This window comes from Bos mutus, chromosome 23 (assembly GCF_027580195.1).
Source record: "Bos mutus isolate GX-2022 chromosome 23, NWIPB_WYAK_1.1, whole genome shotgun sequence".
In the NCBI taxonomy this organism is placed as follows: domain Eukaryota; kingdom Metazoa; phylum Chordata; class Mammalia; order Artiodactyla; family Bovidae; genus Bos; species Bos mutus.
Genome location: NC_091639.1, coordinates 48,611,772 through 49,723,822, shown reverse-complemented (window position 1 = coordinate 49,723,822; position 1,112,051 = coordinate 48,611,772). Strand labels below are relative to the sequence as shown.

Sequence of the window (1,112,051 nt, the reverse complement as noted above, 5' to 3'; positions counted from 1 at the left end):
AAACTGTGGCTGTGTCATCCCAGGTGCTCAGACTGATGTGGTAGTGTCACTCTGAAGTCTGTGGACTGTATCCACAGGTACGGGTCTTGGGGGGGTGTCACCCTGGAGACTGGAAATGTGACCAGAGGTTCAAAGTCTGGGAGTGGTGGTCACCCTGGAGACTGTGTACATGTGACCAGAGGTAAAAGCTCTGATGAGGTGGGGTCACCATGGAGAATGTGGACATGTGACCCCAGGTGTAGGGTCTGGGAGAGGCAGTTACCCTGGAAACAGGAAATGTAACCCCAGGTACAGGGTCTGGGCGAGGTGTCACCAAGGAGACTGTGGACATTTGACCCCAGGTGCTTGTATTTCAAAGGGATCACCCTTTAGCCTGTGGATGTGTGACCCCAGGTGAAAGGTCTGGGAGTAGGGCTCACTCTGGACTGTGGTTGTCTAACACCATGTGCAGGGTCTGGAGAGAGGGCTCTCTGGAGAATGTGGACATGTGACCCCAGGTGCAGGTTCTGTGAGGTGTTTTCTCCCTGGAGAAAGTGGACGGGTGACCCAAAATGCAGTGTCTGGGGTAGAGGCTGACCCTGGAGCCTGTGATATGTAAAGCCAGGTGAAGTTTCTGGGAGGTGGGGGTCACTGTGGAGACTGTGGACGTGTGAACCCAGGTGCAGGGTCTGGAAGAGTGTTCACCCTGGGGACTACGGACATGTGACCCTATGAATAGGGTCTATGAAGGGGTTCATCAGGGAAACTGTGGCCATGTGACACCAGGTAAAGGATCTGATGTGGGGTGTGAACGTGGAGACTATGGTCATATAACCCCCGATGCATGGGGGAAGGGAATCACCCTGGAAACTGTGGGTGTGTGATCCCAGGCACATGGTCTGGGAGGGGTTCATCATGGAGACTATGGATGTGAAATTCCAGGTATAGGATCTGGGAGGTGGGGTTACCATGCAGATTGTGTGCAGGTGTTTCTGGTTACTGGGTCTGGGTGGTGGGGTCACCCTGAGGACTATGGATGTGTGACCCAAAGTGCAGGGTCTGGGGAGGGGGCTCTCCCTGCGTACTGTGGATGTGTGATCCCAGATGCAGGATCTGGGGTGTGGGGTCACTCTTGGGATTGTGGACATGTTACATCAGGTGAATGGTCTGGGAGGTGGTTACCCTGGAGACTCTGGACATGTTACCCTAAGTGCAGGGACTGGGAGGTGGTGTCACAGGACACTGTGGTCATGAGACCTCAGGTACAGAGTCTGGATGTTGGCTCATACTAGAGACTGTAGACATGTGATCCCATGTATGTGGTCTGGGAGGGAGTCACCCTGCACACTACAGAAATTTGACCCCAGGTACAGGGTCAAGAGGGGGTTACCCTGGAGACTGTTTATGTGTGACCCCACATGCAGTTTCTGGGAGGTGGAGTCACACTTTAGACTTTAGACATGTGACCCTGGTCCAGGGTGTGGGAGGGGGGTCACCCTGAATCTTGTGGACATGGGACCTTAGGTGCAGGGTCTGGGAAGTGGTGTCACTCTGGGGATTGTGGACATGTTACTCCAGGTGTTTGATCTGGGAGGGTTTTACCCTCGAGACTGTGGATGGGCAACCTTAGGTGCAGGGACTGGGAGGAGATGCCACACTGGGCACTGTGGTCATGTGACCCCAGGTACATAGTCTGGAGGTGGTTTCACCCTAGAGACTGTTTATGTGTGACCCCAGGTGCAGGCTTTGGGAGGGTGTCACCCAGATGAATGTGGACTTGTGAACCTGGTAAGATGTAGTCACCCTGGAGACTGTGGACCTGTGAACCCAAGTGTGGGGTGTGAGCAGTGTCAACAAGAATTTTGACATGTGACCCCAGATGCTGGTACTTCAAAGCAGTCAACATGGAGCCTGTGGATGTGTGAACCCAGGGCAAGGGTCTGGGAGGTGGGGTCACTCTTGAGACTGGATGTGTGACCCCAGGTGCAGGGTCTTGAGGTGGGTTCACCTTGGAAACTGTGGATATGTGACCCCAGGTTCAGGGTCTTGGAGGACATTCACCCTGCAGAATGTGGACATTTGATCCCTTGTACAGGGTCTGCAAAGGGAGACTGTGGCCCTGTGACACCTGGTATAGTGTCTGATAAGGGGTATCAGCATGGAGACTGTGGACATGTACACCAGGTGCTTGAATGTGGGCTGTGGTCACCATGGAGACTGTGCATGTGTGACCCAGTTTCAGTGTCTTATATGTTTGTCACCCTGGAGATGGTGCACCTTTGACTTCAGGTACAGGTTCTGGGGGGTGCTATCACCAGGGGGACTGTGGACATATGACAGCAGGTATAGTGTCTAGGAGGTGGGGTACCTTAGAGACTTTGCACATGTGACTCCAGTTACAGGGTTTGTGAGGTGGGGTCTCCCAGGAGACTGTGTACATATGTTCCCAGTACAGGTTCTGGGAGGTGGGTTCATTTCTGGGACTGAATGTGTGACCTAAAGTTCAGTGTCTGGGGAAGAGGATGACCCTGGAGACTGTGGACTTGTGACAACATATATATGGCCTGGGGGGCTGGGTAACCCTGGAGACTATGTACATGTGGCCACAGCTGTAGGGTCTGGATGGAGGGTTCACCTTGAGACTGAATGTGAAAACCCACATGCTGGGTCTGAGACCTGGGGTAACCCTGGAGACTGTGGACATGAGGCCTCAGGTACAGGGTCTCTGTGGTAGGGTCACCCTGGGGACTGTGGACATGTGACCCAAAGTGCAGTGTCTGGGGAAGAGGTTGACTCGGGAGATTGTGGATGTGTGACCAATATATATGGTCTGGGAGGGGTTCATCGTGGATACTGCAGACATTTGACATCAGGTATAGGATCTGGGAGGGGGGTTACAATGGAAACTGTGGCCATGTGACCCAAGTACAGGGTCTGGGCAGGGTTGTCATCTGGTGACTGTGAACATGTGACCCCAGATGCAGCATTTGGAGGGGGGTCACCCTGAAGACTATGGACATGTGACACTAGATGCAGGGTCTGGGAGGGGATCACCCTGTAGACTGAGGACATGTGAACTCAGTACTGGGTCTTGGAGGCAGGGTAACCCTGGAGATTATGTATCCGACCACAGGCTCAAGTCTGGGAGGTGGGGTCACCCAGGAGACTGTGGATGTGTGACTGAAAGTGCTGCATTTGGGGAGGGGGCTCTCCCTGGAGACTATGCACATGTGATCCAAGGTGAGTGATCTGAGAGGGGATCATCAAGGAGATGTGGACTTGCAACTCCAGGTATTGGGTCTAGGAGTTGGGGTTACTCTGGAGAGGGTGGACATGTGATCCCAGGTGCAGGGTCTGGTAGGTGGGGTCACCCTGGAGACTGTGGATGTGTGGTCCCAGGTACAGGGTCTGGGAGGTGGGATCACTTGGGGCCAGTGGACATGTGACCCCCAAGTGCAGGGTCAGGGAGGTGGGGTCACCCTGGAGACTATGGACATGTTATCTCAGGTACAGGGTCTGGGAGGGGTTTATCCTGGGCCATGGATATGAGAACCCAGGAACAGGGTCTGGGTGAGTGTCACTCGGGAGACTGCAGATATTTGACCCCAGGTACAGGGTCTGGGAAGGGAGTCACCCCAGAGAATGTGGACATGTGACCCAGGTACAGGGTCTGGGAATGGACATCATGATGGAAACTGTGGATGTGTGACCCCAGGTACAATGTCTGGGAGGATGTCACAGTAGAGACTGTGGATGTGTGACCCCAAATACAGTGCCTGGGCTTGGGCACTGAAGACATGTGATCTCGGGTACAGGGTCTGGGAGGGTGTCATCCTGGAAATGGTGGTCATGTGACCCCATGTGTAGTGACTGAGTGGTAGGTTAACCTGGAGGCTGTGGACATGTGATCCCAGGTGCTCAGATCAGTGTTGTGGGGTCACCCTGAAATCTGTGGACACGTAACCACAAGTTCAGCATCTTTGGTGCTGTCATCCTGGAGACTATGGATGTGTGACCACAGGTAAAAGTTCTGATGAGGTGGGGTCACCCTAGAGACTGTGGATATGTGACCCAATGTACAAGTTCTGGTGAAGTGCAGTCACACTGGAGACTGTGGAGGTGTGACCCCAGGTGCAGGGTTTGGGGGTTTTCACCCTGGAGACATGGACATGTGACCCCATGTGCAGGGTCTGGAAGTGAATTTACCCTTGAAACTGAAAATGTGACCCCAGATACAGTTTTAGAGAGGAGTCACCAAGGAGACTCTGGACATGTGACCCAGGTGCAGGTATTCCAAAGGGGTCACCCTACAGCCTGTGGACGTGTGATGCCAGGTGCAGGGTCTTGGGAGAGGGCTCTCCCTGGAGGCTGTGGATGTGTGACACCAGTTACAGGGTCTGGGGAGAGGGGATCACCCTGGAGACTGTTAACATGTGACCCCAAGTGCAGGGTTTGGTGTGTGGGATCATCGTAGAAACTGTGGAGTTTTGAAACCTGGTACAGGTTTTGGGAGGTGGGTTCATGCTGGAGATGGGACATGAGACCCTATGTTCATGGTTTTGGAAGGGGGTCACCCTGGATATGGTGGACATGTGACCTCAGGTGCATGGTCTGTGAGGGGGTTCACCCTGGAGACTGTGACCATGTGACTCCAGGTACAGGGTCTGAGCTGGGGTGTCAGCCTGGAAACTCTGGACATGTTACCCCAGGTGCAGGATCTGGAAGGAAGTCAACCTGGAGATTCTGGACATGTGATTCCAGGAACAGTGTCTAGGGATGTGTGTCACCCTATAGACAGTGGAAATGTTACCCCAGGTGCAGGTTTGGGAGGGGGGTCACCCTGAAGACTGTGAACATGTGACACAAGGTGCATGGTCTGCAAGGTGTGGTCTCCCTGGAGAGAGTGGACATGTGACCCCAGGTAAAGGGTCTTGGAAGTGGGGTCACCCTGGAGAATGTGGACATGTTACCTTGGGTGCAGGGTCTGGGAGGGATTTACCCTGGTGACCGTGGATGTTAGAATACAGGTGCAGGGTCTGGGAGTTTTGATCACCCTAGAGACAGTGGTTGTGATACCCCAGTACAGGGTCAGGGAGGTTGGGTCACCTGGAAAATGTGGATGTGTCACTCCAGACAGGATGTGAGGAGGATTGTCACCCTGGATACTGTGGACATGTATCCCCACATTCAGGGTCTGGGACGATGGTCCCAGTAGAGACTGCAAATTTGACCCCAGGTGTAGTGTCTGTGAGGGAAGGTTACCCTGGAGACTGTGGATGTATGATCCCAGGTGCGCAAACTGTAGTTGTGGGGTCACATTGAAGTCTGTGGACATGTGACCACAGGTTCAGTGTCCTGGACGGTGTCACCCTGGAGGCTGTGGACGTGTGACCCCAGGTACAGGGTCTGGGAGGATGGTCACAGTAGAGACTGTGGAAATGTAACCCCAGGTGTAGTGTCTGTGAGGGAAGGTTACCCTGGAGACTGTGGATCTGTGACCCAGGCGCTTGGACCATAGTTGTGGGGTCACCCTGAAGTCTGTGGATGTGTGACCACAGGTTCAGTGTCCTGGGAAGTGTCACCCTGGAGACTATGGACGAGTGAACAGATGTTCACCGTCTGGTAGTGGTGGTCACCCTGGAGACTGGAGGTGTGACCACAGGTAATAGTTCTGATGAGGTGGGGTCACCCTAGAGACTGTGGACATGTGACCCAAGGTACAAGTACTGGTAAGGTGCAGTCACCATGCAGGTTGTGGTGGTGTGACCCCAGATGCAGGGTCTGGGAGGGAAGGTTACTCTGGAAACTAGAAATGTGACCCCAAGTCATAGTGGGGTGTCACCAAGGAGACTCTGGACATGTGACCCAGGTGCAGGTATTTCAAAGGGGTCATCCTGGAACCTGTGGACTTGTGACCCTAGGTGAAAGGTCTAGGAGGTGGGGTCACCCTGGAGACTGTGGACGTGTAACCCTAGGTGCAGGGTCTGGCAAGAGGGTTCTCCCTGGAGACTGACATGTGACCCCAGGTGCAGGGTTTGCTGGTGTGGGACACCCTGCTACTGTGGACCTGTGACCCCAGGTGCAGGGCCAGAGAGGGGGGGTAACCCTGGAAATTTCGGATGTGTGACCCCAGGTATAGTGTCTGGGAGGTGGGAATATACTGGAACTGTGGAGGTGGCTCAGACGAAAAGCGTCTGCCTGTAATGCAGGAGACCCATGTTCAATCCCTGGGTTGGGAAGATCCCCTGGAGAAGGAAATGACAACCCACTCCAGTACTCTTGCCTAGAAAATTCCATGGATGGAGGAGCCTGGTGGGCTACAGTCCATGGGGTCGCAAAGAGTCAGACACGACTGAGCGACTTCACTTTTACTTTCACTTTTCATACGGTCTGCGAGGTGGAGTCAGACTGGAGACTGGATATTAGACCCCATTTACGTGGTCTGGGAAGGGGGTCACCCTTGGACATGGTGGAGATGTGACCTCAGGTACAGGGTCTGTGTGGCGGTTCACCATGGTGACTGTGGCCATGTGACCCCAGGTACAGGGTCTAGGGTAGGGTGTCAGCCTGAAGACTCTGAATATGTTACCCCAGGTGCAGGTTCTGGAAGGGGGTCACCCTGGAGATTCTGGATGTTTTATTCCAGGTACAGCCTCTGGGTACATGTATCACCCTATAGACAGTAGAAATGTGACCCCAGGTGCAGGTTCAGGAAGGGGTCACCCTGGATACTGTGAATGTGTGATCCCAGGTGCATGGTCTGAGAGGTGTTGTCTCCCTGGAGACAGTGGGCATGTGACTCCAGGCACAGGATCTGGGAGGTGGGGTCACTTGGGGACTGTGGACATGTGACTCCAAGTACAGGGTCTGGAAGGATGGTCAATGTAGAGACTGTGGACATGTGACCCCAATTACAGTGCTTGGGAGGGGTCACCCAGGGGGCTGAAGACATGTGACTTCAGGTACAGGGTCTGGGAGTGTGTCCTGGGAAACTGTGGACATGTGAGCCCAAATGCAGGATTTGGTGGGGGGTCACATAGGAGATTTTGGATATGGGAACCCAGGTGTTGTGTTTGGGAGTCGTCACCCTGGACTGTGGATGTGTGACCCCAGGTTCAGGGTCTTGGAGGGGTGTCACCCTGGAAACAGTGTACATTTGGCCCCAGGTGCCGTGTGTTTGGAGGTGGGTCACCTTGGAGACTGTTGACGTGTGACTGCAGGTGCAGGGTCTGTTAAGGGGTGCCACACCAGAGACTACAGATATTTGACCCCAGGTACAGGGAGGCCTGGCGTGCTGCAATTCATGGGGTCGCAGAGTCGGACATGACTGAGAGACTGAACTGACTGACAGACTAACAGAGTCTGGGTCGGGGGGTCACACTAGACACTGTGAAAGTGTGATCCCAGGTGCAGGGTCTGGGAGGGAGGTAATGCTGGAAACTGTGGATATGTGACACCAGGTGCAGGATTGGGCAGGGGTGTCACCATGGATATTATGGAAGTGTGATCCCAGGTACAGAGTCTGGGAAAAGGCATCAGACTGGAGACTGTGGATGTGTGACCCAGGCACAGGTTCTGAAAAGGGTGTCAGCCTGGAGACAGGATGTGTGAACCAGGCACAGGGTCTGGGAAAGGGCGTCAAGCTGGAGATTGGACATGTGAACCTAATTACAGTGTCTGGGAGGATAGTCACAGTAGAGACTTGGATATGTGACCTCAAGTACAGTGCCTAGGAGAGGACACCCTGGGATCTGAAAATGTGTGATCTCAGAAAAAGGGTCTGGGAGGGTGTCAACCTGGAAACTGGACATGTGACCCCAGGTGTAGGTCTGTTAGGGGTAGTTACCTTGGAGATTGTAGACATGTGATCCCAGGTGCTCAGATTGGTGTGGTGGGGTCACCCTGAAGTCTGTGGATGTGTGACTACAGGTACAGGGTCTGGGGGGGCAGGGTGTCACCCTGGAGACTGTGGATGTGTGACCACAGCTAAAAGTTCTGATGAGGTGGGTTCACCCTGAAGCTTTGGACATGTGATCCCAGGTAAAGGGTCTAGAAGTTGGGGTCACCCTGTAGACTGTGGATGTGTGACCTCATGTACTGGGACAGGATAGGGATCACATAGGAGACTTTGAGATATGTGAACTCAGGTGCAGTGATTGGGAGTCCTCACCCTAAAGACAGTAAACATGTGACTGCAGGTACAGTGCCTGGGCAGTGATGCCACCATAGAGACAGTGGAAGTATGACCCATGTGCAGGTTTGGGAGGACATTGCCCTGGAGACTTTGGAAGTGTGACCCCAGGTACAGAGTCTGGGGAAGTGGGGTCACCCTGGAGACTGGACATGTGATCCCAGGTACAGGGTCTGGGAGGCGAGGTCTCTCGGGGACTGTGGACATGTGATCCCATATGCAGAGTCTGGGGAAGGGGCTCATCCGAGAGACTGTGGACATATGTCCCCAGGGACCTGGTCTGGGAGGTGGGGTCACCCTGGAGACTGTGAACATGTTACCTCAGGTGCAGGGTCTGGGAGTGGTTTACCGTGGAGACCGTGGACCTGTGACCCAGGTGCCAGGTCTGTGAGGTTTGGTTACTGCGGTCGTGATACCACAGTACAGGGTCAGGGAGGTTAGGTCACCTGGAGAATGTGGATGTGTGACCCTATGTACAAATCTGGTGAGGAGTGTCCATCGTGGACTGTGGACATGTGACCCCAGATGCAGGTTTGGAGACTGTGGATGTATGACCCCAGGTGCAGGGTCTGGGAGCGGCTGTCACCATGGGGACTGTGGACCTGTAACCCCAGGTATAGGGTCTGGGAGGGGTTCACCCTGGAGACCATGGATGTGTGAGCCGGGAAATGGGATCACTCTTGGGATTGCTGAAAGGTTACCCCAGGTGCATGGTGTGGGAAAGAGTCACCTTGTAGACCATGGATGTGCAATACTAGGTGCAGGGTCAGGGAGGTGCTGTCACCCTGAAAACTGTGGTCATGTGACCCCAGGTACAGGGTCTGGAGGTGGGCTTATCCAGGCAACTGTTGATGTGTGACCCCAGGTAAAGTGTCTGGGGTGGTTTGTCACCCTGTAGACTCTGGACATGTTACCAACGTGCAGGGTCTGGGAAGGGGTAACCATGGAGACTGTGGACATGTAACCCCAGGTACAGGTTCTGGGAGAGGTAAACCCTGGGACTGTGGGCATGTGACTCCAGGTGTAGGGACTCAGAGGTGGGCTCACCTTGAGACTGTGGACATGTGATCCCAGGAACATGGCCTGGGAGGAGGTCACCATGGAGACTGTGGATGACTCCAGGTATATGGCCTGGGAGGTGGGGTTACCCTGGACTGTGGACATGTGATCCAAGTTACTCAGTGTGAAAGGTGGGGTCACACTGGAGACTGTGGATGTGTGAGCCCAGATACAATGTTTGTGGAGGGATATCACACTAGACACTGGAAATGTGACCCCAGGTCCAGGATCTAGAGGGTATCACACTGAAGACTGTAGACATGTGACTCCAGGTGCAGGGTCTGGGAAGTGGGGTCACCCTGGAGACTGTGAACATGGGACCCCAGGTACTGGGTGTTGGAGGTGGGGTCACACAGTAGACTGTGGACATGTGACTCTAGGTACAGGGTCTGCGAGGTGGGGTCACCCTGGAGACTGTGGACGTGTGACTAAAATTGAAGGATTTGGTGAGGCAGCTCTCCCCAGAGACTCTGATGTGTGATCCAAGGTGAATGGTCTGGGAGGGGATCACCATGGAGACTGTGGACTTGTGACTCCAGGTATAAGGTCTAGGAGTTGGGGTTACCCTAAGACTGTGAACATGTGACCCTGGTATAGGGTCTGAAGGTGGGCTCATCCTGGAAAGTGGAGGTGTGACACCATGTTTATGGTCTGAGGGGTGGAGTTTACCTGAGATACTGCAGATATTTGACCCCAGGTATGGGTCTGCAAGGGGGGGTCACCATGGAGACTATGCACATGTGACCACAGGTACAGGACCTGGGAGAGGTATCACCCAGGGGACTGTAGAAATGTGACCCCAACTGCAGGATCAGGAGCAATCACCCTGGAGACTGTATAAGTGTGACTGCAGGTACAGGGTTGGGAGGTGGGGTCACCCTTCAAACTGTAGACATGAGACCCCAGTCCAGGGTCTGAAAGGGTGTCACCCTGGAGCCTGTGGACATGCAACCCAGATGCAGCGTTGGGAGGGTTTCACCGTGAAGACTGTGGGCATGTGACTGCAGGTGCAGGGTCTGGGAGGTGGGTCACCCTGGAGATATCGGACGCGTGACCCCAGGTGTAGGGTGTGTGGAGGGGGGTCACCTTGGAGACTGGAAGTTTGATCCCAGGTACAGGGTCTGGGAAAGGGAGTTACCCAGGAGACTGTGGATGTTTTTCAGGGTAGGTTCTGGGAGGGGTTCATCACAGAGACTGTGGACATGTGACCCCAGGTGTAGATTCTGGGAGATGGAGTCACTCTGTGGAGTGTGGACATGTTCAGGGACTTGAGAGTGGATGTGTGACCCCAGGTATTGGGTATTGGAGGTGGGGTCACGTAGTAGTATCCAGGGACATGTGACGCCAGGAACAGAGTCTATGAGGTGAGGTCATTGTGGACATGTGACTAAAAGTGCAAAATTTGGTGAGGGGGCTCTCCCTGGAGAATCTGATCTGTGATTCAAGGTGCATAGTCTGGGAGGGGGTCACCATGGAGACTGTGATTCCAGGTAGAGGGCCTAGGAGTTGAAGTTACCCTGCAGACTGTGGACATGTGACCCCTGATGGAGGGTCTGGAGGTGGACTCATCCTGGAAACTGTGGAGGTGTGACCCCATGTTTATGATCTGGGGGGAGTTACACTGGATACTGCAGATATTTGACCCCAGGGACAGGGTCTGGGAGGGGTGTCATCCAGGGGACTGTAGATATGTGACCCCAGGTGCAGGATCAGGAGTGGTCACCCTGGAAACTGCTAAAGTGTGAGCCAGGTGCAGGGCCTGGAAGGTGGGGTCACCCTTCAGACTGTAGACATGTGACCCCAGTCCAGGGTCTGGGAGGATGTTACCCTGGAGCTTGTGGATGTGTGACCCAGGTGCAGGGTTGGGAAGGGTTTCATGGTGGAGACTGTGGACATGTGACCCCAGGTGTAAGGTCTGGGAAGTGGGTTTACTCTGGAAACTGGAAATGTAATGCCAGGTACATGGTCTGGGAGGTGGGTTCACCCTGGAGACTGTGGACGAGTGACATCAAGGTCAGGGTCTTGGAGGTGGGACCACCCTGGAGACTGTGGACGTTTGAACCCAGGTATAGGGTCTGGGAGGTGGAGTCACTCTGAGGAGTGTGGAAGTGTAACCCCAGGTGCAGGGACTAGAGAAGTTATTCACCCTGGAGTCAGTGACATCTGACCCCAGGTACATCATGTGGGAGGTGAGGTTACCTGGTGATGGTGTACATGTTACCCTAGGGGCAGGGTCTGAGGTAGGTCACACTGGAGACTGTGGATGTGTGACACCAGGTACAGTATCTGGGCAGGGAATCACCCTGGATTTTGTGGAAGTATGACAATAGGTATAGGGTCTGGGAGGGTTGTCACCCTGGAGACTGGACGTGTGACCCAGGTACAGTGTCTTGGAAAGGGCATCACCCTGGAGACTGTGGACATGTGACCCTGGGCACAGCATATGAGAGGAAGGTCACAGAAGAGACTGTGGATCTGTGAACCCAAAGACAGTGCTTAGGAGGGGTCACCTTGGGGACTGAAGACATGTGACCTCAGGTACAGGGTCTGAGAAGTTGTCACCCTGGAAGCTGTGGACATGTGACATCAGGTGTAGGGTTTGTGAGGGGCAGTTACCCTGAAGACTGTGGACAGATGATCCTAGGTGCTCAATCAGGTGTGGTGTGTCACCCTGAAGTCTGTGGACATGTGACCACAGGTACAGGGTCTGGGGTTGGGGTGTCACCCTGGAGACTGTGGACATGTGACCAGAGTTAAAAGTTCTGATGAGGCAGAGTCACTCTAGAGACTGTAGACATATGACCCAAAGTAAAAATTCTAGTGAGGTGGGGACACTCTGGAAACTGTACGTGTGACCCAACATGTAGGTTCTGGGAGGGGATGTTACTCTGGAAACTGGAAATGTGATCCCAGGTACAGAGTCTTGGAGGGATGTCATCAAGGAGACTGTGGACATGTGACCCCAGGTGCAGGTACTTCTGAAGGTTCAACCTGGAGTCTGTGGACATGTGACCCCAGGTGAAGGGTCTGGGAAGGGTTTACCCTGGAGACTGTGAATGTGAGAAGCCAGTTGCAGGGTCTGGGAGGATGGTCATCCTGAAAACTGTGGTTGTGATACCCCGTGCAGAGTCAGGGAGGTTGGGTCACCCTGGAGAATGTGGATGTGTGACCCCATGTACATAATCTGGGGGGTATTGTCACCCTGGAGACTGTGGTTAGGTGACCACAGGTGCAGGATCTGGTACATGGGTGTCACAATGGAGACTGTGGACATATAATCCCAGGAACAAGGTCTGGGAGGGTTGTCCCCCTAGAGAGTGTACATGTTTGACCCCAGGTGCTGGGTGTATGGAGATGGGTCACCTTGGAGACTGTCGACATGTGACCCTAGGTGCAGGTTCTGGGGAGGGAGCTCACCTGGGAGACTGTAGACATATGGCCCTAGGTACATGGTCTGGGATGTGGGGTCATCTTGGAGATAATGAACATATGACCCCAGGTGTAACATCTAGGAGGGGAGGTTCCCTGTAGACTGTGGTTGTAAGACTCCAGTACAGGGACAGGAAGGTTGGGTCACCCTGGAGAATGTGTATGTGACACCATGTACAAAATATGGGGAGTATTGTCACCCTGAAAACTGTGGACATGTAACCCCAGGTACAGGGTCTGGGATGGAGGTCATGCTAGAGACTCAGAACATGTGACACCAGGTTCAGGATCTGGGCAAGGCTGTCACATAGGATATTGTAGGAGTGTGACCCCAGGTACAGGGTCTGGGAGGGCATCACTCAGGAGACTGAAGATATTTCTTTCAAGGTACAGTGTCTGGGAGGGTGACCTGCCCTAGAGACTGTGGACATGTGTCCCAGGCACGGGTCTGGGAGGTGGGTTTACACTGGACACTGTGGACATGTGACCCCAGGTGCAGGTTCTGTGAGGTGGTGTCCTCCTGGAGACTGTACATGTGACCCTAGGTACAGGATCTGGGAAGTGTGGTCTCCCTGAGGACTGTGGATGTGTGATTCAAAGTGCATGGTTTGGGAATGAGCTCTCCACAGACACTGTAGACATGAGATCCAAGTTACATGCTATGGGAGGGGATCACCATAGGGACTGTGGACATGCGACTCCAGGTATAGGGTCTAGGAAGTAGAGTTACACTGCAGACTGTGGACATGTGACCCCAGGTGCAGGGTCTGGGAGAGGTGTCACCAAGGAGACTCTGAACATGTGACCTCAGGTGCAGGGTCTGGGGAGGTGTTCACCCTGAAGACTGTGGACATGTGTCCCAATGTACATGGTCTGTGAGGGGCTTCACCAGGGAGATTGTCCATGTGACACCAGGTAAAGTGTCTGAAGAGTGGTGTCAGTGTGGAGACTATGTATTTGTAACCCCTGGGCAGGGTCTGGAAGGGGCTCACCCTGGAGACAGTGGATGTGTGATTGCAGGTTCATGGTCTGGGTGGGGCTCACCATGCAGACTGTGGATGTGTGAATCCAGGTCCAGGGTTGGGAGGGATCAACCTGGAGACTCTGGAAGTCTGACCCCAGGTGCAGGGTCTGAGAGGTGGGGTCAGCCTGGGGATTGTGGACATGTGACCACAGGTCCAAGGTCGGGGAAGGGAGCTTGGAGCTTGTAAATGTGCCAACTCAGGTGCAGGATCTGGGAAGTGGTGTCTCTCTTGATACTGTTGAAGTGTGTCCCACATACAGGTTCTGGGAGGTGTCGTCACCCTTGAGACTGGAGGTGTTACCCCAGATACAGAGTCTGGGAGGGTGTCTCCCTGGAGAATGTGGACTGTGAACCCAGATGCTGGGTCTGGTTGGGAGTCACATAGGAAACTGGAAATGTGAATCCAGGTACAAGTTCTGATGAGTTGGGGTCACCCTGGAAACTGTCAACGTCTGAACCCAGGTTCATGGTCTAGGATGGTGTCACCAAAGAGAATCGACATATGACCCCAGGTGCAGGTACTTCAAAGGGGTCACCCTGGAGCTTGTGGACATGTGACCCCAGGTACAGGGCCTGGGAAGGGGTCACTGGAGGGGAGTACCCTGGGGACTATAGACCTGTGACCCAAGGCACAGGGTCTAGGGATTGGGCATCACCCTGGATACTTTGTGTGTGTGACCCCAGGTACAGTGCCTGGGAGGGGTCACCCTGGGGACTCTAAACATGTAACTTCAGGTACAGGGTCTGGGAACATGTCACCATGCAGACTGTGGACTTGTGACTCCAGTTGCAGGGTCTGGTGTGTGGGGTCACCGAGAAGATTATGGACATGTGACCCCATTTATAGTGTCTGGGTTGTGTCACCCTGGAAACTGTGGATCTGTGGTTCAGTGCTTAGAAGCAGTGGGCACCCTGGAGACTTGGACATGTGACCACAGTCAAAAGGTCTGGTGAAATGGGGTAACCTAGAGACTGTGGATATGTGCCTCCAGGTACAAGTTCTTGTAAGGTGGGGTCACCCTGGACACGGTGGACCTGAGAGACCAGGTGCAGTGTTTGGGAAGGTTGTCACCCTTGCGACTGTGGACGTGTGACCCAAGGAGCAGGTTCTGTGAGGGCTCACCATGGATACTGTGGACGTGTGATGCCAGTTTCAGTTTCTGGTGAGGGGGGGATCCCTGAAGACTTGGATGTGTGACCCCATTTACAGCGTCTGGTGGGTATCACCCTGGAGACTTTGGACATGTGGCCCCAGGTCCAAGCTCTGGGAGGGGTTCATGCTAGAGCCTGTGGACCTGAGACACCAGGTGTAGGGTCAGGGAGGCAGGATCACCCTGGAGACTGAACATGTGACCCCAAGTTCAGTTTCGGGAGGGCTTCACCATGGAGACTCTGGACATGTGATGACAGGGGCAGCAACTGGAGACAGTGTATGTGTGTCCCCCGGTACAGGTTCTAGGAGGTGGTATTACCTGGAGACTGTGGATGTCTGACACCAAGTTCAGTGTCTGGGAGGAGGGGTCACCTTGGAGTCTATGGATGTTTGACCCCAGGTACAGAGGGTGTCACTCTGGAGAATTTAGATATTTGACCCCAAGAAGGATCAGGGAGATGATCACCCTAGGGACTGTGGACATGTGATCCCAGGTGCAGGGTCTGGGAGGTGGGGTCACCCTGGAGACAGTGGACATGTGACTGACTCTGGTCCTCGAAAGGCCCTGACTGTGGTTCTCACTGTTCCCTGATTCTGGTCTTCTCTATAGCCTAAATGTGGTCCTATTGGTCCCTGAATCTGGTCCTGAATTGGCACTCACACTGGACCTCACTCTGCCCTGACTCTGGTCTTCACTAGGTCCTGACGCTCATCCTCACTATAGCCTATTTTGGTCCTTTCTATGGCCTGAATTTTGCCTAAGAGCTTCCTGATTCTTTGCCTCACTACAGCCTTACTCTTATCATCACTGGGGCCTGAATCTTTGTCTCACTGGGCCCTGACACCTGTCCTCACTACTGATTGACCCTGATCCTCACTGGACCCTAAATGTGGTTCTCTCTCTGGCTTGACTCTGGTCCTTTCCACGGCATGCCTGTCTATGGCCTGAATCTCGTCCTCAGTATGGTCTGATTCTTCTCCTCTCTCCAGCCTATTTATTTCCCTCACTTGGACTGATGCTTTCCTCACTGGGCCCTGCTATTGGTCCTCACTGGGCCCTGAGTCTCGTCCTCTAGACAGTTTGACTCCGGTCTCACTATGGCCTGACCCTGTTCTTCACTACAACAAGATTCTGTTGCTTACTAAAGCCTGACTCTGGTCCTCTCTAACAGTTGACTCTTTGTCTCACTCTGTCTTGAAGATTTGATCACTGGCCATAACTTGGGTCCTGTCTGGTCCTCACTGGGCACTGAATCTGTTCCTCTGTACATCCTGACTTGGGTCCTCACTACAGCCTGACTCTCATCCTCAATATGGCCTGACTTTTGTCCTCCCTACAACCAGACTCTTTGCTTCACAACAGCCTCACTTTTTACTTCACTGTGACCTGACTCTATGACCTTAGCTCACTAGGCCCCAGATCTGTTCCTCATTGGGCTCGGACGTGAGTCCACACTACGGACTGACTGGTTTTTCACTTCTGCCTGACACTGGTCCTCAATAGGGCCCGATTCTCATCCTCACTTGTGCCTGAATCTCACACTCTCTATGTCCTCTCCTGACTTGTGCTCACAAGGACACACTTGTCCTCATTAGATATTGACTCTTGTTTTCACTGCACCATGAGTCTGGTCTTCACTGGACTCTGACTTTGGTCCTCACTCTGGCTTGACTCTGGTTGTACTAGGGGCTGACTCTTCCACCTCATTTTGGCCCAACTCTCTTCCTTACCACAGCCTGACTCTTATCCTCACTGGGGCCTGACTCTGTAGACTATGGCCTGACACTGCCTCACTACGGCATGACTCTCATTCTCATTAGGGCCTGACTCTAGCTTCAGTTCCCCCAGACTCTGACCCTCACTAGGCACTGATTCTGTCCTCACTGGGCTCTGAACCTTGTCCTCTCTGTGCCATGACTGGTCCTCTCTACAACCTGGCTTTTTGCCTAACTATGGCCTGATGCTTTGCCTCACTGACCCTGACTCTGGTCTTCACCACAGCTTGACTCTCATCATAACTATGGCGTGAGTCACATGCTCACTAGGGCCTTACTTTTGTCTCTGTATGGCTTCACTCTGGTCCTCACAGTACCCTCACTCTGGTCCTCACTATGTCCTCATTCTGGTCCTCACTATGAACTAACTCTGGTCCCTCTTCTTCCTCACTCTTTCCTCTCTATTACCTGACATGCTTCTCATTCTGCACTGCCTCTTCTCCTCAATTGTACTGACCCTGGTTTCTCACTCTGCTTTGAGTGTGGTCCTCTCTATGGCTTGACTCTGAACCTCTCTATGGACTGAATCTGGTCCTGCCAACAGCCTGAATCAGTCCTCACTATGGCCGAACTGTGGTCCTCAGTACAGCCTGACTCTGTTCCTGTCTACAGACTGGATCTTTGACTCACTATGGTCTGATTCTTTGCCTCAGTGGGCCCTGACTTGGGTCCTCATTAGGCCCTTACTCTGGTCCTTTCTTGAGCCTGGCTCTGGTCCTCAATATGGCCTGACTCTGGTCCTCTCTACAACTTTACTCATTCCTCTCAGGGCCAGACCAAGTTTCACACTATTGCATGAGCCTGGTCTTCACTACAGCATGTCTCTGGTCCTCACTCATCCTCATTCTTTTCCTCCCAAGTACCTCAGTCTGATTCTATCTATGCCCTGACACTGTTTTTCACAATACCCTGACTTTTGTCCTCACTACGGGCTGACCCTGGTTCTCACTATAGCCTGACTCTGGTCCTCTCTACATCCTGACTCTTAGCCTCACAACAGCTATTCTTTGCCTCACTGTGACCTGACTCTGATGCTCTCTATGTCTTGACACCCGTCCTCACTATACACTGTCTATGGTCCTCACTGTGCCCTGATTCTAGTCCTGACTACCACTTAACTCTTTTCCTTACCATGATCTGACTATTGTCCTCTCTGGCCTGACTCTTATCCTCACTAGTGCCTGAAGCTCCCCTCCTCTCTACATCCTGACACTCATCCTCACTATACGCTGTTTATGGTCCTCACTGCACCCTGATTCTTGTCCTGACTACTGCTTGACTCTGTTCCTCACCTGGGCCTGACTACTGTCTTTCTTTGGCCTGGCTTTCATCCTTACTAGGGCTTGTCTCTCTTCCTGATTTTAGTGATTCTCACCACTGCCAGACTCTTATCCTCACAAAGGTCTGACTCTGTCCTATATGGTCTGACATTTTGCCTCACTATGACCTCACTCTTGGCTCACTAGGACCTGACTCTTGTCCTCACTATGCCCTGAATGGTTGTCACTCAGCCCTGAATCAGTTCCCCACTGAGCCCTGACACTGGTCCTCTATACAGCTTAACTCTGGTTCTCACTATGGACTGACTCCTTTCCTCCTTATGGGCTTTTTTCTTTGACTTGTTTCACACTTTGACTCACTGGGCCTGACTCTGGTCCTCACATAGCCCTGATTCTCATCCTCACTCTGTCCTGATTCTTGTTCTGGCTATGGTCTTAATCTTTACCTCACTACAGCCTGACTGTTTTCCACACAGGGACCTGACTGTGGTGCTTACTAGGCTCTGATTCTGTTCCTCACAGGGCTCTGATCCTGGACCACTCTACAGCTTGACTGGTCCTTTCTACAGCCTGCATCTGGTCCTCTCTATGGCCTGACTGTTTGCCTCACTACAGCCTGACCTTTTCCTCACTGGGGCCTGACTCTTTTCCTCTATGGAGACTGAAACAGTTCCTCACTGGGCCCTGTTTCTGGTCCTCACTGTGGCCTGACTCTGGTCCTAGTACAACATGACTCTCATCTTCACTAGGGTCTTACTCTTGTGTTTACCAGAGCCTGACAATCATCCTTTGTATGTCCTGAATCTGGTCCTCACAAGGCCCAGGGTTTGTTCCTCACTAGTCTCTGACACTGGTACTAACTAGGCCCTATTTCTGGTCACTACAGACTGACTCTGTCCTCACTAAAGCAAGATTCTCATCATCACTAGGGCCTGAAATTATTGTGTACTAGGACCTGATTTTCTTCCTCATATGCCCTCACACATGTCCTCACTATGTCCTCACTGTTCCTCACTAAGTCCTCACTCTGGTCATTTCTATGGCCTCACTCTGGTATTCACTAAAGCCTGACTCTGGTCCTCACTGTGGCCTGATTCTGGTCCTCACGGCCTCAAATTTGTCCTCTCTACAGCCTGACTCTTTACCTCACAATGGCCTGATGTTTGCCTAACTGGAACCTAACTGGTTCTCACTGGGCCCTGCATCTCTTCCTCACTGGGCTATGATGCTAGTCTTCACTACAGTTTGACTCTTGTCCTCACTATTGCCTGACTCTGGTCCTCACTAGGGTCTAGCTCTTTTCTTCACTAGGTCCTGACTCTTGTCCTCTCTATATTCTGACGTTCATCCTAATTAGACGCTGACTCAGGTTTTCACTGCACTCTGAGTCTGGCCCTAACTGGACCTGACTCTGGTCCTCACTACAGAATGACTATGGTCATCACTAGGGCCTGACTCTCATCTTCAGTAGAGCCAGAATCTCATCCTCACTTTGGCCTGACTATCATCCTCACTGTGGCCTGACTCCCTTCCTCTCCACGGCCTGACTCTGTACTCTATGCCCTGACACTTAGCATCACTACTGCTTGACTTTTTGCCTCACTGGGTCTTGAATCTTGTCCTCACTTGAAACTGACATTGTTCCTCACTGGGCTCTGATTTTGGTCCTCACTACAGCCTGACCCTTGTCCTAATTATGGCATGACTCTGCTCATTTTCAATAGGGCCTGGCTGTCATGCTCATTAGGCCCTGACTCTCAGCTCAGTACTCCTTGACTCTGGTCCTTACTAGGCACTGATTCTGTTCTACCTTGGGCTCTGTTCATGGTCTCTCTATGGCTTGACTCTGCTTCTTTCTACATTTTGAACATAGTCCTCTCTACAACCTGACTCTATTCCTCTATTTAGCCTGACTCTTTGCCTTATTGTGGTCTGATATTTTGCTTCAATGGGTGAAGGAGGACTCTGGTCCTCACTGCATCCTTTCTCTTCGGCTCACTATGGCTAACTCTTTACCTCACTGGGACTGACACTGGTCCTCAGTGGACCCTGATGCTGAACATCACTATGGCCTGGATATGGTCCTCACTATGTACTCATTCTTGTCCTCACTAGTGTCTGAATATCATCCTCACTAGGACCTGACTCTCATTTTCTCTAAGTCTTGACACTCGGCCTCACTAGAGGCTAACTCTGGACCTCAGTGTACCCTCAATCTCCCTGATTCTTGTCCTCAATACATCTTGACTCTGATCATCACTAGGGCTTGACTCTCATTCTCACTTGGGCCTGACACTCATCCTCACTAGGGCTAGAGTTTCTTCCTCACTTTGTATGATAATGTCCTCTATGACCTGAACCTTTGCCTCACTATGGACTGACTCTGTCTCAGTGGGGCCTGACTCTTATCCTCACTGGAACTGACAGTATTTCTCATTGATCCTTGATTCTGATCCTCCCTATGGCCTGTTTCTAGTCCTCACAATGGCATTACTCTCATCCTCACTAGAGCCCGCAATCGTGCTCACTACAACCTGATATTTTTTTGTTGTTGTTGTTGTTGCATTAAACCCTGACTTGACTTTGGTCCTCACTGTGCCCTGAATCTCTTCCTCACTTCACCTTGATGCTTGTGTCTGTACAGCTTGACTCTTGTCCTCACAACAGCCTGACTCTGGTCCTCTCTGGTCATCTTACTGCTTGATTCTTTGGCTCACTATGGCTTGACACTTTGACACACTGTGGCTGGTGGTTCTCAGTGGGCCCTGACTCTGGTCCTCTCTATACCCTGACTTTTTGGCTCACTATGGTCTGACTCTTTGCCTCACTCAGATCTGACACTGGTCCTCAGTGGGCCCTGATGCTGGACATACTTGCAACCTGATTCTGGTCCTCACTACAGTCTGAGTCTCATTCTCACTAGGACCTGACTCTTGTCTTTTCTATCTCCTGACACTCATCCTTGCTAACTTCTGAATCTGGACCTCACACCATCCAGAGTCTGCTCCTCACTCAGGCCTGATTCTGGTCCTCACTACATCTAGACTCTGATCCTCACTAGGGCCTGACTCTCATCCTCACTTTGCTTGAAACTCTCATCTTGACCTGAGACTTTGCCTTACTACAGTCTGACTCATTGCCTCACTAGGACCTGACTCTTATCCTCATTGTGGCTGATAGTGTTCCTCACTGTTCCATGATTCAGGTCTTCCATACAGACTGATTCTAGTCCTGAATATATCATGACTCTAGTCCTCACTATAGCCTGCATGCGTGTTCACTACAGCCTGACATTCATCCTCAGTAAGCCCTGACTTTGGTCCTCATAGTGCCCTGAGTCTGTTCCTCACTGGACCCTGAAACTGGTCTCTTTAAGGCTTGACCCTGGTCCTCACAACATCCTGACTCTGGTCCTCTCTATGGCCTGAGCTGTTCCTCTCAACTGCTTGACTCTCTGGCTCATAATGGCCTGGAACTTTAACACACAGGACTGCCTCTTGTCCTCAATAGGCCCTGACTCTCGTCTTCTCTACGGTTTGACTCTTTGCCTCATAGTGACCTGAGTATGGTACTCACAGTTGTCTGACTCTGGTCCTCTCTATGGCCTGACTCTGGTCCTCTCTAAGGCCTAACTCTTTGTCTAAGTACTCCCTGCAGCTTTGCCTCATTGGACCCTGAATTTGGTCCACACTATCCCCTGAGTTTGATCCTCAATAAGGCCTGAATCTTGTCCACACTATGGCATGACTCTTGTCCTTGGTAGGGAATGAATCTCATGTTCATTTAGGACCTGACTTTCATCCTTGCTATGCCCTGACTGGTCTTCAATGGACCCTGATTCTATTTCTTGCTGGGTTCTGCCTCTCATCCTCACTAGTAGGGCCTGGCTGTCATCCTCACTACAGATGACTCTGTCCTTTATGGCCTGGCAGTTTGACTCATTAAGACCTGACTCTCTGCCTCAGTGGGGCATGAATCTTGTGCTTACTGGAACCTGAAACTTCTTCACTGGCCCCTGGTTCTGCTCTTCACTATGGCCTGACTCTGCTCCTCCCTACGGCGTGAAATTCGTCCTCTCCACTGTCTTACTATCATTTTCACTATGCCCTGACTCTGGTCCTCACTGTGCTCTAGTCTGTTCCTACTGGGTCCTGAGTGTGGTCCTCACTACAGCCTGACTCTTGTCCTCATTAGGCCCTGATTCCATTCCTCACTACAGACCGACTCTGTCTGCACTACAGCATGATTCTCATCATCACTGGGGCCTGAAGCTCAAGTCTACTAGGGCCTGACTCTCGTCCTCACTAGAATATGACTTTCCTCCTCATTATGGTTTACACATTTCCTCACTACATGCTCACTCTAGTCCTCATTCTGGCCTCACTCTGTTCCTTACTATGGCATCACTGTGGTCCTAATTCCTCACTCTGGTCTTCTCTGTGGCCTCACTCTCATCGTTAATACTAACTGACTTTGGTTTTCACCAAAGCCTGACTTTGGGCCTCATTATGGCCTCAGTGTAGTCCTCTCTACAGCCTGACTTTTTGCCTCACTGGGACCTGACTCTGGTGCTCACTGTGTCCTGAGTCTTTTCCACACAGGACTCTGATGATTGTCTTCACTTCAGTCTGACTCTATTGCCTAACTTTGGTGCTTACTAGGGCCTGGCTCTCATCTTCATTAGGTTCTGACTTTTGTCCTCTCTACATTCTGACACTCATCCCCATTAGATGCTGACCTAGGTTTTCACTGTGCCCTGAGTCTGGTCCTCACTGTGCCCTGAGTCTGGTCCTCACTATATTTTGACTCATCCTCACTAAGTACTGACTCTCATCCTCACTTTGGCTGACACTGTCCTCTATGACCTGACACTTTGTCTCCTTACAGCTTGACTCATTGCCTCACCGGGACATGACTCTTGTCCTCATTAGTGCTGACAATGTTCCTCATGGATCGCTGACTCTGTTTCTCTCAATGGCTTGAATTTAGCCTCATGACAACTTAAGTCTGCTTCTCAAAATTGGCTGACTCTGGTTTGCTCTAAGGCCTGACTCTTTGCCTCATTACCACCTGATACTTTGCCTCACTGGGCCCTGAACCCAGTCCACACTATGGCCTGACTATAATCCTCAATACAGGCTAACTCTGGTCCTCACTGCAGGCTGACACTGTTTATCACTGGGCCATGATTATGGTCCTAACTATGACCTGAATCTGCTCCGCACTATGTCATGACTCATCCTCAATGGAGCTGGACCTTCATGCTCATTTAGGCCTGACTCTCATCCTCACTTCAGTCTCACTAGCATCCTCATTACATTCCCAGTCTTGTCCATTCTCTGGCCTCACTCTTGTCATCAGTATAGACTCTGGTCCTCATTATGCCTCACTGTGATCTTCACTATAGCCTCACTTTTGTGCTCACTACATTGTTATTCTTTTTTTCTTTCAATTACCTGACATTGCTTCTCAATATGTCCTGACACCACTTCTCGCTGTGACCTGACTGTGCTCTTCACTATGCACGGACGCTTGTCCTCACTATGAACTGAGTTTGGTCCTCACTAGGCCCTGAATCTGGTCTTTTTAGGGCTTTAATCTGGTCCTCATAATGGACTGACTCTGAACCTCACGGAGTCTGATCCTCTCAACTGCTTGACTCTTTGCCTCACTACGGCCTGACAGTTTGCCACACTGGGCCTGACTCTGTTCCTCAATGGGTGCTGAATCTAGTCCTCTCTATGGCTTGACTTTTGCCTCACAATGACCTGACTCTGATTCTCACAATGGCCTGACTCTGGTCCTTTCTATGGCTTGACTCTGGTGCTCTTTACACCCTGAATCTTTGTCTCACTACCAACTGATGCTTTGCCTCACGGGGCCTGATTCTGTTCCCCAATGGGCTCTGAGTCAGTTCTTCACTGGGCCCTAAGTATGGTCCACAATATTGCCTGACTCTGATCCTCAATACAGCCTGAATCTGGTCCTCACTATGGCATAACTCTCATCATCACTAGGACCTGACTGTCATGTTCACTAGGACCTGACTCTTGTCCCTACTACATCATGACTCTGGTCCTCAATGGGCCCTGATTCTGTTCCTCACTGGGTCCTGACACTTGTCCTCACTAGGGCCTCGTTTTTGTAATCACTATCACTGACTGTCCTCTATTGTCTGGACACTTTGTCTCATTATGACCTAACTCTTTGCCTCAATTGGGGCATGAATCTTGTGCTCACTGGAGCCTGAAACTGTTTTTAACTGGCCCTTTATTCCGGTTCTCACTATGCTGTGACTCTGATCCTCACTGTGCCCTAGTCTTTTCTTCACCGGGTCCTGACAGTGGTCCTCACTATGGCTTGACTCTGGTCATCACTGAGGCCTCACTCTGGTTCACTCCTAGGGCCTCACCATGGTCCTCCGTATGCCCTGACACACTGTTTCACTGGGTCTGTCTCTGGTCCTCATTAGGCCATGATTTTGCTCCTCATTCATACTAACTATCCTCACTACAGCAAGATTCTCATCATAATTAGGGCCTGAAGCTTGGGTCTACTAGGGTCTGGCTCTGGTCCTCACTAGGGTCTGACTTTCTTCCTCACTATGATGAAACAGAAGCAGAAGATATTAAGAAGAGTTGGCAAGAATACACAGAAGAACTGTACAAAAAAGATCTTCATGACCCAGATAATCACAATGGTGTAATCACTCACCTACAGCCAGACATTCTGGAATATGAAGTCAAGTGGGCCTTAGGAAGCATCACTGCGAACAAAGCTACTGGAGGTGATGGAATTCCAGTTGACCTATTTCAAATCCTGAAAAATGATGCTGTTAAAGTGCTACACTCAATATGCCATTAAATTTGGAAAACTCAGCAGTGACCACAGGACTGGAAAAGGTCAGTTTTCATTCCAATCCCACAGAAAGGCAATGTCAAAGAATGCTCAAACTACTGCACAATTGCACGGTAGTTTTTCATCATCACAGTTAATTCATCTCACACACTAGTAAAGTAATGCTCAAAATTCTCCAAGCCACGCTTCAGCAATACATGAACTGTGAACTTCCAGATGTTCAGGCTGGTTTTAGAAAAGGCAGAGGAACCAGAAATCAAATTGCCAACATCCGCTGGATCATCAAAAAAGCAAGAAAGTTCCAGAAAAACATCTATTTCTGCTTTATTGACTATGCCAAAGCCTTTGACTGTGTGAAAAACAATAAAATGTGGAAAATTCTGAAAGAGATGGGAATACCAGACCACCTGACCTGCCTCTTGAGAAACCTATATGCAGGTCAGGAAGCAACGGTTGGAACTGGACATGGAACAACAGACTGGTTCCAAATAGGAAAAGGAGTATGTCAAGGCTGTATATTGTCACCCTGCTTACTTAACTTCTATGCAGAGTACTTCATGAGAAACACTGGGCTGGAAGAAGCACAAGCTGGAATCAAGATTGCCGGGAGAAATATCAACAACCTCAGATATGCAGATGACATCACCCTTATGGCAGAAAGTGAAGAGGAACTAAAGAGCCTCTTGAGGAAAGTGAAAGAGGAGAGTGAAAAAGTTGGCTTAAAGCTCAACATTCAGAAAACTAAGATCATGGCATCTGGTCCCAGCACTTCAAGGGAAATAGATGGGGAAACAGTGTCAGGCTTTATTTTGGGGTGCTCCAAAATCACTGCAGACCATGATTGTAGCCATGAAATTAAAAGACGTTTACTCCTTAGAAGGAAAGTTATGACCAACCTTGACAGCATATTAAAAAGCGGAGACATTACTTTGCCAACAAAGGTCCATCTAGTCAAGGCTTGGTTTTTCCAGTAGTCATGTATGGATGTGAGAGTTATACTGTGAAGGAAGCTGAGCCCTGAAGAATTGATGCTTTTGAACTGTGGTGTTGGAGAAGACTCTTGAGACTCCCTTGGACTGCAAGGAGATCCAACCAGTCCATTCTAAAGGAGATCAGTCCTGCGTGTTCATTGGAAGGACTGATGCTAAAGCTGAAACTCCAATACTTTGGCCACCTCATGCGAAGAGTTGATTCATTGGAAAAGATCCTGATGCTGGAAGGGATTGGGGGCAGGAGGAGAAGGGGACGACAGAGGATGAGATGGCTGGATGGCATCACCCACTCGATGGACATGAGTTTGAGTAAGCTCCTGGAGTTGGTGATGGACAGTGAGGCCTGGCATACTGTGATTTATGGGGTTGCAAAGATTCGCACATGACTGAGCAACTGAACTGAACTGAACTGATAGTCTCACACATGTCCTCACTGCATCCTCACTTGAGTCCTCAGTCTGGCATCACTGAGGTGTTTACGATGGCATCACTCTGGTCCTCATTAAGTCCTCACTCTCTTCCTCTCTATGGCCTCACTCTGGTCTTCAGTACTACCTGACTTTAGTCCTCACCAAGGCCTGGCTCAGGTCCTCAGTATGGCCTCAATCTAATCATCTCTACATTCTGACTATTTGCCTCAAAATGAACTGATACTTTGCCTCTCTGGGACCTGACTGTGGTCCTCATTGTGCTCCTAATCTGTTCCTCACTGGGCTCTGATGCTTGTCTTCACTATGGCCTGACTCTGGTCCTCACTATTGCCTGCCCTCAGTTGTAACTAGGGCCTGACTCTCATCTTCATTAGGTCCTGACACACATCCTCTGTACATTCTGACACTCATCCTCATTAGACGATGACTCAGGTTTTCACTGTGACTTGAATCTGGTCCTAACTGGTCCCTGACTCTGTTCCTCACTAGGGACTGACACTTTTCCTCACTTTGGCCTCACTCCCATCCTCACCACGGCCTGACTCTCCTCTATGGCCTGTCATGTTGCCTCCCTATGGTCTGATTTTTGCCTCACTGGGCCGTGAATCTTATCCTCTGTGGAGCCCGACATTGTTCCTCACTGGGCTCTGATTTTTTTCCTTATTACAGCATGACTCTCATTCTCAATAGGGCCTGAGTTTCATGCTTGCTAGGACCTGAATCTCATCCTCAGTACACCAATTCTGGTCCTCACTAGGCACTGATTCTCTTCCTCAATGTGCTCTGATCCTGGTCATCTCTATGGCTTGAATCTGGTCCTTTTTACATTCTGAATCTGGTCCTCACTATGGCCTACTCCTGTCCTGTCTATGGCCTGATTTCTTGCCTTGCTACAGCTTGACATTTCACTTCACTGGGCCTGACTCTTGTCCTCACTGAGCCCTAATCTTTGGCTCATTATGGCCTGACTTTTTGCTTCACTGGGACCTGACACTGATCCTCAGTGGGCCCTGACACTGGACATTCTGTGGCCTTAATATGGTCCTCACTATGTCCTGATTCTGGTCCTCACTAGGGTCTAAGTCTTGTTTTCGCTAGGGCATGACTCTCGTCTTCTCTACCTCCTGACACTCGTCCTCATTAGCCTCTGACCCTGGACCTCAATGTGTCCCAAGTCTGGTCCTCACTGGGCCCTGATTCTGGTTCTCAGTACACCTTGACTCTGATCTTCACAGGGGCCAACTCTCCTTGAGGAGCTGACAATGTTCCTCACTTGTCCCAGATTATGGTCCTACCGATGGACTAATTCTAGTCCTCATTTTGTCATGACTCTCATCCTCAATAGAGCCTTCACTCGTGCTCACTAGGACCTATCTTTCATCCTCTGTAAGCCCTCACTGTGATCCTCACTGTGCCCTGAGTCTGTTCCTCACTGGGCTTGAATGTGGTCCTCACAATGGCCTGATCTGGTCCTCTCTATGGCCTGAGTCTGGTCCTTTCAACTGCTTGACTCTTTGCCTCACTAAGGCCTGGCACGTTGCCACACTGGGCCTGACTATTCCTCAGTGGGCCCTGTCTCTTGTTCTCTCTATGGTTTGACTCTTTGCCTCACAATGACTGGACTCTGATTCTCACAATGGCCTGATTTTATTCCTCTCTATGGCCTATTTTTTTTTTTTTTTTTTAATTTTATTTTATTTTTTAACTTTACAATATTGTATTGGTTTTGCCATATATCAAAATGAATCCACCACAGGTATACATGTGTTATCCATCCTGAACCCTCCTTCCTCCCCATACCATCCCTCTGGGTCGTCCCAGTGCACCAGCCCCAAGCATCCAGTATCATGCATCGAACCTGGTCTATGGCCTATTTCATTCACTCGTAGAATGAATGCTTTCCTCACTGGGCCCTGAATTGGACCGTCACTGGGCCCTGTGTCCTGTACTCACTAGGCCCTGAGTCTGGTCTTTTCTACTGTCTGACTCTGGTCTCACTATGGCCTGATTCTGCTCCTTTCTATGGCCTGACTCTGCTACTTTTTACCATCTCACTCTTTGCCTCACTCTGGCTTGACGATTTGCCTCACTAGGCCATAACTTGGGTCCTGTCTTGTCCCCAATGAGCCCTGACTCTTGTCCTCTATACATCTTGACTCGGGTCCTCACTACAACCTGACTTTCATACTCAATACAGTATAACTCTGGTCCTCTCTACAAACTGACACTTTGCCTCACAACGGCCTCATTTTTTGCCTCACTATGACCTGACTCTGTTCCTCAAAGGGTCCTGAGTCTGTTCCTCACTGGGCTGTGATGTGAGTCCTCACTATGGCCTGACTCTGGTCCTCACAAGTGCTTGAATCATGTCCTCACTAGGGCCTGACTCTTGTCCACACTAGCAGTTGAATTTCATCCTATGTTCTCCAATTGTCCTCATTAGACGCTGGCTCTGGATCTAATTGCACCCTGAGTCTGGTCTTCACTGGACTCTCAATATTGTCTTCACTGTGGCTTGGCTCTTTTTCTTACTAGGGCCTGAATTTCCACCTCACTTGGCCTGACTCTTGTCCTCACCACAGCCTAACTCTTGTGCTCACCAAGGCCTGACTCTGTCCTCTGTGGACTGATACTTTGTGTCACTGTGGCCTGAGTCTTTGCTTCACTGGGGCATGAATCTTGTCCTCACTGGAGTCTGACACTGTTCCTCACTGGCCCTGATTTTGTCCTGATTTCAGCCTGACTCTCAGCCTCACTAGAATCTGACTCTCGTGCTCCCTATGATGACCCTGACTCTGGTCCTTACTGGGCCTGATACTGGTCCTTTCTATGTCCTGACTCTGGTCCTCTCTATGGTTTTACTCTAGCTTCTCTATGGCCTGACTCTGGCTCTTACTATGGCCTGACCATGTCCCTCACTTCAGCCAGACCCTGATCCTCACTAAGGCCTCACTCTAGTCCTCACTACATTCTCACTCTTTTTCTCTCTATTATATGACCTTGAAACTCACTATGCTCTGACACTGTTTTTCATTATGACTTTGGTCCTCATTATGGACTGACACCTGTCCTCACTTGGCACTGAGTCTGGTCTTCACTGAGCCCTGCCTTGATTATCTCTATGGCTTGACTCTTTTCCTCTATACAGACTGTTTCTGGCCTTCATTATGGCCTCACTCTTGTTTTCAGTATGTCTTGACCCTGATCATCTCTATATCCTGACTCTAGTCCTCTCTATGAACTAATGCTTTGACTCACTGTGCCTGACTCTGGTCCTCACTGGGCCCTGAGTTGGGTCCTCATTGGGTTCTTACTTGGGTGCTCACTGGGACCTGAGTCTGGTCCTCACCATGGCCCTACTCTGATCCTCACGAAAGTCTATAATCATCTCACTAGAGCCTGACTCTGGTCCTCTCTATGGTCTGTCTTTTTGCCTCCAAATTGACTGTAGCTTTGCTTACTATGGCCTGAGTTTTTTCTTCACCTGACACTTTGTCTCAATGGGTCCTGACCCTTTCATCACAAAGCCTTAAAAATTCCTCACTAAGCACTGATTCTGGACCTTGCTAGAGGCCTAATATGGTCCACACTACCTGCTGAGTCTGGTTCTCACTGGGACCTGAGTCTGGTACTCACAAGGGCTTAACTCTGGTGTTCACCAGGACCTGATTTTCATCCTCTCTTTAGCCTGTTTCTCATCCTCACTTCGGCCTGACTCTTGTCCTCACTATGGCCTATGTCCAATATGTCTTGACCCTTTGCCTCATGACGGCCTGACACTTTGCCTCACTGGGGCCTGACTCTTTTCCTCTCTGGAGACGGACACAGTTCCTCACTGTGTCCTGATTCTGGTCCTCACTACAGCCTGATTCTGGTCTTAGTACAGCATGAATCTGGTCCTGACTAGGGTCTGACTCTCGTGATTACTAGAGCCTGACTCTCGTCCTTAGTATGTCCTGAATCTGGTCCTCACTTGGCCCAGACTTTGTTCCTCAGGTGACTCTGATACTGGTCTACTCTACAGCTTGCATCTGGTCCACTCTCTGGCCTGACTCTGGGTCTGTCTGCAACTGAATCTGGTCCTGTCTACAGCCTGAATAGGTCCTCCCTATGGCCAAACTCTGGTCCTCGCTATGGCCTGACTGTTCCTCTCTACAACCTGAATCTTTGACACAGTACTTACTGATGCTTTCCTCAATGGGCCCTGACTTGGGTCCTCAATGGTCCCTTAGACTTTTCCTTTGTAGATCCTGCCTCTGGTCCTGAATATAGCCTGAGCCTGGTCCTTTCTCTCTATAGCTTTACTCTTTCCCCTCCATGGCCTAAATTAGTTCTTCACTATGGCATGAACCTATTCTTCATGACTGCATGATTCTGGTTCTCATTACATCCTCACTCTTTTCCTCACAAGTACCTGAATCTGATTCTCTATATGGCCTGATATTGTTTCTCATGATACTCTGACTCTTCCCCTCACTAGGGACTGACCCTTGTTCTCGCTACACCCTGAATCTGGCCCTCTTGACTGCCTGACTCTTTGCCTCACAACAGCTTGATTCTTAGCCTCACTGGGACCTGACTCTCGTCCTCCCTGGGCTCTGAGCCAGGTCCTCAATGGGCACTTCCCTTGGTCCTCACAACAGCTAGACTCTGGTCCTCTCTAGGGCCTGACTCTGTTTCTCACTAGGGCTTGACTCTCATCCTCTCTATGTCCTGACACTCATCCTCACCATAGACCATCTATGGTCCTCACAGCAACCTGATTTTTTTCCTGACTATAACTTAACTCTGGTTCTCACTTGAGCCTGCTTATCTTCCTCACTTTGGCCTGACTCTTATACTCATGAGGGCTTGTCTCTCTTCCTCATTCTAAGCCTAACTCTTGTCTACGTGATGATTAGATTCTTGTCCTCACCATAGCCAGACTCTGTCCACTATGGTGTGACACTTTGTCTCAGTATGGCCAACTCTTTGCCTCTCTAGGACCTGACTCTCGTCCTCACTGGAGACTTATACCATTCTTCACCAGTCCCTGATTCTGGTCCTAACTAGGACCTGACTCTTGTCCTCACTATGGCATGACTCTCCTCCTCACTAGGGCCTGACACTCGTCCTCATTTGTACTGAATCTGATTGTCACTTGGCCCTGATTCTGTTCCACACTGGACTCTGATGCTGGTCCTCTCTACAGCCTGACTCTGGTCTTTGTTATGACCTAGCTCTGGTTCTCTGTATGGTCTGACCCTTTGCCTCCCTGGGCCTGACTCTGGTCCTCACATAGCCCTGATTATCATCCTGATTCTTGTCCCTAAGGCCTAAATCTTTCCCTCACTACTGACTGACTGTTTTCCACACAGGGACCTGATTCTGGCCCTCATTGGCCCAGATTCTTGTCCTGACTATATTCCTCACTACGACCTGACCCTGGTCTTCACTAGACCTGCCTCTGGTCCTATTATGAAATGACTAGGTCCTCACTAAGGACTAAATATTGTCCTCACTAGGTCCTCACTCTCGTCCCCACTCCATTCTGACACTCGTCCTCATCAGACAGTGATTCTGATCTCACTGGGTCCTGACTCTCTTCCTAACTAATACTTGACTCTTGTACTCACCAGGGCCTGACTTGCGTCCTCACAATGACCTGACATTTTCCTATGTGGTCTGACTCTTTGCCTCACTATGACTGATATTTTGCTTCACTACAGCCTGCTTGTCCTCACTGGGGCCTGACCTTGTTCCTACTTGGCCCTGAATCTGGCCCTCACTATGACCTGTCTCTCATCCTGACTCTGGTAATAATCTTTTGTTTATTAGGTCCTGACTCTCATGCTAACTAGGGCCTGATTCTCGTACTCACTACACCCTAACTCTGGTCCTCACTGTGACCTCACTCTGTTCCTAACTGTGGCATGTCTCTCATCATTAACGTGGCCTGCCTCTAGTCTTCTCTATGCTCTGACTCTTGTCCTCACTATGACCTGACACTTTGCCTCACTGGGCCTGACTCTGGTCCTCACTGGGTCCTGAATCAGGTTCTCACTGGACCCTGAGTCTGGTCTTCACTGGCCCTGACTATAGTCCTCTCTACAGCCTGTTGTGTCCTCACTATGGATTGACTCTGATGGCTTAACTCTTTCGTATCTACTGCCTGACACTTTTCTTCACTACACACTGATTCTTGTCTTAATGGTGCCTAACTCTGGCCATCAGTAGGCCATAAGTATTGTCCTTAGTGGCCCTGACTCAGATCCTCACTTTGACCTGACTTTGATCCATCCTCTCATCCTCCCCAGGACCTGACTATCATTTTCACTTCGTCCTGACTCTGGTCCTCACTGTGCCCTAGTCTATACTTCACTGGGCCAAGACTGTGGTCCTCACTATGGCTTGACTCTGCTCCTCACTTTGACCTGACTCTGGTCCCCTCTACAGCCTGACTCTGGTCCTCTAATGGCCCGATACATTGCCTCACAGGTCCTGACTCTGGTCCTCTAATGGCCCTGATCTTGTCCTCACTACAGACTGACTCTGTCCTCACTAAAGCATGATCTTCATCATCACTAGGGCCTGAAATTCGTGTCTACAATGGCCTGACTTTTGTCTTCACTATGGCTTCAGACATGTCCTCAGTACATCCTCACTCTAGTCCTCACTCTGGCCTCACTCTGATCTCACTAAATCATCTCTTTGATCTGCTCTATGGTCTCACTCTGGTCCTCACTATGGCCTGACTCTCATCCTCACTTGGGCCTGACTCTCGTCTTCAGTAGGGCCAAACTCTTGTCCTCACTGTGGCCTGACTGTTTATCCTCATCATGGCCTGACTCTGTTCTCTATGACCTGACACTTTGCATCACTATGATTTGACTCTTTGACTCACTAGTTTATGAAGCCTGTCCTCACTGGAGATTGATACTGTTCTTCCCTGGGCCCTGACTATGGTCCTCACTATGGCTTGACTATGGTCCTGTCTTTGGCCTGACTGTGTACCTGTCTGAGACCTGATACATTGCCTCACTGGGCCTCACTCTGGTCCTTATTAGGCCCTGATTCTGGTCCTCACTACAGACTGACCCTTCCTCATATACAGCAACATTCTCATCATCATTAGGGCCAGAAAATCATATCTACTAGCCTGACTCTTATCCTCACTAGGGACCGATTTCATCCTCACTGTGGCCTCACACATGTCCTCACTATGTCCTCATGCTAGTCTTCAACCTGGCCTCACTCGGGTTCTCTCTGGCATCACTCTGATCTTCACTAAGTCCTCACATTTCTCCTCCCTGCAGCCTCACTCTGTTCTTCACTACTACCTGACTTTGGTCCTCACTGTGGCCTGATTCTTGTCCTCATTATGGTCTCAATCTAGTCCTGTCTATAGCCTGACACTTTGCCTCACTGGGACATGACCCTTTTCCTCACTGTGCCCTGATCCTTTTTCTCACTGGGCTCTGACACTAGTCTTCACAACAGCCTGGCTCTGGTCCTCACTATTGCCTGACCTTAGTCCTCACTAGGGCATGACTCTTGTCTTCATTTGGTTCTGACTCTCATCCTCTCTGCCTCCTGAATCTTGTCTTCATTAGTCTCTGACACAGATTTTCACTGCACTGTGAGTCTGGTCCTAACTGAGCCCTGATTATAGTCCTCACTAGGGCCTGACACTTTTCCTCACTTTGTCCTGACTCTCGTCCTCAACAGGGCCTGGCTCTGTCCTTTATGGCCTGACACTTTGCATCACTACTTCCTGACTCATTGCTTCACTGGGCCATGAAACTTATCCTCCCTGGAGACTGACATTCCTCACTGGGCTCTGATTTGGGTCCTTACTACAGCCTAACTCTGGTCCTGACCACATCAAGACTCCTGTTTCAAAAGGGCCTGATTGTCATGCTCACAAGGACCTGATTCTTGTCCTCTACACCCTAACTCTCTTCCTCTCTAGGCACTGATTCTGTTCCTCACTGGATCCGATCCTGGTCCACTCTATGGGCTTGAATCTGGTCCTTTCTACATCCTGAATCTGGTCTTCTATACAGTCTGACTCAGGTCTGACAGTGCAACTCTTTGCCTGACCATTGCCTGAAATTTTGTTTTAGTGGGTCTGACTTTGGTCCTCACAGCACCCTGACTCTTTGGCTCACTGGGAATTGACACTAGTCCTCAGTGGGCCCTAATGCTGGAGATTACAAAAGCCTTAATATGACCCTCACTATGTCTTGATTCAGGTCCTCATTACAGTCTGAGTCTCATCCTATTAGGGCCTGACTGTTTTCTTGCCCACGTCTTGCCACTTGTCTTGACTACATCTGACCCTGGACCTCAATGTGCCCTGAGTCTCATCCTCATTGGGCCATGATTTTTATCCCCACTACCTCTTGACTCTGATCCTCACTAGGGCTTGACTCCTGTCATCAGTTTGCCCTGACTTTCATTTTTACCACGGCCTGACTCTCATCCTCACCATGGCCTGACTTTGTCCTCTATGGTTGAGGCTTTGCATCACTACAACCTGACTCTTTGCCTCACTCTGTCATAAATCTTGTCCTCACAGGACACTGACACTGCTGCTCACTCAGCTCTGAATCTCGTCCTTACTATGGCCTGACCCTGGTACTAAGTGGTACCTCACACTAGTCTTCACTATGGCATGACTTGGTCATCTCTAAGGCCTGGCACATTGCCTCACTTTGACTCTGGTCCTCATTAGGCCCTGATTCTGGTCCTCACACTGAATGATTCTGTCCTCACTACAACATGATCCTCACCATCACTAGGGCTTGAACCTTGTGTCTAATAGAGCCTGACTCTCATCCTTACTTTTGCCTGACTCATCCTCACCATGGCTTGAATCTGTACTCTATGGCCTGATACTTTGCATCACTACCTCCTGACTCTTTGCCTTACTGGCTCATGAATCTTGTCCTCACTGGAGACTGACACTGCTCCTCACTGGGCTCTGATTTTGGTCCTCATTACAGTCTGACTCTTGTCCTCACTATGGCACGAAACTTGTTCTCGATAGGGCCTGACTTGTGCTCACTAGGACATGAGTCTTACCTCAGTATGCACTGAGTTTGGTTCTCACTAGGCAGTGATTCTCTTCTCACTGGGCTCTGCTCTTGGTCAACTGAATGGCTTGACTCTGGTCCTTTCTACATCCTGACTCTGGTCCTCTCTATGGCCTGACACTTTGACTCACCTCTGCCTGACATTTGTTTCACTGGGCTTGGTCCTCCCTGTCCCCTGACTCTTTGGCTCACTACAGTCTGACTCTTTGCTTCACTGGGATCTGACACTGGTCCTCCATGGGCACTGATGCTGGACATCACTTAGCCTGAATATGGTCCCCACTATGTCCTGATTCTGGTCCTCACTAGGGTCTGAGTCTCATCCTCACTATGGCCTAAGTGAGCACGAAGGTCAGGCCCTAGTGAGGATGAGAGTCATCCATATTGTGGAACAGAATCAGATCATAGTTAAGACCATATTACAGCCCAGTAAGGAACAGTGTCAACATGCAGTGAGGACCAGAGTCAGGCCATATTGAGGATCAGAGTGAGGTATAGTGTGGACCAGACACAAGTCCCAATGAGGAATTAACACAGGGTCCTGTGAGAAGCAGAGTCCTGAGCAATGAGGCAAAACACTCTGCATCCTGACACTTGTCCTCACTGGAGGCTGACTCTGGACCTCGGTGTGCCCTGAGCCTCATCCTCACTGGGTACTGATTCTGGTACTCACTACATATTGCCTGTGGTCCTCACTAGGGCTTGACTCTTGTCCTCACTTTGGCCTGACTCTCATCCTCACTAGTGCCTGACTCTCTTCCTCACTCTGGATGAAAATTTCCAAGTAATTGGTTACTCTCAGGAAAAAGAATGCTGGGAAACATATGTTCCTTGGTTGAATTAATGGCAATAAATAGAGTGTTTTTCAGGCATCTAGCTTTCAGCAAATGTCTAGATTCTAAGATGTGAGAGCACCACATTTCCACAGAGGCCCTAATTTTCAGAGTCACAGCCAGGATGTTTCCCTTCACTTTCTGAGCCTTGGGAACACAGTACTACATCATAATGGGACTACCCATGAGGAAACAGGCTGCAGGAGTGTATCCAACCGAGATGAGTGCCATACTGCTTTTACCTAGTTTAGTTGATGTTCCAGTGGAAATGAGCTTGCCACAAGGAGTTGCAAGCCACCTGCTTGCTTTAGAAAGCCCAGTGTTTTGATCAAAGTGATTGCTGTCATAAATGGGAAAACAGCAATTAGACTGATTTTCAAGCAGGTACTAAGTTGGAGCCTACTATGGCCAAAAGAGAGAAAATGCTAATTTTGCCAATAAGATCTAGTATTCAGGTTCACACTCAGTATGTGTCCCTGAAGTATCCAAGAATTTTCCAGACAGACCTAGGATCACTGGATCCTTCCTACAGAGAAAAATTGATGAAACTTGGGTTTCTTTTGTGTGTGTGTGTGTGTGTGTGTGTGTGTGTTCATTTTTCCATGTAATTATCTATCCTTCCCTTCTGTGTCACCTGTGAGGGGAAATTGTTACTTAAAGTTGATCTCCAAGCAGTGATTTCCAAGTAGTGGGTTACTCACAGCAAACAGAAGGCTGGGAAATGTACATTGCTTTGATGAATGAAAGGCAAGAAAAAAGAGTGCTCTTCAGGCATCTATCTATCAGCAACTGTCTAGATTCTAAGATGTGGGAACTCCAGGTTCGAACTCAGTATCCAGGTTCACACTCAGTGTGAGTCCCTGTAGTATCCAAGAATTTTCCAGATAGAACTAGGATCATTGGATCTCTCCGACATAGAAAACTAGATGGAACAGATGTTTGGATGTTTGTTTGTTTTTCCTTGTGAGTGTGGGGCCCTTCCCTATGGTAACATAGTCAGGGGAAATTGTTACTGAAAAATGACTTCCAAGCAAACATTTTCAAGCAGTGTGTTACTCTCAGGAAACAGAATGCTGGGAAAGCTATGTTCCTTCAATGAATGAAAGGCATAAAAAGAGAGTGTTTTTCAGGCATCTGCAGGGATTTCAGGCATCTTTAAGTCTGCAAGGATTCCGGTTTCATTAGGTGAAAATGCTGCTTTCTCTTCAGGTCCCGAGTTCTGTGTTCAGAAAAACGTTTCCCCACAGGGTCAGGGTTGTGCCAAGACACTACTAGAACACACTGTACCATTCCCTTAGAAAAGAGTTTAGGCGAGAGTGTTCTGTGAGTGCTTCTGCCATATCAGTTGTTACCCTGAGTGGGTGAAATTACACTGTCAGATGACTTTATAGCATTAATAAGCAGGAGCCAGTGCTTTCAGAAAACACAAATACTTAAGCCAAGCTGTGGTCAGAAAGAGGAGAAAACTGAGCCCGCGTGCACTTCTTTCAGGCTTATGACTGCAGCCACTCTGCAGCCACACAAAGAAATGCTGCTTCTGTCATTAGGCTCCAAATCCCATGTTAAGAAAAACAAACGTCCCTGTAGTTGAAAGTTATATAAGGGAGCCCAAGGACAGATTGCACTATTCCAAGAGTAAAGAGTTCAGTGGGGAGTGTTCTGTGAGTGCTGACTTCCACACCTGTTATCAGCCTAATTTGGTGAAATGGGACTGGGTGATGACTTGCCAGTAAGAAATGGCAAGGAGCGCTGCAACAATCCAGCTTTCACAGGAAGAATACTGTGATTTTCCCTTATTGCCTGGATTTCCAGCTTGAAGATTATACATTTCCCTCCATATTTGCTGTTTCTGTTAAGTTGCTTCAGTCGTGTCTGACTCTGTGCGACCCCATAGACAGCAGCCCACTAGGCTCCTCTGTCCCTAGGATTCTCTGGGCAAGAATACTGGAGTGGGTTGCCATTTCCTTCTCCAGTACATGAAAGTGAAAAGTGAAAGTGAAGTCGCTCAGTCGTGCCCGACTCTTAGCGATCCCATGGACTGGAGCCTACCAGGCTCCTCCATCCATGGGATTTTCCAGGCAAGAGTACTGGAGTGGGGTGCCATTGCCTTCTCCATCCCTCCACATTTAGAGCTCTGTAAAGACACTCATAGCATACAGACAGTGTGCCATTTCTGAACAAAGATATCAGTGGAGAGTGCTCTGGGAACTTGGATGGCCAAGCCTGTTTTTACTCTGATTAGGTGAAATGTACTGTCAGATGACCTCCCAGCAAGAAGTGGCAAGCAGAATGATTCATGAGAAGTGAAGTTACTTTGCCGTGTGTGGCTCCTTCAGATCTCATGATTTGTAGCCTACCAGGATGGTCTGTCCATGGAATTTTCCAGGCAAGAATATTGGAATGGGTTGTCATTTCCTTCTCCAGAGGATCTTCCAGACCCAGGGGTGAACCCAGGTCTCCCACATGACAAGCAGACACTTTACCCTCTAAGCCACAAGGGAAGCCCCCTGGATTCATTAAAAACTCAGCTACTTAACCAAAGCTGTTCTAGGATTGAAGAGTAGAAGGAGCCTGTGTCTTTTTCTGGCAGGTTGGATGATGCAAACGATACAGTTTTCACAGAGGAACTGACTGCTTTTTGACATCATCCCCCTGTTCAATGTTCACAAAAGCACATCTCTCTGAATTCCCAAAGCTGTGTCAATTTATTCCTAGGACAAAATTTATAGTCCCTGAATGTTAACTTTTATATCTGTTTTTACCATGATCAGCTAAAACTATACTGTCAGAGGACTTCCCATCAAGAAATGGCAAGCAGTGTGTTTTATCAAACACAAACATGTGATGAAACTTTCTGTCATAAAAAAGGGAAAAATGCACCAATGTCTTTTTTCATCATATTTGAGACCACAAGGATTCCATTTTGTTAAGGCAAAATGCTGCTTTCTCTTCAGGCCCCAATTTCTGAATTCAGAAAAACCTTTCCCCACTGGGTCAGAGCTATGCCAAGACACTAGTAAAATATGCTGTACCATTCCCTTAGACAAGGATTCGGGAAAGAGTGTTCTGTGGGTGCTTCTGCCATATCAGTTGCTACCCCAAGTGGGTGAAATTACACTGTCAGATGACTATGTAGCATTAATAAGTAGGCGCCAGTGCTTCCAGAAAACAGATCCTTAAGCAAAGCTGCAGTCATAAGAAAGAGAAAAATGAACCCAGGTGCGTTTCTTTCAGACTGAAGACTTCAACCACCCTGCAGTCACAGGAAGAAAGGCTGCTTCTGACATGAGGCTCCAAATTCCATGTTAACAAAAACAAATGTCCCTGTAGTTAGAGAGCTGTGTAAGACAGCCCAAGGACAGATTGTACCATTCCAAGAGCAAAGAGTTCAGTGGGGACTGTTCTGAGACTTCAGTGGGTAGGATTTTCTGAGTGTTGACTGCTGTACTTGTTGTCAGCCTAATTTGGTGAAACGGCCTGGGAGATGATTTCCCAGTAAGAAGTGGCAAGCAGCATGATCCTCTCAGCAAACTCAAATAATTGACCAAAGCTGTTGTCATAATGAACAGAGACATGCCCCCAGTGAGTTTTGAGTTATCCTGGCTGGTTGGAGGCTACAACTATCCTGCTTTCACAGGAGAAATATACTGATTTTGCCATATCAGCTGGATTTCCAACTTCAAGATAACACAATTTCCTGCACATTTAGAGCTGTGTAGACACTCCTAGTGTAAAGACACTGTACCGTGTGCTGAACAAAGATATCATTGAAGCGTGCTCTGTGAATGTGGATGTCCAAGCCTATTTTATTTTGATTAGGTGAAACTTAAATGTACTGTGAGATGACCTCCAGCAAGAAGTAGCAAGCAGCCTGATTCATGAGGTGTGAAGCTGCCCAGCCATGTGAGACTCTTTGCCATCCCTTGGACTATAGCTTGCAGGTAAGAATACTGGAGAGAGTTGCCATTTCCTTTTTCAGGGGATTTTCCTGACCCAGGGATCGAGCCCGGTCTCCCACATTGCAGTTCGATGCTTTACCCGCTGAGCCACCAGGAAAGCTGGCCTGATTCACTGAAAACTCAACTACTTAAAGAAAGCTGTTCTAGGATTGAAGAGTAGAATGAGCCTGTGTGTTTTTCTGACAGGTTGGGTGCTGCAACTATACAGGTTTCACAGGGGAAATGACTGCTTTCTAGGCAAGAGTACTGGAGTCAGTTGTCATTTCCTTCTCCAGGAGATCTTCCCAACCCGGGGATCAAACCCATGTCTCCCTCTCACATTTCAGGCAGACCAGGGAAGCCCGCTTGATTCCTTGAACCCTCAACTACTTCACCAAAACTATTCTAGGGTTGAAGAGTACAATATGCCTGTGTGTTTCTCTGGCAGGTCGGATGCTGAAGCTATCCAGGTTATATGCAAGACAAATGACTGCTTTTTGACATCATACTCCAATTCCAGGTGCAGAAAAACACATCTCCCTCAGCTTCCCAGCTGAGTAAATTATTCCTAAGACACAATGTACTTATCTGTGAATGTTGACTTCTGTATCTGTTTTTACCCTGATGAGGGTAAAACTGTACTGTCATGGGACATCCCAACAAGAAAGAGCAAGCCGCGTGTTTCCCTCAGAAGACAGAAATACTTGGTGAAACTGGCTGTCATAAAGAAGGGGGAAATGTACCAACGTGTTTTTCCATCAGGTTGAAGACTGCAAGTATTCCAGATTCAGTTTGCGAAAATGCTGCTTTCTCTTCAAGCACCGAGTTCTAGGTTCAGAAAAATGTTTCCCTACAGTTGTGGAAATATGCAAAAGCACTCCAAGATCACACCAGACCTTTCATTCCCTTAGAAAAGTGTTCAGGGAAGAGTTTCTGTGAGTGCTTCTGCCCTACCTGTTGTTACCCTGAGTGGGTGAAATTACACTGTCAGGTGACTTTGTAGCATTGATAAGCCAGTGCTTGGGCTTTGAGAAGATGCAGATACTTCAGCAATGCTGTGGCCATAAGGAAGAGGAGAATGAATCTGTGTGCATTTCTTTTAGGCTTAAGATGACCACCATCCTGCAGTCGCATAAAGACATGCTGCCTCTGCAATTAGGCTGCAAATCCCATGCGAACAAAAAGCAAATGTCCCTGTTGTTAGAAAGCTGTCTAAGAGAGCCCAAGGACAGATGACACCATTCCATGCAGTAAAACGTTCAGAGGGAAGTGTTCTGAGAGTCCAGCGGAGAGTGTTCTGTGAGCGTTGACTACCATACCTGTTGTAAACCTAATTCAGTGAAACTGGACTGGGTGATGACTTTCCAGTAAGAAGTGTCCAGCAACGTGTTTCTTTCAGAAAAATCAAATAAGAAACCAAAGGTGTTGTCATAATGCACAGAAAAATGACCCAGTGTGTTTTTGTGGCTGGTTTGAGGCTGCAAGTATCCTGCTTTCACAGGAGTAATATACTGATTTTGCCATATTTCCTGGAATCCCAGCTTCAAGGTAACCCATTTCCTTGCACATTTAGAGCTGTGTAAAGGCTCTTGTAGTGGACAGACACTGTACCATTTAAGAAGCAAAGATTTCAGTGGAGAATGCTCTGTGAATGTGTATTGCCAAGTCTGTTTTTACCCTGATTAGGTGAAATGTAGTCAGGTGACCTTGCAGCAAGAAGCAGCAAGCAGACTGATTCATGAGAAGTGAAGTTGCTCAGTTGTGTACAACTCTCTGAGATCCCATTGATTGTAGCCTGCCAGACTCCTCATCCATAAAATTTTGCAGGCAAGAGTACTGGATTGGATTGCTATTTACTTCTCCAGGGGATCTTCTCGACCAGGGATCGAACTCAGGTCTCCTGCCCACATTACAGACAGATGTTTTACCCTCTGAGCCACCAGGAAAGCCTGCCTGATTCCTTGAACCCTCAACTACTTCACCAAAGCTTTTCTAGAGTTAAGAGTAGAATGAGCCTATGTTTTGCTGGCAGGTTGGATGCTGCAGCTATCCAAGTTTCACAGGGCAAATGACTGCTTTTTGATGTCTTACTCCAATTCCAGGTGCACAAAAATGCATCTATCTCAGTTTCCAAGATGTGTAAATTCATTTCTAGGATACAAAGTATTTATCCGTGAATGTTGACTCCTGTATTTGTTTTTACCTTGATGAGGGTAAAACTGTATTGTCAGAGGACTTCCCAGCAAGAAAGGGTAAGCTGCGTGTTTCTCTCAGAAAACAGAAATACTTGATGAAAGTGGCTGTCATAAAGAAGGGGAAAATGCACCAGTGTGTTTTTTCCATCAAGTTGGAGACTGCAAGTATTCCTGATTCTTCATTTGGTGAAAATGCTGCTTTCTCTTCAGGCACCGAGTTCTAGGTTCAGAAAAACATTTCCCCACAGGTGTGGAAATGTGCAAAGACACTCCTAGATTATACTGGACCATTCATTCCCTTAGAAAGCACTCAGGGAGGAGTATTTTGTGAGTTCTTCTGCCCTACCTGTTGTTACCCTGAGTGGGTGAAATTACACTGTCAGATGACTTTGTAGCATTAATAAGTCAGTGCCTGGGCTTTGAGAAGACACATATACTTCAGCAAAACTGTGATCCTAAGGAAGAGAAAAATGAACCCTTTTGCATTTCTTTCAGGCTTAAGATGGCAACCATCCTGCAATCACACAAAGACATGCTGCCTCTGCCATTAGGCTGCAAATCCCAAGCAAACAGAAACAAATGTCCCTGTAGTTAGAAAGTTGTCTGAGAGAGCCCAAGGACAGATGACCTCATTCCATGAGTAAAGCATTAAGTGGGGAGTGTTCTGAGAGTCCAGCAGGGAGTGTTCTGTGAGTGTTGACTCCTAATTCAGTGAAACTGAATTAGGTTCAGTTTCTTACTGACTTCCCAGTAAGAAGTGGCCAGCAATATGTTAATTTCAGAAAACTCAAATAATGGACAAAAGCTGTTGTCATAACTAACAGAAATATCAGCCAGTATGTTTCTGTGGCTGGTTTGAGGCTGCAACTATCCAGCTTTCACAGGAGGAGTATACCGATTTTGCCATAATGCCTTTATTTCCACCCTCAGGATAACACATTTCCCTGCACATTTAGAGCTGTGTGAAGACACTCCTCATGTACAACACTGTACTGTTTGCTGAGCAAAGATATCAGTGGAGAGTGCTTTGTCAATGTGGATGACCATGTCTATTTTTAACCCTAATTACGTCAAGCATACTGTCAGATGACCTCGCAGCAAGAAGTGACAAGCAGCCTGATTCATAAGTAGTGAAGTGCTTAGTCATGTGTGACTCTTTGGGATCTGATGGACTGTGGCCTACAAGTCCTCCATCTATGGAATTTTCCAGGCAAGAATACTGGAGTGGGTTGCCATCTCCTTCTCCAGGGGATCTTCCTGATCCAGGGACCAAACCCAGGTCTCCCACATTGCAGGCAGATGCTTTACCCTCTGAGCTACCAGGGAAGCCCACCTGGTTCATTGAAAACTCAACTACTTAACCATGACAAATATTTGGGGAAACTATGTAAACAGTGACAGACTTTATTTTCTTACACGTGTCTTACAAATCACTCATGGGTTAGACTAAGGTAGTTGCTGAGTTGAGTAAAGAAAAAGAAAAAGAAACCAAAGTTCTCTCCATCTCACTTGCATTCTATACCCACCTAGCTTTCCATGGCAGACGTATAGCTTTAGTGATGTGCTCGGATTCAGAGTTACACACAGCATATTTCTGAATGTTGTGGAGAGTTGAACAGGACACACTGGATCCTTCTTTGTGAACACTGGTTTGAACAGAATTCCGGGACTACTTAGTACTATACTTCTGTTACCCTGGATAGGTGGCAATGGAATCTGAGATGAACTCCTAACAAGGAGTTAAAAGGAGGCTGTTTCTTAGAAAAAACTCAAGTGTCAGACTAAGAAAGCCATTGAACTGAATAAATCTAAAGAAATGAGATGCCAGTCCAGGTTCGATGCACGATACTGGATGCTTGGGGCTAGTGCACTGGGACGACCCAGAGGGATGGTATGGGGAGGGAGGAGGGAAGAGGGTTCAGGATGGGGAACACATGTATACCTGTGGTTGATTCATTTTGATATTTGGCAAAACTAATACAATATTGTAAAGTTTAAAAATAAAATAAAATTTAAAAAAATGAAGAAACCAAAGTGTTTTTTGCCTGTCAGTCTGCAACTAACTAGCTTTCAGAGGTAGATGGTACAACTTGAGTGATGAGGCTCGGATTCCAAGATTCACTCACAGCATGACTCTGAACAGTGCAGAAACTTAAACAGCACACGACAGATCTTTCCTTGGGAACACTGGTTAGAGCAGAATTATGAGACTAGTTCATGCTATATCTTTAAGTAATCTGGTTAGGTGAAAGTGTACTCTGAGATGTTCTCTTAACAAGGAGTTCCAAATGGCATGTTTCTTTCAGAAAACTCAAAGATTAGATGAAAGAATTTGTTGAACTGAATACAATAAAAGCAACCAATAAGTTTTACAACATTCATACATAAAATGTTTCTGATGAATGTTAAGACATAAACAGAGCACACTGGTTCCTTCATTGTGAATATAGGTTCGAGCACAAAGTTCTGTAAGTAGCTAGTATTATATATACTGAGAACTAATCTGGTTAGGGGAAATATACAGTCAGAGATGACCTCCTTGGATGATTATTTCCAAGCCAAGCAGCCCTTTCCTTTTGGAACACTCAAGGGTTAGCCTAAGGAAGCTGTGGAACTGAATAAAAGAAAAGCAATCAAACTGGTTTTCAACAAACTTTTAGTCTATTACTAACAGGCTTTCTGAGGCAGAAAATACAGCTTTAGGCAAAAAGGAACATCATTCAAGGCTCACTCACAGAAAGCTCCTGATGAATGAAAGATACAGACAAAGCACACTGCTTCCTTCAGGGAGAATGCTGGTTTGACCGGAGGGTTCTGTGACTAGTGAGTAACCCAGGTAGGTGAAAGGTCACTCTAAAGGTAGGTAACCCAGGTAGGTGAAAGGTCACTCTCAAGTGACCTCCTAACAAGGAGTTCCAGGCAGGGTGATTCTGACCTACAACTCAAGTGTTAGACTGAGGAAGCTGTTGACCTAATAAAACTAAAGAAACCAAAGTATTCATTGCCTGTCAGTCTGCACCTAACTAGCTTTCAGAGGTAGATGGTACTACTTTTTGATGAGGCTCTGATTTCAAAATTCACTCTGAACAGCATAGAAACTGAAACAGGAAACAATGGATCCTTCCTTGGGAACACTGGTTTGAGCAGAGTTTGGGACTGGTTCATGCTAGAAGTAACAAAATTACGGGTTAGGCGAAATTGTACTCTGATATGTCCTCCTAACAAAGAGTTCCATGCAGTGTGTTTCCTACATAAAATTCAAGGGTTAGATGAAGGAATTTGTTGAAATGAATACGATGAAAGCAACCAACAAATTTTACAACATTCACACGGTGTTCCTGATGAATGCAAAGACACAAACACAACACACGTTCCTTCATTGTGAATACAGGTTTGAGAACATAGTTCTGTGAGTAGCTAGTATTATATTCATAACTAACCTGGTGAGGGTAAAAATGAAATTAGAGAGAACCTCCTAACAAATTTTTCCAAGCAGCATGTTTCTTTAGGAAAACACAATGGTTGATCTAAGAAAATTGTTGAATGTAATACAACAAAAGCAACCAAAATGTTTTCCAACTAACTTTAATTCTATGATTATCAAGCTTTCAGAGGCAAACAAACAAACAAACAAAACCGCAGCTTTATCCTAGAGCCTCTGATTTCATTGTTCACACACAGAATGTTCCTAATGAATAAATGCAAAGACAGAAATAAGACTTCTGGTTCTTTCAGTGAGAGTACTGATTTGACCAGAGAGTTGTGTGGCTAGTTAGTAGTATACTTTTAACTAACCTGGCTCAGTGAAAATATACTCTGAGAGGACATCCTAACAATTATTTCCAAGCCCATTCCTTTCATTATAGTCAAGAGTTAGACTAAGGAAGTGGTTGAACTGAATAGAACAAAAACAACCTGTATTTTTCAACTAATCAGTCTACAACTAACTAGCTTTCAGAAGCAGAGAATACAGCTTTAACCAACAGTTTCCAATTTTGAGATTCACACACAGCATGTTTCCAAACTGTAGAGACTTAAACAGGACACACTGGATCCTTCTTTGTGAACACTGTTTTGATCAGAGAGTTGTGTGAATAGTCAGTATTCTAACTATAACTAACCTGGTTTGGTGAAAATGTACTTTGAGATGACCACCTAACAAAGTTCCAAGAAAACTGTTTCTTTCAAAAACTCAAGAGTTAGACTAAGGAAGTTGTGGAACTGAATTAAACAACAATAACCAAAGCATTTTTCAAGGAACTTTCAGTCTACAACTAACTAGCTTTCAGAGGCACTAAATACAGCTTTGCCAAGAGTCTCAGATTTCAAGATTCTCACTCAGCATGTTTCTGAGCAGTGTAGAGACTCAAACAGGACACACCGGGTCCTTCTTTGTGAACAGTGCTTCGAGCAGAGCTTCTGTGACTAGTCAGTACTCTAGCTATAATTAACTTGGTTAGGTAAAATGGACTCTGAGTTGATCTCCTAACAAGGAGTTCCAGCAGTCTGTTTCATTCAGAAAAATCACTTGTTAGGTTAAAGAAAGTGTTGCACTGAATAGTAGAAAAGCAATCAAAGAGTTTTCAAGTCACTTCTGGTGTGAAACTAACTAGCTTTCAGAGATAGAGCTTTTACCAACAGACTCTGATTTCCAGGTTCACACACAGTTTGAGCAATGTAGAAACGAACACAGATCACGGTAGTAGTGAGCGCTGTGAGCAGTGATAGCCATTGAGAACAGAAGCCCTAGCTTGCACCTTGTTCTGGCTGTAACCCTTCCATGTCCAGCCATGCCTTCCACCAATGCAGTGAGTGAGTGAGTGAGTGAAAATCCCTCAGTTGTGCCTGACTCTTTGCAACCTCATGGACTATGCAATCCATGGAATTCTCCAGGCCAGAATACTGAAGTGGGTAGCCTTTCCCTTCTCCAGGGAATCAAACCCAGTTCTCCTGCATTACAGGCAGATTCTTTACCAGCTGAGCCACAAGAGAAGCCCCCACCAAGGCAGTGGCTACCAGCATACCCAGGGAAAGATGCACTGTGTACACTTCAGTCCCATATCATAGCAAAGCTACAGAGACATAAAATGACATAAGGATGCTCCCACACAAGCACAGGCCTTCATGGCTGGGAGAGGTAATTTTTTACCTAATTTCATAAAGTTAAGTAAAAAAACAGAAGAATTTTCTTCAAATAAAAGAACAAAAAAGAAGAAGAATAGCAAACAAACAAAACCTTGAAAAACCAACAAATGAAACAAAAAGTCCAAAACAGTATTAAGAATGCTAACTGAATTAGGGGAAGCGTAGACAAATACAGGGAGATTTTAATAAGAAATTAGAGAACAAAAAAAGAACCAGTAACAACTGAAGAATATAGTACCTGAAATTGAAAATACAGTAGACAGGGACTTCCCTGACAGTCCAATATTTGAGACTCTGCCCCTCCACTGCAAGGGGTATGGGTTCAATCTTTGACCTGGGAACTAAGTTTCTGCATGCTGCACAGTGTGGCCAAGAAAAGAAGAAGAAAGAAATTTTTTTTTTTTAATACAATAAGGAAAGTGAACAAGACGGTGGAGGAGTAGAAGAATGTGGAATACATCTCTCTCCTTGGATGCACCAAGAATACCTTTTCAGAGGCAGAAGTTGTTACAGAGCACCAGCTGAGTATTGGCAAGTCTCCCTGACCACTGGAAAGGAATATATAGATCCATGCACAACTTGATAGGAAGAAGGGAGAAGGAAGAGCAGAGTGAGTGGAATTGGACCTGTACCTGGGGGTGGTACAGGTACCACCTGGAAGCTGAAGCAGAGGAGAGATCCTCACATCAGGACCAATTGGATGGGAGAGAAGGGAAGCATTTGAGGCTGTCAGAGAGTGACGCAACTGATTTGTGACAGTCTGAATGGTGTGAGAACCACATGGATGATCCATGCTGTGGCCCTACTTACAACAGACAGGGACCAGAGTCAACTGGTGGGCATGGTGACTGGGAGCTGGAGCATATGGACTGGAAAGAAATCTCGGGGTGAGGACTGCTGTTGATGTGGGCAGAGGGCACGAGGGGATGGTAGGGTGGAAATTTGCAGTGGGGAATGCATTTTGAGGAAACCCAGGTGGCCATGGAGGTAGAGTGCTACTGCTGAGTCACAATGGGGAATGAAACCACCATTATAGCCTCTCCCTCCCCACATGCCAGTTATGGGCAGCTGATCAATGGAGGAAGACCCCAGTGAGGGTAGACTTTTTAGTGCCTGATGTGTCAAGAAATAGAGAAAGACCAGCCTTAGAGACCCTTGAGTGCCAGCTGCAGATGCTAGAAAAGACTCCTTATAGAGCCATATTTCCTGCACCCATAGCCATTGACTTCCCTGTGTACCTGGCACTGCTGAAGTCCCCATGATCCAAAGAGCCACACCACTTCCATGAATGGACCTCACTGGGGGCAGACCCAACCCTCCAGGACAGCCTTGGGTGCGAATTCCTATAGATGACCCACATAAACCCCCATGCCCCCATAAATTCCTATAGATGACCCGCATAAACAACAAATGAGCTCCAGGGGTGGAACAACTAAGGAAGGGATCCACCAGTTGTACAAGATGCAGATTAAATCCACATGATCAACTAGGTAGACTCTGTGTCTATGGAATATATAAAAGGACAATGAGTGTTCCCACAAAAGATAACACTCTAGCTCTGGCAGCTGCGGATGTTGGAAGCAAGTACACACAAATGTAGGACAAGAGTAGAGTCTGAGCTGTCCTCACAGTAGGTTCACAGACCAATCTTCCTCAGTACCAGAGGGACTCCTAGGTAGATGGAAGTAGGCTATGGCTCACAGTGGGGGAAAGGACACTGAGACCTGAGAAAAACATATATAATTTTTTATGTTTTGATTTGTTTTGCAGTTGATTCTGTTTTTTTTATTTTTCTATTCTTTTTTTCTTTGTTGTTGTGGTTGCTGTTTACATTATTATCTCTAGGCTTTTGGGAATTATTTTTAATCACACATTTTGTTTCTTTTATATATTTCTACTTCTAGTTTGGCTTTCTGTGGTTTTCTGTTTTTTGCTTTTTGTCTTTCTTTTTTTTTTTTTTATTTATTTTCTTCTTGCAGTTTTCCCTTTTATTATGTATAAATCTTTTTATACATGTCTATTTATCTTTGTTTTTCTATTTTTTTCTTTTTTTTCACCATGTTTGTTTCTTTTATTTTCTTTGCTTTATCCCTCAATTGACACTTTAGTCTCTTGTTTTCTGTTTTGTGTTTTACTTAGCTTTGTTTTTAATTGATGATAGCATTTTTGGTTTCATTTGCTAGCTGAGTCACTCTCTTGTACTTTATTTTCTTTGGATGCTTTTGGTTTCATATGCATGTTGTGTATTACTTTATTTTCATTTCTATTTGTCTGATTTTGTTTTTATCTTTTGTGGGTTTCATTTTGCTTCTTGCTTTTGCTTGTTTGTTTTAATCCCCTTTTATTACCATAATAAACTGCTTGTGGGACCTTGCTTCCCTGATCAGAAGTTGGGCCTGAGCCCAACTTGTTGAATCCTGGGGTTGTTGAGTCCAGGGCTCTAGACCATCAGATAATTCCTGACCCCTGGGAGTATTAATCAGTCAGAACTCCCACAGAGGTCTCCACTCAAATCCAGCATCCAGTACCACTCAAGTGCCTGCAGCATCCAGTGCTGGATGCTTCACCCAAACAACAAACAAGACAGGAATATAAACCAAGTTATCACAGACAGGCTGCAAGACACCCCAAAACACACCACATCACATGATCTTTCCCATCAGAGGGAAAAAGCTCACCTCCTCCCACCAGAATATGGGCACAGGTCCCTTCCAACACAAAGTTGACAGAAGCCACTGGACCAACCTTACCCACTGGGGTCAGAGACCAAAAGCAAGAAGAACTGTGACCCTATACCCTGAGGAATGGAGACCACAAACACAGTAAGTTAAACAAAATGAACAGACAGAGAAATATTGTGCAGATGAAGGAACAAGGTAAAAACCCACAAGACCAAATGAACAAAGAGGAAACAGGCAAACTACTCTGAAAAATAATTTAAAGTAATGATAGTAAAAATCATCCAAAATCTCAAAAATAGAATGGGAAAAATGCAAGAATCATTTAGCACATTTAACAAGGATCTAGAAGAAATAAAGAGCAAGCAATCAGTGATGAACAACAAAATAACTGAAATTAAAATTTTTTCTATAAAAGATCAAAAGCAGAATAAATGAGATAGAAGAATGGATAAGTGTGCTGGAAGACAGAATTGTGGAAATAACTACTGAAGAGCAGAATATAGAATGGAGAATGTAAAGAATTAAAGATAGTCTCAGAGAGCTCTGGGATGATATTAAACACACCAACATTCGAATTACAGAGGTCCCAGAGAAAGAAAAGAAAAAGAAAGGAAAAATCCTACAAGATTACTCTACTCAGCAAGGACTTCATTCAAAATAAATAGAGAAATAAAAAGCTTTACAGACAAGCAAAAATTAGAATTCAGTACCACCAAACCAGCTTTTCAACAAATACTGAAGGGATTTCTCTCTGCATGAAACACAAAGGAAGAAAAAAGCCTACAAAAACAAAATAAAAACAATTAAGAAAATGACAATAAGTACATGCACTGTGTGCTCAGTCCTGTCTGACTCTTTATGATCCCATGGACTATAACCCTCCAGATTCATCTATCCATTAAATTTTCCAGGCAATAATCCTGGAGTGGATTGCCATTTTCTTCCTCAGGGGGTCTTTCTTGACCCAGGGATTGAATCCACTTCTCTTGCATCTCCTGCACAGGCAAATGGATTCTTTACCACTAGGGCCTTCTGGGGAGCCCACTAATAGATACATATATATCAATAATAGCTTCAAACATAAATGGATTAAACACCCCCGTAAAAAATGACACAGACAGACTGAATGGATACAAAAATAAGGGCAATTGGATTCTGGGGCATTAGGTCTACATTTGTTTTAAAGAGGCTTGTACGTTCTGAGACTGACCGATAAATGACAATGCTGCAAAACTTTGTTGTTATAAAGCTGAATTTTAAAATACAGCACAAAAAAATCTATGAATAAAGATATGTATAAAAAGCAAGATAAAAGGAAGAGTGAAAATTAACTTCACTGAAAAGCATTACCTAAGTTATTTAATAAATTACCAAATTTCATATAAAATTCCATATTATTTTTTGCTGTTGTTGTTCAGTCACTAAGTCATGTCTGACTCTGTGACCCATGGACTGCAGCATACCAGTCTTCCCTGTCCTTCACTATCTCTCATAGTTTGCTCAAATTCATGTCCATCGAGTTGATGATGCTTTCTAACAATCTCATCTACTGCTGCCCCCTTCTCCTGTTACCTTCAATTATTCCCAACATCAGAATCTTTTCCAGTGAGTCAACTCTTTGCATCAGGTGGCCAAAGTATTGGAGCTTCAGTTTCAGTATCACTCCTTGTAGTGAATATTCAAGGATGATTTCCCTTAGGATTGACTAGTTTGACCTCCTCACAGTTCAAAGGACTCTCAAGAGTCTTCTCCAGCACTACAACTGAAAAGCATCAATTGTTTGGTGCTCAGCCTTCTTTGGAGAAGGCAATGGCACCCCATTCCAGTACTCTTGCCTAAAAAATCCCATGGATGGAGGAGGCTGGTAGGCTTCAGTCCATGGGGTCGCTAAGTCGAACACGACTGAGCGACTTCACTTTCACTTTTCGCTTTCATGCATTGGAGAAGGAAATGGCAACCCACTCCAGTGTTCTTGCCTAGAGAATCCCAGGGATGGGGGAGCCTGGTGGGCTGCCATCTGTGGGGTCACACAGAGTCGGACACGACTGAAGTGACTTAGCAATAGCAATAGCAGCCTTCTTTATGGTCTAATTCTCACATCCATACATGACTACTGGAAAAACCATAGCTTTGATTTGGATATATATATGGACAAATATATGGATATTTGTCAGTAAAGGGACATTTCTTCTTTTTAACACACTGTCTGGGATTGTCATAGCTTTCCTTCCAAAGAGCAAATGTCTTTTCATTTCATGGCTGCAGTCACCATCTGCAGTGATTTTGGAGTCCAAGAATATAAATTTTGTCACTGCTTCCACTTTTTCCCCATCTATTTGCCATGAAGTGATGTTACTATTTGCTGTGATCTTAGTTTTTTGAATGTCCATTTTTAAGCCAGCCTTTTCACTCTTATCTTTCACCCTCATCAAGAATTCCTCTTCACTTTCTGAATTGGAGTGGTATCATCTGCTTATCTGGGTTGTTGATATTTCTCCTGGCAACTTTGATTCAAGCTTGTGATTCATCCAGCCAGGCATTTCACATGAGGTGCTTGGCATAGAAATTAAATAAGCATGGTGACAATATACAGCCTTGTCATACTCCATTCCCAATACTGAACCAGACTGTTGTTCCATGTTCAGTTCTAACTGTTGCTTCCTGACCTGTATACAGGTTTCTTGGGAGACAGGTAAGGTGGTCTGGTTCTCCCATCTCTTCAAGAATTTTCCACAGTATGTTGTGATTGAAATAGTCCAGTGTTCTACATAGTCAATGAAGCAGAAATAGATGTTTATCTGGAATTCCCTTACTTTTTCTATGATCTAACGAATGTTGGCAATTTGATCTCTTGTTCCTCTGCCTTTTCTAAACTCAGTTCTGTGCATCTGGTAGTTTTTGGTTCATGTACTGCCTAATTTGAAGGATTTTGAGCATTACCTTGGTAGCATTAAAATAGTTTGAACATTCTTTGGCATTGCACTTCTTTGGGATTGGAATGAAAACTGATCTTTTCCAGTCCTGTGGCCACTGCTAAGTTTTCCAAACTTGCTGACAGTAGTTAGTGCAGCACTTTAACAGTGTCATCTTTTAGGATTTGAAATATCTCAGCTGGAATTCCATCATTTCCACTAGCTTTGTTCACAGTAATTCTTCTTAAGGTCCACTTGACTTCACATTTCAGGATGTCTGACTCTAGGTGAATGACTACATCATCATGGTTATCCAGGTCATTAACTTTTCTGTATAGTTCTTCTGTGTATTCTTATACCTCTGATTAATGCCTCCTGCTTCTGTGAGGACCATACTATTTCTGTCCTTTATTGTGCCCATTTTCCCATGTTATGTTCCCTTGGTATCTCCAATTCCTTAAAGAGATCTCCAGTCTTTCCCATTCTATTGTTTTCCTCTATTTTTTTTTTTTTTTGTATTGTTCACTTAAGAAGGCCTTCTCATCACTTTTTTATATTCTCTGGAACTCCTCTCTTCTTTAATCAGCTATTTGTAAAGCCTCCTTGTGGAAGTGGAAGTCACTCCGTTGTGTCAGACTCTTTGTGACCCCATGGACTATACAGTCCATGGAATTCTCTAGGCCAGAATACTAGAGTGGGTATCCTTTTCCTTCTTGAGGGGATCTTCCCAACCCAGGGATTGAACCCAGGTGTCCCTCATTGCAGACAGATTCTTTACCAGCTGAGACACAAGAGAAGCCTCCTGAGACAACCTTTTTGCCTTTACAAGAAGCATTTCTTTTTCTTGGGGACAGCTTTGGTCACCACTTCCTGTGGTGTTACCAACAATGTTATGACCCTTTGTTCAGTTCTTCATGCACTCTGTTTACCAGATCTAATCCCTTGAATCTATTGATCACCTCCACTGTATAATCTTAAGGGATTTGATTTAGGTCATACCTGAGTGGTCTAGTGGCTTTCACTTTCTTCAATTGAAGCCTGAATTTTGCAATAAGGAGCTCATTATCTGAACCACAGTCAGCTCCAGGTCTTGTTTTTGCTGACTGTATAGAGCTTCTCCATCTTTGGCTGCAAAGAATACAATCAATCTAACTTCAGTATTGTCCATCTGGTGATATCCATGTATGGAGTTCTCTCTTGTATTGTTGGAAGAGAGCGTTTGTTATGACCAGCATGCTTCTTGATGAAACTCTGTTAACCTTTGCCCTGTTTTGTTTTGTACTACAAGGACAAACTTACCTGTTACTCCAGGTGTCTCTTGACTTCCTACTTTTGCATCCAATCCCTATGATCTTTTTTTGGTGTTAGTTCAAGAAGGTATTGTAGATCTTAGAACCATTCAACTTCAACTTCTTCAGCATCGGTAGTTGGGGCATAGACTTACTGGGATGTTGAATGGCTTATCTTGTATATGAACTGAGATCATTCTGTCATTTTTGAGACCACACACAAATGATGCATTTCAGACTCTTTTGTTGACTATGAAAGCTATTCCACTTCTAAAGGATTCTTGCCCACAGTAGTAGATATAATGGTCCTCTGAATTAAATTCACCCATTTCCATCCATTTTAGTTCACTGATTCCTAAGATGTTGATGTGCACTCTTGTCATGTTCTACTTAACAATGTCCAATATACCTTGACTTAACATTTAATATTCCTAGGCAAAGATGTTCTTTATAGCATCAGACTTTCACCACCAGATACATCCACAACACAGCATTGCTTCCACTTTGGCAAAGTCTCTTAATTCTTTATGGAGCTATTAGTAATTGCCCTCTGCTCTTCCCCAGTAACATATAGGACTCCTTTTGGCCCCGGGGGGGGCTCATCTTCTGGTGTAATATCTTTTGCCTTTTACACTGTTCATGGGGGCTTTGTGGAGAGAATACTGAAGTGGGTTGCCATTCCTTCCTCTAGTGAACCGGGTTTCCCTGGTGGTGCTAGTGGTAAAAATTCGCTTGCCAATGTAGAAAATGTAAGACATGCAAAATTGATTCCTGAGTTGGGATGATACCCCTGGAGGAGGGCACAGCAACCCACTTTAGTTCTTTCCTGGAGAAACCCTTGGACAGAGGAGCCTGGTGGGCAACAGTCCTTAGGGTCACAAAGAGTTAGACATGACTGAAGCGACTTAGCAAAGCATTTCTAGTGGATTATGTTTTGTCAGAACTCTCCACTATGACCCACCAGTCTTGGGTGATCTTGCATTGCATGGCTCATAACTTCATTGAGTTATGCAAATCCATTTGCCCTGACAAGGCTGTGATCCACAAAGGGGATATTTTTAACCACAGTCAATAGAAATATATTTTTACAGATCTTGCTTTGTCAAATACAGTCTTGTAGTGGTTCCATATTGCTAAAGCTTATGATTTTTCTCAAGTAGTATTTTCACCTACAGCTTTGTGTGTCAATATTCATTAAAAAACACTCAGCAGGATTTTAAAAGTAACTTACATCAATTCAGAGGGATAGCAAAACTTTTTAGTGATATAATGGTCTGTAAAATGAGATGGCAACTGAAAAATTCAGCCATTTCTACTTTCTTAATCTTGCTTCTTAAATTAGTTGTTAAGCATTCTATTGAGCTGGTAAGAAATCAGATTAGTAGAAAGAAATGTACACATGTGTATATTTTAAACACATTTAGTTTCAAATTCTACAGTATATACTGTATGGTAAATATAGATCATCCTTGAACCAAAGTAAATTTAAGCAGTAAAGTTTAGCACAGTCACTCAGTCATGTCTGACTGTTTGGGACCCCATGGATTGCAGCACACCAGGCTTCCCTGTCCATCACCATCTCCTCAAGCTCAATCAAACTCATGTCCATCAGGTCGGTGATGCCATCCAACCATCTCATCCTCTGTTGTCCCCTTATCCTCCCGCCTTCAATCTTTCCCAGCATCAGGGTCTTTTCCAATGAGTCAGTTCTTTACATCAGGTGGCCAAAGTATTGGAGTTTCAGCTTCAGCATCATTTGTTCCAATGAATGTTCAGGGCTGATTTCCTTTAGGATTGACTGGTTGGATCTCCTTGAAGTCCAAGGTAATCTCAAGAGTCTTCTCCAACAACACAGTTCAAAAGCAGTAAAAGGAAGAGCCAAAACAGAGGTGAATGACTGCTTTCTGGTGAAGGTCCCCAACTCCAACTAATGGAGGGTCCAATCTTTTCCATGGTGAACATGATTGCCTTTTGAGGAAATTACCTGGAACCAAATAAGAAGTATGTGTTTAAGAAAGGCTTTGGGGGAAATTTGTCACATGAAATAATGTGTTGAATTATGGCAACAGTGCTGCATATTCCTGTGAGTGACAGTAAATTTAAAATGACGCCTAAAATGAGGAAATGCAGAATAGATTCCAACTGAGTATGTTTTCTATCTTAGGGTGTCCTCAGGCATTGGTTTTGAGAACAAATTTGCCAGAAGACTGTGGTAAGTGTGGGGAGCAGGAAAAGAGATTTCATTATATCACCAAGAGGGAATAGCTGAAGCTCTATACACAGAAAATAAAACTGTCCCAAAGAATGACATCTTGGAGTTTGGTGCATGTTTCTAGGGTTGAACTGAGTGATGAAGTCTTATGTCAGGATTCTGCATATACTTCATATTTGTCTCATTTGATTCTTTGGCCTTTGAGACTCTTTAAGGAGAGACAATATTGCTTTAGAAACAAATTATTTTGATTCATGTTAGGAGCCCCAAGTCATGTCTCTTGCTTTTTCTGATGAGCATCTGAAATTACACTAGAAGTGGGAAGAAATATAAAAAGAAGGAGAGAAAGGAAGAATTTTACCTAGAAGTGAGGCATCAGTACATTTTTGGCACCAGAAACACAATGCATAATACTATAAATGTCATTTATTCAACAGTCATTTTTCAGCATTTCTGACATGGCAACAATTTAGTAGACATTTGAGCACTGGTATGACCCAGAGGGATGGTATGGGGAGGGAGGTGGGAGGGGGGTTCAGAATGGTGAACACTTGTACACCCATGGAGGACTCATGTTGATATATGGCAAAACAAATATAAAGTTGTAAAGTAATTGGCCACCAATTAAAATAAATAAATTAAAAAAAATGAATTGAAGGTGTTTCTGCCCAAAGCAGACATATGCTAATGGGGGATATGGACAGATAAGCAAAATGTGACAACAAAGTATCCTTTCTCTGATAAATTTGCTGGGGACATCTGGAAGGGGAGGGGGTACCTAACCCACATCAGGGACAAGGGGGAAGGATCAAAAATATTTTTTTAAAGGGGGAGGGTGAGCCAAGTTTCATTTTCAGATAAATGTACTTGGAATTTCTTCCACTGAGTTGTAACAAGTAATTATATCAATGCTATTTAAAGATGGGTTAGTATTAAGCCTTGAAAGTCAAACTAGGGGATTTAATTTGATAAAAAATGGGAGGTCATTTAAGTTTTTAAACTGGGAGTGAAAATATGATCAGTTCAGTCAGGTCAGTTACTGAGTCATGTCCAACTCTGTGACCCTGTGGACTGCAGCATGCCAGGCTGCCCTGTCAATCACCAATTCCCAGAGTTTACTCAAACTCATGCCCATCAAGTTGGTGATGCCATCCGACGATCTCACCCTCTCTCTCTTGTGCCATTCTCCTCCTGCCTTCAATATTTCCGAGCATCAGGGCCTTTTCTAATGAGTCAGTTCTTCACATCAGGTGGCCAAAGTATGAGAGTTTCAGCTTTAGCATCAGTCCTTCCAATGAATATTCAGGGTTGATTTCCTTTAGGATTGACTGGTTTGATCTCCTTGCAGTCCAAGGGACTCTCAAGAGACTTCTCCAACAACACAGTTCAAAAGCATCAATTCTTTGGCACTCAGATTTCTTTATAGTCCAACTTTCACATCCGTAAATGACTACTGGAAAAACCATAGCTTTGACTAGATGGACCTTTTTCAGCAAATTAATGTCTCTGCTTTATAATATGCTGTCATGGTTGGTCATAGATTCCTTCCAAGGAGCAAGCTTCTTTTAATTTCATGGCTGCAGCCACCATCTGCAGTGATTTTGGTGCCCCAAGATATAAAGTCTGTCACTGTTTCCATTGTTTCCCCGTCTATTTGCCACGAAGTGATGGGGCCTGATCATGATCTTAGTTTCTTGAGTGTTGAGTTTTAAGCCAACATTAACATTCTCCTCTTTCACTTTCATCAAGAGGCTCTTTAGCTTTTCTTTGCTTTCTGCCATAAGGGTAGTGACAACTGCGTATCTGCGGTTATTGATATTTTTCCTGGCAATATTGATTCCAGCTTGTGTTTCATCATGATATACTCTGTATATAAGTTAAATAAGCTGGGTGACAATATACAGCCTTGACGTACTCCTTTCCCAATTTAGAAGCAGTCTGTTGTTCCATGTCCAGTTCTAACTGTTTCTTCTTCACTTGCATACAGATTTCCACCTCATCTCATTCGGATCACCTCTAACTCCCTCCTTCCTCTTCTCTTCTCCATGTAATGCTTTGAACCTTTCTGGGTGACCCTCATGGTGGAGAAACTTTTCATCTTTAACCCAGATGTTTTATCAATGGTGCTGTATAGAAGGAGAAGTTTTGAGACTACTGTAAAAATAAGACCGATAACAGGAAGCAGGAGGCTCAAATCCAAACCCTGACTCCAGGGAATTCCTGACACCAGGGAACATTAATTGACAGGAGCTCATCAAATGCCTCCATACCTATACTGAAACCAAGCACCACACAAGGGCCAACAAGTTCCAGGGCAAGACATACCAAGCAAATTCTCCAGCAACAAAGGAACACAGCCCTGAGCTACAATATACAGGCTGCCCAAAGTCACCCCAAAACCATAGACATCTCATAATTCATTACTGGACACTTCATTGCACTCCAGAGAGAAGAAATCCAGCTCCACCCACCAGAACACCGACACAAGCTTCCCTAACTAAGAAACCTTGACAAGCCACCTGTACAAACCCACACACAGCAAGGAAACACCACAAAAAAGAGAGCTCCACGAACTGCCAGAATACAGAAAGGACACCCCAAACTCAGCAATTTAAACGAGAGGAAGAGACAGAGAAATACACAGCAGGTAAAAGAACAGGATAAATGCCCACCAAACCAAACAAAAGAGGAAGAGATAGGGAATCTACCTGATAAAGAATTCCGAATAATGATACTGAAATTGATCCAAAATCTTGAAATCAAAATGGAATCACAGATAAATAGCTTGGAGACAAGGATTGAGAAGATCCAAGAAAGGTTTAATAAGGACCTAGAAGAAATAAAAAAGAGTCAATATATAGCGAATAATGCAATAAATGAGATCAAAAACACTCTAGAGGCAACAAATAGTAGAATAACAGAGGCAGAAGATAGGATTAGTGAATTAGAAGATAGAATGGTAGAAATAAATGAATCAGAGAGGATAAAAGAAAAACGAATTAAAAGAAATGAGGACAATCTCAGAGACCTCCAGGACAATATTAAACACTACAAAATTCGAATCATAGGGGTCCCAGAAGAAGAAGACTGAAAGAAAGACCATGAGAAAATACATGAGGAGATAATAGTTGAAAAATTCCCTAAAATGGGGGAGGAAATAATCACTCAAGGCCAAGAAACCCAGAGAGTCCCAAACAGGATAAACCCAAGGCAAAACACCCCAAGACACATATTATTCAAATTAACAAAGATCAAACATAAAGAACAAATAATAAAAGCAGCAAGGGAAAAACAACAAATAACACACAAGGGAATTCCCATAAGGATAACAGCTGATCTTTCAATAGAAACTCTTCAAGCCAGGAGGGAATGGCAAGACATACTTAAAGTGATGAAAGAAAACCTACAGCCCAGATTATTGTACCCAGCAAGGATCTCATTCAAATATGAAGGAGAAATCAAAAGCTTTACAGACAAGCAAAAGCTGAGAGAATTCTGCACCACCAAACCAGCTCTCCAACAAATATTAAAGGATATTCTCTAGACAGGAAACACAAAAACGGTGTATAAATTCGAACCCAAAACAATAAAGTAAATGGCAATGGGATCATACTTATCAATAATTACCTTAAACCTAAATGGGTTGAATGCCCCAACCAAAAGACAAAGACTGGCTGAATGGATACAAAAACAAGACCCCTACATATGTTGTCTACAAGAGACCCACCTCAAAACAGGGGACACATACAGACTGAAAGTGAAGGGCTGGAAAAAGATTTTCCATGCAAATAGGGACCAAAAGAAAGCAGGAGTAGCAATACTCATATCAGATAAAATAGACTTTAAAACAAAGGCTGTGAAAAGAGACAAAGAAGGTCACTACATAATGATCAAAGGATCAATCCAAGAAGATATAACAATTATAAATATATATGCACCCAACATAGGAGCACCGCAATATGTAAGACAAAGTATATATATGCTAACAAGTATGAAATGAGAAATTAACAATAACACAATAATTGTGGGAGACTTTAATACCTCACTCACACCTATAGATAGATCAACTAAACAGAAAATTAACAAGGAAACACAAACTTTAAACAATACAATAGACTGGTTAGATCTAATTGATATCTATAGGACATTTCATCCCAAAACAATGAATTTCACCTTTTTCTCAAGTGCCCATGGAACCTTCTCCAGGATAGATCACATCCTGGTCCATAAATCTAGCCTTGGTAAATCCAAAAATATTGAAATCATTCCAAGCATCTTTTCTGACCACAATGCAGTAAGATTAGATCTCAATTACAGGAGAAAAGCTATTAAAAATTCCAACATATGGAGGATGAACAACACCCTGCTGAATAACCAACAAATCACAGAAGAAATCAAAAAAGAAATCAAAATTTGCATAGAAATGAATGAAAATCAAAACATAACAACCCAAAACCTGTGGGACACAGTAAAAGCAGTCCTAAGGGGAAAGTTCATAGCAATACAGGCATACCCCAAGAAACAAGAAAAAAGTCAAATAAATAACCGAACTCTACACCTAAAACAACTAGAAAAGGAAGAAATGAAGAACCCCAGGTTTAGTAGAAGGAAAGAAATCTTAAAAATTAGGACAGAAAGAAGTGAAAAAGAAACAAAAGAGACCATAGCAAAAATCAACAAAGCCAAAAGCTAGTTCTTTGAAAGGATAAATAAAATTGACAAACCATTAGCCAGACTCATCAAGAGACCAAGAGAGAAAAACCAAATCAAGAAAATTAGAAATGAAAATGGAGAGATCACAACAGATAACACAGAAATACAAAGGATCATAAGAGACTACTATCAGCATTTATATGCCAATAAAATGGACAACGGAGAAGAAATGGACAAATTCTTAGAAAAGTACAACTTTCCAAAACTGGACCAGGAAGAAATAGAAAATCTTAGCAGACCCATCACAAGCACGGAAATTGAAACTATAATCAGAAATCTTCCAGCAAACAAAAGCCCAGGTCCAGACGGCTTCACAGCTGAATTCTACCAAAAATTTAGAGAAGAGCTAATACCTATCCTACTCAAACTCTTCCAGAAAATTGCAGAGGAAGGTAAACTTCCAAACTCATTCTATGAGGCCACCACCCTAATACCAAAACCTGACAAAGATGCCACAAAAAAAGAAAACTACAGGCCAATATCACTGATGAACATTGATGCAAAAATCCTTAACAAAATTCTAGTAATCAGAATCCAACAACACATTAAAAAGATCATACACCATGACCAAGTGGGCTTGATCCCAGGGTTGCAAGGATTCTTCAATATCCAAAAATCAATCAATGTAATACACCACATTAACAAATTAAAAAATAAAAACCATATGATTATCTCAATAGATGCAGAAAAAGCCTTTGACAAAACTCAACATCCATTTATGATAAAAACTCTCCAGAAAGCAGGAATAGAAGGAACATACCTCAACAAAATAAAAGCTATATATGACAAACCCACAGCAAACATTATCCTCAATGGTGAAAAATTGAAAGCATTTCCTCTAAAGTCAGGAACAAGACAAGGGTGCCCACTTTCACCATTACTATTCAACATAGTTTTGGAAGTTTTGGCCACAGCAATCAGAGCAGAAAAAGAAATAAAAGGAATCCAAATTGGAAAAGAAGAAGTAAAACTCTCACTGTTTGCAGATAACATGATCCTCTACATAGAAAACCCTGAAGACTCCACCAGAAAATTACTAGAACTAATCAATGAATATAGTGAAGTTGAAGGATATAAAATGAACACACAAAAATGCCTTGCATTCCTATGCACTAATAACGAGAAAATAGAAAGAGAAATTAAGGAAACAATTCCATTCACCATTGCAATGAAAAGAATAAAATACTTAGGAATATATCTACCTAAAGAAACTGGAAACCTATATATAGAAAACTATAAAACATTGGTGAAAGAAATCAAAGAGGACACTAATAGATGGAGAAATATACCATGTTCATGGATTGGAAGAATCAATATGGTGGAGATGAGTATACTACCTAAAGCAATTTATAGATTCAATTCAATCCCTATCAAGCTACAAACAGTATTCTTCACAGAGCTAGAACAAATAATTTCACAATTTGTATGGAAATACAAAAAACCTCGAATAGCCAAAGCGATCCTGAGAAAGAAGAATGGAACTGGAGGAATCAACCTGCCTGACTTCAGGCTCTACTACAAAGCCACAGTTATCAAGACAGTATGGTACTGGCACAAAGACAGAAATATAGATCAATGGAACAAAATAGAAAGCCCAGAGATAAATCCACGCACATATGGACACCTTATCTTTGACAAAGGAGGCAAGAATATACAATGCATTAAAGACAATCTCTTTAACAAGTCGTGCTGGGAAAACTGGTCAGCCACTTGTAAAAGAATGAAACTAAAGCACTTTCTAACACCGTACACAAAAATAAACTCAACATGGATTAAAGATCTAAACGTAAGACCAGAAACTATAAAACTCCTAGAGGAGAACATAGGCAAAACACTCTCTGACATACATTACAGCAGGATCCTCTATGACCCATCTCCCAGAATATTGGAAATAAAAGCAAAAATAAACAAATGGGACCTAATTAAACTTAAAAGCTTTTGCACAACAAAGGAAACTATAAGCAAGGTGAAAAGACAGCCTTCAGAATGGGAGAAAATAATACAAATGAAGCAAATGACAAGCAACTAATCTCAAAAATATACAAGCAACTCCTACAGCTCAATTCCAGAAAAATAAATGACCCAATCAAAAAATGGGCCAAAGAAATAAATAGACATTTCTCCAAAGAAGATATACAGATGTCTAACAAACACCTGAAAAGATGCTTAACATTACTCATTATCAGAGAAATGCAAATCAAAACCACTATGAGGTACCATTTCATGCCAGTCAGAATGGCTGCAATCCAAAAATTTACAAGCAATAAATGCTGGAGAGGGTGTGGAGAAAAGGGAACCCTCTTACACTGTTGGTGGGAATGCAAACTAGTATAGCCACTATGGAGAACAGTGTGGTGATTCCTTAAAAAACTGGAAATAGAACTGCCTTATGATCCAGCAATCCCACTGCTGGGCATACACACTGAGGAAACCAGAAGGGAAAGAGACACGTGTACCCCAATGTTCATCGCAGCACTGTTTATAATAGCCAGGACATGGAAGCAACCTAGATGTCCATCAGCAGATTAATGGATAAAAAAGCTTTGATACATGTACACAATAGTGTATTACTCAGCCATTAAAAAGAATACATTTGAATCAGCTCTAATTAAGTGGATGAAACTGGAGCCTATTATACAGAGTGAAGTAAGCCAGAAAGAAAAACACCAATACAGTATACTAACGCATATATATGGAATTTAGAAAGATGGTAACAATAACCCTGTATATGAGACAGCAAAAGAGACACTGATGTATAGAACAGTCTTATGGACTCTGGGAGGGGGAGAGGGTGGGGTGATTTGGGAGAATGGCATTGAAATATGTATAATATCATATATGAAACGAGTCACCAGTCCAGGTTCGATGCACAATACTGGATACTTGGCGCTCGTGCACTGGGGCGACCCAGAGAGATGGTATGGGTAGGGAGGAGAGTTCAGGATGGGGAACACATGTATACCTGTGACAGATTCATTTTGCTATATGGCAAAACCAATACAATATTGTAAAGTTAAGTAAAATACAATTTAAAAAAAATAGAGAGACATTACTTTGCCAACAAAGGTCCATATAGTCAAGGCTATGGTTTTTCCAGTAGTTGTGCATGGATGTGAGAGTTGGACTATAAAGAAAGCTGAGTGCCGAAGAATTGATAGTTTTGAACTGTGGTGTTGGAGAAGACTCTTGAGAGTCCCTTGGACTGCAATGAAATCCAACTAGTCCATCCTAAAGAAGATCAGTCCTGAGTGTTCATTGAAAGGACTGATGTTGAGGCTGAAACTCTAATACTTTGGCCACCTGATGTGAAGAGCTGACTCATTTGAAAAGACCCTCATGGTGGGAAAGATTGAAGGTGGGAGAAGGGGATGACAGAGGATGAGATGGTTGGATCACATCACCAAGTCAATGGATATGAGTTTGGGTAAACTCCGGGTGTTGGTGATGAACAGGGAGGCCTGGCGTGCTACTGTGTATGGAGTCTAAAGAATCTGACACGACTAAGTGTCTGAACTAAACCGAAGCACCAAGAAAGTAACAGAGCATCTACAAAGATGAAACATAGTTCTTTCATTAGAGAACTTTGAAATCTAATTTGAGATAGAAACAAATATATTTCACACAAATTATTTGGGGGCATGAACAGGGGTCAAGTGTGTAGGAAAATTCAGAGCATACTCCTGGAAAGATGGTTATTTGATTGAGAATTCATAACACAACAAAAGAAAATAGAAGGAAAAAGAATATCATTTCATTTAGGGGGAGCAAAACATGCATTGCGTTAGGATGGAGTGTAGGGGGAAATGCAAAAAAACATTTATAAAATGATATTTTTAGAAACTCAGCATTAATGAATATTTCAATGTTCGGAGTCCAAAATAAGTTTAATAAATACATGAACATATAATGCTAGCTTGATACCTCTGGTGTAAGAGAATAATTATAGAGCTAATTTAAACTCCCTAAAATCAATTTAAGATATGGAGTTGTTAAGTGGCCCAAAGTTACTTTCTTGAAAAGAAAGAAGGGATATAGTTTTAGAGTGGTAACATCTCACAGATGCATATTCTAGTCGGATACATGAAAATATTCATTTTCGGATACATTAAAATTATCTATAGGCTCTATCATCCTTTGTGATTCTCTAGAAAGGGTAATAATGTCTGAGAAAACCACTACCTGTAAGTGAATTTCAGGGACATAACCTGAAGAAGGAGGCAGGCTGGGCTAACAAGTGTAATGGCTGAGGTTCTTCTTTTTTTTCTTTTTAATTTAAATTTATTTATTTTAATTGGAGGCTAATTAATTTAAAATATTGTATTGGTTTAGAACAGTCTTATGGCTGAGGTTCTTGTGACTCTGATGTTAGCAGAAATAAAGAAAATTACTTTTTCTCTGACTCCATCTCAGATACATGGTGCAGAGCAGTCTCGAGGTAGAGCTGTCATTTAACTAAAGGAAAAGTGCTGTGAAGGGGAGAGTGACCTCAGAAGCTCATGCTACAGAAAGGCCTATGAGACCTTTGTGATGGATACAGAGGAGTTGTGCTTTCAACAGTGTCATGTGCCTGAGAATTCAGTTAACTAGGAGGCCTGTGTTAGATCTTGGGCCAATCAGGTTCCAGTCAAGGAAAACTGTATTCACCTATAATACTTCAATGTTGGCTTCTAACACAGGGAACTGATTAAAGCATAAAACAGATGATGGAAGGGATAGATGAAGCCAACCAGAGAAAAATGAGGCAACCCAGAAATTAGCAACAGGGGTAAGCCATACCAACCTTGGGCAGGAGGGTCACAAGGATCAGGAGTTGCTGCTATAAAATAGGAGTCTTGGATTACCTGATGAGAGCTGCAATCATGCAGGCAACAGTGGTGGGAAGTGGAGCATCGAAGAGACATAGCTCCTGATTAAGAAGGTGCAGGAGGCAAGTTGGCTGTTGGAAGAAACAGCTTGGTTCCTCTCTACCCCCTAACCCTCAGTCTTGTACCCCAACCCTCAGCCCGTATCAGCAGAGCCAGGTTTCCAGAACAGGAAGCCTCAGGGGTCAGATCTCGCTCCCCATCACTGACCCAGGGGATCCAAGCACAAAATCACCTGAGACTCAATTTAGAGAGATAACAGGACTATGTGGTTGAAAAAAAAAAAAAAAAAAAGGAAGCCTGCAAAGACTAGGTTCTTATAAGTTCTGAGTGTAAGAAAATACATGTAAAACACATTCCCTCTCTTATTCAACAGTGCTTGACTAGAAGCAGTACTTGACTAGAAGGTCAACATAAAATGGGAACATCTGTATGCACACCCCCAAATTAGTTTTAATTTGGCTAGAAACACTCATCAAAAAAGACAATTGTTTTTTTTTTCCTCTAAAGAAAATTACATTTTAATATCCTATTTTGCAAAATAGCCTGCATGTAAGATTTTCTCTTTGTTGTGCTAGTGCATTCTACAAATTAGAAGATCCTTGAATAATCAAAGGCTTACTTACCAAATTACAAAGCTGGCCTGACCCTGAGATGCAAAGTTTGATTTGAGTCTCTGTGCTTTTAGTGACCTGTAGTATTTTGATAAATGCCATTGCCTAAAACTACTCAGTAGAAGGTTTGGGCACCATTTATGTTTGTTTCTCTAGAAGCAGTAATATCTCCTAAAGGAAAATATGGTGCTTATTTCAAAGATGCAGTATAAATAAAATTCAAGATGATGCCTTTTACATAATTATTCAATCTTTCATTACATAGTGCTTTATGCATTTCAAAGTGATTTGATGTGTTTTCATTTAACTGATCATCACAAAATTTATGGAAGTTGGGTAAGGGCTTCTAAAATATACAAAAGCTCAACAAAGAAAATAACACAATTGAGGCAGGTTTTTACACCAGGTCTGTAAATAATCATACAGTCTTATTTATTGTTAATACTAGTAGAAAATACTTGCTGAGCACTTTATATGTGCCAGGCACTTTAAAAAGAGCACCACATAGGAGGTGGGAGGGGGGTTCAGGATTGGGAACACATGTACACCTGTGGCAGATTCATGTTGATGTATGGCAAAACCAATACAATATTGTAAAGTAATTAGCCTATAATTAAAATAAATAAATTTTAATTAAAAAAAAAAAGCACCACATATATTAATTCTTTGAGTCATCAGAACCATTCTATGAAGTAGTTATTATAATGTTTTTGTTTTAAGGATAGAAAAACTAAGACAAAAGGAGGTTAAATGATGGCTAATAACAAAGTGAGCTTTGGTAGTCTAATGAAATGCCTTCTCTTTAAAATAGTGTCTTTAAATATTTACTCAGCAAGCAATATTCTTAAGTACAAAACCATACATTTGTATTAGGACTCTTCTTCTAAAATGTGTATGTAATTCAGTGGTGTGCTGTCAAACTATTTCAGTGGCTCTCTGCAAAATAGAAAGCCCTGATTTGTTGAATGCTATGGTGGCTCAGTGGGTAAAGAATCTGCTTTCAAGGCAGGAGATGCAGGTTTGATCTCTGGGTTGGGAAGGTCCCTTGGAGAAGGAAATGACAATCCATTTCATATTCTTGCCTGGAGAATCCCATGAACAGAGGAGACTGGAGGGTTACAGTCCATAGCGTTGCAAAGAGTAGGACATGATTGAAGCGACTCAGCACTCATGCATAGTCTGAATGCTTGTGTTCACCATCCCCCCAAGTTCATGTATTGGAATTCGAATGCTCAATTTGATGATGTTAGAAGATGGAGCCTGTGGGAGGTAATTAGATCCTCTTGAAAGGGATTAGAGATCCCATTGAGCTCCTTATCTCCTTCCACCATGAAGAAAAGTGAAAGTGAAATCGCTCAGTCCCGTCCAACTCTTTGCAACCCCATGGACTATAGCCCATCAGGCTCTTCTGTCCATGGGATTCTCCAGGCAAGAATACTGGAGTGGGTTGCCATTTCCTTCCACCATATAAGGATACAAAGAGAACTTTGCAATCTGGAAGAAGACTTACACTTGACCACACAGGCACCTGATCTGAGATATCAGCCTCCAGAACTGTGAGAAATAAATTTCAGTTTTTGATAAGCCACCTAGTCTGTGTCAGTTTTGTTGTAACAGCCCAAAGGGATTAAGAATCCTGTTTGCCAATTTCTGTGGTATAAAAATCCTATCTGGATCTACATAAAGCTACCAAAGTGAGGAGAGAAGCACACATTTGGAATGCATAGACCTGTGGCTCTAGCACACCCTTGTCTGATTAAAATTACTACTGTACCCAAGATGACATGTAAGGCCTTAAATGTGATAAGCCACCCTTGAAAATATTAAAATACAAATTCATTTTATTTTCTGCTATTCTGTGCAACCTAATGTGAATTAAACTATTTAAGATATGTTCATGTTCAGTCACTGCTTATGAAGAATTATGTTTATTTTTGATTTTTTTTTTTTTTTTACTGATTACAATCAGGCTTGTCTGGGATGAGGCAATCATGTAGCAGCGGAGGGGCCAAAAATTTGCCACAGTACGATGATCAGTAGATGTAATCCTTGAGTCAGGTGCCAGATACTTTCAAAATCATAGTTTCTGAGGTTATTTTGCAGCCAGAACAGTTACCAAGAGTCCAAATAGTACCTTGGAAGTCTTGAGTTTGGGTCTATGAATTACACGTTTGCCAAAGAATGTAGTTTCCCCAAGAGTTCCTTCAGTAGTTCTTTAGGGGAAAATGGCCATTTATTTAGGTCCTTATAGCCTACAGCCATGTCAGCTGAACTAAAAGCAGCCAGTGGGACAGCCTGGACTTCTCCTGAATGGCACCAAGGTTGATCTCACAGGCATCTTGTTCTGTGACACCTCCTTCTGACCAAGCTCCCTCTTCTCTAATACCAGTATTGTCTATCCTTATTATTAAAGCTGCTGCACAATAAAAATATTTTATAAATACATGTCTGGAACTAAACACTGTCTAATATTTTGCATTTTCTCCCTCTTTGTTCTCCAAAATACATATGTGAAAAATAAAATCAAAGTCTTCTGTCATCAGCTCACCATACTCTTCCCATCTGTGTTTTGTTTTCTGTTCATTCTTCTTATTCTGCCCCTGCCATGAAACTGTTCCAGAAGTATCATAAAACTCTCCTGAGGAAATGTGAATATCTTCTGACATTTTTTTCTGTAACAACAGTGCTGAAAGGATGTAATACAGCAAGATAAAAGTTCTTAGTGATCTTTTTTGCTGTCATGCCTTTACAATTCTATTAACATTTCAAATCTAAACAATGACAAAATCACCTTATTCTATGAAACTGTATGGCCAAGCTTGAGCAAGCTGGGAGGCCCTGCTGCTTTCTGCTAACATGTGGGTGACTCAGCTTACCGCATCCTCTGGAGAGACTGGTCTGAAGAGAAAGCTTTACCAGCTGGTGTATGTGTCCACATGGATGGAAAACTCCCCTGGTATTAGGATGCTTGGAACTCTTTTGCCTTTTCCATTGTTATTATTTTCCTTCAGTCTTTCATTGGGAAAGAAAAAGCCTAAAAGTTAATGATTGTTAAAAGTCTTTGCCAGCTCATTGGTTCTGGATTAATAAAGAAAAAACAAACCAAAACCATTATAAAATTCTTATATCAAAGAATTTGATCAAGATTAAAATTCTTGATCTTTCAAATGGAGACTATTGAAATCTGCCCCACAACCAAGGTGGGATGAATTAACCAAGTAAACCCAAATATTTCATTCATTCAACAAACAAATGTATGTTATTCAGCTTCCAGATACCAATCCTATATTAAAGATCTAAGAATCCAAATTTGGATAAAACATCAATTGGCAATTTTTCATCCAAAATGCATTTACTAGCTTTGATAAAATTTTCAAATTAATATATTAATGCTAATCTGTAGCAATTAGTGAATTTTCAAGCAAAATATTAAATCGGAGTTTCATGTAGCCACATCATGGATTTATGAGAAGCTAAACATTTCCTGGAATTTATTATTATAAGTTTTATTATCTATTCTAGATCAACCCAATTAGGAATCTGAAACACAGATAAAATTCTTAAAGGAAAGATTTTATTTTGAGGTAAAAAGTAAAAGAAAGCAGCCTGTTTCACCTACCTTCTGTCCATCTCATCTTTCATTCAAATCTCATCTCTTCTATGAAGCCATCTTTTAAAATTTCAGCCTAAATTAACCTCTTCTTTTTTAATCTGTGTATATAGTATATTAATGTTAAACCAATGATTGTTATTCCTAGTACACTTTATTTTTTATTTTTTTTTTTTAATTTTTCAGCACTTTATTATTTTTTTTATTTGATAAATTTAACGCCTTTTATTGCCATACCTCATTTTACTGTGCTTTGCTTTAGTGAGCTTTATAGATACATGTTTTTTTTTTTTTTCCTTGTTAATTTTCTGTTTAGTTGATCTATCCATAAGTGTGAGTGGGGTATTAAAGTCTCCCACTATTATTGTGTTATTGTTAATTTCTCCTTTCATACTTGTTAGGATTTGTCTTATATACTGCGGTGCTCCCATGTTGGGTGGATATATATTTATAATTGTTATATCTTCTTCTTGGATTGATCCTTTAATCATTATGTAGTGACCTTCTTCGTCTCTTTTCACAGCCTTTGTTTTAAAGTCTAATTTATCTGATATCTCACAGTATTGTGACTCCTGCTTTCTTTTGGTCCCAATTTGCATGGAAAATCTTTTTCCAGCCCTTCACTTTCAGTCTGTATGTGTCCCCTGTTTTGAGGTGGGTCTCTTGTAGACAACATATGTAGGGTCTTGTTTTTGTATCCATTCAGCCAGTCTTTGTCTTTTTGTTTGGGCATTCAACCCATTTAGGTTTAAGGTAATTACTAATAAGTATGATCCGTTGCCATTTACTTTATTGTTTTGGGTTGGAGTTTATACACCATTTTTGTGTTTCCTGTCTAGAGAATATCCTTTAGTATTTGTTGGAGAGCTGGTTTGGTGGTGCAGAATTCTCTCAGCTTTTGCTTGTCTGAAAAGCTTTTGATTTCTCCTTCATACTTGAATGAGATCCTTGCTGGGTACAATAATCTGGGCTGTAGGTTATTTTCTTTCATCATTTTAAGTATGTCTTGCCATTCCCTCCTGGCTTGAAGAGTTTCTATTGAAAGATCAGCTGTTATCCTTATGGGAATTCCCTTGTGTGTTATTTGTTGTTTTTCCCTTGCTGCTTTTAATATTTGTTCTTTGTGTTTGATCTTTGTTAATTTGAATAATATGTGTCTTGGGGTGTTTCTCCTTGGGTTTATCCTGTTTGGGACTCTCTGGGTTTCTTGGACTTGGGTGATTATTTCCTTCCCCATTTTAGGGAATTTTTCAACTATTATCTCCTCAAGTATTTTCTCATGGTCTTTCTTTTTGTCTTCTTCTTCTGGAACCCCTATGATTCGAATGTTGTAGCGTTTAATATTGTCCTGGAGGTCTCTGAGATTGTCCTCATTTCTTTTAATTCGTTTTTCTTTTATCCTCTCTGATTCATTTATTTCTACCATCTATCTTCTAATTCACTAATCCTATCTTCTGCCTCTGTTATTCTACTATTTGTTGGCTCCAGAGTGTTTTTAATTTCATTTATTGCATTATTCATTATATATTGACTCTTTTTTTTCTTCTAGGTCCTTGTTAAACCTTTCTTGCATCTTCTCAATCCTTGTCTCCAGGCTATTTATCTGTGATTCCATTTTAATTTCAAGATTTTGGATCAATTTCACTATCATTATTTGGAATTCTTTATCAGGTAGATTCCCTATCTCTTCCTCTTTTGTTTGGTTTTGTGGGCATTTATCCTGTTCCTTTATCTGCTGGGTATTCCTCTGTCTCTTCATCTTGTTTAAATTGCTGAGTTTGGGAGTCCTTTCTGTATTCTGGCAGTTTGTGGAGTTCTCTTTATTGTGGCGTTTCCTCGCTGTGTGTGGGTATGTAGAGGTGGCTTGTCAAGGTTTCCTGGTTAGGGAAGCTTGTGTCGGTGTTCTGGTGGGTGGAGCTGTATTTCTTCTCTTTGTTCAGTCGTGCTGGGGGAGGAGGGAGGGATGCTGCAAACAAATGACACTGGCGTGCGCGCCGCAGTGCCTCAGCCACACTGGGTCTGCCCCGCCACGGGCGCGTGTAGCCTCCTGCCCACACTGCTCAGGCTCTAGGTTGTTCCGCCAGGAACAATCCGAGGCTGGCCCTGGGTTGTATGCACCTCCCAGGTCCAAGCCGCTCAGGTTCAGGCACTCAGGTAGTCCTCAGAGGCGCAGACTCAGTTGGGGCTGCGTTTTGTGCTCTTCCCAGGTCCGAGCAGCTCAGGTGATGAGGTGTTTGGCGGCGCCAATGTTGCGACTTATCGCCTCCCGCCACTTGGTTATCTGGGTGTAAAACCGGCGCACCTTCTCAGGCAGATGTTGACCGTCCAGACCCCCAATAAGTTTTAGTTAGCAAAGAAGCCAGTTTTATAGATAATGTCTCTCTGGGGCTGCGATTGCCCCCTTCCGGCTCTGGCTGCCTGTCACGGGGGAAGGTCTGCAGCCGGCTATCTCTGTTCAGTCCTTTGTTCCGTGCGCGGGCTGGCGGTGTCTTAGGTTAGGGCTGGCTTTTCGCGTGGTAGATATCCCACAGTCTGGTTTGCTAGCCCAAATTATTTCGCTCAGATAGTGCTCAGGGTATTCAGGCCAGATTCTTACTCTCAGCGATGCAGCCCGCGCCGCGCCTCCCTGCCCAGCCCCCGCTTGCTAATGGCGGATGCAGGCGTCTGCGCTGCTTCTCCGCTGGAGGAGTTACCGTAGGGCTCGCAATCTGCGAGTTTTAATTGTTTATTTATTTTTCTCCCTGTTATGTTGTCCTCTGTGCTTCCAAAGCTCGCACGGATTCGCAGTGAGAAGGTTTCCTGGTGTTTGGAAACTTCTCTCTTTTTAAGATTCCCTTCCTGGGACGGAACTCCGTCCCTCCCACTTTTGTCTCTTTTATTGTCTTTAATATTTTTTCCTACCTCCTTTCGAGGAGTTGGGTTGCTTTTCTGGGTGCCTGGTGTCCTCTGCCGGTATTCAGAAGTTGTTTTGTGGAATTTACTCGACGTTTAAATGCTCTTTTGATGAATTTGTGGGGGAGAAAGTGTTTTCCCCGTCCTACTCCTCCGCCATCTTGGCGCCTTCCCTACACTTTATTTTTTAAATTTTATTTTATTTTTAAACTTTACCTAATTGTATTAGTTTTGCCAAATATCAAAATGAATCTGCCACAGGTATACATGTGTTCCCCATCCTGAACCCTCTTCCCTCCTCCCTCCCCATACCATCCCTCTGGGTCGTCCCAGTGCACTAGCCCCAAGCATCCAGTATTATGCATCGAACCTGGACTGGCAACTCATTTCATACATGATATTATACATGTTTCAATGCCATTCTCCCAAATCTTCCCACCCTCTCCCTTCTCCCACAGAGTCCATAAGACTGTTCTATACATCAGTGTCTCTTTTGCTGTCTCATACACAGGGTTATTGTTACCATCTTTCTAAATTCCATATATATGCGTTAGTATACTGTATTGGTGTTTTTCTTTCTGGCTTACTTCACTCTGTATAATAGGCTCCAGTTTCATCCACCTCATTAGAACTGATTCAAATGTATTCTTTTTAATGGCTGAGTAATACTCCATTGTGTATATGTACCAAAGCTTTCTTATCCATTCATCTGCTGATGGACATCTAGGTTGCTTCCATGTCCTGGCTATTATAAACAGTGCTGCGATGAACATTGGGGTACACGTGTCTCTTTCCCTTCTGGTTTCCTCAGAGTGTATGCCCAGGAGTGGGATTGCTGGATCATAAGGCAGTTCTATTTCCAGTTTTTTAAGGAATCTCCACACTGTTCTCCATAGTGGCTGTACTAGTTTGCATTCCCACCAACAGTTTAAGAGGGTTCCCTTTTCTCCACACCCTCTCCAGCATTTATTATTTGTAGACTTTTGGATCGCAGCCATTCTGACTGGTGTGAAATGGTACCTCATAGTGGTTTTGATTTGCATTTCTCTGATAATGAGTGATGTTGAGCATCTTTTCATGTGTTTGTTAGCCATCTGTATGTCTTCTTTGGAAAAATGTCCATTTAGTTCTTAATCAACACACAGAAATCCCTAGTACACTTTAGAATCACCTGTCGAGTTTAAAATTACATGCACATTTCCAAGCTACAACCTTAGAAACTTACTTGGTAAACACATGTATGGTCCTGGCATTTGCATTTTTATTTTATTTTTTTTTATTTTACAGAAAAAGTCTTTTATTTTACATTTGCATTTTTAAAACATACCACATATAACATATTCTTAGCTAAAAAGCACTATTCAAGTTACACTCTACAATTTGGTACTTTATAATAATACCTAATCTATATTTGTATTCTTGTATCCCAACTGAACTGTGACTATTGTTTGGGTACAAGCACAGACTCATATGTACTTTGTTCTTTGCAACACATGAAAACTTACTCTGAACGTGTAAGTATTTCCACACTACTTGTTTGAAAAAGTGGCAAGGAATTTCCTTTCAATACCTCTATATGATACACTTGTTTTTCTATTCATATTATGTATACAGTGGTGAATCATGTGTAAATGTTATTTATTCATTTACATTTAATATTGATTTTCAGAAAGTTTCCTAAATTAGAGAAGATACTAGAGAGTCAGAGAGGGATACTCTCTCTAGTATAGTGGAGTTAAACTTATATTGGATCAAATCCAAAATTTGGCCTTTTTTATTTTTATTTTTTATTGAAGGATAATTGCTTTACATAATTTGGTGTTTTCTGTCAAATCTCAACATGAATCAGCCATAGATATACATATACCCCTCCCTTTTGAACCCCCTCCCATCTCCCTCCACATCCCACCCCTCTAGCGTAATACAGAGTCCCTGTTCAAGTTTCCTCAGCCATACAGCAAATTCCCATTGGCTATGTAATTTGCATATGGTAATATAAGTTTCCATATTACTCTTTCCATACATCTCACCTTCTCCTCCTCTCGCTTCATGTACATAAGTCTATTCTCTATGTCTGTTTCTCCATTTCTACCCTGTAAATAAATTCCTCAGTATCATTTTTCTAGATTCGGTATATATGCATTGCTGTTTTTGCTGCTGCTGCTGCTGCTGCTGCTGCTGCTGCTGCTAAGTCACTTCAGTCGTGTCCGACTCTGTGCGACCCTAGAGACAGCAGCCCATCAGGCTCCCCCGTCCCTGGGATTCTCCAGGCAAGCTCTGGAGTGGGTTGCTATTTCCTTCTCCAATGCATGAAAGTCAAAAGTGAAAGTGAAGTCGCTCAGTCGTGTCCAACTCCTAGCAACCTCATGGACTGCAGCCTACCAGGCTCCTCAGTCCATTTTCCAGGCAAGAGTACTGGAGTGGGTTGCCATTGCCTTCTCCAATATATGCATTAGAATATGGTATTTATATTTCTCTTTCTGACTTACTTCACTCTGTATAATAGGTTCTAGGTTCATCCACCTCATCAGAACCGACTCAAATGTGTTCCTTTTTATGGCTGAGTAGTATTCCAATGTGTACATGTACCACAACTTCTTTATGCATTCATCTGTCAATGGGCAAGTAGTTAGCTTCCATGTCCTAGCTATTGTAAATACTGCTGCAATGAACAAAGGGATACATGTGTCTTTTAAAAAAAGTATTTATTTTAATTGGAGGCTAATTATTTTAAAATATTGTGGTGGTTTTTGGCATACATTGATATGAATCAGCCATGGGGTACATGTGTTCCCCATCCTGAACTCCCCTCCCATCCCCTTCTCCATCCCATCCCTCAGGGTCGTCCCAGTGCACTGACTTTGATTGCCCTGTTTCATGCATCAAACCTGGACTGGTGATCTATTTCACATATGGTAATATACATGTTTCAGTGCTATTCTGTCAAATCATTCCACCCTCAACTTCTCCCACAGAGTCCAAAAGTCTGCTCTTTATATCTGTGTCTCTTTTGCTGTCTTACATATAGGGTCATTGTTACCATCTTTCTAAACTCCATATGTATGTGTTAATATACTCTACTGATGTTTTTCTTTCTGACTTACTTCACTCTGTATAATAGGCTCCAGTATCATCCACCTCATGAGAAATGATTCAAATGTGTTCTTTTTAATAGCTGAGTAATATTCCATTGTGTATATGTACCACAGTGTTCTTATCCATTCGTCTGCTAAAAGACATCTAGGTTGCTTCCATGTCCTAGCTATTGTAAACAGTGCTGCGATGAACATTGGGGTGTACGTCTTTCTTTCAATTCTGGTTTCCTCAGTGTATATGCCCAGTAGTGGGATGTTGGGTTGTATGGCAGTTCTATTTCCAGTTTTTTAAGGAATTTCTACACTGTTCTCTATAGTGGCAGTACTAGTTTGCATTCCCACCAACAGCGTAAGAGGGTTTCCTTTTCTTGGCACACTCTACAACATTTATTGTTTGTAGATTTTTTGATAACAGCCATTTTGACCAGTGTGAGATGGTTCTTCATAGTGGTTTTGATTTGCATTTTTCTGATAATGAGTGATGTTGAGCATTTTTTCATGTTTCTTAACCATCTGTGTGTCTTCTTTGGAGAAATGTCTGTTTAGTTCTTTGGCCCATTTTTTGATTGGATCGTTTATTTTTCTGGAATTGAGCTGCAGGAGTTGCTTGTATATTTTTGAGTTCAATTCTTTGTCAGTCGCTTCATTTGTTGTTATTTTCTCCCATTCTGAACGCTGTCTTTTCACCTTGCTTATAGTTTCCTTTCCTTTACAAAAGCTTTTAAGTTTAATCAGGTCTGACCTGTTTACTTTTGTTTCTATTTCCATTACTCTAGGAGGTGAGTCATAGAGGATCTTGCTTTGATTTATGTCATTGAGTGTTCTGCTTATGTTTTCATCTAAGTGTTTTATAGTTTCTGGTCTTACATTCAGGTCTTTAATCCATTTTTAGTTTATCTTTGTCTATGGTGTTAAGAAGTATTCTAACTTCATTATTTTACATCTTGCTGTTGTGTCTTCGCAGGACTACTTTTTGAAGAAGTCTTTTCCCCCATTGTATATTCTTGCCTCCTTTGTCAAAAATAAGGTACCCATAGGTGCATGGGCTTATTTCTGGGTTTTCTATCTTATTCCATTCATCTACATTTCTGTTTTTGTGCTAGTACCATACATGCTTATTTAACTTATGTACAGAGTACATCATGAGAAACTCTGGGCTGGAAGAAGCACAGACTGGAATCAAGATTGCTGACAGAAATACCAATAACCTCAGATATGCAGATGACACCACCCTTATGGCAGAAAGTGAAGAGGAACTAAAAGCCTCTTCATGAAAGTGAAAAAGGAGACTAAAATATTTGGCTTAAAGATCAACATTCAGAAAACTAAGATCATGGCAAATGGTCCCATTACTTCATGGAAAATAGATGGGGAAACAGTGGAAACAGTGTCAGACTTTATTTTGGGGTGCTCCAAAATCACTGCAGATGGTGGCTGCAACCATGAAATTAAAAGACACTTACTCCTTGGAAGGAAAGTCATGACCAACCTAGATAGCATATTCAAAAGCAGAGATATTACTTTGTCAACAAAGGTCTGTCTAGTCAAGGCTATGGTTTTTCCTGTGGTCATGTATGGATGTGAGAGTTGGACTGTGAAGAAAGCTGAGCACTGAAGAATTGATGCTTTTGAACTGTGGTGTTGGAGAAGACTCTTGAGATTCCCTTGGACTGCAAGGAAGTCCAACCAGTCCATCCTACAGGAGACCAGTCATGGGTGTTCATTGGAAGGACTGATGCTGAAGCTGAAACTCCAATACTTTGGCCACCTCATGCGAAGAGTTGACTCATTGGAAAAGACCCTGATGATGGGAGGGACTGCGGGCAGGAGGAGAAGGGGACAACAGAGGATGAGATGGCTGGATGGCATCACTGATTCGATGGACATGAGTTTGAGTAGACTCCAGGAGTTGGTGACGGACAGGGAGGCCTGCATGCTGCAATGCATGGGGTTGCAAAAAGTTGGACATGACTGAGCGACTGAACTGAACTGAACTGAACCATACTGTCTTGATTACTGTAGCTTTGCAGTATAATCTGAAGACAGGAAGGTTGATTCCTCCAGCCCCATTCTTCTTTCTCAAGACTGCTTTGGCTATTCGGGTTTTTTGTGTTTCCATATGAATTGTGAAATATTTTGTTCTAGTTCTGTGGAAAATGCCATTGGTAATTTGATAAGGATCACATTGAATCTATAGGTTGTATTTGGTAGTTCAGTTATTTTCACAAAATTGATTCTTCCTACCCAGAAACATAGTATATCTCTCCATCTGCTTATGTCACCTTTGGTTCTTTCATCAGTTCAGTTCAGTCACTCAGTCATGTCCGACTCTTTGTGACCCCATGAACCACAGCACGTCAGGCCTCCCTATCCATCACCAACTCCCAGAGTCCACCCAAACCCATGTCCATTGAGTCAGTGATGCCATCCAACAATCTCATCCTTTGTCTTCCCCTTCTCTCCCTGCCTTCAGTCTTTTCCAGCATCAAGGTCTTTTCCAGTGAGTCAGTTCTTCACATCAGGTGGCCATAGTATTGGAGTTTCAGCTTCAGCATCAGCCCTTCCAGTGAACACCCAGAACTGATTTCCTTTAGGATTGACTGGTTAGATCTCCTTGCAGTCCAAGGGAATCTCAAGAGTCTTCTGCAACACCACAGTTCAAAAGCATCAATTCTTCGGCGCTCAGCTTTCTTTATAGTCTAACTCTCACATCCATATATGACTATGGAAAAACCTTAGCTTTGACTGGAGGGACCTTTATTGACTAAGTAATGTCTCTGCTTTTTAATATGCTGTCTAGGTTGGTCATAACTTTCCTTCCAAGGAGTAAGCATCTTTTAATTTCATGGCTGCAATCACCATCTCAGTGATTTTGGACTCCCCCCCCCAAAATAAAGTTAGCCACTGTTTCCACTGTTTTTCTATTTATTTTCCATGAAGTGCTGGGACCAGATGCCATGATCTTAGTTTTCTGAATGTTGATCTTTAAGTCAACTTTTTTACTCTCCTCTTTCACTTTCATCAGGAGGATCTTTAGCTGTTCTTCACTTTCTTTCATCATTGTCTTATAATTTTCAGTGTACAGTTCTTTTCTCTCCTTAGGTAAGTTTCTTCCTAGATATTATTTCTTTTTGTTGCAATGGTGAATGGGATTGATTACTTAATTTCTCTGATTTTTCATTGTTAGTATATAGAAATGCAAATTATTTCTGTGTGTTGTTTTTTTATCTCACAACTTTGCTAAATTCACTAATTAGCTCTAGTAATTTTCTGATGCTATCTTTAGGGTTTTCTGTGTGCAGTATCATGTCATTTGCACACAGTGAGAGCTTTACTTTTTCTTTTCTGATCTGAACTCCTTTTCCTTCTTTTTCTTTTCTGATTGCTGTAGCCAGGACTTCCAAAACTATGTTAAATAATAGTGGTTAAAGTGGGCACCCTTGTTTTCTTCCTGATCTTAGGGGAAATGCTTTCAATTTTTCACCATTGAGAATAACGTTTGCTATAGGGTTATCATATATGGTCCTTACTATGTTGAGGTAGGTTCCTTCTATGCCAATTTTTTAAAAAGTTTTAATCATAAATGGGTGCTGAATTTTGTCAAATGCTTTTTCTGCATCTGATGAGATTATCATATGATTTTTACCTTTCAATTTGTTAATATGGTGTATCATATTGATTGATTTGTGTATATTGAAGAATCCTTGCATTCCTGGAATAAACCCAAGTTGATCATGGTGTATGAGCTTTTTGATATGTTGCTGAATTCTGTTTGCTAAAAGTTTGTTGAGGATATTTACATCTATGTTCATCAGTGATATTGGCCTGTAGCTTTCTTTTTTGTGTTGTCTTTGTATGATTTTGGTATCAGGAAGATGGTGGCCTCAAAGAATGTGTTTGGAAGTTTTCCTTCCTCTGCAATTTATTGATAGAGTTGTAGAAGGATAGGCATTAGCTCTTCTCTAAATGTTTGATTGAATTCTCCTGTGAAGCCCCATCTAGTCCTGGACTTCTGATTTTGGGGAGATTTTTGATCACATCTTCAATTTCAGTGCTTTTAATTGGGTTGTTCATAATTTCTATTTCTTCCTAGTTCAGTTTTGGAAGATCAAACTTTTCTAAGAATATGCCCCATTTCTTCCAGGTTAACCATTTTATTGACATATAGTTTTTCATAATAGTCTTATAATCCTTTGCATGTCATTTTCTGTTGTAACCTTTCCTTTTTCATTTCTAATTTTCTTGACTTGATTCTTCTCTCATTTTTCTTGATGAGTCTGGCTAAAGTCTTGTCAGTTTTGTTTATCTTCTCAAAACCAGCTTTTAGTTTTATTAATCTTTACTATTGCTTCTTTCATTTCTTTTTCATTTATTTCTGCTTGGATCTTTATGATTTTTTTCCTTCTAATAATTTTGAGTTTTTTTTTCCCAGTTGTTTCGGGTGTAAAGTTAGGTTGTCTACTCAATGTTTTTCTTGTTCCCTAAGGTAGGATTGTATTGCTATAAACTGCATCCCATAGGTGTTGAGTTGTCGTGTTTTCATTGTTATTTGTTTCCAGAAAATTTTTTATTTCCCTTTTGATTTCTTCAGTAACCTGTTGGCTAGTTAGAAAAATGTTGTTTAACCTTCATGTGTTTGTGTTTCTTACAGTTTTTTTTCTTATAATGGATATCTAGTCTCATAGTGTTGTGGCCTAAGAAGATGTCTGATATGGTTTCAATTTTCTTAAATTTACTGAGGTTTGATTTGTGACACAAGATGTGGCCTATCCTGGAGAATGTTCCATGTGAACTTGAGAAGAAGGTGTATTCTTCTGCATTTGGATGGAATGTCCTGAAGATATCAATGAGATCAATCTCATCTAATGTATCATTTAAGACTTGTGTTTCCTTATTAATTTTCTGTTTTGATGTGCTGCAATTCATGGGTTCACAAAGAGTCGGACACGACTGAGTGAACTGAACTTGATGATCTGTCCATTGGTAAGAGTAGAGGTTAAAGTCTCTTACTATTATTGTGTAACTGTCAATTTCCCCTTTTATGTCTGTTCAGTTCAGTTTAGTTGCTCAGTTATGTCCGACTCTTTGCGATCCCATGAACCACAGCATGCCAGGCCTCCCTGTCCATCATGAACTCCTGGAGTACACCCAAACCCATGTCCATTGAGTTGGTGATGCCATCCAACCATTTCATCCTCTGTTGTCCCCTTCTCCTCCTGCCCTCAGTCTTTCCCAGCATCAGGGTCTTTTCCAATGAGTCAGCTCTTCATATCAGGTGGCCAAAGTATTGGATTTCAGCTTCAACATCAGTCCTTCCAATAAATACCCAGGACTGATCTCCTTTAGGATGGACTGGTTGGATCTCCTTGCAGTCCAAGGGACTCTCAAGAGTCTTCTCCAACACCACGGTTCAAAAGCATCAATTCTTCAGCATTCAGCTTTCTTTATAGTCCAACTCTCACATCCATACACGAACACTGGAAAAACCATAGCCTTGACTAGACGGACCTTTGTTGACAAAGTAACGTCTCTGCTTTTTAATATGCTGTCTAGGTTGGTCATAACTTTCCTTCCAAGGAGCAAATGTCTTTTAATTTAATGGCTGCAATCACCATCTGCAGTGATTTTGGAGCCCAGAAAAACAAAGTCAGCTACTGTTTCCCCATCTATTTGCCATGAAGTGATGGGATCGGATGCCATGATCTTAGTTTTCTGAATATTGAGCTTTACACCAACTTTTTTACTCTCCACTTTCACTTTCATCAAGAGGCTCTTTAGTTCTTCTTCACTTTCTTCCATAAAGGTGGTGTCATATGCATATCTGAGGTTATTGATATTTCTCCCAGCAATCTTGATTGCAGCTTGTGCTTCCTCCAGCCCAGCGTTTCTCATGATGTACTCTGCATATAAGTTAAATAAGCACGGTGACAATAGTGTTTGTGTTATATATTGAGGTACTCTTATCTTGGGTATATAGACATTTACAATTGTTAAGTTCCTCTTGGATTTATCCCTTCATCATTATGTAATGTCCTTCCTTATCTCTTGTAATCTTCTTTAAGATCTATTTGGTCTGATATGAGGATTGCTACTTGAGCTTTCTTTTGCTTCCCATTTGCATGAATATATTTTTCCATACTCTCACTTTTAGTCTATATGTGTCTTTAGGTCTGAAGTAGGTTTCTTGTAGACAGCATATATATGGGTCTTGTTTTTGTACCCATTCAGCTAGTCTGTGTCTTTTAGTTTGGAGCATTTAATCCAGTTACATTTAAAGTAATTATATATATATATATATATATATATATATATATATATATATATATGTTCTGGTTGCCATTTTCTTAACTGTTTGGGGTTGATTTTACAGATCTCTTTTCTTCTCTTGTATTCCTTGACTATATACATCTCTTTAACATTTATTGTAAAGCTGGTTTGGTGGTCCTGAATTCTCTTAATGTTTGCCTGTCTAAAAAGTTTTTTAATTCTCCATCAATTTTGAATGAGATCCTTGTTGGGTATGGTAATCTTGGTTGTAGATTTTTCCCTTTTGGTACTTTAAATATATCCTGATATTCCCTTCTGGCCTGCAGAGTTTCTGCTGAAAGATCATTTGTTAAGCGTATGGATATTCCCTTGTATGTTACTTGTTTTTTCTCCTTGCTGCTTTTACTATTCTCTCTTTGTGTTCAGCCTTTGTTAGTTTGATTAGTATGTGGCTTGGCATGATTCTCCTTGGGTTTATCCTTTATGGGACTCTTGCACCTCTTGGGTGATTGACTATTTCCTTTTCCATGTTGGGGACATTTTCAACTATAATCTCTTCAAAAATTTTTTCATACCATTTTTTATATTGTCCTAGAGGTTTCTGAGACTATCCTCAGTTATTTTCATTCTTTTTACTTTATTCTGCTCTTCAGAAGTGATTACCACTGTTTTATCTTCCAGCTCACTGATTCGTTCTTCTGCTTCAGATGTTCTGCTATTGATTCCTTCTACAGTATTTTTAATTTCAGTCATTGTGCTGTTTGTCTCTGTTTGCTTATTCTTTAATTCTTGTATGTCTTTGATTCTTTCATTTTCTCTATTTTGTTTTCAAGGTTTTTGATGATCTTAACTATTATTATTCTGAATTCTTTTTCAGGTACTGTACCTATTTCCTCTTCATTTATTTGGACTTCTGTGTTTCCAGTTTTTTCCTTCATTTGTGTAGTATTTCTCTGCCCCTCCCCCCCTTTTTTTTGTTTCTTTTGTGTTTGAGGTGTCATTTTCCCAGGCTTCAAGGTTGAATCCTTTCTTCCTTTTAGTTTCTGCCATCCTAAGATTGGTCCAGTGATTTGTGCAAGTTTTGTATAGAGTGGGATTTGTGCTGAGTTTTTCTTTGCTTGTTTGTTTTTCCTCTGCTGGGCAAGACTGAGTGAGGTGGTAGTCCTGTCTGCTAATGATTGGTTTTGTATTTTTGTTTTATTTGTTGTTTAGATGAGGCATCCTGCACAGGGTGCAACTGTTGGTTGGGTGATGCTGGGTCTTTTATTCAAGTGGTTTCTTTTGTGTGGATTGTCACTATTTGATACTCCCTAGGTGACTATGCCAAAGCCTTTGACTGTGTGGATCACAATAAACTGTGAAAAATTCTGAAAGAGATGAGAATACCAGATCACCTGACCTGCCTCTTGAGAAACCTATATGCAGGTCAGGAAGGAACAGTTAGAACTGGACGTGGAACAACAGACTGGTTCCAAATAGGAAAAGGAGTACGTCAAGGCTGTATATTGTCACCCTGCTTATTTAACTTATATGCAGAGTACATCATGAGAAACACTGGGCTGGAAGAAGCACAAGCTGGAATCAAGATTGCCGTGAGAAATATCAATAACCTCAGATATGCATATGACACCACCCTTATGACAGAAAGTGAAGAGGAACTAAAAAGCCTATTGATGAAAGTGAAAGAGGAGAGTGAAAAAGTTGGCTTAAAGCTCAACATTCAGAAAACGAAAACCATGGCATCTGGTCCCATCACTTCATGGGAAATAGATGGGGAAACAGTGGAAACAGTGTCAGACTTTATTTTTGTTTTAATTTTTATTTATTTAAAGTATATATATATCTATATCTATCTATCTATCTATTTTCTATATATATATATATATATATATATATATATATATATATATTTACTTTACAATATTGTATTGGTTTTGCCATACATCAACATGCATCTGCCACGGGTGACTTTATTTTTGGGGGCTCCAAAATCACTGCAGATGGTGATTGCAGCCATGAAATTAAAAGACGCTTACTTCTTGGAAGGTAAGTTATGACCAATATAGATAGCATTCAAAAGCAGAGACATTACTTTGTCAACAAAGGTCCGTCTAGTCAAGGCTATGGTTTTTCCAATGGTCATGTATGGATGTGAGAGTTGGACTGTGAAGAAAGCTGAGCACCCAAGAATTGATGCTTTTGAACTGTAGTGTTGGAGAAGACTCTTGAGAGTCCCTTGGATTGCAAGGACATCCAACCAATCCATTCTAAAGGAGATCTGTCCTGGGTGTTCTTTGGAAGTAATGATGCTAAAGCTGAAACTTCACTACTTTGGCCACCTCATGCGAAGAGTTGACTCATTGGATAAGATTCTGATGCTGGGAGGGATTGGGGGCAGGAGGAGAAGGGGACGACAGAGGATGAGATGGCTGGATGGCATCAATGACTCGATGGACATGAGTTTGAGTGAATTCCGGGAGTTGGTGATGGACAGGGAGGCCTGGCGTACTGCAAATCACAGGGTTGCAAAGAGTCAGACACGACTGAGCGACCAAACTGAACTGAACTGAGGGTTAGTTCTCTGGTGGTCTAGGGTCTTGGAGTCAGTCCTCCCACTCCAAAGGCTCAGGGCTTGATCGCTGGTCAGGAACAAAGATTGCACAAGTGGTTTGTTATGGCATTAAGTAAGATTAAACAAAATCCAAAACTGAGAAACCAAAGATGAACCCCAGACAAATGGCAGTTATAAAATCAGGCAAATAATAATAAAATAATGGAATATACATATACAACTATGAGCAAAGTCAAAACAGTCCAACAAAAATAAAGTACAATTGATTGACCCAGCGAACAAAGGAAATCAAAAATTATATATAATTTACCACTTAAGAACAAAACTAACTAAATAAAAAAATGGAAAACAAAACTAAAGCAAGGTGCCAAGTGAGGAATAAATCAGTGCAAACAAAATTAACAAATATGTTGAAAGGAAAGGAAGGAGAGAAAAGAAAGAATGAATAGATATGCAAAGTTAAAAAGAGGTAGATGAAAATTTATATATGTTAAAGATTAACTGCAAGGGGAAAATAACAATAGGAAAGGCAAACAAAGGAATAAATGTAGGAATAGCATAATACATTTTAAAAAATTAAAATTTAAAATTATAAATATGAGAAAGAAAAAAAAAATGGAAGAAGAAAGAAAAAAAAAGAAAAAATAAAAGGAAAACTCTACAGAACTGCAAAGGCCCAATGTAGATGCAGAGGGTTATAACAAAAATAAAAAGTGTGACTGAATATACACATATACATATATAGCCATAAGCAAAATCAAAACAGTCCAACAAAAACAAAGTACAATAAATTGATCCAGTGAACAAAGGAAACAAAAAATCATGTATATCAGAACAAAACTAACTAAAGCACAAACTGGAAAACAAAACTAAAGGAAGGTGCCAATTGGTGAATAAAGCAATGAAAATAAAACTAATAAATATGTTGAGAGGAGAGGAAAGAAAGAAAGAATAGATATACAAATTTAAATAGAAGTAGATAAAGAAGATTTATATACATTAAAGTTTAACTGCAAGGGAAAAAGAACAGTAGGGAAAGCAAACAAAGGAATAAATGTAGAAAAACAATAATAGGTTAAAAAATTAACAATTATAATTAAAAAAAGAGAAAAGAAAGTTTAAAAAAAAAAGAAATAAGAAGACTCCCCAGAACTGCAAAAGCCTGTTGTAGAGGCAGAGGTTTATAACAACAATAAAAAATGTGTCTGAGAAAAAAAAGAAAAAAATTTCAAAAGCTTAATTAGATTTCATAGTGCCAATGAAATCGACAACTACAACAGAGGGGGGAAAAGGGCAAAAAAAAAAAAAAAAAAAAAAAAAAAAAAGAAAAAAAAGAATCTACAGAACAAATCAAAACATAATAAATGTTTTTCTTGAATCAGTGCTGTCAGAGTCCTTTCATTTGCTGGGAGTCACAATCCACCTCACCAGCTTAGGATGCTCTCCAACACCGTACTGATCTCTGGACCTGTTGTGGGGGCAGCTCACGTTCTAATCCAGTCCTACTTCTATGCCTCCAATGTCCACAGCTATCAGAACTAGTGCATTTTCATTTGTGGGAGCTCTCAATGTCCTTCTATATGTTCTTTAGACACAGAACCTGCCTAACTGATCATGTGGATTTAATCTGCAGCTTGTACTGCTGGTGGGAAACTTTTGTGTCTTCTTCCTTAGTCACACTGCCTCTGGGTTTGAATTGTGGTTTTATTTGCACTTCTGCATGTGGGTCGTCCACTAGGGTTTGCTCCTGAGGCTGCCCTGGAGGACTTGGGTTTGCCCCTGAGAGGGCCGGGTGTGGAGGTGGTGCAGCTGCTTGGGTCACAGGGGTTCTGGCAGTACCAGGTATTCAGGAGGGCTGGCGGCTAGGGCAGCAGGAATATAGTGCTCTACATGCTTATGGCAATCAGTATTGGCCAATATGTTTCAGTATTCTTGCCTGGAGAATCCCTTCTCCGACAGAGAAGCCTGGCAGGCCACAGGCCACAGGCCACATTCCACAGGGTCACAAAGAGTCAGACACGAAGATGCAAGATTTTCCCCCGCCCCTGTGGCAGCTCTGCCCCAATGAGGGTTGAGCCTGAAGGTGGCTCAGCTGCTTGGCCCGGGGACCCTGGTGATGCCAAGTGTGCAGGGACACAGACTGCCTCCGTGGCAGGAGTTATGGCCCTATCAGAGTCTTTTTTTGAGCCTCTTATAGCTGGAGATCAGGCCTCTTTGGCCAGTCTTTCTCTGTAGCTCTGCTATTCAGACACTCAGAGGCCCCCCTTACCTGAGGTCCTTCTCTATTGTTTGGCTTGTCAGGCATATAGAAGGGCCCCCCTGGCTGGGGTCCTATTCTGTAGATCGGGGCATCAGTCACTTAAAAGTTTCCCACCCCCCACCCCACCTGCCTCCGCACCTTGGAGTACTACTCTAGTTAGGCTCATCAGGTGCTTGATGGCTTGATGGGCCAGCCTCTCTATTGGTCAGCTACCAATGTTGACATGCGGGGAGAGAGAGGCTATGGTGATGGCTTCACCACCTACGTGTGACTCAGCAGTATCCATGGCTGTCTGGCTTTCCTCCACAGGAATTTTCCACCACAGTCTCCTTCCTCACTTCCCCTCAATCCATCTCTCCAGTCAACAGCAGCCCTCACCCTGGGATTGCTCCACAATCCACAAACTCCAGCTCCCAGCTGCTGCACCTTGAAGGGGATCTATGTCTCTGTCTGGCTATGGCAAGGACTGTCTGATTCTCATTTCATTTAGGCTGCCACAGATCAGCTGTCTCACTCTCAACCTTAAATGTTTCTCCTCTGACCCAGACAATTGCCACAATGTGGGGATCGGATGCCTGTTCCAGTTTCCCCACCTGCTGGGTGCAGATCCAGTCCTACCAACACTCCCATTTCCCCCCTAGTTCCTTCATCCTACTCAGTTTTGCATGGGTCTATACATCTCCTCCACTGGTCAGATACTCCTGTCTGCTCTCAGCTGGTGTTCTGCATGCACTTCTGTGTCTGAAGGTGTATTCCTGATGCATCCATGGAGAGAGATGCACTCCACTTCCACCTATTCCTCTGCCAACTTGTTCTCCCCCCAATTTTCTTCTTATTTGGCTTATGGTGAGGAGAAAAAAAAAAGATAAAAGTTAGTAAGATTCATACCCCTTCCGAGTAAATGCTCAATATATATGATAGCTAATATAAATGTAAGGTATTAGGGAAGTCGCTGCCCCCATGAATTTTCCTCAGCATTTAAATTCTATGCCTTACATACTGATATCAGAGATTGAGAGGCCTGCTGAAATTCTTTAATCCCCCAATCTTCGTTTTATATCTCTGAACCAATTCCAGGCTAAAGCAATTCAAACACATTTGTGGGGTGCAAATGCTCTGATTCACAGATCTGTTATACGGGTCAATGAGAAAACACAGGGAAAATCCCATGTACAGTGCCTGGCATAAACTAGTTATTTAACAAGCCGTCATTATTATCACTAAGTTGATGATAGTGGTATCCTGAACTACAAACCAGCTGACTTTTAGTTCAGTTCAATACTCTTTTTCTACCTCAAAATGAACTATATAAAATATGATTATAACAAGCTAAGAAGTATAACAAATTAGAACTATTGGGAACCTTTGGACTTTGTAAAGTAAAAGCAAGTTTATTATGTCAATCAGCAAATAGGAAGATAGTATATCACCTTCTGGCATCTATTGTTATAGAATCAGACTTTCATCAAGTTTCCTGACTTTGAGAAAAACCTTGCTGTTTAACTCTATCCATGTTCTATCTCATTGTTTCCTCAATTGTGAAAAACCTTTCTCATTGAGTTATTTCAAAGAATTCATTACATATGAAAGTATTTCAGTGTCTGACACATTGCAAGCTTCCAATAAAGGTTGTCTTATTAGAATTTTATTATTATTTATTGATAAGTTAACTGTAATTCATCCTCTTAATTAGGACACCCCTGAGACTGAAAGGTGATGTTCTTAATAATTACACTGGGACAGGATGCATGGTCACCTTATCAACAACATATTTTATAACTCAAAACAAATTTATAAAAGAGTGTTATATTATGCAGGATAATTTACATCTTGTGTAAGTTAGAAAGATGTTATGTGTGGGTCAGATTCAAGGTGAGCATGAAATTATGGTGCTACTTCCTTCCAAACTCCTCTGAGACAAAATGGAAGGAGGTGGGCTGTTTCTATAGTATTTATAACTGTCTTTCCTTTTTCTAATTTAATCTCACCCAAGTCATTTGTGAAGATCAGGTCCTGGGACATACACTTTCATTTTTAAAATTTTATGTACTTTCAAGTGAAAATTTCTGAGTGGTTTAGTTGCTAAGTTGTATCCAACTCTTGTGACCTCATAAACTGTAGCCCACCAGTCTCCTGTGTCCCTGGGATTTCCCAGGCAAGAATATTGGAGTGGGTTGCCATTTCCTTCTCCAGGGAATCTTTCCTACTCAGGAATTGAACCCAGGTCTCCTGCATTGCTGGCAGATTCTTTACCTACTGAGCTACAAGGGAATTTCTGTACTATATATACCAATAACTAATCTGATTAGGGAAATATGCAGTCAGAGAGAACCACCTAACAATTATTTCCAAGCAGCCTGTTCCTTTCTTCTATAAAATTTCCTGTCTCATTAAACAAAGCTACTTTAATTTATATTTTAAGTTCTTTTTTATAAAAAATATGTATAAAGAAGGAATCAGGATCTTCTTTAGTTTTTCAACCATCTGTACCACTGACCACTCATCCAGTCATATATTTATTTTTCCTTATTAATTTTTAGAACAAATCAGACATTTAGGAGAGAACAAATAAGCATGGTCCTAGTCTATCATGTTCTGCTCCACTTTGCTCCATTTCAACCGATTTACTTCTTCAGACATATATTGGAAGCACACTATGTATTGACCTTCTGTCTAATAAAACTAAACTTTCCCTCTAATACAAAAATAGCATATTGGGAAGGATGACTATAATAACTCTTTAGACAAAGACTCCATGAAAATCCATCAGGTATGGTGGATGACATTTCCTCTCTTCAGGAACTTTTTGTCTCCTACCCACTTATTACCAGAAATAGTGTGAATATTTACCACATTCTCTAAAAAACATGAATATTTCCTTATTAATTGATTTTTTGGTAAAATACAGAAATTCTCAACCTCAAATTCTGTTGATTAAGACATACGAAAATCATGTGCATAAAAGAACTGATATATTATGCTATGCTGCTACAATTAAGAATAAAACTAAAAGCTCCACACTTGTTTGACTTTAATTTAATGTCCCATTTAGCTTCTATCATATGCAAAGAGATGTCTCATCCATTTAAGACTTTCCTTTTGGGTCTATAATGAAGTGTTCCATATTTGTCTTGTAAACAGAGTGCATTCATGAAATCATAAAGGGACATGGGGACTCACTTTCATTGCCAAAAACATTGAACCTCCAAACAGCTATTGTCAGATTTATTCTAGTTTTTGTTTTTTTTTTTTTTTTTAACCATTTTATTTATTTATTTTATTTTTTAAAATTTTATTTTACTTTTAAACATTACAATATTGTATTGGTTTTGCCAAATATCAAAATGAATCGACCACCGGTATACATGTGTTCCCCACCCTGAACCCTCCTCCCTCCTCTCTCCCCATACCATCCCTCTGGGTCTTCCCAGTGCACCAGCCCCAAGCATCCAGTATCGTGCATCAAACCTGGACTGGCGACTCATTTCATATATGATATTATACGTATTTCAATGCCATTCTCCCATATCATCTCACCCTCTCCCTCTCCCACAGAGTCCAAAAGACTGTTCTATACATCAGTATCTCTTTTTCTGTCTCCTATACAGGGTTATTGTTACCATCTTTCTAAATTCCATATATATGCGTTAGTATACTGTATTGGTGTTTTTCTTTCTGGCTTACTTTACTCTGTATAACAGGCTCCAGTTTCATCCACCTCATTAGAACTGATTCAAATGTATTCTTTTTAATGGCTGAGTAATACTCCATTGTGTATATGTACCAAAGCTTTCTTATCCATTCATCTGCTGATGGACATCTAGGTTGCTTCCATGTCCTGGCTATTATAAACAGTGCTGTGATGAACATTGGGGTACACGTGTCTCTTTCCCTTCTGGTTTCCTCAGTGTGTATGCCCAGCAGTGGGATTGCTGGATCATAAGGCAGTTCTATTTCCAGGTTTTTAAGGAATCTCTACACTGTTCTCCATAGTGGCTGTATTAGTTTGCATTCACATCAACAGTGTAAGAGACTCTTCCCTTTTCTCCACACCCTCTCCAGCATTTATTGCTTGTAGACTTTTGGATCGCAGCCATTCTGACTGGTGTGAAATGGTACCTCATAGTGGTTTTGATTTGCATTTCTCTGATAATGAGTGATGTTGAGCATCTTTTCATGTGTTTGTTAGCCATCTGCATATCTTCTTTGGAGAAGTGTCTAGTTCTTTGGCCCATTTTTTGATTGGGTCATTTATTTTTCTGGAATTGAGCTGTAGGAGTTGCTTGTATATTTTTGAGATTAGTTGTTTGTCAGTTGCTTCATTTGCTATTATTTTCTCCCATTCTGAAGGCTGTCTTTTCACCTTGCTTATAGTTTCCTTTGTTTTGCAGAAGCTTTTAAGTTTAATTAGGTCCCATCTGTTTATTTTTGCTTTTGTTTACAATATTCTGGGAGGTTGGTCATAGAGGATCCTGCTGTGATGTATGTTGGAGAGTGTTTTGCCTATGTTCTCCTCTAGGAGTTTTATAGTTTCTGGGCTTACGTTTAGATCTTTAATCCATTTTGATTTTATTTTTGCGTATGGTGTTAGAAAGTGTTCTACTAGTTCTAAAGTGTTCTAAAGTGTTTTACAAGCGATTGACCAATTTTCCCAGATCCACTTGTTAAAGAGATTGTCTTTAATCCATTGTATATTCTTGCCTCCTTTGTCAAAGATAAGGTGTCCATATGTGCGTGGATTTATCTCTGGGCTTTCTATTTTTTTTCCCATTGATCTATATTTCTGTCTTTGTGCCAATACCATACTGTCTTGATGACTGTGGCTTTGTAGTAGAACCTGAAGTCAGACAGGTTGATTCCTCCAGTTCCATTCTTCTTTCTCAAGATTGCTTTGCTATTCGAGGTTTTTTGTATTTCCATACAAATTGTGAAATTATTTGTTCTAGCTCTGTGAAGAATACCGTTGGTAGCTTGATAGGGATTGCATTGAATCTATAAATTGCTTTGGGTAGTATACTCATTTTCACTATATTGATTCTTCCAATCCATGAACATGGTATATTTCTCCATCTATTAGTGTCCTCTTTGATTTCTTTCACCAGTGTTTTATAATTAGAGCTAATACCTATCCTACCCAAACTCTTCCAGAAAATTGCAGAGGAAGGTAAAATTCCAAACTCATTCTTTGAGGCCACCTTCACCCTAATACCAAAACCTGATAAAGATGCCACAAATAAAGAAAACTACAGGCCAATATCATTGATGAACATAGATGCAAAAATCCTTAACAAAATTCTAGCAATCAGTATCCAACAACACATTAAAAAGATCATACACCATGACCAAGTGGGCTTTATCCCAGGGATGCAAGCATTCTTTAATATTAGCTTTTGTTTTTCTATCAAACATCTTTACCTATATTCCCCGATGAGCTGAACAACTTTAAAGCATTATGCAATCACACATGCAGGCTCTATAAGGCATTCCCATATGTGTGTTAGTCACTCTGTGTCTGACCCTTTGTGACCCCGAAGATTGTAGCCCACTAGGCTCCTCTGTCCATGGGAATCTCCAGGTAAGAATACTGGAGTAGATAGCCATTCCCTTCTTCAGGGGATCTCCCTGACCCAGGAATCTAACCCAAGTTCCCTGGATTACAGGTGGATTCTTTACAATGTGAGCCACCAGGGAAGCCCATGGCATTCACATATGGAATATCAGTTAGGTTCATGGCAAATTTAACAATGGTATCAGTTGTCAAACATATTCAAAGTAAATTATTCAATTCACCTCTTGTACTGTGTTTAATATTCCATTTTAAAAAACCGGTTTAACTTTTCGTATTCTAGCTATGATTTGTCTCTCCTGAGGAAGTATTTTATGAGATTTAGTGAGGACAATGACAACTGTTAGTCACTGCCATTAGCATAAGGCATGAGACACACTACAGCTAAGCCATGACAGTCAAAATATGACTTCCTCTATACCCCAGGCAAGCTTCTGAGCACAGCTGACATTTTATAAAGTGTGCCTCTAGGCTCAGTGTGGTAGGAGCACAGCTGATGGAACCTCAACTATTATTAAAAATTTCAAGGTTTCTATAGTAGCTCAAAGTATCAATTAAAGAATACAGAACATACATTGATATTCAAAAATCTTCTATTCTTCTACAAGGACAGAAAAGTCAAATGTCTGGAAGGAAATGACCTGTGTAGCTTGAACCTTGCTGCCTTCAAGTTGAAGATCAAAATAGAGTTAGAATAGAAATGACCTAGTCAAATCAAGTCAAAAATGAAAATTTTGTTTGTTAACAAACACTAATATAAACATTATATAATTTAATTACTTTCTTAACTTTTAACTTCACACCTATCATATAAGACTTAGCAGAAAGCACTAGTTGATTGACTGTATTAACTAAACACCCTCTGATAGAAGCTTTGTAAAATAACTGAAAATGCATTTTCACTGAAGAACTGTCATTTTCGCATTTGTGAAAAAAAAAATGACTTCTGACTTTTGTAGTTATATGGATGTAGCAGTACTCTATTCCTTCACCACTTTTCATTCTATTATAAGAACCATAATCTCACCAACACTAGGGAAATTAATTAATATTATCCCTTATTGTAGGGTCTCCCTGGTGACTCAGTGGTAAAGAATTCACCTGCAATGCAGCAGACACCAGAAGCCTCGGTTCAATCCCTGGATCAGGAATATCCTCTGGAGCAGGACATGACAATGTGCTCAGTATTCTCATCTAGAGAATCCCATGGACAGCAGAGCCTGGTGGACTACAGTTCATGAAGTCACAAAGACATGCAGGACAGAAGCGGCTGAGCACACATGAACACACACATTCCTTATTGTCCCAAATTAGCTGGGTACTATTAGATGCAAGAAAAAGAAAGAAAGGTAAAAAAGAAAACTGAAGACATAAGATATTGCACATTTCTTTATAGAAATTCGGGGTCCTTTAATACTATGAATAATAATATTTACAAATGCTGTGGTATAAATTTTATTAGGGCTGTGGCTGTCCTCTTATTTCTGTCTTACAGTTTAACATAATATCAACATGAGGCTCATTAACAGGGAAAAATGAGATAATAAGTTTAAAAAATATCAACTGTTCTTGACAACTTCCCACCAAGAAAATTGAGACATGACAGACTTGCCACTAGGTTGCTTGAAGTTTAAAGCTCACTGCTTTTGATTGTAAGGTGATAAAGCTTTCATTTTTCAGTCTGTGATTCTTAAACATTGTTTCAATGAAATGTATGTAACTGAATTGGTTTGAAGTTATAATTGGTAACACATAAAATTGGCTCTATTGTTTAAAGTACATTAAGAAACATTTTAGCAGAACAATTGATTTGCTTTCATTATCAGTTTAAAATATATAATTACTTGATATTTAAATGTATGCATTTAATGTGTAATTTCAACTTAGGTCATTTCAGTCACTAAGTCATGTACAACTGTGACCCCTTGGACTGCAGCATCTCTGTCCTTCACCATCTCCTGGAGATTTCTCCAAGTCATGCCAATTGAGTTGGTGATGCCATCCAGCCACCTCATCTTGTATGGTCCCTTTCTCCTCCTGCCTTCAATCTTTCCAAGCATTAGGGCCTTTTCTAATGACTTGGCTCTTTGCATCAGGTGGCCAAAGTATTGGAACTTCACCATCAGTCCTCCCAATGAATAGTCCAGGTTGATTTCCTTTAGGATTGACTAGTTTGATCTACTTGCTGTCCAAGGGGCTCTCAAGAGTCTCCTTCAGCACCACAGTTTAAAAGCATCAATTTTCAGGCACTCAGCCTTCTTTATGGTTCAACTCTCACATCCATACATGTTATTACTTGATAATTAAATTCATTGCAACTTAACTGGATATACTTTTCTAATTCTACATACTTTAGGTACTAATACTCATCTGGTCTAATTTTGAAGATACAGATCATGTGACAGAAATAACATGTGACAAAAATTTGAATGTGTTGGGTGAGCATTAGGAGGATAAACTGATTAGGAATGAAATAAAATATCCTAAATATTATTTGCAATTAAAAATACACATATTGTGTTTCTTCAGTTATTTTATATCTGATTTTCACAAGTCAAAAATTAGAGTAGAAGAAAATAGTTTTGGAAATGAAACAACAGGGATGTCTTGGGATTTATTATAAGACATGAATTATGAATTATAAGACATGAATTATAGTGTTAGGTGCAGATAGAACTATTACATGATACTGAAGTGTTTTATGTTATACATATTTTCTATTAACTTCACTATAAGGGTATATTTTGAGATGTGAAAGTAATTATATCACTTAGAAGTAATGCTTACATTCTCCACAAATGCAAAGTGAAGAAGAAAGTTCACAACTTGATAGGTTATTTTGCAAGTGTCCTATTTTGAATTGCTTATAAGATCAACAGATAATACTTATTTCTCAACTTCATTGTTTTAAAACAGAAAAGAAAATATTATAAACTTTCAGAAATGCTTAATCAATAAATTTGGAGGCAGGGTATGTACCCAATATGGAAAATAGAAGATATATACAAATTCAATTAAAATCTGAAATAAAATTCTTATCATTTACTCAAGTTCTGGTAAGGTTCTGAATATCTTTTGAAGGAACAATTATACCCAGAGTTAAAGATTTTGTGAAATTGCTATTTTATACAATATAAGCAAGACTTTATTTTGTTATTTTTAAAAACCTTGAAGATGATTAATAGCTTATTTTGTACTCGTTATTTGATTTTGAAATGTCATTTAATCATAATACATAGTTATTGACAAATTAACAAATTGTACTCTTCCTGAAATTCTGTTCTTAAACTCTATTTTCTTCTCTATTTGTAAAGCCAAATTTAGCTTCTGTACTGGCATCTGGCCCCATTACTTCTTGGGAAATAGATGGGAAAACAGTGGAAGGAGTGTCAGACTTTATTTTTGGGGCTCCAAAATCACTGCAGATGGTGATTGCAGCCATGAAATTAAAAGATGCTTACTCTTTAGAAGGAAAGTTATGACCAACCTAGATAGCATATTGAAAAGCAGAGATATTACTTTGCCAACAAAGGTCCATCTAGTCAAGCCTATGGTTTTTCTTGTGGTCATGTATGGACGTCAGAGTTGGACTATAAAGAAAGCTGAGCACCCGAGAATTGATGCTTTTGAACTGTGGTGGAGAAGACTCTTGAGAGTCCCTTGGACTGCAAGGAGATCTAACCAGTCCATCCTAAAGGAAATCAGTCCTGGGTGTTCATTGGAAGGACTGATGCTGAAGCTTAAACTCCAATACTTTGGCCACCTGATGCAAAGAGTTGACTCATTGGAAAAGACTCTGATGCTGGGAGGGATTGGAGGCAGGAGGAGAAGGGGACGACAGAGGATGAGATGGTTGGATGGCATCACCGACTAGATGGACATGAGTTTGAGTGAACTCTGGGAGTTGGTGATGGACAGGGAGGCCTGGCATGCTGTGATTCATGGGGTCGCAAAGATTTGGACACGACTGAGTGACTGAACTGACTGACTGAACTGACCGTGACACCAAACTAAATCTCAGAGATGGAGTTTTGGATGAAGAAAAGAATAGCTTTAATTCTTTATCAAGAAAAGGGGGCCACTATGGATTAACATCCTCAAAACTGTGTGCCCTGAGCCAGGGGAGTTTGTGAGGGGTTTTATAGTTGGGGTTGGGGCTGCTACTAAGAATTGCAGTGCTATGCAGGGTCCACATTTCTTCAAACCATAAATCATGTGGTGTCAGGTAATGATGGGCAAACTGTGACCTCTGGAATGACAAATGCTTTATCAAATAGTTAACATCTTCCATTTTGTGGGGATTTCAGTTCTGCAGTAGAGTTTAAGGTTGTTGTTATGTGCATCCCTTGAGGCCCCTTCATGGATCACTGTCTTGTTGTTGTGCAGGGGGTTGCATAACTCAATGAAATTATGAGTCATGCCATGTAGGGGCACCCAAGATGGACAGGTCATACTGAAGAGTTCTGACAAGACATGATCCACTGAAACAGGGAAAGGAAATCAATTCCAGTACACTAGCTGTGAGAACCCCATGAGCTATATAAAAGGGCCCAAAAATATGACAACAAAAGATGAGCCCCCAGGTCAGAAGATGGCCAATATTCTACTGGAGAAAAGTGGAGGACAACTACTAAGCTCCAGGAAGAATGAAGCAGCTGAGCCAAACTGGAAATGATGCTCAGTTTGGATATGTTCAGTGATGAAAATAAAATCCAATGCTGTAAAGAACAGTATTGCATAGGAATCTGGAATGTTAGGTCCATGAATCAAGGTAAATTGAACATGGTCAAGCAGGAGATGGCAAGAGTAAACACTGACATCTTGGGAATCAGTGAAGTAAAATGGATGGGAATGGGTGAATTTAAGTCCAATGACTATTATATCTACTACTGTTGGCAAGAATCACATAAAGTAAATAGAGTGGCCTTCATAATCAACAAGAAATGTGGTACTTGGTCAGTCAGTTCAGTTGCTCAGTCGTGTCCAACTTTTTGTGACCCCATGGACTGCAACACACCAGGTTTCCCTGTCCATCACCATCTTCCAGAGCTTACTCAAACTCATTTCTGTCAATTCAGTAATGCCATCCAACCATCTCATCCTCTGTCATCCCCTTCTCCTCCTGCCTTCAATTTCCCCCAGCATCAGGGTCTTTGCCAATAAGCCAGTTCCTTGCATCAGGTGGCCAAAGTATTGGAGTTTCAGCTTCAGCATCAGTCCTTCCAATGAATATTCAGGACTCATTTCCTTTAGGATGGGTTGGTTGGATCTCTTTGCCATCCAAGAGACTCTCAAGAGTCTTCTCCAACACTATATTTCAAAAGCATCAATTCTTTGGCACTCAGCTTTCTGTATAGTCCAACTCTCACATCCATACATGACTATTGGAAAAACCATAGCTTTGACTAGACAAACCTTCGTTGGAAAAGTAATGTCTCTGCTTTCTAATATGCTGTCTAGGTTGGTCATAACTTTTCTTCTAAGGAGTAAGCGTTTTTTAATTTCATGGCTGCAGTCACTGTCTGCAGTGATTTTGGGGCCCAAGAAAATAAAGTCTGTCACTGTTTCCATTGTTTCCCCATTTATTGGCATGATGTGATGGGACCAGTTTCCATGATATTAGTTTTCTGAATGTTGAGTTTTAAGCCAACTGTTTCACTCTTCTCTTTCACTTTCATCAACAGGCTCTTTAGGTCATCACTTTCTGCTATAAGGGTGGTGTCATCTGCATATCTGAGGTTATTGATATTTCTCCCATCAATCTTGATTCCAGCTTGTGCTTCATCCAGTCTGGCATTTTTCATAATGTACTACTCTGCATATAAGTTAAATAATCAGGGTGACAATATGCATAGTTGACATGCTCCTGATTTGAAACCAGTCTGTTGTTCCATGTCCAGTTCTAACTGTTTCTTCTTGACCTGCATATAGATTTCTCAAAATGTAGGTAAGGTGGACTGGAAATCCCAAATCTTCAAGAATTTTCCACAGGTTGTTGTAATCCACACAGTCAAAGGCTTTGGCATATTTCAATAAAGCAGAAGTAGAGGTTTTTTCTGGAACTCTTGTTCTTTCAATGATCCAACCAATGTTGACAATTTCATTTCTGGTTCCTCTGCCTTTTCTAAATCCAGCTTGAACATCTGGAAGTTAACAGTTCATGTACTGTTGAAGCCTGGCTTGGCGAATTTGGGGCATTATTTTGCTAGCGTGTGAGATGATTGCAATTGTATTCTGGTTTGAATATTCTTTGCCATTGCCTTTCTTTGGGACTGGGATGAAAATGATCTTTTCCAGTCCTGTGGCCATTGCTGAGTTTTCAAACTTTGCTGGCATATTGAGTGCAGCACTTTCACAGCATCATCTCTTAGGATTGAAATACCTCAACTAGAATTCCATCACCTCCACGAGCTTTGTTCATAGTGATGCTTCCTAAGGACCGCTTGACTTTGCATTCCAAGATGTTTGACTCTAGGTGAGTAATCATATCATCGTGGTTATCTGGGTCATGAAGTTTTTTTGTATAGTTATCCTATGTATTCTTATCACCTCTTATTAACATCTTCTGCTTCTGTTAGGACAATACCATTTTTGTCCTTTATGGTTGTACCTGGATGAAACCTTAAAAATGACAGAATGATCTCAGTTCACTTCCAAGGCAAACCATTCAACATCACAGTAATCCAAGTCTATGCTCCAAAACTGACACCAAAGACGCTGAAGTCAATCAGTTCTATGAAGACCTAGAAGACTTCCTGGAACCAACATCAAAAAAAGATATCCTATTTATCATAGGGGATTGGAATGAAAAGTAGGAAATCAAGAAATACCTGAAGTAACAGACAAGTAAGTACTTAGAGTAAAAAATTAAGCAGGGCAAAAGCGAACAGAATTCTGCCAAGATAATGCACTGGTCATGGCAAACACCCCTTTTCAACAATACAAGAGACAACTTTATAGATGAACATCACCAAATGGTCAATATCAAAATCAGATTGACTACATTCTTTGTAGCTGAAGATGGAGAAACTGTATACAGTCAGCAAAAATAAGACCTGCAGCTGACTCTGGCTCAGATAATCAGCTACTCATAGCAAAATTCATGCTGAAACTAAAGAAAGTGGGGAAAACCACTAGGTCTGTCAGGTATGATTTAAATCAAATTCCCTATGAAAATACAATGGAGGTGACAAATAGATTCAATAGATTAGATCTAGTAAAAAGTGCCTGAAGGACTATGGACAGTAGTTAATAATCCTTTACAGGAGGCAGTGAACAAAATCATCTCAAAGGAAAAAAAAATGCAAGAAGGCAAAGTTGTTATCTCAGGTGGCTTTACAAGCAGCTGAGGAAAGAAGAGAAGTGAAAAGCAAGGGAGAAAGGGAATGGTACACCTACCTAAATGCAGAGTTCCAGAGAATGCCAAGAAGAGATAAGAAGGTCTTCATCAATGAACAATGCAAAGAAATAGAGGATGACAACAGAAAAGGTAAAGCTAGAGATCTCTTCAAGAACATTGGAAATATCAAGGGAACATTTCATCCAAAGATGGGCAAATAAAGGACAGAAATGGTAGAGACCTCATAGAAGCAGATGAGATGGAAAGAATAAACAGAAAAACTGTACAAAAAAGATCTTAATGACCCAGATAAGAATGATCTTGTAGTCTCTCCAGACATTCTGGTGTGTGAAGTCAAGAAGGCCTTAAGAAGCACTGCTGCCAATAAAGCTAGTGGAGGTGACGGAATTCCAGCAGAGCTATTTAAAATCCTAAAAGATGATGCTATTAAAGGGTGGCACTCAATATGTCAACAAATATGGAAAACCCAGTAGTAGCCACAGGACTGGAAAAGGTCAATACTCATCCCAATTTCCAAGAAGGGCAGTTTTTTGACAATTGCACTGGATAATTTCATTCATCTCCCATGCTAGTAAGAGAATGCTCAAAATCCTCCAAGCGAGGCTCAGCATTACATGAACCGAGAACTTCTAGATGAGCAAGCTGGGTTTAGAAATGGAAGAGAAACCAGAAATCAACTTGTCAACATTCACTGGATCATAGAGAAAGTAAGAGAATTCCAGGAAACATCTACTTCTGTTTCATTGTTTACACTAAATCCTTTCTGTGGATCATAACAAACTGTGGAAAACACTTAAAGAGGTGAGAATACCAGATCATCTTACCTGTCTCCTGAGAAACCTGTATGTGGGTCAAGAAGCAAGAATTAGAACCCTGTATGGAAAAACTGACTGGTTCAGGATTTAGAAAGGAGTAGAACAAGGCTGTGTTGTTGTCACTTAATTTAACTTATACACAGAGCACATCAAGAGAAATGCTGGGCTGGATGAGTTACAAGCTGGAATCAAGTTTGCCAGGAGAAATAACACCAACTTCAGATATGCAAATGATACCACTCTAATGGCATAAAGTGAAGAGGAACTAAAGAGACTGTTGATGAGCATGAAGGAGGAGAGTGAAAAAATTGGCTTAAAACTCAATATTAAAAAAAAAAAAACAAAAAAAAACCTAAGATCATCTTGTCCCATCCCTTCTTGGCAAATAAAAGGGGGGAAAGTGGAAGCAGTGACAGATTTCCTCTTCTTGGTCTCTAAAATCACTGTGGATGGTGACTTCAGCCATGAAATTTGGAGACAATTGCTTCTCGGAAAGAAAGCTATGACAAACATAGACATTGCATTAAAAAGCAAAGACATCACTTTGCCAACAAAGGTCCATTTAGTTAAGGTTACGGTCTTTCCAATAGTCATGTATGGATGTGAGAGCCGGAAAATAAAGAAGGCAGAACACTGAAGACTGATGCTTTCAAACTGTGGTGCTGGGGAAGACTCTTGAGAGTACCTTGGAAAGCAAGATCAAATTAATCAATCCTAAAGGATGTTGCCGGGGTCCAGCCCCAGTGGATCCAGGGAAATTCAAAGGAGAGACGGCATAGGCGAATACACTGGCTTTAATTAGATATTAATTAGAGACATAAAGAGTAATAGAATGAGAATAGCTCAGCAGGAAAATTCAGTGGAGAAAAGAGGCTGAGTAGCTTGGTTTACGCGGGAAACCAAAAAAACTTCAAGACAAGAAGCTTGCACCACTTACGTAGGCCGCAGGTGTCCTTCCGTTCTCCTGAAGGAGAGGAGACACTGAGACCTCCCCGGTCGGATCTTAGAAGCCCAGGCAAAATTAGTAAGCTTGGCGGGCTCCACGCTCCAGATGGAAACTCAGCCAGAGTTTGAGAGAGAGTGACATGGGGAGACCAGTATTTCGAGGAACTGATCCCAATTCTTTATTTTCCAGAGTCTGTTTTTATACACTGAGGTGTTATACAAAAGTCACATGGGGTCAGCAGTCCTGACTTTTATTAAAGTCAGGTGCTTCATACAGATGTATACAGAGGTCTTAGGGGTGTTACATCATCTTCTGGCCAGGGGGCCTGCTGACAATTTATGACCCTCTCCTTGTGACAGTGGTCAGTCAACCAGAACACTTATTTCTCCAGGGGTGATTATTCTTAAAACAGATGCCACCTTCCGAAGGTACCAGATAAAGTTACATTCCTATAGGGTGAGGGTGTAGTGGGTTTTAATTAAGGAAAGAATTGGCTTAGCCTAAGGTCTAACGTGATTAATATCAAAGGTTAATACTTATTTCTTCTATATATTCATTAATGTGTATAAGGGCAGGGGATGTGGAGACTTAGCAGTAAACATTGGCTCAACAAATGATAAACCCTTCACCAACACAATTTCTAATCGGCCCACTATACTTATGATAATAGTTTTCTAACTTCTCTAAAGAACCTGTTTTTATAAGGTTTAAAGCATCTCGTGCCTCTCATGGTTGGGAGGCTGTGAGCAATCACATGTGGCCGGACAAGCCTGTCAGGCAGGCTAGAGAACCTTCAGAGGAGTTTGTAGGTTGAAACACTCCTATCACACCCAGGAATTATTATTAACTGGAGCTCTAAGTTAACTCCTTCTCTGAAAGAGGTGGTGGGGGACAGCCCTCCGTAAAGTCAGAGGTGTAGGTGGGAGCACAAAGTAGTAAAGTAGGCAGACTCTGGTTTGGGGGATAGATGCTCGAGAATTTCCAGGGGGACTCCTGAGGCTCAATCCTGCCTTTGCATATGTCGAGCCTCCTTCCTCATGACCTTTGCCACGGGTGGAGGTCCTTACGCCAGCTCCTGGCAGGATGTCAACCCTGAATACTCTTTGGGAGGACTGATGCTGAAAGTCCACTACTTTGGCCACCTGATGTAAATAACTGACTCATTGGCAAAGACCCTAATGCTGGGCAAGACTGAAGGCAGAAGGAGAAGACGGCAACAGAGGATGAGATGGTTGGATGGCATCACCAATTCAATGGTCATGAACTTGGGCAAATGGCAGGAGATGGTGAGGGAAAGGGAAGCCTGGCATGCTGCACTCCATGTGGTCATGAAGTCTCGAACATTACTTGGTGACTGAACAACAGCAATCCCTTGAAGGGGAACCAGGACCTTGCCCCAAGGCTGCACTATTATTTTCCGGCTGCTCCTCCTTTGTCTCTGAATTCTTTCCTTTCCCTGGTTAGCACCTGCCCATTGGAACTCAGTGAAGGACATGGAGGCTAAATCTTATTTTGTGCACACAAGAAAACAGGGGGGCACATAAAGGCTTTTGTGCCAGTGAGCCCCAGAATGTCTTGTTTGTCTTCAATCCTCACTTTTCTTTGATATCTTTCAATCCTAAAGAGAACAAGTACTGGACAAGAAAGGGGATAATTACTTTAGATAGAGACATTAATCACAAACTCAGCAGAGGAACTTGGTTTTAGTAGACTTGCTGTCAATTGCCCCTTTTAACCTTTTCCCAATCTTTCAGCGAATGGGACAACAATCACTCTGATTATTTCCTGTTGAATTAGGGCATGTGCTGTGTTGTACTCAGTTGTGTCCAACTCTTTAAAACCCTATGGACTGTAGCCTGCCAAGCTTCTCTGTTCATGGAATTTTCCAGGCAAGAATGTGGGAGGGGTTGCCATTTCCTACTCCAGGGGATCTTCCTGACCCATGGATAGAACCTATATCTCCTGCATCTCCTGCATTTGTAGGTGGATTCTTTATCAGTGTGCTATCTGGGGAGCTTGAAATGGGGATTAGTCCTGACTAAAATTGGGGAGTAAGGGAATGGATATCAAATTAGATATATCTGAGTACCAAGTCCTGGATCTGAGTCTTGAATGATTAATATCTCAATCCCTTGGTCCACAAATTTTGTGCAGCAGATCAAATTAGTAGTTGTTGGAGGAATGACAACTGGGATTTTAATAAGCAAAATAGATTTCATTCTCTTTGGAATCAGGGAGAATTAGCCTGAAACCCAGTTAGGACCTGGCACATCAAGGGAGACTTGTGCCAGTTGTCTAACTATTCCCAAGTAGGTTTTAACTTCTGATATGGTATTAATATATACATAACAGAATTTATCAGTCACTACCCATCTCCTTTCTTGTTAATACCTGATCTAAAGCAATTTTATCGTCTAAAATTTTTATAGTTGTTAGGAGACCTTGAAAGAGTAAGGTTACAACTGCCATCTGTAAGCAAGTGCTGCTTTGACAACGTCTGGTGCCATCCCCTATTCTGACACAGTTCAGAAAATTAAAGTCCTCAGCAATACAAGAATGTGCCTGAAAATTCACAGTAGCCACCTAGTTTTACCTTGACTGTTTGAACCATCATTAACTTCATTTTTTGACTTTTAATTGCATTTTTCTCCTTAATGTCCAAAGCATATGTCACTGTTAAGGTTTCAGTGTTTTTCTGGGTATGATAAGATATAAAAATTGGGCTCATAAAATCTTCTGAAATTTCTCACCATCTCAAGGCCTGTTCTGCCAGTTATTCCCAGAGTATGAGTGTCTCTTTCTTGACCTCCACCCTGAACTCCATTCAGGGGGTCTTGAAGGTCAGTGGCTGCAGTGGCCATTGACTTAATCCTTGCAGAGGTGGATGGCAAGTGCTATTTTTCAGTTGGCAGGGCCCCTTCAGGGTTATAAATTCAACCAGGACTTGGGAGGCATTCATGACTATTTCATACTGTGGTGCTAGGAATGCTCACTCCCAGATCTGACAAAGATTTGTTGATAGGCCACTCAGTGGCCTATTACTGAACTAAGCTTTATTAAGGTCCAGGTAGCCAAAGGTCTCCAGGCCACCTGTCTCTTACGATCTAGGATAATATTTTCTCTTCTTGCTTCTTTCCATATCTACAGTTACACTATTACAATTATTAATCTCATATGGAACTATACACCCTCAGTCACACATTTGGTAACACAAGAGACAACAATTTTGTAAAACAATATAAAAATAATATAGCTAGCAGTATTAGTAAGCTCATAATTAAGAATTTAAATCAAATTTAAATTTAAATCAAGAACTTACATTAGGTGCAGTCTAGCATATTCCACGGAGAAGGCAATGGCACCCCACTCCAGCACTCTTGCCTGGCAAATCCCATGGATGGAGGAACCTGGTAGGCTGCAGTCCATGGGGTCGCTGGGAGTCAGACACGACTGAGTGACTTCATTTTAACTTTTCACTTTCATGCATTGGAGAAGGAAATGGCAACCCACTCCAGTGTTCTTGCCTGGAGAATTCCAGGGATGGGAAAGCCCGGTGGGCTGCCATCTCTGGGGTCGCACAGAGTCAGACACGACTGAAGCAACTTAGCAGCAGCAGCAGCATATTCCAGGCCATTTGACTTAGTCTGATCTATACCAATCCTTTAAGATAAATTGTATATTGTCATTTTCCATAAGGCACCCAGCCCAATTTCTTAGTGTCACTAGGCCGGTTATCCGTAGTGTGGTTTAATTGTCCTCAATATTAGTGAACCTTTAAATTTAAATTACCTAGTATTAATCTTTTGGCTACAGATCATGGACCATCTGACCTTCATTCACAGGTAGAATCCTGAGATAAGTTTCAGATACAAATTTAGAGTATCTTTTTAATAACTCAAACGTTTCAAAAATATAGCAACAAGGAACTATCTGGGAAGTAAATTTTAGTGAATTCAGTTCAGTTCAGTTCAGTTCAGTCGCTCAGTTGTGTCCAACTCTTTGTGACCCCATGAACTGCAGCATGCCAGGCCTCCCTGTCCATCACCAACTCCCGGAGTTCACTCAGACTCACGTCCATCGAGTCAGTGATGCCATCCAGCCATCTCATCCTCTGTCGTCCCCTTCTCCTCCTGCCCCCAATCCCTCCCAGCATCAGAGTCTTTTCCAATGAGTCAACACTTCACACGAGGTGGCCAAAATACTGGAGTTTCAGCTTTAGCATCATTCCTTCCAAAGAAATCCCAGGGCTGATCTCCTTCAAAATGGACTGGTTGGATCTCCTTGCAGTCCAAGACACTCTCAAGAGTCTTCTCCAACACCACAGTTCAAAGGTGTCGATTCTTCAGCACTCAGCCTTCTTCACAGTCCAACTCTCACATCCATACATGACCACAGGAAAACCAAAGCCTTGACTAGAGGGACCTTTGTTGGCAAAGTAATGTCTCTGCTTTTGAATATGCTATCTAGGTTGGTCATAACTTTCCTCCCAAGGAGTAAGCGTCTTTTAGTTTCATGGCTGCAGTCACCATCTGCCGTGATTTTGGAGCCCCCAAAAATAAAGTCTGACACTGTTTCCACTGTTTCCCCATCTATTTCCCAGGAAGTGATGGGACCAGATGCCATAATACAGACCTCAATAAAGAGAATTAGAATTTCACACTTGCCGGGAGCCGGCGAGAAACATTCCACTTGTGACAAAGGTCATGAGGAAGGGGGCTCGGCATACTCAAAGGCGGGATTGAGCCTCGGGAGTCTCCCCAGATATTCTCGAGCATCTTCCCCCCAAAAAACAGAGTCTGCCTACTTTATTGCTTTGTGCTCTCACCTCTGACTTTACTGGGGGCTGTCCCCCACCACCATCTCGCTCTCTCTGTCAAAGAGTTAACTTACAGCTCCAATTAATAAAGTTCCTGGGCAATTAGGAGTGTTTAAATCCAAACCCCTCAGATGGCTCTCTAACTCGCCTGACAAGTTTACTCGGACTCCTACAGCTAGGCATACGATTGTTTACAGTCTCCCAGCCTCGAGAGGCACGGGAAACTTAAGATATTCAAATAGTTTAGAGCCTCTCAGAGAGTTAGAAACTGTCAGAATAAACTAGTAAAGGATTTCATTTATGAGCCAATGCTTGTTGCCAAGTTTTCACATCCCCTGAATTGTATCCTTGAATATGTGTTAATTAATAGTTGGTATGTAGAAAAAATAAGTAGTGGCCTCGGTGTTAGTAACTTTAGACCCTTAAGGTAATAAATTCTTTTCTTTGTTGTAAACCCATTACACATCTGCCCTATAGGAATGCAATTTTATCTTAGGAAGATGGTGCCAAACCTTAAAATAATTACTCTTAGAGAAAATAAGTCTTTGTTAATAAGTCCTTGTCAAGAGTCATAAAATGTTAGTAGGCCTTCTGGCCAGAAGGTGATGTAAATCACCTAAACCATTTGTATACGATAAATTTGCAGGAAAGAAACCCTGGTTTTTGATAAGACTGCTGACTTTGCATCCCCTATTATCCTCTATGTGTAACTTAGGGTATATAAGCCCCTGTTAAAAATAAAGCTACGGGCCTTGCTCACCAATGCTTGGTCTCCCCATGTCATTCTTCCCCTTAACTTCCGGTTGAAGTCTCCATCTGGAGCGTGGATATCCTCTGCAACCACTTATTTGCCTGGGCTTCTAAGACCCACTCAAGAAGGTGTCTAAGGTGGGGCACCTTCCGCTATTCGAGAGGGCGCCTGCGGCCTCCGTGGTCAGAGCTAACCTGGTGTCATGGGTTATATTGATTTTCCGCGTAAACCAAGCTACTCAGCCTCTTTTCTCCACTGAATTTTCCTACTGAGCTATCCTCATTCTATTACTCTTTATATCTCTAATTACCATTTGAATAGGTCACCGATGCCGTCTCCCCTTTGAATACCCTGGATCAGCCGGGGCTGGTCCCTGGCACACACCCACTGAAACATGTTATTTTCTCTGAAATTGCTCTCATTTCAACCAAACACAGCTAATCAGAACTCATCTGCTTGCAAAATAAGTCTGGTCAATTGACCATAAAGTCTCTTCCACACTGGCTGTGGTGGAACTCTAGGAGTCTCAGACTGAATTCCCAATAGGCCTCTCAAAGCCAAGAAAGCCAAGCCAAAAACCTGACATCAGGCTCCACCTCAGCGGAGTTTTCTTTTCTAGAGGTCCCCAAAATATTGAGAATCCTAAACATGAACAGGAGAGAGACAGTCTTTCCCATGCAGCTGATTAGGCTTCTCAGAATCCAAAAGTCTCCAATTTCTGGAGGGACCAGGTGGAGAAAAAGAAAAAAAAAAATCCTTAATTTTACCCACAAATGTAGTTTTAAAAATTGCTATAAATCATAACCAACATGAGGGTAAGGTCTTCCCTATACCTAAAAAACAAAACAAAATAACAACAACAACAACAACAAAAAAGATCAAAACCAGTAACATTTCAGATAAAACCTATAAACATTAAAACTGTATTCACCAATTCACTCAACCAATCCTCTAGTTAACTTGTAATGAAGCCATCAAATTTTCCCTTAGAAGTCTTTAATTTCTTACCCAGTTCTCCAGTATAATCTGAGATTTATCAGAGCATAACAATAATTGTATATAAATCACAAAAAGACTTAAAAGGTCATGATTAAACATTGGTCTCAATGTAATTGACAAAAGAATCTTTTTTTTTTTTTTCATTTTCTGAATGTTAAGCTTTTTTTTTTAATTTTATTTTATTTTTAAACTTTACATAATTGTATCAGTTTTGCCAAATATCAAAATGAATCTGCCACAGGTATACATGTGTTCCCCATCCTGAACCCTCCTCCCTCCTCCCTCCCCATACCATCCCTCTGGGTCGTCCCAGTGCACTAGCCCCAAGCATCCAGTATTGTGCATCGAACCTGGACTGGCAACTCATTTCATACATGATATTTTACATGTTTCAATGCCATTCTCCCAAATCTTCCCACCCTCTCCCTCTCCCACAGAGTCCATAAGACTGTTCTATACATCAGTGTCTCTTTTGCTCTCTCGTACACAGGGTTATTGTTACCGTCTTTCTAAATTCCATATATATGCGTTAGTATACTGTATTGGTGTTTTTCCTTCTGGCTTACTTCACTCTGTATAATAGGCTCCAGTTTCATCCATCTCATTAGAACTGATTCAAATGTACTCTTTTTAATGGCTGAGTAATACTCCATTGTGTATATGTACCACAGCTTTCTTATCCATTCATCTGCTGATGGACATCTAGGTTGCTTCCATGTCCTGGCTATTATAAACAGTGTTGTGATGAACACTGGGGTACACGTGTCTCTTTCCCTTCTGGTTTCCTCAGTGTGTATGCCAAGCAGTGGGATTGCTGGATCATAAGGCAGTTCTATTTCCAGTTTTTTAAGGAATCTCCACACTGTTCTCCATAGTGGCTGTACTAGTTTGCATTCCCACCAACAGTGTAAGAGGGTTCCCTTTTCTCCACACCCTCTCCAGCATTTATTATTTGTAGACTTTTGGATCGCAGCCATTCTGACTGGTATGAAATGGTACCTCATAGTGGTTTTGATTTGCATTTCTCTGATAATAGAAGAGCTAACACCTATCCTGGTCAAACTCTTCCAGAAAATTACAGAGGAAGGTAAACTTCCAAACTCATTCTATGAGGCCACCATCACCCTAATACCAAAACCTGACAAAGATGCCACAAAAAAAGAAAACTACAGGCAAATATCACTGATGAACATAGATGCAAAAATCCTTAACAAAATTCTAGCAATCAGAATCCAACAACACATTAAAAAGATCATACACCATGACCAAGTGCGCTTTATCCCAGGGATGCAAGGATTCTTCAGTATCCGCAAATCAATCAATGTAATACACCACAGTAACAAATTGAAAAATAAAAACCACATGATTATCTCAATAGATGCAGAGAAAGTCTTTGACAAAATTCAACATCCATTTATGATAAAAACTCTCCAGAAAGCAGGAATAGAAGGAACATACCTCAACATAATAAAAGCTATATATGACAAACCCACAGCAAACATTATCCTCAATGGTGAAAAATTGAAAGCATTTCCTCTAAAGTCAGGAACAAGACAAGGGTGCCCACTTTCACCATTACTATTCAACATAGTTTTGGAAGTTTTGGCCACAGCAATCAGAGCAGAAAAGAAATAAAAGGAATCCAAATTGGAAAAGAAGAAGTAAAACTCTCACTGTTTGCAGATGACATGATCCTCTACATAGAAAACCCTAAAGACTCCACCAGAAAATTACTAGAACTAATCAATGACTATAGTAAAGTTGCAGGATATAAAGTCAACACACAGAAATCCCTTGCATTCCTATACACTAATAATGAGAATACAGAAAGAGAAATTAAGGAAACAATTCCATTCACCATTGCAACGGAAAGAATAAAATACTTAGGAATATATCTACCTAAAGAAACTAAAGACCTATATATAGAAAACCATAAAACACTGATGAAAGAAATCAAAGAGGACATTAATAGATGGAGAAATATACCATGTTCATGGATTGGAAGAATCAATATAGTGAAAATGAGTATACTACCCAAAGCAATTTATAGATTCAATGCAATCCCTATCAAGCTACCAACAGTATTCTTCACAGAGCTAGAACAAATAATTTCACAATTTGTATGGAAATACAAAAAAACCTCGAATAGCCAAAGCGATCTTGAGAAAGAAGAATGGAACTGGAGGAATCAACCTGCCTGACTTCAGGCTCTACTACAAAGCCACAGTCATCAAGACAGTATGGTACTGGCACAAAGACAGAAATATAGATCAATGGAACAAAATAGAAAGCCCAGAGATAAATCCACGCACATATGGACACCTTATCTTTGACAAAGGAGGCAAGAATATACAATGGATTAAAGACAATCTCTTTAACAAGTGGTGCTGGGAAATCTGGTCAACCACTTGTAAAAGAATGAAACTAGAACACTTTCTAACACCATACACAAAAATAAACTCAAAATGGACTAAAGATCTAAACATAAGACCAGAAACTATAAAACTCCTAGAGGAGAACATAGGCAAAACACTCTCTGACATACATCATAGCAGGATCCTCTATGACCCATCTCCCAGAATATTGGAAATAAAAACAAAAATAAACAAATGGGACCTAATTAAACTTAAAAGCTTCTGCACATCAAAGGAAACTATTAGCAAGGTGAAAAGACAGCCTTCAGAATGGGAGAAAATAATAGCAACTGACAATCAACTAATCTCAAAAATATACAAGCAACTCCTATAGCTCAACTCCAGAAAAATAAATGACCCAATCAAAAAATGGGCCAAAGAACTAAATAGACATTTCTCCAAAGATAACATACAGATGGCTAACAAACACATGAAAAAATGCTCAACATCACTCATTATCAGAGACAAAAGAATCTTAGTAATTGCTGTGATAATTTTTTTTAATAACTAGAATTATGACAGATAACATTTTATCAGGACATACTAGACTTCTAAGAATTCTATGTAATTTAAAACAGCAATTAAATAATTTTGTTTGAGGTGACTTGGGAACCACAAATTTAGCATCTCAAAATTAGCTGGAGGTCAAAACTATTAGAATCCATGAACAGATTTCAAAAGCAAATACATATTACTTAAAGGCAGAGAAACTTAAGATCTTATCAGAAGTAGCTTAACATTTTAAGAAAACTTTTCTTCTTAACAGATAAAAGCCAAATTCAAGTTGTGCATGAGCTTATTTTAAAAATTTGTTTACTCAATTAAGTTTATTCTAAACTTGGCCAGTCTCAACCATACATGAAACTCTTTTCAAGATCCACTTTCCACAAAACCTCTATCACTTTCTGCATCCATACTAGCCTTTTCATTGTTCATCCAAAACCAAACGACTCCAAGACAGACTCACTTTCTTTTTCCTAAATGCAATGGGATTTCATTCCTCATACCTTCTTTTACTGAAAAAAACACATCCTACTTTCTATAAGCAAGCATGAATTGTCTTCTATATCAGCACTCTGTAGACTGAACATAAATATCAATACTTTCTCATAGAGAAATGCTTTCTCATAGAGAACATCTCAGGGTGGTACCAAACATATTATTCATCAATAGTCCTAAATACCTTTAGTTTCTCTGTAAAAGGAAGCCCATATTCAGCAGTTAAATGTTTCAGTTAAATGTTTCATCTTATTTTATTTGGAAATGACTTACCTTTTAAATAAACTTCCATCATTTAACTTAATTTAGCACAACTTTGAATTTTAAACTACCAAATATCTGGGGAGATTATTCTTAAGTAGACATTACTAAAATAGTTATTCCTTAAGAGCTCACCCCGAAGTCCTTATTTTATTTTCATTTAATCTATATCAAACCAACTTATTTCTTTTTTTCTGCTACCAAATATTGCAGCAGAAGTAACATAAACTTATTGAACTTCAGTAAACCTAGTTATAATATATATTGATAAAATAAACTAATAATCCACATTTAATAGCAGATATGGATTCAATACTAAATATTTCCTACATTATGTGGGCCTGAAACTCCTCTTGGCAAGTTTTCTAAATAATTAGACTTAATTTGTAAGCACTTACTTTTAAGCCAATTAAATAGAGCTCATTTACAAATTAACTTCATTATTATGCAAAGACAAAGGCACATGCTACGAGACAAATGGAGATCTCATTGTTTCATCTCAATGAAGTTTTTCTGGATTCTGAAGAATATTGTTGTCACATAGTGTTCCATATTTATAGGTTCATAGCTATAGGTAGAACAGTCTGTCATAATCTTCCTTAGGGAGCTATCAGATATAACTGAAGAAGTACTTCACATATGTGATCAAAAACACTCACATGCAAACTGAGAAAAACCAAAACTCTCACCAGCAGACAGAACACTTACAGTAGAAAAAGACAGCACAAAGCTCAGAGTGGCCACGTCCAAGTCCAAATAAACCCATGACCTTAGTACAAGCAGCACCTTGTATGTGTGTATGAGTGCACTTAGTTGTGTCCTACTCTTTGCAACCCCCTGGCCTTTAGCCCACCAGGCTCCTCTGTTAAGAATATTTGAGTACATTGGAATTTTCCAGCCAAGAATATTGCAATTGGTTGCTATTTCCTAGCAGCACCTTACAGATGGGATTTCCAAAACAGAAAATCCCCAGATGGGAACTGAATGTTCCCAGTATGAAAACAAAAGTTCCTCAGAGGTACAAGCTCAAAGGGCCTTGGAATACATACCAGGGGACTTACCCAGATTCTGGCAGAGGTGTCATGACATAGACACCATCCTTCCTCTTCCCCAAAATAATTCCTCGAGTAGAAATTTTAGGCTGAGTAAGGCAGGAGGAAGAGTGAGTGTCCTCAAGGCAAAGGTATGACTGGGACTTGGCCTTTACAGGCAAGGTCCCGAGTGATCTAGCCTCTAAAGGAATTCTCCTACCCCTGACTCTCTTGAAAGAGGCTGGGATGGAGAAAACATTTGAGCATCTGATCAAACCAGGGGACCTTTCTTGGGCCATCTCCAAGTCAGCCCCATGTTGGTACCAAAATTTGAAGCTGAACTGACCTCTGTACCATGACACCAAATTAAAACTCAGAGACAAAGTTCTGGGTGAAGTAGAAAAGAATAGCTTTATTTCTTTGCCAAGCAAAGGGGGCCAATATGGGGTAATGCCTTCAAAACTGTGTGTCCAACATAGGGGGTTTGCTAGGAGCTTTATAGTCAAGGGGCAAAGTTGATGATGATGGTCAGGGTGCTGTGGAGGGCCTGCATTCCTTCAGTCTAGGGACCATCTGGTGTCAGGTGACGATGAGGAAACCGTGACCTCTACAATGAAGAATGCTTCATCAAATAGTTAACAACTTCCATTCAGTGAGGGCTTTTGTTCTACCAAAAAGAGCTCAAAGATACTGCTATGTGTATCCCCTGAGGGAGGACCAGGGACTTGCCCCAAGGCTGCACTATTGTTTATATTTTTAAACTTTATCTAATTGTATTAGTTTTGCCAAATATCAAAATAAATCCGCCACCGGTATACATGTGTTCCCCATCCTGAACCCTCCTCCCTCCTCCCTCCCCATACCATCCCTCTGGGTCGTCCCAGTGCACTAGCCCCAAGCATCCAGTATCGTGCATCAAACCTGGACTGGCATCTCATTTCATACATGATATTTTACATGTTTCAATGCCATTCTCCCAAATCTTCCCACCCTCTCCCTCTCCCATAGAGTCCATAAGACCGTTCTATACGTCAGTGTTTCTTTTGCTGTCTCATACACAGGGTTATTGTTACCATCTTTCTAAATTCCATATATATGCGTTAGTATACTGTATTGGTGTTTTTCCTTCTGGCTTACTTCACTCTGTATAATAGGCTCCAGTTTCATCCACCTCATTAGGACTGATTCAAATGTATTCTTTTTAATGGCTGAGTAATACTCCATTGTGTATATGTACCACTACTTTCTTAACCATTCATCTGCTGATGGACATCTAGGTTGCTTCCATGTCCTGGCTATTATAAACAGTGCTGCAATGAACATTGGGGTACACGTGTCTCTTTCCCTTCTGGTTTCCTCAGTGTGTATGCCAAGCAGTGGGATTGCTGGATCATAAGGCAGTTCTATTTCCAGTTTTTTAAGAAATCTCCACACTGTTCTCCAAAGTGGCTGGACTAGTTTGTATTCCCACCAACAGTGTAAGAGGGTTCCCTTTTCTCCACACCCTCTCCAGCATTTATTACTTGTAGACTTTTGGATCGCAGCCATTCTGACTGGCGTGAAATGGTACCTCATAGGGGTTTTGATTTGCATTTCTCTGATAATGAGTGATGTTGAGCATCCTTTCATGTGTTTGTTAGCCATCTGTATGTCTTCTTTGGAGAAATGTCTATTTAGTTCTTTGGCCCATTTTTTGATTGGGTCATTTATTTTCCTGGAATTGAGCTGTAGGAGTTGCTTGTATATTTTTGAGATTAGTTGATTGTCAGTTGCTTCATTTGCTATTATTTTCTCCCTTTCTGAAGGCTGTCTTTTCACCTTGCTTATAGTTTCCTTTGTTGTGCAGAAGCTTTTAAGTTTAATTAGGTCCCATTTGTTTATTTTTGCTTTTATTTCCAATATTCTGGGAGATGGGTCATAGAGGATCCTGCTGTGATGTATGTCAGAGAGTGTTTTGCCTATGTTCTCCTCTAGGAGTTTTATAGTTTCTAGTCTTATGTTTAGATCTTTAATCCATTTTGAGTTTATTTTTGTGTATGGTGTTAGAAAGTGTTCTAGTTTCATTCTTTTACAAGTGGTTGACCAGATTTCCCAGCACCACTTGTTAAAGAGATTATCTTTAATCCATTGTATATTCTTGCCTCCTTTGTCAAAGATAAGGTGTCCATATGTGCGTGGATTTATCTCTGGGCTTTCTATTTTGTTCCATTGATCTATATTTCTGTCTTTGTGCCAGTACCATACTGTCTTGATGACTGTGGCTTTGTAGTAGAGCCTGAAGTCAGGCAGGTTGATTCCTCCAGTTCCATTCTTCTTTCTCAAGATCGCTTTGGCTATTCGAGGTTTTTTTGTATTTCCATACAAATTGTGAAATTATTTGTTCTAGCTCTGTGAAGAATACTGTTGGTAGCTTGATAGGGATTGCATTGAATCTATAAACTGCTTTGGGTAGTATACTCATTTTCACTATATTGATTCTTCCAATCCATGAACATGGTATATTTCTCCATCTATTAATGTCCTCTTTGATTTCTTTCATCAGTGTTTTATGGTTTTCTATATATAGGTCTTTAGTTTCTTTAGGTAGATATATTCCTAAGTATTTTATTCTTTCCGTTGCAATGGTGAATGGAATTGTTTCCTTAATTTCTCTTTCTGTATTCTCATTATTAGTGTATAGGAATGCAAGGGATTTCTGTGTGTTGACTTTATATCCTGCAACTTTACTATAGTCATTGATTAGTTCTAGTAATTTTCTGGTGGAATCTTTAGGGTTTTCTATGTAGAGGATCATGTCATCTGCAAACAGTGAGAGTTTTACTTCTTCTTTTCCAATTTGGATTCCTTTTATTTCTTTTTCTGCTCTGATTGTTGTGGCCAAAACTTCCAAAACTATGTTGAATAGTAATGGTGAAAGTGGGCACCCTTGTCTTGTTCCTGACTTTAGAGGAAATGCTTTCAATTTTTCACCATTGAGGATAATGTTTGCTGTGGGTTTGTCATATATAGCTTTTATTATGTTGAGGTATGTTCCTTCTATTTCTGCTTTCTGGAGAGTTTTTATCATAAATGGATGTTGAATTTTGTCAAAGACTTTCTCTGCATCTATTGAGATAATCATATGGTTTTTATTTTTCAATTTGTTACTGTGGTGTATTACATTGATTGATTTGCGGATACTGAAGAATCCTTGCATCCCTGGGATAAAGCGCACTTGGTCATGGTGTATGATCTTTTTAATGTGTTGTTGGATTCTGATTGCTAGAATTTTGTTAAGGATTTTTGCATCTATGTTCATCAGTGATATTTGCCTGTAGTTTTCTTTTTTTTTGTGGGATCTTTGTCAGGTTTTGGTATTAGGGTGATGGTGGCCTCATAGAATGAGTTTGGAAGTTTACCTTCCTCTGTAATTTTCTGGAAGAGTTTGAGCAGGATAGGTGTTAGCTCTTCTCTAAATTTTTGGTAGAATTCAGCTGTGAAGCCATCTGGACCTGGGCTTTTGTTTGCTGGAAGATTTTTGATTACAGTTTCAATTTCCATGCTTGTGATGGGTCTGTTAAAATTTTCTATTTCTTCCTGGTCGGGTTTTGGAAAGTTGTACTTTTCTAAAAATTTGTCCATTTCTTCCACATTGTCCATTTTATTGACATATAATTGTTGATAATAGTCTCTTATGATCCTTTGTATTTCTGTGTTGTCTGTTGTGATCTCTCCGTTTTCATTTCTAATTTTATTGATTTGATTTTTCTCCCTTTGTTTCTTGATGAGTCTGGCTAATGGTTTGTCAGTTTTATTTATCCTTTCAAAGAACCAGCTTTTGGCTTTGTTGATTTTTGTTATGGTCTCTTTTGTTTCTTTTGCATTTATTTCTGCCCTAATTTTTAAGATTTCTTTCCTTCTACTAACCCTGGGGTTCTTCATTTATTCCTTTTCTAGTTACTTTAGGTGTAGAGTTAGGTTATTTATTTGACTTTTTTCTTTTTTCTTGAGGTGTGCCTGTATTGCTATGAACTCTTGCCTTAGGACTGCTTTTACTGTGTCCCACAGGTTTTGGGTTGTTGTGTTTTCATTTTCATTTGTTTCTATGCAAATTTTGATTTCTTTCTTGATGTCTTCTGTGATTTGTTGGTTATTCAGCAATGTGTTTTTCAGCCTCCATATGTTGGACTTTTTAATAGTTTTTCTCCTGTAATTGAGATCTAATCTTACTGCATTGTGGTCAGAAAAGATGCTTGCAATGATTTCTATTTTTTTGAATTTACCAAGGCTAGTTTTATGGCTCAGGATGTGATCTGTCCTGGAGAATGTTCCATGTGCACTTGAGAAACAGGTGAAATTCATTGTTTTGGGATGAAATGTCTTATCGATATCAATTAGGTCTAACTGGTCTATTGTATCGTTTAACGTTTGTGTTTCCTTGTTAATTTTCTGTTTAGTTGATCTATCCATAGGTGTGAGTGGGGTATTAAAGTCTCCCACTATTATTGTGTTATTGTTAATTTCTCCTTTCATACTTGTTAGCATTTGTCTTACATACTGCGGTGCTCCCGTGTTGGGTGCATATATATTTATAATTGTTATATCTTCTTCTTGGATTGATCCTTTGATCATTATGTAGTGACCTTCTTTGTCTCTTTTCACAGCCTTTGTTTTAAAGTCTATTTTATCTGATATGAGTATTGCTACTCCTGCTTTCTTTTGGTCCCTATTTGCATGGAAAATCTTTTTCCAGCCCTTCACTTTCAGTCTGTATGTGTCCCCTGTTTTGAGGTGGGTCTCCTGTAGACAACATATGTAGGGGTCTTGTTTTTGTATCCATTCAGCCAGTCTTTGTCTTTTGGTTGGGGCATTCAACCCATTTACATTTAAGGTAATTACTGATAAGTATGATCCCATTGCCATTTACTTTATTGTTTTGGGTTCGAGTTTATACACCGTTTTTGTGTTTCCTGTCTAGAGAATGTCCTTTAGTATTTGTTGGAGAGCTGGTTTGGTGGTGCAGAATTCTCTCAGCTTTTGCTTGTCTGAGAAGCTTTTGATTTCTCCTTCATACTTGAATGAAATCCTTGCTGAGTACAATAATCTGGGCTGTAGGTTATTTTCTTTCATCACTTTAAGTATGTCTTGCCATTCCCTCCTGGCTTGAAGAGTTTCTATTGAAAGATCAGCTGTTATCCTTATGGGAATTCCCTTGTGTGTTATTTGTTGTTTTTCCCTTGCTGCTTTTAATATTTGTTCTTTGTGTTTGATCTTTGTTAATTTGATTAATATGTGTCTTGTGGTTTTTGCCTTGGGTTTATCCTGTTTGGGACTCTCTGGGTTTCTTGGACTTGGGTGATTATTTCCTTCCCCATTTTAGGGAATTTTTCAACTATTATCTCCTCAAGAATTTTCTCATGGTCTTTCTTTTTGTCTTCTTCTTCTGGGACCCCTATGATTCGAATGCTGTAGCATTTAATATTGTCCTGGAGGTCTCTGAGATCATCCTCATTTCTTTTAATTTGTTTTTCTTTTATCCTCTCTGATTCATTTATTTCTACCATTCTATCTTCTAATTCACTAATCCTATCTTCTGCCTCTGTTATTCTACTATTTGTTGCCTCCAGAGTGTTTTTAATTTCATTTATTGCATTATTCATTGTTTTTCAGCATTTCCTTCCATTTTTAGCATCTGTTTAAACCAGCCTTTGAAACTCAGGGAAGGTCACGGAGGCTCAATGAAGCCTGTTTCCTATAATCCAGAAAAGAGGACACAGGAGGGTTTTTGTGCCCAGGAGTTCCATAGGGTGCTTCTGAGTTTCATTTGTACATTGAAGACAATTAAAAATAAACAAAACAAGTACTATATTTGGGAACAGTTATATTTTGTGTTGTCTGTCATCTTATTAACAATATAAATATTAGTTATAAATAAAAATCATTTGAGAATTGAGGTAGGTATCATTTCTATAAAATTTCTATAATATAGACTGAACACAGCAATGTATTAATGCTAAAAATCATGGTTACTTTGAGAGGTAAGGTACATTTCTACTATAGTAATAATGAAGTTTAATTAGAAAACAAATAAAACATTTATATTTTAACATGCTAAAAGCACGTTTAGCCAAAATAGGGAAGGAAATAATGCCCAACGGATATTTACCAAAATGGGGGCTCCCCTGGTGGCTCAGACGGTAAAGTGTCTGCCTGCAGAGCAGAACGGGGTTTGATCCCTGGGTTGGGAAGATCCCCTGGAGAAGGAAATGGCAACCCACTCCAGTACTCTTGCCAGAAAATTCCATGGACTGAGGAGCCTGGTAGGCTACAGTCCATGGGGTCGCAAAGAGTCAGACATGACTGAGTGACTTCAGTTTAATGTCAAATAATCTATCTTTAAAAATAAATACATGTTCTAGAAAAGTGACAGCATATTGAAATTTTACTACTTTTGTGTGAACATCACAGACATAAAGTCATCTCTCATTTATTCTGCATTTCTAGGCATTTCTTTCCTTTAAATTTGGGGAGGGAGGCAGCAAGGATCATTTCATCACAAACACATGTATTTGTTTCACTATTTACAACTTTTGTGCCATATCTTATTTACATAATTTGCCCTAATATTTTAATAGCTATTTACACTTAATAAAAAGTACATTTCCTGATCTCAGTAGTGCATCAGAAATATACAAGGTTCTGAGCACACCACAACCTGAAGTGTATAACAGACTCCAGCTATCTGACCACAGAAGCAAGAATTCAGGAATTCATATCAAATTCAGAAATGAGGTTTGACCTGAAACTGAGTAAATCTAAGACCCTCAGTAATGTTAGTAAGAGGGTAACAGGCAGGAAGGCCAGGGGTATCCAAATGGAGGAAACAGGTGGCAAATGTCAGACATTTTTTCTCTCTCCTTTAAGCGGCAGGAGGAAACAAACTACAAGTGTCAGATTTTTTTCTCTAAAAATTCTGTGTTGCCATGATGACACCTGGTTCCACCTGAACTTAACTTTTCTCAAACCTGGAAATGCTTTTCTTAAACTATGTTAATGAAACTATGTATTTACTTTGGAATTTGCCTTTCTTCAAAATGGTTCCACCTAGGACTAACTTTTGGCTGATACTAGCTCAACAAACCAGTATTTATATCAATTGTTTTATGGCTGGGGGATGACACACCTCGTATCATCCTATCTCAAACGTGTGTGTTGTGGGAGAGGAAACAGGTGAAACTTCGTCACCATGAGGTGTCTCTCTTATCCAATTAATAGCTTTATTAACAGACATAAAAGAGCTTGCTAAACTAGCAAAGGGGGGCACTCTCCATCCCCTTTTGATATCCATGTCAGAAGCTTTCTCTGTCCCTTTTTCACTTTAATAAAACTCTGCTACACAAAAGCTCTTGAGTGATCAAGCCTGGTCACTGGTCCCACAGCTAAATCTTCTTCAGAGATCACAAATCCAACACTTCACTATAAGCTATCATTAGCATATAGGAAAAGGAGCTAGTATATTTCAACAATGCACCTGTGACAAATAGATATTTCTTGATCCTTTCTATACACTTTTACAATAAAGTGGATGGAGATAAATTGGACCAAATAGCAGAATCTTTCTAGATGTCTAAACTCTTAGGAAGAAACCCAACTCTTTGCACAGTTAAATGAAATTGCTTAAAATTAAATCAAGATCAATTTAACTGATCAAATGTTTAATTTAGACTCAAATGTTCTGGGATCTTTCCCTCAAAACAGTTTCTTGTTTTCAAATTAGGAATTTGCTGTGACTTTTTTTGGTCTTTGTAGACCAAGCCAAAATTAGATTTTTCAACTCACAGGCATTTAAAAATCTCAGTTATCCAATGCTCATAAATTCCAGTAAAAATAAGAGAGAATAATGTAAGACAATGATGGCCACAGTTATGCTAATACTTATCTAGTGGTACAATAATTACACATTTTTTTTCTATTGACCTTCTTATAATCACAGATGGTAAAGAAATGGAGTCAAAATCTTGATCTATTATAAATAAAAATGAGAAGGTTTCCATTGATTTTTCTTAATTTCAATTCCATCTTCTTCCAGTTAAAATCAGAAAAATTATTAGTTAATTTCAATATTACAGATTCACTATACATCTTCATATTCATTAGGCTCTTGAACAATGTCATTGTATCAGAAACCAAAGGCTGTTTTTTAAAGTATTCAGTACTATGGCATATTTTAAGGAGAAGTCATATAAATGTTAATTATTAAAGTTCTGAGTAAATATTTATATATATAAATGTTGTAGTTGTCTAGTCGCTAAGTTGTGTCCAACTCTCTTGTGACCCCATGGACTGTAGCCCTCTAGGCTCCTCTGTCCATGGGATTTCTCAGGCAAGAATACTGGAGTTGGTTACCATTTCCTTCCCCAGGGGATCTTCCCAGACCAGGGATAAAAACCCACATCTCCAGCACTGAAAGGTGGATTGATTACCACTGAGCCACCTGGGAAGCCCAATACTTCTATCTCAAGACATTTGATTAAGTGTGCTTAGTTGCTCAGTCCTGTCCGACTCTTTGTGACCCCATGGACTGCAGCCCTCCAGGCTCCTCTGTCCATGGGGATTCTCCAGGCAAGAATACTGAAATGGGTTGCCATGCTCTCCTCTTTGGTTAAGTAGGAATTTATTAAGATATGTTAATAATTACTTCACATGAGTAGTGTTCTCTCATACAACTTGATCTCTTCCATCACTGGACACTGCTGCTGCTAAGTTGCTTCAGTTGTGTCCGACTCTGTACGACCCCATAGACTGCAGCCCACCAGGCTCACCTGTCCCTGGGATTCTCAAGGCAAGAACACTGGAGTGGGTACTGTCACTTAGCAAAAAAAAAAAAAAATTGTTATTTATTTTGGAGAGGTAAATGTTGCAGATCAAATCATATGATTTTGCACAGACCTTTTAACCCTTTGAAGTATTATCTCCTCATTTTTAAAATGAGGATAGGAAAATTTGCCATTTTCATCATAGAGCTGTTGTGATAATATTACCTTAAACATTTTTAAAGTATAACTGCATATAAATAGTTATGTATGTACACATAATGTCATATATGGTATTAATATTTTATAAATAAATCAACTTAATTTCCATATATTCTAAATAGTACATAAGAAATATGATTAGAAAAAGATAGAGTCAAATTGATATTTATTAATTTAGTTGTATTTGATAAATGCCTTTCATCAATTTGTTTTTTATTTAATTTTATTACTATTATTATTATTATTTTTTTTTACTTTACAATATTGTATTGGTTTTGCCATACATCAACATGCATCCACCACGGGTGTACACGTGTTCCCCATCCTGAACCCCCCTCCCACCTCCCTCCCCATACCATCCCTCTGGGTCATCCCTGTGCACCAGCCCCAAGCTTCCATCAATTTGAATGAATATAGTAGATTGAGCCAAAGATTAAAATGTTAAGCCTTTTCTTTGGAGGGCTCTGATTTTGTTGTTGTTGTTGTTTTTATTAGAAAAGTAAAGCCTGACTTTTCTTTCCCAAAATATTTCTTTTTTTTTTTTTTTTGCACACCCAGCTGTATTTATTGTGAGCAACCATGTGTCTGACTAAAAATTAAGAATCCTAATACAATGTGAGAATGGTGATAACAGATAACGGGCACAAGTAGCATATATCCATCAACATTTTTCCTATTACTTAACAAAGTATTTCCATCAGCCAACAAATGATATTTATACAGGCATCACTCTGACCTCTCTAAAGAATCATGCCAATGGTGTGAGTCACAAGAAAATCCAACTGTTATATTGGGTAAAACACAGTGAATTGTAAAACTATTTTTCTTTCAAAGTTCTTTTCAGGGATACTCCTAGAGAATAATTTACAATGGTGGTTTTGCCTAAGGGCTCTTAAATCTCCTAAATGTTGCTCTCTAGACATTGGGTTGGCTAAAAATTTTGTTTGGATTTTTCCATAAGATGTTATGGAAAAAGCTGAATGAACATATTGGTCAACCCAGTATTTATATTCTTCATTCCTTCATGTATTGTCAGAAAATATAGAGCTAACAAAAAATATTTTCTCTATGTAAGAGGCTGGAGACATCACTATGACATTAGGAACTGCAAGGAACACCATCATGTTCCTGATCTATAATTTTCCTTTCACATACAATCCATTCTTGGATACCCACAGTAGTGGATTTTTAAAATTTTATTTAACAATATGGTCAACCCCAATCAAAGCATTTAAAACTGCCTCCTTTTGTGCATTAGTCAAACTAAAACAAATTAGGGAAACATATATCCAGAAATACATTACAAAACCAAAGAGAAATTAGTTTAAAGTATTAAATGGCTTACTGCAAAGCATATATTATTGTTTCCTTACATCATTGTGAAAAATGAGGGTATTGTAATTCCAAGACAATCTGCTTTTGATTGGTCCCAGTGGTTATTAGATGGCTATTATCAAATAATTCAGGCTACAGAGGTCAAGGCTTATAGATATGATTTGACATATTGCTACCCAGTTCATTTTCACATAAAGTCCTCCATTTTCACCCAGATACTTAGTCATCAGTTAGCATGACATAAATAAAACACAGTGAATCTTACAAAATTTCACCATAAAAAGACTCAGTCTGAGTTCACATAATCTTTTCATGATGTCATGTACTGCACTGTGCTTTTTTTTTTTTTTCAAGTAAGGAATGTAAAATTCAAAGGCAAGGATTATAAGTGTTCTGTAAAGTATTTCAATGCCACACTCTCAGTGCTCAGTAAATTTTAAATAGCAAAAAGTAAAGTTACAAGTTCTAAAGTCTTATTCTGACATCCTAGAGTATGATAGTATTAATATTTAAGATTTTGATCCTGTCGCCTATAAACAAATGCTGTAAGAGTGAACATCTTCAAACCAGGATGCTGCACTTGATGACATTTTTCTTTGCAATGTACTTAGCCCAGTGGACTATTGGGCACTCACTAAATATGCGCCCCCCCCCCCCAACACTGCCATTGGATGGACTGATGCTGAAGCTCTAAAACTTTTGCCACCTGATGCAAAGAGCCTGCTGTTGGAAACAATTGAAGGCAAAAGGAGAAAAGGATTGGCAGAAGATGAGATGGTTAGATAGCATTACTGACTGAATTTGACCAAACTCTGGGAGACAGTGAAGGACAGGTAAGCCTGTTGTGCTGCTGTCCATGGGGTCACAAAGAGTCAGACGTGCCATAGTGACTGAAGAAGAACAACAGTAAAATACGTTTTAGTTGCAAACTGTCATAAGGCCACTTTCTTTAGAACCTTTTTTAATTTAGTAACAGGCTCTTATTTCTATTATTATTTTCAGGTAAAAGTGTTTCCTTGAATAACATAATTAACTGCTATATTTAGAGACAGAAAACTATGTGGATTTGGTAAGTCATTTGAATTTTACTAAAAATACAAAAATACCTTGGACTTAAATCCTGAGAGAATTAATTAATGGTCTTCTCTTACTTCTGAACAATCAAACTCATGATCAAGTTTTACTTATTAGTGAATTAACCTTTATGATGCCCTATTTAGATATCCCCATAATAATCTTACTAGAGGAAACAATTCTTATTGAGAAAACATACAGTTAATGCTTCCAATAAGGTCTATTATTTTTATTTACTCATAGTAGCTACATAGTACAAAACTATATGTTTCTTAAAATATAGGTTGAAGGACAGTAACTCTCAAACCTCAAAGTACTTGTAAACCAATGTGATAAAATTATTTTGGTGTATACTTGATTTGTACATTTAGTACTCCTAATTTTTAAAATATATCTGAACAGTTCTGAAGTTCTATGTATCTAGTAATTTGTAATTTTCTAAAAGATCAAATTGGTACAAATTTTTGTTCTTGATAATCAACATTGGACACATAGAAATTTTCTTGAGGTTATTTAAAAAATAAAACAAAAAAAACAACTCTACTGGTGGAAGTGAAGGGTAAATGCAGTGGATCATGAGGGTGACTGTTCTGAGAAAGACAACAGACTCATGCAACAGTGACATGTTCTGTATTTGCTCTAGAGGAGAGGCACGTTTTTAATTTCTAAAGTCACTGCTTTTTGTGATAAACTGCCTGGTTGTGACTTAATGAGAATTTTCAGATGTTAGGGCACTCCAGTGTTTTAAGGTTGTAAGGGGTGGGTTATTTTACATTTTTTGTGTTACTACCTGTTTTAGCACTTCTAATAGGCCTTTCTCAACCTTTCAGCCATGTTACCTTCTAAACTGATTTTTTCCTTATTCTCATGTTCATTTTGGCATCCTTTCAAATATTTATAAAGTATAAATACATTATACATTTAAATGGCATGCTAAGTCGCTTCAGTTGTGTCCGACTTAGTGTGACACCACAGATGGCAGCCCACCAGGCTCTGCCATCCCCGGGATCCTCCAGGCAAGAACACTGGAGTGGGTTGCCATTAAATGGTATATATCATCTATATAGGATAAGAGACAATAAAGGAAAACATTTTTTAAATAATAATCACACAGATTTAGAGAAATCAATAGAGCATGCTGTTACAAGTAAGTGACCATGACTATTTTTCTAGACATATATTTATCCAGTTTATTTTTATTTTTCATTGATGGTTTATGTCAAGCTCCATGAAGTCTACATTCTATACTTAGACAGAGATAACTTCCACTTAATCCATGGTAAGATGTGAAAATAAATATAGTCGGGCACAACCTACATCAAGTTAAGGTTACTAAGCAAGACTTACTTTCTAGATAATTCAGGAAAAAGAGATATTCTGAATACTTCGGCTTATGCAGATAGAGGCATTTAGAAAATTATCATTAGACTTCAAAGTTAGTACTGACTTTGCCACTACTCATGGTAAAAGAATTTATCTTAATTCTTTTACTAGCTTGAAGAATGAATTACATATCTGCATTTTGTTTTCGTCTAAAATTTAGTTTACTACAGAATCTGTGATCAAAGTAATAGAGCACAGTAAAGCATATGAACTAAAGATTAAGCCTCTGGGTTTAGTCCAACCCACTGGCCAGTTATGACCTTGGTGGGATTAATTCTCCTCTCAGGCTTAGTGCCCTCATTTAGAAAATGAGAATGCCCCAGAACTTATATCATGGGGCTGTTGAGAAAATATATGAAATAATTCCTAAAAATACCCAATACAATGTTTATGTGTTCACTCCATTATTGTAAATATCTGTTTATTCACATTATTATTACTACTGCTGAAATAGTTATACAAACTTATTGCTAGTTTTATCTTTGTTTTTAACCCTATTTCATTGTGAGCAAAATATATGCAACAGTATTATAAGATTCTTCTGTATAAACATATAATACATGTTATATATGTTATGCCCATATAATATACCCATTATACCCAATATATGCTTTCTTAATGCTATAATGATAATCATTTTTGCAACTGTGTTTTTTTTTTTTTTTCTAATTTTATTTTATTTTTAAACTTTACATAATTGTATTAGTTTTGCCAAATATCAAAATGAATCCGCCACAGGTATACATGTGTTCCCCATCCCGAACCCTTCTCCCTCCTCCCTCCCCATACCATCCCTCTGGGCTGTCCCAGTGCACCAGCCCCAAGCATCCAGCATCGTGCATCAAACCTGGACTGGCATCTCGTTTCCTACATGATATTTTACATGTTTCATTGCCATTCTCCCAAATCTTCCCACCCTCTCCCTCTCCCACAGAGTCCATAAGACTGTTCTATACATCAGTGTCTCTTTTGCTGTCTCGTACAAAGGGTTATTGTTACCATCTTTCTAAATTCCATATATATGCGTTAGTATACTGTATTTGTTTTTCCTTCTGGCTTACTTCACTCTGTATAATAGGCTCCAGTTTCATCCACCTCATTAGAACTGATTCAAATGTATTCTTTTTAATGGCTGAGTAATACTCCATTGTGTATATGTACCACAGCTTTCTTATCCATTCATCTGCTGATGGACATCTAGGTTGCTTCCATGTCTTGTGTACCCCAGTGTTCATCGCAGCACTGTTTATAATAGCCAAGACATGCAACTGTGTTCTAAAGCCTACATTACTTGATTTCAGTAAAGAATATTTTAAAAATGTTTAGGCTATAAATTGATTTGGGTAATAAGAATATTTTTATGGATTAAACTAGCTTCTATTCATGCATTTGATAAAAACCATGAAGACATTTTACAATTAAAGTCTTTAGTCAAGGAAAAATAACTTGGGAAAGAATAACTAAATTTGGGAGAGGGATATATGTATGATTTTACTTTATATATGTCACAGTTATATGAGTATATACTATTAATTTTTTACCCAATTTTACCTATAAAAACTGAAACTCAAAAAGTGAAAGCAAGTTTGTTTACACTCTAGAGCATGTACTTTGGGTTAAAGTTCATAGTGTCACAATACAACTTTAATCCTCCACACAAACAAACATTAAGGGAATAGATCCCTTTTTCACAAAATAACAAAATTCATCTCACTTCTGAAAGTTAAAATTGCACTTATGGATAAAGTAGAATTTCACTGCCAATGAATAAGTAACAAGCAATTGAGGAATGGAGGAAGGAGGGAAGTGAAACAAGATGAAGAAAATCAGAAGGCATATAAAGCAATCTATTAACAGAGTTGTCTCTAAGGGATAGGATTATAGACTTTTGATTTTTACATTACACATTTTACATTATACAATATAATTTTTAACCCTGACTGTGGATTAATTTGTAATAAAAAAGGAGACAGTATTAAAAAAGACACCCCCTCCCCCCAAATTACTAATTCACTGACAATTCTGACATTTTGTAAGACAATCATTACATGTTCCTGAATAATTTACTCACAAGAAATGAAGAAAGGTCTTTAAGAAGTTAAACCAATTTGTACTTTGAGGTTAACAATAATTAAACAGTTCCAAAGTATATCTGATGGATTACTTATTTTAAAATATATTGCCTTATAAGAAGGCAGCACATCTAATGTTAGCTCTAAATAAGTATGTATTGGTCAATAAATACATTTACATTCAAAGTTTCCAATAATAAAATTGAAAGAAACAGTTTAAAAAATGCAGCATTAATTTTATCATGAAGATTATCTTTATGTAACATTTAAATATAATCCTCCCTGGTTAAATACATATAAAACTGGCTCCCTTCCAGTCACAGACACTATGCACTGATCTTTTTGAATTCCATTAGGAGGTTTATTTATTTGTAAGTTTAAGGTTTCTATTTTGAAATTGAGAACTTAGACTAATTGGACACATTTTCTTACCTATTGCATCACCTTCTACATTACAGGTAAGAAACCAAGATTTTGTGACCAGTAGGACTCCCTGGTAGCTCAGTTAGTAAAAAATCCACCTGCAATACAGGAGACCCCAGTTCAGTTCCTGGGTAGGGAAGATCCCCTGGAGAAAGGATAGGCTACCCACTCCAGTATTTTGGGCTTCTCTGGTGGCTCAGCTGATCCACCTGCAACGTGGGAGATCTAGGTTCAATCCCTGGGTTGGGAAGTTCCCCTGGAGAAGGGAACCCTCTCCAGTATTCTGGCCTGGAGAATTCCATGGATTGTATAGTTCATGGGGTCGCAAAGAGTTGGACACTACTGAGCGACTTTCACTTATGACTCCCTAGGTGGTGCTAGTGATAAAGAATCCACCTGCCAATGCAAGAGAAACAAAAGAGGTAGTTTCCACCCTTGGGCTGAGAAGATCCCTTGGGGTAGGAAATGGCAACCCGCTCCAGTATTCTTGCCTGGAAAATTCTGCCGACAGAAGAGCCTGACGGGCTACAGAACAAGCCAGAAAGAGCTGGACGTAATGGGGGAACTGAGCACACACACAGGTTATAAATAAATGTGAACAGTTGTTCTTTTTCTGTTTTAAGTAAATACTTTTCATAGTTTTTAGCTTACAATGGGTATGTATTGGTTTCATAATTAATACAACGAACATTTCTTAATGTGGGGAAGGCCCTATTGTATAGATTGGGCACCACTCCCTTCCCTAGAGACATCGACTAATTGCCTTTTTCTTTTTCCTCTCATATCCCATGTGCCGTTGGGAAAACGACAGCGACAGCGACCTTGAGAAACGAGGGGTGAGATGGCATCAGAAAGGTTGAAAAATGTCCTGATCTAAAAAAAGGCAGGCTGTGAGGTCAGAATGCGGCAAATGCAGTGCACTTTTGTGGGGGCAGACAGAGACAGACAGGAGGGAGGGGACATTTTCCTGTTGGTGGAAGTCGTCCTGAGATGCATTAAGGGGACAGGAAACCTGTGTCCAGTGGTGACATTTCCTTCCAGTGAGGTTCTAGGACGAGGCTCCAAGAGTCTCCAAATTTCTCTTGGAAATAGATAATTGTCTATATCCCACTGTGACATATAAAACATGATGAAACAGAAGCTTGAACAAAATAAGCATTCAGTAGTTTGTTACCAATTTTTCAGATGGCTCATTCTGTACTTGTTTTTGGTAAAGGCAGCATACAGAATATTGAAGACTGATACTGCCAATCAATAAGAAAAGTGTCTTACTTTCAACTCAGATATTTTAATAGGAAATTAGAATGTCCAGGCACATGCTACACATTATATTGGCAACAGAAAATGTTTTGTTTAAAATATTTTAAATTGAGTAATAACTTCACTTTGTTTCTTAACACATGATTGCATGGTTTACACAAAGTATTTCTAATTTGAATGGACTCTCATACTTTAAAACAGAGTTCTGACTTATAGATTGAAGAATAAAAGCCTGAAATTTCTTTCATGCTTATTTATGTGAGGATTTTTGATATTAAAACGGACCTTAAAAGTATAAATGAATCCATTTGTTCTACAAAGCACGGTAGCATTTGCCTCCATTTTCTATGGTGGAACTGTTGACAGAATGACAAAATTGAGGAAAGATCAAAGTAGATGCAAGTCAAGCTAAAATATTTTATCATAGCCTTTTAATTTTTTTTTTCAATTTTCTGTTTTCTTTTTTTTTGACTTTTTCTTCATTTTATTTTTTAACTTTACAATATTGTATTGGTTTTGCCATACATCAAAATAAATCCACCACAGGTATATACCATGTTCATGGATTGGAAGAATCAATATAGTGAAAGTGAGTATACTACCCAAAGCAATTTATAGATTCAATGCAATCCCTATCAAGCTACCAACAGTATTCTTCATAGAGCTAGAACAAATAATTTCACAATTTGTATGGAAATACAAAAAACCTCGAATAGCCAAAGCAATCTTGAGAAAGAAGAATGGAACTGGAGGAATCAACCTACCTGACTTCAGGCTCTACTACAAAGCCACAGTTATCAAGACAGTATGGTACTGGCACAAAGACAGAAATATAGATCAATGGAACAAAATAAAAAGCCCAGAGATAAATCCACACACATATGGGCACCTTATCTTTGACAAAGGAGGCAAGAATATACAATGGATTAAAGACAATCTCTTTAACAAGTGGTGCTGGGAAAACTGGTCAACCACTTGTAAAAGGATGAAACTAGAACACTTTCTAACACCATACACAAAAATAAAATCAAAATGGATTAAAGATCTAAACGTAAGCCCAGAAACTATAAAACTCCTAGAGGAGAACATAGGCAAAACACTCTCCAACATACATCACAGCAGGATCCTCTATGACCCACCTCCTAGAATATTAGAAATAAAATCAAAAATAAACAAATGGGACCTAATTAAACTTAAAAGCTTCTGCACAACAAAGGAAACTATAAGAAAAGTGAAAAGACAGCCTTCAGAATGGGAGAAAATAATAGCAAATGAAGCAACTGACAAACAACTAATCTCAAAAATATACAAGCAACTCCTACAGCTCAACTCCAGAAAAATAAATGACCCAATCAAAAAATGGGCCAAAGAACTAAATAGACATTTCTCCAAAGAAGACATACAGATGGCTAACAAACACATGACAAGATGCTCAACATCACTCATTGTCAGAGAAATGCAAATCAAAACAACTATGAGGTACCATTTCACGCCAGTCAGAATGACTGTGATCCAAAAGTCTACAAGCAATAAATGCTAGAGAGGGTGTGGAGAAAAGGGAACCCTTTTACACTGTTGGTGGGAATGCAAACTAGTACAGCCACTTTGGAGAACAGTGTGGAGATTCCTTAAAAAACTGGAAATATAATAGCTTTTTTAGTAAGCTGCCACAAATAAAAATTATTCTATGGTTATCTGAGATTTTAGATTCACTTTGAATCAAATTCATTAAAAGTTGGGACTCATGACAGCATTTTGGGAAATGTATGTGCTATAAAATTTTGTTTTAAATACTGGTTTTCTTATATGTTAGTACTGTGACATTAGCTAAGTCACTGAACTTTGACTTTCTCTTCTATAAAATGGGATTACCTGTTCTTCCTAGTACCTTGCCTGGTATGTACACTCAGAAAACTGATGGCCTCATTATTATTGTTGCTGTTATTCCCTGGCCTCATACATAATGTAAATAATGTGATCAGTTTTGTTAATTACTGTTCAATTGACTATTTGCAGTCATTCACTCCATAATTTTTCTGCAACAAAAATTAAGCTTTTCAATGGAACCTGAAGTTAACAATTTCTTTATACTAAAACTGATACTTGATATTCAATCAACTTGGGAGATTACCAATCACTGCTTTCTATTCCCTTTAAAGCCTCCCAAAGTAGACAAATTTCTGTAATTATTTTAACCAAGAGACACAGAGATTGAGATAAGGAAGAAAATGCTACATAATTAAAGGGTGACATTTTTAAGGGACATTTATGATTTCAAAATACAAACCTGTATATTTTTAAGTGGAAAACAAAAGGAACAAGAGTAATATTTTAATAATATAGTTTGAAAAGCAATTTCCTTGAAAGGAATTCATGAAAATCTTTAGCATGTCTTTCTGTGCCAAATGTATTTAAAAACTGTTAGTGTTTCAGTTGTTATTAAGCTAAATGGCCTTCAGTTCAGTTCAGTCACTCAGTTGTGGCCTGAGTTCCTTTGATCTACTGAAAGTGAAAATTATCTAAATATTACAAATAAGTCCTAAAAGTATTATCTGGTCTTATAATTGACATCAAAATGATTCTGATTTAATCCTACTGAAATGCCCTAAAACTTTTTGTTGGACATACATGAGTAGGTATAAAGACTTTCTTACTTATTAGTGTTTAGTGCCCAAACTAGCTACCTTTGGTGCTTTGTTGAGCTCCCTGATGTCACAGGATCATTAGTGTACCAAGAGCTATAGCATTATCTGAAAGACTGTGTGGAGGATGGACATGAATAATGTCAACTGTAATTTAGAGAGCTTGATATGTCATGTAACTTACACAGACAAATGTCAGACATGAGAATATCTATACAGACACTGGCTCCTGAACTGGCATAGTACCTGTTTCTGCCATCTTTGGAAGACAACACTTTGAAATGAGTGAGAGGGGACATGATTCCATGAAAGGATCCAATGGGACCAGTATCACTGACAAAAGAAAGCTCCCTCCAATTGGGCAGATGTCCACTAGTCAGGGCCACAATGAACAGTTTTCATTCTATCGAAAGTTTCTGCTGAGAGACCACTGACGTAGGGAAATTCTCATTCTGTTGTTGTGTTCATTTCTGCTTATTTTGAGTTGGGAAAGTTATGTGATAAGTGACTGCAATGTTAATACATCATTATATTTATACATCCTGGTCAGTGCTGGTCAAAGCTAATGCTGCAACTTCCTTCCCTGCCTTCCAGCAGAGGTGTCTGTGAGTGGCTCTCTGCCACATAAGCTCCAAGCCTGCCAGCATGTAGAAACATTCTATACAAATGTTTTCTTAGATGATTGCACCTAAAATACACTGAGATGGGGAAATTCAGTGAAGCTGAACTCAGTGAATCCTCTCCAGGCTCCACTCTAGACAAATATTTCTTTTGTGTTCTAAGCCTATCTGAGCGTAAGGCTTTTATTGAATAATTGATTTAGTGTATAGACTCAGATTCAAGACCACACTGATGTCTTTATACTAGTATCTTAGATATTGCTATCTCTTGAGCTTTCTTCTCAGTCTGAACAATATTTGTCTTATAGATATATGGAGGTGGATAGGAGTCTTTATTAATTCATTAATTAATTTGTTCTTTATTTTTGGATAGGAGTCTTTAAAATATACTCTTTTATGTCTTATTCTGAACCTACTCAAAACACAGGTTTTGAAACTAAAATTCTCCTTTCTTACAAATCATTGTTTTTGAACTTTAAAAACTCTTACTTTTAACTTAAATAGCCAAGAATATTTTCTCTTGTTCAACATTGGCATTTCTGCTGTGATAGTCCTGCTCTGAGTTAATGCATTAGAAGATCAAGTCTGAATGATTAGAGAATCATGGCATATACAATGACAATAACAGCAACATAAAATAATTACAGTGGAGACAAAAACATATTATTAATATATCCAAATAGTAACAAATTGCAACTGATTTCTCTATCTGGCTTTACAAAATAAAGCCTACTGTTTAAAAAGGATCAGAGAAGAAGAATATGCAGGATACTGGATTAAAGATTCCTCTCCCCTTGGTTTATAAAAAGAGTAATTTTTTAAACCTTTTTTAAAGTTAATTTTATTGAAGCATAGCTGCTTTGGGGTTCCCTCATGGCTCAGATTCTAAAGAACCTGCCTGCAATGTAGGAGATCTGAGTTTGATCCTTGCGTCAGGAAGATTCCCTGGAGAAGGGAATGGCTACCCACTCCTGTATTCCTGTCTGGAGAATTCCATGAACAGAGGAGCCTGAAGAGTCAGATATGACTGAGAGACTAGTACTTATTATAGTTGCTTTACAATGTTGTGTTAGTTTCTAAGGTATAGCAAAATGAATCAGTTATATGTATACATATATCTTCTCTTTTCTTGGATTTCTTTCCCATTTAGGTCACCATAGAGTACTGAGTAGGGTTCCCTAAGCTATACAGTAGGTTCTCATTATTTATTTATCTTATGTGCTTAGTCACTCGGTCATGTCTGACTGCAACTCCATGGACTGTAGCCTACCAGGCTGCTCTGTCCATGGGGATTCTCCAGGCAAGAATACTGGAGTGGGTTGCCATGCCCCTTCTCCAGGAGATCTTCCCAACCCAGGGATCAAGCCAGGTCTCCTGCATTGCAGGCAGATTCTTTATCATCTAAGCCACCAGAGAAGCCCATGAATACTGGAGTGGGTAGCCTATCACTTCTCCAGGGGATCTTCCCAACCTAGGAATCAAACTGGGGTCTCCTGCATTACAGGTGGATTCTTTACTGCTGAGCCACCAGGAAATATAAGGTATTAAACAGTTATTTTAACAGTTTGGGTCTTAGAAAAGCTCGCTCAGATGTAAAGGCAGTTCTTAACTATAAGACTTAATGTAAGTTTTGCCTTATTTTCTTGGGAATATTTCTTCTGATTCAAACCTACAGTGGCTTCCTTTTATTTTTCCCATAAAATCTAAACAATTTAGTACAGTACTCAGGGACGACTCTGACTTGACTCAACCCCATCTCTCCAGGCTTTGCTTTTGCTCGGTGCCTTCATGAATTGGACCCTCATGGCCCATTGACCTGCTCCTCTAGGCACATCCTGAGCTGTTTGGACTCCAAGATCTGCTTCAGCCCATTCCCTCCCCAGGCAGCCCTCCCTTCCTCCTCCCTGCATACTGCTAAGTTGCTTCAGTCGTGTCCAATTCTGTGCAACCCCATAGACAGCAGCCCACCAGGTTCCTCTATCCCTGGGATTCTCTAGGCAAGAACACCTGAGTGGGTTGCCATTTCCTTCTCCAATGCATGAAAGTGAAAAGGGAAAGTGAAGTCGTTCAGTCATGTCCGACTCTTCGTGACCTCATGGACTGTAGTCCACCAGGCTCCACCGTCCATGGGATTTTCCAGGCAAGAGTACTGGAGTGGGGTGCCATGCCTTCTCCTCCTCCCTGCATAAGCTGCCCCTATTAGTCCCTGAGTCTCTCAGCCTCTTTGCTCCGTCCAGTCATGAGAAATCTTCTGGCTCTCTCATCCCTTGCCTATGGCATTAGTTTAAGGCTACAATATATTAGGAATGCTTGTGTGGTGATAAGAGGACCAGACCCAGCAGGAGAAAACTTGGGTTTTATCTTGGTTTCAAGCATCCTGGCAAGATCATGTCAATTCTCAGGTCTGTCTGTGGATCCCAAAACTGGCAGTGCATTGTTTTCAGTCTGAGGTTTATTGACTAGAGATTTCTGCTCTTTGTGTATAGAACAATATTTTAAAGTAATTAACCTCCAATTAAAATAAATAAATTTATATTAAAAAAAAAAAAAGAAATTAAGTTTCAGTTCCCAATAGTGCTTTGTACTTAGAAATATTTGCTGAATCAAATACAACAACAGATAAGAAACAAGGAGTTTACTGATAAATGTAATGGGATAATGAGGAAAATGATGGTAAGTTTATTTATTTGACTAAATATCAATGTTAATAAATAGTATCTTATTGACAGAGAGTAGGCAAGGAGTTGGTTATGGGGCTTCCTTTCCCATCCCCTCTATCTCAGTCAACAATTGTGATTTCCTTTTCTTATACCTGCAGAATAAAATTTTTAACACTTTTTCTTTGTACAGTGAAGAAGAGGTAATATATAGAAGCTCATAGCAAAAGGGCTGTAGATTAACTACAAATTCATGTTTCATTTGACAAGCGTCTGACTAAGCTCAGAAAACTTTGCCAGTAAATACAAAATTAGATCACTTTATTCAAAAGAAGATACAAATATCTCAATTCCTAGACAACAAAGTAAACCTTTAGTATTTCAACAAGTGACATTTGGTGTTTTAGCTTGCTGCACAGCTTCATGTTGGTGAAGATTATCTATCTTTCTCTGGATAAAAATAATCTTACCTCTGTGCTTCTTAGCTCATCACACCTGTTATTCAACTATGTGCTCTTTGCTTGTGGTTACCTGAAATATTGAAAAAAAAAAAATAGAGTACAAATTAAATACAACTCAATAGCACTTTGTGAAACATAAATGTTAGACATTTAATTGATGACAGACACATACTTCATAAAACTATCAGCATGCAACTCCAGCTGCAAAAACTGAACAGCAATATGCCTAAGCTGGTTAGCAGCAAAAAAGTAAACCAATTACATTGACAAAAGCCACCATAAACAAAAAAAAAAATCATTTTTAAGAGATTAACAGTTTTGGCATTCATCCCTACCATCGAGTCTTTCATTTTCTTTGTTCCATCAAAATTTAGCTTACATTTGATGTTAACAAGAGTTGCATTACTATTATTGTTAATTTTAGTTCTGTTTATTACCTTGAGGGTTATATATTGTAAAATAATTTTGGTGCCTCTAGTTAACGTTAATTAGTTGTTTTAATAACCTATATACCTATTTGTTATGTTTTTGTAGGTTTACTTTTTTAACTATCAGGAACTTAATAACTGAGAATATTTAACATTACTGTTGCATAGCAAAATTACAGAGTTACTATTAGTGTTACCTGTTTTAACGTTTAGTCATCCTTTGAGTCCTGCGACATATTTCGTTAACAATCATCAGCCATCAAGTCTGATAGTCTCAAAAGAAATATCAGCCCTCTAAACTGCCTTCAAGGGAGGTGATATTTAGCACTGAAAATTACAAATAGAGTTTTTGAGGTTGAATAGCAACAAGTGGCCAGTGACACTGATGATTTGTTTGTCAAAACAAATTGTTGTAAACTACGCAAATGAAGACCACATATTCCTTTGAGTGAAAACAATAAAGTGAATCTACGCAATGCTTACATGTTGGATGGGATATTTAATGTGCGGGAAACTCAAAGGTTGAAGAACTAGGCATTTAGACAGTGGTAAGTAGTAATCTTACCTCTTTACACTCCATTACTCTTTCTCACGAGAGACAAGCTAATGCAAACAAGTCAACCAGAATTTGTGTTTAGCAAGATAAAGCTTAGAGGATAGTTTAAAATCCATTTATTATTCTAAATCCATTTTTTTCCATTAACATGTTATACATTAGTGTCTACTAACCATGATTCATGTAACAGTTTAGTTTTCTAACTTTTAAATTATTTAACAACCATAAGTTATTAGTACACTTTTAAAGTATTACACAAATATCTTAAAACAGGCTTGGGTTCATTTTTGTAATTTTTAAATAGAAAACATTTTAGGCATATCTTGAAGAAGAAATAAAGCAGGCATTTAAAGCTAGAAAACAAGTAATTCCAAATTTAGTTTTTACAAAAGCTTTCAGCTTTATTGACAAATTATGGCAAACATATTTGACAAATTGTGGTTTCCTATTTAGAGAAACTTACACATGGAACTTTATGTGTGTGTGTGTGTGTGTGTGTGTGTGTTTCCTTTTTAAACAAATACAGGTTAAAACACTAAACAAATTCAGTTAGCTACATACATACAGTAGCTTCTTGTTTGCAACCCCATTAAAACAGCATTTAAAATTAAATTTACAAACTTAATATCAAACAGCTTCATCTCTAACAGATATTAAAAGACAGGTTAAAACATCTTATCTACAACTTTTATTATAGCTAGTTCAAATGTTGTGTTACAGTCTTTTAGTAAACTTAAACAAAGTTTTTCTGATGGAGACTCAAAGTCTGTTAAGAGATTCATGCTCTTTGTTAAATTTGAAAAAAAAAAAAAAAAAAAGAGAGAGAGAGAGAAAAAGATTACACACAACAATGAAAACAACCCAGAGCATATCATCCTACTGAATGATGGTTTATAGACGATGCTTGCCAACATCTTTTTTAGTCTGTCTTGTAAAATAATAATAGTGTCATTGTCATGCCAACTGTATAGGGGAAATACAAGAAATATATGGGAGCAATCATGGGCAGTTATCCCTAGAATAGGAACAAAAAAAAGGACTATTACTTGTCATGTTGTTGTTTATGTGGAGACCACAGGCTATGAACTGTCTTTGAGGTGAGGTCACAGGTGAGGAGAACCCTCAGTATCTACCATAGGGGTGCTCCCTGTATCCCCCTCGGGCTGACCTTGACGGAGGTGCTTTCAGGCTGGAGTGAGTCGTGGCCCATTCTTCTGGTGCTATGAACAAGAGATAGATAGTAAAATTCATTTTGCTTCACAGTTATTGAAAGCAGTTACTTACAATGCAATAGTAGAAAAGAGAGTAAAGCATCTTAACACTGAAGGTCTAGCTTTACTACATGTTTCACATGGTGAGATCATCCAAAAAAGCATATATTTTGAAATGCAACCACTTAGAAATAAGCCAGCATGGCATTTTTCAAAGCACAGAAAGTTAAGAACGTTTAAACAGAAAGTCCATATTAAAAAAAAAAGAGGAGCATCAAGGTAAATCACCCCTTCCTTATTCTTTACACAGACTCCTAAAAGAAACTGGATAGGGGAAAACAGCAGTTTTTAGCCACTGATTAACATTAGAATAATCTAGAAATCTTGAAACGAAACCAGAACCAAAATGCCTAATGTCTGTTTTCTATCTCCAAAATCAAATGATTAGAAACTCTAAAGGTTGAGACCCAGGGTTTGGCATTTTTTACATGGTTCCCTAGATCAAGGGTCCCCAGCCTCTGGGCCATGGATTGGTACCTCCTGTCAGATCAGCAGCAGCATTAAGTTAGAAATAAAGTGCACTTGAATCATCCCCAAACCTTTCCCACACCCCTGGTCTATGGAAACATTGTCTTCCATGAAACCAGTCCCTGATGCCATAAAGGTTGTGGCCACCGATCAGGGTCAAAGTTTGAGGTTCATTGTGCTAAACTATCCAAGTTAGTGAAAGTAAGTTTCAGTAGCCAAATAAATGAAAAATCTTCTATCAGTTTTTCCAATAAACAAGTTGGAAAATAAAGAGGTATTAGTACACTAGGACAATTCATCGTTTATGTTTATTCTGACTTCCAGTAACCTCAATGTTCTGGGACCTGGCCAACAGACAAGAAAAGCAACCAAGCTTTTGGGTATTGTGAAAAATAGTTTCTGTAAAGTCTGTGTACCCATAAGGGAAACATAGTGCTTTTCCAAAGGGCCAAGGGGTCTGTGGTGATTTATACAGTCCCAGAAGCTAGGTTATTTAGGCCTTTCAATCAGAATTCAGTTCTTTATTAGAAAGCAGACTGGATTTTGGTGGGAGGAAATATGGGACTAAGAAGAGGAATTACTAGAAAGACACACACTGACATCGATAGCTGATATAAAAGGTGGTGGTAATGGAAATAACTGGAAAATCACTGCAGACTGAGGGCATATACCTCTGGAAAGTTCAAGTGCCTCTAAAAAATGTCTTCAGCAAACATAATAAGAAAAAATTTAAATTGTACTTACTATAAGGCAAGGAATAATGACCTACAATATAGAAAAATGAACAAAAGTTGGATCAATGTAGGGGAAAATAGCATTAAAGGGGTGAACATTAGGTGTCTAAGGATATCCTTCATTAGAATACCTTCATTACAAATGATATATGATGATAAATGAAGGGTTTCATCTCTTTCACTATTTATTCTTTATCGTCTGAGCCACAAGGGAAATGCTTTAAGGTACATGCTTATGTTTATTGCAATATATGTTGGGGCATAAAAGTGAGACCCTAGATAAATATGAGAAATGTTACTTTGGGTCAGAATATAGATATACCTGGATCAGGGGTTGGAAAACTAAGACCTTTGAGCCAGATTTGGCCAGCTGTCTGTTTTAATAAATGCAGTTTTTTTAGAATACAAGTATGCTTATTTATTAAAACATTGTATGTGGTTGCCTTTTCTCTACAAAGGAAGACTTGCTTGATTACTTTCGTGATTGTGACCATACTGGCGCAAAGCCTAAAGTATTTACACTCTGGACTTTTACAGGAAACACTTACAGGCCACAGTCCAGATCATGTTTTTTTGATGGGGGATTGTAGGTATTGGTCTTTTTCACAGTATCTCTTGAAGACAGGAACTTAAGTCTGAGCTGCTGGACTTTCTCAACATAGACATTTTGGAGAATAATGTTATCTGTGTACTTCATTGGAATTAAAGAAAAGTTTCTTTGATGTACTGGAAGGGAAAATAAATCTTGCTTCGAAGCTTGAAAGTGCCTTGTCAGCCTCATATAATGTGAATTTTATATTTTGTCTATGAATTATCAAGAATATGTCAATTTCTTCACCCTCTGGTGGTAGAAGATAAAATCTACCCTATTCTATTACTGTATTTAACAAAGGGAATGTACCACCTTTTGCTTCATTTGGTCTAAGGTGTTGAAGATCCCTGAGTTGCAATTTATGTGTTTTAGGAGCTGCAAATAATATAGGCTTCAAGTTTCCCAGGGGGTGGAAGTCCTGGATTATTTCTTAGATGCTGAATGTTCCTGCAGAAGAGCGAAACAACACAGTCGTAACTGCCACATCTACTCCCAGATTTGTCACATCTTTTAAACTGGCATAATCTTGGGGACGTGTCACAGAGCACAAAATAAAAACTCACTGACTTAGTTTTATTTGACTTTATCTAAAGCTCCAGGAGGCTTCCTTGGTGGCTCAGTGATAGTCTGCCTGCAAATGTAGAATTCACCAGTTCAGTCCCTGGGTCAAGAAGTTATCCTGGAGAAGGAAATGACAATCCACTCCGGTATTCTTGCCTGAGAAATTCCATGAATGGAGGAACCTGGCGAGCTACATTCCATAGGGTCACAAAAGAGTCAGATATGACTTAGCAACTACATAACAACAACTCTGCTGTCGCTGCTGCTGCTAAGTCGCCTCAGTCGTGTCTGGCTCTGTGCGACCCCATAGACAGCAGCCCACCAGGCTCTGCCATCCCTGGGATTCTCCAGGCAAGAACACTGGAGTGCGTTGCCATTTCCTTCTCCAATGCAGGAAAGTGAAAAGTGGAAGTGAAGTCGCTCAGTCGTGTCTGACTCTTAGCGACCCCATGGACTGCAGCCTACCAGGCTCCTCAGTCCACGGGATTTTCCAGACAAGAGTACTGGAGTGGGTTGCCATTGCCTTCTCCAACAACAGCTCTCCCGAACAGCAAACTGATGGTGGAGGTGTGGTGGCTGGGCGCCACCACTAGGGGCCCCTGGGCCGTTCAAAATGATCCGGATTCAAGTAGGCCCCCGGGACCCGCCAAGGGATCTCACCGTCAGAGGCCTCCAGCACAGGGCCGGTCCGGGCACCCGCCCTGGGTCGGGGGGGGTGCCCCTCTCGGGGGTGGGGGGGGGTGCCCCTCTCGGGGCTGGCAACCTCCAGCGCCAGTACCCGGAGCCGGGAGAACACTCCGGTACTGCTGTCCTACGCCCCCACGCGCAGCCTTGCGTGCCCAGCTGCCCCCAGGCACACGAAGGGCACTCCGCCCGGCGGGCCGCCGGCCAAGAGGCAGGGAGACTGCACCCCCGCGAGACGAGGCCAGTTCGGCGCCAGACTGGGGACGTGGGCGAGGTTGGCCCCTTGCGGGCCTGGGCAGTGCCGGCCGCGACTGGGGGCGGTGCGCCAGCACGGCGAGGGGCGCAGGCGCTCCGGGGGCCGGAAGACCGAGACGCGGCGGTCTGGCGGGAACACAGGCCACGCAGACACGGGGGTGGCCCGGGGGCGCCGGCCGGCCCAGCCACCCCGGAGCCTTCCGCGTCCCTGGCCCGCGGTCGGGGCCGGCGGGCGGCGGCCTCACCGCATGTAGCGGAGGCGCCCAGCCCGCCCTTCTCGCCTGTCTGTCCTCCGCAGAGCCGTCTTTTTCTAGCCCGACCCCAAGGCTCTCATCCTGGGGACACGCTCTCGAGCGAGGCGACCCAGCCGGGTCCGCACACAGGCTGCGGCTGGAGGCTCCTCAAGGCTGCGGGACTGCGGAGCCCGACCTCTCTTCCCCGCCCTGGGCTCACCACTGGGCCTGCCGGGCAAACGAGTGGCCCCACTTGCCGGGTGCCTGGCGGGCCCAGCAGGACCCTCCCCCGACTGACGGAAGAGGCATGGGCCCAAGTCTGTTCTTTTCTGCTTCACCCCAAATTCAGTCTCTGAGATTTAATTTGGTGTCAGGCTACAAAGGCCATATTCCACTTCAATGTTAACAAAAAAGGCAAACTGAAGTCCTCGCAGTCTAAGCGTCCTTACCATTAGCAGAAGAAATCAATTTCACTTAATTCAGATCTTGGGCCCGTTGTTTACATCTTTTCAATAATAAAAGGTCAGGGGAATACTATATCTATCTGTGCGTATTTCTTTGATCTATATTTTTCTTAATATCAGAATGGCTACATATAGTGAGTCACGTCTACACCACAATATAATAGAAGCCAGCTTCTCTCACTCAAGTTTTGGTCTTTGGGTCTGGACTGGAAAGCACTGACTCAATAAACAGTCTCCTTGGTCATGAATCATCTAGTGTGTCAGTGAGCCTTGTGTCGCCAGCCAATACCCTCACTGCTCACCAGAAGCTCTTGAATTAATTCAGAGAAATAAGTAATTTTTAGAAATTCAGAGTGATTTCAACTTAAGTCCACCATAGAACCTTGCACATAGGGATAGACAAATTATTATAAAGTGGTAATGATGGGAATTCTCTAAAATGTGAACTTACAAAGATCCAGGTGCACTTTGAATTTGTCTGTCTTCTTGCGATTCTTCTATTTAGAAGATAGAGTAGATTTAAAATATTTTAGGACTCCATACAAATTTCGGAGTCCTGGTCAAATGTTTCAATTCCTATGAAGGATGCTATTAAAAAATCATTGCAGACAATAAAATTTAGAGATCTTTCTTTTTACTTTTGGAAAATGATAAAGTAAAATTCTCTCAATATCAAGATCATTGTTTCCTGAGAAGCACTAGCTACTCTATGCATATGAATAGAGCAAATAAATACATTTTTCCTTAGAAAAGGTAACACACTCACTGCCAAGTTGGAAATTACTGGAATGGTTTACTGAATTGTGACTCAGGAAAAAGCAAATAAAGATATGAGAAGTAGAGTTCAACTGATTTGATCAAATCCCTACCATTTCTGGTTGGGTTTCCCAATCCAGATTTTAATGTACCTTACAGTATATAATGAAAGCTGAGCTCCAAAGAACTTATGCTTTTGAACTGTAGTGTTGGAGGAGACTCTTGAGAGTCCCTTGGACTGCAAGGAGATCCACTCAGTGTATCCTAAAGGAAATTAGTCCTGAATATTTGTTGGAAGGACTTACACTGAAGCTGAAACTCCAATACTTTGGCCACCTGATGCAAACTGACTCATTTGAAAAGACCATGATGCTGGGAAAGATTGAAGGTGGGAGGCGAAGGGGATGACAGAGGATGAGATGGTTGGATGGCATCACCAACTCAATGGACACGAATTTGGGTAAACTCTGAGAGTTGGTGATGGACAGGGAGCCTGGCATGCTGCAGTCCATGGAGTCACAAAGAGTCAGACAGGACTGAGTGACTGAACTGACTGACAGTATATGATAGGAAGGAAAGTAGGCAAATAAAGCATTCATTAAATAAAATTTTCTTGTTTTTCCTTCAGATCTCATATGTGCCAGTCCTTATACTAAGCCCTGCATATGAAGATGGTTTAAAGAGCCTTGAGGAGACCACAGGACAACACTAACATGTCATAAATTACGACAGTTGTAATAGACATTTGAGGAAAACACTGAGGAAAGCCTGCAGAAGGGAGTTACTAACTTCCATCATTCAATTGACTTGGATTGAACTCTAACACTGAATCAAATAGCTTATTTTCTGAGTAAATATATGGCACGACTAAGAATTCAGGCCCTGTTTAACCCAGAGAACTCATATTCTTTAAAATGTTGCCTGTATTAATTATTTTGTACCGAAATGGAGCAGGACTCTATGATCCTTGCCCACATCCCCAGCCCCAACCATGCCTTCTGCCTGCCTTTTGCTTGTGGAAAACTTTAGTCAAAGAATAAATTTAATCAGAGAAGTGAGAAATGCTGAAGCAAAGGAAAACAGTCTAAGGAGACAAATAATAATAACGTAGTCATTAAACATAGTCAAGGACGTTTAGTTGTTTCTCAAAGGCTATAGATAATATTCTGAGCCATATCCTGTGAGCTGTCTTATAGATACCAAAACACCAGGTGGAGAAGTTAACTACATGATGACCAGACTGTACCCAGGACTTGCAAGATGATGTTCTCTGATTGCTGTAGAGATACTATGAACATTGAGGTTGTTAGAGGGGAAATGAAGCTCAGGAACAAGGTGCCAATTTATGAAAAGTCTGTATTATTTACCTGGAAAATAAAATTTTAATGTTTATGCTCCCAGTAGTAGGTTTAACATGCTATCTTCAGAGTAAATTGACATTAGAGAGCAGTTCAGAAAGAACATAGTGCGTCATAAAGATTATCTAGGGCATAGCTCTTATGCTCACATTTTGCTAGATAACTAGTTGCTTATATTTCTGAGATATGAAAAAGAATATCAAAATTTTTTAATCACACTGCAACAAAAAAGACAGCTCTTGTCACTTATTTTTCACATACTGCAAACCAATTTGCAAAAAGTGCAGATTAATGTGAGAAACCTAAATTGATCTCTATTATTACAAATCACAAGTGTCTGTAGTTTCCCATCATATAATCATAAAAGAGCATTATAACAGATTGATTAAAGTTCACATTGGCTCTGAGCCACTCAGTTTGTTGGACTCAGATTTCTCATTTCTTAAAGGAATATCATTCTATTTAAAAGCATCTTTCAAATATTTAAGAACATGTTGCTTTATGGCTATTTATTCCCAAAGAGAATATGTTAAGTTAGATGCTTTTTAGTTATTGTAAGACTCTATAATAATAATGCAAATTTTCATTATTTAATTATAAAATACCTATCCTGCTAAAAAGATGAAGATACACCTACTAGGGGTCATGTATAGTGCTAGGCATTTTATGTATTTTATTAGCAAATACAATTTTCTTGCAAGATAGTTGCTAGTGTTATCTTCCTTTAAGATGAGAAAGCAATAACTCAGAAAGTTTAGTAGCTTTCCTAACATATATATGGAATTCCTTGCTAAAATTTGGGACTTCATCTTAAATGTGCTACAAGAGTATAGAACATATATATTTGTAATTGTCTCACCATCTTTCCACCCAGTGAGCAGACGGTAAAGCGTCTACCTGCAATGTGGGAGACCCGGGTTCGATCCCTGGATAAGGAAGATCCCTGTAGAAGGAAATGGAAACCCACTCCAGTACTCTTGCCTAGAAAATTCCATGGATGGAGGAGCCTGGTGGGCTACAGTCCATGGGGTCACAAAGAGTCGAACATGACTGAGCAACTTCACTTTCTTTCATTTTCTTTTATCTGAAGGAAGCCCCTGGATTCCATTCTCTTTTTACTTTGCTTGGTTAGCAAATAAGACAATTTATTTTACTCCTCTCTGATGGTATAATAATTGGTGAGTCCAACAACAAATAATTGATGAGCTAAATGTGTGAGAATGTAGCTTTAATTTTGTTAACCAAAATGTGGGCTGCTTGAAGTGAATTTGCTGAGGGGAAAATCTAGGTGTATATTTATCCAAAGTGAAAGTCATTTTTAGCCTATCTGCTCTGAACTTTTTATAATATTAATGAAATATTGGAACCTAAAGGTTCAACCATTTCTTTCACACAATTTGTATTGTCATTATATGTAATTGCAGAGTTTATTGTTTTAAGACATAAAGGGTAAAATCAAAGAGTAATGAGGGGGAAATATGACTGACCGATATCTCTTTTCAGAGATGAACATAATGAGTTACGTTTTAAGAAGTGACAACTACAAATTGACAGTCGCCATCTACCACTAGAAGGACTAAACCATGTACTGCTGCAGCTGTTGATTTTCAACACCCCCTGAAAGAAGTGCATGATGGAGAGCAGAAATGAGGCATTCTTTGAGCAAAAACTAGAAGAACGGGTCTTCAGGTATCTAGGTATTTTCAGGAACCAATTTTATAAGCCTGATCTGCCTTTTCATGCCTAGCAAAGTACCAACATTCTTAATAGTGATGACTACTTCTTGTGACTGGCACAGAAAGTGAACGTGAAGTTGCTCAGTCATATCTGATTATTTGTGACCCCATGGACTGTAGCCTATCAGGTTCCTCAGTCCATGGGATTTTCCAGGCAAGAATATTGGAGTGGGTTGCCATTTCCTTCTCCAGGGGATCTTCCTGACCCAGGGATCAAACCCAGATCTCCCACATTGCAGGCAGACGCTTTACGGTCTGAGCCACCAGGGAAGTGACTGGCACAAGCCCTCAGAATAAGATATGTGCTTGACTGCATGTACTCCCGTCTTCATCAAAATTACGTATATACTGATCTTCCCACCTAACCTCTTTGGAATTAGAAACAAGTAACACTTGGGATAATCCACTTAGAGAATAATTAAGCTATTCCAATCCAAACTCTATGGCTTAGAGGGTAAAGCGTCTGCCTGCAATGCAGGAGACCTGGGTTTGATCCCTGGGTAAGGAAGATCCCCTGAAGAAGGAAATGGCAACCCACTTCAGTACTCTTGCCTGGAAAATCCCATGGACAGAGAAGCCTGGTAGACTACAGTCCATGGGATCACAAAGAGTCAGACACGACTGAGCAGCTTCACATGATAGGTACTTGGTAATTGTTTATTGAATAAACTATTATATTTAAATATTTTGCATGTTCATTTTGTACCCAAAAAGAAGCCACAGGCCTCCCTCAGATGTATCCTTCAGCTTGAATGAAAGTCCTGTTAGTCCTAACCCATGGACAGAGGATCCTGGCAGATTCCTCTGTCCATGGGGGTCACAACAGTTGGATATGACTTAGCAACTAAGCAACAACAACAACAACCTGTTAGTCCTATAGCCAGTCCTGTGTTTGGGTTCTAGTTCTGCCTCTTTCTTGTGGAAAAGCATCTTTGACAAGTCAGCAAGTCTTTTCATCTACATATTGATGGTGTATTTTAATTGTCACAAACCATTGTGAGCTTCTGACATGCATATCTAAATGCCTGCGGAATATCTCCTCGAGTGTCTCAAAGTCATTTTTTTAAAAAATTAAACTCTTTCTCCATGCTACTTAATGCTCTAAATTGCATATTTTAGTGACTAGCACTATTACCAACAACTTACCTAGTTGCATATCAAAAACCCTCAGCATCCTCTGAAGTTTGCTCAGTATATCTAAGCAATCATCAGGCTTTATCTTTTCTCAACCATTTAATTCACCCATTTCTTTCTATTCCTACTAATCCTATCCATGCCAAGCCATTATCATCTTTGCCCAGAGTATATATACAATTACCTTGTTATTGTTTTGTTTTCCCATTATTTTAAGCATCTATACATGTATATGTAAGTATATATGTATATGCCATAATTATATATGTTTTATTATACATATGCACACACATTATACACATACATATATATATTATATATATATATATATATATACACACATATACAGTAGAGTGTATATATATATATATTCTCTACTGTTGTGTGTGTGTATACATTATTCTTCTCCATCTTCTTGAGAGAAGGACTTGTCCAAGTACAATTAGTTATTCTTATTCAGTTGCTCATGCAGCACACTTAAGATAAAGTCCCAAATTTTTAGTAAGGATTTCCATGCAGGGCCAAACATGGTCTGACTCTTGACTCTATTTTATAAAATTAGAGTTGATGATTTGGTGATCATGTGAAGAATATAAGTATTCTATATTGCTTATTGAAAAAAAATTCTATGGTTTCAAAATACAAGTAATGTTATTGATAAAGGTAAGACTTTAAAATCTTTTAAAAATGGAAAGTCATTTTATTATTGCATGGAAATGGACAAATTAGGGAAAAGAATGAGTAGAATACATTAATTTAATATTTCAAGTACAAAAGACCCAAATTGAGATACCTATTAAATATTGGCAAATGAAAAATTTCACTTTGCTTAATTTATTGAGAAAAACATTGCATTTTCCCTAACAATGAGCAAATATTATAGATTATATTTTTTGATCACTTACTATTTTGGTTCATCTTAAGAATGATTATTTCTGGTAAACCTCCCACAAGTTGGAGACGGGTTGGGTCTTTGGGAATTTTGAAGTGCTTCTCTTGGCTATTGAGATTGTTGTTATTTGGTCACTAAGTTGTGTTCAACTCTTTGTGACCTCATGAACTGCAGCATGACAGGCTTCTTTGTCCATCACTATTTCCCTGAATTTGCTCAAGCTCATGTCCATTGAGTCAATAATGACAGGAACTTCTTCTGAATACTGATATTTTCCTGAAACACTGAGACCCATTTAAGTCTTTGAAGAAGTTCTTAGGTGAAGTCCCTAATGATTGGCATAACATCCCTCTCCTTTGTGCTTGTGCTATTTATTTTTATTTTTAATTTATTGATTAAAAATAATTTATATTATAGTTGATTTATGATGTTGTTAGTTTCAGGTGTACAGCAAAGTGATTCATGTATCTATTCTTTTCAAATTATTTTATCATTTATATTGTTACATAATACTGAGTGGAATTTCCTATGTTATACATTAGGTTCTTGCTGGTTATCCATTTTAAACAGAGCAGTGTGTACATGTCAACCCCAAACTCCCTAACTATCCTTGCCCCCCCAACCATTCCACTTGGTAACCATAAGTTTGTTCTCAAAGTCAGTGAGTCTGTTTCTGTTCTGTATCATTTTTTAAAAGATTCTGCATATAAGTGATCTCATACAATATTTCTCTTTCTTTGTCTGACTTATTTCACTCCATGACAAATCTTTAGGTTCATCCATGTTGCTGCAAATGGTATTATTTCATTGTTTTTAATGGCTGAGTAATATTCCATTGTGTATATGTATATATATTCACATCTTTATCCATTTTTATTTCGATGGACATTTAAATTGCTTCCATACCTTGCCTATTGTAAACAGTGTGCTGTAATAAGCATTGGGGTGTATGTATCTTTTCAGACTATACTTTTCTCCAGATACATGCCAAGGAGTGGATTTGCAGGGTCATATGATAGCTCTGGGGAGAAGGCAAGGGCACCCCACTCCAGTACTGTTGCCTGGAAAATCCCATGGATGGAGGAACCTGGTAGGCTGCAGTCCATGGGGTCGCTAAGAGTCGGACATGACTGAGCGACTTCACTTTCACTTTCCACTTTCATGCATTGGAGAAGGAAATGGCTACCCACTCCAGAGTTCTTTCCTGGAGAATCCCATGGATGGAGCAGCCTGGTAGGCTGCAGTCCATGGGGTCGCACAGAGTCAGACACGACTGAAGTGACTTAGCAGCAGCATGATAGCTCTGGGTCTTCCCTGGTAGCTCAGCTGGTAAAGAATCCACCTGCAATGCAGGAGATCACAATTTGATTTCTGGGTCAGGAAGACCCCCTGGAGAAGGGTTAGGTTACTCACTCCAGTATTCTTGGGCTTCCCTGGTGGCTCAGATGGTAAAGAATCTGCAAGCAATGTGGGAGACCCGGATTCGACCCCTGGGTTGGGAAGATCCCCTGGAGGAGAGCATGGCAACCCTCTCCAGTATCTTGCCTGGAGAAACCTGTGGACAGAAGAGCCTGGAGGGCTACAGTCCATGGGGTCACAAAGAGTTGAACACAACTGAGCGACTAAGCACAGTGCAGCACATGGTAGCTCTATTTTTAGTTTCTTAAGGAGCCTCCACACTGTTTTCCATAGTGGCCAACCCAATTCATATTCCTATGAACAGTGTAGGAGGGTTTCCATCTCTCCACACCTTGTCCAGCATTTATTGTTTGTGGATCTTTTGATGACAGCCATTCTGACAGGTGTGAGGTGATATCTCTTAGTTTGATTTGCATTTCTCTAATAATTAGCAGTGTTGAACATCTTTTCATGTGCCTCTTGGCTATCTATATGTCTTCTTTGGAGAAATGTCTGTTTAAATCTTCAGCCCATTCTTTGATTAGGTTGTTTGTTTTGATGATGGTAAGTCTCATGAGCTGCTTGTGCATGTTAGAAACTAATTCCTTGTTGGTCACAATGTTTGCAAATATTTTCTCCCATTCTGTGGGTTGTCTTTTTGCTTTGTTTATGGTTTCCTTTTCTGTATTAAAGCTTGTGTGTTTAATTAAGTCCTATTTGCTTTGCTTTTATTTCTATTACTCTGAGAGATGAATCTTTATCTTGATCCTGTGACTCATGTCAGAGACTGTTCTAACTATATTTTCATCTAAGAGTTTTATTATGTCCGGTTTCATATTAGATTTTTAATCCATTTTGAGTTTATTTTTGTGTATGGTGTTAAAGAATAATATAATTTCAATTTTTTTTCTGCATAGTTGTCCAGTTTTATCAGCACCATTTATTGAAGAGAATGTCCTTTTCCCATTATATAGTCTTGGCTTCATCATCATAGATTCTTTGACCATAGGTGCATGGGATTATTTCTGAGCTTCTCCTGTTCTATTCATCTATATTTCCATTTTTGTGCCAACAACATACTGTTTTGATGACTATAGCATTGTAGTATAGTCTGAAGTCAGAGAGTCTGATTCCTCCAGCTCTATTTTCCTTTCTCAAGATTTCTTTGGGTATTTGGGGTTTCTTTTCTCTCCATACACATTAAATTTTGTCTCTAGTTCTATGAAAAATGGCACTGGCAATTTGATTGGGATTGCATTGCATCTGTAGATGGCTTTGGGTAGTATAGTCATTTTGACAGTACTAATCAAGAAGACTCTTGATAGTCCCTTGGACTGCAAGGAGATCCAGCCAGTCCATTCTAAAGGAGATCAGTCTTTTAGGTAGATATATTCCTAAGTATTTTATTCTTTTCATTGCAATGGTGAATGGAATTTTTTCCTTAATTTCTCTATTTTCTCATTATTAGTGTATAGGAATGCAAGGGATTTCTGTGTGTTGATTATATATCCTGCAACTCTACTATATTCATTGATTAGTTCTAGTAATTTTCTGGTGGAGTCTTTAGGATTTTCTATATAGAGGATCATGTCATCTGCAAACAGTGAGTTTTACTTCTTCTTTTCCAACTTGGATTCCTTTTATTTCTTTTTCTGCTCTGATTGCTGTGGCCAAGACTTCCAAAACTATGTTGAATAGTAATGGTGAAAGTGGGCACTCTTGTCTTCTTCCTGACTTTAGAGGAAATGCTTTCAATTTTTCACCATTGAGGACAATGTTTGCTGTGGGTTTGTCATATATAGCTTTTATTATGTTGAGGTATGTTCCTTCTATTCCTGCTTTCTGGAGAGTTTTTATCATAAATGGATGTTGAATTTTGTCAAGGGCTTTCTCTGCATCTATTGAGATAATCATATGGTTTTTATTTTTCAATTTGTTAATGTGGTGTATTACATTGATTGATTTGCGGATATTGAAGAATCCTTGTATCCCTGGGATCAAGCCCACTTGGTCATGGTGTATGAACTTTTTAATGTGTTGTTGGATTCTGATTGCTAGAATTTTGTTAAGGATTTTTGCATCTATGTTCATCAGTGATATTGGCCTGTAGTTTTCTTTTTTTGTGGGATCTTTGTCAGGTTTTGGTATTAGGGTGATGGTGGCCTCATAGAATGAGTTTGGAAGTTTACCTTCCTCTGCAATTTTCTGGAAGAGTTTGAGCAGGATAGGTGTTAGCTCTTCCCTAAATTTTTGGTAGAATTCAGCTGTGAAGCCGTCTGGACCTAGGCTTTTGTCTGCTGGAAGATTTCTGGTTACAGTTTCAATTTCCATGCTTGTGATGGGTCTGCTAAGATTTTCTATTTCTTCCTGGCCCAGTTTTGGAAAGTTGTACTTTTCTAAGAATTTGTCCATTTCTTCCCTGTTGTCCATTTTATTGGCATATAAATGCTGATAGTAGTCTCTTATGATCCTTTGTATTTGTGTGTTATCTGTTGTGATCTCTCCATTTTCATTCTAATTTTATTGATTTGGTTTTTCTCCCTTTGTTTCTTGATGAGTCTGGCTAATGGTTTGTCAATTTTATTTATCCTTTCAAAGAACCAGCTTTTGGCTTTGTTGATTTTTTGCTATGGTCTCTTTTGTTTATTTTGCATTTATTTCTGCCCTAATTTTTAAGATTTCTTTCCTTCTACTAACCCTGGGGTTCTTCATTTCTTCCTTTTCTAGTTGCTTTAGGTGTAGAGTTTGGTTATTTATTTGACTTGACACTATTAGATGGAGAAATATGCCATGTTCATGGATTGGAAGAATCAATATAGTGAAAATGAGTATACTACCCAAAGCAATTTATAGATTCAATGCAATCCCTATCAAGCTACCAAAGGTATTCTTCACAGAGCTAGAACAAATAATTTCACAATTGGTATGGAAATACAAAAAACCGCAAAAAGCCAAAGCAATCTTGAGAAAGAAGAATGGAACTGGAGGAATCAACTTGCCTGACTTCAGGCTCTACTACAAAGCTACAGTCATCAAGACAGTATGGTATTGGCACAAAGACAGAAATATAGATCAATGGAAAAAAATAGAAAGCCCAGAGATAAATCCACACACAAATGGACACCTTAGGCAAGAATATACAATGGATTAAAGACAATCTCTTTAACAAGTGGTGCTAGGAAAACTGATCAACCACTTGTAAAAGAATGAAGCCAGAACACTTTCTAACACCATACACCAAAATAAACTCAAAATGGATTAAAGATCTAAACATAAGATCAAAATGGATTAAAGACCAGAAACTATAAAACTTCTAGAGGAGAACATAGGCAAAACACTCTCTGACATACATCACAGCAGGATCCTCTATGACCCACCTCCTAGAATATTGGAAATACAAGCAAAAATAAACAAATGGGACCTAATTAAACTTAAAAGCTTCTGCACAACAAAGGAAACTATAAGCAAGGTGAAAAGACAGCCTTCAGAATGGGAGAAAATAATAGCAAATGAAGCAACTGACAAACAACTAATCTCAAAAATACACAAGCAACTCCTACAGCTCAATTCCAGAAAAATAAATGACCCAACAAAAAATGGGCCAAAGAACTAAATAGACACTTCTCCAAAGAAGACATACAGATGGTTAACAAACACATGACAAGATACTCAACATCACTCATCAGAGAAATGCAAATCAAAACCACTACGAGGTACTCTTTAATGCCAGTCAGAATGGCAGCGATCCAAAAGTCTACAAGCAATAAATGCTGGAGAGGGTGTGGAGAAAAGGGAACCCTCTTACACTGTTGGTGGGGATGCAAACTAGTACAGCCACTATGGAGAACAGTGTGGAGATTCCTTAAAAAACTGGAAATAGAACTGCCTTATGATCCAGCAATCCCACTGCTGGGCATACACCCTGAGGAAACCAGAAGGGAAAGAGACACGTGTACCCCAATGTTCATTGCAGCACTGTTTATAATAGCCAGGACATGGAAGCAACCTAGATGTCCATCAGCAGATGAATGGATGAGAAAGTAGTGGTACATATACACAATGGAGTTTTACTCAGCCATTAAAAAGAATACATTTGAATCAGTTCTAATGAGGTGGATGAAACTGGAGCCTATTATACAGAGTGAAGTATGCCAGAAAGAAAAACACCAATACAGTATACTAATGCATATATATGGGATTTAGAAAGATGGTAACAATAACGCTGTGTACGAGACAGCAAAAGAGACACTGATGTATAGAACAGTCTTTTGGACTCTGTGGGAGAGGGAGAGGGTGGGATGATTTGGGAGAATGGCATTGAAATATGTATAATATCATATATGAAACGAGTCGCCAGTCTAGGTTCGATGCACGATACTGGATGCTTGGGGCTGGTGCACCGGGACGACCCAGAGGGATGGTATGGGGAGGGAGGAGGGAGGAGGGTTCAGGATGGGGGACACATGTATACCTGTGGCAGATTCATTTCTATATATAGCAATACCAATACAATATTGTAAAGTTAAAAAATAAAATTAAAAAAAAATAAAGGAGATCAGTCCTGGGTGTTCTTTAGAAGGAATGATGGTAAAGCTGAAACTCCAGTACTTTGGCCACCTCGTGTGAAGAGTTGTATCACTGGAAAAGACTCTGATGTTGGGAGGGATTGGGGGCATGAGGAGAAGGGGACAACAGAGGATGAGATGGCTAGATGGCATCACCGACTCGATGGATGTGAGTTTGAGTGAACTCCAGGAGTTGGTGATGGACAGGGAGGCCTGGCGTGCTGCAATTCATGGGGTCGCAAAGAGTCAGACATGATTGAGTGACTGAACTGAACTGAACTGAACTGAATCCTTTCAATTGGAGAACATGGTATATCTTTTCATTTGTTTGTGTAATATTTAATTTCTTTCATCAACATATTATTGTTTCAGAGTACAATAAAATTGTTTCAGAGTACAATAAAATTGTCTCTTTAGGCATGCTTATTCCTAAATATGCATTTATTTAGAAATGGCAGATTTAGAAAAGGCAGAGGAAATAGAGATCAAACTGCCAATATCTGGTGAATCATAGAAAAGCAAGAGAGTCCCAGAAAAACATCTACTTCTGCTTTATTGAATATGCCAAAGCCTTTGTGTATACAACAAACTCTGGAAAATTCTTAAAGAAATGGGAATACCAGACCACCTTACCTGCCTCCTAAGAAATCTGTATGCAGGTCTAGAGCAACAGTTAGAACTGGACATGGAACAACAGACTGGTTCCAAATTGGAAAAGGAGTACATCAAGGTGGTATATTGTCACCCTGATTATTTAACTTATACGCAGAGCACATCATGTGAAATGCTGGGCCGGATAAAGCACAAGCTGGAATCAAGATTGCTGGGGAAAATATCAATAACCTCAGATATGCAGATGACACCACCCTGATGGCAGAAAGTGAAAAGGAACTGAAGAGCTTCTTGATGAAAGTGAAAGAGAAAAGTGAAAAAGCTGGCTTAATACTCAACATTCAAAAAAAGATCATGGGGAGCACATGTATACGTGTGATGGATTCATTTTGATATTTGGCAAAACTAATACAATTATGTAAAGTTTAAAAATAAATAAAAAAAAAAAAAAAAGATCATGGCATCCAGTCCCATAACTTCATGGAAAATAAGTGGGGAAACAGAAACAGTGACAGACTTTATTTTCTTGGGCTCCAATATCACTGCAGATGGTGACTGCGGCCATGAGATTAAAAGATGCTTGTTCCTTGGAAGAAAAGCTATGACCAACCTAGACAGCATATTAAAAGCAGCGACATTACTTTGCAAACAGAGGTCTGTCTAGTCAAAGCTATGATTTTCCCAGTAGTCATGTATGGATGCGCTGCTGCTGCTGCTAAGTTGCTTCAGTCGTGTCCGACTCTGTGTGACCCCAAAGATGGCAGCCCACCAGGCTCCCCCATCCCTGGGATTCTCCAGGCAAGAACACTGGAATGGGTTGCCATTTCCTTCTCCAATGAGTGAAAGTGAAGTAGCTCAGTCGTGTCCGACTCTTAGCAACCCCATGGACTGCAGTGTGTGCATGTGAGAGTTGGACAATAAAGGAAGCTGAACACCAAAGAATTGATGCTTTTGAATTGTGGTGTTGGGGAAGACTCTTGAGAGTCCCTTGGACTGCAAGGACATCAAACCAGTCAGTCCTAAAGGAAATCAGTCCTGAATTTTCACTGGAAGGACTGATGCTGAAGCTGAAGCTACAATACTTTGACCATCTGATGTGAAGAACTGACTCTGGAAAAGATTGAAGGAGGGAGAGAAGGGGACAACAGAGGATGAGATCATTGGGTGGCATCACTGATTCAATGGACATGAGTTTGAGCAAGCTTCAGGAGTTGGTGATGGACAGGAAAGCCTGGAGTGCTGCATGAAGTCCATGGGGTTGCAAAGAGCTTTACATGACTAAGTGATTGAATTGAACTGATTCCTAGGTATTTATTTTATTTTTTGGTAAAAAGGTAAATGGGATTGTTTCTTGAATTTCTTTCTTATCTTTTTATCTTTATCTTTTATCTTAACTATCATATTGTTAGTATGTTAGAAATGCAACAGTTTTGGGTATTAAATTTGTACCCTGCAAAGTTACCAAATACATTGATGAGGTCTAGTAGTTACTGATAGCCCCTTTAGGATTTTTTATGTATAGTATCATGTCATCTGCAAACAGCGACATATAATTTCTTCTTTTTATATTTGGATTCTTTTTATTTATTTTTTCCTCTCTGATTTCCATGGCTAGGGCTTCCAAAACTATGTTGAATAAAAGTGATAAGAGTAAGCATCCTGGTCTTCTTTCTGACCTTAGAGGAAATGCTTTTTGCTTTTCACCATTGAGAGTAATGTCTTCTGTAGCTTTGTCTCTATGACCTTTATTATTTTAATGTAGGTTCCTTCTATGCCTACTTTCTGGAGAGTTATTATCATACATGGGTGTTGAAATTTGTCCAAAGATTTATATGCATCTCTTGACATAATCCTATGATTTCTATTCTTTAAATTGTTGATGTTGTGTATCACATGGATTGATTTTTGAGAATGTTGAAAAATTCTTCACCCCAGACCTCATCATGGTGTATGATCCTTTTAATATATTGTGGGATTCAGATTACTAGTATTTTGTTGAGGGTTGTCCTATCTAGTTCATCAATGATATTAGTCTATAATTTTCTTTTGTTGTGTATCTTTTTCTGATTTTGGTATCAGTGTAATGGTGGTCTCTTAGAATGAGTATAAATGTTTTCCTTCCTCTGAGGTTTTTTTTGTTTTTGTTTTTTTAAATAGTTTCAGAAGGATAGATGTTAGCTCTTCCCAAAATGTTTGATTGAATTTGGCTGTGAAGATTCTTGAACTTTTTTTTTTTTTTTTTGAGAATTTTTAAATTAAAATTTATATTTCAGTACTTGTGGTTAGTCTTTTTATATTTTCTATTTCTATCCATTTCAATCTTGGGTGATTGTACCTTTCTAAGAGTTTGCTCATTTCTCCAAAGTTGTTCATTTTATTTACATACAGTTTCTTGAAGTATTCTCTTGTACTCATCTGTATTTGTGTGGAGTCTGTTGTAATTTTTCCTTTCTAATTTTATTGAATTGAGTTCTTTCCCTTTTTTATGAGTCTAGCTAAAAGTTTAATAATATATTTTTTTATCTTTTCAAAGAACCAGATTTTCATTTCATTGATCTTTGCTATTGTTTTCTTCATATTTATTTCGTTTAATTTTACTTTGATTTTTCTGATTTTTTTCCCTTTTACTAGCTTTAGGTTTTATTGTTCTTTCTATAGTTGTTTCAGGTGTAAGGTTAGATTTTGTTTATTTGTTTCCTGAGGTAAGATTGTACTGCTATTATAATAGCTTCCCTCTTAGAACTGCTGAGTTTTGCATCCCATAGGTTTTGGATCATTGTGTTTTTTGTTTTCATTTGTCTCTAGGCATTTTTTTTTTAATTTTCCTTGACTTCTTCAGCGATCCATTGGTTGTTTAGTAGCATATTATTTAACCTCCACTTTTTGTGTGTTTTATGCAATTTTTTTTCCTTGTAGTTTATTTGTGGTGGTTGGAATTATTGTGGTTGGAAAAGCATTGTGGTGTTTGATAGGATTTCAGTTTTCTTAAATTTACTGAGGCTCATTTTGTGGCCCAGCATGTGATCACTACTGGAGAATATTCCATGTACACAGGAGAAAATATATATTCTGCTGCTTTTGAATGGAATGCTATATAAATATCAATTAAGTCCATCTGTTGTAATGTTGTCATTTAACCCTATGTTTCCTTATTAATTTTCTATCTGGATGTTCTGTCCATTGATGTAAGTGAGGTGTCAATGTCTCCCATTGGGCAAACTCTGGAAGATAATGAGGAGTGCTGCAGTCCCTGGGGTCACAAAGAGTCAACAAATGTCTCCTACTATTACTGTGTTACTGTCAATTTCTCCTTATATGGCTTTTAGTATTTGCCTTATGTATTGAGGTTCTATGTTGGGTGCATATATATTTGCAATTGATAAATCTTCTTTTAGTATCCCTTGATCATTATGTAATGTCCCTCTGTTTATCTTATAGCAGTCTTCATTTTAAAGTCTATTTTATCTGTTTTGGGTATTGTCACTCCAACTTTCTTTAGATTTCTATTTACATGGAATATCTTTTATCATCCTCTTTACTTTCTGTCTGTATGTATCCCTATGTCTGAAGTGCATCTTGTGTATACAGCATATATACAGGTCTTGTTTTAGTATCCATTCAGCAAGTCTTTGTCTTTTGGTTGGAGATTTTAATCCATTTAATTAAAAATAATTATCAATATAGATGTCCTATATGCATTTTCTTAATTGTTTTGGGTTTGTTTCTGTAGGTCATTTTTTTTCTTCTTCCTTATTCTCTTCTCTTGTGATGTGATGACCATCTTCAATGTTGTATTTAGGTTGCTTTTTCTTTATTATTTTTGTTTGTTTGCTTGTATCCACTGTAGTTTTGGGGTTTGCTGTTCTCATGAGATTTGATATAGCAGTCTCTATATGTACAAAGTCATTTTAATTTGCTGTCCTCTTTCCTGCCTAGAGAATCTCCTTTAGCATTTATTGAAAAGCTGGTCTAGTGGTGCTGAATTCTCTTACCTTATGCTTATCTGTGAAGCTTTTGATTTCTTTGTCAATTCTAAATGAGAGCCTTGCTGGGTAGAATATTCTTGATTATATTTTTTTCCCTTTATCATATTGACCATATCTGTCACTCCCTCTGATCTGCAGAATTCCTGCTGTGAAATTAGCTGATAATCTCATGGGAGTTTCTTTGTATATTACTTGTTGCTTTTATATTGGTGCTTTTAATACTTTTAATTTGAATTTTATTTTTGTCAATTTGATTACTTTTGTCTTGACATGTTCCTTCTTGAGTTTATCCTGCCTGGTTTTCCCTATGCTTCCTGGGTGTAGGAGACAGTTTCCTTTTCCATGTTAGGGAAGTTTTCAGCGATTATCTCTTCAAATATTTTCTTGGGTCCTTTCTCTCTTCTCCTTCTAGGATCCCTATAATCTGAATGTTGGTATGTTTAATGTTGTCCCAGAGGTTTCTTAGACTGCCTTCATTCCTTTTAAATGTTTTTCCTTTATTCTGTTTTGCAGCAGTGATTTCTACCATTCTGTCTTCAAAATCACTTATCTGTTCTTCTTCCTCTGTTATTCTTCTTTCATTACTTCTATTGTATTTTTCAATTCAGTTATTATATTGTTCATCTTTATTTGCTTTTTAGTTCTTCTATGTGTTTGTTAAACATTTATTACATCTTCTCAATGCTTGCCTGCATTTTTTCCCCAAGATTCTGTATCATCTTCATTATTATTATACAATTTTTGGAGGGTTGCCTATCTCAACTTCGTTTACTTGTTTTACTGGGGTTTCATCGTGTTTCTTCATCTTAGACATATTCCTCTACCATTCCATTTTATCTACTTTCTGTGATTGTGGTATCAGTTCTAAAGGCTGAAGGATTGGTGGATGAGGCTATAAAAGAGGCTTGTGTAAGTTTCCTGATGGTTGTTGTGGTTCAGTCACTCAGTCGTATCCAACTCTTTGTGAACCCATGGACTGCACCATGCCAGGCTTCCTCTCCTGCCTTCACCATCCCCCAGAGTTTGCTCAAACTCTTGTCCATTGATTCAGTGATGCCATCCAACCATCTCATCCTTGATCATCCCCTTCTCCTCCTGCCTTCAATCTTTCCCAACACCAGGGTCTTTTCCAATGAGTCAATTCTTTGCATCAGGTGGCCAAAATATTGGAGTTTCAGCATCAGTCCTTCCAATGAATATTCAGGATTGATTTCCTTTCTAATTGATTGGTTTGATCTTCTTGCAGTCCAAGGGACTCTCAATAATCTTCTCCAACACCATAGTTCAAAAGCATCAATTGTTCAGCGCTCAGCTTTCTCTATGGTCCAACTCTCACATCCATACATGACTACTGGAAAAACCTTGACTAGCCTTGACTGCCTTTTAATATGCTGCAGATGGTAAAGCATTTCCCTACAATGAGGGAGATCTGGGTTCGATCCCTGGGTTGGGAAGATTCCCTGGAGAAGGAAATGACAACTCACTCAAGTGTTCTTGCCTGGAAAATCCCATGGAGTGACGAGCCTGGTAGGCTACAGTCCATGGGGTTGCAAAAGAGTCAGACACCACTGAGCAACTTCACTTCACTTCACTTCACTAGGTTTGTCATAGCTATTCTTCCAAGGAACAAGCATCTTTCAAATTCATGACTGCAGTCAATATCTGCAGTGATTTTGGAGTCCAAGAAAATGAAGTCTGTCACTGTTTCCATTGTTTCCCCATCTATTTGCCATGAAGTGATGGGACCAAACGCCATGATCTTTATGTTATGAATGTTGAGTGGTAAGCCAGCTTTTTCACTCTCCTCTTACACTTTCATCAAGAGGCTCTTCAGTTCCTCTTTGCTTTCTGCCATGAGGGTGATATCATCTGCATATCTGAGGTTATTGATATTTTCCACAGAAATCTTGATTCCAGTTTGTACTTCATCCATCCTGGCATTTCACATGATGTGCTCTGCATATATGTTAAATAAGCAGGGTGACAATATACAGCCTTGATTTACTCCTTTCCCAGTTTGGAACCAGTGTGTTGTTACATGTCTGGTTCTAACTGTTGCTTCTTGACCTGCATACAGGTTTCTCAGGAGGCAGTTGAGGCAATCTGGTATTCCCATCTCTCTAAGAATTTTCCACAGTTATTGTGATATACACAGTCCAAGAAGCTAGCATAGTCAGTAAAGCAGAATTAGATGTTTTTATAGAATTCTCTTGCTTTTTCTTTGATCCAGTGCATCTTGGGAACTTGGCCTGAGTTCCTGTGCCTTTTCTAAATCCAGCTTGAACATCTTGAGGTTCTCAGTTCATGTTCTGTTGAAGCCTCGCTTGGAGAATTTTGAGCATTACTTTGCTATAGGTGGACTTTTGACTGAGTGAATTTTAGACAAAATTAACTTTTAATTTAACTGTTTAAACATACTTCTTCAAAAAGGGACTAAATTTCCTCAAAAAGGGACTAAATTTGATTTTTCATTATTAAAATAAATTTTAAAATGCCCAGTTCCATAACACAATGTTCACTTATAAAATACTCAGTGTTCTAAAAGTAGCCTGTATAAAAATTGTATTACCTTCAAGAATGTATATGGCTGACACAGTTTTGACCCTTCATATTAAGACTGTGAGTCACATCAGAATGCTCCCATATATCCACCTAAAACTTATTATCAACCTTAACATCCAGGAAGACCACCCAGCAAACTTAACCAAGGACCATTTCTCAACTTAAAATATTTTGATAAAGCTCTACTGGGATGGTAACTGGACACTGGTATTTTTTTCAAACTTCACCAGCTGGTTTTAAAATGTAAAATTAAGGTTAAGAATCTCTGATCTAAAATACTGAAACACATGTTCCAGTGTTTCTAAAACTGTTGAATTCAGGAGTTCAGGATTCAAAACAAAATTGAAACCATTGTAAGCATATCTACCTTAAAATGAGTAATGCAAGCAGTGAAGTAGTGATGCCATGCTCATTTTGGCTGTTTCTTCCTAGGCAACATAGTCTGCATTTATTACTAGGATAGTTGGTTTAGATATCCATTTCATTGCAACCTCTGAAATAGTAAGGGACAGAAAACTAGCTTCTCCTTAAATTCTCTGATGGCTCAGATGGTAAAGGATCCACCTATAATGCAGGAGACCTGGGTTTGATCTCTGGGTTGGGAAGATCCCCCTGGAGAAGGGAAGGGCTTCTCACTCTGTTATTCTTGCCTAGAGAATTCTGTGGACAGAGGAGCCTGGTGGGCTACAGCCCAAGGTCTTGAAAAGGTCAAACACAACTGGGCAACTAATACTTAAGTTAATTTTACAACTGGATTTTAAAAATACTTTAGAAGCACAATTTCTTTAGTTCTTCTTTAGTTGAAAATAAAGTTTAAAAAAATTAAAAAAAAGAAAATAAAGTTTAATAATCTATATTAAAAGTAAAATTCGATATATCACAGTGACATTTTCTCAATATTTCTCAATAACATCAATATTAATAAATCCTACAATATTTTGTATACATTACTTTTAAAAATTACTGATACATTCTTGCTTATATTAAGAAAACTCATCTTTATTTGTAGAATCAATTTCCTCAAATTTCTATTTTTATTTAATATTGCAAATGAACAGTGATTGCTCATGAATCACATGGCAGTATGTTTGCCAAGTAGCTTCATTTTCCTTTGCTGTTTTCACAGCTTAATTGAAACAGGGTTCATTCAGCTCCTTGACACAAAATGAATGCATTTGTGTTCTGCAATCAGCTTGAAGTGAGGCACTCAAATGTCCTAGAATAGGGCACACAAATTTTTGCTTTCATTCATTTCAAGACAGTGTGTTAGTATTACCCTCCATGTTTCCATACAGCCATCATCTAAAGTTCCACTATGAAATAGATCCATAATTAATTGTTCAGTTTGTACATTAGATACATTTTAACAAACAGCTCTCTTCTCTGAGAAGAGAATGTTACTGCCATTCTTAGCTAACAATCTCAGTTTAGAGGGTATTGATTACATAACATACTCGTAAGACAAGCTGATACATTGTCTCTATTCAAAATGCGTCCTTATTGAATTATGAGCTATTTAGACTTATCCAAAGTAATTATAATGGACTCTAATAAACTAGGAAATATTTTAAAACTGTAAAAACTGTTTTGTGATTTCTGTAATTCAAATAGTCATGTGCCAAAAATAAGTTCAAGTTATTATAAATTTACCATTTAAATATTAATTTGACAATAATTTAGCATCAATGAAATGTTTAATAATAATTAATTCATTGATGGTTATTAAATATTATATTTCTATATTAAATAGAATTGTATATTTAATATTAATATTTATTTAAAATATTAAATATTTACATCATTGTAAGAAAATAGTTTAATATCCAAATTAAATTTTAGAAAAATATCTTGAATAATTTAATTGCAGTGAAGCCTAAAAGGATACATGATATTCACAAAAGTCAGCATATTTGTCACTTCAACATGAAATATGAGCCCAAAAGAGACAAATACAATTTCAATCTGGTGATATATGAAATATGATATGTAAAGATTCAGAGTGAAGTGTCATACTCAGTGACTAGATTTCTGCTTCCACTGGTTAATCTTGAAATATTTTGGAAGGAATCCTGAATAAGAGATTCCATCCATGAATCTTTTAATGCAGGATCCAATCATCCTGGGTAGCATTCCCTGTTCCTCTCTTGCAACTCAATCCTGAGATGAAGAGGAGGGTCTGGGGCAGCTGGTTGTGAGTCTCCTCACACCATTGTTCAAGTCTAGGTGTTATCAGAAAACTGAGAATTGGGAGTTCTTTATTTTATAAAAATAGAGATCTGTATCCATGATACAACCAAAATGTAACAGAGAGGAATTAGTAATTCAAAATATAAGTGGATAAACAGAGATGCAAAGTTTACACTTCGAAGTAGATGTTATTAATTTAAAAGACTGCACATAGTTCATTACACATAAGCTATAAGTGGATACTTGGTAACATGTGAGGTATAGAAAATTAATGAAATGCATCAATCTATAATTTATATGAATGGGTCCTCAAATCACTTGTCCACATGCATATTTAAATGTTATCATCTGTCCATTTGGACATGGCAAGATGAGCAACCTATGGAACAAGAAGCAGAACTGAAAGCTCACTTTTCATAATAATCTAATACTAAAATCAGTGAGTCTAATGCATATTAATTTAATTAGCCTCCAAATTTATGATGCTCAACACTTACTATTTCTCATCATTTGACTATCCTTTTTCAATTGTCTGTATAGGGTATGGGAACATGAACACTCCCCAAATATAAATCTCATGACTATATACATTGACATGCAAACAGTTTCTTTAAAAAGAACAATTCTATGAAGACCTACAAAACCTTCTAGAACTAACACCCAAAAAAGATGTCCTTTTCATTATAGGGGACTGGAATGCAAAAGTAGGAAGTCAAGAAACACCTGGAGTAACAGGCAAATTTGGCCTTGGAATATGGAATGAAGCAGGGCAAGGGCTAATAGAGTTTTGCCAAGAAAATGCGCTGGTCATAGCAAACACCCTGTTTCAACAACAAAAGAGAAGACTCTACACATGGACATCACCAGATGGTTGACACTGAAATCAGATTGATTACATTCTTTGCAGCCAAAGATGGAGAAGCTCTATATAGTCAGCAAAAACAAGACCAGGAGAGGTGACTGTAGCTCGGATCATCAGTGCCTTACCAAATTCAGACTGAAATTGAAGAAGTGGACAAAACCACTATACCATTCAGGTATGACCTAAATCAAATCCCTTATGACTATACAGCGGAAGTGAGAAATAGATTTAAGGGACTAGATGTGATAGACAGAGTGCCTGATGAACTATGGATGGAAGTTTGTGATATTGTACAGGAGGCAGGAATCAAGACCATTTGCAAAAAAAGAACTGCAAAAAAGCAAAATGGCTGTCTGGGGAAGGCTTACAAATAGCTGCGAAAAGAAGAGAAGCAAAAAGCAAAGGAGAAAAGGAAAGATATACCCATTTGAATGCAGAGTTCAAAAGAAGAGCAAGGAAAGATAAGACAGCCTTCCTCAGTGATCAATACAAAGAAACAGAGGAAAACAATAGAATGGGAAAGACTAGAGATCTCATTAAGGATATTAGAGATACCAAGGGAACATTTCATGCAAAGATGGGCTCACTAAGGACAGAAATGGTAGGGACCTAACAGAAGCAGAAGATATTAAGAAGACGTGGCAAGAATCCACAGAAGAACTGTACAAAAAAGATCTTAAGACCCAGATAATCACAATGGTGTGATCACTCTCCTAGAGCCAGACATCCTGGAATGTGAAGTCAAGTGGGCCGTAGGAACCATCACTACAAACAAAGCTAGTGGAAGTGATGGAATTCCAGTTGAGCTACTTCAAATCCTGAAAGACAATGCTGTGAAAGTGCTGCACTCAATATGCCAGCAAATTTGGAAAACTCAGCAGTGGCCACAGGACTGGAAAAGTCAGTTTCATTCCAATCCCAAAGAAAGGCAATGCCAAAGAATGCTCAAACTACCACACAATTGCACTCATTTCACATGCTAGTAAAGTAATGCTTAAAATTCTCCAAGCCAGGCTTCAGCAATACATGAACCATGAACTTCCACATGTTCAGGTTGGTTTTAGAAAAGGCAGAGGAACCAGAGATCAAATTGCCAACATTCGCTGGATCATGGAAAAAGCAAGAGAGTTCCAGAAAAACATCTATTTCTGCTTTACTGAGTATGCCAGAGCCTTTGACTGTGTGGATCACAATAAACTGTGGAAAATTCTGAGAGATGGGAATACCAGACCCCCTGACCTGCCTCTTGAGAAACCTGTATGCAGGTCAGGAAACAACAGTTAGAACTGGACATGGAACAACAGACTGGTGCCAAATAGGAAAATGAGTATGTCAAGGCTGTATATTGCCACCCTGCTTATTTAACTTATATGCAGAGTACATCATGAGAAATCCTGGGCTGGAGGAAGCACAAGCTGGAATCAAGATTCCTGGGAGGAATATCAATAACCTAAGATATGCAGATGTCACCACTCTTATGGCAGAAAGTAAAGAAGAACAAAAAAGTGAAAGTGAAAGAGGAGAGTGAAAAAGTTGGCTTAAAGCTCAACATTCAGAAAAATAAGATCATTGCATCTGGTCCCATCACTTCATGGGAAATAGATGGGGAAACAATGGAAACAGTGGCTGACTTTATTTTTCTGGGCTCCAAAATCACTCTGGATGGTGACTGCAGCCATGAAATTAAAAGATGCTTACTCCTTGGAAGGAAAGTTATAACCAACCTAGACAGCATATTAAAAAGCAGAGACATTACTTTGCCAACAAAGGTCCATCTAGTAAAGGCTATCGTTTTTCCAGTGGTCATATATGGATGTGAGAGTTGGATTATAAAGAAAGCTGAGCACGGAAGTATTGATGGTTTTGAACTGTGGTGTTGGAGAAGACTCTTGAGTGTCCCTTGGACTGCAAGGAAATCCAACCAGTGCATCCTAAAGGAGATCAGTCCTGGGTGTCCATTGGAAGGACTTATGCTGAAGCTGAAACTCCAATACTTTGGCCACCTGATGCGAAGAGCTGACTCATTTGAAAAGACCCTGATGCTGGGAAAGATTGAGGGCAGGAGGAGAAGGGGACAAGAGAGGATGAGATGGTTGGATGGCATCACTGACTCGATGAATGTGGGTTTGGGTGGACTCTGGGAGTTGGTGATGGACAGGGAGGCCTGGTGTGCTGGGAGGTTCAAGGACAGGGAGGTTCATGGCGTCGCAATGAGTTGGACACGACTGAGCAACTGAATTGAACTGAACTGAACTTAATCACTCATGTCTGACTCTTTGTGACCCCATGAACTGTAGCCCGCTGGGCTCCTCTATCCATGGAATTCTCCAGACAAATATACTTGAGTGGGTTGCCAGGGGATCTTCCCACCCAGTCATCAAACCCGGGTGTCCTGCATTGCAGGCAGATTCTTTACCAACCAACTCATATGGGAAGCAGTTTCTTTATTTCCTGGTTATACAAAAGGAGCATCCTGTTTCAAATCTATATGTTCACAGATAATTATAACAGTACATATGAATATATATTAAATTTTACATTTTGTCAAATGCAGAACTAAAAGAAACTTTTATGATAGGAAAATCTTATAAGAAGCTTTAGAAAGCAGTCTATATTTTGTTTTCTTTTTAAATAAGATATGTATCATGATGGACTTAAAAATCAGTGAAACATATAACAAACAGTAAAGAATGAATAAATAAATGAGTATAATTTAAGTTTCCTTTTTTAACCTAAATTTTCTATAGTGTATACATATTATTTTTAGAGTAATAAAAATAACTTATTTTTAGGTTAGTCATACCTATGTATCTACTTACACTTCTTAACATCTGTGGCAAAATTTTTCTAATAATATGTAATTAATTTCACATGTGCAATGTGTAAAACACAGGCACTTTTGTTCATAGTTCCAAACTGCATTCTGTGGCCCAGTGCAGCAGAGATGGGTTATAGTGAGTGGATAATGGGATGGTGGAAGGGGCACTGAGATGCTGGAATCCTGATTTGTGAGTAGCCTCCTTTCTGTACTTCATTGTTTTCTATGAACTAAATCATGGAAAAGCATTGCAGTGCATTGGTTACTGTCTCTGGAATGTTATCTCCAGACTCCAACAAAAGAAACAAATTCTGTCAGAATAATTACCCTTCTGACATGAAAATCAAGAAACACTTCCTAAGTCAGCATGCATAAAGGGTTGATACATCAACATTTACAAACAGCGAGTCAAATTATCTTGAATGTGAAGTGTATTTTTGAACTAACATTTGCTCAACAATGTCAGAAAATGGCAAAAGAAGTTGGTGGCCAAAGAAAAAGTCAAGATCCTAAAGAGAAGTCTTCTTTTGGCCATAAATGTGTTTAATCTTTCAACATTAAGAATATGGCCAATTTGGCTGAAATATTAGGTAATAAAAGTTATTATATACAAATTCCTGACTCAAATCTTTCTTAGTGTGTCCAGATAAGCCAAACAATTTTCTACATTTTCCTCATCACTTAAGAAGTATTTTATTATTATTATTATTATCAATTGCTTTCTGTATGCAGAGAATCGCTTGTTGGTTAATTCTAATTTATTCAGAATGAAATCTAGTGTTTATGAGCAGGGTGGCTTATAAAATGATAGAGTCTATCTCTAGAATTGGCTGCAGCAGAAGAGCTAAACAAACATGAAAGAACAGAATAGGTTTCAGAAGTGAGTCCAGATCTCCTGACGATGGCTCCTGCAGCTCCATCAGAAGGTCTGAGAAGTAATTATTTATATTCACACATTTTCCCTATTGCCTTATTTACATGTATTAACATTTTAAATGTAAATAACTGAGAAATAGAAATAGATAGCCTGCATGGGCAAAGAATCTTTAAAAAAAAAAGTGGATATATGTGTATGTGTAACTGATCCACTTTGCTCTACACCTGAAATTAATAAAACATTGTAGATCAACTATACTGCAATAAAAAATAAAATGAGAATAAAGAAATATGAGAATAAAATGCAATGCTTACAGAAAGAAAATATTGATAGAAAAAGTGATACAATCTAAATAAACTCCCATCCTGTTACCAAATATGCAGTCACATATCATCAATTTCATCCTTGCCATTTTCTTCAGAGCATATAATTTTGTAAACTAAATCTCACAGGTGATGATTCTTCCTCAAATTTATGTGCCACATGTGAAAAGCAATTACTGTATTTTATAAATAAAAATTCCATTTGAAAAAGTGATCCATAAATAATAATGTATCTTCTACTTAGAATGTAAGCTTTAAAAGATTGTTCACTGAAGTATCTCCAGGATTGAGGTCAATGGCATGCATGTGTTAGCCATTAATTAAGTATTTGTTGCATGAGTAATGATTTCTGGTCTTCTACTTCATCCCATGATTTATAGTCTGGCACAATTTTTAAATGTAGGAATATGTTTCTCAAAAGTAGACAGTAAGAACCAGGGAGGGACAATGTCTATTGTGTACACCATCATATTCCTAAAGCCTGACAATATCTTTGTGCTCAAAGGACAAACTCAATTTTTGGATAGAAATCATTATGATGGTGGCTCCTGTTTCTGAATTGACCTTATGATAGTCACCAGAGAAGTGAGTTGATTTGATGCCTCTGTTCTGAGGAGGGTGCACTTTCTCCCAATGTCTGAACACTTCCTTCCCTGTCCCAATGGAGTACTACACCTTCATTACATGGAGCCCCAAACACAGGCCACATTCATCATTTCTTTTACTGCTTCTCATAAAGAGGAACAGATTGGCCTTCATATTATTTTAATAAAAATCTAGGACTGGGAGTATTTAAATGAATGCTATTTTTTCAAGGCAGTCAACTGGTGATACTGCATATATATTTTCAGGAACCATAAACTATACTTCTAAAGTAATGAACTGTATTGATATATATAGGCACTCAATAATATTACTGAGTTGAATTACAATTAACTTCAAATGGGTTTTAAATTAAATTATGTAGTTTTGAAATTAATTTATAGACTGATATGCTTACTATTAATTCTTATTAATCAATCATTATTTGGCACTTTCAGGAACTACATGCAATAAAAATAACTTGAAAGTTATAATTTCTGTCCTTAAAAGTTTATAAATCTTTTAACCATGTATTATTCTAATGAACTTTATGGTAACAGAAAGACAAAACATTGTTGTCATATCAATGAGTCAGACAATGGAAACAGTGAAACATTTAAGAAAGACACTATCCAGAATGTTCATTGTTGCTGTTGAAAATTATCTATGATTGTGGTTAATTGCTTTTGGAATTTTGATAAAAATTAATCTGTCCAATTTTCTGGCTCTTTAGGTAAAATCTCATCCTGTAATTACATAAATTAGTGTGACCTGGACTTCTAAAAAAACTGGGGTTAGAAAGATAGAAGTAATTTCTGAGTTGTCAGTGACTGATGAATGTTTTGATTTCAGTTTTAGTAAAGAAAAGGTCTTACCGTAGCTGTCATAGGCATCCTCACTTACTCCATGACCATAGTCATAGTATTCAGGAACACTGCAATAGATTTAGACAGTAATCAATGTTACTGTATTTGGGAGGAATCAACCCTAAAACTTATATGGAATTTGAAATCAAAATGTGTACTAAGGTAATATCCCAAGAGTCTCTAGACATAAAACACATATTTGAACATAAATAATAATAGAATAATATTCACTGAATAATACAATTCTAACAAGAATATTCAGTAACCTGTGGCAGATTCATTTTGATATTTGGCAAAACTAATACAATTATGTAAAGTTTAAAAATAAAATAAAATTTTTAAAAAATAAAAAATTAAAAAAAAAAGAATATTCAGTAAGAACAATACAGGTTATTGACAATGAGTGCTATAATTTTCTCATCCCACATTAGTACTTTATAAAAAATCTCTATCCTCCACTTATATAAATCAAATGTCCTCTAAAACACAAGTATGGACTTCAAGAGAAGAATTATGAAAGGTCTATTTCCAAGAAAAAGTGCTACAGAAGATGACAATCTGGTCAGTTGTGTATAACCTTTAATGCAATTAGCTTAAGAAATATACATAAATTTCATCTTCACTTTCATACACTGAAATTATACTCCTCTCCAACTTTTTCACAGCATAGGTCCATAGGTTTCTCACATATATAAGCTATTTCCTCTCATTTAATATTTTGCTAGATGCTTAGCATAATGTAACCAAGTTATAATTTTTAAAAATACTATACAAAAAGTGGAAAATATTTAAACTAACTTAATATTTGGATAATTAATGTGTATTATACTTAAAAATCCACAATATTTTTGGTACACTATATTTTTTCACCCCAGCTCCTTCATCTAAAGATTTCTGCCTGAATAAATTTATGCTTATGTACATAAAATTTATATGTATATTCACATATATAATTTTATGTATAAATTTATAAATTCTATCACAATTATGAATTCTTACCAAGTATATAAAAGGGTAACAATAAAAGGGCTTAATATCAAATACCAAATTGTATAAGGGTGGAAGGTGTGTGATAAATTGCCAAAGGGTTAGGTTGGAAGGAAGACAGGAAGACCTAAAATTATTTGGTTGTCTTTATCCCTCAAGACAATCCCATAGGCCTAATTTTATAAAATACTTGAGACTTCATCAATAGTAAGGAATGAGAAGGGAAAAAGAAATGTCTATATATTAGAGGTGAAAAGAAAGATAGATGGAAGTTCTGTCAATTTTATATTTCTGGGAAGCAATTGATATGGAATAATTCATTTTAGTGTAATGTAGCTGGAAAAGAGAAAGATAACTTCATCTTCATTGCCAGGATAATTATATACAGACTCTCTAAAAAAAAAAAAACTTACAGTAATAAGTTTTCTCTGCATACTTCTAAGACTTGAGATTGTAGAAATCTAAGGCTGGTGGCTGGATGTTTATCTTCTTAGAAATGATGCAACCCAATTGAGAACCCACATATATGTGTAGCAAAGTCCTGAGAGTTTACACTGATTTCCAGGATTATCAAGAAGTGGCAGTCATGACTATCTAGCGGTGGTAATTTGTTTTTGAATGGATTTCAGTTTAATTTTAATTGACCAAGCTAAGAATGGAAAAGGAACATGACTAAGAGAGACCATGACAAGAAGCTGAGTTATTGTCTAACATAAATGACATATTTACACAAAGAGGGAATTTTAACTTTCAAAACTCAGACCTTTGTTCCATCCCTCTGTCCATGGGATTCACCTTGCAAGAATAGTGGAAAGGGTTACCATGCCTTATTCCAGGGGATCTTCCAAACCCAGGGATCAAACCTATGTCTCTTATGTCTCCTATTGGCAGATGGGTTCTTTACCATTAGCACCAGCTGGGAAGTTGAAAATAATGGATAATGCAAAATAATGGGAGAATAATAGATAACAATCATAATGGACTCTTACAGAGTTCATGCTTTTACTTATCCAAATATTACTTCTCATTGCTTCCATAAGAAAATATTTTACATGAACAAATGGCCACACAGTGAATGAAATACACTCTCAACCAATCTAGAAGCAAGAAATGCCCTTGTGACTGTGTCAGGAAACATGGGATATGCACGAAAATAAGGGTGTTAACTTTGAGGTCATTTCCAAATGAAGAGCAAGCGCCTCATCTTGTTACTGTGCAGTCACCTCCTCAGATGGTAGAATGCACTAAAAAATATGATCTAGCATTTACCATGGAAATAAAGTTAATACCTAGGAAGTCTTTCACTGCAGCATATAAGGAACTTGTCTCTAAATTATTACATAGAAGCAGACTTACTCTAAATCACTGCCTACCTCAGGGATTGTTATGACAAAAAAAAAAAAATCTCAAAATAGACTATTAGTTCACTGGAAGAGCAGAATGTGTAAAAAAAAGTACTGTTTGATAGAAAGCTGATGGCTCATTTTATACTATCACCAGTAAAACCTAAATGGCAGGCTATAAGCATATGTATTATAGCATTATGAGGAAAAACCAGAAAAAGCCCAATTATTGGTAATCCTTGCTGCTTTAAAAAAATGTTTAAAGAAGTTATGAACTCAAATAAGAATGTGCCATTTTTCCAGAAAAAACAAAAGTGAATAGAGATTTGTTAAGAGCGGTGGCAGCACAGGCACAGGAGGGCCGAGAGGAGCTACTCCACGTTCAAGGTCAGGAGGGGTGGCCGTAAGGGGATACCCCTTGTCCAAGGTAAGGAGCAGCCATGAAGCGATACCCCACGTCCAAGGTAAGAGAAACCCAAGTAAGATGGTAGGTGTTGGGAGAGGGCATCAGAGGGCAGACACAATGAAACCTTAATCACAGAAAACTAGTCAAGCATATCACACGGACCACAGCCTTGTTTAACTCATTGAAACCAAGCCATGTTGTGTGGGGCCACCCAAGATGGGTGGGCAATGGTGGAGAGGTCTGACGGGATGTGGTCCACTGGAGAAGGGAATGACAAACCACTTCAGTATTCTTGCCTTGAGAACCCCATGAACAGTATGAAAAGGCAAAATGATAGGATACTGAAAGAGGAAATCCCCCTGGTCGGAAGGTGCCCAATATGCTACTGGAGATCAGTGGAGAAATATCTCCAGAAAGAATGAAGGGATGGAGCCAGGCAAAAATAATACCCAGCTGTGGATGTGACTGGTGATAGAAGCAAGGTCTGATGCTGTAAAGAGCAATATTGCATAGGAACCTGGAATGTCAGGTCCATGAATTAAGGCAAATTGGAAGAAGTCAAACAGGAGATGGCAAGAGTGAACATCAACATTCTAGGAATCAGCAAACTAAAATGGACTGGAATGGGTGAATTTAACTCAGATGACCATTATATCTACTACTGTGGGCAGGAATCCCTTAGAGGAAATGGAGTGGCCATCATGGTCAACTAAAGAGTCCAAAATGCAGTACTTAGATGCAATCTCAGAAATGACAGAATGATCTTTGTTCATTTCCAAGGCAAACCATTCAATATCATGGTAATCCAAGCCTATTCCCCAACCAGAAAGGCTGAAGAAGCTGAAGTTGAACGGTTCTATGAAGACCTACAAGACCTTTTAGAACTAACACTCAAAAAAGATGTCCTTTTCATTATAGGGGACTGGAATGCAAAAGCATGAAGTCAAGAAACACCTGGAGTAAGAGGCAAATTTGGCCTTGGAGTACAGAATGAAGCAGGGCAAAGGCTAATAGAGTTTTTCTAAGGGAACACCCTGGTCATAGCAAGCAACCACTTCCAAGAACACAAGAGAAGACTCTACACATGGACATCACCAGATGGTCAACACCGAAATCAGATCGATTATATTCTCTGCAGCCAAAGATGGAGAAGCTCTATACAGTCAGCAAAAACAAGACCAGGAGCTGACTGTGTCTCATATCATGAACTCCTTATGCCAAATTCAGACTTAAATTGAAGAAAGTAGTGAAAACTACTAGACCATTCAGGTATGACCTAAATCAAATCCCTTATGATTATACAGTGGAAATGAGAAATAGATTTAAGGGACTAGATCTGATAGACAGAGTGCCTGATGAACTATGGATGGAGGTTCGTGACATTGTACAGGAGACAGGGGTTAAAACCATTCCCATAGAAAAGAAATGCAAAAAAGCAAAATGGCTGTCTGGGGAAGGCTTACAAATAGCTGTGAAAAGAAGAAATTTATTTGTTCAAATCTCAATCCCTATTGTGGTGGTATTAGGAGGTGAGACTTTGGGGTATTAAATTAGATTATGAGGGTGGAGCCCTATTAATGAGATTAGTGCCTTTAAAAAGGTGAAGCCCCAGAGAGCTCTCTTGCTCTCTTTCCTCCATATGAGGATACAAAGATACAGCAGTCTGCAACCCAGAAGGCTTCATCAGAACCCAACCATGCTGATATTCTGATCTAGGACTTACTGCCTCCAGAACTGAAAAAAAAAAAAATCTATTGTTTATAAAACCCCCAATCTATGGTATCATGTAGAGCAGCCTGAATTAAGACAGGTGGCATTCCACTTGCCTGGAACCCTGAATGGTGTCATGAAGCAAAGCCCACCTACTTGCCATGCTTTAGTGTGTGTGAGGGAGATAAGTGTTTCTCTTGTATGGGCAACTGAATTGTGGATCTTCTTATAACAGAAGCTTAGCCCATATCCCAAATAATAGAATTGGCAATTAAAGAAATTCATTGAAGATAAACAGGTATTCAGAAAATATTTGTTGATGAATAAATGATTAAATAAAAGAATTCAAAATAATAAAACATTTGGCAAAAAAATCTTTAGAAAACTTTGCATATGCTTTAGAAATGCTGTCTACTTATATCAGTAGCAATGGAAACAGCAAAGAAGAAAAAGAACAAAAGAACCGATAGTTACAATAGACAGGACATGGAAGCAACCTGCTGCTGCTGCTGCTGCTGCTGCTAAGTCACTTCAGTCGTGTCCGACTCTATGTGACCCCATAGATGGCAGCCCACCAGGCTCCCCCGTTCCTGGAATTCTCCAGGCGAGAACACTGGAGTGGGTTGCCATTTCCTTCTCCAATGCATCAAAGTGAAAAGTGAAAGTGAAGTCGCTCAAGTCGTGCCGGACACTCAGGGACCCCATGGACTGCAGCCTACCAGGCTCCTCCATCCACAGGATTTCCAGGCAGGAGTACTGGAGTGGGGTGTCATTGCCTTCTCCAATGGAAGCAACCTAAATGTCCATAAACAGATGAGTGGATAAAAAAGATGTGGTACATGTACACAATGCAATAATACTCAGTCACAATAAAGAATAAAATTTGCAGCAACACAGATGCCACTAGAGATTATCATACTAAGTCAGTCAAAAGTGAAGGACAAATACTGTAGGTCTTCATTTATATGTTGACTCTAAAAAAAAGGCAAACATAGCAATAAATGAATGGACTCACAGATACAAAGGACAAACTAGTGGTTACCAGCAGGCAGAAGAGTAGAGGCTTGTGCAAAATCAATGAAGGGGATTAAAAAGTGCAAACAGGTGTAAAATAAATATATAACATGTCAGTTACAGGATGTAGTGCTCAGCACAGGGAATACAGTCAATATTTTATAGCAACTTTATTTTTTTATTTTTATTTTTTATTAAATTTTATTTCATTTTTAAACTTTACAAATTGTATTAGTTTTGCCAAATATCAAAATGAATTTGCCACAGGTATACATAATCTATAGAGATATTGAATGACTATACTACACATAAACTGAAACTAATAAAACATTTAAGACAAATATAATTCATTAATAAAAAGAAAAATCAGTTCAGTTCAGTTCAGTCACTCAGTCATGTCCGACTCTTTGTGACCCCATGAATCACAGCAGGCCTGATTAAAATTCAAATTAAAAGTTTAAAAATATTGTAACTGATGCATTTGTAATTTCTACAATGTTATGCTTTTTTTCAATCATTTTTAAATACATATATGATTTGGTTAGAGACAGTAAGCTATGTTATTGGCTCTATTTCTTCCTTTTCATTATTTCAGAAAGTTATATTGCATTATATTTATTTTAATTTATCATGTTGTTTAAATATGTTACATACAAGTTAAAAGTGGACAAATGAATTCAAGCACAATATGATCATTTACTTTGAATGGACATTATTATTCCACCTTATATTTTAGAAAATGTAGCAATCAAAGCTTGCAAACACAGTTACAACTAGAGAAGTGTTAATTAAAATTAGGATAATTATTGGTGATTTGAAACTTGAAACTTTATTACTCCAGTGGTTAGAGCAGATATAATTTTCCTAGTAGCTGGTATATATGTAAAATCATGATAGAACACGTTACCTGCATTAATGCATTAATCCTTGTCTAGTTATTCATTAAAAAAAATTATATACAACATTTTGGCTTTTTGACATCATGACTTAGACACTAATACATATATAGAAAAAGTACATAAAATTTCTGACAGGAAAAATACCAGAATGCTCAAACTACTGGACAATTGCACTAATCTCACACACTAGTAAAGTAATGCTCAAAATTCTGCAAGCCAGGCTTCAGCAATATGTGAACCGTGAACTTCCTGGCGTTCAAGCTGGTTTTAGAAAAGGCAGAGGTATTTGGCAAAACTAATACAATTATGTAAAGTTTAAAATTTAATAAAATAAAAAAAAAAATAGAAAAGGCAGAGGAACCAGAGATCAAATTGCCAACATCCACTGGATCATGGAAAAAACAAGAGAGTTCCAGAAAAACATCTATTTCTGTTTTACTGAGTATGCCAGAGCCTTTGACTGTGTGGATCACAATAAACTGTGGAAAATTCTGAAAGAGAGGGTAATACCAGACCACCTGACCTGCCTCTTGAGAAATCTGTATGCAGGTCAGGAAGCAACAATTAGAACTGGATATGGAACAACAGACTGGTTCAAAATAGGAAAAGGAGTACGTCAAGGCTGTATATTATCACCCTGCTTATTTAACTTATATGCAGAGTACATCATGAGAAACGCTGGACTGGAAGAAACACAAGCTGGAATCAAGATTGCTGGGAGAAATATGAATAACGTCAGATATGCAGATGACACCACCCTTATGGCAGAACGTGAAGAGGAACTAAAAAGCCTCTTGATGAAAGTGAAAGTGGAGAGTGAAAAAGTTGGCTTAAAGTTCAACATTCAGAAAACGAAGATCATGGCATCTGGTCCCATCACTTCATGGGAAATGGATGGGGAAACAGTGGAAAGAGTGTCAGACTTTATTTTGGGGGGCTCCAAAATCACCTCAGATGGCGACTGCAGCCATGAAATTAAAAGACGCTTACTCCTTGGAAGGAAAGTTATGACCAACCTAGATAGCATATTCAAAAGTAGAGACATTACTTTGCCAACAAAGGTCCATCTAATCAAGGCTATGGTTTCTCCTGTGGTCATGTATGGATGTGAGAGTTGGACTGTGAAGAAGGCTGAGCGCTGAAGAGTTGATGCTTTTGAACTGTGGTGTTGGAGAAGAATCTTGAGAGTCTCTTGGACTGCAAGGAGATCCAACCAGTCCATTCTGAAGGAGATCAGCCCTGGGATTTCTTTGGAAGGAATGATGCTAAAGCTGAAACTCCAGTACTTTGGCCACCTCATGTGAAGAGTTGACTCATTGGAAAAGACTCTGATGCTGGGAGGGATTGGGGGCAGGAGGAGAAGGGGATGACAGAGGATGAGATGGCTGGATGGCATCACTGACTCGATGGACGTGAGTCTGAGTGAACTCCAGGAGTTGGTGATGGACAGGGAGGCCTGGCGTGCTGCAATTCATGGGGTCTCAGAGAGTCGGACATGACTGAGCGACTGAACAGAACTGAACTGAAGACAACTAATTAAATGGAAATTAAAACAATAGAAAAAAAGTAAGATAAAATTTAGTTTCTGGGGAAAGCTTCATTATAATCAAGCTAATTTTTGAAGAAAGTTCTTAGTGAGCCCACCAGTGTCATGATGAAACTGCCATTCCCATAGTGCTTCTCATCCAGCACTCGGTGCTCATGTTCCTGTGGCCAGAGAAACTGCACTGATGCTAGGATAAACCTGTTCACAGGTCAGTGAGACTAACCAAGCTTATAAACAAGTTTTTAGACATTCAATTATTGTGAATAGAGACATTGGCAGTAACAAAAATGAGATCTGTTCTATAGGTTTGTGTTCATATAATCAAACCAATTAGACCTGTAAATTTGGGAGGAATAGAGAATGAAATTTGTTAAAGAGCAACATTTACTTAACTTTTCAAACTATGTACTTTGGTAGGATATTAAAAAATATATCAGAGATGATTAAACACTCTACAGATACACCAGAGATTATTGTGGCCTCATAAGATTAAAGCTTTCACATTCACAGTGTTCAATTCATTTGGTTTATACCCTGTGTGTATTCCAATGTTTTTAAGCTGTAGATTTTTGGGTATAAAAGTAGAAAACACAGATGACTATGAATTTCAACTAAAGCTTTACTGACTATTTTTGAATTGAAGAGAAGTAAAACTTATAAAATAATATTTCAGATGAAAGGATAAAGGGATTTAATGTATTAATATGAATGATTCATAACTATCTTACTATTCTTAGTGCTTAAGTGGGTTCTCTTAATATTTGTTTCTTCAGCATTTACCCTGAAACTTTGTTATATTGTGCATTTACACTGTATTTTCAGAGATAACTGTTAAGTAAAGACACATTTTCAGCCCAATCCCCACCTTCAAATCAAAAATTGTTAGTTCCCTTATTTTTAATCCATTGACATGATCATCAAGCCCATCTGTTAAATTCAATAAAGCTTCATACAAGTGCTATTTATAAAGCTCTTGAATCTAGTGTGTAGATTAATGGGTAAAACACACAGGTTTATGAATCAGTTCTTGCCACCAACCACAACCTTTCTCAGTGTCATCCAGGGCATTAACCAAACACTGGTGGGACAGAGACATTACAGACCCTTCATCAAATAGCTCAAGACTTCACAGCTTCCTTCAACATCATGTTACTGTAATGTTACCTGATAATTCTCATAGCTCTTCCCAGGTCTTCCTTTGGCAGTCATCTCCTATTATTTCCAACACTGAAGGTTAAGACTGCCAATAGGATCAACTTTATGCTTACATTAGAGAATGTGACCTATTTGCAAATAGATTCTTATAAATAATTTCCATTTTGACATCTTTTCTAGAACAAAATTTACTTTCCCATGGAAATTAGCTGCATTTTTTCCCTTCTCTCAGCACTCAATATATTCTTTGTTGTTCAATCACCCAGTCATTTCCAACTCTTTGCAATTCTGTGGACTACAGCACACCAGCTTTCCCATCTCCTGAACCTTTCTCAGACTCACGTCCATTGAGTCGGTGATGTCATCCAACCATGTTGTCCTCTGCCTTCTCCTCCTGCCTTCAATCTTTCCCAGAGTCAGGGTCTTATCCAATGAGTCAGTTCTTCACATCAGGTGGCAAAAGTATTGGAGTTTCCGCCTCAGCATCAGTCCTTCCAATGAATATTCAGGATTGATTTCTTTTAAAATTGATTGGTTTGATCTCCTTGCAATCCAAGGGACTCACGAGAATCTTCTCCAACACCACACTTCAAAAGCATCAATTCTTTGGTGTTCAGCCTTCTTTATGGTCCAACTCTCACATCCATACATGACTACTGGAAAAACCATAGTTTTGACTATAGGAACCTTTGTTGGCAAAATAATTTTTCTGCTTTTTAAATGCTGTCTAGGTTGGTCATAGCTTTTCTTCCAAGGAGCAAGCATCTTTTAATTTCATGGATGCAGTCACCATCTGCAGTGATTTTGGAGTCCAAGAAAATAAAGTCTGTCACTGCTTCCATTGTTTCCCCATCTATTTGCCATTAAATGATGGAATTTAATGCTATGATCTTACTTTCTTGAATGTTGACTTTTAAGTAAGCCCTTTCACTTTTCTCTTTAACTTTCATCAGGAGACTATTTAGTTCCTCTTCACTTTCTGCCATAAAGGTGGTGTCATCTGCATATATGAGGTTATTGATATTTCTCCTGGCAATCTTAATTCCAGCTTGTGCTTCATCCAGCCCAACATTTCACATGATGTACTCTGCATATAAGTTAAATAAACATGGTGACATACTTGACGTACTCCTTTCCCAATTTTGAACCAGTCCATTGTACCATGTCTGGTTCTAACTGTTGCTTCTTGACCTGCATACAGGTTTCTCAGGGGGCAGGTAAGGTGATTTGGTATTCTTTAATTTTCATTATCTCTGCCTATACATGTAACAATACAATAACCATTATAAAACATAGCAGTTCCATATAGATACATTCAGTCTATTTTGTAAAACACTAAAAATGAAACAAATGGCCCTGGAAAAGCCGTTATGAAAATTACAGTCTCACAGAAAAGCCACTAAGCAAGTGATAAGGAGTGACTTATTGGTTTTTCATTCATCAAATGACAAAACTGAAAAGAAGAAGAAATTAAGTGCTTAAATGAAAATGGAGTAAAGAAGGCTTAAGGGCAAGTCACTGGCACAAGTTCAGAGGTGATTAAAAGCATGGCATGGGCAGCTACTCCTCCAGAGCAGGTGCAGGCGGGTGTGAGCTAGACAGGGTGAAAAAGGAGGCAGGGGCCACGACTTGAAGGACCTTTATTAATCATGGTAAAGAGTTTGGAATGATTTAAAAAGGGGACAAACATAAGCATTTCTTGTCTTAAGCAAATCCCTCTGTTGGTGGTGTCTCATTCTTGTTGTTGTATCATCATTAACAGCCAGAGTATCAATCATATAGTAGGTACTCAAATATTTATTGGAAAAATGAATACCTGTACAATGAATATTTCTCTTCACAACTGCTTTCTCCCTTGTGTTTTTCCATCTCTATTTTCTTTATATCTATGATCTTAGACTTTTTTTTGTTAAAACACGTGAGAAAATTCAAATATTAGGATAAATTATTTGAAGATAACTCACAACTATTTCATTTCATTAGATGTCACATTCAATAACTGCAGTTTGAATTGCTACACATCTAGGTTTTTTTTTTTTTTTCCCTTACAACTTTACAGGTATTAAAAGGCAAGAAAAGAGGTTAATTCCAGGTTAACCTCACTCAGCAGTTTAAAAAGTATTTTGGAAGATTTGGTGGATCTTGAGAGTGATACATATATTAAGCCAGATGTTTTGGAGGCCCAAACTCAAATGCATGGGTTATAAACTACCATGATTTGTTTAATTCTCTTTTGCTAATATTTTTAATAACACTTGCAGTGAAAGACAGAACCTATATCACGTTATTTCCTTATTGATTTAAATCTTCTTTTCTATTTCCTAACCATTTTCATCACCTGATTTTTAGAACTGAGAAATTTAAAATGGAAAGGGGCCTTAAACAAGAAATTAGATTATTTGTCCTTTTGAAATTCTCCCACTCTTCCTTCCCAGAGGCCATAATAACTGTAATAACCATAAAAACAAACATTTAATACTTTTCTCATATTTAATACATCCCAAACTTTGCTAAGTTAAAACTGTCATATTTAATCATAACAACAATTTTTGAGTTAGTTGTATTGAGCAAAATACAGAATAGATAATCTGGGTTTATCTGATTAAGTTATTTGTCCTAAGCTAACCAGGTCTTTGGTGGTAAAACTGGAATTGAACTTTGGTGTATCTGATGACAGAATTCAGTGGACAACCTATACTTCATGTAGTCCATTATATCTATTCAAACAATCATTATCAACTTATCTACACAGTACTAGACAAAAAGATGGGAAATAATTTACCTAATGACATTTTGATCTTGACTTAACTGTGATTAGGAAGACCAGATGTGAGAGTTGTGAGAATCCCTCTGCATTTACCTGTCTTCCTCCTCAAAAAAAATCCCAACATGATCAAGAACAAGGCCTGACCCAAGCACACAAAATTTTCAAAACCCTCTTAATTTCCTGCTCAACTATTTCCTCCTCTAGGAAACCTTCTCAGATTCCAAATAACCTTATGATGTGTTCCAACAACTCTGTTTACCTCTCACATATATCATTGTCATTTTTGAATTTCACTTTTATGTGTGCTAGTAATTATTTATGTCTTTCCAAATAAAGCTTTATTTATAATATTCAGGGCTATTTGGACCATCATATATTTACAGGGAGTAACCCAGTGCCTGATATATGGTAAATGCTCAAGAAATGTTGGCCAACTGAGTAAATTGATGTCTTGGAACTGATGAGTTTTATGCCAATTTCAGTTTAAACAGCTAACTTCTAATGTAGTTATCATCCAACAATCTATTGCATTGGTTACATCCCTCACTACCTGTGTATTCATCCCTTAACTCCCCTTTCTATTTGGAGAATCTAATGCTATTTTATTCCACTGAGGTCTTAGCATTCAGTTCTATTTAGAACAGGTCTCCATTTTTTTTTTTTAACCAATTTATTTGATCCTTACTTAACATAACTTCAATTAGAGTTATCTATTTATCTATCTTTCTCAGGCTATGTTAGTGGTAAAAAATCTGCCTGCCAATGCAGAAGTTAGAGACTCAGGTTCTATCCCTGGATGGGGAAGATCCCATGGAGGAGGAAATGGCAACCCACTCCAGTATTCTTGCAGGGAGAATTAAATTAACAGAGCAGCCTGGTGGGCTACAGTCCAAGGGACTGCAGTCAGTCATGACTGAGCATTTGAGCCACATCTATATATCCATCTATCTATCTACCTAAAGGTTTCAAGAGGTTTTATCAGGAAAAGTAGATTTGGTGCTTACTTAGAAAACTTCTATGTAGCAGAATAAAAGATTTTATTCACCTACAAAAGAATAGCACACAGGTTAAGGAACTTAGATAAGATGCCTTTAAGCCATTGCAGGCAGTTTGAACCTGGGGTTTTAAAGTACAGAGATTTTGAGTTTATTATTCTCCTTTTCAATTTCTTATGGGATTGAGGGTCAAAACTTTGCTTTCAGTGCACTGTAGACTGTCAGACTCCTCTGTCCATGGGATTTTCCAAGCAAGAATACTAGAGTGGGTTGCCATGCTCTCCTCCAGGGGTCTTTCTGACCCAGGGATCAAACCCACATCTTGTGCATCTCCTACCCTGGCAGGCAGATTCTTTACCACCGAGAAGCTACCTAGAAAATTGTGACTACATGAAATCATTCAATAAATATTTACTGAACAGCAGTATCATCCTGAGAATACAAATAGGAGTTATATTAACATATTACTTAGATATGTTGGAATAATAAATGTAAGTACTACAAGGAAGTATGGGCTTTCCAGATGGCACTCAGTTCAGTTCAGTCACTCAGTCATGTCCAACTCTTTGCAACCCCATGAACTGCAGCACGCCAGGCCTCCCTGTCCATCACCAACTCCCGGAGTTCACCCAAACCCATGTCCATCGAGTCAGTAATGACATACAACCGTCTCATCCTCTGTCATTCCCTTCTCCTCCTGCCCTCAATCTTTCCCAGCATCAGAGTCTTTTCAAATGAGTCAGCTCTTTGCCTCAGGTGGCCAAAGTATTGGAGTTTCAGCTTCAACATCAGTCCTTCCAATGAACACCCAGGACTGATCTCCTTTAAGATGGACTGGCTGGATCTCCAGATGGCACTAACAGTAAAGAATTAACCTGTAGATGCAGTAGATTTAAGCGATGTGTGTTCAATCCCTGGGTCAGGAAGATCCCCTGGAGGAAGAAATAGAAATCCACGCCAGTATTCTTGCCTGGAGAATCCCATTGGCAGAGGGCTACTGTCCATAGAGTTGAAAAGAGTCAGACAGAACTGAAGTGACTTAGCACACATGTACAAGGAAGTATAAATAGATGAATATTGTGGATATTTCCAACCTACTTTCTCTTCATTTATCTGACAAAATTTATTGAGAACCTATTATGTACCAGGCACCATTCTAAGTGCTAAGGACTACAGCAGTGAACAAAATAGACAAAGATGCCTGCCCTCACAGAGTTGAGAAGTAAAAAAGTTTAATAGTCATAAGTGCCAAAGAGAAAAGACTAAAGCTGGAAGAAGGACATCAAGTATTAAAATAGGGGTAAAATCATAGTTAAAGTGGTCAAAGGAGTGGCCAGATGAGGTTGGCATGCTGCCAATCACTGAGTAAGACACAGCTTAGCATGTGAACAACAAAAGCGGTCAAAAAGTGCTTTTCTGTTAAATCAATATTAAACTGTTGGCTCTTTACCATCAGGTCAGATGGTAAAGAAGCTGCCTGCAAAGCAGGAGACTCATGTTCAATCCTTGGGCCAGGAATATCCCCTGGAGGAGGCAATGACAACCCACTCCAGTATTCTTGCCTCAAAAATTCCATGGACAGAGGAGCCTGGTAGGCTACAGTTCATGGGGTCACAAAGAGTTGAACATGACTGAGCAACTAACACGGCAATATTATACAAACACCTGTAGGAGATAAAGGAGCAAGTCTTAGAAATTTAGAGGAAGAGTATTCCAGAAAAAGACTATGAAGTAGGTGTGTGCTTAGCACATTTGAGTAATGGCAAGACAGCTAGTGTGGCAGGGCAGAGGTGGGTTTCAGGAGATGAAGTTGGAAGAATGGTCAAGGCGACAGATGCTTTTCCACATCCACCCATACATGTGGTCCTTCCCAAGGCTGTCTCCTGAGTTCAATTCCTCAACATCTAATTCTTCACTTTTACTTCAGATCCATTCCCAAGACTCCACTGATCACAAACTAGGCAATGTCTATATAGAAGTTCTTAACATAAAAACAATGCTTGTTAGATTCTCCACATTAACATCAAGTAGTACAATTGGTTCAAAGTATTAATTATCATGTTGTAAAAGTTAAAATGTACTTTATCATCCAAATATTAAAAGCTAATTATTTAATTTAAATGTAAAGCAACATAGTGGTTTATAGAAGGCATTATTTGAAAGCAACCAAATGTGCTTGAATTTTGATAACAGACATTATAAATGAGTGGTGGTCTTTAAACTCACTGTCATGATTAATACTAATAGTAAATAGAATAAAGACTCAAAATATTTATTAGGTCATTAGCAAATATTTTCAAGAGTTTATAAATTAAACTCTCTTAATTATAAATCTGAATGCAGAGTTCCAAAGAATAGCAGGAGAGATAAGAAAGCCTTCCTCAGTGATCAATGCAAATAAATGGAGGAAAACAACAGAATGAGAAAGATTAGAGACCTATTCAAGAAAATTAGAGATACCAAGGGAATATTTCATGAAAATATGGGTACAAAAAAGGACAGAAATGGTATGGAATTAACAGAAGCAGAAGATATTAAGAAGAAGTGGCAAGAATAGACAGAAGAACTATACAAAAAGGATCTTAATGACCTAGATAAACACGATGGTGTGATCACTCACTTAGAGCCAGCCATCTTGGAGTGTGAAGTCAAGTGGGCCTTAGGAACCATCACTATGATCAAATCTAGTGGAGGTTATTGAATTCCAGTTGAGCTATTTCAAATTCTAAAAGATGATGCTGTTAAAGTGCTGCACTCAATATGCCAGCAAATTTGTAAAACCCAGCAGTGGCCACAGGACTAGAAAAGGTCAGTTTTCTTTCCAATCACAAAGAAAGGCAGTGTGAAAAAATGTTCAAACTACCACACAATTGCACTCATTTCATGTGCTAGGATAGCAAAGTAATGCTCAAAATTTTCATATTCTAGCATAGCAAAGTAATGCTCAAAATTCTCCAAATTAGGCTTCAATAGTACATGAACTTAGAACTTTCAGATGCTCAAGCTGAACTTAGAAAAGGCTGAGGAACCAGAGATCAAATTGCCAACATCTGTTGGATCACAGAAAAAGCAAGAGAATTCCAGAAAAACAACTGCTTCTGCCTCATTGACTATGCTAAATCCTTTGACTGTGTGGATCACAACAAATTATGGAAAATTCTTTAGGAGATGCTAATGCCAGACCACCTTATCTTCCTCCTGAGAAATCTGTATGCAGGTCAAGAAGTAGTAGTTAGAACTGGACATGGGATGATGGACCAGTTCCAAATTGGGAAAGGAATATGTCAAGGCTGTATTTTGTCATCCTGCTTATTTAACTTATATGCAGAAGACATCATATGAAATGCCAGACTGGGTGAAGCACACACTGGAATCAAGATTGCAGGGGGTAATAACCTCAGATATGCAGATGATTCCACCCTTACAACAGAAAGTGAAGAGGAACTGAAGAGCCTCTTGATGAAGGTGAAAGAGGAGAGTGAAAAAGCTGGCTTAAAACTCAACATCAAAAAACAAAGATCATGGCATCTGGTTTCATCACTTCATGATCAATAGATGAGGAAACAATGGAAACAGTCAGAGACTTTATTTTCTTGGGCTCCAAAAGCACTGAAGACGGTGACTGCATCCATAAAATTAAAAGATGCTTGCTCCTTGGAAGAAAAGTTATGACAAACCTAAATAGCATATTAAAAAACAGATATATTATTTGCCCACAAATGTCCATATAGTCAAAGCCATTGTTTTTCCAGTAGTCATGTATGTATGTGAGAGTTGGACCATAAAGACCGAGCACCAACGAATCAATGCTTTTGAACTGTGGTGTTGGAGAACACTCTTGAGAGCCCCTTGGACTGAGAAGAAACCAAACAAGTCAATCCTAAATGAATTTAATCCTGAATAGTCATCGGAAGGATGCTGAAGCTGAAGCTTCGATACTTTGGCCACCTGACGTGAAGAGCTGACTCATCAGAAAAGACCCTGATGCTCGGAAAGATCGAATGCAGGAGAGAAGGGGACGACAGTGGATGAAATTTTTGGATGACATCATCTACCCAATGGACCTAAGTTTGAGCAAACTCCAGGAGGTAGTGAAGGACAGGGGAGCCTGGCATGGTGCTGTCCATTGGGTCACAAAGAGTCAGACATGACTGAGTGACTGACCAACAAGTATGAAACACTATTTGATATATCCAGCCATAAAGCAAAAGAGAACATAGGAAAGAAAACATATACTACATGCAGTTGCCAATTATTAGTGAATTCATATATATAATTCAAAGCTCATAATCTCATATTTTTAGAATTAAAATCATAGGGACTAATATCATTGGAATTAATAAGTGATTTAAATATTAAAAATTTATAGCTTAAATTACTTAGCCACAATTGTGTACATATTTTATAACTTCATTTTCTGTTTAAGAATTTCTATGCTTAGAAACTTGCCTTTATTCTGAGGACAAAAGGAGGATTAAAATAAACAAATTAACCTTCCTTCACTAGAAATTAGTGTTTAAGCATAGCTGTTTTCTTTGTTGAGTATTCACTCTCAAAACTTGGTATTAAATATAAACCATATCAAAACTTTAAACTCTTCTGCATAACTTTTATTTCATACATTTCTAGTACAAAAATAATTAAAATGGATTTGAAAATGAAACTCAAAAGTAATTTTATTCAAAAATTGAAGGATGTTGATAATTTTATGTATGCGTTAAAAAATGTTAATTGAAATATGTTCCTTTTTGTGTGTATGTGTTAGCTAAAACATAAATACCTGTTTCCATACTCTACTGTCAGTGGTTTTCAGAGATATCTATCATGGGGAAAGAGAAATGATTTATATTCTATATTTCTAAAATACTCCTTCAAAATCCATCAAGATTCCATGAATAGTTTCAAAGTATCTTTGAAATTTACATTGTATCTTTTTTTTTTTAATTCATTGCATTCAACCATTCATATCACAGAAAAAGTACTGTGGTATAGAACAATCATGTTTGTGGATAAATAGAACATAAATATTGTCTCCTGAAATTAATTCAGTAAACTAAATACATTAAACATAGATATACAGATAGATAGATAACACAACAAAGCTCTGTGGTTATTTTTCTGACCAGTTTGTTTTGAGAAAGTCAAAGCTATGAGTATTCCACTCAAAAGTAGCTCATTAAAAAGTCCACCATTTCAAGATATCCTTTGTCTGATCCATGCAGAGGAAAATCAGCATGTCTTGTAAAAAATGATACAGAATACAGAAAAAAAAAAAGATATTTGAACTGCAATTTGAGATCTGTTATCTTTCATTTTTATTGAACTGTTATTTGGACAAATCTCTTTGAACTCCATTTTTTCACCTTTATGGCAATGGTTATATTTCTCTCAAGTATTAATAAGAATCTGTGACAGCCCATGATAAGTGCTTAGTATATAGCAGACACTCAATAAATACTGATATTGGATAACTGTCCATCATTGAAGCCATAGATATAAAGATCCTATTTTCTATATTCATAAATGTTGCAGTATTGATAGAGAGATTCCCATCTTTCTTCTTGAAATATGCTGAAATGTAAAATAACCACAAATACCCTCTTAAGTTTCAACTGATGGTATTTGATATTCAGAAGATGAAATATAGGATGATTATTCATGAGGGAAGTGACATATTTGTTCTTCTCATAGACTAAGGATTAATATAAATGATACATATAAGGCATGTCATATAGAATTATGATCAGCTTTGCAGTGAATCCCTTTATAGAAAATAGATCTATTGAGAGTATAGCCTCATGCCTTAAATGAGAGAGAAAAACATTTAAATATGCTTTTTTTCCCATGATTCAGCACTGTGCATAAATTTATGAAAATAGTCTTTTATAAACACTTTAATCATTTTTTCTAATTCAAGTTATATTTTTTGCTTACTGTGATGCTTTATTACATAAGTGAGGAGTGAGCAATTTTTTAATAAAACATTAATTTTCTGTTTCATTGTGTGTAATAATCATTACTTAGTAGCAATTATTTTCTATAAATAAGACCTTCAACTGACTGATTCATTAAGCTCAAGAATACATGACATTAATAAATGCACTGTTGCTTACTTTTGGTACAAATACCTGGGTTCAAAGCTATTGAACCCTAGCTTGAAATGGACATAATTTTGACTGTGTACGCACATTTCTTTGGTTGAGTCATAATTCATGAGTATCAATAAGATTTTAGTGCTGTAAAAATCAGTATAATTTCTAATTATTTTAATACTTAATCTAGTTGCCTTTGAGACTAAATTCATTGGTACAAGCTGCACTATGTCTATTTAATAATAGTGATTTATATTATTTTCCATTTAAATCACAAATGAAATCTCACCTGTTTTGTGTAATGTCCCAAGATGACTTGCTACTTATTAAAGAGTTATTTTCATGCTCTAGACTTTGAAATTTCAAATAAGTAAGTTATTTAGTGTGTTAATCACACAGTTGAGTCTGACTCTTTGGAATCCCGTGTACTGTAGCCCTCCAGGCTCCTCTGTTTATGGGTTTTCCATGCAAGAATACTGAAGTGGGTTGCCATGCCTTTCTCCAAAGGATCTTCCTGACCCAGGGATCAGGAAGATCTCTGATGTTCCTCTAGGTCTACCATGTTGCAGGTAGATTCTTTACTTCCTAAACCACCAGGGAAGCCCCAAAATTTGATAAGAGGGATTCTACTTCTTTAAGTCTTTTCTTTATGTGAGGAAACAAGGCTACATTTATTCAGAGACTCTAAGCATATAATGTGAGTCAGGTGCTATCTCCATGCGCCACCAGAGTAGCATCATGCTTTGAACTGAATTATAATTATGTATTTTCATGTCTTCCTTTTCTCCAATTCTGAGACTGAGTGATATTTCCTTAGTACAGCATACTAGTCCCTTTTCTATCTATGTTCTAATTATGCAGCCTCTTCCCTATTACTCCCCTATTTATATACCCTACACCCTGAAATGGTGGAGTCTGTCTCAAAGTTACAAATCTTTTCACAGCCGCATGCCCCTGACCATGGTTATCCTTCTATCTAGATGAAAATTCCTCTACTTCTTCACATAGGAAGGTATTCGTACTCTTCCCAAGATCCAACTCCACAGTCAGCATCTTATCAAAACTTTATTCAGGGACTGGAACCAAGATAACAGAGGGGAAAGACATGGAGTCCATGTTACCCCTACATCTAGGATACTCACCAGACTTTGGTGAGGGACTTCCAACAATCAGGCAGATAGAAAGAAACCCCCAGGCAACCAGGTACCATGTAGGGTGAGGGGGCAAGGAGGAGAGGGGAAGTCGAAGCCAGAGGGGACCAGTGTGGCTGAGGGGTGGCTAGGGAGGGGAGAAATTCAGGTATCAGGAGAGGAACACTTGCTTCCAGGAGACTGACAAGGAAGGAGGAGAGCCTCAGGGGTTGGAGGATCAATTGCAGGAAGTGCCTTGAATTCCCCCTACACTTAACCACAAGGAGCCTCTCGAGGCCCTGGCCCTGGTCCTCTGCCCTCCAGGGACCCCTCTATTTTTCAGGGTCCCTCTACCAGGGGTAGGTCCTGTGAGTGTGAGAGGAAGAGGGAAGGAGAAAAAGCCAGGATGCCTGGGAGAGGCTCCTTCAGGGTTTGAGGAGTGGGGAGCCACCTGGTGTTCTCCCTTCCACTTGGCCCTGAGGAGCATCCTGAGTCCTCAGGCCAAAGCCCTTTGCCCTCCAGGACCCCTCTGCCTTTTGGGAGCCATCTGCCTTCTGAGCCCCCTTTCTTCCTCTGGGGACCCCCTCTACCTTCCTGTCACTCATCCTCCTTCTGCCCACTGTGGCCCCCTCTGTAGTCCAGGGTTCCCTCAAAGGGCACCCTCTGTCCATGTATGTCTGGCAGGTGCAAGAGGAAGAGGAGAGGATAAACAGCCACCTGACCAGGAGAGAGTGCCTATAGGTGTGGAGGAACAGGAACCCATCAGGGGTCACCCCACCACTCAGCCCTGGGGTGCCCCCTGGTGCCCTGGGCCTGACACTCTGGAGGACCTCATGGCTGGTTTCAGCCTAGCCCCCACTTCCCCAGGCCCACATAAGACCTTTTCCTGAGGTGTGGGTCATGAGCAGGAGCCCACCCCTGCCTAGACTCTGCCTCCACGTAAACCTGACCACTGCCTAGGCCCTTCCCCATTTAAGCCCCAACAACAAAAACCAGAGATTTTTCTGCCTTCCTTTTTTTCTTTTAACTCTTTGCCAGTGGAGTTCAATTTTACCTTCCAGTGCTTGTTTCACATTTATTTTTATTTTTTTCTATTTCTGTTAGTTTTCTAAATTTATTTTATTTTATATATTTGTTATTATTCTCCTCCTTCTAGTCTTTATCTATTAATATAATATATATAATATATATAATATTAATATAATTATCAGATATATATATATAATATATAATAATATATATTTCCCCTCTCTTTGCTATTGGAGTCTGGTTTCATCCTCAAGGGGTTGTTTCATTTAGACTTTTATATTTTCTAATAGATCTGTTAGTTTTCTAAATTCACTTTATTTTTATTCTTTGATATTGTTATGCTCCCTTTTATTTTTTATTATTTTTTTTCTTTACTTTTGGAGCTCAGTTTTACTCTCTAGTGCCTATTTTACAGGTTCATATTTTCTCTAACATGTCTGTTAAATTCTAAATTTTTATATATATATATATTTTTTGTCTGCTTCTGTTTTGTATTTTTCTTTTTTTGCAGTGCCCTACAGCTTATAGGATTCTGGTTCATGGGCCAGAGACCAGACCTAAGCTCCTGTGGCAGGAGTGCTGAGAGCCTGATCTGCTGCACTAACAGAGAACATCAGGCCCCAGGGGATATAAATCAGAGCATGGCATCCCTGAATTCTACATCTCAACACCAAGACCTGACCCTACCCAACATCCTGCAAGCTCCACTGCTGGAAACCTTAAGCCAAACAAATAGTAAGATAGGAACAGTCCCATTCATCAAAAATAAAGAAAATTACAAAAAAAAAAAAATGCTACAGATGAAGGAGCAAGATAAAAACATATAAGACCAAATAAATGAAAAGGAAGTAGGTAACTTAACTGAAAAAGAATTTAGAGTAATGGCAGTAAAGAAGTTCCAAAATTTTGAAAATAGAATGGAGAAAATGTAAGAAACATTTAACATATTTAACAGGAATTTAGAAGAAATGAAAAACAAACAAACAGCAATGAACAAAACAGTTACTGAAACTAAAAATGCCCTAGAAGGAATCAATAGCTAATTACTGAGAAGAGTGGATAAGTGAGCTGAAAGGTAGAATGACAGAATAACTGCTGAAGAAAAAAAAATTAAGAAAAAGGAATGAAAAGAACTGAAGACAGTCTCAGAAATCTCTGGAACAATATTAAATAAAAAAACACTAGAATTATAGGGGTCCCAGAAGAAGAAAAGAGTTTGAGAAAATATTTGAAGAGATTATAGTTGAAAACATCCCTATCATGGGAAAGGAAATAACCACCCAAGTTCAGGAAGTGCAGAGAGTTCCATATAGGATAAACTGTAGAAGAAACACATCAAAATACATGCTAATCAAACTAACAAAAACTAAATACAAAGAAAAGAATATTAAAAGTAGCACAAGGAAAGGAAAAAATCAAAACAACAACAACAATAAAAACACATACAAAGGAATTCACATAGGGTATCACCTGATTTTTCAGCAGACACTCTGCAGGCCAGAAGGGAGTGATAGAATATATTTAAAGTGATGAAAGGGGAAGAAACCTACAACCAAGAATACTCTGCCCAACAAAGAACTCATGTAGGTTTGGCAGAAAAATTAAAAGCTTTGCAGACAAGCAAAAGTTAAGAGAATTCAGCACCACCAAACTAGCTGTACGACAAGTGCTAAAGCAGCATTTCTAGGCAGGAAACACAAGGCAAGAAAAAGAACCATGAAAACAAACCCAAAACAAGAAAATAGCACCAGGAACACACATATAAATAATTATCTTAAGGGTAAATGGAAAAAAAAAATGCCCCAACCAAAAGATACAGACTGCTTGAATGAATACAGAAAAAAGATCCATGTATATGTTGTCTACAAGAGACTCATTTCAGACCTAGGGACACATATAGCCTGAAAGTGAGAGGATGGAAAAAGATATTCTATACAAATGGAAATCAAAAGAAAGCTGGAGTAGCAATATTCATTCAATATTCATTCAAACAAAATAGACTTTAAAATAAACAGTTACAAGAGAGAAAGAAGGACACAAAATAATTACCAAGGGATGAATCCAAGAAGAAGAAATAACAGTTATACATATTTATGCACCCAACATGGTAACACTTCAACATATAAGACAAACGCTAACAACCACATCACATCAGATGGATCTAATTGATATCTACAGGATATTTCATACAAAAGCAGCAGAATACACTTTTTTTTTTCCTCAAGTACATATGAAACATTCTGCAGGATAGATCACATATTGGGTCACAAGCCAAGCCTTGGTAAAATTAACAAAACTGGAATTGTATAAGTATCTGTTCTGACCAGAACACTAGCATATTAAATATCAATTACAGGAAAAATTCTGTAAAAAAAAAAAAGTGGAAGCTAAAAAATATTATTCTAAATAACCAAGAAATCAAAGAGGAAATTTAAGAGAAATAGCTAGAATTACTTAACAGTGAAAACATGATGAGCCATGAAATTGAAAGACGCTTATTCCTTGGAAGGAAAGTTATGACCAACCTAGATAGCATATTCAAAAGCAGAGACATTACTTTGCCAACAAAGGCTTGTCTAGTCAAGGCTATGGTTTTTCCTGTGGTCATGTATGGATGTGAGAGTTGGACTGTGAAGAAGGCTGAGCACCGAAGAATTGATGCTTTTGAACTGTGGTGTTGGAGAAGAATCTTGAGAGTGTCTTGGACTGCAAGGAGATCCAACCAGTCCATCTGAAGGAGATCAGCCCTGGGATTTCTTTGGAAGGAATGATGCTAAAGCTGAAACTCCAATACTTTGGCCACCTCATGCGAAGAGATGACTCATTGGAAAAGACTCTGATGCTGGGAGGGATTGGGGGCAAGAGGAGAAGGGGACGACAGAGGATGAGATGGCTGGATGGCATCACTGACTCGATGGACATGAGTCTGAGTGAACTCCTGGAGTTGGTGATGGACAGGGAGGCCTGGTGTGCTGCAATTCATGGGGTCGCAAAGAGTCGGACACGACTGAGCGACTGATCTGATCTGAAAACATGATGACCCAAAACCTGTAGGATGCAGCAAAAACAGTTCTAAGAGGAAAGTTTAGAGCAATAGAACCTATCTCAAGAAATGAGAAAAAATCAAGTAGACAATCTAACCTTACACCTAAAACAACTAGAAAAAGAAAAAAAGGGGAAAAAATCAGTTAGTAGAAGAAAAGAAGTCATAAAGATCAGAGCAGAAATTAATGAATATGTAATGAAAAAGCAAAAGTCAAAGATCAATACAATTAAAAACTGTTTCTTTGAGAGGATAAAAGAAAGAGAATGGGAAAATACACAAAACAATAAAATTAGAAATGAAATTCAAGAACTTAAAACAGAGAACACAGAAATATAATGAATCAAAAGAGACTACTACAAGCAACTATATGCCAATATAATGGACGAGTTGTAAAAATGGACAAATTCATATAAAAGTATAAGCATTTATGTTTGAAACAGGAAGAAACAGAAAATATGAACAGACCAATCACAAGCATGGAAATCGAAACTGTAATCAAACATCTTTCAACAAACAAAGCCCAGGACCAGTTGGCTTCACAGATGAATTCTACCAAAAATTTAGAAAAGACCTAGCACCTATCCTGCTCAAACTCTTCCAGAAAATTTCATAGGAAGGAAAACCCCCAAACTCTACAAGCCCACCATCACCCCGATACCAAGACAAAACAAAGATATCACTGAAAAAGAAAATTACATGCCAATATCACTGATGAACATAGATGCAAAACTCCTCAAGAAAATTCTAGCAAACAGAATCCAACAACATATTAAAATGATCATACATCATGACCAAGTGGACTTTATCTCAGGAATGCAAGCATTCTCCAATAGTCACAAATCAATCAATGTGATACACCACATTAACAAATTGAAAAATAAAAGCCATATGATTATCTCAATATATGCAGAGAAAGCCTTTGACAAAATTCAACATCCATTTGTGATAAAAACCCTCTGGAAAGCAGGCACAGAAAGAACATACTTCAACATAATAAAAGCCATATATGATAAGCCCATGGCAAATATTATCCTTAATGGTGCAAAATTGAAAGCATTTCCCCTAAAGTCAGGAACAAAATAAGGGTGCCCATTCTCACCACTACTATTCAACATAGTTTTGGAAGTTTTAACCACAGCAGTCAGAGAAGAAAAATAAATAAAAGGAATCCTGATTGGAAAAGAAGAAGTAAAACTCTCACTGATGCAGATGACAAGTGTTGATGCTTTTGAACTGTGGTGTTGGAGAAGACTCTTGAGAGTCCCTTGGACTGTAAGGAGATCCAACCAGTCCATCCTAAAGGTAATCAGTCCTGGGTGTTCATTGGAAGGACTGATGCTAAAGCTGAAACTCCAATACTTTGGCCACCTCATGCAAAGAGTTGACTCATTGGAAAAGATCCTGATGCTGGGACTGAATGGGGGCAGGAGGAGAAGGGGACGACAGAGGATGAGATGGCTGGATGGCATCACCAACTTGATGGACATGAATTTGGGTAAACTCTGGGAGTTGGTGATGGACAGGGAGGCATGGCGTGCTGCAATTCGTGGGGCTGCAAAGAGTCGGACACGACTGAGCGACTGATTTTGTTTGTTTCAGTTCAGTTCAGTTCAGTTGCTCAGTCTCCTTGTAGTCCAAGGGACTCTCAAGAGTCTTCTCCAACACCACAGTTCAAAAGCATCAATTCTTCGGTGCTCAGCTTTCTTCACAGCCCAACTCTCACATCCATACATGACCACTGGAAAAACCATAGTCTTGACTAGATGGAACTTTATTGGCAAAGTAATGTCTCTGTTTTTTAACATGCTATCTAGGTTGGTCATAACTTTCCTTCCAAGGAGTAAGCATCTTTTAATTTCATAGAAAACTACAAAACACTGATGAAAGAAATCAAAGGTGACACAAATAGATGAAGAAATTTACCACATTTATTGATTGGAAGAATCAATGCAGTGAAAATGAGTATACTCCAAAGACAGAAACATAAGTCAATGGAACAAAAAGAGAAAGCCCAGATACATATCCCACTCACGGACACCTTATCTTTGACAAAGCAGACGAGGATGTACAATGCAGAAAAGACAATCTCTTCAGCAAGGGGCGCTGGGAAAACTGGGCAACCACGCATAAAAGAATGAAACTACAACACTTGCTAACACCGCACACAAAATATAAACTCAAAATGGATCGAAGATCTAAACATGAGACCGCAAACAATTACACTGCTGGAGGAAAGTATAGGCAAAACACTCTCTGGTGTAAAGCACAGTAGGATCCTCTCTGGCGAACCTCCCAGAATAATGGGAATAAAAGCAAAACTAAAACAAATGGGACCTACTTAAACTTAAAAGCTTATGCTCAACGAAGGAAACTACAAGCAAAGTGGAAAGACAGCATTCAGAATGGGGGCAAATAATAGCAAATGAAGCAACTCGTAAAGAATTAATCTAAAAAATATACAAGCAACTCCTGCACTCAATTCCAGAAAAGTAGGCGACCCAGGCCAAAAAAAAAAAAAAAAATAATAATCATGGGCCAAAGAAGTAAACAGACATTTCTCCAAAAAAGAAATACAGATGGCTATCAAACACATGAAAAGATGCGCAACATCCCTTCCTATCAGAGAAACGCAAATCGAAACCACAACGAGGTACCATCTCAGGCCGGTCAGAATGGCTGCTTTCCAAAATCTACAGACAATGAATGTTTGAGAGGGGGCAGAGAAAAAAAGAAACCCTCTCACACTGTCTGTGTGAATTTCAAACTAGCACAGCCACTATGGGAACAACGTACAGACTGCTCAAAAACCTGGAATTAGAACTGCCATACAACCCAGCAATCCCTCTGCTGGGCATACACACCGAAGAAACCAGAATTAAAAGACACCCGTGCCCCAGTGTTCGTCGCGGCTCTCTTTACAACAGATAGGACGTGGAAGCAGCCTAGATGTCCATGGGCAGACGAACTGGAGATGAAAGCTGGGGTAGATATAGACAGGGACTCTGTGGGGAGAAGGCGAGGGTGGGATGATTTGAGAGAATAGCATTGAAACATGTATATTACTATATGTAAAACAGATCACCAGTCCAGGTTCGATGCATAAGACATGGTGCTCAGGGCCGGTGCACTGGGATGACTCTGATGGATGGGATGGGTAGGGAGGTGGGAGGGGGTACAGGATGGGGAACACATGCACACCCATGGCTAATTCATGTCAGTGTATGGCAAAAACCACTACAATATTGTAAAGTAATTAGCATCCAATTAAAATAAATTAATTAATTTCAAAAAAACCCAAGAACCTGGAAACAAAGAGGAAGAGTTGGTGACATTCCACCATTCATGTGGTTAAAAGCAAGAGTAGGATGTCTTTCTACTGTTGCTGAGAGGTCATGTAAACATGATGCAGTAGAAATAAACCAGCCTATACCTTTTTATTTGTGAGTGGGTTCTTCTAATGAGACCTGTCAGATGCTTGTTACTACAAAATAAACTCCTTTTGTCTGCTTTAAAAAAAAGAAAAGAAAAAGAAAATTGTATATTAACACATATATTTTGAATCTAGAAAAATGGTATTGATGAACCTATTTGCATGGAAGGTATGGAGACACAGATATAGAGATGGCTTGTGGACACAGCAGAGGAGGTAGAAAGGAAGACTAATGGATTAAGTAATGTGGGGAGCGAGCTCCGCCCGTGGCAAAGGTCATGAGGAAGGAGGCTTGACATACGCAAAGGCGGGATCAAGCCTCAGGAGTCTCCCTGGAAATTCTCGAGCAATCTACCCCCAAAACCAGAGTCTGCCTACTTTCTGCTTTGTGCTTTCACCTACACCTCTGACTTTACGGGGGGCTGTCCCCACTACCTCTCTGAAAAAAGAGTTAGCTTACAGCTCCAGTTAATAATTCCTGGGTGTGACAGTGTTTAACCTACAAACTCCTTTGGAAATCCTCTAGCCTGCCTGAATAGGTTTTTCCGGCCACATGTGATTGTTCAGAGCCTCCCAACTGTGAGAGGCAGGAGATGTTCTAAACTGTGTAAACACAGATTCTTTTGAATAGTTAAAAGATTGATTAGAAATTGTATTGGTGAAGGATTTTTTTCACTTGTTGGGCCAATGTTTGCTGCTAAGTTTCCATATCCCTTACCTGCTGTGTCCCTGGCAGTGTATTGATTAATATAATTGGTGTAAATAGTAGCTTTAATGTTTGTAACCTGGGACCCTTAATTCTTTTTCTTGTTATAGCCCACCACACCTTTTGCTCTGTAGGAATGCAACTTTATCTAATGTTTTTTTGGAGGGTGGCTCCTGACCAATCACCTTTAGAGAAAAATAAGTTTTCTGAAGAAAAGGTCTTAAAATGTTAACAGGCCTCCGGCCAGAAGATGATGCAAATCACCTAAGCTTTTGCATATGATAAGTTTGCAGGAAGAAAGCCTGGCTTGCTGCCTGACTCTACCCCTTCCCCCATTATCCTCTATGCATAACTTAAGGTATAAAAACTACTTTGGAAAATAAAGTGTGGGGCCTTGTTCACCGAAACTTGGTCTCACCATGTCGTTCTTTCTCTTACCTTCTGGCTGAATTATTCAGCCTCTTTTCTCCACTGAATTTCCTCACTGAGCTATCCTTATTTCAGCCTCTTTTCTTCACTGAATTTTACTGAGCTATCCTCATTCTATTACTCTTTATATCCTTAATTAACATTTAATTAGGCAATTGTTTCCTGATCTTCGCCTACGCCGTCTCTCCTTCGAATACCCTGGATCAGCTGGGGCTGGTCCCCGGCAAAGTAACATCAACATGTATACACTATCATGTTTAAAATGGATAGCTGGTGAGTGGTGGCTGTTTAACACAGGGAGCCCAGTCTCATGCTCTTTGATGAAACATGGTCTGTGATGACAGGGGTGGGATGGAAGAGGTGAGGGAAGCTCAAGAGGGAGGGGGTTTATGTATAATTATGTCTGATTTGTGTTATACAGCAGAAACTAACACAACATTGTAAAGTTGAAAAAACAGAAAAACAAAAAATAAAAAGTATCCTGAAAAAAAAATATCCAAAAAGGTAGCTCAAAATCAACCACAGAAGGCTAAAAGCAAGGTGAATCTTCACAGTGATCAATGTACATTTATGTGTTTATTAAAAAAAAAATTCTAAAGACACTGGATGGTTTTGGAACTGGTTCAACAGCAGTTCATATAGAAAGAGCCAAGATTTTCAGTTGAAAAGAAATTCAATAAAATCCAGTAACATGACATAGTCATTATGGAAAACTGCATGGTCAGATGATGTTGAGGGGCTTTAAAGCAAGAAGCAGAGGATGTAATGTATTTTGTTTGTGCCAGTCAACTCTCATCTAATAAAATATACCTCATGATCACTGCCATATTTTGAGATGAACAACAGGAATGCTTCTAGAAGAGAACAACTATGGTATTTGGTGAAGTAAGAATCATGATACACAAAGAACAATTGAGGAAACAATGCCTGTCTGGTGGGCATTCACTCTGGATACTGTTTTGCTATGGGTACAATAATGTTGCTTAATGAACAATCATAAAATATTAGCTTCATACAAAAATAAACAGTTATTTAGCTCATGTATTTTGGCTTGGCTGGGAGTTTGCTGACAGAGGCTGGGCTTGCTGGGGGCTCTGTCCCAGGCTGTGTGTGGTGCTGTGCTTGGCCTTGCTCAAGTTTGGGCTTTGTTCAATCTGTTCACTGTATTCACTCTGGAGCTCTGATTAAGGGCACAGCAATTACCTGGGGAAGCTCTTCTATGACAATGACAAAAGAGCAAGTGGGAAACACAGTCCTCTTAACAAACAGTCTAGGCTTAGAAAAGTCATTATTCTATTAGTCAAAGCAAGGTACACAATGATGAGGAATCAGGAAAACATACTCTTGCACTCTTGTTTTGAAAAGGCCTGAAAAAAATCACACAGCAAAGGGTGTGAACACAGAAGGGATGAAGAATTGTAGTCAAGAGTGTACTGCAGTACACTCTGGATTGGATATCATTAGAGGAACATTATCTTCATAAAGAAAGGGTGAAAGTGGAAGAAAAACTTGTTTTGTGTAGCTTCACAAAGACAATTAGTGATCAATGTAAATAAATAGAAATTACAGAATAGGATATGTTACTTCTCTTTAAGTTTCCTAATAAGCTGATGTTTTTAAAAGTATGGTTAAAATTAAAAGGAAACAATATGGCAATAATACACGGGGCCAATCTTTGAAATTGGATAGGAATTACTTTAAAGCTTTGATATTTTGCCTATTAAGCTATAAAGTCCTGGGAAAGGTAACATTCAAGGTCTTCAGTTAAGTTCAGTTGCTCAGTTGTGTCCAACTCTTTGCAACCCCATGAATCACAGCATGTCAGGCCTCCCTGTCCATCACCAACTCCCGGAGTTCACTCAAACTCATGTCCATCAAGCCGGTGATGCCACCCAGCCATCTCATCCTCTGTCGTCCTCTTCTCTTCCTTCCCCCAATCCCTCCCAGCATCAGGGTCTTTTCCAATGAGTCAACTCCTCGCATGAGGTGGCCAAAGTACTGGAGTTTCAGCTTTAGCATCAGTCCTTCCAAGGATCACCCAGGACTGATCTCCTTTAGGATGGACTGGTTGGATCTCCTTGCAGTCCATGGGACTCTCAAGAGTTTTCTCCAACACCACAGTTCAAAAGCATCAACTCTTTGGTGCTCAGCTTTCTTCACAGTCCAACTCTCACATCCACACACGACCACTGGAAAAACCATAGCCTTGACTAGACAGACCTTTGTGGGCAAAGTAATATCTCTGCTTTTCAATATACTATCTAGGTTGGTCATGACTTTCCTTCCAAGGAGTAAACGTCTTTTAATTTCATGGCTGCAGTCACCATCTGCAGTGATTTTGGAGCCCCAAAACATAAACTCTGACACTGTTTCCACTGTTTCCCCATCTGTTTCCCATGAAGTGATGGGACCGGATGCCGTGATCTTTGTTTTCTGAATGTTGAGCTTTAAGCCAGCTTTTTCACTCTCCTCTTTCACCTTCATCAAGAGGCTCTTTAGTTCCTCTTCACATTCTGCCATAAGGGTGGTGTCATCTGCATATCTGGGGTTATTGATATTCCTCCTGGAAATCTTGATTCCAGCTTGTGCTTCTTCCAGCCCAGCATTTCTCATGATGTACTCTGCATAGAAGTTAAATAAGCAGGGTGACAATATACAGCCTTGATGTACTCCTTTTCCTATTTGGAACCAGTCTGTTGTTCCATGTCCAGTTCTAATTGTTGCTTCCTGACCTGCATATAGGTTTCTCAAGAGGCAGGTCAGGTGGTCTGGCTTTCCCATCTCTTTCAGAATTTTCCACAGTTTATTGTGATCCATACATTCAAAGGTTTTGGCATAGTTAATATAGCAGAAATAGATGTTTTTCTGGAACTCTCTTGCTTTTTTCATGATCCAGCAGATGATGGCAATTTGATCTCTGGTTCCTCTGCCTTTTCTAAGTTCATGGTTCACATCCTGCTGAAGCTTGGCTTGGAGATTCTTTATTTATGACATGAAGATAAAAGTGTCTCCCTCATTCAGTAACTACCTAATATAGGTATTTGCACATAGCAACTGCTCTGTATTGTGGCCATTATTATTATTATTAGAGTCTAACTGTCTTTAAGAATGGTTGAGTGTTCCTTGACTGTGTGTGCTTAGTAGTTCTCTCGTGTCTGACTCTGTGGGACCCTATGGACTACAGCTTGTCAAGCTCCTCTGTTCATTTGGATTCTCCAGGCAAGAATACTGGAGTGGGTTGCTATGCCCTTCTCCAGGGGATCTTCCCAAGCCAGGGATTGAACCCAGCTTTCCCACAATGCAGGTGGATTCTTTATCATCTGAGCCACAGGGAAGCCCTTGACTTTCTGTTTGAATTCCTCTCTTGCCTCTCACCTATAATTCAGAATTGAATGGCTACCCACTCTGGCATTCTTGGCTGGAGACTTCAATCCATGGAGTTGCAAAAAGTTGGACATGACTGAGCAACTAACACACACACACACACACACATGCTAAATATTATCAATATAAGAATACAAGTTCAGAATCACACTTGAATTCTAAATCCAAGAACTTGGACATCAAAATTTGTTCTTTAATTGAGTGCATAAAATCATTAGGTAACCTAAATTCTGATCCAAAATAAGAAACTATTATAGACATTTATTGGAGAAGGCAATGGCACCCCACTCCAGTACTCTTGCCTGAAGAATCCCGTGGATGGAGGAGCCTGATAGGCTGCAATCCATGGGGTCGCTAAGAGTCGGACACAACTGAGCGACTTCACCTTCACTTTTCACTTTCCTGCATTGGAGAAGGAAATGGCAACCCACTCCAGTGTTCTTGCCTGAAGAATCCCAGGGACGGGGGAGCCTGGTGAGCTGCCTTCTATGGGGTCACACCATCGGACACGACTGAAGTGACTTAGCAGCAGCATAGACATTTATAACCTGCTTAACTGTGAAGAAAGCTGAGCACCGAAGAATTGATGCTTTTGAACTGTGGTGTTGGAGAAGACTCTTGAGAGTCCCTTGGACTGCGAGGAGATCCAACCAGTCCACTCTAAAGGAGATCAGTCCTGGGATTTCTTTGGAAGGAATGATGCTAAAGGTGAAACTCCAGTACTTGGCCACCTCATGCGAAGAGTTGACTCATTGGAAAAGACTCTGATGCTGGGAGGGATTGGGGGCAGGAGGAAAAGGGGACGACAGAGGATGAGATGGCTGGATGGCATCACCAACTCGATGGACGTGAGTTTGAGTGAACTCCGGAAGATGGTGATGGATAGGGAGGCCTGGCATGTTGCGATTCATGGGGTCGCAAACAGTCGGACACGACTGAGCGACTGAACTAAACTGAACTGAACTGAATTTATTTATTCATATTTCAATACAATAGTATTGACATGTTGTGGCCTAGATGCCACTGGGAGTGATATGTAGTACCTGTGTTGTATTGCCATTCTAAAATACAAACATATCTGAATATGAAACATCTGGTCTGCATTATTGCAACTATAAGATTGTGAACCTCTACTGAAGTGCACCAAATTATTTATTTTTCTACTTCCATCACATAGAAAACAGTGCACCTTTAATAAACACTAATTTAATGAAACTGTAAAATAAGATATTGCAAATACTGTAGTAATCATGGAAAACAAATAATATCTGCATCTTCTTATAATTCTATTTCATGTGCATCCAAGATAAATTCTATTTCCTTTTCTGAAGTCATCAAAAGTGTCTTGTTTTTGGTATTCTAACCTTGAAACTTAATAGATCACAGATTACATTTTCCATCTTGATCACAGTATTATAAGAAAAAATATCTCCCCTCTTTCATTATCAGTGTGCAAGTGCAAAAAAGCAAGACCTGGAGGGTATTTTTTTTTTTTTTTTTAGTGTAAATTGACTAAGAAATGAAGGAAAACAAAGAAAGGAAAAAAAAGTTTTTCAGGAAAGGGGCAAAGTAGCAACTAAGAACTTAGTGCAAATGACCAAATCTGCCTGATATGGAAAAAGGATAATCATAATTTTCCCCAGTGATGATTAATTTCTGGACTTGAAGACAACCTCAGATCAGATCAGATCAGATCAGTCACTCAGTTGTGTCCAACTCTTTGCGACCCCATGAATTGCAGCATGCCAGGCTTCCCTGTCCATCACCAACTCCCGGAGTTCACTCAGACTCACATCCATCGAGTCAGTGATGCAATCCTGCCATCTCATCCTCTGTTGTCCCCTTCTCCTCTTGCCCCCAATCCCTCCCAGCATCAGAGTCTTTTCCAGTGAGTCATCTCTTTGCATGAGGTGGTCAAAATACTGGAGTTTCAGCTTTAGCATCATTCCTTCCAAAGAAATCCCAGGGCTGATCTCCTTCAGAATGGACTGGTTGGATCTCCTTGCAGTCCAAGGGATTCTCAAGAGTCTTCTCCAACACCGCAGTTCAAAAGCATCAATTCTTCGGCACTCAGCCTTCTTCACAGTCCAACTCTCACATCCATACATGACCACAGGAAAAACCATAGCCTTGACTAGACGAATCTTTGTTGGCAAAGTAATGTCTCTGCTTTTTAACATGCTATATAGGTTGGTCATAACTTTCCTTCCAAGGAGTAAGCGTCTTTTAATTTCATGGCTGCAATCACCATCTGCTCAGATTGTATCCAAATAGCATTCTTTTCTTACTTCTATATACAAGCTTTCTTGCTCCCTTTCTATTACATAGCTAAACGCCCTGCCACTGTTATAATCTGATTCACCTGAAGGACATGTGATTCTTTACTAATATATTTTCATTTCTTTCTCTTTGCACATGAGGATACACTTGCCTGGCTAAATTTTATTTCCCTGGTTAAATGGTAGCTTGGCATCAGTTCTTCTGAGGAGATTTTTGGTACTTTCTCTTAACCTTATATTTAGATGGCCTCCTATATACCCTCAAACCCTCTGGCACATCCTAGGATAGTACTCATCACAGGCTTATGCACTTGTTTGCATGTCTGCCTTCTTAATTGTCTGCAAATAAACCACCCTTGGACTTCAGAACATTCTTCAACAGACCATATAGTGCCCTCAGAGAGCTGTTCTGAAGGACTCCTTTTTTTTACAATGCCCTTGGAAGCATTTTCTGAATATGTCTTCTTCTCTATTTTTATTTATTTATTTTTTGTTTTTGTAAGGCAGAATTTGGGAAACACTGTTATGTGTATGGCTACCTAACACTAGTCTCTAAAGTATTTAATTTAAAAAGGAATTTCATCATATAAAATTCAGAATATTGCACTGAAAAACTGATGTGTCAAGTTATATTTTCCAAAAAGGCCCATGATATAATTTTTCATCCTTGAACCATGCCAGTCCCCATTGTATGGTGATGTCTAATAAACCATCTCTTGAATCTGGCTGGACTTGTGACTTGCTTGTAACTAACAGAATGAGGCAAAGTCACAAAAGATGATATAACTTTTATTTTGTTCCTGGGGTATTCATATCTGGCAGCTCTGAGCTGCCAAATGATGAGGAAGCCTAAGTGACATGGAGAGCACTAAACATGAGTATTTCAAACAGCAGCCACAATTAAGATACCAACAGACATATAGCATCAACTGCTAAAGGAACCTCCAGATGATTCTAGCTTCCAGCTTTACCTTATTAGACTTCCCAGCTAAGGTCCCAGACACAGGAAAGTAGAAGCAACTCACATCTCCTGTGCCTTGTTAATATTCCTGATGTGAAAAATCCTCAAGATAATAAAGATGGTAAACTTGTACCACTTGGTTTTGAAGAGGTTTGTTATGTAGGAATAGTAACCAGAAAAGCTAGACTTCCAGATTTTCTTTGGAGGAAATAATGAACACTACTGAGTCCTTTACCATACATGGACCACGTGGCCACAATATCCTAAAGTTGAACAGGAGATGGTTGGTTTAGACAGAGTACATACTTTCCAGTTTGCAACAGGTTTATTGTTACACCTTGACAATTACACACATTCATGAACATTCACGACCCCTTAAGTATGTTGATTAACTATTTGTTCAATGTATTTCTTTTTTTTTTTTTTCTGTGAAACCAAACTTCTTTGTCTACCATTTAAGCCAGAATTTCACCTTGGATTCTTTAACTTGCTTTTTGAAACACATAAGGTTCTTCAAGAGTCTAAGCTGATCTCATATTACACATTTCTGAAGCTCTGATTGCACGCGGTATGCCTAATACATTCCTGATTCATGTTGCTGCTTGCTGCTGCTGCTGCTAATTCACTTCAGTTGTGTCCGACTCTGTGCCACCCCATATACGGCAGCCCACCAGGCTCCCCCGTCCCTGGGATTCTCCAGGCAAGAACACTAGAGTGGGTTGCCATTTCCTTCTCCAGTGAATGAAAGTGAAAAGTGAAAGTGAAGTCGCTCAGTCATGTCTGACTCTTAGCGACCCCATAGACGGCAGCCTACCAGGCTCCTCTGCCCATGGGATTTTTCCAGGCAAGAGTACTGGAGTGGGTTGCCATTGCCTTCTCCGGATTCATGTTGAGGGCTGTCTATAAATCTAAATGAATTTTCTGACATGTGCTGATTTCAGCAACTGATTGAGCAGGTCTCAGGTACTAACTGTATGCTTTCTTAAGTCCTCTTAGGAAACTTGTTATTCAAATAATCAAGGAAAATTATTTTTATAACTCTTATTAGAGTCTTATGAAATGCACCTTAATGTATATTTTATATACAAACTGACTATTTAGACAAATAGTTACAATATCATTAAAATTAAATTAACAAAAATACAATGAATACATAATTAATAATTTTAAGAAACTCATTGCTTCTTTCCTAAAACTATCAGTTATCTTAGATACTTAAAATAAATATGTCAGATAATAATAATAGAAGAGTAGTGTGTATCAAGATATGGGTTCCCCCTCTGGTGAGATATTTTCAAACAGCACCAGATCCACTGTCTGTGTAGAGGTCTGTAGATGTGTGAGAAAGCCATGAATGGGGAAATATCTAAAATCAAAAAACCATCTGTAAGTTCAAACTCATTGCTGACTGTAGTTTAAGACATAAGAGAACTGAATTACAAATAAGGATGAGTCTTTCATTCTCATCAGGAGACTCTTAGTTCCTCTTCACTTTCTGCTATTAGAGTTGTATTATCTGCATAACTGAGGTTGTTGATATTTCTCCCAGAAATCTTGATTCCAGCTTGTGATTCACCCAGCCCAGTATTTTACACGATGTACTCTGCATGTGATCTAAATAAACAAGGTTACAATATACAGCCTTGTCACACTACTTTCCCAATTTTGAACTAGTCTGTTGTTCCACGTCTGATTTTGTTGCTTCTTGACTTGCTTACAGGTTTCTCAGGAGACAGTTAAGTTGGTCTGGTATTCCCACCTCTTTAAGAATTTTCCACAGGATTTTGTGATCCACACAGTCAAAGGCTTTAGAGTAGTCAATGAAGCAGAAGTAGATGTTTTTCTGGAATTCTTTTGCTTTTTCCATGATCCAGTGAATGTTGGCAATTTGATCTCTGGTTCCTCTGCCTTCTCTAAGCCCAGCTTGTATATCTGGCAGTTTTTGGTTCACGGACTGATGAAGTCCAGATTGAAGAATTTTGAGCATGACCTTTCTAGCATGTAAAATGAGTGAAATTGTACTGTAGTTTCAACATTCTTTGACATTACCCTTCCTTGGATTTGGAATTAAAACTGACCTTTCCTAGTCCTGAGTGCAGCACTTTAACAGCCTCACTTTTAGGATTTAAATAGCTCAGATGGAATTCCATTATCCCCACTAGCTTTGTTCCCAGTAGTTCTGCCCAAGGCCCACTTGACTTCACACTCCTGGCTTCTAGGTGGAATAACATACTATTGTGGTTGTAGGGGACATTATTATTATTACAGTTCTTCTGTGTATTCATGTCACCTGTTCTTAATGTCTTCTATTTCTATTAAGTCCTTACCATTTCTGTTCTTTATTGTACCCATCCTTACATGAAATATTCCCTTGATATCTCCAATTTTCTTGAAGAGATCTCTAGTCTTTCCCATTCTATTATTTTCCTCTATTTTTTGCATCATTTACTTAAAAAGGCCTTCTTATTTCTCCTTGCTGTTCTTTGGAACTCTGCATTCAGTTGCGTATACCTTTCCAATTCTCCCTTTCTGTTCACTTTCTACTTTCCTCAGCTGTTTGTAAAGCTTCTTCAGACAACTACTTTGTCTCCTGTGTTTCTTTTTCTTTGATGTGGTTTTGGTCACTTCCTCCTGTACAATGTTACTAAGTTTCATGCATAGTTCTTCAGGCTCTCTCCCTACCAGTCCCTTGAATCTCTTCATTACCTCCACTGTATAATCATAGGAATTTGATTTTTGTCATACCTGAATGGTCCAGTGATTTTTCCCTACTTTCTTTGATTTATGCCTGAAGTAGCAATGAGGAGCACATGATCTGAGCTACAGTCAGCTCCAGGTCTTGTTTTGCTGACTATATAAAGCTTCTCCATCTTCAACAGCAAAAAATATAATCAATTTGATTTCAGTATTGAACATCTGATGCTGCCCATGTGTAGAGTCATCTTTTGTGTAAAGAAAGAGTGTTTGCTATGACCAGTGTGTTCTCTTGACAAAACTGTTAGTCTTTTCCCTGCTTTATTTTATACCCCAAGGCCAAACTTGCCTGTTATTCTGGGTATATTGTGATTTCCTACTTGTACATTTCAATCCCCTATGATGCAAAGGACGTGTGTGTGTGTGTGTGTGTGTGTGTGTGTGTTAATTCTAGAAGATGTTACAGATCTTCACAGCACTAGTCAACTTCTGCTTCTTCAGCATCAGTGCTTGGGGGATAGACTTGGATTACTGTGATGCTGAATTATTTGCCTTGGAAATGAACCAAGGTCATTCTGCTGTTTTTGAGGTTGCACTCAAGTACTGCATTTTGGACTCTTGTTGACTATGAGGCTACTTTAAGGGCTAATATTTCTTTTAAGGGATTCTTTCCCATAATATTGAATATAATGTAAATATGAATTAAATTTGTTTATTACAGTCCATTTTAGTTCAGTGATTCCTAAGATGTCGATGTTCAATCTTGCCATCTCCCACATGACCACATCCAATTCATAGACCTAACACTCCAGATTCCTATGAAATATCAAATACCATGGCTCACATTAAACTTATAACCTAAAAAAAAATTTAAGCAATTTTATTTTTTCCTGCTTATTAGTATCCTTTCGGAGAAGGCAATGGCACCCCACTCCAGTATTCTTGCCTGGAAAATTCCATGGACAGAGGAGCCTGGTAGGCTGCAGTCCATGGGGTCGCTAAGAGTCGGACACAACTGAGCGACTTCACCTTCACTTTTCACTTTCATGCATTGGAGAAGGAAATGGCAACCCACTCCAGGGTTCTTGCCTGGAGAAACCCAGGGATGGGGGAGCCTGGTGGGCTGCCATCTATGGGGTCGCATAGAGTTGGACACGACTGAAGTGACTTAGCAGCAGCAGCAGCAGCAGTATCCTTTGGTCAGAGCCCTTTGAAAAACATGCAAATAGCTCACTATATTGTTATTATATTAAAGCATATTCTATCTGGATTATTTGGGTATATAACAAGTCTGCTGAATCAATAAATCAATTTAGATTTTTCAGACAGTATTTATTAGTCTTTATGTCTCAAACATCTGGAGTTAGCAGATATGATTTTGAAGCCAACATTCACTACTTTATGAACAAGGGAAAGTCATTTAACATTTTTAAGCTTCATTTTTTTCTGCCTCATGGTATTGCAAGGATTAAATGAGATAAAGATCCTAAACAATTAGCATAGAAACTAGCACAAAACTAATGCTAGTTATCATGAATCATGAGGTCCAAGCAGCCTCTGAACAACACAACAGTGGTCCCCACCCTGGATGCCCTGACCCTCAAGGAGCTAACCTGTGCCAGGAGATTCAAGAAGATATTAGCTCATGAATGTATAGTTTTATGTTCATGTATATTGTGACTTTTCAAGTAAAAATTCTTTGTCATTAATAAAATACAAATTTAAAAGCACTGCTGTTTCCATAGCAAATGCATGTCATTATATCGTCAAGCAACTGACACTAATATATACAATGAACTGTCATCAAATTTTGATAATCATTCTGGATGTTGTGTTGGGTCTCTTCCATTTGCCTCCCCTGCTTCCACCCTTCCCTCCACCCTGCTCTATACCCAGATGACTGCTGGCAACTTCATCTACTCAGTTTCTTGTCCTTTGCCTCCTAATGGGTTCAGCCAATGGGAACAAAGTGAGGTCAGGATATGAACACCTGAGCTTCTTCTATGTTGGTTGGCCATGGTTGCCACACTGATTCAAAGGAGAGGAGCCTTTTTCTATTAGGACAGCTCTCTGACAGTTTGCCATCTTCCTTCCATTCCTGGATTTTGGTGGTAAACACCTTGCCCCGGGATATACTCTGAAGAGAGTTCCCTCATTAAGATCTCTTTAAACTTTCATAATTTGTCTCATTTACACCTGACAGTTGTAAATATTCCAAGATGGTCTCCATTCTATAAAACTTTGGAAACTATTGTCTAATATATGTGAGATGGACCTTTATCTTTCCTCCTGTAGCACATTCCTCCATTAATCTAAAGAGGATTATTTTCCTAGTTTGTGTGAATTAAACACCTGATCATACAAGGAAAGCAAAGTCTTTCATTTTTATATTTGCCTATTACAATTCTGCACTTAGAAATTTATATTGAAAAACTACAAAATCTTAAAACTTCACAAAAATTACAAAATCTTAAAATCTTATAAGAATCAGGGCTGTGTTCCTTTGTTGCTGGAGAATTTGCTTGGTATGTCTTGCCCTGGAACTTGTTGGCCCTTGTGTGGTGCTTGGTTTCAGTGTCAGTATGGAGGTGTTTGATGAGCTCCTGTCTATTAATGTTCCTTGGAGTCAGGAGTTCCCTGGAGTCAGGGTTTGGACTTAAGCCTCCTGCTTCCAGTTATTGGTCTTATTTTTACAGTAGTTTCAAAACTTCTCCTTCGATACAGCACCATTGATAAAACATCTACATTAAAGATGAAAAGTTTCTCTACTGTGAGGGTCACTCAGAGAGGTTCACAGCGTTACATGGAGAAGAGAAGAGGGAGGAGGGAGTTAGAGGTGACCCAAATGAGATGAGGTGAAATCAATTGTGGAGAGAGTGGGGTAGCCAGTAGTCACTTCCTTATGTGCACTCCACAACTGGACCACTCAGAGATGTTTACGGAGTTATACAGAGAAGAGAAGAAGGAGGAAGGAGACAGAGGTGGCCAGAAGGATAAAAGGGGGGAATGAAAAGGAGGGAGACAGATCCAGCCAGTAATCAGTTCCCTAAGTGTTCTCCACCATCTGGAACACACAGAAACTCACAGAGTTGGGTAGAGTAGAGAGGGGTTAAGGAGGAGACACAGGCCACCTGGTGGAGAAAAAGGAGAGTCCAAAGGGAGGGAGAGCAGTCAAGTCAGTAATCTCGCTCTCTAGTGAAAAATGGGTCCTGAGGATTGGGTTCTTAAAGGTACAAAATTGGTAACAAATACATAAAAGCAAAAATTAAAAATCTAGAGTAGAGTTTGGAATTTCAAAAATACAATGTTAAAGAAAAGGAGAAGGAAAAGAAAGAGAGAAAAAACGAACAAAGAAAAACAAACAAGGTTGTGAAAATTATAAAGAAAATACAGGTACAAAATTGATAACTAATACCAAAAAGCAAAAATTAAAAATCTAGAGTAGAGTTTGGAATTTCAAAAATACAATGTTAAAAAAAAGGAAGAAGAGACATAAAGAGAGAAAACAAACAAAAACAAACAATGTCACAAAAATTATAAAGAAAATACAGGTACAAAATTAATATAAAATACCAAAAAGCATAAATTAAAAATCTAGAGTAGAGTTTGGAATTTCAGATATACAATGTTATATAAAGAAGAAGAAGAGAAAGAAACAGGAAAAAAAAAAAAGTCACAGAAATTATAAAAAAAGCTATAGGTACAAAATTGATAACATATACCAAAACGCTAAAATTAAAAAATTAGAGTAGAGTTTGGAATTTCAAAAAATACAATGTTAAAGAAAAAAAAAAAATATAACAAGGTCAAGAAATTATAATATATAAATATATATATATATATATATATATATATATATATATATGGAGTTTGCTGAAGAGAAAAAAAAAATAGGGTCTTTTTTTTTTTGCAAAGTAATAGGTTATAAAAGTGAAAATTAAAGGAACAATAGAGGACTTAAAAAAATTTTTTTCTAAAAATTAAAAAAAGAAAGAAAGAAAGAAAGAATGATCATAAAAATAGTAAAAATATATCTAGGACTTTTTCTGGTTTTATTGTGAGTATTGTGGGTTCAGTTCATTTTTGGCTAGTTCCTTGGTCCGACTTATATTTCTCAAGATCTATAGGCCCCTTCCTATGTAGTCCATAGTAACCACGGGGTTTTAATCTATTGCCTGTAGCTTCCAAGGCGTTTCCCTCTGTTATAAATTCTTCTATTTACTGGTCTCTTCAGCGTCTGGTTACCGCCCTGACACAAAGGGGACGGTGGGGGAAACTTTTTTTTTTAGGCTCACTTGTTCAGTCGCGCTGTGGGGAGGGAGGGAGGGATGCTGCAAACAAATAACACTGGCATGCGCTCGCAGTGCCTCAGCCACACTGGGTCTGCCCCCGCTCATGGCACATGTAGCCTCCCTGCCCATACTGCTCGGGCTCTAGGTTGTTCTGCCGGGAACAATCCGAGGCCAGCCCTGGGCTGCATGCACCTCCTAGGTCCAAGCCGCTCAGGTTCAGGCACTCGGGTAGTCCTCAGAGGTGCAGACTCAGTTGGGCCTGCGTTTTGCGCTCTTCCCAGGTCCGAGCATCTCAGGTGATGAGGTGTATGGCGAGCGCCAATGCTGCGACTTATCGCCTCCCCGCCACTCCGTTATCTGGGTGTAAAACTGGCGCACCTTCTCGGGCAAATGTTGACTGTCCAGACCCCCAAGAAGTTTTAGTTAGCAAGATACAAGCTGCCCAAAATCACCCCAAAACCATAGACATCTCATAACTCATTGCTGGACATTTCATTGCCCTCCAGAGAGAAGAAATCCAGCTCCACCCACCAGAACACCGACACAAGCTTCCCTAACCAGGAAACCTTGACAAGCCACCTGTACAAACCCACACACAGCGAGGAAAAGCCACAATAAAGAGAACTCCACAAACTGCCAGAATACAGAAAGGACACCCCAAACTCAGCAATTTAAACAAGATGAAGAGACAGAGGAATACCCAGCAGCTAAAGGAACAGGATAAATGCCCACCAAACCAAACAAAAGAGGAAGAGATAGGGAATCTACCTGATAAAGAATTCCGAATAATGATAGTGAAATTGATCCAAAATCTTGAAATCAAAATGGAATCACAGATAAATAGCCTGGAGACAAGGATTGAGAAGATGCAAGAAAGGTTTAACAAGGACCTAGAAGACATAAAAGAGAGTCAATATATAATGAATAATGCAATAAATGAAATTAAAAACATTCTGGAGGCAACAAATAGTAGAAAAACAGAGGCAGAAGACAGGATTAGTGAATTAGAAGATAGAATGGTAGAAATAAATGAATCAGAGAGGATAAAAGAAAAACGAATTAAAAGAAATGAGGACAATCTCAGAGACCTCCAGGACAATATTAAATGCTACAACATTCGAATCATAGGGGTCCCAGAAGAAGAAGACAAAAAGAAAGACCATGAGAAAATACTTGAGGAGATAATAGCTGAAAACTTCCCTAAAATGGGGAAGGAAATAATCACCCAAGTCCAAGAAACCCAGAGAGTCCCAAACAGGATAAACCCAAGGCAAAACACCTCAAGACACATATTAATCAAATTAACAAAGATCAAACACAAAGAACAAATATTAAAAGCAGCAAGGGAAAAACAACAAATAACACACAAGGGAATTCCCATAAGGATAACAGCTGATCTTTCAATAGAAACTCTTCAAGCCAGGAGGGAATGGCAAGACATACTTAAAATGATGGAAGAAAATAACCTACAGCCCAGATTATTGTACCCAGCAAGGATCTCATTCAAATATGAAGGAGAAATCAAAAGCTTCTCAGACAAGCAAAAGCTGAGAGAATTCTGCACCACCAAACCAGCTCTCCAACAAATACTAAAGGACATTCTCTAGACAGGAAACACAAAAACAGTGTATAAATTCGAACCCAAAACAATAAAGTAAATGGCAATGGGATCATACTTATCAGTAATTACCTTAAACGTAAATGGGTTGAATGCCCCAACCAAAAGACAAAGACTGGCTGAATGGATACAAAAACAAGACCCCTACATATGTTGTCTACAAGAGACCCACCTCAAAACAGGGGACACATACAGACTGAAAGTGAAGGGCTGGAAAAAGATTTTCCATGCAAATAGGGACCAAAAGAAAGCAGGAGTAGCAATACCCATATCAGATAAAATAGACTGTAAAACAAAGGCTGTGAAAAGAGACAAAGAAGGTCACTACATAATGATCAAAGGATCAATCCAAGAAGATATAACAATTATAAATATATATGCACCCAACACGGGAGTACCACAGTATGTAAGACAAATGCTAACAAGTATGAAAGGAGAAATTAACAATAACACAATAATAGTGGGAGACTTTAATACCCCACTCACATCTATAGATAGATCAACTAAACAGAAAATTAACAAGGAAACACAAACTTTAAATGATACAATAGACCAGTTAGACCTAATTGATATCTATAGGACATTTCATCCCAAAACAATGAATTTCAGCTTTTTCTCAAGTGCACACGGAACCTTCTCCAGGATAGATCACATCCTGGGCCATAAAGCTAGCCTTGGTAAATTCAAAGAAATAGAAATCATTGCAAGCATCTTTTCTGACCACAATGCAGTAAGATTAGATCTCAATTACAGGAGAAAAACTATTAAAAATTCCAACATATGGAGGCTGAACAACACGCTGCTGAATAACCAACAAATCACAGAAGAAATCAAAAAAGAAATCAAAATTTGCATATAAACAAATGAAAATGAAAACACAACAACCCAAAACCTGTGGGACACGGTAAAAGCAGTGCTAAGGGGAAAGTTCATACCAATACAGGCACACCTCAAGAAACAAGAAAAAAGTCAAATAAATAACCTAACTCTACACCTAAAGCAACTATAAAAGGAAGAAATGAAGAACCCCAGGGTTAGTAGAAGGAAAGAAATCTTAAAAATTAGAGCAGAAATAAATGCAAAAGAAACAAAAGAGACCATAGCAAAAATCAACAAAGCCAAAAGCTGGTTCTTTGAAAGGATAAATAAAATTGACAAACCATTAGCCAGACTCATCAAGAAACAAAGGGAGAAAAATCAAATCAATAAAATTAGAAATGAAAAGGGAGAGATCACAACAGACAACACAGAAATACAAAGGATCATAAGAGACTACTATCAACAATTATATGCCAATAAAATGGACAACGTGGAAGAAATGGACAAATTCTTAGAAAAATACAACTTTCCAAAACTGGACCAGGAAAAAATAGAAAATCTCAACAGACCCATCACAAGCACGGAAATTGAAACTGTAATCAAAAATCTTCCAGCAAACAAAAGCCCAGGTCCAGACGGCTTCACAGCTGAATTCTACCAAAAATTTAGAGAAGAGCTAACACCTATCCTGCTCAAACTCTTCCAGAAAATTGCAGAGGAAGGTAAACTTCCAAACTCATTCTATGAGGCCACCATCACCCTAATACCAAAACCTGACAAAGATCCCACAAAAAAAGAAAACTACAGGCCAATATCACTGATGAACATAGATGCAAAAATCCTTAACAAAATTCTAGTAATCAAAATGCAAAAACACATTAAAAAGATCATACACCATGACCAAGTGGGCTTGATCCCAGGGATGCAAGGATTCTTCAATATCTGCAAACCAATCAATGTAATACACCACATTGACAAATTGAAAAATAAAAACCATATTATTATCTCAATAGATGCAGAGAAAGCCTTTGACAAAATTCAACACCCATTTATGATAAAAACTCTTCAGAAAGCAGGAATAGAAGGAACATACCTCAACATAATAAAAGCTATATATGACAAACCCACAGCAAACATTATCCTCAATGGTGAAAAATTGAAAGCATTTCCTCTAAAGTCAGGAACAAGACAAGGGTGCCCACTTTCACCTTTACTATTCAACATAGTTTTGGAAGTTTTGGCCACAGCAATCAGAGCAGAAAAAGAAATAAAAGGAATCCAAATCGGAAAAGAAGAAGTAAAACTCTATTTGCAGATGACATGATCCTCTACATAGAAAACCCTAAAGACTCCACCAGAAAATTACTAGAACTAATCAATGACTATAGTAAAGTTGCAGGATATAAAGTCAACACACAGAAATCCCTTGCATTCCTATACACTAATAATCAGAAAACAGAAAGAGAAATTAAGGAAACAATTCCATTCACCGTTGCAACGAAGGAATAAAATACTTGGGAATATATCCACCTAAAGAAACTAAAGACTTATATATAGAAAACTATAAAACACTGGTGAAAGAAATCAAAGAGGACACTAATAGATGGAGAAATATACCATGTTCATGGATTGGAAGAATCAATATAGTGAAAATGAGTATACTACCCAAAGCAATTTATAGATTCAATGCAATCCCTATCAAGCTACCAACAGTATTCTTCACAGAGCTAGAACAAATAATTTCACAATTTGCATGGAAATACAAAAAACCTCGAATAGACAAAGCGATCTTGAGAAAGAAGAATGGAACTGGAGGAATCAACCTACCTGACTTCAGGCTCTACTACAAAGCCACAGTTATCAAGACAGTATGGTACTGGCACAAAGACAGAAATATAGATCAATGGAACAAAATAGAAAGCCCAGAGATAAATCCACGCACATATGGACACCTTATCTTTGACAAAGGAGGCAAGAATATATAATGGATTAAAGACAATCTCTATAACAAGTGGTGCTGGGAAATCTGGTCAACCACTTGTAGAAGAATGAAACTAGAACACTTTCTAACAACATACACAAAAATAAACTCAAAATGGATTAAAGATCTAAACGTAAGACCAGAAACTATAAAACTCCTAGAGGTGAACATAGGCAAAACCCTCTCTGACATACATCACAGCAGGATCCTCTATGACCCACCTCCCAGAATATTGGAAATAAAAGCAAAAATAAACAAATGGGACGTAATTAACCTTAAAAGCTTCTGCACATCAAAGGAAACTATTAACAAGGTGAAAAGGCAGCCTTCAGAATGGGAGAAAATAATAGCAAATGAAGCAACTGACAAACAACTAATCTCAAAAATATACAAGCAACTCCTATAGCTCAACTCCAGAAAAATAAATGACCCAATCAAAAAATGGGCCAAAGAAAACTAAATAGACATTTCTCCAAAGAAGACATACAGATGGCTAACAAACACATGAAAAGATGGTCAACATCACTCATTATCAGAGAAATGCAAATCAAAACCACTATGAGATACCATTTCACACCAGTCAGAATGGCTGCGATCCAAAATTCTACAAATAATAAATGCTGGAGAGGGTGTGGAAAAGGGAACCCTCTTACACTGTTGGTGGGAATGCAAACTAGTACAGCCACTATGGAGAACAGTGTGGAGATTCCTTAAAAAACTGGAAATAGAACTGCCTTATGATCCAGCAATCCCACTGCTAGGCATATGCACTGAGGAAACCAGAAGGGAAAGAGACACGTGTACCCCAATGTTCATTGCAGCACTGTTTATAATAGCCAGGACATGGAAGCAACCTAGATGCCCATCAGCAGATGAATGGATAAGAAAGCTGTGGTACATATACACAATGGAGTATTACTCAGCCATTAAAAAGAATACATTTGAATCAGTTCTAATGAGGTGGATGAAACTGGAGCCTATTATACAGAGTGAAGTAAGCCAGAAGGAAAAACACCAATACAGTATACTAACGCATATATATGGAATTTAGAAATGTGGTAACAATAACCCTGTGAACAAGACAGTAAAAGAGACAGTGATGTATAGAACAGTCTTATGGACTCTGTGGGAGAGGGAGAGGTGGGAATATTTGGGAGAATGGCATTGAAACATGTAAAATATCATGTATGAAACGAGATGCCAGTCCAGGTTCGATGCGCAATTCTGGACGCTTGGGGCTAGTGCACTGGGACGACCTAGAGGGATGGTATGGGGAGGGAGGAGGGAGGAGGGTTCAGCATGGGGAACACATGTATACCTGTGGCGGATTCATTTTTATATTTGGCATAAAAATTAAATAAAATTTAAAAAAATCTTATAAGAATCAAAGATCAGAATTGATCTTTCGACTTTCATTTGCAAAATTACTATTTGCCTCTAAGTACATGAAAGTTACTTTTCTTCTGTATCTATTTGATTTGGTGTAGAGTTTTGTGTTGGGGAAAAAAACAATTTGTTTGTAAAGACTTGTGAATTTACGTGATTACAGAGGACTGATTTCTGAGAATGTTAATGACTTTGAGGAGTAACAAAAAATAAGATATCAGAACATATACAGAATTTAATATTTGATCTAATTACAGGTGTTGATCACAGATGTTGATTCTATAGCTTGTCTCAAGCCATAGAATTCAAGTAATTGAGCTCCCCTGGAAACTGCATTACTAGCCCTGCAATTTGAAACTTGTATAGTAATCTTATTAATCTATTTCTTTACTTTTCCTTCTCATAGATGCAGGACAAGAGAAAAAGATGACTGGAAACCCTCCATATCATTTTCATCTTCATCAGACCTTAACGTATTATTTAGTTGAGCTGCCTCCTAAGGAATTTTTAGTAAAGCCCCTTTTATGATCCTTTTGAAATTTTCCACAACTAACTAACAACATCTTATAAGACAGTTGGGGGCTAATTGATGTCTTATAGTTTCTGAACTCCAGGTGAACATTTGTAGGGCTGTTACCTTGTGAACTTCTGTTAGATTCTCTACTAAAAATGAAATAATTATTCCATTTAGGCAACTGCCAGATCTGATTTTATAATCTCCACAAATTCTGTATTCACTTGTGCTGAGTAACTAGTCAATTAAGACCCATTTTATCTAAATAATTTTTTCCTTTTATCTCAGTTCTGCTAAGTCACACAAAACCTATAGTTTTACCTTCAAAGTTCTAAATCAGTGTTTCTTCTGATTTTACCACTACATTGTCAAAATAATACTCATATTATTTTTAAATAATAGATATGCTTTATGATCACATATTTCTCTAAAAGCTTTCTCCATTTGTCCTCATAAATCTAAACAATACTTTAAAAAGTCCAATTAAAGAACCACCAGCTGAAAACAGAACCAATTTCAAACTGATTTTTCTAGAAAGTAAACTTTTATTTCTAATTCTTAATAATTGTTTACTCTATAATAGCTATTTCACATATATTAATTTAAGTATATATGCAGCTTGCACATGACTCCTTCTCCAACACATTCTTAGGAGAAAATGTTAAAATACATTTACAAACTGAAAAATATTTATTGTCACTGTATGGTGAGTATATTCTCTGGCACAAGTAATCATTTAACAAGTGCTTAATTATTATTACATACAGAGTACTAATATCACTGTAGTTAATTTCATGACCTCTTTCTTTCTGCTTTAGCACTGATATTCAGAAATATATAAATATTTTGTTGTTAAAAATGATACATGTAATTCCAAATATTGGATTCTCTTTGAGGGATAAGGCTCTTATTTTTTATCCCCATCTTGTAGATACCTCTCAGGTCTCACATCCATGATTTCTATGATCATCTGTTCAGCACACACATCATGAAATGCTCAAAGATAGATTTTGTGAAAGACAAGAGGATGTATCAGACTAGGATTATAGGCAAGTAGTTAGAGTGAAAAGGGACAGGTACATAAATATTCCCAGCACAAGGCAGAGAGAGAAAATGTAAAGAAATAAAGATAGGATGCTGTTGAAATTCAGCATAGAAACAGATTATTCACAAATATAGATTTAACAAAAGACTTCAGAAGTATTGGTTTTTGAACTTGGTCTAGGAATGTGGGAAGTATTTATCCATAAAAAATTGAATGGATAAGAAATGGAAAAGAGAAGGTAGTAGAATGCATAGAAAATATATTTTACATATAAATTATATTTCATAAATACAAAGTGATTTTCAGGTTATTCTACATAGCCATTAAATTTTATACATGTGTGTGTGTGTTCAGTTACTTCAGTCAGACCCTTTGCAATCTTATGGACTGTAGGCCACCAGGCTCCTCTGTCCAGGGGATTCTACAGACAAGAATACTGGAATGGGTTGCCATGCCCTCCTCCAGGGGATCTTCCTGACTCAGAGATTGAACCCGCATCTCATGCATTTTCTGCATTGCAGGCAGTTTCTTTACTGCTGAGCCACTGGGGAAGCCAAATTTTATTCATAATTATATCCAATTATTCTAGTATTCACTTTTCAAACATTCAAGGTAAGTTATTATAATCTCCAATTTTTTCTTCTTCCTTGTTTATTAGAGTAAACCATATCCAATTAAATCTAACCAGAATAAAGGTGCAGAAAGTCATTCCAAAATTTCTACAAGTTGAATGTAACTGTAGAGCTACATAAAAAAAATCATTTTACTCTATTTTAGCAGTGTTCATAGTATGTGGTAATTATATTTTCTGTCAACACTTTCTGAAACATGGTACAGAACTTTATTATCACTGTTTTTATGCACTAATATACAGTGATGAAATATAAATTTGATTGAAAATATTAGCAAGTATTTTAAATAGCCAATTTGCATACAGTAGTCTATTTAAGGTTTGGGATGTGGTACAAAGCTTCTCCCCCACCCTAAGTAACTGCTGTGTTCCAATGTGTAATTGGAACAATTAAGTTATTACCTGAAGCAGTAGCTTTTGGTTCATGATGCCTTTTTTATTTACTCTGATACAAAGTAATCAAGAACTCAAAGCTGAAAATGGTCATTTCCTTAGTGATATCTTAAGTTACATTGAGTTTTACAGGCGTATGTTCACATGAGTTTTTTTTTTTTTTTTCTAATTGTCTAAAGTGATTTCCCAAAATAGAATTCTCTGTCATACCTTTCACTATGCTGTCTCTCAGGCCATAAAACATTCACTATGTAATACAACACATAGATGTCCTCCACCACTTAATGAACTTAAAGTGGTTTCTTTATTTGCCATTTCCCTCCTCCAAATATTACTTAATGCATTCAAATCTTTTTGGGTGTGAATAAACTGATCAGTAAATGATCAATGTTATCATGATTTTGTGACCTTTAGTCCTATTGTGTTTCTGTGAATCATATATGGGAAGAATCATTTAGCTAATAATCACATGGATTCCTACTTGCCCATGAAATTTGTAATTTATTTTCAGAAAAAAAAATACATGATTAACTTTTCTAAAGATGTATTTGTTTTATACCAACTTTATTCATAATTGCAAAATATAGAAATAACTCAAATGTCCTTAAACTGGTGAATGAGGACACTGTGGTACAGTGAAATGCCACACCATAGTAAAAAGGGAAAGAACACTAATACACACAACAACATGAATAGATATGGAGTGAATAAGAAGGCAGATTAAGAATTCTATACTTTTTATTGGTTCTTCTTATACAACTCTTGAAGATGGCAAACAATGGGCTGAAACAAAGGATTAGAATTGGGAGCTTGATGTTTAAGATTTACAAAACTTAATGAATTTGGAGGAAGTTCAAGTGAACTCTCAGGTGATGTTTTATAAGTTTGTAGCATTTATACTTCTACAAGTATCAGAGCTTCAAATTGCACAAAGACTTCAGGAGGATATTTTGTATCTTTATAGACTTGGCCACCTCTTTTTAAAATAGTGCTTTGTCTAGGTGGGCTGTTTATCTGCTTGAGCACCAAAGTTTCTTTTTTCTAGATTTAGTAAAGGAATTATGAACAACAGCATTAATTCTCCTGTAATAAATTGAAAGGAATTGGGCCCTAATAGTAGTCTTGCCTGGAAAATCCCATGGATGGAGGAGCCTCGTAGGCTGCAGTACATGGGATTGCTAGGAGTCGGACACAACTGACCGACTTCACTTTCACTTTTCACTTTCATGCATTGGAGAAAGAAATGGCAACCCACTCCAGTGTTCTTGCCTGGAGAATCCCAGGGACAGGGAGCCTGGTGGGCTGCCGTCTCTGGGGTTACACAGAATCGGACATGACTGAAGTGACTTAGCAGCATACGACATTCTAGAAAACTATAGTGACAAGGTGAATCATGGTTCCCAGGGCCTCGGGTGTGGAAAATGTTGACCCTAAAGACCAGTATGGAAATACTTGGGGTTGATTAAAAAGCCCTATATCATAATGTTGGCATAATAATGGATTGTATTGGTCAAACTTGTACAACTGTAGCCTAGATGGGCAAATTTTACCATATGTAAATATAATACTTCAATAAATCCAACTTTCAAAAAGTAGAAATTCATTTTATCACAGATTGTGAGTATATATAGAGATATTTATAAGATATTCACTAAGAAAGGAAAGAATTCTTTCTTTGCTTGCTTTTTTTTAATTGTAATTCACTTTTATTGTTGATGACCCCTCCAGTTCCTTCAGACTAAATTTTATGAAAATATGTTGTCTCTATGTAAGAATTGCAGGTATTTGAACACAAAAATGAGGGAAAAGGCTTGAAAAAAATACAATTTCTAAAGACTGAATATTTGTGTCCTAAAATTCATATATTGAGCCTATATTTCACTTTCTTAAAAGCATATTATATTAGAGTTGATTAACAACATTGCATTATTTTCAGGTGTAGAGAAAAGTGATTCAGTTATACATATGTATGCATCTATTCTTTTTCAAATTCTTTTCCCATTTAGGTTACTGTATAATATTGAACAGAGTTTCCTGTGCTAGACAGTAGGTTCATGTTCATTTAGTTCAATTCAGCCACTCCATCATGTCCGACTCTTTGCAATTCCATGGACTGTAGCACACCAGGCTTCCTTGTCCATCACCAACTCCCAGAGCTTGCTCAAACTCATGACCATTGAGTCGGTGATGCCATCCAACCATCTCATCTTCTCTTGTCCCCTTCTGCTCTTGCCTTCAATCCTTCCCAGCATCAGGGTCTTTTCTAATGAGTCAGCTCTTAGCATCAGGTGGCCAAATTATTGGAGCTTCATCTTCAACATCAGTCCTTCCAATGAATATTCAGGGTTGGTTTCCTTTAGGATTGACTGGTTTGATCTCCTTGCAATCTAAGGGACTCTCAAGAGTCTTCATGTTGGTTATCCATTTTAAATACAGCAGTGTGTACATGTCAATCCCAAATTTCCAAACTCTCCCTTCCTCAACTCTTCACCCCTGGTAACCATAAATTCATTCTCTAAGTCTGTGATTCTGTTTATGTTTTGTAAATACATTCATTTGTATAATTTATTTTAGATTTTGTGTATAATCAGTCCCATATGATGTTTGTTTTGTCTGGCTTACTTTACTTAGTATGATAATTTCCAAATCTATTCATGTTGATGCAAATTAGATCATTTGATTATTTTTAAGCTGAGTAATATTCTATTGTATATATGTACCAATTTTTCTTTATCTACTTATCTATTTTTCTGTCAATGGGCATTCATGTTGCTTCCATGTCTTGGCTATTGCAATAAGCATTGGAATACATGCATCTATTCAAATCATGTTTTTCTCTGGATACAAGCTCAGGAGTTGGATTATTAATAATATGGTAGCTCTTTTAGTTTCTTTTTTTAATATAAATTTATTTATTTTAATTGGAGGTTAATTACTTTACAATATTGTATTGGAGCCATTAAAAAGAATACATTTGAATCAGTTCTAATGAGGTGGATGAAACTGGAGCCTATTATACAGAGTGAAGTAAGCTCTTTTAGTTTCTTAAGGGACTTTCTTATTATACTCAATAGTGGTTTCACCAATTTACATCCCCACCAATTGTGTAAGAGGACTCCCTTTTCTCCACACCCTCTCCAGCATTTATTGTTGATAGGTGTTTTTTTGATAATAGCCATTCTGACTGATGTGAGGTGATACATCCTTGTAGTTTTGATTAGCATTTCTCTAATCATTAGTGATATTGAACACCTTTTCATTCACCTGTTAGCCATCTGTTGTCTTCTTCAAAGATATGTCTCTTTAAGAGCATCTTCTGCCCATTTTGGATTGCTACTTTTATGATATTAAGCTGTGTGACCTGTTTGTAGATTTTGGAGATTAATCCCTTGCTGGTCACATAATTTGCAAATATTTTCACCCATTTTGTGGGTTGTCTTTTCCTTTGCTTAGGTTTCTTTTTCTGTGCAAAAGATTTTGAGTTTGATTAGGTCCCATTTGTTTATTTTCATTTTTATGTCCCTTACTCTAAGAGACAGAGGGGAAAGTATATTGTTATGATTTATATAAAATAGTATTCTACCTATATTTTCCTCTAATAATTTTATAATATCGGGTCTTACATTTAGATCTTTGATCCGTTTTGAGTTTATTTTTGTGTATGGCATTAAAAAAGGTTATAATTTCCTTCTTTTGCACATAGCTGTTCAGTTTTCTCAGCACCACTTATTGAAGAGACTGTCTTTTCTTCATTATATATTCTTGCCTCCCTTATCATAGATTGATTGACCATAGGTGTGCGAGTTTATTTCTGGGCTTTCCACCCTGTTCTATTGATCTTTATTTCTGTTTTTGTGCCAGTATCACACTCTTTTGATGACTGTAGCTTTGTAGTATAGTCTGAAGTCAGGCAGCCTGATTTTTCCAGCTCCATTTTTGTTTGAAGATTTCTTTAACTATTTGAGGTCTTCTGTGTCTCCACAGAAGTTTTAAGATTTAAAAAAATTCTAGTTCTGTGAAAAATGGCATTGGTCATTTGAGAGCAATTGCATTGAATCTGTAGATTTCCATGGGTAGTATATTCATTTTGACAATATTGATTCTTCAAATCCAAGAACTTGATATATCTTTACTCCATCCATTTGTGTAATCATTTCTTTCTTTCCTCCTTTCATTCTTTCTTTCTTATCATTTTCTTATAGTCTCTTGTAGTTTTCAGAGTAAAAGTATTTTGGCTCCCTAGATAGGTTTATACCAGGATATTTTATTTATTTATTTTTTTGCAGCAATTGGATGGTTTCCTTGGTTTCCCTTTCTTATCTTTGTTAGTGTGTAGAAATGCAACAGACTTCTGTGTGTTAATTTTGCACCCCAAAACACCAATTAGCCAAATTCATTGATTAGCAGATGGCACCACCCTTCTGGTAGAAAACAAAGAACCAAAGAACCTCTTGATAAAAGTGGAAGGAAGAGTGAAAAAGTTGGCTTAAAACTCAACATTCAGAAAACTAAGATCATGGCATCTGGTCCCATCACTTCATGGAAAATAGATGGGGAAACAATGGAAACAGTGACAAACTTTATTTGGGGGGCGCTCCAAAATCACTGCAGATAGTGACTGCAGCCATAAAATTAAAAGATGCTTGCTCCCTGGAAGAAAAGCTATGACCAACCTAGACAGTATATTAAAAAGCAGAGACATTACTTTACCCACAAAGGTCCCTGTCTAGTCAAAGCTATGGTTTTTCCATTAGTCATGTATGGATGTGACAGTTGGACTATAAAGAAAGCTGAGCACAGAAGAATTGATGCTTCTGAACTGTGGTGTTGGAGAAGACTCTTGAGAGTCCCTTGGATTGCATGGAGAACTAACCTGTTAATCCTAAAGGAAATAAGTCCTGAATATTCATTGGAAAGACTGATGTTGAAGCTGAAACTCCAATACTTTGGCCATCTGGTGCAAAGAACTGACTCATTTGAAAAGACCCTGATGCTGGGAAAAATTAAAGGGGGGGAAATAAGGGGACAGCAGAGATGTTTGGATGGCATCACTGACTCAATGGACATGAGTTTGAGTAAGTTCCAGGGGTTGGTTATGGACAGGAAAGCCTGGTGTGCTGAAGTCTGTGGAGTTGAAAAATGTCAGACACAACTGAGTGACTGAACTGAACTGAACTGAGCCATCTGGTGGCATCTTTAGGATTTTCTACGTATAGTATCATATTGTATACAAACGATGACAGTTTCACTCCCCCGCCCCCAATTTGTGTTCCCTTTATTTCTTTTATTTTTTCTCTGATTTCCAAATCTAAGACTTCCAAACCTATGTTAAATAAAAGTGCAAGAGTGGAAATCCTTGTCTTGTTACCGATCTTAGAGAAAATGCTTTCAGTTTTTCACCATTGAGTATGAAGTTAGCTGTAGGTTAGTCATATATGGCCTCTATTATGTTGAGGTATGCTCCTTCTATGCCCACTTTCTGGAGAGTTATTGTCATAACTGAGTGTTGAATTTTGTAAAAAGCTTTTTATGTATCCATTGAAATGATAGTATGGTTAATATTCTCCAACTTGTTGATGTGGTGTATCACACATTGATTTGTTGATATTGAAAAGTCCTTGCATCCCTGGAATAAATACCACATGATCATGGTGTATGATGATTTAATGGAACGTGCTAGTATTTTGTACGATTGTTTTCATCTATTTTCATCAGTGATGTTGGCCATTAATTTTCTTTTCTTTTCTTTTTGCAGTATCTTTGTTTGGTATTGGTATCAGGGTGCTAGTGGCCTCCTAGAATGAGTTTTGGAGTTTTCCTTTCTCTGAGACTTTTGGAATGATTTCAGAAGGACAGGTGTTAGTTCTTTGCTAAATGTTTTTTAGAGTTTGTTTGTGAAGCTGTCTGGTTTTATACTTTTGTTTGTTGGAAATTTTAAATCAGTTAAAAGAAATAAATTCTTGATTCCATAAGATGTTTTAAGATTTTTTCTCTTTTCACAGCACCAATATTTTCCTATCTTTTGTCTTAAAAATAAAAATTAAATTTCTGGCAATATAGTCCCAATGAACAAGAGATTTGTTTTTATTATTGTCTTAATTATGAATTCACTAAAAATAAACTCTAATACTAACAGTATTTTTTAAAATATAAACTCACATAATGAGTTGATTAGTTATGATAATCACCTAGTTTTAAAACTGCATACTACTATTTCATTATTACCAATTGTAAGATCATTATCTTTTACTTCTCATAGTCTAGTAAGTAATTTGATAATTCAGAAGGACAATAAATTAAATCCACTGCTGGAAACTTTCACAAAATGTAACTAATATTCAGATACAAGAAACAAAATAGCATGATAAAAAATCATCCCAAGAAGGATGCTTTAGACAAAGTATACCTTACCTTTGTGCTTGGATGGGATAGCTATTGTCATAAGTCTCATAGATTTCATCATCATATTCACCCCCATAGCCATCATAACCCTGAGGCAAAAATGGTAAAAAGATATATTAGCAAACAGCTTGAGTAACTGATTAATCTGTTTTTCATTAATGAGATCTTAACTTAGTTTTTATGTTTGTTTAATCACTTTACATCATATTTTACTAGGTAAACAATTTGTATGCAATGTCGAGCAATATTTCATGGTCCAAATTTTAATATATAATAATCAAACTCAACATATCATTGAAGCAGCAATGCCTATTCAAGGATTTATTTAGAATTTTGTTCAAGACAAATTTTAAAAATCATAATATTTTGTTAAATACTATGAGAGAGTCCCTTGGACTGCAAGGAGATCCAACCAGTCCATTCTGAAGATCAGCCCTGGGATTTCTTTGGAAGGAATGATGCTAAAGCTGAAACTCCAGTACTTTGGCCACCTCATGCGAAGAGATGACTCATTGGAAAAGACTCTGATGCTGGGAGGGATTGGGGGCAAGAGGAAAAGGGGACAACAGAGGATGAGATGGCTGGATGGCATCACTGACTCAATGGACATGAGTCTGAGTGAACTCTGGGAATTGGTGATGGACAGGGAGGCCTGGCGTGCTGCGATTCATGGGGTCGCAAAGAGTTGGACACAACTGAGCGGCTGATCTGATCTGATCTGATGAGAGAATATGAATAGTTATGATAACCTAATGGTGACAAAAATCTATTTGTTACAATGCTACTGGAATTTGTTTCTTCCCATAATAATAATAATTAGACTGAATCTGAAATCTGGATTCTTAAACTTTTAGTAAAAAAGGTATAGTAATTATTGTTAAAAAAAATGAAAGGAGAAAGGAAAGAATGTATAATGTATACAAAGTATATATTCCAGTTGTACGTTGTTCTTTTAGTGATTTAGTTTTGTTTTCTTTTGTGGTCATTGACTTTATTTTAAACTCTTGCTATCCATCTCGATTACTCTGAACTTGTAAGAAAACCTTTATTTTTTCTGCTCTGTATCTTTGTTGGTGCAATACTTTCTTTAGAATGTACATCCATCCCACCCTATCAATTTTATAACTCCATTTCAGTCTGGAGGCTTGCAAATCTCTCCTTATTGTGTTCATAAATTTAAACCAAAATATGTGTATTTTTCCACATTAATTTTGACTAAGATTTCTGAGTTAATTTAATCTGAAAACAAGTTTAATCAAGACCTAGCTTCCCCTTTAGCCAGTCTATCCCATCAGGAAGCTTCCATAAGCTTCTTATCCTTCTCCATCAGAGGGCAGTAGATTGAAAATCACAATCACAGAAAGTTAACCAATCTGATCACATGGACCACAGCCTTGTCTAACTCACTGAAACTATGAGCCATGATGTGTAGGGCCACCCAAGATGGACAGGTCATGGTGGAGAGGTCTGGCAAAACGTGGTCCACTGGAGAAGGGAATGGCAAACTACTTCAGTATTCTTGCCTTGAGAACCCCATGAATAGGAAGAAAAGACAAAATGATAGGACACTGAAAGATGAACTCTCCAGGTCGGTAGGTGCCCAATATGCTACTGGAGATCAGTTGAGACCTAGCTCAAGGAAGAATGAAGAGACAGAGCCAAAGCAAAACCAACACCAAGTTGTGGACATGACTGGTGATGGAAGTAGAGTCCGATGGTGTAAAGAGCAATATTGCATAGGAACCTGGAATGTTAGGTCCATGAATCAAGTCAAATTGGAAGTGGTCAAACAAGAGATGGCAAGAGTGAACATAGACATTTTAGGGATCAGTGAACTAAAATTGACTGGAATGGGTGAATTTAACTCAGATGACCATTATATCTACTACTGTGGGCAAGAATCCCTTAAAAGAAATGGAGTAGCCATCATAGTCAATAAGAGTCTGAAATGCAGTACTTGGGTGCAACCTCAAAAATGACAGAATGATCTTTGTTCGTTTCCAAGGCAAACCATTCAATATAATGATAATCCAAGCCTATGCCCCAACCAGCAATGCTGAAGAAGCTGAAGTTAAACAATTCTATGAAGACTTACAGGATCTTCTAGAACTAACACCAAAAAAAGATGTCTTCTACTTGATAGGGGACTGGAATACAAAATAAGAAAGTAAAAAAAATAACTGGAGTAACAGGCAAATTTGGCAATCAAGTACAGAAAAGGCAGGGCAAAGGCTAATAGAGTTTTGCCAAGGGAACACTGGTCATAGCAAACACCCTGTTCCAAAAACACAAGAGAAGATTCTACACATGGATCACCAGATGGCCAAAACCAAATCAGATTGATTATATTCTTTGCAGCCAAAGATGGAGAAACTCTATACAGTCAGCAAAAACAAAACTGGGAGCTGACTGTGGCTCAGATCATGAACTTATTATTGCCAAATTCAGACTTAAATTGAAGAAAGTAGGGAAAACCACTAGACCATGTATGACCTAAATCAAATCCCTTATGATTATACAGTGGAAGTGACAAATAGATTCAAGGGATTAGATCTGATAGACAGGGTACCTGAATAACTATGGATGGAGGTTTGTGACATTGTACAGGAGATCATCCCCAAGAAAAAGAAGTGAAAAAAGGCAAAATGGTTGTCTGAGGAGGCCTTACAGATAACTATGAAAGGAAGAGAAGCAAATGGCAAAGGAGAAAAGAAAAGATATACCCATTTGAATGCAGAGTTCCAAAGAATAGCAAGGAGAAATAAGAAAGCATTCCTCAGTGATCAATGAAAAGAAATAGAGGAAAACAACAGAATGGTAAAGACTAGAGATCTATTCAAGAAATTAGAGATAGCAAGGGAACATTTCATACAAAGATGGGCTTGATAAAGGACAGAAATGGTAGGGACCTAACAGAAGCAGAAGATATTAAGAAGAAGTGGCAAGAATACACAGAAGAACTGTACAAAAAAGATCTTAAGACCCAGATAATCACAATGGTGTGATCACTCTCCTAGAGCTAGACATCCTGGAGTGTGAAGTCAAGTGGGGCTTAGGAAGCATCACTACAAACAAAGCTGGTGGAGGTGATGGAATTCCAGTTGAGCTATTTCAAATCCTAAAAGACGACGCTGTGAAAGTGCTACACTCAATATGCCAGCAAATTTGGAAAACTCAGCAGTGGCCACAGGACAGGAAAAGGTCAGTTTTCATTCCAATCGCAAAGAAATGCAATGCCAAAGAATGCTCAAATTACTGCACAATTGCACTCATCTCACATGCTAGTAAAGGAATGCTTAAAATTCTAAGCCAGGATTCAGCAATGCGTGAGCCATGAACTTCCAGATGTTCAAGCTTGTTTTAGAATATATGCCAATAAAATGCACAACTTGGAATAAATGGACAAATTCTTAGAAAAGTACAACTTTCCAAAACTGAACCTGGAAGAGATAGAAAATCTTAACAGACCCATCATAAGCACAGAAATTGAAACTGTAATCAGAGATCTTCCAGCAAAAAAAAAAAAAAAAAAAAAGCCCAGGTCCAGACAGCTTCACAGCTGAATTCTACCAAAAATTTAGAGAAGAGCTAACACCTATCCTACTCAAACTCTTCTAGAAAATTACAGAGGAAGGTAAACTTTCAAACTTATTCTATGAGGCCACCATCACCCTAACACCAAAACCTGACAAAGATCCCACAAAAAAAGAAAACTACAGGCCTATATCACTGATGAACATAGATGCAAAAATCCTTAACAAAATTCTAGTAATAGAATCCAACAACACATTAAAAAGATCATACACCATGACCAAGGGGGCTTTATTCCAGAGATGCAAGGATTCTTCAATATCCACAAATCAATCAATGTAATATAACACATTAACAAATTTAAAAATAAAAGCCATATGTCTATCTCAATAGATGCAGAGAAAGCCTTTGACAAAATTCAACATCCATTTATGATAAAAGCTCTCCAGAAAGCAGGAATAGAAGGTACATACCCCAACATAGTAAAAGCTATATGTGATAAACCAACAGCAAGCATTATCTTCAATGGTGAAAAATTGAAAGCATTTCCCATAAAGTCAGAAACAAGACAAGGGTGCCCACTCTCACCACTAGTATTCAATATAGTTTTGGAAGTTTTGGCCCCAGCAATCAGAGCAGAAAAAGAAATAAAGGGAATCCAAGTTGAAAAAGAAGTAAAACTCTCACTGTTTGCAGATAAGATGATCCTCTACATAGAAAACCCTAAAGACTCCACCGGAAAATTACTAGAGCTAATCAATGAATATAGAAAAGTTGCAGGATATAAAATCAACACACAGAAAACCCTTGCATTCCTATACTCTAATAATGAGAAAATAGAAAGATAAATTAAGGAAACAATTCCATTCACCAATTACAATGAAAAGAATAAAATATTTAGGAATCTATCTACCTAAGGAAACTAAAGACCTATATATATAGAAAACTATAAAACACTGCTGAAAGAAATCAAAAAGGACACTAATAGATGGAGAAATATACCATGTTCATGGATCAGAAGAATCTATATATTGAAAATGAGTATACTACTCAAAGCAATCTATAGATACAATGCAATCCCTATTAAGCTACCAACAGTATTTTTCACAGAGCTAGACAAATAATTTCACAATCTGTATTAAAACAAACAAACAAACAAACAAACAAACAAAAAAAAAACCTCGAATAGCCAAAGCTATCTTGAGAAAGAAGAATGGAACTGGAGGAATCAACCTGCCTGAATTCAGGCTGTACTACAAAGCCACAGTCATCAAGACAGTATGGTACGGGCACAAAGACAGAAGTATAGATCAATGGAAGAAAATAGAAAGCCCAGAGATAAATCCACACATTTATGGACACCTTATCTTTGACAAAGGAGGCAAGAATATACAATGGAGAAAAGACAATCTCTTTAACAAGTGGTGCTGGGAAACCTGGTCAGCCACTTGTAAAAGAATAAACTAGAACACTTTCTAACACCATACAAAAAGATAAACTCAAAATGGATTAAAGATCTAAATGTAAGACCAGAAACTATAAAACTCCTAGAGGAGAACATAGGCAAAACACTATCTGACATAAATCACAGCAGGATCCTCTATGACTCACCTCCCAGAACACTGGAAATAAAATAAAAAATAAATAAATTGGACCTAATTAAAACTAAAAGCTTCTGCACAACAAAGAAAACTCTAAGCAAGGTGAAAAGACAGCCTTCAGAATGGGAGAAAATAATAGCAAATGAAGCAACTGACAAACAACTAATCTCAAAAATATACAAGCAACTTCTGCAGCTCAATTCCAGAAAAATAAAGGACCCAATCAAAAAATGGGCCAAAGAACTAAACAGACATTTATCCAAAGAAGACATACAGATAGCGAACAAACACATGAAAAGATGCTCAACATCACTCATTATCAGAGAAATGCAAATCAAAAACACGATGAGGTACCATTTCATGCCAGTCAGAATGGCTGCGATCCAAAAGTCTACAAGCAGTAAATGCTGGAGAGGGTGTGGAGAAAAGGGAACCCTCTTGCACTGTTGGTGGGAATGCAAACTAGTTCAGCCACTATGGAGAACAGTGTGGAGAGTCCTTAAAAAACTGGAAATAGAACCCTCTTACGACCCAGCAATCCCACTACTGAGCATACACACCGAGGAAACCAGAATTGAAAGAGACACAGGTTGTTTCCATGTCTTGGCTATTATAAACAGTGCTGCGATGAACATTGGGGTACACGTGTCTCTTTCCCTTCTGGTTTCCTCAGTGTGTATGCCCAGCAGTGGGATTGCTGGATCATAAGGCAGTTCTATTTCCAGTTTTTTTAGGAATCTCCACACTGTTCTCCATAGTGGCTGTACTAGTTTGCATCCCCACCAACAGTGTAAGAGGGTTCCCTTTTCTCCACACCCTCTCCGAACACATGTATACCTGTGGCAGATTCATTTTGATATTTGGCAAAACTAATACGATTATGTAAAGTTTAAAAATAAAATAAAATTAGAAAAAAAAAAAGAAAGAGACACAGGTACCCCAATGTTCATTGTAGCACCATTTATAATAGCCAGGACATGGAAGCAACCTAGATGTCCATCAACAGATGAATGGATAAGAAAGCTGTGGTACATATACACAATGGAATATTACGCAGCCATTAAAAAGAATACATTTGAATCAGTTCTAATGAGGTGGATGAAACTGGAACTGATTATACAGAGTGAAGTAAGCCAGAAAGAAAAACACCAATACAGTATACTAATGCATATATATGGAATTTAGAAAGATGGTAACAATAATGCTGCATGCGAGACAGCAAAGAGACACAGATGTATAGAACAGTCTTTTGGACTCTGTGGGAGAGGGAGAGGGTGGGATGATTTGGAAGAATGGCATTGAAACATGCATAATATCAGATAAGAAATGAATCGCCAGTCCAGGTTTGATGCAGGATACAGGATGCTTGGGGCTGGTGCACTGGGATGACCCAGAGGGATGGTACGGGGAGGGAGGTGGGAGGGGGTTCAGGATGAGGAATATGTGTATACCCATGGTGGATTCATATTAATGTATGGCAAAACCAATACAATATTGTAAAGTAATTAGCCTCCAATTAAAATAAATAAATTTACATTAAAAAAAAAGAAAAGTCAGAGGAACCAGAGATCAAATTGCCAACATCCGCTGGATCATCTAAAAAGCAAGAGAGTTCCAGAAAAACATCTATTTCTGCTTTATTGACTATGCCAAAGCCTTTGACTATGTGGGTCATAACAGACTGTGGACTCTTCAAGAGATGGGAATACCAAACCACCTCACCTGCCTCCTGAGGAATCTACACGCAGGTCAGGAAGAAATGGTTAGAACTTGACGTGGGACAAAAGACTGGTTCCAAATAGGAAAGGAGTATGTCAAAGCTGTATACTGTCACCCTGTTTATTTAACTGATATGCAGAGTACATCATGAAAAAAGGTGGAGTCAAGATTTCCCAAAGAAATATCAATAACCTCAGATATGCAGATGACACTACACTTGTGGTAGAAAGTGAAGAAGAACTAAAGAGCCTCTTGATGAAAGTGAAAGAGGATGTGAAAAAGTTGGCTTAAAGCTCAACATTCAGAAAACGAAGATCATGGCATCTGGTCCCATCACTTTATGGCAAAAAGGTGGGGAAACAGTGGAAGCAGTGATAGACTTTATTTATTTGGGCTCCAAAATCACTGCAGATGGTAACTGCATCCATGAAATTAAAAGACACTTGCTCCTTGGAAGAAAAGTTATGACAACCTAGACACCATATTAAAAAGCAGAGGCATTACTTTGCCAACAAAGGTCCATCTAGTCAAAGCTATAGTTTTCCCAGTAGTCATATATGGATGTAAAAGTTGGACTATAAAGAAAGCTGAGCACCAAAGAATTGATGTTTTTGAACTGTGATGTTTGATAAGACTCTTGAGAGTCCCTTGGACTGCAAGGGGATCCAACCAGTCCATCCTAAAGGAAATCAGTCCTGAATATTCATTGGAAAGACTGATGCTGAAGCTGAATCTCTAATACTTTGGCCACCTAATGTGAAGAACTGACTTACTTGAAAAAAACTTAAAGCTGGGAAAGACTGAAGGCGGAAGGAGAAGGCGATGACAGAGGATGAGATGGTTGGATGGCATCATCGACTCAATGGACATGAGTTTTATTAAACTCCGAGAGTTGGTGATGGACAGGGAGGCCTGGCGTGCTGCGGTTCATGGGGTTGCAAAGAGTCGGACACAATTGAGCAACCGACCTGAACTGAATCTGAGAGCTACTATTTTTCATCAACAAAGAATATCTTAAAAACATTACTTCTTTATTACTCCCCCATTTGATTTACTCATATATAATGATAGTTTGGGTTTTTTCTGAGTCTGATCTCAATTATTTCTATTTTCTTGTACTTTTCTTGTATTTTTCTGTTAATGGTTTTGATTTCATCTTATTTATGCTCTGAAGTATGGACCAGTTCCTCAGTTTGATCTTTCAAGTTCCTAATTGTTTCTATTGAATTAAAAAAAAAAAATAGTGTCTGTATATAATATTGCATACAGATTGTTTTAAAATAGGGCCAAAGGATTTTCTTTTCCCCAAAACGCAACAGCTACTTTTCTTCTCCTTCTCCAACTTCCAGTTCTCATATAGCTTTTTCACCTATTGTTTTAGTAGTATTTTAGTATTTCAGTTCAGTTCAGTTTGGTAGCTCACTTGTGTCCAACTTTTTTCGACCCCATGAATCACAGCACGCCACACCTCCCTGTGCATCACCAACTCCCATAGTTCACTCAAACTCATGTGCATCGAATTGGTGATGCCATCCAGACAACTCATCCTCTGTCGATCCCTTCTCCTCCTGTCCCCAGCCCCTCCCAGCATCAGGGTCTTTTCCAATGAGTCAACTCTTCGCATGAGGTGGCCAAAGTATTGGAGTTTCAGCCTCAGCATCAGTCCTTCCAATAAACACCCAGGACTGGTCTCTTTTAGGATGGACTGGCTGGATCTCCTTGCAGTCCAAGGGACTCACAAGGGCCAAAGGATTTTTTTCTCCAGCCCCACAGTTCAAAAGCATCAATTCTTTGGCATTCAGTTTTCCTTATAGTCCAATTCTCACATCCATAAATGTGATTTTATTTATTTTTGTGTTAAATAATATGTTTAAATTTATGCTGCTTGATTTACGAATGTTAGTCATCTTTCTCTTGACTGGCCATTCATTCTTTACAATAGTTCTTTAGAACTTTATTATAGACTCCACCAAACATGTCTTCCTAATATAGTTGCATCATAACTTTTCATTAAATTTTGCTTGTTACTGAGTAATAACTAATTATTATTCTCAAATGAGACAAAGAGTTTATAATATTTCTACCTTATTTTCATATCTTCTTGTTTCTTCTAAAGTTAATCATTGCTCATTAACTTTATTGTTTTCTTATTTTTCTATATGTTTAGAATTGTTTTACTTCAATTGTTCCAATAGTTACACTAATATAGCAATACTATTTCCACATATTCCCAAGTATCAGATAATCTCTCATATCCTTTTGTTCTCCATGGAGATCACCTCCTTCAGGACCAGATTATTGCACTGGTCTAGACTGTTGAACTCCTAGGCCTGAAGGCAGAGTATTTTTCCCAAACCTCCCCCACCCCTGCAGTTCATGTGGAGTTCCATTTTACCACATTCCATCTTCTGCTTGTTCTCATTTCTTCCTGAAACATGGCTTTCAGTAAACTTTGATAAGAGGTATATAGGAGAGAAATATCTATATTTTATCTCTCTTTCTCTCCTTTTTAGTTTTATATTCCCTCCATACCTAGCTTTTTTATTTTACTTTTCTTGGCATGAAAACTTTAATTATACAGAAAAGTTAAATAATAGTACAATGAACTCATCTACTCTTCATCTAGATACGTCAATTTTGTCCCATCTGTATTATCTCAATATATATATGCTAAACCATTCACAAGTCTACTCCAAGAATATGACATTTCATCATTAAACATCTCAGCTTCCAGCTCCTGAGTATATTACCCTACATAGATATAGTACTATTGCTCCCTCAAAATTGCTCACAATAATTTAATAATACCATTTACTGTGATACCATTTACTGTGTGTAGTTAAAATTCTGTTATTGTCAAAAACAGGGCTTTCTTTTACAGGTTTTTTTTTTTTTTGGAAGGATAATTGCTTTACATAATTTTGGTGCTTTCTGTCAACCCTCAACATGAATCAGCCATAGATATACATATATCTCCTCCCTTTTGAAACTTCCTCCCATCTCCCTCCACAACACACCCCTCTAGGTTGATACAGAGTCCTTGTTTGAGTTTTCTGAGCCATACAGCAAATTCTCCTTGGTTATCTATTTTACATATGGTAATATGTTACTCTTTTCATACATCTCATCCTCTCCTCCCCTCTCCCCATGTCCATAAGTCTATTCTCTATATCGGTTTCTCCATTGTTGCCCTGTAAATAGATTCTTCAGTACCATTTTTCTAAATTCCATATATGTGCATTAAAATACAATATTTATCTGTCTTTATGACTCACCTCACTCTGTATAATAGGTTCTAGGTTCATCCACCTCATCAGAACTGACTCAAATGTGTTCCTTTATATGGCTGAGTAGTATTCTATTGTGTATATGTACCACACCTTCTTTATCCATTCACCTGTCGATGGACATCTAGGCTGCTTCCATGTTCTAGATATTGTAAATAATCCCACTCCTAGGCATATACCCTGAGGAAACCAAAATTGAAAGACACAGGTATCCCATTGCTCACTGCAGCACTATTTACAATAGCTAGAACATGGAAGCAACCTTTTACAAGTATTTTTTAAAGATCAAAATCCAATGAAAATTCATGAATAGTATTTAGTCACCAAATCTGTTTAGTTTTTTTGGAACTATCATAGTCTCCAGCCATTTATTATTTTCTGTAGCATTAATTTTTGAGTAGTCCGGATAAGTTGTTTTTCAGACTGTCCAATATTCTTAATTTGCCTGATTAGTCTCATAATTATATTCCAACTGGATATTTTTGAAAGAATACTACATATGTGATATTGTGTTGAACATTTACAAAATTTAAAATTCTAGATTTACATTTGACTGATTGGCTGAGTATTAAACTTATACTGGGAGTTTTGGCTGAGAGTAAATCTTACACTGGGAGAAGGCTGGGACTTTCCTGGAGGTCCAGTGGCTAAGACTTCGTGCTCCTAATGCATGGAATATGGGTTGAATTTCTGGTTGGGGAATATCCTGCATGCCATGTCTCATGATTTTAAAAAAAATCGTTTAAGCTGAAAATTATTTTCATTCAAAATTTCCCATTCTTTGATTCAATGTATTCTATCATTATATACATATGATGTTGGGAATTCTTGCTCTTGTATGTTACCTAGTTTCGTTTTGTCTCATTTCATTTTTCCCCCCTTTCTAGATGCTTTTTACAACTTTTCTCTAATGTTCTGAAATTTTCCAATTCTGTGTTCATATGTTCACTTCCTTTCACTCCTTGTGCAGGGTACTTAATAAGCTCTTTCCATCTGGAAGCTTATGCTCTCCAGTTCTGGGAAGTGCTTCGTTTTTGTTTTCAATTTCTTGAGCTCCTACTAGTGAAATGCTGGATCTTCTGGATTGGTGCATTAATTTTTATCTTTGTATCCTATGTGAAACCTCTTACTCTTTTTGTTTTACTAAAGTGAGACTTCTATAAGTTCATCTTCCAACCATTCTATAAAATATACACATGAACACTCATAACTATTAGGGTGTGGAGAGAAGATTTCCTTGTATTAACATCTTATCCTCATCTCTCCTCTGGTAGATTAAGAGTTAACATCACAGTTAGAATTTCTCAGTGCAGCAATGGGCAGTGCCTGGTCCCAGCTTTTTATCCTGGTATCCACCTGGGGCTGTACCTGGGAGATGAATGATATTTGCCACAGGTGTCTTTTTTTCCAGCACCTGAGCTATTGTTCCTCTGCCAAGCTTGTAAAAATTTAGCTTCAGTCATCTTTATGTCCTGCTCATGACTCAAGAGCTCAAGCATCCCACCGGAGGCAAGCAAGTTTTGTTTCATCTTGTTTCTTTGTATGTATGTGCGTGTCCTACAGCAAATGGCTAGAATAGCTATGGAGGGGCAGATGCATGTCTTTGGGGCCTCCAGTCTCCTGAATTCCCTTCCCTTGTCGTATTCCCATCTATTAAAATGCTACTGACTTCAAAAGGCCATTGAAATTACATAATTTCAAGAGATTTTCCTACTCTTACCAAGCATATGGTAACCCTCCATGCATGCTAAGTCTCTTCAGTTATATAAGATTCTTTGTGATGCTATGGACTGTAGCCTGTCAGTCTTCTCTCTCCATAGGATTCTCCAGGCTAGAATATGAGGGTTAGAATAAGAGGGTTTTTGTGCCCCCCTCCAATGATCTTCCCCACCCAAGGATCAAACCCACATCTCCTATATCTTCTTCAGTGCAAGCAGATTCCTTATCACTGAGCATTAGTAACTCTCTACCCTCTGAATTTTCATAGCCCATTGTTTTCTTCTCACTGCTACTGTGGATATCTAAACATATACCATATTTATTTTTCTATAATTTTCTCTTTTCAGAATTTAAGTTCCTGAAAAGCAAGTTAATCACTTTTTTGTTGCCTTGTGGTGTTTATCATAGTGTCTTCCACAGAGTATTTGCAGGGAGAGAGCAAATTAACCAAAATGGTGTGTCCAGGCTCTCTTGTCCCACATTGGCAAATAATGACTATGTAACAGCTGAGATCATTTATAGCACTGCACATGCTCATCAGGAGGTACTCACTTGGTCACGAACTACTTTGGGCTGTAGGGATATATCAGCTCACCTAGAAAGTGGTGGCATTTACTGCTGCATCACAGTTGGGTCATCCATGAGAGTAGAGAATATAGCGTGTCTAGTGCTACAGCTACTGCATCAACCAGGAGTGAATAATGTTATGGCCACTGTGCCAGCCAGGAGAGAATAAATGTGCTTGTAGTTCCTATGGCTTCGCTAGTCTCCTCCCAGCCCTCAAGCCTTGCCTACCCTGGGTTAAACGAACAGTGTGGACACTGTGAAGAGTGAGACAATTGTTGCTGTGAACAGGATCAGCAATACAGTATTTATTAAATAAATATGCACTGAGTTGTTAAATTAACACAAAGAAGACTATTTTCACCCAGTGTAGATACATGTTGACTCATATCAATCACTACTAATAGGCAAATATTACAAATGATGAGTAGAAAGTAGCTTTATCTCTATTTATGAAGAATAGCTTTATCATTTGGCCTTTGGATGACTATTACATTTTTTCCCTTATTTACATTTACACTCTTTAAAAGTCTTAACACAAAAAATCCACAGAATAGATAGAGATCTTTCCTGGCAGCCCACAATTTCCTAAAGCACATAGAGCAGTCATCTATAATTACTTGTATGTTTGCACAAGAAAGATACTTATACTTAATATGTTTTTGTTTTGTAACAACTGATGTAAATGTTTCTGTGATTTTCTTAGGACAGGAAAAATATTGATCATGCTGGTGGTGTTCTAAGGTAAATCACTAATATAGATATGCTTTCAAAAGGGCCACTCAATATCTGCAAGACATTCAAATTAAATAAAAGCAAGAGAGTTTCAGAAAAACATCTGCTTCTTCTTTATTGTCTATGCCATAGCCTTTGACTGTGTTCAGTTCAGTTCAGTCGCCCAGTGCTGTCCAACTCTTTGTGACCTCATGGACTGCAGCATGTCAGGCCTCCCTGTCGATCACCAACTCCCAGAGTTTACTCAAACTCATGTCCATTGAGTCGGTGATGCCATCCAACCATCTCATCCTCTGTCGTCCCTGTCTCCTCCCACCTTCAGTCTTTCCTGTCTCCTCCCACCTTCAGTCTTTCCCAGCATCAGGATCTTTTCAAATGAGTCAGCTCTTCGCATCATGTGGCCAAGGTATTGGAGTTTCAGCTTCAACATCAGTCCTTCCAACGAATATTCAGGACTCAATTCCTTTAGGATGAACTGGTTGGATTTCCTTGCAATAGAAGGGACTCTCAAGAGTCCTTTGACTATGTGGAGTGTGTGGATCAGAACAAACTGTGGAAAATTCTCAAAGAGATGGGAATACCAGGCCACCTGAACTGCCTCCTGAGAAATCTGTATGCAGGTCAGGATGTAACAGTCAGAAATGGACATGGGACAACAGACTGGTTCCAAATCGGGAAAGGAGCACATCAAGGCTGTATATTGTCACGCTGCTTATTTAACTTATATTCAGAGTACATCATGAGAAATGCTGGACTGGATGGAGCACAAGCTGGAATCAAGATTGTCAGGAGAAATATAAATAACCTCAGATATGCAGATAACACCACCCTTATGGCAGAAACTGAAGAAGAACTAAAGAGGCTCTTGATGAAAGTAAAAGAGGAGAGAAAAAAAGTTGGCTTAAAACTCCATATTCAGATAACTAAGACTATGGCATCTTGTCCCATCACTTCATGGCAAATAGATGGGGAAACAATGGAAACAGTGACAGACTTTATTTTTGGGGGCTCCAAAACTGCAGATGGTGACTGCAGCCATAAAATTAAAAGATGCTTGCTCCTTGGAAGAAAAGTTATGATCAACCTAGACAGCATATTAAAAGGCAGAGACATTACTTTGCTAACAAAGATCCATCTAGTCAAAGCTATAGTTTTTCCAGTAGTCATGTATGGATGTGAGAGTTGGACTAAAAAGAAAGCTGAGCCCGGAAGAATTGATGCTTTTGAACTGTGGTGTTGAAGAAGACTCTTGAGAGTCCCTTGGACAGCAAGGAGATCCAACCAGTCCATCCTAAAGGAAATCAGTCCTGAATATTCATTGGAAGGATTGATGCTGAAGCTGAAACCCCAGTACTTTGGCCACCCGATGTCAAGAAATGACTCATTTGAAAAGACCCTGATGCTGGGAAAGATTGAAGGCAGGAGGAGAAGGGGATGACCGAGGATGAGATGGTTGGATGGCATCACCAACTCAATGGACATGAGTTTGAGTAAGCTCCGGGACAGGGAAGCCTGGTGTGCTGCAGTCCATGCAGTCATAAAGACTCTGACATGACTGAGTGACTGAACTGAACTGAATGGACAGCTGAAGTATGTATGAGATACAAAATTTTAAATATATTTGTGTAAGATAAAATATTAATATATATTAATATAAATATAAATTTATTACATCTAAATTATTAATGACATCATTCAAGATGCTCCTATTCTATTTTTCTGCAGTTTATAAAATATTCTCAAGAATACTAAATGTTAATATGTCTCACTATGATTTTGTATCTTTTTCTTTTCCCTTGTATTTCATCTGATTTTTGCTTTATGTATCTTTGTTTCTTTTTTAGGTGTCTAGCACCTATTATACAGAGTGAAGTAAGTCAGAAAGAGAAAGAAAAGTATTGTATATTGATGCATATATGTATGAAATCCAAATACTGATGCATTTATTTTTAGGACAGCAATAGAGAAACAGACATAGAGAACAGATATATGGACACAGGGGGATGGGAGGAGGGAGAGGGTGAGATGTATTGGTACAGTAACATTGATATTTACAATAGCATATATAAAATAGCCAATGGGAATTGATGTATGACTCAGGGAACTAAAACAGCAGAGGCTCTGTGGCAGTCTAGAAGGATGGGAAGGAGAGGGAAATGGGAGGCAGGTTCAGGAGGAGGGGACATGGGTGTACCTATTGCTGATTCTTATTGATATCTGACAGAAAATGACAAATTCTGCAAAGCAATTATCTTTCAGTTAAAAATTAAGTTTAAAAAAGTCTTTATCATGATTAAGGTCATGAAATATAACACATTATTTGCTCAATAAACATTTTTATGACAAAACAACACAAATTTTATTGGAGGAATTTGTAAAATATTTTCAAAATTAAAGTAATTCATAATACTGACACTGCTAGAGAAAAGCAAAATCAAAGAATATGCTAAATCAAGCAAAGCTAACTTTATTGGCAGAGAAAAGGCAGGAGTTTATAAAGACAAAAAAATAAAACTGCAACGTTGCAAAATTTCTTTTCAAAAGATTATGGTTGGTGCTGCAAACTAAAGCTGTGCTTATCTGTATATGGTTAGCTGCTAAAAGCTATCACTAGAGGGAGGTAGAAGTCCAGTACTGAGACAAGTTGCAGGTGTTCTTGAGTGTCCTTGGCACTGTTTTCCTTCCAGTGTTATTGAGATGTAATCAACATACAGTTCTGTTTAAGGTGTGCAGCATGATAATTTGACATATACATCATTAAATAAAAAAAGTCTAGTGATCATCATCAATTATGGATACAAGATTAAATAAATATAAAAAAGTCTTTCCTTGTAAGGAGAACTCTTTGTATTTAGTCTCTTAGTAACTCTCATATATAACATGTAACAGTGTAAATTATGTGTATTAAATTGTATGTTACATATTAAGTATTTATCTTATAACTGGAAGCTTATACTTTGTGACTACTTTCCTCCAATTCACCCTCAGCCACCTGTTGCTTCTGGTAGTCACAAATCTGATCACTTCTATGAGTTTGTTTATTTGTTTTGGAAATATAATTAACCTAGAACACAATGTTATTTCCTGATATGTCACATAGACAATATTTCTCTACATTTCAAAATGTTCATCACAGTAAGTCAAGTTATGATATGTCACCATACAAAGTTACTACGAAGTTATTAACTCTGTATTCCATGCCCAGGAGTCACTTGTTTTGCAACTGGAAGTTGGTATCTCTGAAATCTCCTTCACCTATTGTTTTTTCATTCTCCCATCCCACACCTGTTGCTTCTCTGTGTCTATAACTCTGTTTCACTTATGTTTGTTCATTTGTTTTGTTTTTTAGATTCCACGTGTAAGTGAAATTAGGCAGTATTTGTTTTTCTCTGATTTATAACAGTCTGGATAATATCCTCTAGGTCCATCCATGTATTTGCAAGTGGCAAAATTTCATTCCGTTTTCACGACTAATATTATATTATATATCTATACATATTATTTATCTATTTATCTACTGATGGGCACTTAGATGGCTTCCCAGGTGGCATTGGTGGTAAAGAACCTGCCTACCAATGCAGGGGATGTAAGAGACACGGGTTTGATCCCTAGGTCAGAAAGATCCCCTAGAGGAGGACATCGTGACCCACTCCAGAATTCTTGCCTGGAGAATCCCATGGATAGAGGAGCCTATTGGGCTACAGTCTATAGAGTTGCCAAAAGTTTAACACAACTGAAGTGACTTAGCATGCATGGGCAATTAGATTGCTTCTGTATCTTGATAATTACAAATAAGGCTACACTGAACATACAAGTCTATTTTTTTGTTTGTTTTTTTGTTTTTGAAAATTAGTTTTCTTTTCTTTAGATAAACACACAAGAGTGGAATTGTTGGATAAAATGGTAGATTAAAAAATATATATATTTTGAGTAATCTTTACATTGTTTTCCATAGTGGCTGCACTGATGTACATTCCCACCAACAGATTATGAGGATTCAATTTTTCTCCATATCCTCACTAACACTTGTAATTTTATATATTTTTGATAATTGCCATTCTGACAGGTGTGAGATATCTCACTTTTCTTTTGATTTGAATTTTTCTGATGATTAAAGATGGCAAGGGTCTTTTCATGTGCGATTGGCCATCTGTATATCTTCTTTGAGGAAAAAAGTATTTTCAGAACTTCTGCCTATATTTTAATCAGGTCATTTATTATATTTTCTTTTTAAATTTATATCAGTTCTTTGCATATTTTGAATATTAACCCCTTATCAGATATATCAATTTAAAATATACTCTGCCATTCAGTACGTGACCTTTTCATTTTCCTGAAAGTTTCCTTAATTTTGCAAAAGCTTTTTAGTTTGATGTGGTCTCACTTGTTTACTTTTGCTTTTACTTCCATTGTATGAGGATACACTCAAAATAAATATACTAAAACTAAAGAGTTTACTGCTTTTGTTTACTACTGGAGGTTTTATGGTTTCAAGTCTTACTTTTAAGTCTTTAATACATTTTTAATGTATTTTTGTGAATGGTGTGAGAGAGTAGTCTAGTTTCATTATTTTGTATGTAGTTGTCTAGTTTTCCCAACACCATTTATTGAAGAGGTGCTCTTTTACTGACAGTATATTATTGCCTCCTTTGTTTTAGGTTAATTGCCCAAATAAGTGTGGATACATTTCTGGGTGCCCAGTTCTGTTCCATTAATCTAATTGCCTCTTTGTTCCAGTTTCATCCTTCGTGGATTACTTTAGCTTGTAGTATAGACTAAAGTCTAGGACTATGGTAAGTCCAGCTTTGTTCTTCTTTCTCAAGATTGCTTTGACTATTCAGTCTTTTGTGTGTCTGTACAAATTTTAATATTTTATGTTCTAGATAAACAAGCCATTGTAACTTGATGGGGATTGCACTGAATCTATCAGAGAAGGCAATGGAAACCCATTCAAGGACTCTTGCCTGGAAAATCCCATGGATGGAGGAGCCTGGTAGACTGCAGTCCATGGGGTCGCTAAGAGTCAGACAGGACTGAGCGACTTCTCTTTCACTTTTCACTTTCATGCATTGGATAAGGAAATGGCAACAGACTCTAGTGTTCTTGCCTTGAGAATCCCAGGGACGGGGGAGCCTGGTGGGCTGCTGTCTATGGGGTCACACAGAGTCGGACACGACTGAAGTGACTTAGCAGCAGTAGCAGCAGCCTTGTATCTACAGATTGCCTTCGGGAGTGTGATCATTTTAACAATATTAATTCTTGCAATCCATGAACATAGATTATCTTTCCAACTGTTTGTGTCATCGTCAGTTTCTTTCATCAATATCTTATAATCTTATTTTTAGGTATCTTGTTCTTTTTGATTTTATTGTAAGTGGGATTGTTTACTTAATTTCTCTTTCTGTTTTCTCAGTTTTGATGTATAGAAATCCAACAGATTTCTGTATTTTAGTTTTGTATTCTATAAGTATACTGAAGTTTTTAATGAGTTCTAATAGATTTTTGATTTTTTACACACCAAAATCATACAGTATTTGTCTTTCTCCATTTGACTTATTTCAGTTAGTGTAATATCCTCTATGTCCATCCATGTTTTTGCAAATGACAAAATTTCATTCCTTTTTATGGTTGAGTAATATTTCATTATATAGCTATACGTTTTCTTTATTTATCTACTGATTTTTTATGTATATTATCCTATCAACTGCAAAGTGAGAGTTTTAATACTTTCTATATAATTTAGATACATTTTATTCCCTTTTCTAATTATTGTGTCTAGTATTTCTAACGCTATGTTGAATAAACCTTTGAGATTGGACTTGTCTTGCTCTTAATCTTAGAGGTTAGGGTCAGGGACAGGGGCCAGAGGAGCTACCCTATGCCCCTAAGCCTGAGGCCAAGGGTGGCAGCAAGGAGGAGCAACTGCACGACCAAGGCCAGGGGCGGTGGCCGGGAGGACCAACCCCACGTCCAAGGAGCCATGGCTGTGCGGGCGCAGGAGGGCCTAGAGGAGCTACCCCACATTGAAGGTCAGGAAGGGCGGCAGTGAGGAGATACCCCTTGTCCAAGGTAAGGAGCAATGGCTGCACTTTGCTGGAGCAGCCGTGAAGAGATACCCCATGCCCAAGGTAAGAGAAACCCATGTAAGATGGTAGGTGTTGCAAGAGAGCATCAGGGCAAACACACTGAAACCATACTCACAGAAAACTAGTCAATCTAATCACACTAGGACAATGAAACTAAGCCATGCCCGTGGGGCAACCCAAGATGGGTGGGTCATGGTGGAAAGATTTGACAGGATGTGGTCCACTGGAGAAGGGAATGGCAAACCACTTTAGTATTCTTGCCTTGAGAACCCCATGAACAGTATGAAAAGGCAAAATGATAGGATACTGAAAGAGAAACTCCCCAGGTCAGTAGGTGCCCAATATGCTACTGGAGATCAGTGGAGAAATAACTCCAGAAAGAATGAAGGGATGGAGGCAAAGCAAAAACAATACCCAGCTGTGGACGGGACTGGTGATAGAAGCAAGGTCCGATGCTGTAAAGAGCAATATTGCATAGGAACCTGGAATGTCAGGTCCATGAATCAAGGCAAATAGGAAGTGGTCAAACAAGATATGGCAAGAGTGAATGTCGACATTCTAGGAATCAGTGAACTGAAATGGACTGGAATGGGTGAATTTAACTCAGATGACCATTACATCTATTACTGTGGGCAGGAATCCCTCAGAAGAAATGGAGTGGCCATCATGGTCAACAAAACAGTCCAAAATGTAGTACTTGCATGCAATCTCAAAAACGACAGAATGATCTCTGTTCGTTTCCAAGGCAAACCATTCAATATCACAATAATCCAAGTCTATGCCCCAACCAGTAATGCTGAAGAAGCTGAAGTTGAACGGTTCTATGAAGACCTACAAGACCTTTTAGAACTAACACCCCAAAAAGATGTCCTTTTCATTATAGGGGACTGGAATGCAAAAGTAGGAAGTCAAGAAACACCTGGATGTATACCTGTGATGGATTCATTTTGATATTTGGCAAAACTAATACAATTATGTAAAGTTTAAAAATAAAATAAAATTAGAAAAAAAATAAATAAATGTTAACCCCTTTAAAAAAAAAAAAAAAAAAAAAAGAGAAAGAAACACCTGGAGTAACAGGCAAATTTGGCCTTGGAAAATGGAATGAAGCAGGGCAAAGACTAATAGAGTTTTGCCAAGAAAATGCACTGGTCATAGCAAACACCCTCTTCCAACAACACAAGAGAAGACTACACATGGACATCACCAGATGGTCAACACTGAAATAAGATTGATTATATTCTTTGCAGCCAAAGATGGGGAAGCTCTATACAGTCAGCAAAAACAAGAAGAGGAGCTGACTGTGGCTCAGATCATGAACTCCTTATTGCCAAATTCAGACTTAAATTGAAGAAAGTAGGGAAAACCAGTAGACCATTCAGGTATGACCTATTCAAATCCCTTATGATTATACAGTGGAAGTGAGAAATAGATTTAAGGGCCTGGATCTGATAGATAGAGTGCCTGATGAACTATGGAATGAGGTTCGTGACAATGTACAGGAGACAGGGATCAAAACCATTCCCATAGAAAAGAAATGCAAAAAAGCAAAATGGCTGTCTGGGGAGGCCTTACAAATAGCTGTGAAAAGAAGAGAAGCGAAAAGCAAAGGAGAAAAGGAAAGATAAAAACATCTGAATGCAGAATTCCAAAGAATAGCAAGAAGAGATAAGAAAGCCTTCTTCAGTGATCAATGCAAAGAAATAGAGGAAAACAACAGAATGGGAAAAACTAGGGATTTCTTCAAGAAAATCAGAGATACCAAAGGAACATTTCATGCAAAGATGAGCTCGATAAAGGACAGAAATGGTAGGGATCTAACAGAAGCAGAAGATATTGAGATGGCAAGAATACACAGAAGAACTGTACAAAAAAGATCTTCATGACCCAGATAATCACAATGGTGTGATCACTGACCTAGAGCCAGACATCCTGGAATGTGAAGTCAAGTGGGCCTTAGAAAGCATCACTATGAACAAAGCTAGTGGAGGTGATGGAATTCCAATTGAACTATTCCAAATCCTGAAAGATAATGCTGTGAAAGTGCTGCACTCAATATGCCAGCAAATTTGGAAAACTCAGCAGTGGTCACAGGACTGGAGAAGGTCAGTTTTCATTCCAATCCCAAAGAAAGGCAATGCCAAAGAATACTCAAACTACTGCACAATTGCACTCATCTCACATGCTAGTAAAGTAATGCTCAAAATTCTCCAAGCCAGGCTTCAGCAATATATGAACCATGAACTTCCTGATGTTCAAGCTGGTTTTAGAAAAGGCAGAGGAACCAGAAATCAAATTGCCAACATCCGTTGGATCATAGGAAAAGCAAGAGAGTTCCAGAAAAACATCTGTTTCTGCTTTATTGACTATGCAGAGAATATATGAGGTTATAATTTGTACCAGTGAAACTTCTTTAGTTATGTGACATTATTAGAAAAGAATGATTAATTATGGTTAGTTTGCTCAGAGAACTCGATAGGTAGTTAAATATCTACTGTGAGGCTTGATATTCTTTCAAGGCTTTGCAGCATCAATTATAAATTGTGGTGCAGTAATTTTTACACTGTAGTATTTTGTTTCCAAAGTACCTTTTCCAAGGCATTATTATAATATAAATATATATGACTAAATTATTAAATAAATGATCAGAGATATGAGGAGGCACAATAAAAGCTATAGAAGTGTTCTTTTTTTTTCTTTCTTTTTATCATTTTGAGCATCTTGATGGCTTTTCCTTGCAGATTCTTACTGCTCTAATCTTAGAAAAAAAAAAAGTTCCTGATTTCTAAGCTTACTAAGACTTTTTCAGTTTGTGATTTTGTTCACAATTTATACATTAAATAAAATAACCAAGAGGGATTACTATCATTACGACACCTTAGTGAAACAAAGTAATGACTTATAATTTCTAAAATGAAATCAAACATTTTTTAAAGCACATAATCACAAAACCATTTTTGATTGATTATCTTTCCATTAGTCCCCTCCTGGACATGGAACAATGGACTGGTTCCAAATTGGGTAAAGAGTATGTCATGGCTGTATATTGTTACCCTGCTTATTTCACTTATATGCAGAGTACATCAGTGGAATGCTGTACTGGATGAAGCACAAGCTGGAATCAAGATTGCCGGGAGAAATATCAATAACTTCAGATACACAGATGATACTACATTAAGGCTCAAAATGAAGAGGAGCTAAACAGCCTCTTGAGGATAGTGAAAGAGGAAAGTGAAAAAGCTGGCTTAAAACCCAACATTCAAAAGACGAAGATGATGGCATCCTTGGAAGAAAAGCTATGACCAACCTTGACAACATATTAAAAGGCAGAGACATTAATTTTCCAGGAAACGTTCATATATTCAAAGCTATGGTTTTCCCAGTAGTCATGTATGGATGTGAGAATTGGACTATAAAGAAAGCTGAACAGCGAAGAATTGATGCTTTTTAAGTGTGGTGTTGGAGAAGACTCTTGAGAGTCCCTTGGATTGCAAGGAGATCAAACCAGTCAGTCCTAAGGGAAATTGTCCTGAATATTAATTGGAAGAACTAATGCTGCAGCTGGATCTCCAATACTTTGGCCACCTGATGTGAAGAGCTGACTCACTGGAAAAGACCCTAATGCTGGGAGAGATTGAAGGCAGGAGAAGAAGGGGACGACAGGCATTAGATGGTTGGATGGCATCACCGACTCGATGGACATGAGTTTGAGCAAGCTCCGGGAGTTGGTGATGCACAGGGCAGCCTGGCGTGCTACAGTCCATGGGGTCTCAAAGAGTTGGACACAACTGAGTGACTGAACTGAACTGAGTTAGCTTCTCAAATAAATCTCTTGACATATGAATTCAAAATATTCATCAATAATAGTATGCCTCTATTTCTCCATTCATGCATGGAATGTACTAATATAAAGTGTAGAAGGAAAAAATAGCTGGATGGGCAGTAAAGATGGTTTTAGTATGTAATCTTAATTTAATTCATCCCTCTATTCCATCTCATACTTTCAACACTTTATGACTCCATTGTGGCTCAATAGTTTCATGAAATATTATTTATGAGTATTGATTATTGCACATGGAAGTTATAAAGTAGTAAGCTATGTGTATTAATCAAAACATATGTGTAGCTAAGTTACATGTATGCCTGTAAATAACACATTTCTAATAAGATTTCCTTTATAATATACCTACACGAATCACTGCAAAATGGCATTTTAGCATCTTTAGCTCAAGTTTGCATTTCTACTTATGCTGGTTGGACTTGTCCTAGTGTCTCTAAGTTTTTTATCCTTTGAGGTAGGAGACAGTTCTTGATCCCTGACTAATCTTAGCATAAATTGTTTACAAGAGAATGATTATGAAATTAAGTTCATATTTTTGTGATTCAAGTCCTATTCAGATGAACAGCACACCGCTTTGGACAGCACTCCTAATTCTAAACATCTGTGACTATGGCTCTGCTTTCTGATGCACACTGTTTTCAAGGATATTTAAATATCAAGAGCTCCAAGATTCTGTGTTTCCATAGGACGTCCAGCTGCCTGTGAGGACGTCCTGGGTGCATGTGCTGATTTCATTTGTGTTGAGTATTTGTCTACAGGAATGTATCTATTTAATAATTTAATAATTTCACATCTTATTTGTTATGCCAGGACATTTCTTGAGGATGATCAGTTCAGTTCAGTCACTCAGTCGTGTCTGACTCTTTGAGACCCCATGAATTGCAGCACGCCAGGCCTCCCTGTCCATCACCAACTCTCAGAGTTCACTCAAACTCATGTCCATTGAGTCAGTGATGCCATCCAGCCATTTCATCCTCTGTTGTCCCCTTCTCCTCCTGCCCTCAATCCCTCCCAGCATCAGAGCCTTTTCCAATGAGTCAACTCTTCGCATGAGGTGGCCAAAGTACTGGAGTTTCAGCTTTAGCATCAGTCCTTCCAAAGAACACCCAGGACTGATCTCCTTTAGAATGGACTGGTTGACTCTCCTTGCAGTCCAAGGGACTCTCAAGAGTCTTCTCCAACACCACAGTTCAAAAGCATCAATTCTTTGGCACTCAGCTTTCTTCACAGTCCAACTCTCACATCCATACATGACCACTGGAAAAACCATAGCCTTGACTAGATGGACCTTTGTTGGCAAAGTAATGTCTCTGCTTTTGAATATGCTATCTAGGTTGGTCATAATAGGCATTATTTTTTATCCATAAAGAATCTAAATGCTACTTGAAGAATAAAATATAAAAGTAGATGGCCCCAAAAGAGTACAAATATTCTTTAATTAAGCTGGGATAGAAAAAAGAAGGAAATGTCAGTAGAACTTTCTAGAGAAGGTGATGGCATTTATGTTGACTATTCATGATTATTATTTGAAGCAATGTCCAGTGGAATTATAATCTGCCTTCATATTTCTTAACTTAAAGTGATAATTCAGAGACATTATATCTGATAAAGAAAGAACATCAATGAGCAGCTGTTTGGCCTCATTCACTTTAGCTGCATTTCAGCCAAAATTTGATGTAGGGTGTCACTGCTCCCCCTCCTGTGTTGGTGATGACTGTGATGACATCAGTGGTGTTGATGATGAGTGCTCTTATATTCCAAGAAGTTTGCTAAATGGCTTTATAGCCTTGCATACCAGATTCCATTTGGTTCTTGTAGTGGGTAGAATTTTAAGCTGGTCTCTGATTTCTGGCAACTGGTGTACATACAGCTTCTCCCAATATTCAAATACTAATCTAGGTATTTCCATGAAGGGGTTTAACAGCTATAATAAAGGCTTCAAGTCAGCTGACCTTAAGAGTATTATTTGGGTGAGCCTGAACTAATCATATGAGCCCTTTAAATCTGATCACAGAGAGAGAAATTTGGAGAGATCCAAAGTACAAGAAAGATTCACTGTGCCATTGCTGGCTTTGTGGAGCCTCATGGCAAGGAAGTGGGTGGCCTTCAGGATCTGAGAGTGACTCCTATATGACAAGAAGCAAGGATTCAAGAGTCTCAGACTTTACTCAACTGAGAAACTGAATTCTTCCATGACACATGAGCTTGAAAGAGGACTCTGAGCTCCAAATGATATCAGAGACTGATTGACACCATTGTTTTAGACTTATGATACTTGGAACAAAAGACAGTTGAGCACACCCAGGCTTCTGACTTACAGAAATGAGATAAGAAATAGATATTGGTTTGAGCTACTAGGTTTGTCATGAAAAAATAGAAAATAGACAATCATCCTAACCAATAAATTAGTAGCAGCATTTTACTCATTCTAAGATGAGAAAATTGAAAACTAAAGACTTTACCTATTTTGCTCATATTTATCATGTATCAGTATAGCTGGTAAGGCAAAACACAGAACTTCAATATTGCAAAGATAATACTTTCAAATTACACTAGTTTTATTTTCATGCTATGACTAAGAGTTGTTGCCTGTTCAATATATTCATTAGAAGTTATATTTTTTTCATCACAAGTCTAGTTCCAAATATCGACAAATATGGACAAAGAATTGCAAAAACACTATTTAGAAAATGCTTCTAATTTTGTGGAGATGGGAATGGCAACCCACTCCAGTATTCTTGCCTGGAGAATCCCATGGACAGAGGAGCCTGGAGGGCTACAGTCCATGGAGTCACAAAGAGTCACATGCGACTGAATGACTAACACTGTCATTTTTCTAATTTTGTTTAAGGTGTCTTTTCTCCAGTACTTAATCTATAATTTTATACTTTTCCCTTGTGGCTCAGCTGGTAAAGAATCTACCTGCAATGTGGGACACCTGGGTTTGATCCTTGGGTTGGGAAGATACCCTGGAAAAGGGAAAGGCTACCCACTCCAGTATTCTGGCCTGGAGAATTCCATGAACTATATAGTTCATGGGGTCACAAAGAGTTGGACACGACAGAGTGACTTTCACTTCTTTTCACTTTATACATTTCCCTAGGTACAGTTTTTAGCTATGAGCTTCAGAAACTCCTTTTTCTCATTTATTCATTGGAAGATCTTTCTCATCAACTGAGGCTTGGATGGGTCATGGAAGAGGTAAGGAGAGTTAAATTCATGTCTTTATGCTCCCCTATCTTGAAATGATGGAAGAATGAGGAACAGATGGTAAGATGAAGTGTGTGTGTGTGTGTGTGTGTGTGTGAGAGAGAGAGAGAGAGAGAGAAAAGGCAGAGACAGAAAATTATGGCTTTCCACATTCTGACAAAGAGCAGACATAAAGATTTAAGGCAATTATCTAAAAAAATATATAAGGGTAAAAGAAGGGAAATTAGGTTTCTTTCCTTGAGCTTTTTTGACTACAACACTGCTGATTTACATCTTGACTTGTTTTTCACAGATTTTAAATATATTTTTATGGATTATGGACTGAATCGTGCTTCCCCACTTCCTACTCCTTCTTCTCATTCTTTAGTTGTTCTGTACAATGGGAACTGAGAACAAAACAATTTGTCAATTGTTTGCAGACATAAAGATACAATTCTTTTACAGGCATCCTTGTTGTCTATGGAAACAATATTTATTAAGAAACATGAGAATTGAGGTCATTCCCAACACCCCCTTCCAGAGAGGGACTGAACACCTAAAAGCATCCTTGCAAGGAATAATATTAAAAGCCTACAAACTCTGGAGTTATAGTGGTGATTTAGACATACTATCTGATGTCAAAAATTCCACAGACTCATATGTTTATACTCTCAAACTTACTTGAACAAATAAAGCTAAATAATTATAACTGTAGACACTTACCTGTGCTTCTCAGGTGGCTCAGATGGTAAAATGTTTGCCTGCAATGCAGGAGATCTGGGTTTGATCCCTGGGTCGGGAAGATCCCCTGGAGAAGGAAATGACAACCCACTCCAGTACTCTTGCATGGAAAATTCCACGGACAGAGGAGCCTAGTAGGTTACAGTCCATGGTGTCACAAAGAGTCAAACACAACTGAGTGACTTCACTTTTACTTTCTTTTCACCTGTTCTTACTATATGCCAGACACCGGCTTATGGTAATTTTACACATATCATCTCATTTAATCTTGATAATATTTTTGGCTAGATGTAACTACATTCCCTTCTTAGAGATTGAGGCAGAGTGGTTCAATTTGTGCATGGTCCAGCTAGTGCTGGGACACAAACCCAAGAAGTCAGGCTTCAGAAACTCCTCTAACCATTGATGCTGGCAGAATTTATTTTCTAAAGATGTTTGCCACAATATTACATATCCAACTTGCTTTTCTTATAAAGTACTATTGACATACTTAACTTTAGCATATACTATTTTTTCTTAAATTGGAGCAGGGTTTGAGGCTAAGTTAGAAATGAGACTATGTAATATTTAAGATCAGATGATAAAACTTTCATCTGATTCTCTGTTGAGCTATATACTTTTGCAGCCCTGAGCTGCCATGTAAAACAGTGTAATATCCCTGACATCCCATGATGTGAGGAAGCCCAATTTCATCAAAAAGAGAGATCACAGAGAGGCCTTGAACCTTCATGAAGATGGAGAGATGCTCAGGAAGCCCCTGGTGGCTTTAGCATCCCCAATACCTCAGCCACCATCCGAATCCAGCCACATGTGAGGCCTAAGTAACAGCTCCTGGCCCAAACATCCCCAAATTTCTGACACAAAAGACCAAGAGACAATAAAACAGCTGTTGTTTTAAGCCATAACATTTGAGATGACTTGTTATATAGCAATGAATGATTGGAACATCCTTTTTATGGAAGATAAGTGAATTCAGTTAAAAATGAATTATAATTACTATTATACTACTTAAAATGACTTTTAATTGTAAGTTTATATTTGGTATATTTACTTGTTTCCTAGACAGAAATATTCCTACTATGGTATCATTTTTAAAGTTAATAATAATTTAAGAATTTGTATTTTCTATTAGAGTACAGTTGGCTAATGGGCTTCCCAGGTGGTGCTAGTGGTAGAGAACCCATCTGCCAATGCAGGAGACATAAGAGATGCAGGTTCAATCCCTGGGTTGGGAAGAACCCTTGGTGGAGAGCTTAGCAACCCAGTCCAGAATTCTTGCCTGGAGAATCTCATTGACATAGGAGGCTGGTAGACAAAAGTTCATGATTTTCAAAGAGTCAGACACAACTGAAGTGACTTAGCACATATGCATAGTTGATTAACAATGTTTTGTTAGTTTTAGGTGTACAGCAAGTTATACACATATATGTATCTATTCTTTTCCAAATTTACTTGCCATTTAGGTTGTTACTGAATATTAAGCAAAGTTTTATGTGCTATACAGTAGGTCCTTATTGGCTATCTACTTTAAGTATAGTAGTGTGTAACATTGTATGGGGACATAAAAGACCCAAAATAGCCAAAGTAATCTTGAGAAAGAACAATGGAGCTAGAGGAATCAGTTTTTCAAACTTTAGACTATATTACAAAGTATTACAAAAAACAGTATAGTAGTGGCACAAAAAAACTGAAATATAGATCAACGGAACTGGGTGGAAAGCCTGGAATTAAACCCATGCACCTAGGGTTAATTAATCCATGACCAGGAGGGGAAACAAAAATGCAATGAAGAAGGGAAAATCTCTTTAATAAATGGTTCTGGGAAAAGTGGAAAGCTACATGTAAAAAATAAAATTAGAACATTCTTTAACAGCACATTCAAATATAAACTCAAAAATGGTTAAAGACCTAAAGGTAAGACCTGATACTATAAATCTCTTAAAGGAAACATTGGCAGAACACACTTTGATGTAAACTGCAACAATATCTTTTTCAATCAGTCATCTACAGCAAAGGGAATAAAAACAAAAACAAACAAATGGGACTCAAATAAACTCAAAAGCTTTTGCACAGCAAGGGAAACCATTAACAAAGCAAAAGACAACCACATAAGTAAATGATGTGACCAACAAGCATTACCCTCTGAAAGTTACAAACAGCTCACTGCAGCTTAATATCAAAAAAGTAAACACCTAATCAGAAAATGGGCAGAAGACTTAAACAGACATTTCTCCAAAGGACACACACAACTGGCCAATGGGCACATGAAATGAGGCTCAATGTCAGTAATTATTAGAGAAATAATAATAATAAGAAAACTATAATGAGATATCACTTCACAAGGGTCAGGATGGAAATCATTAAAAGTCTACAAATAATAACGGCTGGAGAAGTTGTGGAGAAATGGAACCCTCCTGCACTGTTGGTGGGAATGCAACATTAAGAAACTATGGAATTTTACTATATTCATTGATTAGTTCTAATAATTTTCTAGTGGAGTCTTTAGGGTTTTCTATGTAGAGGATCATGTCATCTACAAACAGTGAGGGTTTTACTTCTTCTTTTCCAATTTAGATTCCTTTTATTTCTTTTTCTGCTCCGATTGCTGTGGCCAAAACTTCCAAAACTATGTTGAATAGTAATGGTGAAAGTGGGCACCCTTGTCTTGTTACTGACTTTAGGGAAAATACTTTCAATTTTTCATCATTAAGGATAATGTTTGCTGTGGGTTTGTCATATATAGCTTTTATTATGTTGAGGTATGTTCCTTCTATTCCTGCTTTCTGGAGAGTTTTTATCACAACTGGATGTTGAATTTTATCAAAGGCTTTCTCTGCATCTATTGAGATAATCTTATGGTTTTTATTTTTCAATTTGTTACTGTGGTGTATTACATTGATTGGTTTGCAGATATTGAAGAATCCTTGCATCCCTGGGATCAAGCCCACTTGGTCATAGTGTATGATCTTTTTAATGTGTTGTTGGATTGTCATTGCTAGAATTTTGTTAAAGATTTTTGCATCTGTGTTCATCAGTGATATTGCCCTATAGTTTTCTTTTTTTGTGTGGCATCTTTGTCAGGTTTTGGTATTAGGGTGATGATGGCCTCATAGAATGAGTTTGGAAGTTTACCTTCCTCTGCACTTTTCTGGAAGAGTTTGAGCAGGATAGGTGTTAGCTATTCTCTAAATTTTTGATAGAATTCAGCTGTGATGCCGTCTGGACCTGGACTTTTGTTTGCTGGAAGATTTCTGATTACAGTTTCAATTTCCGTGCTTGTGATGGGTCTGTTAAGATTTTCTATTTCTTCTGGTCCAGTTTTGGAAAGTTGTACTTTTCTAAGAATTTGTCCATTTCTTCCATGTTGTCCATTTTATTGGCATATAATTGCTGATAGTAGTCTCTCATGATTCTCTGTATTTGTGTATTGTCTGTTGTGATCTCTCCATTTTCATTTCTAATTTTATTGATTTGATTTTTCTCCCTTTGTTTCTTGATGAGTCTGGCTAATGATTTATCAATTCTATTTATCCTTTCAAAGAACCAGCTTTTGGTTTTGTTGATTTTTTGCTATGGTTCCTTTTGTTTCTTTTGCATTTCTTTCTGCCCTAATTTTTAAGATTTCTTTCCTTCTACTAACCCTGGGGTTCTTCATTTCTTCCTTTTCTAGTTGTTTTAGGTGTAGAGTTCGGTTATTTATTTGACTTTTTTCTTGTTTCTTGAGGTATGCCTGTATTGCTATAAGCTTTCCCCTTAGGACTGCTTTTACAGTGTCCCACAGGTTTTGGGTTGTTGTGTTTTCATTTTCATTCATTTCTATGCAAATTTTGATTTCTTTCTTGATTTCTTCTGTGATTTGTTGGTTATTTAGCAGCATGTTGTTTACGTGTACCCTAATGTTCATTGCAGCACTGTTTCAGCAGATGAATGGATAAGAAAGCTGTGATACATATACACAATGGAGTATTACTCAGCCATTAAAAAGAATACATTTGAATCAGTTCTAATGAGGTGGATGAAACTGGAGCCTATTATACAGAGTGAAGTAAGCCAGAAAGGAAAACACCAATACAGTATACTAATGCATATATATGGAATTTAGAAAGATGGTAACAATAACTCTGTATACAAGACAGCAAAAGAGACACTGAAGTATAGAACAGTCTTATGGACTCTGTGGGAGAAGGAGAGGGTGGGATGATTTGGGAGAATGGCATTGAAACATGTATAATATCATATATGAAATGAGTCGCCAGTCCAGGTTCAATGCACGATACTGGATGCCTGGGGCTGGTGCACTGGGACAACCCAGAGGGATGGTATGGGGAGGGAGGAGGGTTCAGGATGGGGAACACGTGTATACCTGTGGTGGATTCATATTGATATATGGCAAAACCAACACAATATTGTAAAGTTAAAAAATATTTTTTTTAAAGGAAAAAAAAAAAGAAACTATGGAAGAGGAACAAGATGGTGGAGGAGCAGGTGGATGTGGAGTACATCTCTCTCCATGGATACATCAGGTATACACCTTCAGACACTAAAGTGCTTTCAGAACACCAGCTGAGAGTGGGAAGGAGTACCTGTATACTGGAAAAGAATACACAGCACCAAGCAAAACTTGGTAGGACTCAGGAACTAAGGGAAGAAACAGGAGAGTTAGTAGGACTGGACCTGCCCTTGGTGGGTGGGGGAACTGAAGCAGGGGTCCAATTTCCACTCTGGGGCAATTGTTTGGGTCACAGGAGAAACATTTGAGGCTGAGAGTGAAGCAGCTGACCTGTGGCAGCCTAAATGAAATAAGAATCACACAGACAACACTTGCTGCAGACATACATACCCCGGACAGGGATGTGGGTCCCCTAGAAGGCACAGCAGCTGGGAGCTGGAAAGCAGGGGTTGTGGAGCAATCCCAGGGTGAGGTCCTCTACTGACTGTGGGGAGACCGCCTGAGGGGCATGAGGGAGGAGACTGTGGTGGGAAATGCCTGTGAAGGAAAGCTAGGCAGCCAAGGCAGCAAGGTGATACTACTGAGTCATGCGTATGGGGTGGAGCCATCACCTTAGCCTCTCTCCCCCCACAGACCACTAACGGCAGCTAAACAATAGAGAGGCTGGCCCTTTCAGTGCCTGATGCATAGAACAGCAGAGTAGGACCCCAGGGTGCCCTTTAAGTGCCTGACACACCAAACAGCAGAGAAGGACCCTAGTCAGGGGAGCCCTTTAGGTGCCTGATGAACTGAACATCAGAATAGGATCCCAGCCAGAGGGACGGCTTTATGTGCCTGACATGTCAAACAACAGAAAGGACCCAAGGCAAGGGAACCCTTTAAGTGTCTGAAAAGGTGGAGCAACAGATAAGGACTATCCAAAGAGGCCCTCTGATCACCAGCTTCCAGAAGCTAGAAAATTATTCTCATAGGGCCACAACTTCTACAGCTGAGGCAGTCTGTATACCTGCACACTTGGTACGGCCAGGGTTTCCATGACACAAGCAGATGTGCCTCCTTCATGCTCGATCCACAGTGGGACAAAGCTGCTACAGGCTAGAAAAAGTACTGCCTGTGTATATGCAGGGTCATTTCAGTTGTGTCCAACTCTTTGCCACCCTGTGGCCTGACAGGCTTCTCTGTCCAAGAGATTCTCCAGGTAAGAATAAAAGTGTGGGTTGCCACATGCTTCTAGAAAACCATATTTCTTGCTTCCTTATCCACCAGCATTCCTGAGTATGTGTTGCTTCCAGGGCCCCTGCGACGTAAGCAGCTGCAACACCTCCACACCTGGCACTCACTGGGGAAGACCCAAGCCCTCTAGGGCAGCCTCAAGAGCAAACCGCTGTGGATGACCCACATGCAGAGGTGGAGATAAAACCACAATTGAAACCCAGGGGCAGTGTGGCTAAGGAAGAGAATCCAAAACCTTTCCACCAGCTGTACAAGCTGAAGATTAAACCCACACTATCAACTAGGCTTCCCTGGTGGCTCAGATGGTAAAGAATCTGCCTGAAATGGAGACTTGGGTTTGATCCCTGAGTTGGAAGATCCTCTGGAGGAGGGCTTGGCAACCCCCTCCACTATTCTTGCCTGAAAAGTCCGCATGGACAGAGGAGCTTCGTGGGCAACTTGGGATCATGAAGAGTCAGACAAGACTGAATGACTAAGCACCCACATATCAACTAGGCAAATTTTGTGTCTATGGAATATATAAAAGGACATTGAGAGTTCTCACAAAAGAAAATGCACTAGTTCTGACAGCAGTGGACATTGGAGGCAAGAACATTCAGGAGTAGGACCAGATTAGAGTGTGAGCTGCTTCTACAGCAGGTCCAGAAACCAGCACAGTTGTTGGAGGGCATCTGAGACTCCCAGAGAGGGAAAGGACACTGACAGCAGAGACTCAAGAAAAACATTTATTATTTATGCTTTGACTTGTTCTGTACTTTCTTCTGAATTTCCCCCTTTTTTCCCTCTGTAGTTGTAGGATTTATTAGTATTAAATTATTTAAGATTTTGATAAAAATATTTTTAATCACACTTTATTTCTGTTATAAACTTCTGCCTCTATTGACAGAAGTTCTGCCTCTGTTGACCTTTTGTGGTTCTGTGTAGTTTTCCTTCCCCCCCCCCCCCTCTCTTTTTAATTTTAATTACTTTTTGAAATTTATTATTATTTTTTCTACATTTATTCTTTTGTTTGCTTTCCTACTGTTCTTTCACCCTTGTGGTTAATCTTTAATATACATAAACCTTTATCTACCTCTATTTAACTTTTAATTTTATTCTTTCTTTCCTTTCTTTGTCTCACCATATTTGTTAGTTTGTTTGGCTTTCATTGCTTTATTCCCCAGTTGGGTCTTGCTTTAATTTTGTTTTCCACTTTGTGCTTTAGTTAGTTTTGTTCTTAACTGGTGGATAATATTTTTGGTTTCCTTTGTTTACCAGGCCTATTGTACTATATTTTTCTTGAACTGTTGTGATTTTGCTTATTCGTGCATATGTGTGCAAGTATATTCCATTACTTTAGTGATTATTTGCCTGACTTTGTACTTGTCATTTGTCTGGGGTGCATCTTTTGCTTCTTGTTTTGAGGTATTTTTTTAAACCCTGCTTAATGCCATAACCAACCACCTGTGGAATCTCTGTTCCCAGCCAGAGATCAAGACCTGAGCCTTTGCAATGGGAGTGCTGATTCTGAGATCCTAGATTACCAGAGAACTAATAACCCCAGGGAGTAGCAAATAATGAAAACTCCCACAAAGGCAACCACTTGTATACAAGACCCCATATCACCCAATGGCCAGTAGCACCCTGTGCAGGACACCTCATTCAAACAACAAACAAGAGAAAAATACAAACCCAGTCATCAGCAGAGAGGATTACCACCTCACTCAGCCTTTCCCACTGAGTTAGATTTGCATTCACTTGAAGGAAAAAAAAGCTTACCTACTCCCACCAGAATGCAAGCAAAAGTCACAACATACCCAAAGATTACACAAACTACTGGGCCAACCTCAAAAGGGCAGAAACCAAAAGGAAGAAAGAATTCAAACTTGGAGCCTAGGAAAAGGAGATCTCAAACACAATAAGCATCCAATGCTGAGGAGGAGTCTGGCTCCAGCAGTGCCTCTGAGGAAGAAGACACAAAACTGAAGCCCACCAAGCAGAAACGGAAAGGGTCCTCTGCAGCGGGGTCTGACAGTGACTGAGGCCCTGTTCCCTGTCCACCTACAGTTGGGCTGCCCTCCCCTCCTTGGTGAATCAGAGGTTAACAGAGGCTGGAGAGATCGCAGTGGAAGCAGCCTGTCCCCATCCCAGAGCTCACCCGGGGAGAAGGATGGGCTGCCTCCTGGAGCCTAGCCCTCACGAGAAGCTGCCATGCAGCCCCAACCCCACCCCCTCCTCTCTGGGGCCTGCAGCCCTGGCACTGCTGCTCCCACTGAAGCCAGAGGCTGTGCGAAGCCTGGACTGTGGAGGAAGTCCTCGCCCCCTCCCCCAGCCTCCCCAAAAGCTATTTCAATAGAGGAGAGAAATGGCCGAGGGGTGGCCACAGAGGCTAGGATGAAAGTAAAAACTGTGCATGCCCCTCCCTGCTCCCCTTTTGGGTCTTGATCTGCTCTGAATAGGCATCTTATAGTTGCCCTCTGTACATTGGTGTGAAATGAGAATTTAATCTGTGATGTGCTCACTTCACCTTTTCCTCTCCGAGGGCCAGATGCCACAGGTGTTCAGGAAGGAATCCGAGAGGGAGGCCATAGGGGTGTCCTGGAGGCTTGTGCTGACCCGAAGTTGCACCTCACGCCAGGCCAGAGCCCTGGGAGTCCCAGAGATATGTTCCACAGAACTGTCAAATGGTCCCATTTCCTTGGATCTGTCCGTCTTTTCTTTTTCTTTTTTGGTGGAGATAATCACATTTTAAAAGGTGTTTTTAAATGAGACTAGAACAAGCCAGAACCACACAAAAAAAGAAAAAGAAAAAGGAGGGAAATACTGCACAAATAAAGGAACAACCTAGAAACACACAAATCCAAATAAATGAAGAGGAAATAGGCAAACTACCTGAAAAATAATTCAGAATAATGATAGTAAAGATGATCTAAAACCTTGAAAATGGAATGCAGAAAAAGCAAGAATCAAAGCAAGAATAATTTAATGAGGATACAGAAGAATTAAATAATAAATATACAGAGACAAAAAACACAATTACAGAAATTAAAAATATCCTAGAAGGAATCAATAGCAGAATATCTGAAGCAGAAGAATGGATCAGAGAGCTGGAAGATAGAATGGGGGAAATAACTGCTGAAGAGCATAATAAAATAAAAACAATGAAAAGAAATAAGGATAGTCTCAGAGACCTCAGGGACAATATTAAATGCACCACCATTCGGTTTATAGGAGTCCCAGAAGAAGAAGAGAAAAAGAAAGGATGTGAGAAAATTTTTGAAGAGATTATAGCTGAAATTTTCCCCAATACGGGAAAGGAAATAGTCAATCAAATTCAAGAAACACAAAGTATCCCATACAAGATACACCCAATGAGAAACACACCAAGACACATACTAATCAAACTGACAAAGATTAAACACAAAGAAAGAATATTAAAAGCAGCAAGGGAAAAGCAAACAGTAACATACAAAGGAAACACTATATGTTTAATGGCTGATCTTTCAGCAGAAACTCTGCAGGGCAGAAGAGAATGGCAGGATATATTTAAAGTAGTGAAAGGGAAAAACCTACAGCCATGATTACTCTACCCAGCACAGATCTCATTCAAAACCTATGGAGAAATCAAAAGGTTTACAGACAAGGAAATGTTAAGAGAATTTAGCACCACCAAACCATCTTTACAACAAATATTAGAGGGAATTATATAGTCAGGAAACGCAAGAGAAGAAAAGAGATCTACAAAAACAAACCTCCAAAAATGAAGAAAATGTCAATAGGAACATATATATCAATAATTGCTTTAAGTGTAAATGAATTTAATGCTCCAAACAAAAGACACAAACTGGCTGAATGGATATATACATATCCATTATATATGTCTGTAAGAAACTCATTTAAGACCCAAAGCACATATATTCTGAGAGTGAGAGAATGGAAAAACATATTCCATGAAAATGGAAATAAAAAGAAAGCTGGAGCAGCAATCCTCATTTCAGACAAAATAGACTTTAAGGTAAAGAATATTACAAGAGATAAAGATAGACACTACATAATTATCAAGGGATCAATCCAAAAGGAAACATAACAGTAGTAATTATCTATGTACCCAACATAGGAGCATCTCAATGCATAAGACAAACAATAACAGACATGAAGGAGAAATTGACAGCAATAATAGTAGGATATGATAATTGACAGTAATAATAGTAGGAGACTTTAACACCCTACTTACACCAATGGACAGAAAATCAACAAGGAAACACTAGTCTTAAATGACACATTAGACCAGATGGATCACATTGATATCTTCAGGACATTCCATCCAAATGCAGAAAATCACACCTTCTTCTCAAGTGCACATGGAACATTCTACAGGATAGACCATCTCTTGGGTCACAAATCATGTCTCAGTAAATTTAAGAAAGTTGATATCATATCAAGCATGTTTTCTGACTACAACATTATAAAACTAGATATCAATTACAAGGAAAAAAAACACAAAAAACACGGAGATCAAACAATATATTACTAAACAACAAAGAGGTTACTAAGGAAAAAAAAAATCCTAGAAACTAATGACAGTGAAAACATAATGACTCAAACCTAAGGGATGCACCAAAAGCAGTTCTAAGAGGGAAGTTTAACAGCAATACATTCCTACCTGAAGAAACAAGAATAACATCGAATAGATAACCTAATTTTACAACTAAAACAAGAGGAAAAAGAAGAAGAAGAACAACAACAACAACAAAAAACCCCTTATTTAGAAGAAGGAAAGAAATCATAAAGATCAGAGCAGAAATGAATAAAAAAGAAAAGAAAGGAAGATTAATAAAACTAAAAGCTGGTTCTTTGAGAAGATAAACAAAATTGACAAACCTTTAGTCAGACTAATCAAGAAAAAAGAGAATAATAAAATCAACAAAGTTATAAATGAAAAAGGAGAGGTTACAACAGACAATGTAGAAATAGAATCTGGAAATAGAACTTCCATATGACCCAGCAATCCCACTGCTGGGCATACACACTGAGGAAACAAGAATCGAAAGAGACACGTGTACCCCAACGTTCATCACAGCACTGTTTATAATAGCCAGGACATGGAAGCAACCTAGATGTCCATCAGCAGATGAATGGATGAGAAAGCTTTGGTACATATACACAATGGAGTATTACTCAGCCATTAAAAAGAATACATTTGAATCAGTTCTAATGAGGTGGATGAAACTGGAGCCGATTATACAGAGTGAAGTAAGCCAGAAAGAAAAACACCAATATAGTATACTAATGCATATATATGGAATTTAGAAAGGTGGTAACAATAACCCTGTATGTGAGACAGCAAAAGAGACACTGATGTATAGAACAGTCTTTTGGACTCTGTGGGAGAAGGAGAAGGTGGGATGATTTGGGAGAATGGCATTGAAATATGTATAATATCATATATGAAACGAGTCGCCAGTCCAGGTTCGATGTATGATACTGAATGCTTGGGGATGGTGCACTGGGACGACCCAGAGGGATGACATGGGGAGGGAGGAGGGAGGAAGGTTCCGGATGGGGAACACAAGTATACCTGTGGCAGATTCATTTTGATATATGGCAAAACCAATATAATACTGTAAAGTTAAATAAAATTAAATTAAAAAAAGAAAATAAATTTACTAGCATCTCATTTAACTTAGTATGAACTTTGAAAAACAAAAGAATGTTCAGATATGAATGCTTCCTAAAATCAAAGTTCATTGCAGCAGGATAGGTACTGTCACCCAGAGACTTCAGTCAAATCCAGGCCCTGACACTTAGTAACTCTCCATCTGTGAGTAACCTCAGAGCTTCAACCTCCAAACAGTTAGGATGGAGATATAAACCTGCATTTCAATTGTCAACTCTCAGGCATAGAGCTTCTGTCAGTTGAATTCAGGCAGCTGCTGAGGGCAAGCTGAGGCAACGCTCCTTCAGAGACAGAGGGGGCTCTGATGTGCTGGGGCTAAGAAGATCCAGAATAGCAGGGGTGCTTTAGAACATCACCCCTCCCCCAGATCACTGTTGTTATAACCAAAGGTTTTATTGTTTCCTCCAGACTCGTTCTTGTTGGAGAGGTTGTAAATAACTTGTCAAAGAATCTGAAAATGCCACTTGAACGGTCATCTTATGTTGTCAACTGGTTACAACATTGCTGAGAACCTCAAGGTTTCCATCCTAGATTCTTCTAAGAGTCTTCTGGCTGATCACCCATCTCCATTTTTTCTCTCAACCTTCAATAATGTTGTTAGCATCAACTATCCCACAAACAAATACTATTTTAACTTACTTGTCTAAAAACCTCTTCAAGAAAACTGAACAAAAAATATCCTCTACTTGTCTCACAATGTAAATTCTGTCTTTCAGCATTTGGATATTATAAGCTGAACTGTGTTTCTAAAAATCCATGTTGAAGTCCTAACCTGACCCAAGACCTCAGAATGTGATTGGTTTTGAAGAGGGGCCTGTAAAGAGGTATCTAAGGTGATAAAAGGCCATTTGTCTGCCTCTAATCCCATATTACTGGTGATCTTATTAGAAAATATTAGGACACAAACAACATACAGACTGAGGGGTAACCTGTGAGGACATGGAGAGGATTTGACCATCTGCAAGCCTATGTCTCAAGAGACAGGTCAGGTGGTCTGGTATTCTCATCTCTTTCAGAATTTTCCACAGTTTACTGTGATCCACACAGTCAAAGGATTTAGTTTCTTGAGAAACCTATATGCAGGTCAGGAAGCACCAGTAAGAACTGGACATGGAACAACAGACTGGTTCCAAGTAGGAAAAGGAGTACGCCAAGGCTGTATATTGTCGCCCTGCTTATTTAACTTATACGCAGAATATATCATGAGAAACGCTGGGCTGGAAGAAACACAAGCTGGAATCAAGATTGCTGGGAGAAATATCAATAACCTCAGATATGCAGATGACACCACCCTTATGGCAGAAAGTGAAGAGGAACTCAAAAGCCTCTTGATGAAAGTGAAAGAGGAGACTGAAAAAGTTGGCTTAAAGCTCAACATTCAGAAAACTAAGATCATGGCATCTGGTCCCATCACTTCCTGGCAAATAGATATGTCAGACTTTATTTTTCTGGGCTCCAAAATCACTGCAGATGGTGATTGCAGCCATGAAATTAAAAGACGCTTACTCCTTGGAAGGAAGGTTATGACCAACCTAGATAGCATATTCAAGAGCAGAGACATTCCTTTACCAACAAAGGTCTGTCTAGTCAAGGCTATGTTTTTTTCAGTAGTCATGTATGGATATGAGAGTTGGACTGTGAAGAAAGCTGAGCACCAAAGAACTGATGCTTTTGAACTGTGGTGTTGGAGAAGACTCTTGAGAGTCCCTTGGACTGCAAGGAGATCCAACCAGTCCATTCCAAAGGAGATCAGTCCTGGGTGTTCTTTGGAAGGAATGATGCTAAAGCTGAAACTCCAATACTTTGGCCACCTCATGCGTAGAGTTGACTCATTGGAAAAGACTCTGATGCTGGGAGGGATTGAGAGCAGGAGGAGAAGGGGACAACAGAGAATGAGATGGCTGGATGGCATCACTGACTCAATGGACGTGAGTTTGAGTGAACTCCGGGAGTTGGTGATGGACAGGGAGGCCTGGCATGCTGCAATTCATGGGGTCACAAATAGTCGGACACAACTGAGCAACTGAACTGAACTGAACTGAACTGAAGCCTATGTCTGTTGGATCATAGAAAAAGCAAGAGAATTCCAAAAAACATCTCCTTCTACTTCACTGACTACACTAAAGCCTTTGTGTGGATCACAAGAAACTGTGGAAAATTCTTAAAGAGATGGGAATACCAGACTACCTTACCTGCCTCCTGAGAAATGAAGGAAAAGAAACAGCAGTTAGAACCAGACATCAAAGAACAGACTCGTTTAAAATTGGGAAAGTAGTACATCAACACTCTATATTGGCCCCTGCATGTTTAACTTATATGCAGAGTACATCATGTGAAGTTCTGGGCTAGATGAAGCATAAACTGGAATCAAGATTGCTGGGAGAAATATCAATAACCTCAGATATGCAGATGACACCACCCTTATGGCAGAAAGCAAAAGGAACTAAAAAGCTTCTTGATGAAGGTGAATGAGGAGAGTGAAAAAGCTGGCTTAAAACTTAACATTCAAATAACTAAGAGCATAGCATCTGGTCCCATCACTTCATGGCAAATACATGGGGAAACAACAGAAACAGTAACAGATTTTATTTTCTTGGGCTCCAAAATCATTACAGATGGTGACTGAAGCCATGAAATTAAAAGACACTTGCTCCTTGGAAGAAAAACTATGACATATTAAAAAGCAGAGACATTACTTTGACAACAAAAGTCCATATAGTCAAAGCTATGGTTTTTCCAGTAGTCACATATGGATGTGAGAGTCGAACCATAAAGAAGGCTGAGCACTGTGATGTTGGACAAGACTCTTGAGAGTCCCTTGGACTGCAAGGAGATCAAACCAATCTATCTTAAAGGAAATCAATCCTGAATATTCATTGGAAGGACTGATGGTGAAGCTGAAACTTCAATATTTTGGCCACCCAATGTGAAGATCTGACTCCTTGGAAAAGACCCTGATGCTGGGAAAGATTGAAGGCAGGAGAAGAAGGTGATGGCATGGACGAGATGGTTGGATGGCATCACTGACTCAATGGATATGAGTTTGAGCAAGCTCTGGGAGATGGTAGAGGACAGGGAAGCCTGGCATGCTGCAGACCAGGGGACTGAAAAGAATCGGGCATGACTGAAGTTATTTAGCAGCAGCAGCAGGAAGGCTAGGAGTAGGCCTCAGAAGAAGTTAAACCTGCTGACACCTCATCCTAGAATCCTAGCCTCCATGACAGTGAGAAAATAAAATTTAAGGCCCTAGTCTGTGATATTTCCTTAGGACAACCCTAAGCAAACTGATACATACATCTTAAAGAAATAGTCACTAAGTTTTGTCCCTTATGTTGTTGTTTTTCATTCACTAAGTCATGTTGACTCTTTGCAACCCCATGAACTGCACTGCAGTACTACTGCACAAATGAAGCGTGCATTTGACAGATAAGCCAAGAATATTAATATACAATTAAAAACTAAAATTAGTACATAATGGTAAGAAAATATGCACTTTCTGTATTGATTAAACCAATGTAAACCAGAATAACATTGACTTAGTCACCTATCAAAGAATTTTTTTCCTTTTAATATTTCTGATAATATCAGTATGATTAAAGAAGAAGGTCAAATCTACCACTGATAGAAGTCTTATTTGCTAGAAGCTTTACAGAAACCAACTGAGAAAATTTTATAAAGAATTAAAAAAACACACACACAAAAAGTGAAATATTGCCTAGCAATTCCATTTCTTCTAAATAATTCATGAAAGTAATCTAAAAAATTGAATGTGTGTTTGTGGAGGTGAGTGGGCTATGTTTTCTTTACTGAAATATTTATAAAGAAAAATTAAAAACCTCTTACAAATGTAACTGAGGATCACTTTCATCTTAACTCTGCCTGCCACATCTAACTGGTTAAGCAAAAACCTACTAAATGCCAAGACCCTGTTCCCTCCATCCTTGTACCCATGCACACAAGCATCCTCCCCACCCCAACATGCATATACAATTTTAAGATACTCTTGTGTTAGGATCCTGCCCTTGAGGTGGGAATCCCTCCTTGGTCAGTCCAGAGCTGGTCATGTTTGATGGTTTTCATTTCTTTGGCCTCCGTGGGCCCTGCCCTCCTCGTGATTCCCCACCCCTCCACCTTTGTGTCCTCTGCTCCTCTGGCTGTATGTTGTTCTAATGAGTTCTCTTTGCAGCCATAAACTGTCTAGAATTTATCCCCAAATCTAGTCAATGAGTCTCTTGCCTAACTAAACTATTCTTACACGTTCATACTTTATACCCATTACATTTACTTCCCATAGTTAAGTAAGTAAGTAAGTGTTCATCACTCAGTCATATCAGACTCTTTGTGACCTCATGGACTGTGGCCTGCCAGCCTCCTCTGTCCATGGAACTCTCTAAGCAAGAATAGTGGAGTGGGTAGCCAATCACTTATCCAGGGGATCTTCCTGATCCAGGGATGAAACCTGGGTCTCCTGCACTGCAGATGGATTATTTACTGTCTGAGCCACCAGGGAAGCCCTTACTTCCCATATGCTTTAAAAACCTATTGCCATTAAAACGTATGTGTTGTTTTCTATGTGCTAAGGGCTACCCTTGTGGTTCAGATGGTAAAGAATCCACCTGCAATGTGAGAGACCTGGGTTTGATCCCTGGGTTGAGAAGATCCCCTGGAAAAGGGAATGGTTACCCTCTCCAGTGTTCTGGCCTAGAGAATTCCATGGGCTATACACACCGTGGGGTCGCAAAGAGTCAGACACAACTGAGCAACTTTCACTTTCATTGGTATGTGCTAAGTCGCTTCAGTCATGTCTAACTCTTTGAGACCCTATGGGCTGTAGCTCACCAGGCTCCTCTGTCCATGGATTCTCCAGGCAAGAATACTGGAGAGTGTTGCCATGTCCAACTCGAGGGGATCCTCCTGACCCAGGGACCGAACCCATGTTTCTTAAGTCTCATGCATCAGCAGGCGGGTTCTTTACCACTAGTGCCACCTGGTATTAAAAGTTATGTCTTAAGTCTATGTAAATACCACAGAAAAATAATTTAAAGGCTGCATAAATATAATAACAATTATGTGACCAAAAATCTAGTCATTGGGAAAAAGAAGACTAGAAGGAAATAAACTAAAATATTAATAATGAGTTTCGTTTCCTACCTTCTTTCATCCTGCTGACAGTTGGGAATGTAAAAATATCTTGAAAAGTAATGGTTACCCAGGCAAGTTCATATACATATGCATACATATATATGTATACATATATATATATATATATATATATATATATATAATCATATATCTCAAATGTACATCAATATATACACTGACCTATATATCAACTATACATCAAAATATGTGTGTGTGTGTGTGTGTATATATATATATATATATATATGTGTGTGTGTGTGTGTGTGTGTGTTAATTGATATGTCTGCAGCAACAGTGGCAATATTCTTATTTGCTTAATTTTGTCTCTATATCCAATAGGATTAGGTTCAAGGGCAGGAAACATAAAGCCCCAGATAGAGATAATTTAAAAATCATTCTGCCTAAAAGTCAAGGTGAATGCTTAAGTTTGCTGTGGTTTCCTAAACATCAGGTCCTTCTGTTGTTGCTTCCCTGTCCTGAAATACTTTGACCTCAAGGTCCACTAGGGATAGCATCTGCTTTACTGAGAGTTGGCTGGATGAAATGGAGAATAAGAGAAAACAAAGATCTCTTACACTATCTTGAAAAACAATTTTAGAAACTCCTATTAGAATATTCTATCCTGGCCAGAACCTAGTCACAGGTCTCCCCTACCTGCAAGTATACCAGTGGCCCCAGCTATGAAACTTAGAGAATTATTGAAAACTCATCATTTCTGGCACAGTCTCAACAATTTTGCAAATTTTGAAATATGATTGTGAAATTAAAGCTATGGGACTTTATACTTTTTCCATAGCAGTTTCACAATATACTCTAATTTTTCTTCTGCCTCTTTATTAATATCATCTTTGGCTTATATCATCTCGATTCGAATTTCTTAATTATTTTAGAATTAATTTATTCTTTAATGTATGGCTTTTATGACATAAATATTTGCTCAGAACCAGACCTATAAACCTGGGTGTTGGTTGTTGCTATTTTCTCTTGAAGCTTGGAGAAAGCACTCAGTCCATACAGGCACTTGGGACTCCAGGAAAGCATCTCATGCACTGTCCCAATGTCCCTTTCCTTTGGTGTATGTTCCTGAGGTGTCTTCCACATGGCTCTGGAGAGGACACCAGTGAGAATGAGCCACATCAGTAACCAGTTACACAATGCACCTTTTAGGGCTTTGTGTCCCTTCCCTTTCAGTCAGTTCAGTTGCTCAATTGTGGCCAACTCTTTGAGACCCCATGGACTGCAGCACACCAGGCTTCCGTGCCCATCACCAACTCCCGAAGCCTACTCAAACTCATTGTGTCAGGGATACCATCCAACCACCTCATCCTCTGTCATCCCTTTCTCCTCATGCCTTCAATCTTTCCCAGCATCAGGGTCTTTTCCAATGAGTTAGCTCTTTGCATCAGGTGCCAAAGTACTGGAGTTTCAGCTTTAGCATCAGTCCTTCCAATGAATATTCAGGACTGATCTCCTTTAGGATGGACTGGTTGGATCTCCTTGCAGTCCAAGGGACTCTCAAGAGTCTTCTCCAACACCACAGTTCAAAAGCATCAGTTCTTTGGTGTTCAGATTTCTTTATAGTTCAACACTCACATCCATACATAGCTATTGGAAAAACCTTTACTAGATGGACCTTTGTTGGCAAAGTAATGTCTTTGCTTTTTTTTTTTTTTATTACTTTACAATAGTGTATTGGTTTTGCCATGCATCAACATGAATCTGCCATGGGTGTACACGTGTTCCCAATCCTTAACCTCCCACCCCCACCTCCCTCCCCATACCATCCTTCTAGGTCATCCCAGTGCACCAGCTCTGAGCATCCTGTATCATGTATGGAACCTGGACTGGCGATTGGGAACCCTGTTACACTGTTGGTGGGAATGTAAACTAGTACAGCCACTATGGAGAACAGTGTGTAGATTCCTTAAAAAATGGAAATAGAACTGCCTTATGACCCAGCAATCCCACTGCTGGACATATACACCGAGGAAACCAGAATTGAAAGAGACATGTGTACCCCAATGTTCATCACAGCAGTGTTTATAATAGCCAGGACATGGAAGCAACCTAGATGTTCACCAGCAGATGAATGGGTAAGAAAGCTGTGGTGCATATACACAATGGAGTATTACTCAGCCATTAAAAAGAATACATTTGAATCAGTTCTAATGAGGTAGATGAAACTGAAGCCTATTATGCACAGTGAAGTAAGCCAGAATGTCTCTGCTTTTTAATATGCTGTCTAGGTTTGTCATAGCTTTTCTTCCAAGGAGCAAGTGTCTTTTAATTTCATGGCTGCAGTCACCATCTGCAGTGATTTCAATCATACTACTCCTTAAATTTTGGCTATTGGATAAGCTACCTCACTTATATCCTTTTAAATAAACCATCTCTACCAAACTCCTTGTCTCCAGCTCTGATTTTTATCAGAACAAAAACTAAGAGCAACTTTACCATTCTCATGTTCAGTCTGAGCTATACCTGCCACCACCTTCTAATTCCAGTCTCACTTCCTTTTCCCTTTACTTGTGTATCAGTTCAGTTCAGTTCAGTCACTCAGTAGTGTCTGACTCTTTGCAACCCCATGAATTGCAGCATGCCAGGCCTCCCTTTCCATCTCCATCTCCCGGAGTTTAATCAAACTCACATCCATCGAGTCGGTGATGCCATCCAGCCATCTCATCCTCTGTCGTTCCCTTCTCCTGCTGCCCCCAATCCCTCCCAGCATCAGAGTCTTTTCCAATGAGTCAACTCTTCACATGAGGTGATGTGTATAGTGAGTTTTTATCCAGTTGATTTTTCCCACCTCTCTCATGTCTGACGTTAAATTTTCACTTTGTACTTTCATTCTCTATTTTGTATTTTAATTTCTCTGTGCCTCTCCTTCCCTGACCCTTTATTACATTCATGGTCCACAGTGGGATCCCTGACACACGTGTTCATGCTTTAATGTCTGAGCTTCACCGCTGGTGTGGTTGAGAGTAGATAATGCTGATTCAGCCCCAACCTGGTGACTAGTCTGTTGCCCTGCTAATAACAGAAACAAAACCACCTCGATTTTTGCTTCTATATCACATACCTATTTTTACCCAGGACAGATGACTAAATTTGAAGGAAGTCCCCCAATCTTTATAAATATGCTTAAAGTCTCATGGTTTTATCTGAAAATAGAAGAATATTGTGGGGTATAATGAAAAGCCCATGAAGCCCATGTTACAGTCACTTTATTTTGAAAGATAATTTTGTGCTATTTTTTAGTTTAGATGTAAGTTTTATTTTAAAGCTTTCCTTTTGCCTCTTCAGTTAGAAGATAGATTTAGGAGATTCTTTCCCAGGTTACTGAGTTATTGTGCTGTTTTGTAAAACCATTGTGTTTTTCCCTTATGCTTCCCCCTAGGAGTATGGGTGTATTTTCTGCTGAGACCTCAACAGCAGTGCTTTTTAAGGCTTGCAGGTGCTTGAAAAGGTCCAGGCACATTCCTGGAATTTCTGAGCAAGGCCAGCAATACAATACAGTGGCTGTTCATCCTGTGTTTTTGCATAGTTTTTCTGTCCAGAATATGAGAACAATCATGAGCGGCAAGTCCCTTCAAATATTGTGTTGATGAGTATAGCTCTAAACTTGCTTTGGACACATTTAATAATATGACATAGTAATTTCAGGCTTCCTTGGTGGCTCAGATGGTAAAGAATCTACCTGCAATACAGGAGTACTGGGTTTGATCCCTGAGTCGGGAAGATCCCCTGGAGAAAAGAATAGCAAACCACTCTAGTATTCTTGCTTGGATAACTCCATAGACAGAGGAGCTTGGTGGGCTACAACCCATGGTGCCTCAAAGAGCTGGACACCACTGAGCAACTTTCACTCACTCACTCATAGTAATTTCAGTAATGATAATAGTATAAATTAGACTTTAATTAAGTAACTGGCCTTCCTGGATTTGCCTCACCCACCTTATTTTTAAGGTGGACTTAAAAATGGACTTAATGGACTCCAGACTTTATTTTTGGGGGGTCCAAAATCACTGCACATGGTGATTGCAGCCATGAAATTAAAAGATGCTTACTCCTTGGAAGGAAAGTTTTGACCAACCTAGATAACACATTAAAAAGCAGAGACATTACTTTGCCAACAAAGGTCCATCTAGTCAAGGCTATGGTTTTTCCTGTGGTCATGTATGGATGTGGGAGTTGGACTGTGAAGAAAGCTGAGTGCTGAAGAACTGATGCTTTTGAACTGTGGTGTTGGAGAAGACTCTTGAGAGTCCCTTGGACTGCAAGGAGATCCAATCAGTCCATTATAAAGGAGATCAGTCCTGGGATTTCTTTGGAAGGACTGATACTAAGGCTGAAACTCCAATACTTGGCCACCTCATGCGAAGAGTTGACTCATTGGAAAAGACCCTGATGCTGGGATGGATTGGGGACAGGAGGAGAAGGGGACGACAGGGGATGAGATGGCTGGATGGCATCACCGACTCGATGGACATGAGTTTGGGTAAACTCTGGGAGTTGGTGGTGGATAGGGAGGCCTGGCGTGCTGTGATTCATGGGGTCGCAAAGAGTTGGACACAACTGCGTGACTGAACTGAACTGAACTGAATGGACTCCAGTAATATTATAACTATGTATTTCACAAATATATGGAAAATATATGCCAGATTAGTCTTGGATATAATAGCATATTCATTTCATTTTATGAAGTGAAATGACTACATAAATTAAGATGAATTGGAAAATATAACTTTCAGTATATAGGTTAAAAGAATGATTAAAATTTTCTCTAAAATCCCATGACATTTTCATGGTATCCCTTTTTGTATGTTATCATTTAACTGTAATTAAAGCTTTACAATTTTCACAAATTATCAACTAGCATTCAAAATAAGGAACGGGTATGCATAGCAAAGAAAGAAAAGAAAATCAAGACTGGTGTAAGAGTATGATTTTCTCTGGAGCCTCATAGAATCTATAATCAATCTTTCCATGGATAAAGGAAAATACAACTGTTTATTACATAAAAAAAGACAATTGAAATTGCCACACCCCCTTTAAATAAAAAACATGTTAGTAACATACTGCAGGTTAGTTTACCCAACCCCAAAGTGAACCCCCAGGCTACTTACATACATGTCGTTTACCTTCATAGCTTTTAGAATTGATTAAACAGTATGATGTATAGAACAGTCTTATGGACTCTGTGGGAGAGGGAGAGGGTGGGAAGATTTGGGAGAATGGCATTGAAACATGTGAAACGTCATGTATGAAACGAGATGCCAGTCCAGGTTCAATGCACGATGCTGGATGCTTGGGGCTGGTGCACTGGGACGACCCAGAGGGATGGTGTGGGGAGGGAGGAGGGAGGAGGGTTCAGGATGGGGAACACATGTATACTAATTAAATAATTTTCTATTAAAAAAAATAAAAACCAAAACTAAACAGTATGATCTCATAAATCTCAAGCAGGGTAATGTTGATGTGATCATAAATCATTTGTAGCAACTCTTGCTCCCTGTAATGCTTTGAAATTCTTGGTATATTGAAATTCTTGGTATACAACATGACATGGACTTTTCACTGTCAGATTGTCAAACAACCAGACTTATTTGGTTGATTTTTTTTTTTCTTTTAATCTCTGAAACAACTGAATGAACACTTCAGAAGCATTTATTCCTACTTGATATTCTACATTACATTAACAGCTGTTTGTATTTGAGAGACTTAATGTTTCACTTCCAAAAATCTTCCTTTCCATTAAAAAAAAGCAAAAATTGTGTGTTTTTGATGTAATGGTATATAAAGTTTTTGTTTCTTTATAATGTATAAGGACTAAATTTACTCATAAGGGAATATAAGAGTTAATATTGAATCTTCTTATTTCATTTTTGACTTTTATCATTTTTTTTAATTACTAACTTTGTAATATAATATACAACAGCCAGTTTTTACATAAGAGCTGTATGGTCACCAGATTCTCCAAGAACCTATGCAAATGATATAGTATATTTGCTCAGTATTCAACTCATAATATATATTGTAATGTATACATTTAAAGCCTAGATCTGATAGATAGAGTGCCTGATGAACTATGGAATGAGGTTCATGACATTGTACAGGAGACAGGGATCAAGACCATTCCCATGGAAAAGAAATGCAAAAAAGCAAAATGGCTGTCTGGGGAAGCCTTTCAACTAGCTGTGAAAAGAAGACAAGTGAAAAGCAAAGGAGAGAAGGAAAGCTATAAACATCTGAATGCAGAGTTCCAAAGAATAGCAAGAAGAGATAAGAAAGCCTTTTTCAGCGATCAGTGCAAAGAAATAGAGGAAAACAACAGAATGGGAAAGATTAGGGATCACTTCAAGAAAATCAGAGATACCAAAGGAACATTTCATGTAAAGATGAGCTCAATAAAGGACAGAAATGGTATGGACCTAACAGAAGCAGAAGATATTAAGAAGAGATGGCAAGAATACACAGAAGAACTGTACAAAAAAGATCTTCATGACCCAGATAATCACGATGGTGTGATCACTGACCTAGAGCCAGACATCCTGGAATGTGAAGTCAAGTGGGCCTTAGAAAGCATCACTATGAACAAAGCTAGTGGAGGTGATGGAATTCCAGTTCACCTATTCCAAATCCTGAAAGATGGTGCTGTGAAAGTGCTGCACTCAATATGCCAGCAAATTTGGAAAACTCAGCAGTGGCCACAGGACTGGAAAAGGTCAGTTTTCATTCCAATCTCAAAGAAACGCAATGCCAAAGAATACTCAAACTACTGCACAATTGCACTCATCTCACATGCTAGTAAAGTAATGCTCAAAATTCTCCAAGCCAGGCTTCAGCAATATATGAACTGTGAACTTCCTGATGTTCAAGCTGGTTTTAGAAAAGGCAGAGGAACCAGAAATCAAATTGCCAACATCCGTTGGATCATAGGAAAAGCAAGAGAGTTCCAGAAAAGCATCTATTTCTGCTTTATTGACTATGCCAAAGCCTTTGACTGTGTGGATAACAATAAACTGGAAAATTCTGAAAGAGATGGGAGTACCAGACCACCTCATCTGCCTCTTGAGAAATTTGTATGATGGTCAGGAAGCAACAGTTAGAACTGGACATGGAACAACAGGCTGGTTTCAAATAGGAAAAGGAGTTCGTCAAGGCTGTATATTGTCACTCTGTTTATTTAACTTCTATGCAGAGTACATCATGAGAAACGCTGGACTGGAAGAAACACAAGCTGGAATCAAGATTTCCGGGATAAATATTAATAACCTCAGATATGCAGATAACACCACACTTACAGCAGAAAGTGAAGAGGAACTCAAAAGCCTTTTGATGAAAGTGAGAGTGGAGAGTGAAAAAGTTGGCTTAAAGCCCAACATTCAGAAAACGAAGATCATGGCATCTGGACCCATCACTTCATGGGAAATAGATGGGGAAACAGTGGAAACAGTGTCAGACTTTATTATTTTCGGCTCCAAAATCATGACAGATGGTGACTGCAACGATGAAATTAAAAGACTCTTACACCTTGGAAGGAAAGTTATGACCAACCTAGATAGCATATTCAAAAGCAGAGACAATACTTTGCCAACAAAGGTCCATCTAGTCAAGGCTATGGTTTTTCCTATGGTCATGTATGGATGTGAGAGTTGGACTGTGAAGAAGGCTGAGCGCTGAAGAATTGATGCTTTTGAACTGTGGTGTTGGAGAAGACTCTTGGGAGTCCCTTGGACTGCAAGGAGATCCAACTAGTCCATTCTGAAGGAGATCAGCCCTGAGATTTCTTTGGAAAGAATGATGCTGAAGCTGAAACTGCAGTACTTTGGCCACCTCATGGGAAGAGTTGACTCATTGGAAAAGACTGATGCTGGGAGGGGTTGGGGGCAAGAGGAGAAGGGGACGACAGAGGATGAGATGGCTGGATGGCATCACTGACCCAATGGACGTGAGTCTGAGTGAACTCTGGGAGTTGGTGATGGACAGGGAGGCCTGGCGTGCTGCAATTCATGGGGTCGCAAAGAGTCGGACACGACTGAGTGACTGATCTGATCTGATCTGATACATTTAAAATTATGTATAAATGTGGATAAAGGCTTCAAAAAATTTTTAGAAAGCTTTTCTCTTTTGGATGCTGGGTACTATGGATGAGAAATTCAGAAAAGCTTTTTAGACCTAAATATGAGGGACAAAATATATTTTAAAATGTGCATATGTGTGTGTGTTTAGTTGCTAAGTAGTGCTCAACTCTGTGTGATTCCATGGAATATAACCTACAAGGTTCCTTTGTCCATGGGATTTCCCAGGCAAGAATACTGAAGTGGGTTGGCATTTCCTCCTCCAGGGGATCTTCCTGACCCAAGGATCACACCTGAGTCTTCTACACTGCAGGCCATTGCCTTACCACTGAGTCTCGTGGAAAGCCCCTATTTTAAAATCTGTATTTTTAAATTATATAGGTGAGCATATGTAAAAATAAAGAAGCCCCAGATAGTTAGAAAATGGGATTTCAGAAAAGTGAGAAAGTTCTGTGCCCACAGGTATGGAAGCAACCTAAGCGCCCATCAACAGATGAATAGATAAAGAAGATGTAGTGCATATATACTATGGAATATTACTCAGTACAAAAAGAACAAAATAATGCCATTTCCAGCAACATAGATGGACTTGGAGGGCATTATGTTGAGTGAAATAAGTCAGACAGAGAAAGATCAATAGTGTATGATGTCACTTGTATGTAGAATCTAAACAAATACAACAAATTCATGAATAAGGGGGGTGGGGAGTAGACTCACAAATATAGACAGCAAACCTAGTAGTTACCATTGGGGGTGGGAAGGGGAGAGGGGAAAAGTAGGGGTAGGGGGAAATAGTTTTATTATGGAATTATATGAAATTGTGTGTGTGAAACTTTTGAAAATTTTAAAGCACTACAGAATTTAAAGAACCTGTCATTCATTAAAAAAACAAAACAAAACCTCAGAACGCTATGGCCAAACTTTTCCCCTGGATTATGTACTTATACATGCTGCCTAATGCTTGATTTTTAATAGTCTGCATACATGCATCAATAGGAAATACAGTAACTTTTAGGACTGTTGCTGCTGCTGCTGCTAAGTTGCTTCAGGCATGTCTGACTATGTGCGACCCCATAGACGGAAGCCCACCAGGCTCCCCCATCCCTGGGATTCTCCAGGCAAGAACACTGGAGTGGGTTGCCATTTCCTTCTCCAATGCATGAAAGTGAAAAGTGAAAGTGAAGTTGCTCAGTCGTGTCTGACTCTTAGCAACCTCATGGTTTGCAGCCTACCAGACTCCTCCATCCATGGGATTTTCCAGACAAGAGTACTGGAGTGGTAGAAAGGTCAAAATCAGGTTAAAAAATTTTTTTATAACTCACAAAATTTTGGAATCCTTTTAAAGATGACACTTTATTGGGTAATAAGGAAAAATCACCTAACAGAGAAAACCAATGCAAATACCTTCCAGAAAAGATCTTTGAGTAAAACTGACAAAAACAAACAAACAAACAAACAAAAAATCCTTCCATTCATATGGGATTTGGGACTATATTTATAATATCAACTGACTCAAAGCCTTTTAAGTTCCAGATTTGGTTAAATGGTTCTCTTTGGCAGTGCTCCCACAAGCCTGGGAAGCACTTCTGGCCTCAGTGTAGTTCCAGTGGTTCTGAGCTCACACTTCATCATGAAACAAGCCATCTCAAGTATGAACCAACACAGAAATCAAAGCTCAGAATGATGTTCAGAAAAACTTCAGGTATCAGAACTGCAGAAAGGATGGAGATGTGTTCAATGCTGCTGCTGCTGCTAAGTCGCTTCAGTCATGTCCGACTCTGTGCGACCCCATAGACAGGAGCCCACCAGGCTCCCCCTCCCTGAGAGTCTCCAGGCAAGAACAATGGAGTGGGTTGCCATTTCCTTCTCCAGTGCATGAAAGTGAAAAGTGAAAGTGAAGTTGCTCCATTGTGTCCAACTCTTCATGACCCCATGGACTGCAGCCTACCAAGCTCCTCTGCCCATGGGATTTTCCAGGCAAGAGTACTGGAGTGGAGTGCCATTCCCTTCTCCAGGTGTGTTCAATACATTTACATAAATAGAAATGGGTAACTGAGAAGAAGTAGGAGGCAGTAGAATGTGATTGGATTGAAACACAAAATATAAGTTAAAGATATAACTATTAAAGTAACCAAATATCAGATTAAATAAAGTAACATGGAAGAAAGATCTGAGAAATGAGATGAGATCTCATTCATGCAGATGAGAGGAATAGGAAAAAAATGAAAAAAATTCTGGTATAATCAATGTTTGAAAATGACATAACAAATGGAATAAAAAAGGGCAGTTTTGAAATTATAAGAGCTTCTAGAATTGTTGAAAAAACTAGCCCGCAAATTTAGTAAGTCTAAAAAACCTAAAGAAGAATACATAAAAATAAATCCATACTTAGGCATTTCAGGGTAAAAACAGTAGTATATCAAAGATGAAGAGAAAGTCTTAAAAGAAACCAGAGATAAATGGGTTCTCTATCAGTCAAGGCCGATTTCTGAATAACAACCATGAAAGCAAGGTGAATATCTTCAACGTAATGAGAGAAAATATTTGGTAACTCAGACTTCTATGTCCAGTGAAACTATCTTTCAGTGAACAAGGGTAAAAATGAAAACATATCAGACAGATTAAAAACTTAGAGAATTACTATTAAGAACTGACAAAATTAGCTTATAAGGAATGCATTTTAGACCGGAAATTTATCTTAAATTTTGAGAGTAAGGAAGCATGAATAATTCAGAAATAAAGTGAAAAATTACTGGAAAGTAGTCTAGGATTTGAGAAGTTCATAGGAATTAGTTAATTCTGTGTTATCACTTCATGGGAAATAGATGGGGAAACAGTGGAAACAGTGTCAGACTTTATTTTGGGGGGCTCCAAAATCACTGCAGATGGTGACTGCAGCCATGAAATTAAAAGACTCTTTACTCCTTGTAAGGAAAGTTATGACCAACCTAGATAGCATATTCAAAAGCAGAGACATTACTTTGCCAACAAAGGTCCATCTAGTCGAGGCTATGGTTTTTCCTGTGGTCATGTATGGATGTGAGAGTTGACTGTGAAGAAAGCTGAGCGCCAAAGAATTGATGCTTTTGAACTGTGGTGTTGGAGAAGACTCTTGAGAGTCTCTTGGACTGCAAGGAGATACAAGCAGTCCATTCTGAAGGAGATCAGCCCTGGGATTTCTTTGGAAGGAATGATGCTAAAGCTGAAACTCCAGTACTTTGGCCACCTCATGCGAAGAGTTGACTCATTGGAGAAGACTCTGATGCTGGGAGGGATTGCGGGCAGGAGGAGAAGGGGATGACAGAGGATGAGATGGCTGGATGGCATCAATGACTCGATGTATGTGAGTCTGAGTGAACTCTGGGAGTTGGTGACGGACAGGGAGGCCTGGCATGCTGCGATTCATGGGGTCGCAAAGAGTCGGACACGACTGAGCAACTGAACTGAACTGAACTGAAGTGTGTTGTAAGGGAGCTGTTTTAAAATATTTATAGACTTTTTTTTTAAAGTATAATGCACACAGGTCCAAATTTCTGGGCTCAAAGAATCTTCAGACGCATTATTAGAATTAGCAAAAAGCTTTGTAATATTATAGGAGATTATATTCATATACAAGATTTAATTAAACTGCTTTATGGTAAAAACAAATCTTAGAATAATATGTTTTACAAGTTTACCATGTAATATGGAAGCCTAAAAGAGATATATATATATATATTTTTTATATATATTTTGGGGGGACATTTTATTTTATTTATTTATTTTATTGTATTTTTAACTTTACAATAGACTGTTTACAAAAACATAAAACTTTTTGAATGAAATTGGAAACTCAATCTCATAAAGATATTAATTCCTTCCCAAATAATATATCAATGCTTTTTGTATGAAGGAAAACAGGCTCAGAGTAGTGTAGGATGTTCCTGAAGAGGGAACAAGAGGACTTGGGTGACTAGATACCAGGATTCAATAAAAAAAAAGTTATGAAAATTAGTCACTGTTGTATAGACTTGCAGAAAGAAAACTAAGGACCAGAGAACTTGGAAACAGATCTGCATGTTTGTATACATACACTTGTATATATGAGAACAGACTGCTCAATATATTGCGCTGATTTAATTGGTAATCATGGAAGGAAAAAAAAATGAAACGCTGTTCACATACCACACAAAACATCTGTTTCTGGTCATTCAATAGAGAAAGAAAAACAATATCACTTTCAAAAGACATCTAATGGAAAGATTTTTACTAGTTTAAAATAGGAGAGGATTTCTTATATAGGACACAAAAATCACATTCTGTAAAAGAAAAACTAACAAATGCTACCACATTCAAAGAATAACCTATATTCATCAAACATCATAAAAAAGAGTTAAAACCACAAATCAGGGGATGATTTAAAAAATAAATATAAATGACAAAAGGTTACTAACACATATATGCATATGTATACATAGAAAGAATTCTTAAAAATAAAGGCAAAAGACAACCCAAAAGAGGCAAACATCATGCAAACACATCCCCAAAGAGAAAATTGCATAAATATATGAAAATATAACAAATCATAAAAATGCAAGATAAAACCACAATAAAATTTGATTTATTCGATTAATTGAAAAGAATGTGGAGTAATGAGGACTCTAATAATACATTGGGTAACATATCTCAAGAAACTAAACATTCTCTTTTCCTATGGCACAGCCCCAGGAAACAAGCACAAGAATGTTCATAAAAGTAAAAAATGAGAAACTTTCCGAATGAATTTTAAAAACTATGGTATATTCCCCACTGAAAATGAACAAGCTATAGCTACGTGTACCAGTATAAATAAACTTTAAAATTAAGAACAAGCATAGTCGGTATATAAAGTTTAAAAAGAAACAAAACTAAACAGCACATTATTTTGATATATAAGTGACAAAAGAGAAGCAAGGTGATGATTACTATTCAGTTCAGCCTATTACATGTGAAAGGGCTGTGATTAGATAGGGATGTATGGGGAGCTTCAGACTTGTAATGGTTAATTTTTTTGTCTCTGTGTTGTCCACGTATTTATTTTATGAATAATGTTATTCTTAATAAAAAATTAAAAATAAATAAAAATAAAAAAAAATAAAAACTAAAAAAAAAAAAATAAAAGCAATCAAGAGCTCTGGAAAAAAAAAAAAAACTTCACATTAATGATATAAACTCTTATATGTATGAAAATCTCTACAGGGGAAAAAAAGAATAATGAAAGCAATTTAGGATAAGGGATGATTGCAGTTTTAATTTTTGAAAATTGCCTTTGATTTTATAATGCTGCTTTTATATTAAATACCAGAGGAATTGATTCATTTGTATGATTTTTTTTTTCAGATAAGAAATAGCAGCTAAAAGACTGTTCTATACATCTGTGTCTCTTTTGCTGTCTCCCATACAGGGTTATCTTTACCATCTTTCTAAATTACATATATATGCATTAGTATACTGTATTGGTGTTTTTCTTTCTGGATTACTTCACTCTGTATAATCGGCTCCAGTTTCATCCACCCATTGAAACATGTATAATATCATATAAGAAACAAATTGCCAGCCCAGGTTCGATGCAGGATACAGGAAGCTTGGGGCTGGTGCACTGGGATGACCCAGAGGGATGGCATGGGGAGGGAGGTGGGAGGGGGGTTCAGGATTGGGAACACGTGTACATCCATGGAAGATTTATGTTGATGTATGTCAAAACCAATACAATATTGTAAAGTCATTAGTCTCTAATTAAAACAAATAAATTTAATTTTAAAAAATTTAAAAATTAAAAAAAAAAAGAAATAGCAGCTAACATTCATTACACATATGCACAAAACATAAGTTTAAATGTCCTCAAAAATAAATCCTGATAAATAATTTTCTTTTAAGAAACCTAGTAATTAACAGCCATTTCCACAAAGTGCTTCATTTAAAACTTTTGTCAGCATCATGTAAGAATTCATATTGTTTAAACAGAATAGCTGGCAAAGACACTCAGTCATGTCTGACTTTTTGTGACCCCCATGGACTACACAGTCCATGGAATTCTCCAGGCTAGAATACTGGAATGGGTAGCCTCTCCCTCCTGCAGGGGTCTTCCCAACCCAGGAATCAAACCCAGGTCTCCTGCATTGCAGGGAGATTCTTTACCAGCTGAGCCACAAGGGAAGCCCAAGAACACTGGAGTGGGTAGCCTATCCCTTCTCCAGCGGATCTTCCTGACCCAGGAATCAAACCAGTGTCTCCAGCATTGCAGGTGGATTCTTTATCAACTGAGCTATCAGGGAAGCCTGGCAAAATGAACACAAAGTAGTCTCTAGTTTACATCAGGAATCAATTGATGTGATTTAGCTCCCTTCTATCTAAATGGTATACTTTTTTTTTTTCTCCTTTATCCAAATCATTAATTACTACTAAGAAAATACTTTATTTAATCAGTATTTAACCTAAATATTTGCTTAATTGCTTCTTTATTATTTGTGCCTGTATCACAAGGTTGATGCTGGTAAAGAAAGTGATGCCTTATGAGAATACATAGCTCAACCCCAATGGGCACCTCATGTAGATGAATCCGAAGGTCTAAAGGAATGAGTAAAACACCTCTGGATAATGGAGGCAACTTGATGGACAGTAGCCTATACACAGATGGCTAGCCTTGCCCACCACACTCATCCCCAGTCAGTACTGGAGTCTAGTCAGAACTCCTGATGCCACAGTTTAAAAGCCTCTTGGGACTTTCACATCATTCTATCCCCTCACTGGGTTTCACATCTTTTTTCAAGTGACTGACTAGATTGATTATGGTTATTCATTTAATTGATTCTTCTTATTGGCTGCTTGTTTGTAAATAACATAGAAAATAAATGAGAATAAGCCATATGGTGTCCTCAGTGGGACTTACAATCTAGCAGAAGAAATAGTCAAGTGTGTAATTAATTATATTAAAGGCAGACCACACCCAGGATCACTTTTTAAGGTGTCACAGTTAAAGTAATGCTTGTGTAAATTCTGAGTTGGGAACCTGAAGGTTGAGTAGAACTTATGTGTAAATCTTTGTGTGTATATGTTTGAAAAGTAGAAAGAAACAGAACAAATGCAGGAGGTGTGAAAATGCACATAGTGTTGTGGGTTAGTAAATAGAAGCTAGGGTTTATAGAAGTAAGATGCAGGAGGAAATGAAGCAGAATGTCAAGCCAGCATTGAAATACCAGTTCCAGGGTAAACAAAAAACAACTCATCATACACCCATGTAACAGGTGCCAATGAGTAAAGTCCATTCAGTCTGTTTTACTCAGATCCCACTCTTGCCTGAAGGTGATGCTCTTCAGAAATTTACAATCTACACTGTTCAGGACTGATTCAGGTTCTCTGAGAAATTTGTTGCAATTATCTTTCTAAAACTGCCTGTCCTTCACAGACCATGGGGAGCCATGAACAAAGAACTTTCCACATGTCCATGAAATATTACATCTATGCTTCTATTGAATTCTGTCATGACTATAACATGTGCCACTAACATCAAGCTTCTAAAAGGTGTCACATACAAATATGACTTTTTCACCCTCTCTTATCAACTTGATAATTATTTAAATCTCCATGCCCATAATAGTTGATTCCATATTATTTTATTTCTAAAGCCAAACTAGCCTATTTGGTTATAACTCTCCAAATGTAAATTCAATTATAGTCATCTTATTGTACTTATTAATTGTTACATTCTTTTAAAAATCATTTGCTGTTTTTCTGCTGTCCTCTGTCCTCTGTGAAGATGGAATAATCTTAAAATCTTCAGATCTATCCTCCTTAGATTAAAAAAAAAGTGCCGAGAAGGAAGACATTATTTATTTATTAGTTTGTACATGTGGGGAACCCTAGAGCAGCAGTAGGTGACAAATAAATGACCAACTTGAGAGATTAGGTTGGTAACCTGTTCCAATTTCTCAATTTATGCCTTTAGAACTATTACCTTGGAAGTCAGTTGTTGCCTCTCTGGCTTACTGATTGCCGAAGTCCCTAAGTGGCCTTAATGTCAAATCTAAGGTGCTAAATTTTACAACAAGATCAATTCCCACAAGATTTTTACTGCCAGATACATTTTTAAAAGGTTGCATTAAATTTGAGTCTGTCTGAGGCATGGTGGTGAATGAGTTCTTTCAGGAGAAAACAAGTAGTGCACTTTTGTGAATATTTATCTGACAGCAGGTTATAATACTAGATTAATACAAATGGCAGGGCTATAGCACTCCCAGTGAGGTGACAAAGAGGAGAATTTATCATCAGAAGTAGGTGGCATTATACAATATTAGTATTACCGTATCTACATTATTCTAAAAACCATGATGATCGAAGTTCACTTATCATTTAACAAGACACTCATCTGCATTATGCCTCCATTCCCCAGCCTTCAGAAACTCTGCTTAAAATGAGATATTTTTCTTCAGTGGTATTCAGCTGTTGTGGTGAGGTGTTTGTCAGTGTGCTTCATGACATAAGCATCTTTAAAAGGGCAGGAAGGGCTTGAAATGAAATTAATTTTATGTAAACAGCCATCTCTGAGAACTGATGGAGTAAATTTCATATGGTTTGTTGTAATATCTTACCCTTCTCTTTGGTAGGCAGCTCCTATGAGATCAGGGGCTGCCTCAGGTAATTTACTTGAGATAAAACTCCAGGGTCTTCTTTTTCCCACCATTGCAGTAATATGTTACTTGTAAATCTGATTCTGGTATGTGTTTTGGGATAAATGCAAAATGCAATGGCTGCTATACATTAAGCCAGTGGGCCAAATCAGCCCTGCCATATATTTTTTTGTTATTTTTTATTGGACACAGAAGTCACTTTCATTCATTTTTATGCTGTGCATGGCTGCTTTTGTGCTACAAAAGCAAATCTAAGTAGTTCTGACAATTACTATGTTTCTCAAAAGCCAAAAATGGTGACTTTCTGGCCCTTTATAGTCAGAGCTTGCTGACCCCTGTGTTGGAATAGCTCCATTGTGTACTGTCCAGATGTTCTGGTGGTTCTGGCTGAAGAGCCTGAAAGAACAGAAAGGTAAGAGGCAAAGGAATGCAAATGCCTACAAAATACACTGGGGTAAAAACAATTCCACAATTCCTAAACATTGTAAATGTTTTCCTAAAAGTAGAAAGAAAATGTAATAGGTGATAAGCAAAAGGAAGGTGGTCTATTACTCATCCCGGCTTCTCTTCCTCAAACTCCCCTCCTCACCCACATCACTTCCCCACTCAGGCTCAGCACTGCTCCTCCTCTCAGAGGTCATTGCTCCTTGGACCACACCATCCCCCAGAGGAACTGCAGAAGCCCTGCAAACAGAAAAATGACCTCTGACACATAATGAAGATTAAACGGATGAACAGAACAAAACAAGAAACTTGTTCCCCACTATTATGTAACCAGAGCAAGGTCTAAAATTGCCTTTGACAGATGGGTGCCTCTAAAAAAAATAGTGTAAAAACCATGTTGTTATAGTGATGATATATCACTTGAAATATCACTTTAGAAAGTGGGTCAAGCATTTGGCTGAAGTGAAATCAGTAATCACTATAGGAGTACATTATATTATTTTACTTAAAGAAAAAAATGAATACAATTTTTCTTTTCTAAATCTCTTTTTTAAAATCTCATTTAAAGTTGTGATTTTCATAAACAATTGTCTAAAATGTGTCTTAAATTAAGCTTTTATTATGATGTAGATATATTGGAAAACAAGACTTACAGTAAAAGAGAGTGAAAAAAAAAGTAATATTGAGAGTAGAGAAATGGGACGATGTTGGTCAAAGGAAATAAACTCCCACTTAAAAGATAAATAAGATTTATGGTCACAATAACAATAATGTGTTATATACTTGAAGGTTGTTAAGACAATAGATACTAAATGTTATCACCACACACAGAGAAATATTGTAATTATGTGAGAGGATGGAAGTGTTAACTAATCTAATTGTGATAATCAATTTGCAATATATAATCTATCTAATTATTGCATCATACATGTTATAATTGCATATGTTTTATGTCAGTAGTATCTCAACAGGGCTGGAAAAGAAACTGATTGCCACATATATAAATTTTTAAAAGACATTTTCTATGATAAGCTGTTTTCAACCTGAAAATAGGGAAACAGAAATAGTAATGAATAGCATTTTATTTTTACATTACCTGAAGTGGTTTGCTGAACTGAAATTTTGAAATTAGTTCCAGAGTTCATAATTCACCATCTCTTTCATTCTCCCCTTTTGTCTATTCCCTCTTGTTGAGATCATGACACAGAGTTTTCCATGGTGTTTCCTGCCTCTGGTGTCTGCCTGCCTCAGTCCTTGCCTATTTGCACAGCCACATTAATCCCCGGGTGTCTTAGAAATGTTTAATCAGTCCCTACTAACGATCAACTTAAATCCTATATCTCCTTCCAGGCATTTCCCCACAATTCATTTTATTATTTGGCTCCAACACATGATCAAGCCTTCCCTCCTCATTCCATCCCTGACAGGTTCTTGATTGTATTTGTTCATTCTAGAACAGGTGGATTTACCAGGTGGTTTTCTGAAGTGTTTCACTCATTTCTTTTTCATTGGTATCATTTGCAAATAATTTTTCAAATGACTTTTTTTTTTTGCTAGTTCCCTAGTTCCCTTAGAGACAGCAGAGCAAGGTGATGTGGATTGGAACCAGAAGGTTTGAAATCCCAGTTCTGCTGTTGGTTACCTGGGTGATGTTGGCTGAGCTACTCAATCTCAATCTATCCTATATGTAAGCTTTTGTTTCTAAGAAAGTAATAGTACCTAATGCATAGAGATGACAAGAGGGTCACTTGAATCTATGCACATAGAGTACTTAGGCAAGCACCTGCTGTGTACTATGGACCATGTTATAGCTTGAGAGCATGAGAACCATCCTTGGGTTCTTAAGAACACTTTGCTTTGTTGCTTACTGGCCATGTAACTTTGAGTGAACGATTTACCCTCTTTAAATCTCAGTTTCTTCAACTGTTAAATGGGAATAATGCCAACATAGTAAGACTGTTGTAAAAATTCAATGCTGAAGCTGAAGAATAGTGTGTAGTATCTGGCTGGTAATAAGTACTTTTATTATTAATAATTGTTTCTATTATCAATATTATCATTATTTATTATTGTCTTTGGACTTTTTGCTACTTTTTATTTTATGCTTCTGGAGAACTTGAGGATGTGCCCAACTGCCCCAGTTTTTTCTATTGACTACTATAAAGTTGAAGATTATTAGTTGCTTTCCTTCTAAATTTCTTTATTTGCAGGATATCAAATAGACAGCATTAGAACTAATAAGTTCATCAAACTTTCTGAGTGGAAGAAAAGCAAATTAAAAAATTACAAATATGTTTAGTTAGTGGGATTTCCAGCAAGTGTCATAACTACTTTACACCCAGTTTATTAAATAAATCAGAAAAATATCAGCATATTTCATACAATGAAGTCTTAATCCACTCTCAAAAATTCTACTCTGCCCTGAACTTGTGGAGTTTTGTCCAGGTGTTTTTTATCTGTTGTCCTTTTAAGCCAGGAGATTTGAATTTTGCATATTTATATCCAAATATATATTACTTATGAAGACAGAGCTATCTGGTTCTGCTGTCAGATGGGTGACTGATAGAATTGTTTAATCCTCTGACCCCACAATTTCCTAATAGAAAAGCAAAGATTCTACCTCCTACCCTTTATGCTTGTTGTGAGATTATGTATGTAAATGTCTTAAAATACAACAGCCAACTATTAAAAGATACCACAGATTTTTTTTTTAATCCCGCATTGCCTCTTCCTGTGGAAATTCACATAATATAGACTGAGCATTCAATAAGTGATAAGTTGAATTGAATCAACTAGCACAATACATTCTAATATGCTAAGCATTATGAAGTTGCTGATAACTGGATTGGCTATATAAATTTAGAACTTTTATCTCTTGTTTATTCATTTCTGTATTCATGTTCAAAATCTCATTTGAAAAGGAAACAAGGTTAATAGCAAGTAAGCACATAAAATTAGAGTGCTTCTCCTTCTAATAAAATTAAGAAGATGGACTTTTATTCTTTAGGCACCAGGGAGAGATTGTTGTTTTTTAACAAAGTAGTAACATTATGAATTCAGTATTTTAGTAAAACAAACCTGAATTTAGCAGTTAAAACAAAATAAAGAAACAAAATTGAGTGCAAATTGTGTGTGTGTGTGTACTCAGTCACTAAATTGTGTCCAACTCTTTGTGACCCCATGGACTGTAGCCTGCCAGGTTCCTCTGTCCATGAGATTTTTCAGACAAGAATATTGAGTAGGTTTCCATTTCCTTCTCCAGGGAATATTCTTGATGCAGGGATCAAGCGTGCATCTTCTGAGTCTCCTGCATTGGCAGGTGTATTCTTTACCATTGAGCCACTTGGAAATATTTTGAGGTTCAAATAAATAGAAGAAGACAAATCAGTAGAAACACTAAAATGGGAGACACTGATGGATAGTTTAGATGAGCATGCATAGGAAGAGAAAGGTGTTTGAGTGGAAAGCTCCACAAAGATTTGGAACCTCTAAAGACAAGTAGGTCCACAAGGAGAGTCAAAATTTAAGATAGTTTTGGAGATGGAAACTGAAAATGTTATGTTATGATAACCCAATAGAAAAAGTGGAATACAGCTAGATTAAACTCGGTTGTTTAGGAAGAAATTTTAATGGAAATGTTTAATGGAGGAAGGGGATTTGGTAGATTTATTTTAGAATGTTTATTTGCTGCCTAAATTACATATGAAAACTATCATACAGTATGGTTTCATTTAGAGGGAAAGTAAGATTTCCTATCTTCACTAATTAAGAGAAATTGCTTTAATTCAAATAATGAGCTTATTAAAAGTTATTGCAAAGAACATATAGTTTCACCAGTAAAAGGCTTTAGTTCATAAAACATCATGGAAAATCATCACAAAAATCTGTAACTGATGGAAACAATTAGCAGCCACTATTTTCCACTGAATGAAGACACCAAAATGGAAGACAGCCAAAATATGGACAAGGACTTAATGCTATGTAACCATTTCAATTTTGAAAAACCATTGATAATCAAACTACCCATGCAAGTTGTATTTAATTAAGCTTTCTTTTACTGAAAGTTATAAAAGTGGTGTTGGCAAAACACACAGAATAATGCTTTTCAACCAGCAAAACAAAACAAAACAAACAAAAAAACTTTGGGATTCTTAAGTATGCTTAGGTATTTGTCACCTTTTACTGTGTCTTAATTTTTCATTGGACATATAATCATCAAAATCATAAACAATTCAGAAAAAATTATATAAAAACTATTAGCTTGTACCCAAAGAGCCTTTCAAGAACATACCTATAGCAATAAATTAAGGCTCACCTCACTTTCATTATTAAACCTTAGGCCATGTTTAAAAACTAAAGATAACTAAAGATAAAAAAACTAACCTAATATATACTAATAATGGCGAAAAAACAAGGGAAAAACAACAGAATGGTAGACTTTCTCAACGTTGAAGTGGCAGTTTTGCTCTTCTCCCCACATAAGACACTATGAAAAGATCATAGCTGCAGAGTTTAGAAGAAGCTTTAAAATACTATTAATACATAAGATGTATTTTCTATCAGCTAAAATTTATCTTAAAAAGATGCAGAAAGAAAAATCTATTTTCATCCTTGCAAATGTTACAAAAGAAATTAATTATCATGGCAATTATAAGGTATAAGTTTGGGGGTGGGTCCCAGGATGGTGGAGGAATAGGATAGGGAGACCACTTTCTCCCCTACAAATTCTTCAAAAGATCATTTGAATATGGAACAACTTCCACAAAACCACTGAATGCTGGTGGAGGACTCCAGACACCAAGAAAGGCAGCCCAGTCTCTTTGAAAGGAGGTAGGACAAAATATAAAAGATGAAAACAGAGACAAAGGATTTAGGGATGGAGCCCAATCCTGAGGAGGGAGTAATGGGCGATAGGTTTCCAGACAACAGGAAACCCTCTCACAGGTGTGTCAGTGGGGAGCTTTGAAACCTCAGAGGGCAAAATAATTGGAATGTAAACACCCACAGAGTATGGGCCTAACTGCAGTTACCAGCGGAAGAGGGGCTCAGATGCTCATGTCCACCAGCAGCGAGTGTAGGCTGGTCAGGGAGGCGTAGGTTGCATCATCGGTCCTTAGGGTAAGGACTGGGCTTGAATGTCCTGAGAACAATGTGAGAGGGCTAATGTGACATAGCAACCCAAACTGTGGGATGGCCAGAGAGACATTAAAACAACAACAACAACAACAACAACCTTTCCCATGAAAGGCTCTAATGCTGCACAGTGACACTTGGTGTGCTCACAGAACAAAGGACTGTGCCCTAGTGAATAACAAAAGAGAAGAAGCTGGCTTCCATTTAGGGCTCTCCCTCCCTGGAGGCAGAAAGGCAGGTGCAACAGCCAGAGCCAGAAGGCTAGGGGCCATGGCAATCTCAGTCCCAGAGACCTCATGTTCTACCAAACTGTGAGCAGGCTGCCAGTTGTAAAGCACATCTTCCTGGGATCCTTGATGGTTCACATCCACCAGGAGTGTCACAGCTGGAGATCAGCTCCCCAGAGGAGACACATGGCATACTTGGGACTGTGCCCTCATGGTTCCCCCAAGAAACCAAGCAGCCAGGAACAGGGAGGTACATAAGATGCATAACCCACCTGGTACAGTGTGCTCACCAAGCACCTGATCACCTGAGAAGCTTGGACCTGGGAAGAGCACAAGATGCATAGCCCATCTCCGTCTGTGCCCTTGCAGAGCAGCTGAGAACCTGAGCACCTTAGACTTGGGAATGCACGAAACACAGGGTCCAGTTGGGACAGTGCCCGCATGGAACACCCTGGGAGCCGGAGCAGCGTGCACCCGGGAAATACACGCTGCCTTGGGCTATGGCTAACCCAGTGTGGTCCATCCACCGCGAGCACTCCCCACATACACCAGCAGTATTTGTTGCAGCGTTCCTCTCTCCACAGCACAACTGAACAAGTGAACTTAAAGAGTGGCCACTTTCACCCCATCATGTCAGGGCAGAAATTACACTGAAGAGACTTGTTAACAGAGGACGCCAAAATGAACAAAGAAGAAGGAACTGCTCTGGAAGTCACAGGTGCAACAGATTAAAACCCTCCGACATACATCACAGCAGGATCCTCTATGACCCACCTCCCAGAATATTGGAAATAAAAGCAAAAATAAACAAATGGGATCTAAATAAAATTAAAAGCTTCTGCACAACAACAGAAACTATAAGCAAGGTGAAAAGACAGCCTTCAGAATGGGAGAAAATAATAGCAAATGAAGCAACTGACAAACAACTAATCTCAAAAATATACAAGCAACTCCTGCAGCTCAATTCCAGAAAAATAAACGACCCAATCAAAAAGTGGGCCAAAGAACTAAATAGACATTTCTCCAAAGAAGACATACAGATGGCTAACAAACACATGAAAAAATGCTCAACATCACTCATTATCAGAGAAATGCAAATCAAAACCACAATGAGGTACCATTTCATGCCAGTCAGAATGGCTGCGACCCAAAAGTCTACAAGCAATAAGTGCTGGAGAGGGTGTGGAGAAAAGGGAACCCTCTTACACTGTTGATGGGAATGCAAACTAGTACAGCCACTATGGAGAACAGTGTGGAGAGTCCTTAAAAAAAATGGAAATAGAACTGCCATACGACCCAGCAATCCCACTGCTGGGCATACACACTGAGGAAACCAGAACGGAAAGAGACACGTGTACCCCAATGTTCATCGCAGCACTGTTTATAATAGCCAGGACATGGAAGCAACCTAGATGTCCATCAGCAGATGAATGGATAAGAAAGCTTTGGTACATATACACAATGGAGTATTACTCAGCCATTAAAAAGAATACATTTGAATCATTTCTAATGAGGTGGATGAAACTGGAGCCTATTATACAGAGTGAAAGAATTTAGAAAGATGGTAACAACAACCCTGTATATGAGACAGCAAAAGAGACACAGATGTATAGAACAGTCTTTTGGGCTCTGTGGGAGAGGGAATGGGGGATGATTTGGGACAATGGCATTAAAACATGTATACTATCATATAAGAAATGAATCGCCAGTCCAGGTTCGATGCAGGATACAGGAAGCCTGGGGCTGGTGCACTGGGATGACCCAGAGGGATGGTATGGGGAAGGAGGTGGGAGGGGGGTTCAGGACGGGGAACACATGTACACCCGTGGCAGATGCATGTTGATGTATGGCAAAAACAATACAATATTGTAAAGTAAAAATAATAAGGAAAAAAAAAAAAAACACCCTACAGTTAATGCTGAGACTGCATTTGAGCAGCAACTATATACTTTGAGAACAAGTACAAGTAGGAACAAGGGATAATCTTACACTGAACTGACCCCACATCGCCCACAACAGCTCCAGAGAAATTTCTAGATATATTTTTACTATTATCATTTTTTATTATTTTTTAAAATTTTAGTTATTACTTTTAACTTTCACTTTTATAGCCTACTAGCCTATTATAATCTTTCTTTAAAAAAAAACTATTAAAAAACATATTCCACATTTTTTTAATTTTTGTAGTCAATTCTGTTTTGTATTTTTTATATTGTATTTTCTAGAGTCTAACCTCTATTCTAGGTTTTTAATCTTTGCTTTTTGATATTTGTTATCAATTTTATACATTTAAGAATCTAACCTACATTATCTGTTATCACTTATGGATCTGATTACTGGCTTGATACATCTCTCCCACTTTGACTCTCCCTTATCTCCTCCTGGTCATCTCTATCTCCCCCTCCTCCCTCTTCTCTTATTTAAATAATTCTGTGAATCTCTCTGGATGTTCTTGGCTGTGGAGAGCACTTACGGAGTTGATTACTGGCTTGATTATTCTTTCCTCTTTTGACTCTCCCTTTTCTCCTGGTCACCTCTATATCCCTCCTCCCACTTCTTCTTTCTATATAACTCTGTGAATCCTCTCTGGGTGTTCCTAGCTGTGGAGAGTTGTATCACAATTAATCTAGGGTTTTATGTTCTGTGCCGTATGGATGGAAAAGTATTGATCTACTGTAAGATGGGGACCAAAAGTCAGAGGCAGGAGGCTAAACTACAGAACTTTAGAATATCAGAGAATGTCTGACTCCAGGGAACATTAATAGATAAGAGCCCACACAAAAGTCTCCATACAAACACTGAAACCAAGCTCCACCCAAAAGGAAGCAAGTTCCACGGCAAGACAAACCATGCTAATTCTCCAGAAAATAGGAACACAACCTTGACCACTAAAAGATGGGCTGCCCAAAGCCATACCAAATTCACAGACACCCCAAAACACATTACTGGACATGTCATTACACTTCAGAGAGAGGAGATCGAGCTCCACACACCATAAGACAGAAACAAGTTCCAGCAACCAGGAAACATTCACAAGCCACTAGTCCAACCCCACCAACATGGAGCAGATTCAAAATTAAAAAGAACCAAGACTGTGAGCTGACAGTGGCTCAGATCATGAACTTCTTATTGCCAAATTCATACTGAAATTGAAGAAAGTGGAGAAAACCACTAGACCATTCAGGTATGACCTAAATAAAATCCCTTATGATTATACAGTGGAAGGGAGAAATAGATTTAAGGGACTAGATCTGATAGACAGAGTGCCTGATGAACTATGGATGGAGATTCATGACATTGTAGAGGAGACAGGAATCAAGACCATCTCCAAGAAAAAGAAATGCAAAAAAGCAAAATGGCTGTCTGAGGAGGCCTTACTAGCTGTGAAAAGAAGAGAAGTGAAAAGCAAAGGAGAAAAGGAAAGATATAAGCATCTGAATGAAGAGTTCCAAAGAATAGCCAGGAGAGATAAGAAAGCCTTCCTTAGTGATCAGTGCAAAGAAATAGAGGAAAATAATAGAATACGAAAGACTAGAAATCTCTTCAAGAAAATTAGAGATATTAAGGGAACATTTCATGCAAAGCTGGGCTCAATAAAGGACAGAAACTGTGTGGACCTAACAGAAGCAGAAGCTATTAAGAAGAGGTGGCAAGAATATACAAAAGGCTTGTACAAAAAAGATCTTTATGACCCAGATAATCATGATGGTGTTATCACTCACACTCACCTAGAGCCAGACATCCTGGAATGTGAAGTCAAGTGGGCCTTAGAAAGCATCACTATGAACAAAGCTAGTGGAGGTGATGGGATTTCAATTGAGCTATTTCAAATACTAAAAGATGATGCTGTGAAAGTGTTGCACTCAATATGTCAGCAAATTTGGAAACTCAGCAGTGTCCACAGGAATGGAAAAGTTCAGTTTTCATTCCAATCCCACAGAAGGGCAATGCCAAAGAATGCTCAAAGTACTGCACAATTGCACTCATCTCACACACTAGTCAAGTAATGCTCAAAATTCTCCAAGCTAGGCTTCAGCAATATGTGAACCATGAACTTCCAGATGTTCAAGATGGTTTTAGAAAAGGCAGAGGAAGCAGAGATCAAATTGCCAACGTCAGCTGGATCATCAAAAAAGCAAGACAGTTCCAGAAAAACATCTATTCCTGCTTTATTGACTATGCCAAAGCCTTTGACTGTGTTAATTACAATAAACTGTGGATAATTCTAAAAGAAATGGGAACACCAGACCACCTAACCTGCCTCTTGAGAAACATGTATGCAGGTCAGGAAGCAACAGTTAGAACTGGACATGGAACAACAGACTGGTTCCAAATAGGAAAAGGAGTATGTCAAGGCTGTATATTGTCAGACTGTTTATTTAACTAACATGCAGATTATATCATGAGAAACGCTGGACTGGAGGAAGCACAAGCTAGAATCTAGATTGCCAGGAGAAATATTAATAACCTCCGCTATGCAGATGACACCACCCTTATGACAAAAGTGAAGAACTAAAGAGCCTCTTGAAGAAAGTGAAAGAGGAGACTGAAAAAATTGGCTTAAAGCTCAACATTCAGAAAATTAAGATCATGGCATCCGGTCCCATCATTTCATGGCAAATAGATGGGGAAACAGTGGAAACAGTGGCTGACTTTATTTATTTGGCTCCAAAGTCACTGCAGATGGTGATTGCAGCCATGAAATTAAAAGACGCTTACTCCTTGGAAGGAAAGTTTTGACCAATCTAGACAGCATACTAAAAAGCAGACATTACTTTGTCAACAAAGTTCCGTCTAGTCAAGGCTGTGGTTTTTCCAATAGTCATGTATGGATGTAAGAATTGATGCTTTTGAACTGTGGTGTTGGAGAAGACTCTTGAGAGTCCCTGGGACTGCAAGAAGATCCAACCAGTCCATCCTAGAGGAGATCGGTCCTGCGTGTTCATTGGAAGGACTGATGCTGAAGCTGAAACTCCAATACTTTGGCCACCTGATGTGAAGAACTGACTCATTTGAAAAGACCCTGATGCTGGGAAAGATTGAGGGCAGGAGGACAAGGAGATGACAGAGGATGAGATGGCTGGATGGCATCACCAACTCAATGGACATGGGCTTGGGTAGACTCTGGCAGTTGGTGATGGATAGGGAGGCCTATCGTTCTGTGGTTCATGGAGTTGCAAAGATTTGGACACAACTGAGTGACTGAAATGAACTGAACTGATTATTTACCAGCCTGCAGAATGGGGCACCCCAAACACAGCATGTTAACAAAAAGAAAAGACAGAGAAATCCATCAGGTGAAGGAATATGATAAAAACAAAACAAAACAAAACAAAAAAACACCAAATCAAACGAAGAGAAGAAGATAGGGAGTTTACCTGAAAAATAATTCAGAAAAATACTGTTTAAGATGATCCAAAAATTTCAAAACAAAATGGAATTACAGATAACAGATTAGAGACAAAGATTGAGAAGAGACAAGGAATGTTTAACAAGAACCTAGAAAAATAAAAAAAGCCAATCAATAATGGGCAATGACATAACTGATGTTAAAAACACTCTGGAGGGAACTCAGTTCAGTTCAGTTCAGTTCAGTCTCTCAGTCATGTCCGACTCTTTGTCGGACATGAATTGCAGCACACCAGGCCTCCCTGTCCATCACTAACTCCCGGAGTTCACTCAAACTCACGTCCATTGAGTCGGTGATGCCATCCAGCCATCTCATCCTCTGTCGTCCCCTTCTCCTCCTGCCCCCAATCCCTCCCAGCATCGGAGTCTTTTTCAATGAGTCAACTCTTTGCATGAGGTGGCCAAAATACTGGAGTTTCATCTTCAGCATCATTCCTTGCAAAGAACATCCAGGACTGATCTGCTTTAGAATGGACTCATTGGATCTCCTTGCAGTCCAAGGGACTCTCAAGAGTCTTCTCTAACACCACAGTTCAAAAGCATCAATTCTTCAGCATTCAGCTTTCTTCACATTCCAACTCTCACATCCATACATGACTACTGGAAAAACCATAGCCTTGACTAGACGGACCTTTGTTGGCAAAGTAATGTCTCTGCTTTTGAAAATGCTATCTAGGTTGGTCATAACTTTCCTTCCAAGGAGTAAGTTTCTTTTAATTTCATGGCTGCAATAGAATAACTGAGACAGAAGAGAGGATAAGTGAGGTGGAAGATAGAATGTTGTAAATAAATGAAGCAGACAGGAAAAAAAAGATTAAAGAATTAAAATAAGTGAAGATAACCTCAGAGACCTCTGGAACACTGTTAAACACCGTTAAACACCATTAAACATTCAAATAATAGGTGTCCTAGGAGAAGATGAAAAGTTCATGAGAAAATACTTAAGAAGATAATAGGCAGAACTTCCATAAAATGGGGAAAGAAACAGCCACCCAAGGTCAAGAAACCCAGAGAGTCCCAAAATGGGTAAACACAAGGCAAAACACCCCAAAACACATATTAACCAGGCTAACAAAAACTAAACACAAAGAGCAAATATTAAAAGCAGCAGGGAAAAGCAACAAATAACACATGAGGGAATCCACATAAGGATAACATCTGATCTTTCAATGGAAACCTCAGGCAAGAAGGGAATGGCAGGACATATTTAAAATGAGGAAAGAGAAAAATGTACAACCAAGATTACTCTACTCAGCCAGGATCTCATTCATATTCAAAGGAGAAATCAAAAGCTTTATAGATAAACAAAAACTGAAAGAATTCATACCATCAAACCATCTCTTCAAAATATGCTAAAGGATCTTCTCTAGACAGAAAATACATAAAAGGTTTATAAAAATGAACCCAAACAACAAAGTAAATGGTAAAGGGATCACACTTATCAATAATTACCTTAATTGCAAATAGGTTAAATGTTCCAACCCAAAGACAAAGGCTGGCCAATTGGATGCAAAAACAAAACTCCTATATATGCTGTCTCCATAAGACCCACGGAAAACCTAGTGACACATACAGACTGAAAGTGAGGGGTTGGGGAAAAGTTTTTTTTTTTTTTTTTCACACAAATGCAGACCAAAAGAAAACAGGATCAGCAATGTTCATATCAGATAAAATAAAGTTTGAAATAAAGGACATGATACCACATAATGATCAAGGGATCAATCCAAGAGAAAGATATAACAATTATAAATATATATGCACCCAACATAGAAGCACCTCAATACGTAAGGCAAATATTCACAAATATGTAAGGGGAAATTAACAGTAACACGATAATAGTGGAGGACTTTAATTCCTCACTCACACCTATGAATACATCAACCAAACAGAAAATTAGCAAGAAAACATAATCTTTAAATGACACAAGAGACTAGTTAAACCTAACTGATATCTAAAGGACATTTTACCCAAAAGCAATGGATTTCACTCTTCTCAAGTGCACATGAGACATTCTCTAGGATACATCACACCCTGGGCCACAAATCTAGCCTTAGTAAATTAAAACAAAAACAACCACAACAACAACAACAAATGAAAACATTTCATGCATCTTTTCTGATCATAATGTAGTAAGATTAGATATGAACCAAAAACAAAAACCAAAAAATCTATGACCATATGGAGGCAAAACATATGAATAACCAAACACATCATGGAAGAAATCAAAAAGGAAATCAAAACATACAGAAGAGCAATGATAATAAAAATATGACAACCCAAAACTTATGGGATTAGTAAAAGCAGTACAAAGAGGGAGGTTCATAGCAATAGAAGTCTACCTCAAGGAACAACAGAAACATCAAATAAACAACCTAACATTACACCTAAAGCAACTAGAACAATAACAAGAGAACCCCAAAGTTAGTAGAAGGAAACAAATCATAAAAATCAGAGCAGAAATAAATAAAAAATAAATAAAAGACACTATAGCTAAGATCAACAAAACTAAAAGATGGCTCATTGAGAAGATAAATAAAATAGACAAACTGTTAGCCAGACTCATCAAGGAAAAAAGGGAGAAGATTCAAACAAATAAAATTAGAAATGAAAATGGAGAAATCACAACAGACAGCACAGAAATAAAAAAGATCATAAGAGACTACTATGAGCAACTATATGCCAATAAAATGGACAACTTGGAAGAAATGGACAAATTCTTAGAAAAGTGTAACCTGAACAAGGAAAAATAGAAAACCTGAGGAGACCAATCACAACTGTAATAAAAAATCAAAGCTGTAATAAAAAATCTTCCAACAATCAAAAGCCCAGAACCAGGTGGGTTCACAGGTGAATTCTACCAAAAAATTAGAGGAAAGCTAACACCTATCCTACTCAAAATCTACAATAAAATTGAAGATGAAGGTAAACTCTCAAACACATCATGATCAAGATTTATTCCAGGGATTTAAAGATTCTTCAATATTTGCAAATGAATCAAGGTGATAAACCATATTAACAAATTCAAAGATAAAATATCATGACTTTCTTAATAGATGCAGAGAAAGCCTTTCACGAAATTCAACCCCCATTTATGACAAAAACTCTCCAGAAAGCAAACATACAAAGAACATACCTCAACATAATAAGCACCATATATGACAAACTCACAAGAAACATTATCCTCAATGGCAAAAAACTGAAAGCATTTCCTTTAAAATTAGGAACAAGACAAGCGTGCCCACTCTCACCATTACTATTCAACATAGTTTTGGAAGTCCTAACCACAGCAACCAGAGAAGAAAAATAAATAAAAGGAATCCTGGTTGGAAAAGAAGAGGTAAAACACTCACTGTTTGCAGATGACATGACCCTCTACATAGAAAACCCTAAAGAAACCTTGAGAAAATTACTAGAGCTAATCAATGAATATAGTAAAGTAGCAGGATATAAAGTTCATACACAGAAATCTCTTGCATTCCTATACACTAACAATGAAAAAACAGAGAAATTAAGGAAACAATCCCATTCACCATTGCAATGAAAAGAATAAAATACTTAGAAATAATGTTGCCTAAAGAAATGAGAAGAGGTGACAAGAATACACAGAAGAATTGTACAAAAAAGATCTTCACGACCCAGATAATCATGATGGTGTCATCACTCACCTAGAGCCAAACATCCTGGAATATGAAGTCAAGTGGGCCTTAGAAAGCATCACTACGAACAAAGCTAGTGGAGGTGATGGAATCCCAGTTGAGCTATTTCAGATCCTAAAAGATGATGCTGTGAAAGTGCTGTACTCAATATGCCAGCATATTTGGAAAACTCAGCAGTGGCCACAGGACTGGAAAAGGTCAGTTTTCATTCCAATCCCAAAGAAAAGCAATGCCAAAGAATGCTCAAACTACTGCACAATTGCACTCATCTCACACGCTAGTCAAGTAATGCTTAAAAGTCTCCAAGCCAGGCTTCAGCAATATGTGAACCGTGAACTTCCAGATGTTCAAGCTGGTTTTAGAAAATGCAGAGGAACCAGAGATCAAATTGCCAACATCCACTGGATCATTGAGAAAGCAAGAGAGTTCCTGAAAAATATATATTTCTGCTTGATCGACTATGCCAAAGCCTTTGACTGCATGGATCACAATAAACTGTGGAAAATTCTGAAAGAGATGGGAATATCAGACCACCTGAACTGCCTCTTGAGAAACCTATATGCAGGCCAGGAAGCAACAGTTAGAACTGGACATGGAACATACTGGTTCCAAATAGGAAAAGGAGTATGTCAAGGGTGTATATTGTCACCCTGTTTATTTAACTTATATGCAGAGTACATCATGAGAAATGCTGGGCTGGAAGAAGCACAAGCTGAAATCAAGATTGCCGGGAGAAATATCAATAACCTCAGATATGCAGATGACACCACTATTATGACAGAAAGAGAAGAGGAACTAAAAAGCCTCTTGATGAAAATGAAAGAGGAGAGTGAAAAAGTTGGCTTAAAGCTCAACATTCAGAAAACGAAGATCATGGCATATAGTCCCACCAATTTATGGGAAATAGATGGGGAAACTGTGGAAATAGTATACAACTTTATCTTTCTGGGAACCAAAATCACTGTAGATGGTGACTGCAGCCATGAAATTAAAAGAGGCTTACTCCTTGGAAGGAAAGGTATGACCAATATAGATAGCATATTACAGTGCAGAGACATTACTTCGCCAACAAAGGTCCGTTTAGTCAAGGCTATGGTTTTTCCTGTGGTCATGTATGGGTGTGAGAGTTGGACTGTGAAGAAGGCTGAGCACCGAAGAATTGATGCTTTCGAACTGTGGTGTTGGAGAAGACTCTTGAGAGTCCCTTGGACTGCAAGGAGATCCAACCAGTCCATTCTTAAGGAGATCAGCCCTGGGATTTCTTTGGAAGGAATTATGCTAAAGGTGAAACTCCAGTACTTTGGCCACCTCATGCGAAGAGTTGACTCATTGGAAAAGACTCTGATGCTGGGCGGGGTTGAGGGCAGGAAAAGAAGGCGACGACAGAGGATGAGATGGCTGGATGCCATCCCTGACTCGATGGACATGAGTCTCAGTGAACTCTGGGAGTTGGTGATGGACAGGGAGGCCTGGCGTGCTGCGATTCATGGGGTCATAAAGAGTCAGACACGGCTGAGCGACTGAACTGAACTGAACTGAATTGATACAGAAAACTATAAAACACTGATGAAAGAACTCAAAGAGGACACAAATAGATGGAGAAGTATACCATGTCCATTCATTGGAAGAATCAATATAGTGAAAATGAGTATACTACCCAAAGCAATCTATAGATTCAATGCAATCCCTATCAAGCTACCAATGGTATTTTTCACAGAACTAGAACAAATAATTTCACAATTTGTATGGAAATACAAAAAACCTAGAATGGTCAAAGCAATCTTGAGACAGAAGATTGGAACTGGAAAAATCAACATGTCTGACTTCAGGTTATACTACAAAGCTACAGTCATCAGGACAGCATGGTCCTGGCATAAAGACAGAAAAGTAAATCAATGGAACAAAATAGAAAGCTCAGAGATAAATCCACACTCCTATGGACACCTTATCTTTGACAAAGGAGGCAAAAATATACAATGGAAAAAACACAATCTCTTTAAAAAGTGGTACTGGGAAAACTGGTCAACCACATGTAGAAGAATGAAACCAGAATACTTTCTTTCTTTCTTTCTTTTTTTTCAGAATACTTTCTAACACCATACACATAAATAAACTCAAATGGATTAAAGATCTAAATGTAAGACCAGAAACTATAAAGCTTTTAGAGGAAACATAAGGTTTTTCTCTATTATCTACCTCAGAGTAATGGAAGGTGGATCGCTCTATGATCCTCCTCCCAGAGTAATGGAAATAAAAGCAAAAATAAGCAAATGGTACCTAATTAAACTTAAAAGCTTTTGCACAAAAAAGGCAACTGTAAGCAAAGTGAAAAGGCAGCCTTCAGAATGGGAGAAAATAATAGCATAGGAAACTGACAAAATATTAATCTCCAAAATATGCAAGCAGTTCACATAGCTCAATATCAGAAAAATGAGCAATTCAATAAAAAAGTGGGCAAAAGAACTAAACAGACATTTCTCTATAGAAGACATATAGATGGCTAATAAACTCACGAAAAGATGCTCAATATCATTCGTTTTTAGAGAAATGCAAATCAAAACCACGATGAGGTATCATCTCACGTTGGTCAGAATGGCTGTCATTAAAAAGTCTACAAACAACAAATACTGGAGAGGGTGTGAAAAAAGGGAACCCTCTTCCATTGTTGGTGGGAGTGCAAACTGGTACAGCCACTTTGGAGAACAATGTGGAGATTCCTTAAAAAAAAAAAAAAAAATGGAAATAGAACTGTCATATGGCCCAGCAATCCCACTGCTGGGCATGCACACAGAGGAAAGCAGAACTGAAAGAAACACATGGACCCCAATGTTCATTGCAACACTGTTTAAAAAATCTGGGACATGGAAGCAACCTAGGTGTCCATCTGCAGAAGAACTAATAAGGAAGTTGTGGTACATATACAAGTGGAATATTACTCAGCTATAAAATGGAACACATTTAAGTGAGTTCTAATGATGTAGATGAAACTGGCGCCTATTATACAGAGTAAAGTGTCAGAAAGAGAAACACCAGTACTATATACTAACACATTAATATGGAATTTAGAAAGATGGTAACAATGATCCTATATGCAAGGCAGCAAAAGAGACACAGAAGTAAAGAACAGACTTTTGGACTCTGTGGGAGAAGGCAAGGGTGGGATGATTTGAGAGAAGAGCATTGAAACATTTATATTCAGATCAGATCAGATCAGTCAGTCAGTCGTGTCCGACTCTTTGCGACCCCATGAATCGCAGCACGCCAGGCCTCCCTGTCCATCACCAACTCCCAGAGTTCACTGAGACTCACGTCCATCGAGTCAGTGATGCCATCCAGCCATCTCATCCTCTGTTGTCCCCTTCTCCTCCTGCCCCCAATCCCTCCCAGCATCAGAGTCTTTTCCAATGAGTCAACTCTTTGCATGATGTGGCCAAAGTATTGGAGTTTCAGCTTTAGCATCATTCCTTCCAAAGAAATCCCAGGGCTGATCTCCTTCAGACTGCACTGATTGGATCTCCTTGCAGTCCAAGGGGCTCTCAAGAGTCTTCTCCAACACCACAGTTCAAATGCATCAATTCTTCGGCACTCAGCCTTCTTCACAGTCCAACTCTCACATCCATACATGACCACTGGTAAAACCATAGCCTTGACTAGATGAACCTTTGTTGGCAAAGTAATGTCTCTGCTTTTGAATATGCTATCTAGGTTGGTCATAACTTTCCTTCCAAGGAGTAAGCGTCTTTTAATTTCATGGCTGCAGTCACCATCTGCAGTGATTTTGGAGCCCAGTAAAATAAAGTCTGACACTGTTTCCCCATCTATTTCCCATGAAGTGATGGGACTGGATGCCATGATCTTCGTTTTCTGAATGCTGAGCTTTAAGCCAACTTTTTCTCTCTCCACTTTCACTTTCATCAAGAGGCTTTTGAGTTCCCCTTTGCTTTCTGCCATAAGGGTAGTGTCATCTGCCTATCTGAGGTTATTGATATTTCTCCCGAGGTAAGAGAAACCCAAGTAAGATGGTAAGTGTTGCAAGAGGGCATCAGAGGGCAAACACACTGAAACCATACTCACAGAAAACTAGTCAATCTAATCACACTAGGACCACAGCCTTGTCTAACTCAATGAAACTAAGCCATGCCCGTCAGGCAACCCAAGATGGGCGGGTCATGGTGGACAGATCTGACAGAATGTGGTCCACTGGAGAAGGGAATGGCAAACCACTTCAGTATTCTTGCCTTGAGAACCCCATGAACATTTATATTACCATATATATAATTGATGACCAGTGCAAGTTCAATGCATGAATCAGGGTGTTCAAGGCCGGTTGTCTGGGTGGGGGATTCAGGATAGGGGGAAACATGTGCATCCATGGCTGATTCATGCTAATATATGGCAAAAAAGCATCACAGTATTTTAAAGCAATAGTCCTCCAATTAAAATTGATTAAGAACATTAAGAACACCATTAAAAGAGTCAAATATGCCAAAGTTCAATTAATTTAAAAATTAAATTTCGTCCACTATTTGAGCTCTTATTTTTTCATTTATTGAGGGACTCCCTCACTTCTAGGGAGATACATTTACTGTCTTCCTATTTGCAAGTCTTATTTTGAATAAATGGAATTTTCTGAAAAAAAAAAGCTGCAAGTACAATCTTTAAGTGTGTGGTAATTGAAGAATCTTAATCTGTTCTTATTGTTGTTGTTCAATCTCTAAATCATGTTTAACTCTTTGTGACCCCATGGACTGTAGCATTCCAAGCTTCTCTGGCCTGCTGTATCTCCCGGAGTTTAGTCAAGTCCATGTCCGTTGAGCTGGTAATGCTAAAACCTCAGTTATACCAACTCATTCTCTGCTGCCCCCTTCTCCTTTTTCTAAGGTGGCTTAAAAATCTAAAACACGAGGCTAGAAGGATAGTTTATTCAAGGCTCAACCTTGAAAGAAAAAATGCACACAATTTTAAAAGACAGAAGTTATACTCTTTGGGAATATAATTTAATATTTAATACTGTTTAAATATCACTAACTTTCTATGGGCATTTGAACCACACTAGTATTATGCCCATAGTATAGTTTCAAAAAATACTTCATTAACCTTACATGTTTTAGTTATTGCGAATGTTAGTTGTTGTTCCATCACTACATCGTTTTTGACTCTTTGAGATCCCATGGACAACAGCACACCAAGCTTCCCTGTCCTTAACTATCACCCGGAGTTTGCTCAAACTCATGTTCACTGAGTTGGTGATGACATCCAACCATCTCATCGTCTGTCATTCCCTTCTCCTCCTGCATTTAATCATTCCATTTCACAAAACAAAATTCTACAATGCATTCTGGTTAATTTGTCTCTACTAATGGGAGAGCTGAGTATGAAACTTAAACAAGAACATTTAATGGAATACAAATATCCAATCTAGAAACTCTAATAAGAATCTCCCTTCACTGGGTAATGGTTCTTAGCTATTACACAGAAAATTAACTAACACATGGCTCCTCCTAAAATGTGTTGTAAATCAGACTCATAATCTTTCCTTCCAAAAAATGGCACAAGAATTGATTTCAATGAGTATTTAATATTTATTTCCCTCCCTTTTCAAAAAAATGCTCCATACACATGAAATATAAGGTTGGCAGCCTGAATTCATTCATGGAACTTTTAAGGACTCTTCATTTACAGTGAATTTTCTAGTTCTATCAATGTTACTGGAAATCTGAAATAGATGGTAGGATGTGCTGAAGTGCCAATAGGCTTAGGGGAAGAAAAGCTTCTCAAAATTTTTCTAAAATGAATTTTATGAATTAGGTTAACATGATATTATATATAACCAGTACCTCTAGCACAGAACTCAGCTGACAACATTCCTTGCTTTGCTTGCTCCCATACATGTCTCTGATGTCTGCGTATGAACTGTCAGCAAAACATCAGATAAAGTAATTAGCCTCCAATTAAAATAAGTTAATTAAAACAATAAAATAAAACAAAAATAAATTAGGTCTATGTCTTTGAAAGCTAGAAAGTATTTTGTGCATTGGAAGGGTTTTTTTTTAAATTTATTTTTATTGGAGGCTAATTTCTTTACAATATTGTGGTGGTTTTTGCCATACATCGACATGAATCAGCCATGGGTGTACATGTGTCCCACCATCCTGAACCTCCTTCCCACCTCCCTCCCTTCCCCCTCCTTCTGGATTGTCCCAGAGCACCAGCTTTGGGTGCCCTGCTTCATGTATTGAATTTGCACTGGTTTGACTTCTTCTTTTGTTTGTTTTCATGTTATACCAATGCATAAGGTGCTAGAGGGTATTTATAGTGTTGGCAGTGTGTTTTCACAGAGTGTTAGGTTCCAGTGGGCACTTCCAAAATTGTGTGCCTTTACTTACATGCTCAATTCTCCCACAAAGGTTTTGTTAAAAGGACAGCATCTCCACCGGGAACAGCATACATATCAATAGTAGCAGCATGCAGTACTGGAAACAAACTAAGATTACACAGTTTTGTTTTTAAACAATACCCACTGGACCCCTCCAACCTTATATATACACTTTCCTATCAATGTTTCTATTGTTTTCCTCTATAGGATCCAGAGTTCATGGGTTTGAAGATAATAAAATTTTGCATTCTATCTTTAAGAAAAAAGGTTGCAAAATTATTAATGGAAGTTAAACACTAGAGTGAACATTTATTTTGAGAGAGAAAAGCAATCAATACCAACTGCAAAATTTTAAAAGCTGATGATCATAAAATCCAGAAAATGATACAGTATTTTATTAACTACCTGATATAGCCCTAAACCTTTCCCTACTTTTTGACGCATAGTTCTTTTTCATCTCTAATATGACATAGTATTTTCTATGCAGAGGTGGAGAAATTCAAATTTTTCCCTTTAGTGTGATTGATAGAAAACATTTTTAACACTGATATTTTTGAAGCCTTTCTTTCAGTTTCACATCTCATTAGTGTTATGGTATATAGACTGTTAGAATTGTCAAACTGGGGGAAGCCTCTATCAAATTTCTTTCCCAACTGAACTAAATGTCATAGAAGAGTTTTTGACAGATCATTTCTGGCCCCAAACAATTCAGTCCCTGTTACTCCAACACTAACCACATATTGCAGCACCAGTGCCGGAGGTCACAAATGCACAGCAGAATCAGACCTCCATCCATCAAGACAACAGAAGAGATGGGAAAAATATCCTTGGAGTCATTTCTACAAAAGAGTGCTACTTATAACTAAATCACACAAATAAAACTAGTCTGATAAATCCAAACTTACAGATCTCCAACAGAAACTCCACTTGGCATGATCCCACAAGCAACTTTGTTTACTCTAATACAACCCACCTAAGGGGAAGTGTGACAGATGGGCAAGTGATCACATCTGATAGCAGGTAAAACACTTTACTTTCCAAACAAGGAAACATGACCGTGTGAGCACCCTTGGCAGGCTCTTCCCTGAAGCTGGGAGGTCAGTTCTTTACTGCTCACCCTCCCTGGCACAGCCTTCCTTTCTCCTATCCCCCATGAGCAATCCCCCAAACACAGAGACACACCTCTGCTTGAGCCTAGACCACCTGACCTGATTCCTTCCTCATCCCCCTGATGTCAGATTTTAGTGTTTCCATCTTCAGTGTTACCTTTGCCTGATTTGCAAGCCCATCATTGTGCATCTAGCCAAGGCCACATCTCAGTAAATCTCATAATGGTTGAATTCCTAAATATTTTCCCCTTTCTTTACTCTGTTCTCCAATCCTCCCTTAATCATTGAGAATTAGAAAATCCTCCCAAACCTTACTGTATCCTCTGCCTAAAAACTTTCAGGTGGCCCTTAATTACAATCAGTAATGTTATAACCTCAGCCTTTGAGGTCATCTTTATCCCTGTATTATTTTCCCTGCTATTTTAAATGAATTCTGATTCTGCTAACTGTTTTCCCACATATTTTAGGTTTGCTTTAGAAAGTCCCTCTTCTTGTCTTGTATTCCACCCCCACTCCACTTTTTTTTTTTTTTTTTGGCATGGAGCATCCTAGCTCTTCTCTCTCCTTTTCAAATAAACGTCTAAACTAATTGTAATTGAATATCAATGATATTATTGATCCTCAAATTTCTAGAATAAAAAGGTTTTCAAATAAAAAATAAAAGAACAAATATAATTGATTTATATTATACTGGTTAAAAAGAAAAAAAAAAGTAATTCTTATTCATCTTGGTCTGCTGCTGTTTTGCTTACCATCTTTGGGATTTCTCTAAATACCTATAGTCATAAAGATAATTCTCTTTTCTGGAGAAGGTACAGTCTCTATTTGACACAATACATACTATGATGTGACAGGAAACAATAAAGGACTGAAATGGTATGGACCTAACAGAAGCAGAAGATATTAAGAAGAGGTGGCAAGAATACACAGAAGAACTATACAAAAAAGATTTTTATAACCCAGATAATCACAAAGATGTGATCACTCACCTAGAGCCAGAAATCCTGGAATGCAAAATGAAATGGGCCTTAGGAAGCATCATTATGAACAAAGCTAGTGGAGGTGATGGAATTCCAGTTGAGCTATTTCAAATCCGAAAAGATAATGCTGGCAAAGCGCTGCACTCAGTATGTCAACAAATTTGGAAAACTCAGCAGTGGCCATAGGACTGGAAGAGGTCAGTTTTCATTTCAACTCCAAAGAAAGGCAATGCCAAAGAATGATCAAACTACTATACAATTGCACCCATCTCACTCGCTAGTAATGTTCAAAATTCTCCAAGACAGGCTTCAACAATACGTGAACTGTGAACTTCGAGATATTCAAGCTGGTTTTAGAAAAGGCAGAGGAACCAGAGGTCAAATTGACAATATCCACTGGATCATCAAAAAAGCAAAAGAGTTCCAGAAAAACATCTATTTCTGCTTGATTAACTATGCCAAAGCCTTTGACTGTGTAGGTCACAATAAACTGTGGAAAATTATGAAAGATATGGGAATACCAGACCACTTGACCTGCCTCTTGAGAAATTTGTATGCAGGTCAGGAAGCAATAGCTAAAACTAGACATGGAGCATCAGACTGATTCCAATAAGGAAAGGAGTACGCCAAGGTTGTGTATTGTCACCCTGCTTATTTAACTTATATGAAGAGTACATCATGAGAAATGCTGGGCTGGAAGAAGCACAAGCTGGAATCAAGATTGCCATGAGAAATATCAATAACCTCAGATATGCAGATGACACTATCCTTATGACAGAAAGTGAAGAAGAACTAAAGAGCCTTTTGATGAACGTGAAAGAGCAGAATGAAAAGTTGGCTTAAAATCCAATTAAAATAAATAAATTTATATTTAAAAAAATAAAAAGTAAAAAAAAAAAAAATAGAATAGAATGTAAAAAAAAAAAAAAAAAAAAGTCCAGCATTCAGAAAACTAAGATCATGGCATCTGGTCCCATCACTTCATGGTTCCAATAAGGAAAGGACTACGTCAAGCAGTTGCACCACCCTCATGCTCAATCCTCACTGGGCCAGAACTGCCACAGGCCAGGGGAAAAAAAAAAAAAAAAAAAACACGAAGTCACATGCAGGGTCACTTCTGTCCTGTCTGACTCTTTGTGACTCTGTAGACTGTGGCCTTCAGGCTTCTGTGTCAGGGAAGAGGTTCTCCAGGCAAAAGCTCTACATTTCCTACTACCCTAGCTGCCAAGACTCTGAGTACCTGGTGCTGCCAGAACCCCTGCGACCCAAGCAGCTGCACCAGCTCCACACCTGGCCCTCACAGGGGCAAACCCAAGTCCTCCACGGTAGCCTCAGGAGCAAACCCCAGTGGAGGACCCATATCCAGAAGTGGAAATAAAATCACAATTGAAACCCAGGGGCAATGTGGCTAAGGAAGAAGATTCAAAACCTTCAGACCATTTGTACAAGCTGTAGAGTAAATCCACACAATCAAAAAGGCAGACAATGTGTCTATGGAATATATAAAAGGACATTGAGAATTCCCACAAAAGAAAATGAACTAGCTCTGACAGCTGTGGACATTGGAGGCAAGAGCACAGAGGCATAGGACCAGATGAGAATCTGAGCAGCTTCCATAGCAGGTCCAGAGATCAGTACAGTGTTGGAAGGCATCCTAGTGAGGTAAGCACAGGAAAGGACTCTGAGAACAGAGTCCTTTTAAGGACTCAAGACTCAAGAAAAACATTTATTATTCTTATTTTTTGACTTGTTCTGTAGATTCTTTGGATTTTTTTTTTCTTTTATTCCTTCCACTCCCCCACCCCCCACCCCCCCCAGCGTTGTAGTTGTTGATCTTACTGTCACTAAGAAATCCAATTAAAAGTTTGAGCTTTTTTTTCCCCTCAGTCACAATTTTTTATTGTTGTCATAAACCTCTGCCTCTATGTTGGGCTTTTGCAGTTTTGTGGAGTTTTCTTTTCTCTTTTTCTAATTTTAAATTTTAATTTTTTAAAACTATTATTATTTTGTCTACATTTATTCCCTTGTGCACATTTCCTACTGTTCTTTTCCCCTTGCAGTTAGTCTTTAATGTATATAAATCATCTTTATCTACCTCTATTTAACTTTGCATATTTCTTTCTTCCATTTATTTCTCTCCTTTCCTCGCAACATATTTGTTATTTTTATTTTCATTGCTTTATTCTGCAATTGGCACCTTGCTTTAGTTTTCTTTTCCATTTTGTGTTTTAATTAGTTTTATTATGGTAGATATAATTTTTCGTTTCCTTTGCTCACTGGGTCAATCTATTGTACTTTTTGTTGGACTGTTTTGATTTTGCTTATGGATGTATATGTATATGTGTATATTCAGTCATACTTTCTATTATTTTCTTTTTATTAATCCTCTGTCAGATGTGTCTTTTGCAAATATTTTTTCTCAGTTTGTGGTTTCCTCATTCTCTTGGCATTATTTTTTACAGAGCAGAAGTTATTAATTTTAATGAAGTTCAATATCAATTCTTTCAAGATCTGTGCTTTGGTGTTGTATTTAAAGTCATTGCTCTATCCAAGGTAATCTAGTTTTTCTTCTATGTTACAATAACCCTGTGTACGAGACTGCAAAAGAGACACCGATGTATAGATCAGTCTTATGGACTCTGTGGGAGAGGGAGAGGGTGGGGAGATTTGGAAGAATAGCATTGAAACATGTATAATATCATGTATGAAACGAATCGCCAGCCCAGGTTCGATGCACGGTACTGGATGCTTGGGGCTGGTGCACTGGGATGACCCAGAGGGAGAGTAGGGGAGGGAGGAGGGAGGAGGGTTTAGGATGGGGAACGCGGATATACCTGCGGCGGATTCATTTCGATATTTGGCAAAACTAATACAATATTGTAAAGTTTAAAAATAAAATAAAATTTAAAACAAAATAATAAAATAAAAGCATCTGGAACGGGAAAAAAAACAATAATAAATGCAAAGGAGTGAATATAGATACAAGCCTTTTACACCGTCACAAAAATTAACTGAAAATGAATCAAAGACCTAAATGTAAAATTATAAAGAATAACATAACATAACTTTCTATTATTTTTATAAATCTCTGCCTCTATATTGGGCTCTTGCAGTTCTGTGGAGTTCCCCCCAACCCCAACCCTGCCTTTTTCTTTCTTCTTCTGCTTTTTTGTTTCTCTTTTCTATGATTTTAATTTTTAAAACCTATTATATTTTTCTACATTTATTCCTTCATTTGCCTTCCCTACTGTTCTTTTCTCCTTGCAGTTAATCTTTAATGTATATAAATCTTCCTCATCTACCTCTATTTACCTTTGCATATCTATTCTTTCTTTCCTTTCCTTTCAACTCTTTGTTAGTTTTGTTTTCATTGCTTTATTCACCACTTGGCACCTTGCTTTAGTCTTGTTTTCCAGTTTGTGCTTAAGCTAGTTTTGTTCTTAACTGGTAAATATAATTTTTTTTATTCCCTTTGTTCGCTGGATCAATCTACTGTACTTTATTTTGTTGGACTGTTTTCACTTTGCACATAGGTGTATATGCATATGTGTATATTCCATTATTTTAATTATTATTTGCCTGATTTGGTAACTGCCATTAGTCTGGGGTTCATCTTTGGTTTCTTGTTTTTAGATATTTGTTTTACTCTCCCTTAATGCCATAACAAACCACTTATGGAACATTCATTCCTGACCAGAGATCAAAGCCTGAGCCTTTGCAGTGGGAACACTGACTACAAGACCCTAGATTACTAGAAAACTAACCCTAGGGAGTGTCAAATACTGAGAACTCACACAAAGGAAACCACCTGAATACAAAACCCAGCATCACCCAACCAACAGTAGCACCCCATGCAGGTCGCCTCATCTACACAACAACAACAATAACAAATACCAACCCAATCATCAGCATACAGGAGTACCATCTCATTCATCCTTGTCCATCAGAGGAAAAACAAACAAATAAAAACTGATCACAAATCTCACCCTATACAAAGCTCACACAAACCACTGTACCAACCTTAGGAGGACAGAAAACCAAAAGGAAGAAAGATTTCAACCTTCTTCAAGGAAATAATTCAACTTTCCTTTAAGCCTGGGAAAAGGAGACCTCAATAACTTAAAAAAAGAAAATGAAAAGGCAAAGAAATACTGCACAAATGAAGGAACAAACTAGAAACACAGAAGTCCAAATAAACACAGAGGAAATAGGAAAATTACCTGAAAAAGAATTCAGAAAAATGATAATAAAGATGATAAAAAACCTTGAGAACAAAATGGAGAAAATGAAAGAATCAATTAACAAAGACCTAGAGAAATTAAAGAATAAGAATAAAGAGACAAATAACACAATTACTGAAATTAAAAATACTCCAGAAGGAATCAATAGCAGAATATCTAAAGCAGAAGAATGAGTCAGTGAGCTGGAAGATAAAATGGTGGAAATAACTTCTAAAGAGTAGAATAAAATAAAAAGAATGAAAAGAGCTGAGGACAGTCTCAGAGACCTTTGGGACCATATCAAATGCACCAACATTTGAACTAGAGGGGTCCCAGAAGAATAAAAGGGAAATAAAGAGTATAAGAAAATTTTTGAAGAGATTATAGTTGAAAATTTCCCCATCAAGGATGGGAAAAGGAAATAGCCCATCAATTACCAAGAGGCACAAAGAGTCCTATACAGGATAAACCCAAGGAGAAACATGCCAAGACACATACTAATCAAACTAATAAATACTAAGCACAGAGAAAGAATATTAAAAGCAGCAAGGGAAATGCAACAAGTTACATACAAGGGAAACCCCATACTCTTAACAGCTGATCTTACAGCAGAAACTCTGCAGACCAGAAGGGAATGGCAGGATATATTTAAAGTACTGAAAGGGGAAAATCTACAACCAAGATTACTGCACCCAGCAAGGATCTCATTCAAAATTGATGGAGAAATAAAAAGCTTTTCAGACAAGCAAAAGTTAAGAGAATTCAGTACCACCAAACCAGCTTTATGACAAATGTTAAATGGACTTCTATAGTCAAGAAATACAACAGAAGAAAAAAGATCTACAAAATCAACCCCCAACAATTAGAAAATGGCAATAGAAACATATATATCAATAGTTACTTTAGTTATCCAAGATGAGTTTTTTTTTTTTTTTTTTTTAATATAAATGTATTTAAATTGTATGCAAGACAGCAAAAGAGACACAGATATATAGAACTGTCTTTTGGACTCAATAGTTATTTTAAATGTAAATGGATTAAATGCTCCAACCAAAACAGACTGGCTGAATGAATACAAAAAACAAAACAAAACAAAAAAAACAAAAACCCACTCATATGCTGTCTACAGGGAATCCATTTCAGACCTCAAGACACATATAGCCTGAAAGTGAGAGGAAAAATATATTCCACGCAAATGGGAAGCAAAAGAAAGCTGGAGTATCAATCCTATTATCAGACAAAACAGACCTTAAAATAAAGAAGATAACAAGAGATAAGGAAGGACAACACATAATGATAAAGGGATCAATCCAAGAGGAAGACATAAAAATTGTAAATATCTATGCACCCAAATACAGTCCCTGTAGGCTTCCCTGGTGGCTCAGAGGTTAAAGCATCTGCCTGCAATGCAGAAGACCTGGGTTCGATTCCTGGGTTGGGAAGATCCCCTGGAGAAGGAAATGGCAACCCACTCCAGTATTCTTGCCTGGAGAATCCCATGGATGGAGGAGCTTGGTGGGCTACAGTCCATGGGGTCACAAAGAGTCGGACATGACTGAGCAACTCTACTTTCATGCACCCAAATAGGAGCACCTCAATACATAAAACAAACACTAACAGACATAAAAGGAGAAGTTGACAGTAACAAAATAATAGTGGGAGGCTTTACCACCCCACTCACACCAAAGGACAGATCATCAAACAGAAAATTAAGAAGAAAATGCAAGTCTTAAATGATACATTAGATGAAATGGATCTTATTGATATCTTCAGGACATTCCATCCAAATGCAGAGAAATACACCTTCTTCTCAAGTGCACTTGGAACATTCTCCAGGATAGACCACATCTTGGGTCACAAATAAAACCTCAGTAAATTTAAGAAAATTGAAACCGTATCAGACATCTTCTTCAACCACAATGCTATGAGACTAGATACCAATACAAGAAAAAGAATGAAGAATCACAAACACATGGAGATTATACAACACGTTTCTAAACAACCAACAGGTTACTGAAGAAATAAAAATGGAAATCAAACAAAACCAATACAATATTGTAAAGTAATTAACCTCCAATTAAAATAAATAACTTTATATTAAAAAAAAGTTCTAGAAACAAATGACAATGAGAACACAACTCAATACCTATGGGATGTAGCAAAAGCAACTCTCAGAGGGAAGTTTAGGGCAATACAATCCTACCACAAGAAACAAGAAAAATATTTAACAGACAACCTAACCTTACACCTAAAGCAACTGGAAAAAAGAAGAACAAAAAACCTCAAAATTAATAGAAGGAAAGAAAGATCCGAGCAGAAATCAATGAAAAAGAAATCTAGGAAACAAGAGTAAAGATTAATAAAAATAAAAGCTGGTTCTTTGAGAAGATAAACAAAATTGACAAATCCTTAAACATACTCATCAAGAAAAAAAGAGAGAAGAACCAAATCAACAAAATTAGAGAAAAAATGGCGGAGGAGTAGGACAGGGAGAACACTTTCTCCCCCACAAATTCATCAAAAGAACATATAAAAGCCGAGTAAATTCCACAAAACAACTTCTGAATGCTAGCAGAAGACATCAGACACCCAGAAAAGCAACCCAAATCTTCGAAAGGAGGTAGGAAAAAACATAAAAGACAAAAAAAGAGACAAAAGAGGGAGGGAGGGAGTTCCATCCCGGGAAGGGAGTCTTAAAAAGAGAGAAGTTTCCAAACATCAGGAAACCTTCTCACTGCCAAATCTGTGCCGAGCTTTGGAAGCACAGAGGGCAACATAATGGAGAAAAAATAAATAAACAATTAAAACTCGCAGATTGCAAGCCCTACGGTAACTCCCCCAGTGGAGAAGCAGCGCAGACGCCTGCACACGCCATTAGCAAGCAGGGGCTGGGCAGGGAGGTGCGGCGCTGGGCTGCATCGCTTAGAGTAAGGACCTGACCTGAATACCCTGAGCGCTATCTGAGCGAAATAATCTGGGCTAGCAAACCAGACTGTGGGATATCTACCATGCGAAAAGACAGCCCTAACCTAAGACACCGCCAGGCCCGCACACGGAACAAAGGACTGAACAGAGATAACTGGCTGCAGACCTTCCCCCTCCGGTGACACGCAGCCAGAGCCAGAAGGGGGCAATCACAGCCCCAGAGAGACATTATCCATAAAACTGTAAGCAGGCTTCTTTGCTAACTAAAACTTCTTGGGGGTCTGGACGGTCAACATCTCCCTGAGAAGGTGCGCCGGTTGTACACCTGGATAACCGAGCGGCCAGGAGGCGATTAAGTCGCAGCAATTGCGCTTGCTAAAAACCTTATCACCTGAGCTGCTCGGACCTGGGAAGGGCACAAAACGCAGGCCCAACCGAGTCTGCGCCTCTGAGGACTACCCGAGTGTCTGAACCTGAGCGGCTTGGACCTGGGAGGTTCAGGCAGTCCAGGGCCGGCCACGGATGGTTCCCAGCTGAACAACCTAGAGCCTGAGCAGTGTGAGCAAGGAGGCTACACGCGCCCTGAGCGGGGGCAGACCCAGTGTGGCAGAGGCACTGCGAGCACAAGCCAGTGTTACTTGTTTGCAGCGTCCCTCCTTCCCCACAGCGCGACTGAACAAGTGAGCCTAAAAAAAAAAAAAAAGTGTCCTCCACCATCCACTTTGTGTCCAGACACTGAAGAGTCCAGCAAACAGAAGAAGCTATAACAGAGGGAACCACCTTTGAAGCTACAGGCAGTAGATTAAAACCCTGTGGTTACTACTGACTACATAGGAAGGGGCCTATAGATCTTGAGAAATAAAAGTCGGACCAAGGAACTAGCCAAAAATGAGCTGAACCCACAATACTCACAACAAAACCAGAGAAAGTCCTCGATATATTTTTACTATTTTTATGATCATTCTTTTTTTTTTTAATTTAAGTCCTCTATTATTCCTTTAATTTTCACTTTTATAACCTATTACTTTTGCAAAAAAAAAAAAAAAAAGACCCTTTTTTTCTTCAGCAAACTTCATATATATATATATATATATATTTATAATTTTTGACCTTTTTTTTTTTTTTTCTTTTCTTCTTTTCTTTAACATTGTATTTTTGAAATTCCAAACTCTACTCTAGATTTTTAACTTTAGCTTTTTGGTATTTGTTATCAATTTTGTACCTATAGTTTTTTTTTTATAATTTCTGTGACTTTTTTTTTCCTCTGTTTCTTTCTCTTCTTCTTTTATATAACATTGTATATCTGAAATTCCAAACTCTACTCTAGATTTTTAATTTGTGCTTTTTAGTATTTGTTAACAATTTTGTACCTGTATTTTCTTTATAATTTTTGCGACATTGTTTGTTTCTCTTTCTTTTTCTTCTTCTTTTTTAATAACACTGTATTTTTGAAATTCCAAACTCTACTCTAGATTTTTAACTTTTGCTTTTTGGTATTAGTTATCAATTTTGTACCTATATTTTCTTTATAATTTTTGCGACCTTGTTTGTTTTGGTTTGTTAGTTTTTTCTCTCTTTCTTTTCCTTCTTCTTTTCTTTAACACCATATTTTTAAAATTCCAAACTCTACTCTAGATTTTTAATTTTTGCTTTTATGTATTTGTTACCAATTTTTTACCTTTAAGAACCCAATCTTCAGTACCCATTTTTCACTAGGGAAAGAGATTACTGGCTTAACTGCTGTCTCTCCCTTTGGACTCTCCTTTTTCTCCACCAGGTCGCCTGTGTTTCCTCCCTAACCCCTCTCTACTCTACCCAACTCTGAATTTCTGTGTGTTCCAGATGATGGAGAACACTTAGGGAATTGATTACTGGCTGGATCTGTCTCCCTCCTTTTCATTCCCCCCTTTTATCCTTCTGGCCATCTCTGTCTCCTTCCTCCATCTTCTCTTCTCTGTATAACTCCATGAACATCTCTGAGCGGTCCAGTTGTGGAGTGCACATAAGGCAGTGATTATTGGCTAGCCCACTCTCTCCACTGTTGATTCCACCTCATCTCATTCGGGTCACCTCTAACTCCCTACTCCCTCTTCTCTTCTCCATGTAATGCTGTGAACCTCTCTGTGTGACCCTCATGGTAGAGAAACTTTTCATCTTTAATGTAGGTGTTTTATCAATGGTGCTGTATCGAAGGAGAAGTTTTGAAACTACTGTAAAAATAAGACCAATAACTGGAAGCAGGAGGCTTAAATCCAAACCCTGACTCCAGGGAACTCCTGACACCAGGGAACATTAATTGACAGAAGCTCATCAAACGCCTCCATACCTACACTGAAACCAAGCACCACACAAGGGCCAACAAGTTCCAGGGCAAGACATACCAAGCAAATTCTCCAGCAACAAAGGAACACAGACCTGAGCTTCAAGATACAGGCTGCCCAAAGTCACCCCAAAACCATAGACATCTCATAACTCATTACTGGACACTTCATTGCACTCCAGAAAGAAGAAATACAGCTCCATCCACCAGAACACGAACACAAGCTTCCCTAACCAGGAAAACTTGACGAGCCACCTGTAAAAACCCACACACAGTGAGGAAACACCACAATAAAGAGAACTTCACAAACTGCCAGAATACAGAAAGGACACCCCAAACTCAGCAATTTAAACAAGATGAAGAGACAGAGGAATACCCAGCAGATAAAGGAACAGGATAAATGCCCACCAAACCAAACAAAAGAGGAAGAGATAGGGAATCTATCGGATAAAGAATTCTGAATAATTATAGTGAAATTGATCAAAAATCTTGAAATCAAAATGGAATCACAGATAAATAGCCTGGAGACAAGGATTGAGAAGATGCAAGAAAGGTTTAATAAGGACCTAGAAGAAATAAAAAAGAGTCAATATATAATGAATAATGCAATAAATGAAATTAAAAACTCGCTGGAGGTGACAAATAGTAGAATAACAGAGGCAGAAGATAGGATTAGTGAACTAGAAGATAGAATGGCAGAAATAAATGAATCAGAGAGGATAAAAGAAAAACGAATAAAAAGAAATGAGGACAATCTCAGAGACCTCCAGGACAATATTAAACGCTACAACATTCGAATCATAGGGGTCCCAGAAGAAGAAGACAAAAAGAAAGACCATGAGAAAATTCTTGAGGAGATAATAGTTGAAAACTTCCCTAAAATGGGGAAGGAAATAATCACCCAAGTCCAAGAAACCCAGAGAGTCCCAAACAGGATAAACCCAAGGCAAAACACCCCAAGACACATATTAATCAAATTAACAAAGATCAAACACAAAGAACACATATTAAAAGCAGCAAGGGAAAAACAACAAATAACACACAAGGGAATTCCCATAAGGATAACAGCTGATCTTTCAATAGAAACTCTTCAAGCCAGGAGGGAATGGCAAGACATACTTAAAATGATGAAAGAAAATAACCTACAGCCCAGATTATTGTACCCATCAAGGATCTCATTCAAGTATGAAGGAGAAATCAAAAGCTTTTCAGACAAGCAAAAGCTGAGAGAATTCTGCACCACCAAACCAGCTCTCCAGCAAATACTAAAGGATATTCTCTAGACAGGAAACACAAAAACGGTGTATAAATTCAAACCCAAAACAATAAAGTAAATGGAAACGGAATCATACTTATCAGTAATTACTTTAAACGTAAATGGGTTGAATGCCCCAACCAAAAGACAAAGACTGGCTGAATGGATACAAAAACAAGACCCCTACATATGTTGTCTACAAGAGACCAACCTCAGAGCAGGGGTCACATACAGACTGAAAGTGAAGGGCTGGAAAAAGATTTTCCATGCAAATAGCGACCAAAAGAAATCAGGAGTAGCAATACTCATATCAGATAAAATAGACTTTAAAACAAAGGCTGTGAAAAGAGACAAAGATGGTCACTACATAATGATCAAAGGATAGATCAACTAAACAGAAAATTAACAAGGAAACACAAACTTTAAACGATACAATAGACCAGTTAGACCTAATTGATATCTATAGGACATTTCATCCCAAAACAATGAATTTCACCTTTTTCTCAGGCACACATGGAACCTTCTCCAGGATAGATCACATCCTGGGCCATAAATCTAGCCTTGGTAAATTCAAAAAAATAGAAATCATTCCAAGCGTCTTTTCTGACCACAATGCAGTAAGATTAGATCTCAATTACAGGAGAAAAACTATTAAAAATTTCAACATATGGAGGCTGAACAACACCCTGCTGAATAACCAACAAATCACAGAAGAAATCAAAAAAGAAATAAAAATTTGCATAGAAATGAATGAAAATGAAAACACAACGACCCAAAACCTGTGGGACACTGTAAAAGAAGTCCTAAGGGGAAAGTTCATAGCAATACAGGCATACCTCAAGAAACAAGAAAACAGTCAAATAAATAACCGAACTCTACACCTAAAGCAACTAGAAAAGGAAGAAATGAAGAACCCCAGGGTTAGTAGAAGGAAAGAAATCTTAAAAATTAGGGCAGAAATAAATGCAAAAGAAAAAAAGAGACCATAGTAAAAATCAACAAAACCAAAACCTGGTTCTTTGAAAGGATAAATAAAATTGACAAATCATTAGCCAGACTCATCAAGAAACAAAGGGAGAATAATCAAATCAATAAAATTAGAAATGAAAATGGAGAGATCGCAACAGACAACACAGAAATACAAAGGATCATAAGAGACTACTATCAACAATTATATGCCAATAAAATGGACAACGTGGAAGAAATGGACAAATTCTTAGAAAAGTACAACTTTCCAAAACTGGACCAGGAAGAAATAGAAAATCTTAACAGACCCATCACAAGCATGGAAATTGAAACTGTAATCAAAAATCTTCCAGCAGACAAAAGCCCAGGCCCAGACGGCTTCACAGCTGAATTCTACCAAAAATTTAGAGAAGAGCTAACACCTATCCTGCTCAAACTCTTCCAGAAAATTGCAGAGGAAGGTAAACTTCCAAACTCATTCTATGAGGCCACCATCACCCTAATACCAAAACCTGACAAAGATCCCACAAAAAAAGAAAACTACAGGCCAATATCACTGATGAACATAGATGCAAAAATCCTTAACAAAATTCTAGCAATCAGAATCCAACAATACATTAAAAAGATCATACACCATGACCAAGTGGGCTTGATCCTAGGGATGCAAGGATTCTTCAATATCCACAAATCAATCAATGTAATACACATTAACAAACTGAAAAATAAAAACCATATGATTATCTCAATAGATGCAGAGAAAGCCTTTGACGAAATTCAACATCCATTTATGATAAGAACTCTCCAGAAAGCAGGAATAGAAGGAACATACCTCAACATAATAAAAGCTATATATGACAAACCCACAGCAAACATTATCCTCAATGGTGAAAAATTGAAAGAATTCCCTGTAAAGTCAGGAACAAGACAAGGGTGCCCACTTTCACCATTACTATTCAACATAGTTTTGGAAGTTTTGGCCACAGCAATCAGAGCAGAAAAAGAAATAAAAGGAATCCAAGTTGGAAAAGAAGAAGTAAAACTCTCACTATTTGCAGATGACATGATCCTCTACATAGAAAACCCTAAAGACTCCACCAGAAAATTACTAGAACTAATCAATGATTATAGTAAAGTTGCACCATATAAAATCAACACACAGAAATCCCTTTCATTATTATACACTAATAATGAGAAGACAGAAAGAGAAATTAAGGAAACAATTCCATTCACCATTGCAATGGAAAGAATAAAATACTTAGGAATATATCTACCTAGAGAAACTAAAGACCTATATATAGAAAACTATAGAACACTGGGGAAAGAAATCAAAGAGGACACTAATAGATGGAGAAGTATACCATGTTCATGGATTGGAAGAATCAATATAGTTAAAATGAGTATACTACCCAAAGCAATTTACAGATTCAATGCAATCTCTATCAAGCTACCAATGGTATTCTTCACAGAGCTAGAACAAATAATTTCACAATTTGTATGGAAATACAAAAAACCTTGAATAGCCAAAGCTATCTTGAGAAAGAAGAATGGAACTGGAGGAATCAACCTGCCTGACTTCAGGCTCTACTACAAAGCCACAGTTATCAAGACAGTATGGTACTGGCACAAAGACAGAAATATTGATCAATGGAACAAAACAGAAAGCCCAGAGATAAATCCACGTACATATGGACATCTTATCTTTGACAAAGGAGGCAAGAATATACAATGGATTAAAGACAATCTCTTTAACAAGTGGTGCTGGGAAATCTGGTCAACCACTTGTAAAAGAATGAAACTAGAACACTTTCTAACACCATACACAAAAATAAACTCAAAATGGATTAAAGATCTCAACATAAGACCAGAAACTATAAAACTCCTAGAGGAGAACATAGGCAAAACACTCTCTGACATACATCACAGCAGGATCCTCGATGACCCACCTCCCAGAATATTGGAAATAAAAGCAAAAATAAACAAATGGGACCTAATTAAACTTAAAAGCTTCTGCACAACAAACGAAACTATAAGCAAGGTTAAAAGGCAGCCTTCAGAATTGGAGAAAATAATAGCAAATGAAGCAACTGACAAACAACTAATCTCAAAAATATACAAGCAACTCCTACAGCTCAACTCCAGAAAAGTAAATGACCCAATCAAAAAATGAGCCAAAGAACTAAATAGACATTTCTCCAAAGAAGACATACAGATGGCTAACAAACACATGAAAAGATGCTCAACATCACTCATTATCAGAGAAATGCAAATCAAAACCACTATGAGGTACCATTTCACACCAGTCAGAATGGCTGCGATCCAAAAGTCTACAAGCAATAAATGCTGGAGAGGGTGTGGAGAAAAGGGAACTCTCTTACACTGTTGGTGGGAATGCAAACTAGTACAGCCACTATGGAGAACAGTGTGGAGATTCCTTAAAAAAACTAGAAATAGAACTGCCTTGTGATCCAGCAATCCCACCTCTGGGCATACACACTGAGGAAACCAGAACTGAAAGAGACACGTGTACCCCAATGTTCACTGCAGCACTGTTTATAATAGCCAAGACATGGAAGCAACCTAGATGCCCATCAGCAGATAACTGGATAAGAAAGCTGTGGTACATATACACAATGGAGTATTACTCAGCCATTAAAAAGAATACATTTGAATCAGTTCTAATGAGGTGGATGAAACTGGAGCCTATTATACAGAGTGAAGAAAGCCAGAAAGAAAAATACCAATACAGTATACTAATTCATATATATGGAATTTAGAAAGATGCTAACAATAACCCTGTGTACAAGACAGCAAAAGAGACACTGATGTATAGAACAGTCTTATGGACTCTTGCAGAGGGAGAGGGTGGGGAGATTTGGGAGAATGGCATTGAAACATGTATAATACCATGTATGAAACGAGTTGCCAGTCCAGGTTCGATGCACGATACTGGGTGCTTGGGGCTAGTGCACTGGGACGACCCAGAGGGATGGTATGGGGAGGGAGGAGGGAGGAGGGTTCAGGATGGGGAACACGTGTATACCTGTGGTGGATTCATTTTGATATTTGGCAAAACTAATACAATTTGTAAAGTTTAAAAATAAAATAAAATTTAAAAAAAACAAATAAATATTTTAAAAAATTAGAAATGAAAAAGGAGAGGTTACAACAGACTTGCAGAAATATAAGGGATTATAAGAGAATATTGTGAACAAGTATATGGCAATAAAATATATAACCTGGAATAAATGGACACATTCTTAGAAAAGTTGAATCTTTCAACACTGAACCAGGAAGAAATAGAAATTATGAACAACCCAATTATAAGCACTGAAATTGAAGCTGTGATTAAAAAAAAAAAAAAAAAAAAACTCCCCCAAAACAAAAGCCCAGGACCAGATGGCTTCACAGAAGTCTATCAAACATTTAGAAAAGAGCTAATGCCTATCCTTCTAAAAGTCTTTCAAAAAATTGCAGAGGAAGGAACACTTCCAAATTCATTCTTCGAGGCTACCATCATCCTGATACCAAAACCAGATGAAGACAACACACAAAAAAAGGAAACTACAGGCCAACATCACTGATGAACATAGATGCAAAAATCCTCAACAAAATTTTAGCAAACAGAATTGAGCAACACATCAAAAAGCTCATACACCATGATGAGGTTGGTATTATTCCAGAGATGCAAGCATTCTTCAATATATGCAAATCAAACAATGTGATACACTATATTAATAAACAAAGATAAAAACCACATGATCATCTCAATAGATGCAGATAAAGCCTTTGACAAAATTAAGCACCTATTTATGATTAAAGTTCTTCAAAAAATGGGCATAGAAGGAACCTACCTCGACATAGTAAAGGCCCGGTATGATAAGCCTACAGCAAAAATTATTCTCAATGGTGAAAAACTGAAAGCATTCCCCCTAAGATCAGGATCACGACAAAACTGTCCACTTTCACCACTATTATTCAACATAGTTCTAGAAATCCAAGTGACAGCAATCAGAGAAGAAAAAGAAATAAAAAAGAATCCAGATCAGAAAAGAAGAACTAAAGCTCTCACTGTTTGCAGAGAACATGATACTGCACATAGAAAACCCTAAAGATAGTATCAGAAAACTATTACAGCTAATAAGTGAATTTAGCAAAGTTGTGGGATACAAAATCAATACGGAGAACTCAGTTGCATTTCTAGATATTAACACTGAAAATCAGAAAGAGCAATTAAAGAATCAATCCCATTCACCACTGCAAAAAAAAGCATTAGATATCTAGGAATAAACGTAGGCATCTGGTCCAATCACTACATGGGAAATAGAAGGGGAAACAGTGGAAACAGTGTCAGACTTTATTTTGGGGGGCTCCAAAATCACTGCAGATGGTGATTGCAGCCATGAAATTAAAAGATGCTTACTCCTTGGAAGGAAAGTTATGACCAATCTAGATAGCATATTCAAAAGCAAAGACATTACTTTGCCAAAAAAGGTCCATCTAGTCAAGGCTATGATTTTTCCAGTGGTCATGTATGGATGTGAGAGTTGGACTGTGAGGAAAGTTGAGAACCAAAGAACTGAGGCTTTTGAACTGTGGTGTTGGAGGACTCTTGAGAGTCTCTTGGACTACAGGGAGATTCAACCAATCCATTCTAAAGGAGATCAGCCCTGGGATTTCTTTGGAAGGAATGATGCTAAAGCTGAAACTCCAATACTTTGGGCACCTCATGCAAAGAGTTGGCTCATTGAAAGAGACTCTGATCCTGGGAGGGATTGGGGGCAGAAGGAGAAGGGGACAACAGACGATGAGACGGCTGGATGCCATCACCAACTCGATGGACATGAGTTTGGGTGAACTCGGGGAGTCGGTGCTGGACAGGGAGGCCTGGCGTGCTGTGATTCATGGGGTTGCAAAGAGTCAGACACGATTGAGTGACTGAACTGAACTGAAGGAGATGAAAGAACTACACACATAAAATTATAAGACACTAATGAAAAAAATCAAAGATGACATAAACAGATGGAGGGATATTCATTGTTCCTGGGTAGAAAGAATCAATATTTTGAGAATGACTATACTATCAAATGATATCTACTGATTCTATTAGATCTCTATAAAATTTCCAATGGCATTTTTCACAGAACTGGAACAAAAAAATTCAGAATTCATATGGAAACACAAAAGACCCCGAATAGCCAAAGCAGTCTTGAAAAAGGAGATTGGAGCTGGAGAGAACAAGCTTAATGACTTCAGGTTATACTACAAAGCTACAGTCATCAAGACAGTATGGTACTGGCACAAAAATAGAAATATAGACCAAATAAACAAGATAGAAAGCTCAGAAATAAACTCATCCATCTATGGGTACTTTATTTTTGACAAATGGAGCAAGAATATTCAATGGGGCAAAGACAGCCTCTTCAATAAATGGTGCTGGGAATACTGGACAGCCATATGTAAAAGAGTGAAAGTAGAACACTTCCTAATTCCATACACAAAGATAAACTCAAAATGGATTAAAAACCTAAATGTAAGATCAGAAACTAGAAAACTTTTAGAGGAAAACATAGGCAAAACACTCGATGACATAAATCAATGCAAGATCGCCTATGATCCACCTCCTAGAGTAATACAAATAAAAACAAAAGTAAACAACTGGGACCTGATTAAACTTAAAAGCTTTTTCACATCAAAGGAAACTCTAAGCAATGTGGAAAAAAAAAAAAAAAAAAAAAAAAAAAAAAACCTCAGAATGGGAAAAAAAACAATAGCAAATGAAACAACTGACAAAGGATTAATTTCCAAAATATACAAGCAGCTCATGCAACTCAATACCAGAAAAATAAACAACCTAATCAAAAAGTGGGGAAAAGGCCTAAACCTAAAGACTATTCTTCTCCAAAGAATACATACAGATGGCTAACAAACACATGAAAAGATGCTCAACGTTGCTCATTATACAGTTCAGTTCAGTTCAGTCACTCAGTCGTGTCCGACTCTTTGCAAACCCATGAATCGCAGCACGCCAGGCCTCCCTGTCCATCACCAACTCCCAGAGTTCACTCAGACTCATGTCCATTGAGTCAGTGATGCCATCCAGCCATCCCATCCTCTGTCGTCCCCTTCTCCTCCTGCCCTCAACCCCTCCCAGAATCAGAGTCTTTTCCAATGAGTCAACTCTTCGCATGAGGTGGCCAAAGTACTGGAGCTTCAGCTTCAGCATCATTCCTTCCAAAGAAATCCCAGGGCTGATTTTCAGAATGGACTGGTTGGATCTCCTTGCAGTCCAAGGGACTCTCAAGAGTCTTCTCCAACACCACAGTTAAAAAGCATCACTTCTTTGGTGCTCAGCCTTCTTCACAGTCCAACTCTCACATCCATACATGACCACTGGAAAAACCATAGCCTTGACTAGATGGACCTTTGTTGGCAAAGTAATGTCTCTGCTTTTGAATATGCTATCTAGGTTGGACATAACTTTCTTTCCAAGGAGTAAGCGTCTTTTAATGTCATGGCTCCAGTCACCATCTGCAGTGATTTGGAGCCCAGAAAAATAAAGTCTGACACTGTTTCCCCCGTTTCCCCATCTATTTCCCACGAAGTGATGGGACCCGATGCCATGATCTTCGTTTTCTGAGTGTTGAGCTTTAAGCCAGCTTTTTCACTCTCCTCTTTCACCTTCATCAAGAGGCTTTTTAGTTCCTCTTCACTTTCTGCCATAAGGGTGGTGTCATCTGCATATCTGAGGTTATTGATATTTCTCCTGGCAATCTTGATTCCAGCTTGTGCTTCTTCCAGCCCAGCATTTCTCATGTACTCTGCATATAAGTTAAATAAGCAGGGTGACAATATACAGCCTTGATATACTCCTTTTCCTATTTGGAACCTGTCTATTGTTCCATGGCCAGTTCTAACTGTTGCTTCCATATGACCCAACAATTCTACCCCTAGCCATATACCTTGAGGAAACCAAAACTGAAAGAGTCACATGTATCCCATTGTTCACTGCAGCACTATTTACAGTAGCTAGAACATGGAATCTACCTAGATGTCCATCATTAGATGAATGGATAAAGAATTTTTGGCATATATACACAGTGAAATATTACTCAGCCATAAAAAGAATGCATTTGAGTCAGTTCTAATGAGGTGGATGAACCTAGAACCATTATACAGAGTGAAGTGAGTCAGAAAGAGAAAGATAAATACCGTATTCTAACACATATATATGGAATCTAGAAAAATGGTACTAATTTATTTACAGGGCAACAATGGAGAAACAGCCATAGAGAATAGACTTATGAACATGGGGAGAGGGGAGGAGAGGGTGAGATGTATAGAAAGAGTAACATGGAAACTTACGTCAGCATATATGAAATAGATAGCCAATGAGAATTTGCTGTATGGCTCAGGACACTCAAACAGAGGCTCTGTATCAAACTAGGGGGGTGGGATGGGGAGGGATATGGGAGGGAGTTTCAAAAGGGAGGATATATATGTATACCTGTGGCTGATTCATGTTGAGGTTTTACAGAAAACAGCAAAATTCTATAAAGCAATTATCCTTCAAAAATTAATTAAAAAAAAAAAAATGAAAAACCATAGCTTTGACAAGACGAACCTTTATCAGCAAAGTAATGTCTCTACTAATACTAATGATGGTTTTAAACAGCAGTCTCATTGATGGTGAGCCACAAAGAGATGATCTGGCCACCTGTAGACAGTCATGTGATCAGAGCCTTAGCAGGGAAGGAAGAAAATTGTGAAGAGTGAATTGCTCTGTAGTGTCATTTATAATAAAGGGAAACTTGTCTAAGAAATTTTATCTTAAAGTGAAGAACTCCTTTGATATTTGCACCATAAACTTATCATGGTCCTGTTATTTTGCTACTGAGACACTTAAACTTTTGTTTAAGAGGAATCAATTGTTTAAAATTAAAGCAGAGAGCAGCAGCCTTTGAATGTTTGGATGGAGATATCAAAGACTAGTGTCAGAGATTATCAGCCAAGTGTTCAACTTTGTATGTATTCATTGCATTATTTATAGAAAAAAATGAAAATATGACAGGTTTTAATAAAATATGTTTTTTTAAGAGATAATATCTCCTTTTACTTATTATCAACAGTATGCTATTAAAGGTATAGTTAGGATATCTGCAAAATTTATAATATTTTTCTCCTTTTGTGGAAACTAATGTCTCTCCATATGACACTTGGAGCTGAGTCCCCAGGAACCGTGCTTGTATCCATGAACTTGTATCAGTGAACTTCACACCTGAACCACCCATGTCACTGGTGGCTAATGAGTGTGGATCCCAGATCTGATTTCCTGAAACTCTTGTTCTATAGTCATAGACACCTGGCATGCCCAAGTGAATATGATTCTCCTACCTAAGTATCTGAATTCTATTCAGCCAGCCAGCCAGTATCTGCAGGTGAGGAGAACTGGACGTGTAGATGTGGCAGTCCTAGGGTGGACGTATTTCACCACGAGCTGAGCCAAGTTGACCAGAGAAGCCAAATATCCAGTCTGTATGTTAGCATAGGATGAAAACATATGGGCACATAAAATAGAGAGGAAATGTGGGGAGACAATCCAGTGCCTCAGTCTAGCTGTTTCTTCAGCCCTGATGGCATTCCTATTACTGGACTTCATGACACCTGATAAAAGCAATGCTCACATGCTGAGGTGTAGGGAAGTCATTCTGGCCTATAAACGTTAACTTGACTTTTTTGCTAACTAGAACAGTCAGTTTGATAACATACATTGTATATCTGCTTTAATTATTAAAGAAAAGAGTGCATTGACCAGAAGTAAAAAAATGTCCAAGTTTACAATAAGATTAAATGCTTCCCTTCCCAGGACACCAGTGTTAGTCCTGCTGGTTGATAAGATTCCCTTTGCATGTGCCAAGGCCATGCTGACTACCTGTGTATATGTTGATCTGGCTTTTCAGAAAACTTGAAGGGAAGAATCTCTAAATTGTTTGGTGCTCCTTCCTCCGACAAGACATAAAACTATGCTGAAAACCCTGCTTATCCTGAACAGTTCTTGAGAGTAATCTTGGAAGCTGTCTTCTGGGTTATTGTCTTAAGTTTGGCTCAAATAAAACTCTATTTTATTCCTATTATAGATAGTTTAGTGAATGTTTTCATCAACACAGCACCCCCCAGGTTTGTTTGTTCACTTATTTATTTATCATTAAAAGAAGATGATAGAGCTTCTCTATTTGAAAACAACTAATTTGCCCAGTTAATTTACAAAAAGTACCTAAATATTTGTGACTTCAGTGGGTCCATAATTTACCTAGGGAGAAACTGTAGAGTATGATACATAATGAAATTTTTATAATAGTTACTTCTTATTTACTGTCTATAATCTTCAGGGTACTCATGAATACTCATGTTTTAAGTGCTTATGGATGTTTATTTCTAATATTCAGTGCAGTCTTGTGAGGCTGAAATGATTATCCCCATTTTATAGAAGAGGAAATCCAGGACCCAGAGTGTTCTAAATTACACAGCTAGTGACACAGTTAGAATTCAAACTGTGGGATGCTGCTTTCTGTTTTGAAAGTCAGGTAAGGTCCACCCAGCAACACTACAGACTTTCCTGAAAGCCAAACACCACTAGCTCTCCAATGACCTTTCCATTCCCTCCACCCCCACCACCCTGTACTCAATTCAACAAATGACACCTCAATTTTATCTGGTTGGTAAGTTTAACCTGCGTTTCACAAAACTTCACAAAGTTATCTTTTACTCCTTTCTGTTTACACACATTCTCCCTCTGTGCCATCATCAAATCCTTCTAGATCATTTCCATAGACTCAGAATAGATCTCTTCTCACCCCTCTGAGCCTTGTTCTGTCCATGGGGATGTCACTAGCCTCCTTGTTTCTATTCCTGCGTCCATCTCATTGTATATTCTGTCCACTGCAATGTGTACAGAAGAAATCTTTTAAAACATAAACCTGCTCATGTGGCTTTCCTGCCTCAAACTCTCCAACAGCAACATGAATTGGCCTGCCCCACCCTTGTCCTTCTCTGTCTCCCCCACATACTCTCTAGCTCTGATGTTTTCCTAGCTGACCCCCAAACATTTTGAGCAGATTCTTCCCAGTGCCTTTCTGCTTGCTGTTTCCTTAACCATGGATGTGCTTATACAGATGCAGACCCTTGATCTAGACTCAGAGGTTTACTGAAACCTGAATGAATGAACAATTGATACTTTAAGTTTTAAAAAAATCAGATTTACAAGGCTCGACATACTTTCTTTACTTACTATAAGAACCATCCTCCTAAAATTTCCAATTCAGAATATAACCTTTTTCAGAATATACTCATGTTTCCATAAAATCTTTATGCCTTTGCAGCTTACTGCTTTTGCCTTGCATTCCTTGATTTATTCACTACAAATTGGAATGAATGTGAAAGGCCACAATGCTTTTGTAGCTACATGAAAGACTACAGTTTTTCAAATCTTGTTCTCTTTTATTGTGCCATATAAGTGCTGTAAATTTATTTATTGATAACAATGTTGACTACTATTTCTCTCTTTTAATTTTTGAGATAAAGATCTGACTGTTTAGCTTTCTGTTTGGTAGACAAAAACATCATAGTGTCCATACACATGAATGTGGTAGACCTAGTTCCTCAGAGATTAAAAAAAGAAGAAAAACAAAACAAAATAAAACAATTCCACTGTCCCTATTGTGGATTATTCATTCATTCATTTAAAAAGCACTTATTTCTGAAGCAGTACATATGTCTTACTGAAGAGACAGTAGGACCAGGACCAGGTTCTAAGTTTCTAGACCTATGGGCTTGTTCAGAAGGTAGAATACAACATCGGCTGCAGATTTTTCAATTTTTCAGACTAAGATTTTAAATATTGATAGCTGATGTTGTACAAAAGATACTTAGATGAACACATTTCCATTTTCCCATAGAAATGGATCGTTAAACTTAATATTTTTCTTCACTCTTAGAGACATTATTCCATGTTTCATACTTAATCAGTAACTTTCCTAAAAACTAACATGCTCTAACCATTAAAGTTCTTAGAGATGCCTAGCAAACATTTTTACTTTATTTTAGGATTAAGTTTTGCTTGATTATTGACCAATTCATAAAATATTTATATGCTTTCAATGAATAGAATGTGATGCTAACTGTCCCTGAAGAGTTTATATAACTAATAATTCACAAAGGACAGTGTATCTATGTTAGAATGAAGCAAACACCTAGGTTAGTGGATGGACATCTTGGAGAGGTTAAAGGCAAAATGTATCTGTTTCATAGGATGATAATCTGGTTGTGTCAATTCAATCAAACTTTTACAGTGGACTTATTATAGTTCCAAAAGTGAATAGGAAACTACCCCTTTTAACAAGTTTCACAATCCAGTAGGAGAAATGGAGACAGAAAGTAAAACATGTGATCAGCAGAAAGTTAACAACTCAGGTGAAAGGTTCAAAGGGAGTGTAACGTAATACAGAGGATTAGAAGGGGAAGAGGTACTTAGAGACACTGCAATTCATATATTCATTCTGTACTGAGCTCTGAATTCACACCTGCCAATTCCTTATCTTTCATACACTCAGAGAGTAGGATATTTAAATGAAAAACCAACCACATGGTCTTAAATTACTAACAAAGTTTGTAATATAATCACATTATATTTGTCAAATATTTCTGAGTTATATTCATCTTTATCATGTCCCAGGAGAATCTTCTACATAATGACTATTCACATTATGTTCATAATTATTTCTTTTTGAAATGACTCAAGTCTTCTAAATATAAGAAAACCCCAAGATAGTTTGTTTCTTAAAATGTAAGCTATTTAACTGGTAATAACAAGTGATGGAACCTGTACAATGAAAGCTTTTTACAAAATGGCCTCATTTAAATGCACTACTACATTCTGTTGCAAATGACACTTGTTTCCTGCAACAAACATCATCTACTATACTGATGGTATATGAATGTCTTTGAAGATTAGCTTGATGCTCAACCAGTTTAACTCCTCCTAACAACTGATTTCTCAAGAGTACTTACATACGCTTCATACCCCTTGTGGGCTGGCAGAGGGGGTGCCCTGTATCCTGGCATGGTGGGTGACCCCCGGGCTCGCGGGGTAGGAACGCCTCTCGCTATAGGGGGCACTGGAAGAGCACCACGGGTCACAGTGGTCCCTCGAGGGGTGAGAATGCCTCGTCCAGGTGGTGGGGGAGGAGGAATGGCTCCCCCACGTCCCCTAGGAGAAACAGGCCAAGTACAGATGAGAAACAAGTGATGAGAGAAAGGAATTAAAGCTGGTGAATTTCTCATCTTACAGGCTGTATACAATGGGAAGAAAACCACATTAATTTCTGTATGTCTGAGAGTGTGAGTGTGTGTGTTTAATGGAGATTCTTTAAGATATAAAGCATTTTGACCTCCACAGAATGTTTTGTAAATATTGGGTATGACTTAGTTATCATGAAAACCGTATAAAATACTTTGATATTTTTTATAACACTAAAAATTTAAAGCAAAACAACCAAAAATTAACCCACTCTGATTTCTATTCCAAGTTTACCAAAAAGGCGAAAATGAGAGCAATGTCTAATATATGACTCACTGGTCCATTCAGAGCACCTAATTTTCAATGTCTCCTCCATGCTGGAGGTAACTGACAGTGATAGGTAATTTTGTCACTAAAGAAAAAAAAAAAAAAAAAAAAGCTGTATGCACTTTGACAATACTTGGAGCTAAGGGTATCATTCTGCTTATTATAGTAGCTTAGATTTAATTTAAGGTCACTTGAATCACAACTCATTGTCACTGATTTATTGTTATGCATGTAACCCTTTAAACAGCAGAGTCTCTGATATAATTTATTTCCTGGGGTAACTATGGTGCTAGTGAACACATGCGGACTCTGCTATAAAAATAATAACTGAGTACCTTGTACTGTAGTGCTGGACACAAAAGTAACTTGTACTAAAAGCATGAGATCAAATGGCTGCAGTTAATTGTTAAGTATTATGAGGCCTTTGGAAAGGTTGAATGTTTGTCTAAAATCTTTGGGCAAAACCATCATTATTTCACTTTTTATTTTGTCTGAAATTATGGCCTTCAGAAAGCACTACTTTCAGCAAGATCACTAAGCCTTTTAGGAAAATGATGATAATGGGATGTAGAATGGGAAAGACTAGAGGTCTCTTCAAGAAAATTAAAGGGAAATTTTCAGGCAAAAATGGGCACAATAAAGGACAGAAATGGTATGGACCTAACAGAAGCAGAAGATACTAAGAAGAGTTGACAAGAAAGCACAGAAGAACTATACAAAAAAGATTTTCATGATCCAGATAACCACAATGGTGTGACCACTCATCTAGAGCCAGGCATCCTGGAATTCAAAGTCAAGTGGGCCTTAGGAAGCATCACTATGAACAAAGCTAGTGGAGGTGATGGAATTCCAGTTGAGCTATTTCAAATCCTAAAAGATGATGCTGTTAAAGTGTTGCACACAACATGCCAGCAAATGTGGAATATTCAGCTTTGGCCACAAGACTGCAAAAGGTCAGTTTTCATTCCAATCCCAAATAAAGACAATACCATAGGATACTCAACTACCACACAGTTGCACTCATTTCACATGTTAGCAAAGAAATGCTCAAAATTCTGCAAGCAAGGCTTCAACAGTACATGAACTTCTAGATGTTCAGGCTGGATTTAGAAAAGGCAGAAGAATCAGAGATCAAATTGCCAACATCTGTTGGATCATCAAAAAAGCAAGAGTGTTCCAGAACAACATCTATTTCTGCTTTATTAACTATGCCAAAGCCTTTGACTGTGTGGATCACAATAAACTGTGGGAAATTCTTCAAAAGATGGGAATACCAGACCAACTCACCTGCCTCCTGAGAAATCTGTATGCAGGTCAGGAAGCAGCAGTTAGAATTGGACAGAACAACTGACTGGTTCCAAATAGGTAAAGGAGTACATCAAGGCTGTATATTGTCCCCCTGATTTTTTAACTTATATGCAAAATACATCATGATAAATGCTGTGCTGGATGAAGCACAAGCTGGAATCAAGATTTCCGGGAAAATATCAATAACCCCAGATATGCAGATGACACCACCCTTATGGCAGAAAGCAAAGAAGAACTAAAGAGCCTCTTGATGAACGTGAAAGAGGAGAGTGAAAAAGTTGACTTAAAGCTCAACATTCAGAAAACTAAGATCATGACATCTGGTCCCATTCAGAACAGATAAGATCAGATCAGTCACTCAGTCCTGTCTGACTCTTTGTGACCCCATGAATCGCAGCATGCCAGGCCTCCCTGTACATCACCAACTCCCAGAGTTCACTGAGACTCACGTCCATCGAGCCAGTGATGCCATCCAGCCATCTCATCCTCTGTCATCCCCTTCCCCTCTTACCCCCAATCCCTCCTAGCATCAGAGTCTTTTCCAATGAGTCAGCTCTTCGCATGAGGTGGCCAAAGTACTGGAGTTTCAGCTTCAGCATCATTCCTTCCAAAGAAATCCCAGGGCTGATCTCCTTCAGAATGGACTGGTTGGATCTCCTTGCGTCCAAGAGACTCTCAAGAGTCTTCTCCAACACCACAGTTCAAAAGCATCAATTCTTCGGCGCTCAGCCTTCTTCACAGTCCAACTCTCACATCCATACATAACCACAGGAAAAACCATAGCCGTGACTAGATGAACCTTTGTTGGCAAAGTAATGTCTCTGCTTTTGAATATGCTATCTAGGTTGGTCAACTTTCCTTCCAAGGAGTAAGCATCTTTTAATTTCATGGCTGCAGTCACCATCTGTAGTGATTTTGGAGCCCAGAAAAATAAAGTGTGCCACTGTTTCCACTGTTTCCCCATCTATTTCCCATGAAGTGATGGGACCAGATGCCATGATCTTCGTTTTCTGAATGTTGAGCTTTAAGCCAACTTTTTCACTCTCTACTTTCACTTTCATCAAGAGGCTTTTTAGTTCCTCTTCACTTTCTGCCATAAGGGTGGTGTCATCTGCATATTTGAGGTTATTGATATTTCTCCCGGCAATCTTGATTCCAGCTTGTGTTTCTTCCAGCCCAGCGTTTCTCATGATGTACTCTGCATAGAAGTTAAATAAACAGGGTGACAATATGCAGCCTTGACGTACTCCTTTTTCTATTTGGAACCAGTCTGTTGTTCCATGTCCATTTCTAACTGTTGCTTCCTGACCTGCATACAAATTTCTCAAGAGGTAGATCAGGTGGTCTGGTATTCCCATCTCTTTCAGAATTTTCCACAGTTTATTGTGATCCACACAGTCAAAGGCTTTGGCATAAATAGATGTTTTTAATAAAGCAGAAATAGATGTTTTTCTGGAACTCTCTTGCTTTTTCCATGATCCAGTGGATGTTAGCAATTTGATCTCTGGTTCCTCTGCCTTTTCTAAAACCAGCTTGAACATCAGGAAGTTCACGGTTCACATATTGCTGAAGCCTGGCTTGGAGAATTTTGAGCATTACTTTACTAGCATGTGAGATGAGTGCAATTGTGTGGTAGTTTGAGCATTCTCTGGCATTGCCTTTCTTTGGGATTGGAATGAAAACTGACCTTTTCCAGTCCTGTGGCCACTGCTGAGTTTTCCAAATTTTCTGGCATATTGAGTGCAGCACTTTCACAGCATCGTCTTTCAGGATTTGTAATAGCTCAACTGGCATTCTATCACCTCCACTAGCTTTGTTCATAGTGATGCTTTCTAAGGCCCACTTGACTTCACATTCCAGGATGTCTGGCTCTAGGTCAGTGATCACACCATTGTGATTATCTGGGTCGTGAAGATCTTTTTCGTACAGTTCTGTGTATTCTTGCCATCTGGTCCCATTACATCATGGCAAATAGATCAGGAAACAATGAAAACAGTGACACACATTATTTTTAGGCTCCAAAATAAAAAATTAGGCAAAAATTAGTCTATATTTCCATAGTGACTGAAGGCATGTAATTAAAAGATGCTTACTCTTTAGAAGGAAAGTTATGACCAATCTAGACAGCATATTAAAATGCAGAGACATTACTTTGCCATCAAAGTTCTGTCTAGTCAAAGCTATAGTTTTTCCAGTAGTCATGTATGGATGTGAGACTTGGACTCTAAAGAAAGCTGAGCACTGAAGAATTGATGGTTTTGAACTGTGGTGTTGGAGAAGATTTTTGAGAGTCCCTTGGACAGCAATGAGATCCAACCAGTCCATCCTAAAGGAAATCAGTCCTGAATATTTATTGGAAAAACTGCTGTTGAAACTCCAATTCTCTGGCCACCTGATTGTAAGAACTGACTCATTTGAAAAGACCCTGATGCTGGAAAGATTGAAGGCAGGAGAAGAAAGGGACAACAGAGGATGAGATGATTGGATGTCATCACCAACTCAATGCACATGAGTTTGAGTAAACTCTGGGAGTTGGTGATGGACAGGGAGGCCTGCCTTGCTGTAGTCCATGGGGTCGCAAAGAGTCAGACAGGACTGCGTGACTGAATTGAATTGAACTGAACTGAACAGGTAGGAGTGTAGGTTATGCTTTCTGCTATGAATAGTAGGCAGTTGGCTTTTGTGGTAAATGAGCTTTAAGAATGAACAATAAGAATACTGGTAAAGCTTTTTTAAAAGTTTTCAATAGATTATAGAACTGATGAATAGAGAAATTATTAGGGAACTTATGGTGAATCTAATGTATAGAGAATGCTCTCCTATTTTGGGAGACCCTGAAAGGCCCAGTGCCCCCTTCAATCACAATATATCTAAGCCCATAATATTCTAAACTACTGTGATAACACAAAAGCCCATCTATAAAATGGAAATATAGACTAATTTTTGCCTTCACTGGGCTTCCTAACACTTCATATGTAAGATGTGCATATATCCAGGTTTGCCCAGCATAGTTCAGAATTATAACTGTTGTCCTAGTTTAGCATTTTAATACTTTTGAAAGTGTCCCTTGGGTGGGTAGTAAATCATGTCACCATACTTTAGCCACAAATTCTATTTATGCCATTGAACAATCACAGGTAAGTTGTTAAAACTCCCTGAGCCTGAGTTGTTATAACTGTTTTCTTAATGGGTAAAATAAGATTTCTGCTGCTGCTGCTGCTAAGTCACTTCAGTCGTGTCCGATTCTGTGCGACCCCATAGATGGCAGCCCACCGGGCTCCTCCATCCCTGGGTTTCTCCAGGCAAGAACACTGGAGTGGGTTGTCATTTCCTTCTCCAATGCATGAAAGTGAAGTCGCTCAGTCGTGTCTGACCCTTCGTGACCCAATGGACTGCAGCCTACCAGGCTCCTCCGTCCGTGGAATTCTCCAGGCAAGAGTACTGGAGTGGGGTGCCATTGCCTTCTTCCTGCTTTAGAATTACATTACGCTCACATCAAATCTAATTTCTCATTCCATTCCTTCATCAAGTGTCTCCCAGACAGAGCCTTGCCTGTCTCTTGAACCTGACTCATTATCTCTGATATCGTATGTTCTTACTCTGAAATATTAACCCTATATCTCTCATCAACTCAGATTTTCAATTCAACTCAAGATTGATATCACCTATTTAGAACATAGTGTTCCTGGCTGAACCAACACTATAGTGTTCTTTTCTCTACTTTTCTGACTTCTTGAAAGTTTTCTATTCTTAATTCCACACTCCCTGCTCATTCCTGAATCAAATGAAATCTAGTTATTATTTTCTCCACTTTGTTGAAAATACTCTTGACTGGTGTCACCAGTATTTTACTAGTTTCCAAAGCCACTGGGTTCATTTACATAGTCCCATATCACAGTACCTGCTACATTTATCACTGTGGGTTATAAATGCCTTCTTTGGATATGTATAACTCTGCTTATCTTCCCAGTCTTCCTTTTTACTCTTCAGGTTTATTCACTGACATCTGCTCCTAGGCCCTCCTTGGGAGATTAATGTCACTATTTTCTGTGCCTCACAGTGCACTTTGAAGTCTCTCACTCTGATGGCTGTTAGCACTTTCCTCCCTACCATACACCATAACCTGGACCATGTATCCTTAGCTGGTCTGCATGTTAGAGTCACCTAAAATTCGTTGAAAACGTCCAGACTCCAGACTCCACTCCACGATGATTAAATCACAGTCTCCAGCAGCAGTGATCTTCAGTGATTCCAGTGTGCTAACCAGTTTGGCCATGGTGTCAGAGAGTCAGATATGACTGAGCAACTGAACTGAACAGAACCAGTTTGGGAAACAGTGCTTAACATGTGTCATCTAACTTAAAAATCTTGACAAAGTTGTCACATAGCTATTTCTAAGCTATTATAAAAGATTGAGAACCAAGTCACATAAAATACAAGTCATGTTCCCAAGGACACACCAGCAATCCATAGACCTAGGATCAATTATAGGAATAATTATATTCTTCATTAAACTTGGTCTTTTACCGAATTTTAATGGATGCCATTAATCTCTAACCAGGGCATACATCAGAGATTTATCCTGTGTAGGACCACTCTCTGATCTCCAACATCTAATCAGGTACTGAAAATAAAGTGAAAATGAAAGCCGCTCAGTTGTGTCTGACTCATTGCAACCCCATGGACTATACAGTCTGTGGAATTCTACAGGCCAGAATACTTAAGTGGGTAGCTTTCCCCTTCTTCAGGGGATCTTCCCATGGGTTGGGAATCCAGGTCTCCCACATTACAGGCAATTCTTTACCAGCTGAGCTAAATGGGCAGCCCAACCAGAAACTAATTCATAAAAATTTTCATCTCTAATCTCATCACTTACCTCTAATATTCTGAGTGGTATTTATTTCTGGGTGGAATAATGGACTTGCCTTTTCACTGGGTTCTCTGCCATGAGTGTCTATCTCTCTGTGTCTTTCTCTAATTTTTCTCTGTCATCACAGTGGTGATTGAGTCATCTTTCTTAGAAACAAATGTGATTACTCTTCTCTTTCACAAGCTCCATTTGTTCTATCTATTTGTCAGTTCTCATTTTTGCTGCTGCTGCTAAGTCGCTTCAGTCGTGTCCGACTCTGTGTGACCTCATAGATGGCAGCCCACAAGGCTCCCCCATCCCTGGGATTCTCCAGGCAAGAACACTGGAGTGGGTTGTCATTTCCTTCTCAATGCATGAAAGTGAAGACGCTCAGTCGTGTCTGACTCTTAGCGACCCCATGGACTGCAGCCTACCAGGCTCCTCCATCCATAGTTCTCATTGTAGCAAACAAACAAAAATAACTTCAAAGACTGCTTCAATATTTTTCTAATGTTCACATTCATCCAACATGTAGTGGTGATATATGTAAAGATCTTAAATCTTCAATTATGTAATGTTTTTATTGTTCAGTAGCTAAGTCATGTCCGACTCTTTGTGACCCCATGGACTATAGCACATCAGTGTCCTCTGACCTCCACTGTCTCCCAGAGTTTGCTCAAGTTTATGTCCATTGAGTTGGTGATGCTATCGAACCATCTCATCCTCTGTAGCCACCTTCTCCTTTTGATTCAATCTTTCCCAGTGTCAGGGTATTCAGCAATAAGCTAATTCTTCATATCAGATTTGTCACAGCTTTCTTTCCAAAAAGCAAGCATCTTTTGATGCTTATTCTTACAATTGCAGATGCATTTCATCATGTGGTCTGAAACAGAAGACATCAGAGTTCTGCTACATTTACTTTTATTAATGTTAATATATTAATGACATTAAGATGGCATTGAAATTAAGGTTTAATTTTCAATATTAGTTCTCTTTTTTACATATGCAGTATCAGATTAAGCAAAGCTTTCAATCAAATTTTTTCCAAGGTATTTAAAAATCAAGAATACAATGCTCTATCCTTTACTAAACAATTGGAGAAATTAATACTTTAGAGTAAAAACTCACTAAAGTTGAAATTTTATATGGCTTACTCAAATATGGCAGCTATATTATTATCTTAAGAAACATCAATAACAAAACAAAATCCTTTAATAGAATTATTTTATAATTTCAAAAACAGGTTAATGCATTATTTTTAAAAAATGGTCTCAATTCCAAGGAATATAGAATATAAAAAGACTAGTTCCCTGTATACTCGTTCAATACATACTTGGTGGTGGTGGTTTAGTTACTAAGTCATGTCCATCTCTTTTGACCCCATGGACTATAGCCCACCAGGCACCTCTGTCCATGGGATTTCCCAGACAAGAATACCGGAGTGGATTGCCATTTCCTTCTCCTTTAATACATAATTTACACAATAAAAAACTGCCAAAATTATCACTTTTTTAACTACAAAAATGACAATTTCATTATTTAAACACTAAGATATGATCAATTTAATATTAGTTGCAGTGATGTCATCCCCCAACCCATAAAAATGGGGTTAATATACGGGTTTTATAAAAGGCTGATTCTATAAAAGGTATATCCATAAAAATAAACTGTTTCTGGGTAGCATTAGAATGCTCAATTATAAAAAAAAACTTTTAAAGAATAAAATGTAAAAATAATCACTGAAACATTTTCAGAAGGTTTTTCATTAGGCAAAGTAATTGCATAACTGCCAGGTTTTACATTTAGATAGTCAATTATTCCCTTGATACTTTATTTGGGGAATTTTTCATTCTTATTTTTTTCCTGATAAGTATAAATGTTTTGATGTGTGTGATTAAAGGTTAAAACCAATGATGGAAGGTGGTTAAAATATTTGGGACATAATTGAAAAAAAAAAAAAAGGCACAGTTCAGAGGGATAGGGTGAGGAAAGAGGTGGGAAGGATTTCAGGATGGAAGGACGCATATATAGCTGTGACTGATTCATGTTGATGTATGGCAAAAATTGTCACAAAATTGTTAAGTAATTATCCTCTAATTAAAATAAATAATTTAATTAAAAAGGAAAAATAAATTAATGATGATGTTAATAAAAGCAAATAAAAGGCAAATTGAATTAGTAAAGTATCTTGGAATCTCTGGAGATGGTTTCTAGGCATTATACTACTCTAATTCTAAGACATTTAAAGATTTGAAAGCCAACTTCAACAGAATAAAGAGGACAGAATTACACAGTCTCTGTGTGAAATGTGTGAGTATTTTTCATTTTACCTCTTTACAGAACAATGCTTTCTGTTGAAAGACTGACAAACACAGAATCCTACAAAACAAATTCTGATACAGAAAGATTCCAGTTTATTTGCGAAGTTAATAATATCAAATAAAATATTCTCTAATGACATTGCACAACCCAATATAACTAAACTTAAAGTATTTTTACACTCACCCATGTATGTAATATGCATCTGGCTTTCTGGACTCTTTATTTATTTAAATATCTACTTACTTACCTCCATCTATCATTATCCTCATTTATCTCTATACCTATCTGGCAAGACTGTATCAATTCAAGGGCCACTTAAGGCACCAAAAATTTGAAGTTTTCTCTTTATGCAAGGTCATCCTGGTTCAAAGATGTGTATAACTATATCATCTGCTTGCCTTAATCCTGGGGACAAGACCAGAGTAAAAAGTCTCAGGTTTGCTCCTCTTTTCTTTTTGGAACAGTTATTAAGAGCTCAGACTCTGAATTTTGGAGTCAGACTGTTTATGTGTTCTCAGGCATATTGGTTATATCTTTATCAGTTGCTCACCTGTAGATAATGCTTAACAGTATGCTGGTGATAATTTATGTAAAGCTCTTATGAGCTATATAAGCATCTGTTGTTGTTGATTTTTTTGTCAGTGGTAGTTATTGTTGCTGATGTTGTTTATTCCTAGCTGTGATCATGACACAGAACAGGCCAGTGAGGGATTGCCATGCTTAGTGACTGTTAATTTATTTAAAGCAAGAAGTAATGTACCTTGATGGAGCTGTGGGGGCTATTCTTATCCCTCTGCCTCTAACACCTCTGCCACGACCAGAGTCCTCTGAGCCATTTAAGTAAGATAATTCACGTAGTTGTTCCTGACGAATTTCATCATTATAGTCCTAGGAAAAACAAAAAACAAAAAACACATGACCTGTTGAGTTAAAATGGGGCCTGGAGTTCTTAGAACTGAACAAACACAGTAAGAAAAAGTTTTTTTTTTTTTTTTTTTGCTGGAGGCACATACAAAAATCCAAAATGATGTAAAAGTAAACATACTGTAAGTTCTTAGTTTTATAGAGAGAAATTGAAATTGCTTCTTTTGTCAAGGAAGTACACAGCTGGAAATCAAATGAGATTTGCTGGGATATCACTTTATATGTTAGCCAGAAAATAAAAGATAACAATACAGAACAAGATTTTAGAAGGTACCACCGGTTATGGTTGCTCATAAGAGAAACAACTTTAGTAGAATGAGTATGTGCAGATTGTGTATGACTGCATAACACTCAATTATCCCTGACATAAACTGAAGAGGGTCAACTCCAAGGAGCAAAGTAGACATTGTGGTAAAATAATTTAAAAATTCAGTGAATGGCCAGTTTCAGACAACTTGAAAGCTGTGCAATTGAACTAAACAACTTGATGAGCAGTGTTTAAAAATAAATACTTTCCTATGTGTTCTAGCTATGGGCTGATGGAGAATAATAGCCAGAGCAGAAAGCAAGCTTCATAGCAGTCAGAGACTGGGTCAAAGTCAAAGAGACTAGCTTGGTCCTGCACCAGTGTGGAAACATACCTGTCATTTAAATAGGACCAAATAATGACCTGAGTCACTGAAGATGAATACTATCTGCAAAAAACTAGTGTCAGTCTTACATGTTCCTCTTTTTACTGCTACACTTATGTGAATGTACACACACACACACACACACTCCTGGTGGAGCAATGCAAAACTGGATAATTGGTATTTTTGCCAAATGGGCAATCCAAGTAAATTCTATTTCATTAAAGATGGGTTTAGGTGAAAGTCATGAGCTATCTAGGAGTTGAGATGAGAAATATTTGTAGCAATGTTTGGGTTAATATAAATGATGTCTGAAGTCTTGTGGACACTTGAGCCAGGTTAGCTCTATGCATGTGAGTTATAGTAACAGCACATGGAAACTGCGCACTCACCTGCATAGCCCAGCCTAGAAGATGGGGGAATGCATGCAATCTACAAACATTTCTAACACAAATTTTACCTCAAGCTCCCAAAACTATTTTGTTCACAAGTAAAAGTACTAGTCATCCCAAAGCATTTACTTTTTATTTTTAACATGTTGCTTTCATGTTCACCCTGTTCAGCACCTGACTATAGTGATAATGGATTCAGGAGAGTAGACTGACAGAAGAGCTATTGACAATTAACAAGTCATATATTACTCAATTTATACCTCTTATTTTTCACATTCATACAGAAATAAAACTGAAGAATTAACATGCCTAATATTTTATTAGGATTGGGGAATGTGACGAATTGCTACTTCTGATTGAAATGACTAGTCACTATCAAATGAAAAATTAATTCCATAATGTTTCTCCCATGTAATATTCCTAATTTGACAGCAGATTTTTGCAGCTTCTTATCTAATGAAAATCCATGGACCCCCAAAGTTGTTTTTATTTATTTTAATTGAAGAATAATTTCAATATTGTGATGGTTTTTGCCATACATTAATGTGAATTGGCCATAGGTATACATATATGTGTCTCTTCCATCCTGAATCCCCTCTTCCACTTCTCTCCCCACCCTATCCCTCCAGGTTGTCATGAATTAAAAAAAGAGACATATTCTAATTCTTGCAACATTGAAGACTGAGAAAAAGTTAACAAATTGCAGATAAATTTATACATGTAATATTACTTTAGAGCATATATTATGACAGAATTAGACAATGTACTATTATGAATATTAATGTCAAAAGTTGACACTAAAATTAAGTTAGCTCTTAGTGTAAGCAAAACACTATTGCTAATATGTAATCAAATTTCTTATGAGCTAGCTAGATATAATATATTTTAAAAACTGGATCATCTTCCAGGGTTGTGTTGGCCAACTGAACTCAGAGCTGTAACTGCAGATGTAACTGACAATAGAATTCCTCTTGCTTTGTTCTGAACTCATATTTCTCCCAAGGCCATCTACCCAAGAGCAACTCCCAGTGAATGATCAAATGTGATTGAAATGCTAAAATAAGTGATACCTGGGAGTTACAGGTCTCCTCTGCCTGTGCCACAAGGATTTCTAGACAGCCAAGCTGAATTTCCCTGTAATGCCATTTTCCCAGGCTGTCTAGGACCTCTCTTTACTTTGGGTCAGATATTCTATTGTGAGGGCTCTCCAGCCTTCCTTGGCTCCCTCTTTACTTACCGATTTATCTTTTTAGCCATAAAAACATTTTCCTTAATGAAGTCCTTATATGTCTAATCCAAGTTAATCCTGATTCTGGGAGAACCAGAACTAACATAGAGAATGCTGACAAAATCAAGCTCCCAACATTACAGGCTGAGAGCTTTGGTATATCCATTGATGTAAATGCTGGTGGAGCCTATTCTATTCAACATACCTTGTACTCTGATTAATTAGAATATTTGTCACTCTCTTATTTTAAAATGATTACATATAAATTAAACATGGAACGGATTGCTGATTAGCAAAATGTGTTAATTGCTCAGTCCTATCTGGCTCTTTGTGATGCCATGGATTATTGTCCACCAGGTTCCTCTATCTATGAAATTTTCCAGGCAAGAATACTGGAGTGGGTTGCCATTCCCTTTTCCTGGGTATCTTCTCAACCCAGAGTTCAAACCTGGTTTCCTTCATTGCAGGCAGGTTCTTTGTCATCTGAGCCATGAGAGAAGCCCCACTGACTAGCAAAAAGGATAGTAATTGATATTTTAAGAAAATAAATTGAATGTTGTCCACTTTTCTAAATCATTTCACTTAATAAAAAGGTATGGGAGAGTCACAGAATGAGCAAAACAAGACATGTTTTAGGCTTTAGCTAAGGTAGATGAATTGTGGAAACAATGAAATTCTATTTAGTATGTACCTGTGTGATGTAGTGAGAGAGGATGGGCAACCACAAGCTCTTCAAGAATACCTTAGTGGAAGGTGTACAATATGACTTGGGAAGGTAGGAATAAAATACATTTTAATGCAGAAATGGCTATAAGTATAATGACACCATTAACCAGAGAAAGAAAGGAATGAAAAAAGTTTGAATGTAGAGAATTTACATTTGATCTTGATAACCTTAGTTTAAAATGCTAAGGAAACATTAAGGTTTATCTTAGAAATTCAGAGATGGGTTGGGGGAGTAATTCTGAATGTCATTTGCATGTTAAATTTGAATGTCAAATTTGGAGTAAATTTGAATGTCATTTGTGATAAATGAAACAGATATTGCATAAGAGAATTGCAAAGTAATAGGGACAAACATTTTTTAATCATACTTTTAATACAAATTTATATCATTGAAGAAAAATCAGTCGATACATTAATTACAATATTCAGTTCAGTTCAGTCACTCAGTCATGTCCGACTCTTTGTGACCCCATGAATTGCAGCACGCCAGGTCTCCCTGTCCATCACCAACTCCTGGAGTTCACTCAGACTCACATCCATCGAGTCAGTGATGCCATCCAGCCATCTCATGCTCTGTTATCCCCTTCTCCTCCTGCCCCCAATCCCTCCCAGCATCAGAGTCTTTTCCAATGAGTCAACTCTTCGCATGAGGTGGCCAAAGTGCTGGAGTTTCAGCTTTAGCATCATTCCTTCCAAAGAAATCCCAGGGCTGATCTCCTTCAGAACGGACTGGTTGGATCTCCTTGTAGTCCAAGGGACTCCCAAGAGTCTTCTCCAACAGTTCAAAAGCATCGATTCTTTGGCACTCAGCTTTCTTCACAGTCCAACTCTCACATCCATATATGACCACTGGTAAAACCATAGCCTTGAGTAGACGGACCTTTGTTGGCAAAGTAATGTTTCTGCTTTTGAATATACTATCTAGGTTGGTCATAACTTTCCTTCCAAGGAGTAAGCGTCTTTTAATTTCATGGCTGCAGTCACCATCTGCAGTGATTTTGGAGCCCCCCCAAAATAAAATCTGACAATGTTTCCACTGTTCCCCATCTATTTCCCATGAAGTGATGGGACCAGATGCCATGATCTTAGTTTTCTGAATGTTGAGCTTTAAGCCAACTTTTTCACTCTCCTCTTTCACCTTCATCAAGAGGCTTTTTAGTTCCTCTTCCCTTTCTGCCATAAGGGTGGTGTCATCTGAGGTTATTGCTATTTCTCCCAGCAATCTTGATTCCAGCTCGTGCTTCTTCCAGCCCAGTGTTTCTCATGATTACAATATTAGGACTATTAAATTACTAGGTTTTTAATAAACTCAAGTTTTTCTAAGTATGCAACTAAAGTATATATATCACTGTATTTATGGTAATAAAGTATCTAGCTCTTTCAAATAAATGATAAATAATTTTAAATGCCCAAATGTAAAGCTACTGAAACTCTAAGTATTCTCTAGACTAAATATATCTTGTGTATTATTTTCTTGATATAAATTTAATTTTCTAAACTCCAAAGCTTTTAAATGTGTATCATGTGCTCATATCCAGTTCTTCATTAAGCACAGATCAAACTTTGAATTAATCGTTCGTTACTAGGTCATGAATCCAGCTGAAACTAGAGCATCTTGCTGCTAAGTCACTTAAGTCGTGTCTGACTCTGTGCGACCCCATAGACGGCAGCCCACCAGGCTCCTCGTCCCTGGGATTCTCCAGGGAAGAACACTGGAGTGGGTTGCCATTTCCTTCTCCAGTGCCTGAAAGTGAAAAGTGAAAGTGAAGTTGCTCGGTCGTGTCCGACTCTTAGCGACCCCATGGACTGCAGCCTGCCAGGCTCCTCCGTCCATGGGATTTTCCAGGCAAGAGTCCTGGAGTGGGGTGCTATTGCCAACGTTTAATTGAAGCATATGTTCCTGATATTTTTGTTACTTAGAATCTTAAAATTACTAGTAAAAAAAGAAATGCTCCACGATTGCATTGCAAATGTGATATTATAAAAAATATACTACAACCTGAACTGGAGACAAGATGTTTGAGTAGAAGGACTTGAGCTCATCTCCTCTGAAAAATAAGATAAAATAAAATAAAATTTAAAAACTCCACCAAAATCACAACTAAATATTGACCAAGCATCAACCAAAAATACTGGAACTAACAAAAAATGATAGTCTACCTCCAAAGACAGAGAAGAAGCCACATTAAGATGGTAGGAGGTATGCATTTGTGATATAATTAAATCCAATATCCACTGAGTAGGTGACCCACAAACTGGACAATAATTGTACTGCAGAAGCTCTCCTACAGAAGTGATCATTTTGAGACACACAGCAGGCTCCCAGGACTGGGGAGTCTGGCATTAGGAGGAGGAACTTCTAGAGCCTTTGGTTTGGAGGCCAGTGAGGCTTAATCTCAGGAGCTCCACAAAATTTGGGGAAAGAAAGTCTGCTTTTAGCAGCACAGACAAGCTCTTGTGCATGCTGGGACCCAGGGAAAAAGCAGTAACTTCACAGGAACATGAGCCAGACCATGGTTTTTAAGGGTCTCTTGTGGTGGCAGGGGCAGCTGTGGATCACTGTAGGAATGAGGACATTAATAATACAGGGGTCATAGAGTGCTAACTGGGATGAGCCTTCTGGAGGTTACTTTTTTGGCAATAAGATCTGGACTCACCCAATAGACTACAGTCTCCAGTGCTAGGATGCTTCAGGCCTAACAAGGAACAGGGCAGAAACGCAGATTCACACATCAGCAGATAGGCTGCCAAAAGTGCTACTGAGCTAACAGCCACTTGTAAACACACCATTTGGCATGGATCTTCCTACATGATATCTTGCTCACTAGTGGTCAGACACTAGTCCCTCCCACCAGGAAGCCTGCACAAAGTTCTGGTCCAGTCTCACTCACCAAGAGCAGACACTAGAAGCAAGTGGAGCTACAATCCTGCATTTGTGGAATGGAGGCCATGAATACAGACAAAATGAGATAGCAGAGAAATATGTCCCAGATGAAAGGACAAAATAAAACCCCAGAAGAACAGGTAAGTGAAATGGAGGTAGGAAATCTACCCCAAAATAAATCAGAGTAATGATGGTAAAGATGACGCAAGGTCTTGGAGAAAATGGAGATACAGACCTAGAAGATACAAGAAATTTTTAACAAAGAGCTAGAAGATAGAAAGAACAAACAGCTGAAGAATAAAATAACTGAAATAGAACATACACTAGAAGGAATCAGGAGCAGAATAAATGAGGCAGGAAAACTGATAAGTGATCTGGAAGATAGAATGATGGAAATCATCAAGTGGAACAGAATAAAGCAAAAAGGACTGGAAAGAAATGAGGAAAGTTAAGAGACTTCAATATTAAATGCACCAAGATTTGCATTATATAGTCCCAAAGGAGAAGATAGAGAAAGAGACTGAGAAAATATTTGAAGAGAAAATAAATGAAAACTTCACTAAAGGGGAAAGAAAACAGTCAAACAAGTTCAGAAAGTGCAGAGATTCCTATACAAGAAAAGCCAAGGAAGAACATTCCAAAACACATGTTAATCAAATTGACAAAACTTAAAGACAAAGAAAATATACTAAACTCAGCAAAGGAAAAGCAATAAATAACAAACAAGGGAATCCCATAAGACTATCATCTGATTTTGTTCATCAGAAACTTTGGAGACCAGAAGGGATTTGCATGATATATATAGAGTGATGAAAGAGAAAAATTTTCAACCAAGAATACACAACAGAGCAAGGTTCTCATTCAGATATGAAGAGACCAAACGATCTATAATAAGCAAAAGCTAAGAAAATGGTAATAAAGATATTTTTTGTTGTTGTTCAGTCACTAAGTCATGTCTGACTCTTTGAAACCCCATGGGCTACAGTATGCCAGGTTTTCCTGTCCTCCACTATCTCCTAGAGTTTGCTTAAGTTCATGTCCATTGAATTGGTGATGCTATCTAACTATTTCATAATATATATCAATAACTACTTTAGGTATAAGTGGATTAAATGCTCCAACCAAAAGACAGACTGGCTGAATGGATACAAAAACAAGACCCATATATACGGTGTCTACAAGAGACGTATTTCAGACCTAGGAACACAAGAAAACATACAGACTGAAAGTAAGGAGATGGAAGACATTGCTTCATGCAAATAGAATTCAAAAGAAAGCTGGAGTAGCAATACTAATATCAGACAAAATGGACTTTAAAATAAAGACTATTACAGGAGACAAGGAAGAACACCACATAATGATCAAGGAATCAATCTGAGAAGAAGATATAACAAGTGTAAATATACATGCACCAAACATAGGAGCACTTCAATACATAAGGCAATATTAAGAGTCATGAAAACCAAGAAGCAACAGTTAGAACTGGACATGGAACAACTGACTGGTTCCAAATCAAGAAAGGAGTATGCCGTCTATGGGGTCGCACAGAGTTGGGCACGACTGAAGCGACTTAGTAGCAGCAGCAGCAAGGCTGTATATTGTCACCTTGCTTAATTAATTTATATGTAGAGTAAATCATGGAAAATATTGGACTGAATGAAGCACAAACTGGGATCAAGATTGCCAGGAGAAATATCAGTAACCTCAGATACGAAGATGGCACCACCCTTATGTCAGAAAGTGAAGAAGGACTAAAGAGACTATTGATGAAAGTGAAAGAGGAGAGTGAAAAAGTTGGCTTAAAACTCAACATTCAGAAAAACAAGATCATGGCATGTGGTCCCATCATTTCATGGCAAATATAAAGGGAAACAGTGACACACTTTACTTTTTTGGGCTCCAAAATCACTGTAGATGATGACTGCAGCCATGATATTAAAAGACACTTGCTCCTCGGAAGGAAAGTTATGACCAACATAGACAGTATATTAAAATGCAGAGATATTACTTTTCCAACAAAGATCTGTCTCATCAAAGCTATGGTTTTTCCAGTAGTCATGCATGGGTGTGAGAGTTGGACTATAAAGAAAGTCAAGAGCTGAAGAATTGATGCCTTTGAATTGTGGTGTTGGAGAAGACTCTTGAGAGTCCCTTGGACTGCAAGGAGATCCAACCAGTCCATCCTCACAGAAATCAGTCCTGAATATTCATTGTAAGGACTGATGCTGAAACTGAAACTGCATTCCTTTGGCCACCTGATGTGAAGAACTGACTCATGTGAAAAAAAAAAAAAAAAAAAAAAACAACCAGATGCTTGGAAAGATTGAAGGCGGGAGGATAAAGGGATGACAGAGAATGAGATGCTTGGATGGCATCACCGACTTGATGGACATGAGTTTGAGCAACCTCTGGGAGTTGGTGGTAGACAAGGAAGGCTGGCGTTCTACAGTCCATGGGGTTGCAAAGAGTTGGACACGACTGAACGACTGAGCTGAACTGAACTGAACTGAACAGCCATGAAAGGGGAAATTGACAGTGACTCAATAATAGTTGGGGGCTTTAATGTTCTTCTTACACCAATGGATAGACCATTCAGACAGAAAACTGTTAAGGAAACACAAGTTTTACATGACACATTAGACCAGATAGAATTAATGGGACATTCCATCCAAAAACAGCAGAATACATGCATACAGAATATTCTCTAGAATAGATCACATCTTGATACACAAATCAATCCTTGGTAAATACAAGAAAATTGAAGTCATACCAAGAATCTTTCTGATTACAACACTATGAGATTAGAAATCAACAACAAGAAATCAATCAAACTTTAGGAGTCAAAATATAGGAAGCAAACACATGGAGGCTAAACAATATGCTACTAAATAACCAATGGATCACTTAAGAAATCAAAGAAAAAAATAAAAAAGTACATAGAGATAAACGATAACAAAGGCAAGGTTATCCAAAACACGGGATGCAGCAAAGCTGTTATAAAAGGGATGTTTATAGCAAAACAAGGTTACCTCAGAAAACAAGAAAAATCACAAATAATCAACCTAATCTTTTCTTTAAAACAATTAGAGGAAGACGAACAAGCAAAACCCAAAGTTAGTAGAAGGAAAGGAATCATAAAAATCAAAGCAGAACTAAATGAAATACCAATGAAGAAAACAATAACAAAGCTTAATGACACTAAAAGTTGGTTCTTTGGAAAGATAAACAAAATTGATAAACCTTCAGCCAGACTTATCAAGAAAAAAAGAAGAGGACTCAAATCAATAAAATTATTAATGAAAAAGAAGTTACCAGTGACATTGCAAAAATACAAAGGATCATAAAAGACTACTATAAGCAAGTATATGCCAATAAAATGGACAATCTAGAAGAAATGGATACATTCTTGAGAATTCCAAGTTCCAAGATTGATTACGTTCCCAAGACTGAACCAGCAAGAAATAGATAATATGAAAATAATAATTATAAGTATGATTTAAAATCTTCCAACAGACAAAAATCCAGGAACACATGGCTTCATAGGTGAATTCTATCAAATATTTAGAAAAGACTTAACACTTATCCTTCTCAAATTCTTCTGAAAGCTTGCAAAGGGATGGATACTGCCAAGCTCATTCTACAAGGCCATAACTACCCTGATACCAAAATTGATAAATATATCACATAAAAAAAGAAAACTACAGGCAAATATCATTGATGAACATAGATCCAAAGTTTTCTTAAAAATATTAGTAAACAAAATCCAACAACACATTAAAAAGATCAGATAACACAGTTAAGTGGGATTTATCAAGTGCACAGATGCAAGGATTCTTCAGTATATGCAAATTAATAAATGTGATTCACCATACTAACAAACTAAAGAATAAAAACCATTCGAGCATCTCAGTGGATTCAGTAACAGCTTTTGACAAAATTAAATAAACATTTATGATAAAAACTTCCCAGAAAGTGGGCATAAAGGGAAATAACCTCAACACATTAAAGGCTATATATATATATATATATATATATATATATATAATATATATGAAAAATCCACAACAAACATCATTCTCAATGATAAAAATGGAATAATTTCATCTAAAAGCTGGAACAAGGCAAGAATGTCCTTTATTAATTACTCCAGCCTTTATTAATCAATACAGTTTGGAAGTCCTAGCGAAAGCAATCAGACAAGGAAAGGGAATAAACCGGAATCCATACTGGAAAATAATAAAACTGTCACTATTTGCAGATGACATGATATTACATGTAAAATATCCCAAAGATCCCGCCAGACACTACTAGTGATAATCAATGAATTTTGCATAGCTGCAGGATGTGAAATTAATATACAGAAATCTTTTTCATTTCTATACACTAAAGATGAAAAATCTGAAAGAGAAATTAAGGAAACAATCCCTCTTACCATTGCTGCAAAAAGTAAAATACTTAGGAATAAATGTATGTAAGAAGGCAAAAGATGGGCACAGAATATGTGATACTGTTATAAGAAAGTAAAGATGACATAAGCAGATGCAGAGATAGACCATATTCTTGTATGGGAAGAATTAATATTTTGAAAGTGACTGTACTAGCCAAAGCAATCTACAGACTGAATGCAATCTCTGTCAAATTACCAATGGTATTTATCACAGAATTAGAAGAAAAAAAACTGTATAATTTGTATGGAACACAAAATACCTCAAATCGTTAAAATAATCTTTAGAAAGAAAAATGAAGCTGGAAGATTCAGGCTCCTTGATTTCACACTATACCGCAAAACTACAATAGTCAAGATAGCATGGTAAAGGCAGCAAAATGGAAATATAAATTGATTGTATTCTTTGCAGTTGATGATGAAGAGGCTCTATACTGTCAACAAAAACAAGACCTAAAGCTGACTGTGGCTCTTATCAAAACTCTTTATTGGAAATTTCAGGCTTATGTTAAGGAAAGTTGGGAAAGCCACTAAGCCATTCAGATGTAGCCTAAATCAAATCTTTTATGATTTTAGGCTGGAGATGACACATAGATTCAAGGGATTAGATCTGGTGGACAGAGTGTTGGAAAAACTACAGACAGAAGTTTGTAACATTGTACAGGAGGCAGTGATCAAAACCATCCCAAAGAAAAAGAAATTCAAGAAGGCAAAGTGATTATCTAAAGAAGTTTTACAAATATATGAGAAAAGAAGAAAAATGAAAGGCAAAGGAGAAAGAGAAATACATACCAAAATGAAGGCAGAGATCCAGAGAATAGAAAGGAGAGATAAGAAGGCCTTCTTAAATGTGCAATGTGAAGAAATAGAGGAAAACAATAGAATGGGAAAGACTAGACATCTCTTCAAAAAAATTAGAGAAATCAAGGGAATATTTCATGCAAGTATGTGCGTGATAAAGGGCAGCAACAGTAAGGACCTAACAGAAGTAGAAAAGAAGGGTGGCAAGAATTACACAGAACTATATTAAAAACATCTTAGTGACTCAGATAACCACGATGGTTGTGGTCAGTCACCTAGAGCTAAATATCCTGGAATGTCAAGTCAAGTGGGCCTAAGGAAGAATTACTATGAACAAAGCTAGTGGAGGTGATGGAATTCCAAATGAACTATTTAAATTCTTATAAGATGTTGTTATTAAAGTACTGCATTCAATATGTCAGCAAATTTGTAAAAGTTAGCAGTGGCCACAGGACTGGAAATGGTCAGTTTTCATTCCAGTCCCAAATAAGGGGAGTGCCAAAGAAAGTTCAAACTACCACACGATTGTGCTCATTTCCCATACTAGAAAGGTTATGCTCAAAATCCTTCAAGCTAGGCTTCAGCAGTACATGAATTAAGAACTTCCAAATGAACAAGTTGGGTTTAGAAAAGGCAGGGGAAACAGAGATCAAATTGCCAACATTCATTGGATCATACAGAAAGCCAGGGAATTCCAGAAAAACATCAGTTCCACTGACTATGCTAGGCTTCCCTGGTGGCTCAGAGGTTAAAGTGTCTGCCTGCAATGCGGGAGACCTGGGTTCGATCCCTGAGTCAGGAAGATCCCCTGGAGAAGGAAATGGCAACCCACTCCAGTATTCTTGCCTGGAGAATCCCATGGACGGAGGAGCCTGGTGGGCTATAGTCCACGGGGTCACAAAGAGTTGGACATGACTGAACGACTTCACTTTCACTTCACTCACTGACTATGCTAGAGCTTTGACTATGTGGATCACAACAAACTGGAAACTTCTTAAGATGGGAATACCATCTTTACCTGTCACTTTACCTGTCTCTTGAGAAACCTGTATGCAGATCAAGAAACAACACTTAGATCCCAACATGCAAAATGGGAAAGGAGTTTGATAAGGCTGTATATTGTCACCCAGCTTATTTACCTTGTATGTAGAGTATATTATGCCAAATGTCAGGCTGGTGAATCACAAACTCGAATCAAGATTTCTGGGAGAAATATCAACACTCTCAGATATGCAGATAATACCACTCTAATGGCATAAAGTGAAGAAGAACTAAAGAACCTCTTGAAAAAAGTGAAAGAGAAAAGTGAGAAAGCTGGTTCTACACTCAACATTCAAAAAAAAAAAAAAATATGGCATCCAATTCCCTTCATGACAAATAGAAGAGGAAAAATTGGAAGTGGTGACAGATTTTATTTTCTTGTACTTCAAAATCACTTGTGGACATGTGCTCTTTCTTAAAAGACAAAAAGCGGTCAAAGAATCTCACTCTACCATCGTTTCTAAATTGGTATTATTGTCATTCATGGTGGTGGTGGTGCTAATGTTGAATTTTTGACATGTGTGTAAAGTGTGTGATGGTAGCTGTCTGACTAAGGAATTGAGACAGGGGAAGAAAATGATTAGATAAGTGTAGAAATCAGATCAATTTCTAGGCCTAAAAACAGGCATTTTGAGCTCTAGTTCAGATTCTGACTGTGTGACATTACGAAAATCAGCTTTCTCAGTCAGGGAAAGGTCAGCAAAAGCAACATAAGTGTGACTTGGGGCACAGAGAAATGGGATTTGTAGCTCACACTGTAACAAAATGGGCAATAAATGACAGCATAGTCATTTTTAGTACGTTGGAAATTGACCAACAGAGGCTGATGAGATCTAAGTTCACAGTGTGACTAGATAAAACTGTTGTGTCAAAATTATTTACATGAACTGTCTAGCTCTAAGATTTTTTTTTATTTTTATTTTTAATTCTCATGGACTGGCTAGTTTGGCATAACGTGACTCTTCTTTAATATCTCCCTTCTAAAAGGTAGTCTTTTATCTAATTTCCTCATTTCAAATTATTTCTGGCCATGTCAACTGGCATAAATTCTAAAAAGAATAACCCCAAAACAGTCACATTTTCCAGAGTTTGAAAACCACTGGCTTATATATGAGGTAAGAAGAAAAGACCTACATTCCCTCTGTGGGAGCTGCAAGATCTGGCACATTCACATGGGGCTCAGAACTGATGTTTCAGAGAGATGAGGGGGTGAAATATCACTTAGTGCCTTTCTCTCTACTTGTACAATTCTGAGTGGTGTGGAAAAAATCTATTTTTATGTATTTGAGTTGAGATGAAAATCATTTTCTACTTTAAAAAAATGATACACGACATTGAGAGCTTAAAGGGGAAATAACACATGATATGGCATCACTGTAAAATAATTGTGGCATTACTGTGCATTGGTAGGATTTAGGTTAATTTCATGATAAAAATATTTTATGAGCCATGGCAGTTTTCTGAAGAGTTAAGTTTTAAAACCATGAGCAAAAAATAAAATTATCTGTATACAACTCTGAAGACACAATGTCATGTACCAATTATTCATGTAAAATTTTGGTCCCATTGCCTGCCTGGGTCAGATTCTGGCATTGGTGCTGATTATCTGTGTGGTTTAATGTAAGAATTCAAGGCCATGAATTTTCTTATCAATAAATGAAATTAATAATAGTAATGAAACAGTATGACTATTTGGAGGATTAAATAAATAAGAATATGTAAACTGCTTGAGATAATGCCTTGCACATACTGATCACATGAAAAATGTTCGCTATTGTTTTTCCATGCAGGTTACAGGATTCCCCAATCTGATATATTATCTACTTAAATGTTATATCAACCTCATTTTATTTCTTTGCAGAATTATTTTTTTTAGTTAAAAAGGAAATCTTCAAATATTGCATGCATGTGAATGTATTATATCACATAAGTTTCTAAAGTAGTAGAGACTTTTAGGACTATACTAAATCATGAAATATTAAAAATTTGCTATTGGTTATTTAGACTCAAAAGCTTAAGGCCTTGGGTGAAAATGTGTAAACAGGAAAACCCTTATTTGATGAATTCAGGAAGTTTCAGAGCCATGAAGTAGGACTGCTTTTTTGTACAGTAAATTTAACCTACAGTCAAGTCTGAAGTTAGTCTGACTGAATATCTGAAAAATATCCTGTCCTAAAAAGTCTGCAAGCTAGAGCATATTTAGACTTAGTGAGCATAATATCATTGGTATGAGATGAAGTCCTACGGACAATAAATAAAACAAAAATTTCTTGTTGTTTAGTTGCTAAGTCATGTCCCATACTTTTGCAACCTACTCACTTTTAAAAGAAGGTGAGAATGCAACTGGAAAAATAAAAGTTAAATGCTTGTGATGAAACAGAAGACTCATTTAAATCACTCCATAAAAGAAGTTAATAAAGTATCAAAATAAGCAAAAATATTAGAACAGTGTGAGGAGGGACACTGTGAAGTCGCTAAGTTGTGTCTGATTCTGTTACCCTATGGACTGTAGCCTACCAGGCTCCTCTATGAGATTTTCCAGGCAAGAGTACTGGAGTGGGTTACCATTTCCTTCTCCAGGGGATCTTCCTGACCCAGGGATTGAATGCGGGTCTCCCGCATTGTAGGCAGATGCTGTACCATCTGAGCCACAAGGGAAGTCTCTCGTGAAGAGGGACATTACCCATCTTAAAAATCAGATAAATTTTAAAAATAAAAAACTACAAAAGCCAAAAATTTTAAAGAAAACAAATATTTAAGAGAAAAGTTTAAATTCAATTTATTTATAAGGGGTATATAAACAAGGAAAACAAAATATCAGTTCACTAGGTCAAATCTCGGAGAAGGCAATGGCACCCCACTCCAGTACTCTTGCCTGGAAAATCCCATAGACGGAGGAGACTGGTAGGCTGCAGTCCATGGGGTCACTAAGAGTCGGACATAACTGAGGGACCTCCCTTTCACTTTTCACTTTCACGCATTGGAGAAGGAAATGGCAACCCACTCCAGTGTTCTTGCCTGGAGAATCCCAGGGATGAGGGAGCCTGGTGGGCTTCCATCTATGGGGTTGCACAGAGTCGGACACGACTGAAGTGACTTAGCAGTAGCAGCAGGTCAAATCTGTATTCTTACTTTACATTACATGATAAAATACTCAGGCAATGAGCATCACAGGTCAAAGTTACGGGATATGTTGCTGCTGCTGCTGCTAAGTCGCTTCAGTCGTGTCCAACTCTGTACGACCCAATAGATGGCAGCCCACCAAGTTCTGCCCTCCTTAGGATTCTCCAGGCAAGAACACTGGAGTGGGTTGCCATTTCCTTCTCCAATGCATGAAAGTGAAAAGTGAAAGCGAAGTCGCTCAGTCGTGTCCGACTCTTTGCGACCCCATGGACTGCAGCCTACCAGGCTTTTCCATCCATGGGATTTTCCAGGCAAGACTACAGGATTGGGTTGCCATTGTCTTTTCTACTGGATATGTTGAGGTACTTGTAAATGTTCCTGCCATTTCTAGTGCCTTAATCGTACCCATCTGCAACTGTTCTTGTATCATTTAACTAGTAAGTAACTTCTCTTGCAGTTATATTTAAATGGTATATTCTATACACTTCTCGTTTCATTCAGTTCAGTTCAGTTCAGTCGCTCAGTCGTGTCTGACTCTTTGCGACACCATGAATCACAGCACACCAGGCCTCCCTGTCCATCACCAACTCCCAGAGTTCACTCAGACTCACGTCCATCGAGCCAGTGATGCCATCCAGCCATCTCATCCTCTGTCGTCCCCTTCTCCTCCTGCCCCCAATCCCTCCCAGCATCAGGGTCTTTTCCAATGAGTCAACTCTTCACATGAGGTGGCCAAAGTATTGGAGTTTCAGCTTCAACATCAGTCATTCCAATGAACACCCAGGACTGATCTCCTAAAGGATGGACTGGTTGGATCTCCTTGCAGTCCAAGGGACTCTCAAGAGTCTTCTCGAACACCACAGTTTCATTACCTACACAATGAAGTGAACTTCCTTATTTATTTTATTTCACTCTTTGTGTAAATATTTTAGCAAATTATGTTTGACAATATGATTGGCAATATTCCTGGGATTTTCAAATTCTTATTAATTCTTAAGATTGAAAGCAATACTTGTTTAGAATAAAAGGCAATAGGTAATGAAAAAGTAAGTAATCTTTTAATGGCATCTCTCCAGCACACACTCCTGAAGTTTTAAAAAAATAGAATGGTGTTTATTCTTTTGCTTTTTCCTCTATCATTTTATTTTTCCTAATAAAAATCATCAGAGTATTCATGTTGCTTAGTGAGTTTCTCTTTTAACTGAACAAGATATCATGACCAGTCTTCATGGTCACAGAGATAGACCTCACTCTTTTTAGTAGCTGATTAGGTTTCCATAGGGGAAAAAAAAAATATATATATATATATTTATATATAACTGATATGTTTTATCATTCTACTGCTTGTGGAAGCTTAAAAACTGTCTACTCCTTTGTGATTATTATTTTGTTGCATTATTTTTATGCTGAAATTAGATTCTCTGAAAAGGAATATTGAGTCAAATGATTTTTTTTTAATTGCCAGACTTTCCAAAATGGTTTGCATTAATTCACACTTGTACTAACAAGATATTAAAGTACTCATTATCCATAACTTTGCAAACAATAGTAAGTCATTATTTTTTAAAAATAATCATTGATGTGGGTAAAAGTTTTTAACTCATGGTGAATATCTTCTTCTTAGTCATTTGGATACCCTTCCTAAATACCCTATTCACATTTCTATTGAGTTATTTTTAAATTTTAAAACTCTCTTTATAGTAATTCCTGTTTCAATTCATGATGAACTAATGGGGAGTAAATTTATCTTTCCAGCTGACAAAAATAACAAAATGAATGCACCATCATCTTTATTCCATTGCTTTGAAACTGTTGAGTTTTTTAAAATTTTTTCCATTCTCTTTCAAAATGAGAGAATTTTTTAAAAACTCAACAGTTTCAAAGCAATGGAATAAAGGTGATGATGCATTGTCATCTATTAGTAACAGGAAACAAATCGGGTAAACTTTATGATTTATTGCCCTTTGAAATTTTCCAAGCCATGACATACATAAAAGAAATTGATGCAGAACCCAGAACACTTCCTGTGTTGTAAAGACATGGCTGAGGTTCCATGGAGACCAAAGTGGTTAGAGTTCCAGGGAAAGAGTAGTGAAGAGCTGCAAAATTAGACAACTCTGAAATATAAAGAGGATGACTTCTGAACATTCAACAGAGTCCATTTCAGTGACTGTTTGAGAAGAAACTACCCAGAGACAAGAAAAGCATCACCAGAAAAGACTAGAAGAAAATGCTGATGTTTCTTAGAGGACCAGGAGTGGAGATTGTCCAACTACACTGAAAACTTTTAATTAACAACAATATTGGGTCAGGTACTCAGAGTCTTTCATCAGGTTGGGGAATTACTAGCCCTAGATTGACCCGTTCCTTGTCCTTGTCTAAAAAAACCTCAAAAGTGAGACTAAGAAGAATCAATCTGTTTAAAGTAACTTAACCACATTCCAGACTACAGTTCAACAATTAAGAAAATGGTAATAGGGATATGTATATCAATAATTACTTTAAATGTAAATGAATTAAATGCTTCAACCAAAAGACACAGACTAGCTTAATTTGTAACTCCATGGACTGTAGCCTGCCAGGCTCCTCTGTCCGTGGGATTTTCCAGGCAAGAATACTAAAGTGGATTCTCATTTCCTTCTCCAGGGGATCCTCCTTATCCAGGGATCAAACATGTGTCTCCTGCATTGCAGGCAGATTCTCTACTGACTGAGCCACCAGGCATGTCCTCAGTTCAGTTCAGTCACTCAGTCATGTCTGACTCTTTGTGACCCCATGAATCGCAGCATGCCAGGCCTCCCTGTCCATCACCAACTCCCAGAATTCACTCAAACTCACGTCCATCAAGTCGGTAATGCCATCTAGCCATCTCATCCTCTGTCGTCCCCTTTTCCTCCTGCCCCCAATCCCTCCCAGCATCTCTTTTCCAATGAGTCAACTCTTCGCATGAGGTGGCCAAAGTAATAGAGTTTTCACTTTAGCATCATTCCTTCCAAGGAACACCCAGGGCTGATCGCCTTTAGAATGGACTGGTTGGATCTCCTTGCAGTCCAAGGGACTCTCAAGAGTCTTCTCCAACACCACAGTTCAAAAGCATCAATTCTTTGGCACTCAGCTTTCTTCACAGTCCAATTCTCACATCCTTACATGACCACTGGAAAAACCATAGCCTTGACTAGACGGACCTTTGTTGGCAAAGTAATGTCTCTGCTTTTAAATATGCTCTCTAGGTTGGTCACAACTTTTCTCCCAAGGAGTAAGTGTCTTTTAATTTCACGGCTGCAGTCACGATCTGAAGTGATTTTGGAGCCCCCCAAAATAAAGTCTGATACTGTTTCCACTGTTTCCCAATCTATTTCCCGTGAAGTGATGGGACCAGATGCCATGATCTTAGTTTTCTGAATGTTGAGCTTTAAGCGGACTTTTTCACTCTCCTCTTTCACTTTCATCAAAAGGCTTTTTAGTTCCTCTTCACTAACATACCTAACATAGGTGCATTCAATACATAAAGCAAATGCTAACAACCATAAAGGGGGAAATTGACAGTAGAACAATAATAGTGGGAGACATTAACACCCTACTTGCAACAATGGACAGACCATGCAGAAAGAAATTTAGTAAAAGCATATAAGGCTTAAATGACTCATCAGATGAAAAAAGATTGGTATTTATAGTAATTCCATCTTAATGCAGAAGGATACACTCTCTACACAAATGCATGCAGAACTTTCTCCAGGATATATTTCATCTTGGATCACAATCAAGCCTCAGAAAATCTGAATAAAATCAAATTTTATCAAGCATCCTTTCTGACCACAAAACTATGAGATTAGAAATCAATTACTGGGGGGAAAAAAGGTGAAAAATACAAACACATGGAGTCTAAACAATACATCCCTAAATACATAGATGATTATAGAAGAGATTTCTAAAACTACATAGAAACAAATGACAAGGAAAACACAAAAACTCAGACCTATATGATGCAGCAAAAGAAGTTCTAAATAAAAACTATGTCAAAACAAACAAACAAACAAACAAACCCAAGAAAAATCTCAAATAAATAACCTAACTTTCCCCCAAAGCAGCTACAGAAATAAGAACAATATTATAAGTTAGTAAAAGAGAAGTCATAAAAATCAGAGCAGAAATAAATGACATAGAAACAAATAAAACAATAGCAAGATCAATGAAACCAAAAGCTGATTCTTTGAAAAGATAAACAGACTTTAGCCAGATTCACCAAGAAAAAAAGGATAGAACTCAAATCAGTTAAATTGGAAATTAAAGGAAGAAATTACTCCAGACAACATAGAAATACAAATATAAGAGACTACTATTAGCAACTAGATGCCAATAAAATGAACAACCTGGAAGAAACGGACAAATTCTTAGAGTGCTACAATCTTCCAAGACTAAATCAGGAAGAAATAGAAAACGTGACCAGATGAATCACAAGTAATTAAATTGTAACTGTGATTAAAAATCTTCCTACAAACAAAGTTCAGGACCAGATGACTTTGCAGGTGAATTCTATCAAACATTTAGAAAACGGTTAACACCCATTCTTCTCAAACTCTTCCAAAAATTTGCAGGGAAAGAAATACACCAAAGTTAATTCTATGAGGCCACCATCACCCTGATACAAAAACAAGACAAAGAAGTCACAAAAAATTAAATAACAATATAGACGCAAAACTTTTCAATAAATATTAGCAAGCAGAATCCAACAACACATCAAAAAGATCATAAACCATGATCAAGTGTGGTTTATACCAGGGATACAAGGATTCTTCAATAAATGCTGATAGATCAATGTGATACATCATATTAACAAATTAAAGAACAAAATCCATATAATAATCTCAATGGATGCAGAAAAAGCTTTTGACAATATTCAACATTCATGTATGATAAAAACTCTCCAGAAAGTGGGCATAGAGGGAACCTACCTCAACATAATAAAGGCTATATATGACAAACTCACAGCAAACATCATTTTCAATTGTAAAAACTGAAAGCATTTCCTCTAAGTTCAGGAACAAGACAAGGACTTTCACTCTGGCCACTAGTAAGCAACATAGTTTTGGAAGTATAGCTATGGCAATCACAGAAGGAAAAGAAATAAAAGTAATCCAAATTGGAAAAAAAAAAAAAAAAAAACTGTCAGTGTTTTGCAGATGACCTAATATTATACATAGAATATCCTAAAGATACCATCAGAAAACTACTGGCACTAATCACAGAATTTAATAAAGTTTCAGGGTATAAAACTAATTCACAGAAATCTCTGCATTCCTGTACACTAGCAGCAAAAAATCAGCAAAAGAAGTTAAGGAGAAAATAATCTCATTTACCATTGCAACAAAGAGAATAAAACACCTAGGAATAAACTTATGTAAGGAGGGAAAAATCTGTACTCAGAAAACTCTAAGACACTGATGAAAACAATCAAAGATGACACAAACAGATGGAAAGATATAGCATATTCTTGGACTGGAAGAATCAATATTGTGAAAATGACTCAACTACCCGAGGCAATCTACAGATTCGTTGCAATCCCTGTCAAATTACCAAGGGCATTTTTTCACAAAATTAGAACAAAAATTTTCACAGTTTTCATGAAAATACAAAAGACCCCAGATAGTCAAAGCAATCTTGAGGAAAAAGAAACAAACAAACACAAAGCTGGAGGAATTAGGCCTTTTGACTTAAGGTTAAACTGCAAAGCTACAGTAATCAAGACAGTATGCTGCTGCTGCTGCTAAGGTGCTTCAGTTGTGTCTGACTCTGTGCGACCCCATAGATGGGAGCCCACCAGGCTCCCCCATCCCTGGGATTCTCCAGGTAAGAACACTGGAGTGGGTTGCCATTTCCTTCTCCAATGCATGAACGTGAAAAATGAAAGTGAAGTCACTCAGTTGTGTCTGACTGTGACCCCATGGCCTGCAGCCTACCAGGCTCCTCCACCCATGGGATTTTCCAGGCAAGAGTACTGGAGTGGGGTGCTATTGCCTTCTCCAAGACAGTATGGTACTGGCCAAAATTTAGATCAATGAAATAGAATAGAAAGTCCAAAGTCAAATCTATGCACCTACTAATCCATGCATCACTTTATGACAAAGGAGTCAAGAATGGAGGAAATATAGCCTCTTCAATAAGTGGTGCTGGGAAAACTGGACAGCTATGTATAAAATAGTGAAACAAGAACACTTCCTTACAACATATACAAAAATAAACCTAAAATGGATTAACCATATATAGGTAAGGCCAGAAACTGTAAAACTCTTAGAGGAAATATAGGCAGAACAGTCTTTGACATAAATTGCTGTAAGATTTTTTTGATACACCTCCTAGAGTAATGAAAATTTAAATAAATAAATAAGCAGATGGGACCTAGTTAAACTTTTACAGCAAAGGAAATCATAAACAATACGAAAAGATAACTCTCAGAACGGGAGAAAACATTTGCAAGTGAAGCAACTAACAGGAATTAATCTCCAAAATATAAAATAGCTAATGTAGGTCAGTATTATAAAAACAAACAACCCAAAAAAAAAAAAAATGTGTGGAAGATCTAAATAGCCATTTCTCCAAAGAAGACATATGTTCATTATCACTAATATTTAGAAAAATGCAATGAGGTATCATCTCACACTGATCAGAATGGCCATTATCAAAAATATCTGCAAACAATAAATGCTGGAGAGGGTGTAGAGAAAAGGGAACTCTTACACTGTTAATACAGTCACTATGAAAAGTAGTATGGAGATTCCTTAAAACCCAAGCATAGAACTACCATATGACCCAGAAATTCCACTTTTGGGCATATGCCCCAGGAAAATCATAATTCTAAAATACACATGCACATCAATATTCACTGCAGCACTATTTGCACCACCAAGACATGGAACAACCTAAATGCCCATCAACAGAGGAATACATGAAGAAGATGTAGTACATATATACAACAGAATATTACTCAGTATAAAAAGGAAAAAAATGAGGACATTTATAGAGACATGGATTGACCTTTAGACTGTCATACAGAGTGAAGTAAGTCAGAGAGAGAAAAACAAATGTATATTAACCCATATATATGGAATCTATAAAAATGGTACAGATAAACCTAATTGCAAAGCATAAATAGTGATGCAGACATAGAGAACTAATGTATGGTTGCCAAGGGGGTGAAGGGGGGTGGGATGAATTGGGATATTGCATTTGGTATATATACAGTAATCATATGTACTAATGGTACGGATGTGAGAGTTGGACCATAAAGAAGGCTGAGAACTGAAGAACTGATGTTTTCAAATTGTGCTGCTGAAGAAGACAATTCAGAGTCCTTTGGACAGCAAGGAGATGAATCCTAAAGAAAATCAACCCTGAATACTCATTCGAAGGACTGATGCTGAAGCTCCAGTAATTTGGCCACCTGATGCAAAGACCCAATTCATTGTCAGAAAAAGATGAATGGCATTGAAAACATGGCAACAGCAACTGCATACCATAAACACAAGAAATAAAAAAGAATGAAGAAAAAAGGAACAGAAAAAGAGAAAACATGAATTACTAAGGTCAGAATCAAGAAAGGTAATATCAGTACAGATCTTACAGGTATTAAACCTACTAAGGAAATATTATAACCAAATTTATTGACAATATATATAATGACTTAGATAAAGGGGATAAATTCGTTGAAAGACAAAAGCCACCAAAGTTCACTTGAGATGATATAATAATACAGATAATAATCTTTCTTTTCACAAAACTTCAATCTGAGATATCTTCACTGATGAAGTTAACTAAGTATTTAAACAAAAAATACTACCAATTCACCACAAAATCTTTCAGAAATTTGAAGAGCATGGGATACTTGTCTGACCAAAAACAAAGCAAAATAAAAAAATAAAAATGAAACCTTAACAAAATAAGAATAGAAGCAAACTTTCTTAACCTGTTAAAGGGCAAGGGTGGGATGATTTGAGGAATAGCACTGAAACATGTATAATATCATATGTGAAACGAATTTCCAGTTCAGGTTCAAAGCATGATACAGGATGCTCGGGGCTGGAGAACTGGGATGACCCAGGGGGATGGGGAACACGTGTACACACGTGGCAGACTCATGTTGATGCATGGCAAAACCAATACAATATTGTAAGCTAATTAGCCTCCAATTAAAATAAATAAATTTATATTAAAAAAGAACTATGAAAAGTCTATAACCAATATCATACTAATTATGAAAGATTGAATCATTCTGCTTCAAACCAGGGAAAAGGTAAGTCTGCTTGCATCACTTCTACTTAACACAATATTGAGGTTCTGGCTAATGAAACAGGACAGGAAAAAAAGAAGACATCCAAATTGAAATGTAAGAAGTTAAACTGCCTTTGTCCACAGACGACATATTTATTCATCTATATAAGGAATCTAATGGAATTTACTAAAAAGTTAATAAAACCTTTTTATGAATGAACTCAGGAATCCTGAATATATATGAAATACATATAAACTAAATTATATTTATGTGCTCAAAATAAATGATTAGAAATTAAAAATACAAAAGCATGTTCTTTGTAATAGCATCAAAAATATGAAATAGAGATACTCTAGTAAAAGATGTAAGAAAATTTTACACGAAATTTATAAAACTGGCTAGAGAAATTAAGGAAAATCCAATAAATGGAGAAATAAACCATGCCATGGGTTGGGAGATCCAATATTGTTACATGGTCAATTTTTGTCAAATTGTTTTATTTCTTTAATGCAATCTAATCTATAGTGTCATCCTGGGGACAGTAAATGGACCATGTGGATAGCTGGGAGGAAGAGATTTTTTACAAAGATCTGTAAGGAAAATTTGGGGTGATGGAGATATTAATTATTTTGAGTGTTGTGATTGTTTCACAGCTGCATACATATGCCAAAATATAAAAATTTTCACTTTAATTATGTTCAATTTTTAACAATCATAATATATTTAATAAAAAATTTTAGATGTTCCTTTTACATTATAAATGTTAGTCCTTAAAGTGTAATGGACATTATAATTTTTGAAGTCTAACCATGGTCTTCAGATTTTATGATATATTAAAATAGGTCTAGTCAGATAAATATCCAGTTTTTTATTCATAAAATCTAGGATTATTGGATTGCATTATGCTATGCTATGCTAAGTCACTTCAGTCGTGTCCGACTCTGTGTGACCCCATAGACGGCAGCCACCAGGCTCCCCAGTCCCTGGGATTCTCCAGGCAAGAACACTGGAGTGGGTTGCCATTTCCTTCTCCAATGTACGAAAGTGAAAAGTGAAAGTGAAGTCACTCAGTTGTGTCCGACTCTTAGCGACCCCATGGATTGCAGCCTACCAGACTCCTGCATCCATGGGATTTTCCAGGCAAAAGTACTGGAGTGGGGTGCCATTGCCTTCTCCAGGATTGCATTAAATACTGTAAGAAACTAAAGTTATGTAAATGTTATCTCATAGTTTATTTAATATCATTGACATTAGATTTTATACAATTTAGAATTATTCATTAATTTAAAGATGTGTTAATTATGCATCATTTATTATAAGCAGTAATTGTACAGAAATAAATGTTAACTTGGACCATAATAGTTATGCTTAATTATCCCTACATTTCTTTTTTTTTTTTTTTTTTTTTTTGCTATTCAATTAAATTATTCACTCAGTATTTATTGAAAGGCTATCATGTATCAATAAAGGAGTTCAGGAGTGAACTAAATTGACAAAAATTCTTGCCTGAAGTGAGTAAAAATTTTAGCGGTGTGGAGGTGATAGGCAAACAATTTATTTATTTTTGTTTTTTAAATTTTATTATTATTATTATTTTACTTTACAATATTGTATTGATTTTGCCATACATCAACATGCATCCGCCATGGGTGTATACGTGTTCTCCATCCTGAAACCCCCTCCCACCTCCCTCCCCATACCATCCCTCTGGGTCATCCCAGTGCACCACCCCCAAGCTTCTTGTATCCTGCATCGAACCTGGACTGGTGATTCGTTTCTTATATGATATTATACATGTTTAAATGCCATTCTCCCAAATCATCCCTCCCCTTCCTCTCCCACAGAATCCAAAAGACTGTTCTATACATCTGTGTCTCTTTTGCTGTCTCACATACAGGGTTGTCGTTACCATCTTTCTAAATTAAAATAAATAATGTGATGAAGTGATGTATTAAATATTAAATATATGATGATACTGCTACACTAAAGAATGTGATGATATGTGCTATATGAAAAAATATGGTAGGAAAATAGAACCAGAAAATGTTGGAAAAGGTGATAGTAATCTGAATTTTTAAACAAGGTAAGGCCTTGTGGGCTAAGACTTACTGGGGTGAATGGAAAGCTCTGAGGAAGAACTTAAAGGAAGTAGAGAGAGGGAAGGCAGGGGGATATGTGGTGGGAATATGTCTGTCCTGCTTATGGATATCAGTAAGGCCTGTGTGGCTTGAGCAGCCTTTGGTCTTTACTCTCAGCACACTAGAAGTCAATGAAGATTTTTAAACAGAGAAGTGCCAAGATATGACATATGCTTCAAAGGGATCACTAGATGTGCTGTGCTGAGGCTAAGTGATGAGCAAGAGGGAGGCTCTGAGTAGGATGGAGGTGAATCAGAACAGTCAGGAGGTCGGTTTACTTTAGCCTAAAAACATGGTGTCCAGATAAATGAGGTACATGGGAATGAAGCCAAATGAGGAGGAACACCTTTTCCCATGTGTTCTATAACACTCAGGGTTGCTCTGCATAGTTTCAATTAGCCCACTCTACTGAGCTGGTGGTAGTGAATCGAATGGATTGAATAAACCATGAAAATAACAAGGGTTTGGGTTAAAAACTGCTAATACTAAGATTAAGCCATTTACTTTTTTCACTTAAATGAACAGCTATTTTATAAAGTGGTGCAGGCTTGTGATTGAGTTGGTTGATGTTAGAACTTGCAAAATTTGCTACAAGCATGATCACTAAGATTTCTAACTAAACAGAGAACAGTCACATTGTACTGCTTCACAGGTATGCATTGTGTGTGGTCTTTGCAACATGATTTAAATCACTGCTTAACAGTGATTGTCATCCAAAATTTGTAAAATCCACACTTTCTGAAAAGAGAAATGGGATTAAAATTAGTGCTAATTGAAGTGTTAAGGAATAATAACAAACTTGTAAAAAAGAATTTATCACATAGTATGTGTCAGTAACAAGGAGATTTCTTGCAGTTACAAAGATGAATATTATCCTTATTAAAAGAATTCATAGTTTTGTGGGTTAAAGAAAGTTCCAATAGAGATAAATGCATGAATATTCCTCAGAATATTTATTGAGCACTCACTGTGTGCTGGGCATTTTGTTTCACATGTATTATATCTTCAATTTTATGTACCTATAAAGTAGGGATATATTCAAGAAAATTAGAGATACAAAGGGAACATTTCATGCAAAGATGGGTTCCATAAGGACAGAAATGGTAGGGACCTAACAGAAGCAGAAGATATTAAGAAGAGGTGACAAGAATACACATAAGAACTATACAAAAAAGATCTTAATGACCCAGATTACCATGATGCTATGATCACTCACCTAGAACCAGATATCCTGGAATTAGAAGTCAAGTGGGCCTTAGAAAGCATCAGTAAAAACAAAGCTAGTGGAGGTGAGGAATTCCAGTTGAGCTATTTCAAATCCTAAAAGATGAAGCTGTTAAAGTGCTGCATTCAATATGCCAGCAAATTTGGAAAACTCAGCCGTGACCACAGGACTGGAAAAGGTCAGTTTTCATTCCAATTCCAAAGAAGGGCAATGCTAAAAAATGTTCAAATCACCACACAACTGCACTCATTTCACACACTAGCAAAGTAACACTCAAAATTCTCCAAGCCAGACTTCAACAGTTCATGAACAATGAACTTACAGATGTTCAAGTTGGATTTATAAAAGGCAGAGGAACCAGAGATAAAATTTCCAACATTAACTGGATCATAGAAAAAGCAAGAGAATTCCAGAAAAACATCTACTTCTGCTTTATTGATCATGCCAAAGCCTTTGGTTGTGTAGATTACAACAAACTGTATAAAATTCTTCAAGAGATGGGAATAGCAGATCTACTACCTGAGAAATCTGTATGCAGGTCAAGAAGCAACAGTTAGAACCAGACATGGAACAACAGATGGGTTCCAAACTGGGAAGGGAGTACATCAAAGTTGTATATTGTCACTCTGCTTATTTAACTTATATTAAGAGTATATCATGTGGCATGTTGGGCTGGATGAAGAACAAACAAGAATCAAGATTGCCAGAAGACATAGCAATAACCTCAGATATACATATGACACCACCCTTATAGCAGAAAGCAAAGAGAAACTGAAGACTCTTGATGAAAGTGAAAAAGGAGAGTGAAAAAACTGGCTTACAACTCAACATTCAGAAAACTAAGATCATGGCATCTGGTCCCAGCACTTCATGGCAAATAGATAGGGAAACAATGGAAACAGTGACAGACTTTATTTTCTTGGGCTCCAAAATCACTGCAGATGGTGCCTGCAGCCTAGAAATTAAAACTTGCTCCTTGGAAGAAAACCTATGACCAAATTTGACAGCATATTAAAAAGCAGAGACATTACTTTGCCAACAAAGGTCCATCAAGTCAAAGCTATCACTGTTTCATAGTCAAGTATGTGAGTTCAGTTCAGTTCAGTTGCTCAGTCATGTCCGACTCTTTGTGACCCCATGGACTGAAGCAAGTCCCTGTCCATCACCAACTCCTGGAGTTTACTCAAATGCATATCCATTGAGTCAGTGATGCCATCCAACCATCTCATCCTCTGTCGTCCCCTTCTCCTCCTGCCTTCAATCTTTTCCAGCACCTCAGGGTCTTTTCCAATGAGTCAATTCTTCACATCAGCTGGCCAAAGTACTGGAGCTTCAGCTTCAGCATCAGTCCTTCCAATGAATATTCAGGACTGATTTCCTTTAGGATGGACTGGTTGGATCTCCTTACAATACAAGGGACTCTCAAGAGTCTTCTCCAACACCACAATTCAAAAGCATCAATCCTGCGGTGCTCAGCTTTCTTCACAGTCCAACTCTCACATCCATACATGACTACTGGAAAAACTATAGCTTTGACTAGATGGACCTTTGTTGGCAAAGTAGGTCTCTGCTTTTTAATATGCCATCTAGGATGGTCATAACTTTTCTTCCAAGGAGCAAGCATCTTTTAACTTCATGACTTTTTCATGCTTCATCCAGCCCAGTGTTGGAAAAGAAGAAGTAAAACTCTCACTGTTTGCAGATGACATGATCCTCTACATTGAAAACCCTAAAGATGCCACCAGAAAATTACTAGAGCTAATCAATGAATATAGTAAAGTAGCAGCATATAAAGTTAATACACAGAAATCCCTTCCATTCTTATAAACTAACAATGAAAAATCAAAGAGTAATTAAGGAAACAAGCCCACTCACCATTACAATGAAAAGAATAAATTTACCTAAAGAAAGAAAACACCTGTATACAGAGAACTATAAAACACTAATGAAAGAAATCAAAGATGAAACAAATAGATGGAGAAATATGTCATGTTCTTGAATTGGAAAAATTCAATATAGCGAAAATTAGTATAGTACCCAAAGTAATCTATAGATTCAGTGCAATCCATATCAAACTAAAAACAGTTTTTGTTTTTTTTTTTTTTAAACAGAACTAGCACAAATAATTTCACAATTTGTATGGTAACATAAAAGAGGTTTCTGGAGGTTTCATTTGATTCTAAAGTGATCTTGAAGTGAACAGTGATCTATCTGGCAGAAGAAATAAGAATGACACCTTAAGGAACCAAAGTGTTTGTGATTTCATATGATGTGACAGATGACAGACCAATCCTTATTTTTATGTTCTATAAATAACTAAGTTTTCCCCAGCTTTACTGAGGTATATTTGACAAACAAAGTTGTACGATATATGCAGTATACAATGTGAGGATTTGATATATATGTACATTGTGAAGGAATTCCCCTACTGAATTAATTAATGTCATATATTTATCTTCTTATCCCAAAGTCTTAATATTGTACCTAGCTGCATGAGTACCCCATAACCATTTTAACCCTGACTTCATCTTTTTGGACGGTGGATTATATGATACATAAGAGGCCATGAACCACTGGAATAAAGTGAACATTCCTGGTTTCGAGATTTTATGTTTTTTTTTTTTTTTTTCTTGTCTCTCCCTATCCTGTATTTAAAAGAAACATTTTAAAAGCATAAATAGATATTTATTCATTCATATATTTATAATTTATAAAAATCAAGCTAATTTAAGTAACACTGAGAACATATTTAAACAACACTAAGAACATATTTGGGCTTCCCTGGTGGCTCAGATGGTAAAAGTGTCTGCCTAAAATGCGGGATACCCGGGTTCGATCTGTGGGTTGGGAAGATCCCCTGGAGAAGGAAATGGCACCCCACTCCAGTACTCTTGCCTGGAAAATCCCAAGGATGAAGGAGCCTAGTAGACTACAGTCCATGGAGTCACAAAGAGCCATACAGTACTGAGCAACTTCACTTTCACTTTTCATTTTTAAGGACATATTTGAGTGATTTATCAAATAATTCCTGATACTTATTAAATGGATGGCTTAGTGTTATGAACTAAAGTATATCAAAATTATACATTTTCAATTGGAATACATTTTAAAGGACATTAGAATTTGTGCTATTTTCTTTTAAAATTTAAGAAATATCTTTTTCCGTTAAGTCATACAAATATAACAACACATATAAAGTTACAGTTTCAATACTGTGTTATGTTTGAGTCATTGGAGAATAAAATAGTAATCCACTCAAGTATTCTTGCCTGGCAAATCCCATGAACAGAGAAACCTGGCGGACTGCAGTCCAGGGGGTTGCAAAGAGTTGGGCATGACTTAGCTAATAAACAAAAATGAAAAGGCTTTCCCTCTCTCATGTTTACAAGAAATAAATAAATGCCTCTACTGAAACTTAAGAAAGAAAAGAAGGGAAAAAAAAAGGAAGAAAAGTGAAGAGAGAAATACCTTATGGTAACAATATATCAGTGAAACTTGAGGCAGAAAAGAATTAGATTTGAAAGTGCTTTAATATTTAAGTCAATTTTCCAAGCTGTACGCCTTGAATCAGTAATCACAGATACATGCAGATGGACACCAAGGGCACATGGGAGCCACACTGGAAGGAGACCCAGAGGGTAGAGGGAGAGGAAAATGAAGTTGGAAGAGTCTGGAAGCCTCAGAAGAAGAACGGAGAGGTGTGGACATGACTGGTAATGGAGGCCTGGAAGGAAGTTAAGGAGAGACCAGACACACAGAGGGGTGGATTGTTTTTGTATTGAAAATGCTTCATGGATTCCCCTCAGTGCCTGGGACCCCCAAGATTAGGTTTTCTGTGAGGCCTCATCACTATGTTTCCTGATCTCAGATTGCCTTGAGAATCTGCCTTCAGTCTCTGTTTCTGACAATCTCTCTCTCCCTCCAACCCGCATTTGTTAACTTATTGGTAAATGATTTTACGATCTAACCCAAATGAATCATTTCTCAAGGTGTCTAAATTAAATAGAATAGCCTCTTCATAGTGAACTTTGTTAAATCTATGACTTCGTTGGTCTTCTCAGGTGACACTAGTGATAAAGAATCTGCCTGCCAAAGCATAAGACATAAGAGACATGCATTCTGTCCCAGGTTGGGGAAGATCCCATGGAAGAGGGTATGACAACCCACTCCAGTATTCTGGCAAGGAGAATCCTGAAAGGTTACAGCCATGAGCTGTGAGCAAATCTGGTATCCTTGGCCTCTGAAGAGGATTTTGATCTGGGGCCAGAGATGAGGCCAGATCACTCAGAGCTTTTGTGTAGTAGAGCTTTATTAAAGTGTAAAAGGTATAAGGAAAGTTTCTGAAATAGACATTGAAAGAGGACAGAAAGAGTGTCCCCTTGCTAGTTTTTAGCAAAGTGTTACATACTTGTTGCTGCTGCTGCTGCTGCTAAGTCGCTTCAGTCGTGTCCGACTCTGTGCGACCGCATAGACGGCAGCCCATTAGGGTCCTCTGTCCCTGGGATTCTCCAGGCAAGAACACTGGAGTGGGTTGCCATTTCCTTCTCCAATGCATGAAAGTGAAAAGGGAAAGTGAAGTCGCTCAGTCATGCCCGACTCTTCGTGACCCCATGGACTGCAGCCTACCAGGCCACTCCATCCATGGGATTTTCCAGGCAAGAGTACTAGAGTGGGGTGCCACTGCCTTAGCAAGCTGCTAATCAGGTAAAAGAAATGCCTCAAGACTGAAAGAATTGTACTAGGCTCCTCCCCTACAAAATATATTTAGAGATAGAATGGTACAAGGGGAGTCATCTCCTGCCATAAAACAATTGACATGAATCTTGAAGAAAGGCAGGTTTCAAAGCAAATACATAGCTTCATTAACATAGCTTAAGAAAAACATTTCTATGACTGAGACTTGTTTACTGAGCCATTAACAGTTCAAGGTTTGAGAAAAGTTCAATTTTAGGTGGAACTGATTTGAAGAAAGGCAGATTCCAAAGCAAATACATACTTTCATTCAGTTCAGTTCAGTTCAGTCACTCAGTCCTGTCTGACTCTTTGCGATCCCATGAATCACAGCACGCCAGGCCTCCCTGTAAGTCACCAACTCCCATAGTTCACTCAAACTCATGTCCATCGAGTTGTTGATGCCATCCAGCCATCTCATCTTCTGTCGTCCCCTTCTCCTCCTGCCCCTAATCCCTCTCAGCATCAGAGTTTTTTCTAATGAGTCAACTCTTCGCACAAGGTGGCCAAAGTATAGGAGTTTCAGCTTTAGTATCATTCCTTCCAAAGAACACCCAGGACTGATCTCCCTTAGAATGGACTGGTTGGATCTCCTTGCAGTCCAAGGGGCTCTCAAGAGTCTTCTCCAACACCACAGTTCAAAAGCATTAATTCTTCAGCACTCAGCTTTCTTCACAGACCAACTCTCCCATCCATACATGACCACTGGAAAAACCATAGCCTTAACTAGACCAACCTTTGTTGGCAAAGTAATGTCTCTTCTTTTGAATATGCTATCTAGGTCATAACTTTCCTTCAAAGGAGTAAGTGTGTTTTAATTTCATGGCTGCAGTCATCATCTGCAGTGATTTTGGAGCCAAAAATAAAGTCTGACACTGTTTCCACTGTTTTCCCATCTATTTCCCATGAAGTGATGGGACCAGATGCCATGATCTTAGTTTTCTGAATGTTGAGCTTTAAGCCAAGTTTTTCACCCTCCTCTTTCACTTTCATCAAGAGGATTTTTAGTTCCTCTTCACTTTCTGCCATAAGGGTGGTGTCATCTGCATATCTGAGATTATTGATATTTCTCCCAGCAATCTTGATTCCAGCTTGTGCTTCTTCCAGCCCAGCGTTTCTCATGATGTACTCTGCATAGAAGTTAAATAAGCAGGGTGACAATATACAGCCTTGACGTACTCCTTTTCCTATTTGGAACCAGTCTGTTTTTCAATGTCCAGTTCCAACTGTTGCTTCCTGACCTGCATACAGGTTTCTCAAGAGCCAAGTCAGGTGGTCTGGTACTCTCATCTCTTTCAGAATTTTCCACAGTTTATTGTGATCCACACAGTCAAAGGCTTTGGCATAGTCAATAAAGCAAAAATAGATGTTTTTCTGGAACTCTCTTGCTTTTTTGATGATTGAGCGGATGTTGGCAATTTGATCTCTGGTTCCTCTGCCTTTTCTAAAAGCAGCTTGAACATCTGGAAGTCGACAGCTATGCATTGCTGAAGCCTGGCTTGGAGAATTTTGAGCATTACTTTACTAGAGTGTGAGATGAGTGCAATTGTGCAGTAGTTTGAGCATTCTTTCACATTGCCTTCCTTTGGGATTAGAATGAAAACTGACCTTTTCTCGTCCTGTGGCCACTGCTGAGTTTTCCAAATTTGCTGACATATTGAGTGCAGCACTTTCACAGCATCATCTTTCAGGATTTAGAATAGATGAACTGGAATTCCATCACCTCCACTAGCTTTGTTCGTAGTGATGTTTTCTAAGGCCCACTTGACTTCACATTCCAGCACACCTGGCTGTAGGTGAGTTATCACATCATAGCGATTATCTTGGTCATGAAGATCTTTTTTGTACAGTTCTTCTGTGTATTCTTGCCACCTCTTCTTAACATCTTCTGCTTCTGTTAGGTCCATACCATTTCTGTCCTTTATCGAGCCCATCTTTGCATGAAATATTCCCTTGGTGTCTCTAATTTTCTTGAAGAGATCTCTAGTTTTTCCCATTCTGTTGTTTTCTTCTATTTCTTTGCAGTGATCACTGAGGAAGGATTTCTTATCTCTCCTTGTTATTCTTTGGAACTCTGCATTCAGATGCTTATATCTTTCCTTTTCTCCTTTGCATTTTGCGTCTATTCTTTTCACAGCTATTTCTAAGGCATTCACAGACAGGCATTTTGCTTTTTGACATTTCCTTTCCATGGGGATGGTCTTGATCCCTGTCTCCTGTACAGTGTCACGAACCTCATTCCATAGTTCATCAGGCACTCTAACTATCAGATCTAGGCCCTTAAATCTATTTCTCACTCCCACTGTATAACCATAAGGGATTTGATTTAGGTCATACCTGAATGGTCTAGTGGTTTTCCCCACTTTCTTCAATTTAAGTCTGAATTTGGCAATAAGGAGTTCATGATCTGAGCCACAGTCAGCTCCCAGTCTTGTTTTTGCTGACTGTATAGAGCTTCTCCATCTTTGGCTGCAAAGAATATAGTCAATCTGATTTCAGTGTTGACCATCGGGTGATGTCCATGTGTTGTCTTCTCTTGTGTTCTTGGAAGAGGGTGTTTGCTATGACCAGTGCATTCTCTTTGCAAAACTCTATTAGCCTTTGCCCTGCTTCATTCTGTATTCCAAGGCCAAATTTGCCTGTCACCCCATGTGTTTCTTGACTTCCTACTTTTGCATTCAGTCCCCTATAATGAAAAGGACATCATTTTTGGATGTTAGTTCTAAAAGGTCTTGTAGGTCTTCATAGAACCATTCAACTTCAGCTTCTTCAGTGTTACTGGTTGGGGCATAGACTTGGATTACTGTGATATTGAATGATTTGCCTTGGAAACAAACATAGATCATTCTATTATTTTGAGATTGCATCCAAGTACTGCATTTCAGACTCTTTTGTTGACCATGATGGCTACTCCATTTCTTCTGAGGGATTCCTGCCCGCAGTAGTAGATGTGATGGTCATCTGAGTTAAATTCACCCATTCCAGTCCATTTTAGTTCGCTGATTCCTATAATGTCGACATTCACTCTTGCCATCTCCTGTTTGACCACTTCCAATTTGCCTTGATTTATGGACTTAACATTCCAGGTTACTATGCAATATTGCTCTTTACAGCATTGGACCTTGCTTCTATCACTAGTCACATACACAACTGGGTATTGTTTTTGCTTTGGCTCCATTTCCCCACTGATCTCCAGTAGCATATTGAACACCTACCGACCTGGGGAGTTCTTCTTTTAGTATCCTAACATTTTGCCTTTTTATACTTTTCATGAGGTTCTCAAGGCAAGAATACTGAAGTGGTTTGCCATTCCCTTCTCCAGTGCACCACATTCTGTCAGACCTCTCCACCATGACCCACCCATCTTGGGTGGCCCCACATGGCATGGCCTAGTTTCATTGAGTTAGACATAATATTTAAATTTTTTTAATTTTTAATTAAATTATTTTAATTGGATGATAATTGTTTTACAATATTGTGATGGTATTAGCCATATATCAACATAACACTTCTTTAAGTAAATAATAGTTCCTATACACTAGATCATTTATTCATTTCTTATTCAGTAAGTCTGTTTCATATTTATAAGTGTGTCTTGGATAAGAAAGCATGTGTATTTTGCATGAGGACTAACTTTAGCTGAAACCTTGTTTTGTCTATGGCTTGTCTATTTATAAGTTTCAGAGTGTAGGAGGTCCTCAAGAGAATTTGAGAATGTCAAGAGAATTTCACTTTGATTCTGATATATGTCCTTGCCTATGATGTTGTTTCTAAAGCTTCTCAAATTTCTCAAATAAGTAGATTAGGATGAAAAGGGAAAGGCAGAAAAATTAAACCAGATGGGGCTTTCTAGCTCTCAATGTGCTCTGGATAATAGATATGACCAATAAGGCAGGATAAAATTATGGCAAGATTTTGTGTGCTCAAACATTATTTTGACTTAGATGAGACATGTGGTTTAAATAGCAACCACCTAACATTCTAAGATTCCATTATTATTGTTAAAACAAAGTAAATTTTCTGTATTATATCAGCCAAGCTCTAAAATTCTAAACTTCAGAATAGGAAAAAAAAAAAGAAAATGAAAAAAATGAAGAAGCAAAGGGCATCTGAGAAATGGTGACAATCTAAAAGTAATCAGGCTTTCAAGAATCTCACACTGCAAAGGACCAGTTTCAAAAGTTATTGATAGCAATGAACAGATTATTCATATATTTACAAAGTGATTTTTTTTTTATGTTTGTACAGTGTCATAGTCCTGGTGGTTGACTAACCAAAATTCATTCTCAATAATTCAACATTTCAGTGCATATTACTTGACTGAGTCATTTGGAGAAAAGCTTCCTATTTGCATAAATAATGTGAAGAGCTGCCACACTGAAATTACTGAATATTTTTAGTCTCTTTCAAACACATTTTAAACAATCTCATAATTTTACTCATTCATTTTCATAGAAACCTAAATATATACTATTTTTATCAATGTTAAAAGCAGTAACAACAAAAATTCCAGACATTCCTAATTTACCTTAAGCTAATTAAAGTTTTACATTTTTATACTCTGCATGTCAGGGTATACTCTCAAATACCAGATAATTAAGTTAATTAAATTATAATAGCTTTAACCCTTCCTTTCTTATTTATGACACTTAATGTGAAAAACTAAGAGTAACTACAAACTAAGTAGGGAAAGAGATCATTGTTAAGATAAATTTCTGCCAAACATCAGAGTTAGAAAATAGACTTTAAAAAATTGCCCTGTAATATTAGCATTTTTACAACAGCAAATTATTATCTTCTGGCAATTGTTCATCATATTTATCTCCAATCATCAGTGGTAAATAATATATGAAAACATGCAAAGATAATTTTTCCTATGTTTTATAAAAATTTAGTTTATGGAGAAGGAAATGGCAACCCACTCCAGTATTCTTGCCTGCAGATTCCCAGGGACAGAGGAGCCTGGTGGGCTTCTCTGTCTGTGGGGTTGCACAGAGTTGGACATGACTGAAACAACTTAGCAGCAGTTTATGCCACTTATCAATAGATTTGTGATTAAAGGGAGATGTCTAACTGGATCAAATCTTAGACAGCTTTTGTTTTTATTATCCACAATGAGAAAGCCCTGGACTGTCATGTCATATGAGCCATGCTGAGGGCCATGCTGCTGGTGTAGCTACAGCTGGTACTCAGATTGGGTCTCCTTACCTACATGATGATCACTACATGCCTTTCTCAGACTTGTTGTGAGGGTGAGAAAAGGTAATGCCTATAAGCCACCCACCAGATTACCTTGCAGTTCAGAGATTCTAACCTTCCATACTTTCCCTAAAGAAAAACTTACAGGTGGAAGGTATGCAAAGAGAACAGAAATAAGGCACTAGCATTCTAATTTTTCCAGTGAAAAACATTTTAAAATGAAATTTACCCTCAGAATTGACTATTAGTGAGAAATAAGAATTACTAATGACAGATTCATCACTTACACGAGTGCTTTGATTCCCATGTAGGTTATCATAACAATCCTATCATTAGAGTGATACCTTCATTAGTATCTGTGCATATTAACTTGGCAGCATCTATGTAAGATATAGGGAAACAACTGTGTATCTAGTCTTTACAGAGGTAGATGTTCACAGAATCTTATGCTTTTTCTCTGTGAAACTTTTAATTTTAAATATATAATTTGTCATTTATCACAAAATAAAGTACTTAGAAAAGTTGCATGGTATACAGGGTTCAAATTTAAAAGCTCTGGTGCCTATAAACTTACTTCAGATGCTTTTTTCCATATGCTATATAAAAAGCTGTGAAAGATTTACTAATTCTGGGAAGATGGTGACCTAAATTCAGGTTTCTTCTCTTTCTTTACCAGTTCTAAAGCAGCAGCATGTTTTAGGGGAAATAGTGGCTAAGATCCTGAGAAGCTCATGTGCATGTCAGGCCTTGAGCTCTCTGAGAGACTCAGCTGACAGAATTGACTGGACTGGCCATATCACCCATGGGCTGAGTAAGTACATGAAACCTGGTGTTGAAAAATCCAGAATGGTCATGGTGGAGTAGATATTTGGGAAACAGTTTGGTTTGCACAGATATATACTTCATCCAAGTGGAAAGCTGCCACAGACCTACTGGAATCTGCCTATTCAACCTAGTGGGGAGGCCAAGAAGGACCAGAATGGGTGAGCCTTCAAGTCTGTGAGGGTGATGGGAGACTAGAGAAGGAGATTTATTTTAGGTTCTTACCACATTTTTGGTGGCCTGCTTAGTTAGACATTTTTGGTCCATGTTGGGGAGACTATTTCACTTTCTAACACTTTTGGGGGACTGCTGCTACTGCTAAGTCGCTTCAGTCGTGTCCGACTCTGTGTGACCCCATAGACGGCAGCCCACCAGGCTCCCCCGTCCTTGGGATTCTCCAGGCAAGAACACTGGAGTGGGTTGCCATTTCCTTCTCCAATGCATGAAAGTGAAAAGTGAAAGTGAAGTCGCTCAGTCGTGTCCGACTCCCAGCAACCCCATGGACTGCAGCCTACCAGGCTCCTCTGTCCATGGGATTTTCCAGGCAAGAGTACTGGAGTCGGGTGCCATTGCCTTAGCAACCTACATCAAGATACAAAGAAAACCTACACAGTGAAATAAAACTGCTGGAGATGATAGAAATAAACAGCAAAACAGAAGAACCACTTAAGACAATGTAGTTATAATGAATATTTTCTGAATAAATACAACAAAACAACTAAACTCTTCACCTGAACATGTGGCTTAGAAGACCATGGATACTGTATCTTTAACACTCATGACTAAAACGATAAGAAGATAGAAATCATTAGGAAAAGACAATTTGAAAAGAAGAGCCAGGAGACTTGCCAAAAGTAGTAGGAGTAACCAAAGAAGAAAAGAGGAAAATATTTCAGAGAAAATATACAAAAAATAGGTAGAGCATTCTCCTGAAAGAAAGACCTAATCCTGTCAGTGGGCAAAGCTCAGCAGTGGCTGGTGGATGGATGAGGACAGGACTGGATCTGCTAGATTCTGGTGAACCCTTCAGCCCCAGGTTCAGGTATAATAACCTTACAGGTACTTAGGATGGACAAGCTCACCTGCAGGAGGAAGGAGACCTGTAGCAAGAGGTACTGAAAGAAGGGGAACACTGTTTTGAGAAGGTGACTCCCTCCCCCAGTTCACTGGACTGAGAGGATGATGAGTTCTTTGATGATCAGCAACAATTCTGCAGCCAGTATTTGATGATCAGCAACAGTTTCACAACTCATCATCCAAATAGTCCATCAGAGGATAGTACGTGAAGGATGACTCCAACAAACAAAACTCCCCAAGTTGAGATTTATAGTCCATCTTTCTCCAATTTCCTGATATCTCCTGCCCCACCTGCCAAGACCACCCACAAAGCTCCAGGAGCACCAAACCCTGCTGGTGGAGATGAGGTAGGAGATAATGGGTCTTTGGGCCAGACACCTGTAGTTTGTTAAGTGGAGTAAAATTCAAGCTGTGTTCTCACCCAGACACTCCAAGGACAAAACTCCTGGCAAAAGGTGAGCTCAGCTAAATCAAAGAGATAAGGTGCCCACTCCTGAGGTCAAGAAAGATTTCCTTGTCTGCACGTGCCCAGGAAGGTTTCCTCGGGGTCAAAAACGGAAGGGGCCCTACCTCATAATAAGTGCAGACAAGTACCCACTGCTTCTGCAGTGGGGTCCATCTTAGAAAAAAGTTGTACACACATCTTGGTAAGGGCCCATGGACCAGTCAGGTGTGAAGAAAGAAACAAGAGAATTGGCTAAAGGCAAAAGAATACCCAGAAGTGTTGTCCTCTGTAAGTGATTTACATCCCTCTTTATGGTGCTGCTCCTCATTCAGGATGTTAGCACTCCTCTCCGGGTGTGTATCTCTGCCTGGCTTCTGGCTTCTGACTTAGAGAAGACATCCCAACCCTTTCTTTCTGGGTGTGTATCTCTGCTTAGTTTTTGCCTTATTGCACTCCTCCCTCAGGATGTCCACACTCCGTTTTGGGTGTGTATTTCTGCCTTGCTTCTGCCTTAAATAAACAACCTGTTTCTCTGTGTGCACTCTCAAACATTGTGCAGTGTCTGTAATAATAAATTTGTACCTGCTTTTACAGCGTTTGCCTTCTTGAAATATTCTTGCTTTCAAACAGGGGAAAGGGCCAGGGACTTTGCTTCTAGCCTCTAGCCCTTGGCAGTGTGATGCCTAGGATTCCTCGTTTTCATCCAGGATACCAAGGTTCAATTCCTGGTCATGGAACTAAGATATCTCTTCAGGGTCACTCACTGCTCTTCCTTTGAGATGGAGGTAGTGGTCAGAGCTGAATGAGAAACCCACCCTCCTTCACCACTGCTCTGCTCTGGACCATAGATTTCATAGATTTGAGGACAAGGGGAGTTTTAATTGGATTTTAAATCATAAATTGAAAGTATATAGACTTAAAACTTACATTATGTAAATTAAGAGACTCTTTAACAATGATAATGAGAATAAAGCTATGTAATTTGTTCAAACTGTTGGGAATAAATAAGGAAGAAAGATACTGACCTGCCTCTTGAGAAACCTTATATGCAGGTCAGGAAGCAACAGTTAGAACTGGGCATGGAACAACAGACTGGTTCCAAATAGGAAAAGGAGTACATCAAGGCTGTATATTGTCACCCTGCTTATTTAACTTATATGCAGAGTACATCACAAGAAACGCTGGGCTGAAAGAATCACAAGCTGGAATCAAGATTGCCGGGAGAAATATCAGTAACCTCAGATATGCAGATGACACCACCCTTATGGCAGAAAGTGAAGAGGAACTCAAAAGCCTCTTGATGAAAGTGAAAGAGGAGAGTGAAAAAGTTGGCTTAAAGCTCAACATTCAGAAAACAAAGATCATGGCATCCGGTCCCATCACTTCATGGGAAATAGATGGGGAAAAAGTGGAAACAATGGCTGACTTCATTTTGGGGGGCTCCAAAATCACTGCAGATGGTGATTGCAGCCATGAGATTAAAAGACCTTTACTCCTTGGAAGCAAAGTTATGACCAACCTAGATATCATATTAAAAAGCAGAGACATTACTTTGCCAAAAAAGGTCCATCTAGTCAAGGCTATGTTTTTTCCAGCGGTCATGTATGGATGTGAGAGTTGGACTGTAAAGAAGGCTGAGCACCAAAGAATTGATGCTTTTGAACTGTGGTGTTGGAGAAGACTCCTGAGAGTCCCTTGGACTGCAAGGAGATCCAACCAGTTCATTCTAAAGGAGATCAGTTATGGGTGTTCATTGGAAGCACTGATGCTAAAGCTGAAACTCCAATACTTTGGCCACCTCATGTGTAGAGTTGACTCATTGTAAGAGACCCTGATGCTGGGAGGAATTGGGGGCAGGAGAAGAAGGGTCGACAGAGGATGAGATGGCTGAATGGCATCACCAACTCGATGGACATGAATTTGAGTGAACTCTGGGAGTTGGTGATGGACAGGGAGGCCTGGTGTGCTGTGATTCACGGGGTCACAGAGTCAGACACGACTGAGTGACTGAACTGAACGTTTTGAAACAATAGAAAAATAAAACCAAGTCCACTTTGTACTATTCCTGAGTACTAGTAAGATGTTTACACTTGTATTTTAAGGAATTGTATATGGGTCCTTACACAAACTACATAGAAAGATAGAATAGAGAAGGAAGAGAAAGGAACTAAAAGCAAGAAATAGAGATGAGATAAAATATACATTTCTTGGAGAAATGGGGATTCTTTCGATTTCCCTAGATATCTAGGTTAAATACTCTTTGGAGGAATCAAACCTTTTCCATTTTAGCTTGCTAAAAGAAGCTTCAGAACAGCAAAATGACAGCAGTTCTTTAAGGAAAAGCGATTAAAAATAAGCTTACAGACTTCCAATTCAAGATGGCAGAGTAGAAGGATATGCACTCATCTCCTCCTGTGAGAGCAACAACATTGCAACTAGCTGTTGAACAATCACTGAGTACTATTGGATGCTGGATCCCACAAAAACAAAACAAACAAACAAACACCTCACATCCAAAGGCAAAGAAGAAGCCACAGTGAGACAGTAGAAGGGGCTCAATCATGATAAAATCAAATTCTATACCCATTGGGTGGGTGATCCACAGACTGGAGAACAATAATGTCAAAGAAGTTCTTGCAGTATTGTGAAGGTTCTTAACCCCATGTCAGTCTTCCTAGCCTGGAGATCCAACAAAGAGACTGGGAATCCCCAGGGAATCTGGCCTTGAGGGCCAGTGGGATTTGACTAGCACTTGCAGAGGACTAGGGGATACAGACACTCCAGTCTTGGAGAGCACAAACAAAATTTTGCAGGCATCAAGAACCAGAGAAGAGGATCAGTGACCCCATAGGGGACTGAAGCAAAACTACCTGCGAGTGTTGGAGGGCCTCCTGTGGAGATGTGGGTCAGCCGGGGCTCACCACAGGGCTCACCACCCTGAGGGCTTGCCCTCAGGGATGAGGGCACCGGAAGGTCAGCCTACCAATAGAACCTGTAGAACCCAAGGCTGGGTCGCCTCAGGTAAAACAACTACCAGGGAGGGAGTACAACCACACCCATCAGCAGATAATTGGATTAAAGCCTTACTGAACAAGACCCTGCCCACCAGAGCAAGACCCAGTTTTTCTCACTGACAGTCCCTCCCATCAAGCTTACACAAGTTTCTTAGCCTATCCATGAAAGGACAGACAAAAGAAGCAAGAAGAAGCACAGTCTTACAGCAGCTTAAACAAAAACCATATTACAGAATCTTAATCATAATGAAAAAAACAGAAAGTTATGTCCCAGATGAAGGGACAAATTAAAATCCCAGAAAAACAAATAAATGAAGGGAGATAGGCAACCTTCCAGAAAAAGAATTCAGAATAATGATAGTGATGATGATATAGGATCTTGGGGGAAGAATGGAGGCAAAGATTGAGAAGAGGCAAGAAATATTTACAAAAGACCTAGAAGAACTAAAAAACAAACAAAGATGAATGATACACTAGAAGGAATCAAAAGATGAATAAATGAGGCAGAAGAATGGATAAATGACCTGGAGGACAGAATAGTGGAAATCACTGCTGCAGAACAGAATATAGAAAAAAGAATAAAAAGAAATGAAGACAGCCTAAGAGACTGCTGGGATAACATTAAACACACCAACATTTGCATTATAGGGGTCTGAGAAGGAGAAGAGAGAGAGAAAGGACCTAAGAAAATATTTGAAGAGATAATAGCTGAAAAATTCCTGAACATGGGAATGGAAATAGTTAATGAAGTCCAGGAAGCACAGAGAGTCCTAGGAAGGAAAAATCCAAGGAGGAATACACAAAGACTGACATAGTAATCAAACTGACAAGAATTAAAGACAGAAAAGTATTAAAAACAACAAGGGAAAAATTACAAATAATACACAAGGGAACTCCCTTCAGGCTATCAGCTGACTTCTCAACAGAAATAAGCCAGAAGAGAATGGCATGATATATTTAAAGTGATAAAAGGGAAGAAGCTACAACTGGGAATACCACTCAGCAAGACTCTCCTTCAGATATAATGGAGAAGTCAAAAGCTTTCCAGACAAGCAAAAGTTAAGAGAATTCTGTACCACCAAACCAGATTTATGACAAATGCTAAAGGAATTTCTCTAGGCATGAAACACAAGAGAAGGAAAAGACCTACAGAAAATAAACCCCAAAACAATTAATAAAGTAGTAATAGGATCATATCTATCAGTATTTACCTTAAATGTAAATAGATTAAATGCACCAACCAAAAGACATATTCTGGTTGGGTGGATGAAAACACATGCATATATGCACTTTCACTTATCACATTACTCTGCTTGAAGCCCCAAATTGTGTGTAATTATTTTGTATTGTTAAGTTAATCATGTTCTCATTATGACTTGCAATTGTAATTATCTTTTCTTTTTTGTCTATCTATTGATTGTGAGACCTGATAAACATCTTTTACTATTGTATGTAACTATTACTCACTTAGTACCATTGTATCATGATTGGTCAACAGAAAAATAATAGAATTTTGTATCACCAAAATTAGCATCTAATAGGAAAACCTGTAATCACTTTTTAAAATCCAGCTTCACAAAAGAATTATCTTGACAGTTTTTGAAAAATACAAATGTTCAGATATTCCTTTTTTGTTTGAGAGCTCCAGATGTTTCTAGTGAGTAGTCATGTTTAAAAACAACTGAACTATATGATGATCTTTTATCTAGTTTGTTTTACTTTTTCTATTTCATATCAGTGCTCCAATTTCATTTAGTATATGTTCTCCAATTTCTCTATCTCTCTTTTTTTTAATGTTCTTTCTCAATCTGTTATCAAGTCTAAGTAGAAAAGCTTTTTATATATATATATATATATATATATATATATATATATATATACTTATATGTGTTTTAGAAAACTTACAAATTTTTGCCTCACTAAAAAGTTTATGACATTTTGGTTCCACTTGTTTGACTTAGTATGAAAAGAATGCTAGGTTTATAATTAAAAAATATATATGCAACAAGCAACAAAAGGTTTATTGTATAGCATAGGGCACTATAGTCAATATCTTATAGTAACCTATGATGGAAAATAATTTCAAAATTATATATGTGTATTTGTATAACTGAATCACCTTGCTGTGCACTTGAAACATTGTAAATCAACTAAATTCAATAATATATATATATATTAAAAAATAAGCTTACATTGTATCTTGTGGAATGGCAAAATAAACTCTGTAAAAAGTAAGAACTAATTGCAAGAACAAAAGTTGAAGACACATTTCAGAAATACGTAATTTTGCAAAAATACTCATTTTAAAAATATGATATTCTCTATAAGTTTTTCTTGTTGCATGACAATACATTTTGTCAACATGAAATTTATGGGTCATCAACATTCAAGAAGCTGATCAAAGCAATCTCTTTCTTTGTCCCCCACATCCTTCTCTCTTTTCGCTCTCTGTCTCAGGGAATAATTTACCATTGTCTGTATAGCAATAATCTTTGTCAACGATCAATTTTTTTGGCTCTAGAAATAATACTTTGTTTGATCACTGTTGCCTGGTCGATCATCACTATTGTTCATACTGTCTTCATTCTCCAACCTGGCCTCCCATTTCCAATACTCTCTTAAATATTTCTCCATAATGTTCACCTTTTAAGTCTTGAAAACATTTTCTAGCTCTTAAATTCTACAAGGGGAGTGTACAATGTAACACAAATTCCTAGAATCATGCTTGGCATACATTTGATGCTTAGAAATATTCCTGGAATTTAAACAAACTGTCTTGCATTAGACAATACCACTTATGTTACTTAAATTAACTTTTACTTTTCATTAATTAATGTCATTTATTTTATTTATTTAAATTATTTAGTTAAAATTTATATATATTTATTTAACAGCTTCTGATTATTGAGGCACTTTTCTGACTTGTTTCCTTTCTTTGGATAAATTCCTTCAATAATCATGAGTCTTTTTTTTCATCAATAACAGTATTTGCATGGACTGTTGTTGGCATGTGTTTATTATGCAGCTAAGCACAAGTGCATGATTCAGTCAGTTCACTTCAGTCACTCAGTCGTGTCCGACTCTTTGCGACCCCATGAATCACAGCACACCAGGCCTCCCTGTCCATCACCAACTCCCGGAGTTCACCCAGACTCACGTCCATCGAGTCAGTGATGCCATCCAGCCATCTCATCCTCTGTCATCCCCTTCTCCTCCTGCCCCCAATCCCTCCCAGCATCAGAATCTTTTCCAATGTGTCAACTCTTTGCATGAGGTGGCCAAAGTACTGGAGTTTCAGCTTTAGTATCATCCCTTCCAAAGAAATCCCAGGACTGATCTCCTTCAGAATGGACTGGTTGGATCTCCTTGCAGTCCAAGGGACTCTCAAGAGTCTTCTCCAACACCACAGTTCAAAAGCATCAATTCTTCGGCACTCAGCCTTCTTCACAGTCCAACTCTCACATCCATACATGACCACAAGAAAAACCATAGCCTTGACTAGACGAACCTTTGTTGGCAAAGTAATGTCTCTTCTTTTGAATATGCTATCTAGGTTGGTCATAACTTTTCTTCCAAGGAGTTAAGTGTCTTTTAATTTCATGGCTGCAGTCACCATCTGCAGTAATTTTGGAGCCCCAAAAAATAATTTCCCATGAAGTGATGGGACCGGATGCCATGATCTTCATTTTCTGAATGTTGAGCTTTAAGCCAACTTTTTCACTCTCCAGTGCATGATTAGCATTCAGTAAAGTTTCAGATAAAATACACAACTTCTATTTCATCTTCTAAGACTTTCCTTAATACTAAAATTACATAAAATTAATAGGTGATTTTCCCCTTAGAGATCAAACCTATATCCTTAGAAACTGCAGTCTGTAAAAACATACATAACTCATTAGAAATGCTGCTAAGCCTTCATGTTAATGACTAAATATGGAATTGGAAAGGCAGTTCTTTTGATTATAATATCACTTAATGCAGGAGAAGTAGCTCATCAACATGAAATCAAGGCACTCATATAAAGGGGAGAATCATGCTGAGCATCTAAAAAGAAATCACTGCTCATGAAAGCAGTAGCCTTAGAGAACTTGGAGGCCTGGCATCAAATGAGACCATATATAATTACTGATAACTTTTTTCTTAAGATAGAAAGCAGATGATCACATCCTGATCTTAGATGCATGAAGTGAACATTTGATTATCTGTAATAGAGAGGCCTGAGACAACACTTGTATTAAGGTTGGTAGAAAAATCACACTGAAAGAATCTATGGATGATTCCATCTGTTTTTCAGGTTATGTCAATCAATAAATATGCTAAAGTAGTCTTGGGTGTTAATAGTAATATTAAGAATAATAATGTCATATGTATTGTTAATAATAAACCATCTTATTATTGATTATACTATTGTTATTATTACTTCATTTTAAGAAAAAGTAATCGTTTGAATTCTTTTAAAATAATTGGCCTGTATTATCTATTACAATTTTTCACATAACAAGAAGTACTCGATATTAGATGATGATAAATGTTTCCAAATATAATCAGAATATGATCAAAGTGCTATAGCAACACAGGAAACATTTCTGCTCAAGTAATAACTACACAAATGCATGGCTTTTCATTTAGGCTCTTAGCTACTACACTATTAGATTATGGTGGATGTTGTTCAGTTGCTAAGTGTATCCAAAGTTTGTAACCCCATGGACTGCAGTATGCCAGACTCCTCTGTACTTCACTATCTCCAGAGGTTTGCTCAAATTCATGTTCATTGAGTCAGTGATGGAATCTAACAATCTCATCCTTTGGTGCCCCCTTCTACTTTTGCCTTCAATCTTTTGCAGCATCAGGGTCTTTTCCAATGTGTCAGCTCTTCCCATCAGGTGGCCAAAGTTTTGGAGCTTCAGCTTCAGCATCAGTCTTTCCAATGAATATTCAGGACTGATTCCCTTTAGGACGGACTGGTTTGATCTCTTTGCAGACCAAGGAACTCTCAAGAGTCTTCTCCAGCACCACAGTTTGAAAGCATCCATTTTTTGGCACTCAGGCTTCTTAATGACCCAACTTTCAATCCATATGTGAGCACTGAAAAGACCACAGTTTGACCTGTATGGACCTGTGTGGGCAAAGTGATGTCTATACTTTTTAATATGTTGTCTAAGTTTGTCATAGCTTTGCTTCCAAGGAGCAAGTGTCTTTCGTTTCCATGGCTGCAGTCACCATCGACAATAATTCTGGAGACCAAGGAAAGGAAAGCTGTCACGGCTTCCACTTTTCCCCCTACTATTTTCTATGAAGGGATGGGGCTGGAGGGGCTTCTCTTATAGCTCAATTGGTAAAGAATCTGTCTGCAGAGTCCCTGGTTCGATTCCTGGGTCAGGAAGGTCCACTGGAGAAGGGATAGGCTACCCACTCCAGTATTCTTGGGCTTCCCTTGTGGCTCAGCTGGTGATGGTGCTGGAGGTCATGGTCTTAGCTTATTTTAATGTTGATATTTAAGCCAGCTTTTTCTCTTTCCTCTTAAGAGGCTGTTTAGTTCCTCTTCACTTTCTGCCATTAGAATGGTATCATTTGCATATCTGAGGTTGTTGATATTTCTCTTGGCAAACTTGATTCAAGATTGTGATTCATCCAGCCTGACATTTCACATGATGTACTCTGTATATGAATTAAATAAGTAGGGTGGCAATATACAGCCTTGTCATGTTCCTTTCCAAATTCTGAACCAGTGCATTGTTCCATGTCTGGTTCTAACTGTTGCTTCTTGATGGCATATAGGTTTCTCAGGTGAGATGGTCTGGTATTCTAATTTCTTTAAGAATTTTCCAGTCTGTGGTGGTCCAACAGTCACCATGTAGTCTTTAGTGTAGTCAATGAAGCAGAAGTAGATGTTTTTCTGGACTCCCATGCTATGGTTTTTCCAGTAGTCATGTATGGATGTGAGAGTTGGACTGTGAAGAAAGCTGAGCGCCAAAGGATTGATGCTTTTGAACTGTGGTGTTGGAGAAGATTTTTGAGAGTCCCTTGGACTGCAAAGAGATCCAACCAGTCCATCTTAAAGAAGATCAATCCTGAGTGTTCATTGGAAGGACTGATGTTGAAGCTGACATTCCAATACTTTGGCCACCTGATGTGAAGAACTGACTCATTTGAAAAGACTCTGATGCTGGGAAAGATTGAAGGTGGGAGGAGAAGGGGACGACAGAGGATGAGATGGTTGGATGGCATCATCGACTCAATGGACAGGAGTTTGGGCTAACTCTGGGAGTTGGTAATGGATAGGGGGGCCTGGTGTGCTGAAGTCCATGGAATCAAAAAGAATCAGACATGAATGAGCGACTGTACTGAACTGAACTGATTGATGCTTTCTTATGAACTAATGAATGGTGTCAATTTGACCTCTGATTCCTCTGCCTTTTCAAAACCCAGCTTGTACCTCTAGAAGTTCTCAGTTTGTATACTGCTGAAAGCTAACTTGAAAGATTTTGAGTATAAACCTACTAGTCTGTGAAATGAGTAAAGTTGCATAGAAGTTTTAACACTCTTGGCATTGCCCTAACTTGGGATTAGAATGAAAACTGAGGCTTTCCAGTCCTGTGGCCACTGGTGAATTTTCCAAATTTGCTTATATATCGTGTGCAGTACTTTAACAGCATCATCTTTTAGGATTTTCAATAGCTCAGCTGGATTTCCATCACCTCCACTACCTCGGTTCCTAGTAATATTTTCTAAGGCCCACTTGACTTTGTACTCCAGCATGTCGGGCTCTAAGTGAGTGACCACATCATCATGGTTATCTGGGTCATTAAGAAATTTTTTGAATAGTTCCAGTGTTCATTCTTGCTATCTCTTCTTAATTTCTTCTGCTTCTGTTAGGTCCATAACACTTTTGTTCTTTATTATGTCCATTTTTGCATAAAAAGTTCCCTTGATATCTCCAATTTTCTTGAAGAGTTATCTAGTTTTTACCATTCTATTGTTTTCCTCCATTTATTTGCATTGTTCATTTAAGAAGGCCTTCTTATCTCTCCTCTGGAACTCTGCATTCACTTGTGTATACCTTTCCCTTTCTCCCTTGACTTTCACTTCTCTCATTTTCTCAGCTTTTTGTAAAGACGATGAGACAACTACTTTGACTTCTTGCATTTCTTTGGGATGGTTTTAGTCCCTGCCTCCTGTACAATGTTTTGAACTTCCATGCATAGTTCTTCAGGCACTCTGTCTACCAGATTTAATTTCTTGAATCTATTTGTCACCTCCAGTGTATAGTCATTAGGGATTTGATTTAGGTCATACCTGAATGGCCTAGTGGTTTTCTTACTTTTGTCAATTTAATCTGAATTTTGCAATGAGGAGCTCAAGATCTGAGCCACAGTCAACTCCATGTCTTGATCTGGTGAGTGGATAGAAATTTCCATCTTTGGCTGCCAATAATATACTCAATCTGCTTTTGGTACTGACATTTTGGTGATTTCCATGGATATAGTCATCTCTTGTGTTGCTAGAAAAGGTTGTTTCCTATGACCAATGTGTTCTCTTGACAAAACTGTTACCTTTGTCTTGCTTCATTTCATATTTCAAGAACAAACTTGCCTGTTCATCCAGGTATCTCTTTCTACTTTTGCATTCTAATTCCCTGCGATTAAAAGGACATTTTTTCTGGTATTAGATTTAGAAGGTCTTGTAAGTCTTCATTGAACCAGTCAACTTTAACTTCTTCAGAAATAGTGGTTGAGTCAATAGACTTGGGTTACTGTGATGCTGAATGGTTTGCCTTGGAAAGGAACCAAGGGCATTCTGTTGTTTTTGAGACTGCACCAAATACTGTATTTTGGACTCTTCTGTTGACCATGAAGGTAATTTCATTTATTCTAAGGGATTCTTAAAGTAGCATAATGGTCATCTGAATTAAATTTTCTCATTCCCCATCGATTTTAGTTCACTAATTTCTAAGATGTCATTGATCACTGTTACCATTTCCTGCTTAAGTACATCCAACTTGATTTATGGACCTAAATTACCAGGTTCTTATGCAATATTATTCTTTACAGCATTGGACTTTACTTTCAACACCAGACACATCCACAACTGGAGTGTTGCTCCCTTAAAGCATCACAGTCTTTTTGTGGTGAAGGGACTTGCATAATTCAGTGAATCTCTGAGCTATGATGTGCAGGATCATCCAGGTCATAGAGAAGAGTTCTGACAAAACGTGGTCCACTGGAGGAGGGAATGGCAAATCACTGTATTATTTTTGCAATGACAACCCATGAACAGTTGTTGTTTTTAAGTTGCACAGTCGTGTTCAACTCTTTGTGACCCCATGGACTGCAGGATGCCAGACTTTCCTGTCCTTCACCATCTCCTAGAGCTTGCTCAGATACATGTCCATTGAGTTGATGATGCCATCCAAACATCTCATCTTCTGTCGTCTCCTTCTCCTCCTACTTTCAATCTTTCCCAGCATCAGAGTATTTTCCAAAGAGTCTGGTCTTTGCATCAGGTGGCCAAAACACTGGAGTTTCAGCTTCAGCATCAGTCCTTCAAATGAATATTCATGACTGATTTCCTTTAGGATTTACTGGTTTAATCTCCTTACAGTCCAAGGGACTCTCAACAGTCTTCTCCAACACCACAGTTTGAAAATATCAATTCTTCAATCCTCAGCCTTCTTTATGGTTTAACTCACATATCCATATGTGACTACTGAAAAACCATAGCTTTGACTATATGGACCCTTGTCAGCAAATTAATGTCTCTTCTTTTTAACATGCTGTCTAGATTTGTCATAGCTTTTCTTCCAAGAAGCAAGCATCTTTTAATTTCATGTCAGATCAGATCAGATCAGATCAGTCACTCAGTCATGTCCGACTCTTTGCGACCCCATGAATCACAGCACGTCAGGCCTCCCTGTCCATCACCAACTCCTGGAGTTCACTCAGACTCACGTCCATCGAGTCAGTGATGCCATCCAGCCATCTCATCCTCTGTCGTCCCCTTCTCCTTCTGCCCCCAATCCCTTCCAGCATCAGAGTCTTCTCCAATGAGTCAAATCTTCGCATGAGGTGGCCAAAGTACTGGAGTTTCAGCTTTAGCATCATTCCTCTCAAAGAAATCCCAGGACTGATCTCCTTCAGACTGGACTGGTTGGATCTCCTTGCAGTCCAAGGGACTCTCAAGAGTCTTCTCCAACACCACAGTTCACAGTTCAAAAGCATCAATTCTTCAGCGCTCAGCCTTCTTCACAGTCCAACTCTCACATCCATACATGAGCACAGGAAAAACCATAGCCTTGACTAGACAAACCTTTGTTGGCAAAGTAATGTCTCTGCTTTTGAATATGCTATCTAGGTTGGTCATAACTTTCATGTAGGGAAAGGCAAAAAGATATGACACTGGAAGATGTGCCCCACAGGTCAGAAGGTGTCCAATATGCTATTGGGGAAGAGTGGAGGTCCATTACTAATAGAGCATGGTTAATAATGGGAAACAAAAGGGAATTCATTGGTTTGGAAGATAGAAATCTGTGGACACTTGATTACATTTTAACAACCACCATGACAATGAAAAATGACATCCAGGTTGTGAGTTCTCTTTCCCCTCTGCATTGAATGTTATTGTTTTACTCCATTCCCCATCATTCTCTTGCTTGCAGGATGTTGTTCCTTCTCTGTCAGTCAGACAAAACATACCTGCCATGGCCCAACTCATGGTCTTAATATATATCAATATTGCTTTAGCTAGCTGATGGGTTTTCCATATATATACATACATATATATATATATATATATATATATATATATATATATATATATATATATATATGTTTCCATATATATTAACTTTGACCAAATTTTTACTTTTTCAAATTATTACTTTTTAAAATTATAGTATGAATTTGTATATATATTTCTATTATACTAGATCTATTTCTAAATATTCTTATGTTTATAATCTACCCAAATGCTATAAATCTTTTTTCAGTGCATGAAAATCTCCCCTTCATGGTTAACAGCCTTGTTGTGGTGAAAGGGCTTGCACAAGTCAATGAAGTTATAAGCTATGCCATGCAGGGCCACCCAAGACAGATGGGTATAGTGAAGATTTCTGACAACACATTGTCCACTGGAGGAAGGAAAGGTAAACCCTCCAGTATTCTTGCCTCGAAAACTCAATTAACAATATGAAAATGCAAAAAGATATGACACTGGAAGATGAGCCTGATCAGGTCAGAAAGTATCCAAAATGCTACTGGGGAAGAGCAGAGGGCAATTACTAATCACTCCAGAAAAAATGAAGTGCCTGAGCCAAAGGGGAAATTACCTCAGCTATGCACATGTCCAGTGGTAAAAGTAAAGTCTGATGCTGTAAAGAACAATATTGCAAAGGAACCTGGAACGTTACGTCCATGAGTCACGGTAAATAGGACACGGTCAAGCAGGAGATGGAAAGAGTGAACATTGACATCTTAAGAATTAGTGAACTAAAATGGACAGGAATGAGCAAATTTAATTCAGATTATCATTATATAGATAACTATGGGCAAGTATCCCTTAGAAGAAATGGAATTGTCATCATGGTCAACAAAAGAGTCCAAAATGCAGGAACGGGGTGCAATCCCCAAAATTACAGGATATCCTTCATTCCCAAGGCAAACCATTCAACATCACAGTAATCCAAGTCTATGCTCCAATCTTTAATGTTGAAGAAGCTGAAGTTGACTGGTTCTATGATGACTTACAAGACCTAAATCTAATACCAAAAAAAGAAAAAGAAAAAGATATCCTTTTACACACAGGGGATTAGAATGCAAAAGTAGGAAGAGATACCTGGATTAACAGGCAAGTTTGCTCTTGGAGTACCAAATGAAGTAGGTAGGGCAAAGGTAACTGAGCTTTGTCAAGCGAACACATTGGTTATAGCAAACAATCTTTTCTAACAACACAAAAGATGACTCTATCCATGGAAATCATGAAAAGGTTGATAGCAAAAGCAGATTGAATGCATTCTTTGCAGCCAAAGACGGAGGATCTATACACTCAGGGGAAAAAAAAAAAAAAAAAAAAGACCTGGAGTTGACTGGCTCAGATCATGAGCTCCTCATTGCAAAAGTGAAAGTGAAAGTCATTCAGTCTTGTCTGATTCTGTGAATTCTCCAGGCCAGAATACTGGAGTGGGTAGCCTTTCTCTTCTCCAGGGGATCTTCCCAACCCAGCGATCAAATCCAGGTCTCTCACATTGCAGGCAGATTCTTTAGCAGCTGAGCCACAAGGGAAGCCCCGTCATTGCAAAACTCAGGCTTAAATTGAAGTAAGTAGGGAACAGCAATAGGCCATTCAGGTATGACCTAAATCAAATCTCATGATTATACAGTGGAGGTAATACATAAATTTAAGGGATTAGATCTGGTATACAGAGTGCCTGAAGAACTATGGACAGAGGTTCATAACATTGTAGAGGAGGCAGTAACCAAAACCATCCCAAAGAAAAAGAAATGCAAGAAGGCAAAGTGGTTGTCTCAGGCAATTTATATTTAACTAAGGAAGAAACAGAACGGAAAGGCTGGGGGAAAAGTAAAGATATGCTCAAGTGAATGCAGAGTTCCAGAGAATAGCAAGGAGAGATAAGAAGGCCTTCTTAAATAAACAATGCAAAGAAATAGAGGAAAACAATAGAATTGAAAAAACTAGATATCTCTTCAAGAAAATTGGAGGTACCAAGGGAACATTTCATGCAAGGTTGGGCATGATAAATGCCAGAAACTGTAAGGACCTAACAGAAGCAGAAGAGATTAAGAAGAGATGGCAAGAATACAAGGAAGAAAACCCAATCAAAAAATGGGCCAAAGATCTAAATAGACATTTCTCCAAAGAAGACATACAGATGGCTAACAAACACATGAAAAGATGCTCAACATCACTCATTATCAGAGAAATGCAAATCAAAACCACTATGAGGTACCATTTCACACCAGTCAGAATGGCTGCGATCCAAAAGTCTACAAATAATAATGCTGGAGAGGGTGTGGAGAAAAGGGAACCCTCTTACACTGTTGGTGGGAATGCAAACTAGTACAGCCACTATGGAGAACAGTGTGGAGATTCCTTAAAAAACTGGAAATAGAACTGCCTTATGATCCAGCAATCCCACTGCTGGGCATACACACTGAGGAAACCAGAAGGGAAAGAGACACGTGTACCCCAATGTTCATCGCAGCACTGTTTATAATAGCCAGGACATGGAAGCAACCTAGATGTCCATCAGCAGAATAATGGATAAGAAAGCTGTGGTACATATACACAATGGAGTATTACTCAGCCATTAAAAAGAATACATTTGAATCAGTTCTAATGAGGTGGATGAAACTGGAGCCTATTATACAGAGTGAAGTAAGCCAGAAGGAAAAACACCAATACAGTATACTAACGCATATATATGGAATTTAGAAAGATGGTGATGATAACCCTGTATACGAGACAGCAAAAGAGACACTGATGTATAGAACAGTCTTATGGACTCTGTGGGAGAGGGAGAGGGTGGGAAGATTTGGGAGAATGGCATTGAAACATGTAAAATATCATGTATGAAATGAGATGCCAGTCCAGGTTCAATGCACGATACTGGATGCTTGGGGCTGGTGCACGACCCAGAGGGATGGTATGGGGAGGGAGGAGGGAGGAGGGTTCAGGATGGGGAACACATGTATACCTGTGGTGGATTCATTTTGATATTTGGCAAAACTAATACAATTATGTAAAGTTCAAAAATAAAATAAAATTAATTAAAAAGAATACAAGGAAGAACTATACAAAAAAGGTCTTGATTACCTAGATAACCACAGTTGCGTGGTCACTCACTGAGAGCCAGACATTCTGGAGTGTGAAGTCAAATGGGCCTTAGGAAGCATAGCTACAAACAAAGCTAGTGGAGGTGATAGAATTCTGGCTGAGCTATTTAAAATCCTAAAAGATGGTGCTTTTAAAATACTGCACTCAGTATGTCAGCAAATTTATAAAACTCAGCAGTGTCCACAGCATGGGAACAGGTCAATTTTCTTTCCAGTCCCAAAGGAAGAAAATCCTAACTATCGTACAGTTGTGCTCATTTCACATGCTAGGAAGATAATGTACAAAGTCCTTCAAGGTAGGCTTCAGTAGTACATCAATGAAGAACTTCCAGGAGTACCAGCTGCATTTGGAAAAGACAGAGGAACAGAGATTAAATTGCCAACATCCATTGGATCATAGGGAAAGCAAGATAATTTCGTAGAAAATCATCTAATTTTTCTCCACTGATTATGCTCAAGCCATTGACTTTGTGGATCACAATAAACTGGAAAATTATTAAAGACATAGGAATACTAGACCTTACCTGCCTCCTGATAATCTTGTTTGTGGGTCAAGATGCAACACTTAGAACTGGACACAGAACAACTGACTGGTTCAAAATTGGGAAAGAAGTACATCAAGGCTATATGTTGTCACCCTCATTATTTAACTTATATGCAGAGTACATCATGCAAAATGCCAGGCTGGATGAAGCACAAGCTGGAGTCAAGATTTCCAGGAGAAATATCAATAATCTCAGTTATTTAGATGACACCACCTTAATGGCAGAAAGTGAAGAAGAATAAAGAACCTCTTGAGGTAGGTGAAAAAGGAGAGTGAAAAAGCTGGCTTAAAACTCAACATTCAAAAAACAGAGATCATGTCATCTTGCCCCATCACTTCATGACAAATAGAAGGGGGGAGGTTAAAAACAATGAGATTTTCTTTTATTGGGCTTCAAAATCACTGTAGACAGTGACTGCAACCATGAAATTACAAGACACTTGCTCCTTAGAAATAAAGCTATGACAAACCTAGACAGCAAATTAAAAAGCAGAGACATCACTTTGCCAACAAAGGTCCATATAGTCAAAGCTGTGATGTTTTTAGTAGTCATATTCAAAAGCAGAAACATTACTTTGCCAACAAAGGTCTGTCTAGTCAAGGCTATGATTTTTCCAGTGGTCATGTATGGATGTGAGAGTTGGACTGTGAAGAAAGCTGAGCACAGAAGAATTGATGCTTTTGAACTGTGGTGTTGGAGAAGACTTTTGAGAGTCCCTTGGACTGCAAGGAGATCCAACCAGTCCATTCTGAAGATCAGCCTTGGGATTTCTTTGGAAGGAATGATGCTAAATCTGAAACTCCAGTACTTTGGCCACCTCATGCAAAGAGTTGACTCATTGGAAAAGACTCTGAGGCTGGGAGGCATTGGGGGCAGGAGGAGAAGGGGACGACAGAAGATGAGATGGCTGGATGGCATCGCTGACTCGATGGATGTGAGTCTGAGTGAACTCTGGGAGTTGGTGATGGACAGGGAGGCCTGGCATGCTGTGATTCATGGGGTCTCAAAGAGTCCAACACGACTGAGCGACTGAACTGAAATGAACTGAACTGAACAGATTGAGAGTTGGGCCATGAAGAAGGCTGAGTGCAGAAGAATTGATGCTTTCAAACTGTGGTGCTGGAGAAGACTCTTGAGAGTCCCTTGGATTGAAATGAGATCAAACCAGTCAATGTTTTTACAAGGAGTGTTACAAAATGTAATAATGATAATACTTGTTTCCTTTTATATCTTATAAAGTGAGGAGAAGGGCATTCACATATTGAAATATGTATTAGTTTAGGGTTTTATATCCCTTTTGTCATTATTTGTCAAATAATTTATTTGATGCTTCTAACCTTGTTTGCAAGACAAGTTAGCTAATATATGGAAGTCCTTAATACAGTACCTTCTCAACACGTTAGAGATTTAAAATCAGCAGAGTTCAATTTATTGATGCTTTATTGATCTGCCACTGTACTTGTTTTGATAAGACTGAATGGAAACTATCCAGCTGAAAATTTTCCACACAGCAATAATATTGAGTTATATGTTCTACAGTTGGCAGTCTTAGATGATTATGGCCCATTGTAGGACAAGCTATATAGATGTTGAGTGACACAGATAGAGGTGAAGGTTTTAACCATGGGAAGATGCTGCAAGTTAGAGGAGTGTTATGTAACATGAACAGAGGAATCTGACGTCAGTGGACGTCATCTGACAGTAGCCTTCTGTGTTGTTTCAGCTTGCCTCTTCCTGGGCATAATTCTTCACCTGCGATGTTTGTAAATATTAGTATCTTGATATGTTAGCATTTCTATGGACCTTCATATAAACATCAAAAGAAACATAAATCACTAAGTGATTCCAGATAAATGAAAAAGAACTGGCAGATAATTTTCACTCCTTGCAGTTCTGATGTTGAGTGAAGTGAACAGATGCTATCCTCTGCTTGGTGCTGAGACCAGCAAAGCAAAATGGGCAACATTTACCAAATAGTATTGCTTCATTGATTGTAAAATTTGCTAATTCAACATTGAGAGATATCAGAATATTTTTAAAGCTTTCTTCATTCATAAAAAACATTTATTAAGTGCTTCCTTATGTACCTGGCACAAAGTTATGAGGAAAATATATAAGTGAAGAGGGCCAGGGAGTGACAGGACAGTGAACTGCAGAAACTGAGTGTCAGACGGTGTTGCAGACACAATATAATAAGGCTGTACAAATACAGGGAGGCTGCTTTAGATTGTATGGTGAGGGAAGAATTTCCTGCAGTGCTACCCTGTGAGCTGGGACCTGTTGTCAATATTTTGGAGAAGAATTGTCAAAGGCCCTTAGTAAAGAGGAAGCCTGGAATGTTGGATGTACAGTGAGGAAGATTTGGATGGGCAAAGATAAAACTGAGAGGAAGCAGGAGCAGAACACACTGATCAAAGGAAGGTTTTCAACCACATGTAGATCTGTTTAGGGAGAGCATGTTGACTGTTCCCCAAATCTCACCCAGATAGCTGTTTAACCCCTTGCATCATCTCCAGTGACTCCCTCCATCAGACTATCAAACAGTTAGTGTGCCAGGTATGAATCTAAATGTGGGTAGTATGAAAGGCGTGGCCAGGCCTGCCCTCACAGAGGATAATTCAGTGGAGAAGAAATAAATCAAATGATTACAAGTATCAAGAAGTCCAAGAGGTAAGTGAAATGTATCACTGGTATTTATAACAAAATAGGGTCAACCTAGCCTACAGACTAGGTCTAAAATCTTGTAGTAATGAAATAGTATTTCATCTTACATATTTCACTTTAAAATGTCATTCCAAGTTTCTACTACAATAATAAAATAGATTAAAAATGCAAATTTACTTATATATAATATATAATAAAACATATATCATCCTTTATAATTTTCTGTGTCCTTTCATATGCATTATCCCACTTAATATTCACAATGCTTGTTATTATTATTGTTCACAATAACAATATCTGCTATTTTTAGTATTCACAATACCTATTTTACTACCATCTTTTTAAAGATGAATAAGCTACAGTCAGTCTTAAAGGAAATCAGTCCTGAATATTCATGGGAAGGATTGATGTCACTGAAACTCCAATACTTTGGCCACCTGATGTGAAGAACTGACTCTTTGGAAAAGACTCTGATGCTGGAAAAGATTGAAAGCAGGAGGAGAAGGGGACGACAGAAGATGAGATGGTTGGATGGCATCACTGACTCGATGGACATGATTTTGAGCAAGCTCCAGGAGTTGGTGAAGTACAGGGAAGTCTGGCATGCTATAGTCCATGGGGTCACAAAGAATCAGACACAACTGAGCAATTGAACTGAACTGAAGCTAAAGTTGTGGAAATTTAACTGACTTGTCTACAGTCACAAAATGAATTAATAATGTAGGCAGTTCTAGTCTTTTTTGATACTGCTTAGATCACCAAAGGTTGGGCTGGTCTGAGCTAAATATAATAAAACTATTTACCCAACAGCACCAGGCATTTAGTTCAAAAACAAAAGGAAGAGAGGACATAGCATCCTCATTCTTAAGAAATATAGGATCTATTTAGGAAGATGTTCAGATAAGTACCAGATAATAAATTGGGCAGAAATTCTGGGTGTATACAAAGTTATGGAATAATCAGAGTGGTATGGGATTATTCTATAACCTCATCTTGACAGAAATTTTAAAACTGGGCATACACATAGGTTGTATGGTTATATTTTTGTACTTTTCTGTTGTGAAATTCTGTTGTTGTTGTTGTTTTCCCTAATTTCAAAATGACTGCCAATCAATAATCTTACCCACATTTCCTCTGAGTTTATTACTTAGTTTAGAAATCTATAGTGTTTCTCCATTGCACAGATAAATCTCAGCTACTCTTTTTTTCTCTCTGCTGAAGACATCTGCCAGGACAAATCCAGAAAACTTTACTCAGCATTCTCTAATTATTTTATTCCCAGGTCCAAGCCTGATGCCAAGCTTTCTGTTCAAACAACCTCTTCCTGGAATGCTAAATTGTTGACCTTTAGGAAAGCTTCATTATTTAACCTTCTTCTATTTCTTAGAAAATCAGTAGAAAATTCTATTCAAATGCAACCCTGAATATGCTGGCTTACGTTTTCTGAACACTGAATGTTCTGTTTCTCTCATACAGTGCAATGATTTTATTTTTCTGACTTTTGCATGATGTCAATAAATGTTTAGTTTTATTAATATTGATTATTTTACATTATGTTTTACAATGAATCAGCACCTGGAATACTATTGCATAAAAGTACATGATCATTCCAAATACTATCATTGTCATTACACATATTGCATATTGAGTCTCTTTCCCCTTCCACTATACCTGGAAATATTTTCTATGTTAATTAAAAGTTATGAATAATACATGTCAACCAACAAGTAATTAAGAAACAAAAGAAAAGTATACAACTTCAGTTATGTATTTAAGCTTTAGTGTTAATTGTCTTACTCTTCATGGCTGTGAAGGATCGCATGTAACATGCTGAAGAAAAACAATTGCCAAATCACCACTTGGTAGCAATATGCCAGAGCCTGTGCTAAGTGTTTTTTGTATGCCTTTTTATTTTCACTTTCACATTAACTCTACAAATAATTAATCTGCAACATAAACTTGTTTTCTAGAAAGTCAGTGAAGATCAAAGGCACATTTTTAATAGGAACTGATGAGAAACATCTTTGTAGAAAATGAAAAATACTTACGGGAACCAGAAATTTTTTAATCTCTTCCAAAGCGTGGCTCATACGTGAATAAGCCTCCCCCGGTGGAGCAAACACTTCAATTAATACGTGAAGTTCATCACTCAAGTGGGCATACTTGGCTTCCCCACTTTTTCTTAATTCTTCTTCCTGTGAAAAAAGTTATTTTTATAAATACAAATCCACTCATTTTACATCGATTTAACATTTACTGAGGAGATGACAAAAGGATATAATCTAAGCAAATTTTCCCCAAATGGAAAGTAAAAATCTGGCATAAGTCATTTAAAGACTTCAAAATAATTTTAAGAGTTTGATTTTTTTTTAATCTGACATAATTAGCTGCACATTTTAATCAGCTAAATGAAAAATACTAAATCCCCCAAAAGAAGCGATAGAAATGCCATTAACTCCACTGGAAGAAAAGTATTGCTTTTGTGTCTGACAAGTAATCATTTGCAGGCAATGAACCCACAATGCCACTGTTCTTTAAGAAAACCAGAATTTTATAGATACTTTTTGAGAGGTGGTGAAATGGTTACTTGCTCTCCATGAAAGTGAGCAAAACAGAGGCTTCTTTCACAGGCTCATTCCCATGGGAATAGGTCCTACCCTCACTCTGCTATCATTTGCCACCTCATACAGGAGTAAGTTAAAGCAATGGTTGTTAAGCATTATGTTGACCTTGATTCTGAGTGAGCTGCATACCCAAGATTTTTGTGAGCACTGCAACTGAGTTATTACACATGACTGATCAGTTCAGTTCAGATGCTTCTGACTTTACTCATGTGTGCAAAGTTTTTCACTCATGTTGTCTCTAACCTTTCAATAACATTGCATAGCATTCACATAATTCAAATTAGGATATTGAGTTTAAAAGACTTAAGTAACCTCAGCAAAGTTGGGATTCAAGTCCAGCTCATTTTGCAAGGATTTCAGGGAAGTAAAATTCAGTGAAAAATTAACACATGCTTGCTCAGTCATGTCTGACTCTTTGCAACCTATAGGTTTTATCCTACATGGCTCCTCTGTCCATGAGACTCTCCGAGAAATAATACTGGAGTGGGTTGCCATTCTCTGCTCCAAGAAATCTTCCCAACTCAGGGGTCAAACCTAAGTCTCCTGCATTATAGGTGGATTGTTAATCTGCTGAGCATCCTGAGAAGCTCAAAAGTTACCATAAATAATATTAATTGTATTTTATTTTTCTTGACTCTCCTTTCCCAAACTAGCAATTGATTCACTAAATTTCAAAGGATTAAAAAAAAAGGATTGCTGCTGATTCCTGCTTCTTGGCTGAACATATAATGAGAGCATCACTTCAGGACCTTTTCTGTCAGACAAGCTTTCTGAGAAATCTGAAATAATTCTCATTTTGAACTTACAAAAAGATTAAGCCCTGAGCGTTTTCAGTGGGAGAACTGACTGCAAGACCCCAGACTACCAGAGAACTAACCCTAAGGAGTTTCCAATAGTGAGAACTCACATAGAGGAAACCACTTGAATATAATATCTGGTATCACACAACCTGTGCAAGACTCCTCATCTAAACAACAAACAAAACAAAAATACAAACCCAATCATCAGCAGACAGGATTACCACTTCACTCAGCCTTGTCCATCAGAGGAAAAAACAAACAAACAAACAAACAAACACATACACACACACACACACACACACACACACACACAAAACTGAGCACGAAGCTCACCCTATACAAAGCTTACACAAACAACTGGACCAACCTTAGAAAACCAGAAATAAAAAGGAAGGAAGAATTCATCCTTAAAGCCTGAGAAAAGGGGACCTCAAACACTTTTTTTTTTAAATGATAAAAAGGCAGAGAAATACTACACAAATGAGGAACAAACTAGAAACACAAAAGACCAAATAAATGAAGAGGAAATAGGCAAACTATCTGAAAAATAATTCAGAATAATGATAGTAAACATGATAAAAAAAAACCCCTTAAAAACAGAATGGAGAAAATGAAAGAATCAGTTAACAAAGACCTAGAATAGTTAAAGAAAGGGTGTACAATTGCACTCATCTCACATGCTAGTAAAGTAATGCTCAAAATTCTCCAAACCAGGCTTCAGCAATATGTGAACCATGAACTTCCAATGCTCAAGCTGGTTTTAGCAAAGGCAGAGAAACCAGAGATAAAATTGCCAACATCCCCTGGATCATAGAAAAAGCAAGAGAGTTCCAGAAAACATCTATTCCTGCTTTATTGACTATGCAAAAGCTTTTGACTGTGTGGATTGCAATAAACTGTGGAAAATTCTGAAAGAGATGGGAATACCAGACCACCTGACCTGGCTCTTGAGAAACCTATATGCAGGTCAGGATGCAATAGTTAGAACTGGACATGAAACAACAGACTGGTTCCAAATAGGAAAAGGAGTATTCGAGGCTGTATATTGTCACCCTGCTTATTTAACTTATATGCAGAGTACATCATGAGAAACGCTGGGCTGGAAGAAGCACTAGCTGGAATCAAGATTGCTGGGAGAAATATCAATAAACTCAGATATGTAGATGACATCACTCTTATGGCAGAAAGTGAAGAGGAACTAAAAAGCCTCTTGATGAAAGTGAAAGAGGAGAGTGAAAAAGTTGGCTTAAAGCTCAACATTCAGAAAACTAAGATCATGGCATCTGGTCCCATTACTTCATAGGAAATAGATGGGGAAACAATGGAAACAGTGTCAGACTTTATTTTTCTGGGCTCCAAAATCACTGCAGATGGTGATTGCAGCCATGAAATTAAAATATTCTTACTCCTTGGAAGGAAAGTTATAACCAACCTAGATAGCATATTGAAAAGCATAGACATTACTTTGCCAACAAAGGTCCATCTAGCCAAGGGTATGGTTTTTCCAGTGGTCATGTATGGATGTGCGAGTTGGTCTGTGAAGAAAGCTGAGAAGTGAAGAATTGATGCTTCTGAACTATGGTGTTGGAGAAAACTCTTGAGAGTCCCTTGGACTGCAAGGAGATCCAACCAGCCCATCCTAAAGGAGATCAGTCTTGGGTATTCATTGAAAGGACTGATGCTGAAGCTGAAGCTCCAATACTTTGGCTACCTCATGCGAAGAGTTGACTCATTGGAAAAGACCCTGATGCTGGGAGGGATTGGGGGCAGGAGAAGAAGGGGACGGCAGAGGATGAGATGGCTGGATGGCATCACCGACTCGATGGACATGAGTTTGGGTAGACTCCAGGAGTTGGTGATTGACAAGGAGGCCTGACATGCTGCACTTCATGGGGTCGCAAAGAGTCGAGCACAACTTAGTAACTGAACTGAACTGAAACATAGACAAACAAAACAATCACAGAAATTAAAAATACTCTAGAAGGAATCAATAGCAGAATATCTGAAGCAGAAGGATGAATCAGTGAACTGGAAGATAAAATGTTGGAAATAACTTCTGAAGAGCAGAATAAAGTAAAAAAATGAGAAGAACTGAAGATAATCTCAGAGACCTCTGGAACAAAATCAAACACACCAGCATTCAAATTATAGGGGTCCCAGAAGAGTAACAGAGAAAGAAAGTGTATGAAAAAAAGTTTTGAAGAGATTATAGTTGAAACATTTCCCCAGCATGGAAAAGGAAATAGTCAATCAAGTTCAAGAGGGACAAAGAGTCCCATACAGGGTAAACCCAAGCAGAAATATGCCAAGACCCATACTAATCAAACTAACAAAGACTAAACACAAAGAAATAATACTAAAATCATCAAGGGAAAAGCAACAAGTAAAACACTAGGGAAACCCCATATGTTTAACAGCTGATCTTTCAGCAGGAACTCTGCAGGCCAGAAGGGGATGGCAGGATATATTTGAAGTATGGGAAAATGTACAACAAAGATTACTGTACCCAGAAAGGATCTCATTCAAAATTGATAGAGAAATAAAAAGCTTTTCAGATAAGCAAAATTTAAGGGAATTCAGTACTGGCAAACCAGCTTTAAAACAAATGTTAAAGGGACTTATATAGTCAAGAAACACAAGAGTTAGAAAAAGATCTGCAAAATCAACCCCAAACAATTAAGAAAATGGCAATAGGAACATATATATCAATAATTACTTTAAACATAAATGGATTAAATGCTCCAACCAAAAGAATGGATACATTCTTTTGGCAGAATGGATACAAAAACAAGACCCATACATATGATGTCTGGAAGAAACACACTTCAGACCTAAAGACAGATATAGAGTGAAAGTGAGAGGATGGAAAAATATATTCCATGCAAATAGGAAGCAAAAGAAAGCTGAAGTAGCGATCCTCATATCAGACAAAATAGACCTTAAAATAAAGATTACAAGAGATAAAGAAGGAAACCACATAACCATCAAGGGATCAATCCAAGAGGAAGACATAGCATTGTAAATATCTAAGCCCCCAATATAGGAGCACCTCAATACATAAGACAAACACTAACAGACATAAAAGGAGAAATTAATAGTAACACAATAATAATCAGTTCAGTTCAGTTCAGTTCACTCACTCAGTCGTGTCCGACTCTTTGTGACCCCATGAACTGCAACACGTCAGGCCTCCCTGTCCATCAACAACTCCTGGAGTCTACCCAAACCCATGTCCATTGAGTCGGTGATGACATCCAACCATCTCATCCTCTGTCACCCCCTTCTCCTCCTGGCCTCAATCTTTCCCAGCATCAGGGTCTTTTCAAATGAGTCAGCTCTTCCAATCAGTTGGCCAAAGTATTGGAGCTTCAGCTTCAACATCAGTCCTTCCAATGAACATCCAGGACTGATCTCTTTTAGGATGGACTGGTTGGATCTCCTTGCAGTCCAAGGGACTCTCAAGAGTCTTTTCAACATCACAGTTCAAAAACATCAATTCTTCAGTGCTCAGCTTTCTGTATAGTTCAACTCTCACATCCGTACATGACTACTGGAAAAACCATAGCCTTGACTAGATGGACCTCTGCTGACAAAGTAATGTCTCTGCTTTTTAAAATGCTGTCTAGGTTGGTCATAACTATCCTTCCAAGGAGTAAGTGTGTTTTAATTTCATGACTACAATCACCGTCTGCAGTGATTTTGGAGCCCCCAAAAATAAAGTCAGCTACTGTTTCCACTGTTTCCTCTCTTTCCCCATCCATTTGCCATGAAGTGATGGGATCAGATGTCATGATCTTAGTTTTCTGAATGTTGACCTTTAAGCCAACTTTTTCACTCTCTTCTTTCACTTTCATCAAGAGGCTTTTTAGTTCCTCTTCACTTTCTGCCATAAGGGTGGTGTCATCTGCATGTATGAGGTTATTGATATTTCTCTGAATAATAATAATAACAATAAAAATACAAGACTTTAAAACCCCACTCACGCCAATGGACAGATCATCAAAACAGAAAATTAATTAAAGAAACACAAGTCTTAAATGAGGCACTAGATGAGATGGATCTCATTGATATCTTCAGGACATTCCATTCAAATGCAGAAGAATACACCTTCTTCTCAAGTGCACATGGAACATTCTCCAGAATAGATCACATCTAGGGTCACAAATGAAACCGCAGTAAATTTAAGAAAATTGGAATTGTGTCAAACATCTTTTCTGACCACAATGCTATAAAAGTAGACATCAATTACAAGAAAAAACCTGTAAAAAAAATACAAACAAATGGAGATTAAACAATACATTTATAAATAACCGATATGTTACTGAAGAAATCAAAAGGGAAATAAAAAAATGTCTATAAAAAAATGACAAGGAAAAGACAACAACTCAAAACCTATGCAGCAACAGCTGTTATAAGACGGAAGTTTATAGCAATACAATCCTACCTGAAGAAACAAGGAAAACATTGAATAGATAACCTAACTGTACACCTAAAACAACTGTAGAAAAAAGAACAAGAAGCCTCAAAATTAGTAGAAGGAAAGAAATCATAAAGAACTGAGCATAAATAAATGAAAATTAAATGAAAGCAACAATAGTAAAGATTAATAAAACTAAAAGTGGTTCTTTGAGAAGATAAAAGTGACAAACCTTTAGCCAGACTCATCAAGAAAAAAAGAGAGAAGAATCAAGTCAACAAAATTAGAAATGAAACAGGAGAGGTTACAACAGGCAACACAGAAATACAAAGGATTGCAAAAGACTATTATGAACAACTATATGGCAATAAAATTGATAACCTGGAAGAAATGGACAGATTCTTAGAAAAGCTCAATCTTCCAAGACTGTACCAGGAAGAAATAGAAATTATGAAGAACCCAATTACAAGCACTGAAATTGAAGCTGTGTTCAAAAATCTCCCAAAAAACAAACGCCCAGGACCAGATGGCTTCACAGAATTTTATCAAACATTTAGAGAAGAGCTAATGCCTATCCTAAAACTCTCAAAAAACTGCAGAGGAAGGAACACTTCCAAACTCATCCTATAAAGGCCACCATCACCCTGATACTAAAACCAGACAAAGACAACACAAAAAAAGAAAACTACATGCCAGTATCAATGATGAACATAGATGCAAAAATCCTCAACAAAATATTATCAAACGGAATTCAGCAAGACATCAAAAAGCTCATACACCGTGATCAGACTGGGTTTATTCTAGGGATGCAAGAATTATTCAGTTCAGTTCAGTCACTCAGTGGGGTCCAACTCTTTGTGACCTCATGGACTGCAATACACCAGGCTTTCCTGTCCTTTACCATCTCCCGAGCTTGTTCAAATTCATGTCCATTGAGTCAGTGATGCCATCCAACCATATCATCCTCTGTCATCCCATTCTCCTCCTGCCTTCTGTGTTCCCCAGCATCAGGGTCTTTTCCAATGAGTTGCCTCGTCACAGCAGGTGGCCACAGTATTGGAGCTTCAGCTTCAGTATCAGTCTTTCAATGAATATTCAGGATTGATTTCCTTTAGGATTGACTAGTTGGATTTCCTTGCAGTTCAAGGGACTCTCAAGAGTCTTCTCAAGGACCACAGTTTAAAAACATCAATTCTTTGGTGTTTAGCCTTCTTTATGGCCCAGCTCTCACGTCCATACATGACTATTGGAAAAAGCTAATTATTATTAAATTAATTTAAATGTACTACTTTACTCCAAGAGATCATACATTTGAAAACTACTCTAAGCCAAAGAGCTCATGCGTTTCAGAATAAGAAAAAAAATCAAAATCACCATGTCTATGTTCTTGAATTTTAACTTTCAAATGAATCATACAGCACATCAAATGGATGATATAACTCTGAAAGAACACATGTCATATTAGCTTCGACAGTCCAGATTCTGATCATGGGTACTAGAGCAAAAATTGCAACTCTTCCCCTCAATAGTATATAAATTATGATAAGTGACCTCACTAGTTTTGACCTTCTAATTCTTCAATGGTAAAACGATGATAATAATAACAATAATAGCATTAGTCAAACATGACTTGCTAAATATTATTATGCTAAATATCTAAGGTTCAAAACAATATAAAAACAGATATGAACTAAAAAAGGCGATGCATTCAAATATCCTAATTATCCTCCTGAAAACTCTACCAGTGCCAGGAATAAGCTAAACAATAAAAGAAATGTTGGAAACACATAATACATAGTACACAAAAGTTTTATATTTTGGTTTTTACTTTAGCAATTACTCTTGTTATATTTTATCCTTAGAGTTATAATTTACTGAGTGTTTTCTGCAGATTTTTTTTTATTATTATTAATGCCCAGAGAACTTTCTTTTAATACAAATCCTCTTCAGTAATAAATAAGTCTCTTATCTGTACAACTTTCTCTGTCATGAAATTCAAATAGAAACAAATGAATTATTTATACCTTGGGCTGAATGGGATTGTCTGAATGATTAATTGAAAAGCATTTGTAACTACACTTATGTAGAAATTCTTTTCTAGTACGTTCATCCGTTCAAATTGCATCCTCACATAGGGATTTTGTACAAATGTATGTATGTATAAATAAATATATATATATATATATATATATATATATATGTGTGTGTGTGTGTGTGTGTACATATTTGTCTGTGGTAGAGATGCAATGGCTGACCCTGAAGAGGATCTCAGTTACTTTTGCCTTTGCCTTGCTCCCTGAGACTAAACAGGCAAGAACTCTCCTAGATTATAGCATCTGTGGCCCAAACAGTCAGCTCTGTGAGGAAATCTTGTCAGAGCTGTACCCTCACTCCTTTTTCTCGGAGCAATTTTTTGTTTTTCCCCTCCCAGAGTCTTTAATTTAAAAAACTTCTGATTGTAAGTACTTTCTCCTCTCTTTGAAAAGTACATAAACCCTTTGGAAGATATAAGTTAGGCCTTTTGTCAGTTTTATGTCCTAGGAATGTCTTTCTCCTTTTAAATGCAAGCACCAAAACAGGCATCTATCTTCTAGTTTCTGTGAGGGGATGGTAGAAGCCTAACTTTGGTAGGGGCCTTGCTCCAGGTTGCAAAACTACTTCCTGTCATAAAGATACGAGAAGTTTGCTTTTTCCTGGATGAACCCAATTAGCTAACCAATAATTATGCAAAGTTAGGATGCTCTCTGTGTGCTATCAGGACCTCTTATTTGGGGATTACTTGTTTTTTACATTGAGAACAAGTATGTAATGGTTTGTATCTGCTTGGCTATAAAAGGATGAGATCTCTCCCTGTCTTTTCATCTCTTGATGAATGGCCCATGATGCCCATCACATTCAGATCTAATGCTTAATAATAATAAAAGCATCTTCTTCTCTACAAAAAGAGTTCTTTTTGTAGACACAATTCTGGGCCGGGAGAAGATTTTCTTATTACATAAATTCCACCAATACTCTTTATAACAGATGCTGTGCATACTCTACCCATATTCATTGACTTCATTATCTTCATGTAACCAGCATTTATTTATTTTCTTGCTGGAGGCTTGATCTGGCCTTGAGGGATAGCCCTACTTAAGCACAGAGCAGGGAAGACACGCCAGGACTCAACTCTCTATGGACCAGTTGTCAACTAGTGATTGGAGAGAGCCAGCTTATAAACACCTCAGCCTGCTCCTCCCTTAGATGTGGTACCAGCTATAGTTGCCCCATATGTTTGGTTGCTTAAGTTCAACTGCTAAGCTTCAGCTGCTTCAAAGAAAGCTTATCAGTTGCACAAAGCAACTGCTCTGTGCACAAGTGGAGGTATGTCTTTAGCCTGTTTGAGAATGCACATTACATGGGTTTCCTTATGTTTCTTATTTTACTTCCTTACTCCTATACTGAGGTTTCCAGAGTTTTCCTTCCAAATAAACTTCACATAACTAAATTTTTCTACATTGTCCTTGTCTAGGGGAACTCAAAGCAAGACAATACAGTAGTTTAAATTAAGGATAGATGATGGAAGTCAGAAATTTTGTACAGAAAGATTAAATACAAAGCAAAGTACATGAATAGATAAAGATTATGAAGGAAATATCAGAGACATGTAAAATAGATCCAGTAAAGCTGATATGTAATAGTAAGAATTACACAAAGAGAAAACAAAACATAAGAAAAATAAATAAATAATAGAAGAAAACTTTTTGCAGGATGCAGAATATAAGTGTTTACCTAATTCTATTCTGAACTTAAGAGAAAAGAGCCAAAGTGAGATGCATTTCAGGAAAATCCCTGAATTTTAAGAAAAGCAAGAATAAGCAAGCAAAAAAAAATGAACAGAAATAAAAAAATTACTATATGCCTCTAAAGCTGATCCAAAAAGGGAAAATATACAATCGACAATGGACTTCCCATGTACAAAATTTCAGATTTAGAAACAAGGATAGTAGGTTTGCCAGTGAGTATGCACTAGGTTCTGTGCTGAGGGCAACTTTCTGTTTACTGCCCCTGAAACAACCCAGGGCCTAAGAGTCTTCTGGAACACCAAGAACTGTCTGATTTCAGTTTCTGGGGCCATGGATGCTGATGATGTCATAAGATGATAATTCATTATTTTAACTATTCCACTATAATTTATGGCATTTGTTATGCTCTTCTAAGAAATACAATGTTCAGACTACCTGGAATTTGTCTGTTGAAAATTTTCACCACTGAAAAAGACAATGCCTATTCCCAAGAAGGCCCAGTAGTCTAGAATTCATGAGGAATTAAACTGTCTTGAGTGTATGGCGACTAAAGCAAAAAGCAAAATGAAAGATTCTTGACAAGACATCGTTAAAGATGGAAGCATGCTTCCAACTCTTTGAGACCCCATGGCTGCCAGGCTATTCTGTACATGGAATTCTCCAGGCAAGAACGCTGGAGCGGGTAGCCATTCCCTTATCCAGGGGATCTTCCCGATCTAGGGATTGAACCCAGGTGACCTGCATTGCAGGCAGATTATTTACCATTTGAGGCACCAGAGAACTGTATTTTACAAATCACTTAGAATGTTGATTCTCAGGGGGGCTGTATCCTGTTTCCATTTCAAGAAAACATATCTTCAAGGATAAAGTGTCTTAAGTAAAACCTAAACAGGAACCTGTTGAATTGGAATAGGGCTGTGGGAGAAAATTAAGAAGTGAAAACAACTAGTGAGCTGGTGAGGGGATTTCATTCAGTACAGTCACTTTTGACCCAGTAGATATGGTCAGATTTGCTTCTGAGCCTCATGATGCTCTAGCCAATGATGGAAAAGCAAGTACTAGTGAATCCCAGTTGGTAAGGAGCAAAGCCAAATGACTGGTTCTAAGAGAAAATGTGGAGGTGGGATATCAATTTGGGGAAGGTCACCTTGCACAGCCATTACTGTCTGTAGAGGAGATAGCAACAGGATACCAGACAGCAATGACAAGGGTGCTGAAGCCAGAGATAAAAAAAAAAAAAAAAAATAGAACAAAAGAAAGGCCACAAAACCTGCTGAAGACATTCAGAGGACCCTAGAGAGGCTGTCTCCTGCCCTTGAAAGGAAAGTAGCACACAAGGCAATTTGGCCTTGAAGGTAGGATTTGGAAGGCTTTACTTTAGACAATGCATTATGCTGTTCATCAAGCAGCCAGACCGAGAAGCAAACACATTAGGACTTATAAAGTGGCTAACCACTGAATAGAATACTTGTGGCGTCAGCACAGAATGGCATCCAAATTTACAACATATGGATGCAAAATTAATAAAAGGCACAGACAGAATAATCATTTTGACACTTTTAGCTTTCTGTAAAAAAATTTTCCAGATTATACCAGTTGCTGCTGACAAGCCTCTGCTGACATATTGTATACCTAAAATTCAATGATTTCCACATGGCATTACAGGATTTTTTCATCTGGTGCTGGCTGAGCTCAACAGCTTCATCTTCTGCATGCCCTCTGCAGATACTCACTAGAAAAACCTTACCTTTCTCTGAAATCATCATCTGCTTTCAACCCCCTGTGGACTTTTATTTGGAACAAATATATTCATCCAACTCCACATAGTCAGCAACATAGAAATGATTGCTCAATAGAATCTTAACTGCAACACCTTCTAAATATGATTATATCACAAATACTTGGTATTATATTACTAATATTGATAGTATACTTCAACAGAACATTTGGTTCCATGGATCCTTGAACACTAAGTGTTTTGCTGTTGGCATCATGTATGTGTGATTGGGGAGTGGATTATGGCAGAGTATACATAAATGATGTTTCTTAGATCATATCTAAATCTTAATAGAAAGTATAATCTCTATATACTTTTATATTAATTGCTTTATTCAAATAAATGGCTAAGTTTTCTGTTACCTGGTAATAAATACTTTCCAAAGGAAATGGGGAACATAAAAATTTGATCTTATAGATGTTGTCACTTTCCCTTTCTGTCCTTCATATTGTTTTAGCAAAAGTATACTTGATAATGTCTAAAAGGAAAATTTATTTTATAGACTAGACAAAAGAATGGAGAGAGTGAAGATATTTCTATTCTCTTCAAATAATTCAATTACATGGAAAGACTATATTTGTAGAAAGTGAATGTTAATTTTTAAAATTTTTATTTCTGATGAGTTTATCTCTGTTTCATTTTTATAGACTACAAAAGGTTCTATCAGTGCTGGGAAATAGAAACTGAGCACAGAACCTCTGAAACACCTCAGAATCAAAGCAGAGTGGAGGCAGTGTGTACACATACCTCTAGAACTCACTTCCAAGTGCTGCAGTTTACTAGGAATCTGAGCTTGGGTGTTTGGCACTGGAGCAACTATAAAACTTCTCCTGGATGTGGAAAGCCCTTCTGCATTTTTTTTTTTTTTTAAGTCTGTGAAATCAATGTTTTTGGAAAAGCATAAGGAAAAGTAATGAGCTCAGGACCTAGACTTGGACTGATCGTGACACTTTATATTGATCAAGGTTTGTTCTGCTTCATAGCACAGAATATGTCTTTCCCAGGAGAGGAGTTATTCCCGTCACTAATCCTGACAATTGTTACTTTCATGGTATGTCTGAAAATTTTCAATATCACCTACATACACTTAAGTGAATTTAGACTCACTCTTTCTTTATCTTAGGGCAACAAACCTTTTTGGATGTTGCATAAACACAAAAGTGGAGTCATAATGGTTTGATGTACTAGTGTTTGTCCTATAGCACTGGTACAGGATGTATGTAAAATATAAATAGAATCTATTAATCCAAAGTATTAATCCAACCTCTTAGCACAGTCCCCTCTCTGTCCCTGCTGGTCCAAGAGCAAGGATATGGAGTTAGCAAGGATGGAAACATTTGGAGAACATGGGTCAATGCAGGGAGGCTACGATGGCCCTCTAATCTTTCACACACACACACACACACACACACACACACACACACAGCATATTGTATACTAAATTAAGAGTATATTTTCAGGTGTCTTGCCCCAGTGCTAACACTGCTAGGCTCTTTGGGGAACAAAACAGAACATATATTGACTGACCACAAGATGCTGAGACTATACCAAGGATTTCCTCATCTGTGATTTAGTTAAGCTGCATCATAGGTTGGGCTTCCCAGGTCACTAAGTAGGCAAAGAATTTGCCAGCCAATGCGGTAGACACAGGAAATGTGGGTTTGATCCCTAGGTTGGGAATATTCCCTGGAGGAGGGCATGGCCACCCACTCCAGTATTCTTGCCTGGAAAATCCCTTGGATAGAGGAACCTGGCAGGCTACAGTCCACAGGGTTGTAAAGAATTGGACACGACTGAAGTGACTTAGCACGCAGCTCAATATCTGATTTAAAATTTAAAAACCATCAAATACATGCCAAGTTTCAGCAAAGCAGATAGCACACTACTTTCTATGAATGGAGAATCACTACAGGAATCGATTTAAAGTTGAGGATACAAAATCGCTTTGTATTGATTGGGGGTCCTCTTACTGTAACACTATGATTAGAAATGCTGCATATATTAGAAAAAGTTAAACACATTTCAAAATAGCACATACTTTTGAGAGAGTACTACAAAAGGCAAACTTGAAATTGTCCAGAGTAGAAAAAGTTTACTGAAAACCAAGATTAACAACGAAACAAAGTAAGCTTTAGTGATATCAGTGATTAAATTTTGGTAAATACATTCACTTCTAAACGTAATGCAAGTCATTCACAGAATCTGTTTATATTACTTTAAATTTATTAAATACCAGTGGAATAATTTGGCCTTTCCATGAAGCACAGCCATCAGGATCCATGAAAATATTAATGACACATACAAAAGATGAACTAAAGTGACACTGGGGTGAACAGATATTAGAATTGAAAAGTTTTTGGATTGTTGTTTCAATTTTCTTTGTGCTTACCACTAATGCATCTATTTCATCCTTAGGTTGAAGAGAGATGGATTCTGTGGCATTGCCTTTACTGAAAGAAGTTTATTTGAGACATTACTTGAAAGGAGCAAGGGAACATTTGAAGCAGAACAAAGATAAAATTAAATTTTAGCACATTATGGCACTGTACTAACTTTAGATGAAGCACAGGAGGTATAATTTTTCTTGACCTCTCTAAGGTGCTTACCCAACAGTTAGAACATCTGCCGTCAGTAGACAGAAGGTGAAGACTATAGAAACCATTCATTTATGCTACTGTTCCCTATATCTACATTAAGTTTAGTGACTATAATGTTTCTTTCTTTTTTTTAAATTTAATTGTAGGTGTTTAATACTTTTCTTCATGAGTCCCCCAGATTTTCCAGTATTGAAAGTTGGACCATGTGTAAAAGGAGATGATTCTCTCGGGTATGAGTGCTTTTCTTCATCCATTGCTATCATGGCAAATAATGAATAAAGTAAGAGCTAAGATATTTAAAAATATCTGTTACTCAACTGGAAATTGGAGAATTTTACTGAGAAAAATGCATCTTCAAATCTACTAATTTAATACCATAAATACCTGTCATTTCTACCATTTCTGTCTATAAAAATTGCTATGATAATGTTATAAAATTAGTTTTATCTAATTTCCTTTTTATTTTAATCTATTAAATACTATATATTTTGTTTTGAAATAAATTATTTATCAGAACATTTAAATTATCAGATCAGATCAGTCGCTCAGTCCTGTCTGACTCTTTGCGACCCCATGAATCGCAGCACGCCAGGCCTCCCTGTCCATCACCAACTCCCGGAGTTCACTCAGACTCACGTCCATCGAGTCAGTGATGCCATCCAGCCATCTCATCTTCTGTCGTCCCCTTCTCCTCTTGCCCCCAATCCCTCCCAGCATTAGAGTCTTTTCCAATGAATCAACTCTTCGCAAGAGGTGGCCAAAGTACTGGAGTTTCAGCTTTAGCATCATTCCTTCCAAAGAAATCCCAGGGCTGATCTCCTTCAGAATGGACTGGTTGGATCTCCTTGCAGTCCAAGGGACTCTCAAGAGTCTTCTCCAACACCACAGTTTAAAACCATCAATTCTTTGGCGCTCAGCCTTCTTCACAGTCCAACTCTCACATCCATACATGATCACAGGAAAAACCGTACACTTAAATGGTATAAAATCATTACAATTATTTTAAAACTATTGATTCAATAAAAATTACAAAGAAGGCATTATAAATTACTATTATAAAATTCTCATTTAATTTATGCTTCTTTTGTGGGTGATTATACTTTATTGTTGCTGCTGCTTAGTTGTGTCAGTTATGTCTGACTCCGTCCAACCGTATGGACTGTAGCCTGCCAGGCTCCTCTGTCCATGGGATTCTCTGGGCAAGAGTACTGGTGTAGGTTGCCATGCCCTCCCTCCTCCAGGGAATTTTCCTGACACAAGGATCGAACTCTGGTTTCCTGAATTGAAGGCAGAGTCTTTACTGTGAGCCACCAGGGAAGCCTGTGATTATATTTCAATGACAAGTGAAAGCTGCTCAGTCATGTCTGACTCTTTGTGACCCCATGGAATTCTCCAGGCCAGAATGCTGAAGTGCGTAGCCGTTACCTTCTCTAGGGGATCTTCCCAATCCAGGGATCAAACACAGGTCTCCCACATTGTAGGCAGATTCTTTACCAGCTGAGCCACCAGGGAAGACCACTTTGCTCAGAAACAAAGAAATTGCAGTTCTTTCCAGCCAGTGCCGAGCGATGGGCATCTCTCGGGACAACTGGCACAAGCGCCATAAGACTGGGGGCAAGAGAAAGTCCTACCACAAGAAGCAGAAGTATGAGCTGGAACGCCCCGCTGCCAACACAAAGATTGGCCCCCGTGGCATACACACAGTCCGTGTGCGGGGAGGCAACAAGAGGTACCGGGCCTTAAGGCTGGACGTTGGGAACTTCTCCTGGGGCTCGGAGTGTTGTACACGCAAGGTAAGAATCAATTTATAGATTGAATGCAATCCCTATCAAGCTACCAACAGTATTTTTTAGAGAACTATAACAAATAATTTCACAATTTGTATGGAAATACAAAAAACCTCAAATCGCCAATGCAATCTTGAGAAAGAAGAATGGAACTGCAGGAATCAACCTGACTGACTTCAGTCTCTACTATAAAGCTACAGTCACGAAGACATTATGGTGCTGGCACAAAGACAGACATATAGATCAGTGGAACAAAATAGAAAGGCCAGAGGTAATTCCATGCACCTATGGATACCTTATCTTTGACAAAGGAGGCAAGAATATACAATGGAGAAAAGACAACCTCTTTAACAAGTGGTGCTGGGAAAACTGGTCAAAAACTTGTAAAAGAATAAAACTAGAACACTTTCTAACACCATACACAAAAATAAACTCAAAATGGATTAAAGATCTAAACGTAAGACCAGAAACTATTAAACTCCTAGAAGAAAACATAGGCAAAACACTCTAGACATAAACCACAGCAGGATCCTCTATGACTCATCTCCCAGAATATTGGAAATAAAAGCAAAAATAAACAAATGGGATCTAATTAAACTTAAAAGCTTCTGCACAACAAAGGAAATTCTAAGCAAGGTGAAAAGACAGCCTTCAGAATGGGAGAAAACAATAGCAAATGAAGCAACTGACAAAGGACTAATCTCAAAAATATACAAGCAACTCCTGCAGCTCAAATCCAGAAAAATAAACGACCCAATCAAGAAATGGACCAAAGAACTAAATAGACATTTCTCCAAAGAAGACATACAGATGGCTAACAAACATATGAAAAGATGCTCAAAATCACTCATTATCAGAAAAATGCAAATCAAAACCACAATAAGGTACGATTTCACCCCAGTAAGAATGGCTGTGATCCAAAAGTCTACAAGCAATAAATGCTGGAGAGGGTGTGGAGGAAAGGGAACCCTCTTACACTGTTGGTGGGAATGCAAACTAGTACAGCCACTATGGAGAACAGTGTGGAGATTCCTTAAAAACCTGGAAATAGAACTGCCTTATGACCCAGAAATCCCACTACTGGGCATACACACTAAGGAAACCAGAGTTGAAAGAGACATGTGTACCCCAATGTTCATTGCAGCACTGTTTATAATAGCCAGGAAATGGAAGCAACCTAGATGTCCATCAGCAGATGAATGGATAAGAAAGTAGTGGTACATATACACAATGGAGTATTACTCAGCCTTTAAAAAGAATACATTTGGTAAGATGGTAACAATAACCCCTGTGTACGAGACAGCAAAAGAGACACTGAAGTATAGATCAGTCTTATGGACTCTGTGGGAGAGGGAGAGGGAGGGGAGATTTGGGAGAATGGCATTGAAACATGTACAATATCATGTATGAAATGAGTCACCAGTCCAGGTTCAATGCACGATACTGGATGCTTGGGGCTGGTGCACTGGGAGGACCCAGAGGGAGGATATGGGGAGGGAGGAAGGAGGAGGGTTCAGGATGGGGAACACAGGTATACCTGTGGCAGATTCATTTTGATATTTGGCAAAACTAATACAATATTGTAAAGTTTAAAAATAAAATAAAATTAGAAAAAAAAAATGTTAACAGGCCTCTGGGCCAGAAGATGATGCAAATCACCTAAGCTTTTGCATATGATAAGTTTGCAGGAAGAAAGCCTGGCTTGCTGCATGACTCTACCCCTTCCCCATTATCCTCTATGCATAACTTAAGGTATAAAAACTACTTTGGAAAACAAAGTGCGGGCCTTGTTCACCAAAAAAAAAAAAAATTAAATTAAATTAAATTAAATTAAAAAAAAAAAGAATACATTTGAATCAGTTCTAATGAGGTGGATGAAACTGGAGCCTATTAAAAAGAGTGAAGTAAGCCAGAAAGAAAAACACCAATGCAGTATACTAACATGTATATATGGAATTTAGAAAGAAGGTAACGATAACCCTGTATGTGAGACAGCAAAAGAGACACAGATGTATTGAACAGTCTTTTGGACTCTGTAGGAGAGGGCGAGAGTGGGATGATATGGGGAATGGCATTTAAACATGTAAAATATCATATGTAAAATGAATTGCCAGTCCATGTTTGATGCATGATACAGGGTGCTCGGGGCTGGTGCACTGGGATGACTCAGAGGAATGGGATGAGGAGAGAGGTGGGTGGGGGTTTCAGGATGGGGAACACGTGTACACTCATGGCAGATTCAAGTCAATGTATAGCATAACCACTACAATATTGTAAGGTAAAATAAATAAATTAATTAATTTAAAAAAGAAATCACAGTATTAATAAAATTCCTTATGATTTAATTTTATCTATGTCCTATATAGCAATAAATATTAGATTCTATCAAATCATTTAAAGATAATACCTTATGCAAGAAGGAAATGAAGGCAATTAAAATTTTATAACAAAACCATTTTGAGAATTTAGTATACCTGCTACTTCCTAACACCTAGTCACATGTAAACGTTTCATGGATAAACCTAAGATATATAAAACCTCCCTTTTCTTTTTGGCTAAATTACAGACATTTTTCTCTGATTTTCTAAATTATTTTCCTTTGTATGTAGTCATACTGTAAATTAAGACAAGAGTCCTTGTCTATCTTAATAGCACTGTCTTCAAGTAGTGGTTTCCTCCAAGTATTTGTTAATTAAAAAATTATCAAATGTATTAAAATATAAATACAATAACAGGAAAGCAAAATCATGTTATAAAAAATTCCTCCAATCCAAAATGAATAAAAAAAATTGAGAGAATGAATTTAATGGAACACTTAGCTTTCTAGGGCACTAACCCTCTAACCCATCATATTATCATTTTAAGTAGTTTTTGGATATTAGAAATTTGTTTGCTTTAGTAATATGAAGGATAATATACTAACAACATAAAATTTCACTCTGGAGAGAGTAACTTTTCCAGATATTGTCAGGGCTAAAATAATAGTCATTCTGGCAGATTCACTGAGCTGATATGTATATTTATTTGTATTGATTGTCTATAATACAACATTTATAGCACTAGCCCTATTCTCCTCTGACCTGAACTCTCTATAAAAATTATATTAAAACTTTCCATGTAACTATGGAAATAGAGAGCACAAATTAAAAATTAATAATAAGAAAAGCAAAATTTAGTAAATGTTGATGGAATTAATGTTTGTTGATGCTCTTTCCAGTTTACAACAATCTGTCATTTGTTAGGATGTATTCATAGCAGAATATATCACTGTTCCTACAATGCCACCCTTTTCTACTTTTTCAATTAAATCAACATTGCCAAAGTAGAATTATTATGACTAGTACACAAAATAAAGCTGCTTCTAACACAATAAATACACTTTGTATCCACATAAATGTAGTTTATGTGGTAGAAATGGGAAAAAAAAAAGATCACTTATCCAATGAAAATATCATTCTTATTAGCTAAACCAAAACTACTTGAGTAGAAAGTCTTTCACATCCATGGTTGAGAATTGTGTCTGTTTTTATTATTGTTATTATTGAGGCAAAGGCAAAACTCTTTCATTTTCAAAATTCACTTAAGAGATTTGATGATCTGATCACAATTTCTTAATATTATTGGGAAACATTGATGGCAAAAGGAGAAGGGGGTGGCAGAAGATGATTTGATTAGATATAATCACCAACTCAATAGACATAAGTTGAGCAAACTCCAGGAGATAGTGAAGGACAAGGAAGCCTGGCTTGCTGCAATCAATGGGGTCTCAAAGAGTCAACACAATTTAGTGACTGAACAAAAATAGCAATGTGAATAAACCTGATGGCAAGGTTCTGTCTGCAAATATAAAAGTTGTTCAATCCACTCTTCTTCCTAATCAATAAAAGTAACATATGTAAAAAGGGCTACATCAATGGAAGTTATATATGCAAGTATAACTTCCACTGATTTACATTTTTGTTATTATTAATATTTTCATTATTTCTACTACTTGCCATCATCATTTGAAGCCACAACAATACTCTATGCTTTTTATAAAAAGAAGGATTAAAATTCATTTCTAATATGAAAAATAAAACAGAATCATCTCAATATGATTTGGCAGTATGAAGGAATAGTTACTTTGAAGAACTGCCTCCTAAACCATGAGTTGTCTTCATGTTGATATATGGCAAAACCAATACAATATTAAAGTTAAAAAATAAAATAAAATAAGTTTAAAAAAATTTAAAAAAGAAATAAAATCAGATATAATCAATACATTTATATACTTAGTAGAAAAGAGAAAATTTTAATTACCAAAAATTGAATTTAATTAAATATTGAAAATATACAAAACAAAACAAACTTCCTGAGACCTCAGAGGAGAGGCACTCACTTTTTGCTTTCCCTATCCTACACTCTTATGCCAGATCTCTTAGAGGACACTCGCATACATATCTGGAGCCCTAGATTTTATGTCTGGTACATGTTTTTTTATAGCTTCTTCCCAGGACATTCCCCTTGATTGCCTGGCTCTATTGGCCAGGGCTCCCTATGATCTTGGATCCCAGAGGACTCTAACAATTGGAGAGATAGTTCTTGGCTGTCTGTCACCTCAGGGCACTGTAACATCTTTCCAGCCTTTCTATGAAACAGAGTGAAGTAAGCCAGAAAGAAAAACACCAATAGAGTATACTAACACATATATATGGAATTTAGAAAGATGGTAATGATAACCCTGTATGCGAGACAGCAAAAGAGACACAGATGTATAGAACAGTCTTTTGGATTCTGTGGGAGAGGGATAGGGTGGGATGATTTGGGAAAATGGCATTGTAACATGTATAATATCATATAGGAAATGAATCGCCAGTCCAAGTTTGATGCAGGATACAGGATGCTTGGGGCTGGTGCATTGGGATGACCCAGAGGGATGGTATGGGGAGGGAGGTGGGAGGGGGGTTCAGGATTGGGAACACGTGTACACCTGTGGCAGATTCATGTTGATGTATGGTAAAACCAATACACTATTGCAAAGTAAAAAAAAAAATAATAAATAATAAATTTTAAAAAAAAAAAAAAAAAAAAAACATAGAAAATGACTTACTTGTCCTGAAATTTAGACCTGAAAGGCAGGCTTGAGGTCTAACACACATCAGAAGGCTATGAAGGTGTCCTTCAGGAACACAGGTGAGAGAATGCTGTCTTTGTGCTCTTGCTCTGCCTTGCTACAGCTGACTGGTGTCTTGTATAAAGGAGCTTCCACATTTGTCTGTTGCCCCAGTTCCTGTGACTATCATCCAGGGGTATTAGATATTTGCATTCTCTAAAAGATACTGTCTGGGGATCTAGTTTCCAATTAGTCTAAATCTGGTCATTAACTGAGATCCTACCCTTTGGCACACTGACTAGCATACCCATAACTACTGGTAGTTATTAAAGTAAAATAGGCTGTTTGGACAATCACATAGGTTTGAGAGACATCCAATAGCTAGTGCAGGGTTGAATGAGAAGTTTCATCTTTTACATAAGACCAGTTCTACAAGCCTTGTTATTTCATTTAATGCATAGAAACAAACACAGGGAGTCAAGAAAAATAAAGAAAGAGGTATATGTTCCAAATGAAAGAACAAGATAAAGCCTCGGGGGGAAAAAAAGCCTTATTGAAATGGAGATAAGTAATTTACCTGATAAAAGATAAAAGTATAGTCACAAAGATGCTCAAATATTGGTAGATGAAAACAGTGAAAATTTTAACAAAGAGATTAAAATCAAGAAAATAGCAGACAGAAGCCACAAAGCTAAATAATACAATTAGTGAACTGAAAAATACACAAGAAGGGACAAAAGCAGACTAGATGAACCAAGAGAAATGATGGGTTAATGAAAAAGCAGGGCAGAAGAACTCATCCAATTACAGCAGCAAAAGAAAAAGAAATGATTTTTTTTTAATAAAGGTAACTTAAGAGACTTATAGAGCAAAGAGTGAACTAACATTTGCATTACCGAAGTCTTAGAAGGAAAAGAGAGAGAGAGAAAGGGGCAGAAAACTTATTCAGGAAAAAAAAAAAAAAAAATTCTGAAAACTTCCCTAAACTGTTGGCAATTTGATCTCTTGTTCCTCTGCCTTTTCTAAAACCAGCTTTAACATATGGAAGTTCATGGTTCATATATTGTTGAAGCCTGGCTTGGAGAATCTTGAGCATTACTTTACTAGCATGTGAGATGAGTGCAACTGTGTGGTAGTTTGAATATTCTTTGACATATTAGAATAGATAAAGTTAATTGACATACACAGAATGTTCTATCCAAAAGCAACAGAATACACATTCTTCCAAGTGACATGTAAGATTATCCAGGATAGATCATGGTTATGCCAAAAAATGTGTTAGCAAATTTAAAAGTTGAAGATCATATTAAGAATCTTTTCCAACAATAGCACTATGAAACTAGAAATAAAATACAAGAAGAAACCTGAAATACCAATATGTAAAGATTAAGCATAATGCTACTGCACAGCTCAATGAACAAATGAAAAGAGAAGTTAAAAAGATACTTTGAGGCAAATTAAAATGAAAATGAAAAACACCAATTAAGAGGAAACTTCCTGGAATAAATAACTACCTCAAGAAAGAAGGAAAATCTCAAATAACAAGCCAACTCTATACCTTAAAGAATTAGGAAAGGATTAATAAACAAAGCCCAAAGTCAGTATAAAGAAGGAAATGACTAAAAACAGAGCAAAAATAAAATAAATATAATGTAAACAGATAATAGAAAAGATCAATGGAACTTAGATCTGGTTCCCTGAATACATCAAAATGTCAAAAACCCTTTAGTGAGACTCAGAAAAGAGAGAGAACTCAATCAAATAAATAAACTCAGAACTGAAAGAAAAAACATTACAATTGTATGCATACAAAGCATACAAAGACATTACAATTGCATAAATACAAAGGACCCAATAGGCTATGAACACGTTGGACAAACTGAAATAAATAGATGCAATCCTAGAAACATATAACCATCTAAGTGTGAATCATGAAGAAAAAGAAAATCTGAACAGACTGATTAACAGTAAGGATATTAAGTCAGTCATCAAAAACCTCTCAACAAATAGAAGTCTATTACCAGAGATGTTCACTGGAGAATTCTATCAAATGTTCAGAGAATCAATAGCAGTCCTTCTCAAACACTTTCAAAAGACACAAAGAAGGAAAGCACATTCAAACTCACTTTAGGAGGCCAGTACTACTCTGATACCAAAATCAGACAAGGGCATCACAAGAAAATAAGCTTATAGGCTAATATTCCTGAGAATGTGGATGTAAACATCCTCAACAAAATATTAGCAAAATGAATTCAACAATACTTTAAGAGGATTACAAACCATGATCAAGTTTGATTTATTCTAGGGATGCAGGAAATATATCTCAACATGAAAAAAGGCCATATACAACAAATTCACAGATACTATCCTCAATGTGAAAATCTGAAAGCTTTTCCTCTAAGTCCCAGAAAAAGAAAAGGATGCCCAATTTTCCCATTTTCAGTTAACATACTATTGAAGTCCTGGTCAGAGATATTAGACAAGAAAACATTCAAATTTGAAAGGGATAAATAAAACTATTATTATTTGTAGGTGCATATTATATACAGAAAACCATAGACTCCACCAGAAAGCTATTATAATTAATAATTTTGTTTTCAGTCATGTTGTAGGATACAAATTCAGTTGGTTACAGCTACTGGGAAAATAATATGGAGGTTTCTCAAAAAGAATTAAAAATGGAATGACAATATAATTCAGCATTTTCACTGCTGGTTGTTTATCTGGAAAAACTAAAAATACTGACGTGAAAAGTTGTATGCACCCCTGCCCATTACAGGATTATTTATAATAATCAATATATAGGAGAAAGAAAGAATGAATTTGCTGGCTTGCTTAGATTGGAGAGTGGGAACAAGGCTTCTGCTTGGAAAGATGACTCAAGAGGGAGAGGAGTCAAGATGGAAGAATAGGAGGATGTGGATGTCATATCTCAAAAACATCAAGAATCCATCTACAAAAGAAACAGTTCTCAGGGAGCACGTGCTGACCATTAATGGAAGACTTCAGACATCTAAAAGGACAAGAAAAAGTCCCTCAGAAGCAGGTAGTATGAAAGAAGGGTTGGGTGAAAAAAGAAAAGAGGAATTTAAAAAAAGGCACTAGCAACACCAGTGGGAAGCTGAAGGTGAGGAGAAATCACTGCACTCAGAAAAACCACCTTATAGTGAGGAAATCAGTTGGTACAGAAAGGGACCTTAGGGAATTGAAGGATAATGTAGCCAATGGCCTGTGGAAGGAAGGACAAAATAAGAACTGTGTAAATTGCTGCATATTGAGAACAGCACTTTAATAGCATCATCTTACAGGATTTGAAATAGCTCAGGTGGAATTCCATCACCTCCACTAGCTTTGTAGTGATGCTTCCTAAGGCCCACATGACTTTACACTCCACGATGTCTGGCTGTAGGTGAGTGATCACACCACTGTGGTTATCTGGGTTATTAAGATCTTTTATCATATAGTTCTGTGTATTCTTGCCACATCTTTTTTTTTTTTTTGCTGCATCTTCTTAACCTCTTTTGCTTCTGTGAGATCCATACCATTTCTGTCCTTTTTTGTGCCTATCTTTGCATGAAATGTCCCCTTGGTATCTCTATTTTTCTTGAAGAGATCTCTAGTTTTTCCCATTCTATTGTTTTCCTTTATTTCTTTGCATTAATCACTTAGGAAAGCTCTATCTCTCCTTGCTATTCTTTGGAACTCTGCATTCAGATGAATATATCTTTCCTTTTCTCCTTTGCCTTTTGCTTCTCTTTTTTTCTCAGCTATTTGTAAGGCCTCCTTAGACAACCATTTTATCTATTGCATTTCTTTTTCTTGGGGATGTTTTTGATCTCTGCCTCTTGTATGATGTTGTGAACCTCTGTCCATAGTTCTTCAGGCATTCTATATATCAGATCTGATGCCTTGAATTGATTTGTCACTTCCACTGCATAATCATGAGGGATTTAATTTATCATGAGGTCCTATCTGAATGGTCCTATCATGAGGTCCTATCTGAATGGTCTAGAGGTTTCCCCCAATTTCTTCAAGTTAAGTCTGATTTTGGCAATAAGAAATTCATGTTCTGAGCTACAATCAGCTCCTGGTCTTGTTTTTGCTGACTGTATAGAGCTTCTGCATCTTTGGCTGCAAATAATATGATCAATCTGATTTCAGTATTGACTGTCTGGTGATGTCCATGTGTAGTTGTCTCTTGTGTTGTTGGAATAGGGTGTTTGCCATGACCCATGCATTTTCTTGGCAAAACTTGGCAATCTGATTTCAGTATTGACCATCTGGTGATGTCCATGTGTAGATGTCTCTTGTGTTGTTGGAATACAGTGTTTCCAATAACCCATGCGTTTTCTTGGCAAAGCTTTGTTAGCCTTTGTCCTTCTACATTTGTACTCCAAGGCCAAATTTGCATATTACTCCAGGTATCTCTTATCTTTCTATTTTTGCATTACAGTCCCCTACGATGAAAAGGACATCTTTTTTGGTGTTAGTTCTGGAAGGTTTTTGTAGGTCTCCATAGAACCATTTAACTTCAGCTTCTTCACCATTAGTGGTTGGTACATAGACTTGGATTACTGTGATATTGAATGATTTGTCTTGGCAACAATCAGAGATCATTCTACATTTTTGACATTGCCCCCAAGTACTGCATTTTGGACACTTTTGTGGACTCTAAAGGCTACTTCATTTCCTCTAGTGTATTCTTGCCCACTGAAGTAAATATAATGGTTATCTGAATTAAATTTGCCCATTCTGGTCCATTTTAGTTCATGGATTCCTAAAAGGTAGTTAATTCAATTCAAAAATAGAATGCAGTGTAAGAGGGTTCCCTTTTCTCCACACTGTCTCCAGCATTTATTATTTGTAGACTTTTGGATCGCAGCCATTCTGACTCTTGTGAAATGGTACCTCATAGTGGTTCTGATTTGCATTTCTCTGATAATGAGTGATGTTGAGCATCTTTTCATGTGTTTGTTAGCCATCTGTATGTCTTCTTTGAGGAAATGTCTATTTAGTTCTTTGGCCCATTTTTTGATTGGGTCATTTATTTTTCTGGAGTTGAGCTGTAGGAGTTGCTTGTATATTTTTGAGATTAGTAGTTTGTCAGTTGCTTCATTTGCTATTATTTTCTCCCATTCTGAAGGCTGTCTTTTCACCTTGCTAATAGTTTCCTTTGATGTGCAGAAGCTTTTAAGGTTAATTAGGTCCCATTTGTTTATTTTTGCTTTTATTTCCAATATTCTGGGAGGTGGGACATAGAGGATCCTGCTGTGATGTATGTCAGAGAGTGTTTTGCCTGTGTTCTTCTCTAGGAGTTTTATAGTTTCTGGTCTTACGTTTAGATCTTTAATCCATTTTGAGTTTATTTTTGTGTATGGTGTTAGAAAGTGGTCTAGTTTCATTTTTTTACAAGTGGTTGACCAGATTTCCCAGCACCACTTGAACCCTCTTACACTGTTGGTGGGAATGCAAACTAGTACAGCCACTATGGAGAACAGTGTGGAGATTCCTTAAAAAACTGGAAATAGAACTGCCTTATGATCCAGCAATCCCACTACCAGGCATACACACTGAGGAAACCAGAAGGGAAAGAGACACGTGTACCCCAATGTTCATCGCAGCACTGTTTATAATAGCCAGGACATGGAAGCAACCTAGATGTCCATCAGCAGTTGAATGGATAAGAAAGCTGTGGTACATATACACAATGGAGTATTACTCAGCCATTAAAAAGAATACATTTGAATCAGTTCTAATGAGGTGGATGAAACTGGAGCCTATTATACAGAGTGAAGTAAGCCAGAAAGAAAAACACCAATACAGTATACTTACGCATATATATGGAATTTAGAAAGATGGTAACAATAACCCTTTGTACGAGACAGCAAAAGAGACACTGATGTATAGAACAGTCTTATGGACTCTGTGGGAGAGAGAGAGGGTGGGAAGATTTGGGAGAATGACATTGAAACATGTAAAATATCATGTAAGAAACGAGTTGCCAGTCCTGGTTCGATGCACGATACTGGATGCTTGGGGCTAGTGCACTGGGACGACCCAGAGGGATGGTATGGGGAGGGAGAAGGGAGGAGGGTTCAGGATGGGGAACACATGTATACCTGTGGCGGATTCATTTTGATATTTGGCAAAACTAATACAATTATGTAAAGTTTAAAAATAAAATTAAATGTTAACACGAAAAAAAAAAATAGAATGCATTCATGGATCAAGAAGATACTAGAAGTTTTATAGTTTCTGGTCTTATGTTTAGATCTTTAATCCATTTTGAGTTTATTTTTTTGTGTATGGTGTTAGAAAGTGTTCTAGTTTCATTCTTTTATAAATTGTTGAACAGCTTGCCCAGCACCACTTGTTTAAGAGATTGTCTTTTCTCCATTGTATATTCTTGCCTCCTTTGTCAAAGATAAGGTGTCCATATGTGTGTGGATTTATCTCTGGGCTTTTTATTTTGTTCCATTCATCTATATGTCTGTCTTTGTGCCAGTACCATACTGTCTTGATGACTGTGGCTTTGTAGTAGAGCCTGAAGTCAGGCAGGTTGATTCCTGCAGTTCCATTCTTCTTTCTCAAGATTGCTTTGGCTATTTGAGATGTTTTGTATTTCCATACAAATTTTGAAATTATTTGTTCTAGCTCTGTGAAAAATACCGTTGGTATCTTGATAGGGATTGCATTGAGTCTATGGATTGCTTTGGGTAGTATACTCATTTTCACTATATTGATTCTTCCAATCCATGAACATGGTATATTTCTCCATCTATTAGTGTCCTCTTTGATTTCTTTCACCAGTGTTTTATAGTTTTCTATATATAGGTCTTTAGTCTCTTTAGGTAGATATATTCCTAAGTATTTTATTATTTTCGTTGCAATGGTGAATGGAATTGTTTCCTTAATTTCTCTTTCTATCTTATCATTATTAGTGTATAGGAATGCAAGGGATTTCTGTGTGTTGATTTTACATCCTGCAACTTTACTATATTTATTGATTAGTTCTAGTAATTTTCTGGTGGAGTTTTTAGTGTTTTCTAGGTAGAGGATCATGTCACCTGCAAACAGTGAGAATTTTACTTCTTCTTTTCCAATTTGGATTCCTTTTATTTCTTTTTCTGCTCTGATTGCTGTGGCCAAAACTTCCAAAACTATGTTGAATAGTAATGGTGAGAGTGGGCACCCTTGTCTTGTTCCTGACTTTAGGGGAAATGCTTTCAATTTTTCACCATTGAGGGTAATGTTTGCTGTGGGTTTGTCGTATATAGCTTTTATTATGTTGAGGTATGTTCCTTCTATTCCTGCTTTCTGGAGAGTTTTTTTTTTTTTTATCATAAATGGATGTTGAATCTTGTCAAAGGCTTTCACTGCATCTATTGAGATAATCATATGGCTTTTATTGTTCAATTTGTTAATGTGGTGTATTACATTGATTGATTTGCGGATATTGAAGAATCCTTGCATTCCTGGGATAAAGTCCACTTGGTCATGGTGTATGATCTTTCTAATGTATTGTTGGATTCTGATTGCTAGAATTTTGTTAAGGATTTTTGCATCTATTTTAATCAGTGATATTGGCCTGTCGTTTTCTTTTTTTGTGGGATCTTTGTCAGGTTTTGGTATTAGGGTGATGGTGGCCTCATAGAATGAGTTTGGGAAGTTTACCTTCCTCTGCAATTTTCTGGAAGAGTTTGAATACGATAAGTGTTAGTTCTTCTATAAATTTTTGGTAGAATTCAGCTGTGAAGCCATCTGGACCTGGGCTTTTTTTTTTTTTTTTTGCTGGAAGATTTCTGATTACAGTTTCAATTTCTGTGCTTGTGATGGGTCTGTTAAGATTCTCTATTTCTTCCTGGTCCAGTTTTGGAAAGTTGTACTTTTCTAAGAATTTGTCCATTTCTTCCAAGTCATCCATTTTATTGGTATATAAGTGCTGATAGTAGTCTATTATGATCCTTTGTATTTCTGTGTTGTCTGTTGTGCTCCCTCAATTTTCATTTCTAATTTTATTGATTTGATTGTTCTCCATTTGTTTCTTGATAAATCTGGCTAATGGTTTGTCAATTTTATTTATCCTTTCAAAGAACCAGCGTTTGGCTTTATTGATTTTTGCAATGGTCTCTTTTGTTTCTTCTGCATTTATTTCTGCCCTAATTTTTAAGATTTCTTTCCTTCTACTAACCCTGGGGTAAGACCGGAAACTATAAAACTCCTAGAGGAGAACATAGGCAAAACACTCTCCGACATAAATCACAGCAGGATCCTTTATGACCCATCTCCCAGAATATTGGAAATGAAAGCAAAAATAAACAAATGGGACCTAATTAACCTTAAAAGCTTCTGCATAGCAAAGGAAACTATAAACAAGGTGAAAAGACAGCCTTCAGAATGGGAGAAAATAATAGCAAATGAAGCAACTGACAAAGGACTAATCTCAAAAATATACAAGCAACTCCTACAGCTCAATTCCAGAAAAATAAAGGACCCAATCAAAAAATGGGCCAAAGAACTAAACAGACATTTCTCCAAAGCAGACATACAGTTGGCTAACAAACACATGAAAAGATACTCAACATCACTCATTATCAGAAAAATGCAAATCAAAACCCACTATGAGGTACCATTTCACACCAGTCAGAATGGCTGCTATCCAAAAGTCTACAAGCAATAAATGCTGGAGAGGGTGTGGAAAAAAGGGAACCTTCTTACACTGTTGGTGGAATGCAAACGAGTACAGCCACTATGGAGAACAGTGTGTGCTAAGTCATGTCAGTCATGTCCAACTCTGTGCGACCCCATAGACAGAAGCCCACCAGGGTCCTCTGTTCCTGGGATTCTCTGGCAAGAACACTGGAGTGGGTTGCCATTTCCTTCTCCATGAGCAGTGTGTAGATTCCTTAAAAAACTGGAAATAGAACTTCCTTATGACCTAGCGATCCCACTACTAGGTATACACACTGAGGAAACCAGAAGGGAAAGAGACACGTGTACCCCAATGTTCATCGCAGCACTGTTTATAATAGCCAGGACATGGAAGCAACCTAGATGTCCATCAGCAGTTGAATGGATAAGAAAGCTGTGGTACATATACACAATGGAGTATTACTCAGCCATTAAAAAGAATACATTTGAATCAGTTCTAATGAGGTGGATGAAACTGGAGCCTATTATACAGAGTGAAGTAAGCCAGAAGGAAAGACATCAATACAGTATACTAACGCATATATATGGAATTTAGAAAGAAGGTAACGATAACCCTGTATGCGAGACAGCAAAAGAGACACAGATGTATAGAACATTCTTTTGGACTCTGTGGGAGAGGGATAGGGTGGGATGATTTGGGAGAACGTCATTGAAACATGTATAATATCATATATGAAATGAATTGCCAGTCCAGGTTCGATGCATGATACAGGATGCTTGGGGCTGGTGCACTGGGATGACCCAGAGGGATGGTACGGGGAGGGAGGTGGGAGGGAGGTTCAGGATGGGGAACACGTGTACACTCGTGGTGGATTCATGTTGATGTATGGCAAAACCAATACAATACTGTAAAATAATTAACTTCCAATTAAAATAAATAAATTTATATTTAAAAAATAAAAAAAGAAGATACTAGAAATATTTAACAAGACCTAGAAGAACTAAAGAACAAGCACACAGAGAGGAACAACACAAAAACTGAAATGAAAAATACACTAGAAAGAATTAATAGAATAACTTAGGCAGAAGAATCGATAAGTGAGCTGTTGAGAAAGTGGCAGAAATAACTGCTGCCAAGTAAACAGAAAAAAAAAAAAAACTAGAAAATGGGAAGAATTAACAACAGCCACAGAGATATCTGGGACATCTCCACCAATAATGTTTCCTAGGAAATTGCTAGAAATATAGTTCAAGAATTAGGAAATGATCTTAAACAGCTGTTAAAATCCACCTGCAAATGAAACAAAAATGCATTTCCTGACTACTTGCCCAGTTACCATCTCTTCTAGAGAGAGATAAGCTTAATCTAAATAATTTCATCTGATTGATGATTGTCATTTATAACTTTATTGCTACTTCTATCCTGGGTATTTCTTTGGAAATGGTGTATGGATTCATTGCATATTCTAACATATTGTCTATAGATGATAAAATAAAGTCAAGCATGTATGTGCTGATACTTTTTAAGTTGACTTGTCTTTATACTTAGACATGTCTCTTAATAGTAGGCTTCCGTTTTGGCTCAGATGGTAAAGAATCTGCCTGTGATGCAGGAGACCATTGTTTGATCTCTGGGTTGGGAAGACCCCCTGAAGAAGGAAATGGCAACCCACTCCAGTATTCTTGCCTGGAGAATTCCATGGACAAAGGAGCCTGGCAGGCTACAGTCCATGGGATCTCAAAGAGTCAGACATGACTGACTGTCATTCAGTCACTCTACAAATGCAGGGCACATAGGGGCTTTCCTACTGTCTCAGTGGTAAAGAACTCACCAGTCAATAAAGGACACATCAGATCAGATCAGTCGCTCAGTCATGTCCGACTCTGCAACCCCATGAATCGCAGCACGCCAGGCCTCCCTGTCCATCACCAACTCCCAGAGTTCACTCAGACTCACGTCCATCGAGCCAGTGATGCCATCCAGCCATCTCATCCTCTGTTGTCCCTTTCTCCTCTTGCCCCCAATCCCTCCCAGCATCAGAGTCTTTTCCAATGAGTCAACTCTTCGCATGAGGTGGCCAAAGTACTGGAGTTTCAGCTTCAGCATCATTTCTTTCAAAGAAATCCCAGGGCTGATCTCCTTCAGAATGGACTGGTTGGATCTCCTTGCAGTCCAGGGGACTCTCAAGAGTCTTCTCCAACACCACAGTTCAAAAGCATCAATTCTTCAGTGCTCAGCCTTCTTCACAGTCCAACTCTCACATCCATACATGACCACAGGAAAAACCATAGCCTTGACTAGACGAACCTTTGTTGGCAAAGTAATGTCTCTGCTTTTGAACATGTTATCTAGGTTGGTAATAACTTTCCTTCCAAGGAGTAAGCGTCTTTTAATTTCATGGCTGCAGTCACCATCTGCAGTGATTTTGGAGCCCAGAAAAATAAAGTCTGACACTGTTTCCCCATCTATTTCCCATGAAGTGATGGGACCGGATGCCATGATCTTCGTTTTCTGAATGTTGAGCTTTAAGCCAACTTTTTCACTCTCCACTTTCACTTTCATCAAGAGGCTTTTGAGTTCCTCTTCACTTTCTGCCATAAGGGTGGTGTCATCTGCATATCTGAGGTTATTGATATTTCTCCTGGCCATCTTGATTCCAGCTTGTGTTTCTTCCAGCCCAGCGTTTCTCATGATGTACTCTGCATAGAAGTTAAATAAACAGGGTGACAGTATACAGCCTTGACGTACTCCTTTTCCTATTTGGAATCAGTCTGTTGTTCCATGTCCAGTTCTAACTGTTGCTTCCTGATCTGCATACAAATTTCTCAAGAGGCAGGTCAGGTGGTCTGGTATTCCCATCTCTTTCAAAATTTTCCAGTTTATTGTGATCCACACAGTCAAAGGCTTTGGCATAGTCAATAATGCAGAAATAGATGATTTTCTGGAACTCTCTTGATTTTTTCATTATCCAGCAGATGTTGTAAATTTTATCTCTGGTTCCTCTGCCTTTTCTATAACCAGCTTGAACATCAGGAATTTCACAGTTCACATATTGCTGAAGCCTGGCTTGAAGAATTTTGAGCATTACTTTACTAGTGTGTGAGATGAGTGCAATTGTGTGAGTTTGAGCATTCTTTGGCATTGCCTTTCTTTGGGATTGGAATGAAAACTGACTTTTTCCAGTCCTGTTGCCACTGCTGAGTTTTCCAAATTTGCTGGCATATTGAGTGAAGCACTTTCACAGCATCATCTTTCAGGATTTGAAATAGCTCCACTAGAATTCCATCACCTCCACTAGCTTTGCACATAGTGATGCTTTCTAAGGCCCACTAAACTTCACATTCCAGGATGTCTGGCTCTAGGTCAGTTATCACACCATCGTGATTATCTTGGGCACATGGGTTCTTATGAACAGTCTGAACAGTCCCACATGCTTCAGAGCAACAAAGTCCATGTGTCACAACTGTTGAGCCTAAAGCTTGTGTGCCTAGTGTCCCTGCTTCACAACAAGAGAAGCCACTACAATGAGAAGCCTGCACAGGGCAACTAGAGAGCAGCCTCCACTCACTGCAACTAGATAAAGCCTGCACAGTGACAAAGACCCAGAACAGACAAAAGTAAATAGATTAAAAAAAAAATTAAGTGTAGGGTGTCCAGGTTTCACACCTGGTCCTGGAGGATTTCACATACCACAGAGCAACTAAGTTCATGCACGATAACTACTGAGCCTGAACATTCTAGAGCTTGTGCTCAGCAACAAGAGAAGTCACTGTATCAAGAAGTCCCTACTATAGAGTAGCCCCTGTTCTCTGCAACTAGAGAAAGCCACAGCACAGCAACAAAGACCCAACATGGTTGTATACAATAAATAAATAATTAAAAAAACAGAGTAGAGATGCAAAGAGGAATGAGGAATGAAATATTTAAATATACTGGTGAATCTAATGAAGCATTACAATAAAGACAGGAATAGTAGTGCCCACAGTGTGGTTTAGAACACACCAAGCACACACATACTCACACACAGGACTAAAACATTGGAACTTGTAAAATACAGATTCAATGGGCAATATTGAAGAGTCATTAATTCCTTTTGCAGTTCATGGATGGAGTTAAAATACTGATTGTATCTGTTAATTGGGTATAAAAAGAATTTCAAAGATAGTTTATAGAGTTTGATATAGAGTATTCATTTTAATGATAACCCTGTATGTGAGACAGCAAAAGAGACACAGATGTATAGAACAGTCTTTTGGACTCTGTAGGAGAGGGATAGGGTGGGATGATTTGGGAGAATGTCATTGAAACATGTATAATATCATATATGAAATGAATTGCCAGTCCAGGTTTGATGCATGATACAGGATGCTCGGGGCTGGTGCACTGGGATGACCCAGAGGGATGGTATGGGGAGGGAGGTAGGAGGGGGGGCTCAGGATGGGGACACATGTACACCCGTGGCGGATTCATGTTGATGTATAGCAAACCCAATACAATATTGTAAAGTAATTAGCTTCCAATTAAAATAAATAAATTTATATTTAAAAAAATAAAACACATTTTTTGAAAAATTGAATAATAAAAAATTTAATTGGAAAAGTTGGAATTTAAAAGAAGTAAAAAAAGGAAAGTGAAACAAAGCAAAACAAATCAAGATAACTAAGACTAATAATAGAAAAGTTTAAATAACCAATAAGCATAATTATATAAAACCCCAAATTACAAGGCGGGAGTTGTTAGATTGTGTTAAACAACAACAAAAAATCCAGCTTTGTGATATGTACAAGAAACCCAAACAAATATTACAGCACAATAATATTGAAAGATAAAAGCATGGAAAGGGTTATGAAAGGCAATATTAGTCAAAACTTGTGTGTATACACACACACACACACACACACACATATAGGGATATAATACAAAATAGGGGTTACTTCTTTGACAAAGAGGCTACTTCTCTGCTACCATTTTCTCCACTTTAAACATGGGAATTGTGAACTCCCCTTAAGAAGACAAAAAAAGGCATTAAATGTGTACAGTAAGATATTTTGAGAAAGAGAGGCCACATTTACATAACATATTTTACAATATACTGTTGCAATTATTCTTTTTTTTTCTTTTAACTTTTTATTTTGTATTGGAGTATAGCTGATTAACAAGGCTTCTCAGGTGGCTCTAGCAGTAAAGAACTGGCCTTCCAATGCAGGAGACATGAGAGATGCAGGTTTGATCTCTGGGTCAGGAAGATCCTCTGGAGGAGGACATGGCAATCCACTCCAGCAGTGTTGCCTGGAGAATCCCATGGACAGAAGAGCATAGTAGGCTATGGTCTACAGGGTCACAAAAAGTCGGACATGACTGAGTGACTTAGCAAGTACTCATAGCTGATTAACAATGTTATGGTTTCAGGTGAACCACAAAGGGACTCAGCCATACATATACATATATTCATTCTCCCCAAATTCCTCTCCCATCCAGGATGCCACATAACATTGAACAGAGTTCCCTGTGCTATACAGTAGGACCTTGTTGGTTATCCATTTTAAATATAGCAGTGTGAACAAGTACATTCCAAACTCTCGAACTACCCCTTCCCTGCCATGAACCAGAAATTCATTCTCTAAGTCTATAATTGCTTTATTTTATGATTAGATACATTTTAAAGCTCTTACTGTGCCTGATTTATAAAGTAAACCTTACCACAGGCGTATATGTGCAGGATAAAACAGTATTTACAGGGTTTGGTACAGTTTTAGTCCTCCACTGGAGGTCTTGGAGTGTGTCCCCTATAGATAGGGGGAACTACTGTAGTTTCACTTTTAGTATTTTGTCCAGATTTTATAATTATGTCAGTGGGACACATATATTCAAAGAGTCAGAGGAAGAGTGTTTTGCTGTTTACAAATCCTAAAAAAGTTTCGTCATGTACATCTTACATGGTTTTAAAACGTTCATGAATTTACTTCTCTGATTCATCAGATGTATGAAAATTTATGCCATGTATCACATTTTATTTATGCTTATATTCTCATGCAATTTTAATTTGTTGGATTATTACTTTTAAAAACAGAAAGTGAAACAGCATGCAATAAACATTCTGTAGAAAACCATTCAAACATACATATATGTTAATAAGGAACCAACACACATTGCATCTTCTATTCTTGCTGCTGCTAAGTCGCTTCAGTCGTGTCCAACTCTTTGCAACCCCATAGACCACAGCCCACCAGGCTCCTCTGTCCCTGGGATTCTCCAGGCAAGAATACTGGAGTGGGTTGCCATGTCTTTCTCCAATGCATGAAAGTGAAAAGTGAAAGTGAAGTCACTCAGTCGTGCCCGACTCGTAGCGACCCCATGGACTGGAGCTTACCAGGCTCCTCCGTCCATGGGATTTTCCAGGCAAGAGTACTGGAGTGGGGTGCCATCGCCTTCTCCCTCTTCTATTCTTAGGCAATATCAAATATAAATCACTGCAGAGATGTTTAGTGGCTGAAGTGAATGCTCAATCAGTGGCAAAACTTTTCTTTAACTCAAACCTTTAATATCGTACATTAAAAATAAAAACTTTGCCAATGTATGCCTTCAAACTTTTGTCAAATTCCTAAAGGAATATTTGATGCTGGAGAAACAAAAACTAGAATACACATGTTGTGCTAACTCCACTGTACAATGACAAAGTCCAGCAGAGAATATCTGTAAAAGTAAATACCAGGGAGAAACAAATTCCTTATTTTCCATATTAACAAATGACAAGGATTGATCATGAATAGACATGAAAACGTCAAATGAGATAGTTGAAAAAAATTATACATTCTGATTGAAATATCACACAATTTTACTATTTTTTATCACAAATTTTCTAATTTAAGACAAAATATTGCTTACATTCCAGGTCACCTAAATCAAGTAAAATATAAATTACTAGCTAGGTATTACCTCCCTTAGAAAGGTATAATGTTGTTGCTGTTTAGTTGCTAAACTGTGTCTGACTCTTTTGTGACCCCATGGACAGCATCTCACTGGGTCGTCTGTCCATGAGATTTTCCAGGCAACGAAACTGGATTGAGTTGCCATTCCTGATCCAGGAATCAAACCCAGGTCTCCTATATTGGCAGGAGTTACCTATAATAGTTAACTAGTAGTTAACTATTATGGTTATCCTAATATCTTTATTTAATATTTTTATTTTAATATCTTTATTTAATATCTTTATTTAAGACTAGAGATCTCTTCAAGAAAATTAGAGATATCAAAGGAACATTTCATGCAAAGATGGGCTCAATAAAGGACAGAAATGGTATGGACCTAACAGAAGCAGAAGATATTAAGAAGAGGTGGCAAGAATACACAGAAGAACTGTATAAAAAGGATCTTCATGACCCAGATAATCACGATAGTGTGATCACTGACCTAGAGCCAGATATCCTGGAATGTGAAGTCAAGTGGGCCTTAGAAAGCATCACTACGTACAAAGCTAGTGGAGGTGATGGAATTCCAGTTGAGCTATTCCAAATCCTGAAAGATGATGCTGTGAAAGTGCTGCACTCAATATGCCAGCAAATTTGGAAAACTCAGCTGTGGCCACAGGACGGGAAAAGGTCAGTTTTCATTCCAATTCCAAAGAAAGGCAATGCCAAAGAATGCTCCAACAACCGCACAATTGCACTCATCTCACACGCTCGTAAAGTAATGCTCAAAATTCTCCAAGCCAGGCTTCAGCAATATGTGAACCGTTAACTTCCGGATGTTCAAGCTGGTTTTAGATAAGGTAGAGGAACCAGAGACCAAATTGCCAACATCTGCTGGATCATGAAAAAAGCAAGAGAGTTCCAGAAAAATATCTCACAGCCATACGTGACCACAGGAAAAACCATAGTCTTTTTTTTTTTCTTTAATAGAAAATTATTTAATTAGTATACATGTGTTCCCCATCCTGAACCCTCCTCCCTCCTCCCTCCCCACACCATCCCTCTAGTCTTGACTAGACGGACATTTGTTGGCAAAGTAATGTCTCTGTTTTTGAATATGCTATCTATGTTGGTCATAACTTTCCTTCCAAGGAGTAAGCGTCTTTTAATTCCATGGCTGCAGTCACCATCTGTAGTGATTTTGGAGCCCAGAAAAATAAAGTTTGACAGTGTTTCCACTGTTTCCCCATCTATTTGCCATGAAGTGATGGGACCAGATGCCATGGTCTTTGTTTTCTGAATGTTGAGTTTTAAGCCGACTTTTTCACTCTCCTCTTTCACCTTCATCAAGAGGCTTTTTGTTCCTCTTCACTTTCTGCCATAAGGGTGGTGTCATCTGCATATCTGAGGTTATTGATATTTCTCCTGGCAATCTTGATTCCAGCTTGTGTTTCTTCCAGTTCAGTGTTTTTCATGATGTACTCTGCATATAAGTTAAATAAACAGGGTGACAATATACAGCCTTGATGAACTCCTTTTCCTATTTGGAACCAGTCTGTTCCATGTCCAGTTCTAACTGTTGCTTCCTGATCTGCATACAAATTTCTCAAGAAGCAGATCAGGTGGTCTCGTATTCCCATCTCTTTCAGAATTTTCCACAGTTAATTACAATACCATCCTACAATTAGATCTGTCCTGTAATAAACAAGGGAAATGGGCAGAAATCCCCTATGTCCAAATTTTCTTCCAATTAAAACGTAAAGGAACTCTGTCTCAAGTGTGAGACTGATGCATGCCTTGAGTGAACCTGCTAGACAAATGGTGTTACATGCAGACAAACAAGAAAAAGAAGCCCCCATGAAGATTCACCTCCCACTGCTCCAAAATTACCTAGTGCTCCCTCCTCAGGGTATCCAGAATTACTCCCTCTATGAGCTCAAGTGTGCCCTTTGGTCAAAATTGGAGGGGAATTCAGACTGACCTGGATCCATAAGCTCTCTCCCTGCCTAGAGCTAAGGCAAATCAAACAGGATTTGGGAAGCTACATGGATGACCCAGGTATATATATAGAGGCACTTCAACATATCACCTTGGCCTTTCACTGAACACGGAATGATGTCATAGTCATATTTAATCAAACCTTATCTGACCCCAAGGATGCTAGGGTCATAAGAGAGGCCCAAAAATATGTTACAGGGATTCATAGGTACTGGGCTATGTTGTGCTCAGTTGCTTCAGTCATGTCTGACTCTGAGACCCTAGGAACTATATAGCCTGCCGGTCTCCTCTGTCCAAAGGATTCTCCAGGCAAGAATACGGAAATGGTTGCCATGCTCTCCTTCAGGGAATCTCCCCAACACAAGGATGGAACAAATGTTTAAGTGTGCCTCCTGCATTGCAGGCAGAATCTTTACTGCTGAGCCACTGGGGAATCCCATAGGATTTACATGTTAAGCAGTAAATATCCAGTGGGGGAAACAGCAGTTTTCTCTTTGGATACCAACTGGAATTACAATGACCCTGATCACATTGGGGAAAGAGACCATTTTCTTACCTATGTAAAGGCAGGACTGAAAGCAGCCCAACAGAAAATAATCAGCTGTCCCTGAGTCTCAGCAGTAACTCAGATGCCCAATGAAAACCCCATCACCTTTTTGGAAAGACTATAAAACGCCCTCCAAAGTTCACCAACCTGGACCTAGAGTCCTATGAGGCACAGGTGATATTAAAAAACAAATTACTGACCCAGTGTGCATCAAATATAAGAATAAAGTTACAGAAGTTACAACAACAGGACCCTGTGACCTTGTTGGATGAGATGATCCAGACAGCCACTAGTGCTTTTTACAATCAGGAGCAGGAAAGGGAGTCCAAGGCTCAGAAAATGGAAAAATGAAGGAGACAAGGCATGCTCAGATGCTGTCCACCCTCCAGGGATGCACTATGAAAAACTCAAATATCAAATCCTTAAAATACAGTTCAGTTTAGTCCCTCAGTTGTGTCCAACTCGTTGCAACCCCACAGAATGCAGTACCAGGCTTCCATGTCCATCACTGACTCCCAGAGCTTGCTCAAACTCATGTTCATCGAGTCGGTGGTATCGTCCAACCATCTCATCCTCTGTTGTCCCCTTCTCATTCAGCATCAGGGTCTTTTCCAATGAGTTAGTTCTTCACATCAGGTGGCCAAATTATTGGAGCTTCAGCTTCAGTATCAGCCCTTCCAGTGAATATTTGGGGCTGATTTCCTTGAGGATTAACTGGTTTGGTCTCCTTGCAGTCCAAAGGACTCTCAAGAGTCTTTTCTAACACCACAGTTCAAAAGCATCAATTCTTTTGTGTTCAGCCTTCTTTATGGTCCAACTCTCACATACATACATGACCACTGGAAAAACCATAGCCTTGACTAGATGGACCTTTGTTGGCAAAGTAATGTCTCTGCTTTTCAATATGCTCTCTAGGTTGGTCATATATTTTTCCCCAAGAAGCAAGAGTCTTTTAATTTCATGGCTGCAGTCACCATCTGCAGTGATTTTGGAGCCCAAGAAAATAAAGTCTGGCACTGTTTCCATTGTCTCCCCATCTATTTGCCATGAAGTGATGGGACCAGATGCCATGATCTGAGTTTTTTCAATGTTGAGTTTAAGTCAACTTTTTACTCTCCTCTTTCACTTTGATCAAGAGGTTCTTTAGTTCTTCTTTACTCTCTTCCATAAGGGTGGTGTCAGCTGCATATCTGATGTTATTGATATTTCTCCTGGCAATCTTGATTCCAGCTTGTGCTTCATCCAGCCCAGCATTTCTCATGATGTACTCTGCATATTAATTAAATAAGCAGGGTGACAATATACAGCCTTGATGTATTCCTTTCCCAATTTGGAAATAGTCTGTTGTCCCATGTCCAGTTCTAGGTCTTGCTTCTTGACCTGCATATAGATTTCTCAAGAGGACGGTAAGGTGGTCTGGTATTCCTATTTCTTGAAGAATTTTCCACAGTTTGTTGTGGTCTACACAATCAAAGGCTTTGGCGTAGTCAATAAAGCAGAAGTAGATGTTTTTTCTGGAACCCTCTTGCTTTTTCTATGATCCAATGAAAATCCCTTCACCTTTTCGGAAAGACTAAAAGAGGCCCTTCAAAAGTTCACCAACCTGGACCTAGTGTCCTGTGAGGGACAGGTGATATTAAAGGACAAATTACTGACCCAATGTACATCAGAAATAAGTATAAAGTTACAGAAGTTGCAACAACAGGACCCCATGACCTCATTGAATGAGATGATCTAGCAACAGCCATTAATGCCTTTTACAATTGGAAGCAGGAAAGGGAGTCCAAGGCCTTTCCTTAAAAGCAAGTTATAAAAATAAATAAATAAATAAATGCCTGATCTATAGACAGGTGAAGCATTGGGCTAAAGCATGTCCAAATTGTGACAAGCCTCCTACCATGGCCTGCTTCAAATTCCATCAATCAGGACACTGGTTGGCACTTTGCCCTGGGGACCCAAGAACCCCAAAGTCAAGTGCTAAGCCATCCCTTGTGATGGCCCAGTGAGAATGAAGCAGCCCACTCCAGCCAGCCCTCCTGTCACAGATAACTTTTGCAGAATTGGAACCAAGGGTGCAACTGGATGTGGCAGGTGGGTCTGAGAATTTTCTGATCAACACAGGGACTGCCTACTCTGTCCTGACCTATTCTGGAGGCTTCTTCCCCAAATCCATACGATTTTGGTTGTCATAGGAAGAAGAGTTACTAAAAGATACACCCAGGCACTTCTATATTTCTGGGGTGAACAGAAATTCTCCCACCAGTTTCTGGTAGTTCCTGAGTGTCCCACACCATTGTTGGGAAGAGACATACTCTCCAAGCTGAGGAACACTTGTCATGGGAGGCATCTCAATACCCAAGGCTTTACAACTTCTGATGACAGCAGAGAAGACTCACTATCCCTCCAACAGGGAAAGCCCAAGAACCCTGGGAAAATTAAATTGACCCCCAAGTTTGGGACCACGGGGTCCCTGGGCAAGAACACCAAGCAAAGCCCATCATTATAGCCCTCAGAAACCCCACTCAGTTCCTCAGGTGGGAATGATATCCAGTAAAAAAAGGAAGCCAGGGTGGGACTACAACTACTGATATATAAATTCCGTTCCTGCAGACTATTAATTCCCACTAATGCAACATGGGATACCACAATTTTTCCTGTAAAGAAAAAGGGTGGAACATGGAATATGGTCCAGGACATAAGAGTCATAAATGATGTCGTGGTCTCACTGCACACAATGATCCTCAATCCATCTTTGGCAAGATCCCACCTGTTGCAAGGTTGTTTACTGTCCTAGATCTTAAAGATGCATTATTTTGCATATCACTGGCCAGAGAATCACAGTTTCCTTTTACCTTTTAGTGGTAGGCCCCAGGAGAAAAATATCAAGTAACTTGGATGGTATTACCCCAAGTGTTGAGATAGTTCCCAACTGTAGGGTTTCCCTGGTGGTTCAGACAGTAGAGAATCCGTTTGCAATGCAGAAGACATGGGTTAAATACGTGGGTTGGGAAGATCTCCTGTAGATGGGAACAGCTACCCACTCCAGTATTCTTGCCTGGAGAATTCCATGGACAGAGGAACCTGGCATGCTACAGCCAGTGGGGTTTGCAAAAAGTTGGACACGAATGAGCAACTTTTACTTTTTAGCCAAGACCTTCTAGATCTAGAGTTGGGACTGGGAAGAAAAATAATATAGTATGTAGATATGTATTACTTTGCTCAGCTGATAAATAATGGGCTCACTAATACATGGTCCAGCTTCTAAACTTCCTGGTGGAACAAGGATATAAGGTCTCCTGTATCAAGGCACATTTAGTCTACCCAGAAGCAGTTTACTAAGGATACAAATTGCCCATGGACAAGAAGTATTTACTCAGATCAAGCACAGGGAATACTCCAAATACCCAGTCCTATGACCCATAAACAACTATGAACCTTTTTAGGCCTGAGTATTGCAGAATTTGGATACCCAGTTACTGTACTATATATAGCACAGCCCCTCTATGAGAGCCTAAAGTGACAAGAGGACACTATCCCATTGACATGGGGATCACCCTAGAAAAAAGAAATATCCACCTTAAAAGGGATTGATTAGGGCTCCTGCACTACTACCAGACCAAGAAAAGTCATTTCAACTGTATAGTCATGAAAGGGAAGGAATGATCTTGGGAGCCCTAACTCAGAGGTTGCAGTCCAAACACTAGCCAGTGGGACACTTATCTAAAAAACTTGACCCAATAGCTTAGGGGTGGGCTTCTTGGCTTTGAAATACAGCTGCCATTGCATATTAGAGGGTTCCCTCAAGCTCTCACTGGGGGAAATCTAACCTCATTAACTAATCATTGGGGAAATCAACTCTTCAATGGAAAAGGTCATTTGTGGATGTCAGACCAGAGGATCCTCAGATATCAGGTAATGCTACTGGAAAACCTGGGATTGACCATAGTCTCCTGCAGGACACTCAATTCCACTACTCTCTTACCCTTACCAGAAGAGTCTCTCCCCTTCCACTCTTGTCTAGAGACCATAGACCATTGGACAAAGCCCTAAGAGGGATTATCAGTAGATCTTCTGATCAACCCTGAAGAGTTTGGTACACTGATGGGAGCAACTTGTCTTAGGTGGAAAAAGGAGAGCAGGATATGCTGTAGTTTCCAATCAAGAGACCATAGAGGCTAAACCTTTGCCACCAGAGACTTTAGCCCAATTGGCTGAGGTTATAGCTCTGACCTGAGGTTTAGAGCTGGGAAAAGGGAAAAGAGTAGCTATTCATACTGACTCCAACTATGCCTGCTTGCTGCCATTTGGAAAAAGAGAGGCCTCTTGACCACCCAAGGGTGCCCAATGAAGTATGGTGACCAAATCATCAGGCTCTTGGGAGCAGCCCATTTGCCTGTCAAGGTTTCAGTCCCACTGCAGGGGACATCAAAAAGGAAGTACAGAAGTGGCACAAGGGAACCAGGCTGCTAATCAGGCAGCTAAGAGAGCAGTACTACAGAGTAATGACCTAATAGGGGTTAGCACCCTAGTTTCACAGTCTACCCTGCCAGAAACTCCTTCATATATCGAAGATGAGACTCTCAAGACTAAAGCCTCAACTTAGAGCTTTCAACAAGATCAAAAGGAGGGAGATTTCATTCTTCCCAGGTACCTCCAATGGAAACCGGTTAACTCCCTACATGCCACCACTCATCTAGGGGACAAAGCTCGCCAAAGATAACTGGAAAGATATATTGGAGGAATGGGCCTCCAAACAACCATATGGCAAGTGGTTTTCTCATCTCTCACTGCCAACTAAATAACTCCCAATGAGTTTGAAAGTCAGTAGACCCAGTATGTCCAACAGCAAGGAATATACCCAGGGGAAGATTGGCGGATACACTTTACCCAAATGCAGGCCTCTCAAGGATATAATTATCTACTGGTCATTTCAGATGCCTTCACAGGGTAGACTGAAGGCTTTCCTATTTGGGCTGAAGAAGTAGTTAAAAAAAAAAAAAAAAAAGCTGCTTCATAAAATTATTCCAAGGTTTGATCTGCCCTGGTGGCTCATATGGTAAGGTCAACCTGCAATGCAGGAGACCTGGTTTAGATCCCTGGGTTAGGAAGATCCCCTGGAGAAGGAAATGGCAACCCACTCCAGTATTCTTGTCTGGTAAATCTCATGGACAGAGGAGACTGAAGAGCGACAGTCCATGGGGTTGCGTGACTGAGGGACTAGCACTTTCACTTTCACTTTGTCTGTCCAGGTCACCTCAAAGTGACAATAGGACCTCATTTACTTCTAAAGTCACCCAAAGGTTTCAAAAGCATTGGGCATTATCTATTACCTCCACTGCACATGGAGGCTTCAATCCTCAGGAAAAGTATAAAAAGCCAGCAAATTCTTAAGATCAGCAATAAAAAAGATAACCCAGGAGACCTCCTTCAGTTTGGAGGAGGCTTTGCCAATAGCCCATCTTTGCACTCACATGGCTCCTAAAGAACAGGTAAGTCTTAGCCCCTATGAGGTGCTATATGAGAGACCATTTATGTTAATGACCTCCTTTTAGATCCAGAAACTCAGGCTCTCTGATCTTACACTATGGTGGTTGGACAATTCCATCAAGAAATGCACTTGTGGCATGTCAACCAGCAGCCAAAAGACCGAGGAACTACCACTATATACCCCAGGGACCCAATTCCTAATCAAGGTGTGGAAAGATGGGCCCCTGAAGGCTCAATTCCAGCCCACATGAAAGAACCCATGACCTGTAAAACTTTCTACACCTACAGCAGTCTAAGTACCAAGGCACGACTCCTCTGTACACAACTCTTGAGTCAAGCCATGGAAGGGAAAAGGAGAAGACCCCCAGTACACCTGTGAGCTCCTGAGAGAACTTCAATACCTATATAAAACTATGGATAAATGTCATTCTGATGAACATCCAGGGAATTGAACTTCTCAGAATAAGCATACTGCTCTGTCTATATTTCATTACTATCTCTCTCTTGGTTTGCCTATCCCAAGGAAACCTCAACTCTACTATTCCCAAAGAACTGGGCCTCCTATCTCTTGAGGGGGGAAATGTTAGCCTGTTAGAGTAGGGAGAAAGGGGTCCAAAATGGGCAATTAGAGGAAGTGGCATTTAGAAGACCATGCACATGAAAGGTGGGAAGAAGAAGAGGAGGAGGAGGAGGAGAAGAAGAAGAAACTGCACACCTGAGTGAAGACTTCCAGCAGGAGAACGAGCCCAACACACCCTCTTCTATGATTGGTCTTAGACATATGCCCTATTTGCATCTCCTTCCCTGATTGGTCTTAGGCATAACATACAGGGTGTTATTTGCACAGGACACAGCCAATCAGGCCCCAGGGACCACTCAGGGGTGGGAACAAGGGATATACAAGAGGGAAGTTAAAATGGAACAGGGCCAATCCTGCCAGGGTTGGTCTGCTCTCATGTCTTGAGGGTGTTTGCTATTGCCTACTGCTTTCCCAAATAAATCCTGCCTGCTTGAGCTCTGCTGGTCTGTCATTTAAATTCTTTACTATGATGAGACAAGAACCAAGGAAGAACTGACCCAACACTAGTTTTAATTAAGTATTGATATCTGAGTTATGTTAAACTATTATACAATGTATGTTGCTGCAATTGTATCTTTAAATTTAATATTTTTTAGTTTGGAAGTTTTGTCTTTTTATCAAAATAGATTCTTAGTCAGATGAAAAACCAGGTTAATTAAACTAGAAATTGTTACTACACTTAGTTGGTTGCTATTACAAAAGTTCACTTCTTATGGTGACTTTTTTTTTTAATTGGAGGATAATTGCTTTACAATATCGTGGTAGTTTCTGCCATATATCAACATGAATCAACCATACGTAACATATGACCCCTCTCTCTTGAACCTCCTTTCCACTTCCCACTCCATTCCACCCCTCTAGATTGTTACAGAACACCAATTTGGACTCCTGCATCATATAGAAAATTCCCATTGGTTATCTATTTTACATATGATAATGTATGTCTTTCAATGGGCACCTTATCTTTGACAAAGGAGGCAAGAATATACAATGGAAAAAAGACAGTCTTTAATAAGTGGTGCTGGGAAAACTTAACAGCTCCATGTAAAAGAATGAAATTAAAACTTCTCCTAACACCACATACAAAAATAAATTCAAACTGGATTAAAGACTTAAAAGTAAGTCCAGAAACTAAAAAAAAAACACAAACAAACAAACAAAAAAAAGAACACTCCTGGGGGAAAGCACAGGCAGCACAGTCCCTGATGTAAATTATGGCAAGATCTTCTATGACCCATATCCTCGAATGATGGAAATAAAAACAAAAATAAACAAACACGGCCTAATTAAAGTTAAAATTTTTGCACAGTAAAGGACACTATAAACAAGGTAAAAGGATAACCATCAGAATGGGAGAAAATAATAGCAAATGAAACAACTGACAAAAGGTCGATCTCCAAAATATACAAGCAGCTCATGGAGCTCAAGACCAGAAAAACAGACATTTCAATCAAAAAGTAGGTAGACCACTCAATAGACATTTCTCTAATGTCTTCTCCTTCCAAAGAAGATATACAGATGGCTAATAAACACATGGAAAGATGCTCAGCATTGCTCATTATTCAGTTCAGTTGCCCAGTAGTATCTGCCTCTTTGTGATACCATGGACTGCAGGATACCAAACTTCCCTGTCTGTCACCAGCTCCTGGTGCTCTCTCAAACTCACGTCCATCAAGTCAGTGATGCCCTCCAACCATCCCATCCTCTTCATCCCCTTCTCCTCCTGCCATCAATCTTTCCCAGCATCAGGGTCTTTTCCAAAGAGTCACTTCTTTGCAACAGGGGGCCAAAGTATTGGAGCTTCAGCTTCAGCATCAGTCCTTCCAATGAATATTCGGGACTGATTTCCTTTAGGACTGACTGGTTTGATCTCCCTGCATTCCAAGGGGCTCTCAAGAGTCTTCTCCAATACCCCCAGTTCAAAAGCATCAATTCTTTGGTGCTCAGCTGTCTTTATTTTGCTCATTATTAGAGAAATGCAAATCAAAACTACAATGAGGTATTACCTCACACTTGTCAGAATGACCATCATCAAAAAATCTACAAACAACCAATCCTGGAGTAGGTATGGAGAAAAGGGAACCCTCTTGCTTTGCTGGTGGGTATGAAATTCACCTTTTAAAACTAATGAAGAGAAACATATAAACAAAAACAAAAAATGAATATTTAACTCCATCTTCAGTGTTCCAAATATAAACACAATTATCTTTCTTACTACAGATTCTCACTTTTAGGTTCTGAGTTTTTTGTTTACCAATGCAGTTCTTTACTTTGTGGCTTTCAGTCAACAGCTCATTATTAGATAATAAGCCAACTTAAAAGGAGGGGTATGTGATGATAACTATAGTTCCCCCTTAAAATGTGCAATTATGCTGTTGTGAAGGATCATTCATAGCAGGATGCTGAACTCAAGGAGCACTTAGAATGCAGAATGAGTCAGATTGAAATGGATTTCTCTTCTTCAATGTTGACAAAAACTTGTCATGAAAAATCAAGTGACAGTATTGACCAACATGGATTCTATACTAGGAATCAACATTATAAAACAATGACACAATGCACATAAAAAAAAAAAAACACTGAAAGTAAACCTTTATGCAGCTCAGTGACCTTCAACCAGTGATAAACATTTTGTGGTACAGTGCATTTTTGATGATTTTGAAGATACCAAGAAATAAATATAGAATTTATTTCTAGTCATATTAAAATAAATGTCCAATAAACTATATGTGGACATAATTAAAATTTATTCTTATGTCCACCTCCAAAATCTTATGATTCATATCATCATACTGTATTGATAAGACCTGTGGTGGATTCATTTTGATATTTGGCAAAACTAATACAATTATGTAAAGTTTAAAAATAAAATAAAATTTAAAAAAACAATAATAAGAAGGATCAAAAACAATCAAAAACAAGGATAATTCATATCCTCTCATTTAACACTGAACTCCACTCAATCATGTGAACAGGGACAATGACAGTGAGAAGAGCATGTGAAAAGCAAGATCATTGCTCTCTATAAACAGATGGATAATATTTACTCACTTAATTGCACATTAGTCACAAGCAAGGTCTGATTAATCCAATGATACATATGAGATGACCCTTGCTTTTCAGGGTAAGAAACATATAAGAATGTGACACAGTCACACACTTACATGTAACATAAGGGTACTAGCAACTGTAAGACCCATCCATGTTTAATGTGCCACTAAAAAAAAAAAAAAATGCTTCAATTGGACCTCAAAACATTGCTTTCTTCTTCCTTAGAATTTTTATTTTATATTATTGACATAGCTCTTTTAGATTTATTTAGATAGATTTGTGCAAATGCAAACATTTCAATATCAACAAAATAAATTGTTTCAAGTATTTCAATTTTTTCACATTCAGAGATGAATTTTCTGAATCACTTTCAATTCAGAATCATTGATATTTGTTTCTTCCCCGTAAGTATCAGCTAGCTTTTGCTGAATAACAAACTGCCTAAAACTCAAAGGCATACAACAATAAACTTCTGCTGAGTTCAGCAAATATGAAGCTAGCTGGGTGCTGGGTACAGGGTTTGTGTGATTTTAGGTAGATTTACTTAGACATCTGAGGCCAGTTGACTTTGGGCATGTGTGTCATCTTCACATGTGTCTCATCTTCCAGCAGGCTACTCTCAGAATGTTCTCACATTGATGGCTAATACTCCTTGTCAAGCCTCTGTTTCCATCATGTACATTAATTCTCTACTGGTCAAAATAAGAGCCCAGTGCCTAAGTGTCAGTTAGGCCAATGCCACCACCATGGAAAGACACTGTAGAGTGACACTGCAGAGGGAGCTCATGTTGAGAAGTTTGAGACCTGAAATCATCCGTGTGTCCATCCCACCACCTGGGTGTTTTCAGTGCCTCCAGGAATGTTTGATGAGTCAGCTTTTCTGGGAAAAAAAAAAACAGCTTTGATATTGTCCCAGGGCTTTATTCCAAACACACATTCTGTAAGTTTTAAAGCCCATGGATAATGACAACTATTTCATGACTGCTGTTTGCATTTTCATGATTAGAAATGTGGAAGAGTGAATATACATGTTAAAACAATGAAATATGGTGATATAATATTCCCTAAATAATATTCCATGTGGGAAAACTCTTTTATTATATAGTCCTGGGAAAATATTGTTTCCCTTGAAGAATTATTTTCTCCTTTTTGACTAGAAGAATTATACCATATATATTAGTGGAAACTCGGTTCCATATTTGGTCCAGAGAGAGTAACATCATTAACACTTCTGGCTCTCACACTTGCTCTTTTAGCTTCCTGGTATTGATTTCTTAGTTTTTTTAGAAGTTACATCTTAGGACTGTTGTGATGACTAAGTTTGGTAACAGAGTTCTGAAGCACTTGTAGCAATGCCTGAAAAACACTAAGCACTCAGTAGAAGTTATATCTCATTATTACTATTTGTTTTATTTTTATTCCTTTTATAAACTGCCTCAAATATATTATGAAAAAATGAGTTCAACAAATATAAAGTTATGAAAAGCGTTTATAAAAGCAGCATAGATTTCAAAAGATGTAGCACAGCTTTAGGACAATATTTACACAAACAAAAAGGAAGAAAGTGGCAGGGGATATTTCCAGAAAATAAGCAAACAGAAAATGGCATCTAATAAGTGTTTCTTGACATGAACAAAGAACTGATCCCTCCCAATATTTTTGGATTCATATTATAACATCTCCACTTCAAACTCTTCTTTCTGGCTGAAATATCCCATTTGATCTCAGTCTTGCTAGTGTCCTGACCTCATTTTGCACTCTTCACCCACTACATTCAAGGTAAAGTATGTCACACACACTAAGCAGGTACTTTACTTTTTGGTCTTCACTGTAGCTCTTCCTCTGCCTGGAATGCTCTGTTCCTGAACCGCAGGCATTGACTCTTTATTATGAGTCATCCTGGTACCTAAAACTTCAGTGCCAAACCTTAGATAGGTCTTTCCTGAAGACCTCTGCCCTAAATAAAGTATCCTTATCACATGACCTGATTTCCATCACCGTTGTAAGAACTTATCACAATTTGATGTGCTTTCTTGTCCTTTACTTTCTTGTCTCTTATCTTTTGCTTCCACTACACTTCTAAATAGAATTTAAGTTCAGTTAAAGCAGGGACATTGTTTGTCCTATTCTGGTAAGTCTCCAGCATCTACATTCCAGAGTACTAGTGGAACATGTAAGTTCTCAATGAGTATCTGCTGAAAAATAAACTAACCTAAAGAAAACTTATAGAAAGAAAACTAACCTTATAGAAAACTATAAGACACTAATGAAAGAAATCAAAGATGATACAAACAGATGTGTCACATGATGTGTCACACATCACAAATTCAATGTTCTAGGATTGGAAGTATCAGTATTATAAAAATGACTATACTAACAAAAGCAATCTGTAGATTTAATGCAATCCTGATCAAACTACTAATGGCATTTTTCACAGAACCAGAACAAATAATTTTACAATTTTTATGGAAATACAAAACACCCTGAATAGCCAAAGCAATCTTGAGAAAGAAGAATGGAGCTGGATGAATTAACCTTCCTGACTTCAGACTATACTAAAAAGCTACAATCATCAAGACATTAGGTATTGGCACAAACATAGAAATATAGACCAAGGTAACAAGACAGAAAACCCAGAGATAAATATATGCAACTATGGGCACTTTATCTTTGACAAAGGAGGCAAAAATATGCATTGGAGAAAAGACAGTCTCTTCCAAAAAATGGTGCTGGGAAAATTAGGCAGCAATGTGCAAAAGAGTGAAATTAGAATACTTTCTAAGATCATAAACAAAAATAAACTAAAGATGGGTTAAAAACCTAAATGTAAGACCAGAAACTATAAAACTCTTAAAGGTAAACATAGGCAGAACACTCCTTACATAAACTACAGCAAGATCCTCTACCCACCTCCTTGAGTAATGGAAATAAAAACAAAACTAAACAAATGGGACCTAATGAAACTTAAAAGATTTTACACAACGAAGGAAACTATAAACAAGGTGAAAAAAGAAAATCCTCAGAATGGGAGAAAATAATAGTGAATGAAAGACCTGACAAAGGACTAGTCTCCAAAATATACAAGCAACTCATGAAGCTCAAGACCAGAAAAACAAACAACCCAATCAAAGGGATGTCAAAAGACAGAAATTTCTCCAAAGAAGACATACAGGTGGCCAATAGACATTTGTTAATAGACGGATGAAAAGATGCTCAACATCACCCATTATTAGAGAAATGCAAATCAAAACCATATGAGGTATTATCTCACACTAGTCAGAATGGCCATCATCAAAAAGTCTACGAACAATAAATGCTGGAGAAAGTGTGGAGAAAGGTAACCTTCTTTCACTGTTGGTGTGAATGCAAATTGATATAGCCACTATTGAAAATAGTACGGAGATTACTTCAAAACTTAGGAACAAAATTACAATATGGCCTAGCAATCTCACTACTGAGCATATCAGATCAGATCAGATCAGTCGCTCAGTCGTGTCCAACTCTTTGCAACCCCATGAATTGCAGCACGCCAGGCCTCCCTGTCCATCACAAACTGCCGGAGTTCACTCAGACTCACGCCCATCGAGTCAGTGATGCCATCCAGCCATCTCATCCTCTGTCGTCCCCTTCTCCTCTTGCCCCCAATCCCTCCCAGCATCAGAGTCTTTTCCAATGAGTCAACTCTTCGCATGAGGTGGCCAAAGTACTGGAGTTTCAGCTTTAGCATCATTCCTTCCAAAGAAATCCCAGGGCTGATCTCCTTCAGAATGGACTGAGCATATACCTTGAAGAAATCGTAATTTAAAAAAAATTATATATATATATATATATATATATATATATATATATATATATATATAAAACACCCAATGGTCATTGCAGCACTACTTACAATAGCTAGGGCATGGGGCAACATAGATGTCCATCAACAGATGAATAGATAAAGAAGTTATGGTACATACACACAATGGAATATTACTCAGCTATAAAAATAAATGCATTTGATTCAGTTTTAATGAGGTAGATGAACCTAGAGCCTATTATACAGAGTGAAGGAAGTCAGAAAGAGAAAGGCACATATTGCATATTCACACACACACACACACACACACACACATATAGAATCTAGAAAGATGATACTGATGAAACTCTACATTGCAGCAATGAAGATGCAGACATAGAAGACAGACTTTGGATACAGTGGCGGAGGGAGAAGGTGGGATGATTTGAGAAAGTAGTGTTGAAATACATGCATTACCATATGTAAAATAGCTATAGCCAGTGAGAATTTGTGGTATGACACAGAGAATCCAAATCTGTGTTCTGTGACAACCTAGAGGGGTGGGATGGAGAGGGAGATGCAAGGGAGGTTTTAAGAGGAAGAGGACTTTTATACATATTTATAAGTTTCTCTGATGAGACTGATTTCCTAAGTGTAATCAAGCAAACTGCTGAAAATAGACATTTTTTGGGAAAAAAAAAAGATTTGTCTACTAATAATTTGACTGAGTAACCTAGGAAATGACTAAGCATTTATCCTTCTTATATGTAAGGATTGCTTTCTTTAGGAGAAAAATGCATAAACGTATAAATATGGGTACAATTTTTAAAGGGAAAGAGGTAGTTGCACGGATTTTATATACATGTTGCTGCCGCTGCTGCTGCTGCTGCTGTCACTTCAGTCGTGTCCGACTCTGTGTGACCTCATAGACAGAAGCCCACCAGGCTCCCCTGTCCCTGGAATTCCCCAGGCAAGAACACTGGAGTGGGTTGCCATTTCTTTCTACAATGCATGAAAGTGAAAAGTGAAAGTGAAGTCGCTCAGTCGTGTCTGACTCTTAGTGATCCCATGGACTGCAGCCTACCAGGCTCTTCCACCCATGGGATTTTCCAGGCAAGAGTACTGGAGTGGGTTGCCATTGCTTTCTCCTTATATAAACGTGTTTGTGTGTGTGTGTGTGTGTGTGTGTGTACACAGTGTGTGTGTATGTATATATATACACTAACACATATGATTCATGTTAATGTATGGCAGAGACCAGCAAAATGTTGTAAAGTACTCATGCTGTAATTAAAAATAATATTTAAAAAAAGAAATGAATGGATAGTGCTATGGAAGAAGTGTCCCAAAACGATGCATTTAGTATAATTTAAAATCAGAGGAAAGATTATTTATGTTATTATTTTTTCATAGTACACATATTTTCATAAAAATGTGTATACTCCTACTCTTTACTAGTTGGTGACCATGGCTAACTTTCTTAACTTTTCTAAGGCTCAATTTTCACATCATGTAGAATGGTTATCTTTCACACAGGGTTCTGAGGGCTAAACTGGATCATGCACACACATAGCATAGTCCCTGACACAGAAAGAGCAAATGATAGACATTAGTTACTATTACCTTATTTAAGGAATAGATTTAAAGATTAGTGTGATAAAGTTGTTCTGCAAAAAATAATATATTAGTATAGTTTAGAAGGAGTTTATTTAAAGATTACAGTGAAACATTTGATGAATATTAATGAACTAAAACAGAAAACAGATCTGTGTAGATATAGAGATAACTGAAGAAGGAAGTTGTGATAATAGGGTATAAGAATGGTGTTTAGAATGGGAGAACAAGTTGACAGCTACCAAAGAAGCAAAGGAATGAAAAATTGGGGGTCAAAATGTGTTTCTCAAAAATTGATTGCTTCCATTTAAAGATATATTGGTTAGCTTTCAACTCAAAGTTGATATTTAAATAATCTGGACAATGCAGATTAAAACATGCATTTCATAACAGAACTATTTTAAAGAGAAGCAAAAACATGATCCAAACATTCAGCAATTGAAAGTATTTTTAACAACATAGTTGTTTAGGAAGAGTTCTAATTTTGAATTTAATTAAATATAGCTACATATAGTGAATGTTAATAATATTTTCAATTAAAGGTATAATAGTATTAAGTGTTTATTTTGAGTGAAAATTACTTTCATCACATACATATCTTAATTTTAAATTATCAGTAGAACTATATATATATATATATATATATATATATATAGATAAATGACAGATTAGTTGGTAGATAGGTAGATAGATGGCAAATTAAAGCATCCTTATCATCAGAATTCCAGGTGATTTACTCCAAAGTTGTTCTTAATCAAGTGTTGGTGGCAACACTGGTTCTCTGGAAGGGCCATTGATCCCAATGAGAAGCAAGCGGCCAGGACTAATGCCCACCTCATTGCAGGGCTATACTGGTGACACTGGCACTGTTGTCTACCACCTAGCCCTAACCATACTCACAAGGGAATGCCAGAGCCCTTCCACAACCAACCCTCAGTTCAGAGCCCTCACCCCATCTCTGTGGGACAGCCAGCTCCTGCCCACATCTGCCCCCATGCTGACTTCAGGTTGGAGGAACTGACTCACAGCTTCAAGGGAGTCCATAAAATGTAAGTTGGCTTTTCGGCCTCCAGATAAGAGGGATTTGAAAAGGGTATAGAGTGAGTAAACATACTGTCTGTCATATTGTCCCCAACCACATCTTAAAAGAAATCTTAACATTAACAACAGGATGCCAAACTCCTGTTTGCTTTTATTTAAAAATGACACAACATCTGAGGCTCCTCTAGTAAAATCGGTATTCCTCTTTCCTCACCAAAATATTTCTGAGAGATTCAAGAGACACGTTATGATTCTAACCAACGTTCAAAATTCAAAGTCGCTACCCAAGAAACTGCTTTGAGTCATGTTTACCCCAACTCTGATGGCAAGGGCCACGTGTCCTGCCCTGGCTACTTCCAATGTCCAAACTCCTGAGAATTATAACATTACAATCACAACATGACTTTTATTATGAAGTGACCCTCAGGTAGAGGTTTCTCAAACGTTATCTTCTCTGTACCCTATAATAACTCAGTCTGGTGGATAGTACCTTCCCACAGCATCACCAAACCCCCATTTCTATGAGCAAAAAGTACTAAGATGCCACCAAAGCTCACCAATGTGGCAAGTGGCAGAGCAAAATCTCAAAATCAGGAACACCCTAGGGAAGTGACAGGCAACCATCAAGAGAAGGAAGAAAGGACCCCATCGTTGGCCCACTTCCCAGATCACAGAGCTGCCACAATGGTTCAGAGCTGCACTACAGACTTTTGATGGAAAGATTTGGTAAAATAAGTGGATTGTTCCAGTGAGATATAAATGACACTGATGATTAATATTAAGAAAATACTGGTAAAATGAGATTAAATGCATGGTGTGTGTACTAATTACAAATGTACTGTAATAAATAAATATTACTTATTTCTCTATATAAATTTTAGGTGGTATCTTTACTCTAAATGAATACACTATTTCCATTCTTTCCCCATTTATTTGCCATGAAATGATGGGACCAGATGCCATGATATTAGTTTTCTGAAAGTTGAGTTTTAAGCCAAAGATTTCACTCCCCTCTTTCACTTTCATCAAGAGGTTCTTCAGTTCTTCTTCACTTTCTGCCATAAGGGTGGTGTCATTTGCATATCTGAGGTTATTGATATTTCCCCTGGCAATCTTGATTCCAGCTTGTGTTTCATCCAGGCCGGCATTTCACATGATATATTCTGCATATAAGTTAAATAAGAAGGGTTAAAATATACAATCTTGACATACTCCTTCCCTGATTTGGAACCAGTCTGTTGTTCCACGCCCAGTTCTAACAGTTGCTTCTTGACCTGCATACAGATTTCTTAGGAGGCAGGTAATGTGGTCTGGTATTCCCATCTCTTTTTTTTTTTTTCAGTTTGATTATATATATATTTTTAATTTTATTTTATTTTTAAACTTTACAATATTGTATTAGTTTTGCCCAACATCGAAATGAATCCGCCACAGGTATACCCGTGCTCCCCATCCTGAACCCTCCTCCCTCCTCCCTCCCCATACCCTCCCTCTAGGCCGTCCCAGTGCACCAGCCCCAAGCATCCAGCATCGTGCATCAAATCTGGACTGGTGACTCGTCTCATACATGATATTACATATGTTTCAAATTTTCAGAATTTGTTGTGATTCACACAGTCAAAGGCTTTGGTGTAGTCAATAAAGCAGAAGTATATGTTTTTCTGGAACTCACTTGTTTTTTGATAATCCAACTATTTTGATCTCTGGTTCCTCTGCCTTTTCTAAATACAGCTTGAACATCTGGAAGTTCATGGTTCATGTACTGTTGAAGCCTGGCTTGGAGAATTTTGAGCATTACTTTACTAACATGTGAGATGAGCACAATTGTTCAGTAGTTTGATCATTTTTTGGCATTGCCTTTCTTTGGGATTGGAATGAAAACTGACCTTTTCCCGGCCAGTGGCCACTGCTGAGTTTTCCAAGGTGCTGGCATATTGAGTTCAGCCCTTTCACAGCATCATCTTTTAGGATTTGAAAAAGCTCAGCTGGAATTCCATCACCTCCACTAGCTTTGTTCATAGTGAAGCTTCCTAAGGCCCGCTTGACTTTGCTCTCCAGGATGTCTGGCTCTAGGTGAGTGATTGCACCATTGTGGTTATTTGGATCATGATCATTTTTGTACAGCTCTTCTGAGTACTCTTGCCACCTCTTCTTAATATGTTCGACTTCTGTTAGGTCCATAATATTTCTTTCCTTTATTGTGCCCATTTTTGCATGAAATGTTCCCTTGGTGTCTCCAATTTTCTTGAAGAGATCTTTATTCTTTCCCATTCTATTGTTTACCTCTATTTCTTTACATTAATCACTGAGGAAGGTTTTATCACTCCTTGCAATTCTTTGAAACTCTGCATTCAAATTGGTATATCTTTCCTTTTCTCCTTTACCATTCACTTCTCTTCTTTTCTCAGCTATTTGTAAGACCTCCTCAGACAACCATTTTGCCTTTTTTGCATTTCTTTTTCTTGGGGATGATCTTGATCCCTGACTTCTGTACAATATCATGAACCTCTGTCCATAGTTTCTCAGGCACTCTGTCTATCAGATCTAATACCTTGAATCTATTTGTCACTTTCACTTTATAATCTTAAGGAATTTGATTTATTTCATGCCTGAATGGCATATTGGTTTTCCCTACTTTCTTCAATTTATGTCTGAATTTGGCAATAAGGAGTCCATGATCTGAACACCCTGCATCATTTTGGCTGACTGTATAGAGCTTCCACATCTTCAGCTGCAAAGTAGATAATTAATCTTACTTTGGTATTGCTCATCTTGTGATGTCCATGTGTAGAGTCATCTCTTGTGTTGTTGGAAAAGGGTGTTTACTATGATCAGTGCGTTATCTTGGCAAAACTCTGTTAGCCTTTGCCCTGCCTCATTTTGTACTCCGAGGCCAAACTTGCCTGTTACTTCAGGTATCTCTTGACTTCCCACTTTTGCATTCCAGTCCCCTATAATGAAAAGAGCATCTTTTTTGGGTGTTAGTTCTAGAACGTCTTTAGGTCTGCAGAGAACCGTTCAACTTTAGCTTCTTCAGCATTACTGATCAAGGCATAGGCTTAGATTACTGTGATACTGAATGGTTCTCCTTGGAAAAGAAAAGTGATCATTTTGTCATTTTTGAGATTGTACCCAACTACTGCATTTTGGACTCTTATTTTGATTATGAGGGCTACTCCATTGCTTCTGAGGGATTCTTGCCCACAATAGTAGATATAATGGTCATCTGAGTTACATTCACCCATTGCAGTCTATTTTAGTTCACAGATTCCTAAAATGTTGATGTTCACTCTTGCCATCTCCTGTTTGACCACTTCCAATTTACCTTGATTCATGGATCTAACATCCCAGGTTCCTATGCAATATTTTTCTTTACAGCATTGGATTTTACTTCCATCACCAGTCATATCCACAACTGGGTGTTGTTTTTGCTTCGGCTCTGTCTCTTAATTCTTTCTCGAATTATTTTCCCACTGTTCTCCAGTAGCATATTGGGCCCCTATCGACCTGAGCAATTCATTTTTCAGTGCCCTATCTTTTTGCCTTTTCATTCTGTTCATGGTGTTGTCACGGCAAGAATACTGAATTGATTTGAATTTCTCTTCTCCAGTGGACTACGTTTCTTCAGAACTCTCCACCATGACCTGTCCTCCTTGGGTGCCCTACACAAAATGGCTCATAGTTTCATTGATTTAGACAAGACTGTGATCCATGTGATCATTTTGATTAGTTTTCAGCGATTGTGGTTTTCATTCTGTCTGTTGTCAGGGCTTCTCTGATAGCTCAAGGGCTTCCCCAATAGCTCAGTTATTACAGGATATGCCTATGATGCATGAGACCCTGGTAAGATCCCTGTGTGGGGATGATCTGCTGGAGAAGGGATAGGCTACCCAGTCCAGTATTTTTGGGCTTCCCTTGTGGCTCATCTGGTAAAGCATCTGCTTGCAATGCAGGAGCCTGGGTTCAATCCCTGGGTTGGGATCCCTGATTCCTCTGCCTTTTCTAAATCTAGCTCATACATCTGAAAATTCTTGGTTCACATACTGTTTAAGCCTACCTTGAAGGATTTTGAGCATTGCATTGCTAGCATGTGAAATGAGTGCAATTCTGTGGTAGTTTGAAAGTTCTTTGGCATTGCTTTTCTTTGGAACTGGAATGAAAACTGAATCTTTCCAGTCCTGTGGCCACTGCTGAGGTTTCCAAATTTGCTTGCACATTGAGTGTGGTACTTTCACAGCATCATCTTTTAGGATTTGAAATAGCTCAGCTGGAATTCCATCACCTCCTCTAGCTTTGTTCATAGCAATGTTTCCTAAGGCCCACTTGACTTTACATTCCAAGATGTCAGTCTCTAGGTGAGGGACCACGCTGGTATGGTTTTCCATGTCATTAAGACCTTTTTTTTTGTACAGTTTTTCTGTGTATTCTTGCCACCTCTTCTTAATCTGTTTTGCTTCTGTAAGGTCCTTGCTGTTGTCCTTTGTTGTGCCCATCTTTGCAAGAAACATTCCATTAGCATCTAATTTTCTTGAAGAGATCTGTAGTCTTACCTATTCTATCATTGTCCTCTATTTCTTTGTATTGTTCACTTAAGAAAACTTTCTTATCTCTCCCTGCTACTCTTTGAAACTGCATTCAGTAGGGTATATCTTTCCCTTTCTCCTTTGCCTTTAGCTTCATATATTTTTTCAGCTATTTGTAAGGCCCCTTCAAGCAACCACTTTGCCTTCATGCATTTATTTTTCTTAGGGATGGTTTTAGTCACTACCTCATGTAAAATAGAATGAACTTTCTGTAGTTCTTCAGGAGCTCAGTCTACCAGATCTAGTCCCTTGAATCTATTTGTCACCTGCACTGTGTAATCATAAGTGATTTGATTTACTGCATGGCCTTTCCTTACTTTCTTCAATTTAAGCCTGAATTTTGCAATAGGGAGCTGATGATCTGAATCACAGTCAGGTTCAGGTCTTGTTTTTTCTGACTATGTAGAGCTTCTCCATTTCCAGCTGTAAAGAATATAATCAATCTGATTTCGTTATTGATCATCTGGTGATGTCCACGTGTAGTGTCATCTCTTGTGAGAGTGCTTGCTTAGAATCAGTGTTTGCTATGACCAGCCCATTCTCTTGGAAAAACCCTGATAGTCTTTACCTTGTTTCATTTTGTACTCCAAAGCTAAACTTGCCTTTTACTCCAGTTATCTCTTGACTTTGTACTTTTGCATTCCAGTACTCTATGATGAAAAGGACATTATTTTATTTTATTTTATTTTATTTATTTATTTGCTTGTTGTTGTTTAGGAGATCTTGTAGGTTTTTATAGAATCATTCAACTTTAGCTTCTTCAGCAGTAATGGTTGGGGCATAGACTTGGATTACTGTGATGTTGCATAGTTTGCCTTGGAAACAAATGGAGATCATTCTGTCGCTCTTAAGACTGCATCTAAACGCTGCATTTCAGACTTTTCTGTTGACTCTGAGGGCTACTCCATTCCTTCTAAGGAATTCTTGCCCACAGTAGTAGATATAATGATCATCTGGATCAAATTCATGCATTCCCATTCATTTTAGTTCACTGATTCTTAAACTGTTGATGTTCACTCTTGCCATTTCCTGTTTGACCATTTCCAATTTACCTTGATTCATGGACCTAACATTCTAGGTTCCTATGCAGTATTGCTCTTTATAGCATCAGGCTGCCATCACCAGACATATGCACATCTAGATGTCCTTTTCTCTTTGGTTCAGCCTCTTCATTCTTTCTGGAACTCTTTCTCCATTCTTCCCCTGTATCATATTGAACACCTACAGACCGGGGGCGGGGGGAGGTGTTCATATTTCAGTGTCATGTCTTTTTGCCTTTTCATACAGTTCATGCAGTTCTGATGGCAAGAATACTGAAGTGGTTTGCCACTCCCTTCTCCACTGGACCATATTTTGTCCTGCCCTGACTAGCAGAGACATGCCCTTCAGCCACCTCATGTAGCTGAATGACATGCCTGGCACTCTGGTTGTCTCACTGCTGGTCCTCATTAAGTGTATAAAACTTCACCGGCCATTGGATGTTAGTCAACGTGCTGCCCCGGGGCTGAAGCACAGGCTCTACTGGGGTCACCAGGAAGGGGTTGCATGGAAGCTGGAGCTGATGTTGGAGAATGCGCAGGAGTGGAGGGCACCCCAGCCTCTCTGCTGCCATTAGCCATGGATATATTAGGGATGCTGCTGCTAAGTCGCTTCAGTCGTGTCCGACTCTGTGCGACCCCATAGTCGGCAGCCCACCAGGCCCCGCCGTCCCTGGGATTCTCCAGGCAAGAACACTGGAGTGGGTTGCCATTTCCTCCTCCAATGCATGAAAGTGAAAAGTGAAAGTGAAGTCGCTCAGTCTTGTCCGACTCTTAGCGACCCCATGGACCGCAGCCTACCAGGCTCCTCCGTCCATGGGATTTTCCAGGCAAGAGTACTGGATTGGGGTGCCATTGCTTTCTCCCTATTAGGGATAGCAATAATGTTTATTTTCCAACATTAATATGATCAACTGGCATATAATATTGACATTTGAGGAAAAGAGGTTTTTTGATTTTATATTGTAACATAGATGAGGTATAGCACTAAACAAAACCTTCAAATAACTTTTAAGATCTGCCCAATTCATTTCACATCCTTCTATGAAACTGTTTCATAAAACATAGCAAACATTTTCTAATCAAATAAATTACCCTGTCACCTACTATAATGTCCCCTAAATTCATGAATAAGTAACATTTATAGGGAAACATAACAAGATTTAGAAATTAACTTGTAACTCCCGTGCAGTATGTCATGGAAGACAAACACTTCCCAAAATAACTATCTAAATATGTCTGTCTTCATCACATAAAAGAGTTGAATGGTTAATCTGTGTCATTAACACAGCACAAGAGAGAGAAAAAAAAATCAAACCTCTATGCAGCAAAAATAAAACAGGAGTATGGCATATTAACAGACTTGTGAATTTTCATAATAAATCAACCTCCAGGATTTTCCCTACTAAAGCAACCATATGAGATGTTAAATTAATAGATTATAATGACATGGATAAAATTCTATTCATGTTATACATAGACTTTGCATTTTATTTATTTTTAAGTGAAAGTACTTTTAGTAAGAACATTCTTTGAATGAGAGAGGAATGCAGACATTATATTCTGAAATAAGTCATCCACTTTCCATTAGAGAAAAGATGTCTTAGAGTTTCAAGAAAAAAAAAAAAAACAAAAACATAAACACTGGACTTAATGACTACAGTTTAATTTTACAGTGGAGCAGTGGAGGAGAAAAGACAAGGCAGGCTTTTTTTTTTTTTTTGAACAGCTACAAGAGATGCACCACTAACCTGTCAGAGCTGAGAAGTGGGAAATCTTCTCCAATAGCAGATGGGCAGAAGAAGACCAGCCTTTCATTCTCACCACTCTGCTGCACCAGCAATAAAATAAGGATCTTGCAGCATGTGTTCAAAGCCTGATGTAATTCTTCAGTGAGTATCCCCTTAGACCAATATAATTTTCTAAAGTACCAACCCTAGAATGTGCAGTTCTTCAGAGAAATTTAAATGTTCTCAGTGATCAAGTTTTGAAAATGCCACTGCTAATTACATGGAAGTATTATACACTTCATGAATCAGTTTGGTAGAACTATTTAAATTGATGCAGATGGCTTCATTTATCTAACAAATCAGCATCTCCATTTTGCTTCTGAACTTTGGAATCTTAATTGAGGTCATTGATGCAAAAATATTCTCTAAAATCTTAATTTTATTTTATTTTTACATTTAATTAATTTATTTAATTGGAGGCTAATTACTTTACAATATTGTATTTAAAACATTAATTTTAAAATGATTACTTCTAGAATAAAAATTACATAGCTAATAAAAAATTCTTACATAGAAATTAATAGGAAAGTGAAATTGGAGAGTGAAAAAGTTGGCTTAAAACTCAACATTCAGAAAACGAAGATCATGGCATCCAGTCCCACCACTTCATGGGAAATAGATGGGGAAACAGTGGAAACAGTGTCAGACTTTATTTTTCTGGGCTCCAAAATCACTACAGATGGTGACTGCAGCCATGAAATTAAAAGACGCTTACTCCTTGGAAGGAAAGTTATGACCAACCTAGATAGCATATTGAAAAGCAGAGACATTACTTTGCCAACAAAGGTTTGTCTAGTCAAGGCTATGGTTTTTCCTGTGGTCATGTATGGATGTGAGAGTTGGACTGTGAAGAACGCTGAGTGCCGAAGAATTGATGCTTTTGAACTGTGGTGTTGGAGAAGACTCTTTAGAGTCCCTTGGACTGCAAGGAGATCCAACCAGTCCATTCTTTTGTGTGTGTGTGTGTGTGTGTGTGTGTGTGTGTGTGTTTTATTTATTTATTTATTTATTTTTAGGCTGTTCAGGTATGATTTATTTATTTTTATTTATTTATTTTTTAATTTCCTGACTTTTATTTTTTTTTATTTTTTTTTTTTTTTTAATTTTTATTTAATTAGTATACATGTGTTCCCCATCCTGAACCCTCCTCCCTCCTCCCTCCCCACAACATCCCTCTGGGTCGTCCCAGTGCACCAGCCCCAAGCATCCAGCATCGTGCATTGAACCTGGACTGGCATCTCGTTTCATACATGACGTTTCACATGTTTCAATGCCATTCTCCCAAATCTTCCCACCCTCTCCCTCTCCCACAGAGTCCATAAGACTGTTCTATACATCAGTGTCTCTTTTGCTGTCTCGCAACCAGTCCATTCTGAAGGAGATCAGCCCTGGGATTTCTTTGGAAGGAATGATGCTAAAGCTGAAACTCCAGTACTTTGGCTACCTCATGCGAAGAGTTGACTCATTGGAAAAGACTCTGATGCTGGGAGGGATTGGCGGCAGGAGAAGAAGGGGACGACAGAGGATGAGATGGCTGGATGGCATCACCGACTCGATGGACGTGAGTCTCAGTGAACTCCGGGAGTTGGTGATGGACAGGGAGGCCTGGCATGCTGTGATTCATGGGGTCACAAAGAGTCAGACACGACTGAGCGACTGATCTGATCTGATCTTATCCGAATGGCAAGTAAATCACACCAAAAAATCGGAGAGTAAATATACAACTGATGTTATTAGGAGAACTTCTTTAAAATTCTAAAAAAAAAGGTATAATCTTGTGATAAATATGCTACATTATTTCTAAAAAAGGTATAATCCTGTGATAAATATGCTACACTAATGGGAAAAATATATGAATGTCTTGTGCTTTAACTTTTGATGAATAATTTCCAAATCCTCTATTGTGAAATTATGTATTCATAGAAAAATTTACATATGGATCTTCATAACAGCCTTCAAACTATAGCTAATCTAAATTACCATGAAAAAAGAATGGATAAACAAAATGTGGTATAGCATACCACAGAAAACTCTTCAGTAATAAAAGAACAAACTCTTGATTCAGTCCTCAAAAATAAAAACATTGTTTTCAGTGAAAGAATGCAGGAGCAAGCCTATATACTGTATAAATCAGTTCATGAAATGCTAGACAAAGGATAGTTGATAGTAACAGAAAGTAGATCAGTGGTTACCAGAGACCCGGGGTGCAGTGGCGATGAAAGGAAATTTTTGGTGCGACAAAAATATTTTTTATCTTGACTGTGATAATACACGCATGACTGCATATATTTTTGTATGCTTTGAGAGGTAAATTTCCATGTATGTAAGTCACATCCTCATAGAAGTAAGGCAAAAAGGTGTAATGGCCTAACTCTGGTGGTTTAATAAAACCAATGGTTAAAGAAAATGTCTACACTAAAATGACATTTTTTTGCCTTATTATTTTGATGATAATTTGCAGCAATGTGAAATAAATTCTGCATAATGTGTGCAGTTAAATACACTGTCATTAATTTGCTACCCTATAAAATTCCACATAAATGAAGAAATGAGAACTTCCCCCTAAAAAGGAAGCTCTGGTGGCCAGGTTTGGAATTTCCCAAGGAGCCCAGAAAGCCTCTCATCTTCCCCCTGGGATGGGGTTAGAGTTGCCTAGTGGTGACCTCAGCTCTCTGTACCTGTTGTTACCAAATGGAGATGACCCACCATCCCTAGCCTGTAAGTGTGTTCTTTCCAGAACCTTTCCACCAGGATGCACACAGAATGTGATAAAGAGGAAGAAGGAGGCATCCTGGCATTTTCATAAATAAACTATATTGAAGCTACTTGGTTTTACAGAGACCAGACCCTGAGAAACAATCATGGTCAAGTCAATCTTTTATATCCTACAGGTAATGTTAAACTATTTAAAACAATTTGGATGCATTTTCTATTTATTTTGGATATAATAGTTTAATAAAATGTAATAAAATCTATTTTTTCCAATGATATGGTTCCTTGACACTAATATGCTAATTAAAGTAAGCTAAAGTAATGAAATTGGCTCTCATATTTATATTTTCTTTTTTACATCTAGTAATTAAATATTTTCTTCTAATTTTGTACCAATCTCAGGCAAATTATTGTCTCTTAGGCAATGATACGTCATGAGAAACGCTGGGCTGGAAGAAGCACAAGCTGGAATCAAGATTGCCGGGAGAAATATCAATAACCTCAGATATGCAGATGACACCACCCTTATGGCAGAAAGTGAAGAGGAACTAAAAAGCCTCCTGATGAAAGTGAAAGTAGAGAGTGAAAAAGTTGGCTTAAAGCTCAACATTCAGAAAATGAAGATCATGGCATCTGGTCCCATCACTTCATGGGAAACAGATGGGGAAACAGTGGAAACGGTGTCAGACTTTATTTGTTTTGGGCTCCAAAATCACTGCAGATGGTGACTGCAGCACGATACTGGATGTTTGGGGCTAGTGCACTGGGACCAGCCAGAGGGATGGTATCGGGAGGGAGGAGGGAGGAGGGTTCAGTATGGGGAACACATGTATACCTGTGGAGGATTCATTTTGATATTTGGCAAAACTAATACAATTATGTAAAGTTTAAAAATAAAATAAAATTTAAAAAAATTAATAAAAGACACTTACTGCTTGGAAGAAAAGTTATGACCAACTAGATAGCATATTCAAAAGCAGGGACGTTACTTTGCCAACAAAGGTCCATCCAGTCAAGGCTATGGTTTTACCAGTGGTCATGTATGGATGTGAAAGTTGGACTGTGAAGAAAGCTGAGCACCAAAGAATAGATGCTTTTGAACTGTGGTGTTGGAAAGATTCTTGAGAGTCCCTTGGACTGCAAGGAGATCCAACCAGTCCATTCTGAAGGAGATCAGCCCTGGGATTTCTTTGGAAGGAATGATGCTAAAGCTGAAACTCCAGTACTTTGGCCACCTCATGTGAAGAGTTGACTCATTGGAAAAGTCTCTGATGCTGGGAGGGATTGGGAGCAGGAGGAGAAGGGGATGACAGAGGATGAGATGGCTGGATGGCATCACCAACTCGATGCACGTGAGTCTGAGTGAACTCCGGGAGTTGGTGATGGACAGGGAGGCCTGGCGTGCTGCGATTCATGGGGTCGCAAAGAGTCATACATGATTGTGCGACTGAACTGAACTGAACTGAATGGAGGCAATGATATATCTTGGCGATAAAAACGAGTGAGTTAAACTAACATCTTTATCTTCAATGCCTACTTGAAGACTGTATGAACTGACTTACCAGTGCATGTACACCTAGGACACGGAAGCACCAGTAGACTTCTGACCAGCTGGATGGAAATAACATGGCCCCACAGTCATCATCACATTATTTATGGTTGAGCAAGTTTAATTATTATGACACACATTATTATGTTCAAGCCATAGAGTTAGCAAAAAAAAAAAAAAAAAAAGCATAGTTTTGCCTTACTCATTTTGTGAACTTCCATTAAGACTATCCTAATAAAAGCATCACATACTTTTTTTTTGGATGATTATTCCTATTGTCATTATTATTAAATAAACTGTGGATAAATTATTTTTTTTGTATATATAATTTTATTTTATTTTATGTGTTCCCCATCCTGAACCCTCCTCCCTCCTCCCTCCCCATACCATCCCTCTGGGTCGTCCCAGTGCACCAGCCCCAAGCATCCAGTATCGTGCATTGAACCTGGACTGGCATCTCGTTTCATACATGATATTTTACATGTTTCAATGCCATTCTCCCAAATCTTCCCACCCTCTCCCTCTCCCACAGAGTCCATAAGACTGTTCTATACATCAGTGTCTCTTTTGCTGTCTCATACACAGGGTTATCGTTACCATCTTTCTAAATTCCATATATATGCGTTAGTATACTGTATTGGTGTTTTTCCTTCTGGCTTACTTCACTCTGTATAATAGGCTCCAGTTTCATCCACCTCATTAGAACTGATTCAAATGTATTCTTTTTAATGGCTGAGTAATACTCCATTGTGTATATGTACCATAGCTTTCTTATCCATTCATCTGCTGATGGACATCTAGGTTGCTTCCATGTCCTGGCTATTAATCTCAACAGTATAGAATTATAATCCCGAAAATAGTAACTCAGTACAACATGGGCTACATCTATCCAGCTGATGGCTACTGTCTGTCTGTTTTTTTGTTTTTTGTTTTTTTTAAATTATTTTTCATTGGGTGAAAACTACAGCTTGTTTTGCCCACACAACAAGGCAAATCAGCCATAATTATACATATATCACTTCCCTCTTGAGCATCCTTCCGCACTCCGCATCCCACCCCTCTAGGTCATCACAGACCACCAAGCTGGGGTCCCTATGTTATATAGCAACTTCTCAGAAGCTATCTATTTTACATTTAGTAGTGTATAATGTGGAGAAGGCAATGACTCCCAACTCCAGTACTCTTGCCTGGAAAATCCCATGGATGGAGGAGACTGGTAGGCTGTAGTCCATGGGGTCGCTAAGAGTCAGACTTGACTAGGCAACTTCACTTTCACTTTTCAGTTTCATGCATTGGAGAAGGAAATGGCAACCCACTCCAGTGTTCTTGCCTGGAGAATCCCAGGGACAGGGGAGCCTGGTGGGAGGCCGTCCGTGGGGTCGCATAGAGTCGGACACGACTGAAGCAACTTAGCAACAGCAGCAGTAGCGGCAGTGTATAATGTCGATGCCATTTTCTCCATTCGTCCCATTCTCTCCTTCTTCCACTTTGTTCACAAGTTCATTTTCTATATCTGAGTTTCTACTCCTTCCCTGCAAATAGGTTCATCAATACCATTCTCCTAAATTCCATATATATACATTAATATATTAGTTTTTGTGTTTCTGATTTGCCTAATATATCATTTAAAGCTTGTGCTTCCTTACTAATTTTCTGTCTGGATGATCTGTCCATTACTCAGAGTAGGGTGTTAAAATCCCCCACTATTATTGTGTCACTGTCAATTTCCCCTTTAATAGTTGTTAGCATTTGCCTTAGGTATTGAAGTTCTCCTATTTTGGGTGCAAATATATTTATAATTGTTATATCTCCTTCTTGGATTGATCTCTTGATCATTATGTAATGGCCTTCTTTGTTTCTGGTAGCAGTCTTTACTTTAAAGTCTATGTAGTCTGATATGAGTATTACTATTCTTGCTTTCTTTTGATTTCTATTTCCATGTAATAACTTTTTCCAGTCCCTCGTTTTCAGTCTGTCTGTGTCCCTAGATCTGAAGATGGTCTCTTGTAGACTGCATATTCAGAGCTATTATTTTTATATCCATTCAGTGAATCTGTGTCTTTTCATTGGAGCATTTACCCCATTTACATTAAGGTAATTATTGATATGTATGATCCTATTATCATTTACCTTATTTTGGGAGGTCGGTTTTTGTACGCCTTTTCTTTCTCTTATGTTTTCTGTCTAGAGAAGCTCTTTTAGTATTTATTGTAAAGCGGTTTTGTCGTGCTGAATTCTCTTAGTTTAGTTCAGTTCAGTTGCTCAGTGGTGTCCAACTCTTTGCAACACCCATGAACCGCAGCATGCCAGGCCTCCCTGTCCATTACCAACTCCTGGAGTTTGTCCAAACTCATGTGCATTGAGTCGGTGATGCCACCTAACCATCTCTTCTCCTCCTGCCTTCAATCTTTCCCAATATCAGGGTCTTTTCAAATGAGTCAGCTTTTCACATCAGGCAGCCAAAGTATGGAAGTTTCAGCTTCAATATCAGTCCTCCCAATGAACACTCAGGACTGATTTCCTTTAGGATAGACTGGTTGGATCTCCTTGCAGTCCAAGGGACTCTCAAGAGTCTTCTCCAACACCACATTTCAAAAGCATCAATTCTTCAGCCCTCAGCTTTCTTTATAGTCCAACTCTCACATCCATACATGACTACTGGAAAAACCATAGCCTTGACTAGACAGACCTTTGTTAACAAAATAATGTCTCTGCTTTTTAATATGCTGTTTAGGTTGGTCATAACTTTCCTTCCAAGGAGTAAGCGCCTTTTAATTTCATGGCTGCAATCACCATCTACAGTGATTGTAGAGCCCCCCAAAATAAAGTCAGCCACTGTTTCCACTGTTTCCCCATCTACTTCCCATGAAGTGATGGGACCAGATGCAGTGATCTCAGTTTTTGGAATTATGAGCTTTAAGCCAACTTTTTCACTCTTCTCTTTCACTTTCATCAAGAGGCTCTTTAGTTCTTCTTCACTTTCTGCCATAAGGGTGGTGTTATCTGCATATCTGAGGTTATTGATATTTCTCCCTGCAATCTTGATTCTAGCTTGTGCTTCATCCAGCCCAGCTTTTGATTTACCCTTCAAATATGATGAGATCCTTGCTGGATAGAGTAACCTTGTTGTTGTTTAGTTACTAAGTCATATCTGATTTTTTGCAACTCCATGGACTCTGTTTACGGGATTTTCCAGGCGAGAATACTGAAGTGGATTGCTATTTCCTTCTCCAGGTGGTCTCCCTGATTTGGGGATTTGAACCTCGAGTTTTCTTCATTAAAATCTGTGCTGTCTTCTGCTTGCAGGCAGATTCTTTACTGCTGAGTCACTGAGGATGTCACTACAGTATCTTATCCTTTCATCACTTTAAGGATTAATATACCCTGCTACTCTCTTTTGGTTATTACCACTATTCTATCTTCCAGCTCAGTTATTCATTCTTCTGCTTCAGTTATTCTGTTCTTGGTTTCCTATAGTGTATTTTTAATCTCAGTTATTGTGTTGTTCATTTATTTATTATAAGTCCTTGTTAAATATTTCTTGTATTTTCTTGATTCATGCCTCTATTCTACTTATCTCTGTCTACATTTTATTTCCAAGATTTTCAATCATCTTTACTATCATTGCTTTGAATTCTTTTTCAGGTAAAACTGTCAGAAAGTTTTACCATGCTCCTTTATCTGCCGTATGTTTCTCTGTCTTTTTATTTTGTTTAATTTACTGTGTTTAGAAGATCATAGTTCCTCTTATTTGTGGAATCTTTCCCCCTACGAATGGGTTTATGAAGTTTTCCTGGTTGGGGGGACTTGTACCTGTGTTCTAGTGGATATAGCTGGATCTTATCTCTCTGAAGGGCAGTGCCAAGCCCAGTAGTGTGTTTTGGGGTGTCTATGGGCTTGATATGGCTTAAGGTAGCCTGTCTGTTAATTTCCAGGGTTGTGTTCCTGTTTTGCTAAAGGTTTGGTATGAGGCATCTGGCACTGGTGCTTGCTGCCCTTTGGGTGGGGCCTTGTTTAAGTGATATGATGGAGGCCTTTAGGAATGCTTCTGCAGATTAATATTCCATGGTATTGGAAGTTCTCTGTTTGTCCAAAGTTCTGGACTCATGTCTCTCACCTCTGAGGTTCAGGCCTGATCACTTACTATAGCACCAAGACTTCACAGGCCATGAAGCACCGAAGAGAAAATCCCTAGAAAGACCAATGGTGAAAGCAACACTCAACAGCCAATTACAAGGAAAGAAATTAACACACAAATAGAAAAGAAGAGAGAAAAAGGAGGGGAAAAAAAGAATAAGAATAAATATCAGAATCAGAAAAGAAGAGAGCACTCATACTAATAAACAAACCCCAAATTAAAAATGAATACTAAAAACTAGACTAGGAAAAATACAAAATCAAAAGCATGGAAAAAGCAATATAGTTATGGGAAGGGAGGTGGGAAGGGGGTACAGGATTGGGAACACGTGTACACCTGTGGTGGATTCATGTTGATGTATGGCAAAACCAATACAATATTGTAAAGTAATTATCCTCTAATTAAAATAAATAAATTTAATTTAAAAATAAAGAGTACTATAAAAATAGGAAAATGCAAAATTAACTTATCTAAAGATAAGATTTTTTTTGAAGGAAAAGGTAGGTTAAAAAGTAAGTAAAAGATTGTTTTGCCTATGTTCTCCTCTAGGAGTTTTATAGTTTCTGGTCTTACATTTAGATCTTTAATCCATTTTGAGTTTATTTTTGTGTATGGTGTTAGAAAGTGCTCTAGTTTCATTCTTTTACAAGTGGTTGACCAGATTTCCCAGCACCACTTGTTAAAGAGATTGTCTTTAATCCATTGTATATTCTTGCCTCCTTTGTCAAAGATAAGGTGTCCATATGTGCGTGGATTTATCTCTGGGATTTCTATTTTATTCAATTGATCTATATTTCTGTCTTTGTGCCAGTACCATACTGTCTTGATAACTGTGGCTTTGTAGTAGAGCCTGAAGTCAGGTAGGTTGATTCTTCCAGTTCCATTCTTCTTTCTCAAGATCGCTTTGGCTATTCGAGGTTTTTTGTATTTCCATACAAATTGTGAAATTATTTGTTCTAGCTCTGTGAAGAATACTGTTGGTAGCTTGATAGGGATTGCGTTGAATCTATAAATTGCTTTGGGTAGTATACTCATTTTCACTATATTGATTCTTCCAATCCATGAACATGGTATATTTCTCCATCTATTAGTGTCCTCTTTGATTTCTTTCACCAGTGGTTTATAGTTTTCTATATAAAGGTCTTTAGTTTCTTTAGGTAGATATATTCCTAAGTATTTTATTCTTTCCGTTGCAATGGTGAATGGAATTGTTTCCTTAATTTCTCTTTCTGTTTTCTCATTATTAGTGTATAGGAATGCAAGGGATTTCTGTGTGTTGATTTTATATCCTGCAACTGGCAAAACACTCTCTGACATACATCACAGCAGGATCCTCTATGACCCACCTCCCAGAATATTGGAAATAAAAGCAAAAATAAACAAATGGGACCTAATTAACCTTAAAAGCTTCTGCACATCAAAGGAAACTCTTAGCAAGGTGAAAAGACAGCCTTCAGAATGGGAGAAAATAATAGCAAATGAAGCAACTGACAAACAACTAATCTCAAAAATATACAAGCAACTCCTACAGCTCAACGCCAGAAAAATAAATGACCCAATCAAAAAATGGGCCAAAGAACTAAATAGACATGTCTCCAAAGAAGACATACAGGTGGCTAACAAACACATGAAAAGATGCTCAACATCACTCATTATCAGAGAAATGCAAATCAAAACCACTATGAGGTACCATTTCACACCAGTCAGAATGGCTGCGATCCAAAAGTCTACAAATAATAAATGCTGGAGAGGGTGTGGAGAAAAGGGAACCCTCTTACACTGTTGGTGGGAATGCAAACTAGTATAGCCACTATGGAGAACAGTGTGGAGATTCCTTAAAAAACTGGAAATAGAACTGCCTTATGATCCAGCAATCCCACTGCTGGGCATACACACTGAGGAAACCAGAAGGGAAAGAGACACATGTACCCCAATGTTCATCACAGCACTGTTTATAATAGCCAGGACATGGAAGCAACCTAGATGTCCATCAGCAGATGAATGGATAAGAAAGCTGTGGTACATATACACAATGGAATATTACTCAGCCATTAAAAAGAATACATTTGAATCAGTTCTAATGAGGTGGATGAAACTGGAGCCTATTATACAGAGTGAAGTAAGCCAGAAGGAAAAACATAAATACAGTATACTAACACATATATATGGAATTTAGAAAGATGGTAACAATAACCCTTTGTACGAGACAGCAAAAGAGACATTGATGTATAGAACAGTCTTATGGACTCTGTGGGAGAGGGAGAGGGTGGGAAGATTTGGGAGAATGACATTGAAACATGTAAAATATCATGTAAGAAACGAGTTGCCAGTCCAGGTTCGATGCACGATACTGGATGCTCGGGGCTAGTGCACTGGAACGACCCAGAGGGATGGTATGGGGAGGGAGGAGGGAGGAGGGTTCAGGATGGGGAACACATGTATACCTGTGGTGGATTCATTTCGATATTTGGCAAAACTAATACAATTATGTAAAGTTTAAAAATAAAATTTAAAAAAGTAAGTAGAAATTAAAAGAATAATAATAAAAAAGAACAATATTAAAACAATACAAAAGCAAGCAAAGAAAGAAAAAAATATGAGAGAGTGATAGAAGATTGTCATCGTGATTCCTTGGTTGTCCTCTCCACATAGTGATCACCAGTCAATCTGCTTACTCAGGAGGTCCTCTAATATTTCTAGGAAGTTCTCTGGACCTGCTGTCAGTGCTGTAAGGTCTGTTCAGACTCAGATCTGGGCTTACTCCAGCTTGAACTTGCTCCCAAAGTCCACAATTGACACAAGGTCCACAGTCTCAGACTACTTGTGGATATTTAATCTGTTGCACCTGTTGCTGCAAAGTGACTTTCCTTCCACTTTGCTCACACAGCCCCTGGTGCTCTGCTTTGGTTTTCGCCCCACCTCTGCTTATACCCTTCTGTGTCTATTCCCTGCCCAGAGCAAAGGGGATGAAAGTGGTGACTTATTAGGGCTCACTTGCTCAGTCAGGCTGGTGAAAGGGAGGGGTATGGCACTTTCAGTTATGGTGTTTGGGGAGGGCCTATTGTGCCCCAATGCCTGTGTGAAGCCACTATAGTCTGAGGTGGGTAATACACTCTCCTCTGGGGTTGTGGCTGCAACAAATGTGTTTTATCCCCTGCCTCCAGCACTCACCCTGGCTTTGGCAGTTCCCCAATCTGGGATTGTAAACTGCAGCTGAGTCTTGTTCTGCCTCTGGCACTCGTGCTGGCTTTAACAGTAGTTTTGGCCAGATGTATCTACCTCTGGGGTACAGCAGTTCACAGCCATTGCTCATCCCATCCATGCCATTCACACAGGCAAGTTTCTGTGTTCTGTGAGTGCAGGGAGTTAGAGGGTCCCAGCAGCAAGATCCCTTGCATCTCTGAGAGGCCCAAGCTTTTCCCTTGACCCCCTCAGTAGTGTCATACTAGCTCCATCAGAGTCTCTTTCATGGCAGGCAACCCTGATCTTCTGTCTGGGGTCCAACTCCTCAAGCCTGAGTCTCAGTATCCAGCCCCCACTCACTGCGGTGGTCATGCAAGCCACTTCTCAGCTGGGAAGTGTTGTTTGGCAATGATCTCTGTGGTGAATTCTCTGTTTTGCCTCCTGAGCATCTGCTGGTGCATTCCCCTCTGAGGTTCCAAAGCTCCCTCCATCCCCACCCATGAGGAGGTTTGAATGTGTGGAAACTCTTCCTCCTTTAGGACTCCTTCCCCAGGGTGCAAGTCCCCATCCTGAAATCTTTTGCCTCTTTTGTTTAACCTTTATCTGTTGCCCTACCTCATTCTGAAGATGAAACTCCAATAATTTGGCCACCTGATGCAAAGAGCTGACTCACTTGAAAAGACCCTGATGCCGGGAAAGACTGAGGGTGGAAGAAGAAGGGGATGACAGAGAAGATGGCTGTATAGCATCACTGACTCAGTGGACATGGGTTTGGGTGAATTTTGGCATTTGGTGATGGACAGGGAGGCCTGGCGTGCTGCGATTCATGGAGTCGCAAAGAGTCGGATGTGACTGAGCAACTGAACTGAACTGAATCTTATTCTGAGGACATTGGCTTGCCTTTTAGAAAGTCTGTTCTGTCAGTGTTCAGAAGGTGTTCTGTAGTTGTTCCACATGCAGATTTATCTTTGATGTATTTGTGGGGAAGAAGATGATCTCCCCATCTTACTCCCCCACCATCTTGAAAGTCCAATGGCTACTATCTTATTCTTTCTCATTTGTACTCCTAAATTGGAGGGTCAACTGTTGATTTAAGTAGTTTTATTTAAATAAATGTGATAACAGTGGTGGTGCTGAAGAAGGAAACATCTCTCACACATTCTAGTTATATTCAAGAAAATAGAAATGAGAGTTCCTCAGGATTCAACATGGGAGAAATTATTCTGGTTTTATATTACTTTGGCTTTTTTAAAGGTAGATAAATGAAGGCAAGAAAAATGTAAAAGACTGGGGAAAACATGAAAATGTGCTAAATGATGGAAATAAAATATTTTTCAAAATGTGTAAAACATTAAAAAGGAAGAGAAAAAGCAATACAATGAACCTACTGTTTAAAAAGAGGACACAGCATAGAGAGGCCATTATATGCTTAGAAATGTAATCATTAAGTTTTTTCGAGACATCCCAAATTCTCTTAATCAAAAGCCAAGTTAGTTTTTTTTTTTTTTTTAGCACAATAGCAATGCTAGCATTGTAGATGATTGCAATTATGTTCTTATAGGTTTGGGATGCTTCCTCTGGTATAAACCAGACAGAAGAACATGGGCACACCAATTGATAGTCTATCTCAAAACTCTGATCTCAAAAGGAAAAATAATATTTTCAAAGTTTAAACAAATGCTCCATTTGAACAAACAACTTACAAAAAATACATATCTTTGTGGATAACATTAAAAAAAATAAATGCATTTAGAAGGATTCTGGGTTATTTGTACTGTTTAGATATTAATAAAAAAATTACATGAAAGTGTTTCATTTATTGACATCTGGTAAGTTTGCTCCTGTAACTAGTTTAAGTTCTGGTGAGAGAATGTCTTGTGAATGTATCCCTGAAGCTGTACAAAACATGGTCTTGGTTGCAAAAAGTAAATGGTTCAATTAATTGTGTTCATAGCAAAATACTGTGAAATAAAATGTATATTCCATGGCAAGATAGAAATTTAAATATAAAAAATACTCTCTGCCCCTTGGTCTCCTCTCTCCCTGCGCTGTATCTGAATTAGGCATCAACTAGACCTTCCTCATTGGCAGAAATGCCTGCTTAACCATAATGAACAACAGTTTCCCAGCACCAATGAGAGATGTGAAAAGGAAAGTAAAATTTGATAAAGATATATTTATATGTGCATGCTCAGTTGCTCAGGCTTCCCTAGTGGTTCAGGGTAAAGAATCCACCTGCAATGCTGGAGTCACAGGAGACACAGGTTCAATCCCCGGGTCAGGAAGATCCCCTGGAGGAGGGCACAGGCAACCCATTCCAGTATTATTACCTGGAGAATCCCATGGGCAGAGGAGCCTGGTGGGCTACAGTCAACAGGGTCAAAAAGAGTGACCAAAGTGCCTGAACACACACACACTGTCCATGGGATTTTCCAGGCAAAAACACTGAAACGGGTTGCCATTTCCTCCTCCAAGGGATCTCCTCGACCCAGGGATCAAACCCACATCGTCTGCATCTCCTGCATTGATAGGCAGATTGTTTACCACTGAGCTACCTATATACCTACCAGAATATATTTATGCATATAAAAAACAACCTAGTTTACCCATTTTTCACCATACAGTGAGATAGACTACTAAATATATAATACCTATATAGCACTAAATAACTTGAAATATAATATACAAACATACATCACTACATTAAATCACCCTAGGATTCTTAGAAATTCTTCTCTAATACAGGAAATTGAAAAAAAAAAGAAATAATATCAACAAGTACAGATATTGTAGATAATTATAATGATGCATCCATATGTATAACCTGCTCCCATATCTAAATTCTACCATGTGTAAGAAACATAAGAACTGATGAGAAAGCAGAAATTTGGTTTATGTTCTCAGCACAAAAATGCCAGTGACCTTTTCTTGACTAAGACAAATCTTTAACTATTCTACTTGGTCAAACAGAGGGACTAAGAAATAAAACTGTCCCAGTCTTGGTCTGGAGCAGTATTTTCAGTACAGTGCAATTTACATCCCATCCTGGAAACCATTTGTTATTGTTCAGTCACACAGTCATGTCTGACTGTTTGTGAACCCATGGAAAGCAGCTCCCATGGACGCCAGGCTTCCCTGTCCTTCATTATCTCCTGGAGATTGCTCGAGTTAGTGCTCATTGAGTTGGTGAGGCCATCTAACTATCTCAGCCTCTGTCATCCTCTTGTTCTCCTGCCTTCAATCTTTCCCAGCATCAGGGTCTTTTCTAATGAGCTCGCTCTTCACATCAGGTGGCCAAAGTATTGGAGCTTCAACTTCAGATTCAGTCCTTTCAATGAATATTCAAGACTGATTTTCCTTAGGAGTGTCTGACTTGAACTCCTTGCAGTCCAAAGCATCCTCAAGAGTCTTCTCTAACACTCAGTTCAAAACCATCAATTGTTCAACACTCAGTCTTATTTATGGTCCAACTTTCACATCTATACATGACTAAAGGAAAGACCATAGCTTTGACTTGATGGACATTTGTTAGCAAAGTGATGTCTCTGCTTCTTAATATGCTGCCTAGGTTTGCCACAGATTTACTTTCAAGAAGCAAGTGCCTTTTAATTTCATGGCTGCCATCTCAATCTGCAGTGATTTTGGAGGCCAACAAAATAAATTCTGTCCCTGTTTCCATTGTTTCCCCATCTATTTGCCATGCAGTGATGGGACCAGATGCAATGATCTTTGTTTTCTGAATGTTGAGTTTTAAGCCAGCCTTTTCACTTTCCTCTTTCACTTTCATCAAGAGGCTCTTTAGTTCCTCTTCACGTTCTGCCATATGGGAGGTGTTATTTGCATATCTGAGGTTATTGCTATTTTCCCCAGCAATCTTGATTTCAGCTTGTGCTTCATCCAGCCCAGCATTTCATGTGATGTACACTGCATACAAGATAAATAAGTAGGATGACAATAAGCAGCCTTAACATACTCCTTTCCTGATTTGGAATCAGTCTATTGTTCCATGAAGGGTTCTAACTTGCTTCTTGACCTGTATACAGGTTTCTCAGGAGGCAGATAAGGTGGCCTGGTATTCCCATCACTTTAAGACTTTTCCAGTTTGTTGTGATCCACACAGTCAAAGGCTTTTGTGTAGTCAATGAAGTAAAAGTAGATGTTTTCTGGAATTCTCTCGCTTTTGGGATAGTCCAACAGATGTTGACAATGTGATCTCTGCTTCCTCTGCCTTTTCTATATCCAGCTTGAATATCTGGAAGTTCTTGGTTCACATACTGTTGAAATCTCACTTGGAGAATTTTGAGCATTATTTTCCAGTATGTGAGATGAGTGCAATTGTGTGGTAGTTTGAATATTCTTTGGCATTGCCTTTCTTTGAGTTTGGAATGAAAATTGACATTTTCCAGTCCCGTGGCCACAGTGGAGCTTTCTAAATTTGCTGGTATATTAAGTCCAGCACTTTAACAGCATCATCTTTTAGGATTTAAAATAGCTCAGCTGTAATTCCATCACCTCCACTAGCTTTGTTCATAGTGATGCTTCCTAAGGTTCATTTGACTTCACACTGCATGATTTGTGGCTCTAGGTGAGTGATCACACCATCATGGTTATCTGGGTCATGTATAGTTCTTCTGTGTCTTCTTGCCACCTGTTCTTAATATTGTCTGCTTCTGATAGATGCATACCATTTCTGTCATTTATTGTGCCCATCTTTGCATGAAATATTCTCTTGGTATCTCTAATTTTCTTGAGATCTCTAGTCATTCCCATTCTATTGTTTTCCTCTATTAATTTGTATTGATCACTTAGGAAGGCTTTATTATCTCTCCTTGCTATTCTTGGGAACTGTACATTCATATAGACATATCTTTCCTTTTCTCCATTGCCTTTCACTTCTCTTCTTTTCTCTCCTATTTGTAAGGTCTCCTCAGGAAAACATTTTGCCTTTTTGTATTTCTTTTTCTTGGGGATGATTTTGATCACTGCCTCCTGTACAATGTTGCAAACCTCTGTCCATAGTTCTTCAGACATTCTATCATTTCTAATCCCTTGAATCTGTTTGTCACTTCCACTGTATAATCATCATGGTTTTGATTTAGATCATACCTGAATGGTCTAGTCTTCTCCAAACTTTCTCCAGTTTATGTCTGAATTTGGCAATAAGAAACTCATTATCTGAGCCACAGTCAGCTCCTGGTCTTACTTTTGCTGACTGTAGAGAGCTTCTCCATCTTCAGCTGCAAAGAATATAATTATTCTGATTTTGGTATTGACCACCTAGTGATGTCCATGTGTAGAGTCATCTCTTGTGTTGATAAAAGAGGGTGTTTGCTATGACCAGTGTGTTCTCTTGGTAAAACTCTGTTAGCCTTTGCCCTGCTTCATTTTTTACTCTAAGGCCTACTTGCCTGTTACTCCAGATATCTCTTGACGTCCTACTTTTGTATTCCAGTCTTCTATGATGAAAAGGACATCTTTTTTGTTTGTTTGTGTGTTTCTTTATAGTCCTAGAATGTCTTGTAGCTAGTCATAGAACCTTTCAACTTCATCTTTTCTAGCATTAATGGTTGAGGTTGTCAACTAAAAAATATAGTTACAACCTGAGAGTAGAGTTATTTTTTTGGTGGGGATGTTTAGGACTCCAAGCCCAAAAGACAGCATCTCAGTAGTTCTGAGAAAATTGTTCCAAGGAGGCAGAAGCAGATGTCAGGCTATATACAAGTTTGCAACAAAGGGAGCAGGCAGTCTGAACATCAAAGATTGATATCTTAGTACTCTGTGTTTCTGAAGATGGAAGCCTCTGGCCTCACTGAATTCATTCCTTTCTTATGCACCTAGTTATCTGTGGCCAAATCCTGTTTCCTTGTTCACTTGGCTTCTTGCATTCTCCCAACTTCTCAGCAATCAACATGGGTGGTGGCAGCATCCACTGGATCACAATTTTGGGAGACCTCATTCATTTGGAGGCCAGAAATTGCTATGATTGTGGCATTTCTTGTTTATTATGGCAGCAGATATTTTCACTTCACAGGGCATAGACTTGGATTACTGTGATGTTGAATGACTTGCATTGGAAAGGAAATGAGATGAATCCCTCATTTTTGAGACTGCACCCTAGTATTGTGTTTCATATTCTTTTGTTGACTATGAGGGCTACTCTATTTCTTTCAAGGGATTTTTGCCCACAGTAGTACATAAAATGGTCATCTGAATTAAATTTGCCTCTTCTCACCCTTCTTAGTTCACTGATTCCTAAAATGTCAGTGTTCACTCTTGCCATCTCCTGTTTGAGCACTTCTAATTTACCTCTGTGTCCCCGGCATGTCTGTCAAGGAGCCTCCAGTGGGCAGGTGCATCTTGGCAGTTTTCTTTGCTTGTTTTCAGGCACCACATCTTAGGTCTCGATCTTCAAGTGGGAGGTGGGTCCTCAGGCTGGATGTTTTGTTCCAGTGCCCACAACTGGAATCTTGGCTTCACCAGAGTGTAGTAGAACTCCTGGACTTTCTCCTAGGCCCACCTGTGCCCTACCTTGTCAAATACAGTTTTGGCAAGAACTCTATGGTGTCAGAGGGGGTGCCCAAGATGAGCTACCACATGCCTTAGGTCAAGGCAGCAGCTGAGAGGATCTACCCCATGTCCAAGGAGCAACAGCTGAGTGGAAACAGGAGGGCCAACAGGAGCTACTCCATGTTCAAGGTCAGGAGGGGTGGCAGTGAGGCGATACCCCTCGTACAAAGTAAGGAGCAGCGTCTGCACTTTGCTGGAGCATCCGTGAAGAGATACCCCATGTCCAAGGTAAGAGAAACCCAAGTAAGATGGTATGTGTTGCAAGAGGGCATCAGAGGACAGACACACTGAAACCATAATCACAGAAAACTAGCTAATATGATCACATGGACCACAGCCTTGTCTAACTCAATGAAACTAAGCCATGCCATGTGGGGCTACCCAAGACGGATGGATCATGGTGGACAGGGCTGACAGAATGTGGTCCACTGGAGAAGGGAATGGCAAACCATTTCACTATTCTTGCCTTGAGAACCCCATGAACAGTATGAAAAGGAAAAATGATAGGATATTGAAAGGGGAACTCCCCGGGTCGGTAGATGCCCAATATGCTACTGCAGATCAGTGGAGAAATAACTCCAGAAAGAATGAAGGGATGGAGCCAAAACAATACCCAGTTGTGGATGTGACTGGTGATAGAAGCAAGGTCCAATGCTGTAAAGAGCAATATTGCATAGGAACCTGGAATGTCAGGTCGTGAATCAAGGCAAATTGGAAGTGCTCAAACAGGAGATGCCAAGACTGAACACTGACGTTCTAAGAATCAGTGAATTAAAATGGACTGGAATGGGTGAATTTAACTCAGATGACCATTATATCTACTACTGTCGGCAGGAATTCCTTAGAAGAAATTGAGTAGCCATCATGGTAAACAGAGTCCAAAATGCAGTAATTGGATGCAATCTCAAAAATGACAGAAATATCTCTGTTCATTTCCAAGGCAAACCAATCAATATCACAGTAATCCAAGCCTATACTTCAATCCGTAACGCTAGAGAAGCTGAAGTTGAACGGTTCTCTGAAGACCTACAAGACCTTTTAGAACTAACACCGCAAAACGATGTCTTTTTTCATTATAGGGGACTATAGTGCAAAAGTAGGAAGTCAAGAAACACCTGGAATAACAGGCAAATTTGGCTTGGAATACGGAATGAAGCAGGGCTAAGGCTAAAAGAGTTTTGCCAAGAGAACGGACTGGTCATAGCAAACACCCTCTTCCAACAACATAAGAGAAGACTCTACACATGGATATCACCAGATGGTCAACACCAAAAGCAAGTTGATTATATTCTTTGCAGCCAAAGATGGAGAAGCTCTATACAGTAAGCAAAAAAAAAAAAAAAAAAAAAAAAAAAAGAGATTGGGAGCTGACTGTGGCTCAGATCATGAACTCATTATTGCCAAATTCAGACTTAAATTGAAGAATGTAGGGAAAACCACTCGACCATTCAGGTATGCCCTAAATTAAATCTCTTATGATTATACAGTGGAAGTGAGAAATAGATTTAAGGGACTAGATCTGATAGACAGAGTGCCTGGTGAACTATGGACAGAGGTTCATGACATTACACAGGAGACGGGGATCAAGATCATCCCCATGGAAAAGAAATCCAAAAAAGCAAAATGGCTGTCTGATGAGGACTTACAAATAGCTGTAAAAAGAAGAGAAGTGAAAAGCAAAGGAGAAAAGGAAAAATATAAGCATCTGAATGCAGAGTTCTAAAGAATAGCAAGAAGAGATAAGAACACTGTCCTTAGCAATCAATGCAAAGGAATAGAGGAAAACAGCAGAATGGGAAAGGCTGGAGATATCTTCAAGAAAATTAGAGATACCAAGGGAACATTTCAGGCAAACATGGGCTTGATAAAGGACAGAAATGGTATGGACCTAACAGAAGCAGAAGATATTAAGAAGAGGTGATAAGAATACACAGAAGAACTGTACAAAAAGAGCTTCACGACCAAGATGACCACGATGGTGTGATCACTGACCTAGAGCCAGACATGCTTGAATGTGCAGTCAAGTGAGCCTTAGAAAGCATCGCTATGAACAAAGCTAGTGTAGGTGATGGAATTCCAGTTGAGCTATTTCAAATCCTGAAAGATGATGCTGTGAAAGTGCTTCACTCAATATGCCAGCAAATTTGGAATACTCAGCAGTGGCCACAAGGCTGGAAAAGGTGTTTTCATTCCAATCCCAAAGAAAGGCAATGCCAAAGAATGCTCAAACTACTGCACAAATGCACTCATCTCACACTCTAGTAAAGTAATGCTCAAAGTTCTCCAAGCCAGGCTTCAGCAGTACGTGAACCACAGAATTCCAAATGTTCAAGCTGATTTTAGAAAAGGCAGAGGAACCAGAGATCAAATTGCCAACATCCGCTGGATCATGGAAAAAGGAAGTAAGTTCCAGAAAAACATCTGTTTCTGCTTTATTGACTATGCCAAAACCTTTGACTGTACGGATCACAATAAACTGTAGAAAATTCTGAAAGAGATGGGAATACCAGACCACCTGACCTGCCTCTTGAGAAATCTGTATGCAGATCAGGAAGCAACAGTTAGAACTAGACATGGAACAACAGACTGGTTCCAAATAGGAAAAGGAGTACATCCAGACTGTATACTGTCACCCTGTTTATTTAACTTCTATGCAGAGTACATCATGAGAAATGCTGGGCTGGAAGAAGCACAAGCTGGAATCAAGATTTCTGGGAGAAATATAAATTTCCTCAGATATGCAGATGACACCACCCTTATGGCAGAAAGTGAAGAGGAACTAAAAGCCCTCTTGATGAAGGTGAAAGAGGAGAGTGAAAATGTTGGCTTAAAGCTCAACATTCAGAAAATGAAGATCATGGCATCTAGTCCCATCACTTCGTGGCAAATAGATGGGGAAACAGTGGAAACAGTGTCAGAATTTATTTTGGGGGGCTCCAAAATCACTGAAGATGGTGATTGCATCCATGAAATTGAAAAATGCTTACTCCTTGGAATGAAATTTATGGCCAACCTTGATAGCATATTCAAAAGCAGAGACACTACTTTGCCAACAAAGGTCCATCTAACCAAGGCTATGGTTTTTCCTGTGGTCATGTATGGATGTGAGAGTTGGACTGTGAAGAAAGCTGAGCACCAAAGAATTGATGCTTTTGAACTGGTGTTGGAGAAGACTCTTGAGAGTCCCTTGGACTGCAAGCAGATCCAACCAGTCCATTCTAAAGGAGATCAGTCCTGGGTGTTCTTTGGAAGGAATGATGCTGAAGCTGAAACTCCAGTACTTTGGCCACCTCATGCGAAGAGTTGACTCATTGGAAAAGACCCTGATACTGGGAGGGTTTGGGGGCAGGAGGAGAAGGGGACGACAGAAGATGAGATGGCTGGATGGCATCGCTGACTCGATGACATGAGTTTGAGTGAACTCCGGGAGTTGGTGATGGACAGAGAGGCCTGGCATGCTGCGATTCATGGGGTCGCAAGGAATCGGACACAACTCAGTGACTGGACTGAACTGAACTGAATTTACCTTGCCTCATGGGCCTAACATCTCGTTTCCTATGCAATATTGTGCTTTACATGGTAGTAATTTACTTTCACCACCAGACACATCCACAACTGGGCGTTGTTTCTGCTGTGGCCCAGCCTCTTCATTCCTTCTGGAGCTATTTTTCTGCTCTTCTCCATTAATATATATTTATACCTACTGACCTTGGTGGGGTTTATCTTTCAGAGTCATTTCTTTTTCCTTTTCATTACTGGTCATGGAGTTCTCAAGGCAAGAAAGCTGAAGTGGTGTGTCATTCCCTTCTCCAGTGGACCACATTTTATCATAACTCTTCACCATGACCTGTCTGTCTTGGATGGCCCTACATGGCTTGTAGTTTCATTGAGTTACACAAGGTTATGATCCATGTGGTCATTCTGGATGTGGCTGAACTGAGAAGAATTAAAGAATAAACATGTGGTGAAAGTGGGCACCCTGTCTTGTTGCTGATGATAGATGGAATGCTTTCAGTTTTTCACCATTGAGAATAATGCTTGCTGTAGACTTAAAATATACGGCCTTTACTAAGCTGAGGTAGCTTCCTTCCATGCCTATTTTTCTGAAGCATTTTGATCATAAAAGCGTGCTGAATTTTGTCAAAGGCTTTTTCTGCGTCTATTGAGATGATCATGTTTCTTACCTCCAGTACTCTTGCCTGGAAAATCCCATGGACTGAGAAGCCTGGTAGGTTACAGTCCATGGGTCACAAAGAGTCGGACATGACTGAGAGACTTCATTTCACTTCACTTCACCATTTTTCTAGATTCATATATATGCGTGAGAATACAATATTTATCTTTCTCTTTCTGACCTACTTTACTCCGTATAATAGGTTGTACGTTCATCCACCTCATAGGAACTGAATCAAACATGCTCCTTTTTATGGCTGAGTAGTATTCCATTGTGTATTTGTACCACTACTTCTTTATCCATTCACCTGTGAATGGATATCTAGGTTGCTTCTATGTTCTAGCTATTGTAAATAGTGCTACAATGAATGATGGGATATACATGTGCTTTTTTCAATTTCTGGTTCCCCTGGTATATGCCTAGGAGTGAGATTGCTGGGTCATTCAGTGGTATTATTCCTAGTTTTTTAAGGAATATACATACCATCTTCCAAGGTGGATGTATCAATTTACATTCCCACCAACAGTGCAAGAGCATTCCCTTTTCTCCATGCGCTTCCCAGAATTTTTTGCTTGTAGACTTTTGGAAGATGGCCATTCTGACTGGTGTGAGGTGATATCTAATTGCAGTTTTGATTTGCATTTCTCTAATAATGGACTTTCCAAATTTGCTGGCATATTGAGTGCAGCACTTTCACAGCATCATCTTTCAGGATTTGAAATAGCTCAACTGGAATTCCATCACCTCCACTAGCTTTTTTCATAGTGATGCTTTCTAAGGCCCACTTGACTTCACATTCAAGGATATCTGGTTCTAGTGGAGTGATCACACCATCATGTTTACCTGGGTCGTGAAGACCATTTTTGTACAGTTCTTCAGTGTATTCTTGCCACCTCTTCTTATTATCTTCTGCTTCTATTAGGTCTATACCACTTCTGTCCTTTATCGAGCCCATGTTTGCATGAAATGTTCCCTTGGTATCTCTAATTTTCTTGAAGAGATCTGTAGTCTTTCCCATTCTGTTGTTTTCCTCTATTTCTTTGCATTGATTGCTGAGGAAGGCTTTCTTATCTATTCTTGCTATCCTTTGGAACTCTGCATTCAGATGCTTACATCTTTCATTTTCTTCTTTGTGTTTTGCTTCTCTTCTTTTCCCAGCTATTTGTAAGTCCTCCTCAGACAGCCATTTTGCCTTTTTGGATTTCTTTTCCATGGGGATGGTCTTGCTCCCTGTCTCCTGTACAATGTCATGACCCTCAGTCCATAGTTCATCAGTCACTCTGTCTACCAGATCTAGTCCCTGAAATCTATTTCTCACTTCCACTGTATTATCATAAGGGATTTGATTTAGGTCACACCTGAATGGTCTAGTGGTTTTCCCTACTTTCTTCAATTTCAGTCTGACTTTGGCAATAAGGAGTTCATGATCTGAGCCACAGTCAGTTCCCAGTCTTATTTTTGTTGACTGTATAGAGCTTCTCCATCGTTGGCTGCAAGGAATATAATCAATCTGATTTCGGTGATGACCCATCTGGTAATTTCCACGTGTCGAGTCTTCCCTTGTGTTGTTGGAAGAGGGTGTTTGTTATGACCAGTGCATTTTCTTGGCAAAACTCTATTAGTCTTTGCCCTGCTTCATTCTGTATTCCAAGGCAAAATTTGCCTGTTACTCTTAAGTGTTTCTTGACTTCCTACTTTTTCATTCCAGTTCCCTATAATGAAAAGGGCATTTTTCGGGGGGTTAGTTCTAACAGGTATTGTAGGTCTTCATAGAACTGTTCAAATTCAGCTTCTTCAGCATTACTGGTTGGGGCATAGACTTGGATTACTGTGATATTGAATGGTTTGCCTTGGAAATGAACAGAGATCATTCTGTCGTTTTGGAGATTGCATCCAAGTACTGCATTTCAAACTCTTTTGTTGACCAGGATGGCTACTCCATTTCTTCTGAGGGATTCCTGCCTGCAATACTAGATATAATGGTCATCTGAGTTAAATTTACCCATTCCAGAAGGCGATGGCACCCCACTCCAGTACTCTTGCCTGGAAAATCCCATGGATGGAGGAGCCTGGTGGGCTACAGTCCATGGGGTCACTAAGAGTCGGACACGACTGAGCGACTTCACTTTCACTTTTCACTTCCATGCATTGGAGAAGGAAATGGCAACCCACTCCAGTGTTCTTGCCTGGAGAATCCCAGGGACTGGGGAGCCTGGTGGGCTGCCATCTATGGGATCGCACAGAGTCGGACACAACTGAAGCAACTTAGCAGCAGCAGCAGCAGTCCATTTTAGTTCGCTGATTCCTAGAATGTCGACATTCACTCTTGCCATCTCTTGTTTGACCACTTCCAATTTGCCTGAATTCATGGACCTGACATTCCAGGTTCTTATGCAATACTGCTCTTTACAGCATCGGACCTTGCTTCCAACACCAGTCACATCCACAACTGGGTATTGTTTTTGCTTTGGATCCATCCCTTCATTCTTTCTGGAGTTATTTCTCCACTGATCTCCAGTAGCATATTGGGCACCTACTGACCTGGGGAGTTCCTCTTTCAGTATCCTATCATTTTGCCTTTTCATACTGTTCATGGGGTTCTCAAGGCAAGAATACTGAAGTGGTTTGCCATTCCCTTCTCCAGTGGACCACATTCTGTCAGATCTCTCCACCATGACCCACCCGTATTGGGTGGCCCCATGAGCATGGCTTAGTTTCACTGACTTAGACAAGGCTGTGGTCCTAGTGTAATTAGATTGACTAGTTTTCTGTGATTATGGTTTCAGTGTGTCTGCCCTCTGATTCCCTCTTGCAAACTTGGAAAACTCAGCAGTGGCCACAAGGCTGGAAAAGGTCAGTTTTCATTCCAATCCCAAAGAAAGGCAATGCCAAAGAATGCTCAAACTACCACACAACTGCACTCATCTCACACGCTAGTAAAGTAGTGCTCAAAATTCTCCAAGCCAGGCTTCAGCAATACGTGAACCGTGAACTTCCAGATGTTCAAGCTGGTCTTAGAAAAGGCAGAGGAACCAGAGACCAAATTGCCAACATCCGCTGGATCATGGAAAAAGCAAGAGAGTTCCAGAAAAACATCTATGTCCGCTTTATTGACTATATCAAAGCCTTTGACTGTGTGGATCACAATAAACTGTGGAACATTTTGAAAGAGGCAGAAATATCAGACCATCTGACCTGCCTCTTGAGAAATCTGTATGTAGGTCAGGAAGCAACAGTTAGAACTGGACATGGAACAACAGACTGGTTCCCAATAGGAAAAGAGTACGTCAAGGCTGTATATTGTCACCCTGTTTATTTAACTTATATGCAGAGTACATCATGAGAAATGCTGGGATGGAAGAAGCACAAGCTGGAATCATGATTGCCGGGAGAAATATCAATAACCTCAGATATGCATATGACACCACCCTTATGGCAGAAAGTGAAGAGGAACAAAAAGCCTCTTGATGAAAGTGAAAGAGGAGTCTGAAAAAGTTGGCTTAAAGCTCAACATTCAGAAAACGAAAATCATGACATCTGGTCCCATCACTTCATGGCAAATAGATGGGGAAACAGTGGAAACAGTGTCAGCCTTTATTTATTTATTTATTTATTTTTGGCTCCAAAATCACTGCAGGTGGTGACTGCAGCCATGAAATTACAAGTGCTTACTCCTTGGAAGAAAAGTTATGGCCAACCTAGATAGCATATTCAAAAGCAGAGACATTACTTTGCCAACAAAGGTCCATCTAGTCAAGGCTATGGTTTTTCCAGTGGTCATGTGTGGATGTGAGATTTGGACTGTGAAGAAGGCTGAGCGCCAAAGAATTGATGCTTTTGAACTATGGTGTTGGAGAAGATTCTTGAGAGTCCCTTGGACTGCAAGGAGATCCAACCAGTCCATTCTGAAGGAGATCAGCCCTGGGATTTCTTTGGAAGAGATTATGGTAAAGCTGAAACTCCAGTACTTTGGCCACCTCATGCAAAGTGTTGACTCATTGGAAGAGACTCTGATGCTAGGAGGGATTGGGGGCAGGAGGAGAAGGGGACGACAGAGGATGAGATGGCTGGATGGCATCACTGACTCGATGGACGTGAGTCTGAGTGAACTCTGGGAGTTGGTGATGGACAGGGAGGCCTGGCATGCTGCGATTCATGGGCTCACAAAGAGTCGGACATGACTGAGTGACTGAACTGAACTGAACTGAATAATGGACTTCCCTGGTGGCTCAGACGGTAGAAGCATCTGCCTACAATGTGGGAGACCCAGGTTCGATCCCTAGGTTGTGAAGATCACCCTGGAGAAGGAAATGGCAATCCACTCTCATACTCTTGCCTGGAAAATCCCATGGATGGACGGAGGAGCTTAGTAGGCTACAGTCCATAGTGTTGCAAAGAATTGGACACCACTGAGCCACTTCACTTCATTTCACTGCACTTCAATAATGAGTGATGTTGACCATCTTTTCATGTGTTAGTTAGCCATCTGTATGTCTTCTTTGGAGAAATGTTTATTTAGGTCTTTTTCCTACTTTATGATTGGGTTGTTTGTTTTTCTGGCATTAAGTTGTATGAGCTGCTTGTATATTTTTGCAATTAATCCTTTGTTAGTTGTTTCATTTGCTATTATTTTCTCCCATTCTGAGGGTTGTGTTTTCAGCTTGCTATAGTTTCCTTTGCTGTGCAAAAGCTTTTAAATTTAATCAAGTCTTACTTTTTTACTTTTGTTTTTATTTCCTTTACTCTAACAGGTGGGTCATAGAGGTTCTTGTTTTGATTTATGTCATCGAGTGTTCTGCCTGTTTTAGTCTCAGAGTTTTATAGTTTCTGGTCTTACATTTAGGTCTTTAAGCCATTTTGAGTTTACCTTTGTGTATGGTGTTAGGAAGACTTCCAATTTCATTCTTTTACATGTAGCTGTCCAGTTTTCCCAGCATGATTTATTGAAGAGGATGTCTTTGTCCCATTGTATATTCTTGCCTCCTTTGTCAAAAATGAGGTACCCATAGGTGCATGGGTTTATTTCTGGGTTTTCTATTTTGTTCATTGGTTTATGTTTCTGTTTTTGTGCCAGTACCATACTGCCTTGATGACTGTAGCTTTGTAGTATAATCTGACATCAGAAAGATTGATTCCTCCAGCTCCATTCTTTCTCAAGACTGCTTTGGCTATTCAGGGTCTTTTGTGTTTCCATATGAATTGTGAAATGTTTTGTTCTAGTTCTGTGAAAAATGACATTGGTAATTTGATAGGGGTAGCACTGAATCTGTAAATTGCATTTGGAAGTACAGTCATTTTCACATTATTGATTCTTCCTACCTGGGAACATGGAATATCTTTCCATCTGGAGTGGGTTGCTATGCCCTCCTCCAGGGGATCTCCCCGACTCAGAGATTCAACCTGCATCTCTTACATTTCCTACACTGGCAGGCAAGTTCTTTACCACTAGTGCCACCTGGGAAGGTTCAAATGGGAACGCTATGCTATGCTAAGTCACTTCAGTCATGTCTGACTCTGTGTAACCCCATAGACGGCAGACCACCAGGCTCCCCCGTCCCTGGGATTCTCCAGGCAAGAACACTGGAGTGGGTTGCCATTTCCTTCTCCAATGCATGAAAGTGAAAAGTAAAAGTGAAGTCACTCAGTCGTGTCCGACTCCTAGCGACCCCATGGATTGCAGACTAACAGGCTACGCCATCCATGGGATTTTCCAAGCAAGAGTACTGGAGTGGGGTGCCATTTCCTTCTCCGCCAAATGGGAATAAGCATGGTTATAAACAAAGATAGGGCTATGGCTGCCAGGATAGTTACAGATAAAGACATGAATTCTCCTTCAGAGACATCACTTGCATTCTCTCTTCTCTGATTTTCCTTGTGTTGGTCCCTTCTCCTTGTCCAGGGTTACACTTGATCATCATACCAAACTACTACTACCAGCATTAACATATTTCCCTTCCTCTGTTTTGTTTTAATCCATAACAGTTAACAATGTCTGAAAGTAGAAAATATATTTGTTCACTTATTTATTGTCTGTCTCTCCCATTGGAATGCAAACTCCAAGGAGAATTTTTTCCCCCTCACATTTATTACTGTGAACTAGAGCTGCAAAATCAGATAAGTTTTAATTATTTGCTAGAAAAATAAAATTACATAAAATATTCCTTTCTGTTCAGGTCATGTAGCAGAGACAAAATTAGCAACATAGCAATAAAAAATTTACCAAGCATTTATTTTTATTTTAATCAAGTGTTTACTAAGGTAAGTTTTTTTCACATCTACATCTGTGGTTTTATTTCAGCTGTGTTGTCTTTGGTAGTTAAGGTCTTATATAGAGTCTAACAAGCATATTTTATACTACTATATATTATTATTGATATTGTTGCTATTAAATGTTTCCATTTTCTTTCATTTTTAAAATGAAACAATGAAAATACTCATGAAAACATGATGGATCATTCAAAATGTAATCAATATAGAAACAGGATTTTAAATAACAGGTAAATTAGAGAAGGAAATGGCAACCCACTCCAGTATTCTTGCCTGGAAAATCCCCTTGGGCAGAGTAGCCTGGTGGGCTACAGTCTATGGGGTTGCAAGAGTCAGACGTGACTGAGTGACTAAGCACACAGCACAATATTAGTAAACTAAACCTAACAGAAAGTTAATAGGATCAAATCTGTTTCTTGCTAGATTTTTCTAATAATTATGTTGGTAGCTAACCATGTTCACAGGAAAAAGAGAATCCTATATAAAATTATATATGTGGAAATAAAAAATACACTTATTTGTTTTAAAAAGTACGAAGAGACTACATGGTGACTCTGGGTGTGCAAAGCTAACTAAGACATTTCTCTGGTCCATGAAAGTTAACAGTGTAATGAGTGAAACAGAAAATTTCAGTGAAATATGTTTTATGGTTAAGTAAGCCTATCACAGGGGTTAGGAAATCTCTGCCTGATCTAAATCTTAAAGACTATGTGAGAGTATAAAAACATACAAAATGCACTTTCTATTATATGACTTTGAGATATCTGGAAAACATATAACAAATAATTAAAGAATATATGAAAGAACAGATATAGATAATCATGTGTCAATTTATCCTCATATACATAGAAAACCTAAATATGCTTACAGCAGAAGACAAAAGCTATCTCTTAAATACTTTTATTATTTCTTCTAAATATACTCTGATTAACTAGAAGCAGTACATTTGGCCAAAAAGTCATCCTTATGAAATTATACACAGTACAAAGTAACTAAATTTTACTCAAAATTTAACACTTGCAAGTGGCATCCTTTGGCAAATTACAGAACTGATTATTATTTTTTTTAAGTACCCATATAGCATGTCTATGGCACCCCACTCCAGTACTCTTGCCTGGAAAATCCCATGGACAGAGGAGCCTGGTAGGCTGCAGTCCATGGGATAGCGAAGAGTCGGACACGACTGAGCGACTTCACTTTCACTTTTCACCTTCATGCATTGGAGAAGGCAATGGCAACCCACTCCAGTGTTCTTGCCTGGAGAATCCCAGGGATGGCGGAGCCTGGTGGGCTGCTGTCTATGGGGTCGCACAGAGTTGGACATGACTGAAGCGACTTAGCAACAGTAGCATGTCTTGGTTAAACACCATACACAGCCTTGTTACAATAAAGATCAAACATGCATGGTACATTCACAAATTCAGTAACATTTCCCACTATGAATTTCTCCCTTTAATATTTCATCCTAATAGTTGAGCAACTCCTAAACTATCTCTAAGCAATTTTTATAATCATAATTAAAATGTATGATTATTTTATTTTCCCTGGTAACATATCAAATAAGAAAAAGTATGGCCAGGTCAAATGATACTACCATAAAACAGTCACCCTTTCTCAATTAATTTTAAGAGATACTTTATGAATAAATATCTATAAATAGTTATTTCAACAAACAAAAAAAACAAAAGTAGAGGCTATTTCCTATTTATAAAATGGGGAAATGATGTAGTTCAAATGTAATGTAAATCATTTCAAATATCCAAGTTGATATATTTATTAGCTTATTTGTCTTTGAGGATCAGTTAAGTCATTTAATATCACTGACACATTATAAAAAAAAAAAAAATGGAACTCTCATGTGTGCACGTGTGTGTGTGCTAGTAGCTTAGTTGTGTCCAACTCTTTGCAACCCCGTGGACTGTAGCCTGACAGGCTCCTCTATTCATGGGATTCTCCAAGCAACAGCACTGGAGTGGGTTGCCATTTCCTTCTCCAAAAATCTCTTAGATTTGCAGATAAATATGTGAAATTGCTTCAGGTAAGAGGATCGGAGTGAAGTGGAGTGGAAAGATAAAGTGAGGGAATGATACATGGGATGGGATCAGAAGATACAACTGAAGAAAGAAAAAGGATTCAGTTAGGGAATTAAAGAAAATGAGCACACACATACAGAAACATCCTACAGAGGACACGAAAGAAATGAACAGATTTGATAGCCACCTAAACAAAGGACTAAAAATTACATGCTTTGGTAGAAAAAGACTGGTAGCTTATTTTTATAAATAGAGAAGATATGAAGGTGAAGACTAGTCCTAAAAGGGTAAAGATAATGGGAACTGATTGGAGGAGAGCTCAGATGTGCTTGTGAATGTGGCCACCCTGTTACAGCTGATTCCCTGTGAATCTTTAGTACAAATTCAAAGTACATACCTTTGCTTTATCTCTCATTGATCCTTTGCCCAGGATAGACATTTTAGCACCTGTTTCTTCCTGTAGCCTCTTCAAGGAGTTTCCTCTCGGCCCGAGCAATTTGCCCACAAAATTGAACTAGGAAACAAAATCATTAGAATACCTATATTAAGTAGAGAAAAATAATGATTTAAACCAAGCAAAACTGATGGGTTATGGTTTTTCGAACTTTACCATGGAGAACAGAGTTATGCCTCTCACACACCTAAACACACACACACACACACACACACACACAGGAATCGACCCCAGACCTATGAACCCAGATCAGATCAGTTGCTCAGTTGTGTCTGAGTCTTTGTGACCCCATCAATCGCAGCACGCCAGGCCTCCCTGTCCATCACCGACTCCCGGAGTTCACTCAGACTCAAGTCCATCGAGTCAGTGATGCCATCCAGCCATCTCATCCTCTGTCGTCCCTTTCTCCTCTTGCCCCCAATCCCTCTCAGAATCAGAGTCTTTCCCAATGAGTCAACTCTTCGCATGAGGTGGCCAAAGTACTGGAGTTTCAGCTTTACCATAATCTCTTCCAAAGAAATCCCAGGGCTGATCTCCTTCAGAATGGACTGGTTGGATCTCCTTGCAGTCCAAGGGACTCTCAAGAATCTTCTCCAACACCACAGTTCAAAAGCATCAATTCTTTGGTGCTCAGCCTTCTTCACAGTCCAACTCTCACACCCATACATGACCACAGGAAAAACCATAGCCTTGACTAGACAAACCTTTGTTGGCAAAGTAATGTCTCTGCTTTTGAATATGCTATCTAGGTTGGTCATAACTTTCCTTCCAAGAAGTACGCGTCTTTTAATTTCATGGCTGCAGTCACCATCTGTAGTGATTTTGGAGCCAGGAAAAATAAAGTCTGACACTGTTTCCCCACCTATTTCCCATGAAGTGATGGGACCAGATGCCATGATCTTCGTTTTCTGAATGTTGAGTTTTAAGCCAACTTTTTCACTCTTCACTTTCACTTTCACCAAGAGGCTTCTTAGTTCCTATGAGCTCAGATACACTTTTTTTTTTTTTTAACTTTACAATATTGTATTGGTTTTGCTATACATCAACATGCATCCACCACAGGTGTACACGTGTAAAGAGATGCTTCTTCCTAAAGAAATGCTAACGTCAGTAATCTTTGAAAATATAATTTACTCATATAATTACATAAATTATTTAAAAAGAAATTAGGAGATGTACTATGATTTATAAAATTTCTAAAGGGTTTTTCTCTCCAATCTGATTACTGAAATGAGGGAAAATTTTAACATGCCTGTGCATATTCAAAATTGCAAAAAAAAAATTATTTTAAATTAAAATTTAACATTCATGTTTGGCAAGTATTGTCTATGCACGTAAGAGTCCATTTCCAATTTCATGATTGGTAATAAAGAGATTCAACTGTTCTTCAACCTTACCTTCTTTGTGTTAAAGAGTTGTTCTAAAGATCAGCAAATAAGAGATGTGAACGCATACAAAAGGGTTTAAAATGCTAGAAAGAACATATATACAAAACAGTTTGCTTACATGCAAAATTCCAGGGTTAGGGGCATATATCCCCACTCCAGTACTCTTGCCTGGAAAATCCCATGGACGGAGGAGCCTGGTAGGCTGCAGTCCATGGGGTCGCTAACAGTCAGACACGACTGAGTGACTTCACTTTCACTTTTCACTTTCATGCATTGGAGAAGGAAATGGCAACCCACTCCAATGTTCTTGCCTGGAGAATCCCAGGGATGGCGGAGCCTGGTGGGCTTCCGTCTATGGGGTCACACAGAGTCAGACATGACTGAAGCAACTTAGCAGCAGCAGCAGGCGCATATATAACTGGTTTATTAATTATGAAATCTGGTTATAAACAAGGAAAATAAAGGCAGTTATCAGCATTTGTTGCCAACTACTAAATGAATATCACTACAAGAAATGACTGAGGTAATTACTCATTAATTAAAAAAAAAAGGATTAGAACGTATTAAAGACTATGTTGGGCACGTGAAACAGAAATAAAATTAAGTAATTGTCTTCTATATCAGAGTTATTATATATTTTAAAATACCTAAAGTAAGAAATAAACCACACTTAATGGTGAAAAACTAAATACTTTCCCCATAAATACATGATAAAATCAAGATGCCTGTTCTCACTACACCTTTTCAGTGCTGCACTGGAGTGTGGCTATCTACAGGCATGTAAGATAAATGAAACAGAATAACGTTCAAAAAGACCACATTTAGATCAACTGATTCTCAACAAAAGTTCCAGAACAGTAATATTTGAAAAGTAAAATCTTTAACAAATGGTGCTGGAACAACTGGATATTCATATGCAAAAACCAAGCACAAAAAATACCTTTACATTTTAACACATATTAAAGCAAAGTGAAGTTTCTCAGTCGTGTCTGACTCTTTGTGACCCTATGGACTGTAGCTCACCAAGCGCCTGCATTCATGGGATTTTTCCAGGCACGAATACTGGAGTGGGTTGCCATTTCCTTCTCCAGGGGATATTCCCAGCTCAGGGATCAAACTGGGTCTCCCACATTTCAGGCAGACTCTTTACCATATGAGCCACCAAGGAATCCCTGGTCTAGGAAGACATTCTGGAGGAGGGCATGGCAACCCACTCCAGTATTCCTGACTGGAGAATCCCCATGGACAGGGAGCCTGGGGGGCTACAGTCTATGGGGTCACAAAGAGTTGGACATGACTGAGCAACTTTCACAACACACATTAAGGCAACTCCTATTTTAAGGTCTACCATAGGCCTAAGCTAAGAAAGGATGAGAAGTGAGAGACAAAGGAGAAGAGGAAAAACTTACCCATCTGAATGCAGAGTTCCAAAGAATAGCACGGAGAGATAGAAAGTCTTCTTAATTGAAAAAATACAAAGAAAGAGAAGAAAATAATAGAATGGGAAAGACTAGAGATCGCTTCTAGAAAATTAGAGATACAAAGGAAACATTTCAGAAATGGTAAGGCCCTAACATAAACAGAAGATATTAAGAAGTAGTGGCAAGAATACACAGAACTGCACCAAAAAAGTCTTAATGACTCAGACAACCATGATAATGTGATCACTCCTCTAGAACCAGACATCCTGGAGTGTGAAGTCAAGCCGAGCTTAGGAAGCATTACTATGAACAAAGCTAGTGGAGGTTATAGAATTCCAGCTAAGCTATTTCAAATCCCAAAAGATGATGCTGTTTCAGTGTTGCACTCAAGATGCCAGCCAACTTGGAAAACTCAGCAGTGGCCACAGGACTGGAAAACGTGTTTTCATTTCAATTCCAAAGAAAGTCAATACCAAAGAATGTTCCAACTACTGCAAAATTGTGTTCATTTCACATGCTAGCAAGGTAATACACAAAATCCTTCAAGCTGAATTTCCCTGATAGCTCAGCTGGCAAAGAATCCACCTGCAATGCAGGAGACCCCATTTGATCCCCGGGTCAGGAAGATCCCCTGGAAAAGGAAATGGCAACCTGCTCCTGTATTCTCACATGGAAAAACCCATGGACAGTGGAGCCTAGTAGACTACAATCCTTGAGGTCCCAAAGAGTCAGACACAACTGAGCAACTAACCATGAATGAATGAGGCACCAACAGTAGGTGAACTGAGAACTTGCAGACGTACAAGTTGGATTTAGAAAAGGCATAAGAAGTAGAGATCAAATTGCCAATATCCACTGGATCATAGAAAAAGCAAGGAAATTCCAGAAAGAAAAAAAAAAAATCTACCTCTGCTTCATTGACTACTCTAAAGACTTTGACTGTGTGAATCACAACAAACTGTGGAAAATTCTTAAAGACATGGGAATACCAGACCACCTGACCTGCCTCTTGAGAAATCTGTATGCAGGTCAGGAAGCAATAGTTAGAAATGGACATGGAACAATGGATTGGTTCCAAATTGGGAAAGGAGTACGTCAAGGCTATATATTGTCACCTTGCTTATATAACTTCTATGCAGAATATATCCTGTGAAATGCCAGGATGGATGAAGTTCAAGCTGGAATCAAGATTGCCAGGAGAAATATAATTAACCTCAGATATTCAGATGACACCACCCTTATGGCAGAAAGTGAAGAGGAACTGAAGAGATTCCGGATGAAAGTGAGAGAGGAGAGTGAAAAACCTGGTTTAAAACACAACATTCAAAACACTAAGATCATGGCATCCGGTCCCATCACTTCGCGGCAAATAGATGGGGAAAAATGGAAACAGTGTTTTCTTGGGCTCCAAAATCACTGCAGATGATGAATGTAGCCATGAAATTAAAAGATGGTTGTTTCTTGAAAGAAAAACTATGACAAACCTATACAGCATATTTAAAAGCTGAGACATCACTTTACCAAATAAGGTCTGTATAATAAAAGCTATTATTTTTCCAGTAGTCATGTACTGATGTGGGAGTTGGACTATAAAGAAGGCTGAGCACTGAAGAATTGATTTTTTCAAATGTGCTGGAGAAGACTCTTGAGAGTCCCTTAGACAACAAGGAGGTCAGACTAGTCAATCTTAAAGAAGTCAACCCTGAGTATTAATTGGAAAGACTGATGCTGAAGTTGAAGCTCCAATACTTTGGGCACCTTATGTGAAGAATGAAAATGAAATGAAAAAGCCCCTGATTGAGGGCAGGAGGAGGAAGGGGCAACAGACGGTAAGATGGTTGGATGGTATCATTGACTCAATGAATATGAGTTTGAGCCAACTCTGGGAGATGGTGAAGAGTGCAGAATGAACTAGTAACCAAAATACGCTCTAAACTCAAAGGATTGACACTATCATTAATAAAATTATGGAAGACAGGAAGAAAAGTTTTAAAGAAATTTAGTTGCTCTTCACATTGAGAACTCTAGGAACCATGAGTGAATAGACATCAAGAAAGATATTTAACAGGAAAATAAAAGTCTACCAATGTTCTCATAGGACCATTACTTACAGGCAAGAAATTAGTAAGGGAGAGGAATAAAAAAGGAGAGCATGAATACATATATTCAGAAGAGAAAAATAAGAAAGAAGGGCAAAAGACTAGTTTCTGAAGGAACAGGAGGAATGAGAAACAGAAGAAAGGGAGTTTGTTTGTTTGTTTGTTTTTAAATAAATCACTCAACACACAAATATGTATCAAGTGACAATTATGCTCCAAGCACTGGCCCAGAAGAACTTTAGGATTTCACAGGAAAGTATAAATGAAGTCACTAAAAAACCTTTCCTGAAAAACAGCATTTAAACTGGGCTATGAGCTACAGGAAGTGAGGACAAGTCAGCCAGGGGGAGTTCTACTGGAGACAATCCAGGAAGAAGAAATAATGTGTGAGAAAATCCAAAGCAGGTAAGTTTGATAAACTGAAAGGAATTCATTTTGGAGATTTGAGAAATGGGGCTAGATGGGAAAAGTAGAGAAAATATTCATGTACTTACTGACTGTGTTAAGAATTTTGGTCTTTATCAATTTATGAATTTTTAGCCTAATTTATGTTATTTATCCTCATTTTATTGAAATATAATTGATGTACAATGTTTTATAAGTTACAGGTGTACAATATAGTGATTCATAAATGTTAAAGGTTATGGGGAAGCTCATATTCCATTTATATGTATTGCAAAACGTTGACTATATCCCTGTGCTGTACAATATATACTTGTACTTTATTTTATACATGATAGTTTGTACCATTTAGCCCCTACATCTATTGTTGCTCTTCCCCCCATTCCTCTTGCCACTGGTAAGCACAGTTCATTCTTTAAATCTGTGAGTTTGCTTCTTCTTTGTTCTATTTATTAGTTTTGAATTTTTAGATTCCACATATAAGTGATATCATACAGTATTTGTCTTTTTCTGTCAGACTTATTTCAATTGTGTGATACCCTCCATGTCTATCCATGTTGTTACAAATGGCAAAAATTTCATTCTTTTATGGCGAAGTACTATTCCATTGTATGTATATATACCATATCTTCATCCATTCGCGTGTTAATGGGCACTTAGGTTGCTTTCATATCTTGGCTACTGTAAACAGTGCTGCAATAAATACTTGGGTGCCTGTATCCTTTAAAGTTAGTGATTTTTTTTTTTTAATTTCTACTGAAGAGTGGAATTGCTGAATCATGTGGTGTTTCTATTTTTAGATTTTTAAGAAATCTCCATACTGTTTTCCAAAGTTGCTGTACCAAATTTGCATTCCCACCTGCACTGTAAAAGTGTTCCTTTTCTGTACATCTTTGCCAAAACTTATCATTTGTGTTCTTTTTGATGATGGTCATTCTGACAGATGTGAAATGATATGTCATTGTGGTTTTGATTTGCATTTCCCAGATGATTAATGATATTGCACATCCTTTCATGTGCCTGTTGGCCATCTGCATTTCCTCTTTGGAAAAATGTCTACTCAGTTCCCCTGCACATTTTTAAAATGGGCTGTTTCTGTTTTTATTGAGTTGAGCTTCCTCAGTGGCTCAGCAGGTAAAGAATCTACCTATAAGGCAGGAGACACAGGAGACTTGGGTTTGATCCCTGGATCAGGAAGATCCTCTGGAAGAGGAAATGGCAACCCACTCCAATACTCTTGCCTGGAGAATCCCCATGGACAGAAGGGCCTGGTGGGCTTCAGTCCATGGGGTTGCAAAGAGTCCGACACAACTGAGTGACTAAGCATGCACATACACACATAAATAAAATATAACATTTAACATTTATGAATCACTATATTGTACACCCATAACTTATAAAACATTGTACATCAATTATATTTCAATAAAATGGGAATAAATAACATAAATTAGGCCAAAAATTCCTAAATTGATAAGACTAAAATGCATATGATTTTACAGTTTTCTTTATTTAATTACTGTGTGTGATTATACCTTCTTATATTGATCTATTATTAGCTTATAAAGGTTTCCCACTTGAATAGGTTTTGCGACACCATGGACTATAACCTCTGTACATGGAATTCTCCAGGCAAGGATACTGGAGTTGGTAGTCATTCCTTTCTCCAGGGCATCTTCTTAACTCAGAGACTGAACCTGTGTCACCTGCATTGCAGGCAGATTCTTTACTGTCTGAGCCACTAGGGAACCCCCGACTAACACAAAGGTTTCCCATTTGAATATGGAAATGTTTAAGTGCTAAAGTTGAATGTTAAATAGAGAAAGGAATACACCATAAAGGATGGCTTTATTTAAATCAGTAACCAGCAGATTAAGAGTTAGAAATCCTATAGGCATGCTATATGTTTTACATTAATTATCTTATTTAATTCTTAGCCAAACCTCTGAGGAGGTGCCGTTTTCCAGACAGTGCAGGGATGGAATTGTTAAGTAATGAACCCAGGCTCTGGGGCAATAATAGCAAAGGATATTTCAAGGACAGTTACTGTATTGGCACAAAGATTCAAGAAAACAAGGTGTTTGTAATCATGGGCATTAATTTAGAGATAACATATAGATTTTATAGGTGTAAAACTGAGCCCAAAGCCCTGTAATATAGCATCCAGTACACTATTTTTCTCAAGCAAATAAGAAATAAAACTTAAGCAGTGACCTGATGGTCATACTTTGTTGCAACAACCTGAACTGAAATGCTGCCCATTAGTCATTCTTCTGGATTTCTGAATATGTACATTGAGACCCCCTTATTCTCCTCTATTCCATGCTATGTCCCTGAGTTTTTCGGAACCAACTGTCGCGAGGCTCCTTGCCTTTTGCAACTGGTTGTGTTTGGTCAATAAGATAGGATTCAAATAACTGGAGTGTAGGACAGAGAAGCTGATGTGTTTATTTTCCTAGCTTCTTCCTTGATGTCCTGGTTTGGCAGTGATTCTGTCCCTCTGTTATGGACACATCTCCTGTCTGCTGGCTCCTCTGTAGCTGTCTCTTCCCTTAGCCCTTCAGACTTTGGAGGAGCCAAGCTCCTCACTTTAACATGCCTAGATATCTCACTATTCCATGTTAGCACCTTTAATATGGATCATACTTTGTAAACTTTCCCTCAATAATCTCCTTGAACTAGTTTGCATTCTCACCAACAGTGTAAGAGGGTTCCCTTTTCTCCACACCCTCTCCAGCATTTACTGCTTGTAGACTTTTGGATCACATCCATTCTGACTGGCGTGAAATGGTACCTCATAGTGGCTTTGATTTGCATTTCTCTGATAATGAGTGATGTTGAGCATCTTTTCATGTGTTTGTTAGCCATCTGTATGTCTTCTTTGGAGAAATGTCTATTTAGTTCTTTGGCCCATTTTTTTGATTGGGTCATTTATTTTTCTGGAATTGAGCTGTAGGAGTTGCTTGTGTATTTTTGAGATTAGTTGTTTGTCTGTTGCTTCATTTGCTATTATTTTCTCCCATTCTGAAGGCTGTCTTTTCACCTTACTTATAGTTTCCTTTATTGTGCAGAAGCTTTTAAGTTTAATTAGGTCCCATTTGTTTATTTTTGCTTTTATTTCCAATATTCTGGGAGGTGGGTCACAGAGGATCCTGCTGTGATATATGTCGGAGAGTGTTTTGCCTATGTTCTCCTCTAGGAGTTTTATAGTTTCTGGTCTTACATTTAGATCTTTAATCCATTTTGAGTTTATTTTTGTGTATGGTGTTAGAAAGTGCTCTAGTTTCATTCTTTTACAAGTGGTTGACCAGTTTTCCCAGCACCATTTGTTAAAGAGATTGTCTATATTTTTTTTTAAATTTTATTTTATTTTTAAACTTTACATAATTGTATTAGTTTTGCCAAATATCAAAATGAATCCGCCACAGGTATACATGTGTTCCCCATCCTGAACCCTCCTCCCTCCTCCCTCCCCATACCGTCCCTCTGGGTCGTCCCAGTGCACTAGCCCCAAGCATCCAGTATCGTGTATCGAACCTGGACTGGCAACTCGTTTCTTACATGATATTTTACATGTTTCAATGTCATTCTCCCAAATCTTCCCACCCTCTCCCTCTCCCACAGAGTCCATAAGACTGTTCTATACATCAGTGTCTCTTTTGCTGTCTCGTACACTGGGTTATTGTTACCATCTTCCTAAATTCCATATGTATGCGTTAGTATACTGTATTTATGTTTTCCCTTCTGGCTTACTTCACTCTGTATAATAGGCTCCAGTTTCACCCACCTCATTAGAACTGATTCAAATATATTCTTTTTAATGGCTGAGTAATACTCCATTGTGTATATGTACCATAGCTTTCTTATCCATTCATCTGATGATGGACTTTAATCCATTGTATATTCTTGCCTCCTTTGTCAAAGATAAGGTGTCCATATGTGCATGGATTTATCTCTGGGCTTTCTATTTTGTTCCATGGAGAATGGCATTGAAATATGTATAATATCATATATGAAACGAGTCACCAGTCCAGATTCGATGCACGATACTGGATGCTTGGGGCTGGTGCACTGGGATGACCCAGAGGGACGGTATGGGGAGGGAGGAGGGAGGAGGATTCAGGATGGGGAACACATGTATACCTGTGGCAGATTCATTTTGATATATGGCAAAACCAATACAATATTGTAAAGTTAAATAAAATAAAAAAATAATCTCCTGTTGACCACCATCTTTTGAGTGTGCTGTTTCTTTTTGAGAATCTGACCAAAAATAGGGTTAATGTATTTTTCAAACTTATGCCTAAACAAGGTTTTCACTTAATAGAGGACTATGCCACGTTAGGAAAAGGAGTACGTCAAGGCTGTGTATTCTCACCCTGCTTATTTAACTTATATGCAGAGTACATCGTGAGAAATGCTGGGCTGGAAGAAGCACAAGCTGGAATCAAGATTTCCAGGAGAAATATCAATAACCACAGATATGCAGAAAGTGAAGAGGAACTAAAAAGTCTCTTGACGAAAGTGAAAGAGGAGAGTGAAAAAGTTGGCTTAAAGCTCAACATTCAGAAAACGAAGATCGTGGCATCTGGTCCCACCACTTCATGGCAAATAGATGGGGAAACAGTGGAAACATTGTCAGATTTTATTTTTGTGGGGCTCCAAAATCACTGCAGATGGTGATTGCAGCCATGAAATTAAAAGACACTTACTCCTTGGAAGGAAAGTTATGACCAACCTAGATAGCATATTCAAAAGCAGAGATATTACCTTGCCAACAAAGGTCCATCTAGTTAAGGTTATGGTTTTTCCAGTAGTCATGTATGCATGTGAGAGTTGGACTGTGAAGAAAGCTGAGCGCTGAAGAATTGATGCTTTTGAACTGTGGTGTTGGAGAAGACTCTTGAGAGTCCCTTGGACTGCAAGCAGATCCAACCAGTCCATCCTAAAGGAGATCAGTCCTGGGTGTTCTTTGGAAGGAATGATGCTGAAGCTGAAACTCCAGTACTTTGGCCACCTCATGCGAAGAGTTGATTCATTTGAAAAAACCCTGATGCTGGGAGGGATTGGGGGCAGGAGGAGAAGGGGACGATAGAGGATGAGATGACTGGATGACATCACTGTTTTGATGGACGTGAGTTTGAGTGAACTCCGGGAGTTGGTGATGGACAGGGAGGCATGGCGTGCTGCGATTCATGGGGTCACAAAGAGTTGAACACGACTGAGCGACTGAAATGAACTGAACTGAACTCATATACATGGAATCTAGAAAGATGGGACTATATGTATGGGATCACAGAAAATTAACCAATCTAATCACATGTGCCACAGCCTCATCTAACTGAATGAAACTGTGAGCCATGCCTTGCAGGGCCACCCAAGACAAATGGGTCAGGGTGAAGAGTTCTGACAAAATGTGGTCCACTGGAGAAGGGAATGGCAAACTACTTCAGCATTCTTGCCTTGAGAACTCCATGAACAGTATGAAAAGGCAAAAGTTTAGGAGACTGAAAGATGAACTCCCCAGGTTGGTAGGTGCCCAATATGCTACTGGAGAAAAATGGAGAAATAATTTCACAAAGAATGAAGAGATGCAACCAAAGCAAAAACAACAACCAATTGTCGGAGGGACTGGTGATGGAAGCAAGGTCCAATACTGTAAACAGCAAATAGGAATCTGGAATGTTAGCCCATGAATCAAGGCAAACTGGAAGGCTGCATACAGGAGATAGCAAGAGTGTACATTGACATTTTAGGAATCAGCGAACTAAAATGGACTGGAATGGGTGAATTTAACTCAGATGACCATTATATCTACTACAATAGGCAAGAATCCCTTAGAAGAAATAGAGTAGACATCATAGTCAATAAAAGATTCAGAAATGCAGTACTTGGATATAATCTCAAACAAACAAACAAACTAACGAAACAAAACAAACAAAACAAAACAAACAAACAAAAAAACACAGAATGATTGCTGTTCGTTTCCAAGGCAAACCATTCAATATCAGAGTAATCCAAGTCTAAGCCCCAATCGGTAATGCTGAAGAAGCTGAAATTGAACGGCTCTATGAAGACCTACAAGACCTTCTAGAAATAACATACAAAAAAGAAGTCCTCTTTATTACAGTAGACTGGAATGCAAAAGTAAGAAGTCAAGAAACATCTGGAATAACAGACAAATTTGGGCTTGGAGTACAGAATGAAACAGGGCAAAGGCTAATAGAGTTTAGACAAGAGAATGCACTGGTCATAGCAAACACCCTCTTCCAGTAACATAAGAGAAGACTCTACACATGGACATCACCAGATGGTCAACACTGAAATCACATTGGTTCCATTCTTTGCAGCCAAAGATGCACAAGCTCTAAACAGTCAGCAAAAACAAGACCAGGAGCTGACTGTGGCTCAGATCATATACTCCTTATTTCCAAATTCAGACTTAAATTGAAGAAACTGAGGAAAACCACTAGACCATTCAGGTATGACCTAAATCAAATCCCTAACGATTATACAGTGGAAGTGAGAAATAGATTTAAGGGACTAGATCTGATATACAGAGTGCCTGATGAACTATGGGTGGAGGTTTGTGACATTGTACAGGAGACAGGGAGGAAGACCATCCCGAAGAAAAAGAAATATAAAAACACAAAATGGCTGCCTGAGGATGCCTTACAAATAGCTGTGAAAAGAAGAAAAGTGAAAAGCAAAGGAGAAAAGGAAAGATATAAGCATCTGAATCCAGAGTTCCAAAGAAGAGCAAGGAGAGATTAGAAAGCCTTCCTCAGCGATCAATGCAAAGAAATAGAGGAAAACAATAGAATGGGAAACACTAGATCTCTTCAAGAGAATTAGAGATACCAAGGGAATATTTCATGCAAAGATGGGCTCAATAAAGGACAGAAATATTATGGATGTAACTGAAGAAGAAGATATTAAGAAGTCTGAATTTGGCGCTAAGAATTTCATTATCTTATGGGAAAAGGATGGAAAAACACTGGAAACAGTGTCAGACTTTATTTTGGGGGGCTCCAAAATCACTGCAGATAGTGACTGCAGCCATGAAATTAAAAGACTCTCACTACTTGAAAGAAAAGTTATGACCAACCTAGATAGCATATTCAAAAGCAGAGACATTACTTTGCCAACAAAGGTCCATCTAGTCAAGGCTATGGTTTTTCCAGTGGTCATGTATGGATGTGAGAGTTGGACTGTGAAGAAAGCTGAGCACCAAAGAATTGATGCTTTTGAACTGTGGTGTTGAAGCAGACTCTTGAGAGTGCTTTGGACTGCAAGGAGATCCAATCAGTCCATTCTGAAGGAGATCAGTCCTGAATATCCTTTGGAAGGACTGATATTGAAGCTGAAACTCCAGTTCTTTGGCCACCTGATGAGAAGAATTGACTCATTGGAAAAGACTCTGATCCTGGGAAAGATTGAAGGCGGGAGGAGAAGGGGAAGACAGAGAATGAGATGGTTGGATGGGATCACCAACTCAATGGACATGAGTTTGAGTGAACTCCGAGAGTTGGTGATGGACAGGGAGGCCTGGCGTGCTGCAGTCCATGGGATCGCAGAGAGTCAGACATGACTGAGTGACTGAACTCTAAAAGATGGTACTGATGGAATAATTTGCAGGGCAGCAATGGAGACACAGCCATGGAGAACAGACTTAAGGATCATTGGAATGCAGGTGGTGGGGGTGGAGGAAGGAGAAGGTGGAGTGTATGGGAAGAGTAACATGGAAACTTACATTACCATATATAAAATTGATAGCCAGTGAGCATTTCTGTGTGACTCAGGGAACTCAAACCATGCCTCTGCAACAACCCAGAGGAGTGAAATGTGGAGAGGGATAGGAGGGTGGTCCAAGAGGGAGCGGACATATGTATACCTATGGCTGATTCATGCTGATGTTTGGCAGAAACAAACATAATTCTGTAAGCCAACTATCCTTCAATAAAAAACAAGTATTTTTTTGAAAGACCATACAGAAAAAAAAAAAAAAAATTCAAAACACCAGCCTCCATGACTGGTGAAAAGCAAGCATTTTAAACAAGGACACCTTCACTAGCATCACCAAACTAACTGAAGATAGATTGTATGTTTTTGTTTACAAAGACATGCTACAAATTTATCCCGAACCCTTAAATTCTTCATTTTTATAAAAAATTATAGTCAGACCCCTAATGTCTTAGAATTATTTATACAATTTTATGTTTTACATTGCACACCACTCAATAAATTACATTTACTCAAAGTTGGGCTTAATTCTTTAAATGACAACCCTTAAACCTCATCACTGATGCTACTCCAAGTGCTCTATATTCTTGTAATTACACTTGTGTTCAGGTGTGTGAATCCCACGTTGCTATTTGATATCTGGTAGTACCCATTCTGCGGGGATTTACAAGCACTGTTCCTCTGTCATTGTTTTCATGAGCAGACTTGCATTTGTCAGTTATAATACAAAGCAATAATGATATGTTTTTTGTAAAATAATTGCTCTTTTGAGTCTTTATAAGATGCTAAGAAAAAGGAATGATGCTAAAGCTGAAACTCCAGTACTTTGGCCACCTCATGCGAAGAGTTGACTCATTGGAAAAGACTCTGATGCTGGGAGGGATTGGGGGCAGGAGGAGAAGGGGACGATAGAGGATGAGATGGCTGGATGGCATCACCGACTCGATGGACGTGAGTTTGAGTGAACTCCGGGAGTTGGTGATGGACAGGGAGGTCTGGCATGCTGCAATTCATGGTGTTGCAAAGAGTCGGACACAACTAAGCGACTGAACTGAAGACAAAATATCACACTAACTCATTGTTTTTTATATGTGCCTTTTGCAGTGCGTATGTTTAAACTGCTTTGGTAAATGTTACAAATTGCTAAATTTGATGGACACTTTTTTGTTCTCATCTTTCTTGTTTGTGTAGATTCTAAATAACAGCATCTCCAAGGATGAATGTGGGCACCTGAGTGACCCTGTTTACTTTCTTGGCTTTGTCTTTGGCTAAGTGTCACACAGTAAATGTTTACCTGGAACCTCATTCTGAGCACCAATATCAAGCAGTTTGCAACTTCCTAAAGGACAGAGTTTGCCCATGACTCTGAGTTACCTGTGAGATCATGTCCAAGCTTTTTAGAAATGGATACATGACTCTTGTTTGAATTAGGGGTCACCCCTACTCCCTGGAGTGTTCCTCTGACTCCACACGACTTGAAACTCTGTGCTGTGCTTAGTCCCTCAGTCATGTTCGACTCTTTGAAACCCCATGGACTGTAGCCCACCAGGCTCTTCTCTCCATGGGGATTCTCCAGGCAAGAATACTGGAGTGGGTTGCCATGCCCTCCTCCAGGGGATCTTCCCAACCCAGGGTCAAACCCAGGTCTCCCACATTGCAGGTGGGTTCTTTCCTGTGTTGCAAGAGAAAAAAATAAAAAAGAACACTTAGAATTTTCTAGTATGCAAAACTGCACCATGTCTTATTCACATCTTTCCCTTTTCCTGGAACGTCTTAATTCTATAAAATCTTGCTAAATTTAAGGATCAATTCTAATAGAAAATCTTTCCTAATCTCTCCTTCTCTTAACAGTCTCCTCTGGGCCTGGCAGCTACCACACCAGACTTCATTGTAAGTCTACAAGTGGCCTCATGTTTCAAAACAGGTAACTCTTTATTTATGTATTTACTTTTTTATGCAGGTGATTCAACTAACATTTTATTGTCCCTTAGTCTTCATGTCAGGCAATCTTGATACACCCAGGAAAAGTCATTTTATTTATTCATTTATTATTATTATTTTTTACTTTACAATATTGTATTGGTTTTGCAGGTAACTCTTTAAAGTCAGGGATGGAACTTCTGTTTTTTGTCTCAGACCATGTTGTTCAATAGTACATAGAGATGTTCAGTAATTACAAAGAATAAAGGCCACCATGCTTTACTCTAGTGCTGACATTTGCATCCTATCAACAGTGATATCCACATAATCTATAATATTCATGAAGAATTGGGTTTGGCTAAAGATGGTTTTGTGTAAATCAGATCAGATCAGATTAGATCAGTCTCTCAGTCATGTTAAACTCTTTGCGACCCCATGAATCACAGTACGCCAGGCCTCCCTGTCCATCACCAACTCCCGGAGTTCACTTAGACTCACGTCCATTGAGTCAGTGATGCCATCCAGCCATCTCACCCTCTGTCACCCCCTTCTCCTCCTGCCCCCAATCCCTCCCAGCATCAGAGTCTTTTCCAATGAGTCTTCGCATGAGGTGGCCAAAGTACTGGAGTTTCAGCTTTAGCATCATTCCTTCCAAAGATATCCCAGGCCTGATCTCTTTCAGAATGGACTGGTTGGATCTCCTTGCAGTCCAAGGGACTCTCAAGAGTCTTCTCCAACACCACAGTTCAAAGGCATCAATTCTTGGGCACTCAGCCTTCTTCACAGTCCAACTCTCACATCCATACATGACTACAGGAAAAGCCATAGCATTGACTAGGCGGACCTTTGTTGGCAAAGTAATGTCTCTGCTTTTGAATATGCTATCTAGGTTGTCATAACTTTCCTTCCAAGGAGCAACTGTCTTTTAATTTCATGGCTGCAGTTACCATCTGTAGTGATTTTGGACCCCAGAAAAGTAAAGTCTGATACTGTTTCCACTGCTTCCCCATCTATTTCCCATGAAGTGATGAGACCGGATGCCATGATCTTCGTTTTCTGAATGTTGAGCTTTAAGCCAACTTTTCACTCTCTACTTTCACCTTCATCAAGAGGCTTTTTAGTTCCTCTTCACTTTCTGCCATAAGGGTGGTGTCGTCTGCATATCTGAGGTTATTGATATTTCTCCTGGCAATCTTGATTCCAGCTTGTGTTTCTTCCAGTCCAGCGCTTCTCATGATGTACTCTGCATATAAGTTAAATAAACAGGGTGACAATATACAGCCGTGACGTACTCCTTTTCCTATTTGGAACCAGTGTGTTGTTCCATGTCCAGTTTTAACTGTTGCTTCCTGACCTGCATACAGATTTCTCAAGAGGCAGATCAGATGGTCTGATATTCCCAACTCTTTCAGAATTTTCCACAGTTTATTGTGATCCACACAGTCAAAGGCTTTGGCATAGTCAATAAAGCAGAAATAGATGCTTTTCTGGAACTCTCTCGGTTTTCCATGGTCCAGCGGATGTTGGCAATTTGATCTCTGGTTCCTCTGCCTTTTCTAAAACCAGCTTGAACACCAGGAAGTTCACGGTTCACATATTGCTGAAGCCTGACTTGGAGAATTTTAAGCATTACTTGACTAGCGTGTGAGATGAGTGCAATTGTGCGGTAGTTTGAGCTTTCTTTGGTATTGCCTTTCTTTGGGATTGGAATGAAAACTGACCTTTTCCAGTCCTGTGGCCACTGCTGAGTTTTCCAAATTTGCTGGCATATTGAGTGCAACACTTTCACAGCATCATCTTTCAGGATTTGGAATAGCTCAACTGGAATTCCATCACCTCCACTAGCTTTGTTCATAGTGATGCTTTCCAAGGCCCACTTGACTACACATTGCAGGTTGTCTGGCTCTAGGTCAGTGATCACAGCATGGTGATTATCTGGGTTTTGAAGGTCATTTTTGTACAGTTCTTCTGTGTATTCTTGCCACCTCCTCTTAATATCTTCTGCTTCTGTTAGATCCATACCATTTCTGTCCTTTATTGAGCCCATCTTGGCATGTAATATTCCTTTGGTAGCTCTGATTTTCTTGAAGAGATCCCTAGTCTTTCCCGTTGTGTTGTTTTCCTCTCTTTCTTTGCATTGATCGCTGAAGAAGGCTTTCTTATCTCTTCTTGCTATTCTTTGGTACTCTGCATTCAGATGTTTATATCTTTCCTTTCCTCCTTTGCTTTTCGCTTCTCTTCTTTTCACAGGTATTTGTAAGGCCTCCCCAGACAGCCATTTTGCTTTCTTGCATTTCTTTTCCATGGGGATGGTCTTGATCCCTGTCTCCTGTATAATGTCATGAACCTCATTCCATAGCTCATCAGGCACTCTATCAGATCTAGTCCCTTAAATCTATTTCTCACTTCCACTGTATAATCATAAGGGATTTGATTTAGGTCATACCTGAAGGGTCTAGTGGTTTTCCCTACTTTCTTCAATTTAAGTCTGAATTTGGCAATAAGGAGTTCATGGTCTGTGACACAGTCAGCTCCTGGTCTTGTTTTTGCTGACTGTATAGAGCTTCTCTATCTTTGGCTGCAAATAATATAATCAATCTGATTTTGGTGTTGATCATCTGGTGATGTCCATGTAAAGAGTCTTCTCTTGTGTTGTTGGAAGAGGGTGTTTGTTACGACCAGTGCATTTTCTTGGCAAAACTTTATTAGTCTTTGCCCTGCTTCATTCCTTATTCCAAGGCAAAATTTGCCTGTTACTCCAGGTGTTTCTTAACTTCCTACTTTTGCATTCCAGTCCCCTATAATGAAAAGGACATCTTTTTTGGTGTTAGTTCTAAAAGGTCTTGTAGGTCTTCATAGAACCGTTCAACTTCAGCTTCTTCAGCGTTACTGGTTGGGGCATAGACTTGGATTACTGTCATATTGAATGGTTTGCCTTGGAAACAAACAGAGATCATCCTGTTGATTTTCAGATTGCATCCAAGTACTGCATTTCAGACTCTTTTGTTGACCATGATGGCCACTCCATTTCTTCTGAGGGATTCCTGCCCGCAGTAGTAGATATAATGGTCATCTGAGTTAAATTCACCCATTCCAGACCATTTCAGTTCAATGATTCCTAGAATGTCAACATTCACTCTTGCCATCTCTTGTTTGACCACTTCCAATTTGCCTTGATTCATGGACCTGACATTCCAGGTTCCTACGCAATATTGCTCTTTACAGCATTGGACCTTGCTTCTATCACCAGTCACATCCACAGCTGGGATTGTTTTTGCTTTGGCTCCATCCCTTCATTCTTTCTGGAGTTATTTCTCCACTGATCGCCAGTAGCATATTGGGCACCTACTGACCTGGGGAGTTTCTCTTTCAGTATCCTATCATTTTGCCTTTTTATACTGTTTATGGGGTTCTCAAGGCAAGAATGCTGAAGTGGTTTGCCATTCCCTTCTCCAGTGGACCACATTCGGTCAGATCTCTCCACTATGACCCGCCCATCTTGGGTTGCCCCACAGGCATGGGTTAGTTTCATTGAGTTAGACAAGGCTGTGGTCCTAGTGTGATTAAATTGACTAGTTTTCTGTGAGTATGGTTTCAGTGTGTTTGCCCTCTGATGCCCTCTTGCAACACCTACCGTCTTATTTGGGTTTCCATAATTGTGTTTGTCTTTATGGTTTCTTTTGCATCCATCCTTTCCTCTGATTCATAAACTTTCAATTCATAGTTCAAGAGTATTTAATATTATCCTAACATTAACAACAATCGTATGAGGTACCTTAATAAATCAGTTACTATTTATAGACCTCAGGCATATTCCATCTCCTTCCTAAGAAGAATACCTCTTCCATGAAAAACTTTTCACTTCTTCTGCATCTCAAAGTTTTCCATTCCTCATGAAGCTAAAAAGATTCCCTGACTTTATCATACTTTTTTTTTTTTTTTTAATCCCTGAGGCTGCTCTTTTGCTGCTTTTTCCATCAAAGTGAAAATCTGTGAAAATTAGCTTCAGGACCCTGATTTCTTTAACATTATAAAGGGAATATGCACACCCTTTAAACATTGAGTTCTCCTGTATCCCTTCCCTTTTGTCCCTTTTGTCAAATTAGCCATCCTCTGAATGGCTGAATGAGTGAGTCATGAAATAGTACTTTGGCATCTTTTATGATATGAGGAAGACGTGTATGGTGATTGAGGACCTGTTTAAAGAGAGGGTTTTCATTGGGTGGGGTTTGGAGTGGTGAAGGACAGGAAAGCCTGGCATGCTGCAGTCCATGGGGTCTTGCGTCAGACATGACTGAGTGACTGAACAACAAAAAGTGGAGGAAGGATAAGAAGGGAGTCATTTACTCTGATGCAATTAAAGATGAAAAAACTAAGATACTGAAATAGAATGAAAAGTAATGCATAATGACATGTATATGCTGAAAATGAATTTAGAATAGAAATACTTGTGCTACCAATGTTCTTTTGATTTGTGTATTGAGCCTCCCTTTGGAACATGGTTTTCAAAAGAAATTAAAAAAAAAAAATACTTTAACATTGTTTTTTATTTTTACTTTATGTAGGTTTTTGTTTTTTTTTTTTTTGGATTGTGAAGACATTTCAACTCTACTCTCTAAGGAAACTTAAATTATCTAACACAATGTTAGCCAATAGCTACTAGATTTTACATTGGATCCTCAGAACTTATTGCTGAAAGTTTGTATCCTTTTACTATTTTCTCCTTTATTTCCTCTACCCACCAGGCTTTGGCCACCACTTCTCTACTCTCTGCATCTGTAAGTTTGACTTTTTTAAAGGTTCTGCCTAGAAGTGATACCAGGCAGTATTTGACTTTGGCTAATTTCACTTAGCATGATGCCTTTGAGTTTCATTCATATTGTTGCTCACTGTAAGATTTCCTACTTTCTCATGGTTGAATAATATTCAGTTGTATACACTGATCACATCTTTATCTGTTCATCCTTATACAGATACTTAGGCTGTTTACATATGTGGGCTATTTTGAATAATGCTGCAATGTGGGAATGCAGCTGTTTCTCCTGATTTCATCCCCTTTGAATAAATGCCCAGAAGTAGAATTGCTAGATCATAAAATAGTTCCAAAATCACTGCAGATGGTGATTGCAACCATGAAATTAAAAAACGCTTACTCCTTGGAAGGAAAGTTATGACCAAACTAGATAGCATATTCAAAAGCAGAGACACTACTTTGCCAAAAAAGGTCTAGTCAAGGCTATGGTTTTTCCAGTGGTTATGTATGGATGTGAGAGTTGGACTGTGAAGAAAGCTGAGCACCGAAGAATTGATGCTTTTGAACTGTGGTGTTGGAGAAGACTCTTGAGAGTCCCTTGGACTGCAAGGAGATCCAACCAGTCCATCCTAAAGATCTGTCCTGGGTGTTCACTGGAAGGACTGATGCTGAGGCTGAAACTCCAATACTTTGGCCACCTCATGTGAAGAGTTGACTCATTGGAAAAGACTCTGATGCTGGGAGGGATTGGGAGCAGGAGGAGAAAGGGATGGCAGAGGATGAGATGGCTGGATGGCATCACCGACTCGATGGACATGAGTTTGGGTAAACTCCGGGAATTGGTGATGGACAGGGAAACCTGGTGTGCTGTGATTCATGAGGTCGAAAGAGTTGGACACGACTGAGCGACTGAAGTAAACTGAACCGAAAATAGTTCTATTTTTAACTTTTAAGAACACTCATTACTGTTTTCCATAGTGACTAAATTAACATTCCCACCAACAGTGCACAAGGGTTTCTTTTTCTCCACATCCTCACCGATACTTGTTATCTATTGTCTTTTTCATCATAGTCCTTCTAAAATATGTGTAACTGGTATCTTACTGTAGTTTGATCTGCATTTCTTTGATTATTAGTGATGCTGAGCATCTTTTCATGTACCTGTTCACCATTTGTGTGTCTCCTTTGGAAAAAATGCCAATTCTGATGCTCTACCCAGTTTTGTTTTCCTTTTTAAAAAGTTATTTCTTTTGCATTACCAAACTTCTTAGTTTGATGTAGTCCCACTTTCATGTTTCCTTTGTTGACTTTGTTTTTGGTGTTACATCCAAAAAGTCATTGCCAAAATTATGTCAAGTTGCTTACCCACTATGTTTTCTGCTAGGAGTTTTATGATTTCAGGTTTTATATGCAAGTTGTTAACACTATTTGAGTTGATTTTTATGTATGGTGTGAGATCAAAGTCCAGTGTTTTACTTTTGCATGCAGTTATCCAGTCTCCCCAATACCATTTATTGGGGAAAGAACCTATTCTTTCCTCTTTATAAATTTTTGGCATCCTTGTCATGAATTAATTGATCATATACCCATGGGTTTATTTCTGAGATCTTTATTCTGTTCCACTGAACTATGCATCCGTTTTCATCCCAATACCATATTATTTTGATTACTGTAGCTTTGTGATACAGTTCAAAATCTAGAAGTATGATACTTCAAGCTTTGTTCTTTCTCAGAATGCTTTGGCCAATCAGGGTCTTGCACACTCTGTGAGTTTTGGCAAATACATAATGACAGGTACTCATTGTTGCAGTACCATACAAAGTATTTTCACTGCCTTAAAAATCCTCTGTACTCCACCTGTTCATCCTTCCTTCTCCTCCACCAACTATGGGAGACTACTGATCTTGTTGCCTCCATAGGTTTTTCCTTTTCCAGAATGCTATATAGCTGGAATCATACAGATTTCAAATTGGCATATTTCACTTAGTAATGCATGCTGGGTGCATGCTAAGTCACTTCAATCATGTCTGACTCTTTGTGACCCTATGGACTGAGGCCTGCCAGGCTCCTCTGTCCATGGGATTCTCCAGGCAAGAATACTGAAGTAGTTTGCCATTTCCTCCTCCAGGGGATCATGCCAACCCACAAGTTTGAACCCACATCTCTTATGTCTCCTGAATTGACAGGCAGGTTCTTTACCACTAGTGCCACCTGTGAAGCCCTCTTCAAAAATATGTTCCCCAACATTAGTAACCTCACTCTTGTGCATTGAAATTTTTAAGCATTTGAGAGACAAATGAACTTAAGCATTTAAGAGATAATTTATTTCTGAATTGGTCATATAAAAATATTTACTCTGAAGAAGGAGCTAAGATGGCCGAGGAATAGAACAGGGAGAACACTTTCTCCCCCACAAATTCATCAAAAGAACATTTAAACACCAAGTAAATTCCACAAAACAACTTCTGAATGTCAGCAGAGGACATCAGGCACCCAGAAAAGCAACCCATTGTCTTTGAAAGGACGTAGGAAAAAATATAAAAGACCAAAAAAGAGACAAAAGAGGGAGGAACAGAGCTCCATCCCAGGAAGGGAGTCTTAAAAAGAGAGAAGTTTCCAAACACCAGGAAACAGTCTCACTGCCGAGTCTGTGCCGAGGCTTGGAAGCACAGAGGGCAACATAACAGGGAGGAAAAATAAATAAACAATTAAAACCCACAGATTACGAGCCCTACGGTAACTCCCCCAGTGGAGAAGCAGTGCAGACGCCTGCATCCACCATTAGCAAGAGGGGGCTGGGCAGGGAGGTGTGGCACGGGCTGCATCGCTTAGAGTAAGGATCTGGCCTGAATACCCCGAGTGCTACCTGAGCGAAATAATTTGGGCTAGCAAACCAGACTGTGGGATATCTACCACACAAAAAGCCAGCCCTAACCTAAGACACCATCAGGCCTGCGCACGGAACAAAGGACTGTACAGAGATAGCCGGCTGCAGACCGTCCCCCTCCAGTGACAGGCAGCCAGAGCCAGAAGGGGGCAATCACAGCCCCAGAGAGACATTATCTACAAAACTGTAAGCAGGCTTTTTTGCTAACTAAAACTTCTTGGGGTTCTGGACAGTCAACATCCGCCTGAGAAGGTGCGCCGGTTGTACACCCAGATAACCGAGCGGTGGGGAGGCAATAAGTCACAGCAACCGTGCTCGCCAAACACCTCATCACCTGAGCTGCTCGGACCTGGGAAGGGCACAAAACGCAAACCCAACCGAGTCTGTGCCTCTGAGGACTACCCGAGTGCCTGAACCTGAGCGGCTTAGACCTGGGAGGTGCAAGCAGCCCAGGGCCGGCCGCAGTTGGTTCCCAGCGGAGCAACCTAGAGCCTGAGCAGTGTGGGCAGGGAGGCTACACGCGCCGTGAGAGGGGGCACGCTCAGTGTGGCTGAGGCACTGTGAGCACACACCAGTCTTATTTATTTGTAGCATCGCTCCCTCCCCGCAGCATGACTGAACAAGTGAGCCTTAAAAAAAAAAAAAAAAAAAACAGCAAAAAAAGGTGTCCACCACCGCCCCCTTTGTATCAGGGCGGAAATCAGACACCGAAGAGACCAGCAAACAGAAGAAGCTATAACAGAGGGAACCGACTTGGAAGCGACAGGCAATAGATTAGAACCCCATGGTTAGTACCAACTACATAGGAAGGGGCCTGTAGATCTTGAGAAATATAAGCCGGAACAAGGAACTAGCCGAAAATGAACTGAATACACAATACCCACAACAACATCAGAGAAAGTCCTATATATATTTTTACTATTTTTACGATCATTCTTTCTTTCTTTTTTTTAATTTTTTAAAAATTTTAAGTCCTCTATTACTCCTTTAATTTTCACTTTTATAACCTACTATTACTTTGCAAAAAAAAAAAAGACCCTTTTTAAAAAAGCAAACTTCATATATGTATTTTCTTATAACTTTTGTGACCTTGTTTTTTTTTTCTTCTTCTTCTTCTTTTCTTTAACATTGTATTTTTGAAATTCCAAACTCTGCTCTAGATATTTAATTTTAGCTTTTTGGTATTTGTTATCAATTTTGTACCTATATATTTTTTTAAATAACTTTTGTGACTTTTTTCTTTCTTTCTTTCTTTCTCTTCATCTTTTCTTTAACATTGTATTCCTGAAATTCCAAACTCTACTCTAGATTTTTAATTTATGCTTTTTGGTATTTGTTATCAATTTTGTACCTATATCTTTTTATAATTTTTGTGATTTTGTTTGTTTTTGATATGTTTTTTTTTTTCCTCTTTCTTTTTCTTCTTCTTTTCTTTAACATTGTATCTTTGAAATTCCAAACTCTACTCTAGATTTTTAACTTTTGCTTTTTGGTATTTGTTATCAATTTTGTACCTATATTTTCTTTATAATTTTTTGACTTTTTTTTTTCTTTTTCCTTTTCTCTCTTTCTTTTCCTTCTTCTTTTCTTTAACATTGTATCTTTGAAATTCCAAACTCGACTCTAGATTTTTAATTTTTGCTTTTAGGTATTTGTTACCAATTTTGTACCTTTAAGAACCCAATCTTCAGTACCCATTTTTTACTAGGAGTGAGATTACTGGCTTGACTGCTCTCTCCCCCTTTGGACTCTCCTTCTTCTTCCACCAGTTCGCCTGTGTCTCCTCCCTAACCCTTCTCTACTCTACCCAACTCTGTGAATTTCTGTGTGTTCCAGATGGTGGAGAATACTTAGGGAACTGATTACTGGCTGGATCTGTCTCTCTCCTTCTCATTCCCTTCTTTTATCCTCCTGGCCACCTCTGTCTCCTTCCTCCCTCTTCTCTTCTCTGTATAACTCAGTGAACATCTCTGAGCTGTCCAGTTGTGGAGTGCACATAAGGAAGTCATTACTGGTTAGCCCGCTCTCTCCTCTACTGATTCCACCTCATCTCATTCGGGTCATCTCTAACTCCCTCCCCCCTTTTCTCTTCTCCATGTAATTCTGTGAACCTCTCTGGGTGACCCTCATGGTGGAGAAACTTTTCATCTTTAACCTAGATGTTTTATCAATGGTCCTGTATAGAAGGAGAAGTTTTGAGACTACTGTAAAAATAAGACCGATAACTGCAAGCAGGAGGCTTAAGTCCAAACCCTGACTCCAGGGAACATTAATTGACAGGAGCTCATCAAATGCCTCCATACCTACACTGAAATCAAGCACCACACAAGGGCCAACAAATTCCAGGGCAAGACATACCAAGCAAATTCTCCAGCAACACAGGAACACAGCCCTGAGCTCCAATATACAGGCTGCCCAAAGTCACCCCAAAACCATAGACATCTCATAACTCATTACTGGACACTTCATTGCACTCCAGAGAGAAGAAATCAAGCTCCACCCACAAGAACACCGGCACACACTTCCCTAACCAAGAAACCTTGACAAGCCACCTGTACAAACTGACACACAGTGAGGAAATGCCACAATAAAGAGAACACCACAAACTGCCAGAATACAGAAAGGACACCCCAAACTCAGCTATTTAAATAAGATGAAGAGACAGAGGAATACCCAGCAGGTAAAGGAACAGGATAAATGCCCACCAAACCAAACAAAAGAAGAAAAGATAGGGAATCCACCTGATAGAATTCTGAATGATGATAGGGAAACTGACCCAAAATCTTGAAATCAAAATGGAATCACAGATAAATAGCCTGGAGACAAGGATTGAGAAGATGCAGAAAGGTTTAACAAGGACCTAGAAGAAATAAAAAAGAGTAAATATATAATGAATAATGAAATAAATGAGATAAAAAACACTCTGGAGGCAACAAATAGTAGAATAACAGAGGCAGAAGATAGGACTAGTGAATTAGAAGACAGAATGGTAGAAATAAATGAATCAGAGAGGATAAAAGAAAAATGAATTAAAATAAATGAGGACAATCTCAGAGACCTCCAGGACAATATTAAATGCTACAACATTCTAATCATAGGGGTCCCAGAAGAAGAAGACAAAAAGAAAGACCATTGGAAAATACTTGAGGAGATAATAGTTGAAAACTTCCCTAAAATGGGGAAGGAAATAATCACCCAAGTCCAAGAAACCCAGAGAGTCCCAAACAGGATAAACCCAAGGCGAAACACCCCAAGACACATATTAATCAAATTAACAAAGATCAAACACAAAGAACAAATATTAAAAGCAGCAAGGGAAAAACAACAAATAACACACAAGGGAATTCCCATAAGGCTAACAGCTGATCTTTCAATAGAAACTCTCCAAGCCAGGAGGGAATGGCAAGACATACTTAAAGTGAAGAAAGAAAATAACCTACAGCCCAGATTATTGTAGCCAGAAAGGATCTCGTTCAAATATGAAGGAGAAATCAAAAGCGTTACAGACAAGCAAAAGATGAGAGAATTCAGCACCACCAAACCAGCTCTCCAACAAATACTAACGGATATTCTCTAGACAGGAAACACAAAAACGGTGTATAAATTCGAACCCAAAACAATAAAGTAAACGGCAACGGGATCATACTTATCAACAATTACCTTAAACGTAAATGGGTTGAATGCCCCAACCAAAAGACAAAGACTGGCTGAATGGATACAAAAACAAGACCCCTACAATATGTTGTCTACAAGAGACCCACCTCAATACAGGGGACACATACAGACTGAAAGTGAAGGGCTGGAAAAGGATTTCCTATGCAAATAGGGACCAAAAGAAAGCAGGAGTAGCAATACTCATATCAGATAAAATAGACTTTAAAACAAAGGCTGTGAAGAGACACAAAGAAGGATACTACATAATGATCAAAGGATCAGTCCAAGAAGAAGATATAACAATTATGTACGACAAATACTAACAAGTATGAAAGGAGAAATTAACAATAACACAGTAATAGTGGGAGACTTTAATACCCCACTCACACCTATAGATAGATCAATTAAACAGAAAATTAACAAGGAAACACAAACTTTATTTTTTTTTTTTTTTTAATTTTATTTATTTTTTTTTTTTTTTAAATTTTATTTTTAAAAAAATCACATGCTCCCCATCCTGAACCCTCCTCCCTCCCAACCTCCCCATACCATCCCCCTGGGCCTTCCCAGCGCACCAGCCCCAAGCATCCAGCATCGTGCACTGAACCTGGACTGGCATCTCGTTTCAATGTCATTGAAACATGTGAAATGTCATGTAGGAAACACAAACTTTAAATGATACAATAGACCAGTTAGACCTAATTGATATGTATAGGACATTTCATCCCAAAACAATGAATTTCACCTTTTTCTCAAGCACACACGGAACCTTCTCCAGGATAGATCACATCCTGGGCCATAAATCTAGCCTTGGTAAATTCAAAAAAATTGAAATCATTCCAAGCATCTTTTCTGACCACAATGCAGTAAGATTAGATCTCAATTACAGGAAAAAAACTATTAAAAATTCCAACATATGGAGGCTGAAGAACATGCTGCTGAATAACCAACAAATCAAAGGAGAAATCAAAAAAGAAATCAAAATTTACATAGAAACGAATGAAAATGAAAACACAACAACCCAAAACCTGTGGGACACGGTAAAAGCAGTCCTAAGGGGGAAGTTCATAGCAATACAGGCACACCTCAAGAAACAAGAAAAAAGTCAAACAAATAACCTAACTCTACACCTAAAGCAACTAGAAAAGGAAGAAATGAAGAACCCCAGGGTTAGTAGAACGAAAGAAATCTTAAAAATTAGGGAAGAAATAAATGCAAAAGAAACAAAAGAGACCATAGCAAAAATCAACAAAGCCAAAAGTTGGTTCTTTGAAAGGACAAATAAAATTGACAAACCATTAGCCAGACTCATCAAAAAGCAAAGGGAGAAAAATCAAATCGATAAAATTAGAAATGAAAATGAAGAGACCACAACAGACAACACAGAAATACAAAGGATCATAAGAGACTACTATCAGCAATTATATGCCAATAAAATGGATAACGTGGAAAAAATGGACAAATCCTTAGAAAAGTAAAACTTTCCAAAACTGGACCAGGAAGAAATAGAAAATCTTAACAGACCCATCACAAGCATGGAAATTGAAACTGTAATCAGAAATCTTCCAGCAAACAAAAGGCCAGGTCCAGACGGCTTCACAGCTGAATTCTACCAAAAATTTAGAGCAGAGCTAACACCTATCCTACTCAAACTCTTCCAGATAATTGAAGAGGAAGGTAAACTTCCAAACTCATTCTATGAGGCCACCATCACCCTAATACCAAAACCTGACAAAGATCCCACAAAAAAAGAAAACTACAGGCCAATACCACTGATGAACATAGATGCAAAAATCCTTAACAAAATCCTAGCAATCAGAATCCAATAACACATTAAAAAGATCATACACCATGACCAAGTAGGCTTGATCCCAGGGATACAAGGATTCTTCAATATCCACAAATCAACCGATGTAATGCACCACATTAACAAATTGAAAAATAAAAACAATACACTTATTTCAATAGATGCAGAGAAAGCCTTTGACAAAATTCAACATCCATTTATGATAAAAACTCTCCAGAAAGCAGGAATAGAAGGAACATACCTAAACATAATAAAAGCTATATACGACAAACCCACAGCAAACATTATCCTCAATGGTGAAAAATTGAAAGCATTTCCTCTAAAGTCAGGAACAAGATAAGGGTGCCCACTTTCACCATTACTATTCAACATAGTTTTGGAAGTTTTGGCCACAGCAATCAGAGCAGAAAAAGAAATAAAAGGAATCCAAATTGGAAAAGAAGAAGTAAAACTCTCACTGTTTGCAGATGACATGATCCTCTATATAGAAAACCCTAAAGACTCCACCAGAAAATTACTAGAACTAATCAATGAATATAGTAAAGTGGCAGGATATAAAATCAACACACAGAAATCCCTTGCATTCCTATACACTAATAATGAGAAAACAGAGAAATTAAGGAAACAATTCCATTCACCATTGCAACGGAAAGAATAAAATACTTAGGAATATATCTACCTAAAGAAACTAAAGACCTATATATAGAAAACTATAAAACACTGGTGAAAGAAATCAAAGAGGACACTAATAGATGGAGAAATATACCATGTTCATGGATTGGAAGAATCACTATAGTGAAAATGAGTATACTACGCAAAGCAATTTATGGATTCAATGCAATCCCTATCAAGCTACCAACAGTATTCTTCACAGAGCTAGAACAAATAATCCCACAATTTGTATGTAAATACAAAAAACCTTGAATAGCCAAAACGATCTTGAGAAAGAAGAATGGAACTGGAGGAATCATCCTACCTGACTTCAGGCTCTACTACAAAGCCACAGTCATCAAGACAGTATGGTGCTGGCACAAAGACAGAAATATAGAAAAATGGAACAAAATAGAAAGCCCAGAGATAAATCAAGCACATATGGACACCTTATTTTTGACAAAGAAGACAAGAATATACAATGGATTAAAGACAACCTCTTTAACAAGTGGTGCTGTGAAAACTGGTCAACCACTTGTAAAAGAATGAAACTAGAGCACTTTCTAACACCATACACAAAAATAAACTCAAAATGGAGTAAAGATCTAAATGTAAGACCAGAAACTATAAAACTCCTAGAGGAGAACATAGGCAAAACACTCTCTGACATACATCACAGCAGGATCCTCTATGACCCACCTCCCAGAATATTGGAAATAAAAGCAAAAATAAACAAATGGGACCTAATTAAACTTAAAAACTTCTGCACAACAAAGGAAACTATAAACAAGGTGAAAAGACAGCCTTCAGAATGGGAGAAAATAATAGCAAATGAAGCAACTGACAAACAACTAATCTCCAAAATATACAAGCAACTCCTACAGCTCAATTCCAGAAAAATAAAGGACCCAATCAAAAAATGGGCCAAAGAACTAAATAGACATTTCTCCAAAGAAGACATACAGATGGCTAACAAACACATGACAAGATGCTCAACATCACTCATTATCCGAGAAATGCAAATCAAAACCACTATGAGGTACCATTTCACGCCAGTCAGAATGGCTGCGATCCAAAAGTCTACAAATAATAAATGCTGGAGAGGGTGTGGAGAAAAGGGAACCCTCTTACACTGTTGGTGGGAATGCAAACTAGTACAGCCACTATGGAGAACAGTGTGGAGAGTCCTTAAAAAACTGGAAATAGAACTGCTTTATGATCCAGCAACCCAACTGCTGGGCATACACACTGAGGAAACCAGAAGGTAAAGAGACACGTGTACCCCAATGTTCATCACAGCACTGTTTATAATAGCCAGGACATGGAAGCAACCTAGATGTCCATCAGCAGATGAATGGATAAGAAAGCAGTGGTACATATACACAATGGAATATTACTCAGCCATTAAAATGAATACATTTGAATCAGTTCTAATGAGGTGGATGAAACTGGAGCCTATTATACAGAGTGAAGTAAGCCAGAAAGAAAAACACCAATACAGTATACTAACGCATATATATATGGAATTTAGAAAGATGGTAACAATAACCCTGTATATGAGACAGCAAAAGAGACACTGATGTATAGAACAGTCTTTTGGACTCTGTGGGAGAGGGAGAGGGTGGAATGATTTGGTAGAATGGCATTGAAATATGTATAATATCATATATGAAACGAGTCACCAGTCCAGGATCAATGCATGATACTGGATACTTGGGGCTGGTGCACTGGGACGACCCAGAGGGATGGTATGGGGAGGGAGGAGGGAGGAGGGAGGAGAGTTCAGGATGGGGAACACATGTATACCTGTGGCAGATTCATTTTTATATATGGCAAAACCAATACAATATTGTAACATTAAATAAAAATAAAATTAAATTATATATATATATATATATATATATATATATATATATATATTGCATTAATAGGTTAAAAACTGATGGGTCTAAAATATACACAATTTGAAAAGAACGAAAGTTTAATTATACTAAGGTTTTTTACATTTCATAAATTAAGATGCAAATGAGAATAATTCTTAGGTAAGTCTTTCTTATTGTTGTTATTTAATCACTAAGTCATTTCTGACTCTTTTGTGACCCCATGGACTTTAGCTCACTAGGCTCCTCTGTGCATGGGATTCCCCATGCAAGAATACTGGAGTGGGTTGACATTTCTTCTCTTAGGTGTCTTCCCAACCCAGGGATCAAAACTGCATCTCCTGTGCTGGCAGGTGCATTCTTTTACCACTGAGCCACCAGAGAAGCCCAAGTCTTTCTTACTTTGTGTCAGATTTGCTGTATTTTAAGTGATACTAATTTGTCCTACTCTTGCCTTCTGAAGTCATACAGGAAAAATCTACCTGGTTTTCAATTATCTGAAAGAGTTTTACTAGTAAGGAGATTATCTTTCTTTTAAGGTTAATATTATTAGTTTTCTCATAACATTTCAAGATCCCTTGAACACTCTGATTATGATTTTCTGTAAAGTCTCCCATTTACTAATAGATTCATTGACTAACTAATTTATTTATTCAAACTGTAATTATTACATACCTAGACTCTGCCAGGCCCCATGGCTTGTGCTGAGAAGCCACTGAAAATAGCTGATCACTAACTTAAAAAAGAAAAAAAAAAAAAGAAAGAAAAAAAAAAAAAAACAGTTTCTGTCTTATCTCCTCCCCACCTTTTATAGAATTAGCAACTTTCTCTTTGATGCATTTATAGCAGCTTATGTAAGTCTAATCAAGTACCTTTTCTCCATTTAATTGCTCACAAATCTATCCTCTCCTGTTAGTCTACAGTTTCTCTCAGGGTAGGGACAGTTAAGCATTTACAGAGAGCTTAGGTTAAGGGCATGGACTCAGAAGCCAAAGCAGGTTCAAATCATGCTCTGCCTCCTACTCCCCAAGGACCCCAGGTAAACAGTCCTATGCAGGTAAGTGGGGATGTGATCAGTGTCTACTTCACAGGCCACTGTGGGGACTCCTGTTGCTGAACCGGCCAAACTATTTCCTTTGGTCTCATACTGTATTTGGTAAAAATATTTCTGTGATTCTGAATATAGATAGATTGTGAGTCCAATACTCACTGTGCAGATTTTCTCTTTAGTGATGTGTTTTATGGGCTATTTTAGTAGAAATGCAGAAGAGATGATTTTTAGGAGCTAGACACTAAGTGAAAGACTCCAAATTTAACTTAAACATTGCCTCTTATGAACAAGAAAGCATTATATCTTCTCAAAATAATAACTGCCTTTCAAATTTATTTGATAAATGAACTGCATTAATTTTGTTTTTACATCAGCTTGATAAATTTAAGATTTATATCTTTCTAAATACATTTTCAGTGTAGATGTTTGTAAGCATGACAGAACTGATAACTTCTTCCAGATGACAATAATTATAAAGACACATTAAGAACATCAATATTTTAAAACCACATCCTAGCCAACAAACATTAATACAAAGTTATATTTGAAGTAGTTATAGTCTTCTTATATACTTAACATAATTATAAGTGCTTTTACTATATAATTATTATGTAGTAAGACAAAAGAGTTTCAGAAAATAATATTCTTTTATGGATATGATAAATATATATGTGTATGACTATCAATGCATGATAAATAGGGCCTTTTTTATTCATGAAGTTGGATGTCAAACTCAACTGAAAAATGTGTATCATATTCAACGTATTTATTCCAAGGCTTATTAAAATTATTCTACTTTGCTGCAGATGGATAAAATAACAATCACTTTTCTATGTTTTATGGATTAAAATGGTGTAAAATGATGACTTAAAACTTCCTATGTTTACAATTTTATTAAAACCCCAAGTTATATGCTTGATTAATATTTACAAAGATGCACTGCAGTGCCTTCTTAATAGTAACTGTCATGATTTCATGGGGTGCTGCTCAAATATTGAAGTACTCTGACAACATCCATCATAGCTACAAAAAAGAAAGTTCCAACATAGATAAAATGCAGTCATAAAAAATCTAACACAAGATCAAAAAATAATAGATAATTAGACACTGAATACATAAAACATCAACAATATATTTTTGGCACACTGGGTTAAGTTTAAATAGCAGTAGAAAAAGAGCAAGTAATAAAGAAAGTCTAAATCTGTTAATGATTTTAATATCTTAACCATTCCAAATATAAAAAGAACACAACTTGATTTAAAAGATTATTTAAATATGTCAACTAAAGAAGCAGTGATCAGAGAATGCTGTTAAATGAGAAATCCAGAACTATGCAATCCAACATTATGGCCACTAGTCACATGTGACTATTTAAATTTAATCAATTGAAATTAATTAGCATTCAAAATTCAGCTGATTGGTCACATTAGCTAGGTTTCAAGTGCCCAAAGCCACATGTAGGTGGTGACTAATAAAAGTGACAGCACAGACAGAACATTTCCAACAACACAGATATCTCTGTTGGAGAACTTTAACTGGAATATTTTAGAGTTTTAGGAAAACACTACTATGGAGAGTTGAGAATATAGAATTAAATTTTTATTATCACGTGAAGCCAATGTTCCAGGTATTTATTATGATATTTTAGAATAGAAAAGTTAGCAAATTAACTCAGGTTCACTGTATATGACTAGTTGAAAGAATGATTGTACATTTTAATAATGGACACATGTCATCCATAACTACTAAACCCAGGTATAAAGAAACTAGCTTCATCACTCATGCTTATCATTTTTAAAATTCCAAAGTACTTAGAAAAGCTACAATTCTGTCCAATAAAATTAACAAAGAACAACAACAATGAGAATAACAACAACAAAAACTAGTGGTATTATTCCTTTCACAGTTCTTGGGATGAGGAAGTAAATTAAGAATTCCATGGCTATAATCATAGTAAACTCATTCTCTTTAAATAACTAGATACACATGATTAGTGAGAAAACTGACAGGCGGTGAGATTGGTATTTAGTTGCAGCTTACTATAAATGTCAAAGTGAGTTTCATAGAGGGACATTCTAGAGCCTGGGCTCATGAACAGATACACAAGTCATGCATTGAAGTATATACACTTAGGTACTGATAAGTTACTTAAATTCTCCATCAGTTTCTTGATCTGTAAAAAGGGAGTTCAGTCCTGGAGGAATCAACATGCCTGACTTCAGAATATACTAAACAGCTACAGTTATCATCAAGACATTATGGTACTGGCACAAAGACATAAATATAGATCAACGGAACAAAATTGAAAGCCCAGAGATAAATCCATGTATCTATGGATGCACATCTTATCTTTGACAAAGGAGGCAACAACATACACTGGACAAAAGACAATCTCTTTAACCAGTGGTGCTGGGAAAACTGGTCAACCACTTGTTAAAAAAAAAAAAAAAAAAAAAAAAAAAACTAGAACACTTTCTAACACCATACACAAAAATAAACTCAAAATGGATTAAAGATCTAAATGTAAGACCAGAAACTATAAAACTCCTAGAGGAAAACAGGCAAAACACTCACTGACATAAATCACAGCAGGATCGTCTAGGAACCACCTCACAGAATAATGGAAATAAAAGCAAAAATAAACAAATGGGACCTAATTAAACTTAAAAGCTTTTGCACAATGAAGGAACTATAAGCAAGGTGAAAAGACAGCCTTCAGAATGGGAAAAAATAATAGCAAATGAAGCAACTGACAAAGAATTAATCTCAAAAATAAACAAGCAGCTCATGTAGCTCAATTCAAGAAAAATAAATGACTCAATCAAAAAATGGGCCAAAGAACTTAACAGACATTTCTCTAAAGAAGACATATAGATGGTTAACAAACACATGAAAAGATGCTAAGCACCATTCATTATTAGAGAAATGCAAATCAAAACCACAATGATACACCATCTCATGCCAGTCAGAATGGCTGCTATCAAAAAGTCTACGAACTGTAAGTGCTGGAGAGGGTGTGGAAAAATGAACCCTCTTACACTGTTGGTGGGAATGTAAACTAGTACAGCCACTATAGAGAACAGTACAGATATTCCTTAAAAAAAAAAAAAAAAAAAAACTGGAAATAGAACTGCCATACAACCCAGCAATTCCACTGCTGATCACACACACCAAGGAAACCAGAACTGAAAGAGACACATGTACCCCCAATGTTCACCGCAGCACTGTTTACAATAGCTAGGACATGGAAGCAATTTAGATGTCTATCCTCAGACGAATGCATAAGAAAGCTATGGTACAGATACACAGTGGAATATTACTCAGCTATTAAAGAAAATTCATTTGAATCAGTTCTAATGAGGTGGATGAAACTGGACCCTAATATATAGGGTGAAGTAAGTCAGAAAGAAAAACACCAATACTGTATATTAACGCATATATATGAAATTTAGAAAGATGGTAATGATGACCTTATATGCGAGATAGCTAAAGAGACACAGATGTAAAGAACAGACTTTTGGACTCTGTGGGAGAAGGCAAGGGTGCGATGATTTGAGAGAACAGCATTGAAAAGTGTGTATTACTGTATGTGAAACAGATTGCCAATTTAGGTTCAATACGTGAGACAGGGCGCTCAGGGCTGGTGCACTGTGACGACCATGAGGGATGGGATAGGGAGGGAGGGGAATGGGGATTCAGGATGGGAAACACATGTACACCCATGGCTGATTCATGGCAACGTATGCCAAAAATCACTACAATATTGAAAAGTAATCAGCCTTCCATTAAAATAAATAAATACATGTTTAAAAAAAGGAAAAAAAAAAGAGTTCAGTTCAGTTCAGTCACTCAACTTTTTCTGACTTTTTGCAGCATTATGGACTGCAGTATGCCAGGCTTCCCTGTCCATCACCAACTCCCGGAGGCTGCTTTAACTCATACCCATCAAGTAGGTGAGGCCACCCAACCATTTCATCCTGCCATCCTCTTCTCCTCCTGCATTCAATCTTTCTCAACATCATTGTCTTTTCCAATGAGTAAGTTCTTGGCATCAGTTGGCTAAAGTATTGGAGGTTCAGCTTCAGCATCAGTCCTTCCAATGAACATTGAGGACTGATTTCCTTTATGATTTACTGGTTTGATCTCCTTGCAGTCCAGGGATGCTGAAGAGTCTTCTCCAACACCCCAGTCCAAAAGCATCAATTTTTCAGTACTCAGCTTTCTTTATGGTCCAACTTACACATCCATACATGAATACTGGAAAAACCATAGCTTTGACTAGACAGACATTTGTCAGCAAACTAATGTCTCTCCTTTTTAATATGCTGCCTAGGTTTGTCACAGTTTTTCTTCCAAGGAGCAAGCATATTTTAATTTCATGGCTGCAGTCACCATCTGCAGTGATTTTGGAGCCAAAGAAAATAAAATCTGTCACTGTTTCCATTGTTTCCCTTTCTATTTACCATAAAGTGATGAGACTGGATGCCATGATCTTTGTTTTTTGAATGCTCAGTTTTAAGCCAGCTGTTTCACTCTCCTCTTTCACTTTCATCAAGGGGCTCTTTAGTTCCTCTTTGCTTTCTGCCATAAGGGTGGTGTCATCTGCATATCTGAGATTATTGATATTTCTTCATGCAATCTTGATTCCAGCTTGTGCTTCATCCAGCCCAGCATTTCACACGATGTACCCTGCATATATGTTAAATAAGCAGGATGGTGCAGCCTTGATGTATTCCTTTCCCAAGTTGGAACCAGTCTGTTGTTTGAAGTCCAGTTCTAACTGTAGCTTCTTGACCTGCATACAGATTTCTCAGGAGGAGTTAATGTTGTTTGGTATTCCCATCTCTTGAAGAATTTTCCACAGTTCATTGTGATTCACACAGTCAAAGGCTTTGGAGTAGTCAATAAAAAAAGTAGATGTTTTTCTGGAACTCTCTTACTTTTTCTACAATCAAATGGATGCCGGCAATTTGATCTCTGGTTTCTCTGCATTTTCTAAATCCAGCTTGAACATCTGGAAGTTCTCATTTCAAGTACTGTTGAAGTCTGCCTTTGATAATTTTGAGCATTATTTGCTAGCGTGTGAGATGAGTGCAATTGTGTGATAGTTTGAACAATCTTTGGCATTGCCTTTCTTTGGGATTGGAATGAAAACTGACCTTTTCCAGTCCTGCATCCACTGCCGAATTTTCAGAATTTGCTGGTGTATTGAGTGCCAACACTCTCATAGCACTATCTTTTAGGATTTGAAATAACTAAACAAGAATTTTATCACCTCCACTAGCTTTGTTCCCAGTGATACTTCTGAAGGACCACTTAACTTCACATTCTAGGACGTCTGGCTCTAGGTGAATGATCACACCATCATCTTTATCTGGGTCATTAAGATCTTTGTGTGTGTGTGTGTGTGTGTGTGTGTGTGTGTGTGTAGTTCTTTTTTGTATTCTTACCATCTTTTCTTAATATCTTCTGCTTCTGTTAGGTCCATACCATTTCTGTCCTTTACTGAGCCCATCTTTGCATGAAATATTCCCTTGTTATCTCTGATTTTCTTGAAGAGATCTCCAGCCTTTTCCATTCTACTGTTTTACTCTATTTCTTTGCATTGATCACTGGGGAAGGCTTTCTTATCTCTCTTTGCTATTCTTTAGAACTCTGCATTCAGATGGGTATATCTTTCCTTTTCTCCTTTGCCTTTCACTCTTCTTTTTCTCAGCTCTTTGCAAGACCTCCTCAGACAACTGTTTTGCTTCTTTGCATTTCTTTTTCTTGGGAATGGTCTTGATCACTGCCTCCTGTATAATGCCACGAACCTCTGACCATAGTTCTTCAGGAACTCTATCTATAAGATCTAATCCCTTAATCTGTTTGTCACTTCTACTCTATAACTGTAAGGGATTTAATTTAGGTCATACCGGAATGGTCTAGTGGTTTTCCCTACTTCCTTCAATTTAAGTCTGAATTTTGCAATAAGGATTCCATGACCTGAACCAGAGTTTGTGTCTTGTCTTTTTTTTTTTTTTTTTTCCCTGACTGTATAGAGCTTCTCCATTTTCAACTGGAAAGAATATAATCAAGCTGATTTGGTATTGACCATCTGGTGATATCCATGTGCAGTGTTGTTTCTTGTGTTGTTGGAAGAGGGTATTTGCTATGAACAGTTCCTTCTCTTGGCAAATCTCTGTTAGCCTTTCCCCTGGTTCATTTTGTACTCCAAGGCTAAACTTGCCTGTTACCCCAGGTATCTCTTGACTTCAGACTTTTGCATTCCAATTCCCTCTGATGAAAAATACTTCTTTTTAGGTGTTAGTTCTAGAAGGTCTTGTAGGTCTTCATAGAACCATTCAACTTTAGCTTCTTCAGCATTAGCAGTTGGTTCATAGATTTGGATTACCTTGATATTGAATGGTTTCCCTGGAAACTAGCAGAGTCCATTCTGTCGTTTTTGAGATGCACCCAAGTACTGCGTTTTGGGCTCTTTTTTTGAGTATGAGTGCCATTTCATTTCTTCTAAGGGACTCTTGCCCATATTAGTAGATATAATGGTCATCTGAATTAAATTTGCCCACTCTGGTCCATTTTAGTTCATTGATTCCTAAAATGTCGTTGTTCACTCTTGCCATCTCCTGTTTGAAAACTTCCAATTCACCTTGATTCATGGACCTAACATGAAGAGATAAGAGTTACATATTCTTCATTTTGACTTTTATGAAGATGCCAGCTAATAGAGAACATGTGGTAGTGGTTTAGTTGCTAAGTTGTGTCCAACTTTTGCAACTCTTTAACTATAGCCTGCCAGGCTCCTCTGTCCAAGCAATTTCCCAGGCAAGAATACTGGAATAGGTTGTCATTTCTTTCTCCAGGGAGAGAATATAACAAATGTTAATTAGTAGTGGTATTTAGAAATATAATGAAATTAGTATTACTATTATTTTTATATACAGAAAAAAACAGCTTATTTTAAAGTGTAGGTTTCCAATATTTATCCTATATACTAGAATCAGAATTTTTGTTGAGGAGGAAGCTTATTAATCAATATGTTTTACAAATTCCCCAAGTAATCCTTCTTTGTACTAACATTTGAGAAACTTTAAGATCAGAAAGTTTTTACACTTAGGAATTAGGACTGAATTTGAATCTAGACAATGCCATTTCTTAGAGCCTTAGTTTCCTCATCTGTAAAATGGTAGGATAATATTTATTTCATAAGATCATCATGAGGGTGCTATTATTACTTAGGATACCAAGAAGATCCACTGAAATTGTTGATAATTGTTTCATCACCCATCATTCACAGGTCATTTTTTCACCACTGAGCAAATATCTTAATGCTGTGATTTTTCAAACGTGGTCACTGAACTAAGCTGCTGAATCAGCATCGCTGGTGAACTTGTTAGAAATGCAAATGGGAAGGACTCTTCCCCAGTCCTACTAAGTCAGAAATCCTGTGGCTAGGGCCCAGGCATCTGGTTCTTTCCAAGTGCTCCAGGTGAGCACTGATGCAGCTAGTCTGAGAGCAACTTTTTTTTTTTTTTTTTTTTTTTTATTTTTTTTTATTTTATTGTGGAATTTATTTATTTTTTTAATTTTATTTTATTTTTAAACTTTACAATATTGTATTAGTTTTGCCAAGTATCGAAATGAATCCGCCACAGGTATACCCGCGTTCCCCATCCTGAACCCTCCTTCTTATGCACGGTACTGAGAGCAACTCTTTCAATGGATTATTTTTAATCAACTGTTGGCAGCCACCAAAGCTGAAAACCAAGTATCTGAAAAAACCCAAAACATAATGATAGGGACTTTTATATAGTTTTAGTCTGATTTAAAATGATACATTTGTCACCATGTTAGCTTACTCACCATTATGTCTTTTTTCTCCCAAAACATAAAGCACAGTGATATTACTATTTTTATTAACCCATTAATTGCAATGTGCTTAAAATAAATCAGGTGTCATTCTCTTCCCTTCTAGTGGATTTTAGAGAACCCCATAAACTGCATCATGACCAGAAATCAAGCATTTTAACATGAGATGCAAATAGTTTTGAACCAAATTAACATGGCCTGCTTTGGTCTGATTTGCTCAGGCAAATTCATGGAATATTTAAGGCATGGGTCAACATTTTATTTTCTGTAAAGGGTCAGGCAACAAATATTTGGTGTTTATCAGATCATATGGCCTCTTGGAATTACTCAACTACTCCTGTAACACAAAATTGCTATAGAAAATAAATAAACAAATGTGTATAATTATGTTCTAATAAAACTGTACCAAAACAGGTCATGGATTTGATCCATGGGTTCATCAATGCTTGTGGACTAAAAAATCATGACAATATTTTACACATGAAAATGGAACTAAGGCAGCTAAAAATTTTATTTAAGTCATATAGCTTAATAAGAGGAAGTTTCACTAAATGATTCCCAATCAGGAGATATGCCCCTTTAAGTATGAGTAACTCATTATATCTAAAGGTTCAGTGCCACTTCATTACTATATAAATATGTTTTCGTCCATTATAGTGTATTCAAGATTATCTTAATTTTGTAAGAGTACTACATAAGCAATATTATTTGCTTTTGCTTAGGTAGTAGATTTGATTTGATGATATTAAGGCTTTGCTTTGATTTTTTTTTCTCCCCTAGGAAAAAACATTATAAAACCAATTACCATGTAAGACTATCACTAATGTTAAGATGTCAGTGAGTGGTTACCAGAGAGAACAACCACTATGATGTGAGAGTTTTGGCTCCTGCCTGCCTGCAAATGGTTGTCAGGCACTTAAAGCATAGCAATTTAGACACAGAGTCTTTTAGTCCATTCCCTGAGGCAAAGCTAGTAGCTCTTTGGTAACACATTGAAGAACTAACAGGACCTTTGAAGTCTGCCTTGCCTCCCTATTTGAAATGCATTCCTCTCCTTCCCCACAGTCTGGCAGAAGCCCCTGGATGCTAAACCTCACCACACAGAGATTTTCAGCTCTTTCTAAAATCAATGTAATACTCAGATTCTGAGACTGATTGTTTCATCTTCTAGATTTCTGGCATCTAAAGCACATGATTTTGGGGGGATAACTCACGTTAGGCATGTAAGCCAGGTATAAATCAAAAAGCACTGCAAGATTTATACTAAGTGACAAGTGACACTTGACCTCAGTGTCAGTGAGCAGCAAGGAGTGATGGAGCCTTGGGAAGACCAGAGGGAGCACAGACCATCTAAGGGAGGAGTCACACTGTCTCACCAATTGATTAGTGACCTCATGATATAAAAGCCCAGTAACACCCTCTTTTCCAATTTTTTTCATAAAATAATTTTCTAACAGAATAGATTTTCTAGGTGAAATATGCAAGTTGAGATCCCGCCCACTAATCTTATTTGTTAAATACTAAAAGGATTGAACACACACTTCATGAGCTGCCACTTTAGAAACACTGGCCTGTTTCAGTCACTTATTTTAGATGTTTTCATCCATATCCTGATGTTTCCAAAGCTAAATGTACAGTTTCCTCAAAGCAGTGGAATTGTGTGTTCAATGGGCCTTATTCAGCTGGGACCTTAAATTACATCAAATATCCACAGTGTGTTACCTGGCCACATTTGCTGTCCTGCATTCTGGCTTTGCTGCCCTGTTCACTTGCTCATGTCCTGTTCCTTTGCTGACCAGACCTGAAGTTGATTGATGTTAATAACAGATTTGTGGGCTGACTCTTCTATGGCCAGGAAGCACAATCATGATTGATCCCCATGTTCTGAATAGGACTTAGAGCCAAAGCAACAGCATGCAAAGGCACTCAGCAAACTTCTGTCTGTTTGACTCTCAATACTCTGTGCATAAGGGTTATCACAGCCTCTTTTCCAACCATCTAGGTGCTCTTGACAAGCTCCAATTATTCGGTAATTGCATCCATTTTTCAACAGCTATGCCCTTGGAATGCATTTGCACTTTTAACTAATCAGATAACTGGAAAATGCAGTGCCACTTCTGCAATAAAACCAATACTGATAAGAATCATTTGGTATCTTAAAAAATCCATATTTCAGAAGAAAATTATACTATCAACTGCAATATATGTGAAATTTTTGTTATATGTAAAGCAAATGACCCTCTAAATTTCTATGTATGTAAAATTCAACCAAAAAAAAAAATGTTATCTATTACTACTTTGGCTAATTCAAAGGCTAATAATAAAGAAAAAAGGGAGTGATTCTAGAGTTAGTTGCTTGTATTGCACTTTAACTCAATCTTAAAAGAGCAGTCTGCTGTCAAACAAAAGAATTACCAAAGCTTGTCAAGACCAACTACAAGGAGGTTGATTAAACACAGAATTAGTTCTGTGTGAAATTGACTGTGAACTAGATTTTATGAATCCATTATACTTTTCAGATATGACAGATATAACTTCATCAAGAAAAATTCAAGGAAAATAGAGATATGTCACCAAAAACTATATGTGTTACCATTACAACAAAGTATAAGGTCAAATATAAACCTGCATATTTAATGTTTTATCTTAGAAATCTGAAATATTTTTACAAGAAGAATGTAAAAGTGGATATTATTTTTTTTCCAAGGCAGTGCATAAAATGGTCACTGGCAAATCATAAGAAATTGTTTGCTATGCACTTGTCCCTCAGCAAATATAGTGCTGCTCTTTTAATCCTGAAAAGGACAGAGCTAAAAACAAATTAAATGACTTTTATTAAAAGATGGAAGGCAATTTGAAAAATTAGTATTTTTTTTTAAATATTTAGTTTAAGGTTTTATTAGTTTTCAAAAAGTCCCTGACAAAATTTTTCAAAAACAATATTTCACTTGATGCCACTAGAAAGGCAATAGAGAATCCTGCTGTGATGTATGTCGGAGAGTGTTTTGCCTATGTTCTCCTCTAGGAGTTTTATAGTTTCTGGTCTTAGGTTTAGATCTTTAATCCATTTTGAGTTTATTTTTGTGTATGGTGTTAGAAAGTGGTCCAGTTTCATTCTTTTACAAGTGGTTGACCAGATTTCCCAGCACCACTTGTTAAAGAGATTGTCTTTAATCCATTGTATATTCTTGCCTCCTTTGTCAAAGATAAGGTGTCCATATGTGCGTGGATTTATCTCTGGGCTTTCTATTTTATTCCATTGATCAATATTTCTGTCTTTGTGCCAGTACCATACTGTCTTGATAACTGTGGCTTTGTAGTAGAGCCTGAAGTCAGGTAGGTTGATTCCTCCAGTTCCATTCTTCTTTCTCAAGATCGCTTTGGCTATTCGAGGTTTTTTGTATTTCCTTACAAATTGTGAAATTATTTGTTCTAGCTCTGTGAAGAATACTGTTGGTAGCTTGATAGGGATTGCGTTGAATCCATAAATTGCTTTGGGTAGTATACTCATTTTCACTATATTGATTCTTCCAATCCATGAACATGGTATATTTCTCCATCTATTAGTGTCCTCTTTGATTTCTTTCACCAGTGTTTTATAGTTTTCTATATATAGGTCTTTAGTTTATTTAGGTAGATATATTCCTAAGTATTTTATTCTTTCCGTTGCAATGGTGAATGGAATTGTTTCCTTAATTTCTCTTTCTGTTTTCTCATTATTAGTGTATAGGAATGCAAGGGATTTCTGTGTGTTGATTTTATATCCTGCAACTTTACTATAGTCATTGATTATTTCTAGTAATTTTCTGGTGGAATCTTTAGGGTTTTATATGTAGAGGATCATGTCATCTGCAAATAGTGAGAGTTTTACTTCTTCTTTTCCAATTTGGATTCCTTTTATTTCTTTTTCTGCTCTGATTGCTGTGGCCAAAACTTCCAAAACTATGTTGAATAGTAATGGTGAAAGTGGGCACCCTTGTCTTGTTCCTGACTTTAGAGGAAATGCTTTCAATTTTTCACCATTGAGGATAATGTTTGCTGTGGGTTTGTCGTATATAGCTTTTATTATGGTGAGGTATGTTCCTTCTATTCCTGCTTTCTGGAGAGTTATTATCATAAATGGATGTTGAATTTTGTCAAAGGCTTTCTCTGCATCTATTGAGATAATCATATGGTTTTTATTTTTCAATTTGTTAATGTGGTGTATTACATTGATTGATTTGCGGATATTGAAGAATCCTTGCATCCTTGGGATAAAGCTCACTTGATCATGGTGTATGATATTTTTAATGTGTTGTTGGATTCTGATTGCTAGAATTTTGTTAAGGATTTTTGCATCTATGTTCATCAGTGATATTGGCCTGTAGTTTTCTTTTTTTGTGGCATCTTTATCAGGTTTTGGTATTAGGGTGATGGTGGCCTCATAGAATGAGTTTGGAAGTTTACCTTCCTCTGCAATTTTCTGGAAGAGTTTGAGCAGGATAGGTGTTAGCTCTTCTCTAAATTTTTGGTGGAATTCAGCTGTGAAGCCGTCTGGACCGGGGCTTTTGTTTGCTGGAAGATTTTTGATTACAGTTTCAATTTCCATGCTTGTGATGGGTCTGTTAAGATTTTCTATTTCTTCCTGGTCCAGTTTTGGAAAGTTGTACTTTTCTAAGAATTTGTCCATTTCTTCCACGTTGTCCATTTTATTGGCATATAATTGTTGATAGTAGTCTCTTATGATCCTTTGTATTTCTGTGTTGTCTGTTGTGATCTCTCCATTTTCGTTTCTAATTTTGTTGATTTGATTTTTCTCCCTTTGTTTCTTGATGAGTCTGGCTAATGGTTTGTCAATTTTATTTATCCTTTCAAAGAACCAGCTTTTGGTTTTGTTGATTTTTGCATTTATTTCTGCTCTAATTTTTAAGATTTCTTTCCTTCTACTAACCCTGGGGTTCTTCATTTCTTCCTTTTCTAGTTGCTTTAGGTGTAGAGTTAGGTTATTTGTTTGACTTTTTTCTTGTTTCTTGAGGTGTGCCTGTATTGCTATGAACTTCCCCCTTAGGACTGCTTTTACCGTGTCCCACAGGTTTTGGGTTGTTGTGTTTTCATTTTCATTCGTTTCTATGCAAATTTTGATTTCTTTCTTGATTTCTTCTGTGATTTGTTGGTTATTTAGCAGTGTGTTGTTCAGCCTCCATATGTTGGAATTTTTAATAGTTTTTCTCCTGTAATTGAGATCTAATCTTACTGCATTGTGGTCAGAAAAAATGCTTGGAATGATTTCTGTTTTTTGAATTTACCAAGGCTCCTCTATGACCCACCTCCCAGAATATTGGAAATAAAAGCAAAAATAAACAAATGGGACCTAATTAACCTTAAAAGCTTCTGCACATCAAAGGAAACTATTAGCAAGGTGAAAAGACAGCCTTCAGAATGGGAGAAAATAATAGCAAATGAAGCAACCGACAAACAACTAATCTCAAAAATATACAAGCAACTCCTACAGCTCAACGCCAGAAAAATAAATGACCCAATCAAAAAATGGGCCAAAGAACTAAATAGACATTTCTCCAAAGAAGACATACAGATGGCTAACAAACACATGAAAAGATGCTCAACATCACTCATTATCAGAGAAATGCAAATCAAAACCACTATGAGGTACCATTTCACACCAGTCAGAATGGCTGCGATCCAAAAGTCTACAAATAATAAATGCTGGAGAGGGTGTGGAGAAAAGGGAACCCTCTTACACTGTTGGTGGGAATGCAAACTAGTACAGCCACTATGGAGAACAGTGTGGAGATTCCTTAAAAAACTGGAAATAGAACTGCCTTATGATCCAGCAACCCCACTGCTGGGCATACACACTGAGGAAACCAGAAGGGAAAGAGACACGTGTACCCCAATGTTCATCACAGCACTGTTTATAATAGCCAAGACATGGAAGCAACCTAGATGTCCATCAGCAGATGAATGGATAAGAAAGCTGTGGTACATATACACAATGGAGTATTACTCAGCCATTAAAAAGAATACATTTGAATCAGTTCTAATGAGGTGGATGAAACTGGAGCCTATTATACAGAGTGAAGTAAGCCAGAAGGAAAAACATAAATACAGTATACTAACACATATATATGGAATTTGGAAAAAGAGGGTAACAATAACCCTGTATGCGAGACAAAAAGAGACACTGATGTATAGAACAGTCTTATGGACTCTGTGGGAGAGGAGAGGGTGGGAAGATTTGGGAGAATGGCAATGAAACAGGTAAAATATCATGTAGGAAACGAGTTGCCAGTCCAGGTTCGATGCACGATGCTGGATGCTTGGGGCTGGTGCACTAGGACGGCCCAGAGGGAGGTATGGGAGGGAGGCAGGAGGAGGAGGGTTCGGGATGGGGAACACATGTATACCTGTGGCGGATTCATTTTGATATTTGCAAAACTAATACAATTATGTAAAGTTTAAAAATAAAATAAAATAAAAAATAAAGTAAAAAATAAATAAATAAAGTGATTATTGATATTAAAAAAAAAAGAAAGGCAATAGAGAGAATGTATATTACTTTATTAAAAGTACTTTGTTAATTTGAGTTTAAAAGCTTTTTATCATTTATATATATTGAAAGGTACAGAAGAAATATAACTAAATTCTGAGGCTACCATTTATTGGCCCATCTCCTAGAGCTGATTTAATCTACATAGTACTCATTATATAGCACAGTGTACACTTAATCACAGTGATTAGAAACTGATAAGAACAGTGACAAAGTCACTGATTTTTATTTACTTAACTTTTATGGAGGTTTGATTGAGTTACAGTACTGTGTTAGTTTCAGATGTATAGCATCAGTTCAGTTCAGTTCAGTTCAATCGCTCAGTCATGTCCAACTCTTTGGGACCCCATGAATAGCAGCATGCCAGGCCTTCCTGTCCATCACCAACTCCCGGAGTTCACCCAGACTCACGTCCATCAAGTCAGTGATGCCATCCAGTCATCTCATCCTCTGTCGTCCCCTTCTCCTCCTGCCCCCAATCCCTCCCAGCATCAGAATCTTTTCCAATGAGTCAACTCTTCGCATGAGGTGGCCAAAGTACTGGAGTTTCAGCTTCAGCATCATTCCTTCCAAAGAAATCCCAGGGCTGATCTCCTTCAGAATGGACTGCTTGTATCTCCTTGCAGTCCAAGAGACTCTCAAGAGTCTTCTCCAACACCACAGTTCAAAAGCATCAATTCTTTGGCGCTCAGCTTTCTTCACAGTCAACTCTCACATCCATACATGACCACAGGAAAAACCATAGCCTTGACTAGACAGACCTTTGGTGGCAAAGTAATGTCTCTGATTTTGAATATGCTATCTAGGTCATAACTTTCCTTCCAAGGAGTAAGTGTGTTTTAATTTCATGGCTGCAGTCACCACCTGTAGTGATTTTGGAGCCAAAAAAATAGTCTGACACTGTTTCCACTGTTTCCCCATCTATTTCCCATGAAGTGATGGGACCAGATGCCATGATCTTCGTTTTCTGAATGCTGAGTTTTAAGCCAACTTTTTCACTCTCCTCTTTCACCTTCATCAAGAAGGTTTTTAGTTCCTCTTCACTTTCTGCCATAAGGGTGGTGTCATCTGCATATCTGAGGTTATTGATATTTCTCCTGGCAATCTTGATTCCAGCTTGTGTTTCTTCCAGCCAAGCATTTCTCATGATGTACTCTGCATCAAAGTTAAATAAGCAGGGTGACAATATACAGCCTTGACGTACTCCTTTTCCTATTTGGAACCAGACTGTTGTTCCATGTCCAGTTCTAACTGTTGCTTCCTGACCTGCATACAGATTTCTCAAGAGGCAGGTCAGGTGCTCTGGTATTCCCATCTCTTTCAGAATTTTCCACAGTTTATTGTGAATCACACAACATAAGGGATTCAGTATTTTGGCAAACTATATTCCATTATATGTTATTACAAATGAATGATTTTTAAGCCATTAGAGTAACAGGAGATATGTCAAACTTGCATTTTTCTTAGCTCTCCATTACTTCATTTTCTTGCCTTTAAGTAATTACTTTAGAGATAGATTTTAAAAGAAGAAAATTTAAAAGTTTAAAGCTTCTCTTACATGATTTTTAACTTGGAATTATGGCTTATACATAAGTTTCTACAGACTGGATTCACATTCTTGTAAAACATTTTCTCTGCTGCAATGTTTTCATTTACTGCTAAGGTCTCTTATTCACAGAGTAATCAACAGTCTTGCTAAAAAAAAAAAAAAAAAAAAAAAGGAGGGGACTTCTCTGGTTGTCCAGTAGTCCTGAGCTCCTAATTCGGGGGGCACAGGTTTGATCCCTGGTCAGGGAACTAATTGCTGCATTCTGTGCAATGTGGCCAAATAGATAAATGATCAATTAAAAAAAAAAAAAAGAATGGAAAGAAAGGGGGCACATGAGCACAAAAACTCCATTTATGTGTTAACATGTAAAGCAACTAAAAGAACCCATCTCCTAAATCATAATTATATCTGTCATAAGTATTTCCAAACTGAGTACTTAAACACAGGACCAAGCATAGCACTGTGTCCTGTGGCAGAAAAGCATAATTTGTCTCCTCCACACCAGTCCCTATTCAAGGGTTTAAGAAAAATGACACCTCTACACATCTATGATAAGTGCTAACTTTTCAAGTATCAGCAAACAAATTCACATGCAGATATGAACTTTTCTGTATAACAATATCCTCCATTGCCACTGTGAGAGGCTACACTTTTATGCACAAATGCACGCCCTGAGCAGCTGTACCTTCATTCAGTTATAGAGATGTCTTCCTATCAAAACTGCTTACAACATAAGATCTACAGAAGGATAGTCACAAGACCATCTGTGCACCTATTTATCCTCTGACTGGTTCCTCTTCAGAGGTTGCACTTCAGGTATTTTTGCTTGCAGAGTGACCTAGTCCCATGAATTTAGAAGTTTGCACTATGTTACCTCAACTTACCGAGGACAATCAATCCTAGGAATTCAAAGACTTTGGAGATGGCCCAATCTGAAGTAAGAATTTTTTCTACCTTTTCCCAGAAATGCTCTACTAAGCATTAAATCTGCCAAAATTAGCAATATTTAATAGGCTAGTATTTTCTCATTTTATAAATTATATCTTTTAAAAAGAGAGAGAAAAAGAAATTATCCCACTTCTGATAAGTCACTGGTCATTGCTGCTAAGTCACCTCAGTCGTGTCCGACTCTGTGCGACCCCATAGACGGCAGCCCAAGAGGCTCCCCCGTCCCTGGGATTCTCCAGGAAAGAACACTGGAGTGGGTTGCCATTTCCTTCTCCAATGCATGAAAGTGAAAAGTGAAAGTGAAGTCGCTCAGTCGTGTCTGACCCTCATCGACTCCATGGACTGCAGCCTACCAGGCTCCTCCGTCCATGGGATTTTCTAGGCAAGAGTACTGGAGTGGGGTGCCATTGCTTTCTCCGGAGCCACTGGTCATTGGATGCTGCTAAATTTCACTTTATTCAGTTCAATCAGGATTTCTCCTGTTTTCAGTCAGTTTGGGCTCTACCTGTGCCTCTTCCCAAATACCATGAAAGAAGTCACTACTCAAAGGTCTTTTACAGTAATATTATGTTAAAAGGGGGATGCATAATAACAAAGAACTCGATTAATTAATAAACCCTAGGAACTGCTAACACTTCTAAGGGTGTCCCAGGATAACATGGCAAGTGCTGGGCTGGAGCAGGTAATGAATGTGATGATTAACTACTTGCAGTGCCATTAAGACGGGCTGTATCTGGGTGTGATGATGCTGATAGCATCTCTTCTCTTTACACCAAGGGTTCTTAGCTTGATGAGGGTCTAGGCTGAGGTCAAGACTGAGGGTCTAAGGAAGTCAGACATCCAGTGGTTGAGTAACTCATTTCAATACTGAAAGCCTGCTTGTGAAAGGCTAATACAAAGCTCTTACAAGTAGAACTAGGAGCAAATAAATAAGGACAGCTGTGCTCCACAGCATTTAAATAGAGAAAACATGTTCTGAAGAAAGCAAACTGGGGTTGTAAGTACTGTTCATTTATGTAAATGAGTTTAGACACATTTTTTTACATTCACATTTACAGAACAGACTGACTTAATAAATTGACTTTGGAAATTAATAAAAAGTTTGCAATTGAATTATCTTGGGGCATATTTTTGATTATTGACGGTATACAAATAAAAGCAACATCCTGGTGTCCTCTTTCTAAAAGGCCTATTTATTCTCTGACCCTAGACTAAACCTCTAGTTTTTATTATTTACCAATATAAACAACAAGGCCCATGACATGGATGTAAATTACTCCACTGATGGACTGTTGACTGGCCTAGGAGACTGGACCCTGCTTGGAACTAAGAGGAAGGAGGTAAAGACAGTCTTTAGCCTCAGGAACCCCATGAGTCCCAGAAACAAACAGCTGCACGTTAATAGAGATTCCCAGGGCAATGCGACAAGCATGATGATGTAAGGAAGCACAGGGGCCATTTTAAGAACTAAAAAAGGTAAATTCTCTCTTTTGCATGCAAAGTTGCTTTAACAACAATAGACAGGCCTTGAGTGTTCACTAAGATATCCACAAGGCTCTCACCCCTTCATCAATGCCTATCTCTTGTCCCTCCCCCTCCACACATTAATTCATTAATGTCTTAAATTTCTCTCAGACCCTCTGAGGAGCTATTCCTCATGCTGGAGACCTGCACAAGGACAAACTTCCATGCTTCCAGCCCCTAAAGCTCACCTGCCACCACAGGGGCAGCTAACACAGACCTGTGTCACAGGGGCAGCTACCTGTCGGTTTCCCAAGCAGAACGCTCTGCCAAGCAAAAGTGATCATTTAAAAAAAAAAAAAAGATTACTACTGGTGTTTGATGAACCACTGTCTAGCATAGCACAAACCAAAAGTTATTTGCTCAACAAATATTTATTAAGTACATTAACTTATGGAGAACATAACTATCAACTACAAATTGGAACTTGCCTGTCAACTGAAAATTGACACTTCCCAAAAGTATTTGTCAGTGACTGACTTTCTGAAACTAACACCAAAAAAACAGATGTCTTTTTCAACACATGAGACTGGAATGAAAAAGTAGGAAGTCAAGAGATACCTGGAGTAACAGGCAAGTTTAGCCTTGGAGTACAAAATGAAGCAGGGAAAAGGATAACAGAGTTTGGCCAAGGGAATGCACTGGTCATAGCAAACACCCTCTTCCAACAAGAGACAACTCTACAAATGGACATCACCAGATGGTTAAAACCAAATCAGCAAAAACAAAGCAAAACAAAACAAAAAAACAACCAAATCAGCTTGATTACATTGTTTCCAGTTGAAAATGGAAAAGCTCTAAATAGTCAGCAAAAACAAGACCAAGAGCAAACCATGGCTCAGATCATGAACTCCTTATTGTAAAATTCAGACTTAAATTGAAGAAAGTAGGGAAAACTAGTAGAACATTTAGGTATGACCTAAATAAAATCCCTTACAATTATACAGTGGAAGTGAGAAAGATTCAAGGGAACAGATATGATAGACAGAGTTTCTGAAGAACTATAGATGGAGGTTCCTAACATTGTACAGGAGGCGGTGATCAAAACCATCCCCAAGAAAAAGAAAGGCAAAAAGGCAAAACGGCTATCTGAGGAGGCCTTACAAATAGCTGAGAAAAGAAAAGAAGTGAAAGGCAAAGAAGAAAAAGAAAGACATGCTTATCTGAATGCAGAGTTCCAAAGAATAGCAAGGAGAGTTAAGAAAGCCTTTCTCAGTGATCAAAGCAAAAAAAAAAAAAAAAAAAATAGAGAAAAACAATAGCATGAGAAAGACTAGAGACCTCTTTAACAAAATTAGAGATACAAAGGTCACATTTCAGGCAAAAATAGGCACAATAAAGGACAGGGATGGTATGGACCTAAAAGCAGCAGAAGATATTAAGAAAAGGTGGCAAGAATAGACAGGAGAACTATGCGAGAAAGATCTTAATGACCCAGATAACCACGATGGTGGTGTGGTCAATCACCTAGAGCCAGACATCCTGGAACGCGAGGTCAAGTGGGCCTTAGGAAGCATCACTATGAGCAAAGCTAGTGGAGGTGATAGAATTCTAGCTGTTATTTCAAATCCTAAAAGATGTTCCTGTGAAAATGCTTCACTCAATATGCCAGCAAACTTGGAAAACTCAGCAGTGGTTATGGGACTGGAAAAGGTCAGTTTTCATTCCAGTCCCAAAGCAGAGAAATGCCAAAGAGTGTTCAAACTACTGCACAATTGCACTCATCTCACACGTTACCAAAGTAATACTCAATATTCTCCAAGCGCGTCAATAGTACATGAAGCGAGAACTTTCAGATGTTCAAACTGGATTTAGAAAAGGCAGAGGAACCACAGATCAAATTGCCAACATCTGTTGGATCATAGAAAGAGCAAGACAATTCTAGCAAACATCTACTTCTGTTTCATTGACTACACTAAAGGCTTTGACTATGTGGATCACAACAAACTGTGGAAAATTCTTCAAGAGATGGGGATATTAGACCTCCTTACATCAAGGCTGTATATTGTCACCCTGCTTATTTAACTTCTATGCAGAGTACATCATGAGAAACATTGGACTGGAAGAAACACAAGCTGGAATCAAGATTTCCGGGAGAAATATCAATAACCTCAGATATGCAGATATGGCAGAAAGTGAAGAGAAACTAAAAAGCCTCTTGATGAAAGTGAAAGTGGAGAGTGAAAAAGTTGGCTTAAAGCTCAACATTCAGAAAATGAAGATCATGGCATCTGGTCCCATCACTTCATGGAAAATAGATGGGGAAACAGTAGAAACAATGTCAGACTTTATTTTTGGGGCTCCAAAATCACTACAGATGGTGACTGCAGCCATGAAATTAAAACACACTTACTCCTTGGAAGGAAAGTTATGACCAAACTAGATAGCATATTCAAAATCAGAGACATTACTTTGCTACCAAAGGTCTGTCTAGTCAAGGCTATGGTTTTTCCTGTGGTCATGTATGGATGTGAGAGTTGGACTGTGAAGAAGGCTGAGCACTGAAGAATTGATGCTTTTGAACTGTGGTGTTGGAAAAGACTCTTGAGAGTCCTTTGGACTGCAAGGAGATCCAATCAGTCCATTCTGAAGGAGATCAGCCCTGGGATTTCTTTGGAAGGAATGATGCTAAAGCTGAAACTCCAGTACTTTGGCCACCTCATGTGAAGAGTTGACTCATTGGAAAAGACTCTGATGCTGGGAGGGATTGGGGGCAGGAGGAGAAGGCGACGCCAGAGGATGAGATGGCTGGATGGCATCACTGACTCGATGGACGTGAGTCTGAGTGAACTCCGGGAGTTGGTGATGGACAGGAAGGCCTGGCATGCTGCTATTCATGGGGTCCCAAAGAGTTGGACATGACTGAGCGATTGAACTGAACTGAACTGAACCTGCCTCCTGAGAAATCTGTATGCAAGTCAAGAAGCGACTGTTAGAAATAGACCTAGAACAATGGACTGGTTCCAAATTGGGAAAGGAGTACATCAAGGCTGTGTATTGTCACCCTGCTTATTTAACTTATATACAGAGTATATTATGTGAAATGCCGCACTGGATGAAACACAAGCTGGATTCAAGATTGCAGGGGAAAATATCAGTAACCTCAGATATGCAGATGACACCACCCTTATGGCAGGAAGTGAAGAGGAACTAAAGTGCCTCTTGATGAAAGTGAAAGAGGAGAGTGAAAAAGCTGGTTTAAAACTCAACATTCAAAAATCTAAGATCATGGCATCTGGCCCAATCACTCCATGGCAAACAGATGGGGAAAGAACAAAAACAGTGACAGACTTTATTTTCTTAGGCTCCAGAATCACTGCACATGGGACTGTAGCCATGAAAATAAAAGATGCCTGCTTCTTGCAAGAAAAGCTATGACCAACCTAAACAGCATATTAAAAAGCAGAGGCATTACTTTACCGACAATGGCTGAATGTGAGAGTTGGACCATACAGAAAGCTGAGAACTGAAGAATTGATGCTTTTGAACTGTGGTGTTGGAGAAGACTCTTGAGAGTCCCTTGGACTGCAAGGAGATCCAACCAGTCCATCCTAAAGGAAATCAGTCCTGAATATTCATTGGAAGCACTGATGCTGAAGCTTCAATACTTTGCCCACCTGTTGTGAAGAACTGACTCATTGAAAAAGACCCTGACGTTGGGAAAGATTGAAGGCAGTAGGAGAAGTGGACACCAGAGGACGAGATGGTTGGATGGCATCAACTTGATGGACATGAGTTTGAGTAAGCTCTGGTGATGGACAGGAAGCCTGGCATGCTGCAGACCATGGGGGTCACAGAGTCAGACACGACTGAGTGAATGAACTGAACCTACTGATGGACTGAAGTTCCCTTGTTTTCAGGATTTTTCACCTGTAATCAACAGCCTGGTGCTGTCAAACTAATATCCTCACCTCTCAGAGGAACAATACCTGCTGGGACAATTTTTAATCAGCCCATTGCCCTTGTTATCATGGACAATTTCAGCAGTATACGGTCCAAATTTTGGCTATGAAGCTATGACCACAGAAAAATAAAGATGATGTTTGACAAAGTCGTCATAATATTCTTTAGACTCCAGAGAAAGCTTGAAGGGAAAACTTGTTCTCCTTGTAGCCCAAGGGACTCTCAAGAGTCTTTGCCAACCCCACAGTTCAAAGGCATCAATTCTTCAACACTCAGCCTTCTTTATGGTTCAGCTCTCACATCCCTACATACTACTAGAAAAACCACAGCTTAGACTATATGGACCTTTGTTGGTAAAGTGATATCTCTTCTTTTTAATATCTCTTTAGAATTTTTGCCCTGAGAGAATAATTTCACTATGCCTTTTTAATTTCTCTTATTATAACTGTTATTTTCAATCAGTGAGTTTTATATTGTGATATCTTAGTCATAACTTAGTTTGAAGAACAAAGCTATGAGATCTCTTGTTATGCCAATACAGATATATGTAAGTCTCAGTATGTGTCTTTGTCTTTCGATAATATTGCTGATTGCTGAGGTTAGTTTATAAATGAGCTCTAATTTAACTGACCTAAAGAAAAGTAAGTGTTTACAAATCAAACAATTCTAAATACAAGAGAAATCAACCTAAATTAATTTCAGGTTTATGTGAATTGAGAAATATTTGGTATTAAATTAATATCTAGCATTAATGTTTGCTGTTGGTCTAACTAATATAGACTTTTTAAGAGTTAATAACATTAATATTTTCATTGTGCCTAGGTTTAATATGAGTTAAGTACTGTTATATCTGTTACAAGTTTGTCAGCAAGGAAAGTAATTCCAGTAAAGAAACTTCTAAGGAGAGAAAAATGTGAGATCAGATCTTTTAGAATAATTATGCTTCAGGAGTGTCTATTTACAAGTCTCTCCTCACATACACCAAGTATCTCCAGACTTGGGTAATTTGAATTTCTAGGGTTGTGCTAAACTGAGTGATGAAAATTTATTGAATAGCTAGGTCATTTCCAAATAAAGTAATATTCTGAAGCACTGATTACTGAAAACTAACTTCCTCTTACAGAGAAACAAAAGAGATTTTAGATTGATTGTGTGTGTGAAGTAGCTTCAGTCGTGTTTGACTCTTTGCAAGCCCATGAACTGTAGATGGCCAGGGTCCTCTGTCCATAAGATTCTCCAGGCAAGAATACTGGACTGAGTTGCCATTTCCTATTCCAAGGGATCTTCCCAAATCAGGGATTGAACCATCTCATGTCTCCTGCATTGGCAGGCCAGTTCTTACCACTTGTCACCTTGGAAGCCTAATTTTAGATTACTAATGAATAATGTTGGGTGCTATACTGAGATGTTCAATTTTTTTTTTAAATTATCACTGATTTATGTTTATCACTGTTTATGTTCACCAATCTACAGAATGCTAATATAAAGGAAAAATAAATTTAACTAGGTAAATGAATTTGAAATTAAGCTGGTGCAACACCTGACTGTGGCTTCTCTGTTTAGAGGATAAGCTTTCTTCAGATGTTGAATTGCCTTTGATAATAGAATTAATTTCTTCACCTCTTAGGTGATCTGTTCTGTATTTTCCCTTGAAATCTTTTATTATTACTCCAGCTAAGTGAATAGCTTTTGTTTCACAATGACTTACGGTCCCATCTGACTTGAGTATTCTAAACCCATTTGATCCTTATTGACAAAACTTCCTAAATCAAATTATAATGAAGCACTTTTGACCTCTGGCTAACTGTGATGCCTCAGAAGGCCCATGAAACACCTCAAAGAGATATATGAAACTAATTAGGTTCATTTGGTAGGTTGAATTACATGTAAAGTATCATCAAGTGAGTAATAAATCTCAGGTTATATCATATGGTAAATGTTACTAATAAAGCTATCCTAAAAATAGTATAGAGCTTATAAAATTCTGATGTATGTCCTGATAAAATGTTATCATTCATAATTCTAGTTACTATCTTAAAGTGTCTGCAAAAAATGCTTCCTCTTCAAGAAGATTAACAAAAGGACTGAACTGGTGAATATGCTTATAACTTTTATGATTTCTAACTGTAAAAAAAAAAAAAAATACTGATTTGAATCTGTGTTTTCCAAGTGCAATGAAAAGCTTCACCTAATCATGACTTACAATAATTTGGTAAAATTATACTTTTGTAAGCAAAACTGAAACATTTAATTTTTTTATCTATCTGATCCCTCCAGATATTAGAAACTTGTAGGTTTCCAGTAGTTTATCAGATAAATTAGGAAGGCTATCTCATTTATAGGTACAAAAATCTGAAGGAATTTTGGAGACTCTGAGAAGGGAAGAATTCACCTAGATCTGTTAGGCAAAAATTGGTGAGAAGTCTTTGGCATGACTCCACCTCCAGATACAGAAGCTCCAATACTCTAGCCACCTGATGTGAAGGACTGATTCATTGGTAAAGACCCTGATCCTGGGAAAAAATGAAGGCAGGAGGAGAAGGGGACCACAGAGGATGAAATGGTTGGTTGGCATCACAGACTTGATAGACATGATTCTGAGCAAGCTGTGGGAGCTGGTGATGGACAGGAAAGCCTGGTGTGCTGCAGTCCATGGGGTTGCAGTCGAACACAACTGAACAACTGAACTGAACTGAGTCCTGTTCTGGAGATATGGTTAAGAAACACAAAACAATATTACCACTGTTATCTATTTTCCAACCTAACCATTTTGGGAAAAAGCAGCAGGGAAAAAAAAGACAAAGCCTTTGGTTTTAACAATGAGGCTTGTTAACAATTAAACAAGGTAAGAAGCAATGGCCCCCAGAAGCCTGTGTCTCTGCATGTGGGAGCTGGACTCGAGTAGCACCTCCCCAGGAGCCTGGGTTCCCAGCTCAGGGCACTCATCCACCAGCAGAGCTGAAGCTTCATCTTTGGTTAATTTCACTGAGTTGCCACCAGTTTTAAAACTGTGCTCTTCTTGGCAAAATTAGCCACATGGCATATAACATTTGTTATTTTAAGTTGTTTGAAAAGCAATGCCCATCAAAATATGTGAATGCTGTGCATCATTTTAGTTGACATAACTGATATAATACAAGTAAAGCACTTTACAAGAATTCAACATCAGTTCTTGTAAAGCCACATATACATGGTGCAGCATGTAAGTACTTACTTAATAAGTCATAGCAAAAAAAATAAAAAATAAAAAATAAAATAAATAATAATAATTTTTAAAAAAGCCACCCTAGTTAAAAGAACACCAGAAACTTGGTGATAAAAGCTGACTACTATCTGCTTCACCCCACAAGCCTGTCAAGTAATACAATGCTGTGTTCTAAGCACCGGATGGTAAGCAATCTATCTGATTCAACCGAATTCAATTTTTCTGTTTCACATGTAAAACTAAGCTGTTGTGTCTACATCATAAAGTGTTAAAAAAAAGACCGAATGAGGTAACAGATGAGAAGCATTTAGCTCTGTGGCTGGCATGCTGTCCATCCTGAATCCACACTCATCTTTTCTCCACTCTGCATCCATGGTAACAATAGCTCTGCCTGGGGTGGGGGCAAGCATCCTAATCTGTTATCTAGAAAAGGGGAAAACAGTACATTCCGTGTAGCTACGCGGGGCTGCGTCCTTGTCAGATTCCAGGCGGCTCTGGTGCTGTGTGTGCTGCCACCATGTGGTTGGTGGCAGTCCATACAGGGATCATGCTTAGATGTTTAAAACATCTTCAGAAATTAAGATGGAGGGAGGAGCCTGGTAGGCTACAGTCCATGGGGTCGCAAAGAGTCGGACTCGACTGAGAGACTTTACTTTCACTTTCACTTTCAGAAATTATAGCGCACACCGGGAACTTGCTTACCATTGTTTAGAAGGTGTGCTAATGTTTGATATGTATTTTCTCACTTAGTTTATTAAGAAAAGAAAAGCCTGTGGTGCCATCTTAAAGACGGGCAGTAGTTATTGCCTTGGGAAGGGCCGCCTACTGCCTACATCCTTGCTAGAGCAGTATTTGCATTCAGAGCAAATTTCAATTCCAGCACCTGAACATCAAACCATAAAGCTGTCCTTTCTAAGTGATTTTCCACTGAAGATTGAAATAAGAATTATTTAGAAAAGTATTTTATCCAAATGAACAATTTTCAAAGCAACTTTACCTCCACCCAAAAAAAAAGAAAAAAAGCTGGTTCCTCTCCTTAACTTACTTGGGTATTTTGCTCTAATGCATAAACTGCTTATCCTACAGGGAGTTTGTCAGTCCTTTAAGATCTAGGGCTGGTCATAGAAGTTTTTCTATTCCCAGAATACAGTTTTTTTTTTTTTTTTTTTTTAATGAAGGAGACATCAAATTAATGTGCTAATGATTTTAATTTATAGTTCTATAAGCAACTGGCAGATCTCTATCTTATTCTTACATCAGATAAAGATAATCCCTCTCTATTAGTCATGCTTGATCTTCATTTGTTCTCAATTTTCCTAGAACAACCTTTCAGATTCACGGGGTCATTTTCATCCTGGCCCTCTCTCTGCCCCCGGGGTGATTCCACCTGTATCTTTTCTAATGAGGCAGCAAGGGAGCAGAGAGCACAGGTGGGCTTTTACTCAGACCCTCACATTCTGACTCAGCTACACAGTAATGATGGGATTTCCAGATGTTTAACTAATTTCCCTTAGCCTTGGTTTCTTCATCTCTAAATTGGGTACGAGAACTTACTATCCTAACACAGCCAAACAACTGCATTGCTATTTTAAAACCCAAATACTAATAGACCAAATTAAACAAATAAATAAAATAAAATAAAAATAACTACTTACTATGTCAGACTTTCCCCTTAATATACAGTCAATAGACACTCTCCCTTCATCTAGCTTCCCTGGTCTGGTGGCTCAGACGGTAAAGCATCTGCCTGCAATGTGGGAGACCTGGGTTCAATTCTTGGGTTGGGAAGATCCTCTGGAGAAGGAAATGGCAACCCACTCCAATACCTTAGGCTAGCAAATCCCATGGACAGAGGAGCCTGGTATGCTACAGTCCATGGGGTCGCAAAGAATCAGACATGATTGAACAACTTCACTTTTCACTTTACTTCATCTAGTGCATGTGCGCATACACACACAACAAATACAATTCACATACCATCTCATAAAACCCACCTGTTTCTATGTTTCACAATCACCATCCCAGAATTAATATTTTCCTTTTTAGGAATATTCTTGAAATGCTGCTTTTTAAAACCATAAGCAATAGGGTTGCTTCTATTAATAGATTTAAGATTCTTCTCTTCAGTGATGAATAGGGCTTCCTTTAAACCTTAAGTAAAAAGAAAAAAATTTCTAAGTTTGTAGGAAAAAATGCTACTTGGTCTTATCTAGGCCTATATACTCTAAAATGGAGAGTGACACTCATCTTGCAGACACAAGTCATCTGAACAGATACTGAAGGAAATGTCAGCTGGACACTCAAGCCAGTGGTGAACTGAAGTCCCTGTTAGCACTAGAAGACAGTTTGTGCATGTGCATGCGCATATTTGGTGGTTCAGATGGTAAAGCGTCTGTCTACAATGCGGGAGACCCGGGTTTGAGCCCTGGGTTGGAAAGATCCCCTGGAGAAGGAAATGGCACTCCACTCCAGTACTATTCCCTGGAAAATCCCATGGACAGAGGAGCCTGGTAGGCTACAGTCTATGGGGTCGCAAAGAGTCGGACACAACTGAGCGACTTCACTTTAATTTTCACTTTCACGCACATTTTAAAAATATATAAAATGTATTGTATGCAACAAATATTAATCATATGGGTAAAGATGTAAAGAAGAGATGAAAACTGTGTACAACTATAAGAGCAGCTAATAGACACATATGGACTGCAGCCAAGGGCCTGATTTGAGACCAACATCATATCTTGATATTTATGTGATTAGGCAACACATTTTCCTTCTTTATGCCTTGTGTCCTCATCTGTTAAGTTGGAATAAGACATCATATAAGGGGTTATGTGAGGCTAGTGCCTGGCCCTCAATAAGAATTCAGTAAATGTTAGTTTTCATGCATATTAAGACAAATGGAGTATCTTGCTTTAGAAAAGGTACTATTTTATTTACTTAATCCACTGACCCTCAATAGAATATATAATCGACATAAAAACTCTTCTTAGTGTGATATATAACTACTCACTTAACCAGGTTATTTCAAAAGTTGAAGGCACAGCATTTTTGTGAGACTGTCTAATAGGTAATTAGAAATGATGATGGAAAATCTATAATTGAGTCCTGACCTCAGTTCCTCTCTGCACTCACTGATACCTCTGCCACTTGCCAGCTGTCACAGAATGGCTGTAGGTGGCACTGGGGCTGTCATCCACACACATTATGCCTTGGGAATGACTGCACATGGCAAGCAACCTCAGGGAACATAGCTCAGACTTGAGAAAAACAAAGTAGCATCTTCACCCTGCAACAAGTTCTTTAAATTGCATACTCAAAGCTCAAGAACACAGCAGGGTAAAGTAAAAAGCCCTGGGTCCATCCAACAGCATGGGGCTTGAACACACCAGTGATTATATATGGGAATGAAGGGTTTGGCAGGCATAACATGGATTGAGAAATGGGATTTCACAGTTTATGGCTTCCTCAATGGGATAAACCTTAAACTTCACATTGTAAGGTCCTATCTCAAGGATTAGCTTCACTCTCTTCTAAGTCTTAAATTCTTTACCGCAAACTGTAAATGAACTGAGCCTTAGGGGATAAACTTATTTAGTGTTTTAACCAAAACACAGTCAAATGTCAAGTCCAAATTTCCATATACATTATTTTTTATTTCATTTTATTTTTAAACTTTACAAATTGTATTAGTTTTGCCAAATATCAAAATGAATCCGCCACAGGTATACATGTGTTCCCCATCCTGAACCCTCCTCCCTCTTCTCTCCCCATACCATCCCTCTGGGTCATCCCAGTGCACTAGCCCCAAGCATCCAGTATTGTGCATCGAACCTGGATTGGCAACTCGTTTCATACATGATATTATACATGTTTCAATGCCATTCTCCCAAATCTTCCTACCCTCTCCCTCTGCAACAGAGTCCATAAGACTGTTCTATACATCAGTGTCTCTTTTGCTGTCTCGTACACAGGGTTATTGTTAGCATCTTTCTAAATTCCATATATATGCGTTAGTATACTGTATTGGTGTTTTTCTTTCTGGCTTACTTCACTCTGTATAATAGGCTCCAGTTTCATCCACCTCATTAGAACTGATTCAAATGTATTCTTTTTAATGGCTGAGTAATATTCCATTGTGTATATGTACCACAGCTTGCTTATCCATTCATCTGCTGATGGACATCTAGGTTGCTTCCATGTCCTGGCTATTATAAACAGTGCTGTGATGAACATTGGGGTACACGTGTCTCTTTCAATTCTGGTTTCCTCGGTGTGTATGCCCAGCAGTGGGATTGCTGGATCATAAGGCAGTTCTATTTCCAGTTTTTTAAGGACTCTCCACACTGTTCTCCATAGTGGCTGTACTAGTTTGCATTCCCACCAACAGTGTAAGAGGGTTCCCTTTTCTCCACGTCCTCTCCAGCATTTATTGCTTGTAGACTTTTGGATCACAGCCATTATGACTAGTGTGAAATGGTACTTCATAGTGGTTTTGATTTGCATTTCTCTGATAATGAGTGATGTTGAGCATCTTTTCATGTGTTTGTTAGCCATCTGTATGTCTTCTTTGGAGAAATGTCTATTTAGTTCTTTGGCCCATTTTTTGATTGGGTCCTTTATTTTTCTGGAATTGAGCTGTAGGAGTTGCTTGTATATTTTGGAGATTAGTTGTTTGTCCGTTGCTTCATTTGCTATTATTTTCTCCCATTCTGAAGGCTGCCTTTTCACCTTGCTAATAGTTTCTTTTGATGTGCAGAAGCTTTTAAGTTTAATTAGGTCCCATTTGTTTATTTTTGCTTTTATTTCCAATATTCTGGGAGGTGGGTCATAGAGGATCCTGCTGTGATGTATGTCAGAGAGTGTTTTGCCTATGTTGTCCTCTAGGAGTTTTATAGTTTCTGGTTTTACATTCGGATCTTTAATTCATTTTGAGTTTATTTTTGTGCATGGTGTTAGAAAGTGCTCTAGTTTCACTCTTTTACAAGTGGTTGACCAGATTTCCCAGCACCACTTGTTAAAGAGATTGTCTTTAATCCATTGTATATTCTTGCCTCCTTTGTCAAAGATAAGGTGTCCATATGTGCGTGGATTTATCTCTGGGCTTTCTATTTTGTTCCATTGCTGAACAAATTGATGTACATCCTTAATGCCTATTCACTGTAAAGAAAATATACTTATTAATTAAAAAATTAGCATAGAGAGAGTCATATTTTGGAAGCCCCTGCAAATTTCATCTTAAATAGAAAAAAAAGCACTATCTTTTTGTGTTCTGCTATCCTGGAGAGTGAAGTCAAGTACGCCTTAGGAAGCATCACTATGAACAAAGCTAGTGGAGGTAATGGAATTCCAGCTGAGCTATTTTCAAATCCTAAAAGATGATGCTGTGAAAGTGCTGCACTCAATATGCAAGCAAGTTTTGGAAAGCTCAGCAGTGGACACAGGACTGGAAACGGTCAGTTTTCTTTTTTTTCTGTTTATTTATTTTGCTGCACATTTTCATTCCAATTCCAAAAAAAGACAATGCCAAAGAATGCTCAAACTACTGCACAACTGCACTCATCTCACACACAAGCAAAGTAATGCTCAAAATTCTTGAAGCCTGGCTTCAACAGTATGTGAAGTGAGAACTTCCAGTTGTTCAAGCTAGATTCAGAAAGTGCAGAGGAACCAGAGATTAAATTGCCAACATCGTTGGATCATAGAAAAGGCAAGAGAATTCCATAAAAAAAAAAAAAAACATCTACTTCTGCTTCAGTGATTATGCTAAAGTCATTGACTATGTACATCAAAACAAACTGTAGAAACTTCTTAAAGAGATGGGAATACCAGACCACCTTACCTGCCTCCTGAGAACTCTATATACAGGTCAAGAAGCAATAGTTGAAACCTGACATGGAATAGTGGACTGGTTCCAAATTGGGAAAGTATAACAAGGCTGTATATTGTCACTCTGTTTATTTAACTTATATGCAGAGTACATCACGCAAAATACTGGGCTGGAGGAAGCACAAGCTGGAATCAAGATTGCCAGGAGAAAAATCAATAACCTCAGATATGCAGATGACACCACCCCCATGGCAGAAAGCAAAGACGAACTAAAGAGCCTCTTGATGAAAGTGAAAGAGGACAGTGAAAAAGTTGGCTTAAAACTCAACATTCAGAAAACTAGGATCATGGCATCCAGTCCCATCATTTCATGGCAAATAAATGGGGAAAGAGTGCAAACAGTGAAAGCCTTTATTTTCTTCAGCTCTAAAATCACTGCAGATGGTGACTGCAGCCATGAAATTAAAAATGCTTGTTCCTTGGAAGAAAAGCTATGACAAACTTACACAGCATATTAAAAAGCAGAGACATTACTTTGCCAACAAATGTCTGTTTACTCAAAGCTATGGTTTTTTGCAGTAGTCATGTAAGAGTTGGGCCATAAAGAAAGCAGAGCACCAAAGAACTGATGCTTTTGAACTGTGGTGTTGGAGGAGACTCTCAAGAGTCCCTTGGACTGCAAAGAGATCCAACCAGTCAATCATAAAGGAAGTTAGTCCTGAATACTCATTGGAAAAACTGATGCTGAAGCTGAAGGTCAAATAGTTTGGCTACCTGATTGCAAAAAGCCAACTGATTGGAAAAGACCCTGATGCTGGGAAAGACTGAAGGCAGGAGGAGAAGGGGATGACAGAGGTTGAGATGGTTGGATGACATTACTGACTCTGTATACATGAGTTTGAGCAAGCTGTGGGAATTGGTGATGGACAGGGAAGCCTGGCATGCTGCAGTCCATGTGGTCACAAAGAGTCAGACATGACTGACTGAACTGAACTGAACTGAAATGATGCTTGGTGCTGTGATAAACCATATCCTGAGAAAAGCACAATTCTGTGTTTAACTTATTTAATCCTGTAAATACCCAATGAAATGAATATTCTCCTCCATTTTTTTAATCAAAAAAAAATAGTTTACTCACAATTTTATGTTACTTTCAGGTAGAGGACATGTAATCTGATACCCTACATATTATACTGCATATGATGTTACTATGGGTTTCCCAAGTGGCACTAGGGGTAAAGAACCCATCTGCCAAAGCAGGAGACATAAGAGACACAGGTTCAATCTTTGATTTGGGAAGTTCCCTTAGAGTGGAAAATGGCAACAAACTCCAGTACCCTTGCCTGGAAAATCCCATGGACAGACGAGCCTGGAGGGCTGCAGTCCATGGAGTCACAAAGAGTCGGACACAACTGAAGTGATTCAGCATGCACGCACATGATGTTACTATACTATATTGACAATATTCCCTGTGCTAAGCACTGTATTTTAGGAACTCATTTATCTCACACCCAGTAGCTTGTCCTTCTTAACCCCCTTCAACTTACATTGCCCATCCCCCCTCTCTCTACACTCTTGGAACAATTAGTTTGTTTTCTGTATCTATGGGGCTTCGTGAGCGGCTTAGATGGGAAGAATTCGCCTGTAATGCAGAAGACACAAGAGACACGGGTTTGATCCCTGTGTGTTGGGAAGACTCCCTGAAGAAAAGAATGGCTACTCACACCAGTATTCCTGCCTGCAGAATTCCATGGAGAGTGGAGCCTGTATCTCTGGATGTGTTTCTGTTTTGTTATAGTTGTTTGTTTTGTTTTTAGAGTCCACGTATAAGTGAACACATACAGTTCTCCTTTTAAAAAGAGGATTCATTTAAATAAAAATGATATAAATATTAATTGCAATATTTATCTTTGTTGATATTATTTTAAAACAAGAAATAAATCAGTAAAAGGCGATCAGTGTCCTAGGGCCATAGTTACAACATGATGTGATGGGCAGAAAAGCCGGGGACTGAGAGCAGCTGCTGTCAGACTTACTCAATTTGCCTTCTGCCCTTTTTAAAGGCCTGGCACAATTGCACCCAGTCCTCTTGAATCGCAAGGATAGCCTCCGCCACCAGAAGTCCTCCATTGAGACTCTGTCTGAAGCATTGATAGCATGACTTTAATGACAACAAGCTCACACCTCGCCCTGGCATGAGGCTTCATCATATCCCTACTCCTCTGCCCTAAAGTCACAAAACAAACGTTTCTTAAGGACTTTGGGATATGAGAGTCCTGGGCACATGGCCTTTTTTTTTTTTTTTTCCTTAGCGGAATTTTTTTTTTTTTTCCTTTATCACTGGGTTAGTCATCTTGGTAGTAAAATACCACTTCCTGGGCAAGACAAAATGGAGGAAGAAATTAGGCATTGAGAGTCTGCACCAGAAGATACTTTGCATGGTAAAGGTCAGAGGACATCAGCACAGAGGTAGGGCACATACCAGGCTCCAGGACACACCACCACCAGCAGCACTGGAATCAGCCTGCATTCTTTCCTGCTATATCCTTCTCCTTTTTTCTTTTTTTAATAAATATTTCACCTCTTTTTTGGATTTCCTTCCCATTTAGGTTACCACCAAGCATTAAGTAGAGTTCCCTAAGCTGTAGAGTAGGCGAAAGTATCTGTTTTATCAGTTTAGTTCAGTCTCTCAGTTGTGTCTTTGACTCTTTGCAATCCCATGGATTACAGCACGCCAGTCTTCCCTGTCCATCACCAACTCCCAGAGTTTGCTCAGACTCATGCCCATCATGTTGGTGATGCCATACAGCCATCTCATCCTGCCTTGAACCTTTCCTAGCATCAGGGTCTTTTCAATGAGTCAGTTCTTCACATCAGCTGGCCAAAGAATTGGAGTTTAGCTTTAGCATTAGTCCTTCCATTGAATATTCAGGACTGATCTCCTTTAGGATGGACTGGTTGGATCTCCTTGCAGTCCAAGGGACTCTCAAGAGTCTTCTCCAACAACACAGTTCAAAAGCATCAATTCTTCGGTGCTCAGCTTTCATTATAGTCCAACTCTCACAACCATACATGACTACTGGAGAAACCATAGCCTTGACTAGATGGACCTTTGCTGAAAAAGTAATGTCTCTGCTTTTTAATATGCTGTCTAGGTTGGTCTTAATCCTTCCAAGGAGTGTCTTTTAATTTTATGGCTGCAATCACCATCTGCTGTGATTTTGGAGCCCCAAAAATAAAGTCTGTCACTGTTTCCCCATCTATTTCCGATGAAGTGATGGGACCGGATGTCATAATCTTTGCTTTCTGAATGTTGAGCTTTAAGCCAACTTTTTCACTCTCCTCTTTCACTTTCATCAAGAGGCTCTTTAGTTCTTCACTTTCTCCCATAAGGGTGGTGTTGTCTGCATATCTGAGGTTATTGATATTTCTCCTGGAATCTTGATTCCAGCTTAGGCTTCATCCAGCCCAGCATTTCTCATGACGTACTCTGCATATAAGATAAATAAGCACAGTGACAATATACAGCCTTGACATACTTCTTTCCCAATTTGGAACCAGTTTGTTGTTCTATGTCCAGTTCTAACTGTTCCTTCTTGACCTGCATACAGATTTCTCAGGAGGCAGGTAAGGTGGTCTGGTATTCCCAACTCTTGAAGAATGTTCCACAGTTTGTTGTGACCCACAGAGTCAAAGGGTTTAGTGTAGTCAATAAAAGACAAGTAGATGTTTTTTGGAAACTCCATTGATTTTTTGACGATGCAATGGATGTTGGCAATTTGATCTCTGGTTCCTCTGCCTTTTCTGAATCCAGCTTGAACATCTGGAAGTTCTCACTTCATGTACTGTGAAAGCCTGACTTGTAGAATTTTGAGCATAACTTTGCTAGCGTGTGAGATGAGTGCAATTGTGTGGTAGTTTGAACATTCTTTGGCCTTGCCTTTCTTTGGGATTAGAATGAAAACTGACCTTTTCTAGTTCCTGTGTCCACTGCTGAGTTTTCCAAATGTGCTGGTATATTGAATCTAGTACTTTCATAGCATCATCTTTTAGGATTTGAAATAGCTCAACTGGAATTCCATCACCTCCACTAGCTTTGTTCATAGTGATGCTTCCTAAGGCCCACTTGACTATGCATTCCAGGATGTCTGGCTCTAGGTGGGTGATTTCACCATCCTGGTTATCTGGGTCATGAAGATATTTTTTTCATAGTTCTTCTGTGTAGTCTTGTTACCTCTTCTTAATATCTTCTCCATCTGTTAGGTCCATACCATATCTGTCCTTTATTGAGCCCATCTTTGCATGAAATAATCCCTTACTATCTCTAATTTTCTTGAAGAGATGTCTAGTCTTCCCATTCTATTGTTTTCTTCTATTTCTTTGCATTGGTCACTGAGGAAGGCTTTCTTATCTCTCCTTGCTATTCTTGAAATTCTGCATTCAATCAGTTTTATACCTAGCATCAGCAGTGTATATATGTTAATCTCAATCTCCCAATTCATTCCACCCTGCTTCCTCCATTTGGTGTCCAAATGTTTCTTCTTTACATCTGTGTCTCCAATTCTGTTTTGCAAATAAGATTGTCTATACTATTTTTCTAGATTCCAGCCACATGCATTAATATATATTGTTTTTCTCTTTCTGATTTACTTCACTCTGTATGATAGTCTCTAGGTCCATCCATGTCTATATAAAAGACTCAATTTTGTTCCTTTTATGTTGGAGAGTCTTCCATTGTATATACATACCACATCTTCTTTATCCATTCCTCTGTTGATGGACATTTAGGTTGCTTCCATGTACTGGTATTGTAAATAGTGTAGCTGTGGGGAACATGTCTTTTAGGATTATGATTTTTCTCTGGTATGTGCCCAGGAGTGGGATTGCTGGGTTACATGGCAGTTCTATGTTTAGTTTTCTTAAGGAGCGTCCATACTGTCCTCTACCACTCCCATCTTCTCCTGCCTTATTTCATCTGCTGCATTGCTTACTAACCTAGATTTGAAGAGAAGAAAAGGGGAATGACAAGCCCTGAAACTATTTCACCAAAGTGACTTATGGAACATCTAGCCAGAATATTTTTAGAATATATCAAAAATTAATCAAAAATAGCACATAATACAAGCCCTGGTGCTTGGCCTATATAATAAAAAAAAAAGAAAAGATTCTGACTTGAATATTCTCTCCATCTTTGCTAATTTTCTCTTTGTAGAAGGATCATTTCTCAGTATCCCCTCAGTTTCCCCTATCTATCTTAAGAAATGTAGGGGAAAAAAATAAAAAGGAATTAAAGTTTCACAAGCAAAGAGGTTAAAGTAACATCATGGGAACAAAAAACAAAATTGCAAGTATATGGCAAATAACGTTGAAGAGAAAAATCTCAACTTTTATAAGTTCACTGTTTTACAAGTACAAGATGACATAACTTTATTTCATTTTCATTTTGGTTATATATTCACACTGAGGATTAGTCATGCCACAAATATACCAGAGACAGAATCAAGGTGATGGCAGGATTCAAGGGAAAATGAACTATTCAAATCATATGAGAAGTAACATGGAGACTGGATTTAGGCAGTGGAGAAACCCTGAAAGTTCTTATGCAGGAGAAAATGACATTATCTAAAAATATTGTCTCAAAATCCTTTGTGAAGAATGCATCAGAAAGTGAAAGGCTAAATTCTGCAAAATATGTCAGAAAGCTCTTGCAGAAATGAATGTCAGGGCTGATTGTGGCCTGGAAGAAGGGGCAGCAGTGGGACTGGGGAAACAGGAATGTATTTGAATTGTGTTTAGGAGGTAATAATATACAAGGTCTGGTGACTGGAAAGTCAAGGAGTCAAAGATGCTCCTCAAATTTCTATTTTTGCCACAAAGAGGATGGTGTCTGTTTCACTGAAACAGAAGCAAAAACATGAGAGCAGATTCTAATGAAGAGCACTATTTTGGTTTTTGTCTTGCTGGGAGTTTGAATTATCTCCAGAATATTCAGATGAAGATATCAAATACTGAATGCATAAACCTGGAGATCAAGAAGAGGTATCTACTAAAGCTAAGGAGCGGGGGTCATCCCTAAAAGTATGGCCCTGAAGATAATGGGGCAGGAAACCATTGGGGACCAGGAGGAAGCCACACATGGGACCTGGGCAGAGACCACAGTGCCTGAATCCCTTGCCTCATCTACAGACTTCAAGGTCTGGCTCTGTTCCCTATGCTGCCCAGAGTGGCCAAATGCACATGCATCATTTAATTCAGCTTCATGACTAAGCTATTATACCCCCTTAATGCATAAACACTATTCACATAATAAAAAAGTTTTCCTCCTGCAGTTGTTTTTAGCACAAAACAGGCTATTCTCAGATCTGTCTTCCACAGATTATAGAATGACAAGAATTCATGTAAATCATTTGCAAGAATGATGGAAATGGGGAAAATAGTAATATTTGCTGCATAATATTTCCATTTTTGTGAAGATTGGAGCATTTTATCCCACTGGTGTGTGTTGGGGGAAATCTCATCATATTTTCATAGGATATAATGGGCTCATTACAGGCTCATTTTCAAATTGGGAAAGGAGTATGTCAAGGCTGTATATTGTCACCCTGCTTATTTAATTTTTATGCAGAGTATATTATGAGAAATGTCAGGCTGAATGAAGCACAAGCTGGAATCAAGATGGCTGGGAGAAATATCAGTAACCTCAGATATGCAGATGACACCACCCTCATGGTAGAAAGAGAAGAGGAACTAAAGAAACTAGATGAAGGTGAAAGAGAAGAGTGAAAAAGCTGGCTTAAAACTCGACATTCAGAAAACTAAGATCATGGCATCTGGTTCCATCACTTCATGGCAAATAGATGGGGAAACAATGGCAACGGTGACAGACTTTATTTTCTTGGGCTTCAAAAATCACTGCAGATAGTGACTTTAGCCATGAAATTAAAAGACATTTGCCCCTTGGAAGAAAAGCTATGACAAACCTAGACAGCATATTAAAAGCAGAGATATTACTCTGCCAAAAATATCCATATACTCAAAGATATGGTTTTCCCAGTAGTCATGTATGGATATGAAAGTTAGACCACAGAGAAGGCCTAGTGCCAAAGAACTGATGAGGGATGGTATGGGGAGGGAGGAGGGAGGAGGGTTCGGGATGGGGAACACATGTATACCTGTGGCGGATTCATTTTGATATTTGGCAAAACTAATACAATTATGTAAATTTAAAAATAAAATAAAATTAATCCTAAAAAAATAATAAAGTATAGTATTGGAGAAGACTTGAAAAATCTCTTGGACTGCAAGGAGATGAAAGCAGTCAATCCTAAAGGAAATAAACCCTGAATATTCATTAGAAGGACTGATGCTGAACCTGAAGCTCCAATACTTTGGCTACCTAATGTGAAGAGCCAACTCACTAGGAAAAAACTCTGATGCTGGGAAAGATTGAAGGCAGGAGGAGAAGGGGTTGGCTGAGAGTGAGATGTTTGGATTGCATCACTGATTCAAAGGGCATGAGTTTGAGCAAGCTCTGGAGATTGGTGATGGACAGGGAAGCCTGGCATGCTGCAGTCCATGGGGTTGCAAAGAGTAGGACATGAACAACAGCAACAATGGGCTCAACCTTCTTTGCACATGTGTGAAATATGGTTGCAGCAATCTCTCTGTCCACTTAGATAGCATATTTTTTGGCAGAAAAATGCTGTGTGTTTCTTTAATGCCTGTCTCCATACATTTCCCAGGGTGTAGCCAGAAACAATTTTTTATGTACTGAACAATAAAAGGTTTTTTTGTGATGCCATCAATCAAATTATATCTGATAGCTCAGGTACAGAATCACTTGTGTGTAAAGAAGATTTTAATATTTTCAAACCATCTGTAATGTGAATATAAAAATGTCAAACATGTGAAAAATGTTTTCCAAGTTCCAATAAGCCATTTTGGGTCTATACTATATATATATATATATATATATATATATATATATTTTTTTATCAATCAATCCAAAAGTTACATATTTTAAGTCAATTTGAGAGAGAATTTTTGAAGACTGCATTAAATCTTACCTAAAATATTTAACTAGTTCAGCAGACTCAGACTGACCTAAAGCAAGATTTAAAAATGGGGTAGATGAACAAATGTTGATAATAAAGTCAACTGCATGATTAATATGAAACTGTGACATCAAAAACTATTTTAAGACCTTGAAATTAGACTCCAAAAGATAACCAAAACTTGCAAAAGTTTTCATAAATTTCAGAATGTTTTGAACTTTATGAAAATTCAGATGGCAATTGGCCACTTCATTAATTAAATTTTCCTCATTAAAACTTGATCTTAAAATATAAATCCCATTTTGATCTAATGTTAGTATTCTATATTTACAGCAATAAATCAGAGTGTATAAATGGAAATACTCTTCTAAGCATTTTGCTAGATTCTATTTCTTAAAAAGCAAAACAAAAAATATTATCAGTTTTCTTTGGCAGTGAGAGTTACTCTTTCAAATGTTGATCTTTCAGTTTTATATGGCACTATGAAATTAATAATTTTTTCCATTCAGCTAAATATAATATCTTACTCTAAAAGAATAAAATAAAAATTAGGGAAGCTGAGCCCAACATGGGCTGTGATTTCTAATTTCATATTACGTAGCCTATCATATCAATGAAGCACAAGTGATAATGAAGAATTCTCTGAGGCTCCAACACTTGCTTCACAGTCCTGGAACCATGCACACACATCCAATTTCACTCTCAGCTATAATAGTTAGATTCAGTATAGGAATTTAAAAGTAGATCAGCAAAAGCATTAATTCCTACCTCTGAAAAGATGGGTCTTCAGATGGTAACACAGGAAGTAAACAAAATATACTGTCAGGGATGTACTCATATGTCTTAACACAATGCAGTATGTAACCATGAGTCAAAAATCTAATATTTAAAATATAATAGTAATATTGTTATTTAAACATTAATCATTGAATATTCCATGCATAATATTCATTTTTACATTTATGAAATTTCACAAATTTCAATCGCATATTCCAAACACTGAACAAGGAGGAGGGTATACATTAAGAATGCTTTAGAATTGTATTTAAATAAACAAGGATGAAATTTACCTTGTAAATAAACATTGTGGTGAAGATAATTTTCATGCCTAAGTTTTCTCCCTTTTTCATCTTGGTTCATTATTAAATGTCTATGTAAATAATTTAATTTTACCTATGCCTAAATTTCCTTCTCCATTATAGTCTGAATTCCATAGAATATTAAGTGAAATAAATCAAGTAATAATATAAGTCATAGAAAATATCACTTGGTACATAGTAAAGAGTCAATAAAGAAAAAAACTTTATTATGGCCAATGTAATTGTAACCCCCTTTTAGTCATTTTATCTCTATTTTTATTAATGTATTAATTGTTCTCCCTTTCAGGAGTGAAGCTATAGTACTCTCAGGGAAATAATTCCAATGATTTGTTTTAACACATATACACAGGCAAAGAATAGGTGCTTCCCCATCAAAAAGAGTATTATTAAGTGAAAAAAAAAAAAAAGAAGAAGAAGAAGACAATATTTATTCAGTGGTTATACAAGCTGTACAAGCTTTTGTGGTATGCTGATACTATGCCAAGTATGAACAGTTATTCTCACATGTCCCTGATGAAACCTCTGAGCACATGATTACATTCAGGTTGCACCTGAAAAACTTGGGTGATGAAAATGTTAATGGAAATTTCCATGGTCATAGCTGGGAAAAAGTAGAACTGTGACTCATACTTAGGTATTTCTGGGTCAAAATTCTACTATTTTCCCATTATATTACACTATCTCTTCACAGCAATCTTTAGCATCTCAAGAAGATCTACATTTTAATATATCCTTATAGATTTCTTTCCAAAAACAGAGAAACTCTACAAAAGAAGCCTGGTCTGAAAGTTATCACAATGCAAAAACAACCATATAAATGAAGATTTCTCTTCTGAGAGGACTTGAAAGTAAGATGATCACCCTGACTCTACATTCTGCACCTCTCAACCCTACACCCCAAATGATGCTCAAGCTCTCTTTCTCTACTCTGCTATGCTTTTCAAATACTAGTTTAGCTTTTCTGTATCCTTGTCTTCTTTTCATGCCTTAGCCTCTAAAATTTAACAAACAAAATGTTAAAGACTATCTAACACAGTCCCAAAGCTTCTGGATTCATCCTAGTATAAAGCCATGTTAGAACATCTGTTTAAATCTACTGCAAGACTTCTTAAGACTAGCAAAAGCATCTTTTATAATTTTCCACTTATGAGTTGAATACCAAGTGACTACTATATAGATCTAATACATGTATCCTTAATGACAACGAATAAACTGGAATTAATATTTATACTAATGATATGGAGGCCTTGTAGGCTCTTTTGTAAAAGGTCAAATAATGTTTAATATACTGTAGTTAATAAAATGGATAATTAATAAAACATGATATTCAGAGTTGACTTAATTTGAGTTAAACTTTTTAAAAAAAAATTATTATTTTTTTTTTTTTTTACTTTACAATATAGTATTGGTTTTGCCATACATAAACATCCATCCGCCATGGGTGTACACATGTTAAACTTTTAACTTGATTTTAATTAGAAAATTTGGTAAAGCAAAGTAACTGACTATAGGCATCAGAATTGAGTAAAATTTTCACTATGATTACTTTCTTCTTATATTTGAACTCTCTGCTAAGACTAGTACTGAGACTGGAATGAGAACAGTGATGCCGTGTCTCTCCCAGAGGATGTGTAATGTCACTGTGATGACTATAATAGGTGCCCTGCAAATTCTTTAAAAAGAGAACACAGAGATCTTTTTCTGGATAACTACAATAATTGTGGAGAAGGCAATGGCACCCCACTCCAGTACTTTTGCCTATAAAATCCCATGGATGGAGGAGCCTGGTGGGCTGCAGTCCATGGGGTCGCGAAGAGTCAGACATGACTGAGCAACTTCACTTTCACTTTTCAGTTTCATGCATTGAAGAAGGAAATGGCAACCCACTCCAGTGTTCTTGCCTGGAGAATCCCAGGGACGGGGGAGCCTGGTGGGCTGACGTCTATGGGGTCAAACAGAGTCAGACACGACTGAAGTGACTTAGCAGCAGAAGCAGCTACAATAATTGATTTCCTTCAGCAGGAGTGTCTTAGAGAAGAAGCTGTGTAATTACATTGACTTAGCAAATGTTAGTAGCCACTTAACTCTTGAAGCATATTGAGGATAAAATGACCGAACATTCCTAGCAGGTGGGATGGGGTGTGTGGGAGAGAGAGGTGTCAGGGAGGAGTCCATAGTTCCTGACCTAGTGAGGTAAAAGGATAGCACTGCCAACAACTGAGACAGGTAGGTGACAGACAGGCAAAGGACATGTGGGCAGGAAGAATGCCAACCGAGCCTGGACTGTCCAGACAGCTACGTGCTGGTGTCCAGTAGGCAGCTCCACATGTAAGTCTTGGAGAGTGGTCTTGACTGAACCGTCAGCCACATAAAGCCAAACCCAGATAAAACCATGCCACAGGGGACTGAAGGTGTGTGCATGTAGACAGGACGGAGCATCATGGACAGTCCTGGGGACTCAGTATTATGAAATTGTGTGGAAGAGCACAGACCAGCAGAGGAGACTGAGAAATGGAACCTCTATTGTAACAGGAGACAAAAACAAATTGTGTGCCCAAAAACCAAATGAAAACCATGTGTCAGTGATAATTTAGGCAAGACCATGGTTCAAGTGTTTCAAGTCAGTTCTTTAGTGACACAGAAATCCAATAGCAGCTTTCAGGCATAAAGATCATCTTTCAATGAGAAAAAGAAATTGAACAGCAATGTCTACACATTATTAGTTATAAAAGTTGTATATGTAGTGAACTTTCTTTTACTAGAGGTATTAGTAGACATGCTAATCAGTATCACAGATATTGTAGAAATGATCCGTAAATTGAGTAGAAGATTAGACCACAGCAACTGTGAGATACACTCCAACTAATGAGTCTATCATTTCTGCCTCACTTAACACTAGAGGAGAAAGACATCTGCTTTTCCATCTGTGAAACTTTGCAATCCTAGCTGTGTCCAAAATTATCTCAACACCTCTTCCAATAAAATAAAATGAAACACAGCAATGATTTAATGCAAAGAAGAGAGGCTCTGTAGCCAGTGGACCTGAGCTCCAACATTAACACTATTATTAACATACTGAGTGGCTTTAGGAAAATTCCTTAAATACTTTTAAAGTATAGTCTCTCTGATAATGAGTGATGTTGAGCATCTTTTCATGTGTTTGTTAGCCATCTGTACATCTTCAAATCAAAACCACTATGAGGTACCATTTCACGCCAGTCAGAATGGCTGCGATCCAAAACTCTACAAGAAATAAGTGCTAGAGAGGGTGTGGAGAAAAGGGAACCCTCTTACACTGTTGGTGGGAATGCAAACTAGTACAGCCACTATGGAGAACAGTGTGGAGATTCCTTAAAAAACGAAATAGAACTGCCTTATGACCCAGCAATCCCACTGCTGGGCATACACATCGAGGAAACCAGAATTGAAAGAGACACGTGTACCCCAATGTTCATCACAGCACTGTTTATAATAGCCAGGACATGGAAGCAACCTAGATGTCCATCAGCAGATGAATGGATAAGAAAGCTTTGGTACATATACACAGTGGAGTATTACTCAGCCATTAAAAAGAATACATTTGAATCAGTTCTAATAAGGTGGGTGAAACTGGAGCCGATTATATAGAGTGAAGTAAGCCAGAAAGAAAAACACCAATACAATATACTAACGCATATATATGGAATTTAGAAAGATGGTAACAATAACCCTGTATGCGAGACAGCAAAAGAGACACAGATGTATAGAACAGTCTTTTGGACTCTGTGGGAGAGGGAGAGGGTGGGATGATTTGGGAGAATGGCATTGAAACATGTATAATATCATATATGAAACGAGTCGCCAGTCCAGGTTCGATGCATGATACTGGATGCTTGGGGCTGGTGCACTGGATCGACCCAGAGGGATGGTACGGGGAGGGAGGAGGGAGGAGGGTTCAGGATGGGGAACACGTGTATAACTGTGGCAGATTCATGTTGATATATGGCAAAACCAATACAATATTTTAAAGTTAAAAAATAAAATAAAGAAAAATTGGCAAAAAAAAAGAAGTATAGTCTCTTCAGAACTCAACCAGTATTCTTCAGAGAGTAAAACCTTTCATTGTGCTTTGCTGAGTGTTTGATAAACAATGGTTATTTGCAAAAACTTTAATTCTGTGAGGTCCCAGATTGAAGGACTAGTTTATAATGCTTTAGTTGGTCACCTGAACTTCAGTTTTATGCTGTGCAGTTCACATAAGAACTATTTCTACTCATCAACCAGAAAAAGGAGTGTATGATTTATTTCATGAAATCAGTATTTTCATTTTTTTTTTTTTTTATAAATTCATACTGTATTTTGATGAGTCATATTTGGCACCAAATTTTATAATGGATATTTTAGGATATCACTTACAGTATAGGAATAGAAAAACAATACAAAGAGGCAAAGTCAGTTCTTTGCACCAGGAGGCCAAAGAATTGGAGTTTCAGCATCAGTCCTTCCAATAAATATTCAGAACTGATTTCCTTTAGGATTGACTGATTTGATCTCCTTGCAGTCCAAGGGACTCTCAAGAGTTTTCTCCAACACCACAGTTCAAAAGCATCAATTATTTGGTGCTAAGCTTTCTTTATGGGCTTCCCTTGTGGCTCATCTGGTAAAAGATCCACCTGCAATGCAGTTGACCTGAGTTTGAACCCTGGATTGAGAAGACTGCCTTGAGAAGTAAATGGCTATCCACTCCAGTATTCTGGCCTAGTGAATACCATGGACTGTATAGCCCATGGGGTTGCAAAGAGCTGGACATAATCAAGAGACTTTCACAGTTTTCTTTATGGCCCAATGCTCATATCCATACATGACTACTAGAAAAACCACAGCTTTGAATAGATGGAACTTTGCGGACAAAGTAATGTCTCTACTTTTTAATATGCTGTCTAGGTTGGTTATAGCTCTTCTTCCAAGGAGCAAGCATCTCTTAATTTCATGGCTGCAGTCACCATGTGCAGTGATTTTGGAGCCCAAGAAAATAAAGTCTGTCACTATTTCCTTAAAACACATATCTATAAAAATATATTAATTCTAAAATAAATCACTAGATATTCAACTGACTCCAAGTCTGTGCCTTTGTGATTTTCATTGATTTTGCAAAAGTGCTCCATAAAATGGTTGCATTTCCACCACCTGACTGGCCTCCTGTGAAATCTGTATGCAGGTCAGGAAGCAACAGCTAAAGAGCCTCTTGATGAAAGTGAAGGAGACTGGAAAAGTTGGCTTAAAACTCAATATTCATAAAAATAAGATCATGGCACCTGGTCCCATCATTTGATGGCAAATAGATCAGGAAACAATGGAAACAGTGACAGACTTTATTTTGGGGGGCTCCAAAATCACTGCAGATGGTGACTACAGGAATGAAATTAAAAGACACTGCAAGGAGATCCAACCAGTCCATCCCAAAGGAAACCAGTCCTGATTATTCATTGGAAAGACTGATGCTGAAGCTGAAACTCCAATACTTTGGCCACCTGATATGAAGAACTGGCTGATTTGAAAAGACCCTGATGCTGGGAATGATTGAAAGTGGGAGGAGAAGGGGATGACAGAGCATGATATGGTTGGATGGCATCATGGATTCAATGGACATGAGTTTGAGTAACCTCTGGGAGTTGGTGATGGACAAGGAGGACTGACATGCTGCAGTCCATGGGGTTACAAACAGTCAGACATGACTGAGTGACTGAACTGAACTGAACTGAACGTCCCTCCCCATACTCTAATACTGTTATAGAAAGGAGTATGGGGTCAGGCTGCTTGCTGCTCAAAAACCAATAAAAGATCAGGTTGTTGGAAAAGAAACTTTGCTTTATTTCAGATGCCATCAACTGTCCTATGGCTGACTCCTCCCAACTCTGACAAGCAGGGGTTGAGAGCTTTTATATACAGGTAGGAGTGGGTCACTACATGCAGAAACAGCACATTCATCTCTAACAGTTATCTTCAAATTGGTCATCAGTGGTCTGACCAGCATCATCTCAGTTATTTTAGGTAGAGTTAATCTTCAGTTCCAGGGTCCATTTACTCACATTTCTTTGTAATCAAGTCTCAGAATTTGGAAGCTCGTGCCCTGGGTAGAGTCTGAAGACCATGTAGTTAGCTTCCACACCCTGGGGTTTCAGTATCTCTAAGACAGCTCACAGGATATGGCTCAGAATATTATCTACAGTCCTTGAGAAGGAACTAAAGATCTTTGACTATGCTTAATGATAACATTATTATTACTTGGTCTCCTTTGACTGATTTCCTTTGTTTTCACATGTTGTGATTTCTCTGATTAAACTTATACTTTGACTAAAGTTTTCCATGGACAAAAGAGAGGCAGGGATCATATGGGTAGGGCAAGGACCATAGGGTCCTGCTCCATTTCAATACCACTATTAGTTAGAATTAAACTTCGTTGTTGTTGTTGTTTGATCAGTCTTCTAGAAAACAGAAGCATTTCAAATTTATCTGAATTTTTCTGATAAGTGAGGTCGGGTTTTTTTTCTATTTGCTTTAAATGGTTGTCACATGTGTGACAACTGTCTGTTGTATCATTGGCTTCTTGTTGAATTTAGAATAAGTGGGGAATATATCTCTACATATGGCTGAATCACAGTGTTGTCTATCAGAAACTAACACAACATTGTAAAGCAATTATATTTCAAAGTGAGACCATTACATATAAATAAAAAGAATGTTCTGTCATTTGTTTCAAATTTTTCTCAAATACTGATCCAATTAGGTATTTTAATTGTGACTTTTTATTTTGTGGTACCCATCATCATTATTTTTGCTTATGCATAAGTTTTAGTTTTCTGGTGTAAAGTATTTTAGTTATTTACTTATGGCTTCATCTATTTTCTATATATTTAAAAAATGCTTTCCATCAAATAAATATTATAAAATAAATCTGCCACAAGTTATTCCAATATTTTTTTTTCTTTTGCATTTAATCTTATACCCCATTGAGATTTATGCTGGTACAAAAGATGGATTAGGGATTTAGTCTTCATCTTCTTTTGCCCCATATGCCTCACTAAGGTTCTCTCTAACACTTAATGAATAAATGATTTATTCACACTGATTCCAAATATATAATTATCTTAGTCTATGTTCATTTCATGACGAATGGAAAATTGATGTTATCAAATGCTAGATTTGATCCTAAAATTTAGGGACTTTTTCTGTATCTTTTAAAAAATAATTAATTGTAATTGGAGGGTAATTACTTTAAAATACTGTGGTGATTTTGCCATACGATGACATGAATCAGCTGTGGGTGTACATTTGTCCCAATACCCTGAACCCCACTCCAACCTCCATCCCCAAAACTTCCCTCTGGGTTGGCTCAGAGCATAAGTTTTGAGTGCCCTTCTTCAGGTATCAGACTTACACTGTTCATGTATTTCACATATGGTAATAGAAGACTCTACACACAGACATCACTAGATATTCAACACTGAAATCAGAGTGATTATATTCTTTGCAGCCAAAGATGGAGAAGCTCTATACAGTCAGCCAAAAAAAAAAAAAAAGACTGGGAGCTGACTGTGGCTCAGATCATGAACTCGTTATTGTCAAATTCAGACTTAAATTGAAGAAAGTAGGGAAAATCATTAGATCATTCAGGTATGACCTAAATCAAATTCCTTATGATTATACAGTGGAAGTTGAGAAATAGATTTAAGGGACTACATCTGATAGAGTGTCTGATGAACTATGGACGGAGGTTCGTGACATTGCATAGGAGAAAGGGATCAAGACTATCCCCATGGAAAAGAAATGCAAAAAAGCAAAATGGCTGTCTGGGGAGGCTTATAAATAGCTGTGCAAAGAAGAAAAGCAAAAAGCAAAGGAGAAAAGGAAAGATATAAGCATCAGAATGCACAGTTCCAAAGAAGAGCAAGGAGAGATAAGAAAGCCTTCTTCAGCGATCTGCAAAGAAATAGAGGAAAACAAAAAAATGGGAAAGACTATACATCTCTTCCAGAAAATTAGAGATGCCAAGGGAACATTTCATGCAAAGATAGGCTCGAAATAGGAGAGAAATGGTATAGACCTGACAGAAGCAGAAGATATCAAGAAAAGTTGGAAAGAATACACAGTAGAACTATACAAAAGAGATCTTCATGACTAAGATAATCACGATGGTGTAATCACTCACCTAGAGCCAGATATACTGGAATGCAAAGTCAAGTGTGCCTTAGACAGCGTCACTACAAACAAAGATAGTGGAGGTGATGGAATTCCAGTTGAGCTATTTCAAATCCTGGAAGATGATGTTGTCAAAGTGCTGCACTCAATATGCCAACAAATTTGGAAAACTCAGCAGTGGCCACAGGACTGAAAAAGGTCAGTTTTCATTCCAATTCCAAAGAAAGGCAATGCCAAAGAATGTTCAAACTACTGCACAGTTGCACTCATCTCAGTTCAGTTCAGTTCAGTCACTCAGTCGTGTCCGACTTTTTGCGACCCCATGAATCACAGCACGCCAGGCTTCCCTGTCCATCACCAACTCCCAGAGTTCACTCAGATTCACGTCCATCAGGTCAGTGATGCCATCCAGCCATCTCATCCTCTGTCGTCCCCTTCTCCTCCTGCCCCTAATCCCTCCCAGCATCAGAGTCTTTTCCAATGAGTCAACTCTTCACATGAGGTGCCAAAGTACTGGAGTTTCAGCTTTAGCATCATTCCTTCCAAAGAAATCCCAGGGCTGATCTCCTTCAGAATGGACTGGTTGGATCTCCTTGCAGACCAAGCGACTCTCAAGAGTCTTCTCCAACACCACAGTTTAAAAGCATCAATTCATCGGCGCTCAGCCTTCTTCACAGTCCAACACTGATATCCATACATGACCACAGGAAAAACGATAGCCTTGACTAGACGAATCTTTGTTGGCAAAGTAATGTCTCTGCTTTTGAATATGCTATCTAGGTTGGTCATAACTTTCCTTCCAAGGAGTAAGCGTCTTTTAATTTCATGGCTGCAGTCACCATCTGCAGTGATTTTGGAGCCAAAATAAATAAATAAATAAATAAATAAATAAAGGCTGACACTGTTTCCACTGTTTCCCCATCTATTTCCCATGAAGTGATGGGACCAGATGCCATGATCTTTGTTTTCTGAATGTTGAGCTTTAAGCCAACTTTTTCACTCTCCACTTTCACTTTCATCAAAAGGCTTTTGAGTTCCTCTTCACTTTCTGCCATAAGGGTGGTGTCATCTTCATATCTGAGATTATTGATATTTCTCCCGGCAATCTTGATTCCAGCTTGTGCTTCTTCCAGCCCAGCGTTTCTCATGATGTACTCTGTATATAAGGTAAATAAGCAGGGTGACAATATACAGCCTTGACGTTCTCCTTTTCCTATTTGGAACCAGTCTGCTGTTCCATATCCAGTTCTAACTGTTGCTTCCTGACCTTCATATAGATTTCTCAAAAGGCAGATCAGGTGGTCTGGTATTCCCATCTCTTTCAGAATTTTCCAGTTTATTGTGATCCACACTCATCTCACAGGCTAGTAAAGTAATGCTCAAAATTCTCGAAGCCAGGCTTCAGCAATACGTGAAATGTGAACTTCCAGATGTTCTAGCTGGTTTTAGAAAAGGCAGAGGAACCAGAGATCAAAGTGCCAACATCCGCTGGATCATGGAAAAAGCAAGAGAGTTTCAAAAAACATATATTTCTGCTTTATTGACTATGTCAAAGCCTTTGACTGTGTGGATCACAATAAACTGTGGAGGACTGATCCTGAAGCTGAAACTCCAATACTTTGGCCACCTTACGCAAAGAGTTGACTCATTGGAAAAGTCTCTGATGATGGGAGGGATTGGGGGCAGGAGGAGAAGGGGACAACAGAGCATCAGATAGCTGAATGGCATTACCGACTTGATGGACATGAGTTTGGGTGACCTCCGGGGGTTGGTGATGGGCAGGGAGGCCTGGTGTGCTGCCATTCATGGGGTCGCAAAGAGTTGGACATGACTGAGCGACTGAACTGAATATACGTTTCAATGCTATTCTCTCATATCATCCCAACCTCGCCTTCTCCCACATAGTCCAAAAGTCTGTTCTTTACATGTGTGTCTATTTTGCTGTCTTGCATTTGGGTAGTTATTAACGTCTTTCTAAATTCCATATATATGTGTTAATATACTGTATTGGTGTTTGTCTTTCCGGCTAACTTCATTCTGTGTAATAGTCTCCAGTTTCATCCACCTCATTAGAACGGACTCAAACATTTTTTTTTTTTTTTTTTAAATAGCTGAGTAGTATTCCATTGTGTATACGTACCACTGCTTTCTTATCTATTCTTCTGCTGATGGACATTTAGGTTGCTTTCATGTCCTAGCTATTGTAAACAGTGCTGCAATGAATATTGGAGTACATGTGTCTCTTTCAATTCTGGTTTCCTCAGTGTGTAGCCCAGCAGTGGGATTGCTGGGTCGTAAGGCAGTTCTATTTCCAGTTTTTTAAGGAATCTCCACACTGTTCTCCATAGTGGCTGTACTAGTTTGCATTGCCACCAACAGTGTAAGAGGGTTCCCTTTTCTCCACAACCTCTACAGCATTTATTGTTTGTAGACTTTTTGATCGCAGTTATTCTGACCAGTGTGAGATTGTTTTCATTTCACTGTTGTTTTCATTTGCATTTCTCTGATAATGAGTGATATTGAGCGTCATTTAATGTGTTTGTTAGCCATCTGTGTGTCTTCCTTGAAGAGATGTCTGTTTAGTTCTTTTGCCCATTTTTGACTGAGTCATTTATTTTTCTGGAATTGAGCTGCATGAGCTACTTGTATATTTTGGAGATTGTCCGTTGCTTCACTTGCTGTTATTTTTTCTCATTCTGAAGGCTTCTTTTTCATCTTGCCTATAGTTTCCTTCATTCTGCAAAAACTTTTAAAGTACTAAACTAATTTTGTATTTCTATAATGAAACTATATATGTATATAGTTTATTTTGTTTGTAATATGTTGTTAAAACACATTTGGTAATATTTGTGTAACATTTTCATTGCAATAAAATAAATACAAAATAAAATTTACTATTTAAAAAGTGGAATTTAGTGGCATTAATTAGATTCACAAGGTTGTGAAATCACAGCACATCCATTCCCAGAACTTTTTCATCTTACCAAAGAGAAACTCTACATACATTAAACACAAATACTCCATCCATCTCCCTCCACAGCCCCTGAGGACCTCGCTTCCACTTTCAGCATCTATGAACGTGCCTGTTCTAAATATCTTTCTTAAGTGGAATCATACAATATTTGTCCTCTCGTGTCTGACTTTTTCTCTTATTAATGTGTTTTTCAGTCACTCAGTTCAGTTCAGTTCAGTTGCTTAGTCGTGTCCGACTCTTTGTGACCACATGAATCGCAGCACGCCAGGTCTCCCTGTCCATCACCAATTCCCGGAGTTCACTCAAACTCACCTCCATCGAGTCGGTGATGCCATCTCATCCTCTGTCATCCCCTTTTCCTCCCGCCCCCAATCCCTCCCAGCATCAGAGTCTTTTCCAATAAGTCAGCTCTTGGCATGAAGTGGACAAAGTACTGGAGTCAGTCACTCAGTCATGTCCAAATCTTTGTGATCCCATGGACTGCAGCGTGCCAGGGTTCTCTGCCCTTCATTATCTCCCAGACTTTGTTCAAACTCATCTACACTGAGTTGGAGATGCCATCAAACCACCCCATTCACTGTCACCCTCTTCTACTCCTGCCCTCAATCTTTCCCAGAATCAGGATTTTTTTCCAATGAGTTGGCTCTTCTTATCAGGTAGCAAAAGTACTGGAGCTTCAACTCCAGCATCAGTCCCTCTAGTGAATATCCAGTATTGGTTTTCTCTAGGATTGACTGATTTGATCTCCTTGCAGCTCAAGGGACTCTCAAGTGTGTTCTCCAAGACCACAGTTCAAAAGCATCAATTTTTCGACACTCAGCTTTCTTTATGGTCCATCCATACATGACTACTGGAAAAACCTTAGCTTTGACTGATGGACTTTTGTTGGCAAAGTAATGTCTCTGTTTTTTTAATATGATGTCTAGGTTGGTCATAGCTTTTCTTTCAAGGAGTAAGCATCTTTTAATTTAATGGCTGCAATCACCATCCCCAGTGATTTTGGAGCCAAATAAAATAATGTCTGTCACTGTTTCCATTGTTTCTCCATCTATTTGTCAATAAATTATGGAACTGGATGCCATGATCTTAGTTTTTTTCAAGGATGAGCTTTAGGTCAGCCTTTTCAGTCTTCTCTTTCACATTCATCAAGAGACTCTACTTCCTCTTCACTTCCTGCCATTAGGATAGTGCCATCTGCATATATGAGGTTACTGTTATTTCTTCTGGCAATCTTCATTTCAACTTGAGCTTCCTCCAGCCTGGCATTTTGCATAATGTACTCTGCATAGAAGTTAAATAAGCAGGGTGACAATATACAGCACTGATGTACTTCTTTCCCAATTTGGAACCAGTCCACTGTTTCATGTCCAGTTCTAAGTGTTGCTTCTTGGACTGCATTCAGGTTTCTCAGGAGACAGGTAAGGTGGTCTGGTATTCCCATCTCTTTAAGAATTTTTCACAGATTGTTGTGATCCACACAGTCAAAAGCTTAGCATAGTCAATAAAGCAGAAGTAGATGTTTTTCTGGAATTTTCTTGCCTTTTCTATGATCCAAGGAATGTTGGCAATTTGATCTTTTGTTCCTCTGCCTTTTCTAAATTCAGCTTGTACATCTGGAATTTCTTGGTTCATGTACTATTGAAGCCTAGGTTGAAGGATTTTGAGCATTACCTTGCTAGCATGTGAAATGAGTGCAATTGTGAAGTATTCTGAACATTATTTGACATTGCCCTTCTTTGGAATTGAAATGAAAACTGACCTTTTCCAGTCCTGTGACCACTGCTGAGTTTTCCATATTTGCTGGCATATTGAGTGCAGCACTTTAACAACATCATCTTTTAGGACTTTAAATAGTTTAGCTGAAATTCTATCACCTCCACTAGCTTTGTTTGTAGTGATGCTTCCTAAGGCCCACTTGACTTTGCATTCCAGGATGTCTGGCTCTAGGTGAGTGATCACACCATCATGGTTATCCAGGTCACTAAGACCTTTATTTATTTATTTATATTTTTTACAGTTTTCTGTGTATTCTTGCCACCTCTTCTTAATATCTTCTGCTTCTGCTGGGTCCATATCATTTCTGTCCTTTATTGTGCCTATTTTTACATGAAATGTTCCCTTGGTAACTCTGATTTTCATGAAGAGATCTCTAGTCTTTCCCATTCTTCTGTTTTCCTCAATTTCTTTGCATTGTTCACTTAAGAAAGCTTTATCATCTCTCTTTGCTATTCTTTGGAACTCTGAATTAAGATGAGTATATCTTTCTTTTCTTCCTTTGGAGAAATACCTAAACCTGGAGGAATAGGTATCTCTTGACCTTAACTTTGCTTTCCAGTACCCTGTGATGTAAGGGACATCTTTTTTGGTGTTAGTTCTAGAAAGTATTTTAGGTCTTCATAGAACTTCTTCAGTTGCAGCTTCTTTGGCATTAGTGATTATGGCATAGACTTGGATTACTGTAATGTTGTAATGGTTTGCCTTAGAAACAAACCAAGATCACTCTCGAATTTTTGAGATTGTGCCCAACTACTTCATTTTGAACTCCTTTTTTTTTTCCACTATGAGGGCTACTTCATTTCTTTTAAGGGATTCTTACCCACACTAGTAGATATAATGGTAATCTAAATTAAATTCACCCATTCCTGTCCATTTTAGTTCACTGATCATTAAAATATCAATGTTCACTCTTGCCATCTCCTATTTGACCACTTCCAATTTACCTTGATTCAATAAATATTTATCCATGTGTTAACATGTATCCAAATTTCATCATTCTTTATGGCTGAATAATATTCCATTGTGTATATACCACATTTTGTGTAACCATGCATCACCTGAGGATATTTGAGTTGTTTCTGTCTTTTGGCACTTGTGAATAATGGTGCTGTGAATACTGTGAATATTTATATACAACATTTGGTAACATTTTTAACGTTTTTGGATTGATATTCATAATTTAATTATTGATATACTTGTAAAACCCATATATTTAAAGAAAATTCCTCATAAAATGGTAGAAATATAAATATGTTACACAAATTTCTTTTGGTTGCTTGTGTGCTAAGTCACTTCAGTCATCCAACTATTTGAGACCCTATGGACTTTAGCCCACCAGGTTCTTATGCTCATAGTATGTTCCAGGCAAGAATACTAGAGTATGTTGCTGTGCCCTGCTCCATGGAAAATTTCCTACCCAGGGACTGAATGTACATCTCTTATGTCTCTTGCATTGGCAGGTGGGTTCTTTACCACTAGTGCCATTTGGGAAGCTCAAATTTCTTTCAACAACTACTTAAATTTGAAAAAGTAAATAAAAGTCACTCACAACTTTTCTACATGCATCTAAATTTTTTTCAAGTAATTGGTTGTAGTCAGGTCCTAACTTAGTATTATAAGTAGTAATAATCCCTTATCTAAATGTTTCTGGAGGTAAGGAGGAGATGCATTAATTTCTATTTCTTGTACCCTTTCCAGAGAAAGTTTTTTCTTCCCACGCCAATCTCAAGGTATTTAATAGTGCTTGAATTTATATCAAATTTGCTTGTTTCCATATGTCAGTATGTCCTTCAAAGTCAATAATAATATGAGAATTCATTCAATTTATGATGTAATACCTCTTGATTTTACCAGTGATCTTTCTCCTCTACCCTCTTGAAAATCTGTCTACATAAAAATCCATTTCTACCAAAACATCAAAACAAATGGCAGAAGGCCCATCTATGCTCTATTGGGTATAGAAAAATTTACTGAAAGGTCACTGAATTAAACAAATGAACAATGACTCACAGGAAGACTGGCAAGATTATAGAAGGGATGTGGGAGTGAAGATCCTTTGGTTCTCAAAGGACCCCTGAGCAAGGATACCTGTTTGGACACATTTCAAAAGGCACTAGATTTTAACTATCCTTTTGAAATAGTTTCCAGTTTTACAGTTAAGGGTGAGTGTGAAATAAACTGGAGGAACAGAAACAGTAGGTTAAAACAGACTGAAGGTGACCTAGAAGGTGTAGATTCAGAAAAGAAGGTGAGGTCATTTTGTGAAGTGTAAGCACACATTTCATGAGGATGTACTGAGCTCCTAAAAAAGAGGGGAGGGAAAGGCATAGTCAACTCAATATTAGGAACACATGGGTCAAAGAAGACAAAGAGGTTTAAGTGCTGAATGGGAAAATGGGATTTAAATACATGAGATGAGCATTAATTTAAAAGTCGTTGGAAAAGATAAACACTAGACAGAATATCTATGCAAATTTCTAAATTTTGCTGGAAAATAGGGTTATTTCAAGTTCCTCTCTATTTAAGAGAATGCACTGTATAAGCACGTTGGAATTATTTTCTTTCTCTCATCAAAAATGTAACACTTCACCTAGGAGAGTCATTATCTTCTCAATTAAGATTTAAATTCACAAGAGATCAGGAAACTGATATGAATGAAACCAAAATCGGAAGACCATCAAATCCTCTTTTCTGTTTCCTTTAGAAACATAAAAAGCAACTGATACTATGCAGCTGTCTCCAAGAAAGATAAAACAAGCTTAAGATGTAAGCTACACAGTGGCTTTTAAAAAACCACATTGCTTTTATTTCCAATATTCTGGGAGGTAGGTCATAGAGGATCCTGCTGTGATGTATGTCAGAGAGTGTTTTGCCTATGTTCTCCTCTAGGAGTTTTATAGTTTCTGGTCTTAGGTTTAGATCTTTAATCCATTTTGAGTTTATTTTGTGTATGGTGTTAGAAAGTGCTCTAGTTTCATTCTTTTACAAGTGGTTGACCAGTTTTCCCAGCACCACTTGTAAAAGAGATTATCTTTAATCCCTTGTATATTCTTGCCCCCTTTGTCAAAGATAAGGTGTCCATATGTGCGTGGATTTATCTCTGGGCTTTCTATTTTGTTCCATTGATCTATATTTCTGTCTTTGTGCCAGTAACATACTGTCTTACCCCAGTGTTCATCGCAGCACTGTTTATAATAGCCAGGACATGGAAGCAACCTAGATGTCCATCAACAGATGAATGGATAAGAAAGCTGTGGTACATATACACAATGGAGTATTACTCAGCCATTAAAAAGAATACATTTGAATCAGTTCTAATGAGGTGGATGAAACTGGAGCCTATTATACAGAGTGAAGTAAGCCAGAAAGAAAAACACCAATACAGTATACTAATGCATATATATGGAATTTAGAAAAATGGTAACAATAACCCTGTGTACGAGACAGCAAAAGAGACACTGATGTATAGAACAGTCTTATGGATTCTGTGGGAGAGGGAGAGGGTGGGATGGTTTGGGAGAATGGCATTGAAACATGTATAATATCATATACGGAACGAGTCGCCAGTCCAGGTTCGATGCATGGTACTGGATGCTTGGGGCTGGTGCACTGGGATGACCCAGAGGGATGATATAGGGAGGGAGGAGGGAGGAGGGTTCAGGATGGGGAACACATGTATACCTGTGGTGGATTCATTTCGATATTTGGCAAAACCAATACAATATTGTAAAGTTTAAACATAAAATAAAATTAAAACAAACAAACAAACACACTGCTTAGAAAAACAGAGTTGTTTCTAAATTGGTAAGTGTAATTCTGGGTCTGAAATGTGGTTACAGTTTTCACAATTAGTAATGTTGGGTTTATATTAACCATTCTTAAATGTTCTGATAATTACTCACAAAGTTAGGAAGAAAGAGAGAGAGAAAAAAAAAAAAACAACTCATCAAGGCTTTGGATTTCGGTTTTCACCTTTAGAAGTACAAAGAAGGAAACAGGCAGGCTGTGGAGAATGCTTCCCACCAGACACAGAAGGCAGCCCCACTTTCTGTGACCAAGCAGGCAAACACAAAATACAGAGCAAGCACAGCACTTTTGAACATATTTTGGAACTTTAATTTCTGCATCAATTTACATAAGAAATTGATTTCAAAAGCAGCACTGGAGAACATGGCTGCTTTGATCTTAAAAGGGGCCAAATTTGGGGGCTGATTTACACTCCTGGTAGTTTATTGCTTTAAAAACTTGTAAGTAACTGGAGTTGAGAAATGAAAAGTGGGCCTTGGGGTAAACTTAATTGAATAAAATATCTGATATTTTTCAGAGGATTCTGAAGGCAACATCATAAAATGTAATTTTAAAAGACATTGAGCAACTGAATTGCCCATGTGGATGAACAGGTACCATAGTAACAAGCAGACCTCCAGCAGGTGGAATAGCACCGCCTACCTTTCGACACACGTCACTGTGCCCATGCACGTGGTACTCATCCTTTGAGCAGAACAAAACAGAGTGCAGCATCTGACATTTTGTGTATCTTACTTCCCTAGGTACTGTAAGGCACTTGTTTGTTGAGATCAAGAAATTTTGGCCTTTTTTTTTTTCTTTTTCATTCTCTTTTAAAATTTTCATTGGGGTACAGCTGATTTACACTGTTGTGATATTTTCTTCTGTACGGCAAAGTGAATCAGTTATGTGTGCTTGCCTATACTCAGTTGCTTAGTCATGTCCAGCTCTTTGCGGCTCCATGAACTGTAGCCCACCAAATCCCTCTGTCCATGGGATTATCCCATGGACAAGAATACTGAAGTGGGTTGCCATTTCCTCCTCCAGGGTATCTTCCTGACTCGGGGATCAAACCCACATCTCCTGCATCAGCAGGCATATTCTTTACCACTGAGGCACATGGAGATCCTATGAATCATATATCCATATATCCACTCTTCTTTACATTCTTTTCCCATGTAGGACATTACAGAGTATTGAGTAGAATTCCCTGTACTATACAGTAGGTTCTTGCTGATTATCTATTTTTTTAATCATTTTATATATAGTCATGTGTACATGTCAATCCCCATCTTCAAGGATGAATATGTCTTCATTAATACCAAATTTATACCCCAAGGTTCAGTTTTGTTCTTTTTCTGTATATATCATCACTTTGCGTGCCAACACTAAATTATAATGCCATCTTTGAAGACACTTTCAAAAACAACTAAACTCAATACACATATTTCAAACACTACAAACAACATAAAAAGCCATGACCAAGTTCACATGTGCAAAGTTTACAGACAAAAACAGTGAGTTACAGCCACCAACAACCTGATAGAGACTGCATACTGATTCTAAGATGTGTAAGAGCTGGAAACATCCAGATTTGAAAAAAAAACTAAATTAATATTGGACTATAGAGTACGTCTTTGAATTCAGATAGAAAGAGCTAATGTTAAAGGTGGTGAATTTTCCACATGAATCTCAGGATCATAGAGTAACATAATGATTGATGTTGCCTCCTTAGAGACATGATTATGAAGAAATAAAGGCTCTGATTCTAAAACATTTTCAAATGTAAACAACAGATGTATAAAGTCTATTTATTTACTAACCTTACTACGAATAAAAACATTGAAAACAAACAAGAAAAACAGTCCACGAAAATAATTTGGTAACATAGCACATTTTCTCCAAATTAAGTGATTAATCACAAAACATTAGATAAATCATTCTTAATGTGTTTGTAAAGCATTCTTATGTTTTTTATTATTTAAAATCTTAAACTTCTCTCAATTCTTTGACTTACTGAATTAAATCAGTAAATTAACTTGAATTAGAGTCTAACTGAAAGAAAATCTATCCAAAAAAGCCAAGTAGTAAAATTAGGATAAGGCCATTTCCTCAAGTATGCCCCTAATTCTTCTTTGCTCTTTGTATGGGAGGACAGTGTCATTGCCACATAGACTGTCAGTCTGCACAGCAGGTGTCAAGGGCAGAGACAGCCCTGGAGGAAGTTGAGAAGGCAATCCTAGCCCTGATGAGATACAAAGAGTAAGTCACTTTTTATTTTAAAAGAGTGAAACTTGAACCCATAAATACTGTTGTGTGCTGCTAAACAGTTCACAGGATCACACCACACTACATGTGCTACAGCTTACAGTACACAGCAAATACAGCTCAGGCTGAGTGCTTATAATCTTACCCCACAGCAGAGAATCATCACTTTAGAAATAATATACCTTTATCAAAAGGTTGATTTTAATTTTATTGTTACAGTATAAAAAGCAAAAACAAATGTAGGTCAAGTTGATAGATGATTGTGTTTGTCAGTATTCTTTTTTATGTAAAAGGTTCTAATATATGAAATTCATATCATTCATAAATAATTTGTTTGGCATTATATTCATAGAAACTGTACATTTTCTAAGGCATACATTGTTATTTGATAATATTCCATAAAACTATTAATCATTAGGATCTATTATTTTTCATAATCTTCCACATTATACATGAAAAAGTAATGCAAAATGTGAGCATTACGGGGAAGGAGGAGGGAGGAGGGTTCAGGACAGTGAACATGTGTGTACCTGTGGCGGATTCATGTTGATATATGGCAAAATCAATACAATATTGTAAAGTTAAAAAATAAAATAAAAAAAATGCAAAGACTCACAAAAAATAAAGGATTTAAAATAACATCAAATTTTAAAAGTATCCCATCACTTACACCATCATTTAGCATTATTTAGGACTTGAAATGCCAGCACATCTTGATCAGAGATTCAGAGCTGCATTTTATGAGAAGTAGATACTGAGTCTATTACAAGCTTTTCCATGTCCAAAGAATAGATAAGGATTATCCCAAGAAACAGTATCAAGTAATATATATATTTAAATATATGATTTCAAGACTGAAGCTGTACTCCATCTAGACTTTAACAGTTTTAATTAACCAAGTTCCTTTAAAGAGTTACATTTGCCTTAAGACCCTATCATATTTCTACCTTATTTCATTATTACGTAAAATTTTTCATGTACATTTCTATGACAGGCCAACTTGATATTCATTAAAACAATTGTAAATTTAATAAAACTTAAATTACAAATACTGGAGAAGGCAATGGCACCCCACTCCAGTACTCTTGCCTGGAAAATCCCATGGATGGAGGAGCCTGGTGGGCTGCAGTCCATGGTGTCGCAAAGAGTCGGACACGACTGAGCGACTTCACTTTCACTTTTCACTTCTATGCACTGGAGAAGGAAATGGCAACCCACTCCAGTGTTCTTGCCTGGAGAATCCCAGGGACGGGGGAGCCTCTTGGGCTGCCGTCTATGGGGTCGCACAGAGTCGGACACAACTGAAGCGACTTAGCAGCAAATTACAAATACATATTCATTGTATGTGGTGATCTTGCAATAGTGTAAGTCTAGCTCAAAATAAGCACAAAATCCAAAAGCTTACATATCCAAAACCTCACCTGAAAGTTAAATGTTTTGATGTGCTGTTAACTTATTTGAAATAATTATAAACACACCTTCTACTTAATTATATTTACCAAAATTTATCATATTAGAAGCCATTTGGTAAACTATAGCATTTATTTCTGTACTCTTTCTTCTTAGGATAATTACATGGGCTTTCCTTCAAACTCTTCAGAAAGTTAACTACCAGCTTAAATGTTTGAGTTTCCATTTTTCTGCTTAGGCAATTTACTTGGAAAAAAAATAAGAAACTGTTTTCAACCATTGGAATATATGAACATAAATAATGAAAGCAAGCCATTGAATGCTATATTTTATAATCATGATTCTGGTGATAAAAACATCATGTAATGACAAAATATCTAATGAAAAGTTATTTTCAAGAGAATAATATCATAATCATTATATAAATGGACCCTGAATATAGAAGAGTAGAGGTTACAACCCAAGTGTCTAATAAAGATTATATTGCCTTCCTAGATAAAAAGATTCTCAGCTATTTGCCTCATGCTGTATATTTTGTAGAATTAATTCTACACTCTTATAATAAAATGTACATTTTAACATGAACCAAAACATTATTGATTGAGCATATTTGGACAAATTGCTGAACTACTTACATGTTAAATGATGAAAATATCTAATTTTATTTCCTGTATTCACAGAATAAAGTGTTGCACCCATCAACAGAAAATTATTATACTTTCAAAGAGTTTTCCTTCTTCTATGTTAGTATCATTTATTTGTATATATTAATAAAATGAAGATTTGCACATTTATTTCGTAACGGCAATGAACAAAACATCATCTTATTTTCATCATTTTTTTTAATTCAATGAGGTTAAAAAGCATATATTGTAGTACCTTTGGATACTGTTTGACAGGAATCAATACCCTTTCTGAGAGCTTTATATTTTTGTTGCTGATGACATCAAGATATTTCTCTTCTTCATCTTCACTTTTTCCATCAGAACCTTGAAATTTTTCAATTTCTGAAAACAAAATTCACAAGAAAAACATTAAATGAAATGTGAAACCATTATAAATATGCTGGTTGTTCTTATTACTCCTCTTATTAAATAAGATTTTGAAGAATCTTGATAAAGGCTGAAACAGCACCTTGGTGAATCACATCAATGCCACTATTGTCTGCACAATGATCTGTTCTCAACTGAAATTAAAAAGCAGTGATTGAAGATATGACTAATGTGGAAAAAAATGTGAAGATATGGTCTAATGTGAAAAAAGGATGCATCTGATTAAAATTTAACATGTTCCAACAAAATTTGAGAAATATACCCTTGAAATATTTAAAAATATTTAAGCCAGCATAAATTTTCTAGGAGGAATGAAGAGAACAAGTATATTTTGAGGTTAAATGTTTCATTTTTATTCAAAATTGTTCCTAAGAAAACATAATTTAAAATAAAAATCATTCATTACCTATAATAGAGTAGTATAGATGAATAGAGATAAGTAGTAAAGAAAAGGCAGAGGAAAAAGAGATCAAATTGCCAACATCAATTGGATCAGCTGGATCATTGAAAAAGCGAGAAAGTTCCAGAAAAACATCTACTTAAGCTTTACTGACTATGCCAAAGTCTTTGACTGTGTATCACAACAAATTGTAGAAAATTCTGAAAGAGATGGGAATACCAGACCACCTGACTTGACTCTTGAGAAATCTGTATGCAGGTCAGGAAGCAACAGTTAGAACTGGACATGGAACAAGAGACTGGTTCCAAATCAGGAAAGGAGTACATCAAGGCTGCATATTGTCACCCTGCTTATTTAACTTATATGCAGAGTACCTCATGAGAAATGCTGGGTTGGATGAAATACAAGCTGGAATCAAGATTGCAGGGAGAAATATCAATAACCTCAGATATGCAGATGACACCACCCTTATGGCAGAAAGTGAAGAACTAAAGAGCCTCTTGGTGAAAATGAAAGAGGAGAGTGAAAAAGTTGGCTTAAAACTCAACATTCAGAAAACTAAGATCATGGCATCCAGTCCCGTCACTTAATGGAAAATAGATGGGGCAATAGTGGAAAGAGTGAGAGACTTTATTTTGGGGGGCTCCAAAATCACTTCAGATGGTGACTGCAGCCATGAAATTAAAAGATGCTTGCTCCTTGGGAGAAAATTTATGACCAACTTAGACAGCATATTAAAAAGCAGAGACATTACTTTGCCAACAAAGGTCCATCTGGTCAAAGCTTTGGTTTTTCCAGTAGTCATGTATGGATGTGAGAATTGGACTACAAAGAAAGCTGAGTGCCAAGCATTGGTGCTTTTGAATTCTGGTATTGGAGGAGACACTTGAGAGTCCCTTGGACTGCAAAAAAGACCCAACCAGTCTATCCAAATGGAAATAAGTCATAAATATTCATTGGAAGGACTGATGCTGAAGCTGAAACTCCAATACTTTGGCCACCTGATGGGAAGAACTGACTCATCTGAAAAGACCCTGATGCTGGGAAAGATTGAAGGCAGGAAGAGAAGGGGATGACAGAGGATGAGATGGTTGGATCTCAACACTGACTCAATGGATATGAGTTTGAATAAACTCCAGGAGTTTGTGATGGGCAGGGAATCCTGGCATACTGCAGTCCATGGGGTTGCAATGAGTCAGACACAACGGTGTGACTGAACTGAATTGAACTGAACTGAACTGGGAGATAAATAGTGCGATACCATATACCCCAAACAAACTTAAATACAATTAAAAAGGGGATATCATGAAATAGTCCTATAAAGAATTAAATCTGTAATTGATGTCACTCATATTCATCAACATGAAATTACCTACCTAGAGGTTTAAGAAGAACTGGTAACTTTCCCTATAAGAATGCTCCCAGGAGAAGAAGATGGGATAGAGTAGGCAGATGTGGAGTGCATCTCTCTCCAGGGATACATCATGAATCCATCTTCAGATACAGAAATGCATGCAGAACATCAGCTGAGAGCAGGCAGGAGTGCCTGACCAGTGAAAAAGAAAATATAGACCCACACAAAACTTGGTAAGACAAAGGAATTAGGGGGGACTAATTCTAGGACTGGACCTGCCCTCGGCAGTGGGGGGAACTGAAGCAGGGGTCCAATCCCCACAGAGGGGCAATTGTCTAAGTCAGAAGAGAAACATTTAAGGCTGAGAGTGAAATAGGTGATCTGTGGCAGCCTAAGTGGAATGAGAATCAGACAGTCCTTGCCACAGTCATTCATACACGAGGCAGGAACACGGATCTCCTGGAAGTGGCAGTGGCTGGGAACTGTAGTTTAGGGATTGTGGAGCAGTCCCAGGGCGAGGGCTGCTGTTGACTGTGGAGAGATGGATAGAGGGGATGTGAGGGAGAAGATCGTGGTTGGAAATGCCTATGGAACAAAGCTAGGCAGCCATGGAAGGCAATACAGATGAGTGACGCGTAGGGGGTGGAGCCATCACAATAGCCTCTCTCTCTCCACACGAAAGTATCAGCAGCTGAACATTAGAGAGGCTGGCCCACCAAATGTCTGACACACTGAACTACAGAGCAGGACCCCACCCATGGTGCTCCTTTCAGTGACTGATGGGCCAAACTACAGAGTAGGACCCAAGTTGGGGGACCCCTCTCTGCGACTGACACTCAGAACAAGAGAAGGACCCCAGGCAAGGGAATCTTCTAAATGCCTGAACGGGCGGACCTAGAGAGAAAGACTGTCCAGAGAGGTCTTCCAATCCCCAGCTACAAGAGGCTCGAAAAAAAGACTCTGATAGGGCCATAACTCCTGCCACAGAGGCAGTCTGTGTCCCTGCACACTCTTCACCACCAGGGTCTCCACAAGCCAAGAAGCGGCACCACCTTCATGCTCAACTCTCACTGGGGAAGAGCTGCCACAGGCAAAAAAAAAAAGAAGAAGAAGTCTTGTGTTTATGCACGCAGAGTCACTTCAGTCCTGTCTGACTCTGCAACCCTGTAGACTGTGGCCTGCCAGGCTTCCCTGTCAGAGAAGGGGTTCTCCAGGCAATAATACTGGGGCATATTGGCCAATACTGGTTGCCATAGGCTTCTTAGAGCACTGTATTTCTTGCTACCCTAGCCACCAACCCCCTCTGAGTACCTGGTGCTGCCAAAACCCCTGTGATCCAAGCAGCTGCACCATCTCCACACCTGGCCCTCACAGAGGCAAACCCAAGCCCTCCAGGGTAGTTTAAGGAGCTAATCCCCAGTAGACAACCCACATGCAGAAGTAGAAATAAAATCGCAATTGAAACCTGGGAGCAGTTTGGCTAAGGAAGAAGATCCAAAACCTTCAGACCATCTGTAAAAGCTGCAGATTAAATCCAGATGATCAACTAGGCAGACTCTGTGCCTATGGAATATCTAAAAGGACATTGAGAGCCCCCACAAAAGAAAATGCACTAGCTCTGATAACAGTGGACATTGGAAGTGAGAACACAGAGGAGTAGGACCATATTAGAATCTGAACAGCCTCCACAGGAGGTCCAGAGATCAGCACAGTGTTGTAGGGCATCCTAGGAAGGTGAGGTGGACTGTTATTCCCACTGAGGGAAAGCACTCTGACAGCAGTGACTCAAGAAAACCGTTTATTATACTTATTTTTTGACGTGTTTTGTAGATTCTTTCGGATTTTTTTGCCCTTCCCCTCACCTCCGTCTTGTAGTTGCTGATTTTATTGGCACTGATAAATCTGATTAAACTTTTGAGCTTATTTTTTTCCCCCCAGTCACATTTATTATTGTTGCCATAAACCTCTGCCTCTACGTTGGGCTTCTGCAGTTCTGTGGAGTTTCTCTCTCTCTCTCTCTCTTCTTTTTTTCTTGTCTCTTTTTAAATTTTTAAAACCAATTAATATTTTTTTCTAATTTATTCCTTTGTTCGATTTTCCTACTGTTCTTTTCCCCTTGCAGCTAAACTTTAACATATATAAATCTTCCTTATCTACCTCTATTTAACTTTGCACCACGCAGAAGCACTGCGTCTGTGATGGACCACGAAGAAGCATGGTGGACCACCCAGAAATGCCACTGAGAGGAGCTATCCCACGCCCAAGGTCAGGGGTGGCGACCTGGAGTGCCAGGCTGCAATGGTGCAGGAGCGGCCCAGAGAAGCTATCCCACGTCCGAGGTCAGGGGCAACAGCCAAGAGGAGCTACCCCACGTCCAAGGAGTGGCAGCTGTGTGGGTACAGAAGGGTTGCGAGGAGCTATTCCATATTCAAGGTCAGGAGAAACGACCTCGTTCAAGGTAAGGTGCAGCGGCAGCGCTTTGCTGGAGCAGCAGTGAAGAGATATTCCATATCCAAGGTAAGAGAAACCCAAGTAAGATGGTAGGTGTTGTGAAAGGGCATCAGAGGACAGATATACTGAAATCATTATTACAGAAAACTAGCCAATCTGATCACGTGGACCACAGCCTTGTCTAACTCAATGAAACTAAGCCATGCCATGAGGGGGTCACTCAAAACGGACGGGTCATGGTGGAGAGGCAAACAACTTCAGTATTCTTGCCTTGAGAACCCCATGAACAGTATGAAAAGGCAAAATAATACAATACTGAAAGAGGAACTCCCCAGGTTGGTAAGTGCCCAATATGCTACTGGAGATCGGTGGAGAAATAATGCCAGAGAGAATGAAGGGATGGGGCCAAAGCAAAAACAATACCCAGTTGTGGATGTGACTGGTGATAGAAGTAATGTCCAATGCTGTAAAGAGCAATACTGCATAGGAACCTGGAATGTTAGGTCCATGAATCAAGGCAAATTGGAAGTGGTCAAACAGGAGACAGCAAGAGTGAACGTTGACATTCTAGGAATCAGCGAACTAAAATGGACTGGAATGGGTGAATTTAACTCAGATGACCATTATAGCTACTACTTTGGGAAAGAATCCCTTAGAAGAAATGGAGTAGTCATCACCCTAACCACTAATGCTGAAGAAGCTGAAGTTAAACAGTCTTATGAAGACCAACAAGACCTTTTAGAACTAACACCCCAAAAGACATCCTTTTCATTATAGGGGACTGGAATGCAAAAGTAGGAAGTCAAGAAACACTTGGAGTAACAGGCAAATGTGGCCTTGGAGTACAGAATGAAGCTGGGCAAAGGCTAACAGACTTTTGCCAAGAGAACGCACTGGTCATAGCAAACACCCTCTTCCAACAACATAAAAGAAGACTCTACATATGGACACCACCAGATGGTCAACACCAAAATCAGATTGATTATATGCTTTGCAGCCAAAGATGGAGAAGCTCTATACAGTCAGCAAAAACAAGGCTGGGAGCTGATTGTGGCTCAGATCATGAACTCCTTATTGTCAAATTCAGATTTAAATTGAAGCAAGTGGGGAAAACCACTAGATCATTCAGGTACGACCTAATCAAATCCCTTACGACTATACAGTGGAAGTGAGAAATAGATTTAAGAGACTAGATCTGATAGAGTGACTGAAGACCTATGGACGGAGGTTCGTGACATCATACAGGAGAGAGGAATGAAGAGGAAATTTTTTTTTTTTTTGAAAAAAATTCATTTTTTTCAAGGAATTTTTTTTTGAAAAAATTCATTTTTTTCAAGGAAAAAAAAATGCAAAAAAGCAAAATGGCTGTCGCAGGAGGCCTTACAAATAGCTGTGAAAAGAAGAGAAGTGAAAAGCAAAGGAAAAAAGGAAAGATATATGCATCTGAATGTAGAGTTCCAAAGAACAGCAAGGAGAGATAAGAAAGCCTTCCTCAGTGATAAATGCAAAGAAATAGAGGAATACAACAGAATGGGAAAGACTAGAGATCTCTTCAAGAAAATTAGAGACACCAAGGGAACATTTCATGCAAAGATGGGTTCGATAAAGGACAGAAATGGTATGGACCTAACAGAAGCAGAAGATATTAGAAATAGGTGGCAAAAATACACAGAAGAATTATACAAAAAAGATCTTCATGACCCAGATATCATGATGGTGTGATCACTCACCTAGAGCCAGACATCCTGCAACGTGAAGTCAAGTGGGCCTTAGAAAGCATCACTACAAACAAAGCTAGAGGAGGTGATGGAATTCCACTTGAACTATTTCAAATCCTGGAAGATGATGCTGTGAAAGTGCTGCACTCAATATGCCAGCAAATTTGGAAAACTCAGCAGTAGCCACAGGACTGGAAAAGGTTAATTTTCATTCCAATCCCAAAGAAAGGCAATGCCGAAGAATGCTCAAACTACCGCACAATTGCACTCATCTCACACGATATTAAAGTAATGCTCAAAATTCTCCAAGCCAGGCTTCAGCAATACATGAACTGTGAACTTCCAGATGTTCAAGCTGGTTTTAGAAAAGGCAGAGGAACCAGAGATCAAATTTCCAACATCTGCTGGATAATTGAAAAAGCAAGAGAGTTCCAAAAAAAGCACCTATTTCTGCTTTATTGACTATGCCAAAGGCTTTGACTGTGTGGATCACAATAAACTGTGGAAAATTCTTTAAGAGATGGGAATAACAGACCACCTGACCTGCCTCTTGAGAAACCTAGATGCAGGTCAGGAAGCAACAGTTAGAACTGGACATCAAAGTTATGTTAGTTGCTCCGCCTTCAAATTAAAATTTTAGTTTCTAAGAAAAAAATGTTTTCTCCTTTTTGAATTTGAATGCAGAATCCAATCTTTAATGATTAGTGCTAATAAAATGGAGTACAATATAGTAGAATAATAAACTCTCTCAAATCTATCTCATAAATAACTGATAAAGACCACTTTATTTTAGGGCTTCAGCAGTGGCTCAGGGTTAAAGAATATGCCAGCAAAGGTGGAGATGCTGGAGACATGGGTTCAATCCCTGAGTCAGGAAGATCCCCTGAAGGAGGAAATGGCAACCCACTTACAATATTCTTGCCAGGAAAGTCCCATGGACAGAGAAGACTTGTGGGCTACAGTCCATAAAGTCACAAAGAGTCAAATAATATTGGGCAGTCACTCCCTCACCACTTTATTTTAAAATCATTTAATATTCTGCATTAATAACTATTAAATCAACAATCTCTACTAATTTAAATTTTTTTGAGCTCTGTTTGTGGTTTTTGGAGTCAAATTTGAGTGCTAAAATAGCTTTGTCACTTGCTGTGGTGGTTTAGTCACTAAGTCATGCCCGACTCTTACAACCTCATAGACTGTCATGCCTGACAAGTCTCCTCTGTTCATGTGATTTTCCAGGAAAGAATACTGGAGTGAGTTGACATTTCCTTCTCCAGGGGATCTTCCCAACACAGGAATTGAACTCAGGTCTCCTGCATTGCAAGCAGATTCTTTAATGACTGAGCTATGAGGGAAGTTCCTCTTGCTATTAAGCAAGTTAATTAGCCTCAGTTCCTTCTTTTTTTATTTTTTTTGAGTAAAGTACATCTATCAAGTGATGACATTATATGAACTAGCATTTTGTATCTATCTCTCTGGCAATAATTATCACATTGTTTTGAGGTCATAATGTTTCGTATCTGTCTCTCTATATATTATAAACTGAGCAGAAGGTTTATTTTATTTACTCTCATGGCCTCTGTACTTAGCCCAGTGACTAACAAGATAGAAATTAATCTCTAAGCCCTGTGTTTTTCACCAAAGAAAAACGAAATGGGTCATTTCTTATAAGTCAGAGCTTAAATGATAAGAGGGATAACCTTCAGTTCAGTTCAGTTCAGTCACTCAGTTATGTCTGACTCTTTGTGACCTCATGAATTACAGCACACCAGGCCTCCCTGTCCATCACCAACTCCCAGAGTTCACTCAAACTCACATCCATTGAGTCCATGATGCCATCCAGCCATCTCATCCTCTGTCGTCTCTCAGGAGCCACTTTAGGCATTACTGACAAAATGGAGGCACGGCCCCAGCCCCCTCTCCTCATTCCTCAGGCACGGACCTGGGATGAAGGAGTTAGGCCTTGTAATTCTGACTTGTTTTTTCCTCTCCTTGGCTGAGTTGACTGAAAAGGAATATTAAGGTGCTTATTGTTCTTGAGAGGAGCATGAGAAGGCACAAAGCCTTCTGCAGCTGTGCTCAGAGAATAATTAATAAAGTTAATCATTGACATTTGTTTAAGGACTTTTACAAAAGAGTCTTCCAGGATGAGCACATAGGCCACAGCTTGAGGCCATGGGACGGATTGCTATCTGAAGCCTATTATTTGTGAGGAAAATGTTTATGGCAAAGGAATTTACTGCATTTAGGGCTTAGAAATAATTAAAATAGTTAGAAGTTAAAGATATAAGGAATGTTGTAAAGTTAGCATATTTTACTATAGCTTATAGAAGTTAGGAATTTTTAGAGACACTATAACTAGAATCCCTTTTAAGAGATAGTGAGCTCAGGATGTTAGGCGCAAACGGGATTTAGGAAGATAAATAGTAAACTGAGGAATATAGCATGAGTTACAATGTAATCACAAGTTAACTATAGGACACATAAGAGGAAGTAGATAACAGATGGTAAAGCTGATTTCGAGAGAATCACTGAAGCAGGAACTCTGAAGAGCAACAATGATTTATGGAGATAATAAATCTGGGTTAGGGGGAACTGAAAATGTCAAACCTCTGACCTAATGTTTTTGTAAAAGTATAAAAGATAATCTTAAACTTGAAATAAATAGGCAGTCCAAGAAAATAGAGGCTGCCTCATTTTCCTTGCCGACACCGTCCATCTCTTCAGGTTGATTCCTTGGCTGCTGGAGCTGGACTCCAGCAGTCGTCCCCTTTTCCTCCTGCCCCCAATCCCTCTCAGCATCAGAATCTTTTCCAATGAGTCAACTCTTCACATGAGGTGGCCAAAGTACTGAAGTTTCAGCTTCAGCATCATTCCTTCCAAAGAACACCCAGGACTGATCTCCTTTAGAATGGACTGGCTGGATCTCCTTGCAGTCCATGGGACTCTCAAGAGTCTTCTCCAGCACCGCAGTTCAAAAGCATCAATTCTTCGGAACTCAGCTTTCTTCACAGTCCAACTCTCAAATCCATACATGACTACTGGAAAAACCATAGCCTTGACTAGACGGACCTTTGGTGGCAAAGTAACGTCTCTCTGCTTTTGAATATGCTATCTAGGTTGGTCGTAACTTTGCTTCCAAGGAGTAAGTGTCTTTTAATTTCATGGCTGTAATCACCATCTGCCGTGATTTTGGAGCCCCAAAAAATAAATTCTGACACTGTTTCCACTGTTTCCCCATCTATTTCCCATGAAGTGATGGGACCGGATGCCATGATCTTCGTTTTCTGAATGTTGAGCTTTAAGCCAACTTTTTCACTCTCCACTTTTACTTTCATCAAAAGACTTTTTAGTTCCTCTTCACTTTCTGCCATAAGGGTGGTGTCATCTGCATATCTGAGGTTATTGACATTTCTCCTGGCAATCTTGATTCCAGCTTGTGTTTCTTCCAGCCCAGCGTTTCTCATGATGTACTCTGCATATAAGTTAAATAAGCAGGGTGACAATATACAGTCTTGAAGTACTCCTTTTCCTATTGGAACCTTACATGTGAACAATGATGGCAGGAAAGCAGATGTAAATAATGGATCACTCAGATACAAGGTCAGCAGATCGAGTGGATAACTTAAGACACGGGAAGTGGTTCTTAAACATGGAATAATATGTTCCTTTTCATTGTAGGCAAGAATATTTCAGATCCACTGAAAATAAATTACTAGTAAAAATTGGCAAGTAATTTAAACCTACCTACACAAGTAATTATTTTGGTGAATGAAATAAAAAGTGGTAAAATTGATTATAAAATAATCAAAGTGGTTTTCAACAAGATACATCATAAAGTTAGCTATTTTAATTACTATTAATGCATTTTAAGACCCTGAACATACTAAAACTGAAACCATCAGATACCACTCTGCCCTAAGTGTCAGCTCACCAGTCCTCTCCCCACGGAACATATAGCATGGCTCCCAGGGAGCTCTGTTCAGGCCCCCACCTATCACTTACTTCTCATGTCATACATTCAGTCAGTACATTTCAGCCCTCACACCAGGCATGTCTTAACCCTGTGGCTGTGAACAAATCAATATTGCACTCTGGGCCTCATCTTTTCCTGCTCACAACTAATTCACCGACCCTTAAATGGCATTCAAATTTTATAAAATCTTAGTATATTCTAAACTTCACAGACCTCCTGACACAGTATTGTACCTGTCACCTATTAGCTGTATAGCACTTGGCATCAGGGATGATGATAGCTATTGCTTTCTACAAAGTTTCTATATGCCAAAAAGTAGTCTAATTCTTCCCCTTAGCTAGTTCATTTAATCATTTTACTTAAATTTTCTGTCATGCTGCTCACTTCTAAAAATGGGTTTAAAATCTCCATAAAGTTCTTGTGAGGCTTAAATGAATCAAGTCATTAAAATAACTTAGAGCATTACATGCACATAATAAAGGCATGATAGCATGATAAATGTTAGTTATTATCATCCTATTTCCTTGTATTTGGGGCTGGACACAAGCCTTCATAGAACTCTATCCCATTATTCAAATGGAAGATCATGAAGCCAATGTTGTATTTCACATGATTACACCATGTATTCAGGGACACTTAACATGAGGACAAATCCATTAATCATACTTAAAAGTTTGCTGAATTAGACTAATAACATATTGTTCTTGTATTGTTGTGAGAAGCAGTGTCTGACTATTTGAGACCCCGTGGACTGTACCATGCCAGGCTCCTCTGTCTACCACTATCTCCTGGAGGTTGTTCAAATTCGTGTCCATTGAGTTGGTGATGCTATCTAACAATCTCATCCTCTGCCACCCTCTTCTTTTACCTTCACTCTATCCTAGTATCAGGGACTTTTCCAGTGAGTTTGCTCTTTGAATGAGGTGGCCAAAATATTAGAGCTTCAGCAACAGTTCTACCAAGGAATATTCAGGGCCGATTTCCTTTTGGATTGGTTGGTTTGATCTCCTTGCAGTCCAAGGGATTGTCAAGAGTCTTCTTCAGTACCACTAATTCAAAAGCATCAAATTTTCATATCTAAGCCTTCTTTTCGGTACAAATCTCATATCTGTACATGACTACTGGAAAAACTATAGCTCTGACCATATGAAATATGTCACCAAAGCGATGACTCTGCTTTTTAATATGCTGTCTAGTTTTGTCATAGCTTTCCTTCCAGGGGCAAGTATCATTTAATTTCATGGCTACAGTTAATGTCCACAGTGATTTTGGAGGTCAAGAAAATAAAATCTGTCAATGCTTCCACTTTTTCTGTTTCTATTTGCCATGAAGTGATGGGACCAGAAGACATGATCTTAGTTTTTTGAATGTTGAGTTTCAAGCCAGCATTTTTAGTTTCCTCTTTCAGCCTCATCAAGAGGCTCTTTAGTTCCTCTTCACTTTTTGCCATTAGAGTGGTGCATATCTGAGACCATTGATATTTCTCCTGGCAACCTTGATTCCAGCTTGTAATTCATCCAGCTCATCTTTACATGTACTAAACATAGAAGTTAAATAAGCAGGAAGATGATATACAGCCTTTACGTACTTCTTCCCCTATTTTGAATCAGTCCATTGTTCCGTGTCTGGTTATAACTGTTGCTTCTTGTCCTACATACAGGTTCCTCAGAAGATAGGTAAGGTGGTCCAGTACTCCTGTTCCTTTAATAATTTTCCACAGTTTGTTGTGATCCACACAGTCAAAGGTTTTAGCGTAGTCAATGAAGCAGAAGTAGATATATTTTCTTGAATTCCCTGCTTTCCTCATGATCCAATGCACACTGGCAATTTGATTTGTTTCCTCTGCCTCTTTGAAATGTAGCTTATACAACTGGACTTTTCAGTTCATGTACCCCTGAAGTCTAGGTAGAAGGATTTTAAGCACAACCTTGCTAGCATGTGAAATGAGCACAATTGTACAGTAGTTTGAACATTCTTTGGCACTGGCTTTCTCTGAGACTGGATTGAAAACTTACATTTTCTGTCCTGTGGCCACTGTCAGAATATTTCAAATTTGCTGAAATATTGAGCACAACACGTTAACAGCACCGTCTTTTAGGATTTTCAATAGCTCGGCTGGAATTCCATCACCTCCACTAGGTTTGTTTGTAGTAATGATTCCTAAGGCCCAATTGACTTCTCACACGAGGATATCTGGTTCTAGGTGATTGAACACACCAGTGGTTACCAAGGGCATTAAGAACTGTCTTGTATAATTCTTCTGTTTATTCTTGCCACTTCCTCTAATCTCTTCTGCTTCTGTTAGGTCCTTACTCTTTCCATACTTCATCATGCCCATCCTTGCATGAAATGTTCCCTTGAATCTCAAATTTTCTTGAAGAGATCTCTAGTCTTTCCCATTCTATAGTTTTCCTCCATTTCTTTTCATTGCTCATTTAAGAAGACCTTCTTATCTTCCTTGGGCTTCCCTTGTGTCTCAGCTGGTATAGAATCCGCCTGCAATGTAGGAGACCTGGGTCCGATCCCTGGGTTGGGAAGATCCCCTGGAGAAGGGAAAGGCTACCCACTCCAGTATTCTGGTTCGGAGAATTCCATGGACAGTATAGTCAATGGGGTCACAAAGAGTTGGACACAACTGAGTATAAATGCTGTGCATATCTCATCTTCCCTTGCTATTTTCTGCATCTCGGCATTCAGTTGGGTGTATCTTTCCCTTTCTCCATTGCCTTTCACTTCTCTTCTTTCCTCAGCCATTTGTAGCCTCCTCAGACAACCACTTGGATTTCTTTTTCTTTGGCACGGTTTTGGTCACTGCCTCCTCTACAATGCTATTAACTTCAACCCATAGTTCTTCAGTTACTCTGTCTACTAGATCTAATCCCTTGAATCTGTTCATTACCTCAACTGTATAATCATAAGAGATTTGATTTAGGTCATACCTGAAAGGCCTAGTAGTTTTCTCTACTTTGTTCAATTTAAACCTGAATTTTGCAATGAGAGCTCAAGATCTGAGCCACAGTCAGCTCCAGTAAGCTTGCTGATGGTATAGAGCTTTTCCATTCATCTGAAAAGAGCAAAATCAATTTGATTTAAATATTAACCATCTGGTGATGTCCACATAGAGAACCGTTTCTTGGGTTGTTGGAAAAGCATGTTTGCTATGACCAACATGTTCTCTTGACAAGTCTGTTAGCCTTTGTCCTCCTTCATTTTGTACTCCAAGGTTCAACTTGCCTTTGACCTTGGAAGTCAAGGTATCTCTTGACTTCCTACTTTTATATTCCAATCCCTCATGATGAAAAGAACATCTTTTTTAATGTTAATTCTAGAAGATGTTGTAGGTCTTCATAGAACTGTTCAACTTCAGTTTCTTCAGCATCAGTAGTTGGTGCATAGACTTGGATTACTGTGATGGTAGTATGTCTTGGAAACAAACTGAGATCATTCTGTTATTTTTGAGGTTGCACATAGTTACTGCATTTCAAACATTTTTGTTGACCATGAAGGTGACTCCATTTCTTCTAAGGGATTCTTACCCACAGTAGTTCAGTTCAGTTCAGTTCAGCCCCTCAGTCATGTCTGACTCTTTGCGACTCCATGAATTGCAGCACGCCAGGCCTCCCTATCCATCACCACCTCCCAGAGTTCACTCAATCTCACGTTCATTGAGTCGGTGATGCCATCCAGCCATCTCGTCCTCTGTTGTCCTCTTCTCCTCCTGCCCCCAATCCCTCCCAGCATCAGAGGCTTTTCCAATGAGTTAACTCTTAGCATGAGGTGGCCAAAGTACTGGAGTTTCAGCTTCAGTATCATTCCTTCGAAAGAACACCCAGGGCTGATCTCCTTTAGAATGGACTGGTTGGATCTCCTTGCAATCCAAGGGACACTCAAGAGCTTCTCCAACACCACAGTTCAAAAGCACCAATTCTTCACCACTCAGCTTTCTTCACAGTCCAACTCTACATCTGTACATGACTACTGGAAAAACCATAGCCTTGACTAGACAGACCTTTGTTGGCAAAGTAGGTCATCTGAATTAAATTCGCCCATTCTGTCCATTTTAGTTTACTGACTCCTAAGATACTGATGTTCTTGCCATTTCCAGCTTGACCACATCATATTTACCTTGATTCATGGACATAAGATTCCAGGTTTATATGCAATATTATTCTTTACAGCATTAGACTTTACTTTTACCACCAGACACGTCCACAACTGAGCATCTTTTCCACTTTGTCCAGCTGCTTCATTTTCTCTGGAAGTATTAGTATTTGCCCTCCACTCTTCCACAGTAGCATATTGGACACCTTCTGACCTATGGAGCTCATCTTCTGATGTAATTTTTTTTTTTTTTTTTACATTTTCGTACTGTCCATGGGGTTCTCCTTGCAAGAATACTGGAGTGGCTTACCATTTTCTCCTCCAGAGGTCACATTTTGTCAAAACTCTTCACTATGATCCATCCGTCTTGAATGGTCCTGCTTGTGGCTCATAGCTTCACTGAGTTATGCAAGCCCCTTCACCACAAGGCTGTGATCCATGAAGGGGATCACATACCATTTTGCATGTGTTTAAAAGCTCTCATACATATTGATTTAAATTAAAAAATGGAACAAAATGAAAAAATGCATGAGGAGTATTATGCCAGTAATAACAAGTATAGGATGTAGAATAAATCTGCTGAAACATCATCAAAAACACATTAACTTTGGATAGTACTGTCATCTAAGGGTGGACGATTGCACTTCATGAAAAGCAGGAGTGCAAGTTCCCTTCTTTTTTTAACCTTGTCAACTGCCAGACACAAAGTCTTACAAATTAAGGTTAGTGTCTTTTCAAAAGAAGCAAGTATTTTATTGAAATGTGTTCTGAATATATTTCAGGCACAGTCCTACTTTGAATGCATGCAAGGTTTGATTTTAGTTCTTAAGTTAAACACACATAGAATTGCACACAACAGAACAGTGCAGGATATATATTTCTGCTTGCTGAGCAACTATAATGTCACCATACAGGAAAGCGAGAAAGAAGTTCACATCTCTAACCTGCTGCTTGGATGTGGGTCCATGAAGCATCACTCTGACAAAGGCCATGTGACTTACTGGAAAATTTGGAAAGTAAGCCGGTTGCTTATCCTATTTCCTCAGCTCTGTACTCAGGGAAAGGAATTTTCCAAGTAATTTGTATGTATTGTCAGAGAAGGCAATGGCACCCCACTCCAATACTCTTTGCCTGGAAAATCCAATGGATGGAGGAGCCTGGTAGGCTGCAGTCCATGGGGTTGCTAAGAGTCAGACACAACTGAGCGACTTCATTTTCACTTTTTCCTTTCATGCATTGGAGAAGGAAATGGCAACCCACTCCAGTATTCTTGCCTGGAGAATCCGAAGGGCAGTGGAGCCTGTTGGGTTGCCGGTCTATGGGGTCGCAGAGTCGGATATGACTGAGGCGACTTAGCAGCAGCAATTGTATCTATTCTAACACTCAAACCTCACTTTAACTCAATATAACAGTCCCAGTTATTACTTTAGTATACAAAAAGGAAACCCCAAGATTAATATCCCCAGTTGCATGGCTAGCAATGTAATGCACAGGGATTTGAATCTCAAAGCTCACATAATTTTTTTAAGCATATTTTCACAGTTTTTTTTTAATTTAAATTTATTTTAATTGGATGTTAATTACTTTACAATATTTTATTGGTTTTGCCATACATCAACATGAATCCACCACGGGTATACACGTGCTCCCCATCCTGAACCCCCCACCCACCTCCCTCCCTGTACCATCCTTCTGGATCATCCTAATGCACCAGCCTCAAGCATCCTGTATCCTGCATTGAACCTGGACTGGCGATTCATTTCTTATATGATATTATACATGTTTCGATGCCATTCTCCCAAATCATCCCACCTTCTCCCTCTCCCACAGAGTCCAAAAGACTGTTCTATACATCTGTGTCTCTTTTGCTGTCTCGCATACAGGATTATCGTTACCATCTTTCTAAATTCCATATATATGCATTAGTATACTGTATTGGTGTTTTTCTTTCTGGCTTACTTCACTCTGTATAATCGGCTCCAGTTTCATCCACCTCGTTAGAACTGATTCAAATGTATTTTTAATGGCTGAGTAATACTCCATTGTGTAAATGTACCAAAGCTTTCTTATCCATTCATCTGCCGATGGACATGTAGGTTGCTTCCATGTCCTGGCTACTATAAACAGCGCTGTGATGAACACTGGGGTACACGTGTCTCTTTCAGTTCTGGTTTCCTCGGTGTGTATGCCCAGCAGTGGGATTGCTGGGTCATAAGGCAGTTCTATTTCCAGTTTTTTAAGGAATCTCCACACTGTTCTCCATAGTGGCTCTACTAGCTTGCACTCCCACCAACAGTGTAAGAGGGTTCCCTTTTCTCCACACCCTCTCCAGCATTTATTGCTTGCAGACTTTTGGATGGCAGCCATTCTGACTGGCGTGAAATAGTACATTATAGTGGTTTTGATTTGCATTTCTCTGATAATGAGTGATGTTGAGCACCTTTTCATGTGTTTGTTAGCCATCTGTATATATGTCTAAAGACCTATATATAGAAAACTATAAAACACTGGTGAAAGAAATCAAAGAGGACACTAATAGATAAGAGAAATATACCATGTTCATGGATCGAAAGAATCAATATAGTGAAAATGAGTATACTACCCAAAGCAATCTATAGATTCCACGCAATCCTTATCAAGCTACCAATGGTATTTTTCACAGAGCTAGAGCAAATAATTTAACAATTTATATGGAAATACAAAAAAACCTCGATTAGCCAAAGCAATCTTGAAAAAGAAGAATGGAACTGGAGGAATCAACCTGCCTGACTTCAGGCTCTACTACAAAATACAGTCATCAAGACAGTATGGTACTGGCACAAAGACATAAATATAGAACAATGGAACAAAATAGAAAGCCCAAAGATAAATCCACACACCTATGGACACCTTATCTTTGACAAAGGAGGCAAGAACATACAATGGAGAAAAGACAATCTCTTTAACAAGTGCTGCTGGGAAACTGGTCATGTACTTGTAAAAGAATGAAACTAGAACACTTTCTAACACCATATACCAAAATAAACTCAAAATGGATTAAAGATCTAAATGTAAGACCAGAAAATAAAAAACCGCTAGAGGAGAACATAGGCAAAACACTCTCCAACATACATCACAGCAGGATCCTCTATGACCCACCTCCCAGAACACTGGAAATAAAAGCAAAAATAAACAAATGGGACCTAATTAAAATTAAAAGCTTCTGCACAACGAAGGAAACTAAGCAAGGTGAAAAGATAGCCTTCAGAATGGGAGAAAATAATAGCAAATGAAGCAACTGACAAAGAACTAACCTCAAAAATATACAAGCAAGTCCTGCAGCTCAATACCAGAAAAATAAATGACCCAATCAAAAAATGGGCCAAAGAACTAAATAGACATTTCTCCAAAAAAGCTCACATTTTTTATAACAAGAGTCCCTCACCCTCTCTCTCATTCAGCCCTTCTGTGTGCCAGGCACCATTCCAGGAACTAGATGCACTGTGATGAAGTAGTCAGAACCCCTTTGCTCTTGAATCCTCTAGACAAATGAGGTAGGAATGAAAGAATAAGTAAATTAATATATAATTGGCATAGGCGTAAGTGATTCAAAGAACAATGCAGGATAACATAAAGAAAGTGGGGGGAATGGTGTGATATTTAGAAGGGGTGACTTAGAAAAGCCTCTTTGAGGAAGTAATAGTTTATCAGAGACCTGGATTAAGTACAGGGGTGTGCTCACGAATATCTGGCAGCCAAGTTTTACAGGCAGAGGGAACTGGAAAGAATATGGAATCATAAGAAGCTGTCAGAGGACAGCATGATTAAAGGAGAGATTATACATGAGAAAATGGCAGATGATGAGGTGGTGGAGGCAGGCAGGGTCACGTCATGAAGCCCAGAGAGCTCACAGAGTTTCAGTGACTAGAATACAGCAGAGGTGATGGTGGATGACTTCCGAGACTAAGTCACAGGAGGCTAGGGGTTAGTCTTGACCCTCGTGGTGGGGTTGCAGGTCTAGAGAGAGTCAGCTACCCTGCCTTGAGTGTGCTCTCCTAACAGCCCTGTCAGAAAGCCACTCTGGAGGCAGAAGCTCTGCCCCCAGTAAATCCTGGCAATGCTTACAGCTTCTTCAGAGACTCTAAAGTAGAACCACCCATCTAAGGTTCTTCCCAATTCCTCATTTACATAAAAGGTGAGAAGATGTTATGTTTTGAGGTAATTTGTTAGGTAGCAAAAGAATACATTTTGATACAGAATTTTTATTTTATAAGTATATGTAAATATTTTGAAGAGTCTTATTGCAGTTGTCATCAAATTTGTGTTTTTCTTAAGGATTTTATTGGGGTATAGTTGATTTACAATGTTGGGTTAGTTTCAGGTATAAAGCAAAGTAAATCATTTATATATATACATGTATCCAAATCTTTTTAGATGATTTTCCCCTATAGGTCATTAAAGAGTATTGGATAGAGTTCCCTGTGCTATACAGTTGGTCTTAGTTATTTATTTCATATATACTATTGTGTATATCTGTGGACAAGAATTCCATAGAAGAAATGGAGTAACCTCATAATCAACAAAATAGTCCAAAATGCAGTACTTGCATACAACCTCAAAAGTGGCAGAAAGATCTTGGTTGGGTTCCAGGGCAAACTATTCAACATCACAGTAATTCAAGTCTATGCCCCAACCACAGATGCCAAAGAAGCTGATATCAATCAGTTCTATGAAGACCTAGAAGACCTCCTGGAACTAACACACACAAAAATGTCCTATTCAACATAGGGGGCTGGAATGCAAAAGTAGAAAGTCAAGAGATACTTGAAGTAACAGGCACGTTTGGCCTTATACTACAAAATGAGGCAGGGCAAGAGCTAACAGAATTGTGAATGAATTTTCAGCAACACAAGAGATGACTTCACATGTGGACATCACCAAGTGGTCAATACCGAAATCAGTTGGATTACATTCTTTGTAGCCGAAGATGGAGAAGCTGTATACAATCAGCAAAAACAAGATCCAGAGCTGACTGTGTCTCAGATCATCAGTTTTTCATAACAAAATTCAGGTTTAAACTAAAGAAAGCAGGAAAAACCACAAGGCCAGCCAGGTATGACTTAAACCAAATCTCGTATGAATATACAATGGAGGTGAAGAGTAGATTCAAGGGATTAGATCTAGTAAACAGAGTGCCCAAAGAACTATGGACATAAATCTGTGATATTGTATAGGAGGCAGCAAACAAAACCATACCAAAAAATGGAAAAGCAAGAAGGCTAAATGGTTGTTTGAGAAGGCTTTACAGATAGTGGGTGAAAGAAGAGAAGTGAAAAGAAAGGGATAAAGGGGAAAGTATACCCAACTAAACATGAAATTCCAGAGACTAGTGGGGAGAGAAAAGAAAGCCTTCTTAAATAAACAATGCAAAGAAATAGAGGAAAACAAAAGAAGGGGAAAAACCAGAGATCTCTTTTAGAAAACTGGAAATATCAAAGGCACATTTCATCCAAAGATGGGCACAATGAAGGACAGAAATGGTAACAACTTAATAGAAGCAGAAGAGAAAAAGAACAGATAGAAAGAAAACACAGAACTGTATTAAAAAGATCTTAATGACCGAGATGACCATGATGGTGTGGTTACTCACCCAGAGCCAGACATTCTGGATTGCAAAGTCAAGTGGGCCTTAGGAAGTACTGCTGTTAATAAAACTAGTGGAGGTGATGGGATTTCAGCAGAGCTATTAAAAATCATAAAAGATGATGCTATTAAAGTGTGGCACTCAATGTATCAGCAAATTTGGAAAACCCAACTGTGGCCACAGGACTGGAAAAGACTAATCCTTACCCTAATTCTCAAGAAAGGCAGTACTAAAGAATACTCAAACCACCAGACAATTGCACTCATCTCCCATGCTAGTAAGGTTATGTTTAAAATACTACATGCTAGACTTCAGTATTATCTGAACTGAGAACTTCCAGATACCCAAGCTGGATTTAGAAAAGGCAGAGGAACCAGACATCAAATTGCCAACATTCACTGGGTCATACAGAAAGCAAGGGAATTCGAGAAAAACATCTACTTCTGCTTCACTGACTATACTAAAGCCTTTCACTGTGTGAACCATAAAAAATCTGTGGAAAGCTCTTAAAGAGATGAGAATAACAGACCATCTTTCCTGTCCTGAGAAACCTGTATGCAGGTCAAGAATTATGAGTTAGAACCTTGTATGGGACAACTAACTGGTTCAAGGTTGATAAAGGAGTATAAAGTACTACAAATCTGTTTATTGTCACCCTATTTATTTAACTTATATGCAGAGCACATCATGAGAAATGCCAGGCTGGATGAGTTACAAGCTGGAGTCAAGACTGCCTGAAGTATCAACAACCTCAGATACGCAGATGATACCACACTAATGGCAGAAAGCAAAGAGAAACTAAAGAACCTCTTGATGAGTGTAAAGGGGGAAAGTGAAAAAGCTGGCTTAAAACTAAATATTAAAAAAAAAAAGGCTACGATCACGGCATCCGGCCCCATCACTTCATGACAAATAGAAGGGGAAGAGGTGGAAGCAGTGACCAATTTCATCTTCATAGGCTCTAAAGTCACTGCAGACTGTACCCATGAAATTAGAAGATTATTGCTTCTTGGCAGGAAAACTATGACAGAGACAGTGTGTTAGAAAGCAAAGATATCACTTTGTTAACAAAGGTCTATGTGGTCAAGGCTATGATCCTTCCAGTAGTCATGTACAGTTGTGAGAGCTGGATCTTAAAGAAGGCAGAGAGTAGAAGAATTGATGCTTATGAACTGTGGTGTTGGAGAAGACTCTTGAGAGTCTCTTGGATTGCAAGGCGATCCAACCACTCCATCCTAAATGGAATCAGTCCTGAATATTCATTGAAAGGACTGATGCTGAAACTGAAGCTCCAACACTTTGGCCACCTGATGCAAACAGCTGACTCACTGGAAAAGACCCTGATGCTAGGGAAGATTGACAGCAGAAGGATAAGAGGATGATAGAGGATGAGATGGTTGGACGGCATCACTGATGCAATGGATGTGAACTTGGGCAAACTCAGGGAGATGGTGAGGGACAGGAAGCTTGGCATGCTACAGTCCATGGGCTTGGTAAGAGTTGGACACGACTTGGTGACTGAACAACAATTATGTATATGTCAATCCCAATCTCCCAACTTATCCCTTCCCCATATCTTCCTTCCCCCTGGTAAGCATGACTTTCATTTTTACATTTGTAATTCTACTTATGTTTTATAAATAAGTCATTTTTACAATAGTTTTATATTCCACATGCCAATATAAGCAATATCATATGATATTTATCTTTCTCTGTTTGACTTTTAAGTCAGTATGCTAATTTCTAGATTGACCCATGTTGCTACAAATGGCATTACTTTGTTCTTTTTATGGCTGAGTAATATTCTATTGCATATATGTACATATCCTTTTATCCATTTCTCTACTGATAGACATATAGCTTGCTTCCAAACTTTGGCTATTATGAATAGTGCTGCTATGAACATTGGGGTGCATTTATCTTTTGAATTATGATTTTCGTTGCATATATGCCCAAGAGAGGGGTTGCTAAGTCTTATGGTAGCTTTAGTTTTAGTTGTTAAAGGAACCTTCTTAGTGGCTGTGTCAATCTACATTCCCACCAACAGTGCTTGGTGGGAATGTACCGTTCCCACCAGTGCAACACCTGCACCGTTTTTCTCCAGAAAAGGTGTTGCACATTTTCCCCACATCCTCTTCAGCATTTATTTTTTGCAAATTTTTTAATGATGGCCATTCTGACCAATGTGAGGTGATATCTAATTGTAATTTTGATTTGCATTTTTCTAAGTGAGGTTGACCATCTTTTCATGTGCTTTTTGGCTAACGGTATGTCTTCATTGGAGAAACGTCTTATTAGATCTTTTGCACATTTTTTTATTGGGTTGTTTGTTTTTTCATATTAAGCGTTTGGATTGTACCACAGTGTTTTGATGATTATAGATTTGTAATATAGTCTGAAGTCAGGGACTCTATTTCTCCAGCTCTATTTTTCTTTTTCCTTAAGATTTTGGCGATTTGGGGTCTTTCTTGATACAAATTGTAAATTTTTTTGTTCTAATTCTGTGAAGAATGACATTACTAATTGCCCTGAATCTGTAGATTGCTTTGAGTAGTATATTGACTTTTAACAATATTGATTCTTTAAATAAAAGAATGTGGTATATCTCTCCATCTGCTTGTGTCATATTTTATTTCTTTCACCACTACCCTATAGTTTTCAGAATGCAGGTCTTTTGCTTCCTTCCTGCTGATATTGCTGCTAAGTTGCCCCAGTTGTGTCCGACTCTGTGCGACCCCACAGACGGCAGTCCACCAGGCTCCCCCATCCCTGGGATGCTCCAGGCAAGAACACTGGAGTGGGTTGCCATTTCCTTCTCCAATGCATGAAAGTGAAAAGTGAAAGTGATGTCGCTCAGTCGTGTCTGACTCTTAGTGACCTCATGGACTGCAGCCTACCAGGCTCCTTCGTCCATGGGATTCTCCAGTATAGGGTACTGCAGTGGGGTGCCATTGCCTTCTCCTTAGGTAAGTTCATTTACCGTCGTTTTATTTTTTAATGCAATGGTAAATGGGATTGTTGCCTTAATTTCTCTTTCTGATCTTTCATTGTTTGTGTGTGTGTGTGTGTGTAACATGTGTGCTCAGAGTCACTCAGTTCACTTCAGTTCAGTCACTCAGTCGTGTCCAACTCTTAGCAACCCCATGAATTGCAGCATGCCAGGCCTCCTTGTCCATCACCAACTCCCAGAGTTCACTCAGATTCACGTCCATCAAGTCAGTGATGCCATCCAGCCATCTCATCCTCTGTCGTCCCCTTCTCCTCCTGCCCCCAATCCCTCCCAGCATCAGAGTCTTTTCCAGTGAGTCAACTCTTCGCATGAGGTAGCCAAAGTACTGGAGTTTCAGCTTTAGCATCATTGCTTCCAAAGAAATCCCAGGTCTGATCTCCTTCAGAATGGACTGGTTGGATCTCCTTGCAGTCCAAGGGACTCTCAAGAGTCTTCTCCAACACTACAGTTCAAAAGCATCAATTCTTCGGTCCTCAGCCTTCTTCACAGTCCAACTCTCACATCCATATGTGACCACAGGAAAAACCATAGCCTTGACTAGACGAACCTTTGTTGGCAAAGTAATGTCTCTGCTTTTGAATATGCTACCTAGGTTGGTCATAACTTTCCTTCCAAGGAGTAAGCGTCTTTTAATTCCATGGCTGCAGTCACCATCTGCAGTGACTTTGGAGCCCAAAAAAATAAAGTCTGACACTGTTTCCACAGTTTACCCATCTATTTCCCATGAAGTGATGGGACCATGGATGCCTTGATCTTCGTTTTCTGAATGTTGAGCTTTAAGCCAACTTTTTCACTCTCCACTTTCACTTTCATCAAGAGGCTCTTTAGTTCCTCTTCACTTTCTGCCATAAAGCTGGTGTCATCTGCTTATCTGTGGTTATTGATATTTCTCCTGGCAATCTTGATTCCAGCTTGTGTCCAATTCTTTGTGACCCCATGGACTGTAGCCCACCAGGCTCCTCTTGTCTGTGGAACTTTTCAGGCAAGAATATTAGAGTGATTGCCATTTTCCTCCACTAGGTGATCTTTCCCACCCAGGGATCAAATCCATGTTTTTTGCATCTACCGCACTAGCAGGCAGATTCTTTACCACTAGGGCTAACTGGGAAACTTCCACTTTTACAATGCACGACATTTCTATGTATCAATTTTGCATCTTGCAACTTTACCAAATTCATTGATGAGATCTAGTAGTTTTCTGTTAGTATCTTTAGGATTTTCTATTTATAGTATCACGTCATCTGCAAACACTGACGGTTTTACTTCTTTTCCAATTTGTATTCCTTTTGTTTCTTTCTCTTCTCTGATTGGCATGGCTAGGACTTCATAAACTATGTTGAGTAAAAGTGGCAAGAGTGAATATGTTTGTCTTGTTCCTGATCTTAGGGGAAATGTTTTCAGTTATTTTTCCATTGAGAATGATGTTTCTTGTGGGTTTGCTGTATGTGGTCTTTGTTATGTTGAGATAGGTTCCCTATATGCCCACTTTCTAGAGAAGTTTTATCATAAATGGATGTTGAATTTTGTCAAAAGTTTTTTTCTGCCATCATTTGAGGTGATCATATGATTTTATCCTTTAGTTTGTTGACATGATTTATCACATTGACTGATCTGCATATATTGCAGAATTCTTGCTCCCTTGAGAAAAATTCCAAATGATCATGGTGTATTATCCTTTTAATGTGTTGTTGGATTCAGGCTAGTATTTTGTTGATGATTTTTGAATTTATGTTCATCAGTGATACTGGTCTGTAATTTTATTTTGGTGTGTGTGATATCTTTGATTGTGGTATCACGGTTATGCTGGCTTAGAAAAATAAGCTGGCAAGTGTTTTTCTGACACAGTTTTTGGAAGAGTTTGAGAAGATAAGTGTAGCTTGTCTCTAAATGTTTGATAAAATTCACCTTTGAAGCCATCTGGTTCTGAACTTTGGTTTGTTGGGAGTTTTAAAATCACAATTTCAAATTTAGTAGCTGTGACTTATCTGATCATACAATTTTTTTCCTGATGCAGTCTTTGGAGAGTGTATGTTTCTAAGAATTTGTGTCAGAGTTGTTTCCTTAAGAGGTTACTCTGGCAGTCCAATTCAGGAGGGCCAGAGTGGGGGCAAGGAGACAAGGCATATGGCAGTTACACTGGACCTGGCTGGATATGGTGAAGGCTGAGGTGCTTATTTAACTTATACCCAGACTACATTATGTGAAATGCTGGGCTGGAAGAAGCACAAACTGGAATCAAGATTGCCAGGAGAAATATCAATAACCTCAGATATGCAGACAACATCACCCTTATGGCAGAAAGTGAAAAACTAAAGAACCACTTGATGAAAGTGAAAGAGGAAAGTGAAAAAGTTGGCTTGAAAATCAACATTCAGAAAACTAAGGTCACGGCATCTGGTCCCATCACTTCATGGCAAATAGATTTGGAAACAGTGAGAGACTTCATTTTCAGGGTCTCCAAAATCACTGCAGATGGTAATTGCAGCCATTAAATTAAAAGACACTTGCTCCTTGGAAGAAAAGCTATGACCAAACTAGACAGCATGTTAAAAAGCAGAGACATTAATTTGCCAACAAAGGTCCATCTAGTTCAAGCTATGGTTTTCCCAGTAGTCATGTATGGATGTGAGAGTTGGACTCCAAAGAAAGCTGAGCACCAAAGAACTGATGCTTTTGAAATGTGGTTTTGGAGAAGACTCTTGAGAGTGCCTTGGACTACAAGGAGTTCCAACCAGTCAACCTAAAGGAAATCAGTCCTGAATATTCATTGAAAGGACTGATGCTGAAGCTGAAACTCCAATACTTTCACCACCTGATGCAAAGAACTGACTCATTTGAAAAGACCCTGATGCCAGGAAAGATTGAAGACAGGAGGAGTGGGGGATGACAGAGGATGAGATGGTTGGATGGCATCACTGACTCGATGGACAATAGTTTGAGAAATCTCCAGGAGTTGGTGATGAACAGGGAAGCCTGGCATGCTCCCATCCATGGGGTTGCAAAAGGTCAGACATGACTGAATGACTAAACTGAACTGAACTGAGGTGTTCCAAGTGTGGGTCTAAAATCAGATGGATTATTTTGAAGGTATACATTTGCTATAGATTGTAACATTTATGCTTAGGTTTTACCTTTAGCAAGCAAGTGAAGAAGAACAGCCTCTACTAGCCAGAAACAGAATCATGGGCATAGAGAACAGACTGGTGATTGCCAAGAGGGAGTGGATGGAAGAAGGTAGGAGTGAGATGCTGGGATTAGTGAAAAGTATTGTGAAAGTGTTAGTCACTCAGTCCTGTCCAGCTGTTTGTGATCCCATGGACTGTAACCCACCAGGCTGCTCTGTCCATAGTTCTACAGGCAAGAGTACTGGAGTGGGTTGTCATTCCTTTCTCCAGGGGATCTTCTAGACCCAGGGATCAAGCCTGTTCTGCAGTACTTCAGGAAGATTCTTTACCATCTGAGTGACCAGGGAAGACTCTGGGATTAGTAGATGAAAACTATTATATATAGAATGGATAAACAACAAGGTCCTACCATACAGCACAGGGAACTATATTCAACATCCAGTGATAAGTCATAATGGAAAAGAATATAAAAAATGGTGTACATATATGTATAACTGAATCACTTTGCTATACAGCAGCAATTAACACAACATTGTAAATTAACTATGCTTCAATTAAAAAAAAAAAGAGTGGAAAAAAAAAATCTCCTTGAGACTAATATGCACTACAGCTCCTTCAACCTTTCCTCTTTCTTTCTATCCTTGGAAGGAAATCAGTTTCTTAGGAGTGACCTGAGTAAGCACACTTTCAGATGGTCTCAGCCAGTGTCACCATCCACATCAACCACCTTTAACCTTTACAGATATTGAGTCCAAACTATCTTCCTGAGTTCTAAAACTTCTCACTTGACATTTCCACCTTAAACTTCTCAAGAAGCATGAAACTCAAACTCATGATGCATCTTATAAATCCTACTCTTTCTAGTCACCAGAGAACAAGAACGCAGATCTTGGGCATCACCCATGAGCTGCTGCCTGGCCCTCAGCTCTATTCAGGCAGCCATCACCAAGTACCTGTGGTCCCACTGGGCTCCCCCAACTCCAGTCTCCTCTAAGGGGCTCTCCCTTAATGGCTTTTCATCCACTTCCCCCAATGGCACCAGCCTTTAAACTAGTTTCCTCAAAGACCATACATGACATTTTTTTGCATTCCAGCTATGTTTTAAAAATAAAAGATCCCCTTTTCTATTGCAATGTGGTACTTTTATCATGTTTATTCCCTGGCTCTACTGAGCATTCAGATATTCTTTGTTGGGTGAATGAGTATCACTACTCTGACAAGGACCTGCTTCTCATTGCCTGAAATTTAAATCATTAATTTTTCCTGTCACTAGTAAGCAATCAGCCATTCATTTCTCGTCTCTGTCTCACACAGCATTCACTCCTCCTCAGACCCTTAGCAGACGGTGTGCTTCTAACTTTCTTAGGCTTCTGCTCCTATCCCTACTCTGTCCTCTGATAAGGGGAGGGTGACTTTCCTCTCTAATGCAGGCCCAGCTCAAACAGTCATCTTGCATGATTATCTCATCCTGGATCTCCCATAACTCTTTGTATTTTTTAAAACAACACTTTTATCACTTTTTAATGTTCTGTGTACAATTGTTTACCACAATGAAACTGTGACTTCTTTGAAGCCAGGGACCACATCACTTTTATTATTATTATTTTTTTTTACTCTCAGTACATATTATAATAAATGTATAAATTCAAAATTAAACTAATTATCAGACATTACAAATAAATTTTTCTAAATGAAAGTCTCTTGGGTTTTAAGACAAAAAATCCACTGTATACAATATGATGATTTTTAGATTGCTGCTTATATGGGAAAACTTTTATTTATTTCCACACACACACACAAAAAACAATATTTTAAAGTTCACATTTATTTCCACAAAATGCAATAAAATAGTTTTATATTCTGGTGTGAATTTAATTTCATGTAATCTCACTTAATCACACGTCAGTCAGTTCAGTAGATCAGCTGAGTCCGATTGTTTTAGAACCCATGGACTGCAGCATGAAAGGCCTCCCTATCCATCACCAACTTCTGGAGTTTAATCAAACTCATGTTCATTGAGTTGGTGATGTCATCCAACCATCTCATCCTCTGTCGTCCCCTTCTCCCACCTTCAATCGTTACTAGCATAAGGGTCTTTTTAAATGAGTCAGTTCTTCACATCAGGGAGCCAAAGTATTTGAGTTTCAGTTTCAGCATTAGTCCTTCCAATGAATACTCAGGACTGATTTCCTTTAGGATTGACTGGTTTGACCGCCTTGCAGTCCAAGGGACTCTCAAGAGTTTTCTCCAACACCACAGTTCAAAACCATCAATTCTTCAGCACTCAGCTTTCTTTGGAATCCAACTCTCACAACCATACATGACTACTGGAAAAGTTGTAGCTTTGACTAGATGGACCTTTGTTGGCAAAGCAATGTCTCTGCTTTTTAATATGCTGCATAGGTTTGTAACTTTTCTTCCAAGGAGCAAGCGTATTTTAATTTCATGTTTGCAGTCACCATCTTCGGTGATTCTGGAGCCCCCAACGATAAAGTCTGTCACTGTTTTCATTGTTTCCCGATCTATTTGTTATGAATTGACGGGACAAGATGCCATGATCTTAGTTTTCTGAATGTTGAGTTTTAAGCCAACTTTTTCACTTTTCTCTTTCATTTTCATCATGAGGCTTGTCTGCCATAAAGGTGGTGTCATCTGAAAATCTGAGCAATCTTGCAGCAATCTTGATTCCAACTTGTGCTTCATCCAGTCTAGTGTTTCTCATGATGTACTGTGCATATAAGTTAAATAAGCAGGGTGACAAAAAAACAACTTTGATGTACTCCTTTCCCGATTTGGACCAGCCTGTTCTTCCATGTACAGTTCTAACTGTTGCTTCTTGACCTGCATACAGACTTCTCAGATGGCAGGTAAGCCCATCTGGTATTTCCATCTCTTGAAGAATTTTCAATCATTTGTTGTGATCTACACAGTCAAAGGCTTTGGCATAGTCAATAAAGCAGAAATAGATTTTTTTCTGGAACCCTTTTGCTTTTTCAACGATCCAGCAGATGTTGGCAATTTGATCTCTGGTTCCTCAACTTTTCTAAATCCAGCTTGAACATCTGGAAGTTCTCGGTTCACTTACTGTTGAAGCCTGGCTTTGAGAATTTTGAGCATTAATTCGCTAGTGTGTGAGATGAGTCCAATTGTGTGGTAGTTTGAACATTCTTTGGAATTGCCTTTCTTTGAGTTTGGAATGAAAGCTGGCCTTTTCCAGTCCTGTGGCCATTGCTGCATTTTCCTAATTTCCTGGCATATTGAGTGAAGCACTTTCACAGCATCATCTTTTAGGATTTGAAAAAGCTCAACTGAAATTCCATCATCTCCACTAGCTTTGTCTGTAGTGATGCTTCCTAGGCTCACTTGACTTCACATTCCAGGATGTCTGGCTCTGGGTTAAGTGATCACACCATTGTGGTTATCTTGGTCATGAAGACCTTTTTGTATATTTCTGCTATGTATTCTTGCCACCTCTTCTTAATATCTTCTGCTTCTGTCAGTTCCACACAGTTTCTGTCCTTTATCAAGCCCATCTTTGCATGAAATGTTCCCATGGTATCTCTAATTTTACTGAAGATATCTCTAGTCTTTCCCATTCTATATTTTCCTCTATTTCTCTGCAATGATCACTGAGGAAGGTTTTCTTATCTCTCCTTGCTATTCTTTGGAACTCTGTATTCAGATGGGTATATCTTTCCTTTTTGCCTTTGTCTTTCACTTCCCTTCTTTTCTGAGGTATTTGTAAGGCCTCCTGAAACAATTATTTTGCCTTTTTGCATTTCTTTTTCTTAGGGATAGTCTTTATCTCTTCCTCTTGTACAGTGTCATGAACCTCTGACCATAGTTCTTCAGGCACTCTGTCTATTAAATCTAATCCCTTGAATCTATTTGTCACTTCCACTGTATAACTGTAAGGGATTTGATTTAGGTCATACCTGAATGGTCTAGTGGTTTTCCCTACTTTCTTCAATATGAGTCTGAATTTGGCAATAAGGAGTTCATGATCTGAGCTACAGTCACCTCCTGGTCTTGCTTTTGCTAACTGTATAGAGCTTCTTCATGTTTGGCTGCAAAGAATATAGTCAATCTGATTTTGGTATTGACCATCTGGTTATGTCCATGTGTTTAGTCTTCTCTGTGTTGTTGGAAGAGCGTGTTTGCTATGGCCAGTGCATTCCCATGGCAAAACTCTGTTAGCCTTTGATCTGCTTCATTTTGTACTCCAAGGCCAAATTTGCCTGTTACTCCAGGTGTTTCTTGACTTCCTACTTTTGCATTCCAGTCCCCTATAATGAAAAGGACATCTTTTTTGGGTGTCAGTTCTAGAAGGTCTTGTAGATCTACATAGAACCATTCAACTTCAGCTCTTTAATCATTACTGCTTGAGGCATAGACTGGGATTACTGTTTTATGGAATTTTTTGTCTTGGAAACAAGCAGAGGTCATTCTGTCATTTTTGAGATTACATCCAGGTACTGTATTTCAGGCTCTTTTGTTGACTATGATGGCTACTCCATTTTTTCGAAGGGATTCCTCCCACAGTAGTAGATTAATTGTAATCTGAGTTAAATTCATCCATTCCAGTCCATTCTGATTCACCAATTCCTAAAATGTCAATGTTCACTCTTGTCATCTTCTGCTTGACCACTTCCAATTTACTTTGATTCATGGACCTAACATTTCAGGTTCCTATGCAATATTGCTCTTTACAGCATCGGAGTTTATTTCCATCACCAGTTACATCCACAACAGGATGTTACTTTTGCTTTGGCTCCATCTCTTCATTCTTTTGAAGTTATTTTTCCACTCTTCTCCAGTAGTAATATTGGGACCCTACCGACCTGGGGAGTTCATCTTTCAGTGTCCTATTTTTTGCCTTTTCATACTGTTCTTGGTGTTCTCAAGGCAAGAATATTGAAGTGGTTTGCCATTCCCTTCTCCAGTGGACAACATTTTGTCAGAACTCTCCATCACGACCTGTCCGTCTTGGGTGGCGCTACATGGCATGGCTCAGTTTCATTGAGTTAGACAAGGTTGTGGTCTATGTGATCAGTTTGGTTAGTTTTTTGTGATTGTGGTTTTCATTTTGTCTGCTCTCTGATGGATAAGCATAAAAGGCTTATGTTAGTTTCCTGGTGGGAGAGACTGACCGAGGGGGAAACTTGGTCTTGTTCTGATGGGCACGGTCATGCTCAGTAAATCTGTAATCCAATATCCTGTTGATGGACAGGGATGTGTTCCCTCCCTGTTGTTCAACCTGAGGCCAAACTATGATGGAGGTGTCTCCTTCAAAAAGTCCCACGTACACACTGCTGCACTTGGTGTCCCCAACCCTGCAGCAGGCCACCACCGACCCACACCTCCACTGGAGACTCCTGGACAGTCATGGGCAAGTCTGGGTCAGTCTCTTGTGGGGTCACTGCTCCTTCCTCCTGGGTCCTGGTGTGCACAAGGTTGTTTTTGTTTGTTTGGTTATTTGCTTTTTTAAATGGTGGCCTCTTGAGAATAAATTACTATAATTAGCTTCCAATTAAAATAAATTTATATTAAAAATAAAAATAATATAAATAAAAATTTGTATTTTCCTGAGGAAAAACTGTGGTACAGTAAACTCAGCATGAATTCTAACTATTGTCATATGTTATACATGCCCAATCACTTATAGAAACTGTTCCTTAAGGTTATTCTAAGAACATTGCTTCTAAAAAAATGGGTCTGGAAGGAGTTTACTATTCTAGTATGATACATATAGCCAATATGACTATTTATCATGTTAAGCATTAAAAAATGAACTTTCCTGAACTCAGTCTTTCACACTAATTAACATGAAAGTCCCCTAGTGTGTCTAGTGAAGACAATGCCCATGAATTTATGAGTACAGATTTTAGAGGCAAGAATTCTAATGCTTATATAAATAGATGGAAAATGCTTATATAAATATAGAACAGAAAAGGTACGATTAAGGTGTGCCAGATATGGCAAACTTTTGAGAGGCATTTTGAAAATTGTAAGAAAGGGAATTAAATGTTAAAAACACTTACAACTATAGTATGTAGCTCATAGTAAAGTGTCCCAGATGGCATCTGGCTAGTACAACAGAATACAAAGAACTACACTTACACAAATACATACTTTTAACAAAACAATTAATTAGTGAATCGAACTTTCACTTTTGTTTGGACAAATAGATTAGAAAAATAGAACATGTCATCCAATAATGTTAAAACACTAGCCACTGTTATAAAATCACCTGTGTTTAACAATTTAATCTAGTGGGGAGAAGACTATTTCTATGAAAGACAGCCAACATTGAGCAATGTCAGTGTTCACACATTTCAAAATTATGCACTTTCATAAAATTAAAGACATAAGTGTTTGGGGTATGTGTGATATGGAACAATAGAATGGTTCCAAATAGGAAAAGGAGTACGTTAAGGATGCATATTGTCACCCTGCTTATTTAAATTATATGCAGAGTACATCATGAGAAACGCTGGGCTGGAAGAAGCACAAGTTGGAATCAAGATTGCGGAGAGAAATATCAATAACCTCAGATATGCAGATCACACCACCCTTATGACAGAAAGCGAAGAGGAACTAAAAAGCCTCTTGATGAAAGTGAAAGTGGAGAGTGAAAAAGTTGGCCTAAAGCTCAACATTCAGAAAACGAAGATCATGGCATCTGGTCCCATTACTTCATGGGAAATAGATGGGGAAACAGTGTCAGACTTTATTTTGGGGGGCTCCAAAATCACTGCAGATTGTGATTGCAGCCATGAAATTAAAAGACGCTTACTCCTTGGAGGGAAAGTTATGACCAACTTAGATAACATATTAAAAAGCAGAGAACATTACTTTGCCAACAGGGTCCGTCTAGTCAAGGCTATGGTTTTTCCAGTGGTCATGTATAGATGTGAGAGTTGGACTGTGAAGAAAGCTGAGCACCGAAGAATTGATGCTTTAGAACTGTGGTGTTGGAGAAGACTCTTGAGAGTCCCTTGGACTGCAAAGAGATCCAACCAGTCCATCCTAAAGGAGATCAGTCCTGGGTGTTCACTGGGAGGACTGATGCTGAAGCTGAGACTCCAATAGTTTGGCCACCTCATGCGAACAGTTGACTCATTGGAAAAGACCCTGATGCTGGGAGGGATTGGGGGCAGAAGAAGGGAACGACAGAGGATGAGATGGCTGGATGGCATCACCAACTTGATGGCCATGAGTGAGTAAACTCCGGGAGTTGGTGATGGACAGGGAGGCCTGGTGTGCTGCGATTCATTGGGTCGCAAAGAGTCAGACATGATTGAGCGACTGAGCTGAACTGAATAGAATCTATCTCCTTGATAGTAGAAATATTTTTCCTTTTAGATATCCAAGAAGTTACCTTTTAATAACACTTTGGGTTAAAAAAAATCTACATCGTTATGTAAATGCATGTGTAGTCAGTATTTGCTATTTAAGATGTAGTTTCCAAGCAATATGCAAAAAGAACTTTATTTTAAAATAAATCAGCACTAAGTAGTATAGGCCTTGTTTTTATTCCAATTATACATTTAAACTAATGGACATATTCTATTATAGGTGCAAATAGTATTTTATAATAGTTACATCATTTCCCAAGTCAGAATTTTGTATTTAATTTTCAGAAACTGTGTTCCTCAGATTCTCACACCAACTTTGACTAGCAATTGACAACTCAGTTCAACTTTATTATCTGTGGGTACCTCAGAAACGGAAATGTGGCAATTTCCCTGATCTTTTATCTCTTTATCCTTTTATAGCAAAGACATTACTCAGTCTTTCCAGTTTCATCTTTAAATATTTTTAGGATACAAATATAAACACACAAGTAATTCTAGTATTATGTATTTCATATTCACAAAAAAGATAAGAAGCATTATGCTACATAAAATATACATAGATAACATAGAAATAGATATATGATTGATAGATACACAAATACGTAATAGAAAAGGATGGATGGATGGCACTGTCCCCTACTGATTTTCTGTCCTTACGGCATATGTAGACACATAGCTACTGGCATGTCTTTTCCATGTTCAGATACTCAAAGTAAGATGTAGGCACAGACACTATTTAACAAATCAAGCCTATAAGCTTCCACCTAACCATATTTAACTCATATGTATCCACATACCCACAAATACATAAAGTATCTATACTATATAATACATGTTATCAGTAGAGAAAGAATAACATATTATACAACCTAGGAAAGAGTAGAACAGAAAAATTAAATAATCTAACAGCTGCTACTATCAAACTTCTATCTATGCATCCAAATTTCAAATATGATTTTTCTATACTCAACAAGCATCAATTATCTATTCTGGAACAGACACTGTTCAACGTGATTATGAAATATCAGTGAATAAAAAACAAAAAACTTTGTAAGCCATAATATAAAAAATTAGAATACCATATATTTATTCCATATATACATACACATTAATAATAAAGCATTTATTTTAAATGGTATAATTTGCTATCCAGAGAAGTATTCCAATACTTTTTGTAAATGCTGTTTTATCCAAAAAAATCAAAATTATATGACTAGCAAAACTGATGTCTCTGTTGGCTAAAAGAATGGCAGCCTGTATACTTACATTACAAAACCCAATACCTATTTAGTCATGAAGGGAGTGGATAAATAGTCTATCAATTTATTTCACAAAAGGCTTGAAGCCAAAGTGAAAATCCATGTGAAAGTTAATTTTTAAATTTGAAAAAAAACTTTACAACAAATAAAAGAAGTACATAATATAAAATCTAAGGAAATTTAAGAGTTTCACAAAACTTCTGCTATCTAAACAGTATCATATGAAGGCATGCTATCTTTGATATCTGCCACCCCAGCTCATTACCATTTGCTAACCACAATGCCATCTTTGTATTCTGAGGATCATTACATGCAAAGATTATTGAGGAAGACACCGGCATTTTCACAAGAAGAAGTAGAAAATGCAAAGTAGGAAGAACAAAAAGTGTTTCTGCATCTCTCACTCCTGTCACTTTCATTTCTGGTATGTGAGAATAGAAATAAAGGGAAGATTAGAAGACTAGAATCAAAGAAAAAAATAATATATTTTGTGAAAGTGGATGAGCTTCATTTTTGATGATTCAAGGAAAATTCCTTAAAGTGTGGCATAAGGTCTAATACACCCCATATGAACATGTATGAACCTCAGATATGCAGATGACAACACCCTTATGGAAGAAAGTGAAAAAGAACTAAAGATGAAAGTGAAAGAGGAGAGTGAAGAGGGTGGCTTAAAACTCAACATTCAAAAAACTAAGATCATGGCATCCGGTCCCATTACTTAATGGCAAATAGGTGGCAAAAACAATGGAAACATTGACAGACGTTATTTTGAGGGGCTCCAAAATCACTGCAGGTGGTGACTGCACCCACGAAATTAAAAGATGTTTGTTCCTTGGGAAAAAGTTATGACAACCCAAACAGCATATTAAAAAGCAGAGAAGTTAATTTGTCAAAAAAAAAAAAAAAGTCCATCTAGTGAAAGCTATGGTTCCTTCAGTAGTCATGTATGGATGTGAGAGTTGAACTACAAAGAAAGCTGAGTGCCAAAGAATTGATGCTTTTGAACTGTGGTGTTAAAGAAGACTCTTGAGAATCCTTTGGACTGCAAGGACATCAAACCAGTTAATCCTAAAGGAAATCCGTCCTGAATATTCATTGGAAGGACTGATGCTGAAGTTGAAGCTCCAACACTTTGGCCATCTGATGCAAAGAACTGAGTCATTGGAAAAGACCCTGATGCTGGGAAAGATTGAAGGCAGGAGGAGAAGGGGATGACAGGGGATGAGATTATTGGAGGGCATCATCGACTTGATGGACATGAGTTTGAGTAAACTCTGGGAGTGGTGATGGACAGGGAAGCCTGGAGTGCTGGAGTCCATGGGGTCACAAAGATTCAGATATGACTGAACTGACTGATGAATATGTATGCACATGTGTAAACCCACTCACTCACTAACACAGTACTATCAGATATTGAGAATACAACACAAAGTGCCATTTACAACTAACATCTCCTAATCAAGAAATACTGAAAATTGGCTTTTACTTATCTGTTAAGATAAATTATTATCAAAGAGTCTTAGACAACTCACTTTTATTGGATGGAACTCACAGAAGCAGAAGAGATTAAGAAGTGGCAAGAATACACAGAAAACTACACACACACACAAATATTTTAATGATCCAGATAATTACGATGGTGTGGTCATTCACCTAGAGACAGACATCCTGGAATGTGAAGTCAAGTGGGTCTTAGCATCACTGCAAACACAGCTAGAGGAGGTAATGGAATTCCAGCTGAGCTACTTCAAATTTTGAAAGATGATAGCATTTGGAAAACGCAGCAGTGGCCACAGAAATGGAAAAGGTCAGTTTTCTTTACAATCCCTAAGAAAGGCAATGCCAAAGAATGTTTAAACTACTGCACAATTGTGCTCATTTCACATGTTAGCAAGGTAAACCTCAAAATCCTTCAAACAAGGCTTCAATGGTACATGAATTAAGAACTTCCAGATATACAAGATGGATTTAGAAAAGGCACAGGAATCAGAGATCAAATTGCCAACATCCAATGGATCATAGAAAAAGCAAGAGAATTCCAGAAAAATCTATTTCTGCTTCCTTGACTACACTAATCTGTAGAAAATTCTTCAAGATATGGGAATACCAGATGACCTTACCTGTCTCTTGAGAAAACTATATGTGGGTCAAGAAGCAATAGTTAGAACCAGACATGGAACAACAGACTGGTTCAAAATTGGGAAAGGAGTACATCAAGGCTGTATATTGTCACCTTGTTTACTTAACTTATATGCAGAGTACATTTTGTGAAAGGCTGGGCTGGATGAATCACAAGCAAGACAGCCAGGAGAAATATCAATAACCTTAGACATGCAGATGATACCACTCTTATGGAAGAAAGTGAAGATGATCTCAAGGGCCTCTTGATGAATGTGAAAGGAGAGTGAAAAAGCTGGCTTAAAATTCAACATTCAAAAAACTAAGTTCATGGCATCTGGATCTATCTTTATGACAAATAAATGGAGAAAAAATGGAAACAATGATAGATTATATTTTCTTGGGCTCCCAAATCACTGTGGATGGAAATTGCAGTCAAGAAATTAAAAGACACTTGCTCCTTGGACTAAAAGGTATGACAAACTATGGCTGCTGCTAAGTCGCTTCAGTCATGTCCGACTCTGTGCGGCCCCAGAGACGGCAGCCCACCAGGCTCCACCGTCCCTGGGATTCTCCAGGCAAGAACACTGGAATGGGTTGCCATTTCCTTCTCCAATGCATGAAGTGAAAAGTGAAAGTGAAGTCCCTCAGTCGTGTCCGACTCTTCTCGACCCCATGGACTGCAGCCTTCCAGGCTCCTCCATCCATGGGATTTTCCAGGCAAGAGTACTGGAGTGGGGTGCCATTACCTTCTCCACAAACTATGGCAGCGTATTAAAAAGCAGAGACATAATTTTGCTGACAAAGGTCTGTCTAGTCAAAGTTGTGGTTTTTCTAGTAGTCATGTAGAGATGTGAGAGTTGGACCATAATAGAAGGCTAAGTACCGAAGAACTGATATTTTGAAACTATGGTGCTGCAGAAGACTTTTGAGAGTCCCTTGGAGAGCAAGGAGATCAAACCAGTCAATTCTAAAGGAAATCAACCCTGAATATTCATTGGAAGGGATGATAACTGAAACTGAAGTTCCAATACTTTGGCTAGCTGATGTGAAAAGCCGACTCATTGGAAAAGATTCTGATGCTGGGAAAGATTGAGGGCATGAGGAGATGACAGAGGATAAGAGGGTTGGATGGCATCACCAACTCAATGGACATGAATTGGTGCAAACCCTGGGAGATAGTGAAGGACAGGGAAGCCTGATGTGCTACACTCCATGGCGTCTCAGAGTGTTGGACATGACAGATAGACTAAACAACAACAAAGTAGAAAATAGAGATGATGTTCCTAATAATTCTCTGCCTTGATAATAAATTCCTGATAAATACTTAATACTTGCTCATCCCTGCTGTTGCTGCTGCTAAGTCGCTGCGGGGAGCTGCCCGTGAGAACGGGGTCCTTTGTCCGAAGGACACAGCTCTGGGAGCTGCCTCAGTCCTTGAGGGTTTGCTTGCAAACATAGCTCTCTGTCCCGCCACCCCAGAGATTAGGCGCTTATTTACTGCAGGCACCTGGAGTTCTGTGCAAACTTCTCACGCACAGAGAAATGTTATCTGGTGTAAGAAATAATAACAGGGAGCCATTCCCATGCTCTCAAGATTTCTTGTGACTGTTTGTAAGATGTATAGGCTAACCAAGAAAAAATGTCAACTGTTTTGTCTTTCTCACGCTTTTCTGTATAAATATGAGATGTTGAATAAAGTTGGTGTCAGACTGCGTCCCTTCGTGGTGACGTGTCTGAACCTCTCGACCCTATCTTTGTAGTCTCTTGCTTTAGTTTCTTTCTTAGCCCCGCCGTGCACGTTCTCGGGACCTGATCAACTTTGCCGGCTGGCTCCGGCAAGTCGCTTCAGTCGTGTCTGACTCTCTGCGACCCCATAGACGGCAGCCCAACAGGCACCCCCGTCCCTGGGATTCTCCAGGCAAGAACACTGGAGTGGGTTGCCATTTCCCTCTTCAATGCATGAAAATGAAAAGTGAAAGTGAAGTCGCTCAGTCGTGTCTGACTCTTTGCGACCTCATGGACTGCAGCCCACCAGGCTCCTCCATCCATGGGATTTTCCAGGCAAGAGTACTGGAGTGGGGTGCTATTGCCTTCTCCGTTGCTCATCCCTATAGAATAATAAAAGCCTATTATTTTAGCATTTTTAAAATCATCAGTAAATAGGTTATCTCTTTTCTAGAAATGTCATATTTCTTCATATGCTTCCAGTTAAGAAATATTCACAGGATAAATTACTTTACCAGAGAAACCTGAACATGAATGATTAGATTAACACTCTGATCCACAAATAGCAACACAGTCACTGATTTTCTTTCAATAATTTTAGAGATGAGGTTAAGAAACTCCACCAGAGTTAGTCTCTAAAGATAGAGAAGAAAATTAGGCAGAGGTACAAGTCAACAAGCCACTGAACTTTTTCTCTTTCTTTTCTTTTTTTTTTTTTTTAATTGGAGTTTAGTTGCTCCACAATATTTAGTTTCTCCTGTAAAGGAAAGTGAATTAACTATGTATACACATATCCCCTCTTTGTCACCACAGAGTATTGAGTTGAGTTCCCTGGAATATATAGTAGGTTTTCATTAGTTATCTATTTTATACATGGTGTGTGTGTGTGTGTGTGTGTGTGTGTGTGTGTGTTTATGTATATATAGTGAAGTGAAGTGAAGTCGCTCAGTTGTGTCCGACTCTTTGCTATACCATGGACTGTAGCCTATCAGGCTCCTCCGTCCATGGGATTTTCCAGGCAAGAGTGCTGGAGTGGATTGCCATTTCCTTTTCCAGGGGATCTTCCCAACCGAGGAATCGAATCCGGGTCTCCCGCATTGCAGGCAGACGCTTTACTGTCTGAGCCACCAGGGAAGCCCTATGTGTATGTGTGTATGTATTATGTATGTATATATATATATATGTATATGTGTGTATGTATATATATGTATATGTGTATATGTATGTGTATATGTATGTATGTATGTATGTGTGTGTGTATATATATATATATATATATATATATATATATATATATATATATAGTTCCCTGTTAGTTCAGATGGTAAAGAATCACCTGGAATGTGGGAGACCTTGGTTAGATCCTTGGGTTGGGAAGATCCCCTCAAGGAGAGCATGGCAACCCACTCTAGTATCCATGCCTGAAGAATCCCCAGCTCCACTGCTGATGAGGTCGCAAAGAGTTGGACACAACTGAGCAACTAACCACACAGAACATATGCAAAGCAGAAAAAAATACACAGCTGTAGAAAACAAATGAACAGACATCAAGAGGAGAAATGAAGAGTTGAGTGAATTGAGAGATTGGGATTTACATATATACACTCTTTATTAACACACTTAAAGGAAAAGCTATGACTAACCGAGACAGCATATTAAAAAAACAGAGACATTGCATTTCCAAAAAAGGTCCATCTAGTCAAAGCTATAGTTTTTGTAGTAGTCATGTATGGATGTGAAAGCTGGGCCATAAAGAAAGCTCAGCACTAAATAATTGATACTTTTGAGCTGTGGTGTTGGAGAAGACTCTTGAGAGTGTCTTCAACTGCAAGGGGATCAAACCGGTAAAGGAAATCAGTCCTGAATATACATTGGAAGGACTGATGCTGAAGTTGAAGCTCCAACACTTTGGCAACCTGATGCGAAGAACTGACTCATTGGAAAAGACCCTGATGCTGGGAAAGATTGAAGGCAGGAGAAGGGGACGACAGAGGATGAGACAGTTGCATGGTATCACCAACTCAAAGGACATGAGTTTGAGCAAGATCTGGGAGTTGGTGATGGACAGGGAAGCCTGGTGTGCTACAGTCCTTGGGGTCAGAAAGAGTTGGACACAACTGAGCAACTGAACTGAACTGAATAACATGCTAAAGCATTCAACTGGTACAAAAGTAGTCATGGTTTTGCATTGTTGAACTTTGCTGTTTGCTGTTGGAAAACTTTCTGAAATAAATGTGCTTATGTTATACACTGTTTTCATGTGAATTTCTCATTTTATGGGCTTTTTGCTAGTGTCATTACTTGCTGTGTAATTTATATTTATTTTAGACTGTGAAAAATATTTTAGACAAAAAACAAAGTTGGGTAATTTTCTTATTTGAGTTTAAAATTGTTCATAAAGCAGTGGAGAAACTTGCAGTATCAATAATGCATTTGGTGAAGAACTGCTAAAAAATCTACAGTGTGGCCATGGTTCAAATTTGTAAAGGAGACGAGAGCCTTGAAGATGGCAGGCCATTGGAAGTTGACAACAACCAACTGAGAAAAATCACTGAAGCTGATCCTCTTTTAAATACATGAGAAATTGCTGAGGACCTCAGCATTGACCATTCTACAGTTGTTCAGCATTTGAAGTAAAATGGAAGGGTGAAAAAGATGAATAAGTGAGTGCCTCATGAACTGACCAAAAAAAGAAAAAAAAAAAAAATCATCATTGTGAAATGACATCTCTTATTCTATGCATCAATAATGAATCATGTCTTGATTGGATTGTGATGTGTGATGAAAAGTGGGTTTTATATGACAACCAGTGATGAATAGCTCAGTGGTTGGACCACGAAGAAGCTCCAAAGCACTTCCCAAAGCCAAACTTGCACACACACACACACACACACACACACACACACACACACACAAAACAACCTGGTCACTGTTTGGTGGTCTGCTGCCCATCTAATCCACTGCAGCTTTCTGAATTCTGGAAATACATTACATTCAAGAAGTATGCTCAGAAAATCTGAGATCCACTGAAGACTTCAACACCTGCAGCCAGCAGTGGTCAACAGAAAGGGGCCAAATCTCAAAACAACACTCCCAACACACAGCGCAATCAATGCTTCAAAAGTGGAATGAATTCGGCTACGAAATTGTGCCTCATCGACCATATTCACCTGACCTCTTGCCAACAGACTACCACGTCTTCAAGCATCTTGACAACATTTTGCAGAGAAAATGCTTTCACAATCAACAGGATGCAGAAAATGCTTTCCTAGTGTTCTTTGAATCTTGAAACATGGATTTTTATGCTACAGGAATGAACGAACTCTTTCTCATTAGCAAAAATGTGTTGATTGTAACGGTTCCCATTTTGATGAACAAAGATGTGTTTGAGCCTAGTATAAATGATTTAAAATTCATGGTTCAAAACTGCACTTGCATTTGCAGAAACCTATTAATAAGAAGTTCCATCTACAATGAATACTCTAAAACGGCTATGCAAATTTCAAACCCAACCCCAATTCTCTTTCTCTAAATATACATAAATGCAAACATTCACACCCAGTTCTAAAGGTACCCTTTGGTATCTCCAAAAAACAAACATGTCATAAATTAAGAATTAGAGTTGTTAAAAAAAAAAAAAAAAAAACATTTAGTCATTATCAAACAGGTAGTGTACTCATCAAATAAGATTATTGTAGAATATTAACTTTTTAAAAAACAAAATATACAGATTTAATAGAGTCATGCAGAAAAAAAAAAAGGAGCCATACTGTAGTAATATTTCAGAGGTGAAAGGGGACTGGGATATAATATCGTTGTTGTAATAGAAAATTATTATCTTGAACTTTTTATTCTACTGCATGTGTGTTTAATTTTCTTAAATAGGTTTTAGGTCAAGAGACAAGAGTAATGACAGAACACTTTGGTATATATTACAAGATAAAATATATTTAGAAGATAACTATAAAACTCTGAGATTCTGTCCATTGGAAACTAGACAGCCATACCTTGGTACTCTTGCAGGTCTATCTCTCTGAATGTTCAAAACCTGGTTTTGGCCTTTCGATGTTTCACTTGTTTACTTTTATTTGATTTACACTGAAGAAAATAATCCATGGCAAAATTTACTTGTGCAAAAAATACTATTGTTGGATTGTTGATATGCTTTGTTTTTTGAACTCCACTACAAACATGTTATATCATTCCACCACAAGCAGAAGTGGATTATGTATCACATTAGAATTATCACTCATGATAACATAAATACAAATAAGAAATTTTAATATTTTATGGGACCTTTAAGTATCAAATAAAATTGTGATCTCCAACATATCTCCCCAACAATGGTTCCACAAAGAGCTGTGACTTATTACTTGAAATTATTAGCCTTTGCTATTCAGTCTTGTTGCTTCATAGCAAATAGATGGGGAAACAGTGGGAACAGTGAAAGACTTTATTTCCTTGGGCTCCAAAATCACTCCAGATGGTTACTGCAGCCATGAAATTAAAAGACGCTTGCTCCTTAGAAAAAAAGCTTTGAGCAACATAGTCAGCTATTAAAAATCAGAGACATTACTTTGCTGACAAAAGTCTGTCTAGTCAAAGCTCAGGTTTTTCCAGGAGTCATGTATGGATGTAAGAGTTGGACTATAAAGAAAGCTGATCACTGAAGAATTGATGCTTTTGAACTCTGGTGTTGGAAAAGACTCTTGAGAGTGCCTTGGGTAGCAAGGTGATCAAATCAGTCAATCCTAAATGAAATCAGTCCTGAATATTCAATGGAAGGACTGACTGATGCTGAAACTCAAGATCCAATACTTTGGCCACTTGATGAGAAGAATTGACTCACTGCAAAATACAATGATGTTGAGAAAGATTAAAGGCAGAAGGACAAGGGGACGACAGAGGATGAGATAGTTGCATGGTATTACCGACTCAATGGACATGAGTGTGAGCAAGCTCTAGGAGTTGGTGATGGACAGTGAAGCCTAGTGTGCTACAGTCAGTGGGGTCAGAAAGAGTCAGACACGACTGAGCAACTGAACTGAATAACACACTAAAGCATTCAGTTGGTGCAAAAGTAGTTACAGTTTTGGATTGTTGAACATTGCTGTTTGATATTAGAATACATTCTTAAATAAATGTAGTTATGTTATACATCATTTTAATGTATATTTCTCATTTTATGGTTTCTTTGCTAATGACATTACTTGCAGTGTGATTTATATTTTAGACTACTAAAATGATGTTAGACAAAAAGCAAAGTCAAATAATTTTCTTATTTGAGTTCAAAATTTTTCATAGAGCAGTGGAGACAACTTGCAATATCAACAATGTATTTGGTGAGGAATTGCTAACAAATGTACAGTGCCGTCATGGTTCAAAGGAGACAAGAGCCTTGAAGATGAGAAATACAGTGGCAGGCCATTGGAATCTGACAACAACCAACTGACAACAATCACTGTAGCTGACCTCTTTCAACTACATGAGAAGTTACCACGGACTACAGCATTGACCATTATATAGTTCTTTGGCATTTGAAGTAAATTGGAGGCGTGAAAAAGATGAATAAGTGGGTGTCTCATAAGCTGACCAAAAGGAAAAATAAATCATTGTGAAATATCATCTCTTATTTTATGCAGCAATAATGAATCATTTCTAGATCGGATTGTGTCGCGTGATGAAAAGTGGGTTTTATATGACAACCAGTGATGATCAGCTCAGTGGTTGGACCAAGAAGAAGCTCCAAAGCACTTCTCAAAGCCAAACTTGCACCAAAAACCAAACAAAACAAATACTGGTCATTGTTTGGTGGTCTGCTGCCAATTTGATCCATTGCAACTTTCTAAATTCTGGCAATACCATTACATCTAAGAAGTATGATCAGGAAATCGGAGATGCAACAAAAACTGCAAAAAACTACAGCCAGCAGTGGTCAACAGAAAGGGCCCAATTCTTCAAAACAACACCCCAATGCAAAGCATAACCAATGCTTCAAAAGTTGAATGAACTGGGCTACAAAAATTTGTCTCATTCACCATATTCACATAACCTTTTGCCAACAGACTACCACTTCTTCAAGCATCTTGACAACTTTTTGCAGAGAAATCCTTTCACAATCGACAGGATGCAGAAAAATTTTTCCTAGCGTTCTTCCAATCTTGAAATATGTATTTGTATGCTACAGGAATAATGAACGAACTCTTTCTCACTGGCAACAATGTGTTGATTGTAACGCTTACTATTTTGATTAATAAAGATGTGTTTGAACCTAGTTATGGTGGCTCAGAGGATGAAGCGTCTGCCTGCAATGCAGGAGACCTGGGTTCGATCCCTGGGTTGGAAAGATCCCCTGGAGAAGGAAATGGCAACCCTCTCCAGTACTCTTGCCTGGAGAATCCCATGGATGGAGGAGCCTGGCAGGCTACAGTCCACAAGGTCTCAAAGAGTCGGACACGACTGAGCGACTTCACTTTCTCTTTCACTTTAACTTTGACCCTAGTAATACTGATTTAAAATCATGGTTCACAACGGAAATTGCATTTGTATAACCCTAATACTACCAAGTTCCTAGATAGCATATTGAAAAGCAGAGACATTACTTTACCAACAAAGGTCCATCTAGTCAAGGTTATGGTTTTTCCAGTGGTCATGTATGGATGTGAGAGTTGGACTGTGAAGAAAGATGAACACCAAAGAATGTATGCTTTTGAACTGTGGTGTGGCAGAAGACTCTTGAGAGTCCCTTGGACTGCAAGGAGATCCAACCAGCCCATTCTAAAGGAGATCAACCCTGGGTGTTCTTTGGAAGGAATGATGCTAAAGCTGAAACTCCAGTACTTTGGCCACCTCATGCGAAGAGTTGACTCATTGGAAAAGACTCTGATGCTGGGAGGGATTGGGGGCAGGAGGAAGAGGGGACAACAGGATGAGATAGCTGGATGGCATCACCGACTCAATGGACGTGAGTTTGAGTGAACTCCGGGAGATGGTGATGGACAGGGAGGCCTGGTGTGCTGCAATTCATGGGGTTGCAAAGTCGGACACGACTGAGCAACTAAACTGAACTAAACTGAACCAAATTCCATCTAAAATGAATACTTAAAATACCAGTTATGCAAATTTCAAACCCAACCCAAATTCTTTCTTTCTCTTTCTCTAAATATAAATGTATGCAAACATTTGGACCCAGTTCTCACAAGCTAGTAAAGTAATGCTCAAAATTCTCCAAGTCAGGCTTCAACAGTACATGAACCATGAAATTCCAGTTGTTCAAAGTATTTAGAAAAGGCAGAGGAACCAGAGATCAAATTGCCAATATCCATTGGATAATCAATAAAGCAAGAGAGTTCCAGAAAAAAAACATCTACTTTTGCTTTATTGACTATGCCTTTGACTATGTAGACCACTAAAAACACTAGAAAATTCTTAAAGTCATGAGAATACCAGATCACCTGACCTGCCACTTGAGAAATTTGTATGTAGGTCATGAAGCAACATTTAGAACTGGACATGAAAAACAGACTGGTTCCAAATAGGTAAAGGTGAACGTCAAGGCTGCATATTGCCATCCTGCTTAATTAACTTATATGTAGGGTACATCATGAGAAAAGCTGGGCTGGATGAAGCACAAGTTGGAATCAAGATATGCAGATGACACCATCCTTATGGCATACAGTGAAGAAGAACTAAATAGCCTCTTGATGAAAGTGAAAGAGGAGAGTGAAAAAGTTGGCTTAAAACTCAACATTCAGAAAACTAAGATCATGGCATCCAGTCCCATCACTTCCTGGCAAATAGATGGGGAAACAGTGGAAACAGGGAAGAGACTTTATTTTCTTGGGCTCCAAAATCACTCCAGATGGTGACTGCAGCCATGAAATTAAAAGACGCTTGCTCCTTGGAAGAAAAGCTATGACCTGCCTAGACAGCCTATTATAAAGCAGAATCGTTACTTTGCCAAAAAAGGTCTGTCTAATCAAAGCTTTGGTGTTTCCAGTGTTGAATGAGAGCTTATTTTTTACAAAAGAGACAAGAATATACAATGGGGAAAAGACAATCTCTTTGGTAAATGGTGCTGGAAACACTGTACAGCTACATATAAATGAATGGAATTAGAACACTTCCTAATACCATACACAAAGATAAACTCAAAATGAATTAAAGACCTAAATGCAAGATGAGAAAGTATAAAACTCCTAAAGGAAAACATAGGCAGGACACTTGATAACATGAATCAAAGCAAGATCCTCTATGACTCATGTCCTAGAATAATAGAAATAAAAACAAAAGTAAACAAGTGGGATATGACTAAGCTTAAACTCTTTTGCACAGCAAAGGAAACTATAAGCAAGCTAAAAATACAATCCTCAGAATGGGAGAAAATAAAACCAAATGAAACAACTGAAAAAGGATTAATTTCCAAAATATAAAAGCAGCTCATACAACTCAATACCAGAAAAACAAAAAATCTAATCAAAAAGTGGGGGGGAAAACCCTGAACAGTCATTTCTCCAAAAAACACATACAGATTTCTAACAAACACACGAGAAGATGCTCAACATTATTCATTATTAGAGAAATGCAAATCAAGACTACACTTAGATATCACCTCACACCAGTCAGAATGGCCATCTTCAAAGTCTACAAATAATAAATTTTGGGAAGGACATGGAGGAAAGGGAACACTCTTGCACTATGGGTGGCCATGTAAATCGATACAGCCACTATGGAAAACTGTATGGAGATTCCTTAAAATAACTAGGAATAAAACCACCATATGACCCAGCAATCCAACTCCTAGACATATACCCTGAGGAAACCAGGGTTGAAAAAGACACATTTATGCCATTGTTCATTACAGTAATATTTAAAATAGCTAGAACATGGAAGCAAACTAAATGCCCATTGACAGAAGAATGGATAAAGAAGTTGTGGTACACAAAAAAATACTATCAGCCATAAAAAGGAAACATATTTGAGTCCATTCTAATGAGGTGGATGAACTTAGTATTGTACAGAGTGAAATAAGTCAAAAAGAGAAAGATAAATATTGTATACTAAGGCATATTTATGGAATCTTGAAAAACCGTACTGAAGAATTTATTTGCAGGGCAGCAGTGGAGAAATAGACATAGACAATAGATTTATGGACACAGGGGGGAGGGGAGGAGAGAGTGAGATGTATGGTGAGAGTAACATGGAAACTTAAATTCCGTTCAGTTTAGTTCAGTCACTCAGTCGTGTCTGACTCTTTGCGACCCCATGAATCGCAGCACGCCAGGCCTCCCTGTCCATCACCATCTCCCAGAGTTCACTCAAACTCACGTCCATCGAGTCAGTGATGCCATCCAGCCATCTCATCCTCTGTCGTCCCCTTCTCCTCCTGACCCCAATCCCTCCCAGCATCAGAGTCTTTTCCAATGAGTCAACTCTTTGCATGAGGTGGCCAAAGTGCTGGAGTTTCAGCTTCAGCATCATTCCTTCCAAAGAAATCCCAGGGCTGATCTCCTTCAGAATGGACTGGTTGGATCTCCTTGCAGTCCAAGGGACTCTCAAGAGTCTTCTCCAACACCACAGTTCAAAAGCATCAATTCTTCAGCACTCAGCCTTCTTCACAGTCCAGCTCTCACATCCATACATGACCACAGGAAAAACCATAGCCTTGACTAGATGAACCTTTGTCAGCAAAGTAATGTCTCTGATTTTGAATATGCTGTCTAGGTTGGTCATAACTTTCCTTCCGAGGAGTAAGCGTCTTTTAATTTCATGGCGGCAGTCACTATCTGCAGGGATTTTGGAGCCCCCAAAAATAAAGTCTGACACTGTTTCCACTGTTTCCCCATCTATTTCCCATGAAGTGATGGGACCGGATGCCATCATCTTCGTTTTCTGAATGTTGAGCTTTAAGCCAAATTTTTCACTCTCCACTTTCACTTTCATCAAGAGGCCTTTTAGTTCCTCTTCACTTTCTGCCATAAAGATGGTGTCATCTGCATATCTGAGGTTATTGATATTTCTCCCAGTAATCTTGATTCCAGCTTGTGCTTCTTCCAGTCCAGCGTTTCTCATGATGTACTCTGTATATAAGTTAAATAAGCAGGGTGACAATACACAGCCTTGACGTACTCCTTTGCCTATTTGGAACAAGTCTGTTGTTCCATGTCCAGTTCTATCTGTTGCTTCCTGACCCGCATACAGATTTCTCAAGAGGCAGGTCAGGTGGTCTGGTATTCCCATCTCTTTCAGAATTTTCCAAACTTTATTGTGATCCACACAGTCAAAGGCTTTGGCATAGTCAATAAAGCAGAAATAGATGTTTTTCTGGAACTCTGTTGCTTTTTCCATGATCCAGCAGATGTTGGCAATTTGATCTCTGGTTCCTCTGCCTTTTCTAAAACCAACTTGAACATCAGGAAGTTACATTACCATATGTAAAATAGATAGCCAACAAGAATTTGCTGTATGTCTCAGGGAACTCAAAGAAGGGCTCTGTATCAATCTAGAGGTTTGGGATGAGGAGAGACATGGGAGGGAGGTTCAAAATGGAGGGGATATATGTATACCTACGGCTGATTCATGTTCAGGTTTGACAGAAAACAACAAAATTCTGTAAAGTGAAACTGAAGGTCACTCAGTCGTGTCTGACTCTTTGTGATCCCTTGGACTACACAGTCCATGGAATTCTCCAGGCTAGAATAGTGGAATGGGTAGCCTTTCCCTTCTCCAGGGGATCTTCCTGACCCAGGTATTGAACTCAGGTATCCTGCGTTGCAGGTGGATTCTTTACTGGCTGAGCCACAAGGGAAGCCCTGTAAAGCAATTATCCTTCAATTAAAAAATAAATTAAAAAAAAAAAAAGAAATACATGGAAAATTTAAAGTGGAAAATAAAATGTCTTATGTCACTTAGGATATTTTGAGTTTAGAAACTTCAGGATAAATATTTCAGCACATTAGAATGACCATTTAGAATTTCTAGTTTTGTTTCATGTTCACTAATTTGCAAACCACAGATAACATTTAAAACAATGTCAGTCATTGCAAACTTTCACCTTATAACTTAATACATTTGTAGGTAAATAGGATTTTATGACAGTTTATACACCATGAACTATCTCTCCACAAAGTTTGCATCCCATTTGGAAATAATGATAAAAAGAAAACTTTCACATTGTATAATTTTAAAAAAATCATTAAACATTTTGGACATAAATATTTTTATACATGTTGATTTAATGAAATCCTCAGAGGCTCAATATTTTAAGTTCTATATGAGTTATAAAAACTTTAATTTAAAACTCATTTTGGGTTTACCCTTAAACAACAAAAAGCTTCAGAAGAGTGACTTTCAAGTACTAGAAGCACTGTTTATGAAAATGTCTACAGTGTTACATAAAATATCCAGTCACTATTTCGAATAATTTGACAAAAGATTTAAAAATAGGTTCAAGAATAAAGTTGAACCCTTCAAGATGCTGGAGGAGCAAGACACAGAAATTATCTTTGTCCCCACAAATTCATCAAAAATACATCTGATCATTAAACACCTTCCACAGAACAGCTGGGCTAGAAGAAGCACAAGCTGGAATCAAGACTGCTGGAAGAAATATCAATAACCTCAGGTATGCAGATAACACCACCCTTATGGCAGAAAGTGAAGAGGAACTAAAAAGCCTCTTGATGAAAGTGAAAGAGAAGAGTGAAAAGGTTGGCTTAAACCTCAACATTCAAAAAACGAAGATCATGGAATCTGGTCCCATCTCTGCATGGGAAATAGATGGGGAAACAGTGGAAACAGTGTCAGACTTTATTTTTGGGGGTTCCAAAATCACTGCAGATGGTGATTGCAGCCATGAAATTAAAAGACGCTTACTCCTTGGAAGGAAAGTTATGACCAACCTAGATAGCATATTCAAAAGCTGAGACATTACTTTGCCAACAAAGGTCCGTCTAGTCAAGGCTATGGTTTTTCCAGTGGTCACGTATGGATGTGAGAGTTGGACTGTGAAGAAGGCTGAGCACTGAAGAATTGATGCTTTTGAACTGTGGTGTTGGAGAAGACTCTTGAGAGTCCCTTGGACTGCAAGGAGATCCAACCAGTCCATTCTGAAGGAGATCAGCCCTGGGATTTCTTTGGAAGGAATGATGCTGAAGCTAAAACCCTGGTACTTTGGCCACCTCATGCGAAGATTTGACTCACTGGAAAAGACTCTGATGCTGGGAGGGATTGGGAGCAGGAGGAGAAGGGGATGGCAGAGGTTGAGACGGCTGGATGGCATCACTGACTCGATGGACGTGAGTCTGAGTGAACTCTGGGAGTTGGTGATGGACAGGGGGGCCTGGCATGCTGCGATTCATGGGGTCACAAAGAGTCGTATACGACTGAATGACTGAACTGAACTTAACTGAACAGAACAGCTACTGAATTCTGGCAAAAGTCCTCAGACTTCCAAAAAGGCAAGCTAATCTCCACATTATGGGGTACAGCAAAAGAAATAAAACAGATAAAGAAAAAGACACAAATGTTTCACGACAGAACTTGCACCTTTGGGAAGGAACTGTGAAGGAGGAAAATTTTCCACCCACTTGGAAACCCGCTCATGAGCAGGGACAGGAAGGACTTTCAAAATCTTAGAGGAGAGGCAGCAGCAGATGTGCAGAAGGCAAACCAGAGGGAATTCTGCAGAGAGATAGGTGCCAATCAGCACTCCCCAAACTGAGATGCTTGTTTGCACTAAGGAAAGAAATCATGAAGATCAGAGCAGAAATAAATGAAAAAGAAATAAAGGAGGCAATAGCAAAAATCAATAAAACTGGAAGACAAACAAAATTGACAGACCTTAGCCAGCATCATCAAGAAAATAAGGGAGAAGACTCAAGTCAATAAAATTAGAAATGAAATCAATAAAATGACATGAATGAAAATGAAATCAACAAAATCAGAAAATTCAGAAATAAAATAATCATGAGAGTACTATGAGCAAACATGTGCCAATAAAATGGACAGCCTGGGAGAAATGAAAAAATTCTTAGAAAGGAACTGTCTCCCAAGACTGAACCAAGAAGAAATAGAAAATATCAACAGACTTATACAGGGTGATTCAAGAGACATGGACTTGATCCCTGGGTCAGGGGTATTCTCTAGAAAAGGAAATGGCAACTCACTCCATTATTTTTGCCTAGGAAATCCCATGGACAAAGAAGCCTAGTGGGCTATAGTCCATGAAGTCAGAAAGAGTGGGATGTGACTGAGTGTGCATACATACAATCACAAGCACTGAAATCAAAACTGTGATTAAAAAAAAAAAAAAGAAAAAATCTTACAACAAACAAAAGCTCAGGGCCAGATGGCTTCACAGGTGAATTCTATCAAATGTATAGAGAGGATCAAACAACCTATCCTGCTCAAACTCATTCAAAACATTGCAGAGGAAGAAACACTCCAAAACTCACTCTTTGAGGTCACTATCACCCTGACACCAGAACCAGACAAAGATATCACACAAAAAATAAATAAATAAACTTGCAGGCTCAAAACTCTGGTGAATGTAGATGCAAAAAATCCTCAACAAAATTCTAGCAAACAGAATCCAACAACACATTAAAAGGATCATACACCAACATCAAGTGGGGTTCATCCAAGTATGCAAGGACTGGATGCAAATCAATGTGATAGACAATATTAGCAAACTGAAAGTAAAAAACCATATGATCATCTCAACAGATTGAGAGAAAGCTTTTGACAAAATTCAACACCAATTTATTATGAAAACTCTCCAAAATTTCTGCATGGAAGGAAACTATCTCAACATAACAAAGGATAAACTCATAGCAAACATGATTCTCAACCGTGAAAAAATGATAGCATGTCATCTTAAATCAGGAAAAAGACAAGTGTGCCCAATTGTGCCACTATTATTCAGTATAGTTTTGGAAGCCCTAGCCATGGCGACCAGAGAAGAAAGAGAAACACAGGCAATTCAGACTAGAAAATAAGAAGTAAAACTCACCTTTGTTTGAAGATGACATGGTACTATACATAGAAAACCCTAAAGATGCCACCAGAAAATTACTAGAGCTAATCAATGAATCTAGTAAAGTTGCAGGATACAAAATTAATACACATAAATCCTTTGTGTTCCTATAAATTAACACTGAAAAATCAGAAAGGGAAATTAAGAAAACAATCTCATTCACCACAGTACAAAGAATAAAATACCTATGAATAAACCTACCTAAAGAGACAAAGATCTATATGCAGAAAGTATAAGACACTAATGAAAAAAATCAGAGACAATACAAACAGATGGAGAGATATGCCATGTTCTTGGGTTGGAAGAATTAATTTTGTGAAAATAAATATGCTACCCCACACAATCTCCAGACCCAATGCAATCTCTATCAAATTACCAATGGCATACGTCCCAGAACTAGAGCAAAACATGGTTACAATTTGTATGCAAACACATAATATAGGCAAAGCAACCTTGAGAAAGAAAAAAGGAAAAAAAAAAAAAAAAAAAACACAGAGAAATAAAAGAATAAAAAAACAAAGCTGGAGGATTCAACCTTCCTGACTTCAAAGTATACTATAAAGCTATGGTCATCAAGACAGTATGATACTGACACAAAAACAGAAATATAAACCAAAAGAACAAGATAAAAATACCAGAGATAAACCCATGAACCTTTGGGTAACTTATCTTTCACAAAGGAGGTAAGATTACACTGTGGAAAAAACACAGCTTCTTCAATAAGTCGTGCTGGGAAAAGTGGACATCTTGTATAGCAGAATGAAAGCAGAACACGTTCTAATACCACACACAAAAATAAACTCAAAATGGATTAAAGACTTAAATATAAGGCCAGAAACTACAAAACTCAGGGAAAACCACAAATAAAACATTCCTTGACATTAATTTCAACAATATCCTCTATAATCCACCTTCTAAAGAAATAGAAATTAGAACAAAAATTAAAAAAAAAAAAAAAACATCTAATTAAAAGCTTTGGCATGGTGAAGAATAAACATAATGAAGACAACCCCCAGAATGGAAGAAAATAACTGCAAGTGAAACAGTTCAGTATCAGTTCAGTCACTCAGTCGTATCCATCTTTGTAACCCCATAAACTGCAGTATGCCAGGCCTCCTTGTCCATCACCAACACCCGGAGTCAACCCAAATCCATGTCCATTGTGTCAGTGATGCCATCCAACCATCTCATCCTCTGTCATCCCCTTCTCCTCCGGCCCTCAATCTTTCCCAACATCAGGGTCTTTAAAAATGTGGGGAGGGAGGAGGGAGGAGGGTTCAGGATGGGGAGCATATGTATACCTGTGATGGATTCATTTTGATATTTGGCAAAACTAATACAATTATGTAAAGTTTAAAAATAAAATAAAATTAAAATTACAAAAAAAAAAAAAAAAAAGTGTCAGCTCTCTGAATCAGGTGGCCAAAGAATTGGAGTTTCGGCTTCAACATCAGTCCTTCCAATGAACACCAAGGACTGATCTCCTTTAGGATGGATTGATTGGATCTCCTTGCAGTTCAAGGGACTGTCAAGAGTCTTCTCCAAAGAAAAGCATCAATTCTTTGGCGCTCAGCCTTCTTTATACTCCAACTCTCACATCCATTACATGACCACTGGAAAAACCATAGCCTTGACTAGATGGACCTTTGTTGACAAAGAAATGTCTCTGATTTTTAATATGCTCTCTAGGTTGGTCATAATGTTCCTTCCAAGGGTCAAGCGTTTTTTAATTTCATGGTGGCAATCACCATCCGTAGTGATTTTGGAGCCCAGAATAATAAAGTCAGCCACTGTTTCCACTGTTTCCCCATCTATTTGCCATGAAGTGATGGGACCGGATGCCATGATCTTAGTTTTCTGAATGTTGAGCTTTAAGCCAACTTTTTCACTCTCTTCTTTCACTTTTATCAAGAGGTTCTTTAGTTCTTCACTTTCTACCATAAGGGTGGCGTCATCTGAATATCTGAGGTTATTGATATATCTCCTGGCTATATTGATTCCAGCTTGTGCTTCTTCCAGCCCAGCGTTTCTCATGATGTACTCTGCATATAAGTTAAATAAGCAGGGTGACAATATACAGCCTTGACACACCTTTTTGGAACCAGTCTGTTGTTCCATGTCCACTTCTAACTGTTGCTTCCTGACCTGTATAAAGGTTTCTCAAGAGGCAGGTCAGGAGGTCTGGTATTCCCATCTCTTTCAGAATTTTCCACAGTTTATTGTGTTTCACATAATCAAAGGCTTTGGCATAGTCAATAAAGCAGAAATATATATTTTTCTGGAACTCTCTTGTTTTTTTGATAATCCATCGGATGTTGGCAATTTGATCTCTGGCCCCTCTGCCTTTTCTAAAACCAGCTTGAACATCTGGTAGTTCATGGTTCACGTATTGCTGAAGCCTGGCTTGGAGAATTTTGAGCATTACTTTACTTGTGTGTGAGATGAGTGCAATTGTGCAGTAGTTTGAAGATTATTTGGCGTTACACTTCTTTGGGATTGGAATGAAAACTGACCTTTTCCAGTCCTGTGGCCACTGCTGAGTTTTCCAAATTTGCTGACATATTGAGTGCAGCACTTTCACAGCATCATCAGTTAACAAAGAATTAATCTCCAAAGCAGTGCATGCAGCTAAATATCAGAAAAACATACTGCCCAATCAAAAAATGGACAGAAGACCTAAAAAGATATTTTTTCAAAGAAGACTTAAGCATGTCCAATAAACATATGAAAATATGCTCAACATCGCTCATTATTAGACAAATGCAAATCAAATGTACAACAAGGTATTGCTTCACACCAATCAGAATGGCCATCATCAAAAAAATCAACAAAAATTAAATGCTGGAGAAGATTAGGAAAAAAGGGAATCCTCTCGCTCTGTTAGTGGAAATATAAATTGATACAAGCACTATGGGGCATAGTATGGACAGTTCTTAAAAATCTAGGAACAAAAACTACCATATGACTCAGCATTCCCTCTACTGAGAATATACCCAGAGAAAACCATAACTGACAAGGCACATGTACTTCAATGTTCACTGCAGCACTATTTACAATAGCCAGAAGATTAACCAAACTTTATGTGTCAGTCAACAGATTAATGGACAAAGAAGTTGTGGTACATAATGAATTTGAATCAGTTTTAGTGAGGTAGATGAACCTAAAGATTGTTATGCAGAATGAAGTAAGTTAGAAAAACAAATATCATATACTATGCATAAATATAGTATCTAGAAAAATGGTACTGGTGAACCCCTTTGCAAGGATGGAATAGAGGCACAGATATAGCAAACGGATTTGTGGTCACAGCAGGGGAAGGGAAGGGTGGGACAAATTGAGAAAGTAGCACTGATATATACAGTGGCATGAGTAAAATAGCCAGTGGGAAGATGCTATGTAACATAGGGAACCCAGCCTAGCATGCTATGATGATCTAGAGGGGAAGGATGGTTGTGGTGGGAGGGAGGCTGAAGACGGAGGGGATGTATTATAGTTATGATTGATGGCTTTTGTTGTATCAGTTCAGTTCAGTCACTCAGTTGTGTTCGACTCTTTGCAACCCCATGCACTGCAGCACGCCAGGCTTCCCGGTCCATCACCAACCCTTGGAGCTTGCACAAACTCATGTCCATTGAGTTGGTGATGCCACCCAACCATCTCATCCTGTCATCTCCTTTTGCTCCCACCTTGAATCATTCCTAGCATCATGATCTTTTCAAATGAGTCAGTTCTTTGCATCAGGTGGCCAAAGTATTGGATTTTCAGTTTCAGTCCTTCCAATGAATACTCAGGACTGATTTCCTTTAGAATGAACTGGTTGGAAACCAATACAACATTGTAAAGCAATTCAGTTCAGTTGCTCAGTCATGTCCAACTCTTTGCAACCCCATGAACCACAGCACATCAGGCCTCCCTGTCCATCACCAACTCCCAGAGTTTACCTAAACTCATGTCCATTGAGTTGGTGATGCCATCCAACCATCTCATCCTCTGTGGTCCCCTTCTTCTCCTGCCCCCAATCCCTCCCAGCATCAGGGTCTTATCAAATGAGTCAGTTCTTCGCATTGGGTGGCAAAACTATTCGAGTTTCAGCTTCAATATCAGTCCTTCCAATGAACACCCAGGGCTGATGTCCTTTAGGATGGACTAGTTGGACCTCCTTGCAGTCCAAGGGACTCTCAACAGTCTTCTCCAACACCACAGTTCAAAAGCATCAATTCTTCAGCACTCAGCTTTCTTTATAGTCTAACTCTGACATCCATACATAACTACTGGAAAAACCACAGTCTTGACTAGACGGACCTTTGTTGACAAAGTAATGTCTCTGCTTTTTAACATGCTGTCTAGTTTGGTCATAAATTTCCTTCCAAGGAGTAAGCATCTTTTAATTTCATGGCTGCAATCACCATCTGCAGTGATTTTAGAGCCCAAAAAATAAAGTCAGCCACTGTTTCCCCATCTATTTGCCATGAAGTGATGGGACCAGATGCCATGATCTTAGTTTTCTGAATGTTGAGTTTTTTTTTTTTCTTTAATAGAAAATTATTTAATTAGTATACATGTGTTCCCCATCCTAAACCCTCCTCCCTCCTCCCTCCCCACACCATCCCTCTGGGTCGTCCCAGTGCACCAGCCCCAAGCATCCAGCATCGTGCATTGAACCTGGACTGGCATCTCGTTTCATACATGACGTTTCACATGTTGAGTTTTAAGCCAACTTTGTCAGTCTCCTCTTTCATTTTCATCAAGAGGCTCTTTAGTTCTTCACTTTCTACCATAAGGGTGGTGTCATCTGCATATCTGAGGTTATTGATATTTCTCCCGGCAATCTTGATTCCAGCTTGTGCTTCCTCCAGCCCAGCGTTTCTCATGATGCACTCTGCATAGAAGTTAAATAAGCAGGGTGACAATATATAGCCTTGACGTACTCCTTTGGAACCAGTCTGTTGTTCCATGTCCAGTTCTAACTGTTGCTCCGTGATCTGTATACAGGTTTCTCAAGCAATTATCCTATTAAAAAATTAAAAATGTCTGCAGGATATAATAAATATCAAATAAAGTACAGTATGTCCATCTAAAAGAAATTCATAAATTTGAGTGAAACTTCTAAATAGAACTTTGGGGGGGGGGGTGATTTGGGAGAATGGCACTGAAACATGTATAATATCATATAAGAAATGAATCGCCAGTCCAGGTTCGATGCAGGATACAGGATACTTGGGGCTGGTGCACTGGGATGACCCAGAGGGATGGTATAGGGAGGGAGGTGGGAGGGGGTTCAGGATTGGGAACACGTGTACACCCGTGGTGGATTCATGTTGATGTATGGCAAAACCAGTACAATATTGTAAATTAATTAGCCTCTAATTAAAATAAATAAATTTAAATTTAAAAATAAATAAATAAAAAGAACTATTGGCACAATGATTTATTCTGCGGACCTTTAAAATCTCTCAATTTTAAAGAGCATATCTAATCTGTTTTATCATAAAATGTAAAAGCTTTTATGAAATATGCAGAAATGTTTATATGTAAGGAAAGCATTAGATCATTTAAATGTTAGTAAACTAAAAGGGCTGAAAACACAACCTAAGCATTTAAAGTATATTTGTTCCAAAAGTCTCTGCGAGACTAAAGTTCCATAGATTACTACAGTTATGCACTACAGGTATGGTGGTGGTCTTTCAAAGCAAAGAAGAAGTCACATAAGCAAGGTCTAATCCACTTTCTTAAAAGAATTTGAACATGTTTCTTTTTCTTCCTTCTTCACTTTTTTCTTATTCAGCACTTGTTTTGCTCCTAGTGGAAGAAGAGAAAGTCTCAAGCAGAGAAGAACAGACACAAATAGATTTAAGCCTGGGTCCCCAAGACTTGGCCAGATATAAAAACCCTAAGTCTGCACTGGGACACATTTGTCCAGACACCTTTAGTATTTAGTTCCTGCAGAGCCAAGTGCTATTATTAAAACCAGGGACCTAACAATTGATGCTTTTGAACTGTGGTGTTGGAGAAGAGTCTTGAGACTCCCTTGGACTACAAGGAGATCCAACCAGTCCATCCTAAAGGAGATCAGTCCTGGGTGTTCATTGGAAGGACTGATGCTGAAGCTGCAACTCCAATACTTTGGCCACCTCATGCGAAGAGCTAACTCACTGGAAAAGACCCTGAAGCTGGGAGGGATTGGGGGCAGGAGGAGAAGGGGATGACAGAGGAGGAGATGGCTGGATGGCATCACCAACTTGATGGACATGAGTTTGAGTGGGGTATGGACAGGGAGGCCTGGCATGCTGTGATTCATGGGGTCACAAAGAGTTGGACACGACTGAGCAACTGAACTGAACTGAACTGAAAATCTGTGACAGTGGTTACAGGGGCTGCAACCAACAGCAGGTAGACTAGCAGACTATGGAAACTGTATAGAATGAAGTTCTTCAAATCTTAAATAGAGATTATCTGATAAAATAAGGTGTCAAAGAACAAAATTTGAGACTACGTTCTTGTTATCTTCAATATCTCTACTACACTTTTATTTATTCTGAACACTGAATCAATTCAAAAAGAAAAATACATGCACTTAAACAATGTAGAAGAAGAAATGTTTCTATGCCTTTTTCAAGAGAGGTGGGTCTCTCACAAATCTAAAACTCCATACTAAAAGACAGTGAGAGTACGTTTGATCAATCAACCCTATATTCAAAGTAGCAGAAAAAATAAAGGAGCCTTTAGCAACTGGTTTCTGGTTTTAATATACAAAGGATTTTTTGAATTTTTTATATCATATCACTGATAATTTTTAATTAGTATTTCTGATTTAGAAGTAAATTTTTAATATATTTAAACATTTATAATGTGCACTAAATTCCAGATGCTATGCTAAACTCTGTCAACAATATTAACTATTTATTATTGAAGAGCTATTTCCAAACATATAATTGTAATGTAATATAGAAAATGTGATGAGAGGAATTAGCAAAATATCAAGAGAGCAGAGAACAAAAAATGCGCTAGAATACTTACAAATAGACTCATAAGTACAATGATATTTAAGCTACATTTGCTAGAAGAGTGACCAACTGATCTCTTGATTAGAACAGATTTGTTATAAAAGAATTTGTCTCATAGTGGTTTTGATTTGCATTTCTCTGATAATGAGTGATGTTGAACATCTTTTCATGTGTTTGTTAGCTATCTGTATGTCTTCTTTGGAGAAATGTCTATTTAGTTCTTTGGCCCATTTTTTGATTGGGTCATTTATTTTTCTGGAGTTGAGCTGTAGGAGTTGCAGTGGTGGATTCATTTCGATATTTGGCAAAACTAATACAATATTGTAAAGTTTAAAAATAAAATAAAATTTTAAAAAATTATAAAAAGAATCTGTCATATTGTCTAAAATATGTAGCATGGAAACATATCTTGATTCCCATAACTGTAACTTATTTTTAAAGCAAAAGGGAAAATATAGTAACACAGAAGCATAAAGTATCAAAATATAGAATCCTAAAGTTTAAATAAATGATGTTTTAAAACGTATTACTGATTAGTATTGGGATAGAGATTCTGCTTTCACGGAGAGTAGATTGGATAACTTGAATCAATCCTCCTACTGGAGTTAAAATTTACAAAATCTTAAATGTCTAGTGGAGAGAGAAAAGAATTTCTGGGCCCACTGCCAGTGGAAGAGTGAAATTTGGAGCAGTCAGCTGGGCATTTTGGTTTGCTTTAGCCCTTGGATCATCTGTCAACACAGGGACCAGACTGATTGTGTTGAGCTACACAGAAAAATGTGGAATTGTGCTGGGTAAAGGGGAAAAGAATAAAGGAACACTCAAAGAATAGACATCAGACAGGCCACTAATCATCTGAGGAGTTCAGAAATACCTCAGGTCCCAAATTGTCACTAATGTGATTTTTGAATCTCTAGTGTGCTTGGCAACTGACAGAGCAAAGGTTTATAATCTTTGGAATAAGATATCATCATCCTAGAAAAATGTTGATTTCTTCAAGTATTTTTAAATAACAATGTCCAGCAACAAATAAAATCATGTACAAAGATAAAGACAATATGAACAGAACACAAACTACAGAAACAGGCACAGACTCATAAGTACAGAAATAAAAAAAGATTCAAAAGACAAATATTTTATATTTATGGTTTTATATTTATAATATTATGCTTTTATTAAGATAAAATCTAGAACTAAACCTTCAGACAAGATTTTGTAACATTTAAGGATTTGGAAGAGAATATTCATAATATAAATATTCAATAATTAAATACAGAAGGAAGCATGAAGAAAAAAAGAAAATATATATGTGAATATGTGGTGGTTGAGTCACTAAGTTGTGTCTGACTCTTTGTGACCCCATGGACTGTAGCCTTCCTCTGTCCACGGATTTCCCAGAAAGAATACTGGAGTGGATTGCCATTACTTTGGGGAGAAGGAAATGGCAACCCACTCCACTATTCTTGCCTAGAGAATTCCGTGGACAGAGGAGCCTGGTGGGCTGCTGCCCAAGGGGTCGCACAGAGTCAGACACGACTGAAGCGACTTAGCATGCGTGCATGTATTGGAGAAGGAAATGGCAACCCATTTCATTATTCTTGCCTGGAGAATCCCAGGGACAGAGGAGCCTGGTGGGCTGCAGTCTATGGGGTTGCACAGAGTCTGACACGATTGAAACGACTTAGCAGCAGCAGCAGCCATTACTTCTAAAAGCAGAGAGAAGGGTTTAACACAAATGTATTTGAAGTACCAGAGAGAAAAGAGTAAAGGAGTAAAAGCAAAATAATAATAATAATAATAATGGCTAAGAGGATTCTAAAACAGATGACAGCCATCAAGCCACACATTTGACATTCCAATCAATCCCAAGAAAAATAAATAAAAGGTTCAATGCACGATACTGGATGCTTGGGGCTAGAGCACTGGGACGACCCAGAGGGATGGTATGGGGAGGGAGGAGAGAGGAGGGTTCAGGATGGGGAACACATGTATACCTGTGGCGGATTCATTTTGATATTTGGCAAAACTAATACAATTATGTAAAGTTTAAAAATAAAATAAAATAAAAAAAAAAAATAAATATAAAAATAAAATAAAATTTAAAAAATAAATAAATAAATAAATTTATGCCTGATTATATCAACATGTATCAGAAAATTAAAGATAAAGAGAATATGGTATAAATCACTAGAGTAAACAAGATGTACTGATGGAAGCATAAGTTCTCAAAACAGCATTGCCATCCAGCAAGTTTATTGACATAATTTTTCCTACAGTATTCACTCTCTTACTCTGAGTTACGTTTTGGTAATTGTCACAGTATTTCAAGTTTTTTATTATTATATTTATTATGATGATCAATGATCAACGAATTTTTTCCATATAGTTGATTTTTTTTTATATAGTTGATTTTTTTTTATTGGAGTAAAATTGCTTTACAATGTCATGTTTGTTTCTGCTATATAACATCATGAATCAACTATATAACTATCTATATTACACTTGATAGAGTAAGTACATCAATGCTACTCTCCCAAATCATCCCATCCTCCATTCCTCTCCTATGCTCACATATTCATTCTCTACATCTGTGTCTCTCTCTAGTCCTGCCCTGCAAATAAGTTCATCTGTATCATTTTTCTAGATTCCACATAAATGCATTAATATATGATGATATTAGTTTTCCTTTCTCTGACTTATTTCAACCTATATTACAGACTCTAGGCCCATTCACATCTCTATAAATGGCACAATTCTACTTTTTATGGTTGAATAATATCCCATTGCATATATGTACCATTATTTCATTATCCATTCATCTGTTGATGGACATTGAGATTTGCTACTGGTTTCACGCCTTGCCAACTGGACATAAGTGTTGAAACAAAAACTGAGGGGACATGGATCTTTTGTGTTTTTTTAATATAAATTTATTTATTTTAATTGGAGGCTAATTACTTTACCATATTGTATTGGTTTTGCCATACATCAACATGAATCCGCCACGGGTGTACACGTGTTCCCCATCCTGAATCCCCCTCCCACCTCCCTCCCCATCCCATCCCTCAGGGTCATCCCAGTGCACCAGCCCCGAGCATCCTGTATCATGCATCAAACCTGGACTGGTGATTCATTTCACATATGATATTATACATTTTTCAATGCCATTCTCCAAAATCATCCCACCCTCACCCTCTCCCACAGAGTCCAAAAGACTGTTCTATACATCTGTGTCTCTTTTGCTGTCTCGCATACAGGGTTATCGTTACCATCTTTCTAAATTCCATATATATGTGTTAGTATACTATATTGGTGTTTTTCTTTCTGGCTTACTTCACTCTGTATAATAGGCTACAGTTTCATCCACCTCATTAGAACTGATTCAAATGTATTCTTTTTAATGGCTGAGTAATACTCCATTGTGTATATGTACCACAGCTTTCTTATACATTCGACGACATGGATCTTTTTGAATTATGGTTTTCTCCAGCTCTAGGCCCAGCAGTAGGATTGCTGAGTCATATGGTAGCTCTCAGTTCAGTTCAGTCGCTGAGTCGTGTCCGAATTGTTGCGACCCTATGGACTGCAGCATGCCAGGCTGCCCTGTCCATCACCAACTCCCAGAGCTTGCTCAAACTCATGTCGATTGACTTGGTGATGCCATCCAACTATCTTAATCTCTGGCGTCCCCTTCTTCTCCTGCTTTTAATCTTTCCCAGCATCAGGGTCTTTCCCAATGAGTCAGGTGGCCAAAGCATTGGAGCTTCAGATTCCCAGCATTTATTTTTTTGTAGATTTTTTGATGATGGCCATTCTGACTGGTGTGAGGTCTGAGTGGTGTGAGAATAGTCTCATTGTAGTTTTGATCTGCATTTCTCTAATAATTAGTAATATGGAGCATCTTTTCATGTGTCTCATGGCTATTTGTGTATCTTCTTTAGACAAATATCTATTTATATCTTCTGCCTGGTTTTTTATTGCTGTTGTTGTTATTGTTTATTTTTTCCAGTTGAGGTTCATGAGCTCTTTGTATATTCTGAAAATAAGTCTCTGGTCAAGTTTCATTTGCAAATATTTTCTCCCATTCTGAGGCTTGTCTTTTTGTCTAATGTATCATGTTCTTTGCTATGTAAAAGGTTTTAATTTAAATAAGGCCCCATTTGTTTATTTTTGATTTTCATTATTCTAGGATACAGGTCAAAATTGATCTTGCCATGGTTTACATCAAAGAGTGTTTTTCCTATATTTTCTATGAGTTCATATAGTCTGGTATTACATTTAGGTCTTCAATCCATTTTTAGTTCATGTATGGTGTTAGGTAGTGTTCCAATGTCATTCTTTTACATCTAGCTGTCCAGTATTCCCAGTACCACTTATTGAAAAGGATGTTGCTTCCCCACAGTATACTCTTTCTTCCTTTGTCCTAGATTAAGTGACCACCAGTGCATCGGTTTATCTCTGGGCTTTCCATCCTGTTTCATGGATTATTTCTGTTTTTGTGCCACTACCATACTGTCCTGATTACTCTGGCTTTCATAGTTTTTGAAGTTGTGGAGCCTGATTCTTTCAGCTCCATCTTCCTTTCTCAAGATTGCTTTGGCTATTAGGATATTTTGTCTGTCTGTACAAATGTAAAGTTTTGCCCTAAGTCTGTGAAGAATGTCATAGGTAATTTGATAGTGACTCCATCGAATATGTAGATTGCTTTGGATAATAAATCATTTTGACAATATTGATTCTTCCAAAATAAGAACATAGTATATCTCTCTGTCTGTTTGTGTCATTTCTGATTTCTTTTATCAGTGTTTTACAGTTTTCAGAGTATAGGTGTTTTGCTTCTGAGGGTGGGTTTATTCCTAGATATTTTATTTTTTGTTGAGATGGTAAATGGAATTGCTTCCTTAATTTCTCTTTATGATCATTCATTCTTTAGTTTACAGGGATGCAGGAGATATATGTATAATAATTTTGTATCCTGCAACTTTTCTAAATTTATGGATTAGCTCTAATAGATTTCTGTTATCATGTTAAGGATTTTCTATGTATAGTATAGCATGCAATTTGCAAACAGTGACAGTTTTAATCTTCTATTCCAACTTATATTCCTTTATTTTTCTTTCCTGATTGCTGTGGCTAGGATTTCTAAAACTATGTTGAATAAGAGTGGTGAGAATAGGCACCCTGTCATGTTCCTGAACTTAAGTTTCCTTCAAGTTTTCAGCATTGAGAATAATGTTTGCTGTGGGTTTCTCATTTATGGCCTGTGTTAAGTTGAAATAGTTTCCCTCTATGCCCACTTTGGGGAGAGTTTTTATCATAAATCCGTGTTGAATTTTGTTGAAACCTTTCTCTGCATCTATTGAAGTGATTATATGGTTTTAATGTCTCAAGTTGTTAATATGGTGTATCACATTGATTGATTCGCATATATTGAATAATCTTTGCTTCCATGGGATAAACCCCACTTGATCATGGTGTATGATCCTTTTAATGCATTGTGGGATTCGGTTTGCTAGCATTTTGAAGAACTATGTTCATTAGTGATAATGGCCTATAATTTTGTTTTTTGTGTGTGTGTGTGATACTGTCTGCTTTTGGTATCAAGGTGATGGTGCCTTTGTAGAGTGAGGGTGGGAGTGTTTCTTTGTCTGCAGTTTTTGGAAGAGCCTGAGAAGTTTATCTGTTAGCTCTTCTTTCCTTTTTTGATAGAATTCACCTATGAAGCCATCCGTTTCTGGACTATTGTTTGCTGGAAGATTTTTTAAATATAAATTTATTTATTTATTTTTGGCTGTACTGGGCCCTTATTGCTACATAGACTTTTCTCTAGCTGTGGCAATTGAGGGCTAATCTTTGTTGCAGTGTGTAGGCTTCTCATTTCAGTGATTTCTCTTGTTCTGTAGCACAGGTTCTAGGGCATGGGGCTTCAGTGGTTATGGTATGTGGACTCCATAGTTTCAGCTCCTGGACTCTAAAGCACAATAGTTGTGGTGGAAAGGCTTAATTGCTCCGTGGCATGTGGGATCTTCCTAGAGCAGAGCTTGAAACTTTGTCTCCTGCAATGGCAGGCAAAGTCTTTATCACTGAGCCACCAGGGAAGCCCATGTTGGAAGAATTTTAATAACAGTTTAATTTCCTTACTTGTGTTTGGTCTGTTTATATTTTGTAATTCTTCCTGGTTCAGTCTTAGAAAGTTGCACCATTCCAAGAATTTGTTCATTTCTCCCAGACTGTCCATTTTATTGGCATATTCTTGCTGTGCTGTGCTATACTTAGTTGCTCAGTCATGTCTTACTGTTTGTGACCCCTTGGACTATAACCCACCAGGCTCCCATGTCCATGGGGATTCTACAGGCAAGAATACTGGAGTGGGTTGTCATGCCCTCCTCCAGGGGATCTTCCTAACTCAGGGATCGAACCCAGGTTTCCCACATTGCAGGGAGATTATTTACTGTTTGAGCCACTAACGTATCCAGTAATCTCTTACTACTTTGCATTTGTGTTATCTGTTTTAATTTCTTCTTATTCATTTCTAAATTTGTTGATGAGTCATCTCTGTTTTTCCTGATGAGTCTGGCTAAAGGTTTATCAGTTGTGTTTATCTTCTCATAAAACAATCTTTTAGTTTTATTTACCTTTGATATTATTTTCTTCACTTCTGTTTCACTTATTTCTGCTTTATGATTTATTTCCTTCTATTTACTTTGGGTTTTATTTGTTCTTTTCATAGTTGCTTTAGGTGTAAGGTTAGATTGTTCATTTGAAATTTTTGTTACTAAGGTGAGACTAAACTGCTATAAACTTCACTCTCCCTGGTGGCTCAGACAGTAAAGCATCTGCCTGCAATGCAGGAGACCTGGGTTCAATCCCTGGGTCAGGAAGATCCCCTGGAGAAGGAAATGGCAACCCACTCCAGTACTCTTGACTGGAAAATTCCATGGATGGAAGAACCTGATGGGCTACAATCCATGGGATCTCAAAGAGTTGGACACAACTGAGCAACTTCACTTTCACTTTTCACACTTAGAACAGTTTTTGCCACATCTCATAGGTTTTCCATCATTGTGTTTTCATTGTCAGTTGTTTCTAGGTATTTTAAAATTTTGTCTTCGTTTTCTTCCATAATCCCTTGGTTATATAGCACTGCTCACAACCTTTGTGTTTTGCAAACATTCTTGCAGTTTTTACATCCCCACTCCCCCGTAACTGTTTCCTAATCTCATAGTCTTGTGGTCAGAAAAAGATGTTTGATATAATTTCAATTCTCTTAAAATTTCTGAGGCTTTATTTGTGACCTAAGATGTGATCCATCTTGGATAATGTTCCCTGTGAACTTGAGAAGAAATTTTATTCTGCAGCTTTCAATTGGAATGTCCCATAGATAACAATTAAATCTGTCTACTGTGCCATTTAAAATTGATGTTTATTTATCTTCTGTCAGATGATCTGTTCATCATGTAAATAGGATGTTAAAGTCCCCCACTATATTGTGCTATTTTCAATATTCCCTTCTATGGTGGTTAGCACTTGCCTTATATATTGAGGTGGTCCTATGATGTCTGCTTAAATATTTATAGTTGTCATTTCTTCTTGGAATGATCCTTTTATTACTTTGTAGTGTTCTTCTTTATCTGTTGTAACAGTCTTTATTTTAAAGTCCATTTTATCTAATATGGGTATTGCTATTCCAGATTTCTTTTGATTTCCATTTGCAAGGAATATCATTTTCCATCACTTCACTTTTGGTCTGTATGTGTCCCTAGGTCAGAAGTGGTTCTCTTGTAGACAGCATATATCTTGTTTTTGTACCCATTCAACTAGTCTGTGTCTTCTGTTTGGAGCATTTAATCCATTTACATTCAATGTAATTATAAATATGTATATAGCCATTTAAAATTGTTTTGAGTTTCTTTTGTGGATCTATTACTTTTCTTGTGTTTCCTGTCTAGAGATATTCCTTTAGCATTTGTTGTAATGCTGGTTTGGTGGTACTGAATTTTCTTAGCTTTTCTTTTTCTGTAAAGCTTTTCATTTCTCTACTGAACCTGAGATTCTTGCTGAATAGATTAATTTTGGTTGTAGGTTCTTCCCTTTCATCACTTTAAATGCATCCTGCCACTCCCTTCTGGCCTGCCAATTTTCTTCTGAAAAACCAGTTTAAAATCTTCTGGGTATTTCCTTATTTTGTTTTTCTTTTCTCCTGCTTCTTTTGTTTTTCTTTGAATTTAATTTTTGCTAGCTTGATTTAAAATATGTGTCTTGATGCATTTCTCCTAGGATTTATCTCTGCACCTCCTGAACTTGGGTTCAGGGAGGGAACATGGGTTCCCCCATGATAGGGAAGTTTTCATCTATAATCTTTTGAATATTTTCTCAGATCCTTTCTCTTTCTCTCCTTTTTCTGGAACCCTTATAATCTGAATATGTTGCCTATTTTCTCTTCATTTATTTGTTTTTGTGGGTGTTTACCTTGCTTCTTCATCTGGAACATAATTTTTTTTTTTTTTTTTCTGATGGGTGGGACTGTGTTCCTGTCTTACTGGTTGTTTGGACTGACTTCCAACATTGGAGTTTGCAGACAGTTGGGAAGATCCAAGTCTTGGTGCTGAGATGAGAACCTCTGGGAGACTTCATTTCAGTTAATGCTTCCTGGGGTCTAAGCTTCTCTGTTAGTCCAGTGGTTTGGGCTCAGTGCTCCTACCAAAGGAATTCAAGCCTGACCCCCTGGCCCATGAACCAATATCCCACAAATTGCAAAAACCCAATACAAACAAAGGCACTAACTCTCTTCAATTCTATGAAGATTGAGAAAGGTGAGGAAGCTGTAGAGGAAAAGTTCAAATCTATCAGAGATACATTCATGTGGTTTAAATAAAGAAGCCATCTCCATAACGTAAAAGTGAAAGGTGAAGCAATAAGTGCTGATGTAGAAGATGCATCAAGTTATTCAGAAGATGTATTTAAAATAATTCATGAAGGGAGTTACACCAAATAACAGATTTACAATATAAATTAAAAAGGTTTTCTTGGAAGAAGATGTCATCTAGGACTTTCATAGCTGGACAGAAGTCAATGCCTGGCTTCAAAGGATAGGCTGACTATCTTGTTAGGGCTTGATGCAGCTGGTGACTTTAAGTTGAACCTAATGCCCATTTGTTATTCTGAAAATGGAGAGCCCTTTGTAATTATGCTAAATCTATTCTGCCTGTGCTCTATAAAGGGAAATACATAGTCTAGATGACAGCACATCTGTTTACAACATGATTTACTCAATATTTTGAGCCTGTCGCTGAGACCTACTTGGGGGTGGGGGTGGCAGGTGGTGGGAAGAGCTCTTTCAAAATGGCACCGCTCATTGACAGTGAATCTGGGAACATAAGCTCTTTGATGGAGATAGACAATGAGATTCATGTTGTTTTCATGTCTGCTAATGCAATATTCATCCAGCAGACCCTAAATTAAAGATTATTAATAATTTCAACTGCCAAGTCTTATAGTTTAAGAAATACATTTCATAAGGTTATGACTGCCATAGATGGTGATTCCTCTGATAGGTCTGGGCAAAATGAACTGGAAACCTTCTGGAAAGGATTCACTATTCTGGTAGCCATTAAAAACATCTGTGATTCATGGGAAGAAGTCAAAACACCAACATTAACATCAGTTTGGAAGAAGTTGATTCCAACCTTCATGAATGACTTTGAAGGGTTCAAGACTTCAGTGAAGGAAATAATTACGGATGTAGTGGGAAATAGTAATAGAATTAGAATTAGAAATGAAGCCTGAAGATATGATTTAATTGCTTCAATCTCATGATAAAACTTGCAAGGAAGAGGAAGTGTTTTTCATGGAGTTGTTAGGGAAATTAAGTGGAAGTAGTCTTGTTTAGGCTTCAGGGACAAGAAAGCAGAGCAGGCCTCTAACCTCGCTTTTGAACTGTCTGGACACTGTTCTGACTATTTGCCTGCTTGCAAGTGCACTGGTTTTTACCAGTGAGATGAGTAGCAAAATAGATAAGATAAGAAGCAGGTCTTAGTATTACTGAGCCCCTAGAAGAGATTGGCCAACCATATCCCTGACCTAACAAAATCCTGACTTGCAAGATAAAACAAACAGCATTGTGAAAAAGATTAAAGTGAAACCAGAGCTGCAATTTATAAGTGGCAACCTCCAAAACGGCAATTTTGAAATCTCACCTGGGGGGTGGGATGGATGTACCACCTGGGATCTTTTCCCAAGTGGGACTTAAGATTGCTGATAATTGGGACTTTCCAGTGTTGTTTGAGTCTAGATGCGAGTCGGTCCCAATTAGGTGATGTATTTGCTATTACTCTCCTCTCTGTTTCTATTCCATTTTTCTTTTAATGATTACATATCAAAAGTAAGTTAGATAATTCTCTAGTGAATACTGATTCTTTCTTTTTTACTTTTAATGATTATATATTGAAAATAAGTTAGATAATTCTCTATTAAAATTGAAATTATTTATTTAAAGTATTATAAGTGATTTCTTTTGTTAACAAATCCTTTGAATCTGAAACAAAAGCTAAAACTTCTGGCAAAACAGGACCAAAGAAAGTAATTTAATATGATGGAATCTACTCCTATGAAGATGCTGCTTCTATTGTTGAAATGATAACAAAGGATTTAGAATACTACATAAGTTTAGCTGGTCAAACAGTGGCAGGCTATGAGGACATTGATTCCAGTTTTGAAAGATTTCCCACTATGGGTAAAAGGTTACAGAGAAATAATTCACGAAAGGAAGAGGCAATTAATATGGAAAACTTCATTGCTGTCTTATTTTTAGAAACTACAGCAGCCACCCCAACCTTTAGGAACCACCTCCCTAATTATTCACCAGTCATTAACATGAAAGCAAGAACCTCCACCAGCAAAAATGTTAGGACTTGCTGAAGGCTCAGGTGACAGCACATTTTAGCAGTAAAGTAATTTTTATAAGTAAGTGTATTGACATATTTTCTAGAGATAATACTGTTGCCCACTTAAAAACTACAGTATAGTATATACATAACTTTATCTGAACTGAGAAACCAAAACATTCATTTACTCACTTCACTGTGCCATTCACTTCATTATGGTAGTCTGGAACAGAACCTGTGATATTTTAGAGGTACACAGGTATATTCTTCTGACTAAGCCACTGCCCAATTATGCAATTAAAGAGAGTCCAAAACAAGAAAATGTACCAGTCACTCTCCCTTTGAAACAAAATGCAATCTGAAACTCACACACTTGAAACTTATACACACTTACTTGAAACAGGCACACATAACTGAAACCCACACACTATCTAAACTTGCCTCCTCAGACTGAGCCAGGAAATTAGTTTCATATTTTCTTTTACTCTATTTTCTATTCTGAAAACTATTCTACCAAAATGCCTTATAAGAATCAGTTAGATTGGAAGAATTTACATAAATGACCATACTACCCAAGGAAATACAGATTCAATGCAATCACTAGCAAATTACCATTGGCATCTTCACAGAACTATAACAAATAATTTTTGAATTTGTATGGAAACAGAATAGATCTTATATCGCCAAAGCAATCTTGAGAAAGAAAAACAGAGCTGGAGAAATCATGCTCCCTGACTTCAGACTGTACTACAAAGTTACAGTCATCAAAGCAATGTGATATTGGCACAAAAACAGACAAATAGTTCAATGGAACAAAGTAGAGAACCCCCAAACAAACCCACACAGTATAGTCCATTATCTACAACAAATGAAGCAAGAATATACAATGGAGAAAGGCAGCCTATTCAATAAGTGATGCTGGGAGATCTGGACATCTCCATGTAAAAATAAAATTAGAGGAATTGGTTCAAGATGGAAGAGTAGGACATGCACTCATCTTCTCCCGTGAGTGCACCAAAATCACAGCTAGCTGTTAAATAACCACTGACAGGAGGACACTGGAATCCACCAAAAAAAAAAAAAAAAAGAGAGAGAGAGAAGAAAGAAAGAAAAAAACACATCCAAAGACAAAGGAGTAGCTGTAATGAGATAGTAGGAGGGGTGCAATCACAATGAAAACAAATTGCATACCCAGCAGGTAGGTGACTTACAATAATACAAAACAATAGAGAACAATAATACCAAAGACGTTCTCCCACTGTTATGAAGGTTCTGAACCCCACGTCAGGCCTCCCAGCCTGGGGATTTGTCAAAGAAACTAGAATCCCCAGGGAATCTAATTTTGAAGTACAGTGGGATTTGATCACAGGACTTTCACATGACTGGGGGAAAGCCCTCTTGAAGGGCATAAACAAAATCTTGCGTGCACCAGGACCCATGGGAAAAGAGAAGTGACCTCACAGGAGATTCAACTAGACATACCTGCTAGTGATGGAGGATCATCTGTGGAGTCATGGGTTGCCAGTGGCTTGCTGCAGGGATGGGGTCGCTGGCAGCAGCAGTCCTGGGAGGTTCCCCTTGGTGTGAGCACTCTCAGAGGTCACAATTAATCCTATCATAAAGTCTGTAGGGGCTTCCCTGGTAGCTCAGACGGTAATGCGTCTGCCTGCAATGCGGGGACCTGGGTTCAATCCCCAGGTTGGGAAGATCCATTGGAGAAGGAAATGACAATCCACTCCAGTACTCTTGCCTGGGAAGTTCCATGGATGGAGGAGCCTAGTAGGCTACAGTCCATGAGATGTCAAAGAGTTGGATGACTGAACAACTTCACTGTCACTAAAGCCTGTAGATTTCAGGGCTGGGTTGTCTCAGGCCAAACAGATAACATGGAGGGAGTGCAGCCCCACCCTTTAGCAGATGATCAGATTAAAGTTTTACTGAGCATCCTCCTGCCCAGGAGCACAAGACCCAGTTTTTCCCACTACTGGTTCCTCCCATCAAGAAACTCACACAATCCTCTTAGCCTCATCCATCAGAGGGCAGACAGAAGAAGCAAGAATACAATCCTGCAGCAGCTATAAGGGAAATCACATCACAGGATGAAAAAGCAAAAGATTAAGTTTCAGATGAAGAAACAGATAAAACCACAGGAAAACAACTAACTGGAGTGGAAAAATAATTTCTAGAAAAATAATTCAAAATAATGATAATGATGATGATTCAGGATCTCAGAAAAAGAATGAAAAGAATGGAGAGGAAATGCAAGACATGCTTACTAAAGACCAAAGAAGAACTAAAGAACAAACCGATGAACAATACACTATCAAAGGATTACTCATCAGTCAGGTCTCAGTAGGGAGGCCACAGGTCCCTGAGGAAGAGAAGTAAATGGAACATGTTTTATTTATTTATTTTTCCCTGTATTCCTTTATTCTGCAGGAGGTTTCTCAAGTCCTGTGTTGCTAAATGACTATCTGAAATTAAGTTTTTCAAGACCTGAGCTGCTAACTGCTCAGCAAAACAGTTTATCTTGCTCCTGAGAATGTCTTTTATAAGCTATGTTAATGAAACAATTGCATCTTGCTTGTAAACTTGCTTTTCTTCAAAAACTTATGTCGGTTGCTTTTTGGATACAATATATTTTGCCTAGGGACACCTCACCAGAGATGGCTCTCCTCCTGCAGATGCTATCTCAGAATGTATGTTGTGGGAGAGGAGTCTGGTGCAGTATTCTCAGCCTTGAGGTGTTTCTTTTATCTATGATTACCATCTCACTAAAGCCTTTGACTGTGTGGATCACAATAAACTGTGGAAAATTCTGAAAGAGATGGGAATACCAGACGACCTGATCTGCCTCTTGAGAAATTTGTATGCAGGTCAGGAAGCAACAGTTAGAACTGGACATGGAACAACAGACTGGTTCCAAATAGGAAAAGGAATACATCAAGGCTGTATATTGTCACCCCGGTTATTTAACTTATATGCAGAGTACATAATGAGAAACGCTGGGCTGGAAGAAGCACATGCTGGAATCAAGATTGCCGGGAGAAATATCAATAACCTCAGATATGCAGATGACACCACCCTTATGGCAGAACGTGAAGAGGAACTCAAAAGCCTCTTGATGAAAGTGAAAGTGGAGAGTGAAAAAGTTGGCTTAAAGCTCAACATTCAGAAAATGAAGATCATGGCATCTGGTCCCACCACTTCATGGGAAATAGATGGGGAAACAGTGGAAACAGTGTCAGACTTTATTTTCTGGGCTCCAAAATCACTGCAGATGGTGACTGCAACCATGAAATTAAAAGACGCTTACTCCTTGGAAGGAAAGTTATGACCAACCTAGATAGCATATTCAAAAGCAGACATTACTTTGCTAACAAAGGTCCGTCTAGTCAAGGCTATGGTTTTTCCTGTAGTCATGTATGGATGTGAGAGTTGGACTGTGAAGAAGGCTGAGCGCCAAAGAATTGATGCTTTTGAACTGTGGTGTTGGAGAAGACTCCTGAGAGTTCCTTGGACTGCAAGGAGATCTAACCAGTCCAGTCTTAAGGAGATCAGCCCTGGTATTTCTTTGAAAGGAATGATGCTAAAGCTGAAACTCCAGTACTTTGGCTACCTCATGCGAAGAGTTGACTCATTGGAAAAGACTGATGCTGGGAGGGATTGGGGGCAGGAGGAGAAGGGGACGACAAAGGATGAGATGGCTGGATGGCATCACTGACTCAATGGACATGAGTCTGAGTGAACTCCGGGAGTTGGTGATGGACAGGGAGGCCTGGCGTGCTGCGATTCACGGGGTTGCGAAGAGTCAGACACGACTGAGCGACTGATCTGATCTGATCTCTGGCCATCTTGCTAACAAGTATATAACACCTTGCTAAAGACTAACAATGGGGTACTCTCCTGCCCCCTTCTAGTGCCTCTTACTGGAAGTCTTTCTCTATGCCTTTTACTTTAATAAAACTTTGCTATCAGAAGCTCTGAGTGATGAAGCCTCATCTCTGGCCCTGGATTGAAGTTCTCTCTTCCAGAGACCAAGAAGACCAGCTTTGCTCATAATTCATGGCCATAACCTTTCAATTACAAGGAATCAAATGCAAAATAACTGAGCCAGAAGAACAGATAAGTGACATGGAAGACAGAATGGTGGAAATCACTGCCACAAAACACAATATAGAAAAAAGAATGAAAAAAAAAAAATGAAGATAGCCTAAAGACATCTCTGGGACAACAATACAAGCACCAATATTCATCACTATAGGGGTTCCAGAAGGATAAGAGAGAGAGAAAAGACCTGAGAAAATATCTTAAGAGATAATAGCTAGAAACTTCCCTAGCATATAAGAGGAAACAGCCAACTAAGTCCAAGAAACAGAGAGAGTCCCAGGCAGAAAAAACCCAAGGAAGAACACACTGAGACACAAGGTAATCAGACTGACAAAAATTAAAGACAAAGATAAAATATTAAAAGCAATAAGGGAAAAACAACAAATAACATGCAAGGGAATCCCCATAATGTTATCAGCTGATTTTGCAACAGAAACTCTGTAAGCCAGAAGGGAATGGCACAATATATTCAAAGTGTTGAAAGGGAAGATCCTGCAGCCAAGAATATTCTACCCAGTTACACTCTCATTCATATTTGATGGAGAAATCAAAAGCTTTCCAGACAAGCAAAAGTTAAGAGAATTAAGCACCATTAAATCAGCTTTACAACAAATGCTCAAGGAATTTCTCTAGGAAGGAAACACAACAGAAGGGAAAGACCTAAGCAAAATAAACCCAAAACGATTACAAAAATAGTAATAGGATCACCAACCAAGAGACACAGACTGGCTGGGTGGATGAAAACATGTACATCCACATGAAAACAAATGCATGTGTATGCACTTCCACTTATCACATCACTGTACTTAAACCCCTTCCCAAATTGTATGCAACTATTTTATATTGTTAGGTTAATCATGTTTCCATTATGACTTGCAAATATAATAATCTTCTATTTTTCCTCTGGTTATTGATTGTGAAAATTGATAAATATCTTTTACTATTGTGATGATCTCTCTTGGTACTTGTCACATTGTACTTGAAAATATGTGGATTATTTTCAAATATTTTTAATAGTGATTTCTAACATAATTCCATAGTGTTAAGGAACTGACTCTGTATGATTTCAATACGCTGGTAAGTAAACCCAGTAAAGTTGCTCAGTCATGTCTGACTTTGCGACCCCATGGTCTGTAGCCTACCAGGCTCCTCTGTCCATGGGATTTTTCAGGCAAGAGTACTGGAGTGGGTTTCTATTTCCTTCTCCAGAGGATATTCCCAACCCAAGGATCGAACCCAGGTCTCCAGCACTGCAGACAGATGCTTTACCATCTGAGCCAATGAGGGAAGCCCTCAATACCCTTAGACCATGAAATTTTTGCACCTTGTTTTATGTCCCTGGATATGTTCCAGTGTCTCCTGGTTTATAGTCTATGGGAACTTGAATAGAATTTGTATCTTGCTCTTGTGTGAGAATTGTATAAATCTTAATTATGTTGAATTGGTTCAAAGTATTTTTCAGGTCTTCTGTATCCTTTTCTGTTTATTCATTCTATTAATTTTTGAGAGCTTGATACTAAAACACCAACTAAAACCTTAATTTATCTACTTAAAACATTGTAATATATACTGGAACTAAATATAACTTTCTTCTGTATTTTCCAAGATTCCTGTAAATGTGATATCATACCTCCATAATTTAAGAAATGGAAAAAGTTTAAACTCAACTAGACTCCATATAAAAGTTCAATTAAAAATAGAAAATTAGAAAATTCTCTAATATCATATACAAAAATAAACTCAATATGGATTAAAGACCTAAATGTAAGACCTTCTACTGTAAAACTACTATGGAAAAACATAGAACACTATTTGATAGAAATCACAGCAATATTTTTTTGATTCATCTCCTAAAATAATGGAAGCAAAAGTGATAATAAACAAATGAAACCCAATTATAATTTAAGTGTTTTTGCACAGCAAAGTAAATCACAAACAAAAATATAACCTATTTAATGGGAGAAAATTTTTGCAAACTATGAGACAACAAGAAATTAATTTTCAAAATATGCCCACAGCTGATAAAGGTTATAAATAATTCAAAACACTGGGGAAAACACCTAGATACACATATTTCTAAAGCCATACAGATGGCTAGTAAGCACATGAAAAGATATTTAGGACTGCTGATTATTAGAGAAATGCAAATCAAAACTATAATAAGGTTTCACTTCACACCAGTCAGAATGGCCATCATAAAAAAAAAAAAAATCTACAAATAATAAATGCTGGAGATGGTGTGGAGAAAGGGGAACCCTTCTATACTGCTGGTAATGTAGATTAGTGCACCACTGTGGAGAAGAGTATGGAGTTCCTTAAAAAAATAAAAAAAGTAAAGCTACCATATGAACTGCAATTGTAATCCTGGCCATATATCCAGCGAAAATGCTAATTAGAGAATATGCATGCACCCAAATGATCATAGCAGCACTATTTACAACAGTCAAGATATGAAAGCAAGTTAACTGTTCATTAACAGATGAATGGATAAAGATGTGGTACACACATACAAACACATTACTCAATCACAAAATAAATGAAATAATGCCATTTCCAGAAACATGGATGAATCTAGAGATTATCATACTAAGTGAAGTCAGAAAAAGGAAAATATATGATATCACTTATATGAATATATGGAAACTAAAACATAGTAAAAATGAAAGTACAATACAGGAATAGACTCATAGACATGGAAAATAAACTTATGGTTACCAAAAGGGGAAAGGGGGTGATAAATTGGGGACTTGGGATTAACATACACACACTACTATATATAAAATAGATAAACAACAAGGACCTAACTTATAGTGAAAATGAATCGAAAAAAGAATATATATATATACACACACACACATATGTATATATTCATATATAATTCATTATATATATATATATATATATATATATATATATATATATATATCAGATCAGTCACTTAGTCGTGTCTGACTCTTTGCGACCCCATGAATCGCAGCATGCCAGGCCTCATAAATAAAGCATTTTGCTGTATACCTGAAACTAACACAATTTTGTATGTCAACTATAATTTAATAAAAAAATAAAAAAAATCATTTAGGTTGGATTTAGCTTATAGTAACAGAAAACAAACTCTAAAAAGTTTCAGTAAGGAAACTCAGTATTTGACATATTAAGATATAAAGATTTAAAGCAAGCCAATAACAACTAGAGTCCACCATAAAAGGAGGACTAGGTCACAGAGAACTTAATTTTCCCTGCTTTGCCACCCAACCAAAGAAGAACACTTAACAGGACTGGCTCATTGCTACATCTTACATAAAGAGAAAGAAACCTCTCTGGGAACCAGGATCATAATCCCTCCTTTCAGTTTTACTGGACTATATTAGACTGTCCACAGTTGGTAGAAAAGTGTCATATGATAACTGGTATAGATTAACTGAGATCCAGCCATAAGCCAGTGAGAAGACCGGCTTTCTCAGAAGTGCAGAGCTATGTGAAGGAGGCTCAGATACCAGAGAAAGTTCTGTCTTCTGGAAAGAAAGAAGACATGATGGGCAAACAGGCTGTTGACCACACCGATAGTCTCCTCTTCAGTTCTGGACTCCACCCGGTATTGTCTCAATGTTTCTAGACTCCTGAAAGTCTAAACTGGAAATTTAACAGATTTTTCTTCCAAAAACTATCAGAATCACAGAAAACAAAGATGCATTTTTTCATATCCAATCGATACATTTAGTCTTCAAGTTTTAAAAACATTTAAAAGAAATATAACATATAGTGTCTTTAGGAAGAGCATAGTTTTTAAAAATCTAGTCAATTAAAGTGACATATGACCAGAACTATTAATAGCTTCCAGGTAGATAATTGCCTATAATCCTTATGAAAACAAGCCCTGTCTGGATCTCCTTAGGATCTTCAAAAAATTGCACTTTTCATCTACTCTCAGTTACACCAAGATCAGCATTAAAAAAAGATGATAAACAGCACCTTTACTGCTGACAGGGCCCTACTGGAGAATGCCCTTTGAGTCTGTTAGTTAAATGTGCTTTTTAACCCATAAAAGCTTCACAAAGAGATCCATCCCATGGGAAACTGATCTAGATGAAGCAAGGGCAGGTGGGCTAAGCATTCACAGGCTTATGCACCAGATCTGAGTCCACTTGCAGGGTGGAGTCCACAAGAGTTCAGAGTTATACCACAGACCACCAGCAAATGACAGTTGTTCTCTGCCTTGGGTATACTTTCTTATGCAGTGATCACCAGGGTAAAAATTAATAGCTGGAAACAGATGTCAAATTATTAAGCTGCACACATGAAACTTATATATTTTACAAGTAAATTAGAGAGAAGTGTTTCATATCTAAGGAATTAATCATAGATTCAGATTAAGTTCTGATGAACAAAACAAAAAAATTCTATCATGGCTACACATGTGAGCATTGCAAATATTTAAAGATGGGTTTAATTCAATAGCCATGTTCTGTTAGAGAGAATAGACTATGTCACCAAAATTTCCACTGCTCCTTTGGTCCTGACAGTGTCCCTCCCTGACCTGCAGTGAGAGGTTTCCAGTTCACAGGAGTGCTTGAGCATAAATCACCCAGGAGCTTCTAGCACCACCATGAAATCATTATCTATTGCCATCTCTAATGACTAAAACAGGTTTGACAAGGATTAAAGTTGAGTTCCTGGGACAGGGTGAAGCCCAATGTGTTTCTCCTTCTGCATCAAAACCCAGCTAAAATAAGACTTTCAACTTAAAGTGATTATTTTTAAATGGTATAGTACCTCATGTTAAAGTGGCTTGGTTGATAATTTTGAACACCTAGTAAAGTATTTAACACAAATTATCCTATGAAATTATAGAATGTTTATTATGTTACAAAGTGGGGCTATAACCATCTCCTGTAGGCCTTTTAGAGCTAGCTCAATAAAATAAAGCTCTACATTTTTGTTTTTAAGTTCTCAATTTAAGATGGCCACATACTGTATCCCTTGGGATGTAAACTGTTGAAGAGAAACCTCTCTTTTCTATCATCTAACTCATATCCCCTCTTTCCTCTGTTTTAAATTTCTCTCTCCATCGATTCCTGATTGTTGTTGTTTAGTCACTAAGTTGTGCCCAAATCTTTGAGACTTCGTGGACTGTAGACTGCCATGCTCTTCTGATCATGGGATTTACCAGACAAGAATACTAGAGTGGGTTGTCATTTCCTTCTCCACCATTGATTCTTGATATTCTCAAACTATTTTTATCTTAATGTTCTACTTATTCCTAATCCACCTGTTTGCCAGCTAACATTCTGTTTCTTCTTTAGTAACATGCCAGCTGAAAGTCACATTACCTTCTAAAATCTTTCTGAGAATAATTATTACAGAGAATTTTATTTTTTAATTCTATCTTTGGCCCCAGTATTATATTTATTTCCTTTGGGACAGGATTATATTTATTTGTCTTGTGTTTTCTCAATGAATATTACCAATGATATTCCCAGGAAAGCAGTAGAAATGCAAAATTTCCCCTGAGAATTTGATGATAATATAAAGATATCAGTGAAATACAAAAGAATTCTGAATTCATTTAAAATTTAACAAAATAAATGGTTAAATAAGCAAAGTATTTCCCTCCTTCACTATCCACCTCCCCAAAATAAACAAACCTCAATTCTACCATAGTGCAATTTTGGAGTTGATATAACATAAAAACCATGCTAATTACCTTGAACATAGTTTGTGAGTCTGCAAAAATGACAGATCAAACATTCTGAGTTTCCTAGAATTTTTTTTTTTTTAATTTAGCATTATAGTCTCAGGTAAGTCATATAACCAGTTGGAACTACCACTTTTTAGTGCAAAGGAGGAAAATCAGATCATAATTTTTTTTTTTAATTGGGAAGTAGTAGTGTTTGTATCTTATTTTTTTTATTATTTAATTAGTATACATGTGTTCCCCATCCTGAACCCTCCTCCCTCCTCCCTCTCCACACCATCCCTCTGGGTCGTCCCAGTGCACCAGCCCCAAGCATCCAGCATCGTGCATTGAACCTGGACTGGAATCTCGTTTCATATATGACGTTTCACATGTTTCAATGCCATTCTCCCAAATCTTCCCACCCTCTCCCTCTCCCACAGATCATATTTTAAGGCCTTTCCATATTTTCTTTCTGTTTAGAGAGTCGGTTTAATGGAAATAATCATCAAAATTTTTCATTGTATTGACACAGGCCACTAACTCATTATCAAAAGAATTCTCAATGACTATTTTTCACATACTGTAAAAATACTTCTTAATATAATGCACTAGAGTTCTCCATGAACTGCTTATGTATAGCACTCCTTATACCTCAATAATAAAAGAGATCATAAAAATATTTCATTTACAATATGTACCAGGTGATGAAAGGGAGTGAGAAAATGTGAGAAAATGTACCAATTGTTGCTGCTAGTGGGTGAGGATACTGTTCCATCATTGCTCTGTCTTATCCAAGAAAAGTGTGGGTGCAGTACCTTGGACAGAACAAAGAGATCTAAATTAGAATTTCATAAAGACCAGAAAAATGTAAAGGAATGATTCTAAAGAGATGGAAACTCAGGGGTTTCTAAGGACTCAGTTTACCAATACAGTACCATAAACAGAAAACAGTAGTAGATGCCAAAGGGAAGTGTTGAAATGTTATTTAACTATCAAGAAGCTTATATATTACCTATAATAGAGAAAGACAAGGGTACATAATATATATAAATTTTAGCTTAAAAATTTTAGGAAACAACTCTCAGCAGCACCTGCCTTCCCACATCACCTATTGAGAGCCTGGCCTCCTCAGGACGTGTAAGGAGGTGATGCTGCTGAAGGAAAAGTCACAAACTTAGCATGTGAGATCTTAGTACTCTGATGATATCCCTTGCAGTGAGTGGAAGTGCAGGGTCTTAACTGCTGGATCACCAAATCATCTGCAGGACTCAAGATTTAGTAGCTACTAACACCCTCTTCCCATAATGTCTCTTAATATTAATAACATATGGACTCCTACAAGGGAAATAAGTATCACGACTTTGGTTGAACATGGTCTGGAGATCAAGCCCTGAGCCTCTGGAGTGGGAACACTGAGTCCAAGACTCTAGACTACCAGAGAACTAACCCTAGGGAGTATCAAATAGTGAGAACTGACACAAAGGAAACCACTTGAATTCAAGACCCAGTATCACCCAACCACCATTAGTACTCTGGGCAGGATGCCTAATCTAAACAACAAACAAACAAAAAATACAAACCCAATCATCAGCCAACATCCACTGGATCATGGAAAAAAAACAAGAGAGTTCCAGAAAAAACATCTATTTATGCTTTATTGACTATACCAAAGCCTTTCAATGTGTGGATCATAATAAACTGTGGAAAATTCTGAAAGAGATGGGAATACAGGACCACCCGACCTGCATCTTGAGAAGACTATATGCAGGACAGGAAGCAACAGTTAGAACTGGACATGGAACAACAGACTGGTTCCAAATAGGAAAAGGAGTACGTCAAGGCTGTATATTGTCATCCTGATTATATAACTTATATGCAGAGCACATCATGAGAAACGCTGGGCTGGAAGAAGCACAAGCTGGAATCAAGATTGCCGGGACAAATATCAATAACCTCAGATATGCAGATGACACCACCCTTATGGCAGAAAGTGAAGAGGAATTAAAAAGCCTCTTGATGAAGGTGAAAGAGGAGAGTGAAAAAGTTGGCTTAAAGCTCAACATTCAGAAAATGAAGATCATGGCATCTGGTCCCATCACTTCATGGCAAATAGATGGGAAAACAGTGGAAACAGTGTCAGACTTTATATTTTTGGGCTCCAAAATCACTGCAGATGATGACTGCAACCATGAAATTAAAAGACGCTTACTCCTTGGAAGGAAAGTTATGACCAAACTAGATAGCATATTGAAAAGCAGAGACACTACTTTGCCAACAAAGGTCCGTGTAGTCAAGGCTATGGCTTTTCCAGTGGTCATTTATGGATGTGAGAGTTAGACTGTGAAGAAAGCTGAATGCCAAAGAATTGATGCTTTTGAACTGTGGTGTTGGAGAAGACTCTTGAGAGTCCCTTGGACTGCAAGGAGATCCAACCAGTTCATTCTAAAGGAGATCAGTCCTGGATGTTCTTTGGAAGAAATGATGCTAAAACTGAAACTCCCATACTTCGGCCACCTCATGCGAAGATTTGACTCATTGGAAAAGACTCTGATGCTGGGAGGGATTGGGAGCAGGAGGAAAAGGGGACGACAGAGGATGAGATGGCTGGATGTTATCACCGACTCGATGGACATGAGTTTGAGTGAACTCCGGGAGTTGGTGATGGACAGGGAGGCCTGGCGTGCTGCTATTCATGGGGTCGCAAAGAGTCGGACAGGATTGAGTGACTGAACTGAACTGAATAATCAGCAGACAGGATTATCACCCTACTCAGCCTTGCCTATCAAAGGAAAATCAAACAAAAACTCAGCACAAATCTAACCCTATGCAAAGCTTGCACAAACCACTGGACCAAGCTTAGGAGGGTAAAAAACAAAAGGAAGAAAGAATTCTACCTTCTTCAAGGACAGAATTCAACTCTCCTTGAAGCCTGGGAAAAGGAAACCTCAAACACAATAACGTAACAAAAAAGAAAGAAAGAAAGAAAGAAAAGGCAGAGGACTACTACACAAATAAAGGAACAAGCTGGAAACACAGAAAGCACAAAAAAAAAAAAAAAAAAAGAAGAAGAAGAAGAAGAAGAAGAGTAAATAGGCAAACTACCTGAAAAATAATTCAGAATAATGATAGTAAAAATGATCAAAAACCTTGAAAACAAATTGGAGAAAATGCAAGAATCAATTAGCAAAGACCTAGAAGAAAAAAAAAAAAAAAAACAATAAACATACAGAGACAAACAACACAATTACTGAAATTAAAAATACTCTAGAAGGAATCAATAGCAGAATATCTGAAGAAGAAGAATGAATCAGTGAGATGGAAGGTAAAATGGTGGAAATAACTTCTGAAGAGCAGAATAAAGTAAAAAGAATGAAAAGAACTGAGGATAGGCTCAGAAACCACTGGGACAATATCAAACGCACCAACATTCTAATCATTGGGGTCACAGAAGAAGAAGAGAAAAAGAAAGGGTATGAGAAAATTTTTGAAGAGATTTATAGTTGAAAATTTCCCCAACATGGAAGAGGAAACAGTTAATCAAGTCCAAGAGGCACAAAGAGTCCCATAAAGGATAAACGTAAGGAGAAACATGCCAAGACACATACTAATGAAACTAACAAAGACTAAACACAAAGAAAGACTATTAAAAGCAGCAAGGGAGAAGCAACAAGTAACATACAAGGGAAATTCTATATGTTTAACAGCTGATCTATCAGAAGAAACTCTGCAGTTCAGAAGAGAATGACAGGATATATTTAAAATACTGAAAGGGAAAAGTATCCAATCAAGATTATTGTACCCAGCAAGGATCTCATTCAATATTGATGGAGAATACAAAGCTCTTCAGACAAGAAAAAGTTAAGAGAATTCGGTACCACCAAACCAGATTCACAACAAATGTTAAAGGGACTGATATAGTCAAAAAATACAAGGGAAGAAAAACGATCTACAAAATCAACCCCAAACAATTAAGAAAATAGAAACTGGTACATGTATATCTATATTTACTTTAAATGTATATGGATTAAATGTTACAACCAAAAGACACAGACTGGCTGAATGGATACAAAAACAAGATCCATATATATTTATTCTATGAGAAACCCACTTCAGACCTAAAGACACATACAGACTGAAAGTGAGAGAAAGCAAAATGTATTCAATGCAAATGGGAAGCAAAAGAAAGTTGGAGTAGCAATCCTCATATCAGACAAAAGAGACATTAAAATCAAAAAGATTATAAGAGATAAGGAAGGACACTATATAATTACCAAGGGATAAATCCACAAGGAAGACATATGACTGTTAATATCTGTTGTCCCAACATAGTAGTACCTCAATACATAAGACAAACAGTAACAAACAAAAATGGAGAAATTGACAGTCACACAATAATAGTAGGAGACTTGAACACCTCACTTACACCAATGGAGAGATCATTAAAGAGAAAATTAATAGGAAATACTAGTCTTAAATGATACATCAGAAGAGATGAATCTCACAGATATTTTTAGGACATTACGCCCAAGGTAAGAGAAACCCAAGTAAGACAGTAGGTGTTGCAAGAGGGCATCAGAGGGCAAAAACACTGAAACCATACTCACAGAAAACTAGTCAATCTAATCACACTAGGACCACAGCCTTGTCTAACTCAATGAAATTAAGCCATGCCTGTAGGGTAACCAAGACGGGTGGGTCATGGTGGAGAGATCTAACAAAATGTGGTCCACTGGAGAAGGGAATGGCAAACCACTTCAGTATTCTTGCCTTGAGAACCCCATGAACAGTATGAAAAGGCAAAATGATAAGATACTGAAAGAGAAACTCCCCAGCTCAGTAGGTGCCCAATATGCCACTGGAGATCAGTGGAGAAATAACTTCAGAAAGAATGAAGGGATGGAGCCAAAGCAAAAAAAAAAAAAAAAAAAAAAAATACCCAGCTATGGATGTGACTGGTGATAGCAGCAAGGTCCGATGCTGGAAAGAGCAATATTTCAAAGGAACCTGGAATGTCAGGTCCATGAATCAAGGCAAATTGGAAGTGGTCAAACAAGAGATGGCAAGAGTGAATGTCGACATTCTAGGAATTAGCAAACTGAAATGGACTGGAAAGGGTGAATTTAACTCAGATGACCATTATATCTACTACAGTGGGCAGGAATCCCTCAGAAGAAATGGAGTCGCCATCATGGTAAACAAAAGAGTCCGAAATGCAGTACTTGGATGCAATCTCAAAAACGACAGAATGATTTCTGTTCGTTTCCAAGGCACACCATTCAATATCACAGTAATCCAAGTCTATACCCCAACCAGTAATGCTGAAGAAGCTGAAGTTGAATGGTTCTATGAAGATCTACAAGACCTTTTAGAACTAACAGACAAAAAAGATGTCCTTTTCATTACAGGGGACTGGAATGCAAAAGTAGGAAGTCAAGAAACACCTGGAGTAACAGGCAAATTTGGCCTTGGAATATGGAATGAAGCATGGCAAAGACTAACAGAGTTTTGCCAAGAAAATGCACTGGTCATAACAAACACCCTCTTCCAACAACACAAGAGAAGACTCTATACATGGACAACACCATATGGTCAACACCAAAATCAGATTGATTATATTCTTTGCAGCCAAAGATGGAGAAGCTCTATTCAGTCAACAAAAACAAGACCAGGAGCTGACTTTGGCTCAGACCCTGAACTCCTTATTGCCAAATTCAGACTTAAATTGAAGAAAGTAGGGAAAACCACTAGACCATTCAGGTATGACCTAAATCAAATCCCTTATGATTATACAATGGAAGTGAGAAATAGATTTAAGGGCCTAGATCTGATAGATAGAGTGCCTAATGAACTATGGAATGAGGTTCGTGACATTGTAAAGGAGACAGGGATCAAGACCATCCCCATGGAAAAGAAATGCAAAAAAGCAAAATGGCTGCCTGGGGAGGCCTTACAAATAGCTGCAAAAAGAAGAGAAGTGAAAAGCAAAGGAGGAAAGGAAAGATATAAACACCTGAATGCAGAGTTCCAAAGAATAGCAAGAAGAGATAAGAAAGCCTTCTTCAGTGATCAATGCAAAGAAATATAGGAAAATAACAGAATGGGAAAGGCTAGGGATCTCTTCAAGAAAATCAGAGATACCAAAGGAACATTTCATGCAAATATGGGCTCGATAAAGGACAGAAATGGTATGGACCTAACAGAAGCAGAAGATATTAAGAAGAAATGGCAAGAATACACAGAAGAACTGTACAAAAAAGATCTTCACGACCCAGATAACCACAATGGTGTGATCACTGACCTAGAGCCAGACATCCTGGAATGTGAAGTCAAGTGAGCCTTAGAAAGCATCACTGTGAACAAAGCTAGTGGAGGTGATGGAATTCCAGTTGAGCTATTTCAAATCCTGAAAGATGATGCTGTGAAAGTGCTGCACTCAATATGCCAGCAAATTTGGAAAATTCAGCAGTGGCCACAGGACTAAAAAAGGTCAGTTTTCATTCCAATCCCAAAGAAAGGCAAAGCCAAAGAATGGTCAAACTACTGCACAATTGCACTTATCTCACATGCTAGTAAAGTAATGCTCAAAATTCTCCAAGCCAGGCTTCAGCAATATGTGAACTGTGAAATTCCTGATGTTCAAGCTGGTTTTAGAAAAGGCAGAGGAACCAGAGATCAAATTGCCAACATCCACTGGATCATGGAAAAAGTAACAGAGTTCCAGAAAAATATCTATTTCTGCTTTATTGACTATGCCAAAGCCTTTGACTGTGTGGATCACAATAAATTGTGGAAAATTCTGAAAGAGATGGGAATACCAGACCACCTGACTTGCCTCTTGAGAAATTTGTATGCAGGTCAGGAAGCAAAAGTTAAAACTGGACATGGAACAACAGACTGATTCCAAATAAGAAAAGGAATACATCAAGGCTGTATATTGTCACCCTGTTTATTTAACTTATATGCAGAGTACATCATGAGAAACACTGGATTGGAAGAAACACAAGCTGGAATCAAGATTGCCAGGAGAAATATCAATAACCTCAGATATGCAGATGGCACCACCCTTAATGACAGAAAGTGAAGAGGAACTAAAAAGCCTCTTGATGAAAGTGAAAGTGGAGAGTGAAAAAGTTGGCTTAAAGCTCAACATTCAGAAAACGAAGATCATGGCATCTGGTCCCATCACTTCATGGGATATAGATCGGGAAACAGTGTCAGACTTTATTTTTCTGGGCTCCAAAATCACTACAGATGGTGACTGCAGCCATCAAATTAAAAGACGCTTACTCCTTGGAAGGAAATTTATGACCAACCTAGATATCATATTCAAAAGCAGAGACATTACTTTGCCAGCAAAGGTCCGTGTAGTCAAGGCTATGGTTTTTCCAGTGGTCATGTTTGGACCTGAGAGTTGGACTCTGAAGAAAGCTGAGCACAGAAGAATTGATGCTTTTGAACTGTAGTATTGGAGTAGACTCTTGAGAGTCCCTTGGACTGCAAGGAGATCCAACCAGTCCATTCTGAAGGAGATCAGCCCTGGGATTTCTTTGGAAGGAATGATGCTAAAGCTGAAACGCCAGTACTTTGGCCACCTCATGCGAAGATTTGACTCATTGGAAAAGACTCTGATGCTGGGAGGGATTCGGGGCAGGAGGAAAAGGGGATGACAGAGGATGAGATGGCTGGATGGTATCACCAACTCAATGGAGGTGAGTTTGAGTGAACTCCGCATAATGGTGATGGACAGGGAGGCCTGGTGTGCTGCGATTCATGGGGTCGCAAAGAGTCAGACACGACTGAGCGACTCAACTAAACTGACTGAAATGACCAACAGGTTACTGAAGAAATCAAAAGGGAAATCAAAAAATTCTAGAAACAAATTACAATGAAAACAAGACAACTCAAAACCAATGGGATGTAGGAAAAGCAGTTCTAAGAGGGAAGTTTACAGCAATACAATCTTACCTCAAGAAACAAGAAAAACATTGAATAGACAACCTAATTTTAAACCTAAAACAACTGTGAAAGAAGAACAAAAAAAATTGTAGAAGGAAATAAATTATAAAGATTTGAGAAAAAATAAATGAAAAAGAAATGAAAGCAACAACAGTAAAGATTAATAAAACTAAAATCTGGTTCTTTGAGAAGATACACATAATTGACAAACCTTTAGCCAGACCCATCAAGAAGAAAAGAGAAGAATCAAATCAAAAAAACTAGAAATGAAAAAAGAGGTTACAACAGACAAGGCAGAAATACAAATAATTATAAGTGATTATTATGAAAAACTATGAGGCAATAATGTATATAACCTGGAAGAAATGGACAGTTCCTTAGAAAAGTTCAATACTCCAAGACTGAACCAGGAAGAAATAGAAATTTTGAACAATCCATTTACAAGCACTGAAACTGAGCTGTGATCAAAAATCTCTCAAAAAACAAAAGCCGAAGACCAGATGGCTTCACAGGCGAATTCTATCAAATATTTAGAGAAGAGTTAATGCCTCTCCTCTTAAAATTCTTTCAAAAAGTTGCAGAGGAAGGAACCCTTCCAAACTCATTCTATGAGGTCACCATCACCCTGATACCAAAACCAGAAAAGGACAACAAAAAAGAGAAAACTACACATCAGTATCACTGATGAACATAGATGCAATAATCCTCAACAAAATTGTAGCAAATAGAATTCAGCAACACATCAAAAAGTTCATACACCATGATCAAGTTGGATTTATTTAAGGGATACAAGGATTATTCAATATACAGAGATCAATCAACACGATACACCATATTAACAAATTGAAAGATAAAAACCATATGATAATCTCAATAGATGCAGGAAAAACCTTTGACAAAATTCAGCACCGATTTATGATTAAAACTCTTCAAAAATGGGCATAGAAGGAATCTACTTCAACATAGCAAAGACCATATATGATAAGCCTACAGCAAATATTATTCTCAAAGGTGAAAAACTGAAAAGTATTCTCCCTAAGAACAAGAACAAGATTAGGGTGCCCATTTACCCCACTGTTACTCAACATAGTTCTAGAAGTCCTAGATACAACTATCAAGAAGGAAAATAAATAAAATGTATCCAGGTTGGAAAAGAAGTAAACCTCTCACTGACTGCAGATGACATGATAGTGTATATAGAAAACCGTAAAGATGTATCAGAAAATTACTAGAGCTAATCAGTGAATTTAGCAAAGCTGCTGCGGCTAAGTCACTTCAGTCGTGCCCGACTCTGTGAGACCCCATAGACGGCAGCCCACCAGGCTCCCCCATCCCTGGGATAATCAATACACAGAAATCACTTGCATTTCTATATACTAAGAATGAAAAATCATAAAAAGAAATTAAGTAATCAATCCCATTCACCAGTGCAACAAAAATAATTAAATATCTAGGAATAAACTTACCTAAGGAGACAAAAGAACTGTACACAGAAAATTATCAGACACTGATGAAAGAAATCACATGTGACATAAACAGATAGAGAGATATTCCATGTTCCTGGGTAGGAAAAATCAATGTTGTGAAAATGACTATGCTATCAAATGCAACCTACAGATTCAATGCAATCTCTATCAAATTACCAATGGCATTTTTCACAGAACAAGAACAAAAAATTTCCCAATTCATATGGAAATACAAAAGACCCCAAATAGCCAAAGCAGTCTTGAGAAAGATGAATGGAGCTGGAGGAATCAACCTTCCAGACTTCAGATTATACTACAAAACTACAGTCATAAAGACACTATGGTACTGGCACAAAAACAGATGTATAGACAAATGGAACAAGATAGAAAGCCCAGAAATAAACCCATGCATCTATGGGTAGCTTATTTTTGACAAAGGAGGTAAGAATATACAATGGGGCAAAGACAGCATCTTTAATAAATGGTCCTGTGAAAACTGGACTTTCGCTTGTAAAAGAATGAAATTAGAACACTTCCTAACACTGTACACAAAGTATAAACTCAAAATGCATTAAAGACCTAAATGCAAGACCAGAAACTATGAAACTCTTAAAGGAAAACATTGGTAGAACACTTGATGATATAAAGCAAAATCCTCTATGACCCACCTCCTGGAGTAATGGAAATAAAAACAAAAGTAAACAAGTGGGACCTGACTAAATGCAAAAGCTTTTACACAGCAAAGGAAATTATAAGAAAGGTGAAAAGACAACCCTCAGAATGGGAGAAAATAATTCCAAGTGAAACAACAGAGGACTAACTTAAAAAATATAGAAGCAGCTCATGCAACTCAATACCAGAAAAAAAAAAAAAAATCAAAAAGTGGGGGAAAGACCTAAACAGACATTTATCTAAAGATATACAGATGATTAACAAACACATGAAAACATGCTCAACATTGCTCATTATTCAGCTCAGTGCAGTTCAGTTCCGTTCAGTCACTCGGTCGTATCTGACTCTTTGCAACCCCATGGACTGCAGCATGCCAGTCCTCCCTGTCCATCACCAACTCCTGGAGTTCACTCAAACTCATGTTCATTGAGTTGGTGATGTCATCCAACCATCTCATCTTCTGTTGTCCCCTTCCCCTCCTGCCTTCAATCTTTCCCAGCATCAGGGTCTTTTCAAATGAGTCAGTTCTTCATATCAGGTGGCCAATATATTGAAGTTTCAGCTTCAGCATCAGTCCTTACAATGAATATTCAGGACTGATTTCCTTTAGGATGGACTGGTTGTACACTTAGGATAGACATTATTAGAGAAATGCATATCACATCTATAATGAGATATCACCTCACACCAGTCAGAATGGCCATCATCAAAAAGTACAAATAATAAATGCTGGAGAGTATGTGGAGAAAAGGGAACACTCTTGTTGGTGGGAATGTAAATTGATACAGCCACTCTGGCAGATGGTATGGAGTTCCCTTTAAAAACCAGGCATAATACCATCTTACAACCCAGCAATCTGACTCCTACGCATATACCCTGAGGAGACCAAAATCGAAAAAGATGCATGTATTCCATTGTTCATTGTAGCACTATTTACATTAGCTAGAACATGGAAGCAACCTACATATACATTGACAGATGAATGGATAAAGAAATTATGGTACATATAAACAATAGAATATTACTCAGCCATAAAACGGAGAAGGCAATGGCACCCCACTCCAGTACTCTTGCCTGGAAAATCTCATGGATGGAGGAGGCTGATAGGCTGCAGTCCATGGGCTCGCGAAGAGTTGGACACGACTGAGCGACTTCACTTTCACTTTTCACTTTCATTCATTGAAGAAGAAAATGGCAACCCACTCCAGCGTTCTTGCCTGGAGAATCCCAGGGACGGGGGAGCTTGGTGGGCTGCCGTCATGGGTCGCACAGAGTCAGACATGACTGAAGTGACTTAGCAGCAGCAGCCATAAAAAGGAATGTGTTTAGATCTGTTCTAATGAGGTGGATGAACCTAGAATCTATTATACAGAGTGAAGTAAATCAGAAAGAGAAAGATAAATATCGTATTCTAACACATATATATGGAATCTAGAAAAATGTTACTGAAGAATTAATTTATAGGGCAACATGGAGAAAAAGACCTAGAGAATATACTTATGTACTTGGGGAGAGGGGAGGAGAGGGTGAAATGTATGAAAATTGTAACATGGAAACTTACATTATGTAAAATAGATAGCCAAGGAGAATTTGCTGTATGGCTCAGGAAACTCAAACAGAGGCTCTGTATCACCCTAGAGGGGTGGGGTGGGGTGGGGAAGGAAATGGGATGGAGTTTCAAAAGGGAGGGGATATGTGTGTATCTATGGCTGATTCATGTTGAGGTTTGGCAGAAAACAGCAAAATTCTGTAAAGCAATTATCCTTCAGTGAAAAATAAATAAATTTGAAAAGAAAATAATTACAAAGCAATCTGCTTCTTTGCTTGACAGTTTTTGTTTTTCTCTGAAACAAGTTCTGATTTCAATACTCAAGACAGAAAACAAACAAGTAACTCAATCATTGATACTTTCTACTACAGCACCCCTGAGATTTTAAACTGAGGAACATTTCATGGACAGAGGAGCCTGGTGTGCTACAGTCCATGGGGTTTCAAAGAGTTGGACAGGACTGATCAACTGATACTATCAGAAAGAACTAAATCACAGCCTAAGCTAATGTAATAAGCAGTCATGGATATCAGCAACACTAAGTGTTTTCTTTGACCTCTCAATATCCAGCTGCATGACCTTGGACAAGGCATTAAAACACTGTGAACCTCAGTTTCATCACGATTAAAATTTAGGAACATGATTATAAGATCAAATGATCTGGTCAAAACCAGAGCTTTAAAATCATGCATTTCCAATAAAACATCCTTTTGTAAGGGACAAACACACTCTTTAGGTGGAGGAAACATAGAAAAGAGTTAAAAATAATGTCAGCAATTCCAAGCAAGCTGAAGTCCAAAGTATGTATGAACAAATAAACAGCCAGCAGTATTTGATTTTATTTGTCATAAAGATACTGAAAAGAAAGTCACTTTTTACTATTGACAAATATTTATATGGTTTCAAAACGTGTGGAATTTTTATAAAATTTCTAAATGCCAGCCCTGTAAAATTCCCCATGGATATGTGTGTGTGTGTGTGTGTGTGTGTGTGTGTGTGTGTATATATATATATACATATATATATATATATAATCTGTATATGTTAATGCTTACATTTTGATATAATATAATAAGATATAATCTGAAGTAGAAGATTCTATTACATAAAGGAAAAAACATTTTCCTTTCATAAACAAAATACACTCAAGCTCATGAACTAGACCACAGTCAATCTTTGAATGCATTAAAGAGAATTTACATTACCCTAAAGCACTCATTATTCTAAAGAATGCATTGTTCCAACATGGTTTCAGGACATTATTTTATCATGAGTTAAATTAAGACTGTTTTCTGATTAAAGCAAAAAAAAAAAAACCTCCAAAGCACTTAATTTGCCCTTAAAATCTAGGAAATACTGCACATGAATCATAAACTGATTAAAGCACTAATAATGATGCATTTTATACACACTGACCATTAACTGTCAAACCTGAAAAAAAAGCAGACTCAAGATATGGTGGATTAGACTCAGATCAACATAAAAGATGAAAACATCATAAAGTTATTTAATATAAAGTCCATTTGTTACATATTAATTTATATGCCTGCATATTCTTGTTTACCTTATTTTTCATACTATTTCACCAATACCCATGAATGAAATGCATGCATCTTAATGTACCAGGACTTCATCCAGGATTGCAAGGTACTCATTTTGTATGAGGCCTGAGTTATACAAATATTGATCTAATTCACATCTCATCTATACAGCTTATTCTGGATTAATGTTTATCATAAAGTTTGGCTACTGTTGTCCCTAACCCAAGCCAAGTTGGTGAATTTAATTTTTCACTTATGAATGGGCTGTGACTGTACTTTTATGAAATGATACTGAAAGCAAATCTGTCCTTAGACATTAGACAAAAATGAGAAAATAAATAAAATAAATAAATAAAACTAATTGAAATATTTTTAAGCTGAAACTTTATGAGGTCAAGGTAAGGAAGTATTGACAAAAGAAGCACCAATATTTCCCATGAGGGCACATCTAAATCAAAACTGACTCTGCTTCCATGCAGCCCAATTCCTCCTCCTGGTTCTAAATGGCATTTAATGCAACACTTTTGTGTAGAAACGTTAGATTTTCCTTCTGTTAGGAAAGTTGTCTGTTTTGTCAATGGTTTCATTTGCTGTACAGAAGTTTTTAAGTTTATTAGGTCCCATTTGCTTGTTTTTGCTTTTATTTTCTTTGCTTTAGGAAACTGATCCAAAAACATTGATATGATTTATGTCTAAAAGTGTTCTGCTTATTTATTATCCTAAGAGTTTTAGGGAAAAGTCAGTTTTAATTCCAATCCCAAAGAAAGATAATGTGAAAGCATGTTCAAACTACTGCACAATTGCTCATCTCACATGCTAGCAAAGTAATGCTCAAAATTCTCGAAGCTAGGCTTCAACAGTTTGTGAATTGAGAACATCCAGATGTTCAAGCTGGATTTAGAAAAGGTAGAGGAGCCAGAGATCAAATTGCCAACATCCATTGGATCATAGAAAAAGCAAGAGAATTCCAGTAAAACACTACTTTGCTTCATTGACTAGGCTAAAGCTCTTGACTGTTTGGATCACAACAAACTGTGGAAAATTCTTAAAGTGATGGAAATACAAGACCATCTTATCTTCCTCCTGAGAAATCTGTATGCAGGTCAAGAAGCAATAGTTAGAACTAGACATGGAACAATGGACTGATTCCAAATTGGTAAAGGAGTACGACAAGGCTGTATATCGTCACCCTGTTTATTTAACTTATAAGAAGAGTATATCATGTGAAATGCCAAGATGAATGAAGCACAAGCTGGAATCACGACTGCCAGGGGAAATATCAATAACCTCAGATATGCAGATGACACCACCCTCATGGCAGAAAACAAAGATGAACTAAAGAGCCTCCTGATGAAAGTGAAAGGAGAGAGTGAAAAAGCTGGCTTAATACTTAACGTTTGAAAATGAAGATCATGGAATCCAGTCCTATCAATTCATGGCAAATAGATGGAGAAACAATGAAAAAAAGTGACAAACTTTATTTTCTTGGGCTCCAATGTCACAGCAGATAGTGACTGCAACCATGAAATTAAAAGACACTTGCTCCCTGGAAGAAAAGCTATGACCAACATAGACAGCATATTAAAAAGCAGAGACATTACTTTACTGACCAAAGTCCATCTAGTCAACGCTATGGTTTTCCCAGTAGTCATGTATGGATGTGAGAGCTGGACCATAAAGAAAGTTGAGTGCCGAAGAATTGATGCTTTTGATCTGTGGTGTTGGAGAAGATCCTTGAGAATCTCTTGGATTGCAAGGATGATCAAACCAGTCAATCATAAAGGAAATCAGTTCTGAATGTTTATTGGAAGGACAGTTGCTGGAGCTGAAGCTTTAATACTTTGGCCACTTGATGTGAAGAACTGACTTACTGAAAGAGACCCTAATGCTGGGAAAGATTGAAGGCAGGAAGAGAAGGGGATGACAGAGGATGAGATGGTTGGATGGCATCACCGACTCAATTGACATGAGTGTGAACAAGCTCTGGGAGTTGGTGATGGACAGGAAAGTGTGGCGTGCTGTAGTGCATGGGGTTGCAAAGAGTTGAGCACAAATAAGTTACTGAACTAAACTGAACTGGAGAGTTTTATAGTATCCAGACTTACATTTAGGTCTGTGATGTTTTGAGTTTATTTTTGTGTATGGTATTAGAGAATGTTCAAGTTTCATTCTATGTAGCTGTCCAGCACCACTTATTGAAGAGACCATCTTTTCTCCATTGTATATTCTTACCTCCTTTGTCATAGATTAATTGTCCATTAGATTTGTGAACATTCTACCCTCTTTCATTGATTTATTTGTCTATTTTTTATGCCAGTATTTTATTGTTTTGATGACTCTAGCTTTGGATTGATAGTAGTTTGAAGACAGGGAGCCTGATTCCTCCAGCTGTGTTCTTTCTCAAGATTGTTTTATCTATTAATGGTCTTTTGTGTTTCCGTATAATTTTAAAATTACTTGTTCTAGTTCTGTGAAAATGACATTGGAAATTTGACAGAAATTGCATTGAGCCTGGAGAAAGAAATGACAATACAGCCTGTATTTTTACCTGGAAAATCCCATGGACAGAGGAACCTGGCAGGGCTACAGTCCGTAAGGTCACAGGTAGTCGGACATGACTGAAGCAACTTAGCATGCATGCATTGAACCTGTAGATTGCTTTGGGTAGTATAGTCATTTTATGAAAATTGATTATTCCAATCCAAGAAAACAATTATCTTCCTGTTTGTATCCTCTTTAATTTCTTTCACTTCTATCTTTAATTTCTTACAGTTTTCAGAGTACTGGTCTTTTGCCTCCTTCAGTAGATTTATTTATTCCTATGTTATTCTTTTTGGTGTGATGGTAAATGGGATTGCTTCTTTAATTTCTCTCTCTGATATATTATTGTTAGTGTATAGAAATACAACAGATTTTTGTATATGAATTCCATATCCTGTGAATGCCAAATTCATTAATGAGGTATAGTAGTTTTCTGGCAGCATCATTAGGATTTTCTATGTAAAGTATCTTGTCATCTACAAACAATGGCAGTTTTACTTTTTCCTTTGCAACTTGGATTTCTTTTTCTTCTCTGATTAACATGGCCAGGACTTCTAAAAACTATGTTGAATAAGAGTGGTGAGAGTAGGCATCCTTGTCTTATTCTTAATCTTAGAGGAAATGCTATCAGCTTTTCACTGTTGAGTATGATGTTAGCTGTGGGTTTGTCATATATAGCCTTTATTATGTTGAGGTATATATCTTCTGGAGAAGGCAATGGCACCCCACTCCAGTACTCTCGCCTGGAGAATCCCATGGACGGAGGAGCCTGGTGGGCTGCAGTCCATGGGGTCTCTAAGAGTCGGACACGACTGAGCGACTTCACTTTAACTTTTCACTTTCATGCTTTGGAGAAGGAAATGGCAACCCACTCCAGTGTTCTTGCCTGGAGAATCCCAGGGACGGGGGAGCCTGGTGGGCTACCAACTATGGGGTCGCAGAGAGGCAGACACTACTGAAGCGACTTAGCAGCAGCAGCAGCAGCAGCATGTTCCCTCTATGTCTGCTTTCTGGAAAGTTTTTTTTTTTTTTTTTAAACATAAATGCAAGTTGTGTTTTACTAAAAGATTTTTCAGCATCTACTGTGATGATTTTTTTTCATTTATTTTAATTAGAGGATAATTACTTTACAACATTGTGATGGTTTTTGCCATACATCAGTATGAATCAGCCATAGGTATACATGTCTGCTCCATCCTGAAATCCCTCCCATCTCCCTCCCCACCCTATATTCCTCAATGTTAAATGGTGTATCACATTAATTGATTTGTGAACACTGAAAAATCCTTGAATTCCCAGGATAAACTTACTGCATGGGAGAAAATATTCACAAGTTTTATGATCAAAAAAGGATTAATATCCAACATATATAAATAGCTCCTACAACTTAACATCAAAAAAAAATTTTTAATGTGAAGAAGAACTGAATGTACATTTTTCCAAATAGGAAATGTAGATGGCCAACTGGCACATGAGAAGATGCTCAACATCACTAATCATTAGGGTAATGCAAATCAAAACCACAATAAGGTATCACTCCAGAAGGGTCAGGTGGCTATCATTAAAAACAACACAAATAGCAAATGTCAGCAAGGATGTGGAGAAAAAGGAATCCTCATACTCTGTTGGTGGGAATGTAAATTGTTACAGACACAGTAGCAAACAGTATGGAGGATTTGAACTACCATACGACCCAGAAATTCTACTCCTGGGTTATATCCAAATAAAACCCCACTAATTCAAAAAGATACATGCACTCCAATGTTCACAGCAGTCTTATTACAATTGCCAAGATATAGAAGCAACACAAGTGTACATCAACAGGTGAATGGATAAATGGTAAATATATATAATGCACTGCTACTGCTAAGTCACTTCAGTTGTGTCTGACTCTGTGTGACCCCATAGATGGCAACCCACCAGGCACCCCAGTCCCTGGGATTCTCCAGGCAAGAACACTGGAGTGGATTGCTATTTCCTTCTCCAATGCATGAAAGTGAAAAGTGAAAGTGAAGTCGCTCAGTCATGTCCGACTCTTAGCGACCCCATGGACTGCAGCCCACCAGGCTCTTCCGTCTATGGGATTTTCCAGGCGAGAGTACTGGAGTGGGGTGCCATTGCCTCCTCCTTCTTCTACATCAACAGATGAATGGATAAATGGTAAATATATATAATGCACTACTACTCAGCTAATATATACCAAAAAAAAAAAAAAATTTTTCCATTTACATCAACATAGAAAAATTTGCAGGGCGTTATGCCAAGTGAAGTAAATCAGACAGCGAAAGACAAATATTGTATAATGCATACGTGGAATCTAAAAGCTACAGCAAACTAGTGAATATATCAAAAAAGAAGCAGATTCACAGATTGAAAGAACATTAGTGGTTACCAGTGAAGGGCAGAACATATAGGTAGTGGACTGGGAGGTACAAACTGTTTTGTGCAAGAGAGGCTACAAGGAGGTATTGTGCAACATGGGGAATACAGCCAATGTTTTGCAATAACTGTAAATAGAGTATAAACTTTTAAAATTGTATAATTTTTTCAAGTTAAAAAAAAAAACAGAATTGTGTGTCTCTTTATTTTATATTTTCCTTCATTTATCTTAGAAAAGTCAGATTTACTTTTAGGGAAAAAAAAAAAAGAACAAAGCTTTTTTTGGTCATAATCCCAAATGAATATGTCAGTAGAGCTATTTTCAACCTACCCCCAAAATATAATTTTTTGTCTTAATTTTAGTATTTTTTTTATATTTTTCAGAAGACAGTGTCATTTTAAAAAAGAAAAGCATTTCATTAGATACAATATTTTGGGATTATCACCTTAAAAAGGAACAAAATGAATAAGGTGATTAAATTTTTTAAAAAATTGGAAAGTTGGGAAGTTTCTTCTAAAGTTACAAAAACACTTCATGGTACTTACTCAAGTAAAATGAAAACTATGTTCACACAAACACTTATAAGAAAATATCCAGTGATTTACTCAGAAAACCAGAGACAGAACAGGTAAATGAATAAACAGGCTATGATGCATTCATGCCATGAAACACAACTCAGCAACAGAAAGGAACAAACTCCTGATTCATGCAAGACAGGGATGGAAAAACTAGACGTTGTATGTTTAGCTTAGAAAGATATTCTGAATGATACAGAAATATAGGAATTGGTGTTTCACTTGGTTTAAAATTAATGAAAATAAAAATTCTAAAACCACATATAAGGAAACAAATATGCCTCACAGAATACCAAAGTTAATAACATAAACATAGCTACATACAGAAGTAATTCAAGCTACTTTAGATTTAGTGTTTTTATCCTATATCTTTATTAGATATACAGTAGGAATATAAAGAACTGCCAAGGCTTATCCTAAAATTACCAAAACCAGAAATGGATCAGAATGATCTTGAAACAAAAGGACGGCTTTATCATTTGCAGGTTTGCAAATCAGGGATGCATAGCCTAGAGCTATAGAGTGAACACCTCCCTGGAGGTGAAGGGGAGTTAAAGCCTAAACTCCAGAAACACTGGGAGATTCTAAGGGGTTTGGGAGTGACATTTACAGCCTGGTCGCATGTCCTCATGATGGGCTCTTACCCTGCTTTTTGCTGGGGACTTTCCAAGCAGGAACCCTGGTAAAGGCAGGAGTTCTTATGGCTTCCTCGGTGGGAATTTTTGTTTTGTGTTGAAGGCATAAAGTAGTGATGAAGCTCAGGTCTGCCCTGGTTGCCAGGCTACACATTCGTCTGGGCCTGGTTTTTCATGTTCTTTCCTCAAGGGCATTTTACATTATTGTAACACAAGCAAACTTAAATTTAATTAGTAGGGTTTTAATGGAGAAGGCAATGGCACCCCACTCCAGTACTCTTGCCTGGAAAATCCCATGGACAGAGGAGCCTGGTAGGCTGCAGTCCATGGAGTCGCTGGGAGTCGGACACGACTGAGTGACTTCACTTTCACTTTCATGCATTGGAGAAGGAAACGGCAACCCACTCCAGTGTTCTTGCCTGGAGAATCCCAGGGACGGGGGAGCCTGGTGGGCTGCCGTCTATGGGGTCACACAGAGTTGGACACGACTGAAGTGACTTAGCAGCAGCAGCAGCAGGGTTTTTAAAATGAGAAGTGACATCAGTGTAGACATTCAGCAACTAGTTCAAGTATACAGCATATGAGTACATGTACTGATATCTGCAGAACCAGAACTTTTACCATGGAAACAGGAGGACACAGATATGTAACGTGGGGTGAACTGTAAATTGCTATATTTGAATAACAGCAGTGAAAATCATCTCATGTTATTTAAATATACACACACACACACACACACACACATATTCACATATATGTGTCTGATTCTGGCATGGGTAGGTATACCTGTGTGTATTTCATAGCTATGTATCCTAAAAGTCACCCCAGTAACAATAAACACACCCATCACCCTGAATTTTATTTTAAAAATAAATTAGAAAAAAAATCTAATATTTTTAGAGAAATGTTTGATTCCAGGGTGATAGTGTACCTTCTTGTGCATGTGGCTCCTCCTTGCCAAAGTTGGGACAATGTGAATAGGAAAAGAACAATGGAAGGAACAGAGTGTCAAATAGGAAATAGAAATTATTTGAAATCACAGCAATACTCAAACGTGTATTTAAGAGGGAAGGGAAGATGCATTTAAAGAAGACTGCAAGTTACTAAATGTAGAAGAAAACTGACAGAATCATAAAATAGCCAAAGTAATAAATGATTCAGCAAAGACCATCAATAGGTGCTAAGACAATTGGGTAGAAGATCTGTAGGAACAAGATATATATATGCACAGTCCCAAACTACAGTCCAGAGATTGCTTATGAATTACATCAGGAAAATATTATTTTAAATTAATATAAAAAGGGGAAATCAACAGTAACACAATAATAGTAGGGGATTTTAACATCGCACTCACAACAATGAAAAGGTCATCCAGACAGAAAAGGTGACATATCATAGACAAAGGAAAGATTGATAAACTTCTGATAAAACGCTCACTCTTTCTAGTAATTAAGTAACTGAGAATTAAAAATAATAATAATAATAATAAATCTCAACACTTTAAGTGAGCAAACTTAGTAGAAGCAATAATGGGACACATTGAAATCATGTGCCTTCCACTGTGATACCATGGAAATTTTCCCATGTAGCATTTTGCGAAAAAAAAAAAAAAAAAAAATTTAATATGAATCTAATCATAAGTAAACTATCCAAAGTAAGGATACTATAAAATAGCTAGAATGAACTGTAAAACAATTCTTTCTACATTATAAAAGACAAGGAAGGTAAGAGAACTCAGAATAAAGGGGATTAAAAGGCATTTATACTGTATTGGTGTTTTTCTTTCTGGCTTACTTCACTCTGTATAATAGGCTCCAGTTTCATCCACCTCATTAGAACTGATTCAAATGTATTCTTTTTAATGGCTGAGTAATACTCCATTGTGTATATGTTTTCTTGGGGATGGTGCACTAGGATGACCCAGAGGGATGGTATGGGGAGGGAAGAGGAAGAGGGGTTCAGGATGGGGAACATGTGTGTACCTGTGGCAGATTCATGTTGATGTATGGCAAAACCAATACAATATTGTAAAGTAATTAACCTCCAATTAAAAAATAATAATAATAATAAATAAAAAATAAATAAAAGGCATTTATACTAAATGAAATATATTAGCTTCGATTCCATCCTGATTCTTCTTAAATAGATTGTGTCAATGAAATATTATGAATTCAATGTTGAATTCCTCAGTGTTAATGTGGCACTGCTGTGTAGAACGTCCTTGTTCACAGGAGAACATGCCACAGTGGCAAGGGGAGGGCTAAGAGTTTTGAGGTCAATCACTTACCTTCAAATAGCTCATGGAAATGCTTAACCCACACTCACTCTAACACAGAGATTCAGAGTACAAATCCAGAGGACAGTCATTTTGTTTTTAAACTTTTTAAACATATTATTTTAGAGTAGATTTAGTGGGAAAAAGTTGTGAAGGTGGGATAGACAGTTTCCACATACCACACACTCAGTTTCTCTCATTATTGACAACTTCTGTTATATGATCTGGATAACCATGATATGGTCACACAGTGAGAGCCAGACATCCTGGAATGTGAAGTCAAGTGGGACTTAGGGAGCATTAGTAGGAACAAAGCTAGTGGATGTGATGGAAATCCAGCTGAGCTATTGAAAATCCTAAAAGATTATGCTGTTAAAGTGCTGCAATCAATATGCCAGCAAATTTGGAAAACTCAGCAGTGACCACAGGAATGGAAAAGGCCAATTTTCATTCCAATCCCTGAAAGACAATGTCAAAGAATGTTCAAACTACTGTAAAATTGCACTCATTTCCCATGCTAGCAAGGTAATTCTCAAAATCTTCAAGTTGGCTCCAACAGTACGTAAAATGGGAACTTCCAGATGTACAAGCTGCATTCAGAATTTGGACTCTGCTGGGGAGGGGAGGATGATTTGGGAGAATGGCATTGAAACATGTATAATATAATATAATAAGTGAATCACCAGTCCAGGTTTGATGCAGGATATACGAAGCTTGGGGCTGGTGCACTGGAATGACCCAGAGGGTTGGTATGGGGAGGGAGGTGGGAGGGGGGTTCAGGATTGGGAACACATGTACACCCATGGCAGATTCATGTTGATGTATGGCAAAACCAATACAATATTGTAAAGTAATTAGCCTCTAATTAAAATAAATAAATTAAAATTAAAAAAAAGTTAGAGGAACCAGAAATCAAATTCTCAACAACTGCTGGATCATAAAAAAGCAGGAAAATTTCAGAAAAAAATATTTGCTTCTGTTTCACTGACTATGTGAAAGTCTTTGACTGTGTGGATCACAACAAACTGTGGAAAATTCTTAAAGAGATGGGAATACCAGACTACCATACCTGCCTCCTGAGAAACCTGTATGCAGGTCAAGAAGTAACAGTTAAAACTGGACATGTAATAATGGACTAGTTCAAAATTGGGAAAGGAGATATGCAGAGTACATCATGTAAAATGCCAGGCTGGATGAATTACAAGGTGGAATCAAGATTTCCAGGAGAAATATCAACAACCTTAGATATGCAGATGGTAACATCCTTATGGCAAAAAGTGAAGAGGAACTAAAGAGTCTCTTGATGCAGGTGAAAGAGGGAGAGGGTGGGATGATTTGGGAGAATGGCATTGAAACATGTATAATACCATATATGAAATGAGTTGCCAGTCCAGGTTCGATGCATGATACTGGATGCTTGGGGCTGGTGCACTGGGACGACCCAGAGGGAGGGTACGGGGAGGGAGGAGGGAGGAGGGTTCAAGATGGGGAACACATGTATACCTGTGGCGGATTCATGTTGATATATGGCAAAATCAATACAATATTGTAAAGTTAAAAAATAAAATAAAATTAACTAAAATAAAAAAATATTCAAAAAACGAAGATCATGGCATCTGATCTGATCATTCCATGGCAAATAGATGGAGAAACAATGAAAAAACTGACCAACTTTATTTTCTTGGGCTCCAATATCACTACAGATAATGACTGCAACCATGAAATTAAAAGACATTTGCTCCTTGGAAGAAAAGCTATGACCAACGTAGACAGCATATTAAAAAGCAGAGACATTACTTTGCTGACAAAGGTTTGTATAGTCAAAGTTACGGTTTTTCAAGTACTCATGTAGAGATGTGACAGTCAGACCATAAAGAAGGCTGAGCACTGAAGAACTGATGCTTTTGAACTGTGGTTCTGCAGAAGACTTGTGAGAGTCCCTTGGACAGCAAGGAGATCAAACCAGTCAATCTAAAGGAAATAAACCCTGAATCTTCATTGGAAGTACCCCTGGAGCTGAAGCTCCGATATTTCAGCCACCTGATGCAAAGAACTGACTCATTGGAAAAGATTCTAATACTGGGAAAGGTTGAAGGCAGGAGGAGACAGGGATGACAGAGGATGAGATGGTTGGATGGCATCATCAACTCAATGGACACACATTTGAGCAAACTCTGAGAGCCTATAAAGGACAGGGAAGCTTGGTGTGCTACAGTCCATGGGGCTGCAAAAACTTGAACAACAGTTAGTAACTGAACATGCACCAAAACCAATACACTATTATTAACTAAAATCTGTGCTTAATTTTCTTAGCTTATGCCTAATGTCCTTTTTCTCTTTCAGTATCCCAGTAAAATACATATGGTTGTCAGTCTCCTTAGGCTTCTCTTGGTTGGGATATTGTTAGGATTTTATTTTATTTTATTTTATTTTTGATCCCCTTGACAGTTTTGAAGTGTACTGGTTAAAGGTTTTATAAAATACAAATAATTGGCATTTGCCTGATGCTTTCCTCATGACTGCACTGGAGTGATGTGTGTTAGGGTGAAGTGACAAACTCATTACATTATAACAAGGATACATAATATGACTGATGTTACCCTGATTACCCAGCTAAGGTAGCATTCATCAGATTTCTTCACTGGAAAGGTGCTCTTTTCCTCATTGCCCATACTGCAGTCTTTGGAAGTTATCATACAGTCAATACTTCAGTGAGAAGTAATGCTTTACTTCCTTCCTCCTTGAGGGCAAACTATCTGCATAAATTATTTAGAATTCTCTTGAACAGGACTGTTCATGGGGTTCTGAAGAAATGGTTTCCAAGGAAAACTATTCAGTATCACAGTAATCCAAGTCTATGCCCTGACCAATAATTATGAAGAAGCAGAAGTTGAATGGTTCTATGAAGACCTACAAGACCTTCTAGAACTAACACTTAAAATAAATGTCCTTTTCATTAGAGGGGACTGGAATGCAAAAGTAAGAAATCAAGAAACAGTTGGAGTAACAAGCAAATTTGGCTTTGGAGTACAGAATGAAGCAGGGCAAAGGCTAATAGAGTTCTGCCAAGAGAATGCACTGGTCATATAGCAAATATTCTCTTCCAACAACAAAAGAGAAGATTCGACACATGGACATCACCAGATAGTCAACACCGAATCATATTTTTGCAGCCAAAGATGGAGAAGCTCTATACAGTCACCAAAAACAAGACTAGCAGCTGACTGTGGCTCAGATCATGAACTCCTTATTCAGGCCTAAATAAAAGAAATTAGGGAAAACCACTAGACCATTCAGGAATCACCTATATAAAACCCCATATGATTATACAGTGGAAATGACAAATAGATTCAAGGGATTAGATCTGATAGAGTGCTTGAAGAATTATGGGTGGAGGTTCGTGACATTCTATAAAAGGCAGGGATCAAGACGAACACCACATAAGGTAATGCAAAAAGATAAAATGGTTGTATGAGGAGGCCTTAAATATAGCTGTAAATAGAAGAGAAGCGAAAGGCAAAGGAGAAAAGGGAAGATATATCCATGTGAATGCAGAGTTCCAAAGAATAGCAAGGAGAGATAATAAAGGCTTCCTCAGTGATCAACACAAAGAAATAGAGGAAAACAAAAAAATGGGAAAGGCTAGAGATGTCTTCAAGAAAATTAGATACCAAGGGAACATTTCATGCAAAGATGGGCATAATAAAAGGACAGAAATGGTACAGACCTAACAGAAGCACAAGATATTAACAAGAGATAGCAAGAATACACAAAAGAACTATACAAAAAAGATCTTCATGACCCAGATAATCATGATGGTGTGATCACCAACCTAGAGCCAGACATCCTGGAATGTGAAGTCATGTGGGCTTTAGGAAGCATCACTATGAACAAAGCTAGTGGAGGTGATAGAATTCCAGTTGAGCTATTTCAAATCCAAAAGATAATGGTGTGAAAATGCCACACTCATTATGTCAGCAAATTTGGAAAACTCAGTGGCCACAGGACTGGAAAAGGTCAGCTTTCATTCCAATCCCAAAGAAAGGTAATGCCAAAGAATGCTCGAACTACAGCAAAATTGCACTCATCTCAAACACTAGCAAAAAAATGCTCAAAATTCTTCAAACCAGGCTTCAACAGTATGTGAACTGTGAAATTCCAGATGTTCAAACTGGATTTAGAAAAGCCAGAGGAACCAGAGACCAAATTGCCAACATGCATTAGATCATTGAAAAAGCAAGAGAGGGCCAGAAAAACATCTACTTCTGCTTTATTTACTATGCCAAAGCCTCTGACTGTGTGGACCACAATAAACTGTGGAAAATTCTGAAAGAGATGGGAATACCAGAGCACCTGACCTGCCTCTTGAGAAATCTGTATGCAGGTCAGGAAGCAATAGTTAGAACTGGACAAGGAACAAGAGACTGGTTCCAAATAGGAAAAGGAGTACATCAAAGCTGCATATTTTCACCCTGCTTATTTAACTTATACGCAGAGTACATCATGAGAAATACTGGGTTGGATGAAACACAAGCTGGAATCAAGATTGCTGGGAGAAATATCAATAACCTCAGATATGCAGATGGCACATCCTTATGGTAGAAAGCGAAGAAGTACTAAAGAGCCTCTTGATGAAAGTGAAGGAGGACAGTGTAACAGTTATCTTAAAATTCAACATTCAGAAAACTAACATAATGGCATCTGGTCCCATCATTTCATGGCAAATATATGGGGAAACAGTGGAAACAGTGACAGACTTTATTTTGGGGGGCTCCAAAATCACTGCAGATGGTGACTGCTGCCATGAAATTAAAAGATGCTTGTTCCTTGGAGGAAAAGTTATGACCAACCTGGACAGCATACTAAAAAGCAGAGACATCACTTTGCTAACAAAGGTCCTTCTAGTCAAAGCTATGGTTTTTCCAGTAGTCATGTATGGATGTGAGAGTTGGACTATAAAGTAAGCTGAGCACTAAAGAATTAATGCTTTTGAACTGTGGTGTTGGAGAAGACTCTTGAGAGTCCCTTGGACTGCAAGGAGATCCAACCAGTTCATCCTAAAGGAAACCAGTCCTGAATATTCATTGGAAGGACTGATGCTGAAGCTGAAACTCCAATACTTTGGCCACCTGATACGAACAACTGACTCCCTACAAAAGACCGTGATGCTGGGAAAGATTGAAGGTTGGAGGAGAAGGGGATTACAGAGGATGAGATGGTTGGATGGCATCACCGACTGAATGGACATAAGTTTGAGTAAACTCCTGGAATTGCTAATGGGCAGGGAAGCCCGACATACTGCAGTCCACGGGGTTGGACACGACTGAGTGACTGAAATGAACTGAACAGGACATTCGTGTGTTTTTCCCACTTAATTATTTATCAGTGACAGTGTGGACTCACAGATATTTATTTTATGTTGGGCATTATAATCCAACATGACTTCACTTTTTTTTTTTTTAATTCAAATCGCTACTGATTTGTTGTCTGGAGTTCTCTCTGTGGGCCTCAGTGTCATTTTGACACATTCTTGTCATTGTGGACTTCCTGTGAAGAACTTCTTTACTTTTTCACACTTTAAAATGCTCAGGTTAACCTGCTTTATATCTTGCCCTATCCTATAATCAGGCTTTCCTCCAAGGAGCTTGGTTTCTTTTATAATAAGTAGAAATATATTAAAAAGTAGAATCTGGGTACTGAATATGCTCATGTCCCTGAGGTGTCACTGCTTCTCGGCTCAACAGACAGAGCAAGGAAATACGTGTGTATGTTATTCATGTATATACAACACATATAAAGCCATATACAATGAAATACTACTCAGTTATACAAAAGAATGAAATGATGCCATTTATAACAATATGGATGGACCCAGAGATTTTATTGAGGTAATTAAGATAGAGAAAGGCAAATACCGTATGATATCACTTATAAGTGGAATAAAATATAATACAAATGAACTTATTTTCAAAACAGAAACAGACTCATAGACATAGAGAAGAGACTGGTGGTTGCCAATGGGGAGAGGTTGGGGAGTGATGGATTGGGAGATTGGGCTTAACAGGTGCAAAATATTACACACAGAAAGGATGGACAACAAGGTCCTACTGTATAGCACAGAGAACTATATTCAATATCCTATGATAAACCATAATGAAAAGAATATTAAAAAGAACATATATGCATGTAACTAAATCACCTTGCTGTGAAACAGAAAATGGCACAACGTTGTAAATCAACCATACTTTAAATTAAAAAAAAAAAAAAGTTTTAAAGGTCATCTGTATATTTAACACCAGTAGTCAAGTACAGATATGAGAAGTGAAAGTGAAGTCGCTCAGTCGTGTCCGACTCTGTGACCCCGTGGACTGTGTAGCCCACCAGGCTCCTCCATCCATGGGATTCTCCAGGCAAGAATACTGAAGTGGGTTGCCATTTCCTTCTCCAGGGGAATCTTCCCGACCCAGGGATCAAACCCAGGTCTCCTGCATTGCAGGCAGACGCTTTAATCTCTGAGCCACCAGATATGAGAGGCGGTCCATAAAGAAGGCTGAGTGTCAAAGAATTGATGCTTTTGAACTGTGGTGCTGGAGAAGACTCTTGAGAGTCCTTTAGATTGGAAGGAGATCAAATCTGTCAATCCTAAAGGAAATCAACCCTGAATATTCATTGGAAGGACTGATGCTGAAGCTGAAGCTACAATACTTTGACCACCTGATGTGAAGAGCTGACTCACTGGAAAAACCCTGATGCGGGGAAAGATTGAAGGCAGGAGGAGAAGAGAGAAGCAGAGGATGAGATGGTTCAACAGCATTGCTAACTCAATGAACATGAATTTGAACAAACTCCAGGAGACAGTGGAGGACAGAGCAGCTGGCATGCTACAGTCCATGGGTCACAGAGTCAGACACCAGTTATTGACTGAAAAATGACAAAAAATAACATAACAGAATGTAGCATCATATATATTATACCAAACATGAGTCATACTTAGTCTTCACCTGAATCTCTTACTGCAGGAATTATCCTGGCCATCTCCCTTCTAATGGCTGAAGCCTCTCATCTAACAGCTAACACTGTGGCCCTAACCACCCCCTACACTGACCACATATCTAATCCCAGCATACAGGTGTTTTCAGAAGTGTTACTCTATTTCCATAATACACCTTCATTAACAGAGCATAAGGTTTCATGCAGGTTCTTCTGCCTTTGGACTTATAGCCTGCACTTATGCCCAAAGTTAGTTAGATCAGCCCTTTTCCCCTATGGATATTTTTCTTGCTTTGTCTTTCTGTATGTATTTATATTTTATATTTCAAAATTTAAAAAAAGTTGAAAGAATAAAGTAAAATTTTCTCATTTCAGAAAATGCATAAAATCAAAACCATTGGAGCACATTGCTAGGGGCCCTACCAGAGCCTTGAAAACAACATATAAAAGACCCTGAAGCAAAACCGTTATTAACTTAGCATTTTCATGGTTACTTTATGAGGAAAAACTAAAATGAAGATGAGACTAGACATCATATATGGATACAAAAGAAGATATTGATCAAGAATCAATAGAAAACCCCAATAATTCGTTTTCCTTATTTCTTTCTCCTATGACAAAACTGAATAGTCATATATTTGAAATAAGAAGCTCTGGATAAACTTTAGGAAAGTGCTTGAAGGCACTAGTTAGTTCATCTGAAAGTAGAAGGAAAAAATAAAACATATTGGTTATTAAGTAAACCTGGTGAGGTTGGAAAATATATTTAAATCTGTAATAGATCACACAGTTCTGTGTGATTTTTTTCCCAACAAGTGCTGTTATCCCAAAAAAGAATGTTGAAGGCAGGTATCTGTAACCAGAGAGGCAGCATACCACCATGGTTAAGAGCACATGTTCTGGGACCAGATGGTTTGAATCTCAGTCCCTCCATTATTGTGAGTGAAACTTTAGATAAATTACTAAAGTGCTGCATGTCTAATTTTTATTTGTAAATGGGGATGATGAAACATTTGTTATGGTGCTTGGAACATAGTGATTGCTCAAAAAGTGTTAGCAATCATTATCATGAAAATGTAGGGTCTCAGATTTGGGAGTCAAGTACAGCAAAAACAAAAATAGCCCTGACTACCAAACCTTTCAGTCAGATTATTCATTTTTCTTGATGATCTCTTCATCTCTATTTACTAAAATTAAAAATCAGAATACAGTTTTGAGCAGGGTTTCTTCACTAGTGAGTGATATGCTGGGACAGAAGTATTTTGTTGTGGTTGTGGCATACTTAGCAGCATTCTGGGCTCTACCTACTGGGTGCCAGTAGCATCTCCCACAAAACCCCACTAGGATGAGCAAAATGTCTCTAGATAGCCAATGGCCCCTGGAGAGACAGTACCCCAGCTGAGAACCAAACCTCTAGAGGACTGGTAGTTACTAAATTTAAATAGAAGATAATACAGCAAAGGAAAATAAATCTTTGTTTAAAAGAGCTTTTTTCTAGGAGCAACTTCTATTTCAATAGAGTCAACCTCTGCAGCACCAAAGGAAAAAAGAAAACTACATCTCTTTCATAAATCACATCCTCACAAGTAGAGAACTGAACAGTGCACTGTCTCTCAAAACCAGTGTTTTCTTGTTTATTTAAAGATATCTGCCCTTATGGTATTGACACGATTTCACATCCAGCCCAAAGCCAGCCTGCATGTTTGCTTATAGGACATGGCTCTTTGCTTTTATACCTTTTGTTAGATGCCACAAATACAACCCTCACAGATGATGAAAAATGTGAAAGAAGCAGTATGTTTACTAGATCACTTTCTCACAAATGCCTTCCTCATTTTGTGAGCTGAGCCTCAGCTCAGTCCCTGGGTCTGAAATTAAAGGGAAGTGACACAGTGGTCCAAATAAAGGATGCAGGGCTACCTGTGTGGGCACAGGACAAGTGGCTCCAGCAACACTCATCTACACACAGCTTAACAGAATATTTTTTTGAGAAAATTTTAGTGATTTTTAAGATAGGAAGCATTCAGTTTCTATGCACTTCTACAATGGTCAAAAAAACCTCTTGGTAAATATTGACATGATGCAGTCATATGTACTTGTGTATAAATTTCAAATTTATATGCAAATATTACTCCAGTAGAGTAGAGTCTCTAAGATTCAGTAGCCTCAGCATAGAAACCTAACATAAGACAAATCTGGCTCTGAGTCAGTCTTATAAACCAACTGCAGACATGTGAGGTGATGATATTGAGAGGTCCACCATCCAGAGTAGTCTTCTTAGATTTCACCTTTACTCTGAAGTATAAGAAAAGCACAATGTTCAGCAGACTTAAAAATAAAATATAATAGCTCCCTGAAAAATAATTTTTAAAAGGTCATTCTTTTTCAAAACTATTTATTTTAACTGGAGGATAATTACTCTAATTGGAGGATAATTACTTTACAATATTGTGATGGTTTCTGCCATATATCAACATGAATTGGCCATAGGTATACATGTATCACTCCCCCCCATCCTGAACCCCCCACCTCCCTCCCACCCTATCCCTCTGGGTGGTCCCAGAGCCCTGGCTTTGGGTGCTCTGCTTCAAGCATTGAACTTGCATTGGTCATTTATTTTAGATATGGTAAATGTATCTGTTTCAACACTGTTCTCTCAAATCATCCCAACCCTCGCTTTCTCCCATTGAATACAAGTCTGTCTTTCACCTCTGTGTCTCCTTTGCTGCCCTGCATAAATATATAGATATAATTCTTAACAGAAGTTCATAATAAGGGGCTAAAGAAAAGCATGGACTCCAGACTCAGACTGTGGGCTTAGACTCCATATATCAATGCATAACCCTTGGGGTCTTTGTGTATAAAATAAAGACACCATCGGTGTCCTTAATGAGTGCTGGGGGGATGGAAAGATAGGTCAGGAAGTAAGTAAAATGCCAGCTATCTAAAATGCTTGAAACAGATGCTCACTAAATGGTAACTGTGAGTAAAGCAGGTAAAGGAAGTCCCTTATGCACAGTGTACTAATAATCCATTAGACCTTTTCAAATACCTTTTTTGAGTTTTTGAAAGTATCCCATGTCTTCTTTTCCTCTTTAATCAATTAGTATGATAAATTAAATGAATTGTATTTCTAATGATTGAATCACACTACCATTCCTGGAACAAAACAGAAACAAAATATTCCTTGTTCCTGTCACCTGCTACTTTTAAAAGAGATTTCCATCTAAATTATACATGAAAGTATCCTTTTGGCTTGCTTTATGTTGGGTTCTGTGCTGGGTTTTGCTAGCTAGCATAAACATAATAAGTTGAAATATCTCCATATTTTTTTATGTTAGAAAAAAGTGTGTATGTGTGTGTATGTATATATATATATATATATAAATATAAAGCTTGGGCTCTGTTATATATATATATATATATATATATATACACACACACACACACACACATAAACAATCATGTTATTTATTATATATATATATATATATAATATATGTTATATATACATATATATAGTATAAGAGAAGAGAAAGCAATGGCACCCCACTCCAGTACTGTTGCCTGGAAAATCCCATGGATGGAGGAGCCTGGTAGGCTGCAGTCCATGGGGTCACTAAGAGTCGGACACGACTGAGCGACTTCACTTTCACTTCTCACTTTCATGCATTGGAGAAGGAAATGGCAACCCAATCCAGTGTTCTTGCCGGGAGAATCCCAGGGACAGGGGAGCCTGGTGGGCTGCCATCTATGGGGTCGCACAGAGTTGGACACGACTGAAGCGACTTAGCAGCAGCAGCATAGTTTATAAAAGGAACATAAGTTCAAGGAAAAATGGAAGGGATTAGTCTCTTTTTAAATGGGTCATTAATTGCTAAGCAACTGTAATTTAAAAAAAAAATTATTTAAAGGCATTTGAAGTCCATACATCTGGAAGGACTCCTCAAGGTCTCAAATTGATTTAAAAATCAAAGGCAGAGAAAGGAGCAACATGTCAATGCTACCATAATAAAGGAAGCACAAATGTGCTGTTCAGTGGCAATTAAAAGACTATTTAGAGAATTACTTAAAGACAATGAACTGGACCTCAGGAGAACCATCACACAGGTATAAAGGAGAAATGTGTTGCACTGGAAATTTAGTCAATATTTTACACTATGTAATAATTCTGCATGGTGTGTAATGTATAAAAATATTGAATCACCATGCTGTACAGCTGAACTAATATTGCAAGTCAGCTATCAGTTCAGTTCAGTTGCTTGATCCCGTCCAACTCTTTGCAACCCCATGCAATGCAGCACGCCAGGCTTCCCTGTCCAAATCCTGGAGCTTGCTCAAACTCATGTCCATTGAATTGGTGATGCTATCCAATCATCTCATTCTCTGTCGTCAACTTTTCTTCCTGCCTTCAATCTTTCCCAGCATCAGGGTCTTTTCTAAAGAGTCAATTATTTGCATGAGGTAGCCAAAGTATTGGAGCTTCAGCTTCAGCATCAGTTCTTCCAGTGAAAATTCAGGACTAATTTCCTTTAGGATAGACTGGCTGAATCTCCTTGCAGTCCAAGGGACGCTCAGGAGTCTTCTCCAACACCACAGTTCAAAAGCGTCAGTTCTTCAGCACTCAGCTTTCTTTATGGTTCAACTCTCACATCCATACATGACTACTGGGAAAACCATAGCTTTGACTAGACAGACCTTTTCAGCAAAGTAATGTCTCTGCTTTTTAATACACTGTCTAGGTTGGTCATACTTTTTCTTCCAAGGAACAAACATCTTTTAATTTCATGGCTGCAGTCAAAATCTGCAGTGATTTTGAAGCCCAAGAAAATAAAATCTGTCAGTGTTCCCCATCTATTTGCCATGAAGTATCAAACCAGATGCCATGATCTTTGTTTTTTGAATGCTGAATTTTAAGCCAGCTTTTTCATTCTCTTTTACTTTCAACAAGAGGCTCTTTAGTTCCTTTTTGCTTTCTGCCATCAGGGTGGTGTTATCTGCATATCTAAGGGTATTGACATTTCTCCCAGCAAACTTGATTCCAGCTTGTGCTTCATCCAGACCAGCATTTTGCATGATATACTCTGCATATAAGTTAAATAATCAGGGTGACAACATACAGTCTTGACGTACTCCTTTCCCAATTTGGAACCAGTCCATTTCTCCATGTCCAGTTCTAACTGTTGCTTCTTGACCTGCATATAGATTTCTCAGGAGGCAGGAAAGGTGGTCTGGTATTCCCATTTCTTTAAGAATTTACCACACTTTGTTGTGATCCACACAGTCAAAGGCTTTGGCATTGTCAATAAAGCTGAAGTAGATGTTTTTCTGAAACTCTCTTGCTTTTTCTATGACCCAATGGATATTAGTATTTTGATCTCTGGTTCCTCAGCCTTTTATATTGCAGCTGGAACATCTGGAACTCCTTAATGTAAAATTCAGACTTAAATTGAAAAACGTAGGGAAAACCACTAAAACATTCAGGTATGACCTAAATCAAATCCCTTAAGATTATACAGTGGAACTGACAATAGGTTCAAGGGATTATATCTGATAGACAGATATCCTTCCTAAATGCAAAGAAATAGAGGAAAACAATAGAATAGGAAATACTAGAGATCTCATCAAGAAAATTAGATATCAAGGGGATATTTCATGCAAAGATGGGCAAAATAAAGGACAGAAATGGTATGGACCTAACAGAAGATATTAAGAAGAGGTGGCAAAAATACACAGAATAGCTATATAAAAAAGATCTTAATGACCCAGATAATCATGATGGTGTGATCAGCCACCTAGAGGCAGACATCCTGCAATGTAAAGTCAAGTGGCCTTAGGAAAGTACACTGTGAACAAAGCTAATGGAGGTGATGGAATTCCAGCCAAGCTATTTCAAATCCTAAAAGATGATACTCTTAAAGTACTACACTTAAGTGTAGCCAGCAAATTTGGAAAATTTAGCAGTGGCCACAGGACTGGAAAAATTAACTATACTCCAATATTTTTTTTCTTTGATATAAAGTTATTTAATTGGAGGCCAATTACTTTAAAATATTGTATTACTTTTGCCATACATCAACATGAATCCGCCACGGGTGTACACGTGTTCCCCATCCTGAAACCACCTACCACCTCCCTCCCCGTACCATCCCTCTGGGTCATCCCAGTGCACCAGCAAAGAAACTTTTTTTTCTGACAGCCAACATCTAAGTGGGTAGCTGCACTGAGTCACCATGTTATCAGTCCAGTGTCCACTGTAGATTGATGGGTAGAAATAGAATAACCAACAGATTTAATCTGTTTCTGATGATTTCCATTGCAGATTTCTGAACTGGGCCTGCTTACATACAAACCCCATGTCTCTGAATGGGATCTCTATATAATGCAGCAGTGGTACTACCCTGCCATGCTTCAGCCCTCCCATGTGGTTCATTATGTCCCTATTTAGTGGACAACAGGCAGATCAGCTGAACAATATCTGCACCTCACAACCTTTGGACTGCTGTCTCCCAGGCCACATAGCCTAGTACAACCCTGTTCACACCAATGAATAAAGGTAGCTTCTGCTCAGGAAGTGATGGGAATTATGGCACTTAAGAGTTCTAAGCCTTCTTCTCAAGGTCTTCATGTACTACAAAGCTAAGACATAGCCAACATAGTCATGCAGCTGGAAAGGTTTCTGAGGACTGGAAGGGTTTCAGGACTACAAATCTGAACCCAGGGTGGAGAGGGCAATTCAGAAACATTCCTCATCCTATTACTGTTTACAGGAAGGCCGTCTTCTCTTTGTTTCTGCAATTCTCAGCTATTCTTAAACACAGATCTTTTGTTGCTTTTTTAGCATTTTATTCTCATAAATGTCATCTCTGGGGCCCAGATATCTTAAAAAGGAAATTCTAATTAAATGTTCTAAATCTATGCAAGTTTCACAAGGAAAATCTTGGCTTCAGTGCTCTAAAAGACACTGTATTGGATATTGTTTTCAGTGTAGTCCCTCTCAATTCAAACTTGTGGCCAAACTGTAGAAAACTCAACATCAAATAATTAAATTTGATTTTTTAATTAATTTCTTTTAATTGGATGCTAATTACTTCCCAATATTGTGGTGGGTTTTGCCATACATCAACATGAATCAGCCATGGGTGTACATGTGTCCCACCATCTTGTTTCTGCTTTAAGCACTTTCAGTTGAAAGCAAGGCTGCTGTTGTTTCAGTTCAATTCCGTTCAGTTGCTCAGTAATGTCCGACTCTTTGTGACCCTATGAACTGCAGCACTCCAGGCCTCCCTGTCCATCACCAACTCCCAGAGTTTACCCAAACTCATGTCCATTGAGTCGATGATACCATCCAGCCATCTCATCCTCTGTCGTCCCCTTCTCCTCAGCCTTCAATCATTCCCAGCATCAGGGTCTTTTCCAATGAGTCAGCTCTTCGCGTCAGGTCACCAAAGTATTGGAGTTTCAGCCTCAGCATCAGTCCTTCCAATGAACACCCAGGACTGATCCCCTTTAGGATTGACTGGATAGATCTTCTTGCTGTCCAAGGGACTCTCAAGAGTCTTCTCTAACACCACAGTTCAAAAGCATCAATTCTTCGGTGCTCAGCCTTTTTCACAGTCCAACTGGAAAATGACCACTGGAAAGACCATAGCCTTGACTAGACAGACCTTTGTTGGCAAAGTAATGTCTCTGCTTTTTAATATGCTGTCCAGGTTGGTCCTAACTTGCTGTTGCTTAATTGCTAAGTCAAATCATGTCTGATCTTTTGCAACCCCATGAACTGTAGCCCACCAGCCTCCTCTGCCCATGTGATCTTCCAGGAAAGAATACTAGAGTGGGTTGCCATTTCCTTCTATTCTAAATATACGTGATTATTGAAATAACTTCTGGCAAGAACCAGCTCAATATCTATTTACACCTTAAAAGAGTCAATCTACATTTTAAATATTAATAGAAAATAGAAACCATGTGCCAAAACCTATTTGTTGAGAGGAATTTCTACAAATATGACAGTCATAACATTTACAAACACACATACACATAGACAGATTGATCACCAAACAATATGTTCTAATTGGAGATTTTAGAGATCTTAATATAATTAATTATTTGATACATAAAATTAAGTGCTCAAGTTGCCCCTATAAGCTAGTAACTAACCTCTCTGTTAGTTTCTATGTAAAAGTTTTACATAGATTTATGTAAAAGATTTATAGATAGATTTATGTAAAAGATTTATAGATTTATGTAAAAGATTTATACATAGATTTATGTAAAAGATTTACATAAGAAATCTTAATATAATTAATTATTTGATACATAAAATTAAGTGCTCAGATTGCCCGTATAGGCTAGTAACTAACCTCTCTGTTAGTTTCTATGTAAAACGTTTACTTTTCTATGTAAAAGTTTCACCAAATCAGAGGAATGAATATTACAATAAAGGACTCTTGTTATAGAGAACTGTCTGCAAAAGAGGACAAGGGAGTGTGAACCCCAGAGGACGAGAGCAAAAGGTCATCACTGGGCTCAAGCGGTCCATGATGTGGACAAGATATTTTTGATAATTCAGCAACTTCCATAAACTAGCTGGAGTTTTGTGATTTTGCACCTTTGAAAACTTATTGTCTCACCTGAAATAAATTCCAGAAACTTGTACACAAAAAACCTCCACTCCCCTCTCTTCTGAACCCTAACATTTCATTTTTGAAATGTGGTTTCCCAGATGCTCTTATCAGCTGGACTGGAAAGATGTGTAATAGGAATTCTGTTCTTTGCAATCTACAGCATGCAACTTTAAATATCCTCTTTAACAACGTAAGAAACTTTTCAGTGCATAGTATACAGGGCATTTAATCAAAGTCAGCTTTCAAAAGAAAGACATACAGCCATTTTCAAATGCTGACAAAGTAGGAAAAGAAAAATGAACCCTCATGCATCTTTAATGAAACTTTCAGGGGAAATAGATCTATACATATCTTAGTGGCTTCTGATTTTCTTTTTTTATATTTTTTCCTAATTTGGCAAAGCAAGATATTATACTGTCATGCTCCCCACCAAATGATTTTAGTTTTAATCAAATATAAAGGATTGTTTTTAAGTATAAGAAACATAATTGATCAGGCAAGTCATAAAAAGAGGCAACACTAAATAATTAACTGATGGTGAATAAAGTTTTTCTGAATAAATATGTAGATCACTGAACCCTAAACCTAGGTTTGACTGAGATAACTAAAATCAAAACAAACAAACAAAAAAAACAAACCCAACTCTTGTTAAAATTGAAGGCTGTCTGCTCAATTGCCCCACACACTAATACACAGAAATTATCTCCTTGGGGAGAAGAGAGAGAGATTTGCTCTAAAAGCTGAGAAAACAACCACTTGCTCTGCTCTGACCCTCTGGTGAACAGCAGTATTGAGTTGAATGTTTCTGGTACTTTCTGTGGTGTTTTTTTTTTTTTTTTTGGTTTAATTGTTTGAAAGACTTCATTTTTTAGAGCAGCTTTTAGTTAACAGAAGAACTGAATAGATGGTACAGAGAGTTCTCATATGATGGAAGGTGGGTTTTGATTTAATTTATATATTTATTCAAAATTATGAAAGTATGATAACACATTAACAGGAAACTTGGAAAATACAGAAAAGGTTACATAAAGTTTTATTATATGTTACAATTAGTTTTTTAAGTAAATAAATTAAGATTTTTAGTTGAAGTTTCAATATCATAGTATTAAAAATTAAAAGAATACATACACAGAGGAACAGAAGAATATAGTAGCCCTAAAAAGCACTGTGAACCAAATCCACATAATTAAGATTGATACAATTTTCACACAACAGTAGAATACAAATTATATTCAAGTTCCCATAAGACACTGGAACATACCCAGGGAAACAAATCAAAGTGCAAAAATTTCATGATCTAAAGGTATTGAAATCATAATCATACAGAGCTGTTATCTTATCACTGTGGAATTATGTTAGAAATCAATATCAAAAGATATTTGAAAATAACCCACATATTTCCAAGTGCAAAGTGACATTTACCAAGAGAGATTTAGCTATCAAAGGCCTCAATAAAGTAAGACTGAAAAAAACACAGATGGTGATTTCAGATAAGAAAGCATTTAAATGGAAAACTAGTATTAAAAAGATGAATTAATATTAAAGATACTTCAAACAAAATCCCATGTATTTGGAATTAAATGTCCACTTTTAAATGATGGGTGTATCTAAGAAGCAATAGCAAGGATATTTAGAAAATATTTGTAATGGAATAAAAATGAAAAAAGAAGTTACCAGGATTTGTTGCATGTATTGAGGCTGCTCAATGCAGTTATATACAAGGTGGAGTCTTGAATAAGGTATGAAGACAAATAATGGACATTAGCATAAAATTTTGTAAAATTTGAACAAAATCTGTAGTTAATAATACTGCATCACTTAATTTCCTATTGCTTTTACAACATAGTATTTGTTTATATTTTCAGAATTGGATTAGAAGTTTCAAGCTTCATTCAAATTTTTTTAATCACTAAAATAATAATTTTTTATACTTTTAGCTGTGTATTACATGGAACTATATCAAAGATCAGCGTGAATATAAATAAGAAATCTAGCATTCTAGTCATACTAAGTCTAACAAGTGGAATCAAACTGTCATGAATTTATTCAGCTAGGCAAAAATACAGAAGTTTTCTAAAATATATTATATTATACATACTAATGCTTTACTACTGAACTTGATAAAGGCTTGAGAAAGAACAACAACAATAAAAAAAAAACAGAAATATAAACTAAATGAAATGGAAGCATTGACTATAAAATACAAAAAGTGAAAAAAAACAGATAAACATAAAAGATCATCAGATAGCCCAGTTGTTTTTAAACAGGATTGCTTTTAAGATTTTGGAGAAAAACAGCAATATCTGGGAATTAGTATTTTTCAAATAGTCCAAAAAAATTCTGATATGCATCTGGATTTTAAAAAGTGAGTACATGTTTTTCTATTAAGTGGTAGTTTAGTGATACAGAATTCTATATGAGATTTGTGCTGAGTTTTTGTTTGTTTTTCCTGGGATGGGCAAGGCTGAGTGAGGTTGTAATCCTGTCTGCTCATGATTGGATTTGTATTTTTGTTTTGTTTGTTGTTTAGATGAGGTGTCCTGCACAGGGTGCTACTGGTGATTGGGTGATGCCAGGTCTTGTATTCAAGTGGTTTCCTTTATGTGAGTTCTCACTATTTAATATCCCCTCGGGTTGTTTCTTTGGTATTCTATGGTCTTGGAGTCAGGCTCAGGGCTTGATCTTCAGTCTTTGGTCTATGAGGATTCAAGGATCTCCTTGGAGAAGTGTGACCAAGGCACGGACCTCCCTTAATGGCTATTGTGAGACTCCCAGAAGGAAAGGCCACCATCAGTCCACAGTCCTGGCAGATTATAACATCAACAGCAATATATGCCAAATGGGTCTAGAAATGCCCAGGGGACCAGGATTCTGAGTCCTATGATCTACCTGTCACAGGACAGCTGCCTCCCAGTGAGCATCCCATCTTGCAATTGATGGGAGTCTTCTTGGGGGTGAAATATGAACACTGACCTGTCCTCACTGGCATGGCTAGTGCTCAATGTTCTTGTCCTCAGGCTCCCAGTAGCAACTTGTCCTCCTGTGTGTTTTTAACCTCAGTTATTGCATTGTTCATTATTGATAGACTCTCCTTTATTTCTTCTAGGTCCTTGGTTAAACATTTCTCGCATCTTCTCAATCCATGTCTCTAGTATATTTATCTGTAACTCCATTTTGTTTTCAAGATTTTAGGTCATCTTTACTATCATTATTCTGAATTCTTTTTTAGGTAGACTCCCTGTCTCTTCTGTTTGGTTTGGTGGGTTTTTGTTATGTTCCTTCACCTGCTGGACATTTCACTGCCTTTCATTTTGTTTACATTGCTGTGTTTGGGGTGCCCTTTCTGCAGGCTGGGAGGTCATGGTTCCTCTTAATTATAGAGTCTGATCCCTGTGTGCAGGGTTGGGCCAGTGTCTTGTCAAGGTTTCCTGGTTGAGGGAACTTTTGTCTGTGTTCTGCTGGGTGGAGATGGATCTCTTCTCTCTGGAGTGCAGTGAATTGTCTTGTAGTGAGTTTTGGGGTGTCTACGGGTTTGCTATGGCTTTGGGCATCCCATCTTTTAATGTTTAGGCTTGCATTCTTGTTTTGCTGAAGAATTACTGTGGTGTCTTTTGCACTGGAACTTGCTGGCTCTTGTGTGGAGCTTGGTTTTAGTGAAGGTATGGAAACTTTTTGGTAGGCTCTTATCTATTAATTTTCCCTGGAGTCAGGAGTTCTCTGATGTTCTAAAGTTCTGGAGTTTAGCCTCCTGACTCTGGGTTTCAGTCCCCCTTTGTACAGTAGCCTCAAGACTTCTCCAGACACACAGCAAAGAAAATAAAACTTCTAGGTTTTATAAGAACTCCAGGTACTAAAACCCTAATCTACATACACATTGAACATTTTACATTTGATAAAATCACACATTATGGAAGTTAGTTTCAAAACCAAAATAAAAATAATGTTTCTTACACCCATGCAAGGTATCACCTTTTTACTTAAAATTCAATTATTAAGAAAGAAAACAGTAAAAGTAGTTTTAAAGGGAAGAGAATAAATATTTTAAGTTGTGAAACTAGTAAGATTTCTATGGAAGGCTAAATGTTCACAGTAATGTAAAATCTGATTCCATTACCATATATAATATCTCATAGTGGGACATTGTTAACATCACCAAATAATTTACTTGCTACCAAGGAGGAGGACACTCCTGGCTTAGCACCTCATGTAACAATACCTGTCCACTGAATTTATATGAGGATAGGTATAAGAAATGTGTTAGGAATGTGTTCTTCACCTCAGGTTCTAATATTTCTAGTAGGCCCTGATAAACAGTAACATAATATTCATTGCCACACAGCAATGCAGAGCCCAGATGCCCTCTGGGGAACATCACAGAAGCCAGTCTGCAGCTACACTTCCTGCTTCCAGGGGTCTCTGCTCCCATTATATCATCTGCCAACCAGAGACATAGCATACCCTCTCTGTTCATCTCTTAAAAGAATTTCTTCTCTTTAAAGAAAACTTTTCCTGTTTCAGACCCAAATGCTTTCATTCATTTATCAATAAATTCCAAATTCTAGTATGCCTTCTCATTACTGTGAATAGATTATTTAAGCCTTATTTTAGAAATTGGAATTTTTTAACCAGTTTTATTATTTCCAACCAAACTGATTATAAACCAGGACATAAGTAAAATGTTTTTATTTTAATCATAATGCCTAATAGCCTCTGGATGAATTAATTCAATATTTATGTACTGATTTTATTTTTAATTTGTCCCAAAGTTTCATAAAGAAAGCTAAAATGACTTTAACCTTGTTTGACAATACTGCTGATGATTTAAAAGAAAACAAATGTCAAGAATGTTCCTCTTCTATCCAATTGTGAATTCACATGTGAAGTAGCTCAGTCGTGTCGGACTCTGTGACCTCATGGACTGTAGCCTATCAGGCTCCTCAGTCCATGGAATATTCCAGGCAAGAGTACTGGAGTGGGTTGCCATTTCCTTCTCCATGGGATCTTCCCGACCCAGGGATCGAACCCGGGTCACCCAAATTTTGGGCAGACGCTTTACAGTCTGAGCCACCAGGGAAGCTCAACTCAGTTCAAAGAAAGGCCTTATAAAATGTTTCAGACATAGAGAACAGACTTGTGGTTTCCAAGGGGGAGTGATGGACTGGAAATTTGAGATTAGCAGACACAGACTACTACATACAGCATGGGTAAACAACAAGGTCCTACTGTATACAGCACAGCACCTGGAACTATGTTCAGTATCCTGTTAAGAAACCACATGGAAATTAATACGAAAAATCATGTATATACATATATAGCTGAATAACTTTGCTGTGCAGCAAAAATTAGCAGAACATTGTAAATCAACTATACTTCAATAAAATTTTAGAAAAGAAAATAAAATTTAAAAAATATTCCAGTTACCCTTTGTCTTCTCCTAGTTGGTATGTTGATAATTTGAATCTGAATATCAGGCCTGTACTTAAGGTGTGAAATAAAAACAAACCAAAAAGTGTATATAAAATACAATCATAACTATAAAAAGGACAAATTATACTATAAAGCTACCACAATGGCAAATATAAACATTTTCAGTACAGGTTCCAAGTAGCAAGACTATCTTCATGTTTTAACTAGAGGAGGGCTTTTGCTTAATGTATGCTTACACATGAATTATACAACATTTATGCACATTCATACAAAATAATGGACACTCAAAAATATGAAATCTTTACTGTTTTTCTCCTCTCGCCCCTCTGTTGGAAAGAGCTGGTTGAGACCATATGTTCAATATACCCCTCCAAGAAATTTTGCGGGGGATCAGAAAAATTATTAAGGTAATATATTTCTCTTTACTCTCATTAAGGTAATATATCTCATTATTTTGCCAACAAAGATCCATCTAGTCAAAGCTATGGTTTTTCCAGTAGTCATGTATGGATGTGAGAGGTGGACTATAAACAAAGCTGAGTGCCAAAGAATTGATGCTTTTGAACTGTGGTGTTGGAGAAAACTCTTGAGAGTCCTTTGGACTGCAAGGAGATCCAACCAGTCAATCCTAAAGGAAATCAGTCCTGAATATTCATTGGAAGGACGAATGCTGAAGCTGAAACTTTAATACTTTGGGCACCTGATGCGAAGAACTGACTCATTTGAAAAGACCCTGATGCTGGGAAAGATTGAAGGTGGGAGAAGGGGACGACAGAGGATGAGATGATTGGATGGCATCGCTGACTGAATGGATATGAGTCTGAGTAAACTCCGGGAATTGGTGATGTACGGGGAGGCCTGGCATGCTGCAGTCCATGGGGTCACAAAGAGTCAGACACGACTGAGTGACTGAACTGATCTCAATATATCTCTCTTTCCATTCTGTCTCTGTCTCTGTTTTTTTCTCCCTTTCAAATAAAGCTACAGGGTGTACAACTTGAAAACTGCTTGACACTCAGGTTCCATTTGATTTAAAAAATTACCTATAATGTGGATAAATAAAATTGACTCACCAAAGAAGGAAAAGGAAGAATACGAGAAAGAGAAAATCCTATTATCACCTTAATACATTTGCAACAATTCTTACAAGCTATCTTGTGACAATTTATAATTATTCTACTTTGTGTTATTGGAGTACATATTTTCATCTCATCTTGATAACCCAAATGTCTTTCACCTTTCCTTAAATGATTTTAAATGACTTTGAATGTTAGACTTATAAACTACTACAATTAGCAGTACTTTTTTTGAAATAGTAAAACTTTGCTCTTTCTGGTATAACTGTCGGCACACACATCACCCTGGAACCTGATGCCCAAGGACTCTGTGTGGAGCATCCTCCTGCCAGTTAGCAGCCATGCAGAACAGCACAGGTAAGAAAGCCCAACCCTCAACACAGACTGGAAACACTTACCCAGAGCATAACTGTCACAGAAACACATACCTTGGAGGTAAGAGGTGCAAGAGGAACCCAAACATGGTGTTTCTTCCTTGCAAAAGGGTGAGAAAATAAAACCAATGTGGCAAATCTATTACATTATAACTTGCACAGTTTTCTTCCAGTTGTCAATCAGGCATTTGATGTTCTCTTATCTTTGAGGAGAGTGGGCTTGGACTCATAGTGTTGCCTCTTCACCAGCTCCAGGATGATAGACAGACACAGTTTGTAACCTTTCTAAACTGTGTCTAGTCAATCATTCCACAAATATGTGCAGGCTTAGCATATGCCAAGTACTTTTTCAGATACAGTGAACCACAGCAAGAAAGAATTCTGCAGTCATGGAATTTACAGTGCATAAAAGGAGACAACAGGGCAGTAAGAATAGACGTAAGTTAATGATTTAAGTTTGTGACAAATGTTTTCAATCGAAGAAAAGATGGTAATGGGAGAGAGGGTCAGGCAGAAGACTTCCTGATTTAAGCTGGTGTGGACAGTCATTCAGAGCTGAGGCAAGAGTGAGGAAAGGTGGTCAGTCATGCAGAGCTCTGGGGGTCGTGCTTCCACAGGAAAGTAAATGGTACAAAGGTTCTAAGATAGGAAAGAACAAACAGTTACACCGGAAGAGAAAAGAAACCAGTGCTACTGTACAATCATAAGCCGTGGAATGAACATGGTGTGAAGTCAGATGAGAACAGGACAAGGGCAGAGAAGCCGTGACTTAAATACTGCACACTTTTCCAGAGCTATGTCCCCTGAGGCTTCTGAAAGTGGCTGGATTACAGAGGGACCATGAAAGAACAGTAATGATACCACCATAGAACTGTTAAATTGATGATGTGTGTAGTAAAGTGTTACAAACCACATGGCATATTCTAAGTCCAAAATTAATGTTAGAGACAAAAAGCTATTGTCAGGACTTCACTGCCAATACAGCAGTTAGGACTCAGCACTTTCATTGCCCCCTAGTGGCTGAAAGTCAATCCTTGGTCATGAAACTAAGATCCTACAAACTGTGGCATGGCCTAAAACAAAAAAAAAAGTCATTGTCAATTTCTTCACAAATTCTCAAATCTGCATAGGGAGTCATAACATAATCCTGAGCTTCAAAGTGAAGGTCAACTCCACTCAGGTCCAAGCAAATGTAATTGCTTCACAGGTGATTTTATAAAATAAGAAAAATAAACAGGCAGGTTCCAAAAGCAAGCGGATCATCTTCAAGTTCACTCATATATCAGTTACCAGAAACTAATGGAGGATGTTCTCATAGAAATGATTAATGCTAACTATTTTCAAGGTAGCTCTGAGAATTTTATTTAATGTAGCATGTGTTAATACTCCCACCCCATAGTTTTGATGTGGGAGTCAGAAGTTCATGTGACATATAAGAGGAAAATACAGTGAAGGCCACCATGTAAGACACTAATAAAGGCTGGTAAATAACCAGACCACATTCAGGTACCGTTGCAGAATGGGGAGTCAAAATCAGACATTTTAAGCCAAGTTTGTTCTCTTTTAAACCCTAACAATCATGCAATAGTCTATTTACTCTTATTCTTCATGCTTTAAAAAATATCCTGTAGGAACAGTCATTATTTGTCTGTGAATCCTTAGGCTTTTTGGAATGTATCCCTATACCCTGGTAAACAGGGCATCCTACTGCACTATCCCAGGTAAAACCACCCTACAAACTTTTACATGATAAGGTTAAATTAGTAGACTGAATCTTTAATAAAATCCTGTATTGATACAAATTATAAAACAAACTCCAAGCAAAAACTTTCATGTGAGGGCTGAAGAAGAACCTTAAACTTTGAAAAGCAGCTCCTGGGGGCCCTTCTGGCTGAGTAACCCAAGGGAATCATCTGTTACTGTTTTTCCCAGTTTCTTACCTGCATCTACATTTGAAGAATTGTACTTTTTCTCCACAATTTCCAGAGGGACAGCAATGCTAACTCAGCAGCAGGGGAAGGGACTGAAGCACTCATTTTCATGCATTCATGATGCACAAGAGGAGAAAAGATACAGAATGAAAAGATGGAAACATGGGATTCAGATAAACTAAGCAACTATAGGCTAGTTGCCTATAGTCTTTAATCCTCAGTCTCCCCAAGTAGGGCTAAGACAGTGTTCATCTAACAAGCTGCTGTATAGATGAGGAAAAACCAGGTCGCAAGGAGGAGGAGCAACAGCTACTTCACTAAGTGCATCCCGTGTATCAAGCACTTTATCAGCGATGCAGACGGCTCTACCTTCAGAACTACAAGCGTTAGTTCAGATGTAATCTCCATTTTACAGATGAGAAAACAAGATGTGTAGAATGATAAGAAATTTCTCAAAGATTATAGAGTCTAAGCACTGCCACTGGGATCTGAACACAACATCTGAATCTCAGTCTCAACGTTAACCGTTAGGTGCAGCCTCTCCTCTACTAAGACCACCACAAAGTGCAGCCTGACAAATTCCCATTATCAGCCTTCTTCTCAGGCTACTGGATAGGTTAAGAACATATAAAACACTAGACATGGATCTGCACATAACCAGTGTTTTATAAGCTAATTGCCTTCTCTGTTCCATAAACACTGTATTATCTGTTTGGATTTATTAAAACCATCAAAAATAAGAATATTTTAAATAAATATGAAAGCAGATTAATTTTACAGAAATGTGAGGCAATTAACCCTTTATAATAGAGATTTGAATCATTTATTACTAATTATTTTTACTTTAATAAATCATATTTATTTTGAAAACTCACTGTGAATATTAAGTTAGTGCCAGAAAACCGTAAGACCAGGTCCACAGTTTTCTTGGTGACAAGCAGACAAATTCTGCATACTCCTTTTCTCCTGACCTGCTCAAGAGTTTCAAACTTCTTATTCAACCTGGTCTTTAACAAGCTTTTTTTTTTTTTTAACAGTTGAGCCATGTAGCTTGCTTCTTCCCAGAAGCTTAAGCTCACATCTATCTCCTGTCTTTACCTGATTACAAGAAATATTTTTGTCCTGTAATTCCTGGGACAACCTGGCTTGACCTGAAGCCCAGGGCAGGTCTGACAGTTAGCAATTGATCTACACAAGTAGTGCTACCAGTAGTGGTCCCAGGGAGGCAGCTCAAATCTCCCACGTTTTGTCAGGTTAACTTCTCAGGTAAGGTATCATCCTGGACAGTGCCAGCGTGAGGGCAGACACAGACCTCAGGTAATCAGGTGCAATGTTTCCTTTCACAGAGACAAGAGGGAGCAAGAAAAAAAAAAAAAAAAACCCTTTTCAAGGTTCCAGGTTCCAAAGCCCAAGCCCAGTCCAGGAGAGAAGCAGTCTCTGCTCTCAAAGTATTCTTAGATATACAAGCTTTGAGTTGGTACTTTCAACAGGTATAATTCTCTGGCTGTTGAGGCACATCCAGCTCATAGAGAATTACGCCTTTTGAAAGTACCAACTCAAAGCTTGAATATCTAAGAATACTTTTCTGATTAAAAAAAAAAAAATACACGTATACCTGTGGCGGATTCATTTTGATATTTGGCAAAACTAATACAATTATGTAAAGTTTAAAAATAAAATAAAATTAGAAAAAAAATACAGTCACTAGAAAATTTAGGAATTACTAAAAATATAATGAAAATAATCATGGATAATTCCAGAATTTAGAGAGAACTTCTAGTGCACACAATCCAATATTTATGTCAGTGGCACTCTGGCTATGAAGTCTCTTTTCCAAGGCAACTCAAAGGGATTGATATCACACAGGACAGTCTGTTACCTGTTGGTATAGGTGAGTAACTGGGCTGCCCAGCTGCCCACAGGAAGACTCTTCAGTGCTTGGTGGGGAACAGGGGTGCACTCTCCAGTGGCTCTGGGGTACAGGCCAAGTGTGAACTTTCAGGCCTGAGCTCCAATGTCAGTGAGATGCAATCACTGCTACACATTTTGCAAAGATCTGTTTGAAGCTCAAATGATATATCAGTAATACTAACATGAACATTAATCTTAAAGACTCAGATTTATGTATATCATGCTTAATTATATATAATTTATGTATACTATGTGTATTTACATATATAATGTATATTATTAATAATTTATGCATAATTTGCTTAATTATACATTAATTAATAACATTAATCTTAAAGACTCAGATTTATGTATGCTTCTGGATAGAAGGGAAGAATGACTTTCTCATTAAATACAATTATTGATCCCATAATCCAAATCTGATTGTCAGAGGAGCTTGAGCTAAGTTATGTGTTTAGACTGAATGGGACTCAGTGGCAGCCACTTTCCTACATCACAACAGCCAACTTGTATGTCACCTCCAGTGCTTCAGAGAAAATGAAGATGCCACTACACTCTCAAGCAGCCCTTAACCTCTGCTTCTTTACTCCTGAGCAAATGAAAGACATCTGAGCTTTTCATCTGAAATTCCCAGTGACCCCTCATAAGACTGATACAGTACCTTAGATAAATTTATCAAATTTGGAAGCTATATTCTACAGGAAAATCATTTTAAAAACAGTTTCACACTCTCTGTGACAAAACTAATCATGAGGTCCCCTTAATTTTTAGGTCTTAGCATTTCCATTTCTACTGCTCTATCACCTTTATTTTGATTATAATGAATCAGCATAATACCTAATACATTTTTCAGAACCAAAATTAAGAAATGAGGAAAAGTAGTGACAATTCATAACAGAGCTAGTGTAGTTTTGTTTTCCTGTATCCTGTTTTAAGGACTTTATTTCCTTTTCTCACAGCCAGAGTTCTCTCCTCCTGAAAGCCAGATACTGGCAATACATCTACTTCTAGGTTAGAAAACAAAAACACTTGCTCTTAGTAGTCCATATTGCTAGCTTTTCATGAGAAAAACAGAAGAGATCTCAAATCAATGTACTACAGTTGTTTAAGTAGCAGTGTTTAAGTAGATTTTTAAAAATTGATAATTTTGCTATTTATTTAAGACCTAAAATTGCTCCTTTACACAAGCTGGAATCAAGATTTTCAGGAGAAATATCGATAACCTCAGATATGCAGATGACACCACCCTCATGGAAAAAAGCAAAGAAGAACTAAACAGCCTCTTGATGAAAGTGAAAGAGGAGAGTGAAATGTTGGCCTAAAACTCAACATTCAGAAAACTAAGATCATAGCATCCAATCCCATCACTTCATGGCAAATAGATGGAGAAACAATGTAAACAGTGAGAAACTTTAATTTGGGGGGCTCCAAAATCACTGTAGATAGTGACTGCAGCCATGAAATTAAAAGATGCTTGCTCCTTGGAAGAAAAGCTATGACTAATCTAGACAGCATATTAAAAAGCAGAGACATTAATTTGCCAACAAAGGTGCATCTAGTCAAAGCTATGGTTTTTCCAGTAGTCACATATGGATGTGAGAGCTGGACTATAAAGAAAGCTGAGCACCAAAGAATTGATACTTTTGAACTATAGTGTTGGAGAAGACTCTTGAGAGTCCCTTATACTGCAAGGAGATCCAACCCATCCATCCTAAAGTAAATTAGTTCTGAATATTCATTGGAAGGACTGATGCTGAAACTCCAACACTTTGGTCACCTGATGTGAAGAACTGACTCATTTGAAAAGCCCCTGATACTGGGAAAGACTAAAAGCAGGAGAAGGGGATGACAGAGGATGAGATGGTTGGATGGCATCAGTGACTCTATGGACATGAGCTTGAGTAAGCTCCAGGAGTTGATAATGGACAGGGAAAACCGGCCTGCCACCGTCCCTCAGGTTGCAGAGTCGGACACGACTGAGCGACTAAACTGTCTGATTAAAAGGATAAATGCTTAACTAATTAGGGCATGAATTTCTTCGTGACTTTGTCCCTAACAGCTTCTATGGTCTAACCTGTTCCATACGTGCCTCTATGCTCCAGAGATCAGAATTAGCAGCAACAGCAGTTTTCCATTTTGATAGAAACACATTTGTGTCAATGAGTCATAACTAGTTAGGCACCCCACTTTACAGTATGAGAAATGTGCTACTAAAATTATAACAGAAGTCACTACAGACAGTCACAACTAAGTACATACACGTATGTTTTACACAATGCTACTAAAGCAGCTAAAAGGAAGGCGGACTTGGGAGAAGAAAGATGAGCCACTTTCCATTCACTGCAGAGTTAGACAGCAAGAGTTCTTAAAGCAGAAAGCAAGCAATGTCCTTTGTTACAATTTTAAATAAATCAGATGAGATTGTAAGAAATAACATTTTAAAATCATATATTACTCAATGCACCACAGGCTGATAGCATATGAATTTCTGGATTTAGTGTTTTAATCCAATAAACATTAATTCTAAGTTCTTTGTTACTATCTTAAACACAGAGTATTAAACAGTTAATAAATTAGGTAATAATTCTGAAAGCATTATGTAGCAATGAAATTTTTCTCTACCCCCAAAGAGCCAAAACAAGCTTAAGAATAAAGAACAAAGCTGAAGGTACCATACTCTCTGATTTCAAAGTATACTACAAAGCTACAGTAATCAAAAGAGTATAATACTGGCACAGCAAAAGACATAGAACAATGGTACAGAATAGAGAGACCAGAAATGAACCCACACTAAAATGGTCAATAATCTACAACAAAGGAGGCAAGAACACATGATGGGGAAAAGGCAGCCTCTTCAACAAATAGTGTTGAAAAAACTTGACAACTACATGCAAAAGAATCAACCTAGACTACTTTCCCACATCATGCACACAAATAAACTCAAACTGTATTAAACACTTTGGAAACAATCTAGATGTTCATCAGCAGATGAATGGATAAGAAAGCTGTGATACATATACACAGTGGAATATTACTCAGCTATTAAAAAAATACATTTGAATCAGTTCTAATGAGGTGGATGAAACTGGAGCCAATTATACAGAGTGAAGTAAGCCAGAAAGAAAAACACCAATACAGTATACTAACACATATATATGGAATTTAGAAAGATGGTAACGATAACCCTGTAAGGGAGACAGCAAAAGAGACACAGATGTATCAATTCAGTTCAGTTCAGTCACTCAGTCATGTCCGACTCTTTGTGACCCCATGAATCAAAGCGTGCCAGGCCTCCCTGTCCATCACAAACTGCTGGAGTTCACTGAGACTCACGTCCATCGAGTCAGTAATGCCATCCAGCCATCTCATCCTCTGTCGTCCCCTTTTCCTCTTGCCCGTAATCCCTCCCAGCATCAGAGTCTTTTCCAATGAGTCAACTCTTCGCATGAGGTGGGAAAGTACTGGAGTTTCAGCTTTAGCATCATTCCTTCCAAAGAAATCCCAGGGCTGACCTCCTTCAGAATGGACTGGTTGGATCTTCGTGCAGTCCAAGGGACTCTCAAGAGTCTCAAGAGTCTTCTCCAATACCACAGTTCAAAAGCATCAATTATTCGGCACTCAGCTTCCTTCATAGTCTAACTCTCACATCCATACATGACCACTGGAAAAACCATAGCCTTGACTAGGTGGACCTTTGTTGGCAAAGTAATGTCTATGCTTTTGAATATGCAATCTAGGTTGGTCATAACTTTTCTTCCAAGGAGTAAGTGTCTTTTAATTTCACGGCTGCAGTCACCATCTGCAGTGATTTTGGAGCAAAAAAAAATAAAGTCTGACACTGTTTCCACTGTTTCCCCATCTATTTCCCATGAAGTGATGGGACCAGATGCCATGATCTTCAGTTTCTGAATGTTGAGTTTTAAGCCAACTTTTTCACTCTCCTCTTTTACCTTCATGACAGGCTTTTTAGTTCCTCTTCACTTTCTGCCATAAGGATGGTGTCATCTGCATATCTGAGGTTATTGATATTTCTCCCAGCAATCTTGATTCCAGCTTGTGTTTCTTCCAGCCCAGTGTTTCTCATGATGTACTCTGCATATAAGTTAAATAAACAGGGTGACAATATACAGCCTTGACGTACTCCTTTTCCTATTTGGAACTAGTCTGTTGCTCCATGTCCAGTTCTAACTGTTGCTTCCTGACCTGCATATAGGTTTCTCAAGAGGCAGGTCAGGTGGTCTGGTATTCCCATCTCTTTCAGAATTTTCCACAGTTGATTGTGATCCACACAGCCAAAGGCTTTGGCATAGTCAATAAAGCAGAAATAGATGTTTTTCTGGAACTCTCTTGTTTTTCCATGATCCAGCGGATGTTGGCAATTTGATCTCTGGTTCCTCTGCCTTTTCTAAAACCAGCTTGAACATCTGGAAGTTCACGGTTCAGGTATTGCTGAAGCCTGGCTTGGAGAATTTTGATCATTATTTTACTAGCATGGGAGATGAGTGCAATTGTGTGGTAGTTTGAGCATTCTTTGGCATTGCCTTTCTTTGGGATTGGAATGAAAACTGACCTTTTCCAGTCTTGTGGCCACTGCTGAGTTTTTCAAATTTGCTGGCATATTGAGTGCAGTACTTTCACAGCATCATCTTTCAGGGTTTGAAATAGCTGAGTGATCACACTATCGTGATTATCTGCGTCCTGAAGATCTTTTTTGTACAGTTCTTCTGTGTATTCTTGCCACCTCTTCTTAACATCTTCTGCTTCTGTTAGGTCCATACCATTTCTGTCCTTTATCGAGCCCATCTTTCAATGAAATGATCCCTTGGTATCTCTAATTTTCTTGAAGAGATCCCTAGTCTTTCCCATTCTGTTGTTTTCCTCTATTTCTTTGCATTGATCGCTGAGGAAGGCTTTCTTCTCTCTTCTTGCTATTCTTTGGAACTCTGCATTCAGATGCTTATATCTTTCCTTTTGTCCTTTGTTTTTGGCTTCTCTTCTTTTCACAGCTATTTGTGAGGCCTCCCCAGACAGCCATTTTGCTTTTTTGCATTTCTTTTCCATGGGGATGGTCTTGATCCCTGTCTCCTGTACAATGTCATGAACCTAATTCCATAGTTCATCAGACACTCTATCTATCAGATCTAGGCCCTTAAATCTATTTCTCACTTCCACTGTATAATCATAAGGAATTTGATTTAGGTCATACCTGACTGGTCTAGTGTTCTTCCATACTTTCTTCAATTTCAGTCTGAATTTGGCAATAAGAAGTTCATGATCTGAGCCACAGTCACCTCTTGTCTTGTTTTTGTTGACTGTATATAGCTTCTCCGTCTTTGGCTGCAAAGAATATAATCAATCTGATTTCGGTGTTGACCATCTGATGATGTCCATGTGTAGAGTCTTCTCTTGTGTTGTTCAAGAGGGTGTTTGCTATGACCAGTGCATTTTCTTGACAAAACTCTTTTGGACTCTGTGGGAGAGGGAGGGGCGTATGATTTGGCAGAATGGCATTGAAACATGTATAATATAATATAAGAAATGAATCGCCAGTCCAGGTTTGATGCAGGATACAGGAAGCTTGGGAATGGTGCACTGGGATGACCCAGAGGGATCGCATGGGGAGCGAGGTGGGGGTGGGGTATTCAGGATGGGAACACGTGTACACCAATGGCAGATTCATGTTGATGTATGGCAAAACCAATACAATATTGTAATTAGCCTCTAATTAAAATAAATAAATAATAATAAATAAATAAAGAAGACTTAAATGTAAAACCTGAAAGTATAAAAATGCTAGAAGAACACATAGGCAATAAACACTTTACATCACTCTTAGCAATATTTTTTAAATCTGTCTCCTCAGGTAAACTGTGTCCAAATCTTTAAGACTGCATGGACTGTAGCCTACTAGGCTCCCCTGTCCAAGGGATTTCCCAGGCAAGAAAACTGGAGTGGGTTTCCAATTCCTTCTCCAGGGGATCTTCCATACCCAGGGATAGAACCCAGTTTCCTCCATTGGAAGGCAGATTCTTAACCACTGAACCATTAGGCTTCCCCAGTAGCACTAGTTGTAAAGAACCTGCTTGCAAATGCAGGAGTTGTGAGAGACACGAGTTTGATCCCTGGGTTAGGAAGATCCTCTAGAGGAAGGCATGTAAACCCACTCCAGTATTCATGCCTGGAGAATACCCAAGGACCCTGGAGCCTGGAAGGCTACAGTCCATAGGGTCACGGAGTTGGACACAACTGAAGCAACAGTATGCACATTCCTCAAGGAAAGAATTTTTGCGAAGAAGATATATACATGGCCAACAGGCACATGAAAAGATGCTCAACATCACTATTCTTTAGGTAAATGCAAATCAAAACCACCATGAGATGTCACCTAACACCTTTCAGAATGAAAGTGAAAGTCAGTCACTCAGCCATGTCCACTCTTTGCCTGCCATTTCCTCTGTCCACAGAATTCCCAGGCAAGAATACTAGAGTGGGTTGCCATTCCTTTTTCCAGGGAAAATTCCCAATGCAAGGTCCAAACCCAGGTCTCCTGCATTGCTGGCAGATTCATTACCATCTGAGCTACCAGGGAAGCCCCCTTTCAGCATGGCCACCATCGAAAAGTCTACAGGTAACCAGATAGCAAATGTTGATAAGGATGTACAGAAAAGAGAACCCTTGTGCACTACGGGTCGGAATGTAAATTGGTGCAATCACTGTGGAAAACAGTATGGAGGGTCTTCAAAAATAAAAGCAGAACTATGATATGTTCCAGAAATTGTACTCCTGGTTATTTACCAGGAAAAATCAAAAGCACGCATTTGAAAAGATATATGGATCTCTATGTTCATAGTGGCATTATTTACAATAGCCAAAATAGGGAAACAGCGTAAGTTTCCATCAAGAGATGAATGGATAAAGAAGATGTGACGTAAATATGCAATGGAATATTATTGATTCATAAAAATATGTAATTTTTCTATTTGGGACAACATGGATGGACCTAGAGAATATCATGCTATGAGAAACAAGTTCAGACAAAGATAATTACTGTATGATTTTATTGATATGTAGAATCTAAAAACAAACAAATGAAAAACCAAACAAATATAATAAAACAGAAACAAGGCATAGACACAGCGAGCAAACAGGTATTTGCCAATGGGAGGGAAGTGAGGAAAGGAGAGATAGATAAGGGAGATTAAGAGACACAAACTTTAACTTACAAAATAAATGAGTCACAGGTATGAAATGTACAAAGGGGGAAATATAGTCAATAATTACTTAACACCTCTGTGTTGGTGACAAGGTAATTAGACTTACCTTGGTGATCATGTTGAAACACACAGAAATATCAAATCACTGTGCTTTGTAACAGAAGCTTGCAGGTCAATTATACTTCAAACACAAATAAACAAGATTATAGAAAAAGAGATCAAATTCGTGATTATCACAAGCATGCGGGAGGGATAGAGGGAACTGGTTGAAGGTGGTCAAAATTATAAAATAAATACTAGAGATATAATATACAACATGATACATATAAACAACACAACTGTATGTTATGTGTGAAAGTTGTTAAAAGTAAATCCTAAGAGTTCTCATAACAATAACAAAAATTTTTATCTGTTTGTATCAATGTGAGATGATGAATGTTCACTAAACTTACTGTGATAATCATTTCACGATATATGTGAGTCAAACCATTATGCTATACATCTTAAACTTACACAGTGCTGAATGTCAATTACATTACAACAAAACTGGAGGAAAAGAGAGATCAAACTTTGACTATGTGCATAAACATAAAAACCATATGAAAGAAACTTGATATTCATACAGTACCATACACAGCATTTGCCAAGAAAATTCAAAAAAAAGAATTCATTAGTAACATACTTTTATATTTGCATCTTGTGGTAAATTTGTTTTAACTTAATTTTAAAAAGCACATTAAGTGATATGAAATTTCCATAGAAAAAAGCTAATCTACTTTCTATAGCAATTTTATAACATTTCTTACAAATGTGTAATTCAGCACAAGATGTAGAATGCCTTTTATGCTTAAACATGCAGAATATACTTTAGTATTTTTACAGTTTAGAAGGCTGTTATAATATCAACTCATTTTTCCATTAAACAAATTATCAACTATATTTATCAAAAATATTTAAAAAAATAAGAATTGCAACATTTTGTCTCAACCATACTAATACTTGACTAAAGGTCCATTGCAGTGAAAAGTGAAAGTCACTCAGTCGTGTCCGACTCTTTGCGACCCCATGGACTATACAGTTCATACAATTCTCCAGGCAAGAATACTGGAGTGGATAGCCTTTCCCTTCTCCAGGGGATCTTCCCAACCGAGGGATCGAATGCAGATCTCATGCAGGTGGATTCTTTACCAGCTGAGCCACAGGGAAGCCCAAGAATACTGGAGTGGGTAGCCTATCCCTTCTCCAGTGCATCTTCCTGACCCAGGAATCAAACCGGGGTCACCTGCATTGCAGGCAGATTCTTTACCAACTGAGCTATCAGAGAACAGAAATTTTCACTATTCATTCCTTTCATCAGATTCTCCATGACTCAAAGAAATACATCCAAAACTTTTTGATTCTAAGCACTCTAATATTGATATTATATTCATCTCAAAATAAAACTTATTTGCTTGCATCAGACCAGATCAGATCAGTCGCTCAGTCGTGTCCAACTCTTTGCGACCCCATGAATCGCAGCACGCCAGGCCTCCCTGTCCACTGCCAACTCCCGGAGTTCATCGAGACTCACGTCCATCGAGTCAGTGATGCCATCCAGCCATCTCATCCTCTGTCGTCCCCTTCTTTGCTTGCATAGAGAATCTCAAATTCAATGTGCTGGCTTTCTGAAGCACACACAGGGCATGGACACTCCAGCAGACCACAGGCTGGCTCTTCTACTGTTTACCTCAGCCTTCATCCTCTTATAGTTTTAGAGATCTTTCTTTCTGTAAGCACTCAACCAGAACTGTTCACAGTTTCAAGTTACCTTATTCTCTTTGTGAAATGTGACAGTGGATTAGATTTGCATTTGTTCAGACTCTCCGTAACAGCAGAGTTTTCAGCCATGTCATTCCAATCTCACAGATTGGTCATTGAGTCTTTCCTTCCCCCTTTTCCCTACTTTTTGAAATCTAACAAATTTAAACTTATTTTCCTTATTATCCAATTTATAGAGACTATATTTTTTATTATTCCTTATTAGAATCAAAGGCTTCCCAGAGGGTGCTAGTGGTAAAGGATCTGCATGCCAATGCAGAAGACACAAGAGACACAGGTCCGATCCCTGGCGGGAAGATCCTCTGGAGAAGGAAATGGCAGCCTACTTCAGTATTTGTGCCCAGGAAATTCCATGGACAGAAGAGCCTGTTGCCTATAGACCATGGGGTCACAAACAGTCGGACATGACTGAGTGATTGAGCACTTTATAATCAAAATAAATGAATAAAAAAAAAAAAAAACAGTGAGTCTATAAGCTGAAAAGGAGCTCAAAGATTAACTGGCATTCAAAGTTGAACTGTCTGTCCAGAAAACCCCACTAATGTAATTTTGCATGGCTAACACTGAAAAACAAGTCTCAGGTCCCTATTCCTACATACTAAAATCCATCAGATCAACAATTCCAAAAGTAGGCAAAATGAAAATAAACTCTAAAGCACAATAGATCCAGAAAATTTATATTTTGGTTAATGTCAGTAATGTAAAGAATTTCTTTTATTAAGTTGGGGTTCACAAATTTTCAGAGAATTAGTAAACTGAAAGTTTCATTAATACTTAATACACTGTTGGGGCTTCCCAGGTGATGCTAGTGGTAAAGAACATGCCTGCCAATGCAGGAGACATAAGAGACGCAAGTTCAGTCTCTGGGTTAGGAAGATAGGAGAAGGAAATGGCAACCCACTCCAGTATTCTTGCCTGGAGATTCCCATGGACAAGGAGGCTGGGGGGGCTATAGTGCATAGGGTTGCACAGAGTTGGACACGACTAAGCAACTCAGCACACAAAACATTAGGTAAACTAAGAGAATAGGAATTCCACAAATGCATGTTGTGGTGCAACATGCATTACAACATTATTTAGACAGAAAATGAATTTATTTGTTGGTCTGCCGACACAGTAGGTCATTAAATGACCAGAGGTTGAAGATAAAACAAAACCCTGGAAAAGATGTCTCCTGCATTACCCTTGCTAAACAAACTGCCATCTCCTCTCAAATATAAGCCAATTGTGTTTTGTTATTTAGCTTCTATTGTGATGGGCAGAAATGACAGAATTCCTCTAACAAGAATGTGTGTGTGCCTCTCCTACAAGCCATGCATGTACTTGCATGTGTGTTTGTATGTAGACATTTTTTGTCATGTCATTAGTAATTAAAAGTGCTGTGCTGTGCTTAGTCACTCAGTCATGTTTGACACTTCCAAATTTACCATGCGAAAAAGATATGGAATTTTTTTTTTTAATAAGAAAGTTAATTGATGAAGGTTTAAGAAAGTGAATTAGCTAAATGTTATATTTTCAATTACAATTAGTTTAACCAACCTGAAATTCTATGAGTATTACAATCGGAAACAAGAGACCTTGTTTCACAAAGTTTTTTTCACATTTTCTTCTTCAATTAGGAACATCTATTCCCCTGCTCACTGTAGGCTTTCTGTTCCCACAGCAAACAGAAAGGCAGCATGTGGCAACAGGCGTTTTGAAACCAAAAGACAAGACTGTCACTCCCAAACTATCAGCTCTTTCCTTTTTGAATACAAACATACTATTTGAAGTAATTCATGCAGTTTTTACTAAAAGGCACCTTGTATAACCTTGTAAGTGGTGATTTGTCATGTGGCAGGCTGTTATCAGGCAGCTACAATATTTTGCCTCAGTTCAAATAAAGACCAGCAATATTCTAAACTTCATTCAACATTACAGAGGAGGGATTCGCCAGATTTAGTTCATTTTTATCCCGTGTTATAGGTGGGCAGAAGGAAGTTGGGTAGAGGAACCATCTTCCTCCCTATTTGGCTGACTCTTTTGTGACTCACAAGTGACTCTGGCACTTTCTGTCTGTCCTATACAGACCACACATGGACTAAAATGACCTACATTACAACATGCTATACACTGCATACCTGCCCAGCTTCTAAAGCCAGGATCTATACAGTCTAGTTCAGTTCAGTTGCTCAGTTGTGTCCAACTCTTTGTGACCCTATGGCCTTCCTGTCCATCACCAACTCCAGGAGCTTGCTCAAATTCATGTCCATAGAGTCAGTGATGCCATCCAACCATCTCATCCTCTGTGACCCCTTCTTCTCCCACCTTCAATCTTTCCCAGCATCAGGGCCTTTTCCAATGAGTCAGTTCTTTGCATCAAGTGGCCAAAGTATTGGAGTTTCAGCTTCAGCATCAGTCCTTCCAATGAATACTCAGGACTAATTTCCTTTAGGATTGACTAGTTGGATCTCCCTGCAGTCCAAGGGACTCTCAAGAGTCTTCTCCAACACCACAGTTCAAAAGGATCAGTTCTTTGGCACTCAGGTTTCTTTATAGTCCAATTCTCACATCTATACATGACTACTGGAAAAAACATAGCTTTGACTAGACAGACCTTTGCTGGCAAAGTAATGTCTCTGCTTTTTAATATGCTATCTAGGTTGGTCATAGCTTTTCTTCCAAGGAACAAGCATCTTTTAATTTCATGGCTGCATTCACCATGGCAGATTCACCACCTGCAGTGATTTTGGAGGCCCCAAAATTAAAGTTTCTCACTGTTTCCATTGTTTCCCCATCTATTTGCCATGAAGTGATGGGACTGGATGCCATGATCTTAGTTTTCTGAATGTTGAGTTTTAAGCCACCTTTTTCACTCTCCTCTTTCACTTTCATGAAGAGCCTATTTAGTTCTTCACTTTCTGCCTTGAGGGTGGTGTCATCTGCATATCTGAGGTTATTGATATAATAACCTATACAGTCCTTGCCTAAAGGCTGTCACTGGCAGATAGAGTCTGCTTTTTGCCCCTAAGTTACATGTTTGTGCTACAGTGGTGCCCCAAATGTCCCAGTGTGATTAAGCATCGGTTGCCTACACTAGTAACTTGACTGAAAAAAAAAAAAAAAAAAAACTTCAGTGACTGCTTTTCCTCCATGTCTAACTTCCCCATTTCTCAAGATCACTTTCAAAATAAATTAATTGCATGCTCTTATTTGTTTCCAGGTCTACTTCTGGAGAAGATTCTAAGATATTATGCACCTCTTATTAAATAAGTTTGAACTTAAAGTCACTGTAAATGAAGAGGGCAAATCTGAAATACCTGCTTATCCTAACATGCCAATGAAGATTCAACAGAGAACAGGAAAATCTAATGTCTGTTTTTTTTTTTTTTTTTTTTTGTCCTGCTTACCCATCACCTAGGATTAATAGGGTTTGAAAGGAAAATATTCTAAATAATGATGTATACTTACATAGGCATTTTCAATTTAAACATAATTATAACTCTATTCAAGCATTCAAACAAACAAAGAAAATGCCATCTCTTTAATGATTATCAAATGTGCTTTGGCTTTTCAGTGCTGGCAATTAGTGCCAGAACAAGTAAGTTTCTACATTCAAATCCTCATCTCAATGTCTCCTTTTAGAGGAACACAAACTAAACATTACACAAGATTGCTATTATCCTAAGACCAGTTCTGTTTTCTCTGAAAGTTTTTTGGTTTCAAATAACATAAAACAAATGGAAACCACGTTAAATAATTATCAGAAAGTGTATATCTCGGAAAAAAACCTGGAGCTTCTCCAGAAACCAAGGTTAGCTGGGACCCTGGATAGACCTCCTTGGAATGGCCTCAGTCTGTGTATCTGTTCTGCTCTATCTGACTTAGAACGCCAGAGTTTACTTTTCTCCTGTATTAGGAACCAACCAAATCAGATGGCTTTGTCTCTCCTTTAATGCCAATTTCTCACCAGAAGCAATCAGGTGGCTGCTCTGAGCCCTTTGACTGAAGCTGAGTGGACAAGTGTCAGTAATTCAGTGCCTTGAAGAAGAAGGTCGGGGTTTTAAGAGAATATGAGTCAAACAAACAGAAAATACTGTGAAACATCAATTATATGATATCAGTTATCAAGGACTAGAAAGTGAATTGCATCTAAGAAAGGTTGTACTTGGTTTTTCATTTCTAACTGGAAGTGGTCAAAATGAGCTACTGATGGTAAACATCAGACACTTCAGACTTTCCTTATTTATCCATTGTGAAACTTAAACTAATACTGTGAAAGTCTGATTATATGTATATATGTATATCTATATATATACATATATATATGTATATCTATATATATACATATATATATGTATATCTATCTCTATATCTATATCTATATATATATATGACACATTTTCTTTCAGGGATTTAAACATATCTATGAACTACTATTTAACAAAAGTCATACGCTAACATTTCATGTTTGGACAAATTTCAAAAGCAAATCTCAATCTGAACTGTACAAAAAAGATCCTAATGAACCGGATAACTATGATGGGTGTGGTCAGTCACCCACAGCAGACATTCTGGAGTGTGAAGTCAAGTGTGCTTTAGTGAGCAATCCTGTTAATAAAGCTAGTGGATGTGATGGAATTCCAGTAGAGCTATTCAAAACCCTAAAAGACGATGCTATCAAAGTGCTGCACATCTAGAAGACACAGCAGTGGCCATGGGACTGGAAAAGGTCAATCCTCATCCCAATTCCCAAGAAGGGCAGTACTAGAGAATGCTCTAACCGTTGGACAGTTGCACTTATCTCCCACGCTAGTAAGGTCATGCTTAAAATCTTGCATGCTAAGCTTCAGCATTACTTGAACCAAGAACTTCCAGACATCAAAACCGGGTTTAGAAAAGGCAGAGGAACCAGAGATCAAATTGCCAACATTTGCTGCATCACAGAGAAAGCAAGGGAATTCCAGAAAAACATTTATCTCTGTTACATTGACTATACTAAAGTCTTTGACTGTGTGGATCATAACAAACTGTGGAAAGCTCTTAAAGATATGGGGATACCAGACCATCTTATCTGTCTCCCAAGAAACCTATATGCATGTCAAGAAGCAAGTTAGAACTCTGTATAGAACAACTGATTGGTTCAGACTGAGAAAGTATGACAGGGCTGTCCTCACCATGATTTAATGTATACACTGAGAACATCCTGAGAAATGCTAGATTGGATTAGTTACAAGCTGGAATTAAGATAGGCAGGAGAAACATCAACAACCTCAGAAGCTGAAGCTCCAGTATTTTGGTCACCTGTTGTGAACAGCTGACTCACTGGAAAAGTCCCTGGTGCTGGGAGAGATAGAGAGCAGAAGAAGAGGGTGTCAGAGGATGAGATAGGTGGATGGCATCACCAATGCAATGGACATGAACTTGGGCAAACTTGGGGAGATGGTGAGGAACAGGGAGGCCTGGCATGCTGCAGTCCACGGGGTTGCAAAGAGTCAGATATGATCATATGACTGAACAACAACAACAAATAAATTAGTAGTTAACCTAAATCATACACTAACATTTCATGTTTAGACAAACTTCAAAAGCAGTTTTCCTTTACGGCAACAAAGAATTATTGTCCAATACTACGAAATTTTTAAAATATAAGATAAAGTGGACATTCATAAATTTTCTAATCCAAACTTTCATTTCCAAGGAATTATCAATACATATCTTTTGAGAAAAGCAAAACAGCTATTTTTCCTTTTTGCAACTTTTTATCAGAGGTTTTTTAAAATACTTTCATAGGAAGAGATTTCAGTACTTCACAAGGTTGTGTCACTTGATGACATCTTTATTCATTTTTTTTTCCTTGTTCAAATCCAAGCAGAAATTGTCCATTGCATCTCTAACTTCTAAAATGCAGAACAAAACTAATTGCCTTCCCCTGTGTAAACACATTGTCCCAGGAATTACCTTGCCAGAATCCAGCACTGATGTACTGTTTCAGTCTGGATCGTTATTAAATCTCTTTTTTGGCTGTTAGTATTGACATGATAGGTACCTACGTGTTTACAAAATCATAGTGGTATGGTATCTGTGCTTTAGGGATTAATCTAAAGTCATCAGTCACTTATGCCTTTGGGAAATTTCTAAAACTATGCCACATTTCAGGGTGATAGTGATGCTGGCTTTTAATATGCCACAGAAGATCAAGAGGTAATGGGCCATCACTGTGTGTGGAGATGCAGGTCATACTTTTTTATCTGTAGGTATATCTATTTCACCCAGGGCAGGTTTCTCAATTCTGTACAGTGTACTGTTTCAATACATACATTTTTTACCTGCAAAAATAGAAAAAGCATGTAACCAATACTATGAAATTTTTAAATATAAAATATGGTCTTATATTTTATAAAGTATTATAATATAATATAGTATCTTATATTTTATAAGATAAAATATAAAAAAGAAAATTATATGGTCTTTTTTAAAATTAAATGTTTAATGAATATACTTTGCTTGCTTCTGTGTGATACTAGAACCTACTTTGCTACTGAGGATAGTGCAGTTGTTCAGGTTTCATAAGACTTCATTACCACTGAGTAGCAACAAAAGCCTTACTTTATTGAATGTTATCCTTGTCAGAGTCAGTAAACTTCAAGGTCTCTGGGATGGCTAGTCTCCTCCTCAAAAAAGTAAGAAAAGTGCATCCATGTGTCCTTAAAGGATTATGTTCTAAATTCTGACGACATGGGAAAAGTTTCATATAGCTATATATAATTTTAAAGCACAGTCTACACATGTCATGCTTAATAAATCTAAGGCGCTCATGATTCCCTTTTGTATTAAAACAGATACATTGAGGGTCAATATTGTAGACATTTCACATATACTTAGACACTAAGTATCTTACGTGTACCCCAATGTTCACCACAGCACTGTTTATAATAGCCAGAACATGGAAGCAACATGTCCATCAGCAGATGAATGGATAAGAAAGCTGTGGTACATATACACAATGGAGTATTACTCAGCCATTAAAAAGAATACATTTGAATCAGTTCTAATGAGGTGGATGAAACTAGAGCCTATTATACAGAGTGAAGTAAGCCAGAAAGAAAAACGCCAATATAGTATACTAAAGCATATATATGGAATTTAGAAAGATGGTAACAATAACCCTGTATGAGAGGCAGCAAAAGAGACACAGATGTACAGAACAGTTTTTTGGACTCTGTGGGAGAGGGAGAGGGTGGGATGATTTGGAAGAATGGCATTTAAACATGTATAATATCATGTATGAAACAAATCGCCAGTCCAGGTTCAATGCATGATACAGGATGCTTGGGACTGGTGCACTGGGACGACCCAGAGGGATGGTACAGGGAGGGAGATGGGAGGAGGGCTCAGGATGGGGAACACGTGTACACCCATGGCAGATTCATGTTGATGTATGGCAAAACCAATACAATATTGTAAAGTAATTAGCCTCCAATTAAAATAAATTTATATTATAAAAAGTATAAAAAACATAGATATTTATTTTTCTATACTTTATGTGCTTAAACACTATATGTTTATCATATTTACACTGTATCTTTTAATACATTAAACATGATACTGAACAAAGGAAAATCCTTTCAGTAAGTGATACTGGATATTTAAATTTAAAAAAAAAGAACCGACCCTATGTTGAAATTATAAACAAAAGTTATCTCTGGATGTGTCATAAACTTAAAGCTAAAACCATAAAGCTCCTAGAAAAAATACTGAAAAGATCCTCTGTGACTTTGAGGTAGGCAAAGAAGTACTAGAGAGGACACAATACGAAGTATAAGAAAAAACATGTATAATATCATATATGAAACGAGTTGCCAGTCCAGGTTCGATGCACGATACTGGATGCTTGGGGCTGGTGCACTGGGACGACCCAGAGGGATGGTACAGGGAGGGAGGTGGGAGGACGATTCAGGATGGGGAACACGTGTATACCTGTGGTGGATTCATGTTGATATAGGGCAAAACCAATACAATACTGTAAAGTTAAAAAATAAAATTAAAAAAAAAAGAAAAATAAATAAATTATAGCAGTAAAAAAAGAAAAAACAAAGGATTATACTTCAGAAAAAAAGTAACAACTGGGGCTCTTCAAAGGACCCTCAAGAATTAAAAATTTGTCAACATTCTAGCCAATTGTTTCAAGTAATAACATGTCCAACATCAGTAATCATCAAGGAACTAAAAACTAAAAGGGGAAGAGAGGGAGGGATAAATTAGGAGTTTGGGATTAACACATACACACTTCTATATATGAACTAGATAACCAAGGACCTACCGCATAGCACAGGAAACCATATTCAAAATCTTATAATAACTTTAATGAAAAATAATCTGGAAAAAAATATATTTAATACAGATATATGTGCATGTGTGTGTGTCACACTTTGTGTGTCAAACTGAATCACTTTGCTGTATATCAGAAACTACAACACTGTAAATCAACTATTTGTGTGAGTGTGTGTGAAGGTCGCTCAGTCGTGTCCAACCCTTTGCAATCCCATGGATTATACAATCCATGGAATTTTCCAGGCCAGAATATTGGAGTGGGGAGCCTTTCCCTTCTCCAGGGGATCTTCCCAACCCAGAGATCGAACTCAGGTCTCCTACATTGCAGGGGGATTCTATACCAGCTGAACCACAAGGAAGCCCATACTTCAACTAAAAAAAAATAAAATAAAATAAAAAACACAATTTAAAAATGATTCAAACAAACAAAATACACAATGTTACCACTGAAATACTAGAATAGCTGTTGTTAAAAAGACTGAGAACTTCAAGTGTTGCCATGCAAGTGGAACTACCAGACTTTTCATGCAATGTTGGTGAGAGACAAAACAGTGCAATCACTGTAGGAAATTATTTTGCAACCTCATACAATGTGTGTATGTGTGTGTGGGGAAGTGTATATATATATACATGGTTAACCTTATTTACATTATATATATATATATATTTATAAAATATACACATACATTCACATTCTAAGACCAGCAATTCTGCTTCATATAGAGAATGCATGTCTGCATAAATCTAGCACATGAATATTCATAGCAGTCTGCTCATAAGCTAACCCTGAAGACAATCCAGATGTCCATGTACAAGATATATGACTATTAAATTGTGAGACATTGATACAATGGAACATTACACAGCAAGAAAAATGAACTACTGACAAATGCAGCAACATGGATAACTTTCAACACTATACTGACCTTAAGAAGAAGGAAGAATGCACACTCTTTGAACCTCTGATTCTCTCCTAATCCAACATCTACTGCAGGTACCTACTTTTTCCTCCAAGGGTTCTTACTGACTTATTGTCTTATGTGACTCTGTTGACCAGTGCCACTTTCTTATTTTCCCCTTGAATTTGTGATTCTACAGTCAATGTAGAAATTTAGACTTTCCATTTTGATCAGTGATCCACAGTGAGCACAAGATGACCACCAGAATGTGCTGGACATTAAGATTTTTAAAGCTTGTATTAGGAACATTTCTCTACACTAAGCAGCATTACAGTGTGAAAAGAGACATGTATTTTGTTTCCAAGATTTCTGGTTGAAATATTAACTATATAGTAAAGGTTTATTACAGAGTGACATCCTCAGGAATTAAGAATGGAAGAGATGACCAGGTCAGATCTAGGAAAGGGTGCAGAGCTTCCAAGCCCTGTGGGAGCACCCCATTCTCCCCAGATCTCCTTGAGCTATGGGTCTGGATGCAATCTGAACCCAGTTCCTCCATGCACTAATATCAAGGTTTCATTACACCGGCACAGTTGATTAAATCAGCATGGCCACTGGCAACTGATTCAACCTCCAGTCCCTCTCCTCAAAGGTCTGTGGGGTAGTAAGGAAGAGAGGGGCAAAAAGTTCCTATCCTCTAATTACAAGCTGGTTCCCCTGGCAACCAGCCTCTGTCCTTAAGTTTCCTACTTCAAAAAGTCACTTTATTTGTATTAAAAAAGATTCCTTTCTAGTGAAGAAGGAATTCATAGGGCCTGGACTCCATCTTAGGCCTGTTCATGCTGATCATGCTCGGCTACCTTTCCAATGTACTGTGAACTCTGTGTTTAGTGTCTATGAAAACAACAACAGAAGGATAAGACCCCCTCCAGACAGGGGAACCTTGAAGATCGTATCTAGGTTACTCATCGCCTAAGACAAAACATACACTAATCACCCCTTCCTCCAAACAGGCCATAAATTTTTCTGTATCTATTGGAGTGTAACCTTGGGTTTATTGATTATTGGATAATTGTTTGACTGAGCACGTGAACACATAGCACGTGAATGATGGGGTTATTGGGATTGTATTTCCTTAGTTTATGTAAGTCTCAAGGAATTTGGAGTGGTGGGTTCAGACATGTACACATGGGTTATAGAAGATTTTCACAAATGCTGGTTGGGGTCCTTCACTAAGAGGAGACTTTGCCTTGGGCCCACCGGTGTAATAAACTGCACTCCACCATCTGCATTGTCCATCTGAGTGAGTTTGTTTCCCAGAACGCGTGGCTACAACACCAGCTCTTCTCACTTAGGATATTCCACAGTGGATATAGGGGCTGTGGCCAGAAACAGGTAAGATGACCAAACATATAAATATATTTATTTATTTATTTTTAAGCAATATATTTATTTTTTATGTATAACATCCTTTTTTTTTTTTTTTTTTTTTTTTTTTACTTAACAATATTGTATTAGTTTTGCCATACACCAACATGTATCTGCCACGGGTGTACATGTGTTCCCCATCCTGAATCCCTCTCCCACCTCCCTCCCCATACCATCCCTCTGGGTCATCCCAGTGCACCAGCCCCAGGCTTCCTGTATCCTGCATTGAACCTGGACTGGCGATTCATTTCTTATATTATATTATACATGTTTTAATGCCATTCTCACAAATCATCCCCCTCTCCCTCTCCCACAGAGTCCAAAAGACTGTTCTATACATCTGTGTCTCTTTTGCCATCTCGCATACAGGGTTGTCATTACCATCTTTCTAAATTGTAAATCATAAAAATCACACAAAGTCTACCCATTTTTAAAGTTTTTTTTTTTTTTTTTTTTCCAGGCTTTGGAAGTGTTGTTTCCTATATCTGTATATCCTTCTTCTAGATTAAAACCCCTCCTTCACTGAATCCCCACCATATCTTACTTGTGCTTTACATCTCAGCTAATATGGTCCTTCCATTGAGCCTACCCATGATCTCTGTGGGCTGCTAAAGCATTATCTATGTGCCTTATCACTGCATTTCTCCAATCCTATGGAGATTGTGTATTTAATTAGCTGTAAGTCTGTCCTCTATCCCTTGTCCTCCATCTAAGTGTAGGTCTCAGATAGTAATACAGACTACAGGTCCATAGCAACCAACTGGCCAAGTCTGTATTGTTTCTCATTTATCACCTGGTTAGTTTTTGCTTCACACACACACACACACACACACACACACACACACACACACACAGTCTGCTCATTTTACTCAAAGAGAAACAATTTGGGTTATTCACCTCATTCCAAATGCTTATCACCTCATCTAATTCCATTAAATGGCTCTTAATTATCACAATGATTTTTCTACCAGATTTTCTTTATATAGATATGATATAATTTTCAATCTTTCACTAATTTCAGAATACTAGCTTTTACAGAGTCATGTCTCCTCTTGAAGTCCATTTCAAAACACCTGCATGTAACAGAAACGTCATTTGCCTCAGCCTGTCAAAATGCTCCATCTTCACACAATTCTTTAGGCTTTCCTGGTGGCTCAGCTGGTAAAGAATCCATCCACAATGTGGGAGACCTGGGTTCAATCCCTGGGTTGGGAAGATCCCCTGGAGAAGCGAACAACTACACACTCCAGCATTTTAGCCCTGAGAATCCCAAGGACTGTATAGACCACTGGGTCGCAAGAGTCAAACACGACTGAGCAACTTTTACTTCACTCACACAATTCCTTAACACCCCCCTTTTCCACCAGATCTTGGATGGACAAAAATACATCTAGTTTTTGACTTATAGGAAGGAAAACTTAGATTATGTGGAGATATGGATGACACCTAATTCAACACTCACGTAAATTTCTCCATTTACAACATTCACATGCCTAAACAGTCACAACTAAATTCTATTATGTATTCATGCTACTGTTTCCATTTTATAGTCAGATCTTATATAATGAGTGTATTGCTGTATGTGAATCAAATTTCTAAACAATCAAATTCCTTAAATTTTCTGAAGGAAATTACTTTAAAGGAAAAATATTATCTAGTAATAGACATTTAACTCTCCTAAAAGTTTTTATAGCAAGCTCTTGGTTCTTACTTAAACAACTCATATTCTGCAGTATCTTTAACATATCAGTGTTTAATGGTTGCTTTATGACACCTTCACATTAAAACTGGACATTTATGAAACCTTTGACTTCTTACTTTAAAACTCCAAATGAATTATGCTACCCTGCAATCTGCCTCTTTATCTTTCCCATAATATAGGGACAATACCACCTGCCTTTTTGGATATAATGTAAGGACATGACCCATAGTGTGTGCTCAAGAAAAACAATTATTACTCTAGTCATCCCCCCTTTCTCAAAATGAACAGGATTCTCCTTCAGCCTCTGCGGAGTTTCTGTCACACAGGCTCTGTCTCCTGAGTTGCATCAGGGCTTATCATTTTCTGACATACAGTGAACCTGCTAAAAATAGCTATAATTGAGAGGAAACACATTCTGCTTTTCTATTAGAAAAGTAAAATCTAATATTCAATGATTTGAAGGAAATGGGCATCAATTGTGCAATCCTGATAACAGTGCATAATACTGACCATTCTGCTTCAAAGAATAAATATTAAGCTTCAGAACCTATAGAAAACATTTGAACAAGGCCATGCTGCTGAGCTCTCAAGTTCTGACAACATGCAAATTCTGCTAAACTATTAAATTTTAAACAAACACTCCCTCAAGACACAAGAGAGGGGCTCCTCAAGACACAAGAGAGGGGCTATGGTTGTTCTTCCTTCCTAGAAGAATTTAGCAAGTTAAACAGTTCTCCTTAAAGGAAAAAAAAAATGTAGAGAAAAATGTCTCAACAAATCACAGAAACTTCTCCAATCCTTTAGATCCAAAAAAAGAACTGCCATATTCCCCTACTCTGGCCTCCTAAACCCCAAACTTCCTGAGAAACAACTGTGAGTGTAAGACATTCTGAAAAGTTAGGCTTTCCCAATAATCCTTAACACAATTCTGTACTAAGATAGTTTCACTGAGTTAGGATTGGGGTGGAGAGTACTGACAAAACGTGGTCCACTGGAGAAGGAATGGCAAACCACTTCAGTATTCTTGCCTTGAGAACCCCATGAACAGTATGAAAAGGCAAAAAGATAGGACACTGAAAGATGAACTCCCCAGGTCGGCAGGTGCCCAATATGCTACAGGAGATCAGTGGAGAACTAACTCCAGAAAGACTGAAAGGATAGAGCCAAAGTAAAAACAATACCCATTTGTGGACATGACTGGAGATGGAAGTATAGTCTGATTGTGTAAAGAGCAATATTGCATAGGAACCTGGAAAGTTAGGTCCATGAATCAAGGCAAATTGGAAGTAATCAAACATGAGATAGCAAGAGCGAACATCAACATTTTAGAAACCAGAGAACTAAAATGGACTGGAAAAGGTGAATTTAACTCAGATGACCATTATACCTACTACTATGGGCAAGAATACCTTAGAAGAAATGGAGTAACCATCACAGTCAACAAAACAGTCCAAAATGAAGTACTTGGATGCAATTTCAAAAACGACAAACTGATCTCTGTTTGTTTTCAAGGTACACCATTCAAATTCACAGTAATCCAAGTCTATGCCCCAACCAATAATGCTGAAAGGTGAGGCTCAGTAGATCTATGAAGACCTACAAGACCTTCCAGAACTAACACCCAAAAAAGATGTCCTTTTAATTATAGAGGACTAGAATGCAAAAGTAGGAAGTCAAGAGATAGCTGGAGTAACAGGCAAATTTGGTCTTGGAGTACAGAATTAAACAGGGCAAAGGCTAATAAGAGTTTTGCCAAGAAAATGCAATGGTCATAGCAAACACCCTCTTCCAACAACACAAGAGAAAACTCCACACAGGAACATCACCAGATGGTCAACATTGAAATCAGATTGATTATATTCCTTGCAGTCAAAGATGGAGAAGCTATACATGGTCAGCAAAAACAAGACCGGGAGCTGACTGTGGCTAAGATCATGAACTTCTTATTGCCAAATTCAGACTTAGATTGAAGAAAGTGGGGAAAACCACTAGACCATTCAGGTATGACCTAAATCAAATCCCTTACGATTATACAGTGGAGGTGAGACATAGATTCAAGGAATTAGATTTGATAGACAGAGTGCCTGAAGAACTATGGACAGAGGTTCGTGACATTTTATAGGAGGCAGGGATCAAGACCGTCGCCAAGAAAAAAGTGCAAAAAGGCAAAACGGTTGTCAGAGGCCTTACAAATAATTGTGAAAAGAAGAGAAGTGAAAGGCAAAGGAGAAAAGGAAAGATATAACCATTTGAATGAAGAGTTTGAAAAAATATAAAGGAGAAATAAAAAAGCCTTCCTCAGTGATCAATGCAAAGAAATGAGGAAAACAACAGAATGGGAAAGACTAGAGATCTCAAAAAATTAGAGATACCAATGGAACATTTCATGCAAAGATGCACTCAATAAGGACAGAAACGGTATGGACCTGACAGAAGCAGAAGATATTAAGGAGAGGTGGCAAGAATACACAGAAGAACTATACACAAAATATTTTCACAACTCAGATAATCACAATGGTGTGATCACTCACCTACAGCCAGACAGAATGTGAATTCAAGTGGGCCTTAGGAACAAAGTTAGTGGTGGTGATGGAATTCCAGTTGAGCTATTTCAAATTCTAAAAGATGATATTGTGAAAATGCTGCATTCAATATGCCAGCAAATTTGGAAAACTCAGCAATGGCCACAGGATTGGAAATGATCAGTTTTCATTCCAGTCCCAAAGAAACGCAATGCCAAAGAATTCTCAAACTACTGCAAAATTGCACTCATCTCAAAGTAATGCTCAAAATTCTCCAAGCCAAGCTTAAACAGTACATAAACTGTGAACTCCCAGGTGTTCAAGCTGGATTTAGAAAAGGCAGAGGAACCAGAGATCAAATTGCCAACATCCACTGGATCATGGAAAAAGCAACAGAGTTCCAGAAAAACATCTATCTCTTCTTTACTGACTACGCCAAAGCCTTTGACTGTGTGGATCACAACAAATTGTGGAAAATTCTGAAAGAGATGGGAATACCAGACAACCTGATCTGCCTCCTGAGAAATCTGTATGCAAGTCAGGAAGCAACAGTTAGAACTGGACATGGAACAACAGACTAATTACAAGTCGGAAAAGGAGTACATCAAGGCTGTATATTGCCACCCTACTTATTTAACTTATATGTAGGGTACATCAAGGAGAAGGTGATGGCATCTCACTCCAGTACTCTTGCCTGGAAAATCCCATGGATGGAGGAGCCTGGTGGGCTGCAGTCCATGGGGTCGCTAAGACTTGGACATGACTGAGTGACTTCACTTTCACTTTTCACTTTCACGCATTGGAGAAGGAAATAGCAACCCACTCTAGTGTTCTTGCCTGGAGAATCCCAGGGACAGGGGAGCCTGGTGGGCTACCAACTATGGGGTCGCATAGAGTTGGAGATGACTGAAGTGACTTAGCAGCAGGGTACATCATGAGAAACACTGTGCTGGATGAAACACAAGCTGGAATCAAGATTGCCAGGAGAAATATCAATAAGCTCAGATATGCAGAACATCACACTTATGGCAAAAATGGAAGAAGAAGAAAGTGAAAGAGGAGAGTGAAAAAGTTGGCTTAAAACTCAATATTCAGAAAGCTAAGATCATGGAATCTGGTCCAATCACTTTATAGCAAATAGATGGGGAAACAGTGACTGACTTTATTTTGGGGGGCTCTAAAATCACTGCAGATGGTGACTGCAGCCATGAAATTAAAGATGCTTGCTCCTTGGAAGAAAAGCTATGATCAACCTAGACAGCATATTGAAAAGCAGAAACATTACTTTGACAACAAAGATCCATCTCATCAAAGCTATGGTTTTTCCAGTAGTTATGTATGGATGTGAGAGTTGGACGATAAAGCTGAGCACCAAAGAATTAATGCTTTTGAACTGTGGTGTTGGAAGAGACTCATGAGAGTCCCTTGGACTGCAAGGAGATCCAACCAGTTCATCCTAAAGGAGATCAGTCCTGGGTGTTCATTGGAAGGACTGATGCTGAAGCTGAAACTCCAATACTTTGGCCACCTGATGTGAAGAGCTGACTCATTGGAAAAGACCCTCATGCTTGGAAAGATTGAAGGTGAGAGTAGAAGGGGATTACAGAGGATGAGATGGTTGGATGGCATCACTGACTCAATGGACATGAGTTTGAGTAAACTCCAGGGGTTGATGATGGACAGAGAGGCCTGGCGTGCTACAGTCCATGGGATCACGAAGAGTTGGACACAATAGAGCAACTGAACTGAACTGTACTAAGGTAAATTTCCTTCTTTATACATGTACTAACCTTTTATAAACTATACTTATTTAAAGATGCTGTGGAAGAATTCACCCAATATTCCCATTCAGAAACATATTTCAGAAATTACGGGTACCACTACACTGATCTCCTTGACTTACTTTGCATGTTAACATTTGACCTTCCTATAAGGCTTGCATTTCTCCCACAGGAGACAGGATGTTTTGACCACTTCAGGAGCCTCTGGATGAGAAAACCTGGGTTTCAGCTTTATGATTTGCTTGCTGAGTGATCTGAAATAAATTAACTTGCTTAATTGTTAATTTTTCTCATTTGTAAGACAGGGTAACACTAATAACGATCTCATAGGATTATGAATGGATTAACAGTGGTAGACATGTTGACATCTAGTTTCAGTTCAGTTCAGTTAAGTCACTCAGTCGTGTCCAACTCTTTGCAACCCCATGAATCACAGCATGCCAGGCCTCCCTGTCCATCACCAACTCCCGGAGTTCACTCAGACTCATGTCCATCGAGTCAGTAATGCCATCCAGCCATCTCATCCTCTGTCGTCCCCTTCTTCTCCTGCCCCCAATCCCTCCCAGCATCAGAGTCTTTTACAATGAGTCAGCTCTTCGCATGAGGTGGCGAAAGTACTGGAGTTTCAGCTTCAGCATCATTCCCTCAAAAGAAATCCCAGGGCTGATCTCCTTCAGAATGGACTGGTTGGATCCCCTTGCAGTCCAAGGGACTCTCAAGAGTCTTCTCCAACACCACAGTTCAAAAGCATCAATTCTTCGGCACTGAGCCTTCTTCACAGTCCAACTCTCACATCCATACATGACTACTGGAAAAACCATAGCCTTGACTAGAAGTACCTTTGTTGGCAAAGTAATGTTTCTGCTTTTGAATATGCTATCTAGGTTGGTCATAACTTTCCTTCCAAGGAGTAAGCGTCTTTTAATTTCATGGCTGCAGTCACCATCTGCAGTGATTTTGAGCCCCAAAAAATAAAGTCTGACACTGTTTCCACTGTTTCCCCATCTATTTCCCATGAAGTGATGGGACCAGATGCTTTCTGAATGTTTTCTGAATGTTGAGCTTTAAGCCAACTTTTTCACTCTCCATTTTCTCAACGTTGAGCTTTAAGCCAACTTTTTCACTCTCCTCTTTCACGTTCATCAAGAGGCTTTTGAGTTCCTCTTCACTTTCTGCCATAAGGCTGGCGTCATCTGCATATCTGAGGTTATTGATATTTCTCCCGGCAGTCTTGATTCCAGCTTGTGCTTCTTCCAGTCCAGCATTTCTCATGATGTACTCTGCATATAAGTTAAATAAGCAGAGTGACAATATACAACCTTGACATACTTCTTTTCCTATTTGGAACCAGTCTGTTGTTCCATGTCCAGTTCTAACTGTTGCTTCCTGACCTGCATACAGATTTCTCAAGAGGCAGGTCAGGTGGTCTGGTATTCCCATCTCTTTCAGAATTTTCCACAGTTTATTGTGATCCACACAGTCAAAGGCTTTGGCATAGTCAGTCAAACAGAAATAGATGTTTTTCTGGAACTCTGTTGCTTTTTCCATGATCCAGCAGATATTAGCAATTTGATCTCTGGTTCCTCTGCCTTTTCTAAAACCAGCTTGAACATCAGAAAGTTCATGGTTGACATATTGCTGAAGCCTGGCTTGGAGAACTTTGAGCATTACTTTACTAGCATGTGAGATGAGTGCAATTGTGCAGTAATTTGAGCATTCTTTGGCATTGCCTGTCTTTGGGATTGGAATGAACACTGACCTTTTCCAGTCTTGTGGCCATTGCTGAGTTTTCCAAATTTGTTGGCATATTGAGTACAGCACTTTCACAGCATCATCTTTCAGGATTTGAAATAGCTCCACTGGAATTCCATCACCTCCACTAGCTGTGTTCGTAGTGATGCTTTCTAAGGCCCACTTGACTTCACATTCCAGGATGTCTGGCTCTAGGTGAGTGATCACACCTTCGTGATTATCTGGGTCATGAAGATCTTTTTTGTACAGTTCTTCTGTGGTATTCTTGCCACCTCTTTTTAATATCTTCTGCTTCTGTTAGGTCCATACCATTTCTGTCCTTTATCGAGCCCATCTTTGCATGAAATGTTCCCTTGGTATCTCTAATTTTCTTGAAGAGATCTCTAGTCTTTCCCATTCTGTTGTTTTCCTCTATTTCTTTGCATTGATCGCTGAGGAAGGCTTTCTTATCTCTTCTTGCTATTCTTTGGAACTCTGCATTCAGATGCTTATATCTTTCCTTTTCTCCTTTGCTTTTTGCTTCTCTTCTTTTCACAGCTATTTGTAAGGCCTCCCCTGATAGCCATTTTATTTTTTTGCATTTCTTTTCCATGGGGATGGTCTTGATCCCTGTCTCCTGTACAATGTCACGAACCTCATTCCAGAGTTCATCAGGCACTCTATCTATCAGATCTAGGCCCTTAAATCTATTTCTGACTTCCACTGTATAGTTTAGTGACTGACAAAGAGTATCTCCCCATCAATGATGATGACAGAGAGATGATGAGGACAAAGATCTATGATCACCATGACTTCCTCAGAATCCCTGTACCACTAACAGTCTGTAAACTCCAGCAGTTGTCACCATATACTGCTAATTTATATCATGTATATTTTTAAAAACTAACAAATTAAACATCTGACATCTCTTCAAATACCAATAACACACACCGAGTGTTACCAACACACATCCAAGGGCAAATGTAATCACATAGTTCAGTGTGGTAGAGTTCTTGCCCTACAAACTGACCCCCAGACTTTACCTGAACTATATCTATAGTAAGGGACCTAAAACTTTGTCATTCATTTGTTCTTGAATTTTTTTTAATCACTCTCTACTGCAGAAATTTTTTGGAAGTAGTGTTTCAGAGGGTAAGGTAAGCACTGGAGAATATGCTACAAATCATTTGCTTCCAAAAATAGTTTTTAAAAACTGAGCAAAAGGATGGAGCTGTGACGTCTCAACTTTTTGACAAACAAAACGTGACTATTTCAGAACACTCCATTGGATAAAATGAAAAAGTCATGTAACATGGGTATTTGCTAACATTCATTTCAGAGATCAGTTATTAACCAGCACTCTATTATTATTTTTAATCTATTTCTATTTCAGTTCAGTCGCTCAGTCATGTTCGACTCTTTGCAACCCCATGAATCACAGCACGCCAGGCCTCCCTGTCCATCACCAACTCCCGGAGTTCACTCAAACTCATGTCCATCGAGTCAGTGATGCCATCCAGCCATCTCATCCTCTGTTGTTCCCTTCTCTTCCTTCCCGCAATCCCTCCCAGCTTCAGGGTCTTTTCCAATGAGTCAACTCTTCACATGAGGTGGCCAAAGTATTGGAGTTTCAGCTTTAGCATCAGTCCTTCCAATGAACAACTAGGACTGATCTCCTTTAGGATGGACTGGTTGGACCTCCTTACAGTCCAAGGGACTCTTCAGAGTCTTCTCCAACACCACAGTTCAAAAGCATCAATTCTTCAGTGCTCAGCTTTCTTCACAGTCCAACTCTCACATCCATACATGACCACTGGAAAAACCATAGCCTTGACTAGACAGACCTTTGTTGGCAAAGTAATGTCTCTGCTTTTTAATATGCTATCTAGGTTGTTCATAACTTTCCTTCCAAAGAGTAAGCGTCTTTTAATTTCATGGCTACAATTACCATCTGTGGTGATTTCAGAGCCCCAAAAAATATTTCATTGAAATTCACCATTGCTTTAAGAAAAGGATTATATTACAATCTATTAATATATTGTCTTACACTGATAATAGCTTTAAACAAACCAACTGGTCTTAATATAATTCCAATTAAGCTACATTTCTTCTCTGTATTCAGACAAGAACAAATACGGACATAGGAAAGGCTGGTGACATTATGGAATCATCTCCAAGGGTTACTAAAATATCTTTCCTTTCTACAGCTGCCATGGGGACACAGAGCTCCAGTCTAGATTTATACTTAATTAAACCAAAAATCTGGATCTCATATTGCATTCTGATTACCCAAATGGATTTATCCTGGTCATGCTAATTCTTACATAAATAATTAATGAAATATTAATGTATAAGAATGAACCTACCTTCACAAGAAAACCTTATAAAGAAATATATATTATAACACAAATGAATGGCGACGGGTTATTATACATAAAATAAACACAAAAGACTTTGTGGAAGAAGGCAGCCCTGCTGGGTACCATGGGAACTAGGTAGTGGTTTCCCCAGATTTTCTTGTGCTTCATATACACCAAAGTGGGAGCTAAAGAGGTTAGCAAACCAAAAACATTGACAGAAAGAGACAAAAACAAAGGCTCAAGCAAAGCCTGCTCTTTCCAGCAGCAGGACTAGAAAGAGGGCAACCTTGCATGACAGAAAAAATTTAAATGACAAACACCCTCCGTTAGCCAAAGAACAGACATAGAAAACAAAACCAGGCCCCAAAACCAGTGTCTCATGCTCACCTCAGTCAAGAAAGGTAAATAGGGAGCTGAGGTGTCCAGCTTTTCCCTGCTGTGAAGGGGCACCCTTCTCTTTAGAAGAACTGGAGGCCTGAATGGGCAACGAGGGTTCTGTTCCACTGGCAGTGGGGACAGAGGCCATGTGGAGACCCAGGTGTCCACCCTCAGGAGCAGGAGCAATGCATACTCCCCCTCCAAGCCAGTGGGTGTCAGAGCAGCTTTCACCCCTGCTGGAACTTCTCCCCACCCATCTTGGTGTCACTAGAGGTCACATGGGCATCAACAAGAAGGGCCCTTCACTCTCCTGGGCACCTGGGAGAGCCTGGATTCTCCCTGCCCTGGGAACATCCAGGAGGCACCCCCACCCCCCACCCCTCTCCTCTGCTGGCCTGTGGTCTGAGACAGCCTGCCTTCCAGAACAGCATTTAAAGGTATGATGTGGTTAGACCTTGCCTTTAAATGAACCATTCTGATAGGGTGTGTGTGCTGGGGTGATGATGAAAAAGAGGGAGGATTCTGAGAGTAACAGAGAGAAGAGAAAACCAACAGTGTGTAGTGTTCAAAAGCCAAGGGAGAAACCAAAAAATTGGGAAAAGACCAACAGTGAAAAATACACCCAAGTACCCTGATGAGAGGTCAGAAACATCTTATTGGATTTGGTAATTAGATGATTCTCATTGGAGCCTCTGGTTGCAGGACAAAATGGGAGGCTGCAACCAGAACAGAGCTGTGGAAGGTAAATTGAGAAAGTGAGCAGCAGCAATACAGACTCACAGTATCAGAAACTGGAAGGAAACAAGGGAGGAAAAGTGTCTAGAAAGATTATGTTTGGAAATATTACTTTTGGAAAGTGAAATAAGTATTCTATTTTTTTTTAAAGTGATTCTAGTTGAATCATGTTTACAAGCTGCCCCAAGGAAAGATGGGGAAGAAGAAGGTGGAGCCACTAAAGAAAGGACATAATGACAGGACAGGCCTGGGGGAAGAGGGACACCAGGGTTAAGGATGCTGAGAACAAGTCAGCCTTGAACAAAAAGAGGCATTTCATCCTTGGGGAATGAAAAGAGTACAGGAGTTTCTAGGTAGTAGGAGGCTGAAGAACGTTGGAAGAGACAGATCCACTTCCCTTGATAAAAAAGAAGGATGAAATCAGCTGCCCAGAGTGACAGCCAAGCAAATGTGGAATTAGTCTTGAGCTACCTATGTCCTGGTCCAATCAGGCTCAAGTCAGACATGGACAAGCAAGCACTGACAGAAGGAACATATTTTAAAAACACTCATTAGAACCATCTTTCATAAGATAATTTATTTCATAATTTGGCTTATGAGTTAAAATTTCACTCAGCAATAATTCAAAAAATTAAGTACTAACGTGAGTCAATGTTCATGTTATTAAAAAATCAAACTTCAATTTGACGTCAAGTCCATAATGTCATTAAAATGCTAAGGACAATCTTAAAAGTATTATCTTATATTTTCTGCTTCAGTTTTTGCTTTGGTTGTATAAAATCTATATTTTAAAATATAGCTTACATGTCACAAACAGTATTTTTTTTAACCTTAAAAGAACCATGCCTGATGGATATTAGTTTTGTTGTTTTACCAATGAAGAAACTGAGGATCAGAAAGTAAATAAATGAAATATCCTTTATTTCTTAGTTGGCAGGGGTGTCAAGATTCTATCCCAAGTGTTTTATTTGTTAAAGCAGAATTTCTCCACTACATAATAAATATGTTTTAACTGCAGATCAAAGATATCTTTCAAATCAAAGAAAATCTTTAAGTTAATTTTTTCCATTTTTTGTTTTAAGAAACATAAATAGGATTATCCCAAATTTATTGGGAAAGCAAAGCGATTACACTGATCAAAGGAAAAGTCACATGAATACTAGTTTTTATCAGAAGTGGGTTTTAGATATTATACCAATACCTTTATCTTAAGAACACACCATATTTAAATATTTCAAGGAACACATTCAAAATTAAAAATAATCCTTACTGAAAATCTAAATGTAGTTAAACCACTATGAGTCAGCGTTTGTAAAAAATTATTGATCCTTGTTCTTCTCATTCACCCACACCTGCAAACAGGCCAATCCTAAATGGAAGGGCAAAATTTTCACAAAAGTTTGAAAAAAGCATTCAGAGTTTTTTAAAAATACTTGAACTGTTGGGATATTAGCAATATTTGACTTTATCATATGATGAGTAAACCAAAACAATGATGAATTTTCCAATATTTGTGAAGAGACAGAGAACTCAAACACTCTGAATTGGATAATAATTTATTAATCCTTCTAAAGGTATGGAATTACCATAATTGAACATATACATTTGAACAGATGCAAAAAAGAATATTTCCATGTATATACATTTTTAACTCCCAAGCATTGAAAATAGTTCAGTAAGAACATAAATCTGTCCCCAGTGCCCAAAATAATGTGTATGCCTCAAACTGCAATACAATGCAATAAACATATTATTAATCATTAACCTAAGAAATGGAAAAAGTTTCCAAAAGGTTTAACCACTGATTTTGGTATTCTGAATATACAAACTGCACTCCTTTGCATCAGGAGGAGTCCCAGATTTAATTAGAATTACAAAGAAGCATACAGATCATCTAGTCCAGCTCCTCAATTTGAAAGACAAGAAAACTGGCCCAGGGAAGAGAAATTTACCAAGATTCATTTTAGGCAAAAGTGGAATTAAAATCCAGGTATCTGGATTCACAGTTTAGTGTGCTTCCCTGAAGTATCATAGATATAAATAACCTCATCTAATTTCATCTGGCAAGCAAATTCAGAGACTGAGTGGAACTTCAAGGATTGTGCTGAATCTGCTGTTTTATCATACTTCAAAGCACCTTCCATACAAATAGATAATAAATAATATTATAATCCAGAAGAAAATTATTTGAATTACTCAAGCAATATTATACTATTCAAAACATATTATTCAAGATCTTTTCTAAGTAACAACATAGTACATATAATGTTCAGGCTCTTCTATCAGCTTTGTCAGACTCATTCCTATTGAAAGCACCCAGCCAAAACAAAGTGAAGTAATAAACTACAACAAAAATAACAAAATAACCAGCAAACTAGCACTTTTAACCCCATGACCTTCAATTCTAAGTCTGTAGTCACAATGGCACACTGATTTGCATCTACCACCAATCAAAACAGCAAAACAAATCATTATGAATGCTCAGTGGCTTACATCACTGACCTTGTATATATTACCTTCCAGAAAATCATTCTGAAGAACTGAATCATCTGGATCATTTTTATTACACACTCAGTCTTGAGACAGTCTGAACAGTGCTGGCTGAAATGTACTTCTTGGAACACCTTCTTTCCAAACGAACATCTATGTCAGGTGTATTTATAGCCACTGCCTTCAATCAGTACATTTCCAGGGGTGAGAAATAAAATTATCTCAACAACAATTTCCTATAGAGATTTGAAATAAGACCTAAGAATCTAGGTAGACGGCCTTTGAAAAGACAATGAAAGATCTGTAATGTAAAATGTACGTTAAGGTTTATTCAGAAGGACACTGTTCCATGAGAACATGAAGAGGCTTGGGTACAATTAGAGAATTTAGATCTTGTGGATCTTTCAGCCAGTTGCAAAGAGTCTCTTTATATACTCAAGATTATTATCATTACTCACCTCCTCCTCCTCCTCCTCCTTATGATTCCTCTGAAATGTGGACACCTATCTTTGTTTCTTCCTTAGACATTTCTCTATTTAGGCATTTTTTACTTCTAATTCGTTACAAAAGCAGAACATGCTTCCCCCTACTGGGAAAATATTAAATTACAAAGTACATAGGAACATGTTCCTAAGTATCAAAAAACCAAATTTCTGAGAAAAATAAAATGTTAAGGAAATGTTAAGGAACCAGGTGCACTTTTCTGACTATTTTACCACAGAGAAATACTCCCATACTCTGTTTAGAGCTCCTCACATGCATTGCTTTAGTTTGGCAGTTTTCAGTACACTAACTCTCATTAATGACTGATGAATTAATCATCTAGCCTACTGTCCCCAAAAGAAGTCCAATTAGCAGGTCTGAGAAAATGATTAATTTGTAAATTTTTCTATTTTAAAGACTTTGCCAGCTAAATGAAGACATTTCTGGAAAATGCATTGAAATAGATGATTTAAGAACACAATTGCATTTTTAATCATTTTGAACATTTGTTAATCCATTAATTTTCAATGTCCCTATTATTTTATGTAGTTTATTTATTTTTAATAGAGTACAGGGAGAGTTTAATTTTTTAACTGACTTTCATTTACAATTTTAGGTTTCATTTTTTTATTCAGTAACCAAGAAAGTAGTAAGAATGACTGCATTTTCCATCCCAAACCCTCTACAAAATCAACTTGTCCCCTGAAAAGTAGTTTATTTGTTTCACACGTTCAATATTTCAATTGTTGTTTTTCTTAATTACTTAATATACAAAATAGAAAAATATCTGATACTTTATTGTTGCAAATAATAATCCATCAATAAAACATTTAAATAAGTGTAATGCCTATTTAATTCGTACATGGAGGATTAGAATTTCTCTTTCCATGTAAAACTAAATCTCACAAAAGAAAACATTTCTTTTGATGCTGAAGGGCTGAGGAGAAGAAAGTTACTACTTTTAGTTTTGCTAAGTTCCTAAGAACCTAAGCAACAAAACTGCATTGTAGTCAATTTGATGATGAAGCAACTCATTATTGAGACATTCATCCCCCCCCCCCAAAAAAAAAGCCTTTAGTTTTTATAAAGGTAAATGTAGATTGCTACAGATATCTTGGGTACCTTTAGCAGTTAGATAGCACTGTTTCAAGATAAATGGAAGTAATTAGGTTAATATTTCTATCATACATAAGTTCCTGTGTGTGTGTGTGTGTTTAAACAACCCTTCAAGAGAACACAAAAGACAAGATATTTATGTTCCTCGGGGAATTAAATCTCTTTTAACATTAAGGCACACACACACACACAAACTGCACACTTGGTACAACAGTTGATCAATCGTGGAGGGTTCCCAGGGACCAGCATCTCCCAGAGCACCCAATCATCACACCTCAAATAAACGGATATGCATTTCAGCCACTTCCACATTCACAAACAGAACACGCATAATTTAATCTAGGATAATACTAAGACTTTCCATAGGAAAGACTGTAATTAGACTAAGGAAATCAAAATCACTTCTCAATCAGAACGGAGAGAGAAATAAGAGAAAAGTGGGGAAAGGGAAAGAAAAAGAAATACTGATTTGTAGATAAGAAGCTCATCGAACACCACATTGATCACCATTCACTCCAAACTGACTTCCCTTTCCTTGGCGGAGTTAAAACATCCCGGTGGACCACTCAGCTCCTTAACGTCGCTCCATCAGTGATCCTAAAGTGCACTGTCTTCACAGCCAGCGCCCGCCGCTCCGGGCTACCCGGATTCAGCCGCGGATGGAGTGAGGGAGTAGCACCCGCCTCCCAAGGACCAGCTCCGCCGCGGCTCTGGGCGAGCATCTTCCAGGGCAGTTTCCGCGAAGGAGACAGGCGTCCTCCCGGACTCCGCTCCCCGAGCCCCGCCGCGGCTACGGGGGCCGGCGGTCTACGCCCACCCGGGGGCAAGTCCTACCTTCGGCCAGCAGGCGCGAGGCGTGCAGGAAGGACGGGTCCAGGCTGTCTCTCTCTGCCATCAGCTCAGGCAAGTACTTCTCCTCTTCCATAGCGCGGACTTCGTACGGCCCCCGGCCAGGCTCAGGGCTCCGTGCGCCGGACGCACGTTCCCGCCGTCCTGCTCGCCCACCGCCCGCCCGCCTCAGCTACGGCCGGGGTCTGGCGCCCTCTCTGGGCCGTCGCCGCCCGCCCCGCAGAGGGCTGAAGCGGTGCGGAGCCTCCCGGCCGGTCGAGCGGCCGTACCTCGCTCCAGCCCAGGACGGCTTGCTCCGGCGGCCTGGACGGGGAGGCGGGCACAGGGCTCGTCCCGCCCTTGCCAAGCGCTCATTGGCGGGTGTGCCTTGAGGGGCGGGGCCCGCAGCGGCTGAGAGTCGCCATTGGGCAGCATCGCACGTCGGTCGGCCGAACTGGCAGGAGGCGGGGCCGCCGGGAGGAGAGCAAGGAAGGTGCGCGCGCTTTCTCCTCACAGCCGGCGCCCTCAGGCTGTTAGGCGCGCTCAGCTGTGGAGCCCAGGTGTAAGGAGCGGTCTGTCTTCTGCGGAGGCGCGAGCGTAGAAGAGCAGGAAAGGCCGTAACCGAGAAGCCGGAGTCCGAGACAGCGGGGAGATGGGGCGAGGAAGCGCGCAGCAAGGACGGGAGAGCGCCGGGAGCGCCTCAGGAGCGCAGAGGCGACTTCTCCCGCATCCGGAGGCTCAGGTGTTCCCTCTCCTGCCTGCACACGCGCTCGGTGCGCAGAGATCGGCGTCGCTCCCTCTCTGGAAATACAGTGAAGACTGCTTGTGATGGGTGGCTGCTGTTTCCAGTGGGCTTGACCTGTATCTAGGGGATGCAGTAGATGCTGCATTGATGAACAAATTGATGAACATCATTGATGAACAAATAAAGCGGCTCCGCGGCTGTATCGCCGCACAGCAACGCGCCTCCACTGGACAGTCACAGCGGGACTGACTGGGTTTCTTCCGTCCGTTCCTCCTTCCCAGTCCCTATCTATAGGGGCCTTCTGGAAGGGGGCTGAATTTTAAAACTAAAAAGCCACATAATCAGTCTGTGAAGGAATTAGAAAAACATGTGGAAGAAGGAAGGGACTAGGAAGCAGGCAACGACAGTTGCTCCGCCCTCCCCGTTTCTCCGTCATTTAGGATGTGCAGTCTCTTTCGCCAAGTGCAATTGCTATTCCTCTTCTGATAAAGCAGAGTTAAACCCCCCGGGTATCACCAACACTGCCCATCCTTGTCTCACAAATGCACTTGAAAATGCAGCTTAAGTACTTTGGATATTACAAAATAAATTTTTCCACCATCTCTTTGCATAAAGTCATTTTCTAATTCGCCTCTCCCCCATCATTTTTGTTTGTGGAAGAAGGAGGGCTAACTTCCCTATAAATAAAGCATGATGAAACTTTTCCAAGTTATCTTATTCTATTCTGAATTTTCTTATTTATTTTTCAAGATAAGGTTGGAAATTATCTTTTATATCTTATAAATATAATTATATATCATATAATAAATATATTTATAAATGTATATTGTAAAATAAAATTAAATATTATATGAATAATATATATTATATAAATAATATAAATTAAATGTTATTTTAACATTTATTTAAACCTGGCACAAGTATTACTTTCTTTGTTTTACAGTTGTGGAAACAGAGAAGGTCAGTGGCCCAGAAGTGACAAACATGCACTCATGTGACACCAATCACCATCCCTCACCCAGAAGCTAAATGTATGCTACCACATGACCAATGGAAAGGACTATGTCACCAATACATGTTGTAGGAATGCTAAAAGTTCATGAAATAAGCTGGGAGAATCATGACTCAGTGATAATTTTAGTTTTAGCTTGTAAGGAAGAAAATCACATTTCTTCAGGATTTTTTTTTTTTTAATCAAGAACTTTCCTGTATAGCACTTGAAAATGATCTGTGTTCCCTGTATTATTGTTACCCTAGAGTATACGAATATGGAGTATAAGAGTATCTTGTGATGTGTGTGTGCACTGTTTTAGTCATATCCAACTCTTTGTGACCCTGTGGACTGTAGCCCGACAGGCTCTTCTGTCCACAGGATTCTCCAGGCATCAGTACTGGAGTGAGTTGCCATGCCCTCCTCAGGGGATCTTCCTGACCTGGGATGAAACCTGGGTTTCTTATGTCTCCTACATTGACAGGCAGTTCTTTACCATTAGTGCCACCTGGAAAACCCTCAAATTCAAGTCTACTAGGTACCATTTGCACTGCTTTAGCCTACCTTTTTGTAACTAAATATTTAATTTACTTATGCATGTTTGCATTCAATAGTACTTACTAAATATTGAAAAGAGCCTAGAGAGAAATTGGAAAAATACTGCTGAATGAACCCTGCCATCATTTAGATGATCTTTGAATGGGGAAAAATAAAAACCAAGTATACAAGAGAACAGGTAATTACTGCACGCATCAAGGCCAAAAGGGAGCTAAGGAAGGAGTCAAGGAAGAGAATAAGGGAATAAAGGAAAGCCTTGGTTTTTTTTTTTAATTTTTTGCCAGGATAGATGTGCAGTCTTGCTAAGGAGTTGACATTTAAAACAAAATCTAGTGGAAAGGAAGGAACTTTCTATATAAAATGAACAGAGATGAGTATTCCAGGCAGCCGGATTTGCCCTTGAGAAAGTCATGTAATCTGATAGAGCTTGGCTTCTTCCCAGGACAGACTGAGGTCCTGTGGCTGCAGTCATCTAGGAGACATGGGACAGATAAGAGTGGGGGATGAATGGAGACAGACTACTTAAGAGACAAATTACTTAAGATTTGCTGGATAAAATAAATATATATGTGTGTGCATATATATCAGGCTTTATTCCAAATGTTAGGGGCACCATAAAGAAATATCATCACTTTTTAGATGAGCTTCTCAAATGATCTCTTCTGGCAGGATGTTTAGTAGTTGAAGGATCCTGTTTCTGTGGGAAACATGCTACCAGTCCATAGAAAGGTGGCTGAGAACTGATATAGCACCAGAGAATGGGTAAAACACCAACCACAGCTAATAAATTGTAAGTGTTGTGGAATGAATTATAAATTAGGAAAATTATTGTGCAATAATTGCAATTACATTTTGCTTTGCAGCCTACCAAGAGATTAAAAGAATATGGTACTGATGGGAATAAGCACAAATCCAGTTTCATGAATCAAAAAGATGAAGTAACTCTTGTTCTGTCAAGTCACAGCAATTACATTACCCATTCATAGTTCTGTTTTCCTTGATTAAAGGTGCACTAAAGAGATACAATGAAGAGCTATTCAAATGTGTGACTTTATTATACAATGAATCTGGATATCTGGGTCATTAATACAAATGGTAAGCTAGCTTTCACTTGTCTTCCTTATTATCAAAAAATATTTATAATTTTATTTCCTTTGGTAAACATTCAACAAATGCCTAAAATATATTCTAACAGAAAAAAAAAGTATATTTATGTAGCTTTAAAGAACTAAAAGAAAACTAATATTAACCTAATCTTTAGGATAGTTTGTATGTTTAACACATGATGGGCATCATAGACTAAAAGTATAGAAGCTATATTGCCCCTTAATAATCAATATGCTTCATAATTGAATCACAGATATTGCTTGTTTACAAACAAAATATGGCTGAGTAAAGGCAAACTGTCCAATTTCCTCACATGTACACTTATCCAGCATCAGATTCATGTGTTTTCAGTAGATGACTCTGTGTTCCCCATTTACTTCACATATAAATATTTTATGGGTACCACAATTGTTTAGTGGATTTTTCACAGCAACCCTAATAATGCAAACATTTTATAAATACAAATGTAAATAAATTGAGAGCCTTCTATAGATGATTGTTGAATTGAGAGTATTAAGTGCCTATACATGAATTTATGATTACTGGTAAAAGACTATCTCCCCTACTAATAGTGTGAATAACTTAACCAAACTCATCAGTGAATTAATTCATGTACCTTAGATAAAGATTTATCTTGTTTTAACCATGAGTTCTAATTCTAAAGGGTTATTTTCAATAGCATTCCATTTACTGCATTATAATTTCAACAATTTCAGAGCTATCATCAACTTTAGGGAAACCTTACTAGCCTACTTACCCCAAGGATTAGTAGAATCCACTCACAATAACTATGGCTTAACAAAATTGTAGCAGCCCAGTCATTTATGTAATGACTCTAAGACAGAGTGTAATGGAGGACTAAGATATTGACTGACTCGTCGCCTCCTGAAGAATACTGCAAAGCCCATTACCCTGAAGATGCTCCTTTATTATTTCTATTCATTGTAGTTATAACATCCATGATATATTTTAGGGTTGAGAGAAGGGAGTGGGGACTTAGCTCTGCTGACAACCAAGCAGTAGTAGCACGTGCAGCAAATGATCTATCATATATAGTGTGTTTAGAGTTGAAATTATGCTATGTGCTAATATGCCATGGCACAAAATGAATATTCGCCACTCAAAGCTGAGCTATATATATGTGTATGCTGCGAAGTCGCTTCAGTCGTGTCCGACTCTGTGCGACCCCATGGACTGCAGCCTACCAGGCTTCTCCATCCATGGGATTCTCCAGGCAAGAACACTGGAGTGGGTTGCCATTTCCTTCTCCAATATATATGTATAGGCATATATATATATACACATATATGTATACACATATACATACATACAGGGTAAAAAAAGTGTTTTCTGATTGGAACACTTTAAAATTAATGTATTATATGGGATTTAAGCTGATACAATGGTGTAGTTAAAGGGCAGAAGAAAAGAGAAAAATGAACTGATATTTGTCAAAGACTTAACAGTGTGTTTGGAATACTGCTATTTTGAATCCTCAAAAATGTAAGCTATTTTTAATTCTAAAGTGGCCCAACAACTCAAATAAACCATTTCTGATATTGAAATTATCTCTATTTGGAGACTGATCAAGTTCTTCAGGCTGTGTCTCTGTGGTCAGTCACTGCACTGACACATGTGGGCTGGTCTCCCTGGAACGCAAGGAGTAGTCACTACATTTGGGACAGGGGAAGGAAGCTGTGGTTCCAAGGTGAAATTACTGTCTTTTTAAAGTTAAATCCTTAAGTTGTTGAATTGAAGTTCGTGTATTGATTATTTCTGGAGGTCAATGTGTTGTTGTTCAGTTGCTAAGTCATGTCCAAATCTCTGTGACCCAGTGGACTGTAGCACGCCAGGCTTCCCTGTCATTTAGTATCTCCCAGAATTTGCTGAAACTCATGTCCATTAATCGGTGATGCCATACAACCAGCTCATCCTCTACTGCCCTCTTCTCCTCCTGCGCTCAGTCTTTCCCAGCATCAGGGTCTTTTTCAATTGATCGGGTCTTCACATCAGGTGGGCAAAGTATCGGAGCTTCCAGTTTTAGCATCAGTCCTTCCAATGAATATTCAGGGTTGATTTCCTTTAAGATTGACTGGTTTGATCTCATTGCTGTCCTAGGGATTCTCAAGAATCCAGCACCACAGTTTGAAAGCACCCATTCTTCGGTGCTCAGACTTCCTTATGATCCAACTCTCACATCCGTACATGACTACTGAAAAAAATCATAACTTTGAATATATGGATCTTTGTCAGCAAAGTGATGTTTCTGCTTTTTAATACACTGTCTAGGTTTATCATAGCTTTTCTTCCAAGGAGCAACCATCTTTTAATTTTGTGGCTGTAATCACTGTCCGTACTGAATTTTCCAGTTTGCTGTGATCCACACATGTCAGTAATGCCTAACGCAGATGAGTCAGAGGCTACATCATCATCGCCAACACCGTCCATCTCTTCAGGTTGAATTCCTAGCTGCTGGAGCTGGACTCCGGCACACACAGCCAAAGGCTTTAGCATGGTAGATGAAGCAGAACTAAATGTTTTTTCTGGCATTCTCTTGCTTTTTCTATGATCTAATGATGCTGGCAATTTCATCTGTGGTTTCTCTGCCTTTTCTAAATCTGGCTTTTACATATGGAAGTTCTTGGTTTATGTACTGTTGAAGCCTAGCTTGAAGATCAGTATATTAAGGTAAAAAAATCACATCAGTAAAATATTTTTCATACATAGCAAATATAGATCTGATGCCTGTTGTATTTAGTATAAGTTGATGAAATCTAAGAGATGATTTAATAAAGACAGGCTTCAAGTATACTAAAACTTCTGCCACAGACATAAACATATTAGCAATTTGTTTTATATCATGATTAAATCAAAGGAATAAAGAGTGGATTAAGATTTAGTTGGAGGGATTATTTTAAAAATTCACAGAAAGAATTAGTTAATATTGAAATAGTATTTTAAGAGAATATCATTCCATTCAAGTTTTTTGTTTTGTTTTATTCTGTTTTTTGGCCACTTGCCCTCTCATTTGATGCTAAGTTTAGTAAAATACCAAGTGGGGATGGGTGGGGATGGGGAGCCATTAAACATCTTAAAAATACTATAGATACTTGTTTGGTATAATTTTTAAAATCATTCCGGTCTCTCAAATTATATTACCCTACAAGAAGCAATCATTATGACATCCTACTGTATAGAATAGTTCTTACAAAGCAAGTGCAAGCTGTTTGAAGAGAATGATAATGAAATAGAAAACAGTTCCAGAGCTAAGATTTCCTCAATCCAACACAAGAGAGTCAACAAATAAAAAATTAAAATACATAGACATTGTGTAAGATGTTGAGTGATACCATAACCGTTCAACTACCAAGGAGCTAACAAGTATCATGAAAAGCGTCTCAGTACACAACAACTAAACACAAAGTGTAATTCTAGATTAGATCCTGGATGAGTTTGTTTTTATTTTGCATTTATTTTTACCATAAAGGACAGAGATGAGATACTTGGAAAAATGTAAATAAGGTCTATTATATTAGTTTTTGGATTTTTCCAATGGTATTAGGTTTATACAGGTGAATGTCTGTGATTTTAAGCATACACAATAAAGTATTTGGGGGCTTCCCACATGGCTTAGTGGTAAAGAATCTGCCTGCCAATGTAGGAGACACAGATTTGATCCCTGGGTTGGGAAGATCCCCTGAAGAAGGAAATTGCAAACCACTCCAGTATTCTTGCTGGAAAATTCCATGGACAAAGGAGCCTAGCAGGTTATACCATCTGTGGGGTCACAAAGAATTGGACACAACTGAGCCCATACATTGGAGAAGGAAATGGTAACCCACTCCAGTATTCTTGCCTGGAGAATTCTGTGGATGGAGGAGCCTGGTGGACTGCTGTCCATGGGGTCGCACAGAGTCGGACACGACTGAAGCAACTTAGCATGCGTGCATGCATTGGAGAGGGAAATGGCCACCCACTCCAGTATTCTTGCCTGGAAAATCCCAGGGACAGAGGAGCCCGGTGGGCTGTGGTCTATGGGGTCGCACAGAGTCGGACACAACTGAAGTGACTTAGCAGCAGCAGCAGCGAGCCCATATGTATGTATCAATAAAGTATTTAAAAGGTAAAAGAGCCCTATGTGTGTAACTTGCTCTCAAATAATTAAGAAAAACATATATACTTACATGTGTATACAGAGAAAAGTAGAGGGAGAGACAAAGATACAGAGAGAGAGAGAGAATATAATAAACTGATAGATCAAATGTATAAAATAATAACATTTGGAGAAATTGGATGAAGGATATGTTGAAATTTTCTCTATTCTTTTAGCGACTTTTCCACAAATCTGAAATTACTTAAAAAAAAAAAAAAAACTTAGAAAGATCTAGATATGACCAAAAACAACCTCAAAGTATCTTATTCAAACTTCAGTTTACTAGCTAGCCATGGAGAGCCAGAGCCACACTTACTTCATATAACCCGTACTATAGCATGTAATGGATTAATTAATTTGGCCACATATCACCAAACCTTTTAAACAACTTTACAAATCGTAGTAAAAGTACCAAACACATAGGTGTGAATTACTCACTTATTTCTTTCCAAATGAAAAATGATACAATAATTAAGTTGGCTCAATTATTCTATTTAAAATAACAGTTGCATAAATTTACTATAAAGCCACTTTAAAAGAATTAGTCAGTGAAGGATTGTCTTCTTTTAAGTGAAAATAATTTTATGTATGAAATGACCATTATGATGTCCTGGTGGCTCTGTGTAAAGAGTCTGCCTGCATCACGGGAGATGTCTGGGTTGTGAAGACCCCATGGGGAAGGAAAAGACAACCCACTCCATTGCTCTCCCCTGGGAAACCCCATGGACAGAGGAGCCTGGTGGGCTGCAGTCCATGGGGTCACAAGAGTCTGACACGACTTAGCTACTAAACCACCAACAACCACCACCATGTAGCTGTAAATTTGGTTAAAAAATGTAATTGGGCTTCCCCAGGTGGCACAGTTGTAAAGAGTCTGCCTGTCAGTGCAAGAGATACAATAGATGTGGGTTTGATCCCTGGGTCAGGAAGATCCCCTGGAGTTGGAAATGGCAACTACTCCAGTATTCTAACCTGGGAAATCCCATGGACATAGGAGCTGAGCAGGCTACTGTCCATGGGATTGCAAATGAATCAAACGAGACTGAGCAGCAGGCATGGCATTCCACCATTACATCAAAGAAGTATTCACTTGCCCAGGCTGGGTAATGGCTTTCAAAAGCTTTGTCCTTTCTTAAAAGTTTCTGATAAATCCTTCATAAAAAGAAAAATTATTTCTACAAAGCAGCCAAATGGAAATGTGACCAAACTCAAAATGTATAGTATTCTCCCATGAATACTAATAATCCTTCCATTAAAAATAAAATATAGCTCAGCTAAAAGGTTTGACAGTGTACTGTTTCACCAATATTTATAACCTATCTGGCATAGGTTTAAAAAATTAAAAAATGTACTGAAGTCTCAAATATGGCTTGTAGAAAGTAAAATAAAGATAAATTTAAGTCTCCTGCAAGGCAAACCAAAAGAACAAATGAAACCAGATCAATAATGATAAAAAAAAATGAGAAAAATCTAAATGGTACACCAATATCATATGACAGAAAAAATCTTTAAATAAAACTAATCAAAGTACAGACAGAAACAGCTAAGAGCACTGAGAATAATGTTATTCATGTTATTGATTTCAATTTTTTTATTCATTAGTGAAGGTAATTTTTTATATTCTTTTTAATATTCATTATAGAAAGTAAAAGTGTCATTTGATGGAAGGCAAAACCTGACTATTGACAATGGAACACAAAGCTAGTTTAAGAGATGTTTAGGATTGACAAACTTTCATAAGATATGCAGGTATTCATCCAATTGAATTGATTTCCAGGGAAAATACATGAGTTTATATTCAGCAAAACACTTTTATATTCATTACTGTATAGGCAGAAGTCCTTGTAATATATTTGGGTTCCTTATAAACAATTACAGCAGCAGATAGGGCACTGTATAAGACATTCATAAATGTAATCCCTATATTTCTGTGCCTGGACTTTCAGAGAAGTCTGTTAGTCTTGACCCATAAACATGATTCTAAAATGTATGCAAAGTATTTTCTTGGGAGGCAGTAAATAAACATTTTTAAAATTTGGATTTGCCTGTTTCATTTTCACTTGAAGAGTTGAATCCAATATGAATTTCAAAATATTTCACAAGTGTTTTAAGATCAATTTTGATTGTTTCCACAGTTAAGATAAAATTACTCAATTAATATTGAACTGACTGTATTTTCTTTTTCTGAACCATAACTTTGAGTCATGAGTTATATTCCATATAAAATGGAATAATGACTAATAGGAAGATGAAAGCCAAACCAGCAAGCCCTCCTTAAAGATTAGCATCCCTGGGTTTTCAAAAGGATTTATATTGTATATTTTCTTTCCTTAATCCCTTCCTTCTTTCCTTTTCAATTTTTTTTACTAATAGCTATTGGGCTTCTACTGTGTAGCAGCACTGTACACTGAGAATAAAAGTTAGTTCCCACCCTTATAGATCTTTTAGACTAGTGGATAAAATAGAGAGAAATCTAGAAAAATTACAGATAAATGTTATTAATGGTTAGTGTCATCAAGAAAAAAATTGTATCCTCTGAGAGAGAGGAACAAGGGGTTGATGGAAGGGGAAACTTTAATTGGATTATCAGAGAAGTGATATTAAAGCAGTACCTGAAAGATAAGGCATTATTAGGCGAGGAATGGAATTAAAAGCCTCTGAGCAGATAGCACAGTTTGTGCTAACACACTGTGTACAAGAAGTAGTTTAGTACCTCCCTGGATATTATTACTGGACCATAAAGAATGCAGAACACCAAAGAATTGTTGCCTTCGAACTACTGTGCTAAAGACGACTCCTGAATGTCCCTTGAGCAGCAAGGAGATCAAACCAGTCAATCCTAAAGGAAGTCAGCCATGCGTACTCATTGAAAGGACTGATGCTGAAAAAAGCTCCAGTGTTTTGGTCGTCTGATCCAAACAGCCGACTCATTGGAAAAGTCCCTGATGCTGGGAAAGATTAAGGGCAGAAGGAGAAGAGGGCATCAGAAGATGAGATGGCTGGATGACATCACTGATGCAATGGACATGAACTTGGGCAAACGTTGGGAGATGGTCAGGGACAGGAAGGTCTGGCGTGCTGCAGTCTATGGAGTTGCAAAGAGCCAGACACGACTGGGCAATTGAACAACAACAACAAATATTATTACATGGGAACATAGTGGGAGCATCCTAGAGCCTCATGTGTTGGGGGGAGACAAGAAGAAAACAGATAGAAACCACCCCAGCTATTAGCTGGTCACATTGACCTTAAAATATTTTCCAGGTCCCCTTGAAACTAGTGACACGTGATTAATTTCTGGCCAATGTGGCACAAAATGAAGCATCATGTGTACTTTTAGGTAGTCCCTAAAGAAAAGAGCTGTGTACTTTTGCCCTCTGTTAAAACACTGCTGCTTCTCTGCCTGGAGTTCTGACTCTCTGGTAGCTTCTTAGGATCTCGTGGCAGCTCTGGGTTACTTACCTCTATGTTTTTTTTGTTTTTTGTTTTTGTTTTTTGTTGTTGTTGTTGTTGTTTTTTTTTTTATCTTAGAGAGGAAACAAATGACTTTTAAAAAGCACTGGTTACTTTGAGTGTTTCTGTTATTGCAGCCAATACCTCCTCTAGGAGACTGATATAACAGTTCCAATGGGAGAGGACAGTGGCTTATTCTCTAAAGACAGTGGATGTGGAGCAAAAAAGGAAATATTCAAGGTATATTCTGGAGGTAGAGAACAAAGGGCTTAGCAGGAGTCTAGATACAGCCCGGTGAGAAGACTAGAAATGAACACTAATCCAGGCAAGAGTGTGAGCAACCACTTGGTAGGTGATGTCACCATCCCTAAGTGGGACAGAGAAGGGGGCACAGACTTGGGGGAAATAAAGACTTCACTTTAGATATATTTCAGAAATACTAAGTTCCTCCTTCATATTTATTTTAAATCTGTGCTAAATTAATCAAGCAATATGTATGTACATGTTCATATACAGTCCTGAATGAATATATATGATTGGGAAATGGTGAAGGACAGAGAAGCCGGGCATGCTGCAGTCCATGGGGTCGCAAAGAGTCAGACACAACTGAGTGACCTAACAACAACAACAACAACAATATTATATACAGAAATGAACATATTTGTTAAATGCATTATAAAATTCATACTTACTCATAATTTTACTAAAAGATCTATAGCCAGTTTAGGAATTCTCACTAAACTTGGGTTTTCTTTTGTCTTTATGTTATTCATACACAGATTAAGCTGCTGAACAAACAAGTCATTTTCTTTTGGTTGTTACGCATTCTAGATAGGAAAAAGACAAGAGGGCCTATATTTAAACAAGTAGTTTCTAATTTTTCTCTTAAGGGGACTGCTAATGGTTTTGAAGGCTAGTGATTTACAATGTGATCTTACTCAGACCTTAGTCATAGGGCTTGTCATCATTATTTTCCATATGAATAACTCAGAGAAGTTAAATAATGTCACCAAGATTACATAGCCAGGAAAAAAAAAAAAAGCAGAACAAGAATTCAAAGCTTGATTAGCCAAATCCAAGGCTGAGTTCTTACTGCTAAAAATTGCTTCCTTTTTGTATGTCAATCCAATAAATAAAGTCAAACAAATTCCAAGATACTGTCTTAATGCTAATTAGTTCTAATGATGAAAATTACTTTTGCAAATATATTTACATTTTTATTCACACATATTCATGTATATGCACGCTGCAAATTTTCCAATAAGGAACAATATATAAAGAGTTCAACTAGAGTAGAACTTTTCATGAGAAACCCTGTATCTCTGGGTAGCCTCTGGCATTGATTAAATTGAAGTTTAAAAAATTATAATTTAGTTCTATCTTCAGACAGCCCATTATCAAAACATAATGCCTTTTAAATGACTTGAAAAAAGCCCATAGGCAGTAAAAAGTAGTAAAATCAGAAGTGATAGTCTAGTGCAAGATATTAAAATGAGAAGCAAGAGAAGTAAATAAAAGGGCACTGCCAATTCCAGCCAGGAGAAATGACAGTGCAATTCCTGGGGAGAGACTATAATATATTGTTATAGAAAAAAATAGTAGTTTAGAGAGAGAGAGAGTTCTTTCCCCTAGATTCCTTCTTTTTAAAGTGCCGTGCTTTTCTACTGTATGTCAATTGCTCAATGTCCTGGAATTTAGTTCTTGCAATACCTATACAGTGCAAACTAGCATGAAAATTGCTTGTCCTAAGTATTAGATTCATATGTAAAGAGGTTATATCAAAGTGCAATTCTATCACACTTAGAGTCATCAGAAACTCTTTATATGAAAGGATTTGCACTAAGTGATGAGTGAAAACAAAAAAGAAACTGTTACCTTAAAAAGTTCACATACCAGTGAAAGTAATGCACAGACACCAACTCAGAAAACTGTACACCAGTGAAGGCTGTCAGTATGTGTATGCTGTGTCTAAGTTGACAAAAACAAGCCTCAATGTTCATGAAATTACGTAGTATATGGTTCACTGCTCATGGTTGTGTGAGAAAAATAAACAAAAATGTAATATCAAATAAATTATAGATCTTTATATGTGGTCTCTGCATTATACTCACTGGGCATATTTGAACATTCTATCTTGAAAACCCAAACATTTTAAATGCTAAATGGGTGTATAAATTTATATTAAAAAATATACATAAAAAATAAATGCTAAATGGGGTCTTTTTGAGACAGGCTAGGCCCTGCAACCGTTTGCTGTAGGGCTTCACCTGGATAAATGTCTCCTCCAGCAGCAACATACAAATAAATCATAAGGGACTATAAAGGACTGCATGCATGAATATTTGAGACAAATTATGGATAAAAAAATACAAAAAGACAAAAAAAAAAAAAAACCTACCAACTGCCACTTCTGAAGAGCTGATAGCAAAAGTGGGGTGCATGCCCTTGTACCCAATGCCAACAAAGGGATGGGCAAACCGCCTAAACCACCTCTCCAGCCTGAACCTTGTACACACCCCTACCCTAACCCCATGTAAGGAACCAGCTTGCCCATTTTGGGCAATGAGCAAGGAAACCTGTGCAGCAGTTCAGTTCAGTTCAGTCACTCAGTTGTGTCCCACTCTTCATGACCCCATTGACTGCAGCATGCCAGGCCTCCCTGTCCATCAGCAACTCCCAGAGTTTAGTCAAATTCATATCCATTGAGTTGGTGATGCCATCCAACCATCTCATCCTCGGTCATCCCCTTCTACTCCAGCCTTCAATCTTTCCTAGCACCAGGGTCTTTCTTTCTTTCTTTTTTAATATAAATTTATTTATTTTAATTGGAGGCTAATTACTTTACAATATTGTATTGGTTTTGCCATACATTGACATGAATCCACCATGGATGTATATGTGTTCCCCATTCTGAACCCCTCTCCCACCTCCCTCCCCATCCCATCCCTCTGGGACATCCCAGTGCACCAGCCCTGAGCGCCCTGTCTCATGCATCAAACCTGGACTGTTGATCCTTTTCACATATGATAATATACATATTTCAATGCCATTCTCCCAAATCATCCCACCCTCACCCTCTCCCACAGAGCCCAAAAGATTGTTCTGTACATCTGTGTCTCTTTTGCTGTCTCACATGTGGTGTTATCGTTACCACCTTTCTAAATTCCATATATATGCGTTAGTATACTGTATTGGTGTTTTTCTTTTTGGCTTACTTCACCCTGTATAATAGGCTCCAGTTTCATCCACCTCATTAGAACTGATTCAAATGTATTCTTTTTAATGGCTGAGTAATATCCTATTGTGTATATGTACCACAGCTTTCTTATCCATTTGTCTCCTGATGGGCATCTAGGTTGCTTCCATGTCCTGGCTATTATAAACAGTGTTGTGATGAACACTGGGGTACACGTGTCTCTTTCAATTCTGGTTTCCTCAGTGTGTATGCACAGCAATGGGATTGCTGGGTCATATGGCAGTTCTATTTCCAGTTTTTTAAGGAATCTTCACACTGTTCTCCATAGTGGCTGTACTAGTTTGCATTCCCACCAACAGTGTAAGAAGGTTCCCTTTTCTCCACACCCTCTCTAGCATTCATTACTTGTAAACTTTTGTATAGCAGCCATTCTGACTGGTGTGAAATGGTACCTTATTGTGGTTTTGATTTGCATTTCTCTGATAATGAGTGATGTTGAGCATCTTTTCATGTGTTTCTTAGCCATCTGTATGTCTTCTTTGGAGAAATGTCTGTTTAGTTCTTTGGCCCATTTTTTGATTGGGTCATTTATTTTTCTGGAATTGAGCTGCAGGAGTTGCTTGTATATTTTTGAGATTAATTCTTTGTCAGTTGCTTCATTTGCTATTATTTTCTCCCATTCTGAAGGCTGTCTTTTCACATTTCTTATAGTTTCCTTTGTTGTGCAGAAGCTGTTAATTTTAATTAGGTCCCATTTGTTTACTTTTGCTTTTATTTCCAATATTCTGGGAGGTGGGTCCTAGAGGATCCTGATGTGATTTATGTCAGAAAGTGTTTTGCCTATGTTTTCCTCTAGGAGTTTTATAGTTTCTGGTCTTATGTTCAGATCTTTAATCCATTTTGAGTTTATTTTTGTGTATGGTGTTAGAAAGTGTTCTACTTTCATTCTTTTACAAGCGGTTGACCAGTTTTTCCAGCACCACTTGTTAAAGAGATTGTCTTTTCTCCATTGTATATTCTCATCTCCTCTGTCAAAGATAAGATGTCCATAGGTGCATGGATTTATCTCTGGGCTTTCTATTTTGTTCCATTGATCTATATTTCTGTCTTTGTGCCAGTACCATACTGTCTTGATGATTGTGGCTTTGTAGTAGAGCCTGAAGTCAGGCAGGTTGATTCTTCCAGTTCCATTCTTCTTTCTCAAGAATGCTTTGGCTATTCGAGGTTTTTTGTATTTCCATACAAATTGTGAAATTATTTGTTCTAGCTCTGCAAAAATTACCATTGGTAGCTTGATAGGGATTGCATTGAATCTATAGATTGCTTTGGGTAGAATACTCATTTTCAGTATATAGATTCTTCCAATCCATGAACATGGTATATTTCTCCATCTATTTGTGTCCTCTTTGATTTCTTTCATCAGTGTTTTATAGTTTTTGATATATAGGTCTTTTGTTTTTTTGGTTTTTTTTCCCAAGACTATTATTTTTCCTTTTTTTTTAATTTCTTTTTAATTTAATTTTATATTTTAACTTTACAATATCGTATTGGTTTTGCCATATATCAAAATGAATCTGCCAATGGAGGTCTTTTGTTTTTTTAGGCAGATATATTCCTAAGTATTTTATTCTTTTTGTTGCAATGGTGAATGGAATTGTTTCCTTAATTTCTCTTTCTGTTTTCTCATTATTAGTGTATAGGAATGCAAGGGATTTCTGTGTGTTGATTTTATATCCTGCAACTTTACTCTAGTCACTGATTAGCTCTAGTAATTTTCTGGTGGAGTCTTTAGGGTTTTCTGTGTATAGGACCATGTCATCTGCAAACAGTGAGAGTTTTACTTCTTCTTTTTCAATCTGGATTCCTTTTATTTCTTTTTCTGCTCTGATTGCTGTGGCCAAAACTTCCAAAACTATGTTGACTAGTAGTGGTGAGAGTGGGCACCCTTGTCTTGTTCCTAACTTTAGGGGAAATGCTTTCAATTTTTCACCATTGAGGATAATGTTTGCTGTGGGTTTGTCATATATAGCTTTTATTATTTTGAGGTATGCTTTCTGGAGGGTTTTTGTTATAAATGGATGTTGAATTTTGTCAAAGGCTTTCTCTGCATCTATTGAGATAATCATATGGTTTTTATCTTTCAATTTGTTAATGTGGTGTATTACATTGATTGATTTGCGGATATTAAAGAATCCTTGCATCCCTGGGTTAAAGCCCACTTGGTCATGATGTATGATCTTTTTAATATGTTGTTGGATTCTGTTTGCTAGGATTTTGTTAAGGATTTTTGCATCTATGTTCATCAGTTATATTGGCCCATAGTTTTCTTTTTTGTGTGTGGCATCTTTGTCAGGTTTTGGTATTAGGGGGATGGTGGCCTCATAGAATGAGTTTGAAAGTTTACCTTCCTCTACAATTTTCTGGGAGAGTTTGAGTATGATAGGCATTAGCTCTTCTCTAAATTTATGGTAGAATTCATCTGTGAAGTTGTCTGGTCCTGGGGTTTTGTTTGCTGGAAGATTTCTGATTACAGTTTCAATTTCCGTGCTTGTGATGGGTCTGTTAAGAATTTCTATTTCTTCCTGGTTCAGTGTTGGAAAGTTGTACTTTTCTAAGAATTTGTCCATTTCTTCCAAGTTGTCCATTTTATTGGCATATAGTTGCTGATAGTAGTCTCTTATGATCTTTTGTATTTCTGTGTTATCTGTTGTAATCTCTCCATTTTAATTTCTAATTTTGTTGATTTGATTCTTCTCCCTTTGTTTCTTGATGAGTCTGCCTAATGGTTTGTCAATTTTATTTATCTTCTCAAAAATACAGCTTATGGCTTTGTTGGTTTTTGCTATGGTCTCTTTTGTTTCTTTTGCATTTATTTCTGCCCTAATTTTTAATATTTCTTTCTTTCTGCTAATCCTGGGGTTCTTAATTTCTTCCTGTGTTTGTTGCTTTAGGTGTAGAGTTAAGTTATTTATTTCATTTTTTTCTTGTTTCTTGAGGTAAGCCTGATTTGCTATGAACCTTCCCCTTAGCACTGCTTTTACAGTATCTCATATGTTTAGGGTTGTTGTGTTATCATTTTCACTCGTTACTATGCATATTTTTATTTCATTTTTGATTTCTTCTGTGATTTGTTGGTTATTCAGCAGCGTGTTGTTCAGCCTCCATATGTTAGAATTTTTAATAGTTTTTCTCCTGTAATTGACATATAATCTTACTGCATTGTGTTCAGAAAAGATGCTTAGAAAGATTTCAATTTTTTTTTTAATTTACCAAGGCTAGATTTATGGCCCAGGATGTGATCTATCCCGGAGAAATTCCACGTGCACTTGAGAAAAAGGTGAAATTCATTGTTTTGGGGTGAAATGTCCTATAGATATCAATTAGGTCTAACTGGTCTAATGTATCATTTAAATTTGGTGTTTCCTTGTTGATTTTCTGTTTAGTTGATCTATCCATATGTGTGAGTGGGGTATTAAAGTCTCCCACTATTATTGTGTTGTTCTTAATTTCTGCTTTCATACTTGTTAGCATTTGTCTTACGTACTGCAGTGCTCCTATGTTGGGTGCATATATATTTATAATTGTTATATCTTCTTCTTGGGTTGATCCTTTGATCATCATGTAGTTTCCTTCTTTGTCTCTTTTCACAGCCTTTATTTTAAAGTCTATTTTATCAGATATGAGTATTGCTACTCCTGCTTTCTTTTGGTCTCTATTTGTATGGAAAATCTTTTTCCAGCCCTTCACTTTCAGTCTGTATGTGTCCCTTGTTTTTAGGTGGGTCTCTTGTAGACAACATATATGGGGGTCTTGTTTTTGTATCCATTCAGCCAGTCTTTGTCTTTTGGTTGGGGCATTCAATCCATTTACATTTAAGGTAATTATTGATAGGTATGATCCCGTTGCCATTTACTTTGTTGTTTAATGTTCGAGTTTATACACCCTTTCTGTGTTTCCTGTCTAGAGAAGATCCTTTAGCATTTGTTGGAGAGCTGATTTGGTGGTGCTGAATTCTCTCAGCTTTTGCTTGTCTGTAAAGCTTTTTATTTCTCCTTCGTATTTGAATGAGATCCTTGCTGGGTACAGTAATCTGGGCTGTAGGTTATTTTCTTTCATCACTTTAAGTATGTCCTGCCATTCCCTGCTGGCCTGAAGAGTTTCTATTGAAAGATCAGCTGTTATCCTTAGGGGAATCCCCTTGCGCATTATTTGTTCTTTTTCCCTTGCTGCTTTTAATATTTGTTCCTTGTGTTTGATGTTTGTTAATTTGATTAATATGTGCCTTGGGGTATTTCACCTTGGGTTTATCTTGTTTGGAACTCTCTAGGTTTCTTGGATTTGGGTAATTATTCCCTTCCCCATTTTAGGGAAGTTTTCAACGATTATCTCCTCAAGTATTTTCTCATGGCCTTTCTTTTTGTCTTCTTCTTCTGTGACTCCTATGATGCAAATTTTGGGATGTTTAACATTGTCCCAGAGTTCTCTGAAGTTGCCCTCACTTCTTTTAATTCTTTTTTCTTTTTTCCTCTCTGTTTTATTTATTTCTATCATTCTATCTTCAACCTCACTTATCCTATTTTCTGCCTCTGTTATTCTACTGTTGGTTCCCTCCAGAGTATTTTTTATATCATTTGTTGCATTATTCATTATATATTGACTTTTTTTTTTTTTTCTTCTCGGTCTTTGTTAAACCTTTCTTGAATCTTCTCAATCCTGTCTCCAAGATATTTATCTGTAACTCCATTTTGTTTTCTAGATTTGGGATCATTTTCACTATCATTATTTGGAATTCTTTATCAAGCAGATTCCCTATCTCTTCCTCTTTTGTTTGGTTTGGTGGGCATTTATCCTGTTCCTTTACCTGCTGGGTATTTCTCTGCTTTTTCATCTTGTTTATATTGCTGGTTTTGGGGTGGCATTTCCATTTTTGGGCAGTTTGTGGAGTTATCTTTATTGTGGAGTTTCCTCACTGTGGGTGGGATGGGATAGGTGGCTTGTCAATGTTTCCTGGTTAGTGAAGCTTGTGTCGGTGTTCTGGTGAGTGGAGCTGGATTTCTTCTCTCTGGAGTGCAATGAAGTGTCCAGTAATGAGTTTTGAGATGTCAATGGGTTTGGTGTGATTTTGGACAGCCTGTATATTGAAGCTCAGGGCTATGTTCTTGTGTTGCTGGAAAATTTGCATGGTATGTATTGATGAGAAGTTTCTCCACAGTGAGTGACACATGGAGAGGTACACACAGTTACATGGAGAAGAGAAGAGGGAGATAGAGATGAGCAGGAGGAGAAGAGGGGGAATCAAAAGGGGAGAGACAGATCTAGCCAGTAATCAGTTCCCTAAGTGTTCTACACAGTCTGGATCCCTCAGAGATGTTTATGAAGTTACAGAAAAGAGACAGGAAGGAGATAGAGGTGGCCAGGAGGATAATATGAGGAATCAAAAGGAGAGAGACAGATCCAGCCAGTAATCAGTTGCCTAAGTGTTTTCCACAGCCTGGAACACACAAAGAGATTCATAGAATTGGGTAGAGAAGAGAAGGGCGAGGGAGGAGATAGAGGCTACCTAGTGGAGAAAAAGGAGAGTACAAAGGGGGAGAGAGCAGTCAAGCCAGTAATCTTGCTCCCAAGTAAAAATGGGTACTGAAGATTTGGGTTCTTAAAGGTACAAAATTAATAACAAATACCAAAAAGCAAAGATTGAAAATCTAGAGTAGAGGTTGGATTCTCAAAAAAAAAAAAAAAAAAAAAAAAATTAAAGAAAAGAACAAAGTCACAAAAATTATTATATATATGTATATATATATATATAATTTGCTTTAAAAATAGGGTCTTTCTGTTTGAAAAGTAATAGTAGGTTATAAAAATGAAACTTGAAGGAGTAATAGAGGACTTAAAAATAATTTTTTTAATTAAAAAAATGATAACAGTAAAAATATATCTAGGACTTTCTCTGGTGTTGTTGTGGACAGTGTGGGGTCAGTTCATTTTCAGATAGTTCCTTGATCTGGCTTATACTTCTCAAGATCTATAGGCCCCTTCCTATGTAGTCGGTGCTAACTGCAGGGTTTTAATCTATTGCACCTGTCACTTCCAAAGAGGTTCCCTCTGTTTATTTTAGCTCCTTGTGTTTGCTGGTCTCTTCAGTGTCTAATTTCTGCCCTGACACAAGGGGGCGGTGGTGGTCACTTTTTTAGGCTTACTTGTTCAGTGTACTGTGGGGAGGGAGGAACACTACAAACAAATATCACTGGTGTGTGTGGGGAGTGCTCGCAGTGTCTCATCCACACTGGGTTTGCTCCCGCTCACGGCGTGTGTGCTTTCCCAGTCTACACTCTTCAGGCTCTAGGTTGCTCTGCCAGGAATTGTCTGAGGCAGGCTCTGGGTTGCATGCATTTCCCAGGTCTAAGCCACTCAGGTTCAGGTTCTTGGGTACTCCACAAAGGCGCAGACTTGTTTGGGACTGCATTTTGTGCCCTTCCCAGGTCCGAGCAGCTCAGGTGACCAAGTCCTTGGCGAGCGTGGTCGCCTCCAGTTGGGGGCTGCATCTTATCACCTTCTCCATCCCAGTTGCTCAGGTTTCTAGGTGTACAATGGTGGTGCCGTGTGTCTCTTCTGGGGAGCTGATCTCTGGCTGTGACCCTCCCAGCGGATGTCAACCATCCAGAACCCCAAGAAGTCTTGGTTAGCAACGAAGCCTGCTTGCAGTTTGGTAGGTGATGCCTTTCTGGGCCCACAATTACCCACTTCCAGCTCTGGCTGCCCTCGCCTGCCTGTCTCTGGTAGGGGATGGACCGGTCTGCAGTCAACTAGCTCTGCTCATTCCTTTGCTCTGTGAGTGGGCCTATCGGTGTCTTAGGGTAGGGTTTTTCCCGGGATAGCTATCCCACAGACTGGATTGTTATCTCAAGTTAGTTCCCTGAGATGCCCTTGGGGCATTCAGGCCCGGTCCTTAGCAATGCACCCCACGCCTCCCTGTCCAGGCCCAGCTTGCTAGTGGATACGAAAGGCTGGGCTGCTTCTCCACTGGGAGTTGCCCTTAGGCACGTAATCTGTGGGTTTTAATTATTTATTTACTTTTCCTCCCGGTTATGTTGCCCTCTGAGGTTCCAAGGCTCACCACAGACTCACCACAGACTCGCTGGTTAGAGTGTTTCCTGGTGTTTGGAAACTTCTCTCTTTTTTAAGACTCCCTTCCTGGGACGGATCTCCATCCCCACCTCTTTTGTCTCTCTTTTTATCTTTTATATTTTTTCCTATCTCCTTTTGAAGACAATGGGCTGACTTTCTGGGTGACTGATGTTCTCTGCCAGCATTCAGAAGTTGTTTTGTGGAATTTACTCAGCGTTCAAATGTTCTTTTGATGAATTTGTGGGGGAGAAAGTGGTCTCCCTGTCCTATTTCTCCACCATTGTAGAACCCCCCGGTCCCCCCAGGGTCTTTTCAAATGAGCCAGTTCTTCGCATCAAGTGGCCAAAGTATTGGAATTTCAGCTTCAGCATCAGGCCTTCCAATGAATATTCAGGACTGATTACCTTTAAGATGGACTGGTTGGATCTCCTCGCTATCCAAAAGACTCTCAAGAGTCTTCTTTAACACCACAGTTCAAAAGCATTGATTCTTTGGTGCTCAGCTTTCTTTATAGTCCAAATCTTACATCCATACATGACTACTGGAAAAACCATAGCTTTGACTAGATACACCTTTGTTGACAAAGTAATGTCTCTGCTTTTTAATATACTGTCTAGGTTGGTCATAACTTTTCTTCCAAGGAGCAAGTGTCTTTTAATTTAATGGCTGCAGTCACCATCTGCAGTGATTTTGGAGCCCTCAAAAATAAATTCTGCCACTGTTTCCCCATCTATTTGCCATGAAGTGATGGGACCAGATGCTATGATCTTAGTTTTCTGAATGTTGAGTTTTAAGCCAACTTCTTCACTCTCCTCTTTCACTTTCATCAAGAGACTCTTTAGTTCTTCTTAGCTTTCTGCCATAAGCATGGTGTCATCTTCATATCTGAGATTATTGACATTTCTCCTGGCAATCTTGATTCCAGCTTTTGCTTCATCCTGCCCAGTGTTTCTCATGATGTACTCTGAATATAAGTTAAATAAGCGGGGTTAAAATATAAACCCTTGACGTACTCATTTCCTGGTTTGTAACCAGTCTGTTCCATGTCCAGTTCTAACTGTTGCTTTGACCTGCCTACCGAAGGCAGTGTCACAATAAAACGTTGCCTGAACTTCTTCTCTTGCCTCTGGTCAATTTCTATTGATTAAGGAGGAACTTCCAGATGTTCAAGCTGGTTTTAGAAAAGGCAAAGGAACCAGAGATCAAATTGCCAACATCCGCTGGATCATGGAAAAAGCAACAGAGTTCCAGAAAAATATCTATTTCTGCTTTATTGACTATGCCAAGGCCTTTGACTGTGTGGAACACAATAAACTGTGGGAAATTCTGAAAGAGATGTGAATACCAGACCACCTGACCTGCCTCTTGAGAAACCTATATGCAGGTCAGGAAGCAACAGTTAGAACTGGACATGGAACAACAGACTGGTTCCAAATAGGAACAGGAGTAAGTCAAGGCTGTATATTGTCACCCTGCTTATTTAACTGATATGCAGAGTACATCATGAGAAACGCTGGGCTGGAAGAAGCACAAGCTGGAATCAAGATTGCCAGGAGAAATATCAATAACCTCAGATATGCAAATGACACCAGCCTTATGGTAGAAAGTGAAGAGGAACTAAAAAGCCTCTTGAAAGTGGAAAAGTTAGCTTAAAGCTCAACATTCAGAAAATGAAGATCATGGCATTTTAGTTTGCTGATTCCTAGAACGTTGACATTCAATCTTGCCATCTCCTGTTTCACCACTTCCAATTTGCCTTGATTCATGGACCTGACATTCCAGGTTCCTATGCAATATTGCTCTTCACAGCATCAGACCTTACTTCTATCACCAGTCACATCCACAACTGTGTATTGTTTTTGGTTTGGCTCCACCCCTTCATTAGTTCTGGAGTTATTTCTCCACTGATCTCCAGTAGCATATTGGGCGCCTACAGATCCGGGGAGTTCCCCCTCAGTATACTATCATTTTGCCTTTTCATACTGTTTATGGGGTTCTCAAGGCAAGAATACTGAAGTGGCTTGCCATTCCCTTCTCCAGTGGACCACATTCTGTCAGACCTCTCCACCATGACCCTCCTGTCTTGGGTGGCCCCACATGGCATGCCTTAGTTTCATTGAGTTAGACAAGGCTGTGGTCTGTGTGATCAGATTGGCTAGTTTTCTGTGATTATGGTTTCAGTGTGTCTGCTCTTTGATAGCCTCTAGCAACACTTACCATCTTACTTGGGTTTCTCTTACCTTGGACGTGGGGTATCTCTTCACAGTGGCTCCAGCAAAGCACAGCGGCTGTTCCTTGCCTTGGACAAGGGGTATCCCCTCATGGCCACCTCTCCTGTCACTGAACATGGAATAGCTCTTCTCGGTCCTCCTGCACCTGCGCAGCCGCTGCTCCTTGGATGTGGGGTAGCTCTTCTCGGCCGCCTCCCCTCACCTCCAGCGTGTGGTAGTGCAGAATTCCAAAGAATAGCAAGGAGAGAAAGAAAGCCTTCTTCAGCGATCAATGCAAAGAAATAGAGGAAAACAATAGAATGGGAAAGACTAGATATCTCTTCAAGAAAATTAGAGATACCAAGGGAATATTTCATGCAAAGATGGGCTTAATAAAGGACAAAAATGGTATGGATCTAACAGAAGCAGAAGGTATTAAGAAGTGGCAAGAATACACAGAAGAGCTATACAAAAAAGAGCTTCATGACCTTGATAATCATGATGGTGTGATCACTCATCTAGAGCCAGACATCCTGGAATGTGAAGTCAATTGGGCCTTAGAAAGAATCATTATGAACAAAGCTAGTGGAGGTGATGGAACTCCAGTTGAGCTATTTCAAATCCTGAAAGATGATGCTGTGAAAGTGCTGCATTCAATATGCCAGCAAATTTGGAAAACTCAGCAGTGGCCACAGGACTTGAAAAGGTCAGTTTCATTTCAATCTCAAAGAAAGGCAATGCCAAAGAATACTCAAACTACCACACAATTGCACTTATCTCACATGCTAGTAAAGTAATGCCCAAATTCTCCAAGCCAGGCTTCAACAATGGGTGAACTGTGAGCTTCCAGATGTTCAAGCTGGTTTTAGAAAGGGCAGAGGAACCAGAGATCAAATTGCCAAAATCTGCTGGATCATGGAAAAAGCAAGAGAGTTCCAGAAAAACATCTATTTCTGCTTTATTGACTATGCCAAAGTCTTTGACTGTGTGGATCACAATAAACTGTGGAAAATTCTGAAAGAGGTGGGAATACCAGACCACCTGACCTGCCTCTTGAGAAACCTATATGCAGGACAGGAAGCAACAGTTAGAAATGGACATGGAACAACAGACTGGTTCCAAATAGAAACAAGTGTTGTCAAGGCTGTATATCGTCACTCTGCTTATTTAACTTACATGCAGAGTACATCATGAGAAACACTATGCTGGAGGAAGCACAAGCTGGAATCAAGATTGCTGGGACAAATATCAGTAACCTCAGATATGCAGATGACACCACCCTTATGGCAGAAGTGAAGAAAAACTAAAGAGCCTCTTGATGAAAGTGAAAGAGGAGAGTGAAAAAGTTGGCTTAAAGCTCAACATTCAGAAAACTAAGATCATGGCATCTGGTCCCATCGTTTCATGGGAAATAGATGGGGAAACAGTGGAAACAGTGTCAGACTTTATTTTTCTGGGCTCCAAAACCACTGCAGATGGTGATTGCAGCCATGAAACTAAAATATGCTTGCTCGTTGGAAGGAAACTTATGACCAACCTAGACAGCATATTTAAAAGCAGAGACATTACTTTGTCAATAAAGGTTTGTCTAGTCAAGGCTATATATTTTCCAGTGGTCATGTATGGATATGAGCGTTGGACTGTGAAGAAAGCTGAATGCTGAAGAATTGATGCTTTTTGAACTGTGGTGCTAGAGATGACTCTTGAGAGTCCCTTGGACTGCAAAGAGATCCAACCAGTCCATTCTGAAGGAGATCAGTCTTGGGTTTTCATTGGAAGGAGTGATGCTAAAGCTGAAACTCCAATATTTTGGGCACATCATGTGAACATTGGAGAAGTCCCTGATGCTAGGAGGGATTGAGGACAGGAGGAGAAGGGGACGACAGAAGATGAGATGGCTGGATGACATCACCGACTCAATAGACATGAGTTTAAGTGAACTCCAGGAGTTGGTGATGGACAGGGAGGCCTGGTGTGCTGTGATTCATGGGGTCACAAAGAGTCTGACAAGACTGAGTGACTGAACTGAACAGAAGCAATGTTTTAATTGAATCTTACTGAATAGTAGCCTGCAGCTTGTATATACTGAGTTATTTTCATTTAATCTAATTATTTATAATTTACTTCAAGATTATTCTTCTCATAAATTAAAAAGAAGTATTTGTTTGTAGTCTAAATATTTGAAGATTTTGGGATATTTTTCTGATATTGGTTCCTAAATTGATTTTGCTATGATAGAGAACATACTATGACATAAATCATTCTAAAATTATTGAGGCACATTTTATTTTGTATGCTGTGTGTGTGTGGTAAATGGGTATTTATCTGTCTATGCAGATAGGATAAATGGATATTTATGAGATAGATAAATGGGAAGAAAATATGATATATTAAGCTCTATAAATTATTCCTCAGGTTTTTAAGCTTAGGTTCATACACATTTAGGGTTTTCATAGTCTGTTGATAAATTGACTCCATTATTATTATGAAATGATGTTCTTTATTGTTTTATACAATATTGCCACTATAAATTTCTTATGATTAAGGTTTTCATAGTTTCACTTTTAGCTTTTTTTTAAATTTTAAAGTTAGTTTACTTAAAGACTGCATAAAGTTGGTTCTTTGGATTTATTGACTATTGGAATAATTATATCATTTATTTTTAATTTAATCATATATATATATATACATACACACACACACATATGCTTCTATCTACCTTATTGATAGTCCTTTTCTGTTGTACCATATTCTTCCTGCCCCCTTTCTCTGCTTGTTTTTTCTTCTTCTATACTTAGTCAGGTGGTTCTGAAGCATTGATAATTCTGGGTCCCCTCATTCTCTATTTCTGGGGTGAGACTTCCTGAGCACTCTACCCAATATTCTATAAATTATGGGGTTTTATTCATTCTGGTTGGGTGGAATGGGCATTATTGTTGTTCCTCCTGGATATGGGGCACTGGTTGCCAGCCTCCACATCACTGGGCTCTGCAGTTTCTCTTAAAGACTTGAGGGAGACCCTCTTCAGTAATTCTCTGGGGTTCTCCCTAGGCTGAGCCCTCCTCCCTGGTCTCTGTCTTATGAACTCCAGTTTCCTCATCTTTCTGCATGTCATCTCCACCTCCAGGTGGCAGCTCTTCAGGTGACTACCTTGGCTTAGAAGCTGGTGCTGCTAAATCGCTTCAGTCATGTCCAACTCTTTGCAACTCCATGAACTGTAGCCTGCCAGGCTCCTCTGTCCATGGGATTCTCCAGTTAAGAATTCCAGAATGGGCTGCCATATTCTCCTCCAGTGGATTTTTCCAACCCAGAGATTAAACCCACTTCTCTTATGTCTCCTGCCTTGGCAAATGAGTTCTTTACCATTAGTGCCACCTGAGAAGCTCAAAATGTTTGAATGATCACAGAACTCGCCATTTTTGTTTCCTGTCTCTCAAGGATCATTGTCCATTACTACCTTATTTTTCATTTCTCAATTTTTCTTGTTTTAGCAGCAGAATAAATTTTTGTCCCACTTTCATGGTGGAAAGCAGAATTCTGCAATTAAAATTTTAAAATACAAAACTAAACATACCCATTTCAATTAGGGTTCCAACAGAAGTGGATGGCAAACAAACAAATTAGAAAAATTCCAAAGGGTTATTTATTGAGATTTCGTGACATATAAGGAGCCAATAATAGACAGTATAGCAACCCTAGGCCAATACAAGCAAAGTTGTCACTAGCCATAGGCTCTGGGGCCTGGGACAGATGATGGTGTTCGCTAGAACCTGGGGAGGTTGTGGGTGAGAAGGCTTGACCAGGGATATATATTGACCTCACTCTTTTGCATTTTTGTTTCTTCTGCCTGTGTGATAAATTTAAGCCAGAGGGCAGAGGCATGGTAGAGGGTGGAACAGTTTGCAAAGGCCAGCTTCTCAGAGCACAGGGTGAGGTGGCATTGCAAAGGCACTGGGATACACTGACCAGTGTCTGTCCATGCAGTGGTTGTGATCTCCTTCAGCTCTCCTGCCTGTCACGTCCCCATTCCAGATGGCCGCCGATTCTGTACATTTTACTTTTACTATGTTGCATATTTATTGCTTCCTCACCAACATAACATGCACTGTGTTAACACTGATGCCATGCGTTCACTTTTCTCACAGTCTCCTGACCATGTCCTGGCTTCCCACCTCCAGTCTGCCTTCCTCATTCCATCCAATTCTTCAGAAATAATAGGATAGATTATTTTTAATCTTGTTTTAATTTAAGTTGTATCACCCACCATTTTCAATCTTTATATTTTCCAATTACTCAAATATTTTTGTGTGTGTTTCAAGACAATTTGTTTTCTGCCTTCTATCATTGTCATCCCTTACAATTATACAGTGGAAGTGACAAATAGATTCAAGGGATTAGATCTGATAGAATGCCTGAAGAATTATTTTTTTTTTCTAATTTTATTTTATTTTTAAACTTTACATAATTGTATTAGTTTTGCCAAATATCAAAATGAATCCACCACAGATGGTATGGGGAGGGAGGAGGGAGGAGGGTTCGGGATGGGGAACACATGTATACCTGTTTTTTTTTTTTTTTTTTTTTTCTGAAGAATTATGAACAGAAGTTCATTACATTTTATAGGAGGCAGTGATCAAGACCATCCACAAGAAAAACAAATTCAAAAAGGCAAAATGTTTGTCTGAAGAGGCCTTACATTCCAGAGAGAAAACAAAGAGAAGATAAAGGCAAAGAAGAAAAGGAAAGATAAGCCACTTGAATGCGGAGTTCCAAAGAATAGCAAGGAGAGATAAGAAAGCCTTCCTCAGGGATCAATGCAAAGAAATGGAGGAAAACAATAGAATGGGAAAGACTATCGATCTCATCAAGAAAATTAAAGATGCCAAGGGAATATTTCCTGCAAAGATGGGCACAATAAAGGACAAAAATGGTATGGCCCTAATAGAAGCAGAAGATATTAAGAAGAGGTGGCAAGAATACACAGAAGAGCTATACAAAAAAGGTTCTTTATGACCCAGAAAATCACGATGGTATGATCAGTCACCTAGAGCCAGACATCCTGGAATGTGAAGTCAAGTCAGCCTTAGGAAGCATCACTACGAACAAAGCTAGTAGAGGTGGTGGAATTCCAGCTGAGCTATTCCAAGTCCTAGAAGATGATTCTGTGAAAGTGCTGTACCTGATATGTCAGCAAATTTGGAAAACTAAGCAGTGGCCACAGGACTGGAAAAAGTCAGTTTTCATTCCAGTCCCTAAGAAAGGCATTACCAAAGAATGTTCAAACTACCACACAGTTGTACTCATCTCACATGCTAGAAAAGTAATTCTCAAAATTCTCCAAAGGAGGCTTCAACAGGACATGCACCGAGAACTTCAAGATGTTTAAACTGGATTAGAAAAGGCAGAGGAACCAGAGATAATGTTGTCAACATATGTTGGATCATCAAAAAAAACCCCAAAATTCCAGAAAAAAAAACCCATCTACTTCTGCTTTATTGACAATGCCAAAGCCTTTGATTCTGTGGATCACAACAAACTGGAAAATTCTTAAAGAGATGGTAATACCAGAACACTTTACCTGCCTCCTGAGAAATCCGTATGCAGGTCAAGAAGCAACAGTTAGAGCCAGATATGGAACAATGGACTTGTTCCAAATCGGGGAAGGAGTACGTCAAGGCTGTATATTGTCACCCTGCTTATTTAGCTTATATGCAGAGGAAATCATGTAAAATGCTGGGATGGATGAAGCACAAGCTGGAATCAAGATTGACTGGAAAAATATCAATAACCTCAGCTATGCAGATGAAACCACCCTTATAGCAGAAAGTGAAGAGAAACTAAAGGGCTTCTTGATGAGGCTGAAAGAAGAGAGTGAGGAAGTTGGCTTAAAACTCAATATTCAAAAGACAAAGACCATGGCATCTGGTCCCATCACTTCATGACAAATAGATGGGGAAAAAATGGAAACCATGACAGACTTTATCTTCTTGCACTCCAAAATCACTGCAGATGTGACTGTAGCCATGAAATTAAAAGATGCTTGCTCCTTGGAAGAAAAGCTATGACCAACCTAGACAGCATATTAAAAAGCAGTGCCATTATTTTGCCACAAAATTCTGTATAGTCAAAGCTATGGTTTTTCCAGTAGTCATGTATGGACGTGAGCATTGGACCATAAAGAAAACTGAGCATTTAACTGATGCTTTTGAATTGTGATGTTGGAGTAGACTGAGAGTCCCTTGGACTGCAAGGAGCTCCAACCAGTCCATCCTAAAGGAAATCGGTCCTGAATATTCATTGGAAGGACTGATGTTGAAGCTGAAACTCCAATACTTTGGTCACATGATGTGAAGAACTGATTCATTGCAAAAGACCCTGATGCTGGGCAAGATTGAAGGCTGGAGGAGAAGGGGACGACAATGGATAAGATGGTTGGATGGCATCACCGACTCGATGGACATGAGTTTGAGCAAGCTCCGAGAGTTGGTGATGGACAGGGAAGCCTAGTGTGCTGCAGCCCATGGGGTGGCAAAGTGTCAGAACCAACTGAACTGAACTGAACTGATCATTGTCACCGTCTTAAGCAAGAAGAAATCATAGTAAAATTTTTTTTAAAAAAATTTAAAAAGCTCATTAGTTTTCATAAATTTCCCTTAACTTCTGATCTCCTTGTGTTTTGAATGTCATCAGTCTTGTGTTGCAACTGTTACTATGCTACCATTTCTTCATAATAGTAAACTAGCTCCCTATGTCAACCAATTGATGTCTTTCTTGCACTCACTAAACTATGAATTACTTCTACTCATATTATATTATTTCTTTAATAAAAAAAGACTGCTTTTTATGTAGGTCATGCCTTATATCAAATTCAGATGTGAACTAGTTTCTCATTCTTAAACTATTCAGGATCATACTTAATTCACTTTATTGCTTAGTGAATCTTCAATTAATTCAGTTTCTAATCCAATTTTTATTTTATGTGCACAATGAAACACTTTATGTAGTATCTTAACATTTAAATCATTTAAATGTTAATAGTTAAGCACTTTATATAGTATCTTATCATTAAAATCTTGCCTGCAGAGTATACATTTGATCCATTTTTAAAATATCTCAAATACTCAAATATTGTTCCAGTGACACTTCATTTACCTACCTCAGTTTAGGATTGTAGAAGTCACTTGCCATGTTCAGAGGGGAGCAGAGGCCTTGGTGAACAAAGATTGGGAAAAGTGATGTGAACATACAGGTCCAGCTTCCCCACTGGAGTTTCTGTTTGACTAAAATTCCACCCCTCACAACAGTAGTCTCATTTTTATATTCTGTTCCTTCTGAAGTTTAGTCATTTCTGGACTGCCTAGCATTTCATCTGATTCCACGACTTATTACACTTATTAGCTTGTGACCTTGAACAATCTTCTTTGGATCTGTTTTCTTATCACTAAATGTAAATAATAACTCCTACTCTAGGACAGTTTTGTGAGAAATGACTGAATTAACACATTAATGCTTAGAGCAGGGTTTGGAATCTAGGAAGCAATTGGCAATGTTGTTATTATTTAATCAAATACAGATACTCTCTGTCCTTCTTCCTCTCTAAGGCCAATCCATTAGCCTGATCTGTCTCTTGCTGCTCATAAACTGACATCTTATGCAGTGTCTCACTTGATCATCAACTGTCAACATTCCGGTCCCAGGTTGAGGAGGACCTGGAGTAACCAAGTTTATCACCTGAAAGCAGGAATTGGGCCCTGAAAATACTGCGGGATAGTCTCTCCTGTTTGCTTCTCAGGGCAGGGGATCCTATATATCTACGTTCTGTGAGGGCTTAATTCAGTCACTGTCATAGGGTATGTATCAGCAAACATGAATTGAAAGATTAATAAAAATAATAGAAAAGGCACGGCATGAATCACAAGCAACAGGACAGATATTTAGTTAATAGCTTGTCAGCCCCAGGTCAGAGTAGGATTAATATATGGTTGAGTTTAGGCTGTCTTACCGAACTACAGAAATAGAACACTTCTTAATTTTCCTACTTAAAAATAGAGGGCCAGGGCTGAAACCCTGGTAGTTCATTTATATACAAATCCTTTAAAAATGTTATAGTGTAAAGATCTTGTATATTTACTGGTGAAGAGAAGTGCTCATTGGCTGTCTCTAATCAGTGTTTGTTCTATGCAGGTGTGGGTATTGCAAAAAATATATATAATTATGTGATATAGAAGATAATTTTAAAAATTAAAGTGCATACAGTGGGTGGAGAAGGCGATGGCACCCCACTCCAGTACTCTTGTCTGGAAAAACCATGAACGGAGGAGGCTGGAGGGCTGCAGTCCGTGGGGTCGCTGGGAGTCAGACACGACTTCACTTTCACTTTCACTTTTCACTTTCATGCATTGGAGAAGGAAATAGCAACCCACTCCAGTGTTCTTGCCTGGAGAATCCTGGGACAGGATTCCCAACTCCCGGAGTTCAGTCAAACTCATGTCCATCAAGTTGTTGATGCCATCCAGCCATCTCATCTTCTGTCGTCCCTTTCTCCTCCTGCCCCCAATCCCTCAAGCATCAGGGTCTTTTCCAATGAGTCAACTCTTCGCATGAGGTGGCCAAAGTATTGGAGTTTCAGCTTCAGCATCAGTCCTTCCAATGAACACCCAGGATTGATCTCCTTTAGAATGGACTGGTTGGATCTCCTTGCAGTCCAAGGGACTCTCAAGAGTCTTCTCCAACACCACAGTTCAAAAACATCAAATCTTCGCCACTCAGCTTTCTTCACAGTCCAAGTCTCACATCCATACATGATCACTGGAAAAACCATAGCCTTGACTGGATGGACCTTTGTTGGAAAAGTAACGTCTCTGCTTTTTAATATGCTATCTTTATTTTACCCAGTGGTTAATTAAATAGCTATGAATTATATACTGAATTAGGCTGAGCTGATAGAAGTCTGAGGGAAAGGTGTCTGATGTGGGAAATAACTGAACAGAGGTGAAGAGCCACAGAGCCAAGAGGAATGCTAACATTTAAAAGAGGCTGGAGTCTACATGACCCAGGGGCTCCAAGGCAGGAGAGACAGGGCAGAGATGCAACCCTATCCTTGGCAACATCAGTTGTGGGCTGGAGGAAAAGTAGAATTAGTGGATGATGCTACCAGGATGTTCTGCAATAGTACAAAGAGTGTTAGGACAGAGATATTTTGAAGGAAAAAAGGAAATTTGTGGAACTCACACTGAATTACTTGATTTTATCAATATGTTGCCAACAAATCCATCTTCTAGGGTTAAAGAAGAGAGAATGAATTGATGACTAACAGGGAAGGGAATAAGTTTACAGTATTTTCTATGGGGAAGGACACAAAAATCCACAAAAATGAATGAAAATATTGGTCCACAACATTGAGAACCACCTGAAGGAAGATAAAATCAATCCTAGTGAACCCAGTCAACATGATTTTCTTACTTTTATCCAGAACACTTAGACCTTATAACAGTTATTGTTACCATATAACACTACAAAAAATTGCATAGAAACAATTAAAATATTGAATGTAGGTTTTTAATAAATAAGGTGGTGTGGTGCATGTGAATGTGTACACACAGTCAATTCTTACACTATGTTGTTGTTAATTGTATTAAATAGTGTATTTACAGAGGTAAGATAGATATGCTGTTGCTTAGACACTGCGTCATGTCTGATTCTTTTGCAACTCTATGGACTGTATCCTGCCAGGTTCCTCTGTCCATGGACTTCTCCAAACAAGAATACTGGAGCAGGTTGCCATTCTCTTCTCTGGAGGATCTTCCCAACTTTTCCCAATCTGGGTCTCCTGCATTGTATGCAGATTCTTGCATTGCAAGCTGAGACACCAGGGAAGCCCAAGATATATATGTACATACATATCAATTAAACATGCAATATAATTAAGTTATATATCTTAACATGTGCATATACAACACATGGAACATACATATAACAATTAAAGGTCACATTACAGATGAGGGGAGAAAGTAATAAAATTACACTTCTTCTGAAAAAGTATTATGTTCATATTCAAATGCAGCTGCTTGTAACGAAAATAAGTCTATTTGACTAGGAAGATAATGATTCAAATATTGCAAAATGTTATCACTTTTCTACAATAAAAGCTATGTTATTTAATGATCAAAACTTCTTGAGAGTTGCTTGGACTTCAAGGAGATCCAACTAGTCCATTCTAAAGGAGATCAGTCCTGGGTGTTCTTTGGAAGGACTGACGCTGGAGCTGAAACTCCAATACTTTGGCCACCTCATTCGAAGAGTTGACTCATTGGAAAAGACCCTGATGCTTGGAGGGATTGGGGTCAGGAGGAGAAGGGGACGACAGAGGATGAGATGCCTGGATGGCATCAATAACTCGATGGACATGAGTTTGAGTGAACTCCGGGGGTTGGAGATGGACAGGGAGGCCTGGTGTGCTGCAATTCATGGGGTCACAAAGAGTCGGACATGACTGAACGACTGAACTGAATTGAAAATAAAGATGGATATAACTAGTAAGGCCAAATTCCTCTATTAAGCAATTTGCTCTCTGATAAGCTGAATAGTACCCATATACACCGTGACTACCACAAAACTGAGTTAAGGGGTTTTACTGATGCACAGATCAAATGAAACAGGGGCCCAAGAAAGAGAATGCTCCCCTGTCTACTAAGATTTTCTCAGGAACACATTAATCATTGTGTTTTCATTTCAAAAAGATAGACTAGGAAGTGCATAGCATGACAATCAAGGCAGAACGATCTTAGGCATTGAGCCACAGTATCAGAAAAATGACGTAGATTGCTTAGGAATTGTCATCTAGGAAAAACAGTCTATGCGAGGCCAACATAATTGGAGTTTCACATTATAACAATTTTTCAAACAGCAAGTTTAGGATAAATCACTGTCAAGAGTGATTGTACCAAAGGACAGGATGTAAGCAGTTCAGTTCAGTTCAGTTCAGTCGCTCAGTCCTGTCCTACTCCTTGCGACCCCATGGACTGCAGCACACCATGTCAATCACCAACCCTTGGAGTTTATCCAAACTCACCTTCACTGAGTCGGCAATGCTGTCCTACCATCTCATCCTCTGTCGTCCCCTTCTCTTCCTGCCTTCAATCTTTCCCAGCTTTCCAATGAGTCAGCTGTTTGCATCAAAGTTTTGGAGTTTCAGCTTCAACATCAGTCACCCCAGTGAACACTCAGGACTGATTTCCTTTAGGATGGACTGGTTGGATCTCCTTGCAGTCCAAGGGACTCTCAAGAGTCTTCTCCAACACTACAGTTCAAAAGTATCAATTCTTCGGGGCTCAGGTTTCTTTAAAGTCCAACTCTCACATCCATACCTGACTACTGGGAAAACCATACTTTTACTAGGCAGACCTTTGTTGGCAAAGTAATGTCTGTGCTTTTTAAATGCTGTTTAGGTTGGTCATAGCTTTTCTTCCATGGAGCAGGCTTCTTTTAATTTCATGTCTGCAGTCACCATCTGCAGTGATTTTGGAGCCCCCAAAATAATCTGCCACTGTTGCCACTATTTCCCCATCTATTTGCCATGAAGTGATGGGACTGGATGCCATGATCTTCGTTTTATGAATGTTGAGATTTAAGCCAACTTTTTCATTCTCCTCTTTCGTTTTCATCAAGAGACATTTTAGTTCCTCTTCACTTTCTGCCATAAGAGTGGTATCATCTGAAAATATGATGTTATTGATATTTCTCCTGGCAATCTTGATTTGATCTTGTGCTTCATCCAGTCTAGTGTTTCTCATGATGTACTCTGCATATAAGTTAAATAAGCAGGGTGACAATATACAGCCCTGACGTATTCCTTTTCCTATTTGGAACCAGTCTGCTGTTCCATGTCCAGTTCTAACTGTTGCTTCCTGACCTGCATACAGACTTCTCAAGAGGCAGGTCAGGTGGTCTGGTATTTCCACGTCTTTCAGAATTTTCCACAGTTTATTGTGATCCACACAATCAAAGGCTTGGGCATAGTCAATAAAGCAGAAATAGATGTTTTTCTGGAACTCTCTTGCTTTTTCAATGATCCAGCGGATGTTGGCAATTTGGTCTCTGGTTCCTCTGCCTTTCCTAAAACCAGCTTGAACAACTGGAAGTTCACGGTTCACGTATTGCTGAATCCCAGCTTGGAGAATTTTGAGCATTACTTTACTAGCATGTGAGGTGAGTGCAATTGTGCAGTAGTTTGAACATTCTTTGGCATTGGCTCTCTGTGGGATTGGAATGAAAACTTAACTTTCCCAGTCCTGTGGCCACTGCCGAGTTTTCCAAATTTGATGGCTTACTGAGTGCAGCACTTTCACAGCATCATCTTTCAAGATTTGAAATAGCTCAACTGGAATTCCATCACCTCCACTAGCTTTATTCGTAGTGATGCTTCTTAAGGCCCACTTGACTTCACATCTCAGGATGGCTGGGTCTAGGTGAATGATCACACCACTGTGATTATCTGGGTCATGAAGATCTTTATCGTACAGTTCTTCTGTGTATTATTGCCACCTCTTCTTAATATCTTCTGCTTCTGTTAAGTCCATACCATTTCTGTCCTTTATTGAGCCCATCTTTGCATGAAATATTCCCTTGGTATCTCCAATTTTCTTGAAGAAATCTCTAGTCTTCCATTCTATCATTTTCCTCTATTTCTTTATACTGATCACTGAGGAAGGCTTTCTTATCTCTCCTTGCTATTCTTTGGAACTCTGCATTCAAATATGCATATCTTTCCTTTTCTCCTTTCCTTTTCACTTCTCTTCTTTTCACAGCTATTGGTAGGGCCTCCTCAGACAGTCATTTTGCTTTTTAGTATTTCTTTTTCTTGGGGATGGTCTTGATTCCTGTCTCCTGTAGAATGTCATGAACCTCTATGCATAGTTCATCAGGCACTCTGTCTATCAGATCTAGTCCCTTAAATCTATTTGTCACTTCCACTGTATAATTGTAAGGGATTTGATTTAGGCCATACCTGACTGGTCTAGTGGTTTTCCCCACTTTCTTCAATTTAAGTCTGAATTTGGCAATAAGGAGTTCGTGGTCTTAGCCACTGTCAGCTCCCAGTCTTGTTTTTGCTGACTGTACAGAGTTTCTCCATTTTTGGATGCAAAGAATATAATCAGTCTGATTTCATTTTTGACCATCTGGTGATATCCATGTGTAGAGTCTTCTCTTGTGTTGTTGGAAGAGGCTGTTTGCTATGACCAGTGCATTCTCTTGGCAAAACACTATTAGCCTTTGCCCTGCTTCATTCTGTACTCCAAGGCCAAATTTACCTGTTACTCCAGGTGTTTCTTGACTTCCTAATTTTGCTTCCAGTCCCCTATAATGAAAAGGACATCTTTTTGGGTGTTAGTTCTAAAACGTCTTGTAGTTCTCCATAGAACTATTCAACTTCAGGTTCTTCAGCATTACTGGTCGGGTCATAGACTTGGATTACTATGATATTGAATGGTTTGCCTTGGAAACAAACAGATTATCCTGTCATTTCTGAGATTGCATCATTCTGTCATTTTTTGAGATGTAGGCAGAAGTCTGTTTAAATGTGTCTGTGGAAGGCAAATGTGCACACGTGTAAGATTTTGGGTTTTTGAGTGGGCTTGGTTTGCTCAACTCCTGACTCAGATGTCAGCAGATGAGAGGACCTTGTCCTTTTTTTGCAGAAAGAAATCCAGAAAGAGATATTGTAAAGCAGGCACAGAGTTTATTGGAAGAACAGTATGTGCAAAGAGATTACAAATGCAGTTTATTTAGAGCAGATGCAAAGCAGGAGTACCTACCCAAAGAAGAATGTGAGTCCTCTCTAATGAGGAGTGTGCCAGAGATGTGATTTAAATCACTTATATTCGATAGTTCTTCTAGGTCTTTGTTTTCCTCTGGTCAATCATCTCATTTCGTTTCACACTTCTGACCTGCCCCAAGGCCCTTCCCAATATGCGTGTGCACATTTTAGCCAAGATGAATCCCAGTGTGGGGATCCTTGGGAGGTTGATAGAACTTCTTATGGGTTAGTGTCCCCCCCACCCCCGCTTTTTGACCCCGAAGAAGTTTCTTTGCACATGTGTAGTTGAGGTGGTCTCCTTGACAGCAAGAATGACAGATGTGATCATCTCCTCTTAACTTCAGCAGATCTCATCTCCTCTCTGCTCCTGTCATTAACAGTTGTTCTTGAAGTGTCAAGGGAAGCAAACCCCAATTTACTCCACTTAACAAACTTCAAATGCTCAGCCCAGGAACCCATCTACCGCCTACTTCAACTCCGTTTTGTATTACCTTGGCTACTTAAAGCAAATCTCTTCAAGGACTACTTTCCTCATCTGGAAAAGAGAAACCGCACCAATTCCTCCCGTTTGGATTATTTGGTGAATGAGGATGGTAAAGTCACCTTGCTCATCAAATAGCCACAGCTTTTGTTGTTACGAATACTGTAACTGAAACATGGTGGCAGGAGGAAACTACAAGTAGAATGTGAAAGTAAAAAGCATTTTGGAAGGTAACTGAGGACGTTTTTAACTTATCAAGTAGAAGTGGAAAGAGTCAGAGATGTCTCAGAAGTTTCATTCTGGGTAAGCCAGAGACTGCATGTGCTATTAATCAAAACATGCAAGTCACTAAAAGTTGCTGCTTTGGAGCCAAAGCAATAAATTTGGGTTTGCACGTGCTGATTTCAAAGTACAAGTAGGTCATACAGGTAGAGCAATTATTATGCAGTTGAGATGAATTTTACAAATCAGGGATAGAAATATAAATCCTAGAATTGCAGAGAAAGCCTGAAATCCTGAGAAAGAAGAAAACCCCTTGTAGAATAAATGACATTTTCAGAAGTGAAGGAATCACATCTCACCCACCCTCAAGGCTTCCCTCTGAACTGTGAGCTAACACAGATTTTGTGAGAAAATCCTCTCACTTTCTCTGTAGTGGGACCACCACTTCTGCATATCTGCTTTAGTTTGTTAATTCATAAGTCATTTTTCTCTTAATGCCAAGAATCCAGCCACCTGCATCAGCATGACTGTGTTGGCACAAAGCATTTGGAAGAACAGACAACATATCTCTTGATTCAGTGTCAACGGACTTGCTTTCAGGATTTCCTACCCCTCCCCTGACACTCTGAGTTAGACTGGAAAATCACTCACATGGCACTCATTGTGCTATATGCAGGACCTCTATTCTTATAATGAATATTTTCCCAGGGGATTCTGAAATTCATACTATAATTCTAATTCATCCATTCAAATAGACATCTTGGGCTCAGTGGAATTTCCCCCAGTATATTCTGTTTCCTGTTTCATACACTTATCTCTGGGAGTGAGCTCCTGGATCACTTCCACTCTGAAAGATTATGTATTTTGACATCATTGCTGCCCAGGTTTAAGGATTTTTCTTTTTTATTTTCAGAGGTGTTTTCTCAGAACTGTATGCCACTCACTCCGACTCTTTCAGACCCTATAGAATGTAGCCTGCCAGGGTCTTCCATGGAGATTCCATGTCCATGGGGATTCTCCAGGCAAGAACATTGGAGTCCGTTGCCAAACCCTCCTCTAGCGGATTTTCCCAACACGGGAACTCCAGCAAACCCGTCTCCCACACTGCCCACACTGGATTTTTTACTATCTGAGCCACCAGGGAAGCCCCCTCCTACTATTAGGGGAATCAAATAGTCTTGTTTAGGCTTCAGAGACACCTTGCTTCTCACCTGCCTGGATGCTACCCTGACTGCCAGTGACTGTGAGTGACTGTCTGCTATGAGGGCAAGACTTGTGTGACCATATAAGATGGGGGAGAAATCTTGAGACTGTTGAGCCCTGAGGGGGTCTGGCCAACCAAGCTCCAGGCTTAACTGCATCCCATGTTTTGTATAACAAAATAAACAGCATTAACATGAAACCACAGCTGCAATTTGGTCACAGATTGATGATAATATCAGTTAGCATCTTGAGATTATAAACTGGAATCCAAACTGCAACTTTGTTTGAAATCAAAATTTCACCTTTGGAACAGACATGCTGCCAGGGACCTTTTCACAATTGGGACCCAGATGTGCCTTGACCATGGGACCTCCCAGTGCTGTTTAAATCTGGATGTGGGTCAAAATTCAATTTGGTGATGTATCATCTGCTCTTTCTATTTCTCTTTTCTTCTGCTATTAGTATATTGAAAGTAAGCTCGATAATTCTATAAAAATGTATTATTTATTTTATGTAATGAGTAGCTTATTTTGTTAACAAGTCCTTTGAATCTGAATGAAAGTGAAAGTAAAAGTGAAAGTTTTCAGGAAAGTGAAACACCTGCTTAGTCTACTTTCCTGGAAGTAGCCTTTGCATTAAATGTGGTTTGTGAAGTTGAATGTTGAGTTCAGCTCAGTTCAGTGGCTCAGTTGTGTCTGACTCTTTGCGACCCCATGGACTGCAGCAAACTAGGATTCCCTGACCATCACTAACTCCCGGAGCTTACTCAAACTCATGTCCATTGAGTCAGTGATGCTATCCAACCATCTCATCCTCTTTCATCCCGTTCTCCTCCAGCCTTCAATTTTTCCCAGCATCAGGGTTTTTTCAATGAGTCAGTTCTTCACATCAGGTGGCCAAGTATTAGAGTTTCAGCTTCAGCGTCAGTCCTTCCAATGAATATTCAGGACTGATTTCCTTTAGAATACACTGGTTGGAACTCCTTGCAGTCCAAGGAACTCTCAAGAGGCTTCTCAAACACCACAGTTCAAAAGTATGTATTCTTCGGCACTCAGCTTTCTTTATAGTCCAACACTCACATCCATACATAATTTCTGGAAAAACCGTAGCTTTGGCTATACAGAATTTCCTGGCAAAGTAATGGTTCTGCTTGTTAATATGCCGTCTAAATTGGTCATAGCTTTTCATCCAAGGAGCAAGCATATTTTAATTTAATGGCTGCAGTGACCATTTGCAGCGATTTTGGAGCTGCCCAAAAATAAACTCTGTCACTGTTTCCATTCTTTCCCCCATCTACTTGCCATGAAATGATGGGACCAGATGCCATGATCTTCATTTTATGAATGTTCAGTTTTAAGTGGACTTTATCACTCTCCTCTTTCACTTTCATCAAGACTCTTTATTCTTCTTCACTTTCTGCCATAAGGCTGATACCATTTGTATATATGAGGTTATTGATATTTCTCCAAGCGATCTTCATTCCAGTTTGTGCTTTATACAGCCTGGCATTTCACATGATGTACTCTGCATATTAGTTAAATAAGCAGGGTGACAATATACAGCCTTGATGTACTCCTTTCCCGATTTGGAGCCAGTCTGTTCTATGTCCAGTTCTTTTTTTTTTTTTTCCACTTTTTTTTTCATGTCCAGTTCTAACTGTTGCTTCTTGACCTGCATACAGATTTCTCAGGAGGCAAGTAAGGTGGTCTGGTTCCCATCTCTTGAAGAATTTTTCACAGTTTGTTGTGATCCACACAGTGAAAGGTTTTGACATAGTCACTAAAGCAGAAGTAGATGTTTTTCTGGAAATCTCTTGCTTTTTCATGATCCATCGGATGTTGGCAATTTGATCTCTGGTTCCTCTACCTTTTCTAAAACCAGTTTGAACATCTGGAAGTTCACAGTTCACATATTGGTGAAGCCTGGAGCCTTGGAGAATTTTGAGCATTACTTTACTAGCATGTGAGATGAGTGCAATTGTGCAGAAGTTTGAGCATTCTTTGGCATTGTCTTTCTTTGGTATTGGGATGAAAATTGTCTTTGTCCAGTCCTGTGGCCACTGCTGAGTTTTCCAGATTTGCTGGCTTATTGAGTGCAACACTTTCACAGCATCATCTTTCAGGATTTGACATAGCTCAATTGGAATTCCATCCCCTCCACTAACTTTGTTTGTCAAGATGCTTCCTAAGGCCCACTTGATGTCACATTCCAGGATGTCTGGCTCTAGGTGACTGACCATACCATCGCAATTATCTAAGTCATAAAGATCTTTTGTGTGTAGCTCTTCTGTGTATTCTTGCCACCTCATCTTAATATCTTATGCTTCTGTTAGGTCCATACCATTTCTGTCCTTTATTGAGCCCATCTTTGCATGAACTGCTCCCTTGGTATGTCTAATTTTCTTGAAGAGATCTCTAGTCTTTCCTCTTCTATTGTTTTCCTCTATTTCTTTGCATTAATCACTGAGGAAGGTTTTCTTCTCTCTTTGCTATTCTTTGGAACTCTGTGTTCATATGGTTATATCTTTCCCTTTCTCCCTTGCCTTTCTCTTCTCTGCTATTTGTAAGGCCTCCTCAGACAACCATTTTGCCTTTTTGAATTTATTTTTCTTGGGGGTGGTCATGATAACTGCCTCCTGTACAATGTTATGAACCTCTGCCCATAGTTCTTTAGGCACTCTGTCTATCAGATCTGATCCCTTTCATCTATTTGTCTATATGCTACTGGAGAACAGTGGAAAATAGCTCCAGAAATAATGAATAGATGGAGTCAAAGCAAAATCAATACCAAGTTGTGGATATCACGGTGATGGAAGTAAAGTCTGATGCTATAAAGAGCAGTCTTGTATAAGAACCTGGAATGTTAGGCCCATGAATCAAGGCAAATTAGAAGTGATCAAGAGGAAATGGTAAGAATGAACATCAACATTTTAGGAAATAGTGAACTAAAATCAACTGGAACTGGTGAGTTTAACTCAGATGATCTTTATAACTACTACTGTGGGCAAGAATCCCTTAGAAGAAATGGAGTAGCCATCATAGTCAACAAAAGAGTCTGAAATGCAGTACTTGGATGCAATCTCAAAAATGACAGAATGATCTTTGTTCGTTTCCAAGGCAAACCATTCAATATCATGGTATTCCAAGTCTATACCCCAACCAGTAATGGTGAAGAAGCTGAAGTTGAATGGTTCTCTGAAGACCTACAAGACCTTCTAGAACTAACACCCCCAAATATGTGCTTTTCATTATAGCAAAAGTAGGAAGTCAAGGGATATCTGGAGTAACAGGCAAAATTGGCCTTGGAGTACAAAATGAAGCAGGGCAAAGATTAGCAGAGTTCTGACAAGAGAATGCACTGGTCATAGCAAATACCCTCTTTCAACAACAAAAGAAAAGACTCTACACATGGTCATCACCAGATTGTCAATAGTGAAACCAGACTGATTATATTCTTTGCAGCCAAAGATGTAGAAGCTCTATACCATTGGTAAAAATAAGACTGGAGCTGACTCTGGGTCAGATCACGAATGTTATAGAAGCTCTATTTCTGACTCTTTGTAACTGAGAAATTAGCAACAGGATCAGCTGCAAACTACCTTAGTAGCTCAGGTGAAATGTGAAATCAGTAATATGAGGCTGAAAACCTTACAATAAAAAATGATGCAAGAAAGTTAATAACATTTTTAGACCCTATATTTCTAAGATAATTACTTAGCTATTTCTAGATCTGAAATACTCAATCGAGATTTTAGAAATTTTCTTGGTTTTGGCCTGAGATATTAAAGTTATTGCTAAACTTTTTTCTTATATTTAATAAATTTGTTATTTTTGCTTTGTACAACCCCAGCAAGCATTTGTGTGCAATAAAGAGGTTGGTGTACTGACAATCATATCTCTTTTTTCTACTTCTAAATAAAAATTTGGTTCATTTTTCTTCTAGCCCCAAAGTGAGGTATTTGATCTAAGAGTAGCATAAGGTCAGTCTTTGCCATGGATATTGTGGACACGCAAAGCTCAAGACCCTGAGCACAAAATGACTGCTCAGAGGGTCATCAGCATCTCAGGCTCCACACAAACCTCAGCCACAGACACAAAACCAAAAGGAAACACAACTCACTGCTGCCAGGACTGTGCTTAGTTCACCTTTGTAAAATGAAACTCCCTGCCCTAATGCTAGTTTTTCCTTGTACGTACTATTTGCTTGTCTTGAGATTTGAGGGAAAAGAAAAAGTAGAGGTTTTGTCATACTCTAAGAATGTCTCAGGAGTTAGTAAAGTTAATCAGAGATCACAGCACATAACTATGTATAAACACAGATACAGCCTTGGAATCCAAATATATTAGATTTAGGTCTTATTTATTTATTTGCCAGTTCTATTGAAAGTGGGTAAAAGAAAAATAATTTTCATTTTGTTTAGTCAATGGCAAAACATATGGTCAAATAAGACTTAAATAATTTCATAAGCTTTAACTTAATTGTTTATTTCTTTTGCTTTTGTCTCCAAGTGTATGACTCAATTTTCTACAGAAAATGATGACTCAGTAAATACTATAAGGTAGTGTTATACCCTTGATAAATACTACTTTAGGAGGAGACATAAGCTCCAAAATTACCTGTATTAATATTTTTATAATTTTGATGTTGTACAGATATTGAGTGTCTATTTTATGCCAGATGTTTACAAGTCCTTGAGTATAGAATACTGACAAAACAAACATCAATCACTGGATTCTTAGAATGGTAGTCTAATGTACAATTCTTGTGTATTTATTCTATGGACTGAACTATGGAAGTAAGTCAATAGTAGCTTAGCTCATAAAAGCCAAATCTACACACAGAGATCAATCATAGTTTTCAATATTAAGATAAATACTGTTAATTGGGGGAAAATGTGTAACAAAGCAAATAAAACTTAGCTTTTCAATAAAATTTTACCATTAACAAGGTGATCTTTAATTATGACTTTAAAGGAAAAGGAAATATTTGCACTGATATATAGCGATACATTGCTAACCATTAATGGTTATTTATCCTCTAATTCTATTTATTTTTAGTTGGAATATGGTAATTTTTATAATGGAAAATCATATCTGTAACTTCTTGAATATGGTAATTCATTGCTTTCAGTTCAATTTTCTAAACATGTATTCAACACTTTCTACCTGCCAGGCATATGGTCAGTGTTGAAACTACAAATATACCAAAGGCAAGCATTTCCCTTATAAGAAATGAACAATCTAATATGTCCATGGCCTTCAGAATGTCTCTAAGAGTTATTTGTCTCTGTGATAAATATTTAGCCAATCCTAAAATACAATGCTAAAAGTAAATTTTAATTTACAATGTTTAATAAACCTAATGAAAATAGTTTGAATGAAATGAATGAAATGAATAGTTTGAATGAAATGAAATGAAAATTCATATTGTTTGTTGCAATTAGATTGTAGGCAAAGAAAAAAGATCCATGATGGCAAGTTTTGGAAATGTAATTAATTTAGCTTATTGATTTCAATAATATATTTAGAATCACTAGAGCACCTATAGATTTTTATCTACTTATTGGCTCTAAGCTAATTATTAATGATTATATCTACTACCGTAGGCAAGAATCCCTTAGAAGAAAAGGAGTAGTCCACATAGTCAACAAGAGAATCTGAAGAGCAGTACTTGGGTGCAATCTCAAAAGCAATAGAATGATCGTTCATTTCTAAAGCAAACCGTTCAACATCAGAAAAGTCCAAGCCTATGTCTCAATCATTAATGTCAAAGAAGTTTATGTTGAATTGCTCTATGAAGACCTATATGACATTCCAGAACTAAGACCAAAAAATAAAGAAAGAAAGAAAAGAAATATCTTTTTCATCACGGGTACTGGAACACAAAATGCAAAAATAGGAAGTCAAGAGATACCTGGATTAACAAGCAACTTTAGCCATGGAGTACAAAATGAAGCAGGGCAAAGGTTAACAGAATTTTGCCAAGAGAAAACACTACTCATAGCAAACACCCATTTTCAACAATACAAGCGACAACTCTACATATGGACATCACTAGATGGTCGATACTGAAATCAGATTGATTATATTCTTTGCAGCCAAAGATGAAAAAACTCTATTCAAACAGCAAAAAATAAGACAAGGAGCTGACTGCAGCTCAGATTATGAGCCCCTTATCCCAAAATTCAGGCTTAAATTGAAAAAAAGTATAAAAAATCACTATTCAGGTATGACATAAATCAAATCCCTTATGATTATACAGTGGACGTGACAAATAGATTCAAGGGATTAGATCTGGTAGAGTGCCTGAAGAACTATGTACAGAGGGTCGTGACCAAAACCAACCCAAAGAAAAAGAAATGCAAGAAGGCAAAGTGGTTGTCTGAGGAAGTGGTTGTCTTACAAAAGCTGGGGGAAAAAGTAAAGAAGGAAAAGAGAAGTGAAAGGCAAAGGAGAAAGGGAAAGGTATACTCAACTGAATGCAGAGTTCCACAGAAGAGCAAGGAGTGATAAGAAAACCTTCTTAATTAAACAATACAAAGAAATAGAGCAAAATAATAGAATGGGAAAAACAGAGATTGTGTCAAGAAAATTGGAAATACCAAGGGAATATTTCATGCCAAAAATGGATACAATAGAGGACAGAAATGGCAAGGACCTAACAGAAGAAGAGATTAACAAAAGGTGGCAAGAATACATAGAACTAAAAAAAAATGTTTCAATGACCAGGATAATCATGATGAGGTGGTCACTTACCTAGGGCCAGACATGTTGGAGTTTGAAATCAAGTGAGCCTTAGGAAACATTCCTATGAACTAAGCTAGCAGAGGTGATGGAATTCCAGCTAAGCCATTTCAGCTCCTAAAAGATGATGATGTTAAAGTGCCTCACTCAATATATCAGCAAATTTGTACAATTCAGCAGTAGCCACAGTAATGGAAAAGATCAGTTTTCATTCCAGTACCAGAGAAAGGAAATGCCAAGGGTAATGTTTAAATAACTGTGTACAGTTGTGCTGATTTCACATGCTAGCAAGGTAATGCTCAAAATCCTTCAAGCTAGTCTTCAACAGTACATGAGAATTTCCAGATGTTAAAGCTGGATTTATAAAAGGCTGAGGAACCAGAGACCAAATTGACAAGATCAGTTAAATCACAGAAGAAGCAAGAGAATTCCAAAACCATCTACTTCTGCTTCACTGATTATGCTAAAGCCTTTGACTGTGTGGATCACAACAAACTGGAAAATTGGGAATTGCAGACCACCTTATCTGTCTCCTGAAAAAAACTGTATGCTGGTCAAGAAGCAACAGTTTGAACTGGACATGAAGCAACAGACTGGTTCAAAACTGTGAAAAGAGTATGTCAAGACTGTATATCGTAATCCTGCTTATTAAACTTTTATGCACAGTACATCATTCCAAATGCCAGGCAGGATTAATGACAAGCTGGAATCAAGATTCCTGGGAGAAATATCAACAATCTCAGATATGCAGATGATACCACTCTAGTGGTAGAAAGCATAGAGGAACTGAAGAACCTTTTGGTGAAGGCAAAGGACAGTGAAAAATCTGGCTTAAAATTCAACATTCAAAAAGCTAAGATGATGGCATATAGTCCCATCACTTCATAGAAAATTAATGGGGGGAAAAGTGGAAATGGTGATGAATTTTCTTTTCCTGGGCTCCAAAATCACTGAGGACTGTGACCGTAGTCATGAAATTAAAAGATGCTTGCTCCTTTGAAGAAAAGCTATGACAAACCTAGGCAGCAAAGTGAAAAGTAGACACATCACTTTGCTGACTAAGTTCCATATAGGCAAACCTATGGTTTTTCTGGTAGTCACGTACAGATGTGAGAGTCGGATTATAAAGGAGGCTAAACACCAAAGAATTATTGCTTTTGAACTGTGGTTCTGGAAAAGATTCTTGAGGGTCCCTTGGACTGCAAGGTGCTCAAAGCAGTCAATCCTAAAGGAAATCAACTCTGAATATTCATTGGAAAGCTTCATGCTGAAGGTGAAGTATTGATACTTTGGCCACTTGTTAGGAAGAACTGACTCATGGAAAACACTCTGATAATAGAAAATATTGAGGGCAGGAGGAGATGGAGTGGCAGAGGATGAGATGGTTGGATGGCATCACTGACTCAATGGACATGAGTTTGAGCAACCTCCAGGAGAAAGTGAAGGACAGGGAAGCACGGTATGCTGCAGCCCATGGGGTTGCAAAGAGTCAGACAGGACTTATCAACTGAACATTTGTTGATGAATCTTTCAGTTGAGTGCTAAAACTCATTTGTTTATACTCAGTTTTGAAAAAGCACTAAAAGTTAGAAAAACACATAACATTAATTAATCACTTGAAGACTACCTTAAGAAATGCCTCCTAAATTTCAATACAACATTAACAGTTCCATAATCTCAGGAAGTCTCTTAAGCCATTAGTAGCTATGAGTTTAAACTTGTAAATAATTTTGTCTGAGTCTACTTTGGCCACCTCATGCGAAGAGTTGACTCATTGGAAAAGACTCCAATGCTGGGAGGGATGGAAACCAGGAGGAAAAGGGGAGGACAGAGGATGAGATGGCTGGATGGTATCACTGACTCGATGGACATGAGTTTGAGTGAATTCCGGGAATTGGTGATGGACAGGGAGGCCTGGCGTGCTGCGATTCATGGGGTCACAAAGAGTCGGACACGACTGAGCGACTGAACTGAACTGAGTTAACTCATACAATATTTTTAATTTACCCAAATTTCAGTCTTTCCTGTCTTCTGCATTCCTTAATTGGACTTTCACTTGGCGCCATTTTGAATCTTCCGTGTGAGCACCTAAAAAACCCCCGGGGTGGGAACAGTCTACAATGCTAATAACGCTATGCTGCTGCTGCTGCTGCGTCACTTCAGTCTTGTCCGACTCTGTGTGACCCCATAGACGGTAGCCCACCAGGCTTCCCCATCCCTGGGATTCTCCAGGCAGGAACAATGGAGTGGGTTGCCATTTCCTTCTCCAATGCATGAAAGTGAAAAGTGAAAGTGAAGTCACTCAGTCATGTTCGACCCTCAGCAACCCCATGGACTGCAGCCTTCCAGGCTCATCCATCCATGGGATTTTCCAGGCAAGAGTACTGGAGTGGGGTGCCATTGCCTGCTATAATGACATTAAAATGTGGACAAGCTCACTAGATGACTTGAAACCCCTCTGCACATGTGTTAGGCTGAGAAATCCTCTCCACCACAAAAATGAGGCGTCTGTGAGTGGGCTGCTTTTTTTCCTTCATTCAACCAGGGCACATCATTCCCATTGGCAGTTTATCTCAGATCAGTGTGAACCTGGCTAAATTGGTTAACTTATGTTATTTGTACCTTATGGCCTATCCATACCTATCTCATTTTGACGCATGAACATTTTAATTTTGATGGTATTTATCTTTTTTTTTTTTTCCTCGCTTGTTGCTGTACTTGTGCTGTTACTGCCTAGGAACCATTTGCCAGAACCTAAGCTCGTGCAGATTTGTTCCTATGTTTTCTTCTGAGTTTTATAGTTTCTGCATTTAATTCTTCTTCTTCTTCTCTCTCTCTCTCTCTCTCTCTCTTGCTGGGATACTCTTCCCTGAACACTTTCCTCTCCACATATTTCTCTATTTCAACCAACATTGTTATCTTCACAGCAGCTTTCACAATCAGAAACCATGCTATTCATTCTTAATTTGCTTACTTACCCTCTTAGTTGTTGTCAATTTCTGGCCACTGAAATTTAATCTCCCAAAGTGCTGTGTTACTCTTGAATTAGTGCTAGCACTATTTAGGTGCTCAATAAATAATACACTAATGCATAGCAAGCAATAAAAATGGAAATTGGTGCAGGGTTCCAGATTAGAGACAGGAAAACATCCTTGGTGAGTCTAATAGTGATTATGTTGATATATTCCTCTATTAATCAGATATCTTAATGTTGAATTCTACCTATATGCAGATGTCAGGGTTAGTCACTGCCTTCAATATCCAAACATAAGTTCAGGAAAAAGAAGTATGTAAATAAAAGAGATCATGATACACCATGTCTTCATTTTCTTAATTTTCTAAGAGTTAAAAAATATTGATGATTGGAAAGTAAAAAATCAGAAAATGAGGCTGATATTTAAAGATCATCTTGAGACTATTGATCTAGTCACAAAAGGTCAACTATTTGAATACACAAGTGATTTACACAAATTTAATGCATTTGAGTGCATTAAAACCTGAAATTATTTCCACATTTTAATGTGTATGCCTCTAGAATTTTCATTAAAAAATAAACTATAATGAAACTGCTCTTTGGATACCAAATCTTGCTTTTTATCTGAGACCTTGAGAAACTCTCCAGTTTTCAGAAATGTGACTGTGAATACTCTTCTTTGACCTCCTCCCACAGAATTTCTTCACCCTCCACTTTCCACCTTCTACCCAGATGTCTTCCCTAAAGAGGGGAAATACAGTAAAGAGGGCCTTTGTTCTTCTCTGGCCAATCAACTTGCTTCTTTCCCCACTTCTGACTTGGTTCAGGGCCCTCTCCAATATGTGTGCACATCTTTTAGCCAAGATGGATTGTAGCATGGGGGCCCATGGGAGATTATCAACACAAATTATGGGATGGTGACCCCTTTGCTTCTGACTCCCAAGGAACCTTCCTGGGCATGTACATTTGGGGAAGTTCTCTTGACCTCAGGAGTGACAGATGTGGTCATCTTATATCTTTATTCCAGCAGAGTTCAGCTCCTTTATTCTTGGAGTGTCAGGGAAAACAAAGTTCCACTTTATTCTGCTTGACAAACTCCAGCTATTCAGCCCAGGAGACCATCTACTTCCTATGTCATCAAGACCAATCCTCCCCTGCCCATTCTATCTCCCCAATCTAAAACACCCTTTCCTCTCTCTACAGTCTAAATTCCACTTTGTTTTTATTGTTTTTCCTAGTTCAGGTCTCCCCAACCTCAGCCCTTAGCTCCATGCACCTGGGACCATAGGTATCTTGAGAGGCTCAGTCTCCTCACCACTGATCCAATCCTTAAAAGAGTAAAAATCTTTAAATAGAATCAGTTTCAAAATGGCATATATCAAAGAATCAGATGTTTTTAAGCATGTTTTTTTCTGTGTATGAACAAATAGAAACAGGAAAAGAAAGCAATTAAGCTTACAGGTGAGACAGAAGAACTCCAAACACACTGTGAGAAATGAAATGGAGATGGCCTGGTGGTGATGGTCAGCAGGGAGGTTCAGGAGAATACACTCTCCAGTGAGGTTACAGAAGAAAGAGGGCAAAGTGTGTCTCTATTAAGAGAGACTTGAGGCTTTGAGAAAGTTACAGAAGCTCTTGTCAAGGTGATAAAGCTTGAAGCCCTGATATGAGAAATGCACAAAGCAGTAAAGTGGAGAAGTTTATGTGTATCAGGCTTAAATAGAAAATATCTTTAGGGTGTGCCAGTCTCTGGAAGTTTCCAAAATTAGGTTTGTCACATTTATTATGGAGATGCCAAAACTTTGCTGCTGCTTCTGTTTAGTTGCTTCAGTTCTGTCTGTCTCTGTGAGACCCTATGGACTGTAGCCCGCCAGGCTCCTCTGTCCGTGGAATTCTCCAGGCAAGAGTACTGGTGTGGGTTGCCATGCCTTCCTCCAGGGGATCTTGCCAAACCAGGGATCAAACCTGGTCTCCTGAACTTCAGGCAGGTTCTTTACCACTGAACCACCAGGGAAGCCCGACAAAACTTTACTCCTATCATTAACTCAGGCTCCTGGACAAACAAGGTCACTGGGCTCGACTGGGTGTCCTAATCTGTTGATTGAATCTTTGTGAGGATGGGGAAGTAGTGGATGTGAATTGTTGTACTTAGTACAAAGGCATGTGGCTGATCACAGAGGATTTTCTGACCATTGTTAATCAGACAATCTTCTTCAATACCAACCATTCCCTGAAACATTTGCAGTTATTTTGATGAGAACCAGAGAGTTCCAGAAAAATATGCTTCTGAAAACATAATTATAAATACATCAAAGAAAATATTTCCCACTTGACAAGAGATGGGCAAATAAAAAAGGTACATAACTTGAGTTTATATTTTTGCAGTATGTTTTCTTTTTCTTTTTTTTTTAATTTTGTTTTTTAACTTTACAATATTGTACTGGTTTTGCCATGTATCAACATGAATCCACCACAAGTATACAAGTGTTCCCCATCTTGAACCCTCCTCCCTCCTCCCTCCCCATACCATCCCTTTGGGTCGTCCCAGTGCACCAGCCCCAAGCATCCAGTATCGTGCATCGAACCTGGACTGGTGACTCATTTCATATATGATATTATACATGTTTCTATGCCATTCTCCCAAATCATCCCACCCTCTCCCTCTTCCACAGAGTCCAAAAGACTGTTCTACACATCTGTGTCTCTTTTGCTGTCTTGTATACAGGGTTATTGTTACCATCTTTCTAAATTCCATATATATGCATTAGAATACTGTATTGGTGTTTTTCTTTCTGGCTTACTTCACTCTGTATAATAGGCTCCAGTTTCATCTACCTCATTAGAACTGATTCAAATGTATTCTTTTTAATGGCTGAGTAATACTCCATTGTGTACATGTACCACAGCTTTCTTATCCAGTATGTTTAAAACTGACCCAAGCCTCCTCATTGTAATTGTCATTTCTTCATAATTATATATATATATATATATATATATGTGTGTGTGTGTATATATGTGTGTGTGTGTGTGTGTGTTGGATTCTTTCATTTATAGTATTATTTTCCAGAGAAAACATTTGCTAAAGTATTTAACATTGTTAAAGTATTTGTTGAAATTCTAAATTTCTTTAATTAAAAAGAATGGTAGGGGTCATGGCCAAATCTATGGCTGATTCATGTTGATGTTTGGTAGAAATGCCAAAGCCTTTGACTGTGTGGATCACAATAAACTGTGGAAAATTCTGAAAGAGATGGGAACACCAGAGCACCTGATCTGCCTCTTGAGAAATTTGTATGCAGGTCAGGAAGCAACAGTTAGAACTGGATATGGAAAAACATTGGTTCCAAATAGGAAAAGGAGTACATCAAGGCTGTATATGGTCACCCTGTTTATTTAACTTATATGCAGAGTACATCATGAGAAATGCTGGACTGGAAGAAACACAGGCTGGAATCAAGATTGCCGGGAGAAATATCAATAACCTCAGATATGCAGATGACACCACCCTTATGGCAGAACGTGAAGAGGAACTCAAAAGCCTCTTGATGAAAGTGAAAGAGGAGAGTGAAAGACTTGGCTTAAAGCTCAACATTCAGAAAATGAACATCATGGCATCCGGTCCCATCACTTCATGGGAAATAGATGGGGAAACAGTGGAAACAGTGTCAGACTTTATTTTTCTGGGCTCCAAAATCACTGCAGATGGTGACTGCAGCCATGAAATTAAAAGACACTTACTCCTTGGAACTAACACCTTTTAGAACTAACACCCAAAAAAGATGTCCTTTTCATTATAGAGGACTGGAATGCAAAAGTAGGAAGTCAAGAAACACCTGGAGTAACAGGCAAATTTGGCCTTGGAATACAGAATGAAGCAGGGCAAAGACTAATAGAGTTTTGCCAAGAAAATGCAATGGTCATAGCAAACACCCACTTCCAACAACACAAGAGAAGACTATATACATGGACATCACCAGATGATCAACACTGAAATCAGATTGATTATATTCTTTGCAGCCAAAGATGGAGAAGCTCTATACAGTCAGCAAAAACAAGACCAGGAGCTGACTGTGGCTCAGATCATAAACTCCTTATTGCCAAATTCAGACTTAAATGGAAGAAAGTAGGGAAAACCACTAGACCATTCAGTTATGACCTAAATCAAATCCCTTATGATTATACAGTGGAAGTGAGAAATAGATTTAAGGGCATAGATCTGATAGACATAGTACCTGATGAGCTATGGAATGAGGTTCGTGACATTGTATAGGAGACAGGGATCAAGACCATCCCCATGGAAAAGGAATGCAAAAAAGCAAAATGGCTGTCTGGGGAGGCCTTACAAATGGCTGTGAAAAGAAGAGAAGAGAAAAGCAAAGGAGAAAAGGAAAGATATAAACAACTGAATGCAGAGTTCCAAAGAATAGCAAGGAGAGATAAGAAAGCCTTCTTCAGCAATTAATGCAAAGAAATAGAGGAAAACAACAGAATGGGAAAGACTAGGGATCCCTTCAAGACAATCAGAGATACCAAAGGAACATTTCATGCAAAGATGGGCTCGATAAAGGACAGAAATGGTATGGATCTAACAGAAGCAGAAGATATTAAGAAGAGATGGCAAGAACACACAGAAGAACTGTACAAAAAAGATCTTCACGACCCAGATAATCAAGATGGTGTGATCACTGACCTAGAGCCAGACATCCTGGAATGTGAAGTCAAGTGGGCCTTAGAAAACATCACTATGAACAAAGCTAGTGGAGGTGATGGAACTGCAGTTGAGCTATTCCAAATCCTGAAAGATGATGCTGTGAAAGTGGTGCACTCAATATGCCAGCAAATTTGGAAATCTCAGCAGTGGCCACAGGACTGGAAAAGATCAGTTTTCATTCCAATCCCAAAGAAAGGCAATGCCAAAGAATGCTCAAGCTACCGTACAATTGCACTCATCTCACATGCTAGTAAAGTAATGCTCAAAATTCTCCAAGCCAGGCTTCAGCAATATGTGAATCATGAACTTCCTGATGGTCAAGCTGGTTTTAGAAAAGGCAGAGGAACCAGAGATCAAATAGCCCACATCCGCTGGATCATGGAAAAAGAGAGTTCCAGAAAAGCATCTATTTCTGCTTTATTGACTATGCCAAAGCCTTTGACTGTGTACATCACAATAAACTGTGGAAAATTCTGAACGAGATGGGAATACCATACTACCTGATCTGCCTCTTGAGAAATCTGTATGCAGGTCAGGAAGCAACAGTTAGAACTGGACATGAAACAACAGACTGGTTCCAAATAAGAAAAGGAGTTCGTCAAGGCTGTATATTGTCACCCTGTTTATTTAACTTATATGCAGAGTACATCATGAGGAATGCTGGACTGGAAGAAACACAGGCTGGAATCAAGATTGCTGGGAGAAATATCAATAAGCTCAGATATGCAGATGACACCGCCCTTATGGCAGAAAGTGAAGAGGAACTCAAAAGCCTTTTGATGAAAGTGAAAGTGGAGAGTGAAAAAGTTGGTTTAAAGCTCAACATTCAGAAAATAAAGATCATGGCATCCAGTCCCACCACTTCATGGGAAATAGATGGGGAAACAGTGGAAACAGTGTCAGATTTTATTTTTCTGGGCTCCAAAATCACTGCAGATGGTGACTGCAGCCATGAAATTAAAAGACGCTTCTCCTTGGAAGGAAAGTTATGACCAACCTAGATAGCATATTCAAAAGCAGAGACATTACTTTCTCACAAAGGTTCGTCTAGTCAAGGCTATGGTTTTTCCTGTTGTCGTGTATGGATGTGAGAGTTGGACTTGAAGAAGGCTGAGTGCTGAAGAATTGATGCTTTTGAACTGTGGTGTTGGACAAGATTCTTGAGAGTCCTTTGGACTGCAAGTAGATCCAACCAGTCCATTCTGAAGGAGATCAGCCCTGGGATTTCTTTGGAAGGAATGATGCTAAAGCTGAAACTCCAATATTTTGGCCACCCCATGGGAAGAGTTGACTCATTGGAAAAGACTCTGATGCTGGGAGGGATTGGGGGCAGGAGGAGAAGGGGACGACAGAGGGTGAGATGGCTGGAAGGCATCACTGACTCGACGGGCGTGAGTCTGAGTGAACTCCGGGAGTTGGTGATGGACAGCGAGGCCTGGCATGCTGCGATTCTTGGGGTCTCAAAGAGTCAGACACGACTGAGCGACTGATCTGATCTGAATGGAATACTATAAAACAATTATTCTTCAGTTAAACATAAATAGATCAAAAACGTTGTAAAAAGAACAACAAAAAAAGAAAATACATACGCAGGACATGTTCATGATCTCACAGGTAACATATCAAGTCAATAGAAAGAAATTAATTTTTAATTTATTATTTTATTATTATTATTTTTACTTTACAATATTGTTGGCTTTGCCATACATCAACATGCATCTGCCACGGGTGTACACGTGTTCCCCATCCTGAACCCCCCTCCCACTTCCCTCCCCATAGCAAATGATTTTGAAATTGTATGACATTGGGGTCCTGTAATTCAATAGACCATGGAAATTATCAACAAGTATATCAGAAAAATAAAATTAATACTTTATGGCTTAAAGAGAGGAACACTACAAGTTGATAAATAAGTTCTGGGAATTATCCAAATTCTGAAAGCAGCATGTTAGGGCTTAAAATTTGTTCTAATGTTATCAAAACCACTATAGTAAAATGCATCAGTTTGTTCAAGACAAATGGAATAAACAGAAGATGCAGTAGGTATTGGAGGAGAGAGACCCTAGAGACAGGAGACTCAACAGGTCAGCCATGCTTTTGGCTGAAATAATGAATCTTTAAATGTCTAGAGCAAATGTTTCATTTGAAAAATAAATCTCTCCAACCAGTGTCTGTTCTGTATCTAAAAGTCAACCAGAGCTAATCAGGAAGTGGTTGTGTTGCTTGTGAGATACTGAAGAGATTTTTCTTCTCCTTTTCATCTTTTAAAATTTATTTATTTAAAGTGGAAGCTAATTACTTTACAATATTGTAGTGGTTTTTGCCATACATTGACATGAATCAGCCATGGGTGTACATGTGTTCCCCCTCCTGAACCCCTCTCCCACCTCCCTCCCCATTATTTTTAATGATACAGGTGTTCTACTAACACTGAACTAGAGGGATGGAGGGGACAAGTTTTTTGACTATGACCACAAAACCCAGGAGTGTGTCTGGCTTCTTGAAAACCCATTCTGGCAACCCCCAGACTGGGTCCACACAGACGCTCTCACCTCCTGCTTAGCCCCTAGAAACTGCCCAGGGCAATGACCAACATGACCACCCTAAACTATCGGGCAGTAGAAGTCAATTCTGAAGCACTCAGAATATAGGATCCTCCAGATGGTCCTGTGGGATTGACCACCTCTCACTCTAGTCATCGGCCACCCCAAGGCAAATGCACCTGGATCTTCATCTGCTCCCTTCTACTCACATACCCCTCACTCTTCCTGCTAAGATTATATCCCTATAAACCACACACATGCATCTCTCTCAGGCTCTGATGTGGATGGACTTAGGCTAAGAGAGAGCAGCTGTTTCTGCCTTTGATGTAATAGTTAAAAATAAGTTTTTTTTCTTTCTCAGAAATGATCCAAATTTGTTTGCCCAGATGTATAGCTTTTAAACATGTTTTCTCTAATTGGTTTATCTGTTTGTGTAAAAAGACAAATGATAGGAAATGAAGTTAATTTAAACTTACTTTATGAGGGAAAAAACATGAAAACTAGCACCAGCGTCATTCTTTCTGTAAACATGAATTTCACCTATTGCTCACGTGTGATGATTAATTTTGTGTGTCATGTTGGCATAGGACCCAGCTACAGAATTACACACTGAGTGTTGCTGTGAAGGTATTTTGCAAGCATGGTTAACATCTACAATCACCTGACCCCAAGTAAAGAAAATTATTCTGGACAATGTGGGTGGGCTTCATCTAATCAGTTGAAAGCTTTTAAAAGTTAAGAACTATGGTTTCCTAAAGATGAAATTCCACCTCAAGGATGTAGCATCAACTATTGCTCAAGAACTTAAAGCCTCCTGGCAGCCCTGTTTCAAACTTGCTGGCCCACATAACCACCAGAGCCTATTATTTAAATTAATGCTCTCTCATTATGTATATGTATGTATGTACACAAGCATATGTACATAGGTATATTTGTATCTTATTGGTTCTGTTTCCCTGGAAAACCTTGGCTAATACATCATGTAATATTTTAAACTTGACATATTGTATAATATATAATATGAAAGAAAATTTGCCCTCAAGATCATATTTATATTGAATAAATAAAGGGGAAAGAAAATATAAATCCTTCTTACAGAAGAATTCAAAACCATGTGTAAATATACTCCCCTCAAGGAGGGTGTGATGGACTTACTGATTCACTTTCAAAAATTGAGAACGGAAAGGGAAGAGCCTACCTGGACCCGGTTATGAAACCCGGCCCCACGAGGGTTGCAGTGAGGATGCCACGTATCACCAAGGCGATGTGACAAAGAAAAAAGCCTCACATCTGTGCTATTCTTTACCAAAAGACTATAACCCCAGGCAAAGTGTAGGAACATCAGACAAACCCATATTGGGGGACATTCCACAGGACACATGGATACGGATCCTCAAACTGCTGTGAACTTGAAAACCACATCAAGAGAGAAAAAGTGACAGACCAGAGATATAACAATTAAATGCACTGCAGTAGCTTGAATTTAATCTTGGAAAAGAAACAGGACATTAATGAAACAATTGGTAAAAGAGTTTATTTAATAGTAATGTACCAATATGGTTTCTTGGGCTTCCCAGGTGGTAAAACCCTGCCTGCCAATGAAGAAGACATTAAGAGACCCAGTTTGATCCCTGAGTTGGAAAAATCCCCTGAAGAAAGGCATGGCAACCCTCTCCATTATTCTTGCCTGGAGAAAGTTATGGACAGAGGAGCCTTGTGGGTGTCAGTACTTAGTATCACAAAATTTCGGACATGACTGAAGCAACTTAGCATGCAAATATGGTTTCTTAGCTCTAACAAAAGGATCACAGAAAAGTAAGATGTTAAAATGGGAGTCAGTGGACGCAACTGTATATAGCACCTAATTTTTTGCTACTTTTATGAAGTCTAAAATTATCACCAAATAAAAATTTGCTTTAAAAAGAAAATAATATTTACTTATATTAACTGTACTGTCACAATTTTAAGAAACATTTTTGACATAAATGTTTTGAAAAAATTCAGTGGTTAAAATTTTTTATTTAATAAAAAGATTCTACTATTTAATAACCATGAAAGTTACATTATGCTTACAAATGGAAAGACCTTCATATAAAAGACAAATCTTTTTTTTTACTTTACAATATTGTATTGGTTCTGCCACACATCAACATGAATCTGCCACGGGCATACACGTGTTCCCCCCCCGCCCCAAAAAAAAAAGTAAAAGACAAACCTGACATCAGTTGATTTTAGAGGAAAAATTTTAGACGTTAAAATTGCGGAGTGGAATATCATATAATATATATTGTGACTTTTCTGCTTTTATTTCATCTCAATTTATTCTGTAAGTTCAAAATTGAAATTTTATTAATGATCATATAAATTCTGTTATAGTATTATTAATAATAAAAGTGATATATAAACAAACCCAATTTTTTTTACATATTTGTTCTAAGTTTTAGTTATGAAATATTGGGAGTAAAGATCTATTTTGATATCAGAAACAGCTTGTTTGAAATAAAGATTAAAAAGCATAAATTTAATATAATATTAGACTCTACATTTTTATCATTGATATCTCAACTTGCATTGGCAAAATATGTTCCATGAGAGGGCTAAAAATATTTCTGGATCATTTTCTTTTTATTTTATACCTTCATAAGATAGTAAGAAAAATAACACATTTTTTGGTGAAGTAGTACTGAGCTGGCTGAGTTCACTTCATATTTGACTCATAATGTCATCAAAATGTATAGAAACAGTATATAAATAAATGACACCATGAAAAATTGTTTCTATTTGACAATCTTGTAGATTCACTAAAACAAGATTCTACGTCTACCCTCTGCCTTTTCTTAAGACAGACGTTCCTTGTTTCCTAATTATCCTTTTTCTGCAGGCTTTGTTTAGGGCAATATGACAAGTGAAAATTCTTGCATCTCCAGACTGTCTTGAAATTAGTGGTGCATCTGGGATTTTGTTATGTGGAACATGTTGCAAACACGTATCTACTGAGAACAAAATTCTGGGAACAGTTTCTCTAATAAAGAAAGCATTAACTAGCATGTGTCCTTTGTTCTCTGCCCTTTTCACTTTTCTATGCCTTAGACATTGAACCAGTTTCTGAAGATTGATCAATCAGCTTGAATCATTGAGACAAAGTGCACATGTCTTGGAAAGTGGAACAAGAAGCTTAAATAAATCAGAATCTTTGCTTATATACCAGAGCAATTTAATTAACTCTGGGCAGCCTGCTTGAAGATTTCTTATAACTGATCATATAAACCAGTATTTTGCCAAATGCTATCATCAAATTTCTGTTGCATGCAAATTCCCTCATCCTTTATGCCATCTTTTGTACCAGAAATTTACTATAGATCAGTATTCTCATTCTTAGTCTGAAATTATAGCTCATTCAGTTATTTAATCTCTTGATCATCCAAAAGGTGGGGAAAAGTTCTGTAGCATCTTTCACTGTGGTTGGTAATTTGAGAAACATAGTGACAATTCTTCAAGACATACAAACCACCAGGGCCATTTCAAAACTTTCTCTTGGTTGAACATGGCATAAATAAGATGAAAATCTCTCATGCTGAGAGAGCCTGGAGATGAGGAGTCCAAATATATATGGTGGTTTTATGCTAACATCAGAGTAAAGTCTCTGTAGGAGATAGTATCTGTAGTAAAGAATTCGGCCTAACCTAGGGAAAGGCAATGGCAACCCACTCCAGTGTTCTTGCCTGGAGAATCCCAGGGATGGGGGACCCTCATAGGTTGCCATCTATGGGGTCGCACAGAATTGGACACAACTGAAGCGACTTAGCAGCAGTAGCAGCAGCGGGGAAAGGTATGAGTTACTTCTTTGGCTCCTGAGAGGTAATTTCTAAGTGGTCAGAGTACTCTGTCTAATAAAAATGACTTTGTTTGTCTCAGGGCCTTGGACTAGTTGTATGTGAGAATGTGATTTAGACTGAGAGCTTTGTAATACACAAATAAAAAGGTAATTTTATTTAGGGACCTGGGGTCAGGCCAGGTATGAACACAGTGATTTAGAAGCTTTGGGTGATATGCTGTCAAAGGATTTCCAAAGGAATTGGGGTCTGAAGTCAGCCACATGGGTGTTTAACAAGATTTGCATCATCCACTTCCTGTTAATATCCTGACATAAAGGCTCTGGTAAACTTCCTGGCTGGACTACCCCATTCATCTTGTCACACATCACAGGTGGTAGTCTACACCTCCATCAGAAGAAGACAGAATACTGGCAGCTGAAAGCCCAGGCATTTGAATTTGGCTGGGCTCTTTCTATGTGCTTCTTTCCTTGGTTGATTTTAATCTGTTTACTTTAACTATAATATATCATAACCATGAGCTTTCAGTGAGGTTTATGAGTCACTCTGGCAAATTACTGAACCAAACAGTGGTCTTGGAGACCTCTGCATTTGAAACTGGTGTTGGAAGTGAGAGTGTTCTTATGGACTGCTCCCTTCAACTTGGCAGGGACCCACCTCCCATTCTCATTCTATCCAGACACAAGGCTTCTGTCTTCTACATTACCTTATAGCCCAGGCTGCTGCTGAAATTTTATTATCACTGAAGACTGAAAGGAACATAAAAGTCATATTTGCAGTTAGTTGTCCCTCCAAGCTTACGTAAACATGACCAAAGCAGCTTCCCCCAAATTCCTAACAGCATGTCTAGTCACAATTCTGGCTGGTACTTAATCATATGGCCACATTTAACTGCAATGGGATTTGGGAAGTCTTGATTCAGTAACAATGTACTTAGTAAAAACATTAAAATTCTGTGGCTTAAGAAAGTGAGAAACATGAAATTTGAATTAGAAGACTACTGATTTGAAACATGATTTATATGCTGTATATTTAATGCAGCATAAAAATCATATTTAAATAAACTGATTGCTGAATAAAATATTTTAACATCATTTCAATTATGAAAATAAAATTTTTGAATGTTTGATAGCTAGTTTTAAAAATGAATTATGTGAAGGTACATAAGAAAAATGAAAACATAATGTCCATATAGGTTCATACATAGATCATCATATTTATAATTTCCAAAAACTTGAAATGATTAAAATACCTGTCTATTGAAATAATTTACTTTTAAAATATAGTAAATCTGCACAAAGGACTAATATTGGTCAGTGAAAAGGAACAAACCACTGATACATGATATAACATGGATAGGTCTCAAATCATTTTGTTAAGTCAAAGAAACCAGACCAAGAAAAATCACACAGTGAATGATTACATTTACATGAAATGTAAAGAAAAAGGAAAGACATTGAGACAGAAAGCAAGTAGCAGACTCCAAAGAGCATAAGGAAGCTTTTGAAGTAATGGGTATATCCTAAAGTCTGATGGTAATAATGATTACCACAATTTAATGAATTCAGTAAAAAATCTTGAGTTGTATTCTTACAATAGATGTATCTTACTAAATGTACATTTTCATCCCAATACATATTTAAAAATACTTAAGTTATGTGAGCTTCCAGGGAAGATGTGTAAAAGAATTTCCTTAGCAAAAGTACAGCTGTGTGAGTTTGAGTGTTTTGTAGCATCTGTCTGACACAGTGATTCTTAAATGTAGCCTAAAGACTCCTTTTCATTAGTATTTTATAGTGAAGTTTGTTACAGATGTTCTTGTATCCCACCCCAGCATCCTGTGTAGGAACCAGACAATTTTCATTTTAGTGAGTTCTTCCAGTGATTATTTTTTTCACACTAACATTTATAAATGAGTCCCTGATTAAAATAGCTATGTAATTAACGTTAATGACATCAGACATTAAGGATTTGGATGAGGGGTAAGTGGAAAATGACTAGTTTTAAGCTTAACTGGGATTTCATTTTATACCACATTGTTTATGTCAAACATTTTTTAAAAATCATAATTTTTCATGTTAATAGAAGTAAAATTCTCTTAAGTTTCAAAACAAAAGTACCTTATAAAATAATATAAGCCTACAGCATAAGGTAAATATCTCACACACAGTAAGTGTTTTTGATTCAATGGAGACAGGTTGAGAAAAGAAAGGAAGAATTTTGGGTGGGAGTGTGTGGGATTTAATTATAACAAATCAAAGAGAAGTTGCTTAAGCTGTTGATATAGTTCTTATTTTAAATCTCAGAAATATAGTTCAAAGTTTCTAAAGTTAGAAAAACAAATTAAGGACAGTGCAAATTAACACTAATTTTATCTATGCTCAAGGGAGAAATATAATACAAGGTAGTTTCAGAATAGAACTTTAGTTTAATCAAGGTTAAGAGTAAGTACTGATATTGTTTTTGGACTAGGTGTATAATCGATAGTCTTCAAAAAGCAGAAAATGTGTGTCCACTTTTGGAGAGAAACTTGCCAATTCAAAGAAAGAAGACAGAAAAAATTTTTTTAAATATGATAATGGTGATCTATTCATGTGTGACTGGATGGATAGTGGTAGTTAAGTGGTAAAAAATTGGGTTAGAGAGTTAAAAAGCTTTGGGAAGCAAATAATTCTTCCTCAAGGGAAATCAATGACAAATGGGGTTACTAGTTTTCCCATAAAAAATTCCATGTCATTCTGAAGACAAAGCAAATCACAAGCAATTTCTTAGAACTGAAAACTCATCTCTTAAAAAGTTCTTTGCTTGAAAATTTAATTAGTGAAAGGTTAATTATTACCTCAGAGTGGTGAAGAGAAAGATCAAGTGTTCACAGAAGGTACCTAAAATAATCTGGGTTCCAATACATTGTATCAGTAAGAATTTGGACAAGTAAGTTTATTTCTTTATTTTTATTTCCTCACTCTGTAAAATGGGGCTGGTAATACTATGCAATTCAAATGATTTTTTGAAGATAAAATTGGATAGAGAGTACTTGGTGCAATGTCTGGTACATAAGCCTTCAACAAATGTTATTATATAGTATAAATTATGGCATATAATATGATGCTATGCATATTATGTTACATTTGCATGTGTTATTCTATACTATATTAGGCTATATTGCACATGTCTATTTAATATGCTGCTATTTATTATACTTATTAATGACTGTTCTCCCAAAAAGTCACATTTTTTAAACTTTTATTTTATTCTTAAACTTGACAAAATTGTATTAGTTTTGCCAAATATCACATTTTTAAAAAGATATTTAATTCAAAAGAAAAAACAACCATGATTTTAGTTACCATATTCTAAGACATTATAAATACTGGTCCTTCCTTGGTGCTGAATTGAGTGCTTCAGCAAACCTGGAATGTCATGGTATCAGTGGTGCCTATTCTAGCTGATTCATGTTGCCCTCTGCTTCTAATCATGTTTTTTTTTCCCCCTCTGCTTGAATTTCTATTTCTTCCAGCTTCTCCCCTCTTTTCTAACTGCTCAGATTTCCAGTGTTTTCTTAGTCTTTCCTCCCTAACCACCATTTATAGCCCACCACTGATTCATCATACTCTTTTATAAGTGTCTATGTCAGCTGCCTTTCTTAAGATAGAGGCTGCTGTTATGTCTGTGTGGCAGTGGTTAGAATAGAGACCATTTTACCTTAAGCACCTGGTAAATATTGTTTGAATTTGATTGGTTTGAATCAGTGTCTGGAAACTGTTAAAGCTGTGATACAATTTTAAATATTTGAAAAACACATAGGTGAATGACTTACAATGACATAAGAAATGAATAAAAAAGCATATATTTATTTAAGTATCATTTTATAAAGAATATTGCCCTCTAGGCAAATGTCCTGCTATTAAATGTGTTTGGAACATTCAATTATGTAAACTGTGCATCTTTCTCATTTTGATATTTCTTAAGTTTGGGGTATTTTCTCTCTACTAATTTCCCAATCATTAGCCAAAACTAGTAATAGTCAAGCAAAATTAACTAGGTTTATATAGCCCTTTGATTCTTCATAAAATAAATGTTTGCTTTGATAATGTTTTATTGTATCCAAAAGTTTTCCTTGCTCTTTCAAGTTTCAATTCTTCCATAATTTGAAATACGTGTCCAACAAAACATGAAACATACAAAATGATTCATTACTCAAGTGATTTTTACTTTTCATACAGCCATAACTCATTTTGTTTGATTTTCAGATATTCCTTTTTTTTTTTTTTTAACAAAGTGAAGGTTTTGGGGAACCCTCCCTAAATCAAGTTGTTTCATATCATTTTTCCAACATTTGCTCACTTTGTATTTGTTCAGATTATGGTAATTTTTGCAATATTTAAAACTTTTTCATTATTATTATATTTGTTATGATGCTCTGTGATCAGTGATGTTTGATATTGCTAGTCTAATTGGTTTGGGACATCATGAACCACACCCCTAACCCAGTGAGCTTAAGGAATGTTGTGTGTGTTCTGAATGCTCCACCAATTGGCAATTACCCCATCTTTCTCCCTCTCCTTAGACCTCCCTATTGCTTGAGATACAATATTGAAATTAGGCCAAACAATAACCCTGCAATGGCCTCCAAATGTTCAAGTGAATGGAAGACTCACATTTTCTCATTCTAGATCAAAAGCTAGCAATGATTAAGCTCAATGAGGAAGGTATGTCAAAACCCAAGATAGCTGAAAGCTAGGCCTATACCAAACAGTTAACCAAGCCGTGAATGCAAAGGAAAAGTTCATAAAGGAAATACAAAGTGCTACTACACAAGTGAACAAATAAATTAGAAGAAGGTGAAACAACTTTATTGCTGATACGGAGAAAGATTTAGTCTCTGGATGGAAGATCAAATGACCCCAGCATTCCCTTAGTCCAAAGCCTAATCCAGAGCAAGATCCTAACTCCCGTCAATTCTGTGGAGGCTGAGAGATGTGAGAAAGCTATAGAAGAAAAGTCTGAAGACAACAGAGTTGGTTCATGTGGTTTAAGGAAAGAAGACGTCTCCATAATGTAAAAGTGCAAGATGAAGCAGTAAGTGTTCATGTAGAAGCTGCAGCATGTTGTCCAGAGGATTTAGGTAAGGTAATTTGTGAAGGTGGCTGCAATAAACAACAGATTTCAATATAGACAAAACAGTCATCTGTTGGAAGATGTCAATTTAGGACTTTCATAGCTGGAGAAGAGAAGTCAGTACCAGTCTTCAAAGCTTCAAATGACAGGCTGACTTTCTTGTTAGGTGGTGATTCAGCAGGTGACTTTAAGGTGAAGACAAGACTCATTTATTATTCTGAATATTCTAAATCTACCCTGCCTGTTCTCCATAAGTAGAACAAAATTTGATGACAGAACATGTGTTTACAACATGGTTTACTGAATTTTTGAGCTCGCTGTTGAGACCTACTCCTCAGAGAAAAAGAATGTTTTAAAATGATTACTGCTCATGGAAAATACACCTGGTCACCCCAGAACTCTGATAGAGATGTGCAATGAGATTCATGTTGTTTTCCTTGTTTAATAACACAACATCCAATCCTTAACCAGTGGATCAATGAGCAGTTTTTGTCTTTCAGGTCTTATTATTTAAGAAATACATTTTGCAATGCTATAGCTGTCATAGATAATGACTCCTTTGATGGATTTGGGCAAAGTTAATTGAAATTCTAGAAATAATTAATTATTCTGGATGCCATGAAAAACATGTATGATTCATGGAAGAAGGTCAGAATACCAACATGGACAGGAGTTTGGAAGAAGATGATTCCAATCCTCATGCATGATTTTGAAGGATTCAAGACTTCAGTGGAGAAGGTAACACCAGATATGGTGGAAATAGCAAGAGAACTAGAATTAGAAGAGGAGCCTGAAGATGTGACTGAATTGCTGCCATCTCATGATAAAGATTTAATTGATAAGGGGTTGCTTCTTATGGATGAGCAATAAAACTGGTATGTTGAAATGGTCTCTACTTATGTGAAGATTACTGAAATTACAAGAAATAATTACAAAAAAGTTGCAAGAAAAAATATTACATAAACTTGGTTAATAAAGCAACAGCAGTACTTGAGAGGATTGACTCCAATTTTGAAAGAAGATCTTCTGTGGATAAAATGCTACCACACAACATTGCAGATTACAGAGAAATCACTCAAGAATGAAAGAGTCAATTGATGTTCCAAACTTCACTGTTGCCTCACTAAGAAATTGCCATCCCATCCTTTAGCAACCACCACTCTGATCAGTTGGCTACAGTTCATGGGTTTGCAAGAGTTGGACATGACTTAGAGACTAAACCACTCTCATCAGTCAACACTGAGGGAAAACCTTCCACCAGCCAAAAGATGATGATTTGCTAAAGATGATGGTTAGCATTTTAAAGCAATAAGGTGTTTTTAAATTAAGGTATGTATATTTTTCGACGTAGAGATATTGCATACTTAAGAGTCTATAATATGGTATAAAAACAACTTTTATATGCACTGAGAAACCAAAAAATTTATGTAACTTGCTTTTTTACAAAAGTCGCTTTACTATAATGGATCTGGAACAGAACACACAATATCTTCGAGCTTGCTAACCCTGCAGTAATTTGCATAGCAAAATCCAAATTTCCTTCTTTTTTTTAATAAAAATTCTCTCTGGAACATGTTCCATTTAATTGATGTTGAAAACTTTACATTACGTTCAGTCCAATTAGTGTATATTTAATTCATTAAGGCAAAAGTAACTAAGATGTGGTCTGCTTTTATATAATATCAAATCTAGAAAGATGTTTATTCATTGATATAATATTTCACCCCCTTCTCTCATCAAAGGATCTGAAGTGTTATTACTGGCAAATCTGATTTCGGTATTGACCATCTGGTGATGTCCATGTGTATAGTCTTCTCTTGTGTTGTTGGAAGAGGGTGTTCGCTATGACCAGTGTGTTCGCTTGGCAGAACTCTATTAGCCTTTACTCTGCTTCATTCTGTAATCCAAGGCCAAATTTGCCTGTTACTCCAGGTGTTTCTTGACTTCCTACTTTTGATTTTCAGTCTCCTATAATGAAAAGAACATCTTTAGACTTAGTTCTAGAAGGTTTTGTAGGTCTTCATAGAACAGTTCAACTTTGGCTTCAGCATTACTGGTCGGGGCACAGACTTGGATTACCGTGATATTGAATAGTATGCTTGGAAACAGAGATCATTCTGTCGTTTTTGAGACTGTATCCAAGTACTGAATTTCAGACTCTTTTGTTGACTATGATGGCTACTCCATTTCTTCTAAGGGATTCTTGCCCACTGTAGTAGATATAATAGTCATCTGAATTAAATTCACCCATTCCAGTCCATTTTAGTTCGCTGATTTCTAAAATGTCGACATTCACTCTTGCCATCTCCTGTTTGATCTCTTCAAATTTGCCTTGATTCATGGACCTATCATTCCAGATTCCTATGCAATATTGCTCTTTACAACATTGGGCTTTGCTTCTGTCACCAGTCACATCCACAACTTGGTGTTGTTTTTGCTTTGGCTCTATCTCTTCATTTTTTCTGAAGTTATTTCTCCACTGATCTCCAGTAGCATGTTGGGCACCTGCTGACCTGGGGAGTTCGTCTTTCAGTGTCCTGTCTTTTTGTCTTTTCATTCCGTTCATGGGGTTCTCAAGGCAAGAACACTGGTTTGCCACTTCTCCAGTGGGCCACATTTTGCCAGAACTCTCCATCATGACCCATCCATCTTGGGTGTTCTTACATGGCATGGCTGATAGTTTCATTGAGTTAAACAAAGCTGTGGTCCATGTGATCAGTTTGGTTAGTTTACTGTGATTGTGGTTTTTAATCTATTTGCCCTCTGATGGAGAAGGATAAGAGGCTTATGGAAGCTTCCTGGTGGTAGAGACTGACTAAGGGGGAAATTGGGTCTTGTTCTGATGGGCAGGGCCATGATCAGTATATCTTTAATCCAATTTTCTGTTGATGAGTGAACCTGTGTTCTCTCCCTGCTATTTACCTGGGGCCAAACTATGGTGGGGGTAATGAAGATAATGGCGATCCCCTTCAAAAGATCCCATTCATGTACTGCTACACTCAGTAACCCCAACCCTGCAACAGGCCACCACCAACCTACCACTCCACTGGAGACTCCTGAGCACTCTTGGAAAAGTCTGGGTCAGTCTCTCGTGGGGTCACTGCTCCTTTCTTCTTGGTCCTGGTGCACACAAAGTTCTGTTTGTGCCCTCCAAGAGTCTATTTCCCAGTCCTGTGTAAGTTCTGGAAGTTCTACGTTGGGGTTAGTGGTGACCTCCTCCAAGAGGGCTTATGCCATACCCAAGTCTGCTGCACTTTATTTTTGGGGGCTCCAAAATCACTGAAGATGGTGACTGCAGCCATGAAATTAAAAGATGCTTGCTCATTGGAAGAAGAGCTATGACCAACCTAGACAGCATATTAGAAAGCAGAGGTGTTACTTTGCCAACAAAGGTCCATCTAGTCAAGGCTATGGTTTTTCCAGTAGTCATGTATGGGTGTGAGAGATGGACTATAAAGAAAGTTGAGTGCTAAAGAATTGATGCTTTTGAACTGCCGTGTTGGAGAAGACTTTTGAGAGTCCCTTGGACTGCAAGGAGATCCAACCAGTCCGTCCTAAAGGAAATCAGTTCTGAATATTCATTGGAAGGACTGATGTTGAAGCTGAAACTCCAATACTCTGGCCACCTGATGTGAGGAACTGACTCATTGGAAAAGCCCCTCATTCTGGGAAAGATTGAAGATAGGAAGGGAAGGGGACGACAGAGGATGAGATGTTAGGATGACATCACTGACTCAATGGACATGAGTTTGAGTAAACTCCAGGAGTTGGTGATGGACAGGGAGACCTGGCATGCTGCAGTCCATGGGATCACAAAGAGTCTGACATGACTGAGTGATTGAACTGAACTACTGGCAAATATCTGTACCAAAAATAATGATAATAAATAGCAGTTGAATAAACTTCAAGGCTAGGGGGAGACAAGCAAGCAATGAAATATGACACAAGAGGAAAATGAAATCTTATCATAATATACTAGGTGGTATCAGAACACAAAACAAGAAATAGTTGGTTCAGGGTGGAACTTCCCAGTAGCTCAGAAAACAAAGAATCTGCCTGCAAAGCAGGAGACCCAGGTTTGATGCCTGGGCTGGGCTGGTCCTCTGGAGAAGGAAATGGCAACCCACTCCAGTATTCTTGCCTGGAGAATCCCATGGACAGAGGAGTCTGGGGGGCTACAGTCCGTGGGGTTGCAAGGAGTCAGAAGCGACTGAGCAATTAACACTACTAGAAAGAAATGAAAGAAGACTTCTTAAAAGAGGTGGGGTTTGAATCTGAATATGATGGCCAAGAAGGCATTATAAATGGATAAAGGCATGTAGCATCAAAGGAATAGCTAATACGTCACCAAATTATTATGGAATGGGTATTTTGGTGATGTGAGTGAATAGTGTGCACGGGTGGGATGTTGGTAAAGGTGAAACTAGAGAAGACAACTGGAGTCACATACTAAAAAAAATGTGGACTGTCTGCTAAAGCAGTTCAGGGCAAGAGGGAAACAAAATATTTGGAGGACATTTTGACAGAAAATTCTGGTGATTTTAAGTAGAAAGAGTTGAGTGAAGAAAAAAGAGTTAGGTAAACATTTTAACAGCCAAGGTAAGAAAACGTGTGACTCAGAACTGGGTCATTGAAACATGTATAATATCATATATGAAATGAGTCTCCAGTCCAGGTTCAATGCACGATACTGGATGCTTGGGGCTGGTGCACTGGGAAGACCCAGAGGGATGGTATGGGGAGGGAGGAGGGAGGAGGGTTCAGGATGGGGAATACGTGTATTCCTGAAGCGGATTCATGTTGATATATGGCAAAACCAATACAATATTGTAAAGTTAAATAATAAAATCAAAAAAATAATGTAAAAAAAATTAAAAAAGAAAGATACTAAAACAAAAAAAAAAAGAACTGGGTCATTGGCAATCACATCAGATCAGTCGCTCAGTCGCGTCCGACTCTTTGCGACCCCATGAATCGCAGCATGCCAGGCCTCCCTGTCCATCACCAACTCCCGGAGTTCACTGAGACCCACGCCCGTCGAGTCAGTGATGCCATCCAGCCATCTCACTCTCTCTCATCCCCTTCTCCTCCTGCCCCCAATCCCTCCCAGCATCAGGGTCTTTTCCAATGAGTCAACTCTTCACATGAGGTGGCCAAAGTACTGGAGTTTCAGCTTTAGCATCATTCCTTCCAAAGAAATCCCGGGGCTGATCTCTTTCAGAATGGACTGGTTGGATCTCCTTGCAGTCCAAGGGACTTTCAAGAGTCTTCTCCAACACCACGGTTCAAAAGCATCAATTCTTCGGTGCTCAGCCTTCTTCACAGTCGAACTCTCACATCCATACATGACCACAGGAAAAACCATAGCCTTGACTGGATGGACCTTTGTTGGCAAAGTAACGTCTCTGCTTTTGAATATGCTATCTAGGTTTGTCATAACTTTCCTTCCAAGGAGTAAGCGTCTTTTAATTTCATGGCTGCAGTCACCATCTGAACAGGAACTTCATTTCTTATATTTCATAATGCCTAACAAATGTCTTGCATAAAATCAGTGCTTGATGGAAGGATATGATTTTAAGTGAGTTAATCCATCTCTTTATTCTCTTTTCAGCATAAAGTATGACTTATTTCATTACATTTTGAGTCAACTTCTAGAATCTTCTTATTTTCAGGAATAGCAACAATTCCTGGAAAATATGCATATATTAATTTGTATACATTATTGAAAGAATGTAGGCTGCCAATATGAATTTGAGTACAGAATTTAGATTGTTGACTTAAAAAGCTGAAAGTGTCCCATATAGAGAAGTAATTTACTCCAGTGACTAGATTTTGAAAAAGAGAAACCACCTGAAAGAATAATGTCAATAATTTATTTCAATAAATGAAGATTATTAGCCTTATTTGTTACCAAACATTCAAAATGTAAGAACCACTTTACTGAATAACTGATTGCAATAAATTATCTTCTGAGTATAACATATAACACTATTTCCATTTTATCTATTTTTCCCCTATTCCTCTTCACTATTAGTTGAATAATTGGTGATTGACAGGAAGCCTGGTGTGCTGCAGACCATGGGGACTGAGTGACTGAACTAAATGTAACTGATTCACTATTAAACAAACCAACAAAGTTTGTAACATGGAAGATGCAAGTATTCATTTTGAGTTATATTCTTAAGGCTGAGTCAGTCTTTCTGTTAGATACTGGAACTGAAAGATTATTCTCTGGAATCCAGAAATTACTGGGAGCAGTGCTTCATACCTCACCTCTGGTTGGGTGACTTAGTCCATCTCCTTACTGCCAACAGTGCCAACTTGCCCATTGTAGATAAAACCAACTGGAATATTTGTTTGGATATTGGTGAATAGAAGCTGTCAGAAAGAATTTAAACAGTTAAGTACTCCTGAAATGTTATATTTCCCCCTCTTCCAAGCTTTCATTATCTACACTTACCACATCCACTCACTGGTATCCGTGGCCCAGTTCTAGAGCAGGCTGTCTCTGCTTCATGTGACGTGTAGAAACTACACAAATATTATCTACAATTTCCCCGATACTCCCAGCATAAGCTCTGTTTAAAAAAAATATGTATTTTAGTTGTAGGCTAATTACTTTACAATATTGTACTGGTTTTTGCTATACATTGATATGAGTCAACCATGAATTTACATATGTTCCCCATCCCCAGCATAAGCTCTTCAACCAATAACTCTTGAGAGCTTTAAGGAAAGTATATATTTATTTATTTTTCAAACTTTGTATTTATTTTCAGCATTTTATATTCTCTTCTGATTTTGTTTTCTTCATGATTTTTATCAAAGCTGAGACTCTGAATTATTTTTTGCTACAAGTAACTCTTTAAGATCAAGATTAAAGGCAAATATGAAAAAGTGCAATATTGACAATAATGTCTTCAATAAGGAACACAAAGTGTGTATCTAATATCATATGAATGAAAAAAATTATTTACATTGAAGTTGAAAGTGGAAAATCCCTTGTCAATGAAAACCTGAACTTGCATATTAATTCCTATGGGTGGCATGAAGATTAATACTTAAAGTAATGTTCTTTCAGCTTTTCTTAAAAATAAACAAAGCTCTCAAGCAAAACTATTCCTCTTGAAAAAGAAAAAAGGCTCAATTTCTTTGTTTCGTCAGCAGAAAACCATCCAAGTTAGCTTTGAATAAAAGTTAAAGCTACATTTTTTTTTTTTTTTTAGAAACATGATTTCTCAGTGGAAAGGTTTTTGGGAGTCTAGAAGTGATGGCTAACTCTGGCAGGTATGCAACCACACACACCTACTTCATACAAGCTGCAGCCTCAATCAGTGAAGGGACATCTTGTTATGTTTTAAAACTCCAACATCATGAAAGTGATAAAAGACCAAAAGTAGAGTTATTTTACATTCCAGAACTTCATATAAAGTCACACTCAAGAATACATGTAGTCTGTTTGATTTCAAATATAAAATTATGAAAGAATGAAGGGTTCATATACAGAGTATGTCAACATCCCCTCTTCTCTCCTTGTAACTTTCAAGGGAGTCACGAACTATAACAAATGGAGAGCTTATATTGATCTGTGGAGAACTGAGAGCAACAACAAATTTAACTGAGGATCAGTTCAGTTCAGTCACTCAGTGGTGTCCACCTCTTTGAGACCCCACGGACTGCACCATGCCAGGCTTCCCTGTCCATCACCAACTCCCTGAATTTACTCAAACTCACATTCATTGAGTCAGTGATGTCATCCAAACATCTTATCATCTGTCGTCCCCTTCTCCTCCTACCTTCAATCTTTCCCAGCATGAGAGGCTTTTCCAATGAGTCAGTTCTTCGCATTAGGTGGCCAGAGTATTGGAGTTTCAGCTTCAACATCAGTCCTTCCAATGAATATTCAGGACTGATTTCCTTTAGGATGGACTGGTTGGATCTCCTTGCAGTCCAAGAGACTCCTTAGAATCTTCTCCAACACCACAGTTCAAAAGCATAAGTTCTTCAGTGCTCAGCTTTCTTCACAGTCCATCTCTCACACCTATACATGACTACTAGAAAAACCATAGTCTTGACTAGATGGACATTTGTTGGCAAAGTAATGTCTCTGCTTTTGAATATGCTGTCTAGATTGGTCATAGCTTTTCTTCCAAGGAGCAAGCATCTTTTAATTTCATGGCTCCAGTCACCATCTTCAGTGATTTTGGAGTCCCCCAAAATAAGGTCTGTCACTGTTTCCAGTGTTTCCCCATTTATTTGCCATGAAGCTATTGGACTGGATGCCATGATAGTTTTCTGAGTGTTGAGCTTTAAGCCAACTTTTTCACTCTGTTCTTTCACTTTCATCAAGAGGCTCTTTTGTTCCTCTTTGCTTTCTGCCATAAGGGTGGTGTCATCTCCATATCTGAGGTTATTGATATTTCTCCTGGAAATCTTGATTCCAGCTTGTGCTTCAGCCAGGCCAGCGTTTCTGATGATATATAAGTTAAAACAAACAAATAAACAAACAAAAAACAGGGTGACAATATACAACTTTGATGTACACCTTTTCCTATTTGGACCAGTCTGTTCCATGTTCTAACTGTTGCTTCCTGACCTGCATACAGATTTCTCAGGAGACAGGTCAGGTGGTCTGATATTCCCATCTCTTTCAGAATGTTCCACAGTTTGTTGTGATCCACACAGTCAAAGGCTTTGGCATAATCAATAAAGCAGAAATAGATGTTTTTCTGGAATTATCTTGCTTTTTAGATAATTCAACGGATGTTGACAATTTATCTCTGGTTCCTCTGTCTTTTCTAAAACGAGCTTAACCATCTGGAAGTTCATGGTTCATGTACTGTTGAATCCTGGCTTGGGGAATTTTGAACATTACTTTACTAGTGTGTGAGATGAATGCACTTGTGCGGTAGTTTGAGCAATCTTTGGTACTGCCTTTCTTCGGGATTGGAATGATAACTGACCTTTTCTAGCCCTGTGGCCACTGCTACATTTTCCAAATTTACTGGCATATTGAGCACAGTACTTTCACAGCATCATCTTTTAGGATTTGAAATAGCTCAGCTGGAATTCCTTCACCTCCACTAGCTTTGTCCGTAGTGATGCTTCCTAAGGCCCGCTTGACTTCACATTCCAGGATGCCTGGCTCTAGGTGAGTGATCACACCATGGTGATTATCTGGGTCATAAAGCTCTTTATCGTACAGTTCTTCTGTGTATTCTTGCCACCTCTTCTTAACATCTTCTGCTTCTGCTAGGTCCATACCATTTCTGTCCTTTATTGAGCCTATCTTTGCATGAAATATTCCCTTAGTATCTCTAAATTTATGGCTAGTATTGCCAAATATAAGGGATAATGCTACCAAGTTTCACATTGTCTGGCCTTTTTTGGTCTTTAATTAAATATTTTCAGATTTGGGGAGAAATAATTCCTAAAATACAGTGGCCATTTGTTCTGGTACACTTCTCTTTTAGATTGAATTTTCCTTTGTATTTAAGCTACAAATATGATCATTTAAATTGTTACAGCTCAGGCAGAGACTAATAAGAAGTGTTCAGTTAGACTCTGAAAATCACTTTGAAATGGTGTTAAAGAAGTGGAGCAATAAAATCAGTTTTCAATCCAATCAAAGTAAAATAAATATTATTTAATATAGAATAAAAGGAAAACTAAACTACTATCCAAAGATTTAAAAAAGAGGGAAATATTTATTCAAAATTGTTGTGCCATGATTACTTGAAAGCCACCATTAATGTTTAAGTTTTCTCTAGGTAAAGAGGAATGCTGTATTATTTTAGAAAATACATTTCTAGAAGGCCCTTTATATGCATGGTTGACTGTATTCACTGTTCACCTGAAACTATCATTTTTAATTAGCTACATTGCGATACAAAATAAAAAGTTGAAAAAACATCTTTTGGGGACATATCGTATATCATATTTACTTTCTGATATATGTATATAAACAATATATACACATTATATATATATATATATATATATATATATATATATATATACATAATATTCACACATATACTAGGAAGAAGTAAAGACCATTTGTGTCCACAAAGAATAAAAAAATATCCTGATAGGTGCAGATGTCTGAATATATTACTGATAAAAGAAGTTTTATCAAAATCTGTGACTTACCAGCCATATTTCAATGGCAGATGCCTAAAGCTAAACTCAGAGTCCTTACTTTTTATAAATTGGTGTTATAAAAATTTAATTTCCAAGGGAAAAGTTCATATACACAGATGTAGGTTAATTGTGATTTCCTTCTGTGTTACTAGAGAATTCAAATGTTTAAATTTGGATTTTACCTAAATTCCTATTTGCAATACTTCAAATGTTGTCTTCTAAATGTGCGATATTTTTTTCAATTAGAGTTATGCATAACCAATGTTGCTATTTTTTAGATTTTGTTAGAATATTTATTTACACTCACACTTGAATTAGTTTTGTTGTCAGTCAACTAATTTTCAGGTTGGTTGTTTCAGAGTCTTCCAGATAACTGGCCTAATCCTGTGGAATAGGAAAACGTGTGTTAGTTTGGTGTTCTGGCCTTGTTTGTTCATGTTAAGTCGCTTCTGTCTTGTCTGACTCTTTACAACCTTATGGACTATATAGCCCACCAGCCTCCTCTGTCCATGGATTTTCCAGGCAAGAATATTGGAGTGCATTGCCATTCCTTTCTCCAGGATTTTCCCGACCCAGGTATTCAACCCAAGTATCCTATTTCTCCTTCATTGCAAGCAGATTCTTTATTGCTGAGCCATGGTGAAAGCCTGCTCTATCTTTGGCTTGCCCATATTTTCCTCAAGATCACAGTGATACCAGGGCTTTTGATCTTTCCTGACTTGCTGGGGCTACTCTCACCACTCTCATTCACTCACTCTTTGCCTCTCCTCTGGCTTCTTTTTTGTGCAATTTTAAATTGCACAAAATCTCAATTCAGATTTAAAATACCTGTCTTGATTCATACCTGTGGTGGATTCATTTCGATGTTGGGCAAAACTAATACAATACTGTAAAGTTTAAAAATAAAATATAAAAAAAAAAAACAAAGATGGTTGTGCTGTTTTTCTCTTTTTTGTTTTTCTTTTCATCTCAAAACTCTGGAAAGAATAATCCACAAATTCAGATATCCTTTACTCATACCTCTCCACCCTTGATCTCTAATGTGAATTCTGTGCACAGAACTGAATCCAAATTTCTCATTTACCAGTTTTAGTGTTTTTGTCTCAGTTTTCACTTCTTAAACTTCTCTGACTTACAGGACATTTACTCTCATAATTTCTTTCCTATACACATGAAAGATTTCTATATTAACTGTTTATCTGGCCTTCTTAAGTATTAACAGTAAAATGACATGTGATATTATTCCAAGGTTAATCTTTAGAGCTATACATTTGTAAATTTTCTATCCTAGAGAATTCAATGATTATCATGGAATTAATATGATTTTTTTTCCTTTCAAACTTCTTCTTTAATATGATCAGTGTTTCATCTGCAAAAATTACCATCATTCATGATATACTTTTTTTTATTTGAAAAACCCAAGGTCATCAAGTTTTAAAAAGTCTGTGTAAAACAATGAGAGAATTTGGTGAGATGTATGCTGACAAAAATTATAGAATATTTACAAGAGTGATAACAGATTCTGGAAATAAACCAAGCTAAACATCAGCTTCACCTCTATATAGAAAAAATTCCACAGGGATCAAAGATTGTTTATAATAATGAACCTGTGATTTCTAGAGGGAAATATGGATAAGTTATTTGTGACATTAGAGTGGTGAAAAACAAAACAGAATAATTATGATATGCCATAAATGAATCAACAATTATCTTCCTATAAAGGAATTTACAAGTAGTTATGAAAATCAATATTATACAAGTCAATAAAAAAGGAGCAAAGTAAATGTATAAACATGATGCTGAGAGAGAAGTAGAAACACTACTGTTAAGTGAATACATATGAAAATGTTCAATCTCACTTGAACTAAAGAAACAAGATACTGTGTGTGTATGAATGCTGAGTCATGTCTAACTCTTTATGATCCTGTGGACTGTAGCCCACCAGGCTTCTCTGTACATAGAATTTTTCCAGCCAAGAATACTGGAGTGGGTTTCCATTTCCTACTCCAGGGGACCTTACCAACCAGGGATCAAACCTACATCTCTTGCATCTCCCACATTGGTAGGTGGATTCTTTACCACCCTGCCACCCTGACAAATAAATAAGATATTAGTTTTTATCAATCATAAGTAATACTTGATTCTGCCAAAAATATGTGTATATGATGAGGGGAACACTTTTGTGGGTTTGTGATAGTGAAAGTACTACAAAAAGTTTGAGGGATAATTTGAGTATGTCTACAAAAATTTAAAATGTGCATCATTTTGATACAACTATTTTCACTAATGAAATATACATACATACATATACATACATATATGTATGCATACATAAAAATACACCTATAAAGGTAGTAATAGCAAGAAGAAACATAAATTTTCATTAAAATAGTTAAATTTACTATGTCTGTATAATAATTTTAAATCTAAATACAGTACATTTTCTAATATAGAAAGAACTCTAAGATAGATTATTAAGTAAAAACAGGATGTAGATCACATATTAGTTTGAGTCACATAAAACTGCTGGTGAACAGTGAGCAATTCATGTTTCAAATTAATATACTCCTATCCCTGGTGGCTCAGATGGTAAAGCGTCTCCCTACAATGCGGGATACCCGGATTCAATCCCTGGGTCGGGAAGATCTCCTGGAGAAGGAAATGGCAACCCACTCCAGTATTCTTGCCTGGAAAATCCCATGGACGGAGGAGCATGGTAGGCTACAGTCCATGGGGTCACAAAGAGTCGGACATGACTGAGTGAGTTCACTTTCACTTTTTCACTTTATGTATAATGAAATTTAAGTTAACATAAGAAATTCTCAAAGTGTTTATGTTTAGAAGAGAATAGGCTTTGAGACAGAGTTTTACTTGTTAATTAATTTTCTAATTACATAGACATTTAGCTTTTATTTTAACAAATCAAAATGAACTGCCTGGCTAATGAGCTTACAAATAATTTTGCTTCCTTCATGACTTTGTGTATGTGCATATATGTGTATATATATTTATAGTATTAAATATTTTAAAAATTATTTTTACTACTAGAAAAATGCCACGGCCACTGGACTTCCAAACCCGATACTTACTATGAATATTGACTTTTCTATCAGAATGTTTGTTAACAAGTTTTACTAGTGTATTTAAATATCATCATCTTATTGTCATTGAACATATTAAAAAGAAGTACAAGTTAATGGAGTGCCCTTTAAAAATATATTTTCTTTCTTATTTTTAAGCCTTTGGATTATTGCAAAATAAATAGTTTTGTTAAAATAAATATTAAAATATCTACTAAAATTGCAGGTGGATTTGAATTGACATATTAATAAAAAGGAATTTTGGTAAGTGTGGTGCTTTTAAAGGGGATATAGTAAACCCTAATCTGAAATGTGGGGCAAACATATTATTAATGTTAGAGACATATGACTCTACATGAGACTTTTCTTATGTGACTTTTTGTTTAGCTAGCGACTCAATTGTAAGTACTTGAAAGCTAACCATCAATATATTCACTTAACACATATATACTATTTAAATGTATGCACTCTATCATTGTTATTATCTATTTACCATTTGTATCAGTATTGGTACAAATCAATATTTTTATATGTTTTGACTAAAGATGAACTAGGGCATGGTGACAGTGTGCCCAAGGCAACAGAATATTTCTATAAATATATTTCTATTGTTAGCCTCTTTTTTATCCAGAGTTTTACACAATAAGTCATGTAGAAGAGTGGTTTAATAATCTTTGAAACTTCCCGTTCTTGTCAGATAGAGGTTCTATGTCAGATAGATCCCATCTGTGGATTGAACTGTGTCCCACAAAATTCAAGTGTAGATACCCAAGCCCCTACTGTGACAGTATATAGATATAGGCCTTTAAGGAAGTTATTCAGGTCAAATAAGGTCAAAAGGATGAATCACTAATCCAACGGGACTGGGATGCTTATAAGAAGAGGAATGTGAGAGCACAAAAATTGCAACCAGCTGTTGAATAACCATTGACAAGAGGATGTTGGAACCTACCAAAAAACAAAAAATGATACCCCATATCCAAAGATAGAGCTGTGATGAGACAGTAGGAGGGGTGCAATCAGAATAAAATCAAATTCCATACCCACTGGGTGGGCGACCCATAAACTGGAGAACAATAGTACCAAAGAAGCTCTCCTACTGTTGTGAAGGTTCTGAGCCCCACATCAGACTTCCCAGCCTGGGGAGTTGGAATAATGACTGGGGGTCCTCAGGGAATCTGACTTTGAAGGCCAGTGGGATTTGATTACCTGGCTTCCACAGAACTAGGGGAAACAGAGACTCCACCCTTGGAGGGTGCATCAAGACCCAAGGGAAAGAAGCAGTGACTCCACAGAAGACTAGACATATCTCATAGTGTTGGAAGGGGTCTCCTGTGGAGGTGTGGGTTGGCAGTGGTTTGCTGAGAGGATATGAACACAGGCAGAAACAGTCCTGGAAGGTGCTCCTTGATATAAGTCATCTTGGGGTGATTTTGCCATTAACCCTACCACAGACCCCAGAACAACTAACCCACCCACCATCAGACAATTAAAGTTTTACTGAGTATGGCCCACTGAGTATCAGAGCAAGACCACTTTTTCCCATGCCAGTCCCTCCCATCAGGAATCTTAAACAAGCCTCTTGGCCTCATCCACCAGAGGGTATACAAAAGATGCAAGAAGAACCACAATCCCACAGCAGCTAGAATGAAAGTCACATCAGAAAAAGTTAATCAGAGAGGGTTCTGTTCCAGATGGAGGGAAAAGATAAAACCCCAGAAAAACAAGTAAATGAAGTAGAGATAGGCAATATTCCAGAAAAAAAGAATTCAGAATAGTGATAGTGAAGATGATCCAGCATCTTGGAATAAGAATAGAGAAGATGCATAAATGTTTACCAAAGACCCAGAAGAACTAAAGAATAAACAAACAGAGATGATCAACACACTAGAAGGAATCAATAGCAGAATAGCTGAGGCAGAAGAACAGATAAGTGACATGGAAGACAGAATGGTAGAAATCACTACTACAGCACAGAATATAGAAAGAAAAAAAAAAGACAGCCCCAAAGACCTCTAAGACAATAGTTAATGCACCAACATTTACATTTTAGGGGTCCCAGAAGGAGAAGAAACAGAGAGAAAGGACCTGAGAAAATATTTGAAGAGATAATAGCTGAAGACTTCCCTAACATGGGAAAGGATATAATCAACTCAGTCCAGGAAACACAGAGTCCCCCAAGACACATAGTAAGCAAAATGATGAAAATTAAAGACAAAGATAAAATATTAAATGCAACAAGGGAAAAACAACAGATAACGTACAAGGAAACTTCCACAAGGTAATCAGCTGATTTCTCAATAGAAACTCTATGAGTTAGAAGAGAAGAGCATGATACATTTAAAGTGGTGAAATGGAAGAACCACAACCAAGAACACTACCCAGCAAGACTCTCATTCAGATTAGATAGAGAAATCAAAAGCTTCCTAGACAAGCACAAATTAAAAGAATGCAGCAGCATTAAACCAGCTTTACAACAAATGCTAAAGGAACTGCTCTAGGTAGGAAACATAAGACAAGGAAAAGACCTAAGCAAAATAAACCCAAAACAATTAAGAAAATGATAATAGGATCATACATATTGATGATAAGCTTAAATGTAAATGGATTAAATACATCCACCAAAAGACATAGACTGGCTGTGTGGATGAAAGCATGTGCATGTATTCACTTCCACTTACCATATCACTCTACTTAATCCCCTAAATTGTGTGCAATTATTTTATATAGCTAGGTTAACTATGTTTCCATTTCTGCTTGCAACTGTAATTATCTTTTGTTTAGCTATTGATTGTGAAAACTAATAAGCATCTTTAATTGTTGAGGTTATGTAACTATTATTTGCTTAATACCATTGTATAGGAGAAGGCAATGGCACCCCACTCCAGTACTCTTGCCTGGAAAATCCCACGGACAGAAGAGCCTGGAAGGCTGCACTCCATGGGGTTGCTGAGGGTCGGACACGACTGAGCGACTTCACTTTCACTTTTCACTTTCATGCATTGGAGAAGGAAATGGCAACCCACTCCAGTGTTCTTGCCTGGAGAATCCCAGGGACGGGGGAGCCTGGTGGGCTGCCTTCTCTGGGGTCCCACAGAGTTGGACACGACTGAAGTGACTTAGCAGCACTATTGTATAATTGGTCAAAAAAAAAAAATAGAATTATGTCAATAAAAGCATTATTTAATGTAAGAATCTAAAAAACAAGAAAAACCTGCAGTCACTTTTTAAAATCAAGATGTATATCAGAATTGTCTAGGAATTTTTTGAACAAACAAAAAAAAAAGCCCAGATACTGTGTTTTTTGTTCCAAAATTCCAGATGTGTTTCTAATCAGCATCCATGTTTCAAAACAACTGGATTATATATATTTTTTACTTTTATCTAGTTTATTTAACCTTTTCTGTTTCATATTCAGTATTCCTATTTAATTTAGCTTATATTTTCCAATTTTTCCATCACCTTTTGCTGTTGTTGTTCTTTCCCAAGACTTTATCAAGTGTAGTACAAAAGTTTTTGTACACATACACACACACACACACACACACACACACACACACACACATATATATCAGTTCAGTTCAGTTGCTCAATCGTGTCCGACTCTTTGCAACCCATGAATCACAGCACACGAGGACTCCCTGTCCATCACCAACTCCTGGAGTTCACTCAGACTCATGTCCATTGAGTCGGTGACGCCATTCAGCCATCTCATCCTCTGTCGTCCACTTCTCCACATGCCCCCAAACCCTCCCAGCATTAGGATCTTTTCCAATGAGTCAGCACTTTGCATGAGGTGGCCAAAGTACTGGATTTTCAGCTTTAGCATCAGTCCTTCCAATGAACACCCAGGACTGATCTCCTTTAGGATGGACTGGTTGGATCTCCCTGCAGTCGAAGGGACCCTCAAGAGTCTTCTCCAACACCACAGTTCAAAAATTTCAATTCTTCACTCAAAGCTCTCAGCTTTCTTCATGTCCAACTCTCACATCCATACATGACTACTGGAAAAACCATAGACTTGACTAGACAGACCTTTGTTGGCAAAGTAATATCTCTGCTTTTGAATGTGCTATCTAGGTTGGTCATAATTTTCCTTCCAAGGAGTAAGCGTCTTTTAATTTCATGGCTGTAATCACCATCTGCAGTGATTTTGGAGCCCAGAAAAACAAAGTCTGACACTGCTTCCACAGTTTCCCCATCTATTTCCCGTGAAGTGATGGGACCAGTTGCCATGATCTTCGTTTTCTGAATGTTGAGCTTTAAGCCAATCTTTTCTCTCTCCTCTTTCACTTTCATCAAGAGGCTTTTGAGTTCCTCTTCACTTTCTGCCATAAGGATGGTGTCATCTGCATATCTGAGGTTATTGATATTTTCCCCAGGAATCGTGATTCCAGCTTGTGCTTCTTCCAGCCAAGCATTTCTCATGATGTACTCTGCATGTAAGTTAAATAAGCAGGGTGACAATATACAGCCTTGACGTACTCCTTTTCCTATTTGGAACCAGTCTGTTGTTCCATGTCCAGTTCTAACTGTTGCTTCCTGACCTGCATATAGGTTTCTCAAGAGGCAGATCAGGTGGTCTGGTATTCCCATCTCTTTCAGAATTTTCCACACTTTATTGTGATCCACACAGTCAAAGGCTTTGGCATAGTCTATAAAGCAGAAATAGATGTTTTTTTTTCTAGAACTCTCTTGCTTTTTCGATGATCCAGCGGATGTTGGCAATTTGATCTCTGGTTCCTCTGCCTTTTTAAAACCAACTTGAACATCTGAGACTTCATGGTTCACGTATTGTTGAAGCCTGGCTTGGAGAATTTTGAGCATTACTTTACTAGCATGTGAAATGAGTGCAATTGTGCAGTAGTTTGAGCATTCCTTGGCATTGCCTTTCTTTGGGATTGGAATGAAAACTGACCTTTTCCAGTCCTGTGGCCACTGCTGAGTTTTCCAAATTTTCTGGCATATTGAGTGCAGTACTTTCACAGCATCATCTTTCAGGAATTGAAATAGCTCAACTGGAATTTCATCACCTCCACTAGCTTTGTTCATAGTGATGCTTTCTAAGTCTCACTTGACTTCACATTCCTGGATGCCTGGTTCTAGGTGAGTGATCACACCATGGTGATTATCTGGGTCATAAAGCTCTTTATTGTACAGTTCTTCTGTGTATTCTTGCCACCTCTTCTTAATATCTTCTGCTTCTGTTAGGTCCATACAATTTCTGTCCTTTCTGGAGCCCATCTTTGAATGAAATGTTCCCTTGGTATCTCTAATTTTCTTGAAGAGATCTCTAATCTTTCCCATTCTGTTGTTTTCCTCTATTTCTTTGCATTGATTGCTGAGGAAGGCATTCTTATCTCTCCTTGCTATTCTTTGGAACTCTTCATTCAGATGCTTATATCTTTCCTTTTCTCCTTTGCTTTTCACTTCTCTTCTTTTGCAGCTATTTGTAAGGACTCCTCAGACAGCCGTTTTGCTTTTTTGCATTTCTTCTCCATGGGGATGGTCTTGATCCCTGTCTCTTGTACAATGTCACAAACCTCTGTCCATAGTTCATCAAGGACTCTGTCTACCAGATCTAGTCCCTTAAATCTATTTCCACTTCCACTGTATAATCATAAGGGATTTGATTTAAGTTATACTTGAATGGCCTAGTGGTTTTCAACACTTTCTTCAATTTTAGTCTGAATTTGGCAATAAGGAGTTCATGATCTGAGCCATAGCTCCCAGTCTTGTTTTTTCTGACTGTATAGAGCTTCTCCATCTTTGGCTGCAAAGAATATGCTCAGTCTGATTTTGGTGTGAACCATCTGGTGATGTCCACGTGTAGAGTCTTCTCTTGTGTTATTGGAAGAGGGTGTTTGCTGTGACCAGTGCGTTCTCTTGGCAAAACTTTATCAGCCTTTGCCCTACTTCATTCTGTACTCCAAGGCCAAATGTGCCTGTTACTCCAGGTGTTTCTTGACTTCCTACTTTTGCATTCCAGTCCCCTATAATGAAAACGAGATCTTTTTTGGGTATTAGTTCTAAAAGGTCTTGTAGGTCTTCATAGAACCGTCCAACTTCAGCTTCTTCAGCATTACTGGTTGGGGTATCAGCTTGGATTACCGTGATATTGAATGGTTTGCTTGGAAACAAACAGAGATCATTCTGTCATATTTGAGATTGCATCCAAGTACTGCATTTTGGACTCTTGTTGACCATGATGGCTACTCCATTTCTTCTAAGGGATTCCTGCCCACAGTAGTAGATATAATGGTCATCTGAGTTAAATTCACCCATCCCAGTCCATTTGTATTCACTGATTCCTAGAATGTCAAAGTTCACTCTTGCTATCTCCTGTTGACCACTTCCAATTTGCCTCGATTCACGGACCTGACATTCCAGGTTCCTATGCAATATTGCTCTTTATAGCATTGGACCTTGCTTCTATCACTAGTCGCATTCACAACTGGGTATTGTTTTTGCTTTGGCTCCATCCCTTCATTCTTTCTGGAGTTATTTGTCCACTGATCTCCAGTGGCATATTGGCCACCTACCAACCCGGGAGTTCCCTTTTCAATATCCTATCATTTTGCCTTTTCATACTGTTCATGGGGTTCTCAAGGCAAGAATACTGAAATGGTTTCCCATTCCCTTCTCCAGTGGACCTCATTCTGTCAGACCTCTCCACCATGACCCTTCCGTCTTGGATGACCCCACATGGCATGACTTAGTTTCATTGAGTTACACAAGACTGTGGTCCATGTGATCAGATTGGCTAGTTTTCTGTGATTATGGTTTCAGTGTGTCTGCCCTCTGATGCCCTCTCACAATACGTACCGTCTTACTTGGGTTTTCCTTACCTTGGAAGTGGGATATCTCTTCACAGCTGCTCCAGCAAAGCACAGCCGCTGCTCCTTACCTTGGATGAGGGGTATCTCCTCACGGCCACTACTCCTGACCTTGAGCATGGAGTAGCTCCTCTTAGCCCTCCTGTGCCCACACAGTCGCCGCTCCTTTGACGAGGGGTTGCACCTCTCGGCCACCTCCCCTGACCTCGGGCATGTGATAGCTCCTCTTTATATGTATTATATTATACACACTGTATAATGTATAATGTAGCATAATATCGGAGAAGGCAATGGCAACCCACTCAGTACTCTTGCCTGGAGAATCCCATGGATGGAGGTGCCTGGTAGGCTGCAGTCCATGGGTTCGTGAAGAGTCGTGCACAACTGAGCGACTTCACTTTCACTTTTCACTTTCATGCATTGGAAAAGGAAATGGCAACCCACTCCAGTGTTCTTGCCTGGAGAATCCCAGGGACGGGGGAGCATGGTGGGCTGCCGTCTATGAGGTCGCACAGAGTTGGACACGACTGAAGCGACTTAGCAGCAGCAGCAGCATAATATATATTTTAGAAACATGAATTTCTTCCTAGCTAAAATATTTATGACATTTTGATTCCAGTTTTTTGACTTAGTATGAACGGAATCCTAGATCTCTAATGTATATTCACTCAAAATTTTGTTATTTTTTCATGAATTTTGGCATCCAACATTACTGCTGAAAAACTAGAAATTTTATTATCTTAGTGATTAAAAAAATTTTTTTAGTGAGGCTTGAAACTTCTCATCCAATTCTGAGACTATAAAGAAATACCATGTTGTGAAAAAAAATCAGGAAATTAGCATGGGATACAGTATTATTAACTAAGATACAGTTTTTCTTAAAATCAAAGAAGAAAAAAACCTAAAAATAAAGTCCCAATATTGAATATATGCCCAAAGCTTCTCACTGAAAATGCAGACACACTATTATTCCCAAACCAGGAATTAGTAAAACAATAATGAATACACTAGATTTTGGCTGCCAGGATGAAATCGCTCATTAAAAAATAAAGAATAAACTAAATATAAGAAACAAACAAACTGCTTGACTAAAACTTTTCAGAAATCCTCAGTTTATTACAACTAACCATTTCAAACAAAATATCTTTAAACTTTTTAAATAAATAATATTTTCCAGTAAATTGGTAAATTTGGCAAATTGACAATTCAGAACATTGATCATTCAGCCTATACATGAAATACTTTTAAAGATTCAGTCATTTTGCAACTGTTGCACATTTTATCTTGAGGGAATTGAACTAAAATCATGCATTCATTTATCTTCATTGGAATATCATGAATAATCCAAACTAGTCTCTCCTCTCCTTCCCCTCCCCCCTTCTCTCCTCCCCCACCACCATCCTCATCCCTCTCCTCCTTCTGATGTGTATTCTACCAATTCTTTCTGTCCACAATATTCACTTTAAAATGCTATAATGACCTTCCAATTTATATTGTAAAATCTAATCTCCTTGAAAGCTTTCGGTTTCTTGGGTGATATGACTCCTGACTACATTTTCAAATTTACATTATACTACTGTCTTCCAGTTCACCACAGCTTAGTACTCTGAGTCTCTCTCCTACTCCAGGACAGATAAAATATTTTCTGTCCAGAGTTTTTGCATTGTTTTCTCTGCCTTGAAATTTACTTTGCTGATTTTTCACTTTCCTGGCCCCTTTTAATAAAAAATATTTCTTCCAGCAATTCCACTCCGGGGTACATAACCAAAAGAAAATAAAAAGACTCACTTGACAAGATATATGGACTCCAGTGCTCATAGTTGCATCATGAACAATTATTAAGACATAGAAACAGTCTAAGTGCACATCAACAGATGAATGGATAAAGAAGATGTGGCACATATACAAAGGCATAAAAACAGAATGATATTTTGCTATTTGCAGGAACATGAATGGACTTTCAGGGCATTTTGTTTAGTGAAATAAGTCAGACAAAGAAGACAAATCCTGTATGATATCACTTATATGTGGAATCTAAAATTATAGTAAAGCTAGTGGCTATAAAAAAAGAAGCAGGCTCATACATATAGAGAATAAAGCAATGATAATCAGTGAGAAGCAGGATGAGGGAGGGGTAATATAGGGTAAGAGACACAAACCTTTATGTGTTAGATAAACTATAAGGAAATACTTTACAGCACAGAGAATATAGCCAATATTTTATAATAACTACAAGTGAAGTACAACCTTTAAAATTGTAAAGGACCATACACAATTGTTATACACCTGTTATTTATATAATATTGTACATTAGCTATACAACAATAAATAAATAAAAATATTAAAAATAAATGGACTCACATAGGATATAACTTATTAGACTGGTTTTCTTCATTCAGTGAGGCCCTTGTTGCTGCTGTCACTTCAGTCGTGTCTGACTCTGTGCGACCCACTAGATGGCGTCATACCAGGTTCCCCTGTACCTGGGATTCTCCAGGTAAGAGCACTGGAATGGGTTGCCATTTCCTTCTCCAGTGCATGAAAGTGAAAAGTGGAAGTGAAGTCGCCCAGTAGTGTCTAACTCTTCGTGACCCCATGGACTGCAGCCTTCCCGGCTCCTCCATTCATGGGATTTTCCAGGCAAGAGTGCTGTAGTGGGTTGCCACTGCCTTCTTCATAAGCTCCTTGAGGTTTGTGTTAATATTTGGAAAATTTCCAGGAATATTAAGATTCTTCTTTTATTGACTTCTAATACAATTCCATTGGCATCAGAGAATATAACACAAACATTTCAACTTACTTAGATGTGTTGAGAACTGTTTTGCAGCATAGCATTTGGCCTATCTTGCTGAGTAGTCCTTGTATACTTGAGAAAAAAAAATGTATATTTTGTTCTTCGGGGTGAAACGTTTTATAAATATTAATTAATACAAAAAATAAATAAAATACTACTCAGATAATCACTACTCAACCATTTATCTGTGAAAAACTGCCTCTGCTATTCTCTATCATAGGATCTATCCATTTTTTGGTGAATTCTATCTCATTCTGAATTACTTCTTTTATGTATTAAGTGATACATTTACTGTCTATCTTACTTCTTGTAAAATAAATTTTATAAGGAAAAGAATCTTAACTAGTTCATCACTGCATCATCACTTAGCTGAGTACATGGTAAGTATTCCTCATATATTTGTTATTCCATAAAATGAAAACAATAAATTATATTTGGAACAAAAAATAAACGAAGTGAAATATTTAATAGAAAAAATAATGATATATATAATCCATTATATCAAATCAATATGTTTGATAGCAGGGTAAAAATTCCACAAAGATTATTAAAAATAAATTATTTGTTAAGAAATACCAAACTAATATTGATAACTACCATCCTGCTAAAAGACATAAGTATAAAAATAAATTGATTTACTATATAGTCTGACTGGCTCTTTAGGCCAAGGGATTAAGTGATTCTATAAACAACATGATTTTACTTTAATTTATATACAGAAAAATGTTTTCATGGCATTATAGATAAGGGAGACATGAACAGGGCACTGTATTATAACCTTGCAGATTAATGACTGAGAAACTATCTTAAAAATGAGTTTTTATTAATTCAATGTTGTCAGCCTAGCAAAATTGTTCTAGGTGCATATCATAGGATTATATATATATTGTATGTATATATATATATTTCTATTTCTTCTAAGCAGGAAGTCAAGAAACACCTGGAGTAACAGGCAAATTTGGCCTTGGAGTACAGAATGAAGCAGGGCAAAGGCTAAAGAGTTCTGCCAAGAGAACGCAATGGTCATAGCAAACACCCTCTTCCAGCAACACAAGAGAAGACTCTATACGTGGACATCACCAGATGGTCGACACCAAAATCAGACTGATTATATTCTTTGCAGCCAAAGATGAAGAAGCTCTATATAGCCAGCAAAAACAAGACTGGGAGCTGACTGTGGCTCAGATATCAGACTGCAACTCCTTATTGCCAAATACAGATGGAAATTGAAGAAAGTAGATAAAACCACTATACCATTCAGGTATGACCTAAATCAAATCCCTTATGATTATACAGTGGAAGTGAGAAATAGATTTCAGGGAGTAGATCTGATAGACAGAGGGCCTGATGGACTATGGACGGAGGTTCGTGACATTGTACAGGAGACAGGAACCAAGACCATCCTCCAGAAAAAGAAATGCAAAAAAGCAAATGGTTGTCTGAGGAGGCCTTAAAAATAGCTGTGAAAACAAGGGAAGTGAAAAGCAAAGGAGAAAAGGAAAGATATAAGCATCTGAATGCAGAGTTCCAAAGAATAGCAAGGAGAGATAAGAATGTCTTCCTCAAGTGATCAATGCAAAGAAATAGAGGAAAACTGCCGGGGTCCAGCCCCGGTGGATCCAGGGAATTCGAAGCGGGGACGGCGTCGGCGAGGATCAGGAAACAACTGCTGAATCAAACTTTAATTAAGGATATAAAGACTAATAGAATAAGGATAGCTCAGTGAGGAAATTCAGTGGAGAAAAGAGGCTGAATAATTCAGCCAGAAGGTAAGAGAAAGAATGACATGGTGAGACCAAGTTTCGGTGAACAAGGCCCGCACTTTATTTTCCAAAGTAGTTTTTATATCTTAAGTTTTGCATAGAGGATAATGGGGGAAGGGGTAGAGTCATGCAGTAAGCCAGGCTTTCTTCCTGCAAGCTTATCATATGCAAAAGTTTAGGTGATTTGCATCATCTTCTGGCCCGGAGGCCTTTTTCTCTAAAGGTGATTATTCTAAAGTCAGGCGCCAGCCTCCAAAAAGCATTAGATAAAGTTGCATTCCTACAGAGCAAAGGTATGGTGGGCTATAACATGAAAAAGAATTAACTCAAGGGTCCCAGGTTACAAACATTAAAGCTACTACTTACACCAATTATATTAATCAATACACTGCCAGGGACACAGCAGGTAAGAGATATGGAGACTTAGCAGCAAACATTGACCCAACAAGTGAAAATCCCTTCACCAATACAATTTCTAATCAATCTTTTAACTGCTCAAAGGAATCTGTATTTAGACAGTTTAGAACATCTCATGCCTCTCACAGTTTGGAGGCTCTGAGCAATCACATGTGGCCGGAAAATCCTATTCAGGCAGGCTAGAGGACTTCCAAGGGAGTTTGTAGGTTGAAACACTGTCACACCCAGGAATTATCAACTGGAGCTGTAAGCTAATTCTTTTTTCAGAGAGAGGTAGTGGGGGACAGCCCCCCGTAAAGTCAGAGGTGTAGGTGAAAGCACAAAGCAGAAAGTAGGCAGACTCTGGTTTTGGGGGTAGATTGCTCGAGAATTTCCGGGGAGACTCCTGAGGCTTGATCCCACCTTTGCGTATGCCAAGCCTCCTTCCTCATGACCTTTGCCAGGGGCGGAGCTCGCTCCCCACAGAAAACAATAGATTAAGAAAGACTAGAGATCACTTCAAGAAAATTAGAGATACCAAGGGAACATTTCATGCAAAGATGGGCTCCATAAAGGACAGAAATGGTAAGGACTTAACAGAAGCAGAAGACATTAAGAAGAGGTGGCAAGAATACACAGAAGAACTGTACAAAAAAGAGCTTCACGACCCAGATAACCACAATGGTGTGATCACTCACCTAGAGCCAGGCATCCTGGAAAGTGAAGTCAAGTAGGCCTTAGGAAGCATCACTACAAACAAAGTTAGTGGAGATGATGGAATTCCTGTTGAACTATTTCAAATCATGAAAGATGATGTTGTGAGAGTAGTGCACTCAGATCAGATCAGATCAGATCAGTCGCTCAGTTGTGTCCGACTCTTTGCAACCCCATGAATCGCAGCACGCCAGGCCTCCCTGTCCATCACCAACTCCAGGAGTTCACTGAGACTCATGTTCATCGAGTCAGTGATGCCATTCAGCCATCTCAGCCTCTGTCGTCCCCTTCTCCTCTTGCCCTCAATCCCTCCCAGCATCAGAGTCTTTTCCAATGAGTCAACTCTTCGCATGAGGTGGCCAAAGTACTGGAGTTTCAGCTTTAGCATCACTCAAGATGTCAGCAAATTTGGAAAACTCACCAGTGGCCACAGGACTGGACAAGGTCAGTTTTCATTCCAATCCCAAAGAAAGGCAATGCCAGAGAATGCTCAAACTACCACACAATTGCACTCATCTCACATGCTAGTAAAGTAATGCTCAAAATTCTCCAAGCCAGGCTTCAGAAATATGTGAATCATGAACTTCCTGATGTTCAAGCTGGTTTTAGGAAAGGCAGAGGAACCAGAGATCAAATTGACATCTGCTGGATCATCAAAAAAGCAAAAGAGTTCCAGAAAAACATCCGTTTCTGCTTTATTGACAATGCCAAAGCTTTTGACTGTGTGACTTACAATAAACTGTGGAACATTTTGAAAGAGATGGGAATACCAGACCACCTGACCTGCCTCTAGAGAAACCTGTACACAGGTCAGGAAGCAATAATTAGAACTGGACATAGAACAACAGACTGGTTCCAAATAGGAAAAGGAGTACGTCAGGGCTGTCTATTGTCACCCTGCTTGTTTAACTTATATGCAGAGTATATCATGAGAAATGCTGGGCTGGATGAAGCAGAAGCTGGAATCAAGTTTGCTGGGAGAAATATCAGTAACCTCAGATATGCAGATGACACCAACCTTAAGGCAGAAAGTGAAGAGGAACTAAAGGTCTTCTTGATGGAAGTGAAAGAGGAGAGTGAAAACGTTGGCTTAAAGCTCAACATTCAGAAAACTAAGATCATGGCATCTTGTCCCATCACTTCATGGCAAATAGATGGGAAACAGTGGAAACACTGGATGAATTTATTTTTCTGGGCTTCAAAATCGCTGCAGATGATGACTTCAGCCATGAAATTAAAAGACACTTACTCCTTGGAAGGAAAGTTATGACTAAGCTAGACAGCATATTGAAAAACAGAGACACTACTTTGTCAGGAAAGGTTCATCTAGTCAACGCTATGGTTTTTCCTGTGGTGATGTATGGATGCGAAAGTTGGCATATAAAGAAAGCTGAGCACTAAAAAATCGATGCTTTTGGACTGTTGTGTTGGAGAAAACTCTTGACAGTCCCTTGGACTTCACGGACTTCCAACTAGTCCATCCCAAAGGAAATCAGTCCTGAATATTCATTGGATGGACTGATGTTGAAGCTGAAACTCCAATACTTTGGCCACCTGATTGGAAGAACTGACTCATTTGAAAAGACCCTGATGCTGGGAAAGATTGAGGGCAGGAAAAGGGGACATCAGAGGATGAGATGGTTGGATGGCATCACCTAGTCAAAAACATGGGTTTGGGTGGACTCCGGCAGTTGGTGATGGACATGGAGGCCTGGCATGCTGGAGTTCATGGGATCGCAAAAAGTCGGACACGACTGAGCGACTAAACTGATAAAGCATTCAGTCAATGCTACAAAGCAAAATGATTTGTTTAAATATTAATTGATAGGATTGGAAGAAAAGTATATGCAATTAGGCTAGAATAATGAGCTTAAAAAGACATTAAATTATTAAGAATAAACATATACAATCTTTAATATCCCTGATGAACATAGATACAAAAATCCTCAAAAATGTTCTGGCAAACAGAATCTAACAACACATTAAAAATATCACACAGCATGATAAATTGTGTTTTATACCAGGAATGCAAGGATTCTTCAACATATATAAATCAATCGTTATGATATACCACATTAAAAATTTAAAATTTAAAACCACATGATTACCTCAATATATAGAGAGAAAGCTTTGACAACATCCAATTATGATAAAAGCTCTGCAGAAGGTAGGCATAAAAGGAACACATCTCATCATAATAAAGGCTATATATTACAAACTCACAGTAAACATTATTCTCAATGGTGAAAAGCTGAAAGCATTTTCTCAAAGATCAGGCCAAGACAAGGGTGCCCACTCTAGCCACTATTATTCATTATAATTTTGGAAATCCTAGCCATAGCAATCAGAGAAGAAAAAGAAATAAAAGGAATCCAAATTCAAAAATAAGTTTTAAAACTCTTATTGCTTGCTAATCAATGAATATAGTAAAGTCACGGGATAAAAAAAAAATTAATACACTGAAATCCCAAGGATTCCTACACACTAACAATGAAAAGTCAGAAAGAGTAATTAATGATGATCATCACATTCACCATTGTAAAAAAAAAAAAAAAAATCTAGAAATAAATCTACCTAAAGAGACAAAAGGCTTCCCTGTTGAGACCTGAGTTTGATCCCTGGGTTGGGACAATCTCCTGGAAGAGGGCTTGGCAACCCACTTCAGTATTCTTGCCTGGAGAATCTGCAAGGACAGAGGAACCTGGTGGGCTACAGTCCATGGGGTCGCAAAGAGTCAGACACAGCTGAGTGACTAAACACACACAGCACACAAACAGACAAAAGAGCTATATGCATAAAACTATAAGACACTGATCAAAGAAATCAAAGATGACACAAACAAATAGATATACCTTGTTCCTGGATTGGAAGAATCAATATTGAAAACGACTATACTACCCAAAGCAATCTACAGATTCAATGCAATCCCTATCAAACGCCCAGTGATATTTTTCACAGAACTAAAACAATTTCACAATGTGTATAGAAACAGAAAAGGCCCCAAATAGCTAAAGCAATCTTGAGAAAGAAGAATGAAGTTGGAAGAATCAAGTTCCCTGAGTTCAGACTATACTACAAAGCTACAGTCATTAAGACAGCCTGGTACTGGCACAAAAAGAGAAATACAGACCCATAGAAAGCCCAGAGATAAGCCCACACACCTATGGGTGCCTTATTTTATTTTATTTTTTTACAAAGGAGGCAAGAATATATAATGGAGAAAAGAGAGTATCTTCAATAAGTGGTGCTGGGGAAACTTGACAGCTATATGTACAAGAATAAAATTAGAACACTTCCTAACACCATACACAAAATTAAACTCAAAATAGATTACAGACCTAAATGTAAGGCCAGAAACTATAAAACTCATAGAGGAAAACATAGGCAGAACACTCTATGACCTAAATCACAGAAAGATCCTCTATGACTGACTTTCTAGATTAATGGAAATAAAAATAAACAAATGGGACTTAATTACACTTGGAAAGTTCTACATAGCAAAGGAAACTATAAACAAAGCGAAAAGACAACCATCAGAATGGGAGAAAATAATAGCAAATGAAACAACTGGCAAAGGATTTGTCTTCAAAATATACAAGCAGGTCATGCACCACAATACCAGAAAAGCAAACAACTCAATTAAAAAAACAAAAATGTGAGCAGAAAACCTCGACAGACATATCTCCAAAGAAGATGTACAGATGGCTAATAGACACATGAAATGATGCTCAACATGGCTCATTATTAGAGAAAAGGAAATAAAAACTACAGTGAGGTATCACCTTACATCAGTCAGAAAGACCACCATCAAAAAAAATGTATCATAATTTTTTTTTGCCATAGAGGATGTGGTGAAAAGGGAACCTTCTTGCACTGTTGGTGGGAATGTAAATTGATACAGCCAGTGTGGAAAATAGTGTGGAGATTTCTTAAATAACTATGAATAAAGCTACAATATGGCCCACAATCCCACTACTGGACATACACCCTGAGGAAAAAATAATTGAAAATAAAATACGTACCCTAATGTTCATTGTATAACAATATTTACCAAAGCTAGAACATGGAAGCAACTTAGATGAATGGATAAAGAAGTTGTGGTCCATATATACAATGGGCTATTACTCAACCATAAAAAGGAATGCATTTGAGTTAGTTCTATTGTGATGGATTAACCTAGAGTCTATTGTACAGAGTGAAGTTAAGGAGAAAGAGAAAAATATCATATTTTAAAACACATATATGGAATCTAGAAAGAACTGATGAACCTATTTGCAGGACAGTAGTGGAAACACAGACCTAGAGAACAGATTTGTGGACATGTTGGGGAAAAAAGAGGGTGGGACGAATTGAGAGAGTAGCATTGAAACATATACATTACTGTATGTAAAATAGACAGTTGGAATTTGCTGTATGATGCAAGGACCTCAAATCCAGTGCTCTGTGACAATCTGGAGGGTGACAAGGAGTGGGAGGTGGAAGCGAGTTTCAAGAGGGAGGGGACATATGTATACCGAAAACTGATTCATGCTGAGGTATGGCAGAAACGAACACAATATTGCAAGGCAATTATTCTTCCATTAAAAATAAATAAATTAATAAAAGCAATAGATATATATGGCCTTTATTATATTGAGGTAGGTTACCTCTATGCCAATTTTCTGGGGAAGTTTTTTTTTTTTTTTTTTAAATCATAAATGATTGCTGTATTTCATAGAAAGTTTTCTCTGCATCTATTGAGATGATCATATGATTTTTGTCCTTCATTTTGTTAATATGGTGCATCACCTTGGCCAATTAGCAAATGTTGAAGAATCGTTGCATCCCTAGAGTAAACCCCACCGATCATGGTGTATGAATTTTTTTAAAGTATTGGATCTTCACTGGAGCTTTATTAAACATTTTTGCATCTATGTTCATCTATGATATTGACCTGCAATTTTCTTTTGGTGTGGTGTATTTTTCTGCTTTGATATGAAGGTGATGGTGACCCTGTAGAATAAGTTTGGGGGTTTTCCTCCCAAATTTTTGGAACAGTTTGAGCAGGATTGGTGTTAGCTCTTCTCTAAACATTGAAAGGATTTGCGTGTGAAGCCAACTTCTCCTAGACTTTTGTTTGTTGATAGATTTTTAATCACAGTTTCAATTTCAGTGATTATGATTTGTCTATTCATATTTTCTAATTCTTCCTGGTTCAGTCTTGGAAGCTTGTATTTTTCTAATAATTTGTCCATATCTTCCAGGTTATCCAATTTATTGGCATATATTTGTTCAAAGCAGTCTCTTATGATCCTTTTCACTTTTGCATTGTCTGTTTTAACTTCTTTTTCATTTGTAATGTTATTGATTTGAATCTTCTCCCTTTTTTCTCGATAATTCTGGCTAATGGCTTGTCAAATTTATCTATCTTTTCAAAGAATCAGCCTTTAGTTTTATTGATATTTGTTATTGTTTCTTTCATATTTTTTTTTCATTTATTCCTGCTTGGATATTTATGATTTCTTTCCTTTTACTAACTTTCTTTTTAAATTTAATTTAATTTTATTTTTAACTTTATAATATTGTATTGGTTTTGCCATATATCAAAATGAATCCGCCACAAGTATACGTGTGTTCTCCATCCTGAACTCTCCTCCCTCCTCCCTCCCCATACCATCCCTCTGGGTCGTCCCAGTGCACCATCCCCAAGCACTGTTCTCCATAGTGGCTGTATTAGTTTGCATTCCCACCAACAGTGTAAGAGGATTTCCTTTTTTCCACACGCTCTCCAGCATTTATTGCTTGTAGACTTTGGATCACAGCCATTCTGACTGGCGTGAAATGGTACCTTATAGTGGTTTTGATTTGCATTTCTCTGATAATGAGTGATGTTGAGCATCTTTTCATGTGTTTCTTAGCCATCTGTATGTCTTCTTTGGAGAAATGTCTATTTAGTTCTTTGGCCTATTTTTTGATTGGGTCATTTATTTTTCTGGAATTGAGCTGTAGGTGTTGCTTGTATATTTTTGAGATTAGTTGTTTGTCAGTTGCTTCATTTGCTATTATTTTCTCCCATTCTGAAGGCTGTCTTTTCACCTTGCTTATAGTTTCCTTTGTTGTGCAGAAGCTTTTAAGTTTAATTAGGTCCCATTTGTTTATTTTTGTTTTTATTTTCAATATTCTGGGAGGTGGGTCATAGAGGATCCTGCTGTGATGCTTGGATATTTATGATTTCTTTCCTTTTACTAACTTATTTTTAATTTTTTTTTTTAACTGCTTTAGGTATAAGGTTAGGTGGTTTATTTATTTTTTTTCATTTTTTGAGATGTGCTTGTATTCCTATAAACTTCCCTCTTAGCACTGATTTTACTGGAGCTCACAGTATTCAGTTGGTGAGGTTTTGTTGTGATTTTTTCTAGGCATTTTTTTTTTTATTTCCTCTTTGATTTCTTCAGTAATATCTTGGCAACATAGAAATCTGTTGTTTAGCCTCCATGTGCTTGTGTTTTATACAGTTGTTTCCTGTAATTGATATCTAATCTTATAGCACTGTGGTCAGAAATTGGATGATATAATTTCAATTTTCTTAAATTTACCAAGGATTGATTTGTGATGCAAGATGTGATCTATCCTGAAAAATGTTCCATGTTCCCTTGATAAAAAAAAAAGTGTGTCCTATACATATCAATTAGGTCTATCTCATCCAATATGTCCTTTAAGATTTGTGTTTCCTTATTAATTTTCTGTCTGGAGGATCTGTCCATTGTTGTGAGTGGGGTGTTAAATTCCCCCACTATTATTGTGTTACTGTCAATTTCCCCTTTAATAATTGTTAGCATTTGCTTTACATATTGAGGTGCTCCTATGTTGGATGCATCAGTTCAGATCAGATCAGTTGCTCAGTCATATCAGATTCTTTGTGACCCCATGGAATGCAGCATGCCAGTCATCCCTGTCCACCACCAATTCTGGAAGTTTACTCAAAGTCATGTCCATTGAGTCGATGAGGCCATCTAACTATGTCATCCTCTGTAGTCCCCTACTCCTCCTGCCTTCAATCTTTCCTAGCATCAGGGTCTTTTCTAGTGAGTCAGTTCTTCACATCAGATGGCCGAAGTATTGGAATTTCACCTTCAGCATGAGTCCTTCCAATGAATATTCAGGAGTGATTTCCTTTAGGATGGACTGGTTGGATCTCCTTGTAGTCCAAGGGACTCTCAAGAGTCTTTTCCAACACCAAAGATCAAAAGCATCACTTTTTTGGTGTTCAGCTTTCTTTATTGTTCAACTCTCACATCCATACATGACTACTAGAGAGTTGATGTATGGCAAAACCAATACAATATTGTAAAGTAAAAAAAAAAAAAATAATAATAATAATAAAAAATAAAGAAAAAAAGAAAAAAAAACCATAGCTTTGACTAGATGGACTTCTGTTGGCAAAGTAATGTCTCTGCTTTTTAATATGCTGTCTAGGTTGATCATAACTTTTCTACCAAGGAGCAAACCTCTTTTAATTTCATGGCTGCAGTGACCATCTGCAGTGATTTTGGAGCCCCCCAAAAATAGTCTGCCAGTTTCCATTGTTTCCCAGTCTATTTGGCATGAACTGATGGGATCAGATGCTATGATGTTAGTTTTCTGAATGTTGAGTTTTAAGCCAACTTTTTCACTCTCCTCTTTCACATTCATCAAAAGGCTCTTTAATTCTTTACTTTCTGCCATAAGGGTGGTGTCATCTGCATATCTAAGGTTATTGGTATTTCTCCCAGAAATCTTGATTCCAGCTTGTTCTTCATTCATTCCAGCGTTTCTCATGATGTATTCTTCATTTAAGTTAAATAAGCAGGGTGATAATATACAGCCTTGACATACTCCTTTCCCAATTTGGAACCAGTCTGTTTTTCCATATCCAGTTCTAGCTGTTGCTTCCTGACATGCACACGGATTTCTCAAGAGGCTACTCAGGTGGTCTGGTATCCCAATCTCTTTCACAATTTTCCACAGATTGTTGTGATCTAAACAGTCAAAGGCTTTGACATAGTAAACCAGAAATAGTTGTTTTTCTGGAGCTCTCTTGCTTTCTAATGATCCAACGAATGTTGGCAATTTGATCTCTGGTTCCACTGCCTTTCCTAAATCCAGTTTGAACATCTGGAATTTCATGGTTCATGTACTGTTGAAGGCTGGCTTGGAAAATTTTGAGTGTTACGTTGCCACCGTGTGAGATGAGTGCAACTGTGCAGTAGTTTACGTATTCTTTGGCATTGTCTTTCTTTGGAATTGGAATGAAAACTGACCTTTTCCAGTCCTGTGGCCACTGATGAGTTTCCAAATTTGCTGGAATATTGAGTGCAGGACTTTCACAGCATCATCTTTTAGGATTTGAAAGAGCTCAACTGGAATTCCTTCACCTCCACTAGCTTTGTTCATAGTGATGCTTCCTCAGGGCCACTTGACTTCGAATTCCAGGATGTCCGTCCCTAGGTGAGTGATCATACCATCACAATGATCTGGGTTATAAAGATCTTTTCTGTATAGATCTTTTGTGTATTCTTGCCACCTCTTCTTAATATCTTATGCTTCTTTTAGGTCCACAGCATTCCTGTCTTTTATCGAGCCCATCTTTGCATGAAATGTTCCTTTGGTATCTCCAATTTTCTTGAAGAGATCTCTAGTCTTTCCCATTCTGTTGTTTTCCTCTATTTCTTTGCATTGATCACCGAAGAAGGATTTATCTCTTCTTGCTATTCTTTGGAACTCTGCATTCAAATGGGTATATCTTTCCTTTTCTCCTTTGCTTTTCACTTCTCTTCTTTTCACAGCTATTTGGAAGGCCTCCTCAGACAGTCATTTTGCTTTTTTGCATTTCCTTTTCTTGGGGATGATCTTGATCCCTGTCTCCTGTACAATGTCACGAATCTCCATCCACAGTTCATCAGGGACACTGTCTATCAGATCTAGTCCCTTAAATCTATTTCTCACTTCCACTGTATAATTGTAAGGGATTTGATTTAGGTCTTACCTGAATGGTGTACTGGTTTTCTCCATTTTCTTCAATTTCAGTCTGAATTTGGCAATAAAGAATTCATGACCTGAGCCACAGTCAGCTCCCTGTCTTGTTTTTGCTGACTGTATAGAACTTCTCCATCTTTGGCTACAAAGAATATAATCAATCTGATTTTGGTGTTGACCATCTGGTGATGTCCATGTGTAGAGTCTTCTCTTGTGTGGTTGGCAGAGGGTGTATCCTTTCACCAGTGCATTATCTTGGCAAAACTCTATTAGCCTTTGCCTTGCTTCATTCTGTACTCTAAGGCCAAATTTGCCTGTTACTCCAGGTGTTTCTTGATGTCCTACTTTTGCATTCCAATCCCCTATAATGAAAAGGACATCTTTTTTGCTGTTATTTCTAGAAGGTCTTATAGGTCATCATAGACTTATCAGGGCATAGACTTGGATTACTGTGATATTGAATGATTTGCCTTGGAAATGAACAGAGATCATTCTATTGTTGAGATTGCATCCCAGTACTGCATTTTGGACCATTTTTTTCACTATGATGGCTAGTACATTTCATCTAAGGAATTTTTTTTTCCCACAGTAGTAGATATAATGGTCATCTGAGTTAAATACACCTATTCCAGTCCATTTTAGTTCTCTAATTCCTAAAATGTTGATGTTCACTATTGACATTTCCTGTTTTATCACTTCCAATTTGCATTGATTCATGGACTTAACACCCCAGGTTTCTATGCAATATTGCTCTTTACAACAATCAGAGTTTGCTTCCATCATCAGTCATATCCACAACTGGGTGTTGCTTTTTTTTTGGCTCTGTCTCTTCATTGTTTCTGGAGTTATTTCTCCACTTATCTCCAGTAGCATATTGGGCACCCACTGACTCATCTTTCTGTGCCCCCTTTTTTGCTTTTTCATACTGTTCATGGCGTTCTCAAGGCAAGAATACTGAAGTGATTTGCCATTCCCTTCTCCAGTGGACCACGTTTTGTCAGAGCTATCCACTATGACCTGTCCACTGAGTTAGACAAGGCAGTGGTATGTGATCATATTGGTTAGTTTTCTGTGACTGTGGTTTTCATTCTGCTTATTCTCTAATGGAGAAGTACAAGAGGCTTATGGAAGCTTCCTGATGGGAGAGACTGACTGAGGGGGAAACTGGATCTTGTTCTGATGGGTGGGGCCATGCTCAGTTAGTTCTTTAATAGAGTTTTCTGTTGATGGGTGGAGTTGTGTCCCCACCTCACCCCCCGTTATTTACCTGGGGCCAAACTATGGTGGAGGTAATGAAGATAATGGTTACCTCCTTCAAAAGGTCCCATGCATATACTGTTGGATGCATCAGTTCAGTCGCTCAGTTGTGTCTGACTCTGCGACACCATGAATCGCAGCATGCCAGGCCTCCCTGTCCATCACCAACTCCCGGAGTTCACTCAAACTCACGTCCATCGAGTTGGTGATGCCTTCCAGCCATCTCATCCACTGTCGTCCCCTTTTCCTCCAGCTCCCAATCCCTCCCAACATCAGAGTCTTTTCCAATGAGTCAACTCTTCGCATGAGGTGGCCAAAGTACTGGAGTTTCAGCTTTAGCATCATTCTTTCCAAAGAACACCCCGGGCTGATCTCCTTTAGAATGGACTCGTTGAATCTCCTTGCAGTCCAATGGACTCTCAAGAGTCTTCTCCAACATTACAGTTCAAAAGCATCAATTCTTTGGCACTCAGCTTTCTTCACAGTCCAACTCTCACATCCATACATGACTACTGGGAAAACCATAGCCTTGACTAGACTACTTTGTTGGCAAAGTAGTGTCTCTGCTTTTGAATGTGCTATCTAGGTTGATCATAACTTTCCTTCCAAGGAGTAAGCGTCTTTTAATTTCATGGCTGCAGTCACCATCTGCAGTGATTTTGGACTCCCCCCAAATAAAGTCTGACACTGTTTCCACTGTTTCCCCATCTATTTCCCATGAAGTGATGGGGCCAGATGCCATGATCTTCGTTCTCTGAATGTTGAGCTTTAAGCCAACTTTTTCACTCTCCTCTCACTTTCATTAAGAAGCTTTTTAGTTCCTCTTCACTTTCTGCCATAAGGGTGGTGTCATCTGCATATCTGAGGTTATTGATATTTCTCCTGGCAATCTTGATTCCAGCTTGTACTTCTTCCAGCCTAGCGTTTCTCATGATGTACTCTGCATCGAAGTTATATAAGCAGAGTGACAATATACAGCCTTGACGTACTCCTTTTCCTATTTGGAACCAGTCTGTTGTTCCATGTCCAGTCCTAACTGTTGCTTCCTAACCTGCATATAGGTTTCTCAAGAGGCAGGTCAGGTGGTCTGGTATTCCCATCTCTTGAAGAACTTCCCACATATTGGATGCATATATATTTATAATTTTTATATCTTCTTGGAGTGATGGCTTAACCATTATGCAGAATCTTTCCTTTGTATCTTGTAACAGACTTTTTAAATCTAATATGAATGTTGCTGCTCCAACTTTGTTTTGATTTCTATTTGCATGTAATAGGTTTTCAGTCTATATGTGTCCCTAGATCTGAAATGGGTCTCTTGCAGGCAGAATATATATATGGGTCTTGTTTTTGTATCTGTTCAGCCAATCTGTATCTTTTAGTTGGAGCGTTTATTCTATTTGCATTTAAGGTAATTATTGATATGTATGATCCTATTAACATTTACCTTATTGATTTGGGTTTGTTTCTGTAGGTCTTTTCTTTCTTTCATGTTTCCCAGAGGTAACATTTCTGATTTCATAAAAGATAAAAATTACCTTTAAAATGTTTAGCAAAGAAATGAGAATATTAAGCATGATTCCATGAGAAGTTGGTGTCTTGTTGATAAGAGCTGTCATTTATGAAGCACTTATGTGTCACTTTCTGTGGAAGACAGGTTTCCTATATTATTTCATATCATTCACACAGAATTTCTTGGAAAAGTGGATATTGTCTTCCTTGCCATATATTTCAAAATTTTTGAAATAAAGTCTTTTAATAATTTTCCTCACAGTTCAGAGTGAGAATGTAGAAATATTGATATTGATCTTTTGGTTCTCCAGTCCATAGTTCTTCCAATATAAAATGTTGTTTTTCATTTCATTTACACTTTATTTACATTTTGTGTCATTATCATATGTGTGGATTATTCTGATGAAGAGAAATGTGTTTAAGCTAAACCAATACAAATTCACTAAATATTGAGTTACATGAGAGTCTTGAAATAAAAGCAGAAAATGGTTTGCAAATGGACAAAGAAATACTTTTGAAGAATAAAATCTGTTTTCTCTAAGTGGTTATATTAACTTGTCTCTGTTTCATAAATATTCTTTCATGGCTAATAACTTCTCATATCTAGAGTAAAGTACATACGGTCTTCTGTTTTGCAGAAAACAGTTTCAGCTTTAAAATTCAGACTATTATCAGAAACCATGAAATAAGCCTCAACTACTATTAAATTAACAATTAACATTCATGTTTCTGCAATCTTTGTCAAAATTGTCCACTATTTAATTCTTACAAAATCCTTCATTTCAGAGATAACAGAAAACCAGAAAATTGAGTCCCCAGAGGAAGCAAGTGGCAGAATAAGCCTACAGTTTGATACTTCTAACTCCAAATTTTGTTGTACAGCACATAGCCTCAACACAGCAAATGAAGGGAGTGTGTATAAAATAACACAAAATGCATACATTGTAAAATCAGAATTATTTTCAGGAATTCATCAAGAGTAAAAATACTGATGTTGAGATTTTGAGTCTAGCAGGTAGTGGTCTTGGTGGTGCCTTTGTCCAGCTGAATATCCTCAAAATGCTACATGATTGCAGATGGAAAATCTGTCATTTGCAAGGTCACTTTTTTTTATTTTTATATTTTATTAGTAATTCTATTCTACAAAGAGAAATAGAACAATAGAACTTTCACTGTTTCCATCTGAAGAAATTCTGTACAGTTTTTCTTACACAGACTTGTTTGGTATAGTGCATTGAGCTAATTTATCATCAAGGTTGTGGTGAAAATGTGCTTTTTATAGAAATATGGTTTAAAGCTTTAATAAGTAAAAATAGTTTTATACAACAAATACCCCAATAGGTGTGATTTCTTATAACTAACATCCTCTAAAGTTTATACATCAATAATGACTTGATGAAAGCGATAGAGGAGAGTGAAAAAGTTGGCTTAAGGCTCAACATTCAGAAAACTAAGATCATGGCATCTGGTCCCATCACTTCATGGAAAATAGATGGGGAAACAGTGGAAACAGTGTCGGACTTTATTTTTGGGGACTCCAAAATCACTGCAGATGGTGACTGCAGCCATGAAATTAAAAGACACTTACTCCTTGGAAAGAAAATTATGACCAACCTAGATAGCAAATTCAAAAGCAGAAACATTACTTTGCTAACAAATGTCCATCTAGTCAAGGCTATGGTTTTTCCAGTGGTCATGTATGGGTGTGAAAGTTGGACTGTGAAGAAAGCTGAGCACCAAAGAATTGATGCTTTTGAACTGTGGTGTTGGAGAAGACTCTTGAGAGTCCATTGGACTGCAAGGAGATTCAATGAGTCCATTCTAAAGGAGATCAGTCCTGGGCGTTCTTTGGAAGGAATGATGCTAAAGCTGAAACTCCAGTACTTTGGCCACCTCATGTGAAAAGTTGACTCATTGGAAAAGACTGATGCTGGGATGGACTGGGGGCAGGAGGAGAAGGGGACGACTGTGGATGAGATGGCTGGATGACATCACTGACTCGATGGACATGAATTTGAGTGAACTCTGGGAGTTGGTGATGGACAGGGAGGCCTGGCATGCTGCAATTCATGGGGTCATTAAGAGTCAGACACGAATGAGCGACTGAACTGAACTGAACTGAATGTCTGACAATAGTAATACTAATATTTCAACGTTCCTTGTTAGTATTGATATTAGTATTATATTACCATTAATATTTCTACATAGTTAACTCTGCCATGATTAACAAATAGATTTAGATGGAAGCTTAAATTTATGATTCCCCAATACAGAATGCATTTAACTTAAAGTTTAAGATGAAAGTGAATATTTGTTAAACACTTTTTAAGCTGTTCTTCAGCAAAATAAACTGTCTAGCTTGTGCAGTGTTTTCTCAAATTGCTTATGTCAACAGTCTATTACTCCTGACTTCTGGTCTTCTGCTAAGGTGGGAAAGGGACTCCAACATTTTCTTCCCATATGACGTGGAGTGTTGGAGGTGCAGACTGGAAGGCTACCTGTGAGAAGCTTCCTCCCGACTTTTAACATATCTTAGAATTCTCGACCCCTGACACCTGTGGACCCACCACATCAATCCTTCCTGGCCATAATAAATCTTTACACATTTAGTTAGAAGAAAGTTATTCCTTTTGATGTGATATAATTGTTCAGTTCCTGGTTTTCATTACGTGAACTGCACAGAAGTCTTTCCAGAAACAAGGCATAATCGCGAATATTAATGGTCCTAACCTACTGAACTCTACAAGCCTGTGTTAGGGCATTTCAAACTGGGAACCAGAAATCCACAGGCTTGGAGAGACCTAGGATCTTTTGGCTGATGTTGATTTAGGTAAGAAAACGCACTTAAGTGCAGTCAAATTTGAACAGTGAATGCTGCAAAACCAACAACTTCATAGTATCAATAGCATAAACTGCTAGATGTCTTTTAGAGATCAAGCCCTGAGCTTTTGGAGTGGGAGAATGAGTCCAAGACCGTAGACTACCAGAGAACTATCCCTAGGGAGTATCAAATAGTGAGAACTCCCACAAAGGAAACCACTTGAATACAAGACCCACCATCACCCAATCACCAGTAGTACTCTGTGCAGGACGCCTCATCTAAACAACAAGCAAAACAAAAATACAAGCCCAATCATCAGCAGGCAGGATTACTACTCTTTCAGCCTTACCCATCAGAGGGGGAAAAACAAAAACAAAAACTTAGCATAAAACTCACCCTATACAAAGCTTACACAAACCACTACAGCAATAGGAGGGCAGAAACCAAAAGGAAGAAAGAATTCAACCTCAAAGCCTGAGAAAAGGAGACCTCAAACACAATAAGTTTTAAAAAAGTAATGAAAAGGCAGAGATATACTACACAAATGAAGGAACAAACTAGAAACATAGAAGTCCAAATAAATGAAGAGGAAATAGGCAAATTACCCGAAAAAGAATAAAAATTATCAAAAACCTTGAAAACAGAATGGAGAAAATGCAAGAATCAATTAACAAAGACCTGGGAGAATTAAAGAATAAACATACAGAGACAAAAGACAAAATTACTGAAATTAAAAATACTCTAGAAGGAATCAATAGCAGGATATCTGAAGCAGAAGAATGAATCAGTGAGCTGGAAGATATAATGGTGGAAATAACTTCTGAAGAGTAGAATAAAGTAAAAAGAATGAAAAGAACTGAGTGTAGTCTCAGAGATCTCTGGGACAATATCAAACGTGGTATATATACACAATGGAATATTACTCAGCCATAGAAAGGAACACATTTAGTCAGTTCTAAAGAGGTGGATGAACCTAAAGCCTATTATACAGAATGAAGACAGAAAGACAAAGATAAATATCAAATACTAACATATACATATGGAATCTAGAAAAATGGTACTGAAGAATTTATTTGCAAGGCAGCAATGGAGAAACAGAAAAATTAAATAAATTAATTTTTTAAAAAAATCTACTACTCCTTCAAGGTTTTTTATTAACCAATGGAAAATTATACTTCCTAATCATGGCCAAACTAAAGAACACAAGAATCGTAATTCTGTCTCTTCATATCCAAAGCTAGTCTGTAAAATTTAATACTAAGATAGCCCTGGGGAGTGGTTGAGCATTAATTGGAGATAGATATACTTGAGAGTAAGAAAAATATCTTAGCAAATTATTTTTAAATTTCCAATTTGAATGTGTATATGCAGAGAATGTGAGTATATAACTTCACATGATGGTTAATTGTTCTATTTCTCCTCTGTGTCCTTGCTTTTTTTCCCCCTTATTCTTCACCATTGCCAAGAGTACAATGCAAACATTAACTTTGTGTAGAAAAAATAATTTAAAAAATTAAATGATCTGATTAAATTAATAAAAATTCTCCTCTTTCCTTTGATTCTGTACTTCTCTTTAAAAGAATCCTACTTTAATGAATGTTTAGAAATTGTTATTCAAAATTTAAAATGATAATGAGTCTGAAATCCATCAAAATGGGACATTCCATCACAGTGTAAGAATTTGGGGGAGATGAAAAAGTTAAAAATGATTATTGAATGTTACTATTTTGGCATAACATCATTAAGCAGCATGTCATTCAAGAAATAGACAGTAGAATAAAGCCAACATTTTCCCAGAAAGGTTAGCTGGCAAAATATGAAACCAAGAGAGTAAAATGCTCATGGCTGAGCCACTGGACCCAGTGTCGCTGAAGTGTGTGTTTGTAATTTGTCCATAAAGTGTAGATTTCCACAGATGTGAAATATCAGTCCTTCCACCAGTGAAAGCAGGGTAAGCCTTAGATACAACCAAGAGCTGTGTCACTATTGAGACACACATTAGGTAAATAATATGTTGCATTAAACTGACTCAGGGATCATGAGGTTTGCTCAAGTCCATGAGCAGTAGGGGTGTCACAAGGCTAGCATCTGCCATTAACAAGACAAGCCCTCAAAAATCCTATGCCAACCAAATCTTTGGGACATTCAATTCTGCTGCAGTCGAAGAAATTTAGTGTAAAAATGGATTACTGCTTTATGCAAAATTGAGAACAACCAAAATCACTGTAGAAAGATACAATTCCATAAGGACATGCCTAAGCATAATTTCAAGCAACAGGGCCCAGCCAGTTGCTGCTGGGAAACCATAGCAACAGGCAGATCAAGCTGGCATGTTAGTAATCTGACCTGGGATGGTTCTTGTGAAGGAGGAAGCTGAGCTGTAAGCGGGATCAAGCCTGTAAAACTAAAACAAATACACTTTCTCTCTTACAGAAAAGAAAGCAGCCTTGGTTACAATATTCTGAGAGATGATAGCAAGAGTAAAAGTGACATTAAACAAGGGTCATACTGGGGTCTTCTTCACCTTTAGAATCCATGTATCAAGACTACATTATAAAGAAATAATTTTTGGCAACTCAGTAATTTATCCCTCTTGGATGATACTTGAGAAAAAAAAATTATCAGAAGCAATAGTAAAGAATACTAGAATAAGGCTCTAATATGTATCATCTAAGTTAAATGGCAAATAATTTTATTTGGTGGTCTACATTTATAAATTGAGGGTGTACAAAAAGTGCTATAAGTGACAGATTTTTTAGATGAAACATGGAGATTCAAAATATAAGCTATTCATAAAAAATGGAACATAGCATAAATCCTGAGGACACAAGGAACATATAAATTTGCAGAAACAGAAATATTAGGATTCATTTTCATGAAGGAAAATTATTTCTTCTTTTCCATGGCAACTCTAAGATATCTAAACTACAACATAAGGTAAAAAAGAACCACTGAGCACTAATAAGATGCAAGGTGCTCTCTGTATTTTGTTTGTCTCATTATCACTGTCTTTAATATTTATAAAACTGGACTACACATTTTCCTGCATGAATTAGCTGTAAATCTCCAGTCATATTTCAGCCAAGTAAATACATCTTTAAGGAAAGATATTTAAAGAAGAGAAAAAATGGGATTTAAAAGCCAAATTTTAAGTCTAACTCCCTAGATAGTATTCTGTTTGAGATACTTTGCTGTGCTATAAGAGAGAAAATCACTTTGAAGATGATCACTTTTAGGAATTGAGACTGAAAGTGGGTTGATCCATACTTATTTCCAACAGAATAAAATAAATTTTGTAAAAGTATGATCATATTAATTTTTTAAAAATCACTATTTTTAAAAGTTATTAAAAATCTTAACCACTACTAAAAGGTAATTTTAAATACAGGTCTAAACTTGACAATATGGGGATATTTTTACTTTCTTTGCTTTTGCTCTCAAATAAAATTAGACGAATTAAACATAGACAAAGAAACTTTTCTTTAATGAAACTGAAAAGAGATCAAAACCTCAGTGCAAAAATTGTGTTAAAAATGCTGTCAAGTACTCTGAAATTAGCACCAATATGCAGGGGGCCACGAGAAGCTTACCTGTGCTTCCTCAGATATGAGGGGGCAAGAAGGGATTAAAATGGGCCTCATCGTGTATGTCAGGCTCCTGAGAGGTGTTTCCAGTGGCTGACATAGATCTAGGTGGTCATAGACATGTGAGTTTTGCCTCAGTTCAGCACTTTATAAATTCAGTGGCACCAAATAAGTAACTATAATAGCATTAGGTTTTAAAATTTGAGACAGTTTCTTACTGAAGGAGTTTGTCAAAATGAATTGCAAAAATAGATGGTTGAAAAACAGTTATAATAACATGAACACTCAGTGAATTGAGGGGCTTTGTTACATGTAATATCAACCAGCTGAATGAAAACAGCCTAGTGGGCAAAAAAAAAAAAAAAAACTTAGTGTCTTAGTGATCACGACCATCATCAAATGTCTGCCCTCCACACCATCCCACACTGTTGTTCAGCAAGTGGCTGGCTTGAGTCACAAATGGGCAATCATAAGGAAGGAACCACAATTGTGTATACTTATATCTATATGGGTATGACCAAAAGTCAAGGGATGAAGAATGAAAAATCAATACAATTAAGGTGAAGAATATGGTAAATCTAAAGAGAAAAACAATAATCTAAATAATATCTCCTTAGTTTTTATGTAATAACACACAACACATTTTCCATAAAGAATGGATCCTACAACTGCAAGAACAACAACTGTAACAAAACAACAGCACATGGAAGAGAACAACTTGAGATAAATGGCAAGAAGTTGTACTTGAGAAGCAGACCTGATGGTGGCTTAAAGTAACTAACATCAGAGCATAAATTATACTAAAAACACTGTTAAGTACTCTGAAATTAACAACAAATACAGGGGAACTTGAGAAGCCTACCTGTGCTGCTCGTGTGGCTACTGTGGCAGAACATAATAGATGTGGGAACCATGTATATGGAACACTGACTCTAAGTCATACATGGATTTTTGGCTCACAGAGTCAGCTGCCCTAGCTCTGCACTCTCTAAGGGTCAACTCTATTTAGGCTCAAGATAGATATTGGATAAGTGAGCAGTTTAAAGGATCCAAAATATTTTAACAAAAATTTACGGTGAAGAGTGTCGAGTATTCATAGCTTTTGTTTCCCTGATCCTCCTAATGTAATAACACTGTTTTGATTCATATATTTTTTGTTCCCCAAACTAGCCCATCTGACTTCCTGGAAGCTGGCCTCATTTTCACTTTTAGGGCTGATGCCAATTGGTCATAATCCATCATGTTAGTTCTTTACTAATTTCCAGTTACAAAATTTCAATTTTAAGCAAATTAGCATTTGACATATTTTCCTGATTAAAGGTACTGGCCCTTTAATGTAGTCACATGACAAAATTTGGCACAATCATAGTAAAGAAAAAAACTTATTTTCAGAAGAGAAAATAAATTTGCCTTCCACAGGGTGAAAATACCTTGTATATGTTGATTGTTCTCTGTGCTCAGTCAGTCATTTCTGACTCCTTGCAATTGTATGGACTGTAGCCTGCCAGGCTTCTCTGTCATGGGATTTTTCCAGGCAAGAATAATGGAGTGGGTTGCTATTTCCTCCTTCAGGAGATCTTCCCTACCCAGGGTTCAAATCCATATCTCCTGTGTCTTCTGCATTGGCAGGTGGATTTTCTACCACTATGCCACCTGGGAAGCCACATAAGTTGATTAGGCAGTTGAAAAACTGCCTAAAAACAAGTCTGTTTTTAATATTAAGTCTAAATATATTAAACTGGGAATCAATTTTTTATACAGTGTTAGTATGTTGAATAAGATGAACTCATAGGATTGATTTGTAAAAGGCACTTTGTTTTAAAACAAATTTTTAAAATGAGAGACTATACTGAGTCTTGAATAACTACTGGGTTTTCAATTTACTAGGAATGTCATAGTATATCAACAAAAGCTGATATAAAACAAAGTTCCTTTTACAAATCAATCCTATGAGATCATTTTATTCAATGTGCCAACACTGTATAAGAAATTGATTTCCAGTTTAATATACTTAAACTTAATATTAAATTCAGGGCTTCCCTTGGGGCTCAGTGGTAAAGAATCCGCCTGCAATACTGGAGACCTGGGACTGATCCCTGGATTGGGAAGATCCTCTGGAAAAGGTAAAGGCTACCCACTCCAGTATTCTAGCCTGGAGAATTCCATGGACTTTACAGTCTATGGAGTCACAAAGTGTTGGACATGACTGAACGATTTTCACTTCATTTCACTTCACGTCTCTAATTTAAATTTAATTTTAGTAGTGAGATAAGTTCATTCTGTCCCTCCGTTACTTCTCTGCTGGTCCCTTGATGGGGATGGATAATGCTCCCCACTTTTCCTTCTACCTCTAATCCCACTAACTGGCATTTCAAATCAGGACCCATCAGGAGGAAGGAGCCAATTTAAGTGTTATTACACAAGTGTATGGATGTGAGAGTTGGACTGTGAAGAAAGCTGAGCACCAAAGAATTGATACTTTTGAACTGTGGTGTTGGAGAAGACTCTTTAGAGTCTCTTGGACTGCAAGGAGATCCAATCAGTCCATTCTAAAGGAGATCAGTCCTGGGCGTTCTTTGGAAGGAATGATGCTAAAGCTGAAACTCCAGTACTTTAGCCACCTCATGCGAAGAGTTGACTCATTGGAAAAGACTCTGATGCTGGGAAGGATTGGGGGCAGGAGGAGAAGGGGACAGCAGTGGATGAGATGGCTGGATGGCATCACTGACTCGATGGACGTGGGTTTGAGTGAACTCCAGGAGTTGGTGATGGACAGAGAGGCCTGGCGTGCTGCAATTCACGGGGTCGCAAAGAGTCAGACACAACTGAGAGACTGAACTGAACTGAACTGAACACAAGCTGATAGGTGTCTAAGATGGATTTGTGTTCTCTGGGTCTGGTGTGTATTTAAAGATGACTTTCAAAGCTTCTTTATGGCCCATGCTTGTGATTTCTGACTGCACATAATGAAATGCAGGATATTCATTTCCTGGATCCTTCTTAATTTCACCCCACTCCTTCCTAGGTTGTTTTTCCTTTTCTGGAAACTTTCTTAGAGGATGAAACTGGCCTCAGGTTATCTTTCTTTCCTCATTGGCCTCTGATCTGTGGAAAATGCTCAGGTATTTTGTCTGGACAATTTCCAGAACCCAGGCCAATTCCAACATAGTATTTCTCCCCTCTTCTTTCATCCCATAGTCAACCAATGCATCTTACACTTGCAACCAGGCCCCAAATGGAATCAAGTACCAATACACTTAGCCCCACTAACTTCACCAAATACACATTAAACTCTTAAACAGAATTAATTAAAGTACGACTTCTCTGATTCAAAAACCCAACAAATATCAATCAGGAAAATTAAAAGAAAGATACAGCTAGATAGGTCATGAAAGGACTGTTGATTATCTCTTTATGTCTGTACCTTTGTCTCAGTATCCTATTTGCTGTATAATTTCTTCAGATATAACTCCCAAATGACTAATATTCTTCTAATGGTGTTTAATGAAAGTAGTAGGGTAAGAGTGAAGGGTACATCTCTGAAGCCAACCTGGCTCAGCTAAATTCTACATCTTCTATTTACCAATCACACAGTGTGGGGTCAAACACTTAACATTATTGGTTTTACCTTTTCTGATTGTTTCTGGCCTCAGAGAGGTTTCCTTCTTTTTCTGCCAACTCAATTTTACATAGACAGAAAGATGACAGAGTCAGAAATTCATATCTAAAATTTAGGCAGTGGGAAGACAAGATATATAAGTAAATAATATTATTAGAATCACAGAGAAGAAACTTTATGTATAAGCAGTGAGGTGACTGCATTGGACATTGTAACTGGTGACCCTAATTATATCCTAAGGAATACTTAAAAATCCAATAAGAGGTATTAAGAACTTATTCGTCATTGGTAAGGATAGGACTAAAAATAGGATGAGTCATTTAAATAACATTGTAAAAAAATAATTGCATATAATGAGGGAGGGGCCAAATATTAAGATCTGGGACGAAAGAACCAAATAGAAACTGTGCATAGTGTGGGCACATTATGTTTGAAGTCTCAAGATGATAATCAGGATAAGGTGTCTATCATGGCATTATGTGTGTAGATTTTAGCTCAGAAGGAGATAAAACACACACAGAAATAATAGCTAACTCTGAGAAGGAGGAGAGTGTCATGAAAAAAAGTTATAGACAAAGACAGAAGGCATATACCAAGAAGTTAGTGGTTCTTCTGAGCCCTTCACTTGCACAGACCCGTTCCAAGGCCATGAATATCTTCACATGGTCCCTTTGTGAAAAATTGTAAAACTAAACTTTTTTGTTTTTGTTCATTTCTTTGAAGAGAGCTCCCCTCCCTTATTTTCTAAGTGCCATACCTTATAAAACATATATCTACTTATCTTAAGAGTTACATTTTCTTGAGAGCAGAAGATAAAGACTAATGAAGGTCATTTATTTGGAAGATGATCCCAGAAAGCAAGCAAGAGAGAGCAGGAAAAGTTGGGTAGGGAAGAAGGAAAAGCCAACATAAAGATGAATTATCAAGGTCATTGTTGTAAATAATAGGACTCAGATCCCCAGGACTTGCAAGCGAAATAAAAATTGTGTCCTAGAATTCTACTAAAAGCCAGAGGCTAGAGCTTTTGTCTTCTAGTTCCAATAACTCTACAGCCATTGGTAGGGAAGAGCTCCCAGAGGGTAACTCTTGTTGAATTTCTAGGGTGCTCCCTGAGTTAACTACCCTTTTCTGGGAAACCTGAGGAAAACTGCTGAAAGACAGGCACACGAAAGGAACGGAGCAGACAGGATGAGTCTGAGGATGCTCTGAGCTATGAGAAGTAGGCTGAAGATAGAGCACACATTCATGAGGTGAGTCTATGTCAACCCCTTGGGTAGGAGCATAAATGCCAGAATGCCTTTCTGTAGGGCACAAGAGAAAGAGCATAAAAAGAAAATAGGAGCAGCTAAATCAAAGCAATATTAAAGAAACAAAAAAGGAGATGATATCAGAAGGAAATCTGGTCAAGTATGACATTTTTCAAGCAGCTCAGGAATTATATGTTTTAAAACTATTGAATTAGATTAAAGAGAAAAGATAATTAACTTTACAGAGAAATTTCATTGAAACGTGGGTCAGAAAAGTACATTAAAAGCCATAATTACTTTATTTTCCTGCATTTTGAACAGCAAATTATTTTCCTGAAAATCAAACACCTTTGTTTCTATTACATTTGAGTCAGTTAATACATGTAAGGGGCTTAGAACTATCTCCAGGCAATCATGGGAACATTGGAACAGTTTTGCATTGTTATTATTTATTATTATTATTAGAGAGTGGAAATAAGAGAGTGAAAATAAGAGAAGTGAAAGGTAAAACAGAAAAGGAAAGATATACCCATTTGAATGCAGAGTTCCAAAAAATAGCCAGGAGAGATAAGAAAGCCTTCCTCAGTGATAAATGTAAATAAATAGAGGAAAACAATAGAATGAGAAAGACTAGAGATCTCTTCAAGAAAATTAGAGATATCAAAAGTACATTTCATGCAAAGATGGGCTCAATAAAGGACAGAAATGGTATGGACCTAACAGAAGAAGAAGATATTAAGAAGAGGTGGCAAGAATACACAGAAGAACTGTACAAAAAAGATCTTCATTACCCAGATAATCACGATGGTGTGACCTAGAGCCAGACATCCTGGAATGTGAAGTCAAGTCGGCCTTAGAAAGCATCACTATAAACAAGGCTAGTGGAGGTGAGGGAATTCCAGTTGAGCTATTTCAAATACTGAAAGAAGATGCTGTGAAAGTGCTGCACTCAATAGGCCAGGAAATTTGGAAAACTCAAAAGTGGCCACATGACTGGAAAAGGTCAGTTTTCATTTCAGTACCAAAGAAAGGCAATGTCAAAGAATGCTCAAACTACCACACAGTTGCACTAATCTCACACACTGGTAAAGCAATCCTCAAAATTCTTCAAGCCAGGCTTCAGAAATACATGAACCATGAACCATGAACTTCCAGATATTTAAGCTGGATTTAGAAAAGGCAGAGGAACCAGAGATCAAAATGCCAACATCAGTTTTCTTTTTTTGTGGCATCTTTGTCATATTTTGGTATTAGGGTGATGGTGGCCTCATAGAATGAGTTTGGGAGTTTACCTTCCTTTGCAATTTTCTGGAAGAGTTTGAGTATTATAGGTGTTAGCTGTTCTCTAAATTTTTGGTAGAATTCAGCTGTGAAGCCGTCTGGACCTAGGCTTTTGTTTGCTGGAAGATTTCTTATTACAGTTTCAATTTCCATGCTTGTGATGGATCTGTTAAGATTTTCTATTTCTTCCTGGTTCAGTTCTGGAAAGTTGTACTTATCTAAGAATTTGTCCATTTCTTCCACGTTGTCCATTTTATTGGCATGTAATTGCTGATAGTAGTCTCTTATGATCCTTTGCATTTCTGTGTTGTCTGTTGTGATCTCTCCATTTTCATTTCTAATTTTATTGATTTGATATTTCTCTCTTTGTTTCTTGATGAGTCTGGCTAATGTTTTGTCAATTTTATTTATCCTTTCAAAGAACCAGCTTTTGGCTTTGTTGATTTTTGTTATGGTCTCTTTTGTTTCTTTTGCATTTATTTCTGCTCTAATTTTTAAGATTTCTTTCCTTCTACTAACCCTGGGGTTCTTCATTTCTTCCTTTTCTAGTTGCTTTAGGTGTAGAGTTAGGTTATTTATTTGACTTTTTTCTTGTTTCTTGAGATCTGCCTGTACTGTTATGAACTTTCCCTTTAGCACTGCTTTTACAGTGTCCCATAGGTTTTGGGTTGTTGTTTTTTCATTTTCATTCCTTTCTATGCAAATTTTGATTTCTTTTTGATTTCTTCTGTGATTTGTTGGTTATTCAGCAGCATGTTGCTCAGCCTCCATATGTTGGAATTTTTAATAGTTCTTCTCCTGTAATTGAGATCTAATCTTACTGCATTGTGGTCAGCAAAGATGCTTGGAATGATTTAAATTTTTTTGAATTTACCAAGGCTAGATTTATGGCCAAGAATGTGATCTATCCTGGAGAAGTTTCCGTGTGAGCTTGAGAAAAAGGTGAAATTCATTGTTTTGGGGTGAAATGTCCTAATACCAAAACCTGACAAAGATGCCACAAAAAAAGAAAACTACAGGCCAATATCACTGATGAACATAGATGAAAAAATCCTTAACAAAATTCTAGCAATCAGAATCCAACAACACATTAAAAAGATCATACACTATGACCAAGTGGGCTTTATCCCAGGGATGCAAGGATTCTTCAATATCCACAAATCAATCAATGTAATACACCACATCAACAAATTGATAAATAAAAGACATATGATTATCTTAATAGATGCAGAGAAAGCCTTTGACAAAATTCAACATCCATTTATGATAAAAAAAAAAAAAAACTCTCCAGAAAGCAGGAATAGAAGGAACATACCTCAACATAATAAAAGTTATATATGACAAACCCACATAAACATTATCTTCAATGGTGAAAAATTGAAAGCATTTCCCCTAAAGTCAGGAACAAGACAAGGGTGCCCACTTTCACCACTACTATTCAACATAGTTTTGGAAGTTTGGGGCACAGCAATCAGAGCAGAAAAAGAAATAAAAGGAATCCAAATTGGAAAAGAAGAAGTAAAACTCTCACTGTTTGCAGATGACATAATCCTCTACATAGAAAACCCTAAAGACTCCACGAGAAAATTACTACAGCTAATCAATGAATATAGTAAAGTTGCAGGATATAAAACCAACACACAGAAATACCCTGCATTCCTATACACTAATAATGAGAAAATAGAAAGAGAAATTAAGGAAACAATCCCATTCACCATTGCAACGAAAAGAATAAAATACTTAGGAATATATCTACCTAAAGAAACTACAGACCTATATATAGAAAACTATAAAACACTGGTGAAAGAAATCAAAGAGGACACTAATAGATGGAGAAACATACCGTGTTCATGGATCAGAAGAATCAATATAGTGAAAATGAGTACATTATCCAAAGCAATTTATAGATTCAATGCCATCCCTATCAAGCTACCAACGGTGTTTTTCACACAGCTAGAACAAATAATTTCACAATTTGTATGGAAATACAAAAAACCTTGAATAGCCAAAGCAATCTAAAGAGAAAGAAGAATGCAACTGGAGGAATCAACCTGCCTGACTTCAGGCTCTACTACAAAGCCACAGTCATCAAGACAGTATGGTACTGGCACAAAGACAGAAATATAGATCAATGGAACAAAATAGACAGCCCAGAGATAAACCCATGCACCTATGGACACCTTATCTTTGACAAAGGAGGCAAGAATATACAATGGAGAAAAGACAATCTCTTTAACAAGGGGTGCTGGGGAAACTGGTCAACAAATTGTACAAAAATGAAAATAGAACACTTTCTAACACCATCCAAAAAAAATAAATGAATAAACTCAAAATGGATAAAGATCTAAACTTAAGACCAGAAACTATTAAACTCCTAGAGGAGAACATAGGCAAACACTCTCTGACATACATCACAGCAGGATCCTCTATGATCCACCTTCCGGAATATTGGAAATAAAAGCAAAAATAAACAAATGGGATCTAATTAAAATTAAAAGCTTCTGCACAGCAAAAGAAACTATAAGCAAGGTGAAAATACAGCCTTCAGAATGGGAGAAAAATAATAGCAAATGAAGCAACTGACAAACAACTAATCTCAAAAATATACAAACAACTCCTACAGCTCAATTCCAGAAAAATAAATGACCCAATCAAAAAATGGGCCAAAGAACTAAATAGACAATTCTCCAAAGAATACATACAGATGACTAACAAACACATGAAAAGATGCTCAACATCACTCATTATCAGAGAAATGCAAATCAAAACCACAATGAGGTACCATTTCACACCAGTCAGAATGGCTGTGATCGAAGTCTACAAGCAATAAATGCTGGAGAGGGTGTGGAAAAAAGGGAACCCTCTTACACTGTTGGTGGGAATGCAAACTAGTACAGCCACTATGGAGAACAGTGTGGAGATTACTTAAAAAACTGGAAATAGAACTGCCATACGACCCAGCAATCCCATTGCTGGGCATACACACTGAGGAAACCAGAATTGAAAGAGACACATGTACCTCAATGTTCATCACAGCACTGTTTATAATAGCCAGGACATGGAAGAAACCTAGATCTCGATCAGCAGATGAATGGATAAGAAAGCTGTGGTACATATACACAATGGAGTATTACTCAGCCATTAAAAAGAATACATTTGAATCAGTTCTAATGAGGTAGTCAAAACTGGAGCCGATTATACAGAGTGAAGTAAGCCAGAAAGAAAAACACCAATACAGTATACTAACGCATATATATGGAATTTAGAAAGATGGTAACGATAACCCTGTATGCAAGACAGCAAAAGAGACACAGATGTATAGAACAGTCCTTTGGACTCTGTGGGAGAGAGGTGGGGATGATTTGGGAGAATGGCATTGAAACATATATAATATCATATAAGAAACGATTTGCCAGTCCAGGTTTGATGCAAGATACAGAATGCTTGGGTCTGGTGCACTGGAATGACCCAGAAGGATGGTATGGGGAGGGAGGTGGGGGAGGGGTTCAGGATGGGGAACACATGTATACCCGTGGTGGATTCATGTTGATGTATGGCAAAACCAATACAATATTGTAAAGTAATTAGCCTCTAATTAAAATAAATAAATTAAAAAATGCCAACATCATTTGAATCATTGAAAAAGCAAGAGAGTTTCAGAAAAAACATTTATTTCTGCTTTATTGATTATGCCATAGCCTTTGAATGTATGGATTACAATAAACTGTGGAAAAATTCTGAAAGAGATGGGAATACCAGAACACCTGACCTGCTTCTTGAGAAATCTGTATGCAAGTCAGGGAGTAACAAGTTAGAACTGGACATGGAGCATCAGACTGGTTCCAAATAGGAAAAAGATTCCAAAAGAAAAAGAATTTCCAAAAAGGAAAAATATCAAGGCTATATATTGTCACCCTGCTTTTTTAGCTTGTATGCAGAGTACATCATGAGACACACTGGGCTGGACGAAGCACAAGCTGGAATCAAGATTGCCAGGAGAAATATCAATAACCTCAGATATGCAGATGACACCACCCTTATGGCAGAATGTGAAGAACTAAAGAGCCTCTTGATGAATGTGAATGAGGAGAGAGAAAATGTTGGCTTAAAGTTCAACATTCAGAAAACTAAGATCATGGCATCTGGTCCCACCACTTCATGACAAATAGGTGGGGAAACGGTGGAAACAGTGGCTAACTTTATTTTGGGGGGCTCCAAAATCACTGCAGATGGTGGTTCCAACCATGAAATTAACTCCTTGGAAGGAAAGTTATGACCAACCTAGACAGCATATTCAAAAGCAGAGACATTACTTTGCCAACAAAGCTCCATCTAGTCAAGACTATGGTTTTTCTTGTGGTCATGTATGGATGTGAGAGTTGGACTGTGAAGAAGGCTATAGCTGAAACTCCAGTACTTTGGCCACCTCATGCAAAGAGTTGATTCACTGGAAAAGAGTCTGATGCTTGGAGGGATTGGGGGCAGGAGGAGAAGGGGACGACAGAGGATGGGATGGCTGGATGGCATCACTGACTCAATGGACGTGAGTTTGAGTGAACTCCGCGAGTTGGTGATGGACAGGGAGGCCTGGCATGCTGCAATTCATGGGGTCACAAACAGTCGGACAAGACTGAACTGAACTGAGACAGCATATTAACAAACAGAGACATTATTTTGCCAACAGAGGTCCGTCTAGTCAAAGCTGTGGTTTTTTTTTTTTTTTTTTTTTAAGCTGTGGTTTTTCAAGTAGTCATGTATGGATGTGAGAGTTGGGCCATAAAGAAAGCTGAGCACCAAAGAATTTATGCTTTTGAACTGTGGCTTTGGAGAAGACTCTTGAGAGTCCCTTGGACTTCAAGGTGATCCAACCAGTACATCCTAAAGTAAATCAGTTATGGGTTTTCATTGGAAGGACTGATACTGAAGCTGAAACTACAATATATTGACCACCTGATGCGAAGAACTGACTCATTGGAAAAGAATCTGATGCTGGTAAAGATTGAAGGCGGGAGGAGAAGGGGACGACAGAGGATGAGCTGGTTGGATGGCATCATCAACTCAATGGACATGGGTTTGAGTACACTCTGGGAGCTGGTGATGGACAGGAAACCCTGGTGTGCTTCAGTCCATGGGGTTGGAAAGAGTCAGATATAACTGAGTGACTGAATTGAACTGAGCTGAAAGACATTGTGAACAATGTAATAACTCAAGTAGAGACAAAGATTATTAAGAAAATAGCAGATTCTTCTAGAGTCAAAGAAGATTATTTTATGATGAGGTAAGAAGGGCTCAGGAGCTCAGGATCTCTCTCTCTCACACACACACACACACACCCCACACACACACATGCATTCACACGCATGATGCTCATGTGCTATGCTATGCTAAGTCACTTCAGTCGTGTCCGACTCTGTGCGACCCCATAGACGGCAGCCCACCAGGCTCCCCCGTCCCTGGGATTCTCCAGGCAAGAACACTGGAGTGGGCTGCCATTTCCTTCTCTAATGCATGAAAGTGAAAAGTGAAAGTGAAATCGCTTAGTGTGTCCGACTCTTAGCGACCCCATGGATTGCAGCCTAACAGGCTCCTCCATCCATGGGATTTTCCAAGCAAGAGTACTGGAGTGGGGTGCCATTGCCTTCTCCCCGCATGATGCTCAGGGAAATATAATTTCTAGGGACAGAAGCCAAGAGGTTCTGGATAAGGCTCAGAGATTAGAATAGTGAATGAGGGTGGGTAAAGGCTGCTTGTAGATGATCAAAGATCAGATAGGCAAAGAGAGAACAGATGGAGCTATGGAGATGCCCTTCAGAGCATAACTGCAAAAATGGAGATATTAGAACAATTCTAAAATCCATAGGCCTGATATACAAATGGAATGAACATTCCAGACGTAGTCACATAATATTAATATAAACTTATACTTAAAGCTTACAGCACCTCATACTTCAAAGTAATGCTTGTTTATGCAAGACACATTCATATGTATATATATGTGCATTCTATATGCTTATATACATGCAAAATGCACTATATACATGAGGATATTTACTATCTTAAATTAGTTGGAAACCAAAATATTGGAAAGATAGTTAGTAAGAATAGATAGTTTAACTTATGATTCTACTAGAATTTCACTAATGATTGTTCCTTCAATCCTTTATTCTTATTAATAAAACACAGCAGTGACCTTACAGATATCATTTTTTAATTAAAGGCATTTTACTGAAATATTTTAAATCTTCTTACAGAATTAAATAAAAATACAAAGTTCTCAATGACCATGACCAATATGCTCTAACTGACACTCATGTTTCTTTAGTTTAATTTTTGGCTCATTGTGTTTCTATGCATTGATGTCATTTTATAATTTTAAATGTTCAAAGAGATCTCTCTTATGTTTCTTTCATTTACTTTGTATTTCAAATAATGAATTCAACTTGTCACAACTGAATACTTTTTGGTCTTTACAGCAGTTGTTTCCATACACTCTCAGTGTCTGTGTAAGAAATATATGCTACTTTATTTTTCCCATCAATGAGTAAATATCAGAATTTTGAAAATATCTCTCATTTCACTACATAAAATATTTCTGAGATTATAAACATAAGTCTCTTACATTTTTCACTAGTATTAAACATTATACCCAAAGATACATTCACCTCAATGCCTTCCAGTTTTCTCAAAATATTATTTCAAAATGTGTTTTTTTAATACAAAAAAGTGAATACAAATGTCACCATGGTATTGATTATTGCAGGTCAATATGAATACACTTTTACCATGCAAACAAGAATGGCACCTTGTGTTCCCAAATGAGCAACACATCCAGATTAAATCTCTATTGCAGAAAATTAATTTCATATAAGTTAGTCTATGAATCAACTAGCTACTATCTTCTATTAATACAGGATATCTTATGGAAATATCTCTTCCGTGAACTTTGAGCACAAATCACCAAAATGAAGAGCAGAAAGACATCTGTTTTATTTTGCTAGAAAAAGAGGAAAATGAACTTTTCTTATCCTTTAGAGAAAATTTTAACAAAATAGTTTAAAGCCTATTTTGGAAATTTATTGAATTTATTTGCTTTATCAAATTAGTAGCAAAATAAGGAACTGTACTGATTAGAAGAAACTTTTCAACTTAGAGATGTAAATTACCGAGAAAGATGCTTATTTATGAATAGCTAGTTACTCCAATTAACTTTCTGTTAAACATGAATTATGTTTCACTTCCAATGTTCTGTTATAAATGGTGAAAATTACTTTATTCATTTATTTGTTGGTCAGCCAATAAATACTGAATAACCACTACCTGTGTGTTTTGAACTTCTGAACTTTGGGAGTTACAAATTTTTCAGTAATTAAAGAACATAAAATCTAGTAGGAAATAAAAAGTATACACATAAATAACTAAAATATAGTATTTGTTGTTTAATCACCAAGTCGTGTCTGATTCTTTTGTGACCCTATGAACTGTAGCTCTCCAGACTCCTCTGCCCATGGGATTTCCCAGGTGAGAATACTGGAGTGAGTTGCCATTTGCTTCTCCAGAGGATCTTCCTGACCCAGGGATCCATCTCATGTCTCCTGAATTGGCAGGCAGATTCTTTACCACTGAGCTGCTGCTGCTACTGCTGCTAAGTCACTTCAATCGTGTCCGACTCTGTGTGACCCCATAGATGGCAGCCCACCAGGCTCCCCCATCCCTGGGATTCTCCTGGCAAGAACACTGGAGTGGGTTGCCATTTCCTTCTCCAATGCAGGAAAGTGAAAAGTGAAAGGGAAGTTGCTCATGTCTGACTCTTCACGACCCCATGGACTGCAGTCTACCAGGTTCCTCCATCCATGGGATTTTCCAGGCAAGAGTACTGGAGTGGGGTGCCATTGCCTTCTCCAACCACTGAGCTACCAAAGCCAAAAATAAAATATAGTAAATTTTAAATTGATAATTATACTCAAAAATGAAAAATATTATCTTAATTTTATGTTTTTCCCCATCATCATCACTATAATAAGTTTTATTAGATATCTAACGTTTAAAATTTTAATTGACCTATTCTTGATAATATCGTACTCTTAGTAAAGATGATGGTCGTGGTGACAATGATATTATTTAACAGTTATTGGGGGTAGCAAAGAGTCAGACACAATTGAGTGACTGAACAACAACAATATTGGACAATATTCCCAGTCACTGATCTAAGTAACTAATGTGTATTAACTAGGAAAATCCTCATAAAATCTCTTGGAATTAAGTGTTATTATATTCACCACCTATAGAAAGGAAATCTGAACATCATAGAGGTTAGGCAGTCTATGGGCAGCTAGGCAGTAAAATTTGGCTAGCTGGTGCTAGAGGTCAGATTGTCAAGCACCACAAAATATTTTCGCTTAAATCATAGATAGAAAAAATACTTACATATTTGTAACTGTATAATATATATATATATTTACATATATGTATTAATATATATGTGTGTGTATATATATATATATACACACACACACTATAGTAGGGTTGACAAACTTTTCCTGTAAAGAGGCTCAGTTCAGTTCAGTTTTTCAATCGTGTCTGACTCTTTGTGACCCTGTGGACACCAGCACGCCAGGTTTCCCTATCCATCACCAACTCCTGGAGCCTACTCAAACTTATGTCCATCACATTAGTGATGCCATCCAACCATCTCATCCTCTGTCATCCCCTTCTCCTCCTGCTTTCAATCTTTACCAGCATCAGGGTCTTTTCCAAAGAGTTGGCTCTTCCCATTAGGTGGCCAAAGTACTGGAGTTTCAGCTTCAGCATGTCCTTCCAATGAATACTCAGTACTTATTTCCTTTGGAATGACTGGTTGGATTTTCTTGCAGTCCAAGGGTCACAAGAGTCTTCTCCAACACCACAGTTTTCAAAAGCATCAATTCTTTGGCCCTTGGCTATCTTTACAGTCCAACTCTCACATCCATACATGACTACTGGAAAAACCATAGCTTTGACTAGATGGACCCTTGTTGGTAAAGTAATGTCTCTGCTTTTTAATATGCTGTCTAGGTTAGTCATAGTGTTTCTTCCAAGGAGCAAGTTTCTTTTAATTTCATGGCTGCAGTCACCATCTGCAGTGATTTTGGAGCCCCCCAAAAAAGAGTCTTTCACTGTTTCCATTATTTCCCCATCTATTTGCCATCAAGTGATGGGACTGGATGCCATTATCTTCATTTTCTGAATATTGAGTTTTAAGCCACCCTCTTCACTCTCCTCTTTCACTTTCATCAAGAAGCCCTTTAGTTCTTCTTTGCTTTCTGCCACAAGGGTATTGTCATCTGCATATCTGAGGTTATTGATATTTCTCCCAGAAATCTTGATTCCAGCCTGTGCTTCATTTAGCCTGGCATTTCACATGATGTACTCTGCATGTAAGTTCAATAAGCAGTGTGACAATATATAGCCTTGATATTATTCCTTTTTGGAAATCGTTTCCCAATTTGGAACCAGTCTGCTGTTCCACATCAAGTTCTAACTGTTGCTTCTTTACCTGAATACAGATTTCTTAGGAGGTGGGTCAGGTGCTTTGGTATCCCCATCTCTTTAAGAACTTTCCACAGTTTGTTGTAATCCACAGAGTCAAAGGCTTTGGTGTAGTTAATAAAGCAATATAGATGTTTTTCTGAGACCGTCTTGCATTTTGATAAACCAGTGGATGTTGACATTCCGATCTCTGGTTCTTCTGCCTTTCTAAATTGAGATTGAACATGTGAAAGCTCTCGGTACACATACTGTTGAAGCCTGGCTTGGAGAGTTTGAAGCATTACTTTGCTAGTGTGTGAGATGAGAACAATTGTACGGTAGTTTGAACACTCTTGGGCATTACCTTTCTTTGGGATTGGAATTACAACTGACCTTTTCCAGTTCTGTGGCCACTGCTGAGTTTCCCAGATTTGCTGGCATATTGAGTGCAGCACTTTCACAGCATCATATTCCAGGATTTGAAATAGTTCAGCTGGAATTCCATCCCCTCCACTAGCTTTGTTCATAGTGATGCTTCCTAAGGCCCACTTGCCTTCGCATTCCAGGATGTCTGGCTCTAGGTGAGTGATCACACTGTCATGGTTATCTGGGCCATGAAGATATTTTTCGAATCGGTCTTCTGTGTATTCTTGCCACCTCTTTTTAATGTGTTCTGCTTCTGTTAGGTCCATAACATTTCTGTCCTTTAGTGAGACATATTTGCATAAAATTTTCCCTTGGTATCTCTAATTTTCTTAGAGAGATCTCTAGTCTTTTCCATTCTATTGCTTTCATCTATTTCTTTGCATTGATCATGGAGGAAGGCTTTCTTATCTCCCCTTTCTATTCTTTGGAACTTTGCATTCAAATAGGTATATGTTTACTTTTCTCCTTTGTCTTTAGAGTCTCTTCTTTTCTCAGCTATTTGTAAGGCCTCATCAGACAACCATTTTGCTTTTTTGTATTTCTTTTTCTTGGGGATGGTCTTGATCCCTGCCTCCTGTACAATATCACGAAACTCAGTCCATAGTTTTTCAGGCATTCTGTCTATCAGATCTAGTCCCTTAAATCTATTTGTCACTTCCACTGTTTAATTGTAAGGGATTTGATTTAGGTCATACCTGAATGGTGTATTGGATTTCCATACTTTCTTCAACTTAAGCCTGAATTTGGCAATAAGAAGTTCATGATCTGAGCCACAGTCAGCTCCAGGTCTTGTTTTTGTTGACTGTATAGAGCTTCTCCATCTTTGGCTGCAAAGAAATTAATCAGTCAGATTTCTGTATTGACCGTCTGGTGATGTCCATGTATAGAGTCTTCTCTTGTGTTGTTGGAAGTGGATGTTTGCTATAACCAGTGTGTTCTCTTGGCAAAACTCTGTTAGCTTTGATCTGCTTCATTTTGTACTCCAAGGCCAAATTTGCCTGTTACTCCAGGTGTTTCTTGACTTCCTACTTTTGCATTCCAGTCCCCTATAAGGTACAGGACATTTTGGGGTCGGGGGTATTAGTTCTAGAAGGTCTTATAGGTCTTCATAGAGTTGTTCAACTTCAGCTTCTTCAGCATTACTGATTGGGGCATAACTAGGATTACTGTGATGTTAAAAGTTTTGCCTTGGAAATAAACAGAGATCATTCTGTTTTGTTGACTTTTTTTGTCGATTGTGGTGGCTACTCCATTTCTTTCAAGGGATTCTTGCCCACAGTAGTAGATATAATGGTTATCTGAGTTAAATTCACCAATTCCAGTCCATTTTAATTCTCTGATTCCTAAAATTTCGATGTTCACTCTTGCTATCTCCTATTTGACCACTTCCAATTTGCCTTGGACTTAAGCTTCCAGGTTCCTATGCAATATTGCTCTTTACAGAATTGGACTTTACTTCTATCACCAGTCACATCCACAACTTGGTGTTGTTTTTGCTTTAGCTCCATCTCTTCATTCTTTCTGGAGTTATATCTCCACTCTTCTCCAGTAGCATATTGGGCACCTACTGACCTGGGGTGTTCAACTTTCAGTATCATATCTTTTTGTCTTTTCATAATTTTCACGGGGTTCTCAAGGCAAGAATACTGAAGTGGCTTGCCATTCCCTTCGCCAGTGGACCACGTCTTGTCATAACACTCCACCAGGACCCATCCATCTTGGGTAGCTCTAAATGGCATGACTCATAGTTTCATTGAGCTAGACAAGGCTGTAGTCCATGTGATCAGTTTGGTCAGTTTTCTGTGAGTGTGGTTTTCATTCTGTCTGCCCTCTGATGGATAAGGATAAGAGGCTTATGGAAGCTTCCTGGTGGGACAGACTGAAGGAAAAATTGGGCCTTGTTCTGATGGGAAGGGCCATGTTCAGTTCAGTTCAGTCGAGTCGCTCAGTCGTGTCCGACTCTTTGCGACCTCATGAATTGCAACAAGCCAGGCCTTGCTGTCCATCATCAACTCCCGGAGTTCACTCAAACTCATGTCCATCGAGTTGGTGATGCCATCCAGCCATCTCATCCTCTGTCGTCCCCTTCTCCTTCTGCCCCCAATCCCTCCCAGCATCAGAGTCTTTTCCAATGAGTCAACTCTTTGCAAGAGGTGGCCAAAGTACTGAAGTTTCAGCTTTAGCATCATTGCTTCCAAAAAACACCCAGGACTGATCCCCTTTAGGATGGACTGGTTGGGTCTCCCTGCAGTCCAAGGGACCCTCAAGAGTCTTCTCCAACACCACAGTTCAAAAGCATCAATTCTTCGGCGCTCAGCTTTCTCCACAGTCTCACATCCATACATGACCACAGGAAAAACCATAGCCTTGAAAAATGGACCTTTGTTGGCAAAGTAATGTCTCTGTTTTTCAATATGCTATCTAGGTTGGTCATAACTTTTCTTCCAAGGAGTAACTGTCTTTTAATTTCATGGCTGCTGTTACCATCTGCAGTGATTTTGGAGCCCCCCAAAATAAAGTCTGACACTGCTTCCACTGTTTCTCCATCTATTTGCCATGAAGTGTTGGGACCATATGCCATGATCTTCGTTTTCTGAATGTTGAATTTTAAGCCAACGTTTTCAGTCTCCTCTTTCACTTCCATCAAGAGGCTTTTTAGGTGCTCTTCACTTTCTGCCATAAGGGTGGTGTCATCTGTATATCTGAGGTTATTGATACTTCTCCTGGCAATCTTGAGTCCAGCTTGTGTTTCTTCCAGCCCAGCGTTTCTCATGATGTACTCTGCATAGAAGTTAAATAAGCAGGGTGACAATATACAGCCTTGACGGGCTCCTTTTCCTATCTGGAACCAGTCTGTTGTTCCATGTCCAGTTCTAACTGTTGCTTCCTGACCTGTATATAGGTTTCTCAAGAAGCAGGTCAGGTGGTCTTGTATTCCCATCTCTTTCAGAATGTTCCACAGTTTATTGTGATCCACACAGTCAAAGGCTTTGGCATAGTCAATCAAGCAGAAATAGATGTTTTTCTGGAACTCTCTTGCTTTTTCCATGATCCAGCAGATGTTGGCAATTTGATCTCTGGTTCCTCTGCCTTTTCTAAAATCAACTTGAATAACTGGAAGTTCACAGTTCACGTATTGCTGAAGCCTGGCTTGGAGAATTTTAAGCATTACTTTACTAGTGTGTGAGATAAGTGCAATTGTGCCGTAGTTTGAGCATTCTTAGGTATTGCCTTTCTTTAGGATTGGAATGCAAACTGACCTTTTCCAGTCCCGTGGCCACTGCTGAGTTTTCCAAATTTGCTGACATACTGAGTGCAGCACTTTCACAGCATTATCTTTCAGGACTTGAAATAGCTCAACTGGAATGCCATCACCTCCACTAGCTTTGTTTGTAGTAATGCTTCCAAAGGCCCACTTGACTTCACATTCCAGGATATCTGGCTATAGGTGAGTGATCACACCTCTTGATTATCTTGGTCGTGAAGATCTTTTTTGTACGGTTCTTCTTTATATTCTTTCCACCTCTTCTTAATATCTTTTGCTTCTGTAGGTCCATACCATTTCTGTCCTTTTTTCGAGCCCATCGTTGCATGAAATGTTCCCTTGGTATCTCTAATTTTCTTGAAGAGATCTCTAGTCTTTCCCATTCTGTTGTTTTCCTCTATTTCTTTGCATTGATCACTGAGGAAGGCTTTCTTACCTCTTCTTGATATTCTTGGGAACTGGGCTATGTTCAGTAAATCTTTAATCCAATTTTCTGTTGATGGGTCGGGCTATGTTCCCTCCCTCTTGCTTGACCTGAGGCCAAACTACAGTGGAGGCAATGAAGATAATGGTGCCCTCCTTCTAAAGGTCCCATGCAGCCACTGGTGTACTCACCACCCCTGACCCCACAGCAGGCCACCAGGCACACTCACTTCCACCGGAGACTCCTGGACACTCATAGGCATGTCTAGGTCAGTCTCTTGTGGGGTCACTGCTCCATTCTCCTGGGTCTTGGTGTGCACAGGGTTTTGTTTGTGCCCTCCAAGAGTCTGTTTCCCCAGTCCTGTGTAAGTTCCAGTGGTTCTTTGGTGAAATTAATGTCAGCCTCCTCCAAGAGAGCTTATGCCATACCCAGGTCTGCTGTATCCAGAGCCCATACCTCTGCAGCAGGCCATTGCTGACCCATACCTCCACAGGAGACACTCAGACACAGTTCTGACTCAGTCTCTGTGGGTTGAGCATGCATTTTGTGCCCTTTCCAGATCTGAGCAGCTCAGGCAACCAGGTGCTTGGCGAGTGCACTGTTTCAGGTGGACCATGCATCTTAATCACCTCCCCTGTCCCAGCTGCTCAGTTTCCCGGGTTTCCTGCAAGAGCACTGTCTCAGGTGTTGTATGTCTCCTCTGGATAGCTGATCTCAGGCTGCGACCCTCCTGGCAGATGTCAATCACCCAGAGTCTCAGGAAGATGTGATTAGTAGCTGGGAGTCTGCTCACAGTTTGGTGGAAAATGCTGTCTCTGGGGCTGAGATTGCAGCAGCCCTTGCCTTCTGGCTCTGGCCACCACCAGCCTGCCTCTCTGCCTCAGGGCGAGCAGGGGCCAGTAAGCAGCCTGGCTAGGTCTTCTTCCGTATTCACTCAATCCTTTGCTCTGTGAGTGGGCCAGGCTGTGCCTTAGGTTGTTAGATTAGAGCCTTTAGCAGGAAGGTTCTGTGTTCCATAGTTGCGGTTAGGTGTGTATTTGGTGGGGAGAACAACTGAGAGGTGGCCTCTGGTGCAATACCAGGGTGCAAGGGTGCCTGGTGGGCCAGCAATAATAAATCCCAGTTGGCTGATGAAGGGATCCAGCTCAGACAGGAAAGCAGAAAGAAGTGCCTGGAAAGGACTGAGGGGCTTGAGATGGTAGAGGTTTAGTGGAATACGAGGCTCTGTGAGAGTCAGAAGATGGCTTACTGTGTGTGGCGGTGAGAGATTGAGACGCATCTGATCGGTATCAGGCTCAGGTCACTGAGTGCCTGGCATCTCAAATGTGGGCATTGAGATCAATAAATTAAGGAGGGATAAAAATGGACAAACAATTTGCAAAGGTTGCAATATTTCTGTCATGCTCAGCAATATTTATCAGGCATTCCATCACTGAAGGACTCTGCAGCAAGCAACCAAAAGAATGGACTTCAGAGGAATATGTACTGTTCTGCTCCTTTGTCAGGGGGCAGAGATGCCTGGATTTCTAAATTCAGAACTACCTCCTACAAATCAGGAAGCAGTCCAAGATATACAATATATACTTGTAAAACATCTATCTCCTTGAGGCCCGGGAACCACGTGGCACCCAGTACCCACAACGCCAAATCCAAGTCGGGAGGTGTGCAGGGGATCGCGTGTGTGTCTGGTGGTCAGGAATGTGAATCTCAGCAGCGAGGGTGGCCCCAGAAGCAAACGCTCAGAGTCTTGCCACCGTATCGCCCGCTAACAGAATCTGGGGGCCAACTCCAGTGTCGCCACAGGCAAGGCCCTGGCATGCAGCCAGGCTAATGGCAGCGCTGGGGGCAGGGCAGGGCCGAGCAGATGGCGAGCTGGTGTCCCGGCCAGGCCTCCCTGAGCCTGCCCAGTGCCAGCCCTGCACTGCCTTCTTCCTTCCAGCTGATGCCCGGTCGAGCCCCTGCAGAGCCGACACATATAGTGAATATGTTAAGTTTTGTGAATCACACAATCACTGTTGCAAATACTAAATTCTACTGTCCTAATGCAAAGTAGTAGCCATAAGTTCAGTTCAGTTCACTAGCTCAGTTGCTTCTGACTCTTTGCAAGCCCCTGGACTATAGTATGCCAGGGTCCCCTGTCCACCACCAACTCCCAGAGTTTACTCAAATTCATGTCCATTGAGTCAGTGAGGCCATCCAACAATCTCATCCTCTGTTTTCCCCTTCTTCTCCTGACTTCAATCTTTCCCAGCATCAGGGGCTTTTCCAGTGAGTCAGTTCTTTGCATCAGGTGGCCAAAGTATTGGAGTTTCAGTTTCAACATCAATCCTCCCAATAAATATTCAGGACTGATTTCCTTTAGGATGGACTGGTTGAATCTCGTTGCAGTCCAAGGGACTCTCAAGAGCCTTCTCCAAAACCACAGTTCAAAAGCATAAATTCTTCTGTGCTCAGCTTTCTTTATAGTCCAACTCTCACATTCATACATGACTACTGGAAAAACCATAGCTTTGACTAGATGCACCTTTGTTGGCAAAATAATGTCTCTGCTTTTTAATAGGTTGACTAGGTTGTTCATAACTTTTCTTCCAAGGAGCAAGTGTCTTTTAATTTCATGGCTGTAGTCACCATCCACAGTGATTTTGGAGCCCCCTCAAAGTAAAGACTTTTAAAATAGCAATAACTTGATTGAACTAGACTCCTCAAAATTAAAAAAAAAAAAATTAATTCTCTCACGTCTTCAGTTGGTTCCTTGCAATCATTCTTCAGTAACCATTCAGATCAGATCAGATCAGTGGCTCAGTTGTGTCCGACTCTTTGCGACCCCATGAATCGCAGCACGCCAGGCCTCCCTGTCCATCACCAACTCCCGGAGTTCACTGAGACTCACGTTCATCGAGTCAGTGATGCCATCCAGCCATCTCATCCTCTGTCGTCCCCTTCTCCTCCTGCCACCAATCCCTCCCAGCATCGAGTCTTTTCCAATGAGTCAACTCTTCGCATGAGGTGGCCAAAGTACTGGAGTTTCAGCTTCAGCATCATTCCTTCCAAAGAAATCCCAGGGCTGATTTCCTTCAGAATGGACTGGTTGGATTTCCTTGCAGTCCAAGGGACTCGCAAGAGTCTTCTCCAACACCACAGTTCAAAAGCATCAATTCTTTGGTGCTCAGCCTTCTTCACAGTCCAGCTCTCACATCCATACATGACCACAGGAAAAACCATAGCCTTGACTAGATGAACCTTTGTTGGCAAAGTAATGTCTCTGCTTTTGAATATCCTATCTAGGTTGGTCATAACCTTCCTTCCAAGGAGTAAGTGTCTTTTAATTTCATGGCTGCAGTCACCATCTGTAGTGATTTTGGAGCCCAGAAAAATAAAATCTGACACTGTTTCCACTGTTTCCCCATCTATTTCCCATAATACTCGATTAACTGCTTGTACTCCATCTGCTGTGTGACCCTTGAGAATCTAATGTTTAGAGAACTGAGAAATTTCCCAGTATGTTAAATGGAGTTAATAATAAAATTGTCCTATCTAAGCTCACATTTTCATGCAACTCAGAATGTGTTTTATCAGGTCAAAATTACCCCTTAATTGAATTATTCCAAAATTGCCATTCTTTTCTTAAAACAAATGTTTTTGAAGCATAATTTAAATACAGTGACATATATTGTATGAGGCATACATCGTGATGATTTTTGAGTTATATGCCAACATATATAACACAGAATTCAAGATACAAAACATCTCCATCACCATCTACAGGCATTTCAGCCACTTTCTAGGAGAACACCACTCCCACCTCTACTATCAGTCAACAAGTAATATGTGTTCTTTCACAATAGGTTAAATTGTTTTTCTTATCCTACAGTTTCATGTATAAATACTTACAAAGAATATAAAGTCTTATGAATCTTGCATCTGTTGCTCTGCAAAATAATTTAGAATTTCGTTAAGATTGCTGTTTGGTTTTGAAGGACATCACTTTGTACCAGAAATTTTTACTCATGTTTTTGTTGGTGAAAACATGGTTTGTTTCTAGTTTGGGACTTTTATTAATAAAAGTACTATGAATATTCATATACAGATCTTTGTGTGAATATATATTTCAATTTTCCTAAAGTGAAACTCATGATCTTATGGTATGTCTGATTGCAACTTTATGTAAGAAATGTCCAAATGTTTATGTGTCCAAATATAGTGCATTGGCTCTACTTGAGGTTTCCACATGTTCTAGCTTCTTGCCAACATTTTGTATTTTAAGGGTTTATAATCTTAATAAATGTGTAATGGTATCTCATTTTGGTTTTAATTAATTTCCATCACCCTTGTTGTTCAGTCACTAAGTCCTGTTTAACTCTCTGTGACCCCATGAAATGCAGCATTTCAGGATTCCCTCTCCTTCACTATATTTTGGAGTTTGTGAAAACCTATATACATTGAGTCAGTGATGCCATCCAGTCATCTCATCCTCTGTTCCCACCTTGCCCTCCTGCCCTCAGCTTACCCAGCATCAGGGTACTTTCCAATGAGTCACCTCTTCGCATCAGGTGGACAAAGTATTGGAGGTTCAGCTTCAGCATCAATCCTTCCAGTTCAGGGTTGATTTCCATTAAGATTGACTGGTTTGATCTACTTGCAGTCCCAGGGACTCTCAAGAGTCTTCTCTAGCACCACGTTTTGAAAGTATCAGTTCTTCAGTGCTTGACCTTCTTTATAATTCAAATCTCACATCTGTACATGACTACTGGAAAAAACAAAATTTGACTCTACAGACCATTGTCAGCAAAGTGATGTCTCTGGTTTTTAATATGCTGTCTGGTTTTGTTATATCTGTTTTCCAAGGAGCAAGTGTCTTTTACTTTCATGGCTGCAATCACCATCTGCAGTAATTTTGGAGCCCGAGAAAATAAAACCTGTCACTGCTTCCACTTTTTCTCCATCTATTTGCTATGAAGGGTTGGGACTGAATGCCATGATCTCAGTTTTTTTGAATGCAGAATTTTAAGCAAGCTTTTTTTAAGTCTCCTCTTTCAACTCATCAAGAGGCTCTTTAGTTCCTCTTCACTTTCTGCCATTAGAATGGTATCTGCATATTAGATTGCTGCTATTTCTCCTGACAATTTTTATTCCAGCTTGTGATTCATCCAGCCCAGCATTTCGCATATAGCCTGCTATGCATACAGCTTAAATACTCTGCACACAGCTTAAATAAGCAGGGTGACAAAATAACACCTTGACTTACTCCTTTCCCAATTTTGAACCAGTCCATTGTTTTGTGTACGGTTCTAACTATTGCTTCTTGACCTGCTTACAGTTTCTCAGGAGGCAGGTATTGTGGTCTGGTATTTCAATCACTTTCAGAATTTTCCACAGTTTGTTGTGATCAACACAGTCAAAGACTTAAGCATAGCCAATGAAGCAGAAGTAGATTTAAAAAAAAAAAAAATTCCTTTGCTTTTTTGATCCAATAGATGTAGACAATTTGATCTCTGGTTCAACTGCCTTTTCTAAATCCAGCATGTACATCTGGAAGTTCTCAGTTCACCTACTGTGGAAGTTCTCAGTTCACCTACTGTTGAAGCCCACCTTGAAGGATTTTGAGCATCACCTTGCTAGCACATGAAATATGCTCTATTGTATGGTAGTTTGAACATTCTTTGACATTGCTCTTCTTTGGGATTGGAAAAAAAAAAACAGATATTGTCCACTCCTGTGGCCACTTCTGAGTTTTCCAAATTTGCTCACATATTGAAGGCAGCATCAGCTTTTAGGGTTTGAAATAGCTCATCTGGAATTCCATCACCTCCATTAACTTTGCTCAAAGTAATGCTTTGTAATGTTCATTTCACTTCACACACCAGGATGTCTGTCTCTGGGTGAGTGACCACACCATCATGGTTGTTATTAAGACCTTTTTTGTATAGTTCTTTTGTGTATTCTTTCCACCTCCTCTTAATCTCTGCTTCTTTTAGGTCCTTGCCTTTTCTGTCTTTTATTGTGCCCATCATGCATGAAATGTTCCCTTGATACCTCCAGTTTTTTGAAGCAATCTTTGGTCTTTCCCATTCCATTATTTTCCTCTATTTCTTTGCACTTTTCATTTAAGAAGGCTTTCTTATCTCTCCTTCCTATTCTCTGTAACTCTGCATTCAGATGGGTATAACTTTCCCTTCTTCCCTTGACTTTCACTTCTCTTCTGTTGTCACTTGTTTGTAAGGCCTCCTCAGTCAACCACATTATCTTTTTGCATTTCTTTTTCTTGGGGGTGGTTTTGGTCACCACCTCCTGTGCAATGTTAAGAACCTTCATCCATAGTTCTCAGACACTCTATCAGATCTAAAATCTGTCACTTCCACTGTATAATTGTAAGGGATTTTATTTAGGTCTTACCTGAATAGCTTAGTAGTTTTCCCTGCTGTCTTCAATTTAAGCCTGAATTTTGTAATAAGGAGCTTATGATCTGAGCCACAGTCATTTCCAGGTCTTGTTTTTTGCAGACTGTATAGAGCTTCTTCATCTTTGGCTTCAAGGAATATAATCTATCAGATTTTAGTGTTGACTTTCCAGTGATGGCCATGTGTAGAGTCATCTTTTGTGTTGTTGAAATAGGGTGTTTACTATGACCAATGTGTTCTCTTGGCAAAGCTCTGTTAACCCTTGCTCTGCTTCATGTTTTACTCCAAGGTCAAACTTGCCTGTTACTTCAGGTATATCTTGATTTCTTACTTTTGCATTCTAATCCCCTATGCTGAAATATCTTTTTTGGGTGTTCATTCTAGAAGGTCTTATAGGTCTTCATAGAGTCATTCAACTTCAGCTTCTTTTGCATTAGTGATTGGGACACTGACTTGGATTACTGTAATACTGAGTGGTTTGCCTTGAAAATGAACTGAGTTCATTCTGTCTTTTTTGAGATTGTACCCAAGTACTGCTCTTTAGACTCTTGTTGACTATGAGGGCAACTCCATTTTCTAAGGAATTCTTTTCCACAGCATTAAATATACTGGCAGCAGCTGTCCTGGGAGTTGAATACTTGCATAAGTTCTTTTTGAGGACTACCACTCTCCAGTAGCCCTACCATAGAGCCTGTAGACTCCAGGACTGGGTCACCTCAGGCCAAACGACTAACAGGAAGGGATCACAGCCCCACAAATAAACAGACAATTGGATTAAAGATTTACTAAGCATGGCCCTGCCCACCAGAGCAAGACCCAGTTTTCCCCATAGCCAGTGCCTCCCAACAGGAAGCTAGCACAAGTCTCTTATCTTCATCCATCAGAGGGCAGACAAAAGGAGCAAGAACTATGATTTCACAAGCTTTAGCTCTAAACCCACAATCATAGAAAGCTCACCAAAATGATTATGTGTATCACTGCCTTGTTTAATTCAATGAAGTTATGAGCCATGCTGTGCAGGGCAACCCAAGATGAATGGGTCATGGTAGAGATTTCTGGCAAAATGTGATCCACTGGAGAGGAGAATGGCAAACCACTTTAGTATTCTTTCCTTGAGAGCCTTATGCACAGTATGAAAAGGCAAAAAGATATTACACTGGTAGATGAGCCCTCAGGTCAGTAGGTTTCCCATATGCCACTGGGGAAGAGTGGAGAAATAACCCCAGAAAAGAATGAAAAAGATGGACCAAAGTGAAAATGATGTTCACTTGTGGATGTGTCTGGTGGTGAAAGTAAAGTTTGATGCTGTAAAGAACAATATTCCATAGGAACCTGGAATCTTAGGTCCACGAATCAAGGTAAATTGGATGTGGTCAAGCAGGAGATGGCAAGAGTGAACATTTACATTTTAGAGATCAGTAAGATAAAATGAACAGGAATGGGTGGAGTTAATTCAGATGACCATTATATCTACTACTGTGTGTAAGAATGCATTACCCTAATACATATGAATCTTCAATGACTTTACATTTCAATGACTTAAACTTTTTTCTATTTTATTATGCAGGTTTTGCTTTAATCTTATTGAGTTGTAGGAGGTCTTTATATATTCTGGACATTCATTTATTCAGATTCAAGTTGATGTTTCATATATTTTTTCTACTTGCAGCACTTCTCTGAACATTTATTGTAATGCAGGTCTGCTGATAATAAATTCTCTCAGCTGTTGATTTTTTAAAAAGGTCTTTTTCTTTTTGTCCTTTATTTTTTTAATTTTATTTTATTTTTAAACTTTACAAATTGTATTAGTTTTGCCAAATATCAAAATGAATCTGCCACAGGTATACACGTGTCCTTTATTTTTGAAAGAGATTTTCCCTGGATTACAATTTCATATTGAAGACTACTTTTCTTTATTGAAAATGGTTTCTTTTCTTGTCCTATAAAAGATGCCAATTTTCTTCTTGCTTATTTAGTTTCTGAAGCAATGTTTGCTTTGTATTTAATCATTTTGTTTTTCTATATGTAATGTGTTCTTTTTTTCTGGGTACCTTTAAGATTTTGTCTTTAATTTGGTTTTCTGTTCTTTGAATATGAGTGCATGTGCTCACCCTGCTTGGTGTTCTCTGAGATTGGCAATGTAGTCTAGGGCCATCCACTATTATTGTATCTTTCTTGATCTATTCATCATCACCATTTCAAATTTTCTTCCCTACTCTCTGTCTTTTCCTTCTGAGATTCTAGTTAAAAGAAGGCTAGATTATTTCATATTGTCACAGCTTTTTTATACTCTGTTCCCTCTCAATTCCACCCTTACCCAAACTTTCACCTCTCTTTGTGATTCAATTTGCAGAATCACTCAAATTCCCAAAGAAAGGCAGTGTCAAACAATGTTGAAACTACCGCACAATTGCACTCATCTCACATGCTAGCAAAGTAATGCTCAAATTCTCCAAACCAGGCTACAACAGTATGAACTGTGCACTTCAAGATGTTGAAGTTGGATTTAGAAAAGGCAGAAGAATCAGCGATCAAATTGCCAACATCTGTTGGATCATCAAAAACCAAGAGAGTTCCAGAAAAACATCTTCTTCTGCTTTATTGACTATGCCAAAGCCTTTGCCTCTGTGGATCACAACCAACTGTGGAAAATTCTAAAAGATATGGGAATACCAGACCACTTCACCTGTCTCCTGAGAAATCTGTATGCAGGTAAAGAAGAAACAGAACTGGACATAGAACAACAGACTGGCTCCAAATCAGGAAAGGAGTATGTCAAGGCTGTATATTGTCACCCTGCTTATTCAACTTATATGTAGAGTACATTATGTGAAATGTCGGACTAGATGAATCACAAGCTGGAGTCAAGATTGCCAGGACAAATATCAATAACCTCAGATATGCAGATGACACCAGCCTTATGGCAGAAAGCAAAGAAGAACTATAGAGCCTCTTGATGAAAGTAAAAGAGGAGACTGAAAAAGGTAGCTTTAAACTCAACATTCAGAAAACTAAGATCATGGCATCCGGTCCCATCATTTCATGGCAAATAGATGGGGGAACAATGGAAACAGTGAGAGACTTTATTTTCTTTGGCTCCAAAATCACTGCAGATGGTGATTGCAGCCACGAAATTAAAAGACGCTTGCTCCTCAGAAGAAAAGTTATGACCAACCTAGGCAGCATATTAAAAAACAGAGACATTACCTTGCCAACAAAGGTCCATCTAGTCAAAGCTATGGTTTTTCCAGTAGTCGTGTATGGATGTGAGAGTTGGACTATAAAGAAAGCTGAATACTTAAGAATTGATGCATTTGAACTGTGGTGTTGGAAAAGACTCTTGAGAGTTTCTTGTACAGCAAGAAGAGCCAACCTGTCAATCCGAAAAGAAATAAGTCCTGAATATTCATTGGAAGGACTGATGCTGCAGCTAAAACTCCAATATTTTGGCCACCTGATCCAAAGATCAGGAAAGACCCTGGGAAAGATTGAAGGTGGGAGGAGAAGGGGATGACAAAGGATGAGATGGTTGGATCGCATCACCGACGTGATGGACATGAGATTAAGTAAGCTCTGGGAGTTGGTGATGGACAGGGAAGCCTGGCTTGCTGCAGTCCATGGGGTCACAAAGAGTCGAACTCAACTGAGCGACTGAACTGAACTCAACTCCAGGAAATGCTACTGAGCATACTGCAGATTCACTGTTTCTAGGCAGTCCAAGTCTGTATCCCACGCACTGATGAGTTTTTTGAGGGCATTCTTCATTTTTGTTACTTTATTTTTCCTCTGACATTTCAAATGTACTCTTTCTTTAAAAAAATGATTTATTTTAAATGAAGGATAATTACTTTACAATATTGTGATGGCCTCTGCCATATATCAACATGAATCGGCCATAGGCATACGTGTGACTCCTCCATCTGAACATCCCTCCTGCCTCATTCCCCACCCCATCTTTCCAGGTTGTCACAGAGCACTGGCTTTGGGCTTCCTGAGTCATACATTAAACTCCCACTGGCTCTCTATTTTACATATGGTATGTATATATTTCTAAGCTATTCTCTCAGATCATCCCACTCTCCCTTTCTTCCACTGTGTCCAAAAGTTTGTTCTTTATGTCTGTGTCTCCTTTACTGTCCTCTAGGTAGGATCATTATTACTATCTTTCTACAGTCCATATATATGCATTAATACATGACATTTGTCTTTCTCTATCTGACTTACTTCATTCTGTAAAATAAGCTCTAGGTTCATCTACCTCATACATGTACCCCAATGTTCATTGCAGCACTATTTATAATATCTAGGGCATGGAAGCAACCTAGATGTCCATCAGCAGATGAATAGATAAGGAAGTTGTGGTACATATACACATATATTAAGCAGTAGTATGTGCCTCAGCCATTAAAATAAATGTATTTGAGTCACTTCAAAGGTTCTCTTTCTTATAGTTTCCATCTTTCTCCTGACATTGCCCATCTTCTATTGCATGTTCTATACCTTTTCTATACCTTTTCAGACTCTCTACCACATTAATTGCAATTATTTAAAATTTTTGTTGAAAGTTCCAACATCTGGGTGACTTCTCAATCTTTTTATTCAACACTTTGTATTTTTAGTGAGTTGTTTATGTTTCCATTCTGTGCATCATGTATTTTGTTGTTAGTGTTGTTGTTGTTCTTGTTGTTGTTGTTGCTGTGATTTAAATTTATCATTGGGTGGATGAGGTGGCACTAGTAGTAAAGAACCCACCTGCCAATGCAGGAGACATAAGAGACATGGGTTCAGTCCCTGGGTTGGTAAGATCCCCTGGAGAAGGAAATGGCTACTTACTCCAGTGTTCTTGCCTGGAGAATCCCATGTACAGAGGAAACTTGCAGACTTCTGTCCATAGGGCCGCACAGAGGTGGACACAACTGAAGAGACTTAGCATGAGCACATGCAGATGACAATAGTGACAAAATAATTTATTTTCTGACCTGGAAACAGCCATACCTCTTTCTAACTGTGAAGGTAGAGTCAATCTAGTTACATGTTGAGTTGATTTTGGCTTTTGTTTTTATTATAGCTATTCTTACTGCACTTCTAGCCTCAAATTCTCCCACTTTTGCCTTATATTTCTAGTGAGGACTTGATTGCTGGAAAATTTGCTCTGTTTTCTTATTTCATCTTCACTGTTTCATGCACTCTTTCTAGATGTTTGCTACTTCCAGGACTAAAAGCAGAATGTCAGCTTCTTGGTACTTGCTAGCTAAGTGTTGCAAAACTGGGATCTGTTCTGATGTCCTGATCCAGTCTCTGTCTTAAGCAGATGCTGTGTCTATGTGTCTTCATGGTGGGACTTTTGAAATAACAGTCCATTCTCCAGCTGTAAGAAATTGCTGATGGTCTGGACTCAGGATGATTTCCCACTCCTTTCTAAGGAATTTTTCCTATTCTCCTCTTCAGATACAAGGGATCTTCATATGTTTCTTGGTGTCAGTATTGTTTGCTTTCCTCCCCCCAGAAGATGAAGGCTTTGTTCTGTAGGAAAAGTGGGGGTTCCTGACTTTCCCAAGGCAGAAAGTGCTCTCTTCCTCCAAACTTGCAAAATAAGGGCAGTTTCTTGAGAAAACCATCATATTCTCACTATTTTCATGTAGAGAGGAACTGAATAAATGCAGACCTCCCTGTGCCTTGTGTGAAGAGTGTTTCTGCACTCTGACATGACTTACATAGAGCATTCATTATAAGTCTTAGCTGAATTACTTCCCCATGTGTATGGAAATGTCACTCCCCTCTGTGGTCTGCCCATCTATGCTAACATTCATGCCTCTTTCCACAATAAAGAGTCTACCTTGGGTCAGAGACTGATTAATTTCCCCATGATCTGACCCCTATGATGATTTGAAAGAAAGTTATAAGTTTTGTAGATTATTTGTTTTCTATATGCTAAGGAAAACCCCAAAGTCTTTCCTTTTATATACATCATTATTAATCTTTACTAAAACACTGGATATTGTTTATTATTAGTATCTCCATATTATGCATAAGGAAACTGAGCTGTAGAGAATTTAAATTATTGCCCATTACCTTTTAGCAACTAAATGACAAGACCCAGTTCATTGGCTTCAAGATCAGTTCATTGTATAAAGTCAGCTATACCATGGGTATAAAAATGAAAAGTAAATGTAGTGATATTTTACCATAGTCCAGGATGTTTCTTGGGTAGTTGGAGACTCTATGGATTTCAAAAAATGAATATTTCAGCTTTCCTCCCATATTGTGCTCGTGATAACAATAAATTATGCTGAGCAAAAGAAGACAGGCATAAATAAGTATACACCATATAATTGAATTTATATTTAGTTCCAGAGTAGAAAAAACTAGTCTCTAGTAATATAAACAAGAACATCAGTGGCCTCTGGGAGGGGGAGGAAGGTGGAGAATGTCTGACAATGAAACAAAGGAAATTTATTATATGATAATTGACTTTTAAGGTGGATAATGATATTGACTTTTAAGGTGGATAATGATATATATTTTAAAAACTCAGTGTAGTTAGTGTACATTTAAAATATGCGTATTTCATTATATATACATTTTACTTCAGTAAATTTTAGTTACACACAGATTAAAAATAGGAGAGAAGATAAGTGCAGGTTATAATGATCTTGAAAAATAATGAGGTCAATAGAGAGTTTTACTTCTATAAGAAATACTTGTAATTTTAACATATTTTAATGTGCACTGTTTTGTTTAATCTTTACTGTACTGGGAAATGTTTGTTATTATTAAGGCCATTTTACACATGAGGCCTTCTGACTAGTTCTGTTGAAAGAGTTGACTATAATCTGAATTAAAATATTGCAAGTAAGACAAAAGCATTAATATTTTACTGTAATCCTCAGCACCATATGAGATTTTTGCAATTCCCATGGTAGGAAAAATAGAACATATTCACTTTCCCCTCGTATTAACACAGGTAACAATGAAGATCCCACTTTCATTACAGAAACCTCCATACCCTCAGTAAATATGGAAATATTCTTGAGTAAATGTCTGCAATAGAAATGCATTATTATTATTTCCCTTAACAATTTAAGTGATAAGAGCATTTATGGCCAATCAAACTGAGTTCTTTCAAAACACCAACCACACAATATACCTGTCCTGTTATCAGGTTAATGAAAAATATTTATTTTACTGTTATTGTGTTCATTTACATGCCATCTGTTGCCAGAGTAATTTGATAAGACAATCTTCACACAAATTATAGTAAGAAGCACTAACCATATAATTATTCAAATAAAACATAACATCAATAAACTAGAGACCATTATTAAAGTAGCTCTCACATGGTCAGGCACTGAATCATAAATTATGGGTACGTTCAGTATATGCTATAATCACTTTATAATATGGTTTTTAGTCTTATCTTTCATTAATGGAAGGTGTTATTGTTTATTTAAGTTCTCTTTGACTCAATGTTCACACAAAGCCCTTGCTCTCAAAAATGATCTTCAGCTCTAATTTGGTAATCATGGTGCACTGGTAGTTTCAAAGGTGCAGTGCCACATCCACATAGCTGCTTACTGACTGCAACTCATGTTTCAGAATCCAACAGTCACCACTGTCACTGAGTATTCACATGTCTTGCACTTTTCCCATCTGCTCAAAGGTGAATCTGTGTGCGGAGATGTGTCTGATGGTGACTCATGGGCTTAAACTTCAAAGGCTCACCCATAACATGTCCCACATGTGGCAGCATAACTTAGCTCTCAAAAGAGGCTTTCTCATCTCCAGTTATGGCTCCCACGTTGTTATTCCCATTACTATTTGTTCAAAATGAACTTCCTTGTGCTGTTTGCTCTTGTTTCTGCCTGCTGGGCTTGAGCAAAGCAAAGCAAATCCCAATGGAAGTGAGCAGTTATTCAGTGTCAGGATATTGACTGCTTCCCAAGAAATCATTCCATTTGGTGCTATTATAAGGTTTCCTTGATGGTTCAGATGGTAAAGAATCCATCTGCAGTGCAGGAGACCCAGATTTAATCCCCAGGTCAGGGAAGATCTGGAGAAGGGAATGGCTACCCACTCTGGTATTCTTGCATAGAGAATCCAAAGGACAGAGGAGCCTGGTGGGCCATGGGGTTGCAAAGGGTTGGACACAGCTAAGTGACTAACACTTTCACTTTTCATAGTGTCCAGAGCCACTGGCAAATTATTTTCAGAAGAACCATATGACTTTATTTTCTAAGTAAGGTTTAGACTATAATTTGAAGGTATCTTTAATATAATTTCAGGGTTGAGTAGTTGCCAATTTCTTCTCTGACAGGATTGCTTATATTTTATTTACTTAAAAATCTGTGTTCCGTTCTGGTCTTCTAGTATAATAAGAGAGACTGGCCATGACTCTTGAGATCACAAAGCTGGTCTTTACCCTCCTGGATCAGAAGAAGGTAGCCAGTGCCCACCAAAATGTTAAAGCTATCTCTCCTAGTGTGATACTTAGAAATTGCACTCTGGACCAGAGTCGTCTTCCTGCCTTGAGTTCCTTGGTTCCAATTAGCCTTCTCATCAATCAGTGCAGTGCTGTGACTGCTGATGAAAGAGTAAATTAAATAATAATTCCTCTTTTTAATTTACCAGCTTAAACTATTATTCCTAAGAGTATGGCTTTTGAAGTACTATATATAACTGAAGTTATTTATTGAATTAAAAAAAAAAAGAAACCTACAAATCTCTGCAAGCAGAATGTATTTTCTCCTGATTTTTTCTTTCTAAAACATTGTAATTAGATACTACAGGCCATACGTAGCAATGACAAAGCAGAAATAAAGAGTTATTCTATTTATTTATTTTTTAACTTTACAATAGCAACATCAAACATCTTAGATTGTGTTTCAGTCTCATGTTCTGGGCAATGAATAATGAAACTCTGCCTTTATTTTTGATGGTCAGTAGTTCTTTCAGGTGTGTCCTTAATGAAATCAACACACGATTTTTCAATACTTTCAAAAACACTTGTTCAAAAGACAACCTACACATGTTTTTCAAAGTCCAAATCCTCTTTGGGTGTTTGGTTGAATCTTGAGAGGTATATTCTTCACCCCTTCAACACTGTGGACACAACCATGGCAGATAAGAAAAGGTACTAATTCTGAAGTGGACCTAATTTCAAGTTTCCTATCAAACAGTTACTAAGTGACATGAAATAAGGTGAATAATGTTTGTGTGTTTGAAATCCTTCTTTATAGAATGTGAAAATTCCTTGTCTCACAAGATAATTTGGGGAATGGAATGGTGTGAGACATTGTGATCTGTAATTAATATGTAGTAGACAAATATAAATTTTGCTATAGTAGAATTCAATTTTATTTATAAATTGAAATTTTATTTATAAATTGATTTTTAATAAATCTCATTGTAGTAGAGTCCTAGCTAACTATTCTTATAACCATGAAGATGTGACTATATTATTATTAACAATAATATAACATATATTATGATTATAAATTTACCTTTATAAGAAAAGAAACATAACCCTTCTTTAATATTTAAATGTTTTTGTGCTTTGTTTGCTTGTTGGGTTTTGCTTTTTTTGGTATGTAGTGATAATCAGGATAGAGAAAGCTCCCAGAATTCTAGGCACTTCCAAAAGCCGCATCCCCAGGTTCACATTCCCATAGTAAACCATCTTCTCTGGGAACAGCATTGACAGTAATTTAAGATTGTGTCACAACTCTGGTGCCTCTTTTTGGAAAATTAAAAGATGTTATGCTTCATTCATATCAAATTTGGTGTTAAGTGATGGCAGAAATGCTAGTGTTACTACCAGAAAACCACTTTTCTTCTCTGTGACAATGAGAAAACAAGCCCTGCCCCTCAGAGGCATAAGTGTGGTGACAACAATCTGTCAATCTGAGAAGTTCAGAAAGCACCAGAATACTGAAATGGCATGTTTTCCCTCACTCTGATTTAAACTTCTGAATACCTTTCCTTTGCTTAACTGCTGGTGTTGTTTATTCGAGTTACAGTAGATGGAATAAACTTATAAATTTACTATAGCAAAGTATTTCTAATTACATAGTTAACAATTACTAAAACATTCACACAAAGCAATCATTTTAAAAGCCTTCACAAGAACCAGTGTAAGATGCCTACATTTTATGAAATTACATAGCTCATTCTTCATCTTTCTTGAGAGAATTTTGCGTGAGATAATAACTTCAGAAAATGATATTAATTCATCTGATGCCACAGCTATTACCAATCCTAATTTGCACCTTTCGTGCTACTTTGAATATTTTATTCATGCTGAAATGTCAACTATGCAACTGAAAATGGCCCCAAAGGAACATTAGCCATTCATCTCTTTAGATAGAATTGCTCAATATCATCCCTGACAATATGAAATAGTCAAAGACACAGGTTTGCATACTTTCCGTATTTATAGATGATTGCAGAGGATTGAAAATCCCATAGATAACTTACACCTATTTTCAGGAGTCTCCCACACAGCAGTATACTTGTATGTGTTTACAAGTTGATACTGGTTGAGATCCATGTTTTTGGAAAATGTGGTGGCTAACTCGAATAATGCAGTGATACAAGTGCAGATACCAAACTTCCTAAGTGATCCAGAGTCAGAAGAATACTTGAATCTTCATATAAAATTCTTATGTTCTCTGGTATAGGACTCTTTAGGAAGAGGTGGCAAGAATACATAGAAGAACTATACAAAAACTATCTTCACGACCCAGATAATCATGATGCTGTGATCACTCACCTAGAGCCAGGCATCCTGGAATGTGAAGTCAAGTGGCCCTTAGGAAGCATCACTATGAACAAAACTAGTGGAGGTGATGGAATTTCAGTTGAGCTATTCAAATCCTGAAAAATGATGCTGTGAAAGTGCTGCACTCAATATGCCAGCAAATTTGGAAAACTCAGCAGTGGCCACAAGGCTGGAAAAGGTCAGTTTTCATTCCAATCTCAAAGAAAGGCAATGCCAAAGAATACTCAAACTGCCACACAATTGCACTCATCTCACATGCTAGTAAAGTAATGCTCAAAATTCTCCAAGTCAGGCTTCAGCAATATGTGAACCATGAACTTCCAGATGTTCAAGCTGGTTTTAGAAAAGGCAGAGGAACCAGAGATCAAATTGCCAACATCTGCTGGATCATCAAAAAAGCAAGAGAGTTCCAGAAAAACTTCTACTTCTGCTTTAGTGACTATGTCAAAGCCTTTGACTGTGTGGATAACAGTAAACTGTGGAACGTTCTGAAAGAGATGGGAATACCAGACCACCTGACCTGCCTCTTGAGAAACCTATATGCAGGTCAGGAAGCAACAGTTAGAACTGGACATGGAACAACAGACTGGTTCCAAATAGGAAAAGGAGTACATCAAGGCCGTATATTGTCACCCTGCTTTTTTAACTTCGATGCAGAGTACATCATGAGAAACGCTGGGCTGGAGGAAGCACAAGCTGGAGTCAAGATTGCCAGGAGAAATATCAATAGCCTCAGATATGCAGATGACACCACCCTTATGGCAGAAAGTGAAGAAGAACTAAAGAGCCTCTTGATGAAGGTGAAAGAGGAGAGTGAAGAAGTTGGCTTAAAGCTCAACATTCAGAAAACGAAGATCATGGCATCCAGTCCCATCACTTCGTGGGAAATAGATGGGGAAACAGGGAAACAGTGTCAGACTGTATTTTTCTGGGCTCCAAAATCACTGCAGCTGGTGACTGCAGCCATGAAATTAAAAGACGCTTACTCCTTGGAAAGTAAGTTATGACCAACCTAGATAGCATATTCAAAAGCAGAGACATTACTTTGCCAACAAAGGTCCGTCTAGTCAAGGCTATGGTTTTTCCTGTGGTCATGTATGGATGTGAGAGTTGGACTGTGAAGAAGGCTGAGTGCTGAAGAATTGATGCTTTTGAACTGTGGTGTTGGAGAAGACTCTTGAGAGTCCCTTGGACTGCAAGGAAATCCAACCAGTCCATTCTGAAGGAGATCAGCCCTAGGATTTCTTTATAAGGAATGATGCTAAAGCTGAAACTCCAGTACTTTGGCCACCTCATGCGAAGGGTTGACTCATTGGAAAAGACTCTGATGCTGGGAGGGATTGGGGGCAAGAGGAGAAGGGGACGACAGAGGATGAGATGGCTGGATGGCATCACTGACTCGATGGACGTGAGTCTCAGTGAACTCCGGGAGTTGGTGATGGACAGGGAGGTCTGGCATGCGACAATTTATGGGGTCGCAAAGAGTCAGACACGACTGAGCGACTGATCTGATCTTATCTGATCTAAAGGCCCCAAGACTGAGCCCTCTGCCTTTTGGGCCACCACTGCCCTTCTGACACCATCCACTCTCCAGGGCTTTCCCCGGGCCCTCTTCTACTCTCTACCTTCCAGTTTCTTCCTCTCACTGGGGTCCCCCCATCCTCTGGAGAACCTTCATCCCTCTAGGGACCCCCATCTACCATCTGGACTGGACCCTCTATCCCGAGGGGTTCCCCTCTACCCACTGGGGCACCCCTCTACCCTCTGTGGTCCTCTCCCCACTTCCCAGGCCCTTCACCACTCCAGACCAACCCCTCCACCATTCAGGAGCCCTCCTCCACCCTCCAGGATCCCCTTCCATTTTTCAGTTTCCTCCTCCCTTCAGGGACCCTGTGCTGTATGTGCCCCTCTGTATGCCCCTTCACCCCTCCAAGGGCCGTGTCTGAACTGTGGACCATCCAGCTTTCTGCCAAGGTGATCTCTGATCACCACCTACCCTTTACTTCTCTTCTCCTTCTAGGGGCCCCATCCATCCTTTGAGACCCCTCCCTCCATGCACTCTCCACTCTCCAGGCCAAGACCTTCACCCTCCAATGCCCCCTCTGTCTTCCAGGGACACCTTCAAGGGCACCCTTTTCCTATGTTTAAGTCCTTTGGGTGAAGGAGAAAGGAGCAAAGAAGCAGGGACTGCCAGGGAAGTGTTTCTCCCAGTGTGAAAGAGAGGAGAATCCATCTGATACTCCCCCACCAATGGCCCTGGAAACGTCCTAGGGACCTGGGCCTTATCCTCTACACTCTGAAGATGGAGGCACTGCATATGCCCCCTTAGCTGGATGGAGCCATCATTGCCCCCCAACCCCTCCCAGCGCTTTTTCTGAAAGCTTGGGTCCTGAATCAGAACCCCATCCCCGCCTAAATCCCCTGTTAAGTCACTTAGTCATGTCTGACTTGTTGCAACCTTGTAGACTATAGCCCGCCAGGTTCCTCTGTCCATGGGATTCTCCAGGCAAGAATATTGGAATGGGTTGCCTCCTCCAGGGGATCTTCCAACGCAGGGATAGAACACACATCTCTTATGTCTCCTTCAGTGGCAGGCAAATTCTTTACCACTAGTGCCACACTTCCACCTAAACACAGTCACAGCTTAAGCCCTTCCCCACTTAATGGAAAAGAGCAAAACAGCAAAGGGTTTTTTTTTTTTTTTACCTGTTTGCCAGTGGCGTTCAGTTTTACTCTCCAGTGGTTGTTTCATACATATTATTATTATTTTTCTATTTATGTAAGTTTTCTAAACTTAGATTCTACTTGTTTAAAATTTTAGTTATTATTCTGTTCCCTCTTATTTTTGTTTTGCTTACTATACATATAGATATTTTTTTTTCTCTCTCTTTTTGCTATTGGAGACTGGTTTTACACTTCAGGGGTTGGTATTTTTGTTGTTGTTGTTGTTATTCTATTATTCTGCTTTTCTTTTTCTCTTTGCTTTTTTTTTCTTCCTTTTTTTCCCTTTCTTCCCCCCGCCCCCCTGCTCCCCACATTCCACAGCTTGAGGAAGCCCAGTTTACAGGCCAGAGACCAGGTCTGAACCTCTGAGGCAGGTGTGCTGAGTCCATACTGCTGTAATAACAAAGAACCAGGAAGAAATAGAGAGCATGAACAGGCCAATCACAAACACTGAAATTGAAACTGTAATAAAATATAATTCTTCTTGGGTCCTGGAGTTCTCTGTATCTCAGAGGTCCACATCTCAACAAGACCCAGATCTACAGACTGACCACAAATTCCACTACTAGACCAAACAGCTAGTAATACAGGAACACAGTCCCACCCATCAAGAGAAACAAAAACATTAAAAGATAAAATTTATGTTGCAGATGAAGGAGTAAGATAAAAAATGACAAGACCTGATAAATGAAAAGGAAATAGGGAAACTATCTGAAAAAGAATTTAGAGTAATAGTAGTAAAAAAGTATCAAATTGTTAAAAATAGAATGGAGAAAGTGCAAGAAACATTTAAATCATTTAACAAAAATGTGGCAGAAATAAAGAATTAAAAAACAGTGATCAACATCACAATCACCGAAATTAAAAATGCTCTAGAAGGAATCAGTACCAGAATAACTGAGGCAAAACAGGTAAGTAAGCTAGAATATAAAATGATAAAAATAACTGCAAAGGGGCAGAATATACAAAAAAGAATGAAAATAATTGAGGATAGTTTCAAAGACTTCTAAGACAATACTAAACACACCAACATTCGAGTTAAAGGGGTACCAGAAGAAAAGAAAAAGAATGGATATGAGTATATTTGAAGAGATTATAGTTGGAAACTTACTTAACATGGGATAAAAGAAATAGCCACCAAAGTCCAGAGAGTCCCATATGCTATAAACTCAAAGAGAAATGCACAACGACACATATTAAAAAAGGTGGGGAAAAAATCAAACACAAAGAAAAAATATTAAAACCTGCAAGGGAAAAGCAAGAAATTATACACAAAGGAATCCCCAGGGTTAGCAGCTGATTTTTCCATAGAAATTCTGCAGACCAGAAAGGAGTGGCAGAATAAAGTGAGGAAAGGAAAAAATGTACACCAAGATTAGTCAATCCAGCAAAGATTTCATTGAGATTTGGTGGTAAAACCAAAAGCTTTATAGACAAACAAAGGCTAAGAGAATTCAGAACCACCAGATCAGCCTTATAACATATGCAAAATAAACTTCTCTAGAAAGAAGCACCGGAGAAGGCAATGACACCCCACTCCAGTACTCTTGCCTGGAAAATCCCACAGATGGAGGAGCCTGGTGGGCTGCAGTCCATGGGGTCGCTAAGAGTCGGACACGACTGAGCGACTTCACTTTCACTTCTCACTTTCATGCATTGGAGAAGGAAATGGCAACCCATTCCAGTATTCTTGCCTGGAGAATCCCAGGGACAGGGGAGCCTGGTGGGCTACCATCTATGGGGTCGCACAGAGTCGAACATAACTGAAGTGACTTAGCAGCAGCAGCAGCAGCAGAGAGAAGCACAAGAGAACAATACCCACAAAAATAAATCTTAAATGATTAAAAATGATATACTCATATGTAAAAAATGCATATCAATAACTATCTTAAATGTAAATGGGTTAATGCCCACCCAAAAGACAGACTGGCTGAATGAATACAGAAACAAAACCCTTGTAAATGTTGTTTACATGAAACTCACTTCAGACCTAAGGACACATACAAATTGAAAGTCAGAAGGAAAAACATAAATACAGTATACTAACGCATATATATGGAATTTAGAAAGATGGTAACAATAACCCGGTGTACGAGACAGCAAAAGAGACACTGATGTATAGAACAGTCTTATGGACTCTGTGGGAGAGGGAGAGGGTGGGAAGATTTGGGAGAATGGCATTGAAACATGTAAAATATCATGTAAGAAACGAGTTGCCAGTCCAGGTTCGATGCACGATACTGGATGCTTGGGGCTAGTGCACTGGGACGACCCAGAGGGATGGTATGGGGAGGGAGGAGGGAGGAGGGTTCAGGATGGGGAACACATGTATACCTGTGGCGGATTCATTTTGATATTTGGCAAAACTAATACAATTATGTAAAGTTTAAAAATAAAATAAAATTAAAAAAAAAAAAAAGAAGAAAGTCAGGGGATGAAAAATGATATTCCATACAAGTGGGAGTCAAAAGAAAGTTGGAGCAGAATACGCATATCAGACAAAATAGACTTTAAAAAGTGTTGCACATGTATACCTGTGATGGATTCATTTTGATATTTGGCAAAACTAATACAATTATGTAAAGTTTAAAAATAAAATAAAATTTAAAAAAAAGTGTTGCAAGAGATAAGGAAAGATATTGCATAATGATCAAGAGATCAATCCAAGAAGAAGATATAACAATTATAAATAATTATGAACTCCACCAACAATACATAAGGCAAAGGCTAACAACCATGAAAGGGGAAATCAACAGTAACACAATAAGAGTAGGCGGTTTTAACAACCCACTTACACCGAGGGACAGATCATCCAGACAGAGAATTAATAAGGGAACACAAGCCTTAAATCATAGATTAGAGCAGATAGACTTAACTGATGTCTTCAGGACATTCCATTCCAAAAGAGAAGAATACACATTTTTCTCAAAGGCACACAGAACATTCTCCAGGATAGATAACATCTTAGGTCACAAATCAAGTCTCAGTAAATTTAAGAACACTGAAACCCTATTAAGAACCTTTTTTGACCACAACACCATGAGACTAGATATCAACTACAGGAAAAAAAAAAAAAAAGTAAACAAACACAAACACATGAAGACTAAACAGCACACTTTTAAAATAACCAATAGGTCACTGAAGACATTAAAAAGGAAATAAACAAATAGAAATGAATAACAATGAACAATGAACCACCAAAAGCCTATGGGACACAGCAAAAGCAGTTCTAAGAGAGAATGTTTTTTTTTTCTTAATTTATTTTTGTATGGAAGGATAATTGCTTTACAAAATTTTGTTGTTTTGTGTCAAATCTCAACATGAATTAGCCATAGGTATACATATACCCCCTCTCTTTTGAACCTCTCTCCCACCTCCCTCCCCATCCCACCCCTCTAGGCTGATACAGAGCCCCTGTTTGATTGGTTGATTCCTGAGCCATACAGCAAATTACCCTTGGTTATTTTACATATGGTAATGTAAGTTTCCATGTTACTCTTTCCATACATCTCACTCTCTCCTCCCCTCTTCCCATGTCCATAGATATATATTCTATGACTGTTTCTCCATTGTTGCCCTGTAAATAAATTCTTCAGAACCATTTTTCTAGATTCTGTATATGTGTGTTAGAATACAATATTTATCTTTCTCTTTCTGACTCACTTCACTCTGTATAATAGGTTCTAGGTTCATCCACCTCATTAGAAACTGACTCAACTCTGTTCCTTTTTATGGCTGAGTAATATTCCATTGTGTATATGTACCACAACTTCTTTATCCATTCATTTGTCGATGGAAATCTAGGTGGCTTCATGTTCTAGCTATTGTAAATAGTGCTTCAATGAACAATGAGATATATGTGTCTTTTTCAACCCTGATTTCCTCAGGGTATGTGCCTAAGAGGGAGATCGCTGAGTCATATAGTGGTTTTATTTCTAGTTTTTTAAGGAATCTCAATACCATCTTCCATAGTGGCTGCATCAATTTATATTCCCACCAACAGTGCAAGAGTATTCTCTTTTCTCCACACCTTCTCCAGAATTTATTGTTTATTGATTTTTTGATGATGGCCATTTTGACCAGTGTGAGGTGATATCTCATTGTGGTTTTGATTTGCATTTCTCTAATAATGAGCAATGTTGAGCATCTTCTCATCTGTTTCTTAGCCATCTGTATGGCTTTTTTTGATAAATGTCTGTTTAGGTCTTTTTCCTACTTTTGGATTGGGTTGTTTGTTTTCTGGGTATTGAGTTGTATGAGCTGCTTGTATAATTTGGAAATTAATCCTTTGTCAGTTGTTTCATTTGCTTTTACTTTCTCCCATTCTAAGGGTTGTCTTTTCACCTTGATTATAGTTTCCTCTGCTGTGTAAAAGCTTTTAAGTTTAATCAGGTTACACTTGTTTACTTTTGTTTTTATTTCTGTTACTGTAGGAGGTGGGTGATGGAGGGCCTTGCTTTGATTTATGTCATTGAGTGTTCTGCCTATGTTTTCCTTTAGGATTTTTATAGTTTCTGGTCTCACATTTAGGTCTTTAATCCATTTTGAGTTTATCTTTGTGTATGGTGTTAGGAAGTGTTCTAACTTCATTCTTTTACATGCAGCTGTCCAGTTTTCACAGGACTGTTTATTGAAGAGGCTATCTTTGCCCCATTGTATATTCTTGACTCCTTTGTCAAAAATAATGTACCCATAGGTGCATGGGTGTAGGAGACAGGAAGAATAGAAGAAAAGCAGGCCCTTGTAAAGGCTGCAGAAGTAATTTATAATTGTTGATAAACTGGATGCTTTAAGGCATGACAATCTTGGAACAAGTCCAGAGGAAACAATTCATAATCTTGAAAACAAGATGTGATCCTGGAGTCAGAAAACCAACCCCAGACTCTTTTCTAACTGGATCTCAGAGTCACATGTTTTATGCATCTGGAGGAAAATCTACAGATAAAAAATATTAGTCTTAGTTACTGATTTGTTATTGGTTACTGTTTCTTGGCTACTCAATCACTACTACTTAGTGATCACTTTGTTCTTTGGCCCTGAAGGCCACATGAGTTATAGCTTAACTCTACACACATTCTTTCCCTAATGGCTAAGAGTATAATGAAGTTGGCATGGATTCAGTTTCTGCACCTTCACCTTAGAGCAGTGTTGGTCCCCTGATCTTTGCCTTTCACTGAGCTTTCATGTCTTGTTTCTCATGCTCCCACTGCATCACACTTTTGGAAAACCTGTTTGTCGAGCCGGACTTGACACATGAATTTATTTCTGGGCTTTCTACATTGTTCCATTGATCTATATTTCTGTTTTTGTGCTAGTACCATACTGTCTTGATGACTGTAGCTTTGCAGAATAATCTGAAGTCTGGAAGGTTGATTCATCCAGCTCCATTCTTCTTTCTCAAGACTGCTCTGGCTATTCGGGGTCTTTTGTGTTTTCATATGAATTGTGAAATATTTTGTTCTACTTATGTGAAAAATGTCATTGGTAATTTGATGGGGATCACATTGAATCTGTATATTGCATTTGGTAGTATAATTACTTTCACAATATTGATTCTTCCTACCCAGGAACCACCGGACCTTCTTCTTGAGAAATCTGTATGCAGATGAGGAAACAACAGTTAGAATTGAACATGGGAAAAGAGACTTGTTCCAAATAGGGAAAGGAATATGTCAAGGCTGTATATTGTCACTCTGCTTATTTAACTTATATGCAGACTACATCATGAGAAACACTGGACTGGATAAAGCATAAGCTGGAATCAAGATTGTTGGGAGAAATATCAATAACCTCAGATATGAAGATGACACCACCCTTATGGCAGAAAGCAAAGAAGAACTAAAGAACCTCTTGATGAAAGTGAAAGAAGAGAGTGAAAACGTTGGCTTAAAACTCAACATTCAGAAAATGAACATCTGATCCCATCACTTCATGGAAACTAGATGGGGAAACAGTGGAAACAATGACAGACTTTATTTTTGTCTCTAAAATCACTGCAGATGGTGACTGCAGCCATAAAATTAAAAGATGCTTGCTCCTTGGAAGGAAAGTTATGGCCAAGTGAGGTGGCATACTAAAAAAGCAGAGACATCACTAGGCTGACAAAAGTCCATATAAGCAAAGCTATGGTTTTTACAGTAGTCATGTACAAACACAAGAGCTGAATCATAAAGAAGGCTGAGCAATGAAGAATTAATGCTTTTTGAACTATGGTTCTAGAGAAGACTCTTAAGAGTCCCTTGGACTGCAAGGAGATCCAACCAGTCAATCCTAAGGGAAATCAACCCTGAAAATTTATTGGAAGGACTAGTCCTGAAGCTGAATCTCCAATACTTTGTCCGCTGGATGCAAAGAGCTGACTCATTGGAAAAGACCCTGATGCTGGGAAAGATGGAGGGTAGAAGGAGAAGTGGGCAACAGAGGATAACATAGTTGGATGGCATTAGTGACTCAATGGACATGAGTTTGAGTAAGCTCCAGGGGATGGTGAAAGACAGGAAAGCCTGACATTCTCCAGTCCATGGGGTCACAAAGAGTTGGAACCAACCGAGTGACTAAACATTTCACTGAATATAGTACAGTCACAGGATATAAAATTAACACACAGAAATCCCTTGCATTCCTATACACTAATAATGAAGTATAAGAAAGAGAAGTTAAGGAAACAATTTTATTACCAATTTTAACAAAAAGAATAAAATACCTATGGATAAACCTACATAAAGAGAAAAAGACCTGTATGCAGAAAACTATGACACTGATGAAAGAATTTAAATATGACACAAACAGATGCAGTGATGTCATGTACTTGATTGTAAGAATCAATTTTTTGAAAATGTCTATACTACCAAATAATCTGCAGATTCAATGCAATACCTATCAAGTCACCAATAGTATGTTTCACAGAACTAAAAGAAAAATATTCACAATTTGTGTAGAAATACAAAGGACTCTGAATAGCCAAAGCTATCTTGAAAAAGAAGAATGGAACTGGGGAAATCAACCTCCCTGACATCAGAATATACTACAAAGCTATAGTCATTAAGATGGTATGTACTGGCATAAAAATAGATGTATAGACTAATGGAACAAGGTAGAAATCCCAGAGGTAAGCCCACACACCTATGGGCAACTTATCTTTGGTAAAGGAGGCAAAAATATACAATGGAAAAAAAACTGGCCACTTTAGTAATTAATGCTGGGAAAACTGGACAACTACATGTAAAAGAATTAAATTAGAGCACTTTCTACAATCTTACCCAAAAGTAAACTCAAAATGGATTAAAGATTTAAATGTAAGTCAATGGAATACAAATCTCTTAGAGGAAAGCATAGGTGATACATTCTTTGACGTACATCACAGCAAGATCCTCTTTGACTCCTAGAGTAGTTAAAATAAAATCAAATGTAAACAAATAGGACTTAAAAGCTTTTCCACAGTAAAGGCAACAATAGGCAACATTAAAAGACAACACTCATATTTGGAGAAAATAATTGCAAGCAAAACAACTGACAAAGATTAACCTCCACAGTATCCAAGCAGCTCATGCAGCTTGATACCAGAAAGACAAACAACCTAATAAAGAAAATGAGTGAAAGACCTACTCAGGTGTTTCTCCAGAGAAGTATACATGGCCAAACAAACACATGAAAAGATTCTTAATATCACTCGTTGTTGGAGAGATTCAAATCAAACTACAATGAGGCATCAACTTACACCAGTAAGAATGGTCATCATTTTAAAATGTACCAAAAATAAATGCTGGAGAGAATGTGGAGAAAAAAGAATCCCCTTGCACTGATGTCAGTAATGTAAATTTATACTATCACTGTGGAGAACAGTATAGAGATTCCTAAAAAAAAAAGAAAAAAGAAAACTAGGAATAGAACTACCATATGACCCAGCAATTTCACTACTTGGCATATACCCTGAGAAAACCAGAATTGAAAGAAGAGCATGTACCTAATTTTCATTGCAACACTTTTTACCATAGTTAGGAAATGGAAGCAACCTAGATATCCGTTGACAGATGAATGGATACAGAAATTGTCTCTCTCTCTCTCTCTCTCTCTCTATATATATATATATATATATATATATATATATATATACATACACACACACACACACACACAATGGTATATTGCTCTGCTATAAAAAAAGAACACATCCGTGTCAGTCTTAGTGAGCTGGATGAACATAAAGCCTATTATAGTGAGTGAACTAAGTCAGAAAGACAAATATTGTACATTAATACATGCACTTGGAATCTAGAAAGATGGTACTGAGGAACCCATTTGCAGAGCAGCAATGGAGATGCAGACATAGAAAACAAACTTGTAGACACACTGGGAGAAGGGGAGGGTGGGACAAATTAAGAGAATAGTATGGCAATGTATTCACTAGCATATGTAAAATAGATAGCAAGTAGAAATTTGCTATGTGACACAGGGACTCGAAATCAGTGCTCTGTGATAACCTAGGGGGATTGGATGGGGTTTGAGATGAGACAGGGTACAAGAAAGAGGTGATGTATGTATACTTATGGCTGATTCATGTTGATATATGGCAGAAACTAACAAGAAGCAATCATCCCCCAAATTAAAAAACATACAAACGACAACAACAACAAAAACAAAAAACCTTAAAGACAAAAATACAAAGATCCCAATTTGTTTCCAAGGCAAACCATTCAAGATCACAGTAATTCATGTCTATGCCACAATCACTGATGCTGAAGAAGCTGAAGTTGAACAGTTCTATGAAGACTTACAACAATGTCTAAAATTAACATGAAAAACAGATGTCCTTTCATCATAGGGGAATGCAATGCAAAAGTAGGAAGTCAAGAGATAACCAGAGTAACAGGCAAATTTGACCTTGGAGTACAAAAAGAAGCAGGGCAAAGGCTAGCAGAGTTTTGTCCAGAGAACATGGTGCTCATAGAAGACACACTTTTCCAACAACCCAAGAGACATCTTTACACATGGACATTAAAAAATGGTCGAGAGTGAAATCAGATTGACTAAACGCTTTACAGCTAAAGATGTTCAGTTCAGTTCAGTCACTCAGTCGTGTCTGACTCTTTGTGACCCCATGGACTGCAGCACACCAGGCCTCCCTGTCCATCACCAACTCCTGGAGTCTACTCAAACTCATGTCCATTGAGTCAGTGAGGCCATCCAACCATATAATCCTCTGTCATCCCCTTCTCCTCCCATCTTCAATCTTTCCCAGCATCAGGGTCTTTTCCAATGAGTCAGTTCTTCACATCAGGTGGCCAAAGTATTGGAGTTTCAGCTTCAGCATCAGTCTTTTCAATGAATGTTCAAGACTGATTTCCTTTAGGATGGACTGGTTTGATCTCCTTGCTGTCCAAAGGGCTCTCAGGAGTCTTCACCAACACCACAGTTAAAAAGCATCATTTTTTCAGTGCTCAGCTTTCTTTATGGTCCATCTCTTACATCCATACATGACTACTGGAAAAACCATAGCTTTGACTATGGGCCTTTGTTGACAAAGTAATGTCTCTACTTTGTAATATGCTGTCATGTTATGTCATTGGTCATAACTTTTCTTTCAAGGAGCAAGTGTCTTTTAATTTCAAAGCTGCAGTCACCATCTGCAGTGATTTTGGAGTCCCCCACCCCCCCCAAAAAAAAAATAAAGATGTAGATGCTCTATACAGTCAGCAAAAATGAGACCTGGAGCGGACTATGGCTCAGATCATAAAATCCTTATTGCCAAATTCAGACCTATGTTGAAGAAAGTAAGGAAAACCACTTGTTCATTCAGGTATGATCTAACTCAAATCCCTTAAGATTATACTGGAGGTGATAAATAGATTCCATGGAATTCTATCTGGTAAACAGAGTGTCTGAAGAACTGTGAATAGAGGTTTTTAACATTGTACTGGAGGCAGTGACCAAAACCATACCAAAGAAGAAATGGAAGACAGCAATGTGGTTGTCTGAGGAGGCTTTACAAATACTGAGGAAAAAAGAAGTGAAAGTCAAGGGAGATACAGAAAGATATATCCTACTGAATGCAGAGTTCCAGAGAAGAGCAAGGAGAGATAAGATGGCCTTTTGTAATGAACAAAACAAATAAATAGAGGAAAACTATAGAATGGGAAACATTAGAGATGTCTTCAAGAAAATTAGATATATCATGGGAATATTGCATGCAAAGATGGACACCATAAAGGACAGAAATAGTAAAGATTTAATAGAAGCTAATGACCTAGATAAACACAATGATATGATCATTCACTTAGAGTTGGTCATCCTGGAATGTGAAGTCAAGTGGCCTTAGGAAGCATTACTGCAATCAAAGATAGTGGAGGTAATGGAATTCAAGCTGAGCTATTTAAAATCCTAAAAGCTAATGCTGTTTAAGTGATGACTCCATATGTCAGCAAATTTGGAAAACTCATCAGAGGCCACAGGATCAGAAAATATCAGTTTTCATTACAATTCCAAGGATGGGCAATGCCAAAGCATGTTCAAAGCACTGTATAATTGTGCTTCTTTCACATGTTACCAAGATTATGTTCAAAATCCTTCAAAGTAGGCTTCAGTAGTATGTGAACAGAGAACCTCCAGATGTACAAGCTGGGTTTCAAAGAGGCAGAAGTAGAGATCAAATTGCCAAAATGGAAAAAGCAAGGAAATTCCAGAAAACAAGCATCTACTTCTGCTTCATTGACTATGCTAACACCTTTGACTCTGGATCACAACAAACTGTGGAAAATTCTGCAAGTTATGGGAGTGCCAGAACACCTTACATGTCTCCTGAGAAATCTGTACACAGGCAAAGAAGCAACAGTTAGAACCTTACATGGAACAATGGACTGGTTCAAAATTGGAAAAGGAATGTCACAAGGCTGCATATTGTCACCCTGCTTATTTAACTTATATGCAGAGTACATCATTTGAAATACCAAGCTGAATGAATCACAAGCTGGAATCAAGATTGTCAAGAGAAATACCCTAAAAACCTCAGATATGCAAATGATACCAATCTAACGGGATAAACTGAAGAGGAACTAAAGAGGATTTTGTGAAATGAAATGAATGTGAAAGAGGAGAGTGAAAAAGCTGTCCTAAAGCTCAACATTAAAAAAAATAATAATAATAAGGTCATGGCATCTGATCTCATCACTTCATGACAAATAGAAGCCAAAAAATTGGAAGTAGTGACAGATTTTATTTTCTTGACCTCGAAAATCACAGCATATGGTGACTGCAGCTGTGAAATTAAAAACAAAAACAAACAAACAAACAAACAAAAAATGCTTGCTCCTGAAAGGAAAGCTGTGACAAACCTAGACAGAGTATTAAAAAGTAGCAAAATCATTTTTCTGACAAATTTCTGTATAACTCAAGCTATGGTTTTATGAGGAATCATGTATGAATGTAAGAGTTACACCATAAAGAAGGATGAATGCTGAAGAATTTATGCTTTTGAATTGTGGTGCTGCAGAAGGCTCTTGAGAATGTCTTGGACAACAAGGGAATTAAAACAATCAATTCTAAAGCAATTCAATCCTGAATATTCACTGAAAGGACTGTTGCTAAAAATGAAGCTCCAATACTTGGGCCACCTGATGTGAAGAGCTGACTCATTGGAAAAGACTTTGATGCTGGGAAAGATTTAAGGCAAAAGAAGACAGCAGCAGCAGATGAGATATATAGCATCACTGACTCAATCAATGGGCTTGGATTTGAGCACACCCTGGGAGATAGTGGAGGGCAGAGAATCTGCCATATTACAGTCCATGGTGTTGCAGAGTTGGACATTGTTTAGTGACTAAATAACAACAACATGGTTACTACATGGCAAATTTGAAGTTACTGTCTTATCATCACTACAAACAAAGCTAGTGGAGGTGATGGAACTCCAGTTGAGCTATTTCAAATCTTGAAAGATGATGCTGTGAAAGTGCTGCACTCAATATCCCAGCAAATTTGGAAAACTCAGCAGTGGCCACAGGACTGGAAAAGGTCAGTTTGCATTCCAATCCCAAAGAAAGGCAATTGCAAAGAATACTCAAACTACCGCACAATTGCACTCATCTCACACGCTAGTAAAGTAATGCTCAAAATTCTCCAAGCCAGGCTTCAGCAATATGTGAACCGTGAACTTCCTGATGTTCAAGCTGGTTTTAGAAAAGGCAGAGGAACCAGAGATCAAATTGCCAACATCTGCTGGATCACGGAAAAAGCAAGAGAGTTCCAGAAAAACATCTATTTCTGCTTTATAGACTATGCCAAAGCCTTTGACTGTGTGGATCACAATAAACTGTGGAAAATTCTGAAAGAGACGGGAATACCAGACCACCTGATCTGCCTCTTGAGAAATCTGTATGCAGGTCAGAAAGCAACAGTTAGAACTGGACATGGAACAACAGACTGGTTCCAAATAGGAAAAGGAGTTCGTTAAGGCTGTATATTGTCACCCTACTTTTTAAACTTATATGTAGAGTGCATCATGAGAAACGCTGAACTGGAAGAAACGCAAGCTGGACTCAAGATTGCTGGGAGAAATATCAATAACCTCAGATATGCAGATGACACCACCCTTATGGCAGAAAGTGAAGAGGAATTAAACAGCCTCTTGATGAATGTGAAAGTAGAGAGTGAAAAAGTTAGCTTAAGGCTCAACATTCAGAAAACGAAGATCATGGCATCTGGTCCCACCACTTCATGGGAAATAGATGGGAAAACAGTGGAAACAGTGTCAGACTGTATTTTTCTGGGCTCCAAAATCACTGCAGCTGGTGACTGCAGCCATGAAATTAAAAGACGCTTACTCCTTGGAAGGAAAGTTATGACCAACCTAGATAGCATATTCAAAAGCAGGGACATTACTTTGCAACAAAAGTTCGTTTAGTCAAGGCTGTGGTTTTTCCTGTGGTCATATATGGATGTGAGAGTTGGACTGTGAAGAAGGCTGAGTGCTGAAGAATTGATGCCTTTGAACTGTGGTGTTGGAGAAGACTCTTGAGAGTCCCTTGGACTGCAAGGAGATCAGACCAGTCCATTCTGAAGGAGATCAGCCCTGGGATTTCTTTATAAGGAATGATGCTAAAGCTGAAACTCCAGTACTTTGGCCACCTCATGCGAAGGGTTGACTCATTGGAAAAGACTCTGATGCTGGGAGGGATTGGGGGCAAGAGGAGAAGGGGACGACAGAGGATGAGATGGTTGGATGGCATCACTGACTCGATGGACGTGATTCTCAGTGAACTCCAGGAATTGGTGATGAACAGCGAGGTCTGGCATACTGTGATTCATGGGGTCGCAAAGAGTCGGACACGACTGAGGGACTGATCTGACCTGATCTAATCTGATCTTATCATCTGATTCCATTGCGACCCTCTGAACTGTTTTGTATAATGCCTTCTTCAATAGTCAAGCTATTTTACCCATAGAGGAAAGGGTAAGCTTTTTTTTAGTGACTGATCTTTTGAGAAACATTAGTGAAAGTTCCTTACTTTTATTGTCTCTTTCTGCTTTTTGTTTGTTTCTCTATATCTTGTGTGTATCATTTCCTCTCTGTATCTTTCTAGTCCTTCTCTCCTTCCTCCCTTGCCTCATGTTTCCTCCTACCACTTCCTCCTCCTCCAGATTCTTCTTCTACTTCTGCTTCTGCTACTCTTCCTCCTTCTTCACACACACACACACTTCATGATGTGTCGATCACTCAGTTGGATATGAAACAAGATCATATATATAAAACTAAATGAAAGGCAATGTATTAGTTTATATTTTAGTTTTCATAGTAAACGGATTCTGGAAATGGATGATACCAAAAAATATTTATTTAATCCTATGCTGTTTTTCATTGTCAAAAAGGTTCCACCACTAGCCACAGTAAAGTTAAAATACAAAAATATACAAACAACTCCTACAGCTCAACTCCAGAAAAATAAATGACCCAATCAAAAAATGGGCCAAAGAACTAAATAGACATTTCTCCAAAGAAGACATGCAGATGGCTAACAAACACATGAAAAGATGCTCAACATCACTCATTATCAGAGAAATGCAAATCAAAACCACTGTGAGGTACCATTTCATGCCAGTCAGAATGGCTGCGATCCAAAAGTCTACAAGCATAGATGCTGGAGAGGGTGTGGAGAAAAGGGAACCCTCTTACACTGTTGGTGGGAATGCAAACTAGTACAGCCACTATGGAGAACAGTGTGGAGATTCCTTAAAAAACTGGAAGTAGAACTGCCTTATGATCCAGCAATCCCACTGCTGGGCATACACACTGAGGAAACCAGAAGGGAAAGAGACACGTGTACCCCAATGTTCATCACAGCACTGTTTATAATAGCCAAGACATGGAAGCAACCTAGATGCCCATCAGCAGATGAATGGATAAGAAAGCTGTGATACATATACACAATGGAGTATTACTCAGCCATTAAAAAGAATACATTTCAATCAGTTCTAATGAGATGGATGAAACTGGAACCTAATATACAGAGTGAAGTAAGCCAGAAAGAAAAACACCAATACAGTATACTAATGCATATATATGGAATTTAGAAAGATGGTAACAATAACCCTGTGTATGAGACAGCAAAAGAGACACTGATGTATAGATCAGTCTTATGGACTCTGTGGGAGAGGGAGAGGGTGGGGAGATTTGGGAGAATAGCATTGAAACATGTATAATATCATGTATGAAATGAGTCGCCAGTCCAGGTTCGATGCACGGTACTGGATGCTTGGGGCTGGTGCACTGGGACCACCCAGAGGGAGGGTATGGGGAGGGAGGAGGGAGGAGGGTTCAGGATGGGGAACGCAGGTATACCTGTGGTGGATTCATTTCGATATTTGGCAAAACTAACACAATATTGTAAAGTTTAAAAATAAAATAAAATTTTTAAAAATACAAAAATAAATAAATAAATAAAATTTAAAATCAAGTAGTTTATTTCCCACTAAACTTCAAAAATATATAAATAATTTCTACTTTATTTGATCTATTATTTATTGAAATCTACAAGTCTATGGTAACTACTAGTTTGATTAAAATGAGATATCAAATAATCTATATATTAAAAAGTGTTTTGCAGTTTCATAGCCCTTCAGAAGAAAATAAATCTCAAATTTGATTACAAGACATCATTCCAAAGTTAAAATATGGCAAAGAATAAGTCATTATGAGGATGAACTTATATTTTATACAAATATATATCTTACTCATTAAAAATATATGGTGAACAGTTGCTTGTTTCATGAGAATTAAAGGTTCTTGAATATTAGTACAAGGAAGAAAATCAAAAAATAATGTTTGGACCATTATGGAGATACAGTTTACAAGCTCTGCTGTGAGATGTAACACTACTTTAAGTGACTGCTAGTGAGATGGGCCTTGCCGCTAGGAGCACACATCCATTTTTTTCTGTTTGTTCAAATGGAAATACGATTTTTAGAAAAGGTCAAGTGATTAGTGATTACTTTCAACAGAATCAGCATGTAGCTACTTCAATAAGGTTTTTTGTTTTGTTTTTTTGTAAATAAAAGTTCTGCTTCATTCTTTCCCATCATAAAGTATTTAGACCCCCTTTAATCAAAACTTGCCAGGATATAAAATTATGATTTGCTATTATATATAATTCAGGCTTAAATTGAAGAAATTAGGGAAAACCACTAGAACATTCAGGTATGACTTAAATCAAATCCCTTATGATTATACAGTGGAAGTGAGAAATAGATTTAAGGGATTAGATCTGATAGAGTGCCTGATGAACTATAGACAGAGGTTTGTGAAATTGTACAGGAGACAGGGATCAAGACCATCCCCACGGAAAAATATTGCAAAAAAGCAAAATGGCTGTCTGGCGAGGCCTTACAATAGCTATGAAAAGAAGAGAAGCAAAAAGCAAAGGAGAAAAGGACAGATATAAGCATCTGAATGCAGAGTTCCAAAGAATAGCAAGGAGAGATAAGAAAGCCTTCCTCAGCAATCAGTGCAAAGAAATAGAGGAAAACAACAGAATGGGAAAGACTAGAGATCTCTTCAAGAAAATTAGAGATACCAAGGGAACATTTCATGCAAAGATGGGCTCCATAAAGGACAGAAATGGTATGGACTTAACAGAAGCAGAAGATATTAGAAGAAGTGGCAAGAATACACAGAAGAACTGTACAAAAAAGAGCTTCATGGCCCAGATAATCACGATGGTGTGATCACTCACCTAGAGCCAGACATCCTGGAATGTGAAGTCAAGTGGGCCTTAGAAAGCATCACTATGAACAAAGCTAGTGGAGGTGATGGCATTCCAGTTGACCTATTTCAAATCCTGAAAGATGATGCTGTGAAAGTGCTGCACTCAATATCCCAGCAAATTTAGAAAACTCAGCAGTAGCCACAGGACTGGAAAAGGTAAGTTTTCATTCCAATCCCAAAGAAAGGCAATGCCAAAGAATGCTCAAACTACTGCACAACTTCACTCATCTCACACACTAGTAAAGTAATGCTCAAAATTCTCCAAGTCAGGCTTCAGCAATATGTGAATCGTGAACTTGCAGATGTTCAAGCTGGTTTTAGAAAAGGCAGAGGAACCAGAGATCAAATTGCCAACATCTGCTGGATCATGGAAAAAGCAAGAGAGTTCCAGAAAAACATCTATTTCTGCTTTATAGACTATGCCAAAGCCTTTGACTGTATGGATCACAATAAACTGTGGAAAATTCTGAAAGAGAAGGGAATACCAGGCCACATGACCTGCCTCTTGAGAAACCTATATGCAGGTCAGGAAGCAACAGTTAGAACTGGACATGGAACAACAGACTGGTTCCAAATAGGAAAAGGAGTACATCAAGGCTGTATATTGTCACCCTGCTTATTTAACTTATATACAGGGTACATCATGAGAAACGCTGGGCTGGAAGAAGCACAAGCTGGAATCAAGATTGCCAGGAGAAATATCAATAACCTCAGATATGCAGATGACACCAACCTTATGGCAGAAAGTGAATAAGAACTAAAAAGCCTCTTGATGAAGGTGAAAGAGGAGAGTGAAAAAGTTGGCTTAAAGCTCAACATTCAGAAAACGAAGATCATGGCATCTGGTCCCATCACTTCATGGGAAATAGATGGGGAAATAGTGGAAACAGTGGCTAACTTTATTTTTTGGGCTCCAAAATCACTGCAGATGTTGACTGCAGCAATGAAATTAAAAGAGGCTTATTCCTTGGAAAGTAAGTTATGACCAACCTAGATAGCATATTCAAAAGCAGAGACATTACTTTGCCAACAAAGATCCGTCAAAGCTATAGTTTTTCCAGTAGTCATGTACAGATATGAGAGTTGGACTGTGAAGAAATCTGAGCACCAAAGAATTGATGCTTTTGAACTGTGGTTTTGGAGAAGACTCTTGAGAGTCCCTTGGACTGCAGGGAAATCCAACCAGTCCATCCTAAAGGAGATCAGTCCTGGGTATTCATTGTAAGGACTGATGCTAAAGCTGAAATTCCAATACTTTGGCCACCTCATGTGAAGAGTTGACTCACTGGAGAAGAGCCTGATGCTAAGAGGGATTGGTGGCAGGAGGAGAAGGAAACGACAGAGGATGAGATGGCTGGTTGGCATCACTGACTTGATGGAATAAGTTTGAGTAAACTCCAGGAGTTGGTGATGGACAGGGAGGCCTGGCATGCTGTGATTCATGGGGTTGCAGAGTTGGACATGACTGATCGACTGAACTGAACTGAAAATTGTCCCAGAGGTCTCTGAAATGCTCCTCCTTCTTTTCATTCTTTTTCCTTTATTCTGCTCTTGTTCAGTTATTCCCACCATTCTTTCATTTCTCTTTTCCATTCTTCTGCCTCATTTATTCTGGTATTGGTTCCCTCTAGTGTATGTTTAATCTTAGTAATTGAAGCAGAAGTGATTAAGAAGAGGTGGCAAGAATACACAGAAGTATTTAAAAAAAAAAAAAGTCTTAATGACCTAGATAACCTCAATGGTGGTAGCTACTCACCTCCACCCAGTTATTCTGGAGTGTCAAGTCAAGTGGGCCTTAGGAAGAATTCCTATGAGCAAAGCTAGTGTTGGTGGTGGAATTCCAGCTGAACTATTTCAAATCCTAAAAGATGTTGTTGCAGTGCTGCACTAACTAACTAAATTGGAAAATTCAGCAGTACATACAGGAATGGAAAAGGTCAATTTTTATTCCAATCCCAAAGAAAGGCAATTCCAAAGAATATTCAAGCTGCCATACAGTTGGAATCATTTTACATGCTAGCAAGGTAATGCTCAAAATTGTCAAGCTAGGCTTCAACAGTACATGAAGTGAGAACTTCCAGATGTACAAGCTAGATTTGGAAAAGGCAGAGGAACCAGAGATCAAATTGCAAACATCTATTGGATCATATGAAAAGCAAGGGGATGCCAGAAAAACATTTACTTCTGCTTCATTGACTATGCTAAAGCCTTTAACTGTGTGGATCACAATAAATTGTGGAAAATTATTCAAGAGATGGGAATACCAGCTCATTTTACCTATCTCCTTAGAATCCTGTATGCAGATCAAGAGGCAAAAGTTAGAACTGGACAGGGAACAATGGACTGGTTCAAAATTTGGAAAGGAGTATATCAATGTTGTATATTCTAACCCTACTTATTTAACTTCTATGCAGAGTACATCATATTAAATCCTCGGCTGGATGAAGCACAAAGTGAAATCAAGATTGCTGGGAGAAATAACAATAAACTCAGATATGCAGATGACACCACCCAAATGGCAGAAAGTAAAGAGGAACTAAAGAGCCTCTTGAAGAGGATTAAAGAGGAGAGTGAAAAAGGTGGCTTAAACACCACACTCAAAAAACTAAGATTATGGCATATGGTCCCATTACATAATAGCAAATAGATGGGAATGAAGTGGAAACAGCAATACATTTCATTTTCTTAGACTCCAAAATTACTGCCATCAGTGACTGCAGCTGTGAAATTAAAAAATGTTTTCTCTTTGGATGAAAAGCTATGACATAACTAGAAAGCATATTAAAAGCAGAGACATCAGTTTGCTGACAAAGGTCCATATAGTCAAAGCTATGATTTTTCCAGTAGTCTTGTATGGATGTGAGAGTTCGATCATACAGAAGGCTGAGTATTGAAGAATTGATGCTTTCAAATTGTGGTGCTGCAAAGGACCCTTGAGAGTCCCTTGCACAGCAAGGAGTTGAAACTAGTCTATCCTAAAGGAAGCAAACAATTAATATTCATTGGAAGGACTGATGCTGAAGTTGAAACTTCAATACCTTGGTCATTGATGTGAAGAGCCGACTTATTGGGAAAACCCTGATGCTGGGAAAGATTGAGGGCAGGAGGAGAGGGGATGACAGAGGATGAGATGGTTGAATGGAATCACTGATTCAATGGACATAGGTTGAGCAATCTCTGGGAGATAGTAAGGATTGGGAAGCCTGGCCTGCTGCAGTCCATGGGGTCACAAAGAGTCAGACAGGATTTAGAGACTGAAAAACAAATTATGTAATTTTCTGCCCTTTATTTCTTCTGGGTCCTTGTTAAACATTTCTTATATCTTCTTGTTCTCTGCTTCCATTCTATTCATCTGTTCCTCTATGTTATTTCCAAAATTTTGGATCATCTTTACTATCATTACTCTGAGTTCTTTTTCAGGTAGACTGCCTATTTCCTTTTCATTTGTTTGGTTTTGAGGATTTTTACCATGATCTTTCATCTGCTGCATGTTTGTCTGTCTTTTTATTTTGTTTAAATTACTGTGTTTGGAGTCTTCTTTCTGTAGGCTGGAAGGTCATAGTTCCTGTTATTTGTGGGGTCTGCCCTCCAAGGTTGGGTCGGATAAGTGCTTTATGAAGTTTTCCTGGTTGGCAGGAGTTATGCCTACTTTCTTTTGGATACAGCTAGATCTTTTCTTTCCAAAAAGCAATGCTCTGTCCAGTAGTTTGTTTTGCAGTTTCTATAGTCTTGGTATGGCTTTGGCAGCCTTTCTGCTAATGGCAGGGTTGTATTTCCTCTTTTGATGAATGTTTGGCATGAGGCATCTGGCATTGGAGCTTGCTGGCTTTTGGATGGGTCCTCGTCTTTGTATTGAGTTGGAAGCCTTTGTGAGAGCACTCACTGATAAATGCTCCATATGGTCAGGAGTTCTCAGGTGGTCCTAAGTCCTGGACTCAGGTCTCCCTTCTCAGAAGTTCAGGCCTGACCCTTACTATAGCACCAAAACTTCACAGGCTACATAGCACTGAAGACAAAAGCCAAACCTAATGGTGAAAGCAACACTCAACAGCCAATAATATCCAAAGAAACATACACTTACAAAGAGAAAAGAGTGGGGAAAAAAGAATATAAACAAGAATCAGAAGAGAGCAATGAAGCCAGTAAGCAAATCCAAAAGTGAAAATGAATACTAAAAACTAGATTAATAAAAATAAAAGATAAAAAAATAAATGGAAAAAGTGCAGTATAACTGAAGAGTGCTGTAAAAATTGTAATAAAATAACTTTATTTTTAAAAATGATGTTTTTTAGGAAGCAAAAAGTAAGTTAAAATTAAAATTAAAGAAATAATTTAAAAGTACAATTAGAATAATATAAAAAAAAAAATACATATATAGTGAGGATGGTATTAAGAAGAATGTCCTCCCTAGTCCTCCTTTGACCTCTCTGCACAGCACACACCAACCAATCTGCCTACTCAGGAAGCCCTCCAATAATTCTACAAAAGTTTCTGGACCTTCTTTGGATGCTGTGGGGTCAACCAAGAAGCAAGAATCTTTTAGTTTCATGGCTGATGTCACCATCCATAGTGACTTTGGAACTGAAGAAAATAAAACTGGTCACTGCTTCCACTTTTTCCCTTCAATTTGCCATGAAGTGATAGGACCAGATGCCATGATCTTATTTTTCTCTTATTATTAGAGAAATAAAAATCAAAACTACAATGAGGTATCATCTCATACTAGTCAGAAATCCCATCATCAGAAAGTTTATGAATTACTCAATTGTCTTTAAAATGAAAACAGAAAGCATCAAACTCAGAATTTAATACAGGTAAATTTGAAAGGAGAAAAATTGGAGCCCCTATGAATGAGTTCCCCCCTGCCTTTTTTTTTTTTTCTTTTAATAGAGGCAAGAGTTGTGCTCCTCAGAGCAGATAAAAGTGCTGTTGAAGCTGATTTTCAGTGCAGAAAGAAGCATGGTTCTCTAAGAAGTTTCACCAGTTAAAAGAAGAGAACAAGTTTGACTGATTTTTTAGTATTAACTTGCTTTGTAAGATTTATTTTAGGAAAAAGAAATCTACTCAACGACTCATGCTAAATATACACTTGTATTTCCATGAGAATTTGCCTTTTTAATTTATCTCCTTTTTCTTAATAGATGATCTTAATATAAGGTTTTCAACTTTTAGTGAAATGTTTCAGTTTCAAGAAAGTGAGAACCTTGATCTAAGGAAGACTCCAAGCCTCAAGCTAAGCAATCTGCTCAAGGTCATTAAATAAAGGAAATGAAAATCAATTCAAACCAGATTTTGTGTATTCCAAATTATTATATTGCCTTATCTTCGAAAATTACTCTGTGTGAAATCCAATAACACTATGAGAAGACCAAGCATGGAGATAAGATATCATTCCCTACCCCACTTCTCTGAACTTGCCTCCTTTCAAGTCCAGCCCCAGGATTTGCAGTGCTGTTTCCCTGCTGGGATCTCTCCTATCTCAGATCTCTCTCTCTCTCCTATCTCTACTCACTTCTCTCCCCTAAAGAGAGGCTGTTTATTTAGATTGCCATCACTCCCTATTTTTTGAGCCTCTTTGCACATGTCTCTCTGGCAATTGTAGTATTCACTGCTTAAACTACATCCCCATAAACTCCATGAAGTTGAAGATTTTGTTTTATTCACTATTTTATTCTCAGGTTTTAGAGAAATCCTGAGCTCATAGCAGGTACCCATGAGACACTTGTAGAATGAATGAACAAGTAATTCATTATATCAATTGTTGGAGAGAAAGACTTTTGGAAAAAAATGCCTAATTGTGAAATAGAGAGAAATATATACCTTAATATCATAATTAGACCTGTAAACAAAACCCTGTGGGATTCCAAATAAGGAAGCAATTATTTCCAATTTGAGATTTATGGAAGGCATCATGAGTGAGATGAAATTGAAGTTGTTTTGGAAAAGGGATATTTCGGATAAGAGGCATGTTGAGAGTATAGGAAGGGGGAAGCACATTATGGAACCATTTATGAAAGATTCTCAAGAAAAATTAGGCTGGAATTACAAGTTTGCCTTGAGTTTCATGGCAAACCAATCAGACACCTGCAAGTGGGCCTGTCTCACCAACTGACCCAAGTTGACACCAAGGGGCAGCCTGCTAACCTCAGAGACAAGTGAACAGAGGTCAGGTCCTAATGATTCTAAGTTCTTGTCTATTCATTTGACAAACTGAGAACACTAGTTCTAGTCTTATATGGTTGCTTATTTATATTTATATCAAAAATATATATTGATATATATTACATATCTATCTATCTATGTATATATTATTATATGCTTATTTATATTTATACCAGTGAAGCTCACTGGTTCTGTTTAGCTAGTATGTAGATATACTTACAATTATGTCACTACTGAGATATGAACTAACTGAACTCAGAGTTTTTGTTAAATTTAAGACTGTATCACAAAGAAAAAGACCACATTCCAGGATGCTATCAATAATTTGATAGATGAAGAGAATTTTATGCCCTGATCTCCTTGATATTTAAAATGAAAATAATAACTACTATATGCTTCTAATCATAAGAAATGAAATAGTTATTGCATATAAAGTATTATTCAAGTGAAAATATTAGTAAACAGTACAGACAATAAGATACATATGTGCTAGGGAAGTGCTTTTGCTGATATTTGCTAACAAATACATTTTATTCTTCTACTTTTAAATTATCAATATTCATATTTAAAATGTTTTCAAACATATTGTTTTTAAAATATGTGGTAGACATCACACTCTGAAATGAATAATATAGTGCTTGATCCTCAATAATTCACTTCTAAGTGCAAAAAAATGCATTTAGATGACAGGTTGAACTTTAAAATCTGAACTAATAAAATGAGCAAAAAAACAGAATCAAACATTTCTTACATTGATATATTGAATGGATATTTATACTAAATAAGGATTTTTATTAATAAAGGACAAAATTAATTCATTGGTAGCATGACCTACATTCTTAAGAATTATTATGTAAAGGATATATGTGTGTGTCTGTATATGTGTGTGTATATATATATATATACACACATATATAAGAAGGGTAGAATGGTCTAACCACTGGACAATTACACTTATCTCTCATGCTAATAATGTCATGCTTAAAATCTTCATGCTAGGCTCCAGCATCATGTAAAACAAGAGCTTCCAGACATCTGAGCTGAGTTTAGAAAAGGAAGAGGAACCAGAGATCAAATTGCTAACATTTGCTGGATCATAGAGAAAGCAAGGGAATTTCAGAAAACATCTACCTCTGTTTCATTGACTATATTAAAGCCTTTGATAGTGTGGATCATAACAAACTGTGTAAACTCTTAAAGACCATCTTATCTGTCTCCTGAGAAACTTGTATGCGGGTCACGAAGCAACAGTTAGAACCTTGTATGGAACAACTGACTGGTTCAAGATTGAGAAAGAAGTATGACAGGGACGTCTACTGTCACCCTGCTTGTTTAACCTATGCACTGAGCACATCATGAGAAATTCCAGGCTGGATGAGCTACAAAGTGGAATCTAGATAGGCAGAAGAAACAACAACAACCTCAGATATGCAGGTGATAACCACTGTAAAGGCAGAAAGTGAAGAGGAACTAAAGAGCCTCTTGATGAGGGTAGAGAAGAGTGAAAGAACTGGTTTAAGACTAAATATTAAAAATTAAGATCATGGCATCTGGCCCCATTACTTCATAGCAAAGAGAAGGGGAAAAGGTGGAAGTAGTGACAGATTTCCTCTTCTTGGGATCTAAAATCACTGCAGATGGTGACTGCAGCTATGAAATCAGAAGACATTTGCTTCTTGGCAGGAAAGCTATAATTGTGCAAAAGCTATCTAGACAGTTTATTGAAAAGCAGAGACATTATTCTGCCAAAAAATGTCCACGTGTCAAAGCTGTGGTCTTCCCAGTGGCCATGTATGATTGTGAGAGTGAACCATAAATAACGCAGAGCACCAAAGAATTGATGCCTTTAAACTATGGTGCTGGAGAAGACTCTTGAAAGTCACTTGAACAGCAAGGAGATCAAAGCAGTCAATTTTAAGGGAAATTAGCCTTAAATAATCATTGGAAGGACTGATGCTGAAACTGAAGCTCCAGAATTTTGGTCATCTGATCTGAACAGCTTATTGACTGGAAAAGTTCTTGATGCTGGGAAGGATTGAGGGCAGCAGATGAGGGACTCAGAGGATGAGATGGTTGGATGGCATCACCAATGCAATGGACGTGAATTTGGGCAAACTTGGGGACATGGAGGTCCCCATGGACATGCTTCAGTCCATGGGGTCACAAGGAGTTGGCCATGACTGGGCAACCAAACAACAACAACTTTATATATATATACACATACACATATACTGCTGCTAAGTCACTTCAGTCATGTCTGACTCTGTACGACCCCACAGACAGCAGCCCACCAGGCTCCCCCATCCCTGGGATTCTCCAGGAAAGAACACTGGAGTGGGTTGAAATTTCCTTCTCCAATGCATGAAAGTGAAAAGTGAAAATGAAGTCGCTCAGTCGTGTCCGACTCCTAGCGACCCCATGGACTGCAGCCTACCAGGCTCCTCCATCACTAGGATTTTCCAGGCAAGAGAACTGGAGTGGGTTGCCATTGCCTTCTCCATGATCTAGTGTTTCTGCTGCTGCTGCTAAGTTGCCTCAGTCGTCTCCAGCTCTGTGCGACCCCATGGACGGCAGCCTACCAGGATCCCCCGTCCCTGGGATTCTCCAGGCAAGAACACTGGAGTGGGTTGCCATTTCCTTCTCCAATGCATGAAAGTGAAAAGTGAAAGTGAAGTAGCTCAGTTGTGTCCAACTCCTAGTGACCCCATGGACTGCAGCCTACCAGGCCCCTCCACCCATGGGATTTTCCAGGCAAGAGTGCTGGAGTGGGTTGCCATTGCCTTCTCCAATACATATTTATGCTTTCAACTCTTTCTCTATTTGCATGAGACTCAGAAGGTATAGAAATAAACAAAATAAAGTCAGTGGCCCAGTTAATGAAAATTAGTTTGCATTAGGTTCCATATTGCTATTAGCACCTTTATAATGTAGTTACTTTCTTTTAATAGATAGACTTGAGTAATATATATATATTATACTCAAGTTTATCCATTAAAAGAAAATTATATATATTATAATATATAATATTATGTATTATATAATATAATATTATATGATATATTATATCATTATATATTATATAATATATATATATAATATATTATATAATCATTTTGAGCAGAGTTCCCTATGCTATACAATAAGTCCTTGTTGGTTATCCATTTTAAAAATAGCAGTGTGTCCATGTCAGTCCCAAACTCTGTTATTGTCTCTTTGGAAAATGTTTTGATTTTACCACTAGGAGCAATGAAATTATGCCATAAATGTGAAGAAAGCAGATTTGGCTACCTTTTCTTTATAGAAGCCTATTCTGTATACCTGGACCCAGATAGTTCTGAATCATACAAAGTGTTGGTAATTTCATCCTATTTTAATTGTGTACAAAGAATGTTACTTGTCTGTTTTAAAAATTTGTTTTAAAATCTTAGATCAGCAATATATAATATAATATTATATATTAAAATATAATATATCATATATAATGTCATATATAATACTATATATTATAATATATATTTATTAACAGTCCATTCTGAAGGAGATCAGCCCTTGGATTTCTTTGGAAGGAATGATGCTAAAGCTGAAACTCCAGTACTTTGGCCACCTCATGTGAAGAGTTGACTCATTGGAAAAGACTCTGATGCTGGGAGGGATTGTGCAATCCTGGGGTCGCAAAGAGTCGGACATGACTGAGAGACTGTACTGCACTGAACTGATTAATATATATTAATATATAATATTTATTATAATATAATATAAGATATACTATATAATTATATATATTATATTACATATAATATATATGTAATTACAATTATATAATATATTATATAATCTATATTATGTGTTATATAATATATTATATTTTTTATATTATATTATATTACACTACATTATATCACTTATATATATATATATTATATTATATTATATATATATATTATATTATATATTATATATATACATATATTATATACATGTATATATATATATATATATATATAATATATATATTATATATATATATATATATTATATTACAAATATATTATATTACATATATATTATATTATATTACATTAGATCGCATTTACATAGATAACATTATATATATAATTATAATTATATGTAAATATATATAATATATATCATTACAATATAATATGTTATATTATATTTATACATATTATTATGTAATATATATAATATTATATATAATGTATTGTATTAAATATTATATTTTATATACTATATAATATTATGCAAATAATATATAATATATAAACATATATTTATATATGTTATATATAATATTATATGTTATATTTCTTTATGTATAAAATAATATACTTTATACTCTTTATATATTTATTATATATAATTTATATATATAATTTACATGTATATTATATATACATATATTATAATATAATATATATAATACATTATACATATTATATGATTATAATTACAACTATAATTATATGTTATAATATATAATTATATATATTACATGTAATATATATAATTATAATATATATTATTATCAGATCAAATCAGTCACTCAGTCATGTCCGACTCTTTGTGACCCCAAGAATCACAGCACGCCAGGCCTCCCTGTCCATCACCAACTCCTGGAGTTCACCCAGACTCATGTCCATCGAGTCAGTGATGCCATCCAGCCATCTCATCCTCTGTCGTCCTCTTCTCCTCCCGCCCCCAATCCCTCCCAGCAGCAGAGTCTTTTCCAATGAGTCAACTCTTTGCATGAGGTGGCCAAAGTACTGGAGTTTCAGCTTTAGCACCATTCCTTCCAAAGAAATCCCAGGGCTGATCTCCTTCAGAATGGACTGGTTGGATCTCCTTGCAGTCCAAGGGACTCTCAAGAGTCTTCTCCAACACCACAGTTCAAAAGCATCAATTCTTCGGCGCTCAGTCTTCTTCACAGTCCAGCTCTCACATCCATACATGACCACAGGCAAAACCATAGCCTTTACTAGATGAACCTTTGTTGGCAAAGTAATGTCTCTGCTTTTGAATACGCTATCTAGGTTGGTCATAACTTTCCTTCCGAGGAGTAAGCGTCTTTTAATTTCATGGCTGCAGTCACCATCTGTAGTGATTTTGGAGCCCCCAAAAATAAAGTCTGACACTGTTTCCACTGTTTCCCCATCTATTTTCCATGAAGTGGTGGGACCGGATGCCATGATCTTCATTTTCTGAATGTTGAGCTTTAAGCCAACTTTTTCACTCTCCACTTTCACTTTCATCAAGAGGCTTTTTAGTTCCTCTTCACTTTCTGCCATAAGGGTGGTGTCATCTGCATATCTAAGGTTATTGATATTTCTCCTGGCAATCTTGATTCCAGCTTGTGTTTCTTCCAGTCCAGTGTTTCTCATGATGTACTCTGCATATAAGTTAAATAAGCAGGGTGACAGCATACAGCCTTGACATACTCCTTTTCCTATTTGGAACCAGTCTGTTGTTCCATGTCCAGTTCTAACTGTTGCTCCCTACCTGCATACAAATTTCTGAAGAGGCAGATCAGGTGGTCTGGTATTCCCATCTCTTTCAGAATTTTCCACAGTTTATTGTGATCCACACAGTCAAAGGCTTTGGCATAGTCAATAAAGCAGAAATAGATGTTTTTCTGGAACTCTCCTGCTTTTTCTATGATCCAGTGGATGTTGGCAATTTGATCTCTGGTTCCTCTGTCTTTTCTAAAACCAGCTTGAACATCTGGAAGTTCATGGTTCACATATTGCTGAAACCTGGCTTGGAGAATTTTGAGCATTACTTTACTAGCATGTGAGTTGAATGCAATTGTGCGGTAGTTTGAGTGTTCTTTGGCATTGCCTTTCTTATGGATTGGAATGAAAACTGACCTTTTCCAGTCCTGTGACCACTGCTGAGTGTTCCAAATTTGCTGGCATATTGAGTGCAGCTCTTTCACAGCATCATCTTTCATTTTAATATATATATAATTAAATATTATAAAATAATGTTATATATATAATATTATATATTATAAAAATATATCATATAATTATAAATTATAAATTTATAATATAATAAAATATAATATATATTATATAATATATATTATATATAACATATATAATATATAATATATTATAATATATAACATATATAATATATAATATAATGTTTAAGTGTTAATTACATAGTAACACAACCTTAGCATTGTTCGTGTAGGATGTTTTTTAAAAATGTAGGTCATTTTGTAGTTATCAATAAACTAATTTTGGGAGAAGCATTTTGGGTGTAATGTTTGTGTGATCTTGGGCAAATAAGCCTATCTGTACTCCCACTATACGACAAAAGGCAGAATGTAAGAAAAATGTTACAGAGCACAAAATAAAGTGTGAGACCCAAAGCAGCAGACCAGAATGTTGGAAGAGAGATTTTCTAGTCAAATGTTACAGATCAGGTAAAATTTGAGCTACATTAGGAAAGTTTCCAGGGAAAAAGCCTTCCAGGCATAAGAAGCAGCATGTACAAAGGCATGAAATGAAGCAAAATAAAAGAAAAAACACAAATACAAGAGAATGTAAAGCATATCAGAATTGCAAGAGGTCGAGTGTAACTGGAGGGTAGCTGAGTGATGAGCCAAACTCATAATAGGCCTGGTGACTGAGGCTAAGACATTTGGATTGTGAAAAAGCTAAAGAGAAGACAGTAAGAATTTTTAATAAAGAATAATGTATTGGATCTGTATTTTAAAAAGATCTCTGGCAGCAGGGGTGTGGAGAATGAATTGGTTGAGGGGGTGGGGTGAGACACTAGGTACAAGAAAATCACTTAGAAGGCTAAAAATAATGCACTAGGTAGCAGAAGAGAAGATGGGGCAGATGAGAGGGATTAGAGTGATATTAAAAGCTATTTTGGAGGTGAACTGGTTGAAGCTATTTTGGAGGTGAACTGGTTGAACTGAAGAGGAGACGGGGTGTCTTTTTCTCAGAGACTAAATAAAAGGAAGCAATGTTATAGCAAATTTGTCAATTTTGTTATTATAATTTTGAACTTGAAGGATGTGCAAAAATTAACTGACAACATGGAGTCAGTCAGGCTCTCCTGCCCCACTCTCTCAGGGCCTCATACCTCATGTTCTGCAAGCGATGGTGCTGACCCGGATAGCACTGGGCCTGTGTGTGCACTTGGCCATGGGCCCTTCTGTCTGTCTTAGTGTATCAGTTGTCTTTGAAGACAAACTGCTGCTGTTGCCCAGAGAAAATAAACATGTCTGCAGTCCCCACAGCTCCTGGAGTCTTCTTCCGTCTTCCTGGTAATGCCTTATCTACCCCGGGATCAGTGAACAGTGTGAGCGCAAGACAAAGAAGTTCATGGCTAATGAATTCAATTTAACTCATGGTTTTAAAGCTAGAGAAAGTTTACTGACAATGAGTGTGGCGAGTTGAGAAAAGGCTTAAACGAAGGGTAAAGCTTGGAAAGATGATCGAAGAGAAAGAGTGACATCATGAGCTCAGTAAGACAAAAAAAGATTTTCAAAGAACACGGAGGATTCAACTGAGACTGATTACTCTATATTTGTCATGGTTCTGATGTACAGGGTTATGTTATTCTCCTCCCAGCAGTTGCTTAATCTTTTAGTTAATGCATATATTGGAGTCAGATCATAGTGCTTATCAGGGGAGATTTTTCAGGTGATGCAGCAAGGTAAATGTGTGAGGAGGCAGGATTTGAGGTGTGACAATTTGTGAAAGTGATCCAGACCACGAGGAAGGGAAAGGAGTGAGGAAGGCAAAGTGGGTAAAACCTAGAGAAAAGTAAATAGGTTCTGGAAATCTTGATGATGTCAAAGATTAGTGACAGAGCTAGTGCTGGAGCAATACAGAAAGGGTGATTAGCAAACAAAACATATGTCTCCTTGCTAAGATGTGGAAAAGTGTGGAGCCATAGACATATTAAAGAAGCAGTGCGTAGTTCACTTGCAAATCAGTGGTTAAAGGGTTACAAGTGGTCAGAGGGAATGAAAATCAGATGTGATCCTGGAAGTCTCAGTGGAGAAAGGTACACCTGAGCTGGAAAGATGAAAAGTTAACTTAGGCAGAAGAACAGACAGAAAATATCTCTCCCTCTCCTCTTTAACCTGGGAACTACAAGAAATGGTGGTGACAGGGTGCATTTGTAGGACCTGAAGTTTTTGTTAAAACAAAAAAATTTTTGAAAGACAAATAGAAGATAAAACATGAAGCATTGTTAAAGACAGAATTCAAGCCTTTGAATGAATGGGCAGTGGCGTTATGCTAGAAACATTCTGATTAATAAATTTTAATAGAAGCTCCTCAAGTATTTTTATCTGCCTTTTACTCAAGCTTCAGAATTATCAATACAAAACATCAGATTTTCATGAGTTTCTCAGAAATTAAATTTCACTGTCAGTTTGATGACTTTGTACTATTTACAATAGACTCAGCATCATTCTGGCTTATGGGACAATTGATTGTTAGCAAAGAGCCCAAATTTATGTTCTCTATGACATTTTCAACTGGGAAACTGTCAGAAGAACACATTATCAAACTCATCTATTTAATTATCTGGTGAAATGTGCAACAAAACTGGTAAGTATGCTTAAAGGAATATCACATTATCTGACAGTTTTAGTGTCTAGTATAACTTTTTTAGCTGTTTTAAAGTTATATGTAAAAATTTTTATCATAGAAGTTATATGCTATGTTATAATATTTTAACAAAATACATCTAACTAGATTGTTTATAGAATAATATTATAATATATTTTATAAATAATATTTTATGAAAGTAGTTATTGTAAAGATTTCATTTCTTTCAGTAAAAAATGGAGGCAGAAAGATAATGGATCATATTTATTATTTTGTACTCTCAGTTCAGTTCAGTTCAGTTGCTCAGTCGTGTCTGACTCATTGCGAACCCATGAATCACAGCACACCAGGCCTCCCTGTCCATCACCAACTCCCGGAGTTCACTCAGACTCAAGTCATCGAGTCAGTGATACCATCCAGCCATCTCATCCTCTGTCATCCCCTTCTCCTCTTGCCCCAATCCTTCCCAGCAGCGGAGTCTTTTCCAATGAGTCAACACTTCACATGAGGTGGCCAAAGTACTGGAGTTTCAGCTTCAGCATCATTCCCTCCAAAGAAATCCCAGGTCTGATCTCCTTCAGAAGACTGGTTGGATCTCGCTGCAGTCCAAGGGACTCTCAAGAGTCTTCAAAAGCAACAATTCTTCAGTGCTCAGCTTTCTTCACAGTCCAACTCTCACATCCATACATGAACTACTGTAAAAACCATAGCCTTGACTAGATGGACCTTTGTTGGCAAAGTAATGTCTCTGCTTTTCAATATGCTATCTAAGTTCATCACAACTTTCCTTCCAAGGAGTAAGCATCTTTTAATTTCATGGCTGCAGTCACCATCTGCAGCCCAAAAAAACAAAGTCTGACAATGTTTCCACTGTTTCCCCATCTATTTCCCATGAAGTGATGGGAACAGATGCCATGATCTTCATTTTCTGAATGTTGAGCTAAGCCAACTTTTTCACTCTCCACTTTCACTTTCATCAAGAGGCTTTTTAGTTCCTCTTCACTTTCTGCCATAAGGGTGGTGTCATCTGCATATCTGAGGTTATTGATATTTCTCCCAGCAATCTTGATTCCAGCTTGTGCTTCTTCCAGCCCAGCATTTCTCATGATGTACTCTGCATATAAGTTAAATAAGCAGGGTGACAATATACAGCCTTGATGTACTCCTTTTTCCTATTTGGAACTAGTCCATTGTTCCATGTCCAGTTCTAACTGTTGCTTCCTGACCTGCATATAGGTTCCTCAAGAGGCAGGTGAGGTGCTCTGGTATTCCCATCTCTTTCAGAATGTTCCACAGTTTATTGTGATCCACACAGTCAAAGGCTTTGGCATAGTCAATAAAGCAGAAATAGATGTTTTTCTGGAACTCTCTTGCTTTTTCCATGATCCAGCAGATGTTGGCAATTTGATCTCTGGTTCCTCTGCCTTTTCTAAAACCAGCTTGAACATCTGGAAGTTCATGTTTCACGTATTGCTGAAGCCTGGCTTGGAGAATTTTGAGCATTACTTTACTAGCGTGTGAGATGAGTGCAATTGTGCAGTAGTTTGAGTATTCTTTAGCATTGCCTTTCTTTCTTTAAAAAATCCCTTTATATTTAATGTTTAAATCTACCAAGTAACTAAAAAAAAAAAAGATGCAAGATTCTTAAAACCAAAACTAATTCAAAACTAGAATAAATATTCTCAGAGTAAAAGAAAATTCAATTAAGCCAAAAAGCAACTTTTTCTCACATCAAATGTAAATACACAATCAACACTGAGTAATGAAAAACTAACACCACAGACTGATCATACAGACTGGGCATAATCAACTTATATTCATATCTGAATAAATATTTCTGACCTCTTGGGATATTTGAAGAATCTAGACATTCAGTCTGTCCTCAGTTAACTTTTACAATAATTAGAGAATTTAATCAATTTGATTTATAACTAAAATGCAAGATACAAAGCCAAATACAGTATGAAAATTATATAAGTAATTTCATATGAACATGGATTCATTTGCTTTTTCTAGAATAAAGTAAGGCACCATATAAGGCACCATATAAAAAAGGAGAAAGGATAATTTTCTCAAAAAGAACCTGAAAGCAGGCCTTTTACTTTGCCTTTTTTTTGGGGGGTGGAGGATTTTAATTGAAGTAAAACTGCAAGTATATAGACTTAAATTCTCTTGCTAGAGAAGGGGAGCATTGACTCTCTCATGTCAATGATGCCTACATTAGCTATTAAAATTGGGATAAAGGAAGAAAGATTAATTTTAAAAAATTTCCCTGTCTCCTCTGAATAATTTCATTTCAATACTAGACATTTACAATAGAAATATGAGTATTTTGAATGATGTTGGATTTAATAAGAAATATTAAAGGACCCCCAAATGTCTATTTCGGTTAATCAATCCTGGTGCCAGAGAAAACCAACCTCATAGTGTGAGCATTCTGCGTTTGGGTTGCTGCTGAGTTGACAGATTCTTCTGGCTTTCAGGTTACCCTCTTTCACCCCAGGAGCTTCTGTTTGGAGGTTATTGGTGTTAGAGTTGGGGGAGCTGGTCAAAGGAGGGTTAAAGCAAAGTATATGATGGAAGATAGTCAGGAAGCTCTTGCTTCCTGCCCCACCAAATCTAGGCTTGGTGGGGCATGAAGCTCATACAATTTCTCATATTCTACTTGTGCAAAAAGAACCCGCAATAGGCATAAAGTGGAATGCCTATATAAAATGAGAAAATATTTCACAAAATTAGAAAATATGAAGCTGATAAGCATTCAGATCATCACAAAATCTAAGGAAAAAAACCAACATATTAATTATTTACCTGCCTAATCTATCCTCTTATTAATATTTCAATTTTTTGTTTTACCTTTTATTTATTTTATTTATTATATTTTTTTACTTTACAATATTGTATTGGTTTTGCCATACATCAACATTAATCTGCCACAGGTGTACACATGTTCTACATTTTGTTGGCTACAGACACTGGTAGCTTGTTCAATAAGATAGCAAATTGAGAGAATATAAAAGCAATTTTGCTCTAGCATAATTGATCAAAATAGTTTCTTATTATTGATAGTTTAACATTTCAAAAACTAATATCGTAGCATCTGGTCCCATTCAGTTCAGTTCAGTCACTCACCTGTGTCCGACTCTTTGCGACCACATGAATCGCAGCACTCCAGGCCTCCCTGTCCATCACCAACTCCCGGAGTTCACTCAGACTCACGTCCATCGAGTCAGTGATGCCATCCAGCCATCTCATCCTCTGTCGTCCCCTTCTTCTCCCGCCCCCAATCCCTCCCAGCATCAGAGTCTTTTCCAATGAGTCAACTCTTCACATGAGGTGGCCAAAGTACTGTAGTTTCAGCTTTAGCATCATTCCTTCCAAAGAAATCCCAGGGCTGATCTCCTTCAGAATGGACTGATTGGATCTCCTTGCAGTCCAAGGGACTCTCAAGAGTCCTCTCCAACACCACAGTTAAAAAGCATCAATTCTGGTCCCATTGCTTCATGGCAAATAGATGGGGGGAAAAGGAAACAGCGACAGACTTTATTTTCTTGGGCTCCAAAATCACTGATAAAGGTGACGGCTGCCATGAAATGAAAAGATGCTTGGTCCTGAGAAGAAAAGTTATGACAAACATAGCACATTGAAAGCAGAGATTTCACTTTGCTGACAAAGGTCTGTATAGTCAAAGGTATGGTTTTTCCAATAGCCATGTATGGATGTGAGAGTTGAGAAAGCTGAGTGCTGAAGAACTGATGCTTTCAAACTGTGGTGCTGAAGAAGACTTTTGAGAGTCCCTCGGACAGTAAGGTGATCAAACCAGTCAATCCTGAAGGAAATCAGCCCTGAATATTCATTGAAAGGACTGATGCTGAAGCTGAAGCTCCAATACTTTGTTCATCTGGTCCGACTCATTGGAAAAGATCCTGATGCTAGGAAAGATTGAGGGTCTGAGGAGAAGAGGGTAACAGAGAATGAGATAGTTGGTTGGCATCATCAACTCAATGGACATGAGTTGAGAAAACCCTGGGAGATAGTGAAGGACAAGGAGGTCTGGCATGCTACAGTTAGCAGGATCACAAAGAGTCAGACACAACTGAGCAACTGAATAACAACAACAATAATAGATAATTTAGAAAGTTAACTTCACCTTAACAACTCACTGGTTGCCATAAGAGGCAAGTATTTAGAACTACCATCAAATTATTCTCACAAACTAGTTTGGAGGCCTTCTGCAGAGATCAGGCTCCTGGCATTTCAAACTCCATTTCTCTTCCACTACCTACCTAGTTGAAAATAAATGAGACATCCTTTTCTTGTAAAGGATATAGATCATAATCAGAATTTTTTTAAAGAAAAAAATTCATAAGTTATATAGTAAGATATTAAACTGCATATTTTTCAAAATAGTACCCAATTAAATAATAATATCAGTAGGACTAAGTTTTCAAACTATTATTTTGCATGAAGAATAAGATAAATTTATTTTTCTTCTATTTATTTTCTCATGGGAAAATAACCAATGAAAACTGAAGGCAAAATACATGAATAATTGATTTAAGTAGGGAAACCATCAATAGACCAAACTATATATTTTTTTATATTTATTTATTTTTAATTGAAGGATAATTGCTTTACAGTATTGCATTGGTTTCTACCAAACATCAACATGAATCATCCATAGGTTTACCCATGTACCCTCCCACATGAACATCCTTCCCACTTCCCTACCCACTTCACACCTCTAGGTTGTTATTGAGTACTGGCTTGAGCTTCCTGAATCATATAGCAAATTCTGATTGGCTATCTATTTTACATGTGGTAATGTATGTTTCATTATTACTGTCTCCATGCCTCCCACCCTCTCCTTCTTTCCCTCAGCCATGTCCATAAGTCTCTTCTCAATGTCTGGGTCTCTATTGGTGTTCTGCAAATAAGTACATCACTACCATCTTTCTAGATTCCATATACGTATGTTAGTATATGGTAGTTGCTTTTCTAACATATTTCACCCTGTTTAATAGGCTCTAGGTCATCCACCTAATTAGGACAGACTCAAATGAATACCTTTTATGACTGAGTAATATTCCACTGTATATGTGTACCACATCTTCTTTATCCATTCATCTGTTGATGGGCTTCTAGGTTACTTCCATGTCCTCAATTCAGTTCAGTTGTTCACTCATGTCTAACTCTTTGGACCTCATGAACTGCAGCATGCCAGGCTTCTATGTCTATCACTAACACCCATAGCTTGATAAAACTCATGTCCATTGAGTCAGTGATGCCATTCAAACATCACATCCTCTGTCATCCCCTTCTCCTGCCTTGATATTTGCCAGCATCTGGGTTTTTTCAAATGAGTCAGCTCTTCGCATCAGATGGCTAAAGTCTTGGAGTTTTAGCTTCAAAATCAGTCGTTCAAATATATATCCAGGACTGATCTCCTTTAGAGTGGGCTGGTTGGATCTCCTTGCAGTCCAAGGGATTCTCAAGAGTTTTCTCCAACACCACAGTTCAAAAGCATCAATTCTTTGGCACCCAGCTTTTTTATGGTCCAACACTCATATTCATACATGACTACTGGGAAAATCATAGCTTTCACTAGATAGAACTTTGCCAGCAGAGTGATGTCTCTACTTTTAATATGCTCCCTAGATTGGTCATAGCTTTTCTTCCAAGGAGCAAGTGTCTTTTAATTTCATGGCTGCAGCCAAATCTGGAGGGATTTGGGGGCTCATGAAAATAGTCACTGTTTCCCTATCTATTTGCCATGAAGTGATGGGATTGAAAGCCATGATCTTCATTTTTCTGAATGTTGAGTTTTAAGCCAGCTTTTTCACTCTCCTCTTTCACTTTTATCAATTATTAGTGTATATTGCCTTCAGTTTTCTCTTTGCTTTCTGCCATAAGGGTGATGTCATCTGCATATCTGAGGTTATTTATATTTTTCCCTGTAATCTTGACTCCAGCTTGTGCTTCATCCAGCCCTGCATTTCACATGATGTATGCTGCATATAAGTTAAATAAACAGGATGACAATATACAGCCTTGACGTACTCTTTTCCCAATTTGGAAGCAGTCCATTGTTCCATGTCTGGTTCTAATTGTTGCTTCTTAACCTGCAAACAGATTTCTCAGGAGACAGGTAAGGTGGTCTGGCATTTCCATCTCTTGAAGAATTTTCTAGTGTTTGTTCTGATCTAAAGAGTCAAACTTCCGCAGTGACTCAGACGGTAAAGCCTCTTCCTGCAATGCGGGAGACCTGGGTTCGATCCCTGGGTTGGGAAGATCCCCTGGAGAAGGAAATGGCAACCCATTCCAGTACTCTTGCCTGGAAAATTCCATGGAAAGGTGAGGCTTGTAGGCTACAGTACATGGAGTTGCAAAGAGTCGGACACGACTGAGTGACTTCACTCACTCACTCAAACAGTCAAAGGCTTTGGAATAATCAATAAAGCAGAAGTAGATGGTTTTCTGGAACTCTCTTGCTTTTTCTATGATCCAACAGATGTTGGTAATTTCATTTCTGGTTCCTCTACCTTTTCTAAATCCAGCTTGAACATCTGGAATTTCTTGGTTCATGTGCTGTTGAGGCCTGGCTTGGAGAATTTTGAGCATTACTTTGCTAATGTGTGAGATGAGTGCAATTATGCAGTAGTTTGAACATTTCTTGGCATTGCCTTTCTTTGAGATTGGATTTAAAACTGACCTTTTCCCATCCTGTGGCCAGTGCTGAGTTTTCCAAATGTACTGGCATATTGAGTGCAGCACTTTCACAGCATCATCTTTTAGGATAGCTTTGTTCGTAGTGATGCTTCCTAAGGCCCACTTGACTTCACATTCCAGGATGTCTGGCTCTAGATGACTGATCATACCATCGTGGTTATCTGAATAATTGAGATTTTTTTGCATAGTTCTTTTGTGTATTCTTGCCACTTCTTCTTAATATCTTCTATTTCTCTTAGTTCCATACTGTTTCTGTGCTTTATTATGCCCATCTTTGCATGAAATGTTCCCTTTTTATCTCAGCTTTCTTGAGGAGATCTCTAGTCGTTTCCATTCTATTTCTTAGCATTTATCGCCAAGGAAGTTTCTGAATTCTGCTTGCTATTCTTTGTAACTCTGTATTTAGATGGATATATCTTTTCTTTTCTCCTTTGCCTTTTGCTCCTCTTCTTTCCTTGGCTACTTTAAGCCCTCCTCAGACAACCATTTTGCTTTTTGCATTTATTTTTCTTGGGGATGGTCTTGATCACTGCCTCCTATATAATTCATAGTTATTCAAACACTGTATCAGATCTAATCCCTTGAATCTGTTTGTCACTTCCACTGTATAATCGTCACAGATTTAGGTTCTACCTGAATGGTCTAGTGGTTTTCCCTGCTTGCTTCAATTTAAGCCTGAATTTGGCAATAAGGAGTTCATGATCACAATCACTCCTGGTCTTGATTGTGCCTACTCTATAGAGTTTCTTCATCTTTGACTGCAAAGAATATAAACTATATGATTTTTGTATCAACCATCGGGTGATGCCCATGTGTAGAGTCATCTCTTGTGTTGTTGGAAGAGGGTGTTTGCTATGACCAGTGCATTCTCTGGGCAAAACTCTGTTAGCCTTTGCCCTGTTTCACTGTGCACTCCAAGTCCAAACTTGTGTGTTATTCCAGGTGTCTCTTGACTTGCTACTTTGGCATTCCAGTCCACTATGATGAAAAGTACATTTGTGTGTGTGTGTGTGTGTGTGTGTGTGTGTGTGTGTGTGTTAGTTCTAGAACGTCTTGTAGGTCATCATTGAACTGTTAAACTTCAGCTTCTTTGACCTTAGTAGTTGGGCATAGACTTTGATTACTGTGATATTGAATGGTTTGCCTTGGAAATGGACAGAGGTCATTCTGTCATTTTTGAGATTGCACACAAGTCCTGCATTTTGGACTCTTTTGTTGACTATGAGGGCTACTGCATTTCTTCTAAGGGTTTCTTGCTTACAGTAGTAAATGTAATTGTCATCTGAATTAAATTTGCACATTCTGGTCCATAAAGTTCACTGATTCCTAAAATGTCAGTGTTCACTCTTGCCATCTTCTGTTTGACCAGTTTCAATTTACCTTGATTCATGCACCTAACATGCCAGGTTCCTATCAATATTGTTCTTTACAGCATTGACTTTACTTCCATCACCAGTCACATCCACAACTGGGCATTGTTTTTGCTATGGCTCTATCTCATCATTTCTGGAGTTATTTCTCCACTGTTCTCCAGCAGCATATTGGGCACCTGGGAGTTCAACTTCCAGTGTCATAACTTTTGAATTTTCGTATTTTCATGGGCTCTCAAAGGAATAAAACTGAAGTGGTTTGCCATTCCCTTCACCAGTGGGCCACTTTCTGTCAGAAATCTCCACAATGGCCTGTCAAACTTGGGTGGCACTACACAATCTGGCTCAAAGTTTCATAGTTTCCTTCCATTTCTAGCTGTTGTAAATAGAGCTGCAAGAAACTTTGGGTTACATATGTGGTTTTTTTTCCATTTCCATAGACCTCAAGGTCTATGCCTAGGAGTGGGAATCTTGGGTCGTATGCTGGTTTTCTTCCTAATTTTCTAAGGAATCTCCTTATTATTCTCTATAGTGACTGCATCAATTTGCATTTCTTCACATCCTATCCTGCATTTATTTTTCATAGATATTTAGATGATGGCCATTCTGACCAGTTTGAGATGATATAGAATCATAGTTTTGACTTACATTTCTAATAATGAATGAGGTTGAGTATCTTTTCATTTGGTTATTAGTCATTGACATGTCTTCTTTGGAGAAATGTCTGTTTTGGTATTCTGCACACTTTTTGATTGGGTTGTTTTTCTGGTATTGACTTGTGTGAGCTGCTTACATATTTCTGAAATTAATGCTGGTCAGTTATTTCAGTTTATTTTAGTTCAGTTGCTGGGTCGTGTTCGACTCTTTGCAACCCCATGGACTGCAACATGCCAAGCTGCCCTGTCCATCACCAAATCTCAGAGGTTACTCAGACTCATGTCTATTGAGTCAGTGATGCCATCCAACCGTCTCATCCTCTGCCATACCCTTTCCTCCTGCCTTCAATCTTTCCCAGGATCAGGGTCTTTTCAAATGGGTCAGTTCTTTGCATCAGGTGGCCAATGTATTGAGTTTCAGCTTCAGCATCAGTCCTTCCAATGAATATTAAGGACTCATTTCCCTTAGGATGGACTGGCTGGATCTCCTTGCAGTCCAAGGGTCTCTCAAGAGTCTTCTCCAACACCACAGTTCAAAAGCATCAATTCTTTGGTGCTCAGCTATCTTTATAGTCCAAATCTCAAACCCATACATGACTACTGGAAAAACCATAGCTTTGACTAGACGGACCACTGTTGGCAAAGTAATATCTCTCCTTTTAATATGGTGTCTAAGTTAGTCATAACTTTCTCCCAGGAAGTAAGCATCTTTCAATTTCATGGCTGAGTCACCATCTGCAGTGATTTTGGAGCCCCATAAAATAAATTCTGTCACTGTTTCCACTGTTTTTCCTTAATTTGCCATGAATTAATGGAACCAGATGCCATAATCTTAGTTTTCTGAATGTTGAGCTTTAAGCCAACTTCTTCACTCTCCTCTTTCACTTTGATCAAGAGGCTCTTTAGTTCTTCGTTTCCTGCCATAATGATGGGACCATCTGCATATCTGGGGTTAATGAAATTTCTCCAGGCAATCTCTTGTGCTTCATCCAGCCCAGCGTTTCTCATGATGCACTCTGCATGTAAGTTAAATAAGCAGGGTGACAATATGTAGCCTTGAGGTACTCCTTTCCCTCTTTGGAAGCAGTCTGTTGTTTCGTGTCCAATTCTCGTTGCTGCTTCCTGACCTACATACAGATTTCTCAAGTGGCATGTCAGGTGTCTGGTATTCTGATATCTTGAAGAGTTTTCCAGAGTTTCCTGTGATCCACACAGTCAAAGGCTTTGGCATAGTCAATAAAGCAGAAGTAGATATTTTTTCTGGAACTCTCTTTCTTTTCAGTGATCCAAGGGATGTTGGCAATTTGATCTCTGGTTCCTCTGCCTTTTGTAAAACCAGCTTGAACATCTTGAAATTCATGGTGTGCAATTATGCAGTAGTTTGAGCATTCTTTGGCATTGCCTTTCTTTGAGATTGGATTTAAAACTGACCTTTTCCCATCCTGTGGCCAGTGCTGAGTTTTCCAAATTTTTTCCAAATGTACACAGCATCATCTTAGGATTTGAAAGCACTTTCACAGCATCATCTTTTAGGATAGCTTTGTTCATAGTGATGCTTCCTAAGGCCCATTTGACTTCACATTCCAGGATGTCTGGCTCTAGATGACTGATCACACCATCGTGATTATCTGAATAATTGAGATTTTTTGTACAGTTCTTTTGTGTATTCTTGCCACTTCTTATTAATATCTTCTATTTCTCTTAGTTCCATACTGTTTCTGTGCTTTATTATGCCCATCTTTGCATGAAATGTTCCTTTTTATCTCAGCTTTCTTGAGGAGATCTCTAGTCGTTCCATTCTATTTCTTAGCATTTATCGCCAAGGAAGTTTCTGAATTCTGCTTGCTATTCTTTGTAACTCTGTATTTAGATGGATATATCTTTTCTTTTCTCCTTTGCTTTTTTTGCTCCTCTTCTTTCCTTGGCTACTTTAAGCCCTCCTCAGACAACCATTTTGCTTTTTGCATTTATTTTTCTTGGGGATGGTCTTGATCACTGCCTCCTATATAATTCATAGTTATTCAAACACTGTATCAGATCTAATCCCTTGAATCTGTTTGTCACTTCCACTGTATAATCGTCACAGATTTAGGTTCTACCTGAATGGTCTAGTGGTTTTCCCTGCTTGCTTCAATTTAAGCCTGAATTTGGCAATAAGGAGTTCATGATCACAATCACTCCTGGTCTTGATTGTGCCTACTGTATAGAGTTTCTTCATCTTTGACTGCAAAGAATATAAACTATATGATTTTTGTATCAACCATCGGGTGATGCCCATGTGTAGAGTCATCTCTTGTGTTGTTGGAAGAGGGTGTTTGCTATGACCAGTGCATTCTCTGGGCAAAACTCTGTTAGCCTTTGCCCTGTTTCACTGTGCACTCCAAGTCCAAACTTGTGTGTTATTCCAGGTGTCTCTTGACTTGCTACTTTGGCATTCCAGTCCACTATGATGAAAAGTACATTTTTGTGTGTGTGTGTGTGTGTGTGTGTGTGTGTGTTAGTTCTAGAACGTCTTGTAGGTCATCATTGAACTGTTAAACTTCAGCTTCTTTGACCTTAGTAGTTGGGCATAGACTTTGATTACTGTGATATTGAATGGTTTGCCTTGGAAATGGACAGAGGTCATTCTGTCATTTTTGAGATTGCACACAAGTCCTGCATTTTGGACTCTTTTGTTGACTATGAGGGCTACTGCATTTCTTCTAAGGGTTTCTTGCTTACAGTAGTAAATGTAATTGTCATCTGAATTAAATTTGCACATTCTGGTCCATAAAGTTCACTGATTCCTAAAATGTCAGTGTTCACTCTTGCCATCTTCTGTTTGACCAGTTTCAATTTACCTTGATTCATGCACCTAACATGCCAGGTTCCTATCAATATTGTTCTTTACAGCATTGGACTTTACTTCCATCACCAGTCACATCCACAACTGGGCATTGTTTTTGCTATGGCTCTATCTCATCATTATTTCTGGAGTTATTTCTCCACTGTTCTCCAGCAGCATATTGGGCACCTGGGGAGTTCAACTTCCAGTGTCATAACTTTTTGAATTTTCGTATTTTTCATGGGCTCTCAAAGGAATAAAACTGAAGTGGTTTGCCATTCCCTTCACCAGTGGGCCACTTTCTGTCAGAAATCTCCACAATGGCCTGTCAAACTTGGGTGGCACTACACAATACGGCTCAAAGTTTCATAGTTTCCTTCCATTTCCTAGCTGTTGTAAATAGAGCTGCAAGAAACTTTGGGTTACATATGTCTTTTTCCATTTCCATAGACCTCAAGGTCTATGCCTAGGAGTGGGAATCTTGGGTCGTATGCTGGTTTTCTTCCTAATTTTCTAAGGAATCTCCTTATTATTCTCTATAGTGACTGCATCAATTTGCATTTCTTCACATCCTATCCTGCATTTATTTTTCATAGATATTTAGATGATGGCCATTCTGACCAGTTTGAGATGATATAGAATCATAGTTTTGACTTACATTTCTCTAATAATGAATGAGGTTGAGTATCTTTTCATTTGGTTATTAGTCATTGACATGTCTTCTTTGGAGAAATGTCTGTTTTGGTATTCTGCACACTTTTTGATTGGGTTGTTTTTCTGGTATTGACTTGTGTGAGCTGCTTACATATTTCTGAAATTAATGCTGGTCAGTTATTTCAGTTTATTTTAGTTCAGTTGCTGGGTCGTGTTCGACTCTTTGCAACCCCATGGACTGCAACATGCCAAGCTGCCCTGTCCATCACCAAATCTCAGAGGTTACTCAGACTCATGTCTATTGAGTCAGTGATGCCATCCAACCGTCTCATCCTCTGCCATACCCTTCTCCTCCTGCCTTCAATCTTTCCCAGGATCAGGGTCTTTTCAAATGGGTCAGTTCTTTGCATCAGGTGGCCAATGTATTGGAGTTTCAGCTTCAGCATCAGTCCTTCCAATGAATATTAAGGACTCATTTCCCTTAGGATGGACTGGCTGGATCTCCTTGCAGTCCAAGGGTCTCTCAAGAGTCTTCTCCAACACCACAGTTCAAAAGCATCAATTCTTTGGTGCTCAGCTATCTTTATAGTCCAAATCTCAAACCCATACATGACTACTGGAAAAACCATAGCTTTGACTAGACGGACCACTGTTGGCAAAGTAATATCTCTCCTTTTTAATATGGTGTCTAAGTTAGTCATAACTTTTCTCCCAGGAAGTAAGCATCTTTCAATTTCATGGCTGGAGTCACCATCTGCAGTGATTTTGGAGCCCCATAAAATAAATTCTGTCACTGTTTCCACTGTTTTTCCTTAATTTGCCATGAATTAATGGAACCAGATGCCATAATCTTAGTTTTCTGAATGTTGAGCTTTAAGCCAACTTCTTCACTCTCCTCTTTCACTTTGATCAAGAGGCTCTTTAGTTCTTCGTTTCCTGCCATAATGATGGGACCATCTGCATATCTGGGGTTAATGAAATTTCTCCAGGCAATCTCTTGTGCTTCATCCAGCCCAGCGTTTCTCATGATGCACTCTGCATGTAAGTTAAATAAGCAGGGTGACAATATGTAGCCTTGAGGTACTCCTTTCCCTCTTTGGAAGCAGTCTGTTGTTTCGTGTCCAATTCTCGTTGCTGCTTCCTGACCTACATACAGATTTCTCAAGTGGCATGTCAGGTGTCTGGTATTCTGATATCTTGAAGAGTTTTCCAGAGTTTCCTGTGATCCACACAGTCAAAGGCTTTGGCATAGTCAATAAAGCAGAAGTAGATATTTTTTTCTGGAACTCTCTTTCTTTTCAGTGATCCAAGGGATGTTGGCAATTTGATCTCTGGTTCCTCTGCCTTTTGTAAAACCAGCTTGAACATCTTGAAATTCATGGTTCATGGCTTGTTGATGCCTGGCTTGGAGAATTTGAGCATTACTTTATTAGCGTGTGAAATGAGTGCAATTGTGCGGTAGTTTGAGCATTCTTTGGCATTGCCTTTCTTGGATTGGGATGAAAACTTACCTTTTCCAGTCCTGTGGCCACTGCTGAGTTTTCCAAATTTGCCGGCATATCGAGTGCAGCACTTTCACAGCATCATCTTAGGATTTGAAATAGCTCAACTGGAATTCCATCCCCTCCACTAGCTTTGTTCATAGTGATGCTTCCTAAGGCCCATTTGACTTTGCATCACAGAATATCAGGATATAGGTAATTGATCACACCATCATGATTATCTGTGTCATGAAGATCTTTTTTGTACAGTTCTTCTGTGTATTCTTGCCACCTCTTATTAATATCTTCTGGTTCTGTTAGGTCCATACAATTTCTGTTCTTTATTGTGCCCATCTTTGCATGAAATTTTCCCTTGATATCTCTAATTTTCTTGACGAGAACTCTAGACTTTCCATTCTATTGTTTTCCTCTATTTTTTGCAATGATCACTGAGGAAGGCTTTCTTATCTCTCCTTGCTATTATTTGGAACTCTGCATTTAAATGGGTATGTGTTTCCTTTTCTCCTTTGCCTTTCACTTCCCTTCTATTCATAGCTATTTGTAAGGCCTTCTCAGACAGCCATTTGGCCTTTTTGCATTTCTTTATCTTGGGGATGGTCTTATCCCTGCCTCCAGTACAATGTCATGAGCCTCTGTCCATAGTTCTTCAGGCACCTTGTCTATCAGATCTGACCCCTTGAATCTATTTGTCACTTACACTGTATAGCTGTAGGGGATTTTATTTAGGTCATACATGAATGGTCTAGTGGTCAGTTATTTCATTTGCTATTATTTTTCCCATTCTGAGGTCTGTCTTTTCACTTTGTTTATAGTTTCCATTGCTGTTCAGAAGATTTAAGTTTTATTAGGACACAATGGAACATTTCATGTAAAGATGGGCTCAATAAAGGACAGAAATGGTATGGACCTAACAGAAGCAGAAGATATTAAAAAGAGGTGGCAAGAGTACACAGAAGACCTGTACAAAAATATTCTTCATGATGCAGATAGTGATCATAGTGTGATCAGTCACCTAGAGCCAGATATCCTGGAATGTGAAGTCAAGTGGGCCTTAGAAAGCATCACTACGAACAAAGCTAGTGGAGGGGATGGAATTCCAGTAGAGCTATTTCAAATCCTAAGATGATGCTGTGTAAGTGCTGCACTCAATATGCCAGCAAATTTGAAAAACTCAGCAGTGGCCACAGGACTGGAAAAGATCAGTTTTCATTCCAGTCCCAAAGAATGGCAATGCCAAAGAATACTCAAAATACTGGACAATTGCACTAATCTCATGCTCCAAAATTAATGCTCCAAAATTCTTCAAGCCAGGCTTCATCAATACGTAAACTCTGAACTTCCAGATGTTCAAGTTGGTTTTAGGAAAGGCAAAGGAACCAGAGATCAAGTTGCCAACATCCACAGAAACATAGAAAAAGCAAGAGAGTTCCAGAAAAACATCTATTTCTGCTTTATTGACTATGCCAAAGTCTTTGACTATGTGGATTACAATAAACTGTGGAAAATCTGAAAGAGATGGGAATACCAGACCACTTGACCTGCCTCTTGAGAAACCTATATGCAATTCAGGAAGCAACAGTTAGAACTGGGCATAGAACAACAGACTAGTTCCAAATAGGAAAAGGAGTACATCAAGGCTGTATATTGTCACCCTGTTTATTTAACTTATATGCAGAGTACATTATGAGAAACACTGGGCTGAAAGAAACACAAGCTGAAATCAAGATTGCCAGGAGAAATATCAATAACCTCAGATATGCAGATGACACCACCCCTATTTCAGAAAATGAAGAAGAACTAAAGAGCCTCTTGATGAAAGTGAAAGGGCAGAGTGAAGAAATCCGCTTAAAGCTCAACATTCAGAAGACTAAGATCATGGCATCTTGTCCCATCACTTCATAGCAAATAGATGTGGAAACAGTGGCTGACTTCATTTTTGGGGGCTCCAAAATCATTGCAGAGGGTGATTGCAGCTATGAAATTAAAAGATACTCCTTGAAATAAAGTTATGACCAATCTAGACAGAATATTAAAAAGCAGAAATTACTTTTTCAACAAAGATCCGTCTAATCAAGGCTATGGTTTTTCCTGTAGTCATGTATGGATGTGAGAATTGGGCTATAAAGAAAGCTGAGAGACAAAGAATTGATGCTTTTGAACTGTGGTGTTGGAGAAGACTCTTGAGAGTCCTTTGGACTGCAAGGAGATCCAACCTGTCCATCCTAAAGAAGATCAGTCCTGGGTGTTCATTGGAAGGACTGATGTTGAAGCTGAAAACTCCAATACTTTAGCCACCTGATGGGAAGAGCTGACTCATTTGAAAAGACCCTGATGCTGGGAAAGATTGACGGCAGGAGGAGAAGGGGATAACAGAGGATGAGATAGTTGGATGGCATCACCGACTCAATGGACATAGGTTTGGGTAAACTTCAGGAGTTGGTGATGGACAGGGAGGCCTAGTGTGCTGCGGTTGGTGGGATCGCAAAGAGTTGGACACAACTTAGCTATCTAACTGAACTGAACTGAGGACACACTTCTTTATGTTGCTTTTCCCCCTTTACTCTAAGAGGTTGGTCATAGAGAATCTTGCTGTGATTTATCTCATAGAGTATTCTGCCTGTGTTTTCCTCTATGAATTTTTTAGTTTCTGGTCTTACATTTACAGCTTTAATCCATTTTAAGTTTATCTTTGTGTATCATGTTAGAAAGTTCTCTACTTTCATTCTTTGACATGTAGCAGCCCAGTTTTTCTATCACCACTCATTGAAGAGACTATCTTTTCCCCATTATATATTTTTGACTTCTTTCTCAAAAGTAAGTTATCCATAGGTTCACGGGTCTATGTCTGGAACTTCTATCCTGTACCATTGTTCTGTATTTTTGTTTTTGTTCCCATACCATACTCTCCTGATGACTGTAGCTTTGTGTTATAGTCTGAAGTCAGGAAGGTTGATTCCTCCATCTTCATTCTTTCTCAAGAATGTTTTGTCTATTCAGAGTCTTTTGTGTTTCCATATGGATTGTGCGATTTTTGTTCTATTTCTGTGAAAAATATCATTGGTAATTTGATATGGATTGCATTGAATCTGTAGATTACATTTGGTAGTACAGTCTCTTTCACAATATTTTTTCATCCAACCCAGGAACATGGAATATATCTCCATCTGTTCATGTTGTTTTCAGTTCTTTCATCAGTGTCTTTTAGTTTTCTGTATTCAGGTCTTTTGTCTCCTTAGTATTTTACTCTTTTAGGTGCAATAGCAAGTGGGATTGATTCCCTTCCTGATATTTAATTGTTAGTGTATATAAATGCAAGTGATTTCTGTGCATTGATTTTGTATCCTGCCACATTGTCTATTTTGCTGATTACCTCTAGTAATTTTCTGATGGTATCTTTAGGGTTTTCTATGTATGGTATCTTGTCTTCTGCAAACAGTGAGAATTTAACTTGTTGTTTTCCAATCTGAATTCCTTTTATTTCTTTTTCTTCTCTGGTTTCAATAGCTAGTGCTTCCAAAACTATATTGAATAATAGTGGTGAGAGTGGGCACCATTGTCTTTTTCCTAATCTGACAGGAGATGCTTTCAATGTTTCACCATTGAGAATAATGTTTGCTGTGAGTTTATCATATATGATATGAGTTTATCATATATGCTGTGAATTTATCATATATGAGGTAGGGTCCTTCCATGTCAATCTTTGGAATTTTTACCATAAATGGGTATTGTATATTGTCAAAATCTTTTTCTGCATCTATTGAGATTATCATATGGCTTTTATGTTTCAGTTTGTTAATATGGTGTATCACATTGATTAGTTTATGCATATTGAATCATTGCATCCCTGAAGTAAACCCTACTTGATCATGGTGTGTTGTCTTTATAATATGTTGTTGTATTATTTTTGCTGGGATTTTTTTTGAAGATTTTTACATCTATATTCATCAGTGATATTGGCTTATAATTTTAATTTTTTTTTTTTTTTGGCCTTGTTTTGGTATCAGGGTAATGGTGGCCTCATAGAATGAGTTTGCAAGTGTTCCTTCCTCTAAAAATTTTTGCAAGAGTTTTAGAAGGATAGAAATTAGTTCTTCTCTACATGTTTGATACAATTCACCTATGAAACAATATGGTCCTGAAGTTTTGTTTTTGTGGAGAGTTTTTATCACAGTTTCAATTTTAGTGCTTGTAATTATATTGCTCATAATTTCCATTTCTTCCTGGCTCAGTCTTGGAAGATTAAACTTTTCTAAGAATGTGTCCATTTCTTACAGCTTGTCCATTTTATTGGCATACAATTGTTTCTAGTAGTTTCTCATGATTCTTTGTATTTCTGTATTGTCTATGGTAACCTCTCCTTTTCACTTCTAATTTTGTTGATTCGATTCTTCTCCCCCCACCTTTTTGTTTGTTGTTTTTTTTTTTTTTCTGGATGAGTCTATCTAATAGTTTGTCAATTTTGTTTATCTTCTCAAAGAACCAACTTTATTGTTTCCTTCCTTTCTTTTTCACTTTTTCAGCTCTGATTTTTATTTATTTCCTTCTACTATGGATTTTTTTCATTCTTTCTCCAGTTGTTTTAAGTGTAAAGTTAGACAGTCTGTTCAGTATTTTTCTTGCTTCTTGAGGTAGGATTGTATAAACTTCCTTCTTAGAACTGTTTTTGCTGCATCTCATAGGCTTTGAGTTGCTATGTTTTCATTGTCATTTGTTTCTAGGATTTTTTTTCCCCATTTGGTTTCTTCAGTAACCTGTTCATTATTTAGACATGTGTTGTTTAGTCTCCCTGTGTTCCCCCCTCTGCCCCGCCCCCCCGCCCCCCGTAATTGATATCTAGTCTCAGCATTGTGGTCAGAAAAGATGCTTGATATGATTTCATTTTTTTTTTTTTTAATTTACTGAGGTTTCACTTATGACCCAAGATATGGTCTATCCTGGAGAATATTTCATGTACACTTTAGAAGAAAGTGTATTTGTACTCATTTGAGTGTAAAGTTCTGATGATTTCAATTAGGTCAATTTGGTCTACTGTTTCATTTAAGGTTTGTGTTTCCTTATTACTTTTCTGTTTTGATGATTTCTCCATTGGTGTAAGTGAGGTGTTTAATCTCCTACTATTATTGTGATGCTGTCAATTTCCCCTTTTATGTCTATTAGTATTTACCTTATTTTTTGAGGTTCTCTTATGTTGGGTGCATAGATATTTACAAATGTTGCGTCTTCTTGGATTGATCCTTTGATCATTATATAGCGTCCTTCTTTACCTGTTGTAATATTCTTTATTTAAGGTCCATTTATTTAAGCTGTCAGTTTAAAAGGTTTAATAGATATTTATATTTTTTTAATTTTATTTTATTTTTAAACTTTACATAATTGTATTAGTTTTGCCAATTATCAAAATGAATCCGCCACAGGTACACATGTGTTCCCCATCCTGAACCCTCCTCCCTTGTCCCTCCCCATACCATCCCTCTAGGTCGTCTCAGTGCACTAGTCCCAAGCATCCAGTATCGTGCATCGAACCTGGACTGGCATCTCGTTTCATACATGATATTTTACATGTTTCAATGCCATTCTCCCAAATCTTCCCACCCTCTCCCTCTCCCACAGAGTCCATAAGACTGTTCTATACATCAGTGTCTCTTTTGCTGTCTCGTACACAGGGTTATTGTTACCATCTTTCTAAATTCCATATATATGCATTATTATACTATATTGGTGTTTTTCCCTCTGGCTTACTTCACTCTGTATAATAGGCTCCAGTTTCATCCACCTCATTAGAACTGATTCAAATGTTTTCTTTTTAATGGCTGAGTAATACTCCATTGTGTATATGTACCATAGCTTTCTTATCCATTCATCTGCTGATGGACATCTAGGTTGCTTCCATGTCCTGGCTATTATAAACAGTGCTGCGATGAACATTGGGGTACACGTGTCTCTTTCCCTTCTGGTTTCCTCAGTGTGTATGCCCAGCAGTGGGATTGCTGGATCATAAGGCAGTTCTGTTTCCAGTTTTTTAAGGAATCTCCACACTGTTCTCCATAGTGGCTGTACTAGTTAAAAGGTTTAATAGATATTTATGACAAATGCATCTGTGTTCCTATTGATGGATTTAGGACATTGGGGTGATTCACTGTCTCAAGCTAACACAATCCAAAGCAGGAACTCCTAAGAAGATAATACTTCCTCAGATCTCAGTGATGCTTTATTGTGACTGTGCTGCTAAGTGTGATTATCATCTTGATTTTACACACTTTCATCAGCCTTTTGGAAAAGGAAATGCTGGAGTGGCAACTCACTCCCATATTCTTGCCTGGAGAATCCCATGGACAGAGGAGCCTGGTAGGCTACAGTCCATGAGGTTGCAGAATGAGACACAACTGAGCGACTACACACACACACACACACACACACACACACACACACAAGGTCCATTTTGGCTGAAATGATAATTTCCACTCCAGTTTTATTTTGATTTCCATTTTCATGGAATATCCTTTTCCATCCTTTTACTTTCAGTCTGTATGTGTCTCTGTGTCTGAAGTGGGTCTCTTGTAGACAGCATATGTATGGATCTTATTTTTGTATCCATTATTTTGTATCCATTCAGCCAGTCTGTGTCTTTTGGTTGGAGCATTTAATCCATTTACATTTAAAGTAAATATTGATACATATGTTCCCATTGGCATTTTCTTAATTGTTTTGGGCTTGTTTTTGTAAGTCTTTCCTTTCTTTTGTGTTTATTGCCTATATAAGCCCCTTTAGTATTGTTGTAAAGTTGATTTGGTGGTTCTAAATTCTCTTCAATTTTGCTTGTCTGTAAAGTTTTTGATTTCTCCATCAATTTTGAATGAGATCCTTGCCATGTAGAGTAATCTTGATTGTAGATTTTTTCCTTTCAGTACTTTAAATATATGGTGCCATTCCCTGCTGGCCTGCAGAGTTTCCACTGAAAGTTCCACTGTTAATCCTACAGATTTCCCTTGTATGTTACATGTTGCTTTTCCCTTGCCACTTTTAATATTCTTTCTTTGTGTTTAATCTCTGTTAAGCTTGATTAGTATCTGTCTTGACATTTTTCTTCTTGGGTTTATCCTGTATCCTCTTGGATTTGATTGAGTATTTCCTTTCCTATGCTGGGGAAGTTTTCAACTATAATCTCTTCAAAATTTTTTTCAGTGCCTTTCTCATTGTCTTCTTCCTTTGGAACCCTTGCAACTAGAATGTTGGTGTGTTCAACATTGTTCCAGAAGTCTCTGAGGCTTTCCTCAATTATTCTCATTCATTTCCCTTTATTTTGCTTTTCGGCAGTTATTTCCACAATTCCATCTTCCAGATCAATTCTACTTCTACTTCCATTAACCTACTATTAGTTCCTTCCAGAGTATTTTTTAATTTCAATAATTGAATTACTCATTTTGTTTGCTTAAGATTTGTTTCTTCTACGTCCTTGGTAATGGTGTTAATCATGTCGATTGCTTCTTGAATTTTCTTCATTCTATTTTTGAGGTTTTGGAACATCTTTACTATCATTATTCTGAATTATTTTTCAAAAAGTTTGGCTATTTCCTCTTCATTTAGTTGGTCTTGTGTGTTTCTAGGTTTTGCCTTCATTTGTGCAATACTTCTCTGTATTTTCATTTTTTAGAAAATTATTGTGTTTTTTATCTCCTTGTCTTAGGCTTTGATATCAAATTCCTTCTTCCTTTTAGTCCTCCCCGCCACGCCCCCCCCCCCAACCCCACCCCTGGTCGGTAGGGTTGGTTCAGTGGCCTGTGTAGGTTTCTGTTGGGTGTGACTTGTACTTGTCCTCTTGTGGGATAAAGTAAGTTGTTGTTTGTTTTTTCCCCCTCTGGTGGTCATGGTTGTATGAGGTGGTAATCTTGTTTGCTGATGATTGGGTTTGTGTTTTTGTCTTGTTTGTTGTTTCAGTGAGGTGTTCTGCACTGGGTGCTGCCAGCAGTTGGCTGATGACAGTTCTTATATACAGGTGGAAGTCTTTGTGGGAGTTCTCACTAATTAATACTCTCTGGGGTTAGGAGTTTTCTGGTAGTCTAGAGTCTTGTCAAGAAGGCAATGGCAACCCACTCCAGTACTCTTGCCTGGAAAATCACATGGACAGAGGAGCCTGGTGGGCTGCAGTCCATGGGGTCACCACTGAGTGACTTCACTTTCACTTTTCACTTTCATGCATTGGAGAAAGAAATGGCAGCCCACTCCAGTATTCTTGCGTGGAGAATCCCAGAGATGGTGGAGCCTGGTGGTCTGCTGTCTATGGGGTCGCACAGAGTCGGACATGACTGAAGCTATTTAGCAACAGCAGCAGCAGAGTCTTGTCAGCACTCCCACTCCAAAGGCTCAGGGCCTGATGTCTCTCCAGGGAACTGAGATTCCATAGGTGATTTGCTATGGTATTAAAGGGGATTAAAACTAAAACAAGAACACTAAAACAGGATTAACACTAAAACAGGAAAAGTATGCAAACCCCAGGCAAATGGCAAATGCAAAATCAGGCTAATACTAGCATAAAATAATAGAATATATATATACACACACACACATAAACAAAACCAAAACAGTCCAAAAAGAGAGAGAGAAAAGAAAGTAGAGGAGATTGACCTGGTGAGAAAAGGAAAGTAAAAATGATATCAACCACTACCTAAAGCACAAACTGGAAAACAAAATCAAAGCAATGTGCCAACTGGGGAAAAAAGAAATGATAGCAAAACAGATGAGTAAACATGGTGAAAAAGAACAGAGAAAAAGAAAAAAGAAAAAAAAAGTTACATAGAGGTAGATAAAGGAGATTTACATATATACAAGAATAGCTGCAACAGGAAAAGAATAAGAAAAGCAAACAAAATAATATATTATAAAAAATAATATATTAAAAATTAATTAAAAAAGGAGAAAACCCTTAAAACAGCAAAAGGCTAATGTAGAGACAGATATATTTAAAGGAAATAAAAAGTGTGATAAATACATAATTTAAAAATTCTTAAAAGCATAAATAGATTTAATAGTACTAATAAAATCAGCAACTACTGTAGCAACAGAGTGGAGGAAAAGGAAAAAAGAAAAGAAAATCCAGAAGCAACTATGGAACAATTTAAAATATAAAGATAATAAATGTTTTTCTTGTATCTCAGTTGTCAGTGTCCTTCCCCTCTCTCTGAGTCAAGTCCACTTGCCTCCAATACTGGGCTGGTCTCTGGATCTGTTGTGGGGACACCTGAGACTCTAATCTGGTCCTACTCCCCCTTCTTCTTGCCTCTAATGTCCGCATCTGGTACTGTGCTTTCTGTTGTGGGACCTTTCAACTTCCTTTTGTATATTCAGACACAAAGTTTGCCTGGTTGATTGTGTGGATTTAATCTGCAGCTTGTACCACTGGTTGGAAGGTTTTGGGTTCAATTCCTTAGTCACACTTCCCCTGGGTTTCAACTGTGGTTTCTTCTCCACCTCTGCATGTGAGTCATCTCCTCAGGCTGCCCTAGAGGACTTGGATCTGCCCCAGAGAGGACCGGGTGTGGAGGTGGTGTAGCTGACTGGGTCACAGGGGCCCTGGTAGTACCAGGTACTCAGGGAAGCTGGCAGCTAGGAAAGCAGGTAATATGGTGTTCTTAGGGTTTTTTCCTAGCAACTGGCTGCTCTGTCCCAGTGAAGATCGCCCAAGGGGGTGTCAAGGGCCCTTGGATCATGAGTACCCTGGTAATACTGGATGTGCCGGGGTGACAGTGACAGTTGTTACAGGAAGTATAACACTATTAGGGGTTTTAGTAGCTTCTAGCAGCTCTGGCCCAGTGAGGACTGAACATGGAGATGGCACAGATTCTAGGATTGTGGGTACACTGGCAGCACCAAGTCTGTAGGGATTCCAACTGTCTCAGCTACAAGAGCTATGGTACTATTAGTGTTTTCCTAGCCTCTGGCAGCTGGCCATCAGAAGGCCTCTTTGGCTGGTCATTCTCTGTTGCTTGGAACATCAGGCACTTCTCTTTTTTTTGGCTCGTCAGATGCTTAAAGGGCCACCCTCTCTGGGGTCTTTCATCTGTCCAGTGCTGATGTGTGTGGAGAGAGAGGCTATAGAGTTGGCTCCACCCCCTGTGTGTAACTCAGCAGTGTCACCCTGCCTCCATGTTTGCCTGGCTTTCTTTCACAAGCATTTCTCATCATAATCTCCTCTCTCATTTCCCCTCAGGCCATCTTCCCACAGTCAACAGCAGACCTGGCCCTGAGATTGCTCACTAATATTTATGCTCAGCTCCCAGCTGCTGAACTTTCTAGGGGACTTGCATCCCTGTCCAAGGTATGTATGGCTGTGGCAAGGATTATCTGTGTACACCCATGACGGATTCATGTTGATGTATGGCAAAACCAATACAATATTGTAAAGTAATTAGCTTCCAATTAAAATAAATAAATTTATATTTAAAAAACAAAATAAATGTTGCTCCAAAGAGTATATACAAATGGCCAGTAAGCACAAGAAGCTCAATGTCTTTAGCCATTAGGAAATGCAAATTAAAACCACAATGAGATACCACCCTATACACTTCAGATAGCTATAATTTAAAAAAAAAAAATATTGCTGGTAAATTGTAAAAGGGTACAGCCACTTTGGAAGAAAAGGTTTGGCATTTCCTCAAATTTTCACACCTTATTTTATCATATGTCTAAGGACCTCTAGGTATTCATCCAAGAGAAATAAAGACATGTCCACACAAATATGAGTGTAAATGTGAGTTATAATGCTTATAACAGCATCATTCATAGCAACCATAATGTGGCAATAACCAAAAAGACTATCAATTCATGAATGGATAAATAATAATGCACAAGAGAGTTTTACTCAACAATAAAAAGGAATAAAGTTTTAACACATGTTACAACATAGGCAGGGCTTCCCTGGTGGCTCAGATGGTAAATAATACATCTGCAATTTAGGAGGCCTGGGTTCAATCCCTGGATTGGGAAGGTCCCATGGAGGAGGGCATGGCAACACATCTCAGTATTCTTGGAGGATCCTGATGGACAGAGGAGCCTGGTGGGCTAGAGTCCATGGGGGTCACAAAGAATCAGACAACTGAGCAACCAAGCAAAACACGACATAGATCAACCTTGAAAAAAAGCTTCTATTTAAAGAAGCCAGTTGAAAAACTCTATATATTTTATGATTCCACTTTTCTTTTTATTTTATTTTATTTTTAAACTTTACAATATTGTATTAGTTTTGCCAAATATCGAAATGAATCCGCCACAGGTATACCTGCGTTCCCCATCCTGAACCCTCCTCCCTCCTCCCTCCCTTACCCTCCCTCTGGGTCGTCCCAGTGCACCAGCCCCAAGCATCCAGTACTGTGCATCAAACCTGGACTGGCGACTCGTTTCATACATGATATTATACATGTTTCAATGCTATTCTCCCAAATCTCCCCACCCTCTTCCTCTCCCACAGAGTCCATAAGACTGATCTATACATCGGTGTCTCTTTTGCTGTCTCATACACAGGGTTATTGTTACCATCTGTCTAAATTCCATATATATGCGTTAGTATACTGTATTGGTGTTTTTCTTTCTGGCTTACTTCACTCTGTATAATAGGTTCCAGTTTCATCCATCTCATTAGAACTGATTCAAATGTATTCTTTTTAATGGCTGAGTAATACTCCATTGTGTATATGAAATGTATTGAACAGGGAAACTTATAGAGATAGAATGTAAATTAGTGGTTGCATAGGACTAAGAGGTGAGGGAATAAAAAGTGACTGCTAACAGTCACATTTGTGGAAAAATGAAAATATTCTAACTGTAGATTGTGGTGATGGTAATACAATTGTGTAAAAATAATAGGTTATCTAACTGTATAATTTTGATGAGTGAGTTTTATGAAGTGACTGCTAACAGTCACATTTGTGGAAAAATGAAAATATTCTAACTGTAGATTGTGGTGATGGTAATACAATTGTGTAAAAATAATAGGTTATCTAACTGTATAATTTTGATGAGTGAGTTTTATGATATGTTAACTAGATATCAATAAAAATATTTTTTAAAAAATAGCAGAATAGATGAGAAGAAACACCAGGTAAGGTTTCTGCAGATTGTCTGAATCCCAGTAATCTGAACACAACCTTTTATAGGAAACTATTACACTAAATGGTATTGAAGACAGGAAATCAATTTCATATCATGGCAAAATGTGGAGATAAAAGGAAGTTGTGGTTTGTTGGCCCTTTATAAGCCATTGGACTTGCTCCAGATCAATAAATTGCACCAGCCTGCTACTTTGATAGCACCCAATAAACTACCTAAGTGCATAGTTCTCTTAAACCTGTGCTGGCCATGTGACCTGCTTTAATCAATGCAATATGGAGAGTAAGTAATGCTCAGCCAATTATGAGTGTAAAGCTTAATAAGGCCTGGAAGTTTCTACTATAATGCTCTTGGAAACCACTGCCACAATGTAATGTAGGAACAGTCCCAGGTTCCCAGCTGAGCCCCTAGACAGTAGCTAACAGCTGCTGTAAGAAAGCTGGGCTTTGCAGATGGTTCAGTGGTATAAAATCTACCTGCCAATGCAGGAGATGTGATTTCAGTACCTATGTTGGGAAGATCCCCTGGATAAGGAAATGGAAAACCACTTTAGTATCCTTGTCTGGGAAATCCCATGGACAGAGGAGCCTGGCAGGCTATAGTGATGGGATGGCAAAAAGAGCTGGACATGACTTAGTGACTAAACAGCAGCAACAATTATGAGAAAGCCACTTGGATATTCAGGCCCAAGAGAGCTTCCCGATGACAGCAACCTAGATAATAACTTGTGGAGCAGAAGAACTTTCCAGATTAGCCCATCTGGGAAGTCAATTCATAAAATCATGAAAAAAAATAGTTTCTGTTTCAATTTAATAAGTTAAGATCACACAGATAATTGAAATATGAAGCATGGTATAACTCAGATCTACTTGCTAATGGGGATGAAGCATCTATTAACTTATTAGATATTTTGATGTACTGGTCAACTGTGAGACAGGTAACTGTGCAGTTGATTGAAAAGGTAGTTATAGTTATCTACCTAATACATATGGTATGTAACTTTAGATTCCGAATAAAGCATTCAGGTAATCATTGAAAAAACTCAAAATCTGTGTTTCCTTTTGATTAAAATAAGAAAATATTAAGGTTACCCTCAGTCACTTAATTAACAAATATCTATGAAATTCTTATTTTGTCTTGGGAAATGTACTAAGGACAGAACACAACCTTAAAGTAAAAGGGATAATTTTACTCCCTACACAGAGCTGCTGGCTTTGGTGATGCATGGTCCTAAGTCTCTTCAGTCACATCTGACTCTGTGCAAACCTATGGGCTGTAGCCCACCAGGTTCCTTTGTCCATGGGATTCTCCAGGCAAGAATACTGGAGTGGGTTTCCATGCCATCCTCCAGGGAATCTTCCTGATCCAGGGTTTGAACTCACATCTCTTACATATCCTGCATTGGCAAGAGGGTCTTTACCATTAGGGTCATCTGGGAAGCTGTTTATGATAATTCATGGGAGTAACATGGGAAATAAAAAGAAGTGGGAGACAGAAAGATGGGAGAAGTTCCAATATATGTATAATTTAAATGATATGAGTTTCTAATTAATTAAATCTGGCATGAGAGAGAAATGAAGGTTAGCTATTGGGTTTTCAACTGAAAAAATAGAATTGGAGCAAATTGCTTTTCTCTGTTTTATCCACTTTAAGATTTCCTTGGGATAGCTGAGATATATTCAGAAGAGAATTAGAAGTATGAGCCTAAAGCTTATAAAAGAGACATGGGCTAGAATTACAGTTTGTAGTCATCATAATACAGATGTAGATAAACCTATGGGGAAGACTGGCTGCCCAGAGAATATTACAAGGAGAAAGACCAGAGAGTTTGAAATGAAAACAAGGACATTAAAGACTTGACAGAAAAAGAGTAGACAAGAGTAACAGGAGAGCCAGAGATGTATCACATCAGACTCTGCCAAATGCATCTGAGAGAATATATAAGATAAGAGCTGTAAAATATCAACTGGATTTACAAAAAAATCCAATTATTGGTGACTGAAAAAGGTAAATCCAGTAGGACAGTATAATTTCAATGAGGAAACAAATACACTGATCATAGAAAATACTTTCAAGTTGCTTGTTTGGGAAGGAAAAATAAGAAATATGGGTGTAGAGTAGCTGTAATGAGCTAGGGGGTGATTAAGGCATGCAGGCTGTGACTTTGCATTGTCTGTAGAGAATTTTGACCAATAGTAAAATGGACTAAACCTATCAGAGCAGACCACTTATCTCCACTATTTTCTCCCAGCACATTGTACAGGCAAAGGAAGATGAGCAGTTAAAGAAAGATTTTTTATTTGTTTTGTTTGCTGGTATAAGAAGGAAAACACACACACCTCGGCTAGACTAAATTTTATATAGATTTTTTTCTTGCCTCTAGGCCTCCCTTTTCTTAGTGCGTGTATATGAGAAAAGTTGTAATTGCAAATTTTCTCTCTGTCCCTTTGAGACATAAATAGTTTTTAAAGCCTTTTACTAGTTTTATAACCCAGGACTGTCTCTCATGGACCTGGAAACAATCCTTTTGAAATTTAATCACCAAGGATGATGGAGCCATATTCCCAGTCCCTTAGGGAGGTTTGGAAGCTAAGAGAAAGGATCTTACTTCAAATTAAAAAGCTGCCTCCTATCCTGAACATACCAAAATTTTATTTTTCTTTTGGGTAAGTTTAACTACCAAATGTAGATGGCTTATAATCCTCCCTCACCCCAGTTCTTAAAGGCTATCATGTTCATTGTTTCAGGAGAGTTAACACTGTGTTCTGATCTCTTTCCTCTATTGCACTAGCCTTGATGAAAGTTTTCTTTACCTATTTAACTTCAGAAGTGCATTTTCTGCTTTGACAAGAAGAAGTGAACAAAGTTTGTAGATTTAGGTGAGTGAAGAGATAATCAATAGAACAGAGTTTCCAAAAAAAAAAAAAAAAACAAAAACTGAATAAAAGATATGTAGAGAGATTGACTTTAGCCTAGAGTACAGACATCCCCTATTGTAATCTACATTTGTAATCTACAAATGTATAATCTACAAATCTATTGTAATTCTTCAAATGTGTCTAATATTCTCCAGAATAGGAGTAGGTAATGACACTTATTCTTTGGCAAATAAGCAGCTATTTGACATCTTCATGTTGTGTTGACCTAAAACAAAAAGGCTGCCAGTTATTTCTCTACCCAAAAATGGGTTTATTGGAGATCAATAAAAAATTGCATTTCAGGGCTGCAACCATGGCATGCCACAGTTAAATGCCCACATAGAAGGGGAAGGAGAACTGTTTTAAAAGGATAGGGAAAAAAAAGAAGTTGGGAGAGTTATAGTAAACAAAAAGTCAATTGAGAATCCAAATTACAGAGGCTTCTCATTATCTGAGTTGTGACAGTCTCATTGTTGAGCTCTTACCAGACCAGACAAGAAGTTTTTCTTCTTCCTGTTGTGCTCTGCTAACATTGTAAGGTAAGAGAGTTCCCACTTCTGGCCTCCCAACTCTATTTTAATTGAGGTTTCTCTTTATTAATTTTTGATTCCCCCCTTTTTTTCTGGATCTTTCTCTGAAGGCATTACTGATTGAGTCTGGTTTTCCAGTTTCAATGGTTTCTTTCCCCCTCAATTGAAAACTTATTGAGGCTGCATTCAAGTAACAAGAAAGGAAAGCTCTCAGATACTTTTAATATAAAGTTCATATATCATCAAGTTCATAGACCTTAGAGTCTCATTAAAGCGTTACATCATCATCAAAAGTTTGATGACAAACTTCCAACAAGCCTGGTCTGAACATCCTGGGAAAGCTGTCTCATTGCATGTTGTCTGTTTCAATTCTAGAAAAATGTAATTTCAGAACAATAAATGATGTGCAAATCCAATCAGGGTTTGGTGCTTTCTTCAGATGAGCTGTGTGGATCCAAGAGTCTGTTCCCTAGAGTTTAGCAGCACAAGAGATTGTTAGCAAAATTTGACCGAGGCCTTTCCAGAGAGGATTAAGGTAGTTCTACTGGAGGTGTCTTTTCCAATAGATGAAACCTCCAGATTGCAAGATGTGATGTTTAAGGTCTTCCTCTTGCAAAAACACACTGTGAAAAGATTGTTCTACCAAAATATGATTATTTTAACAGAAGCAATTAGGCCATTACAATATTGGAGTATCTCTCTTTTTATCAGATGTGGGTCAAAAGAGGCAGGAGTCAAGGGCATTGTGTGTCCTGTGACTATCTCAAAGGCCAAGAGTTTATGAGTTCCAAAAGGGGTCGAACTAAGATTTAGAAGGACCAATGGCAATGCTTTTGGCCACAGTATTTTGGGGGCTTCTACAAATTTTGCCAATTGAGTCTTAATTATGCTATCATTTCATTCAACTAAACCAGAGATTGAGTGTGATAAGTGTAGTGAAAGTGCTGTAAAATAAGCCAAATAGCACAGACTTGTCAAAGCGCCTGACCAGTACAATGGATTTTCTATCATATGAAGTTTGAAAGAGTTCCCCAGGTAGGGAAAACCATTTCCAAAAGGACTTTAGCCAAAGAACAAGAAAGGCTTCACTCAAGTGTATAAACATACAGATCATGGCTAAAACATATTTCTATCTGTGATATGTAGGAAGTTAGATTAAATCCATTTGCCAGATCTCATATGGTCCACTAGGTAGTTTAAAGACTCAGATGGTAGTATTAACAAGCTTCTCTTAGTTGTACTTTGGACAAGTCGGACAAGTGAGGTAGGCAGTTTTTGTAGCCTTGTGAATAGATCAATAGTTTAATGCATGTAAAGCAGTGATGAATGGAAATTTTAGAATCCCTGGGAAAATTGGGTTGCTATTTTATCCAAATTAATGTTTTCTCTTTTTAACAGACCAGCAATTATTGAATTTTTTATACTTGTTTTTCATCTTCTGAGATCAATTGTTGGCTTCTTTAGCCAGTTTTTCCCTAAGTTATCATTAAGGGAAATATGCTTTTGGACAATGACAGAGATTTAGCTGTTGTTGCTTCCTTTAAGGATAGTATTCATTGTGAAAATGTCAGCAAGGTGACTTCTGTTAATTTCAAGAGAGTCAAATTTAGAACACCTGGAATATTAATAAGAGTTAAAGTGATAGGTAAAAGCATTGCACCTATTAATTCCTGCATATAAGAACTATTTAAAGTCTTACTTCTGCTGAAAATAAGGAAGCCACATTGGTTGAGTAATATCCAAAATCATGAACTATTCTGAAAGTGTATTTACTATTGGTCTAAAAATTGGCAATTTTGGTCTTGGCTAAAGTAAAAGCCCGTGTAACAATGTATAATTCCACCTATTGGGCCAAAGTAGCCATAGTTAAAAGTGCTGCCTCAACAACATCAAAGGCAATTGCACAAGCATGTCCAGGACATTTGCTATAGCCACATTTTAAGAAAGAACCATGAGTGAATCAGAAGTCAGCATTACCCAAAGGAATTTTCTGCAGATCATCATGAGGAGTCAAGAGATGATCCATCAGTGTCAAGCAGTGACTAGGTACTGAGTTGGTGAAGGACAGGAGAAGAATGGTTATTATGATGTAAAAAAGTTCCCTGAAGGCAAGTTAACCAAAGGACTTCACAGAAGGTGAGGTGGCTGACTGAAAAATGTTCAATGTAATGAGAATTAAGGAGAATTTCTAATGTATGAGGTACAAAAGAAGGATCCGTGAAAGATTTACTCGGTGGCCTTAACCAAAAAGGAAGGTAACAATGCAAGGGAGATCCCTGTGCTCCAGGCTTTAGTTGCCGGTTATTAAACCCTATTGACTGATGGTGCTTCTAGTGTTTTTGGGTGAGTACTGGACATGGAACAACAGACTGGTTCCAAAGAGGAAAAGGAGTACATCAAGGCTGTATATTGTCACCTCACTTATTTAACTTATATGCAGAGTACATCATGAGAAACGCTGGACTGGAAGAAACACAAGCTGGAATCAAGATTGCCGGGAGAAATATCAATAACCTCAGATATGCAGATGACACCATCCTTATGGCAGAAAGTGAAGAGGAACTAAAAAGCCTCTTGATGAAAGTGAAAGTGGAGAGTGAAAAAGTTGGCTTAAAGCTCAACATTCAGAAAACTAAGATCATGGCATCTGGTCCCATCACTTCATGAGAAATAGATGGGGAAACAGTGGAAACAGTGTCAGACTTTATTTTTGGGGGCTCCAAAATCACTGTAGATGGTGACTGCAGCCATGAAATTAAAAGACGCTTACTCCTTGGAAGGAAAGTTATGACCAACCTAGATAGCGTATTCAAAAGCAGAGACATTACTTTGCCAACAAAGGTTCATCTAGTCAAAGCTATGGTTTTTCCTGTGGTCATGTATGGATGTGATAGTGGACTGTGAAGAAGGCTGAGCACCAAAGAATTGATGCTTTTGAACTGTGGTGTTGGAGAAGACTCTTGAGAGTCCCTTGGACTGCAAGGAGATCCAACCAGTCCATTCTGAAGGAGATCAGCCCTGGGATTTCTTTGGAAAGAATGATGCTAAAGCTGAAACTCCAATACTTTGGCCACCTCATGCGAAGAGTTGACTCATTGGAAAAGACTCTGATGCTGGGAGGGATTGGGGGCAGGAGGAGAAGGGGACGACAGAGGCTGAGATGGCTGGATGGCATCACTGACTTGATGGACGTGAGTCTCATTGAACTCCGGGAGTTGGTGATGGACAGGGAGGCCTGGCATGCTGCCATTCATGGGGTCGCAAAGAGTCGGACATGACTGAGCGAATGAACTGAACAGAACCCCAAGGTTGTTCTCTTGCTTTTCATATACAAAAAAGAAGAGAAAATCTGTTAACTGGGATGCCCTAGGGGAGGTAGGTTCAAAGAATTCTTCTCTAACAAATTGTTATTGCTGTTCAGTCATGTCTGACACTTTGTTACCCCCATAGACTGCAGTATGCCAGGCTTCCCTGTCCTCTACTATCTTCCAAAGTATGCTCAAACTCAGGTTCATTGAGTCAGTGATGCCATCCAACCATTTCATCCTCTGTCAAAACCTTCTCCTCCCACCCTCAATCTTTCCCAGTTTCAGGATTTTTTCCAGTGAATTGGCACTTCACATCAGGTGGCCATGTACTAAAACTTAAGTATCAGTCCTTTCAATGAATACTCAGAGTTGATATCCTTTGGGAATTATGGCCTTGATCTTCTTGCAGTGCAAGGGACTTTCAAGAGTTTTCTCCAGCACCACAGTTCAAAAGCATGAATTCATCAGTGCCCAGCTTTCTTTATGGCCCAACTCTCACATTCATACATGACTACTAGAAAAACCACAGCTTTGACTATATGGACCTTTGTTGGTAAAGTGATGTCTCTGCTTTTTGATACACTGTCTAGGTTTGCCGTATCTTTTCTTCCAAGGAGCAAGTGGGTTTTTTTGTTTGTTTATTTTAATTTCATGGCTGCAGTTACCATCTGCAGTGATTTTCAGTTCAGTTCAGATGCTCAGTCATGTCCAACTCTTTGTGACCCCATGAACAGCAAGCCAGGCCTCCCTGTCTATCACCAACTCCCAGAGTCCACCCAAATCTATGTCCATTGAGTCAATGATGCCATCCAACCATCTCATCATCTGTCATCCCCTTCTCCTCCTGCCATAGGTCCATACCATTTCTGTCCTTTATTGAGCCCATCTTTGCATTCAATGTTCCCTTGGTATCTCTAATTTTCTTGAAGAGATCTCTAGTCTTTCCCATTCTGTTGTTTTCCTCTATTTCTTTGTATTGGTCTCCAAGGAAGGCTTTCTTATCTCTCCTTGCTATTCTTTGGAACTCTGCATTCAAATGGGTATATCTTTCCTTTTCTCCTTTGTTTTTCACTTCCCGTCTTTTCACAGCATTTTGTAAGGCCCCCTCAGACAGCCATTTTGCTTTTTTGTCTTTCTTTTTCTTGGGGATGGTCTTGATCCCTGTCTCCTGTATAATGTCATCAACCTCCATTCATAGTTCATCAGGCAGTCTGTCTATCAGATCTAGTTCCTTAAGTCTATTTTTCACTTCCACTGTATAATCATAAGGGATTTGATTTAGGTCATACCTGAATGCTCTAGTGGTTTTCCTTACTTTCTTCAATTTCAGTCTGAATCTGGCAATAAGGAGTTCATGATGTGAGCCACCATCAGCTCCTGGTCTTGTTTTTGCTGACTGTATAGAGCTTCTCCATCTTTGGTTGCAAAGAATATAATCAATCTGATTTCAGTGTCAACCATCTGGTGATGTCCATTTGTAGTGATTTTGGAGCCCAAGAAATTAAAATCTGTCACTTTACCATTTTTCTCTTCCCATCTACCTGCCATGAATGATTTGACTGGATGCCATGATTTCAGTCTTTTTAATATTAAGTTTTAAGCCAGAGTTTTAAGAGTTTTCCCCTCTTCTCTTTCACCTTCATGAAGAGGCTCTTTAATTCCACTTCACTTTCTGCCATTAGGGTGGTGTAATCTGCATATTCGAAGTTGTTGATATTTCTCCCAGCAATCTTGATTCCAGCTTGTGCTTCATCCAGCCCAGCATTTTGCATGATGTACTCTGCATACAAGTTAAACAAGCAGGGTGACAATACACAGCCTTGACATAGTCCTTTCCCAATTTTGAACCAGTCCATTGTTCCATATGTAGTTCTAACTGTTGCTTCTTCACCTGTGTACAGGTTTCCCAGGAGGCAAGTAAGGTGGTCTGGTATTCCCATCTCTTGAAGAATTTTCCACAGTTTGTTGTGATCCACACAGCCAAGACTTTAGCATAGTCAATGAAGCAGAAGTAGATGCCTTTCTGGAATTCCCTTGCCTTTTCTATGATCCCACACATGTTGGAAATTTGATCTCTGGTTCCTCTGACTTTTCTAAACCTAGCTTGTACATCTGGACGTTCTTGTTTCATGTACTGTTGAAGCCTTACTTGAAGGATTTTGAGCATTACCTTTGCTAGCATATGAATGCAGCTGTATGGTAATGTAAACATTCTTTGGCATTGCCCTTCTTTGGGACTGGAATGCTACATTATATCATTCTTCCTGTAAAACTCAGTTGGGATTGCTATTCTTTAGTAAAACAAATGAGGTTTGACTATAAATGAAATTTGCAATCCAATTTCAGCAATAATCTACTAGCTCAAGAAAACCTCATGGTTGGCACTTGATTTTGGGTTTTGGGAAACTTAGGATACTATGAAGCCTACCTGGATCTAGATTCAGTCTTTGTTATGAAATTAGATGCCCTAAATATAAAACTTGGGTTTGGGCAAGCTAGAATTTTTCCTTGGCAAGCTTATGTCCCTTTAAGACTGGAATATTACTCAGCCATTAAAAACAATACATTTGAATCAGTTCTAATGAGGTAGATGAAACTGGAGCCGATTATACAGAGTGAAGTAAGCCAGAAAGAAAAACACCAATACAGTATACTAACGCATATATATGGAATTTAGAAAGATGGTAATGATAACCCTGTAAGTGAGACAGCAAAAGAGACACAGATGTATAGAACAGTCTTTTGGACTCTGTGGGAGAGGGAAGGGGGGATGATTTGAGAGAATGGCATTGAAACATGTAGAATATCATACAAGAAACGAATCGCCAGTCCAGGTTCGATGCAGGATACAGGATACTTGGGGCTGGTGCAATGGGATGACCCAGAAGGATGGTATGGGGAAGGAAGTGGAAGGGGAGTTCAGGATTGGGAACATGTGTACACCCGTGGCGGATTCATGTTGATGTATGGCAAAACCAATATAATATTGTAAAGTAATTAGCCTCTAATTAAAATAAATAAATTTAAATTAAAAAATAAAAATTTTAGTAAATGAATAATGTCTTTCTATGAGGGGACTTGAGGGAGAGAACAGAGAAGAAAATCACCTATGTATTACATCAAAGGGAAACCCAGATCAGTCTCTAGAATTTGTGAGAAATAAAAATTCTCAGTAAAGCCTTGAGACATTATGTTCCAGGTGAATTTTTTTTTTTTTTCTTCCCAAATGAAGGAAAAAATACATTGCCTTAATCAACTTGAATACTAAGGAATGGACTGCATATAGCAATTACAGTAAGGAATTTACCTCTGGTGGGAATTGATGCTACTAACATATGAAGGTCAGAGAACAGGGCATTGAAGGATAAAAATATTATCCATTTCTTGCACGTCTTAGACAAACCTCCAGCCTCAACAGTTAGATTTTGTCACCAGTGGAATAGGAGTAAATAGAGGAACCAGTTCAAGTGTCAATGAGACCCTGAGCCTTGTAGTCTTCTATTTGGGTTTTATACTTTGAAGTGATTCTTTAATTTAATTTGATTGTAGGGTGTTGATTAATTCTGGGGAGAGTTTTTGAAAGATCTATTTGTATCTTGATGGGGGGTGCTCTGTAAATTCTGCCAACACCATTTGAATATTTTTTTTTTCCCTTAAGGAGGCTCATAGCTGATTCAAGAGGAACAAATAACAAAAGTCTCCAAAATATGCTGTAGGATTGTCAGAGCAAATAAAAGGTGCCAAAGTGTCATTTAATTCACCTGGTTGGTTACTTGATGACAACTGTCAACTTCTAGAATTATTCCCTTCTTTTTGGAGAAAGAAATTGTGGCATGATAATTTTCTAAGAAGTCTTAGCCTAAGAAATGAAAAAGAACCAAGAAGAAAAGAATCTAAACATAAGTTCAGAAACAGAAACTTCTTGAAGTTCATTAGAGATTCCCACTATTTCAACTGTTTCAGTTCTCCAAGGCAGGGCTGCTGGGGGACTGAACACTGAATGTGGCCCTGGTATCAGTTAATACTGGGAGAGAATCATCTTTGATCAGAGAATGGTTTCTCTGAGCCAATTAAGAGAGAGGGTTGGTTAGAGGGCTCAAGGTACCTTAAGTGCTCATATTTGTAAGAATCTCTTGGAAGCCATTTTATCTTTAGTCAATTGTTTGTCTCAGTTAACCTTAAAATGTTACTTTGCAGAGATGCAAATTTAGTGTCCTGATGAGGTTTGGAACCCTCAAAATACCAATCAAAACAGATGTTTCATTCATTTGGAAAATTCAGAGATATGGTTGCCCAATTTAGATTTAAGAAATTAAGTTTAGGGACTTCAAAAGTTCCCTGTGAGCACTGATGTTCTAAATTGCCTTTGAGCAGGTTTATCCACTTAATTATAAATGGGCATGAGAAAGGGCAACAGATTTTAAAAATAAAAGTGGCCAGTGTCTCAGGGGAGAGGGACTCAAAATATTTAAATAACTGGTATACCATTTCTCACAGTTTTTTATCTAGTGTAAACGATAATTTTCAAACAGCCTAAACAGTTTAAACAGCTCAACTGTTTATAGGCTTAATGCCAGTCAGTTCTAATGGGACAGTCTAGTCCCAAAGGATCCAGGCTGAAGGCTGCTCAGCTCAGCTCTGAGGGAACAGCTTAATCCTGGGGGAGGCAAACTGAAAACTTAATAGCACAGTTCCAGTAAAACAGCCCCGGTTCCAAAATGTATGGGCTGAAGTCTAGCAGGTTCCAACTGGAACAGCTTAAGTTCAAAAATCAGTACTTGCTGACAGAACAAGGTGCTAACCAAAAAGAATTAAACCTTAAAATAGGTAAAACCCAGATAGCATTAAAACACAAAGAGAAGATCAGATCTATAAAAAAGACAACCTCAAACCCCATGGTTAGTGAGAAAAGCAGAAGCATCAGTGGGCTCAGTGTGTACCACATCTGTTTCCTTAACACCCTCAGCATCATCGGGGGTCTTCTCTGGCCCCTACTTGGGCTTCCACAATGCTGACCTAAAATGAATAGACTGCCAGTTATTTTTCCAGCAAAAATGGATTTATTTGGGATCAACAAAGACTTGTAATTTGGAGTCTGCAACCATGGTGAGCTACCTTCAGGTCCTCTTGCACAGAAGAGGAGTACTCTTTAAAAGAAGGAAATAGGGAGTGGTGGTGCTGTAATAAACAAAGAGTACATTGGAGGGATTGAGAGTCTAAAGTATAGTGGCTTGTCATTGGCTGAGCTGAGGCTGTCTCCTATTGACTGTCTCTTACCAGGAAAAAAAAGGAGTCAGTCTTTTTCCTGTTGGGCTCTGCTGTCATCATGGGGCAAGAGAGTTCCAACTTCTAGCCTCCAGACTCCTTTTTTTTTTTTTTTTTTTCAGAAGGGAAAATTCCAGTTTATTGTAACATTAATCTCACAAATAAACCCAGCACAGCCAGAAACACTGAATAGATAAAGTGCCATTGCAGGGGCCTGGTGACAAAGGAGGGAAGAATCCAGTTTATCTTCTCCACGTGCCCAGCCTGGAAAGATACTCTTATTATAGAAGCATAAGGCAGCTGACATGCCAAACGATCCAGCTATAGACACTATGAGCTAAAGTACAGAAAATCTTACCAAAAGGTGTCTGTGCAAGGCCAGGAAATAGAAAAGTCAGGAAACGTTGATTCCTCAAATAAGTTAGGCATAGAAAGACCAAATGACAAAAATAGTATTTTTAAAACTCCCTGTGTCTTATTTGGAAGTCTAATAAGGAATAAGAGGGTTACAGTTCTACAGAGTTACTTCCTGATACTGCCTGTCTTCAGAACTGTGACCTCTTCAGAACATTGACACTCTCTTCCACACCCTCAGTCAGAGGTACAAGAGACAATTTTCTAGGATTCTGGGAAGAGCTGACCTTACTCACTTGCCAAACCAGCCTGAGAAAAATGGAGTGTATTTTTAATTAATTTTTACAATTATACAGTTAGCTGCTCTGGTAGGCTTAGTTTGTAAAGAATCCTCCTGCAATGCAGGAGACTGCAATACAGGAGACCTGGGCTCAATCTGTGGGTTGGGAAGTTCCCTAGGAGAAGGAAATGGCAACCCACTCTTCAAGTAGTCTCGTCAAGCTTTAATTTAGATAATAATTGAGGGAAAACACTAACTGATTCTTTACTTACCATTTACTCAGTTTATTTTTGTATATTTCAAAGCACTTTTTACAAAGATATGGATGGTGTTTATTTAATTGAACTAAATCCCTACTTTTCATTAAAACATCATAGTGAAGTATCAATACCATTGTATCTCGAATAGCAAAACACTTCATTATTGAATTAATGTTGAATATTGTGCTCCTTATTCTTTAATATTAATCAATATAAGACTTGCTCATTTATACAAAAATTTCTGCTCAATAAAATGAAAAATTTTCTCATAATTAAACTTTCCAATAATGGGATCATTTGCTTTTCAAAGGAATGAAATTTCTGTTCCTGTAAGTATCAGGAAAAGATCAAGCTTTTTTTTTTTTTTTTTAATTTTTTTTTCCCCCATCACTTCTCTTTTTTTTTTTTAATTTTATTTTATTTAACTTTACAATATTGCATTGGTTTTGCCATATATCAAAATGAATCTGCCACAGGTATACATGTGTTCCCCATCCTGAACCCTCCTCCCTCCTCCGTCCCCGTACCATCCCTCTGGGTCGTCCCAGTGCACCAGCCCCAAGCATCCAGTATCATGCATTTGATCAGTGATAGGAAGTCCATTGATTTGATATTGGTCCTCCTTTCTGTTTTCTTGGCCCTGTCACTGCATGCACCCCTACCCCTCAGCTATACCTCCTGGATGACCCTCTAGAAGCAGAAACAGAACTAACCTGCCATCAGATCCCTGAAACAGGGCTGCTGGGAGGCTGGCCAGGCCCTCTTGAGGCTCCCTAAGCCCCAGGATCCCCCCTGGTTCTGGTCCCTCCTAAAAGGTGTGAACTGAACACATTACATAGTTTTACTGAGTTTCAATTTATTCTTAAGTAATTTACTCATGAACTAATAAGTTCAAATAAGCTAACATATAGCTTATTTTAAAAATTATAAATAAATATATTGCAGTCAGTGTTTTATCAGTAGTTACCACTATATATTTATTTATGAAAGTATACTCTTCTAGGTAATTACATAAACAAATACCCTAACTATGATATACATCTTTTAAGAGACATCAGGCTCATTTCCAGCCACTACTGATCCTAGACCATACTGTGTGTGGTACCAAGCATTTATCCTCAGTTTCCTTTCCTAGTGTTTTCTAAAAGTGAAGTGAAAGTGGGATTCTCAGAATTTCCAGGTGTATCTTCACTTGGTGTTATTCAAGGATGAGCAGAAACAAGAGCGGCAGTACAGGTGGTGACATTAGTTCTAGGACTAAGGTTCCTGTTGCCAAGAGTAGAAATGCTCGCTATAGTTTGCTCTGCTGTGCTTAATCATGTCCGACTCTTTGCAACCCCATGGACTGTAGCTTGCCAGGTTCCTCTGCCTATGGGGATTCTCCAGGCAAGAATACTGGAGTGGGTTTCCATGCCCTCCTTCCGGGGATCTTCCCAACTCTGGCAATAAGAGCTATACAATCATGGCTGATGCATTCTGGTAATTATACTTTATTTTTGCTTTGCGAACATACCATAATGTCTCAGTTGCATTTCTCAGTCATGCCTTTGAATTAAGAACATGCAATTCTGGGAGAAGAACAGGAGTGGTGTCCAAAAAAAGTAAATACCCTTTATCATTCTTAAATTATTTCTACTGAAACTTTACACTTTTCCCACAATAGACACAAAACACATTGATATTCATTTAAAAATAGGAGTTGAGACATCCTAGCCTCTCAAGAATCCAGGCATTTGATAGTAGACATGAAGTAGTGTTCAAAGAGATAACTAGTCCCATAAAAGATCAGGAAAACCATTTGCTGAAGGATAAAATGTCCAATGGCCATTCTGTCCTTTAAAAGTAAGGTAACTATAAGAAATAATTACACTTTGGAGACCCAGGTGCATTAGATAACACACTTTTAAAACTGGAACTTGCAACTATATTTAAAGTCTCCTAATGAAGGACACAGTTGTCTCACTTTTCCCTCTTATCTTCCTAGAATTTGTCTAAGGTGAATTCCATTGGTTTAGGTACTAAAATCATTGGAACTCTAAAATGAAGTTTGACATCTCAACCTGTGTCAAGGTAGATTCTGCTAAATAGCCCTACCCCCAAGTAGCCACTGATAGATCAGGCATAGCTATAAGCTCTCATGGATACTATATTCTTCCTCACATGGCAGCCACCAGGTATGACCATACATATGTCAATACACATGTCAATAATAATGACATCGTCCTCAAATTTCCCTCAATATTTTGGTGGTGTTAATGGAAGGGGTGTAATGTCCTGTGTAAATGCTAATATTAGCTTTGTAAAATAAAAATTCTGAGGTAATATTTCAAGTTTTCAAAAGAAAAAAGCAATAAGAACCATAATATTAATAGGTTTTATAAGAAAAGATAAATAAACATTACAGGAGATTAAATTTGAGTTACCAGATTTTACATTTGCATGTTGGTTATCCTCGTGCTTTTCTCTTTCTCTTTCTACATTGATGGGCTTCCCTTGGGGCTCAGCTGGTAAAGAATCCACCTGCATTGTGGGAGACCTGGGTTCGATCCCTGACTTGGGAAGATCCCCTGGAGAAGGAAAAGGCTGCCCACTCCAGCATTCTGGCCTGGAGAATTCCATGGAGTCACAAAGAGTCGGACACGACTGAGCGACTTTCACTTTCTACACTGATAGCACACATTCCACATTTGTCTTTAATTTTGTGAGCCACATATAATTGCACATCCAGCTAGTAACATTTCATAATTTGTAATAAAATTGTCACTTTTCAGTATTAACTATTCTTGTCACTTATTTGAAAAACCAAGTAATATCAAATCATAAACTGTTGAAGTTTAGGAAAATTAATATTGTTATCAAGTAAATATATATATATATTTTTATTCACCTATACCATACATTTGGAGAAGGCAATGGCACCCCACTCCAGTACTCTTGCCTGGAAAATCCCATGGATGGAGGAGCCTGATAGGCTGCGGTCCATGGGGTCGCTAAGAGTCGGACACGACTGAGCGACTTCACTTTCACTTTTCACTTTCATGCATTGGAAAAGGAAATGGCAACCCATTCCAGTGTTCTTGCCTGGAGAATCCCAGGGTTGGGGGAGCCTGGTGGGCTGCCGTCTATGGGGTCGCACAGAGTCAGACACAACTGAAGTGACTTACCTTATACCATACATTACGAGTCTTCTCTTACAGATATTTTATTATACCGTATCTGCAAATATGTATTCTAGGCTTGCTTTCTCGTGTATTTAAATATATGATGGAATAATTTTATGAGTATACAATCACATCTAAAACTTTTTATTACTTTAATTTAAGATATAACTTTCTTTTTAAATTGTGTCATTTGATACCAAATAGTCCTTGTCATCCGTTTATTAGGGAAGGAAACTAGTAAGAGATATAAGACAGAATTCAAAGTAGGATATGGTGCTCAAGAAAGATTTGAAACATTTTTAAATGAAAGGAGACACAAATTTTGATCCAGTTCACTAAACAGCCTCACGATCTTTGGAAGAGTCATCTCTTCTTAGTTAAGAGAGAAAGGAAGGCTCTTGAATATGCAAATTAACAGTATTAATTAGCTCCAGCAGCCATATATTTTAACTTTAAGTTTTAGAACTTAGCTATGGCAATAAGACCAAAACAAGTCTCGGTAATTTACTTTTTTATAGTTCTTAAAGCAATCTACGATTGACTGTACTGCTAAGATAGGGCATCAACTAGTATGTAAAATACTCTGCAATCTTGGCTTTGTAACTAAGTGTAATCTCATCAATTTTCAAGATATCTGCTTTTTTTTTTTTTAACTTTACAATATTGTAGTGGTTTTGCCATATATCGAAATGAATCCGCCGCAGGTATACACGTGTTCCCCATCCTGAGCCCTCCTCCCTCCTCCCTCCCCATATCATCCTTCTGGGTCGTCCCAATGCACCAGCCCCAAGCAGCCAGTATCGTGCATCGAACCTGGAACAGTGACTCGTTTCATGTATGATATTATACATGTTTCAATGCCATTCTCCCAAATCATCCCACCATTTTTAAAAGGCATACTCGTTTCTGGGTTGTTCAGTTCAGTTCAATACTCAGTCGTGTCCGACTCATTGTGAACCCATGGACTGCAGCATGCCTGGTCTGCCTGTCCATCACCAACTCCCAGAGCTTACTCAGACTCATGTCCATCAAGTCAGTGATGTTATCCAACCATCTCATCCTCTGTCGTGCTCTTCTCTTCCCGTCTTCAATCTTTCCCAGCATCAGATTTTTTACAATGGATCAGATCTTCGCATTAGGTAGCCAAAGTATTGGAGTTTCAGCTTCAGCATCAGTCCTTCCAATAAATATTCAGGACTGATTTTCTTTAGGATAGATGGCTTGGATCTCCTTGCAGTCCAAGGAACTCTCAAGTGTCTTCTCCAACACCACAGTTCAAAAGCATCAATTCTTTGGTGTTCAGCTTTCCTTATAGTCTAACCCTCACATCCATACATGACTACTGGAAAAGCCACAGTTTTGAGTCAGTTTAGTTCAGTTCAGTTGCTCAGTCATGTCAGACTCTTTGCTACTCCATGGACTGCAGCATTGCCAGGCCTCCCTATCCATCACCAACTCCCGGGGTGTACTCAAAACTCATGTCTATTGAGTCAGTGATGCTATCTAACCATCTCATTCTCTGTTGTCCCCTTCTCCTTCTGCCCTCAGTCTTTCCCAGCATCAGGGTCTTTTCAGATGAGTCAACTCTTCGCATCACGTGGCCAAAGTATTGGAGTTTCAGCTTCAACATCAGTCCTTCCAATGAATATTCAGGGCTGATATATAGCTTTGACTAGATGAACCTTTGTTGGCAAAGTAATGTCTCTGCTTTTAATATTCTGTCTAGTTTAGTCATAACTTTTCTCCTAAGGAGCAAGAGTCTTAATTTCATGGTTGCAGTTACCATCTGAATTGATTTTGGAGCCCAAGAAAATAAAGTATCTCACTGTTTCCATTATTTCCCCATCTATTTGCCATGAAGTGATGGGACCAGACGCCATGATCTTAGTTTTCTGAATGTTGAGTTTTAAGATAATTTTTACACTCTCCTCTTTCACTTTCATCAAGAGGCTCTTTAGTTCTTCTTCGCATTCTGCCATAAGAGTAGTATCATCTGCATATCTGAGGTTATTCATATTTCTCCCAGTAATCTTGATTCCAGTCAGCTTGTGCTTCATTCAGCCCAGCATTTTGAATGATGTGCTCTGCATATGAGTTTAATAAGCAGAGTGCCAATATACAGCATTGACGTACTCCTTTCCTGATTTGGAACCAGTCTGTTGTTCCATGTCCAGTTCTAACTGTTGCTTTTGGACTTGCATACAGATTTCTCAGGAGGCAGGTCAGGTTGTCTGGTATTCGCATCTCTTTCAGAATGTTCCACAGTTTATTGTGATCCACACAGGCAAAAGCTTTGGGGTAATAATAAAACAGAGTAGATGGTTTTCTAGAACTCTCTTGCTTTTTCAATGATCCAATGGATGTTGACAATTTGATCTCTGGTTCCTCTACCTTTCCTAACTCCAGCTTGAACATCTGGAAGTTCATGGTTCACAGACTGTTGAAGCCTGGCATGGAGAATTTTGTGCATTTCTTTGCTAGCATGTGAGATGAGTGCAATTGGGTTGTAGTTTTAATGTTCTTTGGCATTGCCCTTCTTTGGGTTTGTAATGAAAACTGACTTTTTCCAGTCCTGTGGCCACTGCTGAGTTTTCCAAATTTGCTGGCATATTGAGTGCAACACTTTCACAGCATCATCTTTTCAGACTTGAAATAGCTCAATTGGAATTTCATCACCTCCAGTAGCTTTGTTTGGAGTGATGCTAAGTGACCCTATGGCCCTCTTGACTTCACATTGCAGAATGTCTGGCTCTAAGGGAATGATCACACCATTATGGTTATCTGGGTCATGAAGATCCATTTTGTATAGTTCATCTGGGTATTCTTGCTGCCTCTTCTTAATATCTTCTACTTCTGTTAGGCCCACACCATTTCTGTCCTTTATTGTGCCCATCTTTGCATGAAATGTTCCCTTTGTATATCTAATTTTTTTGAAGAGATCTCTAGTCTTTCCCATTCTATTGTTTTCCTCTATTTCTTTTCTTTGATTGCTGAAGAAGGCATTCTTATCTCTCGTTGCTATTCTTTGGAACTCTGCATTGAGATGGTTATCTTTCCTTTTCTCCTTTGCCTTTAGTTTCCCTTCTTTTCTCAGCTATTTGTAAGGCCTCCTCAGACAGCCATTTTGCCTTTTAGCATTTCTTTTTCTTAGGGATTTTCTTGATCACTGCCTCTTATACAATGTCACAAAGTTCCATTCATAGTTCTTCAGGCACTCTGACTCTCAGATGTAATCATTGGAATCTATTTGTCACTTTCACTGTATTATCATAAGGGATTTGACTTAGGTCATAACTAAATGATCTATTGGTTTTCACTACTTTCTTCCATTTACCTCTCAATTTGGGAATAAGGAGTTCATTATCTGAGATACAGTCATCTCCTGGTCTTGATTTTGCTGACTGTATAGAGCTTCTCCATCTTTGGCTGCAAAGAATATAATCAATCTGATTTTGATAGTGACCATCTGGTGATGTCCATGTGTAGAGTCTTCTCTTGTCTTGTTGGAAGAGGGTGTTTATTATGACCAGTGTGTTCTCTTGTCCAAACTCTGTTAGCCTTTGACCTGCTTCACTTTGTACTCCAAGGCCAAATTTGCCTGTCATTCCAGGTATCTCTTGACTCCCTACTTTTGCATTCCAGTCCCCTATAATGAAAAGAATATCTTTTTTTGGGGGTGTTAGTTCCAGAATGTCTTGTAGGTCTTCATAGAACCATTCAGCTTCAGCCTCTTCAGCATTACTGGTCGGGGCATAGATTTGGATTACTGCAATATTAAATGGTTTGCCTTGGAAATGAACAGAGATCATTCTGTCATTTTTGGGATTGCATCCAAGTACTGCATTTGGACTCTTTTGTTGACTGTGATGGCTATTCCATTTCTTCTAAGAGATTCCTGCCCACAGTAGTAGATATAATGGTCATCTGAGAAAATTCAACACCTCAGTCCTTTTTAGTTCGTTGATTCCTGAAATGACAATGTTCGCTCTTGCCATTTCCTGTTTGACCACTTCCAAGTTGCCTTTCATTTTTTGGACTCCAAAATAATTTCATTTGGTGATTGCAGCCATGAAATGAAAAGACACTTACTCCTTGGAAGAAAAGTTATGACCAACCTAGACAGTATATTAAAAAGCAGAGACAGTACTTTGCCAACAAAGGTCCATCTAGTCAAAGCTATGGTTTTTCCAGTGGTCATGTATGGATGTGAGATTTGGACTATAAAGAAAGCTGAATGCTGAAGAAGAATTGATGCTTTTGAACTGTGGTGTTAGAGGAGACTCTTGAGAGTCCCTTGGACTGCAAGGAGATCCACCCAGTCCATCCGAAAGAAAATCAGGCCTGATTATTCATTGGAAAGACTGATACTGAAGCTGAAACTCCAATACTTTGGTCACACAATGCGAAGAGCTGACTCATTTGAAAAGACCCTGATGCTGGGAAAGATTGAAGGTGGGAGGAGAAGGGGGTGACAGAGGATGAGATGGTTGGATGGCATCACCGACTCAATGGACATGAATTTGAGTAAACTCCAGGAGTTAGTGATGGACAGGAAGACCTGGTGTGCTGCAGTCCATGGGGTCGCCATGAGTCAGATATGACATAGGACTGAACTGAATCTGCCTTGATTCATGGACCTAACATTCCCAGTTCATACGAAAAGTGCTCTTTACAGCACTGGACTTTACTTCCATCAACACGTCACATACAAAACTGCATGTTGTTTTTGCTTTCCCTCCATCTCTTCATTCTTTCTGTAGTTATTTCTCCAGTGATCTCCTGTGGCATATTGGGCACCTACCGACCTGGGGAGTTCATCTTTCAGTATCCTATCATTTTGCCTTCTCATATTGTTCATTGAGTTCTCAAGCCAAGAGTACTGAAGTGGTTTGCCATTTCCTTCTCCAAAAAAGTGAAAGTCGCTTAGTTTTGTCCAAGTCTTTGTGACCCTATGGACTATACAGTCCATGGAATTCTGCAAGCCAGAATACTGGTGTGGGTAGCCTTTCCCTTCTCCAGGAAATCTTCCCAATCTGGGAATTGAACCCAGGTGTTCCCCATTGCAGGCAGATTCTTTACCAGCTGAACCACAAGGAAAGCCCTGGATTGTTAAACTATGGTAAATAGGACTTCTGAAATCAAGTAACATTTTAAAGTGACAAGAGTATTTCTTTTTCTTTGGAATCTGTTCATTTTTCTCTGGCTGTTTTCATTTTCTTCATTGCTGTGCCCTTAAGTCACAAACAAGAGTCTCCTTTAAAAATATTTTAAACTCATACCCAGCATCAAAGCTAATGAGGATCCAGGACTGAACTGGCTTTAAGTATGTCCTTGTATTTGTTTTTCAGTATGTTTCTCAGAGTTCTAACTAAGCCACCCTCAGTCTTATTGGATGTAATTTTATCCTATATAGAGAGAGTGTGAAGTCACTGAAGATAATGTTCTATTCATTTTGGCTATGCAACAGATTTAGAGAAAACTTAAAGTGGCTCATTTCACAAAGGCAAAAATTTCAGCCTCATTCAGCTGCACTGCATGATTGCAGAACACTAACTTTCTCTTAGAGAATCCTTGTGTTTATCCAGGGGCAGTAATCAGCAATTGCCCATCACAAAAGGACAATGTTAAAATGCTATACTGCTGTCTTCTAGACAGGCAATTTTCAGGAGTGTAAGTTCCTCATGGATATTTCAAAGGATGGAGTTTGTTAAAGTGTATCTTGAAAAGGTTTATTTCATCTCACATTATTTTTACTGTATTTTAAAGTAGACTCCTTCCCTCTGAGACCCCTATAAGTGTGTCCTCATTTCCAACACATTTATTCCAAATTACTTCTGATGGGATAAGGTTAAGCCAACCAGATTTCACATCAATGGACTCCCTGGAAAAACATCAGTTGCAAAAAGGAAGTAGAAACACCCGAGCCACAATTTGAAGAGTGATATGGGAGAAACATCAGCAATGATCCATGGCTTCAGTGCTTTGCATCATGCAGATTGTGTGTTATGCTATTGCAGGTAATTTCTTTTCAACAAGCACATTTGAAGCCATAAGACAGAGACATTTGTTACTCTTCAAGGCTCATTGGAGTTTTCAACATCATATTACTCTTATTTCCTAAGAAGGTTTTCCTTTTTTTAATGGCTCAGAATCAGCACTGCCCTCTTCTACATTACTGAGGTTAGGGTATCACAAAACTGTCCAAGCACAGAGAAAATTTGAACCAGAGAGTCCACTAGGACATGGGGTGAAGCTTTAGTTCTGGTTTGGGAGCAGGGAGTTGAAGGTATGTTTAAACCTATCATGGTAGTGTCATCCTTGACTCTACCAAGTCAAGGTAGAGTTGACTACCAACTCTACCAATTGCAATATTCCATCCCCAATTAATAACTATAAATTAAAATAAGGTCATATTTTTGCTTAATCATAAATAAACAATGTCTGATACTTCAGCATAATGACAAATTAATAACCCAAACACGTTTCTTAAGAATTTAAAACAAACGTTATATCTAAACATCAAGAAGTGGTTGAATCAAGAAAGAAACCCTGATCATTATTTAGTAAAAGTGACTCTGAGCACTAGTCTCAAAATTCAGTAACAGCATTAACTACTAAATTTACATTCTTTTCTGGGAAAAATATCTACATATTGTTCTCCAAATACCAGAGTTTTCTTTACAGGATAAATCTTTTTTTTTTTTTTTTAATAAGCCAAGGAAGCCTTAAGAATTTTAATTATTAAACATCTTTAAAAAATAGTTTGCGTGTCAATAGAACTGCATTGTTTATAAAGCAGGTGAGGATTTTTGAAAATAATAAAGAGGAAGATAAGCCATCTGTCAGAATCCAGTGACTTCATTTATCTAGAAATACACTGAGCCAGTTCTTGTGTATTTTTCCTAAGAGTCTAAGATACAGCTGTGTCTTTAAAAATCTATTGATTTTAAGAAACAAACCCTCCCTACTGCAGGGCCACTGGTGTACTGGTTTATGTCAAAAGGGTGAGCAGCTTCTCTTCAGATTTTTCATAGCTACTATTTAACTCAATTTTGAGTGTGCCTTACTCACAGCATGTCTGCATTACAAAATAATTTCTGTTATAAAGTCTTTGGTTAACATTACACTTTAAAATTGACCCACTAATTGTAACACCAACTCTCTATTCTGAGGCTTTGAGAATAATTTCACATGTTCTCCCATCTTTCTGGCTTTCTGTCCATACTCAGCACCCATAATCTCCTCGTTCCATGTGTTTATAGTATTAGTATCTGACTGCAAGTTGGCCTCAGTTACCAGCTGTAAGTTCTATTGGAAATTGAATATATTTTGTTATTTACATGCACTTCAGAGGACGGGCAAGTAGTCTGATTTGTGGAGTCAGCAAGAGTTATCATATTCAACAGAGACTAATGGCAAGGAAGTTTATCCCAATATTTCCCTCTTTTCACTTACAGGCATTTCCAAACTATCCCACACTGTGTTTCCACCACTTCCTCCCCACTTACAGACTTGACTAGTTTACAGTTCAACACTAGACTTAAAACCTGACATGTGAAAAAGCTCTCTTCTGGCAAATGACCTGCAAATTGTCAAATCTTGCATTTTTCCCACATCAGTCCTTACTGTTGATTTGCCAACTTTCTGCTGATTTGGTTTGGGATCCCCCAGAAGTATATCGTGAGACAAGGATTCAAGTGCAAGGGGTATATGTGGAAGTGGAAGAAACCCTGGCAGCAGACTGGGGGCCTGGGGCAGGAGAGGGAAGGCAGCCACTAAAGAGCATCATTAAGCCAGCCAGCACAGGCAACAAGAGCTCAAACATGGAGAAACTCTGGGATACAGTGTAGACATCACCATTTATCCAAGAGGGGAGAGAACTGAGGTATTTATACACCAGCCCTCAAGTTATAAAGTGAGGGTTAATGTGGTTCTTAACCAGGAGCAATGTTAATTCATAAATACTGCAGCCTGTCATGAACAAATGCCGAGTAACTACAGTGGAAGGTTATAGCCCTGAAAATCCCCCTGCAGACCCTGAAGGGTTGTTGTTGTTTAGTCACTAAGTCTTGTTCAACTCTTTTGGGACCCCATGAACTGAGCAACCCACAAAGTTTCTCTGCCCATGGAATTTTTTCAGGCAAGAATACTGGAACAGGTTGTCATTTTCTCCTCCAGGGGACCTTCCAGACCCAGGGATCAAACCCACATCTCCTGCATTGACAGGTGATTTTTTTAAACCACCAAACCACCAGGTACTATGGCTAAAAGTATGGGTGGGGCTCCCATAAGCTTTGTTATACTTGCAAGTGACACCATTCTCTGATGGTGACATATTTCCCTTCTCCAAAGAAGTCTTTTACTAAGTTTCTCTATGTATATTCTTTAGGTCTTCTTAAAGTTGAGTTTATCTAGGTTTCCATGTTTGGCTATCTTTTCCGTACTCTTCTTTGACTGGACCTAAAAGCATCAATTATCTATTCCTCACAGATGACTCTTCAAATTCTATCAGCATCCCAACTTAAATATCTCTTCCTTCAGGACAGTTCTTCTGATGATCACACTCTCCTCATCAGTGTACTCATAGTGTTTGGCTTACAAAGTACTTGGCTATATTTTTCTTATATATGTCATCCTCTCCAATGACTTCCAGAGCAGATCAATTTTAGAGTGAGATGAGAGGCATTAGCACATTTTCTTGGGAACAAATTTATTTTCAGAATGATGTAAATTGCATTGTTTGTCATAAATAATCATTTAACTATAGCAATTGTTTTAGTTAAAAAAAAGTCACTGTAACATGATGATAAATATATTTTTATAAGGCCTTGCAGGCTTTTTGGTTTTGCATTTTTAATAGTGATATCTACTTTTAATTTTAAATTATACTATATACATATAAAAGCAAATTTATTAGAAAATAGAATAGATAGTAATATGAGAAATAAAGTAAAAATCACTAGAAATCTTAGTAAGCAGAGATAACCGCTATTACTTATTGATAATGATGATCTTGTATAGATATTTATATATGTAATCATAGGCAATGATAGTTTCCTGACACATGTACTTTTTTTGATGCAATTGTTCAGTAATAGATATTTTTCAAATTTTTAAAGTATTATAAGAATGTAATTAGGCTTAGAGTTTTGCCAAGAAAATACACTGGTCATAGCAAATACCCTCTTCAAACAACACAAGAGAAGATTCTACACATGGACATCACAAGATGGTCAACAGCGAAATCAAATTGATTATATTCTTTGCAGCCAAAGATGGAGAAGCTCTATACAGTCAACAAAAACAAGACCAGGAGCTGACTGTGGCTCAGACCATGAACTCCTTATTGCCAAATTCAGACTTAAATTGAAGAAAGTAGGGAAAAACCACTAGAATATTCAGGTATGACCTAAATCACACCCCTTATGATTATACAGTGGAAGTGAGAAATAGATTTAAGGGCCTAGATCTGATAGATAGAGTGACTGATGAACTATGGAATGAGGTTCATGACATTGTACAGGAGACAGGGATCAAGAACATCCCCATGGAAAAGAAATGCAAAAAAGCAAAATGGCTGTCTGGGAGGCCTTACAAATAGGTGCGAAAAGAAGAGAAGCGAAAAGCAAAGGAGAAAAGGAAAGATATAAACATCTGAATGCAGAGTTCCAAAGAATAGCAACAAGAGATAAGAAAGCCTTCCTCAGCAATCAGTGCAAAGAACTAGAGGAAAACAACAGAATGGGAAAGACTAGAGATCTCTTCAAGAAAATTAGAGATACCAAGGGGATATTTCATGCAAAGATGGGCTTGATAAAGGACAGAAATGGTATGGACCTAACAGAAGCAGGAGGCATTAAGAAGAAGTGGCAAGAAAACACAGAAGAACTGTACAAAAAAGATCTTCATGACCCAGATAATCACAGTGGTGTGATCACTGACCTAGAGCCAGATATCCTGGAATGTGAAGTCAAGTGGGCCTTAGAAAGCATCACTACAAACAAAGCTAGTGGAGGTGATGGAATTCCAGTGGAGCTATTTCAAATCCTGAAAGATGATGTTGTGAAAGTGCTGCACTCAATATGCCATCAAATTTGGAAAACTCAGCAGTGCCCACTGGAAAAGGTCAGTTTTCATTCCAATCCCAAAGAAAGGCAATGTCAAAGAATGCTCAAACTACCGCACAATTGCATTCATCTCACACGCTAGTAAAGTAATGCTCAAAATTCTCCAAGCCAGGCTTTAGCAATACGTGAACCGTGAAGTTCCTGATGTTCAAGCCGGTTTTAGAAAAGGCAGAGAAACCAGAGATCAAATTGCCAACATCTGCTGGATCATGGAAAAAGCAAGAGAGTTCCAGAAAAACATCTATGTCTGCTTTACTGACTATGCCAAAGCCTTTGACTGTGTGGATCACAATAAACTATGGAAAATTCTGAAAGAGATGGGAATACCAGACCACCTGACCTGCCTCTTGGGAAATCTGTATGCAGGTCAGGAAGCAACAGTTAGAACTGGACATGGAACAAGAGACTGGTTCCAAATAGGAAAAGGAGCACGTGAAGGTTGTAAATTGTCACCCTGCTTATTTAACTTATATGCAGAGTACATCATGAGAAACGCTGGACTGGGAGAAACGCTGGACTGGAAGAAACACAGGTGGAATCAAGATTGCTGGGAGAAATATCAATAACCTCAGATATGCAGATGACACCACCCTTATGACAGAAAGTAAAGAGGAACTAAAAAGCCCCTTGATGAAAGTGAAAGTGGAGAATGAAAAAGTTGGCTTAAAGCTCAACATTCAGGAAATGAAGATCATGGCATCCGGTCCCATCACTTCATGGGAAATAGATGGGGAAACAGTGGAAATAATGTCAGACTTTATTTTTTGGGGCTCCAACGTCACTGCAGATGGTGGCTGCAGCCATGAAATTAAAAGACGCTTTCTCCTTGGAAGGAAAGTTATGACCAAACTAGATAGCATATTCAAAAGCAAAGACACTACTTTGCCAACAAAGGTACGTCTAGTCAAGGCTATGGTTTTTCCTGTGGTCATGTATGAATGTGAGAGTTGGACTCTGAAGAAAGCTGAGCGCTGAAGAATTGATGCTTTTGAACTGTGGTGTTGGAGAAGACTCTTGAGAGCCCCTTGGACTGCAAGGAGATCCAACCAGTCCATTCTGAAGGAGATCAGCCCTGGGATTTCTTTGGAAGGAATGATGCTAAAGGTGAAACTCCAGTAGTTTGGCCACCTCATGCGAAGAGTTGACTCATTGGAAAAGACTCTGATGCTGGGAGGGATTGGGGGCAGGAGGAGAAGGGGACGACAGAGGCTGAGATGGCTGGATGGCATCACTGACTCGATGGACGTGAGTCTCAGGGAACTCTGGGAGTTGGTGATGGACAGTGAGGCCTGGCGTGCTGCGATTCATGGGGCACAAAGAGTCGGACACCACTGAGTGCCTGATCTGAACTGAACTGAATTAGGCTTATGTAGATTCTAGATTTATTCCCAGATACTCTAAGTGACATCCTGTTACAATTGTATTTCCTGTTTGATTCTAGTAAATAAAAACACAACTTGTTTTTGTATACTTGTTTATTTCCTGCAGTAACCTTACTCAATTACCATTTGCTCAATTATTAGTTTCAATAGTTTATTTAGAGTGTTTTTCATACTTTATATGCAAATAACCAAAACATCTGCAAATGATGACAATCTTGAGTGTAATCGTTTTTTCCTCCTTGTTTCACTGTACTGGCTTAGACTTCCTAGATTAAATAAAAGTGGAAATATAGACTTTTGCCATTTTATTGACAGTATTCCCAAAGGATTTTATGCTCAAGTTACCATACTTGCATATGAGTGTGAAGATGACAATTTAGTATGGGAATGACGTTTCTTAATTTCCTGTTACTCACCTATTGAATTCCTGAGTTAATCTTTATCAGAGTAAATTAACTCTAAGATGTGGTTAGGTTCCATATACAAATATGTTAAGGTCTTTGGATTTATACTCCTGAGTCACATTTTTTTTATACTTTTTCATTTTATATCATTTTGTTTGCTTTAGAATCAAGGTTAGATGAATCACGTACAATAAATTTTGAGAGTATTCGTATATTTGGTTCTCAATGGTGATGAGCTTCTGTGGATTGGAGCCCCTTGGAGAATCTGATGAAATCTCTCTGGCGCTCCCTGGCTGGTGAACACCAGGAGGGCTGCAAGTCTCACACTCAGAGAAGGCAGGGGAGCACCAGGCTCCTTCCCACAGATTCTCCCTCTGAATCTCTCCCATCTGGCTGTGCCTGAGTTTTATCTGTCAAGAGCCGTGTTAGGCATTACTGACAAAATGGAGACATGGTCCCAGACCCCTCTCTTCATTCTAGATGAATGGATCCCGGGATGAAGGAGTTCAGATCAGATCAGGCTCAGTCATGTCCGACTCTTTGCGACCCCATGAATCGCAGCATGCCAGGCCTCCCTGTCCATTACCAACTCCTGGAGATCACTGAGACTCACGTCCATCGAGTCAGTGATGCCATCCAGCCATCTCAGCCTCTGTCGTCCCCTTCTCCTCCTGCCCCCAATCCCTCCCAGCATCAGAGTCTTTTCCAATGAGTCAACTCTTCGCATGAGGTGGCCAAAGTACTGGAGTTTCAGCTTCAGCATCATTCCTTCCAAAGAAATCCCAGGGCTGATCTCCTTCAGAATGGACTGGTTGGATCTCCTTGCAGTCCAAGGGGCTCTCAAGAGTCTTCTCCAACACCACAGTTCAAAAGCATCAATTCTTCAGCGCTCAGCTTTCTTCACAGTCCAACTCTCACATCCATACATGACCACAGGAAAAACCATAGCCTTGACTAAATGAACCTTTGTTGGCAAAGTAATGTCTCTGCTTTTGAATATGCTATCTAGTTTGGTCATACTTTCCTTCCAAGAAGTAAGCGTCTTTTAATTTCATGGCTGCAGTCACCATCTGCAGTGACGGTGGAGCCCCCAAAAATAAAGTCTGACACTGTTTCCACTGTTTCCCCATCTATTTCCCATGAAGTGATGGGACCGGATGCCATGATCTTCATTTCCTAAATGTTGAGTTTTAAGCCAACTTTTTCACTCTCCACTTTCACTTTCATCAAGAGGCTTTTTACTTCCTCTTTACTTTCTGTCATAAGGGTGGTGTCATCTGCATATCTGAGGTTATTGATATTTCTCCTAGCAATCTTGATTCCAGCTTGTGTTTCTTCCAGTCCAGCGTTTCTAATGATGTACTCTGCATATAAGTTAAATAAACAGGGTGACAATATACAGCTTTGACGTACTCCTTTTCCTATTTGGAACGTCTGTTGTTCCATGTCCAGTTCTAATTGTTGCTTCCTGACCTGCATACAGATTTCCCAAGAGGCAGGTCAGGTGGTCTGGTATTCCCATCTCTTTCAGAATTTTCCACAGTTTATTGTGATCCACACAGTCAAAGGCTTTGGCATAGTCTATAAAGCAGAAATAGATGTTTTTCTGGAACTCTCTTGCTTTTTCCATGATCCAGCGGATGTTGGAAATTTGATCTCTGGTTCCTCTGCCTTTGCTAAAACCAGCTTGAACATCAGGAAGTTCACGGTTCGCATATTGCTGAAGCCTGGCTTGGAGAATTTTGAGCATTACTTTACTAGCGTGTGAGATGAGTGCAGTTGTGTGGTAGTTTGAGCATTCTTTGGTATAGCCTTTCTTTGGGATTGGAATGAAAACTGACCTTTTCCAGTCCTGTGGCCACTGCTGAGTTTTCCAAATTTGCTGGCATATTGAGTGCAGCACTTTCACAACATCATCTTTCAGGATTTGGAATAGTTCAACTGGAATTCTATCACCTCCACTAGTTTTGTTTGTAGTGATGCTTTCTAAGGCCCACTTGACTTCACATTCCAGGATATCTGGTCTAGGTCAGTGATCACACCATCATGATTATCTGGGTCGTGAAGATCTTTTTTGTACACTTCTTCTGTGTATTCTTGCCACTTCTTCTTAATATCTTCTGCTTCTGTTAGGTCCATACCATTTCTGTCCTTTATCAAGCCCATCTTTGCATGAAATGTTTCTTTGGTATCTCTGATTTTCTTGAAGAGATCTCTAGTCTTTCCCATTCTGTTGTTTTCCTCTAGTTCTTTGCACTGATTGCTGAGGAAGGCTTTCTTATCTCTTCTTGCTATGCTTTGGAACTCTGCATTCGGATGTTTATATCTTTCCTTTTCTCCTTTGCTTTTCCCTTCTCTTCTTTTTGCACCTATTTGTAAGGCCTCCCCGAACAGCCATTTTGCTTTTTTGCATTTCTTTTCCATGGGGATGCTGTTGATCCCTGTCTCCTGTACAATGTCATGAACCTCATTCCATAGGTCATCAGTCAGTCTATCCATCAGATCTAGGCCCTTAAATCTATTTCTCACTTCCACTGTATAATCATAAGGGATGTGATTTAGGTCATACCTGAATGGTCTAGTGGTTTTCCCTACTTCTTCAATTTAAGTCTGAATTTGGCAATAAGGAGTTCATGGTCTGAGCCACAGTCAGTTCCTGGTCTTGTTTTTGTTGACTGTATAGAGCTTCTCCATCTTTGGCTGCAAAGAATATAATCAATCTGATTTCGCTGTTGACCATCTTGTGATGTCCATGTGTAGAGTCTTCTCTTGTGTTGTTGGAAGAGGGTGTTTGTTATGACCAGTGCATTTTCTTGGCAAAATTCTATTAGTCTTTGCCCTGCTTCTTTCTGTATTCCAAGGCCACATTTACCTGTTACTCCAGGTGTTTCTTAACTTCCTACTTTTGCATTCCAGTCCCCTATAATGAAAAGGACATCTTTTTTGGGTGTTAGTTCTAAAAGGTCTTGTAGGTCTTCATAGAGCCGTTCAACTTCAGCTTCTTCAGCATTACTGGTTGAGGCATAGACTTGGATTACTGTGATATTGAATGGTTTGCCTTGGAAATGAACAGAGATCATTCTGTTGATTTTCAGATTGCATCCAAGTACTGTATTTCAGACTCTTTTGTTGACCATGATGTCTACTCCATTTCTTCTGAGGGATTCCTGCCTGCAGTAGTAGATATAATGGTCATCTGAGTTAAATTCACCCATTTCAGTCCATTTCAGTTCGCTGATTCCTAGAATGTTGACATTCACTCTTGCCATCTCTTGTTTGACCACTTCCAATTTGCCTTGATTCATGGACCTGACATTCCAGGTTCCTATGCAATATTGCTTTTTACAGCATCGGACCTTGCTTCTATCATCAGACATATCCACAGCTGGGTATTCTTTTTTCTTTGGCTCCATCCCTTCATTCTTTCTGGAGTTATTTCTCCACTGATCTCCAGTAGCATATTGGGCACCTACTGCCCTCGGAGTTTCTCTTTCAGTATCCTATCATTTTGCCTTTTCATACTGTTCATGGGGTTCTCAAGACAAGAATACCAAAGTGGTTTGCCATTCCTTTTTCCTGGGATGAAGGAGTTAGGCCTTGTAATTCTGACTTGTTTTTTCCTCTCCTCAGCTGAGTTGACTGAAAAGGAATATTAAGGTGCTTATTGTTCTTGAGAGGAGCATGAAAAGGCACAGATCCTTCTGCAGCATTGCTCAAAAAATAATTCATAAAGTTAATCATTGACATTTTTTCAAGGACTTTTACAAAGGAGTGTTCCAGGATGAGCAAATAGGCCATAGCTTGAGGCCATGGGAGGGATTGTATCTGAAGCATATTTGTGAAGAGAATGTTTATGGCAAAGGAGTTTACTGAATTTAGGGCTTAGAAATAATTAAAACAGTCAGAAGTTAAAGATTTAAGGAATGTTGTAAAGTTAGCATATTTTACTATAGCTTATAGAAGTTAGGAATTTTTAGAGACACTATAGCTAGAAGCCTTTTTAAGAGATAATGAGTTCAGGATGTTAGGGGCAAACAGGATTTAGGAAGATAAGTAGTAAACTGAGGAATGTAGCATGAGTTACAATGTAATCACAAGTTAACTATTGGACACGTTAGAGGAGGTAGATAATAGATGATAAGGCTGATTCGGAGAGAATCACTGAAGCAGGAACTCTGTTTAAAGAGCAACAATGATTTATGGAGACAATAAATCTGGGAGAGGGGGATCTGAAAATGTCAAACCTCTGGCCTAATGTTTTTGTAAAAGTATAAAAGAGAATCTTAAACTTGAAATAAACAGGCAGTCCATACAAAACTGAGAGGCTGTCTCATTGGCCGACATCGTCGTCTCTTCAGGTTGAATCCCTGGTTGCTGGAGTTGGAATCAGGCATGTATCCTTTCACAATGAACTGGGAATCTAGTGAAAAGAAAGAAAGAAAAAGAAAAGAAACCTGTCTATGCTCTGCCCAGTGAAACCCACAGGAATCAACACAACTGTTTCATCCATACTGAGAGAGCTTATTGCCCTACTGGAGATTTTCCACTGGCCAGTAAGGGTGCCTATCGTGACCCTAGATCAGTGTCTCAGTTCAGGATTATAAAAGTATTACATTATAAAAGTAGGGGTGTTATAGTGTTATATGTGGCTTTCTTTTTTATAATTGATTTGCCTCTATATTTTTACAATGTAGATTTAGTAAGTTTATCATCATAAAAAAAGAAAAAAAAAAGTTTATCATCAGAAAAAAAGCAAGCAATGAGTGCTACAAGAGAATCTGCTTAAGGTTGAATGTGCCACTTGAAGAATGTGTCAGCAATAAAAAAAAAAAGCAAGATTGCAAAACTCACTGCATGGGAGCATAAATGGCCTTGTCATTTTGCAATAGGTCTAACAACATGGCATGGTATTTGAAGCTGATGTGGACACAAACAAAAGCTCTCAAAAGATGAGAGGAAAATTGCAGCATATATCTTCATTACCAGAGCAAACAGTAAAACAGACATAGCAGATACAGAAATCTATGTCTCACCAAGGCCCTATCCTGTTCCCCTATATTGCATGGTCTCCTTCTTAGCTCTGAGGATCTATGAAGGCCATGGCTTCCTTATTTCATGTATAACATTTTCAGTGTCCTGGAAATGTGTAAGAAAAGCATTCTATAGTAAAGATTTTGTGGGAAGCAAACTGAAAGTAATCTCATGGTCAACTTTCCAGAGTCTGTCATTATTATTAATGTCTGACAGTATATAAATATTAGGCCTTTATTTTTTATTTATCATTGAATACCATGAGCTCCATCAATAGAATTTATTACAAAAGTTAATTATATTGAAAGCCTAACTAAAGACAATTTTTTAAAAGCAATAAGAACAAAGTTAACAGTGTTGTGTAAAGATGTCATAAAAATTAAAACAAAAAGTTTAGGAAAGAAAAAAATGACTAATAAAAATACTCAATCACAGGAAAGTACAAATTAATGTAATAAGATACTATTTTGATCTTTTAGGATATTGAATAGTTTTAATGTAATCATTGTTGGAAAGGGAGTGCTTGGATGCTAATGAGGGGATTGTAAATTGATAATATTTCTGAAGTCAATTTTTCAATATCCATCAATATCCATGCAGTTTACCTGGATTCAAAGATATATAAGCAAGTACATCATTGCTTCCAAGTGTGTAGTAGTTAACATTGTATGTAATTTATATTTCCCTCAGTGAGGAATTATTACAAATATTATATATGTACAGTGAAATACTGGGCAATAATCTCAAAGGAAGGCATAGAGACATGGAAGTATTTCATGGATGTTAGGATACGTATGGCTTGGGTATATTATAAGTTGAAAGGTAAGTTTCACATAATACTTAGTAGTTTTCATAAGGGGGAAATATGTGAATAGATATGCATATATATTCATGAATAAAAGCTTAAAATGATTTAGGTCTGTAAAAACAACACCAAGGTAATTAATAATGTTTCCGTGTGTGCTAAGTTGCTTCAGTCTTGTCCACTGAAGAAGGGAATGGCAAATCAATTCAGTATTCTTGCCTTGAGAACCCCATGAAGAGTATCAAAAAGGCAAAAAAAATAGGACTCTGAAAGATGAATTACCTAGGTCGGTAGGTGCCCAATATGCTACTGGAGATCAGGGGAGAAATAACTCCAGAAAGAATGAAGGGATGGAGCCAAAGCAAAAAACAATACCCAGTTGTGGATGTGACTGGTGATAGAAGCAAGGTCCGATGCTGTAAAGAGCAATATTGCATAGGAACCTGGAATTGGAAATTAGAAATTCCAAGTTTCCACGAATTGGAAATTGGAATTTCCAATTGCAAATTGGAAATGGTCAAGCAGGAGATGGCAAGAGTGAACGTCGACATTCTAGGAATCAGCAAACTAAGATGGACTGGAATGGATGAATTTAACTCAGATGATCATTATATCTACTACTGTGGGCAGGAATCCCTTAGAAGAAATGGAGTAGCCATCATGGTCAACAAAAGAGGCTGAAATGCAGTACTTAGATGCAAACTCAAAAATGACAGAATGATCTCTGTTCATTTCTAAGGCAAACCACTCAATATCATGGTAATCCAAGCCTATGCCCCAAACAGTAATGCTGAAGAAGCTGAAGTTGAACAGTTCTATGAAGACCTACAAGACCTTTTAGAACTAACATCCAAAAAAGTTGTCCTTTTCATTATAGGGGACTGGAATGCAAAAGTAGGAGGTCAGGAAACACCTGGAGTAACAGGCACATTTGGCCTTGGATTCCAGAATGAAGCAGGGCAAAGGCTAATAGTTTTGCCAAGAGAACACACTGGTCATAGCAAACACCTTCTTCCAACAACACAAGAGAAGACTCTACACATGGACATCACCAGATGGTCAACACCGAAAGCAGACTGGTTAAATTCTTTGCAGCCAAAGATGGAGAAGCTCTATACAGTCAGCAAAAAACAAGACTGGGAGCTGACTGTGGCTCAGATCATAAACTCCTTATTGCCAAATTCAGACTTAAATTGAAGAAAGTAGGGTAAACCACTAGATCATTCAGGTATATCCCTTATGATTATATCCCTTGTGATTACACAGTGGACGTCAGAAATAGATTTAAGGGACTAGATCTGATAGACAGATTGCCTGTTGAACTGTGTATGGAGGTTCATGATTGTACAGGAGACAGGGATTAAGACCATCGCCATGGAAAAGAAATGCAAAAAAGCAAAATGGCTGTCTGCGGAGGCCTTACAAATAGCTGTGAAAAGATGGGAAGTGAAAAGCAAAGGAGAAGAGGAAAGACATTCCCATCTGAATGCAGAGTTCCAAAGAATACCAGAGAGAGATTAAAAAAAAAAAAAAAAGCTTCCTTAGTGATCAACGCAAAGAAATAGAGGAAAACAACAGAATGGGAAAGACTAGAGATCTCTTCAAGAAAATTAGAAATACCAAGGGAACATTTCATGCAAAGATGGGCTCGATAAAGGACAGGAATGGTGTGGACCTAACAGAGGCAGACGATATTAAGAAGAGGTGGCAAGAATACACAGAAGATCTATACAAAAAGGTCTTCATGACCCAGATAATCATGATGGTGTGATCACTAACCTAGAGCCAGACATCCTGGAATGTGAAGTCAAGTGAGCCTTAGAAAGCATCACTGTGAACAAAACTAGTGGAAGTGATGGAATTCCAGGTGAGCTATTTCAAATCCTGAAAGATGATGCTGTGAAAGTGCTGCACTCAATAAGCCAGCAAATTTGGAAAACCCAGCAGTGGCCACAGGACTAGAAAAGGTCAGTTCTCATTCCAATCCCAAAGAAAGGCTATACCAAAGAATGCTCAAACTACCATACAATTGCATTCATCTCACAGGATAGTAAAGTAACGCTCAAAATTCTCCAAGCCAGGCTTCAGCAATACGTGAACAGTGAACTTCCTGATGTTCAAGCTGGTTTTAGAAAAGGCAGAGGAACCAGAGATCAAATTGCCAACATCCGCTGGATCATGGAAAAAGCAAGCGAATTCCAGAAAGACATCTATTTCTGCTGTATTGACTATGCCAAAGCCTTTGACTGTGTGGATCACAATAAACTGTGGAAAATTCTGAAAGAGATGGGAATACCAGACCACCTGACCTGCCTCTTGAGAAACCTATATGCAGATCAGGAAGTAGCAATTAGAACTGGACATGGAACAAGAGACTGGTTCCAAATAGGAAAAGGAGTACGTCAAGGTTGTATATTGTCACCCTGCTTATTTAACTTATATGCAGAGTACATTATGAGAAATGCTGGGCTGGAAGAAGAACAAACTGGAATCAAGACTGCTGGGAGAAATATCAATAACCTCAGATATGCAGATGACACCACCCTTATAGCAGAAAGTGAAGGGGAACAAAAAAGCCTCTTGATTAAAGTGAAGGAGGAGAGTGAAAAAGTTTACTTAAAGCTCAACATTCAGAAAACTAAGATCATGGCATCTGGTCCCATCACTTCATGGAAATAGATGGAGAAACAGTGTCAGACTTTATTTTTCTGCGCTCCAAAATCACTGCAGATGGTGACTGCAGCCATGAAATTAAAAGATGCTTACTCCTTGGAAGGAAAGTTATGACCAACCTAGACAGCACATTTAAAAGAAGAGACATTACATTGCCCCCAAAGGTCTGTCTAGTCAAGGCTATGGTTTTTCCAGTGGTCGTGTATGGATGTGAGCGTTGGACTGTGAAGAAAGCCGAGCGCCGAAAAATTGATGCTTTTGAACTGTGGTGTTGGAGGAGACTCTTGAGAGTCCCTTGGACTGCAAGAAGATCCAACCAGTCCATCCTAAAGGAGATCAGTCTTGGGTGTTCATTGGAAGGACTAATGTTGAAGCTGAACCTTCAATATTTTGGCCATCTCATGCGAAAAGTTGACTCATTGGAAAAGACCCTAATGCCGGGAAGGATTGGAGGCAGGAGGAGAAGGGGACAGAGAATGAGATGGCTGGATGGCATCACAAATTCAATGGACATGGGTTCAGGTAGACTCCAGGAGCTGGTGATGGACTGGGAGGCCCGGAGTGCTGTGATTCATGGGGTCACAAAGAGTCGGACATGACTGAGTGACTGAACTGACTGACCTACTGTCCACTCTTTGCAACCCATGGACTGTAGCCTGCCAGGCTCCACTATCTATGGGATTGTTCAGGCAAGTATACTGGCATGGGTTGCCATGCCCTAGTCCAGGGTGTCTTCCCAACTTAAGGATCAAACCCACATCTCTTATGCCTCCTGCATTGGCAGGCCGGTTCTTTACTACTAGCGCCACCTGGGAAGCCCTAACAATTTTATATCTAAAGAGAAAAACACGAGGGTGGGATGATTTGGGAGAATGACATTGAAATATGTATAATATCATATATGAAACGAGTCGCCAGTCCAGGTTCGATGCACGATACTGGATGCTTGGGGCTGGTGCACTAGGATGACCCAGAGGGATGGTATGGGGAGGGAGGAGGGAGGAGGGTTCAGGATGGGGAACACGTGTATACCTGTGGCAGATTCATTTCGATATATGGCAAAACCAATACAATATTGTAAAGTTAAAAAATAAAATAAAATTTAAAAAAATAAAGATAAAAACAAAGTAGATACAAGCTACAGTGAAGGCACACTTTCTGTTCTATATTTTCTGTACAATTTGACATTTAGAACAAGAACATATTTGGTTATAATTTGTATAATTCGCAATACATTAAACAGTGGATAAACTAGATAAAACTCATTATATTACATTATAAATTATTTTCTGCATTGTTCACATGCATTCTTACATAGACTGCTGTTTTGACTTACATGTAATCATACTTATAAGTAAATTTAACCTAATAAACCTATCAACATTAATGTATAAATTACTACTGCAGCTTTCATATCACTGTCTTAAATTTATAAATTACTTATAATCTTAAACATACTTTATATATCAATAAGAAAGTATTCTTTTGACAATGCAGTTGCCTAAACTAGAGAAAATTATTATTAACATTTTGAAGGTCTTCATTTGCTTTAAAATGCTCTCAGAGAAATTAAATCTGCTAATTTCAAGAAAATCATTTTTCTATATCAGAACAGCTTAACTTTCTGGTCGGTTACTCTCCAGTTGTAAGTATGTAAATACAGATATGAGAGAATATGACTCCACATAAAGTGTAAAATTCAAGAAAAACAAGGGCTCTAATTTGCAATATCCTTAAGCAATCCAACCTAAATTCAGATTCTTGATTCTCTTTAAAATTATCCAGAGTCTAGCAAAGGTGGGTCTAAATCTGGGAAAATAAATGCTTAGGTCGTTAACCCACAAAAAGTGTATTCATTTAATATTCACTCAATAGAACAGATTTCTGAATTGCAGATTAATTAGCAAATGCAGTTAATTTTTCAGAATGCATTTTTAAGACAATTACATTTTTGTATTTGTTTTCAGTATTACTCTGCCTTTGAAAATTAAGCTGTGGAAAGATTAGTCTCTCTCTATGCTGGAGAAGGTAATGGCAACCCACTCCAGTACTCTTGCCTGGAAAATCCCATGGACGGAGGAGCTTGGTAGGCTGCTGTCCATTGGGTTGCTAAGGGTCGGACACGACTGAGCGACTTCAATTTCACTTTTCACTTTCATGCATTGGAGAAGGAAATGGCAACCCACTCCAGTGTTCTTGCCTGGAGGATCCCAGGGACGGGGAGCCTGGTGGGCTGCCGTCTACAGAGTCGGACACGACTGAAGCGACTTAGCAGCAGCAGCAGCATGATTATTGTTATGAATGCAAATCATTAGCTCTGCCATCATGCATTATATATATGTTAGATTTTTCCTTAATTGAATTTTTAACCATTACTGTAAGTACTCTAATTTAATTTGTTCTAAAGTGTCTTATTTAACAATGTTGACTTATTATAGAGGTGAATAAGCTTTTAAACTGTGATTTAATTTAAAAGAAGAAAATAAAGTAGGTTTTTTTTTTTTTTTTTTTTGCTTTTAGTTGTTTTACCTTTTTAAGTAATTTCAAACTTATGGAAAAATTGCAAGAACAGAGCAAGAAAATCCTAAATAACCTGAATTCCAGTTGATGAACTGGCAACATTTTGTCTCATTTGATATTCTTTCCTCCCGTACCCTCTCCTTCCCTTCCCCTCTCTTCATCTCCCCTCCTCTCCGCTCCCCTCTCTGTGTTTCTCTCTTGTTTTGGGAGCCATATTTGCACATATATTTTACTGCTTTTTGTTGCCTGACTGGTCACTGGGGCTCTAGCCACTGTTAAAAATCTTGCATTTTCCTTTCTATCCTTCAGGAAGGATAATCTCTATTGCTGTTTTTTCACACTCACTCACCACTTTTGTTTCCATTTCCACCAGGCCATTGAGGAAGATCTTGTTTCATTTCACATACTTTACTTTTTAGTTTTGCAATTTCTACTAGCTGTTTTAGTGTTTTATGTTTCTCAGTTGAGATTCTCCATCTGTTTATTTCTTACCACAGTAATTCTCTTTAAGTTCAAACATTTTCATAATTGCTGGTTTGAAGGTCTTATTTCTTAATTTCAGCTTCAATATTTGTGTAATTTCAGGTTTGATTGCTCTTGATTACTTTTTATTTTATCTACTTGCCTTATTTTCCTTCTAATTCATATGTTCAATGTTTGTTTTGTTTTGGTAATTGGTAACTGGACACTGTGAATAGTAATTGTAGATACTCTGAGTTCATTTAGCTTCCTTTGAAGACTGTTGAGTTTTGTTCTATCAGGTAGTTAATTTGACTGAATGTAAACTCAGTTGTTTTTTTTTTTTTTTTGCAGTGGGGAAGCAGGTAAAATCTCTGTATGATGTGTGTAACTTTCCATCCATTGCTATCTGCAGAGCACCTGCTCCAAATACATAGTTTATGGAAGAACCAAAAAGGGAGGCAAAGTGTATGCACTCCTTTTGAGTCTCTCTTTTCCATGGATACTCTTTACCAAAATCTTCCTGACAGAATAATTCCTCTGGTAAGGCTGAACTCTGGGCTCACCTTTGCAAACTAGTTAAATTCTGAATTTCTGCTTATATTCAGGTTACCCCTCCATTGTATGATGAGAAACGTCACATAAAAATTCACGTATCATGAAGTGCAATTCCCCTTTTCAATAATTATATACCTTAAAATTTTTTTTTTTTTTTCCTTATTAATGGGACTTTTTTTTTATTGGCAAAGTTTTTCAGAAAACTTTCTAAATGTATTTAAACCATCTGAATCTGTCATTCTAGTCCTATAAACTCTAATCGAGGTATCTTGATGGTTATATGTGGTATTGTTTACACAGTTATAGTAGCCACATGTAAAGCCATTACACAAATAAATAATCAATGTTAAAATTCATATGGTTTATCTTGTTTCACCATAGGAGTAAAGATCATAAAACTGAAGTCTACATTTCAGTCCACGTTAGATTTTAACAGTATCCAAAATTTCATATAGGAGAATGGTTTATTATAAAAGACTGTACATAAAATTTAGACAACAGGTTATATACAAAATTAAGAGAACAGTCCACTTGAAAAAAATGAAGAAGGTAGCTGATCACCAGTGATACTAAAATCATGTTTAAGATTAACAAAGGCAAAATGCGTATGCAACAGTCACATTGATTTGGTAGCAATAATGGCCTTTAATTTTCAGAAATAAACATCTTGCACTAGTCTTAACATTTACTATACTGTGGTAAGTCTGAAACGCCCAGTAGTACATAACTAGAAATCCAAACAAATCATTGAAACACAGAAACCCACGACTGAGTGCTCTACTTCAGTGTCCTAGGCAACAGAGAATTATACACGATGAGAAAACACCCCTCGAACCCTCCCTTAAGGGGAGACACACAAAGTGCACATGTTGCATTTCAATTATGTCAAAAGACAGCACAGATCTGTTGGCCAGGTATATCCCTGTTCAATGATTAATACATGGCGCACCTTTTCCCCCCAATTACTGTACATTTAAAATCTTTTTATGTTGCAAGTGCCAGGTAATGGGTTAAACAGTGCCTATTCAAAAATCCATTGCGTTCACTTCTAAAAAAAAAAAAAAAATATGTAAAAGATAATTAGCATTTCCTATCATTGAATCAGTATATGACAGTCCACTGGAAAACCAGAGGACTTGGAGCAGTCCTTAAGAATCTCACCTACAGCATGTGCACTTTGACATATTATCTTAGCTTTGAAAAAGCTACTTTAGAAAAGGAGTTCAGTAGACTGACTTGTAAATAACCATCTGTGATTTTAAATTCTGCAAAAATCAGCCACTGCTATTGGGATAGGTTGAGATAAGGCTAAATTTTTTTCCAAGTTAATATATTGAGAAAATAGAACCATAATTCTGCAATAAATCGGTATCTTTTATTTATCATTATTTTTAAAGCAAACCAGTGAAGGAAACGACAAAAAAACCTTTGGTTCACTTACGTATTTATGAATGGAAAAAATTTATAATGCAAATTCACTGATTAAAAAACTTAGGTACCAATTACAACATTACAGGTAACCCTTTGTTTTTGTTTTACGTGGAGAACTTAGAGACTCAGTTCATTTCAAGAGACCTAAGTACGTGTACTCCAAGTATTACACAAATTGGAAGCATCTTGGATTTTTTTTAAGTATATTTCAATACATAAATTTGTATGCATGCTTTAAACAAACTATATTTCAAGAATGAGAGAGTCTAAACAAAAAGTATGACCAGCACCAGCATTTAAGTTTTCTGATTTTTAGTATTAGTTTGACAGAGCGTTAGTAACCATGCTGCACTGAGACATGTGATGGCACGATCTGAATCACGATTTATTAAATAGACCCCACACCCCAGAATATTTAGGCTGGTCATCAGGTTAACAATGTGTAAGTAAGTATGTAAGCATAATCTGTGACAGGCAGCCTCGTGTAGAATGCTGCTCAGCAATCCACAAACTGCCTCAGAGATTTATGCTTATAAGTAGACATTCAATTATACCAATAAAACAGCATGTTCTGAAAATATGGGCACATTTTAAAACATTTTAAGACAATTCTGTTAACCATAATAGTCCCACAGTATGACTGAGTGATAATACGAATCTACTTTAAAAGCAAAAATTTAATCAGTATAGTGCATGATTGATTCCACATAGTTTCCTGGGAACAGACCAGTCACTCGATTGCAGACTCCTTCATACCAGCCATCGTCGTTTTTCTTTATTACATAGATGATTGCACCCTCCATAAACGACAGCTCATCATCCTTGTCTTTTGTATAATCGTATATTGCCACAACTTTCTCAATATAATTCTTGGGGCCCAAGCAGGATCCCCATCTGCGTATGGGTCGTTATACTGAACTACTGCGGCCTCCTCATCTTCATAATCCACTGGTGGCGGCGGTGGCGGAGGTGGCGAGTCATCAAACATGGGGATGTCGTCTGGCGGAGGTGGTGGTGGTGGAGTTGGACTATCGGGCAACTGGTCCAATGGTGGGTGGTGAGGGTGTAGGGCACGGCGATGGGAATGCCAATACTGCTGCTGCCACTGTTCTCTCGGCTGCCACTTCCTCCGCTGCTTCCACTGTGTGTCCTCGGTCTCTGATTTAAAGAAGCCGTCCTGCCTGGACTATGCTGACTTCCCAGCCTTGCAGGACTTGTCATGTAGTCATTAGGAACTGTTGGAGGTTTAACAGGCTCAAGGGTTTTGTAAGGAGTATTTCGTCCCAGCGTCCCCCGGCCTGACATGGGAGGACTCCGTGGTTTCTGAGTAGGAGGGTTTGTTCTCGACAGCGTGCCAGTTCTTGCAGGCTGGTTATTTCCATGCTTGACACCGTGGCCCACATCATCCAGAACTGTATAGTCAATAGGTTTCGAATATACCTTACAGGTCGCTCCATGTTATGAGGTGCTATTATTTTGTGAGTTCTTGATGTATTCTTATTTGTTGTCAAAATACCAATCTCTCTTCGAGCCACTTTCTCTTTATGAATGTCCACAGTCTGTGAGATATGATTGATGGAAGACTCCATTCTCCGGAGCTGAGAGGCTTGGATGTCCAGCAGTTGGAGCACATTGTTAGCCAATGCATTTATTTGATAAGCGACACTAGCTAGGGATTGGGTTGTATAGGCTTTGGTCTCTTCTAAAGCTTTTCTCTTGTCTGTAGCCTGTATGTAGTTGTTTTCACAGTACTCCGCTACCCGGGTCAGGTTCTGGTAACTCTCAATCAGCGCCCTCTTGCCTGACGGGATTTCCTCCTCTAGTAACATCTGCAGCTCTGCCATTTTCCACCCCCCTCCGCATCGCTTCCTCTCGCGTTAAAGAGACAGAGGCAACAGCAAGGTCCGCGCCTAAAATTCTACCTAATTTAGGTTTTTCTCCTTAGTATTTTCAATAGTCATTTAAAAAAATATTTTCCCAGTTTTTAATTTCTGTCTCTAAATAGATGAGCCTCATATAAGACACTACACCATAATCAAAAGCAGAACTGCTTTGCTATTAAGTAATCTATCAAATCTGTTTTCAATTCTGCATGCATTGCCATTTGAGACACCAAATACTGATGCTATGCCTATTTTGTACAAGATTTTAGCTCAGCATTTGAGTCATAAATAATTAAGTCATATTCTTTTACTTCCCCCACCTCCTCACAAAAGGAGTAAAGTAAAATAGAAGCTCAACATAGGGACCATTATTGCACCATCAACTCTGAAATCATTAACAAGTACCAAATGAGGTTAGTAATTTACTATTTTATGATGATTAGCTGAGGTTCAGGAATGAGATACAGGGCAAAGGGCTAGACTCTACCTCAAATGACTCATTCGGAATTCCAGAATAACCTAAACATGCTAAAACTTCAATTAAAATCTTTTGGGAAATATAATTCTATTCATTTTAATGAGACTACATCTCAAAAATGAATTTTCCTATAAACTCAAAACAAACAAACAAAAAAATATTGACTAATAAATTAAAAAATGATACAGCTTTTCCCAGTTGTATTGAAAGGCAATTGACATATCAGTACAGTTCGGTTCAGTTCAGTCGCTCAGTCGTCTCTAACTCTTTGTGACCCCATGGACTGCAGCACTACAAGCTTCCCTGTCCATCACCAACTTGCGGAGTTTACTCAAACCCATGTCCATTGAGGGAGTGATGCCATCCAACCATCTCAACCTCTGTCATCCCCTTCTCCTCCCACCTTCAATCTTTCCAAGTACCAGGGTCTTATCAAATGAGTTAGTTCTTCGCATCAGTGGCCAAAGTATTGGAGTTTCAGCTTCAGCATCAGTTCTTCAAATTAATATTCAGGACTGATTTCCTTTAATATGGACTGGTTGGATCTCCTTGCAGTCCAAGGGACTCTCAAGAGTCTTCTTCAACACCACAGTTCAAAAGCATTAATTCTTCAGCACTCAGCTTTCTTTATGGTCCAACTCTTACATCCATACACGACTACTGGAAAAACCATAGCCTTGACTAGACAGACCTTTGTTGAAACTAATGTCTCTGCTTTTTAATATGCTATCTAGGTTGGTCATAAATTTCCTCCAAAGGAGTATATCTCTGTTAATTTCATGGCTGCAGTCACCATCTGAAGTGATATTAGAGTCCCCAAAAATGAAGTTTGCCACTGTTTCCACTGTTTCCCCATTTATTTGCCATGAAGTGATGGGACCAGATGCCATGATTTTAGTTTTCTGAATGTTGAGCTTTGAGCCAACTTTTTCACTCTCCTCTTTCACTTTCATCAAGAGGCTCTTTAGCTCTTCTTCACTTTCTACCATAAGGGTGGTGTCATCTGCATATCTGAGGCTATTGATATCTCTTCCAGAAATCTCGATTCCAGCTTGTGCTTCATCCAGCCCACAATTTCTCATGATGTACTCTGCATGTAAGTTAAATAAGCACAGTGCCAATATACAGTGTTGACTTATTCCTTTTCTTATTTGGAACTAGTCTGTTGTTATATGTCCAGTACTAACTGTTGCTTCCTGATCTGCATATATATTTATCAAGAGGCAGGTCAGGTGGTTTGGTATTCCCATCTCTTGAAGAATTTTCCAGAGTTTGTTGCACACAGTCAAGGGCTTTGGCATAGTCAATACAGCAGAAATAGATGTTTTTTTCTGGAACTCTCTTGCTTTTTCCATGATCCAGCGGATGTTGGCAATTTGATCTCTGGTTCCTCTGCCTTTTCTAAAACCAGCTTGAACATCTGGAAGTTCATGGTTCATGTATTTTTGAAGCCTCACTTGGGGAATTTTGAGCATTACTTTACTAACGTGTGAGATGAGTAAAATTGTGTGTTACTTTGAGCATTCCTTGGCATTGCATTTGTTTAGGATTGGAATGAAAACTGATGTTTTCCAGTACTGTGGTTACTGCTGAGTTTTCCAAATTTGCTGGCATATTAGGTGCAGCACTTTCAGAACATCATCTTTCAGGATTTGAAATAGCTCAACTGGAATTCCATCACCTCCACTAGCTTTGTTCATAGAACCATTCAGCTTCAGCTTCTTCAGTGTTACTGCTTGGGGCATAGACTTGGATTACTGTGATATTGAATGGTTTGTCTTAGCAGCAAACAGAGATCACTCCGTCGTTTTTGAGAGTGCATCCAAATACTGCATTTCGGACTCTTTTGTTTACTATGATGGCTACTCCCTTTCTTCTAAGGAATTTCTGCCCATATTAGTAGATATAATGCTCAACTGAGTTAAATTCACCCATTCCAGTCTATTTTAGTTCATTGATTCTTAAAATGTCGATGTTCATTCTTGCCATCTCCTGTTTGACCACTTCCAATTTGCCTTGATTCATGGACCTGACATTCCAGGTTCCTATGCAATATTGCTCTTTACAGCATTGGACCTTGCTTCCATCACCAGTCTCATCCAGAAGTGTGTGCTGTTTTTGCTTTGACTCCATCCTTTCATTCTTTCTGGAGTTATTTCACCACTGATCTACTGTAGCATATTGGGCACCTACTGACCTGGAGAGCTAACCTTTCAGTGTCCTATTGTTTTTGCCTTTTCATACTGTTCATGGAGTTCTCAAGGCAAGAATACTGAAGTGGTTTGCCATTCCCTTCTCCAGTGGACTACATTGTGTCAGAACTCTCCACTGTGACCCATCCGTCTTGGGTGGCCCTATACAGCATGACTCATAGTTTCACTGAGTTAGACAATTAGATTACAGATTTATTGAGCATGGCCCGCCAATGAGAACAAGACCCAGTTTCCCCCTTAATCAGTCTGTCCCATCAGGAAGCTTCCATAGACCTCTTATCCTTCTCCATCAGAGGGTAATCAGATTGAAATGGACATATATCACTGTAAAAATTTAAGGCATACAGACCAAGAGGGTTTGATTTACATGTATTGCAAAATGATTACCAATAGGTTCAGCTAAAACCCATCTTCTCATATAGTTACAATGAAAAGGACAGAAAGAAGAGAAGAAAAAACAGAAATAATTTCTCTTTGTGAAGTCTTAGGATTTACTCTCTTAACTTTCCTGTACATAATCCATCAGTGTTAACTATAGTCATCATATTGTACATATGGTTTTTAAATTAAAACACCATGGGAGTCATATGAAATATCCTTTGGCACTAACTGGAATGACCAAAAGTAAGATATTCATCTAAATTCATGATAAAGTTTTTATTCTTCTAAATTTTGTCCACAATTTGTTCTCTTTTTTATGCTTATAATATTGGTGTCAAAATGGAGAAATTAATGAGCTGACTCATTATGAATCTGACAGTTTTGTTGGGCTTTTGGACTGAATCCCTCTATATCAGCAAATATAGAACCTGGTTCTAGGTTTCTACATCCACTTATCTCAGAAAAACTTCTAATCTCATCATCATCACAGTCACAAACTCAATAACAGGCTGTCAGAAAGTCAGATTCACCATTTCATCTAACTGTTTGGGCAAACAAATCTGTCCATAAATTGGGAAAGTTTAAATTTGACTATGTCCAATCTCAACTCAATCTTTTTTATTAGTTTGGAGGCAAGCGCTCAATAGAATAATCATTTATCATTTTTTACTGTCTCTCTCTTTCCTATACACATGCACATACTACACAGTATCATATAATATATATGGATTCAATTCTAGGATTATTGAAGAAACCAAAGGAGGTAGCAATTAATTTTATTTGTAAATGTCACTTAAGTAACATTTAAGTGAAACTTTAAGATGAGAGGGGCTGATCATCAGTAAAGGAAAAGATTTTATTATTTACTGTATACAGAACAACATCAAAAATGGCATGAAGTTACCAGTGAACTATGGGGATTTGAACCAGAAATCTTTGCTAAATACAGAGTGTCTGAAGCAGATAAAATAGGAATTAATGCTGGGCAAACAAAATGGGATGGCACTGTGAAAGGCCTTAAATGTTACATTCAGGTGTTTAAAACTGTCCCCAGAGGCTATGGGATACCATCTCAGGATAGCCTTGTTACTTTTTCCCAAAATGGAAAAAAGGTTTATAACTAATATTTCTAATTGTAAATGTGATATATGCTTTTTAGTTAAAACATAAAATACCAAAAATATAAATGAGAATTAAATGTTTAAAGTCACACTAGGCAGAACAACAGCCAACCCTTTGCTGTATGCCTTCCACGTATGTTTGTCCTTATGACAAGTATCTACATACCATTGAAATAGTTTTACCAACTCTATCAGAACTTGTTAAATGTATAAAGGGTTTTATTGGTAAAAATTCAACAAAAAGGTAAATATTCGTAAAAACTCAACAGAAAGATAAGTATATATCATCTTTCTTTTCCCCATTTTTCCAAGTTCATTGTCCCCAAATTACAAATCTGATATATAATTTCAGAAATGGCTACCCATATAGAAGGACAACTATATAATTTTGTTCCCTTTTTAAACATATTGTATCATTGTATAATGTGTAAAATGAAACACTACACTACACCTTGTTTTTTTCACACAATTTCCTCTAAAAATAATTAAATGTTAAGACTCAGGTTTTGAAATAAAGGTAGAGAGAAGTGAGAAGTAACATAAGTATGTGAATTATTCATTTTTTGCTTAAGGACTTTCTGACTAACTTGTTGTATTTTTATATTATAATCAACACATAATGTTTGTAGCATTTTTAACATTTTGAATTTTGTCATTTCTTGTCAAATACTGTGACTGTTTTATGGATACTTAGAAATTTAAATTCTATGCTTAGTTGAACTGTATCAGTTAGATCAATATAAACAATAGGATTATTTTTAGATCTTACTTTTTTTCTAATTCAATCTATTATAGGCTAAGAATGACCCATACAAACGAATTTTTGTTTCTTTTTTGTTTGTTTTCAGCCACATGACTTGTGGGGACTTAGTTCCCAGCAAGATTTTTTGTGCAATTAATGCAATTATTTTATAGCATTGAAAGTGAAAGTGAAGTCGCTCAGTCGTGTCTGACTCTTTGCGACCCCGTGGACTGTAGCCCACCAGGCTCCTCCATCCATGGGATTCTCCAGGCAAGAATACTGGAGTGGGTTGCCATTTATAGCATGTATACTATAAAATAATTTGTGTTATTTTAGATATGAACTATGTATATTTAAAAGGCTTATAGTTTTTAAAGCTATTGTGGTTCTTCATAATTGTGCCTCATTTAGTGGAATTCATCTTTCCTGTGCTCACGAGGCACCTACTCCCTTCCACCTCAGATCCCATTGTCCCACAGTACGCCGTTGATTCCATAACCCTTGGCTTTTTGACAGTTACCTTCATGCATTCAGACACACTCATACCTCTTACCTGACTTTCAAAATGTATGTAATTCACCTTTTCCCCACACACTCTCCTGTAGCTGAAACTGCTTCCCACTCACAGGTTTCTTACAACCTGGCATGCAGTGCAGCAATGGTGGATTTCTTTAATCACTTCAGCCCTCTTGCAATCTCCTAGCATAAAATATTAATAAATGTGAGAGAAGTTTCCACCACGGTTCTCATCACTGAAATGAGTGTGCTTTTCAGAGTAAGGGAATATTGACCTTGCCTTCAGAATAGCCCTTTACCTTTGAGAAGCCCACCCTAGCACTTCTGCACCAACACACATGCTTGTTAGGCAGGCATCCTCATCCTTGTGTTGTTTTACCACAAAAAGATATATATATATATATTTCTTGTAATCAAGATAATTTCCATTTCTCGTTCTCATTCCTCTTATTTCCTGCTAGAGTCAGGAAGGAAAAAAAAAAAAAAGAGAGAGAGAGAGAGAGAAAGATGTCTTTATTTTTTCATCTTAAAGCCAGAAGTCCATTTAAAAATATAAGGTTGAGGATGGTCATACACACAGGTGTTTTAGAAAGATAACCATAAGAATATAAAATCATTGCCACATACATTGATTCAGTTGTGATTCTTAAACATGCGCAAACATTTCAGATATCTGAGTTTATCTAGTCTTTTATCTTCAAGACACCTAAAATACAGTAATTTGTGTAGACAACTAAAAATATAGTAATCTGTGTATTTCATACAGGAAGTAATTTAAGAAATCCAATCATGGTATGATACCCTAGAAATTTGTGAAACTTCATTTCTAGCTAATACCTAAACTTCTACTCTTAGTACTTAACAGCCTATGTTTATTATTTGGATCATTTTAAATCTAAAAACACCACTTTACTAAAAACACAATAACTGACAATCATTAACTTACATCTTAATGTTAATACAATTTTTGAGAATCTTTTTTGGGAGATAATTGAATAAAAATAAGAAGGATACAGATTCTGAGGAGTATGAGACATAAATATGCAGGATGGAATATATTTCTCCAAGTTGAGATTTGGAGAGGATCACCAGCTATGAGATTTTGATGACATTAATTTAAGAGATATTTTGATATTAAAGTTATATCATAAGATGTTTAGCTGTTTTAAGGCAATGGGGCATATTTGAAGAAAGTGAATTTTAGACTGAGGGAAAGCTTCTTTAAGTCACAGAAATACTGAAAATATGAGTGATTAACCAGAGTAGGCTGAAAAACAATATAAAAATGGATGGGTTCATTTGTCAGACACTTTGGATGAAAGTGACAGGAATTAAATTTAAATAAAATTAGTCTTAAAGGAGAATGTGTCATCTCTTATATCTAAAAGGCAGGAAAGTCATATGACAAGCCCATGACTAACATAAAACTTGGTAATAAAGGTTCAAAGATTTTCATGTAAGATCAGGAACAAGACAGGGGTGCCAATTCTCCCTCTTCCTACTCACTTGAAACTGGAAGTCCCAGCCAGAACAACCAGACATAAAAAATGTGTGAAAGGCATCTGAACTGAAAAGAAAGGAGCAAATAGGCAAAAAAAAAAAAAAAAAAGGTGACGTGTACAGAGACACTGTTTTCAGATGACATAATCTTATATAAAGAAAATCCTAAATATTATGTCAAAAAACTGTTAGAACTAATCAATAAATTCAGAAATGTTGCAGAATGCAAAATCAGCACACAAAACAGTAGCATTTCTATACACTAACAAAGATCTATCTGAAAAAGAAATAAAGAAAATAATCTCATTTATAATACCATTCAAAACAATAAAATATTTGGAAAAAAGTTAGCCAAGAGATAAAAGATCTGCATGCTGAAAATTATAAAATACTGTTGAAATACATTGAATAAATCACAAATAAATGGAAATATATACAAAGAATTGGAGTTTAGCTTTAGCATTAGTCCTTCCGTTAAATATTCAGGACTGATCTCCTTTAGGATGGACTGGTTGGATCTCCTTGCAGTCCAAGGGACTCTCAAGAGTCTTCTCCAACACCACAGTTCAAAAGCATCAATTCTTCAGTGCTCAGCCTTCTTCACAGTCCAACTCTCACATCCATACATGACCACAAAAACACCATAGCCTTGATTAGATGAACCTTTGTTGGCAAAGTAATGTCTCTGCTTTTGAATATGCTATCTAGGTTGGTCATAACCTTCCTTCCAAGGAGTGAGAGTCTTTTAATTTCATGGCTGCAGTCACCATCTGCAGTGATTTTGGAGCCCCAAAAAATAAAGTCTGACACTGTTTCCACTGTTTCCCCATCTATTTCCCATAAAAGACTTCAAATAGCCAAAACAATATTGAGAAAATAAATAAATAAATAAAGCCAGTGGTATGACACTTTCTGATTTCAAACTATATTCACAGAGCTATAGTAATCAAAACAGTATGGTATTGGAATAAAAACTAACACACAGACCAAGAGAACAGAATTGAGAGTCCAGAAATAAACTTGTACATGTATTGTCAACCAATATTTGACAAGTGAGCCAAGAACACTCAATGAAGCAAAAATAATCTACTCAGTAAATGTTGTTGGGAAAACTGAATATTGACATGAAAAATAAAGAAACTGAGCCCCAATCTTACATCACACACAAAAATTAATTCAAAATGAATCAAAGACTGAAGCCATTAAACTCTATACTAAAACATAGGGGAGAATAGAATCCCTTGACATTAATCTTGGCTATGATTTTTATGGCTATGACATCAAAAACACAAACAATAAAAGCAAAAATCAACATCCAGGACTATATCAAACTTCAAAGCTTCACACAACAGAAGACACAATCTACAAAATGAAAAGGCAGCCTGAGAAAACATTTGCAAACCATATATCTGATAAGGGGTTAACATCTAAAAAGAAAATTATACAGCTCAAAAGCAAGCAAGCAATCTAATTTTTTTTTTTTAAAGAGTAAGTGATCTAAACATAATTTTTTCCAAAGAAGATACTCAAATGGCTGACAGGTACCTGAAAAGAAGGATACAGATTCTGGGAGACAGGATGCATTAAAACACAGAATCATTCTAAATTCCAAGTTTGAAGAAAATCATCAGGTACAAGAAAAAGTCACCAATCATCATTAATCATCAGGGAAATGCAGATAAAAACCATAATTACCTCATACCTATCAGAATGACTATTACCAGAAAGAGAAGAGTAAAATGCTAGATGGAGACATTATGGAGAAAAAGGAACATTTGTGCACTATTGGTAGGATTGGAAATGGATACAACCTCTATAAAAAAAACAGTAAAAAGTTTCCCCCCAAAAATAAAAATAGAACTACTATATGATCCAACAATTCCACTTCTGGGTAAATATCTGAAGAAAATGAACCACTGTTTCAGAGATATCTACACCTCCATGTTCATTGCATCATTGTTTATAATAACCAAGGCATGGAAACAGACTACGTGTCCATCAGCAGATGAAAAGATAAAGAAAAATTACAAGTATTATTCATATAGTTGGAACCTGATGGGAACAGATTCTATCTTTTTATGTTGTTGCAAAATTATTTTCTAGCTTTTATGGCTACACCCATTGCATTACCTGGCCGTTCCTTCCTCTGTCTTCAAAGATATAAGTAAGTGTAGAATCTCAAATCTCTGCTCTGTTTTCACACCACCTCTGTCCTTCTGACCCCTCATTTTCTTCTTATAGGAATCCCTGTGGTTATATCAGATGTCCCTGGATAAGCCAGTATCATCTCCCCTCTCAAGATCTTCATCTTGACCATATCTGCCAAGTCCCTACTGCCATGAAAAAGAACACTCACAGATTCCAAGGATTGGCAAATTCTTCCCTCAGCACAGTTATATGTGGGGGATGTCCATTACCCAGCCTACCACACACTTTATGCTTTTAAGCCATGTATACTACCATTAACAAAATAAGCTTCAGTAGCCTCACTTGAAAAAGATGTATCTTTTTAATGAGTAGGCACTGAAAAGCTAAATATAGGTTTACAATCACCAAATATGTGACAAATAATTATTAGATTTCATCAGAAACCAATTCTTCATATGATCAACATGGTGTAAATATCAGTATATTAATTTGACATTAATGTCTTTCAGTTACTAGAGAGTTTATTGATTGCCTTGTAAGTAGTTGGCATTTTATATACTTTTAAGATAAATATAAATGAATTTTGAATATAATATTTAAAATATTAATTAAATTAGTACCTAGATTTATTTTTTGGAAGATTATCTGGTGGGATTGAGGCTAATCTACTGTGCTAGATTCATGATTTCTGGCACTCTTCCATCAGCACAGAGCAGGGTGCAATGCCCATGACACTCAGAAAACATCCTAGAAAGAATTAACTTTCACTAAAATGTGGATGCAAAATTCATCAGCAACAGAGTAATGACTAGTGTACTACTGTGTCAAGTTATCTAAGAATAGAAAAGTCAACTTTTAAATATCATTGCCTAATTTCTCCTGAAACAATTTATCTTGAATTACCAATTAAATTGTGAGATGGCACTCAAAATGGTGAGTGAGAAAATGCCACACCACCAAACACCATGGCTGAGGGCCTATCCCCAGAATTTAAGAAGAATTTTCACCCATTAAAAGATCAAAATATTGAATTAAAAAAATTACCAAAGACTACATATTTTTTAGTTCATGTAAATAAACAAAGATAGGAAGATACACTATAAATTCCTTATTGTCTGATCCCTAACCCAAATATTGCACCTGTATGTGAATAATGTTTTTTGAAGAATTTGATGCATGTGTTTAACTTCATCAATTTTCTGTACTTTTTGCCATTCTGGAAAATAACTGGCAGAGGTTAAGAAAGTGCTATAGTGAATCAATGCTTCCCAAACATAAAGTTGGTGCTTACAATGAGGTCACTGAATGAATGAGTGGTTGTACTTATTATCATATAACTAAATCAGTTTTGATGTACAAAGAGAAATAAATACTCCCCAGAGAGTATGTGACCACTGGAACTGCATTCATCATAAAATTAAAATAATAATAATAATAATAATTTACAGTAGGTTCACTAAGTAGGAGCTGTTTTTCTTGTGAAGAAAAAAAAAAAAATTGAAACAAGTCTCCAGTCCATCTGATGCCAGAGATCCACCTTCAGGCAGCTTTCAAACTGCCTCCTCTGTTTGTGTCTTTCATTCCTAAATCTTGTGGTGTTGACATCCCTCATGAGATGGCTATTAAATGTCGTTTGATCTACATTGAAGAATGGAGCAAAAGGAAGGACCTGGTTTATGTGAACATTTTTTAAAAAAGCAAAACTTTCCCAGAAATCCTTGCAACAGACTTTCTGTTAGGCTTCATTGGTTAGAAATAGGTGTAGGTCTGCAAAAGATTTTACAAATAAAATGATAAGGCACACAGTCAAATTGGGATTTCAGATAAATTATGACTAATGTTTCCTATAAGTATGTCCAATGTAATATTTGGGACTGATATAAAAATTAGTAATTATTAATTTTAGATTCAAATTTAACTAGACATCCTATACTTTACCTGGCAGTTCTAACTGTGTCACTCAACTACTCTGTTCCAAGAGAAGTTGGGAAACTAGTTAATACAGTCACGACTGTCTTAAGCCAATTATGATTCATCATTTAGGCCCAATCACAGTGCCTGTCTGAAAAAATATATATTTTTTTCAAGAAAAAGAGAGGCCATAAACTGCAGCACACAAGGCTCCCCTGTCCTTTACCATCTCCCAGAGTTTGCTCAAACTCATGTCCATTGAATCAGTGATGCCATCCAACCATCTCATCCTCTGTTGCTTCCTTCTTTGTCTTCTCACCCTCAATCTTTCCCAGCATTGGGGTCTTTTCCAATGAGTCAACCCTTTGCATCAGGTGGCCAAATTATTGGAGCTTCAGCATCAGTCCTTCCAATAAATATTCAGGGTGGATTTCCCTTAGAATTGACTGGTTTGATCTTGCAGTCCAAGGGACTCTCAAGAGTCTTCTCCAGTGCCACAGTTCAAAAGTATCAAGTGAATAAAATGTAATTTTTACCTGTCACGTTTCCAACCCATGATAACGAAGCATTTTTTTTTTTTAAGACGAGCACCCTTGTATACTAACAGTAGAGGCAAAGGTTAATGCTAAATTCCTGTAAAGTAATTTAAAATATGTATGAAACAATCAAACGGCATACACATTGAATAAGCAGTTCTGAATCTAGTAACCACTTCTTAGAAATTAATCATTTTGTAGATAATTAATTCTGTTGTAATCTCATTTCTTAATATGAAATAATAAGAAAACAATTAAAATAGAAGTAAAAATGAATGATGCTGGCCTTCTCTGGTGGGTCAGTGGTAAAGAATCTGCCTGACAGTGCAGGAGATGTGGGTTCGATCCATGGGTTGGGAAGATCCCCTGGAGAAAAAAGATTGCAACACACTCCAGTATAGTTGCCTGGGAAATCATGTGGACCAAAGAGCCTGGTGGGCAATAGTCATGAAGAGTCAGACACAACTTAGCAACTAAACAACAACAACAAAAATGATAGTACCCATTTACTTGACATTCTGGAAAAAGTGAAGCTATAGGAACAAAGGACAGATTAGTGGTCACCAAGGATCAGAAGTAGAAAAAGGGTTCTTTGGGGTGTGGAATTGTTCTTTACTCTTTTGGAGACAGAGTTATCTGCATCTACACATTTGTTAAAACTCATACAGCAGTAAATCAGAAGAAGAAAAGAAGAAAAAGAGGAGAAAGAAGAGGAGGGTAGAAATATTTTATTGCTTGTAAATTTTAGAAAGTATTTAGAAGTTTTAGAAAGTAATCTTTAGAAAGATAAATATTAGGGAAAAAAATTTTTAAAGCACTAAGTTTTTAGTACCGTTTCCTCAAGATAGCACAGTTAACAGCTAGAAACCTCTAGATAAGTTTCTAGACAGCTTTTGCTCTATATTTGTGTATCTATATCTATGGATATATATTTGGACCATATTGTATTTAGTATCTTTATTATTTTATAAGTATTTTTCTTTATAATATCATATTTTATGTACACATGCATCATGTAATGGTTGAACATCTATAATTTAATTTAGCTAACCATTTTATATAATTGATACAATGATTAGGTATGATGTTTACATTTTGTATTTATGTACATATATATGTATATATATACACAGTAAATAGATATATAATATATAACTTTTAATCAGAAGAGATATATTTTTAATAAACACATGATGATATTCTTAGAGGAGTTGCTACAGTGATTTTGTGTTAGGTATAAACAGAGTTTTAGGGTATTATTATAGTCCTTTTTCACACCTGCCAAGGTGTTTCCAGAAGAGCCTGTCTGCTATGATATACTGTCCATTTTGCTGTCAACTACAAATGTCATGATTATAGCAAGATGGTCATCTTTAATACTTTTTGCACACTCAATGGATTCAGAAAGAACAATGAAATAACTATCCAGGAAGAGGTATTAGTCTTTTAACCTTATCAAAATATAGAATCTGAAAGGTCTAATATTTGCAGATATTATATACTGTTAGATAACTTAAATTATGTGGTATACTTCTAAATTCTTCATGATGCAACAGTTTTAAAGACATATAAGAACTATTATGCCCTTATAACAGGAAGGAAGAGAGACCAGAAAATCAATGGACACAAAATTCAATAGTAAAGTTTATTTCACTCAAGATGGAGCTCAGATTGGAAAGAGAGGTCATTTCCACACATATATGCTTATATACCAGGCAGTAACTCAGATGTCAGGGGAGGCACTGTCCTTTCCTCCAAATGTAGCTCAAGACCAGAAAGCTATACCGTAATATCCAAGTGGGAATGGAACATGTCAGATGTGGATATTGTTTGTCAGAGCAATTTAAATTCCAGCCTGGTTATCATGCCCAAGCAGACAGATGAGGGGCTAGACCCAGGATAAGTCTTTCCCTGAATACAAACTATGAAGTGAGAAAGCAGTCCCTAGGCAGCAATATGGCACCTACCAGGATGGCAAAGACCACTACTCCAGCTTCTGGGACTGTTTATTACTTATAGCAACAGGAGGATCATCATGGGGTAATCTCCCCACCTCCCAAGTCCCACAGGAAGATACCAAACAGGAGGGGCCAAAAAATGGGCAGAGGATTACTCCAATGCTGAAAAATTAACTCTAAACTCTAATCCCAGGGTAATTAAAGCCTGCAGTTGTACCCTGAAAGAGGACATGGTACAAAGTCCTATGCTCAACTGAAATTAGGGACATGGAATAGAGACGATGTTGTGACACTTTCCCCAAGGTAGGAGGGTGGGTGAGAAACAACCCTGTGGCAAGGGCTCACCAATGTCCTTATCTGTATTTGTCCATAGAAATCACAGGGCGTTTTACAAAGATATGGATTAGACTGTCATTCATCCTTGCCTGCAAAGTCTATGTAGACGTATGCAAAATTGCCAGTGCACATGATGGTACTGTTCCTCTACAGAGAATGACTCATGGGATGATAGGTATAAAAAATAAAAAAAGCTACAGTTTTTTTTTTTTTTAAATCAAATACATGAGTGTGTGCTAAGTGAATGAATTTTTAATCATGACACTGGCAGGTTTTGACATACCAGTGAACAACATATGAAGAAAACAGATTGCAAAAGGGAACATATGTTTTTAAATCAAATTAATGTAAGCTCTGAGCTGCTACTTAGTAGCCAAACCCTGTTGACCCTAAGCCACAATTAATTTGCAAATAGATTAGTAAACTAATATATTTTTGTCATTCAACTTGAACTAGTGAAGATATTATACCTTGGGAGCAGCCCAGCCTCTCAGACTGTATAAAAGTCCTTGTGTCTACACTAGACATATGATCTCTGCTTGAAAACTTTTGAATCACTACTTCATAGAAGATTCTTCTCCATTGTTAAACAATTCTAATGATCAGGAAGGCATTGCCCCTTAGTTTGTGACCAATTCTGCAACTTTCAACTTATCTCTAGATACTAAGTTTATTTAATTTCTTTTTCTTTTTTTCCTACTGGAAAACACTGGATAAAGATGCCGTCTTTTCCAAATGGTTATTCCAAACAAACTAGGACACATGAATCTTCACTTTCTGATTATTATCTCCCTGAAATGTGGGCGTCAGAGAAAAGAGTGCTCCAGAGTTGGCAGCTTTCTCCAGCACAGCTACTGGATGCTCTGAATTTCAAAAATTAAGTCCAGGGCAATATCAGAGAATCTAAAAGAGGTGAAAATACAAAAGGGCACCTTGAGGTGGGATCAAGATGGCAGAGCATGAGGATCTTGAGCTCACTTTCCCCATGAAAACATCAAAACAACAACTACCTGAGAGCAATTTTCTCAGAGGACAATCTAAAGATGAGGAGATGGCTCTTCTACAACCAAGGTTATAAAGAACCACATGATGTCTAGTAGGAAAGAGAAGAAACTATCTAGTTGGGATGCTCACACCTGGCAGAGGAGGAGGGAAATCAGTGACTCCAAGATCCCCCCAAAGACATCAGGGTTGTCCAAGCTCCACAGTTCAGTAACCCTGGCATCAGACTGGGAAGGCAAGTCTCATTAACTGGTTTGAAAACAGTAAGACTCACTAGGGGGCTGTATGAAAATTGGAGACTCCACCTTGGAAGAAAACATACACAGACTCAATTGTTCCCAGTCTAGCACAGAAGCAGTAGACTGAAAACTTCCTGGTGCCCTGGCTAGCCTGCCAGGACACCCTAGCAAGCCCTCCAACCCCCACTAGGGGGCCATTTCTGGCCTTTTCTGCAATGGTGCAGCTCCCCAGTAAGTTGGAGACTGCCATTGAACACATTGGGGAGAACAAAACTGTCTCAGAACTGCATTTACAGTACCACAGGCCTTGTCGCATCCCCAAATAAGGTGGAAACTGCCATCTTGCTAGGGAGAAGACCAAAACAATCAGGGTTCCTGTTCTACCTCTTGGGGCCCTGGGCTGAGGGGCTTCCACCTGTAGGGCAGCAGCTACCATGAAGGCTGGGAGAAACCTTCATTCACACTGGCCCACAGCTCTGTTCCCATGACTCCAGCTCTACTTCCCACCAAGGCAGTGCCTGTCAGTACATCCTGGAAGAACAAGTGGCCTACGATCACCTCAGATCCAGCTCTCCCACCAAAGCCATGGGGCACAGCAGAATGCATTGGGACACTCCCCCACAAAAGATGTACCTTCAAGACTGGAATAGATAAATATTTCCCCTAATTTCATAGAGACCAGAGATAAAGTCAAACAAAATGAGAAGACAAAGGAATATGTTCCAAATGAAAGAACAAGGTAAAACTCCAGAAAAATCCTAATAAAGTGGAAATAAATATTTTTTATCTGATAAAGTAAGAGTTGATTATCAAATTGATTATATTCTTTGAAGTAAAAGAAAGAAAGTTCTATGCAGTCAGCCAAAACAAGACTGGGAGTTGAATTGGCTCAGATCATCAACACCTTATTGCAAATTCAGACTTATACTGAAGAAAGTAGGGGAAAATCACTAGATCATTCAGGTATGACCTAAATCTAATCCCTTATGATTATACAGTGGAAGTGAGAAATAGGTTCAAGGGATTAGATCTGATAGACAGAGATCCTGAAGAACTGTGGACAGAGGTTTGTGACTGTACATGAGGCAGTGATCAAGACCATTCTCAAGAAAAAGAAATGCTAAAAGGAAAAATGTTTGTCTGAAAAGGCCTTACAAATAGTTGAGAGAAAAAGAGAATCTAAAGGCAAAGGAGAAAATGAAAGATATACCCATTTGAATGCAGAGTTCCAGAGAATAGCAAGGAGAGATAAGAAAGCCTTTCTCAGTGATCAGAGCAAAGGAATAGAGGAAAACAACAGAATGGGAAAGACTAGAGATCTCTTCAAGAAAATTAGAGATGCCAAGGGAATATTTCATGCAAAGATGGGCACAATAAAGGACCTAACAGAAGCAGAAGATATTAAGAAGACGTGACAAGAATACACAGAAGAACTATACAAAAGAGATCTTCATGGCCCAGATAACCACGATGGTGTCATCATTCACCTAGAGCCAGACATCCTGGAATGTGAAGTCAAGAGGGCCTTAGGAAGTTTCACTACAAACAAAGCTAGTGGAGGTGATGGAATTCCAGTTGAGCTATTTCAAATCCTAAAAGATGATGCTGTGAAAGTGCTGCACTCAATATGTCAGCAAATTTGGAAAACTCAGCAGTGGCCACAGGACTGGAAAAGGTCAGTTTTCATTCCAATCCCAAAAAAGGGCAATGACAAAGAATACTCAAACTACTGCACAATTGCACACATCTCACACACTAGCAAAGTAATGTTCAAAATTCTCCAAGCCAGGGTTCAACAGTACATGAACTGTGAACTTCCAGATGCTCAAGCTGGATTTAGAAAAGGTAGAGGAATCAGAGATCAAATTGTCAACATCCGTTGGATCATCAAAAAAGCAAGAAAGTTCCAGGAAACATTTTGCTTTATTGACGATGCCAAAGCCTTTGACTATGTACACCACAACAAACTGTGGGAAATTCTTCAAGAGATGGGAATATCAGACCACCTGACCTGCCTCTTGAGAAATCTGTATTCGGGACAGGAAGCAACAGTTACAACTGGACATGGAATAAGACTGGTTTCAAATCAGAAGAGGAGTACATCAAGGCTATATATTGTCACCCTGTTTATTTAACTTATATGCAGATTACATCATGTGAAATGTTGGACTGGATGAGGCACAAGCTGGTATCAAGATTGCCAGGAGATATATCAATAACCTTAAATATGCAGAAGATACCACACTTAAGGCACAAAGTAAGGAGCTGACGAGCCTCTTGATAAAAGTGAAAGAGGAGAGTGAAAAAGTTAGCTTAAAACTCAACATTCAGAAAACTAATATCATGGCATCCTACTCCATCACTTTATGGCAAATAGATGGGGAAACAACGGAAGTAGTGAGAGACTTTATTTTCTTGGGCTCCAAAATCACTGCAGATGATGATTATAACCATAAAATTAAAAGACACTTACTCCTTGGAAGAAAAGCTATGACCAACCTACACAGCATATTAAAAAACAGAGACATTACTTTGCCAACAAAGGTCCATCTAGTCAAAGCCATGGATTTTCCAGTAGTCAAGTATGGATGTGAGAGTTGGACTCTAAAGAATGCTGAGTGTCGAAGAATTGATGCTTTTGAACTGTGGTGTTGGAGAAGACTTGAGAGTCTTTTGTACTGCTGCTGCTGCTGCTGAGTCACTTCAGTCATGTCCGACTCTGTGCGACTCCATAGACAGAAGCCCACCAGGCTTCCCAGTCCCTGGGATTCTCCAGGCAAGAACACTGGAGTGGGTTGCCATTTCCTTCTCCAATGCATGAAAGTGAAAAGTGAAATTGAAGTTGTTCAGTCGTGTCCGACCCTCAGCGACCCCATGGACTGCAGCCTACGAGGCTCCTCCATCCATGGGATTTTCCAGGCAAGAGTATTGGAGTGGGGTGCCATTGCCTTCTCTGTCTTGTACTGCAAGGAGATCCAACCAGTCAATTCTAAAGGAAATCAGTCCTGAATATTCATTGGAAGGACTGATGCTGAAGCTGAAATTCAATTCTTTGGCCACCTGATGAGAAGAAATGACTCATTGGAAAAGATCCTGATGCTGGGAAAGATTGAAGGCAGAAGGACAGGGGATGACAGAGGATGAGATCGTTGGATGGACATGAGTTTGAGCAAGTTCTGGGAGTTGGTGATGTACTGGGAAGCCTGGCATGCTGCACCCACAGGGTTGCAAGAAGTCAGACATGACTGAACGATGAAACTGAACTGAAAGTAAGAGGAATAAAAATAGTCACTGGACAAGGAAAAAGTATAGATCAACAAGTGAGAACTTCAACAAAAAAAAACTAGAAAATATAAAAATAATCAAAGCTGAAGAATACAATAACTGAAATGAAAACTGCACTAGGAGGAATTAATAGCAAGTTACATAATAAAGAGGAATACATAAGTGATCAGGAATAACAATAGTGTAAATCACCCAATCAAAGTAGCAAAAGAAAAAAATAAAACAATGAGAATAATTTTAAGAACCTCTGGGACAAGATAAAGCATACGAAGATTTGCACTTAAGGGTCCCAGAAGGAGGAGAGAGAGACAAAGGCACAGAAAACATATTTGATTAAAACTATGGCTGAAATTTTCCATAACTTGAAAAAGAAACATATATCCATGTTCAAAAAGCACAGAAACTCCCCCAAGAAGATGAACCCAAAGAGATTCACACCAATATATATCACAATTAAAACAGCAAGTTTAAAGAGAGGATTTTAAAGGCAGCAAGAGGGGGAAAAAAAGGTACATACAAGGAATCTCCTAAGGTTAAAAGCTGATTTTTTTTGGAGACACTTTATAGGCCAGAAGGGAATGGCATGAAATATTAAAAGTACTAAAGGGAAAAAAATCCACAACCAAGAATACCCTATATGGCAAAGCTATTTGAAAGATAAATAATTGAAAGATAGATAATTTCCAAAATATCAAAAGGGGAAGCCCATCACCACTAAACCAGTCTTGCTGGAAATGTTAAACGGTGTTCTTTAAGTGTAAAATAAAAAACTATAACAAGAAATAATAAAATATATGAAGAAAATCTCACTGGTGAAAGTAAACATAAAAGCAGTTATTCAAGTACTTAAATAAACTAGAGAAAGATTAATATACAAAAAATTATAAAATCAACTATAACCACTAAAAATAATTAAGTCATAGACTTAAATATGTAAAGCATTTAAAAGAAAACATAAAACATAGGGAAAGGAGAATAAAAAATGTAGAACTTTGAGAATGTATTTTCTTAAATGATTAACAGTTTAAGATGAGTATATATCATTATATATCTACATTATATACATTAGATAATTAGATATACATTATATATTATTATATATCTACATTGTATATCTACATTATATCTTTCTGGAGGGATTTTTGGCTCCATCCCTTCATTCTTTCTGGAGATATTTCTCCACTGATCTCCAGTAGCATATTGGGCACCTACTGACCTGGGGAGTTCCGCTTTCAGTATCCTATCATTTTGCCTTTTCATACTGTTCATGGGGTTCTCAAGGCAAGAATACTGAAGTGGCTTGCCATTCCCTTCTCCAGTGGACCACATTCTGTCAGAAAATGTCATAACTCCAGAAAGAATGAAGGGATGGAGCCAAAGCAAAAACAATACCCAGCTATGGATGTGACTGGTGATAGAAGCAAGGTCCAATGCTGTAAAGAGCAATATTGCATAGGAACCTGGAATGTTAGGTCCATGAATCAAGGAAATTGGAAGTGGTCAAACAGGAGATGGCAAGAGTGAACGTTGACATTCTAGGAATCAGCGAACTAAAATGGACTGGAATGGGTGTATTTAACTCAGATGACCATTATATCTACTACACTGGGCAGGAATACCTTAGAAGAAATGGAGTAGCCATCATGGTAAACAGAAGAGTCTGAAATACAGTACTTGGATGCAATCTCAAAAACGACAGAATGATCTCTGTTCGTTTCCAAGGCAAACCACTCAATATCACAGTAATCCAAGACTATGCCCCAACTAGTAATGCTAAGAAGCTGAGGTTGAATGGTTCTATGAAGACCTACAAGACCTTTTAGAACTAACACCCAAAAAAGATGTCCTTTTCATTATAGGGGACTGGAATGCAAAAGTAGGAAGTCAAGAAAAGCCTGGAGTAACAAGCAAATTTGGCCTTGGAATATGGAATGAAGCAGGAAAAAGACTAAGACAGTTTTGCCAAGAAAATGTACTGGTCATAGCAAACACCCTCTTCCAACAACACAAGAGAAGACTCTACACATGGACATCACCAGGTGGTCAACACTGAAATCAGACTGATTATATTCTTTGCAGCCAAAGATGGAGAAGCTCTATACAGTCAACAAAAACAACACCAGGAGCTGACTGTGGCCCAGATCTTGAACTCCTTATTGCCAAATTCAGACTGAAATTGAAGATAGTAGGGAAAACCACTAGACCATTCAGGTATGACCTAAATCAAATCCCTTATGATTATACAGTGGAAGTGAGAAATAGATTTAACGGCTTAGATCTGATAGATAGAGTGCCTGATGAACTATAGTCAGAGGTTTGTGACATTGTACATGAGACAGGGATCAAGACCATCCCCATGGAAAAGAAATGCAAAAAAGCAAAATACCTGTCTGAGGAGGCCTTACAAATAGCTCTGAAAAGAAGAGAAGTGAAAAGCAGAGGAGAAAAGGAAGGATATAAGCATCTGAATGCAGAGTTCCAAAGAATAGCCAGAAAAGTTAAGAAAGCATTCCTCAGTTATCAATGCAAATAAATAGAGGAAAAAAAAAAAAAAAAAAAACAGAATGGGAAAGACTAGAGATCTCTTCAAGAAAATTAGAGCTATCAAGGGAACATTTCATGGGAAGACGGGCTCAATAAAGGACAGAAATGGTATAGACCTAACAGAAGCAGAAGATATTAAGAAGAGGTAGCAGGAATACACAGAACTATACAAAAAAGATCTTCATGACCAAAATAATCATGATGTTGTGATCACTCATCTAGAGCCAAACATCCTGGAATATGAAGTCAAGTGGGCCTTAGGAAGCATCACTATGAGCAAAGCTAGTGGAGGTGATGGAATTCCAGTGGAGCTATTTCAAATCCTGAAAGATGATGATGTGAAAGTGCTGCACTCATATGCCAGCAAATTTGGAAAACTCAGCAGTAGCCACAGGACTGGAAAAGGTTTTCATTCCAATCCCAAAGAAAGGCAATGCCAAAGAATGCTCATACTACCACACAATTGCACTCATCTCACATGCTAGTAAAATAATGCTCAAAATTCTCCAAGCCAGGCTTCAGAAATACGTGAACTGTGAACTTCCAGATGTTCAAGCTGATTTTAGAAAAGGCAGAGGAACCAGAGATCAAATTGCCAACATCTGCTGGATCATGGAAAAAGCAAGAGAGTTCAAGAAAAACATCTATGCCTGCTTTATAGACTATTCCAAAGTCTTTGACTGTGTGGATCACAATAAACTGTGGAACATTCTGAAAGAGATGGGAATACCAGAATACCTGACCTGCCCCTTGAGAAACCTATATGCAGGTCAGGAAGCAACAGTTAAAACTGGACATGGAACAACAGGCTGGTTCCAAATAAGAAAAGAAGTACGTCAAGGCTGTATATTGTCACCCTGCTTATTTAACTTATATGCAGAGTACATCATGAGAAACGCTGGACTGGAAGAAACATAAGCTGGAATCAAGATTGCTGGGAGAAATATCAATAACCTCAGATATGCAGATGACACCACCCTTATGACAGAAAGTGAAGAGGAACTAAAAAGCCTCTTGAGAAAGTGAAAGTGGAGAGTGAAAAAGTTGGCTTAAAGCTCAACATTCAGAAGATGAAGATCATGGCATCTGGTCCCATCACTTTATGGGAAATAGATGGGGAAACAGTGGAAAAGTGTCAGACTGTATTTTTTGGGCTCCAGAATCACTGCAGATGGTGACTGCAGCCATGAAATTAAAAGACGCTTACTTCTTGGAAGAAAAGTTATGACCAACCTAGATAGCATATTCAAAAGCATGCTTTTGCCAACAAAGGTCCATCTAGTCAAGGCTATTGTTTTTCCTGTGGTCATGTATAGATGTGAGAATTGGGCTGTGAAGAAGGCTGAGCACCGAAGAATTGATCCTTTTGAACTGTGATGTTGGAGAAGACTCTTGAGAGTCCCTTGGACTGCAAGGAGATCCAACCAGTCCATTCTGAAGGAGATCAGCCCTGGAATTTCTTTGGAAGGAATGATGCTAGAGCTGAAAATCCAGTACTTTGGCTACTTCATGCGAAGTTTTGACTCATTGGAAAAGACTCTGATGCTGGTAGGGATTGCAGACAGAAGGAGAAGGAGACAACAGACGATGAGATGGCTGGATGGCATCACTGACTCGATGGACGTGAGTCTGAGTGAACTCTGGGTGTTGGTGATGAATAGGGAGGCCTGGTGTGCTGCGATTCATGGGGTCCCAAAGAGTAGGACACAACTGAGTGACTGAACTGAACTGAACATTGTATCTACTCCCATACTTTGCTCAAACTCATGTCCATTGAATCAGTGATGTCTTCCAACCATCTTATCCTCTTTCATTCCCTTCTCCTCTTGCCCTCAGTCTTTCCCCGCATCAGTGTCTTTTCCAGTCAGCCAGCTCTTCACATCAGGTGCCCAAAATTTTGGAGCCTCAGCTTCAGCCTGTCTTCCAATTAACATATGGGGTTGATTTCCTTTAGGATTGACTGGTTTGATGTCCTTGCAGTCCAAGGTACTCTCAAGATTCTTCCCCAATACCACAATTCAAAAGCATCAATTCCTCAGTTCTCAGCCTTCTTTCTGGTCCAAATCTCACATATGTAGCTGACTACTGGCAAAAACATGGTTTTGACTATGTGGACCTTTGCTGGCACAGTGATGCCTTTGTGTTAAATACTATGTATAGGTTTATTTTTGCTTTTCTTCCAAGGAGAAAGCGTCCTTTAATTTCATGACTGCAGTCCCCATCCACAGTGATTTGGAAGTCCAGAAAAATAAAATTTGTTACTGTTTCCATTTTTTCCCCCATCTATTTGCCATGAAGTGATATATATCCATCAATAATATCTTTAAATGTAAGACTGACTTGTGGTTCAAGATGGCAACATAGAAGGAATGGCACTCATCTCCTCTTATGATAGTACCAAAATTTCAACTAGCTGTTGAACAACCATTGAAAGGAGAAAACTGGAACCCACCAAAAAGATACTCCACTTCCAAAGTCAAAGAAGAAACCACAGTGAGATGGTAGGAAAGGCAAGATCATGATAAAACAAACCCCATAACCACTGGGTGGATGATCTACAAACAGGAGAACAATAATACCAAAGAAGTTCTCCCACTGTTACTAAGGTTCTGAACACCATGTCAGTCTTCCCAGCTTGGGGATCCAAAAAAAGGACGGGGAAGCCCCAGGGAATCTGACCTTGAAGACCACCAGGATTTGATTATAGGACTTCCACAGGACTGAGGGAAACAGAGACTCCAATCTTGGAGGAGAAAAACAATCTTGTGTGCATCAATACTGAGTGGAAAGGAGAAGTGATCCCAAGAAAACTGAATCAAAACTACCTGCTTTGTGTTGGAGGGTCTCCTGTGGAGTTGTGGGTTGGCAGGAGCACACTTTTGATTCCCCCCTTTATCCTCCTGGCCACCTCTGTCTCCTTCCTCCCTCTTCTCTTCTCTGTATAACTCTGTGAATATCTCTGAGCAATCCAGACTGTGGAGCACACATAAGGAAGTGATTATTGGCTAACTTGCTCTCTCCTCTTTTGATTCCACCTCATCTCATTCTGGTCACCTCTATTTCCCTCCTCCCTCTTCTCATCTCCATGTAACTCTACGAACCTCTCTGGGTGTCCCTCAATGTGGAGAAACTTTTCATCTTTAACCTAGATGCTTTATCAATGGTGCTGTATAGATGGAGAAGTCTTGAGGCTACTGTAAAAATAAGACTGAAAACCAGAAGCAGGAGGTTTAAGTCCAAATCCTGAGAACACCATGGAACTCCTGACTCCAGGGAACATTAATCGACAGAAGCTCATCAAACACCTCCGTACCTACACTGAAACCAACCTTTACCCAAGGGCCAACAAGTTCCAGAGCGAGACATACAATGCAAATTCTCCAGCAACACAGGAACATAGACCTGAGCTTCAATATATAGGCTGCCCAAAATCACTCCAAACGCATACACATCCCAAAACTCATTACTGGACACTTCAATGTACCCCAGAGAGAAGAAATCCAGCTCCACCCACCAGAACACCGACACAAGCTTCCCTAACCAGGAAACCTTGACAAGCCACACGTACAACCCCACCCACAGTGAGGAAACTCCACAATAAAGAGAACACCATAAACTGCCAGAATAGAGAAAGGCCACCCCAAACACAGCAATATAAACAAGATGAAGAGACAGAGGAATACCCAGCAGGTAAAGGAACAGGATAAATGCCCACCAAACCAAACAAAAGAGGAAGAGATAGGGAATCTATCTGATAAAGAATTCCAAATAATGATAGTGAAAATGATCCAAAATCTTGAAATTAAAATGGGATCACAGATAAATAGTCTGGAGACAAGGATTGAGAAGATGCAAGAAAGGTTTAACAAGGACCTAGAAGAAATAAAAAAGAGTCAATAGATAATGAATAATGCAATAAATGAAATTAAAAACTCTCTGGAGGTGACAAATAGTAGAATAACAGAGGCAGAAGATAGGATTAGTGAACTAGAAGATAGAATGGCAGAAATAAATGAATCAGAGAGGATAAAAGAAAAACGAATTAAAAGAAATGAGGACAATCTCAGAGACCTCCAGGACAATATTAAACGCTACAACATTCGAATCATAGGGGTCCCAGAAGAAGAAGACAAAAAGAAAGACCATGAGAAAATACTTGAGGAGATAATCATTGAAAACTTCCTAAAATGGGGAAGGAAATAATCACCCAAGTCCAAGAAACCCAGAGAGTCCCAAACAGGATAAACCCAAGGAGAAACACCCCAAGACACATATTAATCAAATTAACAAAGATCAAACACAAAGAACAAATATTAAAAGCAGCAAGGGAAAAACAACAAATAACACACAAGGGAATTCCCATAAGGATAACAGCTGATCTTTCAATAGAAACTCTTCAAGCCAGGAGGTCATTGCAAGACATACTTAAAATGATGAAAGAAAATAACCTACAGCCCAGATTATTGTACCCATCAAGAATCTCATTCAAGTATGAAGGAGAAATCAAAAGCTTTTCAGACAAGCAAAAGCTGAGAGAATTCTGCACCACCAAACCAGCTCTCCAACAAATGCTAAAGGATCTTCTCTAGACAGGAAACACAAAAAGGGTGTATAAACTCTAACCCAAAACAATAAATAAAATGGCAACGGGATCAAACTTATCAATACTTACCTTAAACATAAATGGGTTGAATGCCCCAACCAAAAGACAAAGACTGGCTGAATGGATACAAAAGCAAGACCTCTATATATGTTGTCTACAAGAGACCCACCTCAAAACAAGGACACAGACAGACTGAAAGTGAAGGGCTGGAAAAAGATATTTCATGCAAATAGAGACCAAGAGAAAGCAGGAATAGCAATATTCATATCAGATAAAATAGACTTTAAAACAAAGGCTGTGAAAAGACACAAAGAAGGATACTACATAATGATCAAATGATCAATCCAAGAAGAAGATATAACAATGATAAATATATATGCACCTAACATAGGAGCACCACAATATGTAAGACAAATGCTAACAAGTATGAAAGGGGAAATTAACAATAACACAATAATAGTGGGAGACTTTAATATCCCACTCACACCTATGGATAGATCAACTAAACAGAAAATTAACAAAGAAACACAAACTTTAAATCATACAATAGGCCAGTTAGACCTAATTGATATCTATAGAACATTTCACCCCAAAACAATGAATTTCACCTTTTTCTCAAGCTCACACGGAACCTTCTCCAGGATAGATCACATCCTAGGCCATAAATCTAGCCTTGGTAAATTCAAAAAAAATTGAAATCATTCCAAGCATCTTTTCTGACCACAATGCAGTAAGATTAGATCTCAATTACAGGAAAGACACTATTAAAAATCCCGACATATGGAGGCTGAACAACATGCTGCTGAATAACCAATAAATCACAGAAGAAATCAAAAAAGAAATAAAAATATGCTTAGAAATGAATGAAAATGAAAACAAAACAACCCAAAACCCGTGAGACACTGTAAAAGCAGTGCTAAGGGGAAAGTTCATGGCAATACAGGCATACTTCAAGAAACAAGAAAAAGGTCAAATAAATAACCTAACTCTACACCTAAAGCAACTAGAAAAGGAAGAAATGAAGAACCTCAGGGTTAGTAGAAGGAAAGAAATCTTAAAAAATTAGGGCAGAAATAAATGCAAAAGAAACAAAAGAGATCACAGCAAAAATCAACAAAGCCAAAACCTGGTTGAGAGGATAAATAAAATTGACAAACTATTAGCCAGACTCATCAAGAAACAAAGGGAGAAAAATCAAATCAATAAAATTATAAATGAAAATGGAGTGATCACAACAGACAACAGAAATACAAAGAATCCCTGGTGGCTCAGAGGTTAAAGCAATTGCCTAGAATGCAGGAGACCCAGGTTTGATCCCTGGGTCGGGAAGATCCCCTGGAGAAGGAAATGGCAACCCACTCCAGTATTCTTGCCTGGAGAATCCCACGGACAGAGGAGCCTGGCGGGCTACAATCCATGGAGTCGCAAAGAGTCGAACACGACTGAGCATCTTCACTTTCACTTTCACATAGTAGTGAAGTCATTCAGTCGTGTCTGACTCTTTGCAATCCTGTGGACTATAGCATACCAGGCTTCTCCGTCCATGGGATTCTCCAGGCAAGAATACGGGAGTGGGTTACCATTATAAGACTACTATCAGCAATTATATGCCAATAAAATGGACAACTTGGAAGAAATGGACAAATTCTTAGAAAAGTACAACTTTCCAAAATGGAACCAGGAAGAAATAGAAAATCTTAACAGACCCATCACAAGCATAGAAATTGAAACTGTAATCAGAAATTTTCCAGCAAACAAAAGTCCAGGTCCAGACGGCTTCACAGCTGAATTCTACTAAAAATTAAGAGAAGAGCTAACACCTATCCTACTCAAACTCTTCCAGAAAATTGCAGGGGAAGGTAAACTTCCTAACTCATTCTATGAGGCCACCATCCCCCTAATACCAAAACCTGCCAAAGATGCCACAAAAAAAAAAAAAAAAAAAGAAAGAAAGAAAGAAAAAACTACAGGCCAATAGCACAGATGGACATAGATGCAAAAATCCTTAATAAAATTCTAGCAATCATAATCCAACAAAACATTTTTAACATACATCATGACCAAGTGGTCTTTATCCCATGGATGCAAGGATTCTTCAATATCCACAAATCAATCAATGTAATATACCACATTAAATGATTATCTCAATAGATGCAGGGAAAGCCTTTAACAAAATTCAAATCCATTTATGATAAAAACTCTCCAGAAAGCAGGAATAGAAGGAACATACCTCAACATAATAAAAGCTATATATGACAAATCCACAGCAAACATTATCCTCAATGGTGAAAATTTGAAAGCATTTTCCCTAAAGTCAGAAACAAGACAAGGGTGCCCATTTTCACCACTACTATTCAACATAGTTTTGGAAGTTTTGGCCACAGCAATCAGAGCAGAAAAAGAAATTAAAGGAATCCAGACTGGAAAAGAAGAAGTAAAACTCTCACTGTTTGCAGATCACATGATCCTCTACATAGAAAACCCTAAAGACGTCACCAGAAAATTACTAGAGCTAATCAATGAATATAGTAAAGTTTCAGGATATAAAATTAACACACAGAAATCCCTTGCATTCCTATACACTAAAAATGAGAAAATAGAAAGAGAAATTAAGGAAACAATTCCATTCACCATTGCAACGAAAAGAATAAAATACTTAGGAATATATCTACTTAAGGAAATGAAAGACCTATATATAGAAAACTATAAAACACTGGTGAAAGAAATCAAAGAGGAAACTAATAGATGGAGAAATATACCGTGTTCATGGATCGGAAGAATCAATATAGTGAAAATGATTATACTACCCAAAGCAATCTATAGATTCAATGCAATCCCTATCAAGCTACCAACAGTATTCTTCACAGAGCTAGAACAAATAATTTCACAATTTGTATGGAAATACAAAAAACCTCGAATAGCCAAAGCGATCTTGAGAAAGAAGAATGGAACTGGAGGAATCAACCTACCTGACTTCAGGCTCTACTACAAAGCCACAGTTATCAAGACAGTATGGTACTGGCACAAAGACAGAAATATAGATCAATGGAACAAAATAGAAAGCCCAGAGATAAACCCATGCACCTATGGACACCTTATCTTTGACAAAGAAGGCAAGAATATACAATAGAGAAAAGACAATCTCTTTAACAAGTGGTGCTGGCAAAACTGGTCAACCACTTGTAAAAGAATGAAACTAGTACACTTTATAACACCATAACAAAAATAAACTCAAAATGGATTAAAGATCTAAATGTAAGACCAAAATCTATAAAACTCCTAGAGGAGAACATAGGCAAAACACTCTCCAACATAAATCACAGCAGGATCCTCTATGACCCACCTTCCAGAATATTGAAATAAAAGCAAAAATAAACAAATGGGACCTAATTAAAATTTAAAGCTTCTGCACAACAAAGGAAAATATAAGAAATGTGAAAAGACAGCCTTCAGAATGGGAGAAAATAATAGCAAATGAAGCAACTGACAAAGAATTAATCTCAAAAATATACAAGCAACTCCTGCAGCTCAGTTCCAGAAAAATAAACTACCCCATCAAAAAATGGGTCAAAGAACTAAACAGAAATTTCTCCAAAGAAGGCATACAGTTGGCTAACAAACACATGAAAAGGTGCTCAAGATCACTCATTATCAGAGAAATGCAAATCAAAACCACAATGAGGTACCATTTCATGCTAGTCAGAATGGCTGCTATCTAAAAGCTACAAGCAAAAATGCTGGAAAGGGTGTGGAGAAAAGAGAACCCTTTTACACTGTTGGTGACAATGCAAACTGGTACAGCCACTATGGAGAACAGCGTGGAAGATTCCTTAAAAAAAAAAAAAAAACTGGAAATAGAACTGCCATACGACCCAGCAATCCCAGTGCTGGGCATACACACTGAGGAAACCATAATTGAAAGAGACATGGCTACCCCAATGTTCATCACAGCACTGTTTATAATAGCCAGGACATGGAAGCAACCTAGATGTCTATCAGCAGATGAATGGATAAGAAAGCAGTGGTACATATACACAATGGAGTATTACTCAGCCATTAAAAAGAATACATTTGAATTAGTTCTAATGAGGTGGATGAAACTGGAGCCTATTATACAGAGTGAAGTAAGCCAGAAAGAAAAACACCAATACAGTATACTAATGCATATATATGGAATTTAGAAAGATGGTAATGATAACCCTGTATGCGAGACAGCAAAAGAGACAGAAATGTGTAGAACAGTCTTTTGGACTCTGTGGGAGAGGGCGAGGGTGTGATGATTTAGGAGAATGCCATTGAAACATATATAATATCATATGTGAAACTAATCACCAGTCCAGATTCAATGCATGATACAGGATGCTCGGGGCTGGTGCACTGGGTGACCCAGAGGGATGGTATGGGGAAGGAGATGGGAGAGGGGTTCAGGATGGGGAACACGTGTACACCTGTGGCAGATTCATGTTGATATATGGAAAAATCAATACAATATTGTAAAGTAATTATACTCCAATTAAAATAAATAAATTTATATTAAAAAACAGAGACGAATAATACACTAGAAGGAACCAATAGGATAATAACTGAGACATAAGAATGAATAAATGAACTGGAGGGCAGAATGGTGGAAATCATGGCCACACAATAGACTATAGAAAAAACAATAGGGAAAAAAAAAATGAAGATAGAGTAAGAGACTTCTGGGACAACATTAAATGTTCCAACATTCTCTTTATAGGGGGCCCAGAATGAGAAAAGATCAAGAAAGGACCTGAGAAAATATGAAGAGATAACAGCTGAAAACTTCCCTAACATGGGAAAGGGAAATAATCAACCAAGCCCGAGAAGCACAGAGAGTTCCAAGAAGGATAAACCAATGGAGGAACACATTGAGACACATAGTAATCAAACTGACAAAAATGAAAGACAAAGCTAAAAATAAAATATTAAAATCAACAAGGGGAAAACAACAAATAACGTATAAGGGAACTCCCATAATCTCTCAGCTGATTTCTCAACAGAAACTCTACAAGCCAGAAGGTAATGGCATGATATATTTAAAGTGATGAAAGAGAAGAAACTGCAACCAAAAATACCTTACTTCAGGAAAGCTCTCATTCAATTTGATGAAGAAATCAAAAGATTTCCAGACAAGCAAAAGTTAAGAGAATTCAACATCACCAAACCAGCTTTACAACAAATGCTAAAGAAACTTCTTTAGATAGGAAAGACAAGCGAAAGAAAAGACCAGCCTACAGAAAATAAGCCCAAAATAATTTAAAAAATGGTAATAAGATCATACATAGCAATAATTACCTTAAACGTAAATGGATTAAATGCACCAACCAAAAGACATAGACTGGCTGGGCAGATGAAAACATATACCTGTATCCACTGCCACTTACCACATCACTAGATACAGTTTGACTCTGCAAACTGTATCTAATTATTTTATATTGTTAGGTTAATAATGTTCGCATTTTGGTTTTCAATTTCAATTATCTTTTATTTTTTTGTCTGGTTATTGATTGTGAAAATTGATAAACATATTTTACTATTGTGATTATGTAACTATTACTTAATACCACTGTAAAATGATTGGTCAACAGCAAAATAATAGAATTGTATGTCATCAAAACTTCCATTTAATAGAAAACCTTGTAGTCACTTTTTAAAATCCAGGTGCATATTGGTGTTATCTTGAAACTTTTTGAAAACTGTAAATGCCCAGTTATTACTTATTTTACTCCAAACCTCCAGATATGTTTCTAATGAACAGCTGTGTTTAAAAACAGCTGGACTATATGATGATCCTTTACTTTTCGTTTGTTTCACTTTTTCTATTTCATATTAAGTGTTTCCATTTCATTTAGATTATGTTTTCCAATTTCTCCATCTCTTCTTCTTCTTTTCTTCATTTTCTCACAAACCTTTATCAATCATTGTAGAAAAGCTTTTGGATGCATATATGTAAATTGCCTGTATTATATATATATATATATGCATTTTAGAAAACTTATGAACTTTTGACTTACTAAAATATTTACAACATTTTTGGGTATCATTTATGTGACTTAGTATGATAGAATTCTAGATTTCTAATAAAAAATAGATGTGCTACAAAGGTTTACTGTATCTTTTATACTATATCTTGTCAGTATCTTATAATAAGGTATACTGGAAAAATCTGAAAAATAGCATATGTTCATATGTATAATTGAATCACCTTGCTGTGTACCTGAAACAATGTTTAAGTCAACTTTACTTCAGTAAAATACATAAAATGAAAATAATAAAATAATCAACACTAAGAAAAATGTAAATGGACTAAATTCTCCAATCAAAAATAAAAGATTGGCTGAATGTATTTAAAAATCACAAGACTGTTCATACACTGTCTACAAGACACTTCAGATATAAGGACACACACAGACTGAAAGTGAGGAGATAGAAAAAGATATTCCATGCAAATATAAATGAAAAGAAAGCTCAATTTTAATACTTACATCAGACAAAATATAACTTAAAATAAAACAAAAAAACAAGAGGACATTATATAATAATAACAGGGTCAATCCACAGAAAGGATATAACATTTGTAAGAATACATATATGTAATGAAGAGTACATGAACCAAATATAAACAGACATAAAGGGAGAAATTTAAAGTAATATGAAAATAGTAGGGGCTAACATCCCACTTATATCAATGTTAGGTCATCTAGACATAAAATCAAAAAGTAAACTTTGTCTAATGACACATTAGACGGGATGCACCTAATAGACAACTACAGAAGATTCCATCCAGTAGAATACACATTATTTTCAAGTGTACATGAAACTTTCTCCAGGATTGATCACATACTATGCCACAAGACAAGTTTCAGTAACTAAGACAATTGAAGTCATATCAAGCATTTTTCCTCCCTGAGGCTAGAAATCAATTAAGAGAGAGAGAGAGAGAAAAGAAAAAAACCCTTCAAAACCCAGAAGTACATAGGAGCTAATTTTTTTTTTTTTTTTTTTTTACTAAATAGCCAATGAGTCAATGAAGAAATCAAAGAAGAAATCAGAAAATATATTGATGTAAATAAAAGTAGAAACACAACTTTCCAAAATTTATGGGACACAGCAAAAGCAGTTCTAAGAGGGAAGTTTATAGTGATACAATCACTAAATAAATCTTAAATAAACAATCTAATTTTCCGTAGAAAGGATTTAGAAGAACAAACAAAGCCCCAAGTCAGCAGAAGCTTAGAAATTACAAAGATCAGAGCAGAAATAAATGAGAAAAAAAAAAAAAAAAAAAAGACAGACAGAAAGAAAGAAATGCCCAAATGATACTAACCATGGAATAGAAATTACAACCAATATTTCAAAAATACAGTCATAAGAGAATCTTGCAAGCTGTTATATGTCAACAAACTGGACCACTTAGAAGAAATGGATAAACCATTAGCAAGACGCAAACTTCCAAGACTAAATAAGGAACAAATGCAAAAAAGTTCAGACTTTTTGCTAGTACTGAACTTGTATCAATAATTTTTAAATTCCCAACAAAAGTTCTAGACCAGAAAGCTTCACAAAGGAATTCTCAGTTCAGTTCAGTCATTCAGTTGTGTCCGACTCTTTGCGACCCCATGAATTGCAGCATGTCAGGCCTCCCTGTCCATCGCCAACACCCGGAGTTCACTCAGACTCACGTCCATAGACTCAATGATGCCATCCAGCCATCTCATCCTATGTCTTCCCCTTCTCTTCCTGCCCTCTATCCCTCCCAGCATAGGAGTCTTTTCCAATGAGTCAACTCTTTGCATGAGGTGGCCAAAGTACTGGAGTTTCAGCTTTCGCATCATTCCTTCCAAAGAAATCCCAGGGCTGATCTCCTTCAGAATGGACTGGTTGGATCTCCTTGCAGTCCAAGGGACTCTCGAGTCTTCTCCAACACCACAGTTCAAAAGGATCAAGTCTTCGGCGCTCAGCCTTCTTCACAGTCCAACTCTCACATTCATACATGATCACAGGAAAAATCATAGCCTTGACTAGACGAACCTTTGTTGGCAAAGTAATGTCTCTGCTTTTCAATATGCTATCTAGGTTGGTCATAAATTTCCTTCCAAGGAGTAAGCGTCTTTTAATTTCATGGCTGCAGTCACCATCTGCACTGATTTTGGAGCACAGAAAAATAAAGTCTGACACCATTTCACTGTTTCCCCATCTATTTCCCATGAAGTGATGGGACTGGATGCCATGATCTTCCTCTTCTGAATGTTGAGCTTTAAGTCAACTTTTTCACTCTCCACTTTCATTTTCATCAAAAAGCTTTTTAGTTCCTCTTCACTTTCTGCCATAAGGGTGGTGTCATCTGCATATCTGAGGTTATTGATATTCCTCCTGGCAATCTTGATTCCAGCTTGTGCTTCATTCAGTCCAGAGTTTCTCATGGTGTACTCTGCATATAAGTTAAATAAGTAGGGTGACAATATTCAGCCTTGACGAACTCCTTTTCCTATTTGGAACCAGTCTGTTGTTCCATGTTCAGTTTTAACTGCTGCTTCCTGACCTGCATACAGGTTTCTTAAGAGGCAGGTCAGGTGTTCTGGTATTCCCATCTCTTTCAGAATTTTCCACAATTTATTGTGATCCACACAGTCAAAGGCTTTGGTATAGTCAATAAAACAGAAATAGATGTTTTTCTGGAACTCTCTTGCTTTTTCGATGATCCAGTGGATGTTGGCAATTTGATCTCTGGTTCCTCTGCCTTTTCTAAAACCAGCTTGAACATCAGGAAGTTCATGGTTCACGTATTGCTGAAGCCTGGCTTGGAGAATTTTGAGCATTACTTTACTAGCGTGTGAGATGAGTGCAATTGTGTGGTAGTTTGAGCAGCCTTTGGCATTGCCTTTCTTTGGGATTGGAATGAAAACTGAACTTTTCCAGTCCTGTGGCCACTGCTGAGTTTTCCAAATTTGCTGGCCTATTGAGTGCAGCACTTTCACAGCATCATCTTTCAGGATTTGAAATAGCTCAACTGGAATTCCATCACCTCCACTAGCTGTGTTCGTAGTGATGCTTTCTAAGGCCCACTTAACTTCACATTCCAGGATGTCTGGCTCTAGGTCAGTGATCACATCATCATGATTATCTGGGTCATGAAGGTCTTTTTTGTACAGTTCTTCTGTGTATTCTTGCCACCTCTTCTTAATATCTTCTGCTTCTGTTAGGTCCATACAATTTCTGTCCTTTATCGAGCCCATGTTTGCATGAAATGTTCCCTTGGTATCTCTAATTTTCTTGAAGAGATCTCTAGTCTTTCCCATTTTGTTGTTTTCCTCTATTTCTTTGCATTGATTGCTGAGGAAGGCTTACTTATCTCTTCTTGCAATTCTTTGGAACTCTGCATTCAGATGCTTATATCTTTCCTTTTCTCCTTTGCTCTTTGCAAGGGAATTCTACCAAATATTTAAACAAGAGTTAATACTTATCCTTTTCAAAGTATTCCAAAGAATCAAAAAAGGTAACATATCTAAGCTCATTCTATGAGGTCAGCATTACACTGATACCAAAATGAGGTAAAGACACTAAAAAAAAAAAAAAGTAAAAGAAAGAAAGAAAATTACATACCAGCATCCCTAATGAACAAAGATGCAGAAATCCTCAACAAAATATTATTACCAAAGTCAAAAATATAAGAGAAAGATCATACATCTTGATAAAGTGACATTTATTATAGGAATGGAAAGATGTTGGCATATCCACAAATCAATCAACATGAAACACACACTATATTGACAAATCAAAGTATAAAAATCACAATAGACATTGAAAAGCATTTGACAGCATTCGACATCCATTTGTAACAAAAATTCTAAACACAGTTTTTGTAGAGGGGTCATATTTAGCATATTCTGCATAATAAAGGACATTTATGAAAAATCCATAGTTAACATAATATTCAGTGGTATAAAGCTGAAAGCTTTTCCTGTAAGATCAGAAAAAAACAAGGATGCCCAATTCACACCATTGATATTTAACAAAGTATTAGAAGTCCTAGTTACAACAAACAATAAATACCACTGCTGGTATTTACAGAAATAAAAACATTCATTTGAAAAGATATATGTACCACAATGTTCATCGCATCATTATTTACAATAGCAAAGAAATGGAAATAACTTTAACGTCCATCAACAAACCAATAAATAAAGAAGATGTTACACACATACACACACACACACAACAATGGAGTATTACTCAGTTATAAAAAATACAATTTTGCTATTTGGAACAACATGGATGAATCTGGAGGTTATTATGTTTGTGAAATAAGTCAGAGAAAGGCAAATATGGTATGTTTTCACTTACATGTGGAATTTTAAAAATAAAGCATACAAGCAAATAATAACAAAGCAGAAACTTACTCATAGACAAAAAGAACAAACTACTTGTAGGAAGGCAAGGAGAAAAGTAAGTAAAGGAAATTAAGCAGTATAAACTACTAGGTGTAAAATTACAATGATGTACATAGACAAAAATATGTAGCACAGGGAATGCAGCCAATATTTTCTAATAATTTTATATGGAGTAAAATCCATAAATATATAAAATTACTATCTGTATACCAAAAACAGTGGGCTTCCCTGATTGCTCAGTTCGTTAAGAATCTGCCTGCAATGCAGGAGACCACAGTTCAATTCCTGGGTTTGGAAGTTCCCCTGGGTAATGGATAGGCTAACCTCTCCAGTGTTCTTGGGCTTCTTTTGTGGCTCAGCTGGTAAAGAATCCACCTGCAATGCAGGAGACATGGGTTTGATCCCTGGGTTGGGAGGACCACCTGGAGAAGGGAAAGACTGCCCACTTCAGTACTCTGGCCTAGAGAATTCCATGGACTGTATAGTCCTAGAGGTCACAAGGAGTCAGACATGATTGAGGGACTTTCACTTTTACTTTCACTTACTTTCATACCTAAAGCAAATATAACATTGGAAGTTAACTATACTTCAATTTTAGAAAGTGCATGTCCATGATATTGCAACTATGGGAAGCAACCATAAAAAAGTGTTCAGTTCAGTTCAGTCGCTCAGTCGTGTCCGACTCTTGGCGACCCCATGAGCTGCAGCACGCCAGGCTTCCCTGCTGCTGCTGCTGCTAAGTCACTTCAGTCGTGTTGGACTCTGACGACCCCATAGAAGGCAGCTCACCAGGCTCCCCCATCCCTGGGATGCTCCAGGCAAGAACACTGGAGTGGGTTGCCATTTCCTTCAATGCATAAAAGTGAAAAGTGAAAGTGAAGTCACTCAGTCGTGTCAGAATCTTGGCTACCCTATGGACTTCAGCCTACAAGGCTCCTCCAACCATGGGATTTTCCAGGCAAGAGTACTGGAGTGGGGGCCATTGTCTTCTCCGCCAGGTTTCCCTATCCATCCCCAACTCCCGGAGTTCACTCAAACTCATGTCCATCGAGTCAGTGATGCCATCCAGCCATCTCATCCTCTGTCATCCCCTTCTCCTCCTGCCCCCAATCTCTCCCAGCATCAGAGTCTTTTCCAATGAGTCAACACTTTGCATGAGGTGGCCAAAGTATTGGAGTTTCAGCTTTAGCCTCAGTCCTTCCAATGAATACCCAGGACTGATCTCCTTTAGAATGGACTGATTGGATCTCCTTGCAGTCCAAGGGACTCTCAAGAGTCTTCTCCAACACCACAGTTCAAAAGCATCAATTCTTTGGTGCTAAGCTTTCTTCAGAGTCCAACTCTCACATCCATACATGACTACTGGAAAAACCATAGCCTTGACTAGACAGACCTTTGTTGGCAAAGTAATGTCTCTGCTTTTGAATATGCTATCTAGGTTGGTCATAACCCTCCTTCCAAGGAATAAGTGTCTTTTAATTTCATGGCTGCATTCATCATCTGCAATGATTTTGGAGCCCCCCAAAAATACAGTCTGACACTGTTTCCATTGTTTCCCCATCTATTTGCCATAAAGTGATGGGACCAGATGCCATGATCTTTGTTTTCCGAATGTTAAGCTTTAAGCCAACTTTTTCCACTCTCCTCTTTCACTTTCACCAAGAGGCTTTTTAGTTCCTCTTCACTTTCTGCCATAAGGGTGGTGTCATCTGCATATCTGAGATTAGGAAAGTTAAATAAATAGTCTTATTTAGGCTTCAGAGACAAACCAGAGCAGGCATCTAACCTTGCTTCTAATCTGTCTGGAGACTCCCCTGACTGTGAGTGCCCTCAGATTGATGATCATCCATGGATGATACCTGAGAAACAGAACTGCAATTTCTGAAGTCTCACCCACAGAGTGAACATACTGCCTGGGATCTTTTCCCAATGAGGACTTTAGTTGTGCTCTCTCAAGGGAATTCCCAGTGCTATTTTGTATATGAAAGCTGGTCAAAATCCAATTTGAAGATATATCCTCTGCTGTTTCTATTTCACCATCTTTTAATGATAGTATAATGAAAGCAAGCTGGATAATTTTCTAATGAATATTAGTATTATTTATTTTTTTATAATGAGTTTCAAAGAATAGTAAGGAGAGATAAGAGAGCCTTCTTCAGTGATCAATGCAAAGAAATAAGGAACAATAGAATAGGAAAGACTAGAGATCTCATCAAGAAAATTGGAGATACCAAGGGAATATTTCATGCAAAGATGGGCTCAATAAAGGGCAGAAATGATACGGACTAACAGAAGCAGAAGACATTATGAAGAGGTGGCAAGAATACACAGAAGAACTATATAAAAAAGATCTTCATAACCCAGATAATCATGATGGTGTGATCACTCATCTAGAGAAGTCAGATAGGCCTTAGGAAATATCACTATGAACAAAGCTAGTGGAGGTGATGAAATTCCAGTTGAGCTATTTCAAATCCTAAAACATGATGGCATGTCAGTGCTGCACTCAACATGCTAGCATATTTTGGAAAACTCAGGAGTGGCCACAGGACTGGAAAAGGTCAGTTTTCATTCCAATCCCAAAGAAAGGCAATGCCAAAGAATGCTCAAACTACCACACAATTGAACTCATCTCACACGCTAGTAAAGTAATGCTCAAAATTCTCCAAGCCAGGCTTCCGCAATACATGAACTGTGAATTTCCAGATGTTCAAGCTGGTTTTAGAAAAGGCAGAGGAACCAGAGATCAAATTGCCAACATCCACTGGATCACCGAAAAAGCAAGAGAGTTCCAGAAAAACATCTATTTCTGCTTTATTGACTATGCCAAAGCCTTTGACTGTATGGATCACAATAAACTGTGGAACATTCTGAAAGAGATGAGAATACCAGACCACCTGACCTGCCTCTTGAGAAACCTATATGCAGGTCAGGAAGCAATAGTTAGAATGGGACATGGAACAACAGACTGGTTCCAAATAGGAAAAGGAGTATGTCAAGGCTGTATATTGTTACCCTGCTTATTTAGCTTATATGCAGAGTACATCATGAGAAACGCTGTGCTGGAAGAAGCACAAGCTGGAATCAAGATTGCCAAGAGGAATATCAATAACCTCAGATATGCAGATGACACCACCATTATCGCAGAAAATGAAAAATAACTAACGAGTCTCTTGATGACAGTGAAAGAGGAGAGTGAAAATGTTGGCTTAAAATTCAACATTCAGAAAACGATGATCATGGCATCCGGTCGCATCACGTCATTGGAAATAGATGGGGAAACAGTGGAAACAGTGGTTGACTTTATGTTTCTGAGCTCCAAAATCACTACAGATGGGCATTGCAGCCATGAAATTAAAAGATGCTTACTCCTTGGAAGAAAAGTTATGACCAACCTAGACAGTATATTAGAAAGCAGAAACATTACTTTGTCAACAAAGGTCCATCTAGTCAAGGTTATGGTCTTTCCTGTAGTCATGTATGGATGTGAGAGTCGTACAATAAAGAAAGCTGAGTGCCAAAGAATTGATACTTTTTACTGTGGTGTTGGGAAGACTCTTGAGAGTCCCTTGGACTGCAAGGAGATCCAACCGGTCCATCCTAAAGGAAATCAGTCCTCGGTGTTCATTGGAAGGACTGATGTTGAAGCTGAAACTCCAATATTTTGGCCACCTGATACAAAAAGCTGACTCATTTGAAAAGACCGTGATGTTGGGAAAGATTGAAGGCAGCAGGAGAATGGTACAACAGAGGATGAGATCATTGAATGGTATCACCGACTCAATTGACTGGAGTTTGGGTAAACTCCAGGAATTGGTGATGGACAGAGAGGCCTGGCATGCTTCAGTTGATGTGGTCACAAAGAGTCGGACACCACTGAGCGATTGAACTGAACTGAACTGAGTGGCTTATTTTGTTAACGGATCCTTTGAACCTGAGACAAATGTGAAAATTTTCGGCAAAACACTAAGTCATGTTTGACACTTTTTCTACTTAAATTTATATCATGAAACTCTGAATCCATCTGTTTAGTCAGCATACATATATTAAGGAATGCTGGGCACCATTGTTAATTTCTGCCTTTAGTAATTATGACTTATGTGGGAGACAATCAACAACTTAATAAAGATAATTTCAAGAATTCACAACTGCAGTGAAATACATGAAATCAGTGACCTGGCAGAGTTTCCACAAGGCCTCCTGTATCTCAGGTTCAGGATCTTCACTATCAGCAACTAAATATCTTTACAGGAAGAACAACCAAAATAAAGAGATTTCTGTATAAGTAGAATTGTATATGTTGCAAGTTTGTATTCAAATATATAAATTCAATTTATCCAAGATATCTAGGAAATATTATGGATCTATTGAATGTAAGAAAACTTATAGAAAACCCTAATTGTACCTATTGGATCCAAGCAAGAACCTATTTGACTTTGTGTTCTTTCAATCTATATTGAATTTACTTTCTTGGGCTCTAAAATCACTGCAGATGATGACTGCAGCAAAGAAACTTGTTCCTTGGAAGAAAAGCGATGGCCAACCTAGACAGCATATAAAAAAGCAGAGGCATTACTTTGCCAACAAAGGTCCATCTAGTCAAAGCTATGGGTTTTCTAGTAGTCATGTATGGATGTGAGAGTTGGACTATAAAGAAAGCTGAGAGCTGAAGAACTGATGTTTTTGAACTGTGGTGTTGGAGAAGACCCTTGAGAGTCCCTTGGACTGCAAGGAGATCAAACCAGCCAATTCTATTTTTGTTTTTTTTTTTTTTTTTTAAATTAATTTATTTATTTCAAATGGAGGCTAATTACAATATTGTAGTGGTTTTTGCCATTCATTGACAGGAATAAGCCATGTGTGTACATGTGTTCCCCATCCTGAACCCCCTCCCACTTCCCTCCCCATCCCATTCCTCAGGTTTATCCCAGTGCACCAGCCCTGAGCACCCTGTCTCATGAATCTAACCTGGACTGGTGATCTATTTCACATACGATAATATACATGTTTCAATGTTATTCTCTCAAATCATCCCACCCTCGCTTTCTCCCACAGAGTCCAAAAGACTACATCTGTGTCTCTTTTGCTGTCTCACATATAGGGTCATTGTTACCATCTTTCTAAATTCCATATATATGTGTTAATATACTGTATTGGTCAAACCAGTGAATTGTAAAGGAAATCAGTCCAGAATTTTCATTGGAAGGACTAATGCTCAAGCTGAAACTCCAATACTTTGGCCACCTGATGCAAAGAGCTGACTCATTTAATAAGACCCTGATCCTGGGAAAGATTGAAGGCAGGAGAATAAGGGGAAGACAGGATGAGATGGTTGGATGGCATCACCAACTCAGTGGACATGAGTTTGAGCAAGCTCAGGACAGGGAAGCCTGGCATTCTGCAGTCCATGAGGCTGCAAAGGATCAGACATGACTGAGCAACTGAACTGAACTGAATGTGTATTGAAATTGTCTTCATTTTATAATTTTACAGAGCAATAATCATCTTTCCCATTCTTTAACCTTGACAGCTTTTACACATTTTTCAGAATGAGTTTAAATTCCATTTTGTAAGCAAGACTTTCTTGTTCTTCCAGTTCTGTCTAAACTCCAAGCTGGCAGCCATGGTCAGCCACCTGTCAGGAATAAAGTAACACATGAACTAATGATCAGCTGAGCAATGTGGGAGGTCACATGCCATCTCACAGTTATAGAGCTAAATTCTTAAACTAATGTTGGTGGCAACTTCATGCGTGACTCACCTTACAAATTTAAGCTTCAAGTCAAAAACCATATGTTTCATATTTACTAGAAAAAGTTTTAATTATTTTAATTTTAAAAATTACTTATTTTAAAATTAAAGTACAACTGGCTTACAATCTTATGTAAATCCATATGTATAGCATACTGATTCAATATTTTTATACATTAAAAATAATCACCACTGTGAGGCTAGATAGCATCTATCACCATACAAAGGTATTACAACATTATTGACTATATTCTCTGTGCTGCGTATTACATCTTCATGACCTATTTATTTTACAACTGAAAGTTTGTACCTCTTGGGCTTCCCTGGTGGCTAAGATGGTAAAGAATCTGCCTGCAACACCAGAGAACTGAATTTGATCCTTGGGTCAGGAAGATCTACTGGAGAATTGGAATGGCTATTCACTCCAGTATCCCTGCTTGGAGAATTCCATGGACAGAGTAGACTGGTGAGCTATAGTACATGGTGTAACAAAGTGTCAGACATGACTGAGCCACTAACACTTTCAGTTTCACTTTGTACTTCTTAATCTTTTTCATTTCTTTCATCCATCCATCTCCCTGTTCCCAATGCTACCATCTGTTTGTTCTCTGTATCTATGAGTCTGTTTCTGTTTTGTTATGTTTCTTCATTTGTTTTGCTTTTTAGATTCCCAATGTAAGAAAAATCATATGGTATTTGTCTTTCTCTGTCTGCCTCATTTCATTTAGCATAATAACCTCTAGGTCCATCTGTGTTACTTAAAGTGGCAAGGTATCACTATTTTTTATGTGAGTTGTTTTTCAGTCGCTCAGTCATGTCCAACTCTTTGCAACCCTCTGGACTACAGCACACCAGGCTTCTCTGTTCTGAGTAATATTCCACTATATGTGTGTATATATATATATATATATACACCACATCTTCTTTATCCATTCATCTGTTGATGGATGCTTAGATTATTTCTGTTTTCTCTATTGTGAATAATGCTACAACAGACATCACATATCTTTTAGAATCAGTGTTTTCATTTTCTCCAGTTAAATGCCCAGCAGTGCTAGATCATCTGGTAGCTCTATTTTAAATTTTTGAGAGCCCTCCATATTGTTTCCAGTATTGACTACAACAGTTTATATTCCTACCAACAGCTCACTAGGGTTTCTTTTTATCCACATATTCACCAACACTTAATATTATTTGTCTTTTTTACTACAGTCAGCCTGATGGGTTTAAAGTGATATTTCAGTGTGGTTTTGATTTGAATTTCCCTGATGATTAGTGATGTTGAGTATCCATTCCTGTGTCAACCGGCCATCTGTATGTCTTTTTTTTTTTTTTTTTAATATCTAGGTTCCTTGCCCATTAAAATAAAATTGGGTTGTGTGTTTCTCTTTGATGTTGAATTGTGTGTGCTCTTTATAAATTTCAGATATAAACCATGTATTGACAGATATCTACTCCCATTCATTAGGTTGTCTTTTCATTGTGTTGTTGGTTTCCTTCACTGTGCAAAAGATTTTTAAGTTTAATTATATCCCATTTGTTTATTTATGCTTGTTTCCCTTGCCTGAAGAAAAAATTATTGCTAAGACTAATATCAAGGAACTTATTGCCTGAGCTTTCTTCTGAGTTTTATGGTTTCATATCCTATGTTTAATTCTCTAATCCATTTTGAATTTATGTTTGCATATGGTATGAGAATATGTTTTCTTTATTCTTTTACATGTAGCTCTGCAGTTTTCCCAACACCACGTATTGAAAAGACTGGAATTTTTCCAGTGTCTATTCTTGGTTTTTTGAGTCATAGATTAATTGACCATAAGTGTATGGGCTTATTCCTGGGCTTTTTATCCTGTTCCACTGATACATGTGTCTGTTTTTGTGCCAGACTGTTTTATTACTGTAGCTTTCAAAATTCAGTTTAGAGATAGTTTTACTTCTAAAGGTCTGGACGTTTTCTCTTTGTAGATAATGAAAACTATGAAACTAACTCTTCTTTTTTTTTGTTATGACACTTTTGGATATTAGATACAAATTTATGTTTCAATTATGGAACCATTTTGGACTTTATGTCTGCTCATCTGTGTTCTCTTTTCCACATTGATCTGTTTCTCATATTCTAATTTATATTTCCTTGGTTCTAATATTTTATTTATGCTTTAATATTTTGGTAGTTATGTTTTTACAAGCCATGTGAATCCTTTGTGGATTAACTAAGGATATAGTTAGGTTCCTTGGTGGCTTAAATGGTAAACAATCTGCCTTCAAGGCAGAAGACCCAGGTTAGATTCCTAGGTTGGGAAGATCTCCTGTAGAAGGGAATGGTTATTCACTCCAGTATTCTTTCCTGGAGAATTCCATGGAGAGAGGAATTCCACCGAGCCTGGTGGACTACAGTCCGTGGGTTTGCAAAGAGTCAGACATAACTGAGGGACTTTTTATTTTATTTTATTTAAGGATATGAATAAGCTCCTTGCTCAAAATTATACTGAGTACAATAGCTGTGCCATTTCTAAACCCCATGACTTCTCAGTTTGTTTGTTTGTTTCTCTCTCTCTCTCTCAGGTTTTTAAGTTCTATTTTTCTTCCTAAGTTTCTCTCCAGGAAACAGTAAGCTTAAAAATTTTGTACTTGCTGATTACCTAACTTTACTTGTGAAGAAAAAAAAAAAAAAACTTAAATTTTAAACACTACTAAATTTTATTCTCTTAATTCTAAACCACTCTCAAAAATCCCAGGACTGTTTTAAGTGTTATTTTGAATTATTCCTTCAAAGGCTTATTATTCACATCTCATTTTTCTTTTAGTTTGCATCTTCACATTTATGAATTCTATTTTATTTTATTCCTAGATATGACTGGATTTGTTCATATACCTAAAAAATGTATCATTTTTGTTTGATAATCTTAGGATCTGGTTTGACCCTAATAAAATAATTTAAAACAAAACACAGAAAATAGCTTAGGAGCTATTGATATGTTTGCATATATAAATTTTAAATAGATGCATGGGAAAAGAATCACATAGGAACATTCAAAAGAAAAAAAAATCTGGTAAAATTAATTCACATGGTTAACTAAGAGAGAATTTCTTCAATGCATGAGCAGCTTTTGCAAATTTCTGAAAAAAAGAAAAAGACTGAGAACTCAAAAGATAAATGGTCAAAGTATGTTTACTTGGAAGTCACAGGAAAATAGATAAATATATGGAAAAATGTGTAAGTTTCATAATAGACGAAATGGAAACATAAATATAAATAACCATGAGATACCATTTTTTTTAATTTATCCAATAGGCAGATATTAAGTTGTTTGATAATGATGAGTTTTATCCAAGGTACTGAGAAATAACCCCTCTCACATGCTGTTGGTGAGAGTGCACATTGACATGAATTTCAAACAGCAACATTTATCACCATTTAAAAGTGTACATGTTCTTTAATCCAGCCAGTTAATTCCTGGGGATTTTTTACACATATGTTTGAATTATAGAAATAATAAAAATGCTAATTCCAGTATTAAGTGTAATCCCATTTGGTCACTTACTCAGTTAGCAATTATTGCCTCATATGCCAGGCCACCTGATGAGAAGAGCTGACTCATTGGAACAGACCCTTATTCTAGGGAAGAAGGCAAAAGGAGAAGAGGATGGCAAAGGATGAGATGGTTAGATAGCATCACCGACTCAATGGACATGAATGTGAACAAACTCTGGGAGATAGTGAAGGACAGGGGAGCCTGGTGTGCTGCAGTTCATGAGGTTGCAAATAGTCAGACATGACTTAGTGAGTGAACAACAGCAAACATAAGCCAAGTTTAGTTATTACGGGCAAACTTTATAATCCAAAGTGAACAAGATAAAAACATACATTAACAGGGGTCATGGAAAACAAATTAGTAACAAGTAAATACATTTATGTACATATCAGATTGTAATATATACTATGAAGAAAACAAAATTTAGGAGCACGACAGGGGAAACTGGTGGCTTTTATTAGACAGGGTGGCCAAGGAAGGACTCTGAGGAGGAGATATTTGAGATGTAACAGGGGAGGCAGGATACAGGCCCTGTAGTGACAAGGGGAAGAGGGTATGGCACATTCATACAAAGCTGCCATTAAAATTAAGGAGAACCTTTATAAAAGCATTCGCTTGCCTTTGTTGTGAGGGAACTTGCACATGACTCCTATGGTTGCAGACCTTGAAATGGAATTCTCAGTTGATCCTGAATAAATGCCTTTTTTTTTTTTTTTTTACTGGCAAAATATCTGTCAAATAATTTGTTTAAGACAAACAAGAGGTATTTCTCTCAGGATGATCTGAACCTTGGGTTTCACTCATATCTAGTTTAGATGATACTTAGATGAGATTTTGAACTTAACTAGAGTGAAATAAGACTTCTAGGGATGATGGGAAGGAATGAATATACTTTGCATGTGACAAATAACGTGTTTTGAGTCAAGGGCAGAATGTTATAACCTGTGAGAACTATCTTCAGAACTATATGAAATAAATTAGTAATTTATTAAAAAGTAAGTTAAGAGATCTAGATGGATTCTCATAGGATGTTGTAATGCTAATCATCCTGTTTGTGATGCCAATTGCCTCACTGTTCACACTGTTTACTGAACACAGGATAGGCAAGGCACAAGCTAAGAGGCTGGAAGAAGACTCAAGGAGCCATAGGAACTACAGACACATTTATTCTCTCCTGGCTAATGCAGCAGCCATAGCAGTAGATACACTGTATTTTCTCCTCTCATGGCTGATCCAATGGACACAGCCATGACACAGCAATAATCCCATCAGTTCTTTAGGTGGAGCTCATATATGCATACCACACACAACCCATGACCAAGCGAGCACCTTGTGATGCACAGGTGCAGTGCTACAAACGATCTCAGTTGTTACATAGTCATTATTTACAAAACATGGGATGAGAGAGCATGAACACACCATCTTTTTCTCTCTTCCCACAGATGTGTTCTGTAATCTGTCTTCCTAAGAAGTTGTTAATTATTGACAAATGTGACAGAATGGCATGTAGTACAGAATCCTATTTGTCTACATGAATTTGTGCAACCGAGTTTGTGTTTTTGTTTCGTGTGTACAAGCATATGTATATCCATAGAAAACTTATAAAAATATCTCCCAGAATTGACAGTGATGGTATTTTCAAGGGCTAGGATTTATTATAGATATCAGAGGTCTTTGAGTTTTCATCTTATACCCACACATTTCATACACATCCTTATTTTAAGAAGGGTTATTTTAAAATAGTAATTTTATACATCTGTGTCTCTTTTGCTGCCTTGCATATAGAGTTATCATTACCATCTTTCTAAATTCCATATATATGCATTAGTATACTATATTAGGATGACCCAGAGGGATGGCATGGGGAGGGAGGTGGGAAGGGGGTTCAGGATGGGGAACATGTGTACACACGTGGCAGATTCATGTTGATGTATGGCAAAACCAATACAATATTGTAAAGTAATTAGCCTTCAATTAAAATAAATAAATTAAAAAATAAAATAATAATTTTAAAATTTATATGTATATATTTATGTATATGTTAGTATATATAAAATTATGTGTAGAACTAAGAAATACAATTTTGAAACAGTCCTTTCTGAATTTGATTATAGGTTTTCAGGTTTTTTTTTTTTTTTTTTAATTTTTAATTTTATTTTATTTTTAAACTTTACATAATTGTATTAGTTTTGCCAAATATCAAAATGAATCCATCACAGGTATACATGTGCTCCCCATCCTGAACCCTCCTCCCTCCTCCCTCCCCATACCATCCCTCTGGGTCATCCCAGTGCACTAGCCCCAAGCATCCAGTATCGTGCATTGAACCTGGACTGGCATCTCTGGCTTTGACACTTAATAAGCTTCTCATTGGCCAATTTGTCTGTCAGTTTACATTTGGATGAATGTATTGTTTACAAACTCAAACTGATAAATTTCACCATCTAATTTACTGAAGTGATATTACATTTTATGTTCCAACAAGCATATCATTAATGTTTAAGAATTCATCCTAGCATTTAAATACAGTATCAATGTGGTTGTGACAAATGGATTTCTTTAATGAATTGTAGCATTAACCTTACACAAGAGTCAGTTCTTTTAATCACCTATTAATTGTGTCTTGTTTAAAGAACCACCAGAAAGCCTTTTCTTTTATAAATAGTATAAACATCTTCTGCAAAGCACCTCTATTTTTGTCTCAGTTTGAAGTTGCTTCTTTGACAAATGCATTTCTGACTCTCCCAGGCAGGATTAGTTCTCCCCTCAGTAGGGCAAACTGTCTTGGTTCTATTGTTTCCTTTGCTCTCTAATTATAGTCTATACCGATCCCATTGTTTGACACACACCCCTAGAATACCATAAGCTCCCATAGGAAAATTGATATGCTTCTTACAGCAAAAACAAGTTGTACAAGACTTTATTCCCTTAAACCAAAAGTTCTTCAAATCTAAAGTTAAACAAATAAGCAACCAGAAAGTAGGTATAATCCTACAATGAGAAAAATTACTATTTTCCTCACATCTTAAAATCTTTTTATACAATTATAATTTGTGTATACCTAAAAATATTTTCCAAAACATTACTCTATATTTACTTTTACAAAACTTGCATTTTTTGACTAATGAATATATCATGAATATATTTTCATAGTAAAGTATTATTCTATAACACATTTAATAGCAATACAATTTCTTTGTATATGTATCAGTTTTATTTTAATCAATCTTTTCATGTTAGAGTTTTGGGGCTTTTCTATTTTTTTTTTTTCCTGAAGCATATGATTAGGTTAGATTTAAAATAAAAAAGGTTAATTTTGAGAATAAAGAGAAAACACACATCTGGAAGCAACTAAGAGCTGTCTTCCCTTCACTCAGTATTTTGCATTTTCTGCTCTCTAGCCTCCACCCAACCTTCCCAACCCAGGACACTCACTTCCAAGTTTTGTCATTTCTGGGGTCACTTTTGATGTACTAAGGTCTACTTCATTTCCATTCCTTCGCATGGGAACATAAAAATCCTAGTTGTCTCTTTTCCAGGACATGATAAGGGTGGGTCTTATCAAATTTGTAGTTATTTAAGCCATGCACAAAAGAGTATTTAATGTTTTAATTCTGTAAATTGCACAAAATCCTAGGAAAATTTCTCTTATCTTTGGCTTTTCCTGGGCTAGATGTATAGGTAATGTAACTCCTTTTAAATGATTGCAAAACTCCTAATCAGTAAAACTGTGGTCAAAATCCTTATTTTTTCCAGTGATGAGAACTATATTAAATTAGAATGTCTTCAGGTAATTGAGTTGATGAAAGAAGTTTTCACATACTGAGGTATGTGGAAGTCATTCTGGCTTTTATATGATTTGGTGTGAACTTTATACTAACTACAGAGCCAAGTTCATTTAAAATAAGGATATGTGTTACAGTAAGTTTTACAGTGTTATAATGAATGGGGTAATGACCTCTTGTCTCTTTGAAATTCTATTCTGAGGAGGTCTATTATCTCAGAAATATGGCAAAAAAGAGGTTTTTAAATAGTGAGAAAATGCTTAAAGTATTGAAGGCTTTTGTTCCTATTGCTAACTATTTTTTCATCTGTCAATCTATATTTGCATGCTTTATTTCCTTCTTAAAATACATCTTTACATGAAAAACAGTTGTTTTAATTTTAAATCAATGCATTTTAATGAAATTAATACAGCTGAATATCACATATTCAACTGATATGTTCAGAACACAATTTGGCTTCTGCTTAACTCAAGTCTAGAACAACCTCAAACTAAACCACAGTAAAGAACATGTTCTCCACCTCAAGCAACATTGTTCTCTAATGAGTAAGTGTATCCTGGACAAATTTGCAACAGATGTCTTAAATGTTCACCATCATCATTTCAATGTGTTTTCCACTTTTAAATGTTCCTTCCTTCTTTGGAGGCATTGGATTCTCATTCTGTACTCCTTGTGGGAACTTTCCACCTAGGAATCATTTCCTGTCTGGAAGCATGAATCTGCTGAATTTCTGACTTATGCAGAAAACTTTCTTTCTTTCTTTTTTTTTTTTTTTTTCCAAAAAGAATTGCCAAGGATAAGGCAAAGTTTAACACAAAAGAAAAAATGTAACAACATTTTGAAAGAGCAGACACTACTAAACAACTTGATATTTCATTATTTGAAAGGACAGGGAGTCCTTCTATTCATCCTGCAATTCATTTTGCATTAGGCTCTTGTTTTGGATCTTTGATGAAGTGCACGTATTTCCCAAATAATAAGATTTGCTTGAGATTAGAGTGATAGGTAATGAAAGAGCTGAGTCTCTACTTTGATTAGATTACACTAAACAAGAAATTTTATTGAAACCATTATTCTTTTATATCTAATTTTGATCATTTTACTTCCTCTCCATCTGTTTATCTACAGATTTTCATTAAAAATAAATATCCAAGGCAAGTGCTTTGACATCATATGTATTTGTTATTATTATATATCATTGTCATTCTTTGTAAATGTTTTTATATTTTGTCTGTGCATCAATGATGCTGGATGAATAGGCCTAAGTCTGGTTAAAAACATCTGAAAAATAATTGATTTTTATTTCAGCGTTAATATTTTTACTGTAAAGTTATTTTTAACAGTTTTAAACAAGAATTCTAACCTTGCACGGAAAGCGCACTTATTACAGAATACTTATTTACAAGCACAATGATAATTTTAATATGATGGTCTTAGAGTCTCATGTTTATTAGTGTCTTGTGCACTGTCTTATGTCAAGCTTTTATTGTATATTGATATCAATCTATGAATATAATTTTTACTTGGTAATGTGATTCTATATGATTGTAAGTTATGTCATCTTGGAAGTCTTATTAAATTCTCCTAATGATATATTTTAGACTTCCCTGGTGGCTCAGAGTAAAACAGGAAACAATGCAGGAGACCCGTGTTTGATCTCTGGGTTGGGAAGATCCCCTGGAGAAGGAAATGGCAATCCACTCCAGGACTATTGCCTGGAAAATCCCATGGACAGAGGAGCCTGGTAGGCTACAGTTCATGGGGTTGCAAAGAGTTGGACATGACTGAGAGACTTCACTTCAGTGATATATTTTAAAAATAAATTCATTATTTTTTGGCATTTGTTACAATGGTTTTGGTTTTATATGAAAAGACATTTTTAATTTAAATACTAGTAAAACACAAAGTTAAATTGTACTATCCCCATTAGTTCTCTAAGTTTGGGTTTATTCTTATGTTGTGTTTCCCTTTGTTTTCAGATCTCTCACAAGTCCAGTCTTCACTGAACTCATGCAACCAGTTATTAGCAAAAGTATCATTATTTTCCAGGGTAAAGTATTTAGTACTATGTGACAATTTATTCTGGAGGTGAAGACTTGTCCGAATAAATTTAGAAATTCAGAGTGATTTATCAAAGTTCAGAAGAAATATACATATATATATATATAAGTGTATATAAATATATATATACATACATACATATACATGTATGTATACCTATGGCTGATTCATGTTGAGGTTTGACAGAAAACAGCAAAATTCTGTAAAGCAAATATCTTTCAATAAAAAACTAATTAATTAAAAAAGTTAAATAAAAAGAAATAGTCTCAAAGAGATGTGGGAAATTGACAACTAGAATAATGGTATCACCTTTCTATTCTTATTAGTACAGCAAGAATGTTAATATTTTGAGGACAGAAAAAAACACCTGCTGACTAGAGCACTTTTTTACTTAGGATCCTTCCTGTTAAATTAACAAATGACTTTTTTTTCTTCCTTTTTTTTTTTTTTTTTTTACTATTTTTTTCTTTTGAAACATTGTACCAAGGAGCAGTGGCTGTGCAGGTGCAGGAGGACCAAGAGGAGCTACTCCACATTCAAGGTCAGGAGGGGTGAACTCGTACAAGGTAAGAAGCAGTGGCTTCGCTTTGCTGGGGAAGCCGTGAAGAGATATGCCACATCCAATGTAAGAGAAACCAAAATAAGATGGTAGGTGTTGTGAGAGGGCTCAGAGGGCAGATATACTGAAACCATAATCACAGAAAACTAGCCAATCTGATCACACAGACCACAGCCTTGTCTAACTCAATGAAACTAAGAAATGCTGTGTGGGGCCACCCAGGACAGGCGGGTCATGGTGGAGAGGTCTAACAGAATGTGGTCCACTGGAGGAGGGAATGGCAAACCACTTCAGTATTCTTGCCTTGAGAACCCCATGAACAGTATGAAAAGGCAAAATGATAGGATACTGAAAGAGGAACTCCCCGGGTCGGTAGGTGCCCAACATGCTTCAGGAGATGAGTGGAGAAATAACTCCAGAAAGAATGAAGGGATGAAGTCAAAGCAAAAAACAATACCCTGTTGTGGATGTCACTGGTGATAGAAGCAAGGCCTGATGCTGCAAAGAGCAATATTGCATAAGAACCTGGAATATCGGGTCCATGAATCAAGGCAAATTGGAAGTGGTCAAACAGGACATGGCAAGACTGAACATCGACATTCTAGGAATCAGCAAACATTTTAGTTTGGGACTGGAATGGGTGAATTTAACTCAGATGACCATTATACCTACTACTGTGGGAGGGAATCCTTTAGAAGAAATGGAGTAGCCATCATGGTCAACAAAAGAGTCCAAAAGCAGTACTTGGATGCAATTTCAAAACGACAGAATCATCTCTGTTCGTTTCCAAGGCAAACCATTCAATATCACGATAATCCAAGCCTATGCCCCAACCAGTAAAGCTGAAGAAGCTGAAGTTGAACGGTTCTATGAAGACCTACAAGACCTTTTAGAACTAACACTCCAAAAACTAACACTCCCCTTTTCATTATAGGGGACTGGAATGCAAAAGCAGGAAGTCAAGAAACATCTGGAGTAACCGGCAAATTTGGCCTTGGGATACGGAATGAAGCAGGGCAAAGGCTAATTGAATTTTGTCAAGAGAATGCACTAGTCATAGCAAACACCCTCTTCCAACACCACAAGAACAGACTCTACACATGGACATCACCAGATGGTCAACAGTGAAATCAGATTGATTATATTCTTTGCAGCCAAAGATGGAGAAGCTCTATATAGTCAACAAAAACAAGACCAGGAGCTGACTGTGGCTCAGATCATGAACTCCTTATTGCCAAATTCAGTCTTAAATTGAAGAAAGTAGGGAAAACCACTATACCATTCAGGTGTGACCTAAACCATATTCCTTATGATTATACAGTAGAAGTAAGAAATAGATTTAAGGGACTATATCTGATAGACAGACTGCCTGATGAACTATAGACTGAGGTTCATGACATTGTACAGGAGACAAGGATCAAGACCATCCCCATGGAAAAGTAATACAAACAAGCAAAATGGCTGTCTGAGGAAGCCTTACAAATAGCTGTGAAAAGAAGAGAAGCAAAAAGTAAAGGGGCAAAGGAAAGATATAAGCATCTGAATGCAAAGTTCCAAAGAATGACAAAGAGAGATAAGAAAGCCTTCCTCGGTGATCAATGCAAAGAAATAGAGGAAAACAACAGAATGGAAAAGACTAGAGATCTTTTCAAGAAAATTAGAAATACCAAGGGAACATTTCATACAAAGATGGGCTCGATAAAGGACACAAATAGTATGGACCTAACAGAAGCAGAAGATATTAAGAAAAGGTGGCAAGAATACACAGAAGAACTGTACAAAAAAGATCTTCATGACCCAGATAATCACAATGGTGTGATCACTCACCTAGAGTAGGACATCCTGGAATGTGAAGTCAAGTGGGCCCTAGGAAGCATCACTATGAACAAAGCTAGTGGAGTTGATGGAATTCCAGTTGAGCTATTCCAAATCCTGAAAGATGATGCTGTGAAAGTGCTGCACTCAATATGCCAGAAAATTTGGAAAACTCAGCAGTGGCCACAGGACTGGAAAAGGTCAGTTTTCATTCCAATCCCAAGAAAAGGCAATGCCAAAGAATGCTCAAATTACCGCACAGTTGCACTCACCTCATATGCTAGTAAAGTAATGCTCAAATTCTCCAAGCCAGGCTTCAGCAACATGTGAATGGTGAACTTCCAGATATTCAAGCTGGTTTAAAAAAGGCAGAGGAACCAGAGGTCAAATTGCCAACATCCGCTGGATCATGGATAAAGCAAGAAAGTTCCAGAAAAAACATCTATTTCTGCTTTACTGACTATGCCAAAACCTTTGACTGTGTGGATCACAATAAACTATGGACAATTCTGAAAGAGATGGAAATACCAGACCACCTGACCTGCCTCTTGAGAAACCTATATGCAGGTCAGGAAGCAACAGTTAGAACTGGACATGGAACAGAAGACTGGTTCCAAATAGGAAAAGGAGTATGTCAAGGCTTTATATTGTCACCCTGCTTATTTAATTTATATGCAGTGTACGTCATGAGAAATGCTGGGCTAGATGAACCACAAGCTGGAATCAAGATTGCTGGGAGAAATATCAATAACCTCAGATATGCAGATGACACCACCCTTATGGCAGAAATTGAAGAGGAACTAGAAAGCCTCTTGATGAAAGTGAAAGAGGAGAGTGAAAAAGTTGGCTTTAAGCTCAACATTCAGAAAACGAAGATCCCATGGCATCTGGTCCCATTATTTTATGGGAAATAGATGGGGAAACAGTGGAAACAGTGTCAGACTTTTTTTTTTTTTGGCTCCAAAATCACTGCAGATGGCGACTGCAGCCATGAAATTAAAAGAAGCTTACTCCTTGGAAGAAAAGTTATGACCAACCTAGATAGCATATTCAAAAGCACAGTATTCCTTTGCCAACAAAGGTCCATCTAGTCAAGGCTATGGTTTTTCCAGTGGTCATGTATGGATGCGAAAGTTGGACTGTGAAGAAACCTGAGCGCTGAAGAACTGATGCTTTTGAACTGTGGTATTGGAGCAGACTCTTGAGAGTCCCTTGGACTGCAAGGGGATCCAACCAATCCATTCCAAAGAGATCAGCCCTGGGATTTCTTTGGAAGGAATGATGCTAAAGCTGAAACTTTAGTACTTTGGCCACCTCATGTGAAGTGTTGACTCATTGGAAAAGACTCTGATGCTGGGAGGGATTGGGGGCAGGAGGAGAAGGGGATGACAGAGGATGAGATGGCTGGATGGCATCACTGACTCGATGGATGTGAGTTTGAGTGAACTCTGGGAGATGATGTACAGGGAGGCCTGGCGTGCTGCGATTCATGGGGTTGCAAAGAGTCAGACACGACTGAGCAATTGAACTGAACTGAACTTACTAACGTGTAAGATGAGTGCAATTGTGTGGTAGTTGGAGCATTCTTTGGCATTACCTTTCTTTGAGATTGGAATGAAAACTGACCTTTTCCAGTCCTGTGGCCACTGCTGACATGATGATTAGGAGTATTATAAAGGAAGCAGAGAATAAAGAGAATGGATACTTTTCATCTACGAAGTCTGTGCATCTCATTTCTGTTATGTGTATCTTGAGGACATAGGAAAACTTGTGAATGGGCAGTTGGGTTTCAAATGAAGTTAACTGGTGCTGCCATGAGAGTTATGGGGGATATTATTTCTAGGACGATTACTGAAGCAGGCTTTGGAACTGTGGTAGAGTGAAGTAAGGGGCTTCCTTTTCTTTTTATAATCTGGAATAGGTCCCTGATTATAAAATTTTACATGTCCCGGAACAATTTCAAGGATGCCATTCAGCTGTTCCTCACCACCTGAAAGTTTGGGAATAAGGTCATTCATCAAGTGAGCGTGTGTGCTAAACCGTTTCAGTCGTGCCAGACTCTTTGGAACCCATGGACTGTAGCCTGCCAGGCTCCTTTGTCCATGGGATTCTCCAAGCAAAAATACTGGAATGGGTTGCCATGCCCTCCTCCAGGGGATCTTCTGGACCCAGGGATGGAATCTGGGTCTCCTGCGTCTCCTGCATTGCAGGTAGATTCTTTATCGCTGAGCCACCAGGAAAGCCCAAGTGAGTATACAGTTCATCAATGATGCAAACAGCTGCAAACTAGTGAAAAGAAGCGGTCTCGAAGGCAGCAAGATTTGGGCACTCAAAAGCAAGACTCACAATGAATCTCTGTCATAATCAATTGCAGGAAACAGCAAGTGATTTCCAACAGGAAGTTGTCACAAGAACTGTGTGCCCAGTGTTCAAGAATAAATCCCCTAAACATCCCTCTAGAAGAGCTACCAGTGTCACATAAGGATGGGGCTGTGTGGAGGTTCTCCCCACACTGTCGGGCTCAGGCACTCACTGATGAAATGACATCCCTCGAAGGTACCTACATCTCATCAACTCCAAAGCTGACAGCCAGAACCCTGCTACTGGGAACCCCAGAACCCTACTGCAGGAACCTCCGGGTGGCCACACTTTGGCAGTCAGGGCAGCAGTTGTTCACCACATCCACCAGGAATGTGCATGATAATCAGACACACACATACATCTAGAGCTGCTGCTCCCCCGCCCCCCACACCCCCAGGAGCTGCAGCACCAGGGCCACCAGCAAACAGCAAACTTGGGGAGGGGCCGGTGTCCTGGGGGAGAAGCATGGGGGCAAAGGAGTGGAGGGCTGGAGAACAGATCCTTATCATCAGTTGAGCAAGGTAAGGCACTTGCTCTAACAGCTTGTTTATATGAAGGGAATATTAATACAGTTTTATTATTTTGTTATAGATTGTTGACTTCGGATGTATGGGTACCTTACAGTTCCTATACTTTCCATTAAAAGGAAATGAGTGTGAAAGTCACTCAGTCATGTCGACTCTTTGAGACCCCATAGACTATACAGTCTATGGAATTCTTCAGGCCAGAATACTGGAGTGGGTAGCCTTTCCCTTCTCCAGGGAATCTTCCCAATCCAGGGGTCAAATGCACATCTTCTGCATTGCAGGCGGATTCTCTACCAGCTGAGCCACAAGGGAAGCCCAAATAAAAGGAAAGATGAGCTCAAACTTCAACAGGTCTTAATGAAGATGTAATATAATCTATTCTAGAACTCTAAAGCCTAAACCAAACAGGGCTATAAATTAAAGCTTAGAAACATTTTAAAATCCATTCCAAATGTTAAGGAAATATGCGAAGAGTTGACTCACTGGAAAAGACTCTGATGCTGGGAGGGATTGGGGGCAGGAGGAGAAGGGGACGACAGAGGATGAGATGGCTGGATGGCATCACTGACTCGATGGACGTGAGTCTGAGTGAACTCCAGGAGTTGGTGATGGACAGGGAGGCCTGGTGTGCTGCGATTCATGGGGTCGCAAAGAGTCGGACATGACTGAGTGACTGATCTGATCTGATCTGAAAACTATAAAGCAGTTGTTATGTCAAGCAACTATTGAAACAAAATGACACAGTTTTCCTTAGTTATGAGAGTATGCAACAGGTCATTTTAAAATTAGGCAACATTGGATCACCTTCTAAGTGTAGCACTTGGCATAAATGATGAACACAGATGATGAAGCTGCTCTGAAGTCCATCTGGGTGTTACTTACAGGTGTTGCTGGGGGTGAAAATATGAGCCTATGGGATTGTGCTGCTTTGTGGGTGGGATTAAAAACAAATTGATAAATAAAATTCCTTTTGAAATAAAAAACTAATCATATTGCAGCTCTATTATTAGCTTTTCTTTTCATGAGAAAACTAATATGCAAAAGCCCTCTAATTATTCTCAGCTGTGCTGTTGTATTTAACATAAAGCTTTATAAATGAATATTCTTTGACTTTGGTAAAATAGTGTACATAGATGGGATTTAATACCAAGAGCTAGGGATGATTTTGCATAAAGTTAATCATGTAAACTCTATTGAACTGAAATCTAGACTCAGCCTCATTATCTCTATCAAGCTCTTACTAACTCTGCCTTTCACACAATTCCCTGTTCTTTCTATTGCATCTTGGGTTTTCTTCTTCTGTTGTTGGTTGTCTGGAATGCAGACTTCTGGTGTGAATTCCTGTCTACATCTGTAGACTGGTCTATGAGGTCAATGTTTCTGTTTTATTCTGCTTTGAATCCCAACATCAAAAGCATAATGTCTTGCATCAAGTAGGTGATCAACAAAAATAAGCTGAATGACTCTCTATGATCACTTATGTCTTTGGCTTATTTATTCAGTTTCTCATGTTATGCTTTATTCAGTATGAAAATACGCTTTAGGTACTATAGGAGATTACCAAAGAGCATGGCTAACATTCCTGCCTGAATTTGTGTTGGAGAAAAAAAATGCTAACATACCATAAAGAAATTTATATAAACAACTAAGGCTGTACAATCTATGACTTGGCTTCCCTGGTGGCTCAGACAGTAAAGTATCTGCCCACAATGCAGAAGACCTGGATTCGATCCCTGGGTTGGGAAGATCCCCTGGAAAAGGAAATGGCAAACCACTCCAGTTTTATTGCCTGGAAAATTCCATGGATGGAGATGCCTGGTAGGCTACAGTCCACAGGATCGCAAAGAGTCCAACATGACTAAGCAACTTCACTGGTTCACTGGTACAATCTAATCTATGTGATGGATTCAGGACTTCAGTATAGCAACTAAGATAATTCAAAAGGACAGACAGTAACAGATATGTGTGCAGATAAATGATAAAATTATTTCTGTATGGAGTAGTCCATTGAGGTAACTGATCTAACTGGAGATTTCTCAAATTTTTACACAGGTAAATATCTGGTTGTCACCCATTGGGGAAGATATCATGATGGTTTCATAACTAATTCCAAAATATAGTAACACTGGCTCTCAACTTACAGGAAGTAACCTTCCAGAAATCTCAGTGATAAAAAGGAGGAAGTAAAATTGGAAATGCCGGAGACCCTGAAACTACTGCAGAATTTGTTTCTGTGAAGCTCTGCTCATGAATTATGCATGTGCCTAAGTGACCCCCAGAAGAGGTCTGAGTTATTACAAACACAAACAGCTCCTGTCCTGACACCTGAGAAAACAGCAGTCTCTGGTCAAAATCATTCACCTGAAAAACAAGTAATAGACTAAAAAAAAAAAGAAAGAGATAGGACTCCAGGTGGAAAAAGTCTGAACATTAATAATGACAAAATTATCAAACTAGGTTTATAAGGAATTAATTGCACTATCTGAATTAGATACTTTTTTCTTATTTGAATTTTAGGTACTTGACTAAAGTTAAAATTATTGTAAATTTACATTAATTAAATTTTAGTTTTACTTCACTCCATCTTCCTTTCTACCTTCTGAAATAACTTTGAAAACAGTAAATAGTCAATGCAATTAACATATTCAGTATTCCATATTAAATCAAATAAATAATGTACAATTAATTTTTCCATGGATACTCACTTTCAGGTCATTACTTTTCTCTCTTACTTTGGTGACATAGAATATTCTTAAGTAGCATCAATATCATCACCAATCAATTGAATGACATACATTATTTATTATGTATTAGAACAAATTCAATCCCTATTTGATATTAAAGAAGCATAATTGATGAAATACTAGGAAGATACATGGCGATAAAGTCTTCTACAGAATCTGAAAAAAAAGTGAAATATTGAATCGAATACTTTGGCAAGAAACTGGATCTGCATTTTCAAAGAAAAATGAAACTATACCTGTATGTATATCAAACATTAATCACTAAAACCTTATTATATATAAGAAAATACTTTTTCTACATTCTTCCCACATCTGTATCTCCATGTACTTGCTAATTTTCAATGCAAGATGGTTTCCCAAAGGAGCCAATATGAAAACAAACTAAGATATGATATTTTTATGGAGTATTTTTGAGTTATTATACACTATTTTGAGTGAATTATTTGAGTTTAGCATTGTGTTACCTAAGAAACAAAATTCACAACATTATGAAGATGATATAGCATTCAGGAACCTAGATTCTCTGAACTTGCTTAAAGCAAGTGACTATCAGCTAATTTTCAAAATATTCTGAGATTTTAAAATGAAATAATTTGAAGATTATGTGGCCATTTTAACCTAAAAAAAATGATTTTGTTGTTTTCTTTTCCTAGAAGTATCAAAAATTTCCTTATTACCAAATAGGCTGTGTTTCCTTCTTAAGAGCATCTTGCTGAGTTTTCTCTTGTTAGAAAAATAATAACTAATCATTGTAGAACATGTATCTTGAGTTGATGGATGTCAGAGGGTCAGTGAATCTTCTGAAACAGTGTGAGAAATACTACCTGTACCTGCTCATGTCCATATTCTTACAGAGTCTTAAACTAGTTTGTGGAGGAAAAAAAAAAAAAATTCAATGGCTCTCAAGCCACTGGTTACTAAATACCTCTTGGTGTTGAAGTGTTTGTGCCTTTTTGGTCTTCATCTTGTATCCATCTCCATTTCTGTCTGTCTCTCTCCCTCTGCACCTTTATAGTTACTAATGTCAAGTATGGCAAAGAAATCATTGTTTAAAAAAAAAAAAAAGAGAGAGAGGGAGAATAGTAGCATCTACCTGCTTGCGTGTTATTTATGTATTTGTGATTTTAATGTATGCATCTGTGTATATTAATTAACTGATTTAATTTTCTTTCACTTTCTCCCTTTTACCTATTTTTAATTAATTAATTTATTTTGCTTGCTAAGTCTCTTCAGTCGTATCCGACTCTGTGCGACCCCATAGACAGCAGCCCACCAGGCTCTCCGTCCCTGGGATTCTCCAGGCAAGAACACTGGAGTGGGTTGCCATTTCCTTCTCCAATGCATGGAAGTGAAAAGTGAAAGTGAAGTCACTCAGTCGTGTCTGACTCCTAGTGACCCCATGGACTACAGCCTACCAGGCCCCTCCGTCCATGGGATTTTCCAGGCAGAGGTACTGGAGTGGGTTGCCATTGCCTTCTCTGGACTTTACTATATTGTAGTGGTTTTTGCCATACATTGACATGAATCAGCCATGGGTGATTCATGTACACATGGGTGTACATGTGTCTCCCATCCTGAATACCCCTCCAACCTCCCTCCCCATTCCATCCCTCAGGGTCATCCCAGTGCACTAGCCCTGAGCACCCTGTCTCATGCATTGAACCTGGACTGGCAATGTATTTCACATATGATAGTATACATATTTCAATGCTATTCTCTCAAATCATCCCACCCTTGCCTTTTCCCACAAAGTCCAAAAGTCTGTTCTTTACATCTGTGTCTCTTGCTATATCGCATATAGGGTGATTGTTACCATCTTTCTAAATTCCATATATATGTGTTAATATACTGAATTGGTGTTTTTCTTTCTGACTTCTTCACTCTGTATAATAGGCTTACCTATTCTTTTATGTAAGTAGTGTTTGTTGTATTTCACATAGGCTTTAGTTTGCTGAATACACAGGATGGATAGTGAATGAACTAGAAAGGAAATTAACATCATACAGAAATACTTACAGAAATTTCTGGGTCCTTATATTTCCCCTTAATCTGAGAACAATTTAATTTATACAAAAAATACTTGCTTATTAGGTTAAAATTATGAAGTGCTTCTGTATACTATGTATCAGAGGTTAATATGGGTGCAATAGTAAGAATAAATGCTCAGGAACTATAGACATAAATCATCAGGCCCATAGTAGATCTCAGATTCATTCCCATCCTTCCATGCTTTCTGATGAACAGGAGGCTGAAAGGCCGCAAACTACATACCCAGATCCCCAGACCCCCAGCCACTGTCTGCTAATGGAAGTCCTGGTCTGAATGCAAAAGATTTGAAGGGAAATTATTTTTTTTTCTTTTTCTGGGATGCTTCCAGTAGCAGCAGAAGCAATGGCAAATCTGGGTTTCAGGGTCATTCTCCAGCACTGAGGTTCTAGTCACAGGGGCTGCAGGAGTGCCAGAAGGACCTCTGCAGGGCAGAGTCACTGGGCTCGGCCATGGCCAAGGCAGTGATGGTTGCAGGCAGATGAGATTGTTTCCATCACCGAGTCCAAGCTTGCTCTGCTTGCTGCATGAGACGCCAATTAATCTGAGAGAAGAGGTGTTGAGGCAAGGAATACGACTGTATTTGGAGAGCTGGCTGACCAAGAAGAAGGTAGACTAACATCTCAAAATAACCATCTTACAGGGGTCTGGATGCCAGGTTCTTTTATAGATCAAAGATGGGGGAAGGTAAGGAAACAAAGCACTAAGGCTATTAATCTTGCAAATATTTCATAGAATGGCAAGCCTCAGGCAAGAGAATGTGTTAATGCCTTCATTTTTACCATCTACACATAGACTTCTCTGATAACTCAGTTGGTAAAGAATCTACCTGCAAAGCAGGAGACCCTGGTTCAATTCCTGGGTTGGGAAGATCCACTGGAGAATGGATAGGCTACCCACTCCTGTATTCTTGGGATTCCCTTTTGGCTCAGTTGGCAAAGAATCTGCCTGCTATGTGGAAGACCTGCATTTGATCCCTGGGTTGGAAAGATCCCCTGGAGAAGGGAAAGTCTACCCACTCCAGTATTCTGGTCTGGAGAATTCCATGGACTATATAGTCCATGGGGTCACAAAGAGTTGGACACAGCTGAGCAACTTTCACTGACTCTCTCACCATCTAAAGGTAGACAGGGTTCTGAACAAAGGCACTTTAGTTTAGTAGTAAAGCAGAGGCGCAGAATTCTCTGAGGCAGGCCATTAGGTATGATTATAATAACAAAAGCAATGGAAAGCAAGTCAAAGAAACAGTTCCAATATAGAGTCAGAATTGACTTTTCCCTGCAACAATTCCTCACTGTCAGTTCCTTCCACAATCTTGTGGAAAAGGGGGCAATGACCCTTCCAACTGCTATGTCAGGTGGGTCTTTCTGGGAGTGTCCACCAACATTGCCAGTATTCCAAGTGTTCAGATTTGTCTTTATTTGTTCTTCTTGGAAAAGTATATATTTTATACATATAGATTTGGAAATATTGAGCTTCAAATCTGGGAGGCAGCATTTGAAGTTAAGGAATTTAGCACTTTTATATGTTTGTGAAGTTGCAAGAGTTAGAGCTCACTAAAATAATTTCTTTGTTAGTACCTCAGCTATGCGGGGCCTGCAGTTTCCTCAGGATTTACCATGGGGAGTGGCCACAGGATGATGACTTCCAGTTGGCAGTCTCCTTCCTTGAGGCTCACTACCTCATGTTTGAGGGCTGCAATTGCTGATTATTTTCCTCAGGTTTTCCCCTCTTGGTCAGGAATTTGACTAATATTTGAAAGATGTTTTATGATCAATTTTTGTCTCCTGGTGCTGGCAGGCTCATCCAAGATCAGGCAAAAAATTCTTGATATGCCACACTAGGTGTTAAGTTTTGGACCAGGCCTTGTCAATAATTTAAATTCTCTGGACTCTGTCTAACTATAATCCAGGAGACATTTTCCTTTGTGGTTCTTCCCATACCTAGAATCATATGAGCACAATTATTTTATGTTATAAAGTTGATTTTCTCAAAATATTTAGCCTATGATTAAAGTTTTGTTAGGGGCCTGATTATACATTGTAAGAAATAAAAATCTTATAAATTAGACAGGATATAACTAATGCAGTTAGTAACATTGATAATGATACAGTGCAGCAGGCAAACAGCAAAACAAGATTTAAAAGTAAACAACAATTTAAAAAGTGATTAGTATAACTAGTTGTAATTCAGTTGCAATAATCAAGTGACCAAATAAGTCATAATTGACTTAATGGGCCTTCTTCAGTTTCATTGTGCCTGCCATTCACACTTGTGCATGGCTTAATCTTTGAGGCAAGCATATGCTACTGACAGGATCAACCAGGTAGAAAGAAAAAGATAAATGCTTCAATTTCGCTCACAAAAGGTATAATTTACCAAGTTATTGTAAGTCATAATTAGTTTAAGGAGAAGGATTTTCTTACACCTGAAAACTCAGATTTAAACCAATAATCTTTTTAGTTAGAAACCATAAAAATTACAACTGTATTTTCCAATTTGCTCAGTCCTATGTAGCTAATATTTTTGTTAATAGCTTTATGAAGTTATCAGGTTTCCCACTGGAATTCTTCAATTTCTTACTCACTTCAGCATTATGGTCTGAAAATCAGAAACTCATATTTATCTAGAAATCCTTTGTATAAATCTTGAAGAGGAGGAATTTTTGCAAAGGCATCAGAGTGAAACCAAAACTATCTATAGTAACAAAAGACTTAAGAAAGCATGTTTAAATCTGATTACAGTCAATGCATTTGACAAAGCAACCCAGTTACTGCTGTTACATACAACATTTTCAGAAAATAAATATAATCATGACTGATAATATACTACCAGGACATATCCAATTTTAGGAACTCCATACAATTTCTAGAATATGTGTATTAAATTCCATATAATTTAAAATGTATTACCAAATTAACATACCAAATATGAATCTAATTAGTTTAATATTTACCTTTGGGGTGTTTCAGGGACCTTTTGAAGCACCCAAAGTTAGCTAGAGCTCAAAGGAACTTTATAATAATTTGACTTTGGAAGTTTTGTCAAAAGAACCCTCCCCCAAAACATTTTAAAACATAACAGGTTCATACGTCACTGCATCCATGCTCAGTCGTGTCTGACTCCTTGTGACCCTCTAAACTGCCTACCAGGCCCTCTCTTCATGGAATTTCCCAGGTAAGAATGTTGGAGTGGGTTGTCATTTCCTACTCCAGGGGCTCTTCCTGATCCAGAAATGGAACCTGCATCTCCTATATTTTCTGCATTGCAGAGGGTTTCTTTTCCCCATCTCTATGCAGTAAGCAGTAGCTGTGCAGCACTGGAGCGAATGAGAGGAGATACCCCACATCCAAGGTCAGGAATGGCAGCTACATTGGTGGAGCAGCCCGTGAAGAGACATCCCACATTCAAGGTCAGGAGTGACAGCTGTGCTTCGCTGGACTGGCTGTGTGGAGATATCCCACATCCAGGGTCAGAGAAACCCCAGTAAGACAGTAGGCACTGAAACAGCTGTGAGGAAATACCCCACATCCAAGGGCAAAGGAGAAGCCCCAGAAAGATGGTAGGAGGGGCGAATTCACTTTTAGAATCAAACCCCATTCCTGCCAGAGATGCTCAGAGGGCTCAAACAAACCTTCTGCACACCAGGACTCAGGGATCCTACAGAGACTGGGATAGAACTATGAGTGTCTCCTGTGGGGGAATGGGTTGGCGGTTGTCTGCCACAGGGACAGGGTCTCTGGGTGCAGCAGACTTGGGTATGGCATAAGCCCTCTTGGAGGAGGTCACCATTAGCCACACAGTAGAGATGCCAGAACTTACACAGTCCTAGGAAATAGACTTTTGGAGGGCACAACAGAACCCTGTGCACCAGGAACCCAGGAGAAAAGAGCAGTGACCCCACAGGAGACTGTCCCATTGCCTGTGGGTGTCTGGGAGTCTCTGGTGGAGGCATGGGTCGGTGGTGGCCTGCTGCACGGTTGGGTGCACTGAGTGTAGCAATACATAAATGGAATCTTTGAGGGAGGTCGTCATTATCTTCATTATCTCCACCATATCTTGGTCCCAGGTAAATAGCAGGGAGGAAACACAGGTCCATTCATCAACAGAAAATTGGATTAATGATTTACCGAGCATGGCTTTGCCCATCAGAACAAGGCCCACTTTAACCCTCAGTCAGTCTCTCTCATCAGGAAGTTTCCATAAGCCTCTTGCCCTTCTCCTTCAGAGGGCAGACAGACTGAAAACCAAAATCACAGAAAACTAAACAATATAATCACATGGACCATGAGTGAGTGAGTGAGTTAGTGAATGAAGTCACTCAGTCATGTCCGAATCTTTGCAACCCCATGGACTGTAGCCTACCAGGCTCCTCCGTCCATGGAATTCTCCAGGCAAGAGTACTGGAGTGGGTTGCCATTTCCTTCTTCAAGGGATCTTCCTGACCCAGGGATCAAACAAGGGTCTCCTGCATTGCAGGCAGATGCTTTACCATCTGAGGCACCCGGAATGGAACTATGAGCCATGCCATGTAGGACCACCCAAGATGGGCAGGTAATGATTGAGAGTTCTGACACAGTGAGGTCCACTGGAGAAGTGAGTGGCAAACCACGTCAGTATTCTTGTCTTGTGAACCCCTTGAACAGTATGAAAAGGCAAAAAGATAGGACACTGAAAGACACTCTCAAAGTCAGTAGGTGCCCAATATGCTACTGGAGATCAATGGAGAAATAACTCCAGAAAGAATGAAGAGATGGAGCCAAAGCAAAAACAATGCCCAGTTGTGGATGTGACTGGTGATAGAAGCAAGATACTATGCTGTAAAGAGCAATATTGAATAGGAACCTGGAATGTTAGGTTGGTGAATCAAGAAAATTTGGAAGTGCTCAAATGGGATATGGCAAGAGTGAACGTTGACATTCTAGGAATCAGTGAAATAAATGGACTGGAATGGGTGAATTTAACTCAGATGACCATTATATCTACTACTGTGAGCAGGAATTCCTTAGAAGAAATGGAGTAGCCATCATGGTCAACAAGAGAGTCCTAAATGCAGCACTTGGATGGAATCTCAAAAACAACAGAATGATCTCTGTTTGCTTCCAAAGCAAACCATTCAATGTCAGAGTAATCCAAGTTTATGCCCCAACCAGTAATGCAAAGAAGCTGAAGTTGAACGGTTCTATGAAGACCTACAAGACCTTCTAGAACTAACACCCAAAAAAGATGTCCTTTTCATTATAGGGGACTGGAATGAAAAAGCAGGAAGTCAAGAAACACCTGGAGTAGCAGGCAAATTTGGCCTTGGAATATGTAATGAAGCAGGGCAAAGGCTAATTGAAATTTGTCAAGAGAACACACTGGTCATAGCAAACACCCTCTTCCAACAACACGAGAGAAGACTCTACACATGGACATCACAGATGGTCAACACTGAAATCAGACTGATTATATTCTTTGTAGCCAAAGATGGAGAAGCTCTATACAGTCAGCAAGAAAAGACCAGGAGCTGACTGTGGCTCAGATCATGAACTCCTTATTGCCAAATTCAGACTTTAACTGAAGACAGTAGGGAAAACCACTAAGCCATTCGGTATGACCTAAATCAAATCTCTTGTGATTATACAATGGAAGTAAGAAATAGATTTAAGGGACTAGATCTGATAGACAGAGTGCCTGATGAACTATGGAGAGGTTCGTGACATTGTATAGGAGACAGGGATCAAGACCACCCCCAAGAAAAAGAAATGCAAAAGAGCAAAATGGTTGTCTGAGGAGGCCTTATAAATAGCTGTGAAAAGAAGAGAAGCAAAAACTGAAGGAGAAAAGGAAAGATACACCCATTTGAATGCAGAGTTCCAAAGAATAGCAAGGACAGATAAGAAAGCCTTCCTCTGTGATCAGTTCAATGAAATAGAGGAAAACAACAGAATGGGCAAGACTAGAGATCTCTTCAAGAAAATCAGAGATACCAAAGGAACATTTCATGCAAAGATAGGCTCAATAAAGGGCAGAAATGGTATGGACCTAGCAGAAGCAGAAGATATTAAGAAGAGGTAGCAAGAATACACAGAAGAACTGTACAAAAAAGATCTTCACGACTCAGATAATCATGATGGTGTGATCACTCACATAGAGACAGACATCCTGGAATGCGAAGTCAAGTGGGTATTAGGAAGCATCACTATGAACAAAGCTAGTGGAAGTGATGAAATTCCAGTTGAGCTATTTCAAATTTGAAAAGATGATGCTGTGAAAATGTTGCACTCAATATGCCAGAAAATTTGGAAAACTCAGCAGTGGCCACAGGACTGGAAAAGGTCAGTTTTCATTCCAATCCCAAAGAAAGGCAATGCCAAAGAGTGCTCAAACTACCACACAATTGCAGTCATCTCACATACTAGTAAAGTAATGCTAAAAATTATCCAACCTAGGCATCAACAGTATGTGAACCGTGAACTTCCTGATGTTCAAGCTGGTTTTAGAAAAGGCAGAGGAACGAGAGATCAAATTGCCAACATCCACTGGATCATGGAAAAAGCAAGAGAGCTCCAGAAAAACATCTATTTCTGCTTTATTGACTATGCCAGAGCCTTTGACTGTGTGAATCACAATAAACTGAGGAAGATTCTGAAAGTGATGGGAATACAAGACCACCTGACCTGCCTCTTGAGAAACCTATATGCAGGTCAGGAAGCAACAGAACTGGACACGGAACAACAGACTGGTTCCAAATAGGAAAAGGAGTACGTCAAGGCTGTATATTGTCACCCTGCTTATTTAACTTCTATGCAGAGTACATCATGAGAAACGCTGGGCTGGAAGAAGCACAAGCTGGAATCAAGATTGCTGGGAGAAATATCAATAACCTCAGATATGCAGATGACACCACCCTTATGGCAGAAAGTGAAGAGGAACAAAAAGCCTCTTGATGAAAATGAAAGAGGAGAGTGAAAAAGTTGGCTTAAAGCTCAACATTCAGAAAACTGAGGTCATGGCATCTGGTCCCATCACTTCATGGCAAATAGATGGAGAAACAGTGCAACAGTAGCAGACTTTATTTTTGGGCTCCAAAATCACTGTAGATGGTGATTGCAACCATGAAAGTAAAAGACACTTACTCCTTGGAAGTAATGTCCAACCTAGACAGCATATTAAAAAGCAGAGACATTACTTTGCCAACAAAGGTCTGTCTAGTCAAGGCTACAATTTTTCCAGTGGTGATGTATGGATGTGAGAGTTGGACTATAAAGAAAGCTGAGCGCCAAAGAATTGATGCTTTTGACCTGTGGTGTTGGAGAAGACACTTGAGAGTCCCTTAGACTGCAAGGAGATCCAACCAGTCCATCATAAGGAAATCAGTCCTGAATATTCGATAGAAGGACTGATGCTGAAGCTGAAAGTCCAATGCTTTGGCCTTGTGATGCAAAGTGCTGACTCATTTGAAAAGACTCTGATGCTGTGAAAGACGAAGGCAGGAGAAGGGGATGACAGAGGATGAGATGGCTGGATGGCATCGCCGACTCAATGGGCATGAGTTTGATGGATTCTGGGAGTTGGTGATGGACAGGGAGGCCTGACCTGCTGCAGTCCATGGGGTCACAAAGATTCAGACTCAATTGAGTGACTGAATTGAACTGAAGAAACATAGCCAAAGTGACAATAAAAGATTTCAAAGGTTAATGCAGATTGCTTTAAAGGTAAATAAACTTAAAATCCATTATCAAAGGCAGTTCAACATCTTCAATAAACTTGTCCTTTCTAAAGAGAGAGTAAAGCCAAATTTAAATTTTGCACTAGCTTTCTTCCATGGTTCATTTACTCAAATTTGTTTTAAAACTTAATCAGTCCTGACTGATCATGTATAAAACTCCTTTTTTGAGAATTTTCATAAACTTTGCATCAATTAATTTATTGTAGCGCAATTTTAACTTTCAAGTTGTTGAATATCTGGAGAGATATCAAAGTATAATTATTTCTAAAACTTTACTCAAACTTCTTTTCTCATTAGCATTTTTCCTCAAAAGTTTCTTCATATTGAGTTACTTTCCTAGTTGACAAATTTGTATCATATAATTAGATCCTATTTAGCCTATATATTCTTGGTCTTCCATTGTGACTCAGCTGGTAAAAGATTCACCTGCAATGCAGAAGACCTGGGTTCTATCCCTGGGTTAAAAAGATCCTCTGGAAAAGAGAATGGCTACCGACTCCAGTATCCTGGCCTGGAACGTTCCATTGGACTGTATAGTTCATGGGGTCGCAAAGAGTCAGACTCGACTGAATGACTTTCACTTCACTGCTGCTGCTGCTCCTGTTGCTGCTAAATCACTTCAGTCGTGTCCGACTCTGTGTGACACTATAGACGGCATCCCATCAGGCTTCCCCGTCTCTGGGATTCTCCAGGCAAGAACACTGGTTGCCATTTCCTTCTCCAATGCATGAAAGTAAAAAGTGAAAGAAAAAGTGAAGTCGCTGAGTCGCGTCTGGCTCTTAGAGACACCATGGACTGCAGCCTACCAGGTTTCTCCGTCCATGGATTTTCCAGGCAAGAGTACTGGAGTGGGGTGCCATTCACTTCACTAGCTTATATTAAACCTAGGCACAATGTAATGTTGATGACTCAAGACATGTCTATATTAATTAGATCAACAAACTTAAACATTAATACCAGGTGCTAATATAATATTGAATATTTTATATTCAATATAAAACTAAAATATCCCAGTTTACGTAAACCTGAAAGGCATCTTGACAAGTTTCTCTTTTATTAAAATTAAATAGAGCTCTTTATTTTTGCCAGCAAATATCATGGACAGAGGAGCCTGGTGGGCTACAGTCCATGGGGTTGCAAGAGACACAACTGAGCAACTAACATTTTATAAATTCAGTTCTAATAATACTTCTTAGGAGTAGAGATATCTCATATGTATAATGTGTACACAGATTAAAAGGCAAACTAGAGATATGAACCAGGTATTACAATATAAATTTACAACTTACAAACAGAATATATTAAGGTTCCTTACTCAGATTACTAAGGCCTACTATCTGTAATTTTGGCTAAGGGAGCCTTATCAGAGTTATGAGTTTAAAAGTGTCGCTTTTTTTTCCCTTGGTTTCAGCTCCTATCTGCTTGAGCTAATTCAAGTCCTGTGGCCTGTATTTATATTTCCAGCTTTTAGACATTTGCAAGAAAAACACACTTGATTTAGTTTCCCAAAGAACATTTTTGTCACCTAAAGTTACTGAGATCAGTGACAAAATTTTTAATTAAACTGAAATTTGTTTTAAGAATTGCATGTTCTAAAATTTAGAGCTTAATTTATCATATATTTGAAGGTCTGAATAAGGCTTTCAGCAAAGGCCTTTTTGAGTGTAACCCAAAGCAAAAATCACTCTTTTTATTTTTATTAGCCCTTGCATGTTAGTTCTGGTTTTGCTTATTTGTATGACTCAGATAACTCTATTGGTTACTACATTCAGTAATTTTTTTTTTTTTTTAGAATGTTTTTGTAAGTGCTTCCTTTTATTTCAGCCAATTAAATAGAGCTCTTTTACAAATCAACTGCAGCAATGTTATACAAAGATACATGCAACCACACAAACAGAGAGGTCTCAGTTCTTATTTTAAGATTTCAGTCCTGAGTCAGATAAAGCAATGTAAAAGCCATGTTAAGAAAAGAGATTGGATTAGAAGTGGGTTTCTCACAGATAGAAAAAGTCAAAGCTCACTGGATTGGTCAGCTAAATTTCTGCGAAAAAGCACTTAGGATTTCTAATTACCTTGAAGAAGCCAACTTCAAAATTACTTTGCTCTCTCAGAAATTTGCATTTTAAAAATGCCACAGAGATGAGGGTTTCCAAGAAGACCAGATAGGAAATTTACATCTCAAAGATACAAGCAAGTTCTTCAAAGGATGACTTTGTTTCTCTTTTGTTTAATACCAGAAGGGAAAGTGGTGAAAGTAACAGGAAAGACAAGGGCTGAGGAATCTGTCTCAGAGTCCTGCCAGGCATACCTTACCTGAGGTACTTCTCACTTTAGCTCAAGCAGTCAGTACCAGATGTCTATGCATTACCAAAGTAACCAGAATAAACCAAAACCTAGTCAGCAAGAAAGTTATATTAACATGACTGATAGGGCCCACATGGGGTCTCATTGATAAGATGGCTCATTATGTCTAACTTGAAAATAAGAAATAAATCACAGTGATCCATGAGACTGACCAAATTGCCCAAATGGCATCCTGTTATCTCACTGGCATTTATCTTTGCAGAGCTGCGAGTCCACCAGATTCCAGACCTCTGGTTATGTGACCATCCCTTCAGAGAATTTTTCATTGGTGGGGTATAAGAAGGACTCCATCAGAAAGGGAGGGCACTGGTTCTCGTTAAGGGCTAGTAACCTCCTCTTTTCCCTCTAATAAATTTCCCTTTCCTTGCCTGATTGCCTGGCTCACTCTGTTTTTCTCTGAACTCACCTTACAATGACTTCCCAGTCCCATTAGATCTGTGACCTTTGTCCCAAGTGCCTTATAAATGGAGTTTTCCTTCACAGGGACAACACCCCAAATTGGAGCCAAAGCTATTCGCTCAATGCTATTCCCGCAAATCATCCCATCCTCGCCTTCTCCCACAGAGTCCAAAAGTCTGTTCTTTATATTGGTGTCTCTTTTGCTGTCTCACATATAGGGTCACTGTTACCGTATTTCTAAATTTCATATATATACATTAATATACTATATTGGTGTTTTTCTTTCTGACTTATTTCACTTTGTATAATAGGCCCCAGTTTCACCCACCTCATTAGAACTGATTTAAATGACTTCTTTTTAATAGCTGAATAATATTCCATTGTGTCTGTACCACAGCTTTCTTACCCATTCGTCTGCCAATGGACATCTAGGCTGTTTCCATGTCCTAGCTATTGTAAAAAGTGCTGCAATGAACATTGTGGTACACATCTCTCTTTCAATTCTGGTTTCTTCAGTGTGCATGCCCAGCAGAGGGATTGCTGGGTCGTATGGCAGTTCTATTTCCAGTTTTTTAAGGAATCTCCATACTGTTCTCCATAGTGGCTGTACTAGTTTGCATTCCCACCAATAGTGTAAGAGGGTTCCCTTTTCTCTACACCCTCTCCAGCATTTATTGTTTGTAGACTTTTGGATAGCAGCCATTCTGACCAGCGTGAGATGGTACCTCATTGTGATTTTGATTTGCATTTCTCTGATAATAAATCATGTTGAGCATTCTTTCATGTGTTTCTTAGCCATCTGTATGTCTTCTTTGGAGAAATATCTGTTTATTTCTTTGGCCCATTTTTTGATTGGGTCGTTTATTTTTCTGGTATTGAGCTGCATGTGCTGCTTGTTTATTTTTGAGATTAATGATTTGTCAGTTGCTGCATTTGTTATTATTTTCTCCTATTCTGAAGGCTGTCTTTTCACTTTGCTTATAGTTTCCTTCGTTGTGCAAAATCTTTTAAGTTTAGGTCCCATTTGTTTATCTTTGGTTTTATTTCCATTACTCTGGGAGGTGGGTCATAGAGCATCCTGCTGTGATTTATGTCAGAGAGTGTTTTGCCTATGTTTTCCTCTAGGAGTCTTATAGTTTCTGGTTTTACATTTAGGTCTTTAATCATTTTGAGTTTATTTTTGTGTATGGTATTAGAAAGTGTTCTAGTTTCATTCTTTTACAGGTGATTGATCAGTTTTCCCAGCACCACTTGTCAAAGAGATTGTCTTTTCTCCATTGTATATTCTTGCCTCCTTTGTCAAAGAAAAGGTGTCCATTGGTGCATGGATTTATCTCTGGACTTTCTATTTTATTCCATTGATCTATATTTCTGTCTTTGTGCCAGTACCATAGTTCTTTGATGACTGTAGCTTTGTAGTAGAGCCTGATGTCAAGCAGGTTGATTCCTCCAGTTCCTTTCTTCATTCTCAAGATTGCTCTGGCTGTTCAAGTTATTTTTGTTTCTTTGTTTCCATACAAATTGTGAGATTAATTATTCTAGTTCTGTTATATAATTTATACATTGCTTTAGGTAGTATACTCATTTTCACCATATTAATTCTTCCAATCCATGAACATGGTTTATTTCTCCATTTGTTTGTGTTATTTTTTATTTCTTTCATCAGTGTCTTATAGTTTTCTATACATAGGCCTTTTGTATCTTTAGGTAGATTTATTCTTACGTATTTTATTCTTTGTGTCAAAATAGTGAATGAAATTGTTTCCTTAATTTCTCTTTGTGTTTTCTCATTGTTAGTGTATAGGAATGCAAGGGATTTCTGTGTATTGATTCTATATATTGCAACTTTACTATATTCATTGACTAGCTCTAGTAATTTTCTGGTTGTGTCTTTAGGGTTTTCTATGTAGAGGATCATGTCATCTGCAAACAGTGAGAGTTTTATTTCTTCTTTTCCAATCTAGATTCCTCTTATTTCTTTTTCTGCTCTGATTGCTGTGGCTAAAACTTCCATAGCTATGGTGAATACTAGTAGTGAGAGTGGGCACCATTGTCTTGTTCCTGACTTTAGGGGAAATGCTTTCAATTTTTCACCTTTGAGGATAATATTTGCTGTGGGTTTGTCATATATGGCTTTTACTATGTTGAGGTATGTTCCTTCTATGCCTGGTTTTTGGAAGGTTTTTTATCATAAATAGATGTTGTATTTTGTCAAAGGCTTTCTCTGCATCTATTGAGATAATCATATGGTTTTTATCTTTCAATTTGTTAATGTGGTGTATCACATTGATTGATTTGCAAATATTGAAGTATCCTTGCATCCCTGGGATAAAGCTGACTTGGTCATGATGTATGATCTTTTTACTATGTTGTTGGATTCTGTTTGCTAGAATTTTGTTGAGGATTTTTGTGTCTATGTTCATCAGTGAAATTGGCTTGTAGTTTTCCTTTTTTGTGTCATCTTTGTCTGGTTTTGGTATTAAGGTGATGGTTGGGAGTTTACCTTCCTCTGCAATTTTCTGGAAGAGTTTGAGTAGGATAGATGTTAGCCCTTCTCTAAATTCTTGGTAGAATTCCCTGTGAAGCCATCTGGTCCTGGGTTTTGGTTTGTTGGAAGATTTTTTATTACAGTTTCAGTTTCCTTGTTGTGATGGGTCTGTTGAGAGTTTCTGTCTCTTCCTGATTCAGTTTTGGAAGGTTATATTTTTCTAAGAATTCATCCATTTCTTCCAAGTTGTCCATCTTATTGTCATATAGTTGCTGATGGGAGTTTCTTATGATCCTTTGTATTTCTGTGTCTGTTATAATTTCTCCATTTTCATTTCTAATTTTGTTGATTTGATTCTTCTCCCTTTTTTTTTCTTGATGAGTCTGGCTAATGCTAACATTTGTTCCTTGGAAGAAAAGTTATGACCAACCTAGATAGCATATTAAAAAACAGAAACATTACCTTGCCAACAACAGTCCCTCTAGTCAAAGCTATGGTTTTCCAGTAGTCACGTATGGATGTGAGAGCTGGACTTTAAAGAAAGCTGAGGACCAAAAAATTGATGCTTTTGAACTGTGGTGTTGGAGAAAACTCTTGAGAATCCCTTGGATTGCAAGGAGATACAACCAGTCCATCCTAAAAAAAATCAGTCCTGAATATTCATTGGAAGGACTTATGCTGAAGCTGAAACTTCAATACTTTGGCCACCTGATGCAAAGAGCTGCCTCATTTGAAAAGATCCAGATACAGGGAAAGATTGAAGGTGAGAGGAAAAGGGGATGACAGAGGATGTATGGCTGGATGGCATCACCAAATCAATGGACATGAGTTTGAGTAAACTCTGGGAGTTGGTGATGTACAGGAAGGCCTGGTGTGCTGCAGTCCATGGGGTCACAAAGAGTTGGACACAGCTGAGTGACTGAACTGAACTGAACTGGCTAGTGTTTTATCTATTTTATTTATCTTCTTAAAGAACCAGCTTTTAGTTTTGTTGATGTTTGAAAATTGCTATAGTCTAATTTGTTTTTTCCTCATTTATTTCTTCCCTAATTTTTACGATTTCTTCCTTCTACTAACTCTGGGGTTCTTCATTTCTCCTTTTTCTAGTTGCTTTATGTGTAAAGTTAGGTTATTTATTTGATTTTTCTCTTGTTTCTTGAGGTAAGCTTTTACTGCTATCAACCTTCCCCTTAGCACTGCTTTTACTGAATCCCATGGATTTTGGGTTGTCATGTTTTCATTGTCATTTGTTTCTATGCATATTCTGATTTCTTTCTTGATTTCTTCTGTAATTTGTTGGTTATTCAGAAGTGTGTATTTTAACCTCAATATGTTTCCATTTTTAATAGTTTTTTTTTTCTTTTCCTGTAGTTGACATGTAACCTTACCACATTGTTATCAGAAAAGATGCTTGAAATGATTTCAATTTTTTTTTTTTTTTTAATTTACCAAGGCTAGATTTATGGACCAGGATGTGATCTACCCTGGAGAATGTTCCATGTGCACTTGGAATAAAGGTGAAATTCATTTTTTGGGGGTGAAATTTCCGATAGGTATCAAATAGGTCCAACTGGTCCATTGTATTTTTTAAAGTTTGTATTTCCATGCTAATTTTCTGTTTGTTTGATCTATCCGTATGTGTGAGTGGGGTATTAAAGTCTACCACTATTATTGTGTTACTGTTAATTTCCCCATTCCTACTTGGTAGCATTTGCCTTACATATTGTACTGTTCCTATGTTGGGTGCATATATATTTATAATTGCTATATCTTCTTATTGGAATGATCATTTGATCATTATACAGTGTCCTTCTTTGTCTCTTCTCATGGCCTTTATTTCAAAGTCTATTTTATTTGATATTAGTATTGCTATTCTGCTTTCTTTGGGTCTCCATTTATATGAAATTCCAATCCTAAAGAAAGGTAATGCCAAAGAATGCTCAAATTATCACACTATTGCACACATCTCACACGCAAATAAAGTAATGCTCAAAATTCTCCAAGCCAGGATTCAGCAATACGTGAACTGTGAACTTCCAGATGTTCAAGCTGGTTTTGGAAAAGGCAGAGGAACCACAGATCAAATTGCTAACATCCACTGGATCATGGAAAAAGCAAGAGAGTTCTAGAAAAACATATATTTCTGCTTTATTGACAATGCCAAAGCCTTTGATTGTGTGGATCACAATAAACTGTGGAACATTCTGAAAGAAATGGGAATACCAGACCACCTGACCTGCCTCTTGAGAAACCTGTATGTAGGTCAGGAAGCAATAGTTAGAACTGAACATGAAACAACAGACTGGTTCCAAATAGGAAAAGGAGTACATCAAGGCTGTATGTTGTCACCCTGCTTATTTAACTTATATGCAGAGTACATCATGAGAAACACTGAACTGGAAGAAGCACAAGCTGGCATCAAGATTGCCGGGAGAAATATCAATAACCTCAGATATGCAGATGACACCACCCTTATGGCAGAAGAGCCACTTATTGAAAGTGAAAGAGGAGAGTGAAGATATTGGCTTAAAGCTCAACATTAAGAAAACTAAGATCATGGCATCTGGTCCCATCACTTCATGGCAAATAGATGGGGAAACAGGGGCAACAGTGTCACTACCTTAAATGTAAATGGGTTGAATGCACCAACCAAAAGACAAAGACTGGTGAATGGACACACAAAAAAAGACCCCTATATATACTGTCTACAAGAGACTCACCTCAAATCAAGGGACACATACAGACTGAAAGTGAAAGGCTGGAAAGAGATATTACATGCAGTTTCAATTCAGTCACTCAGTCGTGTCCGACTCTTTGCAACCCCATGAAATGAACAACAGCACGCCAGGCCTTCCTGTCCATCACCAACTCCCAGAGTTCACTAAAACTCATGTCCATTGAGTTGGTGATGCCATCGAACCATCTCATCCTCTGTCGTCCCCCTCTCCTTCTGCCCTCAATCTCTCCTAGCATCAGGGTTTTTTTCCAATGAGTCAGCTCTTCGCATTAGGTGGCCAAAGTATTGGAGTTTCAGCTTCAACATCACTCCTTCCAATGAACACCCAGGACTGATCTCCTTTAGGATGGACTGGTTGGATCTCCTTGCAGTCCAAGGGACTCTCAAGAGTCTTCTCCAACACCACACTTCAAAAGCATCAATTCTTCAGTGCTCAACTTTCTTTATAGTCCAACTGTCACATCCATACATACACTGGAAAAACCATAGCCTTGACTAGATGGACCTTGGTTGGCAACGTAATATCTCTGCTTTTTAATATGCAGTCTAGGTTGGTCATAACTTTCCTTCCAAGGAGTAACTGTCATTTAATTTTATGGCTGCAATCACCATCTGCAGTGATTTTGGAGCCCAGAAAAATAAAGTCTTATTGATAAGTATAATCCCGTTGCCATTTACTTTGCTGTTTTGGGTTCAGGCTTATAAACGTATTCTGTTTCCTGTCAGCAAAGATCCTTTAGCATTTGTTGAAAAGCTGATTTGGTGGTGCTGAATTCTCTCAGCTTTTGCTTGTCTGTAAAGCTTTTGATTTCTCCTTCATATTTGAGTGAGATCCTTGCTGGGTAGAGCTATCTGGGTTGTAGGTTTTTTTTTCTTTCATCACTTTAAGTATGTCCGCAAGATGGGCGGGTCATGGTGGAGAGATCTGACAGAATGTGGTCCACTGGAGAAGGGAATGGAAAACCACTTCAGTATTCCTGCCTTGAGAACCCCATGAACAGTATGAAAAGGCAAAATGATAGGGTACTGAAAAAGGAACTCCCCAGGTCAGTAGAGGCCCAATATGCTACTGGAGATCAGTGGAGAAATAACTCCAGAAAGAATGAAGGGATGGAGCCAAAGCAAAAAGAATACCCAGCTGTATATGTGACTGGTGATAGAAGCAAGGTCTGATGCTGTAAAGACCAATATTGCATAGGAACCTGGAATGTCAGGTCCATGAATCAAGGAAAATTGGAAGTGCTCAAAAAAGAGATGGCAAGAGTGAACATCAACATTCTAGGAATCAGCGAACTGAAATGGACTGGAATGGGTGAATTTAACTCAGATGACCATTATATCTACTACTGCGGGAAGGAATACCTCAGAAGAAATGGAGTGACCATCATGGTCAACAAGAGTCCGAAATGCTATACTTGGATGCAATCTCAAAAACGACAGAATGGTCTCTGTTCGTTTCCAAGGCAAACCATTCAATATCACACTAATCGAAGTCTATGCCCCAACCAGTAATGCTGAATAAGCTGAAGTTGAACGGTTCTATGAAGACCTACAAGACCTTTTAGAACTAACACCCAAAAAAGATGTCCTTTTCATTATAGGGGACTGGAATATAAAAGTAGGAAGTCAAGAAACACCTGGAGTAACAGGCAAATTTGGCCTTGGAATACAGAATGAAGCAGGACAAAGACTAATAGAGTTTTGCCAAGAAAATGCACTGGTCATAACAAACACCCTCTTCCAACAACACAAGAACAGACTGTACACATGGACATCATCAGATGGTCAACACCGAAATCAGATTGATTATATTCTTTGCATCCAAAGATGGAGAAGCTCTATACAGTCAGCAAAACAAGACTAGGAGTTGACTGTGGCTCAGACCATGAGCTCCTTATTGCCAAATTCAGACTTAAATTGAAGAAAGTAGGGAAAACCACTAGACCATTCAGGTATGACCTAAATCAAATCCCTTATGATTATACAGTGGAAGTGAGAAATAGATTTAAGGGCCTAGATCTGATAGATAGAGTGCCTGATGAACTATGGAATGAGGTTTGTGACATTGTACAGGAGACAGGGATCAAGACCATTCCCATAGAAAAGAAATGCAAAAAAGAAAAATGACTGACTGGGGAGGCCTTACAAATAGCTATGAAAAGAAGAGAAGTGAAAAGCAAAGGAGAAAAGGAAAGATATAAATATCTGAATGCAGAGTTCCAAAGAATAGCAAGAAGAGATAAGAAAGCCTTCTTCAGTGATCAATGCAGAGAAATAGAGGAAAACAACGGAATGGGAAAAACTAGGGATCTCTTCAAGAAAATCAGAGATACCAAAGGAACATTTCATGCAAAGATGGGCTCGATAAAGGACAGAAATGGTATGGACCTAACAGAAGCAGAAGATATTAAGAAGAGGTAGCAAGAATACACAGAAGAACTGTACAAAAAAGATCTTCACGACTCAGATAATCATGATGGTGTGATCACTGACCTAGACCAGACATCCTGGAGTGTGAAGTCAAGTGGGCCTTAGAAAGCATCACTATGAACAAAGCTAGTGGAGGGGATGGAATTCCAGTTGAGCCATTCCAAATCCTGAAAGATGATGCTGTGAAAGTGCTGCACTCAATATGCCAGCAAATTTGGAAAACTCAGCAGTGGCCACAGGGCTGGAAAAGGTCAGTTTTCATTCCAATCCCAAAGAAAGGCAGTGCCAAAGAATGCTCAAACTACTGCACAACTTCACTCATCTCACACACTAGTAAAGTCATGCTCAAAATTCTCCAAGCCAGGCTTCAGCAATATGTGAACCATGAACTTCCTGATGTTCAAGCTGGTTTTAGAAAAGGTAGAGGAACCAGAGATCAAATTGCCAACATCTGTTGGATTATGGAAAAAGCAAGAGAGTTCCAGAAAAACATCTATTTCTGCTTTATTGACTATGCCAAAACCTTTGACTGTGTGGATCACAATAAACTGTGGAAAATTCTGAAAGAGATGGGAATACCAGACCACCTGATCTGCCTCTTGAGAAATTTGTATGCAGGTCAGGAAGCAACAGTTAGAACTGGACATGGAACAACAGACTGGTTCCAAATAGGAAAAGGAGTCCGTCAAGGCTGTATATTGTCACCCTGCTTATTTAACTTATATGCAGAGTACATCATGAGAAACGCTGGACTGGAAGAAACACAAGCTGGAGTCAAGATTGCTGGGAGAAATATCAATAACCTCAAATATGCAGATGACACCATCCTTATGGCAGAAAGTGAAGAGGAACTAAAAAGCCTCTTGATGAAAGTGAAAGTGGAGAGTGAAAAAGTTGGCTTAAAGCTCAGCATTCAAAAGACGAAGATCATCACTTCACCCGTCCCATCACTTCATGGGAAATAGATGGGGAAACAGTGTCAGACTTTATTTTTCTGGTCTCCAAAATCACTGCATATGGTGATTTCAGCCATGAAATTAAAAGACGTTTACTCCTTGGAAGGAAAGTTATGACCAACCTAGATAGCATATTAAAAAGCAGAGACATTATTTTGCCAACAAAGGTTCGTCTAGTCAAGGCTATGGTTTTTCCTGTGGTCATGTATGGATGTGAGAGTTGGACTGTGAAGAAGGCTGAACTGTGGTATTGGAGCAGACTCTTGAGAGTCCCTTGGACTGCAAGGAGACCCAACTAGTCCATTCTGAAGGAGATCAGCCCTGGGATTTCTTTGGAAGGAATGATGCTAAAGCTGAAGCTCCAGTACTTTGGCCACTTCATGCGAAGAGTTGACTCATTGGAAAAGACTCTGATGCTGGGAGGGATTGGGTGCGAGAGGAGAAGGGGACGACAGAGGATGAGATGGCTGGATGGCATCAATGACTTGATGGACGTGAGTCTGAGTGAACTCCGGGAGTCGGTGATGGACAGGGAGGCCTGGCGTGCTCCGATTCATGGGGTCACAAAGAGTCGGACACGACTGAGTGACTGATCTGATCTGATCTGATCTGTCATTCCCTTCTGGCCTGAAGAGTTTCTATTGAAAGATCAGCTGTTATCCTTATGAAGATTCCCTTCTGTGTTATTTGTTGCTTTTCCTTTGCTCCCTCTACTGTTGGTAGAATCCAACACCATTTCCCCTCTCCAACATGGTACTCCTAATAACTTGGCTTGTTCTGTAAAGGAAAAGCCCAAATTGAGGAGGGACTCTTTTCCCAGTGTGCACACCAGAGTGACTTAGCCTATAAATTGAATCTGTCAACTTGTAACACAAAACAGCACACACAACCACAAACAAATGAACTGGCTATTGAATTAGGTAGTCTTCCCTATGAAATTGCAGAGAAGGCAATGACACCCACTCCAGTACTCTTACCTGGAAAATCCCATGGTTGGAGGAGCCTGGTGGGCTGTAGTCCATGGGGTTGCAAAGAGTCGGGCACAACTGAACGACTTCACTTTCACTTTTCACTTTCATGCATTGGAGAAGGAAATGGCAACCCACTCCAGTGTTCTTGCCTGGAGAATCCCAAGGACGGCAGTGCCCAGTGTATGGGGTCCCATAGAGTCAGACACGACTGAAGCAACTTAGCCCTATGAAATTGAGTCCTTTGACTCATAGAAATTTCTCAGTTCCTTGCTTCAACTGGCATGTGCTGGGGCAGCTGGCACTGCTTCAGGGAATCCTGAAGGGAAGATCTTCAAGACAAATGGTCCCAGCAGCTTACTCAAATTTTCCCTGACCAAGTCCATCTAGCCATGAGCAACAAGCCTCCTGGCTGACTTGTCAAATTTGTTACTGAGTCCAGGCTCTCTCTGCTCACCACCCATGAGGTCAATTAATTTGAGAAATAAGATGTTGAGGCAAGGAATATGACTTTATTCAGAGAGCTGGCTAACTAAGAAGATGACAGACTAATGTCTCAAAATAACCATCTTACTGAGGTCTGGATGTCAGTTTATTTATAGACTTGAGATCACGCAGAAGTGAGAAAACAGAGTGAAAAAAGCCATTAATCTTGAAAATTTCTCATAGAATACAAGCTTCAGACAGGAGTATGTGTTAATTTCTTCCTTCCTACCATCTACAGGTGAACAAGGTTCTAAAGAAAAGCACTTTAGTTTAAAAGTCAGGCAGAGGGGCAGAATTCTCTGAGACTGGCCACTATGTATGATTATAATAACAAAAGCAATGGAAAGCAAAACCAAAGAAACAATTCGAATATGGAGTCAGAATTGACTTCTCCAGACAATAAGATCTTCCTCCATAAGTACGGACACATGAATGACATCTATGTAGACTGCAGGTGGAAATATATCCCTCAGTGAACTGGGAAAATAAGAGGAATAGAGAAACAGACCAAAAGCAATGAGTTTAATCTTTATAAACCCGCTGTGTTTAATCAAATCAGTGTGCTAGTATGTATGTATGATTTAGGAACACAAAATCTAGCAAGAAAATGATTTTAATAAGCATTTCAAAGTTACATATTAAAGAAAAACCTTGTATGAATGTTATTTAACAAAGTTAAATTAGCACGTTTTATATAATTGTGGGAGTCACACACAAAGTTAATTGTGTCTTACTTAAAATGAGTATTTATTTCAAAATAATGCTTCAAGAAGCAGGTTGCAAGCTGCCAAGAAAGCCACTTTTCAAGAACAAAATTATATAATGAATCATTTTTATAGAATGAAGATTACCTTAGAAATCACCAGATCAACACTTTTCTTCCAAGTGAACAAAAGCATAGCTCTGACACTGATTGGTTAAAATTCGCAAGACTAGCTCATAGTAAACCAAGAAAAACATCCACATTTCTTTTTGTATAATTGCTACATTGTTGCTGGAAGCAGAGTGGTCAGAACAAAAGGATTCTGAACTTAGGTGGGTTTGCTGATATTCTAAAGGCACATGGACCCTACAACCCTTCCAGATCAGCAGGGAGAAGAGAGAAAATGTTGATGCTTTGGGAAAATTGTGAATTCACATAATTACAGGCTTTAATGATTGCATTTTATAAATGACATTAGGCAATTTCACATGTCTGTAAAGTTTCCCTTGCTCAACTGATGTTCTTAGATGACTTTGCTTCAGCTTTTAGGAAGCTATTTTGTTGAATGTTTTACAATTGCTATTCTTTAGGCCCCAAATTGTCAAGTATCTGCAATTTTGTATGATTCATTCTAATAAAAAGAGTAGTTATTCCCATTAGACCTTTTTGATTTAAGAAAAATTCAAGAGGTTCCAAATGTGTCATATCATATAAGCTTTTGTTAATATTATCTTAGAGGCAGAAATTCTCTGAAATCTTCAAAGACCTTTTGGTTTTTATGCTTATCCTCTTACCCTGTATCTGTGGACAATCAATCTGCTAACCAAATATTTAATCAGTTGTTGCAGAGGATTTATTAAGGTTATGGGTGGGGAAACACCCATAGACGGTCACTGGGACACATTGTCTAGAATACAACAGAGGGCTTATATGATTAGGTCTTGGTATGATTTCAGGCAGGCTTCCTTGATGGCTCAGTTGGTAAAGAAACCAGTGCAGGAGAACACAAGACACGGGCTCAATCCCCAGGCTGGGAAGATTACCTGGAGGAGGAAATGGCAACCCACTCCACTATTCTTGCCTGAAAAATCCCATGGTCAGAGTAGTATGGCAGGCTACAGTCCACAGGGTCACAGAGTCAGACACAACTGAGTGACTAAGCACACACACACACACACACATACGAGTTCAGGCATGACCCCCTCCCCCCTCCCAAAAAAAAAAAATATATATATATATAGGGGACCCCCTCCCAAGGTGGATGTCAAGGTCCAAGAGCAAGAGCACAGTGTGTAGATAATTCATAAAATCAACAATTTATGTAACCTTTCCTTTATGTATCAAATAGCTAAGTTTGTAAAATAAAATTGCAAAAAAAATCTCCATTTCCACTGACTTCTGTTTCCTTTTGTCAGCTTCCCTCCATGCTTTCTTATGTGTGCTGAAAGAACTCTTTACCACAGATGATATTAAACTATGCAATTTTTGAACAGATAAAGCCCCAAATTCAGGCTAATCGGAGACACTAAGAAAGGCTACTTGTCTACTCAAATGTATCATTAGATATCAAGATACAGACAAATGTATTCATTATAATTCAGTCTTAATGGTGAACATGAATCAATCTGGTAGATAAATCTGTATCTGGACAGTTCATTAAAAAAGGCATTAACAGTTTTAAAGGTATCATTGACCATTTTATTACCCTTACCTATTGGCTTGAAAACTCAATAAGTAAGAAAAAATATCTAAATTAATACACATTTCTATTTTGTAGTGTATGTATTTTGATTTAGTTTTAAGCTAATTAGAATATTTTTATTAATAAATGCCAGGATCAGCATTATAGGATTAGAATATGTCTCTAAGTATAAATACTGTATATTGCTAACAATTAAATATCTTTTATAGAATTTAATTTTTTGCTTTTTCTTAAATCATCTTTGCTGTGATTTTGAGAGCATGTTAAGTAATTAGCCTCCAGTTAAAATAAATTAATTAAGTAAAAATAAAATAAAATAGGTTACTATACATATGTGTGTGTGTGTTGTAGGGGAATTACATCCTTAAAATTGTTAAGTTTAATATATTAATTGAGAGTCCCTTGGACTGCAAGGAGATCCAACCAGTCCATCCTAAAGGAGATCAGTCCTGGGTATTCATTGGTAGGACTGATGTTGAAGCTGAAACTCCAATACTTTGACCACCTGATGCGAAGAGCTGACTCATTTGAAAAGACCCTGATGCTGGGAAAGATTGAGGGCAGGAGGAGAAGGGGACGACAGATGAGATGGTTGGATGGCATCACTGACCAATGGACATGGGTTTGGGTGAACTCCAGGAGTTGGTTATGGACAGGGAGGTATGCGTGCTGCGGTTCATGGGGTCGCAAAGAGTCAGACACGACTGAATGACTGAACTGAACTGAAGTGAATATATTAATTTAGGATTGTGTTATAAGAAAAATATAATGATCATATTTTCTGAAAACTAGATACAAAAAAAAGATATTATTTTAAGAAAGTGATAGGGGTTTTAACATTATTTATTCCTAATTCTACCAGTTAGGATCCAGGTAGGCAAACAGAAACCACTTTACCTCTTCAAATCATGAGAAATTGAGTAAAAGATATTGATTCTTCAGATAATGGAAAAACTGTGAAACCAGAGAGAGAACCTCCTCCTTGCTAATGGAGAGAAGGCGAGTCTTATGTCCTCAGCTCCTTCCCCTGTGTTTGAATCACATCTCTGCAGGGCTGTACCCAGCCAACTGGCATAGCAGAGGTGCTTACACAGGTCCATTCTGAAAGATGTGGGACTTTCTAAAAGCAGGACTGAAGCTGGAGAACCTATGCACCTACTCAAGTTTCCTTTGCACTGCACTTGTGTTTACCTCCTAATGGACATCATCAGCATCTTAAGGTGCCCTACCTTCCCTGGCACGTCTATTTTTTTTTTTTTTTCTTTCATAAGCACCCTTCAATAAATTTCTTTCAAGTGACTTTGGTGGCTTACAAAGAGGCCTTTATTTCCTACAGTGGAATAGCTGATGCACTGAGCAGGAATGGAGCTCTGATAACTAGGCATAAAGCTCTAATGACATTTAAAAGGTCATTAAAGGCAGAGACCTCATGCTTTGGGCAGGCTTCTGGCTAAGAAAACTGTGTAACAGGACTGTAAAACACAGGAAGGGGATACTACTGTGGCCCCAAGCTCTAGAGATAGCCCCTTCGCTGCTTAAGGCTGACATAGTTAGAATTAGGGTCAAGGTCAGAGTCAGGGTCAGGATCAGGGTTAGGCTTAGGCTTAGGGGCAGGGTTAGTCTCTCCTGTGCTGGGAGACTGAAGAGGCCTCATTCGTCTGGTGCTAACAGGCATCTGCACTTAGGGGTCACCCATCCCCTTCTAGAAGACAGACCTATAACTACTGTAAAATGCCTCCATAGCCTTTCTGAGAAGTCACTGTGCCTAACAAAACAAAAAGAGAATATACACCAAAGGAAATATAAGAACTCCTTGTAGGTAAGCTTGTATCTGCAGGAACTAGGGGAGGATTGTGAATGCTTGGTCAAGGGGCAGTGACATGAGATTGGGTAACTTATGGGCACATCTCAGGACAGAAAACTTGATACTTGAGAACATACCTCAGAGGATGAGGTCAAGTTGGCTGACAGGTGATCTTAGAAGAATGAAGAATGAAGAGTCACTGCTGCAGCAGGAGTGCCTGAGTTGCCTGGTGGATGCAGAGGAAGATGTGAGGGCTGAGGAAGGGGCTCATGAGAATGAATGGATTGTGGAAGGCCACATGGCCCAGCCTACACCCCCTTCTCCAAGGCCACATGCTACTGAGAACACCTGGGTATCACTGTGGGTCTAACAGGGATGATTGCAGGAGAGAGGACCACACAGCTGGGCTTATAATACACAGGGAAATTATGTTCTCTTCCCTTCCCCACATCCCAGTCACAGAGGGCAGGAAGCGATATTCACCTCACTGCTTGACACTTGGGTCCAGAAGTACTAAGACAACTGGCAGGATCATGGGGGCACCCAGGGGGTGGAGTGGCTTGGAGGCTTGCCTCAGGGTCAAGAATAGGCAGCAGGAAAGGTCCGTGCTGAGTGTTTACAGCCAGCAAAAGGAAGAGCAAGAGGCCCAGGAATGTCTCCCCAGAAGAAAGTCATCATACATTTTCCCCTTTCATTTCTGAAGCTGAGTCGATTTCCAAATCCAGGTCACATGTGTGGACCACCAGTTGGCATTTGTCACTGGGATTGCCATATTGGACAATCAGAATAACCTCCACATCAACTCCTTCATATTTATCACGGTAGGGAAAACCAAGTGAAATCACTTAAACTACCCTAATCCCTTTGGCCAAAAGAGGACTCATAAATAATATTGGATCCCATCTCCTAACTCTGGACTCTCACAGATAAAAGTTCTAGTGCCCTAAGGACTGTAAGAACTATAATTTATGGACCTGCCTCCAGAGTAATCTGGATTCTTGTATCCAGGGATCAGTAGCTGTAAAGAGGAATCACCATCTTGTTGGGATAGTTGGCCCTAGGACTACTGGTTCACAACAGGATAGGGAGAGGATGTGTGGATCTCAAGTGGTGATCAAGAGCCTCTGGTAAACTTTGAAGCATTGTAACTGTGAATTGATACATGCAAAAACCCCAGCTTGAAAAAATTAATTATTACTGAGTTCTCAGACTTGACAGCGATGGAAGTTTGGGATCACATCAGAGAGGAGTTATCAAGACCTGCCAAGGTGATGGCAAAGATGAGTTTCTTTCTGAGACCACTTAGAAAGAGAAGCAAGAGGAAACACAGGGGAAGACGCTGTTGAAGTAGATGTTGGCATTCTTGGAATGGACTGTGGGCACCACAAATATACTTTGTTCAGGTCTTCTGCTCAGGAGCACAGCTGACTGACAGCCTCAGCTGTTCCTTCTGTACCCACCTGACCCCCACTGTATGTGTCTTATGAGGGTCCTCCCCTTGTCTAGTCTTTTCTAGAAAATGGCTGCAAAAGACTTTAGAACATTTTTGAAACCTAAAATCTGTATCTGCCTTCATTCATTCATTGTTATGTTTGCAATTCATCCATGTGACTGTAGGCAGCAGGATTTTTCCCATTTCCATATTGTTCTATTATGTGGATGTTTATCAATTTGTCAGTTTCTCTTTTTGATGGAAATTTGTGTCATTGCTACCCAGTTATTTTAAAAATAAGTGCTTAAAGCATAGAAAGAAAGTGAAAGTGAAGTTGCTTAGTCATGTCCGACTCTCTGAGACCCCATGGACTGTAGCCTAAGAGGTTCCTCCATAAATGGAATTTTCCAGGCAAGCATACTGGAGTGGGTTGCCATTTCCTACTCCAGGGGATATTCTCTACTCAGGGATCGAACTGGGGACTCCTCCATTGCAAGCAGATATTTTTACCATCTGAGCAGCCAGGGAAGCTCCTGCTTAAAGCATAGAATGTTATATAATTTATTATTTTATTTCCTATTTTCAGCAAGAAATACAATTGAGAGATATGTAGCCCAAATATATATGAAAGACCAAAATGTAAACTTAAATATTTGATTTGAGCACTGCTAAAGTGCTAATCTCCTAACCTATAGGTTTTTGTTTCCACTCCTATTTCAAACTCTAACATCAATAAGAAATTCCCTAATTTTGTTCTTCTCCAATGTTCTTAAAATATTATGACTTTGTGGCTAACTTGTATGGTTAGTAAATTATTTTATTAATGTATTGTGGCTTAAGTTTAAGAAAATCCATAAATGAAACTTCTGCACTGAAATGATGAACTGAATATTGATTCAGTTCATTCGTTCAGTCGTGTTCAGCTCTTTGTGAACCCATGGACCACAGCACGCCAGACCTAACTGTGCATGACCAACTCACTAAGTTTACTCAAACTCATGTCCATTGAGTCAGTGATGCCATCCAAACATCATACTCTGTCGTATCCATTTCCTCCCGCCTTCACTCTTTCCCAGGATCAGGGTCTTTTCCAAGCAGTCAGTTCTTTGCATCAGGTATCCAAAGTATTGGAGTTTCAGCTTCAGTATCAGTCCTTCCAATCAATGTTCAGGAGTTATTTCCTTTAGGATGGACTGGTTGGATCGCCTTGCAGTCCAAGGGACTCTCAAAAGTCTTCTTCAACACCACAGTTCAAAAGCATCAATTCTTCAGTGATCAACTTTCTTTATGGTTCAACTCTCACATCCACACATGACTAATGGAAAAATCATAGCCTTGACAGGATGGACTTTTGTTGACAAGCTAATGTTGCTGCTTTTTAATATGCTGTCTAGGTTGGTCATAACTGTTCTCCCAAGGAGAAAGCGTATTTTAATTTCATGGCTGCAATTACCATCTGCAGTGATTTTGAAGCCCCCCCAAAATAAAGTCTGACACTGTTTCCCCTCTTTCCGCATCTATTTCCCATGAAGTGATGAGACCAGAGGCCATGATCTTCATTTTCTGAATGTTGAGCTTTAAGCCAACTTTTTCACTCTCTTCTTTCACTTTCATCAAGAGGCTCTGTTGTTCTTCACTTTCTTCCATAAGGGTAGTGTCATCCACATATCTGAAGTTATTGACATTTCTCCCAGCCATCTTGATTCCAGCTTGTGCTTCCTCCAGCCCAGCATTTCTCATGAGTTGCTCTGCATATAAGTTAAATAAGCAGGGTGACATATACAGCTTTGATGTAATCCTTTCCAATTTGGAACCAGTCTGTTGTTCCATGTCCAGTTCTAACTGTTGCTTCCTGACTTGCATACAGGTTTCTCAAGAGGCAGGTCAGGTGGTTTGGTACTCCCAACTCTTTCAGAATATTCCACAGTTCATTGTGGGTCACACAGTCAAAAGTTTGCATAGTCAACAAAACAGAAGTAGATGTTTTTCTGGAACTCTCTTGATTTTTCAATGATCCAATGAATATTGGCAATTTGATTTCTGGTTCCTCTGCCTTTTCTAAAACCAACTTGAACATCTGGAAGTTCACAGTTCATGTACTGTTGAAGCCTGGCTTGAAGAATTTTGAGCATTACTTTACTAGTGTGTGAGATGAGTGCAATTGTGCAGTAGTTTGAGCATTCTTTGGCATTGCCTTTCTTTGGGATTGGAATGAAAACTGACCTTTTCCAGTCCTGTGGCCACTGCTGAGTTTTCCAAATTTGCTGGCATATTGAGTGCAGCACTTTCACAGCATCATCTTTTCAAATTTGAAATAGCTCAACTGGAATTCCATAACCTCCACTAGCTTTGCTCATAGTGATGCTTCCTAAGGCCTACTTGACTTTTCATTCCAGGATGTTTGGCTCTAGATGAGTGATCACACCATCGTGATTATCTAGGTTGTGAAGATCTTTTTTATATAGTTCTTCTATGTTTTTTGCCACCTTTGGTAATAGCTTCTGCTTCTGTTAGGTCCATACCACTTCTGTCCTTTATTGTGCCTATCTTTGTATGAAATATTCCCTTCATATCTCTAATTTTCTTGATGAGATCTCTAGTCTTTCTCATTTGATTGTTTCCCTCTGTTTCTTTGAACTGATCCCTGAGGAAGGCTTTCTTATCTCTCCTTGCTATTCTTTGCAACTCTGCATTCAGATGGATATCTCTTTCCTTTTCTTCTTTCCTGTTAGCATCTCTTCTTTTCTCAGCTATTTGTAAGGCCTCCTTAGACAGCCATTTTGCTTTTTTACATTTCTTTATTTTGCGGATGGTCTTGAGCTCAGTCTCCTGTACAATATCATGAACCTCAAGCCATAGTTCTTCACACACTCTTTCTATCAGATCTAATCCCTTAAATGTATCTCTACTTCCTCTGTATAAAAGTAAGGGGTTGATTTAGGTCATACCTGAATGGTCTGGTGGTTTTCCCCACTTTCTTCAGTTTAACTCTGAATTTGGCAATAAAGAGTTCATGATCTGAGTCACAGTCAACTCCCGGCTTTGTTTTTGCTGACTGTATAGAGCTTCTCCATCTTTGGCTGCAAAGAATATAATCAATCTGATTTTAGTGTTGACCATCTGGTGGTGTCCATGTGTAGAGTCTTCTCTTGTGTGGTTGGAAGAGTGTGTTTGCTGTGACCAGTGTATTTTGTTGGCAAAACTCTATTAGTCTTTGCCCTACTTCATTCTGTACTCCGAGGCCAAAGTTGCCTGTTACTCCAGGTGTTTCTTGACATCCTACTTTTGCATTCCAGTCCCCTATAATGAAAAGGACATCTTTTTTGGGTGTTAGTTCTAGAAGGTCCTGTAGGTCTTCATAGAACTGTTTGACTTCAGCTTCTTCAGCATTACTGGCTGGGGCATAGATTTGGATTATTGTGATATTGAATGGTTTGCCTTGGAAATGAACAGAGATCATTTTGTTGTTTTTGAGATTGCATCCAAGTACTGTATTTTGGACTCCTTTGTTGACTATGTTGACTACTCCATTTCTTCTAAGGGATTATTGCCCACAGTAGTAGATATAATGATCATCTGAGTTAAATTCACCCATTCCAGTTCATTTTAGTTCACTGATTCCAACAATGTCAGTGTTCACTCTTGCCATCTCCTGTTTGAGCACTTCCAAATTGCCTTGATTCACTGACCTAACATTCCAGGTTCCTATGCAATAGTGCTCTTTATAGCTTTGAACTTTGCTTCTATCACCCATCGCATCCACAATTGGGTGTTGTTGTTTTGGCTCCATCTCTTCATTCTTTATGGAGTTATTTCTCCATTAATCTCCAGCAGGATATTGGGCACCTACCAACTTGGAGAGTTAATCTTTCAGTGTCCTATCTTTTCATCTTTTCATACTGTTCATGGGGTTTTCAAGGCAAGAATACTGAAGTGATTTTCCATTCCCTTTTCCATTGGACCACATTTTGTCAGAACTCTCCACCATCACCAGTCCATCTTGGGTGGTCCTACATGGCATGGCTCATAGTTTCTTTTAGTTAGACAAGGCTGTGGTTCATGTGATCAGATTGATTAGTTTTCTGTGATTATGATTTTCAGTCAGTCTTCCCTCTGATGTAGAAGGATAAGAGGCTTATGGAAGCTTCCTGATGGGAGAGACTGACTGAGGGGGAAAGTGGTCTTGTTCTCATGGGCAGGGCCATGCTCAGTAAATCTTGATATTGAGAATATTGATTAGAAAGACAGAAATCATAATTTAACCATAATTTTCTCAACTATGAGTGTGGGGAGAGCTTATTAGCCAAGATTGTGTGTTCAGGCTCTGTTATTCCATGTTTTGTACATAATGACTATGCAACCACTGAAATCACTGAGTACCACATATGTGTGTCTTGAGGTGCTCTCATGCTACTTTGTGCTGTATTGATGTGTAAGCTCCACCTAGAAAGCAGGGTTATTTACTGCTGCATCATGGCAGTTTCTGTTGGGTCAGCCATGAGAGGGGAGAATATAGTGTCTACTGCTATGTCTACTGGTCAGTCAGGAGAGAATACTGTTATGGCTGCTGTGCCAGCCAGGGGAGAAGTTGTGTTGTGTTAGGTTATGCTATGGCTGCTGTGTCAGCCAGGAGAGAATAAACATGTCTGCAGTTCCTGCAGCTATTTGAGTCTTCTTCTAGTCTATTGTCCATGCTTTGCCTACCTTGGGTTCAATGATGAGTATGAATAGTGTGAATAGTAAGACATTTGGCATCAGGAACAGGATAAGTGATACAATGAGCATTTTAAAAGTGCCTCCACTTCCAAATTCCATGAATTAAGAGACACCAGCCTCTTTCAAGAAAAAGTGAGCATTTAGACCATTATTTCTAGGATTGTAATAGTTCCTTGATTCATCTACTATATTTTGCATAATCAACACCATCTAGTTGATGTTTGAAGTTGAAGTATTGGATCCTAGAAGTTGTTAGAAAAGGAAATTTACATTCACTGACAATCTATCTTATGAAGCAGAGTTAATGGTTCTATGGATGAGCTAGAACTGTTCCCAGTGGAAGAAGTTATTTGAGAAATCTCTTTCTAGGAGGTCAGATGTTTTTCTATCAATGTGCAGAACTTCCCTCCATTTCTTGCTTGAACCCCCTAATACTTTCTTCCTTGAGTTTCTGTAGCAACATCTGGCCTGCTCAGAGCCCAGGCCTGCTCTATTGCCAAATCAATCTAGAATTAAGCAGCCCAGATTTAGATGTTTGAGAACTGGATGCTTATGGTAACCAAGCTCTGAAGTGATAACACGTAGGTTTTTACAGTCAAGACCCTGAAGCCAATAGTTCAAGGCAAACACTTTGGGTGTGGGTGTTGTGTTACTTACAGAGTCATATTTACCCTCCCAATCACTCATCCTCCAAACCTCCTCTGCCAAGTCTTGCCTCCAAACACACACCTTCTCACTGGCTCAGTTTAAAGAACCAAAGATGAAACACTTTTTTACTTCTTCATCTATCCTGTTCCCCACTTCTAACCTGGATGTGTGAAAACACCAGGCTGTGGGTTGAGGAACTTTATCCAAGCTGATTTTTACCTTCTTCTCTCTGAGAACAGAACCAGGCTATGCATCTTAGCCCAAGGTTGAAGATGAGAATAAACTCAAGCTCCACTTCATGAAGCCTTATGTATTAACTATGGTGGGGTTTCCCTGATACTATGCTCTGCTCATATTAAATTTTTCGTATCTCAGACCACCCTCAAATTAAGACCTCTTTAGTGATAGAGTCTAGCCTTTGCAGCCACTCTGGGTCTCATCTTTGAAGAGAGTCTGTTGTCTGGACCCACACTTCTGCACAGGCCTACTTCCAGCTCCCTCACATGCTTATTGTAAAAGGATGAAAAAAAAACAAAAACAAAAACAAAAAACTGTCCTGACATAAAAAAGATGCCATTAACTATACTCCATTAAGAAAAGTAAGTACTAAATTTTAATAGTGATTTCAATAGATGGGTGAGAGAAAAAAAAAAAAAATCCAATGTTGAATTCTACTTAATCAGCTTTTTATAAATCACAGCATGAATATGTTCATCACTGACTCCTTGAAAGTAATTATCAGGAAAAATTATTTCCTTTTGATTACTAGAAAAGCATCTTTTAAATTATTAAACTCTTCAAATACAAAACTTATAATTATGCATTTAAAAATAAGAAAGTATTTCACAGCCATTAAGACACCTTCTCCAGAGGAAGTCAGTGGTGTTGCTATTATTCAGGCTATAAAACACAGGACAAAGATGGGGCCTGGAGAGTCGTAAAAATTGAATATGCACAAAAAGATTTTCATTTGGAATGTGGTCTACATGGTTGATCCAAAGTCCCACATGTCTAGTTGAACTAACAGACATATAAGTATTAAAAATTTGGTATATAAAGTAACAGACATATAAAGTATAAAAAATTTAGTATATAAAGTAACAGACATATAAAGTATAAAAAATTTGGTAAAGACTACCAAATTATCCATGCCAAGGAAATACGCAATCTGAATAATTCACGTTGATCAATTCTTTCTGAAGTTAAGTGAGGAGGCCACAAAGCCTCCAACATGTGGAATAGTCTAAGAATTCTATACTATATTTACTATCACTACTTATTCATTCTTTATATCATACACAGAAAATTATTTTACTGGAAGTAAATTATGAGATATCCTGAATATGTCATTACCCAGAGGAGCAGTTTAACAATGCTTGAACAGAGTGAGTGTTGTAGAAAATTATTGTGACTGATTGACTATATATTGACAGATTGTTGTTGTTCAGTTGCTAAGTCATGTCCAACTCTGTGACCTCATGGACTGCAGCACACAAGTCTTCCCTGTCCTTCACTTCTACCAAAGTTTGCACAAATTCTTGTCCATTGAGTTGATGATGGCATCCAATCATCTCATCCTCTGTTACCCACTTCTACTGTTGCCCTCAATCTTTCCCAGTATCAGGGTCTTTTCCAATGAGTTGGCTCTTCACATCAGGTGGCCAAAGTTTTGGAGCTTCACTTTCAGGAAGCTTTCAATGAATATTCAGAGTGAATTTCCTTTGGGATCAACTGGCTTGGGCTCCTTGCTGCCCAAGGGACTCTCAAGAGTCTTCTCCAGCACCACAATTTGAAAGCATCATTTGGTACTCAGCCTCCTTTATGCTCCAAAGCTCACGTTTGCATGACTACTGGAAAAACCATGGTTTTGACTATACAGACCTTTGTCAGCAAACTGATGTCTCTGCTTTTTAATATTCTGTCTATAGCTTTTCTTCCAAAAGCAAATGTCTTAATTTCATGGCTGCATTCCTCACCTGTAGTGATTTTGGAGCCCAAGAAAATAAAGTCTGTCACTGTTTCCATTTTATCCCCATCTGTTTGCCCACGAAGTGTTGGGACTGGATGGATAATCTTAGTTTTTTGAATGCTGAGTTTTAAGCCAGCTTTTTCACTCTCTTATTTCACCTTCATCAAGAGACTCTTTAGTTCCTCTTCGCTTTCTGCCATTAGAATGGTATCTGCATATCTGTGGTTGTTGGTATTTATCTCAGCAATCTTGATACCAGCTTGTATCTCATCCAGCCCAGGATTTCACATGAGGTACTTTGCATATAAGTTAAATAACCAGAGTGACAAAAATACAGCCTTGATATGCTCTGTTCCCAATTTTGAACCAGTCCATTTTTCCATGTCTGGTTCTTACTCTTGCCTCTTGACCTGCATGCAGGTTTCTCAGGAGGAACGAAAGGTGGTCTGGTATTTTCAACTCTTTGAGAATTTTCCACAGTTTCTTGTGATCCACACAGTCAAAGATTTCACATAGTCAATGATCTATACATTTGCATATTAAAAAGCATTTAAAATATGTAGCATATCTAGAAAATGATTCAAGAGGTAATGAAATCTATATAAAAACTTTAATTTTTAATGAAAGAATGAAAAATATCAAGGATAAAAATATATTTTCAATGCTATAATTCACAGAACAAGAGAAGTACAAATAAAGGTGAGGTATATATAAAAATTTTAGTTTAGTAAATTTTTATAGTCTTCCTGGTATGGCCATTGCTACATTAATATTATTTTCTAAGTTGAAAACAACACAAAAATATTTTCTCATGTCATGATTTGGTCATAATCTAATCCAACCATTATAATGAATATAATAAGCTATAATTTACCACTTCTTGAAATTTTCATAGTTAGTTAAAAAAAAAAAAAAAAAAAATATTTCTATATTAGTTAGTCTTACTAATAGCTTCAGTAAGAATGAAATAAGTAGCTGGGCCAAGGCCAAAATGAAATTCAGCTGTGGATATGTCTGGTGATGAAAGTAAAGTTTGAAGCTCTAAAGAACAATATTGTAAATGAACCTGGGATGTTAGGCCCACGAATCTATGTAAATTGGATATGGTCAAGCAGAAGGATGGTAAGACCTAACATTGACATCTTAGGAATCAGTGAAATAAAATGGATGGAAATGGTTGAATTTAATTCAAATGACTGTTATTTCTACTACTGTAGGCAAGAATCCCTTAGGAGAAATGGAGTAGCTCTAGTAGTTAACAGAAGAACCTGAAATATTCTTGTGTGCCACCTCAAAAAAGACAAAGTGATCTTGGTTTGTTTCCAAGGCAAAGCATTCAACCTCACAGTAATTCAAGTCTGTATCCCAACCACTGATGCTGAGGAAACTGAAATTGACAGATTCGATAAAGACCTACAAGACCTTCTAGAACTAACAAAAAAAAAAAAAAAAAAGCATGATAGGGGATTGGAATGCAAAAGTAGGAAGTCAATAGATACTCAGGGAAGAGGGTGCATTTAACTTCTTAAAACTATCAGCCCGTGTTTGGTGGACATTGCTTCTGCTTACATTTCATCGCAAGAGTAGCTGTCTGGCCACCCTGGGTACAGTATGCTGTGAGAACAAGCCTGTGTGAGTTGGCTAGAAATGAACACCACTTGGAGGAGTGCTGTCATCCCAAACCAGGACCATTCAGGGAAGCCAGCACCTACTTCAGATCAGATCAGATCAGATCAGTCGCTCCGTCATGTCCGACTCTTTGTGACCCCATGAATCACAGCACGCCAGGCCTCCCTGTCCATCACCAACTCCTGGAGTTCACTCAGACTCACGTCCATCGAGTCAGTGATGCCATCCAGCCATCTCATCCTCTGTCGTCCCCTTCTCCTCCTGCCCCCAATCCCTCCCAGCATCAGAGTCTTTTCCAATGTGTCAACTCTTCGCATGAGGTGGCCAAAGTACTGGAGCTTCAGCTTTAAGCATCATTCATTCCAAAGAAATCCCAGGGCTGATCTCCTTCAGAATGGACTGGTTGGATCTCCTTGCAGTCCAAGGGACTCTCAAGAGTCTTCTCCAACACCACAGTTCAAAAACATCAATTCTTCGGTGCTCAGCCTTCTTCACAGTCCAACTCTCACATCCATACATGACCACAGGAAAAACCATAGCCTTGACTAGACGAAACTTTTTGGCAAAGTAATGTCTCTGCTTCACCTGTCAGCTAACTTCAGATACACGAGTGAGCTTAGCTGAGGTCAGGCCAACAGAGTCCAGCTCTGCTGAAGCATTTCACTAGTCAACTCACAGACAGGAGTCAGGAGAGGAGACTGTCACCACATCCTGACTGTCTTCTGCCACATAGTGGCATGTCACTCCAGGACCTTCTTTCAGAGATCAAGCCTTGAGCCTTTGGAGTGGGAGCATAGATTCCAAGACTGCAGACTACCAGAGATCTCTTAACCCTAGGGAGTATCAAATAGTGAGAACTCCCACCAAGGAAACCACATGAATGCATGACCTGGCATCACCCAACCACCAGTAGCATCCTGTGCAGGACTCCTCATCCAAACAACAAACAAGACAAAAATACGAATTCAATCATCAGCAGACAGGATTAGCACCTCACTCATCCCTGTCCATCAGAGGGGAAATAAAAAACTCAGCACAAATATCACCCTATATGAAGCTCACAGAAACCACTGGACCAAAGTTAGGAGGGCAGAAACCAAAAGGAAGAAAGAATTCAACCTTGAACCCTCAGAAAAGGAGACCTCAAGCACAGTGTTTAAAAAAAAAAAAAAAAGAGAGAAAGAAAAGGCAGAGAAATACTGCATAAACGAAGGAACAAACTAGAAACACAGAAATAGAAATAAATGAAGAGGAAATAGGCAAACTACTTGAAAAATAATTCGTAATAATGATAGTAAAGATGATCAGTTCAGTTCAGTTGCTCAGTCGCGTCCGACTCTTTGCGACCCCATGAATCGCAGAACACCAGACCTCCCTGTCCATCACCAACTCCCAGAGTTCACCCAAACCCATGTCCATCGAGTCAGTGATGCCATCCAACCATCTCATCCTCTGTCGTCCCCTTCTCCTCCTGCCTTCAGTCTTTCCCAGCATCAGGGTCTTTTCAAATGAGTCAGCTCTTCGCATCAGTTGGCCAAAGTATTGGAGTTTCAGCTTCAACATCAGTCCCACCAATGAACACCCAGGACTGATCTCCTTTAGGATGGACTGGTTGGATCTCCTTGCAGTCCAAGGGATTCTCAAGAATCTTTTCCAACACCACAGTTCAAAAGTATCAATTCTTTGGCACTCAGCTTTCTTTATTGTCCAACTCTCACATTCATACATGACCACTGGAAAAACATAGCCTTGACTAGACAGACCTTTGATGACAAAGTAATGTCTCTGCTTTTAAATATGCTGTCTAAGTTGGTCATAACTTTCCTTCTGAGGAGTAAGCATCTTTTAATTTTATGGTTGCAATCACCATCTGCAGTGATTTTGGAGCCCAGAAAAATAAAGATGATCAAAATCATAAAATGAAAATGGAGAAAATGCAAGAATCAACTAACAAAGACCTAGAAGAATTTAAGAATAAGCATACAGAGACAAACAAATTACTGAATTTAAAAATACTGTAGAAGGAATCAATAGCAGAGTATCTGAAGCAGAAGAATGGATCAGTGACCTGGAAGATAAAAAGGTAGAAATAAATGCTTAAGAGCAGAATGAAGTAAAAAGAATGAAAAGAATTGAGGATAGTCTCAGAGACTTCTGGTATGATATCAAATGCACCAACATTCGAATTATAGGGGTCCCAGAAGGAAAAGAGAAAAAGGTTATGAGAACATTTATCAAGAGATTATAGTTGAAAATTTCCCCAACATTGAAAAGGAGATAATCAATCAAGTCCAAGAGATGCAAAGAATCTATACAAGCTAAGCACAAGGAGAAACACACCAAGACACATACTAATCAAACTAACAAAGATTAAACAGAAAGAATATTAAGAGCAGGAAGGGAAAAACAACAAATACAAGGGAAACCCCAAACGTTTAATAGCTGCTCTTCCAGTAGAAACGCTGAAGTTCAGAAGGGAATGGCAGAATATATTTAAAGTAGAGAAAAGGAAAAAAATCTACAACCAAGATTACTCTACCTGGCAAGGATCTCATTCAAAATTAATGGCGACATCAAAAGCTTTCAGACAAGCAAAAATTATGCAAATTCAGTACCATAAAACCACCTTTACAACAAATGTTAAGGACTTATATAGTCAGGAAATACAAAAGAAGAAAAAGATCTACAAAAACAAACCCCAAACAATTAAGAAAATAACAATAGGAACATATATATCCATAGTTACTTTAAATGTAAACGGTTAAATGCTACAACCAAAACACACAGACTTGCTGAATGGATACAAATCAAGACCCATATATATGTTGTCTACAAGAAATCCACTTCAGACCTAAACATACACATAAAATGAAAGTGAAAGGATGGAAATATATATTCCATGCAAATGGAAGCAAAAGAAAGCTGAGGTAGCAAACCTTGTCTTAGACAATGTAGACGTTAAAATAAAGAATATTATTAGAGTTAAGAAAGGACACTATATAATGATCAAGGGATCAATCCAAGAGGAAAATATAACAATTGCAAATATCTGTGCACACAACATAGTAGCACCTCAAGACATAAGACAAACACTAACAGACATAAAAGGAGAAATGGACAGTAACACAATAATAGTAGAAGATTTTAACACTCCACTTATACCAATGGACACATCATTAAAGCAGAAAATTAATAAAGAAACATATCTTAAATGATACATTAGATGAGATGGATCTCATTGATATCTTCATGACATTCCATCCAAATGCAGAAGACTACACATTCTTCTCAAGTGCACATGCAATATTCTCCAGGATAGATGACATCTTGGGTCACAAATCAAACTTCAGTAAATTTAAGAAGATTGAAATCCTATTAAGCATCTTTTCTGATCATAATGCTATGAAACTAGACATCAATTACAAGAAGAAAAAAAAAACTGTAAAAAGTACAAACAAATGTAGATTAAACAAAACATTTCTAAATAACCAACAGGTTACTGAAGAAATCAAAAGAGATAAAAAAATTCCTCGAAACAAATGACAATAACACAACAACTCAAAACCTACCTGTGGGGTGTAGCAAAAGCAGTTCTAAGAGGGAAGTTTATAGCAATAAAATCCTACCTCAAGAAACAAGAAAAATATCAAGTAGACAACCTAAATTTATGTCTAAAACAACTGAAAAAGAACAAAAAAAAAACTCCCAAAATTAGCAGAAGGAAAGAAATCATAAAGATCTGAGCAGAAATAACTAAAAAAGTAATGAAAGAAACAATAGTAAAGATTAATAAAACTAAAAGGTAAACACCTTTTTTTTTTTTGAGAAGATAAATAAAATCAACAAATATTTAGCCAAACTCATCAAGAAAAAGGAGAGAAAAATCAAATCAACAAAATTAAGAATGAAAAAGGAGAGATTACAAGAAACAATGCAGAAATACAAAGGATTATAAGAGACTATTATGAGCAACTCTATGGCAATAAAATAGATAACCTGAAAAAAATGGACAGATTCTAAGAAAAGTCCAATCTTCCAAGATTGAACCAGGAAGAAATAGAAATTATGAACAACCCAATTACAAGCACTGAAATTGAAGTTGTGATCAAAAATCTCCCCCAAAACAAAAGCCCAGGACCAGATGGCTTCATAAGTGAATTCTGTCAAACATCTAGAGAAGAGCTAATGCCTATCCTTCTAAAACTCTTTCAAAAAATTGCAGAGGAAGGCACACTTCCAAACTCATTCTATGAGGCGACCATCACCCTGATACCAAAACCAGACAAAGACAACACACAAAAAAGAAAACCACAGGCCAATATAACTGATGAACATAGATGCAAACATCCTCAACAGCATTTTAGTAAACAGAATTAAACAACACATTAAAGAAGCTCATGCAACATGTTTAAGTTGGGTTTATTCCAGGGATGCAAGGATTCTTCAATATATGCAAATCAATCAACACAGCATATTAGCAAATTGAAAGATAAAAACTATATGATAATATCAAAAGATGCAGAAAAAGCCTTTGACAAAATCCAGCACTCATTTATGATTAAAACCTTTCAAAAATGCACATAGAAGGAACCTACATAAACAAAGTAAAGGTCATATATGATAATTTCACAGCAAACATTATTCTCAATGGTGAAAAACTGAAAGCATTTCCCCTAAGATCAGGAACAAGACAAGGGTGTCCATTTTCACCACTATTATTCAGCGTAGTTTCAGAAGTCCTGGCTACAGCAATCAGAGAAGAAAAAGAAATAAAAGGAACCCAGATTGGAAAAGAAGAAGTAAAATTCTCACTGTTGGCAGATGACATGATACTATACATAGAAAACCCTTAAGTTACTATCAGAAAACTACTAGAGCTAATCAGTGAATTTACCAAAGTCTCAGGATACAAAATCAATACACAGAAATCATTTGCATTCCTGTATAACAACAATGAAAAATCAGAAAGAGAAATTAAGAAATCAATCCCATTCACCATTACAACAGAAAGAATAAAATATCTAGGAATAAACTTACCTTAAAAGACAAAAAAACTGTATACAGAAAAATATAAGACATTGATGAAAGAAATCAAAGATGACATAAACAGATGAAAAAATATTCCATGTTCCTGGGTAGGATGAACCAATATTGTGAAAATGATTATACTACCAAATGCAATCTACATTTCAATGTTCAGTTCAGTTCAGTCACTCAGTAGTGGCTGACTCTTTGCGACCTCATGAAACTCAGCACGCCAGGCCTCCATGTCCATTACCAACTCCTGGAGTCTACCCAAAGCCATGTTCATTAATGCCATCCAACCATCTCATCCTCTGTCATCCCTTCTCCTCCTGCCCTCAATCTTTCCCAGTATCAGGGTCTTTTCAAATGAGTCAGCTCTTTGCATCAGGTGGCCAAAGTATTAGAGTTTCTGCTTCAGCATCAGTCCTTCCAATGAATATTCAGGACTGATTTCCTTTAGGATGGATCCCTATTAAACTACCAATGGCATTTTTCACAGAAGTAAAAAAAAAAAAATTCACAATTCATATGAAAACAAAAGATCCTGAATAGCCAAAGCAGTCTTGAGATGGAAGAATGGAGCTAGAGGAATCAACCTTCCTGTCTTTAGATTATGCTACAAATCTACAGTCATCAATATGGTATGATACTGGCACAAAACCAGAAATATAGACAAATGGAACAGGATAGAAAGCCCAGAAATAAACCCATGAATCTATGGGTACCTTATATTTTACAAAGGAGGCAAGAATATACAATGGAACAAACAGCCTCTTCAACAAATGGTGCTGGGAAAACTGGGCAGCTACATGTAAAAGAATGAAAGTAGAACACTTCCTAACACCATACACAAAGATAAGCTTAAAATGGATTAAAGACCTAAAACTATAAAATTTTTACAGAATTTTATTGTTCTAAAAGAAACTGTAAAATTCTTACAGAATTTTATTGTTCTAAAAGAAACTATAAAATTCTTAAAGGAAAACACTTTAAGAACACTCTCTGACATAAATTACAGCAAGATCCTCTATTACTCATCTTGTAGAATACTGGAAATTTAAAAAAAAAAAAAAGGACCTAATTAAACTTAAAAGCTTTTGCATAATGAAGGAAACTCTAAGGAAGGTGAAAAAACAGCCCTCAAAATGGGAGAAAATAATAGTAAATGAAACAGCTGACAAAGAATACGTTTTCAAAGTATAAAAGCAACTCACACAACTCAATACCAGAAAAACAAATAATCCAATCAAAAAGTGGGCAGATAACCTAAACAGACATTTCTCCAAAGAAGATGTACAGATGGCTAATAAATGCATGAAAAGTTGCTCAATATTGCTCATCATTCAGTTCAGTTCAGTTCAATCACTCAGTCGTGTCCGACTCTTTGCGATCCCATGAATCGCAGCACGCCAGGCCTCCCTGTCCATCACCAACTCCCGGAGTTCACTCAGACTCATGTCCATCGAGTCAGTGACGCCATCCAACCATCTCATCCTCTGTCGTCCCCTTCTCCTCCTGCCCTCAATCCCTCCCAGCACCAGAGTCTTTTCCAATGAGTCAACTCTTCACATGACGTGGCCAAAGTACTGGAGTTTCAGATTTAGCATTAGAGAAATGCAAATCAAAACTGAAATGATGTATCATCTTACATCAGCCAGAATGATCATCATCAAAAAGTCTACAAACAATAAATTCTGGAGAGGATGTGGAGAAAAGGGAACTCTCCTAAAGCCACTGTGGAGAACAGTGTTGAGATTCCTTAAAAAAAAAAAAAAAAAAAATTGGGAATAAAACTGCCACATGACAAGTAATTCCACTATTAGGTATATATCCTGAGGAAATTATAATTGAAAAAGACACATGTATCCCAAAGTTCATTGTAGCAATATTTACAATAGCTAGGACATGGAAGCAAGCTAGATATCCAACACCAGATGAATGGATAAGGAAGTTGGAAGTTGTGGTATATATACACAATGGAATACTTAGCTATAAAAATGAATGAACTTTTGTCAGCTCTAATGAAGTACATGAAGCTAGAGCCTATTCAGTTCAGTTCAGTTCAGTCACTCAGTCATGTCCGACTCTTTGCCACCCCATGAATCACAGGACGCCAGGCCTCACTGTCCATCACCAACTCCCGGAGTTCACTCAGACTCACGTCCATCGAGTCAGTGACACCATCCAGCCATCTCATCCTCTGTCGTCCCCTTCTCCTCCTGCCCCCAATCCCTCCCAGCATCAGAGTCTTTTCCAATGAGTCAACTCTTCACATGACCTGGCCAAAGTACTGGAGTTTCAGATTTAGCATTAGAGAAATGCAAATCAAAACCGAAATGATGTATCATCTTACATCAGCCAGAATGATCATCATCAAAAGGTCTACAAACAATAAATTCTGGAGAGGATGTGGAGAAAAGGGAACTCTCCTAAGGCCACTGTGGAGAATAGTGTTGAGATTCCTTTAAAAAAAAAAAAAAAATTGGGAATAAAACTGCCACATGACAAGTAATTGCACTATTAGGTATATACCCTGAGAAAATTATAATGAAAAAAGACACATGTACCACAAAGTTCATAGTAGCAATATTTACAATAGCTAGGACATGGAAGCAAGCTAGATATCCAACACCAGATGAATGGATAAGGAAGTTGGAAGTTGTGGTATATATACACAATGGAATACTTAGCTATAAAAATGAATGAACTTTTGTCAGCTCTAATGAAGTACATGAAGCTAGAGCCTATTCAGTTCAGTTCAGTTCAGTCACTCAGTCATGTCTGACTCTTTGCCACCCCATGAATCACAGCACACCAGGCCTCCATGTCCATCACCAACTCCTGGAGTTCACTCAGACTCACGTCCATCGAGTCAGTGATGCCATCCAGCCATCTCATCCTCTGTCGTCCCCTTCTCCTCCTGCCCCCAATCCCTCCCAGCATCAGAGTCTTTTCCAATGAGTCAACTCTTCGCATGAGGTGGCCAAAGTATGGAGTTTCAGCTTTAGCGTTGTTCCTTCCAAAGAAATCCCAGGGCTGGTCTTCAGAATGGACTGGTTGTATCTCCTTGCAGTCCAAGGGACTCTCAAGAGTCTTTTCCAACACCACAGTTCAAAAGCATCATTTCTTTGGCGCTCAGCTTTCTTCACAGTCTAACTCTCACATCCATACATGACCATTGGAAAAACCATAGCCTTGACTAGACGGACCTTTGTTGGCAAAATAATGTCTCTGCTTTTCAATATGCTATCTAGGTTGGTCATAACTTTTCTTCCAAGGAATAAGCATCTTTTAATTTCATGGCTGCAGTCACCATCTACAGTGATTTTGGAGCCCCAAAAAAATAAAGTCTGACACCGTTTCCACTGTTTCCCCATCTATTTCCCATAAAGTGATCGACCAGATGCCATGATCTTCATTTTCTGAATGTTGAACTTTAAGCCAACTTTTTCACTCTCCTCCTTCACTTTCATTGAGTCTTTTTAGTTCCTCTTCACTTTCTGCCATAAGGGTGGTGTCATCTACATATCTGAGGTTATTGATATTTCTCCTGGCAATCTTGATTCCAGCTTGAGTTTCTTCCAGCCCAGCGTTTCTCATGATGTGCTCTGCATATAAAATAAATAAGCAGGGTGACAATATACAGCCTTGACGTACTCCTTTTCCTATTTGGAACCAGTCTGTTGTTCCATGTCCAGTTCTATCTGTTGCTTCCTGACCTGCATATACAGAGTGAAGTAACTCAGATAGCGAAAGATACATTTCAAATATTAATGTATATATACAGAATACAGAAAGATAGTACTGAGGATCCTATTTGTTGGTCAGCAAAGGAGGCAGGCAGTGAAATAAAGAATGGACACAGTGGGAGAAGGGAAGGATGGGATGCTTTGAGATAATAGCATTGAAACATATACATTACTATATATAAAATAGATAGACAGTGGGAGTTTGATATATGATGCAGGGAATCCAAAGCCAGTGCTCTCTGACAACCTAGAGGAATGGGATGAAGGAGGTGGGAGTGGGGCTCAAGAAGGAGGGGATATATGTATACCTATGGCCGATTCAGTTGATGAATGGCAAAAGTCACAATATTGTTAAGCAATTATCTTCTAAATTAACTTTTTTAATTAAAAATGATGGGAGAAACTTTTTCTTACAATAGAATTCCAAAGAATAAATGTATATGGTATGACAGAAATAGAAAATTACCATTTGATCATCACAGGCAAGAATTATTAAGGGATTTGAAAGTATGATGAGAAGCATGATATTTATATAATCTTAAAGCATTTCCTGACAAGATGTTTATTAACTGCAAAGGGGGAAACAATAACTTTTTAGTGAAGAATGCTTACAGAGAGCACCTCACCCAAATGACCAAAGTTAACAACAGCAGCAATGAAACCTATCAGTATCACATTCCTCCTCATAGGATGAACTGAGACAGACATAACTTCCCTGTGGTATTTTTGTCAAAGATGTATAGCTTAAGTTCATTCATGAGGAAACATCAAACACACTCATTTTGAGGAACTACAAAATAACTGGCCAGTGTTCTTCAAAAGTGTTAAGATTGTGAGAGAAATGACCACAGACTGAGGAATGGCCACAAACCAGAAGATACTAAGGAAGAGTGTGATCCTGGGCTGGATGCCAAATTGGACTCTGGAACTGAAAAAAAAAAGACAATAGTGAGACAACAGAAAAAGTTTGACCAGTGCATCTCAAAAGAGCTGATAGCATTGTAGTTTTCATGTCTCTACAATGGCTTATCAGATAATAATATCTGAGGAAGGTGGATGAAGTCTATGTATCTATCTACTATTTATGTAATTGATGGGGTGGGGGGAGTCAGTGAGAAAGTGAAAGTCGCTCAGTCATATCCAACTCTTTGCAACTCCATGGACTGTATAGTCCAGGTCAGAATACTGGAGTGGGTAGCCTTTCCCTTCTCCAAGGGATCTTCCCAACCCAGGGATCGAACCCATGTCTCCTGCATTGCAGGTGGATTCTTTACCAGCTGAGCCACAAGGTCAGTGAGAAGGAGGTCTGCAATTATTTCAAATGAAAAGGGAAAATATAAAAACAAAATTTTCCACCATAAAAAAAGGAAAGTGTGAGAGTATTGTACATTCAAGTACAATACTTTTTTTGCTAAAATAAATCCACATCTCAATGCCATTTTATGTCACATGAGAAGATAACATTACAATCTCTAGGAATATGTAAAGTGAGCACTGGATTCATTTTTTTCCAAAATTGCAATTGGTTAAGCCATTCTTTAATTCATAAGTGGTAAATTATGGTTTTGCAAAGGGAGTGTCAATTCCTGGATTTCTGGAGTTGAAAGTTCATGGTCTTTTGAGTCAGATACATTTATATTTAAATCTTAACTACACTGCTATCTTGTATAATTTGGAGAAAATACTCTCTCTCCATTCATGCATTTTCCTATCTGTAAAACAGGAGTAATAGTACCAGTTTCAGGAACTTTTATGAGAATTAAGTAAAATGTTTGAAAAGATTCTTTATTCAGACCTCTTTTCTTTGCCATATGATACATACTGATACACAAAATTTATCCCGGGATTTGAAAATAAAAACACTGCATTATCTATGACGAAGATGACAAAGCTGGTTTTTAGAGTGAAAGGTTAATTGTAAACTAATCAGCTTCCAATTAAAATAAATAAATTTATATTAAAAAATAAAACCTAGATGGTTGAAGGTGATTGTTGTTAACTCTACTGGCTAAACTGTTTCTGCACATTTTCTCTGAAGTCTGAATCCTCCTGGACCATAAAGGACCTAGAGCTAGTGTGAAAGGTTGAGTGTGATAACTTTTCATGCCACTTGGAGACAGTAAAGCCAAAATGTCAGTTAGTGACTGAAGTTTGTGTATCCACATTTCAGAAAAGGGATCTAGGCTGAGAAACTAAACTTGGAAATCATCCACCTATGTTGACAACTGCATCTCCATGATGGATAAATGCCCAGGAAGAGTGCACAGAGAGGACAATGTGGCTTAAGATTCTCTGTGTCAAAGATTCTCTGTGGTGTGATCACTCACCTAGAGCCAGACATCCTGAAATGTGAAGTCAGGTGGGCCTTAGGAAACATCACTATGAACAAAGCTAGTGGAGGCAATGGAATTCCAGCTGAGCTATTTCAAATCCTAAAAGATGATGCTCTGAAAGTGCTGCATTCAATATGCTAGCAAATTTGGAAAAGTCAACAGTGCCCACATGACTGGAAAAGGTCAGTTTTCATTCCAATCCCAAAGAAAGGCAATGCCAAAGAATGCTCATAGTACTGCATAATTGCACTCATCCCACACATTAGTAAAGTAATGCTCAAAATTATCCAAGCCAGGCTTCAACAATACGTGAACCGTGAACTTCCAGATGTACAAGATGGATTTAGAAAAGGGAGAGGAACCAGAGATAAAATTGCCAACATCCATGGGATCATTGAAAAAGCATGAGAGTTCCAGAAAAACATCTACTTGTGCTTTATTGACTACACCAAAGCCTTTGACTGTGTGGATCACAACAAACTGTGAAAAATTCTTCAATAAATGGAAATACCAGACCACCTTACCTGCATTCTGAGAAATCTGTATGCAGGTCAAGATGCAACAGTTAGAACTGGACATGGAACAACAGAATGGTTCCAAATTGGGAAAGGAGTATGTCAAGGTTGTGTATTGTCACCCTGCTTATTTAACTTATATGCAGAGTACATCATGCAAAATGCTGGGCTGAATGAAGCACAAGTCAGAATCAAGATTGCTGAGAGAACTATCAATTACCTCAGATATGCAGATGACATCACCTTTATGCCAGAAAGTGAAGAAAGACTAAAGAGCTTCTTGATGAAAGTGAAAGAGGAGAGTGAAAAAATTGGCTTAAAGTTCAACATTCAGAAAACTAAGATC

General features: G+C 38.5%; 1 protein-coding gene and 1 pseudogene across 1 annotated transcript; both read right to left on the bottom strand.

Annotated features, from left to right (window-relative positions):
• Positions 1-137,555: 137,555 nt before the first annotated feature.
• On the bottom strand, positions 137,556-755,170 carry KHDRBS2 (KH RNA binding domain containing, signal transduction associated 2). The gene is made up of 9 exons (XM_070360912.1): positions 754,897-755,170; positions 591,064-591,191; positions 497,555-497,671; positions 404,634-404,780; positions 344,180-344,307; positions 334,385-334,583; positions 227,091-227,170; positions 170,008-170,066; positions 137,556-138,442 (listed from the first exon to the last, which is right to left on the bottom strand). The coding sequence occupies exons 1-9, from the start codon at positions 754,985-754,987 to the stop codon at positions 138,345-138,347; spliced, it is 1,047 nt and encodes a 348-aa protein (XP_070217013.1). The 5' UTR covers positions 754,988-755,170; the 3' UTR covers positions 137,556-138,344.
• Positions 755,171-1,000,962: 245,792 nt separating this feature from the next.
• LOC102281635 (abl interactor 1 pseudogene) lies at positions 1,000,963-1,003,851 on the bottom strand (annotated as a pseudogene).
• Positions 1,003,852-1,112,051: the final 108,200 nt, after the last annotated feature.

What these genes read in the sequence shown, in the direction of transcription:
- KHDRBS2 (XM_070360912.1), bottom strand. Translation starts at nt 754,987, where the DNA reads ATGGAAGAGGAGAAGTACTTGCCTGAGCTGATGGCAGAGAGAGACAGC. An exon ending in TTAAAAAATTTCTGGTTCCC is followed by an intron (nt 344,308 to 404,633) that starts GTAAGTATTTTT and finishes TGTTTTTCCTAG; the next exon opens with GACTATAATGATGAAATTCG. An exon ending in GGATGCCTATGACAGCTACG is followed by an intron (nt 138,443 to 170,007) that starts GTAAGACCTTTT and finishes TCTTGTTCATAG; the next exon opens with CACCAGAAGAATGGGCCACG.